The following is a 900,374-nucleotide window of genomic DNA, read 5'->3' as shown; positions in this document are numbered from 1 at the left end:
AAGTTCTTGTAAAATACGTTGCATGGTGCCAGATAAGGACTTGTCACTCTGAGGTGATGCAGTTTGCGATGAAGGAGGCGACGCAGAACCATTACCTTTAGGTGGCGAAGCGGAAGGTTGTTTTACTACTTCGGTGAAAAGTGGCTGCTTAGGTCCACGAACCCCATTCCTGGCAGCAGACATCTCTGCGCACCGTTGTATAGGCGGTCTATAGTAGCGAATAGATGGGATAGTGGAGTAAGAGGCAATGATGAGACCAATGACGTATCAAGCACCCAAGAGGCAAAGATACATATGCAGCAAGTAGATAGTGCTTAAAAGTGGAGAACTGCCCAATGGTGTCTCCAAACAGCAAGTAGTGCGTCACCAGATCAGTGTAAAATTGAAGTGACAAATGTCGCATGCCAAAACTGTCTCCTCAAGAAAGCATGCGGGTATAATAAGTGAAAACAGCAGCAGGCCAGCTATACCACAATAATAAATTGGACCACACAGCAGAAGTGCAGTGATTGAGCTGGGGCCAACATAACAAAGCACATGAATTTACTTTGAAGAAATGCAAGGCAGTTGTTTGTGGCACTGGAAAATACTTTAGAGTCATTGAAAAATGTAGAAGGCGCCGTGAAAAATCATTCTTTAGAGTGCTGCAGTTCAGAAATCCCCTCAGAAATGTATTGGAAGAGGGCGCCGTGTGTTAAGAATACACACAATGTTAGGTCTCAGCGCCTGTCTGATTGTAGGAGCGCGGCCTCGCCTGCTGAGGGGGTGCGGCCTAAGGCGTGAGAAAGCCCGGCCCTGGAGTTGCTGGAGGCGCGGCTTACCCTGACAGGAAGTGCGGCGTCATAAGCGCGGAGGTCCCGGTATAGATGACGGTGCAGACAGTCACGTCTTCATGCCGCCAAGAAGGAAGAAAACCAGCGCTGCAGCAGCACAAGAAAAACGTCGCTGCATTCCTGGCAACGTCCGCCGACAGTGGAGCTCTAAAACAGGATCCCGGCAGACAGGTAGGCAAGGGAGGATCGTTGGGGGTCCGTCCCTCAGCGGAGCTCTCCCCTCAGGCGACCATTTTCCTGCGTGGCCAGACCATGCCCCTCTATAATGCCATTCTGTGGTACACAGGAAAATATTATAACAATGGAGCACATAAAAATATACTGCCAGTGACTTACAGTGCAATCGTAGTTCAGAAATGATAGTACACTGCCAATATCCCATTATGCAATTATACGGGACACTTGAAAATACACTATGGTTGTCTTATAATGAGACATTAAAATACACCGCTACAGTCTTATAATGAAACGTGAAAATACAATACCATTGTTTTATAATGAGACACAAAAGTACACTGCCAGTGACTTACTGTGCAATCGTACTTCAAAAATGAAAGTACACTACCACTGTCTCATGATCCAATTATATGGGAGACATGAAAATACACTACCAGTCTTTTATACCGAGACATTAAAATACACTGCCACTGCCTTATAATGAGACATGAAAATACGCTGCTACTGTCTCATAATGTGACACAAACATACCCTGCCAGTGACCTACAGTGCATTTGCACTTCAGAAATGACTGTACACTGTCACAATCTTATCATGCAGTTCTATGGGAGACATGAAAATACACTACCACTGTCTTATAATGAGACATTAAAATACACTGTTCTGTACTGACTGTAATTGCATTTATATAGCGCTTACTACCCCTGACGAGGCGTCAAAGCACTTTTTCGGCGAGTAGCATGCTACCCCAGGACCCATAGAGGATTAGTGTTGAATTAGTATAGTGAAACATGCAAGTACATTTTAAGTGGTGGATGGGTTAGTCAGTTATTTGGATTTGGAATGATAGCAGAAGGATAGAGGAGGGAAAAAGGTTTATATTTATATAGCGCTTGTTTCCCCTGATGGGGTGTTGAAGTACATTATTCAGGAAGCCCATAAAGGATTACTGGTGAATTAATATGGTGAAATATGAAAGTAGTTTCAGTGGTGGATATTAGTCAGTTATTTGGAGTGAGAAGGATAGTGGAGGGATAAAAGGAGAAGAAAGGTTTGCATTCATATAGCACTTGTTACCCCTGATGGGTGTTGAAGTGCTTTTCTGGCGAGTAGCACACCACTTCAGAACCCATAAAGGATTAGTGTTGAAAATGAGTATAGTAAAATATGAAGTAATTTGAGTAGTGGATATGTTATTTAGTTATTTGGGTAGAGAAGGGTAGGTGGCGGGAGAGAAGAGGGAAAGAGGTTTGTATTTATATAGCGCTTGCTACCTCTGATGGGGATTTGAAGCGCAAGTAGCAAGCTACTATGGAACCGGTAAGGATTAGTGTTGAATTAGTATGGTGAAACATGAAAGAAATTTTGGTGGTGGATATTGGTGAAGTAGTGTGGCTCACTGGTTAGAGGCGGCAGACCCGAGAGCAGAGGACGGCCCAGGACCAGGGTTCGATTCCCGGCGCGGCAGGTTTCTGGACCAGGGTCAGCGGACTCGATAATTCTCTCGCCTCGGTGCCCACTCTGATCAGCGATCACACTCGGCAACTCTGGGCATTAGCTTGCCTCATCTTCACTAACGGCCCCACCAGACCGCCGGGGATGCCTGGTCTCACCCTGGAGATACCCATTAAGGGACCATCTCTCAGGGAAGCCAGGAAGGGTTTCGCAGCGGTCGAAGCGCCTTGGGACCCTCCGGGTAAGTAGTGCGCTATATAAATGCCTATACATTTACATTTACATTTACATATTTTAGTCAGTTATTTGGATTTAGAAGGGTTGGGGAGGGGTAGAAAAGGGAAAAGGTTTGCATTTATATAACGCTTGTAACCCTGATGGGGTGTTGAGACGCTTTATTGGCGAGTAGCACGCTATTCTGGAACCCATAAAGGATTAGTGGTTAATTAGTATAGTTGAATATGGAATTTGGAAAGTGAACATGTTAGTCTGTTAATTTTGATTGAAAGGATAGTGGAGGGATAAAAGAGTGAAGGATTTTCTTTTTAGTTCTTAGGGGGAGGCTTTTGGATGAGTAAAAAGGAGTTTTGTAGGTAAGGAGTCAGAGGGAAGAGATTAGAAAGGTTTGTTTTAGGGGATCGGTATAGTAAAAGAGGTGTCAGATGATGCAAGGAGGGGTAGAGTAGGAGATAGTCTAGAAAGGGTTATTTTGGGGATCATAGTAGTGGTATGGGGTTTGGGATAAATGAGAGTGGATGTAGAGGATATATTGATAGATGTGTAGGATGAGAGATAGGGTAGTGCACTGGAAAGAGTAGTAGAAAGAAGTTTGAGATGAGTCAGAAGGTTGGGCTAGAAGATATATTGAGAGAAGTATAGGCTAAGAAATTGGGTAGTGCATTGGAAATGCTAAATTAGAAGAAAGTGATAAATATATAGATCTATAAGTACATGGAAAGTATACAGATACATAAAGGGGGCAAGGAAATGTAGATTAAAGATATTGATAGAGGCACAGGATGAGAAATAGGGTAGTGCATTGGACATGCTTTTTAAGGAGAAAAGTAACAGATCCAAGTACATGGAAGGTACATAGATGCACAATGGAAGTATGTACATGTAGACCAAAGATGATTTTTATTTATTTATTTATTTTTTATTATTATTTTTTATCAATACACAAATATAGGTACATATCTATAGTGAAAACAAATGCTTATATATAGAGGGATATGCTGTAAATTTCTCTTTGCGTATGGAGCTTATGTGGTAAAGAGACAATTCTTAAGTAGTTTGCTGAAGATAAGGTGGTTGTCGGTGAACCTTATGTTGGGGGGTAAAGAGTTCCATAGTTTGGCTGCTTGAACAGAGAAGGATGTGCCACCCATGGTTTTTTTCTTGTATCTTGGGATTTTGAGGCAAGATGTTCCTTTAGAGGGGAGGTTCCTTTGTTGAATGTGTTTGGTGATTTTATTCCTGATGAAGAGTAATCAATCAATCAATCATTTGTAAAGCGCACTACATACCCGCAATGGTCTCAAGGCGCTCGGGGAGGGGCGCCACGGATCGAACAACCAGGTCTTGAGTATCCTCCTGAAGGTCAGCTGGTCTTGGGTCTGTCGTAGGCTCAGTGGGAGGGTGTTCCATGTCTTGGCGGCAAGGTGGGAGAAGGATCTCCCAGTGGTTGTTGTTCTTCGGATGCGCAGGACGGTGGCGAGTGAGAGGTCGGCGTAGCGTAGCTGGCGGTTAGGGATGTAGAAGGAGAGCCGTCTGTTGAGGTAGGCTGGTCCGGTCTTGTGGAGTGCCTTGTGTGCGTGGGTGAGGAGCTAGAAGGATATCCTCTTGTTGACGGGGAGCCAGTGCAGGTTTCTCAGGTGGGGGATGATGTGGCAGTGGCGTGTTACATCGAGAATCAGGTGTGCCGAGGCGTTTTGGATGCGTTGTAGTCGTTTGATGAGCTTGGTCGGGGCTCCCGCATAAAGGGCGTTTCCATAGTCGAGTCTGCTGCTGACGAGGGCCTGGGTGACTGTCTTTCTTGTATCTGTCGAGATCCATCTGTAGATCTTGCGGAGCATGCGGAGGGTGTTGAAGCAGGAGGAGGAGACAGCGTTGACTTGCTTGGTCATTGAGAGCGTTGAGTCGAGGATGATTTGCAGGTTGCGTGTGTGGTCGGTTGGTGTCGGGGATGCCCCCAGTGCCGTCGGCCACCTGGAGTCATCCCAGGCTGAAGGGTTGGAGCCGAGGATGAGGACCTCCGTCTTGTCCGAGTTCAGCTTCAGACAGCTGGTCTTCCTCCATTCGGCGATGGCCTTCATTCCTTCGTGGAGGTTGGCTTTGGCGGTGATGAGGTCCTTGGTGAGGTATGAGGATCAGCTGAGTTTTGTCTGCGTAGGAGATTATGTTGAGGTCGTGCTATCGGGCTACATGTGCGAGCAGGGCCATGTAAATGTTAAACAGCGTCAGGCTGAGGAAGGATTCCTGGGGTATGCCGCAGATGATCTCTGAGGCTTTGGAACGGAATGGGGGGAGGCGGACGGTCTGGGTTCTGCCGGAGAGGAAGGAGGTGGTCCAATCCAGAGCCTTGTCTCGGATCCCTGCGGCGTGGAGGTGTGCGCATAGTGTGCTGTGGCAGACGGTGTTGAAGGTGGTAGAGAGGTCTAGTAGGATGAGTGCTACGGTTTCGCCGTTGTCCAGTAGGGTCCTGATGTCATCGGTGGCGGCAATGAGGCCAGTCTCGGTGCTGTGGTTGTTGCGGAACCCTGACTGGGAAGGATCAAGGATTTCTTTTGAGTAGGGTGTTGATCTCGGCGTGTTTCCAGATCTCTGGAAAGGTCGCAGTCTCGAGGGAGAGATTGATGATGTTGTGCAGGTGGGGTGCGATGGAGCTGCTTGCTCTGTTGAAGACGTGGTACGGGAATGGGTCTGACGGAGAGCCGGAGTGGATTGTGCGCAGATCTTGATGTGTCATCGGTGCTCACACTGGCCTAGGCTAGCAGGGGGTCGTGGTCTATGGTGTGCAGAGGTTCTGTTGTGTTGCTGTCTGTTGGGACTGTCTGGTTGTTGAAGCTGTCGTGGATGTCTGCTATCTTGCGGTGGAAGAAGGTGGCGAGGGAGTCGCACAGGGCTTGCAACGGCAGGATGTTGTTGGTGTTGGAGCTGGGATTGGAGAGTTCCTTCACGATGTTGAAGAGCTCCTTGCTATTGTGTGTGTTGTTGTCAAGGCGGTCTTTGAAGGAGGTCCTCTTGGCCGCCCTGATGAGGTGGTGGTGTTTACGGATGGGGTCCTTGTGTGCTGCGTGGCTGTCTGGAGTTTGTTCACTGTGCCATTTCTTCTCTAGTTTCCGCAGGCTTGCTTGGAGGCTAGGAGTTCTGGGGTGAACCTGCTGGCCCTCTTGCTGGTGTCTCTGTGGGGGGGGTTTCTTCAGCGGGGCGAGGGTGTTGGCGCAGTCCTCGATGCAGCGTCTGAGGCTGTGGGCAGCGTCGTCGGTGTTGAAGGGTTCGGCGGGTGAGCTGAGAGCGAGGTTTGCATGTAGTTGGTCTTCAGTAATTTTGCTCCAGCAGCGGTGTGGGATCTGTTGAGTGCGGTGGTGTGTGGTGGGCTTCTGGAAGACGATGTGGATGCATCGGTGGTCGGTCCAGAGGAGTTCGGTGTTGTGGCTGACGGAGACGTGCGGGCTTGAGGAGAAGACGGGGTCGAGCGTGTGGCTGGCGGGGTGGGTGACGAGTTGCTTCAGTCCAAGGTTGGCGAGGTTATCGATCAGGGTTGTGGAGTTGTTGTCGTTGTTGTTCTCAAGTTGAAAGTTCAGGTCTACGAGGAGGATGTAGTCAGTGGAGGTCAAGGCGTGCATGCTGATCTAGTCGGCGATGGAGTCGCTGAACTGGGGGCGGGGTACGGGGGGTCGGTAGGCAAAGGTGCCTTTGAGGGTGGAGTATAAGCCTGTGTGGATCTGGAAATGCATGTTTTCGGCGTTGCTGAGCGCATCGTCGGTGCTAGTCGAGACCCTGATGCTGTTCTTGTGGACGATGGCAATTCCTCCTCCGACTCTGTTAGTGCGATCTCTGCGGGTGATCTTGTAGCCGTCTGGGATGGCAATGGCGATGTCCGGTGCAGAGGAGTCGTTTAACCTGGTCTCTGTCAGGAAGGCGAAGTCCGGGGATGTTGTGTCGAGCAGGTTCCAGAGCTCGATGGCATGCCTGCGTGTGGGGCGGGTGTTCAGTAGTATGCATCGGAGTTGGTTGGGGTCTTTCTTGGCAAGTAGTTCGTCGGCTCTGAGGCTTGTGTATCTGCAGTTCCGGCAGGTGAAGAGGCTGTGTGTGCTTTTGGGGGAGGCCTTGAAGCAGGTGTGGCTCCGTCCGGAGTTGAGAGCGTGCAGAGTGCTGGCGTCGTAGTGGCGGCGCTCGTCGTGGCGGGTGAGGAGGCCAGGGTTTCTGGTGCTGGGTGCGGTCCAGGCACAGACAGGTGCAGACAGACTTGCGCAGCGGCCGACATATATGGGGAGGTGGGAGGGAGGAGCAGCTGGGAGGCGGGAGGAGCAAATTGTCAGTGGGCCGTCAGGGGACGCGGCGGCGAGAGGGGTGAGAGACAACAAATGTAACAGAAGGAAAAAGGGCACAAAAAACGAGTGGAACAGAAGGCAAAAGGGGCACAGAAACGAGGGGAAAACGAGTGGCACAGAGGGCAGAGCGGTCCCATTCCATGTACTGCTTTGTGGGTGATACAAAGCAGCTTGCACGTAGATCTTCTGGCAACCGGTAACCAATGCAGGGGAGATGTTTTCTTGTGGTTTGATTTGCACGAGTAGTTTGGCAGCCGAGTTCTGAATCCGTTGTAGTCTTTTCATTGTCGTTAAAGGTGGACCGTGGTAGAGGCTATTGGCGGAATCAAGTTTGGACAGAACAAGGGAGATGGTAGCTTGGACCTTGTGTGGAAATCCCAAATGAGGGAAAATTTGTTGCAGCGTTTTTATAGTGACAAAGCTTGATCTTGCTAGTTTGTCCATTTGGCCATCATCGACAGCTTGGAGTCCATGGTCATGCTGAGGTTTCTTACTTCCTTCGATACTTTAGGCGATGATCCCAGTTCATTAGGCCATGCGGCATGTGGGATGTTTCCAATCGCCACACGTGAGTATTTCAGTTTTTTAAGCATTCAGTTTGAGATGACTCCAAGTTATCCACTGATCTGCGGCTCTGAGACAGCTGAAAATTGGTGATTTTCCATTGTCTTTGGGGCATTCCAGTTGAAGGAGTATTTGCGTGTCCTCTGCATAATTATAGCATGTGAGGTGAAATGTATTGATCAGTACTGGTAATGACTTCATGCAGATGTTGAAAAGCATGGGCGAGATGACAGAACCTTGAGGGACTCCTGCTTTTGTGGAGTACGGTTTGGACGAGAAAGGTGGGGTATGGATGACATTAGTTCTGTTTCGAAGGTAAGACGCGGTCCAGTCTAGAGCAGTTGCCTCTCTGCTGGCTTCATAGTCTTTGTATCACACTGCCACTGTCTTATAATGAGACATGAAAAAACAATACCATTGTTTTATAATGAGACACGAAAATACACAGCCAGTGACTTACAGTGCAATCGCACTTCAGAAATGACTGAACACTGTCACAATCTTTTCATGCAGTTCTATGGGAGACATGAAAATACACTACCAGTGTCTTTATAACTAGACATTAAAATAAACTACCACTGTCTTATGAGACATTAAAATACATTGCCACTGTCTTATATTGAGGCATGAAAATACACTGCTACTGTCTTATAATGAGACATTAAAATACACTTCCACAGTCTTATGAGACACTGCCAGTGACTTTCAGTGCTATAGTACTTCAGAAAGCAAAGTACGCTGCCACTATCTTATGATGCAGTTTTATGGGGGACATGAAAATACACTGCCACTGACTTCTAATGTGAGCTTAAAATGCACCACCACTGAGACCAGTGGTGGCCAGTACAGATCTGGAAGCTAGGGCGTAAGGAGGTATAATTCTCTCTGCCGCCAAACAGGAAGCAGCCAGGCTCCCCTAAACCAATAACAATGCTGCAATCAGTGCTGTGATTGGTCTAAGCGCTGTGGTTCAGCACTCAGACGGGGGCAGGGGGTTTGGACATGTTTTCCATGCAGGCTGTAATGCTGCCTGCATGGAGAACATGCTAAAGTGCGCATGACTGTTTGGCCAGCTCTAGAGGGTCGGTCAAAGCATCATACGCACTTTAGTGTTCCCACCACTCTTCTTCTGCTCTGTCACTCGCGAAGCTGCCGCAGCAGGGAAGAATTAAATGATAAGAACATCACATTATTATTATATTATTGTTCCTTTTTTTTTTAACTGCTGCACAGCAGCGGTGGGGCGATGGTCCTCTACCTTAGCGGAGGAGCTGCCACTGACTGAGGCATACACTATCAGTGACTTACAGTGCAATCTTACTTCAGAAATTAAAGTACACTGTCACCTATTTTATTATGTAGTTTTATGGGAAACATGAAAATACACTGCTGCTGATTGACAATGCAGACCCCTGTGAGTCATAAAAATACACTTACATGTTGGTCTTATGTCATTTATGAAATACAAGCTACCACAAACTTCCAATTCAGCTCTATGTGAAAACGCACTTAAAGTGCACGGCTAAGGGACCCATGAATATATGCTGCGATTCATGAACTTTTCACGAGCCTCTGCTGATGCAGCACCATGACACCCAGTTGGGTAACAATACATTCATAAATAATGTGTGCATTCAATTAACAATGTATTCACGTAAGGGACAGAAATATACACTGCTGATGCCTTATAGTGTCACTTACTGTACCACATGAAAATATTCACCCACCGACTTACAGTGCAATTGTATGGGAAGCATGCAGATATGCTGCCAATGACTAACACCACAGTGCGAAAAGGAACTTAAGAATACACTGCCATGGACGATGAAGATGAATTCCACAGAAAAAATGAAAATATATTGCCACTGACAAATAATACACTTCGATGGGGAACTTGTGCATCAGGGTGGGTAGAGGCTGTACAGAGCGATGCTTGTGTGCAGCACCGGTTGTAGGGTGGAGCGACAGGTGCGGCCGCACTGGGCACTGACCTGGAAGGGGGAGAGGGGGGGAACTGACCTCAGGGTGGTGCTGTGTTAAGCTATAACTTACGATTTAAAAGCACCTCCTGCAGAGTTCCTTAAGCTTTAAGCTTTCAGGCAGCAATACAAATGTCAAGATACTTCTTGTGATGAATAATTCTACTAGACTCCCAGAGGTCTTCTAACTTTTTTGCTTAGAGCCACCCCTAAGCAGAATGTTTTGAGGTTGGGCCCCTCTCTTAAATTTATGGCAAGGATTGGGGGTGCAGGAGGGACATAACTGCATGCAGAGGGAGGGCTTATGAGATGATTTCAGGAGTTCTTTTTCTATATCTTATAAACCACACTAAATATGAGATTTATAAAACAGCACATTCATCAAACAAAAACATACATGTATTATCCCAAACATACTTATCCCCATAATTTGGGTGTTATAAGCACCTCACACTCCTGGACCTCAATGCAACCACACCTGCTGCACTAATCATATCTGAAGTCCTGAGTAGAAGGCAATCTCCTCTGCATCTTTTACCTCTTCCCCACCATGACTGCCATCACCTTGATCCTAATGCTAGAAAGGAAAATAAGTTGTTGTGCCCCTTTTTTCAAGGTACACAGTCATAATTGTGAAGCAGTGGGCCCCTGAAACCTCTGGCCCCCAGTCCTGCTTCATCTGCTTCCTTAATGATAACCAGCAGTGGCCACTTACACACCTGGCAGAAGTTCCAGCTTCACTAATGAATGTCCCTTTAAAAAATAAAAAAAGAGACCACTTATATTGTCCCATTCTTTGGAGTATCTCTCTGAAGAAGGTGTCTCTGGCCAATTGTAAACATAAAAATGAGTCCCCATACAGTTCTCTCTATTCTGGGCCTTCTCTTTGACTATATGAATCTCAATCCTTTTCTCTCTCTCCTAGACCTTTACTGTGAGGCCCCAGGGATCGAGAGGATTAGGGCTCTGCCTCTGAATGCAACCCTGCTGGCCTTCTACCTGCCACCCTATGGACTCAGCTTTCACAAAAAGAATTCCACTGAATGGTTAAGGCTGACTTTGAGGAGCCTCTGCCTGAAAGTGAAAGGTGTGGTAGCAGAGCAGAAAGTTAAAGAAGAAACCAGCCTTCTAACCAGCCGTTAACTGATTTAGCGGCATAATACGAAGGGCGGGCGATAGGCAATTATCGCCGATTTAGCAGCAGTTTTTGGCCGCTAAGCAGCGATAATTCTATCGCTCTATTAGCAAGCTGTCGCTAACTGATGTTAGCGACAGCTTTTAGGCGATAGCGAGTGGTTTGGGGCCCGCTTTGCATGTCAGCAATGTTTATCGCTAATGACATGCAAAGTGGGTGTACCCAACCAGTTAGCGACTGAAAGCAGTCGCTAACGTCGCTATCGCCTATTAGCAAGGCAGGCGTAGAGTTGGAAATATTCGTGCTCAGCGCGAATATCTCCAAATGCTAACACCTGCCCAGACCAGTTCTTAGCCATGTTATCCAATGGGAGGTGGATAACATGGCTAAGAGCATTTTGTCGCTAATGCGTGAATATCGCTGTATTCTCAGCGATATTCACGCATTTCGCCGCTATCACTGGATATTTTAGCACAATGGAGGAAAACGTTGCTTATAGCATGTTTTCTCCAATAACTTATCCAGCGATAGGCAGCGATAAAAAAATCGTCGCTAAGCCTATTTAGCGATAAATATCGCTACTTGTTGGTAATATGCCCCTAAGTTCCCTCGAGTCAGGGCCACTGGAACTATGGGTTTCTGCAGCAGCAGTGTTTTCCACATAATTATGAGTTTGCTACATAATCCATAATATGCAGATTCCAACAAAAAACTTGATTCTAGCTCAAACGGAACGAAAGGTGCTTAAAATGTGGCAAAGTTTTCCAAAGCAGTGGAAGGTCCTTTGCAAATATTGATTGGTAATCTTGTAGTTGCTTACTGCTGTATTTGGATGGTAAGCTGGTACTAATGAGGTGAAATATTTCCCCTGACAGTGTTACCAGGAGTTAAAAAGACAAAATAATGAAGTAATTCTAACCACAAAATGTGCCGCATTGTGTGCATAATTTACCTGTTCTGGCTGCACAATTTAGACAAACCTGCGGCAAAATGTGGTCCTCTCCTGCTAAATTATTCCAGTAGCTCTGCTTAAAAATTCATGGTGGCAAAGATTTATTCTTTTTGGGATTTAATGTAGGGGTGTTATCAGCTGAGATCTGGAATAGTTGAGACACTTACAAAAATATCTGCATTAGATAGAGTTTGCTTACTTATTACTAAAAAATATATTTTGTATGACCTCGTTTTATCTCAATCACTGCATCGTTTTGTAGCAGCAGCCTAGCTTAGACTATGTAAATACTATTTTAAAATAATGACTTACATATTCACAATGCTTTCTGCCGCAGGTTGGGACCTCATAGCACTATAAACAGGGCTACTAGAATTATGTGGCTGGAGAAGGCCAAATTATGCAGCAGCGGTGACTAAATTATGCAGCAAGCAAAGGCCCAATGCTTCATATTTTGTGATAGCATTACTACATTATTTTGCCGCTTTTACACTTCCTAACACTGTCCTGGCTTTTATTGCATCTCATAAGTACCACATTAACACCCACATATAGCAATAAGCAACCGAAAGGTGACCAATCGACCTTTAGAAAGGGCCTTCTGATGCAAGGAGCCTGTTGCTGCATTTTTATTAACATTTGAACCGTTTGAGCTAGAAACTATTTTTTTGTTAAAATCTACAAATAATGTAGCAGATGATGGATTATATGGCAAATGCAGCATATCCATAACTGCTGGGCCCGCAGCCGGTGGAGAGAAGACCGCTGACCCAGGGTGGCTCTGTGACACATCTGGAGAGCCCCGCAGCCCGATACCCCGGTGGTAAGGAGTCCCGGATCCCGGCCGCCCTTTCCCAAAATGGCGACGTGAACCGCCGGCGGTGGTCGGTATCCGGCAGGAGAAACGTGTGAGGGCAACAGCAGCGCCGACCTAAGAGGAAGTTTGTGACGTCGTTGGGGAGCCCCACGGACCGACACAAAGAAGGTGAGAAGCCCGGCTCCCGGCCGCCCTTAACCAAGATGGCGGGTTGAGTCGTCGGCGGAGATCGGGAGCCAGTCGGAGGGATCTACATGCGCCAGAGGAAGGCTTCGGGCAGGGGCAGACCCAGTGCAGCAGCTGAGGTGTCCGTGGAGCAGACGAGCGACGTCAAGAAACCCAACCCCCGGCGGCCCTTTACCAACATGGCGACGCGGTGGCACCGGAGGTGATTGGGAACTCCGGGGACTGGCCGAGAGGACTGTGGACGTACCCGGGAGTCTACCGAAGGTCAGTGTGACACCTCGTGGTGGGGTAGCCCTGAACAAAGGACTGGGGGCCCATATGAGACAGAGGCAGCGGAGGCTCCATACCTCCACCAACATGGTGGCCATCACTGTTTGACGGGTCCGGAGCACGCGAGGTAGGAGCCACGGGCGGCGTGGCCACACAGGGCGGCACTCAGTAAGAGGAGATCAACAGGCCCTGCAATGGGAGCTACACACGGGGAGGCCAGACGGTAACGGGATGCACAGTCCCCCGATCCTGGAAGAGATAGCCACTACACTGCTAAGAGGGGGAAACTGGGGCTTCTAAAGCCCAGGACCAAGATCCGGAAGCACAGAATCTGTTGAAAGCGAACCATAGCGGACGAACAACGCTGAAGCTTGGCAGGGCGAATTTGGAACACCACGAACCCTGGAGAGTGTACGAAGCGGGTGGGACGTAAGACACGGCGCTGATTTTGCCAGCACGAGGGAGACTACGTCCATGCTATACAGCCGGTGCAGGAAGGTACCAGAGGGGCCGGGGGGAAGACCACGAGAGGATACGCCTGGCACACACACGGAGCTGAAACCTGCGCAGCCTACTACTCGCAGCACGACTGGCGCAGTTGGGCCACAGGCACCATACCACACCGGCAGGAGAAGTACACGGATCTGGTGATGCCAATCATGGGGAAAAAAGGCTCGCTACCTAAACTCCCCAAACAAGGGCCCATGGATAACTTTGCGACACCGCGCCTCAACAGGGAGACCCCCCACTCAGCCGCGGATGGGACGACAGATACGGACAGACTGCTGGCAGCTATTCAAGAGTCAAGATCGGACATCCAGGAGTCCCGAGCGGCCCTAGAAGTCAAAATTGGAGAGGTGGGATCGGAGGTTACTCTCCTGCGGCAAGACTTCGGGAATCTGTCCGACATAGTGACGTTGACGGAAACGCGAATCGGAGAAGCTGAAGACACGATAACCACCCTCCGGAAAGACATGATGGAACTCCAGGCCTCACACAGACAACTACTATGGAAAGTGGATGATGCCGAAAACAGAGCGCGACGCAACAACCTGCCCTTTGTGGGTTTTAGAGAAGGAATTGAGGGGGATAATATGGCAGCATTCCTCCGCACATGGCTCGGCGCAGTTCTCGTCATGTTTTGTCATCGAAAGGGCGCACAGAGCCCTACTAGCGAAGCCTCCGGAGGGTGCCAGACCCAGACCGGTGATTGCGCGCTTCCTCAACTTTGCGGACAGGGATTTGATATTAAGGGAAGCTAGGAAACTGGGGGAAATCCGAATGGAAAATACGACCATCATGATTTTCCCGGACTACAGCCAAGAGGTGCAGAAACAGAGACGCTCCTTCGACTCGGTGAAGGCAAAACTAAGAACGCTAAACATTTCCTACATGCTGCTCTTCCCGGCAAAACTCAAGGTATTATATAAAGAAAAATCAGTCTTTTTCACTCACCCAGACGACGCCTGGCAGTGGCTAGAGGAGCGACCGATCCTACCGAGCAGAGAGGTGGCGGGACGTGCAGAACTGGACAGGGCGCTAAGGCAAAAGACTCAGTGGGATCTGCCGAAACCGCAAAGAAGGAAATCTTGGACGATCAAATCACGCACGCCGGGGACACCATACCAGGCACACACATCGGCGGGGATGCGGAGAGGGCGATCGGAATCCCCGGGGGAATCCTCTACAGCTGGCTCTAGATTGTCTGTCTGGTCCAGGTAAACAGATACGTTCGGAGGGTGAGGAGGACGACGACGTAGAGTGCAGGACCTCAGGAGCCGAGGAGGACGAGCAGGGAGAGAGGCAGAGTTCGGTGCATCCACTGGTAGAGGCAATACGCACCCTGGAACATGACTCCTCTGAAAAGAACGATGGGACAGACACGGCTACACCCTACTCCACCTTGGTGGGGAGGGTGAGGTGTAGTTGAAGGGTGGGGGGTAGGGTTGGGCGACAGACCGACTCCCGCTGAAAGCTCCGTCCTGTGGTGGGATGAGACTGGAAGGGGAGGGTGGTGGGGGGTGGGGAGGGACAAGGGAGTGCAGCGTTAACACATGTTGGGGTAGGGGGGGAAAGAGTTGGGGAAGGGGGGCAGCGACAAAGGAAATGCAGGCATGCACCTTGATACACCGTACCACACATCCATCGCAGGGACACACCATGAATGAGGGTCACTTTACACAATGGCAAGTACATTAGCCGTACCGCAACAGGGTGACAAGGGAGTCACAATCTTAACCTGGAATGTGAATGGCCTGGGGTCGAAAATTAAGAGGGGACTGGTGAATGCCTACCTCAAGAGAGTATTACCGGATATCATTTTATTACAGGAGACACATCTTAGAGGTACTAAATGTGCGTTCATAGCGAGAGGCCGCCATACGGTCCTGGCACATGCAGGATACGCGTCAGACTCCAGAGGGGTGGCGATACTAATTAAAAAAACATCCCCGTTTTGCACTACGCGCACATGGCTAGACCCCCAGGGGACGTATGTGGGAGTGCAAGGGACAGGAAAAAGACGCAGGTACACTATAATTTCGGTCTATGCTCCGCCGAAACTCCAGGCACGCACACTTAAAGCAATCACATCCATTCTCCTGGACACAGCGGATACCATACAAGTAGTGGGTGGCGACTTTAATGACGTAATGTGTGAAGTGCAGGACCGTACAGGGACAGCGTGTAGAGGGGGGACACAAACAGCTTTGGCACAGCAGATGACGGACATAGGACTCACTGACGTTTGGAGGTGGCTCCACCCTACGCAGACAGCTTACTCTTTCTACTCAGGGGCACATAGGGACTTTTCGAGGCTTGACCATATATTCACATCGAGACAGTACCTAACAGCGGATGACGTGGCGGAATACAAAGCGAGGGGTATCTCGGACCACTCTCCCTTATATGTACAGATGGGACGGGTACGGGGGAGGAGGGGAGCTGAATGGCGTTTAGCGGCGTGGGACCTTCAAACACCGGAGACACTACGTGGCATCAGAGCTGACATTAAGGTGTATGTGGCTGAGAACGAAGGAACAGTCGACTCAGGGATCACCTTCTGGGAGGCAATGAAACCGGTCTTACGGGATAGAATACAGGGTAGGTTGGGGAAGGAACGACGAACAAAACAGGCCGAGGTTGCGGGCCTGGAAATGACAATCTTGGCCTTAGAGGAGGAGTATCAAACACGAAAAGATGCAGGGACTCTCCGACAACTGCTAGATACCCAAAGGAGGTACAGGAAGGTGGTCTCAAATGAGGCACGGACCCAATCCCTGGCAACCCTTCACCGTCTATATGACTTTGGGGATAAGTCTGGCAAGCTCATGGCTTGGCTCAGCAGAAAGGAACAGGCGGCAAGGTGGGTAGAACAGATCAAGTCGGCGGAGGGAAGACAGGTCCACACAGATGGGGCAATAGCAGACGTGTTTGCGTCGCACTATGAGCACTTCTATGAGGCTAAAGACCTGGGGACTAGCTGCAATACATAGGACACACGGAGGTACTCTCACTGTCCTCCGAAGCGTGCACAGCTCTAGAGGCGAAGGTAACACTAGAGGACATATCTGACGCCATAGCCAAACTGAAACCGGGTAAGACACCAGGGCCGAATGTATTTCCAGCGGAATTTTTTAAGCGGACGACTGATCTCTTGACACGACACCTTAAAGCCCTCTTCATGGAAGCATATCAGGTGGGGAGCTTACCACCGGACCTCGCCCTGGCTACGATCGTTCCGATCTATAAGGAGGGCAAGCCGAAAGATGAATGTGCCTCCTACCGTCCCATCTCCCTCCATAATATGGAGGTGAAGATTATAGCGACTATTCTAGCAAATCGCTTGAGGTCGGTTATTCCAGAGCTCATACACATGGACCAGTCGGGGTTTCTGCTGGATAGGGCAACCAAGTTAAACCTCCGACGCACGCACAATTGGTTGCAAGAAGTCAAGGGAAGGAGTGAGCCTCATTGGTTTCTCTCCCTCGACGCAGAGAAGGCATTCGACGCGGTACACTGGCCATTTCTGATGGCGGTGCTCCAGAGGTTTGGCCTCGGCTCGAAATTCCAGAAGTGGGTTCAGCTTCTTTACACGGCACCGAGAGCGCGGGTTCGGGTAAATGGGAGGTTATCTCGCGAATTCCAAATCGAAAGGGGTACGCGCCAGGGTTGCCCTCTGTCCCCCCTTCTATTCACATTAACCATCGAAATCCTGGCGGCGAAGATAAGACAGAATCCAGAGATTTGTGGCTTCTCCCGGGAAATCTCAGCCTCCGCACAAGAAAAAATATCACTCTACGCTGATGATATGTTACTGTTCATTACTAAACCTGACACTGCGGTCCCGGAACTGTTTAGGGAGTTAGACGGTTATGGCGCAAGGGCGGGTCATACCATAAACTGGCACGAGTCGGTCCTCTATGATCCGCAGGGAATGGACCGAGGGGGGACCCTACCGGAGCAACTGGTAAACACCTCGGAAGGATTTCAGTACCTGGGTATTTACATTACCCTCGATGGGAAACTTTCATTCAGTAAGAATATAGAGCGGGTAATGGATAGCTCGGTGGCTGATATGACCAGGTGGAAGCAACTGCCGCTCACCCTATTGGGTCGGGCGGCAATGTACAAAATGATTGTCCTCCCTAAGCTCCTATATGCGCTCCAAAACGAATACTACCCACTCCCGGCCAAGACGATACCCAAAATTCACGCGGACCTCCATACTATTCTATGGCTGGGGAAGCAGCCGCGAGTAGCCCTGTCGACGCTCCAACGCCACCAATTTAGTGGGGGGATTTCGCTCCCCAACCTAGAGGCCTACTACTGGGCAGAACACCTAACACCAATAAATGATTGGATGCACGCCCCGGCGGACCACCCGACCTATGCGTTGGAAAGGTTCAAAATGTCCACTAAAAATCTATTGTACTATCTCTACGGAGGTGTGGTGCGGGTACCGCTTCTACCGGCAACGGTAATTACACTGAACGCCTGGACCAAGGCCACAAGGCGAATGGGGTGGGAAAGGAGACCTACCCGACAGACGCCACTATGGCAATGTCAATGGTTAAAAGAACTCAGTAAGCTGCGCGGCTTCCGAAGGTGGGATGACATAGGCATATCAACTATCGGGGATGTGATTGCTAAGGGGGATCTGAAGTCCTTCCAGGTACTTAAGACTGAATATGGGTTGCACCACACACAACTTTTCAAGTACACACCGTTGAGACATGTGTGGAGCCCAAAATATCACGCTCATGGAGATACCGGAATATGCACCATTGGAGGGTAGGCTGCTTCAGGAACAGATCATGGGTCAGGCGGTATCCCTCACATATAAAACTTTGACAAACAATATGCTAGGCGACTTGGCAAGGCTGAGGAGCGTGTGGGAAGCGGAAGTGGGAGAAATGGAAGATCTGGACTGGGAGATTGTCCTAATGCACCCCCGGGAGGTGACGATCAAATTGAGACTACGCCTCATCCAGTTGAATGTGCTCCACAGAACCTATTTTGATAGGGTACGACTCCTTAAAATGGGGAAAATAGAGGATCCGGCCTGCCTTAGATGCGGCCACCAGCAAGGGGACTTCTATCACACTATCTGGGCATGCGACAGAATACAAACATATTGGTCGCACATTTTTACGGAGCTGGGGGAGGTCCTAGGGGTGGCTCTGCCGCAAGACCCTAAATTGACACTATTAGGCATGACAAACGAGGTGGACCTGCCACGTCCACTGCTTATCTTCCTGGTACTTGCAAAGTCCTGGGGGGCAACGGAAACTCCTGACATAGAGGAATGGAGGAGGGGCTTGGACTTATATATGGCGGCAGAAAGAGTGACTTATAAAGCAAGAGACTGTCCCAAAAAGTTCCGGAGAGTATGGGCAAAATTGGGGCAATACCATGGATTGGAGGGTGGGCAGTAAGGGGGGGGGGAGTCCGGGGGTGGGGGGATCGAGACCATTACGAAACTACCAAAGGTAACATTGCTGACTGTGAGAGCCCCGAATAGGCACACTACAGGGACAAGGCGATGGGCACGAGATCAAGAATAGGATGATGTAATGTTTGTGCTTTGTGGTGGGAGGGGGAGTAGAGGGGTGTATGCTGCATTTTATCAGGCCTGTATTGTTAAAGTTATGAACACAAAATGCAAAATAAGAGTTTTAGAAACAAAAAGTTGCGCAAATGGCTGACAGTGGCTGAATGTTGACGCCACGCCAGCAGATGATTCTCTCTATACATATACTTCTTGATGCAACAATAAAAACAAATAAAAAAAATAAATTCTCTCCCTTGTCCCCGCTACCTTACTCGAGTCAGGAAACAAGCAGAAGTTACCCTGGTGTGCACCCAATGTGCGCCAGCTCTGCCAGTTCCAATACAAATAGACAGCCGAGTGTGGTAAAACCAAGGAAAATTCACAGTTGCTTAGTTCGCATTCAGATGTGGAGCACTGTGAAAGGCCTAGTGTTGACGACAGTTGTAGAAGAGCACCTAAAAAAGGCAGTATTACAGAACATTGTATATAATATTGCTCTCTATCGGTCATAAACAAAAAAAGAAAGAAACATTTTTACATGGTACTGACACTGGTGATACAAGCAGCACGAAGATGGAAGCTTTGGCGTTTGAAAAAAGAAAAAAAACAATAAATATGTGATACTAGTTTTCTCCCACCGAATTAGTATGGTGGATGCAGCTCAATTTACTCAAGTCAGTCATTTTCCAGGTTAGTTTAATCACACTCCAATTATTCCACTCGTCGAATGTTTTTTATCACGAATGGAAAACCTCTAGCACATGTTTCATTACTTTTGCCAATAATCGGAAAATATTTCTTTTATTTTGAAGAACCCAAACAATGCTCACAAATTAGGGCAATGACCTCCCAAACGAAGCACAATGGCTAGAATGTTCTTCTTATAGAATAACAATCTTCCAGACTGTCGCCAAATAACCGTTAACACATTTGTTAAAAGGAACACACTGTTTTTCAGAAGTTTTAAAAATTGGTTATTCACATACATCCACGGACTGTGGGCCTGCTCGTGCCCTCCAGTGCTGGCCCTCTGGAGTGAGACAGAACATTCAGATGAGGCCTCACGGTGGCCCTAGGACTCGACTTCACCATGCTGCCATCGCGCTGAGCCTTTAAGATGATTGCCTGACGACGTGCACAGGCAAGGCACTTTATACTTCCTGGTGAGTGCTCCTCATGCAACATGCAGAGGATAAATCTTCTCTAAACAGCTGCACCACATCAAGGGGGACCTATGAAGACTATTAGGTGCTAAATAGCTGGTTTGCGGAGCACCCACTGAACAGACTTCACCTCTGTGACACCTTGTAATCTCAGACCCTTTTTAACTACTACTACATTACAGCCAATTGGAAAACATAGAAAACAGCACCCCCCTCACCTTCCCTCCAGCCCCCCCCCCCCCCCGCGCCACTCTGATCACAGTTCACAATTCTCGGCTCCTGAGTAAATGAAAATGAAGACAGCCTGGAAATGCAGCAAATAAACATCACTACACGTCCAGGCTAAACCTCATTTGCATGTACTTGCAGAGGCATTTAAGCCCCCCTGGGGACCCATCGACCCTTCCGAGGGGGGTGCGCCCCACAGTTTGAAGACCTCTAGACTAGACTAAACTCCAATCTCTCTCTCGATCAAGAGAGAGATCGGAGTTTAGTATAGTGGCAGTTTTTAATAGCCATACAGTAGCGTAGAGGGTTAATATGCCTGCTGCAAAGAACAGATCTGTATTTTATGCAGATAGCTTTTTTGAACATTAAAGCCAGCCTTTACCAGCACTTTAAAACAAATGAAATGTGTGTGGGAGATGGGCTGTGGAGAGATGAGCGGCACCTTTTCCTGGTGGTAGTGAGAGAATCCGAGAAAGAGGTCATAGAGTGGGGCCACCAAAAACACTGCTTGCATGTGTTACTTGAGTGAGTGTGGGGGAAAAGGCTGACTAAAGATTGTGTAAGGATGAAGATCCCTTATATTTGTGGCCCTGCCCTCACTCGTTAGTGTCAATAGCCCGGTCTTGCTCCTCTCTGTTACTGATGTGATGTGTACACCAGCAGCTGTTAGTGTGTCTGCTGTTTCCATGGTAACCAGGCAGTGATGCTACGTGGAGGGCCCAGCAGCAGGTCCCTCAATATTTCGCCGAGCACCTCTTAGTGCAGCCCTCACTGTTTCAGACCAAATTAAGTCTTTCAAATGTCACATAATTCAGCATTTGCTTTCCAGCTTCTCCAACAATTATCACTCTTCTAGGCCTAATGTAGCTAATTTAATTGTAGGCCAATATTTTCTCCAAATAATTTTTTTGCTGTATCAAATTTAACTGAGGCCTAATTTTCTGCACATTGCAAGACTTTTTTTCAAATTTCTTTGCATTATCCCGAGCCCCAATCATTTAAACGTTTTTTCTAATAATAATCTTGAGTACGGACTTTCTGTAAGCCATTTGTGTACATTAGGTTTCCATAAAAATCATTCCCTAATATGCATTTAAAATGAAAGATACCTGATGGACAGAATCGTCTGTTACGAATTCCATATTTTGTAAGCTTTGCTTCAAAATTGTAAACCTGTGAATGTGGAGTCTGATCAATTATAACCTGCCAAAATGTATCTCACTTTCATTAGTTCATATATGCCAAATAATGTTCATTACTGCGAATGTCCAATTTGTTTCCAATTAAGCATTCTATCCAGGGCCGGCTTTAGCACTGGTGGCGCCCTGTGCGACAGTGTCTATTGACCCCCCCACTCCCCAATGGCCACCTCTGCACCACGGATTCCCTCACTAGTACCCTTTAACATTGACCCTCAAGTCTCCATATCCACTGTCTTTCAGATTCATATCATTTTATAGCACCACTCGTACCAGTGTGAGGTGTCAGAGCACTTTACATCAGACATACATTACAAATCGTGTGTGTGTAAATCAGTGTATAGGAAATGTTACATCAGATACGACTACAAGGTGTAGCGTAGGACTGACATGTCATCGATACTGGTAGGCAATAAAAGTCCTTATTCTGGGAAAGATCAAATTCAGAATTTAAAACATAACATCATTGTTAGGGGTTCTCTTTCATAATAACAATTGTTTTCAACCCAAATGAACCCTTTTCACAAGATTAGGATGATGAAAGACTGGGTAAAAAAAAACTAATTGCTCTAACATACACCTTGCAGTTTGCAGCAGCTCTTTGATGACAGTTAGTAGCTCAATGTTCTATATTAGGATTTTGCCTTATAAATCACAAGTGGCAAAATGAGCTTTCTTACAGAAGCAGTAACCCATTGACCTATTTACATTATATGCAGTTTTTTTTTATCTTCATGGTACACGTTCTTAGCAGCAGGCATTTTAACCCTCGGCACTACCTTAGGACGAGTCAAAACTTCCACTAGACAAACCTCCAGTCTCTTTCCAGGAAAACGATTAATTCACCAGAGGTGTCTTGACATTTTAATTGATGGTTGAAAATTGCTCAAGGCCAGGAACGCTTCAGCAGGTGCTTCTAAAATGATAAGATACTTGCAAGCATTTGCAACAAAGACGCCCCCACCCCATGTCAGCGCCGGGTGTGATGGCACCGATCGCACCGCCCTAGAGCCGGCCCTAGCGTAATTATTTGGAAGCGAAAAATATGTTAAAAAATATTGAAGAAAACCAAAAGACTTGGTGGTTCCTGATCCCTTATGTGTGGAGGCATTGAAGAAGAAAAAGGTACAGCCACCACTGGCACCAGTAGCACTTTATATAAATCTTCTACATCACTTCCAGTAAATGCCTGCAACAAGGCGGCCTGACAGTGCCATCTGGTGAAAATGATTTTTCTTAGCTAGATAAAAAAGTTCTGGATTCAGTCAAGCTCCTGAGAAGAGTTCTCATAAGGAATATGCAGGAGTGATTATCTATTCCAATATTAGTTTTTCATTCATGCTAAATGAACTCAGAAAACTGTTTTCTGAAAAAGCACTCCTTCCATAACAAAATGGCAGCAGGTCTTCTTCAGTAAATATTCTACCAGTAGGCCAAATAGCATGCCTCCATTTTGAGTACAGTCATGGCATAAATCATGCTAGCTCCTGTCACCTATCATTGCCATAGTGTTCACTACATTCATGTCAGTGCAATCATGTGCCAGGTATCCCATTCACACGAGTCAATGCTACCACATGCTCAAACTACTCACATGCCAGTCAATGAAGCAATGTGAGCGATTACAATGTGCAAACATATTCTTTTCAGTTCAACATTTTTTTTTTTTTATTAGTCATAAAAAAGAATAAGGTGTCAATGTAAAAAGCAATAACAAGCATTGAAAATCATACAACAAGCAATGTTAAAAGTGAAACCTGGGCTAAGAGACTAAGGAGAAGAAATACAATAATTGCAAATGTTACAGCAAAGAAAAAGGAAAATACATATACATGACATGATAAAGAATAAAAAGAGGAATGCTTAAGGCAATTAAGGGGGCTTGGAAACTTCCTGCTGAGCGGGGTGTAATTTAAACGAAGAGTTAGCACACATATCAAGATACATCGTTAAAGGAGACCATAAGTCCAAGCGTTTAGTTGCCAAATGAAGAGTAAAGACAAAAGCAGTATCCAACCTATGATTATGGCATACATTATACCACCATGCCCGGAAGGAGATATCAGAGGAGTTTTTTCCAGTTGAGTGTAATTTGTTGAAACGCCACAGCCAACAATAAATATACAATGCGTACATTAAGGTCAATGTTGTCCCAGTAGGGGGAGAGACTTCCCAAGAACACGTGAATGTAAGAAAAAGGAATGCAGGTATGAAAGATTACATTGATTTGTGCCCATACCTGTAACCAAAAGTTGTGAACTGATTTGCAAAGAAATAACATGTGGAATAGAGTGGCTTGTGGAGAAGAGCAGGACCAACAGGTGTCTGGAATAGCTGTAAAACGTTTGTGAAGGTCAAATGGTGTGAGAAGTAGTCTGTTATATATGAAGAATAAGGATTGCGTTAAGTTTGCTGCTCTGGACGATTTGCGAATTTCAATTCATATTCTGTCCCACAGGGATACCGACCAAGACATAGCAAGATCGTGTTCCCAATGTTCCTCCACTTTAGATTTGGGCCTTATGGAGTCCTTGGTATGAAGATATTTGTAAATGAGAGATGCCTTGGTAGTAGTACGTAAAAAGGAATGAAGCCTAGTAGTAGTGATGAGTGATGTAGGAGAAGCATGCAACTGTAGGAGTGGGGAATATGCCGCCATCACCGCCTCCCTAAGTAAAAGATACTTATGGAAAAAAGAAGCGGGCAAATCAAAAGAAGAGCAAAGGGTTGCAAAAGGCAAAAAGTTGGTACCTGAAAAAAGTTGGGAGACCCAGATCAGTCCTCTAAGTCTCCACGACTTCCAATAAAAGGGTTTGGTGCGTATCAATATATGAGCATTGTGCCAGATAGTGGAATTGAGAAGGTCAGTCACAGTGGTGGGAGGAGGAGGAGGAGGAGTGGAGGACAAAAGTAATTTGGTAGTAAATTTATGAATGGGCGTCGGAGATGGAGGAGGGTTTACGTGAGAAGGAAATATATTCAGCAAGGGAAAAGGGAGAGAGAAAAAGACGCTCAAATTTAGCCCATAAAGGGCAAGGAGATGCAGGGTCTTGCAACCAAAAAGAAGCCTGCCTGAGCAAAAAGGCTCTGTGATAAATCGGAAAGTCTGGGAAATTGACTCCACCCTCTGATTTAGGGCGTATTAGTCTAGCGAGGGACATCCTAGACTTTTTGTTATTCCAAAGAAAGGAGGACAAAATCGAATTAAATTTCTTGTAAAATTTGGAGGGAATGGGCACCGGGATATTGGAGATTGTGTACAAGATGATAGGAGAATGCATCATCTTGATAGTATCAAGGCGCCCCCACCATGATAGATGCCATTTAGTTGTAAGATCCAGTATTTTTATAGTACATTTATTAAGACAAAGAGAAACTGTGTCGGAAATAGAGGGAGTAATGTGCAAACCTAGGTATTTGATATGGGAGGAGCTCCATGTAAAATTGGAAGCACTGAAATCAGGTTTAAAGGTAAACTTCGTCAAGGGTAAAATCTCACACTTGTCGTTGTTAAGTTTGTATCCAGATATCGTAGAGTATTCGTGAACTTCAGCAAGGAAAGCAGGGATTGATTCAGTGGGGTTAGAAATAAACAATAAGATGTCATCCGCATATGCTGCGAGCTTGATTTGGGAATGCAGGGCCTGGAAGCCATGTATATTAGGATTTTGGCGGAGTCGAGACAGAAAAGGCTCCAAAGCTAAGTTAAAGAGAAAAGGGGATAGGGGACAACCCTGACGGACACCTCTACCTAGATCAAAAAAGAAAGAGACCAAGCCATTAGCGCAGACCGCAGCACGCGGTCTGGAGTATAGTAAGGAAATTAGAGAGATAAATCTGGGGCCAAAACCAAACCAGGTGAGTGTGTGAAAAAGATAGGACCATTCGACCCTGTCAAATGCCTTTTCGGCATCCAAAGCAATTGCTGCAAGGGCGTGAGATAAGCGTGCAGATTTAGATAAAATATTAAATAAAAGTCTAGTGTTGTCAGTGATATATCGACCCTTGACGAAGCCAGATTGTTCCTCCCCCAAGAGGTCGGGAAGTAAAAGGTCTAATCGTGCAGCTAATGATTTTGCAAATATTTGGAAATCAATATTTACTAAGGAGATGGGTCTGTAATTTTTGCAATATTGTGTATCCTTCCCTTCCTTGGGGATGAGACAAATATGAGCGTCAGAAAAACAGCCTGAGGAATGACCTAGAGCGGCAAAAGCATCAATGAGGGAATGTAATTTTGGAATGAGGAGTGTAGAGAAGTGAAGAAAAAATTCAACTGTGAAGCCACCTGGTCCAGGAGCCTTATCTTTTTTGAGATGTTGGAGCGAAGTAAGCAACTCTTGTTGGGAGATATCTGATTCTAGATGAGAGAGATCGAGAGGGAAGTGTTCCGGCTTGGTTATGATAGAGAAAAAGTGTGTTAAAGAGTCAGAAGAAGGTTGAGTTTCAGAGGAGTAAAGGGATTTGTAGAACAAGGAAAACTGATCAAGAATATCAACATCTTTGTGTTTAAGATTAGCATTGTTATCATAGACAGACTCAATATTCAATTTATTGTGCTTGACCTTGAGATAATTAGCTCGGATTTTTCCAGGTTTATTTTTGCCTCCATAAAACTTTGCACTTGATTTCAATAGGTACAAAGAAGCATCTTCTGTAGATTTTTTGTTGAAGGACATTTTAGCGGCTACAAGGGCAGTCAGACTATCTTTCGAATGCGAGGTGAAATAGGCGTGTTCCAATCTCTTGATTTCCTGGAGGAGACCTCCAGTAAATTTACGGGCAATTTTTCGTTTTTTCGCCACATATCCAATTATAAAATCTCGTGCCGCGGCTTTGAAGGCGTCCCAAATAGTATGCTTGGGAATAGAGGCGGTGTCATTAAGCAAAAAAACTCTTCAAAGAATGTAGTAAAAGAGGCGGTAAACTTAGGGTCCAAAAGAAGGCTATTATTGAAATGCCACCTTTTAGGGTCAACCACTTTGGGCAATATATCAACAGAAAATCAAAACAGGAGCATGGTCTGATAATAAAATCGTACCAATTTCAGCCCTGGTAAGGGTCTGAGCAATGTTATGAGTTACAAAAAGATAGTCAATCCGTGATTGGGAGTGATGGGAAGGGGAATAGAAAGTAAATTATTTTGTCGCAGGGTGGCATAAACGCCATGCGTCAATAAGTTTGTGTTGGGAAATGGCTTGGGCAAAAAGTTTCTGAGATTTGTTTGGGATATAGGAAACAGTGGAGTTCCTATCTAAAAAGGGATCGTGAGAATGATTAAAGTCCCCTGCTAAAATGAAATAGTCATCAACAAATCGGATAATGTGCTGAGACATCGAAATCCAGAAACCGGGGTCACCACCAGTGAGGGCGTATACATTGAGGAGAGAGATTGGATCACCTCTAAGAGATAGTCTGACATGAACCCATCTACCATCATCATCCGATTCCTGAGTAACCAAGGAATGGGCGAGAGACTTACGACACAAAATTGCTACCCCACTACGCCTGCCATCACCCTGCGAATAGTAAACATCACCCACCCAACTCCTTTTAAGTTTCGCAGACTCTGCATCAGAAAGGTGAGTCTCTTGCAAAAATGCAAAGTCAACATTCAGTTTAGCTAGATGGGTCAAAATCCTTTGTCGCTTAATCTGGGAATTAATGCCTTTAACATTCCATGTAACAATATTTAATTACATAATGTACAAAATAATTTAAAGTATTCTAACATAACAGATGTAAGAAATGAGCTCATAAAAAACAATATTTGAGAGCATAGCAAATAATTGTAGAGAAGAAAAAAGTAGGAAAAAGAGAAAGAGGAAGTGAAAGTGAAAGAGAATTGAAAAAGAGAAAGCGAAAAATAGTCAAAGGTGGAAGGGAGGAAAGAAGGTAAGAGAGCTAGAGGTGTATCTAAAAGTGGAAGCCATGGAAAGAACAAGAAAAGGAAAGCAATAATGCTACCTGAATGAATACAATAGGTACCCTGGTATAAGAAAAGAAAAGTCATTCAAGTAAGAAGGATATGAGAGAGAAGCAGGAACGGAAACAAAGGGATGAGAGATCATAGGCAAAGAGAAGGGCAGAGCCGCAAAAAAGAGAATTGTCAAAGGAGAACTGATATTGACAGAAGAATGTGGTAGAAAAATCCAAAAAATGAGTGATGAGAAATAAAAAGAAGGGAGGAAGAGAGATCGAGAGTAGTAAAAAAGAAGTGACACCTTCAAGTAAAACATGAATAGGGAGGGTAACATGAAAAGGGTAATGGGAACATAAGCATAAGCAAACATGACAAGAAGGGAAGGAAATTGTACTTACAGGGGAGGAGAGGAGGGGGTCGCAACCAAGTAAAAGCTCAGACGTGAAGGGAGGGGGGTAGAGCCAACGGGAGGAGACAAGACGTCCGGGGCCAGCGAGCCGTCCAGCCGGAGAAACAACACGGATCGCGTTATATGATCTGTGAAAAACAAGAGGAAAAACATTAGGGAGATAAAGCAGCAAGATATAACATACAGAAAGGAGGGTAATGAATAAAGATTATGATGAGAACGGACCAACATAACCAACATGAAAAACTGGTATGTGATGCATAAGGAAGCATGTTGTATCTGATAAACTCATGGATAGAAAGTAAGAACTCAAAAACAGATAAACTGCAACAGGTTGGGAGAAAAAGTCACGGAGGAAAGAAAGAAGAAGAACCAGAAGCATCCATGTCAGCAGAGCAGCAGGAGTTCAAAAGCTTTGGAGTCGCACAGGATCCTCGCAGGGGGTTGTTTTATTGTTATAAGTGACCCTAAAGAGACATGGATGAAAAAGCCCATATCTGGCACCAATGGATCTACGGGCAGGTCTCATATCCAAGAAGGCTTTACGGCGGTTGGCAGTAGCTTTGGCATAGTCCTGCGCAAAAAACAAAAGGGACCCAGACCATGTAAGCCGTGGAAGTGCTCTGGCTGCTGAGAGGACCTTTAAAAGATCAGTGTATTCTAGAAAATACATAATCACGCTTCTAGGTCTCGCTGAAGCAGATGAAGAGATTCGGCAAGGCCGTAAATGCGCAGGTTATTGCATCGATTTCAATTTTCAAGGTCCTCAACCTGTCATTGAAGAGAAGAGACTTGAGAATGCATATGAGAGACCTTGGTAGCTGATTCCTGAAGAGAGGAGACACTGCATTCCACTGATGTGACTCTCGCATCCATTTGTGTCCAGTTATCTGTCAAAACTTGTAGCTTAGCATTAGTTTCCTCCATGAAGGGGCGAAGTGCTCGTATCTCTGTTAGCAGCAGCTCCATGGACATTGGATGCCGAGGCCGATGGTGAGGGTGGGTCTTTTTTTAATCGTTTAACAGTTGCTTTCCCGGGGGGCTGTGAAGAAGGTTCCATAGTTGACTGTGACCTATATTCAGGAGGTGCTTGAGAAGCTTCCAATTGGGCTAGCTCAGAAAAAAGTTTAGAGGTCTTCATGAAGGTGCTTTTTCCAACCTTGTTAACGCAGTTCGATGTAAGCTTGCCCATAGGATATTAGCCTTTGCCAAGAAAACACCTACGAAACAAGTCAAAAGACCTCCGCAGCTTCCAAAAGATATAAGCGGTAATATGAGAGAGAGAGTGCACAAACAGAGTTTGCTATAAATAGAAACAAGCCAATAGGAGTCAAAGGACCATATCCACGAAGAATTGATCACATGTGACAGGTCATGGGGTGTAAAGGTGCAACCATAAAACCGCACTCAAGATAAAAGGAAGAAAGAGGCGACAATCGAATGAAAGTCTCTAACAAAGAGTTGTCCAGCCTCGTGAGGTCTTGCACATGAAGGATCTGTAAATACTGAGAGAAGCGCTCAGCACTACAATTCACCGCTTTCTTCAGCCTTCAATGCATGCGGACAACAACAGGTGGCGGACTCACATCAAAGAAGGTCAATATAGAAGGAGAGAAATCCAACTAGTGCCATTGTAACATGTTGGCATAAAGGCAGTCATTCATTGTGAGTAGGTGAAGAGACTGCAAAAATCACAAAATGGTTGCCAAAACACGAAGGAAAAAAAAAACTTGTAGGACACATGAAAAGTCACACCAAGCACACACAATCCGTTCAAAATGAAAATATTAGCCCACCATGTGTAGTAGGGGAAGTGTTGAGCTTGCAGGACGCTGTAGAAAGTATACGCACATCGTGTGTGCGAAGCGTCGGAAGAACTCGGCGTCACAAGATGGAGGCCGCGGCCGTCAGGAAGCCGCGGTCGCAGGAGCCTCGTAGCTGGAATTGAGAATTGCCGCCAGAAGAGACCTCGGAAGAGGGCTCAATGCATCCCCGAGGCTCTCATGAACAATATGCCTCCGTTTGCAGGGTCAAAGAGACACGTAGTCCGCTGGTTCCCCCTGGCCACGACGGACCGCTCAAGCCGGCGCTGCCATCCTCGACGGGCGCTAAGCCACGCCCCCTGCAAACATATTCTTCACATGCCAGTTAATGTCGTTACGTACTTTCAACCATTTTAACGTTTCATAAAATACGCAAACCCTCAATGAGTTGCTTCTTGGCTGATGTGTTGCAGATCTTATGCAAAACATGATCCATCAGGAGATGGTCCGCTTCTGCAGAACCTTCCCCTTTTGTGGGGTCAAGGTAGAAAGCCAATGCTCTTTTTGGGTTCAGCTGGTGAAGTCACTCCTCTTGCTTAGACAGATGTGGCAGAGCATCATAGATAGGCAGGGTGATGATGGACTGGCCTTCATGGAGAGGAGGGACAACTTTCAGCAGAAATGAAGGACTAATGCGAAGAACCAGCTTGTCTGGATAGATGTTCAGGTAAGTAGGCTTGGATGACAATGCTTGAAGCTCACTGACCTTCCTGGCAGATGTGATCGCAATGAGGAAGGCCGTCTTGATGGTAACGAGCCTGAGAGGATAATTGTGCAAAGGCTCAAAGGGAGCGCACATTAGACAAATCAAGACCAGATTAAGGGCCCACTGAGGCAGGGTGAAGGTGGAAACGTGTTGCAAACCTTTCAAGAACAATAGGATTTAAAAAAGGATGGCTGATCAGGCAACCGCAGGAAGGTTGAGATGGCTGAAAGATAGCTAGGCCTTTAGGGTGCCCAGACCAGAGCCCAACTGTGTAAGAGAAAGTATCAACAGAAGGACCGGAGAGATGTCAGCAGAAAGAGGATTAACCTGTTTAGCTGCACACCATTCAACAAACTTGCCCCAATGGCAGGCGAATACAGACTTGGTGGAGGGATGCATGGCTGCCAAAATAACAGTGCAGACTTTGAGCAGAAAGTCAAAACGTGTCAACTGCCACCGCTTAATCTCCATGCATGAAAGCGCAGATTTGAACCTTCCCTCATTGCTGCAACAGAAGATCTTCCCGAAATTGGAGAACCTCAACCAGGCGTGGTGGCGAACCGCCACCGTTGTTGACATCGCCCTGCCCAGTGAGTCCGTGGTATCCAGCCCATTTCGGATAGAATATCGCGCTGCTTCTCGTCCCTCCGCGAAGGGCTTGAGTGAGCTTCGCCCGGGCCCCTTCCGGGCACTCTGGCAGCACGGCCGTAAGCGTATCCCACAGAGAGTGGGTATAAGGGCCCAAGAGGCAAGCGGTGTTAACTGACCGCAGTCCGCAGCTAAGGGACGAGAACAGTTTCTTTCCAAACTTCTCATACCTCTTGGATTCCCGATCTGGAGGTGGAGTCGGGAATGCTGATAGGGAAGTGGATTTCGTGAGGTAATGAAGAGGGCCGGTGAGGTCTGATAGGTCTTTAATGAAGCGCCCGCAGTATGTGACCATCCCAAGAAAACTGCGGACGGCGGTCACTGATGTCGGGGCGGGAGCTTCATGGATGTCTTTGACTTTGTTAGGGTCTGGTCCTACGCCTTGGTCAGAGAATTTGTAGCCGAAGAAACTGATGTCTTTTCGTAGGAACTCGCACTTTTCCCTGTGAAGGTTTAGACCTCGCTCGCTCTTGTAGCCTGGCGAAGACAGTTTGGAGGCGCCGGATGTGTTCGTCCAGCGTCGCCGCGTGGACCAGAATATCGTCACTCACATTGAGCACGCCGTCCAAACCTTGCAGGACGTTTTAGATAATGTTCTGAAACACCTCTGCTGCGCTAGATATCCCACAATTTAGTCTGGTATATCTCCACAGGCCTGCGTATGTGGAGAAGGTCGTTATCGGGCAGGAGTCCGGGTGCAGTGGGATTTGGTGGTATCCTGATCTCAGGTCCATCTTCTAAAACCACTTTGATCCTGATAGCTCGCCGATGATGTCGTCTATGGTTGGCGTAAGATGGCGCTCCCTCTTGATCGCGAGGTTGGGGATGCGCATGTCCACGCAGATCCGCACGGCATCCGGTTGTTTCGGTTTTTTGGCTACTACGATGGGCGATACCCACGGAGTGGGCCCGCTTACCCTTTCGATGATTCCGGCCCTCTCGAGCACTCGTAGTTCAGCTTCTACTTTGGGCACAGGTGGAACGCGATGCGTCGGTGCCTGAGGGCTACTGGGGCGACTGAGTGATCAATGTGAAGGCGAACGGTGGGTCCTCTCAAGCAGCCAATCCCTTCGAACAGTGACGTGTGTTGTAGCACGAGATGGTCGAGGCCGTGGGCTTGGACCGTGAGGGCGAAATGGATCAACCCTAGATCTTGGGCGGTTCTGCAGCCAAGCAGGAATCCGGATCCTTCTTGCGATACGTAGATTTTGGTGTGTAGTTGATGGGAGTCATGTGATACTGCTGTCCGGAAGACTCCGCACAGGCGTAGGGGTCGACTGGTGCCGTAGGCGTACACCTGTACTCTCGTGGGGTGGAGCACTGGTGGAGCGTCTAATGTCCGATATACGCTGGCTGCCATTAGGTTGATCGTTGCTCCAGTGTCAATCGCTTGATCTTGCACGTTTACTGTGCACATAGGCTCTGCGGATGGTGAAGCGGCCAGAGTGTTGAGCATTCGTACTACGTGGACGGAAGCTGCGTCTGCATCGTCGTCGTCCATGTCGCTGTTGGTGGAGGCGTTTGGCAGTGGCTCTATCTGTCTCACTCTTCGGGGCGGGCTGTTGAGCTTTTTCCTCTGTGTTGACAGGCATACGCTAGCGAAATGGTTGGCTTTTCCATAGGCGCTGCAGATCTTTCCTTGTGCAGGGCATGCTCCATTGTGTGGTGTTGCTCCTCCGCACCATACGCAGGCGCGGTCATGAGATGAATGAGCTGGGCCTGGTCGTCCTCGTCGGGGTAGTTTTGTGCTTGTGTCGGCGGTACTGGTTTTGATGGCGCACACTGGTTCAACCTTGACTGCGACTGTGGGTTTTGGTTCCATATGCGCAGCTCTGGCTTTCGATAGTTCCTTGGATCGCCCTAGCGCCAGGATGTCGCGCATGGGCATGTTGTCTGTTTCCAGGACTCTTTCTCGCAGTTTCGAGGATGCGCAACCTTGTATGAATTGAGCGCGGATCTCGTCGTCAGCGTCTGGGAGGGTGCATGTGCTGGCTAGCTTTTTAAGCCTCGCATAGAAGACGTCCACCGATTCTTCTGGGAGCTGTCGGGCCTGGCGGAGTAGGAACCTCTCATAATCCGCACTGGCGAATGGTTTGAAATATGCTGTTATGGCGTCACATAGTGTGGCGTAGTTCCGGGGCGGGCCTCCTTCCACCACGTCCTTTGAGATGTCGTGTATTGCCTCCCCTCCTAGGTGCAGAAGCATCGCTCGCCGTCGCTCGACAGCGATGTCCGCCGCCACAAAGTAGTTTTCCAGGCGTTCCACCCATTTCCTCCATCTGGCTGCTTGAGATGGGGGTGTGCCCATGACAGTAAAGGGCTCCAGCGGGGGTACGGCGGCCATGGCCATCAGGGAAGGTGGGAGGGCTTTGTGGCCAAGAGTACACCATCACCGGAGGGCCAGGAGCCTGGGAGCTCATTGTGGTGAGGATTGGCGGCTTTGTAAGGTCCTTGCAACGTTGCATGCGAGATGCGTGGGGAATCGCAGGGTCTCCACTTGCGGTATGCGTGGGAAATGGCAGGGAGGCCGCTGCGTAGCACGCGGGAGGCGTGGGGAGGCGTCAGGCAGCAGCACGTGGCAGGCTCAGCGGGCCGACGCGTAGACGGGAGCTGGGGCAGACGTCTGCCGGAAGGCGGATGAGGCGCTGGGCAGCTGGCACGCACCTGGGGCCGTGTGGCCGAGTAGGCAGGCGGAGCGGTGGGGCCACTGGCAGGCGGGGCCTTCGTCACTGGAGGCACCGGTACAGAGGAGTGCAAAGGAAAACAGCGGTGAGTCCGATGGCCGGGGTGCTGGTGCGGCCGGACCGCCGCTCGACAAGGTTGTCGCTGGGTGGCTGGGAGCACTCCGCTGGCGGGTTGTGCCGTGCACGCTGAGCGGGGCGCACTGCAGGGCTGCAGGTGCGGGGCTCGCATCGGGCAGAGCGCTGAAGAGCTCGGCACTTGATGGAGGTGGCGAGACCACCCTCGTCGCCAATGTGGTGTACTGATTTAGGCCTAACTGTAAAGAACTGGAGGCCACACGTTAGCTGTGCTGGTGGTCAGTACACTGCCTGCCACGCCCAGGGCCCTGGGCTATTTATTGATTACAGAGCGTGCCCTCCGTCTCAACGTCGGGCCAAACCACCAAACGCACGCTTGAGGGGGGGGCGGAGAATTGAGGCAATTCTGTTCTTGGGTTACTGTGGTTGCGCCCACCTACGGCAACACTACAGGGCGTATCTTGGTAAAAGAGAAAAACGCTCATACTGGATGCCTTCGATGATAGGCACAGCTTAATTTTGAAGTCAAGTGTTTTTTTTTAAGTGCACTGATGCGCACAGCTAATTGATTGTCATGCTTTCGCTGATTGGCACAGCTTTCAGAGGAAGAAAATTATTGCCACAGCTTATGGGGTTTTCAGAGTTTCATTTCACACACTGATTGGCACAGCTGATCGCCCTTCATTCTACACGAGAGCTTTATTCTACATGCTGATAGGCACAGCTTGGTGTTAGTTTATAACAGTTGTGCAATTTTTTGAATATTGATACTTATAGAATTTACTATATACATATATATATTGAAGTGCGCCTTCGTTGATGTGCATTAACGGATGGGGCAGAAACTGACATCTTCAGTGTTAGTTATTTTACTAATTTATAGATGCTGATAGGCACAGCTCAGTGCCTTTGGTATTAGTATTTATAGCTATTGTGAAAAATGTGTTTTTTAATATTAATATATGTAGTATGCTCTATATATTATTCTAAACTGCAGTAGTTTAAGGGTTTTTATATGTTATAACTCTGCTTTCTAGCATAAATAATTTAGGTTGTTGCAAATGTAACATCATTTTTATTCTAGCTTGTCTTACACTGTTTAATGTTAATTTATTTTATGTTTGGTGCATTGCAAAACGTATCTGCTGCTCAGTTCTTCCTTGCCAATCCTAGTGAGCCACCTATAAAATGGAAGAAATAGAAAAAGGTGTTCGAGAGCCACGCAAAAGTTTTCGGTGCTACTCTTAGTGCAGAAAGAAAATCATCTCTTCTCCTTCATTGTTTAGGCTCAGAAGGTCAAGATGTTTTTGATCACTTTCCAGATTTGTCACCTTCTGAAGCTGATGAGTTAAATGACTATGAAATATGCATAAAAAAGTTAGATAAACATTACCTTCCAAAAATAAGTACTATTATGTAAAGATACAAATTTGCAAAAAGAACTCAGAGAGATGAGGAATCTGTTGAAGGATATGTAGCAATTTAAGGAAGCTTGCTTTGTTTTGCAAATTTAATAATTTAACTGACAAGCGTATTCGTGACCAGTTTATGTTTGGGTGCAACCTGGAAAAAGTGAGGGAAAAACTTTGTTTGCATGATGGACCAACTTTGGATGAGGTTCTAGTTGTTGCAAAAATAATTGAGCATTCCTTAAAATGTGTTGCCGTTATAAAATAAGAAAATTATAAAGTTACTAGAGTCCAAGTTGTTAAAGATAAGAACCAAGGTGGTAAGGTAAATGAGATGAAGATCATTTGTGAAGAATGATAGGTTTAAAAAGAAAATAGTGGACATAAAATGTTATAGATGTGACAGAGTTGGTCACTTAGCTAATGATAGAAAGTGTCAGGCATTAGCACATACTTGGCTAAGTGCAAGAAGAAAGGGCATTTTTCGCACTATGTAAAACTAAACCTGATCCTAGCTCATACTACTCATTCAGGTGTTACAAAAACCAAGGAAAGGTTGTGCATGTCATACTGGTGGCCTGGAATGGATATATTTGTTGAAAGTTTAATACGTGATTGTCTTACTTGTATTTTATGTGATAAGTCTATATGCCATAGAATGCAACCTATGGTCCTGAGGAGGCGACCTTCGATACCTTGGCAAGACATTACTTTGGATATCCTAGGACCTGTACATAATAATGGGTCGCAAGTGTTTCTCTGGGTCATAATGGACATGTACTCTTGCTGGCCTAAAGTATTTTTCTTGTCTATAATTGATTTTGGTCATGTCATTTCGTGTTTGAAGGAATTGTTTGCAAGAGAAGAGGTTCCAGGAGTAATTTTAACTGATAATTGATTTCAACATTTCTCGCAAGAAATTAAAGATTATGTTGCTCAGTGTGGTAACTCATAAAACCTGTTCTCCTTATCATCCCGAAGCCAACGGTATGATTGAGAGATTTAAAAGGGTGCTCAAAGAGACCATTGCTTTGGCTAAATCATCATTCTTGAACTGGAAAGGTGAGGTTCTGAAGAAGGTAGAGGGGTATAGAATGACCCCTCATGGTACCATGGGAAAAACTCCTTTCTTGCTTTTTCGTAGAAGGTTGCCAAACACTCTTTTTGAACTTTCTTGGGTGAATCAATATGGTTTATCCAGGGGTAGGGAAGGTGTTTGTGATACCAAATATGTTTTGTTGAGGGAACACAAGAAGGCTATGGATAGAAAGAAACATTTTGAGTCTAAAAAATCTGTAAAACAAGCATTTACAATGCAATGGTCTCGGCATTATTAAAGGTAGAGCTATTGGCATTGCTCATGACATTTTTTTTTTTAAATCATAAATAAATGGCAGTCATTTATATTGCCAATAGCTCAATCGTTAAATAAATGGCATTGTCATTTACAATGCCAATAGCTTAATCGCTCGCAACTGCATGACCTATTGCATTTACATCCACACAGAGCCACACACACAAAGCCACCCACACACACATACAGAGCCACCCACACAGAGACACCCACACAGAGTCATTCACATAGCCACCTACACAGAGACACCCTCACACAGACAGAGCCACAGAGCCACCCACACATAGAGCCACCTACAAAAAAAGCTATCCACACAGAGCCACACACACACACACAGAGACACACACACACACACACACACACAGACACACACAGAGCCACACAGCCACATACACACACACACACAGAGCCACACACACGGATGCACACTGAGCCCACTACCAACTATTTGCGCTCAAGGCCTCTAAACCTGTGAGAAGAATGAATAAGATATGATGGGAAAAATAGACTTTGTAACCCAGGAGCACTGCTAAAAAGAGCACCTACAAGCTAATTAGCGAAATATAAGCAAAATGAACATATCAAGCAGTAAGAACAGTACAATTAAGTGGTAGCTAAATAGAGTATTTGGGAGAGGCCCAACTCGACCTGCGCAACAGCAAAGAATGAGGTCATGATGGCTAGGCCAATGATGGATATGAACTTTTGTTGTTGCTGAATGGTTTTTTGAAGTCACACAACTGAGGATCTCTCATGGCTACGTTTTTCTTTACTTGAAGATTGTCAATAAAAGCAAGAAAAGAACTCTGAGTCCTACTGAAGTGTTCCTTTGGGATTATTGTATTGATTGCTATTGTTAAATATACACTGTGTGGAGTGCTTAACCATTGTGCTGTTTGAAATTATGTTGGGAGTCTAGGGGTATATGACTCCAGGTTTTTAGCACCCACAATCAATCTACTGTACCACACTAGATTGGATAAAAGTGCAGTATCTTTGGCCCGATACCCCTGTTCTAGTGTTTTGCATTGAGGATCTCTCATGTGTTTTGGATACTGTTGTTTACATTTGATACAGTGAGCCCCTGTTTATTAATGTGACAAAAGAGAAAGATAAAGCCTCACTTCTGGTCCTATTGTAGAATTATGGATAATCTGGGGACACCCATACATAAAAACAAAAAGACAGACAAAGTCTCTAAAGTCAAATTATTAAAGGCAACCAGTACATTGTATAATATGGAGATGAAGAAAACTGTCTTCCCGACTACTACACTCACTAAAGTTGAATAGGAACTCCAGAAGAATGCTACATAGAAAACGACCACCTATGGAATCACCAGACTCGCTTTAGAACTAGACACAGTACAGAAACTACGACACAAGATTGCTGACTATGCACTATATCTATTCATTAAAGGAAATTAGTTGCTGACACAGTAGCCCAGGATACTGTCCTTGACACTCTGCACACTACAATGGTGAGAATGGTACTGTCCAGAACAAGTTCAGATTCTGTCAAATACAGCGCTGAAGGGAAAAAATTATGTCACACACTTCCTGCAACTCAACTGCTTTTTCTAAAATTACTAAAAGATATAGCTATCTCGTTACAGATGACATAATTTACATTGTTCTAATCCCGACAACTAACTTGCATTTTTACTGCAGTGCACTGAAGATGAGTCCTAAAAAGGTAGCCAATTTCCTCAAGACTGATGTACTGCCGTTAAGAACCGGTTTCAATAGATGATGTTTAAGACAGTATTTAAGGCGGCCACTGAGTGACATTTGCGTCATATCTCCAAAATACACCACATCAAGCTATGATCCAAATTAAATAAACAATCACTAAATCAAAGGGAAAATACTCAGTTTTTCGTGTCCAGATGAAGTAGCATTTTTTGTATTATTTATTTTAAGATGAATTACACCACTAATAACAGAGTAAATATGGATTAGGCTACTCATGCTTTGTGCAATTAAATTAAAAGCTAACGAAAAAAAGGTTTCCACTTGCATGGAAACAGAAAATGCTTGCAGATGTAACTACAGTGAATCAGAGCTAATATTTAGCTGCAATACATAGTACAAATAAGACTGGTAGTGAGAGGATCAGTTTAATAAGTATACTACTTCATCACAGGCACACACAGTTCAAAAAATATATACAAATCACCCAAGCATAGGAAGTGTTAAAAACAAAACACCCCACACATGATCAGAACCACACCTCATCATTAGTAGAAATCACACACCACACATCATCAGAACCCACGTCTCAGCATTAGTAGAAATCACACACCACACATGATCAGAACCACACCTCAACATTAGTAGATATCACACCCCACACATCATCAGAACACACGTCTCAGCATTAGTAGAAATCACACACCACACATGATCAGAACCACACCTCAACATTAGTAGGAATCACACCAAGCATTATCAGACTCCGCACATTATTGAAACTCACACTCTACAGTATCAAACCCTACACTCCCAACATTAGCACAGCAGAGAGAGAGAATATGCAGTTAACCCCATGGAATACATTTATGCTTGAAATGAGAGAATCCCTATTCATCTTGGAAACATCTGGACTCGAGGGAGGGTCACTCTACACACGGGCGCCACCCTGGAGAGTTTATGCTCAGTCTGACTGTTCATCTTTGGAATCCCTGCATCTCTCAATCACTCGGGACCGACCCTGCTCGCTGAAGCAGCATCCGATATTGATACCAACCCGCGGATTCCCACTAGCAGAGAGCAAGAGCCACTGATGAAAAAATCTGCCAGAAATGTTAAAACGCATTATTCAGGAAGATTTCAGAAGAGCATGCAATGCCTCCCGCTCGTTAGAAGGCGGCGATAACCGGCGGGAATACCGGCCGCAGAACCGCCTAACGACAGTGCGGATTTCCGTTATTACCCTGGATGTAGGCTTTCTCGCCAGAAATAGGCGGGTATTGGAGTCAGTGACATGTATACTGGTATTTCTGAGGGTATGTGCAGAGAAGGGAGCACCCGCCCTTTGCTGGTGGTGCCTCGTGGGACAGGATAAATCAGTAATCCGTGCTCCGCATGTTTATCCTGGATGGTCGGGCGCTGTCAGATGCTGCCAAAGGCCAGGCTGAGGCTCCCTTAACGGTAATTCACGGAGTACAATTTAGGGGCCGACTGCAGTCCTAGACAGAACTTCCCCCTCCCTCATGGACTTCCAAAGGAACCTCTTCCAGATGAAACAGGCATGATCTCCTCCTTCCCCTTCAGGCCTGCCCCTCTCAACGACTGGATACCTTCACGGGTGATTAGCCACGCTATGCAAATTCACATAACATAACAAATTCACATTATTAAAAAACCCTATATCCCTCACTGCAGGGATTGAATCCAACAAGGGACCATTACTAAACCATCATATCAGAACACAGTGGATTGTGTACATTTAATTGATAAAGTACAAGACCACTGCAATATCAACTTATGAATGTGCAGATCCATTTCCTTGCACACCATACTCATGGGCAGGTCGACAATCAGCCCTTTCTGCTGACCGATACACACCAGCTCTCTCACGTCAGTGCAGCTCAATACCCTTTTACCTCACACTGCTACAGCTCCATACAACTTGTAACTGAACACCTTCATGCACCTATATACCTTGTGCTGTTGCAGGTACACGCATTGATTCATCTCTTTTTTTAAAGCTCAATAAACATTCACGCCACACTCCTGTATAACCCAACTCAGCCTCAGTCCTTCTTGGATCCACACCCAAGGATGCACTTTTCACAAGCTTTTCATCCTCTCTGACCACTATCTGTGCACTTATGCATTCCTTCTGACCCAGAAAGGTGCTGCCTCCTTAACTCCACAATGTGGAGTTACTTACAGCCCAGGATCCAGGGACTCCCTTTTCTGGTATGATCTAAAAATTGCGCATGAGAGAATGGATCGTAAGATAATCAGTCAATGCCTCACTCCTTTGTCTTCCCTCCCATGTACTACATACTGCAGTTTGTTTCGCCAGTCAAATATTTACCAAAGGGGAGATGCCAAATTGTAAATAAAATTCTGTACTCATAACCACAGAAAGAGCCATGGGTGGCATGTGACCCCACTGCGTAAAGAATATGGAAGTGAAGTATGATAAATCTAATCCGCTGTAGAAAAGCTGTGTAATAGCGAAAGGAATGAAAACATAATTGGGTGGGGATTCCTTTCAATCACAGGGCATTGGCTCCAACTCAGTACTCCTACAGCGGTTTGGGAAACAAGAGAAGGGTGCGGCCTTAAGCTGTGGACACAAATCCTCTGCTACTTGAGATAGTGCACTCTGAAATCAAGATATCACCATCTGATCCAGGCACACCGAGAGAAGGCAAATATGGAACCAGGCACCTGCAGAGCACACTGGTCTCAACAACTAAAGGCAAGGGAAAGCGATAGAAGCTAGCCAGAAACACCAAGTTTAGAAAGCAAAGGGATAATTCAGGAGAAAGCAGTTGTCACCAACAGGTCGATAAAAGGTGAGTAGAATGACTGGAGCAGGTCGAGCACCCGGTGCAATAAGAGAAAGGAAAGGGATTGACTGGGAGAGGGAACCCTGCTCACCTAGTGGAGGGAGTGGTTGAGCACTGGATGGGTCCTGCAGAACACAGATCAAATATAAAGACCGCGGAAGGGAGCTAGCAAAAGTCTGGATAAACCCTGTGAGAAAGGAATTATGAGAACTAGGAGGAGACATTCTGAGCTTAGCCGTCGACAAATGGCATACTAGAGCCTGAAATTCACATGGAGGCCCACAAAAACAGACCCTTCACCTCCACTTGCATCAGAATTCTAACCCTTGTCCTCACCAATCTCACTTTGCGAAAATCAAGAACCAAGAATGTAAGTTTAAGGAAGAAGGCATCTGGCATTATAGCATGTCCATTTGAGGGATGCTTACCTCCTACACTTTTCTAAAAATGAATCACTAAATGGAAGCTGAACATCTACTTCTTCTGGGAGCTGAGAACATGCTTTCTCTTTTACACAAAGTTTACTGTTATACGGATGCCAAAATTGCTCTGAAGTCACCAACACAGAAGGGTTCTTTTCACTTGCTCGTTCTTAGAAAAGCCGAGCCCCGGTCCAATTGACCCTTATTTTAAAGCAGGCTCTATAAAGATACGTTTTGACAGAGCACTTAGCACGAGCATTTTAAGGCTGCTAGAGTTTAGAACTTGCAGACAGATCAAGTGAGACATGGTGTTCTCCCCTTAAGCACCCAGGCTGGGACAGCAACCATCTGCAGAAGTGCTTGAAGCCACCTTTTGACAAATACTCCATTACTACTCCCAAACTCTCAATTGCTCACCTCCTGAGCTAAAGCTCTTAAGAGGGCATGAGGCTGTTCTACAAAACGACCAACATATAGTGCCAGCAAGAAATGGTCGAGAAGCAACGTAGAAAGGCGTTTTTGATTGCGAATGACTATGGTCCTGTTTAACCTACCTTCATGAAATTTGATAGCCACTAGGCCTCTCTGTCCCAAGTGCATCAATAAAGCTTGTCATTTCGTTAGATTTGGGGTAATTCTTTAAGAAGGGGATTACAAAAATTACATTTGCCTCTCCTACTCACAAAGAACTACTTGCTCTTTGCTAAAAACAAAAACTGTCAACAAAGATTCACACCACATATAGCATGAAAACAGAACTTGTTTATTTGGTTTGGTGTAAATCCATCCAGTTGTTCAAGAAATTGTGAGAATAAAAGATATTGGAAATGTTTTGAAGGGTTAATTTTAGAGATGCCCTGATTAATAAATTCACAAACTGCAGATTCGAAACCCAAACCTGAAACTAACAACAACTTTAATCTGCTGAAGTGGTGGCGTTACATCACGCAGACTTCAGTTCATAAACCACTGGAACCAGCACTTCACTTCTAAACCCGGACTGAGGAGCATAACGTGAACATGATTGCTCAACCAGCTATTACACGGAGAAGTCTGTGAACCGCACACGCTTGCAAAAACATGCTGCAGAAAAAGAAAAATCTGAGGTACCATGTTGGGGCAAACCTCAACAACAAGGAGACATGGCCATACTGAAAGACTTGAAAATATCCTTTCCTACAGCAGAACAAGCCCTGGCAAAGTCAAATGGCCTCGCCCTTAATACCTATTGGCTTTGCCTATGCCTTTTAGCGCTGCTGTACGGCATCGGTGAAATAGCAGCACTGGTAAAAGAAAAGCATGAAAAAAAGGCCAGATAACGCAAGTGTATCATTTTGTAAGTGCCTTATTTATGTGTACTGACCCAGGATGGACAAGTAAAAAACAATTTTTTTTAAGAAGCTAGCACAAAAGTGCTCTGTTTTTTTTTCTTCTTTAAAGACGGTGGGGCGACTGCAATATGCTCACTGGTCCTTCCAAAATACTTTTAAAAAACTTTTTTTAACTGCTAGAGAATATAATGTGTTCCTGAGAAGCAAACATAGAAGTGATGGCTTTAATGCCGTTCTATTCTCAAATCCTAAACTCGAGACAAACATTGCTCAGATATGTGAAAAGTACTATGTACTAAAAATGCTGTACCCTGTGCTTTATCCCAGTGTGTACTGCTACGAGGACAGCGGGAGGGGGGTGGGAAACATACACGGACAGCGGGGCAGAAGGCAGGGGGAAGAAGGCAAGAGGACACGAGGAACGGCAAGTACAGGCGCTGGGCAGCCCTGGCGACCTCATCAGCGGGAGGGGGCGGGGAAAAGACACGCACAGCGGGAGGGGGGCGGGAAACATACACGGACAGCGGGGCAGAAGGCAGGGGGAAGAAGGCAAGAGGACACGAGGAACGGCAAGTACAGGCGCTGGGCAGCCCTGGCAACCTCATCACCGGGAGGGGGCGGGGAAAAGACACGGACAGCGGGAGGGGGGGCGGGAAACATACACGGACAGCGGGGCAGAAGGCAGGGGGAAGAAGGCAAGAGGACACGAGGAACGGCAAGTACAGGCGCTGGGCAGCCCTGGCGACCTCATCAGCGGGAGGGGGCAGGAAAAAGACACGGACAGCGGGAGGGGGGGGGGCGGGAAACATACACGGACAGCGGGGCAGAAGGCAGGGGGAAGAAGGCAAGATGACACGAGGAACGGCAAGTACAGGCGCTGGGCAGCCCTGGTGACCTCATCAGCGGGAGGGGGCAGGAAAAAGACACAGACAGCGGGAGGGGGGCGGGAAACATACACGGACAGCGGGGCAGAAGGCAGGGGGAAGAAGGCAAGAGGACAGCGAGGAACGGCTCACCTTCACTGCGAAGGAAACAAAATGGCGGCCTCAAGCTTCCTAAATTTTTCGGATTGGGGGCGTGTTCGGTGTTCTCAGAATGGGCGTGGCCTAAAAGTGGAAAGAAGAACACCGAACACACCTCCAAATCCGAAAAGGACGGAGCCTATTCGGAGGGACAGCTGTCTCTTCCAATGGCGGGCCTCCGTTTAGGAAGCCAGCCAATGGGAGAGAGGAAAAGAGAGGAAAAAACAGAGGCGGGACAAATCGTCCATACTAAGAATCATTAAATCTCGGTACTTTCGGTTCTGCCTTCGGCAGACCGGATATTACCTCGACCTAAAAACTGAAGTAAAGGAAGGTGACTGGGTGCAAGTTAGACGTCCTGGTTTTAAGGATGGTCCTCCTACCAAGTATTTTAATCCAATGTTGGTCATTAAGGTTTTTAGAAATGCAATTAGAATTCACGATCATCGCATTTGGAACCTTAAAAGAGTTGTGGTGTTGAAAGGAAAAGTTAATGATGATCATAATGCTAATGGTAAGTTTAACAGTAATGGAACAAATGGTATGTGTTCTTCCAATAATCCTTCTCTTTTAGGTCATGGTGTTGACTTTAACAAAAGGTCAACTAGGTTGACTAAACGTCTGAGTTATCTCAAAGACTCAGGGGCATATTTACAATTACTGGCTCATCCCTGCAAATTAGCAGGGATTCGCCAGTAATTGTGCGCCATGCCTCCGCCACCCATGATGCTCCGCATTCACAATGCGGCGCACCATGGGGCAAAAACGGCACAGAAGCGTCACGCATCTGTGCCGTAAAGGTATCGCATTGCTGGAGTTTTGTCGCATGCGCAACGCAGCTCCAGCAATGCTCTGGGGGGCCCATTCTACTAATGCTGCGTCAAGCCTTACGCATGCTTCAAGCAGGCGCAGGGTTTTGACGTAGCATTGGCCTAAAAGTGACTGAGTGAAATCTTGTAGATTTCACTCAGCCACTTTTAGGAGGCGTTACTGCGCCGGAACGCCCCCCCTCCCACTGCACCAGAACGCCTCCTTAAGGCGCAGGGCTGTACAACGAGACGCATTTCCCAGATGCGTCACGTTGGAAATAGCCCGCACCATGGCGCATCTTTTGCGCCGCCGCTGCATCACAAAAGTGACGCAACGGCGGCGCAAAAGAGGCGCAAGGGGCTTGTAAACCTGCCCCTATGTATAGAGTTGTTTATCATTTCTGGATCCTATGTAATTAGTTGTTGAGGAAGGGAGGTGTATGATATTCTGTAGTTCCTCTCTATGGTAATGCTCTTTCTGTTTCAACCTGTTCTTGCATGCTCTATTATTAGAACTGTATTATAATGTGTATATGTCATAGTGCATTTGTAAATGAGTCGTTTCTTGAAACTGTATGTCAGTTGATGCTGTACATCTCCATTGCTGAATGAGATCTTTTATATGGAATAAATCTGCAATTTCCTAATGCTTGGACGTTATTTCTTTAAAATTCTACAAATTCCAAGTCTGAAAATTCTCTGATCCAGATATTGTCTGGTCCGAGCCTCTAGCAAGTGCGTTTAGACCCTGGAGTGGCGCTCTTCAGTGTGAGTGCCAACTGGACAAGATCAGGCGGCGGAGTGAGCCATCTGGTGCAAACAAGCTTCAACCTAATCATTTTTAGACCTATTAATCATTGCAGCACCCATATTTTGTACAAGAATAACATTGGTTCAAGAAATATATTGAAAACGTCCCACTTTGTATTCTCTGTATACCTCTCTGAGAATAAGTGAGCACGATTGACTGAGAGGAAGATTCTGTACTGTTTCCACGATCCCTGGGAGGTCAGGGTTGTCATGTTCAGTGGTTGCCAGAACCATTTGCACCGTAGGAATATTTGGGGAAGGTGGGCTTACGTCGCACAGTGAGCTAGCTAGTCTCTAGGACAACATATCCTGCGGGGGTATCCGGATCACTCTAGACACCAAGACCCTAGTTTATGTTGTCCAACAACTGTACAGATCCTACGGCTTAGTGGGAACTACACAGCACAACTTTCAGTTTAACACATTTGAAATACAGGTAATCCTCATAAAAGCTCAACCTGCTGTTCTACCTCTAATTGAATGAGCTCTTAAATCTTCCAGTGGATATTCTGTGCTACTTCATAACTAATTTCAGAACATGGAAAGAGCCAACAAAATCTGGTTTGTTTCCTTATCGCTTTTACTTTCTTTGTGGGAAAAATAACTTTCAAAGAGTTGACCGTCAATCCTCTGTTCTGTTGTTCTCTCTAAGTAGCAGCCAATGGTCCATGTTGAGGCGAGATGATGGAAGCCTCCTCACATCTTGTTTGAAACTTAAGTGTAGACGTTGAATATAAGGCAATTTTAGCTAAAAATGGTATTCTAAAACTATTTTTAAAACAAAGATAAATCATTAAAAAAAAATGTCTGGTACAAATGTGTGTATGGTTGCTTTATATAGAGTACCAGCATTTCTCCAACCCTCCTTAACCAATGTAATGTAAATTAGACTATCTTGAATGTTACGAGACATATCACAATCAGCATTTTTTGTAGTACTAAAATAGTAGCACTAATGTACTGCAAAATGCTATTCACAACCCTATATGCAGAGGTTCCTACTCTCCTATCGTTTTCTGTGCCAAGCTCTCTTCCCAGAATGTGAAGACTATGCACAAGAAGGTGTACGTGGAGGAGTGGCCGGAAAATGGGTAGTACTTGCAACTAAAGGGGAGGGGATCAGGAGGGATACTGTGAGGTTAAGGGAGAGTTAATGAGGGATCGATGCCGGGTTTGGGGAGGGTTGTGTACCCAACCACAAAAGAGAAAGCCCATTTCTGTTCATAAACTGCACTTCAATAGTTACTACAGGCAACAATGACCCAAAACAGTTATAAATGTACTCTGCTCAGAGCTGGAGTAAGTCCTGAAGCACACAACCACTAATCATTGATACTACACCCTTAAAATAAAACCTCATATGAAACAATGTTAAATAATAATACATTTAAAGTTACAACTGTTGATGAATATAAATTAATCATTGTAGGAAGCTGGCTCTGTATTGGTAGTTATCCTCATCCCCTTCCCCTTCCCCTTCCTCTACTTCTTCATCTGAGATGTTTTTCACCATTCTCAAAAGGATGGTCCTTAGCATACCCTGACAACAACTGGAGCTTTTGTTTGGAGGGATGGGACTCCATGATTATATTTTTAAGCTTGTATAGAAACCTTAACTCCCTAAATTCTAAGCGGAGGTTAAGCACCTTAACCTGGTCCTCTATGCCACTAACATCTGGGTTCTTGTTAAGAGATATTGTTAAAAAAAACTTCTAACCCCTCTCACCCCTAACTAAAGTGAACTTTTATTTTTTTTGAAATTCTAAAGGGACTGAACCAAGGACCTAACAAGACTTAGTAATTTGGAAAAATTTGTCAAATTCAAATATCAGAATTCTAAAGACAATTTAAGAGTTCTGTTGTGTGATCAGGTGGTGACCAAGTCAGTCCAACAAATACAAAGTTGTATATCCACTGCTACACCAATGTAGAAAGCTGGCTCTGTATATACTATACCAAAATAAGGTATAGTGTGCACAGTGTCCAGTGGAACCCCAAAGGTAGGCAGAGGTAAAAGTAGATAGCACATTACTCTTCATTTGTGGCAGTGTGGGCGAGCAGTAAGTCTTTATCAGAGGGTAGTGTTAAGCATTTGTTGTACAGAATGAACTCAGACAAATATGATTTGTATAAAAATATTTATATTTATTTTCTGGAACCAAGCAAGCCTGGTACAGGTAAGTGAAAATGGTACTTTTCAAGGCAAGTTGAACAATACAAGTCAGTTGAATGAAAAGGACTTCGTTACAGGTTTGTAAACACTTTGAATACAGTTATAATTACAGTTATGTTGCTTTTGATTTACTTTACAGATTACTTTATGGATTACTTTTTCTACTCAGTCTGACATGCCTTGATATCACACTGGGACATTTCCTAGAGGAACGGGAAGTAAAGTAGTTTGCAGTTATTTGCAATTTTGCAAGGTTTCAAAGAAAATTAACTCCGCACTTGGAACAATTTTTAGGAAAAAGCAGTCAATGCAGTTCTATGGAAGGAAAGTGAGTTATCGGTTTACAGTTAAGTTCAAGTTTGTGGGAGTTGGTATTCTGGGATTAGAACCAGGGTTCCCCCAGGGTCAAGGATGCACTCTTGAAACACCCTCAGCGGCACTAGGGCGGCCGGGTGCAGAGTGCTGAGGCCCAATATTATCCAATGGGGGATAGGGGGCCTCCGGTTGGTGGCTGCTCATGAGCAGGCCACAAGGTTGTTGGAGCAGAGCTCGAGGTGTTAGGCTCAGGGCAAAGGGAGATCCGAGTTAGCACCCAAAGTACACCCGCAGCGGCTTCTGGGTGCAGGGTGCTGGGTGCCCTGTTGATTTCAGTGGGATTTTCCGGTTGCAACAAAGACTGCAGGCTCAGGGACGAAGATCTTCTGGAGGTGACCACCGGCTGGAGAGGTAAATTGGATGCCTGGGGATGATGGGACACCGCCGGTTGTGCCACCCAAGGCTGTGGGACTTCGGGCGCAGGGGTGTCTTTAGGTGTCAGGTTTTCTTAACAGCTCCGGTCGGAGTTGATGGATTTCTCCAGAAAGAGGCTGCAGGCTTTGCTTGGAGGTTCAAGGCAGGTCAGAGATCCCCAGATTTCAGGTTAGGGTCGCCGGGGAGACCTCCATATGGTGTTGGGTCACTCGAACTCGGGCAGTAGGAATCAGGTGCAGAGTGGTGCAGACTTGCAGATTTGGTTGGAGCCAGAGTCTGTGGGAAAGCCAATCCGGTGCTCACAGGAGACAAAGTATTTCTTGTGGAAGGCAGGGCAGGTCCTCAGTGTTCTTGAGGTTGCTGGCTACAGGACACACTGGGATTCGCTGGAGCAGTTCGGGGTGGGGACAGGCCAGTAGTGCTGGGTCCAAGTCAGTGGGTGTCCTCCTATTCTTAGTTTCAGCTTGGCTCTTCGGTCCTTCTTCTTCTCTTCTTCCTAGTCGGTTCTTGTCTGAGGAGGCAAGGTTCAAAGGTGCCCCTAAAAACTAGATTTAGAGGTGTTACAGGCAAGTAAAGGTTGGGACTGTTGTAAACCATTTTAGGACACTATCGTAAATTTCCAGATTCATGCCCTTGTATAGGTATAAATCACTATGTCCTTATATAGGCATAAGAATCATAACCATATTTAGTCATAGCTCATGCAGTCCAAATATGGCAGGGCTACTTCCACTAGTTCCGAAATCTACAACGATTTCTTGGAAAACTCGGCTTCAGCAGCTAGGGACTTTCCTTTGCTCGAGAACTGACTAGTCCAAGAACTCATGGAGTTTTCAAAGAACTGAGAGTCTTTAATGATGTTATTATGTCCACCTTTACGTCAAACTTGGCAACTTCAAGGTATAAATATGCCCACACTTGCCTTAGCAAACACACCGTGGTTTGGAGCAGTTCGACTATCTACTTGCCCGATGCATCCTGCTACAGCAAGTGCTGAAGGAAGCCTACCCTCCAGCTGACGCACTGAGAGAGACGCTGTCTTTTCTCCTGCCGAGAAATCCAGCTCCAGTCTTTCCAGGCTACCCGTGTGTGTTACTGGGAAATCGAGTCCCGAGACTGACCTTCATTCTAAACTAAGGTACGGAGCTGATTAGACCCAAAGAGAAATCTTGGACAGATTCTATCAGTCTGATGTATTCGAAAGAGACCTTGTAGACCTCAGTCCTATGTCTAATCTATAGGATATATTATTCCAATGCGCAGAGCCTTTTGGGAATATAGGAACTACACTACAGGACCAATACTAATTTACATTTATATTCGACATAAAAATATTTTTTGTAATTTATTTCAAGTTTAATATCTTCTTTTTTAACTTTTCTATATACTTAACAATGGGGATATCGCCAACACCAGAGTTGTATTTTAAATCCCCCTCCCCAATTATTTGCTGTGCAAGGTGTTGCAGTATCAGTGGTTGGCCATGTGTGCTGATGGACCGAATACGGCTTTGGCTGTAGTATCTTTGCACCCATAAATTTGGGGAGGAGATACAGACGCCTGCATTTTTGAGTATCTGTACTCTGAACGGCAAATATCCAAAACCATTAAAATCACGAAAAAGTGTAATACATGCAAGCCAAAACCAGTAAAATTTCAGAAAAGTGTAATACGTGCAGATTTACTCACTGCTAAGTTTATCTTTGTGACTGAGCCCCATTGTGAGCAGCTATGCAAAAGTAGGCCTTCAACCCCACGTTACGAAAGGCATGATAAATGCAATTGAAGGTACTATTAGACGAAAAAGTGAGCCACGCTGCCAAGTTCTCATAAAAACAGAAATAGCTTCCAAGTAAACATGCCTATATTGAATCCATTTCTAGCCATAGAAAAAGCAAATTGAAAGACCGAAGTGATGTCCACCATTAAAGGAGCAATACTGAATGAGCTCCCTGTTGCCCTTAGGAAAGCCAACAGTCTCCTTTCTTTTAGAAAGGAGCTGAAGACTTGGCTCTTTTCCGTTTGATTCTTCTTGACCCCTGCGAGTAGCTGTGTTGTGTTCTTCTGTCTCAGGTCTCTATGCCAAAGCGCCGGGACACCCCTTGGAGTAGCCGTGCGCTATAAAAGAGACGTCACATAACATAACATAACATACTTTTTCAGCTTTACCAGAACACAGACCTACTCCATCGACTTGCAGAGTGATTTCCGGACAGGACAAATTGCAGCCAGCACCAGGTCAGAAACCTCAATACAAAGTGTTTAAGCCCCCAAAGTCTTTATCTTGATCTTCAAGCTGGAACAATAGGGTCTATCGGACTCAGGAATGGCATTTACCTGTGGCGTAGATCGTCCTGAGTGGAAGTGGCAAAGGAGGACAGGGGATGAGACTTAATAGCTCTGGCTACAACAATAGCCTTTCCCAATCTGGGCTGACACAATGAGTTCCACCTTGTGGTGTTTCTGGATCACTTTAGGCAGAAGTAGTGCTTAATTTGAGCCTGTAGTTTCCGGTGCTTGACACCGGCATCTAATTTTGAACACTGGCACGTAATTTGAGCACGTAGTGGCACTCTTTGTCTAATTTTGAGATGAACACTACAACAGGTGTATATTAATTCAATATACATTAAAAATTATTAATACCTTGTGTCAAAGCTTATAGTTTCGGGGTCTAGAATAGTCCGAACTGTCACAACTGTAGAAGTGTGATGGTTAGTAGTTGTGTTGTTAATGTAGTTGGCACTGCAAACTCGCAAATGGCATGTTGAATTGGAAACAATTGAGTATCTACAGGCATGTTAAAACATCTTTTCAGCCAGTTTAACCTAATTGTGAAAGAGGAGCACATTAAATGCTTAAGGATTTGGCTGTCAATTTAAAAAATATATATTTTGACTCAGAATTTGAATTCTCTTGCAGCACAGACTAGGAATGATTTTCATAGAAATGAGAACCTGAACCTGGGGACTTGGAGAAAAGTAAATTTTAACACGATTGCACTTATTATGTTTGTGGTAATATGCAGATTTCCATCAACAAAGAATTTCCAGTTTTACAAGCTTCTCACTTTATTTGCTTGTGGTGCCACTCGTAAATTCAGTATAAATGTCAAGCATACAGATCATCTGCTCTCCAGGATGGTGTGGCTTTCCCTGTCGGGAACAATGCAATTGGTGCTGTTCAACATCAACAATAGACCCGAATTACTCAGAATGAATCAGAAAGACCTCACTGGACTTATGTTTCATATTTAGAGTTAGTAACGAAATGGCTACGTTTTCTCATTTTGGTCGCTGTCGACCACCATTTGGTGCCAGGTGTGACGCCAGACGGTAGGTATCCTGGATGTCGACGTGCATGGTGACCATCTTTGGATTCTTTTTTCTGTTCTTCTTAGGTTTTGTAATCCTTGAGATGGTTTTGAAAAATACTGATGTAGTCCTTTGCTTCCCCACCTGTTTGTTTTCCTTATAGGGGGTGGCCGAGTGGGTCGCATGTGAATCCCAAAAATTCTTCCAGCTGCTAAACTACACCTAATGCTATGTAACCTTTTTGTTTTGCAGCGTGAATCCTTTTTCTGGATTCACATGCTGTGCTTCTGATCAGATTATGTAGCGGTTTCTCCCGTGTCTGGAAGGCTGTGGTGAAAGAAAGACATTGCAAACAGGCGTTGAAGCCTCTTCTGTCCAATTTGAGCTCCCTTATTCATTTGCATGTCCACATAATTATGCTTTGTAAAGGTGTGTGGTGATGCCCATGTTGCTGCTGCGCAAATGGAATCAATGGGTACATTGGCCATAAATGCCAGCGTTGCTCCTTTCTTTCTAGTGGAGTGAGCTATTGGTTGCATTGTTAGTTCCTTTTTGGCATTGGCATAACATAATTGGATAGCTTGTACTATCCATCTTGCAATGGTTGCTTTTGAGACAGCTGATCCTGTGTTGGTATGTGCGTACGCAACAAATAATTGCTTTATTTTCCTGATTTGTTCTGTTTCCTGCAAATAATACAGTAAAGCCCTCCTTACATCCAGGGTATGGAGGCTTCTCTCTGCTTTAGTGTTTGGGTTCTTGAAGAAAATTGTCAGGAGAATGTTTTTATTTAAGCGATACTTAACTACTACTTTTGGCCAAAATTGTAGGTTAATCTTTAAGATTACTTTATCCTTGTGGATTTGTAAGTAGGGTTCTTGTATGTTAATGCTTGCAGTTCACTTACTCTTCGTAGTGATGTTATAGCAATGAGAAAGGCTGTCTTTAGAGTAATATGTTTGAGGTCCGCTGCTTGCATGGGCTCAAAGGGTTTTGTCATTAGTTGAGAAAGTACTGTATTTAAGCTCCATGTTGGTACAGGAGCGGCTCTTGTTTTTGCTCCTTCTAAGAACCTTTTGATGACTGGTCTTGCAAAATAGCTTTTGCATGGTTTTCCTATTTTGTTTGGCACTATGGCAGCAAGATTCACTTTAAGGCTGGAGAAGTTGATATTGCTGTCCAAGAGGTAAGTAAGTTATGTAATACCGGTTTCTTGCGTATTAATTGAACTAGTGTTGTTATCGGTGCACCATGTGGTATATCTCTTCCATTTATCTGTATAGCATTTTCTTATTGACGATTTTCTTGCTTCTTTTAGAATATCCATGGTTCTTTTTATTTGCATTTTCATAACATGAGCAACAAAAAACAGATTGCAGTGCCATACTATAAGCGATTAGTCCGGACATATCAATACTCCAGGCAGTCCATCCCACCATGCGGGCCTCAATACAATTCCTGTAACTTGAAGTGTCAATTAGCATGAGCATCCGAAGTACAACATCTCGACTTTCTATTCTGGAGCAGCGCTATACATCACAGTCTAAAGGACATCTCCACAGGGACTTAAAACATGGTATTACAACATTAGTCATCCCCTGCCCTAGAATTTAGCCAAGCCACATATGGTTCCCAAATGTCTTTAGGTCGATATTTGGTCGGCAGATGTTCCGAATAGTTTGACAGCTGTGCCCTGCAATAAGTAACATTTTGTCGTCGGAGGTCTAATTACTCCCCAGTGAAGGGCCACCTGTCGTTTTGCCATTAAGAGAACTATTTCGGGTAGTTTGCGAGATTTAGGGAGCACTGGCCCACATGCATCATTGTTTCATTTTGCACTTCCTAATTTTCGATTTGTAGGGAATCGCAAATTAGGAAATGCAAAATGGGATGCATGTACATTTTCGCAAAATATTTGGGAATCGGTAAAAATCGCTATTTTTACCGATTCTCAAATATTATGCGATTAGCAAAGTGCGAATTCGCAATTCCCATTCATTCCTATGGGCTAAAATGCCCATAGGAATGAATGGGAATTGCGAATTCGCACTTTGCTAATCGCAAATCCTGATTGCATTTCAAGGGTGGAGAGGGGGGTTCAAATGACCCCCCCTGCACCCATGAAATGTTGTTTTCGCATCTTATTGCACACACACATGTCCTAAGGACATGTGTGTCCGTAACATGAATGTGTAAAAAATGCTTTTGCAGCGTTTTTAACACTTTTTGCAAATTTACCGAGTGGTTCAACCACTCGGTAAATTTGACACCCTAATTGCGAATTCGCAATTATAAAAGTAATCATGCATTGCTTTTAAGAAATCGCAAATTTGCGATTTCTTAAAAGCAATCGCATTTTTAGAAATCGTAAAAATGTTGCGATTTCAAAAAATGCTTGATGCATTCCAAAAAGCATTTTTGGAATCGCAAACGGCCGATTTTAAGGAATGGCACCGTTTGCGACTCCAAAAATGCTTGATGCATGTGCCCCACTGTCTCTAGCACCCCAAGCAGGGATGTCAGTGGTGTGCAGGGGAGGTCCAATCCAGTAATGTTTTTAATGTGTTGTAAGATTTCAAGCCAGAAGTTCGCTATGGGCCTACAGTTCCAAGCCAAATGCAAGAAGGTTGCATGTGGGGCAACGCATCTCCAGCAACAGTTATCTTTGCGGATCCCCATTTTATGTAGTTGTATGGGAGTGCGGTAAAGTCGATGGAGGTATTTAAAGTGAATAAGCTGGAGGCGGTAATTGGGGGACAGATGGTCCAGCTGTTTACAACTCAGCCTCCACTGTTCAGCTGTGAGGGATACCCTTAGCTCTTTCTCCCAGGCCCCGCACGAAGGAGGGACCGTGATCAGAGAAGTCTTATGTGTGTGTTTGTAGATGCGTGATACAAGCTTTCGCCCCGACTCCACTGCCAGCAGGTTTTCCAGCGCCGGCAGTGATGGTGTGGGTACTGTAAACGTGGGAAACCTGCTCTTACAGGATGCACGGAGCTGGTAATGCAACAGCATATCAAGTGCTGTGGCTCTGCAGGGGAACAAATGTGTAGCAGCGTGAGGCTGCCATAACCCCTAGTTCCTGTGGTAGTGTCAGGATTTCCCAGGCTATCCTTGGTTGAACCCCTGCCCAAACCTGTTCTACCATAAGCGATCTCAAGCGTGTTAAAACTGCATTGGGAGCGGAAGAGTGATGTTTACAAAAAGATAAAGTAGTTTTGGCAGTATTATCATTTTAGCCACCGCTATACAACTCGCCAGGGAAAGAGGAAGAATCCATCACGGTCTCACCCTGTCTTCAATTCAGGCCACAAGCCTTCCGTAGTTGCCAGTCCATAGATCTTGCAGATTATTGCTGAACCATACACCCGAATAACAAATTGGGCCCAAGGCCCATACTAACGGGTAGTCGGTAACAAAAACCTGAGTTCCGGTGGCAGGATCACAGATTTGCTCAGGTTGATATTGACTCCGGAGAGCCCACCGAAGCGAACTCTCTCTCTAGTCATGAGCGACAGTTTGGGTTCACCATATAAAGCGTAATGTAGTCCATGTACATGAACACAGTGTCCGCCCTAGTTGTAAAACCAATCCCCTTATTTGCGTGGTGTTGTCGCAGACACACTGCCAGGGGTTCTGTCGCGAACAGTAACGGCGCCAGAGGACACCCCTGTCTGGTACCTCGTGTTATAGCCAACATCTCCGATATTAGCCCATTAACTCTGAGACGCGCCATGGGTTGCGTGGAAAGAAGCTGAATTTGCTTGATGAAGATTGGGCTAAGGCCTATCCTTTTGAGCAGAGGTATGAGAAATCCCCACTCGAGAGAATGGAACGCCTTTGATGCATCCAGGAGCGCTGCAACAGCAGGCACGTGTGGTGTGAGATAGTGCAACAGCCCAAATAAAGTTCTAAGATTGTGCGAGGTTGATCTGCCTGGCACAAATCCGGACTGATCCGGTAGTACTATCAACGTAAGCAGCGGCGGGAGTCTGGTAGCCAAAAGTTCTGCAAAAATCTTGGCGTCCAAATTAATCAATGAGAGTGGGCTTTATGAATCGCATTTTTGGGGGCCCCTGTCCGGTTTAAGAAGGGTAATTACGATTGCTTCTCTCATTGATTCAGGGAGGATTCTTTTTTGCAATGCCTCCTGGTACAGGTGAGGGGCGAGCTCCTCAGAATATTCTTTGTAGAATTGCGCGGTAAGGCCGTCCGCTCCCGTCGCCTTGTCCGCCCGCATACTGTCAATGACCCGACGTGCATCTTTCACCGTAAACGGTAGATCAAGGTACTCGCAGTGTGCATTGTTGAATCATACAAGTCCTATGGAGTCAAAATAGTCCTTCAGAACTGATGGTGTCATTTGGGACGTGTATAGCTGTGTGTAAAAATCGCGCAAGGTATCTAAGCTATCAGGGGAGGAGTGTACCATATCATTGGCAGGGGTATGAAGTGCAGTGATAAAGGTGGCGCCCCTGGGTGGTCGTAGAAGGTTCACGAGTGTCCTCCCCGGCTGGTCTCCTCCGCCATACCTCCTCGCGATCGCATGTTTGTGGAGAAACTTTATCTTTTTGTCCGCCGCTCATAAATCTTGTGGACACTGATACCGGCAGCAGGCAGCTCAGGGGTCTACAAACGGGGAGAGCCACGCTCCCCAGCCAGCGGAGGGACGCCCTACCACCACGCCCCCAGCCTGAGGGGGATAATTAACTCTCGAGTTTCCCGCGAAGTGTAAATATTGTGGACACTGATACCGGCAGCAGGCAGCTGGGGGGACTACGAACGGGGAGAGCCACGCTCACCAGCCAGTGGAGAGACGCCCTACCACCATGCCCCCTGTCCAATTGGATTTAACTAGCTTCCTACTTCCGTCCCGCGAACGCGCGTGGGCAGGCGCCGGGCCAAGAGCCTGTCCGAGCACAAATGAGGACGAGACGGGACCCTCCTTTTTGATCTTCCCCGTAAATCTGCACAGCAAGGTCAGTGTGTTGCTTTGTAGCATAAAGTTTTGTTTTCTATCGCACTGTTACCACCTAAATCTGCCTGAGCAACAGAGCCTTGAGATATTGTATACCAAACAAACACGGTCACGGCCTCCAATGGTGCGGGGAAGGGGAGAAAGTCTACCACTGGAAGTGTTGTAGGGACAATTGACCAGTTCCTAACTAGGGCAACGTCCATGCTACAACGGGAAATCGAACTAACGGAGAGAAGGCTATCCATGTACCCAATCTTTGATAAAAGGTCTTCACTGGGCCAATTAGCAAAGGCCCAATCCCCGACACCTGAATCTTCACTTATGACGCCATTGCCTGTAATACAAACTGTGGCCGATATTCCACCTGTTAGACTGGTGGGAGAAGGCAATAAATTGACAGAAGTAGTAGTCATGTTGCATAGCCCTACAGCTAATATGGCACTAATAGTATCTGACCCAGCAACACCCCCTCAAAGCCCAGGAACCACTAGATTGGGACAGTCAATCCAGTTGGCCTTGGACACCAACTCAGGGGCCATAAGTAAAGTGCCTGATCAAGCATCTAAAAGAAAGAGTGGGGGAACTGCACTAGCGAATAAGAAATCGAAAAAGCAAAAACGGGTCAATATGGAAAATGAATCTCCCGTTGCTGTACTTGATGGGCCGCAGTCTGGAGTGGATAGGCCGCAGTCTGGAGTGGACAAGCCGCCGCCCATAGAAATTAACGAAGACATGTCACCGCCACAGACAGGAGGGGATTTCTGGGCTAAAATGGAAGCATATTTATAGAGTCCTGCCTCCCGATCCATGAAAGACTGAACTCTATTGAGAAAAGACTGTCTTGTCTTGAATCACTGTGTCTACCAAAACAGGGAGGGAAGGATAGAGGGGGTGCAGAACCCGCCAGTAATGGCATAGGACCAACTGGCCCCAACCAGGCAGGCACACAGAGTATAATTCCGGTGGTCACAAATGCAGAAAGGGCTACATCTGTTCAAACTGGTACAACAGGTCCTCACCCAATTATTCAGCCAGTTTTAGTCACACCTAGCGCCCCGGCTAATACTAAGAACAGGGGGGTAGGGGGGACACGGGGCTAGTAGCTCTGGACAAGACCCAATACAGACATCAAACATGGGTCAAAGGACGAGATCGCTGTGTCCTAGTAGGCCCCGGTTGTCTTGCCTAGCCTTGCCCCCGGAGTCAATACCCTATGTGGTGGTTCTTGCGGGGATTCCTTCCCTGAGCCCGGGAAAGGTCGAGGATTATAGAGACCTTAAAAATAAATACATCCACTGGTTGAACTACAACAGACCCCTTCCAAACGGGGGGACCAGCGAAATCCTATTCGCTAGACGAGTTGATTGGGTGGGGCCCAGAGGGAAAAACATAGAAGGGGACTGTATTGTGATCAACTTTAGGAATAGCTGGACAGTCAAGTATATTTGTAACTCGGAGTCAGGTAGCCCAGATACGCTAATAAAATCCCTGCCACTAACCTATTTCTACCCGGGTGTTCGCAGTAACGCTCACCTAGCATATAAGTGGGAGAGGATAAACTGGGCGGGCGACGAAACCCAGGGAGGCAACCCCATTCTTGGAAATGTCAACTGGAATGGGCCTTTAAATAGCCCCATGTCGCTTGACATGTTCCATCACCACAATAGGTACAGCAACCTGGAATCTGTAGATTGACTGTTGAAAATTAAGAAGTCCCCATCTTCTGCAGTAGAAAGTAAGAACTTTCTGGAAGTTAAGGCTGATTTCAGTGAGATGAAGCGCCTCATTATTCTGGAAGAATCCATGGGCGAGGAAGCTATTCTACGGGATAAAAAAGGTCAAAACAGGGGGGAACCAAGCAGCTGGATAGGAGGTAATGCGGATAATGGAGGTGCTGGGGTAGGAGCGCCAGGGAGCCGGGGGGACAGTTGTGCCAGTGAGAGGAAGGGAACTACACCGACGGGTGACTGTGCATAGACTAACTAATTGTGGCCAAAATACAAGCTCGACACACAGGGAGGTAAATGGGAGTATTGATATACTCTCATGGAATGTGGCAGGATTGAAAAATAAATTAACAACTGATGACTGGGGCTTGTTCATGGATAAACACGACATCTGCCTTATGCAGGAGACGTGGGCCCTGGACAACTACCAGCAGTGTGGGTTTGCCACATTTAATATCCCTGCAATAAAAGGAGGTAGAGGAAGACCATCGGGAGGATTTACGCACCTGGGTAGCTACTCACCCCAGAGCCACAGCTAAGCAGTTGACAGTTAACTCTCCAGACATCCAATGTGTGTTGGGAACAAGCATCTAGCCATAATTAACATCTACTCCAGGCCAACCCAAAGCGGGCAAGCGTCCATGGTCATCGAACAACTGAGGGAATTCGCACAGACTCTTGACCCCGAGGTTGGTATAATCATTGAGGGGGATTTCAACTGCCAGTTTGAACCCCTCAGCAATATAGGCCTGGACGACCCTGATGAGGAGAACCAGTATTGGAACATCCTGGAAACCTCAATCCCGCCAGTTAAAGCTTGGACCCCGCTGGGGTTCTACAAATTACCTCCCTTACACTGTCTCTATCCGTAAGGCCCTGTAATGGCTGACTAAAATCGGACAGACCTGGCAACGCAACGTTTGATAGAGTAGGGCAATCATCGATCATTGACTACATCCTGATCGGATCTAGATCATGGGACAAGGTTCAGGATTTTAAGATCCACCAACGGACGGACAGCGACCACAATGCCCTGGTTACGTCTTTAAAGCCAGGGAGTTGGGGACTGACCAATAATCTGATTGAGCTGAATCTTGCCCAACAGCCCCTCCTCCTCCACAATAACAGACGGAGAATAAAATGACCCCACATAATGGACAACGAGATTTTGAATATATTACAAGCGGGCTTTAGAATAGGCATATCTACCATTGACCAGATCTTCAGACTACAGGTCCTCTACTGGAAATCAGTGAGTGTGGAGGGTGGCAGCCTCTACCTCATTTTTGTGGAATTGCGGGCCGCATTTGACCTGGTCCCTAGGGTCAAACTGTGGAGAGTTCTCCATGATCTCGGTATGCCACCCTACCTCCTGGGAGTGTTGATCAGGCTTCACTCAGGAAACTTTGCACAGGTTAGATGTGGAAAAGCGGGAGAACTGTCAGCACGATTTCCTGTGCAAAGGGGGGTGCGCCAGGGATGTGTGCTGGCTCCCACCCCCTTCTGCCTTTACATTAATGGGCTTATTAAACACCTTTCAGGCATCAAGGACACGAACGTCCCGAGATTTGCCACAGGTAGAGTGCCTGCATTAATGTTTGCGGACGACACACTATTGTTGTCCCGAACAGCCACAGGTATTCAACGCATCCTTGATGGGTTTGCAGATTTTTGTGCGTTAAGTGGTTTGGAGATCAACCTGGCCAAAACAAAATTCATGATTCTCAACCCGCCGAGGCAGACGCGGCCAAACCCGGCCCTGAATGGCACCCCCCTCGAGAGAGTAAAGACCTTTGAATATCTAGTTATTACCCTCGAGGAATACCTGGGGTGGGATGTACAGTTAGCCAAGTCTGCCCTGAAATTGACGCAGACTGTGGGTGGGATATCTAAAATGTACAGAACATCTGCCTTTAAGCCTGCTGCCCCCAATGTAGAAATATACAAGGTACAAGCAAGAGCAGCCTCATTATATGGGGCAGAACTTTGGGGACACTTTAGGCCAAAAAGTTTGGCAAGGGTCGGACACTCATTCATGAGAAATTTGTTTGCCTTACCTGTCAGTACCCCCCTGGTCCCACTAAGGTTTGACCTAGGGCTACTTCCTGTGGAAGAGGAGGTGGCCCTGAGGCCACTCACTTACTGGAGAAGACTTTGGTCTGTCCCAGAGCTTGCCTTGTATCGTGCAGAGTTCCAGGAGGTATGGGTTGCATCTGAATCAAAGAAAATCCCAATGTTATCCCATATCAAGGACCTTTGTGCAAGGATCGGTGTCCTTGAGTTATGGCTGCACGGCTTTTGCCAGGGCTGACCTGGTAAAAAGGTACAGGTCCCACAATCTGATGATCCTTCATGCCAGCATGACAGCTGGCAGATTGACAACTCAATTCCTTGATATAATAGCAGAGTACAAGAAGGAGGAATTCCTTGACATGATTCACCCTGCCCAAGCGAGAAAGCTGTATATCCAACTAAGAATGTGCAGTTTGCCATTAATTGTCATTGACCAGTAAATGGGATGCGAATAAAAGCACTGAGTGCCCGGCGTGTGGACACCCACTCGAAAATGAAAGTCATGTATTCTTTTTCTGCCCAGCATATGGGCTGTCACGTAACCGATGGGTAAAACCTATTTGCAGGAATCTGGGATTTTGCAATTGTGAAAATGCACTTAGAGTACTAAAGCATGATACCCACCCCCCTGTTGTATTTGCTGTTTTCCGTTTTTTACATGGTATGTGGATTAAACGCAGAACCTTTATAATGATTTGAATTTAGACTAAAGGATTCCACAGACGTTATGAATCGCTTTGATAACTATTTGGATGGTTTAATTCTATTTTCAGTCATGATTGTTCTTGTTGTAAATAGGTGTATATATATGAGATGTGTTTTTTAGCCTTAAATTATGTATCACTTAAAATTGGATTTTAATGTTTTATTGTCTGTTTTAACATGCACTTTCATGGCCCACCGTGGTCGAAATAAAGTTATCAATGATGATGATGATATTCAGTTCAGTTTACTACGAATTTGCCCCAGTGTCCCCACTGATGGTGTCATGAAATATTGTTGTTCCCGTGCACGTATCTCCGAGTCTAGACGGCCCAGACAGCTACGTATGTCCATGAGCACCTTGTTTTGCCCCGCTATGCAGTGTCCACATATAACAACCTTTGAGGCCTCCCATAAGTGTCCCAACAGATTCCACAGACCCGGTGTTCTTGTCAAAGTATTCTGTTATGTGAGAGTGTAGCTCTCCTTGAAGACTGGGTCTAGTAGTGTTGGGTGGCAGGCACCATGTGAAATGTTGTCTATAAGGCTTGGGTATCTTTAGGGTCAAAGTGACTGGTGAGGGGTCTGAAGGCATGCAAGCATGGTGAGACGCATCCGAGACCCAAGAGTGCAGGTCGGGGGAGGTGAGCCAAAAGTCCTAGCGCGACCATGCATTATGTTGCAGCGTGATACATGTGCCCTCCCGAGTATTGGAGTGAATGATCTACCAAGTGTCTATTAACCCGCAGTCCGCTAATAATTGTTTTAGGACTGCGGCCGCCTGTGGGTGGTGTGTGCGAGAGGTGCCTACCCTGTCCTCTCTCAGTGAAAGTATTGTATTGAAATCACCACCCCATATTAATGCTGAATCTGCATGGATTGTATGAGGTGCCATACTTGCTGAAAGAAGGAGGGGTCATCTACGTTCCGTCCATAGACATGGGCGATTAGGACACTTTGGTGAAACAATACCCCAAGTACCAACACGTAACTCCCTTCTGTGTCACTAATTACCTTTAAGGTTTGCCAGGGAGTACCTTTTCTAATTAAAGTGGCAACCCCACGGGAGTAGTTGGAGTAACATGAGATGAACACCTCACTCCATCTGTTGGATTTCAGTCTATCACAAGTTGTATCCCTTAGATGGGTCTCCTGAAGGAGGCAGATCACAGCTGAGTGTCTCGAGAGATACGAATGTACCAGACGTGTCTTCCTGTGGTCATTAAGACCACGTATGTTCCAAGTAATACATGTTTTTTTTTTAATTAGCATTTTCAAAGTCATACAATGTCCAAAAAAGTGAACAAAATACAGACCGCTGTACAACAACATTAATCATCCAATTTGTGTCCATTTGATAATGTTACCAGTAAAAAAAAAAAACACACTTGCTACAGTACAGTTACTATACACAGGTAATCAACTTGGTACGTTTGCTTATATTCAATCAAGTACTTCCAGTAGTCTTTAGGCTTGAAACCTGTCGGCAACTCCTCCTCGTACGTTTTCAGAGCATCTTTACAATATATCATATCCCGAATCCACATTTTCACTGTCGGACTCTCTCTGCTGACCAAGCATATTGAAATTCTATGCTTAGCAATGAGTAAAGTAACTATGTAGAATTTACGCTTAGTGGAGTGTATATCTCGAATAAGTCCCAACAAGCAGGTACGGATAGTACAGTCAACATCAATGCCCACCATGCCTCCTATCCTGTGCGTTACCTTTACCTAAAATTCATGCACTGTTTTGCAGGCCCATGCTAGGTGTATAAAATCCGCTATTTCAGTCTTGCAGTGGTGACACTTAGAATCAGTAAGCAGACCATACTTGCAAAGCCTGGCTGGTGTATAGTAGGTTTGATGAAGATACATATAGTGTAATATACGTAAATTCCCATTGGGCGTTAACACGTTATAGGCCATTCCTCCTCAGTTAGCAGGTCTTCTGATACAGTATTCCATTTCTGAATGCCTTGTGGGTGGTATCTGCTATGTTCTCCTGCAGTATGGTGTAGAGTTTAGACACCATGTGCTTGTTACAAGGGGTAGTATCAATTGTAACGCTGTCAGTTGAGGTGGCTTCTCAGAATAGGAGGGATATACATTCTTGACAGCCCCCTGCAATCTATGATCTGTAAATCTAAACAGCAATGTTTGATTACTAATATACTTAAGGTCGTTCAGTGTTTTGAATGTGCCATTTTGGTACAATTCACCCTTGGTATCAATGCCCACCTGTTTCAGTAGACCCATGCCTACCTCCTCCTGCGTAACCGTTAGCTCTGGGTGATGGTGTAGCGGCACCGCTGGGGCGTAGCGCTGGGGCGTATAATGGTAATTTACCCGCTAATTTACCCATCTTGTGCCAGGCAGCGTTTGTTGTATCTATTGTGTTTATATCCCGATCATACAGAGGAGGTTGACGATGCGTTATGATAGCAGTCAATGGTATTGGGGACTCATCACCTTCTTCAATCGCTACACGTGAGAAAAGGGACCCGATGATACCAATAATGTGCATATTGCGCCTGTGCACATAAAAAATAAAGCAGAAAATCTGGGACTTTAGGTTTTACTCTTTTTATTTGAAATCTGCACCTGGAAGACAAGTCAATCAGCGCAAACATTACATCAACAGCAGTCATGTACATGAGAAGGGTAAGGAGAAGGCGTAAGGAAATGAGCATAACAGTCCAATACCCATCTAAGCTGTGGCAGCGATGACTTATAGGGGAGAATGCACAGTGCCAACCAAGTGGAAACCCCCCTCCCCTCCCCCCCCCCAACTCCCCCCGTCCAGTGCTCGAGTCAGTCTCTTCCAGCGTATTCTCGCAGGGTCTTGAGTCAGAGTTCCCCTGATTTCTCCTCATTAGGCCTCCCCCTCCGGTCCAGTGAGTCGTAACAAGCGGAGGTACTGTGGGCATGTAAGTTCTCTGAATTCAGTAACCAGTAAGGAGCGGAACGTTTGCCAAAGCTTGTCAAATTGGTCCTTATCTCCAGCTAATGTAAGTGACATCTTCTCCATCCCTAACACCCCCCACAGCCGATGAAGCCAACCTGTAGTGGAGGGGACTATGATAGTGCTCCAGTGTATTAAGACATTTTGGATCGCTGAGCCTAGGGCGATAGCCATTTGGCGTCCTCTTTGAGAGCGCAGGGGGTACGTCAATGGGTTAGGTAGCCCTAGTATGATGTAGGCAGGGAAGAGAGGCAGTTCGGTGTGAAAATGTGTGTCAATGTCGTCGATCACCTGTGTCCAGTATGGTTGTATCAGGGGACAGTCCCACAAAATGTGCAATAGTGTGCCTATGTGTCCACATCCCCTCCAGCAGTTCTTGTCTTTACTGTGGTCTATCTCACTTATCCGTTCCGGTGTATAGTACCAGTATGTGGTTACCTTAGTCAGTGTCTCGGTAAGTCCGGAGTGGTATGCTGAGTGTTGTGCTCTGTAGGATATTTGGTCCCATTCTTTGTGGCTCAGGGTCCTGCTTAGTTCCCTCTCCCAATGTTCTCTGCCTGGATTATAAAGGTGGGCTGGTTGTGGTTGAAGGAATTTGTAAAGATCAGAGATAAGTTTGGCGTCTGAAGTGCGAGTCAGGAGCCATCTCTCGTATGGGTGAAAGTGCCGATCGGCTGTCTCCCTCACTTGGGGCTGGAGTGCCCAGTGACGAACTTGGAGGTAGCGCATACGCTCCGTCTCGGGAAAGTTGAATTCCTGTCTGAAGAGTGGAAAGGGGAGCACACCATCTGGGCCATAGATGTGGGAGAGGCAGCGACATCCTGCCGATCGCCAGTGGGCGTAAGTTCCCTTGGCCATACCCGGAGTGAAGTCTGGGTTGTCGACTAGGGGCGTAAGCGGCGAGGGAAAGGTAGTGGGTTCGTGTATGATGTTAGTGGCATCCCACACATTGAGCGGGATCCGTGTGATGTATGATGCATAAAGATTAGACGGTCAGGCGGCTTTGCTGAGGGAGGGGATTTCCTGGAGCGGGCGTCCCGCCACTGCCTGATCCTGGAATAACCAGGGTTTTTCGGACTCCCACTTGCTCCATTCTACCAGATAGCGTAGTTGCGCTGCCTGGAAATATTTGTGTAGGTCCGGTATTCCTAACCCTCCCGCTTCAGGGGCTAACATGGTCAGTGCCCTCCTCATTCTCGGCTTCCGACCTTGCCAAATAAAGCGGGCAAGGTCAGCCTGCGTTTTCCGGAGCCATCCCGAAGGCGGCTGGAAGAGGTACAGGGATTTGGGGTAAGATGGTCATTTTGACCGCTGCTATTCTGAGCCATGAGAGCCATGAGAGGGGAAAGCTCCTCCCTCGGCCCAATTCATTGCGTACTTTCTTCTGAAGCGTGTTATAATTGACTGCTGTCATAGTGAGGAGTGTAGAGGTCAGCTGGATCCTAGATAGGGTACTGTGTCAGACGCCCATTGGAGGGGAAAGGTGGTCCGCAGATGTGTCTTGGTAGGGGGCTTCAGGGATAGGTCGAGGGCTAACGATTTGTCTGTATTCATTTTGAAGCCGGCTACCGCCGCAAAGGTTTCTAATTCTGCCATGCATGCAGGCAGAGCCATCCGCGGGTTGTCAGGTGTGAGTAAGACATCATGCGCGTAGAGGCTAATGGTGTGTGTATAGCCACCAAATGTTATCCCCGTCGCTGTTTTGTTTTGACGTATCCTCTGGGCGAGCGGCTCCATATATAGGGCAAAGAGCAGAGGCGACAGCAGGCAGCCCTGTCTCATGCCTCTCTCAATGGCGAAGCTCCGGGAGCTATAGCCGTTTACTCGGACCACTGCTGTAGGGAATTTGTAGCAATTAAAATTAAAGATGAAGGTGCAAAATTTCTCTCCGATACCAATTTTCTTCAGGACCATCTCTAGGTACGGCCAGTGAACTCGATCGAATGCCTTCTCTGCGTCAACCGCCAGCAGCATACATTCTCCGGGGATTCTGGAAGTCTTTTCTATGAGGTGTGTAACTCTCTTGGTGTGGTCTATTGTTTGGCGGTCCGGTATGAATCCCGCCTGGTCCGGGTCTATAAGGCCCGGTAGGTGGTGGCCAAGTCGGGCCGCCAGAATGCTCGTGTACAATTTGAGATCTACGTTGAGTAACGAGATGGGTCTGTACGAACCGCATTTGGTTTTGTCTTTCCCAGGTTTTGGGATGACTGAGAGAGATGCCCGTAAGAGAAGGCATTAAAAAGGTGGGTGAGGGGGAGGAGCCAAGATGGCGATCGACACGGACGTGTAAGCTCCCGGCTCCGTGTGCCTTTGAGCCCCGCAAGACGATCCTGAGCACGAATTTTGCATTAAATGGCAGCGGGGCGAAGGCGAATGCGCGCAGAAGCCAGACGCGCGATTCCGATCTCTCAGCCGGCCTCGCAGACGGACATATTGGTGGAGTTAACCGATGTCCTTCCACGACCCTGAGCCGCGCCCTAGACTGCTACACAGGGCCGGGCACTGACTCATCGGCGGCGGCCAGCGAGACCTGGGCGGAGTCGGCCCACCGGGAAGCAGCAACTCCGGATCGGTCTTCTCTGAGGGTGCCCCGGCTGTCGCATAGTGCGGCTGGAGTGCATCCTCGGAATGATGGCTCGGTGGAACTGAAATTGACTGCGGAGTTCGAGAGGTGAGCCCTCCGGCTTTGTTTACTATCCCGCCCGGTTATCACTGGCCGCTCCCGTATTTAAGCCTGGGGTTGAGTCGGAAAAGAGATGGCCACTGCCACTGATTGTTTTACGGTTTCACACTTTGGAAGCCCTCGAGACTCCAGCAACGGTCTGCCTGAACCGGCCCCAGCCCTGCCCAGCCTTTGTTCTCCTGTCCAGCTGGAAACGCCTAACGGGTGCCTGCATAAGATGGAGTATTACACTCTGTCCACTGAAGTGTTGAGTGAGGGCAAGTGTGAGGCACCGAGTGGCTCTTCGACGTGGGGACTTCAGCCTGTGCTATCCCGCAGCGACATCCTGGCGGCTCTGCATGACTTTCAGTCTGTTTGGAGGGATGGCTGTCGGGCGCTTGGTGGAAGGCTGGACGGTATTGCGATCCCACTGGGGCAACTACGTTCGGATGACCCCCAAATTTGCAAGGAATTGCCCCCATCTAAGTTTGAGGAGGATCATGTGGTTTTGCTTGGATGCGGAGGGGACTGGACGATCCCGGATAGTGTGGATGTCTGGGGCGGATTGCCCACATGTCTCCATTGTTACGAAGGATGCCTTCCCCAGCCATGGATGATGGCCCCGTCCGCTACAGTGCCGCTGATGACTCAGACACTGATTCAGCTACTGTTGCCTCTTATGACTGCCGACTCTTCCCTCGCCCCTGTATCTTGGCGGTAGTATGCTTTTTCAGCCTTGGGACTGGGAGTGATTATCTACAATGGAGGAGACTCTGTCTGTGGCCAGCGTCTTCCATTTTGTGATGGTGAGCTGCGCCCCGGCCAGGCGTGGACATTTTGTTTTCTTTTGGCTGCTGAGTCGACATCTCCTTTGCGGGCATGGAGCGGGGGACTTACAAAAACGGGCCAGGGCTAAGTGTTTTCCACTAATGTTCGATGTCTGTGCAGCTGGAGGGGAAGCGGACTGGCGAGTTCCTACGACATGCTTAATGGCGCACTACGTGATGTTTCGCCCCCATTTTATTGTATTAAGTGACTGTACTAATTGGTTGTTTCTTTTGGGGTGGGGATTATACTAATGGCAGGGGAGACCGGGAGCCTGTAGGGTTTGCCCTCCTCCGGTATTAGGTTAACTCTTTTTTCTTTTCCTTTTTCCCTTCTCTGACTCTGAATTTCGGGTTTCGGTTTTTCGGGCGACAGGCACACTGCTAGGGGGGGGGGGTAGGCCGTAGCCTCCGCATGCGTGCAGGGTGGGGGGTTGGGGGGTAGGGTTTTCTGTTTCGTTTCAGTTTCTATGGGCCTTATTTCTCTCCTCTCTTCTTGGTTCTTCTTACTTTTTCTTTCTTCTCTTGGGTCTGTACGGTGGTTAGGTGTAGCGCTGCTTATTGTTTCCGTTGTTAGTCTTATCACTAACATTGGTTAAGGTGTTCCACGTCCATGGGGCGGGCAATGACCAGTATGTACTGTGAATATGTGCTATTATCCTGATAGGTATCTTTTTCTGCTGATTTTTCGATTGTTACCCTTCGTTTTGTTGATAATTTGCTGTGATCATTGCCCGCTATGTGCTTTTGGTAGATTGAATGCGTCTGATCCTTCTTATCTAAAAAACTTTTTAAAAATTAACCTAACTTATTCTGTACCCAGCGGTCCCTTTTCCCATATGTCATGTTTTGGACACTTGCTGCTTTTCGTCTCTGGGACTGCGGGGCTGTTCTATCCTTGCTTTTTGTGCTGCCAATCGACTTCGAGGCCGGCCAGAATGGTTGTGGGCCCGTACCTGTATGCTTATGTTGCACAATAAAGGTTTCAAAAAATTTAAAAAATAAAATAAAAGGTGGGTGAGAGGGGGCGTGGCTTGATCAGCGAACATGGTGGTCGTGTAGAGCCGGAGCTCCGACCAGCCTGCAACAATCCTACCGAATTATCCTGGCCCTGGTCATCTGATACAGTTCCCAGCAACGCTGTGTGTATCCTGGTTCCGGAGCTATCAGGGGACTACGCCTGGGGGCACCGAATCCGCTCCTGGAGCGGAGAGAAGATCCGGTGGGAGACCGTGTGACGAGCGATCCGAAGCGGCCTACTAAGCCGGGACCTCGAGTTCTGGGACCTCGTTCCGTCACGCGCCGACTGGCACGGAGGGCCGCGCCGAGTACAGAAGAGGCTCCAGCCACGCTGCACCTTGGGGGATCCTGGGCCCCTGGGATGGTAGTCCCCGATTGGCGACGCGGTCGGAGATGGGGCCGCAGTGTATATTTGGCGGACACCGGGGACGAGGTCGGCCGGAGAGAGCGGCCGCCATCTTTGATTGGGAAGGAGTCAGCACCGCATTGCAGAGACCCGCGTCTGCAAAGAGAACGACTGCCCCGAGCGCATGGGCTGCTGCCCCGGATCCAGGTCAGTGCGGGGTCCAGCGGAGAGCCGTGCGGGGCGGTGGCTTTGCTGCTTTGCCTGTCGGGGGTCAGGTCGGGCCCTGGGCTAATACTCCTTCGGGGCGCCACCCCATCTTGTCCTAAAGGCCCCGGCCCCGCAGGGGGGGGGAGCAGTGACTGACGGTGCAAGGGGCAGCTGCGGGCCCAGATAGCCCAGTGGAGGTGGACACAATGGGACAGTGAGGTGCCGCGGCCTGTCGGGGGCCAGGTCGGGCCTCGGCGAACACTCTTAGGGTAGCGACCCGCGCAGTGGCCTCCTTATTGGGTGAGGCATTGTGAAGCTGCGGCTACTCGCCGGCCATTTTCGGGAGATGGCTGGGGAGCGGAGCTACAACCTGAGGTCGGAGATACGGGCTCGCAGGCCTATACAATCCCCCAACCTACGAGCGGCTAGTGGTGAGAGACTGCGCTGGGCAGTGTCGGCGGAGATATCGGTTGGGACGTGGGCCGGAAGGGGGCCTCACTCCCCGAAGACATCATGACGCAGGGAACACAGGGCAAACAGGGCCTCATTGACAAATTTACCGAAGCCGCCGGCGCTAAGGGAGGGCAGGCTCAGATGCCCGACAATGCTGCGCTCCTGGCTGCAATCACGCAGTCCAGAGATGTCCTGGATGCTAAAATCGGGGCAGTGGGCTCGGATGTTATGCTCCTCCGGCAGGACGTGCGAAACGCCGTGGAACGCATAACGGGCGCCGAAACGCGCATATCTGCCGTCGAGGACGATGTGACTACCCTGAAAAAGAGGGTCGTTGCCCTGGAAAGAACACAGAAGGATGTGGCTTCAAGAGCTGAGGATGTGGAGGAACGTGCCAGGCGCAGCAACCTTCGCCTCTTAGGCTTTCCAGAAGACTGCGAAAAGGGCAATGCGGAGCGTTTCCTGACACAATGGCTGGAGGGATGGATGCCTGCCGACACTCTGTCCCGCTGCTTTCTGGTGGAGAGGGCTCATCGGGCGCTGACGCAGAAACCCCCCCCGGGAGAGCGCCCTCGCCCCATGATTGCTAAATTACTGAACTATGCTGACAGGGATGCCATTCTGAAACAGGCGAGATTAAAGGGTAAACTGACATTTGAGAACTCCAACATCCTTATTTTCCTTGATTACACGAAATTGGTCCAATAACAGAGACAGTCGTTTACTGCTGCCAAGACTCGCCTCCGGGGCTTAAAGTTGCCATATGCTGTGCTTTATCCAGCAAGATTGCGGGTCGTTTTTCAGTCCCACACTTTCTTCTTTGACACACCGGAGGACGTCTTTCGTTGGACAGATGAAACTGTCAAGGTGCGCGTCAACACAGCAAGGGGCGGAGAATCTGACTCATCAGCCGGGGGCCCTTCTGGTAGGGGTCCCAAGAAGCAGCGAAAGCGCCGTGGCAGATCCCGCTCGAGTCGCGACTCGCAATCAAGATCTACGACACATCCAGACAAAGACTCGCAGGAGGCTCAGGAGGAGGTGTCCTGAAAGTAGGGGGAACCGACATTTGCGTTAAACTTTTCTTGATTGACCGGGGCATTCTGGCTTTGGCTGGAGGCCACGCTTACTCAGGGAGAGGGAGGGGACGACAGCCTAGTTCTACATGGGCTGTGTCTTGGGGATCCAATGGAGGGGGTGTTCCCGTGATCCCTGTTGGAGCCGGGACCACGCTCCGACCACGACAGGTACTTCCGTGTTTGGGAGGTGTGGGGTGGGGGAGGGGGAGGGGGGAAGTTAATGGGGCTTGGGAATGTTTTGGTTCGGGTGTGGGGGGGGTTGCGCGCAATTTGCTGCTTTCGTCCTGTCCGGGGAATTGCCACTGCTGCCCGCTGTGGGCTAGCCACTACTCACAGTTCTTTCTACAAATGTTGTCAGATAGTGGAGGATCACGGCTAGGTCCCTGCGGGACACGCCTGTTGAGTTGGAATGTGAGAGGGATGCTAGACAAGGTGAAGAGGGGAGCTGTGTTTGCCTGGGCTAAGAAAAAGGGCACTGATATACTGTTGTTGCAGGAGACCCACCTGCTAGGCACCAAGGCGCTTTGCTTGCAGCGTAATGATTTCACACATGCCTTCCATTCGGGCTTCACGAGGGGGTCACAGGAAGTGGCCATTCTTATACATCGCAGGGTCCCCTTAAGTCTTAGACGCACGTGGGTGGATGCACAGGCAGGTACGTGTTCGTGCAAGGGGAGATTGGGGGCGAGCTGGTAGTCATTGGCAGTGTGTATGCACCGCCTCCCCTGCAATGGGCTCTGGTGGAGAAGTTGATGTCTCTTTGGGTTGACATGCCCACTGCCCTGTCTGTGGTGGGGGGGGGACTGGAACGACGTCATGGATGTTTCGTGTGACAGGTGGCGGAGCACTGCTGGCGCTGGTGGGGAGGAAGTGAGGGGAGAGCATGCAACCCGGCTGAAAACGATGGCCACGGGATTGGACTGGGTTGACTTCTGGAGATACAAGCACGGGGCGAGCAGGCAATTCACATACTTTTCCTCGGCCCGAGACTCGTTCTCACGGCTGGACTACATTTTTGTTCCACGGCTAATGGCCAATAAAGTTCTGTCAGCGGAGATACTACCGCGGGCATTGTCAGATCACTCCCCGGTCTCTGTTGTACTGGACACCGGCCGTGCTCGGCAGCCGTTCAGGTGGGGTATGTCGCCATGGCAATTAATGCAGGGCCCTTACCGGGCTCACATCACTCGCGAACTAGCGTACTACCTGTCCACAAACGAGGGCACAGTGGAGTCCTCGGCGGTGCTGTGAGAAGCCATGAAGCCCACGCTGCGGGGAATCGATATCTCATGGTGCGCGGCGGCTCAGAAGGAAAAGCGTAGGGACCTTGTGCGGCGAGAGGCGGAATTAGAGGATCTAGAGCGCAGAGGACGGGGGGAGGACGGCAGACAGGCGCGGCGTCAATTAGTGCTGGTGCAACAACAATACACCTCAGTGTTGCTGGATGAAGCCCGACAAGCCTGGCTCGCTACCCGTAGCCGCATATATCAGTGGGGCGATAAATCGTGCAAGATGCTACACCGCTTATGTCAGGGCATCATGCATGCCCAGCCATTGCCCCAAATAGTCGCCCCGGACGGGGAGCAGCTCTTGGAGATTGATGCGATAGCTGGTAGCTTTGCCTCGTACTATGAGACCCTTTATGCTCCCCGGGAATGCTTGGAGGCGGAGATGGTGCAGCGCTTCATAAATGACCTCCCTTCGAGGTCTGTCACAGATGAGGTTCGTGAGGTGCTGGATCGGCCATTGTCGGATGAAGAGCTGACCACGGCTCTGGGCGAACTGAACCCGGGTAAGGCACCGGGCCCCAATGGGTTCCCGAGCGAATTCTTTAAACAATATGCGACGCAGCTGACCCCCTACTTCCGGCCGGTCATTGAGGAGGCGCATGAGAGTGGTATGCTTCCCCCGGATTGGAGGCATGCGGAGGTAGTTGTTTTCCACAAGACAGGGCGGCCACCGGAGAGACATGAGTCCTACCGTCCGATCTCGTTGCTCAACACCGAGGCCAAGGTTTTAGCGAAAGCCCTTGCCAATAGACTCAGGCCCCACATTACTGATTTGATACACTCGGACCAAGCTGGTTTCATGCCACAACGCGCCACTCGTCATAACATCAGGCGAGCCCAGGTAGAGATTTCGGCCTGGCGAGGGTTGGGAGAACGGGCTGCATTACTGCTGGCAGACATGGACAGGGCGTTCGACTCCCTGAGCTGGACGTACTTATTTGCCCTATTGGGGCGTCTGAATCTTGGGTCCCGATTTTCTAGCATACGTGCGGCTCGTATACACGGACCTCACGGCTGCGGTGCGAGTAGGTAGAGGGATCTCCCGCTCCTTCAATATCCGCCGGGGGACGAGACAGGGTTGCCCCCTCTCCCCATATTTTTTCGCACTGGCGATGGAACCCCTTGCAGCATGGGTACGGATTGACACTCAACTGAAAGGTTTTCAGTGGTCGTCCGACGTGGCTGATAGGATAGCTCTGTACGCGGATGGCGTGCTGTTTTTCCTCACTGATCTTGAGCGCTCGGGACCTCGCATTTTGCGAATACTGCAAATCTTTGGTGAAACATCGGGCCTCTATATGAACCCTGGAAAGTCTACCCTCTGGACTTTGGGGGGTCCGTAGCCTGTTGGAGAATGGACCAATGAGATTCAGGTGACCGCTGATGGTGTAAAGTACCTGGGAGTGTACCTCACAGAGGATGCTTCCGTGGCCCGGGAGCGCAATATTACCCCGGTGTGGGACCGTGTGCGGGAGGACCTCAAGGTTTGGGCCAGAAGGCCGCTTTCCATACATGATAGATCTGCCATCTTTAAGATGGTGGCGCTTCCTCGCCTGCTGTATCAATTGCAGAATCACCCGGTGTTGATCCCACAAGATTGGTTCCGACGCCTTAACACAGCGTTGAGTGGCTTTCTGTGGGAGGGGGGAGCTGTGCGAGTGGCCTTACGGACTTGCTTTCGCTCCACGTACACGGGTGGGCTGGCCACATCGGACGTCATGTCATACTACCAGGCATCCCACCTCCTGGTTTTAAACGACTGGTGGTACGCAGATAGGAGAGATCCCGCCTACATGGTGGAGCGAGCCCTGATGGGTACTGCCTCTCTACATATGCTCTTGTATTCGGCACCCCTCAGGAGGTCCCTGCAGTCCATTACGCAGGTGGTCTTCCAGGTTTGGCGGCAGGCCCTGCGTAGGATGGGTTGGTGGAATGTCCTAACGTTGGAAACCCCGCTGTGGTGGAATGGTAGATTGCCCCAGCTCGCTGCCTTGGTGGGCTTTCGGGGGTGGGATGCAATTGGCATCTCTACTCTAGGCGATGTCATGTCAGGGTGTGTCCTCAAGTCCTTTGATACTATGTGGGAGGAGTTTGAGATGCCGCGTACCCAATTCTACAAATACCTCCAATTCCGGCATGCACTTACCCCATATCTCCAGGGGGTGGAAGAGATACCCGAATTTAGTCCCATCGAAGCCAAGATCTTCATGGGGAATTACCTGACAAGAAGATATCCCGTATTTACCAAACTCTAGTGCGACATTGCTCCACAGATCTTGCGCAGCTTAAACAGCGTGGGGGCAGGATGTTGGGGAGCTTGATGAGGAGGACTGGGTAGAGTCACTAGAGGGACCCAGGGGAGCGGACATTTCCATGCGCTTGCGACTTATACAATTCCGATACCTCCATTGTACATATTACACTAGACAGCGCTTGTGGAGGGCGGGCTTAATAGCCTCCCCAGATTGCCTCAGATGTGAATCAGAAGTAGGTACGCTGCTGCACACTGTGTGGGACTGTAGGGTCATGCAGAGGTTCTGGGATGGGGTGTTCAGATGCTTGAATGAGCCCCTGGCTTGGGGGCTTCAGAAAAATCCTAAGCTGGCCCTCCTCCATGTAATGGCTGATGTGGGGGGTAATCGCTATAAGCGGCATCTTCTCTTGTTGGGACTAACCCTGGCCAAACGGGAAATAGCGCAATCTTGGAAGGCACCCGAGCCCCCTCACTTGTAGCTTGGAAGAATGGGATGGACTTTTGTATGGGTCTGGAACAGCCGATATATGTGGCCAGGGGCTGTCCTCAAAAACACTACAAGATTTGGAAAAGGTGGGCGGACTATCGGGGTCTGGAATTGGAACCACCACCTGAGGAAGATGCATTTCAGCTTCCCTGACAGCCCGACAGCTTGAGCTCTATGCGGACATTTTGACACACTTGGCAGGAGTTTCATGTCTCCAGTACAATATGGGCGGATCAAGCAGCGGCGCGCGCGGGGGGAACGGGGGGGTCCTGTCGGGGGCGGTGAGGACAGTGTTCCTGGTTTTCTGTTTACAACTGTTTGGCCTCTCACAAAACTATTGCATGTAATTGTGCTTTACAATTTGCTTCTGGTGATTGTCTCTGGTGTTCAGAGCATTACCTGATATATTTTTCATACAATCAATAAAATCTGTTTTCAAAAAAAAAAAAAAAGGTGGGTGAGAATCGAAGCAAATATAGTGCAGAAGGTCCTGTAGAAAAGGGCTGTAAAGCCATCTGGCCCTGGGGCTTTCCCCGGCTTAAGTTTAGCTATGGCCGAAATCACTTCCTCGCCTGTGAGGGCGCCAAGGAGGGGAGCGTAACCGAGTCAAGATAATCGGTTGCTGCCTGGCCGTCTAGACGGTCGCTGGTATAGAGAGTGGCATAGAATTCTCGAAACGTTTCCGCAATCTCCGCGTCCTCTGTGACTGTAGATCCGTCGGGGCAGGAGAGTTCTTTCTGTTGTTGGTGCAGGACTCGGAGCCTGCTTGCCAACAGTCGGCCACATCTGTCCCCTCCCGTGTAATAGGCATGTCGCTGCCGCAGAGCCGCGTATTCTGCCCGATCTGTATCTAGTGAGGACAAGAGGTGTCTGGCCGCTTTAAGTTGTTTCCAAATTCTAGGAGCCCCCATCCGCTGATGGATTCGCTGCAACTCCTTCTGGGTAAGTTTGTCTCGTTTGTGTTGTCTGTCTTTATTCTCTGCCGAGGAGAGGGTTATTAATTCTCCTCGGATCACCGCTTTCATGGCCGCGTCGTGTCCCCATTAGCATTGTGTAATTGGTAGTCGTGTATTGTGTCCTGAATGCGTTTAACTACATCCTTTCTATGTAGAAGAGTGTCACGAAGACGCCAGACCCTGAGGGGATTTGAGGTAGGTGGCAAAATGAGGGTGGTGGTAACAGGTGCATGGTCTGAGAGTGAGAGCACCCCAATCTCTGTCGAGGTGGCTAGGGCGCAAACTGGGCCAGAGACCAAGAGGTGATCTAGTCTAGCGTAGGTCTTGTGTGCATTAGAATAGTAAGAGTATTCTCTGTCATTTGGATGCGTGCAGCGCCAAAGGTCATGAAGGTCTAGCTCAGTTAATCGGTCTGTGCAGTTGGCGGAGAATGCTCCGGTCTGGGGAGAACGTTGTGTCGACCTGTCCAGGACTGTGTCAAACACCATATTGAAGTCTCCCCCTAATATGACATGTCTGTCCGGTGTGGCTGTGATGTCGGTGAGGGCTGAGTGCAGAAAGCGCTCCTGGCCGTCGTTAGGACTATAAATGGACCAGATTGTGAACAACAGGCCTCCCAGAGCAAAGCGGTACGCCAACAGTCTTCCCTTTTGTTCAGCACACTTATGTAGGACCTTTCCTCTAAATGTCTGTGCTACCAAAATCGCTACCCCACCGGTCTTGTTAGGGCCCGAGGAAAAGAGCTGAGTTGGGAATTTCCGAGAGCGGAGTCTATGACAGTCGCATGCCACCAAGTGGGTTTCTTGTAAGAGACAGATGTCTGCTGGGTGTTCTCTAGTAGGGACAGAATGGCACGCCGCTTAACAGGATTGTTGAGACCTCGTACATTCAGAGTTAAGATCTTAAGGGTTGTAGGCGGCATGATGTCTATGGGAAACCGATATGAATAGAACTGAGCACTGGACACCCCACCTACCCACCCACCCACCCATTCCTTTACCCAACCCAACCAGCCCCCCATCCCAACTGTCCCCAAACTTCCGCCCCACACTAACCAAGTTCCCCCCAACTCCCAAGTCCTCCCACCCGTCCTCCTCATAACAACCCCGTAGAGAAATACTACTCATAGTCTCGGGCCTACTGGAACAAAGTTCACGTCCGTAGTGAGCCATTGTGGAGGGTAACGTGGCAGCGTCACCTTCCCCCCAGACAAGGCTATAGCGTGAAGACATATCCCTTGATAACAGCACCTTACAGTTTAGTCGCTGTGCTATCTGCTACCTCCTGTACCGCTGCCTTCCTTTCCCGAGCGGCTGTGATGGGGTCAGGCCTCGGGAGAGACCTGGGGGATCGTCTTCGCCTCACCGTCTGCCATCTATCTCCGAGTTGCCGCATGGGCCCATCCTGCGATCTACCCGGGGAAGCCTCTCTAGATCCTGCCTCCTTTGGCATGTCAATGTCCAACAATGCACATGTGTCGCGGAGTGATCTGAGTTGATGTAGTGACCCTTTCCATTTGAAAATTAGGCAAAACAGGTGACCCCAGGAGTATGGTACACCATTGTCCCTCAAAAAGTTCGTGGCTATCCGGAAGGTTTTTCGTTTCTGCAGGGTAATGGCAGAGAGGTCTTGAAAGAGGGCTATCAGATCACCCCGGAAGTGGATTGGTTGTTTCGGTCGGGCCTCTCTCAAAATACGTTCCTTCAGGGAGAAATCGGGGAGGAAAGCCAGTATGTCCGGAGGTGGGGCCGTTGCTCTTCGTGCTAGTCCGACTATGTGCGCGATCAATACGTATGTCAAACTCCTCAGATTCCCCTAGGATCTCCCGGAATAGCTCCTGCAGGTATTAGACAATGCTGTTCCCCTTGGCTTTCAACGGGACTCCCCGGACCCGTATGTTGTTCCTCCGAGAGCGATTCTCAAGATCCTCCGAGTGTGCTTGCAGATCTACTTGCTGGTCTTGAAGACGGAGGATCTCCTGTTGTAGTCGCTCTACCTCCATGCTGCGGGTTTGGTCCGCTTCCTCTACCGCCGCCACGCGCTCCCCCAGGCCATCCAGATCTCGACGCAGCTCCCGTGGTTCCCCCGCTAGTTTCTGCTTCAGGGTCTGGAAGTCGTCCCTTAGGGTGTTAAAGAGGGAGGCTAGGAAGGCTTTGGTGATGGGGGCATTCTCGTCCTCCCGGCCCTGGGGGCTGGCGGGTGTCTTCGGGGACGATGTCGCCTGGGCTTTCTCCCCTTTTGGAACGTTTTTGTGGAGTAGATCCACAATGTTGCGGGATCCTTTGCGTCCCGTGTGCGCCATGTCGCCGTCGTGTGGAATCGTTGAGCGTCCGGACGGGGCACTCTAGGTGGGCGCCGGTGGCACTACGGTGATGTCGGGGATGGCACTCGATAGGCCCGTGGGCCTGTCGCGGAGTCTTAAAGCCTGTTGTTCGTGAGCCACTGGGAACGACAAGCACTCCCGCCCGGTCGTGGGAGCTGAGGGCTGATACGCGTCGGCCCGGGTCAGTTATGTACCCGCGGGCAGGGGGCAAGTGCGGTGTCGGGAAATGGACGTGCGAGGCCCGTTGGTCTGTCACGGCGTCCAAGAACTCGTTATGTCCGAGCCAGTGGGCCCTTCGAGTAGCCCGCTGGGCGTGAAGGCTGTGAGTCGGACTGTGCTGGCCCGGGTCTGCTGCGCCCCCGTGGTCAGGGACGGGATGTGGGGACCTCCGCTTGGGTTTGTAAGTCTCGTGGCTGGTCCGCCGAGGCGGATGCTGAGCCCAGAAGGCCATGGTGTGGTCAGCTCTCTTCCGGAAGTCACTAGAGCAAACAGTGGCTGCAGGATGTCTCTCAGAGGGGGCTGCAGGTGCCTGCGCTGCAACCACCCCGGTTTGAAAATGGCGCTCTATTGGCGGCGCTGATGCCCCCTCGCAATAGGCCCAAAGCCGGGGCCTCAAGTTGGGGGCGTGGACGTTTCTCCCTTCTTTCTCTAGGGTAAGTCCCAGGCTGGTAGTGCGCAGGGCTGCCCGATCCCAGGGGCGGCACAACTCCGTCTGTCTCAGATCTCCCCACGGCGGCAGCGGCCTCTCCGTGACCGAGATCCAGCCCACCGTCTCCACCGCCCTCTGCCCCGCTCACTTCCGCCCGGGCTTAGTCTCCAGGTGACGGGAGCACCCGCTGTCCACAAAGCCGGGGGGTCCGGTGTTCCTCCGGAGGGCCCATAACCATTCGGGGTGCAGGAGCTGCCGTTCCGCGTCATCCACTTTGAGGGCTAGGCCCCAAGCCGGGGGCTCAGGTGGATCAGCGGCCCGTACGGCTGCGGACTGGCGCCCTCACCGCCAGTTCCTACTGTATGTCAGCCACGTGGAGCCCTGGCTGTCCATCTGCCGTACCGAGGGTGACGGGGGCTGCGCTTGACCTTCCGGTGTTGCTGTACTAGGCCGTAGGACGCAGGGTTCATTCCAGGCGATGAGCGCCCGCGCCCGCGCCCGCCATTTCGTTGATTCACGCTGGCGGGAGCTCCCGCTGTATGCATCATGGTTCTGGGAGGCGACGCAGCCCAAACCTTCAAAGACGAGGCACCGGAACAAAGCGTTGTACCTCCCGCTGTGAAATATTTGATCTCAAGGGGCAGTTTACTCTATTAAAAAGGCGATTTGGGGTTCACGGCCGGGGAGCCTCGTAAGACACATCTGATCAGGCCGCCATCTTGGCTACGCACCCAAATCTGGGACTTTAAACCCACCACTGGCATAAGGTAGTGTGAGGGCACGCATCTCAATATGGGCCTGTTTACCTGCCCACATCAGGCGAGTCACCATTGCTGATATTCTGAGAAAAAACGCGGTTGGTGGTGTTATTAGGATATTGTTAAACATATATAAAAATGTGGGCAAAACAACCATCTTTACTATTGCCAGTCGATCAGCCAATGACAACGGTAATTGAATCCATCGTCCTATTCTGTCTTCCATTACGCTAATCGCCCTACCATAGTTCGTACGGATCACAACCTCTGGGTCTCTATGATACCAGACGCCGAGGTATTTCACTGGATCCGATCGCCACTCTAATGGAAACTCCGTCGGTGTGGGTGGGTTGTGTCAGTTCGGTATTATCAGAGATTTAGACCAGTTAATTTGAAGTCCAGATTGACTTCCAAATTTAATGTATTCCTTTAACAGAGGGGCCAAATGTCGCTCTGGGTCTCGTACATATAGCATCATATCATCTGCATTAAAGGATATATACAGCGGTCTCTGCGGGAATTATAATGCAGAGTAATGATGTCCCTGTCGACTCTTACAAGCCAGCGGCTCGAGCGCTATCGCAAATAGTAAAGGGGACAGCGGGCAGCCTTGTCGTGTCCCCCGTGCAAGTGATATGGCCTCAGAAATATATTTATTAACCCTGATAAGTGCTATCGGCAAAGTGTATAGTATTTGCACCCACTGCAAGTAGATAGGTGGGAAACCCATTCTTCGTAGAACAGTATGCAGATATGGCCAGTCAATAGAATCAAATGCTTTCGCAGCATCTAACATAACCGCAGCTGCTTTAGTGCTTGGGATTAGGTCATGCAACAGCTTTCTGGTGTTGTGTGCTGTTGGCCTGGTGAGTATAAACCCCGACTGGTCCGGCAATATTAGGTTTGTCATCAATGGCTGCAATCGGGTGGCAAGAATTTTAGCTAATATCTTTGTATCTACATTTATTAATGCTAAGGGTCTGTACGAGTCGCAATATCCTGGATCCTTTGTGGTTTTAATAGGGCAATCAACAAGGCCTCTCTCAAAGTGGGTGGCAGCAACTGCCTGTCCTGGGCATCACCATACATCGCAACCAAATGGGGCGCTAACTCCTCAACAAAAGCTTTATAGAGTGAACCCATCTGGGCCCGGAGTTTTACCATTTGGAAGCGATTTGATGATTTCTGTTACCTCCTCCACTGTTATTGGTAGAGACCGATATGCTCTTTGTGTATCTGAGAGCCATGCTATTTCTACGTCCTCTAAATATTTCATGATTTCAGAGGGTGATGCAGTAGGCTGTGATGCATATATATCACCATATGTTTTCATAAATTCCCTCAATATGCCCTGTGGATCAGTATGCAAGTCCCCATTTGCATCTCTGATAGCCAGGACTGTCTGTGGTGCTCGACCCTCACAAATCCTGGATGCCAATACTCTACCAGGTCTTCCCCCTTCGCCGTAAGATCTGGCCACCTGTCGTTTTGTTATATAATTGAGCTCATCCTCTGCATAGGTCTGGTATTCCGAGAGAACAACCCTTATCTCACTCAGTATTCTAGTATTTTGTGTACTCTCATACTCACTTTCTAGAGCTTTAAGTTTGGTCTCCTGCAAATTAAGCTGCCTACGTATGTCCTTTAACCCCTTGCATGCTGATGACGGAACCGCTCCGTCATCAGCTACAGTTGAGCTGTGCTGATGACGGAGCGGTTCCGTCATGGCCCGGCCGCCGCGCCTGCGCGGCGCTGATTTCGCGCCTGCGCGGGCGTTCTAAAGAGCGGGGCGGGTCATGACGGAACCGCTCCGTCACCAGCACAGCTCAACTGTAGCTGGTGACGGAGCGGTTCTGTCACCAGCATGCGGCGGCCGCGCGGCTGCCCCGCCCCTTTAGCGCTGCGGCGGAATAGCCGCCGCAGCAAAGGGGTTAAAATACCTGCGTTAGTACTTATTCAGACTCCCCGTATTGTAGCTTTAAAAGCTTCCCGAAGCAAGCTAGGATCTTCAGTGGTGGGTTTGTTTATCTCAAAGTACTCTGTGATGGCCTTAGTAATAGTGTCAGTATAGACAGAGTCTAGCAATGCTTTTGCATTAAATTTCCAGCTATATGGGGGTGACAGATAATGTGGTATGGTCATAGAGAGTAATACTGGATTATGATCGGATAATGTTCTAGGTAGGTGACGTATATTCCGTGTCCACAACACTCTGTCATCAGTGCCCACCCAGCAGTCTATACGGGACCAACTATTGTGTGCTACCTAATATGCGTGGCCTCCATACGCCCTGGATTTCTTGTTCTCCAAATATCATTTAAGTGCATCTCAGTCATAATGTCTTTTAGTTTACTCACTGCCCTCCGGTGCGGCTCGGTTGACATGCCCAATCTGTCAAGATGCTCGTCCAATTCAAGATTAAAATCATCATGCCCCAAAGAATGGTTGTGTGAGATAACTCATTAAGTTTACTCCAGATCGTTTGATAAAATTCCGGATCGTCAATATTTGGGCCATATGTATTTATCAATGCCAATCTTAGCCCCCTGAGTTTTCCAGTGACAATAACATATCTCTCCAAGTCATCTGTGGTAGTTGTATCTACCTTGAATTGTGTCCCTTTCTTAATCAGGATAAGGACGCCCCTAGAGTATGATGAGTAGGATGATCTGTGCATTGTTTCCGCCCATTTACGCCCTAAATGAGGATTAGAGTTAGGTGCAAGGTGTGCTTCCTGAAGGAGAGCGATATCAATATGAAGCCTGTCAAAGTACGCAAAAATGTGTTTGATTTTTTTTCGGGTTATTAAGCCCCCTAACGTTCCAAGTGATCAAGCTGAGGTGCGCTGGTTGCACTGTTTTAGTGGTCATTGTCTAGTTATTAATTCACAGTGCAATGTAGTGTAACCTTTGTAGCTTGTGCCTCCTCTGTTTGTTTGTCGGCAAAAGTCTGGCAACACCACATTTAATACCAATAACCTGGATATCAGCAATGTCTCTCATGTACCACAGTCTGCGTAACATTTTCAAACTCCCCACATCCCACCCACCACCCACTTCAGCATCCCAACCATGCCAAAGACAGCCCCCTAGAGAAATGAACAACATAACAAAATACTCAGTGGGGTACACCCCCGTGGGGAGTCCGCCGAGTGCACACAACTCCATCCAACATAGTGGATGTGGTCAGGTATACAGTATTTGTGCAGATTTAGCGCTTCTTACAACAGATGAGTTACCATAATAACTGCCTCACTTGTACTCATAACGGAGCAGTAGCCATTGTCAAGAGACACTTTTCTCTCACCTGATTATTCAGAACGGCTCACAAGTCCAAGCAGCTTGGAAGGTCAGCAAGGGAAGGCCATATCACACCCCCCTTCAGCTATGCTGTATCCGTAACCCAAACAATCTGCACAGCACACTTTCAGTCCTCTAACACCTACATATAACAAGTTGCATAGAATAACTCAGTTCTCTATATGTTTTAACACATCAAGCAATTGTCCAGTGTCCCAGAGGAGATTAGATCTCCAAAAACATTTCTGTGCGGTCAAGACTACATTTACTCCCATCGCCTCCCAGTTCAAAACATTATTCATACATTACCGGAATCGCCGTTCCTTGCCATAAGTCCAATCATTCTTTGTTGAGAATCAACCATGGATACACATCCCTTTCAGTCTTTGCTTACTCCGGATCTTGGTTTTGTTCCGCACGTTTTTGCTCCTTGCGCTTGCTGGCTATTTTCTTGAGAAAGTCTTGTGCTGCTTTTGGTGTCTGTAGGATCGTCGAACAGCCATCATACGTCACCCTCAGTCGAGCTGGGTAGAGCATAGCATACTCTATACCCATTTTGCGCAATTTCTTTTTAATTGAAGTAATTTCTTGCAAGTTGTACTGTCACCGTAATGTCCGGGTAAAATGCTAGTGCATTGCCCTGGTAAGTTATTTCCTGCTTTTCGCGTGCCATCCCTAAAAAAGCATCTCGTCCCTATAATTAAGGATGCTGGCGACAATGGGCCTCGGAGTGGCACCTGGTGAGGGCCTCGGTGCCAGGGACCTGTGCGCCCGCTCTACAATAAGGATCAATGGGAAATTATCAGCACCAAACACTTCCTGAAGCATACCCTCCACATAGGTCTCCATCCTCCCCATGTTTGCGGACTCTGGAATTCCCGCGATTCAGATGGTATTGCGACGGGACCTCTGCTTTGTTTTTGATGACCTCCAATAATTTCTGCGCACTTACGGGTCGTGCCATGTGATTTGTCCTCCACTGCAGCAATTCAATATGGCTGAGATACCCGCCACCCCCTCTCAACACAATCCCCAAGGATGGGAAGACGGAAACGGTTCTGAACTTTTGGAAGGCGGGAGGGAGTTACCCTCCCGGCCGTATTTATTAAAATATGAAACAAAATTAAAACGTTAAAATAACAGTTTCATATCATGTACAATTTCATTTACACATTACGATGTTCTTGGCTGACCTTAACACATCTCTAATACAAAGGTTCTCCTAGCCGATACTAAACATCCTGCAAATGCATTACTCAAAATTGAAATTGTACATCCTAACATTACGGGCCAACGGCAAGGTCGTAACCGGTGTCAGATCCCCAATACCAGAACTCCCCCCTCACTTGTGAGGGGGGTCACACAGAGGACTGTACCTCTGTGCCAACTTCCAATTTCCCTTGTCTTAGCGGGGGCCCCCTGTTAACTCGACGCCATCTTAGTGGTCGTCCGAGGACTCGTGTGAGGTGTCTAGAAGGTAGCGTAGACCTCCCTCCCACCCCACACAACTTACCACATCTGCCGTCGCAGATGTCCTGGCCCCGGGAAATTCCCAGGAGGGGCCCTAGCCCCTCCTCCCCAGGGAGGGGCCTATGGCCGCCTTCCCTTTCGGCGTCCCCATCCTTAGAGGGGACCGCCTCCCCGTTTGAGGGGCCAATGGCCGCCTCCCCCGGGCGCTCCCATCCATAATGGGTGACGCCCCACCTCTAGGGATCTTCTAATTCCTGCTGAACGATCATGACCTTACCGCCCGACCAAAATAAATACGACAACCTAAGACTAAAGTGGAGAAAAACAATTTATACTTAAGCAAATCAAAGTATAATCTCTACCGAGCATCCGGTGCAACTACTCTGCTGAATAAAACATGCTGAAAAGGAAAAAATTATCAACTTTATTACACACCAAATTACCAACTTTTACTCAAGACAACCTGTAAGAAAAAACAATATCACGACACTCGACTTTATTCCAACAAATCGCTGTCATCAGGGGCTGGTGGGTGGGTCAAAATTGGCTCTTCGTTCCGTCTCGAGCTCACGTGCAACGGGGAGGTGCAGCTTCAGAGCACAGGAACAAGAGGATGCTTCCTTGGCTTGTCGCTCCTTTTATCCTTCTTCGTGCGGGCGTGGACCCACCTCCAATCCGCCTCCAGGGCGTGGCTAGCGGTGTTGGTGTCTAGGACAACCCCTTCTTGGGCGGGAAAAGGCGCGCCCCGGCTACGCCGTTCGGGCATACCAGCCGAGACTCGCCTCCCGCCCAAAATGGCTTCCCGGGGGGATCGGGGTACTCTACCATACGTTCGGGGGGACCGAGTGGTCGCCCCTTTCCATATGGCTGAGATACCCGCCACCCCCTCTCAACACAATCCCCAAGGATGGGAAGACGGAAACGGTTCTGAACTTTTGGAAGGCGGGAGGGAGTTACCCTCCCGGCCGTATTTATTAAAATATGAAACAAAATTAAAACGTTAAAATAACAGTTTCAGATCATGTACAATTTCATTTACACATTACGATGTTCTTGGCTGACCTTAACACATCTCTAATACAAAGGTTCTCCTAGCCGATACTAAACATCCTGCAAATGCATTACTCAAAATTGAAATTGTACATCCTAACATTACGGGCCAACGGCAAGGTCGTAACCGGTGTCAGATCCCCAATACCAGAACTCCCCCCTCACTTGTGAGGGGGGTCGCACAGAGGACTGTACCTCTGTGCCAACTTCCAATTTCCCTTGTCTTAGCGGGGGCCCCCTGTTAACTCGACGCCATCTTAGTGGTCGTCCGAGGACTCGTGTGAGGTGTCTAGAAGGTAGCGTAGACCCCCCTCCCACCCCACACAACTTACCACATCTGCCGTCGCAGATGTCCTGGCCCCGGGAAATTCCCAGGAGGGGCCCTAGCCCCTCCTCCCCAGGGAGGGGCCAATGGCCGCCTCCCCCCGGGCGCTCCCATCCGTAATGGGTGACGCCCCACCTCTAGGGATCTTCTAATTCCTGCTCACCGATCATGACCTTACCGCCACAGGCCGGATAGTTGACTGGCTATCCGGACCCCCCACAAAAACTCCTACTTAAAGGTCATGGCTGCAAACTCTTTAACCAAGCTACGAGGTCTCCTATGAGTAAAGTATTCCCCACCCGGGACAAATGGACTCCATCCTCTAGATACATATGGTCCCCCCTGATACATCCATGCGGAATAGAATACAATGTACTTGTACGGAACAATCTATCAAGTTTGTTATTCACCTTCTTCACAGAATGATTTACAGCAGACACAGAATTAGCCCCCCGCCACACCTTCCGTGGAATCATATGGGACCATGCAATCGTGCACCCCGGAACCCTTCTCGCCAACCAACTCACTGTGGATAGTATCAACTCAAGAAGTACTCGTCGACCAGTGGTCACCAAATCATTGCCCCCAAGATGCACTATGATTACAGATGGCGGTGACCTTGTCCGCCCTAACAAACCCTCCATAAAACTTTGGAACTGGTCAAAACAGAGCCCGCCCCTTCCGTAGAAAGTCACCCTGTACCCGTATTCCCCAGCCACGTGAATCATTTCACCTGCTTTGAATACGTCTGCGGCACGCCTCACGTATGAGTGGCCCACGACCCACACCACTCTTTCTTCAGCCGGTGATCTTTGACCGCTGGTTCCCTGGTGTCGGGTCGACTGCACAGTCCGCCCCGCCTCGTAAGCTCGCGACACTGTAAACCAAACAAAACAAGAAGCGTGAGTGCATGACATAGGCTTCACAACATGTGCAACCGCACATACCTTTTATAACAATTCGAGGACCAACGCCCCAACTGTTTTACTTTTTCCACACTCAGACCCCTGGCTGTAGCCTCTGTAGCAGCCCCTATCCGGAAGGAATGGGTCCCAAACTCACACGGGTTCAAGCCCGCCGCTGCGATTGCCATCGTTAGCACCCGCTGGAACTGAAACCTAGTCAGTAGGGTGGCGTCAGCATGCCTCAGCAAGCTTCCCCCCATGATGCCGCCCTCTGCGCCAAATACTCCTCAACGCATGCTACCGGGCACATGGGAGATCCCGGAATCCGCTGAAGCACCACGTTGTCCCCGATCGCTTTCTGATCGGTCTTGGACCTGGCAAATGAGACTACCATTGTCTCCCCCTTAATTTGAATGTGCTCCCGGCACAGACCTCCCCCCGTATCCTGCTTGTTCCTCGCTACCAGCTCGCTTACCCGCATAGCCCCATGGAACGCTAATGCAAAAGCGGCCCGAAATAGCACTGTCTCTGATTGAGATGAACATGTCGCAGGGAGTACGGACAGTAACAGGGCCAACCTTTCCAAACCTATTGGATGCCTCTCATCCACTCTGCAACCCTCACGGCATTGCCACCCACGCAGCGCCTTCTGTACCAAGAAAGACGCCGTGGGGTCCTGTATGCCATGGGCCCGTGCCATGAAAGAAATGGCGGCCCGGTGCCTATTGGCCGTAGCCACTGATTTGCCTGCCTGATGTAATGATAACAAAAAGTTCAGGACATACTCCTCTTGGCCCCAAAGCCCCCCCCTAGCTGAACCCAAAAAGGACAAATAAGAACAGAACGCCCCTTCATAAGCCTTCCTTGTCCTGGGTGCTAGACTCTCTCCCGACGAGGTCTTGTAGTCCGGGGCACCGAGAGACCAGAGAGCTTCGGGAAATGGTGCCGCCACCGGGTCCGCTGAGGGCAGAAAACCCCAGAAGGCCTGCATACGGGAACGAGAAAGCGCATCAGCTGCCTGATTTAACACCCCTGGCACATGTCTCGCCCTAAAGTGGACGTTTAGTCTCATACACAGCAGGACAATTTCCTTCAACAGTCTCAAGATCCATTTGCAGCGTGCTGCCTGACTATTGATACACTCAACCACGGTCATATTGTCAGACCAGAACACCACAGAGCGATCACGAAACTCCTCAGGCCATGTTTTTAGGGCCACCAGAATAGGGAACAGTTCGAGAAACCCAATGTTACCTGTCAGCCCACTCTCGTGCCACCATGCCGGCCAGGTTCGTGCTGACCAATGATTACCCAAGATGGCGCCAAAGCCCACACTCCCTGCCGAGTCAGTCCACAACCCCAGCTCCACGGAGGAGACCGCTGGTTTGTTCCACACGACACGACCGTTGAAATCCGCCAGGAATGCCAACCATATGCGCATGTCCTGGCGGACCTCTGCCGAGAGCCTTGTGCGGTGGTGCCCTTCCTTAAGGCCGACCATGGCTTGAGCAATAGAGCGGGAAAAGGGGCGAGCCATCGGTATCACTCTAAGGGCAAAATTCAGCTGACCCACAGCCTGCTGCAACTGATGCAAATTTACCTTCGTCTCGCTAATACATGTTTCAAGCGATGCCTTAAATTTCGTTACCTTTTCCTTAGGCAAACGGAAGCACCCCTCTTCGGAGTCGCGCTCTATTCCAAGAAACTGGAGCGAAGTTGCCGGGCCCACCGTCTTACCTGGTGCCAATGGCACGCCAAAGCGAGTCATGAGATCACAAAATTCATTCAAAGCTTGTGCACATTCTATGTCCCCGGCTGCCCCCAGAAATATAAAGTCATCAAGATAATGCATAACATGTGTAAACCCTGTTGTTCTTGTGAACGCCCATTGCAAAAAACTACTGAATTTTTCAAAATACGCACAAGAGATGGAGCAACCCATTGGCATACATTTATCCATGTAATAGCGTCCCTGAAACATGAAACCAAGGAGACGCTGATCGTCAGGGTGTACCGGGAGCAACCGGAACGCCGACTCAATGTCTGATTTGGCCATCAGCGCTCCGGGCCCCAGGCGATTCAACATGGCGACAGCCTCATCAAAAGATGCGTACCGCACCGAACAAACTCCCGGATCAATCGCATCGTTCACCGAAAGACCCCTTGGAGCTGACAAATTGTGTATCAACCTGAATTCCCCTGGGTCCTTTTTGGGGACCACTTCCAGAGGTGAACAAACAAAATTAGCAACTGGCGGCATGTCAAATGGTCCAGCAACCCGACCTCGGGTCACCTCTTTCCCAATCTTTGCTTGTACCACCGCCGTATTCTGCAGAACCGACAGTTGGTTCCTACATTGTGCTTTACCCTGAAAATCCCCCGCCGGGATGCGGAAACCATACGAAAAACCATCTCGCAACACCCCAGCGGAGACATGATCCGGATATTCGTTCAGCCAAGGAATCAGTGCCATGGTATCAATCGGGGTAGGGAGAGGCGCCCCTCGGACTATTTCAGACCTGTTTGGCGCCCCCTCTACTTGCCGTATCACCAGTTTTGGCTCTGCACATGGACTCGGGGTGCGAGGACTGCCCGCACCCCGCACATTCATGCCTAAACCTGCAAGATCCTTGCGGCCTAGTACATTTGCCTCTGTTAAAGCTCCAGCAGACCCCTTTTCTACCTGAGTTGCCATTATTCCTTGTGTGCTGATCATTGCTTGATCCCGCCCAAAAGGGCGCCCCAGACGAATGGCGGGAAGACTCAACCATGTTTCCCCCCAAAGATGGCAGCTTCGCCGTGCCTGACTTCTCCATTTTCTGCCAGGAAATGGAGTCGAAACAATCCCACGTCAGGGATGAGTCGTGCTCCTTGGACTTACGAAATATGCTATCGTAACAAAACCATTGATTGCCACCATACGTTTCATAAAATTCCATGATACGTGTCTGATACACGGCTAATTCCACCAATAATTCAGGCCTACGTTCCCCCATAATTGCAGTGAACATTCCAAATGCTCTGCCCCAATTGCTTATCGATTCATCCACTCTAAAACCGGCCATCTTGGCGCGCCATACACTAGGATGCAGAAACTCTTTTTGATTTTTTACATGCTCAATCTCATAGTGATCGGTCAACAAGGAAAACATGTTCACATATTTATCAGCCCATATCCTTTCTTTTACCTCAATCGGGATATGCTGAACAACTTTTTCCCTCCTTGAAGGTACCGATCCCTCCCCCGCAATCGGCAATGGCTGCTTACCTGAACCGGCCACTGTGACCGTAGTTCCTGCCGAACCAACGCCCGATACTGGTTGTTCCACGGGAGCCTGCGGGGAAACAAAAGGACACGGTGCCTTCGCAGCATCTTTCGATTGCCGCAACTGCTTCATTATCGCCCTGGCTTCATCAGCCGTGGCCCCCTCGTTCTCTTTGCCTAACCATGCCGCCAACTGGGCAGCCAGCTCAGGAGGCATATCCTCCCCGTTCACAGGAGTGACTACCACAGGGATCGGTTGCCCCACGTTCGGGACCGGAGTCGGGGCCTCGATCGGGGTGACCGGGTGCGTCGGGGGTGCTTCGGGAACCCGGGCCTCACCACCCGACGCTCCCCTCTTGGCCCTTCTACCTCTCCCATTAGGGACCACTCCCGGCAATGCTGGTCCGATGACTCTCTTAGGTCCCCCCGCACCGTTCATTATCGCCATCTGCTTTTTCATATCTGCCATATCCTTCATCAGCATACGAAGCATCTGATCGGTCCCGACCCTCTTTCCAACCTTCTTGCTAGGCATCGTCCACGTATACTCCTCAAGGTCCTAGGCCAGGAAGCTCCGAACTCACTGAAAGAAGAAACACAAGATTAAATCCTCAAAATTGGCTCTTCGTTCCGTCTCGAGCTCACGTGCAACGGGGAGGTGCAGCTTCAGAGCACAGGAACAAGAGGATGCTTCCTTGGCTTGTCGCTCCTTTTATCCTTCTTCGGGCGGGCGTGGACCCACCTCCAATCCGCCTCCAGGGCGTGGCTAGCGGTGTTGGTGTCTAGGACAACCCCTTCTTGGGCGGGAAAAGGCGCGCCCCGGCTACGCCGCTTCGGGCATACCAGCCGAGACTCGCCTCCCGCCCAAAATGGCTTCCCGGGGGGATCGGGGTACTCTACCATACGTTCGGGGGGACCGAGTGGTCGCCCCTTTCCATTCTCAGCCTCCTCAAGACGTTCACCTTGCTTATCCAATTTTGCTGACATGTTTACAACCCGTTGAGTAAGAGAGTCTAGTTTCCAGTTTATATCTTGCAAACGTTGTTGTATGACTTGGAGCACATTCTCCATAACGTTTCCCGTCACTGTCTCCGCGTCCAGTTCAGTGTCAGAGTGCGCAGTCGCGCCCTTAGTCTGCCTTTTCGTTTCAAAGGTCAATTTGGACTGCTGCCTGTCAGGCTTACCCATTGTTCCACTAGTCGATTCTCCGGCTGATGTTTAATGGCGTTGCAGTATACGGCTACCCAAATAGTTTTAGCATGTCCCGATTTTCAATGAGGCAGCCAGCAGGTCAACAGCACAGTCCACATTTGCTGTCCAAGTGCACTGACACAGTACCTTTTATTGCCGTTGTTACTGCAGACATGTCTGCCCGCCATTTTGTAGGGAAGAATGTAGTTTCAGAACATGCCCGTGCATCTGCTTTTGTTTAATATTCCTAGGGCGCATCAAGACTATAACCCATCAGTCTCTGCTCCGGTGGTCTGAAGGCAGCCACGAATTTTCATCCCCGGTGCCCTGCACAGCCGTATCTCGCTCGTACTGGGCTCCATCTCTGCCGCGATTCAGGGCGCTGCCATTTTGCACATCACAGTCTCCGCTGCATCGCCATCCTTACTTCGCTATTTTGGCTGCTTCTTCGATGTCTCCCGTCCGTCGCAGACTACAGACCAGCCATTCTGATGCTCATTTTTATAAATAACAATCACTCTTAAATCCGCATTACAGCTTTAATCGCCTATTAGTGCGCCCGACCGGCGGACCTGTCTCAGAGGCCAGCCATTCCGCCGTGCGCCCTCTAGCGCCCTCCCGTAATACATGTTAAAGTAGACAGGCAGGTATAAAATAGTGTATGTCCCTGGTGACTACCAATTCTGCTACAGGATATGTACCTGGTGATTCCCTTGAGTGTCTTTCCCAGTGCGTGATGATGGTCTCGGGCAGTGTATGTCATGTCCAGATCTTGTCTCATCAGAATTGAAATATGAAGCACATTCCAATGAACAACTAACTAATAAAAACAGTCCCTTCCCACTCACCACCCACTTCAATCCCCAATCAGGTTGAGCTTCAAAACTAACCAGCCCTTAGAAAACAATGACCCAATAGTTCTTAACATTAGGGAATCATCCCAGAGGGGGCGTGAGGTTGCCAGCATACTGCCCCGTCACTATGTAACAGGGTGGGCTAGCATATTAGAACTACATAAAGTTACTATTACAGCCCACATCGGGAGCATGGAGAAAGATCAAGTAAAATCCCTTTTCCCACACTGAGACGAACATGAGAGAGGATCCCTTATGGGACTTAATTCTAAAGCGGTTATACTAGTCATTGACACTTAGCTGACTCTGTGACGTGCTGTCCTTATCGCGACATTTGTTACGTTGTTGTCTGGCAAATTTCATTGGGCACTGGCTTCCGAGAAAAATGAGGGTGTGCCATTGGCATGTACATGGAGTTTGGCAAGGTAGAGCATAGCATATTTAATCCTGGCTTTCTGGAGCAGTTTCTTTGCCGGAAGGAACTCACGCTTCGCAGGCTGGACCGCCTGGACCGCCTGTATGAAGTCGGGCATAGCGAGATGGCATTGGTCTGGTATTGTAATTCTCCCCTTTCTCGGGCCAGACGAAGAACTGTCTCTCTATCTTTATAATTAAGCAGCCGAGCCAGTATCGGTCGCGCAGAGGCACCCGGCGGTGGGCGAGGCCCCAGTGTGCGATGAGCCTGCTCCACCAGGAACATGGCAGATAGGTCAGTTCCAAACAGGTCTTGAAAGAGGCCCTCAACGTATTTCTCCATGTTGGGTATATTTGTAGACTTCAGTACGCTAGTGTTGCGTACGTTATTTCTTCTCGAGCGGGCTTCAAAGTCTTCATTATGCGCTTTTATGACCTGCAGTACTTTTTCCATACGAAGGTGATCTTGTGTCTCAACTTGGCGGTCATCGGAGACTCTAGTTTACAGAGTATTCAGTCGTGTCTCGTGTTTGTCCACTCTGTGCAATACTTGATCCATCCAGACTGCTAGAGAGCCAATCTTGGGGTAAATTTCTTTGAGTCAGCATTTTACGTCCCACAGCAAGGTTTTTATGTCCTCTTCTTGTTCAGCTTCTAGTTGCGTTTCCGTTACTATTGTCTGTGACATCGTCTAACCATCTACCTGTTGAGTGTTGAGTTTGTCGAAAGTTATTTTCGGCTGCTTGTCTCTCTTTCCCATCATGCTTCTGTGCTGCGGTAGTACCATCTTGGGTGGGTAGGCCAACAATATGTGGGAGTAGAGAGGAGGCAGAAACTGCAGTTCACTTTCTATGCTACGCCCGATGGCATCTCTCCATGCAAGTGGAATATCCTGCTGGGTCTTGGGGGGGGGGGGGGGGGGGGGAATATACACCGCCTGAGCATCAGAGAGCCTGCAACAAGGGTGTCGAGAATCAGCCCCCTCCCCCCAGTAGCACCATAGGGAGATAATGGCCAGTCCCCAGCTACGTCCCGATGAAGTCCCTCGGCACGCGCCTACTTCCAATCTCAATCTCTGCAGGCAACTGCACCGTCAACTTAGCGAGCCCTCTATAGTGTCACTGTGAGCGGGGGATTTGTGGCATGCAGCAGACCCCACCTTCAGAAGTCAGTGATGTGTTCCAGCTGGTTTGGCCTACCACCCAGCGCCTGATCTCTACAGCGAATTCCAGAGCTTCACTTCAAAATAGCAGGGGAATAATGAAACAGGAATAATGAAACAGAGTCCTTTTTAGGTCAGTGCTGATGATTACATGATCACTTGTACTTTCACGAGGCACATCAGATGGAGGGCCCCAGGCATGCACATTGACTCTTGCGCCAATGTTGGTCTCAGGGGGTAGATTCAACAATGCGGCTGCCGGGGCCTGCAATCACGTACCAGCTCGCCGCAGCATCCACCGCAACTCTTCGCAGCGAGCCTCAGTTGCACACTTCCCGGCAGCTGGGCCAATGCTTAGTCGAACCCCGGCCAATGCGTCCTGGTACAGGCCTGCCGCGGGCCTATGCAGCCCCCAGGACCCCGCATTCACTTGTCTCCGCTCAAGAACTGCGGTACAAACAGACCGCGGACCGCCTCTCGGCCCTGTTGTATTGTCAGCAGGTTTTTTTCTGCTTTAATCCTGACAATTTCTCCTTTGGATAGTTCTAGGAGAGTTGAGTACCATGTTTGCCTTGGCCACTGAGGAACAATGAGAATCATATTTATTCCTGGTTCCTTTGCTTTTTGTAGTACTCTTTGCATCAGGAGTATTGGTGGAAAGGCATAAACAAATATCTGTGACCAATTGAGTGAAATTGAATTTCCTTTTGACAGGTGGTGTGGAAACCTCGAAGCAAAACAATGGCATTTCTTGTTCTGCATTGTTGCAAACAGGTCCAACACAAGTGTTCCCCAGATGTTGAATAGATACTGTACTGTTACGTTAGTCTTTGGTGGTGTTGTGCTCTTTTTTGTGTGTTTGTTGTTGACCCTTGGCTTTAGTGCCTTCTGCGATTTTCCCTCTTCGGCAACCTGTGGATGGGTTCCTTGGGGTTCTTTTAATCGTGGCTGACCCTCAATCACCTTTTTGCTTGGTTTCGGGCAGCCTTGGGTGCCTTATGTTCGTGGCCCTTTGGTTCTGAAGGATCTTTATGATGTCTTACCTTCTCCGTCTTCTTTTTCGACTCTCTCGCCTTCTTTTCGGTGTGGATCTTATCGGAGTCCCCTTCTGGGATGTGGACCTCCCATCCTTCGTGTGTCGACTCCGCTGGCATGTCATGTTCTTCCTCGTCGCTAGAGAAACCCAGCTCCCACAGGGAGGGTTTCTTTGTTGACTGCGACATTGTGGCGTAGTGGGCCTTTCTTTGGTTTCAGTGTGTCCTTCGACAGGAATGTGAAGACCTTACAGTATTCGTCCTGATGATCTTCAGGCAGACAAAGGTTGCACACATCGTGTGGGTCATGTTGTGGTTATTTGTGGTGGCACTTGGGGCAAAATTTGAAAGGGGTATTCTTCGTGACCCCAACCTCGCCATTTGTGCACCTGAGTGGTCATCTGGTGTTCAAAAGGACGCTCTGCTCCTGCCTTCAGCTACAACGTTGGTTGATCGATTATACTTCGATGATCTGTCAGTGAAAATCTTCTTTTGAAGTTTTTCGGAAAAAACTAAAACTTTCTTCCTGAGCTTTCCATCTTGCTTCCAGACCCAATGGCAGGAAAAAGAATCTGAAGATGGCCACCACGCGTGTTGACCTCCAGGATAACATCCAACGTCACACAGGGGACGTACTTGGCACCAAATGGTGGTCGACAGCGACCAAAACAAGAAGAAAATATTTTTAAACAGACAATTACGGACCCAACCACTAGATGGTGGAATGATGCATATGCAGGGCTTGAAAAATTCACTTGACTGTTCGCATTTGCGAGTCGGAATAATTCAGGACGAGCTATTTTTAGGTCCTACTCGCCCTTTCTGGCGAGTAGGAAGACAAACTGACACCTGCAGGTCTAGTGCATTTTTTATGATTTTTCGAGCCCTGATGTGAATACAGAAAAGGATTCACGCTGCAAAAGTACTTTCATTCTCCATGTACTCAGGTGATTCAAAATAAATTCTGACAGTACAATACATTTAGTGCTTGGATAGGAAACCCATGAAGAGTAGTGATTTGTATCTGGTTACACATGCTTCCCCTGTGGAAATATGCCTAGCCGAGGAGTAATCGACACAATTTTAAGTTGGATATGTTGGAGAGCGGAAGGGACCTATACAATTCAAAAGCCATAAAAGGATGAAAATATTATCATGTGCTAAATCCCTGGTTCGTAACCTGTGGTCCGAACACCCCTAGGAGTCTGCAATGCATACACAGGGGGTATGTCACTGTTCAGAAAATTAAATATATTAACAGATTAATAAACAATATATGAAAAGGTAAAATTGTGATTTATTTTAAGCAATCAGTAAAAGTGAAAGAATTGTAACATTGTTATGCAGAATTTGAGGCTAAAAATAAAGTTGGTATCAATAGCTTGATTTGTGGGAATAGTGGACGTACAGCAAACAGAATCTAGTATAGCTATTTTGAGTCCTCAATTGAAACACTAGCATGAATTGCCATAAAGAGAGCATGCATTAGGAGCAAATTCGATAAGTGATGTTAGAGCCTAGCATATCATTTGGTCTTTTAGATGTAAAACCAAAAAGCTCCTACCTTCCTGTTCAAATAATAGGTGCATTAACATATCTCATAGACCAAACGGATATTGCTCTTAAATCGGTGTCAGATCACTCTTGCATTAACACCAAACTTGCAGGTACTCATTCCACCCTACTACCTAAAAGGTGGCGCTTTAATGATGAAGTACTCTCTGACCCAGTAAACAGAGTAAAGATCGAAACTGCTATTAGGGAATATATTAAGGATAATGACCTCCTAGATACAGACACATTCACACTGTGGGATGTACTTAAGGCAACCACCAGGGGGGTCATAATTGGAATTAAAGCAAGGATCAATAGAAAACTAAAGCTTGAACTTGAGTCACTGGAAAATAAATCAAACTCCTAGAAACATCACATGCTGAGGCAGAATTTGAGGCTAAAAATCAAGTTGGTATCCATAGCTTGATTTGTGAGAATAGTGGAAGTACAGCAAACGAATCTAGTATAGCTATTTTGAGTCCTCAATTGAAACACTAGCATGAATTGCCATAAAGAGAGCATGCATTAGGAACAAACTGGATAAGTGATGTTAGAGGCTAGCATATCATTTGGTCTTTTAGATAAAAAAAACAAAAAGCTCCAACTTTCTCATTAAAATAATAGGTGCATTCACACATCTCATAGACCAAACGGATATAGCCCCTCAATTGGTGTCAGATCATTCTTGCATTAACACCAAACTTGCAGGTACTCATTCCATCCTACTTCCTGAACGGTGGCGCTTTAATGCTGAAGTACTCTCTGACCCAGTAAACAGAGTAAAGATCAAAATTGCTATTAGGGATTACATTAAGGATAACGACCTCCCAGATACTGACACATTTACACAGTGGGATGTACTTAAGGCGACCATCAGGAGGGGGTCATCATTGGAATTAAAGCAAGGATCAATAAAAAACTAAATCTTGAACTTGAGTCACTGGAAAAAGAAATCAAACTCCTAGAAACATCACATGCTGAGGCTTTAGTTAACAAAGTCATCCTGGATCAGCTAGTTCAGAAAAAATATGAATATAACAAAATTGTGAGTAAACGAGCTGGAGTGTGGATCAATAAATACGAGACACTCGAGCTCTGCGTAGGAAACAAAGCGGGTAAACTATTAGCCTCGTTACTTAAGCAAAAGCAGAGACAGTTCACCATTTCCTCGATAAAAGACCCCAATAATAGCATCCAGACAAAACAAAAAGAGATCCTGCGTGCCTTCCACTCCTTCTACAAGGACCTGTACAAAAGTAAACAAACAGTAAACTTGGACGAATGCACCAGATACTTAGACTCGCTAAACCTACCAAGACTATCAGAGACAGATAAAACAGCATTGGGGAAGCTCATTTCTGAAAAAGAATGATCAATCTCTATCAAATCTCTTAAAAGCAATAAAGCCCAGGGTCCAGACAGCTTCTCAGCCTCTTTCTATAAGGTTTTCGACGGGTCACTCCAACCAACCTTATTAAGAATATTCAATTCCATAGCCAGAGAGGGACGTATCTCTAACTCAATGAGAGAAGCTAATATTATCGTTATACCAAAGGAAGGGAAAGACCCTCTTCTGCCAAAAATAAAAATTATAGGCCAATTTCGTTGATCAATGTGGACTGTAAAATATATGCAAAAATCCTAGCCACAAGAGTGAATGATGTTCTTCCTAAGCTAATTAGTAACTCGCAGCTGGGGGTTCCTCAAATTTCGAATGTCTAATGATAACACTAGGCTATTATGTCATATTCTTGAGCAGGCAAAGATGACATCTGTCCCCTCTATCGCCATCACCCTGGACGCACAAAAAGCGTTTGACAGAGTATCGTGGTCATTCCTGGGAAATTGCATGTTATACTTTAATCTTGGTGATTCATATATTGACATGGTTATGGCGCTGTATTCAGAACCTACCGCCCGCATAGCAATTAATGGAACCCTCTTGGATGCCTTCACTCTAGAGCAAGGAACCAGGCAGGGCTGCCCTCTTTCCCCCCTCACTATTTCTACTAGCTTTGGTACCGCTAATCCAAGATATCAAACGTAATAAGGAAATAAAAGGAGTAGACTTTGGAGACTCTCAAGTAAAAGTAGCCGCATATACAGACGATATCCTCATTGTCACGGAGGACCCGAGCATGTCCATCAAGGCCCTGATGCACACCATAGAAATTTACTCCACACACTCAGGATATAAACTAAATCAAGATAAGTCCGAGGTCAAGCCCCTGAACATCCACTGCACCGGGAAATATTGGGAGAATCTGGCCTTACTTGGCAATCGGGGTAAATCAAATCTGGGGATAGAATTTGGTAGCACTATATTAGAATCACTCCAACCGAATGAAGCTAACACCCTAAAGAAAATCAAAAATGTAGTAGTTTTAGTACAAAGCTTTATTTCGATATGATAATATCTTAAAAGCACATGACAGTTAAAATACAATTCATATTATTAAAAAACACTCCATAAATAGTTAAAAAGACAGTTTAAAACAGTATTAAACAATTTACAGCTTTGAGTTACAAGAAACAAGAAGCCAAGGATTGCCTGAAAGAGGGTTCGTCACATAGCTTTACATCTGATCACCCATGCCCAACTAAGGAATTTGGCTACCCCACACGCCAGTACTGTGTTAGGATCAGATTGCAAAATTCTTAAAGCTGGGGCGTGACTTCTGGTCTCAAGAAGGAGACAAACAGGTTTTAACCATTTGGATCTGGGCTTATTGTAGGCACTGCAGACAAAGAAAACATGTGGTATAGTTTCCAGTTCGGTGCTGCAGTGCGGGCAGGTGGCAGGCGTCTGGTGAGGGGGTTTCCATTTAGAGGTGCGTTCACGGACTGGTAGGGTTCCTATTCTAAACTGTACATACAATGCCCTATCTTTTGGTTTTCTAATAAAAATCCATGTAGGGTTCAAGTAAGGGAACAGTTTTGTGCAGTCGAAACTCATCGGTGAGCCTGCCCAAGTTATCCGCTCTAGATTCCTAGGCATCGACCCACCGCCAGTAAGCCCGCTTGACTTCTAGTTTGGACAGTGAAGCAACGGACTCCCATGCCACCCAAAGGCCGATGGCCGACAGGAGTTCCTTTATTTTGGAAAGCCAGGCTATTTAGTGTGACCCCTGCAAGCTCATGATTTCTTTGAGGCCGTCTGTGTAACTCTCTAGCTCTGGTGTACGCCAGAGGTGAGCCCAATAAAGAAGCGGACGCAGAATTATAAGGTCTTTGATAGATCTGCGTCCAAGGTCGTATTGAATGGGCTTGCTAGGGGAACTCCTGGGGATGGACAACAGCTCTTTATAAAATTGGTTTTCAGCCATTACTAGCAGTTCAACAAACCCCAGAGCTCTGCCCCGTACAGTGCACTGCCTACTGCTTTTGCTGAATAGATCTCTAGGGCAGGGGCTATAGGTCTAGAAACTGAAGATCTATGCTTCCTGCTTATGGCGCCAACGATCCGTTTGTGGTTTAGGGCCATTTTTTCAATGTGGGGTTTCCACTTGAGTTGGTCGGATATCCTAATCCCAAGATAATCGAACGTTTTGACCCACTCTAGCGGCTCTTCGTTGAGGGTGAGATTGCGATTAGCTTTTCAGCTGGGATTGAAATAGAGGAGCTTTGTTTTGGAAGTATTGATAACCAAGCCCCTTAATTTACAGAAGTCACAAAATCGGTCTAGCAATTTTTGGAGCCCCATGGGCGTTTTGGAAACTAATAACGTGTCGTCGGCAAAGAACATGGCGGGGACCTTCACACCAGCCAGACTAGGGGCGTCAGCATCGATGTCAGTTAAAAAATAAACCACCCCATTGACAAATAGGGAAAAGAGGGTCGGCGCCAGAACACATCCTTGGCGGACACCTCTGTTCACCTGAATTTTTTCTGTTAACTGCTCCTTCGTGCCCCACCGAATGTGTGCGTAGGTTCCATCGTGCATGCAGGCCAGCAGGTGCAGGATGGGCGGAGGGAACCCCATCTCATGAAGGACCGCCCACAGCCGCCCTCGGGGGACCAGATCGAACGCGGTCTTCAAATCGATGAAGGCCAGGTACAGACCACCCTTGCTAATCTAGACTGTCTTCCAATGCAGTAGTAACAGTCTTAAAGCCTGGTCAACAGTACTTGTACATGCCCTAAACCCCGCCTGGAAGGGGGGGATAATGTTGTTCTCCTCTGCCCAGGATAGGATCTTTTCAAGGAGGACTCTGCCAACCACCTTCTGACCAGCGTCAATCAGGCTGATCGGCCGATAGTTAGCAGGGTCACCCCTTGGCCCCTTCTTGTATATAGGGATCACTTCTGCTCCCTTCCAGTAGTTTGGGACTGGAGACCATTGCTTGGGGCTGGCACGGAACAGATCGGCAGGAATGCCATCCTGGCCCGGCGCCTTGCCTTAGACGATTTTACTGATTGCAGATTCTACCTCCCTCTGCCCTATTCGGTCTATGAATGGGGGTATATCATGGTGGAGTGGTGAGTATTCGGCTGTTGTTTTGGAATTCTCGGGGGCCCCTGCCCCTGCATACAGTTTCCTGAAGTGGTCGTACCATTCCCCATCCGTGATGTGGTTGGGTAGTTGGTCTGTTCCATCATCATTATTATTTCTCACTAGAGCCCAGAATCGTTCCCCATTCCTATTCTGGCTAGCCAATTTTAACTCCTCCCAGTGGGAATCATCCCAAGCCCTCTTTGCCACTAGTAGTGCACGCCTATACATGGCACGAGCTAGGCGACCCTCAGTTGGATCTCGGGTTTTGATGGCGCAAATTAAATTAGACTTAGCCTCCCTGCAGTTGTGGGTATACCACCCGGCAGCAGGCTTCCTTCGTTTCTGCCGGCTTGTCCCATCTCCGTCATGGAAGAGGGCCGCCATCCTATCTATTGTCTCCTCATATGCCATATTGACCTGGGCGGAGCCGGGATCAACGGCACAGAGTGTAGAAAGTTTCTCGGTCTGATCTTTAACGATCAAAAATGTCTTTGATGCATGGTCCCCAAGATTTATCACATGGTGGGGTAGGATTGAGACCATCAAGATGATGATTACGCCACTAGTGAACTATTTAATAACTATGCTCCCCCTGTCTGAAGACTTCCACACAAGATAGACAACCTGCTCTCAACTTTCTTATGGAAAGGGAAAAGAGACAGAATTGGGCTGAAAAAAACTCAGATTAGACAAATCCTTGAGAGGGGTCAATCTAGCTGACTTTAAACTCTACCAGACAGCATTCATGGCAAAACAGGGTTCGTATTGGCTAGTGCCACCGAACGATTATACGCCAGTATGGCCAGAAATTGAAAAATCATTACTTAAAAATCTTGCCCCAGCAGCCCTTCTAACAGCTTACTTCACCAAATTTATTTGCTCAAAGCCCATATTTAAAAACACAAAGTCTGCACTTCTGAAAGTGGATAAACTATTAGACACTAGCATTAGACGATCTACCCTCGATTCCCTTTGGGATAACCATAAAATCTTATATAAAGGGAATACTCTGCATAATGAAGCCTGGATTAATAGAGGTATTTGCTTCCCCTACCAATTGTTCGAAGCAGCTTACCCGTTGACATTCAAAGAACTACAGGCCAAATATTACCTAGATCCCCTGGAGTTTTACAACTTCTAAAAAATAGAGGCAGCATTGACAAAAGCAAAATTATCGCCCTCACCACGTTCCCTGCCTCAATTTGTGGCAAAAATAAATAGATTAGGACATCAGGTTTCCAGGATCTACAAGTTAATCCGCCCACAACATTCTGCCCTCAATAAGAATCTCATATTTTTCTGGGAATCACATTCCTCATACCAGATATCTGAGGATGACTGGTCCAAAACCTGGAGCTCTGTCTCGAGGAATAATATTACCCCTGCCCTTTCCCAGACAAAGTTCTGGCTTTTGCACAAGGCCTACAGGACACCAGCCCGATTATATTCGCACAAGATTCGAGAAGACACCAATTGTTGGAATTGTAATGAGGAAATAGGAGACCTAGCACATCTACTACTACTATGCAAATGTGTGGAACCTTTCTGGGACAAGGTTTTTGACTTCATCTCTAAACTTTTCCCATGCTCCCTCAGTAGGGAATTATCTATGCTGACACTTGGTGACCTCAGAGTAGAGTCACTAAATGAAAAAGACAGGGCGCTTCTTGACCTACTTCTAACAGCAGCAGTTAAGATCATACTAAATAAATGGAAAGACACGCGATAAGCATCTTTCAAGTGTAGGGTGAACTGGGTCTCTAACCTAAGGGGGGCTGACAACATTACCCTTCAGAACTCACCATCGAACCCCCCCCCCCCCCAGACACATGTGGGACAGCCTTGATCTACTCTTTAATTCACACAAACCGCCATGATCCGCAACGGAGATTTGGCAAACTAGTTCATTACATGTGATACTCAAACACTTGTTCGCTGTACTACCTCAATAAAAAAACTGTCAAACACTACAGTCGAATGGATGCATACCGGTTGTTATATTTATATTTTTCTATACATTTCGTTTTATGATATCCTTTATATTCCACCTGGCTGATTATGGTTTGTACATGTCTGTTTGATGGTGGCTACATGGGTGGCTATAACAACCCTAAGTTAATCAACACATACTTCTGACATAATACCCTGACGAAACTGCTCAGTTTGTCATTTGGCCACCCTGTTTTGAATCATCACTGTATTTGTCTTTATTGTCCTTACAGTTTATATTTTTATGTCCTTTCATTTATTATTATGTGCCTGCTTTTTCTGAAAACAACCAATACATTTTTTTTTAAAATTAAACAAATGGACTTTTATCAATTTCTTTGATCCTGAATTAAATCAAATATTTCATGACATGTATTTGTTTGATTTGTATTTGTTTATTCTTATATGGCTGAAATCATAAAAATTGGATTCCAGTACTCATTAAAAGAGTGTCCACAGAAGTCCAACAGTTAGGAACCACCAATCTAAACTAATAAACACATTTTAAAGTGACTGACTTGGAATTCTGAAGATATCATTTACTGTAGAGGGGTTTGTAGGACAGATGTCATATGAGACTCGTAGAAGGAACCACGGTCCATTGTTGACTAAATTGTTCTTGAAAGTGGGACAAAAGTACAAGTTACTTACCTTCTGTAACAGTGTATCTGGTAGAGACGATTCTAGCTGCAGATTCCTTAACATAGAATTATTCCCAGGCGTGAGACTGGATCCAGAAAATATTTCTTAGTCCCAGCATCTCTGTGCGCAGGGAGGCGGCACTGCGTGACTCCGCCGTGATGTGGTCCGAGGACGTGACGTCAGCGAGGTCACATAAGCCCCACCCCGGCGCGCCGACAACAGTTTTCTTTGGAGAACTTTTCCGTGCCACAACGCGGAGCCATCATAAACAAAAACTGTGAGAATATGGGAACAGTGTGCGAAGCAGCAGAGAAACAGAAAGGAAAGAAGCGAATGGAGAGGAACAGCCCATTCGGGGAAGCGCCAAGCACCATGGCACCGAAAGTCAAGAAGGGAAGAGCAGAGCACAGCCACTGCAAAGCAACCCCGCAAGCAAATACAACATCCTCCCTGGAGACAGAAAAAAGATCATGTGAAAAACTGTGCAGCAGACAAAGGAAGCCTGCAACCACAGTCCATTAACAGTGAAAGACAGGAGAGTAACGACAATGTACCCCATGACAACACCATCAAGGAGAGTAGCGTCCCCTGAGGAGCCAAGGCTGAAGCCCAGCCCAGAGACCCCTACTTAGAGGACTGCACAGGAGTCAGAAACTCCAAGCAAAGAAAAAGGGTGGAAACTAAGTGAAGCCCCATACTGGAAACACCAGAGTGTAGGGATGCAGGAGCAACCATGAACCTACGAGTCAAGCACCAGAAAGGAAGGAAGGAATGAATGCAAACCCACCAAACAGCATCCCGCTAGGGAGGGGTGAAAGAGGGCACTCACAGAGACAAAGCACCCAGAGGCAGGAGAGTGCGGAAGACCAAGCTAAGGGCCATCGCAGAACGGGGAGGAAGTGCAGGTCGTGAAGGAATCTGCGGCTCGAATCGTCTCTATCAGATACACAGTTACCGAAGGTAAGTAACTTGTACATCTGATAGAGACTACTAGCCGCAGATTCCTTAACGTAGAGTAGATACCCTAGCCATACCCATGGGGAAGGAGGGTCTGCAAGAGGACCCCACCAGCCTGGACATAACAGAGGGTCACACAGGGTACGACTCCGACGGACAGGGCGAGGAGCCCTGCCCCCCCAGGCAAGGGGAACCCCTACTGTCAGAACAACACCGATCCCCAGGGGGATGCTGAAAGAAGAAAGGAAGAAAAGAAGAGGAAGCCCGTTCACACCCCGCAGAGGAAACAGGGGCTAGGCAAGAGGGGGCCGAAGCACCCCAAGCCCACATCAAGCAACAAAATCTCCATCCAAGACCAAGGTAAGGAGGAGAAAGAAGATCAACCTTGAGGCTGAAAAAAGGCAAGCCCTCCCCACCGGGAACACACCCCGCAAAGAGGGCAGCTGAGCCTACCATAGACAAGGCAATAGACCAGACAGCACAGCGCTGACAGCAATGAAGCAGGTGGAAGCAGAAAGGGTAGCCCAGGGGCACCCAGGAAGACCCGGCAGGGTGCCTGAAAGAGGAAGTAACAAAATCCTCCTCAGCCCCCAAGACAGAGCGCAGGAGGGCGAAGAAGGGCCGGACACACCTCAGAGAAGGGTCTGCACACACGACATAAAGAACGTGGAATCAGAGTCCTGACCCCATGCAGCAGGCCGCAGAACGGACCAGGCTAACAGCGCATCGACCCCAGAGAAGGACACCCAGGGCACCATCAAAGGCACTCCAAACCAACCAGAAGGGAATTGCACCTGCAACGTACTTAAATGCCAGTGACAGCAGAGGCCCGAAAGCGACCACAACTCCCAAGCACAGACCAAGATATATAACAGCTACCGCTATCCCACATAGGGTATGTTAAGTCCCAAAACTTGGGAACCCTCTCAGGAAGAAACTTCCGCAGCAGGGGGCAACAGAAAAATCCACGGGAAAACCCCAGCAGAAGGCTTGTCAATCAGCCAAAGAGAAAATTGCAGAAGTTCTAATCTCAGGGCCAACCGGGTATAAAAAACCCAAGCAAAAGGAAGGGCTGGCCAACAGCCAACAGAGCCGCAGTCTCAACAAAAGAGGAATTACAGGCACAGGAATCACACAGATCACACAACTGGGGCGACCCGCCCCAACAAAATTACAGCTCCTAAGAATCAGATCAACGCACAGGTCACTGAGGGGGAGAAGGAGGAGGCTGAAGCCCCGCCAAGAACCTCTGGATGGGCGAGTCCGCCGGGGCGTGGAACAAAAGAGTGCCATCGAAGGGAAGATCCACCAGCCGTTCCCGAACATTCCCCTGGAACATACTGTCCCGAAGCCAAACATGCTATCGAAGGGGAAACCGAAGAAGCAATGGCACCACCAAGTACCTCCCTGATGTCCAGGGTGGAGCGAAGAATAAACGCTGCCAGCTCCGGGCCATTTAACGCATGGTGCTGCAAGTCCACACCAGAACCCTCTTGGAAAGCAGCAGATCCAAGGGACTCCGCCCAGTCCCACAAGCAAGAGGTGGCCCTAGCCAATACACAAAGCGTTAAGGGACCCCAGGGCTGCACTGGTTGAAGTGAACATATTGCGACCCCAAGAGTCCAGCCAGCGGGCCTCCCTTGAAGGTGAAGACAACAGCGACAGCAGGGAGGGAAAGGCGGTCTGCAAAAGGGGGCCAGTGGCAGAGTGGTGGAGGGAAAGACACACCGGGTCACGCGGCGCTGGAAGGTGCCGGTGCAAAAGGTGTTGGGACACCGGATCATTTGTGGTGGGACGCCCCCAAGTCCCCACCAGAGAAGAAAGGAGCGAACCCTCAAAAGGAAGCAGGAGCTCCCTCGACCGGAGTCCTGGTGAAGTTCTTCCAGAAGATGATCCGCGGGGAAATGAGCAGCCGGATCACCCATGCGCAAAATTCGTACAGCCGTGGAAACCGCACGAGCGAAGGCCACGCCCGCCTCCGTAGGGCCCGCGGTGGGGAAAGCAGCTTCTCCGTTGGCGATGGCTGCCAGCTAAGGCGGACATCCCCTAAGCCAAACGGAGCGGGAAAGGGACAGGTTTGGAAAGGAGAAAGCGGCGCCGAAAAGTGGGGGACCTGCGGTTCCTCTGGTGAAAACCGCAGCCGCAGCGACGGCGGGGAGCTGTCCTTAGATGACCTCCGGGGAAGAGGGGACGTCCGAAGAAGAGTCCACAAACTGGTGCCTGTCTGGTGCCCTAGTATCCGCAACCTGGAGCACGGCGCCGTCGTCCAGCACCACAGGAGACGCAGACAGGCCTCCATGACATCCCGCAGTGCATGAGACCAAGGCTGGGCTGGAGCTGAGGCGACTAAGGGACGGCAGCGGAACGGCGCCGACTCGACCTCCGACAAGGCAGCCACCTGCGTGGAGGGACGAGAGCCACCCAGAGAAGGACAAGGAGCCTTCCGCCATGGGGGGATGAGAGGGGTCCGCCGACCTCATGGCAGCACCAAGACCGGCGACCTCCGGCGAGGCAGCCGCCTGCATGGATGGATGAGAGGGACCCGTGGAATGACAGAGACCCCCGCCAGCCTCGACCCATGAGGGCACAAAAGGGGCCTGCCGACCCCTGTGGCGCCGCCAAGGCCGATTCAAACTCCGACGAGGCAGCCGCCTGCGTGGAGGGACGAGAGGGGCCCAGGGAGGGACGAGGGGTCCCCTGCCAGCCTGGAACCATGACAGGAGGAGAGGGGTCCGCTGACCCCTGTGGCGCTGCCAGGGCCAGCAGCTGCCAGCGCCGCAGCGGCGTCACCTCGGCCTCAGACAGATTCGTCCATTCAAGGGGCCGAGAGGGGCTCAGGGATGCGACCCGGGCCCCGCCGACTGCCCGCGACACCACAGGGACTCCTGCAGGAGTTTGCGGCGAAACCGGGGCGCCTTGGTCCGAGGGAGGGACCCCCGAAGGGCCGCATACTCCGAGCCTGGATCCGAACCAGTCGGGCCGGAAACACCGGTGATGCTGCCCCACACAGCGCGAGTGATCCGCCGACGTCCCAGGGGGGAAAGGAGGAGGAGGAGAAGCCAGCGAGGCCTGCAAAGCCGCTGCATATGTCTCCATTTGGGCTCTCGACGCCCTCTCACCGGGAAACGGTGGATAGGGGGACGATACGCAGGGCCGCATCACCCGCAGAGAGCCCAAGCCCACACAGACTGGAAACCAGCCCTCGGGGACAAACTGCGACACTTACCAACAGGGGAGCGACGCTCTTGCGGCACAGGAGAGGGATGAGGACGATGACTGCTGCTTCAAAAACCTTCTGCAGAAGCTGACCGAGGTGATGAGTCCGACCTGGACATGCGAGCCGAGAGAAGTTACATCCGGCAATACCGCCGCGACTTCGGCTTCAACCATTGGCACGCCTCGCAATCAGTGGAGTTGTGATCTTCTCCCAAGCACCACATGCAAATGAGGTGAGGGTCCGTCGCCGACATCAAGCATCCACCACACGAACACGTCTTAAAGCCCGAAGGCATCCGCACACTGTTCCCACAAACATATGCAATAGCGAAGGGAAAGGCCTAAAACAGGCCCGGAGTACAACACGGATCCGCATTGCAGGCGGAAAAGGAAAAAACTGATGTCGGAGCACTGGGGTGGGGCTTATGTGACCTCTCTGATGTCACGTCCCTGCGGACGTCAGGGCGGAGTCACGTGGTGCGACCCCTGGCGCACAGAGATGCTGGGGTAAAGGGAATGTTTCCGTATCCAGTCTCACGCCTGGGGATAATTCTACGTTAAGGAATCGGAGGCTAGTAGTCTCTATCAGATAGAGTGCATTTTAATAATTATACACTGCTGTTATGCACATTTAGGAGTTTAATCGACTCCTGAACCCCATTATTGTTCAGTTGTACAAAGACATTGTACTGTTCTTAAACTAGAGTTGGTGGTGCAAACAATTATTTGGTGTTCATACTGGTCTCCTGTAAAAGTTAGGAAACTAAACGTACTGGACTTGTATAATTGGTGGAGATGTGGGGGGCGGGGGAACATGCACTTTAACATTAAATGAAGTCCTTTACACCAAGTTCAGAAAAACAGACATGAGTGTATGGATTCTGAAAGCTTAGATTACTGGAAATGATTTGTTTCACTGTAACTGGAAAAGTAAACCTGTATAGAATAAATTAAGATGGCTTCATTAAATAGCCTAGTTAGCCTGGATACAATTCTTCAAAACTAGAAGCCTTTTGCATAAATGTCATAATATACTGGGTTACAGGCTATCACTGTATAGTCTAATGGAAGCCTTGAGTTGTTCATTAGTAGTTTTTGTTCAGCTGGTGATTTGGTTTTCCCAATCCTTTTGTCTTGTATTTCCCTAGGTCGTATTATGTTTGCTTGGTATTCACCACTGCTACTTTCATTAACGAGCAAACTTTTGTATTTTACGTTAGTTAGTTAATGCACCTTGTTATATTATTAACTATTTAAAATATCTAATGTAAAATATATAAACCAATAAAAAGACTTCAAAAGCACCACAAGGAAAATACAACAGAGGGTAAATGTGAGTTGATCACCTAGAAAGAGATGGCAGACCTGGATACCCCAAGATACGTAGTATACACCTGGCTAAAGTCAAAGTAGTACACTGGTATAAAATACTCTTGTTTGCTCAGATATACAGTGCAGAAGCTTTGCTAGAGAGCAGGCAAAGTAATAACATGTGAAAGACTTATGTCCCTGCAAGATGACCATGTTATCTGCCTTCCTTGAAAGGATTAATCTCATAGTGAACAACATAGTCCTATTGTTGAATAACAAGCAATTAGAAGCATGGATCTATTGCTAATGATTTTTGAATTACCATCGGTTATTGTGCTGGATGACCAGATGTTCTTCCTATTTTAAGATCTATTGCATTGGAATGCACTCTTCTCTTTGCTTTAATCGTGGATGCATCATATATATCACAATCCCCTGTCGACACCTTGTGGTCCCTGAATTTGAGTTAAAAGTAACCAACCAATGACACCAAAATGAAGCCAAGCTAACAAAATGAACGAAAAGAAATAAAAACAGACTGGCAGTGTTCATGCCTATGGAGAAAAGAAAGCAAGAGGTCACTAGTCTTGTCTTCGAACTATTGTTACTGCTTCTGCCGCCAACTTTCAAGCTACATTTTGTATCTTTTTTTTATTTAGGTGGGCTTTTACACTAATTCGCTTGCACCAACAAGATCACATCAGATTGGTAACCTTTTCAGAGAAGTGTCAAGACCTGCCTAAATCAAGAAAGGAACAATGTGAGCCTAAGGCCTTTCACTAATGAGAGCCCAAGCCTTCTCAGACACCAGTAATTGTTTGTGCTGGTGACCGACATATTCCATCGCCTGGTTCATTGGAGCTGTGCCTAAAACATGGTGTTACTTCACAAAGTTTTAATTGCAATTTTCACTTCTTTGACACAGATGTCCAGAAAAAGCACTCTTCCCTGAGACATATGGTTTCTGGGAGACTTTTGACAAACCCCCATAGCTGGATTCAGAGAACATAAGCACACATACTCCAAACTCACCAAATACAAACATGCTAAGAACAATTATAAGGTATGTCCCATGGGACATTAGTTTCCTGAAAATCACTGAGCAAGGGTATGAGTTTGTAACAAAAACTCAGATTCTTTTCAAGGGATTTTTTTTTTAATTTGATTTCAACTCTAATTAGTGTAATGGGTATCTCTTGTTATACATAACTAGAGGAGTCGTTTTTAAGTTTTAATTTTTTCTGGAGTCACATGCAGTGCATTATTCCGAAATCTAGTACTAAGGTCTATAATAGATTCCTTTAGTCTTTTTTTGTGTTGACGTTGTCAACTAATTGATCACTTGGCTCCTTGTCACTCCATGAATGATGTCAGATGCTCGCCACCGACACCCCTCGAAGTGATCTCCAGTCTCAGATTATTAATCCCTGTTGGGCAACTCCTTGTATGGTTTCCTTTTCTTGTACTTTACTTAGTTTATCCCCTTTGCTAATTCACCCCTTGGGAGGTTTGCATGAAAATGGAGAAAATTCTCCAAGCTGCACAACTACTCCTACCGGTAACTAACAATTTAATTCTGCAGTGTGTTGTTGCATTTAACTTTGGGCCACTGGATAATTTGACCGCTATTGTTTCTATGTTATCTGTTCAGGGTTAGTCTCTGATAATATTATGCAATACTTGGCATTGCATAAGGCTCCATCTTGTCATTTGTATTAGATGCTCCAGTGGATTCTTGGGTTTGTTTTATGTTCTGTTATATTATCAGTTTGTCCACTTGATTTTGAACTATTTTGCATTTTTAGATATGTCTTTGTTTAGACACATGTAATTGAGTTGTGAGCTGTGTTGAGGCCATGGTATTTAAATGAATTAGTTGTGGAAGAAAAGGAACACGTCTAAATATCTTCACTCGAGAGATCATTCACTTGACCCCTAAATATGTGTGAAAAGGAGAGTCAGCTGCATGGCATGTGCAGGTTTTCACTTTTTGTATGCAGTTCTGGGTATCTTTCCTGAATCAATAATATTTGAAGGATTCCATTTCCTTTTTTTGTTGCCTAAATTCAGATCTGAAGCAGATGACCAACCACAAGTCATACAACGTACAAATAGACATATGCCTCAAGTAAATATTCACCGTTAAGAAGAACCACAAACTGGTTGAAGTCTACATCCATCAAAACATTCACCCCTCCTAAACCATAAGGAATCTATCGAACACCCTATGGAATATTTACTAATTCCAAGGCCATACCAGATGTATTACTGTGCAGTATGTAAAAAAACAAGATATTTCAAATATTAAACACAAGGATGTCTCTAACTGCAAAACATTTAAGCACCACTCAGTCCCTACCACTAGATGTATATTGGGTAAACCAACCAAGTGATGAAAAAAAGAAAAACACAACACAAGTCTAAAATAAGATATAACATAACTCATCCATTGGTGATTTACATTTTGAAATAGGAAAACCATGAATATCTAAAATGAACAAATCATTACATACTTAAATAAAAACTTATAGGAGGTAGAGTTTATTTTAATCTTCTAAATATAAGAGGTATTACTTATCTTTGAAAGGAAAACCATGAACTAAGGTCTGAGGAAGCTTCAAATTTTCTAGAACCCCTAGTCCAATTTCAGTCTCCTGTACAGGGAAAAGATGAAGCAAGCAAAATTGCAGTTGCAAAATTGCAGTTGAATACTGTTAGGTTAGTGATCTGTTAGTGATCTGGGGTGCATGGAGATAAGAAATTACTGTTACATGTATTGACCCTTTTGCACAACAGAGAACTTTCATTGTAGTTTAAAATTTGGTTAGGAGGGGAGGAGCCAAGCTCGACAACGAGATGGCCGCACGTTAGCTCGGCTCCAGCGTCCTACCTGCCTACATTCTAATATCCTGTCGCTCATCCTGCCCAAAACGGACAACAACTTATATGCAGAGCTTTGCAGTCACTTACCATCCATCCTGGTGGGTCCGGTGCTCGGTGGATCCACAGCGGTGTCCTCCCGGAGAGTGCGGCCTACCCGGGGTTGAGACCGGGGCCTCGCCCTTAGCGAGTTGCCGGCGAGACGGTGTCGGCGGCGGCCTCGGGTGGAGGTCTGGGGCCGGCCGGAAGATGCCGATGTGCGAAGAGCCCGGAGGCGAATGAACGTGCCTGGGACACCCGTTCGGTGCTCCAGAGGTGGTGTGCGGCAAGTTGTGGGTTGGGGACGCCGTGTTTGGTGGCTCCCCCCTTTGTAGCCGTCCGGCCGTACCGGGCTCCTTCGCTTGGTGGCGAAGAGGGATTTTGGCGGAGCGGTGTCGCCGGCGGGTCCCCCTCTTTTGTGGTCCCCATTTCAGCGCTGTGGGTGCTGCTTGTGCGCTTGAGGGGGGTCCCGCCGGGGCTCTGCTGTTGAGCTCACCCCTGGAGATGATTCCGGAGAGACGGCGTAATTGTCGCAAAATGGCGGCTGCTGCCATGTCCTGTGCAGGGTCCCGGGATGCCGATTTCTTGCCCTTGTACTCCGCTTGGGCCTGTACTGGTGAGCTCGAACCCACGATTGGCGACGTCCTGCAAGCTTTGAAGACCTGGAGGTCGACCATGGTCGGGGACTCCTGTGTGCAGGGGGATGTAATGGCCGCCATTGCTCCCGGGTCAGCTTTGGAGGACGCGGATGGGCCCGGTGAGGTCGTTGATTGTTCCCCGCTTTCTGGTTGGGGTAGCGATGATCCGATACATGAGCGGGTGGAACCGCTGGTATTCATCGACACTGGTATACACTGCTGCTGTGAACAGTTTCTGCATTGCCCTCGGGAGAGGGGGTTCTATTGGCTGCTTCCATTGATAGTCCAGCAACTTTTCCACGGCCTTTTCTCATCGCCATGTCCTATGCCCACTGGATCTACGCACATTGCGACATTGGCTAAGAAAGGACTAGGATGAACCCGGTTCTTACTTCGGAGGACTACTAATCGGTGAATGGAGTTATGGACTGCCCTACATTGTGATACTTTGTTGATTCCTTTGTATTTACGTTTTACTGAACACTTGCCAGTTTCGTTTTGGGCCACGCTCATGGCGGGTGTGGGCGGGGGGCGGGGGCCGTACCATTTGCTAAATGGCTCCTCTCCCCAGGCTTTTCTTTTTTCTCTCTTTCTTTTTCTGTTTCTCTATATTCTCTTTTTCTATATTTCGGGTTCATAATTAGGGCGACAGGCACGCTGCTGGGGGGGGGGGGTGGGGGGGGGATAGGCCGTAGCCTTCTGCAGGGGTGCAGGGTGGGACGGGTGGAGTAGGGTCTATTAGGTTGTTCTTTGTTTCTATGGCTCTTTTGTGTCCTTTTCTTGGGTCTCCACGACTGTGCGTAACCCCGCGGGGTGAGTTACTGTGAGGGGAGGAATAGGTATTTTATGTAATATGGTACCCATGGCACTGTTTCTCCTGAATTAATCGATCCGCCCCCAAGCACGTTCGCTATTTCTATTATTGCTCGCCATTACCACTGAGGGGCGGGTACAGTAACGTGGAGTCCCCCGACTTCTTTTTATCTTTAATATTCTTGTTTTCTTACTTCTTGGGTTGGGATGTATAGTGATTGCAACTTATCTGTTTCCCTGATGGTTTTTATTACTGCGGAATTGCTGTTCAGTTTGTCTCTGGGTACATGTGGTCGGGCGTGGATACTACCATTGAGGAACTATAAGCGAACCTATGTTTTGCATGCTATGGACCTTTCTGATTATTGTTTTTTGGCTGTACTGCAATGTAACAGTTGGACTATTCTCCGCCACGCACACCAGGTTGCTACCTATACAACCGATCCTTTATTCTTTGATATATAAAATTAACCTCCTTTAATCCTATGTCGAGTGGTTCTAGTTAGTTAATAACATTGACTTACAGCGTTAGGTAATATCATCTAACCACTCCGTGCCTTTAATTGATGATGGTGCTTTTCAGTTTTGTTCCGTGGCCGGCCCCCGGGTTGTAGGCCCATATTTGTATGCATCCATTTTCTCAAATAAAGGTTTTCAAAAATAAAAAAAATAAAAAAAAATATGGTTAGGAAATATTCTTGTTTGCAGCTGTTTTTACTTTGAACTGCTGTGATTCAAATACACATGGGGACCATTTGTGGGCTTCTAATGATGCACAAAGTCACAAACTACACAAGAAACTCATTACTTTTAGATAAGATACCATTTATTTTCCATAGGTTCTGAATAGTTTGAAAATAGGTGATTCCCCAACTTGGATCTTATTTAATCCACCATTGGTTTCAAGAAAATATATAAACCAGCATATATATACATATATATATATATATATATAGTAATTTGCATTTTGGTACTGATCATACATGTTGTAATTCCTAGGTACAAACAATAAAATCTAAACACAAAAATAAGTTATTTACTCTCAGGATAGTTCTAAGCAAACATATCTTAACATCATTCAAATGTAAACCTGAAACATCACAGCCATATTCAAAGATAACTCCGTTTTACAAGAGCTGCTTTAGAATGTCTCGAAACTTCTTTTGGAACAACAGCAGTAAATCCCAAAACACACCTTTTTTTCTACAGTTTTTATAGAATTTGACTGTTATGCAACTTGAAGAATAATTTGAAAGAAATTAGATCTAGAAACAAACTTGTTAAAAATATTTTTTTTTAAACGCAATCGAGGCCATCACAATATTTACAAATGGCATTAAATAGAAACATTAAAAATACTGTGCTTGTCAAATAAAACATTGTTTTCCATTGTTAAAAGATTAGAGAACATGACTTTCAATAAGTATACATTTTCTTGTTAAAACATAGTTTCCCTGTAGGGGATAGGAAGGTGCTCTAGTCTTGTAGGCTATCCCTTTCTACTGAATTAGTGATTAATACACTGGAAATGTATGCCTTGCTTAAATCGTCCTAAAGATCTGGCTTGGTCTCTGCCATGTTGATTGGTTGATCTGTTGATGTCTGTAGCCACTATTTCACTTGAATGCAGAGTTAGTACTACGGGCTTGGTGCCCTTGACAAAGAGGCATTTTGCCATCACACTCCACAGCAGTGGGCTAAATATAAAGATTTTAGAGGCAATGTCAAGCCCAGTCACTGGCGGTACCTTATGTTGAAGTCTAGAATTATTTTTCTGACGCTGCATGCTTCCACTTTATCCTCAGTCTTTTCTCATGCAGGAGATATTTTAATAGAATTTCAAAATATGCTTGAGAGTTTCCCTAATTCTTCAATTGAATGATATACATGAAAATGTAGAGAAACAGGCAGAAATTATATAACTGCAGTACGCTATATTATGATAAGATAATTTAAATAAACTCTTGACACAGTATATAGTCAATACAAGCTAGTTAACCAACTCTTTCCTGCTGGTGTTGTTCATGGCAGCTATTGCAGCACTCTCTCAGTGTCCAAGTCATCATAATGTCTCGGGCACAGACCAACACCATATGAAGTTTGTTAAAGATAATAGGTTGAAAGAGGTTTTAGAGGGTAGTACAAAATTGCATACAGATTACAGTGAATCACCCCCAAAAAATGTAAAAGTGAATGGCACCAAACAAATTACTATTGAAGGAAACACATTGGTGCTTCTTCACATGGAAAGGAACAATTTTTTCTGCTTTTAAGTGCAGATCTACCATGTCTGCCTAGGTGCACTACCACATTTCAGTTGATTACTCGGATTCTGTTTACTGCACAAAGTAGCAGCTTGATGGTGTTCAAGCTTTTATTAACCTACTTTACCTTCACATATTCATCACTTTGACTCTTACTGACAGAAAACAAGGTGCCAACTGTAGTATATATATATATACATGGATAGATTCCGCCCATTGTAAATTTCTATTATCATTGAGACAATAGTAGCAGTGCATACCAAGACTTTTGTAACATCTTATTAATGATGAGTCACTTTGTTTCACTTTACAGTATTATAAAAGATTGCTCACAATAGCATTCAGGTAGAGATGCATTTTTCCGTGCAATAATGCCTCTTTTTTTTTTACATTTCTGCATGATAATTCTTCATTTACTATCATTCCATTGATGCAGAATTTCACTGGCAATAAGATACCATAATTTGGGAAGTTAAAAAATTGGTTGCGCAATTTCTTCCAAACATACTGGATCTCCTTCTTCTTCGCCATACTGCAAGATATTTGATGTACATCGTTAAACCTAATAAAAAAAATTATAGAAAAGCTAAATTTAGTGCATATTTCTGTATTCTACGTGCATATACTAGGAAACATTAAGCAAATAAGTGCCAGGTTGCAGCAAGAAGATGTATGTTTTTTGTAGTTTTATCTGTGAGAATAGTATTGAAATGATAATCTGAGAACGCAAGCAGGGATGGGTACATCTACAGTATGGATTATTATAGAATTAAAGATCGGAAGTACGCAAGAAATGAAAATGACATTTTATTACAACAGCAGAACGCATCAAGGGATCATTTACTCGCAAAATGCAGTGACCACATTAGAAAGTGATTAAGCAATAGCCTGGACCCTGTAAGCATTTTCAAAAATTGCAAACATTCATTGGAATTTGCAGTTTCTTTTTGCAAAATTATAAAAACCCTCATGGCCTTGTGCTCCAAGTACTTCATACTATATTCTGCTATTTACGAAAATGACATTTTTTGTTGAAAGCCATATCTTTTTGAAGTCACATATTAACTTTCCCACTGCTGGAGAAATCTGTAAAAAGCCCAGCATGCTAAAACAAACACACACACTAAAAAACACTCAAAGGTTAAAGTGATGTTATAGTTGGGTGTTCTAAAGATAAAAACAAAGTGAAAGTGACATCATAGTTGTGTTCAAAAGGTAAAAACAATGTTTAAAAACTAAAACCCATGAAATTGATTATATATACTTTACAGATCTAACTATAACTTGTGCACCGCCATTAAATGTTTATGAACTCAAATATTAAATCACTTATGAAATGTTAAATTACATTATTGATGACCTCACTGATGACACCGCAAATGCCACCTGACCAACATGGTGTTTATAAAAAAAAATGTTTTATTACCCACCGCACAATAGTCACCCTCATTGTGTAATTCAGTTGACGGATCGCCATAAAACCTTTCAGAGAGAATCTTTTTTATGGAAAGTTTCATGAAGATTTGTCAAATGGCATCAAAGTTATTAGAAAAACAAAAAAATGTCCTACTATCGAAACTTCGACCTAACTATAACTACACTGTGGTGACCAACGCTGTATATTAAATAAAAAAAAAATAAGTAAAATGTTACTTACCCGTTAACCATCATATCGTGATGTGTAACATTGTAGATTCACGTTTAGCACTCAGACATTTGCAAGTTTTTTTCTTCAAAGGAGTCTCTCAAATCACAAGATGTGGTGTTACTCCTTCTCTTGATGATGGGAGTTAAGTATGACACCCAGAGAATAGAACTGGGCAGCTATTGAGTTAGAGTATTTTGCCATAATGTGGGTCTTGTGTAAATTATGCCCTTACTACTTGTTTGCTATGAGGTTGGTAGGGCAATTGGATCATAAGCCATTGAAGTGGTTGATGGCTATGAAGGGAGAGAATCCCAAGTTGCTGAGATGGTGTATTCCTCTGCTCAGGTTAGATTTTGTAGTGGAGCACAGAACTGGATTGAGCCATATGAATGCTGCTGGACAGATACTGGGAGGGGCACCTTTTGTGTTGGAAAAGTCCCTTGCATGGTGATGGATATGCATCCATGTCTGAGTGCCCCATCTGCAACAATATCTGGATGGGTGAACACTGATCAATTGTGTGTACCTTGACCCAGGCCTGCCTCATGGATTGTGACCTTATCAAGACTTGCTGTTGTAAACGGCCTTACCAGGTGTTAAATAGTAAAAGCATGGTGGTGGCAGCATACTATGTGTTCTTAATGAAGACCAGTAGTTTGCACAGGCCGTTTTACCTATGTTACTGGAGCGGGCATAATGGGCCACTCATATAAAGTTTTGCTGCTGTCTGCTTAACTCAACCTTGGCTAACATCATGGCAGCATGTAGATCTGAGCAGCCCAAGTGTGTTTGCATGCGTGTCCTGTGATATGTGTGCCTCGGAGTGGTACAATACATGGAAGCCTTTGGGTTCAATATCGGAAACCAGGGCCTTGGGAAGGCATGGGGTAGTGGAGGAGATGATTCATTTGAATGGTCTCATACCTTTACTGCCTGTTATGTGCCTCCATTCAGTGGGGGTGGGGGAAAGAAACTCGCACACCCGGGGGTCTGGGGATGGCTGAGACAACTGATTTGACTTATTTCCCATCTCCCAAGGGCTTGACCATGCACATCGCTTGTTCTCTCTTTTGGTTTAATCTACGTGGGCATGACGGGTGATGTGGCGCTATACACCACGAGCCTATACTTCTGACTTCCTACACTGGAGGTGGGGGAGAACTCTCGCATACCCGGGGGACTGGGAATGGCTGAAATAGCCGACTTGACTAAATTCCCTTTTCCACTGGGATTCTTAACGTCTAATTCCCACCTCCCCAGGGCTTTATAATGTGCGTTGCTTGCCCTCTCATTTGGTTAATTCCACGTGGGCATGATGGGTGATGTGACGCTATACACCACAAGCCTATACTTCTGATTTTACCCACTGGAGGTGGGGGAGAACTTCTCGCATACCCGGGGGACTGGAGAAGGCTGAAATAGCCGACTTAACGTAATTCCCATTCTTACAGGGCGTTTTAACATGCGGTGCACACATTTACATCTGGCTAAATCCACGTGGAATTGTTGGGTGGCGTGACATGATATACTTCCTGCTTACACGTGTGACTACATATCGCGCAAGTCCCTTAGACGTCTCTATTTCCATACTGAACGGAGACACCCCGCGCGTATCTTCATGACGATACGACGTCAATCACGTGCAGTGCTATGGACGTAACAGGTCAGGGGTCACTTTGCCTTAAAGGACGGTGGGACACGGCGTCAATTACCTTCGCGGTGTTCTGGGACTCAGGCTAATAGGACAGGGCTAGCCCAGAGGACGGTAAGGTGCTCGGATAAAGGGTGAAATCTCAGAACTTTTGGATACATTTAGCTGCTCTCACGGGCGGTTTATGTATCGCGGCAGTTTCTATTGGGGGATGCTCATATCATATACTCAGACATGAGTCCCTTTCTCACTGCTCCATCAGGATTCAAGCAAGCCGGGCGGAAGAAGGCTGAAATGCCAGAAACCGGTCCCCGGTAGCTTGTCTCCTTTCTGGTGAAGAATTGGCTTGGTAGTTTAGTCTGCCCTGTTCCCATGATGCACTGGGCCAGGGACAGACTGATTTGCATATAGCCAGGTTCTGAGCTGGGATGGGGCAGTGAGATAAATAACGGTGATGGATCAAGCCCTGATCTTTGGACTGGGTAAGAGTGGTCTGCTTAACTCAGACACTCTGTTCCTCACCACCCCCTTTTCTAAATCATATCCAAGGTGCAGCAGCCTCATGCATTACTCTGTTTGCAGATTGTGTTCTTAGGGAGACCCTCCTGGCGGACACCTGTTCGGGCTCATGAAATGCATGAACTCTGTGATTCTCACTATTACAAGGGAGTTACCAAACCTTCTCAGGGGCTAGTAGTAACTCGCATTTACTGAGAGAGTGTTTTGGGTGTAACGGTGTGTGGGGGTTTACGGAGGCACTCGGAGTGGGCGTGGGAACACGCAGCATGTTGCCTCTTTTTAAAAGCAGCAGAAAGCGTTACCATTGGTAAACGAAAGATTGCTGCTACATAATCCTGAGTGGATGAAGTTTAAATCTCGGGTATGAGCACAGCAGATACATTGTTACTGCCACAGTTGCACAAGCTAATTTTCAACATATCATGAGTAACACTGTCAATAGAGACGTTGTAATTAAACGGAGTGAGTGATTGAAATAAAGTGGTTTTCCATCAAACTCTATCTGCTCCTTTTCAGTAAATGTTTTCCCGCAGTACTGGGATCAGCCTCCACTCTTAAACTAGAAAGACTTGAGAGAGTACGGATACGGATGACCTGCTTTACTCCGAGGGGCCTTTAACCGGATAACGGAAGGGCCAACAGTGGTACTGATTGCGACAGTCCTGACGAAGACCGGGTGGACCTTTTTAGGCGCATTTCCAGCAGTCGAAACATGTTGACTTCAGCAGTGGTAGGAGGGAAGTCTTGAGGAACCTGACTTTCTCAATAAGACATTTCTCATCCTTTTCTTACTTTTAATCCTGGTAGGGGTACCTAACTGTGTTTAATAAAGTAATTATTTCTATTGGCACCCTTAACCAGTTTTAATCACTTTCCTATACTGCAGCTTTTTGTCGCACTATCAGTTCCAGTCACAGGGTGTTTTGCACACGCCTTTCACCTGATTTTGTGTTACTCGTTGTACGTGTTGACACTATTTGGTTGTACGTCCTGTAGTGTGGAATTTATTATTTTTTCCCCCTCCCTAATGCTCCGCCCTGGATGTGGCTACACCAGGGTGTTTGTAGCAGGCCCTATGATGAAGCATGTCACATACTTCGGTATGTGAGTGAGGGCAGTTTTTCAAAACCGAGAAATTATTCTTGGTTATGTCTATTGTGTACTCTATATACCCCTTTAGTGTGAACATTTGATCCGGCATGGGGGCCTGGGGTATTGGAGTTTAAACAGTAATAGCCCTCTCCCCTTCTTTGTGTTAAGTAGTGGAGGAGATCCCTAGACAGATTTTTGGATTGCCACATTCCTGATAGCTGGGTGGGACACAGGATGGAGGAAAGGAGAGCCAGGCACCCCTGTTCACTTTAAAAGGGATATTTGATTCTGAAATGGTCAGGGGTCTTGGGCACATCTCAGGAAGGAGATGGGGTTGATAAGGGAATCATAAAGAGTAGAGTGCGGGCCCTTAAAGCCTTTTTTTAGGCATAGATCAGTGAGGCTTACATTTAGGTCTGATCCACTAGTAACTCCCATGGCCTGTGTTGTGGAGCTATCTAGGTTGAATTTGCTCCTGCTGTGACAGACTGCTCCTTGGGCACACCCAGGACAGATAGTAGGCACTTCAAAAGAACCCCCGCAACACAAACTTCAAAGCAAGAGAATCTAACTTGTGTATCTGGAAATGGATTATGAAAATAGGGACTCGAGTCTCCCACATTTTCAGCTGTCAAGCAGTCCGCTGTGTCTGTACCTGAATGCAGAAAAGATCAGCCTCCCAGCTGGGTATGGTGACATTACCAGGGAAATCAAGAACCTCTTCCCTAGTGCCTGGAGAATCGGCATCTGCCTGCCTGCTGATACTCGAGGACCCTGTGTGGAGGAGGAGAGTGCCTGGAGGGATTGAGGACCAGTGATGGATCCTGGCGAAAGGTTCCCTGAAGCAAGGTGTGAGATAATTGCTGCATCAATAGGCTTGTCCCCTTGTGTTGGCCAAAATCGGTGGCCCTGTATACCAAGAGAGAAGACTGTTGCCCTGTACAGCATGTGAATACAAGGAGCAGCTAGTGCTACTCATTGCATTCAGAACCCTGACTGAAGCATTGGAAGCATGGTCGCCCCAGACCTGCCAGTGGAGTCACAGGAACTTACTGCATCATCAAAGGAGCACTGCAGATCACCAGACGCCTTTGGCTGCAGCAACAAGAGTACCGGTCATCACAAGCATTCACTCCAGTGCACTGTGATGCCAGAGAGCTGAACACTCCTTGGGTCTTCAGTATGGCAACATCAGTGGGAGCAAGGTAAGATAGCTGCGCCAGACAGTCCAGGAGGAAATTGTCCTACCTTATAGTGCTACAGCATTGGAGCATTTTGACTTCTAGAAAGCCATAGTGCAACTTTTAAGACTCAGATTTATAGTGGGGTCTCACCTGAATGTCACCAATTGTAGATAAAGATTAACTACTGCCTGTAGCCAGGGAGGTGGGACCCAACATACTGCCCGGACAGCGCTAGAGTGCTGGCAATTCTGAGGGCTGTGGATATTGTTTGTGTATGTCGTATTTCACTTTGTGTTTGTATATAAATACTACTTTTGTTTTCAGAAAAGCAAATATCCCAATTGGCATTAATCTATTGGGGTCGCTGAATGCATTCTGAGTCTCGAGCCTTTGCATAACTTGCAACTAAATTGCCACTCCCTGAGAATCCTCGGACTGCTCAAACTGCCTGAACACCGATAGCCAACTCCTGAAGGCATAGGTGGATCACCTGCTCAGGACCCATAGAAGGTCGGACCCCGGCACATCAGGAGTAAAAGCCTCAGCCACCACAGTTGGGCTCAGTTGCTCCTCCTTTCCTCAATTCCCTCTGAAAAGAGGCTCTAACAATTAGATTTAACCTTCATGCTTGGCAGTTTTAAGACTAGTGCTTTAGCTGCCCTTCACATAATGACAGCAAAATAAGCTCTTTTTCCATAGCAGGACTTGGGGGAGATGCAAGGCGAAGTGTTAGGCCCACTGGCATCCTGTAACAAATAGTTTCTTACCTGTCGGTGTAGTTTTGCAGCTTGAATATCTTTCTGGATTCACTAAGGTGTGCATTATTCCGCGGTCTAGTGGTTGGGTCCGGAATCATAGTCTTTTATTTCTTTCTTTTTTTTTGTAGCCCAGGTGGGCGTCGACGTCCCACCTTTCGATGTACTTCCTGTGACATCGGCACGCTTCCTGCAGAAGCTGCCCACCTTTGGGCGCCATCTTCGGATTCTTTTTTTTTTTTTGTTTTGTGTTCTGTTTGCGAATCCTTTGGCAATGTTCAAGTAAGTGATTTTTCCGCTTTGTCCTTCAAGGTGTCTGTTTCTGTATTGTCCTTGTACTACCACCTGTTCTCCAGCATCATCTTTCTGGCGGAGGTGGGTGGGTTCGCTAGTGAATCGAGAAAGATCTTCAAGCTGCAAAACTACACCGACAGGTAAGAAACTATTTGTTTTGCAGCGTGAATCTTTCTGGATTCACTATGCTGTGCATAGACTTTGTAGCGGTTTGTGGCAGCTTGGTGGAAGATGAGCGTTGGTTGTTGAATATATGTTGAAGCACCTTCTGTCCTACTTGTGCTTCCTTGTTCATTTGTATATCCACACAGTAGTGCTTAGTGAACGTGTGCACTGAAGCCCATGTTGCCTCCAGGCATATGTCTTGAATGGGTGTCTTAGCCAGGAAGGCTATTGTTGCTCCTTTTTTCCTAGTAGAGTGGGCCCGTGCCCCTGCCCCTTCTGCTAGTTCTTGGTCTGCTTGTTTGTGGCAGAATTGTATAGTTTGTGCGATCCATCGTGCAATGGTTCCCTTTGTTACTGGTTTACCCAGGAAACTGGTTGCGAAGGACACAAATAACTGTTTTGTTTTTCTGTGCTCCTTGGTTCTTTCTATGTAGTGCATTACTGCCCTTCTAGCGTCCAGAATGTGCAGTGCCCTCTCTGCGCTTGTGGCCGGTTTCTGAAAGAAGCTTGGTATTTGCACCGTCTGGTTGATGTGGAACCTTGACACCACCTTTGGCATAAAGTGTGGGTCAGTTCTCATCACCACCCTATCATTGTTTATTCGGATGTAGGGTTCTTGTAGCGTCAGCGCCTGTAGTTGCTCAACCTGCGCAGCAAGGTGATTGCCACGAAGAAGGCGGTTTTCATTGTCAGCATTTGTAGGGAGGCCTTATGAATGGGTTCAAAGGGAGCTTTCATGAGCTCTGTTAGGACTAAATTAAGGTTCCAAGCCGGTGGCGGCATCCTCTTTGGTGGTGCGATCCTCTTTGCCCTTTCCAGGAATCTCTTTACTATCTGTGATGTAAAGAAACTCTTCCCTGTTTCTCCTCTTGTGTAGGCTACTATCGCTGCTAGGTGTACTCTCAGCGAGGATGAACTTAGTTTTGCCTTCAGCAGGTGCGTGAGATCCCTTAGCACCGTTGATTCTTTTGTCATGTTCTTGTGTAGCTTCTTCTTGCTGCACCATTGAGTAAACCTCTTCCATTTTTCCACGTATCACCTTCGTGTGCTAGGTCTCCTCACCTCTCGTAGTACCCGCAGGGTGCTCTCAGGTAATTTCAGGTGCGCAAACTCTATGTCTTCAGGAGCCATGCTGCTAGGCTGAGGCTCTCTGGCTCTGGGTGTAGTACTTCTCCGTTTTTCATGCAGAGTAAGTCTTTCTTTTTCCGAACTCGTGGGGTGCACCTTGTGCCATTTCCATTATCTGTGATTACCAGGTCTGCCTGGCCCACTGGGGTGCCACCAGGATCAGAGTCATGTTGCTGGTTCTGCACTTGTTGAGTACTCTGTATCAGGGGTATCGGAGGAAAAGCTTCAGCAAATGTTTTCCACCAGCTTAGCCATAGGGCATTCCCCAGGGATCCTTCCCCTGGTTGCCTGGATGCGAAGTTGAACTTCATAGTAATTTGCAAAAACTTTGAAAAATGCACTAAAGTGCATTTTTCATAGTTGTAGGTTACACACACACACACGTCTTTGGGACATGTGTGTGCGCAACACTTGTGAACAGATCAATTTCAGGGGTGCAACAGGGTGTCCTTTTGACCCCCTTGCACCCTTGAAATTGCATGCACACTTTGCGAGGACCTATGTGTACTCGCAAATTGCGCATGCAAATTCCCATTCATTCCTATGGGCCTGTAGGCCCATAGGAATGAATGGGAAGCCATTCCTTATTTGCAAATCGCAAGTTGCGACTCGCAAATAAGGAATGTGTGGGAATCGCTATTTTTATAGCGATTCCTACATGCATAGGCTTTTGCGAGTCCTTACTTGCGATTACTTAATAATCGCAATTAAGGGCTCGCAAAATCCTACCTTGATGCAAGTGTCTGTAAGTTATGTAAACTGTGTGGAGAAAAAGACAAATTATGCAGCGTTATGCAGTATATTCTCTGACATTGTTTTGATCCAGTTGAGCTAGAAACACATTTTTTTGCTGAAATCTGCAGGTCAAGTGGTATACTATGTGACAAGTACTGTAAATCTATATGGCGATTCTGTAGGTACAGACCAGCATAATTCCTCTAGTCATGAGAGTTAAATAAAGTCAAAAGATTATAATTTCAGTCACTGCCCATTGTCAGCTGCATTCCGAAAAGACCTTCAGCAAAATGCATATTTTAACATTGCAATGGGTATTTTTTTACATTGTGGGTGAGCAATCCGATTCTTGAAGGATCGAAAACTGATAAGTGAGGAAGAGATGAAGGATGTCATCTGACGTTTCTTTATTGAGAACTATTGGAGAGACACGTACTCCTCGGTTTGATACCTGTTGAGTTCTGTCATAAACAATGTTTGTCTACGACAGTTTTCCCTTCTCCTCATTCGTAGCCTTCATGGAAAGGAGGTTTGTAAAATGTGCTCTATGAGAATGGAATAGCTTGGTTTTGAATGCAATTATGGAAAAAAGCATTATATATTTTAGGCGAGTAAGAAACTGCAGATGTGCGTGTTTCAGTCTATGATCGTTGTATGTGGGGATGAAGTGTGCCACGTGCCTTTTTATTAGCAGTAAAAAAGAGAAACTACGAAGCAGCACGCAGAATTCAAGCAGGCATGGTATAAAAATATGGAAATAATCTAACACAAAGCATAAGATTGTATGAATGTTTCAATGTTGAAGAAAAGTATGTTCCAAAAATGTTAAGGGTCCTGTGTCCACATATACTACACATTCCATTGCAGCAGAAACTGGCTCAAAAGCAATGCGGAGATGTGGGTGAATGTGGAATATATGTATGCCATCGCAGTTTGGACCCAGACATGTACAAACCTGTTTTACCCTGCTACAATAGGAACAGTTTAGCTCAAACTGCAAAAGCCAGGTCCTGAGGGTAACACGAGAAACCCACGACTGGTTATACCCCGATTGGGTCATATATGTATACATTTGAGGAAAAAATAATCTTTTGAGGTTAGGCCATAGCAGTGCCTTAGTATTAATCTATGAATGTGTATTTTTCGAATGTTCGGATGATAACTTAAAATTGCATTAATATAATGGTTATTTACAATTACCTATTCATATGTATTATTTACGCATGTGGAATATGGGCAACAATTATAGACTGAGGTTAACAGCCAGGAATACTATTCTGTAGATTGAAGGAGGGGGTGCTGAGGTGCATTCCTTAGATGTGGCACTTATTACTGCAGCTTCCTCATCCTGTCCCTTAACTATGGATACTTGGTGTTTCCTAGTGCCCTCGATACGTTTTTACTTAGAAAACTCTACTTGCCCCCGGCAAGCCAGGAGAACAAGGCTGAGGCTGGAGCCGTGTCTTAGGAGCCCTGACGTCTTTGGCCAGGGGGATTTGATAAAGTTCTATCTCAGGGTCTAGTTGTCAGTTGCCTGAGAACCTACAAGTTTGCACTCGGCACATCGCTCTCCTTTACTTAACTCTCACAACCTTGGATACTGCCTCTTCAAGTCTTAAGGTGTTAAAGCTATTTGAACTGCCTTTTTGGCATGGTTTAACCTTTTATATTTAAAAAACAACACAGTTTCCATCCTTTTAAAATTCTTTGCAGTACTGCCGTGGTTGTAGGAGCCGCTGTTTTTCATGTGTAAATGCAATGTACAGTTTAAAACATTTAATGATTTTAATTAATCGAACATGAAAAAAAATACATACAAATACTGCAGCTCCATGTATGCTATTTAATTGAAATTCAAATTAAGACAGCAATACAAAATCCTTAGAAAGAGTTGGTAAAAGTATAAATAAATATATACCCAGTTTAGGAGCAGAATTGTTCCCACAGTTATCATATAGCCTGCAACAGCAAAAGACGTTGGCTTGACAATTCCACATCTTCGATGGTGTACGTCATGGATTTTACCAGCGAGGATTCTGCTGTTAGGTAGGTATATGGACCAAGGCGTTGCTCAATACAGGAAGGGCACAGATAGGCGTCATTCTGGATGCCAATCTGAAAAACATATAAAAAGGAGAGACGCTTGAGTACGCTGTGTAAAGAGTCATGCAACATAAACCAGTTTTAGTAACAGTTTTTCCATGGAATGCTTTTCACTGCTCTTAATGATGTCTTCTGCTGCTAATTCCCCTATCTCGAGATTTGTGGGGTATCTGGGCTTAGAGGTCAGAGGACACAAGCGCCTTATGCCCAGGTTAAAAACTGCTTACATTTGAATGCCAGTTGCAAGCATGGCCCCACCTGTGCAAAGACAGTCCTCTTCACCTCACCTGACCATCAGCACCACACTCAGTCCCCTTTCTCTCTGCTTGGGTGAGAACCGATCTGGGCAGCAAAGCTTTTCTGTAAATTGTTTGGAAGAAGGAATAGCCAAGACTACTAATACACGAGTTGACATGGTGGTACATCCACTCTAGGTTAGTTCCACATTGGTCGAAACAAAATGCATAGCAATCAAATGGGTTATTAGAATATAATAAGTAGCAGGATAACTTTATAGAAAATTCAAACAAAATAAGTTCAGGGAAAGCTTAACCAATATGCACACAAATCTAGAGCAAATCAAGGGCAAAGTGTTAGAAAAACTACATTAGTGTCGTCTTCGTGGATGCTCCTAAGAAACACATGGGTATGGACGGTCAATTAGGTCGCTTTGGATTTTATTGCACAAGCATGCACTGCAGAATTGAGGCAGCAACCTTAACAAGCATTCTGGTCTTAAAGGCCTGGCTGCAGGTAGGTAGAATAACATTTCTTCAAGCCTGTTGTATGCTATAAACAGGATTCCAGTGCCATCATAGAGTATAAAACAAAGAACTCTGGGCCATATGTATGAAACTTTGGTTTTGCGATTCTAAATAGCAATTTTTTGAGAATCGCTATTTGAGATTCGCAAAACGCTATGTATGTAGGATTTGCAAATTATTTTGAGAATTCTACATATTCCTTATTTGCGAATTGCAAATTGTGATTCGCAATTAAGGAATACCTCCCCATTCATTAATTTGCGATCCCTTATTTTGCGAGGCTGTTTTCCTTTCATACATCCCACTTAGATAAAATGTGATCGCAAACAATGAAATTCTGCGAATTTCAGCGTTTGCAATCACAATTTTGAATGATACATATGGCCCTCTGCCATTAACTAAAAAGGGTTTTGTAGAAAAAAACGGACACCACTTAACCCCTTAACATGGAATTCTGACATCACCTTGGAAAACAAGCATTAAAAATGCAATAAGTCTCGCCTTTCATTAAGTTAAAGCCATTAGCTTTGCTATAAAATAACATTAGCAAAGCAAATGGCTTTAACTTAATCAAAGGCGAGACCTATTGCATTTTCAATGCTTGTTTTTTAATGGAGTTCTCGTGTTTTGGCAGCTCGTGTGATTGTCTGAAATGGTAACACAAAGGCCAGTAGTGTCCAGAGGAGGTGCTTTAATTTTTGTCCATATCTTCTAAAAACCTTTCTTTGCATAGAAGCGCGGAAGGGTCAGTAGTAATAGGACAGGTCCAGTTCTGACCATCGTGATAACCGTTTTTGTTGGAATTCATACAGGCATAGCATATGTCCCTGCAGCCCCAGCGCTGCGAGGCGCTACCCTGTACAGGGTGGAGGCTTGCCAACACCCCCGCCCGCCCGCGCCCGCACCCCCCCCCCCCCCCCCACCCCCAACACCCCTCGTCCCTTGACCGGGCAGTGTTATTACAACCTGTGGTCCTATAATGGCTGGTATGGTTGGTAGCATCAGGGGCAAAGCTATCAATAGTGCAGCAGGCGCAGCGACACCAGAGCACAGCTGACTGAGGGCTCCACTGCACCTCCAGTTATAGCTATTATTTGCTTCCAAGCCAGGGTGGCAGACCCACTTTGCATCAAGCCCCCTTGAGACCCTTGCTATGCCACAGGGTGCACAATAATGTTTGATCAATAACGCCATGAAGGGGGGTGGGGGAGGGGGCGGGTGGGTGTAGAGTACCATCGCCTTACCTGGGACTCACATTATTTCACGTTACATTACTGGCACACGTTTCACCAGGGAATTATATACTTTTCATGGTTTCCACAGTTTGTATAGTTAAGAAACGTCGACCTTGGTAATCCCAGCTCCCGCAGTTGCCAAACAGTGTGAACCTGGACAAAAAACTAGTCTTAAGAGGTCCTGATTAGTTTTGAAACAAATTTTGAAATGCACCGCTCAAGAAATCAGATTTGCACCATATATAAGTGATAAAGTCTGTAATCAAAAAAATTGTTCCAAATGAGAGAACGCTGAGTCCGTGATTGCAAAAGAGTGTTCAGAATTCCTTTAATATTCCAATTGAGAAACCAGCCAACGCGTTTCGTTCCGTCAAGCGGAACTTCTTCAGGGCGTAATGGTAGTTGACAATCGTGGATATTTTCTGAGCCGGGATCACGAGATGTACGTTGGAAATGTGGTAATCACCTTATAGCTTCAAAAAGATATATTCCTTGAGAAGACACTCCTACTTCTTCATCCAAGTTATCAATATGTTGTATAATTCATTAACACTGGCTGGAGAAGATTTGGCGCGCGGACTGTAGAGACGCCGACTGGGGGTATCGAATGGGACCCGGACAGGTAACTACCTTAAAGTGACTGTGCCTTCGGAGCCGACTAGGGATCTACGAGTTTAACTACGTGACAGTGCAAAACGTGCACATCACATGAGTAAAAGTCAACATTCTACAATGAATTATACAACATATTGATAACTTGGATGAAGAAGTAGGAGTGTCTTCTCAAGGAATATACCTTTTTGAAGCTATAAGGTGATTACCACATTTACAACGTACATCCCGAAATTCACTTTATTCATCACCACCCAGATAGAGGAAATAGATATTTACTGCATCTCGTGATCCCGGCTCAGAAAATATCCACAATTGCTGGGATATACTCTTTGGACAGGGAGTATTTGAAAATTGCACGCAATTTGAAAGATAACTAAACATAGATAGTGGTGATATATGGATTGGTGCTTATAGGGTGTTAAAAGTGGTCCACTGTCCACATTGTGTTGTAGAAAAGGTCCTGATTAGTTATCCAAAACTGGGTGTGCTTAGAAACGTGCCAATCCCCGATGTGAAGTGCTGTATAGAAAAAATGGATTAACATTTTTTGTAAAGCACACAATATTACGTGTATTGCTACACTTTAATGATATAATATAATAATAAGGGTAGCTTATAAAGCGCTTGGTTACGCGGAAGCGTGTCCCCGCGCTACAACTGAGGAACTCTGTGTGAGGTTGGAGACCAGTGAACTGTTATCTGGAGAACAGGTATGTTTTTAGGTTCTTGCGGAAGCTGGATTCGGATGGATCCAGACGGAGATGGAGAGGGAGGGAATTCCAGCTTTTCGCTGCCAGATGACGGAAGGAGCGTCCGCCCATACGGGCCCTTTTGACCCTAGGAACCTGAAGTAGGCCCCCATATGAGGAGCGCAGATCGCGGGCAGGTGTGTACCTTGTCAGTAAGTTCTGGAGTGGGATAGGTGATTTCTTAGCCAGGATGCGGAGGCATGTACAGAGGGCTTTGAATTCCACTCTGCTTTTTACTGGCAACCAGTGGAGGGTTTTGAGAGCGGCTTTGGTGTCTGATCGTTTAGGGATTTTTAGGATGAGACGGGCTGCCGCGTTCTGTATTACCTGAAGGCGGATCATAGCTTTGCTGGTGGTACCCAGGTAAAGTAGGTTGCCGTAGTCTAGGCGTGATGTCACAAGGGCGTGTACCTGGTCTGCATTTACAATTACTGCCTGCTGTACGCTGCTTGCTGGAACTGCCGCTTTGGCATTTTAATTATAGTATTTACCGATTTGCCGATTTTAAGTGCGTTTGTGCTAGCGTGACTCATTGTGTGTTCACCTCGCCGCTTTTTCTCTTCAGCATTCGTTTGCCCTAGCGCTCCTGCCGCCCTGACCCCCCCACCTCCATTTTGTTGTTGTTGTCGTCGTCCTTTGCCCGCCCCGCCTCCCAGCTGAAGCGCCCTCCCACAGACAACAAACAGCGCGCCCACACCAGGAAGCGCCGTGACTCACTCTCTGCTTCCAAGCTGAGTGGTCGCTCCCCTGCTGATGCTGCTCAGGTATCGTTTCTGCAGCGCTTAAGCCCTGACCTGGTCTGCATTTACAATTACTGCCTGCTGTACGCTGCTTGCTGGAACTGCCGCTTTGGCATTTTAATTATAGTATTTACCGATTTGCCGATTTTAAGTGCGTTTGTGCTAGCGTGACTCATTGTGTGTTCACCTCGCCGCTTTTTCTCTTCAGCATTCGTTTGCCCTAGCGCTCCTGCCGCCCTGACCCCCCCACCTCCATTTTGTTGTTGTTGTCGTCGTCCTTTGCCCGCCCCGCCTCCCAGCTGAAGCGCCCTCGCCCCTCCCCCCCACCTCCCATTTATGGCCAATGCCCCCACGCGCAGCGTCCACGCCGAAGGTGCGCCAAAGGTAAGCCCGTCTACGCCCGTCCGCGCCTGGACCGCGCCCAGCGCCAGACCCCCTGCCCCTCGCGCTCCACAGCCCCCCCGCATTACCTACAATGCCGCCGCCCTCCTAGCCCTTAACCCCGGTCGCGCCCCCAACTGCATCCAAGCCGCTCCAGGACGCACCCATGGATCGTTCTCCTGCCTCTCCTGCAAATTCAGCGGGACCGTCAACGTATCCGCTCCGACCACACCACAGATTCCCGACCCCAACCACCTAGAATGCATCCTTCTCAACACCCGCTCGGTCCACAGGCACGCCATTGACCTTTGGAACCTACTAGACACCATCTCTCCAGACGTCGCCTTCCTAACGGAAACATGGATGAACGCCTCCTCCGCACCCGACATCGCCATCGCTATCCCTGACGACTATAAGATTACACGCAAAGACCGCACCGACCAAACAGGAGGAGGAATCGCTATCGTCCACAAGAAATCAATCCGCATCTCAACCAGCTCTGACGCCAACCTCGCCAACTCCGAACACCTCCACTTCCAGATCCACATCGACCCCAAGACCACACTCAGAGGCACCCTCCTCTACAGACCACCAGGTCCCCGCGCAAAATTCAGTGAAGACATCACGGACTTCATCACTCCACACGCGCTCCCCTCCAAAGAATACATCCTCCTGGGAGACCTGAACTTCCACCTTGAGAAGATTAACGACCGCAACACCGCCACCCTCTTAGACAACCTCGCCAACCTCGGACTTAAACAACTGGTCACCTCCCCCACCCACATCGCAGGTCACACACTCGACCCCATCTTCACCTCTAGCAACCATGTCTCTTTCAACCACACTACGGAGCTCCTCTGGACTGACCACAGCTGCGTCCACTTCACCTACAACAAGCCGAAACCCATCATCCACCTCCAACCAACTCTACAAAGAAACTGGAACAAAATCACCACGGAACAGATCTCCTCATCGCTCCTTCAAACCTCCCCAGCCCTCTCTTCTAACGCCAACGAGGCCGCCTCCAACCTCACCCTTTGGTTATCCAACACCGCAGACACCTTAGCACCACTGAAAAAACGCCAACACAAAATCAAGAAGGCCTCATGGTTCAACGAGGACCTCAAGAAATCCAAGAAACTATGCCGCTCCCTTGAAAAGGCCTGGAAAAAAGACTCATCCACCAGCAACAAGGTCGCCTTCAAAAACGCCATCCGTACTCACCACCAACTGATCCGAAAAGCCAAAAAAAACAGCATTCAAGGATCGACTCGACAACAACGCCCACAACAGCAAGGAACTTTTCAACATCGTCAAGGAATTTTCCAACCCCTCGGCCAACTCCAACGACATCACCCCCTCTCAAACCCTCTGCGACTCCCTAGCCTCTTTTTTCCACAACAAGATTGCTGACATCCACAACAGCTTTGACAACCAACCCGGAAGCCAACCCACCCTACCATCAGCTGACTATCTTCCCCCCGTTAACACCCTTAACGCCTGGAACCCAATCACCACTGAGGACACCATCCGCCTGATGAATTCCATCCACTCTGGATCCCCCACAGACCCATGCCCTCACCACATCTTCAACAAAGTAGACTCCGTCATAGCTCCGCACCTCCGAGACGTCATCAACTGCTCCTTCAACTCCGCTACCTTCCCAGAAGACTGGAAACACGCTGAACTCACCGCCCTTCTGAAAAAACCAACAGCAGACCCCACCGAACTCAAAAACTACCGCCCCATCTCACTTCTTCCATTCCCGGCCAAAGTCATCGAGAAAGCTGTCAACAACCAGCTCGCCGCCTTCCTCGAAGCCAACAAATCCCTCGACTCTTCACAATCTGGCTTCCGAGCAAAACACAGCACTGAGACCGCCCTCATTGCAGCAACAGACGACATTCGAACTCTACTGGACAATGGAGACACAGTCGCCCTCATCCTCCTCGACCTCTCTGCAGCCTTCGACACAGTCTGCCACAGCACCCTTTTACAGCGCCTCAGAAACATCGGGATCCAAGGAAAGGCACTGGAATGGATCACCTCGTTCCTCTCCGGAAGAACCCAGAGAGTCCGCCTCCCACCATTCAAGTCCGAGGCCTCTGAAATCATCTGCGGCGTACCACAAGGATCCTCACTTAGCCCCACCCTCTTCAACGTATACATGAGCCCCCTCGCGACCATCGCCCGCCAACACAACCTCAACATCATCTCTTACGCGGATGACACTCAACTGATCCTTTCTCTCACCAAGGACCCCAGCACCGCCAAAACTAACCTACACAAAGGAATGAAAGAAGTCGCCGAATGGATGAAACAAAGCCGTCTGAAACTGAACTCAGACAAAACAGAAGTCCTCATCTTAGGTAAATCCCCCTCTGCATGGGACGACTCCTGGTGGCCGGAAGCCCTCGGAAAAGCACCCATCCCGACAGACCACGCACGGAACCTTGGCGTCATCCTGGACTCTTCACTTTCAATGAACAGACAAGTCAGCGCCGTATCCTCATCCTGCTTCAACATCCTTCGCATGCTCAGAAAAACATTTCGCTGGATCCCCACCGAAACCAGGAAAACAGTCACCCATGCTCTGGTCACGAGCCGACTGGACTACGGAAACACCCTCTACGCAGGTACCACCACCAAACTCCAGAAGAAACTACAACGAATCCAAAACGCCTCAGCCAGGCTCATACTAGACATCCCACGCAATGAACACATCTCTGGCCACCTTAAAGACCTCCACTGGCTACCCGTCAATAAGAGGATTACTTTCCGACTGCTTACCCACGCACACAAATCACTCTACGACATCGGACCAGATTGCCTCAACTCTCGACTGTCCTTCTACACCCCCTCCCGCCAACTTCGCTCTTCCAGCCAAGCACTCGCCACTGTCCCTCGCATCAACAAAACCACCATGGGAGGCAGATCCTTCTCATACCTGGCTGCCAAAACATGGAACTCACTCCCCGCTTACCTTCGCCTCACCCAGAATCACCTAGCGTTCAGAAAACAACTTAAAACGTGGATATTTGACAAATAATCCCCCTCCCTAAGGATATCTAGCCCCCCTCCCCTCCCCAAGCGCCTTGAAACCCTCCGGGTATGTAGTGCGCTATATAAATTCTATGACTTGACTTGACTTGACGCTAAAACAAACACCTGCAACTCGGTCTATTTGGGGTCCAAAAGATAAGTCAGCGTCGAGCCATACGCCAAGGTTTTTTACTCCCTGGCGGGGTATGGGAGCTTCACCCAGGCATGGAGGCCACCACGCCGATGACCAAACAGATGGGTTCCTCCCCACAACGAGCACCTCGGTCTTGTTGCCGTTTAATTTGAGGCAGTTGGTGGACATCCAGGTTGCAAGTTCTTGCATGCAATCCCTGAAACTGTCCATCGCAAGACCGGGTGCACGCGATGGGGAGATAGCCAGCTGCGTGTCATCGGCGTATGACACGATGCTCAATCCGTGACTCACGGCAATTGAAGCCACTGGAGAGACATAGAGATTAAACGAGGTTGGGCTCAGGGACGAACCCTGGGGAACGCCCTGTCCCAAACCTATGTCTCTCGAGTAGTGGTCGCCCTGGCGAACCTGGAAGCTTCTCCCTGTCAGGAAGGACTGTAGCCATTGGAGTGCAGCTTCGGATATTCCTCCGTTGTTCAGACACTGTAGCAAGTTGTCGTGCGCCACAGTGTCGAAAGCTGCACTCAGGTCCAATAGGATGAGGGCCATGGTGTGTCCCTCATCCACCCCCTGACGTAGGGTCTCAACTGCAGTAAGCAGTGCGGACTCTGTAGAGTGGCGAGGGCGGAATCCGAATTGGGTGTCGTGCAATAGGGCAGCCCTTTCCACAAAGTCCATTAGTTGTATATTGACCGTTTTTTCAGCCACCTTGGCGAGGTAGGGCAGGAGTGAAATTGGGCGGAGATTGTCAAGTTTCTCAAAACTGATGGTAGGTTTCTTCCTGAGGGGCAGAACAACCGCCTTTTTCCAATCCCTAGGTACTGTCTTGGTGCTGAAAGATACATCGAGTAGATGTCTGATGTATGGTTCTAGCACCCTTAGACTATCCGTCAGACGTTTGGGTGTGGTTGGGTCTCGAGGAGAGCCCGACTTCACCGACCTACAGATTTTGAGAAGATCTTCCGTGGGAGGGGTAACAAAGTTGGTAAGTCTTGGTTTATCCCCCCACTCCCTTGGGCTTTCAACAAAGTCTGCCCCGGTATTGGGCTGTGTAGGGAATGCTGAGTAGATTTTTGTTATTTTATCTGAGAAAAAATCTGCGATTTTGTCACACAATTCTGGCGAGCAGTCATCGGGGACAATAGCTGAGTTTCCGCTTGAAAGAGTTTTGTAGAGTGAAAACAGCTCTTTCGTCGAGTTACCAGCCTCACTGATCTTAGTCGTAAAGTATGCTGTTTTCATCTTTCTGATTAGTCCATGGTAGGTTCGTCTCTCGATTAGATAATTAGTTCTGGTTTCTTCAGAGAGAGTCTTGCGCCATTCTCTTTCGGTTCTTTTTAGTGCGGTTTTCTGAACTCTTAGTTCAGCGTTGAACCACGGGGCAGTTTTGTTTATGCGTCCCCCAGATTTGGTTTTTAACAAAGGAGCTGTGCAGTCTAGTGCCTGATTAATGTGCATGCAGAGGTTAGCATTGGCCGTGTCAGCATCCTTCCCTCCTGGGCTTCCTCCTTTCGTTAATTCTGCACAGAATTTAGACTGAGAGAATGTAGCCCATTTCCGTTTGAGGTGGTACATGACTGGTGGATGTGGGGGTCTGCTTCCAGGGATTCGTATGGAAAAAGGGACCAAATAGTGGTCCGACCAAGGAATGGGAATTGGGGTCATAGCTTCCGCTTCCCCCCAGTTGACAAATATGGGGTCCAGCAGATGACCCAGTTGATGGGTAGGGCCTCTAACGATTTGGGTGAGTTGGAGGGCTTTCAGTGCCTGACCAAAATTCTTACTGACGTTGTCTGAGGGGTTATCAAGATGTAGATTGAGATCCCCGAGTACCAGAAACTTGTCATTGCACAGTGCGGTTTCCATGATTCCTTTAACCAGACTCTCCTCGAACCTGGCTATGGGGCCTGGGGGTCTGTAAATTAGTATGCCCTTTAGCGTGTAGTTATTGTTCACTTTGACAGTGAAGCTCCCTGCTTCACTGTCCAGGATGGGAGAGCTGTCTAGCTGGCATCGTAGGTTTTCGCGGGCTATAATTGCGATTCCACCTCCTCTGCCTGTGGGTCTATCCTGTCTATGTATAGTATACCCTCCTGGAATTGCCTCAAGGGCGTAGGGTGTAGACTCATTATCTAACCATGTCTCTGTTAGAAACACAAGATCCCATTGGTTCTCAGTAAGTAGATCATATATGATCATATATCATATATGAAATGTACATAGGTTTGGCGCCATGAAGTAGAAAAGCTCACACTACCACCGCTATCTTTGTAATCACACTAAAATATGGTTTTATTTCACCCCATGTCATTATTTCACACAGGGGTTTTTGTACGTTTCCAGTGAAAAACAGTGCTTGTATTAGTCATTTTGCCTTGATGGAAAGCGGATACTCAAACCAGTAGACTTGAATTCATTATGACGACATGCTGGTGATGCCATTTGTCAGACCATTCATCTCTTGTTCTTAACAAATTAGTTCCGCTTGTTTGGAAGTTCCCTTTTTTTTGTTTTATAGTCGGTGGTTTGCATTCTAGCTCCATGAAATAAACATATCGAATGATGTTGAGTACCGATTTGTCGAAGGTGATTTCTCTTTACCCTTGGGGAAAGCCTCCTATCCAGCCTCCCTCCGGTGTTATGTGTCATTGACCTTTTATTTGCAATTCATTTTGTTGATGGTCTGACCCTCTTAGTGTCATGCCCTTTTTCTGCCTGTGCTTCGAAAGGGCTGTTTTGGCTACATGGAGTATTGTACTGCGTGGTTGTGCTCTGTGCGTTGGTCTATGGTGTGAATATGGCTTGGGGAATATTTGCCTGTACCCTCCACCCTCGGCACCAATCTCTCCTGATAAGGGTAGCCCCTCCTTTAAATGACTTTAAACCACACACACTCTAGCCTCATGGCATTTGCTGTCTCCTTTTCTATTTAGTGCTCCAAAAAGGTTTTCCCCCCGTAAAGAGCATACTGATGATGGATGACTTTACCGCTTGTCGAACCCCGATTCCATTAACCAGGCATGTCTCCTAAGGATGGCACTAGTGCACAGCCCGCTGCATCTAGCGCAGATTTTGTGCGGAGTATCTCTATTTTGCCTCTGCCCTGGGTGTGAGCAGTAGAGGACGCTTTAAAGCCTTACTTCCCCGGATCTAGCATGATTACGTTTTTTCCTCTTCTAGGTGAACTCTGTATGTACCTGCTGGCCTCTTAGCGACAGCATTGCATACAGCAATGTGTTCTGGGGGTGTCACCTTAAGGGTAAAAATCCAGACCTACTAGACCTTCTTCCGGTGAATGTGTGTCATCTTGTCATCCCTTTCTGTTGGCACTGAGTCCTTGAAAATGCCCTGTTCATACTATTCCTCATCATAGAATTACTGCTCTTCTTCTTGAGGTTCTTAAGGCGTAGGAGGTTCAAGTTCTGTCCGTTCATCCTCCAATCTCTTCCTCTTCTCTGTGCTTGCGAAGCCCTTGAGAGAACTGTCAAATTCCTCTTCTTTCGTAGCAGTGACTTCACCTCGGGCGACATTTCTTATTCTCGACTTCTGACAGATTGTTCAGCATCGCTGGAGGCTTTCTTTTCGGGTTTTCCTTTCACTCCAATCCCTCCAATGGGACTGATCCCCTTTCGGAGTTGAGCCAGAGTCTGAGGGTTGTCTACAGTGGTGTTTTTATGTTTTGACCCATGGGGCTCCTTGGACTAACAAGGGTTGCGGCAAAGGAAATTTCAAGGACTTCCAGTCTGAGATTTTGAGCTCGTCCCACCTCAACCTCGAGGAATTGTGAGCACGCACCTTTAGTGCTCTCGGCTTTCAATGGCTTTTTCGACATCTCATTTCTTTCAAAGTCGACGGCTCTCTCTTTGAAGTCTGCCCTACCCCCTTAGCCAACTAGGCTTTGCAGGATCTTAAAATGGATCCCCACCGAAACAAGAAGGACGGTCACCCAGGCCCTCGTCAGCAGTATATTAGAGTACGGGAACGCCCTCTACGCAGGAGCCTCGGCCAAACTCCTGAAATGGCTCCAACGCATCCAGAACGCCTCTGCGCACCTGATCCTCGACATCCCTCGCCTCAGCCACATCACACTCCACCGGAGAGATCTGCACTGGCTCCCTGTCAACAATAGGATAACCTTTAAACTTCTCACCCACGTACACAAGGCACTCCACAGCACCGGACCAGCGTACCTCAACAGCCGACTCAACCTCTACACCCGAACCCGGCAGCTCCGCTCCGCAGACCGCACCCTCGCCACCGACCCTGGCATCCAAAGAGTGACAGCTGGCGGCAGATCATTCTCCCACCTCGCCGCCAAGACATGAAACACCCTCCCCATCTGCCTACAGCAGACCGAAGACCTTCTGACCTTCAGAAGGCTTCTCAAGACCTGGCTGTTCGAACAGTAGCAGCTCCCCCCCTCCTAGCGCCTTGAGACCCTCACGGGTAAGTAGTGCGCTTTATAAATGCTATGATTGATTCATTCTTTAAAGTTTGCATAATTTTTCGACAGTTCCAGGTCCCTGAAAGATAGAACAGGACAATTCTGGACCCAATCACCAGATGTGGTATAATGCACAGTATGTGATTCCAAAAAAGATTCAAGCTGCAAAACAGTTATTAGGAAAAGTTATAACAAAGGGAGGCCTGACTTATTTATTGTGAAAAGCATATAATAAAGGTAATAGGCCTGTAAGGGTGGATTGTTATTACATTGTGGTAAAGCCTGTTCACAGATGTTTTGTTAAATGCAGTCTCACAGATTTCATTATAAAGCACAAGTTACTAACCTTTGGTAACAATATATCTGTAAAAACATTAGTAGTGATAGACCCCTTACCTTAGAATTACCCCCTGGCGTCAGACCGGATCCGGAAAGTTTTTATCAGCAGTACCCCTGCGCGTCGGTAGGCGTCGTTGTGCGGCTCCGCAGGCGTCATTGGCGCCAGGATGATGCCACTGGAGATACTTAGTCGCACCCACGCACGGACGTCATTTCTGTACACGACTTCTCACACCAGGAACGCAGAGCCATGCAAGAAACTGTCCACTGGTGCCATGAAACTAGGGCCCTAAAAGGGATGACTTTAACCCTAGAAATTAGTTCGCAGAACGGGGAGGATGGGTGGGGCGGTAAGGAATCTATCACTAATGTTTCTTACAGATATATTGTTACCAACGGTAATTACCTTGTGTATCTGAAAGAAACACGTATTAATAGATTCCTTACCTTAGAATAGATACCAGAGCAATACCAACCCCGGTGGTGGGTCTGTGAACCAAGATCACACCAGAAAGTCCTGGAGAACGGAACGGCCAACGAAGCCGTCTCTCCGGACTTGGCTGTGCAGGCAGTAGTGCTTGGTAAACGTGTGCAATGACAGATGTCATGCAAGGGGACTCCCCGTCCCAAAGCAGTAGTGGCTGCTGTCGCCCTGGTAGAATGGGTGCGTAGCCCCACCAGAGGCTCCTTTTTAGCCAAAGAATAACAAGTCTTAATGCACAGAACGACCCATCGAGAGATCGTCCACTTGTGCACGGCCCGACCTTTCTTGGCACCCAAGTAGCCAACAAAGAGCTGGTCATCCATCCGAAACTGTTGTGTGCGGTTGAGGTAGAATGAGAGTGTACGTTTTGGGTCCAGACGGTGGAGCCTCTCCTCCTCTTTTGAGGGATGCTGAGGCAGAAAGAAGGTGGGCAAAGTGATGGTCTGCTCGATGTGAAAGGCAGTGACAATCTTTGGCAGAAAATATGTATGAGTCCGTAGAACAACTTTGTCCGGATGGACAGAGAGAAAAGGAGGTTTAGAAGAAAGAGCCTGGAGCTCACTCACTCTTCTGGCAGATGTGATGGCAATCAGGAAAGCAGTCTTTAAAGTAAGAAGACGAAGAGGACAGTAGTGAAGTGGCTCAAAAAGAGCACACATCAGATGAGTCAAAACCAGGTTCAAGTCGCACTGAGGCATTACGAACGGAACAGGAGGGAAAAGATGAGTAATGCCTTTTAAGAATCTATTTACAACAGGGGACTTCAAAAAGGAAGATCTGGAAGCCCTAAAAAGGCTGAAATGGCCGACAGATAGCCATTGACACTGCCCAGAGCAGAGCCTTGCTGGGCCAAAGAAAGGAGAAATATAAAGACCTCTGAAAGAGTAGCAGAAAGGGGATCCACATCCTTTGCTGTACACCATGCCACAATTTTATTCCACCTGCAGGCATATACCATTTAAGTGGAGGGACGTCTGGCTGCCAAGATAACATCACAAACTTCAGGAGGCAGGTCAAAAGACGTCAACTGCCGTCACTCAATCTCCACGCAAGGAGGTGGAGGCTGGACAGGTACGGGTGGAGGACCCTATCCTGCTGCTGCGACAGAAGATCCTCCCTAAGAGGCAGTCTGAGCTGGGGATCGATCGCCATGCTGAGTAGCTCTGGATACCATACTCTTCGAGCCCAGTCCGGAGCCACAAAAATGACTTGAGCTTGGTCGTGCTTGATCTTCTTCAGCACTCTAGGTAGAAATGGTAAACGTGGAAAAGCGTATATTAGACCGCAACTCCACTCACGAGAAGTGTCGCCTAGCGAGTGCCGCCTTGGAAATTCACAACGCTCAGAACTGATGACATTGCGCGTTCTCTTTGGTGACGGATAAATCTAACCAAGGCTCTCCCCACTGCTTTAAGACCTTGCGCCACGTCCGATCCATCATGCACCGGCGGCTGAGTTCATCCGCTCTGGCGTTCAGAGAACCTGCAAGATGTTGAACCACCAGGGAAATGCCCTGATGTTCCAGCCATGTCTAGAGGCGCAGAGTCTCCTGACATAGGGTCCATGACCCCACCCTGCCCTTTTTGTTGCGGTACCACATGGTGATGGTGTTGTCTGTGAACATCTGCACTACTCTCCCCACGACAGAGGGAGGGAATGCCTTCAGTGCTAGTCGGATTGCCCGAAGCTCCAGAAGGTTGATATGAAGCCGGGACTCCGCCACAGACCAGAGGCCTCTACTCTCCACCTCTCCCATGTGGCCGCCCCATCCCAGAAGGGACGCGTCCGTCACAACTGTGTGTTCCGGTTGAGGAAGGCCGAGTGATCTGCCATTGACCCAATCGCGATTCGTGAGCCACCATTGCAATTGTCGTGCATTGCCCTCCGAGATCTGGACGTGATCGGACAGGTTGCCCTGATGCTGTGCCTACTGGAACTTCAGGTCCCACTGCAGAGCCTGCATATGCGATCTGGCATGATCCACTAGCAGGATGCCGGAGGCCTTCAGACCCAGTAGCCGGAGGGTCATCCTGACCAAAACCCGGGAGAGAGGCTCAAAGATCGGAATCATAGCCTGAATATCACGGCTCACTGCTCTGGAGGATAAACCCAAATTTGCACAGAGTCCAGAACCGCTCTGATGAATAGGAGCTTCTGCGAGGGAATCAAGTGCGACTTCGGCACATACAGCCAGTCGTCGAGATAGGGGAAGACTGGAACCCTTGATCTGTGCAGATGAGCTGCGACGACCGCCATCACTTTTGTGAACACTCGAGTGGCGCTGGTAAGGCCGAAGGGGAACACAGTAAACTGAACATGCTTGTGGTCTACCGTGAACCGCAGGTAATGCCGGTGAGCCGCCAGGACGTGGCTGTAGAAATATGCGTCCTCCAAGTCCAACGCTACCATCCAGTCTCAAGGGTCGAGAGCAGACAAGACCGGAGTTAGCATCAACATCTTGAACTTCTCCTTCTGGAGGAAGCCGTTGACGTCCCTGAGGTCCAAGATAGGACGCAGGCACTTGTCCTTCTTGGGGACCAGAAAGTAGTGGAAATAGCAACCACGACCTACTTCTGGCATAGGAACTCACTGATGGCCCCCTTGGCCAAGAGGGCTGTTACTTCCTGCTGAAGAAGTGCAAGATGGTCCCCGACATGCGGTGGTACTGAGGTGGCATGGCTGGAGATGTAGTCTCAAAGGGGAGGGAGTGGCCCCTTCAGACTATTTGCAGCGCCCACCTGTCCGAGGTGATGTTGCGCCAGTGGGGGAGATGATGGTGTATTCTGCCGGCCATTGGCGTTAGATGGGCCTGAAAGGTCGGATTAGGAAGGCATTGAAGTGGATGCTGCGGGGGTGAAGAAAGTACTCCTTCTCCTAACAGAGGACACCCAGAAAACTGTGTTTCAAGCACTGGTGAAATCCCTGCTAAACTGTTGTATCTAGGTGTGTCTCAGGCCCGCCTCTATAGATTACAACGGGTCCAGAACCAGCGGCTCGGGCACTGTTAAAGCTTCCTAGGCATGCTTCTATGAGACCTGTGCTGCAGATTACATTGGCTTCTGATAAGGTATAGAGTCCTTTTTAAAGTGATCGGTTATTGCTTAAGGGCTCTTTCTTCCCAAGGTCCTCACTACCTTCAGCTGATGGTAAAATCGTATGTGCCCACTAGAAACTTGAGATCAGCTGAATCTAAACAGGTAGGCCTTAAACCCGAAATTCACAAGAGCCACAGCAGGAGGCAGCTTTTTTGGTCTCCTTGCTCCTAAAGCATGGAAAACCCTGCCTGAAATTCGAAAATCCCCAAACTCCTATTCAGAAATAAGCTAAAGACCTGGCTTTTTTTTTTGCTTAGAGGGAGCTTTTCCATAATACTGGGTAACGAATAGTTTCTTACCTGTCGGTGTAGTTTTGCAGCTTGAAGATCTTTCTGGATTCACTATGCTGTGCATTATTCCGCGATCTGGTGGTTGGGTCCGGATTCGTAGTCAATTTTCTCTTTTTTTTTTTTGTAGCCCAGGTGGGCGTCGACGTCCCACCATTTGGTGCACCTTCGTGACGTTGGCACGCTTCCTGCGGAAGCTCCCACCCTTGGGCGCCATCTTCGGATTCTTTTTTCTTTCCTCCTTTGTGGTGAATCCATGGCTATGTGTATTAAACTTTCCTTCAACGTAAACTTCTTCACGTATATTTGTCTTGTTAAGCGTTCCCATCTTACTCTATGTCCTTCCACCTTCTCCAGCCTCATCTTTCTGGCGGAGGTGGGTGGGTTCGCTAGTGAATCCAGAAAGATCTTCAAGCTGCAAAACTACACCGACAGGTAAGAAACTATTCGTTTTGCAGCGTGAATCTTTCTGGATTCACTATGCTGTGCATTGATTTCGTAGCGGTTTTGTCACTCATGTGGCGGCTGGGTGGAAGATGAGCGTTGGTTGTTAAAGATATGTTGAAGCACTCTTTGGCCCACTTGTGCTTCCTTGTTCATCTGCACATCTACGCAATAGTGTTTAGTGAAAGTGTGCACTGAAGCCCATGTTGCCGCCAGGCATATGTCTTGGATGGGCATGTTTGCCAGGAAGGCGATTGTTGCCCCTTTCTTCCTGGTTGAGTGGGCTCGTGGCCCCTCCGTGAGCTCCTCACCCGCTTGCATGTGGCAGAGCTGTATTGTTTTTGCAATCCATCTTGCTATGGTGTTCTTAGTCACTGGTCTACCCAGGAGACTCCTTGCGAAGGACACAAAGAATTGTTTTGTCTTCCTGTGTTCTTTCGTCCTTTCTATATAGTGCATTACTGCCCGCCTTGCATCCAGAGTGTGGAGCGCCCTCTCCGCATTTGATGTGGGCTTCTGGAAGAAGCTAGGGATCTGGATACTTTGGTTCATGTGGAATTTAGATACTACCTTGGGCATGAAATGCGGGTCTGTCCTCATCACGACCCTGTCACTGTGTATTTGTATGTACGGTTCTTGCAGCGTTAAAGCTTGTAGTTCGCTCACTCTGCGTAGCGATGTTATTGCTACTAGAAAGGCTGTCTTCATTGTCAGTATTTGTAGTGACGCTTTATGGATGGGTTCAAACGGCGGCTTCATGAGTTCCGTCAGTACCACGTTCAAGTTCCATGCCGGAGGCGGCATCCTCTTGGGTGGCGCTATTCTCTTTGCTCCTTCCAAGAACCTTTTCACTACTCTGGAAGTGAAGAAACTTCTCCCTGTTTCTCCCCTTGTGTATGCCACAATCGCTGCCAGGTGAACCCTCAGCGAGGACGAGCTTAGTTTGACTTTGATCAGGTGCGTGAGGTATCTGAGTACTGTAGACTCTCTAGTCAGTTTTTTCTCCAGGTTTTTCTTATGGCACCACTGCGTGAACCTCTTCCATTTCTCCCCATAGCACTTCCGTGTACTGGGTCTCCTTGCTTCTCTCAGCACCCGAAGTGTGCTCTCTGGTAGTTTTAGATGAGCAAACTCTAAGTCCTCAGGAGCCACGCTGACAGGCAGAGGCTTTCTGGTTCTGGGTGTAGAACTTGTCCCCCTTCCATGGAGAGAAGGTCTCTTCTTTTTGGGAACTTGTGTGCTCTGCCCTGCGCCATCTCCATAATCTGGGAGTACCAAGTCTGCCTCGCCCATTGGGGAGCCACCAGGATGAGAGTCATGTTGCTCGACCTGCACTTGTTCAGGACTCTGGGGATCAGTGGCGTCGGTGGAAAAGCGTAGGCAAATTTCTTTGACCAGCTTATCCATAGGGCATTCCCATGGGACATTGGTTCCTGTTCCCTCGATGCAAAGTGTTGGCATTTTGCATTCCGGCGTGTTGCAAACAGGTCTATTGTTGGTGTGCCCCACCTCCTGAACAGGTTCTCTGTCTCTTGGTTGTTCAGTTCCCATTCGTGGGACACCGATGCTTGCCTGCTGAGCCAATCCGCTTCCACATTGTCCTTCCCTGGCAGGTGTATGGCCAGCAGGTCTATCCTGAGTGGGATCGCCCATCTCCATATTTCTTGAGCCAAGCTCGACAGAGGGAATGACTGAGTCCCCCCTTGCTTGTTGATGTAAAACATCGTTGTGGTGTTGTCTGTCTGTATCAACACCCTTCTGTTGTAAAGGTGCTTTTGGAAGGCCTTGAGGGCCAGCAAAACTGTTTTCAGTTCCAGGTAGTTGATGTGCTTGACCGCATCTCCTGGGTTCCACAGACCCCTCACTCTGAGCCTGTTCATGTGTGCGCCCCATCCTTTCTGGGATGCGTCTGTGGTGATGGTCACAGTTGGGTCCGGTGGCGTTAGAGGCTTCCCCATCGTTATATTCTCCTTCGTCCACCATGTCATCTCCTCCTGCACATTGTGCGTAACAACCACTAGATCTTCCCAACTTCCTTCTGCTTGTGACCATTGTTGTTGCAGCCACTCCTGTAGTGGTCTCATCTTTAGGCGAACATTGGGGACCAGGTGGATGCATGACGCCATCATCCCCAAGATCTTGCTCACCGTCCTCACTGTCAGAACTTGCCCCTTCTGGTAGTGGCGTTTCTCCTTCAGCAGGCTGAGTGTTCTCTTCTCGCTGGGTGTCACTCTGCATTCGACAGTGTTGATCAGGGCTCCCAGGAAGATTTTTACTTGTTCTGGGTCCATGGAGCACTTCCTCCAGTGGATGGAGAAGCCCAGGTTCGTGAGCGTTCTTGTGACCTGTTCTGCGTGGGCTTTGCACCTCGTGTAAGAGCTTGCTTTCACGAGCCAGTCGTCCAGGTAGGGGTACACGTGTATACCCTCCCTTCGCAGGTGTGCGGCCACCGCCGCGAGGCATTTGGTAAAGACCCTTGGTGCTGACTTGAGCCCAAAAGCCAGGGTCGTGAACTGATAGTGGTCTTTGTTCACCTTGAATCTTAACAAGTGTTTGTGATTCCTGTTCATGGGGATGTGCAGGTATGCGTCTTTTAGGTCTATTGTGGACAAGTAGTCCCCGGGCCTTATTTGTGGGATGACCTCTTGCAGGGAAGTCATCTTGAACTTTTGAGTTTTTACGTAGGTGTTCAGGAAGCGTAGGTCCAAGATGGGTCTTAGGCTTTCGTCCGCCTTTGGTACTAGGAAGTAGTTTGAGTACACTCCCTTGTTCCGTTCTCTTTGCGGGACTGGCTCTATGGCCTCTTTGAGGAGCAGTTCTTGAGCTTCCTCCTGGAGCAGGCGCAGTTCTCTGCCCTTGTGACCCCTTCTCTTTGGCCTCCTGCTTGGTGGGTATCTTTCCAACTCTATGCAGTATCCGTGTTGTATAATGTTTAGTATCCATTTGTCTGTGGTTATTTTTCTCCACTCGTGTAGGAAAAATCTCAACCTTCCCCCTACTGGTGTTGTGTGTTCTCTTGAGCCGTGTCCGTGTGAGCCTCTCCTTAGCTGTAGGTGCTCTCCCCCCGGAGGCTTTGGGTGGGTGAACGCCTCCCTCTTCGTGGAGTCATTTTTGGGGGGGTTGATCACCACCTCTCCGTCTTTGGCCCCGTCCGTTTCCTCTCCCTCGAAAGGACTGGCCCCTATTCTGGGAGCCCCAATTCTGCCTCTGTTGACCCTGTTGCCATTGGTTGTCCCCTTGTTGACCATGGTGGTGCGACTGATGCGAATGTGATTGCTGGTTTCCACCTCTACCATTTGGTCTCCTCGTGGGGGTGCCTCTCCGCATCCCCCTGAATTGTAGGGCTCCCATTGATTTGGCTGTCTCGTTGTCTTTCTTCAGCTGGGCCAGTTTGTCATCCACCGCTGTTCCAAACAGCGTCTCCCCATTGAAGGGGGTGTTCAGGATGTTGTTCTGTACTTCTGCCTTGAAGCCTGATATTCTGAGCCAGGCCTGCCTTCTCTCAGTGATACCTATGGCCATCAGTCTGCTTGATGTTTCTGCCCCGTCTAGGGCCGTCTTCAGGCATGCGTTTGCTATGTCCTTTCCCCCCTCGACGAGGTGGGCTGCCCTCTGCCTGTACTCCTCAGGCATGTGTTTCAGCAACTGGCTCATCTCATCCCAGTGCTGGTATTGGTGTCTATTCAGGAGTGCGTTGGAGTTTGCCATCCTCCAATGCATGGCCGCATTCCTTTCTATTTTCCTTCCAGTGAGGTCCATCCTCCTGCTTTCCTTATCAGGTGGTGGACCAGATGTGGTTGGCACGTTGGCCCTTCTCCTGGCAGTTGCCGCGATAATAGAGTCAGCTGCCACGGTGCCCTGGATATAAGGGGGGTCCCCGGAGGAGAGCTTGTATTTCTTCTCCGTCCTCGGGGTCACCGACCTGCATGTAGCCGGTTCCTTGAAGGCTTCAGCTCCTTGTGCAGTGACGTTCTTCAGCATGGGCAGGAAACTGCTTTTTGTCTGTGAGGGGAGCAATGTTTCCAGCAGGAAGTCTGCCTTTGTCTGTTCCTCCTCCAACTTTACATTGTAGACTGTTGCAGCCTTCTTGACGACTTCATAGTAAGCCCCGATGTCGTCTGGCGGCGAAGGCCTCGACGGATACGTCTCCACAGGTTCCTCGGGGTTATCGGCCTCGAGATCCTGCCATTCTTCGTCTAACGACGCCGAACATTCTGAGTAGTAGCTCTCGCGGAGGTAATCTCCCTCCGAGCGGTAGAAGTCCTCCTCTTCCCCTTCATCTGTGGGGTTTGGAGTTTTCGGCGGCTCTTCGGCCTCGAAGTCCTCCTGCAACTCTACCTCTTCGGCTGGCGCTGCTGTGCTGGAGGCGGCAGTCGCGGTCTTCGAGGGAATCGAGTAGTTCTTCATTTTCTCGTCGAAGTCTCTCTTCCTCTGGAGCATACTCTCCATTTCGGCCTCGAGCCTTCTTTTTTTCTCCATCTCTGCCGCCTGCTCGGCGTCGAGCTTCTCAGCTGGTCTCTTCGACGGCGCCTTCGTTGTGGAGGCCATTTTGAGCGTCTTCTCGCTCGCGGGTCCCTTCTCGAGGGCCTGCTTCGACGACCTATGCTTTTCGCTGGTCTTCGCCATCCGGGAGTCCTTTTCGAAGGATCCGCTGGGCTTTTCGGAGGATGCAACTTCGGACGTCGAAAATTTCGTCGCCGGTGCTCCTTTCGAGGACTTAGCCTCTGTTTTTCGGGGTTCTCCCTCAGGCTTTCTAGGCCCTGTCTGGGTTTTCGGGGTCGTAGACTCTCCTACCTTTTTTGAAGGTCTCACATCGGTCTCTACGACCGTGAAGTCATCTAGTCCCTCGGTGATGTTCTCCTCTTCCTCGGAGGAGGCACCCAGGTCGTAAAGCGTCGGCGTGGTCCCCTTCCCTTGCATCGTCTGGTGGGCCACCCTCTGTCTCTCTCGAACTCTCAAAGTCTTCGGCGTGAAGACTGAACAGGCGTTGCAATCCTCGCTGGAGTGGTCGACAGGCAGGCAGAGGTTGCAGACTGGATGCTGGTCCTTCTGCGCGTACTTGTGGTGGCAATTACGGCAGAACTTGAATGGAGTGTTGTCCATGTGCTCGGTCAGGGGGTCCCCTGCCCGCTCCTTCTCCTTGGCTGTCGAAAACCTCGATGTTTTCGTCCTCCTTCTCCGTTCTGGTTCTAGGAGGTCTTCTCCGACCTTCCTCGGTCCTTTTTCTTCCAAAAACTTGTGTATTTCCTTCTTTTATCCTGAAACTTCTCCAGAGCTTCATGCGACGATCCAGACCCAACGGCGGAAAAAAGAATCTGAAGATGGCGCCCAAGGGTGGGAGCTTCCGCAGGAAGCGTGCCGACGTCACGAAGGTGCACCAAATGGTGGGACGTCGACGCCCACCTGGGCTACAAAAAAAAAAAAAAAGAGAAAAAAGACTACGAATCCGGACCCAACCACCAGATCGCGGAATAATGCACAGCATAGTGAATCCAGAAAGATTCACGCTGCAAAACCACTCGTCTACTGTGGCAGCACCCTAACGCTGGGACACTCAGTAAGGAGTAGCCACGAGCTATTATATATCAGATTATTATATTATTCAATGTATTTTTTGACATATTGGTAATTTCATGACTGTTTACCTGATGACTGTCTTGAAGGGAAATATTTAGGCTCATAACAGTAGGCTTGAGTTGGTTATAGTGACAAGCCAATGGTAAATTATATAGACATCATTGGTTCATTAGGAAAACATTTGCAGATGCCATAGGTATGATCACTTTACTATGAAAAAATATATTCAAGGCAGTAGGCCTGACTTATTCTTAGTGGAAAGTAAGTATTAAAGCAAAAAAGCGTTTTAAGGGTGGTTTCATATAAGACACACTCAAGCCTATAAAGGGTTGTTTGTTGCATGAAATATTGCTGATTACTATGGAAGACAAGGGTTCTGGTGTCAGATCACCCACCTGACAAACCCTCTTGGTAGAAGATGTGTACTATGAGAGCTCTGGTTATGCCCACTTAAGAGGATATCGTTTTGTTAACTGTAGGCTTGTACATATTTGCAATGTTATGCATGTGTGCCTAGGTGAGTTATTTGTGGAAAGGTTTCTGTTCAATCCCCTAGGCCAGCATTGCTTATGGTGAAAAGACAATGATAAAGGCTACAGACCTAATTGGTTAATTTGAAAAAGGTATGTCAGATGCCTGATCTGAATGTTACGAAAAGCTAGGACAGTTAGTAGAGATTACTTTTTTATTGTGAAAAACATATGTTAAAGGCAATATGCCTTTAAGAGTTGAATATTATTTCATTAATTTAAAACCTGTAGACAGGATTTTTTTAAACATAAAATCTGACAGATTACTGTACTAGGCAAAGATTTTAGTGTCTGTTACACCCCAATGATGATCCCTGGGAGTAGAATATTTGCATTTGAGAAGCTTCGTTAGGCCTTAAGAGGGAGTTATTATTTTATGTATATTGTAAATTGATATGCAGCATGTATGTTTACTTTATAGATCCGCTCTGAAATACCGGTTTATAAAAAATAAATGGCATTGTCATTTACAGTGCCAATAGCTTAATCTCTCACACTTGTATGTGCTTAGGGGGCCTGCCTCACAGGTGTCTTTGGTCAAGCGATTTACTTCTCCTTCCTTATTGTGTATTTGACTAATTTACCTCACTATAGCAGTTTGCGCGATTTAAATTAGTTGGTGCTGTCATTACCATACTTCTGATTACAACTACCGCATGTGCTTCTAACAAAAAACTATAGAATCTACTGAGAACTATAAAATCTAATATAGGAAAGGCTGGTTAAATGAAAGGCAGATGAAGAAATGTTGAGCCCCGTTTTAAGGTAATCTTTGTACTCAGATTTGCAATCTAGCTAGTACACCACTCAGATTCTTAGCGGGCATTTACACACTTCAAACATTGTTATTTTATAAACTCTCAGATTATACATTATGAACTCAAGAGTACCAGTCATGGGTTACAACAATTACTTCTACTCTGTGCAGTTACAAAAAGAATCTGCTGGTCTATTGAATGAGATAGAGAGGGAACTAAAGAAACAAGGGCAGAGGGAAAGAGACACTCCTGGAGGTCAGAAGAGGGGCGAGAGAGAGGGGAAGATGGATACATGTGCAGAGAGAGACACACACAAGGATTAGAAGGGGAGTAAACGAGAGAGAGAAGGAAACAAGGGCAGAGAGAGAAACCCATGGAGGTCAGAAAGGGAGAGCAAGACAGGGGAGGTGGAAACCAGGGCAGAGAGAGACACACAGGGAAGTGGAGCGAGATAGGGAGTGAGAGGGGAACAAGGGCAGAGTGGGAGACACGCATGGAGGTAATAAGGGGAGAGAGAGACAGGGCAGAGAGAGATACACAGGTGTTCAGAAGTGGGGGAAGAAAGCGAGGGGGAGACGGAAATGAGCAGGGAGTGATATACATGGGGACAGTCGTGGAGCAAGATGCAAGGGCAGAGAGATGCACACAGGGAAGTAGAGCGAGATAGGGAGTGGGAGGGCGCCCGAGGAGCAGAGGAGGGCAGCCGTCACTTTCTGTAGAGCGCTGCAGCCTCAAGAAGCCCCCCACGTGTGACCCTGGGCATTGGAGGGCACATGCTGCCCTGTCCGAGGACCTGCGCAAGGAGAAGTGACTTCTTCAAAGGCAGCAGGTGTGGGTGAGTTGGAGCAGCTTCTCGGAGCACATCATTAGCACTGCCGGAGAGGAGGGGTCCCCTTCCCGGGGAGCTCCGCAGCGCACAGCATATGCGGGATACTGAGCCGAGGAGAACAAACTAACTAAAACACCGGCGGCGGGGAGGAGGCAGCCTCCTCTGCACACGGAGGCTCTGCAGATAAATAAATACAAAGAGCGGGGGAGTCAGCACTGGGGAGCTGCTGGTTCTCCGCTGCTGCACCAGGAATCGCAAAAGAGATGGGCTGGAACCGAGTCCCGAGAAATCACATCAGATAACTAACTTAATAACAAGACATATTGCATTGCAAATGCTTGTTTTTCTTGCTGCTCTGAGTGAACTACAGTGGAGGCTGGCAGAAGCACTTTCACTTTCAGCAGCGGGCTGACCTAAATGGCCTGTGGTGTTGCGCTGAGGGAAAACTTATAATTTTTCTGGAAGGGGGGGGGTGTGGAGGGAGAGAAGGTTTGTTGGAGTGAAGTGGATGTCTAAAAAACAGAAATATACACATGGACGCCGTGCTGAAACATGATGCGCGGCCGGCGCCTGTGTAAATTAAAGTGGATGCATAAAAAAATATATATATATATATATATATATATATATATATATATATATATATATATATATATATATATATATATTTTCCACAGCTCCCTCACAGGAAACAAATGGGTCGCACTCCACGGGTTGTCTTTTGCAGTTTTTTATTTTTCCATTACATTCCACAGGCAGATGTTCCGATCTACGCGTTTCGGTATTTCAAATACCTTGCTCACGATCAACCGCTCACTAGACTCCCCCTTCAAGATATACTGCAGTACATTGTATTCAATACATCACTTCCTGTTAGGGGTATGTCAGTGCCTCTAAGCTTTATGGGACATGTAGTTTTTTTTTACCAAAGTGTTAACATTACTCCATATTTGCCCAATTTTTACCACATTTTAAATCTCATTGATTGCGATTAAAAGTATTGTGACATACTGGTGATACTAGGATCCCTCTGGTGGGATTAGTTAACAGTATTTTGGGTTGTGTATGGTAACTAATTTAGCTCCATTCATACATAAGCAGCTGCAATATCTACTCCTGATATTTTCCCTCTAGTGGGATGACATTATATGTTTGGGAATCATGTTTTAGAACCAGTACAATTGGTATCACTAATTATTCAGGTATAATTTTGTATTTTCACTTAATGTAATGCTTTCTAGGTACCACGGATTCACCATATTGCTTTTTTTAGGTTCATATCATAGTGTTATCGCCCGCTTAAGTAATTTGAACATTGGTAGTGTTACATTTTCATCATTGCTTTTTTTCTCTGCTCATATTATCACCAGTCACGAAAGTGTGGGTACATATTGGGCACTAAACAATTTATCAAAGCGAAACTCTCACAAATGTATGTAAAGCTCTTCAGATTGATTCAGCCCATAGGGCGTTAAGGTTCGTAGGTTTAGGATATGGCGGGATTCCTTTTGTCTTAAGATCCTTTCTCTGTCTCCCCCTCTTTCTTTCTTGGGGACACTTTCCAAACCAAAGAATTTTAATTGGCTCCAGTCACTTCGATGATACAGTTCCATGTGCTTGGCTATTGCATTAGCCTTGTCTTTGTGGATGGTAGCACGCACGTGTTCAAGTATACGTTTTTTCAGTTCACACACTGTGCTGCCCACATACCTCATGGGGCATGGGCACTCAACGACATAAACAACATGTGTTGTTTTACACGTAATCAATTCCTTTATCTCCCAATTCTTTTTGTTTGACATTTGTACTTGTTTAGTTGGTTTGGCAATCTGACACACCTTACAGGCATAACACTTCACGAACCCCGTTGTTTTTAGCCAATCATCCTTTTTTGTTCTCTTAAAGTGGCTGTGGATCAGGTGATCCTTGAGGTTCTTTGCCCTTCTGTAGGTGATCGTTGGATGTGATCCTACCATGTCTTTCACAGTTTCATCCAATTGAAGTATTTTCCAATTGCGTTTGAGGATGTCTGCAATTCTTTTGCTCTCATTAGAATAGTCCATTATCATGCGTATTGGTTCTGATTCCTCTGTTGATTTTTTGGGTTTTCTCTGGAGACATTCCTCTCTGCTTTTTTGGTCTGTTCTTTCCCAGCATTTTTTCACAATGCCATTGTTGTATTTGCGTTTTTCGAATCTCTTCGAGGTTGCAGTGCTGTGTTTTTCCCACTCTTCGTTTTCGCTGCAAATCCTTCGGATTCTCAAAAATTCCCCATATGGGATACTGCTAATCAGGGATTGCTGGTGGAAGCTGGTTGCTTCTAATGTAGAGTTGGTGGCAGTACACTTACGATGCAATGTTGTATGAATTTGGTGCTCTCGTATGTAGATCTCTGTGTCCAAAAATACAATCCTCTCATTGCTTATAACATAGCTAAATTTAAGGTTTGGTATGCTATTATTCATGATGTCAAAGTATCTCTGGAATTCTTCTTTGCTGCCATCCCAAATGATGAGTAAATCATCTATATATCGAGTCCAGCTTATTACTTTGTTCAGTGCTGTTTCATTGCTGTTGCTCCAAGCAATTTCCTTCTCCCACCATCCCATCGCTAAGCAGGCATAGCTGGGACTGAAGGAAAATCCCATCGCCGTCCCGCTGTTTTGGGAATATAGTTCATCCCCGAACATGAAGATGTTTCTGGTCAGGCAAATCTGGATCATATCCAAGATCATTTGGTTGTGGTTTGCAAATTCCATTTTTCTTTCTTTAAGGAAATAGTTGCACGCTGTTAGGCCCATGTCATTCCCTATGTTGGTATAAAGGGAGATGACGTCCATGGATACCAGATTGTTTGTGTCTTGCCATGGGGTATTTTCAAGTTTCCTGAGCAGATCACTCGTGTCTTGTATATAGGAATCCAGGTCTAATACAAACGGATTTAGAAAGTGATCGATATAGTTGGCAATGGGTTCCAGGAGTGAGCCTTTAGCAGATAGGATAGGGCGTCCCGGGGGCAATTTCGGGTGTTTGTGCAGGGCGCCGCACCCGTATCGAGCGCTGGCTGAGTGGCAAAAGGAACCGGCTATGGAGAATATATATATATATATATATATATATATATATATATATATATATATATATAAAGGGCGGGCGAACAGGCCTGACATACGGCACTTTCGCTAGAGGCGGCTGAGCCGTCGCGCGACTCGGCGGAAACAAAGGCTATAACGGGACAAGTTGTCGGCCATTGCGCAGGATATGCAGTGCCCACGCTTAGGTCTGTGTGCCCCCGATGTAAAATGCTTCAGAAAAGGGGGTGGTGATGAACAGAGTGTCTGAATTAAGCAGACCACTCTTACCCAGGCCAAAGATCAGGGCTTGATCCATCACCGTTTTTTAGCTCACTGCACCATCCCAGCTCAGAACCTGGCTACATGCAAATTAGTCTGTCCCTGGCCCAGGTCTTCATGGGAACAGGGCAGACCAGACTACCAAGCCAATTCTTATACTGTGAAGGAAACAAGCTTCCGGGGACCGGTTTCTGGCATTTCAGCTTCGTTCTTCCATGACAAAATCGCAGACATCCACAACAGCTTCGACAATCAACCCGGAGATCAACCCACCCAACCTTCTGTCGTACCTTCACCCCCTTTGAACATCCCTAACGAATGGAACCCAATCTCCACTGAGGACACCATCCGCCTGATGAACTCCATCCACTCGGGTTCCCCCACAGACCCATGCCCTCACCACATCTTTAACAAAGCAGATTCCATCATAGCACCACACCTCCGAGACGTCATCAACTGCTCCCTCAACTCCGCCACCTTCCCGGAAAGCTGGAAACACGCCGAACTCAGCGCCCTTCTGAAAAAACCCACAGCTGACCCCACCAAACTCAAAAACTACCGCCCCATCTCGCTCCTTCCATTCCCAGCCAAAGTCATCGAGAAAGCTGTCAACAAACCACTCGCCACCTTCCTCGAAACCAACAAATCCCTCGACTCCTCACAGTCCGGCTTCCGAGCAAAACACAACACTGAGACCGCACTCATCGCAGCAACAGACGACATTCGTACTCTACTAGACAATGGAGACACAGTCGCCCTCATCCTCCTCGACTTCTCCGCAGCCTTCGACAGTCTGTCATAGCACCCTGATACAACGCCTCAAAAACATCGGAATCCAGGGAAAAGCACTGGATTGGATCACCTCGTTCCTCACCGGAAGAACCCAGAGAGTCCGCCTCCCACCATTCAAGTCAGAGGCCACTGAAGTCATTTGCGGCGTGCCACAAGGATCCTCGCTCAGTCCCACCCTCTTCAACGTATACATGAGCCCCCTCGCTGCCATCGCACGCCAACACAACCTTAACATCATCTCTTACGCTGATGACACTCAACTTATCCTCTCACTCACCAAAGACCCTAACACCGCCAAAAACAACCTACATGAAGGAATGAAAGAAGTAGCCGAGTGGATGAAGCACAGCCGTCTGAAACTGAATTCCGACAAAACAGAAGTCCTTATCTTAGGTACCTCCCCCTCTGCCTGGGACGACTCTTGGTGGCCAGAGTCCCTTGAAAATGCACCCATCCCGACAGACCACGCACGGAACTTGGGCGTCATTCTGGACTCCTCACTCTCGATGACCAGACAAGTCAACGCCATTTCCTCATCTTGCTTCAACATCCTTCGCATGCTCAAAAAAACATTTCGCTGGATCCCCACCGAAACTAGAAAAACGGTCACCCACGCACTGGTCACAAGCCGCCTGGACTACGGAAACACCCTTTATGCCGGTACCACCGCAAAACTTCAGAAAAAACTCCAACGCATCCAGAACGCATCAGCCAGACTCATACTAGACATCCCGCGTAGCGACCACATTTCTGATCACCTGAAAAACCTCCACTGGCTCCCCGTCAATAAGAGGATAACATTCCGCCTCCTAACCCACGCACACAAAGCACTTTACGAACTTGGACCCGAATGCCTCAACACACGACTTTCCTTCTACACCCCCTCCCGCCAGCTACGCTCCTCCAACCATGCCCTCGCTGCTGTACCTCGTATCAACAAAACCACCATGGGAGGAAGATCCTTCTCCTACCTGGCGGCTACAACCTGGAACTCACTTCCCATTCACCTTCGCCTCACTCAGAACCACCTAGCATTCAGAAAGCAACTTAAAACCTGGATATTCGACAAGTAATCCCCCACCCTTCTCCTAGCGCCTTGAGACCCTCTGGGTATGTAGCGCGCTATATAAATTAATGAATTGAATTGAATGGGAAAGAGATTTAGGCATACCCATAACTGACAACATTTGGCACTATTGCTGTGCACAGACACAGTAGATATCGAACAACCACTGACACAAATTACTACAGTTTAAATAACCACATAAAATTTACATCACCCCAAAGTGGCTGGCTAAGATAGATCTCAGCACACTACATGTGTGCGCTAGGTGCACTATGGCGGACGCTGACGTTTCGCATATCGCATGGGACTGTACACAAATATAACCATAATGGGCGGGTATCTTCCAGCATGTGTCACTTATGGTGGGACAGGTGATACAGCCCACTCCCCTGCTGGCATTGTTGGGCTACGTCCATCCATTATATACTCCAGGTATATACTATGCTAGAAAATATGAGTCTGGATGCTCTTTTCCTAACGGAAACATGGACTACCTCAGAGTCACTGGTGCAGCTGGGTTTTGCATGCCCAGATGGCTACAAAATATTCCATAAGCCAAGGACTACTGGGAGAGGTGGGGGGTAGGGAAAATCTATAAGGAAAAATTGAATTTTGTACCCCTACAAATAGATAAGATTCATGGGATTGAACGACTGGGTTTCTCATTACAGGAGGCTATGGGCAGCTTACTTACAGGGGTGCTCTGTTATAGACCCCCAAGGGCGGACACCAAATTTCAGGACCTTTTTAGCTCCTTCATTGACTTGAATATTACTCATGCACATTTAATGGTATTGGGAGACTTCAATCTTTGGGACAACGGAAGTCTAGACAACCACTTGAGGGACCTAAGACAAACTTGTGAGAACCTTGGCCTGTGTCAAATGGTAACCCAATCAACGCATCTAGGAGGCCATACTCTAGATCGAATAGTTTCTTACCTGTGGGTGTAGTTTTGCAGCTTGAAGATCTTTCTGGATTCACTATGCTGTGCATTATTCCGCGATCTGGTGGTTGGGTCCGGATTCGTAGTCTTTTTTTTTTTCTTTTTTTTTGTAGCCCAGGTGGGTGTCGATGTCCCACCATTTGGTGTACCTTCGTGACGTCGGCACGCTTCCTGCGGAAGCTCCCACCCTTGGGCACCATCTTCGGATTCTTTTTTTTTTTTTTCTCTGTCTCTGTGGTGAATCCATGGCTATGTGTATTAAACTTTCCTTCAACGTAAACTTCTTCACGTATATTGTCTTGTTAAACGTTCCTATCTTACTCTATGTCCTTCCACCTTCTCCAGCCTTCTCCAGCCTCATCTTTCTGGCGGGGTGGGTTCGCTAGTGAATCCAGAAAGATCTTCAAGCTGCAAAACTACACCGACAGGTAAGAAACTATTTGTTTTGCAGCGTGAATCTTTCTGGATTCACTATGCTGTGCATAGATTTCGTAGCGGTTTTGTCACTCATGTGGCGGCTGGGTGGAAGATGAGCGTTGGTTGTTAAAGATATGTTGAAGCACTCTTTGGCCCACTTGTGCTTCCTTGTTCATCTGCACATCTACGCAATAGTGTTTAGTGAAAGTGTGCACTGAAGCCCATGTTGCCGCCAGGCATATGTCTTGGATGGGCGTGTTTGCCAGGAAGGCGATCGTTGCCCCTTTCTTTCTGGTTGAGTGGGCTCGTGGCCCCTCAGTGAGCTCCTCACCAGCTTGCTTGTGGCAGAGTTGTATTGTCTTGGCAATCCATCTTGCCATGGTGTTCTTAGTCACTGGTCTACCCAGGAAACTCCTTGCGAAGGACACAAAGAATTGTTTCGTCTTCCTGTGTTCTTTCGTCCTTTCTATATAGTGCATTACTGCCCGCCTTGCGTCCAGAGTGTGGAGCGCCCTCTCCGCGTTTGACGTGGGCTTCTGGAAGAAGCTAGGTATCTGGTTCATGTGGAATTTAGACACTACCTTGGGCATGAAATGTGGGTCTGTCCTCATCACGACCCTGTCACTGTGTATTTGTATGTACGGTTCTTGCAGCGTCAAAGCTTGTAGCTCGCTTACTCTGCGTAGCGATGTTATTGCTACTAGAAAGGCTGTCTTCATTGTCAGCATTTGTAGTGATGCTTTATGGATGGGTTCAAACGGTGGCTTCATGAGTTCTGTCAGTACCACGTTTAAGTTCCATGCCGGCGGCTGCATCCTCTTGGGTGGCGCTATTCTCTTCGCTCCTTCCAAGAACCTTTTAACTACTCTGGAAGTGAAGAAACTTCTCCCTGTTTCTCCTCTTGTGTATGCCACAGTCGCTGCCAGGTGAACCCTCAGCGAGGACGAGCTTAGTTTAGCTTTGATCAGGTGCGTGAGGTATCTAAGTACTGTAGACTCTCTCATCAGTTTTCTCTGCAAGTTCTTCCTATAGCACCACTGCATGAACCTCTTCCATTTTTCCCCATAGCACTTCCGCGTGCTGGGTCTCCTTGCTTCTCTTAGCACCCGAAGTGTGCTCTCTGGTAGTTTTAGATGTGCGAACTCTAAGTCCTCAGGAGCCATGCTGACAGGCTGAGGCTTTCTGGTTCTGGGTGTAGAACTTGTCCCCCTTCCATGGAGAGAAGGTCTCTTCTTTTTGGGAACTTGTGTGCTCTGCCCTGCGACATCTCCATAATCTGAGAGTACCATGTCTGCCTCGCCCATTGGGGAGCCACCAGGATGAGAGTCATGTTGCTCGACCTGCACTTGTTCAGGACTCTGGGGATCAGTGACGTCGGTGGAAAAGCGTAGGCAAATTTCTTTGACCAGCTTATCCATAGGGCATTCCCATGGGACATTGGTTCCTGTTCCCTCGATGCAAAGTGTTGGCATTTTGCATTCTGGCGTGTTGCAAACAGGTCTATTGTTGGTGTGCCCCACCTCCTGAACAGTTTCTCTGTATCCAGGCTGTTCAGCTCCCATTCGTGAGACACCGACGCTTGCCTGCTGAGCCAATCCGCCTCCACATTGTCCTTCCCTGGCAGGTGTATGGCAAGCAGGTCTATCCTGAGTGGGATCGCCCATCTCCATATTTCTTGAGCCAAGCTCGACAGGGGGAATGACTGAGTCCCCCCTTGCTTGTTGATGTAAAACATCGTTGTGGTGTTGTCTGTCTGTATCAACACCCTTCGACCGTGTTGATCAGGGCTCCCAGGAAGATTTTCATTTGTTCTGGGTCCATGGAGCACTTTCTCCAGTGGATGGAGAAGCCCAGGTTCATGAGCGTTCTTGTGACCTGTTCTGCGTGAACTTTGCACCTCGTGTAAGAGCTTGCTTTCACGAGCCGCCGCGAGGCATTTGGTAAAGACCCTTGGCGCTGACTTGAGTCCGAAAGCCAGGGTTGTGAACTGGTAGTGGTCTTCGTTCACCTTGAATCTTAACATGTGTTTGTGTTTCCTGTTCATGGGGATGTGCAGGTATGCGTCTTTTAGGTCTATGGTGGACAAGTAGCCCCCGGCCCTTATTTGTGGGATGACCTCTTGCAGGGAAGTCATCTTGAACTTTTGAGTTTTTACGTAGGTGTTCAGGAACCGTAGGTCCAGGATGGGTCTTAGGCTTTCGTCCACCTTTGGTACTAGGAAGTAGTTTGAGTACACCCCCTTGTTCCGTTCTCTGTGCGGGACTGGTTCTATGGCCTCTTTGAGGAGCAGTTCTTGAGCTTCCTCTTGGAGCAACTGCAGTTCTTTGCCCTTGTGACCCCTTCTCTTTGGCTTTCTGCTTGGTGGATATCTTTCCAACTCTATGCAGTATCCGTGCTGTATAATGTTTAGTATCCACTTGTCTGTGGTTATTTTTCTCCACTCGTGTAGAAAAAATCTCAACCTTCCCCCTACTGGTGTTGTGTGTTCTCTTGAGCCATGTCCGTGTGAGCCTCTCCTTAGCTGTTGGTGCTCTCCCCCGGAGGGTTTGGGTGGGTGAGCGCCTCCTTCCTCATGGAGTCACTTTTGAGGGGGTTGATCACCACCTCTCCGTCTCTGGCCCCGTCCGTTTCCTCTCCCTCGAAAGGACTGGCCCCTATTCTGGGAGTTCCTATTCTGCCTCTGTTGACCCTGGTGCCATTGGTTGTCACTCTGTTGACAATGGTGGTGCGATTGTTGCGAATGTGATTGCTGGTTTCCACCTCTACCATTTGGTCTCCTTGTGGGGCTGCCTCTCCGCATCCCCCTGAATTGTAGGGCTCCCATCGATTTGGCTGAGCCAGTTTGTCATCCACTGATGCTCCGAACAGCGTCTCCCCGTTGAAGGGGGTGTTCAGGATGTTGTTCTGCACTTCTGCCTTGAAGCCTGATATTCTGAGCCAGGCTTGCCTTCTCTCAGTGATACCTATGGCCATCAGCCTGCTTGATGTTTCTGCCCCATCTAGGGCTGTCTTCAGGCATGCGTTCGCTATGTCCTTTCCCCCCTCCACGAGGTGGGCTGCCCTCTGCCTGTACTCCTCAGGCATGTGTTTCAGCAACTGGCTCATCTCATCCCAGTGCTGATATTGTTGTCTATTCAGGAGTGCATTGGAGTTCGCCATCCTCCAATGCATAGCAGCATTTCTTTCTATTTTTCTTCCAGTGAGGTCCATCCTCCTGCTTTCCTTATCAGGTGGTGGCCCAGATGTGGTTGGCACGTTGGCCCTGCTCCTGGCCGTTGCCGCGATTATAGAGTCAGCTGCCACGGTGCCCTGGTTATAAGGGGGGTCCTCGGAGGAGAACTTGTATTTCTTCTCCGTCCTCGGGGTCACTGACCTGCATGTAGCCGGTTCCTTGAAGGCTTCAGTCCCTTGGGCCGTGACACTCTTCAGCATGGGCAGGAAACTGCTTTTCGTCTGCGAGGGGAGCAAAGTTTCTAGCAGGAAGTCTGCCTTTGTCTGTTCCTCCTCCAACTTCACATTGTAGACTGCTGCAGCCTTCTTGACGACCTCATAGTAAGCCCCGATGTCGTCTGGCGGCGAAGGCCTCGAAGGGTATGTCTCCACAGGTTCCTCGGGGTTATCGGCCTCGAGATCCTGCCATTCTTCCTCTAGCGACGCCGAGGATTCTGAGTAGTAGCTCTTGCGGAGGTAATCTCCTTCCGAGAGGTAGAAGTCCTCCTCTTCTGCCTCATCTGTGGGGTTTGGAGTTTTCGGCGGCTCCTCGGCCTCGAAATCCTCCTGCACCTCTACCTCTTCGGCAGTCGCAGCGGTCTTCGAGGGAATCGAGTAGGTCTTCGAGGGAGTCGAGTAGTTCATTATTTTTTCGTCGAAGTCTCTCTTCCTCTGGAGCATACTCTCCATTTCGGCCTCGAGCCTTCTTCTCTTTTTCTCCATCTCTGCTGCTTGCTCGGCGTCGAGCTTTTCGGCTGGTCTTTTCGACGGTACCTTCGACGTCGAGGCCAGTCTGAGCGTCTTCTCGCTCGAGGGTCCCTTCTCGAGGGTCTGCTTCGACGACCTTTGCTTTTCGCTGGTCTTTGCCATCTGGGAGTCCTTTTCGAAGGATCCGCTGGGCCTTTCGGAGGATGCAGCTTCGGACGTCGAAACTTTCGTCGCCGGCGCTCCTTTCGAGGACTTAGCCTCTGTTTTTCGGGGTTCTCCCTCAGGCTTTCTAGGCCCTGTCTGGGTTTTCGGGGTCGTAGACTCTCCTACCTTTTTTGAAGGTCTCACATCGGTCTCTGCGACCGTGAAGTCATCTGGTCCCTCGGCGATGTTCTCCTCTTCGTCGGAGGAGGCACCCAAGGTAGAGGGTCGGTGTGGTCCCTTTCCCTTGCATCGTGTGGTGGGCCACCCTCTGTCTCTCTCGAACTCTCAAAGTCTTCGGCGTGAAGATTGAACAGGCGTTGCAATCCTCGCTGGAGTGGTCGATCGGCAGGCAGAGGTTGCAGACCGGATGCTGGTCCTTCTGAGCGTACTTGTGGTGGCAATTACGGCAGAACTTGAATGGAGTGTTGTCCATGTGCTCGCTCAGGGGGCCCCCTGCGCGTGCTTTCTCCTTGGCCGTCGAATATCACGAGGTTTTCTCCTCTTTCTTCGTTCTGGCTCTAGGAGGTCTTCTCCGACTTTCCTTGGTCCTTTTTCCTCAAAAACTTGGTGTATTTCCTTCTTTTCTCCTGAAACTTCTCCGGAGCTTCATGCGACGATCCAGACCCAACGGCGGAAAAAAGAATCTGAAGATGGCGCCCAAGGGTGGGAGCTTCCGCAGGAAGCGTGCCGACGTCACGAAGGTGCACCAAATGGTGGGACGTCGACGCCCACCTGGGCTACAAAAAAAAAAAAAAAAGACTATGAATCCGGACCCAACCACCAGATCGCGGAATAATGCACAGCATAGTGAATCCAGAAAGATTCACACTGCAAAACTCTTGTTCGCAAAGCAAGCTAAGACTGAGGTAATGGATGTTTTGCCCCAAAATTGGACGGACCATTCGTTAATCCACTTTGCTATCACGCCCTCTAGCCTAGAGGCCACTAGCAATTTTCCATTGAGCTTCCGCAAGGGAAGCGAATGGGCCAAGCTGATAAAAGATAAGACTCTACTGCCTCTCCAGGGCCGGATGTCCTTTACCCCCTCATCTTCTGTAGGTGAAATCTATTAGACCTACTGCAAGATCATGGCGGATTCCCTTGACACAGTGGTGCCAATAAAGCGCTTAAAAAACAGGAGGAAAACCTCTACCCCCTGGTTTAACAACGAATTAAAACAGTTACGGGTAACATGCAAAAAGGCAGAGAGGAAATGGAGGAGGGCATATTTGGATTTGGATAGGAAAGCCTTGAAACTAGTACAGACCCATTATAAGGAATCTATTGTCAATGCCAAAGCTGGTTTTTATGCCAACTCTATTTTGCAAGCCCCTAACAGTACCAAAGCACTTTTTGATATCGTCCAGAACTTATCTAGTCCAGTATGTGCCAGGAATAAGGTAATAGCTTCACAGAAGCTATGTGATGATATCGCTGACTTTTTTGAAGAGAAAATAACTAAAATTGTTGGGAATTTGCAATCTGACGATGTGGTGGGCTCAGCTGAGAAATCTGCCTCTGACTCTCAAACAGCCACCATACTGGATATTTTCCACTCCCCTACAGAGGACTCTTTTAACCAGCTGGCTCAAAGTATGACCTCAGGTTTCCCGTTAGATCCTTTCCCGCATAAAATCTGGAAAACCCTGGGGGAAGAAGCTCTACCATGGCTATGGAAGATCTGCTGCCAGTCATTGGAGGAAGGGGTGGTACCAGAGGCTTGGAAGCAAGCTATCATAACTCCACTTCTTAAAAAAACCTCCCTGGACCCCTCTGACCCAGAGAGTATTCGACCTATATCCTCACTGCCCTACCCAGTTAAAATCCTTGAAAAGGTAGTTAGTAAAAGTCTATCTTGCTATCTAGAGGACAATTCACTTCTGGACAGGGATCAGTTTGGCTTCTGCCCGGGACATGGGACTGAGACCGCACTGGTAACGGCAATGGATAACCTAAGAATGCGTGCTGACAACGGGGCCTCATCCGTCCTGGTACTATTGGATATGTCAGTCGCATTTGATATGGTTAACCGTGCAGTGTTGGTTAAGAGACTGGAAGACATAGGGGTAAAAGGACAGGCTTTAAAATGGCTACGATCATACCTGTCAGGAAGACAGCAGGCGGTATCCATATCGCCATTTACCTCTGCTATGTCCCCAGTACTCCATGGGGTACCACAGGGCTCAGCAAAAAAAACGATTATTTTCTATATTCATCTACGTCCTCTACTTCCCATCATTAAATCTTTTGGGATAGATCTCATCAACTATGCAGATGACACTCAATTGATACTCTCACTAGCGGGGAAAAGAGCGATATCCATTGATACCCTCCAGGAGTGTATGTGTCAAACTGCAGGTTGGCTCAAGAGAAATACCTTACAATTTAATGAGGGAAAAACTGAGGTACTATACTGCCCCGCCACGAGAATGTCACGCCACTTACCGTTAGAGTTCAAGCTCACTCCTGAGGGTGACGCTTTGGCCTCGGCTGAAGTGGTGCGCAATCTGGGAGTTGTGGTAGACGAAAACCTCCAAATGGATACACAGGCCAATAAAACTGCCAGTACCTGCCTCTACCTGCTCCGTACTTTATGGAAAATCCTTCCCCTACTCCCAGAAGACAGTGAGGAGTATAATAATGAGTAGATTGGACTATTGCAACTCCCTGTACTTGGGAGCACCACAATATATTGTACAGGGGTTGCAGAGAGTTCAATCGAGGGCAGCAAAACTGGCCCTAAATAGACAACGCAGATCCTCCACGACGCTGGCCCTAAGAGATCTTCATTGGTTGCCCATCAGGGTGAGAATTCGCTTTAAATTCCTCTGCATTGTATATAAGGCAGTACATGGTCAGGGCCCAGTTCCTCTACAGGAAACATTCACCTGGTATAATCCTAGAAGGCAGCTCCGGTCTTCTCACTCCAGCTTGATAACTGCCACCAGATTCAAGAGGTCTCGGAAAGGTGGTAGAGCCTTTGGTGTGATGGCCTCCCGTATATGGAATGAACTGCCACTAATGCTTAGACAGGCTAGCTCGTTGATTGGCTTTAGGAAGAGCCTGAAAACCTGGCTCTTCCCAAGCAATGGGCTTTAAAACATATCTTTAAACAGCTGACTCTGATTTCTCCTTTTTCAGGCTTCTCTCTGTTCCAAGCGCCAGGATACCCGGAGGATGACAGTTTTGCGCTATATAAGTCTCTAATACAATACAATACAATACAATCCATTAACAAAGGCTATCCGGAGGTTCACAGCAATAGCTATGCTTCTTGCAAAGCGTCAAGTCTCTATACACTGGGGAAAGGCACATACACTGATGGTGAAAGCCTGGCTCCGAGACATCATCCACTGCGACACTATGTATGAACTATATGCTACACTATTACCACCCACCTCCCGCCCTCTGGACATTTGGCAACACTGAAGAGCTACTTACTTGACCACCCCCTTGATGAGGCCTGAAACAAGGGTGTGGGTGCAGAGATAGGAGTAAAAGGGCTGAAGCATTGCGATATACAGTACACTAAGACGCGGAACCTGAACATAACTAATGTGGAACGAATTTTGCCCTTTAGTAAATATTGCAAATAGGACTGTGCCCAAACATACTGTACTGTGAAAAATGTCCTACTTCCGAGAGACCTTAACCCTTCCTTTCAGAATTGCTTCTGTACCTTATTTATTTATTTATTTAAAAAGTTTTATATAGCGCTGGCTAGACCCGGAGGTATCAGAGCGCTACATGAGCATCAGATCAAAGTTACAGGTTACATCGTTACAAAGGTTACACAGTTCTTAGAGCATGCAGCATAGTTACTTGAAAGGTAGAGATAAACAATAAGCACAAATACGTAAGGGGAAAAGAAGGCAAGGTGAGAGATTCAGGGGAGGGTGTTGGAGTAGGGGAAGCATACAGATAATGAAGGTGGGAAAGAGGAGGGGATGGTGAGAGACACAGCATGGGGAGAGGAGGGGAAAGGTGACAGGGACACAAACCGGTAGACGAGTCAAGGCAACGTCCGAAGTCCAGTAAGCTGTGATCCCAGGGGAAGTGGTATCCCTTCCCTATCTCTATTGCGAGAGGTTCCCTTTACGCAGTGGACTCTCTCAGAAGGGTCTCTGAGACTTCAAGGCCTACATACTGGATCCTTCCCCAAAAAGGGGAGAGGGAGTGCTTTGGCAAGGGGTGCCATACCATACCTCAAGTGTGAGTGGGTCCCTTGGCGTAGTGGACTCACTCAGCGGGTTCGCTGAGACTCCAGAGTATAAATATTGGATCTTTCCCCAACAAGGGGAGAAAGGGTGCTTAGTCAAAGAGCACAAAGGACAGGGGGGAGGCAGAGTAGCAGGCAAGGGGAGAGATTCACGGGAGAGAGGATAGGAGCTAGGGAAGAGATAATAAGGAGAGACGAAAAGAAGTCTGCCTAAAGACCGACTGGGTAGGTGACGACCAAGGAGGGAATCCACGGCCCATCTCCCCTATAGCTAAACTAAGTAGCTCCATCGGGCATCAGACAAAATAGTTCAGTCTCAAAACATTGAGAGAGGAGGGAGGGAGAGACATAAATAGAGGGAGGATGCAGTAGGAGACAGGAGAGACGAAAGGAAGTGCAACAATGTGGTTCAACAATATACTAGAAGAAGATCAACAAGTAAACATTAAATCAAACAATCAGCAATACAATTAGGGGAGGAGAGAAAAGAGAGAGAAAGTAGTGGGGCGTAGGGGAGGAGGGAAAGTGAGGATAAGGGAAGAGAAAAACCGAAAGGAAGTCTGTCTAAAGACCGACTGGGTAGGTGACGACCAAGGAGGGAATCCACGGCCCATCTCCCCTATAGCTAAACCAGGTAGCTCCATCGGGCATCAGGCAAAATAGTTCGGTCTCAATACATTGAGAGAGGAGGGAAAGAGAGACATAAATAGAAGGAGGAGACGAGAGGAGAGACGAAAGGAAGTGCAACAATGTTCTATTGTTGTGTTTTGGATGTTTTCTTTTTCATCGATATGATGGTATAATTCAGGCTGATCTGCACATTATTGGCACTTTTTGAGCTGCTGTTATCTCAAATAAGATCAATAAAGAAAATTTAAAAAAAACAGAATGCTAATTCAAAAATATGTATCCTGTAGTAAATAGTTGGATACAAGTGCTTTCATTTGGGTACGGTAAAGTCTGTCTGATTTCACCTGGGATTTTTACATGGTCACAATGACAAAAACACACACTCTCTCGTCTCTGTTTTGAAGATCTTAAAAAACGTAGATTGATTTGAAAAGGAAAATGCTACTTACCAGTATGCACCTGTTCTTGGCATGTAGGGCTGCAGAGCCACACACTAGTGCATAGATCGCCATCTGGTAGTGGGCCCGGATGATTACACTTTGTTGTTGTCTTGGAAGAGTCTTTGTCTGTTAGATGACTCCTCCTGTAGATCGTAGTGCGCATGGGCATCGACTACATCTTCAGATTGTTTTTCGCCATTGGGGAAATGATGGAGTTGTATGAGTACAGAAAAATATGTCCATGTCTTGTGTATCTAATTAAGCTATTACTGGAACAGATATAGGTAGCAAGGGAGGTGGTAGGGCGTGTGTGGCTCTGCAGCCCTACATGCCAAGAACAGATGCATACTGGTAAGTAGCATTTTCCGTTCGAGACATATGGGCTGCAGACCACACACTAGTGCATTGATTGCATAGCTAGTGCATTGATTGCATAGCAGTTTTCTCCCTTAGTGGGAACCACCAGTATCTGTTGCAGTAGTTTGAAATAATGTCTTGAGTACAGATTGGCCAGCACTAGCTTGTTGTTTGCTTGCACATCTACACAGTAGTGTTTTGTAAATGTGTGCGGTGTAGACCATGTAGCTGCTTTACAGATATCATCTAGGGGTATATTTTGTAGGAATGCCATAGATGCCCCTTTGGGTGGAATGAGCCCTATGGGAAATGGATAGAGTGCGTTTTGCTTTTTGGTAACTATTTTGAATGCATTTAACAATTCACCTTGCAATCCTAGATTTTGAAATGGGATTACCTTTATGTGGAGGAGAAAAGGACAAAAACTATTGTTTTGTTTTACGAAATGGTTTTGTCCTATCAATGTAGTAGAGGAGCGCTCTTTTGACATCTAATGTTTGTAGAGCTCTTTCTGCAACTGTTTGTGGTTGAGAAAAGAATACTGGCAACTCAATAGATTGGTTAAGGTGGAACAGTGAAATGACTTTCGGAAGGAATTTCGGGTTTGTTTTAAGAACCACTTTGTTGTGATGGAGTTGTAGGAATGGTTCTTGAATTGTTAATGCCTGGATCTCACTTACTCTTCTTAGTGAGGTAATATCAACTAAGAAAGCAACTTTCCAAGTAAGGAACTGTAATTCACACTTATGCAATGGTTCAAATGGAGGACCCATAAGTCTAGTGAGAACAATATTTAAATTACATACCGGGGAGGGTGGTATCCTGGGAGGAATTATTCTTTTGAATCCTTCCTTAAATACTTTGATGGCAGGGACTCTAAATAATGACAAATGTTGTCTGTTTTGAAGGTAGGCTACTATAACAGCAAGATGTAACCTGATTGAGGAGTAAGCTAAACAACATCTTTGTAGATGGAGCAGGTAGCATATGATGTTTTGGATAGAAACATCTAATGGGTTAATAATGTTATTTGTGCAATACACAACAAACCTTTTCCACTTTGCTGCATAGCATGCTCTAGTGGTGGGGCGTTTCGCTTCTTTTATGATATTCATGCAATCTGGTGGAGGATTGCGGTATCCTAATTCTAAGACCTCACGAGCCAAATCGCTAGTTGAGCTGCATTGGGTCTGGATACATGATCTCTCCATGGTTCTGTGTCAGTAGATGTGAAGAGAGTTTTAATTTTTGATGTGATACTACTGAGAGTTCTAGTAGTGTGGTGTACCACGGTTGTCTTGCCCACGTTGGGGCTATGGGAATCAATGTGAGGGAATGTTGCTGTAGCTTGCGTACCACTAATGGAATTAGTGAGAGAGGTGGAAAAGCGTACGCAAATTTGTTTGACCAGCTCATCCATATCGCATTGCCTTTGGACAATGGGTGTGGATATCTGGTGGTGAAGCTTGGGCATTTGGAGTTGAAGTGTCTGGTGAACAGATCTATCTCTGGTTTGCCCCACTTGTGAAAGAAAGGTTGAAGAAATTGAGGATGAAGTTCTGACTCGTGTATCTGTTTTGACAACTTAACAGATTCGCAACTTGATTGTGAACTCCTGGTAGATGTTCTGCTACCGGAAAGATTTTTTGAGGAATGGCCAACCTCCATATGCTCTGCGCCAGCCGGGAGAGCTGTAAGGAGTGTGTCCTCCCTGTTTTTGGATGTAATATATGGCTGTCATATTGTCTGTATGGACTAGTACAGCCTTGTCTGATAGGTAATGTTGAAACGATTTTAGAGCTAGAAAAATTGCTAGCAACTCCATATGATTTATGTGGAGTAGCTTTTGTTGCGGTGTCCATGTGCCCTGTACTGTGTGTTGTTCCAAATGCGCTCCCCATCCTGTGAGAGATGCATCTGTGCTTAGCACCACTTGTGGAACAGGCTCTATGAACGGCTGGCCCTCTGAAAGGTTTTTGGTGTTCCACCACTGCAGAGAGCAATGTGTCCGGTCGTCCACCACCACCAGATCTGCTATTTGTTGTTGAGCCTGATTCCACTGACTTGCTAAGCACTCTTGTATGTGGCGCATTTTGAGTCTTGCGTGTGGCACTATGAAAATGCAATATGCCATAATTCCGATTAATTGCATGAACACTCAAGCTGGTAGCGGGTGTTGTGGCTGGAATTTTTGTATAAGAGCTTGCATACTTTGTATCCTTGTTGGATTGGGGGATGCAATTGCTTTGGAGGTATCTATTGTGGCACCCAGATACTGTTGAGACAGGGATGGTTGGAGGTGTGACTTCTTTTGATTTACTGTGAATCCTAGCTTGTGTAACAGGCAGATGGTCTGATGTGTGTGCTGTACACACTGGTGGTACAACTTGGATTTTATTAACCAGTTGTCTAGGTACGGGAAGACATGAATGATGTCCCTTCCGAAGTGTGCTGCTACTACTGCTAGACACTTTGTGGAAACTCGAGGTGCTGTAGTTACTCCGAAAGGGAGTACTTTGAACTGGTAATGTTGACCGTCTTGTACGAACCGAAGGTACTTTCTATGAGCTTGATGGATAGGAATGTGGAAGTAGGCGTCCTTGGGATCTAATGCGGCAAGGAAGTCCCCTTGTTTTAACAGAGGCAGAACCTGCTGTAATGTGACCACATGGAAATGGTCAGACTGTATGTAAAGGTTTAGAGGTCTTATATATAGTATGGGTCTGAGGGAACCGTCCTTTTTGGGTATGAGAAAGTATAGGGAGTAAACTCCTGTGTTCTGATGGTGTTTTGGGACTGGTTCTATTGCATTCTTTTGCAGTAGAGATGCAACTTCTTGTTTTAGGAGTGTGAGATGCTCCTGTGACATGGGACGTTGTCTGGGTGGTATTTTTGGAGGAGTGGAAGTGAACTCCAGGCAATAACCTGACTGAACAATTTGTCTTACCCACTGTCTGTGGTGATGGAGTTCCAGACAGGTAGAAACTGTTGTAATCTCCCCACAACAGGAGTGGAATGGTCTGGGGGGATGGGAGGGAAGTCACTGTTTGGGAGTAGAGGCATTGCGGTTGTTGTTGCCTCTGCCTCTACCTTTATTGTTGTTACCTCTATATCCTCCTCTGTAATAACCTCTACTGGGAGAGGTTTGGGTGGGCGCTTTATAAAAAGAGGAGGTGTTGTCAGTTTGAAAACCTTTAGAGGCGCCCCTGTAAGAGGAGTGAAGAAAGGACGCTCGGTGGATCTGAGTTTGTAAGGCTCCCATGGATTTTGCCGTATCAGTATCTTTTTTCATTTTCTCTAGTGCATTATCAACTGTTGGACCAAAAAGATGTTGCTGGTCAAAGGGTTGATTTAGGATACTGGCCTGTACTTCTGGCTTGAACCCAGAGATGCGCAACCAGGCATGTCTGCGTAACAGTGTTCCTGTATTTATTGCTCTAGAGGCTGTGTCAGCAGCATCTAACGCACAGCGGATTGAGGTATTGGTAATAACCTTGCCTTCTTGTATTAAGTCAGAAGCCCTGGCTTTATATTGTTCTGGTAAATGTTGCATAAGTGTTTCTAGCTCATCATAATGAGCTCGATCATATCTTGCTAACAAAGCAGTGTAAGCAATTCTCCAGACATTGGCTACTTGTGAGATGGTGCATTTTCCTGAAGCATCTAAAAGCTTAGACTCCTTATCAGGGGCGGAGCATCCCCTGTTGTCTGCGAGTTAGCTCTTTTCCTCGCATTTGAGACTACTAATGAGTCTAATGGCAGCTGACCTTTGATGTATGCTGGGTCAGTTGGAACCGCTTTATACTTTTTTTCTAGTCTGGGGTTAATTACCCTGTCTCTGATGGGGTCTTTGAATACCTCTGATGCATGTTTTACCACTCCATTAAGTATTGGTAATGTGGTTGTGGTTTTATGTGACAACAGTAATGTATCCATAAGGAATTCTTCTTCCACTGGATCTGTATTTAAGTCCACTCCATGAAAAGTAGCTGCTCTATGAATGAGCTGTGTAAACCCAATAGTGTCATCTGGAGGAGATGGTCTAGCAGGGTATGCATCATCTTGTGGCAGATCTGGTGCATCTGGTGCATTATAATCTTCCCAGGGATCATCTGATGGCCCAGGAATATTGTCTGGGTCATCTGTGGCATCTATGTGTTGCTCACTTTCTACCCCATGTGAATAATTGTCTTCATCGTCATCATCATCCCGTGGTGTAGTGCTATGTGTGATGGATGGTGAGTGTGCAGGAGAAATGTCTATTGGTATCTCTAGCAATGGAGAAGGAGAGTCCATTTTCCTCTTTTCAGGCACTGTAATTACATGTCCAGTCTTTGGAAGAATACGAAGAGTCTTTTGTTTTGGATCTGGGTAGAAAAGCTCTTCTGCATAAGTATCCTTTCTCGGTGCCGATTGGTCTTGTTTGGGACTGAATTGCGTAGAAGGTTCTACAGTGTGTATTGCGGTCTTTGGAACAGATCTTGGTTTCATTTCTGAAGACTTGGTTTCATGTTTCTTTTTCGGCTCAGAGCTTTTTGGATCTGGAATTACTGGTCCCGTTCGTGATCATCGCCCTTTGGAGCCGAAGTGTGTTTCGGTGCAGAGGTGGGCTTTGGGTCAACTTTTTCCGGAACTGGAGTTGTCTTCGGTTCAATAGACTTGGGAACCGCTTTCGGCGCTGAGCTTGTTATCGGCTCGACCGGTTTTGGTACCGAGGGCTGCTTCGGTGCCCGGAGTTAGGTTTTGGTTTGGGGACTTTCTGCTTGTCGGGACCGACAGACTGACTCGAGCCAGAGTCAACTGGAGGCTTTTTTGCATTCTTCGTTGCTGAGCCAGAAGGCGGGGCGTCGGAAGGTTTTGGTCGGTGTGCACCTGGATCCAGAGGTGGAGGTGGAGCCGAAGCCTGTCCCGGTATGGGGGGGGGGGGGGGGGGGGGGGGTGAACCGGGTCGACACTTGTACTCACCACCTGTTGACCAGCTGGAAGAATATTGTGGTCTTCTGATTGTCCCTCGGCTCCAGAAGCTGAATCCTCTGCTTCAGAAACAATGTCGTCCTGCTGTTGTTCTTCGGACTCTAGCTCGATCGAAGCCTCGTCTATGATGAGGTCTGGTGTCGAAGAGGGCTGCGCCATGACTCTTCGAGCTCGACGGTCTCCGATGGTTTTCCTGGACTGGACCGGAACGAAGCGCAGGCCTTCGTCAGGACCTTCGTCAGGACTTTCGTGCTCTGGGGACAAGCACAGATTGCAAACCTCATGAAGATCAGTGTGGGGAAATTTGTGTCCATACTGAGGGCACTTCTTGAAGAGTGTTCTTTCCAAGAGCCAAAGGCCCAATGGCGCAGCTGGGCCCGACAGCCCTGACGAACGCTGGAATCGAGAAGCGCAAGCCTTTCTTTGATGTGGGTAACTGCAATTACTATCGAAGACGATACCGATGGTATACTGTAGGACTGGTAGTCAAAAGGAGATCGGTAACAGGACCGAAGAATAAACACATCCGAGCCCAATGGCGGAAAAAAACTATCTGTAGATGGAGTCGATGCCCATGCTCACTACGATCTACAGAGAAGTCATCTAACAGACAAAGACTCTTCCAAGACAACAACAAAGTGTAATCATCCGGGCCTACCACCAGATGGTGATCTATGCACTAATGTGTGGCTCTGCAGCCCATATGCCTCGAACATGTTGGTTTAAGTGCCCCTAACAATCAGCCCTCCGGGGGCGGAGCTAGCTGGCGTCCATGTAAGACGCGCGAGCGCGGAGCTCCTCGCCGATAACCCGCCAAACTCCTGCAAATTCATCCTAAACTACCCTGCTGGCGTTCAAAACAGCGGCGGACCTCAGCACAAAGCTCCGGTAGGACGGCGACCCCTTTGTCCGGCGGAAAACGGGTGCGGCGAGACTTGGCGCCGAAGAGGACAGAGCAGCAACAGCCCAGGCCGTGATCCCCGACCTACATTGCAGGGCTGCCCGGGTTACGTCGCAGTACGTGCGGCGTGAGTGATCGAGGCGGTCCCGGCCGCCTGCAAAGACAACTGGTTGGTCGGCGCACACACGGCCGGTGCTGGAGGCAACAACGAGGTCCGGCCCCTACCCGGTGTCCACGGTGTGAGGGGGCACACGGAGTGCGGAGCGCACATTGGCTGTGGGAAAGACCCTGAAGAGCCAGGCACCCCCGAAGGCGGGACGCACAGCTCCCTACCACCACGTTGTGAAGGGCCATTGGAGGGGTGGTGAGTGGCTCACTCCCGAGAACCGGAGCAGTTCGGCCACCCGCTGGAGGAGCAGTTCGCAAGGGGCGCAGTACGGGGGTGAGGCCCACGCAGCGGCTGAAATCTGCATTCCGGTACGTGCGACCGCCATCTTGGGCACCGGTCCTGCTGAATACCACCCTGGTCGTGGGGGTCCCCCGACGCTTCGCCCACTGCAGAGCTTGACCAGTGATCACGTGTAGTGGACCTCACACCTCTGGCCAGACGGCTGTATGTCCACCAGAAATACCATGGGGAAGGGGGACAGATCGCAGCCCAAGCTCTCTTTCGACCAGAGGAAGGCGAAGGGGGCCGAGGGGACAGCACAAACCACCCCTCCACGCCCGGCAACATCTGAGAACTCTCTGTGCTCGGAGATCCGGGACATGCTGGGGAGCATGGAAAAAGGCCTACAAGGCAGCATGGCAGAGATCAGCACCAAAATCGATGCGCTGACGTACCGGATGGACCGCATGTCCGAGAGGGTGGACAAGCATGCGGAGAGGCTGGACATGGCGGAGAGACGACTTACGGAGGCGGAAGAGGCGCAAACGGAGTGGGATAAGGACCGCAGACAGTTTGGCCGACTGCTCCAGGTAATACAAGATAAGACGGAGGATTTGGAGGCGCGCTCGAGGCGCTCCAATCTACGCATTACGGGAGTGGCGGAATCCACAAGCACCGGTAAAATGGAGCTGTTTGTGGAGAAGCTCCTTCAGACTCTGTTGGGGGAAGATGTCTTCTCCCCTATGTTCATTATTGAGAGGGCCCACCGCACTCTGGGGCCGAAACCACAACCGGGCCTCCCCCCGCGACCAATAATAGCGAAACTATTAAATTACCGGGACAGGGACTTGGCGCTGCGTCTGGCCAGGGAAAAGGGGAAGCTTCAGTTCGAGGGCATGAACATCTCACTATTCCCAGACTTCACGGCGAGAGTACAGGAAGAAAGAAAGCGATTTGCCCCCTACAAGAAGCAGCTGAAAGACCTAGGCCTCGACTACGCCATGCTGTATCCTGCGAGGCTTCGCATCAACAGGCAGGGTCACTCCCACTTCTTCACCGATCCCGCTGAACTTAAGAAATCCTTAAAGGAATGGGAGAAGGACAACCGCAATAGCCAGAGGAGTCAGCGAGAGGACTTGGATGCCACATCCCACTTGGACGAACAGGAGTAGCCGGACACGAGCGCGTTGCTGCTGAACTGAAAGCGCCGTGTGGAGCTGGGAATGGCGCTCAGTCAATGCGGTCCCGTGGAGATGTGACTTTGGGGTGAGATCTACCTGGTTCTTACTGGGATGGTTTATCTGCGCTGTGGTCTGGGTGGGGGGCTGCCTGGTTGGCTGGGGGTCAGCTGCGGGGTTGTCCGCTTCACATAAGGGTCTGGACTCAACAATCTGCGAAAACTGGAGCTGGCAGGGCTCGAAGCCACCGGGCGGGGGGCGGGATGGGAGCACGCGTGTGGTTACTAGCTCTGGTCTCCCTGCTGAGTCGTTGGCTGGCTAGACTCCTCTGCCCCTGCGCTTTTGGCCTTTAGCTCCCTCGGGGGCTACTTGGGGTTCAGTAGAGTTCATTGTTGAGTAAGGGGGGATGGCGGGTGGGGATGAGTCCTGTCTGACCGGGTTGGGGATGGTCGGCTGTGGGTGGGTGGGTGGCTGTTCTCTGGTTCGCCTGTTGGGTCTGTTGTGTGGGATGTCTGTGGGTGGTGTCAGGGGAGGGTTTTTGTGGGTTCAGAGTTGTGGAACTGCTCATGACAAGGAGTGTACATGGTTCGGGGGGACGCAATGTGTAACGCTGTGTGTTGCTGCTTATCGGATGCCTTTGGTGGTTGCCATTATGGTGGGAAAGACTACCCATGCTGCCCGTGGTCTAATGATTGAACAGTTGACTTTGCAATGTCGAATGCCGCCCTGATTGATCGCATGCATACCCCGCACACTCTCAAACTGCTGACGTGGAATGTCCGGGGCCTAAATGATCACCGCAAACTGAGGAAGGTCATTAGTTACCTACATCGTCATAAGGTGGACATAGCCCTGTTGCAGGAAACTCACCTACCCATTCATAGCAGGATGCTACAGACACGAGGGTTGGCGGGACACATAGTGGCGTCTGGCTTTACGACACACTCTAGAGGGGTGCTGACCTGGGTTAACCCGTCCTCACAACTGAAACTGGCTCCGGTGGAGATAGATACTGAGGGGCGGTATGTCCTGGCCAGATGTGTAGGCAAGGGGCTTGATCTCATGCTTGTTAATGTTTACGGCCCTAACTATGACAACTCTGAATTCTATGCAGCCCTGTCTGCACTATGTAGGAAGCACACTCAACCTGGGTTGTTATGGGGAGGTGACTTTAACTTTATTTTTGACCCCGAGAAAGACCGTTCCTCAGGACCAGCCCGAAGGCCGGTGGCCTCAGCCGCCTATATGAAAGCCGAAATGCTCAAACTAGACTTGGTCGATGTCTGGAGGGAGAAGCACCCCACGCTAGGTGGCTTCACCCACTACTCGGCCTTCCATAATGTCCACACTCGTATTGACTACTGGTTGGCGTCGTCTTCGGTCCAGCGGAGTATCGGCAAATGCGAGGTGCTGCCACGCACCCTCTCTGACCACTCTCCAGTGATGTTACATATCACCACTACCAGGAGAGGTGTCCCAGCATTTACCTGGAGGTTCCCCCCCTTTGCCCTGCTAGACGAAGCGTTCAGGGGTGAACTGGCGGAGGATATTGAGGGGTTCTTTGCTGCGAATCTGGGCTCAGTAGATCACTTCTCTACGGTCTGGGAGTCGTTTAAGGTCTTCACCAGAGGCATGGCTATGTCCAAACACTCCAGTACACTGCGCTCTATTAGGAGGGAGTTGACCGCGATGGAGGCCACACTAGCGGACTTGGAGGATAAACTGCTCAGAGACCCTGGCCCCGATGCTGACTCGAGATTCGCTCCTCTGTTAACAGAATACCAGGAGCTGGCGGATAGGGAGGTCCTCTTTATGGGGAAATATGCTACGGCTCGCGCCTACGGTGAAGGGGACAGGCCGGGTGCACTTCTGGCCCGCATGGTACGGAATTCACGCAAACCGCTGGTAGTAGAAGAACTGACCACCCCCGAGGGAGACGTGGTCACGGATGAGGAGCAAATCCTAACCACTTTCCGTCGATATTATGCGGACCTCTATCAGTCCAGGTCCCTGGGCGTGGAGGATGCCATAGACGACTACCTAGGGCATATAGCTATGCCATTTTTGCGGAATTCCGACAGAGAGTTCCTTATGGCCCCCTTTCATGAGGACGAAATACTGGAAGCCTTGGCGGGCATGAGGGCGGGCAGTGCTCCGGGTTCTGACGGGCTCACGGTGGGCTTCTATAAAGCCTATGCTGGGATCCTACTTCCTCATTTGATCACTCTCTTCGATGAGATTTGTGAGGATGGGGAAATGCCCCCCACTATGCGGGAGGCACTGCTTGTCACAATCCCGAAGCCGGGGAAGCCACTGAACATGTGCAGTTCCTACAGGCCCCTCAGTCTGCTAAATGTGGACGCTAAAATATACGCGAAAGTACTGGCCAATCGCCTAGCCCTCCTAGTCCCGGAACTGGTTGCGCCTGAGCAGTCTGGGTTCGTACCGTGTAGAAATCTGACGTACAATATACGCACAGTCCTGGGTACCATGCAACATGTGCGGCAGGAGAATAGAGCACTGGCGATTTTCCTGGATATGGAAAAGGCATTCGACTCTGTCGAATGGCCGTTCATGGTCCGGGTGCTTCGGAAGCTGGGTCTGGGGGAACCATTTCTGCAAAGGGTGGGTGCGCTGTATCACCGACCGTCGGCTAGACTGAAATTGGGAGACAGGGTGTCGGCACCAATCCATATCGGCCGAGGAACGCGGCAAGGCTGCCCCCTATCGCCTCTCCTTTATGCGCTGGTGGCGGAACCGCTTGCTTGTGCCATCAGGGAGTACCACAGCTTGGAGGGGATCAGCTTCCCCTGCTATAAGATAGGCATATCTACGTACGCAGACGACACTTTACTATATGTCCGTGACCCTGAGGCTAACCTGACATCAGTCCTCAGAGAGGTGGTCCGCTTCGGCTCGCTCTCAGGACTACGTGTGAACTGGGACAAGTCTATCGCATTTCCCCTCACACCTGTGACGCAGCCCTTCCCTATGGAGTACCCACTAAAGTGGACGACGGACTCGGTGAGATACCTGGGCATCCACTTACACACCGACCCGGAAATTCTTGTCCGTGATAACTATGGCGTGGCCTTCGCCAAACTGGTGGAGGATGTGGACGCTTGGTGCAGGCTCCCACTGTCCTTATTGGGCAGAATAGCTATAATGAAGATGATTGTCCTACCCCGGTTTCTGTTCTTATTCACGAATCTACCAGTGGTGCTCTCGAGGGCCTTCTTTAAACAACTCACGCAGGTTCTCATTCGGCTGGCATGGGCTGGCAAACAGCCCAGGATACGGTGGACGACCCTCATTCTCCCCTGCGAAATGGGGGGCCTGGGGGCCCCTGACATGGAACGATACTATCGCGTGGCACAGGCTACCCACTTGCACTCCTGGGTTCACGGAGAGGCGCGTACACCGCACTTGCTCCTGGAGCGGCTGTTTGCAGACCCACTCCCTCTGCCAGTAACGATTAGTCTTCCACTTGACCGATCGGTCGGGCGCCTTGACTCCCTTAAGGCGACTAACCACGCATGGCATGCACTGGTGCGCGCCCGTGATTGCGATCGATTGTATTCACCCCTGATGCCGATTGAGTGGGCGCTGTGGCTGAGCCCCCTGAGAGAGAAGGGCGTTGCAGAGTCCCTTCGCTCTTTGGGCCTGGAGAGGATGGAGGATCTGTTCGAGGAGGGCACACTTAAAACTTGGGGACAGCTAGCTCTGAGGACTGCGAGCCCCACACTGCTTCAACAGTTTCAGTTCCACAGACTGCGATCGGCTTACCGAGACGAGATGGGCCCGACTATGGAAGAACCTGAGGAGATCCCAGAGCTGTCCTATATCATTAAAACTAAGTCCCCGGCTAAACTGCTCTCGTCGGTCAACAAGTTAGGCGTAACACACCAGAAACTAACGCAGTCTAAAGCCAGAGAGGCATGGCAGGGGGATCTGCAATCACCCATAGATGATGCCATGTGGAGATATTGCTGCTCCAGCACCCGCAAGATCTCACTCAATGGCAGGCACAGGCTGGTGCACTTTAAGTTCCTCCAGAGGGTGTACTATACCCCAGAGAGACTGCACCGCTATGGCCTACGGCCCTCGGCGGAATGTGAGCGCTGTCGCGCCCAGGTTGCCGACTTCTTCCACGTGGCGTGGCTTTGCCCCGGTGTGCAAGCATTCTGGAATGCGGTGTTTGCGGAACTTGATCAAATGCTAGAAGAAACGCTCCCCAAGACACCGATGCTGGCTTTGCTGGGCTTTTCTAAGCCACTCCCACCATCACTACGCCGACTAGCTGATATGGCGTTGTTGCTCGCCAGGAGAGTGGTTGCGTCCTGCTGGATGCGCGGACCGCTGCCCACTGTGGCGAGGTGGAAGAGGGATCTGCGCTTTTGCTGTACCCAAACTGAGCTATACAGTGAACTGTTGCCACCTAGAAGTAGGCCAAAAAACTTCTGGGACCTCTATAAGGAGTACTTACGGAAGGGGGAGGAAGGCGATTCTGACACATCTGAGGTGGAGGATCTCCAGGACCAAGTTTCGGAATAAGGGGCTGGGCGGACGGGGGGTTCCCCTACGGGTAGGAAAGTGGGGAGGTTGCTAGGGAGGGCGCTGAGACACACAAGTAGTCACCTACGTGGGAGGGCTTAGTGGGGGGGTCACCAGAGGGTTTGACCATTGGAGACATGGGTTGGGAAGTAGCACGGGACATGGTTTTTACACGACACGTTTACATGACAAGTTTACTCTGAATCGGACTGACTGGGCATTCCACGGAACACACAGGGGTGGGTGGGTAGAGTTGGGGGTTGGGGTTAGGATGGATTTATGGGCATTCTAGTTCTACTATTGACCTTGCACATGCGAGACCTTCCCTTTGAGTTGTTGTTAATGAATAATCAGTAGTCGTGCTGCGATGAGTGCTGCCTTGATGGGGAAGCTTACATCACTACAGCTGAGTTGAGTCCACTAAATATCGCCGCCGGGCCCCCGGGATGCCGGCAATCATGGCTGTGTAACATCTTTGCCTGAGGACTTGTTTGGATCCGGTAGCCACGAACTGTATGCTTGCTATTGTATTTGTAATGACGCTGGTATTGTTGCTAATAAAGGTCTTTAAAAAAAAAAAAACAATCAGCCCTCCACTGTCTTTCCAATGCCCCTTAAGCCCCCTCATGTCCTGACTCTGATCTAGTAGGTTTTAACACCTTTGCTGCGGCGGCTATTCCGCCGCAGCGCTAACGGTCGCGGGCGGGCACGCGGCTCACCTGCGTGGGTGACAGAACCGTTACGTCACAGCTCGCGGGTGAGCTGTGCTTGTGACGGAACGGTTCCGTCACGGCCCGCCCGCCTAATTAAACGCACCGCGCAGGCGCGAAATCAGTGCCGCGCAGGCGCGGCGAGCGGGCCGTGACGGAACCGTTCCGTCACAAGCACAGCCCATCCGAGGGGCGTGACGGAACGGTTCCGTCAATAGCGCCGAAAGGGTTAACAAGATGAATCAGTGCGACTGATGGGAAATCTGAAGTTCACACTCCCCCCACCCAAAATCTTATTGACCAGGCTAAGCCCCTGAACCTTGTTTACACAGTGTGTGCCATGTTGACTTTGCACTCTTTGTGATACAATACTTCACATGGGATATCCTACTCTTGGTTAGTGCCTCAGAGCCTGGAGTAAGTACATGCCTCCTTATGTATTTTCATAATTAGTGTTGCACACCTAAGTCATAGGTCACCCTTCGAACATGGATACCCACCAATAGCCGTTCATATATCTTTAGGTGTCCCTAATACACGTTCTGATGAGACCTCGAGACTGCAAAAGAGACTGAAACATTGTCGGCAATTAAACCGCACACAACCTCAAATTAGAGATCTAATTGAATGACTCATAATTTTATGCCTAAACAAATCAATATAGTGTACTTGTGTGATGCAATGTTTATTCCTCGTTAACTACCTGTTCACCTCCTCCTTTCTGCATTTTTTCCTTCTCACTGAGGACACATTGCTCTTTCTTTCTCAAGTTTCAATAATGCCTCTAGTGTAATACTTATGTTCGCTTTGCATAATAATACATTAACATCCTTGATTTGTGTATACCTTGTATGGCTGAATTATGTGTATATATGCATTTAGTGTATGCAGTAGCTTCACTGCCTAAATCGTTTTTTCTAAATGTGTTTCAGGTGAACCATTGTTTTTGAGTATACACAAGTTCCTATTGCGATATGGGTAACTCTTTTTTTTCTTCTTCATAACATTAATGTACAATTCAATTTTTCACCCCGATGAATGGCAAACATATTGAGCAGATATCACAAGTGACTTTTGTATACAAAGGCATCCTTCACAGTTTTCAAGCAGCCTCATGCCTTGCCGATTATGCATAGTTTGTTGAAAGGTAGCTATGTTACACTTGGTAAAAAAAGATGGATTTTTTGCCAAAAGGTACATTGAACTGAACATTGGCGCACTCCAGCAGGTAGAGGAGTTGGTTGTGGGCTAAGCAAATCGTGGTTAATGGTATTGGCATGTCCGACAATGATGTTCCATGGGACTCAGTTTAACGATTCCCAAGGCTGGTGTATTACATCCCCAGTGACACAGAAAGCATATTGAGTGGCAAGGCCTGGTTGTAATGGAAAGTAAAGTGGTGGCCCTGTTTGAGGTGCAAGAGATTGGATACTTATCTGAGAAGGCTGTTTTTGTGTTCTTTTGTGAATCTTCGTTAGTTGAGTTGAGTTTGCAGAAAGGCACATAAGCATTTTCTCTGCACAGAGCCTTGCACCTTTTCCCCATGTCTAACTGTTTAAAGTATGCTTTACAGATTCAAGATGTTGAGTTAGATTAGAAGAATTACATGTGGTATATGGTGAGACAAGCTTTTACAAAATATGCTAGGCTCCTGCTTCAGAAAACTTTGCAAATCATGAGTGTTCTGTATTCTACTGAGAGCTGCTGACGATAGGTCATCTGGTCTTTTCAAGATTGATGCACATCATTTATGCTTGATTTTCAATCCTTTCCCGTTTTTTCAGGCCCACTCTAAAAGGAAGCAGCAGCCCAGATCCAGGCTCTTGCACCATGAAACAACATCAGAGAAGAGCAGACTTGTTTGTTATAGTCATAAAATGCACACACTTCCACTAAAAACAAACATTGGCAAATCTAATCGGTCTCGGCACTGCGAAATTTATTGGCAATGTTAATGTCTTTCAGCCATGCTGTTTAACAGTACATATACTGTTCAGCTTGGCTAAAAGTAAATGAAATAAGTGCTATTATGAGTCTAGCGCTGGCCACGTCATAGCGCTTATTTATTTGACTGGAGGGGCAGGTCAAGGAACACAATACAGGTGGGCGGCTGCCTGAAATTATTGATGCCATATAAAGTCGTTAGGGGCCGTCCAATTGAGATGGAAAATATGCTGCATCATTGACAGCCCAGAGTCAGAGGGGACCTAAAAGTGCGTTTGAGTTTGAACGTGCTGCAGTCAACGTGAGCAAAAGGGTGTTGGGGAAAGGGGGTGGGGGGTGGCATATAGCTTCTTATGGTAGCGTTGGAAAATGTAAGTAATAATTTAAAATAACAATGTGAGCTTCACTATGTCTAGAGAATGTGCAGCAATGTACATTCACATTCTAAAACTGCCAGACTTAGGCCTCAGATGAATTGTGTCATGACGTGCGTTTGTTGAGTCGTGGCAAAATTAAAATATGAATTCTCAATGTCATATTAATGAAAGTGCTGGGATTCGAAACAGTTAAGTGTTGCTGCACTACTGACCATAGCATTCATCCATGCTCCATCAAAGCTGTCTTAAGCACCAGGTTCACACACATTGTGATATACCCGTAGTTTAAACGTTATTACCACACAAATAAATCCATACTCGCCGAGCCCTGGCAAGAACAGACAAACCTTTGTCCCCCGTCAGCGGTAGTAGCATTCATTCCATATGCCATCACCAGAGGTAGCAGCAAGAACCTTGTTGGCCAGGCAGGAAGCGGGGGTGGGTGAGTTTTGGGGGTGGAGTGATTGTGGGAGGGAAGAGTGCTGCTAAACTGTACTGATGTGATATTATCACCAATCCTCTCTGTTGGCTAGTGTAACCAGAAGCTAAATCGATTGTAATATTTGAGGAATTTTCAGTGGCAGCACACTGTCAGATTGTAAATACCAAATAAGACTGCCCCAACTTCCTACTATCAAAAATCCATTGTGGCCCTATCAGTTCAAAGACGGCCGCTGACCTCACACGACACTCAGGGCAATGGTGGGAGCGGCGGGCACTGAAAGGTTAAGTTTACTACTCTAAATCTAGTCCTAGAATATTTGGGGAATGAGCAACTTTCCCCCAAATATTTCATGAGGCTTATTTACTATTCTAACTCCAGTCCTGGAACATTTTGGGGAAGTTATGAATTATAAAACTGGCATGGTGAGCAAAAGAGCGATGGATTAAACCCAGTTCTTTGTTAATGTCGGTATTAGTTTGATTGAAGGAAAAGCTTATGCAAATTTCTGTGACCAGTCTGTCCACGTGGCATTTCCCAGGGAGTGATTATGTGGGTGCCTGAACGCAAATCTTTGGCATTTTATGTTCTGCAGAGTGCTAACAGATCCAACTCTGCTGTCTCCCACATCTGGAACATTCTTTCAACCACTCTCGGATTTAAGTTCCCATTCGTGAAAGATGGTTGCTGGTCTGCGGAGTTTGCCTGAATCGACGTAGTCCACTCCAGTCAGGTGTATTGAAGTTAATGTTATCTTTCTTTGGATGGCCCATTTCAAGGTTTCCTGTGCAAGTTTTGATAGGATGAAGGTCATCTCTGTTTATTAAGGCAAAACGTTGCATCAATTTTTCCCATACTTCTAACTGGAATGCTTATAGAGCTAGGAAGACCATCTTTAGGTCCAGTATATTTATGTGTTGAGTTGCTTCCTCTGATTGCAAGACCTCTCTGATGTTCAGCCTCCCCATGTGTGCACCCCATCCTGTGTGCAAGGTGTCTGTGGTGATAGTCACAGTCGAAGTTGGTAGTGTAAAAGGTCTGTCCAATGTTACGTTATCTTTGTGCCTCTATGCCATTTCATCCTGCAATTTGTTCCTAACAACCACTAGGTCCTCCCAACACCCGCTGCTTCTAACCATTGACTCTGAACCCATTCCTGGATTGATCTCATGTGCATCCTTGCATATGGAATTAGTGAGATGCAAAAAATCATCATGGCAAGCATCTTCCCCACTGTCCTCCCTGTCTGAGACAGATGCTTGCGGTAGCAGGGAGTGTGCTGTTTTATCATTTGGATTTGCTTGTCACAGTAGAATGCTTTGGCTTCTGCTGTATTGGTTTTTGCTCCCTGGAAGGGTTTCTTCTTCTCCTCTGTTGTAGGTGATGATTTTTCTATGTTTACTGAGAAGCCTAGTCTGTGGAGTGTATCCATCACTGTTTTGATGCTGCTTCCACAACTGGAGAATGGGCTTGCCTTTGGCAGTTAGTCTGGGTAGGGGTACATACAAATGTGTTCCCTTTCTTCTCAGGTGTGCTGCTACTGCGGCTAAACATTTTGTTAACACCCTCGGTGCTGATTTAATTTCAAATAGCAGTACTTTGACTTGATGTCGGAAAGTGGGTTTCTGTTGCAGTAGCCCATCCCGTTTTGCCAGACTACTGATGCACTTTCACTTGATGTGCCCTGGGACCCTGCCAATCAGGTTCCCAGGGCCTTTATTCTTTGCCCAAAACTAACCCAATTGGCATCTCTGGCCACAGGTCAGCCCCTGGTAAAAGGTATTGTGCTCACTCCCCCACATGGGGTAAGCACACGAAGGGTGTAGTCACCCTAAGGTCAGTAGCCCATTGGCTACTAACCTCAAGACCCCTAAATACAGTTTTTAGGGGGCATCCCAGAACCAAGAAAGCAGATTTCTGCAACATAAGAAGAAAAGGACAGAAGAAGACGCCCAGCGGAGGAGACTGCAGAGAACAACAGCCCCAGCCCTACCGGCCTGTCTGCAGTTTCCAGAGATCCTGCTCCAAAAATTGACCTCCAGAACCCCTGAAAAGACGGATTGCCTTCAACAATGTACGATACAATTCGGATAGATGCACAGCTAATGTTTGTTAAATTGTTTGATGAGACGGTTTGGCTATGTGTTATGGTGCTCCCAAAGGTGACGTCGAGGGTCCAACGGCGTCTGAAAATATGATTAGATTATGGCATGCATATCGGAGGACCCCCTGTAGCAGAACTCACTCTAAAAGAAAAAGGCGGCGATGTGATATGCTATTATCAACTATTTCCAAAACTGGGACAGGAAGGAAAGTTAAAACCTGCGCTGCTTGATAGGACAAGAATAACTATCAGTGTCGATTCCCCGATGAAGGGCATGAATGAAATGCCCGAAACGCATTGGATACATTAAAATGACATTGCCTGAAGTGTATATGGTTAAAACTAATGCACAAATGAAACGAAATTGAAAACCATGAGTTAAATTTAAAGGAATAAAAAAAGACATTTATGTACCAGAAAAAACGGATTTGAACTCTTTTTCCAAAGGGAAAGACAACAATATGTGTGCCTTAAAAGGGATGAGACTAGAGATCCTCTAGCTTCACTTCTAATCATGCCTTCAACAAAGACCAGATCTCCTGTAATCAGCAGCTCTGTTCAGAGGAAACACCAAAGAAAGACTCAGAGCCTGCTGAGGCAAAAGAAACCAGACGCCTGGAACGACCAATGCACCCGTCGCCTACGGCCCGAGTTCGTGTGGCTCACCGGTCCCAATGAGGTCCCCCAGCGCTCCAGAGTCCGAGTCCACTGTGGGTTGACCCCTCCAGGCATCCCCGACGTCGCCTGCAGCCTCTGCACAGAGACCACCCAACCGCAAGTACTCAGCAGAGCACTGGAGTTGGCGATGCATCATTTATTCACAGCTCCTCTTTTGAAAGTTCACCCCACCATCTTGCTCTACTTTTCAGGAGGTGGCCCTGATGCTGCTGCTACATTGGCTCTTTTTCTTGCAGTGGCCAAGATGATCAAGTTTGTTGTAATGTTGCGTCATATGTAGCTGGGTTCTTAAAGAGTATTTGTATTTCTTTTGTACTCTTCGTGTTACAGGTTTGCAGGTCATCGGTTCCTTGAACATAGACCTTTCCTTGTCCAAAATACAGGGTAGCAGTGGTAGGTATTGGTACTTGGCTTGACAAGGAAGAAGATTTTCAAGCAGGAAACGTGTTTGTGTAATTTCCTCCGCTAGCTGTGTCCCATATTTGTCTACTGCTCTCTTCAACATGTTATACATGGCAATACCTTCCTAAGGTGAAGGCCTCGACGAATATGCTTCAACGCCTCCTTCCGCAGAGTTGGCGTTGAAGATCCTGCCACTGATCTTCCATGTCCTCAGCATCATGGAACAGTCCCTGAGCCTCAGTGTCCTCTTACTCATAGAACATTGTGTGTTGTTCTTCCTCCTGGGGGTCAGGGTGTTACTGATGGCCCATGATCAACCGTCCCCATATTTTTCTGGTTCTTTTCCTTCAACAATTTCTACATAATTCCCAAAGGGAGGTGCTGAAATCTTTCTTCTTCTGGAGTATCACTCCCATCTTGGCCACGAGTCACCTCTTTTTCTGCTCGACCTTGAGCACTCACTCTTTGGCGTCAAACCCACTAGACAGTCTTTTCTTCATGTTTCAGCTACTGGCTTCTTCATCCTCTCCTGCTCTCCGTTGTCTGCCCAAGCCGATGTGTTTTAGAGGAGCACCTGCCTGCGGTGTCCATGGTGTGGGAGTCATGGGGGTTCTTTCTTTTTTGACTTACCTATGGTTGACAAGAGGTTCGACGCTGAGGCAATTTTCAAGGGTTTCATGTCTGAAGGCCTTAGATCAGTTAACCCATTTTTTTATGCGTTACCTGTCATCACTTTTCTTTGTGTTTTGTCTGCACCTGTTCCGGATCGACATGGATGGTCTCTACCTTAAAATCGAAGTCTGTTCCTTCGGCTCCTTCTGTGAAGTAATCATTTTCCACACACGAGGACACTCAGTGATGAAATGTTCTTCTGGGCCTGCCTGTGCTTATCTCTGACTCGATGCAAAAAGAACAAGTGATGGACATAATGCAGAACAAGGTCATACATTCACCCCAGTACAGAGATCTGGGCCTAAATCCATCGTATTTCTGCTCACCATGCCATTCCAGTTTGGACCCAGCCATATGCAAATCACTCTTGACCTTACGCCCAATGGGAACAATCCAGCCTGAACTCTCAGGCCAGGTCCTCCCTGGACTGGAAACAAGCATCCTAGGGCAGGTTTCGGGCTTTCAGCCCTCATCAGCTAGCATAGCTTGACTCCAGTGGTATGGAGAGCACATGACCCCAGTCTGTGCATGCCCGTCTCTCTGACTCGAAGCATCTTCGGCTTGAATTCAGTGCATGCATCACAGCCCTCTGTGTTGTGGTCCCTCAGCAAACAAAGGCTGCAAACTTGGTGGTTTTCTCGATGAGCAAACTAGTGGTGACACAAAAACCAAAGAGCATATTCTCCACAGCCCCCAGCAAAGAAGGCCCATTGGTTGCTCATTCTCTGACCTCTGTCAGTTGCCCTCGTACCCCACCTACTTCTTCGGTATTTTCTTGGTGGATACCTGGGTTGTTTATCCTCTTCCTCCATGCTCTATAACGTTAATTGTACATTGAAAGTTTGGAAAAATATTCAATGATCCATCGCTTTTCCTCTCTCTTCTGTCGACATTCAGAGAGCCTTCAGCCGCAGCTTCGAGAGACAAAGCACCAAACTCCTCCTCTACAGGACACTCAAAGCATTCTCTCTTATATCCTTCTAAAACACATTGCAATACAAGATGAAACACGTCTACCCACTTTAAATGAACACAATATATCGTTTACAGCTCCTGACAAAATGCACAAGACAAGTTAATATTCCCAGAAAAAAGTTAATACATATCAGCGGAAAAAAGAACAGGGAAGCATGGAAAGGTCAAATTAATAGTAAGCATGCTGAAAAGAAGGTGATCAGAAATTATTTATTTTCAGGGTTCACATTAACCTATATTGGATTTTACTTTCAGCTGATCAGATTAACATATAAAGTAAGAAAAACTTACACAGGTCATAGGCCATTTCCTAAGTGTTAAAACTGTGTTGGCTTGTAGAGTGTTTGTACATTTTGACACCGAACACTCTGGTGTTCTTTCTTTCAATACATCTGTGGTCAGCTCTGCTCGTAGGAAGTATTCCTGAATAGAAGAACAAGGTATAAAATTACTGGAAGGGGAGAGGAGCGAGCAACATCCACCAATATCTCACCAGTATTTTTGCCAACATATACTGCAAAATTTTTGCCCAAGGAAAGTGGCCATTTAATAAACATTTGCTAAGTGCCTGAGTCAGAAATTGCTCTCATCTTTTGTGATTTGATAACATAAGTGATGCACCAAATTATGCACATATAAGAAAGGATTTAAAAAGCACTACTTATAAACTGAAGCATTTTACCAACAACTGATATGAATACGAAGGTAAACAAAGATGTATTAAAGAACAAGTTACTTACCTTCGTAACCCCCTATCTGGTAGAGAGACAATCTAGCAGATTCCCAACCTTCGAATTTATCCCCGGGCATCAAACTGGATCTAGATTTTTTTTTGTGAGCAGTACACCCCTCTGCGCCAGTAGGTGGCGTCATCCGGATCAGAGTGGCATCGTCATACCCACGGGAAGTGACATGCGCGGTGCCTTTGTAGGAGCCATGCCAGCATGCTGATGTCAGTAACTTTTTGCAACTTTCCATGGCGGAAAAGCAGAGCCATGAAGCACACTGACACTAAGGCCCTGAAAGGGGTAGAGCCCTGATCCTAGAAATCTGTTTACAGAGCAGGGAGGATGGTTGCGTTGGTAAGGCATCTGTGGCTTGATCGAATCTCTATTAAATCAACAAAAGAGTAATTCCGAGTTGCTTTATTGAACAAGGCAAAAGGAATAACACTTGTTTTTTAGAAGAACCCTCACTCACCAACCTGGTTGGTAACATGCTTCATCATGGGGTTTCCACCCCAGCGGCTGAATGCCTCTTGGGTGTGCTACAACATCAGATTACAGTGGAGCGGGTTTATTTCGAAGTGCAAGGAGAGTGAACGAATGAATGATAACATTGCCTTTACTAATCCTAAAAATTTCATACTGGAATAGGAAGGCAAGATTAAAATGAAAACTGATGTCTTCTCTGGTTAGATTGACCAATGGCATTCACAAGTGATAGAAGTGATAGTGGTCAATCTATATGTTTCAGCTTCAACATGCCAATTTGCGAGGCTTTCTTCAGGACCAGTGCTTGCACGGTGGTATGCACACGCTAAGGTGCACCTTTCCTTGTGGCAGTTTTTACCACAAACTCACGCAGCTTTAGCTCTGGTGGAATGAGCATGCAATCCCTCAGAAGGCAGCTTTCTAGCCAATGCGTAGCAGATTTTGATACAGAGCAGGGCACAACAACTCTCTTTTTGGGTCCACCACAGGGAAGTTGCTCCTCTTCCTTAGAGGGATGTGGCGGAGTGTAAAAAGTAGGCAGAGTGATGGGACTGGCCTACATGAAAGGGAGTAACGACTTTTGGCAGAAACAAAGCTCTGGTGCGTAGAACCAGCTTGTCTGGGTAGAAGTTCAGGTATGGAGGCTTGGGTGACAAAGGATGAAGCTCACTGACCCTCCGGGCAGATGTTATTGCCACCTAGAAAGCCTTCTTGGTGGGAAGGAAGCTGAAAGGACCGTTGTGCAAGGGCTTTAAGGGAGCGGCATCAGGAACTTCTGGACAAGGTAAGATTAAGTTCCCCCTGAGGAACGATAAAGGGAGAAGATGGAAACATATGTTGTAAACTTTTCAGGAACCTATGTACAATATGGGATGGCTGGTCAGGCAACCGCAGAGAGGCTGAAATAGCCGAAAGATAACCCTTTAAGGTGCCTGGAGAAGAGCCCTACTGGACGAGGTAAAGAATAAAAAACGAACCTGAGAAAGAGGAGCCAAAAGGGGGTCAACCTGCTTTTCTGCTCACCATGCCACAAACCTGCCATAACGGCAGGCATATACCGTTTTGGTGGAGGGATGCCTGGCTGCAACAATAACAACGCAAACTTCGGGCAGAAGGTCGAAGGCTGTCGTCTGTCGTCGCTCAATCTCCTCGCAAGAAGGTGGAGTGTTTACCGGTGTAGGTGGAGAGCCCTCCTGAGCTGCTGTGACAGAAGATTATCCCGAAGGGGCAGTTTGATCGGAGGACCGATGGCCATGCTCAAGAGATCGGGATACCAAATTCTCCGAGCCCAGTCTGGATCCCGGTAATTGCTGATCTCTGGACAGGAGTTGTATGGGAGGAAAGGCGTACATGAGGCCTGAGCTCCACTCGAGACTAAACGCGTCTCTAATCAAGAGTCGCCTTTGAAACTGCAATGTGCAAACTTGTTGACAATTGCGGTGGCAACAGATCTAACCAAGACTCTCCCCACTGCTGAAAGAGACCTTGCACCACCTCCAGATGTAGACACCTTTCGTGATCCACTAGGCTGAGTTAATCTACCCTGGCATTCAGACAGCCTGTCAGGTGTTAAACCACCACAGAAATGCCTTGTTGTTCCAGCCACCAGCCATGTCCAGAGACACAGGACATCTTGACAAAGGGTCCACGACCCTACCTCACCTGGTTTGTTGCAGTATCACATGGTGGTGGTGTTGTTCGTGAACACCTGCACTAGCCTCCCCTTGATGGAAGACAAAAAGGTTTTCAATGCCAGCAGGATCACCCTGAAGATTGATGTGGAGACCGACTTCATCCTCTCCCAGATGGCTGCCAGTGATGCATCGGTCACTACTGTCAGATCTGGTTAGGGAACGGAGAGGGATCTGCCGCTGACAACTGCGGTTGATTAACCACCACTGCAGATCTTGTGCAGTTCCCTTGGAGATCGGGAACTTGTCAGAAAGATTTCCCTGATGATGTTCCACTGAACTTCAGGTTCCACTGCAGAGCCCTCATATGCCAGTAGGCATGTTTCACAAGCAGGATGCAGGCGGCCATGAGGCCTAGCCGCCTCAGAGTCAGTCTCACCAAAATCTAGGATAGAAGTTGATACATTGATATCATAGCATAAATATCCTGGACTCACCGTTACGGAGGATAGGCGCAAAACTGCACTGTCTCTAGCACAGCTCCAATGAAAGGGTGCATCTGAGAGTCAGGTGTGACTTTGGCATGTTGATAGTGAGCCCCAACGAATGCAGGAGGTCCATCGTAGTCTGGAGATGAGAGACAACTGCCTGAAGGAAGCCTGCCCTCAACAGCCAGTTGTCGAAATAGGGGAAGAGTGGCCTGTTGTGAAGAGCGAGACTAAGGAGGCGAGTCTGGAGGGGGCCACGGTGCAAGGCCGGTCTCCCGATAGCGGGCCCAGGGATCTGAAGCACGCCTGAGTGTGACGGCAGGAAAGTGGGGTCACCGTGTTGACTGCAGTTGGGCTCAGCTGCACAATGCGATGTCCGCTCTATATATCTGCAGTTTGCTCTTGGTGGTGGAGGCCTGTTCCGTTGAAAGCACACCGATGGGTGGTGCCCTGTCCTGGGTTTGCACTTTGTGTGTCACAGAGGTGAAGGGGCGAGCGCAATATCTGGTGTATTCCACTGGGCTGTATAGCAGCGGGCCCCCAGGTTGCTCTTATGGGGCCCGTGTGGACATGCACGGGTCGGAGGGCTGGTGAGCTGGCGGTGTCCCAGAACTCCTGTTTGGTCCCTCAGGACTACCTGTGGTATGGATGGCCCTCACCTCCATGACTGGCGGTACCTTGGGCCCTCCCAGCCCCACATAGGCCGCGGCGGCTGTCTGCTGGGGCGCAATAACCGTAAGTGGTGAAGTGCGAGAACGGGGGCTCCAAGGTGAACTGCACCCCCTCTGCATCATCCACGCCACCGCAGACCCTGCTGGAGTTGGGAGTGGTCCCAAGTGGACTGAGGTGGCCCCTCATTCTGTGGCTGGACTGGAGCCTACGCAAGGCCTGAATGTGGACTGGAAGTGAGACATTGTGAACTCTGAGGTGGTGGCGTCCGGCACTGTCAAGGGGCTCAATTGTGAGGCAGCAGAGATTCGGCTACATATACTGGAGTGTGTTCGGATGCCCCAGGACTGAGGGACGCAAGATTGGATATAGGTTGCTGCCCCTGCCTGGGACTACATTCCCTGTCTGCCTGTCTTTATTGGCTGGGGGGGGGCTTCCTGTCCCATCCTCATGGGGAAAGGGAATCGAATGGGCTACGTCTATGTCGGTGTTATTCAGTTCACATCTAATCGCGAACTTGGATGTGTAACTCCCGACAACTATTTTGTGGAGAATCGCCCAGGCCTCATCCGGGACCGTTGGCAGCACCTGCGCAACCGTATACCACCTAGCATGGGAATAGCAGCCCAAAAGGCATGTGGTGTTCACGGACTGTAGTGCCAGGTTGGTAGAAGAAAACATATTTTTGCCTGAATTCCCGATCCGGTGGCGTGGTTGGAAATGCGTCAAGATTTCCATGAGTAGTGGAGGCTTGGACCGCAAAGCTCTCTAGGGTTGGCTGATGTGTAAGAAAGCTGGGATACCCGGGGCGAGGCGCTGGCAGCAGGAAACAATCCTGTTCACATGAGCCCCTGTGTTGAGCTTGGACCAAGTCCTAAGCAGGACGTCAGTAAGAGCTTCATTAAACGGGAGAAGTGGTTCAGAAGGGGTACTGCTGGTTGAAGCACTTCTGTCAAGACAATCGTCTTGACTGTCACTGAGGGCAAGCCAAGGCCTAAGACATCTGCTGCACTCCTCACCACAATTGCAAATGATGCTCCCTCCTCCAAAGCCACGGTAGCGGGAGAAAGCATGCCAGTTTCTGGAGAGGTATCCAGCTCACTGGCGTCTGCCCTACCCTCAAAACAGTTCATGTGGGGTCCTAAATAAGGCTCCCTGTTTTCAATTTGTACTGATTTTTACAGATAACTACAGATGGAAACTAATTTACTTTCCTCTCTGTATTTATTTTTAAAGGCGGATAAAAAAAGTAACTAGGGTTACTTTTTGAGTGAATCTAAACGCGTTCAGTCATGACTGCAAAGCCAATAGCTGTGCGGATTCACATGTATGGGGGCTAAAAAATGCATTTTAGTAAACAGGATGATACAGCAGTAAATATGCCCAAGACAGACACTAAATTTATCATCTGTGGATTTTCATATCATTGAAACAAGGCATCCAAGCATGTGAGGGCATTAATCAGTGAAATAAATGTTGAAAAATATTAGTTTCATCTTTATTTTGCACACAAACCGCAAAATAAATATGGATAAATACAGACAGAAATGCTAAAAAAAAAACAAGTACCATAAAATCTGGAGCCCTAGTCATAATGCTGGTATTCTTCAGAGTCCAGCAATCCCTCCCATCCTCCCCAAGTCCTAGCCCATAAGAATAGGGCTCATGCTTCAACCTGGAAAGCATGGATCCAGTCGGCGCCAGAGCTGGTGTTCGATGACCCCCATCTGACTCCGTTTCGGATTAGGGGATCAGAATGCAGTGTTGGCACCGGGATTGGCGTTGGGGAAGGTCGACATGGCACCATAACGCGTCATTAATTAGAATAGATACTAATATGGTGAGACCACTGAGAATAAGAGCATTACTTATCTGAAGGATGTCCTTGCATGATCCTTAAAAGATGGCTAATAGTGTGAGGACCTGCATAATGCAATTCTTTCCAACGGTTTGTGCTGTGTGTATGGGAAGTATAAGGGGAGGGGGGGAATTTAAAATGTGTCTCCAAAGAGAATTATACATCATATTCTGAACTGTAATGTGTATTATAATTTTTACTGATTCAAGGCAAGGAAGCAGTTCCTTGCCTTGACTCAATAAAAATTATAATGCCACTAAAACATTGGAATCGTCCTATGTTTTTTCCAAATAGTTTTAATAGGACATATTTATATACATAGTGTAACCTGGTAATAGCAGTTGAACTAGCACAGTGATACAGTGGTATCATTGTTCAGTGTTACATTATGTGCAACACTTCATATCACTAGGAGAAACATATATCAGTTAGGTAAAATAGTCTTACAAACATTTAACTAAAGATTAGTCTCAAATTGCTTTGTCTGGGAAGGTTGTACAGCATAGAATAGTAAAAGTATAAATGGCTGGCAGGAATACATAACCAACAGGTAAAAACTGAAAAGAATGAAAGATTTAATCTGTGAAAAAGCATCTGTGGCGGCCAGGTCTAGGTCTGTGATGCTAAAAAAATAAAAGGGATTGACTCTGTGAGGAGTACTTTAACAACGTGCATACATGTGTAAGGGAAACAGAGAAGTGCAACTCCCTTGTAGTAGCAAAATGAGGGCTTCAAGGGAAGAGAAAGTATTTCAGATTCACGGGGTGAGGGGGATGAGTGGGGTTTGTTCAAGGTGGTTGGACATCCTCGGAAATGGCCCAGTAAAGGTACAATTAAGTTCATCATAGAGTGTACACGGTTGAGATTCATGAAAATTATGTACTGTATGAGCAGGATTTGTTCTACAGATAGGACGTACGAGCATGGTTTGTTCCTATGTGCCCAACACAACTAATCTTTATATACATAACTTTGAAACAGAAATAATTTCATAAAGAAAACCCTTTTTGCTTGCCCATTGAAATATGGTGGTGCTAAACTGATAATGTTCTTGGAATTTGGGAGGGTACCGAAACAGGAGTTAAGAATTAAATGAAAAAGACTTGCATCACCATTTTTACAATGACAATGACTAAAGTGAAACTAACGTTTCCAGGCTTAGAGTTAATACCAAAGGATGGTAAGATCCATACACAAATACTCTAACCTACAGATAAGAGCAGACTTTCAAATTATAAAAGTCATTACCTAAAATCATTATGTGAAAATCTATCAGTGGATTAATTCCTACACATCAAGAGAAATTGTTTAGATATAACTTTATATAATAAAGAAGCTGAAGTACTCCCTTAAAACCTCTTTTCCACATATGTTGAACAAAAGATTAAAGAAGAGAGCAAGAAACAAAAACAGATTGTAAAGTTTGGATGGTTAAGCGGCCCCATCAGAGTTCCGAAGCCTGCCGCAGCTGCGTCGACCGTGCACTTTTCCGGCTCAACATCCTCACACATAAACATGGAGAATGCGGCTCATGTTTAACACAAATGTGTTTCACTGTGTGAGTGGCTTGTTATTTCCTGGCGGGCACCGGCCCTCGCAAGCTGGTATATTTTATTAATTTGCAGACCAGAATCTGGGATCCTTAAATCTTAATAGAAGAGGATTCCATTCCTCATTTTATCTTGGGAGGAAGTCTTTTAACTTAGTGTATTACTTAATGTTTTCTCAATGCAAAATGGTGGAAATTAAGCTGCTTAGTGAGACTGAGAAAGTGCCATCTTTAACTGGGTGTGCCTTGGGCTCCTGCCAACCAGGTACCCAGGGCCTGTGTTCCTTCCCTAAAACAGTGTTGAACCTAAAACCCAATTGGCATCTCTGGCCATCTGTCAGCCCCTAGTAAATGGCACCCTAGGTACCCAGGGCACGGTGATCAGAGAAGACCCCTAAGGGCTGCAGCACTTATTGTGCCACCATTAGGAGCCCTGCACTCGGACACCCACACACTGCCTTTGCAGGCTGAGTGTCTAAGTACAGAACTAAACAAAGAGTCGACATGGCACACATCCCTGTGTGCAAGGCCCACAAAGACCCACTGCCCTGGCATACCTCAGTCACCCCTCTAGCTGGGTGCCCTATGCCAGTGGTATGGGCACATATGCACAAGCCCTGTGCCCCTACAGTACTCAAGGCCATTACTGGGCACTGTAAGTGCAGTGATGCCATTAAGAGTATATAGTGCTGGGAGGTAGACATTACGAACTCCACAGCACCACGATGGCCCCACTGAAGACTGAGAAGTTTGGTATCAGTGGGAGGTTTAATGTAAAATGCACCAGATGGCATCTTAGAGATGCCCCCTGAAACCTAATCTACAATCCATGTCTGAACTGAGAGGCTGCCCCACAGCAGACATGTTGCTGACCCGTGGGTGGTGAGCCCCCCGCTCTCCTGGGCCTGCAACAATGCACATCCTGGGCGAGGTGCTAGGTCTCTTTCCCCAGGATGGGCAGGGGGAAGCTTCAAAGGCCTGCCGCCTCGAGGTCTGGATTGAGACCTCAAGGAACACAGTTGCTGAGAAAGCGCTTTTGGAGAAGGACTGCGAGTGCTGGGAATACATTGAATTCAAGAATAAGGAAGCATTTACAAGGAAATAACGCGGATGGTCATATTTCACAAACCACCTCGCCGGTTGGCGGCAGACACAAGATAAAATCGCCTGCCTACAGAAAACGATGGATCCCTTTGGTTCCCTGCACTCTGACAACAAGTCCCACAAGCCTTCTCCACCCCATAAAAAGAGCCTGACAGAAAGAATAAAAGCCCTGATGAGAGCCCAGGGACGTTTGTCCTGGTCTCGAAACGCGTCTGCAGCTTTGGAGGAATACAGCATTAACAAACAATACTAGGATTAGCCAGTCAAGACATTATCAATTTCGAGTCATTCAGTTGACCATATTCCCCAATATTTCGATTTGTTTCATTCATTGATTCTATATGTATATGATATTGGTGTTTTGTTATGAATTAATTTCTTTGTAGGATGTTTGATGTTTTATATATTATTTTGACATTGTTTGTTTCTATGTGTATCAAACCAATTGTACAGTGATGTAAATATTGAATGCACAGTCCGTTTAATTTCTGCCTATTAATGTTAAAAAAGATACTTTAAAAGTCAAAATAATTGGCGTTGAATAAGCATGCCTGGTTGGAATGTAATAAATATTTTTCTAACCTAAAAACGTTTTTTCGTTTAAGTAAGTGTGGTTTAGGCAATTTGTGTGCTTTGTACTTAAAAAGGGTCTAGCCTTTACCACGTTTTCATAGACCTATCTCCTTTGGGTTCCATAAAAAAAGCAAAGCACACGCGAAGCGGCATTTTCGTTGCTATGTCAACAAATGGCGTGGGACTGCTGTCTGCTATGGACAAATTGCAAGAGCAGCTATATTTATCAATGCAGGCGCGTGCATGCACAGCCCTGAGCAGAATCTATTACAAAAGGTTCTCGCAATAGTGAGAGCAGGGCATGCGCAGCTTTCGCCAGGCGGGACCTAAAAATCACCAGTCTCCACAAGGCCATCTGTGGGTTTGACTGGAAACTGACAAAAAATATGAAATGTTGAATTGTGAGTCTTACTGAGCTACATTTGAAGGGGAGTTTTCATTTAAAGCCTGTCAGACAGTTTGTCTGAAGATAAGACATACCAGGAGTGAGTGCTAGGATGAAGACACAGGAGAGGTGATAATGCGTATGTGAAAATGCCTTAAAGAGAAAAGTCTGATCAGCTAATTAAAACATGTGTACATTAAAGGTATCCACTGAAAATATATGTGGCATTCAGCCCCACAATAAAATTAACATTTTTACTATAGGATTTAAAATGTTTTAAATTGTCAGTAGCAAGTCCATGTCAATTTAGTAATGTCTACAAAAATTGGAAAAACATAATGCAATAAAAGTGCAAGTATTTATTTTTTATCTTACCCCTGCAAAGGTGAGAAGGTTTTCTAAGGACTTTGTCATAATTAGGTGTTTTTTTGCACGAGTCACTGCTACATAGAGCAAATTCCATTCATCTTCTGGTACAGATTCTAAACAAATACATTAAAAACAAAAGAAAGTGAAAAATCAATATATAGGTAGTGATCTGATCCAAAACAAAACTTTGGAATATTTACAGAGAGGACTCTCCACCAAATGTGCATTGGTTAAAAAAGCCCAGATGCATCAAGTCCTCTTAGAACAGTAAATAAGCAGCTTGTGAATATGGCTGGAATTAGCACACACACAACCACTGATGGGACATCCACAATGATTGTATGTACTACTAATTTGTTCCTTTCAAATGAAAAAAGATTAATTGAAACACACCGATAATGGGAACTCATAAGTCGATTCAACTGAACAGCTAATAGGGGTGTACAAGCATGACAACATATACTATCACTATAATCTGTTACAGCCATAGGTCTCCAAACACTTAAAGAAGAGCAGGTTACTTACCTTCAGTAACACTCTCTCTGGTGGATACTCTATCCAACCACAGACTTCTCACATTTAGAATATCCCCAGCTGCCAGATTGGATCCAGGTGGTATTGCCCGTCTCCTTAATGCCTTTGTTCCACCCCAGAAGTGAAGAACGGAGCCACATATAAGCACCAACTTTGCGCACAGTCATATTTTTTCATCGTTCTGTCTGTGCCATCAGGAATGGGGTTTAAAAACAAATCAGAGTACCAGAGTGCATATCTCTAGTTTGTGACTTTTTTCAGATGGGTATGGGTACCATTCCACAAAATTGGAGGTGGGATGGTACTGGGGAATTTGCAGTTAGATAAGGTATCCACCAGAAAGAATGTTATCAAAGGTAAAAAACGTGTTCTTCTGATGGATATTTCTATCCGCAGATTCTATGACGGGACCAGAGGTGAGGATTACACAGTACTTTCATCACTTTATTAACCAGCCATTTAGAGAAACAGCCAAAAGACTTAATTTACCACAACCCTTGGGGAATATGTTCAACTTTGACAATGTCCAATCTGCTGAAACCAGGATGTCTCCACCATAGTCCCTCGTTGCTGTTGCCGCCTCCTCTTTCTTCTCTGCTCCAGCAGCCAAGTTAAGTTTCTCCGATCTTTTGGCCCATTTTTCATGGTTATCGTCTTTCTGTTCAGTACTTGACAGTATTTGGTATGTATTTATATGCTGTAGCTTGTTACATTAGTGCAAGGCCGCATATACACTTTTCGCTCTTCAGCAGCCGCTGTTATTCACACTAGAGCGATGCAGCACCTGGGACCATTACGACATGGACTGCTGACCACCAGAGGGAGCTGCGCCATCATGCGCCTTGTGCGTCTCACTAGCCTATGCCGGTGCGCAGTCAGTTTCAAGGAATATATCGCTGCAGGCCGGGTGCTCAGCTTCTGTGTTCTCTTCGTCCAATAGGCCTGGAGCATAACACCCCTAATAACGGTCTGGATTTCCTCAGCGCTTAGCGCATCAAGATACCAATTGTAAAAGGACACCAGCCAGGCAAATCTAATTACCCCATAGATTGCAAGGGGTGTGCGGTGTTCTGCAAGGCCCCCTGATATGTAATTGGCCCTCTGGGCTTCATTCTTGAGCTGGGATGTCCCCACCTTTTATAAAACCTCTAATACTAGCGAGGAATTCCAGCATTCCCACGCTTGCCTGCTTTTCTCTAGTTTTATTTGTCTGCCACAATGGGAACCCACTGAGTCATAATGAGTGACTTTGAGGAGACATAAGTGGAGGAGGATAACATGACTTACCTCCCCAGAGACCATTTTTGCAAGGTCATGTAAGCTTCCATTTCAAAATCGATTTTGTAGGTGGTGCCCCACGTGGAGAGAAGCAATTGCAGTATGCAGAGGTCTGCTTTAAACCCCTCCCTGGGAGGGAAGACTAACGGGGGCTAGGAACCCTGTTACCACCTGACAGGCCTGAACCACTCGCACCGCTCCATAAGCGCAAGAGAGATCCTGTGCCAAGCGTTGACCTTGTTGCATTTGCCAAGCTGGATTTGGCCTTTCTGGATCACCCTCAGTCAATGCCATTGAACCCCGACCAGAACCCAGCCCTTCCAGGCTTCTACCCTCTTTTCTCTCTCACCCCCTTTCAGATTCTACCTCTGCTCCGATGAGGAGTCTGAGTTGGGTCTCGCTCATGGCATCCCTCGCCAGGTGACGCCCCCTAGGTTCCCTCTGATATGTTTGACCCAGAGTTTAATGAATCCGTTGCAGGGCTTCTGTTTGGAAACAGAACTATGCCTGAGATCACAGAACGTCTGCATGTAGGGACTGAGTCACCATACCACATCAGTACCTATTGGACTAAATTCTACTACCCCGTAGTGCTATACCTGCCCTCCAAATCTCCCAGTGTAACAGGCAAATAGGCAGCCCAGAACACAACACACTCACCCCCTTAGGGAACTATGGTAGCAGATCTTCACCTTGCGGTCTCTCACTCATGCATGTCCACAATCAACTAAAAGAGTACTTACAGAGTAAGATTAGAATATTTATTTAAACTATTGTGCTCTACCGTGACGGAACTGTGCAACAATTAGGAAACATATGCAACTAAGCAATATGATTAGCATTATTTATAAACTGTATTCAAAGAAAAGCCTAGTCATGTCAAATAATATATCTTCCGAAGCCTAGCCTCACTATACAAGCACAGTGATATATTATTGATCTCTGGTATTAGTACCAGACCCCATACCTGGGATTCGCAGTTAGTTGGTCTACATCTAAGATAGCATAGGGCCCACGTACACGTCCTGGGACATTTCCTCTGCACGTATTGTCTCCTCTTTTCAAAACGGCAAGTCTCGGTTTATATGAAAAAAGTGCTGTGTTCCAAAACAGCAGCTGAATTTCGTTATTATGTCTATATGTTAGTGACCAACCACACAGAAAAACAGGACTTGTTGTTTGACCTTGTACAACTGTGCAGACTGAGTCCCAGGAGGAAGCAGTAAATAATAAAACATGTGCAACATATTTCTAGAATAATATAGAATAGTGGCCTACAAAGTGGACACCTAGGCTAACATAGGGAAAAACTATAGTGGGCCCTATAGGGAACATATATCATATGCCTGCTCGTCCAAGTGGGCCCCTGCAGGCAAAGTCGTGACTTACATCACAGGACGGCTTTGAAAGCTACTGGACAAAGAGGTCTGCAATCACATGAGAGCTGAATCCCCACGACCATCCCTGGAGGACAAAGTAGCACTCACTCCTGGAATCGATGAGTGCCTGGCTACCTTCTTGCGAAAGTATATGCGTGACCCCAAGAAGAGAATTGATCGATCCTGGCGGGCTTACATGACAAGCTCTCAGATATTTCATGCCCCTTTACCCACATTCTCCATGTGGTGGAAGGTGCCAAGGTGTCTGCGACTCTGATTTCCCCCGAAGTCCTTTCCAGCTGAGCACAGCAGGCTGTTATCTTCCTGGGGAAAGCTAACTGCATCATCTCCACAGAGGCGTTGTTCGCTCCTCATTAAGATCGACCCTAATCTGAGGGACCTCGCCCCATGCGAGGCAGGCCACATTGCTCAAGGGGGGCTGTTTAGCAACCTGTTTATTATTGAGCTGAGTAAGTTTGTGCAAACCTTCAACTCAATGGACAAAGTCCAGGCGTCCATAAAGAGCATCTTTACGGCACGGGTTCTTACTGGGGGCTGGTTGATGCAGGAGGCATTCGGCAGGCCGCGCACAACCTCCAGCCTCCGGCAGAAGGTACAGCAATAGGAGAGGGCAATACCAGGATGCCCCCAAAATTCGGAAACATTTATCCCACCAGAGGTCACTACCATCACCTGGGCTCATGAGGCGGACACAGTGGTGGGGGTAATCAAAGAACCAATCAAGGTGTGCATTTATCTTTTACCTCTACAGCATCTGGGAGACAGCTGGATGGGACAAGCTCCAGAGTTTCTTATTTAATTCGGAGGACTTTACCTCAGATGTCTGGGTCCTTCAAACAGTACGTGACTTCCACTCAGAGTTCTACTACTCCCCCTTCCAAGAGACTACCCCTATCTCTTTGGTCTTTTCCACCACGCACTGGTAGATATAGAGGTAGGGGCGATACTGTGGACTGTTATGTGCCTGGGTTAGGCCCCAGTATTTATTTTACATTGACCTAATTTGCAAAATAACATTGCTGCTGTGATCTCTTGCACATATTTGCACGCTTGACAATGTTGGATTAGTTTGTCTGAAACTACTTCTGTTTACACATCTAGCTTTGCATATTACTATCACGATGCCTTGAACACCATGCACAAGGCCCCTTTACACACAATGTACAAATGCCATTCTATCTTCATCCACAGGGCGACCTACATATCCATAACATTGCTAATCTATGCGTACATCACAAGGATGCTTTCGATTATAAATAATGAACATCCTGTAAGAAAGTGGATCTGTATATACTGGACCAAAGTAAGGAACAGAGTGCACAGTCCCCAGTATGGCAGAGGCTAAAGTTAGATATAACCTTACTCTCCAAAGTGGTAGCTTGGTCGAGCAGTAAGGCAGTATCAGAGGACAGTGCAAAGCATTTATTGTACACACTCAGTCAGCAAATGGTCTCACACACTCAAGAACTGAACTCTAGGCCAATTGTTTTGTACATAAAAATATATAGTTATTTTATTTTAGAACCACAGTAGGTATCGTAAATACTTTCTTAGAATGAGATGTTGCAATTGAATAGCAATAGACTTTTAAATACAATTGTTGCAATAGGCAACGCAAGTTAAACACAAAATAACATTGAGCTCAATGGGAAGCTTTAAGTTAATGCAATAAAATCACTTTACAAATGTTTTTCTTACTAAGGGCTGGATTCTGGATTCAGCCCTGGTGCACTTCCTGTAAACCGTTGAAAGCAATCGTTTTTGTTACACAGGGGATTTTTAAGGAATATTTGTTAGTTTTAAAAATCTACACTTAGAAGAAATTCTGGCACAAACCAGACAATGTATTCCTACGAAGGAAAATTGGGTGAACAGTAAATCACGGTTATAATTACTTTGAGGGTCAGTGCTGGGCACAAACATCCAGCACTAGGGTCTCTCCTGATAGCAGAGGAGTAATTCAGTTTTTGTTGTTCGGGCGATTTTTAAGTAATATTTCAAAGTTGCAAAACTTGATACTTAGAAGAAATTCTGAGTGAAACCCAGCCAATGTTACCCTTTGGAGAAAATCAACTTATCGGTTAAGGTTCTGGGGGTAGATTCCGGGGTCTCCCAGGGTCAGGTAAGTACAGTCGTTACACCTTCAGCGGCACAGGGGTAGCAGAGTGCAGAGTGGGTAGGACCAATGTTATCCTATGGAGAATAGGGGGCCTTTGGTTGGTGGCTGCTAGCAGGCAGACCACGCGGCTGTAGGAGCTGACCTCCTGGTCACTTACACAGGGCAAGTGGGGAAGTAAAATAGGATAGTTGCTGCACTTCTAGTGGCAGTTGGGCGGCTGCGTGCAGGGTGCTTTCGGGCCATAGGGTGTCCAATCTGTTTCACTGGGAAAGCTAGAAGTTGAACAAAGGCTGCAGGCTCGGGACGGAGATTCTTCAGGTGCGACCACCACTTCGAGAGGTAAGTTGGGAAGCTGGAGGTTAGGTAGCTACCCAAGAGTTGGGCACAAGGGACTGTGGGGCGCCGGTTGCAGGGGTGTCTTTGGGTGTCGGGAAATCTTACCCTCAGCTGGTCACAGTTGGAGGGGTCCCTTGTTGTGAGGCTGCAGGCGTCGTCAGGAGCGTCGAGGAGGGTCCTTGGATGCTGGATTCTGGGTTACAGTCGCCGGGGGGACGTCCTTGTGGTCTTTGTCCACTTAGGCACGGGCTGGGCTCGGCAGGTGCAGAGTGTGCTGGATTTGCAGTTCCTTGCTGGCACCCGGGGTTGTTGCTGTTTGAGCAGAACCACTGCTCGGGGGAGTCCTAGTCTTTAGATGAGCAAGGCAGTCAGGTCCTCCGATGTTTTCGAGGTTGCTGACCACAGGAGACGCTGGGTTTTAGCAGGAGCAGGTTCAAGGATCTACAGGCCGGTAGGGCTGGGGCCAAGTAAGTTGGTGTCGTCCTCTTGTTAGCAGTTGCACGGCAGGTCTTCTTTCTTCTTGTTCTTCTTCTTGTTGTTTCAAAATTGGGATCCGAGGAAGGAAGGTTCAGGGTGCCCCTAAATACAAAATTTAGGGGTGTTACAGATAGGGCAAGGGCAGGGACCTATGGGTCCCTGTCCCTGTCCTGGGGTGAGTACACCCTCTATCCTGCTACTCTCCAGTGGGAGGGGGGCAGGAGCCTAGCTCTGATTGGGTAGGGTTCCCCATCCTTAAGATGGTGGCAGCCTAGAGTTGTGCTTCACCTTGCCTCCCCCACCTGAGGGGTGGGGTTGGCAGAGGCTGGCACACCCCTTTCTCTCACTTAGGTTTTCCCGCCGTTTTTCCAGCTGATGGGACAGTGTGTCCTCTTCTTGTTGCCCTCACACACCCAGAAGGATGTCATGCTTCATCATTGGGCTTTGCCCCTCGTCGGGCCGGAGCTGCAATGCCCTACGGGTCCCCCGAAGGGTCTGTTTATCGGAGATCTTTTGTTGAAGCAGTATGGGTGTGTGAGGGCAACAAGAAGAGGACACACTGTTACCCACAGCTAGAGTAGCACATGACGAGAGTACCTCTTACTTCTATTTCTTCTTTTCTCTACTAAGGAACAGTGACTCCCTTTTGGTAAAAGTTAAATTTCGGGAGCACGAGTCACTGGACCTCTTAACTTGCTCCTAGAGTCCCCCCTCTCTTGATAAATAGGATTAGCTAGCATGGCTGATCAGCCGAGAGACCTACCCTTTACTCTCTGCTTCTAAACAGAAAAGATAGGTTTAAGCCTTTGATGATGATATAGTGTCTGATATCCTGAGGACACCAAGCCCCTTAGGAACAGATGGCCCAACCTCAACTAGTACCCCGCAAGGCGACTGGAACAACGTAGCCGCCCTAAAAAAACAACAGGTGAAAATAGCGATGCATGGAGCAATTATGACCGAATGCCTGCAGCCCAACACAGCTCCTAATGGTCTCATTGTGACGGTAGCACCACGAATATTCCTAAAGGACATAATATTCAGGAAGGACTGAAGCCAAATAGCTTGGCGATACAAACGCGATTGGCTCGTGCTTATAATTAGCACAGCCAAACGCCTATCAGAAGCCCTAATAATAAAAATAACCACTGCAGCGAATGCACCAAAAACTACCATTAGCATATCTGCGTGAAAGACACGCTTGGCCGAGATAAATACCAAAATTAATGACCACAAAGAATACCTCCTGCAGAAGAAAATTACTAAACTGCAAAAAGATATCAAACTTTTTGCAACGGAGAAAATATACCCCTACACAAAGGAGGACTACATGACAAACAACGACACCTCATCCGACGATAAATGAAAGTTCTCTAAAAGATCTAGCAGCAATGGAAGTTGGAAGAACAACCAAGGAGGTCCAGGATTACTACCAACTCCCCCAATGTTCAACTATCCAATGCCAGGCTATCCAGGAGCACCACCACCATGGTATCTGAGCTACCATGGACCACCACCGCCTCACCCATTCGATCAACAACAACCACAATGCCCTCCTTTTTGGAACAGAGGCAGAGGGAGAGGCAGGCCAAAAAACGAGCAAAGACAAGTACAGAGGACAAGGATCAACGCAGGACACGGAGTTAATGAAAGAAAAAAACTAGAGGTGAACCTATCTACAAGGACTCTAACAACCGAAGAATCAGTCCTACAGAGAGGACTAGATTTTGTCCCAACACCGAAGGAAGATCACTTTAGACACACCGGTGAACTACACGCTTTCTCTCGAAAGCTACGTTTGAAATCATTTTTCCAAACACAAGATACCAATAGGAGGGACACGGATACAACAGATACAGGCCGACACAACCCTTCCAAATTCACGCCCACCATTGCAATGACTGCTACTGACCTACGAAAAAGCGGCCTTACAAGATATTAACCATCTACAACCCAAAAGAGTATATTACAATTTACCAACAAGCGAAAGGAAAGCCCTACAAGATCTTAATGATGATCCGGGGATCCCTATAAAACCTGCAGACAGACGCGGAGCCATCATTATCCTTAACACCAACAACTACAACAACGAATGTCAAAGACAACTAGCTGACACAAAATACTATCCATACTAATATAATAAAGAGAGAGACCAAACCTTTGAGACGGGTAATCTCAGGAACCACGGCACCAATCACAACACCCAATACAGCGTTGGAAAGGGCAGTTGCAGCAGAAGGACATAGGCTATGCAGACGCCCACCATATACATTTAAAAGGTAAAAGAACTGAGCCAGCAAAGTAGTCCCTTGTGGGCGTGTCTGCGTTGTGCTGGGGGCGTGACAAACGCTGGGGGCTTGTGGTACATTCCGCACTTCATGCCATGTCTCATATCGTGTGCTAATCCCACCCTGTTCCCTTTAAATACCCCTGCACCCCATAATCATAACCCACCCTTGCTCCTTAAAATACCCCAACACCCTTAAACACTAACCCATCTTAACCCTATAAATATACCCTGTACCCCAAAACCCAAACGTATCCCTAAACCCTAAAAATACTCCTGTACCCCAAAGCCCAAACCTAGCCCTGAACCCTAAAAATACCCCTGTACCCCAAAACCCAAACCAAGCCCTGAACCCTAAAATACACCTGTACCCCCAAACATAGCCCTGAACCCTTAAAATACCCCTGTACCCCAAAAACCCAAACCCACCCCTAAACCCTAAAAATACCCCTGTACCCCAAAACTCAAACCTACCCCTGAACCCTAAAAATAACCCTGTACCCCAAAACACAAACCTACCCCGGAACCCTAAAATACCCATGTACCCCAAAACACAAACCTAGCCCTGAACCCTAAAAATTCCCCTGTACCCCAAAACCCATACCTATCCCTAAACCTACCCCTGTACCCCATAACCCAAAACTATATCTGAACCCCTAAAATACCCAAACACCCCAAAACATACTTCAGTACCCCAAAACATATACCCCTATACCCATACTTACCTTATCCAAACATTTAAAAAAACATGCTTTTACCATTCATGGATTTACAACGAATTTAGTTGTAAATGTATGCGTGGTAAAAGCATATAAAATGTAATGCCATGCGTTATAATGGCATTGCGGAGTCATGGTACTTACGTAATGAAAGTATGCGGAGTGATGGTATGCGGAATAATGAGTGTTTACCCTCCCCGGTAAGTACATTGGTGGCACGGCGGCGCACATCTCCAGCAACATACTCATATTTTTTCACCACTCATTTGAAAAATGCACAGGTCTCTCTCATTGAAGGCCAGCACCGACATACACTTTTAGACACACCTCCTGCCACAAGTTCTAGAATTGCGAACTTTAGAGCTGGGAAGCTACGTTCGAATCTCGGCATCAGCTCAACATCCTGTGATTCCAGGCAAATCGCTTTGTCTCCCCGTGCCTACCACAAATGAATGTGTTCTTCTGTAATGTAAATAGTGCTCATTCCATGTTGTCGAGTTCACGCTATATAATATTACAAAGAAAAATAAAGTTGGGAAACTCGAGTTCACACACTACTGAACATGCGCTCTTAAGTGCATCAGCAGTGCACTGTGAATCGGAACGTTTCACAGGCCTGTCACAGATAAGAAATGCTATCTAAACGAAATCCTACAAAACAATATACTACTGGCCGGCAGAAATTCATACCCGGACAACGTCGGGACGGGCTGCTAGTCATAAAATAAACACAGACCCCACGGATTCTCTTACAAGAAGAATTAGCACCTCAGTGGCAGAAGCACTATCAAATGGTTGGATCACCAAGAACGAAGCAGATTACTTAGTTAACACAAAACCAACAATGCCATATTTCTACATCCTGCCAAAGATCCACAAAAATAACATGCCCCCGGCACACCAATAGCGTCAGGTATCAATTCTATCATTGAGCCACTGAGCTAATATTGTGATCATTTTCTACGGCCACTAGTTGAAGCAACACCGTCATACCTCAAGGACACAAAGGAGACCATCAATCTCCTTGAAAACATAAGAGTGAGGAAATCACATTACTGGTAACACTCGATGTGGAAGCATTATATACAAACATTCCACAAGAAGGCACATTGAGAGTGATCGAATAAAAACCCTGAGAAACAGCGATTCCTCCACACAACAACCCATCAACTTCATTATGGAATGCGCTGAACTCGCTATGAAGAACAACTTCTTCAAGTTCAAAGACCAACACTACCAACAAATCCACAGAACTTGTATGGGCAGCACATTTGCGCCAAGCTTAGCATGCCTGTACATGGCCCATTTTGAGGCCCAACACATCATACCTGAAACCAACCCCTTCAAAACAGAAATAAAAGAGTGGAAAAGGTACATAGATGATGTCCTTAAGCTATGGACAGGGACAGAGGATCGGTGTAAAGAATTCTATTCCTGGGTCATCCAACAGGACCCCTTCCTCAAATTTACACCATCTACCTTAAGTGAAGAAATACCATTCCTGGACCTACTAATTCTCTTCAAAGATGGAAGACTCTCAACTAAAACATAGAAGAAGCCCACAGATCGCAACAGCTTACGGCCTTACGACAGCCATCACACCAAAGCGTTGAGACAAATCTCCCTTTTGGCCAATTCCTCTGGCTGGGGAGAAACTGCATTACCACCTAGGACTGCTAAATACAGGCAGCAGAACTCAGCAAGAATCTGGAAAGAAGAAAGTACCCACAACAAATCATAAAATCAGCAAAGAAGCGCGCACAAAACAACCACAGAGGAGCGCTTAAAGAAACACAAGAAAAGCGCAAAGATGAAACAATCACAAGTGTAACAACTTACACGCCTCAATCTAACCAGGTCAAAAAGATCTTATTAAAACATTGGAACATCCTGAACACAGGCGAAATGCAACTGGAACACCCAAGATTCGTATTCAGGCACACACAGTGATGGAGCAAGTATTCGCACGTTAAGCGACTTGCTTGTATCAAGAACCTCAAATAACTTTAATAGACTAAATCAACCTGTTTGTGTTACTAATATTGCACATTTTACACTACACGGGGTGTCCCAGAGACGCTTGCTTATGTGTTTTCTAAAACGCAATACGCTTGCCTTTAAAATGGCCGCTGCTTTGCGGGAATTTAGTCTGCGCATGCGTCGGTCATACTCATGTGACGTGACGTACTCGCAGTTCTGGTGGGAATTTGTTGCTCGTGCGCAATACAGCTAAAGATGGCCGCTTTGTTTTCTCATATGCTCCGAGCTTGCATTGCCGCTTTTGCAAAGCTGTTTTGTTCTGCACTTACCCTAATGCTATAGTTTTATAAAGTAAGGGGTGTAGTATAGCCAATCATGGTATACAGTGTATTCATTTCTTCTGTGTTTCTAAATTGTTTTCGCTTGCTTTTCATGTATCGTATTCTTTGGGCCTGGGAGGCGCTTGCTACTCCATCTTGAAGAGCCCGTATGGTACTTGTCATGTGATGAGGGAAATGAACCTTGCAGCAGTGGAACCCAGCCAGCTGGCAGCCAAAGCCAAGATGCTCCTGGGAACCGACCTGTAACCCAGCAAGACGAAGCTGACTTGTACCTAATTTTGATACATTTGTAATAACTAATGTATACTCTATTGTTCACTGTAAATCTTATGTCATGGGAAACTAGAATGTAAGGGGAGGGTACGAAAATGAATATTAAGTCTGAGAAAGTCTAAAATGTAGGTGATGTGATGACCTAACCTCCTCCTTTGTCCAATCAGAACTTGGGGATCCTTGCACTTGCAACATTGGGGGGTGGTACACTGACCCGAAAAACAGTATAACTAGTCTTGGTTTAGCTAGAGAATTTGTCCGACTTGTCCGAATAGCTGACCTGTCACTACCCCAACGCACTCTATAGGTGACTGATACAAAGAGCTGCAGAGCACTCTGTCCGTATTTTCCACAGACCCAGTCGGGGATTTGGGGAACCTTAAGTGCTGGCGAAGCACTTTGCTGGGAGATTCGAGAACCCAATCGGGGTTATTGGCAGAATCCTTGCAGAGAGGGAGTAGCGCAGGCGTTGCAACCGAAGCTGCGGGTGTTGGTCATACCCTTTGGTGAACCCGGGCCTGATCCAAATCCTGGGGTTATCCTGTCCTGACTGTCCATGAGCTGTACCTGCTCGCCTACTGGCAACCTAAGTCCTTGAGGGTCCTTTCCCGTCTTTCCAACTGACCCGTGGCCAGGGTTAGTCTTCAATCTATCCTAGGTAAATATAAATCTGTGTGGGTGTTCGTTTTCCTAAACTTCCTTCCTAACGTCTCGAATAAAGCATAATTAAATGCGTTCCTTTTTCTCCTCTGTTGTTCTATAAATGAGATTTTCATGCATTATTGTCTATTAGCTTGTTCCACTTTTCTACCTACCTTTAGTCAAATACTAAATCGTTTTTGCATATATAGAATGTTCCATTCTTAACCTCTCTATAGAGAATAAGCACATCTGGATAAATCAAATTGCATAAGTTTCGTTTCCTTTGAACCGATAGTGAATTTCGAAAGTCTACCCTGATTAGTATGTTCCCTTTCTTTACCCGCCTTTAGTGAAGTTGTGAAAGCCTGTTAATCTAAAATAGCGTGTTCCTTATTTTCCTTCCCTTTATTTCTCAAATTCTAAATGATTCTTACCCTCATCCATAGCTATACGATATTTCTGATTCTAGTTATAGACCGTTTGATCTGTGTCAATCTTTGGCTCATGGTATATGATGATGATGATGATGATTAGATAAAGGTATTCAAAACATTTTGAGTCTGTGATTATTATAAAGAGTACAAACATTATTGAAATTGTATATTGTATTTGTGTTGCCTACTTATTCCCACAGCTAGCTCCCTGATCCATTGTGATCTTAGGTACCTGTGACGATGATTGGTAAGTCAGGTACTCTAGAAGTAAATAGAATGGAACTGAATTGCTGATAATAGTGTGTAGGTTACCTGATTAAAGTGTAATGAAAATATTTTTATGGGCCCAAGTGTGCATTATCTGGTAACAAAGTTAGTCGGGTGACCTGCGCGCTCTATCAGAACATAAAAGATATTGTTGTCCACAAGACCTCAGAGAAAACAGGGGGACAACCAGAGGACACTTTGGGACTTACTGACAGTTAAAGGGGACTACCCATGAGGAACTTGTAATGTCTGCCCACTGACAGCTCATACAAAAACACTACAACTGAAGAATCAGGAGTGGATACAAAAGACACATACTAATTGCAATACAAATAATTGCGTCCACATGGTAAAGTCTCCTTGCAACCTCCTACCTAGGGATGACATCTAGAGCTGTAAGAACAAGGATAAATGAACACAGGAGCAACATCAGGTGCAGTAGGAACACCACTAAGATGAGCAGGCACTACATTGAAAAGGGGCACCCACCAGATCAAGTCAATTGGACCGTCATGAAATCCAATCCCCTCTGGACAACCAAGACCCTTTTTCAAAGAGAGCAAAGATGGGTCCATTGCCTCCAAACGAACACCCAGGGTCTCAAATATGAGATACCTTGGATTCGGTACTATAGAAACCCACAACATCAACTTCACCTACATAATTCTTATCCTAGAAACATTATAGTGATTACTATGTCACCATGATTATCTACAACTAGGTTCACTATGAGAATCAGTCAGAGGGCTTCACATACCATGGAGGGATGCACGCTAAGATTGATATAAAGGACACAGACGTGCCCAAAACAGTACCATCAATGGCTATAAACTCTTATTTCAGTCTACTAAGTAGATAACCATGGGTACTTCATCTACCAGCATTGTATAAACCACTCCAAGATGACGCCCGGGATCTTTCCTATGCACCAGGCAATTACATCTATGTGCCGCCTCCCCTTTTAGAACTGTTTTCCTAACAGTGACACATTAAAACTGTTAGCAACTTAAACAACAAATATCCCTCATAGAATGCCACACTACATGATTCATTCCCATACGGGCTCATCACCAATACACCATCCTAAGATGGCGCCCACATTAACACCAACTAGCATTGTAAAAACCACTCCAAGATGCCGCCAGGAAATTTTGCCCATGCACGCTGCATATTTCTCGAGGTTTGCCATCAATGGTGGGCCCCAATGGTATTATTTAGATAGTTTTTGAAGGTTCACTAATCTACCAGACAACAGAACGAATATGCTACTTACCAGTATGCATCTGTTCTTGGCATGTAGGGCTGCTGACATTCATATCTGTGCATAGATCGCCGCCTAGTGTTGGGTCCGGATGATTGCACATTGTTGTCCTGGAAGAGTCTTCGAAGTATCACGAGATAGGTGGCTCCTCCCCTGGACTACAGTGCGAATGGGCATCGACTCCATCCTCAGATTGTTTTTAGCCATTGTGGCCAAGATGGAGTGAAACTCAGTGAATGATGACCATGCTATGAGTATATGTGAATACTGCAGCTGCTACAGGTGCCGGGGAGGAGGGCGGGCGATATGAATGTCAGCAGCCCTACATGCCAAGAACAGATGCATACTGGTAAGTAGCATATTCGGTTCGAGGCATATGGGCTGCTGAATTCATATCTGTGCATAGAATACATAGCAGTCCCTCCATTAGCGGCGGCCGCCCGTGCCAGCTGCAGCAGTTTGGAAAAGTGTTTTGAGAACAGCCTGCCCTACAGCTGCCTGCTGTTTGGAGTGCACATCAACACAGTAATGCTTAGTAAATGTGTGTGTGGTAGACCATGTGGCTGCTCTACATATGTCTTCCAAAGGAATGTTTCCAAGGAATGCCATAGAGGCCCCCAACTTTCTGGTGGAGTGGACTCTTGGTGGAATGGTAAGCGTGCGTTTTGATTTAAGATAGCAGATCTGGATACATTTAGCGATCCACCTAGCAATACCAGCCTTGGAAATAGGGTTACCTTTGTGGTGTGGTGCAAAGGCGACAAAGAGTTGCTTAGTTTTTCTAAAATCCTTGGTCCTATCGATGTAATGCATCAGGGCCCTTTTGACGTCAAGGGTGTGGAGCATCCGCTCCGCCAATGACTCGGGATTTTGAAAGAAAACAGGTAATTCAATAGTCTGGTTGATATGGAATTGAGACACAACATTGGGAAGAAATTTAGGGTTAGTGTGAATCACTACCCTGTTGGAATGAATTTGAATAAATGGCTCTTGGATAGTTAGGGCTTGCAATTCACTAACCCTCCGTAGCGATGTAATTGCTATGAGGAAAGCCACTTTCCACGTCAAGAACTGAATCTCGCAGGAATGCAGTGGTTCAAAGGGAGGACCCATCAGCCTGGTAAGGACCACATTGAGGTTCCACTCCGGGGCTGGTGGAGTCCGTGGAGGAATGACTCGTTTGAGCCCTTCCAGAAAAGCCTTAATGGCAGGCACCCTGAAGAGGGAGAGGTCATGCCTATTCTGGAGATAAGCAGCCATTGCAGACAGATGAATGCGAATGGAAGCATAGGCCAGATTACACTTGTACAGATGGAAAAGGTAACAGATGACATTCTGAATGGAAGCATCCAGCGGGTTAATGTTGTGGTCTGCACAATAAATGACAAACCGCTTCCATTTTGCCGCATAGCATGCTCTGGTGGTGGGCTTCCTCGCCTCCCGAATGATGTCCATACAGACGGAAGGTAAGTGCAGGTAGCCAAACTCTAGGACCTCAGGAGCCAGATCGCCAGGTTGAGCTGTTGCGGGTCTGGATGCTGAATGTCGCCATGGCTCTGCGTCAGAAGGCTGGGTGTGAGATGTAGCCTTTGATGCGGTACCACGGACAGTTCCAGAAACGTGGTGTACCATGGTTGGCGAGCCCACGTTGGAGCAACCAGGATGAGAGTCATCGAGTGCTGCCTGAGCTTGTGTGCCACCAGCGGTATCAGAGGTGCTGGGGGAAAAGCGTACGCAAATTTGCCTGACCAGTTCATCCATATCGCATTGCCCTGCGACTGTGGGTGTGGGAACCTGACGGCGAAGCTTTGGCATTTTGCGTTCTCCCTTGTGGCGAAGTGGTCGATCTCTGGATGACCCCACCTTTGGAAGTACGGTTGGAGAACTGATGGATGTATCTCCCACTCGTGCATTTGGTGGCTGTGCCTGCTGAGCAGGTCCGCCATCTGATTGTCCTTGCCCGGGAGGTGCTCTGCCATGAGGAAGATATTCCTCTGAATGGCCCACTTCCACATGCTCTGAGCCAGATGAGACAGCTGCGGAGAGTGTGTTCCTCTCTGCTTTTGAATGTAGTACATTGCCGTCATGTTGTCCGTCCGGATCAACACGACCTTGTTGCACAGATGTACTTTGAAGGCCTTTAGTGCCATGAAGATCGCCATCAGTTCCAGAACATTGATGTGCATCTTCCTTTGCTGTTGCGTCCATAGTCCCTGCACAGTGTATTGGAGTATATGCGCTCCCCATCCCTGGAGAGAAGCGTCCGTCGTCAGGATGATCTGTGGCACAGGCTCTTGGAACGGTCAGCCCTTGCAAAGGTTTCGTGGAGTCCCCCAATGCAGAGAGTTGTATGCCCGACCGCTCACCAACACTAGGTCTTTCAACTGGCCGTGAGCCTGAGTCCACTGACGTGCTAAGCACTCCTGAAGCGGACGCATATGTAGTCTCGCGTGCAGGACTTTGGAGATGCAGGAGGCCATCATGCCTATCAAATGCATGAACACTCTTGCTGGAAGCGAGTGTTGAGGTCAGAATTTTTGGATCAGCGATTGAATGCTGCTGACTCTCACTGAATTTGGCTGTGCTGTGGCCGCCAGAGTGTCTATTGTCGCCCCCAGATACTGCTGTATGTGGGCGGGCTGGAGGTTGGATTTTGGGTAATTCAGTGAGAATCCCAGATCGTGCAGGAGGTGAATGGTGTGGGACACGTGGGTGGCACACTGCTGGGCTGACTTTGCTTGGATGAGCCAGTCGTCCAGATAAGGGTAGACGTGGATGTTTTGTCTCCTTAGATGTGCCGCCACCGTCGCCAGGCACTTGGTGAACACCCTGGGTGCCGTGGTGACACCGAAAGCCAAAACCTTGAATTGGTAGTGCTAGTTTTGGATGGTGAACCTGAGATATTTCCTGTGTGAAGGGTGTAGCGGAATGTGAAAGTATGCATCCTTCAGGTCTAAAGTTGCGAGAAAGTCCCCCTGCCGGAGCAGCAGGAGCACTTGCTGCAGGGTGAGCATGTGGAAGTGCTCCGACAGGATGTAGAAGTTGAGGGGCTTGAGGTCTAGGATGGGTCTGAGGGAACCGTCCTTCTTCGGAATCAGTAAGTACAGGGAGTAAACCCCTGTGCGTCTTTCCTGCACAGGCACGAGCTCTATTGCCCCTTTTTGCAGCATGACGTTGACCTCCTGCTGCAATAAGTGCAAGTGCTCGTCCGACATAGGACGGTGCCTTGGGGGTATGTTGGGAGGAGTGGATGTTAACTCCAGACAATAACCGAATTGGATAAGCTTTCTGACCCACCTGTCCGTGGTGATGGACTTCCAGACGGACAGGAACTGCTGGAGTCTTCCCCCGACCGGTGTTGTGTGGTCGCGGGGCAGTGACAAGGCTGGCGGTAGAGGACCTGGAGCTGTTGTTGCCACGTCCTCTGCCTTTGGCGCTGTTGCCGCGATATCCACCTCGACTCTTGTTGGCATAAGTAGTCTGGGTGTTGCCCTTGTAGAATTGCGCGGACTGTGAAAGCTGACCCCTTGAGGTGCCTCTAGTATAGGAGCGACGAAAGGACCCACCCCGAAACTGCTGGGACTGCAAGGCACCCATGGATTTTGCAGTGTCAGTGTCCTTCTTCATTTTCTCTAGGGTGGTGTCAACCTCTGGGCCAAACAGGTGATGTGGGTTGACCGTTTGGTTCAAGATGGTGGTTTGGATGTCTGGCTTAAAACCAGAGATTCTTAGCCAGGCATGTCTCCGAAGCATAACACTGGTGTTAATAGCTCGCGCAGCGGTGTCAGCCGCTTCCAGGGCGCACTTAATGGAAGCGTTGGAGATTAGCTTCCCCTCCTGGATTAGCATCTCAGCCCCCTCTTTGTATTGATGAGGCAGGTGTTGCAAAAGGGTCTCTAGTGTATCGTAGTGCGCCCTGTCATAACGCGGCAGAAGCGCCTGTGTGTTTGAGATGCGCCATATGTTGGCTGCCTGTGCTGCTACCCTCTTCCCTGAAGCCTCAAAGACCTTGGATTCTTTGTCTGGGGGAGGAGCATCACCCGTAGTCTGAGAATTGGCCCTCTTCCGGGCATTCGAGACGACAAGGGAGTCCAGAGGCAACTGTCCTTTAATGTAGGTTGGATCAGTAGGTGCCGCTTTGTATATTTTGTCAATCCTCGGGTTGATGACTCTCGCCCTGGTAGGTTCCTTGAAGACCTCAGCAGCATGCTTCAAAACACCTTTCAGCATAGGCAGAGTTTTCACAGTCTTTTCAGATACTGAAAAGGTGTCAAAAAGGAAGTCCACATCCACAGGGTCAGCATACAGCTGGACATTGTGATTGGCAGCGGCCCTTTCAATGAGGGCATTGAAGGCAGCAGAGTCTTCAGTAGGAGAAGTTTTAGCAGAGAAGAGTTGAGGGTCTTGGCCTGAATGAGGATCCCCAGGGTCACCACCAGTTGACCAGGGCTCATTTGTGTCTTCTGGGTCTGTATAGACCGTATAGCTATATTCATCCTCCTATTCGCCCTCACCAGCGTCCACATCGGAGTAAGTGGGCGAGACCTCATGGGCTTGTGGTGAAAGGGGTTCCACCAAGGCAGGGGTACCATCAGAGTGTGTTTTCTTCTGGAGGGGGATTTTGTAAGACTCCAGTTGGGGATCTGGGGTGATTTTCCTCTCCAGAAGGGAAAGCCTGCCCGTTTCGGCGTCAATGAAATGTTCCTGACGCTCTTCCTCCGATGGTTGTCGAGGTCGCGGGCCGTGGACCACCAGCGACGTCTTCGGCGCCGAAGAGACCTTCTCGGGCACGCTGGCCCCCGGCCTAGGAGCAAAAGCCTTTGGCGCCGTTTTAGGCGGCAAGGTAAAGAGGATCGGCGTGGGCGCCTTAACCGGTTTCTCCAGAGGCTTTGCAGGCGGAGGGTCCTTCGGCTCGACCGCCGCGGCGCCGTCTCTAAAACGCTGCAGGGACTCCGTGACCTTTTTCGTGAACGCGGCAGATGGACGTGCCGTTTCCACAGAGTCCTTCGAGGACGGTTTTGGAGTTGAGCCGTTCGGGGTCATTTTCGGAGTCGACTCACGTGGCGCAGCACCCTTGGCCTTGTCATGAGGAAGCGGGCCGAGAGGACCTTCGGGTCGTCGGGTCGCTTCTTCGGGTCGCCGAGAGATTTCTTCGGGTCGTCGACCGCCTTCTTCGGGTCGACCCGGCCCTTGCCGGCGTCGATCGCTTTCGGCGCCGACGCGCCAGCGTCGAACAGCTTCAACTTAGTCTTCGGCGCGGCAGCCTTTGGCTAGGCACCCTTGACTTGGCCTTTTTGCTCGACAGCCATCTTTGGTTTCTTCGGCGCCGAGGCCTCAGAAGTCTTCGATCCGATTAATGCGATGCGCACTTTCGGTTTCGATACCTGCACCTGCGCAGTATCTGGCGTCGAGGCCGTAGTTCTCACTTTCGGTTTCTTTTTGACCGGGAGTGACTCGGTATCAATGTCCGTGGCCGGGCCCGAAGGCGGGGCCGTGGAACCCATATCGAGGTCTCGGGTAAGGCCCGAAGGCGATCCCTCGACCTGGGCCTTATAGATAGGCACGGCCCCAGAGTCAGTCTGAGGGAGCTCCTCGTCCGAACTATCCTCCATGGCCCCGAGGGCCCCGTCGTCGTCGCCTACCTCCTAGACGACTTCTTCGCTTTCGAACACCTCGTCCTCAGCGTCGTAGTCCTCTTCGACGTCCGACGCGGGGTTTGATTCTGAAACGTCCTGTATATCTTCATCCTCGACCTCCCCAGCATCGAAAATGTCCGTAGGCGCCGGAGCAGATTGCTGGGCCTCCAGGCATGCAGCTCGTCGGAGCTTGATTGTCTTCTTGGACCTGAATCGCAAACAGGCCATACACTTGGCCTCATCGTGGTCCGGCGACAGACACTTGTTGCACACCGGGTGGACGTCGATGTGTGGGTACTTCGAGTTACAGACCGGACATTTCTTGAATGGACTTCGTTCCATGATGGATGGTCTATGAGTCTGGAGCGTCGACAAGGCCTTCCGCGCCGAGAGCACGCGGAAGTACAAGAATCGGCTCGGAGCCGAACTAGAAGTTGTTAAGCCGAACGCAAGACAATACCGACGTATAGACTAAAGACCTTTTGGTCTCAAGGAAAGTTTTTCTATCGATTCCGACAAGAGAGAACCAAAGACATCCGAACCCAATGGCGGAAAAAAACAATCTGAGGATGGAGTCGATGCCCATGCGCACAGTAGTCCAGGGGAGGAGCCACCTATCTCGTGATACTTCGAAGACTCTTCCAGGACAACAATGTGCAATCATCCGGACCCAACACTAGGCGGCGATCTATGCACAGATATGAATTCAGCAGCCCACATGCCTCGAACCCTTTTTTATTTATTTTCATTTTTACCAATGACGTCTACTTGATAATACCAGGGCATGTTTATAGGTAAAATATCAATACAGAGAACAACTCTGGCACTACTTTTTGGGCACTATTCAGTGATCATATGTGTATGTCTGTCTGTCTGTCACCTAGTAACTACTTCCTTTAGCATTTTTTTTTTTGAAGATGCAATATAGATCTGTATTTTTAAAACTTCTTTGAGCATGTACTTTTCTTCATTGGTTTTCCTTTTGCTATTTTACACGTAAACACATTTTCCAAAAATACAATATATATACCTTTGACTAAACAGTTGTTTGTCTTCTTAGATTACAAAAAATGGTTCATCATTCACAGTCACATAAAGCAAGCTGAAACATTGGTCCAAAACATTTTTATCCAACATGGTCCAAATCCCCATTTTTTCATTTGGTACATACGAAACAGACTATTGTACAGTTCTATAAAATACTACACTCCTTCTGTTTTGGACACTTGAGGTCAACGTTGGATTGAAGAAAAAAATGTGAGCTACTTCAAATGAACACAAAATCGACAGGGGAACCAATGGAAGAACTCAACTTATTGAGATGTGCAACAGAGGCTTCCTTCAAGTACGTCACTGGCAGAACATAACAGAATGCTTACAGCAGAGCCTTTCCAACGTCGATATGGTAGCTACATCTAACAATATCTGTATGTAAGACATATGAAAAGAAATTCAAAGCTATACCGTGTACAATTACAACAAAGGACAGTGTCTAGTACGCTTAAGCCCGTGTCTTGAATTTGGGTGGAGCACCAAAGAATATTTTGTAGCAAGCGAAGCATGAGTTGGGTGGTTGTGCAGAGAAGTGACATTTTCCTGCATTGTACAGAAACCAACACAAAACTTTGCTTAACAACACATTCAAAATTGAGCCTTACCTAGTTATAGGATACTGATACATTACAAATCAAAGTAAACAGTTACAGACTTGTGTGCACCAAATTACCTTTCATGTTATATAGCTCTAGACGCCTTTCCCACACGGCAGGCAGCTGTAATCCCATTCTTTTTATGGTTCTATGTTTCAGTGTTGGGACATAGCAATTCCCTTCTGTATTTTTTGTAGATCGGATTGCTCATTCGTGGCGACTTCAGTAAGTAGCAAGTATATCCAAGTCCTACAGGCCGTAATGTTGTCCCCGTGCAAGTGTGGGGCATACCTTTGATGTGTTCTTAGTACATATGTGCATCAAAGAGAAAGAAAACTTCAGTGTAGACAACACAAACATGCCATCTTTGTTTGAACCATACCAATGAAGAACGCTTTTGCTGATGTTTTTGAGTATGCACACAAAAGGCCAAATGCAAATTCTAAAGAAAGCCACAATAGCTCTCAAATGAATCCGGCCAAACAAAATGGCCCTAAAATAACCTCGCTATATTCCATAGTGTTTCACCTGTCCGGCCGCCTTTATGATTTGACATTAATAGAAGTGATTGAGTGTGAGATTTATATTTCGCTCGAAATTGGGATTGGAAACCTCCTGCTAGCACTGTACATTTAGCACAGTGCCTCTCCTTAACCACTGAGACAAGTAGTCGTAATAAATTAAGTGCACCCTAGTAAAAAGCAAAACACTGCCTTCCCACAATCCATTTCTTTTACAATAGAACCCAAGATCAATGCCTGATCCGTTGCTTTGCTTACTGGGCAGAGGGAACTCCTCACAACCTCATCAGTGTCACCAAGCTTGTCTGTGCTTTTGAGTGAGAACAAGTGCAGGTCGTACTGGCAGGAGATGGAAGCTTTCCCCTGCAAAACCCTGCCTGCTGCTGACATCACCTGAACTCTTACAGCTCCTCTGGTGGCGGGCCAGGTAGGTGGAGTGCCTGCTGTTCCTCAGGCATGAGTTCCATCACTGTAAAAGCAGTTCCCATGGTAGTTGGAGGGATCTGGTTTTTTTATTTGGATATTCGCCTTTTAAACAACGGTTCACCCCTCTTAGTGCACATTTTGTTTAACACCCCAGAGGTGGTTAGATATCTTCTTGTGGATGGTTGTTATTACAAATAGTGACATCTCATGCACCACAACGGGTTTCTTCTGCACAAACATAATGATGCGCAAAAAGGCGAAAACCTTCTGTAAGCTTAAATCCATACTAATATAATAAAGAGAGAGCCCAAACCTTTGAGGCCGGTAATCTCAGGAACCACAGCACCAATCACAACACCCAATACAGCGTTGGAAAGGGCAGTTGCAGCAGAAGGACATAGGCTATGCAGACGCCCACCATATACATTTAAAAGGTAAAAGAACTGAGCCAGCAAAGTAGTCCCTTGTGGGCGTGTCTGCGTTGTGCTGGGGGCGTGACAAACGCTGGGGGATTGTGGTGCGTTCCGCCCTTCATGCCATGTCTCATATTTGTGTGCTAATCCCACCCTGCTCCCTTTAAATACCCCTGCACCCCATAATCATAACCCACCCTTACTCCTTAAAATACCCCAACACCCTTAAACACTAACCCATCTTAACCCTATAAATATACCCTGTACCCCAAAACCCAAACGTATCCCTAAACCCTAAAAATACCCCTGTACCCCAAAACCCAAACCTAGCCCTGAACCCTAAAAATACCCCTGTACCCCAAAACCCATACCTATCCCTAAACCCTAAAACTACCCCTGTACCCCATAACCCATACCTATCCCTAAACCCTAAAACTACCCCTGTACCCCATAACCCAAAACTATATCTGAACCCTTAAACTACCCAAACACCCTAAAACATATACCTCAGTACCCAAAAACATATACTCCTATACCCATACTTACCTTATCCAAACATTAAAAAAAACATGCTTTTACAATCCATGGATTTACAACGAATTTCGTTGTAAATGTATGCATGGTAAAAGCATATAAAATGTAATGCCATGCGTTATAATGGCATTGCGGAGTCATGGTACTTTCGTAATGAAAGTATGCGGAGTGATGGTATGCGGAATAATGAGTGTTTACCCTCCCCCGGTAAGTACATTGGTGGCACGGCGGCCCACATCTCCAGCAACATACTCATATTTTTTCACCCCCCATTTGAAAAATGCACAGGTCTCTCTCATTGCTGGCCAGCACCGACATACACTTTTAGACACACCTCCCGCCACAAGTTCTAGAATTGCGATATTAGAGCTGGGGAGCTAATTTCGAATCTCGGCATCAGCTCGACATCCTGTGATTCCAGGCACTTCGCTTTGTCTCCCCGTGCCTACCACAAATGAATGTGTTCTTCTGTAATGTAAATAGTGCTCATTCCATGTTGTCGAGTTCGCGCTATATAATATTGCAAGGAAAAATAAAGTAGGGAAACTCAAGTTCACACTACTGAACATGCGCTCTTAAGTGCATCAGCAGTGCACTGTGAATCGGAGCGTTTCACAGGCCTGTCACAGATAAGAAATGCTATCTAAACGAAATCCTACAAAACAATATACTACTGGCCGGCAGCAATTCATACCCGGACAACGTCGGGACGGGCTGCTAGTAATAAATAAATAACATGCTTGGATCCCCTTAACAGTGATAAGGGAAAACTCTGTTAAAGGGTTATTTAATAAACTGCAAATTGTAATGACAGGAGTGTTTTTACAAAATATTACACAAGCATGACAAATAATGTTAGTACAGTTAAAATATAGCAGTGAAATGTCAATTAGTAATGTTAGTAACATTTGACGACCTATTTTACTTGCTGCCAGGGTTTCCCATTGTGACAGCATTTCTCTCAGACATGACTAACTGTGCCGCCGATCTGCTGTCCCTTCAGAGGCAAAGGCCAGTGGTGACCCACTTATCCAACGAGAGCAGTTTAGCTCGGGATACAATTGCAAACCTAAAATGCATGAGCTGCAGTTAGACTGCAGCAGGTAAAAAACTGCGGGATGTGTTGGGACAGAGGGTGTAATGATACTTTCTTTAGCATTTTTAAGTGATCACAACACCCATTGCTCACATGTACATACCACGACTGTGAGAAAAGGTGCCTCTATATATACTGGGCAATAATGAAGTACAGTGCGTATAGAGTCCACAAACCCCAAAGGTATAACAGAGGTTAAAGTCAGGACTGACCTTACTCTCAAAAGTGGTAGCTTGGTCGAGCAGTAAGGCAGTACCAGAGGGCAGTGCAAAGCATTTGTTGTACACACTCAGTCAGCAAAGGATTTCACGCACTCAAAGACTGAACTCCAGGCCAATGGTTGTTATATCCAAAGATATAGTTTTATTTTTAGAACCAACAGGCATAAAAATATACTTTGCTAGATATGAGAACTCTCATGTAATTACTTTGCAAGGAAGCAATGAAGTTGGTGAACACAATAGGTACAGGGGTTGCTGACGGCAACTCAAGTCTAGACACACTTTAGCATTGAGCTCAATGAATTGTTACCATAAAAGTACAGTTGATTACAGTACAGATTACTTTAGTAATTCTAGGACTAGATCCTAGATTCAGTCCTGGGGGTCTAAGCTGAAACCAAGTTAGCAAAAACGTCTTAGTTACTGTGGTGAATTTTCATGAATATAAAGTGGTTTTAAAAGTTCACACTTAGAAATTTTTCCAGGACAATCTGGCAATGTTATTCAATGGGAGAAAATTCAGGTTGCAGGTAAAGTATGATCGCGTTAATTTTGTAAATTAGTACTGGGCTTCTAGGGCCAACACTGGGGTCGGATATTAAACCAGGTAGGTAATTGCGTTTCAGTATTTCGTAGGATTTTTAAAGAATATTTAAAATTTTCAAAAGTGGGCACTTAGAAGAAATTTAATAAAAAAGCAGACAATAGATTCCTATGGAGAAAATACAGATTACTAGTAAACTCGGTAAGGATTACTTTTGCGGTTCAGTACTGGGCTGCAAGGTACAGACTGGCTTCTCGCCTGCTTGCAGGTGAGTACTTCGGGATTCGGACTTCGGCTGATTTTCTGTGAATATTTGCAGTTTTCAAAACTTCACACAAAAATTTTTCGAGTCAGTGTTATCCAGAGTCAGGTAAGTGAGTTACCGGTTTCCAGGTGAGTACTTGGTTGGTGAAGTTAAGGTTCCGGGTGTAGACTCAGGGGTCCCCCAGGGTCAGGTAGGTTCAGTCGGTTCCGCCCCAGCAGCGCAGGGCCGGCCGGTTGCAGAGGTAGGTAGGCCCTATGATATCCAATGAGGGAAAGGGGGCCTTCGGTTGGTGGCAGCTGGCTAGCAGGCCACGCGGCTGTGGGAGCTGAGCTCCTGGTCACTTGCTCAGGGCAAAGGGGGAAGTAGGACAGGACAAAGGTGGTACAGCCAGCGGCACTCGGGCGGCTGGGTGCAGGGTGCTCTTGAGCAGTCGGGCAATCAATGTTATCCAATGGGAAAGGTAAAAAAGGAACAAAGGCTGCAGGCTCGGGACGGAGACTCCCCAGGTAAGTTGGGATCTTGGAGCACAGGTAGGTACCCCAAAGGGAGGCACAGGGGGCTGTAGGGCGCCGGGTGCAGGGGTGTCTTTGGGTGTCGGAAAAAGCTTACCCTCGGCTGGTCGCGGTTGGGGTGACTCCTGGTTCTGAGTCTGCAGGCGTCGGCTGGTTCATCGAGGAGGGTCTTTGGGCACTGGACTTCGGGTCCCAGTCGCCAGGGGGAACGTCCTCGTGGTCTTGGTTTGGTTGGGCCCGGCGGGTGCAGAGTGGGCTGGTCCGGAGCTTCTTGGTTGGCACCAGGTGGTTTGTTGCAGCAGAGCCTGTGCTGATGGGAGTCCCAGTCTTTAAGAGGGTCAAGGCAGGCAGGTCCTTTGGGTGTTCCAAGGTTGCTGTCAGCAGGAGTCGCCGGGATTAGGCAGGAGCAGGTTCCAGGATCGACAGGCCGGTAGGGCTGGGGCCAAGTCAGTTGTTGTCGTCCTGTTGTTAGCAGCTGCACGGCGGGTCTTCTTCTTCTTGATCTTCTTTCTTCTTTTCTTATCAGGATCTGAGGAAGAAAGGTTCAGGGAGCCCCTAAATACTGAATTTAGGGGTGTTACAGGTAGGGCAAGGACAGGGACCAATGGGTCACTGTCCTGGGGTGAGTACACCCCCTAGCCTGCTTCTCTTCTGTGGGAGGGGAGCAGGAGCCTAGCTGGGATTGGCCAGGGCTCACCATCTTCAAGATGGCAGGAGCCCGGTGTCGTGCTTCACCTCGTCTCTCCCACCTGAGGGGTGGGGTTGGCACAGGCTGGCACCCCCCCCCCCTTCTTGGTGTAGTTCTTCCCACCAGTCTTCCCGCCAGAGTGGGGGTTAGAACTGGTGGGGGCCAGTTGCCGGGTACAGCAAATGGTCTGGAGAAACTCAAAGAGGCGGCATGCCTTTGAAGCTTCCCCCTGCCCATCCTGGGGGAGGAGACCTAGCACCTCGCCCAGGATGTGAATTGTTGCAGGCCCAGGAGAACGGGGGCTCTCCACCCAGGGGTCCAGCAACATGTCTTCTGTGTGGCAGCCTCTGCAGCCACTCAGCCCAGACGTGGATTGTAGGTTAGGATTTCAGAGGTTATCTCTAAGATGCCCTCCGGTGCATTTTACATTAAATCCCACACTGGCATCAGTGCGGGTTTAATGTGCTGAGATGTTTGGTACCAAACTTGTCAGACTTCAGTGTAGCAGTTATGGTGCTGTGGAGTTCGTAATGACGACCTCCCAGCACCATGTACTCTTAATGGCATCACTGAACTTACAGTGCCCAGGAATGGCCCTGGGTACTGTAGGGGCACAGGGCTCACGCGCCTGTGCCCACACCTCTGGCATAGGGCACCCAGCTAGAGGGGTGACTAAAGTATGCTAGGGCAGTGGGTTCTGTGGGTATGGCACACAGGGATGTGTGCCATGTCGACTCTTGTTTTAGTTCTGTACTTAGGCACTCAGCCTGCAAAGGCAGTGTGTGGGTGCCAGGGTACAGGGCCCCCGAGGGTGGCACAATAAGTGCTGCAGCCCTCAGGGGTCTTCTCTGGTCAATAACAACACTACGGTAGATGGGGGCCCTAGGGGATTTTAAAGACCAAGCAAAGACATACTCCCTGACAGAAGTACCTAACACAAAAGTGTCTTTGGGTCTAACGTAGAAATGGTGCCTACAGTGATGCAAAACAAGTCAGTGTACTGAAATGTCTAATCTGGAGAGAATAAAGAAGGTGGGATCGTGTAATCCTAACCTAGTACAGATCAGTAAAGGATACCCAACAGAATTTACAGAGATTGACATTCGTGAATACTGTTGGCACTCTGTCGAACAAGATACAAAAGATAGTGAGAAAACATTGGCCTATACTGAACTCTGGCCGCGAGTCAATCATGACCCCTCTTTTTTCTTTCAAAAGAGGTTCCAACTTAAGAGACCAGATTGTACACACCAGACCTCTAAATAGGACACCTAGGGCTCTAGGTACTATTTGGGATCTCCCTCCGGTAGTGGGGCACCATCTGTGCGGCTCCTGCCAAGCCTGCCCCCAAACCAAGAAATCTTTGGAGATGGACATAGGCACTAACAGGCCATGGGCACAGAGAAAATTCACTAACGGCAACAGCTATAAGCTGATATATTTGATCATTTGCCCTTGTGGGGTCAAATATGTAGGGATGACGACACGTAAAATCAAAGTCAGAATATCTGAACATAATAGTACCATTAGATGTAAGAGACAGGCGACTAGACTTACCAATATTTTCTTGGAAGCTCGACATGCCCCCACAGCATTCCAATGGACAGTCTTAGAACAGCCCTATATCCCAGACCATATCACAGATCTCACTAGATATCTATTGTTGAGAGCAGAAATGGGTTTTTAAGCTGGGAACGAATAAAATTAGACTCAATGATGAAATTCCCTGGTCAATTCTCCGAGTGTCCTGAGCCGCTCGTGTTCTTATCTGCCTCCTATTCTTTTTTACTATCAATGATGACCTGTCTACATCTAGGCACCTAGATGGTTAACTACATATCAACATCATATTCCCCGGAGCCTTATCGAGGTCTCCACCTACCTGTACTTCCTTTTTTAATAATAGTAAATATTTTACCACGGTACTTCACCACCAACCAATATTTTCATCATTTTTGGTCCTCTATTTTGGTTTCTGGGATGTATTGACACACATTGGGTTTCTATTCCACCGGACATTCGCTTTCATTTGATCCTAGTATGGCATTTATCATCAAGCCATCTTTATCATGTGAGCCGTTTTTCAAGGTTCTACTTTTGAGGACTACCATTCCCATGATGCCTTGTGTTAGACCAGTCCTTTGACGCTCGGGCGCGTCAGTATTATTCCTGTCTCGCGCGACGCCACACCCTGCTCGACTTTACATTTAAGGACTCCTTTTTTGGATACGAGCAGTATTTTTCAAACCAAGGGCCAATTTTGCCTCTCTTTTCGGATCCGTGGGGCGATGTAAACATATGGGTGGTAACAAGATTGCGGTCATGTGACTTCGACCACATGACACTCCACCTACCAATGAGTGCACTGCATTAAACGGAGGCTCCTCTTTCGGATCAGCACCTCCCCAGTCGGCTCCGATGCCGGCAAAGAAGTACTGACGGAAAGGTAAGCCTCCGGTTTCATCTAGGCATTTAGCTTTCATTTCTGACCTACGCTGCTGTTGCCGTTATTCTCAGGGCTCTGGATTACCGCTTTCTCCTTACGGAGAAATGACTGATAAATAAGTCCCCTTTGTTTGAAACCCGCGCCATAACATTGCTTGTGGGTATCATGCTGCTCATCATGGCGCTTCATAGATATCCTTTTCAATTTGATTTCTAATGCAGATTATGAACTATGACTGTCAGAATTAATCAAACATTCAGTCCTCACATCATTGCGACATATGTTCTCAACAGGAGCAAGGCTCGATTCATTCATTCCTACGGCTTTAACCACACATGTCTTTTATTAAGTGTATACTGTTTTTATCAGTGGAGACAACATTCACCCACCGGGTCGTTTTTTTTGCTTCCTTTTCACAACTAGAGCAGTGCTTCCCTTATGTCCTGAGCCACTCCCAGGTGGGGTGAGGTCTATTTCTCCTGCTAATCTGGTAAGCCGGAGTTGTTTTACATTTTGAGTGATAACATGTTTCCCAAATGCAGTACACCACAAGTTCAACATTAGAGTTGAAGTTTATATCTTGATTGGATATTGAGTGTCTGGCTATTTCCTACACTTACTGTATTGTGCCTAAATTATTAGTGTTGATGCACACTTGTTCATTCACTACTTGCCTTTCCTTTTTTATCAGTGGCATATATGATCCACAGACAGGAAGAGAGGAGACACCTAGGATCATAGGTGATCTTGTTCCTTGTTACATTATGATTTTGCACTTTCCAGGCATTTTCTGTTTTCACATTTAAGTTTGTACTTTGCAGTAGCACGAGCATTTACTAGGTCCTAAAGAAGGCAAGGACTAATCTATCCATGATATTTGCTGAAACATGTTGACCTAGGCAGTTATTTGTTATAAACTACTTTGATTTTTTAATATTGGAGGAGTGAGCAGAAACAAGAATAAACTTCCATGTTGCTCCCTCACCCAATTTTACTACACAGGTCTTTACACTTTTTCACTTGCACTGCAAATCAGTCACCCATCCTTACTATTAAGACCATCAGTACTTAGACCACTCAAACGTTCTACTTTGATGAAGGAGGATGTTCCATCTTGTCCTCAAACATCACTTGTAGTCCGTTATTTACATGTTCTATAAGGATTTCCAAATGATGAAGGGCGGATCCTTGTCTTCTCTGGTCACCATGCCCTGGGTACCCGACAGGGGGCCAAAGAGGCCAATTGGGTTTTTAGTTTCAGCACAGTTTTAGGGAAGGAACAGAGGTCCTAGGTACCTGGTTGGCAGGAACCCAGGGCAGACTCAGTCAAAGCACATCAGCAGTTAAGGAAGAAGTGGGGGCATACCAAGGCAAGAAAGATGACACTTTCTCACAACGACCGTTAGCTATAATGATCACATTACAGTCTATGAGCACCTGGCCCTCCAATGGAGAACCCAGACCTAAGCTAAAACTATCATTAGTATAATTATCCTAATGGCAAACTTTACCTTTTACTCTTGTTGTTTCAGAAGTTCTGCTCCCTTCATTTATCCAGCAGCACTGAAACCTTCGGGCCACTGTAGATTTAACTTTCTTACTTGGTCCTGACAAAGCTCCCTGGATCTCCTCCTGAGACCATAATGCGCACAACATGTTGACCAGAACATATGCCCATTAGGGACATATGGATGACAGCTACCAAGGGACATAATACCCCTTAGAGCAGCACCACACACTTTGTTTTAATAATGACAGAGGGAAACTGATTAATAAAAATTAATCACCCTCCCTCCAGCCATTTTTTAATACACCCTTTAGTACTTCACTGCTTGTTCTAGCACAAGATTATAAAGAGGCGTGCAATGACACACGCCTGCCAAAAGGATTTTCACTCAAGTACTCCTACAAGTTAGATGCATAAAATATTCTGTATGCTCAGATTCCAGGAGTGGTGGATAGAGTTATACCAAACATTGATCACAGAGTGGGTTTAATCCGAGCTGCACATGAGGGTCAGGGTTCAGCACACTGGGGTTACAGCTACAGTTTCGATACTGAAGCAACGCTATTGGTGGCCTGGTCGTACAAAACAGACCAAGGACTTCATCCTCAAATGTGACATCTGTCAGCAGATGAAAGGCTCAACCATAGCATGTCCACCACAGGCACCTCTAATGATCTCAGACAAACCTCTAGCGTTCGTTTATTTGGATCACTGCGACCCCTTACAATCAGATGGGGCTTACAAGTACATCTTGATGGCAGTGGATTCATGCTTCAGATTCCTTTTGGTTCGGCCGCAGCGCTCGGCTGAGGCTTGAACTGTTATAAAGGTCTTCATCAGGACATACGCAATTAGCACACTACATTCTGACAAGGATTCGGCGTTTAGCTTTCGGGATTACAAAGCAGCCATGGGAAGTTTACACCACTCCGCTCTGGAACTAAATCCCTCCTCGTGGTCCCTTGGGTTAGGAAGGCCAGATGGGGTGGAAAGGCTTTCTCCCACGTCTCTATACTGGAACCAGCTCCCCTTGTACTTTAGACAATGCCCTGACCTCCTCCAATTCCAGAAGCACCTTAAGACCTTTCTTTTCTGTCTCTGATCATGTGCCAGTCCCTCAGCTTTCTGTGACCTGTCCGCAGCGCAGAGATACCCCTTCAGGGGTCGATTCTGGTGCTATATAAATGAATAAATAAATACAAGAATAACGTTGATTCAATAAATATATTCAAAACATCCCACTGTGTATCTTCTGTATATTTCTCTGAGCACAAGCAAAAGTGACTGAGCGAAAGATTCTGATCTGTTACCACGATCCCCTAGGGTTCAGGGTTGTCATGTTCACTGGTTGCCAGAAAGTATTCGCTCCGTGATAAGGTTAGGGGGGCTCATGTTGGCACTGTGATCTAGCTGGTCTCTAGGCCAACATATCCTGCAAGGGTGCTTAGAATCAGTCTAGGCAACTCACCAAAGTTTATGTTGTCCAACAAACACGCAGGTCCTACAGATTAGTGAGAACTACACAACAAGACGTCCCTGCACCCAAGTGTCTTTTTTAATCAATCTATTTGTAGTGGATAAGCAAGATGGAGGCCAAAGGCCTGTAATCAACTTGAAGAAGTTTAACAAGTGGTTAGTCTACTGTCACTACAAGATAGAAGGTATCTACCTACACAGGAATCTCCTCCAACCCCAATGACTAGATGGTGTCTCTTGACCGAAAGGACGCCTACCTAACTGTCCCAATCTTCCCACCCCACCGCCGCTTAATCCAGTTTTAGTGGCGGGGGAAATACTTTTGAATTTACCACGCTACCCTTTGGTCTGTTGCCTGCCTGTGGTGTTTCGCCAAAGTAATACGCCCTGTGGTGGAACTTCTTAGGGCCTGGGGCATCCGTCTACTCATCTACTTCAACAACATTCTCTTTATGGATCAGTGTCCTTGGACTCGGTGACTGCTCCTTCAGAGGGCGGTTTCCCTCCTGGAGTTGTTGGGCTTCATCATCAAGTAAGAGAAGCTGGTCCTTATTCCCTCTCGGTCTGTGGCGTTCTGGGTTTTGTGGTGGACTCGGTCTGAGCCACCCTCAGCCTTCCTTCCCGGAAGTTGACCAAGATCAAACGTGAGCTGCGTCGCCTGGTGGCCAGTCCTTCTACCTCCCTGAGACAGACTGCATGGGTGGTAGGGCTTTGGTCATCCCTCAACCAGGCCTTTTTCTTGTGGCACCTCCATTATTGGGCCCTCCAAAGACTGAAGGCCTTTCGGCTCAGGAAGGGCCTCCTATACTCCGAAGTGGTTCCTCTCCCGGAGGAGGCTCTGGAGGAAATTAAATTGTGGCGAGCTCATATGGAGGCACGGAATGGCCAGGCATTTTCGACTCTCTTCCAGACCTGGTCATAGAGTCAGATGCCAGCGGCACTGTCTGGAGGGCGAGATGTGTGTACTTCACCACAGGAGGAAGATCTCAAGAAAGATCCATGCACATCAATTGTCTCGACCTCCTGGGAGGGTTGTTTGCAGATTCGTGCAGATAATGATCAAGCACAATGTGTCCTCCTCAAGATGGAAAATGTGGCAGCAGTGGGCTACATAAATCATCTGGGGGTACCAGATCCAGGAACCTATCAGATCTGGCCCGCAGCTTGTGGGACTATTGACCCGAGTATCACGTCTTGGTGATGGCGAAAAATCTCCTAGGAGCAGCTAATCAGGTGGCCGATTGCCATTCATGTCACATTGAGGATGTGAGCCTCTGGCGTTTGCATCCATTGGTGTTCCAGGCCCTTCATGACAGATGGAGACCATTTATTGGAGGACCTCTTTGCATCATGTTTGAACCACAAACGCCCGAGGTACTTCAGCTGGCAACCGGGCTCAGAGGCAGCGGCCACGGATGCTTTCCTCCAGAACTGGGCTTTCCTCAGTTTGTGATGATCATGTGCCTCTCGGCAAAAGTACAGAGACAGGGAACGGACATTGTCCTAGTGACTCCGATCCGGAAATCGCAAGTCTGGTATCCGGTTCTACTAGAACTTTCTAGGGATTTTCCAATCCTTCTGCCCTATTTCCATATCTCCTCAAAGATCGGGAGTGGACCCCATCACCCCATCACCTAATGATACAGGGGTAAAATAGAAAAGACAGACAAAAACATAAGTTGCACCTCAATCGTCAGTCCCAACTAGTGCAATATCCCGTACACAATTCTTCAGCACCTGCCCTGTTTGGTGCCACTGACCAGCAGTGCCAAGATTACAAAATGTAAGTATGTGCACCAGAAAGAAATCTAGTTGCAATATGAATTTCAAAATAGTTCCTTTATTATGTGTCTTCAATTTAGAAATCCAGCCAACGCATTTTGTTCCAGATACTCCTGAAACGTCATCAGTGCTCCACACCGAGTATGATGATTATTTTTTATATATTCCGTATAGATTGTTAATCCATCCATATGATAAGAAGTGAAAACTTTTCCACAATCGGTATTCAGTCTATTTGATGGTCTATGGCTAGCACCAAAAAGTTCATCCTGCCATATTTATTACCGTGATAAGTATCAATATGACGATCACACAAATCCCTCTTACGGAAAGAGCTTTCAGCTAATCTAGTTACACTTCTCGGTTTGGTTTCATTTGATCAGGCCTCAGATGTCAGAGCACTGGACCTAACAGATGGAGTATTTAACCTGGATGGGGTCACTTTCCACATTTCACAATGCACAAAATATAATTCTAGGTTGGTTAATTATCCTTCCTTCCCAGATTCCCCAAAGATGTGTGTTGTGAGGTATATAAAGAATTATGAAGCTATGGTGGTTAATATAGGGAGTTTGCAGGGCCCCAAAAACTGTGCACCTCTTGCATGTATCTACGCTAAAATTTGATTACTTAAGCAGTATGGAATGGCATCATATAAGAGTAATATGCAATTAATGTGCAACAGAGAAGGTGGGGATGGCTGAGTATAGTGGTGATATACAAAAGTTGGCATGAATCGCTGTCTCACTAAGGCGAAACACTGACTTTTACACCTGTGTTTTGTTGCATAATGTTAACGCTCTGTTTATTTAGGCACTTCAAATACTCTGTTTACACAAATCAATATTCTGCAATGTTTAAATGATATTATATGCTATTATAAGCTATGTGATTTAACGCATCAGTGTCAACATACATAAATTTGCCTATGTTACCTGTTTCAATACCTGAAAAGTTAAAAAACAAAAACACATTTATAGAAAAAAAGTAAGGTGTGACAGCGGACATCCACCCACATGGGGAAAGACAATGGCTGATATCTCTAAGGAAACTATTCAGGGCAGTCTCTTCGCCTACCATCACCTGATCTACTTTTATCCCATTCTATTCCTTTACCCTAGAATCTGATGGGTCAAAACAGGATTAAGGATGCCACAATCCATTTGCAGTTGCAGGAACAAAGACAAGGCTGCAACAGGTATGAGGGACTATGGAGATATCCTGGTTTCAGCTGAGTGAACTTTGTTAAAGTTGAACTGTGACTTTTTCCCCAAGTGTTGTGGGAAATTAAGTTGTTGGATTGTTTCTGTAAATGGCTGCTGTTAATAAGGTGGAGAAAGTATAGCATAATCCTTGCCTCTTAATAGAACTGAAACTTTCTGTTACGACAGTTAGGACATTTTTAATTCCTACCTTTAGAAAAGATACCATAGCAGTACCTCCTATGTAGGAGGGTCTGTAGAGTGTCTGACCAAAAAATCCTATAGGAAAAAGCAGGCAAAATAACCTTCAGTCACACCGTAGTATCAAGGAAGTTGTTCTCCGTGAACATGTACACTGACGCCCACGTCACAGACTGATAGATGTCCAGAACCATCACTAGCATCCTAGCAGAGTGGTAGAAGGCCCTGGAGGAATGAGATCTCTATCCGCCTTGACAAAGTCCTTTTCTACACCACTATAGCTTTGTTTGGCGCAAACAACCCAACACAAATATAATTGTACATCTGATAGATCTTGGTGCAATCGATGTAAAAGCTCAAGGCTCTAATGGGGTCCAGCCGATGGAGTCTCTCCACCTCCTTCCAGGTGTGAGGCGGAGTAAAGATTGTTGGGAGGGTGATGGATTCTGTAAAGTAAAGTGAATAAGAGTCACAACTTTTGGCAAAAAGGGGCCACCTTAATCCTTAACACTAGTTTGTCTGGAAAAAAAGTTGGGGTAGGGCAGTTGCACCAAGAGGACCCGAAACTCACTCATGACCAGCTGAAGTAAACACAAGGTGAAAAACAGTCTTTTGAGTCAGAAGATGCAACAAGTAATTGTTTATTGTGTATTGTCTTGATTGGATTACACATGGAAAAAGTCAGGAACAAGTTGAGATCCTACTCAGGGATCACAAAGGGTTTTGAAGGAAACGTGTGAACAGTTATAGAAATCACACAAAAACTGATGATTTAAACAAGGACGGCTGGTCAGGTAAACGCAAAAAGGTCAAAAGGGTTGGCAAATTCCCTTTAATGGTGCCCAAGTCTTTTCTGGGACAGAGAAAACATGAAAAAGAAGACATCCAACAGTTTGGAGTCTCACAGGTCCATGTTGCAGACAAACCAGGATATAATTTTGTCCCAGTGCCTGGTATAGATGTACTTTGTAGAGGGATGCCAACCACAACTTATGGCAGTAGATCAAACACAGACAACTGCTGCTGCTCAATCTTCAAGCATGAAGGTGGAGATTAGGGTGTAGAACCCTTCCAGATGCTGTGACGGAAGATTACTCCAGAAGCTGCAACTGATCCGAGGACAGATGCTCAAACCCAGAATTTCTGTGTAGCACACTCTCCCAGTCCAATTCACCCCCTCTAGGATGACTTTGGTCCATAAGCTCTTGATCTCGTTTAAAACTCGAGGGAGGACAGGCAGGGATGGGAAGGCATACAGGACTCCTGTGCTCCACTTTAACCTAAATGTGTTACCTGGAGAGGACCTGCTCGGAAACTCCAATGTGCAAAGGTGTTGAAACTGCACATTACTGAGGGTGGTAAAAACATCCAGCCAGGGTTCTCCTCATTGTTGGAAAATTCCCAATGCCACCTCGGGATGTAATCGCCATTTATGATCCACCAGGCGCTATTTGCTGAGCTATGTCTGCTGTAATATTAAAAAATCTTGCCAGGTAGTTCAGGATCAGGGAAATGCACTGATGCCCCTGCCAACTTCAGAGGCAAAACGCCTCCTGACACAAGACCCACAACCCCACACCACCTTCATTTTTACAGTACCACATGACATAATTGTTGTCAATGAGGCCCTTACCTGCCTCCCATTGACAGACAGCAGGGAGGCCTTCAATGCCAAACACAAAGACCTCTAACTTCAACAGTTTGTTGTGGCATTGGTTTTCACCAAAGATTAGAGTCCTATGTTCTCCATCTCTCCCAGATGACCGGCCCAGCCCAGTACAAACACATCAATCACCACTGTCAGCTCAGTGTGGGGTAGAGAGAGTGGTCTGCCACTAGTCCGCCTGCAGTTAAACAGTTAGCACTGCAGGTCTTCTGAAGACTCCTTTGAAACCTGTATGAAATCCGACAGACTCCCTTGGTGCTGGGCCCACCAACACTTTAGATCCCCTACAGAGCCCACAATGCCATCTGGCAGATTAGCTGATCAGGTTGCAGGAGGCCAATAGGCCAAGAAGACTTAGAGCCACTCTCATTGACAGTCAGGGCTGGGGCTGAAACAGGGCTGATGCCTGAATTTCCTGGACTCATTGTGCCAGAGGAAAGGCCCTCAATTGCACTGTATCCAAGTTGGCTCCAATAAAACGTAGCCTCTGCAAAGGAATCAGGTGCGACTTTGGCACACTGACCGTGAACCTCAGCGATTTTAGGAGGTTCGCTAGCATCCAGAGGTGGTCACCTACATTGTCGCGATGCATCTTCAAAAGCCAGTCATCAAGGTAGGGGGGAAGACTGATAATTGCAACCTCTGAAGGTACTCGGCGACCACCGTGTGAGAAAGTACCGTTTTGCATGACTAGCCCCCCCCCCCCCCCTTGCTTGGTTTTAAAGTGAGTTTGAATGCAGTGCACAGGGTCCCTGCCAAACAGGTCTCCTGTGCCAGTGCTCCTTTCCCTAAACCATACTCCCAATTGGTACTTCTGCCCCCTGTAAGTCCCTAGTAAATGATTTCCTGGATACCTAGGGCCTGAGAGCTGAAGAGGGTCCCTTAGGGTCCCCCTCACTGTGACCATGCTACTGCCCTTGCAGCCCGCATGCCCTTGTGAGGGAGAAAACAACAAGGTCACATTGGCACCCTGCCTTGGTGCCATGCAAGCTAGCACTGCCTGACAACATAGGTAAGACACTTCTCAAGAAGGCCTCACAGCCCTAAGACAGGGTGCACAATACTACAGATGAGGGCATATTTGCATGAGCAAATATGCTCCAACAATATTGGGCATCATTTCCTAATATTTTAGGTGCCAGTGAAGCCATAGAGAGTACATGGGCTGGTAATTCGACAACTCGAGTTGCACAGCACCATGATGGCAGCACTGAATATAGGAGTGTTTGGTACCAAACTACTCCTTTCAATAAATCCACACTGATGCCAGTGTGGGATTTATTGGACCATGTACTCAAAGGGCACCTCGGAGGTGCCCTGAATACCTGCCAACCCTGGTGTGGTCTCCGATCGGCTCTCGGCAGCCAGCCACCATCAGACATGTTTCTGGACCCCTGGGCAGAGAGCCCCTTCTCTCTGGGACCAGAGAATATGCACATCCTGGGCAGAGTTGTCATGCCTCCTCCCACAGGATGGGCCTGTGCTAGAAGGGAGAAGATGTACAGGCTACACCCAGCTAGCTGCAGATGGCGGCCTTGGGTTTACACCCCAACTTAGGGTAGGAAAACCGGTGGTAAAATTAAAAAAGATAGGAGGTGTGCCCACCTCTGCCAACTCTATCCCTAAGGTGGAGGAAGTGAGGTGAAGCGCCACTTTCAGTCCCTACCATCTTGAAGATGGGGGGGACCCTCCAATCAGGGCTAGGTCTATGTCCCCTCTCATAGGAGGGTTGTAATCAACCCAGATAAGGTGCAAATTGGTAATAGAGGGTGTAGTCACCCCGGTAAGCTGCCCATCGGCCCTACTTGCTACTCCCCTAAAACGTCTCCTAAATTTAATATTTAGGTGGCTCTCCAAGACCTGCCACTCAGATCTGCGATGACCTAAGAAGAAAGAAGACACCCTGCAGCAGAAGCTAGAAGACAACAACTGCCTTGTTGCCCAGCACTACCGGCCTGTCTCCAGCTTCGACAACCCTGCGACCTGTCTTGCAACAGTGACCTCCAAAACCCCTGATAGCTGTTGCCTTCAACAAAGACTCCAATCTCCTGAGGACAGCGGACCTGTCCAGAAGAAATTGACTCCAAAGACTCTGGATCCAGGAAGATACGCGTCCCCTGCCCACTTTTAACATGACATCCACGGCATGAGTGGATCACCTTTGCAGTGAAGTCTCCGCGGCAATCCTGACCTCCTGTCCAGCGTTGGTTGACTTCCCCTGCCCTCCAGAACGGTGCAACTGGCTCTGGTAAGACTCCAACGTCGAAAGGCACACCTGCACTCGAAGCCCCTGGGCCTTGGTGAGCTGAACTGACGGTGTCCCTACATCCCAACTTACCTCTGCTGTTGTTGGTCTTCCTCCTGTAACCTCTGGTGCCATGCTTGCATCCCCTTTATCGTCAAGAAGATCCTCATTGAAAAGTATTGGCCACCCGATGTCAAATTTGCACCCTGCACCCAGCCGGCCCATGTGCTGCTGGTGGTGTATTTTTGGTGCTGCTTTGTGGACCCCCCACTGTGCTAAGCCCCGAAGCTTGGCCCTTGCAACTGATTTACTTACCTTCAAGCAGTGTGGCTTCAGGCACCGCCTATCTCCATTGGAAAGTATTGGGTCGAACTCCAATTTTGACCTCTGCTCCCAGCCGCTCCAGTGCCGCTAGTGGTAATGTTTTGGTACCTACCACTGGCCTTTGCTGACTTTTGGCTCCGTAGACTCGGATTGTAAGTTAAATACCTACCTATTTAACCACGATAGTGTTTCCCCGATAGGATAACACTGGACTGTGTGAAAAAGTTTGTGTGTCAATTTTTCAATTTTGCAGCAAAATAGACAAATGGGCTTCTGAAAGCTGCTCTCATGTGGGTGAAAGATGCGACAGGACAAAAAGGCTGGGCTTAGACTTGTTGGACTATCTGCATGAACCATATGTTGGAAGGTATGGCTTGCCACACTTGGAGAGAGAAATGATGGATCCTGCCTTCCCCACAGGGTGGTAATGCCCCTTTGGCAAACTACAGTGTCTCTGCACATTTCCTGCTGGATCCTCTATCCTGACCCCAAATGGACTGGGGTGCCTGATCTTGGGGTGGTGGATCTTGACACTGTCTGAAGGTGAAATCCCTAGTGATACCCTGAAAGGGACAAAGTTGTTGGGGTTTCTGCTGGCCGCAAATTAAAAGTCCAAGGGAGAGCTCAGTATCTCTTTTCTCTTTAAAGCACTCAAGGGGACAGCCAGCCTACTTGCCAAAGTGGTGAAATCCAAGAAAAGGCATATCCATGAGTGACACCTGAATGCCACCCGAGAAGTCCATGGATCTCATCCATACATGGCACCAAAGCACTGCACTAGTGCCAATTACACTACCTAAACAGCTGGTTGTGTCCAGGCTCGACTGGGCGATGTACTTGGCCGCACCATGGTCTTCTTAAATGGTATGTGCCAAATTGCCATACAATTCTTCTGGGACTGCTGGTGAGGTACACAACAACAAAGGAGTAGACCAGGTCTGGGGGTAGTGCGTCACCAAACAGATGACTCTGATGCGATTAGATGCACATGTGTATCAGTGTTGCTGGAAATTATTGGACACAAAAGGCTAGAAAAGGTCCCATCAGACCACCCAGCTGGTGGAGTTTACGTCATGTGGGAGATTTGCTGATCAATCCTTACCACACCCAGCCTAACAGTGCTGTAGTGGAAAAGGTTGTCCGCGGTCCAGCCATAATGATTCCAATGGAGTGGACTAAATAAAGTGCAGTGCTCAAAAAAATTGTTTGTGATAAAGTAAAATTGACTACACTGGCCCAGAGAGAGTGTACGTACTAAAGTCAGTGTGTCAATGGTTAAAAACACGCCTGGTAGAAAGGTTAAACTACCCAGTGGCGCTGTGCTAATCGGTCGACATGTTTCAGCATAAGGGGCCATTCCCCTGCTTTCTTCAGGACCTTGGGTGTATAATTGCTACTGCTACTATAACCACACATGGTAAAATAGTTTGGGGACTGAATAACTATACCGATAGACAGGACAAATACATATCTACCAGGAAGTAGAACGCTTGGACGTCCACTGGCGAAGGAGAAGCATTTCTTCTTCCTATCAACAAACAAGAGAATTTTTGTTGTACAGCAACATATAACACACATACATCTGCCCGCATACAGAGCAACCGCATAGAAAAACACTTGCAAGAATTAATTTACATTCTGCATATATAGGTTCAAGCATACTAGCTTAATCCCACAGAGGAATTTCCTCGTAGTGATACTCACCCAGCCTTGTGTGGGTGACGACCTCACCTCACCCGGCAACCGCTCGGGAGTATGAGGCCCCGCTCTGCAGTGTAGAAAGGGACAAAGTGAATACATGATTCTACAGTGTCACAGCCAATTGCTCTACACCAATAACCCAACAGACGTGTGATAGGTGCTCAACTGCCAGACACAGTCCCCGCCACATCAACCCCAAAGGCACATTGTCCATTGCATATACTCCGAGATACAGCGAGTTGCATAATTTGGTGTCAACACATGGAAGTATCCCTAAATACTATGTAGAAAGCTGAAGGATACCTGAATAGAAAAAAGTCTTACTTAAGACCTCTCATGTGGCTTTAACAGAGGAATGAGTAACCCTAAGCAGACCTGCTGGACTAATCGTGTTGCAGACCTCCTATGTAGAGGCTGGACATAGAAAAACGGAGTCCTCTCTTATTGCATAGTGGCATCAGGGCTAAGAGATGGCTGAGTCTAAAGGTAAGTTTCTAAATGGTGAACGAGCTAACTGAGTTCCAGAAGCTGACTACTAGAGGAAGGGTCCGGCGGTGTACTCACCTATCCGTCGGTACCTCTGTCGTTGCACCGAGCGGACGTGGAGGTAATGATAGGTGCGCCTTAGACTGTTAAATAACCCCCGTTCGGCGATAAACAATGCGGAAGAAATTAACCGGGCAAGCGCGAAGGGAAACACTGATCCGTTGCGCATGCGCGTAACGTTCCGGAATCTTCAGTGAGGGTTAGAAAAAAATTATATAAAAACATATTGATATGTTCATCAGTATGTGAGCATACCAAGATGATAAATCGCTAATGCGTTCGGAGCCCCAAAGGGGGTCGGGTCATGTGCTCGGTCTGATGTCTTGCCACCGAACTCACACATATAGCCAGCGCGAGGGAACACTACTCCTCGTGTCATGCGCCACGAGGAGTAGTGTTCCCTCGCGCTGGCTATATGTGTGAGATTTATCATCTTGGTATGCTCACATACTGATGAACATATCAATATGTTTTTATATCATTTTTTTCTAACCCTCACTGAAGATTCCGGAACGTTACGCGCATGCGCAACGGATCAGTGTTTCCCTTCGCGCTTGCCCGGTTAATTTCTTCCGCATTGTTTATCGCCGAACGGGGGTTATTTAACAGTCTAAGGCGCACCTATCATTACCTCCACGTCCGCTCGGTGCAACGACAGAGGTACCGACGGATAGGTGAGTACACCGCCGGACCCTTCCTCTAGTAGTCAGCTTCTGGAACTCAGTTAGCTCGTTCACCATTTAGAAACTTACCTTTAGACTCAGCCATCTCTTAGCCCTGATGCCACTATGCAATAAGAGAGGACTCCGTTTTTCTATGTCCAGCCTCTACATAGGAGGTCTGCAACACGATTAGTCCAGCAGGTCTGCTTAGGGTTACTCATTCCTCTGTTAAAGCCACATGAGAGGTCTTAAGTAAGACTTTTTTCTATTCAGGTATCCTTCAGCTTTCTACATAGTATTTAGGGATACTTCCATGTGTTGACACCAAATTATGCAACTCGCTGTATCTCGGAGTATATGCAATGGACAATGTGCCTTTGGGGTTGATGTGGCGGGGACTGTGTCTGGCAGTTGAGCACCTATCACACGTCTGTTGGGTTATTGGTGTAGAGCAATTGGCTGTGACACTGTAGAATCATGTATTCACTTTGTCCCTTTCTACACTGCAGAGCGGGGCCTCATACTCCCGAGCGGTTGCCGGGTGAGGTGAGGTCGTCACCCACACAAGGCTGGGTGAGTATCACTACGAGGAAATTCCTCTGTGTGATTAAGCTAGTATGCTTGAACCTATATATGCAGAATGTAAATTAATTCTTGCAAGTGTTTTTCTATGCGGTTGCTCTGTATGCGGGCAGATGTATGTGTGTTATATGTTGCTGTACAACAAAAATTCTCTTGTTTGCTGATAGGAAGAAGAAATGCTTCTCCTTCGCCAGTGGACGTCCAAGCGTTCTACTTCCTGGTAGATATGTATTTGTCCTGTCTATCGGTATAGTTATTCAGTCCCCAAACTATTTTACCATGTGTGGTTATAGTAGCAGTAGCAATTATACACCCAAGGTCCTGAAGAAAGCAGGGGAATGGCCCCTTATGCTGAAACATGTCGACCGATTAGCACAGCGCCACTGGGTAGTTTAACCTTTCTACCAGGCGTGTTTTTAACCATTGACACACTGACTTTAGTACGTACACTCTCTCTGGGCCAGTGTAGTCAATTTTACTTTATCACAAACAATTTTTTTGAGCACTGCACTTTATTTAGTCCACTCCATTGGAATCATTATGGCTGGACCGCGGACAACCTTTTCCACTACAGCACTGTTAGGCTGGGTGTGGTAAGGATTGATCAGCAAATCTCCCACATGACGTAAACTCCACCAGCTGGGTGGTCTGATGGGACCTTTTCTAGCCTTTTGTGTCCAATAATTTCCAGCAACACTGATACACATGTGCATCTAATCGCATCAGAGTCATCTGTTTGGTGACGCACTACCCCCAGACCTGGTCTACTCCTTTGTTGTTGTGTACCTGACTAGGGGATTTAGTAGACAGGTCTATAAATATACCCCTTGACCCTCCATACAGTTTTGTTTTGTACTGCTGGTGAGGTCTCAGCCACCGTACATTTCCAGCAAACAGCTGCCGTTTACTGAGGGAAAAGCGAGTGGAAGAAAAAATCCTCTGCCCAAATGGTTCAATTCTTTACTACAATGTTCAGGGTAGATGGTTGCAAAGAAATTAAGGTGAGCCCTGCTAGCAGAGACCTGTTATACCGGTTCCCAGCAATAGTGTGCTCCATCAGGAAGGCAGGGTCACCCAGGGAGGGTCTGTGGTGATGTGCCACCCATGGTTACAGATGGGCTAGAGCAGGTTTTAGGCTCACTAACTTTGAGCACTGGATGTCATCTCCATGGTAGAGGCAGTGTCTTGTCCGAATCGGAGCATACAGTGATGTAGGTCGAGATGAGTTTGGCTCGGAGTTGAAACCCGAATCAGAAACGAGTCCACTACCAGCCCTGGTGGCATTAATCCCAGTGTCGATGTTGAAGACACTAGTTTGAATTTTGGCACTGGGGAGGGGGTCGGCTCCAAATCTAGCACAGAAACAGATACGCGTTTAGAGGGTACAGACAGTGCCGAGGAGAGAACTGCGATAGATAATCTAAATTGAGGTCTCTGCAGATCCATGGGGCCTCAAGGGATGCACAAAGGGAGCGTGAAGAGTGTCAAAGATTCACAACATAGCCTCTTTAAAGACCTTAACCTGTTGTGACCTAGCTGATATCCGGGAGAATTCGAAGTGCATTAAGATCAATTGCTGAACTGGCTCAACGGAACAAGTTAAGGACTGAGATTGAGTGGCCCCTTGAAGCCTTCACAACTTCTCTTATGAAGAGGAGCGAGATGCAGACAAGTCCCGCTTGGCCTTTTTGTCTTTCCCTATCGACTTGGACCTACCTTAATACTTCGCCCATGAAGAAGAACTGTTACAAGAATGGTCTTAATAGCGGGAACCGGTCTGTGCCCTCAACTTCGAGCGGGAATTACAGTTTTTTCCTATTATTTGGCTTAATAAAGCTGCGCTTCATGATCCTGGATTGCCTTTAAGTTCATGAGGGCGCTATCCTCTTATGACTTAAGACTCGTGTTGGGAAACCAAAATGACACCTCATGCAGGTCTGCCACAGACATTTGCTTGCGACTGTTTCTACAAGGGTTAAACTCTGTAGTCTTTGTGTGGGACAAAGTTTCCTTGCACACTGGTTAATTTTAGTTGTAAAATTATCTTGAAAAAATACTCGCCAACAGACGAGAAGAAGATGGGATTGCAGCTCCAGATCTGCATACAAAGGTGCAGAAAGAAAGGAATAGATGTCAACATGCAGGTGTGGCGCTTGTATGCGGTTCTTTTTGTCCAAGGCATAATGAAGTAAATGCAGAACTGCAAGCCACCACCTACAGGTGCAAAGGAGCTCTTTAAAGCTTCTTCATCCAGTCTTGCATCCGGGGATGTTCTAAAGGCGAGGTAACAGTAAAAGTATCCATCAGAAACCCAAGGTTATAGAATGAACACTTTTTAATCAGGGTAATTTGCACTAAGTGCTGGTAGTGGGACAAGGCAGGTCTACGATATTACTTAAAAGGCCTGCTTTTCACAAATGTGGTACAACTGCCAATTAAGAAGTTGGCGAAATGCTGTTCACCCTATGGGGGTAAAACTCAGTTTGCCACTGCTTGCTGTAACAGCACTGTTCACGGTTGGAGAGGAGCAACAGCATAAACTATACCTGAGCAATTAGGGGTACAGAAAGCGAGTACACACAAATAAGAACTGAGATTGCTAGAACCATACAGTCTTAAAAATACAGAACGGAATAATGATATGTGAAAGACAAAGGCAAAGGTTAGTATAGATTAAATATGAGATGGGTTAGATTAAATAATGAAAATGGCATTTCTATTCCTTACCGATTTTAAAAGGAATTCTGTCCATGATGTGCTTTGCATTGTCTATTTTCACAAAGTCATCAGTAATCCTCACAGTGTCAAATTCCATTCCTTTGGCCTTGTGCACTGTACCGAGAATGTAGTCTACACAAAATAAGCAAAAAGGTAGATAATAATAAAATCTGTGATCATTTGCATCAACTTAAAATTATCTGAGGACAAGCTCTAAGATTTTAAGTCTATTTTGTTCATGGCTAGTAAGATTGTTCAGTGAGTTGTTAGCTAGTTAGGACAACACTGCTGACGTATGGAGTCAGTTACTCACTATTCTGCGTGGGGTTTCGAAGTTCCCATGTATCCTAGTGCCACTTGTACCTATGCTGCACCAAAGACGTACCAATTTTCATTATCAATGGAACAGATCAGTAGTACCTATGGCTAAATAATGTATTCCTAAACACACCTTAACCATCACAACTTGTATGCAGAAGCAGTCAAGCTGAGAATATGACCAGTCTGCTCCCGAGTAATATTAATAATACCGGTCTCCGTGGTTACTAATTCTCCAGATGCCCACCAAACGAAAATAATCCACAAATTCTCTCAATATGGTTTTTTGCTTTGAACTCCTGACCCAGATAATAGGGTGCCACAAGCTTCGTACATTACCAGATTAATGTTCCACTAATCCTCCCCCTCCACCTCCCTTTTACTCATACCAAGCCTCCTACAACTGCTAAGAGCTCCAAAACAAAACAACTACATCCTTCCCTTCTATCCCTCCACTATCCTTTTCAATCCAAACACTAGACTAACATGTCCACCACTCAAATTAATTTCATATTTCGCTATACTAATTTTATGTAAACGCTATATAAATGCAAGCCTTTTTACATTACCTCTTCTACCCCTTCACTATCTTTCTCATTCCAAGTAACTAACTAACTTATCCACCACTCAAATTGCTTTCATATTTTACTATACTAATTCACCACTAAGTATTATGGGTTCTGCAATAGCTTACTACTTGCCGAAAAAGCTCTTCAACACCCCATCAAGGGTTGCAAGCGCTATAGAAATGCAAACCTTTTTCTTTATTTTATTACTCCACTATCCTTTTCAGTCCAAATAACTAACATGTCCACCACTCAAATTAATTTCATATTTTCACTATACTGATTAACCAATAATCCTTTATGGGTTCGGGAGTAGTGTGTCTCTCGCCAAAAAAGCGATTCAATGCCTCGTCAGGGGTAGTAAGCGCTATATAAGGAAAATGCAACTTACCAGTATGCATCTGTTCTTGGCATGTAGAGCTGCAGAGTTGTTCACTATGCATAGATCGCCATCTGGTGTTGAGGTCGGATGCTTGCATGTTTTAGTCTAAGAAGAAGTCTTATAGTCACAAAGTTGGTGATTCCTCCTTCGGTCGACAGTGCGCATGGGCTTCGGCTCCATCGTTAGATTGTTTTTGCCAGTAGGGTTAGCTGGAGTAGTGAGAAATAAAAAGATGTCCATGCGTGATGTATCTAATTAAGATAATACTGGATCAGATCGAGGTATCCGAGGAGGAGGGTGGGCGTGTACAACTCTGCAGCTCTACATGCCAAGAACAGATGCATACTGGTAAGTAGCATTTTCCGTTCGAGGCTTATGAGCTACAGATTGTACACTATGCATAGACTATATAGCAGTATCCTCCTTAGCGGTGGCTACCTGTATCTGTTGCAGTAGTTTGAAAAGGTGTTTTTAATACAGCATGGCCCACACTAGCTTGTTGTTTTGCTTGCACATCTACACAATAGTGTTTTGTGAAGGTGTGTGGCGTGGCCCAAGTTGCTGCTTTACATATGTCATCTAGGGGGATGTTCCCTAAGAATGCCATAGATGCCCCTAGTTTACGTGTAGAATGAGCTCTAGGGGGAGTGGTTAACGTGCATTTGCCTTTAAGATAGCATATTTGTATGCATTTTACAATCTGCCTTGCAATTCCTGTTTTGGATATAGGATTACCCTTATGAGGTGGGGAGAAAGCTACGAAAACTTGTTTAGTTTATCTAAAGGAATTTGTTCTTTCAATGTAGTAAAGTAATGCTCTTTTAACATCCAGGGTCTGTAGAGCTCTTTCTGCCTCAGAGTCTGGTTGAGGGAAGAATATTGGTAGTTCAACAGACTGGTTTAAATAGAAGGCAGATACTACATTGGGTAAAAACTTTGGGTTTGTTCTAAGAACCACTTTGTTATGATGGATTTGTAAAAATGGTTCTTGTATAGTTGGTGTCTGGAGTTCGCTTACTCTTCTGAGGGATGTGATGGCGACTAAAAATGCTACTTTCCAAGTAAGGCACTGTAGTTCACATTTGTGTGAAGGTTCAAATGGAGGACCCATTAGTCTGGTAAGGACTACATTGAGATTCCACACTGGAGAGGTTTTAGCTCTCGGTGGAATTATTCTTTTAAGTCCTCCCATAATAGCTTTGATCGCAGGAACTCTAAACAAAGACAAATGTTATCTGTTTTGTAAGTAGGCCGCTATGACAGCTAGATGTAATCTTATAGATGGAGACGCTAGGCTCCATTGTTGTAGATGCAAAAGGTAACAGATGATGTTTTGAATGACGAACTTCTTCCATTTTGCTGCATAGCATGCCCTTGTTGTAGGGCATCTAGCTTCTTTGATAACATTCATACAGTCTGGCGGAAGATTAAGGTAACCGAACTCTAGGATTTCAGGAGCCAGATCACAAGGTTGAGCTGATTGGGATCTGAGTGTCTTATCTCTCCATGGTTCTGAGAGAGAAGCATGGGTGAGAGGTGCAGCTTTTGATGTGGTACTACTAATAGTTCCAACAGAGTTGTGAACCATGGTTGCCTTGCCCATGTTGGAGCACGTAGGATCATTGTGAGGGAATGCTGTTGGAGTTTCCTCACTGGCAATGGAATGAGTGGGAGAGGCGGAAAAGCGTAAGCAAATTTGCCTACCAATTCATCAATAGCGCATTGCCTTTGGACAATGGGTGTGGATACCTGGATGCGAAGCTTGGGCATTTTGCGTTTTGGTGTGTGGTGAACATATCTATGTCTGGATGTCCCCATGTGTGAAAGAATGGAAGAAGAACTTGAGATGAAGTTCCCATTCGTGGATCTGTTGTGTTTGACGGCTGAGCAGATCCGCTATTTGATTGTGTACTCCTGGTAGGTGTTCTGCTAGGAGGTGTATCTTCTGTGGAATGGCCCATATCCAGATGCTCTGTGCTAGACGGGATAGCTGGAGAGTTTGTCCCCCATGTTTTTGTATGGAATGCATTGCTGTCATGTTGTCTGTACGGATTAGGACAGCTTCGCCTAGCAGTTGCGGTTGAAAAGACTGCAACGCTAGAGAGATTGTCAACAATTCCAGGTAGTTGATGTGGAATTGTTTTTGTTGAGAGGTCCATAAACCTTGAACGGTATAGTTTTGGAGATGTGCTCAAAGCCGGTCAGCGATGCACCTGTTGTAGCACTATCTGAATGAGAGGCAAGCTTCACAATCGTCTTCTCCATGTTCCGGAGAGAGGCACAGATTGCAAACCGGATGGAGGTCAGAGTGTGGAAACTTATCACCACACTGTTGACATTTCTTAAAAGGAGTTTGTTCCATCGACGTACGTCTCTATCGGCGCGGGTAGGCCCAACGGCCTGCGTCGAGGTTCGCAGGCGTCAAAGTGTTATCGAAAGTCGTCGAAGGTGCGCGTCGAAGGTACGCGATCTAAACAATACCATCGGTTAACTGTGATTGTGCGTCGAAGGGGGTTCGATAAAGATACCGATCTGGAGCGCAGCAAGTCACATCCGAACCCGATGGCGGAAAAAAACAATCTAACGATGGAGCTGAAGCCCATGCGCACTATCGTCCGAAGGAGGAGTCACCAACCGTGTGACTACAAGACTTCTTCGAAGACCAAAACAACATGCAAACATCCGAGCCCAACACCAGATGGTGATCGATGCATAGCATACAATCTGCAGCTCATATGCCTTGAACATGCAATAACAATACTAAACATAGATAGGCATCAAGGTGGGAGTCCCAAGCATTTCCCTATGAACATATAAGGTGATTGGACATCAATTCAGACTACACCCTTGACAAGGTATCAAGTAGAGACTTGTCCCAGACTAATGTCACATCAGGTGCTATATCGGTATCATTTGCAGAATGAGTTGACACTTTCACAGTTCACAAGACCTTTGTTTCATTACAGTGATTCTGCATAAATTGAAGAAAATGCTGTCTCCCATTACCTAAAATTGAGAATATGGTGACTTCCATTACCTAAGATGGAGCAGGGGACTACTCAAAAATAGAGTTCAAACTTAAGACTTTAAGTCAGTATGTGAATTTATGAAAGAAGCAAAGCTGGAGAACAAAAAGAAACTGGTCAAGGTTTCTAAGATTGTAGATTCTATGTCAGGACCGGAGGCTTCAGATTATGCTATATCTTCCTTCGCTTTATTAACTTAAAGAAACCACAGCAGCTTAGGAAAAGATATGATAAGAACAAAAAATGCTTTAAACATAAAGCATTAACGTAATGTTCAACAAAAATCAACAACAACTCCCAAGAGTCTCTTTGTTATAATCATAGTCCACAGTCCTTTGTCACTGTTCATCATCCCTATATAACCGGACTTCCCATCATCTTCCTCCTCTTTCTTCGCTGCTCCCGCAGCCAGATAAGTGCTTTTCTATTTGTCTTCTTTTATTGTGATTGATTGTCTTGCGGTCTTTGGGGACTCCTTGCATGGTTTATTTCCTTTCAGAGTCCCCTAGTTGCGGGAACGTTCTTCCGTTCCTACGCAACTTTTTTCCCACTTGTGTGCGGTGTGTACATAGACCGCAAGGGGGCGGCCTGTCGCCTCGCCGACCCTCCGGCGCGCCTCCGCGGTACGAGGAGCCACGCCGTGGGGTCTGCTTGCGCAGGGGCCGACCCTCGCGTACCCCTCTGACACCTGGTGATCCGGGTCTGTACTTTCACAAACTTGACGCCCTTTGGGGTCTGTATGGCGGTTTTGACCGCGTGAATCGCCTTCGGGCGAGATCTGTGCACCTCTTTATTCGTGTGTGGCCTAGCGCGCTTGAGGGGTACGTAGAGCCGGTCCCGGCGAGGAGGGTCTGCGCGCTTGGGGGTTGGTGCAGCCCACCTGCCACGTCAGCTGGCCCAAAACGTGATCGCAGCCGCTGGGCCTGCCCACATTCGAGAACTTTCTCGGTTGCCGCCCTCCTGGGTGCCCCGCATTTGCCCTTGGTTCCGAGATGGAAGGGGAGTATGAGGAGGAGGCCTGCCCCTATCTGCAGGATGATGAGTTTTACCAGGCGGTGGACAACTCCATCTATCGTTGTGTGACGGAGGTGGTAGGGCCCATGGAGGACCGCCTTTCGGCCCGCATCGTGGAGGAGTGTGCCAAGCTGGCAGCGGCGCAGGTGCCGCCGTCCCCCGTGCTCCCGGGGACGTCCGGCGAGTTGCCGCCCGCTCCGAAGAGACCCCGGGGTGAGGGGCCCTCATCGGAGGCCCAAGGCGTGGATAAGGGCGCCTTCGAGCGTCTTCGTGACGCCTTCCTGGCCAAGGCGACGGCGGTGCCTCCGACACCCTTGGTGGATCCTGGCACTTCGGGCGGCCTGTCGACGGCGCCCGCCTCCCCGATCTACGACTCTCCGGACACGGATGACGACGGGGAGTCGACCCGGTCTTGGCTCCCGGCGCCTTCGGGAAAGGAGATGCCCCGAGATGAGTCGGGCATGCTGGACCCGGACGAGATCGTCCACCCCCGTTCCGCGGCCTGGGCCCCGGGGGAGACGGTGGCGAAGTTTGTCGCGGGCCGGCTGCGCAAGCCCCTGGAGAAGGAGGCGAGGGGTTGCCTGCGCGGGGAATGCCCTCGGCCTACTTTGGAGGGGAAGGTGGCCATGACACCAGAATTGGACCCCAAGATGGCCACCTTCCTGGCGAAATTCATGAAGGACCCCAGGAAGGGGATCGATCGGTCCTGGCGGGCCTGCCAGGACAAGCTGTTGGATGCGGTCGGGCCCGCCACGAAGATCCTCGATATGGCGGAGGAGGCTCGAGCGAATGGCACCGCCATTTCACCGGAGGTGCTCTCCAACTGGGCCCAGAGGGTGATCGTCTTCTTGGGCAACGCCAACTGTGCCCTGTCCACGGAGCGGCGGCGGTCGCTCCTTATTAAGCTGGACCCGAAGCTGGGGGACCTGGCCTCGTCGGAGGCAGGTGCCGTGGCCCAGGGTGGCCTCTTCGGTGAACCTTTCATCCGCGAGCTTGGGAAGTTCGTGAACACGTTCACGTCGCTGGACAAGGCACAGTCCAGCATCAAGAGGGTGTTCCACCAGCGTTTTTCTGGAGGGGCCGGTCGCGGCAGGGGCCGCGCGATCGGCCGTGGTCAGCAGACCAACAACCGTGGACAAGGCTCCGGAAGAGGTCAGTACCAGACCTCGGCCAACTACACCAATTTCTACCCCACCAGGGGACAACGCTATGGTGGAAGAGGATTCCAAAAGAAGTCCGGACAAGGTAATGCCCCCGGTAAGTGTACTTTGCTTGGATCAAGTTCCGATTGGGGGGCGGCTGGCAAGCTTTTACGGGGAGTGGGAGTTCCTCACTGCCGATGCTTGGGTTTTGCAAACTGTGAGAGGTTTCCATATAGAGTTTCACGACCAGCCAACTCAGGTGAGGCCCCCGCGCCCGATGGGTTTCTCAGATTCCGACGCGCGATTGATAGACGGGGAGGTCTCGGACTTGCTGCGCAAGGGAGCCATCCGCCTATCAACACGCCACCCACATGGGTTCCTCAGCAACGTCTTCTTGGTAGACAAGACGGATGGGGGCAAGAGGCCTGTGATCAATCTCAAGGAATTCAATGGGTGGTTGGTCTACCGTCACTTCAAGATGGAGGGGGATCCACCTCCTTCGGGACGTGCTCCTCCCTCGGGATTGGATGGTGCGACTGGATCTCAAAGATGCCTACTTGGTCGTTCCCATCCACCCCCCTCATCGTCGTTTCCTACAATTCCTGTGGGACGGCCTGGTGTTCGAATTCACCGCCCTGCCGTTCGGCCTTTCTTCGGCCCCGTGGTGCTTCACGAAGGTCCTTCACCCGGTAGTGGAGTTTCTCAGAAGCCAAGGGGTCCGTATGATAGTATACTTGGACGACATCCTCCTCATGGGGCAGTGCCCGGAGGTGCTGGCAGGACAGCTGCGTCAAGCGGTCGGCCTGCTTCAGCGACTGGGGTTCGTCGTCAACGGCTCCAAGTCAGTCTTGGTTCCCACTCAGCAGATCACCTTTTTAGGTTTCGTGGTGGACTCGGTGCAGGCGGTTTTGAGCCTGCCAAGCCGGAAGGTCGCAAAGATACGACACCTGCTTCGGCAGACGATCGCGAGGGATCGTACGTCACTGCGCCATGTCGCCAAGGTGGTGGGTCTTCTGTCGTCCTCCATCCAGGCGATTTTCCCAGGCCCACTGCACTACAGGGCTCTTCAGCGCCTGAAAGCGCAGCATTTGCGCCGTGGGATGTGTTACGATCAGTGGGTTCCCCTCACGGACGAAGTGAAGGAGGAGATGTCATGGTGGCTGTCTCACATGGAGGCATGGAATGGGCGAGCGATCTTCGGGTCGGCCCCGGACTTAATAATAGAGTCCGACGCCAGCAGGTCGGGCTGGGGCGCCCGGTGCGGGGATTTTTCCACCGGCGGCGCCTGGTCGTCAGAAGAACAACAATTGCATATCAATTGTTTGGAGCTCCTTGCGGGCTCCTTCGCGGTTCGCTGCTGGACCAAAGATTCGGTCAAGGCTTGTGTCCTGCTACGGATGGACAATGTCTCGGCGGTCCGATATGTGAACCACCTGGGAGGTCCTCGGTCCCGCGCATTGGCGGATTTAGCGAAGGACTTCTGGGATTATTGCCTGTCTCGTCACATTGCGGTGACGGCGGAGTATCTACCAGGCCAGTCCAATCAGGTGGCGGATTGTCACTCTCGACATCTCAGGGATGCCAGCCAGTGGAAACTGGATCCGGGAGTCTTCCGGTGGCTACACTCCCTTTGGGGCCCCTTCTCGGTGGACCTATTCGCGTCCCGTCTCGACCACCAGCTGCCGCGGTTTTACAGCTGGAGGCCGGACCCTCTGGCGGAGGCCACGGACGCGTTCTTACAGGATTGGAGTCGGGAACAGCCGTTTGCGTTTCCCCCGTTCTCCATGATCATGCGGACGGCGGCTCAAATACGCCGCCAGGGTGCGGACCTGGTGTTGGTTACACCGCTGTGGAGGTCTCAAGTTTGGTTTCCGGTTCTTCTGGAACCTTCCTGGGATTTTCCAATCCTACTCCCCCTGTTTCCTCTGCTCCTGACGAGCCCGGATCGGGAACCTCACCCTCTCGTCATGCAGAACACTCTCCGCCTCGTGGCGTGGAGGCTCTCAGGAGACGCTGGACGCTCCCGGGCCTTTCGGGGTCAGCTGAGCACTTGCTCTCCAAAGCATGGGCCGATAGTACGACGAAGCGTTACAGATCCGCTTGGCTTAAGTGGATGCGTTGGTGTTTACGAAGGGATTTGGATCCCATGGTCGCCGGCCTTGTTCCCGTGCTGAATTTCCTGGCTCATTTGGCCGACAAGGGCTTGGCGTATAGAACGATCAATGCTATCCGGTCGGCGATTTCTGCGGGCCATGATAACATCGATGGCCACCCGGTAGGGGAACACCCTTTTGTGTGCCGACTTCTGCGTGCGGTTCGCCTCGCACTGCCGCCGGAGCCCAGGTACTCCGTCCTTTGGGACGTCAATTTGGTTCTGAACCTGTTCCTATCGTGGCCAGCGAATCCTTATCTGTCTCTGAAGGAGCTTTCGGCGAAATTAGCCATGTTGTTATGTCTGGTCTCTTGTAGCCGCGTCTCGGACGTGCGCGCGCTGGATGTTTCTGCACGCATTTTTTCCCCGGGGGGGGTTACTTTCACGGTGGGTCGACGCACTAAGACGTCGTCGCGTTCCATTTCTTATCCAGCCTTTACTGACACTCCTAAGTTGTGTGTCGTGCAATGCCTCAAAGCATATGAGGACCTGACATTGGATCTTCGCCCTCCGGGCGAGCGTCAACTGTTGATTGCCCTGCGGAAGCCACACAAAGCTGTCTCCTCCCCCACTATCGCTAGGTGGGTGCGTTGGGTCATGCAAGAAGCGGGCATCAATACTTCTCTCTTTGGAGCACACTCCGCCAGGGGGGCCATGGCCTCTAAGGCATTCTCGGTGGGTGCTCGTCTGGAGGACCTTATGCGAGCGGCGGACTGGTCCTCGGATTCCACCTTCAAGAGGTTTTATTTTAAGCCAGTGGTGGATTTAGCTCAGTTGGTGGTAAGTAAGCTTTAAACTAGCATAATCTGAAGCCTCCGGTCCTGACATAGAATCGAAATTTGCCTAGCTTACGTAACGGTAAGTTTCAATTCTATTAAGGACACGGAGGCGAGGATTATCCCACCCGGACTACGGTGGTGTCTCTACCCACCCGTATGGCAGTAAGTAAAGCGTTTTCCTTTACGTTGTCAGTACTGTGTTGTTCACTGAATGCTCCTCGCCTTGTTGTCGCCTTTTACTGGGCCACCTCGCTGACGCTGTTCCTTTTTTGACAGGCAACGACGGTGCTAAACAGGACCAATGAGGCTTAAGCGTGATCTGCGCGAAGAAAGAGGAGGAAGATGATGGGAAGTCCGGTTATATAGGGATGATGAACAGTGACAAAGGACTGTGGACTATGATTATAACAAAGAGACTCTTGGGAGTTGTTGTTGATTTTTGTTGAACATTACGTTAATGCTTTATGTTTAAAGCATTTTTTGTTCTTATCATATCTTTTCCTAAGCTGCTGTGGTTTCTTTATGTTAATAAAGCGAAGGAAGATATAGCATAATCCTCGACTCCGTGTCCTTAATAGAATTGAAACTTACCGTTACGTAAGCTAGGCAAATTTCGATTAGCCCTCTATAATAAGTAGTAGAGCCCTGTTATGTAGTATCCCGCAAACTTTAAGGGGAAACTTAAAATCTCTTCTAAAAGGCAGACATGGTACTCTGAAACGTCTTTGATAATACTGGAAATGTGACACACAAATAGTATATTATTCTCTCATCCACTCAGAATCTATTATAACATTTTAAAACGATTCTTTACACCATCAGGGACAGTCTGCTTCTCACCGGCAAATGTTGGGTCATCACTGTGATATTGGTACAGGCGGGTTACCAGGTCTGGAATTCGGACATTGAATTTTTCAACAATGGCAATTTTGCTCTCTAACTCCTTATCTTCTGAAGCGGATGCATATTGTCTTAAAGCAGCAAAGCCATTCCCCTTTCTGGACCACATTCTGATAAAGCTGTCTTTGATGAACAGACATTCTGTGTAGTAAAAAATGATAACATCAGTTATAAGAAGCAATCAGGAAAATGCTTGGTGTGTATACATTACTGCTAACTTGCTTACTTGCAACACTGAGCCTGCTAGCATTAAAATAGGCATGGGGCTGGAAATAAAGCCTGCTTCAAGGCAAAACAGGGAAAGTAAGCAGAAAAGCATGTGCAGGACTGGACGAAGTATCCCATTCTGCGTCACAGCAAGGAGGATAAGAAGAAAACCTAAATAGATGTTAAATTCAAAACCACTGAATAGTCTCCCCCATGTGCAGGATCCCTGAATACTTTTAAAAACTTTAAAACATAAATTTAAAAAAAGCAAACATAGATGCCTATAAGCAAACACTTACCTTATATTTTTTAACTTTTAAAATAAAATAAATAGTGAAATTATAAGGGATTCAAAGAAAAAACCCAGCTATGTTGCACACTAACATTTCTTCCTTTGCCCATTTTAAAAGTGGAGAACATTAAAGTGAATTGTTGGTTAAGCATACAGACTAGCATAGGGAAAACAAGCAATGGTGTAGCCAATAGGTCTCACTTTTGGGACCTTATAAGTATTTAGTTATGCAGCACAATATCCTTGGTGCAACAACATCAACTGTTGCATGGGTAAACACTTATAAGGTCCCCAAGGCGAGACATTTTGGCTATGCCAATGCTTGGTTACATAGTAACTGTTGAGTATCCTGGTGACCTGACCTGATCTGGTCAGAGCCGGTTGCTCCTCCCGCCGCGTGGCCCACCCCGAGGGTCCCGGTATCCGCCGCCACTGCCGCTGCCAGTTCGTCCTCTGTGCTCCTGATAAGTATTGTGCCGTAATTGTTGTTTAGCATCGTCCTCTGTGCCCCTGATATTATTGTGCCGTATCGGTTTTGCCTGTCCTCTGTGCCCCTGATATTATTGTGCCATATCTGTTTTGCCTGTCCTCTGTGCCCCTGATTTTATTGTGCCGTATCTGTCCTCTGCTGTGCCCCTGCTCGCTCCTGTGCCTCCACCGCTGACCCACCCCGCTCCCTGCCGCTGCTCCCCTGCGGCCCCACTCCGCTCCCTCCAGCATCACCGCTCCCCTCCCCACTCGCCTCCCCACTCGCCACCCCGCTACCGCCTCCCAGCTGCTCCTGCGTCCCACTGGACTCAAAAGGTGGTGTCCGCGAGGCGGGGAGCTGTGACCTGACCTGACCAGGTCAGAGCCGGTCGCTCCTCCCGCCGCATGGCCCACCCCGAGGGTCCCGGTATCCGCCACCACTGCCGCTGCCAGTTCATCCTCTGTGCCCCTGATAAGTATTGTGCCGTAATTGTTGTTTAGCATCGTCCTCTGTGCCCCTGATATTATTGTACTGTATCTGTTTTGCCTGTCCTCTGTGCCCCTAATATTATTGTGCCATATCTGTTTTGCCTGTCCTCTGCGCCCCTGATTTTATTGTGCCGTATCTGTCCTCTGCTGTACCCCTGCTCGCTCCTGTGCCTCCACCACCGACCCACCCCGCTCCCTGCCGCTGCTCCCCCGCGGCCCCACCCCGCTCCCTCCAGCATCACCGCTCCCCTCCCCACTCGTCACCCCTCTCCCGCCTCCCAGCTTCTCCTCCCTCGCTCCGCCCCCTCCACTCTCCACTTATGGCAGAGTCCGCGCGTGCACGCAGCGTTCACGCGCAGCGGGCGCGCCAATGGTGTGCCGAAGGCGCGCCAAAGGCAAGCCCGTCTACGCCCGTCCGCACCTGGAACGCGCCCAGCGCCAGACCCCCTGGCCCTCGCAGATGCCATCCCACCCACCGGACGTACGACGCCGCCCTCAAGGCACTCCACACCGGACGCCTCCCCGGCTGCCACCAAGCCACCCCAGGACGCACCCACGGACCCTTCACCTGCCACTCCTACAAGTTCGCCTGCATCCGGACCTGCAACCCACCCGCACCCGCCAAGCACCAACAGCAACCAACTGAAGTGCATCCTGCTCAACACCCGATCCGTCCACAGACACGCCGTGCAACTATGGAACCTGCTCGACACCACATCTCCGGACGTCGCCTTCCTCACGGAGACCTGGATGAACGCCTCCTCAGCACCCGACATCGCCATAGCCACCCCGGACAGATACAAGATCACCCGGAGAGACCGCGTCAACCAGACTCGAGGAGGCATCTCTATCATCCACAAGAACACCATCCGCATCACGACCAACTTCGAAGACACCCACACAGCCGCCGAACATCTCCACTTCCAGATACACACCGACCCCAAGACAACACTCAGAGGAACCCTCATCTACAGACCCCCAGGACCCCGCACACAATTCAGCGAAGACATCGCAGACTTCATCAGCCCACACGCCCTCCCCTCCGCTGACTACATCCTCCTAGGAGACCTCAACTTCCATCTGGAGAACAACAACAACAACAACACCACCACCACCCTTCTGGACAACCTCGCCAACCTCGGACTCAAGCAACTGGTAAACACCCCCACCCACTACGCGGGACACACGCTCGATCCAATCTTCTCCTCCAGCAAGCACATATCCTTCAGCCATTCCACCGGACTCCACTGGACAGACCACAGCTGCGTCCACTTCAGCTTCAGAAAGACCACTACTCACCACATAACACAACAGGCTCCCCGCAGGAACTGGAACAAGATCACCACCAACCAGCTCACCGCATCACTAAATCAGAACCCTCCCACCAGATGAACGGACCCCAACCAAGCAGCCCTCAACCTCGCACAGTGGATCACCAACTGCGCCGACGACCTCGCACCCCTGAAAACCCATCCCAGCAGGCCCGGAAGCAAGAAAGCCGCGTGGTTCAACGAGGACCTCAAGAACTCCAAGAAGAACTGCCGCACCCTTGAGAATGCCTGGCGAAAGAACCCGACCACAGACAACATGACCGCCCTCAAGCACGCCACCCGCAAACACCACCAGCTGATCCACACCACCAAGAAGACAGCATTCAAGGAACTACTAGACACCAACACACACAACAGCAAGAAGCTCTTCAGCATCGTCAAAGAGCTTTCCAACCCCAGCGCCGGAAACAACGACATCACTCCCTCACAAGACCTCTGCGACTCACTCGCCACGTTCTTCCACAGCAAGATTGCAGACATACACAACAGCTTCGGCGAACAGACCGCGCACCCCACCACAGAACCGACGCCCCCCACCACCACCCTCCGCGACTGGACCCCGGCCAGCACTGAAGACACCATCCGCACGATGAACACCATGCACTCCGGATCACCAACCGACCCATGCCCCCACCACGTCTTCAACAAGGACGCCTCCGTCATCGCGCCTCAACTCCGGGAGATCATCAACTGCTCCTTCAACACCGCCGCCTTCCCGGAGAGCTGGAAACACGCCGAACTCAGCGCCCTACTGAAGAAACCATCAGCAGACCCCACCGACCTCAAGAACTATCGCCCCATCTCGCTCCTTCCGTTTCCTGCCAAAGTCATTGAGAAGACCGTCAACAGACAGCTGGCCGCCTTCCTCGAGACGAACGGATCCCTCGACTACTCACAGTCCGGCTTCCGAGCCAATCACAGCACCGAGACCGCCCTCAGCGCAGCCACCGACGACATCCGAACCCTGCTCGACAACGGGGAAACAACGGCCCTCATCCTCCTGGACCTCTCCGCAGCGTTCGATACGGTCTGCCACCGCACCCTAGTACAACGCCTCAGCAACGTCAGAATCCAAGAGAAGGCACTGGAGTGGATCATTTTGTTCCTCGCCGGAAGGACCCAGAGAGTCCGCCTCCCCCCGTTCAGATCAGAGGACACTGAAGTCATCTGCGGCGTACCACAAGGATCATCACTCAGCCCCACCCTCTTCAACGTGTACATGAGCCCGCTCGCAGCCATCGCACGCCAACACAACTTCAACATCATCTCCTCCGCCGACGACACCTAGCTGATCCTCTCCCTCACCAACGACCCCGCCACCGCCAGAACCAACCTGCACGAAGGGATGAAAGTAGTAGCTGAGTGGATGAAGAACAGCCGTTTGAAACTGAACTCAGACAAGACGGAAGTCCTCATCCTTGGACCATCACCATCTGCCTGGGACAACTCCTGGTGGCCCCCGGCTCTAGGCAGCGCACCCAAACCAACGGACCACGCAGGCAACCTGGGCTTCATCCTGGACTCCTCCCTGTCGATGACCAGACAAGTCAACGCCGTCTCGTCTTCATGTTTCAACATCCTACGCATGCTCCGAAAGATCTTCCGTTGGATCCCCACCGTAGCCAGGAAGACGGTCACCCAGGCACTTGTCACCAGCCGATTGGACTACGGAAACACCCTCTACACCGGAACCACAGCCAAACTGCAGAAAAGACTCCAACGCATCCAGAACGCCTCCGCACGACTCATCCTGGACATCCCCCGCCACAGCCACATCTCCGGACACCTGAAAGACCTGCACTGGCTCCCCGTCAGCAAAAGAATCACGTTCCGCCTCCTCACCCACGCACACAAAGCCCTCCACGACCTAGGCCCCAGGTACCTCAACAACCGCCTGACCTTCTACACTCCCACCCGCCAACTTCAATCGACCAGCCACGCCCTCGCCGCCGTTCCACGCATCCGAAGAGCCACCATGGGAGGAAGATCCTTCTCCTACCTGGCAGCCAAAGACCTGGAACTCCCTTCCCATCCACCTCCGTCTTACCCAAGACCACCTCTCCTTCAGGAAGCAACTCAAGACCTGGCTGTTCGAGCAGTAGCGGACCCACCCCCCCCCAAAGCGCCTTGAGACCCTCCGGGTGAGTAGCGTGCTGTACAAATTTCTTGATTGATTGATTATCAGGTACGTCCTAATCCCAAATAGACAGCTAGCATGTTAACCGACCAGAGTGAGAGAGGAGAGATTTAGAAAGAGAGCGAGAGAGAGGTTTAGTGAGAGATTTAGAGAGAGAGAGATATTTAGAGAGAGAGATTTAACGAGTGAGATTTAGACAGCGAGAGAGAGAGTGCTTACGTGCCGGGCGGAGCTGTATTTGGTGCATCAGGTGCAGTGGCACCGGGTAACAGGAGTCTTAGGCGACACCTGAACTGCAGTTATGGTTATATTTTTATAGCCCACTAGCACAGTGGGTGTCCAATTTGTCTGCTTGTACAAGGGCGCCTACCACCCTTTCTGCCCTACCGACTCCTGCCTGCAATAAAACACAGTTTATTGAATGCCGTCGCTGACTCTGGGAACTGCACACGCAGCATGGTCACAAGATGCTGTCGGTTTCGTCGTAGGCGTTTTATGAATGTTCTCCACTCACATGTTCACAAGACTACGCACACACAAGCTGAAACACTCACCTTCTGAGCGGGGAGACTTCAAAAGAACAAGCGCTGCCTGGCTGAAGCAGGGGGGTGGGTAAAACAACAGAGCAGGGTGAAGGACGTGGTGGGTCAAAAGCAGCTGTGGTGTTGTCTGTAAACAACAAGCTCTCTGCATTGCGCAGATTGTAAAACCCATGTCCCTGCAGCGCACAATGGGAGGGGCCCAGGAATGCAGATTTAAAATGGAGAGGCTGGAATGAGAATCCATTCTACACGCAGGCATGCACAAAATTAGCACTTACATGTAAACACCTTGTTAATTGCCTCCATGTGTGTATACACACATTGCATACCTCTCTTCCCTCTAATATTTCTTCATGTATAATAGTACTATATCATAAATAGAGTGGATGAAACAATGTAGCAAATCATCTCTCTATTTGTCCTCGCCCTAACACATTAAATAATACTGCTCCTTGTGTCGTATTTGTGGAGAAGGATCTATGTGCCTGTGTGCCTATCTCACGATCTATAAACATGTAAACTCGCATAATGGAAAAGAGGCGCACTCCTATGTAGAGTGCTTTCTTACTTGCTATTTTTGCAGCCATACTAAGGTTGAATTATTGATAGCTTATTACATTTTTGAATGTGAGAAACGGAATAGACCGTACGTAGACTGCATCAACTGTTATACACTAAAACAAAGCAAGACCTACAAGGCTGGAAGTAAACATTGTTTGCCGCTAATATAAAATACTGTGGTGAATGGTGCAACTTACTCTGCCAATTACCACCAGACATTTTACATCTGTACTCCCATACGAAATTGTGTGAAAATATAGTTTATATATAGCTTTTATCCTAAGATCCACGTTATACTGTATGCTATAACTATCCATTGTCGTGATCAGAGTATATGACGGAAAACCTTCAAGGGTTTCCAACTTCTGATCAAATGTCGGTGTCTGTTGCAGTCTTTAATTTTGCATACATTCTAACGTATTATTTTAAAGGATCGAATTTTTTTTACCATGTTCGATTTTTACTGGGGAGGAAAGGTTCCAATGGGAAAGGTCAAAAAGGAACAAAGGCTGCAGGCTCGGGGACGGAGACTCTCCAGGGGTGACCAGCACTTCGAGAGGTAAGTTGGGATCTTGGTACCCCAAAGGAAGGCACAGGGGGCTGTAGGGCGCCGGGTGCAGGGGAGTTTTTGGGTGTCGGAAAAGCTTACCCTCGGCTGGTCGCGGTTGGTGTGGCCCCTGGTTCTGAGTCTGCAGGCGTCGGCTGGTTCGTTGAGAAGGGTCTTTGGGCACTGGACTTCGGGTCCAAGTCGCCGGGGGGATGTCCTCGTGGTCTTGGTTCGGTTGGGACCGGCCCAGGCTCAGCGGGTGCAGAGTGGGCTTGTCCGGAACTTCCTGGTTGGTACCAGGTGGGTTGTTGCAGCAGAGTCTCTGCTGATGGGAGTCCCAGTCTTCAAGAGGGTCAAGGCAGGCAGGTCCTCTGGGTGTCCCAAGGTTGCGGTCCGAAGGAGTCGCCGAGATTAGGCAGGAGCAGGTTCCAGGATCGACAGGCCGGTAGGGCTGGGGCCAAGTCAGTTGTTGTCATCCTGTTGTTAGCAGCTGCACTGCAGGTGTTCTTCTTCTTGATCTTCTTTTCGTATGGGGATCTGAGGAAGGAAGGTTCAGGGAGCCCCTAAATACTACATTTAGGGGCGTTACAGGTAGGGCTAAGACGGGGACCAATGGGTCCCTGTCCTGGGGTGAGTACACTTCCTAGCCTGCTTCTCTCCTGTGGGAGGGGGAAAGGAGCCTAGCTGGGATTGGCCAGGGCTCCCCATCTACAAGATGGCCAGAGCCCGTGGTCGTGCTTCACCTTGTCTCTCTTACCGGAGGGGTGGGGTTGTCACAGGCTGGCACACCCCCCTTCCTGACGTAGTTTTTCCCACCAGTCTTCCCGCCAGAGTGGGGGTTAGAACTGGTGGGGGCCAGTTGCTGGGTACAGGAAATGGTCTGGAGAAGCTCTCAGAGGTGGCAGGCCTTTGAAGCTTCCCCCTGCTCATCCTGGGGGAGGAGATCTAGCACCTCGCCCAGGATGTGCATTGTTGCATGCCCAGGAGAGTGGGGGCTCTTCACCCAGGGGTCCAGCAACATGTTTGCTGTGTGGCAGCCTCTGCAGCCACTCAGCCCAGACGTGGGTTGTAGGTTAGGGTTTCAGTGGGCATCTCTAAGATGCCCTCTGGTGCATTTTACATTAAATCCCACACTGGCATCAGTGCAGGTTTAATGTGCTGAGAAGTTTGGTACCAAACTTGTCAGTCTTCAGTGTAGCCATTATGGTGCTGTGGAGTTCGTAATGACAACCTCCCAGCACCATATATTCGTAATGGCATCACTGCACTTACAGTGCCCAGGAATGGCCTTGGGTACTGTAGGGGCACAGGGCTCATGCACCTGTGCCCACACCTATGGCATAGGGCACCCAGCTAGAGGGGTGACTGAAGTATGCCAGGGCAGTGGGTTCTGTGGGCATGGTACACAGGGATGTGTGCCATGTCGACTCGTGGTTTAGTTCTGTACTTAGGCACTCAGCCTGCAAAGGCAGTGTGTGGATGCCAGGGTACAGGGCCCCTGAGGGTGGCACAATAAGTGCTGCAGCCCTCAGGGGTCTGCTCTGGTCACCATGCCCTAGGTACCTATGGTACCATTTACTAGGTTGCTTGTGTTCTGGTTCAGGAAGGACCTGGCCAGGCAGTTCGGGCTGAACGGTTACCATGAGGAGCAGGGTCAAGATTGACTTGTATATGGCTGGGTCCAAACTGAGTTTTAGCCTTTACATATAAAACAATAAAACTAAAGATACAGAATGCTGTACATGCTAGACCACTGTCCTTTTGGCATTACCAATCAACACGACTTATACAAAGAAAGGCACATCTATCAATCCTTTTATCTTCTGTTTTTTGCTGAAAATAGACCAAACGCTGAATTTACTTTGACGAAAGAAGGTTATGAGCAAAGATAATCGTACAATCCTACAACAAATCACAATGAAGAAGTTGTCTTGGTGAGCAGTTTACACAGTTTCCTAAAAACAGGGTAGGTGTACTGAGGCTAGTGTTGACCTCAGTTCTTCACCTCCAATTGCTCTACTGAAACCTTTTCCCTCGATCATCATTAGCAACCTCTTCATACATAGCCATCACTAAGACTCCAATAGGACACAGACAAACAAATGGGAACTCCCCAGTGAATATCAAACAGATCCAGCTTACGAATATGGAAACACAAGACAAGTGGTCAGATATCAGACAAGTACCCATAGATGCAGGATTTCCACAGCACCACTTAAGTTTATCCTATGTTTTCCAATGTCTTAACATCCTCTTAACAATCTTATTCAGATAGTTTTTTAATGATTACAGTGATGGAAAATATGCAACTGCCCATCTTAGATCAGAATTTTACATTAATGAGGAAACTCACTCACTTTTCATGCGTTCAGCTTCAGGTTGAAGAAGAATCCAAATGTCACGGATTCTATCAAGTCCAAAGCACCGCGGTCCCTAGAAAATATAAATTTTCAATAGATTAAGTCTAATTGGATTACTTGATTACCTGTTAAAACACGCATATAAAAATATGATATATATATATATATATATATATATCTATTTTAGCTCATTATATAATGAGCTGATATATATATATATATAGAGAGAGAGAGAGAGCGATATATATATATATATATATATAGAGAGAGAGAGAGAGAGAGAGAGAGAGAGAGAGAGAGAAAGAGAGAGCTAGCTATAGATATTTTGAAATATAGTAATATATATATATATATATATATATATATATATATATATATATATATATATATATATATATATATTACATGATTTATTAACTGTAATATTCACTGTATGCCTGAGACTGCACATATGTATGTCAATGCTTTAAGAAATGTGCGTTTTGATGGGGATAATGTGGTAGATATTTAAAAATTATAAAACAAAGTACATTGTAAATAAATTAAAAACATGCATTCTAAAATGTGATTCTCTTTTGTGGCAAATTGACACAATAGAGTAGTTTTAACTGGATATATTATCACACCCGAGAAGCTCACCCTTGCAGGCCCATACATGATGTAAGTATCTACCAACAAATCCCCCTCAGTGTGTGAAAATAAACATTTTAAGTTCAGAACCTGGTCATTAAATGTTGCACTGCCCCACATTGCATTTTATTTTATTTCTTTATATATGCCTTGTTAAACCTACTCCATACTGCTTTTAGGGCCAATCAAATAGGGAATCAGATGTTTTTTAGCTGTAACTAGATATATAGGCACTACAGATAAACAGAGTGAAGGGATCTCATCCTACCAACCCCTATACCTAATGTGCCTCAGCATTTTTCAATCATAGGGAGGAGATGATCATTCTCTGGCCCTTTTTGCATGAGGATACATGACTTGGTCTTCTCGCTTGTTCCATATCCTGACATTTCCCTTGTCATCTCTATCTATCTTTTTTTCTGCCAGTGGTTGGAACTATATTATGGAAAAGAGGGTCAAGAGAATGAAGGCAGGGACACATAACTGAAAAATATAGTAAAGTTTAACCGCAGACGAGAACAACCTCTCAACTCTTGCACATAATAAAATTCCACACAATTAGTGTAGTCTGAGTTTAGACTTTACATAAAACATCTGTACTGAGCTCCAGGTACATGCTGGCACTGATACCAATATGCCTGCACCGAATGCGGGACACTTGTCACAGTTAATGTCCCCAAAAAAGAGAAGCAATGCTTCATCTGACTAAACCTTTACTCGGAACGTTTGGATCCCTTAGTCTCTAATTTTATCTCCAGTCGGATGGTCTCCCCACACAACTTCACATCCATAACAAAGATGGCCTTTTGAGTAAGGGCTGGACAGATACAATGGCACCTACATTAATTCTTGCATGAACTTTAACACAAGAGGCACCGTAATTTCAGGTGAACACACTACTATCACTAGAATGCAGAGGCCAGCTGAGTCGATAGGGACCCGTGCAAGTTTCCGGTGTGGCAGCGAGACAGAGGCAGTTGCTAAGTGATCGGTGGTGATGAAGATACTACACCATGGTGAGGTCAAGGAGTTGTGCCAATAGCCGGTGGGTGAGAGTGGATTGTCTGAGGTTGCATGCCAAGCTATTTTGATACAGTGGAAGTACAACTGGGGAGCCTGCCCGCCTGGATTCCACACACCAGAAGAGAATGCTAGGAACAAATGACCAGTTTACTTTGGGCAGACAAGCAAGGCAATTATCTGATCTTACAGGCAAATAGGGACTATAAAAACAAATGTCCCTGCAAATGGCACATTCTTGATGAGAGTGGTGAATGAGAATGGAGGGAGAAAGTTGTCCACTGATGAGTAAAAGCTTCTTCATACTGCAGTGACAAAAGTTCAAAGATCAGTTTAAAGGCAATTTCACTTTTGCAGGTATACACAAACTCTGCATCCAAGCTTACAGCTACTAAAATAACCTCAAACATAATCTTTTCACTGGAGTTGGATACGTTGCTAGGGAAGCACATAAACCACAACATTCCACGTAAGGTAGCGCTATCTAAATTGCGTATTCCTTTCGAACAAGGCAAACTGGGAGCTCCAAATTTTGAGCATGACTATTTGGTGGCTTCAATGGGTAAGCCCCTGGCTCTCAGGGGTTTTTTTTAGCTGGAAGAAACTTGCTCTAATGGAAACTGTCTGCATCCTAGCAGCTTACATGAACTCCTCCTCTTAAGTGCCAAGTTCAGACCTGGGCTACACTGATTACTGCGCGCCGACCAGATGTGCTTTGCAAGAGCTTACTAGTCACCAGACTTCATGCCCTTCTATTCCCTTGCTTGGCTTGGCCATGCACCTAGGCTGCCTTACGTCTTGCGGTCTTAAGCATTGGGATGACACGGGCATCACTTCACCGGTAGACTTGTTTCAGGACGGACACCTTTCTTTCCTTCAACACACACAGGGAACAGTATGACATCCAAAGAGGCAATTTTTGAGCTCTGGTTAATACTCTCTGGATGAAATGGCACATCACCAACTAAGAACCCCTAACACACTTCCTAGTACAGACTTCATTTATAATGTTTAATGGCAAGAAGCACATCATCTGGTTAGATCGGGCTCCTCTCTTTAACATTCAAACATTATTACAGGCCCTGTGAGAGACATGGGAGGCCAAAACAGTGAGGGAGCGAATTGACAAGGAATAGGGAAGAACATTAGCACATTCATTAGCATAGATATCTCTTGCAATGTCAAATTCATATAGATTCAGTTTACGATTCTGCATATCGCTTACTTGACCCGTGATAAAATCAATAAACTACTCCTAAATGCCAACCTCTTTTGCCCCACTGTACTGCATCCAGAGGAGGCCTCCAACACATGCTGTAAGATAGTCTGTCCCTAACAAACTATTGGTCATAAGTTAATGATAAGCTGGCTGACATCACTTACCTGACCAATTTGAAATGCTGGTTGGCCTCTGCATTAGGTTTTTATAGGGGCCTAAGAAGAACAAAAAGCGGCACACTTTCTAGACCTGGCTCAAATGCTTGCTAAAGAGCAATACCAATTAAATGGAAGGTCAGAGCACCTACTACAAAGGCCACCATAAATTAGGCTGAGTGAAACTTTGCATTGAGAGGAGACCAGAGGCCAGAGAAGACGCCCAATAGCTAGTGACTGGGACAACATGCTGTTTAATCTGAAAAATAAATCAAATATGATACACCACAGTAAACTAATGCAACCTTCCGAGGAGACCTGCATGTCTTTGTTCCCCATGAAACCAAACTACATGTAGGTCAGTGCCTTGCCTGAAACCATGAGTCTGAGGCCATAACAACCCTACTATACATACATTTAAAACCTAGCATGCTCTTCTGCCTTAACGTTATCCATTACACTATCTATCTCCCTCCTTCTCAGTCAACAGTTCACTATTACTCCACTTGCTGTTTCACCTCAACACTGGTATTAGCCACGACCCTAATGCATGACAAATGGCACACTGCCCACTGTAACTATGAGCACTGCTGCAATTTCATGTCTCAAATGTTATTATTGAAAAATTGTACGCCTCACTGTGCAGGCTCACACCCAATATCTGAGGCTTGTTAGTAAAACATATTAAAAATGCCAATATTGTTTTAAAAAAACATCAATAAAGGACATACTGCAGCTGGTGAGAGTGACTGCTCCACAGGAGCTACATCTGTGTGCAACGCCACAACCTACTTTCTTAGAATAGGGGAACAATAGACAGGTCGGTCCATCCAAGAAGGGAAATATATAGTGACAGATAATGGAGAGAAAATGACAACTTTACACTAGAAGTTATCGAAATCCATCTATGAGTTAGATCACTGCTTTCAAAAATCTCAATAGTAAGGGGCATTTAGGAACAGATGTGAAGCAGCTCAAATGAAGTGCACATCAAATAAGAAAAGACCAGGTAACGTACTATTGGGGCATGACAAAAGGAAAAGGGGGAAACATATCCTGTAGCTTTTTAAACAAGGAGAGCTGATCTGTCAACCGCAAGAAGTCTAAAAGGGACAAAAGATAACCATTAATTGTGCCCAAAGGAAAGCATTGCCAGGCAAGAAGCAAAACAAACAATAGGACTTCCGATAGCTTGGCCTGTAAGGGGTTAATGTGGCATGTGCCACCAAAATCACTCATTTGTCCCAGTGATAGTCATATACCATTTTCATCAAGGGACATTTGGCTACCAAGATGACATCACCCACCTCTGGAGGAAGGCCAAAGGTGTCCAGCTATTGCCCCTCAATCCCCATGCATGACGGTGAAGACTGCGATGGCCCAGGCACAGACTTCTGCCTTGTTGCTGCAACAGCAGGTCCTCTTGGAGGGAAGCCTGATAGGAGGAAATATGCTCAAGCCCAGAAGTTCTGGATGCCATACACTCTGTGCCCAATCCACTAGGATGACTTGGGCAAGTCAGTCCTGATAATGAGAACTTGGGCCGGGTGTGGAATCAACAGAACGGCATACTGGAGTCCCTAGCTCAAATCAAGGCAGAAGCAATGATATTGCGTATTCTCAGCACTGGCAAATAGACTGAGTCAAGGTTCTGCACAGTCACGGAAGAGACATTGCACCACCTCCAGATTAAACTATCATTTGGGATCTGCAAGCATAGACGGCTGAGCTCATCCGGGCTGGTATTCATAGAAACTGCCAAGTGGTTCACCACCAGGAAGGTCCCCTGGAGGTCCAGCCATGTCCAGAGGGCATGGCCTTCTGGCACAGTGTCTGTTATGCAGTCCCACATGGTGGTGGTGTTATCCGTGAGCACCCGTACTAGCCTCCCCTTGAGGGATGGAAGGAAGGCTTTCTACGTCAAATAGATGGCCATTAGCTCCAGAAGGTTGATATGGAGTCGGGACTCTGCCAAAGATCAAGGGCCTTGATCTCTTACCTCTCCAAAATGGCCTTCCTAACTCAAAAGCGACGCATCGATCACATCTGTCAGCTTCGAGTTGGGAAGGGAGAGAGGTCTGCCGCTGACCCAATCACGGTCCAATAACCACCACTGCAGGTCTTTTGTAGTCTGCACCAAAATCTGAACATGGGCAAAGAGTTCCCCTTAATGCGGGCCACACTAAGACCTCAAGTCCCACTGTAGAGCCTGAATATGCCACCTGGCGTGCTCGATCAGCAGAATGTAGGAGGCCCAGCAGTCTCAGTCAACCTCAATGAAATCCAGGACAAAGGCCAAAAAATAGGGATCATAGCCTGAATGTCCTGGACTGTCCTTCCCGGCAGAAAGGCATGAAACCAAACCGTGTTCAGATTGGCTTTGATGAAGGGGTGCGTCTCAGAAAAAGTCAGGTGTTTCTTCGGCACATTGATAGTGAACCCTAAAGATCACAGAAGGTTTGTTGGGGTCTGGAGGTGGTAGATGACTGCCAAGAGCGAACCCACCTTCAACAGCTTGTCGTCGAAGTAGAGGAAGACTGGCACCCCTGACCTCTGAAGGTGAGCTGCTATCACAGTCATTATTTGAACACCTGAGGGGCAATGGTGAGACTAAAGAAGGTGGTGCAGGAGGAAATTGATGTCACCAAGGTGTGCAACCCACTCATATACGATGAGAACAATTACTTGCCCCACCGGGTTAGCACCCAAATAAAACTGGAACAAAAGGAACTTTCGTCAAGGAAGTTACGATCCACGTGCAAGGCGGAACATCACAGTTCACTCATCAAGTTTATTTTTTTGGTGTGTCAGAAGCAATCTGGAATTTGATCATTAAACACGGGACTATTGAGAAATTTGTGTAGGCACCTTTGGTTTTGAATTGTTAAGAGATGTACCGATAATGTTTATACGCGCATAATGAGACTTTACACTTTGTGATGTCTTTTACTGTTAGGATGCAGTATGGGAGTTGCAGTGCTTTAGGCAGCCCGGATGAATTTAAGCCGGGCAGTTGTTGATCACGTCGTGCAAATGGGAAGGCTAATTAGGGAAGAGGGGCGGAAATTGTGTTTAAAGGTTAGGTGTTTTGAATGTTGAAGGAAAGTCTTTCTGTGACGAAGAGAGGAGGACGGATGTTTCTTAGCAGGTACGTGATGGGGTGTGAAAGAAGACAAGTGGGAGAGAGTAGAATGAATGCAGGATGCTGTAGACGTTTGGTTAGTTACGTTATGACGAATTGTAATACAGATAATGAAGGCTTGAGCAGGAGGTTGCGATGTAAAGGAGAGTTGGAGTAGTTAAAAAGAAAGTTTGGTGTATGAGTGGATATGTGAAGAGAAAGGGTGGGAAGCACGTTTCTGATAGTTGTAAGGTGAGGAAGGTATAGGAATGATAGTTTTAACGAGAGGGAGGTTGTGGAATTGGGATGTTGGTAATGGGAACGAAGGGAGGGGTGAGTACACCGGATGGGAGAACATAAGAGGATATAGGCGACGTGGTGATTACATAGGAATGTTAAAAAGATCATAACAGAATTTAATTTATAAAAGCGATTTAACTACGAGGGAGACATCAGGATGTTTTCAGTTACATTATAGCGCATTATTGAATTGCATGAACGTTGTTTTAAATGAGTTGCAACTGAGAATTGTGATTTTGTAACTATAGTGGCGCATTGCATATTAATGCTTGTTTAATTGATTTTTCAGTTACCCCTGACGAAGGGCCCCTGGAGGCCCGAAATGCATTGGGTTTTTAATAAACTGCTTTTGATGAACTTTGCTCTAGTATGTATTCTTGAAATAAGAGGTTCGGATGGCCCATCCTGAATAGGAGAAAACACAGGAAATGGCATTTCCTTGCATGCGGATTAAAAACGTTTGAATAGGTTAAAATATGGAGCAAAAAGGATTAAAACGGATGATAAAGAACAATGACGATTGCAAAGGCAGCAGCTACTGTGCCATGGTTTGGGGAACTAAATAGTGTCCCAGAATGATGTGATTTAATGTACAACGTGCTGTAGGGGCTGGGCACGTCACCATCGAGCACGCCATGTAAATTTGGAATGATTAAAACGGAAGGAAATTGATGTCACCAAGGTGTGCAACCCACTCATACGATGTGCTCCTGTAAGGGCACGCAAAAGACACTTGGCAAGTAGGGCTGCAGTGGGAGGGGTATACTGAGCATCCCTATGACCTTGGCTGGGCTAGAGGGGGTGACCCATGACCTTTACTGCGAAACTGCTGGATTCCCTGTAAAGGGTGGACAGGCTGGCAGTAGAGGGCACCTCTAACAAAGACTCGAAAGGAGCAGGTGAACTGGTGCTAGTGGCAAGGTGGCGCAGTCAGGCCCAGAGAGTGTTCTGTAGCTCTGATCTCCTGAAAGCCCTCTAGAGCCGCAGTGTCCCCAAACAGCCAACTCCCGTCAAAGGGCATATTCATCATGGAGGACTGTACATCACCAGTGAACCCAGTCGATCTCAGCCACACATGGAAGTGAATGGCATCACTGGTACCAATGGCCTGCTTGATGGAACAATGGTATCCAAGCTAAAAAGAATCATGAACTTTGCAACATCATGACTGCTTTGGATCGCCTGAGCAAGAACAGGTAGGCGATCTTAGGGCACACCAAAGCGGACTTGTCATCAAGTCCCAAAGGGCATGGGAATGCCTTCCTTCCAAACAGCTAACATTATTCGATCTGAATGCCAGACTGATGGTGTAAAAAAACCTGTTTTCCTTGTCGGGTGTGGAGGGGGGTGGGTTGTGTTGATGTTAGACGAGCTTGTGGAGGCTTGCACCACTAGGCATTCGGGGGGGAAGGCTGCTGTGTGAGAAAAGCAGGGCTACCTGGTGCAGGACAATAGCCCCTGGCAATTTTGCTATCGAATGGGGCCCAGAAGAGGGTTTGTCTCACACCACCAACAAAGTATCTGTGAATGTTTCATTAAACAGAAGAACAGGCTCAGAAGGAGTTTGAATCCCCCGATGGAAGCCTTTTGTTAAACACTGGTCTTAACCTCCAAGGAGGGGAGGTGGAGGGAGGTATCGAGACCACTAGCCTCCTGTAAGAAACTAGCTCTATATATACTACACCAAAATCAGGCATAGTGTGTATAGAGTCCAAGTGTCCCCAGAGGTAGGCAGAGGTTAAAGTTAGATAGTACCTTGCTCTCTAATAGTAGTAGCTTGGTCAAGCAGTAAGGCAGTATCAAAGGACAGTGGTAAGCATTTGATGTACACACTCAGTCAGCAAATGAATTCACACACTCAAGAACGGAACTCTAGGCCAATTGTGTTTGTATAAAAATATACTGTTATTTATTTTTAGAACCAAGCAAGCCTGGTACAGGTAAGCATTAAATACTTTTCAGTAATAAGTTACTGGATATAGAACAGTTTGAAAATGCCATAGAAATTGTACTTTGTTTGATTTACAAGAGAGCAGTAGTATGCAACACTTAGCAAATACAGTACATTGAAATAAATAGGGTTTTCCAGTAAATTGCAGGCAAGTTCCTTTTTACGTTACTTTTCTAACTCAGTGCTGGAAACCTAGATTCAGCCCTGGTACATTTCCTAGAAAAAGGTAAGTAATTCCGTTTTAGTTATTTGCATGATTTTTAAAGAATATTTTCAGTTTTCAAACTCCACACTTAGAAACGTTTTGGAACAGTACATTGAAATGAATGGGCTTCTACAATAAATTGCAGGTAAGATACTTTTCACATTACGTTTCTAACTCAGTGCTGGATACCTAGATTCAGCACTGGGACGTTTCCTAGAAACAGGTAAGTAAACACGTTTTGGTTATTTGTGCGTTTTTTAAAGAAAATTTTTAGATATCAAAACTCCATACTAACTTTTTAGAGAAAAAGTGTCAATGTTATCCTATGGAGGGAAAAAAGGTAAGAGGTTCTCAGGTAAGTAATAGACTGTGGGAGTTAAGGTTCTGGGGTAAGACTCAGGGGTCTCCAGGGTCAGTGATGCATTGTTGATGCACCCTAGGCGGCACTAGGGCGGCCGGGTTCAGAGTGTTGAGGCCCAATGTTATCCTATGGAGGATAGGGAGTCTTTGGTTTGTGGCTGCTGGCAAGCAAGCTACGAGGCGGTGGGAGCAAAGCTCCCTGGGTTTAGCTCAGGGCAAGTTGGGGACCAAAGTAGCACCAAAGGTGCACCCTCAGCGGCACTAGGGCGGCCGGGTGCAGGGTGCTGTTTTGAGGTTGGGTGCCCTGTTGTTTCCAATGGAGAACCTCCGGGAAAAAGAAACACTACAGGCTCGGGGACGAAGATCTTCCAGGTGTGACCACCACTTCGAGGGGTTAGTTGGGATGTTGAGGGTTGGTTAAGCACAGTTTGATCTTTGATATTTATTGGTTTGTATAGCGCTGAATCACCCATGGGGGTATCTCGGCGCTGGGGACGGAAGAACATCAGAACAGGAGGGAAACAATTTAGAAGAGGTGGGTTTTTAACATCTTTCTAAATTGAATCAGATTGTTTCCTGAGCGTAACTGAGGAGGCAGGCTATTCCAGAATCGGGGGGCAAAATAAGAAAATGCCTTGCCACCACTGCAAGCCTTTTTGATTCTGGGAATGGTGAGCAAATGTTCGGTGCTAGACCTGAGAGTTCGTGACGGGATATAGGGGAGAGCTTGTTGGTGAGATACATGGGGCCCTTGCAATTACGGGCTTTGTGAATAATACAACCTATTTTGAACTTTACCCTTTTCTGCATGGGAAGCCAGTGAAGTTGATTGAGTAGGGGTCCAGAGGGTGTTCTAGATGGGGCAATAAGGACTTGTGAGAAAGTACCATCTTTCTTGCATGGAATGCCCCCACTTTTTGCTGAATTGCTGATGTACTTTAACTGAGTGTGCCCTGGGCTCCTGCCAATCAGGTGCCCAGGGCCTGTGTTACTTCTCCAAAAACTGTGTTGAAACCTAAACCCAATTGGCATCTCTAGCCACATGTCAGCCCCTGGTAAATGGTACCCTAGGTACCCAGGGCACTGTGACCAGAGAAGACCCCTAAGGGCTGCAGCACTTATTGTGCTACCCTTAGGGGCCCTGTACCCTGACACACACACACTGCCTTTGCAGGCTGAGTGTCTTGGTGCATAACTAAAGAAAGAGTCAACATGGCACACATCCCTGTGTGCCATGCCCACAAACACACTGCCCTGGCATACATCAGTCACCCTTCTAGTGGGTGCACTATGCCAGTAGTGTGGGCACAGGTGCATGAGCCCTGTGCCCCTAGGGGCCCCAGGGCCATTCCTGGGCACTGTATGTGCAGTGATACAATTAAGAGTATATGGTGCTAGTAGGGTGTCATTGCGAACTCCACAGCACCATTATGGCTATACTGAAGACTGAGAAGTTTGATATCAAACTTCTCAGCGCATTAAACCCGCACTGATGCCAGTGTGGTATTTAATGCCAAATGCAAGACAGATGCCCCCTGAAACCGAACCAACTCCCAGTGTCCTGACTGCGTGGCTACCACCACAAGATGTTTCTGGACCCTTGGGTAGAGAGCTTGCCGCTCTCGGGTGCCTGAAACAATGCACATGCTGGGACGAGGTGCCAAGCCTCCCCCCCCCCCAGGATGGGCAGGGGAAGCTTCAAAGGCATGCTGCCTTTGTGGGCTTCTCCAGGCCACTAGCGGTACTCAGCAACTGGCCCCCAACGGTTCTAACCCCCACTTTGGCGGGAAGACAGGCGGGAAACCCTAAGTGAGGAAAGGGGGTGTGCCAGCTTCCGCAAACCCCACCCCTCAGGTGGTAGAGGAGAGGTGAAGCACAACTCCGGGCTCCAGCCATCTTGAGGATGGGGAGCCCTACCTAATCAGAGGTAGGGCCCTGCCCCCCTCCCACTGGAGAGTGGCAGGATAGGGGGTGTAGTCACCCCAGGGCAGGGACCCATTGGTCCCTGCCCTCGCCCTACCTGTAATGCCCCTAAATTTAGTATTTAGGGGGACCCCTAACCTTCCTTCCTCAGATCCAGATTTTAAACAAGAAAGAAGAACAAGAAGAAAAAAGACCTGCCGTGCAGCTGCTAACAAGAGGACGACACCAACTGACTTGGTACTAGCCCTACAGGCCTGTTGATCCTTGATCCTGCTCCTGCTAAAACCCCGGCGTCTCTAGCGGACAGCAACCTCGAAAACCCCGGAGGACCTGCCTGCCTTGCTCATCTAAAGACTGGGACTCCCATGAGCAGTGGTTCTGCTCAAACAGCAACAACCCTTGGTGTCAACCAGGAAACGCGAATCCAGCACACTCTGCACCCGCCGAGCCTGGCCCGTGCCTGAGTGGACAAAGACCACAAGGACATTCCCCCCGGCGACTGCGACCTGGAATCCAGCACCCAAGGGCCCTCCTCGACGATCCTGAAGATGCCTGTAGCCTCACAACAAGGGACCCCTCAAACCCCGACCAGCTGAGGGTAAGATTTCCTGACGTCCAAAGACACCCCTGCACCCGGCACCCCACGGCCCCCTGTGCTCAACTCCTGGGTGTCTACCTAGCCTCCAAGATCCCAACTTACCTCTCGAAGTGGTGTTCGCATCTGAAGAATCTCCATCCCCGAGCCTGCAGCCTTTGTTCAACTTCCAAGTCTCCCATTGAATAACATTGGGCGCCCGTAGGCCCAAAAGCACCCTGCACCCAGCCGCCCGAGTGTCGCTGGAAGTGCAGCAACTACCCTACTATACTTCCCCACTTGCCCTGGGTAAGTGACCAGGAGCGCAGCTCCCACAACCGCGTGGTCTGCCTGCTAGCAGCCACCAACCAAAGGCCCCCTATCCTCCATAGGATAACATTGGGCCAACTCACTCTGCACCCGGCTGCCCCAGTGCCGGTGAGGGTGTAACAACAAATAGTTTCTTACCTGTCGGTGTAGTTTTGCAGCTTGAAGATCTTTCTGGATTCACTATGCTGTGCATTATCCCGCGGTCTAGTGGTTGGGTCTGGAATCCTAGTCTTTCCTTTCTTTCTTTTTTTTTTTCATCGCCCAGGTGGGCGTCGACGTCCCACCTTTTGGTGTACTTCCTGTGAAGTCGGCATGCTTCCTGCGGAAGCTCCCACCTTTGGGCCCCATCTTCGGATTCTTTTTTCTTGTTTTGTGTTCTTGTTTGCGAATCCTTTGGCAATGTCCAGTATTTCTTTTCAATTAAGAGATGTATCCGCTTTGTCCTTCAAGGTGTCTGTTTCTGCATTGTCCTTGTATTACCACCTGCTTCTCCAACCTCATCTTTCTGGTGGAGGTGGGTGGGTTTGCTAGTGAATACAGAAAGATCTTCAAGCTGCAAAACTACACCAACATGTAAAAAACTATTCATTTTGCAGCGTGAATCTTTCTGGATTCACTATGCTGTGCATAGACTTTGCAGCGGTTTGTTATGTTTGTGGCGGCTGGGTGGGAGATGAGCGTTGGTTGTTGAATATATGTTGAAGCACTTTCTGTCCTACTTGTTCTTCCTTGTTCATTTGTATATCCATGCAGTAGTGCTTAGTGAACGCGTGCACCGAAGCCCATGTTGCCGCCAGGCATATGTCTTGAATGGGTGTGTTAGCCAGGAAGGCTATCGTTGCCTCTTTTTTCCTGGTAGAGTGGGCCCGTGGCCCCTCTGCTAGTTCTTTGGTCTGCCTGTCTGTGGCAGAATTGTATAGTTTGTGCGATCCATCGAGCGATGGTTCCCTTTGTTACTGGTCTACCCATGAAACTGCTTGCGAAGGACACAAAGAACTGTTTTGTCTTCCTGTGTTCCTTGGTTCTTTCTATGTAGTGCATTACTGCCCTTCTAGCGTCCAGAGTGTGCAGTGCCCGCTCTGCGCTTGTGGTCGGTTTCTGAAAGAAGCTTGGTATTTGTACTGTCTGGTTGATGTGGAACCTTGACACCACCTTTGGCATAAAGTGTGGGTCAGTTCTCATTACCACCCTATCATTGTGTATTTGGATGTAGGGTTCTTGTAGCGTTAGAGCCTGTAGTTCGATCACCCTGCGCAGCGAGGTGATTGCCACCAAGAAGGCTGTTTTCATTGTTAGCATTTGTAGGGTGGCCTTATGAATAGGTTCAAAGGGCGCTTTCATGAGCTCTGTTAGGACTACATTGAGGTTCCATGCAGTGGTGGCATCCTCTTTGGTGGTGCAATCCTCTTTGCCCCTTCCAGGAATCTTTTTACAATCTGTGAAGTAAAGAAGCTCTTCCCTGTTTCTCCTCTTGTGTAGGCTACTATCGCGGCTAGGTGTACTCTTAGCGAGGATGAACTTAGTTTTGCCTCCAGTAGGTGCGTGAGCTATCTTAGCACCGTTGACTCCCTTGTCATCTTCTTGTGTAGCTTTTTCTTGCTGCACCATTGTGTAAACCTCTTCCATTTTGCCACATAGCACCTTCGTGTGCTAGGTCTCCTTGCCTCTCGTAGTACCCGCAGGGTGCTTTCAGGTAACTTCAGGTGTGCAAACTCTATGTCTTTAGGAGCCATGCTGCTAGGCTGAGGCTCTCTGGCTCTGGATGTAGTACTTCTCCGTTTGCATGGGTTTTCCCGAACTTGTGGGGTGCACCCTGTGCCATTTCCATTATCTGTGAGTACCAGGTCTGCCTGGCCCACTGGGGTGCCACCAGGATCAGAGTCATGTTGCTGGATCTACACTTGTTGAGTACTCTGTGTATCAGAGGTATCGGGGGAAAAGCGTAAGCAAATGTTTTCGACCTGCTTATCCATAAGGCATTCTCCAGAGACCCTTCCCCTGGTTGCCTGGATGCGAAGTTTCGGCATTTTACATTCTGGCGTGTTGCAAATAGGTCTATTGTCGGTGTTACTCACCTTCTGAATAGACTTTGCGTTTCCTGCGTGTTGAGCTCCCACTTGTGGGAGGCCGATGTCTGTCTGCTGAGCCAGTCTGCGTCAACATTGTCCTTCCCTGGTAGGTGTATGGCTAGCAGGTCTATTTTTAGTGGGATGGCCCATCTCCATATCTCCTGTGCTAGGTTCGATAGTGGGGCTGATTGTGTTCCTCCCTGCTTGTTGATGTAGAACATCGTTGTCGTGTTGTCTGTCTGGATCAACACTCTCTGGTTGTACAGTTTGTCTGGAAGGCCTTCAGGGCGAGGAACACTGTCTTTAGTTCCAGGTAGTTGATGTGTTTGACCGCATCCGCTGGAGTCCATAGACCCCTCACCCTGAGCTTGCTCATGTGAGCTCCCCATCCCTTCTGGGATGCGTCTGTCGTTATGGTCACTGTTGGGGTCGGTGGTGTTAAAGGCTTCCCTTCCGTTATGTTCTCCTTGTTCCACCACAACATCTCCTCCTGCACTGCGTGCGTTACAACCACTAGATCTTCCCAACTTCCTGTAGCTTGTGACCATTTTTCTTGCAGCCATTCCTGGAATGGTCTCATGTGGAGCCGTACATTTGGGACCAGAGGTATGTAGGAGGCCATCATGCCCATGATCTTGCTCGCTGTCCTCACTGTCAGAGCTTGCCCCTTCTGGTTGAGGCGCATCTCCTTCAGCAGGGCCATTGTTCTTTTGTCGCTGGGGAACACCCTGCTCTGTATGGTCTCGATCTGTGCTCCTAGGAAGATTTTTTACTTGCCCTGGTTCCATTGAGGATTTCACCCAGTGAATGGAGAATCCCAGGTCAACCAGTGTACTTGTCATGCGCTGTGCGTGTTCTTTACATTTCCTGCATGAACTTGTCTTTATTAGCCAGTCGTCCAGGTAAGGGTATACATGTATCCCTTCCATCCTTAGGTGCGCTGCCACTGCTGCGAGGCACTTTGTGAAGACCCTTGGTGCGGATTTTAGTCCGAATGCTAGGGCTGTGAACTGGTAGTGATCTTTGTTGATGGTAAATCTCAATAGATGCTTGTGCTGCCTGTTCATTGGGATGTGAAGGTAGGCATCTTTGAGGTATATGGTGGCCATGAAGTCTCCGTCTCCTATCTGAGGAATGACCTCTTGTAGAGACGTCATCTTGAACGTTTGTGTCTTTATGTACTTGTTTAGGAACCTTAGGTCCAGGATGGGTCTCAGTGATTCGTCCACCTTTGGTACCAGGAAGTAGGTTGAGTACACTCCCTTGTTACTTTCTCTGTATGATACTGGTTCGATGGCCTCCTTCTGGAGGAGTTCCTTCGCTTCGTTTTGAAGTAGCTCTAGCTCTTTTCCTGACAGCGCCCATCTTTTTGGTTTCCTGTTTGGCAGTGTCTTTTCCAGTTCTATGCAGTATCCGAACTGTATGATGTTGAGTATCCATTTGTCAGTGGTTATCTTCCACTCCCGGAAGAAATAACTTAGCCTGCCTCCTACTGGTGTTACATGTTCGTTGATGTTCTGGCCATGTAACCCTGTGTTGGTCTTGTTGTGCTCCACCCTGGGAGGAGTTTTGTGGGTGGGCACGTATTGCATGACAGAGTCACTCTGAGGTGGGTTGTTGGCCCCCTATTTTATTTTATCCACGTCCGTTCGCCCTCCCGCGAAAGGTTTGTTTTTGATGTCCTTGTTGTGTTTGGCTGTCTTCCTGGTGGGACTGTTGGAAAGTCTGGTGTGACGTTCCTGGCTGGTTTCCCCCTCTTCCATTCGGTCTCCGCGACAGAGTACCCAGTTTCGTCCCCCTGAATTGTAAGGCCCCCATGGACCTTGCAGTTTCGTTTTCTTTTTTGAGCTGGGTGAGTTTTTCATCCACCAGCACCCAAAACAGTGTCTCCCCATTGAACGGGGTGTTTAGAATGTTGTGCTGCACCTCTGGTTTGAAGCCTGAGATCCTGAGCCAGGCCTGCCTTCTCTCCGTGATTCCCAACATCATCAGCCTGCTGGACGTGTCAGCTCCGTCCAGGGCTGTTTTGAGGCAAGACTGCCACGTTTTTCCCTTCTTCCACAAGGTGTGAACCTCTTTGTTCGTACTCGTCTGGGAGGTGCTTGAGCAGCAGTCTGATCTCATCCAGAATTTGGTACTGGTGCTTGTTCAGCAGGGCATTAGAGTTTGCCATGAGCCAGTGCATGGCTGCATTTCTTTCTATCATCCTCCCTGTTAGGTCCATCCTCCTGCTTTTCTTGTCTGGTGGTGACCCTGATGTTGTTGGCACATTTGCCCTTTTCCTAGCGGTCGCCACAATAATGGAGTCTGCCGTGACTGATCCTCAGATGTAGGGAGGATCCTTAGAGGAGTGTTTATACTTCTCCGTCCTCGGCGTCAATGAACTGCATGTTGCCGGTTCCTTGAACGCCTCTTTCCCCTGGGCCATGATGCTCTCAAGCATGGGGAGGTACTGGCTCCTAGTTTGTGTGGGGAGCAGGGTCTCCAAGAGGAAGTCTGCTTTCGGTTTTTCCTCATCTAGCTTGACTCCAAAAGCTGTTGCCGCGTTCTTGATGACCATATTGTAGGTCCCAATGTCATCTGGCATCGAAGGGTACGTGTCCACGGCCTCTTCAGGGCTTTCTGTGTCGAGGTCCTGCCACTCCAGGTCCTGTGTCCCCGAGGATGCTGAGCCGAGGATCGTTCGCTGATCGTCGTCGCCCTCCTCCTCGCAGTAGAAGGCTTCTTCCTCTGGATGGTCCTGGGTCTCGGGACTTTTCGGCGGCTCTTCGGCCTCGAAGTCATCCTCCTCTTCTACTTCGACGATCACCGTCTTTGGCTTAGACGGAATTGCAAACCTCTTCAACTTTTCGTCTAACCCCTCCTTTCTTTGTAGGATGTTATCCATTTCGGCCTGGAGACGTCTTTTCTTTCTCTCCATTTCGGCGGCCTGTTCAGCGTCGAGCGGTTTGGCTGATCTCTTCGACGTTTGCATCGACGTCGAAATGGGCTTCGGGTCCTTAAACAATGCTGAAGCGACCTTCGTGTCCTTTTCTTTCGAAGACGAACGTTCCTTTTCGGGGACGTGCTTCGATGACCGTGGCTTTTCGCCGGTCTTCGCCGCGTGGGAGTCCTTTTCGAAGGATCCGCTGGGCTGTTTGTCCCTGGATGCAGCTGCGGCCGTCGAGATTTTCGGCGCCAGTGCTCCCTTAGAGGACTTAGATTCTGTTTTTCGAGAGCCTGACTTGGAATTTCGAGGGTCTGTCGGGGCTTAGGGGTCGTCGACTCTCCTACCTCTTTAGAAGTCTTCTTATCGATCTCTACGACTGTGTAGTCGTCGTCTTCTCCGGCGACGTTGTCCTCCTCATCGCTCGAGAGCCCCAGATCTCGAAGGGACTGTGGTTGTCCCTTGCCTTGCATATTGTAATTGGCTCTTCTTTGTCGCTCTCTAACCCGGAGAGTCTTCGGTGTGAAGGCGGAGCAGGCGTTGCTCTCATGGTCGACCGGTAGGCAGAGGTTACAAACCGGGTGCTGGTCCTTCTGCGTGTATTTGTGGTGGCAGTTACGGCAGAATTTAAAGGGTGTCTTGTCCATTTCTTGCGCTCAGGGGGCCCCGTGTGAGTGCATTCTCCGTCGAAGTTCTCCTTCTTCTTCGTCGTTCCGGCTCGATGGTGTTGTTCCTCATCGTCTTCTCAGTCTTTTCCGTGCAAAAAATGTCGGTCTTCTTTCCTCCAAAACTCTGGAGCCCCTCGGGAACGATCCAGACCCAACGGCGGAAAAAAGAATCTGAAGATGGCGCCCAAAGGTGGGAGCTTCTGCAGCAAGCGTGCTAACGTCACAGGAAGTACACCAAAAGGTGGGACATCGACGTTCACCTGGGCGACGAAAAAGAAAGAAAAGACTCAGATTCTGGACCCAACCACTAGACCGCGGAATAATGCACAGCATAGTGAAGCCAGAAAGATTCACGCTGCAAAACTGTACTTACCTGATCCGGGGGAGATCCCCGAGTCTACCCCCAGAACCTTAACTTTGCCAGCAGAGTACTTACCCAAAGTCCGATAACTTGATTTTCTCCATAGGGTAACATTGGCTGGGATTCACTCAGAATTTCTTCTACGTATCGATTTTTCAAACTTATAAATATTCCTTAAAAATCGTCCGAACCTCAAAAACGAATTTACTCACCCGCATGCAGGAGAGATCCTAGTGCTGTACCGCTCAGCCCAGCACTGAACCTAGAAGGTAATTATAACCATGATTTACTGTTAACCCAATTTTCCTTCATAGGAATACGTTGCCTGGTTTTTACCAGAACATCTTCTGTCAATTTTCCAAACTTGCAAATATTTCTTTATAATCGCATGTATAACAAAAACGATTTATTTCAACTGTTTACAGGAAATGCACCACGGCTGAATCCAAGATCCAGCCCTGAGTTAGAAAAACATACGTAAAGTGATTTTTATTGCATTTACTTAAAAACTTCCATTGAGCTCAATGATATTTTGTGTTTAAACTTGTGCTGCATATTGCAACAACTGTAACCATTGCATTTAAAAGTCAACTTCGATTTGAAAATATTCAATTGCAACATCTCATTCTGAGAAAGTATTTATGATACCTACTGTGGTTCTAAAATAAAGTAACTATATATTTTTATATACAAAACAATTGGCCTAGAGTCAGTTCTTGAGTGTGGGAGACCATTTTCTGACTGAGTGTGTACAACAAATGCTTTACACTGTCCTCTGACACTGCCTTACTGCTCAACCAAGCTACCACTTTAGAGAGTAAGGTTATATCTAACTTTAGCCTCTGCCATACCTCTGGGGACTGTGGACTCTGCGCACACTGAACCTTACTTTGGCGCAGTATATACAGAGCCACTTTCTTACAGGACTGTATTTCCTTCCCCTCAGAAGCATATTTCAACAAGATCTACTTTCATTTAGTTGCTTACTAAGATATACTTATCCAAGCAACTGTACCCCTCTCCTCTAAACTGAACTGTCTCTCCAGTAAGCCCTTTGCAGCTACACACAACTAAGGTGACAGGGAATAATGAAGAGGGAGTATCTATTGGCTTTCCATCTTCATGCCCCGCTCCTTTCCTGCTTAAACTGTAGTTTTGTGTCCTTCTTTACATATAAAAAGTTCTAAAACCTTTAGGTTAAATGGTGCTATATAAAAACTTTCAAAAAAGATACAGGGTCTGACTTAAGAGTTTGGTAGACGGATATCCATCACAAATATGACAGATATTCTGTCCACCTTATCACAAGTGCCACAACATATAATGCATTTGTAATAAGGAGGAAAATATAACCATCATGTTTGTGAGTTTGTGACAGAGTAACCCCTATGCCAAACTCTAAATCAGATCCTTAAATACCAGATCCCTAAAAATAAATGTTTTTGCTTTGTGCCTTTTGCAAGCGCTTTCACAATATGAGAAAAATAAATGCTCTTACTCCAATTAAGTGTATCCTGGCAGGCCTCTCTCCTTCAGTAACTCTCACAGCTTCTGAAAATACACAGCTGTTGCTTCGGGACAAAATGGCACTCTGACCTCCTGTGAACCCGTTGATTGTTCCTAGAACAAACAGCCCATGACAAAAATTAAAATAAAGGTATGTTTACCTTTCAAACCCACAAAATATTTAAAATTCACTTTCAGGTCTACCTTTTTGACGGCCTCCGACCAATGTTTTATTTCGGAGGTTCTTGGTGACATCCAGAATTGTAGCACCTACATAGGCAATTTCAGCACCAAATCTGAAACTCTTTAAATCAACACAAAGATAGTTATGGACATTGACTGAAAATGTCAACATTACAATAACTTAAGAGGAGAAACACAGAGGTAAGACAACGCTGACAACTTAGTTGAAATTTTCAAGATTGCAACATTCAACAACAGGTAGAAATCTTGGTGTGCAACTGTGACATGAATCACAAACGAAAGGACACGCCGTTCAGTGTTGAAATGCACATTCACAAGTGTTTAGTTCCTTAACAGTTATGGCAATTAATTTCTGCTTCACCTAAAACTCTTACATTATGGTATTATTAGGTCAAGCAAAGCATGCTAAATTCCTATCAATGCAATGACTGCCCTTGTCAAGACTGATTTAAAGGACAATTCGACAAGCATGTGCAGGCAGAAATACACATTTCCCATGATACATTTCAACAATGTTGTGGTGCACATATGCCGCCCCAGAGCATGGTCACCAGATCTCACGTATTCCAACACACAAGTCATTACAAGCTCTTATTAACCAGAATTGAAAAACATGTACAAGGGCGGAACACATCGCGGCTGTGGTAATAGAAACTAACCCATCGCCCAAGAGATGGAACGTGCCATACACAGTGTAATAGTCTAGCCCACTCTGACAGGAACTATTCCATGATCTGCTGATGTGGAGGGGGTCAGTTTCTGGGCGCGGAGATACGCCCTAAAGGGACCCCATATATCTTTGGGTCTGGAAGTGGGGGGGAACTGTTGCTGCATAAATGTCACTATTTGTAGAACAAGATGCCATACTCTTTAATCATCCTTTCACCGAGAGAGTCGTTCTGCCACCCTAGTGAATCGCCACCTCCCTTTTGGCCAGGAGCAAACTTATAGCGACAAATCTGCGTATAGCCTGTGGGAACTGAGCTACGTAACCCAGTAGTGCAATCTTAGGCTACGGGGTCATATGAACCCTTGATCATTTCACTCACTTTCACATGAACAGCCACCCAATATGTTTGTACATTCGGGCAAGTCCAAGCCAGGTGGGTGAAATCAGCATTTGGGGCGCGGCACCTGGTGCAGTGATGTGTCCTAGTAGTGCCTATTCTATGGAGTCTGGCCGGGGTGATGTACATCCTACGCAGAAACTTAAAGTGAAGTAATTTGTGTCTGCTGTTGAGGGAGATCTTGTTGGTGACTACACAGCAGGCGTCCCATTGTTCGTCTGAAATTGAACCACTCAGGACTCCCTCCCAAGATTAACCGGCAAAGTGGCAGCGCACGCCTTATAGAGCTGGGACACGATGTGCACCCCTTTTTCACTGCCAATCACCTTAGTAAGCGGAGGAAGGAAGGGGGCTCTAAAGGGTAGTCAGGAAAGGTAGCCCGCAGGGCAGAGCGAATGCGCGAAAGGACAAATCTGTCCACGAAGGTGGCGTCAGGGAAAAGGGCATCATCCTCTGGATCGAAAACATGTCCACTGGGGAATAGGTCGCCCATCTTCACAATGCCAAATTTAAGGCAAGTATTCTGTATTAACTTTTCACTAGTGATGGGGATCATTTTAGGGTTAGGGAGTGAGAGATCGGAGGAGTGAAACAATGAAGTGTGGGTGATGCAACTCAATTGGTCCCAGGCCCAACTGGTGGTTGAGGCAGGCTGGATATCAGTGGGATCTCTGGGAAAACCCTTCGGCAGGAGTGCTGCAAGTGTGTCAGGTAGGACGGAGTCTATTTCCGGTCGGAGGTAAGGGATTCTGGCATCCGGGTGGGACCGTGCCTGAGTAAAACTGCACTGCGCAGCTAAGTAATATAGTCTAAAATCGGGCACCCCAAACCCGCCTCTGTCGCAGGGGAGAGTCATCACCCTCCACCCAACTCTAGGGTGTCTGCCCCCCCATACCAGTCTTATCAAATGGGACTGTAGAGTTAAAAAGAATTTCTTTGCGATAGGGATGTTTTGAAATAAATATAATAATGTGGACAGCACAATCATTTTAATTAGCGAGACCTGACCTGCCATGGATAGTGGTGCTGTATATTGAAAAGTAGAACATGTACTTTTACATGTTCCCACAGTAAAAAAACTAAATTGTCATTTCTACTGTTGAACGGGTGCTTGCCCCATTACAAAGTACAGAATAGTGGTATTGTCCGTTTGGTTCATTAGATCTTTGGCAGTGAAAGACGGAAGAAAAGCCACGAGAGCTCGATGTACAGCTTTGAGCTCGGACAAATTTGTGTGATAAGACTTCTCCTTTTGAAACGAACGCCCTTAAATTGATAGGTATTCCAGTGCTGCGTCTGATGATAGTCTGCATGGACATTTTCTTCTCAAATGGTACTTCTGCTAGTAGATAGTGAGATTTGGTCCACCAGGTGAGAGATTGCCGAGCATTCTCAGTTGGAGATATTTTATCTGCCCAATGACCAGTCTCTGCAACCACTGATCTCTAGGTAACTATGTAGAGGTCTCAAGAAAAAATGTACATTTGGTACTATGAATAGGCAGGATACAATTGATCCCAGAGGAGAGGCTATCCGATGGACAGTTCATTTGACTTGCTGCATTACCTGTGCACATTTCATCTGGATTGATAATACTCTCTCCTCCAAAGAAAACACTTTTTCCATTTGAGTATCTATTCTTGCCCCTAGAAAGATGAACACTGAACTGAAGTGGAGATCGATTTCTCAGCATTGATTTGAAAACCCATCTTCAATAACAGGGTTGTCATGGTTGTGAAGTCTTTCTTTGCTTGGCTGAGAAACTCTGCTTTTATTAACCAGTCATCCAGGTATGGCTATAGGAAAATACCTTTCTTCTTAAATATGCTGCTACCACTGCCATGCATTTGGAGACAGTTCTGGGGGGCTGACTAGAATGCGAAAGAAAGCACAACGTATTAATAATGATCTGTTCCCACTAGGAATCTTAGAAACTGTCTGTGGCGATGATCAATTGGAAAATGAAAATATGCATCTCGTAGGTCCACTGCACAGAGCATATCTTTTTTTTATGTGAGGGAATATCTGATATAAAGAAACATTGGGCTATCTTGTCATCATGATCACCTAAGTTCCCATCTCTACGTAAAATGCACGAAGGAACGGCAACGTTCATGTCAGTTTATAGATATCAAGTGTAACAAAACGGTCTTTGGAAAACAAAAATTGGTGCTGAAAAGAGAAATAAAATAGTTATCGGCCACCATTCAAATTCTGGCAAGGCATGAAAGGACTTAGAAAGACACTTATAAATAAATTATGCTTGAATTAAGAATAAGAACCTAACTGAAGTCCAAGAACATTGGCCATCCATTATTATGAGAGGGATTATTCCCAAGCACTATCAGGATTCTATTATTAAACACTAGTCATCAGTTTAATAGCATTGGCCCTGAAGAAGCAGCAAATACCGCCGCGATACACATGTTGGCTCAAAATATTGAGATATTTCAATCATCTGTAGAAACACCTCTGACAAGATGCTGTGAACTATGTTGTCATGAACATTGTGTCTTTGGGTAATAATCTGAAAGTAATTCAATGAACAATGTTTTTGAAAAAACTTGCAATCGTCTTGAGATATAAGATTTAGGAATAAATTCAAACAGTAACACAATCAGTAGGTGTACATATTTGATTCTTGCTTAGCACTGTGATCATTAGCTCCCCACAAAATATGAAGTATATTTTAAACGTCTTTGTTGAGCTGATGTGAGGGAACTTTTTCTATTGCTCTTTTCTGCAGTAGAATAGATGTCTCTTGAAGGGGTTAGTCTAGACGAGCCATTGTGACAGGTAGTGGACAAACCGTTGGTGGAGTGTTCTTGAAAATGAGTGCATACCCGTTTTGTATGATATTTCTGTAAAGCTGGCTTTCTATATAATGTATCAAATCGAGATACACTGTGCAGAAAGTCCAGATGACCCCTAATGGCTTACAGGGGCTGGCTTAAACAATCTGAGAGTAGCCAAATCAGACACAAAGGCCATCACTCCATCCTAGATTTCTCGTGATATCTGTCCTACAGGGCAGCAAAATTGTCATTCCTTAAATGGGTGGAGGATGTTCCACAGGCTTTCTTATCAATGGCATCCATTCATTTACTCTCCCTATCTGGTGGGGCTGTGGATTCCGGAGAAGAAGCATGCCTTTAACTCACCACTGGTGCAATTATTGAATCTGGTTTTAGAACTTTCGTAGGAAATCCGGACCCTGTTGAGGAGGTCTGTACTTTTTTTTTGGAAGCCTTGGTGTTGCAGATTTATTTGTGGCTGAAGTAAGGAACATTTACTCTGTGTTCAGAAGACCAGGAAAAATAGGTCTTGGCATTGTTTTTGGCTGCAGAGTTTCCAGCTCACGGATATAGTTGGTTGAGGAGCATCCACCATTATATTTAGCTCTGTATCACCTTACTAACGCATCCTGAAAAGTGATAATATCGTTGACTGGTGAAATCCTACCCGGAGACTGATAAGGAGAAGTTGAAGTTAAAGCTTTCCATTTTCTAATAGTAGGAAGCATGGTCTCCAACGGATCCAACGGAACCTCTGACTGCTGAGAGACAGATGAATGTGTAGGGGGAGATCTGGACTATTCAGAAGAGGATAAGCTGACTTGAGGTACCCTTGACGCTAAGAGAGGTGCGATCGACATCAAGCAAGACTGCATTGCCATAGCCTTCAACGGGGAATGGTGTCTTTTTGATGCTGAATGAGTCTTTGTCTTCAACATGGAGCGCTGCGACTTTGACGCAGACTGGTGGAAGTGTGATGGCACTGAAGATGGCGCCGCTGTAGTCTTCAACATCAACAGCAGTGATGTCACTCTTGCTGTCGTTTGAGATGCCAAGCGGTGATGATGATGCATTAACATTGACCCTTCCTTGGATGGCAAACAAGACAGTGCTAAACCTCTCGATGGCAACATCGATGTTATTGACGTCAGTGAATGGCAAAGATGATGATGGCTTTGATGTAGAGAAGGAGATTTTTGGTCTTTGCATCTCCCTCTGTGGGGGCGTGTACCTAATTTTTGATGCTTTTCCACAGACTGGTGAGAAAATGACCTTTCCATTCTCTTTCTCTTCTTTCTTTCTTTTTCTGCCTTAAAGTCTTGCATCAAATCACACAACTTAATGCCCTCTCCGTCTTTAAGCACCCGTTTTTACATTTGTTTTACAAATGTCACATCCTTTTGTGAGGTGTTTAGGTGACAGACATACCGCACAGACTTTATAAGCATCAGTGCTTGCCTTCGTTCTTCCGCACAATGGGAATTTAAGAATGAGAGCGCAATGTGATAAAAGCATCCTGTCAGAAATAGCAAAACATTCATTTACTCAACAAAAGGGATGTCAACTTGTCAAGTACAGCTGTTTTTAGAAGTGCTGGAATTTAAGAAAAAATAGAGGTGTGAAAAAACAACTGGGGTGTTCAGAGATCCTGCCTGAAGGAGCCGGAAAAAAAAACTGACTCTCACAGGCAATGTTCCCTCTAATTTATTTCCTCTGTGTGCGGCACTGGAGGGTCTCTGTGCGCTGCAACCATGGCTATGTGCGCCAGGAACCAAACCGCGCGTGTCTGCGGCACCAAATGGCACTCAAAACGTTTACTTTAAAAAGTGAAAAGATGATGCATTTTCACACATACAGAGCCACAATAAGGGTCTTAAGGGCAGTTTGCAAATTTATTGTATTGCCTGTATTTTCATTGTGTCTCTGACTGCTGTTGTCTGTTCCCGCTGCCTGTACGTGGTCCATGCCCCGTTTTCTATCCTCTGTTCCCCTCTCTATCCCCATGCTCTCTCTGCACGGTCTTTCCTTCTGTACTCCTCGCTGCCCGTGTCTCTGCCCAGTTTTCCCTTCTGTTTCCCTCGCTGCACCCGGGCCTCTCTGCCCGTTCTGCCTTCTGTTCTTAGCTGCCCCTATATTTCTGTATTATGCCTCTATGTCATTAGTTTTTTGTGCCTGTCTGCCCTCTGTGCCACTCGTTTTTTTGCCCTTCTGCCCTCTGTTCCACTCGTTTTTTGTGCCTTTCTGTCCTCTGTCCCACTCGTTTTTTGTGCTTTTATGCTCTGTCCCACTCGTTTTTTGTGCCTTTCTGCCCTCTGTACCAGTCTTTCTGCCCTCTGTCCCAATCGTTTTTTGTAGTAAAGTTCGGGTGGATGCACTGCTGGTTTTACTGTGATTTATTCAAGTTAGTTGTACGTTGTTCAAGTTTGGTGGTGCTCAATTAGGAGGCGTCGAGTGCCCTACGACGTCAAGAAATTGCAGAGTATGTGAAACCAGACAGAATCTGGTGTCATCCCTAATTGGCACACACATTAAATTGCGTTTTCTTAGTCCAGAAAAACACTTTCATTCATTGTTCACTTAAATCATAATTTATTTGATTCTTTTCATAGTTTACGTTGCAATTTGTTGTTTCATTTCAAAGTTCATCAATGTGTTATAAATTTTAGAAATCAGGCAAATATCAAGCGTGTCCAATGCATTTCGGGCACTGACGTAATGTGCCCTTCATCAGGGAAATGACACTAAAAATAAAGGTAAAACAAAATATCAATAATTCTAGTCCTAGATCAATGACATTACATTGCAGTTCGCAGAGTAAAACATACAAAATGAATAACATGTGTTTCCTTGACATGTGCGTCATGCAGTTAGCAAACAACGGGTAGTGCTGTAAGGGACAAGTGAATTAGGATTTGTGGTGGGGTATGATAGAAAAAACGGTCCGACATTTACTCACATGCCTGTTGTAACGGTCTGGCGGTTAATCTGTAATGATACGGGGGTCTGGTTTAGACGGTTGACTAGTTTACGAAGGGCAGAATATATGCGCAATGTAAGAATACGCTACGGGCGTGTAGACTAACCTGTGAGTTGTTAGAAGCGTGGCTCGATATCCAGTCTGCCTATCTCCGTAGTGCCGGTACAGCGGATAACTTCCAGCGTACATTGGTTTGAAGTTATTCACTCGATCACGTGTGATAGAGAGTGAAAAAAGACTGGCGTCTGTGACCCAGTATCGGGTTGTAACAACTATGGGAGCGGGGGTAAAGTCATCGTCAAACTTTAGGTCATCCTAATGTGCGGTGGGCTGTGTGAAACGAACAAAATGTGAGAAGTATAAAAAATACACATGTGTTAACCAAATATCATGATTGAAAAAATAGTAGCCGATCGGTGCGAGGATACGATCTTAAATGGGGATGTACAGTGGATGGAGGGTGGGGCGAGTAATGGGATGAGCTAACGTCAGGTGGTATGTGCTTAGGTAGAAATTATATGGGTAAAAACGGTGTCAAGGTGTCGGGAACATGCACAATAACAATTCAGACGATTTACAGAGCAAAGTTATTACAGGTAGCAAGAAAATTCTATCCTTTCATTTAAACCAGCCGGTTTCTGGGTAGATAATCTATGAATCCAGAAATTCTCTCTTCTTAGTAGTTGCTTGTTGTTGTTTACACCCTCATATTTTGGAACAGTCTCTAGTACAATGAACTTCACTTGGGAGACATTATGTTGTGATTCAACAAAATGAGCCGAAAGAGCTGATTTCATGTTCTTTAGTCTGATGTTTGACTTATGTTCGGTCAAACGTACTTTGATGCGTCTCTCGGTTTTTCCAACATACATCTTCCCGCACGGGCATTTAATCCCGTATATTAGGTTACTCGAATCACAGGTGGCATTGACATGTAGTTTTATTGCATAACCTTGTGTGGGGTGATTAATAGTATGTCCTTTGATTATACTGTTGCAGTTGCCGCAGTTCAGGCAAGGTTTCGTGCCATGGTGTGTAGTGATGTCTTTAGGTTTGGTTTGCAAGATTTCTCCTAAGTTCTTGGCTCTAGTGTAGGCAAATAACGGGGGTTGGTCAAATGCTCTGTTGAAATCCGGTTCTATTTTCAATATGGACCAGTGTTTCATGATTATCTGTTTGAATTTTTTGCTGTTTGTGGAATATTTAGAGACTACTACCATTCGGGTTTGTTCTGTTTTGACTGTTGGTGTCAGAAGTTTAGTTCTTTCCATGTTAACAACTCTCTCCTTGGTTTCATCCATTAAAAGTTTGGGATAACCTCTTTTCAAAAATTTGGTTGACATCTCATTTAATCTTAAGTTTAGAGTGGTTTGATCCGAAGTGATTCTTTTAACTCTTGCCATTTGTGAGTATGGCAGGTTTCTGATTAGATTCGGTTCATGAAAGCTGGAATGCAGTAGCATATTATTCCTGTCTGTTGATTTGACGAAAAGGTCTGTTTCAAACCCATTTGGTGTTATGGTTACCTTGACATCCAGAAAATTTACTGATGTGCCAGAAATATCCCACGTTAATTGAATCCTTTGGTCAATGCTGTTAAACTTATTTAGTTGGTTTTTTAGTTTGTCCTCTGATTCCGTCCAAATGATGAAATAATCATCAATGTACCTTGATATCATTTTCAAATGGTCTGTCCAGTTCTTGTCCTTCAAAATGTGTTGGGTCTCATACCAGTGCATGAACATGTTTGCGTATACCGGTGCGGCCGAATTGCCCATGGCCATTCCTGTAAGTTGTTGGTACCACTTATCTTTGACTCTAAAGTAGCTATGATATAGCGTAAATTGCATCAACTCCATTAAAAACAATTGAAAGTCTTGATCTATATCCGTGTTAAGGATAGCTGCTTCTATTGCTTCAATGCCCATGTTATGTGGTATGTTTGTGTATAAGCTACAAACATCTGCTGTGCATAGTAGTATCTTATCGTTGGGATGAAGTTCAATTTGTTGCAGTTTTAACAGGAATTGTGAGGTATCTTTGATATAAGTTACGGTTTATTGTACTGCTGGTTGTAAATACCTGTCAATTAGTTGGCCAATTGGTTGGTGTATGCTACCTCTGGTTGAGACTATTGGTCTCATGGGAGGGTTTCTTAGGTTCTTGTGGATCTTAGGTGTCATTCTTAGTGTTGGACTTTTTGAATCAATGGTTGTGAGAAAGTTCTTCGTTCTCTCAGTGATCGTTCCTTGTTGGTGTGCATGATCAATAATCTTTTTTAGTGTTTTGGTATATTCCATGGTGGGGTTTGAGTCCAATTCTTTGTATGTTAACTTGTCCATGATGTGTTCAGTGACTTTTTCATTATACATCGACATGTTCATAATGACAATTGCCCCTCCTTTGTCAGCATTGGTGAAGATTATTTGGTCATTGGTCGCTATTCTCTTGATGGTATCTAAATCCTTTTGTGTGATGTTTTTATTTTTAGGTTTTGAAAATTTGAGTTTGTTGAGATCTTGTTTGACAAGGCTCTCAAATAGATCCAGAGTTTTGTGACTGGAAGGTGCCTGAAATGTACTTTGTGGACGTAGTCCAAGTAGTTGGTCTTTATCTTGAGGTGGACGTTCCGGTAAGGTATTGTCAAAGAAATGCCTCAATTTGAGTTTGCGCATTAATTAAAAAAAACTCACTTCTTCTTCTAGACGATCCGTCTGGGTAGTCGGTACAAATGAGGTTCCCTTCTCCAGTAGTTTGAGTTGATAAGTGGTGAAATGGTGGTCACTTATGTTGATAACAAGGTTGTCTTTGGTTAGTTCTCTCTCTTTCTCCTTTTCTTTTTCTTTTTCCTACTATCCTACTACTATCCTGTGAGTGGATGGTGGTGGCTTCCTCAGCTGGGACTGGTACTTGTGGTGTTCTTGTGGGTTGGCTTTTGCGAGGTCTCGTGGTGGATTCACTATCCGTCGAAGAGGTATCCGTGTTAGAATTGTAGGGGCGGTTTCGGCGTTTCTGGGCATATACATCAGCCCATGTATATACTTCGCCCAACTTATAGTCCAAGGTGGGACACGAGACCTCGCAAAAGCCAACCCACAAGAACACCACAAGTACCAGTCCCAGCTGAGGAAGCCACCACCATCCACTCACAGGATAGTAGCCCTTTTTTAGACCAGGGCCAAGCGCAAAAAGGAGACCCAGGAGAGGGCAAGGAAAAAGAAAAAGAAAAGGAGAAAGAGAGAGACCCGCCCACAACCCGGAGCACGACAGCCACCACCAAGCAGTTGGAGAAAAAACCGAAGAAGAACTAACCAAAGACAACCTTGTTATCAACATAAGTGACCACCATTTCACCACTTATCAACTCAAACTACTGGAGAAGGGAACCTCATTTGTACCGACTACCCAGGCGGATCGTCTAGAAGAAGAAGTGAGTTTTTTTAAATTAATGCGCAAACTCAAATTGAGGCATTTCTTTGACAATACCTTACCGGAACGTCCACCTCAAGATAAAGACCAACTACTTGGACTACGTCCACAAAGTACATTTCAGGCACCTTCCAGTCACAAAACTCTGGATCTATTTGAGAGCCTTGTCAAACAAGATCTCAACAAACTCAAATTTTCAAAACCTAAAAATAAAAACATCACACAAAAGGATTTAGATACCATCAAGAGAATAGCGACCAATGACCAAATAATCTTCACCAATGCTGACAAAGGAGGGGCAATTGTCATTATGAACATGTCAATGTATAATGAAAAAGTCACTGAACACATCATGGACAAGTTAACATACAAAGAATTGGACTCAAACCCCACCATGGAATATACCAAAACACTAAAAAGGATTATTGATCATGCACACCAACAAGGAACGATCACTGAGAGAACGAAGAACTTTCTCACAACCATTGATTCAAAAAGTCCAACACTAAGAATGACACCTAAGATCCACAAGAACCTAAGAAACCCTCCCATGAGACCAATAGTCTCAACCAGAGGTAGCATACACCAACCAATTGGCCAACTAATTGACAGGTATTTACAACCAGCAGTACAATCAACCGTAACTTATATCAAAGATACCTCACAATTCCTGTTAAAACTGCAACAAATTGAACCTCATCCCAACGATAAGATACTACTATGCACAGCAGATGTTTGTAGCTTATACACAAACATACCACATAACATGGGCATTGAAGCAATAGAAGCAGCTATCCTTAACACGGATATAGATCAAGACTTTCAATTGTTTTTAATGGAGTTGATGCAATTTACGCTATATCATAGCTACTTTAGAGTCAAAGATAAGTGGTACCAACAACTTACAGGAATGGCCATGGGCAATTCGGCCGCACCGGTATACGCAAACATGTTCATGCACTGGTATGAGACCCAACACATTTTGAAGGACAAGAACTGGACAGACCATTTGAAAATGATATCAAGGTACATTGATGATTATTTCATCATTTGGACGGAATCAGAGGACAAACTAAAAAACCAACTAAATAAGTTTAACAGCATTGACCAAAGGATTCAATTAACGTGGGATATTTCTGGCACATCAGTAAATTTTCTGGATGTCAAGGTAACCATAACACCAAATGGGTTTGAAACAGACCTTTTCGTCAAATCAACAGACAGGAATAATATGCTACTGCATTCCAGCTTTCATGAACCGAATCTAATCAGAAACCTGCCATACTCACAAATGGCAAGAGTTAAAAGAATCACTTCGGATCAAACCACTCTAAACTTAAGATTAAATGAGATGTCAACCAAATTTTTGAAAAGAGGTTATCCCAAACTTTTAATGGATGAAACCAAGGAGAGAGTTGTTAACATGGAAAGAACTAAACTTCTGACACCAACAGTCAAAACAGAACAAACCCGAATGGTAGTAGTCTCTAAATATTCCACAAACAGCAAAAAATTCAAACAGATAATCATGAAACACTGGTCCATATTGAAAATAGAACCGGATTTCAACAGAGCATTTGACCAACCCCCGTTATTTGCCTACACTAGAGCCAAGAACTTAGGAGAAATCTTGCAAACCAAACCTAAAGACATCACTACACACCATGGCACGAAACCTTGCCTGAACTGCGGCAACTGCAACAGTATAATCAAAGGACATACTATTAATCACCCCACACAAGGTTATGCAATAAAACTTCATGTCAATGCCACCTGTGATTCGAGTAACCTAATATACGGGATTAAATGCCCGTGCGGGAAGATGTATGTTGGAAAAACCGAGAGACGCATCAAAGTACGTTTGACCGAACATAAGTCAAACATCAGACTAAAGAACATGAAATCAGCTCTTTCGGCTCATTTTGTTGAATCACAACATAATGTCTCCCAAGTGAAGTTCATTGTACTAGAGACTGTTCCAAAATATGAGGGTGTAAACAACAACAAGCAACTACTAAGAAGAGAGAATTTCTGGATTCATAGATTATCTACCCAGAAACCGGCTGGTTTAAATGAAAGGATAGAATTTTCTTGCTACCTGTAATAACTTTGCTCTGTAAATCGTCTGAATTGTTATTGTGCATGTTCCCGACACCTTGACACCGTTTTTACCCATATAATTTCTACCTAAGCACATACCACCTGACGTTAGCTCATCCCATTACTCGCCCCACCCTCCATCCACTGTACATCCCCATTTAAGATCGTATCCTCGCACCGATCGGCTACTATTTTTTCAATCATGATATTTGGTTAACACATGTGTATTTTTTATACTTCTCACATTTTGTTCGTTTCACACAGCCCACCGCACATTAGGATGACCTAAAGTTTGACAATGACTTTACCCCCGCTCCCATAGTTGTTACAACCCGATACTGGGTCACAGACGCCAGTCTTTTTTCACTCTCTATCACACGTGATCGAGTGAATAACTTCAAACCAATGTACGCCGGAAGTTATCCGCTGTACCGGCACTACGGAGATAGGCAGACTGGATATCGAGCCACGCTTCTAACAACTCACAGGTTAGTCTACACGCCCGTAGCGTATTCTTACATTGCGCATATATTCTGCCCTTCGTAAACTAGTCAACCGTCTAAACCAGACCCCCGTATCATTACAGATTAACCGCCAGACCGTTACAACAGGCATGTGAGTAAATGTCGGACCGTTTTTTCTATCATACCCCACCACAAATCCTAATTCACTTGTCCCTTACAGCACTACCCGTTGTTTGCTAACTGCATGACGCACATGTCAAGGAAACACATGTTATTCATTTTGTATGTTTTACTCTGCGAACTGCAATGTAATGTCATTGATCTAGGACTAGAATTATTGATATTTTGTTTTACCTTTATTTTTAGTGTCATTTCCCTGATGAAGGGCACATTACGTCAGTGCCCGAAATGCATTGGACACGCTTGATATTTGCCTGATTTCTAAAATTTATAACACATTGATGAACTTTGAAATGAAACAACAAATTGCAACGTAAACTATGAAAAGAATCAAATAAATTATGATTTAAGTGAACAATGAATGAAAGTGTTTTTCTGGACTAAGAAAACGCAATTTAATGTGTGTGCCAATTAGGGATGACACCAGATTCTGTCTGGTTTCACATACTCTCCAATCGTTTTTTGTGCCTTTATGCTCTCTGTCCCACTCGTTTTTTGTGCCTTTCTGCCCTCTGTCCCAGTCTTTCTGCCCTCTGTCCCAATCGTTTTTGTGACTTTCTGCCCTCTATCCCACTCGTTTTTTGTGCTTATATGTCCTCTGTCTGTGTCCCACTCGTTTTTTTTGTGCCTTTATGTCCTCTGTCTGTGTCCCACTCGTTTTCTTGGGCCTTTCTGTCCTCTGTCTGTGTGCTGCAGCTATGCGGCCGCGATTCCCAGTTCCTGTGGGGCTCATGCCGCGGCCGCCGGACGTCGGGAGCTTGATAGACTTTCATTTCTGTGCTTGTAGGGTTTTAGGATTTAGATTTAGAGTGTTTCAAAGGTCGCGTGCAGATGACATATTAAGAGCAGATATGGGCGCATTATTATCCAGGCTTCCTTAGACGAAACTGAATGCCGTTGTACAACAATTGCTGCTCAAGTCGACTCACACAGTAAGTTGCCTCAGTGAGGTATCAGCTTTCTTCAAAGTGTACTTCCATTTTTTATTAAAAGCGCTAGCGCGCTGCCAGTAATACTTTCAGTACCACCAGAGAACTTAATTCAGCACAGCTCTCGTGCTCGGTATCTGTAAGTCTGTGATAGCACCTTCTGAAAACAAATGTGTGCAGGTGGGGTCCTTCTGTTCTGGGCAGTGTTCAGGCTCTGCATTCACATTATGTTACGCAATTATTTCATTTTCCGTGGTCACCTAAAAGCGATCTTGGAAGTTCTGTACTTCGGTTTCATGTTACACCTGGTAGTGATGTAATCCGTACTGAAGTGTGCACGTGCCCTGCTCTCCACATGCGGCCTAAGCAGAATATTGCTAGTAAGACATGAACGTTTCTGTTTTTTTTTAAAAGACAAAACAAAAACATCTTATTGAAAAGCAGTAAGTTAACATTCATCTTAGAAAGGGGCAGTAGGTTAGTAACTTTGCAATTCAGAGACTATGCAGCAGCTTGAAAGTCTTTCCAAGGCTTATTAGTGTTTTAAAGGGTGTAATTTCTGATATGGCGCTTTTTCCATGGGCTTATGTGTTTGGTTTTATTTCAGGGGGAAACTGTCACTATCACTGAGAAATGCAGTCTGTCTCCGGTTTGAAGACCTTTTTAGAGTTTCTTGTTGCCCAAGTGGGTGTAATTTCTGATATTTATCGGTTTCCCTAATCTTCATTAGTTGATTTTGCCTGCGAGTCAGTGTCACTCATAGTCTTTGAAATGTCACTCATAATTTCACTGAAATTATTAAAGAGTCACACACGGGGATCTGAAACCTTGGCAGCTATGCCTCTGCCTGTGTCCCACTCGTGCCTTTATGCCCTCTTGCCTTCTGTTCCGCTCGTTCCCCAGTGGCTGTGGCCTTTTGTTTAAATAATGCTGCTAATCAGAGCCCTTTCACGGGCTCCGATTAACAGCAATACTTAAACAAAAGGCCACAGTCTTCCCCGCGCTTTACTAACAAAAGCGTAGACTCTTTCCAAACACAGCGTGTGCTAAAGTACGCGCTGTGTTTGGAAAGGGTCTACGCTTTAGTTAGTAAAGCGCGGGGCAAACTGTGGCATTTTGTTTAAGTATTGCTGTTATTCGGAGCCCGTGAAAGGGCTCCGATTAACAGCAATATTTAAACAAAAGGCCACAGTTTGCCCCACTCCCACACACCCGTAAGCGTCATAATCCCCATCAGCCCCCCGCCTCCTTAACTGCATTCCTCACGCCCGCTCCACCGCAACCACCGAAAAAGTGCTCATGTTCGCGCCGCTCGCGTTTGAAAAGCAGCGAGCGGCGCGACCCTCTAGCGACGTTCTGTGTGCGCGCTCCACGCTAGGTGGTGCGCGCTGACTTGGGGGGAGGCGCGCGCGCGGCTTAGAGGGAACTGTGCGTCACAGGCAATTGCCACTAGAGTGCAATGTGGGATAGGATGCTTCTGAGGTTTTCACAGGTGTAGGCTTCTTTTTTAACCTCTATCAGTCTTAGCCTATCTGGCTGCCTTATCTCCTCATACTCATGGTATGCAGGCAGCCTTTTTTCTCAGGTCAAGGTTTTAAGCATTAAAAGTTTATGTTACATCTCCAACTATTCTACTACAGCATTCAGAAGGAAAATACATCACTCACAGACTACACTTGGACTTTAAGGAATATTATTTTCAGTGTGCACATTCTTCAATTACATTTTCCTCAAATCAAAATCAAAGGTGTTTCGAGGTCCACGCAGGCAGCGGGAAAATTATTCAATGTTTAGGACTATCAATGAAGATCCTACGATGCAGAACTGGTCAGTACACTATCTAAAAAGTAGAAGTGTATGAACAGAATGCATTGATAGGAACCTTAAATTCAGACAAAGATTACCTTGCAAGCTACCAAATTCCTATTTTATGTTTTTGGAACCAAAGTTCTAAGGAGGATGACAGCAGTAAAAGGGAATTGTCTAGTTTTTCTAGATACATTAAGAGGATTTACGACATCATGCAGCCTTCCAAGGGTAATGTCTTTATAAGGTTTTGCCTATGCTGGTGGTGCCTTATATATCTAGTCGTAGTACTGTAGCACTTCTAATGCTGAAGTTCTCCTTTTCAAAAAGAACAATTGATGGACAGAATGCTGAACAATGTCAAACATTCATCTCCAGTACAGAGATCTGGGCTTAAATCCATTAGTTACTTTTGCGCGCCATTCCAGACTGCAGTGAAGCAGAGTCCAATAAGTGGTAAGGAAGCAGACTCGTGCTGTCTCTTTCCTAAAAAGTTAAAAAGCTATTTTCCCTACCCGTGATTGCATCATCTTTTCTTTATTTTTTCTCTTCTAATTTCTTTAACTGTCTTTGGCTGTGGTTGTTACTGTTTAAAATTGTAGTTTTAACCTGCCCGTGATTGCATAATTTATCATCTGTTTTGAGTTTAAACTTGTGGTTTTCCCTGCCTGTGACGGCTTCTATTGAACCTGTTGAATTGTGGGATTTGCAGTCCAAACTCTGTAGTTTTCCCTCTCATTCCTCGTGACTATCCGTTTTTCCCTCCAAATTTCTCTTTTGCTCTGTGTTAAGACCTGTATGTTAAGCAGTGCACCCCCAGCCTCCATTTTGTGTTAACAAGTGAGCGAAATCAGCCCCCTCGTGCCCCATCCTCCAGCAACAGGGATATTCTACATAAGAGGGTGCTCTGATACAGCAGTTATCTGCTATTGAAGCTGTGTTTAATAGGGACTGTGCATTTCGTTCTTTTGGCTAAGAGAGTGAGAAAAGTGTTATACAAACAGTATTGTTAGAAGACAGTTTGTTGGGCCCTTACCTGCAAAAGTCCAAAGTGTGGATTGGGCCTGTCTGTCTCCTAGGACAGCGTTTCCCAAACTGTTGTCTGCGGACCCCAGGGGTCCGTAGGACTCGAGTGCCTATCGTCGTAGTGAAAAATGAAACGCCCATGCGTCCTCACAGCAAACAAGAGCTGTGATTGTTGGCGCCGCAAGACCACAACAATACAAACGGGAGGCGGGGGCAGCGAATGGGCAGTGGTCAGTCAGGGGGGCGGGGCCGCAGGGGGCACAGCGGCTGGGGAAACAAGTGGAACAGAAGGCAAAAGGGGCACACAAACAAGGAAAAAACGAGTGGCACAGAAGGCAGAAGGGCACAAAAAAACAAGTGGAACAGAGGGCAGAAGGGCACAAAAAACAAGGGAAAACGAGTGGAACAGAGGACAGAAGGGCACAAAAACGAGGGAAAAACGAGTGGAACAGAGGGCAGAAAAGCACAAAAAACAAGTGGAACAGAGGGCAGAAGGGCACAAAAAACAAGGGAAAACAAATGGAACAGAGGGCAGAAGGGCACAAAAAACTAGGGAAAAACAAGTGGCACAGAGGGCAGAAAGGCACAAAAACTAGGGAAAAACGAGTGGAACAGAGGGCAGAAAGGCACAAAAAACGAGGGGAAAACGAGTGAAACAGAGGGCAAAAAGGCACAAAAAACGAGGGGAAAACGAGTGAAATAGAGGGCAAAAAGGCACAAAAAACGAGTGGAACAGAGGACAGAAAGGCACAAAAAATGAGTGGAACAGAGGGCAGAAGGGCACTAAAAACGAGGGGAAAACGAGTGAAACAGGGCAAAAAGGCACAAAAAACTAGTGGAACAGAGGGCAGAAGGCACAAAAAATTAGGGAAAAACAAGTGGAATAGGTCAGAAAGGCACAAAAAACGAGTGGAACAGAGGACAGAAGGGCACAAAAAACGAGGGAAAAACGAGTGGAACAGAGGGCAGAAAGGCAAACAAAAAACGAGGGGAAAACGAGTGAAACAGGGCAAAAAGGCACAAAAAACGAGTGGAACAGAGGGCAGAAAGGCACAAAAAACGAGGGGAAAACGAGTGGAACAGAGGGCAGAAGGCACAAAAAATTAGGGAAAAACAAGTGGTACAAAGGGCAGAAAGGCACAAAAAACAAGTGAAAAACGAGTGGAACAGAGGGCAGAAAGGCACAAAAAACTAGGGAAACACGAGTGGAACAGAGGGCAGAAGGGCACAAAAAACTAGGGAAAAACAAGTGGCACAGAGGGCAGAAATCTATTTTACAGACCAGAGGACCCTAGTAGTTAAGGATCACAAGAATGATGGACATATACTAAATAGTATATATGACTTCTGTCCAGCCGGACAGATATTTTATTTTTCAATTTTTCATGTTAAGATTGTAAATATAATATTTATACAATGCCATATCCACTCTTAAGAACAATCAAACATTGGTCATAAAGCCGGCCGATAAGGGTGGTGGAATTGTTATTCAGGAAATTGAGCAATACAAACAGGAAATTCTACGCCAACTTGGTAATCAGGAACATTACTGCAAATTGCCACGTAATCCTACTGTTGAAATACAAAAACTGATAACTGTAGTTACTAATGAAGGCCTGGAAGCCGGCTTCCTTTCTAAAAAAGAATTTGACTTCCTCAATACAAAAGCCCCAAGAATTCCAGTAATATACTGTCTCCCAAAAATTCACAAAGATTCGGAACAACCTCCAGGACGACCTATAGTCTCCAGTTGTGGTTCAATCCTAGAACCATTAGGACATTACATTGATCATTTTATCAAACCTTTTGTCCCCAGTACCACTTGCTACATCAGGGATACAACCTCATTGAGGAATATCCATTTGATCCCACATCCAGCACAATGTGTACGCTGGATGTGGAATCACTTTACACTAATATCCCTCAATTTGAGTCCCTCCGCGTGATTGAGACTATTCTAGACACACGCCCTAGGCCCCACAATGTTCCATCCAACTTCATTCTCCAGCTCTTAGAGATATGCCTAACCAAAAATGTCTTTTTGTTTGAGGGACAATTCTACGGACAAGTCCGTGGTACATCTATGGGGGCTATTTTTGCCCCCAACTTGGCTATTTTGTATATGGACCATATTGAGAATCACGCCATCCTGGATGTATCAAATCCCTTCCACAGTGGCATAGCCCTGTGGAAGAGATACATTGATGACATCTTCATGATTTGGTCAGACTCAGAGACCTCCTTAAATCAATTCACTCACTGGCTTAACAACAACAGTGGTGGACTTAAGTACACCATGTCCACTAGCAAAGAATCCTTGCCTTTTCTTGATATTGAAATAAAACACTCTGAAGGACGACTAATAACAAGTCTCCATCGAAAACCCACGGAAAGGAACACTTTACTAAACTATAAAAGTCCCCACCCCCGTGCCCTCAAAGATTCTCTACCCTATTCACAGTTCCTCCGTATACGGAGGAATTGCTACTACAGACAGGACTACTTTGCAGAAGCAAAAACATTGAGCCAGAAATTAAGACATAGAGGTTACCCACGCAAACTGGTACGTCGCGCATTGAAAAGAGCATGGTATTGCCCCAGGGAGACATTATTAGAACCCCACCCTGAGAAGGTCCAGGAGAGAATTACTTGTGTAACTACATTCTCCCCCCGCATCTAATGCCATTAAGAAGAGTGTCCTAAAGCATTGGCCAGTTTTAAATGCCGGTATACTTAACTTGGACCGACCCATGTTTGCATTCAAGAGAGCTAAAAACATAAAAGATCATTTGGTTTGTGCCTCACTTCCTCAATCTGACACAGGAAATACTTTAAACGATATGTGGAACTTACCTACCCTGAAAGGCCATGCTAAATGCGGTCAATGTATCTCTTGTGACACAACCATAGAAGGTAAAATATTCACCTATGGTACAATCAAATATACGAGACATCACTTTACAAACTGCAATTCACACAATGTAGTGTATGCAATTTTTTGTCCTTGCATGATGATATATATAGGACAGACCAGCCAGAAGATCAAGCTGCGGATTGGACAACATAGAAGCCGAATCCGCTGTCAAACTGCAAATGCACCGCTGGTAGAACATTTCAAAGATAAAGGGCACTCAGAGAACGACTTTACATGGACTGTAATTACACAGGTCAAAGCTCCCCCAAGAGGAGTAGACATTTCGCAAATTCTAAACAAAGAGGAGCTGCACTGGATCCTGAGAACAGACAGCATACGAAAGGGGCTCAACAGAGTTGAGGATTGGACCTCTTTGCTTTGATACAACTTTCTGTTCTAACATTACTGAACCAGTATTTTTGTAAATATGTCTCTGTCACAGAATATATATTAAGGTATATTCTTAGATGGTCACTGAGCACTTCACTTCACTTGGGTCGCCTCGCTTTCACCACTCTAAGATGGCCGCCATAATCACTGAGCCTTCGAGTCAATTCCTCCTTCACTTTCACCAACCAAGTTTTTTACCTCGATCAGTAACGTTTTTTTAAATGATACCATTGACCGTACCGGCCCTATTGAGCCGTTATTTGGGCAAATATGCCCTGCATACAGAATGTCCAAAGAGATTATGTTCTCATTTGAGCATATTTACTACTCTAAGATGGCCGCCAAAGCCACCGGACTTTTGTTTCTAGTCCTCCCTTTACTATAACTACCAGGTTCCTCTTGCCGCCCGGTAGCGATCCCCGCCAGAACCCACCTGTCCTGCCTTCAAGCAGACCCGAAATGTAAGTACTGCTCCTAATCACTATCACAAACTCGTGTCTAGGGGGGCCCTTTAACGCCCTAACTTATGCATACTCATTGCCTCCCCAGAACCCCTATTATGGACTATTGACCCGCCGCGAGAACGCAATTACTCCAAGTAAGTTCCGCGTAGTTATTCAGCAACTCTACTCTGTCCGTAATTTCCTCGGCTGATTATCATATCTCCTTCCTTCAGTTCCCCATATTACCTTTACCGGCGAAGCTGTTGTGAGTATACAGTTCTGTTTTTTGGGCACTTATCATAATTCTCTCATACGCGGATATAATTTGACGGACAGCTTTTGGCTCTCCACAGATATAAATCCTTTCTGACAGTCCGAGTACCCCCAAGATTGCAATTATGCATATATAAGGTAAAACTCAGGATTAACTTGTTCTTTATCGGTTTATAAACAAATCACATTGCGCCGGAGGTTAATCACTTGCCCTTTCATTGCGTCGATTTTCAAGAAAGATTGAAACACACTGCAACCCGCCACTGTCCGATTATGTAAGGTTACAAGCATGTACAAACCCGAATGCGCCGAAATTCACATGTTCTTCTCTCTGCATGTGTAAAACTAAATGCGCCAAAATTCACATATTCCTCTCACTACGCCGTCCCCTGAAGTCATATTGAAACACACTGGAAATTGTCACTTTTTCCTTACTGGATGGTCACAAGCATGTGCCAGAACTTACCAAGTCTATAATTGAACAGTCTATAGTTTTCACCACCGCACCACAGCACTTAGAACTTTGCTGGTAGTTTATATAGACTGAAAAATGTACTTATGCCTAGTCAAGCTCTAATGAATATTTCTTTGTTTATGTTTTTCTCCCATTTTTTCCTTTTTCCTTTCAATGTTTATTTAACATTATGTAAATTGCCATAGGGGTAATGAAACTGAAAAAACTCTCAAGACAAACTTGACACACCAGTTTTTGTCCTGATGATGATGCATGTATTTAGTAATTGCATCGAAACGCCGTCGACCTTATTGCACCATATGTTTGTTTGAATTCACGTATTGTGTAAAACAATGAGTTGCTATGATCTAATCCTAGTCTGTAAAACAGATTAATAGTACAGACCGCTTTTGTGCGCTTTTACATAATTGTTTTGTCACATGTTTTGTCTTGTCCTTTGTGGGTCACAGGCTGTGCCCACTTTTGTATAAATATTATATTTACAATCTTAACATGAAAAATTGAAAAATAAAATATCTGTCCGGCTGGACAGAAGTCATATATACTATTTAGTATATGTCCATCATTCTTGTGATCCTTAACTACTAGGGTCCTCTGTTCTGTAAAATAGACTACTGCCCAAGGACCTTAGTGCTATTCCTTTTGGGTTTCCCTTGTTCTGTGAAAATACAGAGGGCAGAAAGGCACAAAAACGAGGTAAAAAGGAGTGGAACAGAGGGCAGAAGGGCACAAAAAACGAGGGAAAACCAGTGGAACAGAGGACAGAAAGGCACAAAAAATGAGTGGAACAGAGGGCAGAAGGGCACAAAAACGAGGGGAAAAACGAGTGGAACAGAGGGCAGAAAAGCACAAAAACAAGTTGAACAGAGGGCAGAAGGGTACAAAAAACAAGGGAAAAACGAGTGGAACAGAGGGCAGAAAGGCACAAAAAACTAGGGAAAAACAAGTGGCACAGAGGGCAGAAAGGCACAAAAACTAGGGAAAAACAAGTGGAACAGAGGGCAGAAAGGCACAAAAACTAGGGGAAAACGAGTGGAACAGAGGGCAGAAAGGCACAAGAAACGAGTGGAACAGAGGGCAGGAAGGCACAAAAAATGAGGGAAAAACGAGTGGAACAGAGGGCAGAAGGGCACAAAAAACTAGGGAAACACGAGTGGAACAGAGGGCAGAAGGGCACAAAAAACTAGGGAAAAACGAGTGTCACAGAGGGCAGAAAGGCATAAAAACGAGGTAAAAACGAGTGGAACAGAGGGCAGAAGGGCACAAAAAACGAGGGAAAACGAGTGGAACAGAGGACAGAAAGGCACAAAAAGTGAGTGGAACAGAGGGCAGAAGGGCACAAAAACAAGGGGAAAAACGAGTAGAACAGAGGGCAGAAAAGCACAAAAACAAGTGGAACAGAGGGCAGAAGGGCACAAAAAACAAGGGAAAACGAGTGGAACAGAGGGAAGAAGGGCACAAAACAAGAGGGAAAAACGAGTGGAACAGAGGGCAGAAAGGCACAAAAAACTAGGGAAAAACAAGTGGCACAGAGGGCAGAAAGGCACAAAAAACGAGTGGAACAGAGGGCAGGAAGGCACAAAAAATGAGGGAAAAACGAGTGGAACAGAGGGCAGAAGGGCACAAAAAACTAGGGAAACACGAGTGGAACAGAGGGCAGAAGGGCACAAAAAACTAGGGAAAAACGAGTGGCAAAGAGGGCAGAAAGGCACAAAAACGAGGTAAAAATGAGTGGAACAGAGGGCAGAAGGGCACAAAAAAACGAGGGAAAACGAGTGGAACAGAGGACAGAAAGGCACAAAAAATGAGTGGAACAGAAGGCAGAAGGGCACAAAAACGAGGGGAAAAACGATTGGAACAGAGGGCAGAAAAGCACAAAAACAAGTGGAACAGAGGGCAGAAGGGCACAAAAAACAAGGGAAAACGAGTGGAACAGAGGGCAGAAGGGCACAAAACAAGAGGGAAAAACGAGTGGAACAGAGGGCAGAAAGGCACAAAAAACTAGGGAAAAACAAGTGGCACAGAGGGCAGAAAGGCACAAAAACTAGGGAAAAACAAGTGGAACAGAGGGCAGAAAGGCACAAGAAACGAGGGGGAAACGAGTGAAACAGAGGACAGAAAGGCACAAAAAACGAGGGGAACAGAGGGCAGAAGGGCACTAAAAACGAGGGGAAAACGAGTGAAACAGGGCAAAAAAGCACAAAAAACGAGTGGAACAGAGGACAGAAGGGCACAAAAACGATGGAAAAACAAGTAGAACAGAGGGCAGAAAGGCACAAAAAACGAGGGGAAAACGAGTGAAACAGGGCAAAAAGGCACAAAAAACGAGTGGAACCGAGGGCAGAAAGGCACAAAAAACTAGGGAAAAACGAGTGAAACAGATGGCAGAAAGGCACAAAAAAGTAGGGAAAAACAAGTGGCACAGAGGGCAGAAAGGCACAAAAACTAAGGAAAAACAGGTGGAACAGAGGGCAGAAAGGCACAAAAAACGAGGAGAAAAGGAGTGGAGCAGAAGGCACAAAAAACGAGGGAAAAACGAGTGGAACAAAGGGCAGAAAGGCACAAAAAACTAGGGGAAAACAAGTGGAACAGAGGGCAGAAAGGCAAAAAAAACGAGGGGAAACCGAGTGAAACAGAGGGAAAAAGGCACAAAAAACGAGTGGAACAGAGGACAGAAAGGCACAAAAAACGAGGGGAACAGAGGGCAGAAGGGCACTAAAAACGAGGAGAAAACGAGTGAAACAGGGCAAAAAGGCACAAAAAACGAGTGGAACAGAGGGCAGAAGGCACAAAAAATTAGGGAAAAACAAGTGGAATAGGTCAGAAAGGCACAAAAAACGAGTGGAACAGAGGACAGAAGGGCACAAAAAACGAGGGAAAAACGAGTGGAACAGAGGGCAGAAAGGCACAAAAACGAGGTAAAAACGAGTGGAACAGAGGGCAGAAAGGCACAAAAAACGAGGGAAAAACGTGTGGAACAGAGGACAGAAAGGCACAAAAAATTAGTGGAACAGAGGGCAGAAAGGCACAAAAAACGAGGGAAAAACGAGTGGAACAGAAGGCAGACAGGCACAAAAAATGAGAAATATAGGGGCAGCTAAGAACAGAAGACAGAATGGGCAGAGAGGCAAGGGGCAGCGAGGGGAACAGAAGGGAAAACCGGGCTGAGACACGGGGCAGCGAGGGGTACAGAAGGAAAGACCGGGCAGAGAGAGCACGGGGACAGCGAGGGGAACAGAGGGAAGAAAAAGGGCCACGGACCGCGTACAGGCAGCGGGGGAAGACAGACAACAGCAGTCACAGACACAACAATGAAAATACAGGCAATACAATAAAAGCAATAAAGCGTTGAAAGGCACATGTGTATAGGTTACCGTTACTTGGCATAGGTAAAAATAGATGCAGCCAGGATAAGCAGTAGGATTTTCGTGCTGCTGTCTAATTGCTCACTTTCCACAAGCCCTTGGGTGAATTATGTGTTGTGTCAAGCTTTCATATTCAGACATATTAAGCTCTTATTCTGTGTGGCCTTTGCAGTTTGTTGTTGGCAAGGGACTGGGCAGTGGGCATCCTAACAGGAGAGGGACAGTCAGGTGCCACGCGAGGCCACTCTGAAATATGCCATAACTGCACTGCTCACCCCTTTGTGGTAAAATGTTGTTCTGCTGTCTGTGACTAAAGATTATGTCTAACAGGGGTTTATGGTAATTGGCATAGCATTGTTCCATGATCTCGCTGAAAAAATATGCCTCCTGTGCAGATACCTTTCTGCCATCTCTTGCACTTCCATGATGAACTCCTGATATAGACCTTAATGCTTCATAATTGTATAATATTTTAGACCTTCTTAAACTGTGAATAAGTAAAAATGCTAATAATTCACAATCATTCAACCTGTTGCTGTAAGGAAGGGTCACAACTCCAAGGCTCTGGAATGAGATTTAGAGATGCTGCTATGGCTGAGAGCAGGAGACTTGTGAATGAATGAATGAATGAATGAATGAAAATTGCATTTGTATAGCGCCAACTACCCGGAGGCCTCGCAGCGCTTGTGACTGATTGCTTAACGCGAGCTCAGGGTAGTTCAGTAGGTTTTAACATACAGGTGCGTTTTCAGAGCTTTCCTGAAGGACATGTGGTTACTGTTTCCTCAGAGAGATAGAGGGAGGGTGTTCCAGAGTTTTGCCGCAGTGTGGGAGAAGGAGCGGCCTCCCCAGCGGGCTTTCTTGACTTTGATGGAAGTAGTCAGCTGGAGGGTGCAGGAACGAAGGGAGCGGGACGGGACATAAGGAGTAGCCAAGGGATGTAGGATTGCAGGACCTGTACGATGAAAGGATTTGTGTAAAATACACATGGCCTTGAATTGTACTCTTGCCACTACTGGGAGCCAGTGAAGCTCCTTTAGGGCATTCCTCGCTGACTGCCAGCGGGGGAGGTTATAGAGTAGGCGGGCCGCACTGTTTTGTGTGACTTGGAGCTTCTGGGTGACGGAAATCGGAGCTCCCATATAAAGAGCATTCCCGTAGTCCAGTCGGGAGAGTATAAGGGCCTGGACCAAGACCCTCCTAGCCTGGAATGGGAGCAGAGGGAGCACCTTCCGCAACATTCTCATGAGCCCGAAGCAGGTGGCGGTGGTCTTAGTAGCTTGGACCGAGAAGTCCAAAGCTTTGTCGAGCCAGATCCCGAGGCTCTTTATTTGAGACTTAGGAACAGGGGCGGGCCCAGACATGGTGGCCAGATGGATGCAAGGGCGGAGGGAGAAGGGTTGCCCAGTAGGATGATGTCTGTCTTCTCCCCATTGAGTTTCAGACAGGAAGATTGCATCCATCTAGCAACAGCCTCTGGACAGGGGCCTAAGTAGTGGGACGATCCCTCAGAGTGGTCTAAAGAGACCACCAGTTGGGTATCGTCCGCGTAGGTGACGATACGCACACCGAAGGGATGAACTATCCTGCCTAGGGGTTCCATGTAGGCATTAAAAAGGGTGGGACTCAGGGAGGAGCCCTGGGGGACCCCACACCTGAGTGGGTGCTTGGGAGACACCGTCTCACCCTCAAAGACCTGGAAGAAACGTTCAGCCAGGAAGGATGTCAGCCATTCCAGGGCCGTGCCCGACACGCCCATGCCCGCCAGTCGTTGTAATAGCGTGGCATGGTTGACCGTGTCGAACGCGGCGCTGAGATCTAGTAAAATAATGGCGACTTTTCCACCCCGGTCCAACACGGCTCTCGCCTCTTCCGTTACCGCTAAGAGGGTGGTTTCGGTCCTGTGCAGAGGGCGAAACCCTGTCTGAGAGGCACGCAGCAGGCTATTGGACTCCAAGTAGTCCACCAAGGTGTTATTTACGTGCCTCTCAAGCAGTTTGCTCAGCCATGGGAGTAAGGAGATGGGACGGTAGTTCGCCAAGTTGTTCTGATCAAGACTGGGCTTCTTCAATAGGGCCCTCACCATCGCACACTTCCTTGGAAGTAGTACGGATTTGGAGGTGATGGATGTATTGAGAACATCCAATATGACCGGGCGGATAACGTCCATGACCTTAGTAAGGGTCTGAGGGGGTGCTGGGTCGTTGGGGGAGCCAGAGGTGATCTTGGGGATCAGTCTATCCAAGCCAGGGATGTCCAAGAGTGGAATTATATCAAGCGTACAAGAGGCAAAGGGGTCAGAGGTTGTAGGCACAAGGGGTTCCATATCGTTCTTAGCGTCCCTGAATGAGGAGTATATGGCCTGGATCTTTTGGGAAAAGAAGACTGCCAAGTCGTTGCAGCGATTTTGGGCACCTTCAGCAGAGCGACGCTCAGCAGGGGGTGAGATAAGGGATTTAACAATTTTAAAAATTTCCTTTGGGGCATTCGCGGCCGCGTTGATTTTCCCTCCATAAAAAGAAGCTTGTGCCGCCTTTATCTCCTTTTTATAGAGCTTTACAGCAGCTCTGTACTCGGCCTTTGAGTTGAGAGTGGTCCTGCCTCCAGGCTCTCTCACGTTTACGGCAGGCTAATTTCATACTTCTAAGGGCGGGTGTGTACCATGGGGCGATTTTGGGTCTTTTTATGGAGTTGCAAGAGTGTTTGGGAAGGACCAGGTCAAGGGTGCTAGAGATCCAATTGTCGAAATCGTTGGTGGCCGTATTGGGGTTCGTTGCCTTCCTAGGTGGATCTCTGGCGAGGGCGGCTTCCGACGCAGGGAGGGGGAGTGAGGGCCACTTCCTTCCTCGATGCCTAGCGAGGTGATGAGAGGGGGAGGGGGGGTTGGTGCGCCAAGTAAAAGGTATTAAAAAATGGTCGGTCCAGGGTAATGGTATAGGGGTCTCCACCATAAGATCATCTACACCACTAAATAATACACTGCTGCATGCATACATGTCCATGCCAATAGACCCAATTCAGGCTGTCTCCCTCTTGAAATTGCTCTTGCTTCAAAGGGCATTTTTAAAAAGAAATGTAAATTGTGCAAATTGCTTGTGGGTCCCCGGCTTCCAGTAGCAATTCAGTGGGGGTCCTCAGGAGTCAAAAGTTTGGGAACCACTGTCCTAGGAGATTTCTGGATAGAGGAGCAGCTTCCAACTCTCTGGCCAGCAAACCTCGTCTGAGGTCGCTGAAACCTTACATAGTCTGCTATTGGTTGGTACAACTGTGCACTGATTGGTGGTTGTATCTGGTGTTTCTATTTGATTAGGGTTAGTGTCCTCATTGGTTGGATATTGGAGGGTTCTAATTGGTTTCTGGGTCTGTGACTCAATCTTGGTACTAGGGTTAGGATTTCTATGGAAGTAGGGACTAGGGCTTGCTGTGTGATTGGTTGTTGGGACTAGGGTTGGAACTAGGGCTAGGGTTAGGCCTTTACTTGGAAATAGCGATTAGGGCTTCTGGTGAAATTGGTTGCTGGACTAGGTGTGGGACTAAGAGTAGGTTTAGGATTTCTATTAGAAGTAGGTACTAGGGCTTCCTGTGTCATTGGTTGATTGAACTTAGGTTGGGACTACTGGTAGGGCTAGGGCCTCTATTGGACGTAGATATCAGGGTTTTTGAGCCTTATTGGGTGCTTGGACTAGGGCTATGGTTGGCTGTAAGGTCTTGGTCTCCTACTGGTTCTAGATTTTAGGCTTAGTTTGTGATTGGATAGTGTTAGGGCTAGGGTTCCCATTGGTTGAAGGGGTCACCTGATTACTAGGGCTATAAAAGTCCAGGCTTAGGGCGTCTCCGCCTAGGTGTTGAGGCCAAGGGTGAGAGGACAAGGGCAGTTGCCTGTCTGAGCCTGTTAGGAGCGAAGAGGTCAACAGTAAACAACTCTATCAAATACCACTAACCAATCCACTCATCACTAACACAAAGCCATTCAACACCGTACATAACTATATTCCATCCAGACACGCACTCCCGGCTCTAATTACTCCCAACAGACCACTTTTTATCACTAACAAACATATAATTAGCCTTCCATCATTTGTCCAACTAACACCCTCCTCTTCCTTCTACCATAATAACACTAACGCATTACACATACACCGCAACACATATGCGACCAACTCGCGGCCTCGACGGCCGGTGACCCTCCCGGCCCCAATATCATCCCCATCTCTTACGGTAGGGAACTCCTATTGAATCTTAACCCTATTCACTGCAATTTTATGCACTCTACTTTTTCTGATCTCAACCCTTACACCTACCCCTATACTCATTGTGGCTATGGAAAGAGAGCATGTAACCTCTTGAAACAATGTCCCCTTTAACAGGTGCCTACCCAACGCCCCCCTACTAGTAATATCATCAATATTAAAGCGGCTTTAATCAACTGCCGCTCACTAGTTAAACATTCCTTAGATATAGCGCAAACCTTGAAAGATAACAAATGGGATATCCTTTTTCTAACTGAGACCTGGCTGGGGGACGAATCCAACCCTGCCTTGAGCTTAGCTGTCCCTCCTGATTATAACATACTGTGTGCCAATAGACATAGCTCCAATCCAGGTGGAGGTGTTGCAATAATTTATCGGTCACAATGGTCTATCTCTTCCTTTCCTTTTACCAAAATAGATTCTATTGAGGCACTACCTTTCTGTGTTAAATTTGCCACTAACATTACCTGCTCAGGTCTTCTGGTCTATCGCCCTCCCAAATGCAAACGTATCCATCTCTCATCACTCTTAGACTATGTTCTTCAGGCATGTTCCCGCTACTCGAACTTCACCTTGCTTGGAGATTTTAATCTCCATGTGGATAATGTTTGCGATCAAACTAACTTAAACTTTTTGTCCACCCTCTCTGATGGGGGTCTAAATCAACTGGTCTCTAACCCTACCCACAAGGCCGGACACATTCTTGACCTGATTTGTTCCAACCTGGCAGATATTTGTATCAGTGAACCCTACCCTGTGGTCTGGTCAGACCATTTTTTCATTCCTTTCTCCTTCAGTCTACAACATCAGGACAGACCTAGACTGCTGGCCAAAACAGTTGGTCGCAACTGGAGCAAGATTACCCTTGACAGCGTAGCGGCCCATCTCCCCCCGGCTGTCCCAATAGAAACCTTAGACCTAGATTCTAGGTTAACTGATTTCAACAACAGAATATCTTCTGCCATAAATATAATTGCTCCTATCAAACCTATAAAAACTTTCCGAGCTGCCCCTTCCGCACCCTGGTATTCTGATGATTTGCGTAAATGCAAATCAGCCTGTAAAACTTTCGAGAGATGTTGGAGACCAACATACTCCCTTGATAGTAAACACATTTACAAATCAGCCCTCAAAGATTATAGGAAGATGATAATCAACCATAAGAGAACATATTTGGAGGAGAAAATTAATCGTGCACAGGGTTCTTCAAGAGAAATCTTCAATACTGTTAGAGCCTTCACCGATCCTATGGCCCTTAAACAACAATCTCCAGTATCCCAATCTCTTTGTAACCGTCTTTCGGATTACTTTGAGGACAAGATCGTAACCATATATGATTCCTTCCCAGACAAAAAATCCCAAGAGCCAACTGATAAGAACCCAGTCAATTCAGGCTCCGCCCCTGTCTTTACCAATTTCGCGGAAATCTCTCTCGAATGTTCTTTGACAGAATTAACAAAATGTAGATCAGGGTCGGCCAAACACTACAAATCTCTGGCCCCTCTTCTCAACCCAATTCTTAACAAGATTTGGAATGACTCTTTTCAGACCGGTATCTTCCCCGACTCCTGGAAGCACGCCCGACTGGTCCCTATCCTTAAAAAACCCAATGCCGACCCCAATGAACCATCCAATTATAGGCCAATCTCGCTATTACCCGCACCAGCAAAGGTACTCGAAAAACTAGCCCACCAACAACTTGCCAACTTTCTCGAATCCAACGGCGCTTTTCACGACTTCCAACATGGGTTCAGAACCGGCTACAGTACCGAATCGGCTTTAATAGAAATGGCCGACTCCGTGAGATGGAAATTGGATGAAGGATCTAGAGCGGTGTTGGTGCTGCTCGACTTGTCGGCAGCATTCAACACCGTCTCTCACCCAGTCCTTCTTGACCGACTTCGATCTAAGGGCATTCAAGGCAAGGCATTGGAATGGCTTACCTCCTTTTTAAAAAACCGGACTCAGGCGGTATTTACCCCTCCTTTCACCTCGGCCAATCGTCCGTTGAAGTGGGGAGTCCCACAGGGCTCCTCATTAAGCCCCCTCCTATTTAACGTCTACTTCTCTCCTTTGGCTGAGATCATTGCCCAATCAGGTATAAAATCTACTTCTTATGCTGACGACATTCAGCTACTGTTTGCCTACAATAAACCTAATCAGTCCACCTTCGACCCCTTAAAGAACTGCCTCAACAACATAGCTTGTTGGATGGATGACAACTTCCTACGGCTTAATGCCGGTAAAACTGAGGTCCTCTTCTTCCATCAACCCTCCCCTCTTGACTCCAATCTTTGGTGGCCCCGTGAATTAAACACACCCCCCTAACCCAAAGAATCTGTGAAAAATCTTGGGGTTAGATGGGACACCAGCCTTTCATTTCATAAACAAGTCCAAATGGTGTCCGCTACATGCTTTTCTAAAATCAGGATGATCAAAAAATTCATTAATTTTCTACCTAATAACACAAGAACTATCACCCAAGCATTGATTACGTCCCATCTGGCTTACGCGAACGGCCTATATATTGGTCTCCTCTCTGGCCTCTGTCATCGACTTCAGATGGTTCAGAATGCCCAAGTCCGGCTGGTCTGCGGCATCTCCTTGCGTGATCACATTTCCCCTCACAGACGAAGTCTTCACTGGCTTCCAATTAAACAAAGAGCGGAATTCAAGGCCCTAACCTTGACCCATTGTGCTATTAGGGGCAAGGGTTCTGCATACCTTTCCTCTTCCCTCCGCCCCTACAGCAACACCAGACTCCTCCGCTCCAGCTCCCAAAAATTTCTTGTCATCCCGAAATTTAAGTACGTTCCGGAGGCAGAACGTTTCAAGTAGGTGCTACCACCCTCTTGAACAAACTCCCCAACTCTATCTGACTGATCCAAGAAGAACTTCCATTCCGAAAAGCCCTGAAATCCTTTTTATTCTGCTAAACTCCATTAAGAGCCAAAAATCTGCATATTTCCGCACTACGAGCGCCGGGACACCCCGTTGGGGTAGACGTGCGCTATATAAGACACACTAAATAAATGAAATAAATAAATACACTGCAAGGCATCACACTTTTTAACCCTTGCAACAAACTAGTCTAAGACAAACACTCTTACCTCTACTTCATTCCCACCTACATACAACATACCCCATACTCAAACACATCACCACCCCCTCTACCTTACAACCTCCTCTCACAAACAATACTATACAAACAAATCCATTGCATGAGACAAATACACCACCACCTCTTTTCACTATGTCTCAAAAACAAAACCGCACACACACCAGCACAACAAGCTCTTCAAAGCGCAACACCTCAGAATACTTACCATCACAAAATACAAACATTCACCTCACCTTTCAAACCACACAAAGGAACAAACTCCAATGCAAAGCTTTCTCTCTTTCACCACACCTAACACAAGTAAAGCAACACAGCAACTCTCCTCCAAACACCCCTCATCCATTGGACAATTTAGAACCTTACTACATGACCCACATGCTGCACAACCACCAATGACTCATAAAACTTCTGCCCTAAACACACACAATTATATAAGCAACGTGCCACACCTCACAACTTCGCTTCCCCATGTCTACTGCACAACAATATTAGACCACAAAAACAACACAGCACACCAACTCACTCTCAAACACCACCTCCACCACATACACACGCAGACTCATCAAAATGCCTTCTTAGCATGCTGGATGAGGAACATGATACAGAACAGCTACACGATTGCTATCCTAATACAGCTAATACCGGCACTAAAAACACATGTGCTACAAACCCACACAATACTGATCACGCTTCCACAAATCAAAGTCTCAATATCACCAAAGCCCATTCCCTAAACTGTCTACTAATAAATGCTCGATCCCACTTTAAAAACAAACATTACATCTACGACCTCACTGATGCAAAACCAGACTATTCATAACTGAGTCATGGTTGGGAGATGATATGGCTCCAATCCTGCATGAAGCAGTTCCTCTAGGCTATCAAACAATTACCCAAAAAGGAGGTGGTCTAGCTGTTGTTTTCAGGCAAACATTACATAACACTAAAGTTGATGACATCACCATAAAGAATTGCGAGGCTCTTCTCACCAGATAAAATCCTACACTGTATTCCTCCTGTCACTTCCTGCTCCTTTACAGACCTCCAATTGGCAAGGCGACATTCGTAGACGCACTTCTAGACACAGTTTTCAAACCTGGTAACAATAGACTCCAACCTATGCGTACTGGGTGACCTCAACATTTGGTTTGACAAACCCAATATGATCCAAAAACAATGATCACTGGCCTAGATGCACTGAACCTGAATCAGATTGTCCACAAACCCACACACATCGCTGGACATATCCTTGATGTCATTTTTGCTAATACCGAACCAGTTACCTTTCAAACTATAACTGCAATCACATGGTCATACCACCACTTGTTTGCTTTCCACAATAAAACAACACTAAGCCACTCACCTAAAACTACCTTAAATCCATCCACCTATCGGCTGTGGAACAAACTAAATTAGGAACATTTAGAAACACAACTAACATCCAGTACAAATCTGGAAACAATAAATTCTGTTAAAATCTATAGGAGTGGCTACAGGAAGCTTTTGACATCCTGATACCACTCAAAACCACACAACAGAACAAAAGAAAAAAGTGCCTTGGAGAAACAGAGATAAAAGACATAAAACAACAAATTAGAAAGCTGCAACGTACCTGGCTCAAAACATACGACGAACAAGACAAACATCACCTACAGAAAATTAACAGATTATACAAAATCAGCTATCAAAAAAGCTAAGAAAGGGTACTATTAAGACAGAATTCAAAAGGCTAAATGTACAAATAAAGAATTCTATAAAATACTCAATGAATTTCGCAAACCAATTTGCCTAGAAGGATCTCATCTTGTTACTCAAGATATTACAGACAAACTGGCAAATCATTATACGGACAAAGCAGACACATTGAACTCATACTTCAAGCACAAACAAAGGGCCAGCACTAACCCTTGTACAAAACGACAATCCAAGAATACTCTAACCCAGCCTCTCCGTTCCTTCCACACATCTCAAACGATGAATTTATTGACCTGGTCAAAGCAAGCAGGCATGCCGGCAGACCTTCTGACCCGTGTCCACCACAAACTTTCAAGGCAATTCTTTTAACAACCTCTGCTGCCACTCCGATAAGAAGAATCATCAACGATTCCTTAACTACCGGAATATTTCCAGAGGGACTCAAAACGTTACCCATACGCCCTTTACTGAAGAAAATAAACTTGGACCCGCAGAACCCCGACAACTACACACTCATTTCAAATGGACCTTTTCTGGGCAAACTGATAGAAAGAGATGTCACAATTCATTGAAGAGAATGACATACATACTTTCAGACTTCCAAACAGGATTCCGTCGGGGAAGAGGCACTGAATCTGCCTTCCTTGCCATCAGGAATGACTTGAAGAATACAGTAGACCGCAACAGGGTTGCTGCGCTACTCCTCTTGGACCTCTCATCATCTGATACCTTTTTACTATACTGCTCCCCCAAAAACAAACCCTTCTAAACTCTTCCCTCTGACTCTTCCCCTCCAAATCCCCCTTTTTACTCATCCAAAAGTGTCCTCCTACTGCTGTGACCTCAAAAAAACAAAAAGAATAATAATAAATATCCAAATTCTTTACTCTTCTATCCCTCCACTATCCTTTTCAATCAAATTAACAGACTAACAGGTTCACTTCCCAAATTTCATATTCCACTATACTAATTCACCACTAATCCTTTATGGGATCCAGAGTAGGGTGCTACTCACCTATTAAGTGTTTCAACACCCCATCAGGGTTAAAAGCGCTATATAAATGCAAACCTTTTTCGCTTTCTACCCCTCCCCAACTCTTCTCAATCCAAATAGCTGACTAACATATCGACCACTTAAATTACTTTCGTGTTTCACCATACTAATTCAACTCTAACTCTTATAGGTCCCAGAGTAGCGTGTTGCTCGCAAAAAAATGCTTAAAAACCCCATCAGGTTCAGCAAGCTCTATATAAATACAAACCTCTTTCCTTCTTTTATCCCGCAGCCTAACCTTCTCTATCCAAATAACTGATTAACATTACCACCATTCAAATTACTTCGTATTTCACTATACTCATTTTCAACACTATTCATTTATGGGTTCTGGAGTAGCGTGCTGCTCACCAGAAAAGCGCTTAACACCCATCAGGGGTAACAGGTGCTATATGAATGCAAAACTTTCTTTCCCCTTCTATCCAAGACTCTGACAACTCTGTCTCATATCGTCCAATCAGTATGATAAACACAGACTGTACAATTTTTGCTAAATTATCACAAACAGACTGGTTCCGCTAGCATAGGCACTGGCTCATCCAGTCCAAAGTGACTTTTTTACTAATTAGGCTGATTTCTACTAACACCAATTTCTTGGTAAAGGCTATAGACTACTGTTCCGCAAACAGCATAAAGTTGGATATTGTTATGTAAGATGCTGAAAAAGCATTCAATGTAGTTCAATGGCAGGTTCTGTTCACTATATTAACATGATTAGGGTTCCCCCAGAAATTGATTTTCCTATTGTAAAACCTGTACAAGAAGGCAGACGCCAACAATATTATCATTTCACAAATGGTAGGTGTATGAAAGTGCCCTCTTTTTGCATGGTTGCCCCCACTTTTTGCTGAATTGCTGATGTACTTTGACTGAGCGTGCCCTGGGCTCCTGCCAAACAGATACCCAGGGCCTATGTTCTTTCCCTGAAAACAAAATCCAGTTGGCACTCTCTGGCCACATGTCAGCCCCTTGTAAATGGTACCACAGGTACCCAGGGCACTATGACCAGAGAAGGCCTCTATAGGGCTGCAGTAATTATTGTGCCACCCTTAGATGCCCTGTACCTTTATACACACACACACACACACACACACACACACACACACACACACACTTCCTTTGCCGGCTGCGTGTGTTGGTGCAGAACAAAGTGAAGAGTCAACATGGCACATATCCCTGTGTGCCATACCTACAACCCACTGCCCTGGCATAGATCAGCCCCCCCCCCTCCAGCTGAGTCCACTATACCAGTGGTGAGAGTACAGGTGCATGATCCCTGTACCCCTACAGTCGCTAAGCCAATTCTTAGACACTAAGTGCAGTAATGCCATTAAAAGTACATGGTGCTGGGGGTTTGTAATCAAGAAATCCACAGTACCATAATGGCTTTTCTGAAAACTGAGAAGTTTGGTATCAAACTTCTCAGCACATTAAACCCACACTGGTGCCAGTCTGGGATTTAATGAAAAATGCACACAGAGATGCATAGAGATGCAGCCTGAAAACTGACCTAATACTAGTGTCTAGGCTGAGTGGCAGCTTCCCAGATGCCACCACAGTCATGTTTCTGGACCCCTGAGTCTAGAGCCTGATGCTCTCGGGAGTCTGAAACAATGCACATTCTGGGACGAAAAGCCAAGCCTCCTCCCCCAGGATGGGCAGGGTCCACAAAGCGAAAGCTTCAAAGTCTTGCCACCTTTGCGAGCTTCTACAGGCCTTTTGCTGCTTCCAGCAACTGGTCCACACTGGTTCTGACCCCAACTTTGGGCAGGAGAACCGGTGGGGAAACCAAGTAAGGAAGGGAGGTGTGCCCACCTTTGCCAACACCCCCCCCGCCCATTGCTCCCAACCTTTACTTACCTGTAACACCCCTAAATGTAAACATGCAGAAGCGAAACTCTAGTGTGTCCTGCAGCCAGCAACCTCAAGAACCCAGAGGACTTTGTCTCCTTCATCCACAGACTCTGGTTCTGGCCAAATCCGCAGGTCTGCACCACTCTGCATCTGTCGCCCACGGCCAGAGTTCCAGTGGCTCATCACCACGAGGAGGTCTCCCAGGCGATTCTGTCTCAAGATCTAGTGATCTCTGACCTGCTTTAAATCCTCCAGCGAAGCCTGCAGCCTCTTTCTGAAGGATCCCACTGACCGCGACCGGAGCTGGTAAGTTAAACCTGACACCTAAAGACACCTGTACCCGAATCCCCACAGCCTAGGGTGGCCCAACCAATGGTGTCCTAGCATCCTTAGGCATCTCAACTTTCCACGCCAACTGGTGGTCACCTCCACAAGATCTTTGACCCCGAGCCTGCAGTGTTTGTTGAAACCGGAGGATCCCCATTGAAATCAACGGGGCACCCGATGTTAAACCAGCACCCTGCACCCAGCCGCCACTGCGGGTGCACTTTTTGTGCTAAACAGGATCCCCATTTGCCCTGAGCCTAACACCAGGAGCTTTGCTCCCACAACCTAGTGGCCTGCTAGTAAACAGCCATCAATGGGAGGTCCCATATCCCCCATTGGATAACATTGGACCTCAGCACTCTGCACCCAGCCGCCTTAGTGCCGCTGAGTGTGTAAAAAAAGTGCATCCTTGAGCCTGTGGGAACCCTTGTTCTAACCCAGAAACTGTCGGTGTAGTTTTGCAGCTTGATGATCTTTCTGGATTCACTATGCTGTGCATTATTCCGCGGTCTTGTGGTTGGGTCCGGATTCGTAGTCTTTTTCTTTTTTTTTACCCTTAGCCTTGGTGGGCGTGACGTCCCACCTTTGGTGTATTTCCGGTGACGTCGGCATGCTTCCTGCGGAAGCTCCCACTCCTGGGCGCCATCTTCGGATTCTTTTTTCTCTTTTTTTCTCATGTTCGTCTTGTTACTGAAGTTATGGCAATGTTCAACTAAAGTTCTTTCACCGCTTTAACCTTTAAGGCTTCTTTTCCAAGTATCGTCTTTGTTTCAACCACCTTATCTCTCCAGCCTCATCTTTCTGGCGGAGGTGGGTCGGTTCGCTAGTGAATCCAGAAAGATCATCAAGCTGCAAAACTACACCGACAGGTAAGAAACTATTCGTTTTGAGGCGTGAATCTTTCTGGATTCACTATGCTGTGCAGAGACTTTGTAGCAGTTTTTCATGTTTGTGGCGGCTGGGTGGAAGATAAGCGTTGGTTATTGAATATGTGTTGAAGCACCTTCTGTCCGACTTGTGCTTCCTTGTTCATCTGTATATCCACACAGTTGTGCTTCGTGAACGTGTGAACAGAAGCCCATGTTGCCGCAGGCATATGTCCTAAATTGGTGTGTTAGCTAGGAAAGCTATTGTAGCTCCTTTTTTCCTGGTAGAGTGGGCACGTGTCCCTTCTGTTAGTTCCTGCCCTGCCTGCTTGTGGCAGAACGGTATTGTCTGGGCGATCCATCGCGCAATTGTTCCTTTAGTTACTGGTTTCCCCATGAAACTGTTAGCGAAGGACACAAAGAACTGCTTTGTTTTCCTGTGTTCCTTCATTCTCTAAATGTAGTGCATGACTGCCCTTCTGGCGTCCAGAGTGTGCAGTGCCCTTTCAGCTCTTGTTGCCGGTGTTTGGAAGAAACTCGGTATCTGTATAGTTTGATTCAAGTGGAACCTTGACACCACCTTTGGCATGAAGTGTGGGTCCGTTCTCATCACCACCCTATTGCTGTGTATCTGTATGTAGGGTTCCTGTAGTGTTAGTGCCTGCAGTTCATTCACTCTGTGCAGTGAAGTGATTGCTACCAGGAAAGCTGTTTTCATGGTCAGCATTTCTAGGGAGGCCTTGTGAATCGGTTCGAAAGGTTCCTTCATGAGTTCCGTCAGGACTAGGTTAAGGTTCCATGCAGGTGGTGGCACCCTCTTTGGCGGTGCGATCCTTTTTGCTCCCTCCAGGAATCTCTTAACGAACTGTGATGTGAAGAAACTCTTGCACGTTTCTCCTCTCGTGTAAGCGACTATCGCTGCCAAGTGAACCCTCAGTGAGGATGAGCTCAGACTTTTGTCGAGCAGGTGCGTGAGGTACTTTAGCACTGTTGACTCCTTTTTCATCTTTTGTGTAGCGTTTCCCTCCTGCCCCACAGTGTAAATCTCTTCCATTTCGCTACGTAGCACTTCTGTGTGCTGGGTCTTCGTGCCTCCCGAAGTACCCTCGGGGTGCTTTCTGGCAGTTTTCAAATGCGCAAACTCTATGTCCTCAAGAGCCAAGCTACGAGGGTCAGGCTCTCTGGCTCTGGATGCAGCACTTCTCCGTTGTGCATGGAGAGTAGGTCCTTTCTTCTCCCGAATCTGTGGAGTGCACTCTGTGTCATCTCCATGATCTGCGAGTACCATGTCTGCCAGGCCCACTGTGGTGCCACCAGTATCAGGGTCATGTTGCTCACTCTGCACTTGCTGAGTACCTTGTGTATCAGCGGTATCGGGGGGAAAAGCTTAAGCAAATATCCTGGACCAGTCCATCTATAGGGCATTCCCCAGGGAGCCCTCCCCGGGCTGTCTGGATGCGAAGTTTTGGCATTTTGCATTCTGGCGTGTTGCAAATAGGTCTACCGACGGTGTCCCCACCTGTCTAAGAGCCTTCTCGTCTCTTGTGCATTGAGTTCCCACTCGTGGGATGCCGATGTCTGTCTGCTGAGCCAGTCTGCTTCCACATTGTCCTTTCCTGGTAGATGTATGGCTAGCAGGTCTATCTTGCGTGGGATGGCCCATCTCCATATCTCCTGCGCTAGTTTCGAAAGCAGGGCTGATTGGCTCCCCCCCTGCTTATTGATGTAAAACATCACTGTTGTGTTTTCTGTCTGGATCAACACTCTCTGGTTGTACAGTTTTGTTTGGAAGGCCTTTATGGCTAGGAAAATTGTCTTCAACTCCAGGTAATTGATGTGTCTGACCGCATCTGCTGGTGTCCACATGCCTCTTACTTTGAGTTTCTCCATGTGAGCGCCCCATCCACTCTGGGACGCGTCTGTGGTAATGGTCACTGTTGGCGTTGGTTGCGTCAGAGGCTTCCCCCTTGTTATGTTCCCCATGTTCCACCATGCCATCTCTTTCTGCACTGCGTGCGTTACAACCACTAGATCCTCCCAACGACCTGTAGCTTGTGACCATTGCTCCTGTAGCCATTCCTGTAAAGGTCTCATGTGGAGCCGTACGTTTGGCACTAGGTGTATGCATGATGCCATCATGCCCATGATTTTGCTCACTGTCCTCACTGTCAGAGCTTGCTCCTTCTATTAGAGCTGCGTCTCCCTCACGAGCGCCATCGTTCTCTTCTCACTGGGGAAACACCTTGCTCTGTAAGGTGTCGATCTGTGCTCCCAGGAAGATTTTTATTTGTTCTGGTTCCAGGGAGGATTTTCCCCAGTGGATGGAGAATCCTAGGTTCCTCAGTGTGCTGGTCACTCTCTGTGCGTGCTGCTTGCACATTTTGTATGCGCTTGCTTTGATCAGCCAGTCGTCCAGGTAAGGGTACACGTGTATCCCTTCCCTTCGTAGGTGTGCTGCGATTGTTGAGAGGCATTTTGTGAAAACCCTTGGTGCCGTTTTGAGCCCGAATGCCAGGGTTGTGAACTGGTAGTGGTCTTCTCCGATGATGAATCAGAGGAGGTGTTTGTGGCCCCTGTTCATTGGGATGTGCAGGTAGGCATCTTTTAGGTCTATGGTGCCCATAAAGTCCCCGCCTTGCAATTGAGGAAGTACCTCTAGTAGGGAGGTCATCTTGAACCTCTGTGTTCTTACGAACTTGTTTAAGAATCTTAGGTCCAGGATGGGTCTCATAGTTTCGTCCACCTTTGGTACCAGGAAGTATGTGGAGTATATGCCCTTGTTCCTTTCCCTGTAAGGTACTGGCTCTATGGCTTGTTTTTGCAGGAGCTCCTTTGCTTCCTCCTGAAGGAGCTCTAGGTCTTTCCTTGCTAGTGGCCTTCTTTTTGGCTTCCTGTCCGTTGGCTTTCCCTCCAACTCTATGCAGTACCCGTACTGTATGATGTTGAGTACCCATTTGTATGCTGTTATAGTCTTCCACTCCCTGAAGAAGTGTTTCAGTCTTCCTCCCACTGGTCTTACATGTACTGAGGTGTGTAGTTCGTGTAACTCCTGTCCGATGTGTTTCTGATCCACCCTGGGAGTTTTTGCTCGGGTGGGCACATGGAGTTTTATTAAGTCACTTAGAGGCGGGCTGCTGTCCCCCTCTCTTATTTTGCCCACGTCCATTTCCTCTCCCGCGAAAGGACTGGACTCTTGGTTGGTACTGCCAGGACGGTTTTTGCTGCCCCTGCTGTGTCTAGGCGTCTGCTTGGTGGGCTTGCTGGAACACCTGGTGTGATGTCCCTGGCTTGTTTCCTCCCCTCCCGTTAGGTCTTTGTGACGGTGTGCCCCTTTTAGTACCTCTGAACTGTAATGCCCCCATGGATCTTGCAGTCTCGTTATCCTTTTTCAGTTGGCTGAGTTTCTTGTCAACTGGGGCCCCGAACAGCGTTTCTCCGTTAAACGGAGTGTTGAGGATGCTGTGTTGTAATTCTGGCTTGAAGCCCGAAATCCTGAGCCAGGCCTGTCTTCTCTCCGTGATGCCCATCATCATGAGCCTGCTGGAGGTGTCTGCTCCGTCCAGGGCAGTCTTGAGGCAAGAATTGGCTACATTCTTCCCCTCTTCGACAAGGTTTTCAGCTCTTTGCTTGAATTCCTGTGGCATGCTCTTTATTAACTGGCCCAGCTCTTCCAGGATCTGGTATTGGTGCCTGTTGAGCAGTGCATTCGAATTTGCCATGCGCCAGTGCATTGCGCATTCAGTTCAATTCTTCTCCCCACCTGGTCCATCCTCTTGCTTTCTTTGTCTGGAGGTGGCCCAGAAGTGGTAGGCACATTGGCCCTCTTTCTTGCTGTGGCTGCGATGATGGAGTCTGCTGAGACCAATCCCTGAATGTAGGGTGGGTCCTTTGAGGAATGTTTATACTTTTTCTCCGTCCTGGGAGTGACCGCTTTGCATGTAGCTGTTTCTTGAAAGCCTCTTTTCCCTGTGCTATGACACTGTCGAGCATGGGCAGGAACTGGCTCCTTGTTTATGTAGGGAGTAGTGTTTCGAGAAGTAAGTATGCTTTCTGCTTTTCTTCGTCGAGTTTTACCTTGAAAACAGCAGCTGCATTCCTGATGACTGTGTTGTAGACTCCGATGTCATCTGGCGGCGAGGGCCTCGAGGGATACGTGTCGACGGCTTCCTCTGGACTTTCGGTGTCGACGTCCTGCCAGTCTACTTCCTGAGTCTCAGAGGATGCAGACCCGAGGAGTGTCCTGCGGTCGTCGTCTCCTTCATCCTCGTAGTAGGACGCTGCCTCCTCTTCTTGGTCGTCGAAGCTCTCGACCCCCCCCGCCCCCCAGACTGTCCTTCGACGTCGTAGTCCTCCTTCTCAGTTTCCTCGACCACCTGTACCCTAGGTTTTGTCTGGATTGTGTATTCCTTCATCCTGGCGTCGAAATCTTTTTTCCGCTGCAGGATGTTTTCCATCTCGGCCTCAAGGCGTCTTTTCTTTTTCTCCATTTCGTCTGCGTGGTCTGCGTCGAATGGATCGGCCGCTTTTTTCGGCGCCGAGCCGACTTACGTCGAAGATTTCGGTGCCGAGCTGGCTCTCGGGTCCTTCGTCGATGCTGAAGCACCCTTCGGGTCCCTTTCCTTCGGCGTCGAACGTTCCTTTTCGGGGGCGATTTTCGACGTCTTCTGCTGTACTCCAGCTCTAGGCGCCTGGGAGTCCTTCTCAGAGGATCCGCTATGCCTTGGTGTAGCCGCTGATGCCGAAGTTTTCGGCGTCACCGCTTTCAAGGTTTTGCCCTCAATTTTTCCGAGACTCTGGGTCTCTCTGTGCCTTAGGGGCCGTAGAGTCTCCTACCTTCTTTGGAGTCTTCGTAATATCGGTCTCTACGACCGTGTAGCCGTCTTCTTCGGCGGCGGCGTTGTCCTCCTCTCCCGATGATAGCCCCAGGTCTCGAAGGGATGGTGGCTGTCCCTTGCCCTGCATGGTGGCGTTGGCTATCCTCTGTCTCTTTCTCACTCAAAGAGTCTTCGGCGTGAAGGCAGAGCAGGCGTTGCAGTCCTTGCTCTCGTGGTCGACTGGTAGGCAAAGGTTGCAGACCGGGTGCTGGTCCTTCTGCGCGTACTTGTGGTGGCAGTTACGGCAGAATTTGAAAGGCGTGTTTTCCATCTCATGCGTTCAGGGGCCCCCCTGAGCTTGCATTCTCCGATGGACGTCGAAGTTCTTGAAGTTCTTCTTCTCCTTCGTTGTCCTCTTCGATGATGTAGTCTCCTGTAGTCTTCTCAATCTCTTTTCTTGCAAAAGGTGCGTATTTTCTTCTTCTTTCTCCAAAAATGTCTGGAGCCCTTTCAGGAACGATCCAGACCCAACCGCAGGTAAAGAATCTGAAGATGGCTCCCAGGAGTGGGAGCTTCCGCAGGAAGTGTGCAGACGTCTCCGGAAATACACCAAAGGTGGGAAGTCGACGCCCGCCTGGGCATCGAAAAAAAAAAAACAGAGAAAAGACTACGAATCCGGACCCAACCACAAGCCTGCGGAATAATGCACAGCATAGTGAATCCAGAAAGATTCATGCTGCAAAACTTAATTTCTCTCCATAGGAACCTATCAACTGTTTATCTCTGAAGAATGTTCTGTGCGGAGTTTATTTGTATGGAAACCTGAAAAATAACAATTGTGGAAAGCTGATTTTACTTACATTTTCTCTAGGAAATGTCCTAGTGTGATATCTAGGCATATCACACTGAGTAGAAAAAGTAATCTAAAAAGTAATCTGTACAGTAATTGTAATACCTTGACTTACCTGTATTTCAAACAACTGCATTTGAACTTGCATTCACTTGTAAATACTGCATAATATGTTGCAAAGCATTTATTTCACTTACCTGTGCCAGGGTTGGCTTGCTTCTAGAAATAAAATAACTTAATATTTTTATACAAACAAAATTGGTCTGAGTTCAGTCTTTGAGTGTGTGACATCATTGAGTGTGTACAACAAATGTTTAACACTACCCTCTGATAAGCCTTACTGCCCACCCACACTACTACAGATAGAGAGTAAGGTGCCACCTACTTTTACCTCTGCCATCATTTGGGGTTCCACTGGTCTCTGTGCACACTACCTCATTTTGGTATAGTATATACAGAGCCAGCTTCCTACAATAGGGCACGTCACAATCAAGAGGGGGACAAGACAAGGGAGCCCTATGTCAGACATTCTTTTTGCCCTAGTCATTGAGCCTCTGGCTGCTGCATTTGGGCAAGATGCATTAATCAGAGCCCCAATTAAAGATTCAGCCAAAATAAAACTTTTTGCGAGCTATAAGAAACTCTATCTGGCCACTGACGAATAAAACATCCTAAATATGCTTGCTAAGATCCAAGAATTTACAGATATCGGTGGATACAAAATCAACCACTCCAATTCTGAAGCCCTGCTCTTCAATAGTAGCCCTTTACATCATCCCGCTGAAATTAGTTCATACTATTCTCACACTTGTCCAATTACATATCTGTGGATCTATTCACAACTAACTTTGCAGACTGTTTCGCCTAAATTATACTACTACTAATAAGGTTTCTGGGCTATTCACCAAGTGGACATCTCTTGTAAGGAATGTCGAAGAGGAATTCTACCTCAAAGGGTGAAGGCCCAAATGGGCCGCAGCCGACCTGAGTCGCCCAGACGAGCTCGACTTCAATGTAGTTAACTAAAGTAAAGAGAGAGAGCCACGTTCTAAACAATACCAACGGTATTCAGGAAAGTAACCGACGGCTTTGTGAAACCGGGGAGAGGAGCACACTTCTGAACCGGTCAGGGTAAGAAAACAATATGTGGAGTTGAGGACCATCCGAATTACATGCAAGAGGAGGAGGCAATATAACTAGTGAAATAAAATACTTTTTTCAAAGAAAAACAACTTGCACACATCCGAATCCGAATCTAGATGGCGGGATTATGCTAAGCACATGCATCTACAACGACACATACCTCAAAAAAAAATTTCTGAGTATCACTATTGCTTTTTTGTAGGATGTTCAATGTAGGTGCTATACAGTCTAAGGTTTTACCACATATTATATCTGAGAAATAAGTACAAATGCATTATTATATTTTCTGCAGCCCTGAAGAAGGGACAATTCAACTATGAAACACATGTTGGCATCTTCGGCATCTGTGAAATATTGTATATAATTTGAAAATATCTTGCTTGATTTATATCTGTCATATGATATTTTAATACTAGATGTACAAACGAATGCAATATTATCTATATATATATATGACATATTGTTCTAAATTTTGAATGAACTCGCTATAATGTTAAAAATGCAAGTTAATAACATAACTATTTTTTTGTATTTGTGGTGTTTGTTTAGATTGTAGTTTTTTATCCTTACTCCCCACTACCTTTTGGCGTTACAAATTCCAATCTTACAAGAAAACATCTCCAGAAATCCAGTGTTGCCATGCTCCCCAAAAATTTTTATTGCAAATTTATCTCACTGTATTATTTAACCCCTTTTGCTGTGGTTATGGCTGAACAACGTTGTTTATAAGCACGTTTTTTGCAAGTTTACCCCCACTTTTACCCACATTCTGATAACTGGATAGTGGTGTTAACATGAAATAAAGAGACACGATCCTCCTTTCACAGTTATTGCTGTCTATTTTAGATAGTTGCTGTAATTGTCAAACATGGATAACAGGAACTGTGAAAGGGTGGCGAATCTACTTGGAGCTGTTGGAGTTCTCATCGGGCGGAATGTTCTAATGGTCTTACAAACTGCTACAGATATCCATTTTACCCATAAAATCTTGCTGCCACGTTATGGGCCCTTAGCTTCGGCTCAGGCCAATACCCAAGTAGCAAGCTATTTTATGTTGTTATATGCATAAATGTTGTTACTACAAACCAACACAGCTGGTCATTTATTAGGTTTATTTAAATGCAGCCAATGGCAATATTTTACAAATATTGTATTTGCTTTACTGTTTCAACTATTTCTTGAACATAGCCAATAAATATATTTTAGCTTTGAAGAAATACTGTCTCTAAATGTGACATAAATTACAGTAAGCTGCAAAAAAGTATACAATAAAACAGTTACAAATGTGAATAATGGATTAGAAACAACTCAAGTGTGAACGTGTATTTCATTATTGATGAATGTGCCTCTCTGCCTTTGGATTACTAATAGTTAAAATTATAAATGTAAAGGAGGAACAAACTTAATATTTATGGAAAATAGTCAATAATCCTCACCTCATTTTCCAAAAAGACGTGTTTAACTTTTCTGAAAACAGTCAGGAAGCTGCTACAAAGAGCATGCTTGTGATAGTAATGTTGCTATAGTGTTAAAGAACCGCCACGGAGCTAGGACATAACCATGTAGTCTCAATAAAACAGATCAGAAACCTACCAAATATAGCCTGAAAACATACAGTTTAAACTTCGCTTTCCCCTGAGTGTTAAAGATTTTAAACAAGTAGCACAGATGATATGGGTGACCAGGATTTTCTGACAAAAATAACCAATAAAAAATATTCCAGTTTGCGGATTTGGCTAAGAAATACTGTTATCTAACAATCAACGACTGACAGATAGTGTGATCACCCTATATATAATGCCATCTAATATTATTAGTCAGAGAATAATTTGCTTAAGATCTTACCTGTGTGAGATAAAATATGTGTGTGTGCTGCACTTCAAACAGTGCATTGACTGCACCACGAAAGGTATAGATCTGCTGATGAGGGTCTCCTACTAAAATGGTTCCACATGCTTGCGACAAAACAATATCCATGATAGCTAAAAGCAGAAAACATATTTCATGATCAAAAATGGGGTTAATTCACAAATGTTAAGTTTAGGTTTTCATGACGGACAAATGAACATTAAATACTTTAACATGTACCATTATTCTTTAAAATCAGCTCTCATACACCTCATACTTAATTTCATCATAATCCCTTGGACCTATACAACATTTTGACTAAGTACAAAACCCATTATCTAGTGCAAGAGTTTATGCAAACTCATCCTCTTATAAAAGCACATTCAACTCCTAGAAGTCCATTCTATAATTAGCAATGCTTGTGTGCCCATTCGTGAATATAAAGGAGACTGCAACTTGTATGCAGATTAGAGTACGACATGCACTTATGCAGCACTGATACAGTCAATCACATTCCTTATCAGTAAAGGTTGTAGGGGCCCCTGCTAGACCTATAAAAGAAACAGTGGCCTCTCCTAAAACTTTGAAAATTGAGGTCCTGCAAGGTTGGAAATTCCGTAGAGAGGGGGCAAGTAAGGAAATGTAAAGTGATGGTGCTTGTTAGTATGTCTGTGCATTTTTAATCCTGCAGCTACAGTGAATGTTCCCACATATTCTGTTTAGATTTCGAATGGGATTTCTTCTGGTTGGTTTCCTCTTAGCTGTTCGTCAACAAAACCTCTTACTCGGAATCGTAGTATTTCTTCCCTTTTTCTTCCTCTTTGTGGCCCAGGTGGGCGTCGGCATACCACCATTTGGGGGTCCTTCGTGACATGGACATACTTCCTGCGGAAGCTCCCACCTTTGGTCGCCATCTTCGGATTATTTTTTCTTGTCTTGTGTTATCTTCTTTTGCTGATCCATTTAGTTATGTGTGCAGTGTAACCTCCCGTTCTTTTTGTCTCATCTTTCTGGTGGAGGAGGGTGGGATTGCTAGTTATGTTATGTTATGTTATGTTATGTTATAATGGCTTTTGTAGAGCGCACGGCTACTCAAAAAGAGTGTCCCGGCGCTTTTAAAAAGGAGGGCTGCAATATGCTAACATAACACATTAAAAGAGAAAATATCACAGATAGAAAGAACAGAACAAGCAAAAGGCCTACTGGGTGAACAACCAGGTTTTGAGGCCTTTTCTTCGAGCTGCAAAACTACACCGACAGGTAAGAAACGAATAGTTTCTTACCTGTCCGTGTAGTTTTGCAGCTTGAAGATCTTTCTGGATTCACTATGCTGTGCATATTCCGCAATCTGGTGGTAGGGTACGGAATCGTAGTCTTTTTTTTTTTTTTTGTAGCCCAGGTGGGCGTCGACGTCCCACCATTTGGTGTACCTTCGGTGACGTCGGCATGCTTCCGGCGGAAGCTACCACCCTTGGGCGCCATCTTCAGATTCTTTTTTCTGTCTCTTTTTTCTTTTCTGTGTTTGTAGTGAATCCATGGCTATGTTTGTTAATCCTTTTTTCAACGTAATTCTTTTCACGTATCTTGTAAGCTTCTACTTTCTTTCTTTTTCTATGTGTTTCCACCTTCCTTTCCAGGCTCATCTTTCTGGCGGAGGCGGGTGGGTTCGCTAGTGAATCCAGAAAGATCTTCAAGCTGCAAAACTACACCGACAGGTAAGAAACTATTCGTTTTGCAGTGTGGGATCTGAATACTCGGATTCATGTGGAACCTTGACACCACCTTCGGCATGAAGTGCTGGTCTGTTCTCATCACGACCCTGTCACTGTGTATCTGGATGTAGGGTTCCTGCAGTGTTAGAGCCTGCAGTTCGCTCACTCTAGGTAGCGAGGTGATTGCTACCAGAAAGGCCGTTTTCATAGTCAGCATTTGCAGTGATGCTTTGTGGATGGGTTTGAAAGGTGCTTTCATGAGCTCTGTCAGTACCACATTCAGGTTCCAAGCCGGTGGCGGCATTCTTTTTGGTGGTGCTATTCTTTTAGCCCCTTCCAGGAATCTTTTTACGATTTGAGATGTGAAGAAGCTTCTCCCCGTTTCTCCTCTTGTGTATGCCACAATCGCTGCCAGGTGTACCCATAGCGAGGATGAGCTTAGCTTAGCCTTTATTAGGTGTGTGAGGTACCTTAGCACCGTAGATTCCTATGTCAGTTTTCTATGGAGTTTTTTCTTGCAACACCATTGAGTGAATCTTTTCCATTTTTCCCCATAGCATTTGCGTGTGCTGGGCCTTCTTGCCTCTCGCAGCACCCTCAGGGTGCTCTCTGGTAGTTTTAGATGTGCGAACTCTAAGTCCTCAGGAGCCAGGCTGAGAGGTTGAGGCTCTCCGGCTCTGGGTGTAGAACTTCTACGTTTTCCATGGAGAGTAGGTCTCTTCTTTTTGAGAACTTGGGGGGGCCCTGCGCCATAATTTGTCTGAGAGTACCAGGTCTGCCTGGCCCATTGTGGTGCCACCAGGATGAGCTTCATGTTGCTTGTCATGCATTTGTTGAGAACCCTGGGGATCAGTGGTATCGGGGGAAAAGCGTAGGCAAATGTTTTCGACCAGCTTATCCATAGGGCTTTCCCCCGTGATAGTGCCTCTGGTTGCCTGGATGCAAAGTATTGGCATTTTGCATTCCGGCAAACAGGTCTATTGTTGGAGTGCCCCACCTCCTGAATAGTCTCTCTGTTTCCTGTATATTGAGTTCCCACTCGTGGGATGCTGACGTCTGCCTGCTGAGCCAATCCACTTCTACATTGTCCTTCCCTGGCAGGTGTATGGCTAGCAGGTCTATTTTGAGTGGTATTGCCCATCTCCAGATTTCCTGTGCCAAGCTTGACAGAGGGAATGATTGAGTTCCCCCCTGTTTGTTGATGTAAAACATCGTTGTGGTGTTGTCTGTTTGTATCAGCACCTTCTGGCTGTACAGGTGTTTCTGAAAGGCCTTGAGGGCTAGCAACACTGTTTTCAGCTCCAGGTAATTGATGTGTCTGACCGCATCTGTAGGGCTCAACAGACCCATCACTCTGAGCTTGTTCAAGTGTGCACCCCATCCCTTCTGGGATGAGTCTGTGGTGATGGTCACTGTTGGGTCCGGTGGTGTTAGAGGTTTCCCTACTGTTATCCTTTCTTTGGTCCACCACCTTATTTCTTCCTGCACCCTGTGCGTTACAACCACTAGATCCTCCCAACTTCCTGTTGCTTGTGACCATTGCTGTTGTAGCCACTCTTGGAGCGGTCTCATCTGTAGGCGTACATTGGGGACCAGGTGTATGCATGACGCCATCATTCCCAAGATCTTGCTCACTGTCCTCACTGTCAGAGCTCGCCCCTTCTGGTAGTGACGTTTCTCCCTCAGTAGGCTGAGTGTTCTCTTTTCGCTGGGAATCGACGGTGTCGATTTGAGCTCCCAGGAAGATCTTCACCTGCTCCGGTTCCATTGAGCATTTTCCCCAGTGTATGGAGAATCCCAGGCCTGTTAGCGTTCTTGTGACCAGCTCTGCGTGATTTTTGCATGTCCTGTAAGAGCTTGCCTTTATGAGCCATTCGTCGAGGTAGGGGTACACGTGTATCCCCTCCCTTCGCAGATGTGCGGCCACTGCCGCGAGGCATTTGGTGAACACCCTTGGTGCGGACTTTAGACCGAAAGCCAGGGTTGTGAATTGGTAGTGATCCTGGTTCACTGTGAATCTTGGCATGTGCTTGTGCTGCCTGTTCATGGGGATGTGCAGGTACGCATCTTTGAGGTCTATGGTGGACAAGAAGTCCCCGGCATTTATCTGCGGGATGACCTCTTGTAGGGACGTCATCTTGAATTTTTGGGTCTTTACATATTTGTTTAGGAACCGTAGGTCCAGGATGGGTCTTAGGCTTTCGTCCACTTTTGGCACCAGGAAGTACCTTGAGTACACTCCCCGTTCCGTTCTTTGAATGGGACCGTTTCGATGGCCTCTTTGAGGAGGAGTTCCTGAGCTTCCTCTTGGAGCAATTGCAGCTCTCTTCCCGCGTGCTCTCTTATCTTTGGCTTCCTGTTTCGTGGATTCTTTACCAGCTCTATGCAGTATCTGAACTGCATGATGTTCAGTATCCACTTGTCTGTGGTTATTTTTCTCCACTCCTGGAGAAAAAATCTCAGCCTGCCTCATACTGGTGTTACATGTTCCTTTGTGTCTTGTCCGTGTAGCCCTTTCCTCTTTGTTTTTCCGTGCTCCTCCCCCGGAGGGTTCGAGTGGGTGAGCACCTTTTCCCGTGTGTAGTCACTTAGAGGGGGTTGTTCACCGCCTCTCCTTCTCTGGCCTCGTCCGTTTCCTCTTGATCGAAAGGACTGGCCCCTGTTCTGGTAGTTCCAGTTTTGCCTCTGCTGGCCCTGGTGGCCTTGGTTGTCACTCTGTTGTCCCTGGTGGAACGCCTGGTGTGATTCTCCTCGCTGGTTTCCACCCCTGCCGTTCGGCCTCCGTGTCGGAGTGCCCCTTCTCATCCCCCTGAATTGCAGAGACCCCATGGACCTTGCCGTCTCGTTGTCCTTCTTCAGTTGGGTGAGCTTCTCATCAACTGGGGCTCCGAACAGTGTTTCACCATTGAAGGGTGTGTTCAGGATGTTGTTCTGAACCTCAGCTTTGAAGCCCGAGATCCTGAGCCAGGCTTGCCTTCTCTCTGTGATGCCTATAGCCATCAGTCTGCTGGATGTTTCAGCCCCATCCAAGGCTGTCTTCAGGCACGAGTTAGCAATGCTTTTCCCCTCTTCCACAAGGTGTGATGCCCTCTCACGATATTGCTCCGGGACGTGCTTGAGCAATTGGCCCATCTCATCCCAATGCTGGTATTAATGTCTGTTTAGGAGGGCGTTGGAGTTCGCCATCCGCCAGTGCGCTGCGGCGTTCCTCTCTATTTTCCTGCCCGTTAGGTCCATCCTCCTGCTTTCCTTCTCAGGTGGAGGCCCAGATGTTGTTGGGACGTTGGCCCTTCTCCTGGCCGTTGCAGAGATTATTGAATCTGCTGGGGCGGACCCCTTGATGTAAGCCGGGTCCTGGGAGGAGAATTTGTATTTCTTTTCCGTCCTCTGCGTTACTGATCTGCATGTAGCCGGGTCCTTGAAGGCTTCCTTCCCCTGGTCTGTGATACTCTTCAGCATGGGCAGGAATTGGCTTCTTGTCTGCGTGGGGAGCAATGTTTCCAGCAGGAAATCTGCTTTTGGCTTCTCCTCTTCCAGCTTAACCCTATAAGCTGCCGCTGCCTTCCTGACGACCTCATTGTATGCTCCAATGTCATCCGGCGGCGAAGGCCTCGAGAGGTATGTCTCCACAGCCTCCTCCGGGTTTTCGGCCTCGATGTCCTGCCATTCCTGGTCTTGGGTCGTCGAGGAACCTGAGCCGTAGCTTGACTGCTGTTCCACGTAATCACCTTCTGTGTAATAAAGGTCCTCTTCCTCTTCGTGCTCCGAGGGCTCCGGAGTTTTCGGCGGCTCTTCGACGTCGGACTCCTCGTGCTCCTGCACCTCAGCGACGGCCGCTGCCGGCTTCGAGGGGATCCTGTAACTTCTCATCCTTTCCTCGAAGTCTTTCTTTCTCTGAAGGATGCTCTCCATTTCGGGCTCGAGCCTTCTTTTCTTTCTCAGCATCTCTGCAGCCTGCTCGTCGTCGAGCGTTTCGGCTGCTCTCTTCGGCGGCGTCGTTGATGTCGAAGCTTTCTTCGGCTCCTTTTCCTTCGAAGTCAAAGACCCTTTTTCGGGGGCTTGCTTCGACGACCTTTGCTTTTCGACGGTCTTCGGCATCCGGGAGTCCTTCTCGAAGGATCCGCTGGGCTCTTTTTCGGAGGATGCAGCTTCGGTCGTCGAACTTTTCGGCGCCGGTGTTCCTTTCGAGGCTCTGGACTCTGACTTTCGAGAGTCTGCCTCTGGCTTTCGAGGCCCTGTGGGAGTTTTCGGGGTCGTAGACTCTCGTACCTTGTCAGGCGTTTTCTTATCGGTCTCTGCGACCGTGAAGTCATCTGGACCTTCGGCGATGTTGTCCTCGTCGTCGGTGGAGAGGCCCAGTTCGTAAAGCGTCGGGGCCTGGCCCTTGCCCTGCATCGTGTGGTGAGTTGTCCTCTGTTTCTCTCGAACTCGGAGTGTCTTCGGCTTGAAGACGGAGCAGGCGTTGCAGTCTCTGCTCTCGTGGTCAATTGGCAGGCAGAGGTTACAGACCGGGTGCTGGTACTTCTGCGCTAACTTGTGGTGGCAGTTTTTGCAGAATTTAAAGGGTGTCTTATACATCCCTGCGCTCAGGGGGCCCCCTGTGTGCGTATTCCTCCAAGGATGTCGAAGATCTCAATGTTCTTCCCTTTCTTCGTCGTCTCTTCTCTGATGGTCTTCTTCTCCCAATCTTCTCAGGTCTTTACCGTCGAAGAGTTGTTGTATTTCCTCCTTTTCTCCTCCAAAACTTCTGGAGCTTCACGCGACGATCCAGACCCAACGGCAGAAAAAAGAATCTGAAGATGGCGCCGTCACCGAAGGTACACCAAATGGTGAGACGTCGACGCCCACCTGGGCTACAAAAAAAAAAAAAAAAAAAGAGAAAAAAAGACTACGATTCCGGACCCAACCACCAGATTGCAGAATATGCACAGCATAGTGAATCCAGAAAGATTCACGCTGCAAAACGAATAGTTTCTTACCTGTCGGTGTAGTTTTGCAGCTTGAAGATCTTTCTGGATTCACTATGCTGTGCAATATTCCGCGATCTGGTGGTTGGGTCCGTCTTTTTTCTCTTTTTTTTTTTTTTTTGTAGCCCAGGTGGGCGTCGACGTCCCACCATTTGGTGCACCTTCGTGACGTCGGCACGCTTCCTGCGGAAGCTCCCACCCTTGGGCGCCATTTTCGGATTCTTTTTTCTTTTCTTTTTTGTGGTGAATCCATGGCTATGTGTATTAAACTTTCCTTCAACGTAAACTTCTTCACGTATATTTGTCTTGTTAAACGTTCCTATCTTACTCTATGTCCTTCCACCTTCTCCAGCCTCATCTTTCTGGCGGAGGTGGGTGGGTTCGCTAGTGAATCCAGAAAGATCTTCAAGCTGCAAAACGACACCGACAGGTAAGAAACTATTCGTTTTGCAGCGTGAATCTTTCTGGATTCACTATGCTGTGCATAGATTTCGTAGCGGTTTTGTCACTCATGTGGCTGCTGGGTGGAAGATGAGCGTTGGTTGTTAAAGATATGTTGAAGCACTCTTTGGCCCACTTGTGCTTCCCTGTTCATCTGCACATCTACGCAATAGTGTTTAGTGAAAGTGTGCACTGAAGCCCATGTTGCCGCCAGGCATATGTCTTGGATGGGCGTGTTTGCCAGGAAGGCGATCCTTGCCCTTTCTTTCTGGTTGAGTGGGCTCGTGGCCCCTCCGTGAGCTCTTCACCAGCTTGCATGTGGCAGAGCTGTATTGTTTTGGCAATCCATCTTGCTATGGTGTTCTTAGTCACTGGTCTACCCAGGAGACTCCTTGCGCAGGACACAAAGAATTGTTTCGTCTTCCTGTGTTCTTTCGTCCTTTCTATATAGTGCATTACTGCCCGCCTTGCGTCTAGAGTGTGGAGCGCCCTCTCCGCGTTTGACGTGGGCTTCTGGAAGAAGCTAGGTATCTGGATACTTTGGTTCATGTGGAATTTAGATACTACCTTGGGCATGAAATGCGGGTCTGTCCTCATCACGACCCTGTCACTGTGTATTTGTATGTACGGTTCTTGCAGCGTCAAAGCTTGTAGCTCGCTCACTCTGCGTAGCGATGTTATTGCTACTAGAAAGGCTGTCTTCATTGTCAGCATTTGTAGTGACGCTTTATGGATGGGTTCAAACGGTGGCTTCATGAGTTCCGTCAGTACCACTTTCAAGTTCCATGCCGGCGGCGGCATCCTCTTGGGTGGCGCTATTCTGTTCGCTCCTTCCAAGAACCTTTTAACTACTCTGGAAGTGAAGAAACTTCTTCCTGTTTCTCCTCTTGTGTATGCCACAATCGCTGCCAGGTGAACCCTCAGCGAGGACGAGCTTAGTTTAGCTTTGATCAGGTGCGTGAGGTATCTAAGTACTGTAGACTCTCTAGTCAGTTTTCTCTCCAGGTTTTTCCTATGGCACCACTGTGTGAACCTCTTCCATTTCTCCCCATAGCACTTCCGCGTGCTGGGTCTCCTTGCTTCTCTCAGCACCCGAAGTGTGCTCTCTGGTAGTTTTAGATGTGCGAACTCTAAGTCCTCAGGAGCCACGCTGACAGGCTGAGGCTTTCTGGTTCTGGGTGTAGAACTTGTCCCCCTTCCATGGAGAGAAGGTCTCTTCTTTTTGGGAACTTGTGTGCTCTGCCCTGCGACATCTCCATAATCTGAGAGTACCAAGTCTGCCTCGCCCATTGGGGAGCCACCAGGATGAGAGTCATGTTGCTCGACCTGCACTTGTTCAGGACTCTGGGGATCAGTGGCGTCGGTGGAAAAGCGTAGGCAAATTTCTTTGACCAGCTTATCCATAGGGCATTCCCATGGGACATCGGTTCCTGTTCCCTCGATGCAAAGTGTTGGCATTTTGCATTCTGGCGTGTTGCAAACAGGTCTATTGTTGGTGTGCCCCACCTCCTGAACAGATTCTCTGTCTCCTGGTTGTTCAGTTCCCATTCGTGGGACACCGATGCTTGCCTGCTGAGCCAATCCGCTTCCACATTGTCCTTCCCTGGCAGGTGTATGGCAAGCAGGTCTATCCTGAGTGGGATCGCCCATCTCCATATTTCTTGAGCCAAGCTCGACAGGGGGAATGACTGAGTCCCCCCTTGCTTGTTGATGTAAAACATCGTTGTGGTGTTGTCTGTCTGTATCATCCCCCTTTTGTTGTAAAGGTGCTTTTGGAAGGCCTTGAGGGCCAGCAACACCGTTTTCAGTTCCAGGTAGTTGATGTGCTTGACTGCATCTCCTGGGTTCCACAGACCCCTCACTCTGAGCCTATTCATGTGTGCACCCCATCCTTTCTGGGATGCGTCTGTGGTGATGGTCACAATTGGGTCCGGTGGTGTTCGAGGTTTCCCAATCGTTATATTCTCCTTCGTCCACCATTTCATCACCTCCTGCACATTGTGCGTAACAACCACTAGATCTTCCCAACTTCCTTCTGCTTGTGACCATTGCTGTTGCAGCCACTCCTGTAGTGGTCTCATCTTTAGCCGAACATTGGGGACCAGGTGGATGCATGACGCCATCATCCCCAAGATCTTGCTCACCGTCCTCACTGTCAGAACTTGCCCCTTCTGGTAGTGACGTTTCTCCCTCAGCAGGCTGAGTGTTCTCTTCTCGCTGGGTGTCACTCTGCATTCGACTGTGTTGATCAGGGCTCCCAGGAAGATTTTCACTTGTTCTGGGTCCATGGAGCACTCTCTCCAGTGGATGGAGAAGCCCAGGTTCGTGAGCGTTCTTGTGACCTGTTCTGCGTGAGCTTTGCACCTCGTGTAAGAGCTTGCTTTCACGAGCCAGTCGTCCAGGTAGGGGTACACATGTATACCCTTCCTTCGTAGGTGTGCGGCCACCGCCGCAAGGCATTTGGTAAAGACCCTTGGCGCTGACTTGAGTCCGAAAGCCAGGGTTGTGAACTGGTAGTGGTCTTCGTTCAACTTGAATCTTAACATGTGTTTGTGTTTCCTGTTCATGGGGATGTGCAGGTATGCGTCTTTTAGGTCTATGGTGGACAAGTAGTCCCCGGGCCTTATTTGTGGGATGACCTCTTGCAGGGAAGTCATCTTGAACTTTTGAGTTTTTACGTAGGTGTTCAGGAACCGTAGGTCCAGGATGGGTCTTAGGCCCTCGTCCGCCTTTGGTACCAGGAAGTAGTTTGAGTACACCCCCTTGTTCCGTTCTCTGTGCGGGACTTGTTCTATGGCCTCTTTGAGGAGCAGTTCCAGAGCTTCCTCTTGGAGCAACTGCAGTTCTTTGCCCTTGTGACCCCTTCTCTTTGGCTTTCTGCTTGGTGGATATCTTTCCAACTCTATGCAGTATCCGTGCTGTATAATGTTTAGTATACACTTGTCAGTGGTTATTTTTCTCCATTCGTGTAGAAAAAATCGCAACCTTCCCCCTACTGGTGTTGTGTGTTCTCTTGAGCCGTGTCCGTGTGAGCCTCCCATTAGCTGTTGGTGCTCTCCCCCCTGAGGCTTTGGGTGGGTGAGCGCCTCCTTCCTCATGGAGTCACTTTTGGGGGGGTTGATCACCACCTCTCCGTCTCTGGCCCCGTCCATTTCCTCTCCCTCGAAAGGACTGGCCCCTATTCTGGGAGTTTCAATTCTGCCTCGGTTGACCCTGGTGCTATTGGTTGTCCATGGTGGTGCGACTGTTGCGAATGTGATTGCTGGTTTCCCCCTCTACCAGTTGGTCTCCTTGTGGGGGTGCCTCTCCGCATCCCCCTGAATTGTAGGGCTCCCATCGATTTGGCTGTCTCATTGTCCTTCTTCAGCTGAGCCAGTTTGTCATCTACTGATGCCCCGAACAGCGTCTCCCCGTTGAAGGGGGTGTTCAGGATGTTGTTTTGCACTTCTGCCTTGAAGCCTGATATTCTGAGCCAGGCTTGCCTTCTCTCAGTGATGCCTATGGCCATCAGCCTGCTAGATGTTTCTGCCCCATCTAGGGCTGTCTTCAGGCATGCGTTTGCTATGCCCTTTCCCCCCTCCACGAGGTGGGCTGCCCTCTGCCTGTACTCCTCAGGCATGTGTTTCAGCAACTGGCTCATCTCATCCCAGTGCTGATATTGGTGTCTATTCAGGAGTGCATTGGAGTTTGCCATCCTCCAATGCATAGCGGCATTTCTTTCAATTTTCCTTCCAGTGAGGTCCATCCTCCTGCTTTCCTTATCAGATGGTGGCCCAGATGTGGTTGGCACGTTGGCCCTTCTTCTGGCCGTTGCCGCGATTATAGAGTCAGCTGCCACGGTGCCCTGGATATAAGGGGGGTCCTCGGAGGAGAACTTGTATTTCTTCTCCGTCCTCGGGGTCACTGACCTGCATGTGGCCGGTTCCTTGAAGGCTTCAGTCCCTTGGGCCGTGACGCTCTTCAGCTTGGGCAGGAAGCTGCTTTTCGTCTGCGAGGGGAGCAAAGTTTCTAGCAGGAAGTCAGCCTTTGTCTGCTCCTCCTCCAACTTCACATTGTAGACTGCTGCAGCCTTCTTAACGACCTCATAGTAAGCCCCGATGTCGTCTGGCGGCGAAGGTCTCGAAGGGTATGTCTCCACAGGTTCTTCGGGGTTATCGGCCTCGAGATCCTGCCATTCTTCCTCTAGCGACGCCGAGGATTCTGAGCAGTAGCTCTCGCGGAGGTAATCTCCTTCCGAGCGGTAGAAGTCCTTCTCTTCTCCCTCATCTGTGGGGTTTGGAGTTTTCGGCGGCTCCTCGGCCTCGAAGTCCTCCTGCACCTCTACCTCTTCGGCGGTCGCAGCGGTCTTCGAGGGAATCGAGTAGGTCTTCATTGTTTCCTCGAAGACTCTCTTCCTCTGGAGCATACTCTCCATTTCGGCCTCGAGCCTTCTTCTCTTTTTCTCCATCTCTGCCGCTTGCTCGGCGTCGAGCTTTTCGGCTGGTCTCTTCGACGGTACCTTCGACGTCGAGGCCATTCTGAGCGTCTTCTCGCTCGAGGGTCCCTTCTCGAGGGCCTGCCTCGACGACCTTTGCTTTTCGCTGGTCTTTGCCATCTGGGAGTCCTTTTCGAAGGATCCGCTTGGCCTTTCGGAGGATGCGGCTTCGGACGTCGAAACTGTCATCGCCGGCGCTCCTTTCGAGGACTTAGCCTCTGCTTTTCGGGGTTCTCCCTCAGTCTTTCTCGGCCCTGTCTGGGTTTTCGGGGTCGTAGACTCTCCTACCTTTTTTGAAGGTCTCACATCGGTCTCTACGACCGTGAAGTCATCTGGTCCCTCGGCGATGTTCTCCTCTTCGTCGGAGGAGGCACCCAGCTGGTAGAGGGTCGGCGTGGTCCCTTTCCCTTGCATCGTGTGGTGGGCCACCCTTTGTCTCTCTCGAACTCTCAAAGTCTTCGGCGTGAAGATTGAACAGGCGTTGCAATCCTCGCTGGAGTGGTCAATCGGCAGGCAGAGGTTGCAGACCGGATGCTGGTCCTTCTGCGCGTACTTGTGGTGGCAAGTATGGCAGAACTTGAATGGGGTGTTGTCCATGTGCTCGCTCAGGGGGCCCCCTGCGCGCTTTCTCCTTGGCCGTCGAATATCACGAGGTTTTCTCCTCTTTCTTCGTTCTGGCTCTAGGAGGTCTTCTTCTCCGACTTCCCTCGGTCTTTTTTTCTCAAAAACTTGGTGTATTTCCTTCTTTTCTCCTGAAACTTCTCCGGAGCTTCATGCGACGATCCAGACCCAACGGCGGAAAAAAGAATCTGAAGATGGCGCCCAAGGGTGGGAGCTTCCGCAGGAAGCGTGCCGACGTCACGAAGGTGCACCAAATGGTGGGACGTCGACGCCCACCTGGGCTACAAAAAAAAAAAAGAAAAAAGACTACGAATCCGGACCCAACCACCAGATCGCGGAATAATGCACAGCATAGTGAATCCAGAAAGATTCACGCTGCAAAACTATACGTTTTGCAGCGTTAATCTTTCTGGATTCACTATGCTGTGCATAGACTTAGGTGCGGTTTGTCCTTATTGTGGTGGTTGGGTAGAAGATGAGCACTGGTTACTGAAAATGTGTTGTAAGCCCTTCTGTCCCACTTGCGCTTCCTTGTTCATTTGAACATCCACACAGTAGTGCTTAGTGAATGTATGCACTGAATACCATGTTGCAGTTTGGCAAATGTCTTGAACTTGCCTCTCTCTCAACCATAACATTAAAGACTAATATTTTGACAGAGTTTTTACATTCAACAATCACATACCGTACAACGTTTGCTGCCCTTTAATGAGACGTAAAATCGATCTCATCTTAGCGAAATAGAACAAACCTACAACTTCCACAGTGGTCTCCAGATGGATAGCAAGATACTACACACCAGCTCCTGGGGACTCAGTATTCCTATTGTCACCTCTATCTCCAGAGAGATTGGTAGTTTAACTCTATTGCTCATCAAAGCTTACTCCAGGTTCCTTTCTGTCTGCTGCCTCTGACAGAGAAGGCAAGTGTGAGAAAGTGGCTTTTTTTGACATGGTTAGCCTCCCACTTTCTGCCTGGAAAATTATGTGGTTTCAATTGGAGTGCACAGGGTCCCTACCAACAGGTTCCCTGTGCAGGGCCCCTACAATATTTTAGTATATTCCTTAATATTGTAAGTGCTAGGAAAGCCATAGAGAGTACATGGGCTGGAAACCCGGCAGCTCAAGTTCCCCAGCACCATGATGGCTTCGCTAAACCCATGAGTGTTCAGTACCAAACAACTCCTCTTAATAAACCCATACTTATGCTAGTGTTGGGTTTATTAAAACATGTACTCAGAGTGCACCTCAGAGGTGCCCCCTGAAAGCCTACCAACCCTGATGTGGTCTCCGACTGCTTTTAGGCAGCCTGCCGACACCAGAGATGTTTCTGGACCCCTGCGTTGAGAGCTCCTGCTCTCTGAAGCCAGAAACAAAGCACATCCTGGGCAGAGGTGTCACGCCTCCTCCCCCAGGATGGGCACAGTGCTCAAAGAGGAAGCTTCAAAGGCCAGTCCCTCAGTAATGTGACCCCAGCAACTGCAGCCCCCTGTTTAAACCCCCACATTTAGCGGGAGAACCAGCTTGAATACTTAGTAAGAATAGGAGGTGTGCCCCCCTTTGCCAACTCCACAACTCCACCCCTCAGATGCTGAAGGTGAAGTAAAGAACACTTTTCAGTGCCCGACATTTTGAAGATGGTGGATTTAACCATTCAGGGCTAGAAATATGGCCCTTTCCACAGGAGGATGGCATAATAGTGGGTGTAGCCACCCCAGGTAAAGACCCCATTGGTCCCTACCTATTACTACCCTGTAACACCACTATATCTAGTATTTAGTTGGCTCCCCCAGACCCTTGCATTAGATCTACGATGACCTAAGAAGCCCGGACACTGAAGAGCCACACCACCATGAGAGAAGAAGAGCCAGTGACTGATGCTGGACCAGCCCTGCCGGCCGGTCTGCTGCCTTTCGCCTCTGCTACAAAAAAATGACTTGCCCTGCAGGCCCAGTGATCTCCAAAGGTCTGGGAGGACTGTCTGCCTTCGAAAAAGAATCTAAATCACCTAGAGACAGCAGACCTGTCCAGAATAAACAATCTACAAAGAAAAACAACTCCGCCCTGAGGAACCACAAACTCACCTCCGGATCCAACACTGCACCAGACGCCCAATGACCGAGTCCAAGTCGCCTACTGGTCCAGTGAAGGTTCTCCAGCGCTTCTGAGCACGAGTCCACTGTGGGCTGACCACTGCCAGACTCCGCCTCGAGGCCTGGAGGCTCAACTCAAAGAATCCCCCTGAAATGCCAAGTAATCTGTTTCCCGACACCTAAGGACACCCCTGCACTGAAAGCCTCAGGGTCTTGGGGATACTAACCAATGGTGTCCCTAAAACCCCTAGCAGCTCTGCTTACCTGGGCAGCTGTGGGTTTTTTCATCCAGCCTCCAGGCCTGAACCTGCAGCCTTTCTTCAACCTCAATCTACCCTATTTAATTGCATTGGGCACCCAATGCTGTGTTGGCACTCAACATCTAGCCGCTCCTGTGCTGCTGAGGGTGTAAGGTTGGAGCTGCCTTGTGGCCCCCCTTGTACTTACCTTAACTCCATGAGACTGACCTTTGACACCACTTCACTCACCTGTGAGCAGTTCATCTTCAAGAACCCCTAGTCTCCATTGGTTAATTGGGCCATGACCCCAAATCTGACCTCTGCATCCGGGCGCCCAGGTCTGCTGGTGGTGCAGTGTTGGTGTCAATCTGAACCTTGACTGGTATTGAGCTGATACCCCAAAGACAATAACTGCAAGTCGTGTACTTACCTGAAATACCACATTCGTGTTCTCCTCCATTGGTCAACATTGCAAAACTTGAAAATTGCACTAAGTGTATAAAGTCTTTTTTTCTGAAAAACACATTTGTCTTAAAATAAATCTTAAAATTAGCTTATTTTTCTAAAACTGGTGTCAATCTCCTTTTTGAGTTGTGTGTCCTTTATTAGTCACTGTGTGAATAACAAATGTCTTGCACTTCTCTGAGTTGAGCCTCAGGCTGTTCACCCACACTACCACAAATAGTGTCCTTTGGGGATTTTTGAGCCTTGTACAGTTCTGTCAGAATCTTTGGACTCTGTGCATGATATAGCCACCTAATGATATAATATATACAGAGCAAGTTTCCTTTACCAAGAAAATGGAACAATCTGCCAAAAAGATGTTCTTGTCAGGTAACATAAAAGGCAACCAGCCTCTTCAGCACATATATACATGCATTACTAGACTCAGCACGAAACGTCATACCTTAATTCTCTTCTGAAGACCAAGCAAAGTTTTCAAAACTAACTATTGATGGCCAAGCGGCAGCTAGACGGGTCAAACAATCAGGTCATGACACGGTCATGTTCCAAGAGCTATGGACATTTCAATATCAGTTCTCCGCCATGCCTGGCAGAGAAACTCAAGTTTTTCACAGAATGTGCAAAATACTCTCATGGATTTGCCATTTAATGACTCCAAGCAGATTCTGCTTTAAAATGATTTAAAGAGTAGAGTCACAGCTACATCAGTTGGTCTTCAATCTCAGACCAAAGACTACAAATGATTTAAAACATTTTGAGGATTCAGCAGAGGGGTCATTATTTTGAGGGTGTCAACAATAATCAATGCAACAACAACCACAACGAAATATACAAAATCTCCTTCACCAAAGCTACAGAGAATGTACTAGAGGAAAACAGAGATCCCTCCAGCCTCCTACTCCTTCTTCCTCCTTTTCCTCAGCAAACGCAGTAAAGCTACCCTAGTTTCCCCTTCTTGAACCACACTCTCCTGGTGGGAGAAACAATATCTCAATTTCTGATGGAGGTGCCAAACATCTGAGATCTAGGTATTACAAATTATAGAAAAGGGGTGTACCCTACCATTCCGACAATTTCTTCCATCACTCCAAATTACAGCCACTGCCTCAGGGACACCTACAAATCCTCCAAGAGGAAGCCCAATACCTTCTCTTAAAAGGTGCAGTCGAGTTCATTCCAGAGAAGGAAAGGGGTCCGTTTTTCCTGATCACCATAAAGAAGAGTAGTTTGTGTTCAAATTTAGACCTCAGGATTCAGAATTGAAGTCTTCACGAAGGTGATGGAGGCAGTAGCAGCACATCTCAGAAGCTCGAGAATCGTGATTTTCCCTTACCTGGATGATTGACTGATGAATACCAAATCCACAGAGAGTGTCTCACCACCTGCTGGTAAAAACTCAGTTGTTGATCCGCCGACCCCGCCACCGTCCCCAGCATCCGAAGAGTGACCACCGGAAGAGAAAATCTTCTTCCCAAACTGCTCCAGTTTCTTGGATTTTCTGTCCGGAGGTGAGGAAGGGAATGTGCTTGGGGATGCAGAGGCTTGTACAACCAAGCTCTCAGGGGAAGGGTGTTGGGAGAGGAAAATGGGGTCCCCCGGGACGGGCTATGGCATCGTGCCACGTTCCTATCCGCAGGAGCCCCTGTGTTGGGCATGAACCAGGTGCCCAAAAGGACGTCTGGAAGTGAATCATTAAAGGGAAGCAGCTGCTCCACAGAGAAAGCCGCCGGCCGAAGCACTTCTTTCAGGAGGTTAGTCCTGACGGCCACTGTAGGGAGCTCGAGGTGGAGAGCTTCTGCTGCCCTACGCAGCACCACTGAATAAGTACCATCCTCCACCGTAGTCACAGTAGAAGGAGACAGAGTGCCAGGTTCTGGTGAGTAATCCAGATCACTGGCGTCCCCCAAATCCTCTGCCCAGTCTGGGTCTAAGTGGCATTGGGCTGCGAGAGGGGCTTCAGACCCCTGCGAGTCCTCCCCATTCTACATAACCTGCTGGGCAGGTGAGGAGGATGGAGATAGGGATAGGGATAAAAATTCCCCAGCGGTGTCGGAATCAGCGTCGATCGACACCGGTCTCGCACGTCCCCATGTCGGGGTGGAAGCCGGGGATGACATCGGCCGGGGAGCCAGCCGGTGGTGGTGTCGTAGACGTCGATGGCAGTCATACGAGGTCAACCGACATCAGCTGGGATCCATGCATGGATCCATGGGGGTCTCGTGGCGCTGAAGCTGGAGCCGTCGACAATGACCCCCAGTCGGACCCGCGGGCCCGAAGGAGAGCCGGCGGGGCCAGACGGGCCAAAGAGGCATGCCATGGCTGACAGAAATTCCTGCAGCTAGGCCGGAGTCGCCAACGGACGGGAGAAGGGCGGATAGGCAGATGGTGACTGTGTAGTCTCCGCCAGAACGCGGGGGAGGCACCACCTGCACCCTGAGCCGTGTCCCGTGACAGGCTAAGGGAAGGCGAAGAGTGACGTCGCTTCTTTGACTTCTTGTCCTTTGTCTTACCTGACCCGAGTGCGAAGACTTCGTCAAACGATGGTGGCGGCTCCGCGACTGGTCCCTCGACCTCCCACAGGACCGGGACCTTGAACGGTGCAGAGCCGACTCCCAGGCCTCAAGCAACTTTCGGGACCGCTCCCGCAAAGTTTTCGGAGCCATGGCCCAGCAGTCGGGGCACGATGTGGGGTCGTGGTTGCGCCCCAAGCAGTAGATACACTTGCGATGCGTCCGTCACCGACATTATGCAGGGACAAACCTAGCAAGACTTGAAACCGGGCATCCCTATACACCAGGAGTCAAAGACTCAAAAAAGACTGAGACAAAAGTCCCCAAAAACTCAGTCAAAAAATGACTGGGGGTAAGGCTCTCTCTGGATCTGCTCTTGCTGGCGCGGAAAAAGAAAGAACTGACGTCAGCGTGCAAGGCGGCGTCTAAGTAGCTGCTGCGACATCATCCCGGCGACGGACGTTGAGCCGCTCGACGCCACCTTCCGACGCACTGGGGTACTGCTGATGAAAACTTTCCAGGTTCCAGTCTGAGGTAAGGAATCTATCACTAACGTGTCTCTTTCAGATCATCTATTCATCTCTTCATATATGTATGTTGAGTACAATGAAAACTGCCCCTACACTTTTGATGTTAGTTTCATCTGTTTGCCTCAAAGACATGTGAAAAAGAGGATAAAAACTGACATCATTACACTGGCGTGGCAGTTTATGGTTCCAATGAAGGCACGCAATGCCGTATGCAGAGCCAGGGGCCCCTAACAGCGCGGAAGAGCTATTGAAAAAGTTTCCAGTCAAAGTGGACACATGGGGATATTCGAAATGTGAGAAATCTTCAGGTAGATTAAGTATCCACCAGAAAAAGTGTTACCGTACTTACCTTTTACACTTGACAAGAAAGTAGAGCAAGCAACCTGAGGCCTTCATGTCTAATTTGTTACAAGTATTTACTGCAGGAAAAATAGTCCATGGGAGTTGTGTTGGAGCACTGCATTTTCTACTATGGATCCTACAGTCATTGTTACCATACCTTCAGCACGGCAAGTCCAATTTATTTGTATTCAATACTATTTATAATAAGACATCAACCAAACTCAAAAAGCAAAACTGCATAATTTCCACTTTCGTAAACTGCTGATTAGATGTGTATCATGTGCATACTACTGTAAAATATCATCAATACCTTTGATAATCAAAATAACAATGCCAAATGTTGGACTGCTATCAGCAACTGAAAAAACATTTCTTTCACACTTATAACGTAACAACCTTAGCTGCATCTTTTTAATAACATTAAAACTTTTAATTTTAGTACAACATGAATATTTTATGAGCTTATCACCTGGTGTACAGTCCTGAGCCTCATCAACAAATATAGCATCGAATGATCCCATTTGAGGCTTACTGAGCTGCCATTCCTTCATGTATCCTAAAACAGAAGATCAATGTTTATTCTCACTGTAAACGGAATATTGCCAAAACCTACCGCACCTCCAAGGAAGAAAAAATAAAAGCTGCTGAATGACAATTATAATAGCTTTAATTTAAAGCACATTTTAAATCCTACTTTTTAAGATATGTCCTTCATAACAGAGAATGCAGACAGCTATTTACTGAACAAGCATTTGCAATGCAATAGGTCTCGCATTAGGAAAGTTTGAGCTATTGGTCATGTAAATGACAATTTTTTTTATTTATGTGTTTTTGAAAATAGCTAAATTAATAGCTTTGTCATTTACAATGCCAATAGTTATAACTTTCGCAAATGTGATACCTATAGCATTTGTAATGAAACATGTTTTGTATTTACGTGACTTAGATGTATTGATATTACAAATAACAATGGCTTTAATTTTTTTAAATAATTAATACTTAAATAAAAGTGAAAGTAATTTATAATGGCAATAGCTTAAGCAAACTTTTGTAAATAATTTTTGTGAAGATAATGTTCAATGTATTTTATTGTGACGAAAATCCAAGAACAAAAGTGAAATATTAACATATTTTTGTGACATTTGTAATAAAGCTTGAAACATTGAGAGAACATATTTGAACCAGTGATGCTGTGGTGATGCGGAGTGATGCTGTGGTGGTGCTGAGTGATGCTGTGGTGGTGCTGAGTGGTGTTGAGTGGTGCTGTGGTGGTGCTGAGTGGTGCTGTGGTGGTGCTGAGTGGTGCTGTGGTGGTGCTGAGTGGTGCTGCTGAATGATACTGTGGTGGTGCAGTGGTGGTGCTGAGTGGTGCTGTGATGGGGCTGAGTGGTGCTGTGATGGGGCTGAGTGGTGCTGTGGTGGGGCTGAGTGGTGCTGTGGTGGGGCTGAGTGGTGCTGCTGAATGATGCTGTGGTGGTGCAGAGTGGTGCTGTGGTGCTGCTGGGTGGTGCGGAGTGATAATGTGGTGGTGCGGAGTGATAATGTGGTGCTGCTGAGTGATAATGTGGTGCTGCTGAGTGATAATGTGGTGCTGCTGAGTGATAATGTGGTGCTGCTGAGTGATAATGTGGTGCTGCTGAGTGATGTTGTGGTGGTGCTGAGTGATGCTGTGGTGTTGCTGGGTGGTGCTGTGGTGGTGCAGAGTGGTGCTGTGGTGATGCTGTGGTGGTGCTGAGTGGTGCTGTGGTGGTGCTGAATGATGCTGTGGTGGTGCAGAGTGGTGCTGTGGTGGCGCTGAGTGATAATGTGGTGGTGCCGAGTGATAATGTGGTGGTGCCGAGTGATGTTGGGGTAGCGCTGAGTGATGATGTGCTGATGCAGAGGGCAGAAAGGCACAACAAGCGGTGTGTAAACACCCACTTTGTACTTATAGTCCTTGCTTACAAGAAGCAAGGCAGGCAGTAAAAGAGATGCAGTTACTGACAGCCTTGCTTCTCATTAGTAACCACTATAAGTACAAAGTACGTGTTTATGCACTGCTTGCATGTTTTCCCAACACATAAATAAAAAGCACTGTCATTTACAATGACAAATAGCTAAAAATCTCGCAAATGCGAGACCTATTGCATTGCAAATGTTTGTTTCCTCTGTTGTTCATGCTGTAAAACATTAACAAAAGAGCCAGCATGTCTCTAAGTCCAGAACTTTTGTCTTTGCAAGTGTGTGTTTTCTTTTTGCTCACCACTCTTGCTCGGTGTCCACAGCCATGCCGGATTGAAACAACCAGTAATTCTCTCACCCACTTAAAGAACAAGCACTACAATGTACTAACTACAAGGCCAAAATACTCAGCACTCCGTTTACAAACCACTGTAGCTTGGTACTTTAATCAAGCCGTTAAATTAAAAGAAGCACAAAAACAGACTACAATTCCTAAAATTCATCAGCTTTTTTAAAGAAACTCAAGGGCTGCAAAACTGAGGTCCCCAATGCCCCTGTTCCACATAGTTCTGGAATTCACCAAGAAGTGGCGAAAATTGCACAAAGGAGGGAGGAGCAGGTAGAGTGAAAGAGAAACGCAGTGAAATAGCTCAGTAGGTTGGGCAGTGGCTGCTGAATCTGTTTATGTGTCATCTAGAAACCCGTCAGTGGGGCTGTCTCGTCTTTTCCTCCTGCAGAGGTGGCTAACAATGAATACCCACGGAGATGGACAACAAGCATGTCTCTAAGGCCAGAACTTTTGTCTTTGCAAGTGTGTGTTTTCTTTTTGCTCACCACTCTTGCTCAGTGTCCACAGCCATGCCGGATTGAAACAACCAGTAATTCTCTCACCCATTTAAAGAACAAGCACTACAATGTACTAACTACAAGGCCAAAAATGCTCAGCACTCCGTTTACAAACCACTGTAGCTTGGTACTTTAATCAAGCCGTTAAATTAAAAGAAGCACAAAAACAGACTACAATTCCTACAATTCATCAGCTTTTTTAAAGAAACTCAAGGGCTGCAAAACTGATGTCCCCAATGCCCCTGTTCCACATAGTTCTGGAATTCACCAAGAAGTGGCGAAAATTGCACAAAGGAGGGAGGAGCAGGTAGAGTGAAAGAGAAACGCAGTGAAATAGCTCAGTAGGTAGGGCAGCGGCTGCTGAATCTGTTTATGTGTCATCTAGAAACCAGTCAGTGGGGCTGTCTCGTCTTTTCCTCCTGCTGAGGTGGCTAACAATGAATACCCACGGAGATGGGCAACAGTGAGCAATGAGGATTCTTTTCACGAGGGGCTTCTGAGTGACTGAAATAGACGAGAGTGAAGCTCGAGCTGTCTATAAGGTCACTGAGATCACGAGGTGAAAAACACCCCCTTGACTCACCGGCACCCACTTATAACTACTTTATGTTGTATTTGGGTTCCTAATATGTCCACCAACACACATTTTGAGGCGTTGTAAATATGGGCTGGGAGGAAGGATTCAGCATTGTGACTTCACAGTGCCTCACTGCTGTTACGTAACTGCAGAGGATAACAGCATTTTGAAAAGCCTGTTCAGGGTCGTAGGTGGGAATGAGGCTCGATACAACATGCAATACTAATAGCGCCTAGAGACAATTCATTCTGCTGCGTGCGCCACAAGAATAGTAAAATCCAAAATATGGGTGCTAGAGAGAAATGTGGGATTTAAGGCTGCTTTCCATAATCAAGAGGGCCGAAACCAACAGGCTCGCAACGAGAGGGGGAAGAAGGGAGAGAAGAGATCGGGGGCAGGGTGAGAACGGTTGCTTGGTCAGGAAGAAGGAGCAACAAGCTCTTAGCATTGCTGTGGAGAGGGGGGAGGAGAAAGTGAAAGCGGGCATGGCACGTTGTGCGCGTGAAAGGCACGGCATGGGGCGGCAAAGCAATTTCAAAGAGTGGGAGGGAAGGAGCGAGCATATGGGATGAGGTGTGAGTGAGGGGGAGAAGAAGCCTTTGATGTGGTGATGTGGTGTGAGAGGCCAAGCTCTCAGAGGCAGGCAGTTAAAGAAACAAGCTTCTTGGCATTGCTGTGTGGGGTGGACAATTCCTTCAGCTGAGTGCAGTGCACTACAATATTAAAATACAAAATATGGGTGCTAGAGAGAAATGTGGGAGCCTTCTTAAAGTATTGACATAGTGTGTTCAGCAACCTTATGCACAGCTCCCACCATATGTGCACGTACAGTGCACCACGCAACTGAATTCCCCTCTAGGCGCCTTCTGCGTCTGAAAGGAAGCGTGAAGGGACAGAGGTGGGTGGGTCTAGAGATAAACTGGGAGGACAGACGAGTCAGTGCCGCCGAAAGTGCCTGGGGCCAATGCCCTGCCCTGCTAAACAGAACGCAGCTGCAAGCGCATGCTCAGCCCTGCGGGCATCTGGGCGCTGAGTAACAGGTGCTTGCGGTCAGTGGGTGCTGATGAAAGTAAAATATCACGTGGCATACACTCTGCAGCCTTGAGAGTTATCATATGTTCCATTCCAATATTGCACCGTGTGTGTAACCACTCCCATTTTAGCAACAAGCATTGGCCATGAAAGAGACAGGGCCCTGAAAGTGCGGCCTTGAGATGCGCTCTGTGGTGGGGGAGGGGGGGTCAGGGGCTGTTGTGAGAGGCGCAACAACAAAGGAAAGGCAAAGGCAGAGGATGTTTATAAGATTCACCGAAATTGTCCTATAAACGCCGTTAAGTGTGAAGCAGATCCCTTTGAAGCTCTCGGAGGCAGGAGCAAATGGTAAGGGGAGGAGAAATGCTGCTGGAAGGCTCGGGCAAGCTCGTCTTGGCATTGCTGTGGGGAGGGGGGGAAGGAGAAATGCCCACGGACTGGGAGGAAGGGTGACTGACGAGAGTGAATAATTATGGGAGGAGAGATGCTGGCCTGAGGCAGAGCGCACCATATGGAGAGGGAGGGGGGTGGGCCAAGTGCAGGGGAAATGCTGCTGGCAGGGGGGAAGGCTTGGGCAAGCTCGTGCATGAGGAGCTTTTCACATGATTCTTTTCTCATGAACTCTTTGAAATCCGCCTGGTAGGAATTTTTGGGATTGACAACAAAAGGTTCAAGTAAACTCGACCTAAACATGTACTAAATTTGAATTAACAAATGGATATTGAGTTAAAAACTAAAAACAGTAAAGTCTCAAATGTTGGTATGGACTAAGGAACTTTTATAAACAAGCATTTGCAATGCAATAGGTCTCGCATTAGGAACGTTTGAGCTATTGGCATTGTAAATGACACATTTTTTATTTATGTGTTGCTTTTGAAAATAGGTAAATTATTAGCTGTGTCATTTACAATGCCAATAGTTTTAACTTTCGCAAATGTGACACCTATAGCATTTTTAATGCAATGTGTTGTATTTACGTGACTTAGATGTATTGATATTACAAATAACAATGGCTTTTAATTTTTTTAATAATTAATACTTAAATAAAAGTTATTGTAATTTATAATGGCAATAGCTTAAACTTTTGTAAATAACTTTTGTGAAGATTATGTTCAGTGTATTTTATTGTGACGAAAATCCAAGAACAGAAGTGAAATATTAACATCTTTTTGTGACATTTGTAATAAAGCTTGAAACATGGAGAGAACATATTTGAACCAGTTGTTGTTGAATGGTTGCACAGATTGATGCTGTGGTGGCGCTGAGATATGTTGTGGTGGCGACGTGTGATGCTGTGCCGTTCAGTGATGCTGTGGTAGCGCATAGTGATGTTGTGGTGCCCCTGAGGGATGCTGTGGTGGTGCTGAGTGATGCTGTGGTGATGCGATAGATAGAGTGAGGGCGATAGATAGAGGGAGGGAGACGATAGAGTGAGGGCGATAGATAGACAGATAGAATGAGTGAGGGCAATAGATAGATAGAGGGAGGGCCATAGATAGAGTGAGGGCCATAGATAGAGTGAGGGCGAAAGATAGAGTGAGGGCGAAAGATAGAGTGAGGGCGAAAGATAGAGTGAGGGCGAAAGATAGAGTGAGGGCGAAAGATAGAGTGAGGGCGAAAGATAGATAGAGGGAGATAGATAGAGGGCGATAGATAGATAGAGGGCGATAGATAGATAGAGGGAGGGCGATAGAGAGAGGGCGAAAGATAGACAGATAGAATGAGTGAGGGCGATAGATAGACAGATAGAATGAGTGAGGGAGATAGATAGATAGACAGACAGAGACAGACAGATAGCTAGATAAATAGATAGATAAATAGATAGATAAGAGTGAGGGTGATAGATAGATAGACAGATAGACAGATAGATAGAGGGCGATAGATAGAGTGAGGGCGATAGAGGGAGGGAAATAGACAGATAGATAGAGGGAGGGTGATAGAGTGAGGGCGATAGATAGAGTGAGGGCGATAGATAGACAGATAGAATGAGTGAGGGCGATAGATAGACAGATAGAATGAGTGAGGGAGATAGATAGATAGACAGACAGAGACAGACAGATAGCTAGATAAATAGATAGATAAATAGATAGATAAGAGTGAGGGTGATAGATAGATAGACAGATAGACAGATAGATAGAGGGCGATAGATAGAGTGAGGGCGATAGATAGACAGACAGATAGACAGATAAAGTGAGGGCGATAGATAGATAGAGTGAGATAGATGGATAGACAGACAGACAGACAGACAGACAGACAGACAGACAGACAGATAGATAGATAGATAGATAGATAGATAGATAGATAGATAGATAGATAGATAGATAGATAGATAGATAGATAGATAGAGTGAGGGCGATACGGCCGGGGCAACTGGGAAGACCAGAAAAGGCAGCCCTTTATAAATATATTCCTGAGGACCTTGTCAATTGTCTATGGTTGGTGCACTGTAGAACCAGGGAACCAAGTACAAGCCAACCCCGGCATCCCACCTATAGGCTGCGCAGTTTTATGTAATTTACCAAACACGCACTGTGGTTTTAGCACATACTTTATAAACGCCGGTGCTCCCCCCCTCGTCCCCCCGCTGTGCATGCCTTCTCTCTTTAATGCTAAGCTTGTGTCTAACTGTAATGCAGTGCTGAGTTAAAGAGCTCTGATACCTTCGTTTAAAGTTTGCCTATATAAGTGAAAACCAATAAATACATTTAAAATAAAGAGTCGTAACGCAACCTCCTGATTCTGTACACATGATAAGTAAATTGGGTGCCATAAAGCTATATATTACTAACATAAATTAATTACAGCACTTAGAAATGGAGCCACTAGGAATACAAATAAATGAAGCTAAGACATCTCTAGCCTCTGGGCAGGAAAACAAAGCAGAAGAAGAGAAAAGCACACAAGCTTCTGTTAAGCTGCTGCTCGCAGGGTGTCTCAGGTCCAGCTACCAAGCACTGAGGGGGCAGGCACTGCAACAGCTGCAGCAGCTCAAGGTGTGTGCTGAATGACTTGAGCAGCGAATGGACTCGCAAGAGGCTCAGGAGGTGGGGGACAGAATAACATCGCCGTGTCCTCCCTGTAACCAATCCCAGTGCAAAGTGGAAAGAAAAAATAAAGTGAAATAGCTGCTGCCTCTCTCCTCAATAAACTTAGCAGATGCTCTAGTCCCTGGGACAAAGCATTTACCCAATGAAGGCATCAATTAAGGATGAAAATGTGTGTGAGCGATAGGGAGCAGGACAGGAAGGTGGAGGGGAGACAATGCCAAACATCCAATAAATAGCTGCTAAAAGACACACAAAAAAACATTATGGGCAGGGAAGTGTCAAAAGACATCCCAGAGCTGTCTGCTGCCGGTGCGGCACCATGGACAGCACTGGAAGAGGGCAACCAGGCTGATGGTGGAGCACAGCAACCAGGATCTTCAGGAGGAGGCTGCAGGTCTATGTAGATCACAGGGCGGCCGGGCATGGAGCAAGGTGCATCTGGAAGCTGTGCACAGGATTCCCGAGCCCGGTGCCGTCTGCAGCGCCCTCATGGCTTTGCATGATTGCAGCCGAACTCCAGGGAGGGGCGACCTGGGACTGCACAGTCTGTAATCCCAGGAGGGAGCCGACGTGCACACCGCTGACATGTCTGACACTAAATTCAAAGTGGCGATATTGCTTAGCTCAGATGTCTTTCTCTGTATGTGCGAGGGCACAAAATGAACCACGCACAGCAAGGGGGGAAAGCAGAGGAAGCGAGGTAAGGCATCCCAAACTGGTGGAATGTCCTGCTGCCTGCAACCCAGGAGATTAGGAAGAAAAACAAGAAGAGAGAAGCGAAACTGAAACAAGCTCGCGGCATGCGTGGTGGAGGCGGGGGAGCGGCATTGCATGGCGGGGGGCAGAGGAGCGGCTTCCTTTGAAGTCTGATGCCGAGGCTCAAACAAATAGTGGGGGATGTGGCTGGCGATGTGCACGCACATGGCAGACATGAACTGTACCCGATCCACAGTTTTGGGTAGACTTTTGAAAGCCTTACTATAATCTCGACAAACAAGCATTGCTAAAGCAATGCTGAAGTCGAGACCTAAAAAACGGAATGGCCATGTGTCCAATCAAACATTTGCTCATTAATATGGAATGGGATGACTTAGATGCTGGCAGAGGACTGCCTGCCTTACTCAGAGAACCCCATCTGCTTAGTTGGATCTCTAAAACGTCAGAGCAACCATTGCTGCAGCAGTTGCACTGAAGGCTTTGTTGACTTTGCTGCGTTGCACCCAAACCTGGACTGTTTATTAAGAAAAAAAATGTAATGGCCTTCATTCACAGGGAGTTTTCTCCCTGTACACTGGGGTCATTGTTTGATTTCCCTGCCCGTGACCACCGTGTCTTGCATCGCGGTTCTAAGCAGAGGTTTCTAGTGAGGACTGTAACTATGACATGACGGTCCATTTGTGTAGTTGGGCTCTCAGTCCAGAGGTTTTCAATGTCAGGAACCCTGTAGCTCACCAATTACCAAATGGGGCATGCAAACTGACAATATGGTGCCCTTCATCTGCCAAACTGTAAATAACCCCCATAGTGTTTAATGGAGTGTTGCCCACTTTAGTAGAACCAAGACTGCCCTTTAAATATGTAAAGCGCACACTGACATGACAATGTGGATTCAGTTTTGCTTAGCATGGTCTGCAGATGATGGCAGCCACATACTTACAACAAGCATTTACAATGCAATAGGTCTCGGGTTACTTACGTTTGAGCTATTGGTATTGCTAAATATTGCAACACCAACTGCAACAAAAGTCTATAAATTGTAGGCCAAAAACATTTTTTTTTTTGTAGCAATGGTGGCATGCTGCGCTTTAGATGAATATGTTTAAAAGGTAAAGTGTGCCATACTGGGATTTCTACAATAGTTAATTGTGGATGCGTTAACAATTGATGTGTGCACTGACGGCTGATGGTGTGTGTCTGATGAAAGCGTACACTGACAGCTGGTGGTGTGTGTGTGCCTCGTGAAAGCATACACTGACGTCTGGTGATGTGGGCCTGGTGGAAGTGTGCACTGGAGGCTGGTGGTGTTTGGGCCCTGTAAAAATGTACACTGATGGCTGGTGGTGTTTGTGCCTGGTGAAAGCGTGCACTGATGACTGATGGTGTCTGTGCCTGGTAAAAGTGTGCACTGACGGTGTGGTTGTGTGTGTATTTGTATGTGTGGTTGTATGTGTGGTTGTATGTGTGGTTGTATGTGTGGTTGTATGTGTGGTTGTGGTTGTGTGTGTGGTTGTGTGTAGTTGTGCGTGTGGTTGTCTGTGTGGTTGTGTGTGTTTGTATGCGTATGTGGTTGTGTGTGTGGTTGTTTGTATGTGGTTGTGTGTGTGTGTGGTTGTGTGTGTGTGGTTGTGTGTGTGGTTGTGGTTGTGTGTGTGTGGTTGTGGGTGTGGATGTGTGGGTGTGTGGTTCTGTGTGTAGCTGTGCGTGGTGTTGTGTGTGGTTGTGTGTGGTTGTGTGTGTGGTTATGTGTGTGGTTGTGTGTGTGGTTGTGTGAGTGGCTGTGTGTGTGGCTGTGTTTGTGGTTATGTGTGTGTATGGTTGTGTGTGTGTGGTTGTGTGTGTGTGGTTGTGTGTGTGTGGTTGTGTGTGTGTGGTTGTGTGTGTGTGGTTGTGTGTGTGTGGTTGTGTGTGTGGTTGTGCGCGTGCACTGGTGTAGTATGCACCTCTGGGTATGCACACAGACACATACTCTCTTGCGCTCTCTCACAAACAAATACAGACACCCATACGAACACACTCTCACATCACATACACACACAGACTGACAAACGGACAACAGACAGGCTCACTGTGATGAATGCACTTAGAACAGTGACATAAGAGCCAGGTAGATTGTAGTGAGTTCACCTCATAAACTGAGTGCAGAGACAGGTTGACTGTAGTGCGTGCACCTGACAGAGTTGTAAGAGACACGCCTACTGTGGGAACTACACCTGAGCATGGACATAGCCACACATCCAATGAGGCAGATGAAATTTAGCAGCGCAGAGAAGCGCTATATTTAGCTACGCTTGAATGTGACAGCTACACTTGTAGATAGAGCCCCTCAGAGAGAGGTTAGCTTTAGTGAGTGCACATGATAGAGCGACAACACATGCAGAGTACTGGAGTGATTGCACCTGAGAGGGGCAGAGACATGTTTACTGTAGTGAGCTCGTCTGGGGAGTGAAAAACTCCCTGCAGTGACTTGCATGCACCAGAACGACTGGCGCCAGACTCAGTCTTGGCGCGGTGACTGCAGGAGAGAGAGTACAAGGAAACAGTTCCTCTAGGGATCACTAGAGCGCGTCTGTCACTTCCATCAACTCTCGGATGCAGTCACTACTTCAATCTGCCCCTGCTACTAACCTGCCAGGTGCAGTCGTCACATATTTATATTATGTCCAGAAGCGGCTTTCCTCATATACACATGGAACAGAATTCTATGTTTATTTGCATTATTAATGCAGCAACCCAAGCTCTTGAAGAGTTCATTCTCTGTATACAGCAGCTGCTTCATGTCTGAATTTACTGCTCTTCTTGTGTGCTGAAGTAAGAGTGAAATTGGTGTCAGAAGTCGAATTGTAGGGTATTTCACCAAACCATTTACCGAGAATATTTTTCCTGAAAGAATCATAGTTTAAGACACTGTTTTTCTTGGCATAGACAGTAATTTAATAATCCAACTTTTAACACACAGCCAGGAAACAGATAACGAGCAGGCAGGTCATGCTGCCTTTAGTTAATGCTCCCTGCCTGTAATGAAAACAACTAAGAGTCCCTTCTTTGTTTTCTAGAAGAAGTACAGAATTGGAATCGGTAGTGCAAGCTCGCTTCACACACACAACAGGTACAGCAAGTGCAGCGGCACTCTTCTTGCACACGCAAAAACACAGGACAGGTAGCTGTAATGAATGATTCTCTGAACACACTGTGGGTGGCAGCATTATCATAGCTGGCTTCCTTACAAAAACATACACATGTGACATGGCAGGAGGAGGACAGTACAGCAGTAGTAAAGGTTTCTGTCACACACAGACTGAGTACAGCACGGGTCTGGGCAAGCCGATATTCTATGCATACACAAGAACAGGACAGGTGTTTTTGAAATATTTTTTCACACACATACCGGACAGACATTGCACGGGCAGCAGATTTATAAACGTCTTTCTCACAGGAAAGATACAGTACTGGGTGCAGCAGAGCAAGTTTCACTTGTACGGAGAATAGGTACAGCCATGGTAGTACTGCAAGTGTCCCTCGCACTCAGATGCACGCACATAGAACAGGTACTGCGCGGGCAGGGTAGGGCATGATGGTTTACGTACAAAAGATAAAGTAGGGCACAGGGTGCAGCAATGCACGTTCTCCTCACAGACCAAAATTACAGCACATACATCGCCAACAGTGCACGGTTCCCACCCACAAAAATAGGCGCAGCACAAACCACTGTAATCTAACCTTTTCTTACACACAAACGAACATTGCAGCAATCCAGGGTTCATCGCACACATGCTCGTCTGTAAGCCTGCCTCCGCCTCTCCCGCACTCAGTCTCCTCTTTAGCAGCGCCGCGCGCTGGTATGGAGACTCCCCCTGTATTCCAGAGAGGCGCGCGACGCGATCCGCTCTGCATGCAATGCTGTGGAGACAAGACCTGGCCGCGCGCACAACGTTATCCTATGGGAAAAACGCTGCGCGCGGCCAGGTCTTGTCTCACTTCGGGGTTCTCAGACTGCTGAGACGCCGACAATAGTTCTCTGGCGAGAACGCACTTTCAGCGCGTTACTAGCCGAGACCTAAAAATGGATGGTGTAAAAAGGAAAATGCTAAACGCGACTAACAGTGCTCTTATGGTCTACGGGAGACTTCAGTAACTCTGCTAGGAGATGTAAGAGGCCAAGCTGCTTTTGGAACAGATAAGGGGAAAAATATTCCGTTTTTAACCAACCTTAAACAAAACCTCTCTTTAACCAGCCCTTCAGCAATGAGTGTTGTCATGCCAATGCACCATTAGTCAGTCATAGCCTGCCCTCCCCACAAGGACCTAAGCAGCAGGAATATTTCACAGTTAAATTGGTACTAACCCAAGCTACATATAATCCCTGGGAGAACATCTGAAGGTTATTTGTAAACACCTCTGAGGATAACAGGTCTGTGAAGCAGAAAGGTTATGGGCATTATAAATGCAGTTGCAAAATATCTCAGAAGATTAAGTTGCCATTGAGAATTTTTGTTATGAGACCACTGTCCATGATATGTGGGTACCACAGAACACAGCTGCAAGCACATCCTTGGGAATTTACATGCAGAAGTACCAGGAGCATGCATCATACCAAATGAGCATGGCTGCATGCCATATCCAGAGGATATTGTAATGAGGAGTTCATGACATGGCCCAAACGTATCCCTCTTTCTCAGAGGTATGGTGAAAAGGGTATTGATATTGACCACACCCCATCATCAGATGGGTACTGTGTTCAGTGCCTCTGGGACATTAGGCGTGGCCAGCAAGTAGAGGTGTCTGGGAAACTGGGTACAGTGTGACTAAAGGCCATAGCCTGTGATCAGGGAAGACATGCTCAGTGGGCACAAGTAGTAAAAGGACTAGGTACAGGGTGTAGCCAAAGACCCCATTCAGTGTCCAGTACTGCTGGGCGTGGCCACAGCCTTTGCCAAGTGGGCATCAGGTACACATACGCTGGTACTTATACCTAAAGCAAATATAAAAAACACTGACCACAATGATAACAAAAGTAAAATTTTTAGTCATATACTTTCTTGCTTGTTGAGTTATTTTCAAACATTAGTTTAGCTGTCCAAACGAAAATTAAACATATACAATATACAACACGAAGATTTGTGCATGACTGGTACACATTAAAACATACATACATAAATATGTGATGAAAACAATTATTAACGAATATCAACTTTATACAGTTGAATCTCAAACTATCTTCAACTGTATAAAAATGTACTCTATTGATGCATTAATAAGTTAATTGTGAAGCAAACAGATAAGGTATTGAACGATATTAGTTTCAATTGTTAATGTGGTCCATTAAGAGCTAAAGTCTTTCACTACATAACATGTTGCAAGTTGCCTTCCTCCTTTTAGGAACTAGATACATCGATAGATTGATTTGTTTGGATTCTAGGACATTAGGAGTGAACCCACGATACGCTTAGGTTCTCAGTGACATGTCCTTTCCTGCCCCATTATCAATATGTGTTGGGGAAACAACTACAGCTGCTGCATGTTTTGGTGTGACATTGTTATTGGGTGTGAATACCAAATTTGAGATTCTGCACCCGATGATTACTTGAGGAATCATTAGTAACCCCGTAATCAGATAGCCTGTACCAATTTAGTGACAGAGTATTCTCGAGAGACTGGTAGCTTGCTTATGCAAAACACTGCTACAGTACTGACTGTAAAGTATTTGTGATACTTTCACTTGTATACGATTTCTTAAAGCTTTAATGCTAAAAGAGAAGTCTTTATTTCGAAGAAATGTATGTGCCTCACCCCATCATCCGCTGCCCAATGAGCTCTAACTTGTATTTGGGCAAGATGCACATTCCATTATGTGTTATGCATCTGTTGTTACTGTCACTAAGGGTACTGTCTGTGTTAATATTTTGCCCGTTGTCATATTTTCTTCTGTCGACTAACTGCTCACTTTATCTTGATAGTGTCAAACCTGGCTTGTTTACTATGCTTGTATTGATTATATATGCATTAGTGCATGTGACATCAGATGGATGCACAATACCATAATTCCAATATTTACATACCCTTCTCTCACTCTCACAAACTGAATCATCTGGTAGAAGCGAAACTGTTCCTGAAATGCCATTATTCTCTTTTGCGTTCATAAGGCAATAGTTGTATTAATGCCCAACTCTGCTCCTAAGAACATCTTCTACTGGAACAAAATGAGGCATGATGGTAAATCCCAAAATGCATATCATAGTGAATCCCAAAAGATAAAGTAAGTGTTTTAACATTTCTAGGCTGATGTGGGTTTTCATTAACTTCCAATATGTTCGCTGGATATACACAAATGGCCTATGTTCTGCAATTTGGCAAATAGCCTTAATATAGACTCTATCCAGAAACTTAGCACCTTGATATTAGTGTGAACGCCCCATAACAAACCCAGTGACAATTGTAATGTTTTTTTCCCTTCAAAATATGAAAGTATTCAAGCTTAAGGTATATTGCCATCAAAAGATCTACTCTTTCCGAAAAGGTAAGGAAGATGATGTGATGTGGAGGTTAAGTCCCTGCTCACAATATTCTATTTCAAATATATTTTATGTACATAAGGGGACATAATACGGTCAGCAGCTGCTTTGAGCAGTACCGCATCAAGTCTGTCTTCTATCTTGAAAGAATTTTCTTGATTGACTAGATTGCAATCTTAGGTATGTTGTCCGAAATCCCTCACTGCCTTGCATTGGTTGATGCTGTGTCTGTGAATAAGGAAATCTACCTTGTTCTCTTCACTTGCTTGTGATTCTCTTTGAAAATTATCTTAAGTCTGCAGTACTCCCATAGGCTTTGCAGTTTCACTTGCGATTTTCTAGTGAATGTTGATTCCCGACAAAGACTGTTCAGCTGTCTTAAAGATAGATGTTCACAGCCACATTTGTCTATATAACAAACTGGCCACGCATGGGCTGTCTGCTTGCTGTGTCAGCGAGTAAATGAAAATGTAAGACGGCTGTTATCAATGGTTTTCCTTTCCTGGACAATACTTTTTGCTCTCCTTTTGTATTCTTGGTGGGGGTGTTGCAATCTCCTTCCACTGCTAATGCATGCACTACATAAGCAAGCATTCTAATTTGCTATGCACCAATATGTAGCTGCAGCTCTTGCAGCTTTTTTCCCCGCTGCATCCAGCGTCACACTGTCTTTAACTGGTGGATGCAGAGTTGTTAGATCTCTTCCTTACAGTTCTCCTTCATATTACTCACTCAGCACCAGCTGTTCAAAATCAAGAGGTTGTGTAGTATCACTCCGAACACCAAAGAGAGGTGTCTCTGATGCTGTCTTGCAGGGAAAAGGACATCCCTCTTCACTGCCAGGAAGTAACAGCATGATGGACTGGTGCTCCAGCAATGAATGCTCAAATCATCAGGCCTGTACTTGTTGGACATACATATTTGCAATTGCATGGAGGGCATTTGCCCTTATATGAAAAAATATAGAAGTGCAGTGCTGCTGTCTAGGGACAGTACTAGGTTCAGGTCTCCAATATAGTGCCCCACTACCAGTACCAGGCAACACGCTACTGAGATCCAACCTCTTTGCCATTTATATAGGTTGGTTCCTGCTGTGGCTTTCAAGCTCATTGTGATGTGTCTCCTTTCTACCATTAGAGCTGTGTCTAATAAATCTGTTGGTCAATGAATCTACTGGTAACATTCTTCGCCTCATGTAGCCCCAGGATGCAGATCCTGTGTGTCATTATTGTATTATGTCAGTTGGTACTTAACTTGGTAGTTTCAAACCATATGGAGAAAGTCTGCATCTTCCACTCCGCATGTGGAGCACACTGCCTGAGCACCTGGATGAGGAAAATGCTACTTAACCAGTATGCATCTGTTTTTGGCATGTAGAGCTGTAGATTCACGTGCTTTGCATAAGCCTGCCATCTAGTGTTGGGTCCAGATGTTTGCACTTTGTTTTTCCTCAAAGAAGTCTTTTCCAGTCACGAGGAGGGTGACTCCTCATTTCGGTGATAGTGCGCATGGGCATCAACTCCATTGTCAGATTCTTTTCTCATAGAGGGTGAGAATGTAGTTAGTAAGAGTAGAATAGCGATGTCTGTGTGTGTCTAAGTAAGATATTACTGCAACTGGTATAGGTACCCCGGGAGGTGGGTGGTCACCTGTGAATCTACAGCTCTACATGCCAAGAACTGATGCATACTGGGTAAGTAGCATTTTCCAATCGAGGCATGTGAGCGGTAGATCACATGCTTTGCATAGACTATACAGCAGTAATCTCCCTAAGCGGTGGCTACCCTGTAGCTGTTGCAGTGGTTTGAAAGATTGTACGTAGAACTGAATGGCCCACATTAGCTTGTTGTCTCACTCGCACATCCATACAAAGGTGTTTTGTAAATGTGTAGACCATGTTGCAGCTTTACAGTTGTCAGCTGCGGGAATGTTTCCTAAGAAAGCCATAGAAGTCACTAGTTTGCGAGTGGAATACGCTCTAGGGGGAATTGTTAAAGTTCTTTTTGCTTTTGCATAGCATATTTGGATACATTTAACTATCCACTATGCAATACCGGATTTAGAAATGGGATTGCCTTTCTGAGGTAGAGTAAAAGCAACAAAGAGTTGTTTAGTTTTATGTAAAGGTTTTGTCTTTTCAATTTACTAGAGTAATTCTCGTTTAACATCTAAGGTGTGTAGAGCACGTTCTGCCACAGAATCTGGTTGAAGAAAGAACACAGGCAACTCAACAGATTAGTTGATGTGAAAGGTAGAAATTACTTTGGGTAGAAATTTAGTATTAGTTGGAAGAACCAGTTTGTTTTGGTGTACTTGCAAAAATGGTTATTCTATGGTTAGTGCATGAAGCTCACCCACTCTCCTCAGTGATGCGATAGCAATGAGGAAAGCAACTTTCCAAGTGAGAAATTGCAGCTCACATTTATGCAATGGCTCAAAGGGTGCAGGAGGAAGTCTTAGGGAAATAGCTCTTTTGAGTCCTTCCATAAAGGCCTTAATAACAGGCACTCCGAAAAGAGACAAATGTTGTCTATTCTGCTCCGGGACACCACACTAGCAATAACCCCTCCTCATCTTACCACAGTTCAGGCCATCAATATGATAACTCCAACACCTGACCCCAGACTCGATGAGATACTACTATCCCTTCAACAAATAAAAGAGGACATCCAAACTCTACCTGACCTGATCCAGCATCAACCCAAGCCACAAGTGAAACCTATTAATCGGCAATGCACTAGCCCCCCCCCCCCCGCCTCAACTCCCCAAATGAATACAGTACCCTACCCAAATGCCTCATCCCGCCGACCAGGGAAAAAAGAACCCTAGCTCCAAGTGAGCTCACTTCCCTGCTTCATTCCTACAAACTCTCTTTCCTACCCTCTAAACCTGCGCACACAGATGACACACAGAAACTGTCCTTAATCCAACCCATCCATCCCAATGCATCAAGAATTACAAAACACCCCCCCAGAGGCATTGATGAAAATAACCTCAAGAGAGTACCCATCTCCCATGACCAGAACACCACTCTGATCAAGGCCCAGCTAAAATGTTTCCTACTAAACTGTAGATCAGTATCATGTCATGCCGCTGATATAGCTGACCTCATTATAACCAATGAACCCAACCTTATCATCTTAACAGAAACTTGGCTAAATGAATCATCCACACCCATCTTAGACATTTTAATTCCCCCAAACTTTTATATCACAAGACTTGATAGACTTGATAAACTAGGTGGTGGCATTGCCTGCATTCATAGGAACAACCTCTCTGTGAACCGCTCCAACTCCCCGGTATTCTCTTCATGTGAATACCTCTGCCTAGATATCTCGAGCAATAACAAGCCAATATGCTCACTTTATTCTTTCTACCATCCTCCTGGTAATAACCTTACCTTCATCGAACACATTATGGATATTCTAGCCACAAATATAAGTCAACAGATTACTCAGATCTTCCTGGGGGACTTCAACCTCCACTGGAACGATCTAAATGACCCAAAGGTCAACAGCCTCAAAGCTTTCCTGTCCGACCTCAACTTGTCCCAATTTTGTGATAGTCCCACCCACGAAAAGGGCTCAACCCTTGTAATGTAATGTAAAATGTAATGTAAAAATTACTTCTAAAGCGCAACTAACACCTAGCGGTTTCTTGGCGCTCGAGCAGCAGGGAGAAGACAGTCCGCAAGACAAAAGCATTAGTGATAAGCATTACAGAACAAGTGAGTTTTGAGAAGGGACCTAAAACGTGCGTAGGGAGAGGCAGATCTGACACTTACAGGAAGTGAATTCCAAAAGGAAGGAGCAAGAAATAAAAATCTTAATCCTCCATGTTTCTTACGTTTAAAAACCGGGACCTTAAGTAGGGCCAGGTGGGAGGAACGGATATTGCGAGAGGGAACATAAGGGTGTAGTAATGAAGAAATAAAGAGGGGGCTCATACTAGCCAGAGACTTAAAGATGGTACAGCCTAACTTAAATTTGCACCGCTCGGACACGGGGAGCCAATGAAGGGATTTTAACAGAGGACTCACATGTTGGTGCCTAGGTTGATGGTAAATGAGGCGTGCAGCCTGGTTCTGAACGAGCTGCAGCCTCTTCAGTAAATAGGACGGGATACCTGCATATAGAGAATTGGCATAGTCAATCCTCGAAATGACTAAAGCTAGCAGGACCAGGGTGAGGGCCTCAGTGGTCAAAAAGCGGGCGATCTTCCGAATTTTACGAAGCTGGAAGAAGCTCGACGAGACTACAGCATTGATCTGGGGCTTCATCGTGAGATCATTACTGACGATGACTACCAGACTTTTTGCTGAGTCGACAGGACTCGGGGGAAGACCTAAGCTCACAGGCCAAAAGGTAGATTTCCATGGGTTGGCAGCTCCCCCAACAAGCACCAATTCTGTCTGGTCGGGGTTGAGCTTGAGGTGATTACCCTCCATCCAGTCGCTGATGTGGCAGAGGGTAGACTGGAAGTTAAGGATGGACTCCGCCGAGCCATCAATATTAAAGATCAACTGGATGTCATCCGCGTAATTAAGCGCGGTGACATGATTGCCTCGTAAAGACCGGATAAGGGGAGTCAAATATAAATTAAAAAGAAGAGGGGATAAGGAGGAACCCTGCGGAACGCCACATGTTAGGCCAACCCTGTCAGCAGTAAACTGAGAGAGCCGGACCGCCTGATGGCGGTTGGACAAAAAGGAGCAAACCCAGTCCAGAGCGGTACCCCGGATGCCAGCCTCCCTGACACGGTCGACCAAAATATCATGGTCGACCGTGTCAAAGGCTGCTGACAAATCCAGGAGCACCAAAACCTGGCTGATGTTAGAGTCCGCCCCTCTCCGCAGTTCCTCCATAACTGAAAGTATAACTGACTCCGTAGAGTGGGCGGTCTAAAACCGGCCTGTTGGGAGTCAAGATATTGGGAGTGTTCGATGAAAGAGCTCAGAGTGTTAGTAACATGAGACTCATGCACTTTACTGAGGTAGGGGAGAAGGGAAATAGGGCAAAAAATGCTCATAACCGTAGGGTCCGCCGTGGTTTTTTTTAAGATGGGCACGACCTCGGCAACCTTGAAAGAGCTGGGAACCAGGCGAGAGGAGAGAGACGCATTCAAAAGTCCCAAGGGGGGGAGCGGACAGGCTGTAAAAGCCTCACGGAGAATCAAGGGAGGACAACAGTCGGTAGGGGACCCAGAAGTGACCTTGCTCAGAAAGGCTAAAAAATCATCCTCCTAGATTAGGGGGATCTGAGTGATTTGCTGCGGGTTAGGACAAAGCAAGGAGAGATCGGGCCTGGGAGGGGAAGGGGAGCCAGCGAGAGAAATGCTCTTTTTAATGTTGACAATCTTGTCCACAAAGAACTGATTAAGGGAATCACAGAGTGCTTGGGAAGGGAGAGGTTTAATGGTGACCCTGTCTGGATGTGACAACTCCTCCACAATGGAGAAGATGTCTTTAGTTTAGTGGCAGAGTTGACAATTTTTTGTGAAAAATAGGAAGTTTTAGCAGATAAAATCGCTGTTTTGTATTCTTTAAGCAGAGACGTATACCGCAACTTTGTGTCTGCGGTGCAGCCTCGCCGCCAACGACGCTCAGCCTGCCTAAGCTCGAGCTTTAAGCCTTTAAGGTCTACGGTAAAACACTTTTGTGCATCATGGAGACGCTTAAGCTTGATGTCTTTAAGCGGGGCTACAGCGTTACTGGCTGTTTCCAGCCAATGCGTAAGAGCTGAGGCTTGGGGGTGTCTATAGAATTAGCTGCAGGGGGAGGGGAAGTTTTAAGTAAATCAACAAATTTACCAAGGTCAGCCTTATTCCAATTCCGGGCTTGAAAATTGCTCTCCAAAACTCTGCTAGGTAGGAAGTAGCTATAAGGGAGAAAGAAATTATAAAATGATCTGACCATAGGCAGGGGGAAATGAGGTGGACAGAAATCTCCACACTGGATGTCCAGCCCTGGTCCAGGACGTGACCTTTAGTGTGGGTCGGAACGTTTATATGTTGACAACAGTTCATGCCGGATAGAAGATCCTAGAACATAGTGGAACTAGCACTCTCCTTCTAATCAAAAGGCCAATAGTAAAAATCTCCTAAGATTAAAATGTTGGAGTAATTGATGATTAGTTGAGAAAGCATATTGCCAAACAGCGTCGAGAAGTTAGGCATTGGTTGAGGGGGGCGGTATGCTAACACACAGATGAGGGGTGTGGCTGAAGATTCCAGTCTTAGCACAAGGTAATCAACCAAAGGGATACAGACCGTCGTTAGAGAGGAGAATCTGATGGAAGACGTGATAATGGCTGCCACCCCTCCGCCTGGCCTGCCAGAGGCACGATCCACTTGAAGGATATAGTAGCCAGGAGGAATAGCGGCAAGGATGTCTGGAGAGGACTCAGCATTGAGCCAGGTCTCGGTTAACAGCAATATGTCGGGTTTCACAGAGTCTAAATAATTACAAATTTCCAACTGATGTCTTACCAGCGAGTGAGTGTTAAGGTAGCTCACTGTAAGCTTCGGTAATGAGGGCCCTTTAGTGGAGGAGATGTTAGTACCTGAAAAGAGGGATGAAGAGGGGGGAGCAGCAGAGACTTGTACAGGAAGCGATGGAATCTCAGGGAACTAATCCCTGGCGCAAAATAATCCCAGTGACTCAAGTTTCAACCGAGTGGTTGTCATAAGAGGCCAGTTGCATGTAGAGGAGTTAAGTAAGAGAAAGAATATCCAAAAGAACGGACAGGGGGACATGCCCCTTGCGGACGGGCGCAGACGGGCTTACCTTAGGCACACCTTATTATTATTATTATTATGTTTCTTATATAGCGCCTGAATCGACCCCCGAAGGGGTATCTCCGCGCTTGCCTTGGGAACCCGTCCTGGCTTTTCCCTGTGAGATAGCCCCTACAGGACATCCCCAAGGTGAAAGCCAGGCATCCCGCCGCGGGGGGCCGTTGTGGAGATTAAGCAAGCTTAATGCCCAGAGTTGCAGAGTGTGAACCCATGATTAGGTCAGGCACCGAAGCGAGAATTATCGAGTCCATGGACATTTTGAGCTCAAGACCCTGCCGCGTCGGGAATTGAACCCTGGTCCCGGGTCTGACCTCTGCTTCAGGGTTTGCCTGCTCTAACTAGTGAGCCACACTTCTCCACCTTCAGCGCGCCATTGTCGCGCCCGCTGCGCTCGTCCGCTGCGCTTCCGGGGGGGCATTGCAATTTGAAGCTAAACCCCACCCCCAGACAGAACGCTGCACACGTTACCGCCGGGGTCCAGGTCCTCACCAAAGATGGCGCCTGCCCTCCACAACAAGCGGCACGTCAGCCGTGATGGACCGGGGCAGGGAGGCACACCTTGCAGGAGGAACGGGTATTAGATCACCCGCGGTCTGGCCCAGATTAAAATCAGGTAAGGAGGGTGAGGGAAGTAGTATTTAAAATAGTCGGGCGGGAAGCTCAAATAAAAATAGTATGCCTGGAAAGAGAACGGGTAGCAGAAGAGCTCAACACGGTAACACTGGCTCGCAGTCTGCCCCCAGCGCTCAGCGGTCCTTCGGGAATGCTGCCACCACACCTTCGAGTGCCGCGAAACGCCCCTCGTCAATGGCCAATTTGAAGCTAAACCCCACCCCCAACTAGAACGCTGCACACGTCACCGCCGACAACCTAGATAACCTCAATCCTACCGCACTCGCAACCATAAGCCACATTCTCATGTCCCCACCGGATGGATTTGAGGATGTACAGGACTTGACCAATCACTACTTCCACTCTATCAACAGGGTACTCGACAGTCTAGCACCTCTACAATTGAAAAGAGTCACCACAAAAGACTTAAACCCCTGGTATGATGGTAGGCTAAATGAAGACAGAGGATCACTGAGAGCAATTGAAAGACAATAGAGATCCGCTCCATCCACTGCCCACCTCAAACTACTAAGAAGCACCAGAAACCCCTATTACAGAAAGATTAGATGTTCAAAAGCTGACTTCATATGTAAACAATTAGACCAAGCTAAGAATCGCCCCAAAAACAATTCGAAATAATCAAAGCTCAATCTAAGGGTGTCTCCCACTCCTCCCAAGCGAATCCAGAAATACTACCCAATTGTGAGGAGCTTGCCGCCTTTTTCACAACAAAGACTGAAAATTTTAAGACAGACCTACTTAACGACCTATTATCCCACGCCCACCCACACATTAACACCGCGCTGACCACACCAGTGACCCCGCCTAACTGCCCTACAAAGCTCGACCTCAAGAACAACGCCTCCTGGACCACCTTCAACAGCTAAGAAACTATCTTAAACACGCTCATGGCTTTGAATCCCTCCAATCATTTCACAGATCCTCTCCCAGCAACCCACTTAAAGACCTTCATGCCACAGCTAATGCCCCTATGGACCAGGATTATAAACACCTTTCTTTTGCAAGGAACCATTCCAGACATCCTCAAAGCGGGTCAGGTATCCCCTATACTAAAGAAAGTATCAGCAGACCCGTCAGGCGTGAATAACTATTGCCCAAAATCCAACATCTCGACCCTGGCCAAACTACTCGAAAAATGTGTCCACATGCAGCTTAGTAACCACATTGACTACTTCAACCTGCTAGATCAGTTCCAATCTGGCTTTCGATCTGGGCATAGTACCGAATCAGCCATGACCCACATTATAGATGACGCTCTACAAATACTGGATCAAAATAAAGCTGGTTTGTTAATCCTACTTGACTTATCCTCAGCCTTCGATACAGTCAAACACAGCAACCTACTAGACCTCTTGAAACATAGAGTGGGCTTATCTGGAACAACGTTAAACTGGTTCACTTCCTTCCTCCAAGACAGAACGCAAAGATTCAAGATCAACCAATCTTTATCTAAGCCCACCCCAGTCACCTTGGGAGTACCCCAGGGATCTTCCCTCTCCCCAGTACTCTTCAATCTGTTTATGGAACCACTCACTGAGCTTCCAAACTCTTCAAACATCCAATATCACAAGTACGCCGATGACATACAACTCTACATTAAGGTCCACTCTCTTGAAGACATCAAGTTCCTCAACTCAACGCTCCAAAAAACACAGATCTGGTTGGCAAGCAACCATTTAAAACTTAACACACTAAAAACAGAATTCCTCCTTTTCGCTCCCCCCAAACAAACAGACATGATCCGCGAGTGGATGCACCACCTATCTGCACTCGATGGTCAACCTCTCATCATGGATTCCGCGAAATCCCTAGGAATAACTCTGGATAATAAACTAAATATGCAGAAACCCATCAGCGCTGCAACTAAAGGAGCCAATTTTCAGATGAACACCCTGAGAAAACAAACGCTTCATACCCGCGAATGACTTTAAACAGGCAGTTCAAACTCTAGTAATTCCCAGAGTGGACTATGGGACTGTCGCTCTCTGCGGCCTTCCCAGATCAACAACCGGTCCGCTAAGAGCCTCAATAAATACAGCCGCTAGACTCATCACAGGCTCCAGAAGAAAATGCCACATTTCCCCGGACCTTCGTGCCCTCAACTGGTTACCTTTTGAGGCCAGAATCCATTTGAAAATCGCCTGTATGACACATAAGGCATTGCACCAAAAAACCCAGAGTACCCAATGGTAACAGAACTACTAGGAGTTCTGATAATCTTCTACTTAAACCGCAACGCTTCTCCAAGAAAAAAAACTTACAATCGTACCTTCTCAGGAATGGCCCCTAGGATTTGGAACGCCTTGCCCCAGAAATGAGACTGAATCCGTCCGCTGCTTTCTTAAAAAAAGAAGTGAAATCGATGTTCTCGTCCAGATTTACCTGAACTTTCTTATACACTGTGTTGATATGTGCTAGTCGCTAACAGTTACCAGGAATGTATTCGCATAACTCATCATATTTATATGTATCTGTCAATCACCTGCATGTGCCCTGTAAAGCATTTTGATACCCGCAAGGGTCTTGTTCGCGCTATACAATACTGTCAAACTAAAAAATAAAATAAATGAATGTGTACGCTTAATTTGAGCATTGTAAATGCAGTAAATACCAAATGATGTTTTGAACTGAAGCATCAAGTGGGTTGATATGATTGTAATTACAATAAATAACAAATCACTTCCATTTTGCTGTATAGCAAGCCCTTGTAGTAGGACGTCTAGCCTCTTTAATGATGGTCATACAGTCTGGCGAAAGATTGAGGTAGCCAAACTCTGACTAAGGGGCCAGATCGCAAGGTTGATATGTCTGGGATCTGGGTGTCTTATCTCTCCAAGGTTCTCTGTGAGGAGATCCGATGTGAGATGTAGTTTTTGATGAGGAACTACTTAGAGCTTCAACAGGGTGGTAAACCAAGGTTGGCGAGCCCATGTGGGAGCTACCAGGATTAACCTGAGGGATGGTTGCCTCAGCTTCCGAACCACTAGTGGAATGAGTGGGAGAGGCTGAAACGCGTAGGCAAATATCCCCGTTCATACATAGTGCATTGTCCTTGGTCAATGGGTGTGTATACCTGGAGACAAAGCTTTAGCATTTTGCGTTTTGGTGTGTGACAAACAGATCTGTGTCAGGGAAGCCCCACATCTGAAAGTGTGGGCGGAGAACTTGAGGGTGGAGTTCCCACTCATGAATCTGCTGTCTGCCTACTGAGCAAGTCTGCGATCTTATTGTCTACTCACGGAAGGTGTTCTGCGAGGAGATAGATTTTGTGGTGTAAGGCCCATCTCCAAATGTCCTGTGCAAGTTGTGACAGCTGGAGAGAATGCGTGTCCCCCTGTTTTTGTATGTATTACATCGCTGTCAGGTTGTCTGCTTTGCCTGCAAGGTGAACTTGAAAGGCTTTGAGCACTATAAATACTGCTAGCAGCTCTAGATGATTTATGTGAAGCTGCATTTCCTGTTGACTCCACATGCCCTGAACGGTGTGAGTTTGAAGACGAGCCACCCCCCCCCACCAACCAATGAGCGATGAGTCTGCTGTTAGCATTATCTGCAGAACCAGGTCGATGATGGACCGCCCCTTGGAAAGATTTAGTGGATTCCACCACTGCAGAGAGCGATGAATGCAGCCGTCACCAACACTAGATCTGATAACTGACCTTGAGACTGGTTCCACTGATGTGCTAAACATTCTTGAAGGGGAAGCATTTGAAGTCTTGCATAGGGAACGAATAGTTTCTTACCTGTCGATGTAGTTTTGCAGCTTGAAGATCTTTCTGGATTCACTATGCTGTGCATATTCCGCGGTCTTGTGGTTGGGTCCGGATTCGTAGTCTTTTCTTTGTGTTTGTTTTTTTTTTTTTGTAGCCCTTGTGGGCGTCGGCGTCACACCTCCTCGGGTGCATTTCCTGTGACGTCGGCATGCTTCCTGCGGAAGCTCCCACTCTTGGGCGCCATCTTCGGATTCTTTTTTCCGTGTTTCCGAAGCAATGGCAATGTTCTATTTAGAGGTGAGAATTTTTACCGCTTTGTCCTTATATTCTCTTACTTCTCTCCCTTTTTTTTTTTTTGACCACCTCTTCTCTCTCCAGCCTCATCTTTCTGGCGGAGGTGGGTGGGTTCGCTAGTGAATCCAGAAAGATCTTCAAGCTGCAAAACTACACCGACAGGTAAGAAACTATTCGTTTTGCAGCGTGAATCTTTCTGGATTCACTATGCTGTGCATAGATTTTGTAGCGGTTTCTCATTTCTGTGGCGGCTGGGTGGAAGATGAGCTCTGGTTTCTGAATATATGCTAGAGCACCCTTTGTCCGACTTGTGCTTCTTTGTTCATCTGAACATCCACGCAGTAGTGCTTCGTGAATGTGTGCACCGAAGCCCATGTTGCCGCCAGGCATATGTCTTGTATGGGTGTATTGGCCAGGAAGGCTATTGTAGCCCCCTTTTTCCTAGTGGAGTGGGCACGTGCCCCCTCTGCCAGTTCTTGTCCTGCCCTTATGTGGCAGAGTCGGATTGTTCGCGCGATCCAGCGTGCAATAGTGGTCTTAGTTACTGCCTTGCCCATGTAACTGTTGGCGAACGACACAAAGAACTGTTCCGTTTTCCGGTGTCCTTTTGTCCTTTCAATGTAATGCATGACCGCCCTTCTGGCGTCTAGGGTGTGCAGAGCTCGCTCTGCGCTAGTGGTTGGTTTTTGGAAAAAACTCGGTATCTGTATGGACTGGTTCATGTGGAATTTGGACACCACCTTCGGCATGAAGTGTGGGTCGGTCCTCATCACAACCCTATCATTGTGTATTTGTAAGTAGGGTTCCTGTAGCGTTAGCGCTTGCAGCTCGCTCACTCTGCGTAAGGACGTTATTGCAACCAGGAAAGCAGTTTTCATAGTTAGCATCTGTAAGGAGGCCTTGTGAAGTGGCTCAAAGGGCTCCTTCATGAGTTCCGTCAGGACAACGTTTAAGTTCCATGCCGGTGGTGGCACACGCTTGGGTGGTGCGATCCTCTTCGCTCCTTCCAGGAACCTCTTGACAACTTGTGATGTGAAGAAGCTTCTGCCCATCTCACCCCTTGTGTAGGCCACTATAGCTGCCAAGTGAACTCTCAAGGAGGACGAGCTGAGGTTTTTCTCCAGTAAGTGCGTCAGGTACTTTAGCACTGTGGAGTCCTTCTTCATTTTATTGTGAAGTCTTTCCCGCCTGCACCACATCATGAATCTTTTCCACTTTGCGACATAGCACTTCCGTGTGCTGGGCCTTCGTGCCTCCCGAAGGACCCTGAGGGTGCTCTCTGGCAGTCTCAAATGTGCGAACTCTCTGTCCTCAGGAGCCATGCTACTAGGCTCATGCTCTCTGGTTCTGGGTGCAGCACCTCTCCGTTCTGCATGGAGAGCAGGTCTTTTCTTCTGCCGAATCTGTGGGGTGCACACTGTGTCATCTCCATGATCTGCGAGTACCATGTCTGCCTCGCCAACTGTGGCGCGACCAGTATCAGGGTCATGTTGCTCGCTCTGCACTTGCTCAGTACTCTGTGTATCAGTGGTATCGGGGGAAAAGCGTAAGCAAATGTCCCGGACCAATCTATCCATAGGGCATTCCCAAGGGACCCTTCTTCGTGTTGTCTGGATGCGAAGTTTCGGCATTTCGCATTCTGGCGTGTTGCAAACAGGTCCACTGATGGCGTTCCCCACCTGTTGAACAGCCACCTTGTCTCCTGAGCATTGAGCTCCCACTCGTGGGATGCTGATGTCTGTCTGCTCAGCCAGTCTGCCTGAATGTTCTCCTTCCCTGGTAGGTGTATGGCTAGCAGGTCTATCTGGAGAGGGATGGCCCATCTCCATATCTCCTGTGCCAGCGTTGAAAGCTTTGTTGACTGTGTTCCACCCTGTTTGTTGATGTAGAACATCGCTGTGGTGTTGTCTGTCTGCAGCAACACCCTTTGCCTGTACAGTCTTGTCTGGAAGGCTTTCAGTGCAAGGAAGATTGTCTTCAATCCGAGGTAATTGATGTGCTTTATCGCATCTGCTGGCGTCCAAAGACCCCTCACTTTGAGTTCCTCCATGTGAGCGCCCCATCCCTTCAGGGATGCGTCTGTGGTGATGGTCACTGTTGGAGTTGGGGGTGTTAGAGGCTGTCCCCTTGTTAAGTTCTCCATGGTCCACCATGTCATCTCCTTCTGCACTGCGTGCGTCACCACCACAAGATCCTCCCAACTGCCCGAAGCCTGTGACCATTGTTCCTGGAGCCATTCTTGCATGGGTCTCATGTGGAGCCGCACATTCGGCACTAGGTGGATGCATGATGCCATCATCCCCATGATCTTGCTCGCAGTCCTCACTGTCCGAGCTTGTCCCTTCCGGTAGAGGCGAGTTTCCTTGACCAGTGCCCTTGCTCTCTTCTCGTTGGGGAACACTTTGCCCTGTAAGGTGTTGATCTCTGCCCCCAGGAAGATCTTCACTTGCTCCGGCTCCTTTGATGATTTCTTCCAATGGACGGAGAACCCCAGGTTTATGAGCGTGCTCGTCACTGTATGTGCATGTTGCTTGCACTTCTGGTACGAGCTTGCTTTCACCAGCCAGTCGTCCAGGTAAGGGTATACGTGTATCCCCTGTCTTCGTAAGTGCGCTGCGACTGCCGCGAGGCACTTCGTGAATACCCTCGGTGCTGATTTTAGTCCGAAGGCTAGCGTTGTGAACTGGTAGTGGCCTCCTCCGATTGTGAACCAGAGCATATGCTTGTGCTTCTCGTTCATCGGTATGTGCAAGTAGGGGTCCTTGAGGTCTATCGTGACCATGAAGTCTCCGACCTGCAATTGCGGTAGCACCTCCTGCAGGGAGGTCATCTTGAATTTTTGTGTTCTTATGAATTTGTTGAGGAACCTCAGGTCTAGGATGGGTCTCATTTTGTCGTCTACCTTTGGTACTAGGAAGTACATTGAGTATATTCCCTTGTTTCTTTCCTTGAAGGGAACTCTTTCTATGGCCTGTTTTTGTAGAAGTTCTTGTGCTTCTTCCTGAAGCCTCGCCAGCTGTTCTCTTGCTGGTGGCTTTCCCCTTGGTTTTCTGCTTGTTGGCTTTCTCTCCAACTCCAAGCAGTATCCGAATTGGATAATGTTTAGGATCCATTTGTCTGATGTTATTTCTCTCCATTCTTGGAGGTAAAACTTTAATCTTCCTCCCACTGGTGTCATGTGGTCGTAGGTGTTTAGATTGTCCTGACCCCTTCGTACGTGGTGCCCCCTGGGATCTTTTCTGTGGTCGGGCACCCGGGGGAGTGTGAAGTCACTTCGAGGTGGGCTGCTGCCCCCCTCTTCTATTCTGGCCACGTCCATTTCTCCCTCGAAAGGACTGACCTCTTGGTTGGTACTGCCAGGACTGCTTCTGGTGACCTTGCTGAGCCTGCGAGTCTGCCTGGTGCGTTTGCTGGAAGGCCTGGTGCGATGTACCTGGCTGGTTTCCACCTCTCCCGCCGGGCCTCCGTGACGGGGTGCCTCTTTTGTTGCCTCTGAACTGCAATGCCCCCATGGATCTTGCCGTCTCGCTATCTTTTTTGAGTTGGCAGAGTTTCTCGTCAACTGTTGCTCCGAAAAGCGTCTCGCCGTTGAACGGTGTGTTCAGGATACTGTGTTGTACCTCGGGTTTGAACCCTGAGATCCTGAGCCAGGCGTGTCTCCTTTCCGTGACATCCATCATCATGAGCCTGCTGGCGGTGTCTGCTCCGTCCAGGGCCGTCTTAAGGCAAGAATTTGCCGCGTTTTTCCCTTCTTCGATCAATTTTTCGGCCTTCTGCCTGGCATCCTGGGGTAGGTCCTTCGCCAACTGACCCAGCCCCTCCATGATCTGGTACATGTGCCTGTTTATCAGGGCGTTGGAATTAGCCATGCGCCAGTGGGTCGCAGCATTCCGTTCGATCCTTCTCCCCACCAGATCCATCCTCTTGCTCTCCTTATCCGGTGGTGGGCCAGGAGGTAGTGGATACGCTCGCCCTCTTCCTAGCTGTGGCCGTGATAATGGAGTCTGCGGAGACCTCGCCCCGAATGTAGGCCGGGTCCTTTGAGGAGTGTTTGTATTTCTCTGTTCTGGGAGTTACCGCCTTGCATGTTGCGGGCTCTTTGAATGCTTCCTTTCCCTGAGCCAAGACGCTCTCGAGCATTGGAAGGAACTGGCTTCTTGTTTGTGTTGGGAGCAAAGTCTCTAGCAGGAAGTCTGCTTTCTGCTTTCCTCGTCGAGCTTTAGCTTGAATGCAGCTGCGGCAGATTGTATCGCCGAGTTGTATGCCCCGATGTCGTCCGGCGGCGAGGGCCTCGAGGGGTATGAGTCGACCGCCTCTTCCGGGCTCTCGGTGTCGACATCTAGGTAATCCTCCTCGTGTGGGTCAGAGGTGGCCGACTCGGCGTCCAACCTACTGCCCTCTTCCTCCTCATAGCTGTAATCCTCGTAGGGATTCTCTTCAACTTCCTGGTCGTCGACCATCTCGTCGCTAGGCCCATGCCCGTCGACATGTTCTTCTTCCTCTTCGACCAGATCTAGCACGGCATGCTTGGTCTTGTGTGGAATCGTGAAGGCACTCATCTCGGCGGCTAAATCTTTTCTCCGCTGCAAGAGGCTTGCCATTTCGGCTTCTAGCCGACATTTTTTCCATTCCATCTCGGCCGCGTTTTCGGCTTCGGAACGTTCGGCCCCTCTCTTCGTCGCCTGGCTTGGCGGCGAGATTCTCGGCGTCGATGACTTGGACGTCGAACTGGCTTTTGGGTCCTTGGACGGCGCCGAGGCTTTAGGGTCTTTCTCCCTCGACGTCGATCGGTCCCTTTCGGCGACTATCTTCGACGCCTTCTGCTGATCAACAGCTCTCGGCGCCAGGGACTCCTTCTCCGAGGATCCGCTGGGCCTGTTTGTGGTCGCGGACGGCAGATGTCGCTGCGTCGGCGCCTTCGGGCTCTTGCCCTCGTACTTTCGAGACTCAGAGTCTCTCGTGTTCTTGTGGGACGTCGAGTCTCCTACCTTATCAGGTGTCTTCTTGTAATCGGTCTCTACGACCGTGTAGCTGTCGTCTTCGGCTGCAGCGTTGTCCTCTTCCTCCGAGGACATCCCCAGCTCGTACAGCGATGGTGTCGGGGATTTTCCTTCGAGGGTGGCGTGTGCTACCCTCTGTCTCTTCCTCCCACGAAGGGTCTTCTGGGCGAAGACGGAGCAAGCGTTGCAGTCCTAGCTTCTGTGTTCTACCGGTAGGCAAAGGTTGCAAACCGGATGCTGGTCTTTCTGCGCGTACTTGTGTCTGCAGTTCGGGCAGAACTTGAACGGCGTGTTGTCCATCCTCGAGCGTTCAGGCCTCCCTGACCGCGTGGACGTCGACGATCGTCGAAGTTCTCGAGGTTTTCTCCTTCTTTTCTCTTCGTCAATGTTCTGCGAAGTCTTCTTTAGTCTTCTTCTTCCAATATCTTCTCCAACTTCAAATCTTTTCAGTACCTTCTCCAAAAATGTCTGGAGCCCAACGGGAACGATCCAGACCCGACCGCGGAAAAAAAGAATCTGAAGATGGCGCCCAAGAGTGGGAGCTTCCGCAGGAAGCATGCCGACGTCACCGGAAATGCACCCGAGGAGGTGTGACGCCGACACCCACAAGGGCTACAAAAAAAAAAAAAAAAGAAAAGACTACGAATCTGGACCCAACCACAAGACCGCGGAATATGCACAGCATAGTGAATCCAGAAAGATTCACGCTGCAAAACTATTAAGTTGAAAGACGCCATTATTCCCAGTAACAACATGAACATCTGAGATGGCAATGAGTTTTGAGGCTGGAACTGGGAAGTTAGAGCCTGAATGTTGCAGATTCTGGCCAGATTGGGACAGGCTAGAGCCTTTTGCGTATCAAGAGTGACTCAAGTACGTTTGCATGTTGGAGGGTTGGAGATTGACTTGGAAAGATTCACTGTGAATCCGAGTTCATGTAGCAGCTGCACTGTTTTGCAAGTGTGTCGCAGACACTTTACTTGTGAACTGGCTTTTATGAGCTAGTCTTTTAAGTATGGGAAGACGTGAATGTGTTGTCTTCATAGATGAGCTGCGACCACTGCTAGGCATTTGGGGAATACTCTGGAAGCAGTGGTGCCTCTGAAAGGAAGCAGTTCAAACTGGTAATGTTGTCCCGCTACCATAAACCTGAGCTATTTGCAATGAGCGGGATGTATTGGGAAATGGAAGTAGGTGTCCATTAAGTCTAAAGTAGACAGAAAGTCGCCTTGCTGAAGAAGTGGGAGCACTTGCTGGAGTTTTACCATGTGAAAATGGTCTGACTGGATGAACAGATTCAGTTATCTAAGGTCTAGTATAGGCCTGAGAGAGCCGTCCTTTTTAGGTATTAGAAAGTAAAGTGAGTATACGCCGGCACCGCGACCCTGCAGTGGGACTGGCTTTATAGCTCCTTTTTCTAATAGGGAGAGAATTTCATGTTTCAGAAGGTTCAGATGTTCTTGTGACATGTTGTGTGATCTTGGAGGAATGTTTGGGGGGGTGATGGTAAATTCCAGGGAATACCCAAATTGGATAACTTATAGAACCCATCTGTCTGAAGTGATTGTATTCCAGACGGGTAGAAATTGGGAGCGACGTCCCCCTACAGGGGTGGAATGATCAGGGGTAGCGGTAGGAAGTCACTGTTTATTGTTTGCAGGGGAAATATCTGTGGAGTTGCCTCTACCTCTTCCCTTGCCGTTATTAACTCTAAATCCTCCTCTAAAGTAATCTCTTGAAGAGGGCAACTGATTATTGCCTTTGTAAGAAGAGTAGGGACTTTTTGATATGTTCTTTGAACTCCCCCTGTAAAGGGAGCAGCAAAAGGTGCCCCGATGGGAAAGAAACTGCAAAGGCCTCATCGATTTCGCGACCTCTGTATCTTTCTTCATCTTCTCTAAGGAAGTATCTACCGTAGGTCCGAAGAGGTACTCTTCATCAAAGGTCTGATTTAAAATAGAGGCCTGGACCTCAGGTTTAAAGCCAGAAATTTTGAGCTAAGAGTGTCTACGTAACAGAACGCTAGTGTTCACTGTGCAAGCTGCGGTATCAGCTGCGTCTAAAGAGCATCTAATGGGTGTGTTGGAAATTAATTTTCCTTCTTGAATTAGGTCACTGGCTTTACTCCTATGTTTATCTGGCAAAAATTGTATATATCTTTCTAGCTCGTCATACTGAGCCCTGTCATAGCGAGTTAAAAGAGCTCGGGTATTTGAAATTCCTAGTGATTGGCTGCTTGCGCAGCTTCTCTTTTGTCAGAGGCATCGATGAGTTTCGACTCCTTCACAGGAGGATTGGCATCACCTGTGGTCTGTGAGTTTTCTCTTTTGCGAGTGTTAGATACTACCATGGAGTCTAATGGAACTTGGACCTTGATGTTGATAGGGTCAGTAGGTGCCGCCTTATTCTTCTGGTCTACCCTGGGTGTGACGATCCTTGCACGTAGAGGGTCTTTAAAAATCTCGTCTGGGTGGCCAAGCAAGACGGCTGAGCGGACGTGAGCCGCTTCAGCTCTGGACCCCCGTGGCTCCCCTAAGTGGTTTTTCTGCCCGGTAGAGAGTCGAGCACGATCGGACCCTACGAGACATGAGGTGTAGCCATCCCGGTGTGTGGCAAAAGGTTCTGCCGCCGGCCCTGTGAGAGAAACATAGCCCCTAGGCAGAAGTGAGACAAGGGGCTGTAGCGTCCACCATCGTGGTACGGAGAGCGGCGCAAACTTCTGTCCGCATTAAGCCTCCGTTCTGTGAGAGATGCTAATGCAGATGCTGCCGACAACCCCCCGGGGCTACGATCTCTCGTGGGCGCCTGGATGTGCCCCTGCTCACCCGATTTGCCGCCGTATCACTGGGAGAGCTGGCGCTGAACGCGCGGCGGCCTAGGGCTGTGAGCGAGACCTAGAAATACGACCGGATGTGCGCTCGCCACCTGGAAGATAACATGGAGTGTGGGGGCTGATCGCTGCTGGAGGCAAACAGCGCTAGCAGGTTGGGCCCTTAAGGACATTTTGGTGATTTTAGATTCTGATGCTGACAGAGTATTATACGTGGCGCCCTGCCTGACTTCAAAATGGCACCCGCACCCTGAACTGGCCTCGGGGTGTTCCCAGTGCTGAATCACTCAACCACAGGAGTGGAGGTGGGCATGACACCCTTTCTCCTGTTCCCCCTCCATAGTGGGGGTCGTTGCACCTGGCTGCTCCGGGATTGTGTTCTGCTCCTTCTCGCCAGCTGACTGACCTTAAGATGGCCGCTAGCACCCCTTAACCACTGACCGGCCTGTGACTGCGCAGGGTGCCTGAAGAGATTAGGGAGCCTTCTGGGGCGCCTTCCCACGATCTGACCGGGTGCAGGCTCCGGTGATCTTCGCCGCACCGCCCCTATGCCACCTAAGACGTCTTCGAACAATGCCTGCAGCTACTTATCTGCCATGAAGAATAATTCCTCTCTGGCCGAGTTGGACCAGGTGCGGACCATGGCTCTCACCAGGGTTGATCTGGTAGCCACGCTACGAGACTTTAAAAAGGATCTCTGTCAAGAGATGAAGAAAGATCTACATGCTACCATGGAACAATTGAAAGCCGACCTCACCGAGAAGATGACCTCTCTGCGACAAGATGTACACACTGTGGGCTCCAGCGTGCTGGAGGAGCAGGCACAGGCCCTCGACGCACGTTTACACAGCCTGCACGAATTCCAGCTGGCGCTTCAGTCACAACTGCAACAAATGCTTCTGAAGGCAGAGGATTTGGAGAACAGGTCTCTGAGGCACAACACATGTATCCGAGACCTGGAGGAGGGTGCGGAGGGGCCTGACCTCGAGGCGTTTGTCGTAGGGCTCTTCTCGGAGCTGCTGGCCCCCGTCAACTAAAGATAAAGATTGACTGAGTGCACCGAGAGGGGACCACACAGGCAGGCGAAAGCAAACGGACTAGAGATGTTCTGGTGAAGCTGCATTCCTTTCAGACGAAGGAAGCCATTTTGGGAGCAGCGAGGAAGAAAGATGAGGCTTCCTTTCAGGGATATAAATGTACCCTGTTTCAGGATTTGGCGCCTACCACTCTGGTGCGTCTGCAATCCCTGCGACCTGTCACCACCAAGCTTCCGGAAGACAACATCAGATATTGTTGGACCTATCCCTTTGATCTCACCTTTGAATACCGGAACAAGTCTCACCATGTGACTGAGCTGAACGAGGGGTTGTGGGTTCTTGGCCTCCAGGTGCCAATGGAGGGAGGTACCCCCGGTCTCTCTACCGGCGAGAGCCGATCCAGGAGAGAGACACGGTCATGGCAAACTGTCTCAAAGAATGGATCGACATCAAAGTGACTCTCGTGTGATGCGCAGTGGGGTTTATCTATGTTGGAGTGCTGATGTCCCCATAACGCACTCCCATGTGAAACCACAGGGGGCTGGTGGGAGAGATCGACAGTGCTGCGGCAGGAATACACAGGCTCTCCGAGCTCCGATGCAGTGGGGTAACCGTCACCAACAGCTTTTATAAGTACTCTCTATGCTATAGCAGCATGGCAGCAGGGGCTGCGGGCCTTGACAGAACTGCCCGAACAGCTGTTTCGCTTCTTCATGACGTTCCCTGCTGAGGGCCTGTTGGCGCCTTGGCATATTTTTTCATGGGGTTGTTGGGGATTTGGTTTTAAAGGGCACCTGGTGGTGGTGCTGGAGGGATACGGGACTCCTGGTTGCATGAGGGCAAATTCATTAGGGCGAGCATACTAACACTATTGCAGCAGCCGCATCCTGTGCGAGTGGTTCTTGGGAGGTGGGGGAGGGGGGGGGGGGGGGGGGGGCGGGAGATCAATGGGCGAAAAGGGCACTTTCAGTTTTTGGGATGATCGCAATAGCGTCCTGGAACATTAAAGGCCTTAATTCGCCACAAAAGCGCCACAAAATTGAGAATATATTAATGATCGTCAATTTGAGGTAGTGGCGCTCCAGGAAACGCATTTAGAAAAGTCAGAATATAAAAGATAACAGACTCCGACATAGAGCTTACCCTTTAATTTACCAGTCCTCGGCTAGCACCAAACACAATGGGGTAGCATTGCTTTTCCGGTCTTCTGCTGAATTCCAGCCGGAAAAGTTAAGACTGACCGGGAGGGGAGAGTTCTTATGGTAAAGGGGAGGCTGCAGGGCACCATGTGCACCTTTATCTCTCTATACACGCCTAACACGGGACAGGCGACTTTCCTTTCTAACAAGCTAGATTCAATAGCCAGCTTTGCGGAAGGTCCAGTAATTCGCACATGGCATAACACTGTACACAGCTCCCATACACACAGGTTGACACCTACCAGCTTTCCCAAAGGCCTCAAGCAAAAATTCCACACCCGAGGCCTCCTAGACACGTGGCAGATACTGAATCCTGACGCCAGAGATTGCGGGGTAAATGCATCCAACTTAATGCTGTCCTTAATAAACAGAGAGCGGCAGAACGCCTGGCTTTAGAGGAGGAACTGGCGGCCACCGAGAAATCACACAAGGAGCAGCCCACTTGGGCGATACAGAGACAGCTCACGGCCCTGAGGGGTAAGCTCAGGGCTAGCTACAACAATAGAGCCAAATACACCTTGCTCAAACTGCAGCAGACATCGTACGCACAAGGGGACAAGGTGGGGACCCATTTAGCACGTCAGTTACGAGAAAAATGAGAACACAAGTATCTAGGGGGTATACTAGGCGCAGACGGGCACCTTATTCACAACAACAATTCTTACTGGTCGGAATCTTCCCCGAAGATGTCCGGTGCGGAGTGGCTTTCTTGATGCATTTCGTGACGTCGAGCCCGACGGTCATGGAGCGTATTCTTGGATCGCAATGATCAGCACGCGTCGCAATCCTGTTCGTCGTGTTCCGGGATAGACACAAGTTGCACACTACCTGCAAGTCGGTGCGTGGAAACGTAGCGCGACACAAGTGACAACATTTAAATGAAGTCCGTACATCAACTGCTAGTAGGCCCGACGCGGGTAGGTTTAACGGCCCTCCACAAATCTTCTGATCGAAGACTTTGAGTGGAAACGATACGCGGAGAATGGGAACCGTGATTGAGAAACAGTACCGTTGAGGGACATGGATCCATGCGGAGCGGACCCCAAGAAACGGTGTCGAACAAATTACGTCCGAACATGATGGCGAAAAAAAACAATCCAGCAATGGAGTCGATGCCCATGCACACTATCACTGAAAGGAGTAGTTACCTACCTTGTGACTGTAAAAGTCTTCTTCTAAGAAAACCAAAGTGCAAACATCCAGACCCAACACTAGATGGCAGGCTTATGCAAAGCATGTAACCTACAGCTCACATGCCTCAAACCATCTGTTTATTATTTTGGGTAGGAAATATGCCCAATAAATATGGTAAAAATGTATGAGTTTTAATCTGATATTTCTAGAGATTTGGGGGGCATTACTCAGTATTCTGCTCTATTCCTCTTCGCTGATGGTCTTCTGTTTATCACCCAAATAGTTTGACTTGTGAGTAATTTGTACATTAATGTTACTGCTTTGTATCTGCCATTGACGGAGCACAGCATGTTCAGGCCATGATGCACCAGAGATTCTGTGCTGAATTTCTTCCACAGTCCTCTCATTGCAACACTAATGTAGACATGAAGCAGAAGGTGTTTCAGACAGACCATACCTTCTCTTCAGATCCTCAAATTCTATAAGTGACATGCTCTCGTATAGATCCCCCATTCTTTCAATTCCCTCTTCAACCCTGGTTAGCATCCCCCTTCAGTCTCTCTCAAGTTTGATAACTTGAGAGAGACATGTACAGTACATGTCCTTTGTAAGCGCCTAATGTACAAGTTACTTACCTTTCGTAAGGATGTATCTGGTAGAGATGATGTTTAGCCGTAGATTCCTTAACTTAGAATATCCCCAGGCGTTAGCTGGATCCGTAAATTGTTTGCAGCAGCACCTCTGCGCGCCGGGGGACATGGCTCAGCTCAGACGTCGTCCGCGGACATGACGTCAGCGAAGCCATAAACGTTCCTCCCGGCGCGCTGACGTCAGTTGTCTTCGGAGAAACGTTTCCGTGCAACAACGCAGAGCCACCACCAAAAACTTTGAGAATATGGGAGCAGTGTGTGAAAAAATGATGAAAATCAGTGAGGAACACTACCACAGGGAAAGCACTGAAAGCAATTGAAGAAAAAAGAGCCAAGCAGCGCTATGAAAGCAGCCCTGCAAAAGCGAAGGCAATGTCCTCCCCCGAAGCATACTAAATAAACCAAGGCAGATGACAGAAAGCCCACCACAGGTCGGCAACACTAGGCATGCCGAAACCTATGGAAGAGAACTATAGGGGAGAGGCCCAGCAAAGGAGACCCCAAAACAATGAAAAATGGCGGGAGGGTGGAAAGAAGAACGGTAGACGACCCTAGACTGAAAGGACCATAGTCAGGGTGTAGGAAAGGAGAAGGAGACATGAACCCTGTGCCCCAACCGGGGTCAGGGTGCAGAAATGTAGGAGGAGATAGGAACCATGTGCCCCATTACTAGAATGGGAGGAGCAGAAACTGGGAAACCAGAAAGAACCATTCTCCCGAGGAGGAAGATGAAAGATGTCACCCTGCAGGGAGACAAAGCCACACAAGGGTGGCGCGAGTATAAAAATTAACCTAGAAAGGTCCTCACCACGAAAAGGGAGGCGGGAGGAAAAAACTCAACTGTAAATGGCCCTCACAGAATGGGGAGGATCTGCGGTTAGACATCGTCTCTACCAGATACATTGTTATCGAGGGCAAGTAACTCGTACATCTGATAGAGATATCTAGCCGCAGATTCCTTAACTAAGAATAGATACCAAAGCCATACCCCACAGGAGGCGGGTCTACGACTGACCCCCACCAAGTTCCAAGGAACCCAGCGGTTGTATGACGTTACAACGCATGCTTTTACCACGCATGCTGTTGCAACGCAGGTTTTACTATGCATACCATTACAACGCATAGCGCTTTGGGGTGCTGGATAGTGAATAGTTTAATTTACTATTCCAACTCCAGTCCCCGTGGACACTAGGGAAGGTGTTGGATAGTAAATTAAATCTATTCCCTATCCTAGAGCTCCCCCCAGCGCAATGCGTTGTAATGGTTTTCGTTGTAAAACCTGCGTTGTAATAGCACTGCGTGGTAAAAGTTGCGTTGTAAAGGATGTTTCCCAACCCAGCCGTCAACAAGACGACAAAACGCAGTGGGAGCAGCAGTGCCACAGTGGCCAAACCAGAAGCTCTGCAAGAAGAGACAACTGTTGGAGGCAAGGGAACCTACGTTGCCGAGGGACGGCAGGAAAACCAATCAGAGAGCACAGTGCAGAAAGAGAGCACAGCACCAGAAGAGCAGTGTGGAACGAGAAAGCCCAAAACTTTACGAAAAGAACGGCCCAGTGAGAGGACAAAATGGTATACCCGGGTCCCAACAGACCGGCTGAGTACCCTGAACAGAAGAGGAAGCACTGTGGAAGTGCACCAATGAGGAGACCTGGGACAGCAGCGGAAGGGGCTGATTAAGGCCAGGAAGACCCAAGCTCATGAGAGAGCATACTTGATAGTGTGCAATCATCCATTTCCAAATATATTGGAAAGGGCGGACATAAAAGCACAAAACCAGAACTACAAAAGAGGATGCAGACAGCATAAGTACAGCCAGAACCACACTAAGAAAAGGAAAGGCACAAGGAAGTGCCGTGAGAATAGTCCAGACACAAGAGAAGCTTTACAAGGTTCACAACCTGTGAAGCGAACACACACAAAAGGAAGGACTACACCTACAAGAAGTCCATGGCAAACCCACAGACACCGCAGCAAGAACCTAGTGTGTGTGACCTTTAGGTGTGTGTAGATATCAAACAGAAGAATATCAACCAGAAGGATGAATGGCATACAAGAAATAAGAGTGCACCATAGGTAGCAACAGTCACTCTGTATGGAGGAGTCGCAGTGGCACACGAGGCAACCGTAAGGGTGACAAGTACAGGCATCACCAGTACAAAGCGCACATAGCAGAATATGATTTGAATAGAGATGTACACACAAGAACAAAGAGGACAATGAATATCCTAAGGAGAGCAGCAACAACAGGAGCAGCCAAAAGTAGAAGAAATCCAAAGACCTCATTCAAAGGGGCCCGAGCCGGGGACGTACTTTAGAAAGCGAGGCACAAAGCAATGTGCATGAACAGCGCAAGTGAGGAAGACGCCACCGCACAAGAACAAAGCACAATAAGCACTACCCACCACATAAGTGGGGGGGAGAACCAGGCATCAGAAAACGTCAGCTGCCTGTAAGAGCGAACACAGTTGGGAGCAACCACCAGACGCGCATACAAGACAGAGAGTGATGCCAAAGAGCGGACCGCATTAATCTGAAAAAGACCATAGTGAGAACTGCCGTGCAACGCCCTTAGAAAAAGACTCTACAGGGGCCCACCAAGCCTTACGTTTAAGGGAGACAGCTGCATAGCGCCATCAAATAACCCACATAGGGTAAGCCTGAACCCCAGCCAGGGGTTCCTCTTGAGCCGAGGCTCATAGAAAGAGGATCACAGAACAGAAGCAGCATTAAGCAGCCGATGAGCCGTAATAAGGAAAACAAAAGCGGCGACAAGCCGACTAGACCACCTGGGTATTACAGCATGAACCCAGGGCTTAGGACAACACTGCACATGGAAGGAACTGACCGTAAAAGGATGTCAAAAACATGATATTATGGTAGGCTAGACAGGAGGCAGTTGACTGCTGAGTCCGCATGACTGTCGAAAAGGGATACTCCATCAAACGGCAAATCCCGTAAACTCTCCTGGATATTTTCAGGGAAACCACCATCGCGCAGCCAAGCATGGCGACACAGAGCGACAGACCTGGCTATTGCCCGACCCACGGAGTCAGTAGAATCAATAGCTGATCAAATAGTAAACTGTGCCATGTTCCGGCCATAATGAAGGAGATTGTGAGAAGTTGGCCTGATATGTGATGTCCACTATTTTAGTGGCACCCTGTATCAGTCCAAACAACCCTTAGGGTGATGGTTGTAAAGTCAACCTTATAGACCAGCTATCCTAGTGGTAGCATGGACAAAGCAGTCTTAGGCTAAAACTTCAGAGAGCATGTGAAGCCAGCTGTTTTACCATATGTAACCCCTTGATACCAAATGAAAGGACACCACACAGGTTATATATAAAATATATATGTATTTATTACTAACACAACCCCTCTGAACTCTTTATGAGGTCAGAAGCCAAAGCACATAACAAGATACTTAATTATCATACAATAAGTTGCACAAAATACAGTTGTAAAAAGAAAGAGAGAGACCCCTTAGCACACCAGAGGAATAGGGTACTAATCAACAGTGAAATAACAAGGTATCCCTTGGCAAGAAACAACTTCAATGTAAGCCCATATATTGGTACCAATACCTAACACATATAATTCATGAACAACAAAATTTGTTTTTAAAAACAGCTTTTCACATTTTATTAAAATTCCATTGACAATACAGTAAATTGTTTGAAAACGCCGCAGAGCAATTTATAATTTCATTAAAAACATCAGCAATATAAAGAACCCAAATGTATGTATCTAAGACAGTTTTTCATAGATCAACTACACAACACATTAGATTTGAAAGGCACATTAAATTTCGAAACACAGAAGTTCACAGAGGCCACTAGCCAACGGGCAAGTGACCGGAAAGGCACGTCGAGCTCAAAAGCAACAGCAGGCCCCACGCGGCACTCGTGGAGTGTGGAGGGCTTTGCGTCGGTGCAAATGTGGCTCGGGGCTGGGGCTTCTCAATCCCCAATGCACAACTTCGAGGGTGCCTCAGAAGCTGCGCAATTAGCAAGTAGCAGGTTTTTCAAGATGTCCGGTCCCACATCTCTCGTCGCCTCCACGGGTCTCGGCTCTGCTGCAGATGTGGGTCGGGGTCAGAGAAGTCTGGAAGTCCAGTTCCTGTCTGGCTCTGTGCTCGGGCTCCGGCGGGAGAGTCGACAAAGCAAACCGGCAAGTGGCTGTTGGTGCCTGTTTGCACAGGGTGGTCACTCCTTGACCACAAGGGAGATTCTTCAGTCTTCTAGTTGCAGTAGAATGTCGAAGGTCCAGAGTTTCGTTTCAAGTTTCAGTTAACGATTATCTACAGTCTCTAGACTCAGCTCCTAACTTTTGTACGAATTGAAGGGGCTGGATTACCTACTAGGTCCCTCCTATGGGTGGGACCAGGGAAGTGGGTGGTTACACCCCTTTCTCTTTGTCCAGTTTCGCGCCAGAGCTGGGGCTGGAGTGCCCCAGCAACTGGTTTGAACCGGGCTATGCATGGAGCACCTTGTGTGCCCCAGGCAGTGTCTCATTTCATTCAGCACCCCCTGCCCCAATACACTATGGCCTGTCTGGGGAGGTGCTACCACCTCCCAAGGAAGGAAACCTATTGTCCAAGCCTCCCTCGCTGGAAAGGCTCCCAGGAGCAGGAGGTCAGACTTGTGTCTGTGGTAGCAGCATCCATTTTGTGATGGTGAGACTCTGGTTAACTTTAACCGGGATTAACAGGAACAACATGTCTTATCCTTCTAGAAGGGTAGACTGCTACACCCGTCACCAGAACTGGCGAGGGGGTAGTATTCCAAAGCGTATGACACCTTACACGACATGTTTTGATAAAGCCAAACCAAAGTTAGCATTAACCGCGAGGGTTATAATGCACTTAAGAGTATATGGTATGGCTATATCATAGAACAGCTATAAGGACATGGTTCCGAAAGCTGCAGACAGGCTCAGCTCATGCTAGAGCACCATCTCACATAAAACCAAGCACTCTGCCTCCAGGATTGTTAAGCCTGCCATAGGAGTGACTTATAGGTGTATAGGTGTTTATATATAAGGTTAGATATAGGTATACTATATCTAAAGCAAAGGGTGATAACACCATCTTGCCCCAGCTGAGTGATCAGCCAGTTGTGTCAATTTAGATGGCCAGCCAGGGGTGGCATAATACATGCTGCAGCCACTGGTAGGCCTTGGATGCACCTATGCCCGGGGTACCTATGGTACACTATACAGGGGCTCATAAGGTGACCCAATTTTTTCCAATTGGAGATGAACCTAAAATACATGGAGTTCATTTTACAGTGAGAGCAGATAGCCTGGGGCCCTGATTAGCAGGATCCCAGGCCAACTAAATCGATATCCAGCTAAACACTAGGCAAAATGTTGGGGTAACCATATAGTCAGATATCCACCTTCCTACAGAGATGAGCTAGGTCAGCACGAGGACCCTCTGGAAGAGAGGGAAGTAGACCTTCCACCGAGTCCCAAAGGGCAAAAGTAGCCCGTGCGAACACGCAAGTTGTGTTCAAGGCGCCGATGCCCGAACTGGCGGACGCAAATATATGACGTCCACAGGTCTCCAACCAACGAGACTCTCTGGTGGGAGGCAGTAACGGGAGAGAAGAGGAAGGCTGCGTAGCGAAAGTCACCTGGACGACCCGGCCCGGAGCCCTAGGATGAAGGGACAAGCATATCGGATCATCCGGAGCTGGACGACGACTATGTGCCGATCCACAGGGTCACCCGAGGGCCGTGCCCATGTACCAAGAAGGGCATCAAATAATTTTTTTTTTTTTTTTGAAGACGTTTATTATTGTTAAAGAAAAAGAAGCACAAAAACAGACTACAATTCCTAAAATTCATCAGCTTTTTCAAAGAAACTCCAGGGCTGCAAAACTGATGTCCCCAATGCCCCTGTTCCACATAGTTCTGGAATTCACCAAGAAGTGGCGAAAATTGCACAAAGGAGGGAGGAGCAGGTAGAGTGAAAGAGAAACGCAGTGAAATAGCTCAGTAGGTAGGGCAGCGGCTGCTGAATCTGTTTATGTGTCATCTAGAAACCAGTCAGTGGGGCTGTCTCGTCTTTTCCTCCTGCCGAGGTGGCTAACAATGAATACCCACAGAGATGGGCAACAGTGAGCAATGAGGATTCTTTTCACGAGGGGCTTCTGAGTAACTGAAATAGACGAGAGTGAAGCTCGAGTTGTCTATAAGGTCACTGAGATCACGAGGTGAAAAACACCCCCTTGACTCACCGGCACCCACTTATAACTACTTTATGTTGTATTTGGGTTCCTAATATGTCCACCAACACACATTTTGAGGCGTTGTAAATATGGGCTGGGAGGAAGGATTCAGCATTGTGACTTCACAGTGCCTCACTGCTGTTACGTAACTGCAGAGGATAACAGCATTTTGAAAAGCCTGTTCAGGGTCGTAGGTGGGAATGAGGCTCGATACAACATGCAATACTAATAGCGCCTAGAGACAATTCATTCTGCTGCGTGCGCCACAAGAATAGTAAAATCCAAAATATGGGTGCTAGAGAGAAATGTGGGATTTAAGGCTGCTTTCCATAATCAAGAGGGCCGAAACCAACAGGCTCGCAACGAGAGGGGGAAGAAGGGAGAGAAGAGATCGGGGGCAGGGTGAGAAAGGTTGCTTGGTCAGGAAGAAGGAGCAACAAGCTCTTAGCATTGCTGTGGAGAGGGGGGAGGAGAAAGTGAAAGCGGGCATGGCACGTTGTGCGCGTGAAAGGCACGGCATGGGGCGGCAAAGCAATTTCAAAGAGTGGGAGGGAAGGAGCGAGCATATGGGATGAGGTGTGAGTGAGGGGGAGAAGAAGCCTTTGATGTGGTGATGTGGTGTGAGAGGCCAAGCTCTCAGAGGCAGGCAGTTAAAGAAACAAGCTTCTTGGCATTGCTGTGTGGGGTGGACAATTCCTTCAGCTGAGTGCAGTGCACTACAATATTAAAATACAAAATATGGGTGCTAGAGAGAAATGTGGGAGCCTTCTTAAAGTATTGACATAGTGTGTTCAGCAACCTTATGCACAGCTCCCACCATATGTGCACGTACAGTGCACCACGCAACTGAATTCCCCTCTAGGCGCCTTCTGCGTCTGAAAGGAAGCGTGAAGGGACAGAGGTGGGTGGGTCTAGAGATAAACTGGGAGGACAGACGAGTCAGTGCCGCCGAAAGTGCCTGGGGCCAATGCCCTGCCCTGCTAAACAGAACGCAGCTGCAAGCGCATGCTCAGCCCTGCGGGCATCTGGGCGCTGAGTAACAGGTGCTTGCGGTCAGTGGGTGCTGATGAAAGTAAAATATCACGTGGCATACACTCTGCAGCCTTGAGAGTTATCATATGTTCCATTCCAATATTGCACCGTGTGTGTAACCACTCCCATTTTAGCAACAAGCATTGGCCATGAAAGAGACAGGGCCCTGAAAGTGCGGCCTTGAGATGCGCTCTGTGGTGGGGGAGGGGGGGTCAGGGGCTGTTGTGAGAGGCGCAACAACAAAGGAAAGGCAAAGGCAGAGGATGTTTATAAGATTCACCGAAATTGTCCTATAAACGCCGTTAAGTGTGAAGCAGATCCCTTTGAAGCTCTCGGAGGCAGGAGCAAATGGTAAGGGGAGGAGAAATGCTGCTGGAAGGCTCGGGCAAGCTCGTCTTGGCATTGCTGTGGGGAGGGGGGGAAGGAGAAATGCCCACGGACTGGGAGGAAGGGTGACTGACGAGAGTGAATAATTATGGGAGGAGAGATGCTGGCCTGAGGCAGAGCGCACCATATGGAGAGGGAGGGGGGTGGGCCAAGTGCAGGGGAAATGCTGCTGGCAGGGGGGAAGGCTTGGGCAAGCTCGTGCATGAGGAGCTTTTCACATGATTCTTTTCTCATGAACTCTTTGAAATCCGCCTGGTAGGAATTTTTGGGATTGACAACAAAAGGTTCAAGTAAACTCGACCTAAACATGTACTAAATTTGAATTAACAAGTGGATATTGAGTTAAAAACTAAAAACAGTAAAGTCTCAAATGTTGGTATGGACTAAGGAACTTTTATAAACAAGCATTTGCAATGCAATAGGTCTCGCATTAGGAACGTTTGAGCTATTGGCATTGTAAATGACACATTTTTTATTTATGTGTTGCTTTTGAAAATAGGTAAATTATTAGCTGTGTCATTTACAATGCCAATAGTTTTAACTTTCGCAAATGTGACACCTATAGCATTTTTAATGCAATGTGTTGTATTTACGTGACTTAGATGTATTGATATTACAAATAACAATGGCTTTTAATTTTTTTAATAATTAATACTTAAATAAAAGTTATTGTAATTTATAATGGCAATAGCTTAAACTTTTGTAAATAACTTTTGTGAAGATTATGTTCAGTGTATTTTATTGTGACGAAAATCCAAGAACAGAAGTGAAATATTAACATCTTTTTGTGACATTTGTAATAAAGCTTGAAACATGGAGAGAACATATTTGAACCAGTTGTTGTTGAATGGTTGCACAGATTGATGCTGTGGTGGCGCTGAGATATGTTGTGGTGGCGACGTGTGATGCTGTGCCGTTCAGTGATGCTGTGGTAGCGCATAGTGATGTTGTGGTGCCCCTGAGGGATGCTGTGGTGGTGCTGAGTGATGCTGTGGTGATGCGATAGATAGAGTGAGGGCGATAGATAGAGGGAGGGAGACGATAGAGTGAGGGCGATAGATAGACAGATAGAATGAGTGAGGGCAATAGATAGATAGAGGGAGGGCCATAGATAGAGTGAGGGCCATAGATAGAGTGAGGGCGAAAGATAGAGTGAGGGCGAAAGATAGAGTGAGGGCGAAAGATAGAGTGAGGGCGAAAGATAGAGTGAGGGCGAAAGATAGAGTGAGGGTGAAAGATAGAGTGAGGGCGAAAGATAGATAGAGGGAGATAGATAGAGGGCGATAGATAGATAGAGGGCGATAGATAGATAGAGGGAGGGCGATAGAGAGAGGGCGAAAGATAGACAGATAGAATGAGTGAGGGCGATAGATAGATAGAGGGAGGGCGATAGAGGGAGGGAAATAGACAGATAGATAGAGGGAGGGTGATAGAGTGAGGGCGATAGATAGAGTGAGGGCGATAGATAGACAGATAGAATGAGTGAGGGCGATAGATAGACAGATAGAATGAGTGAGGGAGATAGATAGATAGACAGACAGAGACAGACAGATAGCTAGATAAATAGATAGATAAATAGATAGATAAGAGTGAGGGTGATAGATAGATAGACAGATAGACAGATAGATAGATAGAGGGCGATAGATAGAGTGAGGGCGATAGATAGACAGACAGATAGATATATAGATAGACAGATAAAGTGAGGGCGATAGATAGATAGAGTGAGATAGATAGATAGACAGACAGACAGACAGACAGACAGACAGACAGACAGACAGACAGACAGATAGATAGATAGATAGATAGATAGATAGATAGATAGATAGATAGATAGAGTGAGGGCGATACGGCCGGGGCAACTGGGAAGACCAGAAAAGGCAGCCCTTTATAAATATATTCCTGAGGACCTTGTCAATTGTCTGTGGTTGGTGCACTGTAGAACCAGGGAACCAAGTACAAGCCAACCCCGGCATCCCACCTATAGGCTGCGCAGTTTTATGTAATTTACCAAACACGCACTGTGGTTTTAGCACATACTTTATAAACGCCGGTGCTCCCCCCCTCGTCTCCCCGCTGTGCATGCCTTCTCTCTTTAATGCTAAGCTTGTGTCTAACTGTAATGCAGTGCTGAGTTAAAGAGCTCTGATACCTTCGTTTAAAGTTTGCCTATATAAGTGAAAACCAATAAATACATTTAAAATAAAGAGTCGTAACGCAACCTCCTGATTCTGTACACATGATAAGTAAATTGGGTGCCATAAAGCTATATATTACTAGCATAAATTAATTACAGCACTTAGAAATGGAGCCACTAGGAATACAAATAAATGAAGCTAAGACATCTCTAGCCTCTGGGCAGGAAAACAAAGCAGAAGAAGAGAAAAGCACACAAGCTTCTGTTAAGCTGCTGCTCGCAGGGTGTCTCAGGTCCAGCTACCAAGCACTGAGGGGGCAGGCACTGCAACAGCTGCAGCAGCTCAAGGTGTGTGCTGAATGACTTGAGCAGCGAATGGACTCGCAAGAGGCTCAGGAGGTGGGGGACAGAATAACATCGCCGTGTCCTCCCTGTAACCAATCCCAGTGCAAAGTGGAAAGAAAAAATAAAGTGAAATAGCTGCTGCCTCTCTCCTCAATAAACTTAGCAGATGCTCTAGTCCCTGGGACAAAGCATTTACCCAATGAAGGCATCAATTAAGGATGAAAATGTGTGTGAGCGATAGGGAGCAGGACAGGAAGGTGGAGGGGAGACAATGCCAAACATCCAATAAATAGCTGCTAAAAGACACACAAAAAAACATTATGGGCAGGGAAGTGTCAAAAGACATCCCAGAGCTGTCTGCTGCCGGTGCGGCACCATGGACAGCACTGGAAGAGGGCAACCAGGCTGATGGTGGAGCACAGCGACCAGGATCTTCAGGAGAAGGCTGCAGGTCTATGTAGATCACAGGGCGGCGGGGCATGGAGCAAGGTGCATCTGGAAGCTGTGCACAGGATTCCCGAGCCCGGTGCCGTCTGCAGCGCCCTCATGGCTTTGCATGATTGCAGCCGAACTCCAGGGAGGGGCGACCTGGGACTGCACAGTCTGTAATCCCAGGAGGGAGCCGACGTGCACACCGCTGACATGTCTGACACTAAATTCAAAGTGGCGATATTGCTTAGCTCAGATGTCTTTCTCTGTATGTGCGAGGGCACAAAATGAACCACGCACAGCAAGGGGGGAAAGCAGAGGAAGCGAGGTAAGGCATCCCAAACTGGTGGAATGTCCTGCTGCCTGCAACCCAGGAGATTAGGAAGAAAAACAAGAAGAGAGAAGCGAAACTGAAACAAGCTCTCGGCATGCGTGGTGGAGGCGGGGGAGCGGCATTGCATGGCGGGGGGCAGAGGAGCGGCTTCCTTTGAAGTCTGATGCCGAGGCTCAAACAAATAGTGGGGGATGTGGCTGGCGATGTGCACGCACATGGCACACATGAACTGTACCCGATCCACAGTTTTGGGTAGACTTTTGAAAGCCTTACTATAATCTCGACAAACAAGCATTGCTAAAGCAATGCTGAAGTCGAGACCTAAAAAACGGAATGGCCATGTGTCCAATCAAACATTTGCTCATTAATATGGAATGGGATGACTTAGATGCTGGCAGAGGACTGCCTGCCTTACTCAGAGAACCCCATCTGCTTAGTTGGATCTCTAAAACGTCAGAGCAACCATTGCTGCAGCAGTTGCACTGAAGGCTTTGTTGACTTTGCTGCGTTGCACCCAAACCTGGACTGTTTATTAAGAAAAAAAAATGTAATGGCCTTCATTCACAGGGAGTTTTCTCCCTGTACACTGGGGTCATTGTTTGATTTCCCTGCCCGTGACCACCGTGTCTTGCATCGCAGTTCTAAGCAGAGGTTTCTAGTGAGGACTGTAACTATGACGGTCCATTTGTGTAGTTGGGCTCTCAGTCCAGAGGTTTTCAATGTCAGGAACCCTGTAGCTCACCAATTACCAAATGGGGCATGCAAACTGACAATATGGTGCCCTTCATCTGCCAAACTGTAAATAACCCCCATAGTGTTTAATGGAGTGTTGCCCACTTTAGTAGAACCAAGACTGCCCTTTAAATATGTAAAGCGCACACTGACATGACAATGTGGATTCAGTTTTGCTTAGCATGGTCTGCAGATGATGGCAGCCACATACTTACAACAAGCATTTACAATGCAATAGGTCTCGGGTTACTTACGTTTGAGCTATTGGTATTGCTAAATATTGCAACACCAACTGCAACAAAAGTCTATAAATTGTAGGCCAAAAACATTTTTTTTTTTTTGTAGCAATGGTGGCATGCTGCGCTTTAGATGAATATGTTTAAAAGGTAAAGTGTGCCATACTGGGATTTCTACAATAGTTAATTGTGGATGCGTTAACAATTGATGTGTGCACTGACGGCTGATGGTGTGTGTCTGATGAAAGCGTACACTGACAGCTGGTGGTGTGTGTGTGTGCCTCGTGAAAGCATGCACTGACGTCTGGTGATGTGGGCCTGGTGGAAGTGTGCACTGGAGGCTGGTGGTGTTTGGGCCCTGTAAAAATGTACACTGATGGCTGGTGGTGTTTGTGCCTGGTGAAAGCGTGCACTGATGACTGATGGTGTCTGTGCCTGGTAAAAGTGTGCACTGACGGTGTGGTTGTGTGTGGTTGTGTGTGTATTTGTATGTGTGGTTGTATGTGTGGTTGTATGTGTGGTTGTGGTTGTGTGTGTGGTTGTGTGTAGTTGTGCGTGTGGTTGTCTGTGTGGTTGTGTGTGTTTGTATGCGTATGTGGTTGTGTGTGTGGTTGTTTGTATGTGGTTGTGTGTGTGTGTGGTTGTGTGTGTGGTTGTGTGTGTGGTTGTGGTTGTGTGTGTGTGGTTGTGGGTGTGGATGTGTGGTTCTGTGTGTAGCTGTGCGTGGTGTTGTGTGTGGTTGTGTGTGGTTGTGTGTGTGGTTATGTGTGTGGTTGTGTGTGTGGTTGTGTGAGTGGCTGTGTGTGTGTATGGTTGTGTGTGTGTGGTTGTGTGTGTGTGGTTGTGTGTGTGTGGTTGTGTGTGTGTGGTTGTGTGTGTGTGGTTGTGTGTGTGGTTGTGCGCGTGCACTGGTGTAGTATGCACCTCTGGGTATGCACACAGACACATACTCTCTTGCGCTCTCTCACAAACAAATACAGACACCCATACGAACACACTCTCACATCACATACACACACAGACTGACAAACGGACAACAGACAGGCTCACTGTGATGAATGCACTTAGAACAGTGACATAAGAGCCAGGTAGATTGTAGTGAGTTCACCTCATAAACTGAGTGCAGAGACAGGTTGACTGTAGTGCGTGCACCTGACAGAGTTGTAAGAGACACGCCTACTGTGGGAACTACACCTGAGCATGGACATAGCCACACATCCAATGAGGCAAATGAAATTTAGCAGCGCAGAGAAGCGCTATATTTAGCTACGCTTGAATGTGACAGCTACACTTGTAGATAGAGCCCCTCAGAGAGAGGTTAGCTTTAGTGAGTGCACATGATAGAGCGACAACACATGCAGAGTACTGGAGTGATTGCACCTGAGAGGGGCAGAGACATGTTTACTGTAGTGAGCTCGTCTGGGGAGTGAAAAACTCCCTGCAGTGACTTGCATGCACCAGAACGACTGGCGCCAGACTCAGTCTTGGCGCGGTGACTGCAGGAGAGAGAGTACAAGGAAACAGTTCCTCTAGGGATCACTAGAGCGCGTCTGTCACTTCCATCAACTCTCGGATGCAGTCACTACTTCAATCTGCCCCTGCTACTAACCTGCCAGGTGCAGTCGTCACATATTTATATTATGTCCAGAAGCGGCTTTCCTCAAATACACATGGAACAGAATTCTATGTTTATTTGCATTATTAATGCAGCAACCCAAGCTCTTGAAGAGTTCATTCTCTGTATACAGCAGCTGCTTCATGTCTGAATTTACTGCTCTTCTTGTGTGCTGAAGTAAGAGTGAAATTGGTGTCAGAAGTCGAATTGTAGGGTATTTCACCAAACCATTTACCGAGAATATTTTTCCTGAAAGAATCATAGTTTAAGACACTGTTTTTCTTGGCATAGACAGTAATTTAATAATCCAACTTTTAACACACAGCCAGGAAACAGATAACGAGCAGGCAGGTCATGCTGCCTTTAGTTAATGCTCCCTGCCTGTAATGAAAACAACTAAGAGTCCCTTCTTTGTTTTCTAGAAGAAGTACAGAATTGGAATCGGTAGTGCAAGCTCGCTTCACACACACAACAGGTACAGCAAGTGCAGCGGCACTCTTCTTGCACACGCAAAAACACAGGACAGGTAGCTGTAATGAATGATTCTCTGAACACACTGTGGGTGGCAGCATTATCATAGCTGGCTTCCTTACAAAAACATACACATGTGACATGGCAGGAGGAGGACAGTACAGCAGTAGTAAAGGTTTCTGTCACACACAGACTGAGTACAGCACGGGTCTGGGCAAGCCGATATTCTATGCATACACAAGAACAGGACAGGTGTTTTTGAAATATTTTTTCACACACATACCGGACAGACATTGCACGGGCAGCAGATTTATAAACGTCTTTCTCACAGGAAAGATACAGTACTGGGTGCAGCAGAGCAAGTTTCACTTGTACGGAGAATAGGTACAGCCATTGTAGTACTGCAAGTGTCCCTCGCACTCAGATGCACGCACATAGAACAGGTACTGCGCGGGCAGGGTAGGGCATGATGGTTTACGTACAAAAGATAAAGTAGGGCACAGGGTGCAGCAATGCACGTTCTCCTCACAGACCAAAATTACAGCACATACATCGCCAACAGTGCACGGTTCCCACCCACAAAAATAGGCGCAGCACAAACCACTGTAATCTAACCTTTTCTTACACACAAACGAACATTGCAGCAATCCAGGGTTCATCGCACACATGCTCGTCTGTAAGCCTGCCTCCGCCTCTCCCGCACTCAGTCTCCTCTTTAGCAGCGCCGCGCGCTGGTATGGAGACTCCCCCTGTATTCCAGAGAGGCGCGCGACGCGATCCGCTCTGCATGCAATGCTGTGGAGACAAGACCTGGCCGCGCGCACAACGTTATCCAATGGGAAAAACGCTGCGCGCGGCCAGGTCTTGTCTCACTTCGGTGTTCTCAGACTGCTGAGACGCCGACAATAGTTCTCTGGCGAGAACGCACTTTCAGCGCGTTACTAGCCGAGACCTAAAAATGGATGGTGTAAAAAGGAAAATGCTAAACGCGACTAACAGTGCTCTTATGGTCTACGGGAGACTTCAGTAACTCTGCTAGGAGATGTAAGAGGCCAAGCTGCTTTTGGAACAGATAAGGGGAAAAATATTCCGTTTTTAACCAACCTTAAACAAAACCTCTCTTTAACCAGCCCTTCAGCAATGAGTGTTGTCATGCCAATGCACCATTAGTCAGTCATAGCCTGCCCTCCCCACAAGGACCTAAGCAGCAGGAATATTTCACAGTTAAATTGGTACTAACCCAAGCTACATATAATCCCTGGGAGAACATCTGAAGGTTATTTGTAAACACCTCTGAGGATAACAGGTCTGTGAAGCAGAAAGGTTATGGGCATTATAAATGCAGTTGCAAAATATCTCAGAAGATTAAGTTGCCATTGAGAATTTTTGTTATGAGACCACTGTCCATGATATGTGGGTACCACAGAACACAGCTGCAAGCACATCCTTGGGAATTTACATGCAGAAGTACCAGGAGCATGCATCATACCAAATGAGCATGGCTGCATGCCATATCCAGAGGATATTGTAATGAGGAGTTCATGACATGGCCCAAACGTATCCCTCTTTCTCAGAGGTATGGTGAAAAGGGTATTGATATTGACCACACCCCATCATCAGATGGGTACTGTGTTCAGTGCCTCTGGGACATTAGGCGTGGCCAGCAAGTAGAGGTGTCTGGGAAACTGGGTACAGTGTGACTAAAGGCCATAGCCTGTGATCAGGGAAGACATGCTCAGTGGGCACAAGTAGTAAAAGGACTAGGTACAGGGTGTAGCCAAAGACCCCATTCAGTGTCCAGTACTGCTGGGCGTGGCCACAGCCTTTGCCAAGTGGGCATCAGGTACACATACGCTGGTACTTATACCTAAAGCAAATATAAAAAACACTGACCACAATGATAACAAAAGTAAAATTTTTAGTCATATACTTTCTTGCTTGTTGAGTTATTTTCAAACATTAGTTTAGCTGTCCAAACGAAAATTAAACATATACAATATACAACACGAAGATTTGTGCATGACTGGTACACATTAAAACATACATACATAAATATGTGATGAAAACAATTATTAACGAATATCAACTTTATACAGTTGAATCTCAAACTATCTTCAACTGTATAAAAATGTACTCTATTGATGCATTAATAAGTTAATTGTGAAGCAAACAGATAAGGTATTGAACGATATTAGTTTCAATTGTTAATGTGGTCCATTAAGAGCTAAAGTCTTTCACTACATAACATGTTGCAAGTTGCCTTCCTCCTTTTAGGAACTAGATACATCGATAGATTGATTTGTTTGGATTCTAGGACATTAGGAGTGAACCCACGATACGCTTAGGTTCTCAGTGACATGTCCTTTCCTGCCCCATTATCAATATGTGTTGGGGAAACAACTACAGCTGCTGCATGTTTTGGTGTGACATTGTTATTGGGTGTGAATACCAAATTTGAGATTCTGCACCCGATGATTACTTGAGGAATCATTAGTAACCCCGTAATCAGATAGCCTGTACCAATTTAGTGACAGAGCATTCTCGAGAGACTGGTAGCTTGCTTATGCAAAACACTGCTACAGTACTGACTGTAAAGTATTTGTGATACTTTCACTTGTATACGATTTCTTAAAGCTTTAATGCTAAAAGAGAAGTCTTTATTTCGAAGAAATGTATGTGCCTCACCCCATCATCCGCTGCCCAATGAGCTCTAACTTGTATTTGGGCAAGATGCACATTCCATTATGTGTTATGCATCTGTTGTTACTGTCACTAAGGGTACTGTCTGTGTTAATATTTTGCCCGTTGTCATATTTTCTTCTGTCGACTAACTGCTCACTTTATCTTGATAGTGTCAAACCTGGCTTGTTTACTATGCTTGTATTGATTATATATGCATTAGTGCATGTGACATCAGATGGATGCACAATACCATAATTCCAATATTTACATACCCTTCTCTCACTCTCACAAACTGAATCATCTGGTAGAAGCGAAACTGTTCCTGAAATGCCATTATTCTCTTTTGCGTTCATAAGGCAATAGTTGTATTAATGCCCAACTCTGCTCCTAAGAACATCTTTTACTGGAACAAAATGAGGCATGATGGTAAATCCCAAAATGCATATCATAGTGAATCCCAAAAGATAAAGTAAGTGTTTTAACATTTCTAGGCTGATGTGGGTTTTCATTAACTTCCAATATGTTCGCTGGATATACACAAATGGCCTATGTTCTGCAATTTGGCAAATAGCCTTAATATAGACTCTATCCAGAAACTTAGCACCTTGATATTAGTGTGAACGCCCCATAACAAACCCAGTGACAATTGTAATGTTTTTTTCCCTTCAAAATATGAAAGTATTCAAGCTTAAGGTATATTGCCATCAAAAGATCTACTCTTTCCGAAAAGGTAAGGAAGATGATGTGATGTGGAGGTTAAGTCCCTGCTCACAATATTCTATTTCAAATATATTTTATTTACATAAGGGGACATAATACGGTCAGCAGCTGCTTTGAGCAGTACCGCATCAAGTCTGTCTTCTATCTTGAAAGAATTTTCTTGATTGACTAGATTGCAATCTTAGGTATGTTGTCCGAAATCCCTCACTGCCTTGCATTGGTTGATGCTGTGTCTGTGAATAAGGAAATCTACCTTGTTCTCTTCGCTTGCTTGTGATTCTCTTTGAAAATTATCTTAAGTCTGCAGTACTCCCATAGGCTTTGCAGTTTCACTTGCGATTTTCTAGTGAATGTTGATTCCCGACAAAGACTGTTCAGCTGTCTTAAAGATAGATGTTCACAGCCACATTTGTCTATATAACAAACTGGCCACGCATGGGCTGTCTGCTTGCTGTGTCAGCGAGTAAATGAAAATGTAAGACGGCTGTTATCAATGGTTTTCCTTTCCTGGACAATACTTTTTGCTCTCCTTTTGTATTCTTGGTGGGGGTGTTGCAATCTCCTTCCACTGCTAATGCATGCACTACATAAGCAAGCATTCTAATTTGGTATGCACCAATATGTAGCTGCAGCTCTTGCAGCTTTTTTCCCCGCTGCATCCAGCGTCACACTGTCTTTAACTGGTGGATGCAGAGTTGTTAGATCTCTTCCTTACAGTTCTCCTTCATATTACTCACTCAGCACCAGCTGTTCAAAATCAAGAGGTTGTGTAGTATCACTCAGAACACCAAAGAGAGGTGTCTCTGATGCTGTCTTGCAGGGAAAAGGACATCCCTCTTCACTGCCAGGAAGTAACAGCATGATGGACTGGTGCTCCAGCAATGAATGCTCAAATCATCAGGCCTGTACTTGTTGGACATACATATTTGCAATTGCATGGAGGGCATTTGCCCTTATATGAAAAAATATAGAAGTGCAGTGCTGCTGTCTAGGGACAGTACTAGGTTCAGGTCTCCAATATAGTGCCCCACTACCAGTACCAGGCAACACGCTACTGAGATCCAACCTCTTTGCCATTTATATAGGTTGGTTCCTGCTGTGGCTTTCAAGCTCATTGTGATGTGTCTCCTTTCTACCATTAGAGCTGTGTCTAATAAATCTGTTGGTCAATGAATCTACTGGTAACATTCTTCGCCTCATGTAGCCCCAGGATGCAGATCCTGTGTGTCATTATTGTATTATGTCAGTTGGTACTTAACTTGGTAGTTTCAAACCATATGGAGAAAGTCTGCATCTTCCACTCCGCATGTGGAGCACACTGCCTGAGCACCTGGATGAGGAAAATGCTACTTAACCAGTATGCATCTGTTTTTGGCATGTAGAGCTGTAGATTCACGTGCTTTGCATAAGCCTGCCATCTAGTGTTGGGTCCAGATGTTTGCACTTTGTTTTTCCTCAAAGAAGTCTTTTCCAGTCACGAGGAGGGTGACTCCTCATTTCGGTGATAGTGCGCATGGGCATCAACTCCATTGTCAGATTCTTTTCTCATAGAGGGTGAGAATGTAGTTAGTAAGAGTAGAATAGCGATGTCTGTGTGTGTCTAAGTAAGATATTACTGCAACTGGTATAGGTACCCCGGGAGGTGGGTGGTCACCTGTGAATCTACAGCTCTACATGCCAAGAACTGATGCATACTGGGTAAGTAGCATTTTCCAATCGAGGCATGTGAGCGGTAGATCACATGCTTTGCATAGACTATACAGCAGTAATCTCCCTAAGCGGTGGCTACCCTGTAGCTGTTGCAGTGGTTTGAAAGATTGTACGTAGAACTGAATGGCCCACATTAGCTTGTTGTCTCACTCGCACATCCATACAAAGGTGTTTTGTAAATGTGTAGACCATGTTGCAGCTTTACAGTTGTCAGCTGCGGGAATGTTTCCTAAGAAAGCCATAGAAGTCACTAGTTTGCGAGTGGAATACGCTCTAGGGGGAATTGTTAAAGTTCTTTTTGCTTTTGCATAGCATATTTGGATACATTTAACTATCCACTATGCAATACCGGATTTAGAAATGGGATTGCCTTTCTGAGGTAGAGTAAAAGCAACAAAGAGTTGTTTAGTTTTATGTAAAGGTTTTGTCTTTTCAATTTACTAGAGTAATTCTCGTTTAACATCTAAGGTGTGTAGAGCACGTTCTGCCACAGAATCTGGTTGAAGAAAGAACACAGGCAACTCAACAGATTAGTTGATGTGAAAGGTAGAAATTACTTTGGGTAGAAATTTAGTATTAGTTGGAAGAACCAGTTTGTTTTGGTGTACTTGCAAAAATGGTTATTCTATGGTTAGTGCATGAAGCTCACCCACTCTCCTCAGTGATGCGATAGCAATGAGGAAAGCAACTTTCCAAGTGAGAAATTGCAGCTCACATTTATGCAATGGCTCAAAGGGTGCAGGAGGAAGTCTTAGGGAAATAGCTCTTTTGAGTCCTTCCATAAAGGCCTTAATAACAGGCACTCCGAAAAGAGACAAATGTTGTCTATTCTGCTCCGGGACACCACACTAGCAATAACCCCTCCTCATCTTACCACAGTTCAGGCCATCAATATGATAACTCCAACACCTGACCCCAGACTCGATGAGATACTACTATCCCTTCAACAAATAAAAGAGGACATCCAAACTCTACCTGACCTGATCCAGCATCAACCCAAGCCACAAGTGAAACCTATTAATCGGCAATGCACTAGCCCCCCCCCCCCGCCTCAACTCCCCAAATGAATACAGTACCCTACCCAAATGCCTCATCCCGCCGACCAGGGAAAAAAGAACCCTAGCTCCAAGTGAGCTCACTTCCCTGCTTCATTCCTACAAACTCTCTTTCCTACCCTCTAAACCTGCGCACACAGATGACACACAGAAACTGTCCTTAATCCAACCCATCCATCCCAATGCATCAAGAATTACAAAACACCCCCCCAGAGGCATTGATGAAAATAACCTCAAGAGAGTACCCATCTCCCATGACCAGAACACCACTCTGATCAAGGCCCAGCTAAAATGTTTCCTACTAAACTGTAGATCAGTATCATGTCATGCCGCTGATATAGCTGACCTCATTATAACCAATGAACCCAACCTTATCATCTTAACAGAAACTTGGCTAAATGAATCATCCACACCCATCTTAGACATTTTAATTCCCCCAAACTTTTATATCACAAGACTTGATAGACTTGATAAACTAGGTGGTGGCATTGCCTGCATTCATAGGAACAACCTCTCTGTGAACCGCTCCAACTCCCCGGTATTCTCTTCATGTGAATACCTCTGCCTAGATATCTCGAGCAATAACAAGCCAATATGCTCACTTTATTCTTTCTACCATCCTCCTGGTAATAACCTTACCTTCATCGAACACATTATGGATATTCTAGCCACAAATATAAGTCAACAGATTACTCAGATCTTCCTGGGGGACTTCAACCTCCACTGGAACGATCTAAATGACCCAAAGGTCAACAGCCTCAAAGCTTTCCTGTCCGACCTCAACTTGTCCCAATTTTGTGATAGTCCCACCCACGAAAAGGGCTCAACCCTTGTAATGTAATGTAAAATGTAATGTAAAAATTACTTCTAAAGCGCAACTAACACCTAGCGGTTTCTTGGCGCTCGAGCAGCAGGGAGAAGACAGTCCGCAAGACAAAAGCATTAGTGATAAGCATTACAGAACAAGTGAGTTTTGAGAAGGGACCTAAAACGTGCGTAGGGAGAGGCAGATCTGACACTTACAGGAAGTGAATTCCAAAAGGAAGGAGCAAGAAATAAAAATCTTAATCCTCCATGTTTCTTACGTTTAAAAACCGGGACCTTAAGTAGGGCCAGGTGGGAGGAACGGATATTGCGAGAGGGAACATAAGGGTGTAGTAATGAAGAAATAAAGAGGGGGCTCATACTAGCCAGAGACTTAAAGCTGGTACAGCCTAACTTAAATTTGCACCGCTCGGACACGGGGAGCCAATGAAGGGATTTTAACAGAGGACTCACATGTTGGTGCCTAGGTTGATGGTAAATGAGGCGTGCAGCCTGGTTCTGAACGAGCTGCAGCCTCTTCAGTAAATAGGACGGGATACCTGCATATAGAGAATTGGCATAGTCAATCCTCGAAATGACTAAAGCTAGCAGGACCAGGGTGAGGGCCTCAGTGGTCAAAAAGCGGGCGATCTTCCGAATTTTACGAAGCTGGAAGAAGCTCGACGAGACTACAGCATTGATCTGGGGCTTCATCGTGAGATCATTACTGACGATGACTACCAGACTTTTTGCTGAGTCGACAGGACTCGGGGGAAGACCTAAGCTCACAGGCCAAAAGGTAGATTTCCATGGGTTGGCAGCTCCCCCAACAAGCACCAATTCTGTCTGGTCGGGGTTGAGCTTGAGGTGATTACCCTCCATCCAGTCGCTGATGTGGCAGAGGGTAGACTGGAAGTTAAGGATGGACTCCGCCGAGCCATCAATATTAAAGATCAACTGGATGTCATCCGCGTAATTAAGCGCGGTGACATGATTGCCTCGTAAAGACCGGATAAGGGGAGTCAAATATAAATTAAAAAGAAGAGGGGATAAGGAGGAACCCTGCGGAACGCCACATGTTAGGCCAACCCTGTCAGCAGTAAACTGAGAGAGCCGGACCGCCTGATGGCGGTTGGACAAAAAGGAGCAAACCCAGTCCAGAGCGGTACCCCGGATGCCAGCCTCCCTGACACGGTCGACCAAAATATCATGGTCGACCGTGTCAAAGGCTGCTGACAAATCCAGGAGCACCAAAACCTGGCTGATGTTAGAGTCCGCCCCTCTCCGCAGTTCCTCCATAACTGAAAGTATAACTGACTCCGTAGAGTGGGCGGTCTAAAACCGGCCTGTTGGGAGTCAAGATATTGGGAGTGTTCGATGAAAGAGCTCAGAGTGTTAGTAACATGAGACTCATGCACTTTACTGAGGTAGGGGAGAAGGGAAATAGGGCAAAAAATGCTCATAACCGTAGGGTCCGCCGTGGTTTTTTTTAAGATGGGCACGACCTCGGCAACCTTGAAAGAACTGGGAACCAGGCGAGAGGAGAGAGACGCATTCAAAAGTCCCAAGGGGGGGAGCGGACAGGCTGTAAAAGCCTCACGGAGAATCAAGGGAGGACAACAGTCGGTAGGGGACCCAGAAGTGACCTTGCTCAGAAAGGCTAAAAAATCATCCTCCTAGATTAGGGGGATCTGAGTGATTTGCTGCGGGTTAGGACAAAGCAAGGAGAGATCGGGCCTGGGAGGGGAAGGGGAGCCAGCGAGAGAAATGCTCTTTTTAATGTTGACAATCTTGTCCACAAAGAACTGATTAAGGGAATCACAGAGTGCTTGGGAAGGGAGAGGTTTAATGGTGACCCTGTCTGGATGTGACAACTCCTCCACAATGGAGAAGATGTCTTTAGTTTAGTGGCAGAGTTGACAATTTTTTGTGAAAAATAGGAAGTTTTAGCAGATAAAATCGCTGTTTTGTATTCTTTAAGCAGAGACGTATACCGCAACTTTGTGTCTGCGGTGCAGCCTCGCCGCCAACGACGCTCAGCCTGCCTAAGCTCGAGCTTTAAGCCTTTAAGGTCTACGGTAAAACACTTTTGTGCATCATGGAGACGCTTAAGCTTGATGTCTTTAAGCGGGGCTACAGCGTTACTGGCTGTTTCCAGCCAATGCGTAAGAGCTGAGGCTTGGGGGTGTCTATAGAATTAGCTGCAGGGGGAGGGGAAGTTTTAAGTAAATCAACAAATTTACCAAGGTCAGCCTTATTCCAATTCCGGGCTTGAAAATTGCTCTCCAAAACTCTGCTAGGTAGGAAGTAGCTATAAGGGAGAAAGAAATTATAAAATGATCTGACCATAGGCAGGGGGAAATGAGGTGGACAGAAATCTCCACACTGGATGTCCAGCCCTGGTCCAGGACGTGACCTTTAGTGTGGGTCGGAACGTTTATATGTTGACAACAGTTCATGCCGGATAGAAGATCCTAGAACATAGTGGAACTAGCACTCTCCTTCTAATCAAAAGGCCAATAGTAAAAATCTCCTAAGATTAAAATGTTGGAGTAATTGATGATTAGTTGAGAAAGCATATTGCCAAACAGCGTCGAGAAGTTAGGCATTGGTTGAGGGGGGCGGTATGCTAACACACAGATGAGGGGTGTGGCTGAAGATTCCAGTCTTAGCACAAGGTAATCAACCAAAGGGATACAGACCGTCGTTAGAGAGGAGAATCTGATGGAAGACGTGATAATGGCTGCCACCCCTCCGCCTGGCCTGCCAGAGGCACGATCCGCTTGAAGGATATAGTAGCCAGGAGGATTGGCGGCAAGGATGTCTGGAGAGGACTCAGCATTGAGCCAGGTCTCGGTTAACAGCAATATGTCGGGTTTCACAGAGTCTAAATAATTACAAATTTCCAACTGATGTCTTACCAGCGAGCGAGTGTTAAGGTAGCTCACTGTAAGCTTCGGTAATGAGGGCCCTTTAGTGGAGGAGATGTTAGTACCTGAAAAGAGGGATGAAGAGGGGGGAGCAGCAGAGACTTGTACAGGAAGCGATGGAATCTCAGGGAACTAATCCCTGGCGCAAAATAATCCCAGTGACTCAAGTTTCAACCGAGTGGTTGTCGTAAGAGGCCAGTTGCATGTAGAGGAGTTAAGTAAGAGAAAGAATATCCAAAAGAACGGACAGGGGGACATGCCCCTTGCGGACGGGCGCAGACGGGCTTACCTTAGGCACACCTTATTATTATTATTATTATGTTTCTTATATAGCGCCTGAATCGACCCCCGAAGGGGTATCTCCGCGCTTGCCTTGGGAACCCGTCCTGGCTTTTCCCTGTGAGATAGCCCCTACAGGACATCCCCAAGGTGAAAGCCAGGCATCCCGCCGCGGGGGGCCGTTGTGGAGATTAAGCAAGCTTAATGCCCAGAGTTGCAGAGTGTGAACCCATGATTAGGTCAGGCACCGAAGCGAGAATTATCGAGTCCATGGACATTTTGAGCTCAAGACCCTGCCGCGTCGGGAATTGAACCCTGGTCCCGGGTCTGACCTCTGCTTCAGGGTTTGCCTGCTCTAACTAGTGAGCCACACTTCTCCACCTTCAGCGCGCCATTGTCGCGCCCGCTGCGCTCGTCCGCTGCGCTTCCGGGGGGGCATTGCAATTTGAAGCTAAACCCCACCCCCAACCAGAACGCTGCACACGTTACCGCCGGGGTCCAGGTCCTCACCAAAGATGGGGCCTGCCCTCCACAACAAGCGGCACGTCAGCCGTGATGGACCGGGGCAGGGAGGCACACCTTGCAGGAGGAACGGGTATTAGATCACCCGCGGTCTGGCCCAGATTAAAATCAGGTAAGGAGGGTGAGGGAAGTAGTATTTAAAATAGTCGAGAGGGAAGCGCAATTAAAAATAGTATGCCTGGAAAGAGAACGGGTAGCAGAAGAGCTCAACACGGTAACACTGGCTCGCAGTCTGCCCCCAGCGGTCCTTCAGGAATGCTGCCACCACACCTTCCAGTGCCGCCCGAACCCTTGATCTAGTGATTTCCAAAGTAGACTCTATCCAGCTAGAATCGATTCTTCCTTACGACAGGTCCGACCATCACATAATCGCTTTCCATATCAAGGAAGTAGTTAAATTACTCTCTATCCAACCTAAGAGAACGAAAATCCGGAGGAGAAACCTAGATAACCTCAATCCTACCGCACTCGCAACCATAAGCCACATTCTCATGTCCCCACCGGATGGATTTGAGGATGTACAGGACTTGACCAATCACTACTTCCACTCTATCAACAGGGTACTCGACAGTCTAGCACCTCTACAATTGAAAAGAGTCACCACAAAAGACTTAAACCCCTGGTATGATGGTAGGCTAAATGAAGACAGAGGATCACTGAGAGCAATTGAAAGACAATAGAGATCCGCTCCATCCACTGCCCACCTCAAACTACTAAGAAGCACCAGAAACCCCTATTACAGAAAGATTAGATGTTCAAAAGCTGACTTCATATGTAAACAATTAGACCAAGCTAAGAATCGCCCCAAAAACAATTCGAAATAATCAAAGCTCAATCTAAGGGTGTCTCCCACTCCTCCCAAGCGAATCCAGAAATACTACCCAATTGTGAGGAGCTTGCCGCCTTTTTCACAACAAAGACTGAAAATTTTAAGACAGACCTACTTAACGACCTATTATCCCACGCCCACCCACACATTAACACCGCGCTGACCACACCAGTGACCCCGCCTAACTGCCCTACAAAGCTCGACCTCAAGAACAACGCCTCCTGGACCACCTTCAACAGCTAAGAAACTATCTTAAACACGCTCATGGCTTTGAATCCCTCCAATCATTTCACAGATCCTCTCCCAGCAACCCACTTAAAGACCTTCATGCCACAGCTAATGCCCCTATGGACCAGGATTATAAACACCTTTCTTTTGCAAGGAACCATTCCAGACATCCTCAAAGCGGGTCAGGTATCCCCTATACTAAAGAAAGTATCAGCAGACCCGTCAGGCGTGAATAACTATTGCCCAAAATCCAACATCTCGACCCTGGCCAAACTACTCGAAAAATGTGTCCACATGCAGCTTAGTAACCACATTGACTACTTCAACCTGCTAGATCAGTTCCAATCTGGCTTTCGATCTGGGCATAGTACCGAATCAGCCATGACCCACATTATAGATGACGCTCTACAAATACTGGATCAAAATAAAGCTGGTTTGTTAATCCTACTTGACTTATCCTCAGCCTTCGATACAGTCAAACACAGCAACCTACTAGACCTCTTGAAACATAGAGTGGGCTTATCTGGAACAACGTTAAACTGGTTCACTTCCTTCCTCCAAGACAGAACGCAAAGATTCAAGATCAACCAATCTTTATCTAAGCCCACCCCAGTCACCTTGGGAGTACCCCAGGGATCTTCCCTCTCCCCAGTACTCTTCAATCTGTTTATGGAACCACTCACTGAGCTTCCAAACTCTTCAAACATCCAATATCACAAGTACGCCGATGACATACAACTCTACATTAAGGTCCACTCTCTTGAAGACATCAAGTTCCTCAACTCAACGCTCCAAAAAACACAGATCTGGTTGGCAAGCAACCATTTAAAACGTAACACACTAAAAACAGAATTCCTCCTTTTCGCTCCCCCCAAACAAACAGACATGATCCGCGAGTGGATGCACCACCTATCTGCACTCGATGGTCAACCTCTCATCATGGATTCCGCGAAATCCCTAGGAATAACTCTGGATAATAAACTAAATATGCAGAAACCCATCAGCGCTGCAACTAAAGGAGCCAATTTTCAGATGAACACCCTGAGAAAACAAACGCTTCATACCCGCGAATGACTTTAAACAGGCAGTTCAAACTCTAGTAATTCCCAGAGTGGACTATGGGACTGTCGCTCTCTGCGGCCTTCCCAGATCAACAACCGGTCCGCTAAGAGCCTCAATAAATACAGCCGCTAGACTCATCACAGGCTCCAGAAGAAAATGCCACATTTCCCCGGACCTTCGTGCCCTCAACTGGTTACCTTTTGAGGCCAGAATCCATTTGAAAATCGCCTGTATGACACATAAGGCATTGCACCAAAAAACCCAGAGTACCCAATGGTAACAGAACTACTAGGAGTTCTGATAATCTTCTACTTAAACCGCAACGCTTCTCCAAGAAAAAAAACTTACAATCGTACCTTCTCAGGAATGGCCCCTAGGATTTGGAACGCCTTGCCCCAGAAATGAGACTGAATCCGTCCGCTGCTTTCTTAAAAAAAGAAGTGAAATCGATGTTCTCGTCCAGATTTACCTGAACTTTCTTATACACTGTGTTGATATGTGCTAGTCGCTAACAGTTACCAGGAATGTATTCGCATAACTCATCATATTTATATGTATCTGTCAATCACCTGCATGTGCCCTGTAAAGCATTTTGATACCCGCAAGGGTCTTGTTCGCGCTATACAATACTGTCAAACTAAAAAATAAAATAAATGAATGTGTACGCTTAATTTGAGCATTGTAAATGCAGTAAATACCAAATGATGTTTTGAACTGAAGCATCAAGTGGGTTGATATGATTGTAATTACAATAAATAACAAATCACTTCCATTTTGCTGTATAGCAAGCCCTTGTAGTAGGACGTCTAGCCTCTTTAATGATGGTCATACAGTCTGGCGAAAGATTGAGGTAGCCAAACTCTGACTAAGGGGCCAGATCGCAAGGTTGATATGTCTGGGATCTGGGTGTCTTATCTCTCCAAGGTTCTCTGTGAGGAGATCCGATGTGAGATGTAGTTTTTGATGAGGAACTACTTAGAGCTTCAACAGGGTGGTAAACCAAGGTTGGCGAGCCCATGTGGGAGCTACCAGGATTAACCTGAGGGATGGTTGCCTCAGCTTCCGAACCACTAGTGGAATGAGTGGGAGAGGCTGAAACGCGTAGGCAAATATCCCCGTTCATACATAGTGCATTGTCCTTGGTCAATGGGTGTGTATACCTGGAGACAAAGCTTTAGCATTTTGCATTTTGGTGTGTGACAAACAGATCTGTGTCAGGGAAGCCCCACATCTGAAAGTGTGGGCGGAGAACTTGAGGGTGGAGTTCCCACTCATGAATCTGCTGTCTGCCTACTGAGCAAGTCTGCGATCTTATTGTCTACTCACGGAAGGTGTTCTGCGAGGAGATAGATTTTGTGGTGTAAGGCCCATCTCCAAATGTCCTGTGCAAGTTGTGACAGCTGGAGAGAATGCATGTCCCCCTGTTTTTGTATGTATTACATCGCTGTCAGGTTGTCTGCTTTGCCTGCAAGGTGAACTTGAAAGGCTTTGAGCACTATAAATACTGCTAGCAGCTCTAGATGATTTATGTGAAGCTGCATTTCCTGTTGACTCCACATGCCCTGAACGGTGTGAGTTTGAAGACGAGCCACCCCCCCCCCCCCACCAACCAATGAGCGATGAGTCTGCTGTTAGCATTATCTGCAGAACCAGGTCGATGATGGACCGCCCCTTGGAAAGATTTAGTGGATTCCACCACTGCAGAGAGCGATGAATGCAGCCGTCACCAACACTAGATCTGATAACTGACCTTGAGACTGGTTCCACTGATGTGCTAAACATTCTTGAAGGGGAAGCATTTGAAGTCTTGCATAGGGAACGAATAGTTTCTTACCTGTCGATGTAGTTTTGCAGCTTGAAGATCTTTCTGGATTCACTATGCTGTGCATATTCCGCGGTCTTGTGGTTGGGTCCGGATTCGTAGTCTTTTCTTTGTGTTTGTTTTTTTTTTTTTGTAGCCCTTGTGGGCGTCGGCGTCACACCTCCTCGGGTGCATTTCCTGTGACGTCGGCATGCTTCCTGCGGAAGCTCCCACTCTTGGGCGCCATCTTCGGATTCTTTTTTCCGTGTTTCCGAAGCAATGGCAATGTTCTATTTAGAGGTGAGAATTTTTACCGCTTTGTCCTTATATTCTCTTACTTCTCTCCCTTTTTTTTTTTTTGACCACCTCTTCTCTCTCCAGCCTCATCTTTCTGGCGGAGGTGGGTGGGTTCGCTAGTGAATCCAGAAAGATCTTCAAGCTGCAAAACTACACCGACAGGTAAGAAACTATTCGTTTTGCAGCGTGAATCTTTCTGGATTCACTATGCTGTGCATAGATTTTGTAGCGGTTTCTCATTTCTGTGGCGGCTGGGTGGAAGATGAGCTCTGGTTTCTGAATATATGCTAGAGCACCCTTTGTCCGACTTGTGCTTCTTTGTTCATCTGAACATCCACGCAGTAGTGCTTCGTGAATGTGTGCACCGAAGCCCATGTTGCCGCCAGGCATATGTCTTGTATGGGTGTATTGGCCAGGAAGGCTATTGTAGCCCCCTTTTTCCTAGTGGAGTGGGCACGTGCCCCCTCTGCCAGTTCTTGTCCTGCCCTTTTGTGGCAGAGTCGGATTGTTCGCGCGATCCAGCGTGCAATAGTGGTCTTAGTTACTGCCTTGCCCATGTAACTGTTGGCGAACGACACAAAGAACTGTTCCGTTTTCCGGTGTCCTTTTGTCCTTTCAATGTAATGCATGACCGCCCTTCTGGCGTCTAGGGTGTGCAGAGCTCGCTCTGCGCTAGTGGTTGGTTTTTGGAAAAAACTCGGTATCTGTATGGACTGGTTCATGTGGAATTTGGACACCACCTTCGGCATGAAGTGTGGGTCGGTCCTCATCACAACCCTATCATTGTGTATTTGTAAGTAGGGTTCCTGTAGCGTTAGCGCTTGCAGCTCGCTCACTCTGCGTAAGGACGTTATTGCAACCAGGAAAGCAGTTTTCATAGTTAGCATCTGTAAGGAGGCCTTGTGAAGTGGCTCAAAGGGCTCCTTCATGAGTTCCGTCAGGACAACGTTTAAGTTCCATGCCGGTGGTGGCACACGCTTGGGTGGTGCGATCCTCTTCGCTCCTTCCAGGAACCTCTTGACAACTTGTGATGTGAAGAAGCTTCTGCCCATCTCACCCCTTGTGTAGGCCACTATAGCTGCCAAGTGAACTCTCAAGGAGGACGAGCTGAGGTTTTTCTCCAGTAAGTGCGTCAGGTACTTTAGCACTGTGGAGTCCTTCTTCATTTTATTGTGAAGTCTTTCCCGCCTGCACCACATCATGAATCTTTTCCACTTTGCGACATAGCACTTCCGTGTGCTGGGCCTTCGTGCCTCCCGAAGGACCCTGAGGGTGCTCTCTGGCAGTCTCAAATGTGCGAACTCTCTGTCCTCAGGAGCCATGCTACTAGGCTCATGCTCTCTGGTTCTGGGTGCAGCACCTCTCCGTTCTGCATGGAGAGCAGGTCTTTTCTTCTGCCGAATCTGTGGGGTGCACACTGTGTCATCTCCATGATCTGCGAGTACCATGTCTGCCTCGCCCACTGTGGCGCGACCAGTATCAGGGTCATGTTGCTCGCTCTGCACTTGCTCAGTACTCTGTGTATCAGTGGTATCGGGGGAAAAGCGTAAGCAAATGTCCCGGACCAATCTATCCATAGGGCATTCCCAAGGGACCCTTCTTCGTGTTGTCTGGATGCGAAGTTTCGGCATTTCGCATTCTGGCGTGTTGCAAACAGGTCCACTGATGGCGTTCCCCACCTGTTGAACAGCCACCTTGTCTCCTGAGCATTGAGCTCCCACTCGTGGGATGCTGATGTCTGTCTGCTCAGCCAGTCTGCCTGAATGTTCTCCTTCCCTGGTAGGTGTATGGCTAGCAGGTCTATCTGGAGAGGGATGGCCCATCTCCATATCTCCTGTGCCAGCGTTGAAAGCTTTGTTGACTGTGTTCCACCCTGTTTGTTGATGTAGAACATCGCTGTGGTGTTGTCTGTCTGCAGCAACACCCTTTGCCTGTACAGTCTTGTCTGGAAGGCTTTCAGTGCAAGGAAGATTGTCTTCAATTCGAGGTAATTGATGTGCTTTATCGCATCTGCTGGCGTCCAAAGACCCCTCACTTTGAGTTCCTCCATGTGAGCGCCCCATCCCTTCAGGGATGCGTCTGTGGTGATGGTCACTGTTGGAGTTGGGGGTGTTAGAGGCTGTCCCCTTGTTAAGTTCTCCATGGTCCACCATGTCATCTCCTTCTGCACTGCGTGCGTCACCACCACAAGATCCTCCCAACTGCCCGAAGCCTGTGACCATTGTTCCTGGAGCCATTCTTGCATGGGTCTCATGTGGAGCCGCACATTCGGCACTAGGTGGATGCATGATGCCATCATCCCCATGATCTTGCTCGCAGTCCTCACTGTCCGAGCTTGTCCCTTCCGGTAGAGGCGAGTTTCCTTGACCAGTGCCCTTGCTCTCTTCTCGTTGGGGAACACTTTGCCCTGTAAGGTGTTGATCTCTGCCCCCAGGAAGATCTTCACTTGCTCCGGCTCCATTGATGATTTCTTCCAATGGACGGAGAACCCCAGGTTTATGAGCGTGCTCGTCACTGTATGTGCATGTTGCTTGCACTTCTGGTACGAGCTTGCTTTCACCAGCCAGTCGTCCAGGTAAGGGTATACGTGTATCCCCTGTCTTCGTAAGTGCGCTGCGACTGCCGCGAGGCACTTCGTGAATACCCTCGGTGCTGATTTTAGTCCGAAGGCTAGCGTTGTGAACTGGTAGTGGCCTCCTCCGATTGTGAACCAGAGCATATGCTTGTGCTTCTCGTTCATCGGTATGTGCAAGTAGGGGTCCTTGAGGTCTATCGTGACCATGAAGTCTCCGACCTGCAATTGCGGTAGCACCTCCTGCAGGGAGGTCATCTTGAATTTTTGTGTTCTTATGAATTTGTTGAGGAACCTCAGGTCTAGGATGGGTCTCATTTTGTCGTCTACCTTTGGTACTAGGAAGTACATTGAGTATATTCCCTTGTTTCTTTCCTTGAAGGGAACTCTTTCTATGGCCTGTTTTTGTAGAAGTTCTTGTGCTTCTTCCTGAAGCCTCGCCAGCTGTTCTCTTGCTGGTGGCTTTCCCCTTGGTTTTCTGCTTGTTGGCTTTCTCTCCAACTCCAAGCAGTATCCGAATTGAATAATGTTTAGGATCCATTTGTCTGATGTTATTTCTCTCCATTCTTGGAGGTAAAACTTTAATCTTCCTCCCACTGGTGTCATGTGGTCGTAGGTGTTTAGATTGTCCTGACCCCTTCGTACGTGGTGCCCCCTGGGATCTTTTCTGTGGTCGGGCACCCGGGGGAGTGTGAAGTCACTTCGAGGTGGGCTGCTGCCCCCCTCTTCTATTCTGGCCACGTCCATTTCTCCCTCGAAAGGACTGACCTCTTGGTTGGTACTGCCAGGACTGCTTCTGGTGACCTTGCTGAGCCTGCGAGTCTGCCTGGTGCGTTTGCTGGAAGGCCTGGTGCGATGTACCTGGCTGGTTTCCACCTCTCCCGCCGGGCCTCCTTGACGGGGTGCCTCTTTTGTTGCCTCTGAACTGCAATGCCCCCATGGATCTTGCCGTCTCGCTATCTTGTTTGAGTTGGCAGAGTTTCTCGTCAACTGTTGCTCCGAAAAGCGTCTCGCCGTTGAACGGTGTGTTCAGGATACTGTGTTGTACCTCGGGTTTGAACCCTGAGATCCTGAGCCAGGCGTGTCTCCTTTCTGTGACATCCATCATCATGAGCCTGCTGGCGGTGTCTGCTCCGTCCAGGGCCGTCTTAAGGCAAGAATTTGCCGCGTTTTTCCCTTCTTCGATCAATTTTTCGGCCTTCTGCCTGGCATCCTGGGGTAGGTCCTTCGCCAACTGCCCCAGCCCCTCCATGATCTGGTACATGTGCCTGTTTATCAGGGCGTTGGAATTAGCCATGCGCCAGTGGGTCGCAGCATTCCGTTCGATCCTTCTCCCCACCAGATCCATCCTCTTGCTCTCCTTATCTGGTGGTGGGCCAGGAGGTAGTGGATACGCTCGCCCTCTTCCTAGCTGTGGCCGTGATAATGGAGTCTGCGGAGACCTCGCCCCGAATGTAGGCCGGGTCCTTTGAGGAGTGTTTGTATTTCTCTGTTCTGGGAGTTACCGCCTTGCATGTTGCGGGCTCTTTGAATGCTTCCTTTCCCTGAGCCAAGACGCTCTCGAGCATTGGAAGGAACTGGCTTCTTGTTTGTGTTGGGAGCAAAGTCTCTAGCAGGAAGTCTGCTTTCTGCTTTCCTCGTCGAGCTTTAGCTTGAATGCAGCTGCGGCAGATTGTATCGCCGAGTTGTATGCCCCGATGTCGTCCGGCGGCGAGGGCCTCGAGGGGTATGAGTCGACCGCCTCTTCCGGGCTCTCGGTGTCGACATCTAGGTAATCCTCCTCGTGTGGGTCAGAGGTGGCCGACTCGGCGTCCAACCTACTGCCCTCTTCCTCCTCATAGCTGTAATCCTCGTAGGGATTCTCTTCAACTTCCTGGTCGTCGACCATCTCGTCGCTAGGCCCATGCCCGTCGACATGTTCTTCTTCCTCTTCGACCAGATCTAGCACGGCGTGCTTGGTCTTGTGTGGAATCGTGAAGGCACTCATCTCGGCGGCGAAATCTTTTCTCCGCTGCAAGAGGCTTGCCATTTCGGCTTCTAGCCGACATTTTTTCCATTCCATCTCGGCCGCGTTTTCGGCTTCGGAACGTTCGGCCCCTCTCTTCGTCGCCTGGCTTGGCGGCGAGATTCTCGGCGTCAATGACTTGGACGTCGAACTGGCTTTTGGGTCCTTGGACGGCGCCGAGGCTTTAGGGTCTTTCTCCCTCGACGTCGATCGGTCCCTTTCGGCGACTATCTTCGACGCCTTCTGCTGATCAACAGCTCTCGGCGCCAGGGACTCCTTCTCCGAGGATCCGCTGGGCCTGTTTGTGGTCGCGGACGGCAGATGTCGCTGCGTCGGCGCCTTCGGGCTCTTGCCCTCGTACTTTCGAGACTCAGAGTCTCTCGTGTTCTTGTGGGACGTCGAGTCTCCTACCTTATCAGGTGTCTTCTTGTAATTGGTCTCTACGACCGTGTAGCTGTCGTCTTCGGCTGCAGCGTTGTCCTCTTCCTCCGAGGACATCCCCAGCTCGTACAGCGATGGTGTCGGGGATTTTCCTTCGAGGGTGGCGTGTGCTACCCTCTGTCTCTTCCTCCCACGAAGGGTCTTCTGGGCGAAGATGGAGCAAGCGTTGCAGTCCTAGCTTCTGTGTTCTACCGGTAGGCAAAGGTTGCAAACCGGATGCTGGTCTTTCTGCGCGTATTTGTGTCTGCAGTTCGGGCAGAACTTGAACGGCGTGTTGTCCATCCTCGAGCGTTCAGGCCTCCCTGACCGCGTGGACGTCGACGATCGTCGAAGTTCTCGAGGTTTTCTCCTTCTTTTCTCTTCGTCAATGTTCTGCGAAGTCTTCTTTAGTCTTCTTCTTCCAATATCTTCTCCAACTTCAAATCTTTTCAGTACCTTCTCCAAAAATGTCTGGAGCCCAACGGGAACGATCCAGACCCGACCGCGGAAAAAAAGAATCTGAAGATGGCGCCCAAGAGTGGGAGCTTCCGCAGGAAGCATGCCGACGTCACCGGAAATGCACCCGAGGAGGTGTGACGCCGACACCCACAAGGGCTACAAAAAAAAAAAAAAAAAGAAAAGACTACGAATCTGGACCCAACCACAAGACCGCGGAATATGCACAGCATAGTGAATCCAGAAAGATTCACGCTGCAAAACTATTAAGTTGAAAGACGCCATTATTCCCAGTAACAACATGAACATCTGAGATGGCAATGAGTTTTGAGGCTGGAACTGGGAAGTTAGAGCCTGAATGTTGCAGATTCTGGCCAGATTGGGACAGGCTAGAGCCTTTTGCGTATCAAGAGTGACTCAAGTACGTTTGCATGTTGGAGGGTTGGAGATTGACTTGGAAAGATTCACTGTGAATCCGAGTTCATGTAGCAGCTGCACTGTTTTGCAAGTGTGTCGCAGACACTTTACTTGTGAACTGGCTTTTATGAGCTAGTCTTTTAAGTATGGGAAGACGTGAATGTGTTGTCTTCATAGATGAGCTGCGACCACTGCTAGGCATTTGGGGAATACTCTGGAAGCAGTGGTGCCTCTGAAAGGAAGCAGTTCAAACTGGTAATGTTGTCCCGCTACCATAAACCTGAGCTATTTGCAATGAGCGGGATGTATTGGGAAATGGAAGTAGGTGTCCATTAAGTCTAAAGTAGACAGAAAGTCGCCTTGCTGAAGAAGTGGGAGCACTTGCTGGAGTTTTACCATGTGAAAATGGTCTGACTGGATGAACAGATTCAGTTATCTAAGGTCTAGTATAGGCCTGAGAGAGCCGTCCTTTTTAGGTATTAGAAAGTAAAGTGAGTATACGCCGGCACCGCGACCCTGCAGTGGGACTGGCTTTATAGCTCCTTTTTCTAATAGGGAGAGAATTTCATGTTTCAGAAGGTTCAGATGTTCTTGTGACATGTTGTGTGATCTTGGAGGAATGTTTGGGGGGGTGATGGTAAATTCCAGGGAATACCCAAATTGGATAACTTATAGAACCCATCTGTCTGAAGTGATTGTATTCCAGACGGGTAGAAATTGGGAGCGACGTCCCCCTACAGGGGTGGAATGATCAGGGGTAGCGGTAGGAAGTCACTGTTTATTGTTTGCAGGGGAAATATCTGTGGAGTTGCCTCTACCTCTTCCCTTGCCGTTATTAACTCTAAATCCTCCTCTAAAGTAATCTCTTGAAGAGGGCAACTGATTATTGCCTTTGTAAGAAGAGTAGGGACTTTTTGATATGTTCTTTGAACTCCCCCTGTAAAGGGAGCAGCAAAAGGTGCCCCGATGGGAAAGAAACTGCAAAGGCCTCATCGATTTCGCGACCTCTGTATCTTTCTTCATCTTCTCTAAGGAAGTATCTACCGTAGGTCCGAAGAGGTACTCTTCATCAAAGGTCTGATTTAAAATAGAGGCCTGGACCTCAGGTTTAAAGCCAGAAATTTTGAGCTAAGAGTGTCTACGTAACAGAACGCTAGTGTTCACTGTGCAAGCTGCGGTATCAGCTGCGTCTAAAGAGCATCTAATGGGTGTGTTGGAAATTAATTTTCCTTCTTGAATTAGGTCACTGGCTTTACTCCTATGTTTATCTGGCAAAAATTGTATATATCTTTCTAGCTCGTCATACTGAGCCCTGTCATAGCGAGTTAAAAGAGCTCGGGTATTTGAAATTCCTAGTGATTGGCTGCTTGCGCAGCTTCTCTTTTGTCAGAGGCATCGATGAGTTTCGACTCCTTCACAGGAGGATTGGCATCACCTGTGGTCTGTGAGTTTTCTCTTTTGCGAGTGTTAGATACTACCATGGAGTCTAATGGAACTTGGACCTTGATGTTGATAGGGTCAGTAGGTGCCGCCTTATTCTTCTGGTCTACCCTGGGTGTGACGATCCTTGCACGTAGAGGGTCTTTAAAAATCTCGTCTGGGTGGCCAAGCAAGACGGCTGAGCGGACGTGAGCCGCTTCAGCTCTGGACCCCCGTGGCTCCCCTAAGTGGTTTTTCTGCCCGGTAGAGAGTCGAGCACGATCGGACCCTACGAGACATGAGGTGTAGCCATCCCGGTGTGTGGCAAAAGGTTCTGCCGCCGGCCCTGTGAGAGAAACATAGCCCGTAGGCAGAAGTGAGACAAGGGGCTGTAGCGTCCACCATCGTGGTACGGAGAGCGGCGCAAACTTCTGTCCGCATTAAGCCTCCGTTCTGTGAGAGATGCTAATGCAGATGCTGCCGACAACCCCCCGGGGCTACGATCTCTCATGGGCGCCTGGATGTGCCCCTGCTCACCCGATTTGCCGCCGTATCACTGGGAGAGCTGGCGCTGAACGCGCGGCGGCCTAGGGCTGTGAGCGAGACCTAGAAATACGACCGGATGTGCGCTCGCCACCTGGAAGATAACATGGAGTGTGGGGGCTGATCGCTGCTGGAGGCAAACAGCGCTAGCAGGTTGGGCCCTTAAGGACATTTTGGTGATTTTAGATTCTGATGCTGACAGAGTATTATACGTGGCGCCCTGCCTGACTTCAAAATGGCACCCGCACCCTGAACTGGCCTCGGGGTGTTCCCAGTGCTGAATCACTCAACCACAGGAGTGGAGGTGGGCATGACACCCTTTCTCCTGTTCCCCCTCCATAGTGGGGGTCGTTGCACCTGGCTGCTCCGGGATTGTGTTCTGCTCCTTCTCGCCAGCTGACTGACCTTAAGATGGCCGCTAGCACCCCTTAACCACTGACCGGCCTGTGACTGCGCAGGGTGCCTGAAGAGATTAGGGAGCCTTCTGGGGCACTTTCCCACGATCTGACCGGGTGCAGGCTCCGGTGATCTTCGCCGCACCGCCCCTATGCCACCTAAGACGTCTTCGAACAATGCCTGCAGCTACTTATCTGCCATGAAGAATAATTCCTCTCTGGCCGAGTTGGACCAGGTGCGGACCATGGCTCTCACCAGGGTTGATCTGGTAGCCACGCTACGAGACTTTAAAAAGGATCTCTGTCAAGAGATGAAGAAAGATCTACATGCTACCATGGAACAATTGAAAGCCGACCTCACCGAGAAGATGACCTCTCTGCGACAAGATGTACACACTGTGGGCTCCAGCGTGCTGGAGGAGCAGGCACAGGCCCTCGACGCACGTTTACACAGCCTGCACGAATTCCAGCTGGCGCTTCAGTCACAACTGCAACAAATGCTTCTGAAGGCAGAGGATTTGGAGAACAGGTCTCTGAGGCACAACACATGTATCCGAGACCTGGAGGAGGGTGCGGAGGGGCCTGACCTCGAGGCGTTTGTCGTAGGGCTCTTCTCGGAGCTGCTGGCCCCCGTCAACTAAAGATAAAGATTGACTGAGTGCACCGAGAGGGGACCACACAGGCAGGCGAAAGCAAACGGACTAGAGATGTTCTGGTGAAGTTGCATTCCTTTCAGACGAAGGAAGCCATTTTGGGAGCAGCGAGGAAGAAAGATGAGGCTTCCTTTCAGGGATATAAATGTACCCTGTTTCAGGATTTGGCGCCTACCACTCTGGTGCGTCTGCAATCCCTGCGACCTGTCACCACCAAGCTTCCGGAAGACAACATCAGATATTGTTGGACCTATCCCTTTGATCTCACCTTTGAATACCGGAACAAGTCTCACCATGTGACTGAGCTGAACGAGGGGTTGTGGGTTCTTGGCCTCCAGGTGCCAATGGAGGGAGGTACCCCCGGTCTCTCTACCGGCGAGAGCCGATCCAGGAGAGAGACACGGTCATGGCAAACTGTCTCAAAGAATGGATCGACATCAAAGTGACTCTCGTGTGATGCGCAGTGGGGTTTATCTATGTTGGAGTGCTGATGTCCCCATAACGCACTCCCATGTGAAACCACAGGGGGCTGGTGGGAGAGATCGACAGTGCTGCGGCAGGAATACACAGGCTCTCCGAGCTCCGATGCAGTGGGGTAACCGTCACCAACAGCTTTTATAAGTACTCTCTATGCTATAGCAGCATGGCAGCAGGGGCTGCGGGCCTTGACAGAACTGCCCGAACAGCTGTTTCGCTTCTTCATGACGTTCCCTGCTGAGGGCCTGTTGGCGCCTTGGCATATTTTTTCATGGGGTTGTTGGGGATTTGGTTTTAAAGGGCACCTGGTGGTGGTGCTGGAGGGATACGGGACTCCTGGTTGCATGAGGGCAAATTCATTAGGGCGAGCATACTAACACTATTGCAGCAGCCGCATCCTGTGCGAGTGGTTCTTGGGAGGTGGGGGAGGGGGGGGGGCGGGAGATCAATGGGCGAAAAGGGCACTTTCAGTTTTTGGGATGATCGCAATAGCGTCCTGGAACATTAAAGGCCTTAATTCGCCACAAAAGCTCCAAAAAATTGAGAATATATTAATGATCGTCAATTTGAGGTAGTGGCGCTCCAGGAAACGCATTTAGAAAAGTCAGAATATAAAAGATAACAGACTCCGACATAGAGCTTACCCTTTAATTTACCAATCCTCGGCTAGCACCAAACACAATGGGGTAGCATTGCTTTTCCGGTCTTCTGCTGAATTCCAGCCGGAAAAGTTAAGACTGACCGGGAGGGGAGAGTTCTTATGGTAAAGGGGAGGCTGCAGGGCACCATGTGCACCTTTATCTCTCTATACACGCCTAACACGGGACAGGCGACTTTCCTTTCTAACAAGCTAGATTCAATAGCCAGCTTTGCGGAAGGTCCAGTAATTCGCACATGGCATAACACTGTACACAGCTCCCATACACACAGGTTGACACCTACCAGCTTTCCCAAAGGCCTCAAGCAAAAATTCCACACCCGAGGCCTCCTAGACACGTGGCAGATACTGAATCCTGACGCCAGAGATTGCGGGGTAAATGCATCCAACTTAATGCTGTCCTTAATAAACAGAGAGCGGCAGAACGCCTGGCTTTAGAGGAGGAACTGGCGGCCACCGAGAAATCACACAAGGAGCAGCCCACTTGGGCGATACAGAGACAGCTCACGGCCCTGAGGGGTAAGCTCAGGGCTAGCTACAACAATAGAGCCAAATACACCTTGCTCAAACTGCAGCAGACATCGTACGCACAAGGGGACAAGGTGGGGACCCATTTAGCACGTCAGTTACGAGAAAAATGAGAACACAAGTATATAGGGGGTATACTAGGCGCAGACGGGCACCTTATTCACAACAACAATTCTTACTGGTCGGAATCTTCCCCGAAGATGTCCGGTGCGGAGTGGCTTTCTTGATGCATTTCGTGACGTCGAGCCTGACGGTCATGGAGCGTATTCTTGGATCGCAATGATCAGCACGCGTCGCAATCCTGTTCGTCGTGTTCCGGGATAGACACAAGTTGCACACTACCTGCAAGTCGGTGCGTGGAAACGTAGCGCGACACAAGTGACAACATTTAAATGAAGTCCGTACATCAACTGCTAGTAGGCCCGACGCGGGTAGGTTTAACGGCCCTCCACAAATCTTCTGATCGAAGACTTTGAGTGGAAACGATACGCGGAGAATGGGAACCGTGATTGAGAAACAGTACCGTTGAGGGACATGGATCCATGCGGAGCGGACCCCAAGAAACGGTGTCGAACAAATTACGTCCGAACATGATGGCGAAAAAAAACAATCCAGCAATGGAGTCGATGCCCATGCACACTATCACTGAAAGGAGTAGTTACCTACCTTGTGACTGTAAAAGTCTTCTTCTAAGAAAACCAAAGTGCAAACATCCAGACCCAACACTAGATGGCAGGCTTATGCAAAGCATGTAACCTACAGCTCACATGCCTCAAACCATCTGTTTATTATTTTGGGTAGGAAATATGCCCAATAAATATGGTAAAAATGTATGAGTTTTAATCTGATATTTCTAGAGATTTGGGGGGCATTACTCAGTATTCTGCTCTATTCCTCTTCGCTGATGGTCTTCTGTTTATCACCCAAATAGTTTGACTTGTGAGTAATTTGTACATTAATGTTACTGCTTTGTATCTGCCATTGACGGAGCACAGCATGTTCAGGCCATGATGCACCAGAGATTCTGTGCTGAATTTCTTCCACAGTCCTCTCATTGCAACACTAATGTAGACATGAAGCAGAAGGTGTTTCAGACAGACCATACCTTCTCTTCAGATCCTCAAATTCTATAAGTGACATGCTCTCGTATAGATCCCCCATTCTTTCAATTCCCTCTTCAACCCTGGTTAGCATCCCCCTTCAGTCTCTCTCAAGTTTGATAACTTGAGAGAGACATGTACAGTACATGTCCTTTGTAAGCGCCTAATGTACAAGTTACTTACCTTTCGTAAGGATGTATCTGGTAGAGATGATGTTTAGCCGTAGATTCCTTAACTTAGAATATCCCCAGGCGTTAGCTGGATCCGTAAATTGTTTGCAGCAGCACCTCTGCGCGCCGGGGGACATGGCTCAGCTCAGACGTCGTCCGCGGACATGACGTCAGCGAAGCCATAAACGTTCCTCCCGGCGCGCTGACGTCAGTTGTCTTCGGAGAAACGTTTCCGTGCAACAACGCAGAGCCACCACCAAAAACTTTGAGAATATGGGAGCAGTGTGTGAAAAAAATGATGAAAATCAGTGAGGAACACTACCACAGGGAAAGCACTGAAAGCAATTGAAGAAAAAAGAGCCAAGCAGCGCTATGAAAGCAGCCCTGCAAAAGCGAAGGCAATGTCCTCCCCCGAAGCATACTAAATAAACCAAGGCAGATGACAGAAAGCCCACCACAGGTCGGCAACACTAGGCATGCCGAAACCTATGGAAGAGAACTATAGGGGAGAGGCCCAGCAAAGGAGACCCCAAAACAATGAAAAATGGCGGGAGGGTGGAAAGAAGAACGGTAGACGACCCTAGACTGAAAGGACCATAGTCAGGGTGTAGGAAAGGAGAAGGAGACATGAACCCTGTGCCCCAACCGGGGTCAGGGTGCAGAAATGTAGGAGGAGATAGGAACCATGTGCCCCATTACTAGAATGGGAGGAGCAAAAACTGGGAAACCAGAAAGAACCATTCTCCCGAGGAGGAAGATGAAAGATGTCACCCTGCAGGGAGACAAAGCCACACAAGGGTGGCGCGAGTATAAAAATTAACCTAGAAAGGTCCTCACCACGAAAAGGGAGGCGGGAGGAAAAAACTCAACTGTAAATGGCCCTCACAGAATGGGGAGGATCTGCGGTTAGACATCGTCTCTACCAGATACATTGTTATCGAGGGCAAGTAACTCGTACATCTGATAGAGATATCTAGCCGCAGATTCCTTAACTAAGAATAGATACCAAAGCCATACCCCACAGGAGGCGGGTCTACGACTGACCCCCACCAAGTTCCAAGGAACCCAGCGGTTGTATGACGTTACAACGCATGCTTTTACCACGCATGCTGTTGCAACGCAGGTTTTACTATGCATACCATTACAACGCATAGCGCTTTGGGGTGCTGGATAGTGAATAGTTTAATTTACTATTCCAACTCCAGTCCCCGTGGACACTAGGGAAGGTGTTGGATAGTAAATTAAATCTATTCCCTATCCTAGAGCTCCCCCAGCGCAATGCGTTGTAATGGTTTTCGTTGTAAAACCTGCGTTGTAATAGCACTGCGTGGTAAAAGTTGCGTTGTAAAGGATGTTTCCCAACCCAGCCGTCAACAAGACGACAAAACGCAGTGGGAGCAGCAGTGCCACAGTGGCCAAACCAGAAGCTCTGCAAGAAGAGACAACTGTTGGAGGCAAGGGAACCTACGTTGCCGAGGGACGGCAGGAAAACCAATCAGAGAGCACAGTGCAGAAAGAGAGCACGGCACCAGAAGAGCAGTGTGGAACGAGAAAGCCCAAAACTTTACGAAAAGAACGGCCCAGTGAGAGGACAAAATGGTATACCCGGGTCCCAACAGACCGGCTGAGTACCCTGAACAGAAGAGGAAGCACTGTGGAAGTGCACCAATGAGGAGACCTGGGACAGCAGCGGAAGGGGCTGATTAAGGCCAGGAAGACCCAAGCTCATGAGAGAGCATACTTGATAGTGTGCAATCATCCATTTCCAAATATATTGGAAAGGGCGGACATAAAAGCACAAAACCAGAACTACAAAAGAGGATGCAGACAGCATAAGTACAGCCAGAACCACACTAAGAAAAGGAAAGGCACAAGGAAGTGCTGTGAGAATAGTCCAGACACAAGAGAAGCTTTACAAGGTTCACAACCTGTGAAGCGAACACACACAAAAGGAAGGACTACACCTACAAGAAGTCCATGGCAAACCCACAGACACCGCAGCAAGAACCTAGTGTGTGTGACCTTTAGGTGTGTGTAGATATCAAACAGAAGAATATCAACCAGAAGGATGAATGGCATACAAGAAATAAGAGTGCACCATAGGTAGCAACAGTCACTCTGTATGGAGGAGTCGCAGTGGGACACGAGGCAACCGTAAGGGTGACAAGTACAGGCATCACCAGTACAAAGCGCACATAGCAGAATATGATTTGAATAGAGATGTACACACAAGAACAAAGAGGACAATGAATATCCTAAGGAGAGCAGCAACAACAGGAGCAGCCAAAAGTAGAAGAAATCCAAAGACCTCATTCAAAGGGGCCCGAGCCGGGGACGTACTTTAGAAAGCGAGGCACAAAGCAATGTGCATGAACAGCGCAAGTGAGGAAGACGCCACCGCACAAGAACAAAGCACAATAAGCACTACCCACCACATAAGTGGGGGGGAGAACCAGGCATCAGAAAACGTCAGCTGCCTGTAAGAGCGAACACAGTTGGGAGCAACCACCAGACGCGCATACAAGACAGAGAGTGATGCCAAAGAGCGGACCGCATTAATCTGAAAAAGACCATAGTGAGAACTGCCGTGCAACGCCCTTAGAAAAAGACTCTACAGGAGCCCACCAAGCCTTACGTTTAAGGGAGACAGCTGCATAGCGCCATCAAATAACCCACATAGGGTAAGCCTGAACCCCAGCCAGGGGTACCTCTTGAGCCGAGGCTCATAGAAAGAGGATCACAGAACAGAAGCAGCATTAAGCAGCCGATGAGCCGTAATAAGGAAAACAAAAGCGGCGACAAGCCGACTAGACCACCTGGGTATTACAGCATGAACCCAGGGCTTAGGACAACACTGCACATGGAAGGAACTGACCGTAAAAGGATGTCAAAAACATGATATTATGGTAGGCTAGACAGGAGGCAGTTGACTGCTGAGTCCGCATGACTGTCGAAAAGGGATACTCCATCAAACGGCAAATCCCGTAAACTCTCCTGGATATTTTCAGGGAAACCACCATCGCGCAGCCAAGCATGGCGACACAGAGCGACAGACCTGGCTATTGCCCGACCCACGGAGTCAGTAGAATCAATAGCTGATCAAATAGTAAACTGTGCCATGTTCCGGCCATAATGAAGGAGATTGTGAGAAGTTGGCCTGATATGTGATGTCCACTATTTTAGTGGCACCCTGTATCAGTCCAAACAACCCTTAGGGTGATGGTTGTAAAGTCAACCTTATAGACCAGCTATCCTAGTGGTAGCATGGACAAAGCAGTCTTAGGCTAAAACTTCAGAGAGCATGTGAAGCCAGCTGTTTTACCATATGTAACCCCTTGATACCAAATGAAAGGACACCACACAGGTTATATATAAAATATATATGTATTTATTACTAACACAACCCCTCTGAACTCTTTATGAGGTCAGAAGCCAAAGCACATAACAAGATACTTAATTATCATACAATAAGTTGCACAAAATACAGTTGTAAAAAGAAAGAGAGAGACCCCTTAGCACACCAGAGGAATAGGGTACTAATCAACAGTGAAATAACAAGGTATCCCTTGGCAAGAAACAACTTCAATGTAAGCCCATATATTGGTACCAATACCTAACACATATAATTCATGAACAACAAAATTTGTTTTTAAAAACAGCTTTTCACATTTTATTAAAATTCCATTGACAATACAGTAAATTGTTTGAAAACGCCGCAGAGCAATTTATAATTTCATTAAAAACATCAGCAATATAAAGAACCCAAATGTATGTATCTAAGACAGTTTTTCATAGATCAACTACACAACACATTAGATTTGAAAGGCACATTAAATTTCGAAACACAGAAGTTCACAGAGGCCACTAGCCAACGGGCAAGTGACCGGAAAGGCACGTCGAGCTCAAAAGCAACAGCAGGCCCCACGCGGCACTCGTGGAGTGTGGAGGGCTTTGCGTCGGTGCAAATGTGGCTCGGGGCTGGGGCTTCTCAATCCCCAATGCACAACTTCGAGGGTGCCTCAGAAGCTGCGCAATTAGCAAGTAGCAGGTTTTTCAAGATGTCCGGTCCCACATCTCTCGTCGCCTCCACGGGTCTCGGCTCTGCTGCAGATGTGGGTCGGGGTCAGAGAAGTCTGGAAGTCCAGTTCCTGTCTGGCTCTGTGCTCGGGCTCCGGCGGGAGAGTCGACAAAGCAAGCCGGCAAGTGGCTGTTGGTGCCTGTTTGCACAGGGTGGTCACTCCTTGACCACAAGGGAGATTCTTCAGTCTTCTAGTTGCAGTAGAATGTCGAAGGTCCAGAGTTTCGTTTCAAGTTTCAGTTAACGATTATCTACAGTCTCTAGACTCAGCTCCTAACTTTTGTACGAATTGAAGGGGCTGGATTACCTACTAGGTCCCTCCTATGGGTGGGACCAGGGAAGTGGGTGGTTACACCCCTTTCTCTTTGTCCAGTTTCGCGCCAGAGCTGGGGCTGGAGTGCCCCAGCAACTGGTTTGAACCGGGCTATGCATGGAGCACCTTGTGTGCCCCAGGCAGTGTCTCATTTCATTCAGCACCCCCTGCCCCAATACACTATGGCCTGTCTGGGGAGGTGCTACCACCTCCCAAGGAAGGAAACCTATTGTCCAAGCCTCCCTCGCTGGAAAGGCTCCCAGGAGCAGGAGGTCAGACTTGTGTCTGTGGTAGCAGCATCCATTTTGTGATGGTGAGACTCTGGTTAACTTTAACCGGGATTAACAGGAACAACATGTCTTATCCTTCTAGAAGGGTAGACTGCTACACCCGTCACCAGAACTGGCGAGGGGGTAGTATTCCAAAGCGTATGACACCTTACACGACATGTTTTGATAAAGCCAAACCAAAGTTAGCATTAACCGCGAGGGTTATAATGCACTTAAGAGTATATGGTATGGCTATATCATAGAACAGCTATAAGGACATGGTTCCGAAAGCTGCAGACAGGCTCAGCTCATGCTAGAGCACCATCTCACATAAAACCAAGCACTCTGCCTCCAGGATTGTTAAGCCTGCCATAGGAGTGACTTATAGGTGTATAGGTGTATAGGTGTTTATATATAAGGTTAGATATAGGTATACTATATCTAAAGCAAAGGGTGATAACACCATCTTGCCCCAGCTGAGTGATCAGCCAGTTGTGTCAATTTAGATGGCCAGCCAGGGGTGGCATAATACATGCTGCAGCCACTGGTAGGCCTTGGATGCACCTATGCCCTGGGTACCTATGGTACACTATACAGGGGCTCATAAGGTGACCCAATTTTTTCCAATTGGAGATGAACCTAAAATACATGGAGTTCATTTTACAGTGAGAGCAGATAGCCTGGGGCCCTGATTAGCAGGATCCCAGGCCAACTAAATCGATATCCAGCTAAACACTAGGCAAAATGTTGGGGTAACCATATAGTCAGATATCCACCTTCCTACAGAGATGAGCTAGGTCAGCACGAGGACCCTCTGGAAGAGAGGGAAGTAGACCTTCCACCGAGTCCCAAAGGGCAAAAGTAGCCCGTGCGAACACGCAAGTTGTGTTCAAGGCGCCGATGCCCGAACTGGCGGACGCAAATATATGACGTCCACAGGTCTCCAACCAACGAGGCTCTCTGGTGGGAGGCAGTAACGGGAGAGAAGAGGAAGGCTGCGTAGCGAAAGTCACCTGGACGACCCGGCCCGGAGCCCTAGGATGAAGGGACAAGCATATCGGATCATCCGGAGCTGGACGACGACTATGTGCCGATCCACAGGGTCACCCGAGGGCCGTGCCCATGTACCAAGAAGGGCATCAAATAATTTTTTTTTTTTTTTTTTGAAGACGTTTATTATTGTTAAAGAAAAAGTGCAGTACATATAGCAGAGCCTACAACCCTGCGGGCCGGCTGCAAGAAATACGTGAATTGTGGGTGCATAGGGTACAGGGGAAGGCATTATGCATCTTTTCACTCGTTGTCTGGCATGCTTCTTCACTGGCGGATTGAGTATACTCTTCACATTACGCACACGATCTGTTCTATAATTGACGTCTCATTTTACATTTTTCTATAATTCAACCAGTAACTTTTCAACATAAAACAGGGATGTTCATGTCAGTATGTCCCAGTGTGTCTGTGTTGCCAGTGCCGTGCCACGCATCATCTGTGCGCACGGCACCAACGTCCCGTCAACATGCTAGGCATGCGCTGGTGGCGCATCGATGAAATGTGGGGTCTATAGCTCGCGTATGTGAGTAGCTGTGAAGCTGGTGTGGAACAGGTTTGGTGAGCGGTGGCATCCCCCCGTTTGTCGGTTCAGTGTACGGCGTGCGTGGCAGACTCACGTGTCGCCCCTGTTGCATTTTTCGGTGGGTGTCACCCGCTCCCGTGTTCCCTGCTGAGTGTCTAGTCAGTGGCGCTTGACCGCCGCTGTGTGACGGTGGGTATACACGCATCTGGTAAGTACAGGAGTGCGAAACCTTTAACTTGGGGTTACGTGAGGGGGTCGGACAGGAGGGGGGGGGGGGAAAGTGTACTCGTGGGGGCTGGGTCAGGGCAAAGTGGCTAAGATCTGTGTTCGGGCTATTGTGTGGTGGAGGGTCCTCGTGTGTGCGGCCGATTGTTGGTCGCGGCTTGTGTGTCGGGGGGAGTCAGTGCTGCCCACATTGAGGGGGGGGGCCAACGTGGCGCGTAGTCCTGCCTATGGTGTCTCCGCTCAAGAAGGGCATCAAATAATAACCCACCAAAAGGCAGCAAGGGCTTCCCCTCTACCTCATCCTGGTGGAGGATATGCAACAATGGGTCGGTAGATAAAGAGACCAAGGGAGACTGTAAGTTTAAAAGAGAAGCAGCCTTGCGAACATCATTTGCAAATGCAGCACTAGCCTCTGTAGCCATTCTAGGAGGCAATAACAGATCATCTGTAGGGGACGGTTGAAGGCTAACTCGTCCAATCGAAAAGTAAGACGCCACAGGTGGAGGAACTGGTGGCCACTGACCAGGGGGCAGCAGAGCCAAAGGGCAATTAGACACCACTGGTTGAACTGGAGCTGCGTCCTCCTCAAACAGAGGTACAATAGGGTCCGACACCAGCACCGGTGTCAACCGGCATAGAGACAGCGTCGTATCGACGTCGACAATAAGCAGAGGCGACTCAGCCCTGTTTGGGACTGGCGTTGACTCACCCTCTACCAAGACATGTGGAGAGGAAGGATGTCAACAGGGGGTCGAAACCCGTGGTTCGGCCATCACCGACTTCGATGCAGGAAGCCGCAAAGGGCTATGCGTAGACATGACAGATGGGCTCAACTTCTGACTGGGATGCCCGTCCAGGTCGTGTCCCGACATCGCACCGACTCGGAACCGGAGCCGAGGGACTCGGAGCAGCGCCGAGGGCGAACTTGCCGGCGAAGACCCAACCTGAGTCCCTGCCTCCACTGTGGGGCCCGAAGGCATTGCCAAGGAAAGGAGGTGACCCAAAAATGGAGTGCAGAGCCTTAAAATAGGCTTCCATTTGGGCCCGAGTCACCCCATCACCTGGAAAGGGTGGGTATAAGGGGTTCGACTCCAGGGGACCGGCGTCCGTCAAAGACCGGGAGACCTGCTGTCACGATAAAGGGGGGTCAACGAACTCCGTGACTTGTGCTTCCGCTTACCTACGTGAGGCGAAAGACGTCCACGAGAACGACTACGCAACTGGACTCGAACAGAAGACTCATCCAGAGATAGAGAACGTCGCGGAGGCGCTGAGCAGGACATCCGGGCAGCCAACAGCTTTATCCGGCGCTCCCGCAGGGATTTCGGCCACATCTGCTGGCATGCGTCGCACTCCTCGGAGTTGTGGTGAGCTACTAAGCACCACATGCAGATCACGTGCGGGTCGGTCGCCGACATCTACCGCACGCACATCTCACACGCCTTAAAGCCCGAAGGCATCACACTGTTCCCAGACACCTGACGGTGTCCAAAAGACCTGGGCAACAGGCCAGGCCAAAGGAACCGCTTACTCCTGGATCTTCATTGAAACGCGGAAAAGAATGAATCTGACGTCAGCACACCGGGAGGGACTTATATGGCTTCGCTGACGCCGTGTTCGCAGACGACGTCAGGGTGGAGCCATGTGGCGCAGTCCCCCGGCGTGCAGAGGTGCTGCTGCAAAAAAAATCCGGATCCATGGGGATATGCTAAGTTAAGGAATCTGCAGCTAGATGTCTCCATCAGATATAACAAGCCTAAGCATGCGAGTTCATAAATATTAATACATATTGCAGAAACATTGTGAGAAAGTGGCTCTATATATACTGGACCAGAATAAGATACAGTGTGTATAGAGTCCACAAACCCCAGAGGTATGACAGAGGTTCAAGCCAGGTGTGACCTTACTCTCTAAAGTAGTAGTCTGGTTATGCAGTAAGGCAGTACCAGAGGAAAGTGTAAAGCATTTGTTGTACACAATCAGTCAGCAAAAGTCACTTTCAGTGCCCAGGAATGGCCCTGGGTACTGTAGGGGCACAGGGCTCATGTAACTGTGCCCACACCACTGGCATAGGGCACCCAGCTAGAGGGGTGACTGATGTATGTCAGGACAGTGGGTTTGTGTGCATGACACACAGGGATGTGTGCCATGTCGACTCTTTATTTAGTTCTGTACTTAGGCACTCAGCCTGCAAAGGCAGTGTGAGGGTGCCAGGGTACAGGGCCCCTAAGGGTGGCACAATAAGTGCTGCAGTCCTTAGGGGTCTTTTCTGGTCACCATGCCCTGGGTACCTAGGGTACCATTTACTAGGGGCTGACAGATGGTCAGAGATGCCAATTGGGTTTTAGTTTCAACACAGTTTTAGGGAAGGAACACAGGCCCTGGGTACCTGGTTGGCAGGAGCCCAGCGCACACTGAGTCAAAGCACATCAGCAGTCAGAAAAAGTGGGGGCATACCAATGCAAAAAAGATGGCACTTTCTCACACACATTAATTTGCATTTCAAACAGTACGTGCACGGATAAACAGTATTATATTTAAGGTACACAGAACTGGTTTAGGGTGGGTTCCTTTTTCAAGTGCCTCTCCTGGCTGCTCTACATATTCAGCCTTTGTGGAAAGTGATATTCCTCACCGCAGGGTAGTCTGTAGCCTGGAGTATCCACAAGAGAGGCACAAACAGGTGTTAACTTTCTGCACCTGGTTATTAACAGCAACAGAGACAATGATCAGGAAAACAGACAAAGCACTGGCTTCACCTAAAGTATCCTTTTGACTCGGACCAATAGAGACTGCAGCCCTCCGCACCCGCCCCCATATACCATGTGGTTGTGCAACTGGAAGATTTAGCAGCAGTGTGTAATAAAAGAGCCACTCTTGTGATTATGGCACCCTATGATGACCCTTACCACCACCATTTTAATTGACTTTAGTGTGTTCCTTAATGTAGGATGGTCCTGCATATGCCCGCTTCTCTTCTGTCCTGTAATCTTGCTGTCTTTCAGTGAGAGCTGTTACGGAGTGGAACAGTCTTGCCAAGAGCAGAGCATGTGGGATGTGCATTTGAAGGTGTGCAGTTGTGCAGGAATGTGTATTGTATTGTGCATTGGTGAGAATTATGAGTTCTTACTATTGGCTTTGACCATTCTGTTTTCTGATTTTACCTTGATTTATGGCAGTGCTGACTATTGCCTTTGACAAGCTCATGACATCTTGCTTTTCAATTCCATCTTGCTTAGGACCTTTCTATGTGCATGGCTTAACTAACTCCATTTTCATGACTGAAGCCATTTTCTGTGCCTGCACGAAGCTGCAGAGCTGAAGAGGGCATGTTTTGCTTTCCTCCTGCTTTTCACTTTTCTGACTGGAGAAAACCGGTTCTTATCAGAGGAATGTACATGATCCGTCTCGAAGCCATAGCAAAGGCCTGATCAACCGATGCCGTGGCCTTGGAGCAGACTGGTACGGGCTCTCATGAGAACGAGGGGGCGAGGGTTGGTAGACGCTTCGTTATGTTTGGATTTGTATTAAAAGGGGGAGCCTACACTGGTCTGGTGAAAGTTTGGGAGTTTGGATTCTGAGCAAGGGCAGACGTGTCTATCTCGGATTGAACCCTGATTGCTGAGCTCTGATCCCCGACTGTGTGAAGACTTTCCCCGGCCAGAAGTGGGCAGTGTATGCATCAGGTGATGTATTGAGTTTTGTGATTATTGCCATTGTGATGTGAGCCAGTGGTTGTGATCAATTGAGGTGTTTTCTTTGTTGGGTGGGAGGTGCACATCCAGAGTGATCCTCTACTCTGTATATATATCTTTCTGATCTCTTGCAGGACGTCCAGTGTATCTTCTCTTATATCAGTTATTGCGTGTTTATTAATCAGTATTATAGTTTTCTCAGTTATTGATTCATGCCATTAGATTATATGTTTTCTACATATATTTGAATCTAATGCATTTGGAATCTGAAACAGCCTTTGTTTAGAGAGTATTATGTAATAAACCCCAAGCCTCATTCTAAAAGTGATAGTCTTTGCATTTTGTTAAATAAAACTCCTTTTCTAAAGGCGCTGTTTGTTTTGTGCTGAAGTCTTACTGTGCCAGGGGTGGTAGGACATGCTCAAAAGTGTATATAATTCAAAGGTGCAGTGGTATATTTGCCTCCCAGGTGGGAGTGCAGTGATTGGGTGTGGCTTATTGGTGAGAAGCCACATTCAAAAACCAATGCCATTGACCACAAGGAGCAAATTGAATTTGCATAGGAGCCCAGTCCACTCCATACACACTTCAGTGTCTAGGTCTCTTCTGAACCGTTTCAATAATGCCAGCAATATACTTTCACTGTCTGGGAAAAGCACATCACCCCCATAGGCACAGGCTTCCAAAATTGAGCCCAAAGGCCTCCATTACTCCTCTTCACTTTTACATACACTGCAAGCACCACATTGGCCACATATAGAACCACGCACAAAATACACTTAGGGTGTTAGCGTTAGGTACTTTTCGTATCTACAATTGCTCTGATGTACTGCAGGAACAATCTAGAATGGGATTAGGTAACAAAACAAGGTATAAATCTGAATGCGTGTTGCTGAGATGCTCTCAGCAGGTGCCAAACACCTACATTTTAATGAATGACTGAAAATCCTTTTATACAGAATAATGAGGGAAAACCATTAAATACGACTTTTCCCAAAGAAGGAGTCTGCCCCACCTTCTCTTTCACAGTGTACAGACCTTGCACAACACTTACAAGGACTGCACTAGGCCAGGCTCACAGTAGGCTTGGGCTCTTAATGTTTAAATGATCTGTACATTCTGACTCACATGTTTACGTTGACAGTCCCGGACATAAAGCCCTGTATAGAATGTTGTTCCTTTCTACATTCTCAGATGTTTGCTATCTCTGATAAACCTTCTCCCACGACACTCCTAGACCCCTGTATGGAAAATGACCCTCTCTTGGATCACAACCTCTCCTTCTGTAAAATCCTATCAATGCAACCAAACAATAGCTATCCTCCTCCGACCAATCTATATATCTCACTAACTATTTGCTGGAAACCCCATAGCTCCCCCTCCCTCCTACCAATAATGACGGCATCTAATTGGTCTTCATTTTAACCTTCTATAACTAAACTACAGTAAAAAAGAAAAACGTAATAGCACATGACTAATGCCAATAACTAAAAATACCACTTACCTACCCTAGGTTCTAGTGTAGCATGCTACTCACAGTAAAGCACTTCAATGCTGCATCAGGAGTAGTAAATGTAATACTTAAGCCTCAGCAATAACTTCATTAAGCAGTGAAAGTGGTATGCTCTTCTATTGGGAGGGGGGGTCATAATCTTTCCTCCAACCACATTGAGGCCAACTGCAAATGTGCTGCTGGGTAATAAAGCTTAAAGTCCAGGAAGATAAATCTACCCTCCTCAACTGGGAGCCCCAGCTTAGACAAAGCCATTCTTTGTCTACCTGAAGCAGGTCCCATAAGTCTCAATTCATAGTACCTGGTTTGCATTTTTCAATAGTCCCACAAGTCTTGGAAAGCAACCAATTTTGTAGATGCTCTTTCAATTTGACATGTACTTTAATATCAATGCATTACAATGGGGCTTTGTGGGTTTTAGACTTCATCAATAATTTTAAACTGTATTTGTAGCACAGTGCTAAGATACCACATGAGCACAGTATCATTGTTCAATTACTTTTTCAGTATGTGTTTTGTTACTTTGCCCATTCACTTTGATTAGGGATGTGCAATGTGGTAAACCACTACTACCAAGAAGATTTGAAATTCAGATGTTAGATCAAGTTGATCCATAAAAGATATAAAACCATGAAGAAATGTATCCTCAAGAGTGACACAGAACCATCTGCATAAAGCAATTCCACAATATGGAGGTCATTTACTATGTGTATTTCTAGGCCCTTTTCTGTCCAGGATCTTTCCAAATCACGGATATATAAATTAAACAAAAAAGGTGCCAAGACACAGCATTGTATCAATCCTCCCACTACCCAGCTAATTAAGTACACTCACTATTTGGGTCAAACTGTACCCTATCAAAAACATCCATATACAGATATCTCAAAAAACGCACTGAAGATTACCATAGCTTAAAAAGGTTCACAGTCGTACGTCCTTCTAAGGTCCATGAAAGCAAGGTTCAATTACCCTTATTGAGCTATAATGAATTTACCTACTAACAGGTGCAAATTTAAAAACTGTTCTTCTGTACCCAAACTTTACCTGAAGCCATACTGGATGTACGTCGAGACTGCGTTTTCATCTACCCAACTTTCTAGAGTAGTCATTTAGATTTAACCCACAATTTTGACTTGTAAATCTAGACTTAGACTTAGTCTCGATGTTAGACTTGAACATATCCAGTAAATGAGCTTTGCCACTTCGACTCAATTAGCAAAGTCGAACATTCACAGCTTTCTCACTGATGCATCTACAAGCGTAGTTGTGTCTGTGGAAAACATATTCGATGGAGACTTCGCATAAGTATTTCCTCAAAATGGTCGACCCATTTACTAGGAGAGATTTTAAATTACAAGGAAGGAGTAACTCCCGTCGCAAAAATGGTGAGCTTATAACCTTCCAAAAAGCATTAGTGTGATTACTGCTTGTGGCCGCTAGTAAGGAAGCTAAAGCATCTTCTCTAATATGGGTCCTCATGCTCAGAAGAACATTTTCATAGTTCTGTCTACACCTATAGCCCTCCTCTTTATGTGCCAAACAAAGTTTTCTATGCTCTCCACCCTGAAACACCCTGGATGATTATCGCGCAGGCAGCGTTGCTAGCCTTTCAAGAACCTCCTGGTGGAATGAGAGATGACTTCTTACACATGCTTGATATCCTTACTCAATAACACATTTCATTTTTGTGTGTTTGCTCAAGTTCACATGTTTTCAAAATGACAGAATAAAAAACCTGACTTAAATCCTTTACTGGTCTAAACATTTGGTTGCTTATTCATTGCATAGGTTAGTGACAAAGCAATCCTCCAAGACTGAAAATTCAAATATGAAGTTGGTTTGATTAGCGGACACCAAAATGTCATAAATATCCTCGATTGACAAAATTGACAGCTACAGTGAAGGCATCAATGGAATACAAAGGCAATGATGTGCAATTACATTTGGAGAGAACCACATCAAAGGAGTAGAAGAACTGTGGGATTTCCGTCCTGGCCTTCCTGGTGAGTCAGTAAAAAATACTAGCCAGTTGTAATGAAACTTTAATTCACAGAACTGTGTTCTATGGTAACTAAATAAAGCACCCTTTGTACTCCATAGCCATGTGTCTCTCATACCCAAACTCCACATCCTTCTACAGTAAAACTATTCAAGCATTACTTTGGGGTTTGCAATCAGTTTCAACTGCAGTTAAGAAAAAAGAAATACACAACTACCATCATGTGTCATTTTGTAAGCCTCCGTGCTTGTCTGAAATGGAAGTGTCATCTGATTCCAGATTTTCGTTGCTTCGCGTACGGCAAACTGAAAAACAACAGCAGACAGTTATGGCTGTACTTGTTTCATACGTACCTGCATACAGAAAGTAAGCAAAGACAAGTTAGTGCTTGTACTGGACTGCATAATTATTTGCATGTTTTTTCTAATAATGTTTAAATAAGTGATTTTATGACTACATTTCGAATAAAGCATGTTTGGATTGGATTGGAATAAGTGATTGTCACCAGATTATTATTAGTTTCTCCTTTCCCCTACAATTTAGTTTTAGGCCAAGGAATAACCCTGCTTTACATTACACTGCTAATGATGGTGGTGGGGGGAGGGTGCGAACACATTGACCCCCAGAAATGTCTTGCTTCCAGAAAGGTACTTTCTTTCTCTGGGACCGAGGATGCTTTTTCTAGGCTCAAGAGGAAGCATTTTAATTGATTTATCTATGATTTATCTATGCTTCTCTGGCCTTGTGTGAGCGACATCATCTCTACCATTGTCTAGTCTGGGGTAGACATGAATCCCCAAACTCCTCAAGTGTGCTGCCACTTCTATAAGACACAATATGAACACCATCAGACCCGATTTTATCCCAAAAGGCGGTACACTGAACTGATAAGGTTACCTGTTGACAACGAGCCCAAAGAACCACATGCAGGTAAGCATATTTGAGGTCTATGGTCGCCAGGTAATCCACCCTTCACAGGAGTGGAATGATTTCCTGTAGTGTAGTCATCTTGAACCTTTGTGTTCTGATAAACCTGTTCAGTAATAGAGGATCAAGAATGGGTCGATGGGAGGAGCCAAGATGGCGACGGGAACGGACGTGTAGCCCCTCGGCTCCTCGATCCTTTGTTCCTCGCGATGATATCCTGACCTTTATCCTGCCGCTGGGTGATACCGAGAGGACGGCAAGCGAGCGCTGCATTTACTGGTGCTCCCCCGAGGTCCCTGCCTGCCCGAGATCCCGAAATATGACCAAGTGCTCTACGGTGTTCGTCCCTACCCCCGTAATCGAGACCCAGGCTGGGATGCAGATATGGCGGCTGCCGGAGCTACGAGGGGGTATGGCTGCAGAGTGACCCTTACGTCTTGATTGGCGCCGCTGTCTCCGAATGTATGGGACTGCCTGCCACTTTTGGATTATGTACCTGCCGACCGGGAGTTCTCACGAGTGCCGCTGCAACCGGGACCTACAGGGGAGGTGAGTGGCGCCACCCCCATGATGGGAGACATTTGGACACTGTAGCTTCCCCATAAGCCTGCTACCGCTCCGAATTGATCTGCGTGAGGTCATATCACGGATCGCCCACTGCTTACGGATCTGCCCAGGGACAGCGGCCTGAGTCTCTGTGATTCTCTAGTATTTGCGCCCCGGTGCCACTGTGATTCCCCTGACGGGGCTGCCAAGATGGCTGATCCAGCGGCGCTGATTACCAACGTTGACTCGATAAGCACTAGACTGTGCTGCGGGGCCCTGAACACTGTACTAACTTTGGAGACCGCGCCTGTACTAGTGGAGAAGATGGGACCCCTGGCTGCTCTAACTCCTGGCTCTATTCTCAGTGCACTCGACGACTTGCGGGCGGACGCGCGTGAAGGCTTTCTGTCGCTGTCCGAGAGTCTTGATGCCGCCATGACCGGGGTGGATCCTACACCATTGGCTTTCTTCTTTCACCGTGACGCTCTGCCTATCCTCACTCTAGACCGGGCTACATTGTTGCGTCACGACTGCTCTCCACTTCGGCTCACTGACAGTGCCGGCGGACGCGTTCTGATGCCTGTTTTCATCACCAGCGCTACACTGTCTCCATGTCTGTCGGAACTTGTAACTTTTGCCTGGACTTTGCTGCCTTCTGGAACGGCGCCGCAGGCGCGGCATTTGGTTAGCCTTATTGTCCACGCTCAGCTGGCCCTGCTTCTGCCTTTCATCATTCTGCAGCATTGGTTGACACCACTCAGTGGTGTTCATGGATTCGGTCTAGACTGGAACCGTCCATTTTGTCTTGGAACAACATCTCCCTGTCGAAAGCGGCCATCTTGTTCCTTTGTTTTACTAGTGGGGGTTCCCCCACGAGGGTCCCGGTCGGGGGGACGGGTACGGACTGGCCAGGGTTAGCGGACTTAAATTGGTGGATTGTAATTTCCTGGCTGGCGAGATCTCGGATTGAAGCGCTATTATACAATACATCAGTGAGACTCTAATGACTTTAAGTGATGCTTTCATCTCCCCGCTTCTGCCGATTCACATGTGGGGTGGTGACGACTTGGTTTCGATTGGCGGGTGGGGACTCGGACTGGGGTACCTCCTAAGTGCGTACTGCTGTGATACCCGTGATCTCTCCCTATTTTCTCAGTATTGTATGCTATCTATTCTTTACTGTACATGGGGTAGAAGAGGTTGTATGGCTGGGGCGTCCGGGGGACTTAGTATTTGGTGGGCTCCTCCTCCCTTCTTTTCTTCTTTCTTGGGAGTTACCCTTCTGTGGGTTTCTTGGGGCGACAGGCACGTTTGTGGGGGGGGAGGGCCATAGCCTCTTCAACGTGCAGGGTGGGGGGGTTGGGGCTTGATTTCCTTTCTTCTTGTTTCTATGGCCTTTTCTTCTTTTTCTTCCTCTTATTCCTCTTTTTCTTCTTGTCCATCTGGGGTCAGACGGGAGGTTGGGTTTGGTTCTTTCCGGGACGATTTTTTGTGCTTCGTATCTACGTCTTATCACATGGTCGATTGATTCTCTAACTACGATATCGACTACATTGCATAGCCACTGAATGATTACAATTCCTTTGCTCTTCCTTCCCCCTTTTCCACAATTGTTTGAGGGCGCATTATCTGTCAAAAATTTTTTCCCATATAAGGAGTGCTTTATATACGTCGTCACATCCTTCCATTGCTGCTATTCAATGATCCCTCTAATATCCTATTATACTGTTGATAAGTTGGATTATAACTCCTTAATGTGATATATTCTTTGGGTGGGCGCTGACTAGGGCGATATGTGCTTCTGCGCTTGTGTATTATTATTGTAATAATGTATGCTAGTATTTTGATAACGATGTCTCCTTGTTGGATACCTTTATATGTTGTTCGCCCACTCAGCCACCCGATCTGACTTTAGGACGATTCGTCAAAATGATAAAATGAAACCCTCTTTATCCTTTCCCTCCGGTCCCTTGCCTGTTTAGCGCGGCGTTGTTACCTTTGTCATCTACTGTAGAGCAAGGTACCTTGGTAGGTTGGATATTGTCATAGCGGCCGGCCCGCAGTGGTTGTAGGCAGACGCTGTGTACTATGTTTGCGATAAATAAAGGTTTTCAAAAAAAAAAAAAAAAAAAAAAAGAATGGGTCTCAGGGTCTTGTCTGATTTTGGCACCAGAAAGTTAATGAAGTAGCTTCCCCAGGTTCTCTCCTCTTTTTTTGGTACATCCTTATCGCCTTCTTGTTTAGAACGTCTTTGACCTCTTTGTACTTGGACGGATTCTTCCTTGTTGCAGGCTCCCACTCTTGCCCTAACTACTGAAGATATCTGCACAAGTTATATACAATATCGAAATGGTTACTTATCTGTAGGAGTAGTCTTCCAGATTGAAGAATTTTCTGGCTTCATATGCCAGCTAAAGGACGCTTTCTGCTTGTAATCTTGGTAGCTGTGTAACTTGGTTGACATGGAAATTTGAAACGACCTCCTGCTGAAACCGTGGACAGCCCTTGCTACCACTCTGTCCTTATCTATATGTAAGTAAGGTTCTTGTGTTGTGAGTACTTGCAGTTCACTATCTCATCACTAAGATGAGAGTGATGGCAATCAGGTAGGCTATTTCTTTTTTTTTTTTTTTTTTTACAGTTAAACACTTTAACCTTGCCTCATGTGTTGGCTTAAAAGGCAACTTAATCAGCTGTGTCAGAACTAAGTTTAAGTGGTGTGGACACTGACCTTAATGCAACCACATTTTTGGCTACTTCTCGAAATTTCTTGGTAATCGGCATGTTAAAGAAATTTCTTCCAACAACACACCCTGTGTAGCCCACTATGGCTGGGGTGTACTTTAAGTGAGGCACTTAACAATAGTAGTGTCCTTGTCCAATTATCACCACATTCCACACTGTACCACAAGTGTATGATCATGTTCAATGTTCACGTGGTAGGCCTTCTGGCATCTTTTAGGACTACTTATATGTATCTCTGTGAAAGTCCCAAGAGTCCAAACTCTAGGTACTCAGAAGCCATGCCTCTGGGCTAATGGTGACTGGTTTTGAGTGATACACCTTCCCTCTTTCCATTGTTAACAAACCTTTGCCCTTTTCGAACACTAGTGATATCATCAGGTTTGGGGGAAAAGAGTAAGCAAATTTCCCTGACCACTTAATCAACATAGCACTCTGCAGCCACTGATGGTGTGGGTACCTGTAAGAAAGTGCCCTCTTTTTGCATGGTGGCCCCCACTGTTTGCCAAACTGTTGATGTACTTTGACTGAGTGTGCCCTGGGTTCCTGCCACACATGTACCCATGGCCTATGTTCCTTCCCATAACTCCATTGTTACAAAACTCAATTGGCACTCTTTGGCCACATGTCAGACTCTTGTAAATGGTACCATAGGTACCAAGGGCACTGTGGCCAGGGAAGGACTCTAAGGGCTGCAGCACTTGTTCTGCCTTCTTTTGATGCCCTGTACCTTTACACACAAACAGATACACACTTCCATTGCAGGCTACGTGCTTTGGTGCGGAACAAAGTGAAGAGGCGCCGTGGCACATATCCCTGTGTGCCATGCCTACAGCCCACTGCTGTGGCATAGGTCAGCCACTCCTCTAGCTGGGTGCACTATACCAGTGGTGAGGGCACAGGTGCATTGACCCTGAACCCCTACAGTGTCTAAACCAATTCTTTGACATTGCAAGTGCCGTAATACCATTAAGAGTACATGGTGCTAGGAGTTTGGCATTACAAACTCCACCGCACCATAATGGCTTTACTAAAAACTAGGAAGTTGAGGGGGCGTGGCCAGGCGCCAACGAAGATGGCCGCCTAGACATCAAGCACCGTCGTAGCTGAATCTGTCCCGAGACATATCCGGCAATAATCCGCACCCAGGACACCACTAAATAAGCTCCCCGACTCGCTAACGCGGAGCGCTCCCGAGATAATCTATTCCCGGGCCCGACTCCCCTCTGGGCCGGAGTTAGAGCCCTTGGACCTCCGCACCGGACTGAGAGGCGAGCGAACTGGTGCCCGGAGCCCGCGCAACGCGTCCACGGGAGGCCCCGGCTTGCGGCCTGGTCGCGGCCTGTCCTAAGCGGTGCCGGAAGACCTCTACGAGGTAGGAGAGAGCGGCGAGGTGCGGGCCCTTTACTCTCCCAGCTAACTGCAAGAGGAGACAGCCCTGTCCCCCGGTGGCCCATCGGTTCCAGGGGGGGGGGGGGGGGGGGGGGGGGGGAGGAAGCACGGCCTGAGGCTTTACTGGCAGCCCGGTCCGGGGCCTAGAGTGGGAGGTGAGGCCTCGCGGAGCTGGGCCTCAAGCCCGGCCACATCCGGTGGACAAGTGAAAACGTGGGGGCCTCGTGGGGGGGCCCTTGGGACACCGCGCCGCCTGAGCAAAAGGCGTGGCTGGAGTTGGGCGGCATCTGAAGCGATCTCCCGGGGGTACCTTCCTACTGGGGGCTGGAGGCCAGGAGCAGCGCCTGCGGACCAGCACTAAGAGGGGGGCTCTACTGAGACATCCCAGGGCCAGTGGAGATGCGTCACCTGCCCCCGGGGCAACGGAGGTGTCCCGTGGGGGTATCACCGGCACTATGCTGACTTGACCTATAGACCGAGAGCCCCGTGGAATTATACAATAGAGGCACATACAACATCCCTGCAACAGATACTGAGACCTTCGGCGGGGGGCCCGGCGGGGCTCGGAGGCCTCGGAGCGGATCGCATCAAGGAGAGCAAGATCGGGTGGCGGAGTGGACTGTGCTCTACCTTGACCTCTGCGGCACGCGGAGGTGTGAAGCGAGCATCAGCTCTGCCCACTTGACGGGTGCCCTGGCTGTGGAGCTGGGGGCGCTCCTGACAAAGTCGGACTGCCCAAAAGAGGGTGAAAGGGGGCCGCGTCCCACAGATACGGACGAGGGAGCTGTAACAGACCTGTTACTCCGAGGTGTAGCTGTTGAAGAGACCACACACATCGGGTAGTATACCTTTAGGATTGAACACTACGCCACCATGAGACCGAAAGGCAACGTAAACACCCAAACCAACAAATTGGACAAGTATGCGGTTCCTCTGGGGCAGGGCCAGGCGGGAAGCGCGACGGAGGACCAAGCTGGCCAAAAAGAACAGTCCCTGACCTCCATAATGGCGGCGATCCAGTCCCTGGGCACCAACCTGGAGACGAAAATGGACAAAATCTCCATTGAAGTGAACCTACTCGGACGGATCTTGGCAAAACTACGGGGAGGTACAAGACCAACGAATCTGAGATAAAGGCGCTTCAAACCTCCTCCAAAATGTTGGAAAAACGGGTTAGCGAACTGGTACACCAACACCGGCAAATGGCCCTTAGGCTCGAGGATCAAGAAGGGAGGGCCCGACGGAGTAATATACAAGTGATAGGAGTGCTGGAGGGAACGGAGGGGCCCAATGTCGAGCTGTTTCTGGAGGACCTTATCCTCATCCACCTAAAGCCAAGGCGACTGTCCAACATTTTCACAGTGGAGGGAGCTCACCGTGCGCCGGTCCCTAAACTTAAGCCAGGGGCGCCGCCCAGAACTATCATTGCAAAAATCCTGAATTATAGGGACCGCGAGGCCATCCTACAGGCGGCAAGTCAAAAGGGTGACTTACTCTACGAAGTAGCCACAATCCGTCTCTTCCCGGACTTCACACTCCAAGTTCAGCGGGATCGGCACTCCTTCGTGGGCGTGAAGGCGGCAGTCTCCGTGAACGAGGAATCAAGTACATGCTGTTCTTTCCGGCCAAACTGAAGGTCATTACTGGAGGCAAATCCCTGTTTTTCACCTCACCATCGGAGGTTCAGAACTGGCTGGACAGAGAGTCGCCACGAGAGCATGAACAACCGGAGGGCGGAACCTGGAGGGACAATCGGGTCGCCTCTCCGGGATCCACGGCTGAAAGGTCGGAGGTGGACGTCCAGAGCCAGCGTTCATGGCGGTCCAGGTCGGCTAGCCCTAAGTGGGATCTCTACGGGACACTGATGGTCGCTGAGGGCGAGAAACATAGGACATGGACCCTGCCGAACTGTAATGTATAAATTATGTATTGGGGGCCTGATGCAGCGTTGCATTGTCGGGGAGCTGAGCACTCTTATGCATCGTACTTAACTGTTTATTAGAGTGTGTCTTGGGCACAGCCATGATATGCAAGTGTGGGGGCAGACATGGGCGGCATTTGGAGTTGGGGCCGGCGCACTCTTCCCCTACAGGAGTTTTTGCGGGAGGGGGGCGGTTTCCTCACTTCCGGGTTGGGGTCGGGCGAAAGGCGCTCTGATGATTGGGGTTGTGGGTAGTTTGAAGCCTACGAGGCAGGGAAGCAGGGTGGGGGGAGTTGTGGCAGGGGGTAGGGTCAGGGGCTTTTCTGAGGCCGGGGAACTCGGGGACCAGCTGTTGGGGATGGGGGGAACTGGGGGGGATGGGAGTTGTTGGGGGGGGGGGGGGGAAGGTGGGAGGCAAGTTTGGAGTGGTCACATCAGAAATGTATGGTTACACATGTGCAAGATGTCGGGGACTACGGGGCTGTTTTTCCAGTAAATAGTGTGCATTACAACGGGATAAAAGCCTCAAGGTCTTAAGCTGGAACGTCAACGGATTGGGGGACAAGCTCAAAAGGATCATTGTGTTACAGTTTATTAAACGACACCTCACGGATGTGGTACTCCTGCAGGAGACGCATCTCCTGGGAAACACGTGCCACACGTTGAATCGATGGGGGTACTCTTTGGCGGTACATGCCGGCCTCACCTCCGGATCCCGAGGGTGGGAATCCTTCTCCGCCGTAACTTTCCCCTAGTTATCGACTACACAGATTCTGACCCTCTGGGGCGCTACGGGGCTATTTGGGGGAGATGGGAGGGTCGCAGGATCAATCTAGTCACGACTTACATCCCACCTGGCCTTCAAACCCAATCAGATCAGGATCTGGGCAAGTTACTCCTTTCGTTACTGGAAGGGCATCTTCTGGTGGGGGCGACTTTAACGCTGTGGTCTCTGGGGCCCTAGTTAGACACCCCTCCAGGGACATTCCAACGGGTCACATTGGGCTAGCTGAATTCATCGAGGCATTTGGTCTTACTGATCTCTGACGTCACCGCCACCTGACGGACACGCAATACACTTTCTTTTCTGGCCCACACCGTTCATTCTCCCGCATTGATTACATATTAGCACCTTTGCAGCATGACACTACAATCCATGAAATTACACATTTAGCAAGGGGTATCTCGGACCACTTGCCGGTGTTTGCCCACCTCACGGTCGGGGACAGACAAGAGGGCTGCATAGCACCGATCAATGCCTGGTACCTACGTAGCGAGGACACGAAGAAGAAGCTCACTCTTTCGATTGACTGCTATTTTGAGAGTAATGATGGTACGGTAGCTTAATCAGTGGTACTGTGGGAGGCCTTCAAGACCGTGATCAGAGGGGAGGCTCTTTCGGCGATCGCTGGCCGCCGCAGGGAAAGAGAGGCGCAAATGGTCACTATGGAGAGAGACCTTCTTGAGCTTGAAACTGCTGCACAGACTGATGGTGACCTAGGGGTAGTCCACCAGATGCAACTCAAAGCGGAGATGGAGGTCCTTCAGAAACTGGGCTTCGGACCAAGCTTCATTGGGTGGGTGCATCTCCTTTACACTGAGCCCCTGGCCCAGGTCTCGGTCAATAATAAAACCTCTGTGGTGTTTAGTCTTGGGAGAGGGACACAACAGGTGTGTCCCCTCCCACCCCTGCTCTTTGCCCTGTCGTTGGAGCCCCTTGCTGCCTGGATCAGACAAGACCTCTCCCTGATGGGGATTCGCTGGACTGATGGGTGGGAGGACAGAATTTCGCTTTACGCGGATGATATCCTCTTATACCTCACAAGACCTCGCAAGTCCCTCATAGTGGCTATGGACATCTTCACCAGCTTTGGGAGAAACTCAGGGTATAGTATCAACTGGGGCAAGTCCACACTCTATGTCCTGCAAGGGGACCCTCCGTTAGTCCCCCGGGGCTGCCCGATTAAAGTGGCCGCGGAGGGGTTTCTTTACCTTGGGATTTTCATCTCTAAAGATAAGGCCACCAGATATGAGAGGAATCTAATGCCGCCCCTACAGCGGTTCAAAAGGGACTCTGCCTCATGGCGGAAGCTCCAGCTGTCCCTCCTGGGAAGGGCGACGCTCTTTAAAATGATGGCCTTGCCGAGATTCTTATACGCCCTGCAAAACTATCCGGACTTGGTCCCGAACTCATATTTCTCGTCCATTGAAGCCACACAGAGAGCTGCTATGGCCGGGGACACCTCGCATATCCGTTCAAAAACGGACCCTGGGGAGGTAGGGACATACTTCCATAACCTGTGGGAATGCCCTATGCTGCAAACTTATTGGAACCGGGTGACTCGCTGTATGCAAGAGGTGTGGGGGGTGGAGCTGCGACTGGAGGCGAAAAGGTGCCTGCTGAACATCTGGGAACCCACAGACCTGTCACCCCGAGGGAGGCTATAGGCGACGTTGGGTTTTGCAATTGCAAAACGGAACATAGCTAGGTTGTGGGGGGCCCCCCGAGATTGGGTTCCTGGAAGAAGGATATAGACTGGTGCATGCTCCAGGAGAAAAGGGGGTACGTGGCACGTGGATGCCCCAGGAAATGGATTGAAGTGTGGTCCAACTGGAACGAATATAGAGGCAACATATGTGAGCCCCCCCAAATTGCCTCGGTTGATGAACCGCTCGCACTGTAAAATGTACTATGATGCACTGTTATGAATATCCTCATGGAGTAACTGTTCTGCACGCTTTGTGATTTCCCGCGATGCACATGTGACTTCTATGTACCTTGATTGTGATGACCACCACCTTTTCTGTGTTATTTGTTAATAAAAAATATTTTTTTTTTAAACTAGGAAGTTTGCTATCAAACTTCTGAGCTCATTAAACCCACACTGATAGCAGTGTGTGATTTAATGAAAAATGCACTCAAAGGGCACCTTAGAGATGCCGCCTGAAAAACGACCTACGTCTAGTGTCCTGGCTGAGTGGCTGCGCACCACCAGACACGTTTCTGGACCCCTGGGCTGAGAGCCTTTTGCTCTCGATGTCTGAAACAATGTATATTCTGTGACGAGGTGCCAAGCCTCTAACCCCAAGATGTTTAGGGTCCACGAAGGGGAAGCTTCTAAGGCTTGCCGCCTTTCTGAGCAACCCCAGACATTTGCTGCTTCCAGTAACTGGCCCCCACTGGTTCTAACTCCTACTTTGAGTGGGATAAGTGGTGGGAAAACGTAGGGAGGAAGGGAGGTGTGCCCACATTTGCCAACACCACCCCTCAGGTGGGGGAGGCGAGGTGAAGCACAGCTCTCAGTCCCCGTCATCTTGCAGATGGGGGGACCCAGCCAACCAGAGAGAGGCATATGCCTCCATCCCACTGGAGGGTGACAAAATAGGGTGGTGCCCACCCTAATTAAGAGAACGATTAGTCCCAACATGTACCTGTAAGAAAAAACTAGTTACTTACCTGTACACTATGGTTCTCCAGTATTATCTTTCAAAGATTCACATGCTTGTATCTTCCCCGTCGTCATGGTGGGAGTCTCACAGTAACAGAATTACCATAACAGTACTAGAAAACTGCATAGAAAAAATCCCATAGGGAATCACATTATTTGGTAACCAAACCTCTTCGTTATTTGGTCCAAAACGCGGCCAATCAGCTGCTAGCCCTGACATCACACTCCTCAGCAGAGCCATCATACCTCAGATTTCTAGCCCAAAGTGAGAGACAAGGACATATCTAGAGATAAAAAGGTCTACCTGAGAAACGTCGGGGTAGGCGGGCTGCATGTGAATCTATGAAAGATAATACTGGAGGACCATAGTGTACAGGTAAGTAACTAGTTTTTTCTCCAGTATTGAATCTTTCATTGATTCACATGCTTGTATCAGAATAGCGAGCAGTACTTGTACCAAATTGTGTTTCCAGAATAGAACCCCACATTCTCTGCGGCCTCTGGTCCTATTGCCAGGATATTAACAATCTTAAAAATAATCTATCTGCTTATACAAAGACAGTATTCAAATATTGCAAGAAAATAAATGTTTAGATACACATAGATATATTTGTAAATATGTATACAGGAACACATATATATATGACATCCCTGTATACCAGCATCCATCACAAAGATGGGATCAAGGCGGTTCAATACTACCTCACTAAAAGACCTATTGACTGCACAGAACATTCCAACATGGTGGTAGAAATGATCCTTGCAAGTTTGGAGAATAATGTGTTTTTATTTTCTAATCAACTTTTCCTCCAAACAAGAGGCGTGGCTATGGGGGCCTGCTTCTCCCCGAGTTACGCCTGTCTCCATATGGGCTTTTGGGAGGAGCAGGTCCTCATGGTAGACTATGCAGCCACCATGAACACCAGGGTTAAAGGTTGGTGGAGATATATAGACGACCTTTTTAGGTCTCGCCCTGGAATTCGCATCCGAAGGATGCGTCCAGGGTCGGAGACTTATAGCTATCGGACACGGGGGAATGGGAGGACAAGAAACTGTCACGAGCTTTAGCAGGCAGATTTGGCTGCGCGAACGCGCACGTTCCGTCCTGCGCCGCGCCGTGCACTTCCCTCCCATACTCCCAGCAAGTCAGCCTAACGCGCATTCATGCACACGCATTTACACTTACACGGACACGCAGGCACCCAGACAGGCAACCCCCCCACCCCCCCACAGTCACACACACACGCATACACACAGTCTCCAAGACACATACACACACACGCACGCTCACACACATACACAGCCCGCCGCCGCACGCGCGCGCACACACATGCCCCCCCCCCCGCCCTCGCAGCCCAGCAACAAGGCGAAGCCCCACTCACCGGCTTCCTCGGCTCTCACCGGCAGCAGGACTCTTCCTCCCTTCTTCGGCATTGGGGCGCAGGGTAGGCTCCTGCCTGCTCCGGTGCTCAAAACAATCGTGGCTCTTCCGTGGGAGGCGGGGTAGGCTCCCGCCCTCCTACTTCCTGTTTCCGGTTGTCCCGCCCGGCCTGCCTGACTTCCTGGTCGCAGGCCGGCGGCGGACTGCAGCACGCGCCATGCTTGTTCCAAGGAGAGGCCGGCGGCTTGAGCAGGGGGATGGGCAGTTTGGTGTTTGCGTGGTATAGGGAGGTGAGAGCCCAGCAGGAGGACGACAACTTGGAGTTTGTTCTCATTTCATTATATTTAATTAGTGTTCTGTGTATTTGTCAGCCTTTTTAAGACTTTCCAGTTCGGACCTCCAGCGCTGTTACGATTCATTGGATGATGAACTTGAACGTTCTCCGCCTTAGTTCCTGAAAACGCCAGGGGCACGTTTTACTTTTCCTTTCACCTCGTTGAAGGTATTAGTTACAGAACGCATCCATCCATTCAGCAGGCAGGATGGTCTTTAGGGGAACCTCCAGCGCCCTTTATATAGAACAAAACTAGAAATTCCCGTTGGTGTATTTGGCTCATCTTTCGTCCCTCTTTTATCAGTGCTCCGTCTCACTCGCTTCCTCTTTTCTAGCGCCAGCCAGACAGCAGATGTCCGCCTGCTCGAGGTTTTTTTTGTTGCTGATTGTATCGCACGCTAATCTTTGAAAAGAAGTATGGTGACTCCTTGCAGCAGACAAATGCCACATAACAGACACCCCACACTTACCACGTACTGGCGCCCCTTGCACTCACATGCCACCTCTACACTCACACATTAAGCGCGCAAAGCCTCCCCCCTCCCAAGTTGAGGACACCCACGCTCACTTTAGTGCCTGGATGTAGGTTTTTCGGCGGGGATACGGAGGGTGGGTGAGGGTTTTCAGTGGGTTTATGTGTTGCAATAGCAGTCTGTTACGGTGTGCCTAACCCTCTGTAATAATGTCACATTATTGAATGTGAGAACATCAGATATCTCATTTACTTGACGGTCCTTCCGCTGTGAGTCAAACACTCGCTATAACGTAGCGACGCGGCAGATAGACGTGCAGGAGCGATGCATCAACTCTTCGCGTGGCGCAGTGGTGGGAGCTTCTTGAAAAGTTTTAGGTGTGCATTTGTAGGTCACGAGTTCTAATCCTGGCGAGGCTGAGAAATTGTGTTGAAGTATATTGCATGATGATCTTGATATACACATTTTTTCATGTTGTATTGGATTATGTTACCGGCCTTTGTGTAGCGCTACAGGCATGATTATAAAGTGCCTTGAGACAATTAATTTACTATGGAAGAAGCTGGAGTGCATTTGTGCAACAAAGACATTCTTCGGTGGTTTACCCTAGCCTTAATGCTTGTCCTTTGCTGCTGCCAATTCATCACATTTAACAAAAAATTGAGAATGTTTGAGCTTTTAATGCTTTCCAAGCATAGTTTCAAGAGTCTTTGTGATAAAATAGCAAGACATTGTATTTTGTATTATCAGACTTTAACGTTCTCTATCCTCATTTAAGCCTTTTTGTGATGTGTGTGGGCTGCTTTGTTTTGTATTTCTTATGGTAGGGTTTGCACTTGTTTTGGACTTCTTTTCAAGGGGGAGTGTGCACAGGAGTGTTTTGGATTTCACACCTGGCAGCACGAATGGCGAGGTGAGAGCAAGTCCTGGTGACTGTGCCTTTAGGGCGCTAGCCTAGGCCTGTGGCCAGTAAAGAACTGTAGTCTGTGTCGCCCCTCACTCTATCTATCTATCTATCTATCTATCTATCTATCTATCTATCTATCTATCGCCCTCACTCTATCTATCTATCTATCTATCGCCCTCACTCTATCTATCTATCTATCTATCGCCCTCACTCTAACTAACTATCTATCTATCTATCTATCTATCGCCCTCACTCTATCTATCTATCGCCCTCACTCTATCTATCTATCTATCTATCTATCGCCCTCACTCTATCTATCGCCCTTACTCTATCGCCCTTACTCTATCTGTCTATCTATCTATCGCCCTTACTCTATCTGTCTGTCTATCTATCTATCGCCCTTACTCTATATGTCTGTCTATCTATCTATCGCCCTTACTCTATCTGTCTGTCTATCTATCTATCGCCCTTACTCTATCTGTCTGTCTATCTATCTATCGCCCTTACTCTATCTGTCTGTCTGTCTATCTATCGCCCTTACTCTATCTATCGCATCACCACAGCATCACTCAGGGGCACCACAACATCACTATATGCTACCACAGCATCACTGAACACCACAGCATCACTCGTCGCCACCACAACATCACTCAGCACCACCACAGCATCAATCTGTGCAACCATTCAACAACAAGTGCTTCAAATATGTTCTCTCAATGTTTCAAGCTTTATTACAAATGTCACAAAAAGATGTTAATATTTCACTTCTGTTCTTGGATTTTCCTCACAATAAAATACATTGAACATAATCTTCACAAAGATTATTTACAAAAAGCTATTGCCATTATAAATTACAATAGCTTTTATTTAAATATTAATTATTAAAAAAATAAAAGCCATTGTTATTTGTAATATCAATACATCTAAATCACGTAACTACAACACATATTTCATTACAAATGCTATAGGTGTCACATTTCCAAAAGTTAAAACTATTGGCATTGTAAATGACAAAGCTATTAATTTAGCTATTTTCAAAACCAACACATAAATGAAAAATTTGTCATTTACAATACCAATAGCTCAAACTTTCCTAATGCGAGACCTATTGCATTGCAAATGCTTGTTATGATTTGGGATGGTTCTGAAGTTGATGTTGCTGCATTCATTGATTGTTTGAATTCTAATAATCTTAATTTGCATTTTACAAACACTGTTAGCCCTACCTCGATTGTGTTTTTAGATGTGGAGATTTATATAGATCAGGGTGAATTACAGACATAGCTCCACAGGAAACCAACATCTGGCAACACTGTGTTGCATGCGTACAGTCATCACCCCCCCCCCCCCCCCCCCCCCCATCTTATAAAGAGCATCCCCTATGGGGAGATGCTCCGCATAAGACGTATTTGCAGCAATGAGACAAATTGCCAAAAAGCACAAGACGAGTGCAGATCTAGATTTCTGGCCAGAGGCTATGATCTGCACACCCTGCTGCTTTCAAAAACACCAATGGGGATGCAGCGGGTGTTAGACCAATTTACCGAATTCTGTAAGAAAAGGAACCTGGTGATCAACATAGATAAAACAAAGTACATGGTGTTTAACGCCAGCACAATTAATTGCCCCCACCCGAAAATGGATGGACGGAACAATTGGTTCCTGATTAGAAGCGACCCGGTTATTGGCAGTTTGGTTAAGATGAGGCCTAATATCACCTACAGGAAAGCCAGATCTATGGAAAATAGTCTGGTCTCAAGCAGCCCTGAACTAATCACGGGCACGTGGTTAGCAGAGAGTAAAGGGTTCTTGAAATGTGCTACTTGTAAGGCTTGCAGAAATGGAATCAGTAAATCTGAGTATACAATACCTTTCTCTCCTGTTCCTTTAAAAATAAAAGAGAAAGTCAATTGCAAAACAGAATTTGCTGTATACGTTTTACAATGTCCCTGCGGGCTTCGCTATGTGGGGAGCACAAGGCCCCACGTTCATAAAAGAATCTTACAGCATCTGAGGGCCATTTCCAACGCAGACCCAACGTATCCAGTGGCCAGACACTTTGAAATAGCACATAATAAGAACCCAGCAGGCCTCACATACTTTGTCATAGACCGGGTCCCTCCCCAACGAAAAGGTGGTGACAGGGAAGGGCTCCTCCGTAAACTCGAGACCCGAAATATCATCTTGCTGGACAGCAAGATGCCCAACGGGCTCAACAAGAGTGAAGATTGCCACACTTATCTTTAACCTGGTCTGATTACTAAGTATTCCATTCTGAACCATAAAAGCATTGTTCCACTGATATTCTCTTTTTTGCAACTGACCTTCTAAGTAAACTTCCTTTGTCTCCACACATACTACTTTTTAAGTTATAAAATATTTTTATAACCTTTTTATTCAAATGGGCACACCTCACTTTATCTCACACTGGTAGCACTTTATGAGTTTATATGCGTGATGTTGCACATACACCCAACCATCACTGAACGTTTAGCGATTTTAGTTAATGAATTGCCCACATGGGCATCATCTATAACATGTAATTTTATCATTATGAATTGATTTTAGAAAACATTGTATTTGATCTGAATGTTTTTTAATTGTTTTTATCGTTGTTTCTATTTATATAACATACGGTTTACAATTTACGACATGTCTACAATTCCAGCCAACTCCACTAAAGATTTGGGCTGTATATATTATGTGCATTTCTCAATATTTGCTAAATGCAAGTTCAGCGCAAGCTAAATCAATTCTGTATTTATACAGTTAAAACTTGCTTTCCAAAGTATTTCACTGATAGCACTTTACGTTGGTTTTAATGTCTTTGCTAACACTGCAATTCATTTGTGATAGTATGTCTACTATTTCCATCACGCACTTTGCACTTTAAAAATGGTGGCCAGGCCCCATGAATGCGTCATGTGATCAAGGCTGTTGTAGCCGAAACGCGTCATGGCAGACTGGTGATGGGCGCAATAAAACATTAACACCAAGATTTGGGTTTCGTCTCTACGTCGAACTTACTACATGTGTTGTGGTGGAATAAGCGGAGGACGAAAATATATATATATATATATATATATATATATATATATATATATATATATATATATATATATATATATATATATCTCAAACCTCCAAATTGCCACCAGACTGCGCCGGACTCTCTCGGGGTGGGTGCTCAAAGAGGCGCTTGTGGCTGCACCCCAAAACACTCTCGCTCACGTCCCTCACCACTGCAGAGGGAAAAGAGCACCACGGCAACACAGGTGAGCGGTCAAATTCCTTTAATTCAGGCGTTGTGCATGACGCGTTTTGTTTATGAAAAACTTCCTCAGATGCCGCCCGGAATCTTGCAAGTGCTTCCCCCGCCCATATTTAAAAGCAGATTGTCCCACTGTGATTGGTCAGAACACTGCTGGTCAAGACGTGCTGGGTAGCCGCAAACACCAGAACCTGGATTCGCGTGGAGCAGACACTCTAAGTACAAACCCAAGTGGGCGTGGTCTGCTCCCTTCTCCCCAACGTTGACCTCTGTTCTTTTGGATGGGCGATGTGACAGCTCTCCGTGTGTCTCACCACACCGCTGAAAATCCCATAGTGCCCGTGCATACCGCCTAGGTAAGCAGTATGTCCACATGAAAGTCATAGTCCACTGTGAAGTGATCGGGCTGGTCTCGGGCATGCGGCGTGTCCTGGCGCTTCTACATCAAACCTCCAAATTGCCACCAGACTGCGCCGTGGGAGGGGGGGTGCTTGCTCAGGGGCCTGTCCCAACATCCATGCTGCAATTGCACTGACACTGCCTATACAAATTATGTTCAAAATCAGAACCTACTTTTCGGCTGAGCAATTTGCCTAATCGAGGGTCTGTATTGTGCAGAGATGCTGATGGTATCCTATATGCATGTTCTAGTAAGTCGAACTGAGGTGTATTCCACCTAGATTGCCCTGGGTCATACCCACTGTATCGTGTCAAAGTGGTCGCAGGCACCTAAGTTTGCTCGAGTGTTAAACTGCTACCCCTTCCTGTAAAGTGAGACGTTTTATACCACATGGTATGCATTGGTCCAGTTGCTGGATACAACCAAAGTTATATGCTCCTTCACACTCCGATGGGGACACTTTACGACACGCCTGGGGGGCAGGGGGGGGGGGGGTGTATTGAGGGAGGAATAGTTGGGGAAGGTTACGGTTGGGTGGGAGGGGAGAAGGGGTGAGTGCGTGGGGGCTTTGATCCTGCATCCACACCGGCTTCCACTGTCTCTGATGCCAGAAACCATATGCCAAAGAGGAAATATTCTGTCTATGTGCATTAAGATTAACTAAATGACTGTATTGTGGAATGCCGATGAATATGGTTGTTATTCAGTTGCTGGAGTGCTGTAATATTGTGATGTCATATCAATAAAAATTGTTTGGGAAAATAAAAATCACTGATGACATCCGCCACGTGACAATCTGATACACCTCATCACACACTAGTATAACTTTTGATCACTCATTGTAAAATACAAAGTACCATTTTTGAAACTATTGACACACCAACATTGTATACTGGCTGGCTAAGGCGCTACTTGCTCACACAATGAAACCCAATACAGCTCTCCGATTACGGTGGGAAGCAGACAGGGGTCAACCGTGGACCGACCGGGAATGGGACACGGTGTTAGCCAATCCTACTTGCATTCTGAGAAACTCTAAATTCAGACCTATTGAGACATACATAACGTAGAGGGTGTATCTTTCCCCGGACAAAATAAACAAATATTTCCACATGGTCACTTCGGCATGCCCACGCTGTTTACAGACAGATGTGGACCTCCTTCATATGCTCTTGTTCTGCACCTTCTTGCGTACATACTTTTGAGCAATCACCGCTACACTTACAACATGCACTGACAGACCAATTAAACATACATGGGAAGTATGCATATTAGGCCTTTTCCCCAGATCAAAGAACCACAAGGTTACATCCAGATTCTTAGACTTAGATTTATAGTAGCAAAAAAGACTAATAGCCAAGAGATGGAACACACAGACCTCCAGTTGTTAGCAATTAGAGAAAAACGCTCATAGTGTAGGCACAAGCAGAAAGTACTTCAATGCGCAGAGAGGAAATAGCCGGATTACGCAAATACCCCATTGCGCAGCACTAGGATACCATACTCGAGGATTTGAGACACATAGAGGGGGAGGGAGGAAACAGTTCCTCACAGGTGGTTGATGCACAAGATGTGGACATAGACTCCTGGCACACAACACTCCCAGCTCAGGATAGCTTAAGGACTGACACAGGACAATGAGCTGTACCCGAGAGACATGAACATTGACGAAGGGGTGGTCCGGTAACACTTCCTATAGACACTTCCTGTGATGACTGAAAGGTGAACCTGATGAGGAATTGTTGGATGGGCATTACCTATATCCTACATGCGTTAAACCAGGTGTGGCGATCAGATGATGGCCTTGTTAGTTTGTTTGATTAGAAAATAGTATAATATTTTGCTTTATCCTTTCTTCCCAACTGCATGTTCGGATACGGACAATCAGACGAAGTGACATTTAGGGGCATAGATACAACAACAAAATCACGGAAGGCGAGATAAGTATCTTGCTATCCCTATGGAGATTAAAAATGCACCCCTTTTGGACACTTGAACGCAATACAGTGTATACAGGTCATAATAGGCAGCCATTTTATTATTATATAGAATTGATATTGTGTTCAATTTGACATGTCACAGTAGAGAAAATGATACCAACTATCATGTTTGATGTAGCCAACTGACCCCTGATGTGCGTGTGTGTATATATATATATATATATATATATATATATATATATATATATATATATATATATATATATATATATATATATATATATATATATCTTACCTACTGGCGGTCGCCAGTAGGTAGTTATAGTTAGGATTGGCTACCGTAGGAAATCCGCAACATTCTATTGGGAATAACTCTGGCGCCGGTTGAGGAATTTGTGTGTAATTTTCCAAACTTTGGCCAGCTCCGCTGCGCTCCTTTCCTGAAAGTTTCGGGGGGATTCGAGAAGTGGGGGCTGAGAAAAAAGGGGGGTCCCAAAACGTGTTTTCTCCATGTTAATTTCCATAGGACGGTCTGACAAGTCTACAGCCTGAACCGCTGAAAGGAATTACGCCAAACTTGGCAAAATTGTAGGGACTGGTACGCAGATGTGCCTTTGCTAGGTTTGGTGAAAATTGCTCCAGTGGTTTTTTAGAAAATTAACTTCAAAAACACATATATATCTATAGGCGCGCTGCGGGCGCCAACCGGTGCGCGTACCAGGGAGCGCACCCGGCGCGCTACGGGAGTGCGCGAGCGGAAAGCTGATTGGCTGTCGGGTGTCTGTCAACATTCTAAACAGTCCGGAGAGTCCGCCATCTTGTGTCTCGGTAGATTCGAGACACAAGAGGTGAAAAAGAAAGGGGGAAATAATTAAAAGGGGGCAGAGTAGACACCCCCTGACCCCCTAGGTTTTCTGAGGGGGGCCTAGAAGGACCCTAAAGGGCAAGAAAAACGTTTTTTTTTTTTGCGGGGTAAGCGCTGGGTGCGTTCCCGGGTACGCTCTCCGGTTCGCGCACCCTGAGCGCACCATGGGGAAAAACAGTGTGAAAAAAAAGAGAAACAAGCACTGGCGTTGCCAATAGGTCTCGCATTAGGAAAGTGTGGGCTATTGGTATTGTAAATGACACTTATTTTTTTAATATGTGTTGGCACTGAAAATATATAAATTAATAGCATTGTTATTTACAAAGCCAATAGCTTACACTTTCCTAATGCGAGTCCTATTGGCTATGGGAATGCTTGTTGTTAGCCTGCATTAGCATGCCAATCAGGGGTCTCTGGGGGTGGCGGGGCCGCGCGCCAGACGACAAGCCCTCTGCCAGGGCGCAGACAAAGCGCCTATTCTGCCCCAGAGGACACTGACAAGTGGCGTTAACTCTCTTTACAGCCACACGACAGGCTCCCCCTCCCCCGCACAGATTGAGAGGGTGGAGGGGGGTGCCCCGGGCGTGTTTAGAGAACTGAATGAGAGGGGTCAAGGAAGAGATACAAATGGGTATACTCTAAGAGTCACATAGGAATGTTAGAGAGTACAAAGGTCTACTACATATACTAGTGATAAGAGTTATCTCTATATACATGAACAAGTCTCTTCTCTGCAGCCCCCTGCACGCCATTGCAGAGCCCGCATCTGCATCGAAGGACGCGGTACGATTTATTATGCTGGCAGCTGCCGGGCACACTCGGCGTCGCAGTGCTGTCAGGCGGCCAGGCGGCCCTACTGTCCTTTTCTACTGTGGTTAAAGGCTCCCGCATCCCCGTATGTTTAAATGTATTTTAGTGGGCTACGGTGATTAAGTCGTTTCCTTTTTGCATCGCATCACTTTTACGATGCCAGGAGGACTTGTTGTCTGTGCTCTCAGGTGAAATGTAGCCCCTCCCGTGTCCGCACTCGAGTGCTGCATTTCGAGTTTGTGACTGTGTCCGCCTGAAATTAATCCGTGCTTGTGTTTGAATTCACCTTGACCAGGCGCCCTTGACCTTTCCCCCGGTCACCATGACGGTGCGATGCAGCACTATAGAGCGTGTCCTGTCAGAATGTCTGTGAGGGAGCCCAGGAGCAAACATTGGTCTGGAATTGAAACTGCACTAGGGTTATGCATATCTTTATGTTCTCCATTTATTTGCTACAAGGACGGGTATCTGCACTTTCCTTTTGTCTGGCGCCTTTCTGCACTGAAATTACATCAGCGCTGTGTCTGGTGCTAGACAAAGCTAATTAATATATCATAACATAAATGACTGTAACATAGCATAACAAAATATAAAATAGCACAACATAACATACCGTAAATAAGATGTCAATAATTGTAACATAACATAAACTGCCACAGCACAACACAACATAACAGACATTCTATAATAGGCCACACCACAAAATAACATTACGCACCACAATGAAAACGAACATAACATAACTAAATATAGCATAATGTAGCGTGCCATGGGACTTTCTCATAAATGTCCAGGAATAAGACTCACTTAAAGGACAAAGAAATCTTGGCAACTGTCCACGAGTGAGCATGTTTTGCCCTAGGATACAAATAAGTCTGGAGTATGACACAACGACTTGTACAAAATGCTTTGTGAATTAGGGTTGGAAGTTCAGGAGTATCTCACGCTCAAGGCAGGAATAAGACACAACTGCTGGCAGGAAAGGCTCTTTGATGTGGGCCCTAATTCTGTGGCCTAAATGACACGTTTGTGTGGAAACCTGATTGGGAGCATTTAAACGGGTGCTGCTGAATACAATCTTAAGACTTCAGTGATACCAATTACGTCAAAGGTTTAGTAAAACAGCTAGACTGGCGAGGGAGAGGGGTTCATTGTTGCAATTTTAGAAAAAGAATGTTTCCAAATCTCTGGGAAGCACTTTAGGATTACCGAAGCGCTAAGCGCTGTGCGTGAATGGGAGTGCATAGGACGGGGTTCTCTCAGAGGGGATCTGCCTGGGAAGAAGCAGGATTGTACCTTAGAGAGTGTTATAAGCCAGGTATTCCATTGAGGGACTGATGTAGAGGGAGTTGACAATCGCTGCAGTTGCTTCTGTCTCTCTCTAGCTCAATGTAGTTCAGTTTTCCAAGTAAAATGAGCTCAGAGATTGCTACACAAGTGTTGTGTGGTACTAAATCTTCAGAGGTGGCTGCCAGCCATGTTAGCTTCTTAATGTCCTGACAGTGTTATTCATGCTGTTTCTGTTTACTGCTGCTGATCCCATGTAAGCAAAAAAAATGTTACTCTAAGTTGACATCTGACTAATATATCCGTAGCAGTGTTTGATCATGGCTTTATCCCCGTCTAACTTAGATTCTCTCCATTCAGACAATCAAAGAACGGCGATCCGAATCCGAGACTGCTGACGCCGTGCAGAGTCCCCGGGAGCTTCCAAGATGTTCTGGAGCCGACGGGGAGAGGTGCATGCTGTGCTGAAACAACACGAGCCATATGCGCGCAAGAGGCGTACGGCCAGCCATGAATAATTAGGGGAGGAGAAGCCGCACAGCGCACGCTGGGAGAAGCCCTTTGATGTGCTGTGCGGCCGTGAAAAAATGCAATTAGGAGGGAGGGAGGGAGGCTGATGCGCGTGCTTGTTTGGTCACGTGATTCACGTGAACTCAAAGAAAACCGCACCAAAAAGCCCTTGGTTTGACGAGCATTTTGAGCATTTGAATTCTCGCTCCGCTCAATGCGCATGCGCGCATTGATAGGTCGGGAGACCTAAAAAAATAAAGTAGAGTGTTTAGAAGAAAGTGATGCATTGCTAGAGTGTGTCAAAAAAATGATGCAACTCCAGCAATGTATCCTTTCAAATGGGGCTAGTCCCATGTGAAAGGGCCTGCGTCAGTTTTAAGCCTGCTGTGAGGCAGGCGCAAGAAAAGTGACGCAGTGAAATCTCATGGATTTCACTGCGCTACTTCTACGACCCTTTCTTGCGTCAATACGCCCCCTTTGCGTACATTACACCTGGCGCAGGTATAATGTGGCGCAGGGGTTTACAAAGTGACGCATCTTCCTAGATGCGTCACTTTGTAAATATGACTCAACAAGGTGCATTTTTTACACCACTGGTGCGTCACAAAAAGTGACGCACCGGTGGCGTAAAAGTGACACATGGCTTCATAAATGAGGCCTTCAGTCTTCTACTCATGCGTCATATTTAATGTATGACGCATTATGTCGCAAGGAGTTACAGATACGTCAGTATATCGGATGTATCTGTAAGCGCAAAAGTGAATGTTTGCTGGAATGTGTCACAAAAGTGACGCAACTCAAGCAATGCATCCTTTCACATGGGGCCAGCCCCATGTGAAAGGGCTTGCGTCAGTCTCACGCCTGCTGTGAGGCACGCGCAAGATTTTGACGCAACGGTGTCCTAAAAGTGACGCAGTGAAATCTCATAGATTTCACTGCGTCACTTTTAGGACACGTCACTTCTACCGCCCTTTCTTGCGTCAATACGCCCCCTTTGCATACATTACACTTAGCGCAGGTATAATGTGGCGCAGGGGTTTACAAAGTGACGCATTTACCTAGATGCGTCACTTTGTAAATATGACTCAATAAGGTGCATTTTTTACACCACTGGTGCGTCACAAAAAGTGACGCACCGGTGACGTAAAAGTGATGGATGGCCTCATAAATGAGGCCTTCAGTCTTCTACTCATGCATCATATTTAATGTATGACGCATTATGTCGCAAGGAGTTACAGATACGTCAGTATTTCTGACGTATCTGTAAGCGCAAAAGTGATGCATTGCTGGAGTGTGTCACAAAAGTGACGCAACTCAAGCAATGCATCCTTTCACATGGGGCCAGGCCCATGTGATAGGGCCTGCGTCAGTCTTACGCCTGCTGTGAGGCAGGCGCAAGATTTTGACGCAACGGTGTCCTAAAAGTGACGCAGTGAAATCTCAGATTTCACTGCGTCACTTCTACAACCCTTTCTTGCGTCAATACGCCCCCTTTGCATACATTACACCTGGCGCAGGTATAATGTGGCGTAGGGGTTTACAAAGTGACGCATCTACCTAGATGCGTCACTTTGTAAATATGACTCAACAAGGTGCATTTTTTTACATCACTGGTACGTCACAAAAAGTGACGCCCCGGCGGCGTAAAAGTGACGCATGGCCTCATAAATGTGGTCTTCAGTCTTCTACTCTAACTTTTTTTTTCACTTTCTCTGTTTCTTCACTGCCTTACTCACACTCACACTCAATTGACACATTCCCCATGTTCTCGTTCCCCACACTCACCTTCTTTCAGTCCCCCTTCTTCACTTCCCTTCCCCTCACGTCCCTTTCTTTGCTTTCTCACTCATATTCCTCTCTTCTCTCACTGCACTCCACTTCAGTTACTCTTTTTCATTTTTTTAAGAATACAGCTCTTTGATGAGAAATGGAGGTAGTTCTGAAAAGAACTTTTTTTCTTTTTTCCTTTTTTTTTCAACAGAAACAAAAACAGGGAATTGGAAACTGCTCAACAGGAGCAAAAAAAAAGAATCAAAATTAGGACTGGGGTTGGCAGCGGTGGTTGTCTATTGCTCGAACCATGAGCATTACACTTTGTTCCCCATAACAAAGTAGCTGATCACATTTTTTGCATTTAATTACGGCTTCATTAAATGCAGGCTGAATGTTGGGGATCAGTTCTTTTGGTCGTCCCCTCACCAATGTTATTGGTCCGGTTGAAGTAGAGGTACCATCCCTGGGAGCCTCTTGTGCCAGAGCTCTGACACTCTCCCGGGCAAAGTTCTGGGGGTGCCTCCTCTCGACATGGCGAATCATAGTGGAGTTCCCAAATGAATATTTTTTGGTGGGGTCACCCCGTGAGAGGACGGTATGACAAATCCGGCACTCCACCTTTGGAGCATTTACTTTTTTTTGATCATGTGGAATGGAAAAAAACTTCCATATGAAGTGTTCTTTTACCCGGGGTGGAGGAACCTCTTCATCAATAAATGTCTCTCTGTCATCATCACTGCTGGATTCTCTGGCAGCCATGGTAATACAAGAAAGATCCAAGAGCAAAAAACAGGTCTTTCAGTCACAAAAGTGAAAGAAGAAGTGAAGGAAATGGGTGGGGATTTCATTCTTTGTAAAAAAAAAAAAACGTTAGCAGCCAATGAAAGAGTTATTTTAAGGTCACATGACTTGACGCGCTTACGCTGCGCGCACCGGGGACGCTTACGCGACGCGAACGTAGGCGCTTCCGGGGGCGCTTACGCGGCGCGCCTGAGTGACGTTTTGATAGCTTTACGGAAATGTAAATTCATTTTCATTTCGTAAATTAAAAATATTGCTTTTATGAGTATGGTACTAAATGTCTTGGGTTATTATTTACTTTTCATACATTTTTTCTTAACGAACACAGAAATAGCGCTCTTGGGAGAGCTTACCGGTGCGCGCACCCTGAGCGCCCCAGGAAAAAATGATTTAAAAAAAAAAAAATTGGAAAAATATTATTTCAAAAATAAATGAATAATTAATACTTACACAAAACAGCAAATACAAAAAAAATCGTAGGTTACAAGCTCGATATAGAAAGGAATTAGCTTTTAAAAACCTTTGAAATTCAGTGAAAAAAACAGAGGTTTCACAATCGTTATAGTTAGGAATTAGCATTTAAAAAACCATTGAAATTCACAAAAAAAAACATAGGTTTCATATTTGTTATAGTTAGGAATTAGCATTTAAAAAACCTTTGAAATTCACTGAAAAAACCATAGGTTTAACACCAGTTATAGGTAGCTGGACATTTTACTCATACAAAACCATTGAAATTCCCACATTATAGTTAGTTGGACTCACTATAACTCGCGCGCCCGCAATCCACTGCTGATGTCACATATTACATCAGTCATGACATGGTCAGTGACATCACTGATGACATCTCAAATGACATCACTAATTACATCACTGATTACATCATCCAGTGTCTGTGTGTTTCTGAAAAGTAAAAATACAATTAAGTTAAAGTTAATAATTTACATATTGAAGAATGAGTGGATGCATGAGTGTCTGGATGAAGGATTTAGTAGGTGCGTGACTGACTGATGAGTGAGTGATTATTATTATATGTGAGCAGTTGATTCTCTTGGAATATGGGTTCAAGAGTGCATGTGGAAAGAGCTGTATGGGGGGTTGACTGTCTGCATGGATGTGCTGGTGAGTGAATGGCTATCTCAGTGCTACATGTCAAAGTAGGTACATATGTAAAACACAGTGCATGTGAGAGTTGCCATATATAAATGACTATACATGAGAGCCTGTGATTGCGTAAGTAACTGTATGGTTCAATGTGTACTTGTTTCAGTGATTGTAAAAGAGAGTAAGTATGTGTTACTATATATTTGAATAAGTAAGGTTTAGTGTGTATAACTTTGTAGTTGAGGAAATGGGAGTGTGATGGATTCTCTGCATAACTGACTAGGTGTTTGAGTAACTCTGTGAATGAGTGTCAGTGTGTAAGTGTCTGTATAGGTATACGACTGGATATGATAGTGTTCTATTGATGAGTGACAGTATGTATGAGTGATTGTATGGGTGAATGAGTGGATGTGTGTGTAGACCTAGAAATCAGTGAGTGCGTATGTAGTTACTGGTATTGGTATGTCAATAATTTCAGGAATGGTAGTTTGTATTTAACACGGGGTGTGGGGGCGCTAGAGGGCGCACGGCAAGATGGCCGCACTTATGTGAGGCTCCGCCAGACCAAGCTAAAATCCTTTAATTATCCTATACATCCTGCCTTTGCCACACAATAATTTGGTGGCTATGTGTGCCTGACTGCATTCGGCACTGACTGGAGCTGTTACCGACGTCTGAGGCCCTTTGGAGGAGAAATCGGGAGCGTGGCTTCCCTGCGCGGACTCAGCCTCGTGGCGTCCGGGGCCATCCTGCGAATACTGAGGCTGTGAGAGCCTGGCGAGCCTGGCGATAGCGAAGCGATCCTGTGAGGAGCGGAATCCACACCACGTGCAGTTGTGGCACAGCGGATCGTACTGGATTGTAGCCTGAAGAAATCCTGGAAGTGCCCGGCGGATCGGCGATTCGAGTCTGTGGCGACTGGCTGTGACCGGGGTTGGCACCCGCCTACGCGGGTAGCGGTGAGTGGGGTGGCGGCCTAGGAGAGGCCGGGGCTGCGGAGGCGGTGCTGGGCCGGACTGGGCCGCTCCGCGCGATCCGTGGCTGGCTGGGCGGGTTGCGGACCGGGACGGCAGGCGGGAAGAGGCAGAGTAATAGTGGCATGTAGACTTGGCTGCACCACAGAAACCTCGAGGGGCTTTACATCTGTGCCTTGACGGAGGCGGGGAGGCAAGCGTACTGCGGAGGAAATTGCCTTGGCACCGTGCTATGCTTGCTGTTGCTCTCCGGCGGTAACGCACATGTGGTGACTACAGATCTACTACGGTGAAGCTCCGAACCACCGCAAACCATAGATTTATGCCACCAAAACAAGTGTTTGCACGGGGTGTTTACTGTCTGCTATCTGCCATTTGCAATCCATTTCCAACTAAACCGCTGCTGCACAGGCTGAGACGCAGTTGCATCGATTATACTAGGCCGGAGGCAGCATGGGAAGGCCAGAGAGGAACCAGCCGAAACTGACTTTTGACACGAGGAGGACTACGTTGTCTTCCTCACAGCCTCCTCCAGACACTGAACCGGCTGGAGCATTGGGGGGACGCCGAATTTAGAGACCACGCTCCTAGCCATGCAGAGGACATTGCAATCCATTGAAGGCACAATGGAGGCGGTAAACCTCAGACTTGATCATATGGCCACGCAATTTGATAGGCAAAATGAGAGAATGGGTGAGGTGGAACAGAGAAACTCGGCCACCGAGGATGGCCTCGCCACAGTAACTACTAAAGTGTTCAAAATGGAGCGGGTGCTGGCGGTTATTCAGGCTAAAAATGAGGAGTTGGAAGGGCGGTCCTGACGCAACAACATCCGCGTCACGGGACTGCCGGAATCCACGAATGTTGGCAAAGTGGAAGACTTTATGGAACAATTGTTTATTGACTTATTTGGGGCTGAGCAACTGTCTCGTGTATTCATAGTTGAATGAGCGCATCGCTCTTTGGCATAGCGGCCACCTCCTGGTACACCTCCTCGCCCTCTCATTGCCCGCATACTCAATTATAAAGACAGAGATGTGATTCTGCGTCTTGCACGAGAGAAGGGCACCATAGAATATCAAGGCAGCAAACTGGAGTTTTTCCCCGATTTCACGATGACAGTGCAAACAGCGCGGAAAGAATTCAACGTCTCAGAGCGGAAGACATACCGTATGCCATGCTATACCCGGCTTGACTGCGGATTGGAGCCCCATCGGATAATGAGATATTCACATCACCGAAGGCGGCTATGGAGTATGCTAAAGAGCAGAAGAAACTAAAGCAAGACTCCACTATGGCGCAGGAAGGGGATGAAGGACCACATGACTAAGCTGCCTAGGTCTTTTGAGTTACTTGGGTTTTTCAGGCTTCCTTGATCATATTAACTGGGGAGCTGATGCGGGTCACTGGGACACCCCCATCACTGGAACAGACCATTATCTGACTTATATAATGATGGGATGAGATCTAGTGAAATTTGAAAGCCTTCAACGATAATAATGACCGCTCTATTCAAATTTGCAGGGCTTCTGTACTGCTTAAGTTTACATTGTTTGGGGTGTACAGTTGGATCCTTAACAACTCACTTACATGGAAAGGATGGGGGTGTGGAAGTGACACGCACTTTTGAGTAGATATCTGCTAGTGACCACTGTTTATCATTGTACAGTTATGTTGGTACGGAGACACTGTGACACTATATGAGTATATGCTTGTTCCGAACTCTTCGTTCATCTATGCAGGGACGCTGCGACTGCTCACTACGTTACATCCCTCAATAGGAGTCAAACAATGCATTCAATGGGTTGATGGCTTTGTGGAGCTGTACAGATCTCGATGGCGATCCCGAACATATCAAACCGCTAAATGACTTATGCATTATTTGCGCTAATAGTTACTGGGGCACACAGCTTCAGCCAGGGTGTTATCTTTATACGCCGGGGTGAGGATACAGGGGGGGGGGGGGGGGGGGGGATGCAACTCTTGGTTGATTACTTGCTCAGGACACCACTTGGTAATATGCAGGTGTGCATGCTGGGAGGCACAGTGTCACTTATTAACGGCTATCTGGTGAGGAGTCCCTAGATTTATGGGGCGAAGAACTGCTGCAATATAAGGACATGGACCTATGGTGGTAAGGATGGGCAGTTCATATAAATGGCATGGTCACCTCCCGTTTGTTACCACTCACGGGAGTTGAACGCCTCTAGGGCCCCACATATGGGAGTACCCCACAATTTGTTTGGTGCTGGGTTGGGAGTTTGGGAGGTTGGGAATGGCTTTGGCAGGTTGGGGGAGCGGAGGTGGGGGGACGGGGGGTTTCAGAGAATCCAAGTCTGGGTCGATGTTATTGATGGTCTGGGTAGGGCATCGGGAGGGATGGAGGATGGGAGAAGGGCAGGTTGGCAGGAATACTATCTGGATTCTAAGGAGAAGCCTGCAGTTACTTGCCTGATTGGTTCCTCTATGCTTACCAGCTGGTACTGGGAGGTGGGCACAGCAGTTATGCTTAAGGTCTTGAATGATGGAGAGCCATATGGATAGGGGGGGCAGGGTTAATTGGGTCACATGGAATGTGAGGGGATTGAACAGACCACAAAAGACGTGGCAGGTTTTGGCATATTTGAACAGGCACGGAGTACTAGCGGTCTTCCTTCAGGAGACACACCTTAAGGGGCGGGCGGCAGAAACGGTTGCTAGACAATGGGCGGGTACTAGGCTGGCATCCAATTATTCCTCGTGTGCTCGGGGGGTCATGATATTGATTAAGAAAAATGTGCCATTTGTTCCGATACATGAAGAAATTGATAAAGAGGGTAGATATATTATATTGCATGGCAAGCAATATAATAGCAATGGTCAATACATATGGTCCGAACGTTGATGACCCTGAGTTTTATGTCACCTTATGGAACAAAGTATACGCTCTGCCACCCTCTGCAATCGTATGTGGAGGGGATTTGAATGTGGCGTTAAATAATACACTGGATAGGAAGGATGATGGCCCTACACAGCTAGGAAGGCAGCTAATGCGGTGCACGATGGTATGAAGGGACATTGGATTGGTGGCTGTGTGGAGACTTGGACACCCTGGAATACGTGAGGGTACTTGTTACACATCGGCGCATGATACTTGGTCGCGTTTGGATTATTGGTTGGTGACAAGGGATGTCAGCGGATGGGTGGTGAAAGTGTCCCATCTCCCTCGTACTCTATCTGATCATGCCCCTGTGCTGATGGAGGTATTGCTTCCATCTCATGCACCTGCACCCTTCTCGTGGCGTCTACCACCTGGTATTTTATCGGACCTGGTACTCCGCGAGGAGCTTAGGACGGTCATTGAGGACTTCTTTGTTAGGAATGTTGGCTCTGTAAATGACCTGGGAACTGTATGGGAGGCCTTTGAAGTGACTGATGGGAGCATGTATTGGTATGCAGTCTGGTGTGCTCAAATCACTGAGGGATTCCATGGCCAAGTTAGAGCGCGAACTCTTATCCCTAGAACGACATGAGCTGCACCCGGCTGAATCTCTTTTGGCTGACATACGGCTGAAGGTGTCTGAATTTAATGATCTGGCAGAACAAGAGGTTACATTTCTGTCCAAACTCACCAGGGCAAGGTATTATGGTGAGGGAGGGCGTCCAGGACGTGAGTTGGCAGGCAGAATCAAGGAACCATGGGCTAGGCACTGTGGGGTACAAGAAATCATGGACGGGGATGTCAATGTAACAAGTGCGGCTGGTGTTTTAGATTGTTTTGTACGATATTATGAACAAATGTATGCGCATAGGGAGACGGCTGGGGAGGAGGAAACGGAGCAATACCTGGAGGATGTGGCATTGGTCTGGCTATCGAAAGGTCAGCAAGAATTTTTAATGCATCACATCACGGAGGAGGAGTTCTGCGAGGCTATCGCGGCTCTGCCAAATGGTAAAGCGGCAGGTACTGATGGACTACCATCTGAATTTTATAAAGAGTACGTCGACCTATTACTGCCAAATTTGGCAATGGTTCTTGAAGAGGCCTTCGAGTAGGGACAGTTGCCGGCCACGATGAGGGAGGCTCTACTGGTAACATTACCGAAACCAGGCAAACCACGAAATCAATGTGAGTCGTATAGACCGATATCCCTGATAAATACGGACGTTAAAATTATTGCCAAAGTGTTGGCAAAGCGACTGCGCTTGATATTGCCCGTTATGGTGCTGCCAGACCAATCTGGTTTCATCCCCCTTCACTCTACAACCCACAATTTGAGAGCTCTGTTTGCAGTGTTGCACCTCCTTAAGCCGGATCTTGCTGCGGTGGCTGTGCTATTGGACACTGCTAAAGCATTTGACTCCGTTGCCTGGCGATATATGATAACAGTGCTGCACCGCATGGGAGTGCCCTTCTTCACATCCTTGATCACCCTGCTCTATACAAACCCAATTGCACGGGTGCGGGTGAACGGTCACGTGTCGGCACCATTTTCTGTGCAGAGGGGGACTAGGCAAGGCTGCCCACTCTCACCCTTACTGTTTGCCATCATATTAGAACCCCGAGCATGTATATTGAGACAGAGACATGCACACAGAGCGTTACGATTCCCTCTCAGGCCCCTGGCGGTATCCATGTATGCCGACGACATGGTTCTGTATGTAAGGGAGCCTGCCAAAAATCTGGAAGGAGTCCTACGAGAGTTTATTCGATTTGAGCGCTTTTCTGGCCTCTCCATTAATTGGGACAAATCCATACTGTTGCCTCTCACAGATATCACGCAATCGTTCATATTGCAATTTCCCCTGGCCTGGGCCACAGAACCTGGTCGATACCTGGGGATCTGGGTGCACAGAGACTCCCAAGAGATGATTCGAGCTAACTACGGAGTGGCTATTTCAAAACTGGAACATCAGATGACCCGATGGATACGACTGCCACTTTCGTTTGCTGACCGGGTCTCCTTGATTAAAATGGTAGTCCTGCCTAAATGTTTGTACTATTTCGTTAATATACCTATTGCCCTTACATCTCATTTTTTACACAGCTTCAGTCATTGTTACTCATGGTGGCCTGGGGGGGTGTGGGGGGGGGGGGGGGGGTTGGGAGAAACCGCGTGTGAAATGGGACACACTGACACGTCTTCCTCCTGTTCGGGCCTTCTTAATTCTGGGGGTGACAATGAGGTGTTCCTGGTCGGAACGGAGGGATCTAGGGGCTTTGTATGGTTTGATAAATTTTTTTAGGCTTGGGGGACCATTGTTTTGGAGCAGTCTGTGTGCTAGGCAGAGGGCCTTGAACATCACACGTTCTCTAACCGGAAGCCAATGGAGACACTTCAGCGCTGGTTTGGCTGAGGCTCTGGCCGGGGTGTTAGTAAGGATCCGGGCAGCTGCATTTTGGACCCTTTGTAGTTTATTCAGGGTTGCCTCTGGGGCCCCTAAGTAGATGGAATTACTAAAGTCGAGCCTAGAAAGAATCAGTCCTTGGATCAGCAGTTTTTGAGAGTTGTGGGGGAGTAGGGGCAGGATCTTTCGAATTGACCTGAGCAGTCCAAAACACGTACCGGCTACCTTTTTTGCCTGTGTTGCAAAAGATAATTCCTTATTGAGCCAGACACCCAGGCTTTTTACCTCTGGTTTCGGATCTGGGATCGGGCCTAAACAGGGTGGCCAGATGTTATGAAGTGAAGTGGGTCCCTTCTGGCCAAGGAGGAGAAAGTCAGTCTTTGAGCCGTTGAGTTTCAGAGACGATCTATTCATCCATCCTTGTATCTGCGTCAGACAGTTGTAAAGGTCCGCAGGTTGTTGTTACGGATGAGAAAGGGACACCACTAACTGAGTGTCGTCGGCATAGCTGACGATGCTCACTCCGAACGGGATAACAACCTCCTCCAATGGGGACATGTAGATGTTAAATAATGTGGGGCTCAGGGAGGAGCCCTGAGGCACGCCACATTGGAGGGGAGTGTCGGAGGAGCAGGTGTTGTTATCCCAGATTTGAAAGGAGCGTTGACTCAAAAAGGACGATATCCAGGACAGAGCAGTTCCTTCCACACCGACGCTCATGAGTCGTTGGATGAGGAGCTGATGGTTGACGGTGTCGAAGGCCGCACTGAGGTCGAGGAGGATCACTGCCACTGATCCTCCTTCGTCTAAGAGTGCTCTGGCCTCCTCCACCGCCATGAGAAGGGCAATGTCGGTGCCCTGCCCGGGGCGGAAACCCGTCTGCGAGTTTTTTTAGACGGTTGTTGTTCTCCAAAAATTGTGACAGCTTTCTGTTCACCATTTTTTCCGCGATCTTGCTGGTTCCCGGGAGGAGGGAGATTGGTCTATAGTTTGCCAGGTCGACAGGGTCAAGGGAGGGGTTTTTTTTTAGAAGTGCTTGACGACTGCCGCCTTCCAGCAAGGGGGGAAGACTCCTTGTTGAAGGGAGGCGTTGATGAGGTGAGTGAGAGAAGGGGCGATCGAGGGTGCTACCTTTTTGAGAATACGTAAAGGGGCAGGGTCCCTGGGAGATCCGCTTTTAATAACTTGCAGCGTATCTTCGACTTCTTCTACTGTCACTTGTCCCCAGGAAGTGATGCATGGGAGGGTAGGAGAGTTGCTGGCTTCTCTCTCCTCGCTCGAACTAGTAGGTGGAATAGAGTCGAGGATTTTTTGGATTTTCTCCTTGAAGAAATTAGCCAGCTTGTGGCACTTTTCCTCATCAGCTTTGGGGTCTGGTGGGTCTCTCGGTCCCGAGTCAGGGACTTTGAGGAGTTCTTTTAAAATGGTAAAAGATTCTTTACTGGAGCTAGCGGAGTGTTCTATTCTCTCTTGGAAGAATACACTTTTGGTTTTGCGGAGGGCGGTTTTGTAAATTTGTGAGGCGGTGTGATAGGCTTCCTTATTTTTGTTAGATTTGTCCTTCCTCCAAAAGCGTTCTGATCTCTTGCATTCCTGTCTCAGAGATTTGAGCGCCGGAGTATACCAGGGAGCGGGAGCCACTCTTTTTATGTGTTTAAGAGTGGTGGTTTTCGGGAGGAGTTGGTCTAGTGAAGATGTGAGCCAGGAATTGAATTGTTCGTCGGCCGTGACCGGATCCATGGAGAGGGCAGGTGTCGAATCTGAGAGTAAGCTGGCCCACTCTGCCGGTTCAAGCTTGTGCCAACGTCGGTCCGTCACTCGGATTTTGGGGGGTTGGGGGAGTGCTGTGGCAAGGTCCCAGGAGAAGGGAACAAGAAAGTGGTCTGACCACGGAAGGGGGATGGGGGGATCTGAGGTGATATCCCCAATATTGGTCAGGACGGGGTCCAGAAGGTGTCCTTTGTCGTGGGTGGGTTCGTTGTTGACAAGTCGGATGTTAAATGACCTAAGGTCCTGCAGGAGATCCAAAGCTAAGGGATCGGTGGGGTCGTTAAGGTGAAGGTTGAGATCGCCCACGAGGAGGAAGTTCGAGGCAGAGGAGGCTGATTGTGATACCATGTCAATGAGGGCGTTGAGGAAATTCCCTGTTGTCCCCGGAGGGCGATAAATCAACAGTCCTGAGATGGAGTGTGTCGGGGAGATTTGAAGGGCAAAATGGCAGCTTTCGCAGTCTGCAATGTTGGCGTTGCTAGTCCTACAGGCGAGATGTTCTCTGTGGATAATTGCCAGCCCCCCTCCTCTCCCTTTAGGTCTATGTAAAGTTTGAATGAGGTAGCCTGGGGGAAGGGCAATGACAATATCCCGCGCTGGCACTCGAGGCCAGCGCGGTATTGCCACTACCCCTAAAAGCGATGATAGTAAACTCATATTTGGTATACGAGAAAGGCGAAGTGGACACGGTACAATGCACTTCTAAGGCGTGGGGGGAATTGGGCAAGCGCTCGAAAAGACTACCACTGTACGCGCCCGAAATGCCGCTCCTATATCATGCGGATATCTCGGTTTCGAGTGAAGTGGGAGCATTGCAATTGCTGCGGGGTGTCGGGTTACATACTATGGGAGATATTTTTCAGAATACTCGGTTACTCCAGTTGCCGGATCCCTTGGAGCAGGTGCCGAATTCAACCATGGCCACCTTTATCTATGTTAGATTGCGTGCCGCGATACGAGCCTTATATCATTCTTTTCCGGCGGAACCACCAATGTTAGGCGCATTGCAGATAATATATACAACAACTAATTGGGCAAAATTGATCACACGATTGTACCGTGCGTCGCAGGAGGATGAGGGAGGTGGGGATGAGGCTGCAAAGACAAGATGGGATGCGTGCTTGCCTGACCCCTCGACTGATGATGAATGGTATGAGTGCTGTTCTATGACCGGTAAATTTGCAGTGAATGGAAATTTTCGACTCATTCACTATACATTTTTGCAACAATGGTATTATACACCTGCACAACTGGCCAGGTACGGTCTCCGTGAATCATCTGTTTGTGCGCATTGTGGCATGGATGGCGCCGATTTTTTCCATCTGGCGTGGGGATGCGCACGAGTATCTGCCTTCTGGACGGGTGTGACTGAAGCGTTATCCGAAATGACAGCAATTGAGATTGCTAAAGACCCGTGCCTATGGCTATTGGGCATAGCCTCAGGAGTGCCAGCCTGAATGAGAAAGTTAGTGGTCTTGGCGCTGCAGATTGCTAAACGCAAGGTGGCTTCTTGCTAGGGTGGGAGACGGGCACCTGATGTCAAACTCTGGTTGCAGGACATGGCATATTGCTGTGATCAGCTGACTTGTTATTATGAGGAACTACCTGCCGCCTCGCGCCCGCGAGACATTTGGGGCCCTTACACTGCATACATGCTGTCTAAACTTGATGATGACTGATGTGCGATTTAATGCGAGCGTGCAGCGCTTGAGTGGATTATTACGGATGTCACTCTATGGATAGTTGTCCGTTGTCGAATTAGGATTGTGATTTTGATACCCTTTGTCTCATTAAGGAATAGTTAATATATAATTGTCATCTGGGGCCACTTGACCTAACCCTCTTGATTTTGTGCTGCGTTTTCTTCACTTGCATGTGCCTTGTGTGTGTGAGCATGACCTGGCCACTGTCCACACTGCTGCCGTGACGAATGCAAAGTCCTGATTACCTTCACTATCTTCCGATATTTTGCACTATTGAATGCTGACCTGATTGGATTCCAGGGTTGTTGGGGAGGGGGGTGTAAACATGATCAGCTGTTACTAATGTATACCAAAAATAAGACTGCTTGTAACTATATATTGATAATGCAAGACTACAGATTGACATATTGCCTGGTTATAATGGCATGCTATTGATTACTGCTGCTGTGCTTAGACATGATTACTGAGGCATGGATCTCGATTACATTTGCGGCCGGCCCCACATGCACTCTTGAACCCATATTCCAAGAGAATCAACTGCTCACATATAATAATTACTCACTCATACAGTCAGTCACGCACCTACTAAATCCTTCATCCAGACACTCATACATCCACTCATTCTTCAATATGTAAATTATTAACTTTAACTTAATTGTATTTTTACTTTTCAGAAACACACAGACACTGGATGATGTAATCAGTGATGTAATCAGTGATGTCATTTGAGATGTCATCAGTGATGTCACTGACCATGTCATGACTGATGTAATATGTGACATCATCAGCAGTGGATTGCGGGGGCGCGAGTTATAGTGAGTCCAACTAACTATAACGTGGGAATTTCAATGGTTTTGTATGAGTAAAATGTCTAGCTAGCTATAACTGGTGTTAAACCTATGGTTTTTTCAGTGAATATATATATATATATATATATATATATATATACACATATACTGTCATCTGCAAGTTTGAAACATGTCTATTAAAAACAAATAACAAAATGTAAACAAAGATATTTAAACAAAAAAATGATGATGTTGCATACTCAGATTCATTCCCTCACTACACGTCCATGTTTTGCTTGTATAAACGTACATAAACTTAGGAGAGATTCTTGCCTGTGGGAGTGTGCACAGTGACATCAGTCAGAGACAGAAATAATGACCTATAGCAATTTGAAAACCTTTAATCTTTTCACCCAAGAGCGTTTTGTCTGTATGATCATAAACTCTTATGGTCATGGTGGATGATGAATAATACAATTCACCCTACTGGTCAGGGAAATGCTGGGTTTATTTATGGAACTTATTATGTTTGCTTAAGAGTACCAATACCAGAGGGGGTGTGGCCAGCAACATGGCCAAGTAGAACGTGTGCCTGCACTGCTCCGGCAACCTGAATTGATCCGACATACTTAATGGTGGCCTGAGGTCCCAAAAACAACGCATTTCTATCCCTGGGCGTCCAAAACCCACTCAGACGACAGAAAGTGGCGAGTGAGAGACTCGGTGAGCCCGTAATCCTCAGCGGTGCAAGCTGTTCCGAGGGCCTCGGAGCGAGATCCAAGATGGCACCGCAGGGATGCTGAGGAGGAGAGACAACGCGGCTGGAGGTACGCCCGACTGTTGGGCATTGTGGGTGTCCGGAGGCATATCCCCGCTTGGTCGCCGAGGCCACAAGAGGAAGTGGGGGCTCTGGCGGAGCTCTGCATCGGCCCGAGGAGTCGGCGAGACGGAGAGAGGAGGAGCGGACGCTGGGAGCGGGACCCGCTGGCCCAACTGCTCTTGCCGAACCAGGAGGTGAGGGCTGGTCTTGGGAGACGAAGCGCCTGGAGTGAGAGATGGGGGGGCGCTGTGCCATGGTGATCTGAGCTGCGAAGCGGCCGCCTGCCCACCCGATCTCTCTGCGAGGCTGCGGCCGGGGCCCCGCACGTGGGCGGTGACGGGGTAATCCCCTGGGGCCTAGACGGTGGTGAAGGGGGTCCGAGGGAGCGGCCGGCCCGGACGGAGGGGGCTTCCACCCCCCAGCGCCAAAAGGAGACAACTGAGACCGTCCCCTTCCCCTCACGAGGGGGTATGAGGTATGAGAGGGAATATTAGAAGGTGGCCTACGGACATCTAAAGGCGACGATACAGAGGGCACAGCTTTGGCCAGTGGCACATACCGGACCTTCTTGCGACCTGCTGCGCAGTTGTGGGAGACAAAAGGGACAGCCATGATTAGTGAACTGCAGCGGGGGCATGCAAATTTCGCCCACATCAATTCATAACCTGATCTCTCTAGGCTGCACGGGCGCAAGGGACTGGGCAGATCAAAGTGGAGACAACATGGTGTGACTTGTCCCTGGCCCTGCTGGACTAGGCCGCCTGGGGGTGCAGGTTTCCCCGCTTGCCTCCCTCCTCCTCGTTCCCCCTCTCCCCCTCCACATGGGGACACAGTGGCCGTTTCTTGCTGGAGGCCAGGACGAGTGAACAGCTGGTGGGCAAGTAGCATTGGAGGGACTGTCCGGAGGAGGACCTGGAAGTGGCGGGTCGAGGTGAGGGGCTAGAAGGCGCTAGGACAGAGTAGTTGCTAAAGGTGTGTGGCCCACAGAGGCGCAATATGGGCAAGACGAAGGACCAGGATCCTAAACCTCCCAGGCAGGGAACACTGGACCGATATACCAAGACGGCCCCCGCCGGACGATGACTCTACGGCTACTAGTTCGGACACAGCCCTGCTGATAAACGCAATACAGGCGTCCCGCGAAGCCCTGGAGAATAAAATCGGAGAGGTGGGCACAGAAGTAACGCTCTTATGGCAAGATCTCCAAAATTTGGCGAAACGAGTAACGGAATCGGAAACGAGATTGGGGGAAGCTGAGGACACCATACAAGATATGAGAAAAGGTATGGCGGAGCATCAGTCGTCTCATAAGCAGCTGCTGTGGAAGGTGGACAATGCAGAAAACAGGGCGAGATGCAACAACCTCCACTTTGTCCCAAGAAGTTCACTAGAGTATGGGGGAAGTGGAGACAATACCATGGCTTGGATGGGGGACTGTGAAAAGAGGAGGAAGGACTACTCTGTTCTCCAGGTTACATGTGGGGAGGTCTGCGAATGATCTGTGCACTATAGAGATAGGTGGGGCATTATTTTATCTATATGTCTTGATACTTGTGGGATTATGGGTATGGCGGGTGGAGGGTAGAGGGGAGGCAGGGTATGGAGGATGGATTCATGTGACATGCCTGTTATATTTACGCACTTTAAAAAAAAAGCAAATAATGTATTTTTTTTTTTTTTTAAAAGAGTACCAATACCAGCTCATCGACACTAAAATAATGTTTTCATCTCAAATCAGTTGTTATATTGAGAATATAGTTGCGTCTTTAATGGTAGAACTTACCTGTTTTTCCACCTGGTCTACCATGACCCTTTGCCCATGTGTATCTTTGCGCCACACAGGCACATGCTCTGTAGTGATGGATGCATCAGCAGACGCAAAGAAGGCTTCAACTGTCTGAGCAACCATTTTTGCCCTAATGAAACCAGCCTGGCCTTCTGGTAGAACAAGGTTGACTGTGAAGGGTGTCAACTTGGAAGTGTTTAACTTCTTCTTTTGTTGGTAGCTGCAAATAGATATGAACATAAACATTTACTTATCAAAAAGAGTTAATAGGCAAATAGATCTTTCCCTTTAAAATTTAGAAAAAAATACCCCTCTTCAGAAAAGAAAGATGTGCACATTTAAGATTCCCAACCATTTTTAGCAGAACAATATTTCTGAATACACATCAACAGCTTCATTTTCAGCGGAAGTGAACATGTAACACAAATATGGTAGCAATAAAACCAAGACAGATTTCATTTTCTACAGTTAAACTATTTGCCCAATACAAGTAGAAGTAGTCAACGTCCTACAATCTGGAGGTCTTAGCCAGCATTCAGTCAATGGCTCAACTCCCATGTCTGGGCACAATGGTTAGAGCATTATGTTGCTCTACAACTCTCTGCTAGGGCCACAACAAAATGGGCTTCAAATGACGAGTAGCCATGTTACAGGTTATTGGTAACGTCTTCTGCATACTGGACAAGGACTAATCCTTTCTCTTGGCGCAGATGTACTTTCCGCTACTGTTGTGACTTAACATTGTGGTCCTTATCGGCGACCTTACTTTTACTGTTGTGCGTTATCTATGTTTATACTACGTCACGCATTCAATTTTGGAATGCTAGGAATGTATTTAAGTGACGTCACCCGGCGCCCCGTCATATTTCCCTTTCCCTCCTTGTGATTATACTGCCTCTGCCCCATCTGTTCTCTGTGGGCCTTTATAATATATACATTTCAATAAACACGTAATTTACTCCACTTTGGTCCGTACCTACTTTACAACAGCCACATTCAATAAAGTTGAAAATAAGTTTCTTCTTAACATCTCAGAGGCTAGAATGGGGAATGGAACTGCAATAGTTTGCCTCTTTTATGTGTCCATAGTTCTCAAATTGAGCGATGATCTATCATGTCCCCACCCATTCTGTTCAATCTGTAAAGGGTGTTATTTGAAATACTCTTAAGCTCATTTTCATGGATATTGAGGTAAACCTGTACATTGTGGCACTGAATTGTATCATCAAATATATTTCAGGTCTGCAGGTTGGGCGTCAGTCGTGGTGCCTTAAGGCACTGGATGGAGGTAAATTGCCTCAAGTTTAACCTAAGGAAGATGCATTATTTTATCTTTGACATCTCAGGTTTGGAGTCTAGGCTAACAATGGTTGCCGTGGATGGCATTACTGTATGGTTTGTGCGGCAACCTAAATCCCCTGGTTCTGTTCTGGATTATGTGCTTAATATGTGTTCCTGTAATAAATATATCTGCTTCTCTGCACAACTACAACTGCATCTCTACGGAGAAAGATAAAATAATGTATCCAAGTCACTCATTTCACACCATGGTTCAAGCCATGTTTCTTTCCAGGACTGTCATCGGAAATGTGTTTTTGGGGAGGACCCATTAGTGATGGTGAGAGGACATAAATACACTCATTTGTCAACTATTCTACACTTACTTAACAGGTTGTCTATTGAGACCAGACTTTTTTTTAAAGATCACTTGCTTAGCTTACAATGCTCTCCTCAGGACTGCCTTTCAGCTCTGCCTGTCAAGATTAAGGTTTCAGAATCAATGAATCAATCAAGGATTTATAAAGCACAACAAATCGCCTGTGTGGTTCTCAGGGCGCTGATTTCAATCTCCTTTCAGTCCATTAAATGTAATACTGCAAATAACAAAATTCGAATTCTAAGCACTGTAGAGTGCTCTTGTGTCATTGACATGATCTGTGCTAAATAAATGTATCAAACAAATTGAAAAGTAAGCAAAATCTGGGCAGGTATGAGCAAAGACAGATTAGTCCTTGTCCATGCAGTTACAGGATTCAGCAAAGGGATGTGCACATCACCTAGATATTGCGATATTCGTCAAAGAGACTAGGTGCAACCTCTTGGAAGAAAGGTTACCCAGAACTGATGGTGAGCAGGACACTAGACATCAGACGCTAATTCTACATGCACAGAAAGGGGCCAAAAAGGTGCGTGGGGTGGACGTTGAAGCAGATATGAACTTATCTTACTTTGGAATTGCAAACAGGAAAAGAGAAAGAGGAAGGAGACTACAAGATCCAAAAATAGATCCCAGCCCCAATACTGCATTTTTTAAATCAGCACTAGAGAAACAAACAAATCTGACAGATCTACTTAAGGTGACCGCTATAAACACTGTTGTAAAGTCTAATACACCGACAGGAACATATGAAAAAATCCACTCTCAGATTTCCCATCTGAAAGAGAAGAGAGAAACGAAACACTTTTTCCATTTTAGACCATTGGTAGGGATATAGGCTAGGAAAGAACAACAAATAAATCAACAGATTTAGCAAAATGGAGGCTTGTGAAAAATTCACATTTGCCCAGTGTAAGTACAACTTACTCATCTAAACGGCCAATTATGTTTACTTCAGGCTCATGCAAATGTAATTATCACATGTAAGATAAACCCGCATGCACTTTTAGTGTAACAAATGGAAGTCTAGATGCACATGCAGTCTTATAAGTTTGCTGGCCCTATCCGTCAGCCTCCCCAATTCAGCCAATGTTTTCTCTCTCTAAATGAAATATAAAGCTGGGAGAGCAGAATTGTTGTTTGTTTGGAGGAAGGGAAAGGAAGGCAAATGTGTACACGAAAAATACGGTGTCCCTTTCACCAGATAAACTGCCTGAATATATGGAAAAAGAAAAAAGCTCCTGTAATTAAGGACAACATGATTAGGACTATATCTGCTACTATTTAATGTCCACTTGACAGAGCAGAAAAGATCGACTGAACAGTTATTCACAGCAAGGTAACACACCATTCACAAGCATAGATTACTATAAGCCTATTTGCTTTTTACCAGCTCCACGAACACTGTCTTTTCATCACATTGATGGAAATGTTCCAAAATGGTCTATGGTAAGTCTATAAATTGCAAGGAAGGAAGAGAAATGCAGGACTGTAGTTTTAATTATGGCACGTAATGGGGTATGACAAGCAGGCAATTACAATTACGTCATGCAGAGAGCAACAAAAAATGTATACTGACAGTCATTTGACGGTTTAGTAAGGTCCCAGTGAGTGTAATATTAACTGTTTGCTAGTAAACAGTATTTGTTGAGGAGCAGAATTTGCTGGTGAAAGTTCTTCATAGGTTTATAAAACCGAATAACAAAGCACCCACCTTTCTAACTTTCACACCGCCCACAAGATCAGGAGATCACATCACTCATTTCCAATATTCTTGTTGGCAGGGGTGTAACAAAGGCTCCCGCAGCCCCGAGCTCCAGGGGGCCCCCCTCACCATCCACAGCACCAACGCCCGAGAGCTCAAGAGTGACCTCCACTGACTGCACAGCTCTTAACATGGCTGCTGTCTCTTTTCGTCCGACAGGCTTAAGGGGGCTGGCTCAGCACCCGGCTAGTTACAATGTTTTACGCTATACCGCGCATTCTTTGAATCATGAGCCTGCCCTGCCCCATGATCTAATTTGCCCAATCAGCATAGGCGCCGTGAGCGGGCGGTGACATAGTTTCAGTTGTACAGCTAGCACACTGGGCCGGCCGCTCCAGCTCTCGGCACTCAGCCGGGTCGGCGTTATTATTCAGTCGTGGTGGTGCATCAGCATGACTGCCTCGGCTCAGGTGCCACCTGCAGCGGGTCCAGTGCAGCTACTTCTGCTAATGCCATGCACGTCGGTCGGAGAGGAGTGTCCAATCTGGACTGCGGCCGCGGAGCTGCCAGGGACTGTGCAATCAAATCGTTGCAACTGGCCTCACCGGCAATGGAGCTCTGCGCTGACAAAGTAAGTGAGGTGTCACACGCTGTTTCTTCTTGTCTTCCATCTGTAATTTTTAGGTCTCTGCCTGCCAATGCGCTTGCGCATTGCTGGCGAGACATATAGAGGGTCACCAGCAAATCCTACCAAGATGTTTTAGAGTGCGGATTCTGCCCAATGCATAGGTGTCATTCAAGCGCGAAACTTCGCCAGCGCGCGCTCTGCCTCACTTCCTGCTCGGCATTATACTTCAAAGGAATGCCTCCCGCTCCCCGCACCCCCCCCTCGCCACACCAGCCATGTTACTTCTGTGCCTCCCATCATCGCATCAGACTTCAAAGGCTGACGCTCGCGCTTACATCCTTCTCTTTCCCCTCATTAACAAGCTTATCTCACCTGCTTTCCTAGAGCGTTCATAAAAGTCATTTTACTTAAACGCTGTAATGAACTGGTGTTCTCTTCTCTTTCTATGTGCTAATTTTTTTTCAATCCCTTTCTACTGGCCCTTTTGTCATATAAATCTCCGTACCGTTTACTTTTTCAGCCGCTCCCCTGCTCCCCCGCCCCCCGCCACGCATCACTTCCTGCTCCCCCTCTTATTTTGTTATTGCTCACACCCCATATGCTCATCCCTGCTCCCCCGCCACGCAATGCCGAGAGCTTGTTAAGTTTTCCTATTGTTTACTGTTTCTCTTCCATTTTGTGTATTCCCTTTTTTCAATCTATTCATTTTTTTTGTTCAATCCCATTGGGTTCTCCTTTTACCCTTAATTTCGTTCCTTTTAGTTTTTCACGTTGTCTTTCAATTCACAACTTTTCGCCTGTTTCTTATGCTTTTTCTTTGTGCCTTTCTTCCAATATTTGTCTTTCTTTTTCGTCCTCTTCACCATGTTAGTCATTCCCTCTTCTCATCCCTATATTTTTCTTTTACTTTCAGGGTTTGCCTGTTACTTTATTTCTTTCTATTCAGTTCTTTCCGTTCTATCTTTCACTTTCTCTCTTTCTTTATATAGTGCGTCATCGGGATTGAATATCTGTTTGGCCAAGACAGACGCACTGTTGAGACCCTGTCCAATTATGGTTTTAACAGCTCGTTCGGCGGCGTTTTCATTTTCTTTTGGGCTTTTTATATTATGATTTATTAGTGACCTCATTGTATGCACTTGGCAGACTCATGAGGGTCTTTGCATGGCAGCCAGTCAATTGTTCTTTTCACTGTATTTGTTTGGGAACATCTGATTTTCCTCCTTATGAGCAATATGGAAACGAGACCCTCAATTATTTTCAGTAGCCGCCTGGACCTCTGTGTGCTGAGCCCAGCCCAACTTACACCCAGTGTGAACCCAGACCCTCGACCCATACTATGTGCAGGGAACCGAGGGCTGAAAATACGCCATGCAGAAGAATCATTTCCGATCAACATCTGGGGATGCACTGCCGCACGTGCATTTAAACAAAGGCAAATTTACCTTGAATACAGTGTCTACAATACTTTTTCGACTGTGTATGCATTAAACCATATTGTACAAAAGGCCTGGTCATATGATTTGTCTGCTTGAAAGTAACACGCGTACTGCATTATTTCAAACTTGATTGGTAAAGGTCCCTTTAAACAAACATCTGAACGATAGGTTTTAAAAGGCTGTAAGAATCATCTATTCCAATACAAATGCGGGTGGAGTCAGCATGATCGGATTGGATAGCCAGAGCCCTCCATATAAGCAGCATAATGATCTTTTTAGGTCGAGTTTGCTCGACATTTTGTACAGGGACTTTTCAAATTGCTACCCCTGTTTTCCCTGGCTGCAAGCTTGCATGCATGTGGTGTGAACGCGCGCAGCACCAGTTTGCTTCATGTCACCATGTTGCGCCCCTTCCCCCGCGCATTCCCAGCCCTTTGATGCTTCCGCCGCACTCCACCACCACCGCGTCCGCCTCCACCGCCGCGCCCGCCTCCACCGCCGCGTCCGCCTCCACCGCCGCGTCCGCCTCCACCGCCACTGTGTCCTCCACCACCGGGTCCGCCACCACCACCCCCGCGTCCACCACCACCTCCACGTCCACCACCACCTCCGCGTCCACCACCACCTCCGCGTCCACCACCACCTCCGCGTCCACCACCACCTCCGCGTCCACCACCACCTCCGCGTCCACCACCACCTCCGCGTCCACCACCACCTCCGCGTCCACCACCACCTCCGCGTCCACCACCACCTCCGTGTCCACCACTACCTCCGCGTCCACCACCACAGCCACCACCTCCTCCACGTTCCACGTCCCCCTCCTCCATGTTCCACGTCCCTCTTCTCCACGTCCCCGTCCTCCACGTTCCACGTCCCCCTCCTCCACGTTCCACGTCCCCCTCCTCCACGTTCCACGTCCCCCTCCTCCACGTTCCACGTCCCCCTCCTCCACGTTCCACGTCCCCCTCCTCCAAGTTCCACTTCCACCACCTCCTCCATGTCCACCACCACCACCACCACGTCCACCACCAGCAGTAACCCACTTGCATATCTAAATAAAATAAAAATATGCTGGCTGCATGTTACATGGTGTGCTTTGCAGGAGACACATTAACCATCTATGCAACTTTTATACAAAACTGGGTCTAAACAACATTCAGATTTTTCCAGCAAATGTGTTAACCTCGAGAGTTCTCTCCATTATTATTATTATTCCATGAGATTTAGCTGGCACACAAAGATCTCTGCAGGAGGTGCCTTAACCCCCATAAGATATTTCAAAATGCAGACAGTGCAACTATTTAATTATAACAGATTCACCACCATGCTTCTCCTCACTGTCAGTTTCTTATTAGCAACGTTTAAAAAAAAAGATATGTATAAATTGAGGCCCTGATTTTGCGTCATGATTGCGTCACTTTTTGGGCAAACCCCAGATGCAAAATCTAATTTGGTAAGTCTCGCAGTGCGCTCAAATGTACTCTTGATAAACCTGCTAGACGTGTGTGAGGTCCTAAGATCTGATGCCTCTTCCTGTGATGTTACTTTGTGATGCCATGTGCCGTTACATCCCGCGCCATGACGACACTTGGATGCTGGCTAACTTGGTTAGTCCTCACTCCCTCTATCGCCCTCACTCTCTCTATCGCCCTCACTCTCTCTATCGCCCTCACTCTCTCTATCGCCCTCACTCTCTCTATCGGCCTCACTCTCTCTATCGCCCTCACTCTCTCTATCGCCCTCACTCTCTCTATCGCCCTCACTCTCTCTATCGCCCTCACTCTCTCTATCGCCCTCACTCTATCGCCCTCACTCTATCGCCCTCACTCTATCGCCCTCACTCTATCGCCCTCACTCTATCTATCGCCCTCACTCTATCTATCGCCCTCACTCTATCTATCGCCCTCACTCTATCTATCGCCCTCACTCTATCTATCTATCGATCGCCCTCACTCTATCTATCGCCCTCACTCTATCTATCGCCCTCACTCTATCTATCGCCCTCACTCTATCTATCGCCCTCACTCTATCTATCGCCCTCACTCTATCTATCGCCCTCACTCTATCCATCTATCTATCGCCCTCACTCTATCCATCTATCTATCGCCCTCACTCTATCTATCGCCCTCACTCTATCCATCTATCTATCGCCCTCACTCTATCTATCGCCCTCACTCTATCTATCTATCTATCTATCGCCCTCACTCTATCTATCGCCCTCACTCTATCTATCGCCCTCACTCTATCTATCGCCCTCACTCTATCTATCGCCCTCACTCTATCGCCCTCAATCTATCTATCGCCCTCACTCTATCCATCTATCGCCCTCACTCTATCCATCTATCGCCCTCACTCTATCCATCTATCGCCCTCACTCTATCCATCTATCGCCCTCACTCTATCCATCTATCGCCCTCACTCTATCTATCTATCGCCCTCACTCTATCTATCTATCGCCCTCACTCTATCGCCCTCACTCTATCGCCCTCACTCTATCGCCCTCACTCTATCGCCCTCACTCTATCGCCCTCACTCTATCGCCCTCACTCTATCGCCCTCACTCTATCGCCCTCACTCTATCGCCCTCACTCTATCGCCCTCACTCTATCGCCCTCACTCTATCGCCCTCACTCTATCGCCCTCACTCTATCGCCCTCACTCTATCGCCCTCACTCTATCGCCCTCACTCTATCGCCCTCACTCTATCGCCCTCACTCTATCGCCCTCACTCTATCGCCCTCACTCTATCTATCGCCCTCAATCTATCTATCTATCGCCCTCAATCTATCTATCTATCGCCCTCACTCTATCCATCTATCGCCCTCACTCTATCCATCTATCGCCCTCACTCTATCCATCTATCGCCCTCACTCTATCTATCTATCGCCCTCACTCTATCTATCTATCGCCCTCACTCTATCTATCTATCGCCCTCACTCTATCTATCTATCGCCCTCACTCTATCTATCTATCGCCCTCACTCTATCTATCGCCCTCACTCTATCTATCTATCTATCGCCCTCACTCTATCTATCTATCGATCGCCCTCACTCTATCTATCTATCGATCGCCCTCACTCTATCTATCTATCGATCGCCCTCACTCTATCTATCGCCCTCACTCTATCTATCGCCCTCACTCTATCTATCGCCCTCACTCTATCTATCGCCCTCACTCTATCTATCGCCCTCACTCTATCTATCGCCCTCACTCTATCTATCGCCCTCACTCTATCTATCGCCCTCACTCTATCTATCGCCCTCACTCTATCTATCGCCCTCACTCTATCTATCGCCCTCACTCTATCCATCTATCTATCGCCCTCACTCTATCCATCTATCTATCGCCCTCACTCTATCCATCTATCTATCGCCCTCACTCTATCCATCTATCTATCGCCCTCACTCTATCCATCTATCTATCGCCCTCACTCTATCCATCTATCTATCGCCCTCACTCTATCCATCTATCTATCGCCCTCACTCTATCCATCTATCTATCGCCCTCACTCTATCCATCTATCTATCTATCGCCCTCACTCTATCCATCTATCTATCTATCGCCCTCACTCTATCCATCTATCTATCTATCACCCTCACTCTATCCATCTATCTATCGCCCTCACTCTATCCATCTATCTATCGCCCTCACTCTATCTATCTATCGATCGCCCTCACTCTATCGCCCTCACTCTATCTATCGCCCTCACTCTATCTATCGCCCTCACTCTATCTATCGCCCTCACTCTATCTATCGCCCTCACTCTATCTATCGCCCTCACTCTATCTATCGCCCTCACTCTATCTATCGCCCTCACTCTATCTATCGCCCTCACTCTATCTATCGCCCTCACTCTATCTATCGCCCTCACTCTATCTATCGCCCTCACTCTATCCATCTATCGCCCTCACTCTATCCATCTATCGCCCTCACTCTATCCATCTATCGCCCTCACTCTATCCATCTATCGCCCTCACTCTATCCATCTATCGCCCTCACTCTATCCATCTATCGCCCTCACTCTATCGCCCTCACTCTATCGCCCTCACTCTATCGCCCTCACTCTATCGCCCTCACTCTATCGCCCTCACTCTATCGCCCTCACTCTATCGCCCTCACTCTATCGCCCTCACTCTATCGCCCTCACTCTATCGCCCTCACTCTATCGCCCTCACTCTATCGCCCTCACTCTATCGCCCTCACTCTATCGCCCTCACTCTATCGCCCTCACTCTATCGCCCTCACTCTATCGCCCTCACTCTATCGCCCTCACTCTATCGCCCTCACTCTATCGCCCTCACTCTATCGCCCTCACTCTATCGCCCTCACTCTATCGCCCTCACTCTATCGCCCTCACTCTATCGCCCTCACTCTATCGCCCTCACTCTATCGCCCTCACTCTATCGCCCTCACTCTATCGCCCTCACTCTATCGCCCTCACTCTATCTATTTATCGCCCTCACTCTATCTATCGCCCTCAATCTATCTATCTATCGCCCTCACTCTATCTATCTATCGCCCTCACTCTATCCATCTATCGCCCTCACTCTATCCATCTATCGCCCTCACTCTATCCATCTATCGCCCTCACTCTATCTATCTATCGCCCTCACTCTATCTATCTATCGCCCTCACTCTATCTATCTATCGCCCTCACTCTATCTATCTATCGCCCTCACTCTATCTATCTATCGCCCTCACTCTATCTATCTATCGCCCTCACTCTATCTATCTATCGCCCTCACTCTATCTATCGCCCTCACTCTATCTATCGCCCTCACTCTATCTATCGCCCTCACTCTATCTATCGCCCTCACTCTATCTATCGCCCTCACTCTATCTATCGCCCTCACTCTATCTATCGCCCTCACTCTATCTATCGCCCTCACTCTATCTATCGCCCTCACTCTATCTATCGCCCTCACTCTATCTATCGCCCTCACTCTATCTATCGCCCTCACTCTATCTATCGCCCTCACTCTATCTATCGCCCTCACTCTATCTATCGCCCTTACTCTATCTATCGCCCTCACTCTATCCATCTATCTATCGCCCTCACTCTATCCATCTATCTATCGCCCTCACTCTATCCATCTATCTATCGCCCTCACTCTATCCATCTATCTATCGCCCTCACTCTATCCATCTATCTATCGCCCTCACTCTATCCATCTATCTATCGCCCTCACTCTATCCATCTATCTATCGCCCTCACTCTATCCATCTATCTATCTATCGCCCTCACTCTATCTATCTATCTATCTATCTATCTATCGCCCTCACTCTATCGCCCTCACTCTATCGCCCTCACTCTATCTATCGCCCTCACTCTATCTATCGCCCTCACTCTATCTATCGCCCTCACTCTATCTATCGCCCTCACTCTATCTATCGCCCTCACTCTATCTATCGCCCTCACTCTATCTATCGCCCTCACTCTATCTATCGCCCTCACTCTATCTATCGCCCTCACTCTATCTATCGCCCTCACTCTATCAATCGCCCTCACTCTATCAATCGCCCTCACTCTATCAATCGCCCTCACTCTATCAATCGCCCTCACTCTATCAATCGCCCTCACTCTATCAATCGCCCTCACTCTATCTATCGCCCTCACTCTATCTATCGCCCTCACTCTATCTATCGCCCTCACTCTATCTATCGCCCTCACTCTATCTATCGCCCTCACTCTATCTATCGCCCTCACTCTATCTATCGCCCTCACTCTATCGCCCTCACTCTATCGCCCTCACTCTATCGCCCTCACTCTATCGCCCTCACTCTATCGCCCTCACTCTATCGCCCTCACTCTATCGCCCTCACTCTATCGCCCTCACTCTATCGCCCTCACTCTATCGCCCTCACTCTATCGCCCTCACTCTATCGCCCTCACTCTATCGCCCTCACTCTATCGCCCTCACTCTATCGCCCTCACTCTATCGCCCTCACTCTATCGCCCTCACTCTATCGCCCTCACTCTATCGCCCTCACTATCTATTTATCGCCCTCACTATCTATTTATCGCCCTCACTCTATCTATTTATCGCCCTCACTATCTATCGCCCTCACTCTATCGCCCTCACTCTATCGCCCTCACTCTATCGCCCTCACTCTATCGCCCTCACTCTATCGCCCTCACTCTATCGCCCTCACTCTATCGCCCTCACTCTATCGCCCTCACTCTATCGCCCTCACTCTATCGCCCTCACTCTATCGCCCTCACTCTATCTATTTATCGCCCTCACTATCTATCGCCCTCACTCTATCTATCGCCCTCACTCTATCTATCGCCCTCACTCTATCTATCGCCCTCACTCTATCTATCGCCCTCACTCTATCTATCGCCCTCACTCTATCCATCTATCGCCCTCACTCTATCTATCTATCGCCCTCACTCTATCTATCTATCGCCCTCACTCTATCTATCTATCGCCCTCACTCTATCTATCTATCGCCCTCACTCTATCTATCTATCGCCCTCACTCTATCTATCTATCGCCCTCACTCTATCTATCTATCGCCCTCACTCTATCTATCTATCGCCCTCACTCTATCTATCTATCGCCCTCACTCTATCTATCTATCGCCCTCACTATCTATCTATCGCCCTCACTATCGAATAGTTTCTTACCTGTCGGTGTAGTTTTGCAGCTTGAAGATCTTTCTGGATTCACTATGCTGTGCATATTCCGCGGTCTTGTGGTCGGGTCCGGATTCGTAGTCTTTTCTTTGGTTTTTTTTTTTTTCGTAGCCCTTGTGGGCGTCGGCGTCACACCTCCTCGGGTGCATTTCCGGTGACGTCGGCTTGCTTCCTGCGGAAGCTCCCACTCTTGGGCGCCATCTTCGGATTCTTTTTTCCGTGTTTCTTTCTTTTCCGAAGCAATGGCAATGTTCTATTCAGGTGATAATGTCTTTACCACTTGTCCTTATATTCTCTTACTTCTTCTCCTCCTATTTCCTTCTTTTTTTTTTTTTGACCACCTCTTCTCTCTCCAGCCTCATCTTTCTGGCGGAGGTGGGTGGGTTCGCTAGTGAATCCAGAAAGATCTTCAAGCTGCAAAACTACACCGACAGGTAAGAAACTATTCATTTTGCAGCGTGAATCTTTCTGCATTCACTATGCTGTGCATAGATTTCATAGCGTTTCTCATTTCCGTGGCGGCTGGGTGGAAGATGAGCTCTGGTTTCTGAATATATGCTGGAGCACCCTTTGTCCGACTTGTGCTTCTTTGTTCATCTGAACATCCACGCAATAGTGTTGCGTGAATGTGTGCACCGAAGCCCATGTTGCCGCCAGGCATATGTCTTGTATGGGTGTATTGGCCAGGAAGGCTATTGTAGCCCCCTTTTTTCTAGTGGAGTGGGCGCGTGCCCCCTCTGCCAGTTCTTCTCCTGCCCTTTTGTGGCAGAGTTGGATTGTTTGAGCGATCCATCGTGCAATAGTGGTCTTAGTCACTGCCTTGCCCATGTAACTGTTGGCGAACGACACAAAGAACTGTTTCGTTTTCCTGTGTCCTTTTGTCCTTTCAATGTAATGCATGACCGCCCTTCAGGCGTCCAGGGTGTGCAGAGCTCGCTCTGCGCTAGTGGTTGTTTTTGGAAAAAACTCGGTATCTGTATGGACTGGTTCATGTGGAACTTGGACACCACCTTCGGCATGAAGTGTGGGTCGGTCCTCATTACCACCCTGTCATTGTGTATTTGTAAGTAGGGCTCCTGTAGCGTTAGCGCTTGCAGCTCGCTCACTCTGCGTAAGGACGTAATTGCAACCAGGAAAGCAGTTTTCATAGTTAGCATCTTCAAGGAGGCCTTGTGAAGCGGCTCGAAGGGCTCCTTCATGAGTTCCGTCAGGACCACGTTTAAGTTCCATGCCGGTGGTGGCACCCGCTTGGGTGGTGCAATCCTTTTTGCTCCTTCCAGGAACCTCTTTACAACTTGTGATGTGAAGAAGCTTCTGCCCATCTCACCCCTTGTGTATGCCACTATAGCCGCCAGGTGAACTCTCAAGGAGGACGAGCTGAGGTTTTTCTCCAGTAAGTGTGTCAGGTACTTCAGTACCGTGGAGTCCTTTTTCATTTTATTGTGGAGTCTTTCCCTCCTGCACCACATCGTGAATCTTTTCCACTTTGCGACATAGCACTTCCTTGTGCTGGGCCTTCGTGCCTCCCGAAGGACCCTGAGGGTGCTCTCTGGCAGTCTCAAATGTGCGAACTCTATGTCCTCAGGAGACATGCTACTAGGCTCATGCTCTCTGGTTCTGGGTGCAGCACCTCTCTGTTCTGCATGGAGAGCAGGTCTTTTCTTCTGCCGAATCTGTGGGGTGCACACTGCGCCATCTCCATGATCTGCGAGTACCATGTCTGCCTCGCCCACTGTGGCGCGGCCAGTATCAGGGTCATGGTGCTCGCTCTGCACTTGCTCAGTACTCTGTGTATCAGTGGTATCGGGGGGAAAAGCGTACGCAAATTTCCCAGACCAATCTATCCATAGGGCATTCCCAAGGGACCCTTCTTCGTGTTGTCTGGATGCGAAGTTTCGGCATTTCGCATTCTGGCGTGTTGCAAACAGGTCCACTGATGGCGTTCCCCACCTGTTGAACAGCCTCCTTGTCTCCTGAGCATTGTGCTCCCACTCGTGGGATGCCGAGGTCTGTCTGCTCAGCCAGTCTGCCTGAATGTTCTCCTTCCCTGGTAGGTGTATTGTAGAAAAGGTAGGGCTAGGACCTTTCTCAAGATTTGCCCGGCGCTAATCGCCCTTGTACCATTCAAATTTACCAAGCAATGAGGCAGGCGCCGGAGACCAGAAGGCAGGAAACAGAAGTTTTATTCCGACGGAGCAGAACACATCAGATCAGACAACAAGGTATCGTCTCGAGGTGCTCTCTAACAGCCTCTCCGAGGCCTGGCCTCTTATACACTGGTTTATGGCATGTGACCTTTCTTTATTACAATCAGAACAGTGTGAAGTAAGGAAAAGGACATCCCCGTAATCCTCGTGTCAATCCCACCCCCATATACCTTCACAATAGAGGTCCTCAACCTGCTGATAAGAGGAGGGGGGTCATTACACAGCTGAGTGTTTCGCCAAGTCTTGGGATGTGTGTGCCTGATCATATCCCAGGGGGTGGGGAGGCCCTGATCAACAGCGTGTCCTTTGAAGAGGGGCGACTCCATACAATGAGGGGCAGTAAATGGTATCTCCTGGTTTAGGCGATGGCCTCGGACCTGTGTGGACAGTCGGACACGGGGTAAGGGGTCATCAATGGAGTGGTATTCATGCCGCGTGGACAATTGGCCGCGAAGGGAAGGTTTATCAACAGAGGGGCATTCATGGGAGGAGAGGAGGTGCTGGTCAGGCGCTGGCGTGACTCCCAAGGACAGGGTCATGCAGAGGGGTCATGCTCATAAGGGGGAGGGAGGGGGAGCCAGGGTGCGCGGAGGATGCTTGCTGGGTCAGAGGGGCGCGCTGGCGACTGATTGTGGACAGGGAGACCATGATGCCTAAAATGGCGATCGTGCACGTTGTACGTGGGTGACAAGCTGGCGCAGATGATGTTCAGTTCATAAACTAAAATTCCACAGTATGGCTAGCAGGTCTATCTGGAGAGGGATGGCCCACCTCCATATCTCCTGCGCCAGCGTCGAAAGCGTTGTTGACTGTGTTCCACCCTGTTTGTTGATGTAGAACATCGCCGTGGTGTTGTCTGTCTGTAGCAACACCCTTTGCCTGTACAGTCTTGTCTGGAAGGCTTTCAGTGCAAGGAAGATTGTCTTCAATTCGAGGTAATTGATGTGCTTTGTCGCATCAGCTGGCGTCCAAAGACCCCTCACTTTGAGTTCCTCCATGTGAGCGCCCCATCCCTTCAGGGATGCGTCCGTGGTGATGGTCACTGTCGGAGTTGGGAGTGTTAGAGGCTGTCCCCTTGTTAAGTTCTCCAAGGTCCACCATGTCATCTCCTTCTGCACTGCGTGCGTCACCACCACAAGATCCTCGCAACTGCCCGAAGCCTGTGACCATTGTTCCTGGAGCCATTCTTGCATGGGTCTCATGTGGAGCCGCACATTCGGCACTAGGTGGATGCACGATGCCATCATCCCCATGATCTTGCTCGCAGTCCTCACTGTCCGAGCTTGTCCCTTCCGGTAGAGGCGAGTTTCCTTGACCAGTGCCCTTGCTCTCTTCTCGCTGGGGAACACTTTGCCCTGTAAGGTGTTGATCTCTGCCCCCAGGAAGATCTTCACTTGCTCCGGCTCCATTGATGATTTCTTCCAATGGACGGAGAACCCCAGGTTTATGAGCGTGCTCGTCACTGTATGTGCATGCTGCTTGCACTTCTGGTACGAGTTTGCTTTCACCAGCCAGTCGTCCAGGTAAGGGTATACGTGTATCCCCTGTCTTCGTAAGTGCGCTGCGACTGCCGCGAGGCACTTCGTGAATACCCTTGGTGCTGATTTCATTCCGAAGGCCAGCGTTGTGAACTGGTAGAGGCCTCCTCCGATTGCGAACCTGAGCATATGCTTGTGCTTCTCGTTCATCGGTATGTGTAAGTAGGCGTCCTTGAGGTCTATCGTGACCATGAAGTCTCCGACCTGCAATTGCGGCAGCACCTGCTGCAGGGAGGTCATTTTGAACTTTTGTGTTCCTATGAATTTGTTGAGGAACCTTAGGTCTAGGATGGGTCTCATCTTGTCGTCGACCTTTGGTACTAGGAAGTACGTTGAGTATATTCCCTTGTTCCTTTCCCTGAAGGGAACTCTTTCTATGGCCTGTTTTTGTAGAAGTTCTTGCACTTCTTCCTGAAGCCTCGCCAGCTGTTCTCTTGCTGGTGGCTTCCCCCTTGGTTTTCTGTTTGTTGGCTTTCTCTCCAACTCCAAGCAGTATCCGAATTGGATGATGTTTAGGATCCATTTGTCTGATGTTATTTCTCTCCATTCTTGGAGATAGAACTTTAATCTTCCTCCCACTGGTGTCATGTGGTCGTAGGTCTTTAGATTGTCCTGACCCCTTCGTACGTGGTGCCCCCTGGGATCTTTTCTGTGGTCGGGCACCCGGAGGTGTCTGAAGTCACTTCGGGGTGGGCTGCTGCCCCCCTCTTCTATTCTGGCCACGGCCATTTCTCCCTCGAAAGGACTGACCTCTTGGCTGGTATTGCCAGGACTGCTTCTGGTGACCTTGCTGAGCCTGCGAGTCTGCCTGGTGCGTCTGCTGGAAGGCCTGGTGCGATGTACCTGGCTGGTTTCCACCTCTCCCGCCGGGCCTCCGTGCCGGGGTGCCTCTTCTGTTGCCTCTGAACTGCAATGCCCCCATGGATCTTGCCGTCTCGTTATCTTTTTTGAGCTGGCATAGTTTCTCGTCAACTGTTGCTCCGAAAAGCGTTTCGCCGTTGAACGGTGTGTTCAGGATACTGTGTTGTACCTCGGGTTTGAACCCTGAGATCCTGAGCCAGGCGTGTCTCTTTTCCGTGACACCCATCATCATGAGCCTGCTGGCGGTGTCTGCTCCGTCCAGGGCCGTCTTAAGGCAAGAATTTGCCGCGTTTTTCCCTTCTTTGATCAATTTTTCGGCCTTCTGCCTGGCATCCTGGGTTAGGTCCTTCACCAACTGCCCCAGCCCCTCCATGATCTGGTACATGTGCCTGTTTAACAGGGCGTTGGAATTAGCCATGCGCCTGTGGGTCGCGGCATTTCGCTCGATCCTTCTCCCCACCAGATCCATCCTCTTGCTCTCCTTATCCGGTGGTGGGCCCGAGGTAGTGGATACGTTCGCCCTCTTCCTAGCTGTGGCCGTGATAATGGAGTCAGCAGAGACCTCGCCTCGAATGTAGGCCGGGTCCTTTGAGGAGTGTTTGTATTTGTTCTCTGTTCTGGGAGTTACCGCCTTGCATGTTGCGGGCTCTTTGAACGCTTCCTTTCCCTGAGCCAAGACGCTCTCGAGCATTGGAAGGAACTGGCTTCTTGTTTGTGTTGGGAGCAATGTCTCTAGCAGGAAGTCTGCTTTCTGCTTTTCCTCGTCGAGCTTTAGCTTGAATGCAGTTGCGGCAGATTGTATCGCCGAGTTGTATGCCCCGATGTCGTCCGGCGGCGAGGGTCTCGAGGGGAATGAGTCGACCGCCTCTTCCGGGCTCTCGGTGTCGACGTCTAGGTAATCCTCCTCGCGTGGGTCAGAGGTGGCCGACTCGGCGTCCAACCGACTGCCCTCTTCGTCCTCATAGCTGTAATCCTCGTAGGGATTCTCTTCACCTTCCTGGTCGTCGACCATCTCGTCGCTAGGCACATGGTCGTCGACATGTTCCTCTTCCTCCTCGACCAGATTTAGCACGGCGTGCTTGGTCTTGTGTGGAATCGTGAAGGCACTCATCTCGGCGGCGAAATCTTTTCTCCGCTGCAAGAGGCTTGCCATCTCGGCTTCTAGCCGACGTCTTTTCCTTTCCATCTCGGCCGCGTTTTCGGCTTCGGAACGTTCGGCCCCTCTCTTCGTCGCCTGGTTCGGCGGCGAGATTTTCGGCGTCGACGGCTTGGACGTCGAACTGGCTTTCGGGTCCTTGGACGGTGCCGAGGCTTTAGGGTCTTTCTCCCTCGACGTCGATCGGTCTCTTTCGGCGACAATCTTCAACGCTTTCTGCTGGTCAACAGCTTTCGGCGCCAGGGACTCCTTCTCCGAGGATCCGCTGGGCCTGCTTGTGGTCGCGGACGGCAGATGTCGCTGCGTCGGCGCCTTCGGGCTCTTGGCCTCGTACTTCCGAGACTCAGAGTCTCTCGTGTTCTTGTGGGACGTCGAGTCTCCTACCTTATCAGGTGTCTTCTTGTAATCGGTCTCTACGACCGTGTAGCTGTCGTCTTCGGCGGCAGCGTTGTCCTCCTCCTCTGAGGACATCCCCAGCTCGTACAGCGATGGCGTCGGGGATTTTCCTTCGAGGGTGGCGTGTGCTACCCTCTGTCTCTTCCTCACACGAAGGGTCTTCTGGACGAAGACGGCGCAGGCGTTGCAGTCCTCGCTTCTGTGTTCTACCGGTAGGCAAAGGTTGCAAACCGGGTGCTGGTCTTTCTGCGCGTACTTGTGTCTGCAGTTCGGGCAGAACTTGAACGGCGTGTTGTCCATCCTCGTGCGTTCAGGCCTCCCTGACCGCGTGGACGTCGACGATCGTCGAAGTTCTCGAGGTTTTCACCTTCTTTTCTCTTCGTCAATGTTCTGTGAAGTCTTCTTTAGTCTTCTTCCAATATCTCCTCCAACTTCCACTCTTTTCAGTACTTTCTCCAAAAATGTCTGGAGCCAAACGGGAACGATCCAGACCCGACCGCGGAAAAAAGAATCTGAAGATGGCGCCCAAGAGTGGGAGCTTCCGCAGGAAGCATGCCGACGTCACCGGAAATGCACCCGAGGAGGTGTGACGCCGACGCCCACAAGGGCTACGGAAAAAAAAAAAAAACAAAGAAAAGACTACGAATCTGGACCCAACCACAAGACCGCGGAATATGCACAGCATAGTGAATCCAGAAAGATTCACGCTGCAAAACTATCTATCGCCCTCACTCTATCGCCCTCACTCTATCTATCTATCGCCCTCACTCTATCTATCTATCGCCCTCACTCTATCTATCGCCCTCACTCTATCTATCTATCGCCCTCACTCTATCTATCTATCGCCCTCACTCTATCTATCTATCGCCCTCACTCTATCTATCTATCGCCCTCACTCTATCTATCTATCGCCCTCACTCTATCTATCTATCGCCCTCACTCTATCGCCCTCACTCTATCGCCCTCACTATCTATCTATCGCCCTCACTATCTATCTATCGCCCTCACTATCTATCTATTGCCCTCACTATCTATCTATCGCCCTCACTCTATCTATCTATCGCCCTCACTCTATCTATCTATCGCTCTCACTCTATCTATATTTATCGCCCTCACTCTATCTATCGCCCTCACTCTATCTATCTATCGCCCTCACTCTATCTATCTATCGCCCTCACTCTATCTATCTATCGCCCTCACTCTATCGCCCTCACTCTATCGCCCTCACTATCTATCTATCGCCCTCACTATCTATCTATCGCCCTCACTATCTATCTATCGCCCTCACTATCTATCTATCGCCCTCACTCTATCTATCTATCGCCCTCACTCTATCTATCTATCGCCCTCACTCTATTTATCGCCCTCACTCTATTTATCGCCCTCACTCTATTTATCGCCCTCACTCTATTTATCGCCCTCACTCTATTTATCGCCCTCACTCTATTTATCGCCCTCACTCTATTTATCGCCCTCACTCTATTTATCGCCCTCACTCTATTTATCGCCCTCACTCTATTCATCGCCCTCACTCTATTCATCGCCCTCACTCTATTTATCGCCCTCACTCTATTTATCGCCCTCACTCTATTTATCGCCCTCACTCTATTTATCGCCCTCACTCTACTTATCGCCCTCACTCTACTTATCGCCCTCACTCTATCTATCGCCCTCACTCTATCTATCGCCCTCTATCTATCTATCGCCCTCTATCTATCTATCGCCCTCTATCTATCTATCGCCCTCTATCGCCCTCTATCTATCGCCCTCTATCCCACTATCTATCTAGCGTCCTCTCTCGATCTATCGCCCTCACATATCTATCTATATATCGCCCTCTATCTACCGCCCTCCCTCTATCTGTCTATAACACCACCACAGCATCACTCAGGGGCACCACAGCATCACTCAGGGGCACCACAGTATCACTCAGGGGCACCACAGCATCACAATGCGCTACAACAGCATCACTGCACCACCGCAGCATCACTCAGCGCCACCGCAGCATCAATCTGTGCAACCATTCAACAACTGGTTCAAATATGTTCTCTCAATGTTTCAAGCTTTATTACAAATGTCACAAAAAGATGTTAATCTTTCACTTCTGTTCTTGAATTTTCGTCACAATAAAATACACTGAATATAATCTTCACAAAATATATTTACAAAAGTTTAAGCTATTGCCATTATAAATTACAATAACTTTTATTAAAGTATTAATTATTTAAAAAAATTAAAAGCCATTGTTATTTGTAATATCAATACATCTACGTCACGTAAATACATAACATGTTGCATTACAAATGCTATATGTGTCACAATTGCAAAAGTTAAACGTATTGGCATTGTAAATGACAAAGCTATTAAGTTCGCTATTTTCAAAACCAACACATAAATAAAAAAAATGTAATTTACAAGCCCAATAGCTCAAACTTTCCTAATGCGAGACCTATTGCATTGCAAATGCTTGTCTTTTAAGAGCCACGAGTTATTCAGCCTGCATACAGTTAGATACAATAGCTCTGTATGCAGTCTGCACAAAGTCGAATTCAGCCGCGCAGGTAAAGTCAGAGCAGCACAGCAGCATGATATAAAGACAACTTCGATTATACAATCCTCTGCTTTATCAGTGAAAGGTGGACTCGAGCCAGTCAGATTGGGATTTACGATATGAAGGTCACACTTGCATGCCCTCAATGTCTAATTATCGTGCACATCAAGCGGGACATGCCTCTGTGAGTGAGTGTACTTAAGGTCATTTAAGAGGTCCGCAGAGGCAGGCAGTTTTGGCCCGGTGGCGGCAGTGGCACCTTCATTTGTCTGAATTAGCCTGTTAATATCCTGATGCGCAGTGTTGTCCCACTGAATGATGAGTCGTTTAACAGAGCTGACTCGGCCCGAAGGTATTGGAGAGCTCCAGCCGAGTGGTCCCGGTCTTATGTTTGCAGGGGCAGTCAGACCCTCACTCCACAGCACCCCCATGCTCACTGGTGTACCGAGAGAGATTGTGGCCCCTGTCTATGTCCGCTCACATGCCGTGCCATCCCATCCGCTGTCCCGCTCGGCCTTTACCAACGCCGTTCAGCTGTAATTTTATTACCGCAGCCCTGGCCTCAGAAAACCAATCCGAGCAGGCTTGGGTTACCAAGCCTTTGCCTCCACACTCCTGGGGCCAAAGGGGGCACCCCCAGGGTGTCGGTTAGGGGTGCCACTTTCTCTGCTGTCCTGTGCCCGCACTTCGTATTTAATGACTAACTCAGTCTCAATTTTAGCAGCGAGGCTGCGTGACTGCCAGCTCAGGCCTTGGATTGTCACTCCGGGATGGCTGGGCCTCTCTGTTGCTAATTCTTCCGTCCTGGGGAGTAGTGGGAGGCAACCTCTAACGTATGAGTACTAACCCCCTCAGCTTACTTTTAAGTAAGGCTACTTACTGCTGAATGGGCCCCACCAGCTGAGAGCTTCGATTTCTGCTCCTGATTCCATCTGTCTGTTTCAGAATGACTGAAACATTAATGATAATTAGAACATTGGAATGTTGGGAGCTACATGGAAAGCAATGGAGTGCTCTGGGCTTATAATGGCTGGTATAAGCCTGGAGCTCCAACATTCCAATGTTTCTTCGTTCACTGCTCTGGCTGTGAACAAAGGCTTCAGGGAACCGGAGGGGATTCCATTCCAAAAGCTTTGTTTTTTTTGTTAGAACATTCTGTCCTATAGTGACAGAATGTTTTAATAGCCTTATAGCCCTTCGTAGATAGGCTATACCGCTATTAAAGTCCCTCTCCCTTGTTAAAGGCCCTCGCCTTCGACTCGGGGCCTTTAACACTTGAGAGGGCCTTTAATAGCCGGTATAGCCCTCTATGGCGGGCTACAAGGCTATAGTGAGGCATAGGCGTTAATTAACTCTTGGTCAGGCATTCTCCCAGGTGAGGGTACAGGCCAGTCTGCCCATAGCTGCCAAGGTTTCATATTGCTATATGTGTCATTTTCATAATTTCATTGTAATTATGGGTCAGTCACCACAGTTGTTTGCCCCAGTTTTAAGATCTTAGAGTTCCTCGATCAAATTAATTTCTTTTTTTGTTTAAGAAGATTTTATTAAGTTTTATTTTTCAAATACATAAGACAAAAGAGAAAATTGAAACAATAAAATAAGAAAAGAGATAGAAGCAATAATCAAATAGACATAGAATAATTAAAATATATATTTAGGCAAATAACATATTGATATAATAGTAATATAACAAGTGAAGAAAGAAAGGAAGCAAAAGAAGGATGAAAGGAGAAAGAAGAAACAAAGGAAAGAAAGACAAAGAGATCTAATCCATTTCTGACATTTTTAAGTTTCCCTTTCTTCTTTGCTTGATTTTTTTTACTCGCAAGAAAGTGTCACTCATACTCGTCAAAATGTCACTCATAATTGTATCGAAATTTTGAAAATGGCACACATAGCAATCTGAAATTGTGGCAGCTATGAGTAAATCTGGAAGGGGGCCCCTCCGTGCACTTTGCAGGGGGGCCCCCTCAGGTTTCGTTATGCCACTGGTTGTTGGATACCCCCTACCCACCCCACCTCACCTGTCTTTCTTGCGCCTTTTGGGGTCAAAGATTTTTATCTCAATATACCACTTACAGGAACGCTTGTTTTCAAGGAACCAGAGGCAATCCAAATGCACCGAGTTTCGTAAAGCAATTTAACACCTAGCCGTTTACTGCTACCTTTTTATGATGATATGCTCCCAAGTCAAACAGACAATGCTCCTTTTATTCTGGGGCTCAAAATACACAGCACATGATAGATGACTATTTCCTCCTTACTAATGGTATGCTTCCGTTAATAACTATAATAACTGGCTATATCATAAATTAACAACGTTACTGAAAATTGCAAGAGAGTGTGGAACGAGGGAATGGTCTGGCGACTTAGTGCATATGAATTTCAGGGCCAGATGGTGAATGTCCAATTGTGAGAAACAAGAGCTCTGTATTTTGAGGAAAATTAAGGTTCTCTTAACTCCTAGGTAAGTCTGAGAGGCCTATATGTCCTTCATTACTTACAAACATAGGAAAAGTCAAATTTGCTGCAGCACAGTTTTTGCTGAACATTCCTAGACACTTCTCGAAAGGCTCACCTCTTGTTAAAATTCACTGGGTACCCATCAGAAAAAGTTTCTTTCAAAGCTTGATTCTTCTGTTACAAAATCTTGATAAAGGCCCCCGCTATCTTCATTCTCTGGTCAAGCCCGATCGACCTAGCAGATAACTTAGATCTGCAGAAGCGCCGCTGACCGTGGTTCAGAAGGTGGAAAAAGCATACATGAAAGGTCGGTCCTTTAGCTTCTTGGCCTCCAAGCTATGGAACACCCTACCTCTTGATATGAGACAGGAACACTCAGAACTAAACTATCAAAAGAAACTTAATTTGTGGTTCTTCAGACAAGCCTAAGTTAGATCTTCTTTTCCTGGGCATTGGGCCCATATGGTACTGGATTCCTAGTGCAGGGACACTCAGTTCGGAGTAACCAAGCGCTTTACACATTTCATATCAGTTTTCCACTTTTTTTGTTGTGCATCCCACCTAGCATAAGTACATGCTGCTTTTATGGCTCTTTCCGGATACCTTTCCTTTTGCTTAACATTAGCTGCATGCTCCCAAGCATTAAGCGCTTCTTACTGTGTGGTTCCATGAGGCGGCTTTATTTCGTACAGTACTTTACTCAAATTTTCAGTTATCCTCAAATTAAATGTGCCATAGCGTGGAAACATCATGCACCATCTTTCACAGTGATCGCATGCCATTTATTTAACCAAATACATGTATGAAGATCCATATTATGGTCATATAACGACCTGGAGGAGCTTCATGTGATGCCTCATCTCCATGTCAAACAGATATTTTCACATTTAGATCTTGAATAGCCTTAAAGACTCAGTTTTCAACAATAATATCAGTAATTGCAATTAAAATGTTCGGTTTCAAATAGGGAATTAATTCTTCACCCACAATTCTCGTACGGTGGCAAAAACCAATTGCAGTGCAGCACTCTATGCCGTAATCAACCACAAACAGGGCCACTCAACAACCAATTTCAGCGCCACACACAGTGACGTAGTTCTCACAGCAGTTTACTCTCCTTTATGATTTTCACAAAGCACTCCTCTCTCAACACAATGTACACAAAACAAACGCCAAGCAATTTCAACAAATAGCTGTGTGCACCACTAAAGAATCAATAGTATTCAATCACACAAGAAATGATTCATAGTCACACTTTACAACCTACTCAGATACACATTCGAGTGAATCATTGACCAGCGGAAATCACCTGGATCAATGCAGCTATTCCTTTGCGCAACAGGATCCACTACACCAACCACACCTTACTCACACAGAAAGATAATTTCCCTAGCTCAATTGTAACGTCTGCAGTACCCCACGGCACCACAAAACTTAATAGAAAATTACAACAGTTTTCTCTAAACTGATAACTTTTTCATCATCTTTCCAGGATCTTAAGCTACGTCCAGCCTAATAACAACTTCAACTTCTCTGCATTAAGCAAGACACTCACACAACAGCTTAAAACAATACCACATCACACCACACCACACAATCTACGCAAAACACCACAATCTAAACATAAGCAATTGCAACGCACAACCCTATTGATTTTCACTCCTCCGCTGTTATAAGAGTCTCCTGAACTGCTGGAACTCCGCCGACTGTTTGACCTGAGACTTTTAGAGACTCTGGCTGTGTTTGGACAGGTCTAAAATATAATACACTAACTTCCTTTGTTCCAGTAACCAACCATCCGACTTTGCTACCATCTCTCACCCGATTCATCTTTTTGGTTGACTAAGAGTCATAACGGAGTCAAAATGTTATGTAACAGTTTGAATTTTGTGTGACCCATTTGGATACAAAATAAGGACTTGATAACTTAAGTTAGGTGAGTTTATTACAAGCTAATAATCATTAAAGCAAATGCAAAAATCAGGAACACGTTCTAAATGTGAAGAATTATAACAAGTAAATTAACACGCTAAAGCTAATTCCGATTGGATAGCATAAAGCATGCTGTAACTTCAGTCAGAATAATAAAGACACCAAGAAATAAGAATAGGTGATCCTTTGAGAAACTGCACTTCTTCTTGAACATGAATGGAATCTAACTTGCAGGGGAAATTGACTGTAGACCCCTAACATTTGTCAGCAATTATGGATGACACCTGAATTGTCTTTAGTATAGGACGGAGTTAAAGGAGGTCCTGGGCCTCCCTGGCATAGGGCAACTGGCATGGTTTGCATGTATTGAGGCAGGTCTTCACAATTTAGGTAGGGAGAGTCTGTGGAGAAACCTGGAGGTAGACTGCTCTTGAATATCGCGCAAACAATTAGTTAGCAACTATAGGGCGTGTAAAATTACACAACTTTTTGAATACTCAGCCACTGGTCCTCTAATAGATAACTTCCTAAAAACTAAAGATACCTATAATTTGAAGTCATGTCTAGATGGACATGGGGAGAAGTGTGGCTCACTGGTTAGAGCAGGCAGACCCTGAAGCAGAGGTCAGACCCGGGACGAGGGTTCAATTCCCGATGCGGCAGGGTCTTGAGCTCAAATGTCCATGGACTCGATAATTCTCGCTTCGGTCCCTGACCTAATCATGGGTTCACACTCTGCAACTCTGGGCATTAAGCTTGCTTAATCTCCACAACGGCCCCCCCGCGGCGGGATGCCTGGCTTTCACCTTGGGGATGCCCTGTAGGGGCTATCTCACAGGGAAAAACCAGGACGGGTTCCCAAGGCAAGCGCGGAGATACCCCTTCGGGGGTCGATTCTGGCGCTATATAAGAAATATAATAATAATAAGATGAGATAAAACCGGCATTAGCCAGGAAACTCTATTTACAGTTCAGGCATGCCTCAATTCCGCTTCGCACATGTACTAATAAATGGGCTGGCAGCTCTGCCCTGTGGTGCCCTGCATGCAGTAGCCTAGAGGAGACTGAACTACATGTATTTTTCTTTTATCCAGGGTATAATAAAACAAGGCAAAGATGGTTGTTAAATTGTGCCAGAACCTAGGTACAAGGCGCTGCGAAGAAGCATTTAGACTTCTTTGAAATACAACACCCAGATGCCAATCTTATATATGCTGCATCATGATTTTTAATCTCTATGCGGCAGGTACCCAAGACATTTCTAGGAATTTGAAAAATGAACTGAATGCTGATTGATTTTTTACACATGTATAGTATCAATTTGATCTAGTTTTAATCGCCTCTAGAGTTGGTACTGGGGTAACAACAATTATGCATTTTCCCTGAGCCAGGTCTCCCTCTCATTATAGCAGTCTGTACAGCGGTGAGAATTTTTTCAGTGGATGCAAAACGCATTTCAAACTTTGTGTACCAATGTGATTTGTATGTTATAGGTACAGCATCACCTTCATTGCAAGTGATATAAATATACCCGGTAGGTCTAGCAACTACGCCGATCACTAGGTTAGCCGTGTGTGTAAATGCCTTGAAGCTAGCATATCTGCTTGTACAGTACATAAAATATCAGTATGTTCCTGTGTCCAGTGATGCACTTAAAAGTCAGACATAATTAAGTCATAGAATGGTTTCACCCTTTCTGCGTGATAAGAATTTTTACTTCTGCCAAAATTTAAAAAATCCTAAAATGGATTGTAGTCTCTTCAGAGTTGTTGGCAGTTGGACCAAAGCACATTTCTCTAAAAAAAAGTGTCACCATGGTTTCCCTTCACTTGATAACTTGTGTCCTAAAAACAGGATATTGAGTTCGGTTATTTTAGATTTTTTAAATTACATTTGTAGCTCAGGTAAGCAAACCCCACTATTATGTTGTTTACTCTAGTCGAATGTTCCATTAATTCATCGTCTTTTCAGATAAATGTAATCTACAAAGGACACCATCTATCAATACTGAAACCAGCCCATGGCTAGTCTTAAACCCTTGTGGCAAACGACAAAATCAACTATGAAACCCTAGCGCTGAAAATGCAGTCAAATATCTACTTCCAGCCGCTATAATCTGGCAGAAAAAAACATTTGAGATGTGTGGTGTTGTTTTGTACTTCTTCCGGATGATGTTATTCATCAGTGCAGCACTGTGTGCATTCTGTACTGCAGATGTGCATGTGGATGCAATTAAATGTCTATAATCTAAGACTAAACTATATGTATTGTAGGGTTCCATTACGGGAAACAAAGGATTATTCATAGATTAGGTGCAAGTCTCTATTACACCCTAGTGCTCAAGTTGATTTAATATTGCTCTGACTTCTTTCTTTGCTTCATGTTAAATTGGATACTGTCTCTGCGGTTGAGGCATCGTTTTTAATGGGATCTCGTGATGAGGAGACTCATCATCCCACCCAACATGATTGCGGTATAGAGCAGGCACTAAAGCAGACGCCCACTCCTGCATGTATACATTTTTAACTGATTCTGCTACGAGGTCGGGGAAAACAGGTAAAATTATTTCTTCCCCCATTGGGCATTCTTTAACCAACTCAGGTGGCTAATCTTTTTCAGAAAAGGGGGTGGTGATGAACGGTTTCTGGCATTTCAGCCGTCTTCGGCCCGGCTTGCTTGAATCCTGATGGTGCAATGAGCTAGGGACTCACATCTGAGTATACCCTTCCACGCTTATGGTGGACAAAAATGATTCAGAAAAGGGGGTGGTGATGAACAGAGTGTCTGAATTAAGCAGACCACTCTTACCCAGTCCAAGGATCAGGGCTTGATCCATCACCGATTTTTAGCTCACTGCACCACCCAAGCTCAGAACTTGGCTATATGCAAATTAGTCTGACCCTGGCCCAGTGCATCATGGGAACAGGGCAGACCAAACTACCAAGCCAATTCTTATACTGGGAAGGAAACAAGCTACCGGGGACCGGTTTCTGGCATTTCAGCCGTCTTCGGCCCGGCTTGCTTGAATCCTGATGGTGCAATGAGTTAGGGACTCACATCTGAGTATACCCTTCCACGCTTATGGTGGACAAAAATGATTCAGAAAAGGGGGTGGTGATGAACAGAGTGTCTGAATTAAGCAGACCACTCTTACCCAGTCCAAGGATCAGGGCTTGATCCATCACCGTTTTTTAGCTCACTGCACCATCCAGCTCAGAACTTGGCTATATGCAAATTAGTCTGACCATGGCCCAGTGCATCATGGGAACAGGGCAGACCAAACTACCAAGCCAATTCTTATACTGGGAAGGAAACAAGCTACCAGGGACCGGTTTCTGGCATTTCAGCCGTCTTCGGCCCAGCTTGCTTGAATCCTGATGGTGCAAAGAGCTAGGGACTCACATCTGAGTATACCCTTCCACGCTTATGGTGGACAAAAATGATTCAGAAAAGGGGGTGGTGATGAACAGAGTGTCTGAATTAAGCAGACCACTCTTACCCAGTCCAAGGATCAGGGCTTAATTACCTCCAAAAGAGACTTGCCTTTTACCATCCGGCTCGTTCTCTGAGGTCGGAATCCCTGTTTTTGGCGGCTGTCCCACGAGTGAAGAGAGCTCGCCTGGGAGGTCGCTCCTTTGGACTACTGGCGCCACAGTTGTGGAACTCTCTGCCGCTCACACTCCGGGGAGCCACCAGCCTACTTGCTTTTAGAAAAGGTCTCAAAACCTGGTTGTTTACCCAGTAGGCCGCCTTGCTGTTGTGTGTCCTCTCTGCCTGTGGTCTTTTTCTTCTTTTAACTGTGTTATGTTATTGTGCTGTAGCCCTCCTTACTCAAAGCGCCGGGACACTCTTTTTGAGTAGCCGCGCGCTATACAAAAGTAAATATAACATAACATAACACTCTGTCCATCACCACCCCCTTTTCTGAATCGTTTTTGGCCACTATAGGTGTGGCAGGGTATACTCAGACATGAGTCCCTTTCTCACTGCACCATCAGGATTCAAGCAAGCCGGGCCGAAGAAGGCTGAAATGCCAGAAACCGGTCCCCGGTAGCTTGTCTCCTTTCTGGTAAAGAATTGGCTTGGTAGTTTAGTCTGCCCTGTTCCCATGATGCACTGGGCCAGGGACCGACTGATTTGCATATAGCCAGGTTCTGAGCTGGGATGGTGCAGTGAGATAAATAACGGTGATGGATCAAGCCATGATCTTTGGACTGGGTAAGAGTGGTCTGCTTAATTCAGACACTCTGTTCATCACCACCCCCTTTTCTGAATCGTTTTTGGCCACTATAGGTGTGGCAGGGTATACTCAGACATGAGTCCCTTTCTCACTGCACCATCAGGATTCAAGCAAGCCGGGCCGAAGAAGGCTGAAATGCCAGAAACCGGTCCCTGGTAGCTTGTCTCCTTTCTGGTAAAGAATTGGCTTGGTAGTTTAGTCTGTCCTGTTCCCATGATGCACTGGGCCAGGGACGGACTGATTTGCATATAGCCAGGTTCTGAGCTGGGATGGTGCAGTGAGATAAATAACGGTGATGGATCAAGCCCTGATCTTTGGACTGGGTAAGAGTGGTCTGCTTAATTCAGACACTCTGTTCATCACCACCCCCTTTTCTTAATCGTTTTTGGCCACTATAGGTGTGGCAGGGTATACTCAGACATGAGTCCCTTTCTCACTGCACCATCAGGATTCAAGCAAGCCGGGCCGAAGAAGGCTGAAATGCCAGAAACCGGTCCCCGGTAGCTTGTCTCCTTTCTGGTAAAGAATTGGCTTGGTAGTTTAGTCTGCCCTGTTCCCATGATGCACTGGGCCAGGGACAGACTGATTTGCATATAGCCAGGTTCTGAGCTGGGATGGTGCAGTGAGATAAATAACGGTGATGGATCAAGCCCTGATCTTTGGACTGGGTAAGAGTGGTCTGCTTAATTCAGACACTCTGTTCATCACCACCCCCTTTTCTGAATCGTTTTTGGCCACTATAGGTGTGGCAGGGTATACTCAGACACGAGTCCCTTTCTCACTGCACCATCAGGATTCAAGCAAGCCGGGCCGAAGAAGGCTGAAATGCCAGAAACCGGTCCCTGGTAGCTTGTCTCCTTTCTGGTAAAGAATTGGCTTGGTAGTTTAGTCTGTCCTGTTCCCATGATGCACTGGGCCAGGGACGGACTGATTTGCATATAGCCAGGTTCTGAGCTGGGATGGTGCAGTGAGATAAATAACGGTGATGGATCAAGCCCTGATCTTTGGACTGGGTAAGAGTGGTCTGCTTAATTCAGACACTCTGTTCATCACCACCCCCTTTTCTTAATCGTTTTTGGCCACTATAGGTGTGGCAGGGTATACTCAGACATGAGTCCCTTTCTCACTGCACCATCAGGATTCAAGTAAGCCGGGCCGAAGAAGGCTGAAATGCCAGAAACCGGTCCCCGGTAGCTTGTCTCCTTTCTGGTAAAGAATTGGCTTGGTAGTTTAGTCTGCCCTGTTCCCATGATGCACTGGGCCAGGGACAGACTGATTTGCATATAGCCAGGTTCTGAGCTGGGATGGTGCAGTGAGATAAATAACGGTGATGGATCAAGCCCTGATCTTTGGACTGGGTAAGAGTGGTCTGCTTAATTCAGACACTCTGTTCATCACCACCCCCTTTTCTGAATCGTTTTTGGCCACTATAGGTGTGGCAGGGTATACTCAGACATGAGTCCCTTTCTCACTGCACCATCAGGATTCAAGCAAGCCGGGCCGAAGAAGGCTGAAATGCCAGAAACCGGTCCCCGGTAGCTTGTCTCCTTTCTGGTAAAGAATTGGCTTGGTAGTTTAGTCTGCCCTGTTCCCATGATGCACTGGGCCAGGGACAGACTGATTTGCATATAGCCAGGTTCTGAGCTGGGATGGTGCAGTGAGATAAATAACGGTGATGGATCAAGCCCTGATCTTTGGACTGGGTAAGAGTGGTCTGCTTAATTCAGACACTCTGTTCATCACCACCCCCTTTTCTGAATCGTAATCTTTTTCAGCCAAAAGAATGTCATAAACATGTGTCAGGACCTTCCAAAAGAGACCCTTCACTTCTCTTTGTGTGTCCCCTTCTATTTGAAGCGTTATTCTGTGTAAACAATGTGGGACACTTACTCTCATATCAGGTGTTATGTTCTGTAGAGCTAAAGGGACTACTGCTGTGCTGTCCAGCATCGTCACTGCCCATTCCCCGTTCAGAAGCAGAGTCCTCAGTTTCCTGGGCATCTCTGATTTTAATCCATGTTACTTTTTTTATTGTTAAATTGAGTTTCGGGTGGCAGTAATTTGAACGGTTTTATGCAATGATGCCTTTGCTGCTATAGTCTATAGTGGACAGATTCTTTTGGTGATTAAGCCAGGTACAACGTTGATAGAGGGGGGAAGACAACTAGAACTTCGATGCAGGCCCCAATAAAGCAGCTCGAGCTCCACCTATATCCTCCAGCCCTATACCACAGACACCAACACATCACCAACTCCTTTTGTTTAAACATTCCCTCAAGCAGGAACTCAGTGCTCAGTGCTCTCCTCCACAACTCCCTGACAGTGCTTCTGTGTTTGTGTAAGTGCTGTGTTCCCTCAGAGAGACTCAAGCCCCCAGTGCAGCCCCAATTTGCTTCAGGGGATGCTGGGTGCTGCTGGATGTTTACCTGGTCCTGAATGCAGCCTGCGGCATCAGGGTGGAGCAGAGGTAGTGCAGGTCAGGGCTCTGGGTGGGGATTGGGGCTTTGAGATCATGAGGAATACATGAACCTCAAAGATGGGTTTTTGAAGAATTGTAATGAACTAATGTGCGAGTATAGAAAAATTGTTTTTCTAGTGGAATGGCTGCCCTGAACAATGGGAGAAAATCTAGGCTATGTGGAGGAACACTATCATATCAAGAAGATGTACAGAAGGTGGTGATACTGAACTGTGGTTTAGTGGTGGAACTGATGGAGTGTTGCACAAAACGTGGATGGCTGAGTCCTCTAATACAGTTAAGTTTAAAATAACCTGGACTCTGGGCACTGAGAAAATTGTGCTGCTTATTGAGTACTTCAAGTAGGCAATTTGTAATGTTACCCCAAAGACTTGAATGCTCTAGGTTTAAAAAACAAATGTATTAAAACAATATTAACCAAAATTAGGTCAACATTATTAGGCAAACAACACTGTCTTAATAAATCAAAATACCATTTTCATGGCTTTACATTTGTGGAACCTCTATAAAGACTTCAAATATCATACATTACAACCACGTGCATGTCTATCCTCATTCTCATTTTGAAATTCTCGGAAACCATTAGTTATGAAACTTCTCAAAGAATACATGTGGGCATGTAGTTTATTGCTGTTCTATTCCATAGTACAGTTACAGGAAAATGTTCAACATTGAACTACTTGGTTCCACGTAATTGATACTGAATAATTTTCCTATTTGGCTCCTTCTATACCAGTAGTAAATCTTTTTCTCAAATCCCTATTTCAGAGAAACAAACATGGAGGGGAGTGCATGTTCCTGATTGACATTTGACTTCAAGTGGCTAGGTGCACAGAGGGTACACAAGAATATGTGAACAAATGTGGAAACAACCATTTCTGCATTCTCTAGAACATCATTGACATGTTGATACATAATGCGAAGCTCAGGCCAGGGGTGTCAAACGTCAGTCCACGAGGACAGACCAAGACCAGATTTCCAATACATTCACATATAATATATTTAATTACAGTGTATTTAAATTGAAATTATTTACATGGTCTGGGGTCATCAAGAAAATCAGTTGTGGGCCCCAGCCCTCCTGTCCATATTTTAGACAACCCTAGTGTAGACAGACAGGAAATATACATTTTCATACTACGAACCAGACAATATATGACATTAAATAGGTCTGATATTCTGTCACTTACAGTTTTCCAACATGATAAAAGGCCATAGAATGGAAGGTTCTGCATTGAACATTGCTGGGGAATATCCGTGAAGCTTGAACTGAGATGGACTTGTTAAAGGTTACATAAAGAAACTTAAGATGGGGTCTCCTCTCTGCATACTTTACCAGAGTCGATGTTTTGCCAGTGCCTACGAAAACATAAAAAAAGACAAATCTTTACTATCTCTAACATTTTTAAGCTCTTCATTTACTGACGACTTTTCAGAAACTGGTAATGCAAATTCCCTTATGAACTATTAAAGTCTCAGTACACAAGTGTAATGTTCATGTCGGTAAACCTTTATAGAGTTGAAAAAAGGTATTCAACGTATATAACAAATAAATATTAAAGGCAAGTGAATATACATTGTAGTACATTGATTTTGGACTATTAAGAAGATAATGAAAAATATTTTCAGGATGCACAATAACAGTGCATTAGAACGATAGTTGAGTACTGAGAAACTATGTTTGGAAGACTTGAATATATTGCTTTGAAAGGAAAATGCAAACGACCTGGGACTGTGAAAAACTCAACTTGCTCTTTCTCGATTACCAAATGTTGATTTTTAAAGGTTTCACACAAGTTTTTAAAAGCACTGTAAAAGTTATTAAGTATAGTTGTGCATTTCACCATGACAATGTGCTCAACAGCAATCATGAGATAAATTTGCAAAATAAAATTATAATTCTACCAACAAATAACTTTCAATGAAGTTTTAACTTCTCTGCTGATACCAACAAGAACCCTGAAGAAGTTTTTGCAATAGGATATTATTTTTTTGTGCAAACCACAATAGTAGAATACATGCCAGATTTTCAGGCTATCTACATAAAATAATGCTCGAGGCATGTGAGCTGTACATCACATGCTCTGCACACTCCTGCCATCTAGTGTTGGGTCCGGATGTTTGCAAGTTGTTTTTCTTTTAAGAAGTCTTTTCCAGTCACGAGGTATGTAAATCCTCCTTTCGGTGATAGTGCACATGGGCATAGACTCCATTGTTAGATAGTTTTTTCCGGTTCGGATGTGAATTGCGGCGCTCCGGTTCAACACCTTTTCTCGGGTTCCCCTCGGTGCGCAATCCACTACCCTCGACGGTATTGTTTCTCTAAAGCGTTTCCCATCCTTCGTGTTTCTATTCAAGAAGAAGACCTTTGATCGGAAGACTTCTGGACAGCCGTTGGGAATACCAGAGTCGGCCGTGATAGCAGTTGATGGAACAGACTCCATTTAAGTTGTGACCTGGGTGTCGCGCTAAGTTTCTGCGCACCTACTTGCACGAAGTGTGCAACCTCTGCCTATCTCCAGAACAGATGAGAAGGACTGCGAAGCATGCTGATTGTTTCGATCAATGAAGACGCTCCGTGACTGTCGGGATCGATGTCACGAAACGCATCAGCTAGGCGGCTCCACAGGGGATCTTTTTAGGGAAAATTCCGACCATGAAGAATCCAAAGCGAGAGGAAGAACACATCGCTGTGTCTGAAGCCGACTCCGATGTCGAAGACCAAATCACCCCAGGTCAAGGTATCGCGAGTACCTAACCTTCCCTTCTTGGCCGCGTCATCGACAAAAAGGCTCCGGTCTCTCCTCTGCCCTCGGGCCAAGGTCGGCACCAATAGAAAGTTTCGAGCACCCCGCCTCCGGGCCAGTCGCCAAAATCCAAAATAAGGCCTTCAGGCTCGGCCCCATACTGGCACCAGCCTGAAATATTCGGTGCCAAAACCAAAGCATGTCCTGGTGACCGTCTCACCGTTATCCAATCTTAAATCTTCCGAGCCGAAAACCTCGGAGCCGAAACTTTTGACGCTGAAAACGGCAAGTAAACAAAAGACTCTCGATAAAGAACTTCGGTCCGACGTTCCATGTTCAGATCCAAAATAAAAAACTGGTAATAAATCCAGATACTAGACATATATTTGCCAAATTGCCTGAGAAAAGAAAAATGTGCCTACTGGAGGATTACCACATACCTCTGAAGAGAAGAAATGTGGGCACTAACCCTTCCCCACCTTACATTCCACCTACTGATCCAAACATGCTCATTGCACCCACAAACTCTCCAACACCACCATCACCTGACCCACAGGATGAAGGGGATGGAGAGGACGAGGAGTGACGGCCAAGGGATCCTGACCCATGGGAACACTGATACTGCTGCCAATACAGATAATGACCCTAATCTATATCCGTCTAGGCCCTCACCACATGATGACAACATAGGATACATTGAGCTTCTTAATAGGGCTGCTCAGCATCACAGGGTGGAATTACATAAAGAGAATGTAGAGGAGGATTTCCTATTCAAAACCCTTAATTCCTCTCAAAGAGCCTCTCAAACGCTACCAATGTTAAAGGGAATGCTGAAAGAAGAGAGGTGTGGAGCAGCGGCCAGGGCAGCTGACTTCGGAGCACAGGGGAACGGTTCGATCCCCGGCTCCGGCGTCAGCTCAGCTCAGCTGTTGGGCAATAGCTCACTTTATTTTCACAACGGCCCCCAGCGCCTTGAGACCCGTAAGGGTGCGTAGATGCACTTTACAAATACGGATTTATTTATTTTTTATTTATTGTAATGTTTAAGCATGCAAATAAAAATTTTAAAGATCCAGTGAAAGCCAGAATAATTACACCTAGTGTGAACAAAAAGTACAAACCTGCACCTACTGACCCTGCATACATAAAAGGTCAGCTGCCTTTAGACTCTCTCGTAGTTTCAAGCCCATGTAAGAGAGCTAATTCACAGTCTACAGGTGAAGCCCCTCCTTCTGATAAGGAGTCAAAGTTAAGTGATGCCTCCGGCAAAAGAGTAGTATTGCAAGTGTCCAATCACTGGCAAATTGCTAATGCTGAAGCTTTATTAGCTTCTTTCGATAGAGCCCACTAAGTTGAGTTTGAGAAACTGATGCAATTTTTACCTGATGAGCATAAGTCTAAAGCTAATGACCTTATTTAAGAGGGCAATAATATTACGCAGGCATGCTTGGTTAAGAGTTTCAGGTTTTAAACCTGAAGTGCAAGCCTCTATTCTTAATCAACCATTCGATAAGGATCACCTCTTTGGTTCAGCAGTTGACACCTCACTGGAAAAATTAAAAAAGACACTGAGGTTGGTAAGTTCATGGGGGCTTAGCTTCAGGTAGGGGTTCCTTTCCTCACTCCTATTATAGGACAGGCTCCAAGACTATGTCAACAGAAACTCCCTCCTCCTCTTACAAGGGCAACAGTCAATCGCCCTCTTCAAGAGGCTATTTCAGTGGAGCGTTTAGAGGAATTAATGGAAAGGGAAGAGGTAGAGGAAACTCAACACGCGCTTCCCTGACAAATACCAAACAGTGACTCTTTTGCACTACCAGAAACAACCATTCAGAGCCTGTTGGGGGCGTCTAACTCAATTTCTCCCAGTCTGGAAAACCATCACTTCAGACAAATGGGTATTACAAATTATCCAATATGATTATTGCCTGGAGCTTACCAACAATCATCCAAACATTCCATTCGAAAACACACAAAATGTCTCCAGAACACCTTCACCTTTTGAAACAAGAGGTTCAATCTCTTCTGGAAAAAGGAGCAATAGGCCCAGTCCCATTAAAATATCAGGGGACAGGCATCTGTTACCTTTACTTTCTAATTCCCAAGAAAGCCAGATCACTCAAGACCCATATTGGACCTCAGAGAGGTACATCTCTACATTCATTCCAACCATTTCCATATGGTCACTCTACAACAAGTGCTTCCACTGCTGCAACAGGGCGACTTTATGTCCACTATGGACTTAAAAGACGCATACTTCCATATCCTAATCCATCCCGCTCATCACAAAAAGGTTTGTGGTGTCGGATCATCACTACCAATTCAAAGTACTTCCCATCCGAGTCACCACTGCTCCCTGAGTGTTTACCAAATGTCTGGCAGTAGTCGTAGCTTATATGTCTTCCCACATTTGGATGACTGGCTTATCAAAGCCAGCTCCCATCAAAAGTGCCTCCAACACACACAGACTACATTACAACTGTTACACAGTCTATCACAATCAATCTGACAAAATCACATCTGCAGCCTTCCATGTCTCAGACATACTTGGGGGGCCACTGTAGATACTCAAAAACCTCTAGCAGTTCCAACTGCGAACAGAATACACAATATTCAAACCCTAGTATCCCAATTTCAATCCAACCAACCGTTACCTGCAAGAGTGTCCATGCAATAGCTAGGAATGATGGCATGATGGCATCCTGCAACATGATAGTCCCAAATGCATAATTAGCTCGTTAGTGCACAGGGTCAACTGAAAGATCTGGTGTTGGTGCACGGCCGCACCCATTGCTCTCTGCAGTGGTGAAATCCACAGGACTTGCCCAAAGGGTGGGCATTCTTCGACCTGATTCCCACAGGCGATCTTAACAGCAGACGCATCGCTAACAGGTTGAGGAGCAAATCTCCAGACTCTAACCGTTCCAGGACTGTGAAGTCGGAAGCAGAAGCAACTGCACATCAATCACCTGAAACTGCTAGCAATTTTCATAGCACTGAAAGCTTTTCAGACCCACCTCCTAGGCAAAGCTGTCTTGATTCGAACAGACAACATGACAGCAATGTATTATGTACAAAAACAGGGGGGGGGGGGGCGGCACTCTTTACCGGTCACATCTCACACAGACCATTTGGAGGTGGGCCATTCCTGTGAAGATCTATCTCATCGCAGAACACCTACCAGGAGAAAGCAATCAAAATACCAGACATGCTCAGCAGGCAAAAGGAACAGATCCACGAGTGAGAACTTCATCCTCAAGTTCTACTTCCGTTCTTCCAAATCTGGGGGTTTCCGCAAATACATCGGTTTGCGACTCACCTCAATGCAAAATGCCCAAACTTCGTCGCAAGGTATCTGCACCAACAATCCAAGGGCAATGCCCTACGGATGAACTGGTCAGGGATGTTTGCTTATGCTTTTCCGCCTCTACCACTCCTTTCGTTAGTGGTTCGGAAGCTCAGGCAAGCTTCCCTGACTCTGATCCTGGTTGCTCCCACATGGGCTCGACAGCCATGGTACACAACCCTGCTAGAACGGCCGTGTGTACCACATCAATACCATGGAGACATAAGGCATCCAAATCCATAGGAGCTCAACCTTGCGATCTGGCTCCTGAAGTCATAAGGTTTGGTTATCTGAACCTCTCACCAGACTGAATGAACATCATTAAAGAGGCCAAGAGACCTACCACTAGGGCTTGCTATGCAGCCAAGGGGAAGCGGTTTGTTATATACTGCAAAAACAACCACATTACCATACTAGATGCTTCAGTACAAAACATCATCTGTTACTTACAACATTTGCATCACTCACATTTAGCATATACATCCATAAAGTTATATCTGGCTGCCATTGCTGCATATTTGCAGAGTAGACAGCAACTCTCACTTTTCAGGGTCTCTGTTATTAAAGTGTTCATGGAAGGGCTAAAAAAAGTGATTCCACCAAGACTTCCACCAGCACCAGCGTGGAACTTAAATATTGTACTTACCAGGTTACTGGGTCCACCATTTGAACCACTACACAAATGTGGGCTAAAGTTTCTCACATGGAAAGGTGCTTTCCTAGTAGCCATTACATCGCTGAAGAGAGTTGGTGAGTTACAGACGTTTACAATCGATGAACCATTTTTCTGTTTACACAATGCCAAAGTGGTTCTTCATACCAACCGAAAATTTCTACCAAAAATAGTTTCTGCCTTTCATTTGAATCTGTGGAGTTGCCAGTATTCTTCCCACATCCTGATTCAGTGGCAGAAAGAGCTCTTCACATATTGGATGTAAGAAGAGCATTACTTTATTATATTAAAAGGACAAAACCCTTTAGTAAAACCAAGCAACTATTTGTTGCCTTTGCTCCACCACATAATGGCAATGCAATTTCAAAATCAGGCATTGCGAGGTGGATTGTGACATGTATCCAGACTTGTTATGCTAAAGCAAAAAGGACTTTACCCACACCCCTTAGAGCTCATTCCACCCGCAAACTAGGGGCTACTATGGTCTTTTGAGGCAACATTCCCATTGCAGACATCTGCAAAGCTGCAACATGGTCTACTCCACACACATTTACTAAACACTACTGTGTAGATGTGCTATCCACACAACAGGCTAATGTAGGCCAGGCAGTACTCAAAAGATTATTTCAGACAGCTGCAAAAGCTACAGGTTAGCCACGCTTTGGGAGCAACCTGCTATGTAGTCTATGCACAGCATGTGATCTACAGCTCACATGCCTCGAACAGAAAATTTTACTTATCAGTAGATATCTGTTCAAGGCATGTCAAGCTGTAGAGTCACATGCACCCACCCGCCTCCCCGGGTACCTATACCTGTTGCAGCTTTAATTATTTAATTCAGTACTTAGTACATACATAAGCATGGTCATCTCTTTATATACAATACTAACACCATACTCACCCTATGAAGGAAAACAATCTAACAATGGAGTCAATGCCCATGCGCACTATCACCGAAAGGAGGAGTCTCCATACATCGTGATTGAAAAAGACTTCTTCGAAGAAAAACAACTTGCAAACATCCGGACCGAACACTAGATGGCAGGGGTGTGCACAGCATGTGACTCTACAGCTCTACATGAACAGATGTCTACTGGTAAGTAACATTTTTCTTTACATAAAATGAAGCTTATTTACTTAGTGAGTGGTTATATTGAATATGTAACTTGGAGCGACGTTGGAAATGAAGGGTGTAAATAAAAATAACACCAGCTTGTCACGGTCTCTCAAAGTCACTATGATATGTCACACATATTTCCTACACAAAGGTTGTAACTGTGTGTGCAATACTTTTTACATACTACAAAGTTGCTAAGCAATGTGACACCATGCCACCCAGACCCGGAAGCTGAGATCGGCCCTGGACCAGGGTTCAATTCCCCGCCTCGACGGGGCTTGGGCTCAATAATTCCACGGACTCGATAATTCTCGCTCCGGTACCTACTCGACTCACGGGTTCACACTCTGCGACTCTGGGCAATAGCTTGCTTAATCTCCACAACGGCCCCTCGCGGCGGGATGCCTGGCTTTCACCTTGTGGATACCCTGCCGGTGTTATCTCACATGGGAATACCAGGACGGGTTCCCTAAGCAAGCGCTTAGATGCCTGCGATATGGGCGGTTTGCGCTATATAAATACATGTACATTTACATTACAGCAGTCTAGTGTGCTTTAGCAAATGACAAGAGCAGTTAGGAAACGTAACTTTTCCTTTCAATTGCTCTTTTTTTTTTAAAGGTAGACTGACACACACTTTGTGCAGCCAGCACACTGAGTCTGTTTTATATTTGTAGAACAATTTCTTAGGAATAGCTCCCTTGGGGAAATAATCATTCACAAATATTTGATTATCGAAATAAGGGTAAACTTTTAAGGACATTTTAGAAAACACCACTTGTGGTAATATCTGATCACATCGTCTAATCAAAGGCAGTTGGACAAATGGCATTCAGACGAAATATCAAGTACAAAATATCTCCATAGCAAAATATGGAGTCTAAAATAACGAGGTATGGAAATATCGTGAGCATGAATATCGAAGAATACCGATTTAAGGTAAGTAGCGTTGATTTTTAAAATATCAAAGTTATTAATATAATTTGCAAAAAAATAGTTTAGACAGAAAGATGAGAGGCAATAGAAATTATGCGGTGATATTACAGTGTTCAAAAACAGTTCTTTCACAGGTTTTTTGTTATGCGTTGATGATTCTTTATTTCTTAGATTCTTATGACAAATAGGTACAGCCAACGTGTTTAACCCTAGAGAGGGCTTCTTCATGACAAAGTATTATAGTGAGCACTGTTATAGAATTCTTGGTGGGAAAAGCCAGTATAAAGTTAAGTTAGTACCATTACTTGGTCAATCATGTTATTCCTTTAATGCATCAAGTGTTGTACTCTGCTAGCGATTTAGTAACAGTCATCTCCCATCAGCTGACTTTTGATCGGACACAGGAGAGGACTGTTACTTGATTGTTAATTTTTTTTTATTATAGATGTGGGTTGTGAGTTTTGTAGGGATATGGGGAGGGAAGTAAATTAATTCTAAGTAATTAATAATTTATAGGTAAATTAATATTAATTATTAATGTTATACTTAATTATGTTAATTTTGTAAATATTGTTTTCTAACTTTCTAACTTTTGTAAGGGTATATTGAGGAGAGTACATTAACTTCAATTCATTAATAATTAATATTTAATTAATATTTGGTTTGTTGATCAATATATATATATATATATATATATATATTTTTTTTTTTTTTTTTACAGAGTTTTATATAGCGCAAACTTGACTCAAAGGTATGGGGTATCGGAGCACTTCACACGAGCACCAGTTTCAATGCATGAGGACACATTCATGGTTGGTAAGCACAGGAAGATTAAGTGACTTTCCTAGAATCACAGGATGTTGCGCATCATTGCCGAGACTCAAACCTGATTCCCTAGATTTGAGGTCGACCGCCCTGACCGTTAGGCCAACTCCTTTCCCCAATATTAATAGTGTAAATATTTTTTTTTACGTTAATTGTAAGGTGCAGATGGTGAGATTTGTGAGGTTATAGGGTGGTTTTACTCCTCCGCAATTCAACAATTTCTCTACAGTTTCACTCATTGGAGTGGGAATAGTATATGTTACCCTTCTCCATCCCACAGTTTCCCTACTATTGTATTGACTGGAGTGGGAATGGTACATTTTACCACTCCATAATCTAACAATTTCTCTACTGTTATACGGATTGGAGTTGGAATAGTAAATGTTACCCTTCCTCGATCAAACAGTTTCCCCTCTGTTATACTGGCTGGAATGGTTATAGTAAATATTACCTATCTGCAACAAACACTCTCACTACTGTCTCATTTACTGGAAGGAGATTTGTAAATTTTAATCAGTTTTATTATTTTTGTGTTGCGTGACGTGGGAGTAGTACATTTTTTATATTTCTACTATAGTAGTTTGCATAGTTTTATATATATTGTCGTGGGAATAGCAGATGTATTACATTTTATAATTTATTTTATATTGTTATCATTTATATGTGTTTATTTAAAATGATATTTTTAATTATCGTTTTGAATGTGTAAAGTAATTTTCACTACATTTTAAGAATTTTAAGGTGTTTACTTTTTTAATTTATTTAGATTTTTTTGTAAATATGTTACGTTATTGGTATATATATATATATATATATATATATATGTTATATTTTATATAATAAAAAACTGAAATTATAATGTAAATTAAAATTATAGATACACGTAAATATATATGAAATATTATATGTATGTTAAACTTTTATAAATTAAGTTTATTTGCTATAGTTGTAACAATCTACATTAGGTCTATTTTATTTTTTTTAATTAATATTACTATTTAATATTTATTATTTTATTTTCTATAGATTTAAAAAATGATATTTAATACAAGGATATTAATGACCAATATCTTTTTCTCAATATTTGTGTACTTACTATTATAAGTTTAGGATGACGGTATTCTTGACCTTGATATTTTTAGGGTCGATATTCTGTCAGTGAACCAGGCAAACATCTAATCTTATCCAGAAACCATCATAGGCAACTGCTTAAGTGCCTGATGTTAAGCTACAGAAAATTAAGCACAGTTTAATTAAACATCAGCCTTTCCAATGTTAAAAGAGAAAATAATAACCAGAAAGATCTTTTTTACCTGCAAATGCCATAATTTTCACAACCTGACCAGGAGCGATATTGTGATTCAAGATCTGTCTCTGCTCATGTGTCAGTTTAACAGCGGATCTGTTCCTAAAATGCAAATATTGTGTTAAAATTCATAGCAGAGTAACAGTCTCCCCTTTGTTTCAGTATTACAGACATACATTTTATGCAATAATTTGTTGTAACCTCATGGTTTAGATATGCTAAGCAGCCAACAAAGTGGATATTCTTAATCTCTGCTGTTCAAGAGTATTGTCACATTTTCAGAAAAATGGTGAAGGCTCATCGTAAATATTGCACAGCAATCTTTTGTATGGTTTGAAACTTTTGGAAAATGCATTGCCACCCCACTTTTGTCAGCATGTCGACGCAATGCAACAAATCGTTTAATATTCTTAGGCGCTTTAGAAACAAATCCCAACAGCGTCACTTCTGAAGAAAGCGAAACCCCCAGTCAACAATTCAGGAAATTTCGCAAGTGACTTCTCCCAGTTTTTGGTTATGGAGACAGCCCCAACCCAAGTGCTGCATATGCTACAATCATATAACACATTATCCAATGTAAAAACAGTAACCTGTGTCTGTAGATCATAGTCAAGTGATATTCCAGTAATAAACCCAAACATCATCCGACCATTCCTCTCCCAAGTCCAGCTCCCCCTGTCAGGTGCATTTGTATCTCCTCTTATTTTAAATCGATCTAAAACTATACATTAAGCTTCTTCATACAGGTAGCCCCCTTTCATTATTTTATGTTTAGCAGAGGACAGTTTGAGCGTCCACTCCATAGTAATAGAGTAATGGATATGGTAAGATTGTCCAGCAATGGCATGTCCTACAAGTACAGCTCTGAGATACCAGATTGCATCCCCAGAATGTGCGATGCTCAGTTAATGTCCGCAAAAGTATAAATTCTGTCTCTCAGGTACTTTATTGTGTATCTGATCTGCCGAAAGTACTGCAAAATTGTGTTAATAGACAACAGACGCAAGACAATGCTATAATTTTTACACAGAAAAGCCTTTTTCTTTGTGTCTTACATTCCCTGGAACAACAAAGAAATAAAGTAATTTTGTTCCAGATTTGTCAGTCATACCTATCTAATATGGAGCTACTGGCAGGTCAATACATTTGGTTCAGTATTTTCTATAAAGTATGACTTTTTCTTTTATCCTCAGCAGGCAGCCTCGGGTGGACACGGCAAAGCATAGTTTCCACTTGTGGAGCCCAACTGTCAATATAGTCAAAATAAGCATTTTTCTATTCTTTTTTAAACTGAATGAACATGTAAACCTTCTGTGGGTGAAACTCAAACACAGAAAGTTATTCAATCTGTTACTCTTCTTCCAATATCTGCTCTTCAAACACTGGAGTTCCTTAAGGTTAGTAATAGGTTGCATAAGAGGTACCCTAACAGCTATGGAGTAGTGGCCAGATTCAGAAGATACGGACACAGTCCAGGAAGTAGTAATCTTAAGTATCGTCTTGGTTGCTGACAAAATAGCAATTGATGTAATCAGCATAGATGTTGTTCTTGAGGAGGTCAACAACTGGGAGGGTAAATGCCCAAAGAGCAAAAATCTTGCTCATAAGATCCAGGTTGAGCCTATTGGGGATTAATAGCAATCTTTAATAGTAGATTAGTAGGCCAAATGTTGCATGTGTGCTTGACTGCCCATCTACTGCATCCTTAAACGGTCTGAGTGATCTTATTTCTCCTTTCAAATTTAAGTAGTGCAGCAGTTGTAGTATTGCCCTTAAGAATGTGGACTGTTAGTGGTGTGGAAAGTAGTCAGGAACATGCATAAAGCTCCATTATATTGATGCGCAGCCACTGCTAGGATTTCACAACCCATTCTGTGAAAAGCTACGGACTGAAGAACAGAAAATAGGGGGAACAGCAATCATCATAATGTTGCTGTGTAGCACTAACTACAGAACATAATCTCCTATAAACTGTTTACAATATTGCTTTATTAGCTGGAGGTGCTGCAAGAGTAATAGAAAAGATTTCTTTAAAATTAGATAAAGGTCACAATTGTGCAACTAGGTACATGTGCTGTTATCAAGGTGATAAAAACCCCTCAGAGCAGATACTTGGTTAAACTGGAGTTCTGACTATTGAAAGTGCCCTCTCCCAATGGCAAATATGAGGAAGTTCTATACATATTTTCCAAACTGAGGGTGCGATTCATCTAGATTAAAATTATCTTAAAGTGAATTTCTTGTTCTTAATCAACTGGATGAGAAATCTGAAGTTTAACCTTGGACCTTTTTAAGGCACAGACAATGTTGGGACACATGCTCTGCTGCTCCTTTTCCCATGATGGTATCTAGGACATATCTTGAAATCTTTCCAAGGAGGATGGTATACATTTGATCTACAAAATGGAAGTTAAAACCCTCATTAAATAATGCGAAGGACCCACTTGTCCGAGGTCATCTTCCTTCAGCACTCTAGGAAGCTCATGCTGGTCAACCAGAGGCTCTCCCCTACTTGAGGACCTGAAACCCTCAACATCTTTCGTTGCAACCATTGTTACCAAAAAGCTGGTAGTCTGTTGATAACCCAATATTTTTGTCTGTCCTTGAACTGCAAAGACATGACCTCTATTGCTGAGGCAGGAATGTTTGCCTATCATACATTTCGAATCTACAACTTCTGAATTTGCCGTTCAGATAAGAAAAAGCCTCAGCAGACAGAAAAAGGCTACAGGTTTAAGTTTAAGATTGGGCCGATCAGTAAAAGCCTTTCCACATAGTAGGGCATACTTATTGACAGTGCAGCTTTTAGAATATGTCACTGCAAGTTGTTGTATCAATAGGACAGCTAGATAGATGGTTTGGATGTGTTTGGAGGGCTCCATGGCAGGCAACCATATCTAGTAAAAACATTGCACCGCACTTGTGTCCCACAACTCAAGGTGAACCATTCTAATGAACAAGAGCCGTTAGACTCCCTGAAGACCTAGATAACCAACACAAAGAATTTTAGAAAGTAAAATGTCCAGCCTTTTGCATTCTGATAGGAGGAAGAGAGAGAAAGGCATAAAAATTTGCATTAGCCAGACGCCTTTATGCCAACATATTCTCGTTTGTGCTATACATTGAGGTGATTTGTGTCCTCCGTGAAATGGGAAATTATTTACTGGCAGATTTGTTGTTCACAGACAAAACAAATGGTGTTTTCTCACAAATAGCCATTATAAACTGTGAGTGCCACATTAAAGGGAGGCACTGAGCTGACTGATAAGGGCTTGTTGCGTGCTTATCTAGGATCCTGATCGATACTGTGACCTTATGCCCCTATTCGGCTATAAATATTCAGAAACTCATCTCTGGCCTCACACGAACAGAGCCACATTTCAGAATAGTTCTCTCTGCCACTTCCTTTGCAACCAATTAGATAAAAACTCAGCAAACCTGGAAATCCCCCTTGCTGTGTTTTGATTAGTAATAGAACTCTAATGAGCAACTGATAAGCGATCACTTCCTAAGTGACATCTTTATTGACGTCTTATGTCCAGCAAACTTACGTCAAACAAGGCACCTTTCAGGTATAAATACTACCAACATGGCCTTAAGCAAATGCTGTCTGCTGCTGTCTGCCCGTTGTATGCTGTTATTCGCTGCAAGCTGCTGATACCATTATCGCTGCTAAAGCGCGAACGATGGTGTGGTGAACTTAGGAGCTGAACAGCCGTCCCCTGCAAGAGCCCAGCAGATGCAAGCTGCCCGCGGACGCTGTCCCCCCTCCTCCTCCTCGACGCGCTGAAGAAGAGACGCTGCCTTTCTCATGCCGAGAAATCCAGCTCCAGCGTTTCTGGTCTACCCTTGCGGGTGACTGGGATACCGAGTTTCCCTGAAGGAGATACCAGACCTCCATCATTCTATTCAGAGGTATGGTGTTGACTAAACCCTTAGTGAGAATTCTTGAAGCAAACCTTGGCAAATCCAACTTAACTTAAAGCTACTTACTTACTGCCCTCCCACTTATTAGGCTTAGGTCAGGTACACTGGGGTAGGCGTAGTTAGAAGCACCAGTTGAGTATTTTAGCCTAATGTATATATGACTGTATATATGTTTTATTACTTTTAAACCATTGTATGGCTAAGAAACCATATCAATGCTTTTACAGTATTATCTCGCAATACTTATCTTACTGTACGTACTTTTTATAATAACAAGTCTTGCAATTGTGGCAATACATTTCTCTTGTACGAGAAGAAAGACTGTTCAATAAATGTTAACCCTTTATTGACAAACGCCCGTCTCTCTATTCTCTACATATTGTGAAAGTAATCTGCACTAACCTGACTGAGTAAAATAACTGTCTATTGTTTCACACAACCCTAGAGATTGACTCTTGAACTGAGGAGCAAAGTTGTCATGTTGCACGGTTGTTGGAAAACTGAATCCCTTCTTGTCTGTGCCAGGGAAGCTGATCACTTCCTATTTCAGTCAAGAAAGTTTCCAGTGACCTCTGAGCTAGTTGGTAACAAACCCAATTAAGTTTAGCATAGTCAGTAGAGGCCTGGAAGATCCGCACTTCTACGTCGATACTACTGTTTATGTTATTCCAAAGCGCAGGGCCTATTGGGAAAATAGGAACTACACTACAGGCTCAAATATCAAATGATTCTTTTGACCTCTGGTACAGGAAGTTCAATATTTAGGCCTTTTACCATTGACTTACAAATTTAAGTCAATGGAGGACACCAAATAAAGACAGAAAAGGAAATCTCAGGGACAGTGTACTGGCTGACAGAAGTCTGGAAGTTGAGCAATAGCCTATCATCAGTGCCTGTGTGAGAGAACAAATAGCTACCCATGAGTTATGTTATGTTTAAATTATTTATAGAGTGCACATACACCATAGAGTTTCATGCCATTGTATACAGGGAAAAGCATTCAGCTCATTGATTCAATCATATTCTTGGAAGAACAACAATGTTTTGGAGAGTTGTCTGAATCGAAGATAGCACGGTGTCAATCGGATACTTGGAGGGAGAGAATTCCAGAAACAAATGGCCAGAACAGAGATTTAGCTCCTGCTAGCCTCTTCAGTTTAAAAGGGCGGACGACCAGGAGGTTGGGGTATGAAGACCTCAGGTTCCGAACAGGGATATACCTATGGATGCATGTAGAAATGAATTCAGGGCAGGTGCTGTGCAAGGATTTGAAGATGAAACACCTGCTCTTAAATGCAGTGCATTGTTTTACCGGTAGTCAGTGCAGTTTCCTCATCAGTGGAGTGACATGACCCCTTCTAGGCTGTTGGTAGATCAGTCTGGCTGCCTGGTTTTGTAACAGTTGCAATCTTTTTGTTAGGTAATCCGGGATGCTAAAATAAAGGGAGTCCTAATTATTTCATTCAAACTGGTAACAAATGAGAACCCCTCTCATTTTAAATCATAACTTGACTAAAACCTGTGGATGGCCTCTTTATGTAGTATCTTAATTACAGAGTTCCTCAGCAAAGAAAGCCCTCTTTTTTGCCTTGAATTGGATTGATAAGGGGCATCAGAAAGATAAAAGATGCAAAGCTGATAGTTATAGGACGGTCAAGAGACACATTCATGACACAGATGTACAATGGGAAAAGGAATTGCAGTCTAGAACAACACAAGGAAACAAGGAGGTACATTGTCCAAACTGGACAGCTTTGGAAGACTTTACATTTTACAAAAACATCCATATAATATAGTATATAACATATAGAAAGATAAAGTTTACTTCTTAAACCACCTGCATTACTATGTACTCAAATTAATATTGCATTAAGTAAATGTGAAGGAAAACAGGTCGGTACATAAAAATAGAAGGTGCGTGTCGAATGGTGGCCAGTAAATGAAACAAATATCACAACTAAACACACCCAGATAATGCACAAGAATAAAATTAATTGTTCTCTACCTAGTTAACATTCCAATCAGCCTGGCAGCTCTTTCCAGATCATATAACCACAGCTTTAGAAACATCATTCAAAATTAGTTTACCTGTTTTTAAAATACAAAATTAATTCCAGGTTGAAAATATAGCTCGAAAGCTACCACCATCTCACCAATCGTTATATCAACAGGGAAGTGCCATTCTCTAGATTATGTTGCAATTAAGAATAAGAACTGGCTATTTAAAAAACAAGATATACACAAACAGAAACACAATGGACTGTACTGATATATAAAAATGTAATTATATTGATAAAAAAAGATTAAACACATATAATCCCATATACATGATATGTTTGATACAATAAAATATTCTGATTATTATTTAAAAAAAGACATTTGTTCTGATAATACTAGAGGAACAATATAGTCATCCCAGATTGTATGAGGGGGGCTGTTGTCTGTCAACGCGTTTCGACACGTAGTAGTGTCTTCATCAGGACAAATATTATTCAGCCAAATCTCTAGAGAGAACAAAACATTTTTAGACTTCACAAAACATACAGTACATTGTGTTACGATTAATAAATACTCTTTTTTCTGTCAGATAGAGCTTCTTTTTCTAGTTTTCCTTAGCCAGACTTGAAGATATAAATATTTGATATAAAGCTGAAGATAGACTTTTCAAATCTTGACAACAGTCCAAGATTAAACATTCTGTGGTAGTTCTTGATATATTTGATATATACATTCAGTCACATGTCTACATTATTATTGCAATAACCAATCAACACGTAGGGAGGAGGAATTACTGTCCAATCAGTTCCCCATATCAAATTCATATAATTAATTAATATTTCTTTCTTTTATTCTGCCTAATTTGATGCACCAAAACCTGTATGCTTTTATTACTCGAGGCACAGCTATTCTTATCTTTCCTCTTCGTCGCAGTATCATTTACTTTCTCTTACATGCGGTTAATTCACCATACTTTTTTTTAATAAGGAACACGAGGGTGTTCAAGTGTATCATTTGAATTAGTAATAACTCAAGATAAGAACAGCTGTGCCTCGAGTAATAAAAGCATACAGGTTTTGGTGCATCAAATTAGGCAGAATGAAAGAAATAAATATTAATGTTTATAGAACATAAGAGACTGAAACTTTCTGAAAATCCCGCCTTTTTTTTAGGAATAATAATCAGGATTAAATAAAGCATAAACTAAGATATCTTTCTACTTTCTCTGTTATCGTTCTAGCTCGATAAGTATCGACTGATTGCAACAAACACTACAGGAATCTATGAAAGTTGGTCTTACCCCATAAATAAAGCTGAGTGAAATTTCTGGTCCCAATACAGCGTAGTTAGGAAATTAGTTAAAACAGATACAGATTAGGTCAGTAACAAGATTAATACCATGATGGCGCTATGCATGTGTACACGTGCGTATATACACAAATTGGTACAACTATATAGTTGCCAGTACATATGAAAATTAGGGAATGTGCAAAACTTAAAACCCTAAATAGTTACACCAGGAACCGAAGCAAGGAATGTCCTTATACTTCTGACCAATTCACCCTTTTTCTTGTTTTTTCCCCTCTTTCTATCCAAATAAGGGTGCAATAATAATGTAGACATGTGACTGAATGTATATATCAAATATATCAAGAACTACCACAGAATGTTTAATCTTGGACTGTTGTCAAGATTTGAAAAGTCTATCTTCAGCTTTATATCAAATATTTATATCTTCAAGTCTGGCTAAGGAAAACTAGAAAAAGAAGCTCTATCTGACAGAAATAAGAGTATTTATTAACTGTAACACAATGTACTGTATGTTTTGTGAAGTCTAAAAATGTTTTGTTCTCTCTAGAGATTTGGCTGAATAATATTTGTCCTGATGAAGACACTACTACGTGTCGAAACGCGTTGACAGACAACAGCCCCCCCTCATACAATCTGGGATGACTATATTGTTCCTCTAGTATTATTATCAGAACAAATGTCTTTTTAAAAATAATAATCAGAATATTTTATTGTATCAAACATATCATGTATATGGGATTATATGTGTTTAATCTTTTTTTATCAATATAATTAAAGTTTTATATATCAGTACAGTCCATTGTGTTTCTGTTTGTGTATATCTTGTTTTTTAAATGGCCAGTTCTTGTTTTGTATTTCTGCCTGGGCTTATACCTTTGCATTGAACTACTTTCCCTGACCCAGGAATTGTATCCTAACCAGGGGGTCCTTGTTATACTACGCAATTAAGAATAACCCACGAATAGGAAATTCTTTAAGTAGTTTATAACCTAAGTTTTCGTAAATATAAGCTTTCAGATTTCACATACCTTAATCTCTATAAACTACATAGGTAATGCCAGTCACAAGCATAAAGATGGATTGAAAAAGCTAGAGGGATGAAGAGGTGGGTGGTATGCACAGGTGAAGGTCTAGGTTTAAGAGGATTTGTCCAGAAAGTAATGGTTTGAGTACGGAAAATGAGATTTGGAATTAGGCGATCATAGCTGTGATATTGATCAAACTTATAAGGAGCACAAGACAAGCAATGAATACAGAGAAGCTTAATTTAGAAAGCATTAGTTATCACATACATCTGGTTATTAAAGTAAAAAGACCAAAAAATAACCATTTCTTTCTGGGAATTTCACATCTTCTGATGTAGTGAACTTCAACATTAGTGTTGTGATGGATCAAAGTTTAACAATTAAAGTGACCAATCTTTACCTGAGGCAAGCATCTTCTTCGTAGTTAAGGATTGTATTCTCCTTGTATTCATCAACAGGGTTTAAGTTTTCCATTTGGTTTAAGCAGTAGAAAATACTGTAGTGTAGCCTAACAGAAAAGAGACACAAGCAATATCCAAAGTTAAGAAAATCTTTAATACTTTACATGAATGTTTTGCGTTCTTTAATTTGCAACCAAAACAGTTTTGCAAAGGAATAACGGTCTACATACATGTATACATTCACAGATTAAAACTGTTTAGGAGATATCAACATCAACAATATGTAACATTTTAATTTAAAACGAATACCATTCAAAATATAGAAACCTCAAGAGAAGCAGAATGGTGACTATATACACCAAACAGGAGACACACAAGTAGACCAAATACATATCATGCTCCTTGTTTGGAAGCATGGTCACTCAAAGTGTAATTAAACACTTTAAAGATTATACCACACCCCAAACTAAGAGAACGAATAGTTACTTACCTGTCGGTGTAGTTTTGCAGCTTGAAGATCTTTCTGGATTCACTATGCTGTGCATTATTCCGCGGTATAGTGGTTGGGTCCGGAATCGTAGTCTTTTCTTTCTTTTTCTTTTTTTTTCATCGCCCAGGTGGGCGTCGACATGCCACCTTTTGGTGTACTTCCTGTGACGTCGGCACGCTTCCTCCGGAAGCTCCCACCTTTGGGTACCATCTTCGGATTCTTTTTTCTTGTTTTGTGTTCTTGTTTGAGAATCCTTTGGCAATGTTCAGTATTTCTTTTCAAGTAAGAGATTTATCCGCTTTGTTCTTCAAGGTGTCTGTTACTGCATTGTCCTTTTATTACCACCTGCTTCTCCACCCTCATCTTTCTGGCGGAGGTGGGTGGGTTCGCTAGTGAATCCAAAAAGATCTTCAAGCTGCAAAACTACACCGACAGGTAAGAAACTATTTGTTTTGCAGCGTAAATCTTTCTGGATGCACTATGCTGTGCATAGACTTTGTAGCGGTTTGTTATGTTTGTGGCGGCTGGGTAGAAAATGAGCGTTGGTTGTTGAATATATGTTGATGCACTTTCTGTCCTACTTGTGCTTCCTTGTTCATTTGTATATCCACACAGTAGTGCTTAGTGAACGTGTGCACTGAAGCCGCCAGGCATATGTCTTGAATGAGTGTGTTAGCCAGGAAGGCTATCGTTGCCCTTTTTTTCCTGGTAGAGTGGGCCCGTGGCCCCTCTGCTAGTTCTTGGTCTGCCTGTCTGTGGCAGAATTGTATAGTTTGTGCGATCCATCGTGCGATGGTTCCCTTTGTTACTGGTCTACCCATGAAACTGCTTGCGAAGGACACAAAGAACTGTTTTGTCTTCCTGTGTTCCTTGGTTCTTTCTATGTAGTGCATTACTGCCCTTTTAGCATCCAGAGTGTGCAGTGCCCTCTCTGCGCTTGTGGACGGTTTCTGAAAGAAGCTTGGTATTTGTACTGTCTGGTTGATGTGGAACCTTGACACCACCTTTGGCATAAAGTGTGGGTCAGTTCTCATTACCACCCTATCATTGTGTATTTGGATGTAGGGTTCTTGTAGCGTTAACGCCTGTAGTTTGCTCACCCTGCGCAGCGAGGTGATTGCCACCAAGAAGGCTGTTTTCATTGTTAGAATTTGTAGAGTGACTATGGTTGCCCCCAACTTTTTGCCTGGTGTTTTGCTGGTTTTCCGACTTAGTTGACCTGGGGCCCTGCTATTCAGGACCCCAGGCCTACTGCTCTCTCTGTAAAATGGACTCCATGTACCTTAGGTACATATCTAATTGGTACTGAGCCACCTTATCAGACCCTGTAACTCAGGGCATAGGTGTACCCAGGGCCTACCAGGGGCTGCAGCATGTATTATGCCACCCCTGGCTAGCCATCTAAATCTGACACAACTGGCTGCACGACAGCTGGGGCAAGGTGGTGTAATCCCCTTTGCTTTAGATATAGTATACCTATATCTAACCCTAAAATGGACACACAGATTCCTATCAGTCACTCCTATGGCAGGCCTTGACAATCCTGAAGGCAGAGTGCTTGGAATCGTGTGAGATGGTGCTCTGGCATGAGCTGAGCCCGTTTGCAGCTTGCGGAACCAAGTCCTAATAGCTGTTCCATGATAACGCATACCATATACTCTTAAGTGCATTATAATCCTCGCGGTTATATGCTATCTCTGGTATTGCTTTATCAAAACATGTCGAGTAAGGTGTCATACGAATTGGAATACTAACCCCTCGCCAATTCTGGCGACGGGGTTAGCATTCCACCCTTCTAGAGGGACACGAGATGTATGTAACTGTGAACCCCGGTTAAAGTTAACTCGAGCCTCAGCATCACAAAATGGATGCTGCCACCACAGACACAAGTCTGACCCCCTGCAGCTGGGAGTCCTTCCAGCGAGGGGAGCTTGGACAAAGGGTTTCCTGTCAGGGGCGGTGCTAGCACCATCCCAGACAGGGTTTTGTGTATCCTGGGTAGGCAGGGCTTTAGAGGAAGGTGACTGCAAGTGGCACCCCGGTGCTCACTATGCATCTGCGGCTAGAACCAGTTCCAGGAGCACACCAGCCCCTGAGCTGGGGAAAGTCCGGCATGGGAGAGGGGTGTAACCACCCCCCTTCCTGGTCCCACCCATGGGCAGGACCTAGTCGCATACCAACCCCTTTCTTTAGGATAAAGGCAGGAGCGGGGACCCTTCCAAAGTAGATCATCTTTGAATCCTGAAACTACTTTCTACGAAAGGAACTCTCGACTTCTTGTCAAGATTTCTCCCTTGTGACTAAGGAGTAGTCACCCTGCATCCACAGGCACCATCTAAGAACACTGCGGTTTGCTGCAGGTCCTTCCTCCGGAATCCGACCGACCAGCACGACGAGACCCGGCTTCCCTGGCACCTCTGACCTCTACCTACCTCTACAGCTAAGCTAAGAACCGTAGGCGCGACGAGACCTCGAGGGACCGGCCATCATCAGAACTGCACAACTTCTATCCAGCACGACCGCCGAGGGATCCTCTGGTGAGTGCTTTGGGGTCTGAGAAGCCTCGACCCTGAGCAGCTCCAGCACCGAAGTCCAGCCCCCCAGCATCCACGAGATCTGCGTGGGGCCCTTCTGCTTTTTGCTGCTCACCGCGTTGTCTGGCTACTAGCCCGCTGGCTTGTGGCCTTCCCGACGACGTCCGACGACAACAACACTGCTGGTCTGGTTGCTCCAGACTGGCCCTTGCTCCCTTACAAAAGAGGAGCACCACGGACCCTCCTGGTCCACTCCAGACGCCATTTTAGGTCCACCGCGTGGGCTTGAATTTGCCAAGACTTGTTGCCCCAATCCTGAGTCCAGCGACGTCGACAGCAGCAACCATCGTGGGACAGCTCGCACCTCCATCCTGGTCGCCGACAACGCCTCCTGGTCCGTGAGACTGCAGAGCCCAGCGTCGCCCACTCACCTGGTCGAGGTGACTCCATCCGGTGCCATCCTGGTGCCCATCTAATCACTGGCTAGTGATTCAGAACTTGGTCCCCTCTGCTTACAGGTGTCCTCCATCTTCGATCCAGGCTTGGATCCACTGAACAATCTTCACTGGTCGCCTGCCAGCAACTTCTTCTTTCAGGCTCCATAGACTGCAACGAGGATTCCCGACGTCTTTTCAGACCTATGCAGCCGCAGCCCCTGGGCTAGGTAACTTCGGCATTTCGGTGCCCCAGCATAGCCTCACTATCCAAGGGTCCAGATCCTTTTTCGTTTTCAGCCTAACTAGTCGGATTCGTCCGATATCCTTAACTTTGCTTTTACTAGCCTCCATAGACTTTGTCCCGCATCCCGCGTGAGAGTGCACACTCTAAACCCGAGTCCCCTAGGCCTCCTGCTAGTAATCTGAAGGTTCAGTAGTCAAGTCCTAGCGATTCCAAAGCCTATTAGTCCAGTACTTACCTGCTAGTAATTTCGCATTCCACCTCTGTAGTATATGGTTTTTCGTGCCCCTCGGGCATTTGTGTAAATTGTGCAACTTAAAGTATTTTCTTAAGAGCTTTGTATTGTGCTTAGCACCCTGTCCTCAAAGAGTACAGGGCTGTTGTGATCTAAATAAATACACTGTTTATTTTCATAACACTTGTGTGGTGTCCTTTCACGTGTTCAAGGGGTATATGTGATGGTATAACAGCTGGCTTAACACGCCCTCTAGAGTTTAGCCCGAAGACTGCTCGTATCCATGCTACTAGGATAGCTGGTCTATAAGGTTGACTTACAACCAATCATCAATAAGGGTTGTTTGGACTGATACAGAGTGCTCACTAGAATAGTGAACATTATATATCAGGCCAACTTCTCACAGGGTGGCCTTATGAATAGGTTCAAAGGGCGCTTTCATGAGCGCTGTTAGGACTAAATTGAGGTTACATGCCGGTGGTGGCATCCTCTTTGGTGGAGCGATCCTCTTTGCCCCTTCCAGGAATCTTTTTACTATCTGTGAAGTAAAGAAGCTCTTCCCTGTTTCTCCTCTTGTGTAGGCTACTATCGCAGCTAGGTGTACTCTTAGCAAGGATGAACTTAGTTTTACCTTCAGTAGGTGCGTGAGATAGCTTAGCACCGTTGATTCCCTTGTCATCTTCTTGTGTAGCTTTATCTTGCTGCTCTAATGTGGAAATTGTTCCTGCGGTGGCCTGCTAATTCACTTAAACAACTAAGTTTATAAGTATCTAACCAGGTGACAAAAAATAGAAAAACTACTGAAATTATTCAAAACGTATAAAATTTATTTTTCTCTTTTTTTATATATCTTTTAGTTTATGTGAGTTCTGTTATCAATCAGAAATCACAGGACATACATTTATCAATTCATATCAAAAACTTTTCAATTCATGTCAAAAACTTTTTTTTCCAAGACAAACACAGTTAAATCCTAGATATCTACAAAAAAAGAATATGTACAAAATACAAAATTATTCAATAATAACCCTTGGTAACACCCATATCTCTCAACACACTCACGTGCTAACAACCATACCACACTCAAACTCCAGACTAAGAAGGATGAAAGGAACTGGATTAATATTTAAGCAAGATGACAATGCTAAAAAAGATCGGGCCAAGATGTAACTTTAGGCTCCCGTCGCAGAACTTCAGGTGTGCAAACTCTATGTCTTCAGGAGCCATGCTGCTAGGCTGAGGCTCTCTGGCTCTGGGTGTAGTACTTCTCCGTTTTGCATGGAGAGTAAGTCTTTCCTTTTCCCGAACTTGTGGGGTGCACCCGGTGCCATTTCCATTATCTGCGAGTACCAGGCCTGCCTGGCCCACTGGGGTGCCACCAGGATCAGAGTCATGTTGCTGGTTCTGCACTTGTTGAGTACTCTGTGTATCAGAGGTATCGGGGGAAAAGCGTAAGCAAATGTTTTCGACCAGCTTATCCATAGGGCATTCCCCAGGGACCCTTCCCCTGGTTGCCTGGTTGCCTGGATGCGAAGTTTCGGCATTTTGCATTCTGGTGTGTTGCAAATAGGTCTATTGTCGGTGTTCCCCACCTTCTGAATAGCCTTTGCGTTTCCTGCGCGTTGAGCTCCCACTCGTGGGAGGCCGATGTCTGTCTGCTGAGGCAGTCTGCTTTCACATTGTCCTTCCCTGGTAGGTGTATGGCTAGCAGGTCTATTTTTATTGGGATGGCCCATCTGCATATCTCCTGTGCTTAGTTCGATAGCGGGCTGATTGTGTTCCTCCCTGCTTGTTGATGTAGAACATTGTTGTTGTGTTGTCTGTCTGGATCAACACTCTCTGGTTGTACAGTTTTGTCTGGAAGGCCTTCAGGGCGAGGAACACTGTCTTTAGTTCCAGGTAGTTGATGTGTTGGACCGCATCCACTGGAGTCCACAGACCCCTCACCCTGAGCTTGCTCATGTGAGCTCCCCATCCCTTCTGGGATGCGTCTATGGTGATGGTCACCGTTGGGGTTGGTGGTGTTAAAGGCTTCCCTTCCGTTATGTTCTCCTTGTTCCACCACAACATCTCCTCCTGCACTGTGTGCGTTACAACCACTAGATCTTCCCAACTTCCTGTAGCTTGTGACCATTTTTTTGGCAGCCATTCCTGGAATGGTCTCATGTGGAGCCAGATGAATGCAGGAGGCCATCATGCCCAGGATCTTGCTCGCTGTCCTCACTGTCAGAGCTCGCCCCTTCTGGTAGAGGCGCGTCTCCTTCAGCAGGGCCATTGTTCTCTTGTCACTGGGGAACACCCTACTCTGTATGATGTTAATCTGTGCTCCTAGGAAGATTTTTACTTGCTCTGGGTCCATTGAGGATTTCCCCCAGTGAATGGGGAATAACAGGTCCACCAGTGTACTTGTCACGCGCTGTGCGTGTTCTTTGCATGTCCTGTGTGAACTTGCCTTTATTAGCCAGTCGTCCAGGTAAGGATATACATGTATCCCTTACCTCCTTAGGTGCGCTGCCACTGCTGCAAGGCACTTTGTGAAGACCCTTGGTGCGGATTTTAGTCCGAATGCTAGGGCTGTGAACTGGTAGTGATCTTTGTTGATGGTAAATCTCAATAGATGCTTGTGCTGCCTTTTCATTGGGATGTGCAGGTAGGTATCTTTGAGGTCTATGGTGGCCATGAAGTCTCCGTCTCCTATCTGAGGAGTGACCTCTTGTAGGGACGTCATCTTGAACTTTTGTGTCTTTATGTACTTGTTCAGGAACCTTAGGTTACAGGATGGGTGTCAGTGATTCGCCCACATTTGGTACCAGAAATAGGTTGAGTACACTCCCTTCTTCTTTTCTCTGTATGGTACTGGTTCGATGGCCTCCCTCTGGAGGAGTTCCTTCGCTTCCTTTTGAAGTAGCTCTAGCTCTTTTCCTGACAGCGTCCTTCTTTTTGGTTTTCTGTTTGGCGGTGTCTTTTCCAGTTCTATGCAGTATCCAAACTGTATGATGTTGAGTATCCATTTGTCTGTTGTGATCTTCTTCCACTCCCGGAAGAAATTACTTAGCCTGCCTCCTTCTGGTGTTACATGTTCGTTGATGTTCTGGCTGTGTAACCCTGTGTTGGTCTTGTGCTCTACCCTGGGAGGAGTTTCGTGAGTGGGCACGTATTGCGTGACGGAGTCACTTAGAGGTGGGTTGTTGGCCCCCTCTTATTTTGTCCACGTCCGTTCGCCCTCGCGCGAAAGGATTGGCCCCTTTGCTGGTAGTGGCAGGTTTGTTTTTGATGTCCTTGTTGTGATTGGCTGTCGCCCTGGTGGGACTGTTGGAAAGTCTGGTGTGACGTTCCTGGCTGAATTCCCCCTCTTCCATTCGGTCTCCGCGACGGAGTACCCCTTTTCGTCCCCCTGAATTGTACCAATGGACCTTGCAGTTTAGTTTTCTTTTTTGAGCTGGGTGAGTTTTTCATCCACTGGCGCCCCAAACAGTGTCTCCCCATTTAACGGGGCGTTCGCTCGAGAGCCCCAGGTCTCGAAGGGACAGTGGTTGTCCCTTGCCTTGCATGTTGTAGTTGGCTCTTCTCTGTCGCTCTCTAACCCGGAGAGTCTTCGGTGTCAAGGCGGAGCAGGCTTTGCAGTCCTTGCTCTCGTGGTCGACCGGTAGGCAGAGGTTACAAACCGGGTGCTGGTCCTTCTGCGCGTATTTCTGGTGGCAGTTACGGCAGGAATTAAAAGGTGTCTTGTCCATTTCTTGCGCTTAGGGGGTCCCCATGTGTTCATATTCTCTGTTGGACGTCGAAGTTCTCGAAGTTCTCCTTCTCCTTCGTCGTCCCGGCTCGATAGTGTTGTTCCTTGTCGTCTTCTCAGTCTTTTCCGTGCAAAATTAGACTTTTCTGAGTCTTCTTTCCTCCAAAACTCTGGAGCCCCTCGGGAACGATCCAGACCCAACGGCGGAAAAAAGAATCTGAAGATGGCGGCCAAAGGTGGGAGCTGCCGCAGGAAGCGTGCCGACCTCACAGGAAGTACACCTGAAGGTGGGACGTCAACTCCCACTTGGGCTACGAAGAAAAAGAAAGAAAAGACTACGATTCCAGACCCAACCACTAGACCGCGGAATAATGCACAGCATAGTGAATCCAGAAAGATTCACGCTGCAAAACTAGAATTCAACGATAAACCGTAAGGAACTGATGCATGGAAAAAGAGCATGTTGCACATGCGGCTCATATTCTGTCATCTTCAGTCTAGGTTTAGAAACTCAAACATGTTTCTCCCAAAGATTTGTTTTCTAGAATCCCACAATGCAAATTGTAGTGTCCACCCTCAGCTGACTTTTATTCAGCTATCCTATAGCTTGTCTGTGCAACTGGTGTGTGTAAGAAAGTGGCTTTGTATATACTGTTCCAAAGTAAGGTACAGTGTGCACATAGTCCCCAGTCCCCAGAGGTATGGCAGAGGCTAAAGTTAGATATACCCTTACTCTCTAAAGTGGTAGCTTGGTCGAGCAGTAAGGCAGTATCAGAGGACAGTGTAAAGCATTTGTTGTACACACTCAGTCAGCAAATAGTCTCACACACTCAAGAACTGAAGGTATAAAAATACTTTCTCAGAACGAGATGTTGCAATTGAATACTTTCAAATAGCAGTAGACTTTAAAATGCAATAGACACAGTTGTTGCAATATGCAACACAAGTTAAACACAATTATAATATTTACCTCAATGGGAAGTTTTAAGTAAATGCAATAAAAATGGGAAGTTTTAAGTAAATGCAATAAAACCACTTTACAAATGTTTTTCTTACTCAGAGCTGGATCCTGGATTCAGCCCTGGTGCATTTCCTGTAAACAGTTGAAAGAAATCATTTTTGTTACACAGGCGATTTTTAAGGACTATTTGTAGGTTTTGAAAATGAAAACTTAAGAAATTTTGGTCAAAACCAAGCAATGTTATCCTATGGATGGAAATCAGGTTATCAGACAGAAAATCACAGTTGTAATTACTTTTGAAGGTCAGTGCTGGGCACAAAGATCCAGCACTGGGATCTCTCCTGGTAACAGGTGAGCAATTTCGTTTTTCAGATAATTATATCGGAATATTTCAAAGTTGCAAAACTCGAAACTTAGAAGAATTTCCAAGTGAAAACCAGCCAATGTTACCCTATAGAGAAAATGAAGTTATTGGTATTTGGGTAAGTACTCGACTGGCAGAAATAAGGCTCTGAGTCAGACACAGGGGTCTCCCAAGGTCAGGTAAGTACAGTCGTTACACCCTCAGCGGCACTGGGGCAGCTGGGTGCAGAGTGAGTAGGTTCAATGTTATCCTATTGAGGATAGGGGGCCCTTGGTTGGTGGCTGCTAGCGGCTGTGGGAGCGGAGCTCCTGATCACTTACAAAGGGCAAGTGGGGAAGTAGGATAGGATAGATGCTGCACTCCCAGTGGCACTTGGGCGGCTGGGTGAAGTGTGCTTTAGGGCCGTGGGGCGCCCAATGCATTTCAATGGTAAAGCTAGAAGTTGAACAAAGGCTGCAGGCTTGGGACGGAGATTCGTCAGGTGTGACCACCACTTCGAGAGGTAAGTTGGGAAGATGTAGGTTAGGTAGCAACCCAGGAGTTGGGGCGCCGGGTGCAAGGGTGTCTTTTGGTGTCGGGAAATCTTACCCTCATCTGGTCGCGGTTGGAGGGGTCCGTGGTTGTGAAGCTGAAGGCGTCGTCAGGAGCGCCGAGAAGGGGCCTTGGGTGCTGGATTTATGGGCACAGTCGCCGGGGGGACGTCCTAGTGGTCTTTGTTCACTCAGGCACAGGCCGGGCTCAGTGGGGGCAGAGTGTGCTGGATTCGTGGTTCCTGGCTGGCACCTAAGGTTGTTGCTGTTTGAGCAGAACCACTGCTCGTGGGATTCCCAGTCTTTGGATGAGCAAGGCAGTCAGGTGCTCAGGGGTTTTCGAGGTTCCTGACCACAAGAGACGCAGGTATTTAGCAGGAGCAGGTTCGAGGGTCGACAGGCCTGTAGGGCTGGGGCCAAGTCAGTTGGTGTCGTCCTCTTGTTAGCAGCTGCACGGCAGGTCTTTTTTCTTCTTGTTCTTCTTTCTTGTTTAAAATCTGGATCTGAGGAAAGAAGGTTAGGGGTCCCCCTAAATACTAAATTTAGAGGCATTACAGGTAGGGCAAGGGCAGGGACCAATGGGTCCCTGCCCTGGGGTGAGTACACCCCCTATCCTGCCACTCTCCAGTGGGAGGGGGGCAGGGCCCTACCTCTGATTAGGTAGGGCTCCCCATCCTCAAGATGGCCGGAGCCCGGAGTTGTGCTTCACCTCTCCTCTACCACCTGAGGGGTGGGGTGGCAGAAGCTGGCACACCCCCTTTCCTCACTTAGGGTTTCCCGCCTGTCTTCCCGCCAAAGTGGGGGTGAGAACCGTTGGGGGCCAGTTGCTAGTGGCCTGGAGAAGCCCACAAAGGCAGAATGCCTTTGAAGCTTCCCCTGCCAATCCTGGGGGGGGGAGGCTTGTCACCTCGTCCCAGCATGTGCATTGTTTCAGGCACCCGAGAGCGGCAAGCTCTCTACCCAAGGGTCCAGAAACATCTTGTGATGGCAGCCTCGGTAGCCACGCAGTCAGGACACTGGGATGTGGTTCGGTTTCAGGGGGCATCTGTCGTGCATTTGGCATTAAATACCACACTGGCGTCAGTGCGGGTCTAATGCGCTGAGAAGTTTGATATCAAACTTCTCAGTCTTCAGTATAGCCATAATGGTGCTCTGGAGTTCGCAATGACACCCTCCTAGCACCATATACTCTTAATGGTATCACTGCACATACAGTGCCCAGGAATAGCCCTGGGGCCCCTAGGGGCACAGGGCTCATGCACCTGTGTCCACACTACTGGCATAGTGCACCCACTAGAGGGGTGACAGATGTATGCCAGGGCAGTGTGTTTGTGGGCATGGCACACAGGGTTGTGTGCCATGTCGACTCTTTCTTTAGTTCTGCACCAAGACACTCAGCCTGCAAAGGCAGTGTGTGTGTGTCAGGGTACAGGGCCCCTAAGGGTGGCACAATAAGTGCTGCAGCCCTTAGGGGTCTTCTCTGGTCACAGTGCCCTGGGTACCTAGGGTACCATTTACCAGGGGATGACATGTGGCTAGAGATGCCAATTGGGTTTAGGTTTCAACACAGTTTTTAGAGAAGTAACACAGGCCCTGGGCACCTGATTGGCAGGAGCCCAGGGTACACTCAGTCAAAGTACATCAGCAATTCAGCAAAAAGTGGGGGCATTCCATGCAAGAAAGATGGTACTTTCTCACAAGTCCTTATTGTCGGTGCAGCAAACTGAGATTTTTCAATGTGAATCTCTTCTGGATTCACATGCTGTGCATTCCACAATCAAGTTGTTGGGCCTGGAAATTTCCCCATTTTCATTTTTTGGTCTCGCCTAGGCACTGCTTGCGCTGTCTCTTCGAGACATGCTGTATGTGCATGAAGCTTTGCCTACATCCCGCCCATCTTTTTAATTGCCTCCTGTCCCTGTCCCTTGCAAATTGGCCATTAGGCTTTGTAGTCCCTCCTTAGTACCTCCCTGTCTCTTTTTGTAACCTCCCATGAGGGCTGCCTTACCCTTACAAGGAAAGGTTGTATACTGGCCCTAACATGCTCAGGAATGCCCGTAACATGTTTGTAATTTAGGCAGGTGGGCACTGACAATGTACTTTGCAGTGCCTAGATTTATAGATTCTATCATCTACTATTGCTGCTGTTCACCAAACACTAAATCTGGCAGTATGACATTTGGTATGGAGAATAAAAAAAAATGCAATAACCACATTAATGCCCTGGGAGCATATTTTACAGCAAGTGGTAAAACTATAAAATGATTGTGTTTCTACCTTCCCTTCCACCGGCCTCAGAATCCTCTTGGAGTTGACCTTAGGGTTACTGGTGATTATGACATGAAAGGATGCTTTTTTGAGGGCGACTGTTGCCAGGAAGTGTCCCTCTTTAATTTTGATAAAAATGGCGATCTGACATATTGGTTCTATGTACACAAATTAAACGTGGAGCAGAGAGTAATATCATTCTTGAGACTAAGCAAACTAAGTAGACTACTTGCCCTCATTTTGTCACAAGTTACTACTCTAATGCTCCACTCTAAAGTACAGATTCATGCTTGCGTCCCGTTAAAGATCTTTGTTCCTCCTAACTCTTTGCCTTGGTAACACATTCTTTAGGGGTGTTTCAAAGACCATATAATACACATGTGTTAAGGTGTCTAATATCCCGGTATAAGAGTGAACTTAAACTCTTTCTTAAAATAAAAAAAAAACATGCAGAAAGAAATAGGTTTTAGTAGGTGAAGAAAGCAGAAGTCCATTTTTTCTGGTAACACTCAATAAATACTAGACCCACAAATCACTGCAAGGATCACAATAGCTATTATGATCATGATCTTATCTCTCATATCTATTATCCTGTGCATCTTTCACAGGCGTAGGATATGCTACCAGAATTGAAATCACCAGCTATTGAAGTAAAGCCATCTTGTGTACAAAGGTTCTTTGGATGAGGAAACAAATCATCCTCCTAAATCTTTTTATTTTTTTTTTATTTTTTTGAAAACCTTTATTGTGCAAGTAGAAGCATACAAATACGGGCCTACAACCAATCAGGCCGGCCACGACACATTATAAGCGCATAAAGTCAGCATTGTAATTCCCCAGCAGTTTCTCAGCAGTATATAAACAAGCAATCAACATTAAGAGGCCGAGTATAACCGCTAGGAGCAGGATCAAAGAAGGGTAATTTTATAATATAATAGGAAGTATAGCAGGAGCAGTAGCAACTTTTGACATCTGCAATCCTATGCCCCCGCGGGGCAGCCATGGGACCCACCAAAGCAGTTCGAGTCAAACAGCCGCCGAGCTCCCCAGCCAGACTGACCTGGACGGGCCCCGACGTGGGGCCCTCACCCATGTCCGCCACAATTAAAACTTCCTGGAGGTTCGGGGTCACAGACATACGGTCTCCCAGATGAGCGGCGGCATCACTCTCTGCAACAGCCGAGGGAGGCAAAGCAGCACACTTCTTCAGTCGGGCCACATTCATGGGGGACAGCCCAACAGGCATGGCGGCAGAACCGCTATCTTGCACAGCTGCGTCAAAGGCCATGGCCGCACGCCAAGAACATAGGGCGGCGAGGACATCGCCAATCGTGGGCTCACTCCCACAAGCTTCAGCCATTGTGCATTTCGACAGACCAGACTCGCCGCCCCAAACAGGTCCCGGACCCAGGGCGCCGGCCGCCATTTTGTCAGTGCAGCAGGGACGCTCCGCTCCTCAGCCCTCGGACCGGGCCGTCGAATAAGGCCCACCGGAGTTCCGTCGAGCCCCGGTAATGGCAATCTTGGTGCAGAAAGATGGCCGCCAAAAACAAGGGGTCGCCGGCGCCACCGTCTCACGGGCGCCGCCCGCCGATTCCGGGCGAAGGGCTTCAAGATGGCCGGACAGGACAACAAAGAGGGGACAAGCCTCCTGTACGGTCTACCCCCGTCCGAGGCGGGCCACGCCCCGCAACAGAGCCCCCGAGCCACCAGACCGGGCCCGGTCAGTCGCCACCGGCACAACCGCACAATGGCCTCTTCAGCCGACCCCTCTCCTCCACCTGGGGCCGGCGTCGATGCCCCGCTCCGGCGGAGCGTCACAGGCGAGTGCCCGGCCCGCACGCCGCGGAGGCTTCGGAGCAAACAAGAGCACAACTCCAGATCCGCGGCACCCCGGAGCCCCCAGGCCAGACGGTAAGTGCGAGCAGCGTTTCACCTTCCCATATTCCGCCAAATGTGTCTCCTCGGGGCAGGATGAAGTACAGGATATGCGTTTCAGGCAGGAGGTGGACGGAGCCGAGCTACAATGCGGGCATCTCGGTCGCGAGCTTGGCTCCTCCCCCTCTCCTAAATCTTTTTATAAGGTTGTAATCCTGTTGCTTTTCATTTTTTTCATTTCATTTCATCTTTATTTCGGTACAACTTGGCCAAAAAAGATTTGCAAAACAACAATACATTTTTAAAATACATGTCATAAACCATTTTAGATACAAAATGAACAATTATGGTTGAAAAGTACAGTACTAATAATGGATAGACATTTTGATTAAAATTACACTGCATTTCTAATTATTGAGTAGACGATTGTACGGGGAGCTGAGGAATAAAATCAAATATGTACAATAAGATAGACCTGTCTATCAGTTTTCCGTTAACCATACAGAGTAAAAACATTTAAAAGTAAATTACAACGAGTTGGGTTACAATTTGGATTAGGTCAATTAGAAAATGTCATCATAGTTTTAAGCCTTTCTTCCTGCGTTCGAAATAAATAGAGAGCAGAAATCTACTGACACTAAATACTATTGTTCTAGTCATATCAGTTTTAATAATTCTCAGTGCCTCCTTACATGATCTTATGCCCAGAAGAATGCACACGGGTTTGATCCACTTTCTTCTCGCCTTCACATAGGCTAAACAGAAGAAAAGGATATGCTGGTCATTCTCCTTATGGTTTCCCTGGCACATAGAGCAGATTTCACTAATTCTTTGATCATCTCCGGCACTCCTGGACCAGCATGCCAAGGTTGAATTGGTCACAAGATTGCCATACCTTAGTTTCATAAATAATGTTTTGGCTAAAGGGGGCTCGACTGCATCAAGGAAGCTCTCGAAGCTAGGCTCGTCCTTAAAGGTCAAGAAATTGTTTGTTAACGTACCACCTCTACTTTCACTGGTCGTCATGTTTTGAACGAAACTCCAAAAAGCGAGCTTCACCAGATTGTTTGAGTTATGTGGTAAGGATTCCGGGTTATCCCAGAACTGCGGCAGGCCTATTTTACTGAACCATAGTCGAACGTGTTTTAGCCATATGTTGGATTTTAAAACATCGAGGTGCATTACTTCTTTTATCCCATTCCTATAGTCCAATAGTTCTGGTGTTAGCCAAAGTCTCACCCAAAACATTAGGGGTCGTAGGATGGTGTAGTGATCTGTTCTTTTAACATTTAAGTCCAGCAGTAATGGTATTAAAGGAGTGCCTTTGGGAGCCCGTACAAGACGTCTCAAGAATTTATTGTCACTAATTGAGAAAGCATTCTTGGTCATGGGCCCCAAATTTCTGCGCCATACAATGCTGCAGATTGAACCTTGAACTTAAATATCTCTAACGCTGGTTAGACAGCTTTACAGGTACTTGCACCATGCTTTTTTAGGATCGGTACAAAATTTTGTGTACATATTAGCTTACTCTTCTCTATTTGGGGCTTCCATGTGAATTTAGAATCAATGCAAACCCCCAGATAAGAGAAGCTTTGGACCGATTCTAGTTTCTGGCTATTTAGTATTGGGCAACCTTTTTGCAATTTGTAGGGTTTAAGAGCCATACATTTGGTTTTCTTTGTGTTTATTTCCAATCCCTTTTGGTTACAGTAGCCATATAACGAATGGAGGAGTGCCTGTAAGCCTCTATTAGTTTGAGAGATTAGGATGGTGTCATCCGCGAATAGTAGCGCAGATACCCTCTCCCCGTTTAATTTGGGGGAATCATTATTGCAGCCAGCCAAATGGGTAGGAATATGGTTCACAAAAAGTGAAAAGTGAAAATAAGGTAGGTAGGGATAGTTCCCCATTTGGGCCCCATCTCACTTTCGCAAAGTTTTTTTACATGTAACTCAATTATCTGATGCAACAAACAACTAGGTAGCTCCATCTTATGAAGGGACTTCCAAAGAAGATCTTGTGGCACAAGGTCGAATGCCGCTCTAAGATCTACAAAGGCGAAGTAGAGATGACCTTTTTTAATGTGGACGTACTTCCAGTAAAGGCAGCAAAGTCTAAAGACTTGATCTACAGTGCTCACTTTGTTCCTAAAGCCTGCTCGTTTTTAATGCCAACAGAAGACGCTCTTTAGACTGCCGGCAGGTCTTGCCATACCATGGCTTGCTATGGGACAGATTATTTAATTTTTGATAGTTTTTTTTAGGCATTTTGGTAACCAAAGGTTGTAGAGACTTAAAGAACTCATTGTGTAATTTGATAAAGTTATTAGGGTAATCGGCCTCCACAGGAGATTTTACAAAAGCGGAGAAAATCTTGTCAAATAATAAGTAAATTTCTGCAAGATTTTCGCCCCGCTCAAGTTAGTGGGACCATTTTAAGGCACGCCTGTTGTTACTAACCAAAATTTCATCACAAGAACAACTTTGGTAGTCTGTTGAGTTGACGCTGCAAACCTTATTGATTATACAAAAATCAAATAATAAATCCAATGGGCGATGATCACTCTCTAATCTATCTTTGACCTCTAGATCGATCATGTGCTGCCAAATATCCAAGGACACCATTATAAAATCTAAAATTAGTCTTTGAGTTATTTCTTACAAAAGTAGGTCTTTTAGATACATCCGACAGAAGACGTCCGTTACAAGCCCTCAGGCCGTGTTCCGCAGACAACTTCGTTATTTGGACAACCACAACTGGACAATGGACAGGGACAATATTATCCAACACGGGGGATATTATTTGCTCGATCTTCCTCGTCAAAGACGTCACCCAAACCTAGGATTGGTTCATAGCTGCAGTTCAAATCCCCTGCTAATATTACACTTTCTTTGTCAACCATTCTATTTAAAAAAGTCTCCAATTCAGCCAAAGTCAATGATTCTTTAGATAGCGGGGCAGGTCTATTGTAAACATTAATTATGTATAACACCTTCCCTTCACACGTGGTCATTTGTAATGCCAATATATCCATCGAACTTGTATCCAGAACTTCTACCTGTATCTTAAGGGTTACATTTACCCATGTGACAAGACCACCAGAGAGCCTACCTCTTGCTGAAAGGATTGCGCTAATTCCAAAGGACTTGTAGCCTACTCTATGCAGCGTACTAAGCGCCCATGTCTCCTGGAGAAGGCAAAATGCACTCGAATCGATGTAGTTTGCTCAATCAGGGTCACTCAAGTTATGTTAGTCCTGCAATGTTCCATGATATTAGTTTAAGATTTTGTTCATGACTATTGCTAAAAGACTTTTGCTCCTGGATTGGTGTAGCATCGTTTACACTTAAGCTTCCTGTGCATGGAATGCCTAAAGGGTCCTTATCATTAGGGGTATTGGTACACTCACCCATTCTAGTGTCACAATTGACGGATACACAATAGTGCGCTAGGTCCTTTGGTGTTGTGTGTCCCCCAAATACATTCTTCCCCCAATTTCCCTTCACCATTGGAATTACTCGAAGCTCCTTTTTCCCCATCTGAGACAAGGACAATGGGTTTAATATCGGCATACTCATCTACCTCAACCATTTTTTCCCCAGAATCATATGTGAACTTGGGGCTTGGTGTACATTTCTCACCTTTACTGCTATCTTTGCTGCTCATAGTCGGCCTCAGTCAGGACACTGCTTCTAAACAACTGAATCTATTGGATGTTGGTACCCCTCCCCATCCGCTAAGCTAGCCTAGGCCCCTATCATTAATCCCACCACAGGCATGGTGTTTGGCCCTAGACCAGCTACCACCATTATCATAACCCTTGGTTGGTGGGTAAAAGAACGCGAGTGGTCAAGTTTCGATGGCTGTCGTATCATCTTGGGGGCTCCATGAGCAGATGAAATGCGAAGTTCAAGGGTCTTCAAAATGTATAACTACACAGTCCCCAGAGGATATTTTCCTAGTATGTCCTATCCACGAAACTCTCGGTACCATCAAGATTTTACTCTTTATGTGTGGGGGCAAGGGCCTGTTAACATTGAGCCAATGGCATACTTTGTTTTTAAGTGCCCATAAGGTTTCCTCACTGTGTGTACCTAACTCTGGTACCCCTGTCAAAACAACTATATATGGACTGGCTTCTGGTGGTAAGTTAATAGGGCCACCCTTCAGTGGTCTACCCATTCGATGCTCATTTAGACTATGCTGGATGGGCTTAGTACCAGTAGTGCCTATTTTAGGGGGATCTTTAGCTACCAAATAATTACCTGCAGTATTCGTCTTAGCTACATTTGTAGGATTCAAATCTGGACTTCTGGATAAGTTTGAGTATTGGGGTTAATATATAACTGGAGCTGGGATTGGAACTGTTGCTGCACTAATCATAGTTGTTTTAGATGGTATTTTGTCTATACTAAGACTTGACAATGTTATTATGCTCTTTTCTACCTCAAGGAGCTGAGTTTCTATGTGTGACAATCTAATTTCCAAGAGTTAAAAGTTTTTTGAGCATTTTTCCTAAATTGGTCAACAAAAGTGCAGCCCCCTCGTCTGGTGTATCTGTGTTGACAATCACTACGTCATCTCCAACTTGGGAGTCTTGGGTCCCATTTGATAGATCTATATGTGAGTCTGTTTGTAAGGCATCCTGCCCAGGCTGGCCTACCTGCAATGCCGGCCCCTGTTCATCCCCATTTTTACTTATGGGGTCACCATTAATCTTTGTTTTAGCTACCTTAGCTTAATTGCCAACAGATGCAGGCGGTGGATCGTTTACGCTTAGATATAGCGCCCTCCGGCCTTTCATGTAATTGCCTAGTACTAGTTTTTTCATGTGCCACAACTTCTGTATTTTCAGTTGTGGTATCGACTAGTGATTCAGCTCCCATTGAGACTGAAGAACAATTTGGTAGTTGTATGGGAGCCTGTGGTGGTGTGCTCGGCATGCTATATACAACTGCTTGTGTCTCTATAACGTTGGGTCTGCCAGTATGCTCTGGTGTTCGGGCAGATGCGATATGGCCCATAGATGATCTTTTAGCCATCGCAAGATCATGGGACACTCTAAGTCCCATCAGACTTATACCCTGATCTATGATTGAGTTGGCCCTGATTATAAAATTATCAAGTGTACCTGTCAGCTGGTTCCCCCCCAGTGCAGCCTTGCACCTGCTTTCGCGGGTTGCCATCCCTTATTTGTATACAGCTAATCGAAAGTCAATAGTTTTAACAAAGACAAATGTTTAAACAATGTACATACAATTTGCAGGCCCACGAGGATGAGTAATAAAGAGGGATGGCCCGGTCCGGTCCGGTCTAGTACGGCACTGAACGGGCTTAAACGGGCCCGCCCTTGGCCCGGGCTTCGCGGGAAAGTGATGTCGATTTTAACCTTCCTGGCGGTGGGCATGGACACCAGGGGAAGAGGCACCAGCTGTGAGGAAGTGTAGCCTGCTGGTCCTCGCAGTCCCCCGGTGATAAGTACAGCAGGCAGCAGTTACCCAAACGGCACCCGTGGAGCGGGGACCGAAAATCCCAGGCAGAGTTCAGGGCACAAGTCCTCCCAGGAGTCGCAAATCCCCTCCAGTCAGGTTCGGGACAAACGGCCAAAGTAGAACGCTGTGAAGGGCAACCACCATAGGCATGGAAGAACCCTGCATTACATTGGCATTCAGCACCAAACACAAGTCAGGTGTATATTCTTCGAGCTGACTTCATCAATTTTCCATTATGCCTTGAGGCCGCAGGCAAAAATTAGCTACTTTCGGCATTTTTTCGAATTTAAACTAAATGTATTTTCTATCACTGTTACAGACACCTTCGTAATTAAATGGCCACCTGTAATGACTTATTATTATCATGGACTCTTTAAAGGCACAGATAACAAAACTGGATATCTATCAATAAACACTCTGGATTACAGTGGCAAAATATGGACAGCATGTACTCCATCATCTTTGTACAAATGACAATTACAGGGTGTAAAGTAACTCTTAAAAAAAAAAATTCAAAGGACTGATTATTAAATCACTGCATCAAAAGTTCCAGATCTGTGTATCACGCTCTCTTTCTCTGTAAACTCGGTAGATGTAGGTGGTTCACTTTTAGGTATGGAATCAACTTTTCTGTGTAGAACGGTGTGCAGCCAACTTCGCAGTTAAAAGAATTTAATGTGAAGTTGGGTTTGATGCTTTGTGAATTGTTGATGGACATACAAACACAGTCAATTCAGCACAGGTTTAGGCAATAAAAACAGATCAAAGGCATCTCGAAACTAAATGAAAACATATGTTTGGAGTGTACATATAACTGCAAACTGTTGAGAAAATCCTAAACATCAATATATTTTTTTCCCAGCAAATTCTAAGCTGCACCAATAGTACATGTACAAGAACATTGTATTTAGTGCGTAAAACATACAGAGAGATACACAAAAATTCTAAAGAGACACAAGTACAATAAAAATGTGTTCCAATCTTACCTGTTTGAAATGTTAATACCATGTTCTCTCATTGCAAACAGTAAAGCAGCCATTTGATATAAAGCTTCAGTTACATCCCCAACAGTGAGGGTGGAGCTGGGTCTAGTCAGATACGATATCAACATCCGTATGTCACCAACACCATCAGAAAGGAGAACAATAACAGCGATTACAGCCCACATGTTCATTGTCTGTGAAAAGAATGTGAAAGCAGAATTTGGTCAATTAAATGGTGTAGCAAAACAGAAATGAATTATCATTTATTCTCACACTTGTTTCCATATTTGTGGGAACTGTTATCTGAACTGTGCTCAGATAGCTAAGATGCTTGAAATTAAATCAATATCGATATCGCTGAACGTGTATGGAAACGTTACCCCCAACGAAACTTAACGCAGCCATCTCAGCACTCTATCAAATCAGCAACACTGAGATGGATCATAGTGACACCTGTTATCTGCAGTATTACGAAACTGCATCCAAGGTGGCCCTCTCTACATAGAGAACAAGCATTGGCATAGCCAATAGGTCTCGCTTTTGGGTCCTTATAAGTATTTAGTTATGCAGCACAATATCCTTAGTGCAACAACATCAACTGTTGCATGGCTAAACACTTATAAGGTCCAAAAGCGAGACCTATTGGCTATGCCTATGCTTGTTCCATTTGCTTTTTGGGTGTGTCGTTCCACCTTAGCTTGAATGCATGATGGATTGGGGTGTAACCCAGTAAGATGGGAGTGTGGTCTGACTAAAGCATCTGTAAAATGGATCCTGCAGAAAAAAAAGGATTTGTTCATTTTCTTTAGCAGCCATTTTACGGTGTTTTTTCCGTGCTTGCTTCTAAGTCCTGCAGAGCAAAACAAGAATTGGAAAAGCCCATGTGTTTGATGTTTGTATAGCGTGCACATGCCTGGTGTGTATGCCTGATGCACACAACATACAACATGTCAAACTTATTGGCTTTGCCTCTGTTTATTTTCAACTCTTTACTGTAGCTCGCTAGATGGTGTGATTGTGATCACTAATTTCTGATTTGTGTTTCATAAACATAAGCTACCTGGGTGACTTCAATCTCCACTGGAACGATCAGAAAGACGCAGTGGTGAATAGTCTCAAATCCTTCCTTAATGCGTTTGACCTCGCCCAAATCTGCAACAGCCCGACACACGACAAAGGCTCGATCCTCGACCTTATCATCGCCAAAGAGGACACTACCCACCTGGGGGAGATCCAACCCTGTGACTGGTCAGACCACCACATAATCACTTTCTTCATCAATGAAAAAGTTAAACTTAACCCGGCTCATCCCACCAAATCCAAGATTTGGAAAAGGGACATGAAGAATCTTAACCCTAACTCCTTGCCTCCCCACACCTGCAGTCTCCTCCTTCCCCCTGCGGGCACCTCCGATGTTCAATCACTGACCGACCTCTACCTCGATTCTATGAACTCAATAATCAACGAAGCCGCCCCCCTGTAACTGAAGAGAGTCTCCACCAAGATCTCGAACCCCTGGTATGATGGTAGACTCAATGAAGACAGGCGTGCTATGAGAATGGCTGAGCGCACCTGGAGATCTGACCCCTCAGCACTGCACCTTAAAATGCTTAAGAATAAGAGAAATGCCTACTTTAGGAAAATCAATGCGCTCGAAATCTGACTTCTTTACCCACCAGCTGGACCAAGCAAAAAAACGACCGAGAAAATTGTTCGAACTAGTCAAAACTCAAACCAAGATGCATCCCTTACAAGCAAACACCACAGGAAGCGATATTCCACACTGTGAAGACCTCTCTGCTTTCTTTAAACTAAAGACCGATAACTTAAGAAGTGATCTCCTCATTGATGCAAGCCGATACTCCAGCCACATCAGCATGACCCCCATTCAACCTAAAAACAATGCATCATGGTCATCCTTTGACATCTACTCTGAAGAAACAATTTACAAACTGCTCGGCACCTTGTAGCCCTCTAATCACTTCATAGACCCCCTACCTGCCAATGCTGTAAAAGACTTCGCCCCCCTGCTCCTCCCACTCTGGACAAAAATCATTAACAGCTCCCTTCAGCAAGGACTCATCCCAGACTCCATCAAAGTGGGGCAAGTCACACCTATCCTCAAGAAACCTATAGCTGACCCGGCTGACCTACACAACTACCGCCCTATCACTAATATCCCCACATTGGCCAAACTGCTGGAAAAATGCGTACAACTCCAACTGACAAAGCACATTGATCAGTTTGACCTCCTCAACCCTCATCAATCAGGCTTCCGAGCGAAACACAGTATGGAAAAAGCTTTGACGCACATAATTGGTGACGCCCTCCAAGTCCTTGATCGCAATGACTCCTGCCTCCTCATCCTTCTTGATCTCTCCTCAGCCTTTGATACTGTCAAACATGAGAACCTATTGGAGCTGTTATATACCAGAATGGGTGTATCCGGGACTGTTCTCAAATGGTTCACTTCCTTCCTACATAACCGGTCTCAGAAGTTCAAGATCAACAACGTACTTTCCTCAGCTGTACCTGCAACTTCAGGCGTCCCACAAGGATCTTCCCTAACCCCCACATTGTTCAACCTCGTCATAGAACCACTTACCACCGTGCTGCAAGCATCTAATGTACAATTCCATATGTACGCCGATGACACTCAACTGTACCTCAAACTACAATCCCCGGAAGACATCAAAATTCTGAATTCCACACTCAGTAACACCCAATCATGGTTGGCCGATAATCACCTCAAACTAAATGCTCTGAAAACTGAGTTCCTTCTGATCTCACCGCCTGAGAAAATCGCCATCACCCAAACCTGGCTCAATCACCTAACTGCCCTCAATGTCCAACCCACTATTGTGGAATCCGCGAAATCCTTAGGCATCACACTTGACGCCAATCTCAATATGCAGCAGCACATTAGCAAAGCAACTAAAGGAGCTAATTTCCAAATCAACACTCTGAGGAAACTAAAACCCTTCCTCCCAGCTAAGGACTTCCAAACTGCTGTACAAGCCCTAGTCATCCCTCGCATAGACTACGGAATTGTGGCCCTCAGCGGACTCCCCCTCTCAACAACCGCCCCAATAAGAGCCTCCTTGAACGCTGCCGCGAGACTCATCACTGGTTCTAGAAAACATTCGCATATATCCCCTGACTTGAGATCCCTGAACTGGCTGCCTGTTGAAGCCAGAATACAGCAGAAAATTGCCTGTATGACACACTCGGTCATACACCACAAGTCTCCCAACTACCTCACTCAGAAGCTGACTATATCTGGAGGCTCGAGATCCAATAGAAGCACTAAAAATCTCCTCCTGAAACCTCGAAGATTCCGGAAGGAAAAAACATACAAACGCTCCTTCTCAGGAATGGCACCCAGGATCTGGAATGCACTGCCTCCTGAAACAAGACTTATCTCCTCCACTGCATTTTTTAAGAAGGAGGTCAAAGCCATCCTTATGGCCAAGTTCACATGAACTCTATTGTTGCTGGATCTAAGACTTTGCACCGTTTGTGTATTATTGGTTACCTGATCGTTTATTGGTATTATATTGCTACTTGGTTACTTGTTGCTATCCTATTTTGCTACTCATTCACTATCGACTACTATATTGTACCCAATAGTTGGTTTAATCACCCTCCTGTTGCCTCTACCCCTTGTTTCTGTAAAGCTCTCTGATATCTGCAAAGATCTTGTTCGCGCTATATAAAACTTTGAATGAATGAATAAATAAATAAATAAGCTAGCATTACTGTTTTACCTCAAGTTTGCTGACTTGTGCGTTATGTGATCTTCGGTAGTTCGCTGTAACATGGCATTGTTTAGTTCCCAATACTCGACTGGACTAACTGCTTCACCTACAACATGGGTACTCGCAAACTTTCTCGGGCCGAATTTACAGTGTGGTTTGTGGCCGAGGGCCGCACCGGTGGAGGCGGGGTCAGTGGGGGTGGGGGGGGAAGGGCTAGAAAGAAAAAAACTGTGACCATGAAGTTGAACACAGGCCCCTGCAGCAGACGCGTTCATCCACTGAGCCAACAGACCAGCATACACACACATCTCTCTTTCTATCTCTCTCTCTCTCTCTCTCTCTCTCTCTATCCCTCCCTCTGTCTCCCTCCCTCCCTCTGTCTGTCTGTTGCCCTCCCTCCCTCCCTCTCTCCCTCTGTCTATCTATCTCCCTCTGTCTGTCTGTCTGCCTCCCTCCCTCCCTCTGGCTGTCTCCCTCCCTCCCTCTGGCTGTCTCCCTCTGTCACCCTCCCTCTGTCTGTCACCCTCCCTCTGTCTGCCACCCTCCCTCTGTCTGCCACCCTCCCTCTGTCTGTCACCCTCCCTCTGTCTGTCACCCTCCCTCTGTCTGTCACCCTCCCTCTGTCTGTTACCCTCCCTCTGTCTGTCACCCTCCCTCTGGCAGTCTCCCACTCTCCCTCTGTCTGTCTCCCACTCTCCCTCTGTCTGTCTCCCACTCTCTGTCTGTCTGTCTGTCTCCATCCCTCCCTCTGTCTGTCTGTCTCCATCCCTCCCTCCCTCTGCCTGTCTGTCTCCATCCCTCCCTCCCTCTGCCTGTCTGTCTCCATCCCTCCCTCCCTCTGCCTGTCTGTCTCCATCCCTCCCTCCCTCCCTCTGCCTGTCTGCATCCCTCCCTCTGTCTGTCTGCCTCCATCCCTCCCTCTGTCTGTCTGCCTCCATCCCTCCCTCTCTCTGTCTGTCGCCCTCTGTCTGTCACCCTCTGTCTGTCTGTCGCCCTCTGTCTGTCTGTCTCCTTCCCTCTGTCTGCCTGTCTCCCTCTGCCTGTCTCCCTCTGCCTGTCTCCCTCTGCCTGTCTCCCTTTGTCTGTCTTCATCCCTCCCTCTGTCTGTCTCCCTCTCTCCCTCTGTCTCTCTCTTTGTCGCTCTCTCTCTCTCTCTCTGTCTCTAAAGCTGTCTGCCTCTACCTCTATCTGTCGCTGTCCCTGTCTCTGACCCTATCTAGCTCTGTCTGCCCCTGTCTCTATCTGTCTCTGCCTCTGTCTCCATCTCGATTTGTCTCACCTCACCCGGTTCTCACTCACTGCTGCCCTCCCACCTCACCCAGCTCTCACTCACTGCTGCCCTCCCACCTCACCCGGCTCTCACTCCCTGCTCTGCCCTTCCACCTCGCGGGGCTCTAACTCCCTGCTCTGCCCTCCCACCTCACCCTGCTTTCACTCCCTTCTCTTCCCTCCCACCTCACCCTGCTCTCACTCCCTTCTCTGCCCTCCCACCTCACCCTGCTCTCACTCCCTGCTCTGCCCTCCCAACTCACACTGCTCTCACTCCCTGCTCTGCCCTCCCACCTCACCCTGCTCTCACTCCCTGCTCTGCCCTCTCAACTCACCCAGACTTTCACTCCCTGCTCTGCCCTCCCACCTCACCGGGCTCTCACTCCCTGCTCTACCCTCCCACCTCACCCGGCTCTCACTCCCTGCTCTGCCCTCCCACCTCACCGGGCTCTCACGCCCTGCTCTGCCCTCCCACCTCACCGGGCTCTCACTCCCTGCTCTGCCCTCCCACCTCACCTGGCTTTCACTCCCTGCTGCTCTCCCACCTCACCGGACTCTCACTCCGTGCTCTGCACTCCCCCCTCACCCGGCTCTCACTCCCTGCTCTGCCCTCCCACCTCAACGGGCTCTCACTCCCTGCTCTGCCCTCCCACCTCCCTCACCGGGGTTCTCACTCCCTGCTCTGCCCTCCCACCTACCTCACTCAGGCTCTCATTCCCTGCTCAGAACTCCCAACTCACCGGGCTCTTAGTCCCTGGTGTCCTCTTCCCCCCACCCCCATGTGGGTCAGCCTGGGCACGCACACACACAGCTGCACCCGGTACTTCATAGGTCTTTAAAAGACCATTTGTTTGTTAATGAGGCTTTGTTCACCTCTTAGTGCCCCTGTAGCTCCACTCTGGACTGTGGCTGGAATCGCCCGGCCCCCACAGAGCAGTGTCTCTGACTCCGCACTGCTGCTACCAGAAGTGTTTGCTTAAGTTTAAAAAAAGAACACAGGTGCAATGTCTCAAGGTCCGCGGGCCGCCACTTAAGGCTTGCCGGGCCGCTACTGGCCGGCGGGCCGTACTTTCGGTATCCTTGACCTACAACTTTGTTTCAATTCACAAATTGAAAGTAAATTACGTAAAATTGAGCCGCCGCAGAATGTCTCTAGTAATCAAGGCGTGCAGCAGAAATCCTCTGCCCCTCGGTTTGTTAGCGAGCGGCGAATCGAGGGGATGAGTGGCAAAGATAGATTGTTCCCCTTCAAGGGGACCTCCAACGTGGGCCTTTGTACAGTAAACGCGCCATCAGTGTGCCCTTGTAAGTGCTGAAAGATGGAAAAAAGCATTATTAATTAACTGCTTCGCTGTTCTCCTCCAAAGAGGACATACCTGCTTTATTATCTTATGTCAGATGGTAGGGCTTTCTTCATCAAAACTGTCACTTCGACTGCAAACAAATATGCTGAAGCTCCACTTCAAACCAATCGCAACAGCAGGTGCCCTGTAGCGCAACTTAACTCATGATTATTTTTCTTTTCCTGCTGAATTTCCCCCAATGTAGAATTAAAGCGCGCCTGTCTGCAACTGGGCCGGGCATCCTGGGACTTGCCTGAATATGATGACGTAGCAGCTCTCAACCACGACTGGAAGTTTAACGCTCTTCGGATTCTCGCTTGCCAAAAGGCATTTTCCTATATGCATACAGAAAACATCCATTCGGAAAAATGGATGGTGAATCTTTAAATCTTAGCCCATTTTGTTTTGTTTTTAAATGTAATTCCTGGAGAGATAAATTGGCTGAAAATATGGGACGGATTTTATTAACCTTATTGCTCTAATACCCGGTGGGCCCGGTGCGTGAAGAGCTAAACCATGCTGTTTTACAGCCATCTTGATGGTTGGGCAGTTCATATTTTTGAGGGTTTTCATGGATAAATAAAAGCGTGTTTTTAAAGGTAATTGATGGAGACACTTTCTGTCCTGTATGAACTCTGTCTCATTCTTCATTCTGTCATGTAAACAAACGCAGGGTGCGCATCTGCACGCCTACACCGCTAAAGTTCGCAACGTGCAGGAATGTGGGAAGAGCTCACTGACCTGGGTGCACAAGGCATTACAGACCAATTCATGTCTCTTCGTATTGGTGTTTGCGTGCACATACGTTTTTGGGTGTGCTTGGAAATACTGGTGCATACTAATTAAGAGATGCAAAAAAGTGCTGCTGAGAATTAATGATAAACAAGCAATGGCCGTGCGGCTGTGAAACTGACACGGTCGCGAAAGTGAAAGTGATCGCGATCAAGCGCAGCGAGGAAATTCGCTTAGTGAGCATGACGAGGAAAGCCATATGGCATCTCTGCTCGTAAGCGTGCGTAACCGCAAACTCTAGGCCACAGTAGTAGCATTTTTTGAAGCCCTTACTAAAAGTCTCGCCAGAGCCACTCATGCGCTGGCTCAGGCGAGACCTATAAACGGTTGTTACCTCATTTCATCCAAAAGGAATGGCGTTGTTTTCAAAATCTTTCAAATGTTGGAATGCCTAGATAAATAGGTTCCACAACAGTACCTTACCATACCAGAATAAGCAAACGTCAACCTGCATGGTGATTTCTTTATCAATTCCACCAATTTGTTCCCACTGACCTTCTAAACTATGTATTCCCCTGTTAGCTCATGAAACATCATTAACGCTATGTTTTGGGAATGCTTTATTTGCATCCGTTCTTGGATCAATCCTGAAGGAGAGAAATACACATGAAAAGAAGATTAAAAAGGATGTAAAAATATATAAGATGTGGTCACCCGGCTACTTCTTTCTTCCACAGACAGAAATATAAATACATAAAATTTTGGTAAAATACGAGGTACAAGCTTTTTTTGTTTATGTATTTTGGTAGAAAGCACAAACTCTACCTAAATAGGCTTCACAGAGTTGTTCAGAGGTTCTGAGCACACAGAGAAGAATAGACGTTCTAAAATACTAATCACATTGCTAGTAGTGAAAAAATAATAAAATGGAAAAAAATAAAATTTTACAGATAGTTCTGAGTGTTTAACAAAGATTATGAGCATCAAATCAGTAAAACGGTAATGTCTTTTTAATATTAACAAAGTAGTTACTGAGAAGCAGGAGGTAAGGGACATTACATTTCTCATAGTAGCACATCAAGATGAACATACATGTGAAAATGGATTAGCATCAGAAGCCTAATAGCTTGGTCAAATAACATATTGGGCTAAGATGAGCCAGACAATAAAGTAAATGACCTTGAAGGATGTTGAGATGGAAAAGTTTGCAGTCTGGTGGCAAACCTACTCCTCTATGCCCCAAGTGCGCCAGATGCATGGATATCTGGACCACTATAATGATTTTTGTGCATGGGCAAACACGGATCATGCGTCTGCGCTATGACCTAGGTCTGCCTCATGGTAAAATGGTCTTGTTGGCCAGGAAGGGTGCAACCTTGGAGTGGTAGAGGGCTACTGTCATTATCCTGAGTTAAGTGACAGGAGTGTGGTGGTGGCGGCATACTCGTTTTGTGTTTCATAGTCATCATTAGTGTGAACAGGCCTTTTAGGTTTCGCCTGAACCAGCGCATGCGCTGCTCTGGCGAGACATTTAGTGAGTGGGCTTTAAAAAGCCGACCACCCCTCAAGATGATCATTGTGCCATGTCTGCAATGTTGACACATGTAATAAGTGATTTTGTAAGGTGATCTCTTGGTTGATAATAGACACAGATTAATGTACTTTCATGACGAAATGATTTTTATTGTTGGTATACTCACTGTATTGAAATACAAAATCCCAAGTAAACAATAAAAAAAGCCGACCACAGCTTTTTGTGTGGCATAGAGCGTGCAGTTACGAGCAGAGGCGGCATCTGGCTTTCCTCTCGCTCCCCCAAGCGTGTGCGCCTCGCTCCCCCTCTCTGTCTTGCTCACGCTTCAACGCCCCTCCCCCTCCCCCACAACAGAGCGTGTCTCGCGGCTGCGTGTCTTGTTTCTTTTCTCCTTGAGCCTGTCTTACCCCAGGGCCTACTGTTATTCAGCTCCCAATCTCACCCGCTCTCCTCTTTCACACATAGCCAGCTGTGATCTTTCTTTTCTTGCCTTTTTCACGCTGCCGCTGTTTTTGATGAAGTTTTTATTGATTTTGTTCAGTAGTAATTAAAGAGATAATCCTATCTCAATTACCTTTCCTTTCAATTTCCCGAGGCTGTCGGCTCGGCGATGGCCTGCCGCTCTGTCTCTCTCACGCTCTTTATTCAAAGCACACTGTCATATGCTTACTTGTGAAACCCTCCATGTTGTGATGCCATCTTCCTGTCCACTGAATACAGCTCATGTGCGAGTCCTTGTTTCTGTAGCCATAAAGTAGTAATACTTCCGTTTTCCGCTGATGTAAATGTTACCTCTTGCAGCAAAAAATATCAGTACCCGACTTCCCCGAGTTTCTCTGAGTTTCTCGAAAGACTCCCTCAAACAGGCACCCACTGTGTCCATCACCTAGCATTCCCTGTTAAACGCAGCGTCCGATACACAGTACAGTGGCTCTATTTTAGGAGAAGAAAGCGTGTTCACAACAGCACTCTCCTCCAAGATACAAACTATTCAGTGCTTAGTTTGTAAAAAAAATAAAGAAATGCCAGGGCTAATATTTTGCTCAGAAGCCCAGCTCCCACCTTATGCCTCTTTACTCCACCACAGAAAGCCGCTGCCTCTTAATATCACTGTTAGTTTTTTTTAATCTCTGATTTCTTTATCAGTGTTTGTTCGTCCTGCTCTTCCTTCTCCTTCTCCCGTTTTATCCTTTTCTTTTTTACTTTGATTTGAAATCTTTGAGGGGAAATAAGTGCAGGACCCGGTCCCCAAAAATTAGTAAAGGTGCCCCCCCCCCCCACAAGCAATCCCCGGCTCAAATTTACACTGCGCACAACGGACTATCTAACATACATCTCACACAACCCAACTGTGCCTTCGATTGGCTTTTACAGAATTCAACATCACTCATTACCACTGACTTTCTTGCCAGAAAGTCTAAACACATCAAACACAAAGAACGTTCACTCACAACAAAAGGTGACACTTTCCCCTACCTCAGGTACATACATTCATGTTCACTTTACCGATAGCCAATTCTTAACTCACTGAAGTCAGACTCCAGTCTGCAATGGAAACCATGAGAACCATCTGGCAAATCACATCTGGGGTACAGAAAGTGCTACAAGGCCATACCAATGACAGTCTGTGCGGTGTTCCAAGGTGAATATTGTAACAGAACATGATAATCAAGAGTGATGTAGCACAGAGACCGTAAAGCGGATAATTTGAGGTTTTATTGCAAAAAGTATGGAAAAATAGCCCTCAAGGAGCGGAACATCTAGCTGGTATCCTCCATACGCTGCGTTGGCATTAGGAGTATTTTCAACATTCTAAATGCCCACACGAATTTAGGCGCATGTCCCACATGCATAAGATAAAGTGTAGCTATGTTACAAATATCTTACACACGACACAACACACCCATTTCATGCTAGTATGTTGCCCAAACCATGGTACAAGTCCTAAACAAGCATTGGCACGAGTGCTGAGTTGCCAATGCTGGTTACCTTTATCACAGGAGTTGTGCCAGGACCAGCTTTAGGGACCGGCATCCAGTGCCCACCACACTAGGCACAGATCTGGAAGATCGCTGCATTTTTAAATATTTTACAGGATTAAAATCACTTGCTTATGAATTCCTTACGCGCTCAGCAATTTTTATGCAGTAATAAAAATGTCAAGATAAATCTGGTGATGAATGTAACTGCAGGAGAGATATGAGCTTTGTCTAGTGGACGTTTTGACTAATTATAAAGTAGCGCAGAGGGTTAACATGCTTGCAGCAAAGCAAGTGTAAAATGCAGATCACAGTATTGTATTTTATGCAAATAGGTCAGTCGGTTACTGATTTTGTCTCAGAGATCCTTTTGATAACTGTAGTTACAGCACAGTGAGCTATAAACTGTTTTCAAAGAGCTGCATGAAAACTGAATAGCAAAGGTTTAAAACCTTTTTTTCCACATTCACTGCTAAAAAAGGGTTTGTTTGGGTAGAAAAACATTTTTATTAGAAAAGCCAATCTTAACTGTTTTAAATCCTGAGTTTGTGCTTCTCCAGTCCAAGCACTCTTAAAATATACTGCCTACCAACATGGAGCTCCCATAAGAAACGGTCTGAAGGTATCGGTCCTTAATACGCGCTCCTTACAGAAACATCACCTTAAAGTGTTCTCCCTTCTACAAGAGGGCGACATCGATGTCTTGGCACTTATGGAGAGGAGGCTGGGGGACACTTCTACCCCTGACATGGTGGCAGCCTTGCCTGCGGACTATGACGCGGTCTGGCATAATAGACCAGGAGACTGCAGGGGAGGGGGAGTTGCGGTTCTGTTCAAAAAGAGCCTCACAGTTACTAAAATACTGGCGGATAACTGTGACAGCGCTGACATCCTGGCAATAAAAATCTTTTTGGAATCATCCTGTTTCATACTGATAGTAGCATATCGTCCCCCCAGACCCACCCCTGACTTTAATGAGAGTTTTCTAGAACTCTTGTCTGATCTATAATCCAGATATAAACACCTCCTAGTAGTGGGGGATTTTAACTATCACTGGGACAGGTCGCATAGAGAACCTGCGGAATCTTTATTTGAGTCAAATATGAGCTCTATGAAATGGTGCAATTAGTAAACAGACCTACCCATATTAAAAGGCACAAGTTAGACCTAATTTGGTCCTCCAAACCGCTGGCACAGATAACTGATATCAGTCCTTGTGCCTGGTCGGACCATTCGCTGATGAGATGCTGGGTCCCCATGGATAGCCCACACTTGCGGCCACCACCTCTGTGGAGGAAAGTTTGGCTATGGAAGAACGTCGAGGCAGATTCCTTAATCGCCTTACTTCACTCTATCCCCGTCCCTGTGCTAAGTGAGGATAACCTGGATCACAAATGCGCAGCCCTGTTCTCCTGATTATGTCAGGCCTTTGATTTCTTGGCACCTGAACGGAAAGAAAGGGTTAGAGATAAAGGGAAAGGAGCCCCTTGGTACGATGAGTCCTTAAGGGGACAAAAGCAAATCCTTCGCCAAGCCGAGAGGAGGTGGAGACTTAGGTACGATCCATTAGATCTAATAACCTATAAAACTCTCCTTGGCACATATAAGTCAGCTATCCTAGGTAAGAAGGCAGCATTCTATGAAGCTAGGATTAGCTCGGCGGGAAACAAACAAAAGGAGATCTTCGAAATACTGAAGGAATTGAGCCAAAAAGAGGACAAAAACACCAGGGGAGACTTGCTGACCTGTGATAACTTCCAGGAGTTTTTCCTTCAAAAGGTTCGGGATATTGTCTCAGAAATCACCACAAATCCGGTAGACCCCAGTCTCCTGGACCAGCACGCCCCCCCATGCCAGAGTAGCCAGCTGGCTAGCTTCCCTAAACTTGACCAGGCCACCTTAACCATAGTGGCCAAACAGATTAAGTCAGGCTCGCGAATGGACCCCTGCCTGCCGAGCCTCTTTCAAATGGCCCTGTCGGGAGTGGAAAAGCAGGCCCTGAAACTACTTAACGAGTCTTTAGATCTAGGCTATTTACCAGCAATGTTGAAGGAAGCAAAGGTCACTCCCCTTTTGAAAAAGCCAGGGGCAGATGCGTCAGCCTTAAAAAACTATAGGCCCATCTCACAGCTCCCTTTTCTTGCTAAAATACTGGAACATGTCCTGAAATCCCTTGCAAAATATCTAGATGACCATCATCTGCTCCACTCCAGACAAGCGTGTTTGAGGAAACATCATAGCACTGAGCTGGTGATGGTGTCGGTGCTGGACGAGCTTAGAGTCCGAGCCAATAACAAACATCCGAGTGCTCTGATTCTATTAGACCTGTCAGCAGCATTCGACATGGTCAGCTACGACATCCTGCTGTGCAGTCTGTCGAATCTGGGCATAAAGGGGCAAGCACTTCAGTGGCTAAGATCCTTCCTGACCAACCGCACCCAAAGAGTTCAAATTGGTGACCAGATGTCGACCTTGGGCTCCCTGACCTGTGGAGTCCCCCAGGGCTCTGCCTTGTCTCCACTCCTATTTAACATCTACCTGCAGCCTTTGGTGGAGGCACTCACAGGCAGGGATTGCCAGGTCTTTACGCTGATGACACCCAACTCTTGGTCCGTCGTGAGCATACCAGCCAGGCACAAGAATCAGTGAGAAATCTTCTCAGGTTCACTGTTAACTGGATGGAAGCCAATTTGCTAAAAATTAACCCGGATAAAACCGAGGTGCTTATTGTTCCAGCCCAAAATAGCCCTTGGTGTGAACTGTTCTGGCCCTCAGAATTAGGTGTGGCACCGGCCCCAGAACCAGTAGTAAAGAGCTTGGGCTTGAAGATCGATTCTGATCTGTCAATGTCTAGCCAGGTATCGGCAGTGGTGGGTATCTGTATGGTCCTACTTAGGCAATTACGGAAACTTGTTCCACTCCTCTCCCCTTCGGTCCTACAATCAATTGTATCAGCTACGGTCATCTCCCGGCTAGACTATGCGAATACCCTTTACTTAGGCATCCCACAGAAGCTATTGAGGAGGCTGCAGGTGGTACAAAATGACGTAGCCAGGTTAATATTTAGCCTCCCTAGGAGTACGAGAGCCACCCCCCTACTGCATAAATTGCACTGGCTGCCTATTGAACAGCGGGTGCACTTTAAGAGCTTGTGTATAGCCCATAAGGCCCTACATGGAGATGCTCCAAAATATATAAAAGACAGAGTACAAAAGTAAGTGCCAGGACGGGCTCTGCGTTGCTCAGAGGCCTGTAGACTAGCCTCCTCTAGATACAACCTTATGACCAAAGGGGGCAGAGCGTTCTCGGTCCTCCTGCCACGGATCTGGAACGACCTACCAGAGTCCTTGCGCAAGGAATCAGTCCTGCTCTCCTTTAGAAAGTTGTTAAAAACCCACCTGTTTAGAGAAACACTGACATTTGTTTAATCCTCCGTCCGGCAGTCATGCAGTGCCCTGCTCCTTCTTTAAGCGCTTAGAGACCAGTGGTAATTGGCACTATATAAAAATAACATAACATAACATAACACGCCACTTCGACACCTTGTTGTCCGCATTGTCTAATGTACCATTACCTATACACTGATTTACATACTTATATGATTCATTTTCTCTGTATAATGTGTGTAAAATATAAAGTGCTCTCACACCTTACATTGGTATAAGTAACACTATAAAATAAATTAAATTGTGTGAGAGAAGGATTATGGAGACATGAGGGGCCCCCTTGGAGGGTTGTATTGAGGGAATCCATGGAGAAGGAGATCACTAGGGGTACCAACAAAGATTGCAGCACGGGGCGCAACCACAGCTAAAGCAGTCCCTGAGAGGTACCTGTTGCTCTGTACTAAACTCACCATTGACCTGCACGAATTGTGAATAGCACAAGACACAGCGCAACACTTACTAGTGTGTGCTGGGATGCTTGTGTATTGTACATAACATGAAAGTTTGATTTTGGACGCACAGGCCTGGAAAGGCTAGGAGAGGTGAGGACTGCACCCACCTGAAAGGAAATGTGTATTGCTGACATTCTGTGCATATCAAAGGTCTCTATGATTCCAGGAATAGTTACTGGTCAGGGTGGTGTGGGCTCATTATTAGGGAGATGGTGGGAAAGATGAGGTTGGCACTGTGGACAGGGAATCTTGAAAGAGAGAAAGGCTTAGGCCTTTGAAATGCAATGAGACACAATTTGGTGGAGGATGGCAGCCAGGTGTAATACTAAATTACTCTCCTGGCATGTGTTGTGGATTTTCAGAATAGGAGCAAGTCCTGCTGTGGCAGACTGTCCTTTTGAGAATGTGCATTGCAAATGAGAGAGCACTTCAAAAGAAGATGCCACCCATTACGCGATTTCAAAGGATTAGACACAAAATCACATTTGTGTCTAGAGTAGGACTACAAACGTGGGAGTAGAACCACATGTTCTTCAACAGCACATTTCCAGAGGAGAGAAAAACATCACGACTTCCAGCTGCTGGAATCAGAACTAAGGATAACACTCTGCTAGTCTCGATGCTGGGTGAGGGGTCATCAGTCAGGAAGTCAAAACAGCCTTTTAACTACCTTCCTAGACCAGTGGTCCGACTGAGTAGATAGAGAATACCTGGAGAGAGCGAGACCTAGCAGGAATCCTAACAAGTGGATCCCAGTGAATTAGTGTGAGATGCCCAGTGCAGTCAGGACTGCTGCACAGATGAAGTTGGTGACCAGTAGATGCCAAGTGGAGGACACTGTTAAGTAAGGGCTATCACTCTTACTGCAGAACTAGTCTGCATCCCCGTACGGCAGGTGAGGGCCAACATGGGCTAGGGCTGTTGCCCGTGCAGAACCAGTCAGTGACAACTGTGTGCCAGTTGGGAGCCACCATGAAGTAAGGGCCATCTGCAGGAAGCTGGCTCTTTATATGATATATCAAAATGAGATAGATCATGCAAAGAGTCCAGGGGTTACCTTTTGGAGTGGACAGGGGCTTGCTCTAGCAATCCCAATGTGCTCTTCTAGGGGGTAATGTGTTCGAGCAGCCTTAGGCTTATCACAGAGGATTGTTAGACATCTGCAAATACACGCAATAGTCACTAAATGATGCACTTGACTCAATAAGGAGATCCACAACAATTAATAAAAATAACATGCATCTTTATATATGTTTATGCACCAGAATCAATACGATCAGGTAAGTAAATTTTTTAAATACTTTTTAGTTTAAACTTTTCAGAAACTGCAATGTTATCCTATGGAGGGAAAAGAAGTATGTCATTCAGGTACAGTAGAGTGACTTACGAGACCAATCTACGGGACTTAAGGTATGGGGCAAGGTCCAAGGCAGCACCAGCAGGTCACCTCCAGCAGCATTAGTGTGGCTGAGTGCTGGGGTGCAAAACAGCATCGGGTGACCAATGGGAGTCAATGCTGTTCGAAAAAAGAGGCTGCAGGTTTTGACTGGGAGGCTATTTGGGCTGAACCAACAGGGGGGGCTCAGGCCTTATGATGCCCGGGGAAGCAGGGACACCCTGGGTCCTCTTCGACAGGGTCCACGGATGCAGAGGTGTCTTAGGCATCAGGTCTTTGTCACCGTGAGCAGTCGCAGAGGAGGGGGGCCTGCAAAACAGGATGCAGGTGGCGTCAGGAAGTCCACAGAGTGGGGAGGAGCCTAGCCTGCAACCATGATGGCCGCTTGATCCCTCGGCTCCGCCGATCCTTTCGCTTTCCTCCCGCACCGAGACTTCTCCTGCCAGCGATCCTGTTTTTGAGTCGAGCCCTCGGAACCGGGAGGCGACTCCGACTCCAACGGTGTGTTTATCTGCGTGCTCCCTGTGGTAGAAGTGCCGGGGCGCCCTCACCTCCTCCCTGGCGTTGAATGGCGCTGATCGGGTCTTTGTTCCTCGAGATGGTCGGCCCCGGTCGCACTAACAGCGGACATTGAAGGCGGGCCAGAGACGGCCGGCGGAGAGCAGCTGCTACGCTGTGTTTCCCGATGCGGCAATCCATTCAGCTTCGCTCATCTCTACGTTTGCAACATACCGCGGCTGCGAGTGCAACATTGTATCTTCGCCCTAATCCGCAGACGGCCCTGCTTGATCACTCGTCTCTCCCAGCGAAGCGGTGGAAGCCATTTTGAGGATCGTGCTCTCAGCTCTTGTGCGTGATCCCGGGCTGTTACTGGGGATATGACCGATTGCTTGCATTACATTGGCACCGTTCATGGTGTCAAAATGGATTGTGCTTCCTCTGTGCCCCCGGCCCGGTTGTTTTATGCGGAGAGCCGGCGGGGCGCTCAGCTACTTGGAAGGGATGATGGTGACCAGCCTCGAGGGCTACAACACCTCCGTGAGCCCTATATGCAGAGACCCGCTGCACCCTTCCCTCCTAAGGCACCACTGCAGACTGGAGACATTCTGAGCGCTCTGGGTACTTTGCGAGCAGCTCTACATGACAACGCCAGGGATTTAGGGGACCGACTGGACGCTATTTCCCCTTACGTGCCCACGACGGGCCGCGTTGGCTCTCGATTGCGGGACACTGCGCCACACCTTGTATCCGATTACTGCGGATTGCCTACCAAGATGTGTTCCGGGGCGTTAGAGGTACGTGATCCTAATACCACCTTTGTACTGATTGAAATGGTGGTGAAGAGGTCTGGTGATTGTGGGCTTGTGCAGTGGCTGGGGAATCGTCCCTGGACGCCATGTCTGGCAATTCCTTTGTGGTCTACTGGCGACATTCACTACTTTCTCCTGAAGCTGATGCTACTGCTTTGGCCGGCTGACCTTGGCGGATGGCTGCAATGCGTTGTCCCCCTTTCTATCATTGTTGCACACATGGCTTTAAAATGGACAGACTTTTGTGGACAGCGTCCTACTCTGTTGGGGTCATCCCGTTTGCTTATCCCATCCAAGATGGCTAGCGTACAGCTGGACTACGTCGATACTCCAGATCGCAGGGGGCAAGGTTGAGGGTGTTCCCCCTCTCTTGGACTGCGGTAGCTTGCACTGCTAGAACTATGGAGGATAGACGGTGGAGTTGAACGTTGGTTTACATTGGTTCGGGGATCCGGGGATGGGCGGCCGAGAATGCACATGCTGATTGTCTGGAGCTTATAAATATGGCCCTCCTCCGGTTTTATATGATACCTTTCATTCTTCCTTTTCTTTCTTCGTCTGTATTTCGGGTACTCTTTTTTGGGCGACAGGCACACTGCTAGGGGGGGGGTAGGCCGCAGCCTCTGCATGCGTGTGGGTAGGGGGGTATGGTTTTTTTTATTTTGTCCGTTTCAGTTTCTATGGGCCTTCTTTTTCTTTCTATTCTTGATTTTCTTTTCTTTTCCTGTTTCTTCCTTGGGTCAGTAGGGTGGTTCGGTGTGAGGGGGGCAGCGACTGGCATGCAACATATTTTGTTATCGTTTATCCTGTAGTATCATTTCCATGCCGCTATTCTGATTATGTTTTTCCGTTTGTTGGATTTCTTCTGGTGGACGTTGCCCTTTCATGTCATCGGTGGATTGTTTGAACTCTGATCCTTCTAATTTTTTATACTTTGGAACATACTTTAAAAAACTTTAAAAATTAACCTTACCTTCTCCTGTTTCTCGGTAGTGCGAAGATACCCAGTGTAACCCAGGCTGATTGTTATTTTGTACTAAGATACTACCGAGTTGCCATATAGCTTGCTAACTTGCCTTAACATATGTCGTGGCCGGCCGGATGGTTGTGGGCCCGTATTTGTTTTGCTGATATTGTGCAATAAAGGTTTCAAAAAATTTAAAAAAATAAATAAAAAAAAGAAGTCCACAGAGTGGAAACCCAAGGTGGGCCACGAGTATGGATGCTCTGGAGACCACATTGACACAGTTGGCCCTCTTCTGCTCAGTCTAGGTAGCTCGGGTGCAGTGATATTTCCAGCGTCTAGTTTCTGCGGTATTGGATCCTCACAGTTCAGTCTTTGGTACCTGCAAGGTGCAGGGAAGCAGCTCTGCTTCTCCACAGGCATTCTTGGTTTGTGGATGAAGTGCTGGTGGGTCTCCCAGGTGTTGAAGATGCAGCAACTGGAGGACAAGTCCTGGACAGGCTACTGACAGATTTATTATGGAGACCCAAGCGGAAACGGGTCAGTCTGGCCACTCTGCAGAGAACCTGGCAGAACGGGGGCCTGGAAGTTCCGGGACTGGAATTTTATCATGCGGCCTCACAACTACCGCATGCGGTACACTGGTTGGATGGGAATGACAACTGGGAGAAGGCCCTGCTGGCGTGGATCTTCGGAAACAGAGCGTTGCCTGAGCTACTAAGGATGGGAGCACAGGTACCCCTGACAAGTCCATATATCATTCAACATGTGGCGGGGATATGGGAACTGGTAGTCCGGAGAGTGTTGATAAGGGATCCCTATGCCTGGACCTTATGAGTAGTTCAACTGTTTTACCAGATTTCCACATCTATGTCGGTGCTTAGGTGGCGGGAGGCCTAACCATGAGGGACCTATACGATAAGAAACAGTATGTTCGTCTGACCCTACTCACGGTTACTGCATGGGCTAATCGCCTACCTTCCCTGTGGAAATACGGCCTTGTTATTGCCCGATATTTTATTGATTCCAGAATGGGAGGCGACATCATCATCCGCCTCGCAGTACTGCCCATGCGCCCCGCCTAACATTTAACCTGGGCGCATGCGCGTTTCGAGTCTAGTTCGCGCATGCGCCTAAACTCCAATGCTATTTCCACACGCAGGCGCGGACTTTACCGGCACCGCACCCAGCAGTCCGCGCAGCACCGGATCCGGTGGGGGGATTAACACCGTATTTGGGCATACTTCCGAGATCCATTAATCAATCTTCCCCCACTAATTAGCGGAAAAAGAGTATAAATAAGAAGTCGCTAGAACCAACCGCTCACTTCATCGGAGCAGCGTTGAGGGGAAGGCAGGCGATTAGTCCATGCAGTAACCGTGAGTAGGGTCAGACGAACTAGGACTACCTTGGTGCATATATTACCTTGTACTTAAAACAACCTAAAAACTACTATTGAATATTCTTTAGGTTACTTTACTGAGCAGTAAGGAAGGATCCCCCCCAATACTACGCATAGGCTCATGAGGTTATCAGACTGTGAACAATAAGTAAGCCTGCATTTAATCACTTTCTCCCTCTCTTCATCCATACCAGGGAGACTATTGACATTGTAGATGTGTGTCTGTGTGTTTCTTTGTATGTCCTTTTTAAATGTCTTTTTTACAGGGTCTTAGAACCTCATTTTGGGTTCTACCATTCACCCTCATGTACTAAGAAAATATTTTTTCTTCCCTAGTTCCTGGACATTAGACTATTATGTATACTATGTCTTTTCTCCACAGGTTCTCTTCAGCGCAAATTGGGCGCAACTGAACTTACCTATACAAAAACACTGTTAGGTACATTACACATTTATTTTTTGTATATAACACTTTAACATTTCATGTGAGTAAGGTGAGGATAACGTGACATCCTTGTCCTGAAGAAGGAGCCCTTGCGCTCCGAAACATGTTGACACTCTAAAACGGTTGTGATACCCTAGTACGTATATTTACAACCTCACTCTGCACATTTTTAATAATACCAGCCGAGGACATAATAAAATAATTTTTTCCTACGCGCCAGGTATTTTTTAACTCACTTTTTTCACCTCACTTCACTCACACTTTTTGCCTTATAACACACCCCCTCACATAGTTCACTACTAAGTGCTCCTACGTAGTCGTGAGTCGTAGCACGCCGCACCCCGTAGAGGGATGCGAAAGCCCCGATGATGAAGCATGACACCAAGGGGCCTGTTGGTGTGTGAGGGGCATTTAAACAACACTGTGTGCTCCCCATCACTTTAAGGACCACTACCACTTTCTGAGTGGATTCCACTTTGTTTAATCGTATAGTGCACCCTGCCTTCGGTCTGTAAGGCCTACCGTAGAGGTGACGTGCCTTTACTGCATGCAATGTCTGTAGGCATGGCACACTGTGATGTGTGTCATGTTGTGTTTTCACTTTCGTCTGTACCAAGACATGCTGCCTGCAGTGGCAGTCTGTATGTGCTTGGTGAGGTGTCCTTTAGAGTGGCATAATCCATGTTGCAGCCTTAAGGACCCTCTTTAGGCTCCTTGCCGAAGGTGTCAGGGGTACCTTCGACTAGAGACTTACAGGGGGTAATGGCATTGCAAATAGGGGGTACAATTGCACAGTTTTCAGAAACAGATCGGTCACTGGGTGTGAGAAAGTGCCATCTTTCTTGCATTGGCATGCCCCCACTTTTTGCTAAAAGGCTGATGTGCTTTGACTGAGTGTGCCCTGGGCTCCTGCCAACCAGGTGCCCAGGGCCTGTGTTCCTTCCCTAAAGCTATGTTGAAACAAAACCCAATTGGCATCTCTGGCCACCTGTCAGCCCCTAGTAAATGGTACCCTAGGTACCCAGGGCATGGTGACCAGAGAAGACCCCTAAGGGCTGCAGCACTTATTGTGCCACCCTTGGGGGCCCTGTACCCTGACACCCACACACTGCCTTTGGATGTGTGCCAGAGTGGACATGGCACACATCCCTGTGTGCCATGCCCAGAACCCCACTGCCCTGGCATACATCAGTCACCCCTCTAGCTGGGTGCCCTATGCCAGTGGTGTGGGAACAGGAGCATGAGCCCTGTGCCCCTACAGTACCCAGGGCCATTCCTGGGCACTGTAAGTGCAGTGCTGCCATTAAGAGTATATGGTGCTGGGAGGTCGTCATTACGAACTCCACAGCACCATGATGGCTTCACTGAAGACTGAAGTTTTGTATCAAACTTCTCAGCACATTAAACCCGCACTGATGCCAGTGTGAGATTTAATGTAAAATGCACCAGAGGGCATCTTAGAGATGCCCCCCTGAAACGAATAGTTTCTTACATGTCGGTGTAGTTTTGCAGCTTGAAGATCTTTCTGGATTCACTATGCTGTGCATTATTCCGCGGTCTAGTGGTTGGGTCCGGAATCGTAGTCTTTTCTTTCTTTTTTTTTTGTAGCCCAGTTGGGCGTAGACGTCCCACCTTCTGGTGTACTTCCAGTGACATCGGCACGCTTTGGCACCATCTTCGGATTCTTTTTTTCTTGTTTTTGTGATCTGTTTGTGAATCCTTGGCAATGTTTAAGTTCTTCCTTGAAGTAAATGATTTATCACTTTGTCTCCTAAAGTGCCCGTTTGTACTTCATACTTTGTATTTCCACCTTCCTCTCCTACCTCATCTTTCTGGCAGAGTTGGGTGGGTTCGCTAGTGAATACAGAAAGATCTTCAAGCTGCAAAACTACACCGACAGGTAAGAAACAATTCATTTTGCAGCGTGAATCTTTCTGGATTCACTATGCTGTGCATAGACTTTGTAGCGTTTTGTTATGTTTGTGGCGGCTGGGTGGAAGATGAGCGTTGGTTATTGAATATGTGTTAGAGCACCTTCTGTCCTACTTGTGCTTCCTTGTTAATTTGTATATCCATGCAGTAGTGCTTAGTGAACGTGTGCACTGAAGTACATGTTGCTGCCAGGCATATGTCTTGAATGGGTGGGTTAGCCAGGAAGGCTATTATTGCTCCCTTTTACCTGGTCGAGTGGGCTTGTGCCCCCTCTGTCAGTTCTTGCCCTGCTTGTTTGTGGCAGAATTGTAAAGTTTCTAAGTGTGAACTTTTAAAACGGCTTTATATTCATGAAAACTCACTACAGTAACTAAAGCGTTTTTGCTAATCTGGTTTCAGCTTAGACTCCAGAACTGAATCTAAGATCTAGTCCTGGGACTACTAAAGTAATCTATATAGTAACCAACTGTACTTACATGTGGAAAATCTATTGTGTTCAATCATATAGTGTGTTTTAGGATTGTGTTGCTTACTGTCAATACTGTATTAATTGTGTGCACAAACTTTATTGCTCCTTTGCAAAGTAATTACATGAGAGAACTCATAACAAGAAAAGTATATTTTTATAACTGTCGGTTCTAAAAATAAAACACCTATATCTGTGGATATAAAAACAATTGGCCTGAAGTTCAGTCCTTGAGTGTGTGAAACCTTTTGCTGACTGAGTGTGTACAGCAAATGCTTTGCACTGTCCTCTGGTACTGCCTTACTGCTCGACCAAGCTACCACTTTGGAGAGTAAGGTCAGTTCTGACTTTAACCTCTGTTATACCTCTGGGGTTGGCGGACTCTATACACACAGTACTTCATTCTAGTCCAGTATATATAGAGCCACTTTCTCACATTCGTGGATGAGCGGTGGGATACAAACTTGCATTTGTTGGACTACTTGGTCACCATCTGATCACACAACATAACTCATAAATTGCCTTTAGAATTCTGAAATTGGTCTTTACAAAAATACTAAAAGTCTGGTAGGGCCTTGCTTAAGTCCCATTATAATTTTTGAAAAATAAAAGTCACTACAAGCTAGGGTAGAGGGTTATAACTGTCAGGTTAGAATGTCTCAAAAGAACCCAGCTGTTAGTGAAGATAATGTAAACCTGATGGAGGAACTCAACCTCACACCTTACTTGCACTTGGACTTCAAGGAATTGAGGGCCCTATACAAAGTAAAAAAAATAGCTGTAGGTCTGCATCCAACCAAACAAGGGCTCCAGGAGCTCCTAGCTGAATATGCAAAAGACCACCCCTCTGAGCAGGGTGACACCCAGCCAGAGGAAGAAGGAGTGGATGAGGAGGATGATAATGATCCCCAATCATTCCTAGGGAAGAAGGGGTCACTGTACCCTTGACTCCAAGAGTTAGCCTTTGGGAGCGTGAGAACCACACAGGTGGACTGGGCCCCAGAGAATACATTGGGGAGAACCCCAACGGAGAGGACAACTTCTTAGCAAAGTTGGCCAAGAGATTAGACCTAGAGACCAGACTCCTGGCTCTAGAAAAAGAAAGAAAAGAGATGGCCTTAGCCCCCATCTCTGGTGACAGCAATACCAATAGCAAGGATAGAAAGCAATCTTATGATCTTAAAATCCCCAAAGGGATTGTCCCTAAATTTGAGGAAGGTGATGATATCACCAAGTGGTTCACAGCATTTGAGAGGGCTTGTGATATTGGAAAACTAAAGAAACTTCTGTGGGGGGCACTTCTCTAGGAACTGTTCTCTGGTAACTGCAGAGACAGGCTTCTGACCCTCTCTGGGCCAGATGCAGGGTCTTATGACCTCATGAAGAAAACTCCGATTGAGGGATTTGGACTCACTACTGAGGAGTATAGAATTAGGTTCAGGGGGCTCACAAAACCCAGACCCAATCCTGGATAGATTTTGTAGACTACTCCGTAAAGACACTGGATGGTTGGTTAACTGGACACACTGTGCATGATTTTACTGGACTTTATAATTTGTTTATGAAGGAACACATTTTGAGTAATTGCACAAATGAAAAGTTGCATCAGTATTTGGTAGACCTAGGTCTAATTTCTCCCGAAGAATTGGGAAAGAAGGCAGACCATGGGGTCAAGACTAGGGTGACAAGGACAGCCACTGGGGGTGGCCAAAAGAAAGTGGTCACAAAACCTCCCCAGGGGAAAGGTGGTGAGAATCCCCAAGATAAAAATTCTGAGTCTTCCACAGGGCGCCAAAAACCTGTACAGGTGGGTGGGTCCCAAACATATGTGCCTCAGCCCTATAGGGGAAGAAACTTTGATCTTAACAAGGCCTATTGTAACAACTGTAAGAAGTTGGGACATTTAACTGTAGACAGAAACTGCCCCTACAACAAAGCCCCTAAGGCACCCAATACAGCTACTCGAGGGACAGTAAATCTACAGATGGGATCAGGGGAGTGCCCAGAGCAAATTTGGGAATACACTCAAGCTAGTCTGGTCTCCTTGGGGGAAATGGAGGTTGCCAATGTAGCTGGTTGGCCACCCAACTGTAACACGTATCTGCAATACCCCTCCATTAATGGAACTAAAGTAGAAGCTTTGAGGGATACAGGTGCCAGCATCTCTATGGTAAGGGAAAATCTGGTTTCCCCAGAGCAATACCTGGTTGGGAAAACTTACCCAGTCACCATTGCTGACAGCATTACCACCCCATGCCCTCTGGCTATGGTGACATTAGGATGAAGCGAGGTTACTGGCCGAAACTGGTAGTGGTCTCTCCACAATTGCCAGCTGACTGTCTGCTTGGAAATGACCTGGAAACCTCAGCCTGGGCTGAGGTTGAGCTAGTAACCCATGCAGCCATGCTGGGTATACCTAGACTGGTGTGTGTCCAAACCAGTGCACAGAGCAAAAAGAAGGGTGAACAAGTGAGGCTGGAGCCTGAAAGTATGGCCCAACCAACCAAGAGAAAAAGCAAGGAGGCTGGGGAACCAGCTTCTACACAGCCAGCTTCTCATGACCCCTCTCCTCAGGAAGAGGACTTGGAAACCCTAGAGGGAACTGAGCCTATGGAGCTTGAGCCTTACCAGGCTGGACTCCTGGGCTCAGGGGGAACCACTAGGGAAGAGCTGTGCCAGGGTCAGCGAGACTGACCCACTCTTGAAAGCCTGAGGCAGCAAGCAGCTGCAGAAGCAAAGGGAGATGTCAGTGGTACTCACAGAGCTTATTGGGAAGAGGGATTACTGTATGCTGAGGCAAGAAACCCCAATCCTGGAGCTACCAGGAGAGTGGTAGTGCCACAGAAGTACAGGGAGTTCCTCCTAACTTTAGCTCATGACATCCCCCTAGATGGACACCTGGGGCAAACCAAAACTTGGGAAAGGCTGGTTAGCCACTTTTACAGGCCCGAGATGAACCAAAAAGTGAAGGAGTTTGTGAGCTCCTGTGTTACCTGTCAGGCCAGTGGCAAGACAGGTGGCACGCCCAAGGCCCCCCTGATACCACTGTCAGTGGTGGGGTGCCCTTTGAAAGGGTAGGTGTGGACATTGTGGGTCCACTTGAGCCTCCCACAGCCTCAGGGAACAAATTCATTCTAGTAGTCGTAGATCATGCTACTAGGTAACCTGAAGCAATTCCCCTTAGGGTTACTACAGCTCCAGCAGTAGCCAAGGCCCTCCTAGGTGTCTTCACCAGGGTGGGGTTTCCTAAGGAGGTGGTTTCAGACAGAGGTACCAACTTCATGTCTGCTTACCTGAAACACATGTGGAAGGAGTGTGGGGCGCAGTACAAGTTCACTACCCCATACCACCCACAAACCAATGGTCTTGTTGATAGGTTCAACAAGACATTGAAAGGTATGATCATGGGGCTCCCTGAAAAACTCAAAAGGAGATGAGATGTCCTGCTGCCATGCCTGCTTTTCGCTTATAGGGAAGTGCCACAGAAGGGAGTGGGGTTTTCACCCTTTGAACTTCTATTTGGTCATCCTGTAAGGGGACCACTTTGTCTTGTAAAGGAGGGTTGGGAGAGGCCTCTCCAAGAACCCAAACAAGACATTGTGGACTATGTGCTTGGCCTAAGGTCCAGAATGGGTGAGTACATGGATAAGGCATCCAAAAATCTTGAGACCAGCCAGGAGCAGCAGAAGCACTGGTATGACCAAAAAGCTGCCATGGTTGAATTTCAACCTGGGCAACAGGTGTGGGTTTTGGAGGCAGTGGCACCAAGGGCTCTCCAAGACAGATGAAGTGGCCCTTACCCTATCCTGGAGAAAAAGAGTGAGGTCACTTACTTAGTGGACCTGGGCACCAGCAGGACACCCAAAAGGGTTATCCATGTGAACCGCCTCAAGCTCTACAGTGACAGGGCTGACCTCACCATACTGATGGTGACTGATGAGGAACAGGAAGCAGAGAGTGAACCTCTCCTTGATCTCCTCTCTTCCAGCCCAAAAGATGGTCAGTGGATGGAGTAGTCTTTTCAGACACCCTCACTCCCAAACAGCAGGCTGACTTCAAGCAAGTCTTGCAGCCGTTTGCTAGCATATTTTCCTTGACACCTGGTCTGACCAGCTGGTGTACCCATGATGTGGACACTGGTGACAGTAACCCTGTCAAAAACTAAATCTATCGACAATCAGACAAAGTCAAGGAAAGCATCAAAGCTGAAGTCAGCAAGATGTTGGAGCTAGGGGTGATTGAACCTTTTGAGAGCCCCTGGGCTAGCCCAGTGGTTCTAGTCCCCAAACCTCATCAACACGGTGGAAAGAGAGAGATGAGGTTCTGTGTGGACTATAGAGGGCTCAACTCTGTCACCAAGACAGATGCTCACCCCATTCCAAGAGCAGATGAGTTGATAGACAAACTAGGGGCAGCCAAACTCAGTACTTTTGTGGAGGAGAACAGTGTTTTAGCCTCCAGTCAGGCTGGCTTTCGCCCCGCACACTCTACGGAGTCCGTGGTGTTATCGGTCCTCGACAACCTCAGGGAGGGTATATTCACAAAGAAACAGGGTTTTATGTTTACAGGGAATACTTGCGCTCTGCTACGTTTCTGACTACCTGTCTGGTTAAAAATCCGTAGTTGGCGGTGCCACAGGAAAAGGGAAACCCTCTGAATCCTTCACAAGGTATTGTAAACAACACCTAGAAATTATGCAAACAATTTCCTATGCACACACAATATCAATTTAAGTACAGAGTATTATGAGCATGCATCCATTTGGTTTAGTCCTAGAAATTAATCTTTCACTTCTTCTTGTGTGAGCAATTTTTGTCTTTTATTGCTCAAGTGATCTTACGCCAGCCGACACGTGTTTCATCAGAGTACAGATTGCTCTGACTCTTCAGGGCTTTCTCTTAATGATGGCGTATGTTGTAATTCCACTTGACCGGTGATAATTCCAACCCGGTAAGGGTATCTTGTGTGGTCACTTGTAAAAATCTTCTTCACTCGTTTCTTTAAGGAAAAGTGGATATCAAAAAATGCCGTATCAAAGAGCGCATGGGCGGAACAGGAGTGATCACTATGATCCAATCGTTAGTTTTGTTTAAGACCGATCCAGTGTGAAAGAGAAGATCTCATAAGGCCAATGAAATTACGTCGAGTAAAAGCATCCGAAAAAGGTCCGAATGTCCCTTGACCTTAGGTTCTGCCCAGCCGCGAGTCCGGCGTCCCTCCGTCGATAGTGTAGCAACAATGCGGAAGAGCTCCTTCAGGGAGGGTATGGACACTAACCATCCCCAGGCCCTGGTCCTCCTTGACCTCTCCGCCGCCTTTGACACGGTTGACTATTCCATCTAACTCTCCCGTATCAGGGCGGCGGGGGTTGGAGGTTCGGCCCTGGTCTGGCTGTCCTCCTTCCTGAGGGACCGCACCCAGGCAGTGCGCCTGGGTGACTTTTCGGCGGACTTCCGGAAGGTACAATGCGGGGTTCCTCAGGGCTCCTCCCTTTTCCCCCTTTTATTTAACTTGTATATCGCCCCTCTTATTTTTGCCCTCCAGCAAATGGAGGTCTCCGTCTACAATTATGCGGACGACCTTCAGTTCCAGTTTTATGATTTTTATCCGGGACTGGATGAATTACAACCATCTGAAGTTAAACCCAGACAAAACTGAGCTGGTTTTGACAGGTGGTTGCTCCAGTCCCTGGATCTCCTTTTTTTGGCCCCCCTCCCTGGGTCCCTCCCCTTCTCCATCCTCTTCTGTGAAAACCCTTGGGATTAAGTTGAACGACCAACTCACTTTGCACTCCCAGGTCAGTCTAGTGGTGTCCTCCTCCTTTCTTTCACTCCGCACTATCCGTAAAGTTTCTCGTTTTTTTCATTTTCTGCTTTAAAACTCATAGTCCTGGCGATGGGAATTTCTCGCCTCGATTATGGCAATGCACTATATTGTGGCATGCCCGCTTACAGTTTGCGGCGATTGCAGCTGGTTCAAAACCAGGCTGCTCGCCTGGTTTACAATCTGGCCATGTCCCACCATGTCACCCCTCTCCTTAAGTCCTTGCACTGGCTTCCTATCCGAGAACAAGCTCAGTTCAAGATGGGCTGCATTACTTTTCAGGCAAGGGTTGGCACAGCCCCTGCTTTCATTTCTTCGGAAATCAAAGTCTATGCCCCTGTCCGGGAGCTGCGCTCTTCCTCCCAATATCTGTTGGCAGTTCCCCGCTTTAGGAGTAAAAAGTGGGGGGCCACGACATTTTCCACACTTGCCCCCGCTTTCTGGAACTCTCTCCCTGCCCATCTCAGTTCTTCCACTCAATATTTACATTTCTGAAAAGCGTTAAAAACTTTTCTCTTTGCACAAGCCTTTCCACTGTAATTGTTTTGTTCTGCTTCTGCCCTGATCTCTTTGTTCTCTGGGTTCTGCACACTACAGCGCCATGAAACCGCCAGGTGACCGCGCGCTCTATAAATGTTTTAAACTCAAACCCAAATTCCTAAGCACCTTTGACTTAACTGCAGGGTACTGGCGGCAAATTGGCATGGCCCCAGGAGCCAAAGAGAAAACAGCATTCTCCACCCCGGATGGGCACTATCAGTTTACTGTGATACCTTTTGGGTTAAAGAATGCGCCTGACACCTTGCACAGGTTGGTGATCCAAGTCCCGACTGGCTTGGAATCCTTCAATGCAGCCTATCTTGATGATATTGCTGTCTTTAGCTCCACCTGGCAAGATCACCTGATCCACTTTGGGAAGGTTCTACAAGCCCTGCAATCTGCAGGACTGACTATCAAGGCATCCAAATGCCAGATAGGGCAGGGCACTGTGGTGTACTTGGGCCACCTTGTTGGTGGAAGCCAGATCCAACCCTTACAGCCCAAGATCAAAAGCATCCTGGACTGGGCAGCTCCAACCGCCCAGACCCAAGTCAGGGCATTCCTTGGCTTGACTGGGTAGTACAGAAGGTTTGTTAAGGGATATGGGTCTATTGTGACCCCCCTCACAGAACTCACATCCAATTAAATGCCCAAGAAAGTGAACTGGACTGTTAGCTGCCAAAAGGCTTTTGACACCCTGAAAGAAGCAATTTGCTCAGCACCCATTATAAAAGCACCAGACTACTCCAAGCAGTTCATTCTGCAGACTGATGCCTCAGAGCTGTGGATAGGAGCGGTCCTCTCCCAGATCAATGAGGAAGGCCAAGACCAACCTGTAGCTTTTATAAGCAGGAGGCTACTCCCCAGAGAGCAGCGTTGGAGTGCCATTGAGAGGGAGGCCTTTGCTGTGGTTTGGTCCCCGAAGAAGTTGAGGCCCTACCTGTTTGGAACTCACTTCCTGGTTCAAACTGACCACAGACCTCTCAGATGGCTAATGCAGATGTAAGGGGAAAATCCAAAACTACTGTGATGGTCCATCTCCCTACAGGGAATGGACTTTGACGTGGAACACAGACCAGGGACTGCCCATGGCAATGCAGATGGACTTTCCAGGTTCTTCCACTTAGACAATGAAGACTCCCTAGGGCAAGGTTAGTCTCAGCACCTTTCGTTGGGGGGGGGGGGTTGTGTAAGAAAGTGACATCTTTCTTGCCTTGGTATGCCCCCACTTTTTTTTTTAATTGCTGATGTGCTTTGACAGTGTGCCCTGGGCTCCTGCCAACCATTTACCCAGGGCCTGTGTTCCTTCCCTAAAAACAGTGTTGAAACAAAACCCAATTGGCATCTTTGGCCACCTATCAGCCCCTAGTAAATGGTACCCATGGCATGGTGACCAGAGAAGACCCTTAAGGGCTGCAGCACTTATTGTGCCACCCTCAGGGGCCCTGTACCTGGGTACCTACACACTGGCTTTGGCAGGGTGAGTGCCTAGGTACAGAACTAAACAAAGAGTCGACATGGCACACATCCCTGTATGCCATGCCCACAAACCCACTGCCCTGGCATACCTCAGTCACCCCTCTAGCTGGGTGCCCATTCCAGTGGTGTGGGCCCAGGTTCATGAGCCCTGTGCCCCTACAGTACCCAAGGCCATTCCTGGGCACTGTAAGTGCAGTGATGTCATTAAGAATACATGGTGCTGGGAGGTTGTCATTACGAACTCCACAGTACCATAATGGCTAAACTGAAGACTGACAAGTTTGGTACCAAACTTCTCAGCACATTAAACCTGCACTGATGCCAGTGTGAGATTTAATGTAAAATGCACCAGAGGGCATCTTAGAGCCACCTGAAAACCTAACTTACAATCCACGTCTGGCTGAGTGGCTGCAGATGCTGTCACACAACAGACATGTTGCTGGACCCCTGGATAGGAGAGCCCCTGCTCTCCTGGGCCTGCAACAATGCACATCCTGGGCGAGGTGCTAGGTCTCCTCCCACAGGATGGGCAGGGGGAAGCTTCAAAGGCATGCCGCCTCTGTGAGCTTCTCCAGACCATTTGCTGTACCCAGCAACCAGCCCCCACCAGTCCTGCGCCCCACTCTGGCGGGAAGACTGGCGGGAAAACCTACGTCAGGAAGGGGGCTGTGCCACCCTGTGCCAACCCTACCCCTCAGGTGGGGGACACGAGGTGAAGCACGACCCCGGGCTCCGCCCATCTTGAAGATGGGGAGCCCTGCCCAATCACAGCTAGGCTCCTGCCCCCCTCCCACAGGAGAGGAGCAGGCTAGGGGGTGTACTCACCCCAGGGCAGGGACCCATTGGTCGCTGTCCTTGCCCTACCTGTAACACCCCTAAATTCAGTATTTAGGGACTCCCTCAACCTTCCTTCCTCAGATCCCAATGCGAAAAGAAGAAAGAAGATCAAGAAGAACAAGACCCGCCATGCAGCTGCTAACAACAGGATGACAACAACTGACTTGGCCCCAGCCCTACCGGCCTTTCGATCCTGGAACCTGCTCCTACTTAATCCCGGCGACTCCTTCGGACAGCAACCTTGGGACACCCGGAGGATCTGCCTGAAACTGGGACTCCCATCAGCAGAGACTCTGCTGCAACAACCCACCTGGTGCCAACCAGGAAGCACATTCTGCACCCGCCGAGCCCGGGCCGGGCCCAACCGAACCAAGACCACGAGGATGTCCCCCCGGCGACTGGGACCGGAAGTCCAGTGCCCAAAGACCCTCCTCGACGAACCAGCCGACGCCTGTAGACTCAGAACCAGGGGCCACCACAACCGCGACCAGCCGAGGGTAAGCTTTCAGACACCCAAAGACCACCCGGTGCCCTTCAGCCCCCTGTACCTCCCTTTGGGGTACCTACCTGTGCTCCAAGATCCCAACTTACCTCTCAAAGTGCTGGTCACCCCTGGAGAGTCTCCGCCCCCGAGCCTGCAGCCTTTGTTCCTTTTTGACCTTTCCCATTGGATAACATTGAGCGCCCGACGACTCAAAAGCACCCTGAACCCAGCCGCCCGAGTGCCGCTGGCTGTGACCCCTGTGTCCTATCCTACATCCCCCCCTTGCCCTGAGCAAGTGACCAGGAGCCCAGCTACCACAGCCGCGTGGCCTGCTAGCCAGCAGCCACCAATCGAAGGTCCCCTTCCCTCAAAGGATATCATTGGGCCTACCTACCTCTGCACCCGGCCGCCCCTGTGCCGCTGTGAGTGAACTGTGCTTACCTGACCCTGGGGGACACCTGAGTCTATGCCCAGAACCTTAACTTCACCAACCAAGTACTCACCTGGAAACCAGTAATTTACTTACCTGCCATTGGATAACATTGACTCATTTTGACTTGAAAATTTTCGTAGTGTGAAGTTTTGAAATCTAAAAATATTCCCATAAAATCAGCCAAAGTCCGAATTCCGAAATACTCACCTGTGATCAAGGGAGAAGCCAGTACTGTGCCTTTCAGCCCAGTACTGAACCGCAAAAGTAATCCCTAGCGGGGTTACTAGTAATCTGTATTTTCTCCATAGGAACCCATTGTCTGCTTTTCTATGAAATTTCTTCGAAGTGTCTACTTTTGAAAACTTGAAATATTCTTTAAAAAGCACACGAAATACTGAAACGCAATTACCTACCTGTTTTGAGTTAAGAGCCCGGTGCTAGGAGACCAGTACTGGATTACAAAAGTAACGCAATCGTACTTTACCTGCAACCTGAATTTTCTCCCATTGAATAACATTGTCAGATTTCCATTGAAAAGTTTCTAAGCGTGAAATTTTAAAACAGCTTTATATTCATGAAAATTCACTACAGTAACTAAAACGTTTTTGCTAATCTGGTTTCAGCTTAGACCCCAGAACTGAATCTAAGATCTAGTCCTGGGACTACTAAAGTAATCTATATAGTAACCAACTGTACTTGCATGTGGAAAACCCATTGAGTTCAATGCTAAAGTGTGTTTTAGGATTGTGTTGCTTACTGTCAATACTGTATTAATTGTGTGCACAAACTTTATTGCTCCTTTGCAAAGTAATTACATGGTCTCTTTTCCAACTCTTATGCAGTAACCGAACTGTATGATGTTGAGTATCCACTCGTCTGTGGTTATTTTCCTCCACTCTTGGAGGAAAAATCTCAGCCTGCCTCCTACTGGTGTTACATGTTCTTTTGTGTCTTGTCCGTGTAGCCCTCTCCTCTTTGCTTTTCCGTGCTCCTCCCTCGGAGGGTTTGAGTGGGTGAGCACCTTTTCATGTGTGAAGTCACTTAGAGGGGAATTGTTCACCGCCTCTCCTTCTCTTGCCCCGTCCGTTTCCTCTCCTGCGAAAGGACTGGCCCCTGTTCTGGTAGTTCCAGTTTTGCTTCTGCTGGCCCTGTTGACCTTGGTTGTCACTCTGTTGACCCTGGTGGAATGCCTGGTGTGGTCGTCCTTGCTGGTTTCCACCCCTTCTGTTCGACCTCCGCGTAGGAGTGCCTGTTCTCATACCCTTGAATTGCAGGGCCCCCATGGACCTTGCAGTCTCGTTGTCTTTCTTCAGTTAGGTGAGTTTCTCATTAACTGGGGCTCCGAACAGTGTTTCTCCATTGAAAGGGGTGTTCAGGATGTTGTTTTGAACCTACGTCTTGAAGCCCGAGATCCTGAGCCAGGCTTGCCTTCTCTCTGTGATTCCTATAGCCATCAGCCTGCTGGATGTTTCTGCCCGTCCAAGGCTGTCTTCAGGCACGAGTTTGCAATGCTTTGCCCCTCTTCCACGAGGTGAGCGGCTCTCTGCTGGTGTTCCTCTGGGAGGTGCTTGAGCAATTGGTTCATCTCGTCCCAATGCTGGTACTGGTGCCTGTTGAGAAGGGCGTTGGAGTTTGCCATCCTCCAGTGCATTGCTGCATTTCTCTCAATTCTTCTGCCTGTTAGGTCCATCCTCCTGCTTTCCTTGTCAGGTGGTGGCCCAGATGTTTTTGGGACGTTAGCCCTTCTTCTGGTCGTTGCGGGTACAATGGAGTCTGCTGAAACTGTCCCCTGGATGTAAGTGGGGTCCTGGGAGGAGAACTTGTACTTTTTCTCCGTCCTTGGCGTGACTGACCTGCAGGTAGCTGGTTCTCTGAACGCCTCTTTGCCCTGTGCCATAATACTCTTCAGCATGGGCAGGAAGTGGCTTTTTGTCTGTGCGGGGAGCAAGGTTTCCAGCAGGAAATCTGCCTTAGCCTTCTCCTCCTCCAATTTGACTCCATAAGCTGCTGCAGCCTTCTTGACGACCTCATAGTAGGGCCCAATGTCATCTGGCGGCGAAGGCCTCAAGGGGTATGTCTCCACAGCCTCCTCCGGGTTTTCGGCCTCGATGTCCTGCCAATCCTGGTCCTGAGCCCTCGAGGATCCCGAGTCGTAGCTCGAACGCGGGTCCCCATAATCACCCTCTGTGTAATAGAGGTCCTCCTCTTCTACCTGCTCCGAGGGCTCCGGAGTTTTTGGCGGCTCTTCCACGTCGAACTCCTCGTGTTCTTCTATCTCTTCGAGGACCGTCGTGGGCTTCGAGGGGATCCTGAAGCTTTTCATTTTGTCTTCGAAGTCCTTCTTCCTCTGGATGGTGTTTTCCATCTCGGCCTCGAGCCTTCTTTTCTTTCTCTCAATCTGTGCGGCCTGCTCGGCGTCAAGCGTTTCGGCCGCCCTCTTCGACGGCCCGTCGGCGTCGGAGCGGCTCTCGGCTCCTTCGAAGTCGAGGATCCCTTTTCGGGAGCTTACTTCGACGACCTTTGTTTTTTGCTGGTCTTTGCCGCCTGGGAGTCCTTCTCGAAGGATCCGCTGGGCTGGGTTTTTCGGGGACCGCAGCTTCGGTCGTCGAAGACTTCGACGCCGGTGCTCCCTTCGAGGTTCTAGACTCTGATTTTCGAGAGTCAGCCTCAGGTTTTCGAGGCCCTGTCAAGGGTTTGGGGGTCGTAGACTCTACTACCTTGTCTGACGATTTCTTATCGGTCTCTACGACTTTGGAGACATCTGGACCTTCGGCGATGTTGTCCTCGTCGTCGGTGAAGAGGCCCAGGTCGTACAGCGACGGGGCCTCGCCCTTGCCCTGCATCGTGTGGTGGGCTATCCTCGGTTTTTCCCGAATCTTTGGCGTGAAGACTGAGCAGGCGTTGCAGTCCTTGCTACCGTGGTCGATAGGCAGACAGAGGGTGCAGACCGGGTGCTGGTCTCTCTGCGCGTACTTGTGGTGGCAATTACGGCAGAATTTAAATGGTGTGTTGTCCATTACTGCGCTCAGGGGGCCCCCTGTGTGCGCATTCTCCGTCGGACGTCTAAGATCTCAAGGTTCCTCTCCTTCTTCGTCGTCCCGGCTCTGATGATCTTCTTCTCCTGGTCTTCTCGAGTTTTTTTTCCTGAAGAAAAACGCTTATTTTTCTCCTTTTCTCCTCCAAAACTTCTGGAGCTTCACGCGACGATCCAGACACAACGGCGGAAAAAAGAATCCGAAGATGGCGCCCAAGGGTGGGAGCTTCCGCCGGAAGCATGCCGACGTCACCGAAGGTACACCAAATGGTGGGACGTCGACGCCCACCTGGGCTACTAAAAAAAAAAAAAAAAAAAAGACCCAACCACCAGATTGCGGAATATGCACAGCATAGTGAATCCAGAAAGATTCACGCCGCAAAACAAGAAAAATATATTTTTATAACTGTTGGTTCTAAAAATAAAACACATATATCTGTGGATATAAAAACAATTGGCCTGGAGTTCAGTCCTTGAGTGTGTGAAACCTATTGCTGACTGAGTGTGTACAACAAATGCTTTACACTGTCCTCTGGTACTGCCTTACTGCTCGATCAAGCTACCACTTTGGAGAGTAAGGTCAGTTCTGACTTTAACCTCTGTCATACCTCTGGGGTTTGTGGACTCTATACACACTGTACTTCATTCTAGCCCTGTATATATAGAGCCACTTTCTCACACTATACAAAGAACATAGCTGACAAGGGGCATGGGTAGGGAATTGATTGGGAATATTGACACAATTGGTGAAATTATTCTTGGTAATAAGAAACATAGCACATTTGCTATGTGTCAGGTGTTTGCGGCAAATCCTCAAGGCCAAAATCAGCAGTGTGACAAAAAATGTACTTCAGAAAAATGTTCCAATGAGTACAGACATTCTGGAAACAAGACCAGAAGAGCCCCAATTAAAATCTTAATCTGAATAACATATGTGATATATATGCAACATAGTCTACAGGATTTATCATTTAAAAAGACATGTGATATGCATATGTACATTAGTTAACTTTAAATTCTCGATAAATATACTTTAAAACCAGAATCTAAATATGAAAGTATTTTAAAGTGAAATAGAAAGATTAGCAGAAGTTCTTTAGGAAAGTTCTAAAATCTGGAGTGAATTTTGTAAACAGGAGCATTAATATTATCCTTGAGAGGGGAGCATTGTGTTATAAATTAAGAAATAAGAAGAATATCAAAACTCTGATGAGTGTTACTATTACTCTGCAAGATCGTGGGGGTAGCAAATTTGACAAACGTTAAAGGTCAAATAGGCAATCGCACTTTCCTGTCTCTTGAGAGTGTTAAAAGTGGTTCTCTCAGGAGTGTTCTAGAGGGTGAATGGTCCTGATTGGTTTAAGGATTATTTTTGGTCTCTTTTACAAAACGAGAGTTATGGGTTACAAAATAGAAATGGGTTAGGCCTTTTTTCTGCTTTGTATTGATTTCAGCATTGCTTTTTTAATATACCGGGGACTCCCATCTCGACGACGGTGAATGATTCAAGCATGTGAACCTATGAAAGTTCCAATACTGGAGTAACTTAGAGAGCCAATGGATGGACACCCTCAACACCTCCCGTCCGCACCCCGCAACCAACCTCGAACAAGCAGTCAAGAACTTTTCCACCTGGATCACTGAAAGCGCCAACATAGTCGCCCCCTTGAAACCCACTAAGTCCAACAGATCATCCAAGCAAGCCAGCTGGTACAAGACGGAACTAAAAACCTTGAAACACACCTGCAAAGACCCCCAAAAAAATGTCGCACCAGCAGAGCCCACGGGCCGAACTATTTTTAAAACTGCCCGCAACCATTATCACCAACTCCTGAAGAAGACGAAAAGAAGCAACCTGGCCAATTGCATCAAAGCAAGCTCCAGTCACAGCAAGGAACTCTTCAACATCGTCAGAGTTCTCCAGCCCCTCACCCACTGAAAGTCTCATCCCTCCCACACAGAAACTCTACGACTCCCTACCAGTTTTTCAATTTATTTTATTCATGTTCGATTTATTAAAATCATTACATGTATGGAACTGTGCAGTGTAAATACGTTTGGATACAGTAACAGACAGTGATAAGAGCTTTTTTTTTTTTTTTAAATTTTTATTTTTGGTGCAAAACAAAGATAGCATTTACATCATCATCAGTCACGTAGTCATATATGATTACTGGGTGAATGAGGTCATACAATATACAGAAAAAGATAGAACGTAGACCACCCACATTAGCTCCAATGCGCTACTGGCCTCATCGGCGACGTGATGAATAGGAATGTACATGTGTCGTAGAAATACAGTTTGCAATTTTGTGTTTTGTTGATTATCATTCTTCCGAGTTTTGCCTGTTTTTCTTGCAATAAACATGAAACAGTAAAATTAGCACACTTAGTCCGGCACGTACTTGAAGTAATATCTTTCGGAACTCGTAGCACAGTCCATCTGTAAAAGGAGCAGTCAGTTGCATTTAAGCCCCCCATCTCCTACACCCCCCCCCTACCACCTTCCGAAAGTAGGTCCCGCCCAAATCCGTATCACACACCCCACATGCATGCACACACCCAATCAAGGTTCATCGTCACTCTCAGATCCATCGAGGTCGTCCTCCTCCAGTGGTTCACAGATATCCCCTCTATAGGAGTTCCAGGGTTTCCACACCCCATTCCATTTACGTGGATTACCTCTCAGTTTGTACACCGCCCTTTCAGTCAACATAAGCATGTCCATGTTGCGGATCCATTGGGCCAGTGAGGGGGGATCTGCCGACCCCCACTTCTGAGCTATGTCCCGTTTCGCTGTTACCATCCCTACTGTAACCCAGGTCCTTGCGTAAAAGGTGAGGTCAGTCGGCTCCCAGATGTTTAGCAGGCAGAGCCGTGAGTCTAGAGTAAGGGTGGTGTGAAGTGCCTGAGCCATTGTGCATACTACCCGTTGCCAGTAACTGACAATCAGTGGACATTCCCACACCGTGTGTATGAAGGTTCCTTCTGTTCCGCAGCCTCTAAGGCAGTACGGATGATCAGCCCTGTGCAGTTTATGAAGCATCGTGCGGGTGTAGTAGATTCTGTGTAGGATTTTTAGCTGCACTAGGCGAAATTTGGAGGATATGCCTGCTTCACGTGGGGACGCCATGGCTGCGTTCCACTCAGTTTCATCTAGATCACCCACCTCCAACATCCATTTGTCCTTCAGTTTCCCCAGTGGATCAGGCATATTGTTAACCAATTTACGGTATGTTAGCGATGTCGCCCCTTCCTGCAGGTAGTCAGTAAGCAGACGGTCCTCCAGAGGGGAGGATTCGGGTGGGGAGGTGTCGGGTGGGATCGCTGCCTGTAGCGCGTGTCGGACCTGAATGTATCTGTAGAGCTCTGTGTTACCTAACTCGTATTGTTCTTGCAGAGTAGCAAAGGAGATCACTCCTCCCCTCGTCCACATGTCCCCCACCGTGGATATGCCGATGTTGTCCCACTGTGTGAAGCCCTTGGAGCGCCGCAAATGGCCCAGCGCCTTCGCGTCCCATAGAGGTGTAAGTTTCGTGATGATGCCATCCCACTTCAACCTTGCCTGTGCCTTGTACCATATGCGAACTGTGTGTTTCGTAGGCCCGGTGAGTTTTGCCGCCACTCCACGGTGGTACAGAGGGGCCAGTAAACTGTTCGTACCCAGTTGTGCCCTGTCTGCCTTGAACGCTGGGTCATCCTGCGGGGCATGTATCCACTGGTTAAGGATTTTGAGCTGAGCCGCCCAGTAGTACAGCTGTATGTTTGGGAGTGCAATTCCCCCGTCGTACCACCCCCTGTTTAATTTGGCGTGGGAAATTCGGGCTGGCTGACTGCCCCACAACAGGCCTGAGATCTGTGCCGTTATTTTCTGGAGGAAGCTATCCGGCACCAAATGCGGAGCGTTTTCCAGTACATATAGGAAACGTGGCAGAGCCATCATTTTAAATAGCGCTGCCCGACCTAGTAGCGTCAGGGGGAGGTCCTTCCAATGGCGTACATCCCCACGAAGACGTACCAAGGGGGGCTGCAAGTTCAGTCGTGCGAAGTCCGCCTCGTCTCGGGTGATATGAATCCCCAGATATTTGAAGGACGAATGCGCCCTTTCTAATGGACAGGAGTCTGGGAGGGGCGGAAGCGGCCCCCGCAGTTCAAAAATGATGGATTTGGCCCAGTTGATGGTGTAACCCGAGATTCGCCCATGAGCCGTACAGAGAGCCAGGAGGTTAGGGAGACTCTCTTCTAGGTCTGTGAGATAAATTAGCATGTCGTCTGCGTAGAGGGATACTCTGTCCTCCCATAACGGGGTCCATTGTATTCCTTTCAGGAGTTGGGTGGTACGTATCGTAACCGCTAGTGGTTCTAAAACTAAAGCGAAGAGAAGGGGCGAGAGCGGGCATCCCTGTCGTGTACCTCGGCCTAGGGAGATGGTCCTCGAAATGTGGCCGTTGGCCGTCACCTTGGCTACGGGGTCTCTGTACAGCATGCGTATCCATGAAAGGAACACCGGGCCAAAACCCATACGCTCAAGCACTGCAAAAAGATAGCTCCATTCCACCATATCGAACGCCATCTTGGCGTCCAAGGAAAGAATGGCAGCCGGTTCCTGCAGTAGTGGAACTTGCGCCAGCACTCCATGCACCCTGCGGAGATTTAAAGCAGTGCTACGATGTGGCATGAAGCCGGACTGGTCCGGGTGGATCAGGTGGGACAGACACGGCAGGATCCTGCTCGCCAACACCTTAGCAATAATTTTGGCCTCCGGGTTCAAAAGGGAGATTGGTCTGTAAGACGAGCATTCGTTGGGGGGCTTACCAGGTTTCGGTATCGCCACAATAGTTGCCATCCGTTGATCTGGCGGCAGCGTACCCTTCAATCTAGATTCCTCGTACATATTGAGTAGGGGTGTGCTTAGGGATTCGGTCATAATTTTCAGCCATTCAATGGGGATCCCGTTGGGGCCCATCGCCTTACCCGGATGGAGGGCGCCGATAGCCAGCTGAATCTCCTCCACCGTAAGAGGTGCGTCTATGTCCTTGGATACCTCAGTTGTCAGTTCTGATAAGGGAACGTGTGCAAGAGCAGTCCGGACCTCACCCTCACTCACCACTGTCTCTGGGTTATATACTTCAGCAAAATAATCGGCGAGGACTTCCACTATCTCGTCGGGGCGAGTGTGGTTGTTGCCATGTGGGTCCGTAAGTTGTAGGATATTCTTCCCCCCCCCCTGTCTCCTGTCTAACCATGCCAGCAACTTACTGGCCATGTCCCCAATGTCATACACCCTATGCTGTGTAGCCGCAATGTCCGACGCCGTGATCTTGCGCATGTGATCTGTAAGGCGGCGCTGGTGGACTTGGAGCTCATGGAGCGTGTCTTCCGAGGGATTAGCCATATGGGCTGTGTTGGCCCTCTCGAGGCCCAGCTCTATATCTAGGGCCTCTTGTCTGTGCGCCTTCTTGTGATTCGCGATCACGGCTATGGCCTGGCCCCTGAATACTGTCTTGTACGCCTCCCATAATATAGAGGGGGAGTCAACCGAGGACCGGTTTTCCTCGAAGTAGAGCCGTGTTGCCCTCTTCAGGTCCTTGTTGATCTGAGGCACTTTAAGATAGCCAGGGAAGATCGGGAATAACCTGTGTCGTTTCATGGCCGTAGTGGTGAGTGTCAAAGTGAGTGGCGAGTGATCTGAGACCCCCCGTGGCTGTATATCCGTCTCCGCTACAGTAAGATGACCATTGATCAAAGCAAAAAAGTAATCTATTCTAGAAAGACTGTTGTGTGTGGCCGAGTAGTACGTGTAGTGCTGCTGAGTAGGGTGTAGAGCGCGCCATATGTCCACCAACCCCTGTGCATTCAGAAATGTCTGGAGCCTGTTGGGTCCTTCTACGTGTGTACGTGGGGGAAAATGGTCTATGGTGGTCGTGAGTGTCATGTTGAAGTCCCCACCTATGAGCAGTTCTCCATCAGGGAGGGTCAGCAGGAATTTGCCCAGATCCGGCAGGGCCTCAGAGTGTAGGGCTGGTGGTATGTAAACAGAAACTATGTTTAAAAGCCTCCCCTCCCACTGGCCATGTACTGCCGCAAATCTGCCATGGTCATCCGTTGCAGTAGATTTGACAATAAATTTGGACGATTTTTTCTGGAGGATGCCCGTGCCACGGGACCCCGAGGTGAACTCAGCATGCACTATCATGTGATAGCCTCTCCTATCTAGGGCCTTCGTGTCCGCTCCCGCCAAGTGCGTCTCCTGTAGGAGAATGAGAGCCGGCCCCCGTCTCCTTATCCCCTGCAGCATCAGCCCTCGCTTAATCTTATCCCCTAGGCCCCTCACGTTCCAGGACATGACAACCAGTGGGGTCGTCGTGGTTTGACTATCCGTTGCAGCCATAGAAAAGCCAGTGAGTCGCCAAGAAGCCCCCTCGCCCCAGGCGATGCTGCACACAGTGGCAGGCGTAGGGCAGGCATGGTTGATACTCCCAGTCAGACCTCCCCGTGCCCAGAGTGGACCAGAAGTTCTCAGTTACATAGGACATGCCCAGATACAAAAGTGTGCTTATAACAAAAACCAGTAGGACCGAAAAGTCCCATAGTGCAAACTTACCCAACTCCCCCCCCCTCCCTGCCCCCCTGCTACACGGACTCAAAACTGCCCGCCCCCCCAACTTAGCAGAGTGCATACCCCATCCCCCAAACAGTGTACTTGCGCGTTGGGGTGAGGGACTCTCCGCAGCCGGCAGTCTCTCATTCACACCCCCGGAGGCCCTTCACCCAGTGTCCAATGGCGGGAAGCGCTTCGCAGCGTAAAAGTCTCAATACCAAAGCGAATATGAATGTTTTCCAAGTGGTCATTGTTTCTCGAGTTCTTCTCTGCCGCCTTCAGCTCCCAAAGAGTCACTGTTGTCCGGTCCCCCTCCCGAGGCCTGGGAGTCCCGGCGTTGGCCTGCAGACCGATCTTTCATGGAGCGATGTGTCCGTCTGTGGTTCTGACCCGGTCTCCATCCCTCGAGCCACTCCCGTACGTTCTCCGGGTTGTCGAAGAACCAGGTCTTGTTCTCCGCTACCACCCGTAATCTTGCGGGGAACAGCATTGAGTACGGCAGTTCTCTGGACCTTAGCTCTTTTTTCACTTCGAAGAATGTTCGTCGCCGATGGGCGACTTCCGCTGTGTAGTCAGGGAAGATGGCAACGGTGGCGTTCTGGATTTTGAGGGGAGGGGAGGATCTGGCTGCCTGCAGGATTGCGTCCCGGTCGCGAAAGTTAAACAAGCGTGCCACTATGGGTCGCGGGGTAGCCCCTGGTTTCGGCTGGCCTCCCGGGACTCGATGGGCCCTCTCCACCGAAAAGAAGTTGGACAGTCCCTTCGGCTTCAGTTCGGTCGTTATCAGGTTCTCTACGAAGAGATCCATCGCTTGCACGCCTTCTGATTCCGGTACCCCTATAATGCGGATGTTGTTGCGCCTAGAACGCCCCTCCTGCTCATCCAGCTTCTCCCGGAGCATTCTATTGTCCTGCGCCATCTTTCCCATCTCACGTTGGAGTTCTGCGACGTCCTCCACCAGAGATTTCGTGACCACCTCCATGTTCTTTACCTTCTCCGACATTTTGTGGAGGTCCGCTCTAAGTAGGGTGACGTCCGTGGAGATTCCGCCAACGGTCGTTTGCAGCTGGGCCAGTGCGAGCATGACGTCGTCCAGTGTGGCCTTTTTCCCCCCTGGGGAGTCGGCCGTTTTGCCACCCTGCTCCCTTCCTGCCGGTGACCCGGTGGGTTTGTCGGAGGTAAAGCGGTCTATTCTAGTCTGTGTGACGCCTCCCTTAGGGCCTTTCCCCGCCATGCCGCCAAGTGTCGTGCTCCTCGTGCCTCTACGCTCCAGGAAGTGAGGATCGGTGTGGACCCCCCGGCCAGTCCGGTTCAGTAAGGATCAGGTCCAGCGACTTTCTCCAGGGTGGGAGGTGCGTCGGTTGTCGCCAAGTGCGTAGCGACTGCTACGATCAAAAGATGGCGGTCGCCCACTCCGTTGTCGATGCCCAGGCTTTCGGCGCAGCTGGTGATGGCCTTCGAGACTTTCTGGACTCCGGCGACCCCTCCGTCAAGCACCACTTCCTTGATCAGCGTCGATCGCTGTCTCCGACCCTCCGAATTGCAGTCGATCTATTGAGTCCACCGCCACACGGGCACTTCCGTTCCAGGTTCTCCGACCAGGATGTACTTCCTGCTAGGTTAACAACCAGGGGAGGTCCCGGCTCTGGAGGCGTGAGTAGGCCGGGACGAGGCTTCGACGTATCTCTGGCAGCGTATGTCGGATTTTGTCGCTGCTTGTCGCTGCTTACTCCGCCCGGTCCTGGGATCCGGTACCCGCCTGTGGGGCTTGCAAAAGTGACGGATTTTGTGTCGGATCGACGAAGAGGCCGCTGCAGCCGCGGAGCTCGTCCCTTATGCTGCCGCCATGATCGGCTGCTAGCCACGCCCCCCGTGATAAGAGCTTTTGATAGAATTCAAAATACAGTCTCTACTGTTTCTAAAAGAGGCATGACTGCCTATAAACAGCGTTAAAAAATGATTTAGGTATTTAAAAAAAAGATAAAAATGAGAACTAATGGATTCAGTAATTTTGTGCAAGTAAAGCAGCGTCCAAGAAAGTGCAGACTAGTTAGTCCAGGTGTGGTTTTAAAAGTCAAAGTGCTGGCAATCAGACCTGGAGGATATAGCAGACAATGAATGGCCGGAAGCTCTGGCCTCTTCTAAGGGGGTGGCCATATCAGCGAGATTGAGGATACTACAACTCATAACATTTCATAAATCTCACTTCTACTGCAGTACCCTGGCTTAGATGGGCAGAGGCACGGACTGTAACTGCTGTAGGGAGTGCGGGATGGAGGGATTTTTCTACCGTATGTTATGGGAATTCCCAGCCGTGACCGATTACTGGGGAGCCATAATGAATTGCATGCACAAAGTGTTAGGGGTGGAACTGTTACCCTCACCCAAGTGGTGTCTATTGAATGTATGGGAGGCTACTGATCTAAACTGCAAGGAGCAATACTGGGTAACTCTGGGGATGACTATTAAAAAAAAACGCAACATTGCCAGATTGTGGGGGGCACCCACAGCACCACCCTTTGTGACTGCGAAAAGGATGTGGACTGGTGCATGGTGGCTGACAAAGTGGTCTATGAGAGTAGAGGCTGTCCCAGGAAGTGGGAACAAATCTGGGGCAAATGGAATATCTACCCGTGCACGCCCCCGGTGGGGAGACCGAACAAGACGGCAGACAAACTTGATAAATGTGGTGATCACACAGACGCGAACAATTAAGCGATCCTTGTCCAATGGTAGAACTGTGAACCCGTATGTAATATGCCCTGTTACTATCCTTGGTAATCTTGATGTATTTGCCGCCAAATGCTTTGTTATGACTTCAATAAAAAGAAATAAAATAAATAAATAAATAAAAAGTGCTAAGCAAGTGGACACATCAGGAGTATTAGTCTGAACAGCTTTAGTGTCCTGATACCCACTGGATGAGGGCCACAAGGGTGATGGAGGGAGATGGATAGTGCGAGACTAACATCTTGTGGTGAGCTGAATAGGAGGATTTAGGGAGTTTTGCATGCGGCCATTGCTGTGGTCAGTAGAGGCTGGCTACGTCTGGTGGAGGATTGCCAAGGAGCGTGTAATGCACTGTCAAGAGCTGGTGTCACCGGGTAGTGGCACCGAGAAGTGCGAGACGGACTGAGTCTGTGTATTTCATCAGTCTAGCTAGGGCTCGACGTTTGTGTTGTCAGAAAAGCACAGATCCGAGGCCTCTCTGCACGGTCTGATCCCCATTGGCCCGTAATAAGGAGAGAAGCTATCGGCAGCAGCCATCAGCAAGTTTGAAACAGTAGCACAGCAGTTAGAGCCAAGACTCATTGCGATCATTAGATAACCTCCATGACATTGCCTCTGTGTGCAGGGCCGAGGCCAGGTCAAAGTCCAAAACTGGTAAAGAGATGAGCCTCATGAACAGGATTTTCCTGTATACCTGGGCTGAAAGTGAGATGTAGGATGAAAAGGAGGTTTGCATTATCTGCATGTTCACAAGTCTTTTCCAGGCTGAATATTGCATTTCTTGGGTGTGGAGGTTGGCGGCCACAATGTTCAAGCTGTTCAAGCTGTTAATTGCCAGTGCTAACAAAGTTTGCCATGGGGTGCCTTCTCCTTCAAAGATAGGTTTAAGGTGATATTTGAGGAAGGGCTCTGGGTCTCGCATGTCCCTGAGGTAGTATTTGGTTAGGTCCCCTAGGCAAACGAGTTCTGATCTCCTCAGACCCATTTCCAGTGTCAGCCTTGTTCTTCTGCCCTGCTGTGGAGACAGCAAGACTTTCTTCTTTTGGGGTGATCTGGGAGTTAGTGAGAAGCGTGACAAGGGCTCCAGGAAAGGTTAGGCGGCCATAGTTTAGAGCCAGTATCCATTTTGCTCTTAAGCCTGTCAGCATTGGATCTGCGGTCAGGCTTTGTAGGCAGTTGCTTAGGAGTTTCAGACTTTGGATGGCGCAGGTAGGCTTGTTTCTGAGGAGTCTTAGGTGGGAACCAGACACCAAGGTATTATGCTCCCTAGCATATTCCTTCCACAAGAAGATATCTACCATCTACAGAATCTTTTAACCCCAATCTACAGGACTCCGCCGCCATCTCAACCCCACGGACGAGGAACACGACCACCCACTCACCACCTGGGACTAGCTCACCATGCAAGACACGACAACCATCATTACCTCCGTTGACTCAGGAGCACCCATATACCCATGCCCTCACCAAATTTTCAACCTAGGGAGCAAGACAATCAGGAGCGATTCCCTGAAGATGAGGTAATATAAATTTTATGGTCATGTTGTGTTCCCTAGCGAGTACCCCACCGACTCCATGTACGAGTTAAAAGTGCATGTAACTTCCCTCCTGTACCAGCTATGAAGACGCAAATACATTTGCGTCCAACGTTAACTTGTCCTCTTTCAGACCCACCATGAATGGGTTTGATGGTCCGTTCCTAAGTATGCTATGCCAACGTCTTTTTGAAGTGTACTCCTACGTTTTTCAGCCTGGCTGAAAGTAGGCCCTGAATCTCTGCCACCGAGCCTCTTTTCTGGCTTCTGACTGCGAGGGCCTCTGCCCAAGCAGCCCCCGTACCCGTGAACTCTGACTTACTTCTAGCGCGGCCCTCCGTGCTCAGCTCAGCCTGCTGCCTGCCAAGATTGACTATAACCTTCGAGTTATCTGTTTTCCTCCCCGAAGATACATTCCGGCCTGCTAGCTTCAGTAAACATCCTTCCTCAGCTACAGGGCTAAAGGGCCGACCTGTCTTTATGCAAGTAATTCATAGCCTCTGTTGCCATGCTTCCATGGAAGGCCCCATGCCCCCACGCTTCTCATACAGACACTCAGGCGCTTATACACGCACTCACAGCAAGTATAGAATAGCTTCTGCTCTAGAGACCTTTCTGCCCAGATAGCTTAGTTCCTAAACATCAGATATCAGATATGATAGAAGCACAAGTTGATCTGACATGCCAGACTTCTGTCTCTTTCCGCCAGTGTAAATGTCAAGTCCCCTGCACCCCGTCTATCACACGTCATGCAGCTGCGCGCGCATCCAAGCTTCCGATTTCTGCTGACATTGCAACATTCTGTTAGCACCCCCCCTTGGTGCCACCCACTTGCGTCACCTATCAGTGACGTTTTCTAGCACACACGCCTAGTTTACGCCTCTTGATGATGTACTAGCACCACGTGTATACTGTTATCTTGTCTTCTCTCAGCTGTTACGCCTCTTACATTGAACATTATGATGTAAATCAAGTATATAAGCTATGTATTGTCAATAAACGACGGCGCGCTCATCTATCCCTTCTGACATCCTGTGTGGTGGTCAGAACATGATATCCTGATTCCTTTATGAGGAATAAAACCCTTAGAAACTCTTACACCACGGACTCTGTTTTCCTTCATTTCGATTGAGTTATTATTGATTAAGTACTTACCTGCATAGAAATTAAGAGAGTAAATTAATTATTTACATCATTTTGGCGCCCGAACAGGGACCCCTCCCCCACCTCACGCGCCGGAAGGTGCGTTGCAATCCGTGTCCCCTGCCATCAGTTAGACGGACAACACGTGTACTGGCAGGATTTCCTGCATCCCCCTCTGACACACGGAGGTGACGAAGACTGCGATCAGTGCCCAGACGAGGCGGTGAGGAGTGCGGAGGATCCCGACCAGAGCCCAGCCGAAGGAAGCAAGGTCCGAGGTGTGAAGAGGCCCACCAGTTTTCCGAAGTTTTCCGAAGTTCCGAGTCGAGTCCAGTCGAGTTTTCCGAGGCCTTCTGTTTTCCGTGCTTCCCGGTGAGTACCATTGCTGGGTCGTATCTAGACGGGTTTGGGTACGCAAGTCCGGTCTGCACTGTTTTTAGGCAGTGTATCTGTACTGTTTAGCAGTATATAAAGTATTCCGAATTTCTGCACTGTTACAGCAGTGTATCTGTATCGTTGAGCGGTACATTCAGAGTAGGGGGAAGTTAGCTATGTCTTTAAATGTTTCATGTGATTAATGTCGTGGTATGAATGTGATTGTTCTTGTGTATTATTGTGTTTTTTTGTTTAAATAGTTACAGGCGAAATTAAGTATTAAGGATCAAGCATTTCAGTATCAAGTAGGCACAATGCCGTTTTTTAACAAATTAAAGCAGATAGGAACTAGGAAAGGGATGTTAGAGGAAGAGATTCCAATCCCCCCTAGGGACACTCCAGGTAATTTCATGTATAATAAGCATGGCATAGACGCCATCTTGTATCTAGAGTTATGGACAGATTATACCAAGCACCTAGAGGAAAGATACCGATGGCCAGTTAACGGAACATGGGATGCCGAGTGCATCATAAAGGTAGAAGAAATATTACGGAAAAAGAAAGCTAGACAATCTCAGAAAGACGCCATAGAATTTTGGCGTAAGGAATCACGTAAGCGTGCTGATAGAGCACTCCGTAGAGAAGACAGGCTTAAAGAATCAGAAAAGGCCCAAGAAAACGAATTAGTTACTGAGGGAATTCGAGTAAAAGTAGAACAAATAGATCGTATCCTAAATGGCAAAGTGAACAACATGTATCTTTTGGCCGATGGTACCCCTGACGCCATTTCAGAAATACCGAAAAATTTGCCGTCACCATTAGTTCCAACTAAAGTAATGCATAAGACTACTAAAGACATATTCCTAAATTCATATCTCGAAGATGTAGCGCCAGCTTACACCAATCTGCCTGTTCGTGCCCTGCCTACTGACAGGGCCGGGGGTGGTACTGCCCCCCAAGATCACTCTCAGCCGACACCGAAAAAGACTAGTCCCGTTCCGCCAGCTCCGCCACTTCCCTCACCTAAAACTGATCTGCCGAAACCACTTCAATCAGATCCTACTAAAAGACAAATTCAGATACTGACTACACACAGAGATAATGCCCAAGCTTCCGCTTCAGAAGGTGCGACCGCGGGTCTCCAGACCCCGCCACCGACTCACAGATTAAATCTCAGAGGTATGCAGAGTCCTTTTACGCACAGATCCCCCCGTTCTTCTAATTCATCCCGTCTTGATGCACTAAAAGAAAATATGTCAGTTTGTAGATACGATCCAGAACCTGGACAGGACGACTTAATGGTATTAGCGTCTTTACGGTTAAGATCTGCTACTGATAGTTTGTTATGTTATGCAGGAATGAAGGAGCACCTAGATAGAATATATGAGTTCGTTCAAACGGGAAAGGACCCCGACAGTATTAAGGATGCCCTGGAGAAACAGAAAGTTACCATGCAAGCACTGATACTACGATTTTTCATAAATTGTCTAATAAGAGAACGAGACAGGCCCGGAACAGAGCAGAGTGAATTGGATGCATTGAACAAGTGGGGTCAAAATATAGCCGATGGAAAACATGACAGACAAAATTGCATAGAGGCCATGTATAAAAAGATTAAGAAAGCAGTGATAGCAGTACACGAGAAAGAGAAAGAAAAGGCTCCCTCCGAGGAGGAAGAAGAATCTGAAGAACTAGAACCGACTACAAGCACTATAGCATATGTAGGTAAGGGAACTTATCTTAGGAAGGGTATCCGTCCAGAAAGCAAGAGAGTTTTCTTCTCTGCCTTAACGAATCCGAATTCTGCTGAACATCAGTTCCAGGAAACTGATAAACGGCTTCGAGATCGAGTTGGGTACCATGTACTCAATTCTATGGATGAACAAGAATTAGCCCGATCAGCGGTATCATGGGCCGAAAATGCAGACATATATAATGATGACACCGTAGCACAGACATTTCTGAACCTCTCCCCCGACGAACAGAAATTAGCAGGTATATATATGATTCAGCACCTTCTCATTAAGTACAGAAAACATTATTCCGATCCAGGTCCCTTACATGAGACACTAGAAGCACTACTGATGGATAGATGGAGAGGCCTAAGCACTAAATTAGTTCAAATAATTCTAGAACAACGACGCAGATATGACACCTTTGTAAGTCCTGAATATGTTCCCGCCCCACCTCCAGAAAGGAAAATGTACCATATGCAGTGCGGGGGTGGTATTGAAAGTCAGAACCCCTTGCGAGAAGTGCACCCTGTTATGGGTGAGGATAAAATTTTGAAACGCGTGTATGTACACACGCCTCTAACTAAATTAGAACTGTTAGAAATGAAGAAATTAGTACCGTGCCATGATAAAGACCCTGCAGGTTTTCATAGAGAGCTCAAAGACATGTTACTGATGGGGGACTACACATATGATGATATCATGAAAATGTTGAAAGTATTATTGCCTACGGGTATATTCGAGAAATTAAAGGAAAAGGACTGGGAGGTGGGAGACGCAAAGATTGCCTGGGCAGAAATAGAGGATGAAGAAAAGAAACGGGTTCCAGGGTTAGGCCTTGGGGACAAAACTAAAGCATTACCAGGTTTAATAGTACAGGTCCTGCCCAGATTATTGACAACTAGAAAGGAGGATTGGGATGCAATCTCGTCCTGTAAACAGAAACATGATGAAGATACTAGCGACTTTTATTCAAGATTCGAGAAATGTTTTATTATCAATAGTGGCCTCCAGCCAAGTAGCGAGTCGTACCCACATCTTTTTGTATCAAAGTTAGTCGAGAATTCCCTACCGTTAGTTAAAAATAGAGTGTATAAAGTCGAGAGTACATGGCAAGCAAATACGCCATCCCAGATGTTACAAATGTTACAATATCACCAGAATAGAATTAGGGAAGAACAAGATCAGGAACAGAAGCGCATGAAAGACACGAAAATGAAAATGTTAGTAGCCCAGACGGTCCCATCCGACAGTCACAGGAAAGGTACGACCCAGACAAGTCACGCTGCAGCTCCTGTTAAAGGGACATGCAATTATTGCAAGCAGCCAGGTCACTACGTACACGAATGTGCAGTTCTGAAACATAACATAGCGACAGGTAAAACTAAAGAGAGACCGCATCCGCCTAGACAAGACCATAACCAGCATCAGTCTACACAGAATACACAGCCCATGCATGCATCCGCACAGACAGCACAGACCGTAGCAGTACCACAGCCACAGCCCATTGCTGCAACTCAGCAAGTCTCACAACAGATGTACCAGTATGCCCAGTCTGCTTACCCCGAATATTCCCGATATACATGAAACAGCCTAGAGAGGGAAGGTGGCTTGCCTCTTATCGAGATTCCTGTAGATCAAGAAGGTCCTTATGTACACAGTCAAGTATTGGGGAAAGATAGAAAGTTTTTAATTGACACAGGGGCAAGTCGCACTACAATAAGTCATGACGAAGTTCCAGGGGCACCCCTCTCAGGCTCACAAAATGTTTCCCTTGGTTTTTCAGGACAACCTATTGTAAATGAAGTCTCAGAACCAGTTCCCCTGGCTGTGGGTCCATTATCACGCGTTACAGACCTGTTACTAACAAAATCATGTCCGGAAAATCTGTTAGGAATTAAAACACTGAAGGCTCTAGGGGCTATAATATGCTGCTCCCCGGAGGGAGTTAGACTCTTTCTGCGGGATTTCAAGGGTCATTACGTCCTTCGTGAGTTTGACGTCAGATTGAAAAATGTACCTGATTACTTGTGGGCAAAAGGCCCAACTGATGTAGGATGTATGCACATTACACCATACCGCGTTACCCTCAAGGCAGGTGTTGTATTACCCAGAATCAGACAATACAAGTTACCACCCGATGCTGTAGCGGCTTTACTGAAAATCATTGAAGAGCTCATTGCCCAAGGAGTGGTCGTCGAGACCGACTCCAATATCTGTAACTCACCCATCATTCCGATTCTTAAACGTACTGATCCCAATGCACCGCCAGTATATCGGCTGGTGATTGATCTTCGAGAATTGAATAAATGCATTATCCCACAGTATCCTGTGGTCCCCGATATATCATCTCTCTTGACTGCTATTGATTCAGAAGCAACGTTCTTTACTGTAATTGATCTCAAGAACGCCTTCTTCAGCGTGCCTATTGATCCAGAGAGCCAATATCTCTTCGGATTCTGTTTAAATGGACGCAGTTTCAAATTTTCGCGCGCACCTCAAGGATTCACAGAAAGCCCCAGCATCTATAGTCAAGCACTGAAAAGACAACTAGATTGTATTCAAATGCCAGTTAACACCGCTTTACTACAATACGTCGATGATCTGCTGATCACCGCACGAAGTGAGCCCGAATGTGAAAAAGCATCACTGACAGTTTTACATTTCCTGGCCGACAAGGGACACAAGGTGTCTCCTTCGAAGCTACAATTCTGTGTTCAGCAAGTTGTGTACTTGGGTCACTTGCTGTCCAAAGTGGGGAGACAGCTCACTCCCGATCGCATTCAGTTAATTGTGAACATGCCGCAACCCAAGACACAAAAGGAAGTGCGGGCCTTCATAGGCCTCACCTCGTACTGCAGACAATGGATTCCCCAGTATGCATTTCTAGCTAAACCACTCATCCAGTTAACGACACAGGAGGCAGCGACTTCGACTGTCCTCCCTTGGACTCAGGAACACACACAAGCTTTTGAAGAATTAAAGAAAGTTTTATGCCAAGCACCAGTTTTAGCGACACCATGTTACAGCAAACCGTTTACACTTTTTGTTACAGAACGTGATGGCACAGCGTTGTCTGTCCTCACTCAAGACCAAGCAGGTTCACATAAGCCTTGTGCTTATTTTTCTAGTACATTGGATTCAGTAGCTCAAGCACTCCCTGCGTGCTTAAAGTCAGTAGCAGCAACAGCGTTAGCAATAAGACAAAGTGATTCAATTGTTTTAGGTCATCAGTTAACAGTTCAAGTACCACATTCTGTAGAGGTTTTGTTAAACAGAACCCAGACTCAACACTTAACTATAGCACGACTGACAGGTTATGAATTAACACTATTCCAGCCACACATAGAAATCAGACGTTGCAGCATCCTGAACCCCGCAACACTGTTACCTACAGTTATGACAGATCCAGCTCCGCATGATTGTATAGAAATAATTAATGCAGTAACTAAGCCTAGACGAGACTTAACAGATGTCCCATTGACAAATCCAGACCTGACACTTTATGTGGACGGTTCATGCATGAGAACAAGTACAGGAGAATTAGTGGCCGCGTACGCCGTGACCACTGAAACTGAAATTAAAGAAACACATCGTATTGACACCCTGTCTGCTCAAGCAGCAGAGCTCATCGCTCTGACTCGAGCCTGTATTCTAGCCAAGAACAGAAATGTTAACATATACACAGATTCCCGCTATGCCTTCGGAGTTGTACACGACTTCGGAGTCCTCTGGCAAGAACGAGGTTTTCTGACTTCCCATGGGGCCAAGATACAACATGGCCCCCTCATTCAAGCACTGTTAGAAGCAATACATTTGCCCTCGGGCATATCAGTCATGAAGTGTAAGGCACATACTAAAGTCACAGATTCTGTTTCCCAGGGTAACGACCTGGCAGACCAGACAGCAAAACATACAGCATTGACTTACACCCAGACTACTGATGTGACAAAGACAATAGTCCAGACCCAGTGTATGGCAGTTAGAGATCCCGCCCTAGATGTAATTGATATCCAGACACATGCTACTCCAGAGGAGATAAAGAAATGGACTGAACTAGGAGGGATTCAGACAGATCAAGGTTGGGTGACGAAGGGAAAATCTATATGGTTTCTCCCCGACTCAATGGTTCAAGTCATGATAAATACAGCACATAGTCCTGCCCATCTTGGAGAGAAAGCCATGTTAGACAGTTTACAGAATCTCTGGTACAACAAACACTTACGAGCAGCAGCAAAACAGAAAGTGCGTACTTGCATGATCTGTTGTCAGTTCAATCCAGGTAAAAGCGTCCCTGTTGAGCAAGGTGGATTTCATCCTCCCGATCACCCTTTTGAAGTCCTCCAGATGGATTATATCCAGATGAATAGCTGTAGAGGATTTAAGTATGTCCTTGTAATTGTTTGTGCTCTGTCCCGCTGGACCGAAGCATACCCAGTCCCAGACTACACTGCTCCGACCACTGCCAGACAGTTGGTTCGTGAATTCTTCCCACGGTACGGTTTGCCCCGTGTCGTGTATTCAGACAACGGACAGCCGTTCTCGTCCGAGCTGATGAGACAAGTTTCCCTCTTGCTAGGATATCAGTGGAGGTTCCACTGTGTCCGACATCCCGAAGCAGCTGGCCTTGTAGAAAGGCATAATCAGACACTAAAAATCCGTCTTGCCAAGATCTGTCAGGAAAAAGGGGTCGACTGGATAGTCGCCCTGCCCGTGGCACTATTCTACATGAGGATGGTCGCCCACTCGAGATCAGGGCTATCCCCGTACGAAGTGGTCTTTGGCAGACCGCCGAATATGTGGGGGACGCCCGTTCCGAAAAAGATCACTGATATTGATTGTAACATGTTGACAGATTACCTTGCCTCCTTGATGTCTGCACTCCAATCATGTCGTTCACAGGTTGCCGCAGCCTTCCCTGACAATACCGATGTAAAGGCGCATGAGGTCCGCCCAGGTGACCTGGTAGTCGTCCGGAATTTCGACCGGAAAAGTCCGCTGGAGCCCCGCTGGAAGTCTCCAAAGACCGTTCTGCTTACCACTAGGACCGCCGTGAAAATCGAGGGGAGAAAGGGGTGGGTCCACACGAGTCACATCAAACTATGCAATGAACTAAAAAACGGACTGAAACAGGACTCTGACTCGTCCACCCCCACCAAAGACTGTGTTGAAGCACAAGACGTTACTGTGCCTAAAAGAGAAAAGACTCCTCAAGAACTTTACCGAATGAAGCTTCGATCTAGCAAGTCAGACAGTTTAATTGTTTAAGTCCTCCCTTAGGTGAATCGGTTAAATAGTTTCTGACATGTATCCCCTAGATCGAGTTAGAGAGAGAGAGGAAAAGAGAAGAACATATTGCAAATCACTTCGTAGTCACTGCATAGTGACACTAATAATCATGTTTATTCTGAGTATTCTAATTATTATTGCCAGCATTCTGCTTCCTATGTACTGGCCTATTTTCAGGCGTGAACAATCTGCTTACAATGTCTCTGCTGAACACACTTTTAGTGAACTTCCTGTACATGAACTCTCTTACAGACTTGCGCTGCGCAACAATACATTCATTAGTATGTTACACCATTCCCATCAGACAAATAATGCTACAGACTGTTGGATATGTGGCCGACTCCCTCCCTACCAGAATTACAAGGGAGCTCTGCCTCTCTTTCCGTACCCATTCACTCACAATGGCTCCTGTGGAGCATGGTTTAAAATAATTAATTCTTTAGATCCTGATATTGCTGTTTTCGATGGGGGCTGGGTTTGGGGAAACTTGAACTTAGTCCTGCTCAACGTCTGTTATCCTGATCAAGAAGGACTTCCCACTCGAATAGGAACTGATCTAGAAAATGAAGTATATGGATTAGGTAATTACACAATTAGCCTTATGATCCTCACTGTTGAATCTGAAACTGCTCCAGTTCTGCCCCATATGTTAGTACTACCAGTCACAGGTGAATTATGTGTTAGCAAGAAAGGTTCAGTACACGTAGGTCATAGTAAATGCACTACTGTGGTCGAGTTCAGTGACCATGGTAAATCGTCCTTTAAAGCTATCAGTCATTCCTACTTTGTTTGTGGTCATACAGCATACATACGTTTGCCTCCAGATTGGGATGGTACCTGTTACATTGCCTTCCTTCTGCCACCTGTTTTCCTAGCTCCTCCTGATTACCATAGAAATACGAATCTAGCACCGAATAGACCCAAAAGAGATATTCCCCTTGTCGACTACACAGAAACGGCATGGGAACAGTACACTGATTTCAATAAAGGATTCTTTTTCTTCCTAGGACCTGTCCAAAACAGTAAATTAATACGCAGATTAACGAGAACACTTGAAGCAGTAGTGAACGAAACTGCCTCCGCTCTAGGTAACTTAACAGAGGAGCAGTCTGCTATACGGACTGTTGTCCTTCAAAATCGTCTTGTGATTGACGTCATCTTGGCAGATAGAGGTGGAGCTTGTAAGGTCATCGGGTCAAGTTGCTGTGTTTTCATTCCACAAAACGCACCATCTGTCTATCAAGCTATCACCCGTTTACATAAAATTGCAAATCAGATACATCAGAATCCAGGCATCTGGACTTGGTCCGGTTGGTTCTGGACTACGTTGACAGCTTGGGGATGGAAGATCTTATCGTTCCTAGGCATTGGCCTTGTTATAGTATTCAGTTGTTGCCTGTGCCTGCAGTGTGGGCCAGCGATATGTGGACTGTGTGCCACATCCTGCATTGAGCATTCCAGTTGCCTCTCAAACAGTCAAAGAAAGAAAGACGAACATATAATGTTACAAGAACAAACTGATCGATTTATGAGGATCGATATATCATGAAGGGTCCGTAGGGAACAAGGAGGGAATGAGGTAATATAAATTTTATGGTCATGTTGTGTTCCCTAGCGAGTACCCCACCGACTCCATGTACGAGTTAAAAGTGCATGTAACTTCCCTCCTGTACCAGCTATGAAGACGCAAATACATTTGCGTCCAACGTTAACTTGTCCTCTTTCAGACCCACCATGAATGGGTTTGATGGTCCGTTCCTAAGTATGCTATGCCAACGTCTTTTTGAAGTGTACTCCTACGTTTTTCAGCCTGGCTGAAAGTAGGCCCTGAATCTCTGCCACCGAGCCTCTTTTCTGGCTTCTGACTGCGAGGGCCTCTGCCCAAGCAGCCCCCGTACCCGTGAACTCTGACTTACTTCTAGCGCGGCCCTCCGTGCTCAGCTCAGCCTGCTGCCTGCCAAGATTGACTATAACCTTCGAGTTATCTGTTTTCCTCCCCGAAGATACATTCCGGCCTGCTAGCTTCAGTAAACATCCTTCCTCAGCTACAGGGCTAAAGGGCCGACCTGTCTTTATGCAAGTAATTCATAGCCTCTGTTGCCATGCTTCCATGGAAGGCCCCATGCCCCCACGCTTCTCATACAGACACTCAGGCGCTTATACACGCACTCACAGCAAGTATAGAATAGCTTCTGCTCTAGAGACCTTTCTGCCCAGATAGCTTAGTTCCTAAACATCAGATATCAGATATGATAGAAGCACAAGTTGATCTGACATGCCAGACTTCTGTCTCTTTCCGCCAGTGTAAATGTCAAGTCCCCTGCACCCCGTCTATCACACGTCATGCAGCTGCGCGCGCATCCAAGCTTCCGATTTCTGCTGACATTGCAACATTCTGTTAGCACCCCCCCTTGGTGCCACCCACTTGCGTCACCTATCAGTGACGTTTTCTAGCACACACGCCTAGTTTACGCCTCTTGATGATGTACTAGCACCACGTGTATACTGTTATCTTGTCTTCTCTCAGCTGTTACGCCTCTTACATTGAACATTATGATGTAAATCAAGTATATAAGCTATGTATTGTCAATAAACGACGGCGCGCTCATCTATCCCTTCTGACATCCTGTGTGGTGGTCAGAACATGATATCCTGATTCCTTTATGAGGAATAAAACCCTTAGAAACTCTTACACCACGGACTCTGTTTTCCTTCATTTCGATTGAGTTATTATTGATTAAGTACTTACCTGCATAGAAATTAAGAGAGTAAATTAATTATTTACATCAAAGACTGGAAGCACACATAAATCAAGCCCGTACTCAAAGTGGAAAACGTTCTTTCTCTTACCTCGCCGCAATATATCTTGGAATAACCTGCCCCTTCATCTACTGACCTCACCCTCCCTGCTGGAATTCAGAAAAGTACTCAAGACCTGGTTGTTCAACTGAGCCCTATAGCAGCACTTAAGCATTTGTATATACTCATGGGTGTAGAACGTGCTTTACAAATCCTGATTAATGTATATATGTGCTCCTGTTTACTTGCAGACAAATGACAACAAGTATAATTTTGTGATCAGGGTGGTTCAGAGTACATCAGGTTTATGACACATTGTGTACAAGCAGTAAAAAAACGCCTACAACATGTCATACTTCTATTCAGCAGCACAAGAGCACTTTGCTCAGCCGTGAGGATATTATCAAAAGGATCAAACTACGACAATGAAAAAGAAACAAGGCAACACAACCATCATTATACCAACATTAGATATATCCACAAAAGCAAGCATATTAAAAAACAGAGCCTTGCATATTAGACAAATGCATTGAGACGAGATAAGATGAGTTCAGATATATTATTTTGAACATGACTCAACGCTGAAAACACAGAAGTAACTTCAATATTACCAGGCTATTCCACATACACATATTTATATGGAATGCACATATGAAGATAGCATAACATACACACATCTGCAAGCGCAATGTCTGGGTAGCAATGAAATAAGCAAGTACTCTATTCAAAGTTTGGAATCTGTGCCTAAATAAAAGTGAATTGCAAATTAATTTTCTGTATATGCCTTTAATGGGAATTATTGAACATGGAACTACACAGATATTCTTATTGAAAATATGTATATCTATGTAGACTACAGCCAATCACCCAACGTAACAGAAAAGTAACATTATTTTATTTGATCTACCAGTAAAATCAATAACTAGATTAAGTTTGACAGCAGCTTTACAGAAAGTCAACTGAGATGCAATAAAGATACTTTCAGATTATAATTGTTTGCTATTATTGTACATACCCCTAACGGAGTGATCACGTCAGGAAGTATCTTGGACATGCAGGCTTCTGCCTTGGCATACAGATGATGATTCTTCAAACAGGTCAGAACTGCTTCATGATTCATTCTTCTGAGGCACTTAATGGTTGAAACACATCTATAGAAGACACATAGAAACATTAATTATAGCTTCTTTAAACATGTTTATGTTTGGGTTTTAACAGCAGAGCTGTTAAACAAACATATTGCTTTAAATAACTTCTGCTCTGATTACAAATAAGTCAGTGTTTTCTGACCCCCTTGCTAAACTCCTGCTTGCGCAGGGGTCTTAATTATAATTTGGTCGACATTTACCACATCCAGTAATTTCTACACAAATTAAATATCACACCCTCCGTTAAACTACAGCAGGTCAAACCTGCTGGATTTCAGGGGGAGAAAAGGGTACGTTTCTTTACTCATAACTGTTGCTATTTATCGCACCTGATAAATAACGTACCCGAAAGTATCATTTATTCATAAAATCATTACTCGGTGACAAAAACAACCATAAAAGAAAGCAATAAATATGATTTAAAATCTTCTCAATAATACTCTTGAACATAAAATACATCTCAGATAAAAACCCATGGAAATAAAATGCGAAAAAAGGAAATCAGTCTGGTCTGGATCTCTTGGGCGTCAGCGCTGCATGTAAAAAGCACAGCACAGTACCCAGAGTATCATTATCAATCCTCTGCAATTAAAACACCTGGATTCCTTCAAATTCTAAATTTGGTCCTTAGCGTGTGAATTGGGTCCACTGCTGTCAGCCGTTGACGATTTTGGAGAAGCTTCTCTTAGCCAATGGCTTGAAACTGTGTCAATAATTTTATTCAGTTATTCAGTTAAAAGGAGTATTTCGTTCTACCCCAATACTATTGGCTGTTAGAATGTACCTTGCCACCTCCAAAAGAATGCACTGAACTGCATTGGCTGTTTTACAAGTACAAGTACAGGTTTCTCTGTCCCTTTTTCTATCCACGTCTGCTGGCTACCTGCAGCCCTATCTCAATCCTACATTTTACCAGCATGCCAACTCCTCTCTTTACTACTTTCTGCTTCTCCATGTATGCTATTTGTATGTTCCACCTGCAACCCCACCTCTTTCTTTCTTCCAGACTTCCCTCTTTCCCAGTGTATTGCTCATTCCCTTCGCATGAGCCTCACCCCGAGTGTTTTTCTCGGTCCCCTTCCCGCCGCCCCTTCACCACCTTTCACCACTCTTTCACCTTTGTATCCTCTTCATTCCTGTGCTCGCTCTTCCTTAATGCAAAAAGAACAATTGATGGAAAGAATGCAGATCAATGTCATAGATTTACCCCAGTACAGCCATCTGGGGCTAAATCCATTGTTTGTTTGCTCACCGTGCCATTCCAGTTTGGACCCAGCCATATCCAAATCAGTCTTGACCCTGCGCCCAATGGGAACAGTCCAGCTCGAACTGCCAGGCCAGGTCCTCCCAGGACTGGAAACAGGCATCATAGGACCGGTTTCGGGCTTTCAGCCCTCATCAGCCAGGATAGCTGGACTCCAGTGGCATGGAGAGCAGGGGGACCCACGTCTGGGTATACCCGTCCCCCTCGGGGTGAGAAATGCAAAAAGAACAATTGATGGACAGAATGCAGAACAATGTCATACATTCACCCCCAGTACAGAGATCTGGGCCTAAATCCATCGTTTTTTTGCTTACCATGCCATTCCAGTTTGGACCCAGCCATATGCCAATCAGTCTTGACTCTGCGCCCAAGGGGAGCAGTCCAGCCTGAACTGCCAGGGCAGGTCCTCCCTGGACTGGAAAAAAGCATTACCTTTTCTCATAAGCCAGGATAGCTGGACTCCAGTGGCATGGAGAGCATGGGACCCACGTCTGGCGCTTTCTTATTAGTACCCTAGTTGTCTCCTTAGAAATGATGCTGCCTTGCCATTAATATAATCCTTTTTTATGTCAAATGTAGGTAAGGGGCAAGGAAACCCTTATTATAATACTTTAATTCGTTCTATGCGAAATTAACTAAATAAGGACTGAAATGAAGGCCCCTTTGGAATGTTACCTTATTTGACATAGAAACAAAAACAGGAGGATTGGAGGTGAAGCGGCCTAGCAATCAGTCAGCCTTTCTCTACTTAAATATGAATGGTTTTAACATGCATAGACCACACGGGTTAGCACAGTAAACCCAGGCACACTTGCGTTCCTTTTTTTTTTTGCTTGTTCCTGCTTGAATCTGTTTGAGTTTTTTCCATTTTTAGAACATGTATATCATAGGTACAAATAATACAACAATAGTGTCCCACTGTTTTGAAAAAATTATAAAGAAGAAAGTCACTGTACAACAGAAATCAGGATGGAAAGCATTCTGCTAAACAAATGAGATTGTTATGCCCACAGATTTGCCAATGCCTAGTTAGGTCTGCCCACTCGCGTTCCTATTGCTCATTGAGAACTTTGTCAGGGCTGAAAGCGATAAGAAACACACATCAGTAAACATAGATAGGGAGAGGGGGCAACATAAAACCTTTAAATATTTAAAGGTTTTATGTTGCCCTCTCTTCCTATCTAGGTTTACTGATGTGTATTTCTTATTGATTTCAGCCCTGATGAAGTTCTCAATGAGAACGAAACACGTAGGTTGAATCTTTGTTTTTGAATTAATCTACAAAACCTTATAATAAAAGAACTTTTTTGAAAATTCTACGTTGACTTGCTGGACTCTTTTTCATCCTGCGCACACCATTTAATTACTTGAAACGGATCTGGAGCACAGTGACACCACAAGACAGTTGGTGTCCGGGTTTGTTGCGCGGGATCAACACAAGAAAAAACTGGTATAGAGGTGCAGGAACGACAGTCCACCATCCTCTCCGCTCTTTTTTCTACATTTCCCATGAAGCCTAGTGTAAGAAATGAGCCCTTTTGACATGGTCACCCTCACATTTTGCCTGTTACTTGGTGTGATTTTTACTGGAAGTGCACTGGGTTCCTGCTAACTATGCCCCCAGTTTTTTTTTAAACAAAATGTGTTGAGCATTTCTTGTATAGCCTCTTACATTTTAGGACTTACAATACAGCTTTGCAAGGCTTCAGTGAGACCAGTGCTTATAGAATATTAGTAACTTTCGTCATACATACAGTATGTCATGGGTATATCAGTGTGTCATTGTGTGTCATTGTGCTGTTACATCTCGTTGATTTACATTTTAGATGCATCGCTTACTTCTCATGTACTGTCCAGGGTTGGGAGACATAATCTGAATCATAGCTCTGTTTCTGTAAAATAACCAACAACCCAACTCCTTTCCCCTAGACGTGCCTTAGCGTGATGTGTCTCAGTAGATCATGTCCTATTCAGGTTGGTGATTATGTTATATAAATGCCCAATGCTTCTCATGCTGGGGTAATATATAAGTGATCACATTTAGTCTCCTTCCCTTCCATCCCCTCCTTGCCCTTCCTCCTCAGCGTCATTACGTGGATTCTTCAGTAGTGTCACTAACACTTTACATGCTCGGACTGTCTTTAAGGATCCCCTGCCTCTTCTGGGCTCATACAGTCTTACCGCCCCCTTGTAAGTCACCCATCTCGTAAATTCTTTCTTCCCTCATTCCACACCAGGTCTCCACTGAGCTTTCCAGTTCCTAGCGATCTCTCTTTTGACTGTCATGAATGTCAAATCTTGGAACTTACTCGTTGTTTTGGTTTTTGATGTGTGAGGGAACCAGTGTAAGAGACAGTATCCTGGCGTTACTTGTACTTCTTTCTCTGTTATCTCCACTAGCAGTGTTCTCACTGTTTTTCAGAACTTCTCTAACTTAGGGCAGTCCCAGAACATATGCAAAAATGCAGCATTGGCCTCCCTACAGCGGGGGCATAGAGCTGCCCGTGTCCGAAAGTGTTTGTTGATGTGTTCTGGTGTTAGGTAGACTCTATGTAACATGTACAAATTTATTAGTTGGAACCTGGCGTTTCTAGTAAGCCTTGTTGGCCTCTCCACTAATATGTCCCATGTTTTCTCCTCTATATCAGTCCCAAAATCCTCTTCCTATCTTTCCCAAACTGGGTGCGTGTGGGCAATGTCTCATTCCTGAGGCGTCGGTACAAACAAGTAATGCTTTAAAAGTTCCAGAGTCTGACACCACATCGTGGCAGCCTCCCGATGTTGAGGATTCCGAATGACCTTCTCCCCAATGTTTTCTTACTGCCTTGCTGACGGCGTTATAAAGTTAAAAATTACCTTGGGGTATGTAATACTGCTCACTGAACTCGTTGAATGGTAATTGGGATCCATCCTCATAAACAGGCCCACGGTGTAGTGAGCAAGGTTCTCACGGATCCAGAGGGCAGATATATCCTGCTACATGGGAGGATACTGGGCAGGGAACTTACACTAAGGAGCATTCACGCACCGAACCACGATCAGATCCAGTACCTACAGTGAGCTGGACACCTCTCGTGTATTGCTGGGGGGGATTTTAACTGCGTGGCTGACATAGCGATGGATAGGTCAACCCCCCACTGAATAATATCCCGGTAGCCATGGTGACTAGGGGTTTTCGTGAGTGGCTAGAGGACTGGGACATGGGAAAGATTTGGAAACTGCAACATGGAACTGTGAGGGGTTACTCGTATTATTCCCCCTTGTATAAGTTACATACCAGGCTTGATATGTACGTTTGCTCTAGTGGTTTAGGACAGTCCATCACCCATACAGAATACTTGGGGTGCACTATATCCGACCACAACCCCTTATTGCTGTGTTTCCACCCATTGTTAGAGCCCACACTGACTCCCACCTGGCCACTAGACCCGTGTCTATTGGAAGATGGTCTGTTCTATACGTCACTACAAACGGCCATCGGACAATATTTTCAGGGTAATCCAAATACGGCCACCACCAGGGAAATTGACTGGGAGGAGTTTAAAATGGTAATACGTGGACAATGCATGGGCCACAAAGTAGGGATAAGGAGGGAAATATGTGAGGAGATTACTAACCTCAAAGCCCGAAAACAGGAGAAAGAAACCCCTCACTTACAGATGAGGGCGCCCGTGATGGCAAAGAGAGGCGAGGCAAAAACACGATGAAGCACTAGAGCAGTTGACACACATGAATACAGTGGACAAATACATATGGAGGGAGGTAGGGAGGGCAGGCTACTTGCAAGTTTGATCTGGCCTGAACATGGGAGGACCCCTATATCCCAGATACAATTATCGGGGCGAGAAATGCAAACCTGGGGTAGGGGGGATGGGGGGGCAGATTAGTGAGATTGAGATTAGGCCAGCACTAAAAGAGATGGCTCGGGGAAAATCCCGACCCTGATGGACTGCCAGTGGATTTTTACTCTATGTATGCCCAGACCCTAGTACTAAAACTAGTGGAGCTATATAGCGAAACGTGGGATCTACCTTTTTCGACCAGGGACGCTCCGATAGCGCCTCTCTCCAAAACTAAAAAAAAACACTAACAGGTGTCAGATTTCCACCCACTCTCGATGCTTAGCGCTGATTTTTAAATTCTGAGTAAGATCTTGGCCACATGTCTAATGCCATATAGGAGTACCTTAGTACACACGGACCAGAATGGGTTTGTGCCGACCCGATCCAACTCTAAAAATTTACGAAGGCTATTCTCTGTGTTGCACCACCCAGGCAGAGACGAGTACCTGGATGCATTGATAGTATCTTTTGACTTCGAGAAATCCTTCTATTTGGTGAGATGGGACTCTCTTGAAGGCACGATGAAACGGATGGGAATGGGGAGGACTGGATTAGATGGGTAAAAATTCTATATACACTCCCAACTGCATGTGTGAGGATGAATGGAGTGGTCTCGGTATATATATATATCCGGGATGCCCTCTTTCTCCATTGTTGGTCGCTATCACAATGGAACCCCTTGCGTGAGCAAGCCGTACGCTGAAGACGGCTGGAATGCCAGAAACCGGTCCAGGGAAGACATGGCTTGGCAGTTCGGGCTGGACTGTTCCCATGAGGCACAGGGTCAGACTAATTTGCATATAGCCATATCTGAACTGGGGTGGCAGAGTGGGCTAAAGAACGGTGATGGATTAAACCCAGATCTTTTGACTGGGTGTGAGTGTTTGATTGATTCAGATGCTCCGTCCATCACCACCCCCTTTTGTACCGCTACATACACATGGAGGCACGACCCAGACTTAGGAGACCCATGACGGACTAAGAGGCATACCTGTGAACACATATGATGGAACAAACGCATTACAAGGTACCACACAACAACGTTTACTTTGATTTATTATTTGTTCACAAATTGGCAGGAAATGTTTGTAAGTGCAATGATGAAGAAATTGCCTGGGGAAATTATATATATATATATATATATATATATATATATATATATATATATATATATATATATATATATATATATATATATATATATATATATATATATATATATATATATATATATATATGAAGCAAAAAGATCCTCAATGAAGAAGACGCCGCGCACCACTTTCAAGATAGTTTTAGTGCTTTATTTAGTAGGTTTTCTCCCACCCTACGCGTTTCAGACTTTCCCAGTCCTTGGTCACGGAAAACCTACTAAATAAAGCACTAAAACTATCTTGAAAGTGGTGTGCGGCGTCTTCTTCATTGAGGATCTTTTTGCTTCAAAAATAAAGCGAGGTTGTCCCATTCCTCGCCGCCAGCGCCAGCTATTGTTTGCTCCCCCCGCCTGGGACATTTGCTGTGTGATATATATATATATATATATATATATATATATATATATATATTATATTTAGAACAACAAGGGTACCCCAAACAAGTCAGCACAGGACCTCGGGGAGCATACTTTAAAGAAACAACAGTGGTCCCATGCACAATGAATTCACAGGAACAATGAATAAAGACACAATCGATTCTGCATTAATATGACTTGTCCAGCCGGACAGAGGTCTCAATGTTTTTACTCAACAAGGAATCAACAGGGAATTTTCTTCGACGGTTTCACGTGGTGGGGCACAAGCCTGTACCCTACTTAAGCACATACAATTTAGTAAAATCGAAATGCAGTGAATAAGAACAGGGCTTTTTAGGCAGAAGCTGCAAGGTTCTTAAGTGACAGTAAGAACGAAGAATTCAAAATGCACCTTTACATAAACACATCACATGATATAAATAATGTATAAGGCACATAAAAGGTCGACGGCGTTTCGATCCCACTTTTAAATCATGGGGATCATCATCAGGACATTGATTAATGCCTAATCCAATCAAGCCTCTATTGCCTAGAAGAGAATAAAGGAGGACGAAATATATAAACAGAGATGTGGAAGTGGATTGCCATAGTGGTGATAGGTGCAAAAGTGGTGAAGAGTGTTGCAATATTAAAAAATAATTCTACTAAAAATACTAATAAAAACCGGCATGCCAATTCTTGGAGATGACGTATAAAGCGGAAGTGCAGTAGGGTAAGGGTTATAATCTCAGTGGTCGTATTCCCAGGAATCGACAAGGCTATTTAGTAGCAGAATAAGGTAGCAACAGCCTAAAAGACCACGGTACATTACAATAAATAGAATCAAGGATGAGGCTATGGGGACGGCTTATGTGACTAGATGAAGCGAAAAAGTAACGGCGTAGTGAACGGAGCGGCAATTATCGAGAGTAAGGAGTAATAATTGCTTCCAGATTAGGTGAATAATTACAGTGCCCCGTGATCGGGGAGGTGTAGTGGTGGTGACCAGTATAGGTTAGATCGATAGGAGAGTGTAGGCGGGCTGCGTGAGTTTCTTAAGCACATCACAAAAATTGCAAGGCCAGCCGACGGGGGGTGCAGAGGTAAGCGATTAGAAGGCTGTGAAATACGAGCACATTATACAGGTGAATAATGTAACCGGGGTGATAGAACGGCGCAGTGACAGTAAGAAGGGGGGCAGGCTTACCAAGGCTGGTCCAAATCAGAGGGAAGGGATAGTTCGTGCCGGAGGCTCCCTAAGAGGAATCGCTGGAAAAGGGGATTAGGGTTGGCCGTGGCGAGCAGAGTGACCTGTGCGCACTGGGGTGAAAGATTAGAAGGGCGGAACAACGAAGCGCGTCAAGAATTTGGAGCGCGCTGGGTGCAGGGTGTACCTGGGAGGGAAAGGGAATGGAGGTTACAAGCCTTATACAATATTTATACCATGTAATGTGTTTATGTAAAGGTGCATTTTGAATTCTTCCTTCTTACTGTCACTTAAGAACCTTGCAGCTTCTGCCTAAAAAGCCCTGTTCTTATTCACTGCCTTTTGAATGTACTAAATTGTATGTGCTTAAGTAGGGTACAGGCTTGTGCCCCACCACGGGAAACTGTCGAAGGAAATTCCCTGTTGATTCCTTGTTGAGTAAAAACATTGAGACCTCTATCCGGCTGGACAAGTCATATTAATGCAGAATCGATTGTGTCTGTATTCATTGTTCCTGTGAATTCATTGTGCATGGGACAACTGTGGGGAAATTACATGACATGGTACGGATTGTAAGAATATCACGTATATTGCAAGCTGCTGTACATTGGTTTCATCCCTCCTCCGTGCGGGTAATAGGAGCACTATGTTAGACAATACTCTTACCCTTGGGATTGTGTCATCTCTCTGGTTAACAACTCTCACTCTCCCAGCCACTCATTTCGTGAACCACTGCAACTGTGCTGCAAGAAAGTAACATTTGAAATCTGGTAATGCCGACATACTGCCCTCTTTGCTAACCAGGTCCCTAGTACCAGATCTCTTTCCCAAAACTGTACAATTGTACCCCAATTGGCAACACCTTTGGGTGGCACTCCCTGTAAATCTCTAGTAAGTGGTACCCCTGTATTTAGGGGAGCCCTGGCACCAGGAAAGCAGAGCCTGGTGACATGAAAGAAGACGACAGACGTGTAGAGTCTCAAAGAGCAAGAACAGAAGATCCACCTACTGACATAGTGCCAACTTTGCTGGCCTGCCTACTGATTTCGACAATTGCACCAAAAGACTTGTTCTGCAGCTGCTGCGACTCCAACGTCTGGGAGACCCTCCAGTACTTCACCCAGGAACCAAGAACTCCAGTGTGAAGCAGAACTGTTCCCCTGCTTCCTGCAGGTATCAAAGGCTGAACTGTGAGACTCCAAGACCGAGAAACCCAGACGCCGAAAAGCACCACTGGATCCGAGCCACTCAGTCCGAGCTGAAGAGGGCCAACTGTGCCAACATGGTCCTCAGACCCTCCAGTCTGAAAGCCTACCTTGGGTTTCTCCACTGAGGATTTCCCGACAATGCTTGCAGCCTCTGTTCGCAGGCTCCCACTACCGCACCTGCTCTTGGTGATGAAAACCAGACGCCAAGGGACACCTCTGCATCTGTCGCCCCTGGCCGGTGGAGAAGAGGACCAAAGGTGTCCCCACATCCCAAGCATTGTGAGGCCTAAGCCCCCAAGTTGGTTCAGCCCAACTGGCCTTCCAGTCAAAACCTGTAGCCTCTCTTCAAGAAGATAAATCCCCATTGACTTTCACTGGGCACCTGATAGAGTTGCACTTCTACACTGGGCCACCACAGTGCAGCTGGTGGAGTCTTGCTGATGCTGCCTTGGACCTTGTCCTTCACTCACCTTAAGTCCAGGAGATTGGTCTCATACGTCACTGCAATGAACCTGAATGCAGTACTTGATTTTCCTCCCATAGGATATTATTGCAGCTTCCAAAACTTTTTAAATGCAAAAGTATTTCTCTTCAAATATTTATTTACCTGATTGTATTGATTCTGGTGCCTAAATATATATAAAGATACTTTTAGATTTTTTTTATAAATTGGCCACGTCCATCATTTATAGACTAGTGTGTGTATCTGCAGATGTCTTACACTCCTCTCTAATAAGCCCAAGGCTGCTCGACCACATTACCCCCAGAAGAGCACTTTGGATTGCTAGAGCAAACCCCTGTCCACTCATAAGCTAACCCCTGGACTCTTTGCGTGGTATATCTCATTTTGACACATTATATAAAGAGCCAGCTTCCTACACCTTGGGAAACAGGAAAAAACAACAAGACAATCCAATGGCATTGCTGGGAACTCTTTATTGTCATTCCTCTCCCTTCATGTTCCTCTTTCGTTGCTGCTCAGCCTGCCAGTTAAGTACACCCGCTCAGCGTCTCCCGGTTAGTGAATACATTTTGCTTGGCTGGGGTAAGAGTGTTGGCAACTGTTTGAGTAATGTGTATGTTATGCTATTACAAGTTTGGTCCGCGATAGCTGTGTCAATTAGGAGACGCACTCCTATGCAGTGCAATCTGGCTGTATCGTCCCACTGGGCTGCTGACATGGTGTGGTCTGCTGGCCCCTAGAGGGTGCTGCAGAGCACTGGTGAAGGGCAACTGGCAGGCTTCAGGCTTCATGATCGTCGTGCAGTGAGAGTTCCGATTATAGGAGAGCGGCGCACCGATCGCCGAGTCATGCCGACATTTGCCCACTGGTTGGAGTCTGTCGTCCCCAACAGGGTTCCATACTGCTGATTTACCCCTGACTTCTAGCCTTTTCAGCACCGACCGGGGTTTTCCTACTGCAGCGCTACCCCAAACACTTGACAAGTTCGTAAGGATACGACCTAGGCAAGCTTGCCCATAATAATATATAGGCGCTCTGTGTTTCACTAACTTTTAATTGGGCTGTACAAGTCCCACAATATACTGGTCTCCCAGTTACTAAGATACAATGCAATACTTACAGGTTAATTTGGAGGAGGAGGCAGAAGCTCAAACTTCCCCTTTGATGAGTTTTGTAAAGCAGTTGATGCCTCTATTTCGAAACCAGTCTCATACGCCATTGCACCCTGAGAGAAGACTCTACAACTCTATGAGAGCTGTAATGCACCCCTCTTCCAGAAAGAAGATCTTTCAGGACCTGAGGTCCAACTATCTCTAGGGCATTCAGAAGTAAAACCCTCTAAGTACAGAACTAAACAAAGAGTCGACATGGCACACATCCCTGTGTGCCATGCCCACAAGACCCACTGCCCTGGCATACCTCAGTCACGCCTCTAGCTGGGTGCCCTATACCAGTGGGGTGGGCACAGGTGCATGAGCCCTGTACCTCTAAAGTACCCAGGGCCATTCCTGGGCACTGTAAGTGCAGTGATGCCAATAAGAATATATGTTGCTGGGAGGTTGTCATTACGAACTCCACAACAACATAATGGCTACACCAAAGACTGACAAGTTTGATATCAAACTTCTCAGCACATTAAACCCGCACTGATGCCACTGTAGGATTTAATGTAAAATGCACCAGACCAGAGGGCATCTTACAGATGCCCTTTGAAAACCTAACCTACAATCTATGTCTGGTCTGAGTGGCTGCCGAGGCTGCCACACAGCAGACATGTTGCTGGACTCCTGGGTGGAGAGCCCCCCGCTCTCCTGGGCCTGCAACAATGCACATCATAGGAGAGGTGCTAGGTCTCCTCCCCCAGGATGGGCAGGGGGAAGCTTCAAAGGCCTGCCACCTTTGTGAGCTTCTCCAGGCCACTTGCTGTACTCAGCAACTGGCTCCCACCAGTTCTAAACCCCCACTCTAGCTGGAAGACTGGCGGGAAACCCTACGTCAGGAAGGGGGGTTGCCAGCCTGTGCCAACACCACCCCTCAGTTGGGAGAGGCGAGGTAAAGCACTACCCCGGGTTCCGGCAATCTTGAAGATAGGGAGCCCTGAGAGGAGCAGGCTAGGGGGTGTACCCACCCCAGGACAGGGACCTATTGGTCCCTGCCCGTGCCCTACCTGTAACGCCCCTAAACTTAGTATTTAGGGGCACCCTGCACCTTCCTTCCTCAGATTCCGATAAGAAAAGAAGAAAGAAGATCAAGAAGAAGACCCACAGTGCAGCTGCTAACAACAGGCCGACACCCACTGACTTGGCCCCAGCCCTACCGGCCTGTCGATCCTGGAACCTGCTCCTGCTTAATCACGGCGACTCCTGCGGACAGCAACCTTGGGAAGCCCGGAGGACCTGCCTGCCTTGACCATCTGAAAGACTGGGACTCCCCTAACCAGAGGCTCTGCTTCAACAACCACACCCCTGGTGCCAGCCAGGAACCACGAATCCAGTCCACTCTGCACCCATCGAGCCCGGCCCGTGCCCAAGTGATCCAAGACCACAAGGACGTCCCCCCGGCGCCTGGGACACAAAGTCTAGTGCCCAAAGACCCTCCTCGATGAACCAGACAACGACTGCAGCCTCAGAACCAGGGACCATCCCCCCAACCGCGAGCAGCTGAGGGTAAGATTTCCAGACACCAAAAGACACCCCTGCACCCGGCGCCCTGCGGCTCCCTGTGCCTTCCTTTGGGGTACCTACCTCTTCTCCAAGATCCCAACTTACTTCTCGAAGTGGTGGTTGCACCTGAAGAATCACCGTCCCCGAGTCTACAGCCTCTGTTCCCTTTTTACCTTTCATACTGGATAACATTGAGCGCCCAACGGCTCAAAAGCACCCTGCGCCCAGCCACCCGAGTGCCGCTGGAAGTGCAACTACTACCCTACTCTACTTCCCCACTTGCCCTGAGTGGGTGACCAGGAGCTCAGCTCCCACAGCCGCGTGGCCTGCTTGCTTGCACCCACCAACCGAAGGCCCCCGACCCTCCATTGAATTGCATTGGAACTACTCTCTCTACACCAGACTGCCCCTGTGCCGCTGAGGGTGTAACTACTGTACCTTTCTGACCCTGGGAGACCCCCGAGTCTATGCCCAGAACCTTAACTTCATCAGTCGAGTACTCACCTGGAAACCGATAACTCACTTTCCTGCCATAGGATAACATTGACTGGTTTGACGCGAAAAATATTCCAAGTGTGAAGTTTTGAAACACTAAAATATTCCTATAAAATCAGCCGTTTAACGAATTTGGAATTACTCACCTGGAATCAGGAGAGGAGCCAGTACTGTACCTTTCAGCCCAGTACTGAACCGCAAAAGTAATTATAACCGTACTTACCCATAACCTCATTTTTCTCCCATAGGAAACCATTGACTGTTTTTCTCTGAAATTTCTTCTTACAAATATTCCTTCAAAATCGTACCAACTACTAAAATGTAAATACTTACTTGTTTTAGGTAGAGACCCCAGTACTGAACTTAGGATTCCAGTCCTGGATTACAAAAGTAACAAGCACCTACTTTACCTGTGACTTGAATGTCCGCCCATAGGATAACATTGCTAGTTTTTCACTGAAAAGTTTCGGTCTACTTTTAAAATACCTTTATATTCTTTAAAAATCATTCCAATAACCAAAACGTTTCTACTTAACTGTTTACAGCTTAGACCCCAGGACAGAATGTAGGAACCAGTCCTGGAGTTACAAAAGTAATCTATAAAGAAATCGGCTGCTTTTATGTAGAAAAACCCATTGAGCTCAATGTTAAACTGTGTTTAGAAGTGTGTTGCCTACTGCAACCACTGTACCTATTGTGTGTACTAAGTTTATTGCCTTTCTGCAATGTACTTACCAGACATCACTCATATTGAGAAAAGTATATTTTGATACCTCTTGGTTCTAAAAATAAAACAACAATATCTTTTGATATAAAAGCAATTGGCCTAGAGTTCAGTTCTTGAGTGTGTGAAACCTTTTGCTGACTGAGTGTGCACAACAAATGCTTTACACTGTCCTCTGGTACTGCCTTACTGCTCGACCAAGCTACCACTTTAGAGAATACGGTCAGACCTGACCTTAACCTCTGTTATACCTCTGGGGATTGTGGATTTTATACACACTGTACCTTACTTTGGTCCAGTATATTCAGAGACACTTTCTCACACTGGTGGATCAGCGGTGGGATACAAACTTGCATTTGTTGGACTACTTGGTTACCATCTGATCACACAACAGAACTCATAAATTGCCTTTAGAATTCTGAAATTGGTTTTTCCAAAATACTAAAAGTCTTGAAGGGCCTTGCTTAAGCCCCATTAGGATTTTAGAAAATAAAAGTCACTATAGTCAGGGTAGAGGGTTAGAACTATCAGGTTAGAATGTCTCAACAACCCCCAACTATTAGCGAAGGTAATATAGCACAGGGCCTGGGGGGGAGCTCGACCTCACACCTTACTTACACTTACATTTCAGAGAAGTAAGGTCCTTGTGCAAACTGAAAAATATACCAATGGGCCTGCACCCAACAAAAGTAGGGCTCCAGAAGCTCCTGGCTGAGTATGCTAAAGGCCACCCCTCTGAACAAGGTGATGACCAGTCAGAGGAAGAAGAGATGTTAGAGGAGGAGGATAATCCCCGCCCCCCCCCCCCCAATCATCTCTAGGGAGAGGAGAGTCCCTGTACCCTTAACTCCAAGAATCACACTCTGGGACCTTAGGACCTACACAGGTGGGCCAGGGCCCAGAGAAAACATTGGGACTAGTCCCAGTGAAGAGGACAGCTTGTTAGCCAAGCTGGCCAAGAGATTAGATCTAGAATCCAGGCTCCTGGCTCTGGAAAAAGAAAGGAAAGAGATGGGCTTAGCCCCTATCTCTGGTGGCAGCAATACCAATAGCAAGGATAGAGAGGAATCTGATGATCCTAAAATCCCCAAAGGGATTGTCCCTAAATTTGAGGAAGGTGATGATATCAGCAAGTGGTTCACAGCCTTTGAGAGGGCTTGTGATATGAGAAGAATGAAGAAACCTCTATGGGGGGCACTCCTGTGGGGACTGTTCTCTTATAACTGCAGTGACAGGCTTCTGACCCTCTCCGGGCCAGATGCAGGATCTTATGACCTCATGAAGAAAACTCGTATTGGGGGATTTTGGCTCACTACTCAGTAAAGACACTGGATGGTTGGTTAACTGGACACAATGTGCATGACTTTTCTGGATTTCACAATTTGTTTATGAAGGAACACATTTTGAGCAATTACAGAAATAAAAAGTTGCATCAGCATTTGGTAGACCTAGGTCTAACTTCTCCCAAAGAATTGGGAAAGATGGCAGACCATTGGGTCAAGACTAGGGTGACAAGGACAACCACCGGGGGTGACCAAAAGAAGGTGGTTACAAAACCTCCCCAGGAGAAAGGTGATGAGAACCCCCAAGGTAAAAAGTCTTGAGTTTTCCAAAGGGCCCTAAAAACCTGTACAGGGGGGTACCTGTACAGGGGGGTGGTTCCCAAACTACTCTCTATGTGCATCAGCCCTATCGGGGGAAGAACTTTGATCCTAACAAGGCCTATTGTAACAACTGTAATAAGTTGGGATATCTAACTGTAGACATAAACTGCCCCTACAACAAAACCCCTAAGGCACCCAGTGCAGCTACTCCAGGGACAGCAAGTCTACATATGAGATCAGAGAAGTGCCCAGAGCAAATCTGGGAATACACTCAAACTAGTCTAGTCTCCTTGGGGGAAATGGAGTTTGCCAATGTAGCTGGGTTACCACCCAACTTGAAAAAGTATTTGCAATACCCCTTTATTAATGGAACTAGAATAGAAGCCCTGAGGTATACAGGTGCCAGTGTCACTATGGTGAACGATACACTGTGTTCCCCAGAGCAATACTTGGCTGGGAAAACGTACCCAGTCACCAATGCTGACAGTGTTACCACTAATCGCCCTACGGCTATGGTGACACTAGGACGGGGGGAGGTTACTGGCCTGAAACTAGTAGTGGTCTCTCCACAGTTACCAGCTGACTGTCTGCTTGGAAATGACCTGGAAACCTCAGCCTGGGCTGAGGTTGAGCAAATAACTCATGCAACCATGCTGGGTATCCCTAGACTGGTGTTTGTGCAACCCAGAGCACAGAGCAAAAAGAAGGGTGAACAAGTGAAGTTGGAGCCTGAAAGTATGGCCCAACCAACCAAGAGAAAGAACCAGAAGACTGGGGGACCAGCTTCTATACAGCAAAACCCCCAGTCCCCCTCTCCTCAGAGAGAGGACTTGGAAACCCTAGAGGGAACTAAGCCCATGGAGCTTGAGCCTTACCAGGTTGAACTCTTGGTTCCAGGGGGACCCACTAGGGAAGAGCTGTGCCAGGGTCAGCCAGACTGTCCCAGGGTCAGCAAGACTGTCCCACTCTTGAAAGCCTGAGGCAGCACGCTGTTTCAGAAGCACAGGGAGATGTCAGTGGTACCCACAGAGCTTATTGGGAAGAGGGATTACTGTCTGCTGAGGCAAGAAACCCCACTCCTAGAGCCACCAGGAGAGTGGTAGTGCCACAGAAGTACAGGGAGTTCCTCCTAACTTTGGCTCATGACATCCCCCTAGCTGGACATCTGGGGAAAAATAAAACTTGGGAAAGACTAGTCGCTGCCGTGTGGGGTTCCGCAAGGCTCATCCCTTAGTCCGACACTTTTTAACATCTATGTGTCGGACCTTGCCAGTGTCATCAAGGCACATGGGATGAGCCTAACCTCGTACGCAGACGACACACAGTTGGTGTTGGCCATTAAGGGTGACGGACAGGAGGTGGCAGAAAGGTTCCAAAGTGGCATGAAAGCTATCGGTGAGTGGATGGCAGGAAACTGCCTGAAGCTCAACTCCGAGAAAACGGAGGTCGTAATCTTTGGCAGTCTCTTGCCGCCGTGGCCCGATATCTGGTGGCCATCAACATCTGGCACCCCACCTTGCCCGACCCCCAAGGTGAGGAATCTAGGAGTCACCTTTGACAATCAGCTGAACTTCATGGCTCATGCCAATAAGGTAGCGTCCACGGCCCACTTTAAACTTAGAATAATTAGGAAAATCTTGCCTTTTTTGCCTGACACAGCCGCCAAGACCCTGGTCACGTCATTGGTTCTAAGTTCACTAGACTACTGCAACGGACTCTTTCTGAATGTACAATCTAGAGTCACAAAGAAGTTGCAGATGGTACAAAATGCGGCAGCACGCTTGCTGTCCAAAAAACCAAAATTCGCACCCATCTCAGATACTCTAAGGTCCTACCACTGGTTGTCCATTCAAAACAGGATAAAGTTTAAAGCGATGTGCATAATTTACAAAGTAATGCAGGATCAGGGGCCTCGCTTCCTTAAAGATCACCTAATACCCTACAGTCCGGCTAGAAAGCTACGATCCTCAGCACTTAACCAATTAGTGGTCCCACGTACCAGAACTGTGACTTGGGGTGACCGCCGTTTCCTGGTTGCGGCCCCCAAGATCTGGAACACCTTACCATATCACATTAAAACCAGTCCATCGCTCCTACAGTTTAGGAAAAAGCTGAAGACATGGTTATTTAACCAATAAAAGTAGCACTCCAGCCGCATCCTTACCTCTAGGGAATGACATTACTGCAGTCCAGCGCCGAGACACCCAAGGGTAATTGTTCGCGCTCTATAAATGTCAGAAAATAAATAAATAAATAAATAGTCAGTCACTTCTACTGGCCCCAGATGCACCAAAAGGAGAAGGAGTTTGTGAGCTCCTGTGTTACCTGTCAGCCCAGTGGCAAGACAGATGACTACCCAAAGGCCCCCCTGATACCACTGCCAGTGTTGAGGGTACGCTTTGAAAGGGTAGGGGTGGACATTGTGGGTCCACTTGAACCTCCCCCAGCCTCAGGAACCACATTTATTCTAGTAGTAGTGGATCATGCTGCTAGGTACCCTGAAGCAATTCCCCTTCGGGTTACTACCGCTCCTGCAGTAGCCAAGGCCCTCCTGGGTATCTTCCTAAGGAGGTGGTTTCTGACAGAGGTTCCAACTTCATGTCTGCTTACCTGAAGCACATGTGGAAGGAGTGTGGTATGCAGTACAGGTTTACTACCCCATACCATCCATAAACCAATGGCCTTAGAGAGATTCAACAAGCCATTGAAACGTATGATCATGGGACTCCCTGAAAAACTCAAAAGGAGATGGGATGTCCTATTGCCATGTCTGCTTTTCGCTTATAGGGAAGTGCCACAGAAGGGAGTAGGGTTTTCCCCCTTTGAACTTCTGTTTGGCCATCCTGTAAGGGGGCCACTTTGTCTTGTGAAAAAGGGTTAGGAGAGGTCTCTCCAAGAACCCAAGCAAGACATTGTGGACTATGGGCGTGGCCTAAGGTCTAGAATGGCTGAGTATATGGAAAAGGCATCCAAGAATCTTGAGGCCAGCCAGGAGCTTCAGAAGCACTGGTATGACCAAAAAGCTGCACTGGTTGAATTTCAACCTGGGCAAAAGGTGTGGGTTTCGGAGCCAGTGGCAGCAACATGTGTTCCTTGATGAACCCGTTGGGACAGGCCACAGTCCGCCATGGTCTCTGAGATGAGTGCTGTATTACTTTCAGAGGTTTTTTCGAGATGAATGTTAAAATCTCCCAGAATGGTGTAGTCAGCCACAGCTAGGCTAGATTAAAGAGCAGGGCCTAGTGTTTGAGATAGGGTTTTTTTTGCGTTAGGCGGTCTATACAGTAGAAGGCCGTCAAAGGTATGGTTGTGTGTGAGGCCAATTTTAAACGGAAGGGACTCGCAGTCCAGGGAACAACGGGCCTCCAAACCCCGGACATGAAGACCCTCTTTGCTAATGATAGCTAAGCCACCCCCTCGTTTCCCGATTCGGTCTGCTCGAAGAATGGAGAAACCGTCAGGTACTGCTAGTGATAAGTCTGTCTCTGAGGATTCGTTTGCCTAAGTCTCTGTTATAAACAGCAGATCAAGATCGTGGGAGTCGATAAGGATGGCCACCTCTGTGTTGTGTTTTACAAGAGACCTTGCATTCAGCAGAGCAGCTTTTATTTCTGTGCGTTTATGCGTGTTGACCTGCTGGTATTGGGCCATGTAAGCCTTGCAAGGTTTATAGACGAAGGACAATGGGCAATTTGGGCATAGTTTAATTTCATCGGACGGGTACAACCCTTACAGCCCAAGATCCAGAGCATCATGGACTGGCCAGCTCCAACCACCCAGACCCAGGTCAGGGCATTCCTTGGCTTGACTGGGTACTACAGGAGGTTTGTGAAGGGATATGGGTCAATTGTGACTCCCCTCACAGAACTCACCTCCAAGAAAATGCCCAAGAAAGTAAACTGGGCTGTTAGCTGCCAAAAGGCTTTTGACACCCTGGAAGAAGCAATGTGCTCAGCACCAATTCTAAAAGCACCAGACTACTCCAAGCAGTTCATAGTGGAGACTGATGCCTCTGAGCTCGGGATAGGAGCAGTCCTAACACCAGATCAATGAGGAAGGCCAAGACCGGCCTCTTGCATTGTTATGCCCCCACTTTTTGCTGAACTAATGATGTGCTTTGACTGAGTGTGCCCTGGGCTCCTGCCAACCAGGTGCCCAGGGCCTGTGTTCCTTCCCTAAAACTGTGTTGAAACTAAAACCCAATTGGCATCTCTGGCCACCGGTCAGCCCCTAGTAAATGGTACCCTAGGTACCCAGGGCATGGTGACCAGAGAAGACCCCTAAGGGCTGCAGCACTTATTTGCCACCCTTAGGGGCCCTGTACCCTGACACACCCACACTGCCTTTGCAGGCCGAGTGTCTAAGTACAGAACCAAACAGAGAGTCGACACAGCACACACGCCTGTGTGCCATGCCCACAAACCCACTGCCCTGGCATACATCAGTCACCCCTCTAGCTGGGTGCCCTATGCCAGTGGTGTGGGCACAGGTGCACGAGCCCTATGCCCCTACAGTACCCAGGTCCATTCCTGGGCACTGTAAGCGCAGTGATACCATTAAGAGTATATGGTGCTGGGAGGTTGTCATTACGAACTCCACAGCACCATAATGGCTACACTGAAGACTGACAAGTTTGATATCAAACTTCTTAGCACATCAAACCCGCACTGATGCCAGTGTGAGATTTAATGTAAAATGCACCAGAGGGCATCTTAGAGATGCCCCCTGAAAACATAACCTACAATCCATGTCTGGTCTGAGTGGAAATTCTATTAAGGACACGAAGACGAGGATGATCCCTCCCTTGGATCAAAAGATAAATACAATACCCTCCGTCAGAATATAAATAATTCATGTTGTATTATGGCAAACTATTGATTTACATGGAAATAAGTTTATGATGTTGTAATGCACATATATAATAATAAATAATAATAATTATTATTATAATAATAATAATAATAATAATAATAATAATAATCCAAATTTGTAAAGCGCGAATCATCACCCGTTAGGGTCTCTAGGCGCCGTCTGGAAGATTAAGCAAGCTATTGACCAGAGTCACATGGTGCTGCGCTAATCTGCCACCGGCCCCGGGGATCGAACCGGGATTCCCAGGTTCTGGAGTCGGTCACCCTGGCCGCGGCGCCACACCTCTCCCCATATATTTAAGTTCATGATGTTGCAATCCACACTAGACTGATGGTGAAGTATTTGGATGAATGAGGTGAATTGCTGATTGAGAAGTAATTTCCTTTCAGTAATTGGTGCTGTTTTTTTCATAAAAGATTTAACTATTGAAACATGATTAGACTTTATGGCTGACACGCTGAAGTCGCTGAACAAACAGGAACATCAAAAGGAGAGTAAGGACTATAAAGAGTTCCCAAGCAATGCCCTTGGATGGAGTGGCTTGTTTTTTCTGTTTCCCTAGGGTTCACAGGAAATGTAGCTTTTAGACATGTTGCATGCTAAACCACGGCTGCTGTGTTTAAAATAAAAGTGAAGAAACTAAGCATAATCTTCTTCCCAGAGTCCATATTAGAATTGAAACTTTGTTACGGTAGCTAGAAATTTGTATATTGTCTGTTATAAAAGTTGTGCTCATTGGCTCTGCGGACAATATCAGTTATCATTTTACACTTTGACTCTTGAAAAAATTGAATTTCCACACACCATTTCTGAGCGTCAGGACTACAGACCAACAAAGATCCTATGCAAATCAAATTTTCTAAGTTATGATAATTTTCTGATATTTGACTAAAGAGCTATCATCAGGATTTGCTTATTTGGGTCAAAACATCCCTGAAAAAAAACTAAACACAATAAAAGTAATCTCAAAATGCACATTGAAATAGAGTGAAAGAACTAAGCATATCATACATATTAACAATATATCAGGATGATTAAATGAATTTTTAAAATCTGTGTTGACATCATAAAAAATGTATATGTTAATAAAATCAAGTACGCAAAGTATGACACTTCTTAATTAACTATGCATAATAAATAAAGCTAGAAAGTCACAAAAATAATCAGGTCATTAGTCTCACTTCTAAAAATACTGAAGAGAATACTGGAGGCATCTCACTCCCAATGAGCGAAAGTCAGGCGCTATCCATTTCCTTCTTATGTGGGCAAAGCCCACACAGAAAAACACAGCTCTTCCGTTTCATCTGGTGACAGACACACTGGGGGAAAATTAAATTTAAGTGTTACAGAAGTCAATCTACAACTAAGAGCAAAGGAGTCTATATTTAATATAAAGATTCTTGGCGTTTGAGGGTGTGCTTTTATCCAGGTTATCCTCTAAGAAGGTGCCTATTAAACAATCGAGAAACAAATAGTTTCTTACCCGTCGGTGTAGTTTTGCAGCTTGCAGAGCTTTCTGGGCATTATTCTGCGGTCTAGTGATTGGGTCCGGAATCGTAGTCTTTTCTCTCTTTCTTTTCCGTAGCCCAGGTGGGTGTAGACGTCCCACCTTTTGGTGTACTTCCTGTGACGTCAGCACGTTTCCTGAGGAAGCTCCCACCTTTGGGCACCATCTTTGGATTCTTTTTTTCTTGTTTTTGTGTTTTGTTTGTTAATCCTTTTGCAATGTTTTCAAGTTGTTACTTAAAAGTAAATGAAATTCCACTTTGTCTCTTAAGGTGTCTATTTGTATATTGTCCTTGTATTTCCACCTTCTTCTCCTGCCTCATCTTTCTGGCGGAGGTGGGTGGGTTCGCTAGTGAATCCAGAAAGATCTTCAAGCTGCAAAACTACACCGACAGGTAAGAAACAATTCGTTTTGCAACATGAATCTTTCTGGATTCACTATGCTATGCATAGACTTTGTAGCGATATGTTATATTTGTGGCGGCTGGGTGGAAGTTGAGCGTCGGTTGTTGAATATATGTTGAAGCACTTTCTGTCTTATTTGTGCTTCCTTGTTCATTTGTATATCCACGCAGTAGTGCTTAGTGAATGTGTGCACTGAAGCCCATTTTGCCCCCAGGCATATGTCTTAAATGGGTGTGTTAGCCAGGAAGGCTATTGTTTCTCCCTTTTTCCTGGTAGAGTGGGCTTGTGTCCCCTCTTAGTTCTTGACCTGCCTTTTTGTGGCAGAATTGTATTGTTTGTGCGATCCATCGTGCAATGGTCCCCTTTGTTACTGGTCAACCCAGGAAACTGCTTGCGAAGGACACAAAGAACTGCTTTGCTTTCCTGTGCTCTTTAGTTCTTTCCATGTAATGCATACTGCCCTTCTAGCGTCCAGAGTGAGCAGTGCCCTCTCTGCGCTTGTGGATGGTTTCTGAAAGAAGCTTGGTATCTGTATTGTCTGGTTCACGTGAAACCTTGATACCACCTTTGGCTTAAAGTGTGGGTCCGTTCTCATCACCACCCTGTCGTCGTGTATTTGGATGTAAGCTTCTTGTAGCGTTAGTGCTTGCAGTTCGCTTACCCTGTGTAGCGAGGTGATTGTCACTAGAAAGGATGTCTTCAACGTGAGCATTTGTAGTGAGGCCTATGGATGGGTTCAAAAGGCGGCTTCATAAGCTCTGTTAGGACTAAATTAAGGTTTCATGCCAGTGGCGCCATCCTTTTTGGTGGTGCGATCCTTTTAGCCCCTTCCAGGAAACTTTTTACTACGTGTGATGTAAAGAATCTCTTTCCCGTCTCTCCCCTTGTGTAGGCTACTATCGCTGCTAGGTGTACTCTCAGCAATGTAGAACTTAGGTTTGATTTTAGCAGGTGTGTTAAATAGGTTAGCACTGTTGATTCCTACGTCATCTTCTTGTGTAGTTTTTCCCTGATGCACCATTGTGTGAATCTTTTCCATTTTGCCACATAGCACCTCCGTGTGGTAGGTCACCTTGCCTCTCGTAGCACCCGCAGTGTGCTCTCCGACAGTTTCAGGTGTGCGAACTCTATGTCTTCAGGAGCCATGCAGCTAGGCAGAGGCTCTCTGGCTCTGGGTGGAGTACCTCTCTGTTTTGCATGGAGAGTAAGTCCTTTCTTTTCCCGAACTTGTGAGTTGGTCCCTGCGCCATCTCCACTATTTGTGAGAACCATGACTGCCTGGCCCACTGTGGTGCCACCAGAATCAGCGTCATGTTGCTGGTTCTGCATTTACTGAGTACCCAGTGTATCAATGTTATCGGGGGAAAAGCATAGGCAAATGTTTTCAACCAGCTTATCCATAGGGCATTCCCCTGGGATTGTTTCCCTGGCTGCCTGGATGCGAAGTATCGACATTTTGCATTCTGGTGTGTTGCAAATAGGTCTATTGTTGGTGTCCCCCACTTCTTGAATAGCCATTGTGTTTCTTGTGCATTGATCTCCCACTAGTGGGATGCCCAAACCTGTCTGCTGAGCCAGGCTGCCTCCACGTTGTCCTTTCCTGGTAGGTGTATAGCTAGGAGGTCTATCTTGAGTGGGATGGCCCATCTCCATATGTCCTGTGCTAGGTTGGATAGTGCGACTGATTGTGTTCCTCCCTGTTTGTTGATGTAGAACATCGTTGTGGTGTTGTCGGTTTGTATCAACACTCTTTGCCCGTACAGTTGTTTCTGGAAAGCTGTAAGGGCGAGGAACATGGTCTTTAGTTCTAGATAGTTGATGTGCTTGATCGCATCTGTTGGCACCGCTCCTTGAGTTCGTTCATGTGTTCTCCCCATCCCTTCTGGGATGCGTCTGTAGTGATGGTCACTGTTGGGTTTGGTGGTGTTAAAGGCTTCCCCTTTGTTATGTTCTCCTCGTTCCACCAGGCTATCTCCTCTTGCACTGCATGCGTTACAACCACTAGATCTTCCCAACTCCCTGTAGCTTGTGACCATTGTTGTTGCAGCCATTCCTGGAATGGTCTGATGTGGAGTCGTATATTGGGTCTAGGTGTATGCAGGACGCCATCATCCCCATGATCATGCTAGCTGTCCTCACTGTCAGAGCTCGCCCCTTTTGGTACTGAAGTGTCTCCTTCAGCAGGGCAAGTGTTCTCTTGTTGCTGGGGAACACGTTGCTCTGAATGGTGTTGATCTGTGCCCCTAGGAAGATCTTCACTTGTTCTGGTTTCTTTGAGGATTCCCCCCAGTGTATTGAGAATCCCAGTTCTGTTAGCGTTTCTGTGACCCGCTGGGCATGTTCTTTGCATTGTTTGTAGGAACTTGCTTTTATTAGCCAGTCGTCGAGGTAGGGGTATACATGAATCCCTTCCCTCCGTAGGTGCGCTGCCACGGCTGTGAGGCACTTGGTGAAGACCCTTGCCGCAGATTTTAGTCAGAAGGCCAGGGCAGTGAACCGGTAGTGTGCTTTGTAGATGGCAAATCTCCAGTAGCTGTTTGTGCTGCCTGTTCATGGGAATGTGTAGGTAGGCGTCCTTTAGGTCTATGGTGGACATAAAGTCTCCGTCCCTTATCTTAGGAATGACTTCTTGTAGAGATGTCATTTTGAATTTTTGTGTTTTTATGTATTAGTTTAGGAATCTGAGGTGGAGGATGGTTCTTAACGTTCCGTCCACCTTTGGTACGGGGAAGTAGTTAGAGTACACCCTTTTGTTTCTTCCTTTGAATAGTACTGTTTCTATGGCCTCTTTGCAGAGGACTTCTTGTGCTTCCTCTAGGATTAGTGATAGTTCTTTTGCTGAGCACGCCTTTCCTTTTGGTTTCCTGTTTGGCGGTTTCTTTTCCAGTTCTATGCAGTATCTGAACTGTATGATGTTCAGTATCCATTTGTCTGTTATTTTCTTCCATTCCTGGAAGAATTGTTTTATTCTACCTCCTACTGGTGTTACTTGTTCGTTGATCTTTAGTCCATGTAATGCAAATGCTACTTACCAGTATGCATCTGTTCTTGGCATGTAGGGCTGCTGACATTCATATCTGTGCATAGTCCGCCACCTAGTGTTGGGTCCGGATGATTGCACATTGTTGTCCTGGAAGAGTCTTCGAAGTATCACGAGATAGGTGGCTCCTCCCCTGGACTACAGTGCGCATGGGCATCGCCTCCATCCCCAGATTGTTTTTAGCCATTGGCAGAGATGGAGTGAGAAGTGAGTGATGACCATGCTATGAGCATATATGTGTATATGAATACATACTGCAGCTGCTACAGGCGCCGGGGAGGAGGGTGGGCGATATGAATGTCAGCAGCCCTACATGCCAAGAACAGATGCATACTGGTAAGTAGCATTTGCAGTTCGAGGCATGTGGGCTGCTGAATTCATATCTGTGCATAGAATACATAGCAGTCCCTCCATTAGCGGCGGCCACCCGTGCCAGCTGCAGCAGTCTGAAAAAGTGTTTTTAGAACAGCCTGACCAACAGCTGCCTGTTGTTTTGAATGCACGTCTACACAGTAGTGCTTAGTGAAAGTATGAGTGGTAGACCATGTGGCTGCTCTACAGATGTCTTCTAAGGGAATGTTACCTAAGAAAGCCATAGAGGCCCCCAACTTCCTAGTGGAGTGGGCCCTCGGTGGGATAGTGAGAGTGCGCTTAGCTTTAGCGTAGCAGATCTGAATGCACTTTACTATCCATCTAGCTATTCCTGCTTTGGAGATTGCATTTCCCTTGTGTTGTGTGGCAAAAGCAACAAAAAGTTGTTGGGTTTTGCGGAAATCTTTTGTCCTGTCCACATAATACATCAAAGCCCTTTTTACATCAAGGGTGTGGAGCATCCGCTCCGCCAGCGTCTCTGGGTTTTGGAAAAACACCGGCAATTCAATGGTTTGGTTTATGTGAAAGTGTGAGACCACTTTTGGTAAGAACTTAGGGTTAGTGCGGAGCACCACCCTGTTAGCATGTACCTGGAAGAAAGGTTCTTGGATGGTGAGCGCCTGCAGTTCGCTAACCCTCCGTAGCGATGTGATTGCTACTAGGAACGCAACCTTCCAGGTTAAAAACTGCAGCTCACAAGAGTGTAGTGGCTCAAAGGGAGGACCCATCAGCCTTGTAAGAACCACATTGAGGTTCCATTCCGGAGCTGGTGGAGTCCTTGGTGGAATGACTCTTTTGAGTCCTTCCAGAAAAGCCTTGATAGCAGGGACCTTGAAGAGTGACAGGTGCTGCCTATTCTGGAGGTATGCTGCCATAGCCGACAGGTGAATGCGGATGGAAGAGTAAGCTAGATTACAACGATACAGGTGAAAGAGGTAGCATATGATGTTTTGAATGGAAGCGTCCAGCGGGTCAATGCTGTGCTCCACGCAGTAGACGACAAACCTCTTCCATTTAGCCGCATAACAAGCTCTAGTAGTGGGCTTTCTTGCCTCCCGAATGATGTCCATGCAATCGGGAGGAAGATTAAGGTAGCCAAACTCTAGGACTTCAGGAGCCAGATCGCCAGGTTGAGCTGTTGCGGATCTGGGTGCTGAATGTCGCCATGGCTCTGCGTCAGAAGGCTGGGAGTGAGATGAAGCCTTTGATGCGGTACCACGGAGAGTTCCAGAAACGTGGTGTACCACGGTTGGCGAGCCCACGTTGGAGCAACCAGAATGAGCGTCATCGAGTGTTGCCTGAGCTTGCGTGCCACCAGCGGTATCAGAGGTGCTGGGGGAAAAGCGTACGCAAATCTGCCTGACCAGTTCATCCACATCGCATTGCCCTGTGATTGGGGGTGTGGGAATCTGGCGGCGAAGCTTTGGCATTTTGCGTTCTCCTTTGTGGCGAACAGGTCTATCTCTGGATGACCCCACCTTTGGAAGTACGGTTGGAGTACTGATGGATGTAACTCCCACTCGTGCATCTGATGGCTGTGTCTGCTGAGCAGATCCGCCATTTGATTGTCCTTGCCTGGGAGATGTTCTGCCATGAGAAAGATGTTCCTCTGAATGGCCCACTTCCACATGCTCTGAGCCAGATGAGACAGCTGTGGAGAGTGTGTGCCTCCCTGCTTCTGGATGTAGTACATGGCCGCCATGTTGTCCGTCCGGATCAACACGACCTTGTTGCACAGATGTACTTTGAACGCCTTTAAGGCCATGAAGATTGCCATCAGTTCCAACACATTGATGTGCATCTTCCTTTGCTGAAGTGTCCATAGTCCCTGCACAGTGTAGTGGAGTACATGCGCTCCCCATCCCTGGAGAGAGGCGTCCGTTGTCAGGATGATCTGTGGGACAGGCTCTTGGAATGGTCGGCCCTTGCAAAGGTTTTGTGGATTCCACCAATGCAGAGAGTTGTATGCCCGACCGCTCACCAACACTAGGTCTGTCAGTTGCCCATGAGCCTGAGTCCACTGACGTGCTAGGCACTCCTGAAGCGGACGCATATGTAGTCTCGCGTGCGGGACAATGGAGATGCAGGAGGCCATCATGCCTATCAACTGCATGAACACCTTCGCTGGAAGCGAGTGCTGGGGTCTGAACCGTTGGATCAGCGCCTGGATACTGGCGATTCTCACTGAATTCAGCTGCGCAGTGGCTGCCAGAGTGTCGATCGTCGCGCCCAGATACTGTCGCACGTGGGCGGGCTGGAGATGGGACTTTGGGTAGTTCAGAGGGAATCCCAGATCGTGCAGGAGATGAATGGTGCGTGACACGTGGTCCACGCACTGCTGCTCCGTCTTTGCCTGAATAAGCCAGTCGTCTAGATATGGAAAGACATGGATGTGCTGGCGACGGAGATGCGCCGCCACAGTCGCTAGGCACTTTGTAAATACTCTCGGTGCCGTGGTGACCCCGAACGGCAGGACTCTGAACTGGTAATGCTGGTCTAAGATCTTGAATCTGAGATACTTTCTGTGGGAAGGATGCAGGGGAATATGGAAATAGGCATCCTTCAGATCCAGCGTTGCTAGGAAGTCCCCCTGCTGAAGCAGGGGAAGTACCTGCTGCAATGTGAGCATATGGAAGTGCTCCGAGTTGATGTACCAGTTCAGGGGCCTGAGGTCCAGGATCGGCCTGAGTGATCCGTCCTTTTTGGGGATTAGAAAATACAGGGAGTAAACTCCTGTTCCCCGTTCTTGCAATGGAACGAGCTCTATTGCCCCTTTTTGCAGCATGACCAGTACTTCTTGCTGCAACAAGGTCAAATGCTCGTCGGACATAGCACGGCCTCTTGGCGGTATGTCCGGTGGAATGGACGTAAGTTCTAGACAGTACCCGCACTGGATAATAGACCTCACCCACCTGTCCGTGGTGATGGACCTCCACGCCGGCAGGAACTGCTGGAGTCTCCCCCCGACAGGTGTCGTGTGATCGGGGGGAAGTGACAAGACGTCACTGCTTGTTGGAGGTGGTGGACCTGGAGGCATTGTTTCCACGTCCCCTGCCTTTGATATTATTGCCTCTGTAGCCACCCCTGCCCTTGTTGTTGTTATACGAGGACTGGGTGTTACCCTTGTAGTATTGCGTTGACTGGGATGCCTGGCCCCTTGAGGTGCCTCTTGAATTGGAGCGGCGAAAAGAACTCCCCCGAAACTGCTGACTTTGCAAAGCCCCCATAGACTTGGCAGTTTCGGTATCTTTCTTCATCTTTTCTAGGGAGGCATCCACCTCAGGGCCGAACAGATGGTCAGGATTCACTGTTTGACCCAATATAGTGGTTTGTATGTCGGGTTTGAACCCAGAAATTCGAAGCCAGGCATGGCGTCTAAGTAAAACGCTAGTATTGATAGCCCTGGAGGCAGTGTCTGCCACGTCAAGGGCACATTTGATGGATGCATTTGTTATAAGTTTACCCTCCTGAATGAGCATCTCCCCCGCCTCCTTGTATTGGTCAGGCAAGTGTTGCAGGATGGCCTCTAATGTGTCATAATGGGCCCTATCATAACGTGCAAGCAGGGCTTGAGTGTTAGAGATCCTCCATATGTTTGCTGCCTGCGCAGCAATGCGTTTGCCTGATGCTTCAAATATTTTGGATTCCTTATCTGGGGGAGGAGCATCACCAGTAGTCTGCGAATTCGCCCTTTTTCGAGCGTTGGACACCACCAGGGAGTCCAATGGCAAATGTCCCTTAATGTACGTGGGATCCGTGGGCGCCGCCTTATACTTCCTGTCGATGCGAGGGTTGACCACCCGCGCCCGGGTGGGTTCCTTGAACACCTCCTGTGCATGCTTCAGCACCCCTTTAAGCATCGGTAGTGTCTTGACTTGTTTTTCGGCTACCGAGAAGGTGTCGACCAAGAAATCGGCATCCACGGGGTCGGAGTGCAGTTCGACGTCATGGTTCGCTGCAGCTCTCTCTATTAATGCATTGAATGCCGCCGAGTCCTCCGTCGGGGACGTCTTCGCGGCGAAAAGTTGAGTGTCCTGGCCCGACTGCGGGTCGTCTGTGTCGCCTCCTGCTGTCCAGGGCACATGCTCCTCTTCCGGATCCGAGTACGCAGGATAGTTGTACTCGTCCACCTCAGGCACGGGGGAGTGTGCCGGCGAGTGTTCCGGGGCCTGTGGAGACAGAGGTTCCATCAGAGCCGAAGAGTCTCTCTTGTTCTTGAGTGGAATCCTAAAAGGTTCCAAGGCCGGCTCCGATGTAATCTTTCGCTTGAGGAGCGATAATTTTCCGGTGTTGGCGTCGATGATCACCTCACGACGTTCCTCCACCGCCAGCGGTTGGAGCCGAAGCTTCGATACCACCAATGCAGCCTTCGGCGTCAACACTTCTTGAGAGTGTCCGCTCTGCTTAGGCGCGAAAGCCTTCGGCGCCGACTTGGGAGGAAGGGTAAAACGAATGGGCGTTTGCTCCTTGGTAGACTTCGGCGTGGGCCTAGGCACTACAGTGTCCTGGCTGGGAACCACAGTGGACTGTTGGATCCGCTTTAAGGATTCTCCCACCTTCTTTGCAAGGGATGCCGAGGGCTGAACCGTCTCGAGCGACTCTTCGTCTCCGAGAGCCCGGTCGCCGGTAGGCCTTTTCTTCGGCGCCGACGCCCCATGGTCTGGCGCCCCGTCGGCGTGACGCTTCTTCGAAGCCGTCTTCGGGTCCGTGACCCCTTTCGGTGCCGACGCAGCCGCGTCGGGTGCCTTCACCTTCGGCGCCGACCCCGAAGGCTTCGGGTCGGCCATTTTGGCGCGGCTCTTGTGGTCGGCCATTTTGGCGTGGCTCTTCAAGTCGGCCATTTTGGGTTTCGTGGAAGTTGACGCCTCCAGAACCTTCTTCACCAGCGCCACTTTCGGTTTTGGTTTCGCATCCGAAGGTGCGAGACCAGTTGGCTTCACTTTCGGTTTCTTGGTAGAAATGTCCGTGACCGGGCCCGGGGGCGGGGACGTAGGACTCAAAGTTAGATCTTGGGTAAGGCCCGAAGGCGATCCCTCGACCTGGGCCGTATGACGGGGAGTAACCCCGGAGTCTGGTTGGGGATGCTCTTCCTCTGAGCTATCACCCATCGTGGCACAAATCAGTTCGTCGTCCCCTACCTCACCGGAGACTTCGTCGTAGGCCTCCTCATCCGCGTCATAGGTCTCTTCCTCAGACGCGGGGCCAGAGTCCGATCCTTGTACGTCGTCTGCTTCCTCGACAGATTCCTGAAAGATGTCATCAGGCGGGGGCGCCGAAGCCGACAATTGAGCCTGGAGCCGATTAGCCCGGCGAATCTTCAGAGTTTTCTTACTCCTAAATTTGGAACACGCCATGCAGGTGTCTTCACGGTGATCCGGTGACAAGCATGTATTGCACACGGGGTGCACGTCGAGGTGCGAGTATTTAGAGTGACACAGCGGACACTTCTTGAATGGAGTCCGCTCCATAGCAAAGGTTGTAGTGTAGGCCCGTCCGCGTCGAAAGCACGTGGAAGGGTAGTAGGAGATCGGAGCTGAGAGTCAGTAAGAAACCCGAACGCAACTATACCGACGCCCAGCCTAAAGACCTTTTGGTCTCGAGTAAAAGTCGAACAACTATCGGTTCCGATAGAGGGAACCGAAAACACATCCGAACCCGATGGCGGAAAAAACCAATCTGGGGATGGAGGCGATGCCCATGCGCACTGTAGTCCAGGGGAGGAGCCACCTATCTCGTGATACTTCGAAGACCCAGGACAACAATGTGCAATCATCCGGACCCAACACTAGGTGGCGGACTATGCACAGATATGAATTCAGCAGCCCACATGCCTCGAACCTCTTTTGTGTTGACTTTGTTGGGTCCCTCCCATAGAGGTGTTGTGTGGGTGGGCACGCTTGGTGGTGCGGAGTCACTTTGAGGTGGGTTGTTGGCCCCCTCTTCTAGTTTGCCCTCGTCCATTTGCCCTCCCGCGAAAGGACTGGCCCGAGGCTGGTATTGACAGGTTTGTTTTTGCTGGCCCTGCTGTGCTTGATTGTTGCTGTGGTAGGTCTGCTGGAATGTCTGATGTGACGTTCCCGGCTGGTTTCCCCCTCTTCCGTTTGGCCTCCGTGTCAGGGTACCTCTTCTCATTCCTCTGAATTGCAAGGCCCCCATGGACCTTGCAGTTTCATTTTCTTTTTTAAGTTGGGTGAGTTTCTCATCCACTGGTGCTCCGAACAGGGTTTCTGCATTGAAGGGGGTGTCCAGAATGTTATTCTGTACTTCTGGCTTGAAGCCTGAGATCCTCAGCCAGGCATGCCTTCTTTCTGTGACCCCGATCATCATGAGCCAGCTGGATGTGTCTGCCGCATCCAAGGCTTGATTTCAGGCATGAGTTTGCTATATTCTTGCCTTCCTCCACCACGTGTGTTGCTCTCTGTTGGTATTGCTCAGGGAGGTGTTTGAGGAGCTGTCCGACCTCGTGCCAATGCTGGTACGTATGTCTGTTGAGTAGGGAAATTCGAGTTGGCAATGTACCAGTGTTCTGCTGCATTCCTCTCCATTTTCCTTCCAGTGAGGTCTATCATCTTACTTTTTTTTAAAAACTCTTTTTTATTATAATCAGCATTAGGAAGGTACATTACTTCCAGGTAACAATCCCATATCAAAAATTCAGCACTACACAATCCCAGTACATTATTAATCCAGTATATAATACACCACAATAACTTCCATCACATCGTCCATCCTACGCCTCCCCCCTATTAAAAATCTTCATCTGAGCTCTCATCCACCCGGGCTCATCCTCTTACTTTATTTGTCTGGTGGTGGGCCTGAGTTTGTGGGAACGTTGACCCTTTTCCTGGCTGTTGCTCCAACGATGGAGTCAGCAGTGACGGATCCCTGGATGTAAGTAGGATCTTTAGAGGAGTGTTTGTATTTCTTCTCTGTCCTAGGTGTGACAGACCTGCAGCTTGCTGGTTCTTTGAATGCCTCCCTCCCCTGGTCCAGGACACTTGGTAGCATGGGGAGAAATTGACTACTTGTTTGAGTGGGGAGCAGGGTCTCTAAGAGGAAGCAGGCTTTTGTTTTTTCTTCCTCCAGTTTCACTCCATAAGCTGTTGACGCGTTACTGATGATCATGTTGTAGATACCAATGTCATCTGGCAGTGAAGTCCTCGATTGATACTTCTCCAGTGCCTCTTCTGGGCTTTCGGCGTCGAGGTCCTGCCAATCCAGGTCCTGAGCCACCGAGGATGCCGAGCCCAAACTTGTGCGCTAGTCTTCCTCGTCATAGTATAGGCCCTCTTCCTCTTGGTGTTCTTGGGGCTCGGGAGTTTTGGGCGTCTCTTTAGCGTCTAACTCCTCTTCGTCCTGGACGATCGTTGTCGCTGGCTTCGACGGAATGGTAAACCTTTTCATCCGTTCATCGAATTCTCTTTTCCTTTGCAGGATGTTATCCATTTCGGCCTCGAGCCTTCTCTTTTCCCTTTCCATCTCGGCGGCCTGTTTGGCGTTAAGTGTTTCAGACGATCTCTTCGACGTAGTCGTCGAAGTAACCTTCGGGTCCTTTTCCTTCGGCGTCGAGCGCGCCTTTTCGTGGACGTGCTTCGACGACCTAGGCTTCTCTTGTGTTTTCGCCGTCTGGAAGTCCTTTTCGCTGGGCTGTTTATCCCTGGATGCAGCTGCGGCCGTCGAAATTTTTGGCGCCATTGCTCCATTCGTGGACTTAGACTCTTTTTCGAGAGTCTGACTCAGGCTTTCGAGAGTCTGTCGGGGTTTTAGGGGTCAACGTCTCTCCTACCTCTTTTGTTGTTTTCTTGACTGGCTCTACGACCGTGTAGTCATCTGGTCCCTCGGCGATGTAGTCCTCTTCATCACTGGAGAGGCCCAAGTCCCGAAGCGACGGAGGTTGGCCTTGGCCTTGCATGCTTTAGTTGGCTCTCCTCTGCCTCTCTCTAACCCTGAAGGTCTTTGGGGTGAAGACGGAGCAGGCGTTGCAATCTTTGCTTTCGTGGTCGACCGGTAGGCAGAGGTTGCAAACCGGGTGCCGGTTCTTCTGCGCGTAACCTAATCCTGACTCTTGTACAGCACCCATTTGACAAATACTTTTAGCAAATCAAACAGCAAGCTGATTGGCCGAAAATTGCCCGGTCTGTCTTTCTTATCCTTGTATAAAGCTATAATTTCTGTACCTCACCTAGCCTCAGGAATGTCAGCTCCTAACAATATAGCATGAGAAAGCAAATGAAGGAAAGGAGCCCATATCACTGGCTCCAATCTATATAAAACGCTCAGAATTGTATCAAGTCCTACAGTGTTTTTGGGCTTAAAGCTCAGGATTGATGAAAAAGTATCCCCCAAAGAGAACACAATTGGAGGATTGGTATTTCAGAGCCGCTGAACAGATGCTAAATTTAAATCATAAGGAAGAGGGACACGAGTCAGGCCCTGGGAAGGAATAGAGTTCCCTAAAGATGTTCTCGCAATCATCAGGGGGAGGATTGTAAATTCCACCTCATTAGTCGGTTGGAAGTTTCAGTTGTCTTTCTAGCTTCAGCCTCCATCATATCCATCCAATTAGTCTCCTTCCAGGCCCTCTGGCATGTAGGTTTAATCAATTTATATGCTTTATGAGCTGTGATAATCACTGCCCTATTATGGCACTTCACAACTAACAAATTTTGATTTTGCCTTACTGCATTTCCGTGTAAACCATTAAGGATGCTTCTTTGGACGTTGAAATGAGCGGGAATGCCTTACAAAATATTCTCTCAGAGCAGGGATTAACTTTGGAGTGGATATCTAAAATTAGTATAACGTTCAAAAAACAAAAACAGCATCATAGATATTAGCTACAGTTTCTAAATTTTTTTTAATAAAAACCCATTTAACACCTCTTCAAGTATTTGAGATACATGGTGAACAGACTTCAATCTGATCACCTCTTCCAATTTCAGAAAATATCCCCTGCATAGAAAGGGACAGAGGGAAGAAGTCAATATCACATCGGTCTACAGCTGACATATCCATTAGGAAAGGCCACAATCCTACATCTAACATAATGTAATCAATAATTCTCTTACAATTGCCTCTTTTGAACGCATGAGCCCTTGCAGTGTCAGACATACTCCGTCTCTTACAAACTCAGAATCCTTTAGGCAGTGTCAGGGCAGTCAATTGAATGGTCGCTGCAGATCAATGATTCATTGAGTCTGCATCTAAAGATAGTATACCCCATGCTTTGTCCTAATATTCACTGTGAGAGTTAACACCTACCACTCGTTTCTAGGAGATATTAGAAAATAAGATACTTACCTTTGGTAACGCCTTATCTAGAAGAGACTATCTAGCCGCTGATTCCTTACCTTAGACTTATCCCCAGGTATCAGACTGGATCCAGACATTTTTCGTGAGCAGTACCCCTGCGCGCCAGTTGGTGGCATTGTTTAGCTCTGCGTGACGGCGGCATCTACGCCGGAAATTATGTTTGTGGTGCCTATATAGGCACCACCCAGGCGTGCTGACGTCAGCTACTTTTCATGACTTGCAATGCCAGAAGCACAGAGCCACGAAGTACACAGACCTCTGGTGTGAAAAACTAGGGCCATGAAAGGGGAAAGCCGGGTCTCTTGAAATCAGTTCGCAGAGAGGGGAGGATGGGTGGTTCTTGTTCATCTGATAAAGTCTTTGAACCGCAGAGTCCTTACCTAATCCAAAATCCAGCATTTGTAAAGCGCGAACCACTCACCGCTAAGGGTCTCAATTCACAGGAGCCATCGGGGAGATTAAGTGAGCTATTGCCCGAGCCACATGGTGCTGAGCTGAGCTGAGCTGCGCCGATGAATCGAACCGTGAGCTATGCACTCCAGACCCACCCTGGCCGCTGCGCCACACCTCACTCTCTCCCTTGCGATAAAAACACAAGCAATACCTACCCAGAGGTGGGTATGTGGACCAATTTCATACAAGGAAGTCCTGCAGGACTGACTGGGCAATGTGCCCATCCAGACAGTGTGCAGGAAAGCCCACGCGTCCGCAACTCTGCAAGCTAACGCAGTGGTTGAAGCTGGACCTCAACTGGAATGATCACGCAACCCTCAGGTGGCTGCTTCTCAGCTGACGCATAGCAGATTTTGAGGCAGGGTACAATCCATCGGGAGATGGTCCTACACTGCACCGCCCTTCCTTTCTTTTCTCCGACATTCCCCACGAACAATTGGTTGTCCACCCGAAACTTATTCATGCAGTCAATACAAAATGACAATGCTACTTTTGGGCCCTGTCTGTGAAGGCGCTCCTCTTCCTCAGAGGGATGAGGAGGAGTGTAAAAAGTAGGCAGAGTGATGGCTTGGCCTATGTGAAACGGAGTGACCCCCTTCGAGAGAAAGAAAGATCTCGTACCAAGCACCAGTTTGTCTGGGTACATGTTAAGATAAGGAGGCTTAGATGACAAGGCCTGAAGCTCACTGACCCTTGTGTAGATGTTATTGCCACAAGAAAGGCTGTCTTGATGGTAAGGAGCCTGAGTGGACAATTGTGCAGAAGCTCAAAGGGAATGCACCTAAAGTGAGGACGATATTGAGGACCCACTGGGGCATAATGAAAGTAGTGGGAAGAAAAATATGTTGCCGGGGGGAAGGGGTGGTGAGGTGACCACCAATGGAATGAAAAGCATTGTTCGGAGCTCCACTCGGCTATTCCCCATCCAGTGCCATCCTGTCATCCCACGCCAGACCTTGGGACCCTAATTAACACCCCGGGGATGAGCCACAATTAATGAGACTGCTGGAGCTGCCACCAGCCGTTCCTGAGGCTACAAGCAGCGCAGGAACTGAAATATGCGACCGGAGCAGGAAGAAAAAATGGCAGCGGCCTGAGACCAAGAAGGACTGCTGTGAGACTCCGGACCGGCTACTGCTGAGCCGGGCAGATTAAGTAGAGGCAAAGTGGAGCAGACTGGCGAGACGGGCACGCTGGGCGAGCGGCGCTGAGGCAAGGGACAGTGGAGGCGGTGCCCTGCTCCTATTAAAGGCCAGTGGGTGGCCCGACGCCTGCTACCCGAAGGAGAGAGAAGAGTGAGGCCCTTGGTCCTGAGACTTGGATGGCGCTTCCTTCCAGGGATGCGAAGACAACGAGGCAGCAAGGCCGGGTTGCCTGGGACTGCGCGCAAGCCTAGTGGAGGAGTGAGAGTTGCCATCCTGACAACACTACTGCTAGACAGTGAGTGTCGGCGCAGCTGGGCCCGATTGGCCTGTGTGACGACAGGCACCTTGAAGGGTGGCAAGCCATGCAACGCAAGGCAGGCACCCAAACAACACTGAGGAGACCGAACAGTCTGTATGGCCTGCGATACGAGGCCACAGAGGGCTCTGCTAGTCAGGCCCACAGAACACGGGACTCCTACCACACTGACCAGAGAGGCAGTTACAAGAGGGCCACTGAGCAGCGACTAGCCCAGAGTACCCTCCAGAGGGCCGCAATAGGTTTGGGAACCATTGTCACCAAGCTACTGGGAATTATATGTTCCAAAGAAAATGATCGCCCTACATACCAGTGGTCAGAGAGAAAGAGGACCTGGCAGTTGAGGACCAGTTGAGAGACTGAATCCACCAAACCCTCTCTATTAATTGGCAGGAGAGAGGCAATATGTCATGACACTGGGCTAGGGGGGGGGGGTACACTGGACAGTACCAGCTCTGTGGAAAAACCTACAAGGGGGAGCCGAACTCAGAGACCTGCCTGGGTGTGTAGTGTAGTTCCTATATTCCCAATAGGCTCTGCGCATTGGAATAATATATCCTATGGATTAGACGTAGGACTGAGGTCGACTAGGTCTCTATCGAATATACTAAACTTAATTGTGTGTGTGCCAGCTAACTCAGAGGTCACTAGAAACTTTCTCGAATGCACAAGAAGGGATTTCTTTCTGACAACCGCATAAACATGACAACTTTGTTACCCAAGAATAAGAATATATCTCTCAGAGTCTGGGAAACAATAGATAAGTATTTCACTCAGTCAATCGTGCATGCTTCGTTTCAACAGAATTGCAGAGAAATAGAGAGATGGGAGTTTTCAATATAAAGGGTTTATTGAACAGTCTTCTTTCTCAGGCAAGAGAGGTGAACTGCTACAATCGTTATGCAGAATGCAAAGTATAATGCGTACAGCGTAGACAGTAATATAAAATAATACTGTAAGAGCATTGTATGGTTTCTAAGCCATATAAAAATACATACATATATAACATAGACTAAAATACTCAACTGGTGCTTCTTAAATACGCCTAATCCAAGTCTAGTACGAGGGAAGAAGTAAGTGTTTAGCATAGGTTTAGTTTTTTTGCCAAGAATCTACCAAAGGTTTCTCTAGGTTCTAATCAGCTCATACCTTGTTAGAATGAAGGAGGTCTGGTATCTCTGTCTCGGGACTCGATTTCCCAAGACCCCGCAAGGGGAGCCAGAAACACACGAGCTGGATTCTTGGCAGGAGAAAGGCAGCTTCCTGATCATTGCGTCAGCTGGAGAATCGGCTTCCTTTGGCACTTGCTGTAGCAAGCTGCGTCGGGCAAGTAGGTCTTCGAACTGCTCCGAACCACCGTATCTTGCTAGAGCAAGTGAAGGTATATTTATACCTTGAAGGTGTTTAGGAATGCCATAGTTTGACGTCAAGTCGGGCTCTTAAACGGCAAGAATGAACCCCTGGGGAATAGCTGTTCATTGTAAAGTAACTGAGTTCTAGGAGAAATCAATAATCAAACAAGGGGAAGTTCCCGAACTGCTTAAGCCAGTTTTCCAAGAAATCGTTGTGACGTTTGGTGAACGGATGATAGTAGCCATGCTTGTATTTGGGTAGCATGGGATATGCCTAAAAAAGGGTTTGATTTCTATGCCTATATAAAGGCAACGTGAATTGTACCTACATAAGGGCAATGAATTCGGAACATAAAACGCCACACAACAACCACTCCACTTTCTTATGTACGACATTACTAAGTTCTAAACACGCTGAACATATCTAAACATGATGTGTTACAACCCACCGAAAATACATAAAATTGCATTGGTACTGGTTGTACACGAAAAAAGCATTTGTGCTGTACGCGTTTAAAGCAATGTTTCCTTCAAAGCATTTAGTTTGACATTTTGAAAATGCTAACCGAATGAATCACGAAAATACATTTATGAAATGGCTCTTAAATACAGAAGAAAAAGTCGAGACCATTTCATGGCAGATTATATAAACTGTTTGAATGTGGACAAGGTCAAATATTGTCTCTGGAAGTTTTCAAATAATTCTAGTTCTCTATGAATAGTTCTACTTTAAGCAGATTACTTTGTGCCAAAAAAATTAAAAAATACAAATTTGGAAAAACAAAAGTTGAATCATAGAAAAAAAGGAGTCCCAAAGTTAGAACTTTGTTTTGAAAAAATGAAGGTCGAATTCAGAGTCTCTCAGAACACTGTGTGCCAAATTCAAAAGTCAGTGTTATTGTTTGGAGAAAACATAAAATCTTCTAAATCTGTAAAGAATTTGCCTACCATTGTAGGTGAAAGTTGGATTACCTAATTAAGAAGATTATTCGCACATAGATGTGAAGCATCGCCGTCATCGTTGGTCGCATTAGCAATGTTCGAAGAGGATGATACCTAGGTGCCAGTTTCCTCTCGTACCTCACCATCAGCATTTTGCATCTGTGAGATCTCAATGAATGCAGTCATCAGAATTGGTAGCCGCCGGGGACAACACAGTGCATGAGCCGTCACTGGTCCAAGCAAAGTATCAACATTCGTTGACATGACTGATGGGAGTGTGAGACAGATGACTAACACGCATTCTTCTCCGCATAGCAGGCATTGTAGAACAGGTAAGATGCCATCTTGCCAAATTGGTCTGAATGACAGAAACCATGTGGTATTCAATTCTCTTAAACAAGTCCATCCCAAAATTTGGACGATGCGCTCACAACACTTCATCGCCAGTAGAGTATTTTCCACGGTGATCTGGGTGTCTGCTGTGGATTGGCTTGCCATATCGAAACAGAAGGAGCAAAAATAGTATCCCTGCTGCGAGTCCCAAAATGAGAGGCAATCCGCCAAACACAGAGTGCACGAAGTTTGGAAATATTCCTATGACTGCTTCAAAAGGTGCAAACAGTCCCGAAAAAATTGTCTTAAATACATGTACAATACCACTCGTATCAGACATGTTTCAGATACGACCCAACATTTCTGAGAAATGTACAGGCCAATTTGTAGTTAAAGGGCATGCATGTCTGCAGAAGTCCTTGCGACTTGCAGATCGTAGGTCTCTTTGGCCGAGGTCAATGGCACATTTTTCTGGAAAAGAATGGCTTTCATTCTGCTTAAAGTATCAATTCGTATAGAAGAGATGTTCAATGAAGGCCATAACGGCGACCCTCGGTCTGTCTTCGTTTTAGGAAACAATACTTGCATACAGCAAGTGACCCTGGCTGACACAGTTACGAGATAGGGTAAACATGGCAACATGCCACAGCGGCTGTGATCATTCAACATAATGTAACTTCCATTAGAAAGTTGCCTAGAAATTGGATCTATCAAAGCAGCTGATGAGCCTTGCAGGTGGCAGAATAAGTTCTTAGAGGAACCATCACAGGCCCCATGTAAATTAATACTCTGATGAAGGAGAGAACCGCTTAGTGCGTTTTCACAATTTTTACCACTCAAACACTACTTTCCCCCCACTCCAACATCTGTGTGTGTATGGTAATTCCCAGGATGTCTTTATGTATTCTTTACCCAACTTTTCATATGTGCCTTCTGGTATATGTTATAAACAATACTGAAAATGGAAAATTGTAACAGGCAGAGTGATTATTCCATGTATTATCCATTCAGTGGCTGGCTTTTCAGCGACTGTAAATGGCAATCTTTCCAGTTTTTCAATGCTCAGCACCATATAGTCTGCTCCCCTATGTGCCCGTTTGATCTGTTTATCAAGGAGATTGAATTCTGCAAACAGTGACGTGGTGTTGAATAAATGCCAAGGCACATGGCCTGAACGTAGGTTTTGTAACGTCCAGCCTAATAGCATTATAGAACGTAATTGCGACTGACCATGTTGCAACATGACCAAGTCCTGTTCCATTAGGTCTATGGCAGAGGATACTATGCTGTCCAAAGAATAAGTCCTGGACAACAGAGTCGTTAACCCATTGTCAACTACAGAGAGAGATTTCTTTAAATTAATACAGTCAATTTCTCGTATTCGTTCTGCAGTCTCTGCTTGCGTAATCTTCCATGCTTCTTTATAAGCAGCATAGATACCGGCATATATAAAACGTTTATGATACGGTTTAGTAGGTCCTTGTAAGAAGTCCCTTAAATCAGCACCATCTTTAAGTAAAGATAAGTGTTGTTTTACATCTTTTAGTGTAGGATTTGTGTAGCCTCAAGGCACAGTTTCCCTACACTGTATGTTGTTACTATTCCTGGATGCTGTCTCGGAACATATCTTGGATCTGGCCTAGTGAATGTGAACCCTTGTGTTTTATTAAGGAATCTATCTTGACAGTTGTTTGTGTCTGTGGGCCAGATTACCATTTTTTCCAATCTGGATCTGTTCTGTTGTGAAGCAAAATAGTATGCAAGTCGACCTCCCTCTCTGAAGTGTTACTGCTATCAGGTGTAGGTGTAGGTTTGTTTAGGTCTTTTATCTTGGCCAACGCAAGACAAGAGGTCTGTTGGACAGTGTCATTCAAAAACATAATTTGCTCTGGGATGATGCAGGCTCTAAATAAGGCTTCTAATCCGTGTACTGGCCAGTCTTTTGTGCCCCAGACAGTTTTTGTCTCAATGTTGTCTTTCCAAAAGTCGAAACCTAGTGAAGACAGCTGAGCATAAAAGGCCGCAGAATAAATTTGCTTGATATTTGTCAACATACTTTTCATTCCTGTCCTATTAACATTTTTAAAGTAAAATGATTCTGGATTTGAAATATTAAAAACTGAAAAGTATGGACAATTGCCATAAAATGTTTTTGAGCTACCCTTTGGTGGCGTCGGACAATGTTCCCATTGGTTATATTTCAGTACATTTCTAGGATTTGCAGATTTGTGCAAGAAATGATGACCATAGTAATTATAACCATACATTTACTCATAATCTGATGAACCTTCTAAGTATTCATGATTTGTAAACTTTGCAGACATTTCTAAGTCTGACATCATACTATTAATAGTCTCAAAGTCCCAATCATCAAAAAGGTACTAGATGAAACAAAGTCATTCAAGGCAATCTTGGACTGGTGTGGAATATTCAACAGCTCGCTGGACCAAAAATGTCATATTCAGTTCTGTTACAAGCTATACCCGCAGGTATAGGAACTGCTGTGATGTTCACTGATGACAAGTCTGTTTGTTCACAATGAGATCATTTGTGTTGCTTGAGTAGCAAGTTGATGTTCTTACTTGCTGTGTCCTTTTTAACATATCTTCCATTTATCAGCATTCCCAAAGTTATTACCAGAGCCAACCAAAGTAGAAGAAAAAGTACACCCAACACAATCCAAAGTTCAACCCATGGTGAAACAGATAAGTCTTTTCCAGTTGATAAAAAAGGTATGTTGCTTGTTCTTTGAACGTCCTTTTTACTGGAGTTGTTTCAGGCTCACTGGGATCCTCGGAAAACGTATCAAAGTTAATAAAATAGCCAGAAGCAGTTCTATCAATTGTAGGGATTGAATCAGGATTCGTTGAAATCGCTGGAACCACTTGTTCACGTGTTACATTTATATAGTCAGATGCTATTTCATTGTAGACAGGCGTTTCTTGACGAACTGTTATTTGGCTCTCAAGAGGAACAAGTTCCATGGCTTTATTGCATAGTCCTTTTCGCACTGCAGATTCTTCAAAGGTGATGAGTCTCTCAGTGTGAACCTCCTGGATAGTAGCCAAATTAGGACGTCTGCTACATTGTCGGAGTCCACTTGGCCTACTGCTTATGATCGGCCACATGATGTGGTTTGACCAGGTCGATGGACACGCACCTGTTCTCCTTTTTACCAGCAAGGGGCAGCAGTAATACTGTTCTTGATACGTGGATGGCTAGGACAGGTACTGGTTGTCTGTAAGAAGGCCCAAATTCCTTCTTGTGCACGATCTTTTCTCTGACTAGATCCCCAATCTTTGGAATCTAGACAGGCCTTGCTGGGACTGTCGGTTTCTCTTCAGTGGTTGTTGGCTTCAGGAACACGTTACTTCGTTTAGTTCTCATTTCATTTAAGTCCTGCAAAACAGCCAAACGATCTTTGATATCAAAGGGTTTTTGTTCTACCACTGAAGTCTGACAATCCAGATCCAAAATTATCATTCTGGTCCCAAAAAGGGCTCCATATGGAGTGATTCCCCCTAGAGAACTTCTTGGCAGATTGTTAAGACTATGTTAGACACTTATTAGATGTTTGACCCACCCGTCACCCGAGCCTAATACCCTAGCTGTTATAGATTGCTTTAGGTCCTGGTATTTTTTCTCCACTACCGAATTTCCCTTAGGATGGAATTGACTATAGAGTATCGCAATGCAACGCCCAATTTGTCCATGGCCTCCTTGTAAGCTTGAGAGCTAAACGCATGACCCTGGTCAGATGGTCAGAATGCAGAGTGCCAACTGTGTATGTGCTGATAAAGGCTCGCAAATCTTTTATAACAGTTCAAGGGTCAGCCAAGCGCTGAGACCACATCCAAATTAATCTTGTCCTAATATTTGTGGGACCGCATTTGTCCATGGGGACGTCTGCGTGTAGATAGTCTAATGCTGTCTAACAATGGTGTCTGGACTGGGCTGGCTACACTGTAGTCCGGTATCTGGCGGCGTTCTCTACTGCGATCTCTGTTGCAGTCATGGCAATTAGTTAAATGTGTGAATGTGGGCATTCATCCCTGGCTACCAGTACATCCCCTTAATTCTATTATAGATTTAGAGATCACTTGATGTATCAGACCCTCTCCCAAATGAGCTTTGTGTATCAAAGCTACTCTACGTTTCCTGTTTGGAATTACCCTATTCCCCCACTGCAGGAATTCAAGCAAAAGGAACGGAGTTTGCATCAATTATATCTGAGTATTTGAGTGGAAAGTGTTGAGGTAACGCTGCACTGCTGCCTTTGCTTGTTGTATTGACAGCTAGCATTATTTTGCCATCTATTTTAGTTTTTGAACGAGTGATCGCAGCTACGGAAGCCGTTTGCATAGCTGCCTTCACGGCTTCATCAGCCAATGAATTCCCTGCAACGTGAACAACATCACATTGATGACTCAGTGTATGTATCTCGTGAGCCTTTTGTAGTTCTTGTCGTAACTGAACTACTTGTTCACAAAGAAACTTATGCTTGATTGTGCCACCCTTTGCATCTTTGTAACCGTTTTGAATCCAGTTTTGCAAGTATTCATTTTAAGATTGAACACAATAATATGAATCGCACACTATGAGTGTGGGGAATTCGCGATCTGTATTTTCAAGCGCCATCTTGAATGCTTGTAGTTCAGCTCGCTGGGCTGTTCAATCTCCTAGAGATTGCATTTTAGTGACCATTGGTCGGAATTTACCTTCGCGCCAGCGACCTTTCACGATCGCGCAAGCAGCACTATAAGCTTGTTTACCCCACCGTAGCGGGTTGGGCTGATCCATCAATATAAATTATACATTCATACTGCTCTAGAGGAAGAATTTCAGTAGGCAGAGGACATCCTTGTTTGTATTGTAGAAATGCTTGTGTTTTTAAGGAAGAGTCAAAAACGTATTCAACGCCTGTTGCAGCAAGAGAATGAACCCATTGTATCCATCTCGGATGTAAAGCTTTAGCATTGGGAATGCTCGCTTTTGTGACTGCCTCTAAGGCAGGTACAGGTGTAACGACCATAATGCGCTTACCCTGTGCGAGGGCTCTCTCTTTTGTTAATGCAGTTTGAACCGCTGTCAGAATGTTTTCTGAAGAAGTGAATTTCATTTCTGCTTGTGTGTACAAATGTGATTTGCAAGCTATTGTTACTTTTTCACCTTCGTTAAAAGTAAAGTATGTGAATCCGCATTGTCCTGGAATGATTCGGATCACTAAGTTGCGTATGTTTACGCGTGTTTGTAAATGTTTTGTTGCTAACAGGTCTGTTTGCAATGAACGCAAAATTTCTGTGTGTTTTTGTGTCCGACTAACTGTATTAAAATCAGGTTTGATTAATTCATAGAGAGGTTTAACCCTGTCTGCATAATTTAGAACGTAAGTTTTTCCGAAATTCAGGAGACCTAGAATCAACGAAGTTTTGTAGCGCCATCGAACTCTGGAACCTTCTAGACGCCACAGCCCCTGACGTTGCCTTCCTCACGGAGACCTGGATGAACGCCTCTTCAGCTCCCGACATCGCCATCGCTATCCCAGAGGGCTACAAGATCGTCCGGAGGGACCGAAACGCCAACCAGATGGGAGGAGGCATCGCCATCATCCACAGGAACACCATCCGTCTCACGACCAGCACTGACAACACCCTGACCAGCGCCGAACACCTGCATTTCCAGATCCACACCAACCCGAACACCACCCTCAGAGGCACACTGATCTACCGACCCCCTGGACCACGCACACAATTCAGCGAGGACATCGCCGACTTCGTCAGCCCGCATGCCCTCCCCTCCGCTGACTACATCCTCCTGGGAGACCTCAACTTCCATCTGGAGAACAACAACGACCGCAACACCAGCACCCTGCTCGACAACCTCGCCAACCTTGGACTCAAGCAACTGGTGTCCACCCCCACCCACCTCGCCGGACACACATTCGACGCAGTCTTCTCTTCCAGCACAGACATCGACTTCAGCCACGCCACAGAGCTTCAATGGACGGACCACAGCTGCGTCCACTTCACCTTCAAGAGAACGACGACCCACCAACACCAGCAACAGGCCGCCCGCAGAAGCTGGAACAAGATCACAGCAGACCAGCTCGCCACCTCCCTGAGCCAGCACCCTCCTGCCAGCTCAGCGAACCCCAGCCAGGCCGCCGACAACCTCACGAAGTGGATCAGCAACTGCGCGGCCGAACTCGCCCCACTGAGGACCCCGCCTAGCAGACCCGGCAGCAAGAAGGCCCCATGGTTCACCGACGAACTCAAGAGCTCCAAGAAGAACTGCCGAGCCCTCGAGAAAGTCTGGAGAAGGGAACCGACACCGGACAACAGGACCTCCTTCAAACTTGCCACCCGGAAACACCACCAGCTGATCCGCGCCGCCAAGAAAACAGCATTCAAGGAAACAAAGACATCACCCCATCGCAAGACCTCTGCAACTCCCTCGCTTCATACTTCCACAACAAGATCGCGGACATACACAACAGCTTCAACAACCAACCAACGCACACCATGACCGAACAACCACCCCCCACCACCACCCTACACGCCTGGACCCCGATCAGCACCGAAGATACCATCCGCACGATGAACTCCATCCACTCCGGATCACCACGTCTTCAACAAGGCCGACGCTGTCATCGCACCCCACCTACGAGACATCATCAACACATCCTTCGACACCACCATCTTCCCTGAGAGCTGGAAACACGCCGAACTCAGCGCTCTACTCAAGAAACCAACAGCGGACCCCACCGACCTCAAGAATTACCGCCCCATCTCGCTCCTCCCGTTTCCAGCCAAAGTCATCGAGAAGACCGTCAACAAGCAGATGGCCGCCTTCCTCGAGACGAACGGATCCCTCGACCCCTCACAGTCCGGCTTCCGAGCCAATCACAGCACCGAGACCGCCCTCATCGCCGCCACCGATGACATCCGAGCCCTGATGGACAATGGAGAAACAGCGGCCCTCATCCTCCTAGACCTCTCCGCGGCATTCGACACGGTCTGCCACCGCACCCTAGTACGGCGCCTCAGCAACATCGGAATCCAGGACAAGGCGCTGTAATGGATTATCTCCTTCCTCGACGGAAGAACACAGAGAGTCCGCCTACCACCGTACAAGTCAGAGGCCTCCGAAGTCATCTGCGGCGTCCCTCAAGGATCATCTCTGAGCCCCACCCTCTTCAACGTCTACATGAGCCCCCTCGCGGCCATCGTACGCAAACACAACCTCAGCATAATCTCCTACGCCGACGACACCCAGCTGATCCTCTCCCTGACCAACGACCCCGCCGCCGCCAGAGCCAACCTGCACGAAGGGATGAAAGAGGTAGCCGAGTGGATGACGACCAGCCGCCTGAAACTGAACTCGGACAAGACGGAGGTCCTCATCCTGGGCTCCTCACCCTCCGCCTGGGACGACTCCTGGTGGCCTCCCGCCCTGGGCACCGCACCCAAACCAACAGACCATGCACGCAACCTGGGCTTCATCCTGGACTCCTCCCTCTCCATGACCAGGCAAGTCAACAACGTCTCCTCGGCGTGCTTCAACATCCTACGCATGCTACGGAAGATCTTCTGGTGGATCCCCACCGAGACCAGGAAGACCGTCACTCAGGCCCTCGTCACCAGCCGACTGGACTACGGCAACGTCCTCTACGCCGGTACCACCGCCAAGCTCCAGAAGAGACTCCAGCGGATCCAGAACGCCTCAGCCAGACTCATCCTCGACATCCCACGAACCAGCCACATCTCCGGACATCTGAGAGACCTTCACTGGCTCCCCGTCAACAAAAGAATCACCTTCCGCCTCCTCACCCACGCACACAAAGCCCTACACGACCAAGGCCCGAGCTACCTCAACAGCCGAGTCAACTTCTACGCTCCCAAACGCCACCTCCGATCAGCCAACCACGCCCTCGCCGCCGTCCCCCGCATCCGAAGAGCGACTACAGGAGGAAGGTCCTTCTCCTACCTGACCGCCAAGACCTGGAACTCCCTCCCGACCGACCTGCGCCTGACCCAAGACCACCTCTCCTTCAGGAAGAAGCTGAAGACCTGGCTGTTCGAGCGGTAGCGGCACCCCCCCCCCAGCGCCTTGAGACCCTACGGGTATGTAGCGCGCTCTACAAGTGTCACTGATTGATTGATTGGTTGGAGAAGGCTGGCATAATGATGTCTTCGCCATGTGGGCACTCCCTGACAAATTCAGGTGGCCAGTCTTGTTCAGCTAGAAGAATGTCATAACCCTGAGAGAGCCGCTCCCAAAAGAGTGCTCTTATTTGTCTTGTTATGTCCCCCTGCATTCGGAGTGTTACTTCATATAACTTATGTGGGACACTAACCCTGGTATCTGCAGTCTCAACTTGGATGAATTCATTCAATTCCACTGTCTCCAGATCATCCTTCAAGTTCTTGCGAGCCATGGTGACTTCTGCTGCGCTGTCCAACATTGTTTGAGCCCATTCCCCGTTCTTGAGTTGTGTCCTCAAGATCCTCGGCATGTCAGATTTTTAGACCCGCTACCTTCTTTTTGGTGAATTGAGTTTATTTGATAGTCTTTGGACTTCACGCGTTCTTCCTTTTGTTCTGACCGTCCTCTTCTTTCGGATTTCTGTGAGGAAGTCTGAAAGGTACAAGAGGAACTTGTATCAGTATCTTGATATCTATCAGGTTTTCTCAAATTATCCCTATTCCTTTCAGAGGGCTCCTTTTGAGGAGACCTACCTCTGGATTGAGAGCACTTCTCTTTAGAAGTTTTAGCGTTCTCCCATGTCTTTTTAGGAGGAGTGTTTTTAATAAAGACCTTTACAGGACTGACAGTTAGGGTTTAACTGGTTTCCCACCCAAGCTGTCTCTGCCTACTTCTTCATAGAATTTTTCAATTATTCTGGTCAGTTTATGTGGTTGCTCAGTTAACATCAAATTCTCGTAACTTTTGGCGGATCGCCATGGATGCTGCTTCACCTTCAATATTAGCTAATATTATTGGTGCAACCTGTTTGAAATCTTTCAGTAATTTCATACCTAGATTTAGAACAGGCTCTGCCCCGTATTCATTTTGAATCTGTTTCAGGACGTCTGGTATTGCTGCCATAGACGGAACACCATGTGTTTTAGTGTAAATTGCAACAAAGACTGTACCCCAAGTGTCACAGTCCTCCAGATGTGGTGCAATCCCCATTGTTAAAATTCTGTGTTTCTCATGACTGATAGTATTAGGAAATACTGCCTCGATTTGAGTAATTTTTTGAGCTACCCAGAATGGAATTTATTCCCGTTTTGCCGGTAATTTACCAACGACTGAATGTAGAGTCTGTGGTATAACTTTATTTGTGTTCCCCTGGTAAGGGGGATGTTGTAGAATCATTATTGCTGGTTGCACTGTAAGAGTCTGCATGACATATTGTACCAATTGTCTATAGATTTTGATTAGCTCCTTTAGTTGAGCTAATAGTTCTGCATCTGTCATCTCATTAATTTCAGGATGTGGTGTATAGCTGGCTAATACATGCCATGTTGCTCCTGGTCTACCTAGTGGACCGAGCCTGGTAATGTGATTTATATGTTTTAGGGCGCCTTTAAACCAGAGCGCATGCTCCTGGTTAGTTAGTGAAATTTCAATATCCTCGAAAGGAATGTATTCCTCTGGTGGTTCATCTTCTTTGTAGAAGTGAAACACTTTTGTTCTTGGATCTGCTTCAGGGAAGACTATCCATGAATAGATTACTTCTGTCTGGTGATATTCGTGTGCCTCTATCACAAAAACTACCCTACCACCTCTTGCCATTTTGTATACGTTTTATATTGATGGCTTTCCTTAAATTTTCAGGAATGATTATAGCATCCACGTCGGTCTCTTGGAGACCTGTAAAGTTTAAAGCTTGTAAGACGTTTTTGCCTGTAGCTCCACTGGCCTCGGTATTATTATCGAGGGACATTTTGTTGACTGAAAGTTTGCAAAGCAAGTTTAAAAGGAACCAAAGATAAGGTGCACAATATTTTGGAACACTGTATCCTTCAAAGTTGAAAAAACAAAAACTAATACATAGGATTTTGGTCCTACTCAGCTATAGCGGATATTATCCCTTTACCCACTCCAGACATCTATTGGAGTATTACGAAAAAAAGGGGCTCTGAGAAAAGCACGACTGAGTTACTTTAGTATCTAGCGTTAAATTAGTGCCTTACCAAAAGTTGATTCAGAAAAGGGGGTGGTGATAAACAGAGTGTCTGAATTAAGCAGACCACTCTTACCCAGTCCAAAGATCAGGGCTTGATCCATCACCGTTATTTATCTCACTGCACCATCCCAGCTCAGAACCTGGCTATATGTGAATCAGTCTGTCCCTGGCCCAGTGCATCATGGGAACAGGGCAGACTAAACTACCAAGCCAATTCTTCACCAGAAAGGAGACAAGCTACCGGGGACGGGTTTCTGGCATTTCAGCCGTCTTCGGCCCAGCTTGCTTGAATCCTGATGGTGCAGTGAGAAAGGGACTCATGTCTGAGTATACCCTGCCACACCTATAGTGGCCAAAAACGATTCAGAAAAGGGGGTGGTGATGAGCAGAGTGTCTGAATTAAGCAGACCACTCTTACCCAGATGCACTGGGCCAGGGTCAGACTAATTTGCATATAGCCAAGTTCTGAGCTGGGATGGTGCAGTGAGCTAAAAAACGGTGATGGATCAAGCCCTGATCTTTGGACTGGGTAAGAGTGGTCTGCTTAATTCAGACACTCCGTTCATCACCACCCCCTTTTCTGAATCATTACCAAAAGTTGGGCGCCATGTAGTGTAGTTCCTATATTCCCAATAGGCTCTGCGCATTGGAATAATATATCCTATAGATTAGACGCAAGACTGAGGTCGACTAGGTCTCTATTGAATATATTAAACTTAATTGTGTGTGTGCCAGCTAACTCAGAGGTCACTAGAAACTTTCTCCAATACACAAGAAGGGATTCGTTTCTGACAACCGCATAAACATGACAACTTTGTTACCAAGAATAAGAATATATCTAAGAGTCGTGGAAACAATAGATAAATATTTCACTCAGCCAATCGTGCATGCTTCGTTTCAACAGAGTTGCAGAGAAATAGAGAGACAGGCGCTTTCAATAAAAAGGGTTTATTGAACAGTCTTGTTTCAAATGCAAGAGAGGTGAACTGCTACAATCGTTAAGCAGAATGCTAAGTATAATGCATACAGCGTAAACAGTAATATGAAATAATACTGTAAGAGCATTGTTTGGTTTCTGAGCCATATACAAATACATAGATAAATAACAGACTAAAATACTCAACTGATGCTTCTAAAATACGCCTACCCCAATGTACCCAACCTAAGTCTAGTATGAGGGAAGAAGTAAGTGTTGTTTAGCATAGGTTTAGTTTTTTGCCAAGAATCTACCAAAGGTCAATCAGCTCCATACCTTGTTAGAATGAAGGAGGTCTGGCATCTCTGTCTCGGGACTCGATTTCCCAACACCCCTCAAGGGGAGCAGGAAACAAAGGAGCTGGATTCTCGGCAGGAGAAAGGCAGCTTCCTGATCAGTGCGTCAGCTGGAGAGTCTGCTTCCTTCGGCACTTGCTGTAGCGAGCTGCGTCGGTCAAGTAGGTCTTCAAACTGCTCCGAACCACTGTATCTCGCTAGAGCAAGAGAAGGTATATTTATACCTTAAAGGTGTTTAGGAATGCCATAGTTTGACGTAAGTCGGGCATATGAACGTCAGGAATGAACCCCTGGGGAATAGCTGTTCATTGTAAAGTAACTGAGTTCTTAGAGAACTCAATATTCAAGCAAGGGGAAGTTCCCTAACTGCTTAAGCCGGTTTTCCAAGAAATCGTTGTGACGTTTGGTGAAGAGATGGAAGTAGCCATGCCTGTATTTGGGTAGCATGGACTATGCCTAAAAAAGGGCTTGATTTCTATGCCTATATAAGGGCAACGTGAATTGTACCTATAAAAGGACATGAATCGGGGAAATTCAATCAGAACCTAAAACGCCACACAACAGGTGATGGACTCATCAACAGCAACAATAATGGGAAAAAGCCCCGCAGACGGGACCGGGAAGAAATTACAGGGGCTGCATCAAAGAATGAGGGAATGCCCCCCCTTCCCACCTCCCCCAATCTCGGACGCCAGAGAAGGACCCATTTTGTCAGATATCCTACAAGCTATCATTGCTTCCAGAACAGCGCTAAAAACAAAGATTGACAGCCTGAGTTCTGACCTGGGCCTCTTGCAAGATGGCCACAAGCGACTGGTCGAGCGAGTCGACACCTCGGAGCGAAAAGACTTAACAGTGGAACGCCTGACTGTTATGGAATCTAAAATCTGTACCTAGCAATTAGAGCAGAGGTTCGGCAAACCGCTTGCGTCGCAACAACATAAGAGTGGCTGGGCTGCCAGAGAAAGTAAAAGGAGTCAGCCTGATCACGTACCTGGAGCAGTGAATATGAACAGAAATAGTGCAAGAGAGGCGTTCTACGTTTTTGCCCTTGAAAGTGCACATTGAGTCCCGAAGGGCCCACCCATGCCTGGAGCCCCGCAGAGACCGGTGGTGGCACGACTCCTGTACTACAAAGACTGACATCACATCCTGGCCTAGGAGGCCACAAAGGAGAACTCAGCCTGGACAATGCCATAGTGCGAATATTCCTGGACTTTTATTGGAGGTGCAAGGATAAAGAGTCTTATTCCAGGAAGCCAAGTACACCGTGCCTACTTGGCCTCCTAAATGCAATGCTCTTCCGGGCTACACTGCGGATAATAGGATGGCATCAAATTCTTTCAGACACCCCAAGACCTCTGGGACTGGCTGGAACAGACCACGCAGCAGGGGCCTTCAGACGTACCGTGGAAGCAGCGCACGTCGCTCTCGCTCTAGACGCTGAAAAAACACCACTTAGCTCGGCACCACCTACAGCAGGCTGAAGCACAAATGGGACAACAAAGCGTGGTGGAGGTGGAGGTAGTGGCGCAAATCAGCGGTGGAGACACTGACCCATTGATACAGGAAGGAGAGAATCCAGCATGGGACTCAGACTCGGATCATGGCTCGATTAGCTCTGCAGCCTCCCCAAGGTGACCCAGAGATCATCAGAAAACCTCATATGAGGAACTTATAACAGCATACAAACAAAAAAAGGGACAATAAGAGGGTAGAAAGGCTTTCAATGCCAATTGAATCACTCACAGCGTCAACAGGTTGCTCCGCCCACTGGAAATTTGGGTCCCACTGCAGAATCCACATATGCCAATAGGAATGCACAACAAGCAGGATGCAGGAGGCCACAAGGCCCAGCAGCCTCAGTCACACCAAAATCCAGGATACAGGCTGAAACATCGGTATCATAGCCTGAAGAGCTTGGACTCAATGTTCGGGAGGATAGGCCCAAAACTATACGTTGTCCAGAACAGCTCCGATAAAAGGGAACATCTGAGAGGCAGTCTTCAGCACATTGATATTGAACCCCAGAGAATGCAGGTGGTCTGCCGTATTCTGGAGGTTGGAAACGACAGCCTGCAGAGAGCCCACCATCAAAATCCGGTGATTGAGCTAGGGGAGGACTGGCACCCCTGTTCTCCATTGATGAGCGGCAACCACAGCCATCACCTTAGTGAGCACAGCAAACTGAAAATGCTTGTGGCCCACCATGAACTTCAGTGGCTGGAAAGCTTGCGCACTGCTGTGGCTGAGCGAGTAAAGACGTGCCACCATTGCGAAGGAAGCTTCCTCCTTTGCAGCACCGGTAGAGGGAGAAAAAATGCCCGTATCTGGAGAAGTAACCAGTCTACTTGCTTCACTGAGATCCTCACAACAGTCCATTTGTTCTTCTTGATCCAAATCGGTGTCAAGAAGGTTCGAAATGGGGGACCCTTTATTTGAGATTACACTATGGTAATAGAAATGTATCAATCTAAACATAAAGCCAAATTTCAAAGAAAATAAAAGATTCCATAAATCTGAAGAAGGGATACCAAGCTTTTTTATCTGGCATTTAAGGGACAACTTGATCCACATGGTAAGACCACCTGAGGCTCTTCCTGACTGGCAATAAATGCTGGTCGGGTACACAAGAAAGGCTGGAATTATTAGTGTACGTCGCAGTACTTAAAGGTGGCAAGGGAGGTATGTCAGGTGAGTTACCACCTGGTGAGGCTAGTTTAAGACTCATCTGCGAGGGATTAGAACTGCAAGCTACAGGAGACTGCCCAGTCCCATTAACCATGTACTCAGAAACCTTGACACCCCCCATTCCTTGTCAAGTCTGCACATGTCGAACCACCACTTCCTTGATGGACATTATATTTGTGGGTTCCCCAATTCTCAAAGAATGATTAATCTTAGTCAGTGATGGGCAAGCATTTGTAGGAATTCCTAGATTATCATTCAGAATTGATATGATCAGAGCAATCATCTCAATGCCCAGCACTCCAATAATTCTCACTAATGTCTCCTCCTTGCGCTAAGACTCGTAACTGCAGGTTTGAGAGGCAACATCGAGCCCAGTGTCCACCTTTTAGGGAGTTTGCTAGCCCCATCCTAGGAGCAAGTCAGAGATAAAAAATATGTCATTAGGAATCCCATGTGCTTTGTGAGAAGGACAATCAGCAACCGCTAGATTGCCAAGTTGGCATTTAGCGGTATGTGCATTGTCATAGATAAAGAGTGCAACACGTCTCACCTATGGCAAGGTCTCCTTATCTCTCTTAAATAGCTGCTTTCATTTATTACAGTGAACAATTAAGCTAGTTCTTTCGCATTTGGGACTGAGGAGCATTAAATAAGCATAAACTAACCCACAAAAACGATTAGCATAAAATAGAACGTGGGTTCAAGTCAATTTTAGCGACACACTAACATCTGACCCACAACCGAGTTAAAATTAAAATTATGTATGCTATAGATAACGGTTCAGCAAAACATAACAATACCAAATCAATACCAAGTCAATCTCAGAAAAAATATCAAGAAGGGTGGCACAGCCCATCCTCTTCCTTGACGTGCGAAGTTGGGCCCACCCTTGGCCCGGTTGTGTCCCGGGCTGCTGGAACACGTTGGCACTTGATGATTCCTCCCCTCACACCAGGCATGCTCAGATTTGCAGTTGGCACACAAGAGTTCCAGCGTGTCGTGCTGCAGAAGTTCGTTGGTGCTTTTAATCACTAGAAAAAGCAAGGGAGGGGCCCCACAGCTGCCCCTCACTCCTGTCATCCTGAGACTTAGTCTTCACAACAGAGTTCAGAGCATTTGTTAACAGTCTCCAACAGAGCTCTTCGTCGATTAGATAAGGGTGAGGTATCTGACAAATGCAGTTATTCTTTAAAGAGTAAAATAAAGATGATGAATGAAATAGTACTAGTTTCTACAGGATTGGAGATAATTAATAGGAATATCTTTGTTTTATACTAATCCTGCCCGGTAAGATTAACAAACCGACCAACAAACCTCTCCCTTATTTAGTTGCTACTCTATGTTTCGCTTTCATTCAGTTTAAGACAGATACATGTAAAATAACATTTGACGCACAGCAATGAAACGCCTCATAATGTAACTTAAGTTTTTCTTGCAGTCCAACTTCAGAAAAATCATTTGTTAGCTCAAGATTTTTAAAAAGGCACCCCATGATATTCTATTTCAATTTCATTCTATAAATAACCAAATTAAATAAATGCATAACTTTAGGATGATTGGCTGAGGTTCTTCCTCGCATTCCTGAGTAGTTTTAGAAATCTCAAAAGGGAGTGCCTGGTTCCGCCACAATATGGGTACATCCTTGCTGGATTTTAATCTCTGCATGTTTTATTTAGCCATAAGCATTTACCTAGGTGAATGTTTGTAATTTATAACCTAAACCTCCAAAAATATGTGTAGATGCCATCCTTTGCTGCAGGATCCACCTTTGCTGAGTAATACTCTACTTATTTAACTTACAAGTCTGTCTCCCTACAAAAAACCTTCTAGGCACAAAAGGCTCATATTACTTCAGAAAAAGGATAGTAGTAGATTTCAGGGCATGTATGATAGAAGATCTTTCTCACCAATGTCTGAACCTACCTCCTATAAGTAAGGTGACAGAAGAGATGAATTTGTGATCCGAGCTGGAACCTAATAAGAGTTGAGCGGATTGCGTTTCAGAAGACCACAACTGAATTGCCAACCCCTGGAGTCGACATTGGCGAAAGGCAGGTGCCATAGGGTGGTACAGAAGAAGCTCCACTGCCGTCCGTATTATGAGTTCTGAGGAGCCGACCGCTGCGGTGAAACAGCCAACTTCAAGTCAGCTGTAACGGAGGATTTGGGGTGCATACTCACCCCTTTCTTGTTCTTTCCATCAGGGTTCGATGTGGGTCCCTTTCTTTAGATACCCCCTCACAGCACCATCTTCACCCCGAGGAGTATGACCCTGTTTGTGGCGATCTAGAGGTGACTCGTTTTTGTATCATATACCCATTGCCTGGACTGCCCACATATGGGCCCGACTCCTGCAATGGGTAGGTGGTATTTTTCCACATGTAACATGCATATGTATGCATTCAACACATATCCAGTCACAATGTTCACACAGGCACTGTACATATGGAAAAAATAATCACAACCACTGCAAGATAGCCACAGCAACTCAGCCGGCACAGCGCTCAACTCATAATACGGCGGTCTAATGACCACCAGCACTGGGGGCTACTGGCAGGAGCTGTCTTCAGGCTGTCAGACCGCCAAACTCGTAATAAGGTCTATAGCGTTTGTCACCCTCTCAGCACACTCTCTTTAAAAATAATGAAAAAGATTCAGCAAATTGCACTCACAAACAAGGAACAGAAGCGGAGGAACTCAGATGAACAACAACATAGTCACACAAACGGATTTGCATATCTCCAGGATATTTTGAAAGCCAGCTAAAAAAATCCAATAAATTACAGGATAAATTGTGAACAAATGTAAAGAAAAATCAAGGCTAAATTTGGAAAAATAAACCTAAATTATAAGATTTTTCATAGAAGAAAACTCATTGAGGACACATTTAATGGAATAACACATACTCAAAATTCTGCAATTCACAAAAAACAACTGCAATGGAAACCTTAGGGCATTGAGAATTATTCAAGAAGGAACAATCTCTGAAAATGTTGGAATTCCAGAGGGTGCAGAAGGAGCTCAAAGCATTAAAACATTTTAGAGAACATTCATTACAGAATCCCTGTGCCCTGATCCTCCAGGTAAATTAGGGGTTCATAGAAGACCAATTCAGAAAACTAAGAATACGTCACCAGCATGAAGAGTCATTGCTTTTGTCAGGATTTTCTCATTGTGTAGTTAATACTAGAAACGTTTTGTGCATCTGTATACAAATGCTATGGGTGCTGCTAAATAATCTTTTCAAGAATTGTTTATCTGTTTTTTAAACTACCAAAAGAGGCTAAGTAGTGAGGCAGCTAAATCTGGAATTAAAAGTTGCTGGGGCACTAGTTTTGAACTGCGCAGTTGTTGAACTTAAGACTCTCTTGAAAAGACATGCATAGGATGAAAAATTGGAGATGCCTAGCCCTACTGAGAGCCAATCATTTATCATTACTGGTGAGAAGAAGCTTACAATAAAGCAAAATGTTATAAGTACTGTAAACTGACAAGCCTTTCCTGAAACCCACATCTCCAAAAGAGTGTCAGTTAAGTAATTTTGAGGGTATCTACTGTCGCTTCTCTGAAAACAGAGGAATACACAGAAAAAGAAAATTAGAACAAAGTAATAAGTTTGGGTAAAAGCAGGTCAATTTAAGAAATGAAGTGGAGGTAGAAAAACGAGGTTGTTTATGGACAAAAGTCAAGATAACTAACATCCAGGATATATCAGTGAATGTGAATAGAATATAGAATAGAATAAGGGAAATATGATGAGGAGTTAAAAGCAGATATTGTCTTTGTTGTTAGAAAGGTTTCTTACTAGGAAAAGAAAAAGAAAAAAACAGAAGGGAGGTATGCCCAACTAACCTGGATAGGTCAAAAAACAGTTCTGAGCAAATCTCTGCTCAACCCCCAGTAGCAATGGCTCAAGCAGGAGGCAATTTCTAGAGAAGTGTATTAAGTTCAAGCAGTACCAACAATTTTAAAGTGAAGAACACAACACAATAAAATGACCAGAAGAAATATAGAAAAATTGAGAAAACTAACTAGTTCCCTGCAGAGGATGGAACGGTTCCATCCTTAGCCATGGTGGTCATGTGCTGTGGACGGAACTGTTCCGTCCTCCGTAGTCGTTTACAGCAGAGCGATTTCCTTTTTTTAATTTTTCAGCCTCAGGAGCTGGGATGCTTGTTAACGGTCCAGGGAAGACCTGGCTTGGCAGTTCGGTCTAGACTGTTCCCATGAGGAACAGGGTCAAGTCAGATTTGCATATGGCTGGGTCTGAACTGGGGTGGTGAAGTGAGCTAAAGAATGATGATGGATTCAACCCATATCTGTGACTGGTGGCGACTGTCTGAAAAGTTTCAGCACTCCGTCCATCATCTCCTTAGGTTTGCTTAAGGTACTTACCAGGAGGCGAACTGTAAAAGATTTGGCAATCTTTTTGATGCTGAAGGCTGAATGTATTTCCCCCCCAGCATCGGCATTTGGTCTTCCATCTACAGCCCACTGGCAATATATAGCCATTCAACATTGGGTGTACCAGCCTTTGATTCGTCCTCAAGCTAGTAGATCCCTCACCCCGTTAGAGAAATGGTTTATTACTCGCTCCTCTGATAAGCACCTAATTTCAAGATATATATATGCATTAATAGTCACTCTGCAAAGACTACTTAAAACATCAACACAACTTAGGTGGGCGTGGCGTGATATTCTCCATCGCACCCGGGCTTCCGCAATACGTATACTAAGAAAATGTTTCTCCAGATAGCCCATAATTGGTATCATACCCAGCTAGAATTGCACATTGGCATACATACAGGCAGGGATGCTACCTGTTGGTGACGATGTGGACAACTGGGCACTCTTACTCATATCCTATGACACTGCCCTAGACAAAGCATTTTGTGGCAGGTGGAAATTTATGACCCAGTGATCCCCCAACTCCTCAGCTATGTTTTATTGGCTCTACTGAACCCAGTGACATATCCCTTAAAATCACGCAGGGGACATGCCAAGACTTTGGCTTTGGGGGCTGCAAAGCAACTCCTAATTTCACAAAGGGGCTCAGAATCGATCCAGGCCTTTACCGAATGGCTCCATAAACTTTGGGATTTACTGGGGTTGGAGAAGTTGGCAAGACAAACGATGCTCTAATTCGACAAGAAATGTCGTCCCTGCATCTGCTATCTCTCAAACAAATTTTGAGAAGGGACGTTCCCAACATACCTTCGAGATCGTCAACTAACCCAAAATGATCGAGATTAGACTTAGGCAGGTGGAGGGGGACTGTATAAAGCTGGGCTCCATCCCCCCTTACACTTTCTACCTTGCACCGGATGTCATACTTGTTACATTCGTCGTCAACACTAAGTCTGGGCGGAAAATCCGTTCCGCTTGCGGATTTTCGGTAAATTCGCAATCCGCGAACGCTCGCGAATTTACCGCAAATTCGCACACAGCGGATTTTTTTTTCTTGGTGATACAATTTTGCGGCGTGCGGCGTTCACTTACCGTCATTCAGTGTTTGCCGAGTTGTTTTTCCTCGATATTTTGCGAGTGATGTGCCATTTTGGATCTTGCTGCGGGATCCCGCAGGAGTTTGGCGACGCATCGCGAGAGTTCGCAATTGCGAACATGTAGGTGCGGCGGGCAGCAACAATCTCGCACTCGCGAAATTACAAAATTTGCAATTCTGCACAAGAAATCCACTAGCAAGCAGCATAGACCTTCTGAAAATGATGACTTTTATTAGAATAACTCCTCAGGTTGACATTTGCCCGCACTTTTTTGGATTTGAGGCCTTTTGACTTTCTTTGGATCACTTTTGGATTAGAAATCAACTTTCACAAGTAAGTTTGTTTGGGACATTACAGTTGCTGTTCTGCAAAAAAACGAGTTTTGCATAACTGAAAGCACTCAGCAGGTGCAAAAGTTCACTCATCATTAGTAACCATTCCCTGTAGTACTTCCCGAGGGGCCCCTCCAGAGTTCAGTTGCCTATGTTTGTTTGGGGCCTTACAGTTGCTGTTCTGCAGAAACACGAGTTTTGCAAAACAGAAAGCACTCAGCAGGTGCAAAAGTTCAACTTCAAACTCATCATTAGTAACCATTCCCTGTAGTGCTTCCTGACTGGGGCCCATCCAGAGTTCAGTTGCTAGTTGCTACAATTGTATGACCCTGCTCTGACCCTCACAGCAGGCTCATAGAATAGCTACAAGTAGGCCACAAAGGTCCTGGAAAAAAAAATTGCACTGCAACAGAAAGCAAATTACAGATAAGGAAGCAGGTGCCAGACTGGAATTTTAAAACAGTGACACATTCATAAATCAACCCCAAATTAATTCATGTCAGTTGAAGCAGGGCAGGTGTGCTTGCTTTTCCCCCCCATAATCTACAGTGATGATGAACCAGAGAGTGGCATTGATGTACCAGAGGGTGGCATGGGTGAAACAGAGGGTGTGATGATGAACCAGACGTAGAAACAACATAGTCACGACCGTTGCGAGCCGACAAGTAAGTTCGCAATTGCAAACTGGTACAAAAAACCCTTGCGAACTTGCAGAAACCCTTGCGAACACAAAACAAAGCAAATCCGCGAGAATTCTCGGATTTTGCGGGATTGCGAGTTCGCAAATACGCAAATTCGCGAACGCCAGATTCGCAAAATTCGCACATGCTTAGTCAACACACACACAGTCCTTTTGTCTACACCCTTTCTAACCTTTCCTCTGCTCTCATTTTATCTTCTTCGTAAGTTCTAGTTACTTAATAAGTACCCACCAGCCACTGGATGTATGTGGGCTGAATATTTTCAGTTGAATATACATCTACTAATAATAAAAGAGATCTTGACCCTAAAATGTACTAGATGTGGTGTATCTTTAAAACGCAAACCCTAGTTTGTAATTTATCACTGTTTGTCATATGTAGTCAAACTATGCTTAGACACACAGTGCTGTCATACAAGACAGCAAAGGTTAATGCTAGTCTGGTGGATGCATATAGATTACATTCACAAAGAAATGAGTGAACAAGGAGTATCCAAACATTCAACTTGATGGATTTCTGTGCTGTTGAAAGGAAAACACATGCATTATTTTAAGGTCGGCGGCAGAAAGAAAATGCAAAATGACCTTTACTTGAGTAGTCAATATCCCAAATAACAAAACAAATAGTTATTCTTACCTTATGAAATTCAGGACACACATTTCCTCCTGTTGGCATATTTTGAAATTTAGGAGCATGCCATCCACCTTCTCTACAGCCTTTTCCTCTTGTTTGAGGTACTTGTGGTACAGCTTTTTCCAAGGAATGAACTAGAATGAGTAAGCATATTCACTGCATCAAATTTTGTGCTAGAACAAAGATTATCTTTGCACTGACTATGTTTTGCATAGGTTCTAGTGTGATATCAATTAAGACTAGATAGTCTTAAAGAGGAAGAATATTCATTCAATACTACAAGGTGTAAATGTTGACTGTGTAAACCATATCATTAAGTATGTTTTCTAATTTAAAAGTGGACAAAATCTGAAAATGATTTTCTCCTCCTTAGAAACTATCTCAGTGTGCCTAATTGCCTCATTAAGTGGCAGACACCTTAGTGAGCACTACTTTACGTGTTATTATTGATATATCTATAAAAACTAAAAGGTGGTTGATATCATAAATATATTTTTTTAGAAGCTATTGACTCGGGTGCTCCTTTGAAATCACAGTCAGGCCAAAAGACGAGAGGAAATCACCTACTTACCTTAATTATCCTGCATGCTTGATCACAGTTCCAATGCAATAGTAGAATAATGTTCACAAGACTGGACTGATTGAAAGTTTTATGTTTAATTTCAAAAAGACACACCCGAGTTGTTTTTGGAGCGGACTGAAGCTATGCACTAATTATGACAAACCATTACAATGATTATGTACAAAAGCACATTTTGATAAACCTGCCTTTTTATATTCATCAAGGGGAAAACAAACTTGACATCTACAAAGAAGCAATTAATGCTCTTACAACAAGCAATAACAAAGACAAAAGGTCTGCCACATTGCAGAGCATGGGGGAGGGGGTGAGAGGTCTTTAAGCCAGTTCCCTCACTCAGTGCACGATCAGCAGGCCTTTCCTGACTCTGTTTGTGCTCTCTCTGCCGCCAATGTTTTGCCGCTGTCTCCTCTATATTTCACTGTTGTGAATAGCCTTGACTATATCACTGTTGTGTGAATAGCTTCCTCTGTGACACCCTTGCTGTTTTTTAGCCTTTTCCTCAAACGCGGGTGTTGTCAACATTATTTTTACCATTATAGACCGGTTTTTGTCTTCTGTTAAAAAATAGTACAAGCTTTGATGTAGCATTGTTTGTGATTGTGTCTCTACCCGAGTTGATACTTTGTTGACTTTCACTGCGCTGGTTTCATAGAGAGCCGTCCCACCTTGCCACTCAAACTTTCCCCACTGTTTGTGCCACTTCCCGCCAGCCAGCACATGTCCAGTGCCTACTTAGTGCCTACTTAGTTAAGGCCACAGCGCACCCATGCCGCTTGGCAAGCTCCGAGCCTCTGAACCCAGACTCCGCAACAACTCCCTTCAAACCACAGTAGGACCTTTCACATGCCAGAACGGTCTCCTTACTTGCAACACCGCAGCACCCTCACTGACTAAGACAACCACCACCACTCCGATCCAGACTGCTTCAGCACAGTTGGTCTGCCTCCTGCTTAATGCAGATCTCTCTGCATGCCTGCCACCAAGATATGGACACCATCACCTCCCTCACTCCGACGCAGTCTACTTCTTGTTCTTTACAGAGACCGGTGTACTGTTTTGTAACCAGCGTACTGTTTTGACACAGGCTACAAAACAGTACACAAAGGCGGCATCAACAAACACGGAAGTGGAACTGCCAGAATCCACAGAGAAACCATCCACTGCACCACCTTAGCAGACAAGCCCACCCTGGTCATGGAACACCTCAACTTTCAACTCCACAGAAAACCACCATCATAGGCCTGCTTGCCTCCAGACCACCAGTTTCTCGCCCCAGCTTCAGCAACACCATGCACACATTCATCGACCTGCTCAACATGGACTCCTAACGCTACATTTTACTCGCGGACCTCAAATCTTCCCAACCACGACTCAGATGAAACCAACACCACCAGACTCCTTGAAAGCATGTGCAAAATCGGCCTCACCCAGCTTGCTAACAACTCCACGCACACAGGAAGACACACACTAGATCCCTTCTTCACGGTCATCCACAGAGTCAAGTACAGTCATATCACTGAGCTAACCTGGACAGACCACACCATCATACACTTCACTATCACAGGACCTCCCAGCACTGCCACCAAGCCATCCAGCACCGCTGACCGAAACTGAAGCAAAGTATCTGAGAGACAATGGGCTGACACCCTCAATACTGCCTGCCCAAGCACCACAACCAACCTAGAACAGGTGGTCAAGAACTTCTCTGGAATGGATTACCAATTGTGCCATCTGAACAACGACGTCTAACTCACTAAACCCAAGAGATCTCACCAACAGGCCAGCTGGTACAACACAGAGCTGAGAACCACCAAATGAAAAATGCAATGACTCAAGAGAAAATGGCATATCAGCAAAGAACCCACAGAGCGTGTCTCTTTCAAGGCCTCCCTCAACCTATACCACAAACTCCTAAAAGAGACAAAAAGGAGAGCCCTCGCTGGCAGCATCAAAGCCAGTTCCAAGCACATCACCCCCCCTTCTCAGGAACTCTGTTTTATCTTGGCAGGCTTCTTTCACAATAAGATCACCACCGTTTACAAACACTTTGCACCCCAACCCACCACTGACGTCACCCTCAGCATCTTTGAGCCAATAAACACATACCAGGACCACTTGCTCACCACCTGGAATCAGTTCACCACCGACAATACCGCAGCCATCATGAACTAAGTCAACTCAGGAGCAGTCATGGACCCCTGTCCCCACCACCAAATCTACAACCTCAGGAGCAAGAAAATCAGCATCAAACTCACCACCATCTTCAAAGCATCCCTCGCCAACTTCTAATAAGAATGGAAACACGCAGAAGTCAAACCCCTTCTCAAGAGACCCTCTTTCAACCCCTGCGAACTCAAGAACTTTCGTCCCATCTCCCTTTTCTCACCAAAGTCCTCAAAAAGGCCATTAACAATCAACTCACAGAGCACCTGGAGAGAAACAACTTGCTGGATGCCTTGCAATCAAATTCTGCTCCAACCACAGCACCAAAACAGCCCTGTTCGCAGCCACAGACAACATCAGAACCCTTCTTGACCCCGAAGACATGTTTACTCTGTTCCTCCTCAACATTTTAGCTGCCTTCGACACAAAATCCCATCACAACCTGATCAAGAAACTTCAACACATCGGAATCCAAGGAGACACCTTCAAATGGATTGCCTCCTTCCTCACCAGAAGAACCCACAAAACCCGCCTACCGCCCTTTACCGCACAAATTAAGAACATAATCTGCGGCGTTCATCAAGGCTTGTTCCTCAGCACCACTTTGTTCAACACCTTCATGACTCCTCAGGCCAGCATCATCATAAACCACGGAATAAACATCATATCCTAAGCAGAAGACACACAGTTCATCCTCTCCGTCTCAGACCCTTCCACCACCATGACCAACTTCCGCAGTTGCATGACAGACGTAGCCAAGTGGATAAAAGACAAATGCCTCAAACTCAACATGGACAATACTGAAGCATTGATCTGCCCATTTCTTCACCCTCTGCAATATCTTCTGGTGGCGCCCCACCAACATCAGAGGAATCGTCACTCAGACCCTTGTCACAAGCTGCCTGGACTACAGCAACGCGCTCTACGTAGGAATCACCTACCACCTCCTGGAAAGACTACAGACGATACAGAGTGCAAAGGCCAGACTCATCCTCAACCTCACCAAGCGAAACTACATCATCCCCCACCTACAGGAGCTTCAATAGCTCCCCATCCGGAAAAGATGTCAATTCAAGATGATGATCCACAACTAGCATTGGCAATGCCAACAGGTCTGTCTTAAAATGATTGCTCAATGGTAACGTGAATTATTACAAGTAAAATAGCATGGGAATGAGTATGCACTTGTGTAGAAGCATAGAACTGTAGAATAATATTGGTGTAGGTCAAACAGTCAGGCGATGGTTGTAGTGTCAAGCCAGACCTAAACCTTCACGTAGGTTAATGACGGCGCTCCTCCCATCTGTGCTGCTGCCAGAGGAAAAAAACATAAGTTATCTAGTTATCTAAGACACTTTGTAGGAAGCTGGTTCTCTATATAGTGAACCAAAAGGAGGTACACTGTGCACAGAGTCCAGGCTAACCCCAAAGAATTACAGAGGCACAAGTGACACTCCAAATGCTCTCTTTTGTGGTAGTGGGGGCGAGCACTTAGGCATATCAGAGGGTAGTGCTAAGCATTTATTACACACACCCAAAAGCAGTAAATGAGACGCACACTCAAAGAAATCCAACACCAATATATAAAAAGCACACATACTTTTATTAACTTTAGATACCAAGATCAGCAGAATCGGGTAAGTACTTTTTGAGACATGAATTTTTACAGTTTTAAGAAATGGACACTTCGTTCATTTTCTGGACCAGCAATGTTATCCTACGGAGGAAAACATTTATTACATTAGGGCACTTAGCAGCAACTTACGGGACTGTTCTTCAGGACTTACAGTAAGTATGGGGCAAGGTCAAAGGCCACACCAACAGGTCGCCTTGGGAGGCTCTGGGGCATCCGGGCACAGAGGTTTGCACGGCATTCACTACAATGGGAGAAAGGACCAGAGAACCGTTCGGACAGAAAGAGGGTGCAAGCAGGGCCTGGGGCACCAGTCCGGGGTACCCAAAGAGGGTTCACTCATTGAGATCAGGGAGACATCCTTAGCCCACTTCTCCCTGCGTTCTGGGGTTTGGGTGCAGTGGTGTGTTTTGGCATCAGATCGGTGCTGGAGTTTCGCACGGTTAGAAGGGGGCGTGCAGATAGAAGCTTGCAGGCAGCAACTGGAAATCAGTCGGGGCAAACCCAAGCACGGGATAAGCTTTTATTGGTCTGGCGACCCAGTTGGCACCATCACCTTCCTTGGACTTGGGCTCCGGAGCGAGGGCATGTAGGTGCGGCTGCAGTCACAGACTCACTTCTGGTCATTGTTTCCGCTGATGAGGGGTAAACTGGACAGCTGGGTCACTGTCAATGTGGGTCTAACCGTCCCCAAGGTCCCTCGACGTGCAGGTCGGTCTTCCTTGGTATTGGTGTCCTGTCTGGGCACCACAAGCCTTGGCTGCTGCAAGGGGACCAGTACACGGGTATCGAGACCACCAACCCCAGAGGTGTAACAGAGGTTAAAGTCAGGGCTGACCTTACTCTCAAAAATGGTAGCTTGGTCGAGCAGTAAGGCAGTATCAGAGGACAGTGTAGAGCATTAGTTGTACACACTCTGTAAGCAAATGGTCTCACACACTCAAGAACTGAACTCTAGGCCAATTGTTGTGTATCAAAAGATACAATTATTTTATTATAGAACCAACAAGGTATCAAAATATACTTTTCTCAATATGAGTGATTTTAGATAATTACTTTCAAATAGGCAATAGACTGTTTAAGTACAATAGCTACAGGGTTTGCAATAGGCAACACAATTTTAAACACAATATAACATTGAGCTCAATGGGTTTTTCTAGTTAAATGCAATTGATTACTTTATCAATTACTTTTCTAACCACAGGACTGGATCCTAGAGTCAGTCCCTGGACATTTCCTATAAACACTAGGGCAAAAGCGTTTTTATTACAGTAGTGATGTTTAAGGAATATAATTGTATTTTTAAAGTTGACAAACTTTTCAGTGAAAACCAAGCGATGTTACCCCACGGGAGGACATTCAAGTTACTGGCTAGTACAGTTATTATTACTTTTTCGGTTCAGTGCTGGGCTAAAAGATGCAGCACTGGGTTTTCTCCTGATAAAAGGTGAGTAAATCGGAATTCGTTATTTGGCTGATTTTAGATGAATATTTTAAAGTTACAAAACTCCACTTAGAAGAATTTCCAAGTGAAACCAGTCAATGTTATCCTTTGGAAGTAAAGTGAGTTATAGGCTTTTAGGTAAGTACTTGACTGGCTGAGTTAAGGTTCTGGGCATAGACTCAGGGGTCTTCCAGGGTCGGTAAGGTACAGTTGTTGCACCCTCAGCGGCACAGGGGCAGCCGGGAGCAGAGAGTCCCAATTTAATCCTATGGAGGATAGGGGCCCTTCGGTTGGTGGCTGTGGGAGCTGAGCTCCTGGTCACTTACACAAGGCAAGTGCGGAAGTAAAGTAGGGTAGTTGCTGCACTTCCAGCGGCACTCGGGCGGCTGGGTGCAGGGTGCTTTTGAGCTGTCGGGCGCTCAATGTAATTCAATGGAAGAGTTAAAAAATTGACAGAGGCTGCAGACTCGGGGACGGAGATCCTTCACGTGTGACCACCACTTCAAGAGGTAAGTTGGGATCTTGGAGAAGAGGTAGGTACCCCAGAGGAAGGCACAGGGGGGCACAGGGGGGCGCAAGGCACCGGGTGCAGGGGTATCTTTTGGTGTTGGGAAATCTTACCCTCAGCTGGTCGCGGTTGAAGGTGTCCCTGGTTCTGAGGCTGCAGGCGTCGTCTGGTTCGTCGAGGAGGGTCTTTGGGCACTGGATTCCGGGTCACAGTCGCCGGGGGACCGTCCTCGTGGTTTTGGTTCACTCAGGCACAGGCCTGGCTCGGCCGGTGCAGTGTGGGCTGGATTTGCGGCACTGGCTGGCACCAGGGATGTTGCTGTTTGAGCAGAACCACTGCTCGTGGGAGTCCCAGTCTTTTGAGAGGTTCAGGGCAGGCAGGCAGGTTGTGAAAAAGTGGTTCTATATATACTGGACCAAAGTAAGGTACAGTGTGTATAGAGACCACCAACCCCAGAGGTGTAACAGAGGTTAAAGTCAGGGCTGACCTTACCCTCAAAAGTGGTAGCTTGGTCGAGCAGTAAGGCACTACCAGAGGACAGTGTAAACTAGCATCTGTTGTCCACACTCAGGCAGCAAAAGGTTTCACACACTCAAGGACTGAACTCCATACCAATTGTTTTTATATCAAGAATATAGTGGTTTTATTTTTAGAACCAACAGGTATCAAAAATATACTTTTCTCAATATGAGTACTCTCAGATAATGACTTTGCAAAGGAAGCAATAAGCTTTGTAAACACAATAGGTACAGGGGTTGAAATAAGTAACACAATTTAGCATTGAGCTCAATGTTTTTTTTTACATAAATTCAGCTGATTACTGTATAGATTACTTTGGTAACTCGGGCACTGGATCCTAGATTCAGTCCTGAGGTCTAAGCTGAAAACAGTTAAGTAAAAAGGTTTTGGTTATTGCAATGATTTTTAAAGAATAAAAAGGTATTTTGAAAGTACACACTTAGAAACTTTTCAGTGAAAATCTAGCAGAGTTATCCAATGGGAGAAAATTCAGGTTACTTGTACAGTACGTTCTTGTTTCTTTTGTAATCCAGTACTGGGCTCCTAGGTCCAGCACTGGGTTCTCTATTCAAAACAGGTAAGTAATTACGTTTCAGTAATGGGTATGATTTGTATGGTATATTTCAAGTTTTCAAAAGTAGACAGAAGAAATTTCATAGAAAAGCAGACAATGGATTCCTATGGAGAAAATTCAGGTTACTAGTAAACCCGGTTAGGTTTACTTTTGCGGTTCAGTACTGGGCTACAAGGTATAGTACTGGCTGCTCTCCTGATCACAGATGAGTAATTCGGAATTCGGAATTCGGCTGATTTTATAGGAATATTTTAGAGATTTAAAACTTCACACTCAGAAGATTTTTCAAGTCAAACCAGTCAATTTTATCCTATGGCAGGTAAGTGAGTTGTCGGTTTCCAGGTGAGTACTCGACTGGTGAAGTTAAGGTTCTGGGCATAGACTCAGGGGTTCCCCAGGGTCAGGTAGGTACAGTTGGTACACCCTCAGCGGCACAGTGGCAACCAGGTGCAGAGGTAGTTAGGCCCAATGTTATCCAATGAGAGACAGTGGGCCTTCGGTTAGTGGCTGCTGGCTAGCAGGCCACGCGGCTGTGGGAGCTAGGCTCCTGGTCACTTGCTCAGGGCAAATGGGGAAGTAGTTTAGGACACAGATTGCACTGCCAGAGGCACTCGGGTGGCTGGGTGCAGGGTTCTTTTGAGCCGTCGGGAGCTCAATGTTATTCAAGGGAAAAGGTAACAAGCATTTACAATGCAATGGTTTTGCCTTTGTTAAAGTTAGAGCTATTGGCATTGCTCTTGACATTATTTTTATTTATGTTTTTTTAAACATAAATAATGGCATTGTCATTTACAATGCCACTAGCTTTATCTCTCGCAAATGACACACACAAACACACACAGAGCCCCCCCCACACACACACCCACACAGATCCCCCCACACACACAGCCACACAGAGCCCCCCACACACACAGCCACACAAAGTCCCCCACACACACAGCCACACAAAGCTTCCTACACACACAGCCACACAGAGCCCTCCACACACACCCACACAGCACAAGCAGGCAACAGGGGCACATGGAGGCACAAGCAGGCAACAGGGGCACACGGAGGCACAAGCAGGCAACAGGGGCACACGGAGGCACAAGCAGGCAACAGGGGCACGCGGAGGCACAAGCAGGCAACAAGGGCACACGGAGGCACAAGCAGGCAACAGGGGCACACGGAGGCACAAGCAGGCAACGGGGGCACACGGAGGCACAAGCAGGCAATAGGGGCACACGGAGGCACAAGCAGGCAACAGGCGCACACGGAGGCACAAGCAGGCAACAGGGGCACACGGAGGCACAAGCAGGCAACAGGGGCACGAAAACGGAGGCACAAGCAGCCAACAGAGGCACACGGAGGCACAAGCAGGCAACAGGGGCACACAGAGGCACAAGCAGGCAACAGGGGCACACAGAGGCACAAGCAGGCAACAGGGGCACACGGAGGCACAAGCAGGCAACAGGGGCACACGGAGGCACAAGCATGCAACAGGGGCACACAGAGGCACAAGCAGGCAACAGGGGCACGAAAACTGAGGCACAAGCAGGCGACAGGGGCACACGGAGGCACAAGCAGGCAACAGGGGCACACTGAGGCACAAGCAGGCAACAGGGGCACACGGAGGCACAAGCAGGCAACAGGGGCACACGGAGGCACAAGCAGGCAACAGGGTCATGAAAACAAGCACAAGCAGGCAAAAGGGTCACAAGCATGAATTGTAATTTAGACGGGGCTGAAGTGGAGAACGGTCAGTTCGGGAAGTAGTGCGGCTGGTGCAGTGGTACCAGGCCGAAAGGTGAGAGGGGCTGTCTGCACCCCAGTTTGGACAGTTTCCACTACCTAGCAGGGATTGGTGGGAGGGGGGCGTACTTCTTGCTTGCTTTAGGGCTGTTACTTCGGGGACGCAGTGCACGCTGCTGCCTGCTGCCGCCGGGACACGACAACAGGCAGGGAGAGGACAGGCTAGGAGAGAGCAGGGAGGGGACAGGCTGGGAGAGGGCAGGGAGGGGACAGGCTGGGAGAGGGCAGGCTGGGAGAGGGCAGGGAGGGGACAGTCTGGGAGAGGGCAGGTTGGGAGAGGGCAGGTTGGGAGAGGGCAGGCTGGAAGTGGACAGGCTGGAAGTTTAAAGGCTGGGAAAGGACAGGCTGGGAAAGGACAGGCTGGAAGTGGACAGGCTGGGAGAGGACAGGCTGGGAGAGGACAGGCTGGGAGAGGACAGGCTGGGAAAGGGCAGGGACCATAAAATACATAGATATAAAATCATTTAAGATCCCCCGTCTTGTAACCATGTAACAGACAGACATAGAAAGTAAAAAAATATAAAACATTTATTAATCTTCGTAGTCCCGCTCCTCTCAGAATTCATTATCTACAATAGAATAAAATACACTCCTTCGAGTAATACAGTAATTCATACGAAAATGAGCACACCACTAGGGTCCAGAACAAGGAAAATAACAACAAAAATGAGAATACAGCCTGCATGCCTCATCTTCCAACACACTGCTAGGCGCTGCATTCCATAACACGTTTTTTGAGGGGGCCGTTTTATATAGCACAAACTCCACCTGAGGGTATTCGAGGCTTTACACGAGCACCAGTTATGTTACACAAGGATACATTCATTTTTGTTAGGCACGGGGAGAATAAGTGATTTGCCCAGAATCACAGGATGTTGAGCCAGCGCTGAGACTCGAACCTGGTTCCCTGGCTCCAAAGTCAGCAGCTCTGGCAGTTATGCCACATCCTCTCCCACATTAACTGCAGCTCGGTGGTCTCCATACACAACATGGACATTGGAAACACTAACCACAGCGGATCACAACTGTTGTAAAGCAGCCTCTGAAATTTTAAATAAAGTAAATCAATCTTCATTATTTCAAGTCGATGCACCTCAGGAACGCATTGGGCCGAACCATGGGACGGACAAAAAGGGGAGGGGGGGGGGGGGGGGTCAATGAAGGAAGGAAGGAAAAGAGAAAATAAACAGGGTTAAAGGGGGCAAAGTTATGAGTTGGACAAAATCCTCCCAACCACACAACCTGCACCGTGTAGCATGCGACCCATGAGGGAAGCGTTTCAGCGCCCCATATAAGCGCTATATAAATGCTGCAATACAATATGAGTCAACCGCCTGACCTGAGTGTGAAACACAGCAGCCACTGCCCACGTGTGAACGGACACTAGTGACAACGCCGAGATAAGGAAAGCAGAGTCAACCACACGAACAAGACCGGCAAAACCCCGCAGTGAGCAGAGTGCAGTGACTGAACTTAACAGTGAGTGTCAGTGGAAAACACACGCAGCTTTGGGTGTGAACGAACAGCAGTGACAACCCTGAGTGTGAGGGGACCGTAGAGGCAGCCGGTGACAGCCCTGGGGTGGAAAGAAAGTAAAAAGATGTCATGGGTGTAAGTAGAAAGAAGGCAATTTCCATTGTGTGGGCAGAACAGTGACTGTGGTGAGAGCCGAGTCAGAGTAGACACCCTTGAAAGAACTGAGACGGCACCAAGCAGTGATGGCACCTGTGGGCAGACAAACAGCAGTGACGGCCCATGGGTGAGCACGTCAAGTACCAAGATTCAGCATAGAGAAAACACACAAGCTCTAGTGACAGCAGAGACTGGTGCCAGCTCAAGCAGTGACATCCCTGATTGACAGAGTTGTGACGACCCCTGTGATATGACCGTCAGGGAGACCACCTCACTCTACGTCATCACGGACACGGTTTCCAGTCATGAACTTTTCACCCTCAAATACCAGGCATCAGTTCTGAACAACTCATTTCTTCAATTGAAGCAAATCTGGACTGTAACTCCCAGAATACATTACGATGTCATGACAGCAGATGAATGTAAACAGTGACTGCCATGACATGGAATGAGGCGGACACCCTATGACAGTAGCGCCTACAGTGACTGAGCAGAGGAGCGACAGCCCCGGGGTTGGATAGGCAGAGGCGTAGATATTGATGGTGCAGCAGGTGCAGTGACACCAGGGCCAGAGTCGCGAGGGGCCACTGAACCCTGATTATTTATATTTTACTACCCAAACAGCAGGGTCTCCTGTTCCTTCCGGTGGGCATCCGGGCAGCAGAGACGATATTAAGTGAGCAGGGGGTCGCCAAACTGGCGTTGCTATCACTGAGAGCAGCAGGTGCAGTGACACCGAGGCCCATGGGCGTGACTGCCCCACTTAATCCCAATTAAAGTGTTTTTTATAACTACCAAACCAGAGGACGGGACCCCATCCCCCCTTACTTGCTTTAGGGTCCCTGGCACCCTAGGTGCGCCCCTGAATGAGTGCCCCCCCCCCCTGGAGTGAGAGCACACAGTAGACAAACTCACGCTGTTGTTGGGCCAGGCACACGCAGAGGGCCAGCTGGAAGGCCAGGGCGCGCCCCAGGATGCACTTCATGGTGAGAGGTGCAAGTGCCAACACTTCTCTCTTTTCTTCCCTCTTCTGGCAGCTGTGTTACGGCCACTTCTCTTCCTCTGACGTCCCTGCTGTCAGGGATAGAAGAGGGAAAGGTTTGCATTTTATAACCCCATTACCCAGACCAATCCACGGCGGGTCGAAGTAACATAAGCAAGAAAGGCATCTTCTCCTCGGCTTAGCTGCAGCTCAGAAGGCAAATGCTTTGAAGGCTAAGCAACCCATACGTGAAACAGGCTCCAGTGACCAACGGTAACAAAGGCCAGCGGAGGTTTAGAAAAGGACTCTTAATCCATCTTTGATTCCACGACACTCGCATGCACTTATAAAGGAGCTTAAAGTAACACCGCGAGTAAAACTGTGCATCTAATAAAAACATACGATTTTGTCAGCAATATGGCCCAGCCTATTGAAACAGGCAGCTGCACCAATTGTGGAATTGCTGTCCCCAAGTAAAGCAGGCTCGTACTACATCAGTTTTTAACGTGAAACCGAAACAAGTGCGCCCACTACCTCACGAGCTCTGCAGTAACTGTCATATTCCAGACACGCCCTGACGAAAGACAGGCCTCCAAAGTAGTAAAATGCCAAAGAATGCTAAGTAGCCGGTTGCGCGTATTAAGATTCAGACGTCGGTGGGGTACCCGCAAAAGGTATACTGCAGCCCCACTCTCCTGCACCCGGCAGTCAGACTAAATAGTCCAACTGCAAATAAACCTAAACAAAACGCCCACTTAACCTTCTAAAAAGGCCAGCATAGTTCCCATTAACAGAGACGAACCTAAGGGCCAAAAGACCAATCGCACTTGGGTGTTTTCATGCCGCCTGCAGCGCGTGATAACTCGTTCCACTAGCAACCAGGTCTGGTCAGAAGAGAAAAGGGGTAGAGCTGCAGGCATTGGTTTAAACTGCCGTTTTAGAGAATCATTTACATGCTGAGAATCTCACATTGGAGTGAAAAGATTGTAGGGCGTCAGATCTTGAAAGATCTTTGGCGTAGGTGTAGAGATGGTAAAACGCGAGGCCATGCATGTTAAAATAAACTTTGATTTAAAAACACTGCTTTATATTATTCGTGTGATGAAATACTATTTCCGCAAATGCCAAAATCTCTGAACAGAGATTTTAATAAAAATGACGGAATGTAATTACCATATTGATTTGCACTTCACTCCGATCTGAGGCGGGCTGGGCTGTCGGGAGGGCGGTGTGACCTGCGGCAGGCAGCGTCGAGAGCCTGATTGCACGGCCTGAGAGCTGGAGGGATGCTGTGAATCAGCTAGAGCGGCAGGTTGGAGAGGCACTTCTCCGGTCTCCCCGCGGGCGCCGCCATAGTGCTTGCCGTCTTCCTCTCCTTCTTCCCCGGGCTGCGGGGGGCGGGCACTTCCGGCCGGCCGCGCTAGGATTGGCCGGTCGGCCAGTCACGGGGCAGGAGAGACGCAGAAGTGCCGGCAATGCCGGACCAGACTCGGGGGCGTTCCCGGCGTCGCGTGACGTCGGCAAAAGCCAAAGAATGTCAGGAACGCCCCCGTGTCTGGTCCGGCATTGACGGACAGGCCCCTCGTCCAATGGCAAGGCTCCGTTTACGGAGCCAGCCAATCAATGACGAGGGCCGAACAAAGCCACACTACAGTTCTCATCAGGTTTTCGCCTGCGCGAAAAAGCTGCGCAGAAAGCGCAGCTTTCGCCAGGCAAAACCTAAAAAGGGAACAAAGGCTGCAGACTCGGAGACGGAGGTTTTTCAGGTGCAACCACCACTTCGAGAGGTAAGTTGGGATCTTGGAGAAGAGGTGAGTTCCCTAAAGGAAGGGACAGGGGGAAGCAGGGAGCCGAGTGCAGGGGTGTCTTTTGGTGTCGGGAATCTTACCCTCGACTGGTCGCGGTTGGGGGGGGGGGGGGTGGTCTCTGGTTCTGAGGCTGCAGGCATCGTCTGGTTCGTCGAGGAGGGTCTTTGGGCACTGGACTTCGGGTCCCAGTCGCCGGGGGGAGGTCCTCGTGGTCTTGGTTCACTCAGGCGTGGGCTGGGTTTGGCGGGTGCAGAGTGGGCTGGATTTGCAGGTCCTGGCTGGCAACAGGGGTGTTGCTGTTGGAGCAGAGCCCAGTCTCTAAAAGGGTCAGGGCAGGCAGGTCCTCCGGGGTTCTCGAGGTTGCTGCCCGCAGGAGACGCCGGGGTTAAGCAGGAGCAGGTTCAAGGATCAACAGGCCGGTAGGGCTGGGGCCAAGTCAGTTGTCGTCGTCCTTTTGTTAGCAGCTGCACGGCAGGTCGTCCTTCTTGTTTTCTTCTTGTTTTTCAAAACGGGATCTAAGGAAGGAAGGTTCAGGGAGCCCCTAAATACTGAATTTAGGGGCGTTACAGGTAGGGCAAGGGCAGGGACCAATAAGTCCCTGTCCTGGGGTGGGGTGGGTACAGCCCCTAGTCTCTCCTCTCCTGTGAGAGGGGGGCAGGAACCTGGCTGCGATTGGGCAGGGCTCCCCATCTTCAAGATGGCCGGAGCTCGGGGTCGTGCTTCACCTAGCCTCTCCCACCTGAGGGGTGGGGTTGGCAGGGGCAGGCACACCCCCCTTCCTGATGTAAAGTTTCCTGCCAGTCTTCCCGCCAGAGTGGGGGCCAGTTGCTGAGTACAGCAAATGGTCTGGAGAAGCTCACAGAGGCAGCAGGCCTTTGAAGCTTCCCCCTGCCCATCCTGGGGGAGGAGACCTAGCACCTCGCCCAGGATGTGCATTGTTGCAGGCCCAGGAGAGCGGGGACTCTCCTTTCATGGGTCCAGCAACATGTCTGCTGTGTGGCAGCCTAGGCAGCCTCTCAGTCCAGACGTGGATTGTAGGTTAGGTTTCAGGGGGCATCTCTAAGATGCCCTCTGGTGCATTTTACATTAAACCTCACACTGGCATCAGTGCGGGTTTAATGTGCTGAGCAGTTTGATACCAAACTTCTCAGTCTTCAGTGAAGCCATCATGGTGTTGTGGAGTTCGTAATGACGACCTCCCAGCACCATATACTCTTAATGGCAACACTGCACTTACAGTGCCCAGGAATGGCCCGGGGTACTGTAGGGGCACAGGGCTCATGCACCTGTGCCCACATCATTGGCATAGGGCATCCAGCTAGAGGGGTGACTGATGTATGCCAGGGCAGTGGGTTTGTGGGCATGGCACACAGGGATGTGTGCCATTTCGCCTCTCTGTTTAGTTCTGTACTTCAACACTCAGCCTGCAAAGGCAGTGTGTGGGTGTCAGGGTACAGGGCCCCTAAGGGTAGCACAATAAGTGCTGCAGTCCTTAGGGGTCTTCTCTGGTCACCATGCCCTGGGTACCTAGGGTACCATTTACTAGGGGCCGACAGGTGGCCAGAGATGCCAATTGGGTTTTGTTTCAACACAGCTTTAGGGAAGGAACACAGGCCCTGGGCACCTGGTTGGCAGGAGCCCAGGGCACACTCAGTCAAAGCACATCAGCAGTTCAGAAAAAAGTGGGGGCATTCCAATGCAAGAAAGATGGCACTTTCTCACACAGGTCCTCCGGGGTTTTCAAGGTTGCTGTCCACAGGAGACGCTGGAGTTTAGCAGGAGCAGCTTCAAGGATCAACAGGCCTGTAGGGTTCTGGGGCCAAGTCAGTGGGTGTCGTCCTCTTGTTAGCAGCTGCACAGCAGTTCTTCTTGTTTTTTGTTCTTCTTCTTGTTGAAATCAGGATCTGAGGAACTGAGGAAGGAAGGTTCAGGGTGCCCCTAAATACAAAATTTAGGGGTGTTACAGGGCAAGGGCAGAGACCAATGGGTCCCTGTTCTGGGGTAAGCACACCCCCTGCTACTCTCCTTTGGGATGAGGGCAGGAGCCTATCTCTGATTGAGCAGGGCTCCCCATCCTCAAGATGGCTGGATCCCGGCGTTGTGCTTCAACTCGCCTCTCCCACCTGAGGGGTGGAGTTAGCATAGGCGGGCACTCCCCCTTTCCTCACTTAGGGTTTCCCGCCGTTCTTCCCGCCAGAGTGGGGGTCAGAACCGGTAAGGGCCGAGTTGCTGAGTACTGCAAGGGGCCTGGAGTAGCTCACAAAGGCGGCATGTCTTTGAAGCTTCCCCTGCCCATCCTGTGGGAGAAGGCTTGGCACCTCGTCCCAGGATGTGGATTGTTTCAGGCCCCCGAGAGTGGCAGGCTCTGGACCCAGGGGTCCAGAAACATGTCTGGTGGTGGCAGCCTCGGTAGCCCTGCAGTCAGGACATTGGGAGTTGGTTAGGTTTCAGGGGGCACCTCTAAGATGCCCTCTGTTGTGCATTTTACAATAAATCCCACACTGACATCAGTGCGGTTTTAATGTGCTGAGAAGTTTGATATCAAACTTCTCAGTCTTCAGTGAAGCCATCGTAGTGCTGTGGAGTTCATAATGACGACCTCCCAGCACCATATACTCTCAATGGCAGCACTGCACTTGTAGTGCCCAGGAATGGACCTGGGTACTGTAGGGGAACATGGCTCATGCACCTGTGCCCACACCACTGGCATAGTGCACCCAGCTAGAGGGGTGACTGAAGTATGCCAAGGCAGTGTGTTTGTGGGCATGGCACACATGTCGACTCTTTGTTTAGTTCTGCACCAAGACACTCAGCCTGCAAAGGCAGGTTGTGTGTGTGTGTGTGTGTGTGTCAGGGTACAGGGCCCCTAAGGGTGGCACAACAAGTGCTGCAGCCCTTAGGAGTCTTCTCTGGTCACCATGCCCCGGGTACCTAGGGTACCATTTACCAGGGACAGACAGGTGATCAGAGATGCCAATTGGGTTTTAGTTTCAACAAAGTTTTAGGGAAGGAACACAGGCCATGGGCACCTGGTTGGCAGGAGCCCAGGGCACACTCAGGCAATGCACATCAGCAATTCAGCAAAAAGTGGGGGCATACCATGCAAGAAAGATGGCAATTTTTCACAGGATGGGACCCTAAATACTACTTTTAGGGGCGTTAAGGTGAGTGAGGGTAGTAGCCAAAGGGCTACTTATACCTGGGGTCACTACACCCCCTAGATGACCACCTCCTGTGAGGTGTGTGGGCATTACCCTGTCCCAGAATTCCTAAGTTTGCCATCATCAAGACAGCCAACTCTGAAAAGTTGTGTCCAGTTCAGGTAGCCCACCTTAGGGGTGGTACTAGCCTGAAGTGTGCAAGCCTCCCTGACTAGCTCATTTTCCCACCTGTCCAGGTGCCAAAGTGTTCTGAACAAAGGGAGGGGGTCGGTTTCCTCTCCTGTGACAGTAGCCAGACTTGCATATCAAAGGCAATGGCTTCTCTAAAGCTCCCCTGTCTTGGAACAACAACGCCGACAACAGCAAGGAACTCTTCAACATCGTCAAAGAGCTCTCCAACCCCAGCGCCGGAAACAACGACATCACTCCCTCGCAAGACCTCTGCGACTCACTCGCCTCGTTCTTTCACAGCAAGATCGCCGACATACACAACAGCTTTGGCGCACAGACCACGCACCCAACCACCGAACCAACGCCCCCCACCATCACCCTCTGCGCCTGGACCCCGGTCAGCACCGAAGACACCACCCGCACGATGAACACCATCCACTCCGGATCACCAACCGACCCCTGCCCCCACCACGTCTTCAACAAGGCCGACTATCATCGCACCCCAACTCCGGGACATCAACAACACCTCCTTCAACACCGCCACCTTCCGGAGAGCTGGAAGCACGCCGTGCTCAGCGCCCTCCTGAAGAAACCAACAGCGGACCCGACCGACCTCAAGAACTTCTGCCCCATCCCGCTCCTCCCTTTTCCCGCCAAAGTCATCGAGAAAACCGTCAACAGACAGCTTGCCGCCTTCCGCGAGATGAACGGATCCCTCGACCACTCGCAGTCCGGTTTCCGAGCCAACCACAGCAACGAGACCGCCCTCACCGCAGCCACTGACGACATCAGATCCCTGCTCGACAACGGGGAAACAGCAGCCCTCATCCTCCTGGACCTCTCCGCAGTGTTCGACACTGTCTGCTACCGCACCCTAGTGCAGCCCCTCAGCAACATCGGAATGCAAGACAAGGCACTGGAGTGGATCATCTCGCTCCTCACCGGAAGAACCCAGAGAGTCCGCCTCCCCCCGTTCAGATCCGAGGCCACCGAAGTCATCTGCGGCGTACCACAAGGATCATCATTCAGCCCCACCCTCTTCAATGTCTACATGAGCCCCCTCGCAGCCAACGCACGCCAACACAACCTCAACATCATCATCTCCTCACTGACGACACCCAGCTGATCCTCTCCCTCACCAACGACCCCGCCACCACCAGAACCAGCCTACACGAAGGGATGAAAGACGTCGCCGAGTGGATGAAGAACAGCCGCCTGAAACTGAACTCGGACAAGACGGAAGTCCTCATCCTGGGATCATCACCCTCCGCCTGGGACGACTCCTGGTGGCCCCCTGCCCTGGGCACCACTCCCAACCAATGGACCACGCACGTAACCTGAGCTACATCCTGGACTCCTCCCTCTCGATGACCAGACAAGTCAACGCCGTCTCATCATCATGCTTCAACACCCTGCGCATGCTCCGAAAGATCTTCCGGTGGATCCCCACCGAAACCAGGAAGACGGTCACCCAGGCACTCATCACCAGCCGACTGGACTACGGAAATACCCTCTACGCCGGAACCACAGCCAAACTTCAGAAAAGACTCCAACTCATCCAGAACGCCTCTGCGCGACTCGTCCTGGACATCTGCCGACACAGCCACATCTCCGGCTACCTGAGAGACCTGCACTGGCTTCCAGTCAGCAAGAGGATCACGTTCAGACTCTTCACCCACGCACACAAGGCTCTCCACGACCAGGGCCCCAAGTACCTCAACAACCGCCTGACCTTCTACACTCCCACCCGCCAGCTACGATCGACCAGCCTCCCCCTCGCCGCCGTTCCACGCATCCGCAGACCCACCACCGGAGGAAGATCCTTCTCCTACCTGGCAGCCAAGACATGAAACTCCCTCCCCATCCACCTCCGGCTAACCCAGGACCATCTCTCCTTCAGGAAGCAACTCAAGACATGGCTTTTCGAGCAGTAACGGGCCCCTCTCCCCCGGCGCCTTGAGACCCCTCCGGGTGAGTAGTGCGCTATACAAATGTTATGATTGATTGATTGATTGGAACACCAATCAGCAGGTTATCCTGAGGGAGGGGGGTGTGAACACCCTCCACTCAAGCACGCTTTGTTTCTGACCTCTCGAGAGTGGAGGCCCCCACCCTTGGGGGCCAGACACTTGTCTCTGGTGGCAGGCTGGCATGAACCAGACAGTTAGCACACCAGTGGTGGTAGGTTTTCAGGGGGCACCTCTAAGGTGCCCTCTGTGTGCATGTATTACTGAACTGGACAATGGCATCAGTGTGGGATTATTAATACAAGATGTTAAACACCAAACATCCTTATTTTCATGAAGCCCTCTTGTAGCTAGGGAACTCGTTTGCACCAGTGACCAGCACATGCTTTTAAAATGGCTTCCCCGTTTCCTGGTAATTTCTAGTAATAGAACAAGACATCACAGGGGCATATCTGACATGCAGATATGTCCAAAAATAAAATATAATGCACCCTGCCTTAGGGCTCAAAGGCCTGCTGTAGGGTGACATACATATATTAGATAAATGACTTTAGCATGACATAGGAGTGTGTCATGTTTTGTTTTCACTCATCGTTTGCCCCATGTCACGCAGCCTGCAATGGCAGTCTGTGTGGAATTGGTATGTGGGTCCCTGAGGGTGGCACAAGATATGCTGCAACCCTTAGAAACCCTCTTTAGTACCCATGCCCTGGGTACCTGGAGTACCATCTACTAGGGACTTACAGGGGTGCTAAAGTTCTTTGTCAACTGTAACATAGTAAGACAACTCCTTATTTGAGGGAAGGAGTACTAGCACTGAGCCACTTTGCCATTTCACTCTTAAATGTTGTCTTTTACATGAAGGCGGACAGATTACTTTTTAACATTTACATAATTGCTTAGACTAAGCAAACCAATTTGTTGTAGTGTTACATTATTGTTGAGCTACTTTTCAAAACTGCCCTCAGCAATACAAGTTTTACCTTTAGTTTTAAAGAACGCGTCAAATTTCACAAATGGAATTTGCTTGAACTGCATGAATTCAACAAACCTGGTGCTCATTAAATTTTGTGTTTCATCTAACCATTGAACTAACTGTACAAAAAACCAGTGGAACTGCTTTCAGCCAGCAACAACTGTTAAAAAAAGAAAAACCCAATGGGATTGTTGTTTGACTCCGTGCTCGGCACATAAACGAAGAGCACACTAAAATACGGTTATCTCAGTTAAAATTGAACACAAATTTCCCACTCTTCCCCATCATAATAGAAAATAAACATGTCAATGGCATTGCCCCAACAGGTTCACATCAATAGTATTCATCTTGGATGACATACATGCTGAAGAAGTTGCTAGGAGAAAGAGCAAATTACGACTGCACATCTCCTATTACTCCCGAGACACTAAAATCACATATCTTTAACCCTGATTTTTCCACTGGGGGTTTGTATCCGATATTAAAATTTCAACTGTAAATTCCTGAACTTAAAAGAAAATCTTTATCTGTGACTTCCCTGAAAGACGACTAGAAGGAACTGCTGTCGCAACTGAAGCCTAATTCCCAGCCTGATCCAAGTGAGGTTCCACGGGAGCGAAGATGCTGGTCCCCACACTTCTAGACAACAACTCTGAGGAATATTTAGTAATTTAATCACAGGACATTGTTCCCCAAAAGTGAGGGGAATAAATCATAGAGTGACCACCACTCTTCCCCTGATGTAGAAGCAGGCAACATTGTAATGTGGAACTGGTTAGACAGAGCTGAAAATAAAAATACAAAACCGGTCTTACTGGACTAGAATGAAGTACAGTGTGTATAGAGTCCACCAACCCCAGAGGTATAACAGAGGTTAAAGTCAGAACTGACCTTACTCTCCAAAGTGGTAGCTTGGTCGAGCAGTAAGGTAGTACCAGAGGACAGTGTAAACTAAAGCATTTGTTGTACACACTCAGTCAGCAAAAGGTTTCACACACTCAAGGACTGAACTCCAGGCCAATTGTTTTTATATCCACAGATATAGTTGTTTTATTTTTAGAACCAACAGTTAAAAAAATATACTTTTCTCGTTATGAGTACTCTCATGTAATTACTTTGCAAAGGAGCAATAAAGTTTGTGCACGCAATTAATACAGTATTGGTAGTAAGCAACAAAATCCTAAAACCCCAAATAGCATTAGGCTAAATGGGTTTTCCACATTTAAGTACAGTTTTGGGTTTTGTTTCAACACAGTTTTTAGGGAAGGAACACAGACCCTGGAAACCTGATTGGCAGGAGCCCAGGGCACACTCAGTCAAAGCACATCAGCAGTCAGAAAAAAGTGAGGGCATACCAATGCAAGAAAGATGGCACTTTCTCACACCAAATAACGAATAACAAATCTTAGAACATTAATGCATGTTTAATTCCAGTTAAGTATAGTCCACTTACCAGCTGAAATGTCCCGCTCTTTATTGTAAGATCGCAGGCAATAGAAGAGAACACTGGGATGCCTGAAGGGAAGTCTGAGTAGACTGCTAAGTAAATGAGTACCTAGGGACAAGGAAGCAACACTCACATCCACACTCATACAAGGTTACAGGGTGTTTTAGGAGTGGGCGCCCAAGAAGGAAAAAAAAAAAAAAAAAAAGAAGATGTGGAAGGTAGTCTATAATACCCTGGTACCCTGGTTTAACAGCCTGCTGCCCGGCTCAGAGGATAGAAAATGAGCGGAGCAACAATGCCTCTAAAATAAAAGAAAGCACAAGCCGTGGAACACTGACCGGCTCCAGTGAGAGGGAGCGGAGCAACTGTGTACACGTGTTCAGGCAAAGGGAAAAGGAACAAGTTATGGCATGGCGCTGGCCGGCTCCAATTAGCAAAGGAGCGGAGCTGCTAAACACATACATCCGTACAAAGGGGAAAAACAAGTAGTGGCGCAGAGCACTGGCCAGCTACGGTGAGCAAAGGAGGGGAGCAGCTATGCACACGCGATCGGGCAGGAAGGGAAAAAACAAGTTGTGGCGAGGCGCGTTGGCCGGCTCCGAAGGGCCAAGGAGCGGAGCAGCTGCGCATGCACTTACTGACTGTGAGCTTCAAAAGGAATGGCTGCGTGATGCACAAGTCGGCTCCAGTGGGCAAAGGAGAGGGGTTGCCACGTAAATACCTCAGAAGAAAACCAAAGGTATCAGAGAGAGTTGCAGATAAAGTCCTCACAGCGTATCTAGAGAGAGGTCAAGGACTGTTAGCAGGAAGCACCATAGAGCAAAACAGGAACTCGATGGAAAGAGGGAGGAGGCATGGTCACTATATAGGGAACAGTCAGCCAAGCATCGGCTTAAGGTGGAGACGGCCTCTTATGTGAGTTAGGGGCCGTCACCAAAGTACATACTCAGTGGACTACTGAAGTTTGAATCATGCACTAATGTTCCAACATTCTATGTACCTCTGCTGCGCTACCTGAGGCTCGACTCCTAACAACTACCTTCTCAATGTCAGTGCCATAATCACAAACATGCTTGCTCTTGAATGAAATCAGATCAGCACTAACTTTGGAGTTCAAACGTCACGAAAGACCAGAGAATTCCCAGAACAGGTCTACTTTAGTCTCACATTCAAGCTTTTTTTTGCTCTCGGCAGCAAGATGATACTACTGAGGGGCAAGCGGATTTCTCTTCTATGACAAATCCCACTACATGACCAGCAACCAAACAGGTATTAGGACTGAGTTCAGTCTCATATTTTTCTGACTAGTTGGCACAATTGGATGGAATGGTCACTTGCTCACAAACCTCCACTGGAGCGGTAGATGAAATAATGAAGGACAGGGAGTATAGCCTTGGATGTCCTGGTTGATGAGGAGGAGGAGCCATGTCTGGTCAGATCATGTTCTGTGCCACATACAAACTCTGACAAGTCTAACACAATGAAACTGGTAGGTTTAGGTACAGAACCCCCCAAGATTCGTTACACTCTGTTCTATTGGTATGTCCCGATTCAGCAATTCTTGGTGCTGGTCTTAATGTATACTACTTAAACCTGCAGGCCTTTGCCAGGTCTTCACAACTACAGCATTCTAAAATCAGCAAGTTGCTCTTACAAGACATAACTGCAAATGGCAACAGATGTCCATTAACACTCAAACCTATTCAAGGTTATTTAAAACCTTTTTCCATCCAGTGTCATGAACAGCTTCCTTGATTGATTTCGAGGATAAGCAAATAGAGGAAAGTAATAATTTAGAGAGTAAAACAGTAAGGAGCACTGGGATGGAAAGAGAGCGGGAAAGATCACATCTATCTGAATGAATGTGAGTTTCTATGCTTGATCCTTCTTAAGGGTACTCTACATTGAATATTAACTTCATCTTCCGGACTCCTAGACATCTGTTAATGTGCCACCAAAATATTAATCAAACATAACATTATTTATGTTAGACGCTCTCCTATTAGGTCTTCACAATATCCTACCCTCATCTACATTCCACTCTATATCTTCAAGATAATTAATTGCCATTTTTGACTTCAGAAAAGACTCTGTGGTGTGGCATGTAACGTTACATAAAACTATGTTTTTCTAACCAAATGCAAGCTGTGACAAAGGTATCTTTTTTCACATGAGACAACTTAGAACGTTACTCCCTGATATCAGCCCAAACTTTGAAGTCTCTGATCAATATTAGGCTAAGTCACATCTCCAAAGCAATGGAAGCCATTGCATCAGCTTCATCATGCTGATCAGGGTGCCGCTTTTTGATCTCTGACTAAACTGCGGCCAGTATTACTGGTCAGCATCCCAATAATGCAGAAGATCTTCAAAATAAGTAGGCTTTAACCTTAACTTTGGGTTAAATAGAAGATTTTTAAAGGCAGATCTCAGTGTTATCGGTTGAAGATAGGGAACAAAACGATCAGAGAGGAATTTGGGACCAATTTGATAATAGGCCCAGTACATAATAGTTAAAACTTTAAAAAGAATACATTAATTAACTGGTAACCATTGGAGTTCTCACAAACCCTCCGTGATGGAGCTTTGACGAGGCAGTTGAAGTAAAAGTCTAACTGCAGTATTCTGTACCACCTGCAGCTTCTGGATCAGATAGTTAGGTAAATGCAAGAGGAGACAATTGCAATAGTGCAGCCTTGAGGTGATCAAGGCATGAACAACCGACTTCCTTGCTGAAAAGGGTAGAAAGTCAACAAACTTTTTTAGAGACCTAATCTCAGAATAACATACTACTCGCACATCTCATGCGAGTCAAAAAGTCACAGCAGATCTGCTGTCCGACCCTGCAGAAGTTGGTGCGTGTTTTGTAGACCTCATTTGTCTCTACATCCCACAGTAAAAGGTGAAGGATGGAAGGCCAAACTTCTTCCTCACACTTGACTAAGAGCTCAAGGTTGCAGGCACATATTGGGGTACCGTACACAAAATAGATCATACAAACCTTTCTTAACATGTTTACTGGGAGAGGTGATGATTTTGATTTCAATTTAAAAAGCACAACAAATGCTCATTGGCGTCAAAGCACTATAGTCACAGCAGCCCACCCAATGCAGCTGTGAATCACACAGGTCAAGGGCCATAGCAAAAAAGAAACAGCCTAAGACGTTTACAGCCAGGCCTTCAGTGCCTTTCTAAAAGGCATATGATCCTAGGAGCGAGTTCCAGAGTATAGAAGGAGCAACTGAAAAAGCTCTGCTCCCCCACCCCCCCTCATTTAGTCTGGCGTAATCTGGGTATGGTGGCCAAATTGGGGTGGTGTAGGAAGCTGGCTCTGTATATACTATACCAAAGTAAGGTATAGTGTACACAGAGTCCAGTGAAACAACGAAGGAAGGCAGAGTCTAATGTAGATAATACCTTAATCTCCATTTGTGGTAGTGTGGGCGAGCAGTAAAGCTTTATCAGAGGGTAGTGTTAAGCATTTATTGTACACACTCAGGCAAGAAATGATGTCACACACTCAAGGCTGAACTCGGGCTCAGACTGGCTTGCCTTTGGCGGCAGCAGGCAGCAAAATAGACTATCCATCCCTAACCTTACATACTGACTCAGTAGCGGTGGTAGTATAATGGTGTGATCAGGCAGGGAATGCAGAGGCACCCTATTATTATGGGAATGACCCCACGTACCAGAATGGCATGACAGGTTGGTGGTAGAACTTGACCGAGCAGAAACTATGCCCCAGAGCGCCAGAACTTTCAGGTAACTGCATATGGTGATACCCAGGCACATGCAAAGTAAAAGAACTCTTGTTGGAGGGCCAGAAGGACGAATTCCATGCGAATTTAACATGGTCAGGTCAGGCTCACAATAGTGCAGCACAATGACTAACTATCCTGATGTGCTAATTCTTATATAGAAAAGCAAAGGTGAAAATCTATTTACCCAAGAACCTCCTACGTCCCAAGTTCAACCAAGTTCTTTGCCACCCATGATATTTCACCACACACATTTTATTTTCTTAAGTCCAGGATTTGAAGCCCCAGTTTTAACTCTGTTTTTCCTACGTAGTTCTTAATATTCTGTACCAATTAATTCTCCCAACCCTTTTTCTGCCAAATTTTTGATTTCCTCTCTGAGCTCTAATTTCAAGTCCCATATCACCCAAACATTTCTGGTCTTTCAACTGATCAACAGAAAAATCACAGGTACAACCTTTGTGCTGGAAAGGAAAGTGACAAAACTGTGGGAACTGTGCTCAAAATGAAAGTTAGCTCAAATTATACATTTTATTTACTTTATTTCTTCATATACTTACCGATGGCTCGTTGACTAAGTTCCTCCATCTTTGACAAACCAAAGAAATGTTCTTATAGAGATCAGTAACTGGTAAATAGCCAAAGATAGTCATCAGGACTTCATCAGGCAGGTGGGCCCAATGTCCTTGAGAATCCTTTTCAGAAAATGATGCCCCCAAAAGGCCAAAACAGGCATCTGGAACAGATTCAAAAGTCATGTCATCATCTGAATGCTCTTTAAATTCCTCATTTTCAGAAGAAGGGTGTGGAAACATACCAATCCTCTGATGTCTCACACCTCTGCCACGTTTACATAGTCCACTTATATGGTTTGTATTTCCTCTTGGGCAAAATGGTCGCTTTCCACGCTTCGAGCTGTCATTGTAAGCCCCATTACCAGGACTAGCAGGTATGTCATCCTCTGCCCTGTAAAATCTCATATCATCTGCAACGGAGGGTTCAAAATCACTAGTGGAGTCATTCAATCCTTCAGTACTAGTGCTTTCTTTCTCATGATCGGCATGTAATTTCTCTTTTATTTTACCACATACAGGGGGCAGACCAGGACTACTGGATGCCATGTTTCTTTTAGAACTGGTACCCCATTTGCAGAGGCTAATGCTGTGGTCGCCGACTACATTTGAAATATATGGCTGGTTTCGAGATAGAACAGTCTCGGATTGGCCAACAAATCCCGAACACTCTTTCAATGCCATGCAAAACTGTTCATCTTCTGCAATGGACGCATCCATAGCTTCTGCCTTTAGTGCCTTGAGTTTCTCTCCATTAACAGTACAAGGTGAACGGTGGCCTTTGACACTGAAGTAATCTGTGATGCTCTTCTGGCAGGCGTTATCTATTTAATTTATGGGAGGAAATAAACATACAGATTAAACTCTTGCATTAATTAAGTAAAATGGTGCACAACATCTGAAATACTTTGCATTTATAAAGCTGTATTAACACAAAAAAATGAAGAAGATCCAACAAGATTAACTATCCACTTCTTAAGGGAAAAGTATAGGATTTGGAAAACAATGCGTCTGCAGTTAAAACATTCAGTCCGCCTCCAAAATAAGAAACAATCTTTAGTGCCTCAAAACTGGGTGTGTCCAACACTCATTTTTATATTGGAACTTTTATACTTTCAGTAGGTTTGGTGTTTTTATTCTCCAAGTGAAAGGTGGGGAGGGAATCATCTGTATTCTTTTCCGCCAGTGAGAGCCCGAGACACATTTTCTTTGATACAAATGTCAATAAAGTGACATTTCAATAGTAGCCAAAATGTATTCATAATTCTTCTAGTAAGTATAAAAAACAACCATCACAGTTCTAAAAAAAGTACTAGTGGCGGTACAAACATAACTTAAAGCTGCTTCCTATAAGGTAGACATTTGTACAGTACTGGACCCTTCCCCTTATCACTGATAAAACCACAGTACCCTGGATATTAAAGCTACCGGAGCACAACTCTTCCACATCAAGCCCTAGTTCACAGGCCAGTAACTGTCTTCCACCCTTCTATAAACGTATTTACCAAAATACAAACAATGTATTAAAGTTGACCTAGACCAAGTAACCTGAAGATGCTGTAGTAGCTTTAACATCTGAAAAAAACTAAGACAGGTGTCCTACCACCGCACCTCGATCTAGCAATATGGTTTCAACCTCTTTGAGCAGCTATTATAGTAATTGGGGAAAAGAAGAAAATAGTGACTTGGATTTTTGTAGAAATAAAAAGATTGATGCTATGTAAAAGCATAGCACTTTCATTTTGCAGCTCCAAATTCAGCCTGCACCAAATACCATAATTGTGTTAATAACAGGATAACAACTATGTACCTCTTCGCTGTATCCTAAGACAGGGGTAAAGACCCCTGTTTACGTCACGACTGGTTCGTCTTTGACTGAATGGCTGGGTTAAAGAGTATGAGCCTTCTCTGCTTTCAGCTAATGCTCTGCAGTCACTAAGCACAAGGTGTTTCCGTATTGGCCTTCTCACTGTTCAAGGAGAAAAGAAAGAGTCAGTTTACTGTTCATTTACTGAGAAGTAATTTTAAAGCACAAACAACATAGTCAGAGAGATGTTGAAGCGGAAGGTAAGCCGAGAGAGAACTACAAGTAAATAAATATTTTCATTTTCTGCCAGTGCTGTGTGGCTTTTCTCCCTTCGTGACAAAAACTGCTGTCTTTCATAGGTTAGTAGGATGGACATAGGGAAAAGTACAAATATTTTAAAGACTAGAACCGAAGTGATCATGTTTATTAGTTTCACTATAGGGGCCAAAACTGGTCATAATAAGTAGCAGACCGACATGCTGCTAAACCATATATTACCGCAATGGAATGTTAATATACAATTTTATTTTCTCTTAAAAGCAAGTTTTTTTTAAGTATCAAAAGATAAGAACACATTTAATTAACTGAATTACATTAACAATTGTGACAGTGAGAACAAAATAGTAACCATGCATCATTAGCAGGAGGAAAAACACTAGGATTGTGCAACCCACAAATAAATGTAACCACTGAGGCCACTTCCAAATCTCACATATCATCACGTACCAAATATTGTAAATAAAGAACGCCCAAGTGAGCTGGGGCAATGTTCGGTTTGAGAAATTAATCTGTAGTTACCAAAAATGTCCTAGCGAGGGCAAAAAAAAAAGTCACTATCTATGTCTTGATTCTTATTTTGAAGGGCTGATATTCCAAAAAGATGTCTAAGAGATAACTCATAGCCACCAGAGGTTAGCTAGGCTCGAACAATGCCATTGGCATCCTCAACTGATATATAAATCTCAACTGATTTTAGGATTTTTAGCTGATAGACGCTAGCTTCTTCCATGGCATTTGTGTGGAAGTCTATAATGAATCTGTTATCCATCAGGAAAGTAGAGATTTTGCATTGTGAACACTTTAAGACCAGAGCCATGTTCCTAGTAAGACTGAGCCATTATTAGTAGCGATTATTATTATCACTATTATTTAACCTATGCAAATAAATTAAACACTCTATTCTACTACAGCAGAAGAGAAAGTATAGCTTGTTACAAGTATAAAGAATCACAAAAGGATATTAATTATAAAATGTATTTGAAAAAGCAAGAAATGTGATTATCTATTAGAACGGAAATGTGGAACACAATGGCAAGAGAGTGCTATCATATGCATTAACGGGACACTGAAAAATGATTCAAACAATCAAAAACAAGCATTGGCATAGCCAATAGGTCTCGCCTTTGGTAAATTTCAAATGTTTAGCCATGCAACAGGTGATGTTTTTGCACCAAGGATATTGTGCTGCAGAACTAAATACTTATACGGTCCCAAAGGCGAGCCATATTGGCATGCCTGTTTGTGAAAAAAGTGTGTGGCTATGCAAAGATGTATACTTTTGAATGATACACTATTACAAGCTTTACAGAAACATTTTGGCAATAATAACCCAGTAATTATTTCTCTACCTAGTAACAATAAAAATCAGCAAATGTGGCGTGTCACTTTCAAGTAATTACTTAGCATCTTAGGAAGTATGTTTTAGTCCTGGTGTGAAGCTTTACAGTTATTAATTTCCAGCAGTTTACATAATGTGGACGTGCTAATAAAACACACATATTCAAGTTATGTTGGGGAGAGCAATGTTTATAGCTATGCTAACTTTACTGAGCCAACACATTATCCAGGAGTTCCCGCTCCCAGGCAACAAAGTTTCCTCTGCCCGCAGACAAAAGAAGATAAAAAGCGCTACATTGGTAGCTCCAACTTAGAACTCTTGCCACATGGACCTTTCTGGCCCACACCCCAGATAGCACTTCTGAAAAATTAATAAACAGATTTAGACAATAATGCAACAAACGAGTATTCCGCAAAGCGTTCCGATAAGAGTAAAATCACCATACCTTAAAACAATACTTTTTACTTTTGCAAAGAATAATAATAAAGCGACCGGGCGAACCGGATAAGGGGAAAAAAACAGAAAAGCAGTGTGGCACGGGGAAAACGGAGGAACACAGACTACAGAAAACAAGCATTTACAATGCAATGGTTTCGCCTTTGGAAAAGTTAGAGCTATTGGCATTGTAACTGACAACATTTGTATCTATGTATTGGTTTTGAAAACAGATAAATAAATGGCATTGTCATTTACATTGCCATTAGCTTAATCTCGGCAGTCACTCTGCACTCCCTAGTCACTCTGCAGTCACTCTGCACTCCCTAGTCACTCTGCAGTCACTCTGCACTCCCTAGTCACTCTGCACTCCCTAGTCACTCTGCACTCCCTAGTCACTCTGCACTCCCTAGTCACTCTGCAGTCACTCTGCACTCCCTAGTCACTCTGCAGTCACTCTGCACTCCCTAGTCACTCTGCAGTCACTCTGCACTCCCTAGTCACTCTGCAGTCACTCTGCACTCCCTAGTCACTCTGCAGTCACTCTGCACTCCCTAGTCACTCTGCAGTCACTCTGCACTCCCTAGTCACTCTGCAGTCACTCTGCACTCCCTAGTCACTCTGCAGTCACTCTGCACTCCCTAGTCACTCTGCAGTCACTCTGCACTCCCTAGTCACTCGTCACTCTGCACTCCCTAGTCACTCGTCACTCTGCACTCCCTAGTCACTCGTCACTCTGCACTCCCTAGTCACTCGTCACTCTGCACTCCCTAGTCACTCGTCACTCTGCACTCCCTAGTCACTCGTCACTCTGCACTCCCTACTCTGCACTCCCTACTCTGCACTCCCTACTCTGCACTCCCTACTCTGCACTCCCTACTCTGCACTCCCTACTCTGCACTCCCTACTCTGCACTCCCTACTCTGCACTCCCTACTCTGCACTCCCTACTCTGCACTCCCTACTCTGCACTCCCTACTCTGCACTCCCTACTCTGCACTCCCTACTCTGCACTCCCTACTCTGCACTCCCTACTCTGCACTCCCTACTCTGCACTCCCTAGTCACTCTGCACTCCCTAGTCACTCTGCACTCCCTAGTCACTCTGCACTCCCTAGTCACTCTGCACTCCCTAGTCACTCTGCACTCCCTAGTCACTCTGCACTCCCTAGTCACTCTGCACTCCCTAGTCACTCTGCACTCCCTAGTCACTCTGCACTCCCTAGTCACTCTGCACTCCCTAGTCACTCTGCACTCCCTAGTCACTCCCTACTCTGCACTCCCTACTCTGCACTCCCTACTCTGCACTCCCTACTCTGCACTCCCTACTCTGCACTCCCTACTCTGCACTCCCTACTCTGCACTCCCTACTCTGCACTCCCTACTCTGCACTCCCTACTCTGCACTCCCTAGTCACTCTGCACACTCACTACTCTGCACACTCACTACTCTGCACACTCACTACTCTGCACACTCACTACTCTGCACACTCACTACTCTGCACACTCACTACTCTGCACTCTACACAAAGATCCGTTACATTTAAAATAAAATAAAACTAGGTGAAAAAAATTATATGAAGTAATCTTCCTCGAGTTTTTCTAGCACTCGATTCTCTCCCTTCCTTCCCCCTTCTAGCTCCCCACCTCACCTTCTGCCCACACGTTTTCAGATAATGCTGTGAATGGGTGAACGTATTTATTTTACTTAATGCAGTTTTATATAGCGTAAACTTTTCTAGCACCCGATTCTCTCCCTTCCTTCCCCCTTCTTGCTCCCCACCTCACCTTCTGCCCACACTTTTTTCAGATTATGCTGTGAATGGGGGATGGGGGGCAAAAAGAGATGGGGTGAAGGAGGGACGAGGGGGTCGTAGGGAGGGGGGTGGGGTGCCAAGGACGGATGGTGGACGTGGTATACAAGGACGAGGAGGGATAGAGTTATTGGGTGTAGAGATAGGGAGGGTCGTAGGAAGTGGGTACGAAGGGAAGGGGCCGGAATGGAAGGGGGGAGACGTGGGAGGAGATGAAGAGAAGAAACGTCAGGAGAGCTGAAGGAAGGGGGCGGGACAAGCTGGCTGCAGAGGGAAGAATGGCTGAGTGAAACCGGGTAGTGGAGAGAAGGAGGGACGAAGTGAAGGAGATGTGAGAAGGATAGGATGAGAGGGTTAGAAGGGAGCCTGGCTGAGGCTCGGCAGTGGCTGGAGCTGAATAACAGACGGGATGCAGCGGGGGTCTCTGTGGAGTGATGGAGGGGTAGGTGAGGCGAAGGGTCGTGAACTGATGGTGGGAAGAAGGGGCACCAGAGGAGAAGACGGACTCAGGAGAGACAGGCAGGGAGGAGGAAATGAAGGGGAGGTGGACTGAGAGATTGGGGTAACTGGATGGCGTCTTGGAATGAAGGTTTGGCAAGTATAGAGCCGAGACAAGAGTGAAGGGATGGGTGAAAGGGGCTTAGGGGGTCGTGGTAGATGACACTGGTATAACAGGCTGGTGGGTTAAGGCCCCTGCCACTGGGAGGTCCGAGTGCAATGTGCAGGTCTTAGCGTTGAGTGCCCTGAGGGGGTTCAACTGCGTCGGTGCAAATCAAGAGTGCGAGCTGCAGAAATGCGTGCACCATTTGCGGGCCCAGTGCTAGCAAGGTAGTTCGGCAGGTTTGGAGCTTGCAGTATCAGCTCCCAGGTTTCCACTACATTCAGACCGCACAACTGTTCACTGCAGAGGTCTGAATGCCACGTGTAAAACCATTCCAGTCCTGGTAAGATAGCCAAGTGGGTTGTGCACCTGATGCGGACCTATGTCCGTTAACTACTGGTAAAAAATTCCAATTCAGATAGCTGAGCGGGTTGATGCACGGACTGCGGAGATCTGTGCATGTGTAATATGCCGGTCCCAGGTTCGTATTCCAGTAAAAGAGCTGGCTTATCACTTTCTAATTTTGTTCAGTCCACCCAAGGTTACAGTCCTACATCTCATTGCCTGGCTTTGGGCTAGGAGCTTTATAGCTTCTGGTATTTGTGCGCATTATACATTGTTTTTCACTTAGTTTACTTTCATTGTGTAAAAAAGAGTGAATGAGGAAATATAAAATAGGAAGTTCAACCAAGCTCAGGAGGAAATACAGTCATAAAGTCTTGTGGGGTATGCTACTCTCACGGATGCACCTGACACTCGGAGCATCCATATGGCGAAAACCCAAGATTAGATGAGAGAGTATGGTGGTGTGATGGAAGATCTCGATTTAAAATGTCAGGTCACTTGATCATGTTCTTTAAATTGTTACACCGATTAATGGTTGTTTATTTATTTTTAAATTTGTTTCTTTGATGTTTAGCTCTGTAAAGCACACCAATAACCCTTTCGGTGCATAGACTATTCGAAACAAGGAGGAAGAGACGTGCTTTGTGGTTTTGTCAACAATTAGTTATTCAGAGTTTATAGGACGTTAATTACCCATACTACTACTTCAGAAAAATCTGTAGAGATTAATTCGCTATTTTGCCGCTCTACAAAGTTTCAGGAGGGGCACTCCTGAGAACAGAGTTGCCTTTGTTACCACTGTTTTTATGGCGTGAGCTGTTACTCTTTCTCAAATAACTCCAGTGCATTGGTGTTTGTGAAGGTGCTTCACCTGATCAAACCAAAGACTTCTTGTTGACAAGCCTTATAATGTGCGCTCCCTATCTCCAGCATACGTGGTCAGGCTGGAGCTTGGTTTCAGCTCCTGGGAGGAAAGTCCAACTGACAGGCTGCATACAACCATCCTTCACGTTACAGCTGCCATGATTAAAGGTGTTATTTGCACTGAATCTTCTCACACTGCATCCGCCTGCCTTAACTGAGCGGGTCTCATAAATAGATGGCAACGTTCTCCAGGAGCCCTTTGTAATATCTGACTGTACATGATATTGCCTTTATGATGAAGGTTAGTAAATTGTAGTCCTGTTAGTTTACAGTTGCGATGCCACCACCCCTCTCGTTAAGGCAAACCGAATTACATATTTTATATCCCAAAGGGATCGCCATTTCAGTCACTGGCTTAGAAGTGCCAGAAAGTCATGTTTCAGTGACAAATAAGACGTGCAGTGCCTTATCACAGAGGAGGACATAAATAAGGCCCGCATGTTTTTGCATAGACGCACATTAATTAGGGCTCTATGCAGCGGCCCAAAATACTTAGAAGCACGATTTATAAAATTAATAGTGTAGATTAATTTAATTAATTTCCAAAAAAATACACAACCTTGGGTGGAAAAGTCCTCTGAGGGAAAGACCTCTGACTTGCTTGTTTGCTACATTACTCGGCTGGTTTGTATACATTATCCATGGGGACTGGTTTACCCTACTCCAGTTCTAGAACTGTGCATTGGTTCTTATGCGTGACCCTACTGGGACCCTATTACATGGGGGCTCAGACCTCTACCACCATGACCCTTCTCTCTAGCTTGTTTCCTTTCTGTTCCCCATCACCCCTAGGATGAACGGACCTCTGACTATCTCCCTGCTATGTCTGGCGAGGAAGGTGTCTGTGACTCTCAGAGCCAATTACAGCCCACACGGGATGGTTCAGACTCACCCCAAACACAGGGTGACTCAGTTTCCATCCTTCCAAAGTCGATAAACTGAGTGCTTCTAGATCTGGGTAATATCAGTGTCTACAAATTACAGTGCTTTGAAGTGGCAGAAGTGCTCTACGTATGTAACAGCTCGCTATTACTGTGTTTTACATGTAATAGAAATTCAGTGTCTTTCACTCCAGTTGCCACTAAAGTCTCTGAGAAGGACCAGTAGAACAATTATGTACCTTGAAGAAATAATAATGCATTTTGTATAGCACCAAACGCTACTATTCTGCTGTTTCGAAACACTGTAAAACATGGACTTACCACCTCTCGGAGGAATGAAAGACTGGGTCTGCCTTATTCGGATTTGAACTCATGACTTTTTCCAATAACTAACTGAAGATAGGAGAAGATGTGGCATAATGGCAAGAGCTAGTGACTTTGGAGTTGGTGAACTAGGTTCGAATTTCACGTGGGCTCAACATCCTGTGATTCTGGGCAAATCACCTGTGTCCCTTAGGAGCACCCCAGCCAAACCTCCCGCAATTTAGGAACGAGCTGAAGACAGCTCTTTAAGAAGCACTGCGTCAGGACCAGTGACACTAGAATTATGTGATTTTGCCACCACCTTTTCCGCATAAATGAAGGATACTGAAACTGTAAGTTTCCTTTGGGGCAGAGTCAGGCTGTGGGCGCTTTGAGACAAGGCGGTGTTAAATGGCATGCAGGGGTGGGGGGAGCCCTACCTTCACCCTGTACAAAAGCCAGGGGCAGGTTCAGACCTGCCCCTTGTGGAAGTGTGCCCGGCGCTGCCCTCCGTGCTAGCTGCGCGCAGAGTGGCGTCGTCGCCCGTGGGATGGGGTACAGGAAGGTACGGTACAAACGCCGGGGGCAGGTCTGCTTTCATCCCTCGCTGCCACCCTGCCCTCCGCTGCTCATGGCTGCAGCAGTCCTATGCACTGCGCTTCATCTATCAGACGCATGCGCTCTCTGACCAGGTACTCTATCTGTGGTGCACTCGAGCCCCCCCCCAACCCCTGTCACTGTTTAAAACGACCCCCACCCCGACAGTTATCTTCATTTCATTCCCGTTTCCCCACCTTTCGAGTCATGCCATGCCGCCTCTTCTCAATGAACCGCCTTCTTGTCCGTAGGCGACTTCGAATCGCTGTGTGCCGACAGAAAAAGCGAGAGTGGCATGAAAGCTAAACTGAGAGTAGAAGGTTCCGGTGGAGAGGGGAAGAAAGAAACATTATATGTGGGTTTTTTTTAATGCACTTTACACTCCCACACATTGACAAAGCTGTCTCGAAGCGCTACTCAGGTTTTCGGAATAATTGTCATTGATTTATGTTTTGTTCGCTGCATTCCCTCTATATGCCGCTTTCTTTCGCTCTCACTAGTGTGCCAAGTGTTCCAGATTTCCGCGGACCGGCAAAGCTTTAGGAGACTGCCCCAGCCCCTTCTAAGTAGCGCGTGCCTGTTGACGATTTCACTGTGCAGCCGTCCCATCACACCATGGATAACAGAACAGTTCCCTTCTTTAAATAGTAGCTTGCTGGGAGCCTCGGGTCCTTTCTTTAAATAGTCGCCTGCTGGGAGCCTTGGGTCCTTTATGCAGCTGTGAGCAGGAGTAAGTGTGACGAAAGGCAGCAGGGGGAGGGGAGAGAGGAGGGGACAGGCGCCTGCTTCCACCCATGTGAGTTCTACTACAGTGAGTTGTTTTCACTGCATAGGTAAAGTCAGTGTAGAAGGAAAGATGGGCAAGAAAAGCAAAAATGACGGACGTTTTCAGTAAGGCAGATTTGCTCACGGACAGCGGGAGGGGGGCGGGCACACGGACAGCGGGGGGGCGGCCACACGGACACCGGGAGGGGGGCCTACGAGGACAAGTACAGCGGGAGGGGGGGCATGGACACCGGGAGGGGGGCCTACGAGGACACGTACAGCGGGAGGGGGGGGCGGGAAAGGAACGCACTCACCTGGACTTCCTCCGGCGGCGGAATGACGAAAAGCAACCTCGCCAAAAACAAAAATAAACCCCGCCCACGGCCGCGATGACGACATCGCAGAGGCGGAGAGCGAAAAAATCTCGGGAACGCCCACAAATCTGGTCCGGCCATGACGGACAGATCTCTGTTCCAATGGCTAGCCTCCATTTATGGAGCTAGCCAATGGAACAGAGGGCGGGACTAAGCCCTACACTGTAGGGACATAAGATTTCTCCTGGGCGGAGTTAGGAGCTCCGACGCCAGGCGAAACCTAAAAAAGGGGAAACTCCTTGGTGACTGGAGACAGAGGCCCGCGAAGGAGGAGGAAAGGAAAGGCAGCTGGAGACGTTAAGTGAGGAGACCAGAAACGAAAGAATAAATAAAGGTGCTTCACCATGCTGTTTCAAAAAAAAATCATAACCTTTGGCATCTGCATGAACAGATTATAAAAAGGGGTATGCAAATATACATTTTTAAGTTTCGCCTGGCGAACAGCTGAGCAGCAGCATTTCGCGCAGGCGAAATCTTATGTTAGAACAGTATGTGTGTTTGGGCCGCCTCTCTCTCCCATTGGCTAGCTCCATAAATGGAGGCTAGCCATTGGAAGAGAGATCTGCCCGTCATTACCGGAGCAGATTCGTGGGCGTTCCTGAGAATTTTTCGCTTTTGCCCACGTCATGCGGCTGTGGCCGGGGTTTTTTTTTTTTGTCGTCTAAGTTTGTTTTCGTCGTTTCTCTGAAGATGGCGGCCGGGCAGTAGCTTGCCTGCGAAGCTCCGCAGTTTGTGGGCTCAACGCACATTCCAATCTTGCACATCGCGGAACAAAGGAGCCAGAGGACTATTGCAGAGGATGCAAGAAATGCTTATGAGATCTCTTCGTATCAGCGGTGCATGTATAGCAACCCAGGGCACTCGAAATTCCCATCGAAAAATATTGCTCAGTCAACAGAGCATTGGCCGATGCTTAACCCCAGCACGGAGTGCCCTCGGTCGCACCAGTACAGAAGATGCACCTAGCCTGGAGGAGCAGGCACCCAACACAGTCTCCTTGCCCAGTGGGAGTCATGCAAACATACATGCAGGGCTGCAGACATATTTCTGCACGCACGCCATCTACGCCTTCTGCATCTGTAGCCTACGAGCCCAAACATCAGCCCGCAGCTGCCACAATCCCAGCCATTTTCATTCGCAAACTGATCGCTCTTCTCGAGCACCAGACAATGGCACAGCGTGTGCCACCTTCCTCCCCCGGCAGCCACTGTGAAGTTTGCCATCACATCTGCGGACGGGGTCACCCGCGCAGACACCCGTCCGTATCACAAACAGAATCGATAAGGGGGAGTCCCCGTTCTGAGCACCATAGCGCACAACCCTGGCAGGCTGGCGAGCCCCTCCCCCACTCACCGGCACCTTACCGGCGACCCCTCACTCACCTTCCTTCGCCCCTCAGCCGGTCAGCCTCCGCGGGAGCCGGCGACCACCTGCCCGGATCCGGGCCATGCTGCGGGCACAGGGCGCTCTCCACGGTCGACAGGCATCCGCAGCGGTGCCTCGGATCCCCCCTGTGCCGACGGGGTCTACACATTGGTATGCCAAAGTTTTTCCAACCACATGCCTTCCATCCTATGTTGTGCATGCAATGTTAAAAGATGTGTATATTTGGCGTGTGTTCTGTTGGTGTAGCTTGAACTAAAGACACCTGTTATGGACGTTTTGTTGAGGTAGTTATTCCAGCCATCTGTTTCGCTTTGGTGCTATTTTTATTCACATTACGTTACAACGTGAATGTTTGGTCTATTCTGTTGGTCAAAGTAAACACACCTGGACATAAGTATATTGTTAAGGTGGCAATGCTTAGCACTCTATATGTCTTTGGTGCTGTGTTGTGTGCGTGAAGGTGCCAGTAGTGTGTCTCATTTGTTCTGTTGGATGTTGCACTGTCCTGGTAAAAAGTCATACACTGGTTAGAGGCGGCAGACCCGAGAGCAGAGGATGGCCCGGGACCAGGGTTCGATTCCCGGCGCTGCAGGTTTCTGGACCAGGGTCAGCGGACTCGATAATTCTCTCGCCTCGGTGCCCACTCTGATCAGCGATCACACTCAGCAACTCTGGGCATTAGCTTGCCTCATCTTCACTAACGGCACCACCAGACCGCTGGGGATGCCTGGTCTCACCCTGGAGATACCCATTAAGGGACCATCTCTCAGGGAAGCCAGGAAGGGTTTCGCAGCGGTCGAAGCGCCTTGGGACCCTACGGGTAAGTAGTGCGCTATATAAATGCCTATACATTACATACATTACATTACATACACTGTAACAGTGCACATCCTGTAAATACAATTAATCATTTCTCTTAGTAGACCTTTAGTTGAGAAAAAAGTGAAAACATTGAAAAGCAAATATGGTACGTTTCACATCAAGGGTGGAACAGATCAGGTGATGTCGCTCAATTCATTGTTGTGCGAGTTTAGTGAGGTTCCGATAACTCCCGAGAACATCATATATGTATGTTGATGCAGAATGGATGTTCTGTTGAGGAGGCAATATTTTGCGAGCTAAATGACCTTGCTGTGTCCACTGTGGAGGTACATTTTCAGTGTCCACATTTAGAGGTGGAAATTCCACTATCTAAGTGGGACATCACCAACGTGGCTCCTACTATGAAAGATACAGCTACTTTGGGTTAGAAACTGCTGCTGCAAGTGCTCCTTAAAGGACTGGCCAGATATATGACCTGGTGCATGCTCTATGCTGTTGTAAGTGATGGGTAGGAGTGGGCTGACACGCACACCTTGCTGCTATTGGTATGTTGTGTTGGGCTAGACAAGCACCCTGTTGCCGCTGTTTGTACCAATGCCTGTGGTTCAAAGACTCTGCTGCTGTCACTGCTGTTGCACGACTGCGCGTGGCACGCGCGCTCATCCGTTCAACCTTGCTGCGATATACAGGGACGGATGAGACCAATGCACCCCGGCTGCCTCTGTCCGCGAGTGCAAGGCTTAGCATGTCACATCCACCCTGCTGCTGTCAGTGTGTGTATGCGAGACGCATTCATGGCACTGCTTTCACTATTGTACACGCATGGCTGTAGCACATGCACCTTCTGCTGTCAGCGATGCTGTGTAGGACAGAGCAGGGCACTGCAACCGCTGTCACGGCAACTGTAGACGCACATAACACTCGCTGCTGCTAGAACAAGTTACTATTACAGTGCCACAGCACACAACGCAGACCAGAAAGTATTGGGTACATTCGCGCAGCATGTGCATTAACCCGCTGGCCTTCCCTCCCAGTTTTAGTCATGGAACATTGTGTTGACAACAAAAGGCATGTTTTTATTTTCCTTATTATTTTCAGACGCAGGAAATGCCCGGGTTGTGCCACACAGATTGTGCTGAGATAATGCAAGGCACTGGTGCATGCATTACAAAAAGACTAATTGCCCAGACAGCAAAATGTACATTCCTACGGTATGCATTACCGCCTTTCAGTATATTATTACGCCGGGCATGTGGGGTGAGTTCATAATGTATATTCTGACAGTTTATAAAATAACAATGTTTGAAGTGTGTAAATGCCCGCTAAGAATCTGAGTGGTGTACTAGCTAGATTGCAAATCTGAGTACAACAGATTACCTTAAAACAGGGCTCAACATTTTTTTTTGTTATGTGGCCCTAATTTGCAGATGTTGGTCTACTGTGCTATATTGCGCCATCGTCTAGGCTTGCATTGTGTGTGGAGCTCTGTGTGTGTGTATGGGGCTCTGTGTGTTGTGTGTGGGGGGGCTCTGTGTATGTGGGGGGGGTGTCTGTGTGTGGCTCTGTATGTTTGTGGGGGGAGCTCTGTGTGTGTGATGCTGTGTGTGTGTGATGTGTGTGTCTGTGGCTGTGTGTGTCTGTGGCTGTGTGTGTGTGGCTGTGTGTGTGTGGGCTCTGTGTGTCTGTGTGGGGGGGCTCTGTGTGTGTGTGTGTGTGGCTCTATGTGCGTGTGGCTGTGTGTGTGTGTGTGTGTGCGCAAATGCAATAGGTCTCGCATTTGTGAAAGATTAAGCTATTGACATTGTAAATGACAATGCCATTTATTTATCTGTTTTCAAAACCAACACATAAATAAACAATTTGTCATTTACAATGCCAATAGCTCTAACTTTGTCAAAGGCGAAACCGTTGCATTGTAAATGCTTGTTTATTTAAACTACTGATTGCCAGACATAGGCTGCGGACACCGCCTTGGCTGAAAGAACAATGTTGCTTTTAGGCTACCTTCCCAGTCGAATGCGTTTGAAATGCATTTACACCTTGCTTCTGAAAGACAACCAACTGATGCCGCCAACAAGTCTGGAGTGGTGTGAAACGTCCCAATAGTTAGTAGATGTGTTTGAATGGGAGTCTGAAGTGGCTTAATAAAGTGAAATGCTGCCCCCTTGTAAAGATCGTTATCATAGAGAGAAAATGTAAATCTTGCTTTGATCAACTTGCACGTATGGATGCTGTTTAAACACGTTTCTTACGGAGATAAGAATGATGTACAAAGTTTCCATTCCGTTTGCGCTGTACAACGCAGCCGCCACAGGTACAAATAAAAGCTGGGCGGACTCTAACTTTCATCCTTTCTGTTGTTAAACAAGCAGACTCCCATGAGCTTCCAAGACGACACTGCACAATGTCAGTAGCTGTGTTGCTGACTGTTCGTCACTCAATAGCTATGATGTGCGCGCGCCCCCCTAGTTATGTGTACGCATATTGCTTTAGCTATGAAGTTGTGCGCCACAGCACAGTTAATGCAGAAAGTTTCACGGACAAAACTGTCGCAGTCAATGCACATACAGACCTCTATTTTTTATCTGTATCATTTGAGATTTTGTGTGTGCACATGTACGTTACCTTTCTATGTTAAGTCGAGATACACGTGCACGTGCACATGATGTAAAACTGGAAAATAAACCTTTGTGCACATTGTATACCTTTGTCCCCTGCTCTTTGAAGCTTGCAGGCAGTTATTGCGTACGTGTTTTTTTAACAACCCGAAGGTGCAGACGTGAACCCGGCACATACAGAATGGACATTATACTGGTCAAATTTATCGCCGTATTTCAAGGAAAACTTCGCATTCTACACAGTTAGAAAACAAAATGCACAGAATGCATGCACTGTATGCCATATGGACAGGCTGACAGTACGTACGCACCTTATGGCACTTTTCCCATGGACATTTTTGATAACATCTAGTAGCTTCAAACACCACCGAGAAAGACCTAGCTGATATTTTATGCACTGAGAAAGATTTTTTTAATTGAATGACCTTTAGTGGCTGTGGTAGTTCTGCTTGTGTCCTTCTAGTTGCTGCAGAATGTATTTTAACCATGAATTTTATAATGGTCTATTTTTTGTAATGGATTTTAGGGAACGTTTTGCCAAGATTTGTATCAATCATGCCATAAACTTGATAAAACATAAATGCGTTCCAAACGTACCGACCACCGCAAAAACAAAAGTGCACGGTTGCTCATTGAAATTCATAGTCGCACATGCATATATGATATGCCTGGTAGTTCTTGAAAGGTTGGGGCATGCAGCAGGTGTGTAACCACTTCTATGTTTGAGTGTGCAGTACTTTTTAGTGCACCAGAAGGCCCGAACGTCATTTAAGGTTTAAGGTGTAGCAGCTGTTGCCCTTTGTGTGCTAATGGTACTTTAAAACCCTTTTATTTTGTGGTTCCTTCTCCAGGCACTTCTATCAATCCTTTGGCAGCAAGTAGAAGGCTGTCAATCAAGGTGCTAAAAAAAAGGTAAACGCTGTAATGTATTTGGAGTCAAATTGTGTGAAGCTACTTCAGCTACCATGGGTATTGGGACACAAACAACCCTGCCACCCCTCTTCCGAAAAAAATACACGTGCCCCGATGCGCACCCGCAGCTGCTAAAAAGTAGATTCATTATTAGCGTGTCTGTCACCTTTCGCTCTTGTATCTTGAATTAATGAGGCCCTCACAAGCCAAGGCGGCGAGCAAGAGATATGAAAACCGAAAAATAAAATTAAACCCAGGCTGGAAAGGCCTCGGTGACCCAGGTGGCCCTAATTTTCCCTTGTGTGTATTTCCCACAATCCACTGGGGCAGAGGTGGCACGGTATTGGATGGGTAAAAGGCTCCCAGACAGCTCAGAGGTATCTGTCAAGGCGTCTGCTCGCCAATTCTTTTCATAGGTTGGAAATCACACCTGCTTGTGCTGCGGAGTATGAGCCAGGAATGACGAGTGGTGTTGGGGGCTGGGGTGCTGCCGGTGGAGCATAGCCGAGCTGTTTGTAATGTAGAAGCAATTCGGAGTGCAAGAAAGGGAATCAAAAATGTACCAGACATAGGGAGCTTCGGTATTTCAGGCCTTTTATAGAGGGGGAAGCTCGTACTGTGGGGTTCTGTCATTCAAGCTCATAGCTAATATTCCATAACAAGACCGGGAGCGAGCAGCAGCCGTGGCAGAAGTGTCATGTGACACAGCATAACCTGATGAAGTGGGAGGGGAGGGGAGGAGTGCAGTCCTCGGGAGCGAGCAGCTGGCAGCCTGCGCGCCCCTGCTCGCTCCCGAGAACCATAGGCTATGAGAGGGAACATTTAAAGAGAAGGCGAGACATACCTGAGCCTTTGGCCATTTGCATGCTTTCTTTGTTGGAAGCCTTACGCAAATGGCCAATCAAATGAGCGGCTGGAAAAAAGACCACCACAAGGAAAAGATGTGCCAGATGGAAGTCCTTACAATAAGCCTCGCAGCGCATGCACGCTGGCTCAGGCGAGACCTAAACAGACACTGTCATAGCCAATATGTCTAAGCCTAGGCATGCGTTTTATGTACAAAATATGTACATTTATCAATTTATTTAGCTAACAGATGCAATATGCAAACAACATGGCAAGCATAAAAAATATTTTTGGAAATCAACAAAAAAAAAAAAGTAATAGCAAAGCAACCCAAGCACACCAGCCCTTGCTCTGAAGGGCAATCCTTTCCAGACGGCTGTGCACGTGTGAACAGGTGAAATGCCATCAATCACAGTTCAAGACAGCCACTGGATTGAGTGGGCTGACCCACGGCCCTATGATGCAGGCTGTAGGATGAGAAAGCTGATTGTGAAAGACACAAGACACTTGAACAAACCAACAGATGAAGAAGGTTGATCAAACGCCCTGTATGTATGTATTTTTATTATGAGTGTTTTTAGAAAACATGAAGCTGGCAAAACCCGATAAAACTTTGTTTGAGTTTGAGTTTGTTTGCGCTGTTTGAGTAGTGCTCTCACAGCGCAGCTTCATCTAAAGGAAGGCCCAGACAGAGGTGTAAAACCTATTGTGCAAAAGCTACATCAAGAAATATAGATGTAATGCTGGGTCTGCAGCTGAAAGTTTTAACAATTTAGAAGCGGCACGGGCTGTACGCTCTAAATCTTCAAAACTCCATCTCCGGGTTAGTTTGACTACTATAAAATAAGTATGTGAGTATACAGGTCGAGATCTGTCAATCAGGCTGAAGTTTGGAACAGGAGTTGGTCTAACGGCTAGGGCGGTCGACCTCGAATCTGGGGAACTGGGATCGAGTCTCGGCAAGGACGCTGAACATCCTGTGAATCTGGGCAAATCACTTAATTTCCCCGTGCCTAACAAAAATGAATGTGTGTCTTCATGCAAAGTAACTGGTACTATGAAAAGCGCTCTGGTACCCGATTCGGGTCAAGTTTGCGCTATATAAAACGCTGCAAAAAAGGGGGGGGAATTCAGCAGTAATCTCAGACAGCAAGACATTTTTAGGTTTTGCCTGGCGAAAGCTGCGCTTTCTGCGCAGCTTTTTCGCGCAGGCGAAAACCTGATGAGAACAGTAGTGTGCTTTAGCTCGGCCCTCGTCATTGATTGGCTGGCTCCGTAAACGGACCAGACACGGGGGCGTTCCCGACATTCTTTGGCTTTTGCCGACGTCACGGGACGCCGGGAACGCCCCCGTGTCTGGTCCGGCATTGCCGGCACTACTGCGTCTCTTCTCCCCCGTTTCCCGCCCCGTGACTGGCCGGCCGGCCAATCCTAGCGCGGCCGGCCGGAAGTGCCCGCCCCCCGCAGCCCGGGGGAAGAAGGAAGACGGCAAGCAGTATGGCGGCGCCCGCGGGGCTCCCGTGGCCTGGAGGGAACCGCCGCCGTCGACGTTGCCGGTCTCCCATGCCGAAGAGGGAGACCGGAGAAGTGCCGCCGTCGCAAGGTGCAGGTGAGTCGATTTGTTTTTGTTTTTTTTTCCCCTCCTCTCTTCCCCTGCCTTCCTGCCCCAACCTCTCTCCCCCTGTCTCCTACCTTCACTCGTCATGTCCTCCCCGCCTTCCTCGTCTCCGGCCGGGCTCCCGGCTGCTGCTCTGGAGGCCTGAGAGGTGGAGCCCTGTCCGGGGAGTTCCCTGCACCGAGCCGTGTCGACTACATTCCCACCCTATCTTGTGGGCTGGGTTTTAAGTCCCGGTATACCAACACGCTGACCCTTTCCAGGCGGCCTTTTGGATCAGCCAGACTAACCGAGGGGCCAGACCGGCACAGTATGGGGCCACTTGGCCACTAAGAAATCGGGTCAGCGATTAGGATGTGCAGAAGTATACAAAAGAATGGCCAGGCAGCTCTGCCACTTTAAGGGTAGCACGGGTAGTCATTGCTGCATATACTGAGTAGTTGCAAAGAGGTCGCCTGTTGCGGTATCAGAGCTCTCAAGTTTCCTAGGTGCACGCAAGCATGCCGCCGTCGCAAGGTGCAGGTGAGTCGATTTGTTTTTGTTTTTTTTTTCCCCTCCTCTCTTCCCCTGCCTTCCTGCCCCAACCTCTCTCCCCCTGTCTCCTACCTTCACTCGTCATGTCCTCCCCGCCTTCCTCGTCTCCGGCCGGGCTCCCGGCTGCTGCTCTGGAGGCCTGAGAGGTGGAGCCCTGTCCGGGGAGTTCCCTGCACCGAGCCGTGTCGACTACATTCCCACCCTATCTTGTGGGCTGGGTTTTAAGTCCCGGTATACCAACACGCTGACCCTTTCCAGGCGGCCTTTTGGATCAGCCAGACTAACCGAGGGGCCAGACCGGCACAGTATGGGGCCACTTGGCCACTAAGAAATCGGGTCAGCGATTAGGATGTGCAGAAGTATACAAAAGAATGGCCAGGCAGCTCTGCCACTTTAAGGGTAGCACGGGTAGTCATTGCTGCATATACTGAGTAGTTGCAAAGAGGTCGCCTGTTGCGGTATCAGAGCTCTCAAGTTTCCTAGGTGCACGCAAGCATGCCGCCGTCGCAAGGTGCAGGTGAGTCGATTTGTTTTTGTTTTTTTTTCCCCTCCTCTCTTCCCCTGCCTTCCTGCCCCAACCTCTCTCCCCCTGTCTCCTACCTTCACTCGTCATGTCCTCCCCGCCTTCCTCGTCTCCGGCCGGGCTCCCGGCTGCTGCTCTGGAGGCCTGAGAGGTGGAGCCCTGTCCGGGGAGTTCCCTGCACCGAGCCGTGTCGACTACATTCCCACCCTATCTTGTGGGCTGGGTTTTAAGTCCCGGTATACCAACACGCTGACCCTTTCCAGGCGGCCTTTTGGATCAGCCAGACTAACCGAGGGGCCAGACCGGCACAGTATGGGGCCACTTGGCCACTAAGAAATCGGGTCAGCGATTAGGATGTGCAGAAGTATACAAAAGAATGGCCAGGCAGCTCTGCCACTTTAAGGGTAGCACGGGTAGTCATTGCTGCATATACTGAGTAGTTGCAAAGAGGTCGCCTGTTGCGGTATCAGAGCTCTCAAGTTTCCTAGGTGCACGCAAGCATGTGTGTGTGTTTTAATCAAGTCCAGAATTTTTCTTGGAATTCTGAGATTTGTAGTCCTACTTTCATAACGGGATCCGGGGAACTAGAAATTCCAGAATGCAAAGGAAATAAACGTGAGTTGGAACGCACATAGATATGAAACTAGGAAACTGATGATATCGTAAGACAAACTTGACCAACAGCCCTTTGCACGTTGGCATTTTTAGGCCCATACTTAATACTGACAAACTGCAACCTTCTTAGAAGGTAGCACTGGCCTAAAAGAGGACATATCAATTTGGGCCACTGGCAAAACTTGCAGACGATTTTAGCAACACAAGTAATTAAAGATATCAAGCTACTGACCTTAGGTCTGCCTTTTGCTAGTTTCAAGAGGTTGTGGTATCCTTTGTAGTAACACTACTCATACTTCGCACACAAAAAATAATTTTGTTTACATATTTTGCTTTGCATATTACTTTGGCGTCATGTTGTGCAGGCACAGTAGGTATCTGTATCGAAAAAACGGGCGTCATTTGTCAGACAGTGTCCAAAAAAAAAAATATTTTTCAGCTTAAAGGATTATAAACGTCGAGGACTCGAAGCTCAGCATGGCTGTTCTTCACAGTCAGAAGTGTGGCGCTTAACACAAATCCAGTTATCCTTCAGGTGCCGCGGGTTCCTGCCGCAAATTGCAGGTTATTAAGATATTAGCTCTGGGGGCCACACAACTGCTCCAGTGTGTGTGTGTGTGTGTGTGTGTGACTGCTCCAAGTTGTGTGTGTGTGTGTGTGTGTGTATGTGTATGTGACTGCTCCAGTGTGTGTGTATGTGACTGCTCCAGAGTGTGTATGTGACTGCTCCAGTGTGTGTGTGTGTATGTGACTGCTCCAGAGTGTGTGTGTGTACGTGACTGCTCCAGAGTGTGTGTGGGTGTGACTGCTCAAGTGTGTGTGTGTGTGTGAGACTGCTCTTGAGTGTGTGTGTGACTCCCCCAATGTGTGTGTATGTGACTGCTCCAGAGTGTGTGTATGTGACTGCTCCAGAGTGTGTGTATGTGACTGCTCCAGAGTGTGTGCCTCCGTGTGCCCCTGTTGCCTGCTTGTGCCTCCGTGTGCCCCTGTTGCCTGCTTGTGCCTCCGTGTGCCCCTGTTGCCTGCTTGTGCCTCTGTGTGCCCCTGTTGCCTGCTTGTGCCTCCGTGTGCCCCTGTTGCCTGCTTGTGCCTCCGTGTGCCCCTGTTGCCTGCTTGTGCCTCCGTGTGACCCTGTTGCCTGCTTGTGCCTCGTGTGCCCCTGTTGCCTGCTTGTGTCTCCGTTTTGGTGCCCCTGTTGCCTGCTTGTGCCTCCATGTGCCCCTGTTGCCTGCTTGTGCCTCCTTGTGCCCCTGTTGCCTGCTTGTGCCTCCGTGTGCCCCTGTTGCCTGCTTGTGCCTCAGTGTGCCCCGTTGCCTGCTTGTGCCTCCGTGTGCCCCTGTTGCCTGCTTGTGCCTCCGTGTGCCCCTGTTGCCTGCTTGTGCCTCAGTGTGCCCCTGTTGCCTGCTAGTGCCTCCGTGTGCCCCTGTTGCCTGCTTGTGTCTCCGTGTGCCCCTGTTGCCTGCTTGTGCTGTGTGGGTGTGTGTGGAGGGCTCTGTGTGGCTGTGTGTGTAGGAAGCTTTGTGTGGCTGTGTGTGTGGGGGGCTTTGTGTGGCTGTGTGTGTGGGGGGCTCTGTGTGGCTGTGTGTGTGGGGGGCTCTGTGTGGGTGTGTGTGTGGGGGGGCTCTGTGTGTGTCATTTGCGAGAGATAAAGCTAGTGGCATTGTAAATGACAATGCCATTTATTTATGTTAAAAAAACATAAATAAAAATAATGTCAAGAGCAATGCCAATGGCTCTAACTTTAACAAAGGCAAAACCATTGCATTGTAAATGCTTGTTATCTGCCCCACCGTGCTCACTGCGCCACTAGATTCAAGCTAGCCTGGCTGCTGAGGGGTGCTGTCCTGAAAACGTTCCCAGGATGCTTGCTGCTTGTTTCCAGTCCAGGGAGGACCTAGCTTGGCAGTCCGGGCTGGACTGTTCCCATGAGGAAGAGGGACGGGTCAAGCCTGATTAGCATATGGCTGGATTTAAACTGGAGTGACTGGTGAGCAAAAGAACGATGGATTAAACCCAGATCCTTGTGACTGGGGGTGAAAGTTTGCATTGTTTCAGCATGCTGTCCATCATTTGGTCCATTTGTTCACTTTGATTTTGACAACGGAACGATTAGCAGAAAATATACACTTCAGAGAGCACATAACTACCACATTAAGATTAATTTCAGCTCTATATCACACTTTCCAGCCCAGGCCGTCTCTAGTCGACGATTTGTACAAAAGCTGTCTGAGGAATTAGAAAGACGCATTATAAGTATTTGTTGAAAGAAAGCTGTAAGAGCATTACACATGTGGCAACCTAACAGTTCAAAATTTGATCTATATTTTAGTTTTACTTTTTTATTGCAAGCGCATACCTGCCACCGTCAGGCAGGGGCATGCTTTTTTTTATTTTTTATTTTGTAGCATATGCTTACAATAAAACTAAACTTAAAAAATAATTTTAACCACTGCACAGCTTTGCCAGTGCTTGCTCGGTGCTATCTGCTTTGGTATACAAGAATTGTGAGGCAGTAGGAGATAAAGCAATTTGGTTAAAAAAAATTCTACAAAGGACCTCGGTTATATGAATTTAGCTGCCAAGCTTTCAATACTAGCAGTTGAACTATTTAAATGCTCACTCTGTAATGGTCTGTAAAAGGAAAGTTTTGAAATATGGGGCATAATTGACACAAAGCCTGGCACCAATTGCAACATCTATATAGCGCTTACTAGCCCTATGTGGGGCGCTGACGCACTTGCCAAAACTGGTAGCACACAAGCACCCTGCATGGTGTTTGGAAGTGGGTTGCCTTTGTTTTGATCCTGCGTGGGAGAGCTTCTGTGCTACGCATGAGAAATACTGAGATGAGGTTATCTTCTGGTGAAACCCAGCAATAGCAAAGTGATGGATGAGGAAGTGTGAGAAACAGGGGCGCAGTTTATGGTTTTCAGTAAGCTGGAAACTTTCAGCAGCGCTGGGAGTCCCTTTTTGCTCTTTATTATGTTCATATTCCACTTAATCGATTACTGCACTGGATTGTCCATTTTGAGATATTTTGTTTAAAGTATACGGTTCTGGGAAGGTATAGGTTAAAAGGGAGAAATATGGAGGGATCTGTTGTGTTGCACTTTGTTAATATTATCCCAAATTCGACTGTCATTGTGAGATGGCAAAAAGAGGCCATAGTATGTAGCTAGTCGGGAACTGCCGTGGTGGACTAAGTTAGAGTCCTTGTTGGCCAGTGGCATAAGGCAGATCTCTTTAGTAATTCCGCACTTCATTGACTGGTAATCAGTGGTTTATTTCTGTGGACTATGACCCTTAGCAGTTTTGTATTCTGCGAGTTTAAGAGTGTCAAGCAGTAAATGGGTTTATTATTAGCCAGTCTGTATGAACAATTCACTGCCTTGACTTCTAAGTGTTAGGATATTCGTTTTAGTGTGGATTATATATTGTATTGTGATTGCATTAGATATGCACTTACTAGCCTTGGTGAGGCATTGTTGTGCTTTACGCTACTCCAGGTCACATGGCTAGTGTTTTTTGTATTTATTGTTGGTTATTGGGATTAGTATTGTAGTCTACAGGAACCATTGCATGCCTTTATTCCAGTGTCCATGTGGTAGTTTACATTAGTAGGAAATTAGGTGTGATCTTTTAGTTGGAGATGAGTGTTTGGGAATTTCATGCATTGGTTGGCGGGATTGATAGACAAGCTACGGAAGATTAGGTACTGCTGGGTTGCAGGGGTTATAACTTTTAAAGGAGAGGTTGAGAGCTTTGAAATAAGGTGTGGGCAACTTACAGAGATACAATAATAGGAATGAAAGCAAATATGAACATAAAAGAATGGGCTGTACTCCGAGCAGAGGCATGTAGAGGATGGAAGGGAAAAGTCATTTGAAAGAAAAAGGAAAGTCGGCAATCAGAAGTTTTAAGTCAAGGCTGGTTTTTCATGCACGGTTTTTAGGAATATTGTAGAGGCTTTCTGAAATATCATGCGGAAACTGTAGAAGGTAACATTATATGCTTGTTTTACAATAGCACTGTACCCCAAGAGGACTCCAGCGTTCGCATACACCATCATCACCCACCAGGTAAATACAGTAAGTAAATATGGGTTCATCTTCGCATAATCCGATTAAAGGAGACAACTACACAGGAAGGTTGTATTTTAAATGTTTGTGCTGGAGATGCTCCTTTCCCTCTGATGAGAAGGGTGGGATAAAGGGAAAGATGGCATGTTTTAGTGAATGTGTGTAAAAGCATTATTTCTCAGGTAAGGTTTCACTGGGATGTCTCCAGTCTGAAGAACTCACAACATACCACAATGAAGTATGAGATCCTGCATCTGGCCGTCATTCAGCCTTCCTGTAACACTAATCAAGACAAACAAAAGCCCTATCTAAAAACTTCTTCAACTGAGCAACAGAAACTACAGTACAGCCCCGCCCTTCACACTTCCCGTCTACCAAGCAGTGCTGGGAATGAACAATGATTGTGTTTTTGGGGAAGTGGTGTAAAGAGTAGTGGTCAAAGCCATGCCGTTTCTTGGCGCTAATAAGAAGGAATCTGCATGCTAAAGTGCTGTTCTGTGGAAGTGCAGAGGTACACGTTTTAGTGCTGCCGTTGAAATGGTCGGCTGCCCACGCTATTGTAAACTATTTTATTTCACAGCTTCACTCCTCTCTGTCAGGAGCAGATTTAAACTACCAAGCTGAGACGCCACCCCCCTCCTTTTCCCTTTCAGAGAGAAGAGCGCACAGTTGCAAGCTGCTGTTTAGTGAAATGATAATGTATCAAAGCAGACATCGCCTCACCCTCCCCTTACTTCATCCACCTATTGTTCAAAAGGTCACATACACCTCTTGAACTCTACTTTCGTGGTACAGCGTTCTGCCATTCGCCAGAGCCTAGGTGCAGAAATAGGATTAAAAAAAAACTTTCAAAGGAGCGTGGCCGGTGTATTTAAGGGCCTGGTTTAAAACACAAACTAAAAATCTGTCTTTAGTATAGTGTGTTGCCCGACCGGTATTTTGCTGTCTCTGTCATTGCATCCAGATATATGATACCACACGAAACATTATGCCTACAACAAGCCGGGACTATTAGCTTTGTCAATGGTTGTTAGTTGCATAAAATAAATAAGCAAAAACTGTGGCTTTGTTGTTTATAATATTGAAAAGGCTTCCATTCTGAAACGACGAGACTGTAAAAAAAAACTAAAACGAGTCTCTGAGGTTACATCAAAGGCTTTGAGCAGTGGTGGTACCGAAAGGTGCCCGTCTCAGAACTCGCGTTTAAGAACTGGCCGGGCTGAGCAACGGCAGGACCCGGCACTCTTAAAGCCCTGCCTAGGAGCGCTCATATGAAACGTAACACTTCAAATAAAATGACCACATAAAACTGAATGGAAGGGTGGCCAGGATTTGCCAGGGCAGTCCCGGTTTTTCACCAGCTGTATCGGTAAATTTTTGTTAAATTTAGGTCGTGTCCCGGTTTTTAAAGAGGGTCTAGTGAAAACGGTGGGAGTTGCCTTATAATGTTTTCCAAAGCAGGGGTGGTTATCAACTGTTATAATAAAGCACTTTAATTAAGAGGCATGATACTGGCTTTTAAAATTGCATTTCATTTATGCTGTCACTGCCTTTTCTGAAATTGGATGGTGGTCAGCGCAGTCGTGTGCGCTCGGTTGAAGTAAAAGTGTAGTCCTTATATTTATTGTGAAATGTTCCGGTTTTTGGCTTTAAAATTCTGATCAAACTACTGAATGGGCATACCCATACTACAACACATGAAAGGGAGTGTATTTAGTGCGGAGAACTCGTGAGAGCTGCTGGTTTCAGCCAAAGCAGCACGGCCCAATACGAGTAATATAAACGGTTGAAAGGCGGAGCTGCACACAGTTGAAACACCACGCTGACCTGCCTTGCAGGCTGCACGCTCACCTGCCTTGCAGGCTGCACGCCCCTCAGGGGTTCTCCCCCCACCCCCACCCCCCTTTTAGGCGGTCAAATGTCTTTGTAAACCAGCGAAGCAGGCAGTTTAAGTGCCCTTTAAGGGCTCCCTCACCAAATGTTGCGGCTGCGGGGGGAGAAGGGGGCTAGGTTTTTCATCACTGTGAGTTAATGCTCCTACCTCACGTGCCCATCAGCCATAGAATGCATAGATTCTCCTGATTTGAGCAGCTGCAACCCCCTACCCTCACCCCAGACTCCGCCCCCCCCCCCCTGTGTGAGGAAGATATGAGCCAGGGGATCCGTGAAGGGGACACCGTTTGCCATGTTCACTTGTCACTGTAATGCAATATGCAATACTAGCACCTTGTGGGAGACATCGTTGTAAAAGAGATGATACCCGCCCCCTGTGAAATGAGAGCCCGTGTTGGAGGGGACAAACTGGGAGGCGCCTCATTTATTTATGATATTGTCCCAGAGACGCAGTGATTGTAAGCGCAGTTCAGGAGCATCAAGTCAATCAATTCTGCCAGAAACTTGCTCCCTAAAGACAACCGCAGCCAGTGGTTTCATGCCGCCTAATGGAGTTGTGCTATATATCTAAGAACTTTCTTTCCGCCACTGAGGAGTCTCCTCGTGTCTCAACCTTTCTCCAGTCTGAACCACCCACAAGAGTGCGACCTCGTCGTAAATCGTACATTTACCAAATTAATACCGGTCACAAACTTTGCACTAAACTGGGCCGAGCAACAAATAAATGGGGCTCTTTATGCAACAGACAAACAATGTTTTTGAAGGGCCGGGCGTTAATTAAGGGGGAACTCAATGGTTGTTCTTTCTTTCGTCACATGTATATTGATAAGGTATCAATAAGGCCCTCCTGACAGCAGCAGGACTCAAACTCCACATTGTTGACTTTTTCGATTGCTTTGTGGGTACTAAAAAAAGAAAGCGTTATAGAAGTGTATAGGATTGAAAGAATCTGGGGAGGGGTGGTAGAAAAATGTATGCCTAGGGCCTCAAAATCATCAGCCTACCAGTCTGCCCCCACCCACCACCACCGGTGGGGTGTCCTTTTGTTTTCTTGACGATCGAACTGAAAGAAAGGTGTCTCCTTGCAATTAGGGTCCATGGGAGGGGCCCCTCGGCCCTCCCAGGGATGGTGTCTGGAGGCCTAGGGGAGATGGACACTTCTTCTTGTCCCAATTGAAAGGGAACCATTCAGAGACACTGCGGGACGCCAGAATAACATCCTGGTGCCAGCTTGTTTCTGTGCCCCCCACCCCCTTTACCTTGCAGGGTATCTAGTCAGGTAGACGCCACTATCTTGTATGTCTTCATTTAAGCTGCAGACGGCGTTTAACAAGCATTTGCAATGCAATAGGTCTCGCATTTGCGAAGCTATTGGCATTGTAAATCACAATGACTACTATTCACGTGTTAGTTTTAAAACATAAATAAAAGGCATTGCCACTTGCAATGCCAATAGCTTAAACTCTCGCACATGCGACCTATTGCAGTGCAAATGCTTTCTTTTGTATGAGCCATAGAAACAGTGTGCCCTGGCAATGATCCCATGCATTTTACGTAACAGTCCTTATTTTAATAGACTTCACTGCTTGCGATTTTATCTTTATTTTCTAGAGCCCTTTTGTTTGAATAATTTTAAGGAGCTTCATATGTAGATTATTTTATATTTGTTTGCACTTAAATGCATTAACTGGCACTATTTTGCCCCGAAAATTATTGAATTTGGTGTATTTTATGGTATTAGAAGAAATGGTTTTAATGAACTGTAATGAACATGAACTATGTGTGAGGGAAGCAACGGTTGAACGAGAAGGACCTAAGGCCCACCATGTGTTTTGAAATCCTACAATATATATATAGCTGCACTGCCAAACCAAGTACCTAAAAAGCCACAAACACACTTGCGGGAAGGGGATAGTGAGAGGCAGTTGGAAATAACAAGAGAGGTTTCAGACAGGTGAATGCCTCGGAATAACCACTGCCCATCCGGGGAATCGTGCTCTATGACCCTTAACTTTCAAACTACGTTCTAACTATGACGGAAGAAATGTGCCGGGTGCGGCCGGCAGCCCTGAGGACGTGTGTCGTCCCTCCTTGGAGGTCACGACTGCTGTATTGTCTGAAACAATCCAGGCTCTGACTGGGATAGTCCATCCAGACAGGGAGTGGTCGCCCTCCTTCAAGTTCGTGTTTTCTCCTCTCCAAGGGACGAACGATCGAGGAAAGGGAAGTGTGGGCCTGTAAACTGTATTGCTTGTCCCTTTGCAGCTCAGCTCCATTCCCTTCCATTCTCCTAGGTTACATATGGCTCATCGGACCTTCTGACCATGTTCATCACTCCCTCGACACTATCGACATCTTATACTCGCCATTAAATCTATCTCTCCTCTCAACAGCTGATCTGTGTGCACGTCTCGCCCTTTCATGCTCTTCTCCATCTTTCAAGCTTTAAATACCCGCGGGTAAGCACCACATAAAAAACAAATTTACCCCTGCGCGCAACATTCACATTTTTGGACAGGGGTTTAGGGACCGCGGGGAACAGGAATAATATATTCCTCCCCACCAGGGGCGGCCTTAGGCATGTGCAAGCTGTGCACCTGCACAGGGCCTCCAAACCCCAGTGGCCCCCACGCCAATATATATTCTTAATATAATAATCCTCTGAGGATGGATACATATTTGTGTGGCGGCCCCTGGCAGGGATTTGGTGGCCTCTGGCTCTGTTCCTCTTCCAAACACCCTGACCCCCTCTCTTCACTGGCCTCCGTGGTCCGCCCCGCCCGGACCCACTCTTCCGGGGTCCCCTACCTACGCTCCCTGCCCAGGGCCGCCATGAGCCTAGAGACGCCTCTGTCCCCACCCCCAGAGTTTAGAGTTGGGCGGACCCAGTGGACTATATCACCACCCCAGATTTTTATGTGCAATTTTTTTTTAAAACAGTAAAGCCTTCTTGCACACTACCCAAGTCTCCTTTAAGCGCTGTAACCTGAGCAGCACACTTTGGGGTCTCTATGAACTCTTTATTCTGTGAATTATTTAATTGCGGTCATTGAGCCTCTCCTAAAATAGGTCTGTTTGTCAAACCAGGCGAGCCAGCAGAGGAATACAAGTCAGGGAGATACTATTTTATGATAATAACATTCCTGGCTAGGCTGACTTGTGAAAATAAGTGATTTTAGAAGAAACTCAACATCTCAAAGACCGCAATTAAATAATTAGCAAAAAGGGGAGTTCTTAGAGCCTCCACGGAGTGCGCTCCAGCAGCGCGATTTCAGACAGGCACAGGGCCCTGTGTGTCGCTGTTTGATCTTCACTGTCTGTGGAACATTGCAAACAAAACCGTACACCTTTAAATCTAATGACCACGCACATGTATGTATGTGTGTATGTATGCATGTATGTATGTAAACACTACCCGAATAACATTAGTTGACTAACTGAGCACAAAGCACTGACCTTTGGCATTAAATGGAAGACAGAAGGATCTCACTACAGTTTCACGACCGTACAATATGCAATCCTGGGTTCAGGGGCGCAACTAGGTCTTAACTTTGGGGGGGGCTAACATGGCGAACAAAGGGGCGTGGCTAATATTTTAATCAATGGGGCGGGGCTAAAATGGCAGATAATCAGGATCGGGTAATGTTCAGGCCAAGCTGAGAAAAAGAAGTGACAAATTCTGTATTCGAAACTAGACAATAATTAGTTTTATAAGAATTACATTGGAGAACAGAGGGTAATGTCAAACATTTATATAATAACAGACAAAGGATTTGTTCATCTTGCAATAAAGTGCCACTCAAATGCATTATATTGTCACACAATGATATTATTTAAATGGTTGAAATGACACCCTTTTTTCTAATGAAATGCTCACGAAACAGGTTCAAAAGAGCTCAGAACAACATGCTCCTCTCTGAAAAACCAAGACTGGTCAAAGATGTAATTCACCCAAAAAAGGGACTCTGGACACGTGTCATGTACTTATCCACCCCTCAAAGACACAAGGAATTTCAAATTTTGCAATGTGCCTATTTGCAGTGTTACAAACTATAGCACTAACTAACATTTATTTATTGGCAGTGAAGTCATTAAAGCATGGTGCTTTAATGTATAGGCAGTGGAAATAGGGGTGGGGATTTCTGTGCTGCAGCACCCCCAAAATAACCATGTTGGAATTTAGAGGGTCATGAGAAATGATAAAGCATTTACATTTTGATAATATTGTGTTACATTTGCTGTTCTTCTAAAGGCAGGTCAAATACCAGGCAATGTGTACTTCGAAAAACACAGAACTTGGTCATTATATCCCTGTCACACAGTTCCAATCCTCACCTCTTCAGCTGGTGCAGCTCCAAATGTAATTGCATTTTTAAGTGCTTACTACCACTGACGAGGCGTCAGAGCGCTTTTTTGATCAGTAGCACACTACTCTGGAGCCCATAGAGAATTAGTGATGAATTAGTATAGTGATATACGAAATTAATTTGAGGGGTGAATATGTTAGTTTGTTATTTGGATTGAGAAGGATAGTGGAGGGATAGAAGAGGGAAAAGGTTTGCATTTATATAGCGCTTGCTAACCCTGATGAGGTGTTGAAGCGCTTGTTGGCGGTAGCACGCTACTCCGGAACCCAAACAGGATTAGTGGGGAATTAGTATAGTAAAATATTAAAGTAATTTGAGAGGTGGAGATTTTAATCTGTTATTTGTATTGAAAAGGAATAGTGGCGGGATAGAAGAAGGAAGGGTCTAGAATTTCTTTTTTTGGAGGGGTTCATAGCAGTAGGAGGGATTTGGGATGAGTAAAGTGGAGTGGGAAGAGCCAGAGGAAAGGGTTTAGAAAGGCTTGTTTGGGAGATCTAAATAGTAAAAGAGGTTTGAGATTATGCAAGGAGGGTTAGAGGAGCAAAGAGTATGGGGCTTGGGATGAACAAAAGCGTGGAGGTAGAGGATATATTGATAGAGGTATGGGGTTAGAAATAGGGCAGTGCATTGAAGAGAGTAGCAGAGTGAGGTTTGAGATGAGTCAGAGGGGAGCTAGAGGATATATTGCGAGAGATATAGAGTGAGCTCTAGGGTAGTGCATTGGACATGCTGAATTAGAAGCAAAGTAATAAATACAAAGATGCATAAGTACATGGAAGGTATATATATGCATAAGGAAGGTAATATAAGTAGAATGAAGTTGCATTTAATAAACTCAGACCACTATCCCACCTGAAATAACGGGAACATCTAAAAACCTGTATTTTCACACTGTAATTCCTTCCACCAAGCTGAATCTGCTATCAGTTTCATATCTATAGCGCCAAGAGGCTCCTAGCGAGTGAACGTCCATGTTTAACAAATAGTCAAATAATACTATAGAATGAAGAAAATACCAAAATGAGACCACACATGCCTATTTGCATAGTAAATAAATAATGAAATGAAACTAAGAAAAAATAGTTATCTTAAGCTAGCCCCATGGCCTGGGTACAGGCCTGGTGTTATAAATCACTTAACATATTGGGGCCTGGCTTCAGATGGAGGAAATTCTTACAAAGAACAGCCGGTTACTTGCAAGAGGCATCTTAAAATGTGTATTATGATGGCGTAACACATGAATTACAGCACAGTGAATGCTTAAGATTGGCAGGTTTTATCGGTCTTTATTGAGATAGATGATGAATCGAAGAAAAACGTGTAAATAAACAAAAAATCCACAAATAAACTTGGAAACCTGTCTGAAATACACATACCACCGATCCAAACTTAGGACGTGGTAGACATATTTGGCCATCATCTGTTGTCAAAGTCGTGCAGACTAATTTAGAAAGATCAACCTACCCGTTGACTGGATGTATTAGAAATGGCCCCCATATTCTTCAATCGACATCACAGACAGGGACTCCTCCACCCGTGGCACCACTGGCCGGGGCCACTCAGCAGATAAGGAGGCCTTCTTCTGTTTCACATCTCTTGTAAAGACATGCCAGGGGCACCACTATCTCAAGGCCCCTTGCTGGAAATGAGGCTACAATCTTCTTTGTAACAGCATCACATGCAAGTACCACCCATCTATGGCACCACTGTCCGGCCCACTCAGCTGATTCGGGGCAGATACCCGTAGTATCACTGCCCCAAGCCCACTCAGCTGAACTGGGGCCAACCACGCGCCCCTGGCCATCAGCTCCATCACACTTGTGGTGTAAGCTCAGGACACCCCAGGTGTCGCACAACTTCACAGCCATCATTCTTAACACAGGATCTCTGCTCTCACTTCACCATATGACCCTAGAGCACTGGAGTGCAGAAACTGAAACGAAACACCTACACCCATTGATGCGGAAGGATCGTGGAGTACCAGGGCTGAACGTGTTATTTCCAACCAAGTAAGGCAGTTCAGTGGCAAGTTTGTTAAAAATGATAAAAACGGATTGATCATAGAAAGAACTAGTCGGGCATTAAATTAAAGAGTTGCCTTACACACGGCTGCTAGCGACTTCCTATTAGAAGTTGGGCCACTTTAGCATGCTTCAAGTGAAGCTCCACTCCAGGCACCAACTGTAGGTGCCTCCATGCTCCCTACCTCAATGTGCTACTTTCATAGCCAGCACGAGCACTGTCACAGTGCCAAAACCCACTAGGCACTATATTCCTGCTTACGCACATTCATAGCCCCTCTCCACCCCAATAACTACTTCTAATCAATGAAGGGGCCATAGGATGCAAGGAGCAGCACTCATTTGGCGCGCCCATTCATTGTGTTCAGTTAGAAACTGATCATGCGTGTAAACCTGAGATGTACTGTGCGCATAGCGGCAGGTCACTCGCCACATCATAAGCTTGATTACCGGCACAGCCACTCATCCTTTTGTCCTACCAAAAACAAAATGAGGCGCACCAAATCTAACGACGCTCCAAAGTACAGACTGGCTATAAGTAAGGACGGCTGCTGAGAAAAATTAGGTTGATATGTTCCTCGAGAAGCAGTGTCCAAAATGCCGAGGGCAGGCAGTGCCTCACTTGAAAAGTCAGTCACAAAACCCAAGCACACACTACAGGACTCTTGGTGCTGGGAGTTGTAAGATGTGCACAGCAGGGGGAAAGGGATGGCCAGCGCCAGTGACACTTTTCTTTTGTAAAGGAAATCCTGCAGGAGTCATATCCCCCTGCTGTGCACATCTTCCCACTCCCACCCCATGCTGCACGGCACATCAAAATTGCTTAGGTGAAATCCCTGCCTTCAGGGAAGGATAGCGCCTCCGTGGCAGCCCATCTCCAAGAAAACAAAGTGAGGGGCAGGGAGGTTTGCTGAAACTGGGCCTCTCGGAAGTGGTAATTAAAATCGAATTCTCAGATGCCATGCTAAAGCACCCATTGATAAAAAAAGCTACGATGTGCAGCCTTAAAAAAATTAAACGGGGGAAAAACAGTTTGCTTACTTTCGGTTTTATAGTACATGTAAATCAGCCGCACGGGCTGAAGACGACGACGGGGGGGGCTGAAGCCCATTTAGCCCAATGGGCGTTGCGCGCCTGCGCTGGGTTCTCCACTTGATCGAACTGTGTGATCCACCATCACTTTACGTCACTAAGAATCATTGTCCTTAACTATCCGGTTTAAGAGCACATTTAAGTAGTTTTCGTTACGGGTATGCACTCTACAAAAACCTCACTTGCAGATGGTTACTACTAAATAATCTTGCTTCACATTTAAAAACATAAACTATATACGTAGAAAACATGAACAATTGACACATATTAGGTAACCTGTGCGAACGTCATCATAGCATGGGTTATTCTTGAATGGTTCATATAAATAATAATACGATATATATATATATATATATATTAATGTCACTCAATTCTGTGCTATAATCGCATGTACTTTATGACAATGAGAAATGTTGAAAATTGATGTTTCTTTCCATTTAAAAATGTTACCCTAATTTTTTTCATGATTTTTGTTAGCTGATTTACCTCTATTAAAGGCTTGTCTAGTGCTGGGCTCTCGGAGCCAATGCAGACTCCTGGTTGGCTCTGCCAAGGCGGAGTCTCACACTAGAAATGTAGTGTCTCCTCCGGCCTCGCCTTAGACGCAGTCTGAAGGAGGGACCAGACACACTAGAGCAGGGTGTAAAGACGCCCACGGCGTTCCTTGGCCATGCTGATGGCAGGAGCATACCATACACATGTCTATGACAAAGCAGAACACAGAGCTGCTTTGGGTTTAAGAGGCCATAAAGGGCCCAATAACACAATGAAGGCTGAGGGCGTGCTGCTGGGGCCCGCCCCTAACCCTGACGCTTCTGTGTCCGCTCACCGGTCATGCTCGGGGTAAGGAGGTCAAGTATAAAGATTACTCCTGAATTACAGCATAGTTGTGCCAAACCAGACACCCTGCTGCAAATGGTGGTTTTCACAAGACCTCAAAAGAACCCTAAATTACAATTCAAGCAATGGAGCTGCACATGCAACATGAAAGTATAAATAATGTTCAGTTTCACACTGAAAGCTGCCAAAAAACAATTGTCTTCTTTGGGTTTTTTCTTTATCAATTCATCAGATGTATTGCCAGCTTACATCTTCCACAAATAGTATTTTCACAGCCCAGCCATCACGATTTTGCACAAGTAAAATTACGTAATCAAGGTGTGATTCCTGTGTGTACAGACTCATCGCTAAAATACTTGTGAAAATAGTCGAGTGACTGTCTTTGTTTACCCACGTCTGCTGGCATAAAACTGAAGCATCACGGCTGCCACACTTCTCCGCACAATAAGTGTGCACATGGCTGGGACAGACAAACCACCTGGCTTCCAACACCTACTAGCTGGTTTCCATTACTGCCGGTTGTCCAAGGAACTCTTCCACTTGTCCTCAGTCTGTGTCCACTCCACTATATTTCAAAGCAATATATGCAGTGCCATTCTATACCACTATACTCAACACCACTTTTTTACTAGACACATAATTCCACTGCACCCATGCAACATATTTACACTACACACATTCACGTCATGCTACACAATCACAAAACTAAGAATTCCAATCCAACCTACATAATTCCTCTCAAACTACAAACATCAACTCCATAAAACGAGGCTCAGACATTGCCGTTTACAAAGTCAATAGCTCCAACAAAAAAAAAAATGCAAGACCTATTGCATTTCTAATGCGTGTTTTCTTTAAGAGAGGGGACGCCAATTTCCCTTATCCATGGAATCCAGGGGGCTAAGATTTTGAGCTCCACCAGTGTTTCTGGTCGAGCATGCTAACAGCGCATGACCTCGCGTAGGCTTGTAATGTAGTCTTAGGGTATTTCCGACCCTTCCTCGCACTGGCAGCGTCTTCTTTATTTGTGAAAATGGCACAAGACTGGATATCTTTGAATCTCGTCCTGCTCACAATAAACCCTTCCCTACCTCAAGATGATGGGGACGAATAGAGCTTCTGCGTTGTCAGGTTGTTAAAGAACACCAGAAAAATAGAAATGCTTGAACAGCAAGTGGTCAGAAACCAGATCAAAGAGGGCTTACATATCACGCACAAGAAGTAAAAGTTGAAACATTAAGTGGTAAGCACGAATTAGGTGTTAAATCGTGGTAAACTATACATCAGTGTGTCAGCGATCATGCTGCATAGTTGAATTTGTTAAGTCACCTGGAAACGTTACATGCATTTGAACTTGCCCCTTTCATCATTTTTTTATTTATATTCTTACATGTTTCTGGAATCTATGTAAACTTTACCGTTTTGAGAATCTCGTTGAATGGGTGGATCAAAGTGGTCTATCAGTACTGTATTTGGCCAAATGGTTCTCAAATTTTAGATAAGGATGAGAACACATAACATGGAGGTATAAAGTAGAAATATACTTTGTTCCTGCTTCAGAAAGTACGAATGGGTAATTCCTGTTAGCGATCACATCACCTTTTAACACAGAGAATCAGAATCTGCAGCAGAAAAAACCTGCTCCCGAACAACCCCTCTGATGCCTGGTTATATACAAGATGCTCGTTTCCTGCGGCTTCCATGCAGCTGACACAAACTACGTTTCCTTATGCTTTAACTCCGTATACTCGGCGCTTAACTAACTGTTGCACAATACTTATTTCGATCATACATCTTTCGAGGTATTGGCATAAGTTTGTCAGTATCTCGACTGTTCATTTTCTCGTTTCTTACCACGTTCATGTGCGCAGTCTGGTCTCACTCTCTCCATCAGCTGGTACTGTCCACGCCACTTCCCAAACAACTTTCTCTTTGCCTGTGTACACCATCTCCAAACCATGGCCATAAAAAGAGGACTTACTAGGTGATCTACCCAGGGCCTCCACTCATTCTATGTGTAAACGTGGCAGCCATCTTGGTACGTGGCCTTTCCCAATTACTGAGGTGCACCAACAATCAAGATGACGGTATTAATTCAATGCAGTCGATTCAAATTAACTTTTTGTCAATCTTAATAAGTGGAAGAAAATTAATTTACAAAACATCAGGGTTGCTATCCTATTTTAATTCAGTTTTAACAAAAAGATGAACATTTAATTGGGGGGTTGGGGGAGGGAATACCTGCTTGTGATTTAGGTTTGCCATGTAGCATGCAGACAGGGTGTAACACTATTAAAGCTAATTTCTGTCATCTCTGTGTGCTGGTTCAAAGGTTCATATTTTGTTCATCACCTTTTCTAGAGGGAGACTTTGTCTCGAATGGCACAAGCAGGGACCAGTTACTCACCCTATAAACATGTTTGTGGTATGTAGTGCTGCAGAGTCACATGATGTGCATACTCCTGCTTTCTTTTTTCATCTTTATTTCGATATAAAATGTCATAAAAGAGATCACAATACAATAGCAGCAGAAAGCATTACAAATTCTATAATAAAAACCAATCACATTCCCATAAAATTACTATTCATAAAAACATTTTCTACAAATATACCGAAAATCAACTGAGGGTCCCACTCCTCATTATAACCTTAGTGGGCCTTGGACTAAACAGCGATACACTGGAACTCATTTTACCACATAATTTCTTCTGATGTTCCACATAGTAAATAAAAATGTACTTACAGCAAAGACAATTAATGGGGATAGGTCAGTTTTTAGTATTCGATAGGAGTGGAAGCATTGCCTAATCCCCAAGTTTCTGCATATAGGAATAATCCACTTCCTCCTAGGCTTCCGATAGGAAGGACAGAAGAACATTACATGAATGTCATTCTCCAGTTCCTCGGTACATGCTGGGCAGTTTTTAGGAGACGATGGGCACCATCTGCTGGTAAGGGCTCTAATTGAGAGGGAGTTGTGTCTCCATTGAAGAAACAGCTTCCTAAGGCCAGTAGGACTAATATCATCCAGCACAGTCTCCATTTTGTAATAATCTTTCGTTACTATAAATGTGCTGGACAATGACCCCAGGTGGGCATTTGATAGGCGAGCAGACAGGTTATAGTCATAATACATATTGACCAAGTCTTTACGTGTTATGTTTCTGCAAGCCTCTTCCGGGTTAATCCACAGTGAAGGGCAACCTAGTCTCTCAAATTCCTGCCTTATATGTTTTAGCCAGGGAAGTTTCCACACTTTTGGGAGTTTTAACAATTCTGAGAGTTCTTCCCTGTAACTAGCAAGTTCAGGGGTTACCCACAGGCGCCTCCAAAAAGTTAAGGGCTTAAGGCACAGTTCCTCTTTTAACGCTCTCAGTCCCAGATCAAGCCTGAGCGGGAGGAGGGGTGTACTAGCCGGCAAAGATGTCAACTGCCTAAGAAACTTATTTTCCGTGGTGGTGATTGCAGAGGCACAGCTGTGGGCCCACAATTCCCCCCCATAAATTATTGCCCCGTGAGTCTGCATTTTGTATATTTCAAGAGGAGGCCCAATAGGTTTAGTCGTTGCTTTGTTCCATAGTTTGAGACTCTCCCCCCCCCGCCTTTTGAGATAGCTTTAACTGGGATTTGGTCTGATGCTGAGCCCATACTCCTGCCATCTTGTGTTGGAACTGGATGTGTGCAAGTTGTTTTTCTTCTAAGAATTCTTTGGAATCACGAGGCAGTGTAACTCCTCCTCTTGCTGGTAATGGGCATGGTCACAAGCTCCATTGTTAGATTGTTTTCAAGCACAGCAGGCGACGAAGGAATGTGAAGTGAAGTATGGAGAGATGTCCATGCAAAAGAAGAAAACAAGCAAATGAGACTGCAACTGCCACAGACGTCCGTGGAGGAGGGTGGGCGCATGTAAATCAACAGCACTATATGCAAAGAGTTCTCGTGTTTTTTTCTAAATTGTTTAGTTCTATCAATGTAGTAAATGAGGGGTTGCTTTACTTCCAAAGTATGGAAAGCTTATTCTGCAACAGAATCAAGTTGTGGGAAAAACTCAGGAAGTTCAATACATTGGATAAGGTGGAAAGGAGAGACCACCTTAGGAAGAAATTTGGGATTGGTACGAAGGACAACCATATCCCTATGAACTTGGAAGAAGGATTCTTCCAGGGTTAAGCCCTTCAATGCTCGTGACGGAACCCAGCCATCATGAGCCACGGGTTGCCTGTGCGCATGACCGCTGGGTTCTGTCACAACCACGCCCGCGATTGGAATGTCCAGCACCGGGCTGGAATTGCTGAAGCAGGCAAGGTGTTAAAGCCTGTAGCATGTTGACACGCCTGAGAGCAGCGATAGCAACAAGGAATGCCACCTTCCGAGAATGGAATTGAAGGGGCAGGAGTAGGGGGGCTCAAACGGAGCACAATGTTAAGATTCTAATGCCAGGGCCGGAGGAACACGAGGAGAAGAGACCCTTTTGAGACCATCCATGAAAGCTTTAATGACTGGAATCCTAAAGAGAACGATGTATTGCCTATTCTGAAGGTAGGCAGCCACTGCAGCCAAGTGTAGACCTATGGAAATGAAAGCTAGACCAGAAACCTGCAGATGTAGTAGGTAACAATGTCCTGCACTGTGGCTTCAAAAGAATCAATATGCTTTGAGTGACAAGCGCACACAAATCCTTTTCCCTTTGCTGCATAGCAGGCCTGGGTGGTAGGTCTTCGCCCTTCTTTAAGAATCCTCATGCATTCTGGAGGAAGATTGAGGTATCCAAATTCTATGACCTCAGGAACCAGACTGGAAGTTTGAGCGACCCAGGATCTGAGTGCCAGATTTCTCCATGGTTCTGAGTGATAAGGTCTGGCCTGTTGGTGAGCTTCTCGTGTGGAACCAGAGAGAGTTCGAGCAGAAAGGTCAAACGTGGTTTGTAAGCCCATATGGGAGCCACCAGGATGAGACTAAGGGATGTCTGCCAAAACCTCTGTACTACAAATGGAATGAGAGGGAGGGGTGGAAAAGCATAAGCAAATATCCCTGATTGGCCCATGGACTGTGGGAACCTGGATGTGAAGTTTGGGCATTTGGTGTTTTCTGCGGTTGCAAACAGGTCTATTTCTGGAAAGCCCAACTTGCGGAAGAAGTGGAGGAGAAATGCTGGTGGAGTTCCCACTTGTGGACTTGCTGCCGCATCCTGCTGAAGAAGTCGGCAAAGTTGTTCATCCCTGGAAGGTAATCAGCCAGCAAATGCATTTTGTGACAGAGCGCCAATCCCCAAATGCTCTGGGATAACTGCTAGAGCTGTGGAGAGTGTGTGCCCCTCTCTTTCTGAATGTAATAGATAGCTTTCATATTGCTGGTGAGTAGAGGGTAGGGTTTTCAAGAGGAAGTCCTCATCTAAGGGCTCCGTATGAAGGTCTACCTTGTGGAATAGGGCCGTTCTACAAACAAACTCCTGATATGATCTAGCATAATCCAGAGAATAGGGACAGGTAGGGTACAGGTCAGAGTCTGTGTCCCTTAGTGGGTCTGTATCATAAGAGTCCCATGCGTCACTCATGGAGGGATGTCATATGAATCGTTCATCTTCCCCATGCCAGCCAATGTCAGAGTGAGGAGAACTCTGGGGTGTGTTATCAGGGGGACCCCTGGAGAGGTAGGAGGGGAAGGTGAAGGCTGAGGAACAGGGTCAGGAGATGGTTGAGATGGGTAAAGGGCTTGTCTCCGTATTCGCCTTCTTGCACTGCTTTGCTGGAACCTGTACATCTAATGCTTCCTCGAAGAACAGCTGGCTCTTGGAAGACAAGAATTTTCTGCCTAGCATCGATCTCCTCTTGTAGCATGAGGAGGATCGGTTTGACAGTGCCAGCACCGATGTCCAAAAAGCTGGTCAATGCCAAAGGTCTTGGCTCGAAGAGCACTTTTGGTGTTTGCGACAAGAGTCTGGTCGGTGCCAAGGCAGATGTAGTCGGCAACATAGGTCGGCTTGGTGTTTGAGTAGCCAGTGCCAAAGCGGTTGGCTTAGAGGGTTTCTTTGGGACCAGAAGTGTGCGGGGCATCTGAAGTACTTTGTCGGTGTCGATCATGGCCTGTAAGCAGTGGTGGTCCGTAGGTCTGACTCTGGAGTGCCAGAGTGGCTGTGTGCCCTTTGCTGGCAGGCTACTCGGCTTGAGAGTGCTGTCTAGGAGGAAGGCGTGCCATACTCACAGATTTCTAGGCTGGTGGAAGATCTTCAGTTCGCAGCTTGCAGCCCGAGCTTTCCTCGGGATAGAAAGCTTCTTCATCTGCAGCCGAGGGTTGTGGATGATGTTCCTCCTCAAAGAGGTCTGCGGTGTCATTGCCGTGCGACAGTAGCAAAGAGTTGTCTTGGAATGGAACGAGCGGCAGGTGGACTCGCTGTGCTCAGGCGGGAGGCACAAATTACAGACCTGATGTAGGCCACTTCCAGGAAATTTGGCATGGTAGCAAGGACAGAATCTAAATGGTGTACGGTCCATCACCGTCAAGGCATGGTGGAGAGACGAGGCCGTGATGGAGGGAGGCCCTGAAAGGCAAAGCTCAGGCGGGGCACGGTTGACCCGAATCGCACTTGAGCAAAGTAATAATTGTCGACCTGAGACAAAGAGTGAGGGGGACGCGATCGAAGAACAATAAGACGGAGGGAAGGAATCCGTGTAGACCGAAGAGAACACCACAATTGTGTCGACCTGGAGCACGGAAACACACATTCGAACCCGACGGCAGAAATAAAATAACCTAACAATGGAGCCAATGACCATGCACATTATTAACAAGAGTAGGAGCCACACTGCCTTTTGACTCAAAAAACTTCTTCGAAGAAAAACAACTTGCACACATACAGGTCCAACACTAGATGACAGGAGTATGTACAATATGTGTATCTAAAGCTACACATGCCTTGAACAGTATGTTTCTCATGTGCGGCCATCTGGTAGAAAAAGTAGCGCTCACTCACACTGTCTATTATAAATCTTGACTACAGGGGGCGTGGCCTGGAGCCGACAATGGTGGACGTGTAGTTTTACAGCTCCGTCCTTAGCCCTAAATACTAGCGGATTATCCTGCATTCCCCTGCCTGCAACCCACCTGATTCCTGTACAGGTTGCCTCCGGGAGTGAGCGGCGTGTAGCGGTGCGGTGTAACCCCTCTCAGACTGCACCATATGCGCGTTACAGCAGCGGCGCCTGTTGCGGCCTATGAGACAGAGTGAAGCCTCGGCCTCAAGTGAGTGGCCTGCCCGACCTACCCCCAGCTGCCATCGTGGTCCGGTCGGGACCCCGGACAGGAAATATCCCGAGACACCAGCCGAGACACCGGAGTGCTGAGAGGTGCCCTACCCTGCCTGAGGCTCCGCTGCCCCCCTCTCAGTCGCTTCGCCCCTGGCCGGCCGCCCTGCTGTGAGGCCCGTTGAGACGCGGGAGCACTCCCAGACCTGCCCACCGCCCGCCCGCGAAACTAGCGGGACTCCTACCTTCGGCTGCACAAGCAAGGACTGCGGCGTGGGCGGTGCATGCAATCCGTCACCGCCACCGTGAGCCCGGCTTCCCCCTGATTTCACCGGGCACAACGTGACGTGGGTCGGCCCGACTCCGAGGCAAATTTATTGGCGCCATCTTGTCTCCACGCCAGGGCTGAGACGGGACCCTCGGGTCCTGGCAGTGACACCTCGCCTACCCCTGATTCACCGGCCGGCGGGCCTGGAGCGAGGACTCAGCACTGGGTGTCGCACATCGGGGACCCGCGCACCTTGAAGCGAGACGCGGACCCCAGGTGCCCGAGCCCAAGGTAGAGGAGTGCGCCACGCGCCTTGGCGCCCTGCCACAGTGCTACAGTCCCGACCTCTGCCGCACTCCCGGTTTGGACAAAAAACTCGCTTTGCAGTGACCTGGGTCCTACCATCTCTCCCCCCATCAGCCTCTGCAGGACCGGGATCACACCTACCCACAGGGCCACCAGTGGAGCATCGGCCCACCCTACATTGGCGCCTAGTTCGGAGAGCCTACACTGTCCCTGCCAGCCCTGGGATCTTCACCGCAGCCGTCTCTCTCCAACACAGCGCGGACCTTCCGCAACCACTGCCCGGCGCCTTGAGTGGACACTCAAGAAGGCAGCGGCAGTCTGCTGCATCCACTACAGCGCCACCCTGCTAACGAGATCCATGGGCAAACACAGGGGCAAGACTCAGGACCAGGGCGCTCCGACGGACATGCAGTCCACGGGCTCTGAGGACCCGCTGGCCTCCTCCAACGTGGACATCATCCCACCGACCGGTAAGGGATCGCAGGACGCCAAGCTAGACCTTATCCTGAATGAAATACGCGCGACACGCGAAGCACTAGAATCGCGCATAGACAATATGGCGACTGGCCTGTCCCTACTGAAGGCTGACCATAACAAGTTGACGGAACGGGTCGCGGAGCAGAAGATAGCGCTGGGTGACCTCATACCACAGCAGACAGAACACTCCACGAAATTGGAAAACGTGGAGAAACAGCTCAAACAACTATGGGATAGAGTGGACGATGCCGAAGGACGTGCCCGCCGCAACAACGTCCGCATCCTGGGCATTCCGGAGAGAAGCGAGGGGAGGAACCCCACCCAGTTCGTGGAGGATTGGCTACGGAAGTTGGTGGGCCAAGAAGACCTCACCGCCCTATACAGTGTGGAACGGGCACACAGGATGCCGTCGCGGCCCCCACAACCAGGGGCACCCCCTCGCACCCTGATCGCTCGCCTCCTCCACTTCAGAGACCGAGACACTGTCCTACGAGCGGCCAGGGAGAAAGCACCGATACGCTTTGAGGATAAGAATATATCGGTCTACCCTGATTTCACGCCCACGGTGCAGCGAGCCAGGTCCACCTTCATGGGAGTGAAACGCAAATTGAGAGACAGGAATATGAAATATGCACTTCTGTTCCCCGCTCGGCTCAAAATACTGCATGACAACAAATCCCACTTTTTTGACTCGCCTGAAGAGGCGGAGGAATGGATGGAAGTCACTCTGACCCCACCGGCCTCACAGGACCCATTCGCAGATCACCGCAACGACACACACAGGGGCTCACCAGGCCGACGGAACAGCACTCACAGTCCCGAACATCACTCTTCCCACGGAACATCGGCGAAGACACACCCCTCTGGACATCAGACGGCGGGCCACTCGTCATCATCTCCACAGCAACGACTAACAGAGGAGGCACTAGCCGCTCACGACGCGGGAGCAACCGGAGACAGACTCACCGTTACCACCGACACCCACACTGAGGTATCCGGATCAGTAGACAGCCTGCAGCTATTCCCGAAGATCACAGCCCAGATGGCGGCGGAGTTCTGAACCACGACACGATTGATCCCCTCCGGGTGGTAACGTATAACTGATCCCCTCCTTCACATATGGTGGGTTGCATAGGGGCCCATCATATCGAGGGCTATCATGCCCATGCAGGCCGTTCAGTGACAGTCGACAGAGGCCTACCACCCCCGGTATGCACACAAACTTAACTGACTTAAGCCCACGTTGGGCACCATGGTTTGGCTCCTGGGCACGTTGGCTCGGGGACCTTTTTGTTAAGGGGTTATATGTTTGCAGGACACTCTCACCTTATAGCATAGCAGAACAAACGTGGTCACCGGGATATCTCGCATTGCCGCACCACACAGATAGATATGGGGCCTCTTAATAATTACCAATTGGGCACCTGGAACGTACGTGGCATGGGATCAGTGCACAAACGATATAGAATTCTGGCTCAACTTAACCGCAGGGGGACACAGATTGCTTGCTTGCAAGAGACACATTTGAACGCTGCTGAAAACATGAAACTGCGCAAGAAATGGAGAGGACAGCTCTTTGCTACCTCCTATTCTGCGTTCTCCTGGGGGGCGGCGATTTGGCTCTGCGGCTCTCTCCCCTTCAAGATGTTGGAGCAAAGGATTGATCAAGAGGGTCGTTATGTATTTGTGCAGGGACTGTTGGACGGGGATGCGGTTGTATTTGGGTGTGTGTACTCACCGAACTCAAGCCAGTCGGAATTTTTGTTAACTGTAAACAGGGTACTTGCAGATTGGGCTGATCACCGCTGGTTCATTGGGGGTGATTTCAATGCTGTGCTTGATGTTACACTGGATAGGTCACACCCCCCTTTACAGGCTGCTGAGAGCAAGAAACAGGCAGACGCACTTACAAGTTGGGCTGAGGGCTGGGATTTGGCAGATGCATGGCGCAGCACACACCCACAGGAGAGGGAATATACTTTCTTCTCCCCACCTCACCAGCTCCACACCAGAATTGACCATGTTTTCTGCTCCCGCTCCCTTACTGATTCGATTGTCCAGACCCAACACATGGGGAAAACCCTATCCGACCACAACCCCGTAGAGATTACATGGCAGTGGGGCAGGAGGCTGGCTCCCATCCCAACTTGGAGACTGTCTCCTGATCTCCTGATCTCCTTGAAGACTCGGTCTTCCGGTCCTCCATATCCGACACTATAGAAACCTACTTCTCCACAAATGCGAACACAGCCAGCTCCCGTCAGATAGAATGGGACGCTTTCAAAGTCTGTCTCAGGGGGACTGCTATGACCGCTAGGGTGGGCAGGAAACGGGAGGTAATCGGCCAACTGAAGGAGGTGGAGGGCTCACTAGCGTCACTAGAGAATGAGGCAGCGGGCACAAATGCACCCTTTACACCACTGCAGGAGGCTCACATTAGACACGCAGAACTACTGGAAGACCTGTGGCTTCTAGACTATAGGGAATACACGAATAGGCAGCATACACAGGCAGATAGAGCCGGTCCCTTACTAGCCCGCCTCCTGCGAGACTCCCCGATCAGCCACCCCACCCTGAGGGTCTTAGACCAGACAGGCAGCCCGGCTACCACCCAAATAGGGATTAATACGGCGTTCAAGGACTATTATACCACGCTGTACGGCCCCCCACAGCCCCTGTCAGAGTTTGCGTTCAAGGCCTTCATGAGGGGTCTAGACCTACCACAACTCACTGACAAGCAGAACAAAGACCTGAAGCGTACTATTTCAGTAGCAGAAATCAGGCAGGCAATACAAGCTCTCCCGAAGGGTAAGGCCCCCGGAACAGATGGCCTACCGGCCGAATTCTACGCAACATTCATAGACCTCCTGGCCCCACGGTTGCACACTGGAAGCTGGAATCTGGAAGCTCTACGAACAGCCTCTCTACCGCAATCATCCATGCAGACATTAAACACGTCCCTCTTGAAGCCAGCCAAAGACGGACTGCAGATGGCCGATTACAGACCCCTGTCCCTTCTCAATACTGACTCCAAGATATTGAGCAAAGTGCTGGCGTTGAAGCTCGTGCAATACGTGCCACAGCTGATCCACCCGGATCAATGTGGTTTTGTACTGGGCCGTAAAACGGCCATGAACCTCAGGCGCTTAGCCCAGCTTATGCTTGGCGACCATGTGGACACAGCTCCGAAGGCTGCATATCTCTGGATTTGAAACAAGCGTTCGATTCCTTAAGGTGGGACTATATGTTCGCTACCCTGTTAAAATTCGGGATACCACCCGAATTCATTGCCTGGGTCAGATTACTGTACACCATCCCCACGGCTAGGGTGCGTACCTCCAACCAAATATCAGGTCCCATAGCTATAGCGAGAGGCACCAGGCAGGGCTGCCCACTCTCCCCCCTCCTCTTTGTCCTTGCCCTCGAACCAATGCTCTGTAGGCTCAGGTTGATGGCCCCCCGCCATGGCGTACAGAGGCATGGGACGGCGCACATTGTGTCCGCTTATGCATATGATATTATATTATATCTTCGTGACCTGAGGAGCGACTTGAGCCCTATTTCCCAGGTTTTTGAGGACTTTAGAGCGATCTCTGGCCTCACCATCAGCGAATCTAAGTCCTATGGGTTCACCTTTACAGCCACAGGCGTGTCTACCCCCCTACCATTCGCCCCTCACGAATTCCAGATGGCGGAAACCACTTTCCGGTACTTTGGGATGCATATCTACAGGGAGGCGGGCATGATGATAGACGGCAACTTGGGGAGGGCCATCAGAACGCTGAAGTCGCAAATTCAATTCTGGCTAACGCTGCCACTCTCAATACCCGGCAGAGCGGCAATCTCCAAGATGGTGATGCTCCCCCGTCTCATCTACTACTTCACCAATTTGCCGTTCCTGATCCCAGCAGCGACATTTAGGACCCTTGACTCTCTACTCACCGAACTTGTGTGGGGACATGGCCGCAGACGCATAGGTCTGGCCAAACTGCAGCTCCCCTCCGACTCCGGTGGCATGGGCTTACCGGACTTCAGGGCTTATAATTATGCGTGTCAGCTACAATGGCTGGCCTTCTGGGTGGCGGGCTGCAATCTTCATGAGATCAATGTTTCAAAGGACGACCATGCGAAGGGGAGAGTGCACACATTACTTCTACCCAGCTCGGATCTACCGAGAAACGCCCTGCCGCTCCTCAGGCTGGCGATAACGTACTGGCGGAAGGCATTGAAGTACACGTCCCCCGAGACAACTTATGCCCCCACGATCCCGCTCTTGGGTATACCACTGGGCTCGGGAACACTCACAACGACCTCGCTGGAGCCCTGGCATGATGCAGGTGTAACACATGTGGGTGACCTGTTTGCAGAGGGACACCTATTATCCTTCGAAGACTTGAGAGCCACTCAGGGCGTCCCTAGAGGCTCATTCCTTTTGCACGCCGGACTCCGCCATTATATTACACACAAATGGTCACCTGAGGCCCAGGAGCCTGTTACGAACCCTCTAATCACAATGCACTACCTCATGGGCACAGGCGGCCATCTGACCAGATGGCTCACTGCTAGCATCAAAATGGGGAGGGCACTCACACTGTCGCCACTCCGGGCGACATGGGAAGCAGATATCGGTAGGCCACTGAGAGACAAGGAGTGGGAGCGCATACTCCAGTTCCCCAAAAAAGTAGCTAGAAACCTCAAATTCAAGTTCATTCAACTGATGCTGCTACATAGAGCCTACCTGACCCCGCACCGCCTCCATGTGATGTTCCCTGAATCGAAAAGCAACTGCCCCCAATGCGACACTGACGACGCATCGCTAGTACACATGCTGCGGCAATGCCCTAAGCTGGGGTATTACTGGACCACTGTCCATGACTCACTTGAGAGGGCTGGTACTCTGTCCCGATCACCTACACTAGAACATACACTCCTGGGGCTGGGGCCATCAACACGCACCAGAACCGTGGCGACACGCTTTTCAGATCTAGCCCTGTTACTGGCGAAGCGTGCCATCACGATGAGATGGAAATCATCCAAACCACCCAGCCCTGAACTAGGGGAAAGCAGAGGTAGTGCGGTGTGGTAAGGCAGAAGGCGAAGCACTACAGCGAGAGGAACGCAGGGGCCTCCGAAAAACGCCGATCTCGCTGGAATGGTTTGACAAGTTGGGGACGTTTGAGGTTGGGGATGACGAGGACGACGGGGATACACATGACTAGCCACTTGTGGAACACTTGTGTCCTGATTTACTCTTTCATGCACAGACGCTGACCGTGGTGCACTGCGATGGGGTACGGGGGAGATCCGAACCATCGACCATACTGCCTCATCCTACCTGTGTGTATAGATTAAGCTACGTGTTACAGTGTCAGGGGTGACCCAATTGTCAATACTTCAGTTATATGCCTGTTGAGAGAGTGTCGGGAGGGATTTCTTGAGGGTGGGGGGTGGGTTCGGGTACAATTGGGGTTCGTTCGTTTGCTCTGGTTCAACGACTAAATGGAAAATCAATGTAACTATGTCTATATATGTTCTGGGCAAGCACATGCATGTACCACCCTGATTACTACTGAGCTCGAATATGAATATGTATGCATGTCACTGCTCTACATACTATGCTAATAAAAAGATTTAAAAAAATAAATAAATAAATCTTGACTACAAGTCCCAGAAGTCAAAGGAAAAAATGCCTGACTTAGAGCAGCAAATGATGCATGGACCTGGGAAACTTGGCAGCAAAGGACTGTCTCAAAAATGGAGCCTGTGCGCCCTGGTCCCCTTTCATTCAATCCCATTTCCAAGAAACAACGGTTAGGTGTGTACATATGTGTAATGTATGTGTCAAGGGCTGGGAGGTGCAGTATGCATACATGCCATTGTGAGAGATTTTGAAAAAAAAATTGGGGGAATGGATTTTCCCAACTGACATACATTGAATCAGAGCCATTTTCAGACAGGAGATGGGTAAAAGAAAGCCATTTTTGCCTTTAAAAAAATCGTGAATCTCCCACCTGAATTGGGTCTTCTGGTATGTATGAGTATGTACCTCCCTCAATGAAATGGAAACCAATTACAACACAACTATGGTGACAGATGGTTCCATGTCACCAAGACACACATTTCAATTTCTGGATTTTGCTTTTACATTTAATTGTTGTCAGCTGTGTTGTCCATTTGGCTCAATTCAAATGAACCAAGACTACAACTCCCAGAATGCACTGATACATAGAAGCAAAGTTCAGGAATAGAAACGCAGTGTCCTGTGACATAAACACAACAGAACAAAGCTGAGCTGTCGTGAAATATCTCTGGAGGACGGTAACAAACTATTGGCGTTCAACGTATCTGAATGCAGTGAAGGCATTGGATGAGATCGTAGGTCAACTCTCCCATGTCCCCGCCGTCACACACAGCTGCAATGTGACTGACCCACTGCCACATTTGTTATAGATGGCTTGCCTTTTTATGATGGGCTCGGGCCATTTTGTGACAAGTCTATTGCCAAATGTTCTGACATACCCCAATCTGCAAGTTCATCCCCTTCAGCTTGATTATTTAGTGCAGCTTCAATGTGACTGTCTTCATGAAAACCATGTTCCTTGTCAGTCTCTCACTGTTACATTCAGCCATGATCAGGGTGCCACCGATAGCAAGCACTTCCCATTGCTCCACACTTAAATCAATGAGAGTCTGATCTTCCCACTTGAGTGGAGATCTCTACAGTATTTGATTCCCTGATATTGATCATGCCAAGTTTAACTACCTTGATACAACATTCCCTTCTGTTTTTGGATAATTATCTCCCTTCAGTGACTTTAGCCACAGAGACTCCAGGAGTCAATTGGTTATTGTATCTCAAACCAATCTCTCAAATAGTATTGATGCTGGGCTACATCTGGTGGCACATAAAAGTGTGAAAGGGCCATTCTGGTTTTTTTTTCTGCTCCAAACTTAAGCACAGTGTCTTCTTCATGATGGGCATAAAGCGCCCTACCTGAATGTGTACTTGGGACCACTTCAGGTGATTGTTTGATGGTCAAGGATGACAGTGGTGCTGACTTTATGTAGGACTCTATAAGTATAGCCCTCCACACCATCTGGGGCTCCACAGTGCAATGACTATACCATACCATTCGATAGGCCTTTGGCCTAGCAGTATTGATGGGGGCCTAGAGGCACTCGTCATTCTTGATGGCCTCCTTGACGTCCTCAAAGGTCTTCACTAGTCGACAAACGATTCAGAAAAGGGGGTGGTGATGAACAGAGTGTCTGAATTAAGCAGACCACTCTTACCCAGTCCAAAGATCAGGGCTTGATCCATCACCGTTATTTAGCTCACTGCACCATCCCAGCTCAGGACCTGGCTATATGCAAATTAGTCTGTCCCTGGCCCAGTGCATCATGGGAACAGGGCAGACCAAACTACCAAGCCAATTCTTCACCAGAAAGGAGACAAGCTTCCGGGGACCGGTTTCTGGCATTTCAGCCGTCGTCGGCCCGGCTTGCTTGAATCTTGATGGTGCAGTGAGCAAGGGACTCATGTCTGAGTATACCCTGCCACACCTATAGTGGCCAAAAACGATTCAGAAAAGGGGGTGGTGATGAACAGAGTGTCTGAATTAAGCAGACCACTCTTACCCAGTCCAAAGATCAGGGCTTGATCCATCACAGTTATTTAGCTCACTGCACCATCCCAGCTCAGAACCTGGCTATATGCAAATTAGTCTGTCCCTGGCCCAGTGCATCAAGGGAACAGGGCAGACCAAACTACCAAGCCAATTCTTCACCAGAAAGGAGACAAGCTTCCGGGGACCGGTTTCTGGCATTTCAGCCGTCGTCGGCCCGGCTTGCTTGAATCCTGATGGTGCAGTGAGCAATGGACTCATGTCTGAGTATACCCTGCCACACCTATAGTGGCCAAAAACGATTCAGAAAAGGGGGTGGCGATGAACAGAGTGTCTGAATTAAGCAGACCACTCTTACCCAGTCCAAAGATCAGGGCTTGATCCATCACCGTTATTTAGCTCACTGCACGATCCCAGCTCAGAACCTGGCTATATGCAAATTAGTCTGTCCCTGGCCCAGTGCATCATGGGAACAGGGCAGACCAAATTACCAAGCCAATTCTTCACCAGAAAGGAGACAAGCTTCCGGGGACCGGTTTCTGGCATTTCGGCCGTCGTCGGCCCGGCTTGCTTGAATCCTGATGGTGCAGTGAGCAAGGGACTCATGTCTGAGTATACCCTGCCACACCTATAGTGGCCAAAAACGATTCAGAAAAGGGGGTGGTGATGAACAGAGTGTCTGAATTAAGCAGACCACTCTTACCCAGTCCAAAGATCAGGGCTTGATCCATCACCGTTATTTAGCTCACTGCACCATCCCAGCTCAGAACCTGGCTATATGCAAATTAGTCTGTCCCTGGCCCAGTGCATCATGGGAACAGGGCAGACCAAACTACCAAGCCAATTCTTCACCAGAAAGGAGACAAGCTTCCGGGGAACGGTTTCTGGCATTTCAGCCGTCGTCGGCCCGGCTTGCTTGAATCCTGATGGTGCAGTGAGCAAGGGACTAATGTCTGAGTATACCCTGCCACACCTATAGTGGCCAAAAGCGATTCAGAAAAGGGGGTGGTGATGAACAGAGTGTCTGAATTAAGCAGACCACTCTTACCCAGTCCAAAGATCAGGGCTTGATCCATCACTGTTATTTAGCTCACTGCACCATCCCAGCTCAGAACCTGGCTATATGCAAATTAGTCTGTCCCTGGCCCAGTGCATCATGGGAACAGGGCAGACCAAACTACCAAGCCAATTCTTCACCAGAAAGGAGACAAGCTTCCGGGGACCGGTTTCTGGCATTTCAGCCGTCGTCGGCCCGGCTTGCTTGAATCCTGATGGTGCAGTGAGCAAGGGACTCATGTCTGAGTATACCCTGCCACACCTATAGTGGCCAAAAACGATTCAGAAAAGGGAGTGGTGATAAACAGAGTGTCTGAATTAAGCAGACCACTCTTACCCAGTCCAAAGATCAGGGCTTGATCCATCACCGTTATTTAGCTCACTGCACCATCCCAGCTCAGAACCTGGCTATATGCAAATTAGTCTGTCCCTGGCCCAGTGCATCATGGGAACAGGGCAGACCAAACTACCAAGCCAATTCTTCACCGGAAAGGAGACAAGCTTCCGGGGACCGGTTTCTGGCATTTCAGCCGTCGTCGGCCCGGCTTGCTTGAATCCTGATGGTGCAGTGAGCAAGGGACTCATGTCTGAGTATACCCGGCCACACCTATAGTGGCCAAAAACGATTCAAAAAAGGGGGTGGTGATGAACAGAGTGTCTGAATTAAGCAGACCACTCTTACCCAGTCCAAAGATCAGGGCTTGATCCATCACCGTTATTTAGCTCACTGCACCATCCCAGCTCAGAACCTGGCTATATGCAAATTAGTCTGTCCCTGGCCCAGTGCATCATGGGAACAGGGCTGACCAAACTACCAAGCCAATTCTTCACCGGAAAGGAGACAAGCTTCCGGGGACCGGTTTCTGGCATTTCAACCGTCGTCGGCCCGGCTTGCTTGAATCCTGATGGTGCAGTGAGCAAGGGACTCATGTCTGAGTATACCCTGCCACACCTATAGTGGCCAAAAACGATTAAAAAAAGGGGGTGGTGATGAACAGAGTGTCTGAATTAAGCAGACCACTCTTACCCAGTCCAAAGATCAGGGCTTGATCCATCACCGTTATTTAGCTCACTGCACCATCCCAGCTCAGAACCTGGCTATATGCAAATTAGTCTGTCCCTGGCCCAGTGCATCATGGGAACAGGGCAGACCAAACTACCAAGCCAATTCTTCACCGGAAAGGAGACAAGCTTCCGGGGACCGGTTTCTGGCATTTCAGCCGTCGTCGGCCCGGCTTGCTTGAATCCTGATGGTGCAGTGAGCAAGGGACTCATGTCTGAGTATACCCAGCCACACCTATAGTGGCCAAAAACGATTCAAAAAAGGGGGTGGTGATGAACAGAGTGTCTGAATTAAGCAGACCACTCTTACCCAGTCCAAAGATCAGGGCTTGATCCATCACCGTTATTTAGCTCACTGCACCATCCCAGCTCAGAACCTGGCTATATGCAAATTAGTCTGTCCCTGGCCCAGTGCATCATGGGAACAGGGCAGACCAAACTACCAAGCCAATTCTTCACCGGAAAGGAGACAAGCTTCCGGGGACCGGTTTCTGGCATTTCAGCCGTTGTCGGCCCGGCTTGCTTGAATCCTGATGGTGCAGTGAGCAAGAGACTCATGTCTGAGTATACCCTGCCACACCTATAGTGGCCAAAAACGATTAAAAAAAGGGGGTGGTGATGAACAGAGTGTCTGAATTAAGCAGACCACTCTTACCCAGTCCAAAGATCAGGGCTTGATCCATCACCGTTATTTAGCTCACTGCACCATCCCAGCTCAGAACCTGGCTATATGCAAATTAGTCTGTCCCTGGCCCAGTGCATCATGAGAACAGGGCAGACCAAACTACCAAGCCAATTCTTCACCGGAAAGGAGGCAAGCTTCCGGGGAACGGTTTCTGGCTTTTCAGCCGTCGTCGGCCCGGCTTGCTTGAATCCTGATGGTGCAGTGAGCAAGGGACTCATGTCTGAGTATACCCTGCCACACCTATAGTGGCCAAAAACGATTCAGAAAAGGGGGTGGTGATGAACAGAGTGTCTGAATTAAGCAGACCACTCTTACCCAGTCCAAAGATCAGGGCTTGATCCATCACCGTTATTTAGCTCACTGCACCATCCCAGCTCAGAACCTTGCTATATGCAAATTAGTCTGTCCCTGGCCCAGTGCATCATGGGAACAGGGCAGACCAAACTACCAAGCCAATTCTTCACCAGAAAGGAGACAAGCTTCCGGGGACCGGTTTCTGGCATTTCAGCCGTCGTCGGCCCGGCTTGCTTGAATCCTGATGGTGCAGTGAGCAAGGGACTCATGTCTGAGTATACCCTGCCACACCTATAGTGGCCAAAAACGATTCAGAAAAGGGGGTGGTGATGAACAGAGTGTCTGAATTAAGCAGACCACTCTTACCCAGTCCAAAGATCAGGGCTTGATCCATCACCGTTATTTAGCTCACTGCACCATTCCAGCTCAGAGCCTGGCTATATGCAAATTAGTCTGTCCCTGGCCCAGTGCATCATGGGAACAGGGCAGACCAAACTACCAAGCCAATTCTACACCGGAAAGGTGACAAGCTTCCGGGGACCGGTTTCTGGCATTTCAGCCGTCGTCGGCCCGGCTTGCTTGAATCCTGATGGTGCAGTGAGCAAGGGACTCATGTCTGAGTATACCCTGCCACACTTATAGTGGCCAAAAACGATTAAAAAAAGTGGGTGGTGATGAACAGAGTGTCTGAATTAAGCAGACCACTCTTACCCAGTCCAAAGACCAGGGCTTGATCCATCACCGTTATTTAGCTCACTGCACCATCCCAGCTCAGAACCTGGCTATATGCAAATTAGTCTGTCCCTGGCCCAGTGCATCATGGGAACAGGGCAGACCAAACTACCAAGCCAATTCTTCACCGGAAAGGAGACAAGCTTCCGGGGACCGGTTTCTGGCATTTCAACCGTCGTCGGCCCGGCTTGCTTGAATCCTGATGGTGCAGTGAGCAAGGGACTCATGTCTGAGCATACCCTGCCACACCTATAGAGGCCAAAAACGATTCAAAAAAGGGGGTGGTGATGAACAGAGTGTCTGAATTAAGCAGACCACTCTTACCCAGTCCAAAGATCAGGGCTTGATCCATCACCGTTATTTAGCTCACTGCACCATCCCAGCTCAGAACCTGGCTATATGCAAATTAGTCTGTCCCTGGCCCAGTGCATCATGGGAACAGGGCAGACCAAACTACCAAGCCAATTCTTCACCGGAAAGGAGACAAGCTTCCGGGGACCGGTTTCTGGCATTCCAGCCGTCGTCGGCCCAGCTTGCTTGAATCCTGATGGTGCAGTGAGCAAGAGACTCATGTCTAAGTATACCCTGCCACACCTATAGTGGCCAAAAACGATTAAAAAAAGGGGGTGGTGATGAACAGAGTGTCTGAATTAAGCAGACCACTCTTACCCAGTCCAAAGATCAGGGCTTGATCCATCACCGTTATTGAGCTCACTGCACCATCCCAGCTCAGAACCTGGCTATATGCAAATTAGTCTGTCCCTGACCCAGTGCATCATGGGAACAGGGCAGACCAAACTACCAAGCCAATTCTTCACCGGAAAGGAGACAAGCTCCCGGGGACCGGTTTCTGGCATTTCAGCCGTCGTCGGCCCGGCTTGCTTGAATCCTGATGGTGCAGTGAGCAAGGGACTCATGTCTGAGTATACCCTGCCACACCTGTAGTGGCCAAAAACAATTCAAAAAAGGGGGTGGTGATGAACAGAGTGTCTGAATTAAGCAGACCACTCTTACCCAGTCCAAAGTTCAGGGCTTGATCCATCACTGTTATTTAGCTCACTGCACCATCCCAGCTCAGAACCTGGCTATATGCAAATTAGTCTGTCCCTGGCCCAGTGCATCATGAGAACAGGGCAGACCAAACTACCAAGCCAATTCTTCACCGGAAAGGAGACAAGCTTCCGGGGACCGGTATCTGGCATTTCAGCCGTCGTCAGCCAGGCTTGCTTAAATCCTGATGGTGCAGTGAGCAAGGGACTCATGTCTGAGTATACCCTGCCACACCTATAGTGGCCAAACACGATTAAAAAAAGGGGGTGGTGATGAACAGAGTGCCCTGTTCCCATGATGCACTGGGCCAGGGACAGACTAATTTGCATATAGCCAGGTTCTGAGCTGGGATGGTGCAGTGAGCTAAAAACGGTGATGGATCAAGCCCTGATCTGTTGACCGGGTATGAGTGTTCTGTTTAATTCAGATACTCTGTCCATCACCACCCCCTTTTCTGAATCATTTTGTCCACCATAAGCGTGGAAGGGTATACTGAGATGTGAGTCCCTTGCTCATTGCACCATCAGGATTCAAGCAAGCCGGGCCGAAGACGGCTGTAATGCCATAAACCGGTCCCCGGAAGCTTGTTTCCTTCCCGGTATAAGAATTGGCTTGGTAGTTTGGTCTGCCCTGTTCCCATGATGCACTGGGCCTGGGACAGACTAATTTGCATATAGCCAGGTTCTGAGCTGGGATGGTGCAGTGAGCTAAAAATCGGTGATGGATCAAGCCCTGATCTGTTGACTGGGTATGAGTGTTCTGTTTAATTCAGATACTCTGTCCATCACCACCCCCTTTTCTGAATAATTTTGTCCACCATAAGCGTGGAAGGGTATACTCAGATGTGAGTCCCTTGCTCATTGCACCATCAGGATTCAAGCAAGCCGGGCCGAAGACGGCTGTAATGCTAGAAACCGGTCCCCGGAAGCTTGTTTCCTTCCCGGTATAAGAATTGGCTTGGTAGTTTGGTCTGCCCTCTTCCCATGATGCACTGGGCCAGGGACAGACTAATTTGCATATAGCCAGGTTCTGAGCTGGGATAGTGCAGTGAGCTAAAAAACGGTGATGGATCAAGCCCTGATCTGTTGACTGGGTATGAGTGTTCTGTTTAATTCAGATACTCTGTCCATCACCACCCCCTTTTCTGAATCATTTTGTCCACCATAAACGTGGAAGGGTATACTCAGATGTGAGTCCCTTGCTCATTGCACCATCAGGATTCAAACAAGCCGGGCCGAAGACGGCTGTATTGCCAGAAACCGGTCCCCGGAAGCTTGTTTCCTTCCCGGTATAAGAATTGGCTTGGTAGTTTGGTCTGCCCTGTTCCCATGATGCACTGGGCCAGGGACAGACTAATTTGCATATAGCCAGGTTCTGAGCTGGGATGGTGCAGTGAGCTAAAAAACGGTGATGGATCAAGCCCTGATCTGTTGACTGGGTATGAGTGTTCTGTTTAATTCAGATACTCTGTCCATCACCACCCCCTTTTCTGAATCCTTTTGTCCACCATAAGCGTGGAAGGGTATACTCAGATGTGAGTCCCTTGCTCATTGCACCATCAGGATTCAAGCAAGCCGGGCCGAAGACGGCTGTAATGCCAGAAACCGGTCCCCGGAAGCTTGTTTCCTTCCCGGTATAAGAATTGGCTTGGTAGTTTGGTCTGCGCTGTTCCCATGATGCACTGGGCCAGGGACAGACTAATTTGTATATAGCCAGGTTCTGAGCTGGGATGGTGCAGTGAGCTAAAAAACGGTGATGGATCAAGCCCTGATCTGTTGACTGGGTATGAGTGTTCTGTTTAATTCAGATACTCTGTCCATCACCACCCCCTTTTCTGAATCATTTTGTCCACCATAAGCGTGGAAGGGTATACTCAGATGTGAGTCCCTTGCTCATTGCACCATCAGGATTCAAGCAAGCCGGGCCGAAGACGGCTGTAATGCCAGAAACCGGTCCCCGGAAGCTTGTTTCCTTCCCGGTATAAGAATTGGCTTGGTAGTTTGGTCTGCCCTGTTCCCATGATGCACTGGGCCAGGGACAGACTAATTTGCATTTAGCCAGGCTCTGAGCTGGGATGGTGCAGTGAGCTAAAAAACGGTGATGGATCAAGCCCTGATCTGTTGACTGGGTATGAGTGTTCTGTTTAATTCAGATACTCTGTCCATCACCACCCCCTTTTCTGAATCATTTTGTCCACCATAAGCGTGGAAGGGTATACTCAGATGTGAGTCCCTTGCTCATTGCACCATCAGGATTCAAGCAAGCCAGGCCGAAGACGGCTGCAATGCCAGAAACCGGTCCCCGGAAGCTTGTTTCCTTCCCGGTATAAGAATTGGCTTGGTAGTTTGGTCTGCCCTGTTCCCATGATGCACTGGGCCAGGGACAGACTAATTTGCATTTAGCCAGGCTCTGAGCTGGGATGGTGCAGTGAGCTAAAAAACGGTGATGGATCAAGCCCTGATCTGTTGACTGGGTATGAGTGTTCTGTTTAATTCAGATACTCTGTCCATCACCACCCCCTTTTCTGAATCATTTTGTCCACCATAAGCGTGGAAGGGTATACTCAGATGTGAGTCCCTTGCTCATTGCACCATCAGGATTCAAGCAAGCCAGGCCGAAGACGGCTGTAATGCCAGAAACCGGTCCCCGGAAGCTTGTTTCCTTCCCGGTATAAGAATTGGCTTGGTAGTTTGGTCTGCCCTGTTCCCATGATGCACGCGGCCAGGGACAGACTAATTTGCATATAGCCAGGTTCTGAGCTGGGATGGTGCAGTGAGCTAAAAAACGGTGATGGATCAAGCCCTGATCTGTTGACTGGGTATGAGTGTTCTGTTTAATTCAGATACTCTGTCCATCACCACCCCCTTTTCTGAATCATTTTGTCCACCATAAGCGTGGAAGGGTATACTCAGATGTTAGTCCCTTGCTCATTGCACCATCAGGATTCAAGCAAGCCGGGCCGAAGACGGCTGTAATGCCAGAAACCGGTCCCCGGAAGCTTGTTTCCTTCCCGGTATAAGAATTGGCTTGGTAGTTTGGTCTGCCCTGTTCCCATGATGCACTGGGCCAGGGACAGACTAATTTGCATATAGCCAAGTTCTGAGCTGGGATGGTGCAGTGAGCTAAAAAACGGTGATGGATCAAGCCCTGATCTGTTGACTGGGTATGAGTGTTCTGTTTATTTCAGATACTCTGTCCATCACCACCCCCTTTTCTGAATCATTTTGTCCACCATAAGCGTGGAAGGGTATACTCAGATGTGAGTCCCTTGCTCATTGCACCATCAGGATTCAAGCAAGCCGGGCCGAAGACGGCTGTAATGCCAGAAACCGGTCCCCGGAAGCTTATTTCCTTCCCGGTATAAGAATTGGCTTGGTAGTTTGGTCTGCCCTGTTCCCATGATGCACTGGGCCAGGGACAGACTAATTTGCATATATCCAGGTTCTGAGCTGGGATGGTGCAGTGAGCTAAAAAACGGTGATGGATCAAGCCCTGATCTGTTGACTGGGTATGAGTGTTCTGTTTAATTCAGATACTCTGTCCATCACCACCCCCTTTTCTGAATCATTTTGTCCACCATAAGCGTGGAAGGGTATACTCAGATGTGAGTCCCTTGCTCATTGCACCATCAGGATTCAAGCAAGCCGGGCTGAAGACGGCTGTAATGCCAGAAACCGGTCCCCGGAAGCTTGTTTCCTTCCTGGTATAAGAATTGGCTTGGTAGTTTGGTCTGCCCTGTTCCCAAGATGCACTGGGCCAGGGACAGACTAATTTGCATATAGCCAGGTTCTGAGCTGGGATGGTGCAGTGAGCTAAAAAACGGTGATGGATCAAGCCCTGATCTGTTGACTGGGTATGAGTGTTCTGTTTAATCCAGATACTCGGTCCATCACCACCCCCTTTTCTGAATCATTTTGTCCACCATAAGAGTGGAAGGGTATACTCAGATGTGAGTCCCTTGCTCATTGCACCATCAGGATTCAAGCAAGCCGGGCCGAAGACGGCTGTAATGCCAGAAACCGGTCCCCGGAAGCTTGTTTCCTTCCCGGTATAAGAATTGGCTTGGTAGTTTGGTCTGCGCTGTTCCCATGATGCACTGGGCCAGGGACAGACTAATTTGTATATAGCCAGGTTCTGAGCTGGGATGGTGCAGTGAGCTAAAAAACGGTGATAGATCAAGCCCTGATCTGTTGACTGGGTATGAGTGTTCTGTTTAATTCAGATACTCTGTCCATCACCACCCCCTTTTCTGAATCATTTTGTCCACCATAAGCGTGGAAGGGTATACTCAGATGTGAGTCCCTTGCTCATTGCACCATCAGGATTCAAGCAAGCCGGGCCGAAGACGGCTGTAATGCCAGAAACCGGTCCCCGGAAGCTTGTTTCCTTCCCGGTATAAGAATTGGCTTGGTAGTTTGGTCTGCCCTGTTCCCATGATGCACTGGGCCAGGGACAGACTAATTTGCATTTAGCCAGGCTCTGAGCTGGGATGGTGCAGTGAGCTAAAAAACGGTGATGGATCAAGCCCTGATCTGTTGACTGGGTATGAGTGTTCTGTTTAATTCAGATACTCTGTCCATCACCACCCCCTTTTCTGAATCATTTTGTCCACCATAAGCGTGGAAGGGTATACTCAGATGTGAGTCCCTTGCTCATTGCACCATCAGGATTCAAGCAAGCCAGGCCGAAGACAGCTGTAATGCCAGAAACCGGTCCCCGGAAGCTTGTTTCCTTCCCGGTATAAGAATTGGCTTGGTAGTTTGGTCTGCCCTGTTCCCATGATGCACTGGGCCAGGGACAGACTAATTTGCATTTAGCCAGGCTCTGAGCTGGGATGGTGCAGTGAGCTAAAAAACGGTGATGGATCAAGCCCTGATCTGTTGACTGGGTATGAGTGTTCTGTTTAATTCAGATACTCTGTCCATCACCACCCCCTTTTCTGAATCATTTTGTCCACCATAAGCGTGGAAGGGTATACTCAGATGTGAGTCCCTTGCTCATTGCACCATCAGGATTCAAGCAAGCCAGGCCGAAGACGGCTGTAATGCCAGAAACCGGTCCCCGGAAGCTTGTTTCCTTCCCGGTATAAGAATTGGCTTGGTAGTTTGGTCTGCCCTGTTCCCATGATGCACGCGGCCAGGGACAGACTAATTTGCATATAGCCAGGTTCTGAGCTGGGATGGTGCAGTGAGCTAAAAAACGGTGATGGATCAAGCCCTGATCTGTTGACTTGGTATGAGTGTTCTGTTTAATTCAGATACTCTGTCCATCACCACCCCCTTTTCTGAATCATTTTGTCCACCATAAGCGTGGAAGGGTATACTCAGATGTGAGTCCCTTGCTCATTGCACCATCAGGATTCAAGCAAGCCGGGCCGAAGACGGCTGTAATGCCAGAAACCGGTCCCCGGAAGCTTATTTCCTTCCCGGTATAAGAATTGGCTTGGTAGTTTGGTCTGCCCTGTTCCCATGATGCACTGGGCCAGGGACAGACTAATTTGCATATATCCAGGTTCTGAGCTGGGATGGTGCAGTGAGCTAAAAAACGGTGATGGATCAAGCCCTGATCTGTTGACTGGGTATGAGTGTTCTGTTTAATTCAGATACTCTGTCCATCACCACCCCCTTTTCTGAATCATTTTGTCCACCATAAGCGTGGAAGGGTATACTCAGATGTGAGTCCCTTGCTCATTGCACCATCAGGATTCAAGCAAGCCGGGCCGAAGACGGCTGTAATGCCAGAAACCGGTCCCCGGAAGCTTGTTTCCTTCCCGGTATAAGAATTGGCTTGGTAGTTTGGTCTGCCCTGTTCCCATGATGCACTGGGCCAGGGACAGACTAATTTGCATATAGCCAGGTTCTGAGCTGGGATGGTGCAATGAGCTAAAAAACGGTGATGGATCAAGCCCTGATCTGTTGACTGGGTATGAGTGTTCTGTTTAATTCAGATACTCTGTCCATCACCACCCCCTTTTCTGAATCATTTTGTCCACCATAAGCGTGGAAGGGTATACTCAGATGTGAGTCCCTTGCTCATTGTACCATCAGGATTCAAGCAAGCCGGGCCGAAGACGGCTGTAATACCAGAAACCGGTCCCCGGAAGCTTGTTTCCTTCCCGCTATAAGAATTGGCTTGGTACTTTGGTCTGCCCTGTTCCCATGATGCACTGGGCCAGGGACAGACTAATTTGCATATAGCCAGGTTCTGAGCTGGGATGGTGCAGTCAGCTAAAAAACGGTGATGGATCAAGCCCTGATCTGTTGACTGGGTATGAGTGTTCTGTTTAATTCAGATACTCTGTCCATCACCACCCCCTTTTCTGAATCATTTTATCCACCCTAAGCGTGGAAGGGTATACTCAGATGTGAGTCCCTTGCTCATTGCACCATCAGGATTCAAGCAAGCCGGGCCGAAGACGGCTGTAATGCCAGAAACCGGTCCCCGGAAGCTTATTTCCTTCCCGGTATAAGAATTGGCTTGGTAGTTTGGTCTGCCCTGTTCCCATGATGCACTGGGCCAGGGACAGACTAATTAGCATATAGCCAGGTTCGGAGCTGGGATGGTGCAGTGAGCTAAAAAACCGTGATGGATCAAGCCCTGATCTGTTGACTGGGTATGAGTGTTCTGTTTAATTCAGATACTCTGTCCATCACCACCCCCTTTTCTGAATCATTTTGTCCACCATAAGCGTGGAAGGGTATACTCAGATGTGAGTCCCTTGCTCATTGCACCATCAGGATTCAAGCAAGCCGGGCCGAAGACGGCTGTAATGCCAGAAACCGGTCCCCGGAAGCTTGTTTCCTTCCCGGTATAAGAATTGGCTTGGTAGTTTGGTCTGCCCTGTTCCCATGATGCACTGGGCCAGGGACAGACTAATTTGCATATAGCCAGGTTCTGAGCTGGGATGGTGCAGTGAGCTAAAAAACGGTGATGGATCAAGCCCTGATCTGTTGACTGGGTATGAGTGTTCTGTTTAATTCAGATACTCTGTCCATCACCACCCCCTTTTCTGAATCATTTTGTCCACCATAAGCGTGGAAGGGTATACTCAGATGTGAGTCCCTTGCTCATTGCACCATCAGGATTCAAGCAAGCCAGGCCGAAGACGGCTGTAATGCCAGAAACCGGTCCCCGGAAGCTTGTTTCCTTCCCGGTATAAGAATTGGCTTGGTAGCTTGGTCTGCCCTGTTCCCATGATGCACTGGGCCAGGGACAGACTAATTTGTATATAGCCAGGTTCTGAGCTGGGATGGTGCAGTGAGCTAAAAAACGGTGATGGATCAAGCCCTGATCTGTTGACTGGGTATGAGTGTTCTGTTTAATTCAGATACTCTGTCCATCACCACCCCCTTTTCTGAATCATTTTGTCCACCATAAGCGTGGAAGGGTATACTCAGATGTGAGTCCCTTGCTCATTGCACCATCAGGATTCAAGCAAGCCGGGCCGAAGACGGCTGTAATGCCAGAAACCGGTCCCCGGAAGCTTGTTTCCTTCCCAGTATAAGAATTGGCTTGGTAGTTTGGTCTGCCCTGTTCCCATGATGCACTGGGCCAGGGACAGACTAATTTGCATTTAGCCAGGCTCTGAGCTGGGATGGTGCAGTGAGCTAAAAAACGGTGATGGATCAAGCCCTGATCTGTTGACTGGGTATGAGTGTTCTGTTTAATTCAGATACTCTGTCCATCACCACCCCCTTTTCTGAATCATTTTGTCCACCATAAGCGTGGAAGGGTATACTCAGATGTGAGTCCCTTGCTCATTGCACCATCAGGATTCAAGCAAGCCAGGCCGAAGACGGCTGTAATGCCAGAAACCGGTCCCCGGAAGCTTGTTTCCTTCCCGGTATAAGAATTGGCTTGGTAGTTTGGTCTGCCCTGTTCCCATGATGCACTGGGCCAGGGACAGACTAATTTGCATTTAGCCAGGCTCTGAGCTGGGATGGTGCAGTGAGCTAAAAAACGGTGATGGATCAAGCCCTGATCTGTTGACTGGGTATGAGTGTTCTGTTTAATTCAGATACTCTGTCCATCACCACCCCCTTTTCTGAATCATTTTGTCCACCATAAGCGTGGAAGGGTATACTCAGATGTGAGTCCCTTGCTCATTGCACCATCAGGATTCAAGCAAGCCAGGCCGAAGACGGCTGTAATGCCAGAAACCGGTCCCCGGAAGCTTGTTTCCTTCCCGGTGTAAGAATTGGCTTGGTAGTTTGGTCTGCCCTGTTCCCATGATGCACGCGGCCAGGGACAGACTAATTTGCATATAGCCAGGTTCTGAGCTGGGATGGTGCAGTAAACTAAAAAACGGTGATGGATCAAGCCCTGATCTGTTGACTGGGTATGAGTGTTCTGTTTAATTCAGATACTCTGTCCATCACCACCCCCTTTTCTGAATCATTTTGTCCACCATAAGCGTGGAAGGGTATACTCAGATGCGAGTCCCTTGCTCATTGCACCATCAGGATTCAAGCAAGCCGGGCCGAAGACGGCTGTAATGCCAGAAACCGGTCCCCGAAAGCTTGTTTCCTTCCCGGTATAAGAATTGGCTTGGAAGTTTGGTCTGCCCTGTTCCCATGATGCACTGGGCCAGGGACAGACTAATTTGCATATAGCCAAGTTCTGAGCTGGGATGGTGCAGTGAGCTAAAAAACGGTGATGGATCAAGCCCTGATCTGTTGACTGGGTATGAGTGTTCTGTTTATTTCAGATACTCTGTCCATCACCACCCCCTTTTCTGAATCATTTTGTCCACCATAAGCGTGGAAGGGTATACTCAGATGTGAGTCCCTTGCTCATTGCACCATCAGGATTCAAGCAAGCCGGGCCGAAGACGGCTGTAATGCCAGAAACCGGTCCCCGGAAGCTTATTTCCTTCCCGGTATAAGAATTGGCTTGGTAGTTTGGTCTGCCCTGTTCCCATGATGCACTGGGCCAGGGACAGACTAATTTGCATATATCCAGGTTCTGAGCTGGGATGGTGCAGTGAGCTAAAAAACGGTGATGGATCAAGCCCTGATCTGTTGACTGGGTATGAGTGTTCTGTTTAATTCAGATACTCTGTCCATCACCACCCCCTTTTCTGAATCATTTTGTCCACCATAAGCGTGGAAGGGTATACTCAGATGTGAGTCCCTTGCTCATTGCACCATCAGGATTCAAGCAAGCCGGGCCGAAGACGGCTGTAATGCCAGAAACCGGTCCCCGGAAGCTTGTTTCCTTCCCGGTATAAGAATTGGCTTGGTAGTTTGGTCTGCCCTGTTCCCATGATGCACTGGGCCAGGGACAGACTAATTTGCATATAGCCAGGTTCTGAGCTGGGATGGTGCAATGAGCTAAAAAACGGTGATGGATCAAGCCCTGATCTGTTGACTGGGTATGAGTGTTCTGTTTAATTCAGATACTCTGTCCATCACCTCCCCTTTTCTGAATCATTTTGTCCACCATAAGCGTGGAAGGGTATACTCAGATGTGAGTCCCTTGCTCATTGCACCATCAGGATTCAAGCAAGCCGGGCCGAAGACGGCTGTAATACCAGAAACCGGTCCCCGGAAGCTTGTTTCCTTCCCGCTATAAGAATTGGCTTGGTACTTTGGTCTGCCCTGTTCCCATGATGCACTGGGCCAGGGACAGACTAATTTGCATATAGCCAGGTTCTGAGCTGGGATGGTGCAGTCAGCTAAAAAACGGTGATGGATCAAGCCCTGATCTGTTGACTGGGTATGAGTGTTCTGTTTAATTCAGATACTCTGTCCATCACCACCCCCTTTTCTGAATCATTTTATCCACCCTAAGCGTGGAAGGGTATACTCAGATGTGAGTCCCTTGCTCATTGCACCATCAGGATTCAAGCAAGCCGGGCCGAAGACGGCTGTAATGCCAGAAACCGGTCCCCGGAAGCTTGTTTCCTTCTCGGTATAAGAATTGGCTTGGTAGTTTGGTCTGCCCTGTTCCCATGATGCACTGGGCCAGGGACAGACTAATTAGCATATAGCCAGGTTCGGAGCTGGGATGGTGCAGAGAGCTAAAAAACGGTGATGGATCAAGCCCTGATCTGTTGACTGGGTATGAGTGTTCTGTTTAATTCAGATACTCTGTCCATCACCACCCCCTTTTCTGAATCATTTTGTCCACCATAAGCGTGGAAGGGCATACTCAGATGCGAGTCCCTTGCTCATTGCACCATCAGGATTCAAGCAAGCCGGGCCGAAGACGGCTGTAATGCCAGAAACCGGTCCCCGGAAGCTTGTTTCCTTCCCGGTATAAGAATTGGCTTGGTAGTTTGGTCTGCCCTGTTCCCATGATGCACTGGGCCAGGGACAGACTAATTTGCATATAGCCAGGTTCTGAGCTGGGATGGTGCAGTGAGCTAAAAAACGGTGATGGATCAAGCCCTGATCTGTTGACTGGGTATGAGTGTTCTGTTTAATTCAGATACTCTGTCCATCACCACCCCCTTTTCTGAATCATTTTGTCCACCATAAGCGTGGAAGGGTATACTCAGATGTGAGTCCCTTGCTCATTGCACCATCAGGATTCAAGCAAGCCAGGCCGAAGACGGCTGTAATGCCAGAAACCGGTCACCGGAAGCTGGTTTCCTTCCCGGTATAAGAATTAGCTTGGTAGTTTGGTCTGCCCTGTTCCCATGATGCACTGGGTCAGGGACAGACTAATTTGCATATAGCCAGGTTCTGAGCTGGGATGGTGCAGTGAGCTAAAAAACGGTGATGGATCAAGCTCTGATCTGTTGACTGGGTATGAGTGTTCTGTTTAATTCAGATACTCTGTCCATCACCACCCCCTTTTCTGAATCATTTTGTCCACCATAAGCGTGGAAGGGTATACTCAGATGTGAGTCCCTTGCTCATTGCACCATCAGGATTCAAGCAAGCCAGGCCGAAGACGGCTGTAATGCCAGAAACCGGTCCCCGGAAGCTTGTTTCCTTCCCGGTATAAGAATTGGCTTGGTAGTTTGGTCTGCCCTGTTCCCATGATGCACTGGGCCAGGGACAGACTAATTTGCATTTAGCCAGGCTCTGAGCTGGGATGGTGCAGTGAGCTAAAAAACGGTGATGGATCAAGCCCTGATCTGTTGACTGGGTATGAGTGTTCTGTTTAATTCAGATACTCTGTCCATCACCACCCCCTTTTCTGAATCATTTTGTCCACCATAAACGTGGAAGGGTATACTCAGATGTGAGTCCCTTGCTCATTGCACCATCAGGATTCAAACAAGCCGGGCCGAAGACGGCTGTATTGCCAGAAACCGGTCCCCGGAAGCTTGTTTCCTTCCCGGTATAAGAATTGGCTTTGTAGTTTGGTCTGCCCTGTTCCCATGATGCACTGGGCCAGGGACAGACTAATTTGCATATAGCCAGGTTCTGAGCTGGGATGGTGCAGTGAGCTAAAAAACGGTGATGGATCAAGCCCTGATCTGTTGACTGGGTATGAGTGTTCTGTTTAATTCAGATACTCTGTCCATCACCACCCCCTTTTCTGAATCATTTTGTCCACCATAAGCGTGGAAGGGTATACTCAGATGTGAGTCCCTTGCTCATTGCACCATCAGGATTCAAGCAAGCCGGTCCGAAGACGGCTGTAATGCCAGAAACCGGTCCCCGGAAGTTTGTTTCCTTCCCGGTATAAGAATTGGCTTGGTAGTTTGGTCTGCCCTGTTCCCATGATGCACGCGGCCAGGGACAGACTAATTTGCATATAGCCAGGTTCTGAGCTGGGATGGTGCAGTGAGCTAAAAAACGGTGATGGATCAAGCCCTGATCTGTTGACTGGGTATGAGTGTTCTGTTTAATTCAGATACTCTGTCCATCACCACCCCCTTTTCTGAATCATTTTGTCCACCATAAGCGTGGAAGGGTATACTCAGATGTGAGTCCCTTGCTCATTGCACCATCAGGATTCAAGCAAGCCAGGCCGAAGACGGCTGTAATGCCAGAAACCGGTCCCCGGAAGCTTGTTTCCTTCCCGGTATAAGAATTGGCTTGGTAGTTTGGTCTGCCCTGTTCCCATGATGCACGCGGCCAGGGACAGACTAATTTGCATATAGCCAGGTTCTGAGCTGGGATGGTGCAGTGAGCTAAAAAACGGTGATGGATCAAGCCCTGATCTGTTGACTGGGTATGAGTGTTCTGTTTAATTCAGATACTCTGTCCATCACCACCCCCTTGTCTGAATCATTTTGTCCACCATAAGCGTGGAAGGGTATACTCAGATGTGAGTCCCTTGCTCATTGCACCATCAGGAATCAAGCAAGCCGGTCCGAAGACGGCTGTAATGCCAGAAACCGGTCCCCGGAAGCTTGTTTCCTTCCCGGTATAAGAATTGGCTTGGTAGTTTGGTCTGCCCTGTTCCCATGATGCACTGGGCCAGGGACAGACTAATTTGCATATAGCCAAGTTCTGAGCTGGGATGGTGCAGTGAGCTAAAAAACAGTGATGGATCAAGCCCTGATCTGTTGACTGGGTATGAGTGTTCTGTTTATTTCAGATACTCTGTCCATGACCACCCCCTTTTCTGAATCATTTTGTCCACCATAAGCGTGGAAGGGTATACTCAGATGTGAGTCCCTTGCTCATTGCACCATCAGGATTCAAGCAAGCCGGGCCGAAGACGGCTGTAATGCCAGAAACCGGTCCCCGGAAGCTTATTTCCTTCCCGGTATAAGAATTGGCTTGGTAGTTTGGTCTGCCCTGTTCCCATGATGCACTGGGCCAGGGACAGACTAATTTGCATATATCCAGGTTCTGAGCTGGGATGGTGCAGTGAGCTAAAAAACGGTGATGGATCAAGCCTTGATCTGTTGACTGGGTATGAGTGTTCTGTTTAATTCAGATACTCTGTCCATCACCACCCCCTTTTCTGAATCATTTTGTCCACCATAAGCGTGGAAGGGTATACTCAGATGTGAGTCCCTTGCTCATTGCACCATCAGGATTCAAGCAAGCCGGGCCGAAGACGGCTGTAATGCCAGAAACCGGTCCCCGGAAGCTTGTTTCCTTCCCGGTATAAGAATTGGCTTGGTAGTTTGGTCTGCCCTGTTCCCATGATGCACTGGGCCAGGGACAGACTAATTTGCATATAGCCAGGTTCTGAGCTGGGATGGTGCAATGAGCTAAAAAACGGTGATGGATCAAGCCCTGATATGTTGACTGGGTATGAGTGTTCTGTTTAATTCAGATACTCTGTCCATCACCACCCCCTTTTCTGAATCATTTTGTCCACCATAAGCGTGGAAGGGTATACTCAGATGTGAGTCCCTTGCTCATTGTACCATCAGGATTCAAGCAAGCCGGGCCGAAGACGGCTGTAATACCAGAAACCGGTCCCCGGAAGCTTGTTTCCTTCCCGCTATAAGAATTGGCTTGGTACTTTGGTCTGCCCTGTTCCCATGATGCACTGGGCCAGGGACAGACTAATTTGCATATAGCCAGGTTCTGAGCTGGGATGGTGCAGTCAGCTAAAAAACGGTGATGGATCAAGCCCTGATCTGTTGACTGGGTATGAGTGTTCTGTTTAATTCAGATACTCTGTCCATCACCACCCCCTTTTCTGAATCATTTTATCCACCCTAAGCGTGGAAGGGTATACTCAGATGTGAGTCCCTTGCTCATTGCACCATCAGGATTCAAGCAAGCCGGGCCGAAGACGGCTGTAATGCCAGAAACCGGTCCCCGGAAGCTTATTTCCTTCCCAGTATAAGAATTGGCTTGGTAGTTTGGTCTGCCCTGTTCCCATGATGCACTGGGCCAGGGACAGACTAATTAGCATATAGCCAGGTTCGGAGCTGGGATGGTGCAGTGAGCTAAAAAACCGTGATGGATCAAGCCCTGATCTGTTGACTGGGTATGAGTGTTCTGTTTAATTCAGATACTCTGTCCATCACCACCCCCTTTTCTGAATCATTTTGTCCACCATAAGCGTGGAAGGGTATACTCAGATGTGAGTCCCTTGCTCATTGCACCATCAGGATTCAAGCAAGCCGGGCCGAAGACGGCTGTAATGCCAGAAACCGGTCCCCGGAAGCTTGTTTCCTTCCCGGTATAAGAATTGGCTTGGTAGTTTGGTCTGCCCTGTTCCCATGATGCACTGGGCCAGGGACAGACTAATTTGCATATAGCCAGGTTCTGAGCTGGGATGGTGCAGTGAGCTAAAAAACGGTGATGGATCAAGCCCTGATCTGTTGACTGGGTATGAGTGTTCTGTTTAATTCAGATACTCTGTCCATCACCACCCCCTTTTCTGAATCATTTTGTCCACCATAAGCGTGGAAGGGTATACTCAGATGTGAGTCCCTTGCTCATTGCACCATCAGGATTCAAGCAAGCCAGGCCGAAGACGGCTGTAATGCCAGAAACCGGTCCCCGGAAGCTTGTTTCCTTCCCGGTATAAGAATTGGCTTGGTAGTTTGGTCTGCCCTGTTCCCATGATGCACTGGGCCAGGGACAGACTAATTTGTATATAGCCAGGTTCTGAGCTGGGATGGTGCAGTGAGCTAAAAAACGGTGATGGATCAAGCCCTGATCTGTTCACTGGGTATGAGTGTTCTGTTTAATTCAGATACTCTGTCCATCACCACCCCCTTTTCTGAATCATTTTGTCCACCATAAGCGTGGAAGGGTATACTCAGATGTGAGTCCCTTGCTCATTGCACCATCAGGATTCAAGCAAGCCGGGCCGAAGACGGCTGTAATGCCAGAAACCGGTCCCCGGAAGCTTGTTTCCTTCCCGGTATAAGAATTGGCTTGGTAGTTTGGTCTGCCCTGTTCCCATGATGCACTGGGCCAGGGACAGACTAATTTGCATTTAGCCAGGCTCTGAGCTGGGATGGTGCAGTGAGCTAAAAAACGGTGATGGATCAAGCCCTGATCTGTTGACTGGGTATGAGTGTTCTGTTTAATTCAGATACTCTGTCCATCACCACCCCCTTTTCTGAATCATTTTGTCCACCATAAGCGTGGAAGGGTATACTCAGATGTGAGTCCCTTGCTCATTGCACCATCAGGATTCAAGCAAGCCAGGCCGAAGACGGCTGTAATGCCAGAAACCGGTCCCCGGAAGCTTGTTTCCTTCCCGGTATAAGAATTGGCTTGGTAGTTTGGTCTGCCCTGTTCCCATGATGCACTGGGCCAGGGACAGACTAATTTGCATTTAGCCAGGCTCTGAGCTGGGATGGTGCAGTGAGCTAAAAAACGGTGATGGATCAAGCCCTGATCTGTTGACTGGGTATGAGTGTTCTGTTTAATTCAGATACTCTGTCCATCACCACCCCCTTTTCTGAATCATTTTGTCCACCATAAGCGTGGAAGGGTATACTCAGATGTGAGTCCCTTGCTCATTGCACCATCAGGATTCAAGCAAGCCAGGCCGAAGACGGCTGTAATGCCAGAAACCGGTCCCCGGAAGCTTGTTTCCTTCCCGGTGTAAGAATTGGCTTGGTAGTTTGGTCTGCCCTGTTCCCATGATGCACGCGGCCAGGGACAGACTAATTTGCATATAGCCAGGTTCTGAGCTGGGATGGTGCAGTAAACTAAAAAACGGTGATGGATCAAGCCCTGATCTGTTGACTGGGTATGAGTGTTCTGTTTAATTCAGATACTCTGTCCATCACCACCCCCTTTTCTGAATCATTTTGTCCACCATAAGCGTGGAAGGGTATACTCAGATGCGAGTTCCTTGCTCATTGCACCATCAGGATTCAAGCAAGCCGGGCCGAAGACGGCTGTAATGCCAGAAACCGGTCCCCGGAAGCTTGTTTCCTTCCCGGTATAAGAATTGGCTTGGTAGTTTGGTCTGCCCTGTTCCCATGATGCACTGGGCCAGGGACAGACTAATTTGCATATAGCCAAGTTCTGAGCTGGGATGGTGCAGTGAGCTGAAAAACGGTGATGGATCAAGCCCTGATCTGTTGACTGGGTATGAGTGTTCTGTTTATTTCAGATACTCTGTCCATCACCACCCCCTTTTCTGAATCATTTTGTCCACCATAAGCGTGGAAGGGTATACTCAGATGTGAGTCCCTTGCTCATTGCACCATCAGGATTCAAGCAAGCCGGGCCGAAGACGGCTGTAATGCCAGAAACCGGTCCCCGGAAGCTTATTTCCTTCCCGGTATAAGAATTGGCTTGGTAGTTTGGTCTGCCCTGTTCCCATGATGCACTGGGCCAGGGACAGACTAATTTGCATATATCCAGGTTCTGAGCTGGGATGGTGCAGTGAGCTAAAAAACGGTGATGGATCAAGCCCTGATCTGTTGACTGGGTATGAGTGTTCTGTTTAATTCAGATACTCTGTCCATCACCACCCCCTTTTCTGAATCATTTTGTCCACCATAAGCGTGGAAGGGTATACTCAGATGTGAGTCCCTTGCTCATTGCACCATCAGGATTCAAGCAAGCCGGGCCGAAGACGGCTGTAATGCCAGAAACCGGTCCCCGGAAGCTTGTTTCCTTCCCGGTATAAGAATTGGCTTGGTAGTTTGGTCTGCCCTGTTCCCATGATGCACTGGGCCAGGGACAGACTAATTTGCATATAGCCAGGTTCTGAGCTGGGATGGTGCAATGAGCTAAAAAACAGTGATGGATCAAGCCCTGATCTGTTGACTGGGTATGAGTGTTCTGTTTAATTCAGATACTCTGTCCATCACCTCCCCTTTTCTGAATCATTTTGTCCACCATAAGCGTGGAAGGGTATACTCAGATGTGAGTCCCTTGCTCATTGCACCATCAGGATTCAAGCAAGCCGGGCCGAAGACGGCTGTAATACCAGAAACCGGTCCCCGGAAGCTTGTTTCCTTCCCGCTATAAGAATTGGCTTGGTACTTTGGTCTGCCCTGTTCCCATGATGCACTGGGCCAGGGACAGACTAATTTGCATATAGCCAGGTTCTGAGCTGGGATGGTGCAGTCTGCTAAAAAACGGTGATGGATCAAGCCCTGATCTGTTGACTGGGTATGAGTGTTCTGTTTAATTCAGATACTCTGTCCATCACCACCCCCTTTTCTGAATCATTTTATCCACCCTAAGCGTGGAAGGGTATACTCAGATGTGAGTCCCTTGCTCATTGCACCATCAGGATTCAAGCAAGCCGGGCCGAAGACGGCTGTAATGCCAGAAACCGGTCCCCGGAAGCTTGTTTCCTTCTCGGTATAAGAATTGGCTTGGTAGTTTGGTCTGCCCTGTTCCCATGATGCACTGGGCCAGGGACAGACTAATTAGCATATAGCCAGGTTCGGAGCTGGGATGGTGCAGAGAGCTAAAAAACGGTGATGGATCAAGCCCTGATCTGTTGACTGGGTATGAGTGTTCTGTTTAATTCAGATACTCTGTCCATCACCACCCCCTTTTCTGAATCATTTTGTCCACCATAAGCGTGGAAGGGTATACTCAGATGCGAGTCCCTTGCTCATTGCACCATCAGGATTCAAGCAAGCCGGGCCGAAGACGGCTGTAATGCCAGAAACCGGTCCCCGGAAGCTTGTTTCCTTCCCGGTATAAGAATTGGCTTGGTAGTTTGGTCTGCCCTGTTCCCATGATGCACTGGGCCAGGGACAGACTAATTTGCATATAGCCAGGTTCTGAGCTGGGATGGTGCAGTGAGCTAAAAAACGGTGATGGATCAAGCCCTGATCTGTTGACTGGGTATGAGTGTTCTGTTTAATTCAGATACTCTGTCCATCACCACCCCCTTTTCTGAATCATTTTGTCCACCATAAGCGTGGAAGGGTATACTCAGATGTGAGTCCCTTGCTCATTGCACCATCAGGATTCAAGCAAGCCAGGCCGAAGACGGCTGTAATGCCAGAAACCGGTCACCGGAAGCTGGTTTCCTTCCCGGTATAAGAATTAGCTTGGTAGTTTGGTCTGCCCTGTTCCCATGATGCACTGGGTCAGGGACAGACTAATTTGCATATAGCCAGGTTCTGAGCTGGGATGGTGCAGTGAGCTAAAAAACGGTGATGGATCAAGCTCTGATCTGTTGACTGGGTATGAGTGTTCTGTTTAATTCAGATACTCTGTCCATCACCACCCCCTTTTCTGAATCATTTTGTCCACCATAAGCGTGGAAGGGTATACTCAGATGTGAGTCCCTTGCTCATTGCACCATCAGGATTCAAGCAAGCCAGGCCGAAGACGGCTGTAATGCCAGAAACCGGTCCCCGGAAGCTTGTTTCCTTCCCGGTATAAGAATTGGCTTGGTAGTTTGGTCTGCCCTGTTCCCATGATGCACTGGGCCAGGGACAGACTAATTTGCATTTAGCCAGGCTCTGAGCTGGGATGGTGCAGTGAGCTAAAAAACGGTGATGGATCAAGCCCTGATCTGTTGACTGGGTATGAGTGTTCTGTTTAATTCAGATACTCTGTCCATCACCACCCCCTTTTCTGAATCATTTTGTCCACCATAAACGTGGAAGGGTATACTCAGATGTGAGTCCCTTGCTCATTGCACCATCAGGATTCAAACAAGCCGGGCCGAAGACGGCTGTATTGCCAGAAACCGGTCCCCGGAAGCTTGTTTCCTTCCCGGTATAAGAATTGGCTTGGTAGTTTGGTCTGCCCTGTTCCCATGATGCACTGGGCCAGGGACAGACTAATTTGCATATAGCCAGGTTCTGAGCTGGGATGGTGCAGTGAGCTAAAAAACGGTGATGGATCAAGCCCTGATCTGTTGACTGGGTATGAGTGTTCTGTTTAATTCAGATACTCTGTCCATCACCACCCCCTTTTCTGAATCCTTTTGTCCACCATAAGCGTGGAAGGGTATACTCAGATGTGAGTCCCTTGCTCATTGCACCATCAGGATTCAAGCAAGCCGGGCTGAAGACGGCTGTAATGCCAGAAACCGGTCCCCGGAAGCTTGTTTCCTTCCTGGTATAAGAATTGGCTTGGTAGTTTGGTCTGCCCTGTTCCCAAGATGCACTGGGCCAGGGACAGACTAATTTGCATATAGCCAGGTTCTGAGCTGGGATGGTGCAGTGAGCTAAAAAACGGTGATGGATCAAGCCCTGATCTGTTGACTGGGTATGAGTGTTCTGTTTAATCCAGATACTCGGTCCATCACCACCCCCTTTTCTGAATCATTTTGTCCACCATAAGAGTGGAAGGGTATACTCAGATGTGAGTCCCTTGCTCATTGCACCATCAGGATTCAAGCAAGCCGGGCCGAAGACGGCTGTCATGCCAGAAACCGGTCCCCGGAAGCTTGTTTCCTTCCCGGTATAAGAATTGGCTTGGTAGTTTGGTCTGCGCTGTTCCCATGATGCACTGGGCCAGGGACAGACTAATTTGTATATAGCCAGGTTCTGAGCTGGGATGGTGCAGTGAGCTAAAAAACGGTGATGGATGAAGCCCTGATCTGTTGACTGGGTATGAGTGTTCTGTTTAATTCAGATACTCTGTCCATCACCACCCCCTTTTCTGAATCATTTTGTCCACCATAAGCGTGGAAGGGTATACTCAGATGTAAGTCCCTTGCTCATTGCACCATCAGGATTCAAGCAAGCCGGGCCGAAGACGGCTGTAATGCCAGAAACCGGTCCCCGGAAGCTTGTTTCCTTCCCGGTATAAGAATTGGCTTGGTAGTTTGGTCTGCCCTGTTCCCCTGATGCACTGGGCCAGGGACAGACTAATTTGCATTTAGCCAGGTTCTGAGCTGGGATGGTGCAGTGAGCTAAAAAACGGTGATGGATCAAGCCCTGATCTGTTGACTGGGTATGAGTGTTCTGTTTAATTCAGATACTCTGTCCATCACCACCCCCTTTTCTGAATCATTTTGTCCACCATAAGCGTGGAAGGGTATACTCAGATGTGAGTCCCTTGCTCATTGCACCATCAGGATTCAAGCAAGCCAGGCCGAAGACGGCTGTAATGCCAGAAACCGGTCCCCGGAAGCTTGTTTCCTTCCCAGTATAAGAATTGGCTTGGTAGTTTGGTCTGCCCTGTTCCCATGATGCACTGGGCCAGGGACAGACTAATTTGCATTTAGCCAGGCTCTGAGCTGGGATGGTGCAGTGAGCTAAAAAACGGTGATGGATCAAGCCCTGATCTGTTGACTGGGTATGAGTGTTCTGTTTAATTCAGATACTCTGTCCATCACCACCCCCTTTTCTGAATCATTTTGTCCACCATAAGCGTGGAAGGGTATACTCAGATGTGAGTCCCTTGCTCATTGCACCATCAGGATTCAAGCAAGCCAGGCCGAAGACGGCTGTAATGCCAGAAACCGGTCCCCGGAAGCTTGTTTCCTTCCCGGTATAAGAATTGGCTTGGTAGTTGGGTCTGCCCTGTTCCCATGATGCACGCGGCCAGGGACAGACTAATTTGCATATAGCCAGGTTCTGAGCTGGGATGGTGCAGTGAGCTAAAAAACGGTGATGGATCAAGCCCTGATCTGTTGACTGGGTATGAGTGTTCTGTTTAATTCAGATACTCTGTCCATCACCACCCCCTTTTCTGAATCATTTTGTCCACCATAAGCGTGGAAGGGTATACTCAGATGTGAGTCCCTTGCTCATTGCACCATCAGGATTCAAGGAAGCCGGGCCGAAGACGGCTGTAATGCCAGAAACCGGTCCCCGGAAGCTTGTTTCCTTCCCGGTATAAGAATTGGCTTGGTAGTTTGGTCTGCCCTGTTCCCATGATGCACTGGGCCAGGGACAGACTAATTTGCATATAGCCAAGTTCTGAGCTGGGATGGTGCAGTGAGCTAAAAAACGGTGATGGATCAAGCCCTGATCTGTTGACTGGGTATGAGTGTTCTGTTTATTTCAGATACTCTGTCCATCACCACCCCCTTTTCTGAATCATTTTGTCCACCATAAGCGTGGAAGGGTATACTCAGATGTGAGTCCCTTGCTCATTGCACCATCAGGATTCAAGCAAGCCGGGCCGAAGACGGCTGTAATGCCAGAAACCGGTCCCCGGAAGCTTATTTCCTTCCCGGTATAAGAATTGGCTTGGTAGTTTGGTCTGCCCTGTTCCCATGATGCACTGGGCCAGGGACAGACTAATTTGCATATATCCAGGTTCTGAGCTGGGATGGTGCAGTGAGCTAAAAAACGGTGATGGATCAAGCCCTGATCTGTTGACTGGGTATGAGTGTTCTGTTTAATTCAGATACTCTGTCCATCACCACCCCCTTTTCTGAATCATTTTGTCCACCATAAGCGTGGAAGGGTATACTCAGATGTGAGTCCCTTGCTCATTGCACCATCAGGATTCAAGCAAGCCGGGCTGAAGACGGCTGTAATGCCAGAAACCGGTCCCCGGAAGCTTGTTTCCTTCCTGGTATAAGAATTGGCTTGGTAGTTTGGTCTGCCCTGTTCCCAAGATGCACTGGGCCAGGGACAGACTAATTTGCATATAGCCAGGTTCTGAGCTGGGATGGTGCAGTGAGCTAAAAAACGGTGATGGATCAAGCCCTGATCTGTTGACTGGGTATGAGTGTTCTGTTTAATCCAGATACTCGGTCCATCACCACCCCCTTTTCTGAATCATTTTGTCCACCATAAGAGTGGAAGGGTATACTCAGATGTGAGTCCCTTGCTCATTGCACCATCAGGATTCAAGCAAGCCGGGCCGAAGACGGCTGTAATGCCAGAAACCGGTCCCCGGAAGCTTGTTTCCTTCCCGGTATAAGAATTGGCTTGGTAGTTTGGTCTGCGCTGTTCCCATGATGCACTGGGCCAGGGACAGACTAATTTGTATATAGCCAGGTTCTGAGCTGGGATGGTGCAGTGAGCTAAAAAACGGTGATAGATCAAGCCCTGATCTGTTGACTGGGTATGAGTGTTCTGTTTAATTCAGATACTCTGTCCATCACCACCCCCTTTTCTGAATCATTTTGTCCACCATAAGCGTGGAAGGGTATACTCAGATGTGAGTCCCTTGCTCATTGCACCATCAGGATTCAAGCAAGCCGGGCCGAAGACGGCTGTAATGCCAGAAACCGGTCCCCGGAAGCTTGTTTCCTTCCCGGTATAAGAATTGGCTTGGTAGTTTGGTCTGCCCTGTTCCCATGATGCACTGGGCCAGGGACAGACTAATTTGCATTTAGCCAGGCTCTGAGCTGGGATGGTGCAGTGAGCTAAAAAACGGTGATGGATCAAGCCCTGATCTGTTGACTGGGTATGAGTGTTCTGTTTAATTCAGATACTCTGTCCATCACCACCCCCTTTTCTGAATCATTTTGTCCACCATAAGCGTGGAAGGGTATACTCAGATGTGAGTCCCTTGCTCATTGCACCATCAGGATTCAAGCAAGCCAGGCCGAAGACGGCTGTAATGCCAGAAACCGGTCCCCGGAAGCTTGTTTCCTTCCCGGTATAAGAATTGGCTTGGTAGTTTGGTCTGCCCTGTTCCCATGATGCACTGGGCCAGGGACAGACTAATTTGCAATTAGCCAGGCTCTGAGCTGGGATGGTGCAGTGAGCTAAAAAACGGTGATGGATCAAGCCCTGATCTGTTGACTGGGTATGAGTGTTCTGTTTAATTCAGATACTCTGTCCATCACCACCCCCTTTTCTGAATCATTTTGTCCACCATAAGCGTGGAAGGGTATACTCAGATGTGAGTCCCTTGCTCATTGCACCATCAGGATTCAAGCAAGCCAGGCCGAAGACGGCTGTAATGCCAGAAACCGGTCCCCGGAAGCTTGTTTCCTTCCCGGTATAAGAATTGGCTTGGTAGTTTGGTCTGCCCTGTTCCCATGATGCACGCGGCCAGGGACAGACTAATTTGCATATAGCCAGGTTCTGAGCTGGGATGGTGCAGTGAGCTAAAAAAACGTGATGGATCAAGCCCTGATCTGTTGACTGGGTATGAGTGTTCTGTTTAATTCAGATACTCTGTCCATCACCACCCCCTTTTCTGAATCATTTTGTCCACCATAAGCGTGGAAGGGTATACTCAGATGTGAGTCCCTTGCTCATTGCACCATCAGGATTCAAGCAAGCCGGGCCGAAGACGGCTGTAATGCCAGAAACCGGTCCCCGGAAGCTTGTTTCCTTCCCGGTATAAGAATTGGCTTGGTAGTTTGGTCTGCCCTGTTCCCATGATGCACTGGGCCAGGGACAGACTAATTTGCATATAGCCAAGTTCTGAGCTGGGATGGTGCAGTGAGCTATAAAACGGTGATGGATCAAGCCCTGATCTGTTGACTGGGTATGAGTGTTCTGTTTATTTCAGATACTCTGTCCATCACCACCCCCTTTTCTGAATCATTTTGTCCACCATAAGCGTGGAAGGGTATACTCAGATGTGAGTCCCTTGCTCATTGCACCATCAGGATTCAAGCAAGCCGGGCCGAAGACGGCTGTAATGCCAGAAACCGGTCCCCGGAAGCTTATTTCCTTCCCGGTATAAGAATTGGCTTGGTAGTTTGGTCTGCCCTGTTCCCATGATGCACTGGGCCAGGGACAGACTAATTTGCATATATCCAGGTTCTGAACTGGGATGGTGCATTGAGCTAAAAAACGGTGATGGATCAAGCCCTAATCTGTTGACTGGGTATGAGTGTTCTGTTTAATTCAGATACTCTGTCCATCACCACCCCCTTTTCTGAATCATTTTGTCCACCATAAGCGTGGAAGGGTATACTCAGATGTGAGTCCCTTGCTCATTGCACCATCAGGATTCAAGCAAGCCGGGCCGAAGACGGCTGTAATGCCAGAAACCGGTCCCCGGAAGCTTGTTTCCTTCCCGGTATAAGAATTGGCTTGGTAGTTTGGTCTGCCCTGTTCCCATGATGCACTGGGCCAGGGACAGACTAATTTGCATATAGCCAGGTTCTGAGCTGGGATGGTGCAATGAGCTAAAAAACGGTGATGGATCAAGCCCTGATCTGTTGACTGGGTATGAGTGTTCTGTTTAATTCAGATACTCTGTCCATCACCACCCCCTTTTCTGAATCATTTTGTCCACCATAAGCGTGGAAGGGTATACTCAGATGTGAGTCCCTTGCTCATTGCACCATCAGGATTCAAGCAAGCCGGGCCGAAGACGGCTGTAATACCAGAAACCGGTCCCCGGAAGCTTGTTTCCTTCCCGCTATAAGAATTGGCTTGGTACTTTGGTCTGCCCTGTTCCCATGATGCACTGGGCCAGGGACAGACTAATTTGCATATAGCCAGGTTCTGAGCTGGGATGGTGCAGTCAGCTAAAAAACGGTGATGGATCAAGCCCTGATCTGTTGACTGGGTATGAGTGTTCTGTTTAATTCAGATACTCTGTCTATCACCACCCCCTTTTCTGAATCATTTTATCCACCCTAAGCGTGGAAGGGTATACTCAGATGTGAGTCCCTTGCTCATTGCACCATCAGGATTCAAGCAAGCCGGGCCGAAGACGGCTGTAATGCCAGAAACCGGTCCCCGGAAGCTTGTTTCCTTCCCGGTATAAGAATTGGCTTGGTAGTTTGGTCTGCCCTGTTCCCATGATGCACTGGGCCAGGGACAGACTAATTAGCATATAGCCAGGTTCGGAGCTGGGATGGTGCAGTGAGCTAAAAAACGGTGATGGATCAAGCCCTGATCTGTTGACTGGGTATGAGTGTTCTGTTTAATTCAGATACTCTGTCCATCACCACCCCCTTTTCTGAATCATTTTGTCCACCATAAGCGTGGAAGGGTATACTCAGATGTGAGTCCCTTGCTCATTGCACCATCAGGATTCAAGCAAGCCAGGCCGAAGACGGCTGTAATGCCAGAAACCGGTCCCCGGAAGCTTGTTTCCTTCCCGGTATAAGAATTGGCTTGGTAGTTTGGTCTGCCCTGTTCCCATGATGCACGCGGCCAGGGACAGACTAATTTGCATATAGCCAGGTTCTGAGCTGGGATGGTGCAGTGAGCTAAAAAACCGTGATGGATCAAGCCCTGATCTGTTGACTGGGTATGAGTGTTCTGTTTAATTCAGATACTCTGTCCATCACCACCCCCTTTTCTGAATCATTTTGTCCACCATAAGCGTGGAAGGGTATACTCAGATGTGAGTCCCTTGCTCATTGCACCATCAGGATTCAAGCAAGCCGGGCCGAAGACGGCTGTAATGCCAGAAACCGGTCCCCGGAAGCTTGTTTCCTTCCCGGTATAAGAATTGGCTTGGTAGTTTGGTCTGCCCTGTTCCCATGATGCACTGGGCCAGGGAAGACTAATTTGCATATAGCCAAGTTCTGAGCTGGGATGGTGCAGTGAGCTAAAAAACGGTGATGGATCAAGCCCTGATCTGTTGACTGGGTATGAGTGTTCTGTTTATTTCAGATACTCTGTCCATCACCACCCCCTTTTCTGAATCATTTTGTCCACCATAAGCGTGGAAGGGTATACTCAGATGTGAGTCCCTTGCTCATTGCACCATCAGGATTCAAGCAAGCCGGGCCGAAGACGGCTGTAATGCCAGAAACCGGTCCCCGGAAGCTTATTTCCTTCCCGGTATAAGAATTGGCTTGGTAGTTTGGTCTGCCCTGTTCCCATGATGCACTGGGCCAGGGACAGACTAATTTGCATATATCCAGGTTCTGAACTGGGATGGTGCAGTGAGCTAAAAAACGGTGATGGATCAAGCCCTGATCTGTTGACTGGGTATGAGTGTTCTGTTTAATTCAGATACTCTGTCCATCACCACCCCCTTTTCTGAATCATTTTGTCCACCATAAGCGTGGAAGGGTATACTCAGATGTGAGTCCCTTGCTCATTGCACCATCAGGATTCAAGCAAGCCGGGCCGAAGACGGCTGTAATGCCAGAAACCGGTCCCCGGAAGCTTGTTTCCTTCCCGGTATAAGAATTGGCTTGGTAGTTTGGTCTGCCCTGTTCCCATGATGCACTGGGCCAGGGACAGACTAATTTGCATATAGCCAGGTTCTGAGCTGGGATGGTGCAATGAGCTAAAAAACGGTGATGGATCAAGCCCTGATCTGTTGACTGGGTATGAGTGTTCTGTTTAATTCAGATACTCTGTCCATCACCACCCCCTTTTCTGAATCATTTTGTCCACCATAAGCGTGGAAGGGTATACTCAGATGTGAGTCCCTTGCTCATTGCACCATCAGGATTCAAGCAAGCCGGGCCGAAGACGGCTGTAATGCCAGAAACCGGTCCCCGGAAGCTTGTTTCCTTCCCGCTATAAGAATTGGCTTGGTACTTTGGTCTGCCCTGTTCCCATGATGCACTGGGCCAGGGACAGACTAATTTGCATATAGCCAGGTTCTGAGCTGGGATGGTGCAGTCAGCTAAAAAACGGTGATGGATCAAGCCCTGATCTGTTGACTGGGTATGAGTGTTCTGTTTAATTCAGATACTCTGTCCATCACCACCCCCTTTTCTGAATCATTTTATCCACCCTAAGCGTGGAAGGGTATACTCAGATGTGAGTCCCTTGCTCATTGCACCATCAGGATTCAAGCAAGCCGGGCCGAAGACGGCTGTAATGCCAGAAACCGGTCCCCGGAAGCTTGTTTCCTTCCCGGTATAAGAATTGGCTTGGTAGTTTGGTCTGCCCTGTTCCCATGATGCACTGGGCCAGGGACAGACTAATTAGCATATAGCCAGGTTCGGAGCTGGGATGGTGCAGTGAGCTAAAAAACGGTGATGGATCAAGCCCTGATCTGTTGACTGGGTATGAGTGTTCTGTTTAATTCAGATACTCTGTCCATCACCACCCCCTTTTCTGAATCATTTTGTCCACCATAAGCGTGGAAGGGTATACTCAGATGTTAGTCCCTTGCTCATTGCACCATCAGGATTCAAGCAAGCCGGGCCGAAGACGGCTGTAATGCCAGAAACCGGTCCCCGGAAGCTTGTTTCCTTCCCGGTATAAGAATTGGCTTGGTAGTTTGGTCTGCCCTGTTCCCATGATGCACTGGGCCAGGGACAGACTAATTTGCATATAGCCAGGTTCTGAGCTGGGATGGTGCAGTGAGCTAAAAAACGGTGATGGATCAAGCCCTGATCTGTTGACTGGGTATGAGTGTTCTGATTAATTCAGATACTCTGTCCATCACCACCCCCTTTTCTGAATCATTTTGTCCACCATAAGCGTGGAAGGGTATACTCAGATGTGAGTCCCTTGCTCATTGCACCATCAGGATTCAAGCAAGCCAGGCCGAAGACGGCTGTAATGCCAGAAACCGGTCCCCGGAAGCTTGTTTCCTTCCCGGTATAAGAATTGGCTTGGTAGTTTGGTCTGCCCTGTTCCCATGATGCACTGGGCCAGGGACAGACTAATTTGCATATATCCAGGTTCTGAACTGGGATGGTGCAGTGAGCTAAAAAACGGTGATGGATCAAGCCCTGATCTGTTGACTGGGTATGAGTGTTCTGTTTAATTCAGATACTCTGTCCATCACCACCCCCTTTTCTGAATCATTTTGTCCACCATAAGCGTGGAAGGGTATACTCAGATGTGAGTCCCTTGCTCATTGCACCATCAGGATTCAAGCAAGCCGGGCCGAAGACGGCTGTAATGCCAGAAACCGGTCCCCGGAAGCTTGTTTCCTTCCCGGTATAAGAATTGGCTTGGTAGTTTGGTCTGCCCTGTTCCCATGATGCACTGGGCCAGGGACAGACTAATTTGCATATAGCCAGGTTCTGAGCTGGGATGGTGCAATGAGCTAAAAAACGGTGATGGATCAAGCCCTGATCTGTTGACTGGGTATGAGTGTTCTGTTTAATTCAGATACTCTGTCCATCACCACCCCCTTTTCTGAATCATTTTGTCCACCATAAGCGTGGAAGGGTATACTCAGATGTGAGTCCCTTGCTCATTGCACCATCAGGATTCAAGCAAGCCGGGCCGAAGACGGCTGTAATGCCAGAAACCGGTCCCCGGAAGCTTGTTTCCTTCCCGCTATAAGAATTGGCTTGGTACTTTGGTCTGCCCTGTTCCCATGATGCACTGGGCCAGGGACAGACTAATTTGCATATAGCCAGGTTCTGAGCTGGGATGGTGCAGTCAGCTAAAAAACGGTGATGGATCAAGCCCTGATCTGTTGACTGGGTATGAGTGTTCTGTTTAATTCAGATACTCTGTCCATCACCACCCCCTTTTCTGAATCATTTTGTCCACCATAAGCGTGGAAGGGTATACTCAGATGTGAGTCCCTTGCTCATTGCACCATCAGGATTCAAGCAAGCCGGGCCGAAGACGGCTGTAATGCCAGAAACCGGTCCCCGGAAGCTTGTTTCCTTCCCGGTATAAGAATTGGCTTGGTAGTTTGGTCTGCCCTGTTCCCATGATGCACTGGGCCAGGGACAGACTAATTTGCATTTAGCCAGGCTCTGAGCTGGGATGGTGCAGTGAGCTAAAAAACGGTGATGGATCAAGCCCTGATCTGTTGACTGGGTATGAGTGTTCTGTTTAATTCAGATACTCTGTCCATCACCACCCCCTTTTCTGAATCATTTTGTCCACCATAAGCGTGGAAGGGTATACTCAGATGTGAGTCCCTTGCTCATTGCACCATCAGGATTCAAGCAAGCCAGGCCGAAGACGGCTGTAATGCCAGAAACCGGTCCCCGGAAGCTTGTTTCCTTCCCGGTATAAGAATTGGCTTGGTAGTTTGGTTTGCCCTGTTCCCATGATGCACTGGGCCAGGGACAGACTAATTTGCATTTAGCCAGGCTCTGAGCTGGGATGGTGCAGTGAGCTAAAAAACGGTGATGGATCAAGCCCTGATCTGTTGACTGGGTATGAGTGTTCTGTTTAATTCAGATACTCTGTCCATCACCACCCCCTTTTCTGAATCATTTTGTCCACCATAAGCGTGGAAGGGTATACTCAGATGTGAGTCCCTTGCTCATTGCACCATCAGGATTCAAGCAAGCCAGGCCGAAGACGGCTGTAATGCCAGAAACCGGTCCCCAGAAGCTTGTTTCCTTCCCGGTATAAGAATTGGCTTGGTAGTTTGGTCTGCCCTGTTCCCATGATGCACGCGGCCAGGGACAGACTAATTTGCATATAGCCAGGTTCTGAGCTGGGATGGTGCAGTGAGCTAAAAAACGGTGATGGATCAAGCCCTGATCTGTTGACTGGGTATGAGTGTTCTGTTTAATTCAGATACTCTGTCCATCACCACCCCCTTTTCTGAATCATTTTGTCCACCATAAGCGTGGAAGGGTATACTCAGATGTGAGTCCCTTGCCCATTGCACCATCAGGATTCAAGCAAGCCGGGCCGAAGACGGCTGTAATGCCAGAAACCGGTCCCCGGAAGCTTATTTCCTTCCCGGTATAAGAATTGGCTTGGTAGTTTGGTCTGCCCTGTTCCCATGATGCACTGGGCCAGGGACAGACTAATTTGCATATATCCAGGTTCTGAGCTGGGATGGTGCAGTGAGCTAAAAAACGGTGATGGATCAAGCCCTGATCTGTTGACTGGGTATGAGTGTTCTGTTTAATTCAGATACTCTGTCCATCACCACCCCCTTTTCTGAATCATTTTATCCACCCTAAGCGTGGAAGGGTATACTCAGATGTGAGTCCCTTGCTCATTGCACCATCAGGATTCAAGCAAGCCGGGCCGAAGACGGCTGTAATGCCAGAAACCGGTCCCCGGAAGCTTGTTTCCTTCCCGGTATAAGAATTGGCTTGGTAGTTTGGTCTGCCCTGTTCCCATGATGCACTGGGCCAGGGACAGACTAATTAGCATATAGCCAGGTTCGGAGCTGGGATGGTGCAGTGAGCTAAAAAACGGTGATGGATCAAGCCCTGATCTGTTGACTGGGTATGAGTGTTCTGTTTAATTCAGATACTCTGTCCATCACCACCCCCTTTTCTGAATCATTTTGTCCACCATAAGCGTGGAAGGGTATACTCAGATGCAAGTCCCTTGCTCATTGCACCATCAGGATTCAAGCAAGCCGGGCCGAAGACGGCTGTAATGCCAGAAACCGGTCCCCGGAAGCTTGTTTCCTTCCCGGTATAAGAATTGGCTTGGTAGTTTGGTCTGCCCTGTTCCCATGATGCACTGGGCCAGGGACAGACTAATTTGCATATAGCCAGGTTCTGAGCTGGGATGGTGCAGTGAGCTAAAAAACGGTGATGGATCAAGCCCTGATCTGTTGACTGGGTATGAGTGTTCTGTTTAATTCAGATACTCTGTCCATCACCACCCCCTTTTCTGAATCATTTTGTCCACCATAAGCGTGGAAGGGTATACTCAGATGTGAGTCCCTTGCTCATTGCACCATCAGGATTCAAGCAAGCCAGGCCGAAGACGGCTGTAATGCCAGAAACCGGTCACCGGAAGCTGGTTTCCTTCCCGGTATAAGAATTAGCTTGGTAGTTTGGTCTGCTCTGTTCCCATGATGCACTGGGTCAGGGACAGACTAATTTGCATATAGCCAGGTTCTGAGCTGGGATGGTGCAGTGAGCTAAAAAACGGTGATGGATCAAGCTCTGATCTGTTGACTGGGTATGAGTGTTCTGTTTAATTCAGATACTCTGTCTATCACCACCCCCTTTTCTGAATCATTTTGTCCACCATAAGCGTGGAAGGGTATACTCAGATGTGAGTCCCTTGCTCATTGCACCATCAGGATTCAAGCAAGCCGGGCCGAAGACGGCTGTAATGCCAGAAACCGGTCCCCGGAAGCTTGTTTCCTTCCCGGTATAAGAATTGGCTTGGTAGTTTGGTCTGCCCTGTTCCCATGATGCACTGGGCCAGGGACAGACTAATTTGCATATAGCCACGTTCAGAGCTAGGATGGTGCAGTGAGCTAAAAACAGTGATGGATCAAGCCTTGATCTGTTGACTGGGTATGAGTGTTCTGTTTAATTCAGATACTCTGTCCATCACCACCCCCTTTTCTCAATCATTTTGTCCACCATAAGCATGGAAGGGTATACTCAGATGTGAGTCCCTTGCTCATTGCACCATCAGGATTCAAGCAAACCGGGCCGAAGACGGCTGTAATGCCAGAAACCGGTCCCCGGAAGCTTGTTTCCTTCCCGGTATAAGAATTGGCTTGGTAGTTTGGTCTGCCCTGTTCCCATGATGCACTGGGCCAGGGACAGACTAATGTGCATATAGCCAAGTTCTGAGCTGGGATGGTGCAGTGAGCTAAAAAACGGTGATGGGTCAAGCCCTGATCTGTTGACTGGGTATGAGTGTTCTGTTTATTTCAGATACTCTGTCCATCACCACCCCCTTTTCTGAATCATTTTGTCCACCATAAGCGTGGAAGGGTATACTCAGATGTGAGTCCCTTGCTCATTGCACCATCAGGATTCAAGCAAGCCGGGCCGAAGACTGCTGTAATGCCAGAAACCGGTCCCCGGAAGCTTGTTTCCTTCCCGGTATAAGAATTGGCTTGGTAGTTTGGTCTGCCCTGTTCCCATGATGCACTGGGCCAGGGACAGACTAATTTGCATATAGCCAGGTTCTGAGCTGGGATGGTGCAGTGAGCTAAAAAACGGTGATGGATCAAGCCCTGATCTGTTGCCTGGGTATGAGTGTTCTGTTTAATTCAGATACTCTGTCCATCACCACCCCCTTTTCTGAATCATTTTGTCCACCATAAGGGTGGAAGGGTATACTCAGATGTGAGTCCCTTGCTCAATGCACCATCAGGATTCAAGCAAGCCGGGCCGAAGACGGCTGTAATGCCAGAAACTGGTCCCCGGAAGCTTGTTTCCTTCCCGGTATAAGAAATGGCTTGGTAGTTTGGCCTGCCCTGTTCCCATGATGCACTGGGCCAGGGACAGACTAATTTGCATGTAGCCAGGTTCTGAGCTGGGATGGGGCAGTGAGCTAAAAAACGGTGATGGATCAAGCCCTGATCTGTTGACTGGGTATGAGTGTTCTGTTTAATTCAGATACTCTGTCCATCACCACCCCCTTTTCTGAATCATTATCTAGTTGACGCAGCAGCTCGGGATGGCTACCTGGTAGCATGCCAAATACAAGAGTGCAGTATCTGCGTATAAGATGATACGGTTCGTGTCTCCCACCAGGATAACCCACTGGACTAATTCTATTCTACAGTATTCTTGAGTGCATGGCTTGCAAATGCATTGGATGCCCAGATGTCGGGTGATTGCTTTTGTAGAATGGCACCAAGCCGCAGTAAATTTCCAAAGTCTTAGGGTCAAACAGTACAAAGGCAAATATTACGATAAGAGAGATTCCCACTGAGTTTACTGCTGCATCTTCCACAGCTCCCAGCCAACCCCTTGTTCCACCCTTCAAATATCCATAACAGTTTTAGAACCAGAATACCATGGCAACAATGTGCTCAGAGGCTCAGGACCTGTGATGTAAACAGCACACACCTTTCCCCCTTATACAAAATATTGAGAATATAACACTAAGAGTAAAAACTTTGAAAATATATTGTATCAAATAAATGTTATAAAGAGTAAAAAATAAGAACAGATATATATTAAATGTTAAACAGAATACAATTATTATTGCAATACAATAACTATCTTTCATAATCATGTAAGTAAACATGTTTCTTCGAATAAATATTAAACAAAAAGAAAATTACCTTACTCATACATTCAATTTCTTACATAGTCATGTTGATAGCTAGGTACCTAACAACATCTTTTTGGCTTAGTGCCCCCAAATGTTATAGTTGTCTCACATGAAGATCCCCTCTTCTTACTACTAACTGAACAGGTATTCTTATTAGAAAGTTGTCACCATCATCAAGATTTTTGTTTTGATCACCAAACTTTTTGTTTGAAACTATATATTCAGAAACCTGCTCCTTCAAAAGAACAACTCTATTAAGATTCCAAATTCTTCCATCCTCCATTTTGATGGCATTCTTGAACAGCGTAATCACTTTCCTTTGTGCAGTATATTTTGAACCAGGTTTAACACCTGTTGGAGTTTGAATTTTTATCTAGTCCCCCAGAGTCACATTCAATTTTCTCACATGTGTACCATCAAACGGAAATTTCCACACAACCATCTTCTCTTGTTCTTTAGTTCTCCAACGGTCATCAACTTGTCATGGTCCACTCACCTGAGGAAGCAACGATGGTCCTCCCAATCGCCCGGTGACTAACCCTTGGCACACAATTTACTTCTACGAGTGCCAGCAGTTAATTCCCAGTGGAAAGGGAAGTGCATAGATTAACCAAAAGAGTAATACAAACAAATGAACACTCCACAATAGTCTTGCTAAGCTGTTAGAGTATACAGTTCTCTTGTTATTACTGTTGCACATTTGAGATGTCTCCGTTACTAGCATAGTAGATGATAGGTGCCTTCCAATCTTTCAGAGCCCAAGGTGTCTCTATTAAATGCCATAGGAAACACTGGGCATGTTGAAGATCCTTCTCAGGCTAAGTTCAAACATTCTGGTACAGTGAACTGACCTTGTTAAGTTGTGTTATTTAAGACGGAGATAGCAGTTCCTGTTCGGTGTCCTTTCTTTCAGGTGCGAAGTGGAAGACTGTCAACAGGCTTGATTGGAGCTGAGGAATCAGATGTCTGGAATCAGGATGCTCAACTCAAGAGGTAAGCTCTGTATCTCATTGTTGCAGAGGTTACCCTTTGAGAACCTCTTGCTCAAAGGGTAGGAAAGCCAAGCGAGGGTTGGTAGCATGGGTGCGGTCTTTATAGACTACACCCATCTAAGATGGCTGCCAAATCTTGTGAGCGCTTGAGAGCTCACAAGACCTCTGTCTTTCAATGTAACCAGGGAATCTAAGTGGACAAGAAGGAGGCCAAGTCTGATGAGGGAATGGGTGGTAAAAGTTGTGCGTATTTACACAGTCTGTGGAAGTAATGTGATCTCCAGATATGCGTGCAAAATGGAGGACTAGAAGCGCAATAATCAGTTGAACCTCAAGGGCCCCACTCAGGGCCTTTTGCAAGAGTTATTTGGTGGCAGTTACTAACTCTGGGAGCATCAAGTGACAAAAGCCACTGGAGGTACGAGGTATTAAAAAAACTGAGACGTTCACCTAACCTTTATTCCAATCCATCCATCCTACAACTAATTTTGAATTGGCTTTTTTTCATCTAAAGAGTTCAAACGGAGACTTACTGTTATGTGAGGTGAAATATGATACATAACCAAACAGTTCTGCAATTCCTTTTTCAAATCCAGACCACTGTTTCTGGCTAAATTATAACTTTTTTTTGTTTAAATCATGTGTATTGTATTTCAAACAAAGAAGACAATATGCATGTCGGGGGGCATGCCCCCATTCAGACTCGCAGCCCCCCGCCCCCATAAGAAGCCTGAGTGGCTGGGTAAGGAAATGTGTCCATGTGGGCGGGTGTGGACTGGATGCGGTACGGCTTCGTCCCAAACAACCCCAACAGTGAAACCCCCCATCCCTTGAACCTGCCCTCCCCCCAACATCCTACCCCTTGCCCCCTCAGCCCTCCCCCCGGTGTGAGCAATTGCAGAAGGACTATGTGCCAGTCTAGCAAGCTGAGGTGTCGGAAGCGGAGTTCCCGGTAGGTTTCCGGAATTCATCAGCCAGTCGTAGGACTCTGATGTATTTCGGACAAGTGAGCTCATTGAATTCATCGGCCAGTAAATCTACCAGGGGTTGCCAAGTTTCGAGGAATTTGTCTTGCGTCTGAGTTAGGGAGGCCTGTATTCTTTCCATACCCATTGTATACCAAAGCTTGTGAAGCCACCCAGTGTGTGTGGGTTTCCGCGTGGAGCCCCATAGTGACAATATATGTTGTGTTGCTGCCCCCATCGCTAAGCCCATTTGTTTGCCTCTGGGGGATTTAAGTGGGAAGGTGATTTTGTTGGGGAGGCCTAGCAGTGTATAAGCAGGGAAACGAGGGATTTCGGTTTCAAAATACTTGTCAATGTCCCTAAGTACTTGTTCCCAAATTTCTTGCACCTCTACACATTACCACAGTATGTGGGTCAAGGTGCCTGGCTGACCGCATCCCCTCCTGCACATGGGGTCGCAACGTGGGTTGCCCTGATGTAGTCATACTGGCGTCAGATGCCGATAATAAGTGATCTTGACTGCCGATTCTTTGCTAGCGACATTCTTGGCAGTGTGATGTGCCCTGTAGTATATGTCCTGCCAATCTCTATCAGTGAGGGATCGTCCTAATTCCCGTTCTCATCTCTTCTGACCCGCCGATCGTGAGGAGGGCAGTGAGGGGCATAGCATTGCATACAGTTCCGTTACCGCCTTCTTATCCGACTTCTTGGTATGGAGCCATTTTTCAAAGGGGGTGAGGTGACGGCTGACCTGTGGCAACATGTCCCTGCCCGTGAGCCAGTGACGGATTTGGAAGTACTCGAAGCGTGGGAGCTGGAGGAGCGCATAGGCGTCCTGTAGGTTTTGCATCGTCATAAAGCCTTCGAGATTGAGGTGCCGGGTTTTTAGGAACCCGGTGGTGCCAGGGGATAACACCCGAAGACCTTTGAGTTCTCCATGTTCCGGACCACAGAAACCAAGAGTCTTCTAGGTGAAGTCAGAGATCGAGTTTTATTGGCTGCAACCAAGTAACATGTGTCCTAGAAGTACAACAGCACGGGTCGTAAGTTCTCAGGAGACTGTTCGTTTTTACAGAACTAGCCTTCTCCTTTTATACATAGTATTACACTTCAGGCAAGAATTCTTGAGTTTACAATACGGTCATAGACATATTTACACAATAGAGCAAAACGCACAGTCATGTTGACCAACCCATATTTTAGATGTCCAGTTTGTGTTAGATGACACAGCCCAGCCTGGAATTACATTCAGATATCGATGAAACCCCAATAAAACAGGGCACCTCCTCATCGTAAAACTGGCCATAAACAAGGAGCGTGGACAGGTGTATGTGTGCAGAAAACATGGTCTGTATGTAGTGAATGGTTTATGGCAATGTGTGCTTTGATGATATCTTACTCAGCCACTGGGCGAGGAGCTGCCCAAACAGGTTGGGCTGGAGGCGGCGGAGTCAGTTCGGCCAGGTCATGGGGGAGTCAGCTAAGGTGGACGTGTCCTTTCAGATCAAGCTCGGCCTTAATCGATTGACTTATATGAGAGCAAGCCATAAGATGGATGCCGTTCACAAAATGGAGTCCGAGGGTTCAGGATGGAAACCACGATTTAAGGGTGACAGCATCACTCAATCAAGACGCAAATGCATGGGGATAATGTCCTAATCATTACCGGTCGGTAGACACCAAATTCGTCGTGGTACGATGATATTTTGTGACACGAGTGTTGGACCTCGGTACCGGTATCACAGCAGGGTCCAGAATTTCAGAACTACAGACCCTCCTTTTGCCCTCATATTTAGGCAATAACTTATGCTAATCTGAGTCCAAATCTGTGATACAAAAACATAAGATGGAAGGTGCACACAATTAGAGTCCAAAGGAAGAATAGTATATTGTATATCTTCTTCTTTATTTAACAGTTTTTGTCAAATACAGGCACAGCCAACGCGTTTCATTCCATTTGCCTTGTGGAACTTCGTCAGGGCTGTAAAAAGCGACAAACATATATATACATAAATATACATTAAAATTTCACACATACAAATTAATCACAATAGAAGACAGAAGACCATGACCCAAAACACACATATTTACAATGTTTATATTTAAGACACGTGGACAGACTAAAGACAATATGTATATACAAACAAACCTAATTGTTAAAAAAATTCCTTTTTGTATCATATGTATACAGCCATTGTAGTGACTGTATTCAAGTTCTTTAGGTTAGGCTTAAAAAGTGTATAGACACTTGTGCAAAGAAAAACCATCTATATCACAAAATGTATTTACATATATCATCATAAAAGGAGGGCTAGAGTGAATTGTCACCTATTAGTGATACCATATCTATACCTGGGAAATTGCAGTTGAGTCCAAATCTGTATTAATGAATTCATGGAGATGCTGCTGTAGCATCATTCTGTTGCTCAATTCGTCCCTCGACACAGGCTTCCTTACACATGAAGTTGCACAGAGGCCACATATTGCAGGAGCGCACTGCACAAACAGGCAGAACATAAACAGAATGGCTAAGATCATCCCAATGAAGATCAGAGTTTTCCATCCCCAGGCAGAGATCAGTTCCCAGAACCACCCTAGCAGGGACCAATCCCCTTTATCCACATGAAGGGAATCAGAGATTTTGTGCAGTTTGGAGATGGCCTGGTACACTGTCGGAGCATTATCAGGGATGAAAATGCAGCAACTGGATTGGATCACCCTACATACACCACCACGGTCGGCAAGTATGACATCTAGGGCAACCCGGTTCTGGAGAGTCATAAGCCGGTCCGACTGGAGCTCAGCTGTCAAATTACTAAGGGCACCGGCCGTTTCGGTCACGGCGGATTCGACTATCCTTGTTAACTGGCGAATGTTCCTGCTGTTCACCATAGGCCCCCAAAAGGGCAGAAAACCCTTTGCGAAGTCCCCAAATTCTTGACCCGCAGTGTCGTCTTGACTCACGACGCCCCTAACTGTCCTTGTCCGATGGTAATCTGCCCCGGCCGTATAGGTGGGTGGCAGCAGAAATGAGATGAAACATGTGCCCGAGAAGTCAGGGGGCAACCAAGTGTAGGCTTTGTCATGGCAGATGAAGTATGTACCCTTAGCTGCCAAGAATGGAGGGGAAGTTCGGGATGCAAACACGTACGTTTCTGTGCATACGCTCTTCCCCAACTGTGCTTTGGGATCCCTGCCAATACCTTGCAGACATAGGTGACCTCGGTGGGGTACTACCCAAACCGGGGAGGATTTCTTCGATTTCTGGCTCTCATTTAAGGAAATCCCATATTTGGTGATGTTCCACCTACTGTACGGGGTAAACTCATCTTTGGGAATCGTTCGATATGTGTCGATATCCCTGCTCATATTCCTTACTCCTGCCACTAGTGCCTTGTTTCTGGAACTGCTCCCTGTGGGACGTGGGGGATATGGTTCTATGGCAAACAGGAACATTGTCTGAAAAGCCCACAGAGAACCATAGTAACTGAATGGCAGGACGAAGTAAGGGATACCCTTATCGGTTGTGTGTGGCATAAGTCCACATATCCAACAGTTCGAAGTGTTCATTATAGACTGGTGCTGGTGTAGGAGCTGGATGAATGAGTTATTTACAAATTCTAGTCTTCTGGCGGACTCGTGTTCAGGCAGAGGGTGAAAGGAGTGTGTAGGAACAGTAGGAGGAGGTGTGGGCTGAGTGTTATTTTAACTTAGAACGTGGATAGAGTATAGCCAATCAAGAACAGCGTTATGCTGAACAACGCATCCCCCGTGGTCTGAGGATCGCACTTCGCCCTATGCTCTTTAAATTCAATAGATCTTTCATGTCACGTTGGTACGCCATTTTAAACAAGTCCTCGTTGGATCTCATTTTACTAATAATTGAGGAAATCTCCACGCAACTGAGTGAATTAACGTATGACATCAACAAACTAAAAGATGATTTTTGTCAACGTATGGAACAAGAGGACTGGAACGCGGTTTTGGAAAAAATAAATAAGAATCTGGATGCTCATGCAAAGGAAGTACATGATAGGAAAACCCGGAAATTCTGCCGGGATACCATAGATTATAAATTCGACGAGGTTTATACTTGGGCGGAAAAATATGCACAGAAGAGAGTCTTTAAGCAACCCGGAACCACCTCCTCCTCGGAAAGTATTGTCACAGATCAGGATTTATCCATGCAAAGACCTAGTGCTACTTCCGTGCAAATAACCAGGACAACACCAGAAGTGCCGGCTACCACCTCGACAGAAAGTGGGCCTTTTTTATCAGTAGGCCCCAGTGCCAAAATTCCACCAGACAAGAACCTATCAGCCGCAGACGAAGCTGCAGGCGTGGAAAAACCAAAACCAACCAAGGACCAAGGCAGACCTCAACGGACAACGAAGAAATGAACTCTTTAGTCATAAACATCTCCAGTAGAACTCTCAGTAGAGAGGAGGAACTTGTACTAAACAAAGGGATTTCATTTGTTCCGACTTACAGATCCAATGCACTAGAGACAGAGGTTGCTCTCTTTAAATTTATGAGAAAGATGAGACTCAGGTGGTTCTTCACCATCAACCCCAGCGTCACCAACTTGACAGATAAACAACGTAAATTTAGACCTAAGAGCAAGTTTCTGGCACCTACTTCTCATAAGACGTTGGACTCATTCGAAATGCTAGTTAAGAAAGATCTTGAGAACATTAAATATGACTCTACGACACACTTGAATCTCACCATCAAAGAACGAAGGACAATTAACAAACTGAGACAGGACACTTCAATCACGTTCCTTCCAGCTGATAAAGGAGGAGCTCTTGTAGTACTTGACATGGACTTTTACAAAACCAATGTCAACCAACATGTACAGGATGAAACTACGTACATACCCATGGAGCATGATCCGACCATGGAACTTATGGGAGCTCTAAGTACCCTTGTACACAAAGCATTTGACTCAGGTGTCATAGACGAGAACACAATGAAGTTCCTCATCAACACCACACCCAAGGTTCCAACCATCTATATGCTACCGAAGGTGCATAAACACAGGACATCACCCCCATTTCGTCCGATAGTGGCCGGGTGTGGCTCGATCCACGAACCAGTGGGATATTACTTGGATCACCATTTACAACCACTAGTACAGACATGGACATCCTATGTGAAGGACACGACTGACTGCCTCAAGAAATTGGAAACTCTACGTCATCTTTTTCTGGAAGACATCTGGCTCTGCACCATTGACGTGGTAGCTTTGTACACTTCTATTGCACATGAAGAGGGTTTAGAGGCTGTAGAATGGCGACTACTGAACTCAGATATCAATCATGACAAAGGCATATTTCTCTTGGAATTATTACACTTCGCTTTACACCACAGCTACTTCACCTGGCAAGAAAAATTCTACATCCAATGCACCAGAACCTCTATGGGTTTTCCAGGAGCACCATCGTATGCTAACATCTTTACGTCTCATTTTGAGGAATCATTTATCGTACACAATCCGATCTGGCAAACCAACGCAGCACTATTTCTCTGTTACATTGATTACATTTTAGTACTCTGGACAGGAACCAGGGAAGCACTGGAAGACAGCATCCGCACATTAAACATGTGTAACCCTCGAATCAAATTCACTCATGTCATTGACAAGGAAATCATACATTTTCTTGACATCGAAATCAGGAGAACTCCTGCTGGATTGGAAACATCTATGTACAGGAAACCCACCGATGTGAATAATGCTTTGTGGTTTTCAAGTGCTCACCCGTACAGTCTGAAGAAACACCTTCCCATCTCACAGATGATGCGCACGAAAAGGATCACCTCAGATGCTAATCAATGCCAGGAACTGATTACGAGACAGATCACAGAATACAAGGAGCGAGGATATCCAGAAGAGATATTGAGTAATGCCAGTAATGTCATCGCACAGAAAACACGACAAGAGCTTTTAACTCCCAGAATCAAAACTCCCATGAAGCGTGAGGTATTTGTGATAAAGAACTCAGCTCAAGCATCACAAATAAAAACCATTATAAGAAATAGATGGGAACTGATTACCAATGAACCCGACTTCACTGAAGTATTTCATGGCACACCACTGTTTGCCCACACAAGAACCAAAAATTTACGGGAACTCTTAAAACCCATGAAGCCGCCCCTCAGAACAAAAGAGAAGGGTATGATGAAATGTTACAACTGCGGCCAATGTGACAATGTTATCATGGGCAATACATTTATGCATCCACACACGGGGTTAGGAATACCGTTGAAATACAGAGCAGATTGCACCACTGAAGGCGTCATATATGCGATAAAATGCCCGTGCGGGCTTGTATATGTCGGCAGAACAATCAGGGCCATAAAAACCCGCATAGTGGAACACAAAAGTCGGATCAGAAACCAAAACACCCATTCTCCCCTAGCCAGACACTGGGTAGCATCCAAACACACTATACCTCAACTACGGTTTACCATTCTGGAGAAAGTTCAGAAAGTAGCAGGGATTGAGTTTAACATTTCTCTAGCTAGAAGAGAAACGTATTGGATAAAATTTCTGGGGACAGTCAGCCCAGGAGGTCTTAACGATCATTACGAACTGCTATGTTTTTTGTAAATGAAACTTTCCAGTATGAAAATTTTCAGATTGTACGGGAGCACGCTGTTCCTTCCCTAACAAATCACTGTTTTGACTATGTAGTCATAAGCTTTTAATAACACATTGTTTAGAACACACTTGTTTCTGATTTACTTTTCCAAACTTTGGTTTTCACTTTACCATACTAACTGGGCTTAATTACTATCATCCCCCGTGTACACTTTGAGTAGGACACAGTTTTAGCAGGTTGCCGGTTTATAATTAGTGGGGATGGTTTTCTCACCATGTTACCCTTCACTCGCATCGCTCCACCTCTTAGCATATACAGCGCGCTTTGTGCTTTCAGGATCGATACTCCTCTAGAGCTGTAGTACTAGATTGAGGCTACACACAGTAACTCCAACATGGAGGCGCTATAGTCCGTTTTCTATTTTCAGTTGCATGGATGTTTATAGAATCGACTTCCGCCCCTTGGGATCTGATGGGCGGAGTCGCGTTACCTCAGGCTGCAAGGCGCTGTTGAACTAAGGCTGGTGAGTCGGGTTTTTCCGATAATTTCAGAGATTGCAGGAGTTCGTTTTTCTCCGTGATTAATGGAAACTATATCTGTTTCCAGATCATAGCTGACTTCTTCGAAGAGAAGCTCCTATTCTTCCGGCAAGGGTAAGTCCCGTTATCCAATATATGGGTTTTGTCGGTTTTTGGATGACGCAGTCATTAACATGAACTGCGCCTGTTTTCAGATTCCCACAGGCATCTGCACTTGTAATGTTTGAGGACCGCTTTCTTTAACCCGCGAATCTATGCTTTAGAGAGGGTAAATCAGGTTCCTTGACTCCTTGGGATTGTTGGTTACAAGTAGATGTAGACAGCAGTACAGATGATGTTCTTATCTGTTTTACTGCAGGTCGAGTACGGCTGTAGTCTAGACTAATTTTGACTACCTTTTTGAATTACCACTACCACCGAGTCCCCCTACGGGAACCCGGATAGGTGAGATTATCTGCCCTCGACTATGTATCTATCTCTAAGTGAGCACTGATGTTTTTTGCAGGGTGGGGTTACCTGGTCCACTTGGGCTGACACCACTATTAGTCTCCGCGACTCTTGGTACCAACTTTGAGTACCCATTTTTCACAGCAGGGCTGCGGTTTGTACACAGCATATTACATACCGATAACACAAAGGCGTATTTCTTTTTCTTTGTTCCAGCACTAACAGGATGACTTCCATTTCTGAGCCACTGATCACCTCTTTTACTTTCTTCTATTTCTTTGATGCTCTTCTTTTTCCGTTGGGTGAGCACAGGTTCAGCGTTACTCCCAAGCTCCGTTTCGCCTTATGCTTGCATGTGCACGTGAATATATACAGGACAAATGTTAATACTACGTGTATTGTTGTTGCCCCGCAGGTCCTGCTACGCTGTACCTGAAAACACTGTGACCTCGGGAAGTTTCTCTGAAATATTGTTATTACATGATTTACTGATATTTGTTGATATTTCCCCTGACGAAGGGTTCTGTATGTACCCGAAATGCATTGGGAATTAGTGTTTGAACAGTAGTATATGTGCCTTGAACATATATTTGGAAACCAACATGTTTTTGTTTACATTTAAATTTTGAAACTTTTCAAAATATGTATAACTACAGATTGTTTGTAGATGTATAAACATTGAGACACGACATTATTGATATTGTTATGATGAATACATAAATTTGAAATAAACCTCTGGTTTGAATTTGGAAACAAAAAACTTAAAGTTTGAATATTTTGGTGAGGCCTCATGGCCCCTTAAGGTTGTGCCTCTGGTAGCCCAGGGCTTCCCTGAGCTCATACTTGGTATCTATTCAATTGGGGGGGCTGGGCACGCTCCCTCTCAACCACTGAGCACACCAAACATCATTCAGCGTGGATTAATCACATATAAGCATACAGAAATACAGGTGTGCTATCCCACCACCCTTCTGTAAATGAACAACAGTAGAATACATACTATCAAGAATCTCTTTCTGGCCATCACAGTGCATATTTGCTTTTTAAAGTTCGTGGGTCTAGCAGGTCTCTCTACCCTCGGAAACTCCATCCTCTAGTTGCTGCCCGCGGTGGGAGTTTGATTCTGCCAAGGAGTGCGCTCTGTCCAGTCCGGGGTAATTCCCTCAGACCGACCAGAACCGTTGACCTAGGCGTCCCCAGCTGCACTCCTCAGACTATCAACCGCGACCCTAGCAGCAGAACCGGATGGCGGTTCGAAAATCAAAAATGAGCAAGTTCCCTGGGCGAGAGAGCTGTAAAATCAAAAATAGTTCTTAGGGGAAAGAAAGTCGCATAAATTCGCTTTTATTTGTCCCTTTTTCTCAACCTCAGATTATATCGTTGTTTCCCAGGTACGGTGTGGTCTTCGAACAATGTTTCAGGTTCTGTAGTGTCCAGCTGCATTGACGGAGGCACAACTCCTTGCAAAATACGGTCACTCTCCTTTTCTGTATCAGTTCCTTTCAGTCGTGCATCGCTGAAGAGTGCAAAGCGAGGTACAGCTTCGGTCTCAGAGTCAGCGATTCCGTCCTGGACCCACCGGTCATATGGAAGAGGCAGAGGGACCCGTTTACAGTGGGTCCCGTGGATCCAGTTCTTCTTTCCTTCCACCCGAACGGCTGATCTTGTGGAAAGAAGGACGAGGTACGGTCCGGTCCACCTGGGCTGTTCGTTGTTCGTGCGCTGAAAATTCCGCACTAGCACCCAGGTGCCGGGTTCAATGGAGTGACCTGGATCGTCAGAGGCTGGCGGAGAGGAACTGTGAACCTGTTGGTGTAAAACACGCAATTTAGTTGTCAATTCGTGTAAATAGTCAAGCAGTACAGGATGCTCTACTTCGCTTAGCCTCTTTGGCCTTGGCACGCCCCAGATGTTAGCTGGGCGGCCAAACACTATTTCGTGAGGGCTGAGTCCTAATCTAGAGTGGACAATCATTCTGGTAGACAGGAGTGCTAAAGGCAGGGCGTCAGGCCATTTAAGGCCTGTGCTGGCTTGAATCTTGGCTAATTTCAGTTTTAACGTGCCGTTGTAGCATTCTACTAATTCTGCTGATTGGGGGTGATTTGCAGCGTGGAACTTCTGGTGGATGCCTAGACATTCGCACACTCTCCTCATCACCCGTCCCACGAATTCACTTCCATTATCACTCCAGACCATTCTAGGCATTCCAAACCTAGGGAAGAATTCCTTGACAAGGGCTTTGGCAGTTGACAAGGCGGTGTTGTCCTTAAGGGGATACGCTTCCACCCACCTGGAGAAGGCGCAAACAACAACAAGCACGTATTTCAGATTGTTGCACCTCTCCATGTGGATGAAATCGAGCTGCAAAACCTCGAACGGGTACGTTGGAGGCGCAAAATGACCAACTGGAGTCGGGGTTCCCCTACCGGGATTGTACTTCAAACACACCATTCAATTCCTGACCAAATTCTCCGCACATTTTGGGATACCACTATTCTGCCATACTGGGGCCAACAGTTTGCAGATTCCCTTTGCACTAATGTGAGCCATTCCATGGGCCATTGTCACCACTGCGAGTACATATGCGTCGGGTAACAGCCATCGTTGGTGCTCTGACAATTCGACCCAACAACCATTCGCATCCAATCTTCCCTTGCTTTCTCTCCATTCATCCACCTCTTTTTCAGTGGCATCCGCTTGTATGGACTTCACACTTTCAATAGTGTCCTCACACATACCCACATCAGCGATCCATCTAGCAGGACCTACAACATACATCCGACTCATTGTGTTCCTTGCAGTCTCTTTTGCAACCTCGTCTGCAAATGCATTCCCCCGACCAACATCATCTTGAATCTTTCTGTGTGCACTGCATTTTACAATCGCAACTTGTAGTGGCAAGGTCAGTGACTCGACGAGATCGTTAACTAGCTGACCATGTTGGATTTTTGCACCATGTGACGTCAGGAACCCGCGTTCACGCCACAATCGTCCAAAACTATGGGCTACGCCAAAGGCGTATTGGCTATCCGTATACACATTCACTCGCTTTCCTGTTGCCAACACACACGCTCTTGTAAGTGCGATTAATTCTGCTGCTTGCGCAGAATTCTGGGGGATGCGTGCGGTCTCTACAATAGTGTGCAATGTTGTCACAGCATATGCTGCAGTCGTATCACCATTTTGCAACTTGAAGCATGAACCATCGACCCACAAATTATCATTACATTCAGGAAGGGGAGTGTCCTGCAAGTCTACTCTCCCTTTTGTCTCTTCTTCTGTCCTAAAGCAGCAATCATGCATTTCTACCTTATCTGTCTCTGTTGGAATGGGCAATAGCGTGGCGGGGTTGAGTGTATCGCATCTTTTTATGTGTATGTGGCTCGCCAACAGTGTCAGCTCATAGCTGGACAGTCGAGCACTAGTTAAATGCTGCGTCTTCGTTCTGTTTAGTAAAATGTCTACTGCATGTGGGACCATAACGATCAGAGTATTATTCATGACTAACCCAGCAGACTGTCGAATACAGACAGCTGCCGCAGCAGTGGCCCTCAAGCAACTTGGTAATGCCTTAGCTACAGGATCTAGAGTCGCTGAGAAATATGCGCATGGGCGCTGTTTGTCCCCAAAGTGTTGTGTCAGGACTGATAATGCGCAACCTTCCTTCTCATGGACGTATAATGTAAAGGGCTTACTGTAGTCGGGGTTGCCCAACACAGGAGCCGAACATAATGCATCGCGCAACTCGTGGAAACTTGTCTGACAATCTTCAGACCAAGGCATAGGATTGGGTGTGTCTTTGCAGAGTAGTGCCAGCAAAGGTTTGGCCAATAGGGAGAAAATCGGTATCCATTGTCCTCAGTACGATGTAATGCCCAAGAAAGCCGAATTTCTCTTTGTGTCCTTGGGGCACTCAATCTTGCGATTGCCTGTATTCTTTCTGGGGTCAGTCTCCTTTCCTCCTTCGATAAGATGTGACCTAGGTAGGTCACTTCTTGTCGGCCAAATTGTAATTTTGAAAGAGAGACTTTATGCTTCATGTCACATAAATGACGCAACAACGACAGTGTGGCTTGTTTGCAAATTTCTTCAGTATCTGCAGCGATTAGTAGATCGTCTACATACTGAATCAGAGTCGCACCATCAGGTAGAACAATCGTATCAAGTTGTGTTTTCAGAGCCTGACTGAATATGGATTGACTCTCACAGTAGCCCTGAGGAGCGCGTTTGAAGCGGAAGCTTCGTCCTCCTAAATTGAAGCCAAAAATGTCTCTGCTCTCCTCGGCAATCGGGATGCTGAAGAAAGCGTTCTTCAGGTCAATCACCGAAAACCAAGAGGCTGAAGCTGGAACCATTGTCAATAAGGCAGTAATATCGGGCACAACTGGAAACTGTGGTACGACGATCTTATTTACTTCTCTGAGATCAATCACGAACCTGTATACAGGGGGCTGTGAAGGATCAGTACGCTTTAAGACAGGCAAAATGGGGCTGTTACAAATGTTGCCCGTTGTTTCCTCAATTACATCTTTCTCAATCAGATCGTAAATGATCGCTAACAACGCCTTTTCACATTCGCTAGAGATCTTGTATTAGGGAATACGTGGCAACCGAACATTGGCTTTCAATGTTATGACATACGGTGCTATCTCCAAACGACCTACATCATTAGAACCGGTAGCCCAAAGTATATCTGGAAGAGATGACAATTCCGTTGGAATATCTTCCTTTGACAAATACATTGGGGAAATCACTTTCTTACCAAGAGTAAGTTGTACTCCCGAAGGAGAACAGTACAAAGTCGCATATAATCTTTTTAACAAATCCAAACCAAAGAAATTTTCGCCACAACCTGTTGTAAGGATTAGGGGTGCTTCTAATTCGCATGGGCCAACAGAAAGGGACATAGGACTAGATATCGGGTTTCTAACAGGGGCGCCAGAGAAACCTACTGAAACATTCATTTCGCCAGACAAAGGTGCGCCAGGAAGTTTTGAGTGCATAATAGAACTTTTTGTAGCACCAGTATCCAGCAGAAATGGTTCTGACATTCCTGATGTAATCACCTCGACATAAGGTCCATTCTGATCTACTGGAACTGAAACAACTCCCTCTCTTTGTCCATGGCTGTCCTAGCAATTATTACCCTCATTCTCATTTTCTGCGTAATAGTCATCAGTATAGTACTGAGCTGACCTAGAGGACGCATTATTCTGTTGATCAAAGCTATTCATAGAATTCTGAGGCGGAAGAGAAGTGGTGTTCTGGGGGAAATTTCCACGGCCCCTACCCCTAGGAGCCTGTTGAACACCTCTACCTCTTGCACCAGAAACACCAGAAACACCATTCAGACGTCGTGCCAGAGCTGGACAATTATTCTTGAAATGACCCTCTTCTTTGCAATAGGCACATTGATTCGGACCATACGGCAAACGCTGTTGGGAAAACTCGTTTCCTTGCGGGTTTCTCGAATACTGCTGTGGTTGCTGATAATTGGGCTGACTAGGAGTGCGAGGCGGATAGGCTTGTTGGAGAAGAACTTTGGTCTTTAAATCTTTAGTCTTTTTATCTGCCTTATCTAGCTCGTCTTTGCGCCTATTTTCGTAGTACTAGGCGGTGGCTAAAATCTGCGCCGACTTGGAAACAGCCCAAGCACTCTCTGAATCTTTCAATTTATTGCACAGTTCAGGAAGCAAATTATGTACGAATTTGTCTACAAACAATCTTTGGCCACCCTCGGTAGCCATATCCTGACCACTATGATCGACGAAAGTCTCTTCAAATCTCGTGAAAAAGTCAGACACATTCTCATCTTTCTTTTGCTTGCACGCAGACAACTTATCCCAATTTACACGCAGTTCAGGCATTAACGTCTTCATGTACGTGATAATTCTACCAGGAAGTTCAGCTATTAAAGGCTCTGGTTTGGAACCACCAACTTGTCTAGTATCTGCAGCAGTAATATTAGCCCATGTGTCACCTAATTCTTGATCATGATCTGCATGACGAATTTTACTCCATAAAGGCTGTGGAACGACGTTCCCAAACAACATGTCTACATCTGCTAAATTCATTATACATGAGCTGGCAGTCTGTGATAACTCCTTATAATACCCTGCGGGGTTTTTACGTGGATCAGGTAATGTCTGCTTGAGTGCTAAAACTTCAGATCTTTTCCAGGGGACATGTACCCATACCCGCTGGAAATGCGGTAGGACAGGTGGATGTGCATTCGCATCACCTTCCCTCCAAACTGGAGGAACCTCTCTCATAGGGTACTGTCGCGCCTTTTTCCTACCTGACCCTTCATCTTCATACAATGATCTAGAGACATTTCCCTTACTCCTATAGGATAATAACAGATCTATTGCTCTTTCAACATCGGCACCTACAATCATGCCTTCATAGAACTTAAAACGCATACGAAATAATTCCTGCATTTTGCGCTTTGGATCGTTTGTCTCCAAATCTTCACAAAGATATACACACATCTCTTCGAATACATATCTCTGAGTGGGTGCATCCCATTGTCGGAAAACTTCTATAACAGACTGAACATCGTATCTAACAGTGTCAGTAACCCATTTGCGTGCTAACTCATTCAATACTACTCTCTCCTCATAATCAGGTAGATGACTACGCAACTGTCTACGTCCTGTTTTAGGGGTCGTTTTAGGCGACCCAAAGAAAGGTGAGAACAGACCAGTGACAGTACTTGCCACTCTCTGTCGAACAGAAGGAGAAGCTTGCGGAGAGGCAGATGCGCCAGAAAAGACAGGCTGATGGAGAGAGGAAGTCGAAGCAACAGCAGAAGAAGTCGAGGCAGTGGCAGAAGTAGTATGAGGATAAACAGGTGGAGCGGTAGGCAAAGTTGTAGGAGAAGTAGACGGAGTATGTAGCAAAGGCGGCAGCCCTTGAGAAGGCTGCGCCGGAGAAGTAGGAACCAGCTGAAGAGGAGCTGGTGCTTGTGCAAGAGCTGCACTTCGTGCACCGGGGCGTGGTATAACAATACGCTTCGGGGGTCCAACAATACTCGATGTATATGGGGGTGGTGAATTCAACAAATGGGACATTAGTGGATCTTTCTCAGATGTTCCCTTTGAATCTTGTCCTTCATGGGGCAACATCGGGTAGCATTTATCTACTGCTAACTTCTTGCTTCTGAGCATTTGCTCACTCTCTTGCTCTTCCTCATTATCCCTGTATGCAATGGCAGCTTGCACCATTGACATACCTCTTTTATTTTTCTTTGCTAATTTCATTTCTTTCGGTTTGGCTTCTTTGCGCCATAAGCGAAAAGAGTCAAACATCGCCGGCCGGGCTTTCTTCTTAAACAATTTGACCTCGAGGTTATCTAAAATTTCTGAGTCAAAGCTACCATATTGGGGCCATTTTAAAACACCATCCTTGCGGGTGTACTTTATCCATACCTCATTATATGTGATAGGGCCTACTCCGTGCTTGATATATAACTCATATGTTGGAGTTCCAATCGGAGGAACCGGACACGAATCCTCCAATTGGGAGTCCTTACTACAACCAAGACAAAACAAGTTTCCAAGTCTGCTGAGACCAGGCATCTTTGCTCACTAGTCTAGCTTCAAACTTCAAGGGATTATCTAACTATGATATTTTCGTGAATACACGAATCCCTCGGTTTTGGCGCTTGCAAGTTCCAAACAAGGTGTACCTCAAAGATACCAAAACTAAGAAAAAGACTAAGGACTGGGAGACGCTCCACTTATACTTAACTGAAGTATTGAAGATCGGTGACGTCACTAGAAGACCCGTCTATCGTTTCGCTCTACCAAGGATCACTGGGTCCAAAACAGGGCGATAGTCAGGGCAGCAGTCCTTCGTAGCCGTCGGGACGCGGGGAACCTCGCAGCAAAGACCTTCGGAACCACGTCGACATACAGGGGTCGCTGAAGTGGCTGGCCGTCCTCTGGAATTTTCACACAAAGCTCCTCACGAACATCTGGCTTGGACCGTCACCGCTTGATACCACCCCGAGTTGGGCGCCAACTGAGGTGCCGGGTTTTTAGGAACCCGGTGGTGCCAGGGGATAACACCCGAAGACCTCTGAGTTCTCCCTGTTCCGGACCACAGAAACCAAGAGTCTTCTAAGTGAAGTCAGAGATCGAGTTTTATTGGCTGCAACCAAGTAACATGTGTCCTAGAAGTACAACAGCACGGGTCGTAAGTTCTCAGGAGACTGTTCGTTTTTACAGAACCAGCCTTCTCCTTTTATACATAGTATTACACTTCGGGCAAGAATTTTTGAGTTTACAATACGGTCATAGACATATTTACACAATAGAGCAAAACGCACAGTCATGTTGACCAACCCATATTTTAGATGTCCAGTTTGTGATAGATGACCCAGCCCAGCCCGGAATTACAATCAGATATCGATGAAACCCCAATAAAACAGGGCACCTCCTCGTCGTAAAACTGGCCATAAACAAGGAGCGTGGACAGGTGTATGTGTGCAGAAAACATGGTCTGTATGTAGTGAATGGTTTATGGCATGTTGTGCTTTGATGATATCTTACTCGGCCACTGGGCGAGGAGCTGCCCAAACAGGTTGGGCTGGAGGCGGCGGAGTCAGTTCGGCCAGGTCATGGGGGAGTCAGCTAAGGTGGACGTGTCCTTTCAGATCAAGCTCGGCCTTAATCGATTGACTTATATGAGGGCAAGCCATAGGATGGATGCCGTTCACAAAATGGAGTCCGAGGGTTCAGGATGGAAACCACGATTTAAGGGCGACAGCATCACTCAATCAAGACGCAAATGCATGGGGATAATGTCCTAATCATTACCGGTCGGTAGACACCAAATTCGTCGTGGTACGATGATATTTTGTGACACGAGTGTTGGACCTCGGTACCGTACGTTCACCTAACCTTTATTCCAATCCATCCATCCTACAACTAATTTTGAATTGGCTTTTTTTCATCTAAAGAGTTCAAACGGAGACGTACTGTTATGTGAGGTGAAATATGATACATAACCAAACAGTTCTGCAATTCCTTTTTCGAATCCAGACCACTGTTTCTGGCTAAATTATAACTTTTTTTTGTTTAAATCATGTGTATTGTATTTCAAATAAAGAAGACAATATGCATGTCGGGGGGCATGCCCCCATTCAGACTTGCAGCCCCCCGCCCCCATAAGGAGCCTGAGTGGCTGGGTAAGGAAATGTGTCCATGTGGGCGGGTGTGGACTGGATGCGGTACGGCCTCGTCCCAAACAACCCCAACAGTGCAACCCCCCCTCCCATCAACCTGCCCTCCCCCCCAACATCCCACCCCTTGCCCCCTCAGCCCTCCCCCCGGAGTGAGCAATTGCAGAAGGATTATGTGCCAGTCTAGCAAGCTGAGGAGTCGGAAGCGGAGTTCCCGGTAGGTTTCCGGAATTCATCAGCCAGTCGTAGGACTCTGATGTATTTCGGACAAGTGAGCTCATTGAATTCATCGGCCAGTAAATCTACCAGGGGTTGCCAAGTTTCGAGGAATTTGTCTTGCGTCTGAGTTAGGGAGGCCTGTATTCTTTCCATACCTTGTGAAGCCACCCAGTGTGTGTGGGTTTCCGCGTGGAGCCCCATAGTGACAATATATGTTGTGTTGCTGCCCCCATCGCTAAGCCCATTTGTTTGCCTCTGGGGGATTTAAGTGGGAAGGTGATTTTGTTGGGGAGGCCTAGCAGTGTATAAGCAGGGAAACAAGGGATTTCGGTTTCAAAATACTTGTCAATGTCCCTAAGTACTTGTTCCCAAAATTCTTGCACCTCTACACATTACCACAGTATGTGGGTCAAGGTGCCTGGCTGACCGCATCCCCTCCTGCACATGGGGTCGCAACGTGGGTTGCCCTGATGTAGTCATACTGGCGTCAGATGCCAATAATAAGTGATCTTGACTGCCGATTCTTTGCTAGCGACATTCTTGGCAGTGTGCAGTGTGATGTGCCCTGTAGTATATGTCCTGCCAATCTCTATCAGTGAGGGATCGTCCTAATTCCCGTTCCCATCTCTTCTGACCCGCCGATCGTAAGGAGGGCAGTGAGGGGCATAGCATTGCATACAGTTCCGTTATCGCCTTCTTATCTGACTTCTTGGTATGGAGCCATTTTTCAAAGGGGGTGAGGTGACGGCTGACCTGTGGCAACATGTCCCTGCCCGTGAGCCAGTGACGGATTTGGAAGTACTCGAAGCGTGGGAGCTGGAGGAGCGCATAGGCGTCCTGTAGGTTTTGCATCGTCATAAAGCCTTCGAGATCGATAAGGTGACCAGCCGATCTGCAGTCTGACAACCGCCACTGGTGAAAGGATCCGCGAACCATGCCTGGTGCAAAGGCCGGATTATCGAACAGGGGCGTCAAAGGTGAAGGGTAGGTGTCCCAGAGTCACCGCCACTTTGTCCCACACCTGCAGAGTAGTGCGGGTAATAGGTGATTTTTTTATCTATGTGGGCCGGTCCTGCCGTCTGAGGAAGGGAATCCTCCACAGTGGCATCTGGGCCATTGCGCGATCTTGAAATAACCATCTCTTTTCAGACTCGGGGCGATTCCATTTCAGGAAGTATCTGAGTTGTGTCGCCTGAAAGTATCTTAAGAGGTCCGAAACTCCTAGGCCCCCCACCGCCGAGGCGTGGCTAGTGAGGTCCCTGCGCATTCTCGGTCATCGGCCGGCCCAGACGAAATGTCGGATAGCATCTTGGAGTTTTGTGAGGAGGCCGATTGGGGGAGTGACTGGCAGCGACTGGAATAAGTATAGGACCCTCGGCAGTAGCGACATCTTTATTTCCGCCACGCGCCCTAGCCAGGAGAGTGAGTGCTGAGGCCACCTCGTGAGGTCGCCCAATAGTTGGCTAAGGAGGGCTGTATAGTTCTGCTCCACGGTTTGTGCCGTGGATGGCGTTAGAGATATACCCAAGTAAGGCATGGACATGCTGGAGGAAAGCCCCCCCAAGTTGCAGGGAAGTTTACTAGACGCTTGGGCACTACATCCAAGCGGTAGGAGCAGCGACTTCCCGACGTTCATTTTGAACCCCAACACTTTCCCAAATGTCTCCATTTCCGACAAGAAGGCCGGGACCGAGTTAAAAGGGTCCTCCAATGCTGTGAGGACGTCATCCGCGTAGAGGCTTATGGTTTGCGCCTCTCCCCCAAACTTAACGCCGGTGATCGCAGGGTTGTCCCTGACCTTTTGTGCGAATGGTTCTATGTAAAGAGCAAACAGCAATGGAGAGAGGGGGCATCCCTGTCTTGTACCCCTCTGGATGGTAAATGGTTTGGAGCTCACCCCGTTGACCCTAATGACCGCCTGCGGGGCCGAATAACAACCACCGACCCAGGCACAAAAGCGTTCTCCTATTCCGAAGCGCGTCAGTGTGGCGTCCAAGTACCCCCAGTCGACCCGGTTGAATGCCTTCTCTGCGTTGACCGAAATTATGGCCGTGTCCGAGTCATTGAAGTGGGCTTTGTCTATGACGTGCAGCAGACGTTTCGTATTGTCTGTGCACTGCCAATTAGGGATGAATCCCGCTTGGTCCGGTTCGATGATGCCGGGGAGGCAAGGGCCTAGTCTCGCGGCCAGGATACCAGTAAATATCTTTAGGTCTAGGTTGAGCACCCATATGGGTCTGTAGGCCGCGCAGTTAGTAGGGTCTTTTCCCGGTTTCGGCAGAACAATGATATCGGCCTCAAGCATGTCGCGTGGGATGGTCCCGGGGCCCTCAAAATAATTAAACAGTCTGGCCAGGATCGGGGCTATCAGGGGGCAAAACGTTTTATAAAAACCCGCTGAGAAGCCATCTGATCCCGTAGATTTGAGCGGCTTGAGGCGCGCTATCGCGGAGATGACCTCGTCAGTCCTTATCAGTGCCTCAAGAGAGCGTGCGCTCGCCTCGTTGAGGGCCGTGATGGCGGCCGTGTCGAGATAAGAGTCCGCATCCCCTCCTTCTCAGTTGAGTTCCGCGGCATATAATGTCGAGTAAAACATCCGAAATGTTGCGGCTATCTCCTCGTCGGCGCTTTGTTCCTGCCCCATGCCGTCTCGGATGGATGTGATTTTCGAGCGCAGGACCTTGGCCTTGAGTTTACTAGCCAGAAGGCAGCCTGTCCTGTTGCCGCCTACGTAATAAGTGTGTCGTAAACGCAATGCTGTGTATTCAGCCCGGTCCAGGTCAAGGCTCGCAAGTTGGGCGCCGGCCGCTTTAAGCTTGCGCCATATTCTCACGGGGCCCCGGTCCTACTATGGACCCGTTCGAGTTCGAGCACCTGATCGGATAGTGCCTGCCTCTTTTCCCGTTGCTCCCGAGTTTCCGTCGCTGCAAGCGCTATTAGCTCCCCGCGTACCACCGCCTTTAATGCCCCCCACAACTCCGCCAGGGATATCTCTGCTGTGTCGTTCGTAGCTAGATACTCGGTAATGCACTTGTTGATATGTTGAGTAGCCCCTTTGCGGTGTAATAGAGTTTCCTTAAGACACCATTTGCCCTTCTGTATCATTGGTCTGGGGATCCGAATGTGTACCGCTAGCGCGTCGTGGTCAGAGAGTGCCGCAGGGATGATCTCAGTGTCCGTGACCAAGGCATGTGCATGGGAGTAGAATGTGTATCCCGGGGTGTTTGGGTGCTGTGACCGCCATATGTCTACGAACCCTCTGCTCTCTAGCCATTGCCCCCCTCTTTGGAGATTGCACCCGTGGAACCAAATCTCTGTCCTGACCTGTCTCTGTGGGTGTCCATTACTAAATTAATGTCGCCCCCAACAAGCGTGTAGTTGATGTTGTGAGCGAGTGTATCCGCCAAGGCCCCGGTGAGAAAGGATTCCTGGTTGGTGTTGGGTGCATATATTGAACCTATCACAGCTGACCACCCTTCCAGCTGTATATTGTATGCATGGAGCCTCCCTTTGATATCTGCAACTTTGTCCCCCACCATACCCCTAAAGTGGCGCGCAAACAGAATGGCCACCCCCGCCTTCTTCTCTGTGGTGGAGGAGTAGTATTGTGTCGGAAATGCCCTAGACAGCATTTGATGCCAATCCTTAGGCAGTAAGTGTGTTTCTTGTAGGAGTTTTCTAAAAAGGATAGGACGGCCCTGTGTTTAATGGGGTTGTTAAGCCCCATAACATTCAGGGAGATAACCTGCATAGTGGGAACCGTCGCGTGGGAGTTGCAGGTGGGCGCCCTGTCGTTTCTAGCCAATATGAGCTGTGTCACCTCTCCTGCGTTGCCTGCAATGCGTCACACCGGAGCCCCCCCCCCCCAACGCAACCCCCTTCCCTACCATCCCAAACCTCCCTCCAGCCCCCCTCCCCCCCTCCCCCCCACTCCCTAACCCCAACTAGGAACCCCCAAGAACAAACCATTGTCCCAGGCCTATCAGAACGCAGTTCAGGCCTGTAGAGTCTTTACGTGGAGGAGTGTGTGGCAGTGGCGACCCCTGTGGCCCCCCCCCCTCCCCCTCAGGAATACAAAGCGATGCACGCAAATCCCCTAGCAGGAGTGCTTCATGGTGGGGCCGTTGTATCTTTGACCATCTCCTGTATGGCCGCGGCCTGTTCCTGGGCCATGGTTGCTAGGTCGGGTTTAAGGCCCGTTTTGGGGGGGCGACGCTTCCTTACTCGTTGCCACTCGCCGGGGGAACTCTGCGTAGGCCCTTCCTGCAAATGCCTTGGTGAGGCCTCCCCTGGTTGCTCATCCTCTGACAAGTCTATTCCCAGCAGGGCACATGTGTCCCGGAGTGAACGGAGCTGATGCAGCGCCCCCTTCCATTTGAAGATTAAACGGAAAGGGTGACCCCATGAGTTGGGCACCCCATTATCTCGCAAGAATGTCGTGGCTACTCGGAAGGCCTTCCTCTTCTGGAGCGTGATGGCCGAAAGGTCCTGTAATAGAGCCACGGGGTTACCCTGGAAGTGGAGAGGTTGTTTCTGCAGGACCTCCTGCAGGATCCACTCTTTCAGGGGGAAGTCAGAGAGATAAGCAAGAATGTCCGGCGGGGGGGCAGGTGCACGCCGCGCCAAACCAACCCTGTGCGCGCGGTCAATGCGAATAACAAAGTCAGCGTGCTCACCAAGAATCTCACGAAGGAGCTCCTGTAGGTAGCAAGTGACGCTGTTTCCCTCTGCTTTCGATGGCACTCCCCGGGCCCATATATTATTCGTCCGGGAGCGATTTTCAAGATCCTCTGCGTGCGCCTGGAGGTCCACTTGCTGCTCCCGGAGGCGAATGACCTCCTGCTGTAGTAGTTCCATTTCCTCGCTGTGAGCCTGGTTCATTTCTTCCATCCAGGCCACTCGCTCTCCCAGGCCATCGACATCCCGGCGGATTTCGCATTGCTTTCCCGCTAGATCCTGCTTCAGAGTCTGGAAGTTGTCCCTCAGCGTGTTGAAGAGGGATTTAAGGAAGGCTTTTGTAATGGGGGCCCCCCCTTCATCTCGTCCCGGGGTATTGGCTTCAGTCGCTGGCGAGGGGGGTTCTGGGCCTTTTCCCCTTTCGGGGTGTTCTTAACCAGCATGTCAGTTATAGTGCGGCCGCCTCTGCGGCTCGTGTTGGCTATGCCGCCACAAGCGGACCGATGCCGAAGGGCAGGATGCTGTAGCGTGTGCAAGCTGGCGCAGTGTGCTGGGTGGGCACCCCCAGGGCAGAGGGGCAACTCTACCGGGCCGGAGCAGTCTCTCAATGTATGCACCCCGGACCAGGGTTGTGTCGCGTCGTGGCAGTCACCCCGCTTTCACTCTGACCTCCTCCGGTCACGTCCAGCCGGTATGGCGGGCGGCCTGTTGCTGGGCACCTCCACTCCCTCTGTGCCCCTCCTCACCTGTCGAACGTGGTCCCCACTATCGGACCGGGCGGGCTATCAGGCCTCCAACACCGCTTCACACTAGTTCGAGCACTCGGCTCCCGCGTGGGTCACCGCCGTCACCTCGGCAGCGCAGTCTAGGCCCAAAGCTGGGGTCTCAGTGTTCGCAACCGCCCATGTTGCATGCACCATGGGCATCTTACCAGTGATGCCCCTTACTCGCAGCAGGGAGGGACAGAGTGTGTATCGGGCGGTGGCCAGTGGCATGCGTTGCAGTAGCAGGCTCTCGGCGTAAGAGGGCTGCTTTAACCCGACTGTGGGCCTTCCTTGCAGTGGTCAGTCATGGGGGACCCCAGGCAGCGTGCACTCCTCCTCACCTTAGCAGTGTCAGGGTCGTGTAGGTTGTAGAGTGGTCCGGGCTCCCAAAGCCCTCAGGGCAACCACTCCAGCCTCGGTGCTCTGGCTGCCTGGTTTGTGATGTAGGCCTGAAGCCTGGGCCTCAATTTTTGCGGCTCTCCTGTGCCCTTCAGTTCGCCCTCTGAACGTCCCCGCAGTGCAGCACGCAGCGGGGCACAGCAACGACCCGGTATGTCCGGTATATGGTGTGGGGCCCCTTGGACAGGGCCCGTCGTCGCCCTCAGACACCCATGGGGCCCGTTCTCTGCTCCGTGTAGGTTCGGGACCGGGGCCTCAATTTGTGTGTGCCGCCCACCGGTCCGTGCCTCCTCCGCCGCAAGTGTTCGCGGCCACCGGAGGAGGGATCCAACGACCCAGACCGGGTCTCGGTCGCCTCCTCAGGCCCCCTCGCCAGTCGCTGTAGATCCGCTGTGGAGCTCCACCGCCGCAGCTCTGCGCTGGCCCTCCCGCTATGCGGCCGCAAAAACAACGCGGCCCTCTGACTGATCTCGGGGTCTTGGCGGGCGGCGGCCATGGTGGGTTCTAGAGGAGCGGTGCGGGCCGAAAATGGGTCACCCGGGTCTGGCGAGCAGCAGCAGAATTTGCCCGGACTGTTAGGGAGATGCAGGCTGAGAAAAGGGGCTCAGAGGAGTTCAGGACCGGGGAGCCTCGCAGTCCGACGTCTGTTCAAGTCGCCATCTTGGCCACGCCCCCGATAACTCTCTTCTAATGTTCTATTGAATCCTTTTATCATCCCATTAGATTCAGAATGGTACAAATTAAGTTTCCTAAGTTTGATTCCACGTCAAACAAGGTAATGTGCGGGGTCGCTCTTTTGCTCACCTTGTTACCATGCCCCAAAAAGCTCCTAAAAACTCATCTATTTTGTCTTTTTTCACTCACTTTATGGTGCAGCTAGCGAACTGGCAGATGTGTTGTCTTCAGTGCTGGGAGGCTCTGTTGAGCAGCTATGCACCATACAGAAACTCCAGGATAGAACCGAATATGACCCTAAGAATTCCTCAAACTCTTTGGAGCAAAATTTAACCCCATTGTCGATAATTATACTATTAGCTACCAGCTCTCTCCTGAACGGTCCATCCAAAAACCGAATTACAACTCCAGATGTTGTCAGACATGCACACCACTTCAAGCCATCTTGAGAAAAGATCAACAGCAAACATCTCAAGAGTAAACTCTCTCCCTTCAATACACCAACCAAATCAATAATAATATTAATAATAATCCGTTATTTGTAAAGCGCGAACAATTACCCCAAGGGTGTCAAGGCGCTGCAGGCCATCAGGAACATTAAGCAAGCTATTAGCATTTTCTTGCCAAGGTACCCTAGGACATACTCTGCAAACCATGGAGACAAGCCGTGTGAACAGCCCCGTTGAGGCTTCATCAGGCAATGAATTTCCTTCAACGTGAACACCATCACATTGATGACTCAGTGTATGGATCATGTGAGTCCTTGGTAGCTCGTTTTTCAACTCTGCTACCTGTTCCCAAAGCATTTTATGCTTAATTGTGCCACTTTTCGCTTCTTCAAACCTGTTTTGCTCCCAATTATGTAAATACTCATTGTACAACTGTACACAGTAAAAGGAATCACACACAATTAGTGTCGGGAATTCGTGATCCGTATTTATAAGTGACAGGATCAGCTCTTTTAGTTCTGCCAAATGAGCTGTGCAGTCTCCTAGAGATTGCGTTTTAGTGCAATAGAACTTTCCATCCCGCATGCGACCTTTACCAATTTTCACATGCTGAGCTGTATTGCTGCTTACTCTCTATGGCCGGTTGCGCAGATCTGTCAGTGTAAATAATATATTCATACTGATCTAGAGGTAATATTTAATTAGGTAGAGGATATTCTTGTTTGTATTGCAGGAATGCTTGTGTTTTTAAACTTGGATCAAATCTGTATTTAACGTCCGTTGCAGTAAGAGAATTAGCCCATTGTATCCATCTTGGATGCAAGGCTTTCGTGTTTGGAATGATGGCCTTTGTAACAGCTTCTAAAGCCGGTACCGGGGTTATGACAATAAGGCGTTTCCTCTGAGCCAGTGCTCTTTCTCTTGCTACAGCAGCCTGAACAGCTGGCAGGATTTTTTCTGTTGGAAGTGAAACGCATTTCTGTATTTGTGCACAGGTGGGATTTGTATGTGATTGGTACTGTTTGTCCTTCATTAAAGGTTAAGTAAGTGTACCTGCATTGACCCGCAATTATACGGATCACCAAGTGGTGTACGTTTACGGGTGTTTGCAAGTGTTTGGAAGCAATCATGTCTTCCTGTAGTGATCAAAGAATATTAGTATGTTCTTGTGTCCAATTTCTGGCTGAAAAGGCAGGTTTTATTAAGTTGTAGAAAGGTTTTACCTTTTGTGCGTAATCTAAAATGTATGTTCTGCCAAAATTTAGGAATCCCGGTATTGATTGTACATTCTTTTTAATGATTTTGGAGGTTGGAGCAGGGCACACTTTTCTAAAAAGTTAGCTGCCAGACTTTTCCCTTCACTTGACAGCTCATATCCCATAAATAGGACATTGAGGTGGGCTATTTGTGATTTTTTAAAGTTACATTTATAGACCTCAGTGGCAAATCCCATAATAATGGTGCTTACCCATGGCAAGTGCCTCTCCAAGTCGTCGTCCGTTAGATAATTATCATCCACATAGGACAACGCTTCATCATCAAATTTTTTAAGTAACTCTGTTACCCTTGCTGAAATTACCCCAGGGCTATTCTAATACCCTTGGGGAGTCAACAAAATTGTTTCTGAGACCCTAACGCTGAGAATCCGTTCAGATACCTGCTTTCAGGTGCTATATTGTGGCAGAAAAATCCATTTGAGATATCAAGTGTTGTTTTGTATTTTTTCCGCACAATGTTATTCATTAATGCAGAACTATGTGCGTTTTGGACAGCAACTGTCTTTGTGCATGAGTTTAAATGTCTGTAATCTAAAACTAGACAATATTGTCGGGTTTAGAGACAGGAAACAAAGGATTGTTCATTGAAGAGGTACATTTTTCAATGACCCCCTGGTATTCAAGTTGATCTAAGATCTCCCTGACCTGTTTTTTAGCTTCTTGCTTTATTGGGTATTGCCTCTGAGCATTAGGTGAAACTTTCAACGAGATCACGTGGTAGGTTGAGTCCTCATCCCACCCAGCTTGATTTTTGTACAGTGCTGGAGCTTGGGCTACTGCCCGCTCCCATGCATGTTTATGGTGAACAGGAACATGGTCGGAAAATGCAGGAAAAATTATACTTTCTCTCCTGGGGCACTCCATTACGAATGCTGGCAGCCAATCTTGTTCGGCTAACTGGATGTCATAACCAGATGATGAGTTCTTCCAAAACAGACCTTTTACTTTCCTGGGCTTGTCCCCCTCCATACGGAATGTCATTTCATGTAACTTATGTGGGATGCTAACCATTTTGTCTGGTGTTTCTACCGTGATGTGATCATTCAAGTCTGCTGTCACCAGAAATTCCTTCAGGTTCTGGCGAGCTATTGTTACTTCTGCCACACTGTCTAGCTCGTCATAGTCCATTCCCTGTTCAGAAGTTGTGTCCTCAGAATTCTGGGCATGTCTGATTTTCAGATCAGCAACTTTCTTTTTCTTAAATTGAGGTTTTGATTTTGGCTTATCTTCTTTTTTGTAAGTAAAGTCTTGAGCGCGCTGCTTGTCTCTGGACTGGGTAGTTTTGACCGTCCCTCTCTCTCTTAGAGCTTTTCTTCGAGCCCTGAAAGGAAAGATTGGAATGTGTATCAGTATCCTGATACCTGTCAGGTTTCCTAATATTATCCCTATTCCTAAGGTTGCACATCTTTTCAGAGGGCTCCTGTGGAGGAGACCTACCTCAGGACTGAGATCTGTTGTCTTTAAACTTTTGTTGTTTTTTATTAACTCACTTCTTTTTAGAAGAAGTCAGTGTCTGCTTGTAAGTGTCCTTTTCGGGACTGCCCATTAGTTGAGGTTTTACAGCTTTTCCCCCCAAACTATCTCTGCCTAATTCTGCATATGCAGTGTCAATCATTTTGGGTAGTTTGTGTGGTTGATCTAAAGGATCGAACTACTTTAGGCATTGGCGGATTGCTGCTGATGTTGCTTCCCCTTTAATGTTAGCTAGTATTATGGCTGATACCTGAACGTAGGTACCCGTACTCAATTTGTAATAATACATTTGGGGCTCGATGTAGGTAATTTCATTTTACCGGTTCATAAATACCGATTCATACCGAATCGGTATTTATGAATCGGAAAACTGTATGTAGCTAAAAAATCGTTAAAAAAATACAGATTCGGTAACAGTCGGACTCCTGACTCGGTAAATACATATTCGGTAATCTCCGAATCGGTAATCACCAAATCGGTATCACCCATTCAACCCTATGGGCCTCCAGGCCCATAGGAATGAATGGGAGATACCGAATCGGAGATTACCGAATCGGTAAAATCCGATCTCGAAAATTCAAATGGAAGACATGTGAGCCAGTCAACCAATCAGGGACACCCACCACACCCCACAACAAGGCATCAGTGAAATCAACCAATCAGATGCAAGTACCACACCCAGTACCTGGAGTTGGCCACACCCATGCAGGCGCAGAGCCACAGAACTGTTTGGAGAGCAGGAGGGGAGACAGAGGAGCAGGCTGCACTGAGCCCAGCAGAGCATCACCATGGAGTCCCAGGAAGGCCAGAAGGATGGTGTTGACAGAAAAAGGAAGCTTAAATTCAGCACAACTCAGCTCCAGGTGCTGGTGGAGGAGGTAGTGCAGCATTACAGCCAGCTTTTTGGGAGACAGTCCCTGCAAGTAGCAGAGTCTGTCAAAAGAAACACCTGGCTGGCGATCCAGAGCAGAGTAAATGCCTTAGGGGTCACACATCGTGAAATTGAAGACATCAAGAAAAGGTGGTATGATCTGAGGATCACCACCAAAAAGAAGATTGCAACCCAGAGGAAAGAATCCTCAGCCACAGGTGGAGGGAAGAGCCGTGCACCAAGCTTCACTGAACTGGAGCAGCTTGTGGAATCCACCATGGAGCCTGAAAGCATACACGGGATTGGGGATGCTGACAGCTCAGCCAGAGCTGCAAGAAAGAAAGGTAAGATGCATGGACATGAATCCCTACCCATTCCCTGGCCCCTTCCCCAATGTGGGTGACTCAATCACAATCCAGAACACATGTCAGTACTCACCATCAATGCATCATGGTAGTCCTAGTCATAGGAACATTCATCAAAGCAGCCAACACAGAATACTGCAAGCCATGCCACACTCCCCATACACAAGCAGTTGAGGCTTAGGAAATTGTGTGATAGGAATTTATCTAATGAAAACACACAGGTGATCATTGTCCATGTCTGCCCACAGGAGAGTCATCGCGCAGTGCAGCGCAGGGAGGGGAGGCAAGTGCACCAGCAACGGCTGCGAGGGAGAAGCCCACAGACACAGCAGGACCCAGCACTGTCCCTGAGGACACTTCCACAACGCAGGCACCCACAGCAATGGAGGAAGACACCACAGCACAGCCACTGTCACCCCTGCTGTTTGAGACACAGACTCCGGCAGTACCTGCAGGTGCCACAACACCAAGCTCAGGGTCCTCTGTGCATTTGAGGCCAAGGAGGCAGGACGTTCCACCACTCAGGATCCTGGAAAGCTCTGATGAGGAAGAGGTGGAGGTTCACACACCTAGCACTCCAGCACTGGCTGGCAACGCAGGGCAAAAGGGGTCATTAGGATCTGGGCGTGCAAGTGCCCGTGGTCGTAGGGCACGTGAGCGAGACGAGGGGCATGATATGCAGGGGGTCTTTGCTGGTTTGGAAAGCACTATGGTGAGGATCCAGCGCATGCAGGCCAAAGGGATCATGGCAGTGCACAGACAGGTGCGCATCCTGAACAGCAGGATATCAAACATTGATCGGGGGATATGCTCTATGGCCCTAGGAATGGAGTCCATGGCCAAAGGACTGGAGCCCATGGCAGAGGGGGTGAGGGACATGGGTGTGCTTATGGGTTCCCTCTGTGACAGGCTGGAGAGTGACCAGACAGAAAGGCGCAGGAATAGGCACGAACTTAAGCAGCTGAATAAGTCCATCAACTGTCTGGCAACTGCAACCAACCTGCTATGCCGCCAGTCAGTGAACATGCAGACTGACATTGTGCACTGCTGCAGTGACTTGTCCAGGGGGATGGGGAGGATGACCTCTGCTATGGAGGTACTGCTGACACAGCAGACAGCCACTGCTGGTAACACGTGTGTCGGGGACACAGAGGAGTCCACAAGCAGGAGTGGATCCAGCACGCCTGTACAGGATGTTCGTCGGAGCAGCAGGCTCCATGCAGATGACCCTGGCACCACTGCGCAAGTTGACCCCCTGTCCCGTGGCTCCCACAACATAATGCGTAAGCGCAAACATTAACATATCATCCAGAACACAGGACAGGTCACAGTGAAGTGAACTTTGGCAACCCAGTGTGAAAAGTGGATTTTATTTGGTTCATGTGGTCTTGAATATGTGAAGTGCAGTAGTGCATATTAAACTGAGTGCTTCAAGAACTAAACATGCCTGTGTTTCATCACTCTATTAGAAATATCTGTTTGTGATTTCTGCGCGTCTCAGTCTACCATCTTTTGCTGGCGCTGCTCCTGCTGCATTGTGATCGGCTTGTTCTGTCCTATCATCTATGTCCTCATGATATGTGAGTTCTACCTCTGTGTCCTCCTTGGTGGCAAGATTGTGCAGCATGGCGCGGGTCGCAATAATTTTGCAACAGATCATTGGCGTGTGCTGCCGTGCACCTCCACTCTTATGGAGGCACCTAAATCTGCTTTTAAACAGTCCAAAAGTACGTTCCACTACGTAAAGTGTTGTTCTGTGTGCCACGTTGTAACGCCTTTCGCTCCTGGTGGATGGATTCAGGTAGGGGGTGAGAACAAATGAACGCAGGGCATAAGCACTGTCACCTGGGTGGAAAATGAAATTTTGATTAGTCACATACTCATGATTGATCCTTCTGCATTGACTATCAGGGTGTCTCACACTTACTTACCTAGCAGGTATCCATCCCCAAAATCACCAGCCACAAGGCGTCTGTATATCCCACTATTCTGGAAGATGTAGGAGTCGTGGGTACTCCCTGGAAATTTTGCTACAATGTCTGTAATTATGTTGGCAGCGTTGCAGATCACCTGCACATTGATTGAATGCGTAGACATCCGGTTTCTATATATGTGTTCTGTTGCTGCAGGTGGGCATAGTGGGATGTGCGTCCCATCGATACAGCCTATGATGTGCGGGAACTGTGCAAGTTGGTAGAAATCGGTTTTGGTCTTTGCTAGTTCAGCAGGTGTGTCAGGGAACTCAATGTAGTGTTCCATCCTCTGCATCATGGCGTCAAGGAATTTTCTGAAGAAACGTGACAGGCAGCTCTGGGACACCCCACCTACAGCAGCAATCACATGCTGGTAGCTCCCAGAAGCAAGAAGGTGTAGGCTGCACAACACCTGCACGTGGGGTGGGATGGCGTGTGCTCTTGGGGTTGGGTGTTCCAGATATGGGAGGAGGTCCCTGATCAAGTCCAGGATGGTTCTGGGGTGGAGTCTGTACCTTTGCAGGATCTCAGCTTCAGTCAGGTGGAATAGGGTGATCCTCTGCCTATACAACCTGCTCCTCCCTTAGCCAGACCCTCTCTCCTGCTGCCTGTATCCGTAGCCGCCTTGTCATAATGTAGAAAGCCGCCACTGTGGTTGCACTGTTGCATTTTGGGGCCTTCTTTTATATCCTGTACCTGGTTTCCACCTGCTTTCAATCCATGGTAACTACCAACTCTTAAATACCGATTTTCATGGAATTCGGTATTTTTTGGGTTTCCTACATCTCGATATGCCATTTTTACCATTTCTTATTTACCGACTCGGTAAATAAGAATTCGGTATGTTCCGATTCGGAAAATAACCATTTCTTATTTACCGATTCGGTAAATAAGAATTCGGTATATTCCAATTCGTGAAATACCGATTCTGTATTTTACCGACTGGTTTTTACTGAATCGGTAACTTTTTCAACACATACATCTCGACACTCTTATACCGGTCGGTAAAGGCCGAAATTACCGATTTTCGGCCGTTACCGACCGGTATTTGGCTCCCTACATCGGGCCCTTGGTGTCAATGCTAATGAAGGAATACCATGAGGTCTGGTGTATATGGGAGCAAAGACTGCACCCCAAGAGGTACACTCCTCTAACTGTGGTGTAATCCCCATGGGCACGCAGATTATTAACATTCTGTGTTTTTCAAATGGTGTGGTATACCGGAATACTGCTTCTAACTGGGTTATTTTCTGAGCTACTCAGAAAGGAATTTGTTCACGTTTTGTGGGCAATTTACCCATTACCGGGTGTAATGTTTGTGGAGTAATTTTAGTAGCTGTGCTCTGTGTAGGAGCTGCATTTGGTGTAATTACTTTTGGTTGGACCGCTAGTGTCCTCATGACGAATTGTGTCACGTTTCTGTACATTTACTTATTTTGAAAGTTTTATAGAGCGCAAACAAGACCCTTGCAGATATCAGATCACTTTACAATAAGTAGAGATCTTTACACATCAGTTCAATGCAAGTCAAAGCTCGTATACATAACATCTTGTAAAAACAAAGTAATAAGGTACATCACAAATCTACCACGGTGAGTTCGGTAAAGGGTAGATATAATGTCTAGGTTGCCTGGGTGGTCCCTTGACATAATAAGGGTTAGCAGTATGGTACGTGTGGTCTCAAAATTTCTTTAGAACATGCTCAGGTGAATTTGTCCATGAGAATCGATTTTACTTCTTTTTTGAAGGATGCAGTAGAGGAGTTACGTCTAGTTTCTGGGGGTAAGGCATTCCAGATTCTAGGCGCCATCCCTGAAAAGGTTCGGTTATATGTTTTCTTCTTGTTGAATCTTTGCGGTTTCAGTAGTAGGTTTTCCGCACTTCTTGAGGATCTGATCCCACCAGAGATTGTCAGTTTCTGTTCCAGATAGCTGGATGCCTTGTGATGCATGGCTTTGTGCGTCATACATGCTATTTCCAAATGAATTCTGGCTTCAAGAGGTAGCCAATTCAAGGATTTTAGGTCTGGAGAGATGTGTGAACTTCTTTTAGAGCCAGTGCCGAGTCTCACTGCAGCATTGATTGAGGCTCTTAGAGGTGCCGTTGTAGTTTTGGGCAGGCCACAAAGATAGACACTTCCGTAATCCACTCGGGGGAAAACTAGAGCTTGAAATGCCTGCTTGAAGTCATTGTCTGGCAGGAGAGGTATCAGCTTCCTCAGTGTGTTTATCTGGAAATTTGCTCCCTTTGTTGCGTTGCCGATGTGTTTTTGCATATTGAGGTTACTGTCAAGAGTTATTCCCAGTGATTTTGCTGAATCCACGATGGTTGGTTGACCGCTGAGTGCAGTAAGATTTTTGATCCAGTCTTGCATTATGGGGACTTGGGCGGGTGGAGCCATTAGGAGGAATTTGTTTTAGGGCATTCAATTTGAGATGGTTTTCTGCCAGCCATGTCTGGGTATTCCCAAGTGTTGTGTTGAGCGATTTGATGTCTTCTAGGGTGTGGATCTTAAGGTATAGTTGTGTGTCATCAACGTACATGTGACATTGCACGTTATACTCGTGTAGAATTTCAGTTAGTGGTTCCATGAAAAGATTGAACAATGTCGGGGATAGTGAGGACCCTTGTGGGACTCCCAAAGCTACTGGGATGGGTTTGGACAGGGAGTTATTGACCTTGAATTGTTGTGTCTGGTTTTGGCGGAATGAGGTAAACCAATTTAGCACTGATCCTGATAATCCCATTCTATGTTTCAGAAGATCTATCAGGTTCTCATGTTTGACCGTATCGAAGGCAGAGGAGAGGTCTAGCAGGATAAATAGGCAGGTTCCATTCTGATCAAGGATTTGTAGAGCATCGTCAATTATATGTGTCATGGCTGATTCAGTGCTGTGACCTGCTCAGAAGCCTGATTGGTATTTCTTAAGAAGTTCAAAGTGATCAATATGCCTTGTCAGCTGGAGGTGTACACATTTTTCCAATAGTTTGGCCAAGGTAGGAATATTGGAAATAGGACAATAGTTGTTTAGGTCCATAGGGTCGGCCGTGGGTTTCTTTAGAATGGGTGATACCTGTCCTGCTTTGAGGGTGTCCGGGATGCAACCTTGTTGTAGTTTTTTTTTGTTTGTCCTCATATATGCCACCAGATGGTATGACTCTAGATGGGATCTCTCAAATCCGCCGACACAAAACCTTTCTGTGCGCCCTGGAGTTTTATGCTTAGCAGTTAAAAGACCTCCCAGAGGTAGGCTGTCTACTAGTCCAACTCCCTTATCCAATGTCGATGTTCCTTTCTCCCGGGGAGGACCAGACCACAAACCCCTGGCATAGTCATTGGACTTTTTATTCTCTAACTGTCCGACCATTTTATCAGCGGAGCCCAAATCTTCGCTGCACCCTCTCCCCTACACATCAGATCTGTTTTACTTATAGCCATGATGTTTTTTAAGCAGTCTGCAAACCTTGGGGGGGTTGGAGATTTCCATTCACTGCAGACCTCCCTCCTAGCGATGACAATCACGTAAAATATAAACTGAGTGATACTGTCTCTAATATCATAATCCTCTGGTAAACCCAAAAGAATCAATCTAGAGCTGCAAATAACTGGCCTTGACAGTACCTCCTCTAAGAAAGTGCAAACCTGTTGCCAATAGTTTTTAATTTCTGGACAGTCTACAAAAATGTGTAAGTCATCTGCCGCTAAAAGCTTACACCGAGGACAAAAATCTGATTCTCCAGATATTTTTGTCAATTTTGAGGGAGTCCAGTAGACCCTGTGTGCCCTGTAAAGATGGTTCCTTCTAAGGTTGGCAGGTTTTATTGTTTTTTGAGATATTATGAAGGAATCTATCCAAACCTCCAGTTGCTTTTCCGAGCCATCTACTAATAAATCCCCCCAGAGTTTCGAGATTTCTTCCTCCTGTCTGTCTTTTGCCCCTATTAACAACATATACCAAGAAGAAACCTCGCCTTTCCATCCTTCTTGTCTACTAGCTAATTCTAAGAATTCGCTTCCCTCTGCTTCTGACGCCCAATTTTGACTTCCCCACCAAGATGATAATTGATAATATTTAAACCTTGTGAGGGATCTTCCTGTCATATTGGATAAGGATGTCCAGCATATGAGATCTAGATTGACTTGTAGGTCTCCCCATCGTACAAGGCCTGCCTCTCTCAAGGGGGAGGAAAGGCGATCTAATAGACATTCCGGCGTTTCGGGGGAGTCCCAGATTGGTGCCAGGGAATTGTAGTATGGAATTTTCCAGGTTTTACAAACTGCTTGCCACAGTTTGAGGGCTGTAAGTAGGATTTTGAAGCGGACTTTTTTGTAAAAATTTTGGGCACCGAATTTAAACAAGAAAAATTCAAGACCCTTAGGAAGGTCAGATAGCATTGCTTGGAACAAACGGCCATGTGAAGATGAATCCAACTTATTAGCCAAGAGTCTGAATTTTTTTTAACTGAAACGCATAACAGTAGAAAAGTAAATCGGGGAGGGCCAGGCCACCTATTTTTAACCCTCTTCTCAACTTCCTCCAAGCAATTCTTGGTGACTTGGTGGCCCAAATAAATGAGCCTATCTTACCCTGAAGGCTGGAGATGTCTTTATTCTGAAATGTCAGTGGAATACTGTTAAATAGGAATGTCACTTTAGGCAGTACTACCATTTTAATTAAATTAACTCTACCGTATATACTAAGAGGTAAATCGGCCCGTCTTTGTAAAAGTTTAGTTATGTCTTTAACCACTGTTTGCCAGCTTATTTTGGGTATATCCATCTGTTTTTGCGTAATATAGATACCTAGATACCTGATCTTGGTTTTCGCGCCTGGTATAGGGACAGGACTATTCCAACTCATTATGTCTGTTTTGCTCTTATTGATGCTGTATCCCGAGACTGCTCCATATTCCTCTGCTAGTATAAATAGCTTAGGAATAGCCTCTAGTGGATTGATGGTGTACAACAGCAAGTCATCAGCATATAATGCGGTCTTAAACTCCAGCCCACCCATTTGAAAGGAATGATTGTTGGATCTGTTCCTAACATTGTAACAAAAGGCTCGATATACAGATCGAAAAGGAGAGGGGACAGGGGACAACCCTGTCTCGTCCCTCTTGATATCGCAAACCAGTCCGTCAGGCAACCATTGATTAAGACTTTTGCCCGTGGGTTCCTATATAGTCTTTTAACAGCCTGACCTGGTCAGGGTGTCCCAAAAGAACATCCAATTGACCTGATCAAAGGCCTTCGCAGCATCTATTGCCACAATGGCCAGTGGCAGTCCCTTTTCTTCCACAAAATCAATTGCTCCGATGACCTGAAAAGTCAACTAATTTAATTGTCGACCTGGGACAAACCCCCTTTGATCAGGATGGATAATAGTTTTAATAACATTAGATAGTCTCTCAGCCAGAATCCCCGAGAATATTTTAAGGTCGGAATTCAGAAGATAGGTCTGTAAGACTATTTTCATGGGGTCTTTATTAGGTTTAGCTATTAGGGTGATAGTGGCCTCTAACCATGAGGGTGGGATACCCCCTCCTTGCTGGTATATGTTGTTAAAGAGAGACAACAGGTATGGAAGAATCTCTTCCTCATTATCTTTATAGATCTCCGTTGGTAGGTCGTCTCGGCCCGGGGCCTTATTCCTGCTCATCTTTTTTAGCTGTACCCTGATTTCCCCTTCGGTGATCTCCCCCGATAAGGTCTTTTTATCTGCCTCGCTCAATTAAGTTAGTACCCTTTGGCTCCACCACTTCTCCAAATCTTCTGTTCCAATGTTTATGTTTTCCTGGTATAACTCTTCCATGAAACCCCTGGCTTCAGCCCTAATCTCTTCGTCCTTAGTCAGCTGTTCTCCCGAATTTTGTTGGAACAGGGTCGTGATGTTATTCCTGGTCCTGTCTGATCTGGCCTTCCATGCTAGGAGTGCCCCACACTTCTCCCCAAATTCGAAGTTTTTTAGTTTACTGGTCTCCCATCTGTCGTGGATCAGCTTATCTGCTTTAGCTTTGAGACTCTGCTGCAGCTTTAGAAGTTCCTTTTCTAGTTCAGGGATCTTCTCTCTTTCCTCTAGAGCTGCCCGCTGAAGTTCCTGCTCTTTCTTCTTAATAGAGTCCAAATCTTTAGTTTCTCTATCTTTTATCTCTTTTCTTTTTTGTCTCATCTGATGTCCCAAAAAGCCTCTAAGAAAGGCCTTGAATGACTCCCAGACAGTTTGTTGGAATGGTTGGAGACTCACTCACGACGGAATAATCTTCGCATACTGAAGATACCAGAGGGGGAAGAGGTAGGACATATTAAAGCCTTTGTCTGCAGACTCCTTAGAGAGGGTGTTTTGAAAGATCGTTTAGATCTAGATCTAGAAGCAGAAATACAGAGAGTACATAGAGACCCTTTTAGACTACACCCAGATCGCAAGGGACCCAGGAAAATTCTGGTTTATTTCCAGACTTACACTGTTAAGGAGTTGATACTTAGTAGAGCCTTAGCGAGCGCCTCTCTCCACTATCGGGCCAATCCTTACCAAATTAGGTCTGACATAGGAGGAAGAATGGCTCAGAGACAATAGGAAGTAGGTTCAAGAATGCCTGAACTTAGATCATTGGGAGCGAGAGTACAGATGAAGTTTCCAGCCATGCTTAAAGTCATGTGGAATAATAAAATGTATACCTGTAATCAGCCAGAAGAAGTAGACGAACTGTTACGGAACATGAGGGAGTAGTTTAGTTGGAAATATCTAGCTCTCAGTACTGGCCATACTTAAACTTATCTTTTACTAGGATTTATTGCTTATATGAAAAAAAAAACAAATGAACATAGTAATCAGAGATACAGATTAATTCTCTTTGAGTAAAAAAAAAAGGGGGTTTGCACATCACACTTTAAAAAAAAACAAAAAAAAACACCCTTACAAATACACCAATTCACACCGATAATAGGTGATAAGGTTAAGGGATAGGATAGATAGGGTGCTGAAAGACGGAGAGTTTCACAGGGGCGAGACAACGCCCAAGATGAAGGGAGGGTTCCTCAGGGGAGGGAGTGGGTGGGGGGGAGGGAAGGGGAAAAAAGAATAAAAAGTCCTCATTTGACTACAGGAATACAAATATACACATATGCAAACAAATACAAACTTACACATACAGATACTTAAATGATGCATTTATCCTGGAGAGTAGTTGGGAGGGTAACATTAGGTTATGGCGGTAAACTCATATACAAGTAGTAAGATTATTTCCTGGAATCTCAATGGAATAGGAAGCTTCAGGAAACAACAGAGAGTTTGTGACTTTTTAAAGAACCTAGAGGCTAGCATATATTTACTGCAGGAGACCCATCTTGAGGCAAAAGAATGTAAGAAGGTCTTTGAGAAAAGGCGTTGGGTACAGGACGTTTTATGCTCCAGGCAAAAAGGAATCTCTAGGGGGGTGGCAATAATAACCAGGGCAAACAAGGGAATTAGTGTACAAAGTTGGGACACTGACCAGTCAGGGAGGTGGTTGGTAGCGGAGCTCCTGATCGCTAGTTCACCGTACACATTTGCAGTGTTTTACGGCCCAAACGAGGATAATGAAACCTTTCTTCGCAATCTTGAGAGGGTTTTAATCTTGAGCAAAGCACCTCTTATTCTTGGGGGGGACTTTAATCTTATTTTAGATAGCCAGCTAGATCGTACCTCTAGAGCAAAATATGTTTCGCCCAAAAGGTCTCTTTTAGTTCTTAAGAACATAATAAAAGAATTTAACTTGCTGGACGCCTGGAGAACGAAGAATGGTAACTTAAGAGAATACTCTTTTTACAGTAAAAAGTACAAACAATTCTCAAGAATTGATTTATTCCTGGTAGACCACTCGTTTGAGTCAGTTCTGACCTCAGTTATTCATATCCCAGTGGGCCTTTCAGATCACTCAGTGGTACAACTAAGCATTAATTTCAAGAATATTGTCTCTGAACGTAGATGGACCTTAGATACAACTATTCTACTAGATGACAATATTGGAGTTAAAATTAAGAGTAGCATAACAGAGTATTTTATATTCAATGTGGGTTCGGCTACAGAGCAACCTTGTTGTTAACAGCATTTGTGGGGAGAGGATCAGTGAAGTGATTGGCAGGATTCAGGGCAGTAAGCAATTTGCATGCAGCTTCTTCACTGTAAGTAGCAAAGGATGACCAAGCAGTGTCATTTTTTTAGGGCAAACTTTGATGGGATTTGGTGTGGTGCAATTGCCAATGTTGGGGAGGTTTTCATACGGGGGTCCAGATTGTAAGACTAGATCATTGAGGAGGTCCTTCTTGATGCTGTCGGTCTTCTGAGTAAAGAATGCAGCAAATTCTTCACAATTGGGTTGTGGGCAAGCTAAGTCTTCCGGGGGTTGAGGAGCATTCTTAGATTGAGTTTTGATTAATTCAAAAAGTTTTTGGGGATGATCTTTTGCTTGGTCTATTTGGTAGCTGAAGAAGTCTGCTTTAGTGCGCTTGATCTTTCTGTAATATGCATTTCTCTTCTTCCTTAGAATCTTGAGGTGGTTGGCAGATGGAGCTGATCCCCATGTACGTTCAGAAGTTCTGAGAGAGCGTCTATCCTCGTTAAGTTTTCCATGTACCAAGGCTTAGAGTCTTTTGTGGAAACTCTCTTTAGTTGAAGAAGAGCTACCTCATTTAGTATCGAATTCATGGAATTGAGGTAGTGATTGGTGAGGTCATAGACTTCGGAAGTCTCTGCAGGGGGCAGAAGTAGGTTGTAGCTGGAAGATGGTAATATGTTAAAGTTGATTTTTTTTAGGTCTCTTTTCCATACTTTTGGTCTTGTGGATTGAACCGAGTTAAGTTTCACTGTTTCCTTGATGAAGAAAGTGATAATATGATGGTCTGACCAGTCACAAGGTTGGATCAACTCTAACTGAATGGAATCTCTTTTAGAGATTATTATATCCAGGATTGAACCTTTATCGTGCGTAGGGCTGTTACAAATTTGGGTGAGGTCTAGGTCATCGAGGAAGTTGTTGAGACTATTGACCACTGCGTCATTGTGGTCGTTCCAGTGTAGATTGAAGTCTCTAAGGAATATTTGGGTATTTTGATGACCGGTGTTAGATGAGACCAAATCCATGATGTGTTCAGTGAAGGCAAGGTTGTCACCTGGTGGATGATAGAGTGTGTGTAAACAGCATACTGGTTTTCCATTACTGGTGATATCGAGGCATATGTTTTCGCAAGAAGGGAATACAGGGATATGGATCTGTTGACTAAAATATTGCTACGGTGTATGCAGGTGATACCTCCCCCTGTCTTATCAATTCTGTCCAGTCTGATGATGTCGAGGTTTGGGGGTACTAGTATGTCAATGATTGGTGTGGAGGATTCCTTTAGCCAAGTTTCGGTTAACATTATCAGGTCTGGTTCTTGTGTGAGAATGAGGTCAGCTATGTCGGCTGCGTGTCTTGAGGCCGATCTACAGTTTAGGAGTATACATTTAAGGTGGGGCGTGATGAGGGATGAAGTAGGTTCCTGAATGAGGGGAACTTTTCTTAGGTTGTTGTCAATGACGCCTCTAGTATTGTGTTTAGTGGTCCTGTGGGGGTTAGAGAGGATAGCCGATAAAATGGGAGCGAGAGGGTTAGTGAGAGAGGGTTCATATAATTGTAATAGAGGAAGTAGGTCGCTCTCCGAAGGCGGATTGGTGCTACGGATTGGGCGGGTTAATTTATTATGAGAGGGAACTGATTTCCAGCTGGGTAGAGTAAGTTTCGAAATGACTATTATGTGGTTTCAGGTGCCCGCTAGATTTAGACTGTCTTGTAGCTCTGGTGAACCATGGTTGTCTCAATATCAACTCATTAAATGCTTGAAGTTCTTCTTTGATTTGACGTAATGAGATCATGACCTCATCATGTCTGGGGTCTGGTGCGTGTATGAGTAGGGTTGGAGGATGTGTTATGGATGTGGATGGCTGAGTTGTGGTCTGGTCAAGTCTGGGGTCTGGTGCACGTATGAGTGGGGTTGGAGGATGCGCTATGGATGTGGATGGCTGAGTTGTGGATGTGGATGGCCGAGTTGTGGATGTGGATAGGGGAGTTGTGGGTGTGGAGATTCTACTTGGGTCCAATGTGTGATCAGAGGGCGGCGTGTCTTCTATGTGGTAATGGAATGTCCTATTATGTTCCAACACCTGAACTGGGGGGGGCGGGGGCTGGAATCGGGGATTTACGTGCTAGGAGTATCATTGTGCAGCAAGGATGATGTAGCGGTAGTGTTGGTTTTGGGAGGGATGATGTTAACAATGGGGGGGAGCTGTGATCGTAAACGGAAGGGATTCAATATCTGTTAAGGGTGCGTATGCTGCCGTAATCATGCGGGGTGAGTGTATTATGTGTTTTTTTTTTTTTAAACCTTTATTTGGAGACAAGCAGGGTCAAGGGAAGTGCATACACAATACATACAGACATATATGGCCATTACAATGGTACGTCAGAACCAAAAAATGAGATACAAGCCAGTACAGGGCAGCAGACCAGTCAACACAAGGAGCAACATCGGAATGCACAGTGCAATTTAGAGAGCAATGATCCAGCATGTTCAGGCAAGCTAATGAGGCAATACAGTATGGGCACAGTCGGTTAGCGAACAGCAAATAAAAACAAAGGAGACTCAGACATAAGGGACACATAAAATAAAGGTACCTGACAGGGATACGATCTCAGTTCCTAGCCATACACTTGTCGTAAGGGGAACTACAGCCCCCAATAGCTCGCATGTAAAGGAGACAGCGCAGCCACTCCCCTAATACCGGAATATCAGCAGGTGTAATGTAAAATCCCAGCCCACCAAGATGCCATCAACCAATCCCTTCACGGTCCCCTAATTCAGAATCAGAGTCCTGCACAGCTCTGGTTAGGAGGTACACCTGGAGCGGGCTCCAAAAATCCTTCGGTCTGCATCTGACAGGCATCAGGTCAGCATAGATGTTGTATTGATCCTGACAGTATATGAGGTCAGTCACCCAGTCCTGAAAGCGCGGCACCCTGCCACGACCCCAGCAACAGGCAACCCTACGCTTAGCCAGCAGCAGGGCCACGTCAACAAATCTACGGTGAGAGGCAGGCACGTCCTTAGAGTAGCCCAGCAGCATCACTAAGGGGTCAAATGCTACCCCATCCTCCGCCATAATCTGCAGGGCCTCATGAACCTGAGTCCAATATTCCAACACACCCGCACAACTCCAAGCCAAGTGCAGGAAGTCAGCGCCTTCTGCATGACACCTAGCACACCTATCATCTTCCGCTAAATGAAACCGTAGTTTCCTCGCCGGGGTATAATAGTACCTCTGAACAAACTTGTAGTGGATAATTTTAAGGCGACAACTAGAAGACACATTGGCCGTGAGCCCACAACAGTGCGTCCACTGCTCGTCGGTGATAGGAGCACCCAACTCGGCAACCCACTGCTCGCGCACCCGATTGGCCGGGACCGAACGCTGTCTGCGAATAGCCCCGTATAATTTCGACACCAGGTGTCGTCCATCTGAAACCAACAGCACGTGGAGGGGGAGGGTAACCCCAGGCTCCGAAGGGAAATCTGAAAGCAGAGCACGCATGCCCTGCCGCAAGCGGATGAAGTAGAACAGCTCTAGAGGGGAGTGAGCAGCCGCTCCAAAGAAATGAGCCTGCGTACGGAAGGCACCCTCATGAAACAAGTCGCCCCACGTGAGGATGCCCAGACGCCTACACATTCGTTGAAACCCCGTTTCCAACAGCAGCGACAGATCAGGATGATAAGACAGAGGCAGAGCCGGCGAATAAAGAAAGGAGACGCCCAGCAATTGAGCCACCCGCTTCCAAGCATCGACCGTGCACGTCACCGTCGTGCGGGGCGTTTCCACATCGGACACCTTGCCCAAAACCATCCCCTCCAGTGGGAGCGGGTGGGCAACCCAATGTTCAGCAGCAATCTGGGGCATGAACGGCGTGGGGCGCATCCAGTGATAAGCGTAATGCGCCTGAGCGCTGAGATGATAAAGCTCGAAGTCAGGGACGTCGAAACCGCCATCAGCATAGGGCAACGTAAGGGTAGCCCAAGCCACCCTTGGCTGCTTGCCCCCCCAGAACAACCGCAAGAGCTCGGAACGGAGTCTGCGAAAGAAATAAGCATCAGGATGATACGGGAGGTTTTGAAAGAGGTAAAGAAAGCGGGGTAAAACTACCATCTTGATAAGGGACGCCCTACCGGCCATGGAAAGAGGCAAGGACATCCACCTGGTGACATCATCTGCAAGCTTGGTAATAGCCACTCCATAATTAAGCCGAACCGATTCTTCTCTGTCCAAGGACACGACAATGCCAAGATAACGCAACTCCGAATCACACCATTCCAGAGGGTAGTCAAGGGGAAACCTAGCTACAGCAGCAGTGAGGGGAAAAAATTGAGACTTCCGCCAGTTGATATGGACACCGGAGACCCCCCCAAAAGCGACCAGCTCTCGTAAGAGCGAATTAAGGTTGTTCTCAGGGTCCTTGACATAGAGTGTAACATCATCGGCGTACAAAGAAATACCGACCTGCCGCTGAAGACAATTAAAGGCGCTCTGCTGGTGAAACTGACGAATCCTGCAGGCCAGTGGCTCAATGGCTATAGCAAACAAGAGGGGCGAGAGGGGGCATCCCTGTCGGGTCCCTCTCGTAAGAGGGAACGAGGGGGATAGCACCCCATTCACCACTACCCTCGCCATCGGATCAGTGTATAAGAGCTTAACCCATGAGATGAAGATCCTGGGGAAACCCATCCGACAAAGAATATCAATAAGATAGCCCCACTCAACAGAGTCAAACGCCTTAGTGGCATCTAGAAAGATGGCGGCGACCGGGACAGTAGGAGCAATGGTCGACACAAGCGAGAACAAGGTGCAAAGATTATGGGAGGTAGCACGGCCAGGCACAAATCCCGACTGGTCAGGCAGCACCATAACGGGCATGAGTTCGGCTAGTCTTACTGCCAATACCTTCGCGAGAATTTTGACATCGCAGTTGAGCAATGAGAGGGGTCTATAAGAGCCCACATCCAACGGATCCTTACCTGGCTTAAGCAGTGACGTAATGGCGACCTCGCGCATGGAACCCGGCAGACGCCCCTCCTCCAGGGACTCCTCAAAAACCTCTCGGAGCACAGGGGCCATGGTGTCCACATAACACTTATAAAATTCAGCAGGAAGGCCATCCAGACCGGCGGCCTTCCCATTAGACAGAGACATGATGGCATTCCTGACCTCCTCCACCTCCAGGGGCCTGCCTAAGAACTCCTGATGACCATCCGATAACCAACAAAGCGCCAGCTCATCAAGAAATCCGCCGTACCGAGTCTCACCCGTCTGCTGTGTCGTGTAAAGGTGTGTATAATGGTCAATAAAAGTACGCTGGATCTCCGAAGTGTCTCGACAGCGAGTGCCATCCGGGGACACCAATTCCAGCACGTCCGACCCATGCCTTGGATGTCTAGTAAGGGCAGCGAGGACCTTACCGGGCCGCTCCCCTTCACAGTATCGCCTCGCCGTCCAGTATTTCCCCCTATGCTTAGCCTCTCTAGCAGCCTCCTCCTCGTACTCGGAGAGCTCAGTACGGAACTGCGCCAGAAGATCGGGATCAGAGTCAACCTGCATCCTACGTTCTAAGTCTCGCAGGTCAGCTTCCAAGCCCTCGAGGGTCCGAACAATCAGCCAAAGTACTCCACAACTTTTAGAAATAGTGACACCCCGGATCGTAACCTTGAACGCCTCCCAGATGACCTCGACGCTGTCCACAGAGCCCTTGTTCCTAGGGAAGAACGCCTCTACCTCCACACCAAGCTCCTCCTTGAACACCGGGTCAAGCAAAGCAGTCGGAAACAGCCGCCAAGGTGGGCGCGGCCTATGCAGCCCGGGGACGGATAGAACAACCTTCACCGGACAGTGATCAGAGTACGTCCGAGCCAGATGTGTAGCCTCCCGTAGGCCAGCTACCAGCCCTCTAGAGAGAAACACATAATCCAGTCTCGCCCATGAACGAGCATGTGTGGTGTAATGAGTGCCCTCCTTGGTGGCAGGGTGGGTGTACCTCCAGCTATCGACCAACCCGGCCTCCTCCACAATCCCACGCAACACTTCTCTAGCCTGTACATTATACTGAGGGCTCCCCTCCGATCTGTCCGACTGGGCATGAAATGCAAGATTGAAATCACCCCCCCACACAATATAAGTGGCATCCACAGCAAGAACATGACCCCACAAAGTGACAAAAAAAATTGGCGTATCGACATTAGGAGCATAACAATTAACAAACAATACAGTGTTCTGCCCAAGCCGCCCCCACAGTAGCACATAGCGCCCCTCAGGGTCCCCCACAAATCCCAGTTCCTGAAATGCGAGCGATCTTTTAACAAGGATAACAACCCCCCGAGCATAAGAAGAATAGGAAGCAAACCTCCTGGCCGTAGCCCACCTCCCGCCAAAGGTGGGGGAAGGAGCGGGACGCAGATGCGTCTCCTGGAGGAGAGCAACATGAATAGCATGCCTGTCCAGGTACTGGATCACACTACGACATTTCCTGGCATCATTAAGTCCTCGTACATTCCAGGACAGAATCGATATCTGATCTACAACAGCAGTCGACATTACCCAGTTTCAGGGCCCCACGGGACCCAATAAGCAAATACAGGGCATCCAACTACCAGCAACAGCCAGAGACAGGTCCACACCCTAGGGCGCAGACACCCCCCCACAGACACTCCGCACATTCCCCAGCCATCTCCAAACAAGTCAACCAAAACCACAACGACCCCCCCCCAGCCAAACCATCCATGCAACAAGCACTCAGAACATACTGCACGCTGCACGCCACCAATCCATCTCACGCGACCCACAACTCGCACACGTGTTTCTCTTGCATAGCGCACCCCGTCACGTGGCAGCCCAAGATGGCGGCCAGTGCACTCGGGCCCAAGATGGACGGCAGCACGGACCACAGGATCAGTGCCGCCAGATAGAGAAATGGACCAGCCTAGATAGCGGTCACAGCAACACACCCGTGCACCCAGACAGCAGCAGCACCTATCATATCGACCCAGAGACCCTGGGCAACCAAACTAGGACAGCTTCACTCCCGCCCCATCCACCCAACTGAGACCACCCCAACTATCAGGCCATACGCGTCCCTACCCCCCCCATTCCCCAACACACATCCAGTCAAACAACAAAGGACTAGAATCCAAACCAAAAGTACACATGGGGCACACCCTCCGGGGAACCTTCCTGAGGTGCACGATACCACTCCCTCACGCCACGCCAGTGTCCGCGCCAACAAGTGTCAGACGGCCCCAGGCGCAGCGCGGGGGGGTGGGTGCCCGGAGCGCGACATCAGATAGCACCATCCCGCGGTGCCACACCGACCCCAGGAAACAACACGCACTCACGCAGCTCATGAAAGACATGACCCCCGCACAAACAAAAGTAAAAGCGGGCAATAGGAAGGCCGCCAATGCGGAGAAGGAAGGCAGTAGAACTCAATATGAAAGATACAGTCCAGAATACTCCAAAAACAGTAAAAAGAGAGACAAAGTCCAAAGTCACCACAATCAGGCGACCTCCTCCTCAGCCGCCGAGTGTTCGTCCTCAGGGTCTCGATCGCCTCCCCGATCCGCAGCTGCTCGCTCGCGCTGGAGGCGCTTCGCAAAATCCTCAGCATGCTGTGGGTTGGTGAAGAAATGTTGTTTAGCCTGGTGCGTCACTCTAAGTTTAGCAGGGTACAGCAAGGCGTAGTCCACTTGTAGATCCCGAAGCTTCTTTTTCACCCCCAAAAACTTACGACGCTGATCCTGCACCATCGGCGTGAAGTCGGGGTACATGGTGAAAGACACCCCTTCGAAAGAGAGGGCCCTGTTAGTGCGGGCGGCCTGGAGGGCGGCGTCCCGGTTACGATAGTTCAAAAGGCGCGCAATGATGGGGCGCGGCGCAGCCCCAGAGGCCGGCCGAGGTCCCAGTGTCCGATGCGCTCTCTCAACGATGAACTGGGATGAGAACACTTCCGCCCCAATGGCGCCTACCAGTAGCCTCTCCACATAAGTCTCCATTTTGCCCACATTCGTGGACTCCGGCACACCTACAATGCGCACGTTGTTGCGCCTGCTCCCCGCCTCCAACTCCTCATTCTTAGCGGCAATGACACGCAAGATATTGTCCATTCTCGCCAGTTGGGTGGTATGGGTGGCCGTCGTGTCATCATGGTCCGAAATGCGCTGTTCCGCCGCCGTCAACCGCTCCTCATGCACGTCCAGCTTCTGGACGACCGCATCCATGCGCGACGATATCTTGTCCACTTTGTCCACTATCGTGGCAAATCCCTGCCTCATCTCCTGCATCATTTGGGTAAAGTCCGGTGGTGGCGGTTGCGGGACACTATCAGCGACATTCGGGGGGGGGGACCGCGAAGTCCCGGCTTCCTGGAGCAAACGCGTTGCCCGTCTAGCCCCTCCAGAGTCAAAAGACAATTTGGATTGTTTAGTGTCCGGCTTCCCCATAATGGTGCGCTAGTGATATAATGGGGGACAAGAGCAAATAGGATTGAAATCGGACCAAGGGTACGGCCAAAAAAAAAAAAAAAAGCTCGAGTCGTGGGGGCACGAGCAGGCCAGCACGCCCCGCCACTCCCAACGACGAGAAAATGGCCGTCTCCGCTTCCAGTTCAAAGGGGCGACCACCCCGAAATCAAGAAGAAGATCCGTTGCGCCTCCGTGAGCAATGGTATCTGGGCAGGCAGATGTAGGAGCTAAGAGATAAGTCCGACAGAAAGGAAGAGCCAAGCGGCTTGCCCGGCCAGCGAGCGGGCCCCGATGAGAGGGGCGGAGCAAGGCCTACACCCCACGTGCGGAGCCCCGGACTGGCACGACCGATGACGCCGGGCCAGGGGGCATCAGACTTCCAGAGCGCAAGTCGGGGAAACTTGGGATCCTCGTAACTTCGGCCAGCGACCTCCGAATGGCCCAGGAGTTGGACCGCGGGTAGTCAGTCGATATCCCAGTAGATCCGTGGGGTCAGATCAGGGCGCAGCGATGGTAATCAGGATCCCTAGGCGGATAATAGCTCCGGGCAGCGGGAGCCTCACGACAGTGCGGCCATTCCGCAGTGCGCCCTCTAGCGCCCCCCCGGGGTGAGTGTATTATGTGTGGGTCCGGTGGAGCGGTAGTGGCATGTGTCTCTAATGTGAGTAATGGAGGGTGTAATAGAGGAACATGGTTGGTAGGAGGGTTTGGTGAAATGATGTGATGTGTGTTGGTGGAGGGCGTAGTCGGGGAGGAGGTAGCATATGACTCGGATGTAGATACTGGTCGGAATAATAGTGGGCCGTGGTTGTCAGAAGGGATTGACAATGTGATATATTGTATACTGGTGGTGGGAGTAGCCTGGGTGGCGGTTTGGGGTTTATATACTTCTTCTTTATTAATGGGGAAGATGTTATCCAGGAGATTTAAGCTGCGGTCAGTGGATTGCATGAGGATGGTTCCGTTATTGTAGATGGTGATGGCTGCTGTCGCTTGGAAGAGCTGGGAGGGGGAGAAATAGAGAACTAGACCATGCGTGGTTTTCCTAGTGGAGGAGATCACAAATAAGGATAGGAATGCTTTCCTCTATTGTGCTCTTCGTTTCATGTGGAAAATGATATCTGTGGTTGTATGCCCGTTGTGTAATGAGAAGTAGGGGTCAGTGATGTGTTGAACAAGCAATTAATTATTTGGCATTGTGTCAATGTCAGGATGTGGTGCATAGGCTGCGAATATCGGCCATGTTGCTCCTGGTCTTCCTAATGGACAAAGTATTGCTCCTTTTTATGAGTGGGGTAGGGGGGCATTAAACCAGAATATATGTTCCTGGTAGGTAAGCGAAATTTTAATCTCCTCAAACGGAGTGTAGATCGCTGGGACTTCTTCATGTGTATAATAATAAAAACATGTTATAGCATTTGTTGCTGGGAATGTCACCCATGAATAGAACACCTCTGTTTGGAAATCTTCGTGTGCCTCTATCACGAATATTACTATACCTCCACTGGCTAGTAAACCATGTTTGAGGAGTTTAAATGTGAGTGTGTGTCTTACACTAGCTGCAATATGTATAGCATTGTCATCTTCCTCCTCTTCTGAGAGAGGTAATGGCATATTTACCGGGTCAAGAACCCTCTCAGTCATTGTGTGTAAATACACAGAATAACTTTCAAAGGAAATTAAATAAGGAATTAGCACAATTTTGGGAAAAATTTCCTTCAAGCTTGATTAACCAACAGCCAATAAATAGGATATCTCGCCTACTCAGCTGTGGCGGAGTTTGTGCCCACCCACTCCAGACGTTTTTGGTGTTTTCTGAGTAGGGGTCTCTGAGAATAAGCACGACTGAACTACTCAGATTCTACCGTTCAGTAAGTACCAAACGTTGGTGGCGCCATGTTGTGTACTTCCTATAATACCCCTGCAGGACCTGCGCTTTTGGATAACATACACTGTGGGAATGGTGGCAGACTGACTCTGAGCACCCCCACCCCGTATGTTAGCCGTGCTTGTATTAGCTAGCTCCCAGTACCACTAGAATTTTCTTTTTATCAGAGATTAGTGTTTTGCAACCTCAGAACACAACAACCCTGATTCCTCAGACTCGTAGAAACAATGTACTACTTTTCGCGCAGTCACTCGTGGTTGCTTATTTGGTCTCAGAGAGTTACACAGAAGAAACAGTTGAGCGTGTTTACAATAAGAATTTATTGCACAGTTGTTCTTCTAGTGTAAAATATACGTGCTGCAATAACTTTTAAACAGTAGCAGAGACATATGGTCAGCGGTACGGTGAATAAAAAGGAATAGTACAGTTCAACCATTTTGCAATAGTCATGAACATATAAATGAATATAAAATGCATTTATAAAATAAAGCGCATACTCCAACGATGCCTGTCTAGATGTATCTAAGTGTACCTAGCATGTGAGTAGGTGCAAAAGAGCCAAGAACCTCACTAGGATTTAGTCAAACACCATTACCTGAAAATGAGAGTGTGGGACCTCGTCCTGGTGTCGAGTAGGACACCCCGCAAAGGATGGTTAGACCACGGTCAGCTGGAGCGACTGCATGCAGGAGCCTCAGCATCTCTGGTCAGTGTGTCGGTCTGGATTCTCAGTTCCCTCTAACTACTGATAGCAAGAGGTTCTGTATTTATCCAGAAAGAGTATAGAGTCGCTTGTGTTAGCCATTGTTTAGTATGAGGATGACGTAGGGGATGAACCTTGTGTGTAGATAGGAGGAAGGTGAAGTATAGCCCCTGGATACTTTCCTTATAAATCATTCATATGTGCTAAGGATGAAGTCATAGCACTATTGAAAAACCCTCCTTCTGCCTAGAACTAGGGTCAAGTCAAGTCATGGGTATTTATATGGCGCACAAATCGCTTCCAGGAAGTCTCATGGCGTCTGCAGCAGACTCTGACATCAGAAAACGGTATTAATTTGCAAATAACCAGGTCTTTAGTCCTTTGCGGAAACGGCCATGGTCAGGGGAGTTACGGAGAAGGAGCGGAATTTTGTTCCATGCGGCTGGGGCCAAACAAGAGAACGCTCGGCCACCATTTCTGGAGGTACGTACTCTCTGAGGTATTAATAGGAATTCATTCTTGGACCTGAGATTTCTTGATGGCTGATACCATCTGAGTTTTTTGGACCAGTATTTAGGACCCCTTCCATACAATTGTCTATGCACCAGACATAGTGTTTTGAAAAGGATACGCTTTTTTACTGGCAACCAATGTAGGCTCTTTAAACAAGCAGCAGAGGATGTTTTTCTCGGGAGGTTAAGAACCAGCCGGGCTGCTGTGTTCTGGAGAACCTGGAGCCTCTTCAGATGGTGTTCATTTATAGAGAGCAGAAGGGCATTCCCATAATCCATTCTGCTTATTATAAGGCCTGAACCAAGGGTTTGCGGGCCTGAATGGGGATCCACTTAAAGATTTTTCTCAGGCTCCACATTAGCCCAAAACAGGTGCCAACTATGCTGTTTATTTGGCTATTCATGGACAGTTTGTTATCTAACAAGAAGCCCAGATTACGGGTGTGATCCTTTGGCACTGGGCTTATGCCCAACTTAGTTGGCCACCAATCATCTGTCCGGTGTTCTGCCGCTTTGCCGAAGAGCATAATCTCTGACTTACTGCTATTTAGTTGAAGGTGATTGATGGTCATCCACTCTTCAACTTGCACCAGGCAGTTTTTGAAACGTTGTTTGGTTTCATTATAGTCAGAATCTAGCGTGACAAGAATCTGCGTATCATCGGCATACGACAGAACATCAAAACCATGGTCTCCGATAATATTAGCCAAGGGGGTCATATAGATATTAAAGAGCGTTGGGCTCAATATAGAGCCCTGAGGAACGCCCCTTTTGACAGGTCTTTCATGTGCACTATGTTCTCTGATTTGTACCGTCATAGTACGGTTGGACAGATAACTAACAAACCAGTTCAGGGCATTTCCTCTGACACCAATCTCCCACAGCCGATGAATTAGTATACGGTGGGAGATGGTGTCAAATGCCGATAAATCCAGCAGCACGAGGATGGCTGATTGGCGCTTATCCAGCACCAGTCTGATGTTATCAACCACTTCAACCAATGCGGTTTCAGTACTATGCTGAGCCCTAAAACCGGATTGTGAAGGATCCAGAAGTCCATGGCTTTCGAGGTGGTTCACAAGCTGCTTGTTCACGAGAGATTCGAGCATTTTCCCAAAGTATGGGAGCAGGGATATAGGCCTATAATTTATCAGGATGTTAGGGTCAGCCGTGGGTTTTTTCAAAATGGGCCTGACTTTAGCGGCTTTCCATATTGTCGGAAAATCAGCGTCTGTAAAAGACTTATTAAAAAGGTCAGTAAGATGTCCAACCAGTACCGGTGCAAGTGTAGAAAAAAGTTTAGGGGGGATGGGATCTGTAGGGGTCCCTGACTTAATTTTTTGTCCGGCTGATATCACCATCTCATGATCGCATTTAATGAACTCCTCCAAGATGTGGGGGGAATCTAGATAAGGTGTGACCGGAGCGATCAGCTGCGGTTGGTCGTGATGATCGGGAAAGGAAAGATAAATGGTGGTAATTTTATCTTCAAAGAACTGGGACACTGCATTTGTCCATTCCAGAGTATTAGGGATTTTTAACGCAGCACTGGGGGCGGTAAATTCCTTCACTATTTGGAAGAGTTCCTTGGAGGAGTTTTGGGCTCTATCTATTCGCTCCGTGAGGTGAAAGGTTCAGTCCATAAAAGGCGTTCAATCCTTATAAGGCGTTCTGTCCCTATAAGGCATTCTGTTCTTATGAGGCGTTCTGTCCTTATGAGGCGTTCTGTCCCTAAAAGGCTCCTTCGTGTGTAATGTAGGGGAGATGATGTAGGTGAAAGGGTACAATGTTCCCTGGACCTATATTAGGGTACCTATAGAAAATATAGAGAGGTGATGGAAGAATCAGAGAGGTGCATGCGAGAAAAGCATACAAATGGAATGGAAAGTAAAAAAACCTCTGAAGTAGCAGAACGTGATGAGGAATCATACCTGGTAAATGCAGTTAAAAAGAAACTTTCGACTACCAGTGGTAGTAGTGCTGCAAGTGGTCCAGGAGCATCCAACTTATTGGGGAAAGTAACATCTCGAGTGTGTCACAGGTGTGGGAGCAGCTACCATTCAGAAGATTCAAGAACTGTTTTGCAAGTGGAAAAAATGACATTTTGCACGCATGTGCAAAGTCTCCAGCAGAATAGCCTCATTAGATGGAGAACATGAACACAGAGTACTGATGGTTGATGCTGAGGCGATAGAGGGAGATTAAAAAAGGAAAATACGCCCAAGAGCAAACTTTCAAGTGAATGGAAAAGTAATATCTCCGATGGTGGACTCTGGATCTTTATATATTATTATTATTATTATTCCGAGTTTTGTATAGTGCCTGGTTACCAATAGGCATCCCCGCGCTTATCAGAACATAACACAGCTACAAGAATGCAAGGATTAAACAGAGAACAAAAAAGTTTTTAAAAGTTTACGAAACCTGAAGAGACTGGCTTCGGAGCGCAGTTGTAGGGGCAGTGAGTTCCACAAGGAGGCCACATTTATTGAAAACCTTCTGCCCCCAGTTCTTGCCTTTTTCACCCTGCCAACCTGAAGGAGATGTTGGTGGTCAGAGCGGAGAGAACGAGAGGCCTTATAGGGCTGGACCATCTCCTCAAGAATAGGTGGACCCACCCCGTGCAGGACTTTGTGGGCGATGCAGAGTGACTTGAATTTCACCCGGTCCTTCACAGGGAGCCAGTGCAGTGCCCTCAACGCCGGGCGGGCAGATTGCCGCCTAGGGAGACCCGTCAAAAGCCTGGCAGCCGCGTTCTGCACTTGCTGCAGTCTGTTCAGGGTAGATTCGGGTGCACCCAGGAAAAGCGCATTGCTGAAATCCAGCCGCGAGATGATAAGTCCCTGGATGAGAAGCCTTCGAGTGGCCACTGGGAGCAAGGGCAGGATCTTCTGGGCTGAACGGAGCAGGCCAAAGCACACGCCAGCAGTCTTTTTGGCATGGGTTTTAAATGATAGGTCCTGCTCCAGCCATACCCCCAAGCTCTTGATCTCCTGCTTGGGGGGGGGGCATCGGTCCCAAACAGTCTGGCCAGCTGCTGGGGGGCAAAGATGGAGAGGAGTTCCCCAGCAGCATCAGTTCCGTTTTGGAGCCATTTAACTTTAGGGCTGAGCTGCACATCCACGTGTAGATCTTTTCAAGACACGTGTGCAGCCGGTCGGGATGGTACGCCGACTGGGAGAGGCCTACCACCAGCTGGGTATCATCAGCGTAACTGATGATTTTGATACCCAGCGGCCGTACCACATTCTCCAGGGGGGCCATGTAAACGTTGAATAGGGTAGGGCTCAATGAAGAGCCCTGTGGCACACCACACTGGAGAGGGGTAGAAGATGATTTTTCCTGGCCTTCCCACACCTCAAATGTACGACCTTCCAGGAAGGAGGCGAACCATTTGAGGGCCAAACCCGTGACCCCGACCCCTGACAGCCGTTGGAGAAGCACCTGATGGTCCACGGTGTCAAAAGCAGCGCTGAGGTCCAGGAGGATCACTGCCACTGATCCCCCCGAATCCAGCATGCTCCTCGCATTCTCCACGACCGCCAGCAGGGCGGTGTCGGTCCCCTGACCGGGCCGAAAACCCGTTTGGGAGTCGCCCAGGAGGGAATTGGCTTCCAAGAAGTTGGAGAGGCGGCTATTCACCAGCTTCTCAGCCACCTTACTGATACCCGGCAGCAAAGAGATAGGCCGAAAGTTGGCGAGATCGGCGGGATCGAGGTTAGGCTTTTTCAAAAGAGCCTTAACCACCGCCCCTTTCCAACTGGGGGGGACCACCCCATGGGTGAGAGACAGGTTTATCAAGTCCGTAGCAGGGCCAACGATAGTAGATGACACCTGTTTAAGATATTTAATAGGTGCTGGGTCTTTCGGGGAGCCGCTCTTCATAGATCTCAGCACCGACAGGACTTCCTCCTTAGTAACTGGACCGAGGGAAGCCAACTCCGCCAATGGTAACTCAGGTTGGGAGCTGGGATTGTCCTCCAAAGAGGAGATCTCACCTAGCCGGGGAAGGGAAGCCAGTATGTTGTCGATTTTACTTTTAAAATACGAGGCCAGTTCTGTGCATTTTTTGCGAGGGTCCTCGTGGAAAACCTGAGGGTCGGGGGCATTGAGTAGCTCCTTAATGACCCTAAATGACTCTTTGGAAGAGTTGGCCGCAGAGCCAATGCGCTCTTCGAAGAATCCTGATTTTGCCACCCGAATAGCGGATTTGTACCTGCTCAGGGCAGCACGATATTCTTTACGATTCGCCTCACTCCAGTCTCTCCTCCAGGACCGCTCTAGCCTCTTACATCCTTTCCTCAGAGTTCTTAATTCTGATGAATACCAAGGTGCCGAGCCTACTCTCTTCCCCCTCGTAAGTTGTTTCTTTTTGGGTAGGAGAGTGTCTAGAGAATCCACGAGCCAGGTGTGGAAGTTCGCGTCAGCGACTATCGGGTTGGCTCCCTGAGAGGGCTGCGTGGCCTCCAAGTGTGCCGCCCAGGTGTCAACTGGGAGCCTCGACCAGGCTCTCTCCAGGGTGTGAACCCGTGGGACCACCGCAGCTCGGCTGTCGAATTGCCATAACGCGGACACCAAATAATGGTCTGTCCAAGGTAGGGCAAGAGCCGGAGATGGAGTAAGATGGTCCAGGTTAGAAAATAAGGGATCAAGAAGGTGGCCCTTCTCATGGGTCGCGCCCGAATTGGCCAAATTGAGTCCAAAAGATCTGAGATCGTCGAGCAGATCGACTCCTGTGGCATTGGCTGGGTCCTCAAGATGGATATTAAAATCACCGAGAACAACAAAGTTGGCAGTTGAAGAGGCAAGAAGTGCAGTAATTTCCAAGAGAGAGTTAGGGAAACTACCCAAAGGTCCGGGAGGGCGATAGATCAACAAGCCCACCAGAGACACTGTAGGTGACAACCGAAGGGAGAACTGTAAGCTCTCACAATGAGCCACCCCTCCATTCTGGATCTTACAGGCGAGCGTGTCTCTATAGAGAACTGCAGTTCCTCCTCCCCTCCCTTTAGGTCTATCAAGGTGGAGTATATGAAAGCCTGGGGGGAGTGCTCTGACCATGTCAGGGCCAGAGCTGGGGGAGAGCCAGGTCTCCGTGAGAAATAACACATCGAGCTCGTGGTCTAGGATAAGTGAATTGATTTCAATGGCATGGCTCGGCAAGGACCGGCAGTTTAGTAAAGCCATGGAGAGAACGGATTTCACAGCCACTGAATTGTGGCCGGAGGAACACGCTCTGCACGGTAAAAATGGGATAATCCCCATCTGTGCAAAGCTACAACTAGTAGGGTGGGGCGGACGCAAGGCGATAAGGGCGTCTCTTCCGTATTGTAACCTGGAGGTGACAGGCGTCACTGTGTGAGGCATGGTGTCAGGCCCTGGGCCCGCCTGGGCACGGACGGGCGCAGACGGGCAGGACTCTGGCACGACTCCGGCGCAGGTCCGGCGCATCCGCTGGTCGCGTCCGCTGCGCGGAGCCGTAAGTGCCTGTTTTTATAGTCCTTGTCTAAGGCCTCCCCAACCCAGCCCAAACCAAGATGGCCGCCAAAACCGGCGCCCAGCCCTCGGCATCAACACTCAGCCGAGGGTGGGACCGGAGCTGCAGGGAGGGGGGAAAAAGAGTTTTTAAGCGCTGCTGAGCGCTGGGGGGTCTCTACACACTGCTGCAGGCTAGAAAATACAATTAGCAAGCACAGGTGAAAAAACGAGTAAAATCACGAAAATTAGTTTAAAATTGAAAGAAAAGCAGGAGACTATTACACCAAATCACTTGTTTCATACTGTTTGGCTTTCTGGAAACTTGGAAACAGCAGATGTGATTCTGAAAGGATACCAGGGTGCAGATATAAGGGTGAAAGGATATATTTCTGCCGTAATCAAGTTTGACCGTCGAGAGACCAAAGGAAAGGTATAGGGGGCAACGGTGGGTCCGCCTATCTTAGTATGGTCTCACCAGTATCATTTACAGATCACGGTGAATGCAAGACCTGACAACCAGGTTACGGTGGGTGAAGACCAACACGTGGAAAACATTTAGAGACAATTTGGGAGAGGCCAAACAATACATGCATGAGATTAAGCTCAAGATGGGTGCTCTGCCTGTGAATCATGTGGTGAGGAGGGTACCGATTGTTGTCAGACAAAAAGTGAAGGAAATTCTGCAACAGATGGTGGAGGATAGAGTTATCGAGCCGGTAGAGGACACAAAATGGCTGTCGCCGGTGGTGATCACCAAGAAGTCAGATGGATCTCTCAGATACTGTGTTGACTTACAGAGCCTAAATGAGAACATTGTCATGGAAAATTTCCCACTACCTAATATAAACCAATTGATTTTTAGGTTGTCTATTTTTCAAAATTAGACCTAAGAAGTGCTTATCACCAGGTTATGCTTCACCCTGACTCCAAGCATCTCACTTCATTCATTACCACGGAGGGCACCTTTCAATTTAACAGACTTCTATTAGGTTTCTGCTCAGCAGCAACTGTTTTTCTACAAGTAAAATCCAATGTGTTGTCAGGGAGCAGAAAAATCATCTTCTTTCAAGATGACACTTATTTTTGGAGAAGATATTGCGGGGCGCCCAGTAAGACCTTGAGTGAAAGAGCACACAGTGAGGCTGTGAAAAGAAGGTCCAGAGAAGTACAGTTGCCATTGCCGGCGCTTATGCACATTGCGGTGAAAGCTATGGCATGGGGCATATGAACGTCGAGCACAACCCTGTGGGGCGGTGGCCTGGGATCCTATACTAGATATTGGAAGTGGCCCGGGAAATGGAGCGAAGGACACATTCGAGGCGGCAGACGGCCCTGTTGAGGGTGCCCTCCCAGAGATGTTAAAGTCAGCTACAGACATTGAGCAAAGGAGCGCGTGAGTAGTACCCGGATACTAACTGTCCTACGACATACCAAAGGGACATATAATGCAATTAGGCCTCAGAGTGGAATATTAGGCTTTTGCAGCTAAGTGTATTCAGCAATGGCCGATTATAGTCTGTGAGGCTCAGCGACAGAGGGGAGTGGTACGAAACGGACGCCCGGAGTGGAGGAGTACTGAACCACTTAAAATTAGGGAGAGGCGCCCACGGGAGCTTAGACGACAAAGAACACTCATAAGTGCTACTATAGACAGAGGTCAATAGCAGTACAGCGCCACAATCTGAAACGTGGTATACGCCCCACTGAGCCCCTCACTGCAACGCTACTAGGCAAACATCCCAGCTACGGAACACACAAGCTGAGGACAAGCAAAGAGTGGGGGTGGCCTTCCTCTTCCTCTCTGGACATACCAAAAAACGTCTGACATCGTCCCTTCTTACAGCCAGACAGGGTCTGAAGTAAGGATCATCCTGTGGCTATAATACAACGATACTACCCACATCTTCTATCGGGGAGAGTGCACTTCTCATCTACATGCCACTCTAGCCTGAAATTTAGAGCAAACGATCAACCCAATACAGAACCTTGCAAACCACAACACCAGCGGCGTCACTAGGAGGGTGCAGGGGGTGCGGACCGCACCGGGTGACTAGGGGTGGGCGGAAAATCCGTTCCGCTCGCGGATTTTGCGGATTTTCGGGAAATCCGCAATCCGCGAGATTTGCGAATCTCCCGCAAAATCCGCAAATCCGCGAGCAGCGGATTTTGCTCGCACTGTTCGCGTGAGTTCGCGTGAGTTCGCGCCCCGCGAATAAGTGCAGAATTGCAGAAATACGATCTTAGCAAAACTGAAAGTAACTACTTACCAGGTTCAAAAGTTCAGGCTCATCATTAGTAGCCATTTCCTGTAGTGCTTCCTGAGGGGCCCCTCCAGAGTTCAGTTGTCAGTTGAAACTATTATGTGACCCTGCTCTGAACCTCAGAATAGTTACACATATGCCACAAAGGTCCTGAATTACAGCTAAGGGAGACAAGCAGGAGCCAGGCTGGAAGTTAAAATCCATTAATCAGCCCCTAATTCATTATTGTCAGTTGGGGCAGGGCAGGTGTTGTAACTAATTTTGCAACAATGAAAGCACTTAGCAAGTGCAAAAGATCACTAATCAGGGCGCACTAAGGAAGCAGGTGCCAGCTAAAAAAATATTCTGTGACACATTAATCAGCCCCAAATTAATTCAGGTCACTTGAGGCAGGGAAGGTGTGCTTTGCTTTGCCGAAAATAATGTACACTGGACAACCAGAGGGTGTGGTGATGAAACAGAGGGTGGCATGGGTGGGCCAGAGGGTGGCATGAGTAGTCAGAGAGTGGCAGTGGTGACAGAGAGTGGCAGTGATGAAGAAGAGTGTCCCAAACAGGCTGGACACGTAGAAACAACAAGTTCGCGAAACTTGCGACCCGACAGGTAAGTTCGCAATTTGCGAAAGTGTACAAAACCCTCGCGAACTGGCAGAAACACGGGCGAACACAAAAAAAAAAAATCCGCAAATTCGCGGGAATTCGCGGATTTTGCGGATTGCGAATCCGCAAATCCGCAAAATTCGCGAACGCGAGATCCGCAAAATTCGCTCATGCTTACGGGTGACACCTGCCTGACATCATCGTCATGGGGTGACACCAATCTGCCTACAAGCAACAAATACTGCAGTGCACGCAGCCACGCACGCACCACCTAGAATAGTAGTGAAGATGGTGCGATGCGCGGCGGCGTACCCAGTTTGTGGGTCCCAGGGCCGTCAGTCTTACAGCGCTACCAATGACGGCCCTGGGCCAGCCCCCGCGCTGTGCTGAGTCCTCTGACGTGCGCCACTGCCGCCACCACCACACACTTAGACAGTCTCGGCAGGGGATTGCTGAGGGTAATTTCCAGAACCCCTACGGTAGGGGCCCAGCCACCAACATAGTGGAGTGATTAAATTTAGCACGTTTGATCAAATAAGGAAAGAAAATGCTGCTTCCAGTCTTTAGAGAGTTTAGGATTCGTCAGGTGAAGAAATTGATGCTTCTAGCGGAGAGATGTGACAATATAAGACTGTCACCAACTGGGCACATTTTTGATATTGTAAAGGACAAACTGGGTGATTTAAAATAGTTTGTTGCCATCTTAAGCCCTCCATATCATTAAAGGTATGTGTCAGTTAGCGAATTGGAGACAAAAGTTAAATTCATAGAGTCCGCACTGGGTACGTTGTATTTTCTCATACCATTTTGTTTTTATCAGAATAATTTTTAAATAGTAAACTGAGCTGTATGGAGGACGATGTTGGTGTGTCTAAGGCACACTTCTGTTCTTTCTTACATTTGTATTCTTCTGTATACAAAGTCTTTTTAAACTTTAAAACTGAACTGAATAGAGGATGAAACGTTCAATAAATGAATGAAAGAGTTGTGCAGTTAAACAATATGAGCTGGCGTTTGATATTTTGCACTTTTTATATAACCTGTTCTCTAGTGCAATATTTTTAATCTTTGAAGAGGGTGGATTTAAGGGTGTTGGATGTGATATATGCCTGGATGGTGAGGATTGCTAAGAAGAAAAAGTAGTTACAATACATTTAGCAGTTACAGGATGATTATTTTTTTCTACAGTGATTGTTCAGGCATCTTTTATCAGAAATGGTCTCCTCACCGGTATTAAAATGAATTCCACATTAAGGCAAAGTTACAAGTATGTGTATCTTGCACTTTATTTGAAATTACTTTGGTGTAATTAAAGAGCTTTGGCGCTTTCGTTTTTGCTTAGCTGGCAAGACGGGCAGAAGGGAGATAGAAGCAACTCTTCTAAAAGTAGTTTAATGTCTGGTATGGCTTTATATGGAGGCCTCTTCGTTTTAATGGACAGATGAAATGTTATAACGTGTTGTGGGTGGGCAGACGTCCTGAGGAATGATACTTATGTGATTCGAAGCAGGAATTGGATGCTTTTTTTTAATTTCTTGTATTGTATACATAACCTTGAAGTGAGAAAAATGTGTAATTTTAGCATACAGCGTTTTAGATGTATAGTATTATTATATAATTAATTCCATTTAAATTTTTGGTCATTTTTTTTTTTGAAAATCTTTATTATCATGCAGGCATATTAAGCCTATATCTCGTGACAAACCCACATATATCCTATTGTACATATCAATATCGACTTATTGTACTTCATTTATTACAACGTTTCTATCTATGATTTAACCCACCTACAGTAAATCTATTGTAATCATTCTGATACGGTCAGATATCTTACTTCTGAGGTTACCACATTGTCTTCTGTTGCTTCCTGCTTAACTTGAGCTCCCCTTTTGTTAATCTTAAGAAACTCCCTCCCCTCAAACATAGTCATCATAGTCAAGTATTCTTCCACATCAGTCTATCCATCAGCCAGCCCCCATGCCCCCCCCGCCGCTTCTCATCTACACTGTGATAGATTGCCGCTATTTCCAACCCGCTCAGGCCACCACTACCAGCCCTGTTCGTTACTCATCCTCCCCCTCGGAGTCCAGTTCGTCCCCCTCCGGCAGAGGCTCACATATCTCTCCTCTATAAACATTCCATGCTGCCCAGACCTTGTTCCACTTACGGGGAGCAGCTCGAAGGACGTACACCGCCCTCTCCGTAACCATCAATATATCCATATTTTTAGCCCACCTGTTCACAGTGGGTAGTTCCGGAGCCCCCCACTTCTGCGCGATATCTCGCTTAGCCACTGTCATGGCCAATGTAGCCCAAATTAGTCCATATCTGTCTAGGTCGTTGGGATCCCAGATGTTTAGGAGGCATTTGCGTGGTTCAGGCAAAACAGAGATTTTAAGTGTTTGGGAGATTGTACGCATTATCTGCCTCCAATACTCCTGTATGCGCGGGCAGTCCCATAATGTATGAAACAGAGTACCCTCCTCCCCGCAGCCCCGCAAGCAAAAAGGATGTGGTGTTTGTGAATTTTGTGGAGCAGCGTTCTAGTATAGTAGATGCGGTGTAAGATTTTGAGTTGTACTAATCTGAACTTCGTCGAAATTCCCACCTCTCTCGGGGAGGCTAATGCCTCATTCCATTCTGATTCGTCCGCCTCACCTACTTCCCCCTCCCATTTGTCTTTGAGTTTCTGTGTAGGGTCTTCCAAATTGTTGAGTATTTTTTTGTATGTGAGGGAGGTCGCTCTCTGCTGCATAAAATCTGTCAGTAGTCTATCCTCCAGTGGTGAGGATTCCGGTATGGCGGTGCCTGCTGGAATTGCCCGAAGCAGTGCATGTCTGATTTGTACGTATCGATATGTTTCAGTGGTTCTAAGGCCATATTGCTCCTGGAGCTGTGGGAATGGTATTACCGTGTCTTTGTCCCAAAGGTCCCCTACCGTGGAAATGCCTATCTGATCCCATTGCGCAAAACCTTTACATAATCTAAGGGTCCCCAGTGACTTGGTGTCCCACAGTGGTGTCATTTTAGTGATTTTACCTTTCCAGCCCAGTCGTGCCTGCGCTATATGCCACAGAGCCGCTGTGTGCCGTGTTGGACCGATCAGATGTTTAAGTTGCGGTTTATTGTATAACACTGAGAGCATACATTCCGTCCCCAGCTGTGACCAGTCTGCCCGATATGCTGGGTCGTCTCTCGGGGCGTGGAGCCATTGGTTGATTATTTTAAGCTGAGCTGCCCAATAATATAGCTGTATATTGGGCAGCGCAATCCCCCCCTCGTACCAACTTTTCACCAGTTTATCGTATGATATACGTGCCGGGCCATTACTCCATAACAGGTTGGAAACCAACGCCGCAATTTGTTTGAAATATCGCGGTGGGACCAGATGTGGGGTGTTCTCCAATACATAGAGGAACCTGGGGAGAGCCATCATTTTATATAAGGCTGCCCTCCCCAGGAGGGTCAGGGCCAGAGATGCCCAGTGTTTAACGTCTGCACGTAGGCGTTCCATAGGTGGTTTTAAGTTATTAGTAAAGAAGGCTGTTTCATCCTGCGTGACGACAATGCCCAGGTATTTAAATGAGGTCGTCACCGTTGCCAAAGGGCAATCCCCTTGTAGCGTTGGTGCCGGGCCCTTTAGAGTGTATATCACTGATTTCGTCCAGTTCAAGGTATAACCTGAGGACCTCCCGTGCGCATTGCAGAGTTCTAGCAGGGCTGGAATACCGACATCCGGATTGACCATATATACAAGCATGCCGTCCGCATACAATGATATTTTATCTTCCCAACCGTCCTCCCATGTAATGCCTCTAAATAAGGGCGTCGCCCGAAGCAGGATAGCCAATGGTTCGATTACCATCGCAAAGAGTAAAGGTGACAAGGGGCAACCCTGCCTAGTCCCCCTGCCCAGCGGGAACGTCTGCGAGATGTGGCCATTGGCCACCACCTGCGCCACCGGTTTTGTGTACAGTAGTCGTATCCAGGCTATGTATTTTGGCCCAAAGCCCATACGTGCCAGTACCGCAAAGAGATATTCCCATTCTACTAGGTCAAAGGCCATTTTGGCGTCAAGGGAGAGAATCACTGCCCTTTCCAAAAGGAGATGTGAACGAGCCAGCACCCCATGAACCCTCCGGAGATTCAATGCTGTACTTCTGTGGGGCATAAAGCCCGATTGGTCAGGGTGGATTAGGGTGTGCAAATGTGGCATCAAACGGTTGGCCAGAAGTTTGGCCAGTACCTTGGCCTCTATATTCAGCAGGGATATCGGACGATAGGAGGCACAGTCAGTTGGAGGTTTTCCCGGCTTTGGTATGGCTATTATCGTGGCCGTGCATTGGTCCAGCGGTAATTCCGCCCTTTCCCGGCTCTCCATATACATGTCCAGTAGGGGCCTACTGAGTTCCGAGGCCATGGTTTTATACCATTCCACGGGCAGTCCATTGGGACCCAGCGCTTTGCCGGATTGCAATGCCTGAATCGACAACTGAATTTCTTCCTCTGTCGGGTCTACCTCTAGGTCTTGCATGGCCTCGTGCGGTATACTGGGGATGTCTATGCCCGCCAGCGAGACCGCTGCCATTTGCGCGGTGACGGCATGGTCAGGGGTGTATATATCCTGGAAGTGATTCGCTAATGTGCGCACAATGTCTTCCGGGTGTGTCAGTACCTGGCCGTCAGGGGTGTAAAGCCTCTGAATACACCTCGCTCCTCCCTGTCTCTTATCCAACCACGCCAGCATTCTCCCCGCTTTGTCGCCCACATCATAAATTCTGTGTGTAGTGTTTGCGATGTAACCTTGAACTGTCGTTTTGAGATGGGCCTGGTATTGTCGCTGCCTTAATTGCAATGTGTGTGTTGTGGCCGTGGTGGGACTCTCCATGTGAGCGGTGTTTGCGTCATTTAGGGCCAGCTCCAGCTCTGTGAGTTCTCGCCGGGAATCCCGTTTGTGTCCCGTTATTGCTGCTATTGCTGCGCCTCTGAGGACCGTTTTATACGCTTCCCACAGGACTGATGGTGAGGTCACAGTGCCAGCGTTCTCTTCGAAATAATGTGATGTTGCTAGTTTAAGTTTCTTCCGGATCTTGGGAATTTTTAGGTAATTCGGGTACAGTGGGTAGATCCTAGCGCATTTCTTTTCTCCGGTGGTGAGCGACATAGTGACTGGCCAATGGTCAGATATACCCCTAGGCAGGATATCTATTGTGTCCACAGATCCCAGCCCAACCCCCAGGAACAAAAAATAGTCAATACGTGAAAGGCTATTGTGCACAGCGGAGTAAAATGTGTATTGTGTCGCCATCGGGTGCCGGTGTCGCCACACGTCCGTAATGCCCAAGGATCCTAAGAAGTCAGGTAGTGATGCACCACCCCTTGCGCGGTCTCTGGTGGGAAAGGCATCCAGCGCAGGGTCCACTATTGCATTTAGGTCACCCCCTATGACCGTATCTCCCTCAGGGAGGTCTAGGAGGAATTTACCCAGGGCAGGTAATGCTACGGAGTGGAGTGCCGGGGGTATGTATACAGAGACTACGTTCAGTGGCCTACCCTCCCATTGGCCGTGTACAGCTGCGAAACGACCCTGATCGTCCGTCGCGCGGTGTGTGATGATAAAAGGCAACGTCTTTTTCATTAGGATTCCCGTCCCCCTGGACCCGGTGGTGAACTCCGCATGTATTGCCATCGCATAGCCGCGCCTATCAAGTGCTCTACATGTTGTCCCTGTTAGGTGCGTTTCTTGGAGTAGCACTAAATCCGGGCTCTGACGCTTAATGGCTTGTAAGACCAATCCCCTTTTTATTTTGTCCCCAAGGCCTCTGACGTTCCAGGTTAACAGGCGCAGTGGGGGCACCCCCACAGTCACGGGGTCACCTACAGCGGGTGTAGCATGAAGTGGTCGGGCCATTAAATCGTTGGGACAGTGTCACTGGCATTGTGTCGCCAGGTGCAATGCAGACGGTGTGCGTCACGGTGGTGCATAGGAACGTGCCGATACCTGGAGTGGTAGTGTAGCGTGTGGACTGAATGATGACTGGTAACAGAAACATGAACAACAAAACTTCAATCCCTTCCCCCCTCCCTGCTCCCCTGCTCCACGGACAAACCCCCGCCCGTGTCCCCAACATTGCAGAGTGCTTTAGTACTTCCCCAACTATCTTACTTGCTCGTGGGGTTGGTGAGTCCCCCACAGGCACTGTCTGTGGCCACCCTACTCAGCCGCAATAGGACCAGGGCCCATCGCGTCACACCCAATCCTTCTCATTCACAGTTTATCATCAGACCGGAGCTGGCTGTCCAGAGTCAAGCAGATCTCGTGCAGTGTCAGACTCAGTTTCTTCCGTGTCGCCCTGATGCGACGGTTGGCTGGCCTGGCTGCTCAGTTGCTTGCCGTTGCGCTGATTAGGCCGATCTCTGTGCGGACGGTGTTGTTGCCCCACCTGTCTCCAACCATCAAGCCAGTCTTGTGCCGCTTCCGGTTTGTCGAAAAACCACGCCTTCCCATCGGCAACAATCCGTAACTTGGCAGGAAACAGCATAGAGTATGGCAATTCCCTATCTCGCAGTGCTTTTTTCACCTCCGTGAACGACTTGCGGCGTCTGGCCACCTCCGCCGTGTAGTCCGGGAAGAAGGCCAGTGTCGCGTTTTGAATTTTAACAGGTGGAGAGACTCTCGCTGCTTGTAGGATGGCATCCCTATCTCTAAAATTGAAGAGTCTGGCCAGCACAGGCCGTGGTGTGGCTCCCGGTTTTGGTACTCCGCCCGGGACCCTGTGAGCTCTTTCCACTGAAAAGAAGTGGGATAGTCCTTTTGGTTGCAGTTTGGTTTTTATGAGATCTTCAACGTAGAGGTCCATCGCTCCCTTCCCCTCTGTTTCCGGAAGTCCGAGGATGCGTACATTATTTCTTCGAGAACGCCCCTCCTGGTCGTCCAGCTTATCCTGCAGAAGTCTGGTGACCTTCTCCATACGTTCCATGGCTATTTGTAGTTCCGATGTGTCTTCTACAAGAGATTTCGTGACCACCTCCACCTGGGATACTCTTTCCGTCATTTTTTGGAAGTCCGCTCGTAGCAGCGTGACCTCAGAGGAGATGGAACCCACCGTGGTTTTCACTTCCGAGAGGGTCCTCATAATGTCTTCCAATGTTACTTTCTTGGTCCCCTCCGTGTCCTGTGAAGCTCCCGTGGAAGTTCGCCCCCCGGTCTGCGATTGTGCGTGTTGGCTGTAGGCAAACTTGTCCAATTTGGCCTGCGTGGATCCACTCCTAGTACCCTTGCCCGCCATGTCCCTGGGCTCGCGAGGACCAGCTCCGTCTTCTGCTGCGTCGCAGCTAGCTTTTGCGTCGTCCTTTGGCCGTTGCGTGGGGGTCGGGGAACAGTAGGACGGTGTATGTCCCGCGATGTCTGGTGCCCACGGGGAGCTTCCTCACTTCTACCTCCCGCTGTGGCACCCGTCTCTCAACCGTCCCTCTGCCCCCAGTGCTAGGTATTCTTCGTAGCAGTTCTGTCCGGTGCGTCGCCAAAGCGTTCTTAATACGTGTCGGTCTGTATACCGCCAAGTGTTTGCGCTCAGGTCAACATATCATTGTCCACCCTTGAGACCACCTCGAGTGGGGAGAAGTGTGTGAATTCTTATGCTGGTCCCACCGGGACAGATCAGGGTGGACGCTCCTGTGCCTGGCTGGGTGCCTTATTGGGTTCCTGCCGCACTACCGATGGGCCATGTGTTTCACTAGTGTCATGAGAACTACCAGCGCCCCACCAGGGTTCTAGACGCTGGGTAACTCGATCTTTGTACCCACACCTTGACCTCACTGCCGTTCCCAGCGAAGCAGGATAGGCGATGCCAGCCCCTCCGGTGCTATGGCGCAGGTCTGCGTTGTGTTTGCCGGGCCCCCGGGGGTATCAGCGTTTACCGCCACTGGCCGGGTTTAATGGTGCGCAGCCGTACCTTCACCGGGGGTGAGTGAAGTCTCTCTCCGTCTGGCGCAGCCGCTCTCCCTCAGCCGCTGCCGCTCCGCGCAGGTCGCTGTCTCTCTCGCAGCACTCCACCGGCCTCTCCGTCTTCCGCCCGCCTCTATAGCCGTCTCCTCCCCTCGGCGGCAATGAGCAGCTGTTTGCAGGCGTATCAGGTGTCAGCACTCCCGGGCTGCGCCCCAGCAGGTTCCCTATCTGTGCCAGTCACGCCGAAGAGTAGCTCCGTATTGTAGGCTGGGCGCCGGGGAGCGCCTCCACAATCGGTCCGGCCCGGTCTCACTTCCGCCGGGGCCGGCAGAGCACTCCAGTCCGCTGCTTGTCTCCCGGACACAGGCCCAAGTTCGCCAGTGTTCAGGTAGGCCGTTTCCAGTCTTTGTTTCGCCTCCAAATCGGATCGGGTGGTCCCGCTTTGAACCCGGGCCCGAACGCAGCCGCTTCGGGCTAGCAATGTATCGGATGAGTGTGTCGGATGGTCGAGTAGGCCACAGTGCCCTTAGGAGCTCCTACGTTATGCTGCCGCCATGCTTGGCCGGTAGCCACGCCCCCTTTTTTGTCATTTTTAACTGTATGCGTTGATTGTGATGTTTGTTTTGCAACATAGCAGTTAATCATAACCCTAATTTATTACACATATTTTGAAATTCATTTTTTTAAATAATTAAGCCTATTTTGTTTTCCATGCTAGAATTTTGCCGAAACCCACCCACAGACAAAATCAAAATTGGCAAAGCCAAGAGGCCCCACCTTTGAAAGTGGTAGCTGATCTTTTGACTTTGACAGTGCTTGTTGCCGATTCTGATCAACTGCGGCTAACGCAAAAAAAACAAGCATTGGCATAGCCAATAGGTTTTGCTTTTGGGACCTTATAAGTATTTAGTTATGCAGCACAATATCCTTGGTGCAACAATGTCAACCGTTGCATGGCTAAACAATTATAAGGACCCAAAGGCAATTAAATTTACAAACGTTACTTACCAACTGTGTCCACTGGCGCATTCGAAGCAGAGGAGATCAATGCGGTAAGTCGTGAGGGGGTGACACCATGAGTTACCCGCACCGGGTGACACCAACCCTAGTGACACCACTGCACAACACAATACCCAGAACTCAGGTTGAGAAACAGCATAGCAAGGCATTGCCCCAAGGGACTTCAGCTGGAATATATCCATGCTAGAAATGATTACACACAGCAAAGAAACCCCGAGAGTAGTCTGCAACATCACCACATGGTGGTGGACTGAGGGTCCCCTTGGTATCCATATACTAATAGCCAGGACAAAATAAGAAAGGTCTGTGAAGGACATGCTACTGAAGCAACTGGGGCTAGGAACCATGGCTGGAGCTGGCCATAGCGTTGATGGGCAGCAAGATATAATGCAAGGTGACGACGGACCAGCTACCAAAGCATTCATGATGGCATTGGTCACATTCCTAAAGGAAGATCTCCATAAGATGAAAGGTCAGCTCTCAGCTGATCTAAAGGAGATAAGGAACGATCTGGAAGAAGTAGGTTATCGGGTAGCAACACTGGAAGAACTGGAAACTAACAAAGAAGAAGAAATCCAAATGATGCAACAAGAAATCATCTAGTTGTGGGAACAACATATCGGTTCTCAGGCTCAGGCCGAAGATTTAGAAAATCTCTCCAGAAGAAATAAATTATGTTTGCATCAGATGGGTGGCAACACAAGCAGAAGGAGATGATCCTAAGGCCTATGTCATTGCTCTCTTCTATCATGAACTGGATAATGAGCACACTAAAGTTATCCAAATAGATTGAATACATCAAGTCAGCACACCTAGGGGGAACAAAGCACCGCCATCGGACATACTAGTGTGCATTCTTGATTTCCAAACTAAATAACTGATTAACCCCAAAGCAAGGGACGCACATCCAGTACAATTCCAAGGACACTCTCAGACTGTCTTCCAAGACTTAGCTACATCCACTCTATACAAAAGAAGAGAATTCCACGGCATAACAAAGCATTTAAGGGAACAGGGAATCTCATACTCATGGGGGCACCTGTTCCAGATTATATTTAGATATGAAGGAAAGCTGAGACAGCTTTGCTCCTTAAAAGAAGTCCAGGAAGTCCTAAGGCTAAACTCCACTGAACACGACCAAGACAACTAACCCTGGGAGAATGCTGGCAATAGGTACCCTCAATGGCAACTTGTGGGGAGACCACCCTCCAAGCTGAAACCGGACATTGCAACCATCAATAAAGAAAGAGAAGCAGTCATTAGATCACTAACAAAGTCACCAGACCAACTGGCTTCCATCTGAAAATCTATATTTCATAGTCGGGAAATACCATCCCGGTCTGGACCGGAAGGCCCTGATGATCCCACCTATGACACACAATTGAGAATTCTATCATTCCGCTGGAATGGATAGGAGAACTGAAAGCAACTGGACCTTCAATGTCCCATGACCCCTACGGGCTTCTCACTGTTGATGAACTGTTGCCTCTAATTTTTACTTTAGTTGGGAACCTTTGTGAGTTGACTGTTTTTGGGTAAAGTTTTTTCCTTTTTCTTTACCCCCCGCACCAGTCACGAAGAGAATTCAGCCACCTGCCAGTCAGCGCATTAGTTCTAAGTCCCCCGTCAGGCAGCGCTACACTGTTCTAGCATGCCGAATAAGATTCTACCTCTACTAATACACTATGGGTAGAAATCTGAAGATTGAGTCTTAACGTTAGAGGCCTCAATCACCCTATAAAAGGCACAGCGATCCTTTCACTACTGGAAAATTAGGGAGGGGGGTGATATATGCCTCTAGCAGAGACTCCTCTCCTCACGAGGGTACAGCGAGCATGCAGTCACACTGCTTCCCCCATCAATTATGGTCCTCAGACCCTGATAAAAGTAATGGCACAAATTTCCCTGGTAAAGTCATCTCTACAGTGGCAGGGGCAAAAACGCGCTTGCTTGCAACTAGAATACAATGGGGGAGCTCACATTTTACACTTGCCAATATATATATCGCCAACACCCAACAAGAATAATTTGTCCTTAAGGCCTTTACGGAGGTCCTAGCGTCTACAGATGCAACAGTTCTGCTGGGTGGAGATCCCAATCTCGACTGTTAATGCCAATGATCAACACAAACAGGAGCATTCTCAGCTGACAGCAAACAATGGTTGACAGAAAACAGCCTTAAGGACGTTTAGTGCAACCACCATCCAGGGGTGCATGACTATACATTTTACTCAGAGGCTCACAAAACATAGGCACATCTGGACCACTACCTAGCTTCCATGGTGATTATGCCTAGACTGCTGGATTCATCTATTGAACCCAGATCCCTGTCAGACCATGCACTGATAACAGTCAAAGTACAAGCAGACACGGGCAAGCCGAATCCTATCAGATGGCGGCTGAGAGAAAGCCTTCTGTAGGCTCCGAAAGTCTTGACTGATATAAAGGAGAGGCTGAAGGAATACCTACTGACAAAGGGCGTGGGGAACACCTCCATGGCGGCAATTTGGGAAACACTAAAATTGGAAATGAGGGGAGAATTTATAGCAATCTCAACAGCAGAAAATAAGATAGGCAGGGAGAAGCGCCAGACTTTAGACTGTGAGGTCAGTGAAATGGAATCTATTCATAAAAGAACATGGAGAGTACTTGAGAAAAAAGACTCCTACTGAAGCGCTTGGACTTACACTTACACTTCTCAGGCTCCGGCATAAATTCTACCTCAATAGTGAAAGGTGTGGTAAGATACAGGCCCAGAGACTTAGGGCAAAAATGACGACAGCAACAACGACAAATGAGAGAGGAGGTATATACCAATTTACAGACTGTAGACACCTTCAAGACCTTTTACCAAGCCCTTTACTCTGATAAAAATACCCCCCAGACGAAATCCCTCTCTTATCTCGAGAACTGTCTGCCTTTTCATCTCCCAGAATCCATAGCAGAACAATTAGACCAGCCAATCCATATCGAGGAGGTAGTTGCAGCAATTGCCCGACAAAAAGAACAAAAGACCCCAGGCCCTGATGGTTTCCCTGCCCAATTTTATAAGATCTTTTGCCAGAAATTAGCACCCCTTCTGACTCGTCCATTTAATTAATTCCTGGATACGAGCTCAGTAACGGACTCAATGAATACATGTCAACATAGCTAGGGCATCGCACTTCTCACAAAATGGAGGCACGGACAACAGAACTAAGGGCACAAAGGAAAGGAATCTGAAAAAAGGAGCAAATCTTGAACATGGGAACACAAACGGTGAACACCGAACCGAGAGGATGAACACTCCTAATAAAGCGCCTCAGACTCAGAGGGACATTAAAGGAATACAGACACAAATTGACAACATGTCACAGGACATCCTAAACACACTGAAAACAATGGAAAAGATCCTGGAAATCACTGTAGGTACACACTCCAAAGTTGAGCACATCCAAGAAGTCCCTCGAGAAAAGGAATGTGATGGCCATGCCACTAACAGATAGGCACAATCGACCAGAGAGGACTCTTAGGTACATAACAGAAGAAGAAACCCTGTCCTTACTACAAGCATACGAGCCCACAGAACACAATAGAGGGGAGGTAATTAAAACAGTTCCGATTGATGCTAATAGAACAGCCAGACATAAGGGAAGGAAACCTGACCTCAACAACCTACACCAAGTCCAGCTATCCACTGATCTGCTTGAACGGGACCCTAGTAACACAGGAAAGCCACTGAAATGCCTACTGCTCAACTGTAGGTCAGCAGTAAAACATGCGTCAGACATCGCTGTACTTATCATTAACCAGGAAATTGACCTAGCGATCCTAACAGAAACATGGCTTTCGGAATCATCATCTCCATGCTTAGACCTGTTAGTGCCCCCCCATTATAACATAGTGAGACTGGATAGACCAAAAAAGATCGGAGGTGGGATAGCCTGCATACACCTATCAGACATAGAAATCAACCAAATAAAATCTGATCCTCTGGAGTCCTGTGAATACCTAGGTCCTAATATACGATCAACGGACAATCAAAGATGCAACCTGCATGCCATGTACCATCCTCCAGGTAATAACGCTATTTTTATAGACCACTTAATGGAGATTATCACGGATAACTCTTACACTCATTCAAACAACATATTCCTGGGCGATTTCAACTTACACTGGGACGACAAGGAGGACAAAATGATCAACGATCTTAAAGACTTCTTGACTGAGCTAAACCTTACCCAAGCCTGCACACAGCCAACACACTCAAAAGGAGGAACGCTAGACTGGATATTATCAAGAAACAAGAACATAGCGATCCACTCAGTTGTGCCGTGCGACTGGTCGGATCACCATGCCATAACCTTCATAATACCAACACTGAAAAGGAAAAAGATAGTGCAGCCTATTAAACTCAAAAAAAGGACCCGGGACACGAAAGACTCGAATATGGAACGGTTAGTAGAAAATTGTGAGAAAGATCTGAATACACCGAACAACTTGCGGAAGGTGAATGATCTAACTGACCACTACAATACAACAGTAACAAATATAGTTAACTCCACTATGCCTCTAAAGCTGAAAAGAGTCTCGGAAAAGGACAAAAACCCTTGGTTTAATGGTACACTATATGATGACAGGCGGAAACTAAGGATGGGCGAAACAAAATGGAGACAACACCCTGCAACACCAGAGCTGAAATCACTCAGAAAAATCAGAAACGAGTACAACAAAAAGATCCTCAAGCCCAAAAAAGAATATATTCGATCAGAATTGGATAACGCCAAAAACAGGCCACGGAAACTATTTGAGATACTAAAGCAACAATCAAACAAATTGGCGAAATCGGCCCAAGAAACCACGAAAACTCAGCTGAGCTGTGAAGAGTTCTCAAATTTCTTCACCGACAAAGCCAACACTTTGGAAATAGAGCTCAAGATGGCAGCGGACAACCTGCCCAACCAACCACACAGACTGATCAATACCACTCTGACATCCGACACAGAGGAAGCGAAAAATAAAGCTCATTGGGATACTTTCAAGTTATATGATCAGAACACCATCGCCAAAACGCTAGCGGATATCAAACCGAACAACCACTATAATGATCCACTCCCCTCCAAATGTCTACAAAACATCAACAACATCATCATCCCAATATGGACAAAAATTATAAATGCCTCGCTATCACAACGGATCCTTCCAGAATGCTTAAAAACAGGCCAAGTCGTCCCGATCATCAAGAAACCAACAGCAGACCCAGCAGATCCTAATAACTTTCGCCCAGTTACCAACATTCCGTTACTGGCCAAACTAATCGAGAAATGTGTACAAAAACAACTGAGCCAACACATTGCTAATTTCATGCTACTAGACGACTGCCAATCGGGATTCAGAACAGGACTCAGCACGGAAACAGCGATCCTACATATCGTCGATGACGCAATACAGGCCCTAGATCTCAATAGAACATGCTTACTAGTCCTGCTTGACCTGTCATCCGCATTCGACACTGTAAACCATGAAAAATTACTAGACAGGCTAAATAAAAGGATGGGAATATTGGGAAATGTGCTGAAATGGTTTGAATCCTTCCTTCAGAACAGATCTCAAAGATTCTTGGTCAACCAGACACTATCCCAATCATGTCCAAACCCGATCGGAGTCCATCAAGGATCTACACTATCTCCGTCACTTTTTAACTTATACGTCGAACCTCTGACAGAAATCCTCCGAGACGCAAACAATTCCTATCACATGTACCTGGACGACACGCAAATTTACATCAAGGTCGCATCTATAGAGGACACCAAGTTAATCAATGAGGCCTTAAAAGAGACACTAAGATGGTTAACCAGTAATCACCTGAAGCTTAATGCACAAAAAAACGAATTCCTATTAATCGCACCACCAAAAAACCACACAGAGGCGATAGAATGGACCAAATCGATCACAGCACTAAAGTGCACCCCTACACTAGTGGACTCAGCCAAATCATTAGGAATCACGTTGGATAAGAACCTAGACATGAAAGCCCACATCAAATCAATGGCAAAAAATGCCCGCTTTCACTTGAACTACTTAAGGAAAGTGAAACCATTCATCTCGTCCGCAGATCTCAAATTGGCAATACAATCATTAGTTATCTCAAGAACTGAATACGGGTGCACAACCTTAGCAGGGCTTCCAAAAATCTCCACGGCACCACTAAAAGCATGCCTCAATGCAGCAGCAAGGCTCATTACCGGATCGAGGAAATTTGACCATATATCACCCCACCTAAAAGCGTTAAACTGGCTACCATATGAAGCAAGAATCCAATTTAAAATGGCATGTATCACCCACAAAGCTCTCCACTACAAAACTCCAAGATACCTGGCCCAGAATATTGAGCATTCTGGAGGAGGGAGACCAGCCAGGAGTGCCAAGGAGCTGCTGCTGAGGTCACCCATCTTCCGGAAGAAGAAAACATACGACAGAGCTTTCTCTGGGGCAGCTCCCAGAATATGGAACTCACTCCCTCCGAATATCAGGAAAATTTCAAACACGGCAACATTCAAAAAGGAAGCTAAGATCTTCCTAATGAATAAGTTCCTTACATAGACTAGAACGGATTTCACTGCCACCGCGTCTTAGAGGTGCCAAGACGAAACATCGATTGGAAGAAAGAGAATGCCTCTAGTTAAACGGGGAACAACCTACCGGCGATATACCCTCCCAGAAGATTGCACAGATAAAGACAAGTCAGAACTATTTGTTACAGGAAGAAAACATACAATATAGTTGGATAGTAGAATAACATTTATGATAACCTGGGAGATAGACGCAGACTGAAAATTACACAGAAAGGTGTAATCCCGATGCTAATACTAGCCTAACTTTAGCAAACCATTGTATATAGTTTAGAATATATCCCCTTTTGACGTATACCTAACCTACCTCATATCAGTGTAATGTTTACTATATAGCTCTATACTTACCTGCCTCACTCATTATATGGTAATGCTATGCGAGTTGTATCTCAAACCTACCTCATGTATGTGTATGTATATATGTATCTGTGAAGCGCTCTGATACCCAAGGGTCACGTTCGCGCTATATAAAACTTTCTAAATAAAATAAAATTAAAATAAATAAAATGATAGAAGCATCTGTCTCAGTAATCCTAAAACTTGCCAAAGACCCCACTGAGTGCAGATCCTACAGACCCATCTCAGTACTCAATATCTATGCGAAAATATTCTCTAGTATATTGGCGGCCCGTTTAAACCCACTGATGGCAGGCCTGGTGGAGGCCTGGACCAAGCAGACTTCGTCCCTTCTAGACAAGGAGGGTATAATACCTAATGACTTTTCCACCTCATGGATGGAATCCATCCATCACGCAAGGAGACACTCTTCCTGTCAATTGATGCTGAAAAAGCTTTCTACAGGGTGCGCTCATCATATCTTTGACATGTACCATCATTTTGGATTTGGCGCTCAATTCATAAATTGGATTTGCTGTATCTATCGGGCCCTAAGAGCGCTTGTCCGGGTAAATGGAGCATTGTCTGCAGCGATTCCGATTGCCCGAGGTAGGGGTGCCTCCTATCTCTCCAGCTGTTTCCTCTCTATATATGGAGCCATTGGCACAAAAAAGTGAGGGATAATCCACAGATTGAAGGAACTCGGTTCGGGAAAGAAGCACATAAAATCAGTCTTTATGTAGATTATGTAATACTGTCACTTACCAATCCTCAGAGTACATTACCGGCCCTAGTTGCAGCAATACACAGCTTTGGAGAAATTGGAGAAAGTGTAGGCTTCAAAGTTAATTTGGGCAAATCACAAACTCTGAGTCTATTGATACCACAGACCTTTGCGAAGAGCCTTCAAAACCAATTCCTGTTCCACTGGGCAGAACAATCCATTCCATTCCATATCTAGGCGTCCAACTGGCCCGACCATACAGAAAATAGTAACATTGAACTATACTACACTATTAGATCAGATGAATAAAGCATTAGCTAGCTGGACGCGTCTTAAGCTGGCATGCTTTGGAAGAATTGCAGCAGTGAAGATGACAGTGTATCCTACATATTTTTCAAACAATACCTATGGCCCCACCTCAGAAAGCTCTTAGCAAACTACAATTAGTAATTAACAAATTCATCTGGGTAGGGAAAAAACCACGATTATCATTTGCCCAAATTAATCAGTCTAAGCGAGACAGCGGAGTTGGGCTTCCAATGATCCATAGATACCTCCAGGCTACACATCTTCGATATGTGGTTGAATGGATTTCACCCCTTTCTGAAAAACACCGGTCCTTTATGGACCAGACAGTAGCCGGAGCAAATATCTGGAAGGAGATTTGGCTCCCATGCAAACATAGGGCATGGGGACTGTATTCTTCCCTGGTTAACTAATCAACACTGAAGGACTGGGACGCAGTGGCCTCCAGGAAGGGATTGAATACCTTCCCATCTCCTATGTCCCCAATAGTAGATAACCCAGATATCCCCCGGGTCTTGACTCCGAGGTATTTCAAAGATGGAGAGAGGGGGGGTGTAAAAGGGTTGGCTACTCTTTTTGATCTTAATGCTTAACACCATTCGAGCAACTGAGGCAGGACTATTCTATTCCGCAATCGGACGTGTTTTCATTACCGTCAGGTGCATCACTGGGTCACATCTTCTAACTATCACCTAGCAGCAAAAAGAACAGAGTGCAGAACAATGTCATACATTCACCCCAGTACAGAGATCTGGGTCTAAATCTAACGTTTTTTTCTCACCATGCTATTCCTGTTTGAATCCAACCATAAGCAAATCAGTCTTGACCCTGTGCCTCATGGGAACAGTCCAGCCGGATCTGCCAAGCCAGGTCCTCCCTGGATGGAAAACAAGCATCCTAGGACCGGTTTCTGGGCTTCACCCCTCATCAACCAGGATAGCTTGACTCCAGTGGCATGGACAGCACCGGACCCACGTCTGGGCATACCCATCCCACTCGGGGTGACAAATGCAAAAGAACAGTTGATGGGCAGAATGCAGAACAATGTCATTCATTCACCCCAGTACAGAGATATGGGCCTAAATCCATGTTTTTTTTGCTCACCATGTCATTCCAGTTTGAACCCAGCCATATGCAAATCAGTCTTGACCCTGTGCCTCATGGGAACAGTCCAGCCGGATCTGCCAAGCCAGGTCCTCCCTGGACTGGAAACAAGCCTCCTAGGACCAATTTTGGGGTTTCACCCCTCATCAGCCAGGATAGCAGCATCCAGGCCCCTCACGGCTTTTGAAACATTTTTGGTGTGTAAACAGGAGGATAAACATCTAATATCCGAGCTATATTAGAGGTCGGATGTAAGGGCAACTTCAATGGGAGGCAGTACTCGAAAGGACGCTTTCAGACAAGGAATGGGCAGATATACACTACCGGTCCCATCACACAGCACATAGTATAGCGGGGATGGAATCAGCATACAAAGTAATGTTCCACTGGTATCTCACACCCGCCTACATACATGCCTGGAACACGGATCGTACTCACAAATGCTGGAGAACGGCCAATGAACTGTGTCAAAGGCTTTCTCCGCAGTTGGCAGTTTGGGCTGGACTGTTCCCATGAGGCACAGGGTCAGACTGATTTGCATATGGCCATGTCTGAACTGGGGTGGCTGAGTGAGCTAAAGAATGGTGATAGATTAAACCCAGATCAGTTGACTGGGGGTGAGTGTTTGATTTGCTCAAACGCTCCGTCCATCATTCCCTTTTGGATCTTGTTGAAAGGCCTGTTTTGTACAATCCCAACACATATTTGGGTCAACCTACTGCTTCTCATGTTGCGAGTATATCGGTGTTCTGTATCAGTGGTGTATGTCTTTGTCATTGGCACTTTTAGTGTTGTGTATCCCTCCGTCTTCTCTGTCAGTGACTGTGTGTTGGTGGTTTTATGTGTGTATGTATGAGTGACACCACAGGTGTCAATGCAGTTCTATAATATGCCTAATAAATATGTTAGCTTTCACCCACGATAATGTAAAGCATAACTAAACAAGCATTAAAAATGCAATAGGTCTCGCCTTTTATTAAGTTAAAGCCATTTGCTTTGCTATACAATACCATTATCAAAGCAAATGGTTTTAACTTAATCAAAGGCGAGACCTATTGCATTTTCATTGCTTGTTTTAATCTTGCCAAGGGTTTCCCTCAATAAATTTCAAAAGAGAATTGATTCCTACAAGTATTGTTAAATAGGAGATCCCTTGATAACACTACGAGCTCTGTATTTACTTAAGTGTAAAACCCACCCAGATTTTAGGTATACTGGGTGGGAACACAATGATGAAGCATTTCACTAGTATGACTAGTATGAAAAATAGGGATACCCTCCACTGATCATTTCATTAGAGAGATAACAAAAGCCAACTACATGGCACGTTCTCTCTCTCTCTCATGATGATAGACTATGATACTTAGTGGAAGTGAAATGAACCTGTGTACTTCTTCCTCTCCTTTCCCTTTTTCGGTTTACCAGCTCCAACTATACCAACAAGGAACAGCACAGACCTCTAATCAATTGATCTTATGGTGGCCACAGAAACTAAACTGGTCCCTTCAGAGTGGAAGAGCTCTCTGAATATTTTATTTCTTACTTGGTAGACTTGGCTTTGCTTTGTTAGAACACTTATTTCCAGAAATCACACTCACCTTCCGGGAAATTGTGTAGTGCTCCTGTTATGTTATGTTATGTTATTAAAATGTACAAAGCGAGCGAATATCAAAAATGGTGTCTTGGCATTAGAAGTCCAGCATGAGCAGGGACCTCTATTTGTTAAACAGTCAGGTTTTAAGGGCCTTCCTGAAGGCTGTCAAAGAGGGAAGAGTTCTGATAGAATTGGGGAGGCTGTTCAAGAGCTACTTATCCCCACTGTGAAACTCCTACTGCCCCAATTGGCTTTGTGAAATCTGGGAGTGAGCATCAGTTTCGCTCCTTCAGAACTGAGATATTTATTGGGGCATACCAGTATAATGACCACCTCAAGAACTGAGGGCCGGTGCTGTGAAGTGCCCTGTAAGTAATGCAAAGTACTCCTGACGTCTATCTTAAAAAATATATCCTTAATTATCCCAAAGATTATATGCTCCCATAATTTGAACAGAGCACTGCATTAGTCCCTTGATAATGCATGTAAATACCTTTGTGGCAAGAGGCCCAGGACTGTCAACCATCTCTCCATCCAGGTTCTCTCCACTCTTTCCTCTTTTTCTGATCTTTTCTATCTTCCTTTCCTCTTTGTTTCATCAGATATTTTTTTTTCATTTTGCCAGTCATGGTACAACTAAAGTCCTTAGTTACAAGAGTAACCATTATCTATAAGATCATGCTTTGACAATGTTGTTATACATATTCAATTCACTATAACCAATTAGCTACAATGAAACTATACCTTAGTTACCATTATTCGTCACCATGATAAGTAGTAAGTATGCTAATTGTTGCCAGCCTCCGCTGCAGTATGTACCACTGTATTTTTTTCCTCTGGAATACACTTCAATAAAATCTTTCAAAATGAACAAAAATGCCTCAGTTGTGATCGTGCATGAAAGTTGATTTGGATATAACTGATCGGTACCTGACACACATATCACTCAAGTACCGCAAAGTGGGTTAAGGGGTGGCTTTCTGATTCTGGTTGGCACAATGACAAAGTCCTTAGTGCCAGGGGTCTAGAAAGCCTATTTTCTGGGCAGTATTTTAGAGAATCTAGAAAACGTATCACCAAAAGGCAATCATTATATATGTCACAATGTTTAAGTGGCACATAACCCACAGATGAAATGCTTGGGTTAACAAAGTTTACGGTGTTACATTTGAGATTGTTTAATCTTAGTACAAATCTGTTGCTAGAAAGTACTCTACAACACCAATAGAATATGAAATGATTGTTGTAGAGACGACATTTAGATTTGATTTTGCTTGGCTAGAGGAGTGCAGAAGTAGAATACTTTCAATCTCCATTATTGGTGGGAAACTCATTTAATTACTTGGAATAATTAGCTGCCTTTCCTATTAGGATAACATCGCCCATGGAGGCTCTGCTTCCTGCTCTCTGAGTTGGACTCTAGTCTGAATAGTCATATATTTTGTTTGCCACTTCATTAGAAAAAAACACTAAAACAAACTCAGCAATTTTTCTGTTTTGACTTATAGAATTAATTTAGGGAGCTGGCTGAAAAGGTGCTGTAGCAGGGTTTCCGTTCTCCCACAGAACTGTGCATAGAGATCTAGAACCTCAGTGAGTTAGGATGATCCAAAACTCATCTGTGTCAGAAATCCCCTTACCTAGCTAGCTACAGTGTCTCATGGATCATTATGGAATGATCCATGTCTTAGACAAACCAGAACATGATCTTTAGAATACCTCAGGAATCGTGGAACACATGAACACTCTTTCGTTATATAATCATTTCAAACCAAAACTGAGAGTCAAAGAACACACGTGCAAGTTTGAAATATTTATTATTCAATGCAAGGTTCTCAAACGCAGTATCTTGTATAATACCAAAATGCAGATTATAAAAATCAGAGTTAGCAGCATGGTCACTAATCCATAATAAGCAAAAGGTGATAGCATGTTACAATGCAAAATCTATAGAAATCTATATCACCTATATTTCGCGCACCCTATTTAGCATATTATTTTATATCTAAGAAGGTCTCATTCGGGCTTTAGCAGGGCGGAACCATACCTCTAAATGTCAGTAGGAGTAGATCACATCAACAGCTACCAGCTCTCTTCATGCGCAGCACCAAGTGTTCATGTGTTCCACGATTCCTGAGGTATTCTAAAGATCATGTTCTGGTTTGTCTAAGACATGGATCATTCCATAATGATCCATGAGACACTGTAGCTAGCTAGGTAAGGGGATTTCTGACACTGAGATGAGTTTTGGATCATCCTAACTCACTGAGGTTCTAGATCTCTATGCACAGTTCTGTGGGAGAACGGAAACCCTGCTACATGGCGCCCGTACGTTGTTGGCCTTATATCATGACACTCGAGTAGTATATCATTCAAACCTTGACACCTTCATTCCCGTTTCCGGTAAACGGTGGTGTCGGACAAACCTACCTATTTTTTAAATAGGTCTTTTCAAGCTTGAATTCTTCTAAAAACGGTTTCTTTGAATTACTACCCAGTTGTGCTACAAAGTGTTCTTTGTCTTTTTTCTCTTCCTGTGCTACCATGGCCGTGGACATACCGCAGCATAGCCGCATCGCGGTTCGCGACCACTTGCGAGCATATAATGTCCCTGTGGAAGGCTTGGCTGTGGTTCTAGTGGTGAGTGCGGAACATGCGTACCCGTACGAATTGTTTTATTCCTGGGTGACATTTCCGGAAGTGGACGCTAATTCGGGTGTCTTCCATTCATACACTGCCTCGGCTGTACCGGCGGCTTATGCTCCGTACAGGGCACTGGAAGTACCTATCGATGCTTGGCAGCACGGAGTTTGGTTTGGTGGCGCCCTACCCCATTCTTTAACGGCTCCGAGGTTAGGTCCTTTGTCCATTCCGGGCACAAATTGGCCCGCTTTGGGTGGATTTACTCCTCACCCTAATCGCGCTACTTGTAATGTGGCTGACCTGCGGCGTCTTCATGAAGTCGCGGTTGGAGTGATTAGGGCGCTTGTTCATTACATTGGTCGTAATGTTCATGGCGCAGCCCCCGCAGGTGCGCAGCTTCGAGCAGAACAGGCTGGTTTGAAAATCAGTCCTGTCATGGTGAATTCCGACCAGCTGGAGGCTGTGTTTCCTAATACGACTCCGGGTGAAAAACACCGGATTCTTACGCTCAGTTTGCCGAAAGATTTAGCCCCTGAACTTGCTGACTGTGAAACATGGGGTAAGACTTTTGCAGCGGTTTACTCGAGGTGCTATGGCACCCCGTCTGTGTCAAACCTTTCTGCGGTCCTTAAACGTGTTCAGGATGATCACGGACCAGAGTCGGCGGTTGAATTAGGTATGCGCCTGAGTGGCTCGTTTGAGACTGTTTGCGGTCTTATCCTTGCAAATGTCAAGGGGGATGCAGTGAACTTTCAGGTGGCCAATGCTCTGGCGTTAATTCCCGATGCCGATAAACCCCGTCAGTTAGCAAGGATTATTGTGGCGGCTTATAAAATGGTTGGCCGCACTTCTAAGGGTGTAAAGGCTTTTTCTGAAAAGGAGAAGAAACAGCCCCAGGGACAGTCTTCGGAATCGGGCGGACAACCAAAGTCCAAAAAACAAAATTGGCCAAAAAAGCAGAATCAGGGTAAGCAACAACAACAGCAGACACAGGTTTCTAGTCCGGCGCCTTCACAACCTGCACAGTCAGATCGAGTTTATGATTTGCGCGATCGATTAAATCGCCTGAAAGATTTCAGGCTTCTGACCAACGCTCTCCTCGTTCCTTTCAGGACTCATCGGCTCCGTCAACCGGTGGTGGAGGGGGCGGCAGGGGCCGGGGTGGCCAGCAAGGACGTGGTCAGCCCCGCACGCGAAGTGAAGGGGATCAGCGGGACGACTCTACGCCCAAGAGACCGCAGTTTGCCAAGAAGAAGGTCGCAGCCTTAACGGCGCATCGATATGCCCCAGATAGTGAGAACGCGGCTTCGGAATCTGACGTGGGCTCTGACCTTGCTGGACAGCGCGGCGGAGATTACCATAGTGAGAGAGGCCCTCCGTCCACTGTTGAAGGTGACAGCGACTGACACTTATGTTGTGATTGAAACGGCTGATACACATGTTGCTCCCCCTGAACGACTTTTTGAAATTGTCCTGTTAATTGAAGGTGACATGCAGCGAACTGTAAAAGGGGTATTTTGGGAAAATCTTTCGTCTACGTATGACATTTTGCTTTCGGAGGCTGACTGGCCCCCACCTTTTGTTCTCGCAGCTCCGCGAGGGGAGGAGGTGATCCTCCCCAGTTTCGCGCACACTGTATCGAGAGTGGAAGCGCTGCATTTTGCAGAAGAGTGGGCTCTGGCGCTTGCGCCGGCTGTGTACCGAAATCAGTGTGGCTGGGATAAATTGTCCCCTAGCCATGAGATTCCTTTACGGTCACAGCCGCAGCCACAACCTCAGTATCCCATACGGCGTGAAGCTAAAGCTTCTGTCGCGGCTATCCTTGAACAATTGGAATATCAAGGTGTAATTGAAACGTGTGTGTCACCAATGAATAATCCCCTTTTTACTGTGAACAAGCCGGACGGCTCATATCGTCTGGTTTTGGATTACCGGCATTTGAACTCGCATTGCCGTAACTGTGCAGTACAGAATACTCACGGCTCTGCCCTAGTGAATAGTCTTGAGCGTAAACGGTTCAAAACCACGCTTGACATTTCCAATGGTTTTTATGCACACAGATTAGATGGTCTAAGTTCCCAATGGACCAGTTTTACGTGCGGCGGCGTACAAAAAATGTTTAAACGACTCCCAATGGGCTATAAGAATAGTCCTGGAGTGTTTTCCGCCCGCATAGTCTCTCTTTTGGAGAGCTTCGATCCAGTTGCTTGTTCTTATGTGGATGACATTTATCTCACAGACGACGAACTTTGGGAGCATCTGTGTCGAGTAAACAGCATAATTTGTAACTTTGCAGACATGGGTTACAAGTTTAACTTTGCAAAATCACACATTGCGGAGTACACAGTGTTGTTTCTGGGTTATGAACTTAACCACGAAGGCAAGGGGTTGGCTCCTCACTTCCTGGAGAAGTGCGCGCAGTTGCGCTCTCCGACAACGCTGAAAAAATTACAGTCTTTGCTGGGTTTTTTAAATTTCGGGAGGACATACATTCCGGAATATGCCCAGCGTATCAAGCCTTTGTATGCCTTGATACAACCATCTTTTTCCAAATCATGCTGGCTGCCTGAGCATTCAGCCATTCTGCAGTCTTTGCAGGCTGATTTGCTCGCTTCTGACTACTTACAGACTCGTGATAACCAGACCAACCTGGTGATAAGAATTATCCCTGGGACGGTGGGTTTCACGTACCTGACTTTTAATGAAGGGGATACTGTACCTATTGCTTACAAGTCACATTTATACACTTCGGCTGAACTGCGTTTTTCCACTGTGGAGAAAGTTTTAACGGCAGTACAGATGGCAATTCTTAAGGAACGTGCCCTGTCACAGGGAAAACGCATGTTGGTGGTTACCCCGTGTCCTGCCTTGGAGGCGGTCACGAAAGCCAGTGTACCGAATTCTAAAGCTTTGCACCCTCGGTGGATTCAGTGGGCTACTTCCTTGACGTCCCAGGATGTCACGTTTATTTTTGACGCCGCTTTACGGTCGCAGGAGTATTTACAGTATGAATTTGTTCATCCTGCTCCTTTAGCGATGCGGCCGTTGGAGGATTTCCATTGTATCATTTACACTGATGGTTCGGCGCAGGTTGCCCATGGCTCTAAACATGCCTACGTTTCCGCTTGCGCCATTGTAGTCGGTGCCATGGTGAACGATGAGTCCAGTGTCGTGCACACGCAAACACTAGGGGACTGCACCGCACAATTAGCAGAGCTTTGTGCTCTTATGCTCGCATTGGAGTACGCTGATCCTTGTGTGACGACTTTAATCGTAAGTGATTCTTATTACTGTGTCCAGTCTTACAATGAGAACTTATTCTTTTGGATTCAGAATGATTTTCGTGATTCCAAAGGTAGCACATTAAAACATAAAATGATCTGGGTCCGAGTGGCGGAACTTAAAGAAAAGCTGCCGCTCGTGTTTGTGATTCATACTCTCGGCCATCAGCGCGTGGGGGTCCACGCTGTTGGTAATTCGCTTGCTGATGAGGCAGCGAAATCTGCGGTATCAAAATACTTAGTTGCAGCAGTCACGAGGTCCAAAAGCAAAATAGATGATGACATCTTGGCGGCTGTTGCTGCCACGGAGAAGGGAGGTAAATATCCTGCGGGGTTCCCTTCGAAGTACACATACCACTTAAGTCCCGATAAGGTTCCTTATGTGAAAATTCCTGAAGTTGGTGAACGTCTAATTCCCAACTCGGATCGCAGAGCTTCTCTGATTACAGCGGCTCATGAAGGTGTGGCGTCTGCGCATGCGGGCGTCTCAGCCACTGTAACTCAGCTACAACAAAGGTTCTGGTGGCGGGGACTGTACAAACAGACGCGCGATTATGTCCTTATGTGTGACATTTGTCAGCAGATTAAGCCTTCTACTGCTGCGCGTCTGCCTCAGACACAGTTGTACATCTCTAATAAACCGCTTGGTTGCGTTTATTTGGATCACTGCGGTCCTTTTTCCTCTGATACTGCGTATAAATACATCTTAGTAGCAGTTGACTCATGCACACGCTTTGTGTGGGTATGGCCGCATCGAAGCGCTGATTCGCGGACTGTCATTAAGGATTTGCGTGTCTTTGTGGGAATCTTTGCCTGTGGTACTTTCCATTCGGACCAGGGTCCGGCTTTCGCCTCTAAGGCGTATAAGGATGCTATGGTTTCGTTGGGAGTCCAAGTCAAGTTTTCAAGTCCCTACAGGCCTGAGGGCAATAGTGTAGTAGAACGAATGAACCGCGACTTAAAGCAATCTTTGACAGCCCGAGTTATAGGCACTGGTAGAAACTGGCTGACCCACCTCTATGGCGTGCAGCGTGCGCTTAATAATCTCCCTAGGTCTCTGGGTGGGCGGACCCCATACGAAATGCTCTTTGGTATCAAGATGTACGTCCCTGACCTCGATGGTGCAGACTGCCAGGCCCAGGCCGCGGCCTTTGACGTAGATGAACATTGCAATGTTTTACAGGATCTACAAAAGACCAGAGACAGTCTTGCTAAGGAACACTTGCCCTCCACGTCGGATGATGCGTTGCAGATCCCGGTAGTTGGCTGGCTACCCCAAGTTGGAGAACTGGTTCGAGAGAAGATCGATAACAAGAAAGAATTTGGTCCCTCATATCGAGCACCGGTTCGAGTTCTTGGAGTGAAGGGCACAAGAACAGTCATTTTACCACCACTTCCAGGTCGTAAAGAAAACAGATTTATTTCTATTGACAATGTCAAGACACACAGGGTGGCCGATTCTTCATAGCATGACACCGGCTGTATCCTGTCCTTCCATGGTGAGGCACTCTGTGCTGGCTATTACATCTGGTGCAGACCAGGAGGTGTCCCTCGAGATGCCTGCTATATCCGGACCTTTATTAAATACTATTCCTGTTACTAACATTGATGAGCTGACCTATGCAGATCCTGCTGATTTATCTATGTCCGATTTACAAGCTCGTTTGGCTAACCAGTCCAGATTCTCTTTTGACTCTGATTCGGAACTTTCAAAGAAACCATCGACTATTGCAAAATATGCCACGTTGTTTAAAAAACATTTTCTAATTCCACCTTGGACATACGTTTGGCTGATACTATTTTCATTTTATCTTTTTATGTCAATTGGTTTTGTGTTTTATTTTTTCCGCCTGATCGATGGCCATTATGTGAAAGAAAGAACAGGAATTCGGTACCTTAATGGAACATTGGCCCCTCTTTCCTCCTCACATTCAGCACACAGACTCAAGAGACTTAAATACAGTAGAGATTACTGCTTGGCCTGTCCTTGATGGGATTGTGTGGGATGCGGTTAGGTTTCAGATACATGGCCCCACAGAAGTTATTAATGTTCCTAATGTGCTTAGAGTAAACATGGGAGATGTGATTAAGCAAGATATTCGTTCTGATGATTGGGATCTTCAGGCCGTAGAAGCATTGTTCTCTGATTTGAAATATTATGCGGCCTTTGATGCTGAGGATTTGTACTTAGATTCTGTCAATTATGGTGATTTGTTTTGTTATCAACATTATGGAAATCATTTCTTACACAAAACAAGTTCCAGGAGGGTTCCTGTGAACTACACACAGTGGGAACATTGTCCTGCTCCTTTGCAGGGGAGCTCAAGTACATTTCTGGGAAAATACTCTTATTTTACAGATTTTAATCAATCAAATCCTGAGTCGTTTTATTTTAAAGTGAAACAGAAATTCATGTCCAAAGTTAGACTTACCGATACAAAATTGCTGTATTCGAAGTCCTTTCTAGACAGGTTAGCTATAGATGGCTATGAGTTATGGAAGGAGGCTATTGACCTTAAATCGGTTTGGGGTACCAAAGATTGGCAGGTACAAGGCACTGAGGCTTTGCATCGTGCATGTCTCATCCCGAATCACATGTTGTTTTTAAATTCTACTATTTCCCAAACAACATGCTTTGGATTGGCTACATCTAAAAAATTAAATACACCTACTATCCCTGATTTGGAAGAATATTCAGGTTGGAGTAATTTCACTACATTGTCCATCAGTGGGATACAAGCACTTTTGCACAATTCCTCCTTTAATATTTCCAGTTTTGATTCGGAGGGGTGGCTTTTGTGGCAAAGAAGTTCTGATTCTTGCCAACGTCGTTTTTTGGGTTTGTCTGAAGGTTTTACACACATCAGGCCGGATCCCCGTTTTGAAACAAGTCACACTGTTACTACTTATTCAGTAGGCAAATTGTGTCAGAACTGGTTACAGCATTCAACTTTGGCTGCAGTTAAACTGCATCTGTCCCAGTTGAATGAGAATATAGAGCTAAATGATTTTATAAAAGGCCCGGCTAGGGGTAGATCTAAACGCTGGCTTTATGCTGTGTACAATGAAATTTGGAAATTTTCACAGATTGAGGCAGCTAAACGCCTGAGAGCTATTGATCAAGCGAATTTGGAAAAAGTGCTTGCAGTGGTCGATAACAGTATTAACATGCTTTCTTCCAGGATTTACACGTTGGATAACATTGTTTCTTCAGTTGTTGATATTGTACATGATGAAGTGTCCACGTTATACCATGGTCAAAATCAGTTACATTCTGTAATGCAGTTTGCATGGACCCTACAGACACTTAAGGCTGGTCGAGTTCCCTGGAACTCATTGAACGTTTCGTCCCTTTTCGCCCCTTTTAATCTGACTGAAAAGCAACGCATGCTTTCAATGCGTGATGCGTCATTTTCTATGTTACATATTGAAAAGCTAGAATCCTTACCTTTCTCTGTTGCTGAAACCACTACTGCCACGTGGCTTATTCATGGATTGATTACATTACCATTTCCCTTATACAAATTTACTAATTGTATGCAGTATATTGCTATAGGACGATATGAACCACTAGGCAATGCATTCCTCCATGAGGCATGGTCATTACCATACACATACAGATGTCTGAAGGATGGAAAAGAGGTGAATCTTAATGGTGAGGAATGCACACAGTCACCTGACCATTCATTAATATGCAGACACATTCAGTTACACGGTTCTTGTAATCAGGACCGGCCAAATTTAGCATGTGTTTTAAAAGGCACGCCAGTTCCAGCAGTAGTTCCCACATTTACATTATTGACTAATGGTAGTTATTTGCTTTTAAACAACGAAGTATGTTGTGGGTTATTAATTGGTGTGGCTTATGTGGTAACTGTATCAGAGCGTGTGGTGTGTTGCAAGAATGTTCTATACCCACCCACGCATGGGTCTTCAGATGTCTCCATCTGGCCACGGATTCCAACCTTGGAAGCGAAGTTCAATGGTTTAAGCAGAATAAGGGCCCTTTTGTCTCAAAAACAAGTGACCCTGAGTTCGGCCCGGGAAAATTATGTCCTTCACATAGCTAACACACGCACAGAGGTGCAGGCACTTTTAAATACTGACTTGCCGTTTCATTTCTGTGAGCTGGTGCACCAGATCTTTAATGCATCTTCCACGACTGGGCTCGCACATTTTTTAAAATTGGTTAGCAGTGGCCTCGTGACTACATTTGAAAAAGTTTTTGGTATCATTCCCACGTTTTTCCATTCTATTTTTTCGAGTTTGTTTGGTGGACTACCTGTTTTACTGGCTGTGGCTGCGGGCATTTTGTTGTTGTTTTTCTTCATAAAACATGGATGCCCATCCTGCGCAAGAAGCCGTTCAACGCCTCCTGACACTGTGCCGTAATCGGATGCTCAATTACTATGGAACATTGCCGCTTGCAGCATTAAGCACGGCTTATAGATTGTCATTTCGGTTCACCGACTTCACGTGTGTCCAACCTGTGTTTCACTGCCTGAGCTGCGAGTTCGATTGGGCCATTGATTTGTGTCTATGCTTGAGGACTGCTCCTGACGTCGATTTTGATCAGCTAATGCGTCCCGTAGTGGCTCACGAGCTGATTTGTTCTGGCGAAAGAGTTATGGCCTTGGCAGCAATAAATGGAGTACTGGGCCAATGGGAGATCTCTGCAGCGGCGCATGCCTTTCTGACACACAGCGATCTGGTGAACCCACCGAGTTGTCCTCTGACGTTACAGGAGGATCCGATGCTGGAGGAGCACGTATGTTCTTTCCCATTGCTGAATTGGATTGCTGAACTATTTTCGGATGATGGCAGTGATTTCATACTGGAGGCTGTTGCAACTTTCTTTGCATATACTGTCCAATCGTGAGATGCCTGGGAGAAGTGCTTTGTTATGAAATATGACTTTCCCCTTGCTAAATTGGAGGGATGGACTGCGTTCAGATGATGGAGATTTCAATCATATGATGTCGCTGAGAATAACGCCAATGTGGCACATGACTTTGGATATCGGATAAGTGCCTTGTTTTTTTTTGTTTTCTCTCTCTATTACAGACATTTGAATTAATGCGACCTGGTCCTACATTTCATATTTTTGAGACCTGGCGGATAACTTTTGGTTCGAAGGTTTTGCTTTTATTTTTAGATTTGAGGCCACTGTAGGCATTCATACATATTCATTCATACATATTTTTTAGCTTATTTTAGCTCAAAATTATTGAACTTTGCTTTCATTTTATGTATCTGATTTAGTATTGCCTTTTCCCTTATGTTTGACGGTGCTCGGATCAATGGGGGGGTGTCATATGGATACTTCGTTACATATATTGCGTTAAGTTAGCATGAGTGTATTACATGTTTAAACAGCCATTTTCCCTTCGGCTTCAGTTTTGCACACGACACTTACTTGTTGTTGTCGCTTTCACCCTAGAAGCGGTGAGGTGATTTATTTGAGAATAATATGTTATTACTATGCTATCAGCTTTGCCTGGTACACTTGGTACAACTGTCTGCACACTGAGAGCTCCACACTCTAAGAATAACCTAACACAAGGTTGCTGGGAGACCTGATCCTCGCACCACATTAGACATAACACAAATAATGTTGATGCCAACATTTTGGGCTCTACGCGAGTTTAAGATAGAGTTACACGGAATGAACGTGGACACTTGGTGCTGCGCATGAAGAGAGCTGGTAGCTGTTGATGTGATCTACTCCTACTGACATTTAGAGGTATGGGTCCGCCCTGCTAAAGCCCGAATGAGACCTTCTTAGATATAAAATAATATGCTAAATAGGGTGCGCGAAATATAGGTGATATAGATTTCTATAGATTTTGCATTGTAACATGCTATCACCTTTTGCTTATTATGGATTAGTGACCATGCTGCTAACTCTGATTTTTATAATCTGCATTTTGGTATTATACAAGATACTGCGTTTGAGAACCTTGCATTGAATAATAAATATTTCAAACTTGCACGTGTGTTCTTTGACTCTCAGTTTTGGTTTGAAATGATTATATAACGAAAGAGTGTTCATGTGTTCCACGATTCCTGAGGTATTCTAAAGATCATGTTCTGGTTTGTCTAAGACATGAATCATTCCATAATGATCCATGAGACACTGTAGCTAGCTAGGTAAGGGGATTTCTGACACTGAGATGAGTTTTGGATCATCCTAACTCACTGAGGTTCTAGATCTCTATGCACAGTTCTGTGGGAGAACGGAAACCCTGCTACAGTGCATTTCTTTGCAGGACAAGTCGATTAATGCCGACATTTGCACCTTGAACAAGTTAATTGCTTTAAAAAAATTCCATATCTCTCAATGAAGGATGGCTTAACCCCTTCGCTTCTAGGCCTTTTCCCCCCCTGTGCTAAGCCTTTTTTTGGCTATTTGGGGTAGTTCGCGCTTAGGCCCCTGTAACCTTTTGACCACATAAGGTATCCACCACAAATGTGTGTCCTTTTCTTACAACATCCTGGGGATTCTAAAGGTACCCAGGGTTTGTGTAATTCCCTGGAGGGGACCCAGAAATTAGCCAAAATACAGCTAAATTTTGTTTTTGGGAGGAAAAATTGTAAGAAAGTGCTGCAAATGAAAGCGTCTGGGTTTTTCCCTGCAAATGGTATCAAAAAAGGGTTTGTGGGGCTGAAATCACAATTTCCCAGCTTTTAGAGAATGACAGACTTTTGTCAGAAAACCAAACTGTTTTACACAGTTTTGGCATTTTTCTGGGACATAGCCTATTTATGCTATTTGTTGTGCTTTCAACCTCTTTCCAGTTAATGGTAGACATGGGTATGAAAGCAATAATGGATCCAGGAAAGCTATACATTTTAGAAAAGAAGCCAAAATTCTGAATTCAACAAGGGGTCATTTGTGTAGATCCTTCAAGGTTTCTTTATAGAAACTAACAGTTAAATACAGGAAAATTTGGAAATCAGCTGGAAAAAAAACAGCCTTTTGTGTCAACGTTTTCACCTGTTACTTCTTCTAATTATGACAACTCTGAAAGCAATATACCGTTACATGTTTTTTCATTATGTACCGGGTATATAGCAATAATTCTGGGAAAATGCATACATAGAAAAATCGGTATGAAAGACACCTATGTATTAATGAAATGGGAACAAAATATAGAGTTTAGAAACAGTAAATATTTGCACATTTTGTTTCAAAAAGACTTATTTTTTTACACATTGTCTTTCATTTGGAAGGCAGAAATGCATCGAAAGTCAACAGGTAATAACAGTTGCTTTACAAGTCTGAATTACCCTACGTCTCCCGATAAAAATGGTACCTCACTTGTTTGGGTAGGCATAGTGCCCACAACAGGAAATTGCTCAAAACGCAATGTGAACAGTGGTGGAAAGTTCTGGAATCTGCATGGATCCACAAATTTCTACCCACCCCACGTTCCCCACAGTCTTCCAAGAAAAATGGTACCCCACTTGTGTGGTTAGGCCTAGTGCCCGCGACAGGAAATGGCGCAAAACGTAACGTGGACACACCACAATTTCGCAGTGAAAACTGACCCTTTTTTGGCAAAGAGCCTAGCTGTCGTTTTTGAACCCTAGCTCTGCCGTCACCTAGGGAAACCTAGCAAACCTATACATTTTTGAAAACTAGACACCCAGGGGAATCCAGGATGGGATGACTTGACTAGCTCCCACCAGGTTCTGTTACCCAGAATCCCTTGCAAACCTAAAAAACGTGTCCAACAAAACACATTTTCCTCACATTTCTGTGGTGGAAAGGTCTGGAATCTGTGTGGATCCACAAATTTCTACACACCCTGTGTTCCTCAAAGTCTTCCGAGAAAAATGGTACCTCACTTGTGTGGGTAGGCCTAGTGCCCGCAACAGGAAACGCCTCAATAGGTTTTGGGCCCTTCCCTGCCGCGGGTTCTTGGCCTACCCACACAAGTTAGGTACCATTTCTATTGGGATAACTGAAGAAATGCTGGGGGGATGGAAACGTGTTGTTACTTTCTGCAGCATGAACATTTGAGCACAATAATGCAAGGAAAATGTGACAGTCACATTTTGAGGTTTGCAGGACATTGTGGGTAAGATAACTTGTTGGGATCCACAAGAGAGACAACACCATGGGTATTTAGTTTACGACAAAATCTACAGTTGGTAGGTTTTTCTTAGATGAAATGTACACCTTGGCAGAGAGACAAAAAAGACAAAGATTACTGCACAGCCATCTATTCCTCAAGCGCACACACATACTGGTTGGATTTGGCACAAGGGCGAGTGATGGTTCAGTATATAAAATTTTATTAAGAAGAGATTTCATAAAAATGAAATGCACTGTCAATAATTGAAAGGCCAAAAAACTGAACCATTGACACGCAGCTCGTTAGCTGTAAAACTACGACAAGGCACCAACCGTTTTACAGGCCATTCACACACTTTTCATACATGATACACACAAGACCATTCACACCACCAGGCACAAAACCAACACATTACAACATTCACAAAAAAGGACAAGGTACACCCTGCTTGACAAAAACATAACAGACAAATATTTCTGCACAAACACCTATTCCTCAAGCACACATACATACTGGTTGGATTTGGCACGACGGTAAGTGATGGTTTAGTATATACAGTTGTATTAACCAGAGATTTCATAAAAATGAAATGCACTGTTAATAATTGAAAGGACGAGAACTGAACCACTGACTCACAGATCATGAGCTGTAAAGCCACGACAAGGCACCAACTTCTTTACAGGCCATTCATACACCTTTGATATGTGTGACACATACAAAACCATTCACACCGACAGCCGCGGGCCCAGCACATTACAACACTCACACTAGCAGATAGCGCCATTCAAGGGCCCATCACTTTCACATGCACACATTCCTGACACAGCAACCACACCAGCTCACGGATTGCGTGGAGTGGCGCTTGACTAGCAGAGTGTGTAGTGACCAGCAGCAAGTCACTACTTACACACCGCCATCCAAGCGCTGGTCCACCCACACCGCCAGCCAAGCGCAAGTCCACCCACACTGCCAGCAAAGCGTCAGTCCAGGCACACCGCCAGCCAAGCGCCAGCCCACTCACACTGCCAGCCAAGCGCCAGCCCACTCACACCGCCAGCCAAGCGCCAGCCCACTCACACTGCCAGCCAAGCACAAGTCCACATACACCGCCAGCCAAGCAATAGTCCAGGCACACCGCCAGCCAAGCGCCAGTCCAGGCACACCGCCAGCCAAGCGCTAGTCCAGGCACTCCGCCAGCCAAGCACCAGTCCAGGCACACCGCTAGCCATGGGCCAGCCCACACCCACCGCCAGCCAAACTCCAGCCTACACACACCGCGAACACATTTTGGATTTTTTTTATATAAAAAAGAAAACAAACAAAATGCAAATAGATAAAAATCTACTAACACTAAATCTGAAACTAAATACATTGACAAATGCCAACCTTGAAACTGAACAAAAGATATAAAACAATAGGACTAGGCAGTTCACTTTACTACTCATGGATGCTCCCAAAAATTATTTTGTGTGTGGTACATTCTAAAACAAGCAGGCACACACAGCCCAGGGTTAGAAGGACACTCAGGTCAGTACATACGAGTCTCCTTCCGCGTACCTCTTCGCCAACAGACTCTGCATCTCCTACTGGGAAAGTCTTTTGAGGGTGTGGGAGGAATGTGATCAGGAAAGTTGCGATATTTCAATCTAGCCACATCCTCCACCACTCCAATTCTAGGAACACTTGCCTGTTTCACTAGAACAAGACTGCCTATTACAGACTTCTGAAACTTAGCAAAAGTCATTTTCGACTCAGGACAAGAATACTTGAATACAACAAAAGCATTAAAGGTTGCCAAGTGGAAAAGATGGATAGCCAACTTCTTATACCAAATGTAAGCCTTACGAAGAGCAGCGTATGGTTCCAACCTCTGATCTACTCTATCAACTCCACCCATGTGTCTATTATAGTCTAAAATGCACACAGGTTGCGCGCTTCAGCATCCTGACCCCAAACAGTCACAGGTGAAGTGCTTTCATCATGGATCAGCATGTAGACATCTCTCCTGTCTGAAAACTTCACAGCTAGAAGCTCCTCGCAACGCACTGCACTGTCCCCACACAAGCTTTTGACAAACAAGTTCTTGTGGGAAACCTTTACGGTTAGCGCAGATAGTGCCACAAGCAATAGTGTCCACTTTGGCCAATTCCCTGAACAACCGCACACCAGTGCATTATCTACATATAAATGGGGGCCTTTGTTAAAAAGTTCTGTACCAAGTTCCACACAATTTTCTCAGTCACTCCAAAAGTGGACGGACAACCAGAATACACATATAAAAAAAATCTGCCCCCTGAAAGTGACCCTTGCCCAATGGGTCGCTTCCATTTTAATTTAAAAGAAGTCCCTGGTGTCGAGTGGGGTTTTCTGCACCCCCAGGTGGCAGAAAGGCAAAATAAAACAGACCAATCAGCCCCCAGGTGAGGCAGAATACGCATACAAAAACAATATGCCCCCAGGAAGCAACCCTTGCTCCAGGGGTCACTACCATTTTAATTTTAAAATTAGTATCTGGTGTCTAAAGGGGTTTTCTGCCCCCCGGGGGCAGAATACACATTAAAAAAAATGTTCCCTGGAAGCGACCCTTGCCCGAGGGGTTGCTTCCATTTACAGTTTACATAACACCCTGGTGTGTAGTGGGGGGTTCTGCCCCTGGGGGCAGAAAAGCCAAAAAACTGACCGATCTGCCCCCGGGGGCAGAATTCCCATTACAAAAAAATGTTCCCCCTGGAAGTGACCTTTGCCCAAGGGGTCACTTCCATTTCAATTTAAAATACCTCCCTGGTGTCTAGTGGGAGTGTATGCCCGGCCACAAAAATGGCCCAATCAAGGCTTGCTTCCTTTTCACCAAAAAAGACATCGCTGGTGTCTAGAAGGGGCTTTCCTGCTGCACGATCGCGACGCTGTGCGCAATCGTGCAGCTGGAATGCCCTGCATTGAGACATCAGGTAAGAGGAATGGCTCTTTCCTCTCCCACGATGCCTCAATACACTGCAGAAGGCCCGCCCGCCCCAACGGAGCACAAAGAACTCACCCTCCTCCTTGGGACGCCTGGAAGCAAATGGCTTTCAGGCATCCCAGCGCTTCCTGATGACTTTGGCGCGCGCTGACGTCACAGGATCGCCGAGGGGGGGGGGGGGTCGGGGGTGGCAGCGGAAACTCTTCCGCTGCCATCCCCCTTTGTGGCAATATATTGGGCTGCCCATGGGTGGGTGCCATGACAGAGCGGTTCCGTCATGAGCACAGCCCATCCGATGCTCATGACGGAATCGCTTCATTATAAGCATCGAAGGGGTTAATAATGCTACTTTATTTAACAAGTAAACATGCTCAGTAAAAAAAAGATGCTCTCCAGATGTAAGTCATTCTCACAGTCACTGTGGTATTTTGACTTAGATATCCAATATCAATTAAATATGCCACCAAAAACAAATAAAAAATTACTCTACAGTAGTTGTTGCCAAGGATGCAAGGTCACAAATAAACATACCAACTCCCTCAATGCAAACAAAAGCATACTCTTACAACAGATTCACTCAGCAAGCCTACCTTGAGAGTTATGATTAACTTGAAACTGATGCATTTATAATGATGAGGGTTCTAGGCATTCATGCATGAGGAAGAAAAACATAGATGACCGCGAATGAAAAATATCCTCAAACAAGAATCCGGATGTTATATTAGTTTATCTCAAAATGCTGTGTATTGTTATTTGATGACCACTCTTATGTGTGTAAATGAAAAATGTCCTAGCTACCATAGCGGAAAGTTTCAATTCTATTAAGGGCACAGAAGTGAGGATTAGGCTTTTCTTTCTTCATTTATTTTGCAAAGCAGCTATGTCAACCAAAACACAAAAACAAAAGGACTTCATTTCCCATGTTCCCAGGGAAGTCATGCAGTTCTAACAAAAACAAGTCCATTCAATCAGGTACTTCCAGCCTCTGCAAATGATGTTGTCCCTCATCTATCTTCCTAATCCTTCCTGCGACCACGCCAACCACAGAAGATGCTCACTCCTGTTTGTATGACTCTGTTCCTGTAATTTAGAGAACACCAATTAACCTAAATAAGTAGCCAACCAGTAGTAATCACTGCTAATTATAAAGACAGGGAAAACCTTTACTTACAATAAGTAAATCCAATTACTCAGGCAGGTCATGATTCATCACTGGGTGGGCTAATCCTCACCTCTGTCCCTAATAGAATTTAAACTTTCTGTTGCGGTACCTAGGAAATGTTTTATTAAATATCAGGACCCGGAGGCGAGGATTAGGCTATTTTAAAGCTTGTTCACCACCAGAGCTGCATTGGAGGAGACTGGATCGAAACCGAACCTCTTGAAAGTTAAATCTGAAGACCAGTATGCTGCATTCAGAATATCCTCCAAGTGAGCTCCTAAAGCAAAATCTTTTGAAGCCATTGCACCCCTTGTGGAGTCTGCACCAAAAATGTTGGTGTCAATGCCAGCCTCCTGCATAAACCACCGTACCCATTGCACAATGGTCAGGGAGGAGACAGCCCTGAACAGCTTACTCAAGGCAATCAGCAGCTACTTTTCCCCATGAGGCCTCAGTTCTGCCGTGATGGACTCATAGGCCTTTATACACCTGATGACACACAACTTGGGTGTGTCCGGAAAAGACAGTTATGAAATCACCCGAGAATGACACTTAGTGTGACGAGCCACGTGGAAGGTGACCCCATCTGCAGTGACTGAACGTCCCATAACATCAAGGGCTCTGACATCCGACACCCTACTGTATGAGATTAGGCACAGAAGGATAGCCAACTTGGTCGATAACTACTCCTGACAAAGCTACAGGCCAAGCAGACAGCAGGTTCAAAACCTTATTAACATCCCAAAGGACTGAATACCTGGTCTCCAGTGAAAGGGACAGACGAATACCACGGAGCAGTTTCTGACCCAGAGGGTGTTCTCCAACTGAAAGACTTGTGATGGCTGCAAGATCTGGTGACATCGCTGACCTAAAGGTTTTGACAGAGATAACTGAAAATGTGCTTAAAGGAGCACTCCTAATTATTTGTAATGCTACTACATTTTTTAGACATGGATTTTCTTACAGATTGGCATTTTGTATTACTCACACCAGGTTCGTCCGATATTTTTAAGTTATTTTTTTGTCTACTCAGTGGTTACATTCTGTTTGACACATGGCATGGGTTTATATGGTGCACTGTGGTTAGTATGGTTTTTGCTTTGACGCAATTGAGTGCATCAGTGTGGATTGGTAGATAGTCTTGTGGCATGCTCTCTTCATTCGGCTTTTAACCTATTCTCGGGCTTGTCTCTACCTTTTATTACAGTTCTTATCTATAAAATTTGTTAGCTTTTGCATGTGTTGATTTTGGAAATTTATTTTCTGATGACATGATGGTTTCCAGATGTATATATTTACTAGACTGCTTCACCCAGTCATGGGTTCTGTTTCATGTGAAAGTAAGTTTACTGACGAAGCTCCTGAAGAAGGGCTGATGGGGCCTGAAATGCATTGGGCGGTTCTCTTAAAACACATTGACTTCGTGATGTAAAGCCAGAAAATGTACAGACAAAATTAATTTGTGATTCTAACAAATAAAACATGTATATGTTAAAAGAACACTGATCGATGTTTGAACAATTTATTGTTTGGTCAATGTCATTTCATATGTTGGAGGACAACAGTATTAGAGTTCAAAGTTTGTTTTAAAACACCTTACAATTCTTTGTAATAGGCAATAGTGCACAGAGACAAGGTTGAAAAACTTGAATGTTGAATTTGACAGAGATAAGCCATTCCATCTGAAGCTGAGGAGGCTAGGAAGTTGAGGGCGTGAATGTCGCCCCCCCCACGGGATCCAAACTTCATTGCAGTGTTTATTTCCCTATTCTAGAAGGGGGGAACAAGGGAATATGGGTACTGCTGGAGCAACAAGTCAGAAAGCTCTTTGCTTTTGATTAGACGGTTACACATGTCTATTTTGCTCTATTTCTTTTCTTAGTAGTAGCACGAGGAAAGAAAGTCAAACACAAAGGCCCTTATTAAGGCCTTGCTGGGTGCACCCCAAACCATTCTCCTCCATCTTGTGAATTGCAGCCTACTTCTGCCCCAGATTGCAGTGAGCAGAGTCCAGGAAGTGGTAAGGAGACAGACTAGTGCTGTCTCTTCCCAAAACAAAAGTTTTTAAAAAACGATTTTCCCTTTCTATGATTTCTGTCTTTGCATTTGGTTGTTACAGTTTAAAATTGCAGTTTTGACCTTGTTGTGATTGCATGTGTTATCACCTGTTTTGTGTTTTAAACTTGTGGTTTTCCCTGCCCATGATTGCTTGCATTTAACGTGTTGAATTGTGGGATTTGCAGTCCAACCTCTGTAGTTTGTCTCTCTCATTCCTTGGTGACAAATCTGTTTCCCCTCCAAATTTCTCCTTTGCTCTGTGCTAAGAACTGTGTGTTAAAACGGTGCACCCCAGCCACCATTTTTGTGTTCACAAACCCTATTTCTCATCCTGTGCCTCTATCAATATATTTAATCTAAATATACTTACTTCCTTTATGTATCTATATACTTTCAATGTACTTATGGATCTATATATTTATCACTTTCTTCTAATTTAGCATTTCCAATGCACTAGCCTATTTCTCAGCCTATATTTCGCTCAATATATCTTCTAGCCCAACCTTCTGACTCATCTCAAACTTCTTTCTACTACTCCTTCCAATGCACTACCTTATCTCTCATCCTATACATCTATCAATATATCCTCTACATCCACTCTCTCATTTATCCTTGCATCATCTGACACCCTTTTACTACACCGATCCCCTAAAACAACCTTTCTAAACTCTCCCCTCTGACTCCTCCCCTCTAAAACTCCTTTTTACTCATCCAAAAGCCTCTTCCTACTGCTAAGACCTAAAAAAAACAAAAACCTTCACTCTTTTATCCCTCCACTATTCTTTTCAATCAAAATTAACAGACTAACATGTTCTCTTCTCAAATTCCATATTCAACTATACTAATATACTGCCCAATAACTGAATAACATATCTACTACTCAAATTACTTCATATTTATACTATACTAAATTTCAACACTAATCCTTTATGGGTTCCGGAGTGGCGTGCTACTCGCCAGAAAAGCGCTTCAACACCCATCAGGGGTAACAAGTGCTATATGAATGCAAATCTTTCTTCCCCTTTTATCCCTACGCTATCCTTCTCACTCCAAGTAACAGACTAATATCCACCACTAAAATTACATCATATTTCACCATATTAATTCATCACTAATCATTTATAGGCTTCCTGAATGCGTCAACAAGTGATAAATAAATACAAACCTTTGTCCTCCTCTATCCTTCTGCTATCATTCCAAATCCAAATAACTGACTAAGCTATCTACCACTTAAAAAGTACTTGCATGTTTCACTATGCTAATTCAACACTAATACTCTATGGGTCCCGGAGTAGCGTGCTAACCGCCGAAAAAGCGCTTCAACGCCTCGTCAGGGGTAGTAAGCGCTTTATAAATGCAATTACAATACAATACAATATATCATACTGCCTTTCTTCCTGGGATCGGGCTATTCCGTCACTGGATAGCGGGAGAGGAAGTCAACATTTTTAGGGGCATTTTACATCTTGGGAATGGTTTCATGTAGAGTGGGTGGGTAATTGTAAGAAATTGGGTTATTGTTTGAGGGGTGAAAACCTTGCTCGAGCAGCAACCACAATCCTTGTCAGGAAGAATCACAAAAGTCAATAAATTAACCTGTTCTTAATCCTCTGGTAGCTTGCCACAAAAGCAGTCAGGCTTAACTTAGAGGAACTGTGTTAAGTATTTATGCAGCACACAAACAGAAATAAAGTAAAAACACAACTCAAGAATCCCAAACCAATTAAAAAAATTTGAGAACATTTTAATAAATAAAACAACACCAAAACAAATTAAATTCAATCAGTAAAACCGGAGTTATGATTTTTTTTCATTGTTTGTGAAGAATAGTGCCTAAAAGATCAAAGAGCCAATCGCGGGTATGTGGTCGCACAAGACTGGGGCAAAATCAAATGTTAATGCAGACAGCGATGGAGCGTGGGTCAGATCCACAAGGTGGATGGTGCCCAGTCTCAACTTACCTTCGGACATAGAAGAAATGTTGAAGAAAATTCCCTGTGTCTGTAAAGTTTAGCTGAGCAGGGCACCCAGCGGTGTCCAAGGAGGCGGTCTCATCATAGGGACGAACGGACTGGCTGAATAGAGACTTGGTGAAGATTTCAACTTTTGGACTTTGTCACTTTTTTGGAAGTTGTAAATTTCCAGCGGGACGTAGCTGCAGCCTATAGCCAGTGCCATTGGAGTTATGCGATTGTGGCGATTTTGGCATAATTACAGATTTGCTGCATTTGCCACATAATCCATCATCTGCTGCATAATCTACAGATTTTAACAACAACAACGTGTTTCTAGCTCAAACAGTTCAAAAGTTACAAAAACGCAGCGACGCGTGTTACAGCACAGTGGAAGGTCTTTTGCAAAGATTGACTAGTCACCTTTCTGTTGCTTATTGCTATATTTGGGAATTAAACTGGTACTAACGGGGTGCACTCAATGCCCAGACAGTGTTAAAATGTGTTAAAAGTACAATGTGACGGAATACTATTAAAGAATGTGGAGCGTTATGCAACATAATTTGCCTTGTCTTGCTGCATAAATTACTCAACCTTGTCGCATAATTTGGCCTGCTCCTGCTGCATCATTTTAGTGGCCCTGGCGATAGCCTAGGAGGGCTCCACGAGGCTGGATACTTTTGCTGAGAGGTCCAGCTTACCAGGATTTGCTGCTGCAGAGAAAAATATAGTGGAAGCTACCGTGGAGTCAGGTCGAACGGCAATGCACTTTTGGAAGATGTGCGAGCAGGTAAGCCCCATTCTGTTATTGGTTTTTAAACCAATTTTTTGAGGGAATATTTTAAATCCCAAGTTTTAGGATTAGGCAGGAGCAGTTCTACCAATACCACAACCAAGAGTCCAGGACTTTGGTGGCACCACTTGGGGGGGTCAAGACTAACTCCAGCAGAGGCCAGGTCCAGGGTTCAAGGTCTATAGAGCTTTTAAGGTCAGCTAACTGGCCCTTGGAGTCACTCTGGTAGCAGGGCCGGACGAACCAAAACCGGCCCTGGCAAAGTGCTCGGCCGGCCCCCTGGGGGTGCGACCGAGCTCTTTGGCGGGCCGTGTTTCGGACGATTTTGTTACAGGGCCGCTTTTGCAGCTATGCTGCAAAAACGGCCCTGTAACAAAAACGGCCTCCAGGGCCCAAAACCGGCCCCCACCCTTGCGGCGCACCGGGGGATTGCCCAGTGCCCGCAACGGCCTTTCCGGCCCTGTCTGGTAGTCCTGGGTTCAAGCAGCAAGGCAGGCATCGAGCAGCAGTTCCTCGCTACTGGAGAGGTAAGTGTACTGATGAAGTGTTTCCTGATTGACTTTCTTTTCGTAGTCCTACTTTCTAGCAGCAAACCATTCAATTCCCTTCTTTCTATGTTTACTTTATTTGATAATGTACTGATTATAAATTGAACAGGAGAAGACACCTCAGTGTTTTTCTTGATAAATTATTTCAATTTGCCATTACTTTTGAATTTATTTTGTGACTAATTACAGTAAGTGTGTTCAAGACTTAAACACAGAGAAAAAGCCACAGAGGGAAGGGGACTATGTACTTTATTACTGGTCAATTATCAATAGGTGTCCGTTTTTTTATGTCTCTGTTAGATTTCTAACCAGCAATTGTCTGAGTGAGATCCCTGATGCCTTGATTGATGAACCTCTACCCTGCTGATCTCATGAGAGTGGTCCCACAGTGTATCCTCCTCCTATCTCTCTGGGGAATACATGTGTTAGCTTGTGTGTGTTTTTGTTCACAAGCAAGCATTTCCCTTTGAGAGTTTGTGGGACTGTCTTCGCTCCTGCAGACTTAGTGTCAGGTTAGTGAGATCCTTGGCACGACATCAACCAGGAGACAAAAGCAGGAAGTGGTGGAGTAACCCCATCCACTCTAGAATGGTATAAACACCCTCCTACCCACATCCCTTCCTGTTATTTATTCCTGCCAGACCGGGATCAGGGACATGAGCCCCTGCCAGGCTTGGGCCCTCTTCGGAATGCTCTGGTTCCCCCTGTGCCTGGCACAGGAGCATAAGGATATTACGGTGCAAGAAGAGGGGGACCGTAGGTGGAATCTGTCTTTGCTTCTCCTTCTCGGTACTTAGACTGCAGCCTGTTGCTGGTGGAGGCTCCCCTCAGTCGGTCTTTAAACCAGAACCTCTTGCTGGTGGAGGTCGTGGGGACAAGCAAGGTCACATGAGTACTCACATAGTGCCCTCTTTCCTCTGGGGACTGACCTGTTGTGCACATCTGTTTACTGAGGGGGCTGCATGTGGGAGCCGAGGTCGTCCAGCACGTTAGTGGGCCTATTGCAGCGCGTCTTTGATGTGCCTTCCTCCTTGCACATGCCTATTGATCTTGTTTCTGCATGCTTATTGTCTGGGACTCCGTGTATGCTTACAGTCGGATTCCAGCAAACTTTGTAATTAATTAAATGGCTTAAACATGTGTGGACAGGTGTGTTGAATATTTTAATTAGGCGTAAATAAAGGGTTTGTATAAGCCCTGTTGTTTGGGCATTTCTACACTGTCTCAGTGTCATGAAGCGGTTTAAGGTACAGTTGTTGGAGGCGTTATCCTACAGCTAGGTACTGTAGGCAAGTTGGGGGCAGATTGCTAGGACTCTGTTTGGGATGGGGAACCACTCCAGGGAGAAGAGCAGGACAAGTATGAATCAGAAAGCTTCTTCTTCCTAGAGTATTTCCCCATCCTAGACGGAACTATACCCACAACTTTCCTCCAACACCCAGCTGTAGGGGTAGTCCCTCCAACAACTGTGCCTTAAACTGCCTAAAAACACTGAGATCTAGAAACTTTCTCAATCATACTTGTCCTGCTCCACTCCCTCTATAGTTAAAAGAGGGCTAAGCAGGAAGACAAATCCTTGTTGGACAAGATCAAAAAGATTGTGCTGGAGCAATGGGACCTCATAGGTATTACAAAAATTGGCGATCTGTGGGTGAGGGGAGAAATCATTACATTTGCAGCTCTTAAAGAGAAATACGGGCTGGCGGACACTGAGGCCTACCACTACGCCCAAATCAAACATGCCCTTCAAAGTGCCATCCCCCTAGGCACCACACTAGTTGAATCATCACCCCTCGAAGACAGGATCCTTACAGACCACATGGATAAAAAGGCCATATCTCAAACATACCGTAAATTAGTTAATAATCTCCCGGACCCGATGGTTGTTTTACGCAGCAAATGGGAGGTGGAGTTGGGAGACATAGACGACTCAGATTGGATGGACGCGCTGGCATCAGCCAGGGAGGCAGCGATCCCATCTCGCTTAAAGCTAGTGCAACTTAAGGTGTTGCATCGTATATACTACCCCCGCACCACGATACACAAGCTCGGGCACACGGCTGACCCACTCTGCCTTAGGGAATGTGGTCAGATAGGAACGTATTTCCATATAATATGGGACTGTCCAAAAATACAACTTTACTGGGAACACGTCCTAATAGCGATTTCGGAGGCAAGTGGGGTGGAGGTCCAGCGAGATCCTAAGTGCTGCCTATTAAATATATGGCGACCGACGGACCTAAATCTAGGACTACGAACTTGGGCTACACTTCGGTTGGCAACGGCAAAAAGAAATATAGCCAGGAACTGGGTATCCGGGGAGGTGTTTTTTAGTGTGGTTAGAGGAGCACTCACTATTTTATTCTTCTTTATTTCACAATAATTACTATTTATACAGTTTTAAACTTAAAGCGTGCAGCTGAGGTAGCACGTCTGCCCTATCACGTGCCCAAATTTTAGACAACCTTATCTTAAGTGTAAATAACACTTAACCTTAGCGCACTGTTGCTCTAGCGCGAAACCCGCTACAAATTATATAAACACTCTTGAATGTGTTTTCAAATTTGATTTTAGTGAATTTTTTCAAATTTTCAAAACTTTATGAATAAACACAACATGTTTTCGTTATATATCAAACACAACACATGATTATAACAAAATATTTCAAAACTTCAATGTCAGTTTCTTGAAAATTATAACGTTTCCTCTGTATATGCCCAATGCATTTCGAGCTGTAAGCAGCTCTTCGTCGGGGGCCTGAAAAGATAAAATGTGGAATACAATGCAATCACTCAAATGTCATCAGGCACAAGAAAAAGTACTCAAATAATAAAAAGCAGAGCAATACCGCTCTAGTAGATAAAACCTTCACCAACACCTAAGTGCATGTGTAAGAGTGACACCAAAACAGAACTTACTACAGTCGCGCTCCTCAAGCGCTATATCCTTCTGTAAAAACAAAACATACACTCTAACTCATATGTCCAACCGGATAGCTGAGAGAATATCTACAGTCCAAAACATCAACATAAACTCGAAGAACTGAACGTTACCTTGTCTTGAACACCAGTATTCAAGAGACTATTCTGTGTACCCAGCGCTTCTATTTTCTACCTGAAAATAACGAGGAAACCAATGCCTGTCAGTCGGGAAAATTAACCCTGACGGATGTTATAAACACCACTGCTGCAGCGCAGCACGCTCACCTAGTTTTTCTTCCTCGACGTTTACAGCGAACTCCTCTCTATCTCTCTCACGATCACGCTCTCTGGGAACAGTTCATGCGAGGGAGCATGCCTCACCGGTCCTATACGCCGAACTCCGTCCAACGACATAAAAAACGGACACCTGACTCGGATCTACCAATACTAACCCGCGCCATCTTGTAATGGCTAAAATAAAGACCAAACGAATAAATTAAAAGAAAATTGTGTAAAGAAGAAATGAAGTGAAAAATGAAAATTATACAGAATGTGCCTGAGAACGAATGGATTTCTTTACAAATACAATATGTCAGTACAAATCACAGTCATCATACTCAGATGCAGAAACAGAGTCAAGGGTGATCATAGAAAACATGAAAAATCTACTTTTTCATTAAGACCTTTAGGTTCTTGTGACGATAAAAATTTGATCCAGTGAATTTCTCTCTGGAGGAGGGATCTGGTGAGATCAACCCCCTCTCGAATTTTAACTACCTCTAGGATGGAAAACCTTATCTGAGCTATGCTATGGTTATTGTCATTCCAATGTCTGGCTAGGTTACTTTTGGTGTTTTTGTTTCTGATCGTACTCTTGTGTTCTGAGATTCTTGTTTTGAGTTTTCTTTCTGTTTTGCCCGTGTAGATTTTACCACAAGGGCATTTGATATAATAAATCAATTTTTTTGTGTTGCAATCACCGTTGTAATGTAACTTTATTTCTCTGCCAGTTTGCGGATGGTTTAACGCATTGCCTACAATTACATTGGAGCAATGTACACAGTTTTGGCATTTCTTCATACCTCTGTTGGTTTCTTCAATTGCCCTGGTTGGGGTCATTAATAGCTCTTTTAAGTTTTTTGAGCGTTTGTAGGCAAAGATGGGTTTGTTGTTGTATATCCCATTGAAATCAACTTCATTTCTTAAGAGGTCCCAGTGTTTATTTATTATTGTTTTTAGTTTGTTTGATGTGGTGGAGAATTTAGATACAAACACCTGTCTATCTTGAAGTTTTTTGGGTTTTTGAATAAGCAAATTCTCTCTACTATAGGCTTCAATGCGGTCTTCAGCTTTCTTCAACACCTCCTCAGGGTATCCTCTGTCTTTGTAACGTTGGTGTTGCAAGTCTAGGTTCTTTCTGCATTCATCCTCTTCAGAACAGATCCTCTTGATTCTCATGTATTGAGATACCGGAAGATTGTCTTTAAGATGTTGGGTATGGAAACTTTGGTACAGTAATGAGTTATTGACATCCGTCTGTTTTCTATATATGGTAGTTGAAATTTGTAGGTCATCAATTTTAACTAAGACATCCAAGAAAGAAAGTTCTTTTTCACTTATAGCATGCGTGAATTCAATGTGCTCTGAACATTGATTTAGCCTTTCTATCTCCAATTCCAAGCTTTGTCTAGTTCCTGACCACATCAAAAAAATGTCGTCGATAAACCTCCTGTACAAGGTTGTGTGATCATTCCAAAATTTGTTATTATACATGTAATCTGCCTCAAATTTCGCCATGAAAGTATTGGCATATGCCGGGGCCCCGGCAAATCCCATGGATGTTCCATGCTGTTGGAGAAAGAACTCAGAAGACCATTTGAAATAACTGTGGTGTAAACAGAAATGTAAAAGCTCTAAAATAAACACTTTGTTAGCTCTTATTGGATTTTGTTGTAGCAAAGCCCATTCCACGGCTTCCAATCCAGCTAGGTGGGGAATAGAAGTGTACAATGACTTGACGTCAATGGTATACAATAATGTAGGACTAGTCATGGTGACATTTTTTAACGTCAAAAGAAAATCATTGGTGTCTTTGGTGTAAGATGGCCATTGTTGGACGAATGGTTGTAAAAATGTGTCAATGTACTGACCGAGTGGTTCAAAAATAGTGCCACACCCGGTCACAATTGGACGCATGGGGGGGATCTAAGAGATTCTTATGCACCTTGGGGAGCATATAGAGGGATGGTCTCCTGGGATTTGACACTGTGAGAAATTGTTTAGTCGTGGTAGTTATGTGGCCTAGGTCAAACGCTTTGGTCAGGATTTCATTGAGAGTTAGCTGCAATTCATCTGTAGGGTCTCTTCCCAATTTTAGATATGTCATGGTATCTTCTACATGTTCATTCACTTTTCTGTGGTACATTGATTTATCCATAATAACTATGGCGCCTCCTTTGTCTGCTTTTTGTATGTGAATGTTTTGATTCTCCTGAAGGCCTTTTATGATGGATCTATCATAAATAGAGATGTTTTTCCTTTTTGACTTCTTCAAGTTCATACTCTCCATTTCGTTGAGAACGGAGTTTTAAAAAGCATCCAAGATCTTGTGAGTTACTGGGGCTTGAAATTTAGATTTCGGCTTGAACTCTAGGAATTCAGGTTCTTCTTTAGCAGCTTGTTCTGGTACCACATTTGTGAAGAAATGTCTAAGTTTAAGGACCCTCATAAACTTATAGAACGCAATCTCATTTTCCAAATTGTTGGTGTCATATGTTGGAACAAATCCTAATCCTTTGTTCAACATTCTCATTTCATCATTTGTCAATTCCGTTTTTGAAATGTTTAGAACCAAATTTACCTCGTGCTTCTTGTTCGGACTCCTTCTACCTCCTCTCCTTGTTTTGATTGTTTTTTCTGTTGTTTCCCTGGTGGTTGGCTTGCATCCCCTCCCTGGGATAAAAAAGGCTGGCTTGTGGTAGTAGATTTGGTAATTTCAGTTAATGTGTGACCAGTACTTGTTTCTGCAATTTGAGTTTGAGCTGCCGGCCTGTTTGTGCTCAATTCACTTTCGGATACTAAGCTCTCTTCGGAGGTTACCACAGTCTTTTTCTTCTGGAATGTTCTTCGCTGGGCATAAACTTCCGCCCAGGTATACACTTCATTCAATTTATAGTCCAAAGTGTCACGCTTAAATTTCCTCAATTTACCCTCTTGAAGCTCCTTTTGGTATCTTTCTAACTTGGAGTTTAGATCCTCCAGTGATTTATCCCAATCTGTCTTATCCATCCGAGACTCCAAATTGTGTTTTATTTCGTCAATTTCATTTGATAGTTCATGAATAACTTTTGCCAGCTCTTCAAGCAATAAAAGGATCAGGTCCAACGAGCATTTGTTTAAAATTGAGAACCATTTCTCCATAAACTCCTTGTTTAGGTGAAATCTGTGTAGCATTGGTTTTATGGACATCCTTAGGCCACGTGGAATCCTCTTGACCCTGTGGTACTGCACCAGTGTTGATGCGTGTAACTTTTGATTTACCTCTCGTTTTGCGAGAAATTCAAGTTGCTTTAATTGTTGAATGATAGTATTGCCTTGCACATTTGAAGATTTAACGTCCTGAATCAAAGTATAAATGCTGTCTGCTTGTTCAGATGTGTAAGCTAATGTTTTAGCCCTGTTTTCTGTCATGCTTGAAATTTGGTCATAAGCCATGGTGCTCACTCCGTGTAGACAGTTTCTCAAAATGTTTTTTAGTGTGGTTAGAGGAGCACTCACTATTTTATTCTTCTTTATTTCACAATAATTACTATTTATACAGTTTTAAACTTAAAGCGTGCAGCTGAGGTAGCACGTCTGCCCTATCACGTGCCCAAATTTTAGACAACCTTATCTTAAGTGTAAATAACACTTAACCTTAGCGCACTGTTGCTCTAGCGCGAAACCCGCTACAAATTATATAAACACTCTTGAATGCGTTTTCAAATTTGATTTTAGTGAATTTTTTCAAATTTTCAAAACTTTATGAATAAACACAACATGTTTTCGTTATATATCAAACACAACACATGATTATAACAAAATATTTCAAAACTTCAATGTCAGTTTCTTGAAAATTATAACGTTTCCTCTGTATATGCCCAATGCATTTCGAGCTGTAAGCAGCTCTTCGTCGGGGGCCTGAAAAGATAAAATGTGGAATACAATGCAATCACTCAAATGTCATCAGGCACAAGAAAAAGTACTCAAATAATAAAAAGCAGAGCAATACCGCTCTAGTAGATAAAACCTTCACCAACACCTAAGTGCATGTGTAAGAGTGACACCAAAACAGAACTTACTACAGTCGCGCTCCTCAAGCGCTATATCCTTCTGTAAAAACAAAACATACACTCTAACTCATATGTCCAACCGGATAGCTGAGAGAATATCTACAGTCCAAAACATCAACATAAACTCGAAGAACTGAACGTTACCTTGTCTTGAACACCAGTATTCAAGAGACTATTCTGTGTACCCAGCGCTTCTATTTTCTACCTGAAAATAACGAGGAAACCAATGCCTGTCAGTTGGGAAAATTAACCCTGACGGATGTTATAAACACCACTGCTGCAGCGCAGCACGCTCACCTAGTTTTTCTTCCTCGACGTTTACAGCGAACTCCTCTCTATCTCTCTCACGATCACGCTCTCTGGGAACAGTTCATGCGAGGGAGCATGCCTCACCGGTCCTATACGCCGAACTCCGTCCAACGACATAAAAAACGGACACCTGACTCGGATCTACCAATACTAACCCGCGCCATCTTGTAATGGCTAAAATAAAGACCAAACGAATAAATTAAAAGAAAATTGTGTAAAGAAGAAATGAAGTGAAAAATGAAAATTATACAGAATGTGCCTGAGAACGAATGGATTTCTTTACAAATACAATATGTCAGTACAAATCACAGTCATCATACTCAGATGCAGAAACAGAGTCAAGGGTGATCATAGAAAACATGAAAAATCTACTTTTTCATTAAGACCTTTAGGTTCTTGTGACGATAAAAATTTGATCCAGTGAATTTCTCTCTGGAGGAGGGATCTGGTGAGATCAACCCCCTCTCGAATTTTAACTACCTCTAGGATGGAAAACCTTATCTGAGCTATGCTATGGTTATTGTCATTCCAATGTCTGGCTAGGTTACTTTTGGTGTTTTTGTTTCTGATCGTACTCTTGTGTTCTGAGATTCTTGTTTTGAGTTTTCTTTCTGTTTTGCCCGTGTAGATTTTACCACAAGGGCATTTGATATAATAAATCAAATTTTTTGTGTTGCAATCACCGTTGTAATGTAACTTTATTTCTCTGCCAGTTTGCGGATGGTTTAACGCATTGCCTACAATTACATTGGAGCAATGTACACAGTTTTGGCATTTCTTCATACCTCTGTTGGTTTCTTCAATTGCCCTGGTTGGGGTCATTAATACCTCCGGGGAGGTGCCCACGCAAGCGCAATGGGAGAATGATATCGACACAGCGATGGTCGCTGAGAAAGCAGTCTACGCGCACCGGGGATGCCCCAAAAAGTGGTCCAGAATATGGGGGAAATGGAATGAATCCCGAAGGGAACATCTGTGAACCGCCTGATATATCATCATACCCTGAAGACAGTCCATAGCATTCAGAGAGACCCACTGTCACATTTGCACCGCTCACGCATGGAGGGGAGGGAGGGGTGTTCTATGGGAATGTTGTCTATGATATGCGCCTAGAATGTACGGATAACTTTTGATTTAAATACGCCAAAATGTGTACAACATTGACTCGTTACTAATGGAGATGATTGTTGTGTCATCATGTATGTAAACTCCTGACACTGAAATGAAAATAAAAAAAGATTGTGCTGGAGACCATGTTCTTTATTTATTGTCGTATACACATCAGTGTGCCTGAGGAGTTATAATGGACCAACGAGGGCACGCTCACCAACTAAAGACTCAAAACACTCAGGGCCCTCGGGTCGGAGGTGACGAAGTGAACGTCAAAATAATGGTAACAGACAGTCTAGTGGGGAGTTTCTCTTTTAAGGACGGTTTCCATCACACACCAGAGGTGTCATGCTTCATCATGGGGAATCCTCCTCTTATCATGAAGCCTAGGCATAATGGGGGCTACAACCCCCTCACTGTGAGGGGTGAGCTCAGGGATGTTTTCAAGTATGAGGGGTATTCCTGAAACCCAATGTGAGTAGTTGGGGTAATGGGAGACGTGCAGTGCTGATAAATGGGTGACTAAACTAGCTAAAAGGTTAGCCTGATGCAATTTATTCTTGCTACCCTGTGCTAGGGTTAAAAACAAATGGTGTGTATTGTGGCTGCAGACATTCGATGCAGTCGTACTGAGTAGAGATCTACAAGTTTCAGCCTAAGACCTAGACAGTGTTGTGGTTTTCATTAGGATCTCTATTATAGCTACTGCTGTGTGTAGATGGTTAAAAAAATCTGAAATTGCTACATTAACACTGCGTCGTATTGTTAAATATAAAATACTAAAGTAAGGAGGCTCAGGGGGGATAGTCAACGAAGGACAAGACAAAAACTTCGAACTGGAAGGGGTTATCTTCAATTTACCAGGGAAAGGTGACATTTCAGTAGGGAGAAACATCTTCTTTACCTGAAGCAACTCACATCAGAGGAGAAGATAATAAAGTGGCAGAGAGACTAAGGAAGGTCTCCACCTCGTATCAAACCCTTCCCCTCATATGTCCCAGAGGTTTGCGATATAAGAATCTGGAAGCATAGGGGGGGTTTATATGTGCTATCTTCACCATCGTCCCCTCAGCTGCTTAAGCGTTCCCACCTTTTCCACTCATCCCTTGTCTGTTCAAAAACGTCCAGAGGAAAACTGGGAAAACTGTGGTAGCAATACCATTTTGGCCTGCTTGCTCTTGGCTTCCCTTACTAAAGAGCGTGTCTGTTCTTCCTGCGTGGGAGTCCTATCATTGCCCATTCCGTTCAGATCAGTGGGGTGCCTACCTCTTCAGAGACTGGCTCTGCCGGTCTGGGGATAGTGGGGACAAGGCTTCAGAGAAGAGGAGAGCATCAACATTTAGCGAAGATTATCCAAGATTCTAAGTGCCCTCCAACTATAAAGTCCTACTCCAAAAACTAGAGGAATTTTGAAGAACAGTGGACCAAATCTCTGTCTGCAGTATAAGTGGACGAATTCCTCACTTTTTCAATTCTTACTGGGTAGTTTTCACAAGCAATTAGCAGCTACTACGCTAAAGACCCAATGGGCTGCTATAAAAGGCCTATAGGGAACTCTGGTCCAATTCCTGCACCTCACCTGATAGACTGTGAAACATTCTTGGACAGCACTTCCATTGACGATTTCATGTGAAGGCTTTTTTGTCTATTTTGGTGCAAAATACTAGTAAGAACATCTCCCCTGGACAGACCTCACCTCCTCTGCACCCCTGGACAGACCTCACCTCCTAAGCCCCCCTGGACAGGGCTGTCCTCCTCTGCACCCCTGGACAGGCCTCTCCTCCTCTGCCCTCTGGACAGGCCTCACCTCCTCTGAACCCTAGACAGGCTTCACCTCCACCGGGAGAGGATTTTAATTACAGCGCTCGCCCCCTACATATGACGAAGCCGCTAACGCCCCCCTGGGAGAGGCAAGATAGACATCAGCTTTTTGTCGAGCATGAAAGCTTGGAGACCTGGGGATTTGTTTTAACAACCCTCCAGCTAATTACAAGGTGGACTGTGGTGCCCAGTACAGGAGCGTGGGAGCATTTAGACCAGGGATCATGTGTGTGCAGCAGTGGTGAAAGGAGGTGCAAATACTGAAGATGCTCCTCCTTTTGACTGTCTGGCTCCTTTTCCCCTCTTGTTCTTCCTCCGTTGGGTCGGCTCTCTGGTTTGCTTTGGACTTGGCCCTCGTAACTTTTGGACTGGAACTTGTGTGCGCCCCGTCATTTTGGGACCCTCTCCTGTTGTCGCTCTTGCCCTGGGTGCAACTTGCCATGCTGAGATGGTTTCCATCGATGCCCACGACCCGGGTCCTCCATTTTGTTGATTCTTGTCCTTTCCTTTGGTCCCTTGGATTCCATCCTGCTGACCTACAGATATTTCTCTTACGCTGGACTGCCTTATCTCTTTCTCCCCCTCAGGTCCCCCTCTCTCCTCTCACCAATCTCAGCCTCCAACTCTTCTCCCCCACATTCCTCTCTCTACCCCTTTTTATTTTCATTTAATTTATTCAAATTTGTATTTCTCTTTTCACTCTGTAAATATATGATATATACTTGTCCAAGCTGAATCGCTGGTAAAATGGAATCCTGAGAAAATCTACTATTTGTATATATATGTATAGAGAGATAACTCTAACCACTAGTGTATGTAGTAGTCCTTTGTACTCACTACCATTCCTATGTGATTCTTAGTGTTTATCCATTTGTATCTCTTGCTTGAGTGACTTTACAACTTGTACATTTGCAATTTTTTCTATTTGTATCGCTTCCCTGTGTGACTTTACAACTTGTACAATTGCAATTTTTTTTTCCTGTTTGTATCTTTTATGTAACTCATGTAATCCTAAGTCCTTATGTATCGCAACTGGTTCTTTTGTAAAGCACTCTGACACCTTCGGGTAATGTTCGCACTATAGAAAATCACATTAAATAAATAAATAAAATAAATAAATAAAGATTAAATCCTCCACGGGTATGCTACACGTCTTGCTATTATCCATATTGTCAACTTAGGACTGTTTCGGTTACAGTTGCCTACAAACGCTAAACAGTTACTCGCACATGGCGAGAAATCAAACAAGCATTTGCAATGCAATAGGTCTCGCATTAATTACGTTTGAGCTCTTGGCATTGCTAAATATTGCAACACCAATTGCAACAAAAGTCTATAAATTTGAAGCCAAAAAAATGGGTACTTATTTTTTTAGCAATGGTGTCATGCTGCGCTTTAGATGAATATGTTTAAAAGTAAAGTGCGCCATACTGCTATTGCTACAATAGTTAATTCTGTATGCATTAACAATTGATGTGTGCACTGATGGCTCGTGGTGTGTGTGCCTGGTGGAAGTGTGCACTGCTGGCTGGTGGTGTGTGTGCCTGGTGGAAGCGTGCACTGACGGCTGGTGGTGTGTGTGCCTGGCGAAAGCGTGCACTGACGGCTGGTGGTGTGTGCCTCTTGAAAGCGTGCACTGACAGCTGGTGGTGTGTGTGTGCCTGGTGAAAGTGTGCACAGACAGCTGGTGGTGTGTGTGTGCCTGGTGAAAACGTATACGGACGGCTGGTGGTGTTTGTGCCCGGTGAAAGCGTGCACTGACGGCTGGTGTTGTTTGTGCCCATTGAAAGCATGCACTGACGAATGATGGTGTCTGTGCCTGGTGAAAGTGTGCACTGACGGTGTGGTTGTGTGTGTGTGTGTGTGTGTGTGGTTGTGTGTGTGTGTGTGGTTGTGTATGAGGTTGTGTGTGTGTGTGGTTGTCTGTGTGGTTGTGTGTGTTGTTCTGGTAGTGTGTGTGGTTGTGCGGTTGTAGTTGTGTGTGTGATTGTGTGTCTTGTTGTGGGTGTGGTTGTGTGTGTGTGCTTGTGGTTGGGTGTGTGTTGTGTGTGTGTGGTTGTATGTGTGGTTGTGTGTGCATGTGGTGTGTGGTTGTGTGTGTGTCTGGTTGTGTGTGTGGGGTTGTGTGTGTGTGGTTGTGTGTGTGTGGTTGTGTGTGTGGTTGTATGTGTGTGTAGTTGTGTGTGTAGTGTGTGTGGCTGTATGTGTGTGTGGCTGCATGTGTGTGTGGTTGTGTGTGGTTGGTTGTGTGTGTGGTTGTGTGTGTGGTTGTGTGTGTGGTTGTGTGTGTGGTTGTGTGTGTGTGTAGTTGTGTTTGTAGTGTGTGTGGCTGTATGTGCGTGTGGTTGTGTGTGTGGTTGTGTGTGTGTAGTTGTGTGTGGTTGGTTGTGTGGGTGTGGTTGTGTGTGTGGTTGTGTGTCTGGTTGTGTTTGTTTGTTTGTGTGTGTGTGTGTGTGTGTGTGTGTGTGTGGTTGTGTGTGTTAAGTTTGTGTGTGTGGATGTGTTTTGTGTGTGTGGTTTTGTGTGTGTGGTTGTGTGTGTGGTTGTGTGTGTTGTGTTTGTGGTTGTGTGTGTGTGGTTGTGTGTGTGGTTGTGTGTGTGTGGTTGTGTGTGTGTGTGGTTGTGTGTGGTTGTGTATGTGTGTGGTTGTGTGTGTGTGAGGCAGCCAGCCACCCTGCACCATCTGCTGAAGGCATCTAGTCACTCTGCTTCACTGCACTGGCACAATGAGATGCCATTTGCTGAAGGCAGCCAGTCACCCTGCCTCGTTGCACTGGCACGAAGAGATGCTAGCTGGTGAAGGCGGCCAATCACCTTGCTTCTCTGCACTGGAATGATGTAGGTTCACAAATGTTATCACTTTATTCCTCCCTGGTGTCCCCTCAAGTCTTTCTTTCATCCCCATCCTCACCATGAGAGACTGAAAGACTGAGATGAAATGAGTGACTGGTTGAGAAAAGGACAGCCTCTTCTGAAAGGAGGGACAGAATGACGAGGGGAGAGGTAGCACGTGTAGTACAAGATGGCAGTACCACTAGAAGACAGTGGCAGGAGAAGTCCACTAAGAAGCCGAGAGCTTCTGGTGAAAGGAGGAACGGAGTGACTCGGAGAGGGAGAGACAGCCCATGGGGAGGGCAATTACGAGAGACTGAAAGGGTGAAGTGAATGGAGGAGACCGGTAAGAAGCAGAGACTCTAGTGAAGGAAGGGACAGGGTGACCAGGAGAGCGCAGAGACAGCCTGGAGTGGTGGAGGGGAGTGCCACAAGGATAGACTGAAAGGGCGAGATGAAATAAGTGACTGAGTTAGAAACATAGAGCCTCTGGTGAAAGGAGGGGCCGGGTTACAAGGAGACGGGAGAGACAGCTGCGAATAACCGGTGGGCAGCATCCCCAAGGGCCACACCCCAGCTTCCGAGCCACAGATCATAGATCTATTGCATTGACATTGTGAACCAACACTTTAGCAACTAGAGGGGGGTGGGGCTCTATATGTACCTCTTCTGTCTGCAGCTTGGCAGATAAACGGGAAACATTAACGCAATAAAGAAGAAAAAAGATGGGCTAGTA

At 47.1% G+C, this 900,374-nt stretch overlaps 1 protein-coding gene and 2 pseudogenes across 1 annotated transcript; all 3 read right to left on the bottom strand.

Annotated features, from left to right (window-relative positions):
* Positions 1–113,819: 113,819 nt before the first annotated feature.
* FBH1 (F-box DNA helicase 1) lies at positions 113,820–731,975 on the bottom strand. The gene is made up of 22 exons (XM_086918941.1): positions 731,883–731,975; positions 697,215–697,373; positions 695,393–696,228; positions 669,719–669,849; positions 609,230–609,365; positions 550,955–551,145; positions 530,802–530,909; positions 522,148–522,242; positions 512,381–512,549; positions 479,293–479,515; positions 439,511–439,598; positions 347,457–347,543; positions 328,592–328,728; positions 282,140–282,239; positions 281,928–282,049; positions 262,615–262,690; positions 253,624–253,824; positions 243,414–243,536; positions 197,500–197,606; positions 187,945–188,076; positions 126,361–126,557; positions 113,820–115,833 (listed from the first exon to the last, which is right to left on the bottom strand). Exons 1-21 carry the CDS (start codon positions 731,917–731,919, stop codon positions 126,393–126,395), a joined length of 3,423 nt encoding a protein of 1,140 aa, XP_086775067.1. The 5' UTR covers positions 731,920–731,975; the 3' UTR covers positions 113,820–115,833; positions 126,361–126,392.
* On the bottom strand, positions 328,850–343,600 carry LOC147751079 (uncharacterized; annotated as a pseudogene).
* On the bottom strand, positions 562,988–585,818 carry LOC147751078 (uncharacterized; annotated as a pseudogene).
* Positions 731,976–900,374: the final 168,399 nt, after the last annotated feature.

The sequence above is a fragment of the Lissotriton vulgaris genome, chromosome 1_1 (assembly GCF_964263255.1).
Source record: "Lissotriton vulgaris chromosome 1_1, aLisVul1.2, whole genome shotgun sequence".
In the NCBI taxonomy this organism is placed as follows: Eukaryota; Metazoa; Chordata; class Amphibia; order Caudata; family Salamandridae; genus Lissotriton; species Lissotriton vulgaris.
Note: the sequence above shows the minus strand (reverse complement) of the source record. Positions and strands in the feature narration are given on the sequence as shown.

Excerpts from the sequence above, each read along its gene's own strand:
- FBH1 (XM_086918941.1), bottom strand. The coding sequence starts at position 731,919 with ATGGAGAGAGTGAGACCAGACTGCGCACATGAACGTG. Across the intron at positions 697,374-731,882 it reads AGACTGCGCACATGAACGTG|TGAGAAGGCCAATACGGAAA; the intron begins GTAAGAAACGAG and ends CTCCTTGAACAG. Across the intron at positions 479,516-512,380 it reads TTTTATCATGTTGGAAAACT|CTACCAACAAAAGAAGAAGT; the intron begins GTAAGTGACAGA and ends ATCTATTTGCAG.